The 1,028,042-nt window shown below is 50.7% G+C and overlaps 388 protein-coding genes and 3 non-coding genes across 391 annotated transcripts in view; 196 read left to right on the forward strand and 195 right to left on the reverse strand.

The window, feature by feature from the left end:
- ASPBRDRAFT_36129 (anoctamin family protein) overlaps positions 1-1,730 on the reverse strand; it is a 3,084-nt gene extending 1,354 nt beyond the window's left edge. The window contains exons 1-4 of the mRNA XM_067623439.1: positions 1,229-1,730; positions 1,008-1,161; positions 657-951; positions 1-600 (exon numbers count right to left, since the gene is read on the reverse strand). The exon at positions 1-600 is cut by the window's left edge and continues 1,354 nt beyond it. Of these exons, the coding sequence (XP_067484197.1) occupies positions 1-600; positions 657-951; positions 1,008-1,161; positions 1,229-1,322 (1,143 nt within the window). The 5' untranslated portion in view covers positions 1,323-1,730. The remainder of the gene's footprint in view (positions 601-656; positions 952-1,007; positions 1,162-1,228) is intronic.
- A 712-nt stretch (positions 1,731-2,442) lies between these two features.
- Positions 2,443-3,334, forward strand: ASPBRDRAFT_36130 (uncharacterized protein). Its single transcript, XM_067623440.1, has 2 exons — positions 2,443-3,117; positions 3,168-3,334. Exon 1 carries the CDS (start codon positions 2,925-2,927, stop codon positions 3,084-3,086), a length of 162 nt encoding a protein of 53 aa, XP_067484198.1. The 5' UTR covers positions 2,443-2,924; the 3' UTR covers positions 3,087-3,117; positions 3,168-3,334.
- Positions 3,335-4,434: 1,100 nt separating this feature from the next.
- ASPBRDRAFT_36131 (class I SAM-dependent methyltransferase) lies at positions 4,435-5,437 on the forward strand. The gene has a single exon (XM_067623441.1). The coding sequence runs from the start codon at positions 4,492-4,494 to the stop codon at positions 5,296-5,298; it is 807 nt and encodes a 268-aa protein (XP_067484199.1). The 5' UTR covers positions 4,435-4,491; the 3' UTR covers positions 5,299-5,437.
- Positions 5,438-5,874: 437 nt separating this feature from the next.
- On the reverse strand, positions 5,875-6,774 carry ASPBRDRAFT_190297 (WW domain protein; the record flags this gene model as incomplete). Its single annotated transcript, XM_067620212.1, has 2 exons — positions 5,875-6,017; positions 6,099-6,774. 2 exons carry the CDS (start codon positions 6,772-6,774, stop codon positions 5,875-5,877), a joined length of 819 nt encoding a protein of 272 aa, XP_067484200.1.
- Positions 6,775-8,641: 1,867 nt separating this feature from the next.
- On the reverse strand, positions 8,642-11,288 carry ASPBRDRAFT_49956 (putative membrane bound cation transporter; the record flags this gene model as incomplete). Its single annotated transcript, XM_067626453.1, has 8 exons — positions 8,642-8,705; positions 8,757-8,943; positions 8,993-10,160; positions 10,212-10,289; positions 10,349-10,420; positions 10,477-10,584; positions 10,633-10,661; positions 10,712-11,288. The coding sequence occupies 8 exons, from the start codon at positions 11,286-11,288 to the stop codon at positions 8,642-8,644; spliced, it is 2,283 nt and encodes a 760-aa protein (XP_067484201.1).
- A 1,384-nt stretch (positions 11,289-12,672) lies between these two features.
- ASPBRDRAFT_36133 (uncharacterized protein) lies at positions 12,673-13,529 on the reverse strand. Its single transcript, XM_067623442.1, has 2 exons — positions 12,831-13,529; positions 12,673-12,774 (listed from the first exon to the last, which is right to left on the reverse strand). Exon 1 carries the CDS (start codon positions 13,141-13,143, stop codon positions 12,940-12,942), a length of 204 nt encoding a protein of 67 aa, XP_067484202.1. The 5' UTR covers positions 13,144-13,529; the 3' UTR covers positions 12,673-12,774; positions 12,831-12,939.
- Positions 13,530-14,097: 568 nt separating this feature from the next.
- ASPBRDRAFT_112331 (uncharacterized protein) lies at positions 14,098-17,552 on the forward strand (the record flags this gene model as incomplete). The annotated part of the gene is made up of 7 exons (XM_067616639.1): positions 14,098-14,147; positions 14,207-14,308; positions 14,364-14,648; positions 14,701-16,348; positions 16,399-16,488; positions 16,545-17,362; positions 17,450-17,552. The coding sequence occupies 7 exons, from the start codon at positions 14,098-14,100 to the stop codon at positions 17,550-17,552; spliced, it is 3,096 nt and encodes a 1,031-aa protein (XP_067484203.1).
- Positions 17,553-17,801: 249 nt separating this feature from the next.
- On the reverse strand, positions 17,802-19,657 carry ASPBRDRAFT_24669 (putative isoamyl alcohol oxidase; the record flags this gene model as incomplete). Its single annotated transcript, XM_067622072.1, has 2 exons — positions 17,802-19,134; positions 19,191-19,657. 2 exons carry the CDS (start codon positions 19,655-19,657, stop codon positions 17,802-17,804), a joined length of 1,800 nt encoding a protein of 599 aa, XP_067484204.1.
- Positions 19,658-20,246: 589 nt separating this feature from the next.
- On the forward strand, positions 20,247-21,503 carry ASPBRDRAFT_190301 (uncharacterized protein; the record flags this gene model as incomplete). The annotated part of the gene is made up of 1 exon (XM_067620213.1): positions 20,247-21,503. One exon carries the CDS (start codon positions 20,247-20,249, stop codon positions 21,501-21,503), a length of 1,257 nt encoding a protein of 418 aa, XP_067484205.1.
- Positions 21,504-22,075: 572 nt separating this feature from the next.
- Positions 22,076-24,056, reverse strand: ASPBRDRAFT_220657 (SGNH/GDSL hydrolase family protein). Its single transcript, XM_067621976.1, has 11 exons — positions 23,749-24,056; positions 23,680-23,686; positions 23,588-23,624; positions 23,479-23,531; positions 23,317-23,432; positions 23,250-23,268; positions 23,113-23,202; positions 22,974-23,067; positions 22,870-22,929; positions 22,588-22,824; positions 22,076-22,530 (listed from the first exon to the last, which is right to left on the reverse strand). The coding sequence occupies exons 1-11, from the start codon at positions 23,945-23,947 to the stop codon at positions 22,204-22,206; spliced, it is 1,239 nt and encodes a 412-aa protein (XP_067484206.1). The 5' UTR covers positions 23,948-24,056; the 3' UTR covers positions 22,076-22,203.
- Positions 24,057-25,463: 1,407 nt separating this feature from the next.
- On the forward strand, positions 25,464-26,906 carry ASPBRDRAFT_113376 (amidohydrolase family protein; the record flags this gene model as incomplete). The annotated part of the gene is made up of 1 exon (XM_067616732.1): positions 25,464-26,906. One exon carries the CDS (start codon positions 25,464-25,466, stop codon positions 26,904-26,906), a length of 1,443 nt encoding a protein of 480 aa, XP_067484207.1.
- Positions 26,907-27,134: 228 nt separating this feature from the next.
- ASPBRDRAFT_220682 (uncharacterized protein) lies at positions 27,135-28,222 on the reverse strand. Its single transcript, XM_067621977.1, has 3 exons — positions 27,740-28,222; positions 27,599-27,682; positions 27,135-27,529 (listed from the first exon to the last, which is right to left on the reverse strand). The coding sequence occupies exons 1-3, from the start codon at positions 28,011-28,013 to the stop codon at positions 27,363-27,365; spliced, it is 525 nt and encodes a 174-aa protein (XP_067484208.1). The 5' UTR covers positions 28,014-28,222; the 3' UTR covers positions 27,135-27,362.
- Positions 28,223-29,559: 1,337 nt separating this feature from the next.
- On the reverse strand, positions 29,560-30,414 carry ASPBRDRAFT_112021 (cell wall mannoprotein 1 family protein; the record flags this gene model as incomplete). The annotated part of the gene is made up of 1 exon (XM_067616616.1): positions 29,560-30,414. The coding sequence occupies one exon, from the start codon at positions 30,412-30,414 to the stop codon at positions 29,560-29,562; it is 855 nt and encodes a 284-aa protein (XP_067484209.1).
- A 3,885-nt stretch (positions 30,415-34,299) lies between these two features.
- Positions 34,300-36,512, reverse strand: ASPBRDRAFT_36140 (uncharacterized protein). The gene has a single exon (XM_067623443.1). It carries the CDS (start codon positions 36,209-36,211, stop codon positions 34,706-34,708), a length of 1,506 nt encoding a protein of 501 aa, XP_067484210.1. The 5' UTR covers positions 36,212-36,512; the 3' UTR covers positions 34,300-34,705.
- Positions 36,513-38,597: 2,085 nt separating this feature from the next.
- Positions 38,598-44,549, forward strand: ASPBRDRAFT_49963 (uncharacterized protein; the record flags this gene model as incomplete). The annotated part of the gene is made up of 5 exons (XM_067626454.1): positions 38,598-40,468; positions 40,530-41,970; positions 42,021-42,121; positions 42,177-44,340; positions 44,391-44,549. The coding sequence occupies 5 exons, from the start codon at positions 38,598-38,600 to the stop codon at positions 44,547-44,549; spliced, it is 5,736 nt and encodes a 1,911-aa protein (XP_067484211.1).
- Positions 44,550-45,938: 1,389 nt separating this feature from the next.
- On the forward strand, positions 45,939-46,405 carry ASPBRDRAFT_190310 (uncharacterized protein; the record flags this gene model as incomplete). Its single annotated transcript, XM_067620214.1, has 5 exons — positions 45,939-45,956; positions 46,003-46,059; positions 46,111-46,126; positions 46,174-46,290; positions 46,338-46,405. 5 exons carry the CDS (start codon positions 45,939-45,941, stop codon positions 46,403-46,405), a joined length of 276 nt encoding a protein of 91 aa, XP_067484212.1.
- Positions 46,406-46,887: 482 nt separating this feature from the next.
- On the forward strand, positions 46,888-48,495 carry ASPBRDRAFT_114806 (uncharacterized protein; the record flags this gene model as incomplete). Its single annotated transcript, XM_067616847.1, has 5 exons — positions 46,888-46,972; positions 47,018-47,163; positions 47,207-47,627; positions 47,676-48,356; positions 48,413-48,495. 5 exons carry the CDS (start codon positions 46,888-46,890, stop codon positions 48,493-48,495), a joined length of 1,416 nt encoding a protein of 471 aa, XP_067484213.1.
- A 415-nt stretch (positions 48,496-48,910) lies between these two features.
- Positions 48,911-50,681, forward strand: ASPBRDRAFT_36145 (zinc-dependent alcohol dehydrogenase). The gene is made up of 10 exons (XM_067623444.1): positions 48,911-49,140; positions 49,209-49,294; positions 49,363-49,411; positions 49,471-49,552; positions 49,609-49,630; positions 49,689-49,769; positions 49,819-49,918; positions 49,969-50,019; positions 50,066-50,132; positions 50,179-50,681. The coding sequence occupies exons 1-10, from the start codon at positions 48,992-48,994 to the stop codon at positions 50,566-50,568; spliced, it is 1,077 nt and encodes a 358-aa protein (XP_067484214.1). The 5' UTR covers positions 48,911-48,991; the 3' UTR covers positions 50,569-50,681.
- ASPBRDRAFT_140404 (cutinase family protein) lies at positions 50,594-51,869 on the reverse strand. The gene is made up of 3 exons (XM_067619166.1): positions 51,497-51,869; positions 51,187-51,404; positions 50,594-51,105 (listed from the first exon to the last, which is right to left on the reverse strand). Exons 1-3 carry the CDS (start codon positions 51,692-51,694, stop codon positions 50,727-50,729), a joined length of 795 nt encoding a protein of 264 aa, XP_067484215.1. The 5' UTR covers positions 51,695-51,869; the 3' UTR covers positions 50,594-50,726.
- Positions 51,870-52,720: 851 nt separating this feature from the next.
- Positions 52,721-54,713, reverse strand: ASPBRDRAFT_36148 (trehalose-6-phosphate synthase). The gene is made up of 5 exons (XM_067623445.1): positions 54,342-54,713; positions 53,907-54,267; positions 53,477-53,853; positions 53,086-53,428; positions 52,721-53,037 (listed from the first exon to the last, which is right to left on the reverse strand). Exons 1-5 carry the CDS (start codon positions 54,616-54,618, stop codon positions 52,980-52,982), a joined length of 1,416 nt encoding a protein of 471 aa, XP_067484216.1. The 5' UTR covers positions 54,619-54,713; the 3' UTR covers positions 52,721-52,979.
- Positions 54,714-55,040: 327 nt separating this feature from the next.
- Positions 55,041-57,035, reverse strand: ASPBRDRAFT_165500 (putative nuclear envelope protein Brr6). Its single transcript, XM_067619559.1, has 3 exons — positions 56,559-57,035; positions 55,585-56,489; positions 55,041-55,539 (listed from the first exon to the last, which is right to left on the reverse strand). The coding sequence occupies exons 1-3, from the start codon at positions 56,671-56,673 to the stop codon at positions 55,201-55,203; spliced, it is 1,359 nt and encodes a 452-aa protein (XP_067484217.1). The 5' UTR covers positions 56,674-57,035; the 3' UTR covers positions 55,041-55,200.
- A 517-nt stretch (positions 57,036-57,552) lies between these two features.
- Positions 57,553-58,155, reverse strand: ASPBRDRAFT_190316 (uncharacterized protein; the record flags this gene model as incomplete). Its single annotated transcript, XM_067620215.1, has 2 exons — positions 57,553-57,931; positions 57,980-58,155. The coding sequence occupies 2 exons, from the start codon at positions 58,153-58,155 to the stop codon at positions 57,553-57,555; spliced, it is 555 nt and encodes a 184-aa protein (XP_067484218.1).
- A 1,953-nt stretch (positions 58,156-60,108) lies between these two features.
- cwc26 (putative cell cycle control protein (Cwf26)) lies at positions 60,109-61,472 on the reverse strand (the record flags this gene model as incomplete). Its single annotated transcript, XM_067623446.1, has 1 exon — positions 60,109-61,472. A coding segment is annotated over exon 1 (1,034 nt), but the record flags the coding sequence as incomplete, so codon positions are not given.
- A 237-nt stretch (positions 61,473-61,709) lies between these two features.
- On the forward strand, positions 61,710-62,381 carry ASPBRDRAFT_111822 (MGMT family protein; the record flags this gene model as incomplete). Its single annotated transcript, XM_067616596.1, has 3 exons — positions 61,710-61,824; positions 61,929-62,055; positions 62,186-62,381. The coding sequence occupies 3 exons, from the start codon at positions 61,710-61,712 to the stop codon at positions 62,379-62,381; spliced, it is 438 nt and encodes a 145-aa protein (XP_067484220.1).
- Positions 62,382-62,608: 227 nt separating this feature from the next.
- ASPBRDRAFT_221510 (serine/threonine-protein kinase) lies at positions 62,609-64,926 on the reverse strand. Its single transcript, XM_067621978.1, has 4 exons — positions 63,745-64,926; positions 63,606-63,693; positions 63,325-63,556; positions 62,609-63,274 (listed from the first exon to the last, which is right to left on the reverse strand). Exons 1-4 carry the CDS (start codon positions 64,544-64,546, stop codon positions 62,837-62,839), a joined length of 1,560 nt encoding a protein of 519 aa, XP_067484221.1. The 5' UTR covers positions 64,547-64,926; the 3' UTR covers positions 62,609-62,836.
- A 1,502-nt stretch (positions 64,927-66,428) lies between these two features.
- Positions 66,429-68,087, forward strand: ASPBRDRAFT_221588 (metallophosphatase domain-containing protein). Its single transcript, XM_067621979.1, has 2 exons — positions 66,429-66,495; positions 66,602-68,087. Exon 2 carries the CDS (start codon positions 66,752-66,754, stop codon positions 67,901-67,903), a length of 1,152 nt encoding a protein of 383 aa, XP_067484222.1. The 5' UTR covers positions 66,429-66,495; positions 66,602-66,751; the 3' UTR covers positions 67,904-68,087.
- Positions 68,088-68,271: 184 nt separating this feature from the next.
- On the reverse strand, positions 68,272-69,888 carry ASPBRDRAFT_115218 (L-lactate dehydrogenase (cytochrome); the record flags this gene model as incomplete). Its single annotated transcript, XM_067616876.1, has 3 exons — positions 68,272-69,351; positions 69,412-69,725; positions 69,780-69,888. The coding sequence occupies 3 exons, from the start codon at positions 69,886-69,888 to the stop codon at positions 68,272-68,274; spliced, it is 1,503 nt and encodes a 500-aa protein (XP_067484223.1).
- A 1,373-nt stretch (positions 69,889-71,261) lies between these two features.
- ASPBRDRAFT_190321 (Rab family GTPase) lies at positions 71,262-72,196 on the reverse strand (the record flags this gene model as incomplete). Its single annotated transcript, XM_067620216.1, has 2 exons — positions 71,262-72,097; positions 72,151-72,196. The coding sequence occupies 2 exons, from the start codon at positions 72,194-72,196 to the stop codon at positions 71,262-71,264; spliced, it is 882 nt and encodes a 293-aa protein (XP_067484224.1).
- Positions 72,197-76,388: 4,192 nt separating this feature from the next.
- Positions 76,389-77,974, forward strand: ASPBRDRAFT_36154 (DUF3431 domain-containing protein). The gene is made up of 3 exons (XM_067623447.1): positions 76,389-77,091; positions 77,166-77,735; positions 77,814-77,974. Exons 1-3 carry the CDS (start codon positions 76,691-76,693, stop codon positions 77,869-77,871), a joined length of 1,029 nt encoding a protein of 342 aa, XP_067484225.1. The 5' UTR covers positions 76,389-76,690; the 3' UTR covers positions 77,872-77,974.
- Positions 77,975-78,361: 387 nt separating this feature from the next.
- ASPBRDRAFT_36156 (cation-translocating P-type ATPase) lies at positions 78,362-82,488 on the reverse strand. Its single transcript, XM_067623448.1, has 10 exons — positions 81,976-82,488; positions 81,845-81,918; positions 81,248-81,787; positions 80,928-81,198; positions 80,641-80,881; positions 80,191-80,585; positions 79,789-80,137; positions 79,152-79,738; positions 78,760-79,077; positions 78,362-78,689 (listed from the first exon to the last, which is right to left on the reverse strand). Exons 1-10 carry the CDS (start codon positions 82,182-82,184, stop codon positions 78,389-78,391), a joined length of 3,285 nt encoding a protein of 1,094 aa, XP_067484226.1. The 5' UTR covers positions 82,185-82,488; the 3' UTR covers positions 78,362-78,388.
- Positions 82,489-82,723: 235 nt separating this feature from the next.
- Positions 82,724-84,242, reverse strand: ASPBRDRAFT_190324 (FAD-dependent oxidoreductase; the record flags this gene model as incomplete). Its single annotated transcript, XM_067620217.1, has 3 exons — positions 82,724-83,182; positions 83,239-83,884; positions 83,935-84,242. The coding sequence occupies 3 exons, from the start codon at positions 84,240-84,242 to the stop codon at positions 82,724-82,726; spliced, it is 1,413 nt and encodes a 470-aa protein (XP_067484227.1).
- A 1,900-nt stretch (positions 84,243-86,142) lies between these two features.
- ASPBRDRAFT_221751 (uncharacterized protein) lies at positions 86,143-87,693 on the reverse strand. Its single transcript, XM_067621980.1, has one exon. It carries the CDS (start codon positions 87,496-87,498, stop codon positions 86,482-86,484), a length of 1,017 nt encoding a protein of 338 aa, XP_067484228.1. The 5' UTR covers positions 87,499-87,693; the 3' UTR covers positions 86,143-86,481.
- Positions 87,694-88,547: 854 nt separating this feature from the next.
- On the forward strand, positions 88,548-89,332 carry ASPBRDRAFT_221860 (uncharacterized protein). Its single transcript, XM_067621981.1, has one exon. It carries the CDS (start codon positions 88,632-88,634, stop codon positions 89,085-89,087), a length of 456 nt encoding a protein of 151 aa, XP_067484229.1. The 5' UTR covers positions 88,548-88,631; the 3' UTR covers positions 89,088-89,332.
- Positions 89,333-89,788: 456 nt separating this feature from the next.
- ASPBRDRAFT_24694 (uncharacterized protein) lies at positions 89,789-90,872 on the reverse strand (the record flags this gene model as incomplete). Its single annotated transcript, XM_067622074.1, has 3 exons — positions 89,789-90,315; positions 90,371-90,632; positions 90,690-90,872. The coding sequence occupies 3 exons, from the start codon at positions 90,870-90,872 to the stop codon at positions 89,789-89,791; spliced, it is 972 nt and encodes a 323-aa protein (XP_067484230.1).
- A 489-nt stretch (positions 90,873-91,361) lies between these two features.
- On the reverse strand, positions 91,362-92,221 carry ASPBRDRAFT_112346 (uncharacterized protein; the record flags this gene model as incomplete). Its single annotated transcript, XM_067616640.1, has 2 exons — positions 91,362-91,606; positions 91,684-92,221. 2 exons carry the CDS (start codon positions 92,219-92,221, stop codon positions 91,362-91,364), a joined length of 783 nt encoding a protein of 260 aa, XP_067484231.1.
- Positions 92,222-93,129: 908 nt separating this feature from the next.
- Positions 93,130-94,357, reverse strand: lea1 (U2 snRNP complex subunit LEA1). The gene is made up of 4 exons (XM_067629082.1): positions 94,270-94,357; positions 94,138-94,178; positions 93,797-94,057; positions 93,130-93,700 (listed from the first exon to the last, which is right to left on the reverse strand). The coding sequence occupies exons 1-4, from the start codon at positions 94,346-94,348 to the stop codon at positions 93,320-93,322; spliced, it is 762 nt and encodes a 253-aa protein (XP_067484232.1). The 5' UTR covers positions 94,349-94,357; the 3' UTR covers positions 93,130-93,319.
- A 538-nt stretch (positions 94,358-94,895) lies between these two features.
- Positions 94,896-97,136, reverse strand: ASPBRDRAFT_49982 (putative nucleoside diphosphatase (Ynd1); the record flags this gene model as incomplete). Its single annotated transcript, XM_067626456.1, has 3 exons — positions 94,896-96,868; positions 96,933-97,053; positions 97,116-97,136. 3 exons carry the CDS (start codon positions 97,134-97,136, stop codon positions 94,896-94,898), a joined length of 2,115 nt encoding a protein of 704 aa, XP_067484233.1.
- Positions 97,137-98,835: 1,699 nt separating this feature from the next.
- ASPBRDRAFT_165526 (ammonium transporter) lies at positions 98,836-100,673 on the reverse strand (the record flags this gene model as incomplete). The annotated part of the gene is made up of 4 exons (XM_067619560.1): positions 98,836-99,779; positions 99,835-100,155; positions 100,202-100,382; positions 100,441-100,673. 4 exons carry the CDS (start codon positions 100,671-100,673, stop codon positions 99,081-99,083), a joined length of 1,434 nt encoding a protein of 477 aa, XP_067484234.1. The 3' UTR covers positions 98,836-99,080.
- A 1,880-nt stretch (positions 100,674-102,553) lies between these two features.
- ASPBRDRAFT_36168 (Zn(II)2Cys6 transcription factor) lies at positions 102,554-104,533 on the forward strand. Its single transcript, XM_067623450.1, has 2 exons — positions 102,554-102,735; positions 102,808-104,533. Exons 1-2 carry the CDS (start codon positions 102,641-102,643, stop codon positions 104,351-104,353), a joined length of 1,641 nt encoding a protein of 546 aa, XP_067484235.1. The 5' UTR covers positions 102,554-102,640; the 3' UTR covers positions 104,354-104,533.
- A 94-nt stretch (positions 104,534-104,627) lies between these two features.
- On the reverse strand, positions 104,628-107,624 carry ASPBRDRAFT_202050 (uncharacterized protein). The gene is made up of 2 exons (XM_067621621.1): positions 105,475-107,624; positions 104,628-105,410 (listed from the first exon to the last, which is right to left on the reverse strand). Exons 1-2 carry the CDS (start codon positions 107,562-107,564, stop codon positions 104,741-104,743), a joined length of 2,760 nt encoding a protein of 919 aa, XP_067484236.1. The 5' UTR covers positions 107,565-107,624; the 3' UTR covers positions 104,628-104,740.
- Positions 107,625-109,380: 1,756 nt separating this feature from the next.
- On the forward strand, positions 109,381-110,748 carry ASPBRDRAFT_60657 (uncharacterized protein; the record flags this gene model as incomplete). Its single annotated transcript, XM_067628256.1, has 2 exons — positions 109,381-109,763; positions 109,819-110,748. 2 exons carry the CDS (start codon positions 109,381-109,383, stop codon positions 110,723-110,725), a joined length of 1,290 nt encoding a protein of 429 aa, XP_067484237.1. The 3' UTR covers positions 110,726-110,748.
- A 2,217-nt stretch (positions 110,749-112,965) lies between these two features.
- ASPBRDRAFT_115000 (aquaporin) lies at positions 112,966-114,098 on the reverse strand (the record flags this gene model as incomplete). The annotated part of the gene is made up of 3 exons (XM_067616862.1): positions 112,966-113,357; positions 113,420-113,720; positions 113,772-114,098. The coding sequence occupies 3 exons, from the start codon at positions 114,096-114,098 to the stop codon at positions 112,966-112,968; spliced, it is 1,020 nt and encodes a 339-aa protein (XP_067484238.1).
- Positions 114,099-115,788: 1,690 nt separating this feature from the next.
- On the forward strand, positions 115,789-117,042 carry fhpA (flavohemoprotein; the record flags this gene model as incomplete). Its single annotated transcript, XM_067626457.1, has 1 exon — positions 115,789-117,042. The coding sequence occupies one exon, from the start codon at positions 115,789-115,791 to the stop codon at positions 117,040-117,042; it is 1,254 nt and encodes a 417-aa protein (XP_067484239.1).
- Positions 117,043-117,401: 359 nt separating this feature from the next.
- Positions 117,402-119,361, reverse strand: ASPBRDRAFT_114852 (S53 family peptidase; the record flags this gene model as incomplete). Its single annotated transcript, XM_067616852.1, has 3 exons — positions 117,402-118,154; positions 118,206-119,182; positions 119,250-119,361. The coding sequence occupies 3 exons, from the start codon at positions 119,359-119,361 to the stop codon at positions 117,402-117,404; spliced, it is 1,842 nt and encodes a 613-aa protein (XP_067484240.1).
- Positions 119,362-121,208: 1,847 nt separating this feature from the next.
- ASPBRDRAFT_49988 (uncharacterized protein) lies at positions 121,209-122,976 on the forward strand (the record flags this gene model as incomplete). The annotated part of the gene is made up of 4 exons (XM_067626458.1): positions 121,209-121,568; positions 121,620-121,652; positions 121,673-121,967; positions 122,054-122,976. The coding sequence occupies 4 exons, from the start codon at positions 121,209-121,211 to the stop codon at positions 122,974-122,976; spliced, it is 1,611 nt and encodes a 536-aa protein (XP_067484241.1).
- A 268-nt stretch (positions 122,977-123,244) lies between these two features.
- Positions 123,245-125,333, forward strand: ASPBRDRAFT_49989 (uncharacterized protein; the record flags this gene model as incomplete). The annotated part of the gene is made up of 6 exons (XM_067626459.1): positions 123,245-123,343; positions 123,411-123,669; positions 123,738-124,314; positions 124,366-124,627; positions 124,752-125,053; positions 125,120-125,333. 6 exons carry the CDS (start codon positions 123,245-123,247, stop codon positions 125,331-125,333), a joined length of 1,713 nt encoding a protein of 570 aa, XP_067484242.1.
- A 5,904-nt stretch (positions 125,334-131,237) lies between these two features.
- On the reverse strand, positions 131,238-132,257 carry ASPBRDRAFT_49990 (uncharacterized protein; the record flags this gene model as incomplete). Its single annotated transcript, XM_067626460.1, has 2 exons — positions 131,238-131,859; positions 131,941-132,257. 2 exons carry the CDS (start codon positions 132,255-132,257, stop codon positions 131,238-131,240), a joined length of 939 nt encoding a protein of 312 aa, XP_067484243.1.
- An 802-nt stretch (positions 132,258-133,059) lies between these two features.
- On the forward strand, positions 133,060-133,645 carry ASPBRDRAFT_36178 (uncharacterized protein). Its single transcript, XM_067623451.1, has one exon. The coding sequence runs from the start codon at positions 133,218-133,220 to the stop codon at positions 133,497-133,499; it is 282 nt and encodes a 93-aa protein (XP_067484244.1). The 5' UTR covers positions 133,060-133,217; the 3' UTR covers positions 133,500-133,645.
- Positions 133,646-134,348: 703 nt separating this feature from the next.
- Positions 134,349-134,765, reverse strand: ASPBRDRAFT_36184 (uncharacterized protein). The gene has a single exon (XM_067623452.1). It carries the CDS (start codon positions 134,645-134,647, stop codon positions 134,462-134,464), a length of 186 nt encoding a protein of 61 aa, XP_067484245.1. The 5' UTR covers positions 134,648-134,765; the 3' UTR covers positions 134,349-134,461.
- Positions 134,766-135,891: 1,126 nt separating this feature from the next.
- On the reverse strand, positions 135,892-136,885 carry ASPBRDRAFT_49991 (uncharacterized protein; the record flags this gene model as incomplete). The annotated part of the gene is made up of 2 exons (XM_067626461.1): positions 135,892-136,569; positions 136,628-136,885. 2 exons carry the CDS (start codon positions 136,883-136,885, stop codon positions 135,892-135,894), a joined length of 936 nt encoding a protein of 311 aa, XP_067484246.1.
- Positions 136,886-139,222: 2,337 nt separating this feature from the next.
- Positions 139,223-140,807, reverse strand: ASPBRDRAFT_49992 (uncharacterized protein; the record flags this gene model as incomplete). Its single annotated transcript, XM_067626462.1, has 2 exons — positions 139,223-140,447; positions 140,494-140,807. 2 exons carry the CDS (start codon positions 140,805-140,807, stop codon positions 139,223-139,225), a joined length of 1,539 nt encoding a protein of 512 aa, XP_067484247.1.
- Positions 140,808-143,205: 2,398 nt separating this feature from the next.
- Positions 143,206-144,912, forward strand: ASPBRDRAFT_24712 (putative amino acid permease family protein; the record flags this gene model as incomplete). Its single annotated transcript, XM_067622075.1, has 2 exons — positions 143,206-143,365; positions 143,456-144,912. 2 exons carry the CDS (start codon positions 143,206-143,208, stop codon positions 144,910-144,912), a joined length of 1,617 nt encoding a protein of 538 aa, XP_067484248.1.
- A 1,451-nt stretch (positions 144,913-146,363) lies between these two features.
- Positions 146,364-151,396, forward strand: ASPBRDRAFT_36188 (putative ABC multidrug transporter). The gene is made up of 15 exons (XM_067623453.1): positions 146,364-146,447; positions 146,507-146,730; positions 146,781-146,825; positions 146,877-147,287; positions 147,341-147,885; positions 147,934-148,439; positions 148,489-149,098; positions 149,147-149,421; positions 149,471-149,646; positions 149,694-149,787; positions 149,835-150,142; positions 150,192-150,398; positions 150,447-150,606; positions 150,653-151,092; positions 151,146-151,396. Exons 2-15 carry the CDS (start codon positions 146,533-146,535, stop codon positions 151,242-151,244), a joined length of 4,074 nt encoding a protein of 1,357 aa, XP_067484249.1. The 5' UTR covers positions 146,364-146,447; positions 146,507-146,532; the 3' UTR covers positions 151,245-151,396.
- A 153-nt stretch (positions 151,397-151,549) lies between these two features.
- Positions 151,550-152,681, reverse strand: ASPBRDRAFT_36189 (uncharacterized protein). The gene has a single exon (XM_067623454.1). The coding sequence runs from the start codon at positions 152,545-152,547 to the stop codon at positions 151,726-151,728; it is 822 nt and encodes a 273-aa protein (XP_067484250.1). The 5' UTR covers positions 152,548-152,681; the 3' UTR covers positions 151,550-151,725.
- A 381-nt stretch (positions 152,682-153,062) lies between these two features.
- ASPBRDRAFT_36193 (uncharacterized protein) lies at positions 153,063-154,496 on the forward strand. Its single transcript, XM_067623455.1, has one exon. The coding sequence runs from the start codon at positions 153,269-153,271 to the stop codon at positions 154,118-154,120; it is 852 nt and encodes a 283-aa protein (XP_067484251.1). The 5' UTR covers positions 153,063-153,268; the 3' UTR covers positions 154,121-154,496.
- Positions 154,327-155,526, forward strand: ASPBRDRAFT_190347 (cobalamin-independent methionine synthase II family protein; the record flags this gene model as incomplete). The annotated part of the gene is made up of 1 exon (XM_067620218.1): positions 154,327-155,526. One exon carries the CDS (start codon positions 154,327-154,329, stop codon positions 155,524-155,526), a length of 1,200 nt encoding a protein of 399 aa, XP_067484252.1.
- A 406-nt stretch (positions 155,527-155,932) lies between these two features.
- On the forward strand, positions 155,933-156,927 carry ASPBRDRAFT_112915 (5'/3'-nucleotidase SurE; the record flags this gene model as incomplete). The annotated part of the gene is made up of 2 exons (XM_067616703.1): positions 155,933-156,110; positions 156,203-156,927. 2 exons carry the CDS (start codon positions 155,933-155,935, stop codon positions 156,925-156,927), a joined length of 903 nt encoding a protein of 300 aa, XP_067484253.1.
- Positions 156,928-157,235: 308 nt separating this feature from the next.
- On the forward strand, positions 157,236-158,551 carry ASPBRDRAFT_36194 (NPP1 family protein). The gene is made up of 2 exons (XM_067623456.1): positions 157,236-157,722; positions 157,785-158,551. Exons 1-2 carry the CDS (start codon positions 157,490-157,492, stop codon positions 158,293-158,295), a joined length of 744 nt encoding a protein of 247 aa, XP_067484254.1. The 5' UTR covers positions 157,236-157,489; the 3' UTR covers positions 158,296-158,551.
- ASPBRDRAFT_223028 (uncharacterized protein) lies at positions 158,552-159,989 on the reverse strand. The gene has a single exon (XM_067621982.1). The coding sequence runs from the start codon at positions 159,860-159,862 to the stop codon at positions 158,645-158,647; it is 1,218 nt and encodes a 405-aa protein (XP_067484255.1). The 5' UTR covers positions 159,863-159,989; the 3' UTR covers positions 158,552-158,644.
- A 2,903-nt stretch (positions 159,990-162,892) lies between these two features.
- ASPBRDRAFT_654127 (uncharacterized protein) lies at positions 162,893-164,696 on the forward strand (the record flags this gene model as incomplete). The annotated part of the gene is made up of 3 exons (XM_067628529.1): positions 162,893-163,030; positions 163,387-163,431; positions 163,861-164,696. The coding sequence occupies 3 exons, from the start codon at positions 162,893-162,895 to the stop codon at positions 164,509-164,511; spliced, it is 834 nt and encodes a 277-aa protein (XP_067484256.1). The 3' UTR covers positions 164,512-164,696.
- A 539-nt stretch (positions 164,697-165,235) lies between these two features.
- ASPBRDRAFT_223065 (uncharacterized protein) lies at positions 165,236-165,805 on the forward strand. Its single transcript, XM_067621983.1, has 2 exons — positions 165,236-165,322; positions 165,383-165,805. The coding sequence occupies exons 1-2, from the start codon at positions 165,320-165,322 to the stop codon at positions 165,701-165,703; spliced, it is 324 nt and encodes a 107-aa protein (XP_067484257.1). The 5' UTR covers positions 165,236-165,319; the 3' UTR covers positions 165,704-165,805.
- A 1,528-nt stretch (positions 165,806-167,333) lies between these two features.
- ASPBRDRAFT_24721 (uncharacterized protein) lies at positions 167,334-167,938 on the forward strand (the record flags this gene model as incomplete). The annotated part of the gene is made up of 2 exons (XM_067622076.1): positions 167,334-167,432; positions 167,513-167,938. The coding sequence occupies 2 exons, from the start codon at positions 167,334-167,336 to the stop codon at positions 167,936-167,938; spliced, it is 525 nt and encodes a 174-aa protein (XP_067484258.1).
- A 453-nt stretch (positions 167,939-168,391) lies between these two features.
- ASPBRDRAFT_24722 (sugar porter family MFS transporter) lies at positions 168,392-170,437 on the forward strand (the record flags this gene model as incomplete). Its single annotated transcript, XM_067622077.1, has 5 exons — positions 168,392-168,776; positions 168,830-168,893; positions 168,942-169,385; positions 169,442-170,048; positions 170,102-170,437. The coding sequence occupies 5 exons, from the start codon at positions 168,392-168,394 to the stop codon at positions 170,435-170,437; spliced, it is 1,836 nt and encodes a 611-aa protein (XP_067484259.1).
- Positions 170,438-170,643: 206 nt separating this feature from the next.
- ASPBRDRAFT_36202 (uncharacterized protein) lies at positions 170,644-172,000 on the reverse strand. The gene has a single exon (XM_067623458.1). It carries the CDS (start codon positions 171,808-171,810, stop codon positions 171,055-171,057), a length of 756 nt encoding a protein of 251 aa, XP_067484260.1. The 5' UTR covers positions 171,811-172,000; the 3' UTR covers positions 170,644-171,054.
- A 3,583-nt stretch (positions 172,001-175,583) lies between these two features.
- ASPBRDRAFT_70546 (uncharacterized protein) lies at positions 175,584-177,839 on the forward strand. The gene is made up of 10 exons (XM_067629083.1): positions 175,584-176,036; positions 176,091-176,104; positions 176,158-176,230; positions 176,282-176,613; positions 176,661-176,804; positions 176,854-177,068; positions 177,114-177,311; positions 177,360-177,387; positions 177,436-177,551; positions 177,599-177,839. Exons 1-10 carry the CDS (start codon positions 175,840-175,842, stop codon positions 177,680-177,682), a joined length of 1,401 nt encoding a protein of 466 aa, XP_067484261.1. The 5' UTR covers positions 175,584-175,839; the 3' UTR covers positions 177,683-177,839.
- Positions 177,840-179,672: 1,833 nt separating this feature from the next.
- ASPBRDRAFT_190355 (uncharacterized protein) lies at positions 179,673-181,432 on the forward strand (the record flags this gene model as incomplete). The annotated part of the gene is made up of 4 exons (XM_067620219.1): positions 179,673-179,772; positions 179,824-179,931; positions 179,978-180,518; positions 180,574-181,432. The coding sequence occupies 4 exons, from the start codon at positions 179,673-179,675 to the stop codon at positions 181,430-181,432; spliced, it is 1,608 nt and encodes a 535-aa protein (XP_067484262.1).
- Positions 181,433-181,690: 258 nt separating this feature from the next.
- ASPBRDRAFT_50004 (uncharacterized protein) lies at positions 181,691-184,100 on the reverse strand (the record flags this gene model as incomplete). Its single annotated transcript, XM_067626463.1, has 5 exons — positions 181,691-183,230; positions 183,292-183,484; positions 183,530-183,727; positions 183,785-183,956; positions 184,026-184,100. 5 exons carry the CDS (start codon positions 184,098-184,100, stop codon positions 181,691-181,693), a joined length of 2,178 nt encoding a protein of 725 aa, XP_067484263.1.
- A 633-nt stretch (positions 184,101-184,733) lies between these two features.
- On the reverse strand, positions 184,734-186,263 carry ASPBRDRAFT_36208 (uncharacterized protein). Its single transcript, XM_067623459.1, has 3 exons — positions 185,707-186,263; positions 185,439-185,638; positions 184,734-185,379 (listed from the first exon to the last, which is right to left on the reverse strand). The coding sequence occupies exons 1-3, from the start codon at positions 186,215-186,217 to the stop codon at positions 184,864-184,866; spliced, it is 1,227 nt and encodes a 408-aa protein (XP_067484264.1). The 5' UTR covers positions 186,218-186,263; the 3' UTR covers positions 184,734-184,863.
- A 1,070-nt stretch (positions 186,264-187,333) lies between these two features.
- ASPBRDRAFT_60682 (uncharacterized protein) lies at positions 187,334-188,526 on the forward strand. Its single transcript, XM_067628259.1, has 3 exons — positions 187,334-187,586; positions 187,615-187,739; positions 187,802-188,526. The coding sequence occupies exons 1-3, from the start codon at positions 187,546-187,548 to the stop codon at positions 188,410-188,412; spliced, it is 777 nt and encodes a 258-aa protein (XP_067484265.1). The 5' UTR covers positions 187,334-187,545; the 3' UTR covers positions 188,413-188,526.
- A 2,478-nt stretch (positions 188,527-191,004) lies between these two features.
- ASPBRDRAFT_24729 (glycoside hydrolase family 12 protein) lies at positions 191,005-191,849 on the reverse strand (the record flags this gene model as incomplete). The annotated part of the gene is made up of 3 exons (XM_067622078.1): positions 191,005-191,084; positions 191,151-191,383; positions 191,443-191,849. 3 exons carry the CDS (start codon positions 191,847-191,849, stop codon positions 191,005-191,007), a joined length of 720 nt encoding a protein of 239 aa, XP_067484266.1.
- Positions 191,850-193,786: 1,937 nt separating this feature from the next.
- Positions 193,787-194,499, reverse strand: ASPBRDRAFT_24730 (uncharacterized protein; the record flags this gene model as incomplete). Its single annotated transcript, XM_067622079.1, has 2 exons — positions 193,787-193,987; positions 194,050-194,499. The coding sequence occupies 2 exons, from the start codon at positions 194,497-194,499 to the stop codon at positions 193,787-193,789; spliced, it is 651 nt and encodes a 216-aa protein (XP_067484267.1).
- A 921-nt stretch (positions 194,500-195,420) lies between these two features.
- ASPBRDRAFT_140484 (fungal specific transcription factor domain-containing protein) lies at positions 195,421-197,653 on the forward strand (the record flags this gene model as incomplete). Its single annotated transcript, XM_067619167.1, has 6 exons — positions 195,421-195,587; positions 195,641-196,442; positions 196,492-196,552; positions 196,599-196,737; positions 196,799-196,859; positions 196,915-197,653. 6 exons carry the CDS (start codon positions 195,421-195,423, stop codon positions 197,548-197,550), a joined length of 1,866 nt encoding a protein of 621 aa, XP_067484268.1. The 3' UTR covers positions 197,551-197,653.
- A 67-nt stretch (positions 197,654-197,720) lies between these two features.
- ASPBRDRAFT_190361 (uncharacterized protein) lies at positions 197,721-199,670 on the reverse strand (the record flags this gene model as incomplete). Its single annotated transcript, XM_067620220.1, has 1 exon — positions 197,721-199,670. The coding sequence occupies one exon, from the start codon at positions 199,668-199,670 to the stop codon at positions 197,721-197,723; it is 1,950 nt and encodes a 649-aa protein (XP_067484269.1).
- Positions 199,671-200,576: 906 nt separating this feature from the next.
- On the forward strand, positions 200,577-201,853 carry ASPBRDRAFT_24733 (uncharacterized protein; the record flags this gene model as incomplete). Its single annotated transcript, XM_067622080.1, has 2 exons — positions 200,577-201,312; positions 201,372-201,853. The coding sequence occupies 2 exons, from the start codon at positions 200,577-200,579 to the stop codon at positions 201,851-201,853; spliced, it is 1,218 nt and encodes a 405-aa protein (XP_067484270.1).
- A 164-nt stretch (positions 201,854-202,017) lies between these two features.
- On the reverse strand, positions 202,018-203,154 carry ASPBRDRAFT_50009 (sialidase family protein; the record flags this gene model as incomplete). Its single annotated transcript, XM_067626465.1, has 1 exon — positions 202,018-203,154. One exon carries the CDS (start codon positions 203,152-203,154, stop codon positions 202,018-202,020), a length of 1,137 nt encoding a protein of 378 aa, XP_067484271.1.
- A 2,302-nt stretch (positions 203,155-205,456) lies between these two features.
- ASPBRDRAFT_190364 (protein kinase family protein) lies at positions 205,457-206,500 on the forward strand (the record flags this gene model as incomplete). Its single annotated transcript, XM_067620221.1, has 2 exons — positions 205,457-205,627; positions 205,679-206,500. The coding sequence occupies 2 exons, from the start codon at positions 205,457-205,459 to the stop codon at positions 206,498-206,500; spliced, it is 993 nt and encodes a 330-aa protein (XP_067484272.1).
- Positions 206,501-206,787: 287 nt separating this feature from the next.
- ASPBRDRAFT_24736 (uncharacterized protein) lies at positions 206,788-207,480 on the reverse strand (the record flags this gene model as incomplete). The annotated part of the gene is made up of 1 exon (XM_067622081.1): positions 206,788-207,480. The coding sequence occupies one exon, from the start codon at positions 207,478-207,480 to the stop codon at positions 206,788-206,790; it is 693 nt and encodes a 230-aa protein (XP_067484273.1).
- A 1,057-nt stretch (positions 207,481-208,537) lies between these two features.
- On the reverse strand, positions 208,538-209,272 carry ASPBRDRAFT_190366 (uncharacterized protein; the record flags this gene model as incomplete). The annotated part of the gene is made up of 2 exons (XM_067620222.1): positions 208,538-209,183; positions 209,259-209,272. 2 exons carry the CDS (start codon positions 209,270-209,272, stop codon positions 208,538-208,540), a joined length of 660 nt encoding a protein of 219 aa, XP_067484274.1.
- Positions 209,273-211,147: 1,875 nt separating this feature from the next.
- ASPBRDRAFT_50010 (DUF3425 domain-containing protein) lies at positions 211,148-212,080 on the forward strand (the record flags this gene model as incomplete). The annotated part of the gene is made up of 2 exons (XM_067626466.1): positions 211,148-211,268; positions 211,335-212,080. 2 exons carry the CDS (start codon positions 211,148-211,150, stop codon positions 212,078-212,080), a joined length of 867 nt encoding a protein of 288 aa, XP_067484275.1.
- A 1,122-nt stretch (positions 212,081-213,202) lies between these two features.
- Positions 213,203-213,535, forward strand: ASPBRDRAFT_654157 (uncharacterized protein; the record flags this gene model as incomplete). The annotated part of the gene is made up of 1 exon (XM_067628530.1): positions 213,203-213,535. One exon carries the CDS (start codon positions 213,203-213,205, stop codon positions 213,533-213,535), a length of 333 nt encoding a protein of 110 aa, XP_067484276.1.
- Positions 213,536-215,502: 1,967 nt separating this feature from the next.
- On the forward strand, positions 215,503-217,059 carry ASPBRDRAFT_115193 (amidohydrolase; the record flags this gene model as incomplete). Its single annotated transcript, XM_067616875.1, has 3 exons — positions 215,503-215,874; positions 215,969-216,213; positions 216,279-217,059. 3 exons carry the CDS (start codon positions 215,503-215,505, stop codon positions 217,057-217,059), a joined length of 1,398 nt encoding a protein of 465 aa, XP_067484277.1.
- Positions 217,060-217,110: 51 nt separating this feature from the next.
- On the reverse strand, positions 217,111-218,623 carry ASPBRDRAFT_50012 (aldehyde dehydrogenase family protein; the record flags this gene model as incomplete). Its single annotated transcript, XM_067626467.1, has 3 exons — positions 217,111-217,734; positions 217,777-218,556; positions 218,606-218,623. The coding sequence occupies 3 exons, from the start codon at positions 218,621-218,623 to the stop codon at positions 217,111-217,113; spliced, it is 1,422 nt and encodes a 473-aa protein (XP_067484278.1).
- Positions 218,624-220,680: 2,057 nt separating this feature from the next.
- ASPBRDRAFT_165586 (putative MFS alpha-glucoside transporter) lies at positions 220,681-222,520 on the forward strand. Its single transcript, XM_067619561.1, has 3 exons — positions 220,681-220,920; positions 220,969-220,989; positions 221,037-222,520. Exons 1-3 carry the CDS (start codon positions 220,747-220,749, stop codon positions 222,405-222,407), a joined length of 1,566 nt encoding a protein of 521 aa, XP_067484279.1. The 5' UTR covers positions 220,681-220,746; the 3' UTR covers positions 222,408-222,520.
- A 689-nt stretch (positions 222,521-223,209) lies between these two features.
- Positions 223,210-224,319, forward strand: ASPBRDRAFT_36218 (MDR family NADP-dependent oxidoreductase). Its single transcript, XM_067623461.1, has one exon. It carries the CDS (start codon positions 223,269-223,271, stop codon positions 224,298-224,300), a length of 1,032 nt encoding a protein of 343 aa, XP_067484280.1. The 5' UTR covers positions 223,210-223,268; the 3' UTR covers positions 224,301-224,319.
- Positions 224,320-224,476: 157 nt separating this feature from the next.
- Positions 224,477-226,134, reverse strand: ASPBRDRAFT_36219 (cytochrome and DOMON domain-containing protein). The gene is made up of 2 exons (XM_067623462.1): positions 225,944-226,134; positions 224,477-225,893 (listed from the first exon to the last, which is right to left on the reverse strand). Exons 1-2 carry the CDS (start codon positions 225,981-225,983, stop codon positions 224,557-224,559), a joined length of 1,377 nt encoding a protein of 458 aa, XP_067484281.1. The 5' UTR covers positions 225,984-226,134; the 3' UTR covers positions 224,477-224,556.
- A 752-nt stretch (positions 226,135-226,886) lies between these two features.
- On the forward strand, positions 226,887-227,644 carry ASPBRDRAFT_190374 (carboxymuconolactone decarboxylase family protein; the record flags this gene model as incomplete). Its single annotated transcript, XM_067620223.1, has 2 exons — positions 226,887-226,933; positions 226,984-227,644. 2 exons carry the CDS (start codon positions 226,887-226,889, stop codon positions 227,642-227,644), a joined length of 708 nt encoding a protein of 235 aa, XP_067484282.1.
- A 58-nt stretch (positions 227,645-227,702) lies between these two features.
- Positions 227,703-229,688, reverse strand: ASPBRDRAFT_60692 (putative 2-ketogluconate transporter; the record flags this gene model as incomplete). Its single annotated transcript, XM_067628260.1, has 5 exons — positions 229,161-229,688; positions 228,836-229,113; positions 228,268-228,786; positions 228,001-228,212; positions 227,703-227,947 (listed from the first exon to the last, which is right to left on the reverse strand). Exons 1-5 carry the CDS (start codon positions 229,521-229,523, stop codon positions 227,703-227,705), a joined length of 1,617 nt encoding a protein of 538 aa, XP_067484283.1. The 5' UTR covers positions 229,524-229,688.
- A 303-nt stretch (positions 229,689-229,991) lies between these two features.
- On the forward strand, positions 229,992-231,300 carry ASPBRDRAFT_36221 (glycoside hydrolase family 88/105 protein). The gene has a single exon (XM_067623463.1). It carries the CDS (start codon positions 230,045-230,047, stop codon positions 231,149-231,151), a length of 1,107 nt encoding a protein of 368 aa, XP_067484284.1. The 5' UTR covers positions 229,992-230,044; the 3' UTR covers positions 231,152-231,300.
- Positions 231,301-231,713: 413 nt separating this feature from the next.
- On the reverse strand, positions 231,714-233,398 carry ASPBRDRAFT_165600 (MmgE/PrpD family protein; the record flags this gene model as incomplete). Its single annotated transcript, XM_067619562.1, has 2 exons — positions 233,018-233,398; positions 231,714-232,922 (listed from the first exon to the last, which is right to left on the reverse strand). Exons 1-2 carry the CDS (start codon positions 233,264-233,266, stop codon positions 231,714-231,716), a joined length of 1,458 nt encoding a protein of 485 aa, XP_067484285.1. The 5' UTR covers positions 233,267-233,398.
- A 1,944-nt stretch (positions 233,399-235,342) lies between these two features.
- ASPBRDRAFT_24749 (F-box protein) lies at positions 235,343-236,470 on the reverse strand (the record flags this gene model as incomplete). Its single annotated transcript, XM_067622083.1, has 4 exons — positions 235,343-235,405; positions 235,478-235,637; positions 235,691-235,838; positions 235,963-236,470. 4 exons carry the CDS (start codon positions 236,468-236,470, stop codon positions 235,343-235,345), a joined length of 879 nt encoding a protein of 292 aa, XP_067484286.1.
- A 214-nt stretch (positions 236,471-236,684) lies between these two features.
- On the reverse strand, positions 236,685-238,950 carry ASPBRDRAFT_223664 (GMC family oxidoreductase). Its single transcript, XM_067621984.1, has 2 exons — positions 237,920-238,950; positions 236,685-237,860 (listed from the first exon to the last, which is right to left on the reverse strand). The coding sequence occupies exons 1-2, from the start codon at positions 238,497-238,499 to the stop codon at positions 236,899-236,901; spliced, it is 1,542 nt and encodes a 513-aa protein (XP_067484287.1). The 5' UTR covers positions 238,500-238,950; the 3' UTR covers positions 236,685-236,898.
- Positions 238,951-240,716: 1,766 nt separating this feature from the next.
- ASPBRDRAFT_114504 (FAD-binding oxidoreductase) lies at positions 240,717-242,592 on the forward strand (the record flags this gene model as incomplete). Its single annotated transcript, XM_067616825.1, has 3 exons — positions 240,717-240,972; positions 241,043-241,584; positions 241,630-242,592. The coding sequence occupies 3 exons, from the start codon at positions 240,717-240,719 to the stop codon at positions 242,590-242,592; spliced, it is 1,761 nt and encodes a 586-aa protein (XP_067484288.1).
- Positions 242,593-242,640: 48 nt separating this feature from the next.
- On the reverse strand, positions 242,641-243,067 carry ASPBRDRAFT_223717 (uncharacterized protein). Its single transcript, XM_067621985.1, has one exon. It carries the CDS (start codon positions 242,904-242,906, stop codon positions 242,688-242,690), a length of 219 nt encoding a protein of 72 aa, XP_067484289.1. The 5' UTR covers positions 242,907-243,067; the 3' UTR covers positions 242,641-242,687.
- A 1,101-nt stretch (positions 243,068-244,168) lies between these two features.
- Positions 244,169-245,155, forward strand: ASPBRDRAFT_113279 (uncharacterized protein; the record flags this gene model as incomplete). The annotated part of the gene is made up of 1 exon (XM_067616728.1): positions 244,169-245,155. The coding sequence occupies one exon, from the start codon at positions 244,169-244,171 to the stop codon at positions 245,153-245,155; it is 987 nt and encodes a 328-aa protein (XP_067484290.1).
- A 2,490-nt stretch (positions 245,156-247,645) lies between these two features.
- fphA (putative sensor histidine kinase/response regulator) lies at positions 247,646-251,650 on the forward strand (the record flags this gene model as incomplete). The annotated part of the gene is made up of 2 exons (XM_067622084.1): positions 247,646-251,272; positions 251,324-251,650. The coding sequence occupies 2 exons, from the start codon at positions 247,646-247,648 to the stop codon at positions 251,648-251,650; spliced, it is 3,954 nt and encodes a 1,317-aa protein (XP_067484291.1).
- Positions 251,651-252,281: 631 nt separating this feature from the next.
- Positions 252,282-252,794, reverse strand: ASPBRDRAFT_36231 (uncharacterized protein). The gene has a single exon (XM_067623464.1). The coding sequence runs from the start codon at positions 252,721-252,723 to the stop codon at positions 252,289-252,291; it is 435 nt and encodes a 144-aa protein (XP_067484292.1). The 5' UTR covers positions 252,724-252,794; the 3' UTR covers positions 252,282-252,288.
- Positions 252,795-254,591: 1,797 nt separating this feature from the next.
- Positions 254,592-255,386, reverse strand: ASPBRDRAFT_223966 (uncharacterized protein). The gene has a single exon (XM_067621986.1). It carries the CDS (start codon positions 255,029-255,031, stop codon positions 254,657-254,659), a length of 375 nt encoding a protein of 124 aa, XP_067484293.1. The 5' UTR covers positions 255,032-255,386; the 3' UTR covers positions 254,592-254,656.
- A 2,199-nt stretch (positions 255,387-257,585) lies between these two features.
- ASPBRDRAFT_114493 (uncharacterized protein) lies at positions 257,586-259,076 on the forward strand (the record flags this gene model as incomplete). The annotated part of the gene is made up of 3 exons (XM_067616824.1): positions 257,586-257,609; positions 257,676-257,911; positions 258,029-259,076. 3 exons carry the CDS (start codon positions 257,586-257,588, stop codon positions 259,074-259,076), a joined length of 1,308 nt encoding a protein of 435 aa, XP_067484294.1.
- A 275-nt stretch (positions 259,077-259,351) lies between these two features.
- ASPBRDRAFT_190386 (putative RNA helicase/RNAse III) lies at positions 259,352-263,921 on the reverse strand (the record flags this gene model as incomplete). The annotated part of the gene is made up of 7 exons (XM_067620224.1): positions 259,352-261,857; positions 261,914-262,993; positions 263,042-263,189; positions 263,285-263,537; positions 263,606-263,651; positions 263,726-263,754; positions 263,805-263,921. The coding sequence occupies 7 exons, from the start codon at positions 263,919-263,921 to the stop codon at positions 259,352-259,354; spliced, it is 4,179 nt and encodes a 1,392-aa protein (XP_067484295.1).
- Positions 263,922-264,912: 991 nt separating this feature from the next.
- ASPBRDRAFT_50026 (uncharacterized protein) lies at positions 264,913-266,275 on the reverse strand (the record flags this gene model as incomplete). Its single annotated transcript, XM_067626468.1, has 4 exons — positions 264,913-265,416; positions 265,472-265,749; positions 265,927-265,942; positions 266,222-266,275. The coding sequence occupies 4 exons, from the start codon at positions 266,273-266,275 to the stop codon at positions 264,913-264,915; spliced, it is 852 nt and encodes a 283-aa protein (XP_067484296.1).
- Positions 266,276-268,110: 1,835 nt separating this feature from the next.
- ASPBRDRAFT_190388 (anoctamin family protein) lies at positions 268,111-270,583 on the reverse strand (the record flags this gene model as incomplete). Its single annotated transcript, XM_067620225.1, has 5 exons — positions 268,111-269,361; positions 269,411-269,842; positions 269,908-270,196; positions 270,272-270,428; positions 270,499-270,583. 5 exons carry the CDS (start codon positions 270,581-270,583, stop codon positions 268,111-268,113), a joined length of 2,214 nt encoding a protein of 737 aa, XP_067484297.1.
- A 617-nt stretch (positions 270,584-271,200) lies between these two features.
- On the reverse strand, positions 271,201-271,812 carry ASPBRDRAFT_50028 (GNAT family N-acetyltransferase; the record flags this gene model as incomplete). The annotated part of the gene is made up of 2 exons (XM_067626469.1): positions 271,201-271,685; positions 271,773-271,812. 2 exons carry the CDS (start codon positions 271,810-271,812, stop codon positions 271,201-271,203), a joined length of 525 nt encoding a protein of 174 aa, XP_067484298.1.
- Positions 271,813-277,122: 5,310 nt separating this feature from the next.
- nte1 (lysophospholipase) lies at positions 277,123-282,377 on the forward strand. Its single transcript, XM_067628261.1, has 2 exons — positions 277,123-277,765; positions 277,871-282,377. Exons 1-2 carry the CDS (start codon positions 277,389-277,391, stop codon positions 282,102-282,104), a joined length of 4,611 nt encoding a protein of 1,536 aa, XP_067484299.1. The 5' UTR covers positions 277,123-277,388; the 3' UTR covers positions 282,105-282,377.
- Positions 282,378-283,131: 754 nt separating this feature from the next.
- On the forward strand, positions 283,132-284,184 carry ASPBRDRAFT_50031 (DUF3431 domain-containing protein; the record flags this gene model as incomplete). The annotated part of the gene is made up of 4 exons (XM_067626470.1): positions 283,132-283,261; positions 283,321-283,420; positions 283,487-284,053; positions 284,115-284,184. 4 exons carry the CDS (start codon positions 283,132-283,134, stop codon positions 284,182-284,184), a joined length of 867 nt encoding a protein of 288 aa, XP_067484300.1.
- Positions 284,185-284,711: 527 nt separating this feature from the next.
- ASPBRDRAFT_224226 (FAD-binding oxidoreductase) lies at positions 284,712-286,818 on the forward strand. The gene is made up of 2 exons (XM_067621987.1): positions 284,712-285,743; positions 285,802-286,818. The coding sequence occupies exons 1-2, from the start codon at positions 285,152-285,154 to the stop codon at positions 286,809-286,811; spliced, it is 1,602 nt and encodes a 533-aa protein (XP_067484301.1). The 5' UTR covers positions 284,712-285,151; the 3' UTR covers positions 286,812-286,818.
- Positions 286,819-288,251: 1,433 nt separating this feature from the next.
- Positions 288,252-288,886, reverse strand: ASPBRDRAFT_24765 (uncharacterized protein; the record flags this gene model as incomplete). Its single annotated transcript, XM_067622085.1, has 3 exons — positions 288,252-288,510; positions 288,577-288,680; positions 288,743-288,886. The coding sequence occupies 3 exons, from the start codon at positions 288,884-288,886 to the stop codon at positions 288,252-288,254; spliced, it is 507 nt and encodes a 168-aa protein (XP_067484302.1).
- Positions 288,887-292,295: 3,409 nt separating this feature from the next.
- On the forward strand, positions 292,296-293,244 carry ASPBRDRAFT_24766 (uncharacterized protein; the record flags this gene model as incomplete). Its single annotated transcript, XM_067622086.1, has 3 exons — positions 292,296-292,684; positions 292,741-292,969; positions 293,059-293,244. The coding sequence occupies 3 exons, from the start codon at positions 292,296-292,298 to the stop codon at positions 293,242-293,244; spliced, it is 804 nt and encodes a 267-aa protein (XP_067484303.1).
- A 765-nt stretch (positions 293,245-294,009) lies between these two features.
- Positions 294,010-296,177, reverse strand: ASPBRDRAFT_70575 (MFS transporter). Its single transcript, XM_067629084.1, has 7 exons — positions 295,897-296,177; positions 295,811-295,825; positions 295,429-295,751; positions 295,107-295,369; positions 294,909-295,049; positions 294,623-294,851; positions 294,010-294,544 (listed from the first exon to the last, which is right to left on the reverse strand). Exons 1-7 carry the CDS (start codon positions 296,092-296,094, stop codon positions 294,406-294,408), a joined length of 1,308 nt encoding a protein of 435 aa, XP_067484304.1. The 5' UTR covers positions 296,095-296,177; the 3' UTR covers positions 294,010-294,405.
- A 485-nt stretch (positions 296,178-296,662) lies between these two features.
- Positions 296,663-298,238, reverse strand: ASPBRDRAFT_140550 (uncharacterized protein; the record flags this gene model as incomplete). Its single annotated transcript, XM_067619168.1, has 2 exons — positions 296,663-297,592; positions 297,670-298,238. 2 exons carry the CDS (start codon positions 298,236-298,238, stop codon positions 296,851-296,853), a joined length of 1,311 nt encoding a protein of 436 aa, XP_067484305.1. The 3' UTR covers positions 296,663-296,850.
- Positions 298,239-299,032: 794 nt separating this feature from the next.
- On the reverse strand, positions 299,033-300,764 carry ASPBRDRAFT_654180 (cytochrome P450; the record flags this gene model as incomplete). Its single annotated transcript, XM_067628531.1, has 4 exons — positions 300,528-300,764; positions 300,152-300,482; positions 299,893-300,106; positions 299,033-299,845 (listed from the first exon to the last, which is right to left on the reverse strand). Exons 1-4 carry the CDS (start codon positions 300,733-300,735, stop codon positions 299,033-299,035), a joined length of 1,566 nt encoding a protein of 521 aa, XP_067484306.1. The 5' UTR covers positions 300,736-300,764.
- Positions 300,765-300,912: 148 nt separating this feature from the next.
- ASPBRDRAFT_224665 (uncharacterized protein) lies at positions 300,913-302,614 on the forward strand. Its single transcript, XM_067621988.1, has 6 exons — positions 300,913-301,242; positions 301,295-301,435; positions 301,485-301,814; positions 301,863-301,930; positions 301,978-302,057; positions 302,102-302,614. Exons 1-6 carry the CDS (start codon positions 301,090-301,092, stop codon positions 302,467-302,469), a joined length of 1,140 nt encoding a protein of 379 aa, XP_067484307.1. The 5' UTR covers positions 300,913-301,089; the 3' UTR covers positions 302,470-302,614.
- Positions 302,615-302,867: 253 nt separating this feature from the next.
- ASPBRDRAFT_24772 (uncharacterized protein) lies at positions 302,868-303,397 on the forward strand (the record flags this gene model as incomplete). The annotated part of the gene is made up of 2 exons (XM_067622087.1): positions 302,868-303,096; positions 303,171-303,397. The coding sequence occupies 2 exons, from the start codon at positions 302,868-302,870 to the stop codon at positions 303,395-303,397; spliced, it is 456 nt and encodes a 151-aa protein (XP_067484308.1).
- Positions 303,398-305,289: 1,892 nt separating this feature from the next.
- On the reverse strand, positions 305,290-308,282 carry ASPBRDRAFT_165645 (actin-related protein ARP5). The gene is made up of 5 exons (XM_067619563.1): positions 307,910-308,282; positions 307,523-307,843; positions 306,530-307,470; positions 305,700-306,476; positions 305,290-305,638 (listed from the first exon to the last, which is right to left on the reverse strand). The coding sequence occupies exons 1-5, from the start codon at positions 308,094-308,096 to the stop codon at positions 305,606-305,608; spliced, it is 2,259 nt and encodes a 752-aa protein (XP_067484309.1). The 5' UTR covers positions 308,097-308,282; the 3' UTR covers positions 305,290-305,605.
- Positions 308,283-308,442: 160 nt separating this feature from the next.
- Positions 308,443-309,023, reverse strand: ASPBRDRAFT_140557 (DASH complex subunit DAD4). Its single transcript, XM_067619169.1, has 5 exons — positions 308,989-309,023; positions 308,869-308,925; positions 308,775-308,819; positions 308,635-308,719; positions 308,443-308,587 (listed from the first exon to the last, which is right to left on the reverse strand). The coding sequence occupies exons 1-5, from the start codon at positions 308,989-308,991 to the stop codon at positions 308,541-308,543; spliced, it is 237 nt and encodes a 78-aa protein (XP_067484310.1). The 5' UTR covers positions 308,992-309,023; the 3' UTR covers positions 308,443-308,540.
- Positions 309,017-310,395, forward strand: ASPBRDRAFT_36255 (uncharacterized protein). Its single transcript, XM_067623467.1, has 2 exons — positions 309,017-310,025; positions 310,085-310,395. Exon 1 carries the CDS (start codon positions 309,412-309,414, stop codon positions 309,973-309,975), a length of 564 nt encoding a protein of 187 aa, XP_067484311.1. The 5' UTR covers positions 309,017-309,411; the 3' UTR covers positions 309,976-310,025; positions 310,085-310,395.
- Positions 310,396-310,748: 353 nt separating this feature from the next.
- On the forward strand, positions 310,749-312,169 carry ASPBRDRAFT_36258 (Got1 family protein). The gene is made up of 5 exons (XM_067623468.1): positions 310,749-311,089; positions 311,167-311,193; positions 311,282-311,330; positions 311,402-311,417; positions 311,481-312,169. Exons 1-5 carry the CDS (start codon positions 311,059-311,061, stop codon positions 311,775-311,777), a joined length of 420 nt encoding a protein of 139 aa, XP_067484312.1. The 5' UTR covers positions 310,749-311,058; the 3' UTR covers positions 311,778-312,169.
- pfy1 (profilin) lies at positions 312,160-313,388 on the reverse strand. The gene is made up of 5 exons (XM_067623469.1): positions 313,372-313,388; positions 313,253-313,268; positions 313,080-313,164; positions 312,846-312,980; positions 312,160-312,762 (listed from the first exon to the last, which is right to left on the reverse strand). The coding sequence occupies exons 3-5, from the start codon at positions 313,158-313,160 to the stop codon at positions 312,631-312,633; spliced, it is 348 nt and encodes a 115-aa protein (XP_067484313.1). The 5' UTR covers positions 313,161-313,164; positions 313,253-313,268; positions 313,372-313,388; the 3' UTR covers positions 312,160-312,630.
- Positions 313,389-313,723: 335 nt separating this feature from the next.
- On the forward strand, positions 313,724-314,705 carry ASPBRDRAFT_36261 (uncharacterized protein). The gene is made up of 2 exons (XM_067623470.1): positions 313,724-314,590; positions 314,663-314,705. Exon 1 carries the CDS (start codon positions 314,195-314,197, stop codon positions 314,351-314,353), a length of 159 nt encoding a protein of 52 aa, XP_067484314.1. The 5' UTR covers positions 313,724-314,194; the 3' UTR covers positions 314,354-314,590; positions 314,663-314,705.
- A 953-nt stretch (positions 314,706-315,658) lies between these two features.
- On the forward strand, positions 315,659-317,433 carry ASPBRDRAFT_24777 (uncharacterized protein; the record flags this gene model as incomplete). Its single annotated transcript, XM_067622088.1, has 2 exons — positions 315,659-316,531; positions 316,591-317,433. 2 exons carry the CDS (start codon positions 315,659-315,661, stop codon positions 317,431-317,433), a joined length of 1,716 nt encoding a protein of 571 aa, XP_067484315.1.
- A 329-nt stretch (positions 317,434-317,762) lies between these two features.
- ASPBRDRAFT_36265 (RNA helicase SLH1) lies at positions 317,763-323,986 on the reverse strand. Its single transcript, XM_067623471.1, has one exon. The coding sequence runs from the start codon at positions 323,899-323,901 to the stop codon at positions 317,911-317,913; it is 5,991 nt and encodes a 1,996-aa protein (XP_067484316.1). The 5' UTR covers positions 323,902-323,986; the 3' UTR covers positions 317,763-317,910.
- A 726-nt stretch (positions 323,987-324,712) lies between these two features.
- On the reverse strand, positions 324,713-326,208 carry ASPBRDRAFT_225127 (putative FHA domain protein SNIP1). The gene has a single exon (XM_067621989.1). The coding sequence runs from the start codon at positions 326,084-326,086 to the stop codon at positions 325,073-325,075; it is 1,014 nt and encodes a 337-aa protein (XP_067484317.1). The 5' UTR covers positions 326,087-326,208; the 3' UTR covers positions 324,713-325,072.
- Positions 326,209-326,329: 121 nt separating this feature from the next.
- ASPBRDRAFT_24780 (uncharacterized protein) lies at positions 326,330-327,256 on the forward strand (the record flags this gene model as incomplete). The annotated part of the gene is made up of 1 exon (XM_067622089.1): positions 326,330-327,256. One exon carries the CDS (start codon positions 326,330-326,332, stop codon positions 327,254-327,256), a length of 927 nt encoding a protein of 308 aa, XP_067484318.1.
- A 719-nt stretch (positions 327,257-327,975) lies between these two features.
- ASPBRDRAFT_50044 (uncharacterized protein) lies at positions 327,976-332,051 on the forward strand (the record flags this gene model as incomplete). Its single annotated transcript, XM_067626471.1, has 5 exons — positions 327,976-328,040; positions 328,447-328,798; positions 328,865-329,119; positions 329,188-329,975; positions 331,430-332,051. 5 exons carry the CDS (start codon positions 327,976-327,978, stop codon positions 332,049-332,051), a joined length of 2,082 nt encoding a protein of 693 aa, XP_067484319.1.
- A 745-nt stretch (positions 332,052-332,796) lies between these two features.
- On the forward strand, positions 332,797-334,318 carry ASPBRDRAFT_190411 (uncharacterized protein; the record flags this gene model as incomplete). The annotated part of the gene is made up of 3 exons (XM_067620226.1): positions 332,797-332,984; positions 333,051-333,284; positions 333,343-334,318. The coding sequence occupies 3 exons, from the start codon at positions 332,797-332,799 to the stop codon at positions 334,316-334,318; spliced, it is 1,398 nt and encodes a 465-aa protein (XP_067484320.1).
- A 289-nt stretch (positions 334,319-334,607) lies between these two features.
- On the reverse strand, positions 334,608-336,017 carry ASPBRDRAFT_190412 (acyl-CoA dehydrogenase family protein; the record flags this gene model as incomplete). Its single annotated transcript, XM_067620227.1, has 2 exons — positions 334,608-335,626; positions 335,693-336,017. The coding sequence occupies 2 exons, from the start codon at positions 336,015-336,017 to the stop codon at positions 334,608-334,610; spliced, it is 1,344 nt and encodes a 447-aa protein (XP_067484321.1).
- Positions 336,018-336,347: 330 nt separating this feature from the next.
- ASPBRDRAFT_114323 (uncharacterized protein) lies at positions 336,348-337,187 on the reverse strand (the record flags this gene model as incomplete). The annotated part of the gene is made up of 1 exon (XM_067616815.1): positions 336,348-337,187. One exon carries the CDS (start codon positions 337,185-337,187, stop codon positions 336,348-336,350), a length of 840 nt encoding a protein of 279 aa, XP_067484322.1.
- A 1,699-nt stretch (positions 337,188-338,886) lies between these two features.
- Positions 338,887-340,020, reverse strand: ASPBRDRAFT_112551 (tRNA(Thr) (cytosine(32)-N(3))-methyltransferase; the record flags this gene model as incomplete). The annotated part of the gene is made up of 1 exon (XM_067616663.1): positions 338,887-340,020. One exon carries the CDS (start codon positions 340,018-340,020, stop codon positions 338,887-338,889), a length of 1,134 nt encoding a protein of 377 aa, XP_067484323.1.
- A 235-nt stretch (positions 340,021-340,255) lies between these two features.
- On the reverse strand, positions 340,256-342,777 carry ilv3 (dihydroxy-acid dehydratase ILV3). The gene is made up of 4 exons (XM_067619170.1): positions 342,533-342,777; positions 341,054-342,459; positions 340,657-340,975; positions 340,256-340,564 (listed from the first exon to the last, which is right to left on the reverse strand). The coding sequence occupies exons 1-4, from the start codon at positions 342,604-342,606 to the stop codon at positions 340,516-340,518; spliced, it is 1,848 nt and encodes a 615-aa protein (XP_067484324.1). The 5' UTR covers positions 342,607-342,777; the 3' UTR covers positions 340,256-340,515.
- A 992-nt stretch (positions 342,778-343,769) lies between these two features.
- On the forward strand, positions 343,770-348,555 carry ASPBRDRAFT_112415 (putative ABC bile acid transporter; the record flags this gene model as incomplete). Its single annotated transcript, XM_067616648.1, has 3 exons — positions 343,770-344,123; positions 344,184-346,685; positions 346,735-348,555. The coding sequence occupies 3 exons, from the start codon at positions 343,770-343,772 to the stop codon at positions 348,553-348,555; spliced, it is 4,677 nt and encodes a 1,558-aa protein (XP_067484325.1).
- A 425-nt stretch (positions 348,556-348,980) lies between these two features.
- Positions 348,981-350,026, forward strand: ASPBRDRAFT_190417 (DUF3425 domain-containing protein; the record flags this gene model as incomplete). The annotated part of the gene is made up of 2 exons (XM_067620228.1): positions 348,981-349,194; positions 349,257-350,026. The coding sequence occupies 2 exons, from the start codon at positions 348,981-348,983 to the stop codon at positions 350,024-350,026; spliced, it is 984 nt and encodes a 327-aa protein (XP_067484326.1).
- An 882-nt stretch (positions 350,027-350,908) lies between these two features.
- On the reverse strand, positions 350,909-352,091 carry ASPBRDRAFT_24790 (FAD-dependent oxidoreductase; the record flags this gene model as incomplete). Its single annotated transcript, XM_067622092.1, has 3 exons — positions 350,909-351,191; positions 351,252-351,649; positions 351,708-352,091. 3 exons carry the CDS (start codon positions 352,089-352,091, stop codon positions 350,909-350,911), a joined length of 1,065 nt encoding a protein of 354 aa, XP_067484327.1.
- Positions 352,092-354,738: 2,647 nt separating this feature from the next.
- Positions 354,739-356,122, reverse strand: ASPBRDRAFT_114136 (DUF3500 domain-containing protein; the record flags this gene model as incomplete). The annotated part of the gene is made up of 2 exons (XM_067616797.1): positions 354,739-355,829; positions 355,906-356,122. The coding sequence occupies 2 exons, from the start codon at positions 356,120-356,122 to the stop codon at positions 354,739-354,741; spliced, it is 1,308 nt and encodes a 435-aa protein (XP_067484328.1).
- A 538-nt stretch (positions 356,123-356,660) lies between these two features.
- On the reverse strand, positions 356,661-358,874 carry ASPBRDRAFT_50052 (uncharacterized protein; the record flags this gene model as incomplete). Its single annotated transcript, XM_067626472.1, has 7 exons — positions 356,661-357,531; positions 357,586-357,743; positions 357,823-357,977; positions 358,029-358,173; positions 358,233-358,343; positions 358,401-358,642; positions 358,766-358,874. The coding sequence occupies 7 exons, from the start codon at positions 358,872-358,874 to the stop codon at positions 356,661-356,663; spliced, it is 1,791 nt and encodes a 596-aa protein (XP_067484329.1).
- A 535-nt stretch (positions 358,875-359,409) lies between these two features.
- On the reverse strand, positions 359,410-360,488 carry ASPBRDRAFT_36278 (uncharacterized protein). The gene has a single exon (XM_067623473.1). The coding sequence runs from the start codon at positions 360,388-360,390 to the stop codon at positions 359,770-359,772; it is 621 nt and encodes a 206-aa protein (XP_067484330.1). The 5' UTR covers positions 360,391-360,488; the 3' UTR covers positions 359,410-359,769.
- An 885-nt stretch (positions 360,489-361,373) lies between these two features.
- On the forward strand, positions 361,374-362,394 carry ASPBRDRAFT_36279 (uncharacterized protein). Its single transcript, XM_067623474.1, has 2 exons — positions 361,374-361,515; positions 361,588-362,394. Exon 2 carries the CDS (start codon positions 361,627-361,629, stop codon positions 362,002-362,004), a length of 378 nt encoding a protein of 125 aa, XP_067484331.1. The 5' UTR covers positions 361,374-361,515; positions 361,588-361,626; the 3' UTR covers positions 362,005-362,394.
- A 1,281-nt stretch (positions 362,395-363,675) lies between these two features.
- On the forward strand, positions 363,676-367,381 carry ASPBRDRAFT_112360 (putative glycerol-3-phosphate acyltransferase Sct1; the record flags this gene model as incomplete). The annotated part of the gene is made up of 2 exons (XM_067616642.1): positions 363,676-365,542; positions 367,170-367,381. The coding sequence occupies 2 exons, from the start codon at positions 363,676-363,678 to the stop codon at positions 367,379-367,381; spliced, it is 2,079 nt and encodes a 692-aa protein (XP_067484332.1).
- A 2,256-nt stretch (positions 367,382-369,637) lies between these two features.
- On the reverse strand, positions 369,638-370,179 carry ASPBRDRAFT_36283 (uncharacterized protein). The gene is made up of 2 exons (XM_067623475.1): positions 369,865-370,179; positions 369,638-369,782 (listed from the first exon to the last, which is right to left on the reverse strand). The coding sequence occupies exons 1-2, from the start codon at positions 370,079-370,081 to the stop codon at positions 369,718-369,720; spliced, it is 282 nt and encodes a 93-aa protein (XP_067484333.1). The 5' UTR covers positions 370,082-370,179; the 3' UTR covers positions 369,638-369,717.
- A 2,034-nt stretch (positions 370,180-372,213) lies between these two features.
- fluG (extracellular developmental signal biosynthesis protein FluG) lies at positions 372,214-374,939 on the forward strand (the record flags this gene model as incomplete). The annotated part of the gene is made up of 3 exons (XM_067626473.1): positions 372,214-373,344; positions 373,398-374,646; positions 374,710-374,939. 3 exons carry the CDS (start codon positions 372,214-372,216, stop codon positions 374,937-374,939), a joined length of 2,610 nt encoding a protein of 869 aa, XP_067484334.1.
- Positions 374,940-375,224: 285 nt separating this feature from the next.
- On the forward strand, positions 375,225-376,520 carry argB (ornithine carbamoyltransferase). Its single transcript, XM_067623476.1, has one exon. It carries the CDS (start codon positions 375,274-375,276, stop codon positions 376,402-376,404), a length of 1,131 nt encoding a protein of 376 aa, XP_067484335.1. The 5' UTR covers positions 375,225-375,273; the 3' UTR covers positions 376,405-376,520.
- Positions 376,521-376,911: 391 nt separating this feature from the next.
- ASPBRDRAFT_112264 (sucrase/ferredoxin-like domain-containing protein) lies at positions 376,912-377,813 on the reverse strand (the record flags this gene model as incomplete). Its single annotated transcript, XM_067616637.1, has 2 exons — positions 376,912-377,589; positions 377,667-377,813. 2 exons carry the CDS (start codon positions 377,811-377,813, stop codon positions 376,912-376,914), a joined length of 825 nt encoding a protein of 274 aa, XP_067484336.1.
- Positions 377,814-378,556: 743 nt separating this feature from the next.
- Positions 378,557-380,454, reverse strand: ASPBRDRAFT_165694 (CAAX prenyl protease RCE1). Its single transcript, XM_067619564.1, has 4 exons — positions 380,044-380,454; positions 379,952-379,992; positions 379,482-379,862; positions 378,557-379,426 (listed from the first exon to the last, which is right to left on the reverse strand). The coding sequence occupies exons 1-4, from the start codon at positions 380,096-380,098 to the stop codon at positions 378,905-378,907; spliced, it is 999 nt and encodes a 332-aa protein (XP_067484337.1). The 5' UTR covers positions 380,099-380,454; the 3' UTR covers positions 378,557-378,904.
- A 380-nt stretch (positions 380,455-380,834) lies between these two features.
- On the forward strand, positions 380,835-383,583 carry ASPBRDRAFT_70599 (flavin-containing monooxygenase). Its single transcript, XM_067629085.1, has 4 exons — positions 380,835-381,547; positions 381,599-381,609; positions 381,658-381,910; positions 381,964-383,583. The coding sequence occupies exons 1-4, from the start codon at positions 381,254-381,256 to the stop codon at positions 383,266-383,268; spliced, it is 1,863 nt and encodes a 620-aa protein (XP_067484338.1). The 5' UTR covers positions 380,835-381,253; the 3' UTR covers positions 383,269-383,583.
- Positions 383,391-385,551, reverse strand: ASPBRDRAFT_70600 (fungal specific transcription factor domain-containing protein; the record flags this gene model as incomplete). The annotated part of the gene is made up of 4 exons (XM_067629086.1): positions 383,391-384,094; positions 384,171-384,463; positions 384,527-385,387; positions 385,439-385,551. 4 exons carry the CDS (start codon positions 385,549-385,551, stop codon positions 383,391-383,393), a joined length of 1,971 nt encoding a protein of 656 aa, XP_067484339.1.
- Positions 385,552-385,805: 254 nt separating this feature from the next.
- On the reverse strand, positions 385,806-386,865 carry ASPBRDRAFT_112204 (uncharacterized protein; the record flags this gene model as incomplete). The annotated part of the gene is made up of 2 exons (XM_067616634.1): positions 385,806-386,443; positions 386,511-386,865. 2 exons carry the CDS (start codon positions 386,863-386,865, stop codon positions 385,806-385,808), a joined length of 993 nt encoding a protein of 330 aa, XP_067484340.1.
- Positions 386,866-387,666: 801 nt separating this feature from the next.
- On the reverse strand, positions 387,667-389,642 carry ASPBRDRAFT_114303 (Leucine Rich Repeat domain protein; the record flags this gene model as incomplete). Its single annotated transcript, XM_067616812.1, has 6 exons — positions 387,667-388,341; positions 388,411-388,936; positions 388,993-389,117; positions 389,175-389,285; positions 389,344-389,478; positions 389,541-389,642. 6 exons carry the CDS (start codon positions 389,640-389,642, stop codon positions 387,667-387,669), a joined length of 1,674 nt encoding a protein of 557 aa, XP_067484341.1.
- Positions 389,643-389,968: 326 nt separating this feature from the next.
- Positions 389,969-391,826, forward strand: ASPBRDRAFT_50063 (uncharacterized protein; the record flags this gene model as incomplete). Its single annotated transcript, XM_067626474.1, has 3 exons — positions 389,969-390,148; positions 390,203-390,283; positions 390,345-391,826. 3 exons carry the CDS (start codon positions 389,969-389,971, stop codon positions 391,824-391,826), a joined length of 1,743 nt encoding a protein of 580 aa, XP_067484342.1.
- Positions 391,827-392,663: 837 nt separating this feature from the next.
- ASPBRDRAFT_225727 (uncharacterized protein) lies at positions 392,664-393,760 on the forward strand. The gene is made up of 2 exons (XM_067621991.1): positions 392,664-392,822; positions 392,891-393,760. Exon 2 carries the CDS (start codon positions 392,936-392,938, stop codon positions 393,590-393,592), a length of 657 nt encoding a protein of 218 aa, XP_067484343.1. The 5' UTR covers positions 392,664-392,822; positions 392,891-392,935; the 3' UTR covers positions 393,593-393,760.
- Positions 393,760-394,493, forward strand: ASPBRDRAFT_225644 (uncharacterized protein). Its single transcript, XM_067621990.1, has one exon. The coding sequence runs from the start codon at positions 393,928-393,930 to the stop codon at positions 394,390-394,392; it is 465 nt and encodes a 154-aa protein (XP_067484344.1). The 5' UTR covers positions 393,760-393,927; the 3' UTR covers positions 394,393-394,493.
- A 683-nt stretch (positions 394,494-395,176) lies between these two features.
- On the reverse strand, positions 395,177-397,422 carry ASPBRDRAFT_113195 (transketolase family protein; the record flags this gene model as incomplete). The annotated part of the gene is made up of 3 exons (XM_067616724.1): positions 395,177-396,049; positions 396,111-397,218; positions 397,271-397,422. The coding sequence occupies 3 exons, from the start codon at positions 397,420-397,422 to the stop codon at positions 395,177-395,179; spliced, it is 2,133 nt and encodes a 710-aa protein (XP_067484345.1).
- A 330-nt stretch (positions 397,423-397,752) lies between these two features.
- On the forward strand, positions 397,753-399,472 carry ASPBRDRAFT_165710 (putative alcohol dehydrogenase). The gene is made up of 5 exons (XM_067619565.1): positions 397,753-398,155; positions 398,211-398,338; positions 398,392-398,551; positions 398,607-399,075; positions 399,128-399,472. Exons 1-5 carry the CDS (start codon positions 397,950-397,952, stop codon positions 399,329-399,331), a joined length of 1,167 nt encoding a protein of 388 aa, XP_067484346.1. The 5' UTR covers positions 397,753-397,949; the 3' UTR covers positions 399,332-399,472.
- A 2,293-nt stretch (positions 399,473-401,765) lies between these two features.
- ASPBRDRAFT_36293 (glycoside hydrolase family 76 protein) lies at positions 401,766-404,266 on the forward strand. Its single transcript, XM_067623477.1, has 4 exons — positions 401,766-402,159; positions 402,362-402,606; positions 402,691-403,140; positions 403,211-404,266. Exons 1-4 carry the CDS (start codon positions 402,060-402,062, stop codon positions 403,784-403,786), a joined length of 1,371 nt encoding a protein of 456 aa, XP_067484347.1. The 5' UTR covers positions 401,766-402,059; the 3' UTR covers positions 403,787-404,266.
- A 579-nt stretch (positions 404,267-404,845) lies between these two features.
- Positions 404,846-406,281, reverse strand: ASPBRDRAFT_50067 (uncharacterized protein; the record flags this gene model as incomplete). The annotated part of the gene is made up of 6 exons (XM_067626475.1): positions 404,846-405,255; positions 405,332-405,396; positions 405,468-405,841; positions 405,891-405,958; positions 406,014-406,053; positions 406,117-406,281. 6 exons carry the CDS (start codon positions 406,279-406,281, stop codon positions 404,846-404,848), a joined length of 1,122 nt encoding a protein of 373 aa, XP_067484348.1.
- Positions 406,282-406,966: 685 nt separating this feature from the next.
- On the forward strand, positions 406,967-409,359 carry ASPBRDRAFT_70608 (uncharacterized protein; the record flags this gene model as incomplete). The annotated part of the gene is made up of 4 exons (XM_067629087.1): positions 406,967-407,036; positions 407,107-407,366; positions 407,449-408,195; positions 408,251-409,359. The coding sequence occupies 4 exons, from the start codon at positions 406,967-406,969 to the stop codon at positions 409,205-409,207; spliced, it is 2,034 nt and encodes a 677-aa protein (XP_067484349.1). The 3' UTR covers positions 409,208-409,359.
- On the reverse strand, positions 409,346-411,252 carry ASPBRDRAFT_165719 (uncharacterized protein; the record flags this gene model as incomplete). The annotated part of the gene is made up of 5 exons (XM_067619566.1): positions 410,868-411,252; positions 410,694-410,818; positions 410,122-410,644; positions 409,647-410,054; positions 409,346-409,570 (listed from the first exon to the last, which is right to left on the reverse strand). The coding sequence occupies exons 1-5, from the start codon at positions 411,090-411,092 to the stop codon at positions 409,346-409,348; spliced, it is 1,506 nt and encodes a 501-aa protein (XP_067484350.1). The 5' UTR covers positions 411,093-411,252.
- A 210-nt stretch (positions 411,253-411,462) lies between these two features.
- ASPBRDRAFT_36299 (metal-dependent hydrolase family protein) lies at positions 411,463-413,282 on the forward strand. The gene has a single exon (XM_067623478.1). It carries the CDS (start codon positions 411,640-411,642, stop codon positions 412,900-412,902), a length of 1,263 nt encoding a protein of 420 aa, XP_067484351.1. The 5' UTR covers positions 411,463-411,639; the 3' UTR covers positions 412,903-413,282.
- A 1,328-nt stretch (positions 413,283-414,610) lies between these two features.
- On the forward strand, positions 414,611-419,015 carry ASPBRDRAFT_113498 (uncharacterized protein; the record flags this gene model as incomplete). The annotated part of the gene is made up of 3 exons (XM_067616745.1): positions 414,611-415,703; positions 415,763-416,445; positions 416,493-419,015. The coding sequence occupies 3 exons, from the start codon at positions 414,611-414,613 to the stop codon at positions 419,013-419,015; spliced, it is 4,299 nt and encodes a 1,432-aa protein (XP_067484352.1).
- Positions 419,016-419,311: 296 nt separating this feature from the next.
- On the reverse strand, positions 419,312-420,737 carry ASPBRDRAFT_36301 (putative sulfate/molybdate transporter). Its single transcript, XM_067623479.1, has one exon. It carries the CDS (start codon positions 420,695-420,697, stop codon positions 419,375-419,377), a length of 1,323 nt encoding a protein of 440 aa, XP_067484353.1. The 5' UTR covers positions 420,698-420,737; the 3' UTR covers positions 419,312-419,374.
- Positions 420,738-421,522: 785 nt separating this feature from the next.
- On the reverse strand, positions 421,523-422,308 carry ASPBRDRAFT_190444 (GPALPP motifs-containing protein 1; the record flags this gene model as incomplete). The annotated part of the gene is made up of 1 exon (XM_067620229.1): positions 421,523-422,308. The coding sequence occupies one exon, from the start codon at positions 422,306-422,308 to the stop codon at positions 421,523-421,525; it is 786 nt and encodes a 261-aa protein (XP_067484354.1).
- A 371-nt stretch (positions 422,309-422,679) lies between these two features.
- Positions 422,680-424,254, reverse strand: ASPBRDRAFT_190445 (DUF2434 domain-containing protein; the record flags this gene model as incomplete). Its single annotated transcript, XM_067620230.1, has 2 exons — positions 422,680-423,643; positions 423,704-424,254. The coding sequence occupies 2 exons, from the start codon at positions 424,252-424,254 to the stop codon at positions 422,680-422,682; spliced, it is 1,515 nt and encodes a 504-aa protein (XP_067484355.1).
- A 775-nt stretch (positions 424,255-425,029) lies between these two features.
- On the forward strand, positions 425,030-427,185 carry ASPBRDRAFT_50074 (cytochrome P450; the record flags this gene model as incomplete). Its single annotated transcript, XM_067626477.1, has 7 exons — positions 425,030-425,108; positions 425,422-425,489; positions 425,546-425,684; positions 425,746-426,131; positions 426,189-426,805; positions 426,871-426,947; positions 427,007-427,185. The coding sequence occupies 7 exons, from the start codon at positions 425,030-425,032 to the stop codon at positions 427,183-427,185; spliced, it is 1,545 nt and encodes a 514-aa protein (XP_067484356.1).
- A 431-nt stretch (positions 427,186-427,616) lies between these two features.
- Positions 427,617-429,938, forward strand: nop9 (RNA-binding RNA processing protein NOP9). The gene has a single exon (XM_067623480.1). It carries the CDS (start codon positions 427,652-427,654, stop codon positions 429,812-429,814), a length of 2,163 nt encoding a protein of 720 aa, XP_067484357.1. The 5' UTR covers positions 427,617-427,651; the 3' UTR covers positions 429,815-429,938.
- A 139-nt stretch (positions 429,939-430,077) lies between these two features.
- ASPBRDRAFT_140644 (uncharacterized protein) lies at positions 430,078-432,617 on the reverse strand. Its single transcript, XM_067619171.1, has 2 exons — positions 432,108-432,617; positions 430,078-432,024 (listed from the first exon to the last, which is right to left on the reverse strand). The coding sequence occupies exons 1-2, from the start codon at positions 432,470-432,472 to the stop codon at positions 430,419-430,421; spliced, it is 1,971 nt and encodes a 656-aa protein (XP_067484358.1). The 5' UTR covers positions 432,473-432,617; the 3' UTR covers positions 430,078-430,418.
- Positions 432,618-433,324: 707 nt separating this feature from the next.
- ASPBRDRAFT_113931 (FAD-dependent oxidoreductase) lies at positions 433,325-434,753 on the reverse strand (the record flags this gene model as incomplete). Its single annotated transcript, XM_067616775.1, has 2 exons — positions 433,325-433,699; positions 433,764-434,753. 2 exons carry the CDS (start codon positions 434,751-434,753, stop codon positions 433,325-433,327), a joined length of 1,365 nt encoding a protein of 454 aa, XP_067484359.1.
- Positions 434,754-435,568: 815 nt separating this feature from the next.
- On the forward strand, positions 435,569-436,530 carry ASPBRDRAFT_36309 (uncharacterized protein). The gene is made up of 3 exons (XM_067623481.1): positions 435,569-435,691; positions 435,756-436,259; positions 436,334-436,530. Exons 1-3 carry the CDS (start codon positions 435,594-435,596, stop codon positions 436,488-436,490), a joined length of 759 nt encoding a protein of 252 aa, XP_067484360.1. The 5' UTR covers positions 435,569-435,593; the 3' UTR covers positions 436,491-436,530.
- A 319-nt stretch (positions 436,531-436,849) lies between these two features.
- ASPBRDRAFT_112692 (putative DUF221 domain protein) lies at positions 436,850-439,870 on the reverse strand (the record flags this gene model as incomplete). The annotated part of the gene is made up of 6 exons (XM_067616681.1): positions 436,850-437,694; positions 437,751-438,149; positions 438,211-438,537; positions 438,594-439,208; positions 439,267-439,735; positions 439,820-439,870. The coding sequence occupies 6 exons, from the start codon at positions 439,868-439,870 to the stop codon at positions 436,850-436,852; spliced, it is 2,706 nt and encodes a 901-aa protein (XP_067484361.1).
- Positions 439,871-445,186: 5,316 nt separating this feature from the next.
- ASPBRDRAFT_190452 (uncharacterized protein) lies at positions 445,187-446,941 on the reverse strand (the record flags this gene model as incomplete). Its single annotated transcript, XM_067620231.1, has 3 exons — positions 445,187-446,332; positions 446,436-446,806; positions 446,848-446,941. The coding sequence occupies 3 exons, from the start codon at positions 446,939-446,941 to the stop codon at positions 445,187-445,189; spliced, it is 1,611 nt and encodes a 536-aa protein (XP_067484362.1).
- Positions 446,942-448,084: 1,143 nt separating this feature from the next.
- ASPBRDRAFT_115270 (MCM DNA helicase complex subunit MCM6) lies at positions 448,085-451,153 on the forward strand (the record flags this gene model as incomplete). Its single annotated transcript, XM_067616884.1, has 4 exons — positions 448,085-449,733; positions 449,792-449,927; positions 449,984-450,967; positions 451,034-451,153. The coding sequence occupies 4 exons, from the start codon at positions 448,085-448,087 to the stop codon at positions 451,151-451,153; spliced, it is 2,889 nt and encodes a 962-aa protein (XP_067484363.1).
- Positions 451,154-452,058: 905 nt separating this feature from the next.
- On the forward strand, positions 452,059-456,495 carry ASPBRDRAFT_112628 (putative SNF2 family helicase; the record flags this gene model as incomplete). Its single annotated transcript, XM_067616674.1, has 16 exons — positions 452,059-452,278; positions 452,336-452,837; positions 452,889-452,917; positions 453,044-453,600; positions 453,655-453,675; positions 453,732-453,816; positions 453,867-453,954; positions 454,004-454,123; positions 454,179-454,336; positions 454,418-454,517; positions 454,589-454,676; positions 454,733-454,928; positions 454,994-455,062; positions 455,192-455,895; positions 455,952-456,131; positions 456,202-456,495. 16 exons carry the CDS (start codon positions 452,059-452,061, stop codon positions 456,493-456,495), a joined length of 3,411 nt encoding a protein of 1,136 aa, XP_067484364.1.
- A 228-nt stretch (positions 456,496-456,723) lies between these two features.
- Positions 456,724-458,588, reverse strand: ASPBRDRAFT_654288 (uncharacterized protein; the record flags this gene model as incomplete). Its single annotated transcript, XM_067628533.1, has 3 exons — positions 456,724-457,830; positions 457,934-458,413; positions 458,547-458,588. 3 exons carry the CDS (start codon positions 458,586-458,588, stop codon positions 456,958-456,960), a joined length of 1,395 nt encoding a protein of 464 aa, XP_067484365.1. The 3' UTR covers positions 456,724-456,957.
- Positions 458,589-459,068: 480 nt separating this feature from the next.
- Positions 459,069-462,503, reverse strand: ASPBRDRAFT_60768 (uncharacterized protein). Its single transcript, XM_067628266.1, has 3 exons — positions 461,913-462,503; positions 461,705-461,832; positions 459,069-461,594 (listed from the first exon to the last, which is right to left on the reverse strand). Exons 1-3 carry the CDS (start codon positions 462,008-462,010, stop codon positions 459,490-459,492), a joined length of 2,331 nt encoding a protein of 776 aa, XP_067484366.1. The 5' UTR covers positions 462,011-462,503; the 3' UTR covers positions 459,069-459,489.
- Positions 462,504-462,910: 407 nt separating this feature from the next.
- ASPBRDRAFT_140664 (NPA1/URB1 family protein) lies at positions 462,911-466,916 on the reverse strand. Its single transcript, XM_067619172.1, has 5 exons — positions 466,552-466,916; positions 464,711-466,492; positions 463,867-464,660; positions 463,470-463,796; positions 462,911-463,416 (listed from the first exon to the last, which is right to left on the reverse strand). Exons 1-5 carry the CDS (start codon positions 466,694-466,696, stop codon positions 463,099-463,101), a joined length of 3,366 nt encoding a protein of 1,121 aa, XP_067484367.1. The 5' UTR covers positions 466,697-466,916; the 3' UTR covers positions 462,911-463,098.
- Positions 466,917-467,260: 344 nt separating this feature from the next.
- ASPBRDRAFT_t2 lies at positions 467,261-467,333 on the forward strand. Its single transcript has one exon. It is a non-coding gene; the product is annotated as a tRNA-Thr (tRNA).
- Positions 467,334-468,027: 694 nt separating this feature from the next.
- ASPBRDRAFT_24828 (uncharacterized protein) lies at positions 468,028-468,483 on the forward strand (the record flags this gene model as incomplete). The annotated part of the gene is made up of 1 exon (XM_067622093.1): positions 468,028-468,483. The coding sequence occupies one exon, from the start codon at positions 468,028-468,030 to the stop codon at positions 468,481-468,483; it is 456 nt and encodes a 151-aa protein (XP_067484368.1).
- Positions 468,484-472,993: 4,510 nt separating this feature from the next.
- Positions 472,994-475,991, reverse strand: ASPBRDRAFT_202163 (ATP-dependent RNA helicase SUV3). The gene is made up of 3 exons (XM_067621622.1): positions 475,581-475,991; positions 474,392-475,506; positions 472,994-474,342 (listed from the first exon to the last, which is right to left on the reverse strand). The coding sequence occupies exons 1-3, from the start codon at positions 475,746-475,748 to the stop codon at positions 473,355-473,357; spliced, it is 2,271 nt and encodes a 756-aa protein (XP_067484369.1). The 5' UTR covers positions 475,749-475,991; the 3' UTR covers positions 472,994-473,354.
- Positions 475,992-476,385: 394 nt separating this feature from the next.
- Positions 476,386-479,044, forward strand: ASPBRDRAFT_226627 (Sec1 family protein). Its single transcript, XM_067621992.1, has 7 exons — positions 476,386-476,508; positions 476,569-476,606; positions 476,699-476,786; positions 476,848-476,994; positions 477,045-477,247; positions 477,294-477,760; positions 477,812-479,044. The coding sequence occupies exons 1-7, from the start codon at positions 476,475-476,477 to the stop codon at positions 478,926-478,928; spliced, it is 2,094 nt and encodes a 697-aa protein (XP_067484370.1). The 5' UTR covers positions 476,386-476,474; the 3' UTR covers positions 478,929-479,044.
- A 116-nt stretch (positions 479,045-479,160) lies between these two features.
- Positions 479,161-479,988, reverse strand: ASPBRDRAFT_24832 (putative G-patch domain protein; the record flags this gene model as incomplete). The annotated part of the gene is made up of 1 exon (XM_067622094.1): positions 479,161-479,988. The coding sequence occupies one exon, from the start codon at positions 479,986-479,988 to the stop codon at positions 479,161-479,163; it is 828 nt and encodes a 275-aa protein (XP_067484371.1).
- Positions 479,977-481,883, forward strand: ASPBRDRAFT_140674 (putative oxidoreductase). Its single transcript, XM_067619173.1, has 3 exons — positions 479,977-480,394; positions 480,457-480,915; positions 481,015-481,883. Exons 1-3 carry the CDS (start codon positions 480,218-480,220, stop codon positions 481,615-481,617), a joined length of 1,239 nt encoding a protein of 412 aa, XP_067484372.1. The 5' UTR covers positions 479,977-480,217; the 3' UTR covers positions 481,618-481,883.
- Positions 481,884-481,917: 34 nt separating this feature from the next.
- ASPBRDRAFT_190464 (NAD-dependent epimerase/dehydratase family protein) lies at positions 481,918-483,273 on the reverse strand (the record flags this gene model as incomplete). Its single annotated transcript, XM_067620232.1, has 4 exons — positions 481,918-482,312; positions 482,368-482,824; positions 482,930-483,164; positions 483,245-483,273. The coding sequence occupies 4 exons, from the start codon at positions 483,271-483,273 to the stop codon at positions 481,918-481,920; spliced, it is 1,116 nt and encodes a 371-aa protein (XP_067484373.1).
- Positions 483,274-485,039: 1,766 nt separating this feature from the next.
- On the forward strand, positions 485,040-485,133 carry ASPBRDRAFT_t3. Its single transcript has one exon. It is a non-coding gene; the product is annotated as a tRNA-Gln (tRNA).
- A 535-nt stretch (positions 485,134-485,668) lies between these two features.
- On the reverse strand, positions 485,669-487,404 carry ASPBRDRAFT_114751 (cytochrome P450; the record flags this gene model as incomplete). Its single annotated transcript, XM_067616844.1, has 5 exons — positions 485,669-485,843; positions 485,894-486,060; positions 486,120-486,230; positions 486,283-487,139; positions 487,194-487,404. 5 exons carry the CDS (start codon positions 487,402-487,404, stop codon positions 485,669-485,671), a joined length of 1,521 nt encoding a protein of 506 aa, XP_067484374.1.
- A 1,116-nt stretch (positions 487,405-488,520) lies between these two features.
- On the reverse strand, positions 488,521-490,140 carry ASPBRDRAFT_112351 (cytochrome P450; the record flags this gene model as incomplete). The annotated part of the gene is made up of 2 exons (XM_067616641.1): positions 488,521-489,163; positions 489,248-490,140. 2 exons carry the CDS (start codon positions 490,138-490,140, stop codon positions 488,521-488,523), a joined length of 1,536 nt encoding a protein of 511 aa, XP_067484375.1.
- A 1,892-nt stretch (positions 490,141-492,032) lies between these two features.
- Positions 492,033-494,708, reverse strand: ASPBRDRAFT_190467 (deadenylation-dependent mRNA-decapping factor PAT1; the record flags this gene model as incomplete). Its single annotated transcript, XM_067620233.1, has 3 exons — positions 492,033-492,156; positions 492,212-494,470; positions 494,563-494,708. The coding sequence occupies 3 exons, from the start codon at positions 494,706-494,708 to the stop codon at positions 492,033-492,035; spliced, it is 2,529 nt and encodes an 842-aa protein (XP_067484376.1).
- A 976-nt stretch (positions 494,709-495,684) lies between these two features.
- ASPBRDRAFT_227022 (glycosyltransferase family 15 protein) lies at positions 495,685-497,459 on the forward strand. Its single transcript, XM_067621993.1, has 4 exons — positions 495,685-495,970; positions 496,030-496,812; positions 496,864-497,152; positions 497,207-497,459. Exons 1-4 carry the CDS (start codon positions 495,929-495,931, stop codon positions 497,269-497,271), a joined length of 1,179 nt encoding a protein of 392 aa, XP_067484377.1. The 5' UTR covers positions 495,685-495,928; the 3' UTR covers positions 497,272-497,459.
- Positions 497,460-497,833: 374 nt separating this feature from the next.
- Positions 497,834-498,649, reverse strand: ASPBRDRAFT_190469 (mitochondrial 37S ribosomal protein uS12m; the record flags this gene model as incomplete). The annotated part of the gene is made up of 3 exons (XM_067620234.1): positions 497,834-497,899; positions 497,971-498,071; positions 498,190-498,649. 3 exons carry the CDS (start codon positions 498,647-498,649, stop codon positions 497,834-497,836), a joined length of 627 nt encoding a protein of 208 aa, XP_067484378.1.
- Positions 498,650-498,671: 22 nt separating this feature from the next.
- ASPBRDRAFT_190470 (proteasome maturation protein) lies at positions 498,672-499,766 on the forward strand (the record flags this gene model as incomplete). The annotated part of the gene is made up of 3 exons (XM_067620235.1): positions 498,672-498,701; positions 499,167-499,602; positions 499,699-499,766. The coding sequence occupies 3 exons, from the start codon at positions 498,672-498,674 to the stop codon at positions 499,764-499,766; spliced, it is 534 nt and encodes a 177-aa protein (XP_067484379.1).
- Positions 499,767-500,809: 1,043 nt separating this feature from the next.
- ASPBRDRAFT_24841 (uncharacterized protein) lies at positions 500,810-501,696 on the reverse strand (the record flags this gene model as incomplete). Its single annotated transcript, XM_067622095.1, has 3 exons — positions 500,810-500,964; positions 501,022-501,105; positions 501,171-501,696. The coding sequence occupies 3 exons, from the start codon at positions 501,694-501,696 to the stop codon at positions 500,810-500,812; spliced, it is 765 nt and encodes a 254-aa protein (XP_067484380.1).
- A 1,817-nt stretch (positions 501,697-503,513) lies between these two features.
- Positions 503,514-503,939, reverse strand: ASPBRDRAFT_36330 (uncharacterized protein). Its single transcript, XM_067623482.1, has one exon. The coding sequence runs from the start codon at positions 503,911-503,913 to the stop codon at positions 503,668-503,670; it is 246 nt and encodes an 81-aa protein (XP_067484381.1). The 5' UTR covers positions 503,914-503,939; the 3' UTR covers positions 503,514-503,667.
- A 2,785-nt stretch (positions 503,940-506,724) lies between these two features.
- On the forward strand, positions 506,725-508,188 carry ASPBRDRAFT_190472 (uncharacterized protein; the record flags this gene model as incomplete). Its single annotated transcript, XM_067620236.1, has 3 exons — positions 506,725-506,962; positions 507,029-507,945; positions 508,021-508,188. The coding sequence occupies 3 exons, from the start codon at positions 506,725-506,727 to the stop codon at positions 508,186-508,188; spliced, it is 1,323 nt and encodes a 440-aa protein (XP_067484382.1).
- A 940-nt stretch (positions 508,189-509,128) lies between these two features.
- Positions 509,129-510,846, forward strand: ASPBRDRAFT_112956 (putative MFS monosaccharide transporter; the record flags this gene model as incomplete). The annotated part of the gene is made up of 3 exons (XM_067616707.1): positions 509,129-509,225; positions 509,293-509,941; positions 509,994-510,846. The coding sequence occupies 3 exons, from the start codon at positions 509,129-509,131 to the stop codon at positions 510,844-510,846; spliced, it is 1,599 nt and encodes a 532-aa protein (XP_067484383.1).
- A 1,222-nt stretch (positions 510,847-512,068) lies between these two features.
- ASPBRDRAFT_111889 (uncharacterized protein) lies at positions 512,069-514,636 on the forward strand (the record flags this gene model as incomplete). The annotated part of the gene is made up of 3 exons (XM_067616602.1): positions 512,069-512,680; positions 512,733-514,493; positions 514,565-514,636. The coding sequence occupies 3 exons, from the start codon at positions 512,069-512,071 to the stop codon at positions 514,634-514,636; spliced, it is 2,445 nt and encodes an 814-aa protein (XP_067484384.1).
- Positions 514,637-514,865: 229 nt separating this feature from the next.
- Positions 514,866-516,370, reverse strand: erg8 (phosphomevalonate kinase; the record flags this gene model as incomplete). Its single annotated transcript, XM_067616751.1, has 3 exons — positions 514,866-515,970; positions 516,021-516,156; positions 516,208-516,370. The coding sequence occupies 3 exons, from the start codon at positions 516,368-516,370 to the stop codon at positions 514,866-514,868; spliced, it is 1,404 nt and encodes a 467-aa protein (XP_067484385.1).
- A 2,486-nt stretch (positions 516,371-518,856) lies between these two features.
- On the forward strand, positions 518,857-522,681 carry ASPBRDRAFT_112989 (pentatricopeptide repeat protein; the record flags this gene model as incomplete). The annotated part of the gene is made up of 1 exon (XM_067616711.1): positions 518,857-522,681. One exon carries the CDS (start codon positions 518,857-518,859, stop codon positions 522,679-522,681), a length of 3,825 nt encoding a protein of 1,274 aa, XP_067484386.1.
- A 690-nt stretch (positions 522,682-523,371) lies between these two features.
- On the forward strand, positions 523,372-525,375 carry ASPBRDRAFT_50101 (pyridoxamine-phosphate oxidase PDX3; the record flags this gene model as incomplete). Its single annotated transcript, XM_067626478.1, has 5 exons — positions 523,372-523,435; positions 523,491-524,463; positions 524,598-524,599; positions 524,801-524,960; positions 525,018-525,375. 5 exons carry the CDS (start codon positions 523,372-523,374, stop codon positions 525,373-525,375), a joined length of 1,557 nt encoding a protein of 518 aa, XP_067484387.1.
- Positions 525,376-525,586: 211 nt separating this feature from the next.
- On the reverse strand, positions 525,587-528,469 carry ASPBRDRAFT_50102 (chloride channel protein; the record flags this gene model as incomplete). Its single annotated transcript, XM_067626479.1, has 7 exons — positions 525,587-526,507; positions 526,556-526,910; positions 526,959-527,284; positions 527,331-527,408; positions 527,456-527,815; positions 527,867-527,934; positions 527,998-528,469. 7 exons carry the CDS (start codon positions 528,467-528,469, stop codon positions 525,587-525,589), a joined length of 2,580 nt encoding a protein of 859 aa, XP_067484388.1.
- A 371-nt stretch (positions 528,470-528,840) lies between these two features.
- Positions 528,841-530,020, forward strand: ASPBRDRAFT_36341 (histone-fold domain-containing protein). The gene is made up of 4 exons (XM_067623483.1): positions 528,841-529,118; positions 529,168-529,253; positions 529,334-529,424; positions 529,483-530,020. The coding sequence occupies exons 1-4, from the start codon at positions 529,046-529,048 to the stop codon at positions 529,791-529,793; spliced, it is 561 nt and encodes a 186-aa protein (XP_067484389.1). The 5' UTR covers positions 528,841-529,045; the 3' UTR covers positions 529,794-530,020.
- A 397-nt stretch (positions 530,021-530,417) lies between these two features.
- Positions 530,418-531,430, forward strand: rip1 (ubiquinol--cytochrome-c reductase catalytic subunit RIP1; the record flags this gene model as incomplete). The annotated part of the gene is made up of 4 exons (XM_067616851.1): positions 530,418-530,712; positions 530,870-530,958; positions 531,035-531,185; positions 531,249-531,430. 4 exons carry the CDS (start codon positions 530,418-530,420, stop codon positions 531,428-531,430), a joined length of 717 nt encoding a protein of 238 aa, XP_067484390.1.
- A 736-nt stretch (positions 531,431-532,166) lies between these two features.
- she9 (putative mitochondrion biogenesis protein (She9)) lies at positions 532,167-533,708 on the reverse strand (the record flags this gene model as incomplete). The annotated part of the gene is made up of 2 exons (XM_067616872.1): positions 532,167-533,077; positions 533,141-533,708. 2 exons carry the CDS (start codon positions 533,706-533,708, stop codon positions 532,167-532,169), a joined length of 1,479 nt encoding a protein of 492 aa, XP_067484391.1.
- A 205-nt stretch (positions 533,709-533,913) lies between these two features.
- On the reverse strand, positions 533,914-534,946 carry ASPBRDRAFT_202184 (putative stress response RCI peptide). Its single transcript, XM_067621623.1, has 2 exons — positions 534,744-534,946; positions 533,914-534,685 (listed from the first exon to the last, which is right to left on the reverse strand). The coding sequence occupies exons 1-2, from the start codon at positions 534,799-534,801 to the stop codon at positions 534,276-534,278; spliced, it is 468 nt and encodes a 155-aa protein (XP_067484392.1). The 5' UTR covers positions 534,802-534,946; the 3' UTR covers positions 533,914-534,275.
- A 3,564-nt stretch (positions 534,947-538,510) lies between these two features.
- Positions 538,511-540,236, forward strand: ASPBRDRAFT_114080 (SH3 domain protein; the record flags this gene model as incomplete). The annotated part of the gene is made up of 4 exons (XM_067616790.1): positions 538,511-538,605; positions 538,657-538,740; positions 538,800-538,962; positions 539,019-540,236. 4 exons carry the CDS (start codon positions 538,511-538,513, stop codon positions 540,234-540,236), a joined length of 1,560 nt encoding a protein of 519 aa, XP_067484393.1.
- Positions 540,237-541,208: 972 nt separating this feature from the next.
- On the forward strand, positions 541,209-542,200 carry ASPBRDRAFT_36348 (uncharacterized protein). The gene is made up of 3 exons (XM_067623484.1): positions 541,209-541,403; positions 541,461-541,942; positions 542,011-542,200. Exon 2 carries the CDS (start codon positions 541,512-541,514, stop codon positions 541,818-541,820), a length of 309 nt encoding a protein of 102 aa, XP_067484394.1. The 5' UTR covers positions 541,209-541,403; positions 541,461-541,511; the 3' UTR covers positions 541,821-541,942; positions 542,011-542,200.
- Positions 541,937-542,709, forward strand: ASPBRDRAFT_24854 (actin-binding ADF family protein; the record flags this gene model as incomplete). Its single annotated transcript, XM_067622097.1, has 5 exons — positions 541,937-541,942; positions 542,011-542,021; positions 542,127-542,387; positions 542,455-542,503; positions 542,569-542,709. The coding sequence occupies 5 exons, from the start codon at positions 541,937-541,939 to the stop codon at positions 542,707-542,709; spliced, it is 468 nt and encodes a 155-aa protein (XP_067484395.1).
- Positions 542,710-543,395: 686 nt separating this feature from the next.
- On the forward strand, positions 543,396-544,726 carry ASPBRDRAFT_36349 (cytochrome c oxidase subunit IV family protein). The gene is made up of 4 exons (XM_067623485.1): positions 543,396-543,558; positions 543,656-543,973; positions 544,071-544,264; positions 544,355-544,726. The coding sequence occupies exons 2-4, from the start codon at positions 543,664-543,666 to the stop codon at positions 544,442-544,444; spliced, it is 594 nt and encodes a 197-aa protein (XP_067484396.1). The 5' UTR covers positions 543,396-543,558; positions 543,656-543,663; the 3' UTR covers positions 544,445-544,726.
- A 1,070-nt stretch (positions 544,727-545,796) lies between these two features.
- Positions 545,797-548,437, forward strand: ASPBRDRAFT_228390 (F1F0 ATP synthase subunit beta). Its single transcript, XM_067621994.1, has 7 exons — positions 545,797-546,016; positions 546,140-546,306; positions 546,449-546,534; positions 546,596-546,638; positions 546,783-547,099; positions 547,162-548,011; positions 548,083-548,437. The coding sequence occupies exons 1-7, from the start codon at positions 546,006-546,008 to the stop codon at positions 548,163-548,165; spliced, it is 1,557 nt and encodes a 518-aa protein (XP_067484397.1). The 5' UTR covers positions 545,797-546,005; the 3' UTR covers positions 548,166-548,437.
- Positions 548,438-548,896: 459 nt separating this feature from the next.
- On the reverse strand, positions 548,897-551,953 carry ASPBRDRAFT_165825 (1,4-alpha-glucan branching enzyme GLC3). The gene is made up of 8 exons (XM_067619567.1): positions 551,692-551,953; positions 551,497-551,621; positions 551,294-551,393; positions 551,125-551,237; positions 550,370-551,061; positions 549,982-550,317; positions 549,299-549,929; positions 548,897-549,233 (listed from the first exon to the last, which is right to left on the reverse strand). The coding sequence occupies exons 1-8, from the start codon at positions 551,744-551,746 to the stop codon at positions 549,207-549,209; spliced, it is 2,079 nt and encodes a 692-aa protein (XP_067484398.1). The 5' UTR covers positions 551,747-551,953; the 3' UTR covers positions 548,897-549,206.
- A 610-nt stretch (positions 551,954-552,563) lies between these two features.
- Positions 552,564-554,411, reverse strand: rhgB (putative extracellular rhamnogalacturonase; the record flags this gene model as incomplete). The annotated part of the gene is made up of 4 exons (XM_067626480.1): positions 552,564-553,336; positions 553,417-553,618; positions 553,681-553,719; positions 553,776-554,411. 4 exons carry the CDS (start codon positions 554,409-554,411, stop codon positions 552,564-552,566), a joined length of 1,650 nt encoding a protein of 549 aa, XP_067484399.1.
- A 1,227-nt stretch (positions 554,412-555,638) lies between these two features.
- ASPBRDRAFT_36356 (uncharacterized protein) lies at positions 555,639-556,971 on the reverse strand. The gene is made up of 2 exons (XM_067623486.1): positions 555,886-556,971; positions 555,639-555,822 (listed from the first exon to the last, which is right to left on the reverse strand). Exon 1 carries the CDS (start codon positions 556,786-556,788, stop codon positions 555,889-555,891), a length of 900 nt encoding a protein of 299 aa, XP_067484400.1. The 5' UTR covers positions 556,789-556,971; the 3' UTR covers positions 555,639-555,822; positions 555,886-555,888.
- A 2,523-nt stretch (positions 556,972-559,494) lies between these two features.
- ASPBRDRAFT_24860 (alpha-1,2-mannosidase family protein) lies at positions 559,495-562,104 on the reverse strand (the record flags this gene model as incomplete). Its single annotated transcript, XM_067622099.1, has 5 exons — positions 559,495-559,951; positions 560,024-560,790; positions 560,851-561,284; positions 561,342-561,883; positions 561,965-562,104. 5 exons carry the CDS (start codon positions 562,102-562,104, stop codon positions 559,495-559,497), a joined length of 2,340 nt encoding a protein of 779 aa, XP_067484401.1.
- Positions 562,105-566,184: 4,080 nt separating this feature from the next.
- Positions 566,185-567,858, forward strand: ASPBRDRAFT_113767 (sugar porter family MFS transporter; the record flags this gene model as incomplete). The annotated part of the gene is made up of 3 exons (XM_067616766.1): positions 566,185-566,254; positions 566,313-567,451; positions 567,511-567,858. The coding sequence occupies 3 exons, from the start codon at positions 566,185-566,187 to the stop codon at positions 567,856-567,858; spliced, it is 1,557 nt and encodes a 518-aa protein (XP_067484402.1).
- Positions 567,859-569,239: 1,381 nt separating this feature from the next.
- On the forward strand, positions 569,240-571,154 carry ASPBRDRAFT_70650 (putative amidase; the record flags this gene model as incomplete). Its single annotated transcript, XM_067629088.1, has 5 exons — positions 569,240-569,422; positions 569,494-569,615; positions 569,665-569,732; positions 569,787-570,052; positions 570,110-571,154. 5 exons carry the CDS (start codon positions 569,240-569,242, stop codon positions 571,094-571,096), a joined length of 1,626 nt encoding a protein of 541 aa, XP_067484403.1. The 3' UTR covers positions 571,097-571,154.
- Positions 571,155-571,424: 270 nt separating this feature from the next.
- On the forward strand, positions 571,425-573,018 carry ASPBRDRAFT_50116 (HesA/MoeB/ThiF family protein; the record flags this gene model as incomplete). Its single annotated transcript, XM_067626481.1, has 3 exons — positions 571,425-571,656; positions 571,723-571,936; positions 572,013-573,018. The coding sequence occupies 3 exons, from the start codon at positions 571,425-571,427 to the stop codon at positions 573,016-573,018; spliced, it is 1,452 nt and encodes a 483-aa protein (XP_067484404.1).
- An 851-nt stretch (positions 573,019-573,869) lies between these two features.
- ASPBRDRAFT_228812 (uncharacterized protein) lies at positions 573,870-574,397 on the reverse strand. Its single transcript, XM_067621996.1, has one exon. The coding sequence runs from the start codon at positions 574,235-574,237 to the stop codon at positions 573,956-573,958; it is 282 nt and encodes a 93-aa protein (XP_067484405.1). The 5' UTR covers positions 574,238-574,397; the 3' UTR covers positions 573,870-573,955.
- On the forward strand, positions 574,040-577,870 carry ASPBRDRAFT_228737 (uncharacterized protein). Its single transcript, XM_067621995.1, has 6 exons — positions 574,040-574,450; positions 574,503-574,535; positions 574,590-575,928; positions 575,978-577,110; positions 577,182-577,538; positions 577,609-577,870. The coding sequence occupies exons 1-6, from the start codon at positions 574,296-574,298 to the stop codon at positions 577,733-577,735; spliced, it is 3,144 nt and encodes a 1,047-aa protein (XP_067484406.1). The 5' UTR covers positions 574,040-574,295; the 3' UTR covers positions 577,736-577,870.
- Positions 577,871-578,204: 334 nt separating this feature from the next.
- ASPBRDRAFT_50118 (SDR family NAD(P)-dependent oxidoreductase) lies at positions 578,205-579,225 on the forward strand (the record flags this gene model as incomplete). Its single annotated transcript, XM_067626482.1, has 3 exons — positions 578,205-578,604; positions 578,682-579,016; positions 579,079-579,225. The coding sequence occupies 3 exons, from the start codon at positions 578,205-578,207 to the stop codon at positions 579,223-579,225; spliced, it is 882 nt and encodes a 293-aa protein (XP_067484407.1).
- Positions 579,226-579,734: 509 nt separating this feature from the next.
- ASPBRDRAFT_112000 (MFS transporter) lies at positions 579,735-581,451 on the forward strand (the record flags this gene model as incomplete). Its single annotated transcript, XM_067616614.1, has 3 exons — positions 579,735-579,977; positions 580,034-580,777; positions 580,828-581,451. 3 exons carry the CDS (start codon positions 579,735-579,737, stop codon positions 581,449-581,451), a joined length of 1,611 nt encoding a protein of 536 aa, XP_067484408.1.
- Positions 581,452-581,911: 460 nt separating this feature from the next.
- ASPBRDRAFT_190498 (uncharacterized protein) lies at positions 581,912-582,274 on the reverse strand (the record flags this gene model as incomplete). The annotated part of the gene is made up of 1 exon (XM_067620237.1): positions 581,912-582,274. One exon carries the CDS (start codon positions 582,272-582,274, stop codon positions 581,912-581,914), a length of 363 nt encoding a protein of 120 aa, XP_067484409.1.
- A 1,220-nt stretch (positions 582,275-583,494) lies between these two features.
- ASPBRDRAFT_24866 (polysaccharide lyase family 1 protein) lies at positions 583,495-584,849 on the reverse strand (the record flags this gene model as incomplete). Its single annotated transcript, XM_067622100.1, has 5 exons — positions 583,495-583,830; positions 583,886-584,119; positions 584,181-584,277; positions 584,324-584,449; positions 584,503-584,849. 5 exons carry the CDS (start codon positions 584,847-584,849, stop codon positions 583,495-583,497), a joined length of 1,140 nt encoding a protein of 379 aa, XP_067484410.1.
- A 3,142-nt stretch (positions 584,850-587,991) lies between these two features.
- Positions 587,992-589,009, forward strand: sdh2 (succinate dehydrogenase iron-sulfur protein subunit SDH2; the record flags this gene model as incomplete). Its single annotated transcript, XM_067626483.1, has 3 exons — positions 587,992-588,415; positions 588,482-588,633; positions 588,686-589,009. 3 exons carry the CDS (start codon positions 587,992-587,994, stop codon positions 589,007-589,009), a joined length of 900 nt encoding a protein of 299 aa, XP_067484411.1.
- A 594-nt stretch (positions 589,010-589,603) lies between these two features.
- Positions 589,604-590,473, reverse strand: ASPBRDRAFT_112534 (class II fructose-bisphosphate aldolase; the record flags this gene model as incomplete). Its single annotated transcript, XM_067616661.1, has 1 exon — positions 589,604-590,473. One exon carries the CDS (start codon positions 590,471-590,473, stop codon positions 589,604-589,606), a length of 870 nt encoding a protein of 289 aa, XP_067484412.1.
- A 248-nt stretch (positions 590,474-590,721) lies between these two features.
- On the reverse strand, positions 590,722-592,131 carry ASPBRDRAFT_190502 (NAD(P)-dependent oxidoreductase; the record flags this gene model as incomplete). The annotated part of the gene is made up of 3 exons (XM_067620238.1): positions 590,722-591,282; positions 591,337-591,830; positions 591,876-592,131. The coding sequence occupies 3 exons, from the start codon at positions 592,129-592,131 to the stop codon at positions 590,722-590,724; spliced, it is 1,311 nt and encodes a 436-aa protein (XP_067484413.1).
- A 2,719-nt stretch (positions 592,132-594,850) lies between these two features.
- ASPBRDRAFT_654333 (LITAF-like zinc ribbon domain-containing protein) lies at positions 594,851-595,543 on the forward strand (the record flags this gene model as incomplete). Its single annotated transcript, XM_067628534.1, has 2 exons — positions 594,851-595,149; positions 595,200-595,543. The coding sequence occupies 2 exons, from the start codon at positions 594,851-594,853 to the stop codon at positions 595,360-595,362; spliced, it is 462 nt and encodes a 153-aa protein (XP_067484414.1). The 3' UTR covers positions 595,363-595,543.
- A 1,176-nt stretch (positions 595,544-596,719) lies between these two features.
- On the forward strand, positions 596,720-597,343 carry ASPBRDRAFT_36374 (uncharacterized protein). The gene has a single exon (XM_067623487.1). It carries the CDS (start codon positions 596,863-596,865, stop codon positions 597,058-597,060), a length of 198 nt encoding a protein of 65 aa, XP_067484415.1. The 5' UTR covers positions 596,720-596,862; the 3' UTR covers positions 597,061-597,343.
- A 379-nt stretch (positions 597,344-597,722) lies between these two features.
- Positions 597,723-598,412, forward strand: ASPBRDRAFT_190504 (uncharacterized protein; the record flags this gene model as incomplete). Its single annotated transcript, XM_067620239.1, has 1 exon — positions 597,723-598,412. The coding sequence occupies one exon, from the start codon at positions 597,723-597,725 to the stop codon at positions 598,410-598,412; it is 690 nt and encodes a 229-aa protein (XP_067484416.1).
- A 274-nt stretch (positions 598,413-598,686) lies between these two features.
- Positions 598,687-599,838, forward strand: ASPBRDRAFT_24872 (uncharacterized protein; the record flags this gene model as incomplete). Its single annotated transcript, XM_067622101.1, has 1 exon — positions 598,687-599,838. One exon carries the CDS (start codon positions 598,687-598,689, stop codon positions 599,836-599,838), a length of 1,152 nt encoding a protein of 383 aa, XP_067484417.1.
- A 327-nt stretch (positions 599,839-600,165) lies between these two features.
- Positions 600,166-602,742, reverse strand: ASPBRDRAFT_36377 (uncharacterized protein). Its single transcript, XM_067623488.1, has one exon. The coding sequence runs from the start codon at positions 602,317-602,319 to the stop codon at positions 600,619-600,621; it is 1,701 nt and encodes a 566-aa protein (XP_067484418.1). The 5' UTR covers positions 602,320-602,742; the 3' UTR covers positions 600,166-600,618.
- A 501-nt stretch (positions 602,743-603,243) lies between these two features.
- On the forward strand, positions 603,244-604,761 carry ASPBRDRAFT_50124 (uncharacterized protein; the record flags this gene model as incomplete). The annotated part of the gene is made up of 2 exons (XM_067626484.1): positions 603,244-603,257; positions 603,345-604,761. The coding sequence occupies 2 exons, from the start codon at positions 603,244-603,246 to the stop codon at positions 604,759-604,761; spliced, it is 1,431 nt and encodes a 476-aa protein (XP_067484419.1).
- Positions 604,762-606,004: 1,243 nt separating this feature from the next.
- Positions 606,005-606,500, forward strand: ASPBRDRAFT_36379 (uncharacterized protein). The gene has a single exon (XM_067623490.1). The coding sequence runs from the start codon at positions 606,108-606,110 to the stop codon at positions 606,408-606,410; it is 303 nt and encodes a 100-aa protein (XP_067484420.1). The 5' UTR covers positions 606,005-606,107; the 3' UTR covers positions 606,411-606,500.
- Positions 606,418-607,332, forward strand: ASPBRDRAFT_36380 (uncharacterized protein). The gene has a single exon (XM_067623491.1). The coding sequence runs from the start codon at positions 606,427-606,429 to the stop codon at positions 607,078-607,080; it is 654 nt and encodes a 217-aa protein (XP_067484421.1). The 5' UTR covers positions 606,418-606,426; the 3' UTR covers positions 607,081-607,332.
- On the forward strand, positions 607,211-608,153 carry ASPBRDRAFT_229615 (uncharacterized protein). Its single transcript, XM_067621997.1, has 3 exons — positions 607,211-607,678; positions 607,741-607,900; positions 608,071-608,153. The coding sequence occupies exons 1-2, from the start codon at positions 607,381-607,383 to the stop codon at positions 607,830-607,832; spliced, it is 390 nt and encodes a 129-aa protein (XP_067484422.1). The 5' UTR covers positions 607,211-607,380; the 3' UTR covers positions 607,833-607,900; positions 608,071-608,153.
- A 2,762-nt stretch (positions 608,154-610,915) lies between these two features.
- On the reverse strand, positions 610,916-613,543 carry ASPBRDRAFT_36382 (MFS transporter). Its single transcript, XM_067623492.1, has 3 exons — positions 612,896-613,543; positions 611,906-612,827; positions 610,916-611,850 (listed from the first exon to the last, which is right to left on the reverse strand). The coding sequence occupies exons 1-3, from the start codon at positions 613,159-613,161 to the stop codon at positions 611,188-611,190; spliced, it is 1,851 nt and encodes a 616-aa protein (XP_067484423.1). The 5' UTR covers positions 613,162-613,543; the 3' UTR covers positions 610,916-611,187.
- Positions 613,544-614,374: 831 nt separating this feature from the next.
- Positions 614,375-618,579, reverse strand: ASPBRDRAFT_50127 (inositol polyphosphate kinase KCS1; the record flags this gene model as incomplete). Its single annotated transcript, XM_067626485.1, has 2 exons — positions 614,375-616,307; positions 616,385-618,579. 2 exons carry the CDS (start codon positions 618,577-618,579, stop codon positions 614,375-614,377), a joined length of 4,128 nt encoding a protein of 1,375 aa, XP_067484424.1.
- A 4,685-nt stretch (positions 618,580-623,264) lies between these two features.
- ASPBRDRAFT_t31 lies at positions 623,265-623,337 on the reverse strand. Its single transcript has one exon. It is a non-coding gene; the product is annotated as a tRNA-Lys (tRNA).
- A 511-nt stretch (positions 623,338-623,848) lies between these two features.
- On the reverse strand, positions 623,849-624,352 carry ASPBRDRAFT_190511 (uncharacterized protein; the record flags this gene model as incomplete). Its single annotated transcript, XM_067620240.1, has 1 exon — positions 623,849-624,352. The coding sequence occupies one exon, from the start codon at positions 624,350-624,352 to the stop codon at positions 623,849-623,851; it is 504 nt and encodes a 167-aa protein (XP_067484425.1).
- Positions 624,353-625,326: 974 nt separating this feature from the next.
- Positions 625,327-625,991, forward strand: ASPBRDRAFT_190512 (uncharacterized protein; the record flags this gene model as incomplete). The annotated part of the gene is made up of 3 exons (XM_067620241.1): positions 625,327-625,463; positions 625,552-625,863; positions 625,937-625,991. 3 exons carry the CDS (start codon positions 625,327-625,329, stop codon positions 625,989-625,991), a joined length of 504 nt encoding a protein of 167 aa, XP_067484426.1.
- Positions 625,992-626,709: 718 nt separating this feature from the next.
- Positions 626,710-628,772, reverse strand: ASPBRDRAFT_190513 (Ytp1 family protein; the record flags this gene model as incomplete). Its single annotated transcript, XM_067620242.1, has 5 exons — positions 626,710-626,862; positions 626,931-627,311; positions 627,384-627,701; positions 627,761-628,407; positions 628,490-628,772. The coding sequence occupies 5 exons, from the start codon at positions 628,770-628,772 to the stop codon at positions 626,710-626,712; spliced, it is 1,782 nt and encodes a 593-aa protein (XP_067484427.1).
- Positions 628,773-629,327: 555 nt separating this feature from the next.
- On the reverse strand, positions 629,328-631,406 carry ASPBRDRAFT_230001 (Zn(II)2Cys6 transcription factor domain-containing protein). The gene has a single exon (XM_067621998.1). The coding sequence runs from the start codon at positions 631,214-631,216 to the stop codon at positions 629,531-629,533; it is 1,686 nt and encodes a 561-aa protein (XP_067484428.1). The 5' UTR covers positions 631,217-631,406; the 3' UTR covers positions 629,328-629,530.
- A 218-nt stretch (positions 631,407-631,624) lies between these two features.
- ASPBRDRAFT_36385 (alpha/beta hydrolase family protein) lies at positions 631,625-633,688 on the forward strand. Its single transcript, XM_067623493.1, has one exon. The coding sequence runs from the start codon at positions 631,891-631,893 to the stop codon at positions 633,214-633,216; it is 1,326 nt and encodes a 441-aa protein (XP_067484429.1). The 5' UTR covers positions 631,625-631,890; the 3' UTR covers positions 633,217-633,688.
- ASPBRDRAFT_230011 (uncharacterized protein) lies at positions 633,299-633,718 on the forward strand. The gene has a single exon (XM_067621999.1). The coding sequence runs from the start codon at positions 633,381-633,383 to the stop codon at positions 633,648-633,650; it is 270 nt and encodes an 89-aa protein (XP_067484430.1). The 5' UTR covers positions 633,299-633,380; the 3' UTR covers positions 633,651-633,718.
- A 291-nt stretch (positions 633,719-634,009) lies between these two features.
- ASPBRDRAFT_36386 (phosphatidylinositol-specific phospholipase C domain-containing protein) lies at positions 634,010-635,526 on the forward strand. The gene has a single exon (XM_067623494.1). It carries the CDS (start codon positions 634,032-634,034, stop codon positions 635,445-635,447), a length of 1,416 nt encoding a protein of 471 aa, XP_067484431.1. The 5' UTR covers positions 634,010-634,031; the 3' UTR covers positions 635,448-635,526.
- Positions 635,527-637,352: 1,826 nt separating this feature from the next.
- On the reverse strand, positions 637,353-638,326 carry ASPBRDRAFT_190517 (uncharacterized protein; the record flags this gene model as incomplete). Its single annotated transcript, XM_067620243.1, has 2 exons — positions 637,353-638,108; positions 638,195-638,326. The coding sequence occupies 2 exons, from the start codon at positions 638,324-638,326 to the stop codon at positions 637,353-637,355; spliced, it is 888 nt and encodes a 295-aa protein (XP_067484432.1).
- Positions 638,327-641,453: 3,127 nt separating this feature from the next.
- On the forward strand, positions 641,454-642,533 carry ASPBRDRAFT_190518 (DUF614 domain protein; the record flags this gene model as incomplete). The annotated part of the gene is made up of 2 exons (XM_067620244.1): positions 641,454-642,234; positions 642,298-642,533. The coding sequence occupies 2 exons, from the start codon at positions 641,454-641,456 to the stop codon at positions 642,531-642,533; spliced, it is 1,017 nt and encodes a 338-aa protein (XP_067484433.1).
- Positions 642,534-642,803: 270 nt separating this feature from the next.
- Positions 642,804-643,668, forward strand: ASPBRDRAFT_230050 (uncharacterized protein). The gene has a single exon (XM_067622000.1). The coding sequence runs from the start codon at positions 642,971-642,973 to the stop codon at positions 643,436-643,438; it is 468 nt and encodes a 155-aa protein (XP_067484434.1). The 5' UTR covers positions 642,804-642,970; the 3' UTR covers positions 643,439-643,668.
- On the forward strand, positions 643,537-645,932 carry ASPBRDRAFT_113186 (PalH/RIM21 family protein; the record flags this gene model as incomplete). Its single annotated transcript, XM_067616723.1, has 2 exons — positions 643,537-643,645; positions 643,741-645,932. The coding sequence occupies 2 exons, from the start codon at positions 643,537-643,539 to the stop codon at positions 645,930-645,932; spliced, it is 2,301 nt and encodes a 766-aa protein (XP_067484435.1).
- A 903-nt stretch (positions 645,933-646,835) lies between these two features.
- Positions 646,836-647,827, forward strand: ASPBRDRAFT_50133 (DODA-type extradiol aromatic ring-opening family dioxygenase; the record flags this gene model as incomplete). The annotated part of the gene is made up of 3 exons (XM_067626486.1): positions 646,836-646,839; positions 646,906-647,036; positions 647,105-647,827. 3 exons carry the CDS (start codon positions 646,836-646,838, stop codon positions 647,825-647,827), a joined length of 858 nt encoding a protein of 285 aa, XP_067484436.1.
- Positions 647,828-648,584: 757 nt separating this feature from the next.
- ASPBRDRAFT_165884 (uncharacterized protein) lies at positions 648,585-651,132 on the forward strand. The gene is made up of 2 exons (XM_067619568.1): positions 648,585-648,850; positions 648,932-651,132. The coding sequence occupies exons 1-2, from the start codon at positions 648,740-648,742 to the stop codon at positions 650,900-650,902; spliced, it is 2,082 nt and encodes a 693-aa protein (XP_067484437.1). The 5' UTR covers positions 648,585-648,739; the 3' UTR covers positions 650,903-651,132.
- Positions 651,133-652,382: 1,250 nt separating this feature from the next.
- ASPBRDRAFT_113310 (pepsin-like aspartic protease) lies at positions 652,383-653,732 on the reverse strand (the record flags this gene model as incomplete). Its single annotated transcript, XM_067616729.1, has 4 exons — positions 652,383-652,720; positions 652,777-653,025; positions 653,080-653,357; positions 653,413-653,732. 4 exons carry the CDS (start codon positions 653,730-653,732, stop codon positions 652,383-652,385), a joined length of 1,185 nt encoding a protein of 394 aa, XP_067484438.1.
- Positions 653,733-654,200: 468 nt separating this feature from the next.
- On the reverse strand, positions 654,201-654,878 carry ASPBRDRAFT_230565 (uncharacterized protein). The gene is made up of 2 exons (XM_067622001.1): positions 654,667-654,878; positions 654,201-654,346 (listed from the first exon to the last, which is right to left on the reverse strand). Exons 1-2 carry the CDS (start codon positions 654,826-654,828, stop codon positions 654,260-654,262), a joined length of 249 nt encoding a protein of 82 aa, XP_067484439.1. The 5' UTR covers positions 654,829-654,878; the 3' UTR covers positions 654,201-654,259.
- ASPBRDRAFT_190523 (uncharacterized protein) lies at positions 654,847-658,338 on the reverse strand (the record flags this gene model as incomplete). Its single annotated transcript, XM_067620245.1, has 5 exons — positions 654,847-655,611; positions 655,665-655,963; positions 656,019-656,066; positions 656,125-658,011; positions 658,134-658,338. 5 exons carry the CDS (start codon positions 658,336-658,338, stop codon positions 654,847-654,849), a joined length of 3,204 nt encoding a protein of 1,067 aa, XP_067484440.1.
- Positions 658,339-659,570: 1,232 nt separating this feature from the next.
- ASPBRDRAFT_24890 (putative UV radiation resistance protein (UVRAG)) lies at positions 659,571-661,502 on the reverse strand (the record flags this gene model as incomplete). Its single annotated transcript, XM_067622103.1, has 2 exons — positions 659,571-661,352; positions 661,419-661,502. The coding sequence occupies 2 exons, from the start codon at positions 661,500-661,502 to the stop codon at positions 659,571-659,573; spliced, it is 1,866 nt and encodes a 621-aa protein (XP_067484441.1).
- A 491-nt stretch (positions 661,503-661,993) lies between these two features.
- Positions 661,994-663,141, forward strand: ASPBRDRAFT_114417 (mitochondrial 54S ribosomal protein mL67; the record flags this gene model as incomplete). The annotated part of the gene is made up of 2 exons (XM_067616819.1): positions 661,994-662,272; positions 662,374-663,141. The coding sequence occupies 2 exons, from the start codon at positions 661,994-661,996 to the stop codon at positions 663,139-663,141; spliced, it is 1,047 nt and encodes a 348-aa protein (XP_067484442.1).
- Positions 663,142-663,419: 278 nt separating this feature from the next.
- On the reverse strand, positions 663,420-664,503 carry ASPBRDRAFT_114295 (sulfotransferase family protein; the record flags this gene model as incomplete). Its single annotated transcript, XM_067616809.1, has 4 exons — positions 663,420-663,900; positions 663,964-664,067; positions 664,144-664,319; positions 664,383-664,503. 4 exons carry the CDS (start codon positions 664,501-664,503, stop codon positions 663,420-663,422), a joined length of 882 nt encoding a protein of 293 aa, XP_067484443.1.
- Positions 664,504-665,998: 1,495 nt separating this feature from the next.
- ASPBRDRAFT_114019 (uncharacterized protein) lies at positions 665,999-667,463 on the forward strand (the record flags this gene model as incomplete). Its single annotated transcript, XM_067616786.1, has 2 exons — positions 665,999-666,132; positions 666,200-667,463. 2 exons carry the CDS (start codon positions 665,999-666,001, stop codon positions 667,461-667,463), a joined length of 1,398 nt encoding a protein of 465 aa, XP_067484444.1.
- Positions 667,464-668,018: 555 nt separating this feature from the next.
- On the reverse strand, positions 668,019-670,249 carry ptcG (type 2C protein phosphatase PTC1). The gene is made up of 2 exons (XM_067623495.1): positions 668,820-670,249; positions 668,019-668,758 (listed from the first exon to the last, which is right to left on the reverse strand). The coding sequence occupies exons 1-2, from the start codon at positions 670,110-670,112 to the stop codon at positions 668,315-668,317; spliced, it is 1,737 nt and encodes a 578-aa protein (XP_067484445.1). The 5' UTR covers positions 670,113-670,249; the 3' UTR covers positions 668,019-668,314.
- A 1,288-nt stretch (positions 670,250-671,537) lies between these two features.
- ASPBRDRAFT_50142 (uncharacterized protein) lies at positions 671,538-676,239 on the reverse strand (the record flags this gene model as incomplete). The annotated part of the gene is made up of 6 exons (XM_067626487.1): positions 671,538-672,048; positions 672,107-673,323; positions 673,850-673,918; positions 674,018-674,259; positions 674,316-676,037; positions 676,125-676,239. The coding sequence occupies 6 exons, from the start codon at positions 676,237-676,239 to the stop codon at positions 671,538-671,540; spliced, it is 3,876 nt and encodes a 1,291-aa protein (XP_067484446.1).
- A 6,672-nt stretch (positions 676,240-682,911) lies between these two features.
- ASPBRDRAFT_36399 (BRCT domain protein) lies at positions 682,912-685,953 on the forward strand. The gene is made up of 7 exons (XM_067623496.1): positions 682,912-682,967; positions 683,023-683,084; positions 683,170-683,446; positions 683,509-684,131; positions 684,180-684,456; positions 684,504-684,584; positions 684,631-685,953. Exons 1-7 carry the CDS (start codon positions 682,946-682,948, stop codon positions 685,641-685,643), a joined length of 2,355 nt encoding a protein of 784 aa, XP_067484447.1. The 5' UTR covers positions 682,912-682,945; the 3' UTR covers positions 685,644-685,953.
- Positions 685,954-686,168: 215 nt separating this feature from the next.
- Positions 686,169-689,617, reverse strand: ASPBRDRAFT_654392 (mitofusin; the record flags this gene model as incomplete). Its single annotated transcript, XM_067628535.1, has 4 exons — positions 686,169-686,915; positions 686,971-689,030; positions 689,120-689,168; positions 689,248-689,617. 4 exons carry the CDS (start codon positions 689,615-689,617, stop codon positions 686,557-686,559), a joined length of 2,838 nt encoding a protein of 945 aa, XP_067484448.1. The 3' UTR covers positions 686,169-686,556.
- A 416-nt stretch (positions 689,618-690,033) lies between these two features.
- Positions 690,034-691,098, forward strand: ASPBRDRAFT_24900 (ESCRT-III subunit protein DID4; the record flags this gene model as incomplete). Its single annotated transcript, XM_067622104.1, has 5 exons — positions 690,034-690,039; positions 690,181-690,395; positions 690,498-690,558; positions 690,620-690,880; positions 690,949-691,098. 5 exons carry the CDS (start codon positions 690,034-690,036, stop codon positions 691,096-691,098), a joined length of 693 nt encoding a protein of 230 aa, XP_067484449.1.
- Positions 691,099-691,346: 248 nt separating this feature from the next.
- On the reverse strand, positions 691,347-693,461 carry ASPBRDRAFT_230828 (Protein kinase domain-containing protein). Its single transcript, XM_067622002.1, has 4 exons — positions 692,850-693,461; positions 692,764-692,793; positions 692,217-692,713; positions 691,347-692,113 (listed from the first exon to the last, which is right to left on the reverse strand). Exons 1-4 carry the CDS (start codon positions 693,313-693,315, stop codon positions 691,493-691,495), a joined length of 1,614 nt encoding a protein of 537 aa, XP_067484450.1. The 5' UTR covers positions 693,316-693,461; the 3' UTR covers positions 691,347-691,492.
- A 2,115-nt stretch (positions 693,462-695,576) lies between these two features.
- ASPBRDRAFT_24902 (uncharacterized protein) lies at positions 695,577-697,526 on the forward strand (the record flags this gene model as incomplete). The annotated part of the gene is made up of 1 exon (XM_067622105.1): positions 695,577-697,526. One exon carries the CDS (start codon positions 695,577-695,579, stop codon positions 697,524-697,526), a length of 1,950 nt encoding a protein of 649 aa, XP_067484451.1.
- Positions 697,527-697,996: 470 nt separating this feature from the next.
- On the forward strand, positions 697,997-699,504 carry ASPBRDRAFT_165916 (triose-phosphate isomerase TPI1). The gene is made up of 6 exons (XM_067619569.1): positions 697,997-698,344; positions 698,453-698,732; positions 698,793-698,867; positions 698,990-699,102; positions 699,163-699,377; positions 699,432-699,504. The coding sequence occupies exons 1-6, from the start codon at positions 698,307-698,309 to the stop codon at positions 699,458-699,460; spliced, it is 750 nt and encodes a 249-aa protein (XP_067484452.1). The 5' UTR covers positions 697,997-698,306; the 3' UTR covers positions 699,461-699,504.
- A 305-nt stretch (positions 699,505-699,809) lies between these two features.
- On the reverse strand, positions 699,810-701,362 carry ASPBRDRAFT_190537 (mitochondrial distribution and morphology protein 10; the record flags this gene model as incomplete). The annotated part of the gene is made up of 2 exons (XM_067620246.1): positions 699,810-701,200; positions 701,266-701,362. The coding sequence occupies 2 exons, from the start codon at positions 701,360-701,362 to the stop codon at positions 699,810-699,812; spliced, it is 1,488 nt and encodes a 495-aa protein (XP_067484453.1).
- A 380-nt stretch (positions 701,363-701,742) lies between these two features.
- Positions 701,743-702,603, forward strand: ASPBRDRAFT_190538 (ribosome assembly factor MRT4; the record flags this gene model as incomplete). Its single annotated transcript, XM_067620247.1, has 2 exons — positions 701,743-701,936; positions 702,051-702,603. 2 exons carry the CDS (start codon positions 701,743-701,745, stop codon positions 702,601-702,603), a joined length of 747 nt encoding a protein of 248 aa, XP_067484454.1.
- A 1,144-nt stretch (positions 702,604-703,747) lies between these two features.
- ASPBRDRAFT_24906 (U1 small nuclear ribonucleoprotein 70 kDa) lies at positions 703,748-705,139 on the reverse strand (the record flags this gene model as incomplete). The annotated part of the gene is made up of 3 exons (XM_067622106.1): positions 703,748-704,430; positions 704,477-704,818; positions 704,878-705,139. The coding sequence occupies 3 exons, from the start codon at positions 705,137-705,139 to the stop codon at positions 703,748-703,750; spliced, it is 1,287 nt and encodes a 428-aa protein (XP_067484455.1).
- Positions 705,140-705,465: 326 nt separating this feature from the next.
- On the forward strand, positions 705,466-706,015 carry ASPBRDRAFT_24907 (mitochondrial 54S ribosomal protein mL43; the record flags this gene model as incomplete). The annotated part of the gene is made up of 3 exons (XM_067622107.1): positions 705,466-705,504; positions 705,548-705,648; positions 705,724-706,015. The coding sequence occupies 3 exons, from the start codon at positions 705,466-705,468 to the stop codon at positions 706,013-706,015; spliced, it is 432 nt and encodes a 143-aa protein (XP_067484456.1).
- A 475-nt stretch (positions 706,016-706,490) lies between these two features.
- On the reverse strand, positions 706,491-707,702 carry ASPBRDRAFT_190541 (putative RING finger domain protein; the record flags this gene model as incomplete). Its single annotated transcript, XM_067620248.1, has 3 exons — positions 706,491-706,637; positions 706,693-707,541; positions 707,655-707,702. 3 exons carry the CDS (start codon positions 707,700-707,702, stop codon positions 706,491-706,493), a joined length of 1,044 nt encoding a protein of 347 aa, XP_067484457.1.
- Positions 707,703-708,447: 745 nt separating this feature from the next.
- ASPBRDRAFT_24909 (WD repeat PRP19 family protein) lies at positions 708,448-710,108 on the reverse strand (the record flags this gene model as incomplete). The annotated part of the gene is made up of 5 exons (XM_067622108.1): positions 708,448-708,911; positions 708,973-709,436; positions 709,491-709,935; positions 709,992-710,036; positions 710,096-710,108. The coding sequence occupies 5 exons, from the start codon at positions 710,106-710,108 to the stop codon at positions 708,448-708,450; spliced, it is 1,431 nt and encodes a 476-aa protein (XP_067484458.1).
- Positions 710,109-710,520: 412 nt separating this feature from the next.
- On the forward strand, positions 710,521-711,058 carry ASPBRDRAFT_114549 (DUF4604 domain-containing protein; the record flags this gene model as incomplete). The annotated part of the gene is made up of 2 exons (XM_067616829.1): positions 710,521-710,551; positions 710,604-711,058. The coding sequence occupies 2 exons, from the start codon at positions 710,521-710,523 to the stop codon at positions 711,056-711,058; spliced, it is 486 nt and encodes a 161-aa protein (XP_067484459.1).
- A 238-nt stretch (positions 711,059-711,296) lies between these two features.
- On the forward strand, positions 711,297-715,372 carry ASPBRDRAFT_36413 (GTPase RIA1). Its single transcript, XM_067623497.1, has 6 exons — positions 711,297-711,595; positions 711,675-711,695; positions 711,772-712,685; positions 712,735-714,282; positions 714,339-714,667; positions 714,744-715,372. Exons 1-6 carry the CDS (start codon positions 711,533-711,535, stop codon positions 715,121-715,123), a joined length of 3,255 nt encoding a protein of 1,084 aa, XP_067484460.1. The 5' UTR covers positions 711,297-711,532; the 3' UTR covers positions 715,124-715,372.
- A 170-nt stretch (positions 715,373-715,542) lies between these two features.
- ASPBRDRAFT_36414 (exosome non-catalytic core subunit CSL4) lies at positions 715,543-717,012 on the reverse strand. Its single transcript, XM_067623498.1, has one exon. The coding sequence runs from the start codon at positions 716,899-716,901 to the stop codon at positions 716,026-716,028; it is 876 nt and encodes a 291-aa protein (XP_067484461.1). The 5' UTR covers positions 716,902-717,012; the 3' UTR covers positions 715,543-716,025.
- Positions 717,013-717,455: 443 nt separating this feature from the next.
- Positions 717,456-719,514, reverse strand: vac8 (protein anchor VAC8; the record flags this gene model as incomplete). Its single annotated transcript, XM_067622109.1, has 5 exons — positions 717,456-717,784; positions 717,850-718,599; positions 718,660-718,905; positions 718,961-719,258; positions 719,341-719,514. 5 exons carry the CDS (start codon positions 719,512-719,514, stop codon positions 717,456-717,458), a joined length of 1,797 nt encoding a protein of 598 aa, XP_067484462.1.
- Positions 719,515-723,788: 4,274 nt separating this feature from the next.
- ASPBRDRAFT_50159 (FHA domain protein) lies at positions 723,789-725,696 on the forward strand (the record flags this gene model as incomplete). Its single annotated transcript, XM_067626488.1, has 3 exons — positions 723,789-724,882; positions 724,942-725,038; positions 725,103-725,696. The coding sequence occupies 3 exons, from the start codon at positions 723,789-723,791 to the stop codon at positions 725,694-725,696; spliced, it is 1,785 nt and encodes a 594-aa protein (XP_067484463.1).
- A 1,518-nt stretch (positions 725,697-727,214) lies between these two features.
- ASPBRDRAFT_190547 (uncharacterized protein) lies at positions 727,215-728,164 on the reverse strand (the record flags this gene model as incomplete). Its single annotated transcript, XM_067620249.1, has 3 exons — positions 727,215-727,588; positions 727,651-727,968; positions 728,026-728,164. 3 exons carry the CDS (start codon positions 728,162-728,164, stop codon positions 727,215-727,217), a joined length of 831 nt encoding a protein of 276 aa, XP_067484464.1.
- Positions 728,165-729,846: 1,682 nt separating this feature from the next.
- Positions 729,847-732,551, reverse strand: ASPBRDRAFT_50169 (ankyrin repeat domain-containing protein; the record flags this gene model as incomplete). Its single annotated transcript, XM_067626490.1, has 6 exons — positions 729,847-730,141; positions 730,387-730,461; positions 730,745-731,094; positions 731,117-731,975; positions 732,018-732,333; positions 732,473-732,551. The coding sequence occupies 6 exons, from the start codon at positions 732,549-732,551 to the stop codon at positions 729,847-729,849; spliced, it is 1,974 nt and encodes a 657-aa protein (XP_067484465.1).
- ASPBRDRAFT_654438 (uncharacterized protein) lies at positions 732,474-733,433 on the forward strand. Its single transcript, XM_067628536.1, has one exon. The coding sequence runs from the start codon at positions 732,896-732,898 to the stop codon at positions 733,391-733,393; it is 498 nt and encodes a 165-aa protein (XP_067484466.1). The 5' UTR covers positions 732,474-732,895; the 3' UTR covers positions 733,394-733,433.
- Positions 733,434-734,402: 969 nt separating this feature from the next.
- ASPBRDRAFT_190549 (bestrophin family protein) lies at positions 734,403-735,789 on the forward strand (the record flags this gene model as incomplete). The annotated part of the gene is made up of 4 exons (XM_067620250.1): positions 734,403-734,533; positions 734,602-734,743; positions 734,801-735,342; positions 735,402-735,789. 4 exons carry the CDS (start codon positions 734,403-734,405, stop codon positions 735,787-735,789), a joined length of 1,203 nt encoding a protein of 400 aa, XP_067484467.1.
- Positions 735,790-736,260: 471 nt separating this feature from the next.
- On the forward strand, positions 736,261-736,827 carry ASPBRDRAFT_24918 (uncharacterized protein; the record flags this gene model as incomplete). The annotated part of the gene is made up of 1 exon (XM_067622110.1): positions 736,261-736,827. One exon carries the CDS (start codon positions 736,261-736,263, stop codon positions 736,825-736,827), a length of 567 nt encoding a protein of 188 aa, XP_067484468.1.
- Positions 736,828-737,301: 474 nt separating this feature from the next.
- ASPBRDRAFT_190551 (uncharacterized protein) lies at positions 737,302-738,727 on the reverse strand (the record flags this gene model as incomplete). Its single annotated transcript, XM_067620251.1, has 7 exons — positions 737,302-737,518; positions 737,577-737,731; positions 737,788-737,949; positions 738,003-738,116; positions 738,169-738,318; positions 738,376-738,525; positions 738,581-738,727. The coding sequence occupies 7 exons, from the start codon at positions 738,725-738,727 to the stop codon at positions 737,302-737,304; spliced, it is 1,095 nt and encodes a 364-aa protein (XP_067484469.1).
- Positions 738,728-738,903: 176 nt separating this feature from the next.
- On the forward strand, positions 738,904-741,723 carry vp16 (tethering complex subunit VPS16; the record flags this gene model as incomplete). The annotated part of the gene is made up of 6 exons (XM_067621624.1): positions 738,904-739,121; positions 739,178-739,284; positions 739,332-739,460; positions 739,510-740,098; positions 740,148-741,418; positions 741,475-741,723. Exons 1-6 carry the CDS (start codon positions 738,977-738,979, stop codon positions 741,721-741,723), a joined length of 2,490 nt encoding a protein of 829 aa, XP_067484470.1. The 5' UTR covers positions 738,904-738,976.
- A 52-nt stretch (positions 741,724-741,775) lies between these two features.
- On the reverse strand, positions 741,776-742,494 carry ASPBRDRAFT_202245 (Alb1 domain-containing protein; the record flags this gene model as incomplete). The annotated part of the gene is made up of 3 exons (XM_067621625.1): positions 742,410-742,494; positions 742,044-742,336; positions 741,776-741,979 (listed from the first exon to the last, which is right to left on the reverse strand). The coding sequence occupies exons 1-3, from the start codon at positions 742,423-742,425 to the stop codon at positions 741,776-741,778; spliced, it is 513 nt and encodes a 170-aa protein (XP_067484471.1). The 5' UTR covers positions 742,426-742,494.
- A 72-nt stretch (positions 742,495-742,566) lies between these two features.
- Positions 742,567-745,070, forward strand: ASPBRDRAFT_231617 (ubiquitin-specific protease UBP1). Its single transcript, XM_067622005.1, has one exon. It carries the CDS (start codon positions 742,702-742,704, stop codon positions 744,700-744,702), a length of 2,001 nt encoding a protein of 666 aa, XP_067484472.1. The 5' UTR covers positions 742,567-742,701; the 3' UTR covers positions 744,703-745,070.
- Positions 745,071-745,119: 49 nt separating this feature from the next.
- On the reverse strand, positions 745,120-746,229 carry ASPBRDRAFT_190555 (EF-hand superfamily Ca2+-modulated protein; the record flags this gene model as incomplete). Its single annotated transcript, XM_067620252.1, has 4 exons — positions 745,120-745,486; positions 745,573-745,775; positions 745,865-746,038; positions 746,161-746,229. The coding sequence occupies 4 exons, from the start codon at positions 746,227-746,229 to the stop codon at positions 745,120-745,122; spliced, it is 813 nt and encodes a 270-aa protein (XP_067484473.1).
- ASPBRDRAFT_36422 (bifunctional C97 family peptidase/thioredoxin family protein) lies at positions 746,219-748,374 on the forward strand. Its single transcript, XM_067623499.1, has 4 exons — positions 746,219-746,374; positions 746,438-746,452; positions 746,505-746,726; positions 746,795-748,374. Exons 1-4 carry the CDS (start codon positions 746,339-746,341, stop codon positions 748,268-748,270), a joined length of 1,749 nt encoding a protein of 582 aa, XP_067484474.1. The 5' UTR covers positions 746,219-746,338; the 3' UTR covers positions 748,271-748,374.
- A 912-nt stretch (positions 748,375-749,286) lies between these two features.
- On the reverse strand, positions 749,287-750,239 carry ASPBRDRAFT_231582 (uncharacterized protein). The gene has a single exon (XM_067622003.1). The coding sequence runs from the start codon at positions 750,130-750,132 to the stop codon at positions 749,656-749,658; it is 477 nt and encodes a 158-aa protein (XP_067484475.1). The 5' UTR covers positions 750,133-750,239; the 3' UTR covers positions 749,287-749,655.
- ASPBRDRAFT_231583 (uncharacterized protein) lies at positions 750,240-750,651 on the reverse strand. The gene has a single exon (XM_067622004.1). The coding sequence runs from the start codon at positions 750,563-750,565 to the stop codon at positions 750,347-750,349; it is 219 nt and encodes a 72-aa protein (XP_067484476.1). The 5' UTR covers positions 750,566-750,651; the 3' UTR covers positions 750,240-750,346.
- An 86-nt stretch (positions 750,652-750,737) lies between these two features.
- ASPBRDRAFT_24924 (uncharacterized protein) lies at positions 750,738-751,367 on the reverse strand (the record flags this gene model as incomplete). Its single annotated transcript, XM_067622111.1, has 1 exon — positions 750,738-751,367. One exon carries the CDS (start codon positions 751,365-751,367, stop codon positions 750,738-750,740), a length of 630 nt encoding a protein of 209 aa, XP_067484477.1.
- Positions 751,368-757,726: 6,359 nt separating this feature from the next.
- On the reverse strand, positions 757,727-758,469 carry ASPBRDRAFT_231719 (uncharacterized protein). Its single transcript, XM_067622006.1, has one exon. The coding sequence runs from the start codon at positions 758,374-758,376 to the stop codon at positions 757,939-757,941; it is 438 nt and encodes a 145-aa protein (XP_067484478.1). The 5' UTR covers positions 758,377-758,469; the 3' UTR covers positions 757,727-757,938.
- Positions 758,470-763,238: 4,769 nt separating this feature from the next.
- On the forward strand, positions 763,239-764,171 carry ASPBRDRAFT_36427 (uncharacterized protein). Its single transcript, XM_067623500.1, has 2 exons — positions 763,239-763,289; positions 763,333-764,171. Exons 1-2 carry the CDS (start codon positions 763,256-763,258, stop codon positions 764,046-764,048), a joined length of 750 nt encoding a protein of 249 aa, XP_067484479.1. The 5' UTR covers positions 763,239-763,255; the 3' UTR covers positions 764,049-764,171.
- Positions 764,172-764,519: 348 nt separating this feature from the next.
- Positions 764,520-766,983, forward strand: ASPBRDRAFT_114710 (cysteine--tRNA ligase; the record flags this gene model as incomplete). Its single annotated transcript, XM_067616840.1, has 2 exons — positions 764,520-764,810; positions 764,869-766,983. 2 exons carry the CDS (start codon positions 764,520-764,522, stop codon positions 766,981-766,983), a joined length of 2,406 nt encoding a protein of 801 aa, XP_067484480.1.
- Positions 766,984-767,150: 167 nt separating this feature from the next.
- Positions 767,151-769,129, forward strand: ASPBRDRAFT_231809 (uncharacterized protein). Its single transcript, XM_067622007.1, has 4 exons — positions 767,151-767,350; positions 767,408-768,393; positions 768,441-768,583; positions 768,652-769,129. The coding sequence occupies exons 1-4, from the start codon at positions 767,317-767,319 to the stop codon at positions 768,695-768,697; spliced, it is 1,209 nt and encodes a 402-aa protein (XP_067484481.1). The 5' UTR covers positions 767,151-767,316; the 3' UTR covers positions 768,698-769,129.
- A 764-nt stretch (positions 769,130-769,893) lies between these two features.
- On the forward strand, positions 769,894-770,896 carry ASPBRDRAFT_190561 (uncharacterized protein; the record flags this gene model as incomplete). Its single annotated transcript, XM_067620253.1, has 3 exons — positions 769,894-770,321; positions 770,378-770,630; positions 770,690-770,896. 3 exons carry the CDS (start codon positions 769,894-769,896, stop codon positions 770,894-770,896), a joined length of 888 nt encoding a protein of 295 aa, XP_067484482.1.
- A 661-nt stretch (positions 770,897-771,557) lies between these two features.
- Positions 771,558-773,931, forward strand: optD (small oligopeptide transporter, OPT family; the record flags this gene model as incomplete). Its single annotated transcript, XM_067620254.1, has 2 exons — positions 771,558-771,729; positions 771,788-773,931. The coding sequence occupies 2 exons, from the start codon at positions 771,558-771,560 to the stop codon at positions 773,929-773,931; spliced, it is 2,316 nt and encodes a 771-aa protein (XP_067484483.1).
- Positions 773,932-774,596: 665 nt separating this feature from the next.
- On the reverse strand, positions 774,597-776,649 carry ASPBRDRAFT_202254 (putative RNA annealing protein Yra1; the record flags this gene model as incomplete). Its single annotated transcript, XM_067621626.1, has 5 exons — positions 774,597-774,968; positions 775,025-775,095; positions 775,161-775,325; positions 776,350-776,379; positions 776,434-776,649. 5 exons carry the CDS (start codon positions 776,647-776,649, stop codon positions 774,623-774,625), a joined length of 828 nt encoding a protein of 275 aa, XP_067484484.1. The 3' UTR covers positions 774,597-774,622.
- A 527-nt stretch (positions 776,650-777,176) lies between these two features.
- ASPBRDRAFT_36433 (ESCRT-III subunit protein VPS24) lies at positions 777,177-778,713 on the reverse strand. The gene is made up of 2 exons (XM_067623501.1): positions 778,337-778,713; positions 777,177-778,275 (listed from the first exon to the last, which is right to left on the reverse strand). The coding sequence occupies exon 2, from the start codon at positions 778,273-778,275 to the stop codon at positions 777,637-777,639; it is 639 nt and encodes a 212-aa protein (XP_067484485.1). The 5' UTR covers positions 778,337-778,713; the 3' UTR covers positions 777,177-777,636.
- Positions 778,714-778,970: 257 nt separating this feature from the next.
- Positions 778,971-780,038, forward strand: wos2 (Hsp90 cochaperone SBA1). Its single transcript, XM_067622008.1, has 4 exons — positions 778,971-779,096; positions 779,288-779,613; positions 779,675-779,744; positions 779,923-780,038. Exons 1-4 carry the CDS (start codon positions 779,066-779,068, stop codon positions 779,940-779,942), a joined length of 447 nt encoding a protein of 148 aa, XP_067484486.1. The 5' UTR covers positions 778,971-779,065; the 3' UTR covers positions 779,943-780,038.
- A 943-nt stretch (positions 780,039-780,981) lies between these two features.
- On the forward strand, positions 780,982-782,269 carry ASPBRDRAFT_24933 (translation machinery-associated protein TMA46; the record flags this gene model as incomplete). The annotated part of the gene is made up of 4 exons (XM_067622112.1): positions 780,982-781,041; positions 781,105-781,122; positions 781,144-781,775; positions 781,822-782,269. The coding sequence occupies 4 exons, from the start codon at positions 780,982-780,984 to the stop codon at positions 782,267-782,269; spliced, it is 1,158 nt and encodes a 385-aa protein (XP_067484487.1).
- A 949-nt stretch (positions 782,270-783,218) lies between these two features.
- ASPBRDRAFT_50176 (uncharacterized protein) lies at positions 783,219-784,684 on the forward strand (the record flags this gene model as incomplete). Its single annotated transcript, XM_067626491.1, has 4 exons — positions 783,219-783,607; positions 783,670-783,755; positions 783,811-784,490; positions 784,580-784,684. 4 exons carry the CDS (start codon positions 783,219-783,221, stop codon positions 784,682-784,684), a joined length of 1,260 nt encoding a protein of 419 aa, XP_067484488.1.
- Positions 784,685-785,691: 1,007 nt separating this feature from the next.
- On the reverse strand, positions 785,692-787,239 carry ayg1 (heptaketide hydrolyase ayg1; the record flags this gene model as incomplete). Its single annotated transcript, XM_067616735.1, has 6 exons — positions 785,692-785,797; positions 785,856-785,929; positions 785,987-786,119; positions 786,176-786,915; positions 786,983-787,057; positions 787,147-787,239. 6 exons carry the CDS (start codon positions 787,237-787,239, stop codon positions 785,692-785,694), a joined length of 1,221 nt encoding a protein of 406 aa, XP_067484489.1.
- A 1,197-nt stretch (positions 787,240-788,436) lies between these two features.
- On the forward strand, positions 788,437-790,557 carry abr1 (multicopper oxidase abr1; the record flags this gene model as incomplete). Its single annotated transcript, XM_067628537.1, has 3 exons — positions 788,437-789,172; positions 789,234-790,333; positions 790,365-790,557. The coding sequence occupies exons 1-3, from the start codon at positions 788,837-788,839 to the stop codon at positions 790,555-790,557; spliced, it is 1,629 nt and encodes a 542-aa protein (XP_067484490.1). The 5' UTR covers positions 788,437-788,836.
- A 442-nt stretch (positions 790,558-790,999) lies between these two features.
- ASPBRDRAFT_111970 (uncharacterized protein) lies at positions 791,000-793,773 on the reverse strand (the record flags this gene model as incomplete). The annotated part of the gene is made up of 6 exons (XM_067616608.1): positions 791,000-791,433; positions 791,512-792,109; positions 793,101-793,175; positions 793,232-793,397; positions 793,451-793,677; positions 793,738-793,773. The coding sequence occupies 6 exons, from the start codon at positions 793,771-793,773 to the stop codon at positions 791,000-791,002; spliced, it is 1,536 nt and encodes a 511-aa protein (XP_067484491.1).
- Positions 793,774-796,910: 3,137 nt separating this feature from the next.
- Positions 796,911-801,901, forward strand: ASPBRDRAFT_50180 (uncharacterized protein; the record flags this gene model as incomplete). The annotated part of the gene is made up of 5 exons (XM_067626492.1): positions 796,911-797,322; positions 797,400-797,523; positions 797,581-797,892; positions 797,950-798,728; positions 798,789-801,901. The coding sequence occupies 5 exons, from the start codon at positions 796,911-796,913 to the stop codon at positions 801,899-801,901; spliced, it is 4,740 nt and encodes a 1,579-aa protein (XP_067484492.1).
- A 612-nt stretch (positions 801,902-802,513) lies between these two features.
- Positions 802,514-803,719, reverse strand: ASPBRDRAFT_190573 (putative endo-1,3(4)-beta-glucanase; the record flags this gene model as incomplete). Its single annotated transcript, XM_067620255.1, has 1 exon — positions 802,514-803,719. The coding sequence occupies one exon, from the start codon at positions 803,717-803,719 to the stop codon at positions 802,514-802,516; it is 1,206 nt and encodes a 401-aa protein (XP_067484493.1).
- Positions 803,720-803,954: 235 nt separating this feature from the next.
- Positions 803,955-805,381, reverse strand: ASPBRDRAFT_202264 (oxidoreductase, short chain dehydrogenase/reductase family). The gene is made up of 4 exons (XM_067621627.1): positions 805,018-805,381; positions 804,620-804,915; positions 804,265-804,568; positions 803,955-804,190 (listed from the first exon to the last, which is right to left on the reverse strand). Exons 1-4 carry the CDS (start codon positions 805,063-805,065, stop codon positions 804,101-804,103), a joined length of 738 nt encoding a protein of 245 aa, XP_067484494.1. The 5' UTR covers positions 805,066-805,381; the 3' UTR covers positions 803,955-804,100.
- A 476-nt stretch (positions 805,382-805,857) lies between these two features.
- ASPBRDRAFT_24943 (F-box protein) lies at positions 805,858-806,928 on the forward strand (the record flags this gene model as incomplete). Its single annotated transcript, XM_067622113.1, has 1 exon — positions 805,858-806,928. The coding sequence occupies one exon, from the start codon at positions 805,858-805,860 to the stop codon at positions 806,926-806,928; it is 1,071 nt and encodes a 356-aa protein (XP_067484495.1).
- A 172-nt stretch (positions 806,929-807,100) lies between these two features.
- ASPBRDRAFT_36444 (uncharacterized protein) lies at positions 807,101-808,124 on the forward strand. Its single transcript, XM_067623502.1, has one exon. The coding sequence runs from the start codon at positions 807,242-807,244 to the stop codon at positions 808,058-808,060; it is 819 nt and encodes a 272-aa protein (XP_067484496.1). The 5' UTR covers positions 807,101-807,241; the 3' UTR covers positions 808,061-808,124.
- Positions 808,125-808,389: 265 nt separating this feature from the next.
- Positions 808,390-809,863, forward strand: ASPBRDRAFT_50184 (zinc finger HIT domain-containing protein; the record flags this gene model as incomplete). The annotated part of the gene is made up of 3 exons (XM_067626493.1): positions 808,390-808,439; positions 808,550-809,041; positions 809,149-809,863. The coding sequence occupies 3 exons, from the start codon at positions 808,390-808,392 to the stop codon at positions 809,861-809,863; spliced, it is 1,257 nt and encodes a 418-aa protein (XP_067484497.1).
- A 670-nt stretch (positions 809,864-810,533) lies between these two features.
- Positions 810,534-812,097, reverse strand: ASPBRDRAFT_190578 (uncharacterized protein; the record flags this gene model as incomplete). The annotated part of the gene is made up of 2 exons (XM_067620256.1): positions 810,534-811,294; positions 811,347-812,097. 2 exons carry the CDS (start codon positions 812,095-812,097, stop codon positions 810,534-810,536), a joined length of 1,512 nt encoding a protein of 503 aa, XP_067484498.1.
- A 1,502-nt stretch (positions 812,098-813,599) lies between these two features.
- ASPBRDRAFT_50186 (flavin-containing monooxygenase) lies at positions 813,600-815,429 on the reverse strand (the record flags this gene model as incomplete). The annotated part of the gene is made up of 5 exons (XM_067626494.1): positions 813,600-813,624; positions 813,665-814,116; positions 814,192-814,757; positions 814,823-815,201; positions 815,262-815,429. 5 exons carry the CDS (start codon positions 815,427-815,429, stop codon positions 813,600-813,602), a joined length of 1,590 nt encoding a protein of 529 aa, XP_067484499.1.
- Positions 815,430-816,143: 714 nt separating this feature from the next.
- Positions 816,144-816,479, reverse strand: ASPBRDRAFT_36448 (uncharacterized protein). The gene has a single exon (XM_067623504.1). The coding sequence runs from the start codon at positions 816,471-816,473 to the stop codon at positions 816,207-816,209; it is 267 nt and encodes an 88-aa protein (XP_067484500.1). The 5' UTR covers positions 816,474-816,479; the 3' UTR covers positions 816,144-816,206.
- On the forward strand, positions 816,286-816,983 carry ASPBRDRAFT_232425 (uncharacterized protein). Its single transcript, XM_067622009.1, has 2 exons — positions 816,286-816,876; positions 816,934-816,983. Exon 1 carries the CDS (start codon positions 816,499-816,501, stop codon positions 816,874-816,876), a length of 378 nt encoding a protein of 125 aa, XP_067484501.1. The 5' UTR covers positions 816,286-816,498; the 3' UTR covers positions 816,934-816,983.
- Positions 816,821-818,322, reverse strand: ASPBRDRAFT_36450 (5'/3'-nucleotidase SurE). The gene is made up of 4 exons (XM_067623505.1): positions 818,180-818,322; positions 817,172-818,025; positions 816,934-817,102; positions 816,821-816,876 (listed from the first exon to the last, which is right to left on the reverse strand). Exons 1-3 carry the CDS (start codon positions 818,189-818,191, stop codon positions 817,033-817,035), a joined length of 936 nt encoding a protein of 311 aa, XP_067484502.1. The 5' UTR covers positions 818,192-818,322; the 3' UTR covers positions 816,821-816,876; positions 816,934-817,032.
- Positions 818,323-819,016: 694 nt separating this feature from the next.
- Positions 819,017-820,151, forward strand: ASPBRDRAFT_190581 (uncharacterized protein; the record flags this gene model as incomplete). Its single annotated transcript, XM_067620257.1, has 3 exons — positions 819,017-819,108; positions 819,177-819,483; positions 819,570-820,151. 3 exons carry the CDS (start codon positions 819,017-819,019, stop codon positions 820,149-820,151), a joined length of 981 nt encoding a protein of 326 aa, XP_067484503.1.
- A 637-nt stretch (positions 820,152-820,788) lies between these two features.
- Positions 820,789-821,755, forward strand: ASPBRDRAFT_36453 (uncharacterized protein). Its single transcript, XM_067623506.1, has one exon. It carries the CDS (start codon positions 821,042-821,044, stop codon positions 821,255-821,257), a length of 216 nt encoding a protein of 71 aa, XP_067484504.1. The 5' UTR covers positions 820,789-821,041; the 3' UTR covers positions 821,258-821,755.
- On the reverse strand, positions 821,411-821,986 carry ASPBRDRAFT_232430 (uncharacterized protein). Its single transcript, XM_067622010.1, has one exon. The coding sequence runs from the start codon at positions 821,881-821,883 to the stop codon at positions 821,563-821,565; it is 321 nt and encodes a 106-aa protein (XP_067484505.1). The 5' UTR covers positions 821,884-821,986; the 3' UTR covers positions 821,411-821,562.
- A 189-nt stretch (positions 821,987-822,175) lies between these two features.
- ASPBRDRAFT_113575 (glycoside hydrolase family 16 protein) lies at positions 822,176-823,438 on the forward strand (the record flags this gene model as incomplete). The annotated part of the gene is made up of 2 exons (XM_067616754.1): positions 822,176-822,754; positions 822,818-823,438. The coding sequence occupies 2 exons, from the start codon at positions 822,176-822,178 to the stop codon at positions 823,436-823,438; spliced, it is 1,200 nt and encodes a 399-aa protein (XP_067484506.1).
- Positions 823,439-824,214: 776 nt separating this feature from the next.
- On the reverse strand, positions 824,215-828,067 carry ASPBRDRAFT_50188 (SUMO protease ULP1; the record flags this gene model as incomplete). Its single annotated transcript, XM_067626495.1, has 2 exons — positions 824,215-827,782; positions 827,958-828,067. 2 exons carry the CDS (start codon positions 828,065-828,067, stop codon positions 824,215-824,217), a joined length of 3,678 nt encoding a protein of 1,225 aa, XP_067484507.1.
- Positions 828,068-828,571: 504 nt separating this feature from the next.
- Positions 828,572-830,741, reverse strand: ASPBRDRAFT_36455 (PAP2 domain protein). Its single transcript, XM_067623507.1, has 5 exons — positions 830,440-830,741; positions 830,150-830,366; positions 829,301-830,071; positions 828,725-829,206; positions 828,572-828,669 (listed from the first exon to the last, which is right to left on the reverse strand). The coding sequence occupies exons 1-5, from the start codon at positions 830,492-830,494 to the stop codon at positions 828,605-828,607; spliced, it is 1,590 nt and encodes a 529-aa protein (XP_067484508.1). The 5' UTR covers positions 830,495-830,741; the 3' UTR covers positions 828,572-828,604.
- Positions 830,742-832,930: 2,189 nt separating this feature from the next.
- ASPBRDRAFT_232553 (Rho4-like protein) lies at positions 832,931-834,202 on the forward strand. The gene is made up of 3 exons (XM_067622011.1): positions 832,931-833,361; positions 833,429-833,632; positions 833,684-834,202. The coding sequence occupies exons 1-3, from the start codon at positions 833,074-833,076 to the stop codon at positions 834,041-834,043; spliced, it is 852 nt and encodes a 283-aa protein (XP_067484509.1). The 5' UTR covers positions 832,931-833,073; the 3' UTR covers positions 834,044-834,202.
- A 649-nt stretch (positions 834,203-834,851) lies between these two features.
- ASPBRDRAFT_190586 (DASH complex subunit DAD1) lies at positions 834,852-835,435 on the reverse strand (the record flags this gene model as incomplete). The annotated part of the gene is made up of 3 exons (XM_067620258.1): positions 834,852-835,031; positions 835,184-835,246; positions 835,346-835,435. The coding sequence occupies 3 exons, from the start codon at positions 835,433-835,435 to the stop codon at positions 834,852-834,854; spliced, it is 333 nt and encodes a 110-aa protein (XP_067484510.1).
- Positions 835,436-836,210: 775 nt separating this feature from the next.
- ASPBRDRAFT_60884 (zinc-binding alcohol dehydrogenase family protein) lies at positions 836,211-837,491 on the forward strand (the record flags this gene model as incomplete). The annotated part of the gene is made up of 4 exons (XM_067628270.1): positions 836,211-836,311; positions 836,369-836,436; positions 836,494-836,995; positions 837,044-837,491. 4 exons carry the CDS (start codon positions 836,211-836,213, stop codon positions 837,423-837,425), a joined length of 1,053 nt encoding a protein of 350 aa, XP_067484511.1. The 3' UTR covers positions 837,426-837,491.
- Positions 837,492-837,652: 161 nt separating this feature from the next.
- ASPBRDRAFT_232608 (uncharacterized protein) lies at positions 837,653-838,197 on the forward strand. The gene has a single exon (XM_067622012.1). The coding sequence runs from the start codon at positions 837,879-837,881 to the stop codon at positions 838,164-838,166; it is 288 nt and encodes a 95-aa protein (XP_067484512.1). The 5' UTR covers positions 837,653-837,878; the 3' UTR covers positions 838,167-838,197.
- Positions 838,198-839,719: 1,522 nt separating this feature from the next.
- Positions 839,720-839,977, reverse strand: ASPBRDRAFT_114527 (uncharacterized protein; the record flags this gene model as incomplete). The annotated part of the gene is made up of 1 exon (XM_067616827.1): positions 839,720-839,977. One exon carries the CDS (start codon positions 839,975-839,977, stop codon positions 839,720-839,722), a length of 258 nt encoding a protein of 85 aa, XP_067484513.1.
- Positions 839,978-841,708: 1,731 nt separating this feature from the next.
- Positions 841,709-842,532, forward strand: ASPBRDRAFT_112103 (uncharacterized protein; the record flags this gene model as incomplete). The annotated part of the gene is made up of 2 exons (XM_067616624.1): positions 841,709-842,194; positions 842,242-842,532. The coding sequence occupies 2 exons, from the start codon at positions 841,709-841,711 to the stop codon at positions 842,530-842,532; spliced, it is 777 nt and encodes a 258-aa protein (XP_067484514.1).
- Positions 842,533-842,785: 253 nt separating this feature from the next.
- On the forward strand, positions 842,786-844,392 carry ASPBRDRAFT_232633 (alpha-ketoglutarate-dependent dioxygenase AlkB family protein). Its single transcript, XM_067622013.1, has one exon. The coding sequence runs from the start codon at positions 843,155-843,157 to the stop codon at positions 844,262-844,264; it is 1,110 nt and encodes a 369-aa protein (XP_067484515.1). The 5' UTR covers positions 842,786-843,154; the 3' UTR covers positions 844,265-844,392.
- On the reverse strand, positions 844,342-845,579 carry ASPBRDRAFT_50193 (uncharacterized protein; the record flags this gene model as incomplete). The annotated part of the gene is made up of 3 exons (XM_067626496.1): positions 844,342-844,509; positions 844,565-845,394; positions 845,450-845,579. The coding sequence occupies 3 exons, from the start codon at positions 845,577-845,579 to the stop codon at positions 844,342-844,344; spliced, it is 1,128 nt and encodes a 375-aa protein (XP_067484516.1).
- A 2,594-nt stretch (positions 845,580-848,173) lies between these two features.
- On the reverse strand, positions 848,174-850,104 carry ASPBRDRAFT_24959 (acyl--CoA ligase; the record flags this gene model as incomplete). Its single annotated transcript, XM_067622114.1, has 5 exons — positions 848,174-848,732; positions 848,803-849,227; positions 849,316-849,750; positions 849,809-849,946; positions 850,012-850,104. 5 exons carry the CDS (start codon positions 850,102-850,104, stop codon positions 848,174-848,176), a joined length of 1,650 nt encoding a protein of 549 aa, XP_067484517.1.
- A 2,406-nt stretch (positions 850,105-852,510) lies between these two features.
- ASPBRDRAFT_232811 (uncharacterized protein) lies at positions 852,511-852,970 on the forward strand. Its single transcript, XM_067622014.1, has one exon. It carries the CDS (start codon positions 852,636-852,638, stop codon positions 852,870-852,872), a length of 237 nt encoding a protein of 78 aa, XP_067484518.1. The 5' UTR covers positions 852,511-852,635; the 3' UTR covers positions 852,873-852,970.
- Positions 852,971-852,999: 29 nt separating this feature from the next.
- On the forward strand, positions 853,000-853,339 carry ASPBRDRAFT_36466 (uncharacterized protein). Its single transcript, XM_067623508.1, has one exon. It carries the CDS (start codon positions 853,068-853,070, stop codon positions 853,233-853,235), a length of 168 nt encoding a protein of 55 aa, XP_067484519.1. The 5' UTR covers positions 853,000-853,067; the 3' UTR covers positions 853,236-853,339.
- Positions 853,340-856,849: 3,510 nt separating this feature from the next.
- On the forward strand, positions 856,850-857,760 carry ASPBRDRAFT_232856 (uncharacterized protein). Its single transcript, XM_067622015.1, has 2 exons — positions 856,850-857,086; positions 857,132-857,760. Exons 1-2 carry the CDS (start codon positions 856,992-856,994, stop codon positions 857,508-857,510), a joined length of 474 nt encoding a protein of 157 aa, XP_067484520.1. The 5' UTR covers positions 856,850-856,991; the 3' UTR covers positions 857,511-857,760.
- Positions 857,544-859,590, forward strand: ASPBRDRAFT_115071 (Zn(II)2Cys6 transcription factor domain-containing protein; the record flags this gene model as incomplete). Its single annotated transcript, XM_067616869.1, has 3 exons — positions 857,544-857,757; positions 857,881-859,079; positions 859,147-859,590. The coding sequence occupies 3 exons, from the start codon at positions 857,544-857,546 to the stop codon at positions 859,588-859,590; spliced, it is 1,857 nt and encodes a 618-aa protein (XP_067484521.1).
- A 10,205-nt stretch (positions 859,591-869,795) lies between these two features.
- ASPBRDRAFT_50196 (uncharacterized protein) lies at positions 869,796-871,158 on the reverse strand (the record flags this gene model as incomplete). The annotated part of the gene is made up of 6 exons (XM_067626498.1): positions 869,796-870,153; positions 870,205-870,677; positions 870,738-870,805; positions 870,856-870,892; positions 870,946-870,965; positions 871,017-871,158. 6 exons carry the CDS (start codon positions 871,156-871,158, stop codon positions 869,796-869,798), a joined length of 1,098 nt encoding a protein of 365 aa, XP_067484522.1.
- A 2,021-nt stretch (positions 871,159-873,179) lies between these two features.
- Positions 873,180-874,556, forward strand: ASPBRDRAFT_24963 (alkene reductase; the record flags this gene model as incomplete). Its single annotated transcript, XM_067622116.1, has 3 exons — positions 873,180-873,437; positions 873,500-874,135; positions 874,185-874,556. The coding sequence occupies 3 exons, from the start codon at positions 873,180-873,182 to the stop codon at positions 874,554-874,556; spliced, it is 1,266 nt and encodes a 421-aa protein (XP_067484523.1).
- Positions 874,557-874,821: 265 nt separating this feature from the next.
- ASPBRDRAFT_36479 (SDR family NAD(P)-dependent oxidoreductase) lies at positions 874,822-876,102 on the reverse strand. The gene is made up of 5 exons (XM_067623509.1): positions 876,022-876,102; positions 875,869-875,967; positions 875,730-875,805; positions 875,297-875,657; positions 874,822-875,243 (listed from the first exon to the last, which is right to left on the reverse strand). Exons 3-5 carry the CDS (start codon positions 875,776-875,778, stop codon positions 875,096-875,098), a joined length of 558 nt encoding a protein of 185 aa, XP_067484524.1. The 5' UTR covers positions 875,779-875,805; positions 875,869-875,967; positions 876,022-876,102; the 3' UTR covers positions 874,822-875,095.
- A 520-nt stretch (positions 876,103-876,622) lies between these two features.
- ASPBRDRAFT_190598 (uncharacterized protein) lies at positions 876,623-877,000 on the reverse strand (the record flags this gene model as incomplete). Its single annotated transcript, XM_067620259.1, has 1 exon — positions 876,623-877,000. One exon carries the CDS (start codon positions 876,998-877,000, stop codon positions 876,623-876,625), a length of 378 nt encoding a protein of 125 aa, XP_067484525.1.
- Positions 877,001-878,203: 1,203 nt separating this feature from the next.
- On the forward strand, positions 878,204-880,400 carry erg4A (c-24(28) sterol reductase). The gene is made up of 5 exons (XM_067623510.1): positions 878,204-878,472; positions 878,526-879,353; positions 879,404-879,735; positions 879,783-880,000; positions 880,048-880,400. The coding sequence occupies exons 1-5, from the start codon at positions 878,447-878,449 to the stop codon at positions 880,057-880,059; spliced, it is 1,416 nt and encodes a 471-aa protein (XP_067484526.1). The 5' UTR covers positions 878,204-878,446; the 3' UTR covers positions 880,060-880,400.
- A 2-nt stretch (positions 880,401-880,402) lies between these two features.
- On the reverse strand, positions 880,403-882,723 carry ASPBRDRAFT_190600 (transcription factor domain-containing protein; the record flags this gene model as incomplete). The annotated part of the gene is made up of 8 exons (XM_067620260.1): positions 880,403-880,829; positions 880,878-881,113; positions 881,164-881,598; positions 881,644-881,939; positions 881,995-882,368; positions 882,416-882,531; positions 882,587-882,610; positions 882,673-882,723. The coding sequence occupies 8 exons, from the start codon at positions 882,721-882,723 to the stop codon at positions 880,403-880,405; spliced, it is 1,959 nt and encodes a 652-aa protein (XP_067484527.1).
- Positions 882,724-883,215: 492 nt separating this feature from the next.
- On the forward strand, positions 883,216-886,005 carry aguA (alpha-glucuronidase). The gene has a single exon (XM_067623511.1). The coding sequence runs from the start codon at positions 883,312-883,314 to the stop codon at positions 885,829-885,831; it is 2,520 nt and encodes an 839-aa protein (XP_067484528.1). The 5' UTR covers positions 883,216-883,311; the 3' UTR covers positions 885,832-886,005.
- Positions 886,006-886,485: 480 nt separating this feature from the next.
- ASPBRDRAFT_113998 (glycoside hydrolase family 35 protein) lies at positions 886,486-889,859 on the forward strand (the record flags this gene model as incomplete). Its single annotated transcript, XM_067616782.1, has 5 exons — positions 886,486-887,314; positions 887,365-887,494; positions 887,556-887,664; positions 887,734-889,540; positions 889,642-889,859. The coding sequence occupies 5 exons, from the start codon at positions 886,486-886,488 to the stop codon at positions 889,857-889,859; spliced, it is 3,093 nt and encodes a 1,030-aa protein (XP_067484529.1).
- A 97-nt stretch (positions 889,860-889,956) lies between these two features.
- ASPBRDRAFT_233647 (uncharacterized protein) lies at positions 889,957-892,290 on the reverse strand. Its single transcript, XM_067622016.1, has one exon. It carries the CDS (start codon positions 891,841-891,843, stop codon positions 890,053-890,055), a length of 1,791 nt encoding a protein of 596 aa, XP_067484530.1. The 5' UTR covers positions 891,844-892,290; the 3' UTR covers positions 889,957-890,052.
- Positions 892,291-892,776: 486 nt separating this feature from the next.
- ASPBRDRAFT_190604 (uncharacterized protein) lies at positions 892,777-894,247 on the reverse strand (the record flags this gene model as incomplete). The annotated part of the gene is made up of 5 exons (XM_067620261.1): positions 892,777-893,132; positions 893,195-893,643; positions 893,693-893,816; positions 893,872-893,998; positions 894,050-894,247. The coding sequence occupies 5 exons, from the start codon at positions 894,245-894,247 to the stop codon at positions 892,777-892,779; spliced, it is 1,254 nt and encodes a 417-aa protein (XP_067484531.1).
- Positions 894,248-895,214: 967 nt separating this feature from the next.
- Positions 895,215-896,759, forward strand: ASPBRDRAFT_50205 (uncharacterized protein; the record flags this gene model as incomplete). The annotated part of the gene is made up of 5 exons (XM_067626499.1): positions 895,215-895,361; positions 895,429-895,810; positions 895,864-895,981; positions 896,027-896,210; positions 896,370-896,759. 5 exons carry the CDS (start codon positions 895,215-895,217, stop codon positions 896,757-896,759), a joined length of 1,221 nt encoding a protein of 406 aa, XP_067484532.1.
- Positions 896,760-897,143: 384 nt separating this feature from the next.
- Positions 897,144-898,805, forward strand: ASPBRDRAFT_112583 (uncharacterized protein; the record flags this gene model as incomplete). The annotated part of the gene is made up of 1 exon (XM_067616667.1): positions 897,144-898,805. One exon carries the CDS (start codon positions 897,144-897,146, stop codon positions 898,803-898,805), a length of 1,662 nt encoding a protein of 553 aa, XP_067484533.1.
- A 707-nt stretch (positions 898,806-899,512) lies between these two features.
- Positions 899,513-900,828, forward strand: ASPBRDRAFT_190607 (uncharacterized protein; the record flags this gene model as incomplete). The annotated part of the gene is made up of 5 exons (XM_067620262.1): positions 899,513-899,702; positions 899,756-899,823; positions 899,878-900,257; positions 900,318-900,382; positions 900,446-900,828. The coding sequence occupies 5 exons, from the start codon at positions 899,513-899,515 to the stop codon at positions 900,826-900,828; spliced, it is 1,086 nt and encodes a 361-aa protein (XP_067484534.1).
- Positions 900,829-901,739: 911 nt separating this feature from the next.
- ASPBRDRAFT_70737 (oleate hydratase) lies at positions 901,740-905,342 on the forward strand. Its single transcript, XM_067629089.1, has 5 exons — positions 901,740-902,133; positions 902,193-902,779; positions 902,848-903,187; positions 903,682-904,121; positions 904,180-905,342. The coding sequence occupies exons 1-5, from the start codon at positions 901,843-901,845 to the stop codon at positions 905,243-905,245; spliced, it is 2,724 nt and encodes a 907-aa protein (XP_067484535.1). The 5' UTR covers positions 901,740-901,842; the 3' UTR covers positions 905,246-905,342.
- A 673-nt stretch (positions 905,343-906,015) lies between these two features.
- Positions 906,016-908,292, reverse strand: ASPBRDRAFT_202298 (uncharacterized protein). The gene is made up of 2 exons (XM_067621628.1): positions 906,471-908,292; positions 906,016-906,396 (listed from the first exon to the last, which is right to left on the reverse strand). The coding sequence occupies exons 1-2, from the start codon at positions 908,247-908,249 to the stop codon at positions 906,286-906,288; spliced, it is 1,890 nt and encodes a 629-aa protein (XP_067484536.1). The 5' UTR covers positions 908,250-908,292; the 3' UTR covers positions 906,016-906,285.
- Positions 908,293-908,328: 36 nt separating this feature from the next.
- On the reverse strand, positions 908,329-910,132 carry ASPBRDRAFT_166039 (GDP-Man:Man(1)GlcNAc(2)-PP-dolichol alpha-1,3-mannosyltransferase). Its single transcript, XM_067619570.1, has 2 exons — positions 909,166-910,132; positions 908,329-909,081 (listed from the first exon to the last, which is right to left on the reverse strand). The coding sequence occupies exons 1-2, from the start codon at positions 909,983-909,985 to the stop codon at positions 908,474-908,476; spliced, it is 1,428 nt and encodes a 475-aa protein (XP_067484537.1). The 5' UTR covers positions 909,986-910,132; the 3' UTR covers positions 908,329-908,473.
- A 709-nt stretch (positions 910,133-910,841) lies between these two features.
- Positions 910,842-916,416, reverse strand: ASPBRDRAFT_50212 (kinesin family protein; the record flags this gene model as incomplete). Its single annotated transcript, XM_067626500.1, has 5 exons — positions 910,842-911,387; positions 911,442-915,494; positions 915,553-915,728; positions 915,787-916,110; positions 916,257-916,416. 5 exons carry the CDS (start codon positions 916,414-916,416, stop codon positions 910,842-910,844), a joined length of 5,259 nt encoding a protein of 1,752 aa, XP_067484538.1.
- A 1,393-nt stretch (positions 916,417-917,809) lies between these two features.
- On the reverse strand, positions 917,810-918,294 carry ASPBRDRAFT_36504 (uncharacterized protein). Its single transcript, XM_067623513.1, has 2 exons — positions 918,054-918,294; positions 917,810-917,988 (listed from the first exon to the last, which is right to left on the reverse strand). Exons 1-2 carry the CDS (start codon positions 918,102-918,104, stop codon positions 917,875-917,877), a joined length of 165 nt encoding a protein of 54 aa, XP_067484539.1. The 5' UTR covers positions 918,105-918,294; the 3' UTR covers positions 917,810-917,874.
- A 3,634-nt stretch (positions 918,295-921,928) lies between these two features.
- ASPBRDRAFT_140953 (uncharacterized protein) lies at positions 921,929-923,511 on the reverse strand. The gene is made up of 3 exons (XM_067619174.1): positions 923,491-923,511; positions 922,906-923,265; positions 921,929-922,836 (listed from the first exon to the last, which is right to left on the reverse strand). The coding sequence occupies exons 2-3, from the start codon at positions 923,227-923,229 to the stop codon at positions 922,000-922,002; spliced, it is 1,161 nt and encodes a 386-aa protein (XP_067484540.1). The 5' UTR covers positions 923,230-923,265; positions 923,491-923,511; the 3' UTR covers positions 921,929-921,999.
- A 701-nt stretch (positions 923,512-924,212) lies between these two features.
- ASPBRDRAFT_234799 (agmatinase) lies at positions 924,213-926,106 on the reverse strand. The gene is made up of 9 exons (XM_067622017.1): positions 925,848-926,106; positions 925,701-925,797; positions 925,552-925,642; positions 925,405-925,488; positions 925,134-925,355; positions 924,869-925,086; positions 924,724-924,816; positions 924,521-924,671; positions 924,213-924,463 (listed from the first exon to the last, which is right to left on the reverse strand). The coding sequence occupies exons 1-9, from the start codon at positions 925,980-925,982 to the stop codon at positions 924,379-924,381; spliced, it is 1,176 nt and encodes a 391-aa protein (XP_067484541.1). The 5' UTR covers positions 925,983-926,106; the 3' UTR covers positions 924,213-924,378.
- An 816-nt stretch (positions 926,107-926,922) lies between these two features.
- Positions 926,923-928,498, reverse strand: ASPBRDRAFT_114925 (MATE family efflux transporter; the record flags this gene model as incomplete). Its single annotated transcript, XM_067616855.1, has 2 exons — positions 926,923-927,851; positions 927,913-928,498. 2 exons carry the CDS (start codon positions 928,496-928,498, stop codon positions 926,923-926,925), a joined length of 1,515 nt encoding a protein of 504 aa, XP_067484542.1.
- A 1,211-nt stretch (positions 928,499-929,709) lies between these two features.
- ASPBRDRAFT_166051 (putative MFS transporter) lies at positions 929,710-931,759 on the forward strand. The gene is made up of 7 exons (XM_067619571.1): positions 929,710-929,952; positions 930,001-930,314; positions 930,370-930,459; positions 930,516-931,088; positions 931,146-931,220; positions 931,310-931,437; positions 931,502-931,759. Exons 1-7 carry the CDS (start codon positions 929,765-929,767, stop codon positions 931,670-931,672), a joined length of 1,539 nt encoding a protein of 512 aa, XP_067484543.1. The 5' UTR covers positions 929,710-929,764; the 3' UTR covers positions 931,673-931,759.
- Positions 931,760-933,966: 2,207 nt separating this feature from the next.
- ASPBRDRAFT_24982 (uncharacterized protein) lies at positions 933,967-936,731 on the reverse strand (the record flags this gene model as incomplete). Its single annotated transcript, XM_067622118.1, has 4 exons — positions 933,967-936,153; positions 936,407-936,442; positions 936,494-936,559; positions 936,588-936,731. 4 exons carry the CDS (start codon positions 936,729-936,731, stop codon positions 933,967-933,969), a joined length of 2,433 nt encoding a protein of 810 aa, XP_067484544.1.
- A 220-nt stretch (positions 936,732-936,951) lies between these two features.
- On the forward strand, positions 936,952-937,287 carry ASPBRDRAFT_234841 (uncharacterized protein). Its single transcript, XM_067622018.1, has one exon. The coding sequence runs from the start codon at positions 937,026-937,028 to the stop codon at positions 937,242-937,244; it is 219 nt and encodes a 72-aa protein (XP_067484545.1). The 5' UTR covers positions 936,952-937,025; the 3' UTR covers positions 937,245-937,287.
- mdv1 (WD repeat-containing protein) lies at positions 937,031-939,881 on the reverse strand. Its single transcript, XM_067623514.1, has 5 exons — positions 939,448-939,881; positions 938,765-939,365; positions 938,514-938,711; positions 937,657-938,465; positions 937,031-937,605 (listed from the first exon to the last, which is right to left on the reverse strand). The coding sequence occupies exons 1-5, from the start codon at positions 939,532-939,534 to the stop codon at positions 937,330-937,332; spliced, it is 1,971 nt and encodes a 656-aa protein (XP_067484546.1). The 5' UTR covers positions 939,535-939,881; the 3' UTR covers positions 937,031-937,329.
- Positions 939,882-940,611: 730 nt separating this feature from the next.
- ASPBRDRAFT_113934 (chorismate mutase ARO7) lies at positions 940,612-941,398 on the forward strand (the record flags this gene model as incomplete). The annotated part of the gene is made up of 2 exons (XM_067616776.1): positions 940,612-941,262; positions 941,321-941,398. Coding segments are annotated over 2 exons (729 nt in total), but the record flags the coding sequence as incomplete, so codon positions are not given.
- Positions 941,399-941,587: 189 nt separating this feature from the next.
- Positions 941,588-942,597, reverse strand: ASPBRDRAFT_24985 (protein-transporting protein BCP1; the record flags this gene model as incomplete). The annotated part of the gene is made up of 3 exons (XM_067622119.1): positions 941,588-942,148; positions 942,206-942,442; positions 942,514-942,597. The coding sequence occupies 3 exons, from the start codon at positions 942,595-942,597 to the stop codon at positions 941,588-941,590; spliced, it is 882 nt and encodes a 293-aa protein (XP_067484548.1).
- A 3,293-nt stretch (positions 942,598-945,890) lies between these two features.
- ASPBRDRAFT_36517 (uncharacterized protein) lies at positions 945,891-947,120 on the reverse strand. Its single transcript, XM_067623515.1, has one exon. It carries the CDS (start codon positions 947,061-947,063, stop codon positions 946,080-946,082), a length of 984 nt encoding a protein of 327 aa, XP_067484549.1. The 5' UTR covers positions 947,064-947,120; the 3' UTR covers positions 945,891-946,079.
- A 461-nt stretch (positions 947,121-947,581) lies between these two features.
- On the forward strand, positions 947,582-948,106 carry ASPBRDRAFT_115268 (uncharacterized protein; the record flags this gene model as incomplete). Its single annotated transcript, XM_067616883.1, has 3 exons — positions 947,582-947,729; positions 947,802-947,923; positions 948,005-948,106. 3 exons carry the CDS (start codon positions 947,582-947,584, stop codon positions 948,104-948,106), a joined length of 372 nt encoding a protein of 123 aa, XP_067484550.1.
- Positions 948,107-948,555: 449 nt separating this feature from the next.
- Positions 948,556-950,031, reverse strand: ASPBRDRAFT_190623 (alpha-mannosyltransferase; the record flags this gene model as incomplete). Its single annotated transcript, XM_067620263.1, has 1 exon — positions 948,556-950,031. The coding sequence occupies one exon, from the start codon at positions 950,029-950,031 to the stop codon at positions 948,556-948,558; it is 1,476 nt and encodes a 491-aa protein (XP_067484551.1).
- Positions 950,032-951,673: 1,642 nt separating this feature from the next.
- Positions 951,674-954,061, forward strand: ASPBRDRAFT_50224 (fungal specific transcription factor domain-containing protein; the record flags this gene model as incomplete). Its single annotated transcript, XM_067626502.1, has 1 exon — positions 951,674-954,061. The coding sequence occupies one exon, from the start codon at positions 951,674-951,676 to the stop codon at positions 954,059-954,061; it is 2,388 nt and encodes a 795-aa protein (XP_067484552.1).
- Positions 954,062-960,500: 6,439 nt separating this feature from the next.
- ASPBRDRAFT_50225 (uncharacterized protein) lies at positions 960,501-961,676 on the forward strand (the record flags this gene model as incomplete). The annotated part of the gene is made up of 1 exon (XM_067626503.1): positions 960,501-961,676. One exon carries the CDS (start codon positions 960,501-960,503, stop codon positions 961,674-961,676), a length of 1,176 nt encoding a protein of 391 aa, XP_067484553.1.
- Positions 961,677-963,899: 2,223 nt separating this feature from the next.
- ASPBRDRAFT_50226 (uncharacterized protein) lies at positions 963,900-965,219 on the reverse strand (the record flags this gene model as incomplete). The annotated part of the gene is made up of 2 exons (XM_067626504.1): positions 963,900-964,606; positions 964,721-965,219. 2 exons carry the CDS (start codon positions 965,217-965,219, stop codon positions 963,900-963,902), a joined length of 1,206 nt encoding a protein of 401 aa, XP_067484554.1.
- A 728-nt stretch (positions 965,220-965,947) lies between these two features.
- On the forward strand, positions 965,948-968,270 carry ASPBRDRAFT_202315 (Hsp70 family protein). The gene is made up of 8 exons (XM_067621629.1): positions 965,948-966,116; positions 966,220-966,719; positions 966,790-966,834; positions 966,892-966,958; positions 967,018-967,444; positions 967,493-967,655; positions 967,735-967,849; positions 967,925-968,270. Exons 1-8 carry the CDS (start codon positions 966,065-966,067, stop codon positions 968,158-968,160), a joined length of 1,605 nt encoding a protein of 534 aa, XP_067484555.1. The 5' UTR covers positions 965,948-966,064; the 3' UTR covers positions 968,161-968,270.
- Positions 968,271-968,294: 24 nt separating this feature from the next.
- Positions 968,295-968,765, reverse strand: ASPBRDRAFT_36528 (uncharacterized protein). Its single transcript, XM_067623516.1, has one exon. The coding sequence runs from the start codon at positions 968,524-968,526 to the stop codon at positions 968,320-968,322; it is 207 nt and encodes a 68-aa protein (XP_067484556.1). The 5' UTR covers positions 968,527-968,765; the 3' UTR covers positions 968,295-968,319.
- Positions 968,766-969,333: 568 nt separating this feature from the next.
- On the reverse strand, positions 969,334-969,889 carry ASPBRDRAFT_190628 (uncharacterized protein; the record flags this gene model as incomplete). The annotated part of the gene is made up of 2 exons (XM_067620264.1): positions 969,334-969,771; positions 969,845-969,889. 2 exons carry the CDS (start codon positions 969,887-969,889, stop codon positions 969,334-969,336), a joined length of 483 nt encoding a protein of 160 aa, XP_067484557.1.
- Positions 969,890-970,324: 435 nt separating this feature from the next.
- On the forward strand, positions 970,325-971,512 carry ASPBRDRAFT_60921 (uncharacterized protein; the record flags this gene model as incomplete). The annotated part of the gene is made up of 3 exons (XM_067628271.1): positions 970,325-970,764; positions 971,004-971,343; positions 971,389-971,512. Exons 1-3 carry the CDS (start codon positions 970,443-970,445, stop codon positions 971,510-971,512), a joined length of 786 nt encoding a protein of 261 aa, XP_067484558.1. The 5' UTR covers positions 970,325-970,442.
- An 832-nt stretch (positions 971,513-972,344) lies between these two features.
- On the forward strand, positions 972,345-973,382 carry ASPBRDRAFT_36530 (uncharacterized protein). The gene has a single exon (XM_067623517.1). The coding sequence runs from the start codon at positions 972,377-972,379 to the stop codon at positions 973,217-973,219; it is 843 nt and encodes a 280-aa protein (XP_067484559.1). The 5' UTR covers positions 972,345-972,376; the 3' UTR covers positions 973,220-973,382.
- Positions 973,383-973,589: 207 nt separating this feature from the next.
- Positions 973,590-974,117, forward strand: ASPBRDRAFT_36533 (uncharacterized protein). Its single transcript, XM_067623518.1, has 2 exons — positions 973,590-973,934; positions 974,037-974,117. Exon 1 carries the CDS (start codon positions 973,620-973,622, stop codon positions 973,884-973,886), a length of 267 nt encoding a protein of 88 aa, XP_067484560.1. The 5' UTR covers positions 973,590-973,619; the 3' UTR covers positions 973,887-973,934; positions 974,037-974,117.
- On the forward strand, positions 974,036-974,571 carry ASPBRDRAFT_36534 (uncharacterized protein). Its single transcript, XM_067623519.1, has one exon. The coding sequence runs from the start codon at positions 974,056-974,058 to the stop codon at positions 974,311-974,313; it is 258 nt and encodes an 85-aa protein (XP_067484561.1). The 5' UTR covers positions 974,036-974,055; the 3' UTR covers positions 974,314-974,571.
- A 733-nt stretch (positions 974,572-975,304) lies between these two features.
- Positions 975,305-977,355, forward strand: ASPBRDRAFT_190631 (kinesin-3 family protein uncB; the record flags this gene model as incomplete). The annotated part of the gene is made up of 2 exons (XM_067620265.1): positions 975,305-975,596; positions 975,668-977,355. The coding sequence occupies 2 exons, from the start codon at positions 975,305-975,307 to the stop codon at positions 977,353-977,355; spliced, it is 1,980 nt and encodes a 659-aa protein (XP_067484562.1).
- Positions 977,356-978,145: 790 nt separating this feature from the next.
- ASPBRDRAFT_115105 (translation initiation factor eIF2B subunit delta) lies at positions 978,146-979,902 on the forward strand (the record flags this gene model as incomplete). The annotated part of the gene is made up of 2 exons (XM_067616871.1): positions 978,146-978,856; positions 978,916-979,902. 2 exons carry the CDS (start codon positions 978,146-978,148, stop codon positions 979,900-979,902), a joined length of 1,698 nt encoding a protein of 565 aa, XP_067484563.1.
- Positions 979,903-980,064: 162 nt separating this feature from the next.
- ASPBRDRAFT_36536 (Apc13 domain protein) lies at positions 980,065-981,089 on the forward strand. The gene is made up of 2 exons (XM_067623520.1): positions 980,065-980,214; positions 980,320-981,089. Exons 1-2 carry the CDS (start codon positions 980,212-980,214, stop codon positions 980,839-980,841), a joined length of 525 nt encoding a protein of 174 aa, XP_067484564.1. The 5' UTR covers positions 980,065-980,211; the 3' UTR covers positions 980,842-981,089.
- Positions 981,024-983,126, reverse strand: ASPBRDRAFT_114548 (DNA-directed DNA polymerase alpha subunit POL12; the record flags this gene model as incomplete). Its single annotated transcript, XM_067616828.1, has 4 exons — positions 981,024-981,197; positions 981,258-982,551; positions 982,597-982,755; positions 982,801-983,126. The coding sequence occupies 4 exons, from the start codon at positions 983,124-983,126 to the stop codon at positions 981,024-981,026; spliced, it is 1,953 nt and encodes a 650-aa protein (XP_067484565.1).
- A 198-nt stretch (positions 983,127-983,324) lies between these two features.
- ASPBRDRAFT_36538 (CRAL/TRIO domain protein) lies at positions 983,325-985,007 on the forward strand. The gene is made up of 2 exons (XM_067623521.1): positions 983,325-984,374; positions 984,423-985,007. Exons 1-2 carry the CDS (start codon positions 983,540-983,542, stop codon positions 984,752-984,754), a joined length of 1,167 nt encoding a protein of 388 aa, XP_067484566.1. The 5' UTR covers positions 983,325-983,539; the 3' UTR covers positions 984,755-985,007.
- A 434-nt stretch (positions 985,008-985,441) lies between these two features.
- snf4 (AMP-activated serine/threonine-protein kinase regulatory subunit SNF4) lies at positions 985,442-987,898 on the forward strand. The gene is made up of 6 exons (XM_067623522.1): positions 985,442-986,098; positions 986,397-986,520; positions 986,606-986,755; positions 986,811-987,167; positions 987,228-987,337; positions 987,392-987,898. Exons 1-6 carry the CDS (start codon positions 985,679-985,681, stop codon positions 987,575-987,577), a joined length of 1,347 nt encoding a protein of 448 aa, XP_067484567.1. The 5' UTR covers positions 985,442-985,678; the 3' UTR covers positions 987,578-987,898.
- A 354-nt stretch (positions 987,899-988,252) lies between these two features.
- Positions 988,253-990,464, forward strand: ASPBRDRAFT_190636 (uncharacterized protein; the record flags this gene model as incomplete). The annotated part of the gene is made up of 3 exons (XM_067620266.1): positions 988,253-989,207; positions 989,268-989,603; positions 989,677-990,464. The coding sequence occupies 3 exons, from the start codon at positions 988,253-988,255 to the stop codon at positions 990,462-990,464; spliced, it is 2,079 nt and encodes a 692-aa protein (XP_067484568.1).
- A 4,462-nt stretch (positions 990,465-994,926) lies between these two features.
- On the forward strand, positions 994,927-995,955 carry atfB (bZIP transcription factor atfB; the record flags this gene model as incomplete). The annotated part of the gene is made up of 1 exon (XM_067622120.1): positions 994,927-995,955. One exon carries the CDS (start codon positions 994,927-994,929, stop codon positions 995,953-995,955), a length of 1,029 nt encoding a protein of 342 aa, XP_067484569.1.
- Positions 995,956-996,804: 849 nt separating this feature from the next.
- On the reverse strand, positions 996,805-998,540 carry ASPBRDRAFT_114808 (sugar porter family MFS transporter; the record flags this gene model as incomplete). The annotated part of the gene is made up of 2 exons (XM_067616848.1): positions 996,805-998,330; positions 998,384-998,540. 2 exons carry the CDS (start codon positions 998,538-998,540, stop codon positions 996,805-996,807), a joined length of 1,683 nt encoding a protein of 560 aa, XP_067484570.1.
- A 258-nt stretch (positions 998,541-998,798) lies between these two features.
- ASPBRDRAFT_70766 (Zn(II)2Cys6 transcription factor) lies at positions 998,799-1,000,976 on the reverse strand (the record flags this gene model as incomplete). Its single annotated transcript, XM_067629090.1, has 3 exons — positions 1,000,909-1,000,976; positions 999,862-1,000,845; positions 998,799-999,812 (listed from the first exon to the last, which is right to left on the reverse strand). Exons 1-3 carry the CDS (start codon positions 1,000,912-1,000,914, stop codon positions 998,799-998,801), a joined length of 2,004 nt encoding a protein of 667 aa, XP_067484571.1. The 5' UTR covers positions 1,000,915-1,000,976.
- Positions 1,000,977-1,001,071: 95 nt separating this feature from the next.
- Positions 1,001,072-1,003,007, reverse strand: ASPBRDRAFT_36545 (putative iron-regulated transporter). The gene is made up of 6 exons (XM_067623523.1): positions 1,002,555-1,003,007; positions 1,002,334-1,002,497; positions 1,002,248-1,002,287; positions 1,002,044-1,002,201; positions 1,001,457-1,001,996; positions 1,001,072-1,001,405 (listed from the first exon to the last, which is right to left on the reverse strand). Exons 1-6 carry the CDS (start codon positions 1,002,904-1,002,906, stop codon positions 1,001,124-1,001,126), a joined length of 1,536 nt encoding a protein of 511 aa, XP_067484572.1. The 5' UTR covers positions 1,002,907-1,003,007; the 3' UTR covers positions 1,001,072-1,001,123.
- A 438-nt stretch (positions 1,003,008-1,003,445) lies between these two features.
- ASPBRDRAFT_70768 (mitochondrial 37S ribosomal protein mS47) lies at positions 1,003,446-1,005,481 on the reverse strand. The gene is made up of 3 exons (XM_067629091.1): positions 1,005,067-1,005,481; positions 1,004,854-1,005,012; positions 1,003,446-1,004,784 (listed from the first exon to the last, which is right to left on the reverse strand). Exons 1-3 carry the CDS (start codon positions 1,005,187-1,005,189, stop codon positions 1,003,576-1,003,578), a joined length of 1,491 nt encoding a protein of 496 aa, XP_067484573.1. The 5' UTR covers positions 1,005,190-1,005,481; the 3' UTR covers positions 1,003,446-1,003,575.
- Positions 1,005,313-1,005,681, forward strand: ASPBRDRAFT_235509 (uncharacterized protein). The gene has a single exon (XM_067622019.1). The coding sequence runs from the start codon at positions 1,005,437-1,005,439 to the stop codon at positions 1,005,632-1,005,634; it is 198 nt and encodes a 65-aa protein (XP_067484574.1). The 5' UTR covers positions 1,005,313-1,005,436; the 3' UTR covers positions 1,005,635-1,005,681.
- Positions 1,005,587-1,006,765, reverse strand: ASPBRDRAFT_36548 (mitochondrial 54S ribosomal protein uL4m). Its single transcript, XM_067623524.1, has 2 exons — positions 1,006,602-1,006,765; positions 1,005,587-1,006,515 (listed from the first exon to the last, which is right to left on the reverse strand). The coding sequence occupies exons 1-2, from the start codon at positions 1,006,683-1,006,685 to the stop codon at positions 1,005,730-1,005,732; spliced, it is 870 nt and encodes a 289-aa protein (XP_067484575.1). The 5' UTR covers positions 1,006,686-1,006,765; the 3' UTR covers positions 1,005,587-1,005,729.
- A 171-nt stretch (positions 1,006,766-1,006,936) lies between these two features.
- ASPBRDRAFT_166102 (mitochondrial 54S ribosomal protein mL38) lies at positions 1,006,937-1,008,258 on the forward strand (the record flags this gene model as incomplete). The annotated part of the gene is made up of 2 exons (XM_067619572.1): positions 1,006,937-1,007,474; positions 1,007,534-1,008,258. 2 exons carry the CDS (start codon positions 1,006,937-1,006,939, stop codon positions 1,008,256-1,008,258), a joined length of 1,263 nt encoding a protein of 420 aa, XP_067484576.1.
- A 189-nt stretch (positions 1,008,259-1,008,447) lies between these two features.
- ASPBRDRAFT_50241 (putative mitochondrial inner membrane protease subunit 1) lies at positions 1,008,448-1,009,080 on the reverse strand (the record flags this gene model as incomplete). Its single annotated transcript, XM_067626505.1, has 2 exons — positions 1,008,448-1,008,624; positions 1,008,721-1,009,080. 2 exons carry the CDS (start codon positions 1,009,078-1,009,080, stop codon positions 1,008,448-1,008,450), a joined length of 537 nt encoding a protein of 178 aa, XP_067484577.1.
- A 257-nt stretch (positions 1,009,081-1,009,337) lies between these two features.
- ASPBRDRAFT_36549 (uncharacterized protein) lies at positions 1,009,338-1,009,793 on the forward strand. The gene has a single exon (XM_067623525.1). The coding sequence runs from the start codon at positions 1,009,421-1,009,423 to the stop codon at positions 1,009,577-1,009,579; it is 159 nt and encodes a 52-aa protein (XP_067484578.1). The 5' UTR covers positions 1,009,338-1,009,420; the 3' UTR covers positions 1,009,580-1,009,793.
- ASPBRDRAFT_190645 (OBAP family protein) lies at positions 1,009,790-1,010,618 on the reverse strand (the record flags this gene model as incomplete). Its single annotated transcript, XM_067620267.1, has 3 exons — positions 1,009,790-1,009,815; positions 1,009,899-1,010,363; positions 1,010,420-1,010,618. The coding sequence occupies 3 exons, from the start codon at positions 1,010,616-1,010,618 to the stop codon at positions 1,009,790-1,009,792; spliced, it is 690 nt and encodes a 229-aa protein (XP_067484579.1).
- A 206-nt stretch (positions 1,010,619-1,010,824) lies between these two features.
- ASPBRDRAFT_202333 (uncharacterized protein) lies at positions 1,010,825-1,014,032 on the reverse strand. The gene is made up of 12 exons (XM_067621630.1): positions 1,013,860-1,014,032; positions 1,013,654-1,013,793; positions 1,013,091-1,013,570; positions 1,012,576-1,013,034; positions 1,011,932-1,012,036; positions 1,011,783-1,011,854; positions 1,011,703-1,011,736; positions 1,011,440-1,011,650; positions 1,011,296-1,011,387; positions 1,011,112-1,011,246; positions 1,011,030-1,011,056; positions 1,010,825-1,010,980 (listed from the first exon to the last, which is right to left on the reverse strand). Exons 1-12 carry the CDS (start codon positions 1,013,977-1,013,979, stop codon positions 1,010,897-1,010,899), a joined length of 1,959 nt encoding a protein of 652 aa, XP_067484580.1. The 5' UTR covers positions 1,013,980-1,014,032; the 3' UTR covers positions 1,010,825-1,010,896.
- Positions 1,014,033-1,014,195: 163 nt separating this feature from the next.
- Positions 1,014,196-1,016,114, reverse strand: ASPBRDRAFT_36553 (uncharacterized protein). Its single transcript, XM_067623526.1, has one exon. The coding sequence runs from the start codon at positions 1,015,625-1,015,627 to the stop codon at positions 1,014,419-1,014,421; it is 1,209 nt and encodes a 402-aa protein (XP_067484581.1). The 5' UTR covers positions 1,015,628-1,016,114; the 3' UTR covers positions 1,014,196-1,014,418.
- On the reverse strand, positions 1,015,955-1,016,480 carry ASPBRDRAFT_235631 (uncharacterized protein). The gene is made up of 2 exons (XM_067622020.1): positions 1,016,352-1,016,480; positions 1,015,955-1,016,296 (listed from the first exon to the last, which is right to left on the reverse strand). Exons 1-2 carry the CDS (start codon positions 1,016,392-1,016,394, stop codon positions 1,015,995-1,015,997), a joined length of 345 nt encoding a protein of 114 aa, XP_067484582.1. The 5' UTR covers positions 1,016,395-1,016,480; the 3' UTR covers positions 1,015,955-1,015,994.
- Positions 1,016,481-1,019,938: 3,458 nt separating this feature from the next.
- On the forward strand, positions 1,019,939-1,020,207 carry ASPBRDRAFT_36557 (uncharacterized protein; the record flags this gene model as incomplete). Its single annotated transcript, XM_067623528.1, has 1 exon — positions 1,019,939-1,020,207. The coding sequence occupies exon 1, from the start codon at positions 1,020,030-1,020,032 to the stop codon at positions 1,020,204-1,020,206; it is 177 nt and encodes a 58-aa protein (XP_067484583.1). The 5' UTR covers positions 1,019,939-1,020,029.
- An 83-nt stretch (positions 1,020,208-1,020,290) lies between these two features.
- On the forward strand, positions 1,020,291-1,020,700 carry ASPBRDRAFT_36559 (uncharacterized protein). The gene has a single exon (XM_067623529.1). It carries the CDS (start codon positions 1,020,352-1,020,354, stop codon positions 1,020,568-1,020,570), a length of 219 nt encoding a protein of 72 aa, XP_067484584.1. The 5' UTR covers positions 1,020,291-1,020,351; the 3' UTR covers positions 1,020,571-1,020,700.
- Positions 1,020,701-1,028,042: the final 7,342 nt, after the last annotated feature.

Raw genomic sequence — 1,028,042 nt, forward strand, 5'->3', positions numbered from 1 at the left:
CAAAAAGGCCGTAATAAAGTGCATCACGAATGTCTTGGCTGTCTGTGCCAGGTCATACTGATCCTGGGTGCGGTAGTTCTCGTAGTCGGTCAAGCGCTTCGCGAACTCCGTCAGGACATTGGTGATGGAGGGCAAGGAGAGCGAAAACAGAACGGTCGGCAGAAATTCCAGGTATGCCTTCATCGGGCCATTGTACACTTCCGAGACCAGGATTTCCAGAGCAAATGATAGGATGATCAAGCTACCCAAGGCCAGGATTGCAACGGTCGCAAAGGGAATCATCAGCAGTTGGCGAGCAAACTGCCTATGAGCCGAGAACACGCGGATGGTCTCGCCGGTGTGCGGGTTTTGGAATTCTCGGTCCCAAACCCATTCTGGTCGGTTCACCTTTAGGAATCCTACGTCCTTGACGTTCCAGCGCAAGCTCAGGTCGAGCTCGCGGGTCTTCCAGTATTCAACAAACACGATGCCCCAAATGCAAGTCACCACCGCACATGTAATCGAATAGGGGCCCAGGTAGAACCAGGAGAAGACGCCCCAGACAGCCGGGAAAATCAGGAAACAGGAATAGCAGTGGATGAAGGCAAAGTAGAAAGCAACCTAAACATGTCAGACCCATACATAACCGGGATCGTTTTAGTATCATATGCGCTTACCTTTTCGCCAAACAAAGCGCGAATGGCATCAAGATCCTCAGCAGTCAAGAAGATAGTCCGGCTCCACTTGCGCAGCAGCTCCGCGTTGGCGGAGCGGTCATGCAGAGGAATAGCCGCCGTGATATTCTTCCATTGGCCCACCTTGGGGGTAATTCCAGCGCCTCCAAGATGCTTTTGCCATGTCACCGCATGGTAAACAGATCTGAGGGCCTCCGCAGGAGTGTCGGCCTCAGTCTCACCCTCGTCTCCGCCCTCAGGAAATTCGTGGATGATTCCATGGAGCCAGTCCTTGACACTACATGCCATTAGCATTCCCGACCCGCGCCATTTGTTGTGACCGATCAATCGTACCGAGATTTGTGTACCAAGTTGCCCAACAGATCAGATGGAACCCGGATGCAGACGAGTAGAGAGGCACCATAGCCATGACGGACTTGGACTTGAAGATGTGCTTCTTGAAGGTCGTGGATTAAAGTTCGGAACTCTTGAATCGCCTGGGAGAGCTCTGGAGGGAAGAAGACGGTGTGAGATCTTGCGTCAGCCGAACGGAATTGGCGGGAATGACTTCTTACCGACATCCTCGAACGAGTAGTGGATGACCCAATCGACGCCGAAATTATCCTGTTCGGCCTGTTCAAGGGCTCCGTGTCCAGCAAAGAGACCCATCCTGGATCAACTGAGGAAAGGAAGGACAGGAAGGTGCGAAGAAGGGGATGACAGGGGAAAAGAAAAAGCAAAGAATACCAGATCAGACTTGAGCGATTGATAACGAACGAGATAGCCTCATCTCCGCGGGGACTCACGGATGCATCCGAGCTCGGTGGGATGGGGAAGGGAGGGGGGGAAAGCCGATGGGGAACTGAAGGGAAGGGGAAGAGAAAAGGGAAGGAAAAGAGAAGGGTTTCAAGGGATAAACGGATGACGCGCTCGCCGGATTGATTGCGATGGGAAGAACTAATTTCTTATCCGGCGTAGCGTGGGTTTTTTCACGGTGGCATTCTGATTATTAATGTATTCTAATTAATTATGTGTCCATCATCCGGAATGATATCAGTTGTTCAGCGTACTCCGTACTCATGATACGACGAAATTCACGATGTTTCCATCCCTTCGACTGGCCAGCTTGCCTTTGATTTACCCGAGGGCCGTGCCAAGTCCGCCTCAGCCCTACAGGGCGACACGACCATTGGTTCGCTGTTGTGGCTCTAGCCGTATTGGCAATCCAGCGGTTACACCGTCTGCTGCTTTTGAAATCTTCAACCGATTACAAGTAATACTGATGTTATACTGGTCGGTTTGGTACTTTGATCTGACGATCCCTCGCGTCCGGACAGGAGAGAAACGAGAAGCTTCATTTACGATGCAACTATATTTAAAATCCCTTGAAACAATGCCAGGCGAGATTACTGACTTAGATATTGCTTATCTTCAAGATCATGAGCATGCTTTGTAAGGATCTATCTTAAGCATCCTGCGCGCCGTACATGAAATACTGCTGCCTGACCCAGACAATCCTTGCTTCTTGCGTCACCCGGTAATGATTGGCCCTCGAATGCCCGTTCATTTTTAGCAGCGACTCGGCTGAAAGCGGAATGGTTGAGATGGGTCTTTAGCGGGGCGCTAAGACATCCACCAATGGTGGCTCTCCACTGCGCCCAATAATCAAGCAAATCCCTGCAGGCATCCATTTTTGGCTGGTAATGAACGGCATTACCAACGATTGCCTCCAACAGTTACCATGTAACTTACCGCGCCGGTACCTCAAGTTCTACGCCAAAAGCAACATCGACAGACCAGGCACCGAGCTATTGGCAGAACTTCAAATGGGTCGATTCTCCCCCATCGACCTCCCCCAGACCATGACCATCACCTACTGTCCGGCAGTAACGATTCAAATCGTCTAGATTACAGCCGCAAACCCGGCTACTCGCGTGGTCTGGCTGGGTCCCCCGCAATATTAAAGCCAGAGTAACTAACGGCTGGCCTGCCCACTACGTTACGCGCGCTCCACTACAGCTTGCTTCACTGCAGCATCACTCATCACTCCGTGTGCTCCAGCCGAGGAACCAGCCTATACCCAGCACGACAGAATTCTGATCTCCAACCTCATTAAACCGGCGATATAAATATCACTTCAAGAGACCCTGATCGACCTGTTTTTTTTGTCCATTAGTCTTCACTAGACGGATCTCCGACCACTAGCGCGGATCATCACATCACCCTTTTCTCTTTCCCATGGAATCGATGCTTGCTTCGACTGTTGATCTCATGGCTCGCCGATTCTTTCCCGGACATAGCGCCGCTTTAGGCTTGAGTCTGTTCCTCTTTCTCTTTATGTTTCTTCCGACGCTCGTGGTCTTGCTAGCCGTCGTGGTGTTCTTCCTGTTCTACTATCCTCGTCTTCAGAAGCCGTCGTCGCATGATCATTAGTCTCTATTTCGAATTGGGAGAGACACACTTGGTATGCATGCTGCTGCGGTCATGAGGTGACTGGCGCTAATGTTCCACTAGTACAATATAATATAGTATGGTATACGGAGTTTACGACATGATACCACCGGGACTTTTGACTATGTTCGATGTTTATATATCATGTATTACTATGGCATGATATACTATGAGTGATTATACCTCCTTAGGTTAATTCTAGCGCCTTAATATACATATACTACAGAAAACATCTTCCTAGGCGTATTTACATGATCGTAGCACATAAATGCTTCTATATATGATACTTACTATCGAGTCCAGTTGACTGTGGTGCCTTCATTGCTTCCAAAATCCAGTTACCTAGAGTAAAGATCACTAGGTCGCAGCTGCACAAATCATGCAATGCTCACTTGATCAGGATATATCAAGCAGGTGGCAGCACCGTTAATGATCGCATGGATACCATATGAAGGTTGAATGAATTAGCTTGATATTAGCTGTGAGAATTTATCGCCTGGTCCAGCCCAGAAGTGACACTCTCGTTGCATTCAATCTAGCTAAAAGTAGTGAGGAAGCAGGAAGAGCCCCCATCCATTAGTTATAAGTATATCCTCAACTCACGTAACCGTCAATCGTTATCACTGCTAGCATCATTACACACGTGATCTGGACTTATCCAACTAGCTCACCTTCTGCTTAGATCCCCTGCCTTCCATAGTCCTCATTCTTCTCTCTTACTCGCCAATCTACCTAACGTATTAACTGTACACTGAACCAGGTTGTTATTCTCGAGATCTTCCTACCTACTATATGTATATATAGATTGAGTAAGTCGATTTATATACAAAGAGCCTAAATAACACCTCACTAAACGAACAAAGTCGGTCTATACTAAGACGAACAGCATATAACTTTCGATGAACATTGGAAGTACTATCCACAAGGACAGTTGCGAAGGCGGTGTACTTCTGAACCTCGGATCTCCAATTTCTCCCTCCCCGCCATCTCTGAACTCCGATCCTCTTCCAACTCTCTAATCCCCCACCAAGCCACCAAGCATGAGCTCTTTCCAACCCAAACGGGGCTACAGCCTCCCCGCCGCGCAGTGAAGTCTGCCAAAGCTGCACCAAATCGAAACTCCACTGCCACTTGCACAATCCATCATATGGTAGCCGAATGAGCCGACAATGGTATTATCCGCCACCTCGGAATTCCGAAGCTGAACTCCGAACACGGCGGGACCGGGAATGACAGCATAGTGTGGGGAACTCGACAAAGGTATAAATTCCCCTCAGAGGAACCAACAACTTATAGACTCCAACCAAGCTTTTCTCACCATTGAGCAAAGAAGAATCCTATCACACAATACAAAATATCACATAGCTCACTGAGAATTCATTTCAACATGACAACCTACACAACCGACCACGCCCCCGCGGTCCTCCAAACGCACAGCTGGCGCACCATCTCCAACTCCGTCCCCTACATCCTCCCCTACCTCAAACCCAACATGAAGATCCTGGACATCGGCTGCGGCCCTGGCAGCATCACCGTGGACTTCGCCCGTCACGTCCCCCTCGGACACGTAACGGGAGTAGAATACGTCTCAGACCCGTTAGACCAAGCGCGCACACTCGCCTCCACCCAAGGAATCACGAACATCTCCTTCCAAGTCGCCGACATCCACTCGCTCCCATTTCCCGATAACACCTTCGACCTCGTCCACGTGCACCAAGTACTCCAACACATCGCCGACCCAGTCCAGGCGCTGCGCGAAATGCGACGCGTCGCGAAACCCCACGGCGAAGGGATCATCGCTGCGCGGGAATCAAGTGCCATGACATGGTATCCGGAGAATAAAGGGATCGAGCGGTGGTTGGAAATTACGACGAAGATGGCGAAGGAAAAGGGTGGGAATCCCCATCCTGGGTCGAGGATTCATGTGTGGGCGGAAGAGGCGGGGTTTTCGCAGGATGTGATTAAGAAGTCGGCCGGGGCGTGGTGTTTTAGTAGTCCTGAGGAACGGAGGTATTGGGGTGGGTCGATGGCGGGGAGGGCGGCGAATTCGGGGTTTGCGACGCAGGCGATTGAGGGCGGGTTTGCGAGTCGGGAGGAGTTGGAGAGGATTGTGAAGGGGTGGGAGGAGTTTATGGAGTGTGAGCAGGCGTGGTTTGGGTTGTTGCATGGGGAGATTGTTTGTTGGAAGTATTGATTGTATCTTAGGTATCTTGGATCGTTATGGGGAGTGAGATATATACTAGTAGTAGTTGTAGTAGTAGTACATCACCTTTGAATAATATCATTATTGGATACTGTGTATATACTATCTAGTCGAAGTATTTTGATAGCAGGTGTAAGAAATATACTATTTCGGGATTACTACTTACCTAGTTAGCTGTATTATCCCAGAAGCAAAGTACTTATTACTCTTCATCACTATTGATGCGTTCAAAGGTACCATTAATACAGAGCACTGGGGGTTACTAGAGATAGTATGGTACTAGTTATATCGACAGGAAGTATGATCCTTGATAGTAATTACTACTAAGTAACTAGTGGAGTAGTTGACCGAGAAGCATATCAAGAGGCACTACCACCCAATGGTACCTAAATGGACAATCCTTGGTACTATAAATTATCAGGCATTACCTGAAAGTCAAGTCAAAATAAATCTATTTCTTGATACAAGGCAGGTATTTAGATAGAAATGCATCTTTGATACAGCTAAAACACCGAAAGCTTATGCAAATAGAATTAAATTATTAACAAGCAGGGCTGGTATGCTGCTCTACCACGAATCCTCATCGTAAGGCTCATAGGCAGGCTCCTCTCCACGCTCGATGATGGTGGTTTCGCGCTCGTACACGACGGGCGGCTGGTTATACGACTGCTCGCGCCGCTCCTCTTCTTCCTCTTCTTCCTCGTGCTCGTCTGTTGTTCTCGTTAGTATATACTAATCATACCGCAGCCATGATAAGCTGTATTAGGGAAAGAAGCAAAGATGGGACATACGAATCTCGTGTGAAATGAATGCAGCACCGAGAGCACCGACAGCCACACCAGCAGCGCCACCAAGAAGCATGTTCTTACGGTCCTTCTTCTTCTGCTCCTCCTCGGAGAGCTGCTGGGACTGGGGGCCGGGGCCGGGGTAGTACCCGCCCTCCTGTGGCGGAGGGGGGCTTCCGTAGTAGCCCGGTCCACCGGACGGGGGAGGACCCGGGGGAGGCATGTCGCGTGACATGTCAGCGGGAAGCTCCCATTCTGTGCGGCCGGAGGGCATGTGGACGTAGTAGGCGCGACGAACGTTGGGCTCCCACTCCTGCGCCCAGTCCATGGGGAGAGGAGGGGGAGGCACGGGAGGAGGACGAGAGGAAGGAGGAGGGCTGGCGTAGGGAGGACGAGGAGCAGGAGAGTCGAAGCCGCGCTCGCCGCCTTCATAGGGAGGCCGGTCACCGTATGGGGGACGGTCGTAGGGAGGGCGCTCCGGCGGGGGAGGACCCGAGTTGTATCTCTCTGGAGGGGGACGGTCATACGGAGGGCGCTCGTATGAACCTTCGTAACGAGGACGGTCATAAGGGGGGCGCTCCGGAGGAGGACCACCCTCGTAGGGAGGACGGTCGTATGGCGGACGCTCGTAAGGCGGGCGCCCGCCATAGTAGGGTTCCTGTGGTGGGGGGTAGTAAGACATGGTTGGATGTGAAAGGATTAGGAGAAAGTTGGGAGAGGGAAAGGGAGAAGATAGAGAGAGGAAGAAGAGAAGAAGAAGAACGGATCAAAGACCCTTAAATATCCAGAGCGGCTCCGGAGACCCTGTCAGGTGGAGGGGGGGAAGTTTTGGACTTTGGACTTTGGACACGGATGCATCACTGGGGGGTGGCCCCTCTTCGACTTCACCTTGTCACTGGCGCGTAAGTACGGAGTAAGTCTAGTCAGGCCGGGATTAACGGTTCTCAGGGATTCACCCTCAGCCCATCGGGAACCCAGACAAGCGCTAAGAGTAAGGAGAGGGTGTTCTCCACTGGGTTATTAGTTGGGATGGGGAAGCGTCAATAGTCGGGTGGATGTGGTGGTGACTGGGAGGCTGTAGATCTGGCAGTCTGGAGATGCAGAACAAATTAGGCAGAGACGTAAACAACGGCATCATCGCCCCTGAAGGGCGGTGGATCCCGGGTCCATCCGGGAGGCTAGATTGAAACGCAGTTCTATTCACAAACAATCGACGAATGGACACCGTGGCTGGATGGGTTTACCCTGGTGAAGGCATGCTGCTGATGATGATGATGGTGATTGTACAATGGGAAGTAACCAGCTGCAGAAAGGCAGCAAGATGCGTCAGATGGAGGAGGGGCAGGACCAAGTGATGCCTAGCAAATTTAGCTAATAGACAACTAGTTCCATCCGCGCCAATGCACTTCACTCATGAAACCAGCCAGTCAGTCTCTGCGAAGTGCTAAGAATAATTCTCCGTCTGACTTGTTCCTCCGACCTTCTCCTTTTCAGTTGCTTGGCGCCACACAGGGCTGGTGCTGTGGAACTGCTCATCCTGTCCAATCGGAATACCTGATACCCCCATCAGCCACAGAGCAAGCCCCGCTACGTATCAATTCCGTATCATCGATCGCTGTGCAGCCCGGGATGAACCCCCCGAGTTGGGCAGGGTTCCAGAAGGCGGGAGGTCAACCAGCTATGCCCACTCTCTGGACGAGCACAGCCACTTTGAATCAGACACTCCACAAAGTGTTGACGGCATCCTGCAAATTAGAAATCAATAATCTCTCTAAGCGAAATGCAACAACGGCGGAAGAGAACATGCCAGACGCTGTATCTGGAACGTCAATTGATTACGCCAAGACTAGCCCCTCCGATAGCCCCTGACCGAAGCGCCACGTGTGTCGTACCGAGTGGCTGTGGCGGGTGTCAAATCACCGAGTTTTAGCTACTTAGTAGAGTATACTGTACGCAGTCTGTATAGTAATGATGACAGCTCAGCCACATCGGTCGCTTTGCATTCCCGATGCAGTCATCGCCATCGGATCTGTCTGACAACACTGCGCCAAGAGGATATCTCCTGTACGGGTTACATGAGAGAGAATCAGTGCCTTGTTGCCTACCGTCACATGCAGCTCTAGTAGAAAGAACGCGGAGTGGAAAGGACTCCTGCGCCAGGAAATCTATCGGCTTGGCAGTCGATGTGTTGGATATCGTTGCAGGTACTCCGTACTTCTAGCGGGATCTATGGGGTATCCATTGGTCCTACTATCGCCGCAGAAAATCCCGCAATTCATGAACAACATGTCCGAGAGATAGTAGTTTGCATTCTGAATAGTCTAAACTAAAGCAGGCAGTAGTATTGGCAATTTCAATTAATGTAATTATCATCGTCGCCCACCATCGATCAGCATTACTTCCCCCATCTTCTTCCCCCGTTCCCAAATCCACAACCGCGTAGCTCATTATTCTCTGCTCGGTCTACTCCACCACCACCACCACGGTGCAATCGGATGATGAAACACCCGGCGCCGTGACATCTACCTTAGTGAAAGACTGGGAACCGATTATCCTCCAGCAGTGCCGAGATTACTGGACTGTTCGCTGCTAGGATAGTAAAATGCAGCAACACTAGAAACACGTTAGTCACCGACGGAACACACTCTGAGGCAATGGACTTACCCAATGATTACATAGGCTGCAATGAGCAAGGAGCCTTCCAGGTAGTTGCTTCGGCCGTCCAGCACCAGGAAATTGACAACAAATGCCGTGACAAACAGACAGATGGTCTCGAAGAGCGTAAAGTACAAGGACATGTCCTTGTCCATACACCAACCCAGGATGACCACCAAAGGCGTGACAAAGATTGCTGTGACGAATGAGCCTCTATTCCCAGAGAACGAAGCATGAAAACTTACCAATTTGAATACTACTTCCTACCGATACACCGATCGCTAGATCCATCTTGTTTTTGGTTGCCACGCTGACGGCGGTCACGTGCTCTGCGGCGTTGCCAACAATAGGGAGAATAATTAGACCGATGAAGGCTTCGCTGACCGACGAGCTCTCGATCATGGTGGGAATGGCGTCAACGAGGAATTCCGCACACACTGCGACTAGAGCGGTCGACACCAGAAGCATCACCACCGCGGCCGTGCGAGACATCTCAGGTTCCGGTTGCTCGGGGGCCGCTTCAGCTGCGTTGTTGGTCACAGCGGTAGGTAGGCGAGAAGCACCGCGGGCAAACTGAACGGCATTTCCGGGAGGTGGAGGACGATTGGTGAAAGACGGTAGCGAATGCGTCCGTCGAAGGCCATAGGGATTCGAGGGACTGGCGGGCACAGCCGAGTTGGGGGCGGCCAAGTTGCTCGAGAAAACAGTGTTGCTCAACAGCGATGGAATGGTTGGACGGAAGGGCGATCGCCTTTTCGCGGGCTCGCCTGCTTCTCCAGCTTCCAACGTGGGCTGAGCGTGATCAAGTGCAGGCTCCGTCTTATGGATTCTCATAGACGGGCGGCCGGTTACAGCGGTGCTAGTCACCGAGGCTGCGGCCTTGTCCTTTTCAGCGCGTCTTTGCTTTCGCCGCTCACGCCTTTTCGCCTTCTGATCCTCTTTCGAAGACTTATCCTGTGGATTTCCAAAGTCCCGCGTCTGAGGCTCATGATCCGCATCGTATCGGCTGTCATCACCGAAATCGATGACAAACGATCCGGACCCGTCGGCTTGAGTAACACTCAAGTCACCCGCAGAACCGGCATGCTCATCGATAACGGCTGCAGGAGGCACATCGGCCGACGACTTCTTACGGAATGACTGTGGGGAGGCCGTGCCGTGAGAGCTAGTGCTTGATTTGCGATGGCGCCTATGTTTCATGGCCCTCTTGATACGCTTGGCGGTAGACCAAGAGGTAGTCGTATCCACGGACTCATCCGATGAACTGCTCGAGTCTGACGAACTATTCATGAACTCAGCCAGAATACCCGGGTGAGATTCCTCATCGATGATCTGTTGTGGGATACTGGCATAGAGATAGGCGTGGGATTTGAGCTGGAATACGATGTACAAGACGTACACCAGGAGCAAGACCTGATAAAAGGTTAGGGAAGTATGATCAGATAGGCAGCAGTTACTACTCACAACACTTGTTCCACGGCTGACTTTGAGCGTGTATTTATCTGCATCTGTCGAGTCCGACCAAGAAGCGTGGAACGCCGTCTGGATACTATGTTAGCAGGTATAAAGGGCTGATGTGGGGCGGGCGAGCCTGAACATACCGGCAAGAGCAGACTCATGACACTCAAACTGAGGAGGCATGCACTCATCTGCGTAACGGTGCTATTATAGATCTGGCACATGTCAATTCAGTGAACAGTTCACGAGTTCAGGTCACTGAAAGGCTTACCTGTTCCTGGAAGCGCAAGCCTCCCAGCAAAAAGGCCATACCCAAGATCAAGAGTAGGTTCGCTAGGATGGAGCCGAGCAGGGATGCTTGAACGATTCGAATCTCATTCTGAACAATATTAGAACGGTCCTCGGCCTGCACATTGAGTTTACTCACCTTGACTAACGCAATACTGAACGAATGGACTGCGTTTAGTATCCAATGGTTAAAAGTTTCTTACAAGACAACAACTTACATGCTGCCGAAAGGTTAGTAACGAATCTTCGAGGAAGGATCCAAATGACATACAAGATGATCAGCTCTACTGCATTTCCGAAAGTGACGTTGATGAGTGCACCCACAGTGTCACCCAATCGACTGGCGACACATTCGGTGGCATGGCTGAGCAGACCGGCCAAGGGAATGATAGCTATCGCATTCATGGCGAAGATCAGACCTGGATTGAGTCCAGCGGCCTGGGTTGCAATGCCGACAGGCACGAAGACGAGCAGCACATTGACCCAGCTGTGGCACAGGGCCCGTTTGGTGTGACCGGTGAAGCGAACAATTCCATCCTTCATCCGGACAACCAGTCCGCGCTCAGTGGTTTGATTGGCATCTTTTTCCGACTCCGGGCTGGCCGGGTCACGTATACCTTCTTTCACTTGAGCATCTTGAGCCGAAGCGTCCTCAGAGGACTGGGTGTTGGATTGATTGTGACCCTGGGACTGAGTATTCGGGGTAGACGCGTGAGCTTTCGCCCACGAGTGAATCCGGTCTGCATAGCAAGGAGATGAGATGTCAGTCAGGGGAGTCGAGGTAGATGGGACCATCGATGAGATGTCAGTCAGGGGAGTCGAGGTAGATGGGACCATCGATGAGATGTCGAAAGAATCAACAACAAAGAGCCTCTAATGGACCAGGAAAGGGATGGCGATAGGAGGAGTGAGTAGGGGAGAGACACTCACGCATGTATTTCAGGACCAGGAACGGAAAGGATCAGAGAGAGAAGGCAAGAGGGGCCCTCGATAAGACGTGTGTGATAAACTGGTAAGAGAGAGCTGTGTCAAACACAGGAAGAAGCAAGCCAAGCTTCAAGTAGGAGAATATAGGAAGAGGGTCTTGGAAGTAAACTGCGCGACCGGACTATTATAAGGGAATGGAGAAGTCTACCTTTTCTGGGACGGGGGCCCTGTGGCATGGAAGCACAACCAATGATGATTGCCAAGCCACCAGGATGATCATCCTGATCCTGACCTTATTCCGAACTGGAGCCATGGTCCGCCCCGTTTTGCAGCAGTGAATCACAGTGAATCGCAGTGAATTGCCGTCCTCTCGACACGCAGCCGTTCTCCACCTTGCACCTTATCAATCATGGCCAACAGTTGCTGCAGCATCCTATCACAATTCACAGCACTTGTAGATACCTACTCTGTGAGGTCATATCCTACTGGGGTATCTCCGACCAGACTCGGAGAACTGGATTCCCAATGGTGTCATCGGCTATTTCATGCTGAGATCCGGAGATGTCAGCGACCACGACGGGACTTCTCCGTTTTGTCAGTCGGCAGAAGCACAGAAGTTGAATGATGAATCAGATAGCTACTAGTTATTTTTTGGGCCGCCCGATAGATGGAGGTCTCCACCCCTGGGCCGCCGATCCATAGGGGCAAATCTCAATCCATCGCACCTTTTCCAGAATCCGTCCATGAGATGCACACCTACGACATCAACAGTGGAGCCAGTGAAACCAGGGTGAAAGGAGTTCAACGGCATTTGATCTACTAGAAAATACGTTTTCGTGACTCTATTTCAGGTGCCTTGGCTTGCAGAGGCAAGGGGGAAGATACGCCGTTACGCAACGGGTAGAACAAGAACACAGACACACAGAAACATGACACAGGGACTGAAAGTTGTGAAATTCAAAACCCCGACCGAGAATTGAGGCCAGAACAAAGTGCCAAGTCCACCTATCTTTCTCAACAAATAAAACTCTGCCCTCCAATTTCTGCCAGGTGAACCGTCCAATCAAAACTGCTGGTTTTCTGCGCCTGCCCCGAAGTCCACTAGTGGCTCGTTTTTGATTGGTTAGCACTACGTCAGGAGTCAGCCTCGTTTCGGGGGCATTTCTCCGGATTCCGGCATCCCATACTCCGTACCCGTAACTTGGTTACTTTACAGGGGAACTCTTTCGGGGTGTCAGCAGCTTTGGGTAACGCGTCACATGAGCTCGTTCCTGCAAAAAGTCAATGAGCTTCGTCAGCGTCAGAAGCTCGGAATGTTGACCTGTCTTCTTGTCCAAGACTGACAGTACTTTTAGTTAGTATCTTGTCCACTCAGCGCTGTTCCCTACAATCCGCTGACTCGCGATCTAGACCACGGACTCGTCATCCCCAACCGTCTCCGCAGCAGTGTGGCTGAGCGACCTCGACTTATGGCTGTGCCAAGGACCGTTGCGATGGAACTGCCATCGACGTATTGAGTTCATGTTGACGCCGCCTTTCGGACAGTTTCTATCCTATCACTGTCGCTTGTTGTGTTTCCGCCTTGGCAGATGTAAACGGAATGTGAGCCAGGCAGATTGGTCTTCTTCATTGTTCCTCTGTAAAGTATATCTGGAGACGATGAGATCATGACGGTCCAGAGAGCCTCGTAGTCCCTCAACAGCGTCCAATTTGGAACACGCATGTCCGAATGCCATTGGATCTGACGGTCTTGGCCACGGGGGAGAAGCACAAAGAATAGTAACAACCAGAGTACATATGCGGGGTCATGTCTGAGCGTACGCTGGTTCCTTTAGACTTTAGAGGCATGATGTGTCCGTTCGCTCGTCATCATGTCGCGCTGGAGAAGTGTCAGCCAAACAGTCGACCATCTGCCCCATAGCTACTTCAATAATGGTTATGTCGAAGGATACAAGTCTACTAATACATCGTGACAAGAGCATCGTTCAGTCAGCAAGACGGCATCGGCAGTTACAGTGTGCATGGGTCACGTGATTGGATGCGGAGGCGTCACGGCAAAGGTTTCAACCGCTCACAATATCGTCCGACTCCTCTCCTGCTTCTACTGGCTTGTCGGGCATTCACGGCCAAGACAAGTAATAGATACTGGTGATCTTATCTTACTTCTCGGGCTCTGATCCGATAAGTGTGGAAATGAGGTTGTTCAGTTACAAGATTACTGCTCGTCTCAGACACTATATTCCCGGCGGTTAACTACTCCTCCGTTTCTTTTGCATCAACATGTATTGTCTAGCAGCTATCGACCAGCTAGAGAATCCCACACAGTAGTAACGCCTACTAATTCACTAACAACATCATGTCTAGACATTATTGGGAAGCTATTGGATGACCGAATGCCTCAGCCGATAATGCTGCGGTCGCCCCGTGCAGAAGAAACCTTCTTCTATCGGCATTTGGTTCGGCACGCGTCACGAGATCCAGGCACGGCAACCCGATCCGGATGCGGCCGTCACTCAGCCCGACTGGATCAATGATCTTTCGGCGAGCTTAAGGAGATCAAGGAGAGAAAACTCTTCATCATAATCTACAGCCTTCCTTCATCCAGCCCATATGGGAACATACGCAATATTCTGCTTCCTCGTAACTTTAGCTGTACGGACGCAGCAGTCAATGCACAATGGCTCCCTCAAGGAGCGCCGACGGGGGTAGAATAGTGAGGTTGCTGAGGTAGGCAATCATCGCAATGTTTGTGTAGTTGGGAGGGAACTAAAGTCGGTTTTACACAGCATATTGAATCCCTTGACATGGAGACGGCGCCTGGACCTGGACACTCGGTCCTTCCTGATTATGCTGAAGGGCGCTTTGCCACCGACAATTGTCATTGCGATGTAGGCCATTATCGCATATCCATAGTCTCGAAACAGAGCATCTAATGTTCAGCAGTTACCAGAGTAGTGCTATATCTGACATCACCCTTACGATCGGATATCTATCAGCCCTTATTTCGGTACTGTCCCAGGCGCTCACGCCGCGAGCCAAGTTCATGCGAATCATGTTCTTTGATCTCTTGTCAACATGTGTATCTGCTTCCCTTTGTTGCTTAGCGGTTTTCTGTGCAGTACGAGCGAGACAACATAATACCCCACCGGATGCCAGCGAGAGCGTCCGGAATGGCTTCAGTAGCGATGCCTGTGCCGTGTCCGCTATATGGCTGATATTCATGATTTGGTACGTTCAATTTCACTTATATAGCCGCCTTGATCAAGCTAAGACTATACAGGGCCGCAAATACTGTCCGTGCTTGGCGCCCGCAAGAGCTGCAGGATCCTATGGTAGCCTTTTCGATCTTTTCCTCCGTTACTATCACTCGCGGCGGCATGTTCACCACACTATCCGAGGGTCTCTCATTCATCTCTAGACTGTTAAAGGGGTTTATGCTAGGATTTGCGATCGCCACTGGAGTCTCACTTCTTATACTACCCATCACCAGCCGTGGGCATGTCTTCGACGATATCAGGGGCTACGTTGCGCAAATCGACAACGTACTCCAATCCCAAATCGACTTCGTCAAGGGGACGTCAGAGGCCTGGACCGGAAGTCAGGGGCTCCTAAAAAGGACGCGCACGGCGCGGAGTATGCGAGACATGCAGAACAGTCCCATCTCAGACCTGGAAGCGAAGAAAAAGCGCTTGACAGCATCAATCACCAAGTTGAACGGGTTACACGGAAAGCTACAATCAGACCTGCTGTACTCGAAAGACGAAATTGCATGGGGCAAACTGTCAGCTGGCGACCTGAGTAGGATCGGGGGGCTGCTACGGAGTATTTTATTGCCTCTTTCAGGAATGGCTATGCTGCCGGAGGTACTGGACATGATTGTCACAAACGAAGGAACGCGCAGCAATAGTCTGAGATCCTTCGACGGGGCGGAGGATTCTTTGAAGCAATCCGAGATGGAAAAGGTAGCTCAGACGCTTCAAAAACGCCTAGTGGATTCTTCAAAACTGGTGACAGTTGGATTACAATATGTCTTACTAGCTCTTGGGCTTTCTAAACGCAAGAAATTGGAGAAACAATACGCAGGGAAAGCAGATGAAGAAGGGGCAGGAGAGCTCCTCACACCACTAGAGCCAGAATTCGCACAGCGATATGAACAAGAAATGCGAAACTACTTCTTGCGCCGCAAGGACCTAACGAGAAATCTCGCATCCCTTGAGGCGTTCACAGTTTCGGAGAAGCCAGATGATGCCACCTCCCAGGAGGACCTGGCAGCCGTTGCGACTGACCCTGACGTCAAGCAGGAGTTCTTCCTTATTCTCTTCATGGGGCACCTGCAGGACACTCTACTCACAGCGACCCTCGACTTGATCCGTTTTGCAGATGACCGAATTCAGGATGGCACTATGAAGCGGAGCCGGTTGATTCTCCCCAGGCTCAACACCATCCGTAAATGGCTCTCTTTTGAAACCGAACACGACACCAAGTCTGCCCAGGACCGGAGACAATCATCCCATGTCGATCCATCTTCTGCCTTTGGCCAGACTGAAGCGAACAACTTCCCCGATCCTGAACACCTGCCCCCGGCCAATTGGTTCGAAAAAGGAAGCCTGGCGCTCCGGTACTTTTCACACTTTATCAGTTCCGAGCAAAGTATTTTTGGGTTCCGTGTGGCCGCCGCTGCATTCTCTGTTGGTATTCTGGCATACCTGCGCAAAACGCAGGACTTCTTCGTCCACCAAAGATGCATCTGGGCCATGATTGTCATTGTGATCGGGATGAATCCGACCAGCGGACAAACGATGTTCGGCTTCGTTGCGCGCATCGTAGCAACTGCCGTCTCATTAGTGCTGAGTCTTATTGTCTGGTATATCGTGGATCAGAAAACGCCCGGTGTCATAGTATTCCTCTACCTCGCCAACGTCTTCGAGGTAAGCCTGAGTCTTCTAGATACTTGCCACCCGCTAACACTGTTCAACAGTACTACTTCTACGTAAAAGTCCCACAATACTTCGGAGCCTCCGTCATTGCCATCGTCACTCTGAACGTGATAGTCGGCTATGAGCTACAAGTAACCTCTTCCCTTCCATCCCGCCTTAGAAAAGATCCCACCCCTAACCAAACCAGGTCCGCAAACTCGGCCTCGAAGTCGCAACCTCCAACGGCCAACCCTACTACCCAATCTACCTATTCGGCCCCTACAAACTCGCCGCCGTCGCCGCCGGCTGTGCCATCTCCTTCTTCTGGGTGATCTTCCCCTACCCAATAACAGCCAAATCAACCCTCCGCAAGACCCTAGGACGCGGACTCTTCGTCCTCGCCAAATTCTACAGCTGCATGCACGCAACCATCGAGCTCTGGCTCACCGGCGAACTCTCCACCACCGATGACGACATCCGCTCCGCATCCTCTACCCTCGAACGCTCCCGCCACAAAGTCTTCAAGCAAGAAATGCTCCTCCTAAACAGCCTTCGCATGCACAGCCATTTCAGTTCCTTTGAACCCCCGATCGGCGGGAAATTTCCTCGTGCAAACTACGATCAAATCATCTCACAGATCCAGCGCATGCTCACTAGCATGGCATTAATGGCGCATACGACTCAGAACATGGACGCCTTGTCCACAACAACCGATGATGCCAACAATAATAACAAAGATAATAATAAATGGATCTCCCGCCTCGCATCAATCGCCCTCCAATCCAGCGGTTTCAAATCCCACAAAATCACCTCCCTGCTCTGCCACTTATCCGCTTCGGTGCTAAATTCTCAGCCTTTACCACCATATCTGGAAACGGGGGACACGTTCCCCCTCGCGAGGGAGCTACAGCGCATTGATGAGGAGTTGTTGAGTATTCGCCATATTGAAGATCCGGCCTTTTCGGCGTTTGTTTGTCTAGAGGTTCTTAGGTCGGTGGTCAGTTTTACCTTGGACGATTTGCTTAGGTATGTGGTTCAGTTATCCCTTTCCTCTCTGGGTTAGAGCGTAGTTATGTGGTATATTTGCTAATGGCCAATTTCTTCTTGTTCTAGAAATGTGAAAAGCTTGGTTGGGGAGTTGAGTTTTGATTTTCATGTTCAAAATACGGCCGAGTCGCAGCGGTTGATGGCGGAGACGGAGGTACAGGAGGATTAGATTAGTTTTTGGGGGAAGATGTTGTTGTATATTTAACGGGATGTATATATTGTTATTTAATTCATGATGATGATAATTATACTAGTGTTTACTAAATTGGACAGTGACAGTGGCAGATCAGAACCAAGTATAGCATATATATACGTACTATTTGTACAGAGAACAGAGAACAGAGAATAAGCACTACTCACTACCACTTCAACCCCGGAAATCTCCTTATCCTCCATCCATCAATCATCCATCTTACATCTACACCCTACAAAGCAACCCACTCCTCAAATCATACTCCCACAAATCACTTCCCACCCCAGCATACCCCCAAAGACTCCCAGTAGGATCATACTTCCTCTTAATCTCCGCCAATCTCTCATACCCATCTCCATAGAAATCCATCTTCCACGTACTACTAAACGGATTTCCCTCATTCAAATAACCCCCCATATTCGGTGCCCAGTCCCTCCACACCGGCTCCAGCACACTCTCATACCACTCCGCCGCCTCAGCCAACGACGCAGCAGGGTCGCCCGTAGCGTTCACGGAGCCGCCGTACGCCATGAGGTGAGCGTATGCGCTCCGCCACGCTGGGAGAGCGCTTCCGCGACGTTGTTCGGGCACGTTAGCGGTGCCGCGGCCGCCCTGGAGGCCGAAGATGAGGAGGGTGCCGTCTCCGGTTTGAGAGACGGAGATTTGCTGCAGGTAGTGGATGAGGTCGGGCTGTGGGAGGGACGAAAGCTCGGATTTGCCGAGGAGGCGGCTCGTGAAGAGGCTGGTTGCGCCGGCGGATTGGCTGGCGAGGAAGTTGGGTTTGGTGTAGGACCAGTAGGTTTGCGCGGTTGGGGCTGTGAGCGTGGTGTTGATTTGGTTGGTGGTGGTGTGGTTGCTGAGTTGGGTGGATAGGTTGTGGAGAGTGGTGTTCATGGCTTGGACTGTTGAGTTGTAGGCGATTAAGCTGATGATCACTGCTGGACCGGGGAGGACTTCGTTGAGGCCCGTGTAGGTGCTTGCTGATTCGCCGGTCGCGGCCATGATGGTACCTGTGATGCCGGAGTCCATGAGGGTAGGGATCTGGGCTGTTAGTTCGGCGAAGGCTGTCCAGGATGCTAGCTCTGAGGCGTTGGAGTTGCTGGCTGCGTAGAAGGTCAGGCCGCCGGTGACGACGTTGTCTGGGATTGGATGGGTTTGGAGGATGAACTCGGTCACCACGCCGAATTGGCCGCCACCGGCGCCACGAATGGCCCAGAAGAGGTCTTGGTTTTGTGCGTCATTTGCGGTGAGGATGCGACCGTCGGGGGTGATGACTGTGACTTGGTAGACGTTGTCGGAGGCGAGTCCGTAGTGGCTGGATAGGAGCCCGTGGCCCCCGTTTTGGATCAGGCCTCCTAGTCCTACTGTGGCGTCCTCACCACCCACGACTGTCCGGTTCATTTGGTGAACGGCCGTATACACGGTGCCCCAGTTGTTGCCGCCGCCGCAGATTAGCACGTCTGCGGTTTTGTTGGTGCCGGGGAGATGCCAGGTTGGGTTGTGTTGGATGTGTTTGAAGTTGTGGGTCCAGATTGAGAGCGAGTATGCACCGGTCGATCTTCAGCAGAGAATAAGTTAGATTAAGTAGCTGAACGGGGTGATATGTATACATACCGACCGATAAGATCGTGGCCTGTAGACTTCACGACGATGCGAATATCCCTCTGCGATGCCCATGACATAGCTCTTGCGACCTGCTCTTCGGTCGTGGCGTTGACGATGTACTGAGGCATTCCGCCTATACTGCATCCCTTGTCTTTGGTATATCCAGAGACACCTGGGGGAACACAAGAGTTGTTGTTGTAGATTGAGTAGTCATTGCTTTCGGGCCATGCGGCATGGTAGGCGGCGTAGGACCAGTGATCTTTCACCGAGGAGCAGTTGTACGACGAGCCCAGTGGGTTTCCTGCATAACAGGAAGAGGCAGCAGGAGTAGTTCGAATGAGAGTCCCGCCAATGGATTGGTTAAGAGCTGACCACTCCTCGACTGAAGGCCAAGCTGCATCTCCGGGGGCGGTTTTGCAGTTGGCCGCAGCCAATGCTGGGAGGACGATCAGCGACAGACACTTGGGAAATATCATTATCGCAGTGATTAGGACGTTGGTAATTCATCTTGGATTGTGGTGAGGAACACAAGGACTTAAATATCCTTTGAAGAAATGCGAATACGATTAGTTTCCCAAGCAGTTGTGATGCTTAACGGCGGTACCTTGGCATCGATACCCTTTATGGGAAAGGAAAACCGAATACGCCGCGATCTGCTGTCGGTGGAGACAATCTTTGGGACATCCAGGGACCCTTCATTTAACTCCACAATTCTGCTATTTTAAGACGATTAATCCATCATTCATGATTCATCACCATGCAGTGTATGATGTAAGTCAAGTCTACTATCCTCATGGTGTGGTTCTCCATCTCTCGCATAGAAAGCTTCTCTTCGCCGGGTAAATGACAACTTGATGTGAAAACTTGAAAAGCTCAAAAATAATAACGGGCGCATAGCAACTGCTACTCTGGATACGCCATCTACCAATTACCGGAGTAATAAATGAGTTGAAGCACGTGCCGTTGATTGCTGATTCATGAGTAGACTATCGGAAGTAGCGCAACCGCAACTCGCCGTTTCACGCGTCCCGCCCGCCGATCACCACATCCGAACAGGCATCAACCATGTTCAAGTCCATTTCCACAAGCCGGACGTTCCTCTGTCATCTTCGGCCTCGGAGGCCAAGCTCCCTAGCACGGACACTTCCACTGAACCAACCCCGGAGTCGCAGACTCACCCAAACACCACGACTGCGCGACTTCACACCAATCTACCATCCGCGTCCCATCTCTTACGCATTTGACCCAGCCACTCCAACTCCAGCAAACCGATCTGGTCCAACACCCCGAGCATTCACATTTCTACACCCATCAAACCTCACCCAAGATCCCGAATACCGACACACCATTCCCCTGGATCCACCAGAGCTAAAGGTCCCCTGGCCAAGCTCACTCCCGTGCGCCCTCCAATCCAAACACTGGCGCGAAGCAGAACACGCAGCCAGAGATCTCTTACAGACTCTCTTCCCATCCGACAATAACAACCCCAACTCCAAGGGAGAGAAATACCTCACTGCAGTAACAGACGCAGTAGTATCCTACGCAATCAACCTTCTCCCACTAAGCGATCTAGCAAGGATCAAGCTCCTCTCCAGAACATCTGTTCTAGCCTTTTTGCACGATGATGCAGTCGATGCGGGGAATATCGACAACCATGCAGTAAATACCGATATTCTAATCCCTACCGGCAAAAAACATCAAGGATCCCACAAAGCATTCGACATCATCTCCAAGGAAATCCTCACTGCAGATCCCATCAACGGTGCTATACTCATCGAAGATATCCTCTCATGGGGCTCTACATCGCGAAAGCACCAGGAGTGTCCAACGCGTTTCAATTCTCTAGATGAGTATATCGCCTACGGATTAGAGGATTTCGGAGCGTCGCTTATTCTCCGCTGCGTGGAGTTTTCCATTACCGTTCCGACTGCTTCTTCGCCCTCACCAACAGATCTTCAGAGTTTTGGATGCTTGAAGTCCCTCTGTGCGAAGCATTTGCTCCTTACTAATGATCTGTACTCCTATGCCAAGGAGGTGGCGAGCGGGGATGCAGGACTTAATGCGGTACGCGTCATGCAGGATCTCATGAGCGTTTCGGACTCGTCTGCGAAGATGATGGTGCGGGGTATGCTGCGTGATTTGGAGGGGCAGATGGATGAGGAGTATACTCGACTAACTCTACTCACGAAGAGTAATAGGACGGTGAATGAGGTGCAGTTGAGACACGCAAGGGCAATGATTGTCGCTGTCGCAGGGAATATGTTCTTCTCGGCGACATGTGATCGGTATGCGAGGGCTGTGGAGGGGTCGAGATTAATATGACAATGTATGTATCTTACAATGTTTATAGACTTTACATGGAAGTTTGACTTAACTCCTCTGGTCTATACTACTCCGTAGTACTACTATGAAAGTACTATTACGTAGGTAGCATTTCTTCCACCAACAACCATACTAAAACAACCAATCACACCCCCTAACCTCCCCGCCAAGCGCATTCTTCGGTTCCATGTCACCAACACTGACCGAAGCAGTTTAGTCCTTACACAACTCGTCGGCTATATATACTACCCTCCCGCCTCCCTTTCCCCGCTTCTCTTCCATCTATATATCGTCGCTATTCTTGGCACCGTTTCGGCGTCTACTATGATGTATGCAGACGCACAGGATGCCTTCCTCGACATCGACATCTTCAATAATCAACAATAACAAGTAAATATCCAGATCCACCATCTTCCTGCTTAATGTATGCATGAAAGTTGTCATTCTCCTTGGTATTAACCCCCAGCCACGACAAGTTCCTCTGAGGCCCAAATCATCCTTGAGCGAGTGTCGTCTGCTGTATGCCTCTTAATACCAAAAATAAGTGGATATGCGGTTCACTCATGTTGTTGGCAATCCTAGGGCGAGGTAGTCCTTGCTGTGTCTCAGCATGTAGTCGCTATCCTATATTCTTGTAATATCTATCTATCATGTTTGTATTGTATGTCATTGTGGGTATGATGCAGTTGTCGTAGTTCAATCAATAGCTGCCGGTGAACGATCGCCGATAACTATCCTCGTTGTTCCAGTATAGCGTGTCGTGCTGGACTTCCGGTCCGGTGGCTCCAAACTCCCATCCTAGTTTGAGCTTCGTCCATTGCATCAGGTGGCTGGCGACTTTGATGTGGCCCACGTCCGTCGGGTGCTCTTGCGGGTCGATGTCGTTGTGCTGCAGGACGCCCTTGGTGTCGAAGTAATACACGAACCCGTCGTCCTGGAAATGCTGGGCCACGCGCTGGATCTCCGAGACGTAGAAGGGGGATTGGACGTAGGTGTCCCCTGAGCGGGTGAAGTTGCCCCAGAGGGACTGCATAGATCGTCAGCGATTGGCCTCTTGCTAGCATGAACGGATGAGGGTACATACCATGATGACTACCTGCGCGTTCGGCCATGTTTCATGCACGCTGGTCACGAGCTCGACATAGCTGTCATAGAAGGTCGAACCGGGGATGTCATTTACGGCTCGGTGGTCGTTGGTACCCAGGTCAATAATGACAAGATCTGCTGCTCGATGGGCGCTGAAATCCCACTTCTCGGGCTGGTTTCCGTACGTGGCATTCGCACGCACACCTGCATCGGAGGTGTAGAACCATTGGTGTGTCTGACCGAGTTAGAGGCTTGTCTCTGTGCGACGTGGGAAACTTACCATGCCGCGTGCCTTGTCCGCATAGCATTGTTCATCCGTCAAGCAGATACCGGGATATGCCTGTCATGGTTAGGTGATGAGTGCAAAGTACAACGGAAACATACGGTGATCGAGTATTCGACGTCGCCTAACCCAGCGGCGTAGTTGTATGCCCATGAAGAAAGTCCTTCGTAAGAACCATATTGTCCCGAAGCGAAGCTAAGCTGTTAGCTAGGGAAGTAACGGTGGTAGACAGAAACGTACGAATCACCGATGATTTCCACAGTTTTGTTGTATTCAGGGACTGCAACAAGCTGTGCATCAGAAGCGACCGAGACACCAGCCAATTGAACTGTGCAAAAGATCAGTAATGCATCTCCATTCCGGATCGATGAACTTATCCATAGCCCCAGTTTGTGACTAGACAATTGTCAGCGTGAGTTTCAGTTGAGGAATAATAGCACCTACCTCGCATCTCGAATGTGTTGTTCTTCGACAGATCCAACCCCGGAGTCCACGACCCGGCAAATTGATATGTTGAGTTCGCAGTCACATTGGAAAATTGCCAGTCCAGACCATCAATCCTACAAAGTCAGAACGGGGAGCTTATCTTCCTACTAGGATGCCTACCGATAGGCTAAAAGAACGCCTTCACTCGTCTGTGGGCCGAAGCTCACAGCAAGCTATGCCATGTCAGTTGACGACGTCCGAGTATCCCATATGATCAACGCCACCATACCTGTTCGCCCGTAAACCCAAGCTTGACACCCGGAAGTCTGTCCCTGTTAGCTGCGACGTCATCACACCCAGAGCAAACCGATCGAGACATACGACCACCCTTGCGAGACAGACAGTTAGCACCACACATCTCAAATGATGTAATCAGCACGAAAGGCTCACAAGAAACATATTTACTATCCCATCTTCCCTTGTACGAGATCTCCGACGCATCTGGCTGATAGCTTCTCCAGGATCCATCATCCAACGAAATAGCCTTCGCCTGGCCAGGATATGGATCTTCCCGTATCTGACCATTCTGCAGAATGGTAGCCGTGGCCTGAAGAGCCCATGAGAGCACGTAGAATGAGGAGAGCCGCATCTTTCGATTGGACGGTTCAGATTGTGTGACACGCAAGTGTGCCGGCAAGAGGGGCTTCTCCGTCCTTAAGTACGTGGTGGGAAATAACAATTTCCTTGCGCAAGTTTTGCTTTTGCTATTTAGCATAGTGCATTAATCCAGCTCAATAGAACCTACGAGGAGAGCAATGATCGGCTTGGATCCACCGTTCGCCGTCGATCAGGAGAGCGAGATCGATCAATCGGTCCGTGGCGCCAAACGCATGCCAGGGCTTTGTTTGTGCAATGCTAGTTAAAATGCATGTTCCTGTGAGTTAAATTATAAGGTCTTATGCATGTTGACCTGGTGGTTGGGAGCTGTAAGAATTTTGAGACTCTATGACCGCATTCACATCCGCGCGGTCCGTATGATGGCTGAGATGTTGGGGGGCGGGTCGCGGAAGGCAGGCTGAAGAAACAACTCCCAAAACAATGGAACGGCGGGAAATAGTTCCAGGGGCCAAATAAACAACGGATGACGGCAGAATCTTTCCATGTTCGATTCCCAGAGTGATTCTGGTTAATGTTACCTAAAATGCACCTCATTCGCATACTTGGCGACGATATTTCCTCTGAAGTGGGCCATAGAGGGCAACTGTTATAAGGCAGGTTTGACAAGGACATTGTACTCGATGTTTTCGCAAAGGAAATACACTCAATTACTGTGAGAGCTGCTTTTCATCAACGGTCAGGCACACGTAGTGACCTATGTTATCCGGAAGAAAGCTCACTTGCACGGTCCGAAGCGGTATAAATGCTTCTCAGAACACCTGGGTAATTATAGCCACACCCACTATTGATAGGAGTCTTATACCGTATATTTAAATATGCATAGCCTCATGGTAGGCTGCATTGAATTCATTGATACTTTGTCCACCGCTTCAGCTTGTCCCTTGCCGAACAAATCGATAGCTTGGCGTGTCTGGATCATGCGAAGGATTCCAGAAAATCTGGTACTCTTAGCATTGATAAACAGAGACACTATCCAGACAAGCCGGTAGGACGTGGACAAGAGTTGCAAGCCAGCACGTGGTAGGAAGAGCGAGAACTATGAAGATAAGCGAGCGACTATTGCTTGCGACCGTGTTTAGGCCGTTATAAGCCTCATCAACTGATTCGATTTGTCACAGAGCAGGGGACTTTATGATTAGCTACTCAACGAGGTAAGCGCTTAATTAATGACGAATGAGCACCAATCACATTCATCTCCGCTAAGGGGAGAGAAGTTAGATAGCTTCAGGCCTTCATCATTTCAAGCGGGATTATGTGGCTTAAACCTTCGACACCCGAGAGGGTCTAGCTTACCGGCTAAAATCTCACTTCCTATCAACTGGGAATGATACCAGAGGCAGGATCGGGATGGCCCGACGGACTCCGAGAATGAGAAGCCCTGCTGACAGATTATTCGCCCCAACCTTTCTGGAGTAAATATTTAGCAGCTTCCCCAGTTTTCGTGTGCCTGTCGAGTGTTGACAGAAGCCCATCTTAATCCCATCATCATGGTTCGCCGAATTGCTTCAGCTACCCCTATGGCGCAATCGCCCATGTCTCCACTGGGCACGGCATATTGTGTCCGACCCAATCCTGTTTCGATGAATATCCAGCGAAGACCATTCGTTGTTGCATCAACAGACGAACCAAAGGTCACTATAATATATGCAGGCCTTTTGATTCCTGGCGCCGGAGAGCCTCTACGCAATGCTGCCCTAGTCATCAGCGACAAGATCATCGCGTTTGTTGGGCCGGAAGTTGACATCCCTAAGAAATACCTCCGGTCCACGCAATCCACTCATCGTGTCCCCGTGCTCATGCCTGGCTTGTGGGATTGCCACATGCACTTTGGCGGCGATGACGACTATTACAACGATTATACTGCTGGCCTAGCCACTCACCCAGCATCATCCGGTGCTCGACTAGCACGTGGTTGCTGGGAAGCATTGCAGAATGGGTATACGTCGTATCGCGACCTGGCCGGATACGGGTGCGAGGTAGCGAAGGCGATCAATGACGGCACAATCGTGGGGCCGAATGTGTACTCGTCCGGAGCTGCTCTCAGTCAGACAGCTGGACACGGCGATATTTTCGCTCTTCCGGCGGGTGAGGTGCTTGGGAACTATGGCGTAACGAACCCGCGCCCTGGATACTGGGGAGCAGGGCAACTATGTATCGCCGATGGCGTAGAGGAGGTCCGACGAGCAGTGCGGTTGCAGATCCGTCGCGGTGCAAAGGTCATCAAAGTAATGGCTTCTGGGGGTGTCATGTCACGAGACGATAACCCAAACTTTGCACAATTCTCTCCCGAGGAACTGAAAATGATAGTGGAAGAAGCCGCTCGACAGAATCGGATCGTTTCTGCACATGTGCATGGCAAGGCGGGGATCATGGCTGCTATCAAAGCGGGTTGCAAAAGCCTGGAGCATGTGTCTTATGCTGACGAGGAGGTTTGGGAGCTGATGAAAGAGAAGGGGATTCTGTATGTGGCCACGCGCTCGGTTATTGAAATCTTTCTGGCTAGTAATGGAGAGGGGTTGGTGAAGGAGTCATGGGCCAAATTGCAGGCCCTTGCGGACGCTCATTTGAAAGCCTATCAGGGAGCTATCAAGGCGGGTGTCACCATTGCGTTGGGAACTGATACTGCCCCCGGTGGTCCTACCGCGCTCGAGTTGCAGTTCGCTGTCGAGAGAGGAGGTATGACGCCGTTAGAGGCCATCAAAGCTGCAACTGCGAACGCTCCCTTGTCGGTTGGTCCGCAGGCACCCTTGACAGGTCAGCTTCGGGAGGGGTATGAGGCAGATGTGATTGCGCTTGAGGAGAATCCATTGGAGGATATAAAAATCTTTCAGGAGCCAAAAGCGGTTACCCACGTGTGGAAGGGAGGCAAACTCTTCAAAGGCCCCGGTATTGGTCCGTGGGGAGAAGATGCCCGTAATCCTTTCCTATAGTTCATTACGCGATTTGATGGGCATTTCATGTTTTCTATCTCTGTATCACGAGCACATGAACCAATTAGTCCCCGTAGCAATGTATTCAGTATCTAAGAGTCCGGTATGCGACTTGTCGGCACTTTTACTCTTTAGTGCTTTGAAGGCGCTGAAAGCGTAATTGTCGATTGCAACAAGCCATGCTATAAGATCTATGAAGAGCCGATTAGAAGGACCGTGATCAACAAAAGGCTAGCCCAAAGTCACAACGTCAAAGCATGCAGCATATTCTGGCTGTGATATCTTGGATTCATTATACTGGATGCTGGTGGTTGGATGAGTTGGAGCAGTTCTGCTAGAGACTGCTCTTCGAACGGTATTGGGCGTCACTTCATACTCAATCACCTAGCATTCCCCTTCACACCCACAACACACGCCAAACGGTGACTATAAACCGATAACTGCATGGCATGTACTCTATACCGTGGTCAACCACAGCCCCATTATTACACTCACAAGCCCTAGAGCACCTGCGAATGACCATGAATCCGGCCCTTCAAGATCCCATCGTTGATATGCATAATTGATCCAGGCGAAACCAAACAGCAGCCACGACGCAGGGGATTTTGCCAGGAGGATACGTTCTTAGTGCAAGGATGACAGTCAGCTATGTAGTCCATCTCTAAGTATTGCAGACCAGAAAGAAAGCGTACCACAAGGCGTCATGAGTCCCAGTTCAGGTAGGATGAACAATCCGAGGACCACAATATGAATCATCGTCGCGGTAGAGACAAGCCCTGAAACACGGTTAATTTTATTGATGATTTTAATAAAACGACCGAGGGGCATCATACAAATAGTGACAGCTGCCGCTGTCGTTTCCTGCCAGTCCTCGAGCATATCCTCTCGAACGGAGCGATAAAGACACAAGCCAACGTCATTGCCAAAGTCCTCTTGCAGGTGCTTCAGCGTCGCGTCGCGGAGCTCTCGGACCCGGCCTAACTGCCAGCAGGTAGCCAGTTTCTCGGCATATTCTGGCGTCGCTTCATGCTTTCTTATGAGGACTTGAATGATGTAGTCGCGGACGATATCTGGGCCAGCAGAATCAACGGGGAATTTTCGAGCCATGATGTTCAGTGAAGGAGAACAAGGAATGTGTTGGGGGGAGAAGTTTGTGGTGTGATGTCGCTGCCTGAAATCGAGGTGGTTCTCGAGTTATATAACCGCTAGCCTTATCTCGGGGCCGTGTGTTAGGGATAAGCGCTCTCTTCCTCTCAAAACATGGTCATGCTCTGCTAAGCGCCGTCCTTTCCATTTAGCCAGTCGGCGGTCGGAGTACCTTTAGTGGGTATAAATCCTGGCGCCTTTTTGCTTCTCCAGCATGTGTCTTGAGATCGAATGAACTGAAGTGGGGAAAATGAGAGCACTTCCATTAGACTATTGAGTGGCCAAAGCTACTACTGTTGGTGTGCGCCTCCCACTCCGTGCGGACTCCGACGTTCAAAGGCCAATATGAGTGGATGGTAACTGGGCATCCAAGCGGACTGCTAACCGAAAGAAGACTGGTGGAAGGCAGACGGATAATGCGGAACGTCTAAGCTAAATACGGCATGATGGGGGATGGCGTGCCATACCTCACTGCAGGGCATTAGCGAAGCTTCTGCGTAGTATTGAACAATGTTGATGGTCGTATTCAAGTTGCTTTTGACCTTGGAGCTCCTGGTACTCTTGAAGCACATGTAATACTATCCTGCAGGAGCCTTAGTTTCTCAGAAAGCATGGATGTGCACTCTGGTCAGTTTTAGTAGTTTGAGCAGTCACAGTATAGACGCTAATCGAGAATATATATATTCATATGCAGAAGACAGCAAATGTACATAACCAGCAACCAGAAAAAGCGCCCGCCAGATCAAGGTAACCAAATCTTTACTCTTCGCATCGTGGCCATGTTTCTACACGCAATTGTTGAGCGGACCCTTATTGTACAGACCAGACTTTAGCATAACGTATGCAGTCATCCGTAGATCGATACGTGCAGGAGGCCTTCAGCTAGTTGAGCCTACCGAGGGTTGCTACCAAGACGGAAAATGAGTTTGCAAGCACCGTTACAATGCAGTAGTATTGAGTAATCAAATATCCGTAACGGGAATATGTTGCGAATAGCCTGCATTCGCGGGATCCTTCTGGTCTCCTGCATTAGAATGCGGGTTAGGGAGTAACTGCGGTTGATCAACGACGTTACATCTGATCCTGCAAGGGCAATGCGTTGACCGGCTTTCTGATCCGGTTGCCTCGAAAGGCTCGCACATCGACTGTATACCAGGATGTGATGGTGACATGCACAAGGAATAACATGTGTATACCGATAATTACGTGAGCATTAAGGGGGAGAGAATTCAATGCGATTGTGAAATAATATTATTCTTTTAGACACAAGAGTCGCCAGAATACACTGTATTATAGCTAGAGCAATAACTGACAAGAAACAAAAATAACAACAACATTCAGGCCTCAGATCTGGTACAGGTTCTAAGCCTCAGAAGGCAGCAGTAAGATATACAGTCGGCAAGTCCATTGCCTTTATTGAAGCAGTAAAGAGAGTGTTATGGACTTGAGCCGTTTCGCCTCGTTCATTCGTCGCATAACTCCGTCAGTCCACCTAAGTATCTCCCACTTAGACAGCGATGGCAATGGCAGCAGCAACAGCAGCACCACCCAGAGTGTAGCTGAAGCGCTCCACATTGGCAGCACCAGTGTAAAGGGAGGGAGAGGCAGAGGCGGAGGCGGAGGCGGAGCTGCTAGGAGTGGCGGAAGCAGAAGCAGAAGTGTTGGGAGAGCTGGGGATAACGGGGCTGGAGCTGGTGGAAGCAGCAGAGCTCTCGGTGGTGGAGGCAGCAGTGGTAGCAGCAGTGGTGGCATCGGTAGCAGAGGCAGCGGAGGTAGCACTGGTTGCCTCAGAGCTGGAGCTAGCCGAGGAGGTAGCCACGTCCTTGTAAGCATCAACACCCTTCTGGATGGCGTCGGTGATACCGGAGGACAGGGAGCTGGCGATGCTAGACAGAGAGGACGGGACCTTGGAGGTGATGGCATCGGCCAGGTTCTTGGAAGCAGTGTACTGCTTCTGCAGCTGAGAATAGACAGTGGCACCAGCGCCAGCAGCGACGAAGTCGGATTTCTTCGAAATCAGATCATCAATGGTGCTCTGCACCTCCTTAGTGAGGTCCTGAACGGGGCCAGTGATAGTAAGAGCATCAGTGGCGCTGAGCTCAGACCCTCCGTTGACAGTGGAGACACCAGAGTTGATCGCTGAAACCAAAGAGGAGGAGGCGGACTCAACCTTGGAAGGGTCGCCTCCAGAGTAAGAGTTGATGACCGAGTCAAGAGACTGAACCTGGCTGTTGATTTGGGAGAGGACGCTGGTGATGGAGGCAGCGTCACGCTCGACGAGAGTAGGCTCGCGAGCAACCTTGGTGGGGGTGGCCATGACACTGGTGGCCAACAGGGTGAACAAGGCAGCGGTGAACTTCATTATGACGGTGATAACGACGGTCGTTGAATAGATATCAAGAGTAGTAGATATGTTATTATAAACAAGGCTTGAGGACTGAACGAGTGCTGGAGGCTGAGATTGGCTCTGCTGTATTCCTATTCAGTGACTGTGGGTGAGCGTCTTTATATACACCATGGACAGGTTAGAGCTCACATGGGAGGGAACTACGGCCGAGGCGAGGATGTGGGCCAGGGGGAAGATTTCCCTGCAATTCTGGGGTTGACCTAATTAGCGTCCTCGAACCGAGACGTCGAGACCTGATCCATGATACAGAAATTGGCTCGTTCCTGAAAAGTGCTCTGATGATCGTCACTGTAATGATTGTTCTGGGCCAATGCATTTGATTGCAGGGCCGACGCTCATTTTCCCCTTTTAGCGTGGCCGGAACCTTGAAGGTCCCCAGTCCCTGGGTTTCTGGCACATCATGGTCCGATTATTGCCATTACTGGCACGTTGGGTGGTTGAATACATCAACAGCAGTTGATGGAATCAGAGAGAAGATCGTAGTTAGCACCTGACTAGCACAATGAGGGAATCATCGCGAGAAGCAATCAATTTGACTTCGCTGGTAGGGAAAACAGAGCGTGGTGGCGCCACGATGGCTCTACACCCGGGCCCGCCCCCAGATTCTCATTTGTTCGTAACTGGAAGTTGGCTAATGCAGGTCGCCCAGTGCACAGTGAGAAGAGCAGGATACCGCATCGGAAGTTCAGGGTCTGTGGGGGAGAAAGTGAGACAATGGAGGTTTAGTGGAAGTTAGCGAAGATGAACTGCTGGAGGCTACTAACAGTTGGAACTAAACGGTTCGGTTCTAGCGAGTGTTACCCTCCGGACGCTAAGCCGACTAAGTGGTCCTACCCCGCACCGCCCAGTCTCAATTTCGAGTTCTCTTCACATCAACAACATTGATTGCCGCAGGAGGTTTGCAATCACCACTTTTCGTTCTATCGGCCATGGCTCATCTAGACCATTTGATACGACGCCTAGAGATTACTTTCCCCTCGTGCTAGGAACTGCGTCTCCCCAATCAATACCAAAATTCAGGCAAAAGCTGAGACGCTGTGTGTTGATATCCCTTTCCTCCCTACTGACGTTCGGGACTAACTCCGTGGCAATTCAAGTAGTCTAGTATGAGTGGGCTGCAGCTAGCATTCGCCTACTACAGACGCATTGTCGGTTGCACTCCAGAAAAGCCTCGACACTAGTGGCGCATCCTCTAATGAGCTGAGCTAGCTAGTCGGCCCCAATGCCTGGCATGTGCTGAGCTTCCCGGTTCGTGATGGAAGATGGGGCAATTCGCACGGATAATGACCTACTCCATTGCTTGAATTGCGCCTTTCAATGGCTGTCATAACCATAACAGGATTGTGGCGGAGATTATGCCCACACAATGCAAGCTCATTCGTCTGATCCTTTCGCTCAATCCGGTCCGAACAAAATCATCTGATCTCCTGCCTCTGAATGAAGCTGTGAATAAGAAGAGTTCGGGCTCACATACATCCCTGTGCGGCGTCTCTGTCCAATAAGACGGCATCGCATCTGCCTGATCCCCCTTCCGGGAGCAAGTGGCAAAGTACTTGGCTTGGCTATTACCACCTCAAATCTCGTTTACCACCCTAGCATTGACCTATGATAGACGCCATTGACAAACACTTTTGTCCCGCGCCAGCTGAAAGGAAATCGAGCCCGAGGCTCGGCTCACTGGTATGTAGCACGAGATCTGAGACGCCTGTAGATGGCTGTGGTAGGTTTGGTACGAGTCCGTGTCCCAGGGGCGCCATCAATGGAATCTGGCACAGTCCGGCGTAAGGTGTTTGCCCTATGATGATGGCAATGTCTCACCCTGGGCAAAATGAACCGCTGTGATCAGATACGATCGGCGCTTTATCACAGATGAGTTGCACAAAGTAGCATTCCAAGTCTAGGTTATGGTCACATTGATTCAAAGTCTTTGAGTCAAATATAGATAATACCTCAGTCTTTTTTAGAACAGGTAATATACTCAACCCAGTCGTCTCTGGTAGACAAGCACCGGGAAAAAGCCTGCGTCCTCCTGCACAGTGGCTCGCATACGGCCCGATCGCGGACACAGCAATATTGTCTCTCCCGCAAGGGAGCGATTCATCAGATGTGTTGGCTGTCACGCAATGCTGGTCAATACTATAGGAGACGCTTAATCATACTGCGTTAGATGCAGTAGTGGTAGTATAAGGTAAGATGCAAATTCATTACCGTACCATGATCTGCCATTGGAGGTTTGAAAGCCCTCAGTAGACAGCCATTTTCTTAACCCTCCTACCTATAAGGTTCTTCCATATCAGTTGTGGCGTCCAGCGTCTCATAAGAGATGATCATACCCACAAAAGCGTAGATTCCGTTCATTTGTAGATTGTTCTCAAAAAGTGGGTTCCCGCACCATAAGTAGGATTTTGGGTTAACGTTTGAATTTTAATGAAAAACTTTAAAGGATCAACTTAGTACCTAGATTTTGAAGCGAAAATATACCATTCACTCAAGTATCTGGATGTGTTCTATTCCTGGTGGCAGAGCCTCTTTTGGTTTGGACTTTCCCGTGGTGATCCTGCTTGCTGATATTGGTCGCCCCAGTACGCGGTTGAGAGAATCTTGGTTCTGAAGCCGATGATCGTCATTCATGAAACCAGAGATGAATCTCCCAACAATTGCAGGCTAACTTAAGATTCTGTCTGCTTTCTAGGCACTCAGATTCTGCTTCACACTTATTTTTACTCATTTCCCGGTCTCAAACATTCATATTATCTATTTGCAATTATGTCTTTTGCCATATTCTTAGAGGGAACTGAAAGGTGATCTTCTGAAACTGAGGAAATATACACAACATTAGGATCTATCAATGCCAAAAGGGTCATAGAAACGGGTTTGCACTATATGATTTCCTTTCATGCACATATGGAGAAGCCCAACTTCAGAAAAAGCATATATTAGAAAGGAGACTGGCCTTCTCTATGAACCTTTCTGGTTTCACCCTCTACACATGCTACTTTTGATTCTATCATTACAATTATGGCTGGATGATTCCTCCCTATACTAAGTCGATCAAAGTTCTCAATCCAGATCTCGCATAATTGGCATCAGATACAGCATCGATCTCACGTTCGAGAACACTGCGATTTTCCATTCGAAGTCTCCTTATAGGAGACACGTGCTACAGTCGGGCGACAGCTCTACTGCAAGTGCATTCTGGTTCAAAAAGAGCGGACGGGGAGATAACTCTGAGAATGCTTCCCTGTAGCGGAATTCCTTCGTTGCCTACAACATACGATCTAACTTAGCCTAGGTTTCTAGCTCCCGAGGACTGGGGTTATTCCGGTAATAGTGCGAACTTATATCATGTATAAGACGTACGCTACATATGATCTACAGTTGATTGAGATTGAACGAGGACTTGCAGCATCCTTGCCCTCCTTCAATCTTCTCCTTGCTTCGTCGTACATTTAGAATTTTACACGGGATAGTTGACAAGAAGATTTAAGAAGTCTACTTGAGGGCTCGTGTTCTGATCCTCGAATGCTATTCGCGTGTTCACATTAACGGAACCGTGGCTCAGCTGTTTGTTGTCCAGATTCCTGACTATAGTCAATGGCCAAAGGAGTTCGCTTACATTGATGATTACCTCAGGCTATAGGTGCGGGCGCCGGCATGCCCGCCCGTGGCGCTGAGAGTATCCCCGGCAACGGACATGTAACTAAATAGAGATAAAGAATGTTCGGTGAGTTCCATTTAAGTGCAAGTGCTGCCCTTAAGAGCAATTATCTCATTCACTTAGTTTTAGTTCAACTGGCGTAAGTGGCTGGGGGTTCCGTCAGCGGCCCGATCAGTGGTGGTGTTTGGGTTATGGCTTGCATATCTGGCCGCCCTTCCGGTCTACTTGTCTCAGCCTCTCCCAGTACAGGAAGCCCGAGTTGCATACTTGTGGCTTTGTTATTAAATGTATATCTGAGATCACTCCACTTTATCCGAAGGTGTAGGAATCTCCCTTTCTTCTATCCATCGTGGACTGCAATGTGAAGAGTGCGGCATAATGCCAGCCTTCAGCCGGCGGCATTGGATTTCATAGCCACCACTGCGTGGTGTAGAAAAAAAGCAGTGAACTTGTGAAGACAGATAGGATAACGGTGATTTACAAGAAGCCCCGGACGATGAAAGGAAGATAAGGGCGCATCAAACAATCGAGTCCATTCCAAAGGGATTAACTAACAACATCTTGTTCTTGGCTCTTGCCCACGAGCCGCTATAGAGACCGTAAATAGCTCACTGGCGACTTGTCGCTGCATGCCCAGTTGAGCAGAGGATTTCGGCACAACTGTTCCATTTCTGCAGCTGGCAAAGCCACCATTACTTCCCACACCGGGTTACCATTCCGATCCTTCCGCGCGGGCTTGATTAAGCATTCCCCGGCCGGAGAGGTCGGAGGCAAAAACTCGAATTGCTGAACCGGACCGAGCCGCGGGGTGAAGTCAAGATTAAATATGTTCCAGGTGCGCAGACTACTCACAAGGATGTCACACCGCTGTACGAGAATCTGGCTCCAGTCCGGCGTATGGTAGTAGCTCGCTGCGAGCCGGCCCAGCTCGTCTGCATCAAGATTGAAAAGGCGACATCGAATGCGATATGCCATCAGCGTGAGCAAATCGAGGATTGGTTCGTTGTCGATGATCTCTTGGCACAGGCTTTGCTGCCAGTGCGGTTTATCCCACGACTCCAAGCATTGGAGCTCGGAACGAGAGAGGGTACAGTTGGCGTATGCCACTGAGTTACCCAGGTAGTTGTTTGGCAAGGGCTTGGGAAAGCGTTCCCGACAGTTGACCGCTACCCCGAGACTGGACTGCTCCTTCTTCTGGACCCACGCGTTGCATATCCACAACAGAGCAGTCAGAACATCGTTGGAGGAAACAAACTTTGGCTGCCCTTTCTCTTCATTGCCCAGACTGCATATAATTGTCGGCAGTCGCGCATTGCACCGACTTTTCAGCAGACGCATCTGTTCATCTGAAATGATGAGACTGTAATTCAACTCTGTCCCATCGTAGACGATACCTTCACCTGGAACAAGTTCCTGCTCCTGCTGCTTGGCCTCATTTTTGACGGCGGAGGAAGTATTATTGACTGTCGGCAGCGTTCGGGTTCTTCCAAGCTCGTGCAACGACTGTCTCGTTTCTACTTCGGCTGCGAAGGAGAAAGATGAGGTCGCGGTGGTGGGATCACGGCAGCAGCGTTCAAATAGGTCGATGATCTTACCATTTCCCATCCCATCGAAGACCATATGATTGACCACAAGGCCGAGAGCTACCCCGTCTGCGAGAACATTGATCTGGGCACTGAAAACTGGGGCTGGGACCGTTGTTTCATCGAATCTCGGCGTCAGACAGCGCCATGATTCATTACCAGCAGCTCCACTCCAATCTCGCTCGCCGCGTTCTCTATCATCACTATTGACAGTCGCCGGCAAGCCGTACTGAGGGTAGTGCTGGATTTCGACAAGCGGCGCAGTATCTTCGTTCGCCGACACCGGCCGCACCTCCACAACATTCGGCTTATCCGAACCATGAGCGTAGTCGGCCACTCCAGTTAGGCACGGAACAAGCTTGAACAACCGTGACAGTCCGAGTTGGAGATCCTCAATTGCCCCCTGCTTGTTTTGCGTCGGGAAATATAGCACCTCGGAAAGGAAAAGTATCGGAGGGAAAAAGTGATCGAAAGGAGACAGGAGAAAGGGGCTGAATCTTTGCCTTTCCATGACTGCGACGCTTCAGAGGATGAAAGTTGGACTTGTGAGCCTTCGGTCTATTTAGATGACTTGGTCCAATGGAAAAAGAAGGAAAGATTACAATAATTGACCATGAGGTGGGCTTCGTGCTGGTGATATCTACATAAGGCGTGGAAGCATGTGCCTATGTTCCTAGCTCGAAAGGCAAGGGATGTGTCGTAGCCATGTTTCCCGAAATGGTCTTTCGAGTAATTGGCGTGAAGTGAGGATGGGGAAGACATCGGAATGAAGGTCTGTAGATATTCTTGGTTGTGGCTTGCGCAGTGTGTAGATCATGCATTGTGCATTTCATCATCATTATCGGATATTTCCGGCTCCACATCGTGCCTTTCCTAACATTAATGTGCTTGTTTGTTTGGCCGCCAGACTGCTGTTCACTGTCTTGTGTCTGTCTTGACTTCAAAGGTCATCTATTTCCGACTCAATGATTATGGCTCATTCGAGAAGCTCATCACGGTTATTTGGCGCAGCACTACTAGTCTTCTGAACTATACATCCCTTACCACCAATCTAGGTGCAGACTAGAAGGATCGACCTTTTCAGGATATCAGATGGAATATTTGGATGTTGTCATCGTTGATTGCTGGCTGTTTCTGAGTCCCAGGATGGGCAATACCTGCTTTAGACTACCCAACAAAGTTGCCCGGGTTCTTCATCGTCCATTACGTATCCCGATGCAAGGGGCTAAAACGATCCGTGCCGGTTAGCTTAATGTGTTTAAGACTTTAAGGCTTTGAAGGCTTCAACAATGTTCAGATGCGTCAAGCAGTAATAGGACACCCGAGTATCGACATAGTGATAAGTGTGTTGAGAAAATCCTTACCTAGCTGAAGTGCCATTCAAAGTGGGCTATCGAAGGGTTAAAAAAAGGTTGAAAGGAGATTAATCATGGATCTCGATTGACCTTCCCGTTTTGAAGCAAGGGATAGAAAAGCTGCTATTGCGCTGATCGGCACAAGATTCATAGAAAAATTACCCAATGGAGAATATCTACCCAATATGCGAGACATGATGTGGCCCGTTGCTTAAGGCGAGCTATGGCTCACATAAGCTATCAATAACTTCGGACTATCAAGCACTGATTCCCATGAGATATTACTGAGCGAAACCCACTCGATAAGAGCTACAATTGCTTGTTGGTATGCCTTATAGCTTTTATATTCTGAGAAAGTGCTAAGGATTGACGATTGAAGCAGGTCAGAGTAAGCTGTGAATCACTAGTGTTCACCAGTCAGTCAACCACTACAGTAACTTGTCTGCATCACTATCATTTACACAACTGGTTTAGCTGCAAATGTATTGGAAACAAGATAATTAAGTGGTGTGGGTACATATCAGTAACATGAGATGGTTCCAAGTTTGACGTTCTCCGATGACATGTTATAGAAGGTGACTGCTATATCTAGCAGTATCGGATAGATTCACAACTCTATAATTCTAGCTTGAACAGTGCGAGTTAACAGCACAGAACCTATACTGTTGTGTACTGTAAATGAAAAATCATTAGCAAAGAGGAACTGAATAACTTGTTACTCCCAAATGAATATACATTAAGGTACAATGATCAATGACTATACCAGTAACACATGAGCGACTCAATAGAGCTGATTACCATTAGCTCTAGTGCTGGTACCACAGGATATAAACAAGTCACAATCTCAGACCCACAATGACAGAGAAGAAATCCCACGAGGCATATGGAACTTGATAGTGAAGTGCTGAAAAACATCTTGCAATCACCTGAAACGTGCTTCACTCTATAATCAGCAGGCACTTCCGTCCGTCACGAAACAACTTACCGGAAAGGCTTAGCGCCGTTTGCTATTTAACCGACCCCGCTACATACTTCTGCTTCGTTTATTGACGCTTGTACACATCCTTTTTCGTTCATCTCCTAACTGCAGCCTCTGCATCAAATTAACACTCTTTTTTCAATGGACTACACGATGGCCGGTTCGAAGGAGGCCTCGAATACACCTCAGCGGGGGAAAAGAGCTCCCAGACGTCGTCGTACCGGTCCTGTTGCCGCCGGCGGCAATAAGGATGGCACTGAACAGGAGAATTCCTCACCTTCACATCCAACTAGCACGGGTAAACGATCCAGGAAAAGCAAAGGTAAGAGACAGGATCGTGGCGATATGTCTCGGCCAGAGACTGCAGAACGTGATAATCTTGTGAGGAAGACATCACGGACTGAGTATAGGTATGTATCCGCACTATGGCTAGCGAGGGACAGCGTTGATGCTCTTACTATAGGCCTTTACCTTGTACTTCACGGATACGTTTATCGCTCACCGGGCCTTCTATGGAGTTGTCAGCGGCCCAGATGCAAGAATTTCTTGAAAATGGACTAGCTATGATCGACGAGTCACCGGACACGCGGAGAACATTTGTCGAAAGCCTGGCTACCGAGTCAGGTCTACGTAAAGTTAGACAGATAGTGGAGACCGAGTTTGCAATCTCTTACAGTGTCTTGAAGCCAATGTTTGATCCACATTGTATATTGTTCCTTCGATTGGTCTCTCACGATGAGTTGCTATCGTCACTTATACTGGAGAAGGCAGTCGGGACAATCTACAATGTCATATACGGCCCCAGCGGTAGAAGAGCAACTGGATTCTTCACAAGAGTGACAGATTTCCTCACCCAGATCAGAGCTGATGGCAGAGATCAGACTGTGGACCAAAATTGCGCCACGCGAAACGAAGTACTGTCTCTAATCTCGAGGGTGCTTCTCGGTACTTTAACTTTGAACCATGAGGCTGCAATACAGGTGGATCTCAGGATGATTGCTGGCAGGCTTTACGAGATCTATTCCGTTGACAACACCGACGCTGTGGCTGATGATGATAACCTGCAGTTGGCATACGAGAACATACTCAAGATTCGGGACATACTTTCTATGGGGGACACGATTCCCATATCACGGAAACCCGAAAGATTGCAAACAATCGAGTCCAATCAGCAAGGTAGCACGAGGTATGTTATTGACCTTCCCGGCGAATTGTCTGATCTCGGCCCTCGCCATGATAACGACAAGACGGCAATTTCGGATATTCAGATCTTGCCTACAATATCCGAGATCCTGAATGCTGACCGACCTGAATTTCTCCCTGCACGGTGTGCTGCCGATTTTCCCATTGAGCATCACGAGAGAGGCATCCGTCGACTTCTCGATAGTCAATTCCGCCTTCTACGAGAAGACACATCTGGTGTACTGCGTGAAGGTATAAGGTTGATCATACATGCCTGGGAGCTTGTTGTCCACGGAACAGACTGGCGGCTGAAACGCAAATTCCTTCGCGACAATATGCCAACCCCGACCAGAGTCTACTCAGGAGTCGAAGTCCGACGAATCAAGTCGGAGCAGTTCAAAGGAATAGAAGTAGACTTGGAATTTGATCAGCTTCCTAGACTGAAGTATGCAAGTCCAGCAAAACGGAAGCAATGGTGGCTTGACTCTAAGGCATTGAAGAGAGGTTCAACACTGTTAGCCTTGTTAGACGCAGAAGATGTGGACGACACATCTGTGATATTCTTTCTTGTCTCAAAGAGAGAGATCAGCTATGTCGACAATGACAAAAAGGGCTCTGCCCCGGCCGACCATATCAGCGACGTAGTGAGCGATGGCAATAGAGCCATGGTTACCCTGGGGCTGGTGGGGCAAACCAATACGATAGACTTGGAGAAGCTTGTCTCATTCTCGAGGAGCAAACCCTTTCCGCGACCACTCATACTCGTTGAATTCCCAGCCATTCCATACAACTCCTTTGAGGGTATTCTGAGATGCCTTCAGGTGTTACATCAGAACCCAGCACGAATGCCTTTCAATGCATGGCTAGCCCCGAGTAGGGAGCATCATGAACTGTGTGAAGCTCTGACGAAAAGTGGAACGGACACTGGCAGTATCAGTATACAACCCCCTGTATACTTCCGAAAAAGCCTATGTCTCGACCTTTCTTGTCTTCCAGGCCGATATCATGATAACGACGCAAGTCAGATGCTGTCCATGTCCCTTTCTCAGGACCCTAAGGTTCTCTCCACAGACATCTCCAAGGTCACTGAATTAGACGAAGGACAGGCAGATGCATTCATTTGGGCACTACGACGAAAGATAGCCCTAATCCAAGGTCCTCCAGGGACGGGGAAGTCGTATGTAGGGCTACAGCTAGCTCGATGTCTACTGCACAACAAGGATGTGCTGAACCTAGGTCCGATACTTTGTGTGTATGTGGAGACTTCTTTCTTGCATTTCAAGCCGTAGTAAATACTAACCTGTATGTTCTAGATGCTACACTGCTCACGCACTTGATCAATTCCTAGACGGCCTTCTCAAATGGGGTGTTGTCGATATCATCAGGATTGGCCCTCGCAGTGCCTCTCCACACATTGAGAACTTGTCACTCGATGTGAGAAAGCAAGATCCAGGACCCCGAATCAAAGGTATTTCTAGGTTAAAGAATGAATCACGAGCAAATTTATTCGGCATAAGTTCAAAAATCGACGAACTCCTGACGCAAGCACAGTGTGGTGATCACAGTCTTGTTCTTGGCGTTTTGAAGAACAGGTTCCCGTCCCAAGCTAACAGCATTATCCATGGAACTCCTGGAGAAACGCAGGCAAATGCATTACAGACGTGGGCTTCTGGTAATGCTCCTGGAGACTGGAGCGATGCCAGTATTGAGCGCTCCATTGACAGGCTTCTCCAGGAGGACGTCTGGACGCTCAAGGCCTCTGAGCGGACTCGTCTTCTTAGTTACTGGCAGGAGGCAGCTCTCGCAGACGTCAGTCACCAGATATTGACTCTTCTGGAAGCTCATTTGGCGGAAAAGGAGCGGTATACTTCGGCGTACAGCTTGTTGGATGTGCAACGTTTGAACGAGTGTCAGGTTGTGGGGGTAACCACCACACAACTGGCAAACAATGCCGATTTGCTTCGAGGCCTCAACGCAAAGGTCCTTATCTGTGAGGAGGCAGCAGAGGTTCTAGAGTCGCACGTTCTCACCGCGCTATTACCTTCGATTCAACATGCAATTCTGATAGGAGATCACTTGCAGCTACGTCCACGCATCTCCAACCTTAGGTTATCAATGGACTATGAACGGGAGAATCCCAAGTACAACCTCGATGAGTCGCTTTTCGAGAGACTAGCAAATTTTCGGTTCGGGAAATCAGCCTTTAATGGCACGAGTGAACCAAACCAGCTAGAATACTGCTTTCCCGTGATGCAGTTGAGCCACCAACGGCGGATGCATCCATCCATCTCCGAACTCGTCCGCGAGACCTTATATCCAAAGCTCCAAGATGATCCTGCGACAGCCTCATATCCTCCTATACCCGGACTTTCTCGCAGGTTATTCTGGCTCGACCATCGCCACCTGGAAGATCCGACTGATCCTACAGAGCCAATGCAAAGCAAGACGAACACATGGGAGGTTGGGATGGTAACCGCATTGGTGAGACATCTTTGTCAACAAGGCAAGTACGGGCCCGGCGAAATTGCCGTATTAACACCATATGTCGGACAATTGAGAATGCTCAGGGATGTCCTGGAGAAAGAAGTGGCAATTATGATCAATGAAACAAACTCGGATGCTCTAGACGAATCTGAGGGTTTAGACGTGGATGGAACCCGTATGAATCAGAACGGGAGATGCGGCAAACAAAGGGTTCCTCGGAAGGGAAGCCTTCTAGATGTGATCCGAATGTCTACGGTCGACAATTTTCAGGTGGGAGCTAGTCCAACATGGCGAATAAACAGTCCTAACATCTCTACCAGGGCGAAGAAGCTAGTATTGTTATCGTTTCTCTTGTTCGAAGCAACAAATTCCGAAATTGTGGGTTTCTAAAGATGCCGAACAGAATCAATGTATTGCTAAGGTACATGTTATAAAACCGCTGGTGGTCGCTAGATTCATGCTGACTTTGGTTCCAGTCGTGCCAAACATGGCATGTATATAATTGGTGATGCAAGTACGGCATCAACCGCACCGATGTGGTCATCCGTCATTCAGCTGCTGGAAAAAGGCGCCAATATCGGCCCAAGACTTGAGTTACGTTGCGATCGTCACCCAGACAAGAGGGTCTATGTTTCTTGCCCCAATGATTTTACCATATACGCTCCTGAAGGCGGATGTGCGGAGAAATGCAGACTAAGGTTAGACTGCGGGCATACCTGTGCGGTGAAGTGTCATCCGGAAAGACAGCATAATGCGGTGAAATGCATGAAGCTGTGCACCCGGACGAATGACTGCGGCCATGCATGCCCAAAGAAGTGTTATGAACAATGTGGGGAATGTTCGCAGATGGTCCATGATGTCTTTCTTCCCTGTGGGCATCTAGCGGAGGCCGTGGAGTGCAGGCAGATGGGCAATCTCGCAAAGGTCCGATGCACTAAACGCGTTTCCCGCACCATGGATCGCTGCGGCCACAACATGGAGATGCGCTGCTTCGAAAATACTGATACAGTGAAATGCTTTCACCTGTGTGATAGCCCCTTGTCTTGCGGACATACCTGTCGGCGCCTATGCTGGCAGTGTAGACACATGGAGGGTGATTTCTACCAGATCGACCATGGCTGTTGCCAAAGTCCATGCGGTCGGGGGTTCTCAGCTTGCTCGCACAGCTGTCAACAGTCATGTCATCAAGGTACACCGTGCCCACCTTGTCCTTTGACTTGCCAAGTACGGTGTCGGCACAGTCGGTGCGCAAAGACATGTAGCGAGCCGTGTCCTCCATGCGCAGAGACATGTGGCTGGGGCTGTGAGCACCGCAGACAGTGCACTATGCCATGTGCTGTCCCATGTGGCAATGTTCCTTGCGACTTGCGATGCAAGAAGAAACTAACAAGTTGTGGGCATCAGTGCCCTGGCCTTTGTGGGGAACGATGTCCAGACTCTCAGTTATGCCGCATATGCTGTGGACCAGATATTCTGGAACAGAATGTTGATCTTATCGAGCTCAAGGCATACAAGGACATTAACGTCGACGAGAATCCATTGGTATTCCTTTCCTGTGGCCACTTCTACACAGCATCCTCACTAGACGGGATAATGGGGATGACAGAGCACTATGAAGTAGAGGGATCTACAGGCAGGATACTAGGCCCGAAACCTAGCCACCGACTATTGGACTCTGGACGCCCAAAAGGGTGTCCACAATGCCGTGCACCACTCCGTGATATTGACCGCTATAGCAGGATTATCAAACAAGCATTCCTCGACGAAGCGACAAAGAAATTTGCCGCTCATGCAAGCATTAAGTTTGGCCACCTTCTGGGGGAGGTCGAGGGCTATGAGACAGATATCGAGCGTGAAAATTTGAATTTTGTTGATGAATGGTCACAGGAAACCATCGATACAAGGAGTGCCGAGGACGTCAAGCGCTCGATTGATGCCTATCGCGCAAGGGAAAGCAAGTTGCTGAGGAAGATCAAAGAATTTACCAAATCGGTGGCGAAATCCGAGCAACCGTTTGGGAGGGTTAGTGACATACTCGCATCAGCTGCGGCGAGAAGGCCTGGCCTGTCTGCGACACCCTTCCAGCACAATGGATCATATATCCAAACGGGGTTTGAATCACACGGCCATGTTCTGGGTCTTCGACTTACCTGGGTTCATTTCTGGAACCTCGACAGCATCTACAACAATAGAAGGATTGACCCACGCGTCAAGGTGACTCTGATCCAAGTGGTAGCAAGCCGGATTAGTGGTCTACTAAGCCAGTGTGAAGCTATAGCAACCTATTGCCAGAAGGCTAAATATCTTCAACAGGAGGTGGAGTCCCGAATCTATTATGTCTTGTTCTCGATGCTGTCCATCAGCAATCAGGAAGCACGCGGTCACCCTGTCAGTGGGGCCGCCGAAGCCAGAATCCGGGAGAAGGCGCTGAGAGAGCTGAAGGCCTGTGATGGGATATGCTTACGCCACTCAAAGATACTAAGGTCCCTTCGTGAGGATATCGAAAAAGCGAGACGACTGGTCAACGGTGGGACCTTCTACAGCTGTGTTACCAGTGAAGAAAAACGACAGGTCTATCAGGCCATGGCGGCACAGTTCAACGGTACAGGCCACTGGTATTATTGTGAGAATGGTCATCCGGTATGTGATCCACCTTTAATCCTCGTTGTGTACTAACGCGGATGTGCCAGTTTGCGGTGGGCGAATGTGGGATGCCGATGGAAGAAAGTCGCTGTCCGCAGTGTGACGCGCCAGTGGGCGGGCTCAATCATCAGTTTGCTCAAGGGATCCGTAGAGCAGATGACATGGATGTAGAGTTTGGCAATTCTCTTGAAGGAGACACAAACTGATGAAGCTGCCAATCACATGGTGTTGATATCGAGGTCGTTAGGAAGTATGCGCATGCGAGAAGTGTTTCTGTAATATGTTGCAAAGAAGCTAGTTAGCAGAATGGTCATGGGCTTCACAATAACCTGTGAGTAAACCAGAAACTCTGGTAGACAATGTCAATCAAAGTAATACGGTATCACTAATTAATCCGCAGCGGTCCACATCACCGATTGTAGCCAGTATAGTTGATAGGATCAAGTCCCAAGTAAGATGCATCACAAGACGCGGCCAGCTATCTATCCAAGTGAGTTGCAACCCGATGCGGTGCGGGATTTTTGACCGTGCATCCACGTCATGCACTGCCACCCCAGTGTGTATCCTCCAACCTTGTAGAAAGAGGCCTCGATGGCTATGGTGTATCTAGACCCTAAAGAAACCGGGATTATAGCAAGGAGTGGCTGCACGCAACAATGTGCTGGCCAGCCTTATCGGGCGGGTATCCATTTTGGCCAGGATGGAGTGAGTGCAACGTGTCTCTCCACCCACTTCCACTTCCACTTCGACATTTCCCCTCCCCACTGCCCCTCCATCCTCAACCCCTCGATCGGCATCCACGTCGACTGACAGAAACAAGCTGCACGTTTTCGGACCCCAGGTATGAACCTGATAGGCCAGATGCGTTGTTCCGAAGTCTATCGCGACGCTGCAGCTTCCTTGAATGCTCCCAGCTCCATCAAGATGCCTACCTGCTTTGCTTGATGCTACGAACAGGGATAGCAGTGGTGTTTCCTGTGCAGGGACTGCTATGTGGCCGACATTGCTGTAGTGCAGTATGCAGCAAGCAATGGTCGTACCTTCGAACCAGGAGGGGTTTCCACCATGGTTTCACGAATTTTGAGCTTCACAGTGCCTGGCCAGCCAATACCATCCGTTGATCGCTGTGCTCCATCGAAGAATTGAAAGAATTGAACTACCATCTTGCAATCACCTCACTGGGTAGGTTATCGACACTCCCAAATGGAGCTGTCGACAGCTGCAGGCAGTTATGTTCAGGCATCGCTACATGCAGCTACCTTGGAGGACCCCGCAGTCACCATCCACCAATCCTCCAGGCCATACATCGTGTCAATAGAGAGCACTGTGCATCGCACAAGCTTCGGTCGAATAGCGATGAATAACGTCGAATGCATTCTGTACGTTGCAATGCCCGAATTGAGGTCACCCAATATATGCGTCTGCGATAGCCCGGCTATCGCGCATATCGTGCAAAATCAGACGGGAAGAACGTGATGGAATGGGCAAGTTGGGGGAACATAAAAGGCGTTCAGATCCAGCAGCTCTCTTACCGTTCACAAGTCCAATCCTGATCCATACTCTCCAGAGCCACAAGTATCCGACTCCCCGCCACCATGCCTCAGGACTTCAAGGTACGAGAACACACATCCACCTTACTTCAGCTACTGATGCTCATAGAACGCCCACTACTCCTATGACTACCTCCACGGATTGAGGGAGAAGTACGAGAAGTCGGTAAGTCTTCCTCATCACCCAAGTCTGCTCACTTCTAACCTATCCTCTTAGGCCAAAGACTTCTGCCGTGAGTATCTACAGATATAAGAGCCCGCGGAGTATTAACAGCAACAGGTGGTATGACCTTTGAGGACGCTCTCGCCCACGTCTCCTCCACCGGCCGCACGGACTTCACCAGGGAACAGTTGGAGGCCTTTGACACCAACCATGACGGCAGCATCAACTTTGCTGGTGAGTGCCCCTCGGCATGAAATATGAGGAGCTACTGACTGGAGTAGAATACATGGAATTGATGCTCAACAACGACAAGGAGCTCGAGTTCCGTAATGCCAAGTTCATCGCTTAGATTGGGAGGAGCTGGGTCTGTATATAGCCCGCGATATAGCACAAATTGAATGATTTATGACTATTGTGTGCTTGATCATCTACGTAGTCTGCTACCCAGCTGTAGACTGGGTTTTTACAGTTCTGTCAGGTTATTCTCTTCTCGAATATTAGTAATAATTCTTTCTGATGTAAGTTGTAGAGCGGAACATTCCAATGATGTCAATGTCTCGATCCCTGACATCTTGTTGAAACAGGTACCGTTGGCTATCCCATCAATGAACTATTACATTAGGAAGAAGCTCCCTTGCATGTTAATGAGACTAATGACGGCATTACCGTTAATCGTACTCAATATGACCAGTAGTCTCCACTTTAGCAGTGGGTTTGTGATAGCCAAGACATCGGCAGTAGTTCCTGCAGAGGCATCTACACCTCTCCATCTTCACTTTACTTTCCCATCCTCTCACTGTACATCGCCTAGCTTCAAACACTACAAGCATCATGTGGCTCTCTCTCGTGTGCAGTCTTCTGCTGCCACTTGGAGTAGTCAACGCACAGTCTCAGTACCTCAACAACAAAACCAAAGGTACACCACACATCGCGTCGACTCGAATTCCACTAACAGCGCTAGAATTTGTCGTCAATGGCTCTGCCATTCCCTTTGTCAATTTTGACATTGGCGAGTCCTTTGCAGGCTACCTACCCAACACGCCTTCCGGAATCTCCAGCCTATACTTCTGGTTCTTTCCGTCTTCCGATCCTAATGCGTCCGATGAGGTATGTTTACCTCAATTCGTCTTCTTCCCTGGCTAATAAACAGATTACTGTCTGGCTGAACGGTGGCCCAGGCTGCAGCTCTCTGGCAGGCATCATGCTCGAAAACGGTCCTTTTCTATGGCAACCTGGCACCTACCGACCCGTGCGCAATCCATATGCCTGGAACAACCTCACCAACATAGTGTATATTGACCAGCCTGCTGGAACGGGGTTTTCGCTTGGTCCGTCGACGGTGGTCTCGGAATTCGATGTAGCGAGACAGTTTATGGACTTCTGGAGGCGGTTCATGAAGACTTTTGATCTGCAGAATCGAAAGATTTATCTCACCGGCGAGAGCTATGCGGGGCAGTATATCCCATATATCGCGTCGCAGATGCTGGACCAGGATGACGATGAGTATTTCCGGATTGCTGGCATCCAGATCAATGATCCCTACATCAATGAGGTGCCAGTTTTGCAAGATGGTATGCTTCTCACTCCAATCATTGCTCGCTCTCTAACTTTTTGATGAGCAGTGCCGGCCCTTGCGACCGTCAACCAGCACCGCTCCCTCTTCCCCTTCAATGACACCTTCATGAGTGAGGTTACCAAGCTTTCCGACGATTGTGGCTACACTTCGTTTCTTAACGATGCTCTTACCTTTCCACCGGTCTCTCGCCTTCCATCCGTGCCCTCCAATAGCACCTGCGCCATCTACAACACCATAATCAACGCCTCTCTCGCTCTAAACCCATGCTTCAACCGCTATCACATCACCGACTCCTGCCCCATGCCCTGGAACCCAGTCGGCGGCCCCAACGTTGGTCTCGGTCCGACCAACTACTTCAACCGCAGTGACGTCCAGAAAGCCATCAACGCTTACCCAACGGACTATTTCGTCTGCAAGGAGGGAATCTTCCCCACGGCCGACGGACTGGACACATCGCCTCCAAGCTCCCTGGGACCGCTGCCGCGCGTCATCGAACGAACCAACAACACCATCATCGCGCACGGCCTGCTGGATTTCGAGCTCCTGGCGCAGGGAACCCTGATCAGTATCCAGAATATGACCTGGAACGGGAAGCAGGGGTTCGAGCGGGAGCCAGTGGAGCCGTTGTTTGTGCCGTACGGTGGATCATCTGGAGGCGGCGTGTTGGGGACAGCACATACAGAGCGTGGATTGACCTTTTCAACGGTTTTCAGTGCAGGACATGGTGAATTCCCTTATCTCATTGAGGGGAGGCAGATTGCTGACAGTGATACTCTTTAGAAATACCGGAATATGCGCCGGGAGCAGCATATCGGCAGCTGGAATTCTTACTAGGGAGGGTTGCGAATTTGTCCACGGGTTGACCGAGAGAGAGACAAAGATGAAAGACAAAATGGACGGCTGCAGTCAATAATTGAGCAGGTGCAGGCGACGGAGCAGAATGGTTGAGCTGTCAGATCGGATAACTTTTCGGCAATGAGATTCATGCAGCTAGCGATGTGATTGATTCTCCACCATAGCTATCGCAAACATCATCCAATAATCATCAGGGTCTAGCTTCATCCCCTCATCGTAGACCCGTAATTCCGGACGAACAATCTAATAGATATGAACTCTATAGTATAACCCAATCAAAACCCTTGATATAGTATAATATCAACCCCATACGTTCATGATCGACAAATTAATCCGATCTCGGATCGGGAGTTCCCCCCAAACTCTGAAGCCGCGCTGGGTCCACCCCGCATCTTCACATTTTGCAGAAAGTCAACCCCCTCACTACCTATCTACCCTTCATCATCTTCCACTTCCCTACACTTCCATACCATTGTTTTCTCTTTCTTCTGTATAGTATCCAAAATGTCACCAGCATCCATACCAACCCGCCAAACCGCAGCCTGCGTCGACAATCCCAGTCCGGGCGCGACCCTCACTATCCGCCATGACATTCCGGTTCCGTCGCCGGGAGCGGGGGAAGTTTTGGTGAAGTTGGAGTATACGGGATTTTGGTAAGTCAGCCACAGAACTGAATGAATATGATTGGAATCGGACTGCGCTAATGGACTATGTTGAACAGTCATTCCGATCTTCATAATATCAATGGCGATTTGGTCATGACGACGAATGTCCCGGGTCATGAGGGTGTGGGCAGGGTTGTACAAGGTGTGTTATACGTGAACTTGTCAAATAGGCTGGAATTATGGTGTGGGATGGATGCTAATATGGTGTAGTTGGACCTGATACCCCGGCTGAGATGATGGGGAGGAGAGTGGGTGTGAAGTATGTATCCATCCACCCCTTTTCACTGTAGGGGCAGTGCAAACTAACTGGCTGTCTAGATGGCTGTACAAATCTTGCATGAAGTGTCCAACCTGCAAGGTGCAGTATACGAATTGTCGCAATCAGGATAACTCGGGGAGGGTGAGTGTCCCTAACATCAGTTACAATCTATAGGGGGAAACTAATGGTGATGGTAGAACGTTCCAGGGACATTTCAACGTGAGATTATTGTTATCCCATCCTCCCGAGGATCAGTGTCTCTAATAGACTGGTTTAGAATACGTCGTCTCTCCCGCCAACTTTGTCTCGCCGATCCCAGAGGATCTGAATCCCGAGGCCGTGGCGCCGTTGCTCTGTGGTGCGTTCCATCTTTCTGCTCTCAGCAAGAATACCACTGACAGCCTCAGCCGGTCTCACTATGTACGGCGCACTTAGCAAGATAGAGAAGCTCTATGAAAAGGGCGATTGGGTGGTTATAATGGGTGCAGGTGGTGGATTGGGTCATTTGTATGCCGTCCGGAGCCCGATATCTCAGACAGCGGACTAATGATGAGTAGGGGCCTTCAAATCGGCAAGGAAATGGGATACAGGATGATTGCAGTGGACAGGTATGTCATCATTCCATTATGGGTAGACACCGCTAATCTCCATCAGCCCATCGAAGAAAGACATCTGCCTCGCGTCCGGCGCATCGGCCTTTTTCGACTTCAAAGATGATAACGTACATACCCCTCACCTCTCTTCTATACAAAGTACTAATTGATCAGTTAATCCGCAACATCCAATCCCTCACGGACGACATCGGCGCCCACGCCGCCCTTATCGTCGTCGGATCCGAAAAAGCCTACGAGCAAGGCGTCGCTCTTCTCCGTCCGCTGGGCACGCTCGTATGCGTGGGCTTTCCCCGTCCGGACTTTCATGTGCCTGTCGCACCACACTACTGCGTGGACAATGGATTACGGGTAATTGGTAGTGCAGTGGGTACAGAGACGGAAATGCAGGCACTGCTGGAGATGGCGAGGGCAGGAAAGGTATCGACGCATTACGAGGTGTTTGATTTCGAGGAGATAAACGATGTTGTGGAGAAGATGAGACGGTATGCAGTTAGTGGGAGGGCAGTGTTACGGGTTCCATCGGGGGAGTCGGCGAGGATATAACTGTATAAGCAGTCAAAGTATAGCCAAATAACATAACACAACACATCTATAATAATCTTATTCCAGATAAGTAGATAACACAACCAACATCAATCAATCAAATCAAACAAATCAACCCAAAACCCCCTTCCAACCCTAACCCAGTGATGAGGATCTATTTAAAGACCCCCAAACAACGACGACAACCCCGACAACCCGGACGAACTCCCCGCCGCAGACGAACTACTGGCCGCATCCGAGCTAGAGCTAGTCGTAGACGAAGTACTGGTCGAAGACTGCACCTTCTCGGCCAAAAAGCTCGCCGCATCGCCCGCATCCAAACCATACGTCAAATGCATCGCCGTGACAATCAACGTATCATCACAGACCAAATCGCCCACGGCACAATACACCTTGACATCATCCTTGGGATAGTTGGGGATCTGGCCATGGTCTTGCACGTTTCGCGTGAACCCGAAGAGCACCACACCCTTGACTTGGTTCTTCACGTCGGAACTGAGTTCTTGGACGGCGTTGTCGATGACGGCGCTTCCTTGGCTGTATAGGCCCAGATATATTAGCACGATATATTCCTCCTTTATGAAAGATAGATATATTGGAAGAGGGTAGGGTAAATACCTATAACCACCCGCAACGATCTTCGTATTCGGACACTTGGAATTCGCCTCCTCGAACATCGACTTCGCCGCAGAGATACTCCCCGGATCAGTATTCTGGGGCAAGGCATTCTGCACCAGTCCGGCGCTGTATTGGCCGCCGACGCCCTGGCAGGCGACTTTGTCGGAGCCGAGTTTGGATTTGAGGTTGTCGCAGAGAGGGGGGCCGATTACGGAGCCCTACACATCACCAATACAAATTATCAGTTATCTGGGTTACTTGCTTTGTGTTGGTGGGTAAGAGGGTATATGGAAGGAGGGTGAAGGTATACCATATTCCCAATCTCAGTGGACCCCCTAGCAAAAATCAACGTCACGTCTTTGCAACTGCCCGATTCGAGATCGTTGGCTGTCGAGCCGGTGCCGAATTGACGTGCGTAGAGACTTCCTGGGTCGGTTGCTAATGGGGTGGATACGGCGAGGGTTGCGGCCAGGGAGGCTGTGAGAAGGAGGGATTTGAGGGGGGCCATTTTTCTATATATCTCGTATCTCTCAGAGAAGGACGAAGAAATGAAGGTGTGTATGTATGTGCTGCGCTGCAGACTTGTTGAGAAATGAAAATGATTATTGTAGTACTGGTTGTATAGTAAAGAAGGTATAAGAAAGAAAGAATGGACTTGACTGCACTGGTTGCTCGAGTCTGAGTCTGAGTCTGGATGCAGTGTATCTGGGGGATTTACCATACTTATATACATCAATCTTCCTTCTTTATTATCAACTACTACTAATTACTACTAAACTTAAAGAATATTCCGAGGTTAACGTCCCTACATCCTACACAGGCAGTGCTGGGTAAGACAGATATCAGTAGACGCAAAATTGAGTCGAGATGAAACATAACTAAACTAGTAACTAAGACCCTTATTCTATAAACACACTATAATAGCAAGTTAGTAACTACTCCGTAGACTAGCAAGTATACCCCGGGGTTCAATGGTGAGAAATGTTTCAGAAGATCGGCCGCTTTTCTACGCTGGGAATAGAGCCCGAAAGAAAAGGGCACAAACCAGGGTTCACGAGGATCCTTTAGTCTAGTAGTCTAGTGTGTATCAGTTTAGGGTCTTCCGGAGTTCATCCGACGTCTGTCTATCTATCCACTATTCAGGGCCCTGTTGGGCTGTTAGGCTGTTAGCCTGTTACAGTGGACATGTGGGTGGGTTAATTAACCTGTAGCGGGTGGCTTTTCCACGGATGAACTCAATTCGATTACTATCTATCTTACGGTCTTACCTATCATCCTCTATTAGTCTCAGTCTCAGTCTGAGTCTCCGGTATAGGCAACCATTTTCATGAATCCCCCTACGATCAACACACCCGTTGTTTCGTTGAGGTGGATCGGAAAGCTTGTCGGTCTGGTTTTTGGGTCGAGCGTTTCCCTTGCCGAGGTTCGATGGTGGGATCTTCAGAGACGACTGTTAACTGACGATCTACGAGGAAAAAAGTTCTTCTGGAATGCCGTCTTCTTCTTCCGAAGGGCGAATTCTTGGTACGAGAGGTGAATTGAGTTCTCAGTCAATCTAATTATATCGTGATCATGATCTCGTCTCATGCCTACAGCACTGCAATGTCCGAAGATACATTGATTGAAACATCATGCCGTGTCTATTCCTTCTTCTCAGTTTGTGACCTGTTCCTGCCGTTTTCCATTGGCGAATTATCCCGAGTTATCCGGACTACCGGCAGGGTCCTCAACGTGCCGTGTGCATCTCTGGTTTAGCATCAACGGTTTCTATCTGACACCGTCCGTGTCAGGGCTCACTGCCCGTCCACATGCTTGGTCAATGTCTCGATAAAGGTCTCGCCCCATTTTGCACTAGCATTGTCAGCAGGGTCCAGGTAACTACCGCCCGGGGTGACTCACCTAGTGTTTGTCTCAATAAAGTGTCGCAACGTTTCATATCGAGACTTGCGATCCTCGTCGCTCATTGTGACCGCTTGATGGATCGCATCTACCATCTCTGACATATTCGCTGGGTGGAACGTAAGACATCCCTCCTTCATAAATGACGCCGCACCCGCAAACTCGGACAGCATCAACACTCCATGTCGCTGCGCCTGGCACGCAACGTACTCGAACGAAACAAGGTTCATCCCATCCCGCGTTGAGGTCAGCAAACAGGCATCAGCAACCGAGTACAGCGCCGTCAGCTCGCTAAAGTTTACAGACCGGTGCATGTAGATCAACGGACAGCCATCGGCCGTAGCTAGACCTCGTCAGCACTAGTAGACAGCAATGAAGCAAGGTTACTCACAATGTTTGCCATTGATCCTCCCCGCCATCGTGCTCAGCTCGGTCTCCAGATCCTGATACTCCTTCACATCCTCGCGACTAGGCACCGCCACCTGGATGAGCACCACCTTATTGCTCAGCTCCGGGTACTGATCCAAGAAAGCGTCGTAACCCTTGAACTTCTGTGCCAGACCCTTGATGTAATCCAACCTGTCCACCCCCACAATGATCTTCATCCCCATATACCTGCGCTGTAAGTCCCGTATGCGATTCTGCACCTCCTCATTCTGCAGCGCATCCGTAAACTTCTGCGGATCGATCCCGACGATGAACTTCTCTGCAACCACCTCTCGACCCTCGTACTCCAACGTCCCTGACTCCTTCACCTTCGCATCGGCCCTAATGCACTCTATCAGCAAGTATCCCCATCCAATACCAACAGGAAGACCTACAGAGTCTCCGCACAAAGCACAAAATTCCGCTTATACTCATCCGTATGGAACCCAATAACATCACTCGCCAGCATCCCCCGCAATAGATCCTTCTGCACCGGCAGATTCCGCCAAAAGTCACCCGCCGGGAACGGCGTATGCAGGGAGAACCCAATCGCGCAATTCTTCCCGGCCAGACGATCCCTCAACAGGCGCGGCAACAGCATCAGATGGTAATCGTGCACCCAAATCAACGTCCCCGGCTGAGCTGCCTCGGCGATGGTATCAGCAAAGATCTCATTGACTCGTTGGTATGCTTCCCAGGGGCCGTCTTCGAAGTTTATGCCAGATTGGTAGTGGAGGATGGGCCAGAGGATGGCATCTAACACCAGAAAAATTAAATCAGCATACCCTTCCTTATTTTAGTAAATATCAAAGGATTGAGGTGTATCGCACTAGAAAAGCTATTATAGTGATTATGCGCCAACTCATTATCCAAGAATATCGGCACAGCGTTATGCTCATCCAGACTCTGGCGAATCTGTCCCTGCTCATTTTCATCGGTGACGTCGATGCCTGGCCATCCGAACCAGCTGAATGTAGTGGTTTTAGTCAATCCAGATAAAGATGTGACTAGGCCTCCGCTCGAAAGAGAAGATTCATATCCCCCGTCGACCTTTTTCAGTGAGAGGGGGAGACGGTTGGAGACAACGATGAGGTTGCGCTTCGTCATCTTGGGTAGACAGAGCTGATTCGTAGTAAATCAACGCGATCAATGGACAAGGTCAATTGCAATGCTTTCATCTGCATTGTTGGTTTAGGCGGGGCGCGGTGGATTTGTATGTATAGGATCTCCCGACAAATGCACATACGTCAGCATGAGGGCACGACTTCAGGCCCGCACGGGAGTGGTAAGAGGGGCACCCATTGAATCCATGAATGCCTAACTTCATCCCCTGGAGGGGCAACTTGTATCTATTTCAGGTCTGGATCATGGGCTGATCACCATGGCTAATGCAACGGTGTCGCGATCTTGCCTGGTCGTGTTGGATGTGTCAAGCTGGGCCGACGCAGTGGCTGGTGATCGTCCAGGCGTGGCCGACGTCATCTGCTGGTCATCTGACCGTGATAGATATAATTATGGAATGAAGGGGATTACACGCCAGTTGACAATAATGCATTCAATCAGGTATTACGTATATACACGAACGGTACACAATCCAATCAACTCCAGTCCAGTCTTTTCGTTCCGCGCCCAATGCAGTGCCTGTGCAACTCCGTTCCTCCCGCTGATGCCACAAAGAGTAGAATATGTTTACCTCATCCGCTTGGATGGACTGGGCGTGCGCAGACGAGACTCCCGCTCACGGGTCCGCTCAGACACAAAGTCCTTGGTCGCGGGCTGCTCCAGCATGAGTGGCGCGTCAGGCTTCTCGTACCCAGTAGCCCCCTGATTCGGCGCTCCCATGTATCCAATCGAGTTATGCTGGTAGGGATATTGTGACGGCGCAAGCGACGGGTGGTGTTGTCCAGACGACTGTCGAGAATAGCTAGGGGGCGCAGAGTAATCATGCTGGTTGAGACGGTTTCTGAAGGAACGGAAAGACCAGTTGCTGACAACGGTGACGGTCGAAATCGTAGCAAGGAAAAACATCTAGAAATATTAGCCAGAACCTCCTTTGGGGATGGTGGAACCTACAATCGCCTTCCAGCTGATAGGGTCGATGAAGCTGTTGATAATGACAGCCATCGTATGCGCCGACACCTTAGCCCGTCCGACCTTGGCCGGATCCCGGTTCATGCATCGCTCCCAGTTTTCGCACACGGTTTCCAAGGCCGGTAGTCTATCTCCTCCCGCGCATCGATTGTCGACGTAACTCTTCGCGCATGCCGCCATTTCAGCCAGGATCGTATCCGACACCTCTTCAGCCGCCTGGTCGAATTCTGCCCGGATCGCTGACACAAATCCAAAGACCACATATACCGCAAGCGAGAACAACGACAGGTTTACCACCAACTGCGCCCACCAAGAAAGGATGCTGGGGACATTTGGATGTGCTTCCAGCAGAGCAAAGAAATCTGAGAATGAAGTCAGACGGGATCCCGTTTGTGTCGTCTCCTGCTGGCCTTGTCCCGGCTTCTGTCTTTGCTTGGTTGGCTTGAGCTCACTGCTGCTTGGTCGGTCACTCTCATCGTCACTGTCCCTCCGTAGTTGTAGATCCAGCGCCTTGTCCCTCCGCCGTCTCTTCTGCACCCGGCGTGCCAAAGCATTCGAGTAATGGCTCATCCGAGGTATCTCGCCGCGACCAGGGCTCGGCGCAAACCGTCCGTACATGCTGAAGAGCGAGTTCCGGTGGGCTTTCGGTTGTTCGGGGGTATCTTCGTTGTCCGCGTGCTCGGGGGAAGACATATTCTCCGCGCCGGATGAGAAGTCGACATCGAATTTGCGAGGAGTCATGAATGCTGACTGATTGAAGAACGGCTTAGGGGTCGAGGGGGGTTGTTGCTGCGTCTTGGGCTGGGAGAAGAGGAAGGGCTGGGAGTTGGGCTCTCGCAGAGCAGGCATCGTTTTCTTCTCGGGGGAATCGAAAATGCTATGAGGACCTGTCGAGGAGCTTGTTAGGCGCCAAAAAACGGATGTTTGCCTCCAAGAGAACCGAATCCAAGACCCACGTTTCTTCTGATTGTCATGCTGCATGCTGAGCTGGTAAAAGGGCGAGGTCACATCTCCTGGGGCCCTTGTCTGCCATTCAAAGTCCATCGGACTCTCCGCCGTTCGTTTATCCATCTTGGAGGATGGAGACGACGAGCTGGAAGAAGAAATGGGGATGGTTGGTGGCTATGAAATGGTTGTGATGACAATGAAGGGTGATGAGAAGGAAGATCGGAGATGGCGGACTTTTCCGTTTCCTGTCTTTTTTGTTTTGGTAAACAATCCAGACTCGCCGCCGAGCAACGACTGGAGTCACAAGTGCCACCCGGGCAGTCGCAGTGATATAAATGATCTTCCTCTAGTTTTATAGTAGTTTATTATAGAGTGGCTTAACGTAATAAGTAGATATCCAAGTGTTATTAAAGTGCATGCGGCTGCAGAAATGCTGGACTGTGACGTGCAGCTATCGCCGTGATGCACCTCACGGTCGCGTTGTCCTATTATTAGCCTGGCAGATAGTAATTAGGATCGCCAATCCAGTGAATGGCTACTTCCATTCAAGCAGCACATCAATGGGCTAATCAAATTAGCAGCACGATGGCATGGCATTTGCGGGGTGCCATCACCCCGGACTCCCGTTGCGACTCGTCGGTCGCGCCCGCTTAACCTTTCATTTCCCCACTAGACTACCGATCATTCTCTCGAAGCTCATCTCTCTCATGATAAGACATAAGTCCATTGCTGGGATAGTATATTCGGTCTAAGCAATACTACAGTGGGGATCATTAATGAACGCTGATAAACAGAATGAGGACAAGCAACCCCGGGCTTCCTCCGCGTGTCGATCTGAACGAGTGACTGGAAAGCAGGCGCGCAAGAGTGATATACAACAATGCAAACCAAATGAATCAGTGATCAGTCTGTAGCCCAACTCCGGAATCAAGGACTGTCTGTGAGGATATCAACGCCAAAAGCACAAGAACGAGGACGAGGACGATACAACAACGAGACGTGTCATAGCTTGATGCGATCAACCAACTCAAAGTCATCGTCGTCAGCCATGTAGCCCAGAGCAGTCTCGCTCTCATAGGAGATCATCTCATACTCCTTGACGATTCGCTCTGTCTCCTTCGTCTCGAACTTCTCGACCGCCTTACTCACAGCATCAGAGAGTATAGTCTGACCCGCCACATCATAGTCACGCAGCGTATCCTTGCCTTCCGCATCATCGATAATCTTATTCGCTGCGGCAGGGTCATCGATATCATCACTGGAAGATTCCGAAGTTCCGCTGTCGAGAGCCTCCCGGACGTCCGCACGCAGGGCGATCTTCGCGTCGCTGATTTGATGGTTGGTCGCAGCCTTCCGCTGGAACCGCATGGCGCGTGTTATGCTAGCGGCTGTCAGCGATGTTTCTTAGGGCCAGGTACGGGAATCATACTTGGTGTAATGAGTAGCTGGCATCCTCGGCCTAGCCTTCTGCAAGACACAAGAGTGGACGTCTTGGCTATAACGGTGCAGGGTAGACCGGCTGCCGTACGCCCACTTGGCCTTGTGGTCGTGAGCTCGTTTGGCTTCAGCGCCAGCACGACGGATATCAAGCAAAGAGTCAGACATGGCTGATGATCACGGTGTATGTGTATCGTTGACAAATGCGAAGAAAGATAGTCTCAGATATATACAGGGAATGCGTAGACCGCGCTCGGGGTGATGGGTGGCGCTTGCCTCCGGTATTGAGGAATGTCTGGCACAGGGGAATATAAAGCCAGGAAATTGAGGCGAGAGCGGTGGACAAAAGACTGAATACTAAGGCAGACCCGCGAACCAAAAATCTCCGATAAACAATAAACAAGAGAGGCTACAGGGCGTCTTTGGTCTGAGTCATAAAGAGGCCCCGGCTGGGCTTCCAGTCATCGACGACCCGAGGATGGATGAGCGGCAAATGCGCACGGTAGACTCTCACGGTGATGGGAGAATGAGTAATAAAGAGATCTGACAAGGGCACCCCTCTCTTGTACAAGTCGAGAAGAGGACAGGAAAGAGGCAGCAAAGTGACACCTTGGGGGTGGGCTCGTCATCCAGGGGAAGATATAACCATCTCCGACCGCACGCGCTACGAGGGGGGAAGACTAAATAGGCAGCACGGGGTCCGCGCGAGGCGATGCTCATTATGGCAGGTCATCTGTTGGATATCATCTATCGTCATCGTAGCCTGGGTAACTAATCCAAGGAAACGACTATCTCTACTATCGGAGGGGGTGAATCAGCTATCAATACGGAGTAGACTACTAGTTAGTTACTATCCCCCCTGGATTGTTATCGTTGCTGCTGCTGCTGCCGATCCCCCGAGCGCCACTCCTCGACCCACGGTTTGGCGCCCCTCACTCTGCTATTACTAACTAGCAAGTCAACTTCCGAGGTTATACGCACACCAGGCCAGAAATTCCAGCCGCTGGGAAGTTGGAACTTGCCGTTAGTTCTTTTCCAAGGTTGAATGGAAGGATCCCCAACAATAGGGCCAACTGCATGGGTTGTGATCCACTGCCTCAGGCACGTTGTGGTCGATCTGGAACGTCACTTGTCAAGGATGGGCACGTTATTGCATGCTGAATGGATCTTCGTTCCGCCCGGTTCCTCTGGATCGGAGTGTCTGTCTGGGAAATCAGTGGGCGAAGTCAGGTAAATGCCGCCGTAAATCAACCCGGCATCCTCCAATCGCCTCTGCTGGTGGTTACCCGTGACGCTTGTTATCGGCGGCTTGTCCTGCTGAGCGGGTGATCCCATGCGCTGAGGCATCTGCGATCTGACCGTGGTAGCGCGGGCAGCTGACTTGATCCAAGCCAGTCACTTGCGATGGATGTAATGTGATGGCTGGGATGCTGCATGCAGTTCGTATGCAGCTTAGTCAATAAGATAGTGACATCAGCTGGAATGCTACTAAATTCACTGACGATGTATAGAGAAATGTAGTTGGGTTGGTTCGTATTGTTTATCATGCAATGATGATTGTGCACTGTGTTAGATATATATATATCACACTCTTTGTGTCTATTATACAGGTCAGCTGAATGTTTTGAACTTCTCGCTGCCAAGTCGGCAATCATCTATGGTGACAATGCACCATATAAGTAAAATAATATTCATCTACTTGAATACTAGTAGATGTCGTAATACTATCTATGCTAAGGCGTACCCAGAATGCGACACAGCCTCGAGATCCAGACTGCCGATACCCCACACTCAGCCTATAGCAGTGTCAAACTTGAGTCATAATATTGGCTCTAGAGCAGACTTCACGTGAAACACTCTCCCAAAACGTTCCCCGACTTATACCATAGTTACCTACCACAGAAGGGTGCATCGGAAAGATCTACTAAGAGTTACTATCTACGTAACAGCCTTATCTGGACGGCTAATCATCTGAAGATTGCTTGGCATGTGTCATAGTCCCAGTACTCGATGTTTGCAGGTATGTTAGGACTGCAATCAATCCAAGGCAATATCAGTTATGATCCACCCTCCACACTCAAGCTAAGGCTTGCAAGTTGATAGAGTTACCCTCTTGATAACCACAGGACCATTAATGACAGTTAGACTTGTAACGTAAAACACCAATACCAGGGTAGAATGTATGACCTGCGAGGCTTGCATCTCTCTCATCTAGTTACTTCAGCTCTACACCAGAATCTGTAGATATCAAACAATCAACAATACAATGAACTTTCCGTGGCATAACACCGCCATGCATGTAATCCATATACACTCAAACCCATATTACTATCCATCCAGCGTCCAGCACTAGATATTATGCCCAAAGCACAAAGCACAACACAATATAATACACTCACTCATCCATCTGCCATTGATAATCCAGCGCCTCCAACCGACCCTTTCTATTCCTCGCCAAGAACCACTCCTTCTCAAACCCATTTCCCCGATCTACCCCATCCCACCGATGTCCCGGACGAATGCCATACCGATTTGGCGCAAACCCTCCCTTATACAATGGCTTTCCAGTCCGACTAGTGCCTCCCTCCTTGACACTCGTCAAGAACTGCGCGGCAGGGTCATTCCACCTCAACTTCCCCTTCAACTCATCATTCAGCTCCTCATCCTCCGCCGTCCTCGCCAACGGCATAGCCCTCACATCCCTCAACTGCTGCTTCCTCTCCTCCTTCTCCCTCCTCTGCACATCACCCATCAGCGCCTCCTTCGCCTCCTCCTCCTTCGCCTTCTTCTCCTCCTCCGCCCGTCTCGCCTCCGCCCTCTTCAACGCCACATTAATAATCCGACCACTCGCATCACGATAAATCGTCTCCTGCGCCTTATCCCCCAACGCTGACTCTTTATACTTCGCCGCATCCTGCTTCTTCTTCCTCTCCTGCGCAGCGACCATCGCCGCCGTCTGCGCTGCCGTCTGTAATCCCGCCCGCGCCCCAGACTCCATCCTCACCCCTTCCTCATCTTCCTCCTCCATCCCCTCAACAACAGGCGGGTCATCATCCTCCTCATCACCCCTGCCTTGTTCGCGGCGCCTTTCCTCTCTCTCCGCTATCGCATCCGCCAATATCTTATCCGCCGCGTCTTGTTCAGCGCCGCCCCCATCTCCTCCCGATGTAAGAGTCTTCCAACCGGAGGTCTTCTTGCGCCGGAACTCGCCCGTCCGAGCATTGGTAACTATCGACGGCGCGTCCTCGTCATCATTGAGGAGATTGTTTCCTGCGGACCGGAGATCGGGCGGGTCGTCGTCGGCGATGATTAAACCGGTCGGTGTGGAGTCGCTGGTTTTGGTGGTGTTCTTCTTGCGTTTCTTTTTGGGACGGTCTGGTGCAGGGTCTGCGTTTAGGTAGTTTTTCGCGAGGTAGTCTGCTAGGGAGGACATGATTGTCGTAGTGTATAGTTGTGGAGGTAGGTGAAGAGTAGTAAAGTGAAAGGTCGGTTAGGTAGGTGATACCAGAGAGCCAAGCATATCTGTATCTGATAATCGGAGGAGGGATTTTCCGGTAAGCCACTAACTACTACCCCAGTTATGTAGTGTATGCCTTAGGCAGTAACATGATACCATCTACATTTATCTACATCTACATCTACACACACATCTCTTCCTCCATACCAATATACCATCATACCATCCCACAATTAATAATAATAATAATAAAAATAGAAGAAGAATGCCCCGCACCGACGAAGCCGAACACTTCATCAACGCCGTCTACGCCGCCGTGCAAGAGATTCCCCGGGGAAGAGTAACAACCTACGGCCATATCGCGACATTATTAGGATATCGTAAGCCCTTTCCTCTCCTTTTATCCCTCCAATGATCTCCCTCTTCTCCCTACATAATATAATGCAATGCTACCTGGTATACCCACTAACTAATGTATGTTCAGCAAAACGCCCCCGCCAAGTAGGCATCAGCCTAAAGCATCTCCCCGCAGCAGAATCAGATAGCTTCTTCCATTCGGGGAATGTGCCCTGGCAGAGAGTGATTAATTCAAGGGGGATGATTTCGCATCGGTTCGTTACTTTATCATTTTTTCCCGCCGGGGGGGGGGGGTTGGTGGAATGGGTAGATTGGATGTTGTTATTGGGCGAGGGGAAAGTAATTGATGACGATTGTTGCTAACGAGAAACCTGTACTATGTAGGGAGCCAGGAAGTGCTGAGCGACAAGCCGAGGTTCTAAGGGGCGAAGGAGTGGAGGTGGAAGAGGATAGTATGGGTGAGTGGTATGTGGATTTTGGGCGGTATGGGTGGTTTCCGGATGTTTTGCCGAGTGAAGTTAGTGGTGATGATGATTCTCATGATGATGGTGATGATGGCGATGAGGGTATGGATCGATGAGGATAACTACTCATTAGACTACGAAGTTGAATGATTCAATAAACACAGATATCAGCAAGTAGAACAAGACCTCTCCCATTCATGCACAGAATATCTACAGTTCCCCCGTAGGATAGATAGATCCCCGTTGTCGGGCCATGTTTCCCATCTGCAATAGGAGCATGTATCAATCGGACAGAAGGAAATAAGTAGCATGGTAAGCTCGCGACTCTATAAGTTGAGAAGATGAAAAATCGGACAGAGAAAGAAAGGAGGTCGGGGGTGGAGGGCAGTGCGCATGCAAGCATCATGTTCAAGGCAATCATAAACATCCAGTGAACGGCCAACGCAGCCAAAAAAGAAATGGTAGTAGAGTATAAAGAGGTCCGCCGCACGGTAACAGAAACAAGGAAACTCGTCACCCGACTCAGCTGACGCTTTTGGTCAGGAGTCCTCATGCCTAAATGTACTTTTGTTTATCTCCGTTTCACTTCCATCGCCCATCCGTCGATCCCCTCGCCGCGGCTGCCAGGCGTTATGCCCAGATCAACCCCGTCCATCCCGGGTGTATCCCGCATCCATTCGTGGGATGCCATACCGCCTGCGTTGGCTCGCCGCTCCGGGGACACTTCGAGCATCGGCAGTAGGAATTCGCTGATGCGCATGCTTTCCTCGACGGAGAAATGATACTTCTCCCGCAGCACATCCGGGAGCGCCCAGTGGCGTAACCGGTGGATGTTGCGCAGTTCGCCCTTGCGGTTGAAAATTTCCTGTGACCACTTGCCCGAAAGGCAAAGAGACTTCGGGAAAGGTCCCAGAAGCTCAATGATCTGCGCGATGTGATCGTCGTCTTTACCATACTTGGTACCTGATTGCGGATCGAAAAGATAGTCACCAGTGATGAGTTCGAATACCTGCAACACACCATTAGATCCTAGTCAACCCAGAAGGTCTATTGACATACCATGCAAGCCATACTCCAGATATCTGTGCTCGCGCCCCATTTCGAGCCCAGGATAACTTCAGGCGAACGGTACTGTCGCGTTTGGATGTCGTTGGTGAAATGATGGCCGACCCAGCAGGCATTGCCCAAATCAGCGATCTTCACGGAGATTATGTCACATTCCGGCTCTTGCTCCTCGCTCGACTGAGACTTGTCGAGTGAGATGCCCGATACCTCCCGTTCCAGTAAATCACTGTATTGATTAGCCATGTCCCTCCATAACAAATAATAGTTTGACATACGCAGTCTTTTCCCTCTGTTTCTGCTTCTCATCATCGTCCTTGATTCCGAGCATCTCCTTCATTGATGTACTGTCTGCATTGGCCGTCACTAAAACCAGTTAGCCATCCCGTAGCATGATTAGGCGGTGCATGTACATACCAGACGATTCGCTCACCATCTGACTAAGACTGCTGTGGGAGTTTTGCGAACTGTGCTTGAAATCGAAGCTGGTGTTGAGCGGACTCGGCAACGGTTGACTCCCCGTGATCAGAGTCCGGCGCCGTCGCCGGCCATTGCGATTGTCTTCCTTTTGCTCCTTCTTCGCCTCCTCCTTGACATATGTCTTCACGATCTGCTCCACGTCGCCAATCTCGATCAGGACGTTCTCCGGCTTCAGATCCGTGTGGATGATACCACACTCCCGATGAAGATAGTCCAATCCAAGCAACACTTGTTTTGTTATCTGTTTCACCAAAGCCATGGGGATACCGCGGTGGTTCCATCGCTTGATCAACCCGAGCAAATTTTCTCCCAGCACTTCAAACACCATACACACATGGACACCGTTGGGGCCCTTGTGCTCAAACGAGTCCAGCAGACTGACAACATGTTTGCGACCGGGGTGGGCGGGCTTGGCTTGAACGATGCGATTCAACAGCTTGATTTCATCGATGGCGGTTTCGGTGTAGTGGGCAGCGGAACGGACGACCTTGAGGGCGACGTGCTTCCCAGTTGTCGTATCGCGGGACAACCAGACGGTCGAAAAGTGACCCCACCCTAGCTTGCGCACGACCACATAACGACCATTGTTGTAGGTTTCACCGACTGAGACAGGGTGGTAGCCACCCTTGCAGTAGTCTTCCGAATCCTCTTCCTCTGCGGTTGTCTCGAGTTCCTCGCCAGAGGATGAAGAGGACGAGCGCGATGGTGGGACGCCGTATGCGGGAGCCCTGCCACTCATGGCGGTTAGAAAGAATCAGGATGAGGCGGGGGGCAAATGAAAAGAAAGAAATAGGCGGGAGGGAGAAAGCAAAGAGAACACGGGCGGACAGGGAAAAGGAAATCTAGAAAAAGAAAGAAAGGGTAAAAGCCATACCCCTCAGTGGTGGTGTTGGTGGTGGTCGCTGGGTCGACTCCAAGCGTGGCGGCTTCGTTGGTGACGATCGGCTTTAAGTCGGTCCCTTTTCTTCTCTTCTTACCGCCATTGCCATTGGTAGCGGAGGCAGCGACACTACTCGCCATTTGCTTCCCTTTATTGAGAACGGCCTTGGTGATATCAACCCCATCCATGATGTCAAAGAGTTGCGACCGATCGGATCGGAAAGTAATGTAGAAGTCAAAAAAGGGAGATGAGGAGCAGAAAGAGTGGATGACGGGCGTCTCGTAGCGACAGGATTCAGCTGGGGTAGTAAATGGCAGTTCAGTAGTGGTGGTGGTGGTGGCCGGCGGCGGCGACAGCGGAGGAGAAGGCGGGCTGGCGCTGGTTTGGTTTAGTTTGGCGGGCTTTTGGTTGTGCGAATGAATCTGAGGGGTTGGTTTGGGTTCAGCAGCGCCCACAAAACGCCAATGCCAGAAGCAGCAAGACTCACCTGAGGAGGGGGAATCGAGGATCAGAGTGTAGGAGTGGCACAGCTAGAAGAATGGTGGTGTTCACAATCGAGTAATTTCAAAGAATGGCCAACATGGACTCCAGAACATGGAAATCAAAGCCTAATACTATGAAACCAGTGCAGATGACTGGGGCTGGGCGGATGACGCAAACGATATAACTAGACGGGGCGATTGAACACGATGGACCAGGAGAGCGCAATGCAACGAGGGGGGCTGATCACCACTCGAAGATCCGGCAAAGCTAACAACAACCCTCGATTGATTTCACCAGTGGTCCCAAGGGGGGAAGAGGACAGGGCCACAGGATAGAAGGGACGTGAAAGATCGATGATGGAGATCGACAAGGAATGTCCGCAAGCGTAGATGAAGAAGAAGAGAGAGAGAAGAGAGAGTTGTTGACCAACCCACGCATGTGGCAAATCATGAATGGGCTATGGATCGATTCACCCGGTTGGGCCTGAGTAAGTTCTTCAGGCTCAAGCATATACATCGATCAACGTTGGGGGACCTCATGCTTCTGGGAGGGATGCTCTTTGGGCCGGACAATGGGCTTGAACCGTTGAAAGGGACAGAAAATGGCCATCCGAGGGATAGATGGATGGAGGGCGAGGAGGAGGTTTCATTGTCTACCACTACGGAGTACATCCCCAGCCAGGCTACGGCGTAACAACGGGGACGGAAACAGAGACACTACAACCCGCACTTCGTCCTACATGGATCCAGGCACCTTACGGCACTTGTCGATAATTAGTAGCATCAACATTGCATGGAAGCGATCGAGGAAGAAACGTGGAGCAGTAGTCTAGGGGAATTTACACATGCTCGAGGGAGCGCGACCGCATGGGAGACGAGCGAGAGGTACCAACTCTTGCTGGAGTGGGACATGGATCTAGACTTGATGTCACTTCACGGCCCAGTGGATAAGCGTCCGATCGCCTGCTCCAGCCGACGAAGGACAGGAAGATGCTACTTTCTTAGTGTCCGTCTCGTCCAACTTCTTTTGCGGAGTCGATGATTCAATTCCTTTTCTTTCGACATGCACGTGATTTCCCCTTGCGCCTGACGGTTCAAGACATCCAAGTCGATGGACTGAAACTGATTCAGGAGATTCCCATGATGATACTCCCTTTAGTGCTGCAAAACACGACAAAGATATGTATACTGTCGTCTCAAACACTATCAACGCGTCACCCTTGAACCATAATTACACCCCATAGTCTTTGTAGGTAAGCAGATTAAGATCTTATTATTACAAGATACTATTGTCGTATCCTATTACTCCATACTACGTTGTATTTTGTAAGTTGTACCTGATAAAACTCTCTGCCCAATCGATCGCACGCAAATTGGTTGTTCCAGCACTGACTCTGATTGGTGACGGCGACTCCCCACCTCCGCCCAGCAGCGCAATCCACGTTAAGCTGCTTCAATCACCTGCACCAGATGCCAACAACCACCACCACTACCATGGAATAACCTCATACTGCTATTATTCTTCTATCCTCCTCTCCTCATATTCTTTCTTCCTCCCTCCTGATATCAAAATCACCCCACCATGTCCTCTCCCTTCCATCGCCGTCCGTTCCCCGACTACTTCCTCTCATCTCCTCTCGCAACTCTCATCTACCCTCTCCATCAACTCCTCAACCACCTCCGCGGCCCTCCTCACCTTCCACCCCCCGACGCCCGTCCCATCCGCGTCGTCTGCATCTCCGACACCCACACCCTCGAATACCCCGACATCCCGGACGGCGATCTCCTAATCCACGCCGGTGACCTCTGCAACGATGGTAGCGCCCGCGAAATCCAAGCCGCCGTAAACTGGCTGCGCAGTCTGCCTCACCCTCATAAAGTCGTCATCTGCGGCAACCACGACAGCTACTTTGACTCGCGATCGCGTCTCCCCGAAGACCGCAGCGATGCACCTTCTCACAACAACAACCTCTCCTCCTCCACCTACGCAACTATCTCCTCGTCGACCGCCTCCCTCCGCTCCCTAGACGACTACCTAACTGACGACCCTCATCCCCGCATCGACTGGGGCGACGACATCCACTACCTGCAACACTCCTCCATCACCCTCACCTTCCCACCAACCACCACATCCTCCTCATCCTCAAGCATAACCAGCACCACGCCCCTCCGCCCCCGCACCCTCACCATCTACGGCGCGCCCCAAATCCCCGCCATCGTGCCCTTCGGCCCCGAACACGCCTTCACTTACCCCCCACACCACGACGCCTGGTCCAACACCATCCCCCCTTCCACCGACATCCTCGTCACCCACACCCCACCGCAATCACGCCTCGACCTCTCCCCCGTCTACTCAACAGGCTGCCCGTTCCTCCTCTCCGAACTATGGCGCGTACGCCCGGCCCTGCACGTCTTCGGCCACGTACACGCCGCCTACGGCATTGAGCGCGTCTTCTACGATGAAGCCCAGCGCGCATGGGAGCGCCTATGCGCGTCGAGGAAATCCCGTGCCCGGCTGTCGCGCTTCAGCTCCCTGTTTGGGTTCTTGCGCGACTTGTTCGATCTCTCGGGCTTGGTAGATTCGGCGAGGGTGGTGCTGTATGGTGTGTTGGGGGTCGTTTGGGCGAGGGTCTGGGGTGGAGAGAATCGGGACGCTGGGTGGGTGGTTAATGCCGCTTGTATGTATAGGGATTCTGGGGTGTTGAGGAATAAGCCCAGGGTGGTGGTTCTGTAGATTTGGTTGATTTTGGTGCGTGGGTGGTAATGGGACATGGTAATATTTCCATGTTTTAGTTTTCCCTTGTATATAGGAAGAGAGTGGAGAGATGGTGAGGATAGATGGTTGTAGGGTGTAGTGTAAATAATTGCACGAGATCAGATCAGATCCGAGGGGCTAAGATCTTGAAAGAATCATTCCAAAATGATGGTGTTTTAAATACGGATGTCTTGTAATTCAAACCCAAAGAAATGTACAGTCTTGTTTATAGGCTAAAAACGGGGGTATATAGTATATACACAAATGCAAGTGATGGATATGTATCAGACCTGCAATGAAAGGATGAATGAAACGAAACGAAACAAATACTCTATGCAACAGAACAATCACAGCTTCGCCTTCTCGCTGAACCGAGGCGCCTGGAGAGGATCATAAGCACCCGTGGTGAGAGTATCCGACGGCACAGGGGCACTATGACCGCCCACCAGACCGCGCACGTCAATCAGACTGGGGTTCAATTCCTCGATCTTGGTGGCGCCGATCAGACGCATGTTCATCTCCATCTCGTCCTTGAGGAGCTGCATGGCGCGTTCCACGCCGGGCTGGCCGTACGCCGACATGGCGTACAGGAAGGGGCGGCCGATACCCACGCCCTTGGCGCCGAGACAGAGGGCCTTCAGCATGTCGGTGGCACGACGGATTCCGCCGTCGATGTAGATCTCGATCTTGTTCTCCCAGCCGCGCTCGCGGAGGATGGGCATGACCTCGGCGAGAACCTCGATGGCGGAGCGGGCAAACTCGAGCTGGCGACCGCCGTGGTTGGACAGGACGACACCCTGCACGCCCATTTCGACGGCACGGAGGACGTCCTCTACACACTGGACACCCTTGAGGAGGATAGGCATCTTAGTGATGGATTGGAACCAGGGGATGTCCTTCCAGGACAGAGCGGGGTCGATGAAGGAGGAGATGGCGCGGGCGGCGCCCTGGGAACGGTCGACGGAGCTACCGCCGCTGGCCTGCACGTTGGAACCGACGTCGGAGAACTTAGAGCGCATGTCCTTCTCACGACGGCCGAGTTGAGGGGCATCAACAGTGATGAAGAGACCCTTGCAGCCCCGGGCTTCGGCATGTTGGACAATGCGCTTGGTGATGTTGCGGTCCTTGTTCACGTAGAGCTGAAGCCATTGCACCTGGTCACCCTGGCGGGCATCGACAATCTCGTCGAACGAGCAGGAGGCCAATGTGGGGATCATCTGGATGACATCGTGGGTGTGTGCGGCACGGGTGAGCACAACTTCACCCTCCGGGTTACCCAGCTTTCCGAGGGCGGTCGCGGTCACGTAGAAAGGCATTGATACCTTGGTACCAAGCATGGTTGTGGAGCAATCGACGTGCTCGACGTCGACGAGAACTCTGGGGCGGAACCAAATCTTGTGGAAGGCAGAGTGGTTTTCCCGCATAGTCTAGAGAGGCATGTTGTCAGTCTATAGGCACGGGGGAGGAGCGAATGAGGCATGACCTACGATTTCATCATCTGCACCGCTAGAGTAGTAGGCCCATGCGGTCTTCTTCATCACGCTGCGGGCAACAGTCTCAAAGTCCATCAGGTTGTAGCAGGCCGCCAACGAAGGCATGCGCTTGATGCGTTCCTGGCGCGCCTCCTCCTCGGGATCGGCAGTCTTCTCCTCCTGTTCGACGGTGGTCATGTCGACTTCTCCCAGATGCTTGGAAGCATCAAGGTATTTGTCGAGGGTGTCTGGCGGGTGGATGGGGTCGAACTCCTCGGTCGCATCCTTGCCGGCATACTTGAGGATAATCTTTTGGCCACCGGGGTGCTCTGAGATCTTGTCAGCAACAGAGGTAGATTCTACTAGTGACCAAAAAAACATACCTGGTAGAAATTCGGTCACATCGTAGGCCTTTCCATGGACAATGACCCAGCACGAGTCCTTGGAGTTGTGTTCGGCGACAGCTGCGCCCGTGAGCTTGCCTTTACTCATGGTGGAGTGGTAGGGTGGGATAGAGGTAATCGGGAAAGATAGAAGATTGAGAAACCGAGAAGAGGGACAAAAACAAGAACTGCTGGAAAGAAAGGGGAGACGCCGAAGGTGTATATGAAGGAAGAAACGTATCGCCCGAGAGAAAAAGAGAAGGAGGAAAGACGAATTGTTGGACTTGCAACGAAGACCAGACCTCGGGTTAATGGGGAGCGAGAGCCTATGGAGCGGCGGGCACAGAAAATCGGCAGGCAGTCGTTGGTCGATCGCGTTAAGCTCAAGAAGGCGGGGGGAACCGTTCCCTTCAATCCGTTTGAAGTTCTGCTTCGGGTGACTGCGCACCTTTTTCTCGGCCGACTGCTTTCGGTCAGGGACCACCTGTGACCTCGGCTGTTCTGCAACATTTTATCTACGTAGTTTAGTCCACCCTGGTGGTCAAGTCGGCGGTCCGGAAGTTAATGAATAGTAATGGTATTGGGTCCGCCTATGAAACTGGGTTTATGCCGGATGATAGTTCAAGTGGTCAGGAAGTTCCGATATGATCTCGATGCCACCCTTCAGAATCGAGCTTAGCGCACTTCTTCCTGCCCATAACCGAAAGAGGCAATGCCGGTTTCTACTACTAGTAGAGACTCGACCTACACTACGGACGGCATTAATAATACGATGGCTTCGATGGCACATAAGATATCATACTGACTTGATGCTTCAAAGAGGACTTCTGTCCAAGACAGGATTCTACAACGGTCGCATACGTAAAGAGTCAAATTGGATAACCCCCCAAAGTCATGTTGATTACAGATAACCTGAGATATTAGTGGAGAATTGCACTAATAAGCAGAGAAAACAATTGCATGTGTACAATCTGTAAGACAGGTCACGGAACCAGGTTACGTATGGGGCGGACTACAGTGTTGACTGCATGAATACAGCATTCTGTTCTCGAGATAGTAGCTCTTCGTTGTACACTATTCACCGAAACGTTACAAACAAGCCTCAAATCACGTATTTGCATAGATTCATCCAAGTTAACTCTCAACCATGATGCCATCTACTATACCTCGCCAGCCACAAATCAAATCCAAATGGAGGGTGCCCGCACCTTTTTATCATCCAACCAAACGAACAACCTAGCGATGCTCAACACGCTGCAATCATCGAAAATCATATATCCACGCACCATGCAAATGCGCAACATAAACACCGGACAACATGGAAGAAATAGCGTCAGAAAACGCATGATGCAAGAAAAGAACGCCAACCGAGCTTCATAATGCAGTCACTCATCATCATAGCAGTCAAAATGCAGAAAAATAAACAAGGCACCAAAATATTCGTCGTCACATCATCACAATCGGCAGTAGGAAGAGAGTAGCTCAGCAACACTGTCCTCCTTTCCGCTTAGGACCCTCCACTATATCTTCCAGTTCATCACCCACACTACTGGGCGGAAATCCCAACCAGCTGCGACGTTTGTCCCCGTACCCCAAGCGGAAGCTCCCATTCCCGTCGAAATTTCCGGGGGTCAGAGAAGACGTCGTCCCATCAAAGATCGTCGATGATCGCTGCGATGAACTCGTGCCGGCTTCTCGCTTATTACGCTGCTCGACCAGCTTCCGCGTTATAACACGGAAAACCTCCTCGATACCCTCGCCATCCTTGGCGCTTATTTCATGGCAACAATCCCACCCAATATCCTGGCCCCAAAACGCACTACTGCGCTTGCTATCAACGCCGGCAAGTGTGCTGGATGAGTGCCCGCCCAGGCCGGCTGTTGCGGGCGGTGTGGATGCTTGCGTTGGGTAGAGCTGCTCCGCGACGTAGGCGATAGTGCGTTCGAAGGGGACTCTTCGCCGGGAGGGATCAAGGGTAACAATATCCGTTTTCGTTCCGACGACGTGGATCACAATGGGGTCGTCTTCGCAGAGATTCTTCTTCAATTCCGCGAGCCAGCCGGTCATTTCCTGGAAGCTTTGCTCATCGGTAATATCATAGCAGAGCAGGCAGGCATTGGCACCACGGTAGTAGAGGCGAGAGATGCTGCGGAAACGTTCCTGGCCGGCTGTATCCCAGATCTGTAGTCGAACGATGGTATCGGAGGAGCTGTCGAGGACGCGCTTGGTCACAAAGGAGGCGCCCACAGTCGAGGCCGTAGCGGAGGGGCTGAAATCGTTCTTGACATAGCGATCGACAAGCGAGGTTTTGCCGACGCCTGTACGGTATTAGTCGGGTGGAGTCTGAGAGAAGAGAGGAGAGGATTCTGACCTTGGGCGCCGAGGACAACAATTTTAGCCTCGAGAGAAGAGCTCATGGCGGGGTAGAGGCTAAGGTGGGGTACCCGGAGAGCTGGATTTGCATGATCCAGCGGATGGTTTGTGAATCGGACGGATGAGGAATTCAGGAGGTTTGGGCACGGGATTTGTGAACAAGAAAAGATGGGGGAAAAGTTTTTAGAACAAAGGCGAGGAGAGGGATGGGGATGGGGGGAACGAGACTAGAGGGAAGAAGGAAGAAGAGGAAGACAAGAGAAGGGCAGCGTGAAAGAGAGAAAACAAGAAAAAGGGAGGGCGCGGGAACGAGGCTCAAGGAAGAAACAAGTTCACCACAGCCATCCAGCCAAAGCGATGGATTTAAGCCGGCATGACAGGGCAGTGCGCAGATCAGCCGATCACTTACGAACCTACCCTCGATCAGGTGTTCGTCTTTCGTCTTATTGTCGGTTGAGTCAATGTCCTGAGATGATGAGGAAAACGAGTACGGCTGGATGGGATTGAAGAGGATGAAGGAGGAATCAAATCAGTCATGAAGAATGATTCAGCCCCAGCTGAATCGACCAGCACCCTTCTTGGCCCCTTACATTCTTCCTGGCGTAGCCCCATTGTTTCAGCCACAGACTCTATCATCAGGACGGAAATATTATCGCAATACTTTGTATCTCGTGTTCGTCACGGCATCCCCGGCTGTCAGGCTGTCAGCCATGTATTGCCTGGGTTATGACAGGACTGGGTTGAAGCAAGGTCTTCTCTCCATCGACCGAAATTAAATGCCATTCAGCCGCAAGTCCCAGAAGTTTGGGTCAATTTGGGGCACAGGCCACTGGATGGTACCACCGTATCTAGAGCATTGATAGTGCACAATGATGGTGGCATCAATATCTAACTAGCTTATCCTGTCTACGCAATCAGCGACCGTGCACTTGGGCCACCTTCTGGTGGACGGCACATCGAGATATCGAAATACTACAGAGTACCCCCATACCATAACTCCACTATTTATAAACTGCAGTCGAATGGAATGAACTCCGGCACTGGCAGATAGAAATGCTCGATTTGTCTGTTGCATGCTAAATACCCTCACTGACATCGCTCACAGTAACCTGGATAGCGAACATAGGTGACCTTCAAAAAGTGGATAGTATTATAATGCTGTGGAGGCACTTGCTTGAGGGGTTTTATTGTTTGCTTGATAATATACATAGAGAAGCTATATGAAGATGTAGTATAGAAACGTCAGGCTTACGAGTCCTGGTCACCAGTAGTAATACCTTATTAAATTGCGTTTTCTAGGTAGTAAGCCCCGATCCATGATCTGAATACGTATTTGCAGAACAAACATAGTTTCACAATTTACTCTTCATAACAAATAAGCCTTGTCTTTTGTTAGGGACTTAGCTTTGTATAATCAATTGTTGTGATGAAAAACAGTGGTGCCATAAGGTGTGCTTTGCTACTAATATTACCTGATCGGGAAATAATCTCATCGAGTCAACATTCAGCATCGTAAGGACTGCTTAGTGTATCAACGTAACGTGACAAATCCCGTTCTTATTTTCGGACATATATAGTATCTTCTTGGATCCCTCTTTGGAGCATTTGATCCCTATATTAGGCAGCCTCTATACCTCGCTGGCCGTTAAGCCACTTTTTGCCCCAGAGGCCCAAAGAGAAGCCGAGATGGCATATATACTCGATGGGCCCCACTGGTATATACGATCGTGGATACGGAGTATTTCTGAACATGTTATCTTTTAAACCAATCATTCAAGTACGAGTTGGCTAGTATCGGGTTTTTGCATGTATGCTGGGCTGTATCAGTCACACTAGACCAGAGCTGTTTCATGGGGGGCAATGGAAGAGTGAACTGAGATGCCACCACCAATATAGGATCGATCCTCCCAAGTATTAATTATTAGCCAAACGCAGAGAATTAATGAGACCATTTCCTCTCAAAAGATATCTCGAAGAGTTTCTTCAATTTGTTTGTGTTTGTTGGAAGCCTGCAGTATTTATAAGAGTCCGATTAAATTTACTCCTTCAGGAGCCAGTGCCGCGCGGCGGAAAGTATACTATCCTTCAGCAGTATTGATGTTGCCCAATGGTGTGCTTCAGTTTAGACTTATACAACTCCATTCAGTTCAGCTCCTACTACTATTTGATATCTTTCAGAAAGACATCTGTAACCGTTCACGTATAGATACCTATTGAATAAAAATCCTAATGCTGTCATACTGTAAAGAACATCACATGCCCCACGGCCGGGGTAAAGCCATCGCATCATAAGCAGTGCCACCACGCGACGATAAGTATGTGCCACCTACGGCAGTACTCAGCCCGATTGATCACAGATCTAGGGGATAATGCCAATTATGCGATGTGATCTCATAACTACAATTTCAACAGTGACTGATTACTAGGCCGACTAGTACTTCATCAATTGCTCGTCTTGATATGTAATCTCAGGCCAGTGTTAAATACTGCTAATGCGTAGTAATAAGTCACTAATATCTGCATAGGATCGTATTGATTATTTTAACTATAACTCGGCTGCGGTAGATAAAATGGCCATTTCTGCAGACATAAATCCGTCCACTGATGCATCGACGAATAAATGGTTCGGCAGGAATCATGTGGGGGTGAACAGGAAGCTGATTGATTGATCGAATGATACGCTTCTGTGCTGGAGAGCTGGTCACTGCAGTACTTACATACCTAAGTAAGTACGGAGTAGGATTCTGCTCTGTAGGTTAAGCTCATCGCTACTACTCCATGTGTGATAGATCGATTGTGCAATTCCTCGGGCGGAAAGGGGTTTCTCAGAGCGGGGGTTGTCCTTTGAAAATGCCTCAAGCGCAATTCGAATAGATCAATACAATATTTGATATCCTCAGCGATGAGCAATTACATTATGGTAAAAGAAAAGAAACCCGAAGACAGTGGGGTAATTGATTGCTCGTCAATGAATTGACCCTGCAGCTGGTCGATGCTTGGTTGCTTGGCAACATCCAGATCCTTGCCTTTCATGGCAATTTGCGATGTGGTTGTCGGCTACAACGAAGACAACAAAGACAACTCGTTTTCATTTTGTGTCCTTATATAGACGTCTGTGTCAACTTCCTTTGGCAGGGTAATAGTCACATCTACCATTATGTCAGTACTTAGGAATAGTGAGAAGGCCAGTTTCAAAGTCCTTTAACCAGCATTTCCTGGTAATCGCGCTGTAAGTTACCGTGTAAAAACAGCGAAAAACCGCAGCAACATAGCCCTGCTGACGGGTGGATATTCAGGGTTCAGCCGGGAGAAGCCAGCTGGCCAGTAGGACTGGCCCGACCGGTGGGACGTTTGAGATAGACTCGGTGGCTGTGGATCGTAGCCCGATTAGAGACGGGATGGGATCGGACTTGCCTGCCACTGTCAGTGTCAGCGTTTCTGACAGCACAGGTCGCGGTATCAGGATAGATTTGACTGGTTGCGAGCGAGATGATCCTCATTGGAACGCGGGGGTGTGGTAGTACTCTTCACGGAGAAACTTCGCTGTCTTTGCGACCGGTCTAACGCATGGAAAGTGGTTAGCAGACTTTGGACCCTGGCGATAATGTGATTGTCGCACGGAGCCCGACGGATTATTTCTTTTGCTGGGGGGGATCGGCAGTGGATGGGGAGAGGAGAGAAAAGGAAGGAAAGAAACAAGCGAACAATACAGGTTCTCATTGAGGAAAAACTCATGCGAGAATCCATCTGAGTCAGGGACTTATTGTACTCTAAAATTCAAAATCGGAAAGAGGCTGAGGCTTTTATCTGCTTCCTTCATCTGTGGTTTAAAATAGGATGAGGGCGAGAACAACTATACTATTTGAACACTACTCCATCCTCGACAAAGCTTGATCCTTCGCGCCCGAGTCTAGAATGGTGACCGAGACTATTTATACCGACAGGTCTGAAACATGATGGAATTATTGTTTTACCCGACTCCATAGTAATCTCGCCTTTCATAGTCCCGAGTATAGTGTGTCTTGGATGTAAGTAACTGCCTGCTAATTAGGCTGCCATGTAACTAACCAGCTGGTTCACATACCGTATGTAAGAAAAATATCGGTGGTAATTCGAGTAATGGGTAAAATCCCTGATGATCCCGCCCGGAAACCCACCAATCGGCGCCAAGCGCCCCCCCCAGGGAGATAAGCCTCCAGCGGGCGTCAGAGTCAGCAAGTCACTGCCGTTCACTAATTCAGTTTAAGAAATTATTTGCATTTCAATTTTCCATCGTTCGGCTGTTCTTTCCTGTACTTTACTACTTCTTAGGCCCCGTACCTGGTAACAATCCCGTCGTGGTTAATTTCACTTAGCCAAACTAAACACTAAACCCCTTCGTCGGATCTTTCTTCCCACGTTGCCTGTTTCTCCTTCTCTCGCTCTCTCGCTTTCGCTTTTCTCTTCTCTCTTCTTCTTCCTCTCTCTCCCCCTTCCTTTCCTCCCTTCCAATCCCATTCGGTGGTCTCAGCCTGGGCTTTTCGCAGGCGCGTTATGAGATGAGACTATCCTATCGGATTGGTGCGGCTGCACTTATCATCCTCGCCATTGTCCTCATCAAACGCCACCTCGACCTCGTCCAGGATGATGCGCGCGTTCAGTCCGGCTGGAGTTTTAGCTCCTTCTCCGCTGAATCTGCAGCTGATGGCAGCAGCAACAACGTGAACAGTGGTGGCAACGCCAACAACGACGGGGTGTCAACTCCGAAGAACTCAAAACCCATCCTTACCGGCAGCGACAACAGCAACAGCAATGGCAAAACCAAAGGCTCCTCCTCCGATTCGGCCGTCTCGCGTCCGCTTTACGAAACTACTCCCATTATTGTCCCGAATGATCGCGTTATCGTCATGGCAAAATTATCCACTGAGGACACCAGCTGGGTGAGCAATGATCTGGCAGAGTACGCATCTTCCTGAACCTCACCCGTTTCTCTCTCAAACCCAATCAAAACTCTAAACGAAGATGAATGATCAGATGGCGCAACGTTATTTACACCGTCGACGACGTTACCGCACCCCGCCACACCCCCAAGAACAAGGGTCGCGAATCCCTCGCCTACCTGCAATACATCGTGGACCATTACGACGACCTCCCTAGCACGATCGTCTTCATCCATAGTCACAAAGACGGCTGGCCCGGTGCCTGGCACACCGACACCATGGCCTACAGCAACGTGGATTCCATCCGAGCATTACAAACCGACTTCGTGCAGCGAAACGGTTACGTCAATCTCCGGTGCCAGCAGACGCCCGGCTGTCCCGATGAGATTCGGCCCTTCCGAGACCCTCCGCAATTTGGAAAGACGGCAGAGCGCGTATACGCGCAGGCGTGGGTGGAACTGTTCAACAACACTGATGTACCGGATGTGGTTGGAGTGGCGTGCTGCTCGCAATTCGCCGTGTCGAGGGAACAGGTCCTCAAGCGGCCGTTGGAGCACTACACCTGGTTCTATGACTGGGTGTTGAATACGGGGCTGTCGGATGATCTGAGTGCCCATGTGATGGAGTATACATGGCATATTATTTTTGGGAAGGACCCGGTCTAGTACGTTTTCATCCCTTTCCCATACTACTATTTTCCCGGCATAAGCAAAGAAATCATGATACTAACAAAATATCACAGCTGCCCCGACGCCTATCAGTGCTACCAGGATGTCTACGGCAATCCTTATTTCTGGTGATTTGTCTGTAAACAATACCCCCTCTTGTTTCTCATCGCTTTGCAGCTGCGGCTTTTTTATTTTCTACATTGTAATCTTTTTTATCTCTGGATTTCAATTTGGCTCTGGATTTGACGACTCACGTGTTGGTTTGCTTGCTCTTTTTTTGGTCTCGAGGTGTTAGCTTGTACATGATTGGGAATCTTCTTCATTTTTGGTTGAAAAAGTCGTCACGTTGAGCTATATACACTATATGGAATCTATCCTTATTCTCATGATTTATCTCTTGCGGTGTCTTGGTCGTATCGTATATATTCTGCATGATGCAGTAGAAGCACGGAGTAAATCTTGGGGAGAAGAAAATAAGAGAGAGAGCTATCAGATTACTACTTACTTACACTATCATCCACACATCCATGAATATATTTGCAGCGAAGAACTAATGTCAAATAGCCGACTAACCGACTACCTAGATGATGAAAACTCACCTAGCGAAACTACTAAGCTTAGGGTAAATAAAAAAAAAAAAAAAACAAATCTACCAAGCAAACCTATCCAGCACCCCACCAGGCCACCTTCTCACTCCGGCCTTACGCAACTCATCTAGTATGAGAATCCCCAGCCCGAAAGCAGCCGGCAGGAAATAATGTTCTACGGGAACACTACTCGTACCCAGCACACTCTGCAATGGCGGGATATAAAGCCACAAGACGGCCATTGCCAGCGCGAACAGGATCGCCGGGAAGAGAAGTAGGTTCTGAGTCTGTTTGTTGAAGGCGGGTGGGTGCGAGAAGATGGAGAGACGTCTGGTTCGGACGGCCATGAGGTTGAACCATTGCCTGTTTTTTTTGTTGCTCACTGGTTAGCGGTGGGGGAAGAATAGTGGGTATTGGGGACGTGTATGCTTACATGACTACGAGGTTGATGAAGTACACGGAGCTTGCTTCGTTGAGTCGCGCATTGAGCCAGTCGCTGTCGATGTCGCTTGGGGTTGCGCCGAACTTGAACCATAGGGCTGAGAAGGGGATCCCGTTGCGTTCGAGGTACCAGTAGGCCATTGCGAAGGAGGCGATTGTTTCGATCATACCGAGGACGCCGTAGGCGTGGAAGATTAGTTTCCAGTTGACGAGACGGTTTTGTTTGGGCTTTCTTGGGGGACGGAGGAGCACGTCGGCTTCCGGGGCCTCGTAGGCAAGGACGGTTGCTGCGGCGCAGTCGGTGAAGCAACTAGGGATTTATGTGAGTAATGAGGCCCAAGATTGTTGTGGAGGTAGGATGTGCTGGGTTGGTGCGGTGCTTACCAGATGATAATCATCAGGAACGAAGAAAGGACTTGAGGAAGGCCGAACACGACATTGGTGAACACGGGCCAGAACTCGGAGAAGGAACCCGCTGGTAGAAGATAGACAATGGTTTTCTTCAGGTTGTCGAAAACCACACGGCCGTATTGCACCGCTTCGACGATAGCTGAGAAAGATTCCATCAACACCATGTCTGACGCCTCGATGGCAATGTCGGAGCCGCTTCCCAGAGCAATTCCAATGTCTGCTGCTTTGAGAGATGGGGCGTCATTGACTCCATCGCCTGTCATGCCGACAATCTCATCGCGAGCGCGGAACTCACGAACGATACGCAGCTTTTGTTCCGGAGTGGTCCGCCAGAAGACAATCTCTTGGTACTGACACAGCTGTTCCCATTGGTGATCGTTCAAGCTCATGAGTTCAGACCCGCTAAGTGTGATTGATGTGGTAGACGGAGTACCAGGTGGCTTCTCATCGTATTCATCGACTCGCTTCAGGGATGAGGCGTTGTCGACTGGTCCGTGAGTGCTGACTATACCGCATTGTCGGGCGATGGCCAGAGCTGTGAGCCCGTAGTCACCAGTCACCTATGGGCATAGTTAGTAGAAATACTTGACCTTCAGGTAGGATATCTAACCATGAAGATGCGAATCCCGGCGCGCCTCAATGTTCTGACCACCTCTGGAATCTCTTCTCTCGGGGGATCAACGATGCCCACCAGGCCAACAAGGATCAAGCCCGTCTTCGCATGATTCATAACCTCAGATTCATATTCCCTGGACGAAGGATGAGGCATAATATCTGAAGCCGGAAGAACCTTTCGTGCAAGCAGGATCACGCGTTTACCTTCACTGGACCACTGATCCTTGACATATTTGATGTGAGCCAGTATTCGTCCATCCAGAGGTAGTATGCTTCCATCTGTGTCTACGATCTGTGTACAGCGTTCAATCAGGATATCGGGCGCGCCCTTGATAGTAAGGAGACTGTAGAGTAGACGATTAGCGCGGGCAGTGACTAGAGAAAGCGCGCGACTAACGTATCATTTCGCTTGAACTGGACTGATTCCGCTGCAGACATTCCAAGACTCAGTCCTGCGGATTCGACCAGGTTGAATGTCCTGATCATGAACTTGTTCTTGCTGTTGAACGCTAGTTCATATGTCTTTCGCCAGGTACGCCGCAACTCTGCAACTGAACCAAGGCTTTCAGAGAATCTCAGAGCAGCCTGGTCGGTTGCATCGCCGTGGATTTCTCTCTCATGAAGGGGCTGGTTTATTGACGAGGCATCGAACTCTGCTGCGTTGCAGAGGCCAGCAACACCACGGAGCTGATGAATTCCAGTTTTCCTTCCCTTTATCACCATTTCGTCTCTCGCTAGCTCCGTGCTGAAACGAGACATTGAAAGGGCGCAATCGGTAACAAACATCTTGTTCTGCAGCCCAACATATGAGTTAGCAAGGGCTGGTGACTGGAGCTATAGGAAAGACCTTTGTTAAAGTTCCAGTCTTGTCGGAACAGATCACCGAAACTGCGCCTAATGTCTCGACCGTCTTCAAAGACTTGCACAGGATTTTATTCTTGCTCATGAGATTGGCGGTAATAGTCAGGTTAGCCGTCAAGGCGATTGGCAAGCCTTCTGGAATGAAAGCAATTGCAACACTGACACAGTCGACGATCAATGTTGGCACGTTGATCCATCCTGGATGGTCGACTCGCAGCCATGTAGCCCTGTGGAAGTCAGCAGGTAAAATAATGCTTTCGAGAAACTGCCTACCAAACAACAATGACAATGATAATCATCGTCAGCATGATGAGAACGATCAACAATACAAACCGCAAGACTTCCTTCTCGAGGGTACTCAGTCCTTTCTTGGGTTCGCTTGTCAATTTGGCAATTCGACCAAAGACAGTCGAGTCTCCAGTGGAAACAACGACGCCGACCGCACTACCAGCGACACAATGCGTTCCCTGAAGCCCAATATTGTGAGTTTCAAGGTAGTTGTCATCCGTGGAATCGACAGTGCCGTTGACCGGCAACGACTCGCCTAATCATTCCATTAGCTCATGCTGTAAGTTTTCCAGATAGTAGCGTACCAGTCAAGATAGACCGGTCAAAGCACACATCATTCGAGACCTCAACCAAGCGCACGTCTGCAGGTAGCTTGTTGCCCGCTTTGAGATGAACTACGTCCCCGGGGACAATATCCGGAGCAGAGACTACCACCAGAGAGCTGTCACGGAGAATCAGACAGCTCTCAGGTAGCATTGCGGTGATTGAAGCCATGACTCTAGAGGACGACCAGTCTTGCCACGCGTTGAAAGCTGCCTGAATGAAGAAAACTGCCAGCAGGACTATGGCCAAGGCAAGATTTGCTGGAGCGGGAGGCTGTCCTAAGGGCTTCCAGGAGATAAAGACGAGTATGCAGCCGATGAGTAGGATACCTCCAAAGCCCTTGAAGAAATAGCCAAAGATCTGCCAGAACCATTGGTGCGGTAGCGGAGACAGAGCATTCTTTCCATACTCTCGAACCCGATGCTGAACCTGATCGTGTGATAGGCCTTGTGAGATGTCGACCCGCAATTGTTTCTGGATTTCCTCGGGAGAAATTCTGTGCCAGTCGAGATTGGATATATCTAGAAAGATACTGTTAGCACAGAGGACCCTTGACAAGAATTGGATGGAAGCAGTACCAGTCGCGACATTGCTTTTGGTCCTTGCGGCCTCCGCTCGTTCACGGTCTCTTGCCTCGTCGATATCAAAAGAACTATCCAAATTTGTGTCAGAGCTACTGAACGTTTATCATCACCGAGGTAGCACTAACACTGTACGATAATGAATTGGCAATGAGAGGGAGGGATCAACGGTCGCTCTTCGTGCGCGACTGCGAGCAGAGCTGTTGGATGCCACTGAGGTCGTCCGAGAAAGCTGCGGAGGATCTCTCCTGGCTGGTATGCCTGTCTCCTCGTCGGCTTCTTGCCAGCGGAGACGAGTCGCTTCGGCATTGACTGACACGCCTGACTTCGCCTCCATCTTGATGAAGCAGAGGAGCTCAGTTCAGCCGCGTCGAGAGAAAACAGACGTCACGCGAGAAAAGCAGAAGAAGGAAAATAGAGTGCAACAAATTTCACTGTGCGCCAATTTGAAATCCCACCATGCCCGCCAGCTTTTATAGCTGAAAGTGGAGGCTCGGACTGTCAACCACGCGTGATGTCCGTGCGGCTATGCCATGCGAGCATTATCTCCCCATGTTGATGACACTTGCGGGTTTAATTAGAGCCAGTGGTTGAGGGAGTTTGGTTCAGAGGATGGCGTGCGGTTGAGATCAGTGGTTTGGGTAAATCCCTCAAGCGTGTAAAAGACGGCGGAGGGACTACCTTTAACACTAACCTTGCCCCTCAATGAGAGATAAAGCCCTCACCCTGATCGCTTCTGGTAACTTTAGCCTACGGTATATAGCTGCCTGTTAGATCGTTTAGATTATCGTTGAATGAATAATGCAGTTAATAATAATATCCTCTCATTCTTAGAAACCGCCCACCCAAGCTTGGCCCACTGAGACGATTAACCTTCTATAGCAGCAGGGCATGTAGAACATAGAACATCAAGCTGGTGGCTGTCGCTAGGGAAAGTAACGACAGTTGCATGCTCCACACATTCTCGTGCTCTTTGTTCAAGAGCTGGTGTGCACTGCTTTGTTGCGGTAGTGGTAAAGGGAGGTGGTCTACTCGTGCCGTACGCGAGGTGATCGATGTGAGCAAGCCAATACCCGTTTCATGACACTGTGCAAGGAACGCTTGAAGTAGCTTGAGCACCCAGCTAGTTGTAGCCTCAATGCGAATCGCACATTGTGAGATGATAAAGAGACCCCTAGTTCTGCGCTTACGTGAATCTTCCCAAGCCTTCAACATTGAAATGAGTCGATCTTCTGTATACAAAGGAGACCCGTTGACGAAAGAGACTAGATGGTTCGCAAGCGATGCAGCGGATTCAATGGCGCAATTGGCGCCTTCTGCTATGTTCGGTGCCATCTGTAAGGCATTGTCAACTACCATACACTGGCGCATTTAGGCAGCACGATAGTTACCTTATGTACCGCATCCCCTATCCCTACAAACCGACTCCAGGACCATCTGTTCTGAAATCCTTCTTCCAGTGACACCATGATGCATGAGTCAGAGCGGTTGAAGACTTCGCCAAACGTGACATTGCTGGTAACATGTTTCTCCAGGAAAGGTTCGACGATCCTGGATACGCAAGCGCGATCGGAAGTATGGCGCGGGACCAACCCTGGCATCATTATGCGCGAAATAGACATAAACCAGGAGACTCTGCAGTCCGCCCCAACCATAAGAAGCGTTGACCAGCCATGTCCATACGTCCGATGAATATCCCCCCTGTCCAGCCCGGGAATTGACTGAGCGACACCAAAGATTCCAGCGAAGGAATCGGTCAAGGGGACCTCAATTAACCAGCGAGAGCTGGAATTAGCATCATGGACTTTACGGATATGATGCCACATCTGCTTACGCACGGTGCTATGAACGCCGTCCGCACCGACCACCAGATCTCCCGAGACACTCAAGCCATCCGCGCTGTGAACCGTAACCTTATCCGGAGATGACACTACCCGGACGACTCGTCGATTGAAGAACAACAGACTCCTCTGAAGACGAGTATAGAGAATGCCTAGGAGTGTCCGTCGGGAGATAATGAGGACAGGATAATCAGTTCTAATCGCCGTCAGTTCACGTTTGCTGTCAAAGCCACCCTGAACGCATACCGTCTGAGATAACGAATTCGTCCCGCATCAACTCGTCGCAGGAGATGTCCGGTCCCGAGCCAAGTGCTGTGCGACACCATGCATTGACCCTGGTCCAACACGTCTTGATACAGTCCCAACTGATCAAGAATACGGGCGCCATTCGGAAGGATGACGAGTCCAGCACCATCCGGATACGTATCAGACCTTGCTTCGAGAATGGTAAACTCGATTCCAGTGTTGGACAAACAGTGGGCGAGAGTTAGACCGGCAATTGAGGCACCCACAATGATAACGTGGAATGGTCTTCGACTGTTGGGTTCGGACATTGCCGCAACACTGAGAGACGCGCATGGTCCAAGACTTCTTGTTAGGCTGGCTGCGAGAACTAGATGGTCAAGACGAGGAGAAAATCGTCATAATAATAGACAGGCATATTAGTGATAGGCGTAATCAGGTGGGCATAGTAATATCCTTGGATTTGGGATCAGGAGCCAGATTGCTCCGTATGATGAGCTCTGCTGAAACATCATCGACAGAGACATCCTGTCTGGTCACCGGCCACGGATGGCAGGTACGACCGGTAAACGGTCAGGTCCTGCCCACAACTGACCGCTTGTACTACTTGGTTGGAGGCATGGGATCGAAGGACATTTGAGCCGGAGCAGGTAAGCTGAAGCATTCTGCGCATGTCATGGTCAGTGTGACATCACTACTGGCTTGAGCATATCCATTAACAGAAACAACCGACGCTCAGGTCATTTGTATAGATCTCTGTGCCCTCGTATTCTTGAAGAAGATAAAAATAGCCAAGTCTTCAAGACGATATGGTTCTAAACCAGCCGCCATGAGTCTACAGGCAACTTCACATAGTCGACGAATCGCTAATTCTCGGATCTTCAATCAATGCCTCGGTGTGAATACTAAACCTACACAAGACAACCCCCATGGGTAGAGACGACTTTATAAGCGTGTAAAAGCACCAGGTGAGGTTCGCACGATGATGCTGACACTGATGTTAGTTCGCATCTAGTCAGCAATTAAGAGGGCAGCACCACCGAGCAATATGATTCCGAGTCAGTTAAAGTTAATTCGTAGTGGCCAAATGACCTGAATTAACGTTAAACATCCATGTCAACGAGCCCACATCCCCCCTGTAGCTTGGATAGTATAGTGTCACTGGCTCGGGTAGTGAGAAATTAGCTGGTGGGGGTGAAACTATCTTAATTGCTGGGAGAGTTTAGAGTGGATGGCCGGGCTTTCGCTTACTACCCGTTGGGTAACTACTTACGGAGTACTAACTAAGCTAACAACAGAGCAGTTATGGACTCGTCTATTGTGTAGAAGGCAAGTTGCAGCCGAGTGAGAGACAGCGAGAGCGAGACCGGTGCCTCGGCGGCGTCGGCTATGCCGTGAATGCATTTCGGTGTAAATAAACCGCTCACACAGTGCAGGTTTGCTGACTTACTGATACATCTATACATTGAAATCCGGCTTATCAACAATAAACCCATCATCCATCTACGGTACAAACTTTACTACTACAGCTGTCAAATAGATTAAGCAGTCTTCAGCGAAATTACCTTCCCATACTAAAACCCACTGCAGAAAAAGAGTAGATTAAGGAGGGGGTGGAAACAGGTGGAAAAGAGACTGAACGGGACGGGATCCATACCAAACATACCCAGTTACCCACACCAAACATTCCAACCCCGCGAACAAAAGATCCACATCCACACCATCAACAAGGCAGCGAGACGACCCATTGGAGGTTGGAAAATGGAAAGAAAAGAAATGAGAGAAAGTTTTTTCCTGTGCCACCAGGCTAAATTGCTCCGACCCGGCCGCGGCTGTCAATCCCTCCCGGATTCGCACTGAAATCTGGTCCATCGCAGCGGGGCCGGGACTGGATCAGCTCCAGGTTCGACGGCTAGACGGGGTTCGACAACTTCGCCAAAGTAAGCGATGGACCAATGATGCGCCGCAGTGACGGGGGGAATGTCAGATATCCGCCATCTCCGTCTGTATGAGAGTGGAGCCCGAGCCATGAAGCCCGGTATGGTACTGTCACTCCCGTGACGATTCCCACTCCGTATTAGACTGGACTGGGCAACCAACTAAATGCAGCTAGAAGCCCGTGAGGGACAAGGCAACTCGGTTACACAGGCTTGATACCATCGGCACCACATTGATAACTAAGTAACCCATTGAGTCCATATCGCGTGAAAGATGTGTGGTCGAACAACATATGTACCCATTGAAACAACTATGCAGATAGAAAGATTTGCTCTGATGAACGGCAAGGAAGGGATGAAAGACAAATAAACATCCAAATAAACAAATGCCCCAGCCAACACCACGCGCTTTAATGACAGTCACGCTTGTAGATGAGAGATGACCAATGAGAGATGGCTAGAAAAATGCAGTTTCAGGAAGAGACGGGGATCAAAACAAAACAAAGGAGTATCCCGGTGGTATCGTCGCTTATATAGAAAAGAAATTGAAGGGAACACAATCCAGTCACGCTAAAGGAGTGCGCCCGCAATGCTGTGAGTCGCCACGGTTCATCTATCGACGAAGGCGATTGGCGCGAAAAGCCGTCAAGTCGATGGATTCCACCGACTGTGCACTATCATCCACCTCGATGGTGTCCATCTTCGACAGAGACTGCCTGTCGACCTCAATCGTTGTAGTCGCGGACTCCAGAGCGGGTGCTTCCGCCTTGTCTTCCTCAACCGTCAGGTCCTCTGGCTGTTCTGCCTTCAGACGGCGGACCTCATTGGTAGCCAGGTCTAAAAGGCTCTTGAATTTGCCTTCTACGCTGGTCAATTCCGTCGAACAGTCTCCGGACCGGAGAAACTGATATGCAGCCGTCTCACACACCCCGTGGACCAGTTCCAGCTGCTTCTCGGCCATATCGAATGGCGACTCTCGAGGCATTTCTCGAGCGCGAGGCACCGGAGGGCCCCGGTTGCGGGCTTTGCGGATGCTAGATAGCACATCATCTTCGCCGGACTCCGATGGAGATAGTGAAGGGGCCAAGCTATTCATGCGGGCGCTTCGGTCCAGCATCTTGCTGCGGTACCCCGGTAATGGCAGCTGAGACATTCTGCCCTTCCGGATGTTGTTGCGAGCGGTTCCAATATGGCGTACCATTTCCTCCAGCACGTGTTGCGTGTGTCCGTCATAGTGAATGATGAGGTTGTGCCGCGTGCTCACAAGCGGGTTCCTGTCCCTAGATTCCATGGAGGGCGCATCTTCAGCACCACGTTTACGAGGGTTCACATTCGCTTGGTGTTGGGAGACATTAGGCGTGGTCACGGTGGTATTTGTTGCCGCTGCGGAGGATTGGGGCCGGGTTTCTGTTTCGGGGGCTGACGAGCGCAGGTCCTGGGTTCGAATGGAGCAGACAGAGCTGTTCTTGCGACGGCGCGGTCTCACCGTAACATGTCTTCTGTAGGCTTCAGCGTATTCTGCGTGTTTCGCAGCGGTATGGGCCGATAATTCCGCGAGTCGATCGATCCAGGAGGGAATGTTCTCAGTGAGGTGGGTGAAGGCCCCCAGGGCGTCCATTTGAGCAGGCATGATGTTATTCAGTTGGAGAGGAAGCAAAACATGTGCTTTGTAGGCCGGATTTGTACTTCCGGGCGGAAAATCAAGTGTGTGGATTCGTGGTCCACTAAGCCCACTTTAGAATTTCCAGCCGTCTCGGTCGCCAGCAAGGAGACGACAAGAAGCACGGTTTTATGGCAGATTGGGTTATGGACAAAGTAGCGGATTCGTTTCGTCGTGGAGTCGTGAACAGCCGATGGGCGGTGATTGTGACAACAAAGGTGCAGGGATTCAGGAACCTACGATTGTTCCATGGGTCGGGGACTGCGCAGGAGAGCGGTGTCGAGCTAGTGGGCGGGAGGAGGAAAATAAGATACCGGGGAAGAAGAAGAATGAACGATGGAAGAGGATAGGTGAGTGATAACTACGGGATCGAACCACGATCAGGAGGTGGGAAGAAGGGGGGAAGAAAGGAGGGCAGAGGAGAGAAGCAATGGAAGGAGAAGTGAGTTGGTTGTGAAGGAGCTGACAGGACCAAAGGAAAAGAATAGTTACTATTACTATTACTGCGAGGGTGAGTGACGTCCCCGAAAGTGAAGCCCGAAGCGTGGGTCTGAGCCATGCAGCAGGATGCATTACCGTAATATTTCAGCCCGCCTCTTTCACATGACGACGGACAGGGGTTACCAATCACCCATAACTACCCGTACTAAGTCACTAAGTAAGTAAGCAGTAAGCAATGCTCGGTATTATTATTATGATTTCTGGATATGCTTCCAGTGACAGGGATCCCCCCTGCCAGCGCCGGCCACTCGGGCACTCCCATGGCCGGTTCCACTCCCTCTTCGCACTTCTTTGTCATTGTTCGGGGGTCCCGGATTGGTTCCAGGCTGGTTGTTCTTACGAAGTTACCAGACAAAGAGTGTTGTGCGACGACACCCAAAGTACATACTCGGACAGCTCGGTGCTCCCAACTGGGTTACTAAGTCCTTGCTAAGAGAACACCAGACCAGCGGTGAGCGTTTCCATCCTCCGTATCTTACCATCGTGAGGGGAAACCCAGATCATAATAAGCATCATAAGGTGGTTGTCAGTGAGGAGCAGGAAGACGAGCAGTAGCGTCAGGCTGGGTTCGGAGGAAACCTCTAGACGAGCGCCCGTCTGAGATGAAACCCGACCGGCACCAGCAAGGCCTTCCAGATATGAGGTCCCCGTGTATGGCTTTCTGGAAGCTTTCCTACCCCCATATATTTCAAACACGCCCAGTGACAGTTTCATCCACAACGACTGTAAGTAATGTACGTAGTCACAATTTCGGGGCCAGAACACGTGCGGGCACAGAATCACCCGTCGCAAAGAACTTCCCCTTCAACACCACGGACCAGCCATCCATCATCAGTCCATCATCAGTCACTGCATCTCAACCATTTTTATCGACATGGGTCTGCATCAAGCCATTGTCCAATGCCGCGGCTGCAAGGAATGAACTTGAAATCTCCGGTCAAAGCCGAAAGCAATCAGACTCGCTAACGGCGACTTTACCCAAGAAAGCCATGACACGTAACGGCCGGTGTCCACGGCCAGGCAGGGATCTCAAGACGAGTCAGAGCTCTCGCAAATGACCAGGATATTCTGCCCTTGACTGACAGATGCCTCGACCACTGCAAGGCCGTGACCCGCCCAGGATTTCTCCCATCAAGTCTTACTCTCTTCGTTGGATTGGGCTGCGGGACCGCCGATCGTCCCGCACAGAGCCGTGGGATGACAGAAGCCATCAAATATGGTTGGCTTGGTGCCAGCGGCATGTTATGCTGTGATCCCAGATAATCCTGGAGAACGGTCCTGGGCATGATGACTTGTTCGTCCATGATTCCTGGATTTCGGTGTACAGAATACTCGGCTACCAGGTCATTCCTCTGTCTGCTGATTCCACTGCATTGCGAGGTTTCCCCCACCTACGGTACTTTGGAGCAGTGCAGCAAGGTTGTTTCGCTGCACACCACCCGGCCGAGTGCCCAGTGGCAAGACAATATGTCCATGCTATGCATTATCAATTTCCACAGAGATTGCGCCGTAACTAAGACTATGAGGTCTTTTTGTGCATTTCTAGCTTAGTCAATCCGATTAACTCCGCGGGCTGGGCTCTGGCAGTCGCCAAACAATCCCCTCAATGACGCCAGACACTCGCTGCCTTTCATAACGCCGGTCAAACATGAGGATAACATTAAACACGAATATAGCGCTTTATTAACAATTATAGGGTGGGAAGGTAACTCAATGGCGGTCCTGTTGAAAAGGACGCAGCAAAGAGGTATGATCTATCTCACTCATCAGGTGTCTTTCCTTCTCTCCAAAGCTCCGTCCACTTCTCCAGTATATACCGAACCTCCCCAATAGTCTGCTTGACCACCGCCCATTTGTTGTCGCAGTCTTCTATCTTCGACTGTAACTGCATGTCCAATTGTTTATAGGCCGCCAATCTCGACGCTGCTTCGATGGCATCCTTTGGAAACTTATAACTTTTAGCTTGCGCTCGCTTGCGTGGGACATCTTCTTCCTCGTCATCCTCCTCTATAGTAGACAGAGCCCCAACTTCAGCATCAGCTGATGCTGCCTTGGATGGCCTGCCTCGCTTCTTTGGTGCGCTCGATTCGCCTGTTTCACCTGTTTCAGCGGTGAACTCGACGTTTTTAAACTTGAGCTTCAGGCGCTGACCCTCTTCAGACCCAGTATCGTTATCGCCGCTGACATCGCCGTCATTCTTTTTAGCCCTCTTGGAGTTGGCTTTCGGTCCAGCAGTCTGCTTGCGCTTCTTGGTTGCGGACTGGGAAACCCCTTGTTCTTCGACTTCTATGCAAGATTAGCAACTGGTCACTATACTGATAAATCAACATGTCAGATTCACCTGGCATAACGGTGCGATGCGGGCACCGTCTCTTTGCTTTCTTGCAGGGAGCACATGCTGGCGTCAGTCTCTCCTTCTGTGTGCTATTGTTGGAAGAGCTGCTAGTATCCATCTTCTTGATCTTTTTGATGGCCTTCGAAGTTTTCTTTGGAGGAGCTGGTGGAGCTTGGGGAGATGGTGGAACTTGAGGAGACGGCGGAGCAGGAGGGGACTGAGGATCCGAGGGAGCCTTGGCTGTGGCAGATGCAACTTCGGGATTATCCTAACAAACGCTCGTTAGCTAGCTGCGGCACATCGATTCAGGGGAGGGGCAGCCCACCTGCTGGGGGGAACTTTCAGCAGACGGAATGTCCTTCAGAGCAGTGTCGTCCTGCGAATCGGATATTTCCGGTTTGGCCATGGCTGGTTCAGCGGCAGCACACGTCGGACACTCGTCTGAAATGTCGCAGTAGCCTCGACACTCGGGGCAGATGTATCTGCCACGTTCGGAAGATGAAGACATGAGTTGGGTTTGGGGTTTGTTTGTTTGTGGGTTACACCACGCAGGATGATGATACAGAGAGTGTTGACTCGACGTGTGATTTACAACAGTAAGGCAGATGGGGCAATTATTTACTGATGGCTATAGCCGATTTATAGGCTGATCCCGGACATGAAACGCACAACGATGTTGTCTTGAAGGTAAGCTCGACCGATTCTTTGTGCTAATTGTGTGTTTCAGGATACAACGCATCGGCGATATTCACACAAAAGGCTTTATCCGGACAAGCAAAAAAGAGGTGACAAACAAGATAATGAACCCGGATCATCTCACCGCTACATTCAAAGAAAGCCAACGGCTTTACACACGTTCTCTTTTAGTTGCATTGTCCGACAGTGTACAAAGATACCTTCATTCTAATCTACAATGAAACCTCATACCATGACTTTTATCAACCCCAACAAAAATAGCTCCAAATCCAACAACGAAAATGAAGAAAGAATGTATCATTCAAGGCCACAAATCCACCTCCTCCCACTCCTCCCCATCCCTCACAGCCGTCCACCTCGTCCTAATCGGATTCGAAGGATCATTGATATCCAACCTCTCCACCTCCTCGGGACGAATGACCACGACTCTGAAATTCTCCCTCGCAACCTTATCCTTGAGATCCTCGACCTTCTGACCCAGCTTCAGCTCAGGGTTTTCGGGTTGCTGACTCCTCGGCGTCCCAGGAGGAGGATTCTTAAACGATCCTACAGAATAGTCCATTAGCAAATCCCAAAGTAACCCAACTAAAACCATCAAAGAAATGAAAATGAAATAGACATACCTCTCATCCCAGGCGAATGATTCGCAAAATACATATCAACCTGCCTGTCCCAATTCCACTCACCATCCCCATCCCCATCCCCAGTAGTAGTGGTATCCTTCCTCCTCAACCCCCGTTCCACAAACCCCCTCGCCTCCCTCTCCTTCTCCCCCTGGATATCATCCCCAATAATAACCCCCTTCCCCCTAACCCTCCACTGATTCCCCACCTCCCTCAACCAAAACACCGCCTCCACCACACCCCCGGAACTCTCGAGCTCCTGAACCTTCTCCATCCGCTTATCTGTCGTGAGGGCGATCATCTCCGACTCATAGATATCAGGGTTCAGACCGATGTGTTGGTCTTTGAGCGATTGGATGGCGGAGGAGTGCAGGTTTAGCGTTGGGAAGAAGCCGCGGAATTCGACGGTGCGGGAGCGGGGGAGGGGGGTTTTGGATAGAGGGGGTGTGGATAGGGTGGTCAGAGTTATGGAGGTGGAGGTTGGGGAGGAGGTTAGGTGCGTGGTTAGGAGGGGGAGGTAGGGGGCTGGTTTGGGCATTTTAGTCTTTGGGGGATTGAAAATGATTGTGTTGTGTTTGTAATGTGTGGAATTGGTGTATGGTTGGATGGCGGACGGTGGTTGACAGTCAGGCGGAATGGTGGGATGGGATGATGAGGGGAAGGGAGGGGAGCTAGATGGAGCTATTGCATGACGTTAAGTGTGTTGTGGTGGTGTGTTGATAGCGGCACGTGCTGTTATCTTACCTGATCTGGTTGGGTTGGTAATTGACCATTGGTATTAGTTGAGTTGAGTTGAGTTGAGTTAGGAGTTACATTTATAATGGTTATTGGATGGTTCTACTGTTTTGATTCAAAATAGGTAATTGTTACTAGTTCGTAGTTTTCTTGGTATGTGGAATGTGAGAATGCATCCATGGAATTGAACTTGGCGGGAGTGTACTAGCCAGTATATATAGTGCTAGGACAACATACTATGTTCAAGGTGATTGAATGAGGACTATGTTTCAAAGTAGTACTAAAGTTAGTCAAGCTCGTACTATAAGATGCTAGGGAGGGTGATTGGCGCAAATGTAGTGGAAGTGGTAGAAACGACGATAGTATTGAATGATGAAGCCTATATAGATTAGTGTAAGATGGGAAGAGGTACGCCAGTGGTTCTGGTTGCTCGGCCTCGCAGCAAGTTATATAATTGTATATGAGAGTTAACGTAGATTGTACAGACTACAGCTATATCAAGTCACTAGTTATGTAGTAGATAATAGTCGGTCATATAATTAATCGTAATGTTGATATCACATGTATAAGTAGCTCAAGTAGGTGACTGCTCTACTTCATTTCAGTGTTCTTCAAGCCAATCAATCATGTCTACTATCGGAACGGATATAAGTTCCCATGCGTCCATCCTTACTACTGTCCGTCGAGGACGGCTGGGAATTGGTTGGATGTGACACTGTTTGCTAATGAGGTACCTTGAAACTCCTGAAGACAAGCACACTGATAGAATAGAATACCAGTCTTTTATTGAACCAAACACCGTGCCATCATTCACAGCACTAAGAATATACCACATAATACATTCAAACAATCCCAAGTAGAAGCAGAGCAGGTAGAGAAAAGAAGGAAAAATCACAACATCCTATGTCTGCATCTCCTCATCACTATCAGCATAATCCAACGCACCCCCGGGTATCCTCCCTTCATTCAACTCCTTCTCCAACCTCGAAATTTCCTGCAGACTCTTCGCCTCCCGAATCATCTTCTCCACCCTCTTCCTCTCCTTGTCCGTCAACTTCACCCGCACCGCCTTATCTGCCGGAGCTCCACGATCCGCAGCCCCTGCGCCCGAGGGCACATCGAACGTGCGGGACTTGATTCCCATGATCTTCGACGCCAGCGCGGACGGCTCCTCCGCTGTGCCGAACAACTCGGTGGCTTTCTCGCGCTCCGCGTCTTTCACTTTCTGGTAGTCGAGGAAACGGACGCTGGGGATGCGCCAGATGACGTAGTAGCGGTAGTGCTAATGCCAACATATCAGAATAAATTTGCCCCCGTGGATTGCCACAGCAATTTGAAAGATAGATGAGAAATCAGGGAATATCAAAGACAGGCTTACCTCCTTCCTGGTAACAGGATTCTCAAGCAAGACCAAATGCGTCAAATTGACCAAATTCCTGAGCGGGTCCAAATCCGCCAACTCGTTCATATTATTCGCCGTCAAGACCAGCGCACTCAGATTCGGCACCGAGGATGATATCGTCGGCTGGATCTGCTTGACTCGGTTACGCGCGAGGAGGAGGGTGCGGAGACGAGGGAAGAAGGGGAAGTTTCCGAGGGAGGTGATATCATTGTCGGTTAGGTCGATTGCATCTTGATCCTACACACTTCAGTTAGCTTATATACCGAATACAACACCGCAAAGACATTCTAGGAGGCGGAAAAGAAAGAGGAGGTTACCTTGGCAATACCCAAGTTCTCAATGGCGGGTATCTTGTGCCCTATACGACTCAAACACAAAAACCGATATCAATCAAGCTCATCTCAACAGTGTAGTATCTGTTCTTTTCAGGACTGGTGACTGGAACGCACCTCGAAGATCTAGCTCGCGGTCTTTGAGCGGGTTGATGTACGACAGGGAATTTTGGATGAGTTCGACGGTCAATCGCATGGTGGCGGGCGGGATCGATCACGGGTTCTATTAGGGTATCATGCACGAATGGAACGAAGATGCGCGGAAGCGACAGGCGTAGAGTAAATAGTGGATCGAGAAGAAAGGTCAATTGAAGTAGCGGGGACGATGAGACTGAAGACGGAGCTCTGTCGCGCATCTTGACTATCTCGAGGCCGCTGCTGATTTTGCCCGGGCGGTGAGCCGCCGTCAGCTACGCACGTGAGCAGTCTTACGAAGTACACTACAACAGATATATGCAATCGTTAATCAAGATTTTATGTTTAATATGTTTTTCTTTCATTCGATATTGTATTATGGATTCATCAATAGTCTAGTATAATAAAAGGTAAAGAGTAGCTATGTACTCCGGGCACGCCCTGAAAATATGGCACCAAGAAGCAAAGACTATTATGCGGTCATACGCCGGCTTCAAGCAGCGGACCTGGACTTGCAGATCAATTCCTCCTGCAAGTCATGAATCAAAACAGAACCGAACGCCAGGGTGATGCAACATCGGCAACATAAACATAATCATACAGCAGCATTAATCGTCTGCTAGAGGTGTCATAAGTGGTGATTTGGGATGGGACCTCGACGGACTGCCTGCTCGGGAGCGGCGTCCATTTGTCGTCGGTCCCAGCGCCAAAGGTGCCAGATGATCCCTGCTCTCGGTCCTCACAACTAGCCCATGTCGGTCCATCGCGTTGGTTCCTGACCCGGCCGAGATTCCGAGCCCAATCGTCCCGGACGAGGAATTGTCCAATGCATATTTAAAGGTAGGCGTAGTATTACCACTGCCCCAGCTGGAGGCCCGCTTGGGGGCCGTAAACCTGGCGGCATCGGCTTCAGAGGGACGCCCTCCATCAAATGAGCTGCGGCTGGACCCGCTCACGCCAAGATCGAATTCCTGAGCGCCTTCCTCGAGGACGCGCTCGTAGGTAGGGCTTCGGGGACCAAAGAAGGGGAGCTTGCCACCAAACATCCTCCTCCGCTTCGGGTGGTTTGGATGAGACGGACCACCCCGACCAAAGACGGTCTTGATCTTATGGTAGACTTTCAGACGACGGCCACGTCCACAGAGGAAGAAGGCCGCCATGATCACGATAAGTAGAAACAAGATGAAGCCCGGGGCTCTGCGGGACGAGCTCCCTTCAAGAAGCGCATCATGCCACGTTCCCCTATGGATGCCTTCCGAACTGGGCAGCAACTCAACGCTGGGGTACTGGAAGTCGCTGGGTACGCCGGCAACATTGCTGCCAAAGCCAACAGGAAGAGCTTCTTCTGCCTCCAGAGGAACCTGAGACGAGGCATAGAGGACCATCTTGCCTAGAGTCCAGCTAACTTCAGTAGAGTCGATCTTGTTCACGGCCTGGAAGGAGTCCAAGTAGCCTTTGCTCTGACCGTGAGACAGCACCTCCTTGGTTCCGTTGTGACCCGAGCCTGTGATGTCCTCAAGTCCTACGCGCGGAATTCCGATGCCATCATGCAACACGTTCATGATCCACGAAGCCTTGAAACAGATCTCCGCGGCCGACTCCCTATCGAACTTCTTTCCCCATTGGTGGGCCTCGAGACCGTTCTCCACGGTCGCCCAGTCTTGCGAACAAAACGCTTGCACACGTTCCTGGTAAGTGGCGAAGTCGTAGGCCTTGTCCTTGTGACCCATCTCGAATGCATCGTGAGTCGTATGCCAGTACTCGCTGATGCCAACAAAATGGTTAACGTCGAAGTCGATAGCCGGAACATGCATCCCGTGCAGGAGACAAGGCTGATCGGGACACGGCGCGTCCTTGTCCAGTAGCGGGTAGGTTTGTCGCAGACATTCATCGAACTTGCCGGTTCCAAGTAAATGCATCCCATCAACGTCATCCGTCGAGAGGAGCTTGCCATCGATCGTAGTGCGTAATCCAACTGGCAGACACGGATCAGGAAGCTCTTGGACGTCTCCGACGGCGCTGGCCGCCTGCAACGACTCCAGATAGCGCCTGCGCGCCTCGTGAACGCCGAATTCGAGCCATGAGGTGACAAAGACCCTATGTTCCTGGGTCGACCCATCGACATTGCGCAGCCGGAGGAGAGTCAAGTCATTCGCATGCTTCTCGCTCTCAGTCGCATTTGGGGCAAATGCGATCTGCGCAGACGCACCGCCCATGTCCAGAAAGCCGTACGTATGGTGGCCCTTGCCATGATCATGCGAGCCTGGGGAATCGAAGCTTCCCAGCAGGTAATTTGTCGCGACCCATCCGTACAAGCCCTCGGTGACACCTGGAATAACTTGTATATGGACCCCGCAATCGGGAAGCAGGAAATCGGAGTTCGAGCCGACATAGGAGCAGATCTGTTCAAGCAGGAGGTTGCGCTGTACGTCCGGGAGGAGTCGCATTCCCGCAGTCGCGAGTAGAAAAATGGGAGTGTCCTTCACGGCATCCTCGGGAACGATCTCCTTTGCGTGCTCGAGGAGTTCTGCCAAATGTTCAGGGCCGACTTCTTCCGGCTTGTTCGCAAACGACGACACTCCTATACAGAGACCCAGGAGTTAGTTTCCACCATGTGACAGGGGAAGGGAAACCACCAGACGTACCAGGATGTATCTTCTTCGTCCAGTCGGATTTCGTTTTCACTTCGGGCAAGGTTTGCAGATGCTCTCCCTTTTCCCGCGCGACAGCATTGTCCAACCAGCGATAGACGTGGACTCGAGTCCCCTATCTCAGGGATTAGAGATGGCGCAGAGGTATGTATGGCGCAGTATTACTTACGGACGAACCCGCGTCCAGAACGACTCCATATCGGTCTATCAGTTCAAATCAGCATTAGTCTCCATATCGGCGAGAATTCCGGACTATGCGATGAGAGGCTTACGTTTGCCCATGAGGATGTCGAGGAGAGAGTGATGCTCGTGAATTAATTGCAGTCAAAACCGCCAACCATGACAATTCGAGTGGAACCGCGATAGGGTGCAAGGCTGATTATCGAAGGGTAAGTGGGACGGGGGCGAAGTCGTGGGCTGGTGTGTAGGTCTGATAGTATGAGAGGTGGGACGGACGACGCGGACAATTGATTACAAGGTCTAGTGGGCAGGTGAAGAGCGTGTCGAGAGACGAAGGTCCAAGTCAAACGAATGGCGTTGCTGAGAAGCAGCAAGATAACGACAAAGACGTCGAAAAGAAGCCAAAGCCAAACAACAGCCCTGGGGAAGGAGAAGGAGGAAGAGGAGGAGAGGAAAGGGTGGGGATAGCAGCAGGAGAAGGGGAGGGAAAAGAAAAGATAAGGCCTCGTCTTGCCTCTTCGCCGGGAACGGCTGGCTGACGCGACCAACAGCAGGTCTAAGGCTTGCCGTTAGTCCCGATGGGGCAAGGTCGGGAACCTGGGATCCCGTCTGGGAATGGGTCCAGCGGAATTAATTAATTAAAGATGGGAAATGAGCTGCCGGTCCACCCAGCTTCTTGATAATATGAGATTGTTGATGTTAACGAATACAGATTATATTTTTATCCAGTCCATCAAGTGGCATATCTTTTCATTCATAAATCAAGCATACAGAAGAGGAACCATTCATCTCCAATACATACACTACAAAAGATGAAAGAAAAGAATTGAAGGGAATAAAAAAGGGTCTGGGCCAGCCAAGAATGCAACCCCGGCCCGCTTGACGTAAGCTCGCCAGCCTTGTTGCGCCATCCCTCGTCCCTGATTGGCTGTAAGGCTCGGTCGGCGATTCCCTCCCCGCCATCCCATCCTCTCATTCTCTTCTCTCCTCCTCCTTCTTCCCAGCCAAGGTGGTTGTACAGTACGGAGAAGGTTCTGGGGTGACGACAGATGTGCCAGAGCAACGGATAGAATGGAGTCCTTGGACCCCGAGATCGACACAAACCAAAACACCTGCCACTCGCGTGAAGTTTACTCCGCATGGACATAGCTAGAAACAGTACTGACACAGGCCATCGAGGGGATCATCCGTCGAATTGCGAATACATGCACCCTCAAACATCGTGTTTATGCAGGCCAGGTAACTTAAAGAGTAGGTAGTATCTGTGCTTCTTCGTAGTTAGAGCATGGTCGCACAACAGCTGGGATTAAAGCTCATGGTAGCGTCACATGTTATTCGATTGCGTTGCCATAGCATCTTATGTTCTGATCTTACTTTTTGTATCTATCTGCAGGTCAGCATGGATTATGTGACAGGGAATCAACTTATCTGAAATCCGCCTCCACTCGATCGACCCCACTTATGAAGAAAGCCAAGACTTCTTGGGACTATATCGGACATGTTATCGCTTTCTTCCTCGTGCGGAGGATAACCTGGGTACCGCCTAGAGAATACTTATCTAAAGCAAGGTAATTCTTTATAGTACTTGGAGAATGTACCATACAAGCTGTAAAAGTGACAGAGTTATGATTCGGATATTTTTAGATCATCTGGTGTTCACCCCTCGTATAGTATGACGCGGCCATGGACGCGCTGCATCATCATCAGGTGCCATTCCCGATGCCTGAACTTTCTCGCCAGCAGAACCCCTCCTCTTAGCTGTGCATTGCACCTGCAGACACTACTACTATTATAAGCATCGCATCGGTGGATTATACGGATACAACGAACTACCTGACTGGCTACTCCGTCAGCAGGCCGAATTGGGTTAACGGACCGTCCTATAGCTGCATTTCCCTGCATACAGACCGAACTCTATCATTTATCTATCCGGAAAAGTAACATTCACAACTCTCACAAATTCTATAGATCGCTCCCTTTTCTTTCCTGGCACTCGGTCACGCTCGTGGAGGATGTTTTGGGTACCCCGACCAGCGTGGGACTCGCCGAGCCGTGCATCGTCATCGACCAATCCCCGATCTGCTCATCAAAGAACTGTGTCCGATCGAGTCCCAGCATTTCGGCCTCATCATCCACCCGCAGCTGCATCCCGGGAATATATTTGAGGATGAGAAGCATGATGTAGGACACGACAAAGGAGTAGGATGCGATAGCGCAGATCTCCGCCAACTGCTTCCCAACCTGAACGCCATTACCATCAATCGCTCCCGGGGAGAGTGTGCTGCCATCCAAGGCCGAGATCTTTTCGCTTGCGAACAGACCCGTCAGAAAAGCTCCCACCATACCACCAAGCCCATGCAGCTTGAACACATCCATGCCCTCGTCGACATGGATCCACTCGTTCACGTTCTGAAGGGAGGAGCATACAATGCTGGTGATGAAACCGATGCATGCTGCGAGCCATAGCGATACGCAACCCGCCGCTGGGGTGATCCCGACCAAGCCAGCAATCGCACCTTCGCAGGCACCAACAAGTGTGAACTTGCCCTTATACCTGATCATGTCGACCAGCACCCATCCGAGAATGCCTGTGCAACCGGCGGTGTTGGTGTTGAAAACAGCGACCATGGCACGCATGCTGGCGTTGAGACTAGAGCCTCCCTGTGGTCATATTACTGTTAGCCTCGAATAGAGAGAAGGGGTAGGCCTCACGTACATTGAATCCCAACCATCCAGTCCAGATCATCACCGTCCCGAGGAAGACCAGGGTGGTATTGTGCGGTTTGCGCAGTGAAGGGTCCCCGTGATCCCTCCGCTTTCCCAGAACCAGCGCGTACGCCAGAGCTGTACACCCGGAAGCGATGTGCACGGGACCGCCTCCCGCGAAATCAATAGCCGGTAGATTGTAGAGCCATCCGTTACTGCTCCATGTCCATCGGGCCAGCGGGCAGTAGACTATGGTTGCCCAGAAGAAACTGAAGATCAAAGAAGGTACGATGCCACCTCTTTCGAAGGCACCTCCAACGACGATCATTACCTGCATACCTTAGTAAATCGATCTTGTATCACCTAGAGGAACTTACTGTGCATGCGCAGAAGAGGAGCTGGAATAGACAGAAGACGACTTCCGGTAAGACCGCGGAGCCGGGGGAGGGGGCCACCAAGACATCCATTAGGCCAAAATTCTTCAGTGTACCGATGAATGGTCCACCGTCTCTTGAATAAGTAAGTGAATATCCCCAAAACAACCATTGAAATGTCGATCTAGATAACGGTTAGCTGTCACGCTGAATAACAGATCGGTCGCGACCGGAGATCCTACACTGCAAGAACCATAAAGGCCTGGAAGAGAAGGGACAGTGCGGATTTCCTCCGTGACAAGCCGCTGTAGAGCATTCCAATCCCAGGTAGGATAAGGAAGACAATAAATGTGCAAGTAGTAATATAGACATAGTTGTATTCGAACCCGGTATATTGCGCGTTCACGTCGACCTGGGTAGGATCACCACCTTCCGGCGTTGAGGAATTGTAGACTGGCTGTTCGATTGCACGCATCATTAGCCAAATGAATTTGGAAATGTCACCGGCTATCGCAAAAGCAAAGACGCACCTCGGACATGATGAACCAGGGGACGAAGTGGTAGCAACCAGTACTAAGATAAGCTGATTTCAATCGTTATCCTCGGACAGCTTCGGGTTTACTCTGCTTGAGGGGTCATGAAATCAAGTAGTATGATGAAATACTGGTAGTGAGCTCCGTTTTATTTCCCCTCCCTGCGTGTTGACTGCATGGTCTCTTGGCTGGACCCATTCTAAGATGGGGCATAGGCGATATCTTTACTCCGCAGATATCTTGAGCTGCGTGTGGTTAGTAAAGAAATCGTTATCTGAGCCAAGAGCGCACACAAATACAAATGGTCGGCCTTGTCGCACAGAATCCATGGTTTGAATTGAGTTGCGGTCGCCATTTGCTGCTATCGAGAAGTCTGATCCCAGATGCCAAGGTGGATGATCACAGAAGCTGGAGACCTCCTATTGATAAGGGAGGAGGGCGGCCATCACGACCATGACTGATTGGCTCTGTTGCAAACCCCGGATCATACATCCTTCTGGGGTTTAGGCTGTCTCAGAGAGGCTGAGCTGGTAAAAGCAATGTGCTGTAGCCCATGCATGCGGAGCCTGCCCTGTGATTGGCGAGAGATAACAGCCCGGCATCGATGCTTCTCGCTTCCTCCAAGATTGGCATGACGAATGAGGATTTCCGTGCTCCAATGATTATCAACGGCGCCCTGAAGTTTAGCCAAGGAGGCTGAAGCGCTGTGTTATACGCTCTCGTGGCTGAACGATCAGGTGATGCAAAAGGAGGTCCAGGCTCCTGAGTGGTGCTGCATACTCCGGAGTACACTTAAAACCCGTACCCGCACAAAACGTGCTAGTCATGCCCATTAAGAGGCGGGCCCAGACTAGAGACAGTAGACCAGATATGAGGAATTGGGGCTGGATATGAGACAATCTCGTGATCTCAGCTAGCCTGCAGCACTGGTGATCTACAACAATTTCCTGTTTCAGCCTTGTTGGCGTCGTCCAGGCAGCCACGATGTCCCCAGCTGTTAGAGTTCAGACAAGCTGATACGATATGCTTATATCGTCCTATGGACATCCGGTCTCTTGCTTCTCACAGCCGTTGAGAAGGAGGAATTAAGTTGGCATCCAAGCCGTGGTTGCTCAGGAGCCAAGGCTGACGATCACGGCGGTTGTGTATCCGAAAGCATTGCGGGGGCGAAAATCATCGTGAAATATAGATCTGCAACTCCTGATTCATGTTAGATTCGATGACCACCCGATGGCCTTTGTGCCTGGATGCAGAAACCCACCGACGCAGTAAGGGGGAGGAGCCGAAGGATTCCAAAACACGAGGGAAAGGATCCGGTATCCCGACAAGTCGTATCCGTCAGCAGCAGTATTCTGCAATGCTTAGTATTGTCGTCGTTACGAGGCGAGTCTATACTCTCTGTAGATTGTTCGATCAGGATTCCTGGAAGATTCCTTCTAGTTGATTATGGCTGCACATCTATCAAATGGCAGTGCGGGACCCAAGCACGTACCTTGTCTTCGTTCCATAAGTTAGTACCAAGTTGTACCACGGTCAAATCCCAGTTCCATACTAACATGGTGGATTGTCCCCAAGGTGAACTGCCTCAACGCATCCACCCCTAGCTGAGAGCAAGTTCCGCCCGGCATCGTCGGAAACACGCCCCTCCTGGCGACAAGTTAAGTTTGCAAGGGCCAAAACGATGGAAGAAACCTCATCTTCTTCGTCGAGGGGAACCAATCAGGCCGAATCGCCCCCAACGGCAGTGGCTGACTAACGCGAGCAGGAAGCATTAGTGTCATCCTCTCACTGCCTCATCCTGGTTTCCCCCCATTTGCCCCCCATCGCCCTGGCCATGCCTCTCCTGGTGCTCGCTGGCTGGATAGCCAGTTCGCATATATAGGCTGCAGAGACCTGGTCTGCTTCCAACATGTCGTCGTCAACCATGGGTGTCCAGGAAACAGCGCCGAAGAAAAGAACGCGGGTCAGTCACACCAAGGTGCGTACGGGTTGTCGGACCTGTAGGTACGGAGTCACCGTGGACCTTGCTTGTTTGCTTGTGCGTGGGGACGACCGCCGTTAATGTGGATCATGTAGGATACGCCATAAGAAATGTGACGAGACCCGTCCCATCTGTCGTATGTGCAGCAGCACTGGGCGAATCTGTGATGGATACCAGCAAACCATTGATAGGAGAACGCGCGCGTCCAGACTCCGGCTTGCTTCAACATCGCCGTCATCGACTTGCAGCTCATCTTCAACGGTGAGCGTGCCGTCCCCAGTGTCGGATCTGATATTACACAGCAATCAGATCGACCTGACCCGACAGGAGCGTTGGTATCTCGACTTCTTCCGCAGAAATACCGCTTTTCAATGCTCCGGTTATTTTGATGATGATTTCTGGCTGCGTCTAGTACACCAAGTCACCGAAGCCGAGCCAGCGGTTCGACACGCTGCCATCGCATTAAGTGCCCTGCACTGCAACTTCGAGCGAATCAGCACCGGACAGGGGGCTATAGACAGCCGCCTCCCTCTCCAACAATGTGTCAAAGCAATTTCCTCACTACGACACCAGCTAGCTGGCGGAGGAGTCCCATCACGCTCCAATATGGAAATAACCCTCGTGACCTGCGTACTCTTCGTCTCGTTCATGTTCCTGCAGGGCGATACACACTCCGGCTGTTGCCACTTGCGTGGTGGTCTCAAACTCCTTAAGGAATGGAGAACCACCGACATGCCGGGATACTCCACTACTGGTGCAGTACTGATGAAAGTATTTGCCCGTCTACAACTACAATGGTCGACTTTCGCCGACAAAGTCTTCATTGACGAAGTGGATAGCAACCGCCTCGACGTTCCCTACATGGAGATCAATGATCTCAGCCTCGAAGAACCGACCGACAGCTTAGAAAAGGCTGGAAGCCTGCTCGTCAGTCTAGGCCGACTCGTCCTGACTCCGCACCCCTCCGGCACCTCCTCACCGGGCTACTGTACCGTCCTCGACAGCAGACGCATGACCATCCTCAACAAACTCCAACACTGGACCACCGAACTCGACAACTCAATGACATGCACCCTCCTCCTGCGTGACAACACCATCCTCACCGTCCTCAAGCTCTGGAGTGAAGTTATCTACATAATGGCCGCGACAGAAACGCGCCTCGGCGGTAGCGAAACACGCTTCGACGCCTTTCACCTCAACTTCGGCCGAGCGGTGGCGCTCGCTAAAATCCTCCTCCTTTCCACACCCGCCCAATCAACCATGCCGAATTTTTCCATCGGAATGGGCGTCATCCCTCCTCTTTTCTTCTGCGCTTTCAAATGCCGGGACTGGTACATCCGGCGAGAAGCATTACAATTGCTCCGCAGCTGCCAGAGACAAGAAGGCCTCTGGACAACACCGGGGGCTGTGCTCGTTCTGGAACGATTGCTCGATATTGAATCTAAAGGCCTCCTGCCGGGCGACCTGGTTCCTGAGTCACGCCGTATTGATTCAATTAGTGTGACCATCCTCCCGGATGATAACAAGATCGGGTTATGGTATCGTCGACCGGGCATGGGCATGGGCATGGGGCTGGACGGTTGTGTGGAAATAAGCTCAGGGGTATGGGAGAAGGCATTACTAGATTATCATTTCGGGTGATTACCATGATGGATGTCATAATGGGACTTTGTTAGGGGTACTGTGAATCTTGGATATATTATGTATAGATACCAATTTGTTAGGCGTTTGATACCAACTCACATCACCAGTTCAGACATGAAAAGACAGCCATTAACCGTATATCCACAGTTGCTGCCATTGCTAAAGCATCCTTTGTCTGGCACTCCGCCATTATTTCAAATGTAAGGCATACACCCTCAGCCTGTAGCCCCCTGAACAGTTGATAGTATAAACAATCTATTAAACAAGACTTCGACTGGGAATAAACCATAGAATATAAATATAAACACTTCACTAATTACAATACACTAGTCATATCAAACAAACCCCATTAATCCCCGTATTTACCCCTCCAAAAATACTATTCTAATACCACTGACACCTCACCACAGGATTAAACATACTCACCGTCAACGCGCCATAACAATCATGCACCTTATTCTCCCCATAACTCTCACAATCGACCGTCTTGCCCAACTGCGGACACGTAAACGTGCCCGGCTTATCACTCGTCCCCTCATACACACAATCCTCCATGTCATCGATCTTGAAATCCAACTTCTTCGTCCCATCCGGATACGGCGGATCAATCACCTTGATGTTCCCACTGGCCTCGAGCTCGCCGGCTTCTGCGTCGTTGCAGAAATCGATGGAATCGCCTATGGCGGGTGTGAAGAAGGTCCAGAAGCTGTAGGTGTCGGAGAGGTAGGCGATCACCATTTGGGCCGTGGGTGTGGGGGTCGGCGCGGTGTAGATTGTGCTGCTGGAGCCGGCGCATTTGGTGTAGGTGAATGTGGAGAAGTAGCTTAGGGTCGAGGTGGCGCAGACGATTACGTCGCTGTTGAGTTCGGTGACGGTGAAGGGCGGGTCTGAGGCCGTTTTTGTAGAGGTTGTTTTTGTGGTGCTGGTTGTTGTGGGTGTGGGAAGTGTGGTGTAGTCGCAGCCCCTGCCGGAGGGGAGCTCGGAGAGAGTTGTGTAGTCGCCGTTGGTTCGTGTGCAGATGCAGACGTTGCCTTCGCCTTTGTCGGGGTCCGCGCTGTGGTTTGGTTAGTTTGACTGTGAATGTGGATGTGGATGTTAGGGATATGGGGGTGGCTTACTGGTTGTAGCATAGGGGCGGCGTGTAGGATGAGGTTGTGGTGACGAGTGTCGTGGCTGTCTGGTTGCGTGATGGCGAGGGTGTCACGGTGGATGTGTGGTGTGTGCTGGTGGTGCTGCTGCTGGCTGTTCCACTGTGCGTGTGGATGATGATCGTCGTGGTGTCGGTCGACGAGCTGGATTTGCTATCGGTGCTGGTCGATGTTGTGCTGGTTGTAGCAATGCTGGACGTGTGGGCCGAGGAGGATGAAGACAGGGGTGCCGAAGAAGAGGTTTGGCTGGACTTCGTGACGGAAGTGGTCTTCTTCGTGGAAGTAGAATCCGTAGATGTAGACTTTGCGGAAGATGACGAATCAGTCTTGCTTGCTGCTGCGGAGGACGATGCTACCTTTGAGGAAGATTCTGTGTTGGACTCAGTCTTGGTCTTCGTGGTGGACGAGGATTCCTTGCTGCTTGTCGAAGACTTGGTCGAAGTGGGTGAGGCAGACGCGCTACCCGAGTGACCTCCAGGCCCAGAAGACGAGCTGGATTCAGAGGTTGTGGCAGACTTTGTCGACTCAGTCTTTGTAGACTTGGTAGACGTGTCGGAATCCGAATCCGAAGTAGTCGACGTGGCAGTTTTCGTAGACTTTGAAGACGTATCGCCAGATGTGGTCGTTGTTGCACCTGTGTTGGTCGCAGTAGAGCCAGTCGCAGTGACTCCCACTGCACTAAGGGAACTTCCTTCGGTCTCAAAGGCGTCGAAGTAAGACGAAAGGGTAGACTCATCCGAAGAGTCACTGTCTGAAGAACTTCCCAAAATGGACACTGCGTTGTCCGCAGTACTGGAGATGCAGCTCGCAATGCCGATGATGTCTCCCAGCAGGCCCCCACCGCTGCTACAGCTGTCAAGTACCGACTCGCCATCACCAGAGCTTGAGCTTAGAGAACTTGGCGCTCCAAGCACGTCGAGAACGTCATCCGCTACGGGAATGACACGCTTGAGGGGCTTGATGAGATCGGACGCCTTGACGGACTTGGGGTCCTGTTTCCATTTCTTGATCACTGGGTAGGTGTCCTTCACGAGCTTATAGAGGTGCTTGATAAGGGCGTAGACATCAACAGAAGAAGTTGTTGTGCTGCTGGTGGTCGTGATGGTCGAGTTCGGTGTCGTGGAGGGACTGGGCGTGATCGTAGCACTTTGGCTGGTATCAGTGTTCGTAGTCGTGGTGATGAATTGGGTACTCGACGTGGGAGAAGGGGATGCAAGGCTTGACGAGGCACTCTCGGCGGAGCTGGAGCTCGACTTAGACGTGGTGTGAGGTGCAGAGCTTGACGTGGTGTCCTCAGCACGACTGTGAGTTGTGTGGGTCTTGGTCGTAGAGCTGGTGTTTGACTTAGATGAGGCCGGCGTGGACACGGTAGGAGTCTGAGACCGAACAGGGGCCGAAGAGCTCGAGGAAGTCTCGTGCTGAGTCGAAGCCGATGAACCTTTTTGAATGTCCGATGAAGACGCGGAAGACGTAGGCGTGTGGGTGTGGGTGTGCTTCGATGTGCTGACTGGGTGGGATGATGTAGCAGACTCAGAGGAAGCATGGTCTGAGGAGCTCGAAGTATGAGTGAAAGAATGAGTGTGAGTTGGAGTTTGGGATGGACTGATAGGTGTCTCAGTGGAAGCAGAAGGAGTGAACAAGCTGCTAGGGGAGCGAGTGGAAGTCTCTTTGGAGATGACGGAACGAGAACGACTCGACGAAGTGGTCCGATCTTGAGCAGGGACACCTGCAGAAGAACTTGACAATATCTTCGTATGAGATTGAGAACTCGAAGGAGTAAAAGGGCTGGCGGATGTGTCATGGGCACCATCAGTAGAGGCCCCCTGAGTAGCACCAAGGGAGGCCGTAACCAATGATGAAGGAGAGTACAATGGAGTATTCAAGGATGAAATCGTAGTAGCTGTTGAACTCGACTCCAATGTCCATGAAGGATGGCTCTCAGAAGAGCCTGCAACAGCCGACGAGCCCGGATGCGAGGATTGAGGAAGCCCTAACGATGGTGAGACGATGCTGGCAGCGCAGAACCCTGCCAGCAGGGATTTTGCATTAAAGAGTGGCATTGTCCAAAGGACGATAAAGAATGACTGTAACAAGCAAAAACAAAGAGAGACTGACAGTTGGCTTACACTTGGCGTAAGAAAATCCTCTGAAGGGGGAATGTTTCTTTAGTATTCGCAACTGTCACTCCTTGGTGGCTGAGCTCTCGGTAACAGTGTAGAGCATCGGGCTGGCCGCCGCGCTGGCTTTTGGCCCCCAGAGGGCCAAAATCAAGCAATACCACATCCCCATGCCACCATGCTTCGAGACCTGTCTAGTCCTAGGCATTGTCTGCCTACTGCAGGTACGGATCTAGCGGTCGCATGCACGAGCCAACCTATCATGTTTAGTAGTGGATGGGGACGAGTCAAGCCCATCAGCGCGTTTGAAATTGGCTTAATCAAACCCGATCCTGTGGCCCCCAAGACAGCCTGAATGGGGCGAAAACTCGCCAGAAAAAGCCTCAATACGGGCGATCTTTGCACTGCCTGTGGGTTAGCGCTGGTAATATGTCCGATCGCTGCTCGGAATACAATCTCCTACCTTAGCTAAGTTCTTAGATATCATGCAAGGCGACCAACGAGCGTAGGAATGGCACCAACACATGTCCCGGACAAGCAAGCACAGGAAATTTACGGAATGACTTATATGGAGACGATCAGACCTCCCCTAACATCTGTGCTGAAGTGGGTTTCGGGTAGATGGCATCCGAATGGGAAAAATTGAGATTGAGAAGTTATAAGGCGGATGCCTGAGTGAAAGAACGCCTCAGAAAAGACGATATAATCTATCGAACCACAGGAGTAGAGAATGTTCAGAACTGAGAGTCAGGGATGACGGCAAGTAAAGCGATCGGGGCGTCGGATATGGTAGGAATGACGCCCAACATGGAGCAGGATATGGGATAGGTGGGCAAAACTCGACAATTATGGGACTGCCCGTTGAGCTGTCAATCAATGCCATGGTAGGAAAGTTAAGGACGGATTGAGTGTTGATACAACATCGTCTTGCGGAGGCCAGGGCCAGAATCCATCAGTTAGATTGATAAGCCATCTCTTTCAGCATCTCAGGTACTTGATGGAATCCGGCCTATCCCAGCCTGAACGCGTTACCCAGGGTGGTGATTCGCGGTTGGTCGGGGTATAATCCAACTCAAATCATATTTTTGTACCTGATCGAGCCAGCTAACTAAGATCCCCAGATGAAGGGCAGAGGCGAATTCGATTGGATGTATATGATCTATATAGATCTCAAGATGATGGTGAGTGGTGTGGTGGTAGTCAGACGAGACCATCTAGGCAGAGGTGACGCCTGACTAGAGTAAATGTCTCAACACCATCCTCTTGAATCCGAAGGAGTTGTGTATGTGTATATGTAAAAAGTCCTATCTCGGAGTTCTAAGGTGCTCAGGTTCGCGTGTTCAATCAAATCACGGAACTGCAGATTATTCAAGGTTGTGGATAATAATTACTAGTCACATGCTTCGATACAAGCTGCAGCGCAGGAAAATTGTCATCGCAGCTAAACACAACAAAACACAACGAAAGCATAGATATACACGACAATGAAACCAGAAATTAGTCACACAACTAGCCATGAGCTGGGCACTAATGCCAGACGAAGTTCCATCGTAAAGAATTTGATACTAGACTTTTATCTTTTGACAAAAAAAGTGTGTGGAATCACGCACTACCACGGCTGTGTAATAGTACAGGTCAACACTACATCATCTTACCTCAATCCCACCTCACTTTACACATCATCCCACCTCGATCCCCTCCTTATACCATCTATCTCTTCTCATACTTTCTTTCTCTGTCATTAATAACCGGGCTTAGGATGTCTGATCGTGCCGTTCATTCGTTGGGCCACGCTAAAACGTTCGGTGAAGCTCTCGCGGCCATCAACAAAGGTGTTAGTAGAGCCTTGCCGTCCAAGGACCTCTACAATAAAGTTGTTGTGCTGAGCCTTCGCTGGAAAAATGACGACTTAGGCCGGAAGGATATTGAAACAGAGCTTCTCCAACTCTTCGAGAGGAAATACCTCTTCAAGACTGATTCACTCTTGATCCCATGTGCAACCAAAAGGGAAGCAATGTCGGCTATCCACATGAAGCTTCGAACTATGAGGTCTTTTGACTCCTCGGACACTCTCTTCATTGTTGTGTATGAAGGCCGTTCGGATGCCTACTACAGGCTACCTAGTGCCTCTCTCGGTGTCATGTAAGTTTGTAGAACCCTTGACAATTACTAATAAGCCAACTGATAACTATTATAGGGGCTCAGTGAAGACTGCGGTTTCTGTCCCTTGGAGCTTCGTGGAGAGCCAGCTCGCCACTGCGAACGGTGGTGTCCTCTTTATACTGGACACAGGTTTCCCACCTGAGGCCGCATGGGGTTATGAGAATTTCGAATACCTTGCGGCGGCGTCGGCATTAAAGCCACCAGCAGCCGCTAACATTGATGTATCGCTTACGAGGCAACTCATTAACCTACTGAGTCAGGAAGAAACTGGAATTACCATAGCGCAACTATATGCCAAACTTGTCGTGCATGCAAACCGTCCAGGCAGCCAACTGGATCATACCCCTGTACATGTCGCGGCCAGAGACAGGCCATCTATCACCCTTCGCCGTTTGGAAGCGCTCCCAAGAAAGCTTCGAGGTGACTTATCAGACGGCAAAGTGTTGGTTACTGTGTGGATCTCAGGCAGGTCCAGTGTGCCAGACGTCGGACAATGGATCCAGTGGTTGTCAACATCAATTCCGGAGGAGGTGGCAGACATCAAGATCGAAGGTCTCTTCAAATCGGATTCCTCCTTGTTGCTGCTTATCATGCCAGTTGCTGTTTGGAGCATGCTTCGTCATAATGACTCCTTTGACTTTGTCAGTGTCGTCCAGTCACATAATCTACTATGCCACCAGTCCAGACCACGCCCCAACAACAGTTCGACAATCAACCCTGCCGAAACATCGCACCACAACGATACCAACTCAACGTCGGACGCCGGTACCGAAGAGACTGAGGACGACAACGTAAACACGGGCGATGAGAACTTGAACACTGGCGACGAAGAAGCCAATACCAACCAAGACCTTCACACAGACCGCGACAGTGACGATGAAGAACCCAATACCGACGAGAACAACGTGACGATGACCACACCGCAAGCGACAACCAGATGAATACAAATAACCAACCGCATACGGGGACTAAAGCAGGTGAACCAACAGCCAAGGAGCTACCCGATAAAGTGACGTCTCTGTCAACTCCCAAGTCCGTCAAGATAATGGACCTAGTTAATTATGACTCGACTTCGTCTGACTCACCACCAGTCGTGCAAGCCTTACCTATAACCGGCCCTGCCGTTTTGCCACCCCCTAATAGACCCCCCCGAACCAGTTCACCTCTCAAGAATGTCAACATTCTACCTGAAGATACCGTCACCGACGACCCTGACCTTCTACAACATACGACCGACGATGACTTCCTCAGTTTGTACATTAACTACGACGACTACCTTCCCCTCTGCTCTCGCAAGTTCCTCCGGAAATATCGACCTACCCTACAGGAGCAAAGACTGATATATGTTCCTTATAGTCAATTTGCGTTCTACTTTTGGCCTTCGTCTACTCCTCACCTCGGTCAAACTAAGAGATTAAAGGAACGCGTGCTGTTTCCATCCTCCCTCTTAGAATTGAGTTTTTTTAGCTATATACAGCTTGTATTTTATTAGTTGCATTACATACTGTGAGAACCCGGCGGTCTGATTGTCGGATGGAGATAGTATGACTGATTATATAGGAAATTATATGTCCTGTACTTAAAGCTGATTGGGGGCTAGCTTCAATATAAGTTGACTTGGAGACGTAGAATGGCCCATTTGAAAAGGTGCGTGCCTTGAGCATTGTAGCCACGCCTTCAGCGTCATGTTGATGCAGTGCGAGTGGCTACTTTCTCACGTGGCAGCATGTCCCTACGGACGGTGCAAAAGAACCATCATCACACCCATCTTCCCTACCCAATCGATGCCAAGTTCCAGGGTCTAGGGAAGTAGCGCTGGTTAATTGCATTACATCAGCCGCTTCAGATAGACCATCCTTCCAACTACTACTGGACATAGAATGCGCTGAAAAATTCGGTGAGTCGACCATTGCTTGTAACCACAAACCACACGAGCAAACCACGCCTGCCGCCGGGACAGGAAATTCATGTCATTTGACACAACAGAGCGCTAAAAGTTACTCTTCGTCGAATCCTTCTTCCCAATCATCCACTTTTACCTCCCGCCTCTACTAGCCACATCTCCTCAGACAGCCCATTTGAGAAGAGGCATGCTTTGCACACAGTAGCCAAAAGTTTACATTTTCATGTCTATTCTGGATATATTATCTCCTCTTTCGTTGTGTTTGAATGTATTTGACTGCAGCGACGACGCTTCTACGTCACAGCATGCGTTGTTTTATGGGATTCACATGTTCAGGGCCATATTCTTTGCTCCACCGTCTGAAGCATCTGCATAGCTTGCATCTTAGCGGACTCGATCAGGTATTAAGATATGAAATCTTCACGATGAAACTTCGTCTGACATTAGTGCCCATCTCATGGCTGGAGCTTGACTTGCTATCAAGTAAGAACTGGCCGACCTTTTCTTCGTGAAATTAGTAGCAGTAATAGTAGTTAGTAGTACTCAGCCTTTTCCAATCCCGTTCAACCATATAGATTACTTAGTGACTGACAGGCAACCAGTGGTCAGCCAATTGCGCCACTACCGCGTTCTCTTCGCGTAGGGCTTTTGAGACGTTATAAGAAACATCGTATTATGGCGAGTGATCCTTAGAAATGGCTATATAGAGAATGTCAAGTGTACCAGGAAGCATTTCGAGGAGATGTTTCAGCTTCCCAAGCCACCCTACATGAGATCGCTGAAGGGATCATTTGGCCCTCTTTGCGGTCTCCTAAGCGACCTTTTTCACATTCGCGTTGAGTACTTTCCCTATATAGGGATCCCAGAGGTGTGACGAATGGACAATCTTTCGGTACGAAGCGAAGACACAATATGTGCGACCTAGAAACCTATACACAGAGAGCATGATCATGTCCTTACAAATGCCAAGTGAATGGCAAGACTTGTTCCTCGCTTTGTCGTGGAAGTTGCGGAAGTCGGAGGTCGGGTTTGACTAGTTTACAGAGCCGCGGAGATAGAAAGCTCCCCGCGGAGATGGTCAAATTGCCTCGAATAATTACATGAACCACCACGCCACCCGCGCCAACCCTTGGACATAATCACGACAACAGTCATGGAGCACGGCCAGAACAGCAAACCAAAGCAGAAAAATACACCGCGATTATGATTACGTAAAATGTCGATTATTTTCACCCTTATACTTCCTAGCGCCTCGTCAATTTTCAATCCACCCATTCTCTACACCTGCTCCGCCCCGTGAGGGATATTAGGAATATTAGGGTCGTTCTGCGGCTGTGAGTTGGTCGGGGTGTGGTTCCTCCGTCCGGCATTTGGGGATTGCGGCTGCTCGACTGTAGTCGCCTCGGAATTATATGAGGGACGGTGCATCGACATGTCCCACGATCCGGGACCACCCGACCCCATCTTGGCTTCCCATTCATTGTAATCCTGACCGGGATTGACGGTGGTGTACTGGAACATTTTGAGGAAGGTGAAGAAGCCACATGCCAGGAGACTTCCCAGCAACGGTCCGACCCAGTAGATCCAGTGGTACCCGGGGAAACTGCGGTTGATGACGTCTGGACCGAGCGATCGCGCCGGGTTGAGTGAACCGCCAGTATAGTAATCCCCTGAGGAGGAAGAGGTTAGTCGCGATATCTGGCAGCAGTTGGGTCTGAAAACATCTACTTACCGACCATCTCAGTCACGAAGAAAACCAGGCCAATGGCCACAGGAGCCAGGAAGGTGGATTTATGTTTCACAACAGCCAGCATGATGATGACGAGCACCAGCTGCGCCGTCAAAAACATTTCGATGAACAGTCCCTGCGAGATTGAAGCACCACCGCCCAGACGAGTGCCGACGTTCAAGGCGCCTGGGAACAAAGCACTCACGACACCGGCAGAGGCAATGCCGGCGATGAGCTGGACTGCGAAAACAATAACCCCACGGAGGGGAGGTAATCCGCCAACCAGACACAGGGCCAAAGTGACCTAGAATGAGGGTCAATTGCAGAATTCCAGCATTGGAATGGCACAGCATACCGCGGGGTTAAATAAACCTCCAGTGACTCGATAGAACGCCCACACATTGACCATCAACGAAAATCCAAAGCATAGCGACGAATATAGCAGGTTTGAAGTGTTTGGAGGAGACCCGGGCGCTGGTTTGGGGGTATTCGACACCTGCGTTCCGGCGAAAGAGAAGAAGAGGAACAGAAAGGTTCCCACAAACTCCCCGACGGCAGCGATGAAATTGTTCCGCACCGTGTCGGCCATGTGCAGCATCGGAAGCTGGCTATGTGAGGATCTATACATTGGAGCCGTCTGGCCGTCGGGATTGCGCTTGCGAAACCATTGCTGCGGCCCCATGATGATACTCGTTATGATCTGTTCAAGATACAGCTGACAATGATTAAGATGATATGGGATGGGAAGAGTGGGCTAATAGATCATTTTCAGCAGCTTTTATGCTCCGGGGTAGCCGAGCTGCCAGCTCCGGAAATGCAGCTGGAACAAACGTCATGACTTCCGGCAGAGGCTTGAAAGAGAATGATCCCGGGTCGCAGGTGGTGAGCTGTCAGTCGGAGAAAATTGGCTCGGATTCGGGAATGGCAGCCATAAATAATGAGCTAGACGACTTGATTGTGACCATGGTTGAGCCGGACATTGAGGAGCATTGAGTGTTCTGGACCATGCTTTGTGGCGTTGAGCAACCAAGCACTAGCCGCTCAGTAGGGAGTGGGAGGAAGGAGCAGTATAATCCGACCTGCCATATTCGTGGAAGATCTCATCTAACGACGTTATAATTAGCATGGTCTCTCTATTGGAGTCGCAACTTTATGAAGCCGAACTGAGGTTGCATTACTGTTTGTCGCTTCTGGGGATCAGACTCGGGAAAAGCCCCACGCAGAATTAAATGCCCACGGGAAGCGGATGCACAATGTCAGTGACGTTACATATTAACAATGAAAATGACCAGATGCTTTGCATAGACCCAGATGTGGAGTGTTCCACCTTGTAGCCTAGACAGAGCTTAGCAGCAGACTATTGTAGTAGTCCGACGGAGTAGTCAAGTACTAACGGTCTAACAAGCTAGTGAGATCAACCATCCCGGGCGGGACTAGCGCGTATCTGTCCCGGAGATACCTTAATCCGATGGAAGAAGAGGCGCGCAACTTCCACTCCATCATCGCGTCTTACTCGGTCTCTCGTCTGTCCTTGCATTGCCACAACATCGTACAATGTGAACTAATTTGTGCATCAGACATGACTAACAACATCTTCGTGACTGGATGAGCGCGAACAACGGACTCCCCGAGGAGTTCGTGAGCTCCGATGGATCACCCCACGGCCGAGACTCGGTTGCTCTCGGGCTCTCCTAAAACTCCCGGTCGGGCTTCGGGATTTGGTGGGCTGATCCAAGACCAGAATTAATAATTTGCAGCGAGTCATTTCACTTTAGCTCGCTCGCCAGTCTGTCCGCTGTGTGACTGATGGCTCTCGACGTGCCATGATAGCAGAAACACCACAAGACCAGACGTCTACCTTGTATCAGATGCCTCGACAGTGATAACTAGATGTGACGGATATGCAGCTCCCACTGGAGGATCGGCTCTCTGACAGGAGCGATAGGACCCCTGAACCAATTGAGACTGACTCGATTATCTTTTCACACTCAATTTTCTCTCAGCCCAATCACGGATCGACGGCCTTAGCATCACCTGGAACCTGATTTGACACGTTAGTTTGGTACCTTCTGTACTTCCCCAGCTTCTCCGCGGAGATGCTCAAAGGCCGCGCCGTTCAACTAGTATAGTGTATACACAAATTGTGGAAGCAAGAAAAAACTTCTCCCGCCACGGCCTGCCGTCCACCCGAACTAGCAAACGCCCTCATAACCTCTCACCGGATTATAAATACTAGGATAGACCATCACCATCAGGGTGTCTTTTCCCCCTTCCTTCACCAAGACCATTTAGACTCGTTCTCTTCTTGTACCTTCAGCCTCCTTGATTCTGCCAGATCTATCCGTTCCGCGGCAGACATATCCACACAAACAATGGGTCTCACCCAGGAACAAACCGATATCATCAAGGCCACTGTGCCTGTGATCAAGGTGCATGGCAATGCTGTCACCTCGGTCTTCTACAAGAACATGCTCGCCGCACACCCTGAGCTGAATGCCATCTTCAACTCCTCCAACCAAGTCAACGGCCACCAACCCCGCGCCCTCGCCGGCGCTGTCTTCGCCTACGCCGCCAACATTGACAACCTTGGTGCCCTCGGCCCCGCTGTCGAGCTCATCTGCAACAAGCATGCCTCCCTCTACATCCAGCCCGAGCACTATAACATCGTCGGCAAGTTCTTGCTCGAAGCTATGGGCGAGGTCCTTGGTGACGCCTTCACCCCCGCCATCAAGGACGCGTGGGCGGCCGCTTACTTCCAACTCGCTGATATCATGATCAACCGCGAAGCTGCCCTCTACAAGGAGGCCGACGGATGGACCGAGTTCCGCGATTTCCGCATTGCCAAGAAGGTTCCTGAATCTTCTGAGATCACCTCCTTCTACCTCGAGCCTGTCGATGGAAAGCCCCTCCCCTCTTTCCGCCCCGGACAGTACATCTCCGTCCAGCTCTTCGTGCCCCAGCTCGACCATCCTCAAGCCAGACAATACTCTCTGAGTGACAAGCCCCGTTCCGACTACTACCGGATCTCCGTGAAGAAGGAGGCTGGTCTGAATGCCACCAAACCAGGTGCGGAGGCCCACCCGGGTCTCGTGTCCAACATCCTGCACGATCTCAAGAAGGAGGGCGACATCATCAAGGTGTCACACCCCCAGGGTGACTTCTTCCTGTCCGATGCGGAGAAGCAGAGCTCCAGCCCCATCGTTCTCTTGGCAGCCGGTGTGGGTCTGACCCCGCTCACCTCGATCCTGAACACCGTCCTCGAGTCCGAATCTGAAACTCAGCGCAAAATCACCTTCGTTCATGGCGCCCGCACCTCTGGCGCGCGTGCCTTCAAGCCCCAGATCCTCGAGCTGGCCACCAAGGTGCCCAACCTGCAGGCGTTCTTCTTCACCAGCCACCCGGCTGCCGAGGACCAGCAGGGTGAAGACTACGACTTTGCCGGTCGGCTGGACCTCAGCAAGCTGGACGCCAAAAAGGTCCTGTTCCTGGACGATGCGACCACTCAGTACTACGTGTGCGGTCCGGAGTCGTTCATGCTGGACGTGAAGGGCAAGCTGGCTGCCGAGGGAGTGAGCGCGGACCGCATTAAGATGGAGCTGTTTGGCACTGGTGGTGTGCCTGCTTGATTGCATCATTTATAGATGTCAGACTGCATACATTTATCTGCTACCGATACGGATAGAGTAGAGCTTAGAGCTTTGCATTATGGGTTACGACTGCATGGGTTACCCTTTGAGCATGTATATATTTAGTACTTTAATACCCTCCACTCAATAATTAATTCATTCCACTATATACTACTACAAAGTAGAATATGAAACAAAACACAACCCGAATTAAATATTCGTTCCAGATTATCACTGCAGAACTTAAAATAAACTAATGATGAATGAAATTATTCACACAAAATCACCCAATATTCACAACGAAAAGAAGATAGATACCACCATACCTCCACCCCCTTACACTCTTTGACCAACACCCCCTAATTCTCATCTCCCTCACTCTCCCCCAACGCCACCACCTTCAACTTGGCAAAATCCGGCGTTCCCAGCCCGGACACCGGATCCCATCCCGTCGTGGCATTCCAGCTGGCAAACGGCACAACAGGACTACCATTCGGCGTGCCGCCAAAGCGATTCCTGCCATCACAACCGACACTTCCGCCCGTCACGATATCATTCAACCCGCCCAGCTTACTGCCCGCACCATAAAGGAACGGATTCAAGAATCCCATAACAGGCAATCCGGCCCTCAATCTCGCGTCGTTCAACAATGCTATAACACCGCTAAACGTCGGCGCGGAGCAACTCGTCCCGTCGAATTGGCCGAGGATGCCCTTGTCGTAGACGGCGTAGTTGACGCCCTGGGCGGAGACGTCGGGGAAGGCGCGGCCGGAGGCGTTGAAGAGACCTGAGAATTTGTTGCCCAGGTGCTCGGTCAGGTAGGTTTGCACGGCGGCATGTTGGTAGGAAGGGCGGGGCCAGAGGTCGGAGAAGCCGCCCGAGGAGAAGGAGACGGCTTGTTCTGGGGAGGTCTTGGAGGTCGCGCCGACGGAGGTTACCCAGGGGCAGGAGGCTGGGAATTGGGGAGGGAAGTGTGTCCGGTTGGTGCCGTCGTTGGTGAGGCAGGCGGCGCCGACGCCGGAGTCGCCGCTGGAGAAGATTACGGAGACGCCGCGGCTGCCGAGTTGGGCGTAGAGGTTGCAGACGGCGCGGGCGTAGGGAACAGGGATAGTCTGTTGGGGTTGTTAGCTGGGGTTGTTTTGGGGGAGAGGCTAGGTGCATACCTGTTCATCTTCGCCGTAGGAGGTCGAGATGACTTGTGGGAGGTCGGAGTTGTTGAGCTTGAGGATGTTCTGGAGGAAGTCGAGGTAGGGCTCGTTGCTGTTGTCGTTGGGGTCCGGGGAGCTGAGGTCGGGGACTAGTTCGCCGCGTCCGCCCGTGCTGTACTCGGTGACCGGGAGGGGAGCACTGACGCCTAGGATGTACTGCAGGTCGAGGTTCGCTTCGCCGCTGTCCTTCGTGGAGAGCTGGTCGTTGAGTCCGCCGTTGAATTGGACGACAGTGAAGTTCTGGCCGATGGCGTTGGGAGCCAGGTGCTGCTCGAACTTCTCGAGATCGGCATACCGCGCGTATTCTTCGAGGTAGCTCGCAAAGCCGATCTTGCTGCCAGACTTGGGATCCGCCTGGTAGTCGCCGATGTTGTAGAGCTGCTTCAGACAGCTCGGTGTGATGATGGAGTCGCAGTGGGAGGTGTTCTGGGCGAGGGTGGCTGCGGTGAGGAATGTCTCGTCGGCGTGCTTGGGCTTGCTGCGCATGGTGGCCCGGTTGGGCTGGATCTGGCCAAAGCGGGTGGTGGGCTGGATCATGTTGATGTGCGAGACGAGGGCGTCGGGGATGGAGTACTGCAGGGTGCGTAGACGACGGATGTGCCTGGCCTCGCTAACATACCACTTGAAGTCGGCATCCAGCAGGGCATTGGCCTTGGTGACGGTGGTATGGAACTTGATCCAGTCGGCGTCGACCTGGATATTGTGAACCCCGGCGGATTCGAGCCAGTCGCGGACCGAGTCGACGGCAGTGTCGCTGGGGAGCAGCATGCGCTTCATCTCCTCGTGGGTGCGGAAATGTTTTCCATAGTCTGCGTGTCCGGGGGTGGACATGTCCATCACGGCTTGTTCGAAACCGGTAACATCATGCTGCTGGAGGGCAATTTGCAGACGGATGACCTCGTTACCTTGGGGATTATTGGCGTATCTCCAGCCTGGTAGTATTCGTAGCGTTTGGGTCAGTATATGGTCCTAGATGAAGAATTGGTGTCTATAACTCACCATTGGGGACGCCGGACAGCTTCTCGAAGATCTCCGCGGCTACAGGCGAAGGAAGAAGCGACAAGGCCGCGAGAGACACAGCTGCTCCCTGGCTAAGGAGGGAGAATAACATGGTGAAAGGATGCCGGAAGAACAACGATGAGGGGATCGAAGACGGCCAAGGGAGAGCGGAGGGGACGAGCAAAGATAAGTAGTATTATTTATTTGTTTGTTATGGTGGGAACGGGCCCAGCCGGTGTATCTTTCACGAGGAGCAGGAGATTAAGACTGCGATGTGCATGCCATTACTGTATCGGGGGCTGGGAGGGGCGTTGATTGGCTCCGCTGCAGGTGCAGCCGAAGCTGGAGGTGACACTAGCGCGGTACGCTGTCCGGCTGATCGACAGGGATATCCCATCATTCCGCCGTATTTTATCATTTCCAAGTGCTGCTTGCTTTGTTTTGGTCGGACGCCCAAGATTTCAGTGTATCGCAGGGCGTCCGACAAACCGGTTGTTACCTGTTTGGCTGGCTGTACCATCCCCGCCAAGACCCTGGCAGGACCGGGCTTATGATGATTGGCTGGGCGGGAGGCGGGAAGCCAATTGGGAGCCACTCGAGTGCAACCTCAGGAACCGCCCAGCCTGACCGGCTCCACCCGCCTTCCCCTTTCCCCTTCCTGGTTCTTGGCACGGCTAGAAGAAGTGATAGTTCTGCTCCTTTTCTTGTCAATTTTTGGGTAGCTTCTCCCCCGCTTTTCGATAAGCCACTGGCTAATCGAGCCAATGCCTCGGTTTCTGCAGCTTTGGGGCTATCCTGAAGAGGCAGGTCACTAGGGCACATTGGCAGGCACATGCTCTGTTGATGTTATCTTGTAGGATTCTGGTGTCATTGTCTCCGTGAAGAACCTACTTTTACCATTCTTTTCCGATTCTATGCGAAATGTAACATCCTCCTCTTAGCGTGGGGGAGCCAGGCTTGAAACAGGATGATTAATGAACGATACGATGCAAGTGAGTCAAAGATGCCTTTAGCAGAGCAACATTGAACAGCTGTACACTGTTTAATGCCCAGTTCTTATCCCTTTAAGCCCCTTCTCTTGAAGTCAAGTCTTAATGCCTTGTCCGGAACCCACAAATACTCCGTCATTCAACTATAAATAGTCCGATCTGCAATGAACCACAGCTCTCGGCAACCCACCTGCCCCTTATCTTGTATGCGAATATGAGCAATCGATGATCATAATCATACAAGTAGATAGATAAACCAAACATTTGGAGACATTGAGAGCAATGGCTTATGCACTCTTCCTCAGAGTTGAGAACTCTATTAGACACACTGTCTGAGACATCAACAAACCTTGGGTTGACAGGAATGTACTCCACGGCGCTTAGCTCCATGCAGAAAAGATCGGCCACAGCCATTGACCAAGAATCGCATCATTTCCCCGGTCTGCTGCAGGTAAACTCGGATTTATTTGGCTTCTCGATGAGTTATGTGTTGTCGGGCCGTGGACTTGTTTGCTGCATCCATCTCTGCCAATCTTGACCTGTCTTCAACGATTTCTGCTTTGGGAACAGTCACAACAAGGCTGACACTTGATCATCAGTTCTCTTATCAGTCCGCCCCCAATACTGATGAGGGAGTAGTCTCTATTAAAATTAAACTAATTACAAAAGCGCGAGATGATGTAGGTTCTACAACGAGCAGCAGAAGCAGCAGCAGCAGTCAGTGATTATAGAAACGACCACTTTACGAATACTTTTCTATGAACTTCCCCATATCAGCCAGCTTCTTCTCTTCTCTGTACGATGCCTAACATAGTCACGTGCCTGTATCACCTTCGCGCTCATCTTCCCGTCAGCCAAACCTGCAGGGAATCTCCAACCCACTGTCTGTTCTTCCAATGTAACATAACGATCTTGGGCTTCTTTCAAAATGCTATGCAAATTCGTTCCGCTGTTACGCGGTCAAAGACGAATGTTGCACCATCCTACCTTTCCATCCCGAACAAACCTCGGCCAGTCATCCCCCTTCAGTTCGAGAGCGACCCATGACTCTTATGACTATACAAGAGGTCGCTTTTTGATTAATGAAGATCACGAGATGGCCATACGCCGGGTAACATTCAATATGAGTGAACTAATCAAGTGTGCGGCTGAATCAGTCGGCTCTTCGTACGATCAATGCGTTAATGTCGAGAGACTACCGGACGGCATGTTCAATAAAGCATTCCTTTTCACCATGCAGGACGGGACACAAGTTGTAGGTAAGGTGCCGAATCCGAACGCTGGACGGCCTCACTATACCACGGCTAGCGAAGTGGCGACTATGGATTTTGTAAGCAATCCTTGATTAGTATTAGTCTTGCATCTAACGCTCTGGTCCAAGGTCAGGAACGAGCTGAGCACTCCAGTGCCGAAAGTATAGCCTGGAGTTCAAAGGCAAGGGAAAACACAGTTGGTGCAGAATACATTATCATGGAGAAGGTCGGGGGTGTCCAGCTCGATAAAATATGGCCACAGATGGACATCAAGAAGAGGTTTGAGCTCGTTAGAACAATTTCCGGGTATCAAAAGGCCTGGATGTCAAGATCATTTAACCAATACGGGAGTCTCTACTATTCAGGCGATTTGCAAGACCACCGTGGATGCATCATTGTGAATGAAGATGGGACCCAGTCCCAAAACCATCGGTTTGCAGTTGGCCCAACCACAGGAAGACAGTTTCTTGACGACGGCAGGATTGACGTGGAATTTGATCGAGGCCCTTGTAAGATCCCTAACCTAGCTTGCCAATAACATGTTCTTATATGATCTCTCCAGGGGAAAATTTGCTCGGGTACAAGTTAGCAATTGGCGTTCGAGAACTTGCCTGTGTACAGAATATGACCCAGCTACCCCGTTCACTCCTAGGGCTCTATGGTCCCGGTACCTACCGCCCTTCACGTTCCAAAAAGATAGCTGCCATTCAGGATTATCTCTGCCTGTTGCAGTTTCTCCTTCCCACGGAGGACACGATATCTTCCGCATTCTTGTGGCATCCCGATCTCCATACAGAGAATATCTTCGTTAATCCCGAGAGTCCATCTCAAGTTGTAGGCGTCATTGACTGGCAGTCCAGCGAGGTTTTACCACTTTTCGATCATGCGCGTCAGCCATATTTTCTTGACTACGATGGTCCTCCAGCAACTGGCCTGGATCCACCAGGATTCCCTGGGAATTTTGATGAGCTTAGTCCTGTTGAAAAAGCCAAGGCCGAAAGGCTGTATCTGAACATATCGCTTGCGACTCTTTATAGAAAGCTCACTTATGCCAAAAACAGGAGATTGTTCAAGGCTATGGAGTTTGGGCAGACAACGAGCTTTGACATGATGCTTTTCGCTCAAAACTTGCTGATCGATGGGGAAGCTCTATACCGGGCTAGAGTTCTTGAGCTCGAAGAGGAGTGGCCATGTCTCCCCGGCGTACAAGCTTCTGGCAATCCACCATTCCCTCTAAAGTATTCACCTGACGAAGTCAGTTCCATAGAGGAAGATGCGAATGGGGCAAGCAGAAGCATGGCGTTGATGCAAGGTGTGAAAGAGTCACTGGGCGAGCTGTGGCCAGAGAAAGGTATTGTGCCGCATGGGCGATATGATAAAGTTAGGAAGCATCTCAAGCAGGTTCAAGCAGACTTGATTGGCCGTCTCGCGCATTCAGAGGCAGAGAAACTCGGGTGGAAAGAAGCATGGCCATTTGATGACTGACTTGTGGATCACTTCTGAAATCACCAATATTATGGAACTGACTGAATTTTCTCCGTCTTCCATCTCTCATTCACTGAAAGCCGCCTCCAGCCATTTGATTTCTTCGTTTCTACTTCGTGTTATTTCCCTTCATCAACTACCCCAACTCAGTGCTGGTGGTTCAAGCACTTGACTCCCTCCGAGTTTATCCTGGGTTTCTCTTCGCTGGGCGAATACCTTTGTTTCCAGTGCATTGGATACCTTCTACAGGTCTATCCTAACCGCGGACATGGCAACACCAATGTTTGTCTGCGCTAACGTGAAACCTGACTGCACTGATTGCAAAGGGGAGGGTAAATTCGCGTGCAAGGGCTGCCGTCTTGTCAATGTGCGTTCAGTCATAAGCATCAGACTCTACAAGAAGTCGTGTGAGGCTAATCGAAAAATCTATACAGTACTGCGGTCCAGAATGTCAAAAGTCCCATTGGCCGCAACACAAGGTGGATTGCAAGTCACCGCTGGGTAAGAAAACATGGCAGCCGGCTTCTATTCTGAAGAATGAGCTGTCTCCGTTGTTGTCACAATTGGTGACTTCAAATTCTTTTCTTGGACCAAATAAATACCTATGGGGTAATATACCTGCCTTTGATGTCCTTCAACTCGGATCAAATGAAGGAGATGGCTATAACGGCGACCTTCGTCTCTTGTTTGCTGGTATGCTTACAAAAATCCTGTTCTGTCTAAATCATGGCGATAGTTGACCAGATATAATGTTACCTCAGCTTCAGGAGATCTCAGGAATTTCATCCAGACATTTTCTCGGCTTCCGGGGAGCTATGATCGCTCACTTGAAGTTACAATCAACGATCGTGACATTGACGTTGTGGCCCGCAATGTTATCATACTCTTTCTTTTCCTAGGAATGGAAAAGGGTGATGAAGTAGTCGAATGTATCATTCACCTCTGGTACTCAGCTTTTGTACGCGAATCCGACATGGAACTACTTGGACGTCGTGTACGCCCTTTGATTGAGGGCTTCTACGAAACAATAAAAGATGCCACACCGGGAAGCCTCATTCCCAACACGTGGACATTCGGGAAGCGCTCTTTGAAAGTCATTCTGAACAAGCAATCCTGGTGTCGTCTCTTAACCTATCTTGATGTGCCGACAGGATTGACGGTTGAACGCGCACAAAGCATCCGTACAGCCAACACTTTAGCTGAATCGAGGAAAAGCTTTCGTGACAATTGTATGTCCTCTATGTCACCTTCTCACCGCATCGCGTTTTACAAATTCCGGGAAGATGGCCTTCTGCTCCCATTTGGGCATCCGCGCCATGAATTTCGAGTGCCTAATCCGTAAGTCGACAAAAGCCATCTATGTTACCTCACGATGCTAACGAAAAGTAGCACACTCTTTCACAGCCGTGATATATGGCCATTCAGGGACGATACGGACCCTAGAGAGAGCTGGGAATGGAAACAGGTTCACGATACGTCAAGCGGGCCTGCAACGGCTGACATATACGGAAAGCTGTTCTTCCATATACGTGGGATACTTCAGTCGTTCCTCTGCCGTTTGTCGGATTTGGACCTTTCGCTTACACTCCTTCAACTCAATGCCGTGGAGCTCCCAAATCATCTTGATGCCAATCATTTCGATCGAATAGAAGTAGGACACACTCCTCTCCTTTTGGTACAAGTTCATGCCTATTCAGGATGGGAAAGTCCAGCTACTTATGCTGGAATCGTTTTTTAAATATGCTTAATGAAGGGTGCTGATTAGCTCTATACAGGTATCCAACATTTCGGATCAAGGGTATCTAGGGATTCACAAGACACTACGCGCGATGGTGCCCTTGCTTCAAAAGCCCGTGGATAATCCGCATGCTACCCTTATTACTCTCTTCCTAAATGCTGTTAAGGAGAGCTTGACCGGACAGGACAAAGCGAAAGAGATGTTTCAGCTACATACCAACAAGCACCTCTCCGAATACCTACCCTCGAATGAGCCCTCAGTTGAAGCTCACTGTACTAGAATTGCCCAATTGATAGTAGTCCAGGAAATGATCACAGACTATAACCACATCTTTGAACGGTAAGTTTAGAACCAATAAAACATTACCGACGACGGCTCATATCGCTGACTAGCCGTGAACATTAGTTATATAGTCAAGCACAAGATGCGTGAGATTGCTAGGTTGATGGGCATAGTGATGAAAGGAACTCATACTGTGGTTGAGAAATGGCCATTCAGACTGAAGCTCCGGCCTGACCAACCAGTTACACAAGCAGAGTTTGACCGCTGCCTGGTTACTGGTTTAACAGGGATGGAGCGTTACATAGAATGGAGAAAGATCCACCATGTCACAGATTAGTCTCATGGCACCTTGATGGCATTGGTCCACACCAGGGCTGCTTCAACAATGCTAAAGTCAACTGAGTCTTCAACAGGATTACTCGGCGCCACTGATCTTTTATGTCACAAGGCATGGCTAGGGGCACTTTTGTGAAGGACTGATGAAGGATGAGGTTGGGAGCGCTGAACCATGAATTCTTTTCATTCATGTTTCTTGAAAACTTTTGACAAATCTTTGCTTTTATGATACAGGCTTATAAGCCGATAGTTTTAATAGCTAATACAATTGATATTCTGCATTGGATACATATAGTACTATGCTTAGAGATTACTTCCCATGATACAATCCCTATTCTGACACCGAATATGTCGTGTCTCACAGCTCAACATTCTTCACAGACATGATCTGTATTCACAATCCTACCATACAACCCATTGCAATCCATTGCAATCCAATGCAATGCTATCTACAGAAGTGAAGCCACCACCGGCCAATGAATATCCTGACCCTACCTCTATTCCCCAGATAGAAATAGTGAAGATAAGGCAGAGCTATAAATATAGAGATAATTTCTCCGGTTCTTTCTCTCTTCTTCTCATCAACCATTTCCATCTTCCTACTTTATATCAATTTAGGTCTATATGATACCTGCTAGGACTTAGAACCAGATACTAAGCAATCGTCTAGTATACCCCGATCCTATATTCCTTGCCCCAGACAATGATAAACGCTTCAACCAAGAAGAATGATGAAAAAAGCAAGTGCGTTGCCACATTCGTTCATAAAGCATAGTTGGCAAAGATCGTTATCGACGCTCAATATGGAGACAAATAAAGAGAGCTCAACTTTTCAAAGACAAGAGTAGCTACAGAAATGGCATTTCATTGCTCCAGCTCTGAGCGTGGGATAAATTATGTGGCTATATACCTCGTTGGCCCTAAATACGTCCCAGAATTGACACTGCCCATAATGATAAATCTTCACCACGAAATCGGAACTTCTATCTCAACATAATGTTTGGTCAAGCTACCTAATTTACCTATCATAATGGGAGATTCTACAAAAGGCGCATATATCTCTTACAAGAGACATCGAGCAGCACCGAAAACCGGTCGGTGGCCCCTTTCGCAGTCCCCACTACTGCTACAACTACCAGAATAGGCACGGTGCGCTGCAAGAAGCTCCCCTGGAAAACTAGTCTACGCAGCTTCGCTAGATTTCCCATGCCTGAAGGGTCGCAAACACAAGTGTGGCAGACAGTTCGCCATCAGGTAAAGACACATTGGGCGTTTAATGCCAGGATCATCATACCTTACTTGATTACGATGTCTGATTAAGAAGTTATGCATGGCTCTCGACAGCATACTATTCGCTTAAGTCTAGTGACTGATTAATCTCAGACAGTCGAAGACAGGGGAGAGAACAATCTGATCGCTTCTTTCGGTTCCGGCTTTTATTCGGATAAGTACCATGGGTACGCTTAATCCCACTGATTAGCATGGAAAAGTACATCCGGCATACGTATGCTGCTATTGAAGTATGGGTGTCCGTTGGTGTCACTCTTGCGAACTGGTCTATCGGATTGATTGCACATTGCATAATTGCTGACACTCTTCGATGCAACCGGCGAGCATCTCCCGTACAGCTTGGTATATCAGCATTGCTGAACGAACTTGGTTGCACTACATGATGTGGTCTACTACGAGACCAATAGTATCAGCTAAAAGCGTTATATGGACCCAGAATGCCACCTGAGCGATCGGGCCTACAAAAGGCGACTTGAAGCACTCCTGGGACCGGCAGGCAGTTGTTGAGTACTGGCCTCGTATACTCATTCCCGCCAATGACATTCAGGGGACAACTAAATAGTGTACCTAGGAAGGTTTTCTGTCCGCCCATTGATCCTTTCCCCTCGTTGGCGAACTTCGAAGTTAAAGAAGTGTATGTACAAAGGAGCTATCAATATATTTTATAGAGATTACACTTGCTGACAATGTGAATGAGCAGCACCAGCCCCACTACTACTAACGATGTCTGCTCCTGACCAGGTACGTCTTCCAACCCTAACTACAATGATACCCCCCGTCTCACAGAATTCCAGTGCATCGTTATCCACAGGGCGACTTCTTGGCCTTGGCTCTTCGGTCCTAAGCACCCTCCCGCCAACAAGGACCGTGTGCTTCGGCGCGAGAAGAAGACCGAGACGAAGAGGCTCGGAACCGGGCGTGCGTCGGTAAAGGACATGTTTCAACGTGCAATGATCCAAGAACTCGCCAGAGACACTCAATGGGGACTTCGATGCGCTGAATACCTTGCAGCATCAGCATTTGAGTCGTCTTTCTGGCTTCGCAGATTCATCTTCCTGGCTATGCCTGTTTCCATCTCAAGGCACTGCTCTAGGGGTCTTTCACGCACATACACGCCATGAAGGCGCTGTTTAAAGCTGTGAGAAACGGCGGGCCAAGCAGTAAACAAAATGCCCTGTCAATCTAGTGCACTGACGGTCCAACCACTACAGTAGAAACGAAAAGAAAGGACCAGCTTGTCTATATATACTGCATCAGTTATGTCATGCCTACGTTGACACCGTACCAGGCTGTCACCGCGCTTGGTTCCTCACGTTCCCAGGTCAAGCACCGCTGTATGCGGGCTTACATGGTCGAGTGATTCTTCTGTGGCTCTCAAGGCCACGTCCACTCCCTCCTTTTGTTACCCTGTCCAGGGCGAGTCGTTCCTGAAAAGGTTCGACGAAAAGCACCCAACTTTAACCTACAAACGGCAGTATTAACCTTGTTCTTTGGGACTGTGCTAGCACCACCACTCCGTCGTTGTGCTCTGTGGGATATTCTTCATCGCCTTGCTTCGATAATCATCGCAAGCGCCGCGGAACAGTGGCGGATCTGGTATTCTCCAAGAAGAACTGGACTTTTCAAGATTTAGCTTAATGAATCGACCGTCCTCCTGAAGAACTTGAGATATAGGCGCCAATGCTATGAGCTAACGGAGACGGTCGATGCGGGTGCAAAAGCAACAGGGAGATTGAGGAAGCAGGTGGAGAGGAACAGGATGGTATGCTACCTTACTTACATATCATCCTGTGTAGCTCTTCGTATCGTTTGTCACTCCTAATAATTAACTACTAGATATATAACATTTTGTTATGGATATTATTCATGCTATTCATCGGGATGATAACGGACAAACATCCTGCAAGTTCCAATGCCAAGAACGACAGAATACCTACAGCGTCTTTTTTTTCCCCATCGCCTGAAGACATCAAGAAGGGCGCCCTGGGCGTGACGTATAAAAGTTGCCATGAATATAGCTCAGAGCATAAATTGCTCCCCCGTCTCAGAACAGATCGTGATTTCACATACAACCAGAAGGACCCGTTTTTCACTAATCAGCTATGTTTGAGACAATATTCTGCTCTTTTTCAACTTCTCAAACACGACAGAGACTCGGTTAATGCAACTTCGGTTTCTATCCTTCGATATTTTGTGGAGATCAAAGCGGCCACTGCTGAAGGAGATGAAGTCATGTTACTAGATTCATAAATCTCATCTGGGGTCTTTCAATGAGGGAATGGAGAAAACTGCCCAATCTTACCGTGAAGGGTGTGTATGTGAATCCAGATTCATCCAAAATGTCGGCTCATCAGAAATGAATGGATTTGGTTCTGCACTAGAGTGAATGTTAGCCAGGATCAGCGTGGTTTCCCTGGTATGATGGAAATCGGGTACGTAATTGGGTAGTCCTGGCAAATATGTACATAAACTGCTACCCCCGGAGATAAATCGTAGAGTACTGGTCCATCGCTGTGCAGAATAGGGTCCGGAAAATGGTGCTGGTTCAAGGGGATGCACCCCAACACACGGATAAGAAAATATCACTACCTTGGGCAGAGGAGCAAGGCTGGCTAATCATGATGGTCTTCCTCAAAAATCATGTACACTTGAGAAGGTTATAGTGTTCTCTACTTTCGTAGAAACGTCCGGGTATATTCTATTAGTAGTATCTTTCTATCTATGACCACCAAGCCAAAATAATTCATGGTGAAACCCTGATCATTAACCCCCAAACCCAAGCACCTCCTCCACCTTTTGAATCTCCGCCTCCATCCTCAATACCCTCTCCCCCTTATCTTCTATCCCCACCAGACAATACGGATCCTCCCACCTCGGCCCGTCCCGATACCGTTGAAGATTCTCCATATTTTTGTTCTTCGCTTTTTGGATAGCTTTCTGATCTGTGGATTCGGATGACGTGGTTTCACTCTGTGTTCCATTTTCTGTAACCGTGGAGTGATAAGATGTGATAGATCGCGTGGTACTTTTGTTCTCACCGATATGTTTCAACTCGGATTAGCTTTTATTACTCGGTACGCGGAATAGAATCGTCCTGGTGATGTAGTGATGGTAAAGTACCTTGTAGTGGAGGTGGTTTTGGGCATGGTGATTGGATTCGTTCTGCTTGGGGGATGTAAGGAGGTGTGTCACTGGTGTGACTTGGTGGGTGTATGGTGAGTTCAGAGTCAATGATAGTTTCAACGAGAAACTGTATGCATAGTAGGATTTTCCGTTAGAAAAAGACTCAACTGGAGTAATAGTAGTAGTAGCAGCATAGTATACACCAATTTATACCCACACATATCACGGAGGAAGAGAGATAACATCTACAGCCTCATCACTTCCATTCTCCTCCATCCATCACTCACTCACTACACCTTCATAGCCCATCGCCCATCTAGAAGCAGGTCTAGAATGAAGGATCAGAAGAAAAAAGAAAAGAAAAGACGAGAAAGAAGTGAAGCGAGTAAGTAGGCAACGACTGAGCACACTCCATCCATCCATCCATCCATCCATCCATCTATCACAGCGCATGACTTTGCATCTCATCTCATCTCATCTCATCGTATCTCCGCTCAGCGCAGTGCAGTGCAGACTACCGACCAGGCCAGATCCATCCTGCTCACCACATAGAAACTACATAGGTACATAGCCGACCTAGCTGTAAGCGACTGACCCTCCCTTAAGAAATTAAGTACCTATCTACAGGCGGTAGATAGTAGTAAGTGATCCATGCACACACATCTGGTCCAGACTCTAGACTCTCATAAGATACATCCTCTATGTACCTAGTAAATAAAAGTAAGTATTTATTCAATGACGACACACACCGAATCCCCTCTTTCATCAAAAAGTGGGTGTGGATTGTCGGCTGGGCGGGAAATTATCGGCCGGTCTGGATCGGTCGGGCCCAGAAACCAGGGCCGGTTCTAGAATCGAGGCCCGTTTTGGATTTTTTGTTGTGGAGGGTATGTGTCGGTGTCGGTGTCGGTGATAAGAGGGCGGGCGGGCTAGGTTTGGTTTGCATTTTATGCATGATGATTGTTTAGTAGCCTAGTTTGTATCTTTTTTTTATTTATTTTGTTAATTGGGTATTGGGATTGGGGTTGGGATTGAGATTGGGATTGGGAATGGGTGTGTTGTTGACGTCGCAAGGCTGGAGTGATGGGCTTGGGTGGTGACGGCGGGCGGGGTTTGGGCCTTGTCGGTGTAACTTTAGCGGATGGATGGATGGATGGATGGGTCCAGGGACGGGTAACTTTTGTTTTGACTTTGGTGGTCTAGGTCTGTCTATCGGTAGATCTTCTAGAATTGTGCTTCATCTTCGAGGTATTACATATTATTTTACAAAGATAGGCAAGTAGTAGTAATAGTAGTAGTAGAGTGGATTATGAACTTTTGTCTCCGGGTATATATCACAACACCAAACCTTCCCATATTCGCCGCCCACGACAGGAGAGGGGCCATTAACAAATTCCCAGATGTAGTATGATGTAAGAAACAAAAGAAACAACAAGAGAATCATTATTATACAATATCCGTGACGGTCATTACAAGGGGATCTCGGCGGGGCTTATGCGTGAAACGCCTCACTCCCCTTGCTATGTCGCCACATCCCGTTCGGGACCATGCCTTGTTTGAGCATGGCCAGCTCCTTCTGGAGCGCCTTGTTCTCCTCCTGCAATTCTTGCATAAAGGTGATGGCATTGGTCAGGATCTCCGACTTCTTCAGCGACGCCGATCCCCCCTTGGTGGGCTTCTGGACTCCGCCACACATTGCCTTCTCCAGGGCAACGAACTTGGCGTTCATGTTCGTGCGGTACCGCTTCTCAATGATGTTGTGCGCCGCCCGCTTCGCGGCATTGCGGCCGGTGGTGGTCTGGGCCTGACCCGTGCTGGCGTTGGAGTCGCTGGAGAGACTGCGGGTGGTCTTGCGGGCGGTGGTGGTGGTGGTGTTGTTGGCGACAGGGGAGGAGGGGGCGGGCGGGGGTGAGACACTGGTAGCGGGGTAGTCCTGCGGTGTAATTTCCGGACTGGACGACCATCTGGTCGCGGTCACCTCGCGGGGCTTGGGTTGAGACGTCGTCTTGCGACGAGTAGATGTCTTGGAAGTGCGAGCAGCAGGCTTGGGCAATTCCATGTGGATGGGGTCGATGGGCGAGACACGGCAGGTGGGAGACCATGATTGATCATCACTGTCGAGGTCCTGATTGAATGCCATGTTAGTTATGGTTCATCATCCATGTCGATGGGATAGACATACCGATGAGAGAGACCCGCAGGAGGCAGCATCTTCACCCGAGTGGTTGGAGATGGTGAACGCACTGATATCTGGGGGTGGGGCGAAGAAGTCGGCGGGAAAATCCTTGGGGTCCAAGTTCATCATCTCGTTGGACATCTCCAAGGGGAAGGTCTCCGGCATCATGGTGTTGAGGGAGAACAGATCGATGGCATTGTCGTAGCTCCAGTTAGCCGACAGAGGATCGGGACCCTTGGCGAAGGTATCATTGGGACGAGTGAGCGGGCTCGGATGGCTCATGCTGTACATCCGCTCGTCGTCTAACGTGAAGGAATCGGGCCTGGGGTATGCCATAGTACTCGTGGACTGGATGGATGACGATGTGGATTGTCTGATACTTGGTGGGAGTGGGAGGTAAACTTGGTAGCCGACAGGCAAGGTCGAGTGGCAAATAGAAAAGTGTTGAATGGAGGTAAGCGAAGGGTAAATATAGAGAAGCTGTCTGATATTGAACCGTGGATCGGAAGAATGCTGGGCAGTAGAGGACATCGGGGGATGGACTATATAAAGGTGGAAGGTTTCAGGAGAAGCCGGTGTCAGAAACCGATCGCCAGGCCAGCCGAGACGTAATGATGTAATGGCTTGCAACGGTCGAAAAGGCTACGACCAGCGAGCCAGAATGAGGGCCAGCATCATTGGACTGGAGACGCGCAAGTAAAGCCATGACCATTGTCCAAACGATAATTGCACAGGGCCGGTGAAGGGGGACCGAGAGATCACCCCAGCCGGATGCAGGGCATCCAGCCTCGGTCGGCTCCGATGTTTGCCGTCGGAAGGCCCATTTGGGAGGAGAAAATCAATGAGCAGCAGGGGAAAATTCAGCAGGTTCGAGCTGAGGCAAACCAACAGCTTCGTAGAGTCCCAAAAAAATAAAAAGGGAAAAAATAAAGAGAAAATGACGGATTGGAAAGCCGTGGAGGGCGGGATCGGTGGATCGATCGATGCACAACCGTTGGACTGGCTTCCTCTCGTTTGCCGGCTATGCCTCTTTGGGGTTAGCCCCACGCCAAGTGCCGCCGCGGCCGAGTCTCGGCGCCGACATCTTCGGCCGGACGAAGCAAGAAACGAAACAGAAGCACCAGAAGAAAGAACAGCTGGACAAATGATTTTTCATTTCTTTTCCCCTTTCCTAATCCCTTTTGTCCAACTCGACTCTTCTGTCTCCTACTCCATCGAGTTACTGACTAGATGACAATATTCCAATACGGAATTAATCTTATCCCTGTCCGCCTAGACTATCTTCACGAGGCAACAATGTCGCTCGCTTGCTGGTTTCAGTTATTTCATCCGTTCTGCACATGTTCATTTCTTCGGTTCATAGATGTGATATTAGATTCTCCAGTCTTCCTCGGTATTGGTAGTATCTACTTTGTAGTGTCTGGAATCCTTACTGTCTACGTAGTTGCCCAGTCTGCCTTAGGCCGCCATGGTCCAAGTCCCCTCTGTTGCGGCCCCAAGTGGGTCGGTTCTGGCCTTCATGGCTTCTCCTGTGTGTTTCCCTTGTGTTCCCTGGCAATTCTTATGCTCAGAGTTTGATTCGCTTCTGGCAGCAATACACAAGTACGTAGTAAGGAATGTGTCGGAGGCAAAGACGGGGTTACAGATGACAAGCCATACCACCGTTCCCTTTCCGTCCCGAGTCTCCTCCTGAATAAACCGAGTTGTACTACAGAGGATGTAACAGACAAATTTATTCGAAGTGCCAAAGTACACTACTTACTACTATACTAGTACTTGCCATTTACTATGGTGTATGGGTATGTTTTCATTCCCCAGGATAGCCGCATCCACCAATCACGAGACGGTCATTGGCAATGAAATGCCCCTTACTGTCCACCTCGACCAGTCAGGTGGCCAACAATCCGTATTTCACATCTTCGCTTACTACGACGGAGTACTCCAGCTCCGACCACGACGCAGTCCATGATTAGCCATACGATGGATGTACTATCCTGGTCTATCTTAATCCACTACACAATCAACTTTACTCTCTTCAGCTCTGCCTCCGTCCCTTTTTTCCTTCTTTTCTCGTCTCCCGCGGGTACTCCGAAGAAACACAGACCAAGTCAGTGGGCCACAGTAACCCCATCCAGGTGGAGAGAGAGCATCGCCTCCAATTTAATTCTCTCACAAACACATCGCATAGCCGACCGGCCTAGCCTGTCTCCTGGAACTTGGGAGTCCTAGCAACCTCCCCTTATTTTTTTCTTTCCTATACTGCCAATTCTCTTCGCCTAATGATAATCGCAACGATGATGAATCCGCCCAAGGTTCCTGGCTGTGGTTACCCGCCATGACGTCTCGGGAGGTCCGCATCGCCCCTCTTCCCGCGACCACAAGCTGGAAAAAATAAGGCGGGCTGACGCGCTATCGACGGAATCTATCCACGGTAAGTCGCCCTCGGAACCACCAACCCGGTTGGCGCTATAGTCAGCGTCCTAAGAATAATATTCTCCTACGAAAAGTGACATACATAAAATCTCCGACCACACTACCCACTACCACCGATCCAGCGCGGACGCTAGTAAATTTCTCGGCTTCAGGCGTGGAGAAAATAACCTCCTTGAGTAAAGTTCTTGCTCTCTCCCCCAATCTCTTCCTTCCCCCCCAATAGTCTCGCCAGGCGGACCGGATACCGGGTGCCCAGGGTCTGCTGCAATGCCACCAGTGGTGTGATCCGGCATCTTCAGAACCCCTTCCTTAGTGCGACGAATCTCTTCGATACAGTCGCGGTGGCTTGAGATCGCCAAGGATTGCAAAAATTCTTCTCGTCGTCGGCCGTATGCCTGCTGTGCCCCTCGGGTGATTGATGGCCCTCTCTGCCCGATCATCTCGCCCGAGATGATGGGATTGCTCTTGTTCTCATGACTCGATTCTGGTTGATCTGGCAGCTGACCTTGTAGCATGTCTCCGGTTAGGTCGTTTCCGACGCACGAGACGCCTGGTGTGCCTGGGGCCACCAGATTCTGTATACGTCAAATCCGGCGAGGGTGGACGGCATCTGACTGATGGTCTCGGATGAGGCACCGGCCAGCGCTGGTCAGCCCTACCGATTTGGGTGATGACTGATCAGTGACAATGATCCAGGATTATGCTCATCATTATTAATGTTCGCTTTAAGGTGTCCCCCCTGGCTGTGAGAACAAGGTTAGGCTTTAGCTTCAGGGCACCAGCCCAGAATAGTAACCCCGCAACACGATTACTCTCGATCGCTGGTCAGCTAATTATGTTGTTAGCTGGGTAAGACCGAGAAGATGTGAACAGACGAATGGGTGTGCCAAAATTGTGATGGTGAACGTGTCGCACGACAATGATGAACAGCTGGAGAATCTCAAGACGAGGCGCTGAACACAGTTGCGTCAGACGTGTCTACGAGACTTCGGGATAGAGAGCACCAACGGAGTGCTGGACTGATTAGATCTAGTCGAGCCTCATCTTGTTCCTCAACGGCGTCACCGAGATCCACACGCTCTGACCACCCCAAGTTTGGGTTGCCGCTGGGTCCGGGCTTGCCAATTTCCCAAAAATTCAGCTCGAGGTCAGCACACCCCGGCTGCTATCCGCCCGGCGGGTGCACTACTGTACGATGCCGTGGGGGAACCGGTCCAAGGCCTCATCCTCACGGCGGATGAGACTTATCCCGGATGACGGCAGGGCGTGTCGGTTGTTCCTCCTGCGCTTATGTCACCGCGGCAGGAAACCTACTCCCGGTCGTCATCTTGCTGCTAAAGAGTGTATCGGACTTTATCCTGTCGTCGGGGGGGGCAATGCCGACCTCATCGACTTCGGCAGATGGGATGCCGGTGAAGAGGGGCATCACCCCGCACAAGACCTCCAGATCTACAACTCAGGCGGTAGTTACCTCACATGCCTCCCGGTTGCCATGCTAAGACAGGTTGGAATCATAGTGAAATTCATGGTAAGCTATCTACTTACTCATGGCCATCGCCTTTACTGTCGTCTCATAACTTTCAGGTTCTCTTCCCAAGATCTCCCCCATGAGCGGCGACACCACGGCCGTCTCCCCACGACGAATAGCATCCCAGGCAGTTGCCCACTCCCTCGTCAAGTTGATACCGTGATAGGTGTGTTTTGATCCGTGCTGCGGTAAAGCCACATACTCGTCGACAGAGATCTCCCGCAACCGAAGGGGCTTGCCAACGGCCTGACCGAGAATCTCCACCGTCTCTTTCAGCGAGATTTCCCTGGGGCCAGAGAGCAAAAGCACCCGGTTCAGGTAGGGGAACCCCGCCGGATTCTTGGCATAGCTTGCGATCAATTTCGCCGTGGCTTCACCCAGCTCGTCGCGTTTCACCCACGTAACGCCCGGTCCGTCTCCCGAGTGAGGGATCGCGATCTCGTCTGCGGGGTTGTGGATATCGAACCAGCTGGTGTAGATCGGATACGACTCCGAGTACAGACCCTCCCGGATAGCGGTGTAGGTGAAGTGCCCGGAAACTTCGGCCAAATACTTTTCGGTCCGCAGATGGGCGCCCATCACGTGCGCAACGCTAGTCTCCTCTAGATTGCCTGCAAAGGCGAGGGACGAATAGAAGATGTGCTTGACGCCGCTGCGTCGTGCAGCGTCAATGGCGTTCTTATGCGCCTGTGTCTGATCAGCATCTGCACGCGAATGTCTGCCCGATATCGTTCCTGCAGCCTACCTCGAAGCGGAACTGGATCTCGAATGAGGCATACGAGATCAACATCAGGATGCCGACGCCATCGAAGGCGCGCTCTAGCGTGGCGGGGTCTTCATAATCGGCCCGTCGGACGGTCGCCCCGGCCCGCGTGAGTTCTGCGAGATTATCTGGCTTGCGGGCAATGAGGATCAACTCCGATGCAGGTACCAGCTTGACGAGGTGATTGATGATGCTGGTTCCCAGTCCTCCTGCTGCAGGAAAGACACCGATTTTGGCCATGGTGCGTGAGTAGCGTATGGCGTAGGTGATGACACAGTGCTCTCACTCGAAGCCTCGTAGGATGTAGTAATGTAGTAACAAGACTGTGTTAGAATTGTCCAATGCAACGCTGTGTAGAGGGAAAGATGTAGAAGTCAGGGGTCGTTGACTTGCTTGTGTGAAGCCCAAAGGGTGTGTGTGTGTCTTGTTGTCTTGGAGCCCCGCTGATGGTGGCTTACAAATCGTTGACGTTGAGCGCGAGTCATGGTGGCTCCGATCAACGGCCAGGGGTTCAACCAGCTTCCAAGGGGTTCATCTTGACTTGGAAGAGTATCAACCATCAATTGGCCTCTAGCAGAGGAACTAAATCACTCATGTAAATATAGATGATGTTACATGGCTTCATCGCATCACAGTCATTGTTTTCAGCCTGGATACAGACCGTTTACAAGTACCCCCTCAGAATAATCATTACTGCTACTGTGTCAAACGTGAAGTCAACCTCGGAGGATATATATTTCTAGTGATAATATTCATTAGTAGGATATACTAAGAAGTGGTCTTTCGAGTAAAATAAATCATGTTCATGTCCTCCAATACTTCCTCAGCACCTTCAGTCCCCTTTTCGATAGTAGTACCTTCATGCACAAACCATACTTCCTAGCTAAGTAATTTAATTTGATATGGTAGTGAAAAATGTTGTATCACTAGTAGTACTCACATCTGGCTCTGACAATATACTAAGTAATTGTCCTCTATGTAGTGTAGCAGCTTGTCTTCCCACCATACGAAATATATATTCTCCTACCCGGAACAGCTAAAATCATATTACTAGTAGTACTGCCAGCCTTTATCATTCAATACTCTAACAGACGCAAAGGTCTAAGATCGAAGGTTGAAATACTTTAGAACACCACTAATCTTATTGATCTATACAAACCACTGCTCCTCTACCAAGTTAGCAGCACCAAATTTCCCATATAACATACATCAGCGAGGGGAAGAAAAAGGAGGCAGAGGGTTAGGTATAGCACTAAACCAAATACAGCTAGTAACTTAAAGAGCAATAATATAGTTGAACCCGCACCCTCTCACTCACGGACTCTGTTTGGGATAAATCATCTACAAATAATTTTATATAGTTCTGGATAGAGGTGGACACAGAAGATGAATGAGCTATGTGTCTCGGGTGTAGGAAGTATGAGATGCAGGGTATCAAGTAATGTGATTAGTACTATTTGTGTACTATTATTTGAATCGTTAGAGTGGTTATTTAACAGTCAGGGTAGGTCAGGTCAGGTCAGGTCAATAACCTGGAAAGTTATATCTTATAACCTTAACCTTAACCTGACTATGAACCGGCGGTCAGGGAATAAACCTTCCAGGTTATTAACCTGGCCTAGTTATTACCCTGACCGTTAGCCACTCTATTTTTAATAACTCTTAAAGTATAGATGCAAGTTATCAAACAATGTGATTAGTACTATTTGTATACTATAATTTAGGTTATTAAGACAGTGTTCAGGAATATTAAGATTCAAATCATAGAAAGTGACCAATAGTTGTTTGTTAGAGTGGTTAACTAACGGTCAGGGTAGGTCAGGTTAATAACCTGGAAAGTTATACCTGGTACCTTTAACCTTAACCTGACTATTAACCGGCGGTTAGGGGGTAAACTTTCCAGGTTATTAACCTGGCCTAGTTATTACCCTGACCATTAGCCATTCTCCTTATAATAATTCTTGATAAACTATTCGGTGACTTATACCAAGCCATTAATATTAATTATCTTTGTAACGCCCCATTCACGCTCCGCTCCGCCTTGGGCCCATGGAATAGAACAGAATTTCCATAACAACATGCTGGAATCGAAGCTTGATTTCGAGGTGGAAAGTATATACCTGGAAGGTTAGTGAGAGTGGGGGGTTAGCATTTAAGAAGGAGGTTATTTATTCAATGCAACTAATTTTTGGTTTATTCCCATAATTAGTGAGATGAGCCGGTGCCTTCGTACCCCATAACTTTCACTATGATAGGTTGGCATTTACAGAGTTTCATCATTCTTTTCTTTTCCCCCTTCTGAGGACAAGTCCGTGACAAGGCTGGGAGGAACATACCATGATTTGACCCTAATCGGATGCGCAGTTACGGCGGCGTACTTGCAGATACATGTGACTGAGAAATTCATACCCTCTGTGGCATTAAGCAATCTAGGAGGCCCATGGCTTGGCCTCTTAGCTACTGGGCCGCTGCGAAAGCTCAATGTCGCTATAAATAGAACAATTCCAGTAGAGAGATACTTCACACAAGACTGCGCCAAGTCCCTAATGATGATCTTGTAAGACATTGCTGTCCGCATCAAAGCATCTCCTCCCATTCCTGCATGAACCGCAAAATCCACTTCCACAAATTCGGAGAAGCAACAAACATATCGTGCCGAATCCTCCGCGGACTCTCAGCCGTGTACTTTGCTTTCCACTCGGACATGAGCGTCAATTTCTTGGCTATTGTGTGCTTGAACACATTGTTCCGGAAATAGGCCTTCTCATCTCTTTCGACCTTCCATAGGGGCCGATCCTCTTGTCGAACTTCATCATAGAGTTGGATGTAGTGGGGCGAGTGACGTTGTTGTAAGAAGTACTGGTTTATGTCTTTTTCATGATTAAAGGTAAATTGCCAAATTTCAGCAAAGAGGTTGTAATCATTGATAGTGTCCAGGCCGAGGAGCCGACTCAAATTCCAGTAAAAGTGGCCTTGTTCAAGGCATTCGCGGTACCTGCGCTGCAATCTCTCCTCGGTCGATCCAGGTATAGCTGCCATAAAGCCATCGATGAAGGCTGCATGCAATTCTGGGCCTATTTTATTGCCGTATTGTGGCAACACTGGAGGGGCTAGCAGCAAAGAATCAGGAACAGAGGATGTAAAAGCCCAGTCGATAATACAAGTAATGTTGTAGTCGTCGTCAACATAGATGTTATTGACACTGAGATCCGCGTGGCACAGGGGAAAGCTTCTAGAATCAACAGCTGGGATTTCAAGCTTGCGTACGATGTCGCGGAGCGCATTCCCTGCAACAATGTAATCCAGCCGGTTATCCGCAGAGTCGATTTTGTCTCCGACAGCGACGAAGTCATTCCACAGATCCACAGCGCTCCTATATTGCTTGTCGGATTGATAGTCTTGTCTCGGGGGGACCGGGGCCACAAAACAATGATGCGATAATCGTAGGCTCTCTACGTGTTCCAGAAATGCGGAAACAAGACTTTCATAGAACTCTGCATCTGTAGCGAAAGAACCACGCTGGCCCTCGTTTAAGAATCTTTCATGTAACATATAACAACGCCATAGGCATTCCTTGATTTCGAAAGCTCCATCTTCCTCATAAAGTGAGCCGATCCTATCAAGCCGCAACTGTGAAAGCTTCCAGGTGATACCGCCTAATTGGTCCAAGACCTTGGCTTTTCTGGAAGGATCTAGATCAGGTAGGGGAGAGCCAGCTGATACCCAGACTTTTGATAATGGCCAGCCAGGAGCTTGGCTCATAAGGATGAAAGGGACTTTGGTGTCATTATCGGACGATGCACTACGGCAGGTTAGGCTAGAAGGACATCGTTTGAAGGGTGCATTACCAGTAGTCATATACTTCCGGGACCGGAAGATCACTGTGCGCTTTGAGATATCGGAGCGTGGCAGCTTCGCTTGCTAGTAGCTTTACCCCGATTTCAAGAGGCATAAATGTCCTTGCATGCGGTGATCTAAAGACCCATTGTAGCCCATCTTCGAAACGGATGAAGATGGCCCAGTTGAAGCTTCCTGAGGCAGGGCGTTGGTCAGAATCACAAGTACATGGGATACCCTGGCGTAGCGCGCTCGCCTGACGACACACTGCTTCAAGGTCGAAATCAGAGTAGGTGAAGATGTTTGGCTTTGAACTGCGGGACATTCCGGCTGTAACAAACCCGAGAATCGAAGGGAAAGAAACGAGGGGCTTGGAGAGTCAGCCTTGTCAGGGATGGCAGTGATGCATCCTGCATTGTCTTGGCTCATGCATAAAAGCGGTGACGGCCATGTTCTTTCGGACCAACTATTGCGCGTAATTGGACCGTACGTCGAATAACGCTGCAGATTGCGTAAAATAATAATAAATAAAGTAGTCAAGAGCGACAGCATTTGTATGTGTGGCTTTTTGTTCCGCTTTTGCTCATGAACGGTACCGTAAGCAGGAGTAAGAAGAGACGCCAATTACGACCAAGGCGAGACAGATAGTATGTTTGAGCAATGTTGTTGCTAATTCGAGTAGCGATATCACTGGTAGATCCAAAAGCAGGGGTTGCAGCAGGGACAGTCTTTCATGATGCGAAGGATATTTGTAACTGGGTCCCTGGCGGTCGCTTGCTATTCAGGTGGAGTGATCTCCATCAGAGACCCTATTATTATTGGTCAATGCCTCGTTTCAGAGCTATGATGCCTGTTGAAATGCTGCAGCCTGTATATCGTATCGCTGGGCTGTGTCTCGCGCTTCAATGTAATACATTCATCTTGGAGTAAATTACGTCCGGCCAAACGGATTCAGTCGCTGATAGGCTCTTAGAGCCGGCCCCGCGGATGGTGTTGCATACTTCTTCGCTGACGAGGGATTTAATCTCTCCAGTCTCCTTGGGCTTGCAACACAGCTATGCATGATCGATCTTATCCGGACGAAGTTAGTCATTGTGTAGAATGGGGGCTCCCTTGCTCAAGCTTGCTCTTCTGTATTTGTTAGTAAATTGAGGATGGTGAATAGCAGTAGGTTCAAATCCCAGAGCTTTTTTTTTTTGTGTAACAGTTGCAATTAGTCGAAAGCATCATGTTCCCTATGTGACACGCCGAGCATATAGATAATCTCGAAAATTCAGATAGCGGAAAGTTCCGATAATAGCCTTAAGAACCTGCATCATGTAAAGATGGCTTTTAGCCGTAAGCTTCCGCTGCTGCATACGAGGCTGCAGACCTCGTATATGTAGCACTAAGTAAAATCGACGGGCGAATTGCAATGGATAACTTTGGCCGCATGCGCAGTTGGATGGTTAAATTCCACACACCAAAACCTTATCAGCAGCTATCGTGCATGACTCGGTGTTCTCAACCTATCAGGCAAAAACGGCCGACGAGTGTGCTCGGCGGATGCCACCATCCACCAGAACCCGCTTTCCGTTGTCGGACAGCTCGCCACTATGACACTTTGATCGACAGTTCAGGCCGCCAACAGGCAGCTGCAGTTTAGCACCCCGCATTATTCTTTCCCCTTTCTTGGATCGGAAGTCGGCTAAGACAAAGTTCAGGCTAGTGCTACAACAACCCCAGGCTTGGGGTGTACACTGTGAACAGCTTTGTAACATTGCATCTGGGTGTAAATTGTTGAAATCTCAGGATGGGCAGCTGTGATGGTGACAAGGCCTCATTCAGTTTCCATACTGGCCATGAGATCACGAATTCGCCACATAGTGCATCTTGTATTAATCAAGGGGAAGATAATGGTGGATGGATCGACAATCAGTGCCCCGGACGCGGTTATCGCCTCCGCATAGACCTGCCCGATTGGGATTGATGACGGGGAGATTGAAGATGATGTTCTGGGATTGGGTTCCGGAAAGCTAGGGATAACCTGCAACCTCGAGGCGACCTGCAAATCGATAGTCGTAGCTGCCATTTCCATAGAGCGATTATAGCAGACTGGTGGAATGGGCCTTGATATATGGGAGACTGCATTGAACACCCCATCTGAACGACATACGATCCGAGAGCTGTAAGCAACCGATGCTTGCCTGGAGCGATATCGCTGCTTCACAACAAGTATACGAGGCAAATATCACGACCATAGCCTGGCTGAGTGCTGCTCAGAGTATAGCGCCTCGTTCACTGCAACTGGCTTGGATGCCCGAAGCTGCCATCCCCACTTGGGAAGTCCTGCCGAGCCTAAAAAAATCCAGCCCCCGCAAAAGTCAAAAGTCAAAGACCGGAAAAAATTTCACTTATCGTCAACTTATCTATCTTGTCCACTCACGAGGATCTCTTTCATGACCAATTGATCATTAACTTGGTCATTATCATCTTGATAACCATTTTACCTTTCCAAACTAAGCATGCTGGCCTTGTGAGGGGAAGCCCCGAGATTCTCCATGCCCTTGCATCCTTAGACTTGTTCATATATGAACCCTCCCCCCTCAGCACTTGAAACAGTTGTATGAATTGGCAGAAAATGGACAATTGGGTGCACAACTTGTCCATCGATCTCGTTGCTCTCCCGCTTGGCTGAATTTATTTATTTGTGATTGTGCATTTTCTTCCCTTTTTATCTCCGGATGTCGATGGACTTGGAAAACAACGGGCCGATCAAACCGATCCAGTCGGTCGACCAGAGCGTCCAAGATGCTCACGATCTTGCGGCCATGGGCCATGACCAGGCCATGACCCGGAAATTCGATGTTTGGAGCATGTTGTCTCTCGCGTTTTGTGTCTTAGGTCAGTCCTGCCCGATCGTCGGATTTTTCGTGTGCTCTGTGCGCAACACCCACTGGGGCGCCAAGAACGGCAGCTAACCGTTGCGACCAGGCACCTACTCGACTTTCGCGCAGGATTTAGACAGCGGTCTCACCAATGGCGGCTCGGTGACCATTCTCTGGGGTCTTGTGCTGGTCACGGCCTGCAACCTGTGTGTAGCAGTTTCGCTTGGAGAGCTCACTAGTAGTATGCCGACCGCTTTGGGCCAGGCGTATTGGGTGTTTCGACTTTGGGACACCCCATTGGGTCGCTTTGTCTCGTACATGTGCGCTTGGATCAACATGTTCGGCTGGTGGACCTTGACAGCGTCCCAGGTTGCCTTCATGGCCGAGTTCCTCCTGGGGATGAAAGTCATGTTCGATAATTCCTGGGGCGGGGCCAACACTGGCTGGCTCAATTTCATCGTCTACATCGGCACAGTCCTGGTGTTGACTGTTATCAACCTAGTCGGCTGTAGGAAGGAAAAGGTCCTTCCCTGGCTCAACAACTTTGTCGGGATCTGGTTTACCGGCTTATTTGTCGTCTTGTCACTTGCTCTGCTCATCTCTGTCGGCGTGAAGAAAGGACTCTCCTTCCAACCAGCTTCTTTTGTCTTTGGGGCGTGGATGAACGAGACCGGATGGGGTAATGGTGTCGTCTGGTTCACAGGCCTAGTGCAGGCCGCTTATGGTCTTACGGCTTTTGATGCCGTTATTCATATGGTCGAGGAGATTCCTGCCCCACGTCGCAACGCACCGAAAGTTATGTGGCTTTCTGTACTTATGGGCGCCATCACTGGTTTCATCTTCATGGTGGTGTGCTTGTTTTGCATCCAGGACGTCAACGAGGTCATCAACTCCCCTACCGGACTGCCATTCATGGAGTTGATGGTGGAGACAGTCGGCCTGGAAGGTGGCGCCACACTCATCGCATTATTCATCTTTAATGGCCTGGGCCAGGGAATTAGTATCCTCACAACCGCCTCTCGACTCACTTGGGGCTTTGCGCGAGATGGTGGCTTGCCGTGGAGCGGATATCTCATGCTGGTCGACCCGGTATGGAAGGTTCCAGCACGAGCACTATGGTTCCAGGGCTTTTGGATCGCATTGGTCGGAATTCTTTATCTTTTCGCCAACACAGTGCTCGATGCGATTTTGAGCGTCAGTACGATCGCTTTGACCATCTCTTATGGTCTTCCCATTGCCGCCCTTCTGGTAGTTGGGCGCGATAAGCTGCCGCCAGGCCAGTTCCATCTCGGACGATGGGGGAAGCTGGTTAACTGGATCAGCATCATCTACTGCATGATCACGACAGTGTTCTTCCTCTTCCCAGGATCCCCGAACCCCGCACCTAGCGATATGAATTATGCCATTGCCGTGTTTGGAGTGATGCTGGTGGTGGCCGTTGGATTCTGGTTCGTTCAAGGAAACCGCACGTATCTGAAGACGAAGGATGCGATCGACCAGATGATTCAGGCACAGAGGCTTGAAATCAACTCGGCGACACAGACGCAAGATAAGAAGAAATAAATCTTTGTATATAGATTTCAACTTTTTAATGACTACAATGACTTCACTTATTTCTTAGTTAGGTTGCATGCGTAGGAAGCAACTAAGCCACTGAAACTCACCTGGTGAGTTTATAGGCTGCAAAGGTCGCATACCGGTACTTTCTGAGATCGAAACCAAGTATTGCCACTCGAGGATCACCAGTAAGCAACATGGTAGGATCGACATTGCGCGTATTGCGGAGAGAGCAAGGAGTGTAGAGTGTTTGTCGATGAGAAAGGCCCGTGACCCAAGGACGCGCCCTCACGTGTCGCATGTGCCATCACCCCACATATGGCACCACTCTCATCCTGCTACCTGACTGTCATTTGCTAACGCGCTACATTTGCTATCTATCCAGGTTTTCCCGGTCGTCATTTACCGAAAAAGCTACCTGAATGCAAATAATTAACTACTCCCCTAGCTTTCACATCCAGTCTTCCCAATCAGAAGTTCACGATACCTTCAGGGCACCCAAGATCAAATCGGGAATGGAATGGATCCTCAACAGTATACAGTGGCTAGCGTGCCTGCAGGACTAGAAGAGGAAATATTTTCCCAACTGCCTTCGGATTTATCACCATCTGCCGACTGTTGACCATGGGAAGGTGGGGATGATACAGGTGCAGCCATTATTGGTTACAGGCGACAAGAATCGGATCAAGTGCCGGATGTTATCGATCGATTGTGTTCAATTGATGACGTTGGGAGGGTGGTTTTACATGATGTTCCCCTGAGAACGAACAAGCAACTTGCTACACTCTGAATGCTGACACACCTATGAAACACAGAAACCGGATGGCTTGAAGGGCCCAGACCAGGTTTGATTAGTAGCAAAGATTTCGATGTGTTCCACAGCTTTGACAATCCCGAAAGTACCCACCTGCTAGCTGGCTATATCCGAGCCTTAGATGGTTGTTCCTGGCCTTGAGGCTCTGCCCAGAAGCGTTATCTGCCGATGAACTGTGACGCAATTTGCCTATGTGTTGCTGAAGCTGGGCTTTGGACACTTTTGAAAGGCTTGACTTATATTCCTTTCTAGTCAAGAGCTCTGGCCACGGTGTATGCTTGAGTGCGAGATAGGCCGCACATACTGACCTGACTCGTGGACTCAATACACGGAAAGCTCGAAAAGAGCACTGAGGGGCAATTACCAGCTAGCTCTTGCTTATCTTAGGTCATTGCGGACAATAATTCCAGACACGACGATTTTGCAGCCCACTATTGATATGATGCTGCATCTCTATATCCGGGCTGTGGGCCGGATATAATATTCCAGCGAATGAGGCTCGTGAAAAGCTCTCATAGTGGGGCATTGTCGGCTTTACGGTTCATGATACTCCGGGTTTACGGAGTTACGGAGAACGCTTTTTCAGTAAGCTGTCTCCATAGTCGTTATCTGAAGGAAAAAAGATTGGAATATAACAGATTAGATGCCCATGGTTTTGATAGTGTTCAGTCGAGTACCTGAGCCAGACTTCCACGTGGTGCCTTGTTTTATGGACTGTGGTTCATAGGTATGCTTAGCAGCGGCCTGATCTACAACGGATATAGTGACTGACGCTCCCACGTGCAGTGCGACAAGTGGAATCATTACTCAGGATGGACACTTCATCATCCTCAGCAACCGTGGACATTGAGCCCGGGAACTCTTCGATTCCCAAGCAGCTGACGCTCACATGGCGCAATGTTAGCGTGAATGTCACAGCCCCTGATGCCGCCCTGGGCGATACACTGCTGTCAGTGGCCGATCCACGGCAGTTTTTGGGGTGGTTCAGCAAGAGCCAAAGGCCAAAGAGGGTAGGGTTGAGATGATATCAAGCTTGAGCCCATACTAACATCTCTACAAGACAATCCTGAAGGACATCTCTGGCCAACTCCGGCCAGGAGAGATGGTAGGAGGAAATAATGATCCGAGAAATTGACAGCTCACTAACAATATATAGTTACTCGTTCTGGGACGTCCAGGATCAGGATGTACATCATTTCTTCGTGTAATCTCCAATGATCGCGAAGCTTTCGACGAAGTTGTCGGCGAGACTCGATATGGAAGCATGGACCACAAACAGGCGAAGAAGTACCGGCAGCAGATCATGTTCAACAATGAAGACGATGTGCATTTCCCTACGTTGACCGTCAACCGAACGATGAAATTCGCCCTTCGAAACAAGGTTCCCCGAGAACGACCCGAGCATCTGCACAACCGGAAGGACTACGTTCAAGAAAAAAGAGACGGCATTCTTGAGTCGCTGGGCATTCCGCACACAAAGAAGACATTGGTTGGGAATGAATTTATCCGTGGTGTATCTGGTGGTGAGCGGAAGCGTGTCTCATTGGCAGAAGTGATGGCTGGCCAGGTATATTCTTTCGGTCACTATCGATATAAACGGACTACTTACGATTGATTTAGAGTCCTGTTCAATTCTGGGATAACCCTACCCGCGGTCTGGATTCCAAAACAGCGGTTGAATTTGCCCGCATGCTGCGACGCGAGGCCAACGAAAACCAAAAGACGATAATGGCTACTATGTACCAAGCTGGAAATGGCATTTACGACGAATTCGACAAGATCCTCGTCTTGGCGGAGGGTCTCGTCACCTACTACGGCCCGCGTGCATTGGCTCGGGGTTACTTTGAAGACATGGGATTCATCTGCCCCAAGGGAGCCAACATCGCCGACTTTTTGACATCAGTTACAGTGATCACTGAACGGATAGTCGCCCCCGGTATGGAAGAAAAGGTCCCCAACTCGCCCGCCGAGTTCGAGGCTCGTTATCGCCAGAGTGCGATCTACTCCCAGATGATGAATGATATCCAGCCGCCAGAGAAGTTGGTCAACGAGGATGAAAACCTGGCTCTTGCGGTGGCAATGGAAAAGAGAAAGCAGCATGTGCCTCGACCGCAAAGTGTCTATACGGCTGGTCTGTGGGATCAGATTCTCAGCTGCACCCTTCGGTAAGCTGCCTAACACTGCAAGCACGCGGAGAAACTGACATTTTCAAGTCAATTCCAGATTCTGGCCGGTGATAAGCTCTCTATGATAATTAAGGTGGTTTCTGCCATCTTACAGGCTCTCGTCTGCGGGAGTTTGTTCTACAACCTTAAGCTTGACAGCAGCTCCATCTTCCTGCGACCTGGTGCTCTTTTCTTCCCTATTCTCTACTTCCTCCTCGAGACAATGTCCGAAACAACCGGGTCATTCATGGGTCGGCCTATTCTTTCCCGGCAAAAGAGGTTTGGTTTCTACCGACCCACGGCTTTCGCTATTGCCAATGCGATCACCGATATTCCCATCGTCTTGGTTCAGGTGTCATGTTTCTCCTTGATTTTGTATTTCATGAGTGCCATGCAGATGGACGCAGGCCGCTTCTTCACGTACTGGATCATTATCATTGTACAAACGCTGTGCTATATGCAGATGTTCCGTGCGATTGGTGCCCTGTGCAAACAATTTGGTAATGCGTCCAAGATGACCGGGTTTCTTTCAACTGTCTTTTTCGTCTACGGAGGTTCGTTGTGTCAGATACAGCTATTTTGGAATCTCGCTAATCAGCACAGGATATCTGATTCCTTTCGAGAAGATGCATGTTTGGTTCCGGTGGATTTTCTATCTGAACCCTGGTGCATATGCTTTTGAGGCGCTAATGGCCAACGAGTTTACCGGCCTGGAACTTGACTGTGTCGAGCCTGACTATATTCCATATGGGTCGGGTTATCCTAGCGGCTCTTCGCCTTACCGTGGCTGCACCGTCAAGGGAAGCAATGCGGAAGGTGTCATTGACGGTGCCGCCTACATCAAAGAGCAGTACAACTACACCTATCACCACGTCTGGCGAAGCTTCGGTATTATCGTCGGCTTCTGGGCATTCTTCATCTTCCTGACAGCGGTTGGATTTGAATTGCGCAATAGCAGTGCCGGATCCTCTGTCCTTCTCTACAAGCGGGGCGCCAAAAGCAAGAAGCCAGACGAGGAGAGCAGCGTCTCGGCCAAATCTGAAGGAGCCGTTCTTGCGCAGTCTGGAAAGCAGTCCACATTCACATGGAGCAATCTTGACTACCACGTCCCTTTCCATGGCCAGAAGAAGCAATTGCTGGACCAGGTGTTTGGATATGTCAAGCCGGGTAACTTGGTGGCATTGATGGGATCCTCCGGTGCGGGAAAGACTACGTAAGTGCTAATGAGGGCGACACAATGGTGCAAAGCTGATTCATATAGACTGCTCGATGTTTTGGCTCAGCGCAAGGATAGTGGTGAGATCATCGGATCCATCCTGATCGATGGTCGGCCGCAAGGCATCAGTTTCCAGCGTACCACAGGCTACTGCGAGCAGATGGATGTACACGAAGGTACTGCGACCGTGAGAGAAGCTCTGGTCTTCTCTGCGCTCCTCCGCCAACCGGATACCGTACCACGCGAAGAGAAGATTGCCTATGTTGATCACATCATTGATCTCTTGGAGCTGGGAGACATCCGGGACGCTTTGATTGGAGGTATGTGGCGTCCCTGGATAAAGACTGATTGGCATACTGACAATTACAGTTCCTGGAGCTGGCTTGAGCATTGAACAGCGGAAGAGAGTGACACTGGGTGTTGAACTAGTGGCCAAGCCAACGCTTCTCTTCTTGGATGAACCGACATCGGGTCTAGATGGACAATCCGCTTACAACATTATCCGGTTTTTGAGAAAGCTCGTCGATAGTGGTCAGGCTGTGCTGGTATGTCTATCATTTCTTGCATGTGGACGGCATCTCACATATTCTAGTGCACTATCCATCAGCCGTCCGCGGTCTTGTTCGATGCTTTTGACTCGCTAGTGTTGCTTGCCAAAGGCGGAAAGATGACCTACTTCGGAGAGAGTAAGCTTGTCGCCCAACTGTCTGGACTGATTCTAACCTTTCATTAGCTGGCGAAGAATCTCACAAAGTGCTGGACTATTTTGCAAAGAACGGAGCCCCCTGTCCCCCGGACATGAACCCTGCCGAACACATTGTGGAGGTTATCCAGGGCAATACCGAGAAGCCTATCGACTGGGTTGATGTGTGGAGCCGATCTGAGGAGCGTGAGCGCGCTCTTGCAGAGATTGAAGCCTTGAACAAGGAGGGTCAGTCGAACACCGATTACGTGGAAGACCAAAGCAACTTCGCAACCCCGGTCTGGTTCCAGTTTAAGATGGTGCTGCACCGCCTTATGGTCCAGCTATGGCGGTCTCCGGTAGGTCAACATATGATCTATGACTAGAAGCATCAGCTAACTTGGCCAGGACTACATGTGGAACAAAATCATTCTGCACGTTTTTGCCGCGCTGTTCAGTGGATTCACTTTCTGGAAGATGGGCGATGGAACGTTTGCGCTACAGCTTCGTCTGTTTGCTATCTTCAACTTCATCTTCGTCGCACCCGGATGTATCAACCAGATGCAGCCGTTCTTCCTGCACAATCGCGATATTTTCGAGACCCGAGAAAAGAAGGCAAGTCCTTCCAGCAGTACCTTTACCAACGTTGGCTAACCGAACCAGTCTAAAACCTACCACTGGATTGCCTTCATTGGTGCCCAAGCAGTTTCGGAGATCCCTTACCTGATCATTTGTGCTACGCTCTACTTTGCATGCTGGTACTTTGTTGCCGGACTGCCTGTTGATGCGTATATCTCGGGCCACATGTACTTGCAAATGATCTGTGAGTAGCCTTCCTTTACAGAGTCGAGCAGAACTGACCATATTAGTTTACGAGTTCCTGTACACATCGATTGGACAGGCCATTGCGGCCTACGCTCCCAACGAGTACTTCGCGGCCATCATGAACCCCATCCTCATCGGCGCGGGTATGATCTCTTTCTGTGGTGTCGTTGTGCCCTACGAGAGTATCACCCCGTTCTGGCGGTACTGGATGTACTACCTTGACCCGTTCACCTACCTGGTGGGTGGTCTTCTGGGCGAAGTGCTTTGGGACGTCAAAGTCCAGTGTGAGCCCTCGGAGTTTATCAAATTCAACGCCCCGTCCGGTCAGACGTGTGGTCAGTACATGGCCGAATTTATTTCCGAGCAGACGGGCTATCTCCTGGACGCGAATGCCACCGACACTTGCTCGTTCTGTCAGTACTCGATGGGTTCGGACTATGCGAAGACCTTTAACTTGAAGGAGAAGTACTACTCCTGGAGAGATGTGAGTGTATCCCTGAAGAGAGATGGGACTGAATGTTTGCTAATACGTTGTAGACTGGGATTACGGCGCTGTTTTGTATCACGTCGTATGCGCTGGTTTTCTTGATGATGAAGCTGCGGAGCAAGAAGACGAAGAGTGCGCGGTCGGAGTAGACCAGATGGGTATTCTGTGAAGGAAGAGAGAAGAGAAGTGCTGGAGAGAAGATGATTAGACAAGCATTGTTTGGGTAGATAGATATTAGACGATACACCGACTGATGCAGTCATATAGATATTTTGATTTTACTAGAGTTTAATACACAGTCATTGTTCTTTTCCAGTACTCCCTTCCATTTGACCTGAATGTGGTAGCTGGCATTGTATGGTCCAGGAAAGCACCAATTGAGGAAAGTAGGTTAAAATCCAAAGTAAATATGCTCGTGATAGTGATCTTGGTTTACCGCTACCAATGAAGGTGATGCGTACATGCATATAATATATAGTACTAAGATATAGAATCTAGTATACAGATATAAATATAATAGACAGAGAAGTATAACAACCCAACCCCCAAAAAGCCAACCGACTCAAAAGACAAACCCAGGGTATATATAACCAAACCAAACCAACTCCCTTCCCAAAAGAAAAGACCCAATCAAAATCTAAACCTCGGCGTATCCGTCTGCGACCTCACATACGCCACATCGACCAACCTCCCCAAAATCACATACTCCAACTTCAACTTAATACTATAAACCAACGCCTTAAACGTCACCTGAAAGGTAAAAAACCCGGCATACTGAATCCCCACGACCGACAAATCCAGGACAATAATGACCACATTGACCAACAACAACTGCACGAGCACACTCCGCGACAACTCCCCATTATCCATGCGCAACATCCTCGCCGTCTCCCTGATATATAATCCGGAAAGCAACAACTCCTGCGCACAGAACCACACCAACTGCACCCGCTCCATCACCCCAAACGCGATATTCACCGACTGCGAATCCGGCATCGCATTGACGGCGAATTCCAGCCCCTCGCTCGCTGAATGTAGCAGGATCCCATCGAAGATGATCAGGTAGAGCAAGCCCTGGAGCATCTTCTTCTGATGCAGCACGAGGTGCAGACGCGACCAGAGGACCAGCGATTGTCCTGTGACCATGCCGATCCAGCCGACACCCACGATGGCGATCTCGAGGAAGTAGTTGCTGAAGGTGAGACCGAACATTTTGAGCAGGTAGCCGAGGCTAAAAGGGATGATGGAGAGGGAGGCGATCAGCAGGGACCAGAAGTAGGCGCCGGTGTAGCGTTTGAAGGTGTTGAGGCAGAGGATGACCAGCTCGATGGCGTTGCACCACGAGAGCGCGATGAGGATGGGGAAGACATATTCTTCGACGGTGGTGTTCAGGTGTCGGGTGAGGCCGGTGGGGGAGTTGGTTGCGGTGTCGTCAAGGGTGAAATTGACCATTAATGTGAGGGCATCAATGGGAGGCAGGCATTGATAAGGTAGGTAGGTAGTAGAGAATACTCCGTATATGTATATGTATGAGGCGATGAAGGTGAATGTGGAGATAGGGATGGGATGGGGTAATGGAATGAGGCGAAGTGGTAATCAGTACAGAGTTCGTCGCAAACTTGGGACACCCGATCTGGCAGGCCTAAGAAACGGCTGTGATTTGATCGAGAAAGGGCCAATTGCGTCATGGATGTCGGCAGTTGAGGCGCCCGTCATGCGCTGATTGGCTGGAGATACAGGCATTGCGGATATTACTGCCAATCAAATCAGGCGCAGACTGCTAATCTATCCTTATTTGATTAGTTGCGTCGGTTAAAGGGGGATTGCTGATTGGTGGGGGGATGTCCCCGGGACGGTTCTGTCCGATAAGGCAGCCCCTGATATCGGGGAGGTGTTTGGCTGGTTTGGCTTGTTTGTTCAGGAACTTGTCGCGTGCTCCGTTGGATAGCTCTTTCTTTACTGTTGTAGACGCGACAGCCATGGCTACGCTGCGGCTGGTTCGAGGCTGAGATTGCCTACAGCATCGGTGGCTACTGCCTCTTATAGCAACAGCATCTAATCACGTACGGAGCTATTCTGATCACCAACTCAATGGATCCGAGACAAACAAACATCCTTCCTCGCCGGTTCTGCTGCCTCTAGCTCCCAACGTGTCATGATTCCCACCAAGAAGATGGACTTGACCGGGCGGAAGCCTCTTTATCGCCTCTCCGCTACTCCCACGACTCCTACCCACCCCCAGAGCCCGAGTGCAAAGCCCGTGAATCAAACTCCGACACATCCTGCACCGCAGCATCCGCCATGGCAGCAGAGTCCTCCCCACCCATATCCGGTCCCATCACCACATGGACAGCCCCCGCACGTCCTTTCCCCGTATAATGAAACGACTCATGGCGCCGACATGCAAGCTGCGCGCCGGCGCGGACGGATGCTATTCGAAAATGAACTCATCATCCTCTTCAAGAAGTGTATCGAGCGGAAGGACATGTATCTCACCAATCAGAACCGAAGCGCCTTCTGGGACAACGTGGCCGGATACATGAACAGATTCACAGGGCGGAATTTCTCGCCCCCGTCCTATCAGCAGATTGTGACGGATCGGAGTATTGAGCGACGGACCCGTCGTCGCGACATCGCCAGTGGAATGGCTCAGACAGAGCTCCCCAACGCCCTCACGACTGTGATCGATCAATGGATAGCGATGGAGGATCAGCTACTGAAGCAGACGAGCGAGAACGAGGCTTTGTCGCATAAACGTCCCGCACCAGACGATCTCACTGCGGAAGATGTCAACCACGCTAAACGAGTGCGACCACCGACGGCGGATTCTCCCCAGGCTACTCCTTCGAGTCCATCTCAGGCGCGTCGCGAGGTGGATGGCAACAGTCTTGCCCGGGTCTTGGTGCAAGAAGTACGAGATCTACGGCGGGAGGTGGGAGAAGTCCATCGGAAACTGGACTTGGTTCTGGAAGTGCTCAAAGGAGTAAAGGAGATGCCGGATAATGTGAACTCCGAGGAAAGATGATCTGTGTGGTTGATCGGTGCTGAGCTCGGACTAAACTACCATTTGAGGATGTGAGGCATCGAAGGTGGCTGTCGGTCGGTCGTTGCGGACGGCCGAAACCGCTAGCCCCTCCTTCCCCGCATCGAACACGAAGATGAGGTTATTTAACTGGCCTGCAGAGTAGTCTGTATGGACTCATTTATACAGAATTCATTCAGGCAAGTATCATGGCTCCTACATTTCGTGCAGAACAGATCGGCTCGCTGATGCGGCCCGAGGAGCTGTTAGCTACCCGCAACGCTGCCGGATTGGCGCACATTTACACCCGAACCAACGTGCCGGAGGATGTGCAGCAGGTGACCAAACAGGCGATTGCCAAGGTGGTGGAGCAGCAGCAGGCACACAAGGTGCGCCCTCTCATGACTGGAGAGTTTGAACGGCCAATCTTCTACGCCGGGTTCTTCGAGAACCTGGAGGGGCTGGAAATGACCAAGGTCCCCATTCCGGACGGCTACCGCACGGGGCTTCCGACCCTGCGGACGCTGGAGAAGCTGGGCGTCAAGGAACGGGATGCCTGCATCGCCGTGGGCAAGATTCAACACGTGCGCAGCCCGTACCTGGCCGACTGGGAATACCTGCGAAGTCTGGTGCCGCAGGAGCAGTGGAAGGAGTGCAAGATGAGCATGCCGTCTATTACCTGGCAGCACCAGCATCTGCGCGCGGGAACCGCGTTCACGACATCCAGCCCGTATACCACCGACAAAGAGTACTTTGCCGACCTCGCGAGGGCGTTTGCACGGGAGTACCGGATCCTTTACGACGCAGGACTACGCTCCATTCAAGTGGACGACCCCGCCATGACCTTCTTTGTCACGGACGAGATGCGATCGCGGTGTCTGGGGGATGGGATTGACCCGGATGAACTGCTGGATCTGTACATCTGGGCGCACAACGAAAGTCTCCGGGACCGACCCACCGATCTTCATGTCGGAGTGCACCTCTGTCGGGGCAATATGCCCGGGTCGACGCATGTGCTCAGTGGGTCGTATGAGCGGATTGCGCGACGCATGTTCACGGGCCTCGACTATGACACGTTCTACCTGGAATATGACACCGAGCGCGCGGGAGACTTCCAGCCGCTGCGACATTTGCCGGTGGGCAAGAACGTGGTGCTGGGAGTGGTCTCGACGAAGGCCGCGGAATTGGAGCCGGTGGAGGAGCTGCAGGCGCGGGTGTATGAAGCAGCGGAGGTGATTGCGCAGGGGCAAGGCCGGAGTCGGCAAGAGGTGCTGGATAGCTCGCTTGGAGTGAGTCCGCAGTGTGGCTTCTCCAGCGTGAGCCACGGCCGGGGAATTGGAATGACGGAGGCGCGCATGTGGGAGAAGCTGCAGTTGGTGCAGAAAGTAGCCGAGCGGGTGTGGCCGTAGCAGGGATAGTGTATACTCTTGTCACTATATTTGAAGCATACCACTGGATTATGTGTATGTACTGTGTATGTTGAAGAATGCCATGCTGTCAGGCACAGAAATTGCATGATCCACAGTTCTTGCTGCTGTCAAGTAGCACCGCAGACTGGTGCACGTGGCTGAATTGTTGGGTTCCGGACATCCGCGATGATCCTTAACCAATTAATTTATGCTGCAGGATTGCGGGTGGATGAATTCCCGCACGGCAACTCTTTCCAACCGAGCTTGATTCACATTAACTAGTCTGTCTGTCTGCCGTCTGCAGAGTACTTGGGGTGTATATAGCTGGGGACCGGCACGAGTCCCTATCCATCTAGTCTCCAATCTATCCTGACTTCACCCGCCAATCAAGCACTTCCTTCCCACCATGCAGTTCCCTTTGGCAGCCCTGACGCTGCTCCCCCTCACCACCCACGCCATCAACATCATCTCCTCCAACGACGATGGCTGGGCCGAGATTAACATTCGCACTTTGTACGATGCGCTCACCGCCGCCGACCACTCGGTGGTGATCTCCGCACCGGCAGAGAACGAAAGCGGGACCGGTATGCTCTATACCCAATACTCTCCCTATACCCAACACTTTGCCATAATATCATCAACAGATAGAATAGATTAATCTAATTGATTCATACAGGTTCTGACGACGCAACACCCACTCCCCTAACCTCTGCCTGCGAATTCGACTCCTGTCCCAGCGGCAGTCCCGCCGTCGGCTACAATGCCAGCCAACCACGCTTCAACTACGTCAACAGCTACCCAGCAACCTCCATGAAATATGGGCTGAACAACCTCTCGTCTGAATTCTTCTCCGGCTCCTCGCCCGACCTCGCCGTCGCCGGACCCAACGTCGGCGCTAACCTCGGTCTCGCCGTCTTCTTCTCCGGCACCGTCGGCGCAACCACCTACGCCGCCAACCAGGGGATTCCTGCCGTCGCTTTCTCCGGTAGTACTGGCTCCCAGACGGCCTGGAATGTGAGCACGGTTCCCACGTACAGTACCGTGTACGCGGAGCTAGCGACGAAGCTGGTGGATGAGCTAGTGGAGTCCGGCACGCCGTATCTGCCCGAGGGCGTGTGGCTGAATGTGAATTTCGGGGATGTGAGTGATGATAGTTGTACGAGTGCGGATGATTTCAGCTTTGTGCTGTCGAGGATCTTTACGGCGATCCCCTTGATTACGGCGGATGATGTGGAGACTTGTAATAGTACCAGGTTGCCTACGGAGACGAAGGTTATGGGCGAGGATGGATGCTGGGCGAGTGTGTCGGTGGGGATGGCGGGGGATAAGTTGGATGCAAATGCTACGGTGCAAGGGGTGGTGTTGGATAAGTTGAGTGGGTTGTTGACTTGTTTAGATTGATTCTATTGATTAGTTGTCAGGTGGAGTGATGTAAATAGTGAACCCACAGTATATAGCACGGTATAGTAGTATAGTAGTATAGTATATAGTAGGGATGTAATGTGCAGCCCTATATCCGCATATACGCTTTACGCTGCAGGATGCGTGGTCCAAGCTCATGCAACTATTGGCTGAAAAACACCGACGATATTCCGCAGGATGCATACTAATATCATATCTGCTTCCACTATTAATTTATTAGCCTTTCCCTCATGCTGCCACTTGTTCTGCATACCAGCTTCCTCCGTGCCTGTCTCAGCACTACTCTCCGGATACGCATCCAGCTGATCCTTCACAGGATAGGCATGATCCCCGAATAGTAAGCAGTAACCACATGCTTACTCCTTCTTCTTTCTTCTCCTTATTGCCCCACAGTTACTCCGTACCGTTCCTGCAGATCTGCAGATACCTACCTAGTAGAGATGAACATAAAAGGATCGCTCCCTCCTCCCCCCTCAGCCTACAGTCACTCACCCCCAACCCATCACAATTCAAAAGATAGTGAGAGGAAAGAACTATCACAATGTCCCTCCGCACCCTCCTCCTCGCTGCATCCACCCTGGCCACAGCCTCAGCATCACCAGCAGGCAAACACCTCTCCACACGCGACTGGATCGCGAGCGACGAAATCGTCGGCTTCAACCAGACCGTCCCCGACAACTCCACAGGCGACCTCTACCTGGCCTACCAGCCGTACCTGAAGGTCGTGAACGGATGTGTTCCATTCCCGGGTGTTGACGCCGAAGGAAATACCGAGTAATATTCCCCATACCTTACCCAGTGCCAACCAACCCTGACTCAACATAATATTTGAATAGTGCCGGCTTAGCCCCCACCGGCGCTAGCGACGGCGACTGCAGCTCCAACACGGGCCAAATCTACGTGCGCAGCAACATCTCCTCCACATCCACAGACTCTACCTACCCAACAGCCCTGTTGTATAGTTGGTACATGCCCAAAGACGAACCCAGCACCGGCCTCGGCCACCGGCACGACTGGGAGGGGGTAATCATCTACCTCTCGGATTCCACGACCATCTCCGCAGATAACATCCTAGCGGTGTGTCCCTCGGCACATGGCGGATGGGATTGCTCGACGGATGGGTATACCCTTAGTGGAACGAAGGCACTGATTAAATATGAGAGTATTTGGCCCCTGGATCATAGTTGTGGGTTGACGGATGTGGTGGGCGGGACCCAGCCGTTGGTGGCGTGGGAGAGTTTGACGACGGCGGCGAGGGATGCGTTGCAGACGGCGGATTTTGATAAGGCCATTGTGCCGTTTAAGGATAGTACTTTTGATGAGAATCTTGCTAAGGCTACTTATTAGGTATATCCTTACGGGGTATGTATGGATGGTAATGTGGTAGTGGGATGGGGGTGTATATAGTTTGGTTGGTATATATATGAGACTTAGTTGGTGTGTTTGAGTGTGTTAGTGGTAGTGTGTGGAAGGATAATCTGGTAGTATGTGCTCTGATAGTAGTATATACCGCAGTAGATGTAGGTCAATCACTATTTACCTTTATGAAGCTACTACGAATACTGCTAGCAGCTCATCTACTATTCATCAATTACAAATGGAGTATGTATAAGCAAGTCAAGTATACATTTAATACACTAGCATAGTCTAGCTATCACTGAAAAAAGCTAAGCTAAAGCTAAAGCTAACCAACTGCTTAAGCACTAGCAATGCACTGGTAGTAGTAAGGGTTGTACGAGTGGCAGCTCGATCCACTAGCACACTGAGTCGCACCCGTCCAGTTAATACCACCGCATTGACCGTACTCCGACTGAGTACCGGAGCTACCCGAGGCAGCAGAGCTAACCGCGGGAGCAGGAGTGATGGTCGACTGAGCAGGCACAGGGTCCACCGAAGTAGTGGGCTGCACGGCCTGGGGGGTGTAGGTCACCAGGGTAGTCCAGGAAGAAGGGACCTGCACGGGGATCTGGGTGTAAGCGCTGGAGCTGGAGGCAGCAGGAGTGCTGGCCTGAGCCACTTGGGTGTTGGCGTCCACGCTGGTCACAGCAGCAGCGGAAGTAGCAGCAGCAGCAGCAGTGGAAGAAGCACTGGCGACGGCGCTGGCGCTACCAACCACGGCGGTACCGGTGGAGGTGATGGCCGAGGTGGACTGAGTGACGGAGACGGCGCCGCTGAACTGGGTAGGTCCGGGGACAGTGTAAGTGGCCAGGGAGGAGTAGATGTTGACGAGGATACCGGCCTCAGTGGCAGTGTAGAGCTCGGTACCCTTGACACCGGTGGGAGTGGCGGTACCGGTACCGGTGACCTGGAGGTTGAAGCACTGGGGGTAGTTCTGGGCGCCGTCCTCCTCCTCGGCGCTGTGGAGGGCGATGAGCTCGTGACGGAGGACGTAGTTACCGGCCGCGAGGGTGGGAGGGATCTCGACCAGCCAGCTGTTGTTGTTGTTGATCAGCTGGTCGGTCCCCCAGGTACCGGGGACTTCGGTGTCGCTGACGAGACCGACGCCGTCGATCTTGAAGAACTCGAGGTCGGTCTTGTCGACGGTCTCGCAGCTGCCGTCGCAGCGCGCCAGGTAGTCCAGGACGGGACCGTGGTGGGAGTCCGGCCAGGCGGTCCACTGGATGTTGATCTTCTCGCCGGCACCGACGACCACGTGGGCCTGGGCGTTGGTGGCGTTCTCGTGGCAGATGATGTTGGGGTTGGCGTAGTCATCGGGCGAGATGAAGCCGTTGCCGGTGTTGGGGGTCGTCCAGGCGGCCACCTTCGGGGGGTCGGACTCGTAGGGGAAGCTGCTGATGTCGAAGCCCTCGTAGTAGACACCGTCGACGACAATGTTGGTGACGTGGCCGTGGGCAGCGACCTGGGTGGCCGACAGAAGGGCCGCGAGAAGAGAGGCAGACTGAGCTTGACGCATATTGCTGGAGTTGATAGTTTTGGAGAAGAAGAAATGAAAGTTTGTAGAGAATGTAATGGAGAGTGTTGTAAAGAGTGAGCGCGCAGCGCAAAGAGAGTGAAGGCTTCAGTCAATGAAGCGGAAAGCAACGAAGAGAATGAAGATGGAAGAGAAGACTTGCTTGAGGAAGGAAAAAAGAACAGCAACATGGTCGAGGTGCAGGCTTTTAAATCTTCATCTCTCCCTGTCAATATTCCCAGATGCTTTACCTGTGTCACATCTCAAACCACCGCTGGAGCCATGACATCCACCCAGGAGACTCAAGACTGGTCTGACCATCGCCTAGATGGTGGGCTCGAACGGGGCCCTTAGCAAGCGCTGCAGCAATTAAAGTGAGGGCAAACGGCGGTAGGGCAGGGGCAAGTGTTCCAGGTGGCGCCGATCCGTCTGATATTGAGGCTATTGCCGGACTAGGGTCTTGGCTGTCGGAGAGTTTCCACTCTGGCCTCCCCAAGAGTCCCAACAACCGTCTGTCATCGTCTGCGAGCATGTTTCTTGTCGGTTTCACTCAGAGTTCGTTTGTCATGAAGAAGCTTTTCCAATTACCAGCTCAGGAACATGTTCAAAGAGTACATGAACGCTGCCAACGGGATTTAAAAATAGTAGCAGCCATCCTCGCCGCCCACTGCGGATCCGGCACTAGCCACCGAGACCACTAGCTTATCCCTAACTTGATGATAGCTCATCGGAGAAATGCTGGTCCAGACTCATATAAATTAAAGTCGGCCCTGACTGGTGGTCCCCACCAATCACGCCCCTTGAGACTGAATAGCCGCCGTTCCTGCAGACCTGCAGTCCCTGCCAATTTTCCACCACCACCACCTGAGGGGAAAATGTGTATTCTCCAATGACAACGGTGGTGGACCATCGTCCTGCTTGGAATGATAGTATAGCTGAAGCGCTTCGTCAGCAAATCCTGTTGCTCGCCTTGTGGCAACTTTGGGCGACCAGGGTCCACGTCGGAGTCTGCTCCGTGCAGGTACACTGTCCCTGCACAATTTCTACGGAGATAGTTCCGTGGGTATACACTACGAATTGTGCCACGGATACCAGCTCAACGTCAACGTCAATTACACAGCATACAGACCGTGCGAATACCAAGCAACTTTAACATCGTTAAACAATTAACCTTAAGTGAGACACAACGGTGACTTGAATGACTCGCCATGGGAGTGAGCTCCGTGGCAAACTGGGTCGAGTGGGCCCTGAAACAAACCTGTTTATTAAAGGCCGCCGTGGTGTCAAGAATCAAGATACATCACCTGTACGACCGGCTTTTCCGATATAGCCTATAGCAGTCGCCATCGGATTAGCTAGGTATCGGCTGTGAGTAAGCGGACTGCACGGCATTCAACCAATATGACTCAGTGGTAAGGCTGGATTTGTCTAGGCCTGCTAGAGTCGGATGTTCGGAAGGACTTGTGGCATATTGCAGGGGCTCTGACAAGTCTCGAACTGGGATTAGACCTCACTCGAGGACATTTATTGGTAGTCGAATGCCACCTAGAGTGCCTAATATCTATTTTGGCTCTCACAGGAGCATGTAAGCGCTGGGGTTTGTCCGGTCCTATCACAGCAATGTGTCCACCCTGCTAGTGATGTGACTAAATGCCGCATGGCATTGGAAGATGCCTAGTACCGAGAGATCAGTTGTAACAGGTGCACCTTTCCACACCTGTACATATTCGCTTTCGGTGTTCAGTTGTGTGTATTGCTGCAGCGCTGCGTTGTTCCATGTCTGCGAGTTGGAGAGGTTTGATGCCGTTCAGTCCTCCCTCCCCGTCCCCTTTTGTTTTCCATTCTCTTTCTACCAGTGCCTCGTCCTCACTGCATCAAAATGTTGGCTCTAGACTCGCCGGTTACTTGCGGCGAATGAATTGGCTGGCTCCTAGATCAAGTGGCAGGTGGGGCTTGGGAGTGTTTCGTCAAATTTCTTAGCAGGATTGCTTCCAAGTTCACTCAAATAATGCCCTGTTAATTTGCACTTATATCTGAGCCATACTGAGATGCTGGTAGTATAGGAAGATCCGAATTCACTGGAATTGCCCACTTATCCCGCCCACAAATATCAGGTAATCCGGAACCTACCTACACCTATAGAAGGACCTCAACTTACTTGTTACGGTAACCAGCATCATCAATTCAATCAAGTCTTTCGTTTATTTTACACTAATTTGGCAGGGGACAATTAGTGAATCCATACGGCAAGGGCAATATCAGTACCGCTTGTGACTATCATATGCGGTTATTGAATCACGAAACATCATAGCCTTCACCTGCCGCTTTTTTCAGATAAGCGGAGCTTCCCAAAGTAGGGCTTCCTATTTCACTTCCTTCTCGATATCACTGAGCTCTCTCCTCGCCGCTTCATCGAAGGCACCGCGTCTTCACTTGGTGCTTCACTTCCTTCGTAGATACTGTTTATCTATTCATCGTCGCCAAGTACTTCACCAGACCCTGATTTTCTATATAATCTGAGTCCCGGGCGCTTTCAGACTCCAGTCTCTTTCTCTCCTTCATCTTCCTCATATTGAAAATATAGAAGCCACTCACCACGGACACTTTCATATACCCTCTTCTTATATGCTTGATGGTATGTAAGCCTCATCCTTCGGGTGGTCCGTCTAATGAATACCATATCGAGCCTGGTGGTCTCACTCAGGTTGATTATATAATACCCAATCTAATGGGAGAATCTCAGATCACATCGGACGTTGTGAAGCCGTCATAGAGGGTACTATAGTATGAGCATCTTCATTGAAGGTGTAGCGAACTGAAAACAGATGGTCAAAGGCAATCCAAATTGATGACTACTACTAATATCGTGCAGCTGTTTGCGCACACCTGCACCACCAGAACCAACGTGCTCAATGGATTAAGCGTATACGCTTGAATCCAAATCAGCATAGCGTATGAAGAAAATCCAACAGGCAGTGGCCAATTCGAGATGGAGACGACCCAGAGCGTCAGAACCATCTCACCAACACCATCATGCAAAGCGAAGACCCGAAGAGACTTACTCAGAAAACCGGGCCTAATACGCCACAATCGCTGCTCGTGCCCATCTTGTTCCACTTGCGCGAGTATTTCGCGATGAGTGCCACTCAGTACAAGACTACTTCGATCGTCGTAAAGGCACGGTCAAAGATCATGCGGGCATTCACAAAGGGCAGTACATGGTCCTTATTATGTCATATATGGTCAATAGCACCGGTTTCAATCTACAGCTTTGTGTAGGAACGTCCCTTTGTTCTCTCTACCAACTTCGCAAGCTCTTTCTCTTCAATGTATTGGGAGAAAGCTACGAACCGGGCAGACTACGGCAGTGTGTTTCTATGAATATCAGGTCCTAGAGACATTTAACATCTACCTAGCAAATCGGCCTTGCGAAAAGGCCTGCCAGGGATTATGACTACCTTGTGCACAGCGCTAGCCCCGATGCTCAACGATAGCAAGGGGGGCTTTACTGTTGACGGTATCGATAGGTGATGAAGAGATTGAACCAACAGCAATTACTATCAGTTGCACAAGTAGGCAAGGAATTACGCCCTGGTGGCTAATGGATAGTTGGCTAAATTGGCTATACTAAAACTCCATTTCGGTCGACTCAAAACAATGAGGCCGTTGGAGCTATATCAACATATTTCCTGTTACGTTTATTCAAAGTCAATTTGTCATTTTATTATCGGCAGTTAGATTGGTTGGCTCAACATGTTGATCAGATATGTTATACGCTAAATTGACGTGATGGAATAGGAGTCCCCACAGTGCTTCGAGACTGTCCGCGGTGACAATGTTATGCCGTCATTACTCTATTATAGCCACGGACTTTAGCAAAGGCTGTGTCCTGCTTACGACTGCGAGTCCTATTCAAGAACAAGAGGTTTTCGACTATCAGAGAACCGATTCCTAATCTCGAGTTATAGTTCCCCGCCAAATGCACCATGCCGTCTCGTTAGTTTGCGCAGTCGGAAATCAGTCCTGGTGCTGTACTTCAACTGGAGAAGTCGTGGACGGTCATCTCCGCCTGTGAGGAGCATATCTCCCAATATGCTAAGAGCCAAGGCAACCCACATAAGCCTCCCGCCTCTGATGCTACAATCAGGCTCATCTGTGAACAAACAGATGGAAAATTCAAGTCTCACATCAGGATCTATAAGCAGATCCCAGCCGCTGGAACCGAGGCCGAGCCTGCTGCTGTTCGCGCCAAACAAGCCAGGATCTGTGAGCCGGATGAGTTGATAGCTCTGCGGGCACTTACCAACAAGGGCTCAAAATTCACGCCGCGCCTGCTCGATTCCAAGAGCACCACACAGGACGATTCCGGCGTTGTACCGGGTGGTTTCCTGGTTTATATCGTCTGGGAGGTGGTTGCCGGCGAACAACTAGGTACACAGGTTGAGGACGAAAACTGTGCTTTCTGGAGGCTGAATCCGGAACAGAGAGATATCCTCCGACAGCACTTTAGGAACAATTTTATGTTCGTTCTTCTTTCTCAGCTGGTCGCTACACTTGGTGTTGGTTCACGGCTAACTATATTCCAGTCAGCTTTGCGAATGGGGCTATACGCCTCTCCATGGCGAGTTGTCTCATTTAGTCTGGGACGCTGAGTCGTCTACTCTGTGAGTCCTTGATTATGAAGAAGAATCCCATTCTGCCCTCCTGTCACTAATATGTCGCTGCACTCATCAAGATATTTCGTCGGTTTTTATATGGCGACAACTAACTCGAAAAAGAAGTGGAGCCCTCTGATGTGATTCGCATGGGGTCTATCGAAGCACCTCCCTTCCCTGGCGAAGGTGTGGGAAGATCAATTAGTGATCCGCAGTGGTAGCCATCAGACTTTATCCTTCTTATGATCATCTTCATGATAGTGTCTCGTGGAAAGAACGCGATCTCCAGGACGTCCAAATCTTCTAGAAAAGCTACCACACCTCACCACTGCTTCTACCTCCCTTCTATAACCAAGTGTGACGTACAATGTCACCGCCTCCCCCCTTTCCGGTCTCCGCGAAACACTGGCGACATATAAGCTACCCGTTAACTCCTAAAAAGAAACACCTGCGGCGCATCTTCCCGTACGACTTATGCGATCTGATAAAGGATGTAAAGTTGTGTCTGGTAGTCAAACAACGCCGCGTGGCCCCGAGCCCGTGTCCGATGCTCTCTCTATGAGGGCATCGAGGAGCTTGTTCGCTGAGTCAATGAAATGCTGAAAGACGTTGAAGAGCCCTCCTCCCGGTAAGTCTTCCTTACTTCTTGTTCGTCTTTGTTACTATCTTGATTGTGCTCTGACATGGCTTTGCTTGGTCTAGTTTGTCCGCTTCTGCGCCTGGTAATCCTGGTGCTACCCGTGAAACTGTCATTGAAATTGCGAACGCTGAGGACGACGGAAAGAAGAGAAAGAAGAAGTAGTAGATGGTAAGTTGGCCTGTATTCTCGTCGAAAAATGGGGGAGCGGTATGCTAATTAGGGAATCAGATGCGTGGGTTGGGTCGTTTCGGTCTTGTTCAGCTGATGGAGCATACCTGCGCGCGATGGCTGGCGGCCGCCTCGTGGTCCTCACCACCACCGGGAGTTACGAGAGACGTTTCGCCCGCCATGTCACGCTGTCACATCAGCACACGCAGAGAAAGAACAAGAAAGCCCCCATTCGGTTTTATTCTATCCAGCGTTGTCGTCCTTCGGGGCTTGACTCCTGCATTCTGCTTTCGGTTTTATATTGGTACCCCCCGGAAAAGTCCTTGGGGCTGTGGAGTCCGGTCGCCTGTCATTAGATTCGGTGAAATACTACATGTTTGACGACGCTAACACCTTGCTCGGGAATACTGGTGCCGGTTTTCATTGCCGGAAATTGTGTCAGAAGATACCTCTTGCAACCGGTGTCCGTATTGTGACCCCCCCCCCTTCCCAACCCATGGCAGTAATGAGGCGCTTTTGCCTACGTGACAGTGAGCCACACATTGATATCACTGTTATGGGATGCAGAGCAGGAATGGCCGTTACTCAGGGAATGTGACTTCCTCCGGCACTTCTCCTCAAACCACTTACTCGCACGGAGGTCATAACGACCAATACCCACAGGCGACCCCGGTTGTGCCCAATGGGAACGTGATCGAAACATTCGCATACTTGACCCCATACGCCCGGACCCTGACGGTCGTTTGATACATCAGCGAAAGCTGGTAGACATGCTTCGCGAAGAAAAGCATCTATGTCAAGCCATCTGGCTCCTGCCAGGAGCTCGACTTCACCTTCAACGCCGTCTGGCTTTCTCGCTTTGACTATCTGAAGTGACTTGAACGATTCGAAAGAGAGCAAGAAGACACCAAGCGAGAAGAACGACATCGGAAGCAACGAGAATAGGCAAGGCGACGACGTGAGGACCAACATCAACAAAGCCGTCAAATTGGTCACTGGTGTGTTGTTCAACAGCACGTTGAGAGGGATCCATCTAAAGTAGGGACAATATTTATGGCAGTGCAAGCATTAGTCTGCTCGTTCGGGGAGGAACCGTGGACGGAGTGCGCAGTGGAGGCCGAACTAAACGAGCTGTTCAAGATGCCGTTGGAACGGGCCCAGAACTGGCTCGACGCCGCTGAGGAGAAGGCATTCCGGGGCCTTCCAGGATGCCTGCCGCGCGTTTGAGGCTGAGGAGCGCCAGTGCTTCCTAGAGGTGTCGGCTTTCCACTGCCGGGATAAATCTGAACCTGCGGACATGCAATCTCAGCCCGGCAACCTAGCCACACCGAGGTCACTGAAGCTATAAGATATTATGAATGATACTACTTCCGCACCACAGCATCAAATACGGACCTGACACTTCTCAGGATAGGGTTGAGAAGTCGCTAGATTGCAATTCCCTTGGTCATATCCGGATGAGAGAATACTACCTAGCTCTTAATCTGCTCCCATATTACCCTGGGCAAAGAATGAACCACCTACCGCACGAGTCGAGCCTTCGACGAGGAAAGCATCTAAAGGTTGATCTCTCACTCCAACAAATCATCGTATTGTTCGAGTTCCCGTGGTGACAAGGTATCAACACCCCTTGCCAGACCCACCTGTGAGAAGTTATCAGACGCTCAGAGCGAAAAAAACACCCGCTCCACGAATATCTGAAGAAAGACTAGATGGGATATGAGGAAGTACTTATAATACTTTCAGGAACATGTTGGTATCCTAGGGCGATGATTAGTGGCCATTAGGCAAATATAATACTTGAGATAGTGATATAGCAGACGAACAGCATCCTAAAACCTTGGGTTATATGTATCTATTATTTGATTCGAATTGTCTGGATCGATGAATCCAAACTCTAGGCAGAATATTTTTAACATTAGGCTAAATTGTTCTTATATGTAGCACTTGGTGGCACGCAGTAGAGCTAGCAGACCATCTATCTGGGCCATGGGCGTTCGACGTGCGAGACATGAAAGACCGTCTTTCGCCGAGCCCGACTTCAGAGACACCAGCAATGCGGAGGACCGCCATGTTCAGGCCAATCAGGCCAACGAAAGATGACCAGCCGGTAAGTTTTCTCACGCCCAAATTGTAGTGCATCGCTAGGCTACCGTTTTCATTTCCTGCTTGTAATAAATCAGTCTACAGCCTCAGAGCAATATATCGAATAACACTTCATCTGACGGCATGGAGACTCCGTGCGCTTCTCAGATGACACTCGCCTTGCGACACCTCACTGGTCTGGGTATATGCTCATTCCAACGTTTGCAGCGAATCCTGACTCAACCGACCGTCGGTTCGTTCTTGGCCGGGGTGCTCAGACGGCTCTCTCTGGGCGCCAAGCTGCCGAGATTCATTCAAGCCAGCGGAGGTTGCCAATTTCTCCGCCGCACAGCGGTGGATATCTGGGGAAGGGGTTTAAATGGGCCACAGATATATCCCCAACGATACGAGCTTGGAGGCCAAGACCGAGCGGAGGGTTACATTCTGCTAGACGTACTCACCACCAGAGTCACGCCTGGAAGTCGACCTCCTCTGCAACAAAGCTGCACTCTATGGCCTCCCCAGCCTTGAGAGCCGCTTTCAGTGCCCCTCAATCTTGGCGTGAGTTTCTAATGAACTCAAATAGGGCTGGTATGGATTGGATGACCACCTCATGATTTGTCTGTATGGATGTGCCATGCATCCAAGATCTCGGCATATGTAGTCCAAGACAATCACGATTGCGTTCATTGAAGTCCAAGGCTCTTGAATCGAATTAGTGATATTGTGTACTTATTCCTTGATTCGAGATTGGCTCTAGTATCAATGAGCCTGGAGCTATACTTTGACGCGAATGGAACGAGTCATCCCCAATGCAATGGACCCAATTGACCAAAGGATTCAGCCTTTATGCGCACTTGCTTTAAAAGGTCATCATAACCCCGAGACCTTTCGCAAAGGCACACTACACCTGGCTCCACTTGGTTATCCGCAAAAAAGCCCCTCGTAACAAGCATTGCGTGCAACTTACTGCCTGATACCAGCATGGGTGACAAGAAAAGTGATCCAGAGAATCCCACGTCGGAGGTCCAGCACTTCGAATCATTCACCTCCATGGAAAAGCAAGACGTCGAGGTGGCCCGAGACTGGTCTCGCAATTTAGCCGAAAGCAAGAATGTCACTACATCCACCAAGCAAAAGAATCCACTCGCTGGCCTGACGCGCGATGAACTCTTCCGAGATGTTGAGTCATTTGCCAGGGACAAGGGCTTGGAGCATATCATGGATGAGCTAAAAAGAGGCTCTCTTGTAGCACAAGATCCTAAGGCCTTCGAGTCACTTGATGAATTATCCGAGGGTGACAAAGAACTGCTTCGTCGTGAGAAGACCCATCGATGGAGCCAGCCGTTCATGATGTACTTTATGACCAGTATGTCTTTCCCAGCCGAGGCTGACAGAGTCGGGTGTTCTAACTAGTTCCAGTTCTCTGTGCGGGGTCTGCAATTGTACAGGGCATGGACCAGACAGCGGTGAATGGAGCACAGGAGTAAGTAACGCGCCCCAAGCGTCTGTTCTATTAGCTGAGTACGGCCAGGTTCTATTTCGCCGAATTCAACCTCACCAATAGATGGCAGCAAGGGCTCCTGAACGGAGCGCCATATCTATGCTCAGCGCTTATAGGATGTTGGACTACAGCCCCTCTGAACCGTTGGTTCGGTCGCCGTGGTTGTATTTTCATCTCATGCTTCATATCCTTTGCCTCGTCCTTTTGGATGGCTGCGGCACACACTTGGTGGAACCTGCTGCTGGGCCGATTTCTCCTCGGGTTTGCCGTAGGTGCCAAGTCGACAACAACCCCGGTATATGGTGCGGAATGCTCTCCAGCCATCATTCGTGGTGCGTTGGTTATGATGTGGCAAATGTGGACCGCTTTCGGGATCATGCTTGGATATATTGCGTCGGTTGCCTTCATGGATGTGACACATCCCACAATTCCCGGTTTCAACTGGAGATTGATGCTAGGTTCAACTGCCATTCCGTAAGCCTTGCACATCTACCTAATGCACATAACTCAATTGTGCTAATGGTGATTAGTCCCTTCTTCGTGTGCATGCAGGTGTACTTCTGTCCGGAGTCACCCAGATGGTATATGATGAGGAATCGCTATCAGGACGCGTACAAAGCACTCTGTAAGCTCCGCCCTTCACCGTTCCAGGCTGCCCGCGACCTCTACTACATCCACGCGGCACTGCAAGTGGAGGAAAAGCTCCGGGAAGGCAAACAGCTCTGGCGGGAGATGTTCACCATTCCTCGCAATCGACGAGCAGCACAATCCTCATTTTTCGTCATGTTTATGCAGCAATTCTGCGGCGTCAACGCCATAATGTACTACAGCAGTTCAATGCTGTCGGATGCGGGTTTTGATAGGCGAATGGCGTTGGTAACCTCATTGGGATGTGGTATAACGAATTGGATATTCGCTCTGCCGGCGGTATATACGATCGACACTTTCGGAAGGCGGAACCTCCTTCTCACCACATTCCCATTGATGAGCCTGTTTCTGCTCTTCACCGGGTTTTCATTCTATATCCCGGACCAGACATCGAGGACGGCTTGCGTGACGACAGGTATCTATCTCTTCATGGTGGTGTACTCCCCAGGTGAGGGACCAGTACCTTTCACGTACTCTGCTGAGGCATTTGTAAGTCAATGTATACCGGTTTTGGAGAAGGGGTCGCGCTAACCACCACACAGCCACTGTATATCCGTGATGTAGGCATGTCCTTTGCAACTGCAACGACCTGGGGCTTCAACTTCATTGTCTCATTGACGTGGCTTCCATTGCGGGATGCCTTCAGTCCACAAGGAGCATTCGGTTGGTACGCAGCGTGGAACATCTTCGGATGGATATTCTGCTACTTCTGTCTGCCTGAGACCAAAGCGTTATCACTTGAGGAACTGGATCAGGTTTTCTCGATCCCAACAAGGAAGCACATCAACCACTATGCAGGAATGTTGCCATGGTATGTGAAGAAGTATATCTTGCGAGGAGACGTTCCGCCCCAAAAGCAGCTGTATGATTATGAGTAGGGGAGAGTGAAGTGAAGGTTGAATGAAGTGAGGTTGAAAATGGAGTGAGGTGAGGTTGAGGAAGTGAGAGATCTATGGGAGGATGGGAATATACGCTAAGCCTAATTTGGCACCTCCTTGCCTGACCAGGCATACATTGACAATGGAGTATCGCATATTCGCTTTCTAGCTTCTACTTTAATATATTCGTCCTTCGATTATGCTCTATTGATACATGCTATGTTATATTCTCCAGTGTTACGATGTTCGACTGTCAGCTTTCCAGAACTCTAAGCGACCGACTGGTTATTGTCGAATAGTAGTCACTACAAGGCAGGTCATGCAGTGTGTACACAAGCAATAATCACGACCAAGTCGCTGGACAGGCTACAGAAACAGGCATCCTTTCTAGATCTCCAACAGACATAATGCATTGAGATGAATTGTCTTGGACATGGTCACTAAAGAACAGTGTCGGGAGTGTCACTCGTGTGATGCACGGTCACGTTACCTATATTTGACACTTGGTGTATGTAAGGACTTAGGTCCTAAGTGTGCCTCTAAGGGTGACACACAGAAAGACACTGGTACGCTACATGACAATGTTGTGTGCAAGTCACGATTAGGAAGAGTAGCACCTAATCGCAAGGCGGGGGAAAGTCGGTTGCATAATTATCCCCATAGAAATTGAACCCGACAACAGCATCCAGCCCATCCACGCTATACGCATCTGAGCAGAAGCTGTATGTTCCACTTGGCTGACTAGCCACAAACTGGGCTGCTCCAGAGGCTGCGCCCGCCAAACCAGTCTGCGTCTTTGTTCCATATCCGCTCGGTTCAGTCCACGAAAAGTCGATTTCCTCCACATGCGAAGTTGTAGCCCGAGACTCTAGATTTTTCGAAGTAAGGTCCTCAGAGGGGCAGTCACCGATGCAGGACATCTTGGAGAACCCCTGCGTACGGGCATGGATGCGACCGTCAGGCAACCTTCTGACCGTCAGGTTGACTGGTTGGTTGACGGCGTGGACGAAGTGCCAGTCGTGAGTTAACGCGGTAGCATTAATGAAGTTGTGAACGACACCCTCATGAGTGATATGGTTGAAGGCAACCAAGCCATCGTCTCGCTTTGTAGGGATCACTGCGCCTGTCTGGCCACTACCACCATGAGCCTGGACAACTGCATTGATACCGACGAGTAGGGCGGCTGCAATGCATCCAGAGCCAGCACTGGCAGGGAGAAAGTACCCGCAGACCATCCAAGCAATACCTGCTATTGCGGAACTGGCGGAAACGTACCATGTGAAGCCGGCACCAGAGGTCGGGGTCGCGTGCATCATGAAGACGAGGACTGTTGTGAGGGTCGCCCAAATGTTTCTCTGTTGCGCTGCTGCCATTGTTGTAGACCGCGTAGATCGAGGAATGGTTCAAGGACACGTAGGAGTTCTCTGAATGTAAGGACAAAGATATAACAGGCGATTGCTTTGATCAGTAGTGCAAGGGCTTGTTCGAGCTCACTCTGCATTTTGGGGCGTTATGATTTGGAGGACAGAGGATAGATATAACAGACAACTCAGTCGTCCGGAGTGGGCATACGAAAAGAGGGGATAAATGGATAAATGAAGTATCAAACCCCGATTCCGATATATCCGAAAGGAGCGCCCTAATGAATCGCGGGCGGGGCTTTCGTTAGCCACTTGGTTCAGTAGGGTTACTTTGGCGCATCGATCAGGGGTCCCCGGGTATCCGTTTGGTCTAATGACTGTATAGTACTATTCGGCCTGTTTCGTAGAAGAGAACCGATCGATCTAGTATATAATGGCCTCCTCGGTATGAAGAGAATCTACTTCCGATACAATAATTGCAACACTAATAGCTCTTCTACACACCCGTCACTTCTATCTTCTATCTGGAGTGACAGTAGGTCGCAGGATACTTCACAGTATCCCCACTTAGAAAAACCGTGGCATTGCTTAGATACTCGGAGTAGGAACTAGTGTTGCCAGGATTTAGACCGGGACCTGATAGCTGCCGTAGTGTGTTGTTCTCATGGAATGAAGAGAATCCCGATTCGTCGAGTACCAGGGACGTCGGGTTTCTCACTTTTGGATATGGGCCGGGTGAATGTCTCTGATTGGACTCTCCGGCGGGCGGACAGGGAAGTAGATCACATCACGCAGGGACTTACTCGACTAATATAAGCACAGTGGCAGCCTCGGTTTAGAGGTCTGTGCATGCGACAGAGGATCCGGAATATCACATGGAGCAGGAAAAAGGTCCGATTAGCCCACTAATGTCTGTGATGCATGCTGCTGGGGTCCTGCTAAGGTGACAGGGAAGGCACTCCAAGCGGAACTACCCGACGACATAGACCCTTTTGATTGCATGGGTTTCACCGTCTACAAGTTGGATCCTGCATGCAAACCGCAACTACTAGTAAATACATCTCTCCAGGCTGAATGTTACATTGACCTAAGTTGAGCTAGTAGGGTAAACTCGGAGGTTCCTTGAGTTCGCGTGCAAACAATCTAGGTTCAATGTTCTTGGGTTCGTGCTTCGCAAGAGATCAGGTCTATAAACGCAACGTCGACTTTCTTGCCATATCCTGCCCTGACTTTGGTCGCAGTTGAATATCGCAGAGTCAAGAACTAGAGAGAGTTCAACATTTACAAATCCTGCCACTCGAATATCATGATAGTATAGGAAAGAATCTTTATTCATCCCAATATAAACGGTATCAGAAGTTCGTAGCACCGCTGCAACCCCACATTTGCCAACTAGAATGAAGCCCCATCAGGGTGTTAGTGACAAATCTGGGACTCCTACAATTGCCTCGTGTTTTCAGAGTCTAGAATCGTGAATTTGGGCAGTTTTTGAATTCAGCTATATTCAATCATCCCAATTTTATATCGGGGGTGTGTTATTATGATGCAAGCTATAATCGAGTCAGATTAATAGAAACTATACCTAGTACTCGTAGTACTTAAGCTAAAAGAAGGAAACATATCACGGCTATTCTAGTGGTCTTTTTTTCGCGGGTCTTCATAAAAGCTCGTAGTGATTCAGGGCTCGTGATTTCCTTCTTGAAGCAATCGTGACTCGACGTCATAGCGTTTGATGCTTTGATTCAAGCATTAGAGACCAGGGTTTCTGTTCTGAAAAAGGTGACGTACTTGATCACAAGCCCCGAGCTAGTAGGGCATTTAGCGCTTTGCAGATCCACAGGGCCACCTATCCGAGCGCATATTGTCGATAATCGTCGTTCTGATCACAATTGCTAGGCGACCCTAAATTGGCAATTCAGTGAATACGTAGTTATCGCTATAGATTTCCCTTCTTCACTTAATCCCAGCCCTGGGTCTGCGATAGATGTCCACCTCTATCATTCATTCACACCCGGTAAGTACATATCCCGCACCTCCCCTCTTGTGTCCACTCTACCTGCATACTAAAGACTGTTGTCCACACCCTGTCGTCCGAACGACTTTAGCATTCGCGGTGCGAATCTCCGGTACGGTCTCTTACCAAATGCACACAGGGATTGGCAGACGCCCGGTACGACCCTATAATTCCGGGCGGGGTCATTTCCTCGTTTCCATTATGCCGCAGGGGTGATACCCAGCAAGGATGGGTACAAAAAGCAACTATGAGCTCGGCATTAGGCACTGGACCCTCCCGAAGGTGACCTTGTGACATGACTGGGCCTCGCGCTCCCAAGTAAAAATTAAGAAATTTTGTCTCAGACTCGGCTGTCCATCATAATACTAACTATAAAATTGGATCACTGGAGAGTAGAGCAGGATGTTCTGGCTATTCATATCTTCCTGTTCAAGATTGTTTCCGCGTAACTGCTGAAAAAGCCGTGTTCCAACCAACAGCCTCTCATATAGCCTCATATCGACTGTTTCATTACGAGGATCTTACCGTTCTGCCTTCTGTGGCCTGTTTCCTGGAGATCCTCAATGGTATTCGTGATTCGTGACACATATGAAAGAGTAGATTCGAGCATATAAATAAAGAAATTATCAATATAAGGCAGGGGGTATCCGAGGAGCAGAAAAAATTACAAAAGCAAGGTGCATATAGAAGATAAACAAACCAGAAAGATACTGTGTTTGAGGCGCTCTTATCTCCTATAGTGTCATGAAGCTCATTAGTAATTCTTCTGAAACCCACAAACTTACTCAATACTGAGAGGAGCCATGAAGAATTTATAGTCCGTGTAATTGGTCTTTGTAAATGATAATCAAAACGATCTGGGGAGCCAAAGAAAGAGGATATTGTTCAAAAGTATATCTGGATAGCTGAAATTCACTCCTTCCGAGTCAGTGACCCATGCCATTGTAAGAGAATCGGCCTTCAAGAGATGACCCCTCTCTTCAATATATATGTGACGGTTTTCGTCGTGCTTTCGGATAGATGACTATACCAGGATAGTTGAGCCGTCTGAATGACGTTCATATAAGCTGGACCCTTCATTGTCTTCTTGTTTATGTCCCGGGTACTTTTGCCACGGGTTCCCTTCAGCTGTGTTAAATTGCCGGGGATAATATGGATCAGGCGTTTGAAATTATCTAATTTTAGTTGGTCCCATACGACCATCTCTGCGATGAAAATCAACCGGTCTATGATATGACGATGGCGACGTAGTATTAAGCGCATTAAGAGGCAAGATGTCAAAATTGGCAACGGCGGAATAGAAATATATATAATACTACTAATCGGGAACTGCGTATCCCTTGCATTTGTTGCCACAAATGGTATCTCCATATGATGGAATGCCACCCACCACTTCACCACATGATACTGACATGCTGTCCGTTATCGGATGACCCCAAGTATCATGGTAGATGATGTATAATATCTTAATAACTGATGCTTCCAGCTCTGCTTCTAGAAGATTTCTGGTTTCAGAATATTCTGCAACCCCAATCACCTGATGTCGCCCCCACACCATCCCGGCAGGTCCTTCTCAATGCAGTCTAGTGCCAGGACCATCCGCACGCATCGCCGGCTTGGCATCCATAACCATTGGTCGGGGAGAGGCAAACGGAGCGGAGAGGCCCACCGAAAAGTCTCGCGAATTAGGTAATGGGATCTGGAACGGGTGTAACGTTGAACACACAAATTTGTCGTGATGCGAAGACTTCGGGCCGGCGGGTGACTCAGAAGACGGTCTTCTCGCCGGACTCGTTCATTTGTCATTGCCGTTCCTCTTTGACATCTTCAGCCGGTCATTGTTATTCAGTTCCTGCGCTAGGTTGCCTGTTTGTGTCAATGTAGGAGCGGTAGGGCTGTTGACGTTGTACATACCTCAGAAACTCTCCTCGTCGCCAGTTCTTTTTACCGTCCCCACTCCTCGTCCATCTCTCATTTCCCGCGGAAAGGCGAGCTGGGATTTTCACCGTCCCCGTCACCGCGCAATCATGGCCCATCCCACTGGCGACAAGGTTGATTCCCATCTGAATGTTCAGACGGGTCAATTCTTTCAGGATGGCCGAGAGGACCCCTATCTGCATGATGCAGAGGAGAAGCAGGACGAGAAGAAGGGTAGCCCGGTCTATAACGACACCTTTGGTGATGAAGAGTATGCCGAGGTCAAGTACAAGGTCCTGAGCTGGTGGTATGTCTCTAAACCCCCTATATCCAATATCCGATATTGACCAAAAATCACCAGGCAATGTGGTTTTCGTAAGTGACTCTGATGCTAGCACCAGAGACAGCTTGTCTTACTGACTTACCAGTTATGGTTGCGGAAACCGTGTCCCTCGGTATCCTGTCGCTGCCTGCGGTTGTTGCAACTCTGGGTCTTGCTCCGTATGTATCTACTCAGCAGTTGCTTCAAGTGATCTCTCTAACCAGGTGTAGCGCTATTGTTCTCATCGTTGGCCTTGGTCTTCTGGCCACTTATACCGGTTACGTCATCGGTCAGTTTAGATGGCGCTATCCACATGTCCAGAACCTGGCTGATGCCGGTGAGATCCTCTTTGGGCCTATTGGTCGCGAGATCTTCGGTATCGGCCAGCTGCTGCTCGTCATCTTCATCATGGCGAGCCATCTGTTGACCTTCTCGGTCGCCATGAACACGATCACGGAACATGGAACTTGCTCCATTGTTTTTGGCGTTGTTGGCCTGGTGATTTGCTATCTCTTGTCCCTGCCTAGGACATCTGCCAACGTGTCCTATCTTTCTGTTGCTTGTAAGTCGTCAGAGGTCTCAAGTACTTTACCATACTAACCTGAACAGCCTTCATCAGTGTGTTCTCCGCCGTGATGATCGTTATGATTGCGGTTGGTATTGAACGTCCTTATAAGGGAAGCCTCCAAGCAACGGTGGATACCAGCTTGTATGAAGCATTCCTTGCGGTCTGCAACATTGTCTTCTCCTTCTGTGGGTCACTTTCTTCTCTGCATTAGCTACTCCTACTAATGTGCCATAGCGGGTCACGTGGCGTTTTTCGGCTTCATGTCCGAATTGAAGGACCACCGAGAGTACCCCAAGGCCTTGTGTCTTCTCCAGGGTCTCGACACCATTCTCTACCTGGTCACTTCTGTGGTGATCTACATCTATGCGGGGCCCAATGTCACGTCCCCTGCACTAGGCTCCGCCAGTGAACTCGTGGCCAAGGTGGCCTACGGAATCGCCCTTCCTACTGTACGTCCGTTGCTCATATGCCTGTGCTCTACTGACGTGTGACAGATCATCATCGGCGGAGTTGTGAACGGCCATGTCGCCTGTAAATATGTCTATGTCCGTATCTTCCGCCATGGCGATCGGATGCACAGCCGCGACCTCGTGGCAACTGGATCTTGGGTGGGCATGGCCCTGGGATTATGGATCATTGCCTGGATTATTGCCGAGGCCATTCCTGTGTTTAATGATTTGCTGAGTTTGATTGTATGCTGTCCATTCCTTGGTTGAAGTATTCTACTAACCATGTTCTAGGCCTCTCTCTTCGCTAGTTGGTCTACATGTAAGCACATTCTCGTCTGTTCGTCCTATTCATACTAACAGTAAACAGTCGGCTTCAGCGGCATGTTCTGGCTGCACCTGAACAAGGATCGACTGTTCTCGTCTCCCCGGAAGATTGCCCTGACCATCTGCAACCTCATCATCATCGGCATTGCAGCCTGCATTGTAAGTATCTTCCCACTATGGCCAATCCAGTTCTAACCATACCACAGTGCGGTCTCGGACTCTACGTCTCCGGCCGGTCCCTCCACGACGACGCCAACAGCAGCAGTTTCTCCTGTGCCAGTAATGCGTGAGCGGTGATATAGACCAGATCTCAGAATATTGCATATAGCGCCCCATGTTCCATAATAGACTACTAGTTGCATTGTGTACAGAGAACCCATGGAATGAAATGTATAATACAGCTGCCTACACTGCCTCCTACATGGCGTTAATTTGTCTCCATCATACCATCCTCTTCCTTACCACTCCAAGTTCAGTAATAATCCCCGCAAATACCCGATCCTTAACTTGCCGCCCATCTCACCCGAAAAATTCCCTAAGCGCCGACGCCAAGGCCCCGCCAAGGGTCCGCCAAGATCACCGCGGCGGCGCCATCTTGGCGGTCAGACACTCAGACACACTCACGGCATCGCTTGTGACTGCTCGGCTGAAAATTTTCTAGCAGATGTCAGTGCGCAGGAAGAAAGAATAAAATGAGAAGTGAGAAGATAGTAAACCAGGTTCAACTTTGGATCAGATGAATTAATGAAGATATTACTACCGGTAGAATGATATGATGCTATATTCTATATATTAATTAACTGTCCGATGAGACGGGCTTCTGTCACTTTGTTGTTTGAGAATATGCGGAGTCCCCGCATTCAGAAGCAAGTGATCGTGGCACGTGCCCTGACTGTCTGTTGCCGCATCACCTCACCCCACTCCTTCTCCCACAAAGCCACGATGATGATGATGATGATGATGGTGTTGGTTTGGTCAGGCCCCTGCTTAAGACGCCACCGTCTATACCAGCAGACTACAAAGCTAGCACACCACCAACAGAACTACCAAAGCGCAATAAACTACTCGACGCGACAACGTCATGAATAAATGAGTCATGGCGCTAAACCATACCATGAACACAGTCGTCGGCTAAGTTTCAGCTGTCTGCTCTGCACAGTATCCTTGTCCGTGCGAGCAATGAGCATGAGCATGAGCATTGGCAAACAGCTGCGACCTGCGATAAGCTAGAGCAACACACGTATCAGAGTCCACAATGGACATGTTCCTGGTATGTCTTGTATCGCATGGCACACGTGGAAAGGAAGATTACTTATCCCCTAGTTAGTACCATGCACGCATGTAAGTATGCAAGTTGGTTCGGCTATGTTGACGTTTTCCACACAGCGGCAACGGCGTCGCTGGGCGTGAAAAAGAAAGAAAAGGTAAGATCGACAAGGCTTCTTGGCTTGTCGTGCTAGTACTTGGCCCCCGATGGTGGTGGTAGAAACTTACTAGAGTAGATTGCTTGATGGTCAAAGTTTGGAATGGAAATCCGCCAATTTCAGCCAGTTGCGGGATTTGTTGTGACTGGTGGTGGTGGGCTTGGCAAGTGCCGAGAGGATTGGGGGTGGTGCTGACTGATTTAGGGACTATTTTGTGAGAAGTCCGGTGGTAGAGTAATTGGTTTAATTATCTTCGCTACGAGGTCAGAGTTCTAAGTGTTTTTCCATGGTTGGTGTAGAAGTGGTATTGGAGAGAAGCGACAGAGTGTTACCGAGCATAAGTGGGTGCCCACCACTCGGTCTTGTATCATCTCTCATCGCAGCCTCATCAACCCGCGAGCAATTCGGGATACCAGCCTGATTCAGAAAGTAAAAGTTTCACAATCTCACGCCCACCGCGTCATATCTTCGGCAGTCCTTCCTGTTCTCCCCAATGCATCCCATCCTGGCTGGAACCCAAGATCTCGGCATTCATCTGCCCAGCCCTTGGCCGGGAGCCAAGGAGGGAGCGCGGCCCTGAACCTTCCTCGATGGCTTCATTTCTCCCCGTTCATTCGTCTCCCTGGCCCTTGCCGAGATGCGCTGATTGGTGTGACCGAAAAGCTCTTCTTCCGAATATCCTGGTCGTTGAAGCAAGCAATGGGCAGCCCGACCTCCACCCCGCAGAAACTCACGGTTTTTCCGGGGTGCAGCCCTGAGCTATAAAGAGGTCCCGTCGCTTCCCACTGGCATCCACCGTTGCTTGCGACCTGCATCAGTCCTGATCCCAGCCAGACACACAGAAAGACATCTCACCATGTCTGAGGTGCCCACTTTCGCCGGCTTGTCCGGTCGGAAGCTGATTTGGTCGGTGACTTCCTGTGCCACCTTGGGTTTCTTGCTCTTTGGTTACGATCGTAAGGTTCTCCTTGCCTAAAAGGCATAAGCTTGAGCTAACCCGGGTTTAGAGGGTGTGATGAGCAGTATTATTGACGCCGATCCGTTCAATGACATCTTCACCGCTACCAGAGATAACTCCACTATTCAGGGTGTGGTCACTGCTATCTATGAACTGGGTAAGTACATGCCTTCTTGGCTCATAAGCAACTCTAACCGTGCTAGGATGCCTCGTCGGTGCGCTCTTTATCCTCGCCTGCGGTGACTGGCTCGGCCGCAGGTACTCCATCATGTTGGGTGCCACCGTCATGATCATCGGTGTCATCATTCAGGTCACGTCGATCGAGGGACACGTTCCCCTGGCCCAATTCTGTGTCGGACGTGTCATTACTGGTGTTGGAAACGGCATGAACACATCCACCATCCCCACATACCAGGCAGAATGTTCACGGACCTCCAATCGTGGTCTGCTCATCTGTATCGAGGGTAGTACCATCGCGATTGGAACCTTGATCTCCTACTGGGTGGACTTTGGCGCCTCCTATGGTCCCGATGACCTCACCTGGCGTTTCCCCATCGCGTTCCAGATCTTCTTCGGTCTGCTGATCATCCTCGGACTCTTGGTGCTGCCCGAGTCGCCCAGATGGCTGTTCACCCAGGAGCGCTACGAGGAGGGTGAGCGGGTCATTGCCGCGTTGCAGGGTAAGGAGATCAGCCACCACGAAGTCCAGCTGCAGAAGACCATCATTCTGGACTCTCTCAGAGCGTATGCATGCCCCCACAGTTCCCAAGCTACGATAACCACAAGCTAACCTGACCAGTTCCGGCATGGCGACCAAGTCCACTCCTCTCTCCGCCGTCTTTACCGGCGGAAAGACCCAGCACTGCCGCCGCATGCTTCTGGGCTGCTCGTCCCAATTCTTCCAGCAAATCGGTGGCTGTAACGCTGTCATCTACTATCTGCCCGTCCTGATGCAGCAATCTCTCGGCCAAACCGAATTCATGGCCATGATTCTCGGCGGTGTCAACATGATCGTCTACTCCATCTTCGCCTGCTCATCTTGGTTCCTGATCCAAAAGGTCGGCCGTCGCAAGCTCTTCCTGGTCGGCTCCTTCGGCCAAAGTGCCTCCATGGTGATCACTTTCGCCTGTCTGATCCCCGGCGGCACAGAAGCCGCCAAGGGTGCCGCCGTCGGCCTGTTCACTTTCATTGCCACTTTCGGCGCGACCTGGCTGCCACTTCCCTGGCTCTACCCGGCTGAAATCTCGCCGATCAAGACCCGTACCAAGGCGAATGCCATCTCCACCTGCACTAACTGGCTCTTCAACTTCCTTATTGTCATGGTTACTCCGATCATGATCCGGAACATCGGATGGGGCACGTACCTCTTCTTCGCGGTCGTCAATGCCTGCTTCATCCCCATTATTTACCTCTTCTACCCGGAGACCATGGGCAGATCGCTGGAGGAGATTGACTTGATTTTCGCCAAGGGCTACGTGGAGAAGATGACCTATGTGCGCGCGGCCAAGGAGCTGCCGCACCTGTCGGACGAGGAGGTCGAACAGGTTGCTATTCAGTATGGATTCGGGCCTGCTGATCAGGCGGGTAGTGGCGATAGCGAGAGCACGGAGACGGGTGCCGGTAGGACGGAGGTGGAGGTGGAGAAGCGCAGCGAGTAGATGGAGAGTTAATGGGTTAGATTAGATATAGAGGGGCTGTTGTGTTGTTGAGGTGATATCCAGATTGACATTGTATTACTCAGGGACAAGATACCATATACCAGATGGAGTTTGGCTCTATCAATATATTATGGGCATTAATTAGCTGCAATATACCTACATTCTTTCAGACATTGACAATTGAGAACCTATCCATATACATTCATAGAAACCACCGATGTATGATTCCTTCTCATAATTGCTTCTATGAAAAAGCTATCAATGACCGACCATCTTCCTCACACGCTTCTCCACCAGCTCCTCAAACTCATCAACACCACGTCCCAACACACTCAACTCCCCACCACGAACCATATACACGAGTCTTCGTCTCTCCTCTACCTCTTCTTCATCATCGCCATCACCCTCCCCATCATTAACCCCCTCCACAGCCCCCCTCATAAACCATCTATCATGACTAACAGCCACAACCGCCCCTTCCCACTCACTCAACGCCCTCCTCAGCGCCGTCACAGTCTCATAATCCAAGTGCGTCGTGACCTCATCCAGAACCAGACAATGAGGACGCCTCCAGAACAAGCGTGCCAATTGACAACGAACCAATTGTCCACCGGACAGCTTGCGAATCGGTACATCGGCAGCTATCCGCCCAGGAAGTCCCAGCTGACTTAACAGGCCACGAATTTCACCCTCCGTCAACTCCCCCTCAACATCTCTCGTCAACAATGCCAACGCCGTAAGCGTCTCCTCCCGTGCCCCAAGGGCCTGCAAAGCCTCCACACCATGCTGGGAATAATACCCCAAACGCAGACGAGGATGCGTACTCCTCGTTCCATGCGTCGGACTCATCTCCCCAACCAACAATTGAATCAGCGTCGACTTCCCCGCCCCATTCAACCCCAATATCCCAACTCTCTCACCCATACCCACCGAAAGATCCACATCCCGAACAACAACCGGTTCCGTAGCCCCGTACCGAAAACTCACCTTCTCAAGAGTAACAAGCGACCCTGGGAACCTTAAATCCGGCGGCTCCGGTAAATGTATAACAACCGGTCGTTCTTCGGGGGGAATCTCAATCTCCTCCCTCGCAGTAAAATGATACCCAACTAGATCGCGATTCAGCTTAAACCTCCCGCCCCTGGCACCCACCTCCATGCCCCAGCGATTATCCAGCTTTTTCTGACGTGACTTTGCCTGTCGGATCTTATTCTGGTCGTCGTTGGCTTTACCGGCTTTTAGATTCGCAGCGATGGTTTTCTCAATATGTGCTTTCTGTTTCTCTTGCGCTTCTTTCATGGTAGTGAGGTATTGGCGGCGTTCGGATTGTGAGAGTTCGTAGGTGGGTAGGTCGCCGTGGAAGTAGGTGAGTTGTTTATCTTTGAGGATGATGAGGTCCGTGCAGAGGGTGATGAAGTCGCGGTCGTGGGAGACGAGGATCATGGTTGGTGGGTTTCTACTGTTTTCACTGAGGGAGGTGAGGTATCGCTGTAGCCAGATAATACCTAACATATCTAAGAAGTTAGTGGGCTCATCGAGGATTAATATATCAGCCTCCCGGAGAAGAGTCGATGCGAGAGATGCTCGCATGTGCCATCCGCCGGATAAATCAGAGATAGACTTTGCCATTATTGCAGATGAGAATCCTAATCCGGTGAGGATACTCCGCGCCCTAGTCTCGGTTTCGGCGACGAGGGATGGCTCGATCTGTGCTTGCAGCTGCGCGAGCATGTCGATGGCTTCTTGGGTTTCTTGTTGGAGGATGGCGGGGGAGATGTCTTCGGGGGGTTGGTCTAGCCTATATATTATTATTAGTCTGTGAAGTTACTTATACATAAGTAGGGTCATGGGGCACGAACATATTCTTCGACTCCGCAACAACTTTCTCAAACGCCACAAGCGCTTTCCGAGCTTGCATGCCTCGCATACCACTGCGCAGTCGGGCATCTTTATCCAGTATGAACAGGCGTTGTTGCAGGCGTTCATGTTTGAGTGATCGGAGTGCTTTAACTGGGGCATAGGGGTCTGATGTATCGATTCCTTGCGAGAGGGCTATCTGGTCAGCTGGCATACATCACTCTAAGGCTTAGAACGTACTCGATATCTCTCGTTCAATGGTCCTCCTCGCCGTAGCTCTCTCTATCACAGTCTGCAAAACACTAGACTCTAGAGTATCCCCACCCGCTGGCGTAGAATCATTAGCCCCATCGGTTAGTCTAGTCTGCTGGAGTATAGCGATCTTGGTATTCTCCGGTATCCCCGGAATGAATTTCTCCGCGATACTTCTTAACAGGGCTATTCTCGTCTCAGTCAGCTCATGATTAGACTGAACGGTGTATGCAGGGTTCTTACTCGACTTCCCAGTCCCATTCCTCCCAACAAGCGCATACCGTCGACCCTCTTTTAATACCAAATTGGCGTTGGAGAGTATCTCGATGCCGTCTTTAGATCTTGCTTTGGTCTTTCCCTTCGTGGTGGGTTTCTCGGCTGAGGTTACTAGGATTTGTAGGCCTTTTATGTCGAGCTGGAAGTATGGTTAGCACTTGGAGTCTAGATACAACTTGAATTCAGTGCAGGGAAGAATAGTGCTTACCTCGCGGTAATTAGGAGACTCAATATGGAATCGGGTTTGTTGGGAGGTACATTGGATTGTTGTGGCTGGTTCCATTATGCTGCTTGCGGGATGGGACGGAGCTAGGGTTTGTAGGAATATTCGCTTTTGGAGTGTAGTGTAGTGTCAACGGACTTTTTGGTAGTGGATTGATTGAAATGGTAGATGATGATAATAGGTGAAGGAGCTAAGTAGTCGTAAGGGAGTGTTGAAAGTGTAGATATGGTGGCTAGCCACCTAAACGTCCTTCTGGCGCGGTTGCATACGATGCACAAATTATCCCTTCAGGTCGGGGTCCCGAAAGGGTTAGACCGTCGGATGATCTTTTCAGGACACTCGGGAATAATTGTTTAAATATTATATTTATGCGAGACATAATAAGTACAGATAATGGCTACTAGGGATTTTATGCCGATGATCTCCAGCCAGGGGTCTTGCGTTTGAGCAAAATAAAGCCTCGGTCCGTGTCGGGGTCCCAAACGGGAAGGTCAATTTGGGTTGGGATGGCGAGTGGCGCTCTCGGGATCATAACTATGATATTGATTTGTTTGTCCTGTTTGTCTTGTTTGTCTTGTTTGTCTTGTATACTTATGTATATGTATATTTTATATATATATATATTATCAGTGTCTAAAATCAAATGATCTCAAATACGAAAAAAAGTTCTTTGATCATTCATTTTAGTTGTATATTTAGAATCTTTCTGAAAACGACCGAAACATTCGCAACGGTAGGAGGGACCACAGAAGCAGATGTAGCCAAGATAGCACGATACAAACGTAAATTAAGGAAATAAGAAATACTACATTATATCACGAACTTAAACCTTGACTCCAAGGCGCGGACCAGCAATAACAAGACGAGCCCCTACCAAAGACAACGCCCCCACCATCAGCGCCGCTCCAGCCCAGAGCTGCGCCGGTAGGTAACTATCATCTCCAGACTGCGCAATCAAAGCCCCCGCCACCGAAGGTCCCGTCAAGGGCCCAAAGCTCATCAAGGCAAGTGCCATGCCAACCCGCGTGCCGATCTTATCCAGGTCCTTTGTTAAAGATGGCACCGTGCCAGCAAACAGACCCATGGCGGCCGCGGAGGCAAGACCATAGAACACCGCGAAGATATACAAGCCCGCCACAGTGTGGACGCCCGCCCAAGAGAACATTAAAACCCCACATATACCGACCCATGGAATCAAGCAGTTTAGCGGCCCAAGGTACCGATCTGCGAGATAGCCACAGGGTGCACGGATGGGGATTCCGCAGGCATTGATTACGATAACTAGGTTCACACCTGCTTGTGCTGAAAGGCCTAGTTTGTCGGTTGCGTATACTTGAATCTAGGTTTGTTAGATTTATCCCTGCTGAAGAAGACCGAGAAGGAGGATGTGCGACATACATAGAAGAACGCAAAGTAGAGGGTCCAGTAGAGGAGAAAGACCCCTAGAGTGAACAGCATATAAGCTGGCTCAGTGAATGCTCCCCATTCGATCAAGGGACCCGACTTGCGTGGTGGCAGTCGAGGATGTAGTAGGGCAAGGATAATCAGGAGCATGACAAGGACGACGAAACCCATGCAGCGTACAGCCCACGGAAAGCCTTCAAGGAAACGAAAGTAAGATGGGACCCAAAACGAGATTAAATCAACACAATGGAAGCTGTCTCACCAATTCTTGGAGACAGAAACTGAATCATGGCCGGGAAGATAATCCCCCCAGTACTGGTCCCAGTGGCAGCAGCCGTGACGGCGAACACACGGCGTCGAACAAAGTACGTGGACAGGAGTGTCACACTAGGCAACCACATCAGACCCTGACCGATGCCAATGCAGAGCCCCTGGGCGAGGAACAACTGCCAATAGACTGTCGCTAGGCTGGTCATGAAGGTTCCTAGTAATAGCAAGAATGCACCAATGCTAACGACGAGCCGAGCTTGTCCGGCATCGGTCGCACGGCCCGAGAGAGGGGAAATGAACAGGAGACAGAAGACCTGGAAGCCACCGATCCAGGATATATCGGACGAGGTTTGCGGTAGAGTGGCATCGTAATGGTCTTGGAAGACGCCGAAGCTGGCGGCATAGCCCCATGTCACTGCAACTACCAAGTGACCGGAGATCACTTGGGCCCAGGCGTGGAGTCCACCATCGGGGGGAGGTGGGAGTGCGCTGGTGGTAGACATTGTGTATACTCTTCTATTTTCGATATAGGCATCAAAGATAAAGTACACCTTTGGGGAAATTGGAGAAATAGATAAAAATTGTAGCCTCACTGCTAGTCAGCGATGAACGAGTGGGGTGACTGGACACGACATAGGATAGTAGGGCATACCCCTGTCCGATTAGAGCGGCCTAGTTGAAAGGAAAACTCTCTTCTGAGAGGGAAACGCCATCCTGACTCAAGGAGTCTCAATATCTGTCAAAAACATCGCTTACTGAAAGCTGATGCTGAAATCCTGTTTACTTGGACGGTTCAGCGGTAATGACATGCGTCGTGCGATATGTTAGATTAGCTTTCTTGTATATTACGATCCATCCCCGACACAGAGCAGATAGCAGAGAACCCGCACGACACAAAGAATAGAAAGCGGGAATGAGCCGCTAACCATTAGCTTTACAAGGATTCCAGGGTTCTGTATCTACAACCAATCAATCGAGCACTCTTCTCTGGGGAGGTTTGTTGGGGAAGCTCGAATGCTGCTATTCCAGGGTCAGAGTTCGTACGTCAGCCGGCCTTCTGGCGCAGCACGCCATGGAGGCCGACATTTCACCACTGCCCTTGTCAGCCACCACATTAGCCAAATGAGCGTCGGCCACTTCAAGTGCGGGGGATTGATCCCCGCCGAGTGTGCTATACTCATGGCGTGTCGAGCATCTTTCCTGGCTAATCCAGGTGGAAATGCTTCCAATAATCATGTTAGCAAACCCCTCTCATCCACCAAGCCAAATCCACAGGACCTTCTTGAGAATCAGAATGATGACGATGAAATAAAAAGTAGTAAAAGCAGAGGGGTGGCGCTCACCTCGTCTCTCTCCCAATTATTCCCGCTCAGGATGCGTCGTGAATAGGTCGCGTACACCCCTGGAAAAGAGGGTTCCTGGTACTGGTGCATTTAGGACACCTAGAGCACATGTCTGCGACACTGGGAAAGACCCTTCAATCTTCACATTGGGGTCTTTTCTGGTCCTTTCAGATACCCACAGACTATGGCGGACAGAACACAAAAAATATGTGGGCACGATACTGTCGGTCAGTTTCTCAATGACAGATATCAAGTAACGAAATGATTCGGACATGGATGGGATTCCACCCGTTTGGTCAGCCAAAGCTCAAGTGTGGATTTGTTTTGAGAATCCAATAACTCTCTTGCTGCTTTCCTTCCGATAGAGATGTATCGTGGAAGGCGATAAAGGTCCTTAGTGATTGTTGTTACGGAGCTGAGCACGATATCTTCGATCTAGATCTTGAAACGCCTCGGCAAAGGTGATGTAAATCAATCTGGGTACTGGCATGTCTCGCGTCCTCTCGATCATTTCATCTATAACCGAAGTGTATGTCTGGTCATGGAACCTATGGCAGAGCAATTGAAGGATTTTTGACGCTTCTTCGGGGCCCCAAAATCCCTAATCATATCTTGAAGCGGAATACCAGACAACTGCACTTGGCTTTTGACTACGCGCATTCAATGAAAATTATCCACACTGGTATGTCTAGTCGAGTAAGGTGTCGATTATGCTAACGATCCTCTTTCTTGATATAAAGCAAGACAATATCATGGTCAAAATCAGAGACTCCACTATCATTGATACACACCCCCAGGACCCACACCACAGTCTCGGTGAATGTAATTTCGACGAGCCCTCTGATCTTCCTGAAGTTGAAGTTGTCCTTGGCGACAGGGGAATGGCGAGCTTGGAGTCGCATCATCTCTCAGAGATGATACAGTTGACACTTCTGCGAGCCCCCGAAGTCTTGTTACAAGCACCATGGGGTAAGGAAGTTGACATCTGGAACCTGGGTGCCTTACTCCCGGAGCTTCTAGATACAGTGCGTATGTTTTCCGGCAGGTCTGGTACCTCTGGGGGTAACTATCTAGTTAAACATCACGTTGAAGAGATCGACGCGCTTTTCGGGCCCTTCCCGTCTAGTTTACTAAAAAAGGGGAGGCCTGAAATTGTACATCAGATCTTTGACGAGGACTTTCGGATCAAAGATCCCACGGACAGACCGCCGGAAAGACTCGAAACATGGATAGAGTGTCTAGAGGGCGATGAAAAAGAGAAATTTCTGTCACTGCTCCGATCCATGATGGCAATTGACCCTCGGCAACGATTGACCCCTCAAGCACTACAACATGAGCCGTGGCTCGTGATGTAGACACTGATCGGATCTTTCGGCTTTCGGAATTTTGAAAGTGTAGTTTATTACGTTCAGGACTATCCAGCCACATGCAAACAGACCACATACAAATGTATTGTAATTAGTTGCCTGCTTGCGACATACTATCATCATGTTTGCACTTCATTGCTTGGTACCCATTGATAGCTCAATTTCTGCGTAATGACCTGTTGGAGAAACACTTTGTAGGGCAAGCTGATGGACCATATAAATCACTATGGGGTGGGCTCCTGTTGGGGCGCTAAGTAGGCGAGGTTCTCTGCATCGGCCACCGACATCATCTCGTTAATCATGCAGCCAATGAATACGTCTACGGATGAAAATTTTAACTGAGATGCCGCCAGGTTAACTATAGACGCTCCTGTCTGTTACTCAAGGAAACAATGAGTGGAGGCAGCTCTCCAGATTACAAGGTACTTTTCCTCAGAGCGGAAGAAGAGAGGAAACCAGGCAAATAAATGGTAAAGAAACAGATAGAGATATAATTGCTAAATAGAGGAAAGAAAGTTGTGGAAAAGGGAATACAGCCGATTCATCATTTCATGATTTTATCTAATAATGTTGTAACCTTCTTTGGTAACTGGGATAATTTGGGGTTGTTTGTTTGTTTGTTTATTTATTCTTCGATTATTATTATCTTCTTCTTCTTCTTCTTCTTCTTCTTCTTCCCTTTTTATTTTTTTTTTTTTCTCTTTTTCAATCATGAATTTATATTCCTGTATATAACTGAGTCTAGAGATAGGTTATATTGCTATAAGTAAGTGATCCAGGGGAGCCAAATACCACTAAAAAGCCCATCATTAACTATCGGTAGCTACCTGCAGGCCCCTAAAATTCCATTTATATACTCAGATACACCTGCAAGGAGGCCGGTACGGTACCCTTGGAAGGATTACATTCCTTACAGTTACCTGGGGACATAATTAATTTTTGTATTCTATTCGAAACGAGAACAGACAATACTAAGCAGGTAATTACTAATAGAAATACAAGGTAGAAGGTTTTGTAGGTACAGCCTGAGAAAGAACCTGATGCAGTAGGCAGAAGAAGACATAAAAACAAAGTAATAAGGTGATCTTGTTGGCCTACAGTGGAGCCTTAATATAATACATTGTCTTGATCTTCAGTATATGTGCCTTGATAGCATCGGGATTTCCTCGTTACAAGACCAATTAATGATGTGCCATTCTAGCACCCCTTATGCCCTGGCGGATAATCTGTGACTTCTAAAGAAGAAGGCTGGCTTCCCAGACTGCAATATACATGCTTGGCAGGGCCGAATGGGTCCCGCTCGCAAGGCAGGATCTGAACCTTAAAGCGTTTGGAATAGGATTAGCCGGATAAGGGTCCAACAAGTAACAGCCTAGTGATTTCGATTCGTCAGTGTGGCCTGTTGCGAGGTCAACTACTCATTTGACGATGATCACTGAAAGGAACGACTAGTGCCAAATGAGGTGTGCGGTGAAGGTGCCAACAAGAGTAGGTGGATCTAGCCTAAAATCATTGGCCATATCCGGACAGATGAAACTCATCGTAATCTCGGCAGCTACAGGGATGTGCGAATATACGATATACGATATGCGATATACGATATAATCCTGCTTGGTGGCTGCCTACCGTCGACTTTCCATGACAGCTCGTAGAGAAGCAAATAGCCCGTCTGACAACCCGTAGGTCTCAATTTCGTCGATAAAACTCATATTTGTCCTCCGCCGCGAATAGAGTAATTTCCATCGTCCTACTGGATCAAGCACAGGGCAACCAATTGCCGTTACCGAAGAGAGTTAAACTGGAGCCTACAACTGAGGACTGGATGTCTTACATATCCCCGTCTAGTGACGTCCGTCTAATTAATACCCTGGTCTCTCGGCTCTGATCTACTGCATCATATGCCGAAGATGCCAGCACTAAGTGCCGGAGCTAAGACCACAATCCGCGGAAGTCAATAAGCCGTGGGAAGCCACAAGCCGTGGAATCAATCAATATTGCAAGATTTGTTTAGCATGGAACATCCAGTTGCCAATTGGCGCATTATGATGTTCAAACCGGACATTGGCAAGCACCCACCACCTTCGGACTGCGAAGCGGATACTTACGCCAAGGCACCAGGAACCCTGGGGGCAGGGTTTGGCTTATGCTCTTCAGGAATTTCCAGGACAGGGTCTGTTCCCTTCTACGGGGTTTAGCGGATACTTAGACCACTATTGAGATCCTTCCGGATGCGCTAGCTGATTGCAGCGAGAGCCGTTACCAAGTCAGTTAACACATCCATCTAGCACGGCTGGATCTGTTAAAGATCATCGCCCTACGGGTGGATTACTTTTCTAGGAAAGGGACGGATAAGAACACAACCGATCCAAAATAAGTTTAACTGGAGTATCCACTATCTGTGCCTTGCTTTAACAGAAGAGGACCAATGTTGAATGAGTCCTCCCGTGTCAAAGTGGGCACGACTTCTTACTCTTACACGCCCATCGTTCCAGAGAACTAAGAAACAAGCTATCATTCCCCGAGATGGGACCCATACCCTCAGACTGCGCCTCCAAGGCTAATGAGGCTACTTCTGGACCCTTAGTTAACACTGGCGGTCCAGTTGTCAACCGTGAAGGTTGCCGGGCCCCCGGTGAACGGCTCAGTTCCGAACTGCAGATCTATTCATAAATCCTGTTAGTGATCGCTTCGCTGCGACGTCCGCTGACAGAATTAGGGAGACTCACTGATCAAATACTGAGAGCTGGCAGGGAAGCCTTGGTTCTGGGTGAGATAGTCGAAGAATGCCTTGATGTCACCACTGTACGAGTTGATAGGGCTTTCCGCCACGAAGCTGTAGGTCCTCTGCTCCGCACCGGCCTGGATGCTGGTGCCATACCACACCTCCCAGGACTTGCCTCCCACGGTGGCCGTGGCAATTTGCTTGCCAATGGGCTGGATTGTGCCGTAGCGGGCAAGCCTAGCGGAGTTAGTTAGTCCCTTTCATCTATTTCGATTTCAGATTGCGAGCACACATACCAAACCATCAGTTCGTAGTCGCCGCTGGAAGTGGCATGATTCACATTGGCCGCAGTGAAAAGATCATACGAGACATCGGCGTTGACATTGGTGTTGTCCTGCTTCCATTCCACCGTGGTGGGGATGCTGCTCACATCGCTCACGAGCTTCTTGTTGAATGTAACGCCGGAGTTGGAGTAGCTCTTGACAGTTCCCTCACCGCCGCTCCAAGTCCATTCAGTGTGCCACGACGCACCACTGCTGGTGAGCTTATCGACATAAACACACTGACTGCCGGTGCCTTGGTACTCGCCCCAGAGGTTCTGGTTCACGGAATACGGGGGAGCCGAAGCGCTGTCATACTGAGAGCACATGGTCTGGCCCATGGCGGTGGCCGCAAGCATAGAAAGTGTCACGGAGAGCTTCATGTTGGGCGTGATAGCAGAGGAGCGGCAATCAGTAGGATCTCAAAAGGAAGAAGAGGATGAGTGATGGGAGAAGACAAGACCACGGAGGAAGTGGGAGACGACGCAGCTTAAATACACAGAATCTGATCAACAATGCTCACTATTGCTAACATGATTATCCGACTTTCAGAGTATGACAATGAAGAGCTAGTAAGCGACGCGAAGCTAGTACCGGCATATCGCGGCACATTTTCAGCCTAAGCTGCAACATGCATTGTTGCAGATTAGCCTAATAAAATATTGAACAAGGATGTGTACCTTTTCCGTTTCATAATGAGACCTGACATCGGAGGATTTTCCGCTTCAAGTTAGTGATTGTCTGTGGCCGTCGGTCACTAACCGGTGTGGAGAACAGGGTCTTCAGATATACATGAAAGGGTCCTGTCTGTGCTGACAATGTCATTCATAAACATAGATTAATATGTTCTAGATGAGCATGGACGTGGAGATCGGCCTTTTATCGGAACATACCAGCAGGTTTTAGTAGTCAATCCAACGATATGAAGATATAACTCATCAGACTATCTTACGATTGAGATTGTGTCTTCAAGGGGGATTGGACGGTGTTAATGGGGTCACGGTCGAACTAGTACCTGCAGCTTTTCTCTTGCCTGCAGATCGTTGCTGCCTGCAGCTCTCTCTCATCCAGTCTCATTGTGTTGTCTGCAGTCTTCTACTGTACCGGGTCTCTTATAACTCCCAATCCGCTGTCAAGGCAGAGAGGAGGAATGGATTGGACTGAATTAGCTATCTACATCTCAAGATGATGGTTGTTGGTGGTAGGTAGGGGTGGTGTACAGATATCACATAGGCAGAGGTGGCGAAGGATTACTAGATGATGCCTGGCTAGATTAATGTCTCAACATCCTCTAGATAATGCCCTCATTTTGTCTCATCATCGGTCTTTGTCTTGCCTGCACTTTCTCTTTGACTCCAGTACTTTCTTGCTTCCAGACTTTTCTTGCCCGTTTCGGTTGCCTGTAGCTATCTATGGCCCACAAACTCCTGTTATCATTAAAAAGCTTGAATTAATTAAAAATAAATGAGACACCCCCACCTAACACAATATACTATCAATTGCCTATTACGTAGACCCTTCCCACCGTCTCCCGCTTCCTGCTCACCAAAACCCCCATATCACTCACTTACCGGCTCAACATTTTCGGCCCGGCTCATCCGATATCCTGGACATCCAGACACACACCGATATTAGATGGTTTTACCTTGATCAGCTACGGCCAGAATCCTGCTTTAATATAGACTCTAACTAATATACAGTATCTCGGTGGAGACGCCGACAAAATCAGACTAGCTGGCAACTCGTCCAGATCGTACGATGTGCCTGCGTATCTTATCGATGTGTATATGCTTAGGAAACCGCTCTTTCGGAGAGTCCTTATGAGCTTGTTGAAATGATTCACCGAGAAGTTTGGCGGATGCGAAGGGATTCTGAAATGGCAAGCATTGGGGCTAAAGAAGGAGAGGTCAGGAAGTTGGAACAGGGTGGGGAGGAGAAATAGGATCCTGGGGAGAGGGATTTTGGGGGATATATGGATAGATAGGGTTTGTATGTTGCCGTTTGTTGCTATTTATATTGCCTGGTATTGGTAGTAAGTCTATAGATAGGTATGGAGATAGGCAGCATGTTGCGGTTATTATTAGCGTGCAAGGCTGAGTGAGGTCTGTTGGATCCTATCTTCATTTTCCCTTGGTACCTACCCATGTTGGGTCGATGATGAAGGTGTCCAAGGCACGTGGTTAGGCAATCATGGCGATCATTCATTCTGCAGACTTAACCGGCCGTCTGCTGAGAGTTTATTATTTTCAGCTTATATGCCTGCTCGCATAGTTATTCATTCCTAGCCCGACGATTCTAAATAACGTCTACATGCCCTGGATCAAGAAGGACGTCCATGAAACTCCACCAAAACAGCTGGAAACCGACGATCCACACTCGCCCAGGCCCCCTCAATCAAAAGACCCTCTGAGATCTTGACGATGCCAGTGACAGCAACATCCAGGCTAAGTGCTCGGACGCGCATCACCCCTATCCAGTCGTGCATCTCCTTGCAGTATTCCATCTCGCAGATCGGAATTTTCTACCGATCGTCACAATTTAGTCTATTGTTAACAGTCCCGTATGAATAAGAGATTTACTGACCTTGTTCTTTATGATCGTCAATAGGTGGCCGAAAATCGGCTTCAACGCAACAGTTTTCAAGGATACTCTGGTGCTGTCAAGTGTACCCAGATAGTCTAGAGCGAGGGCTTGGGCTATTGATGCGTCGCCCGTGGCGGTGATGGCTTGGGTTTGGGCTCGGATGGAAGGGATGCTGTTCTTGTCTAGCTTGATCGTGGAGAGAGTTTTTTGAAGGGCGACTGCTTGCTCGTTCAAGCGTTGAAGGAGTAATAAGAGGTTATCGAGGCCACTGTCTGGGTTGGGGATGCTGGGTGGGGGTATGGAGGCTTGGGCAGGTACAACGATAGAGATGTTTGGAGGTGTGGAGGTGGTGCCAGTAAGAGAATGATCTGCATCTTGCTCTGAGGTAGGATGCCCTAGGAGATTTAGGGCAAGGGCAAACAGCGTGAGGAACCAGAGGTTGAGTTTCATTCTTATTCAGGGGGCGAGGAAGTCTGGCAGGGGAAATGACAGAAGGCAGGAATGTAGTGGCTTATAAAAATGACATGAAGAAGGAGATCATAGGTAGTATATGAGCACGATAAGTTATTGTAGTTGTGCTACTAGGATACTTTAGCACGAGAAATCATCGAACATTCCTGTCTTATCCTGCCTGCGCAGTAGCTAGGCTGGGGTGACACTCATAATAAGCATCCGCATGTTGGTGCGATTTCACTTCTAAAACTAAGTTATCGAGTTAAGTTACTGGCGTCTGGGAAGTACTCCATTGTTAGTTGGCTGCGAAGTCTGACGGTGCATATAAATGTGTAACCGGGGGCGAATAACGGCGCATAATTGTGCCCTCCCCCTAGAACGATCTGCAGAAAGACCTAGTATAACGCTGTGTATACTTTCCTCTATTCAACTCGCACACATGAACAATATCCTGCGCGATAAATGCATTAGCTGTTAGGTTCCCTGACAATACACTGGGTGAACTTCAGGGTAATACTACTAATACAAGGGCAACAGTGAGCTTATGTGCAATAACGATGCATACTATGTATATTCTGTCTACCAGAGGTCCCCTGCACTGTGGTAGGATTCTTCTCCAGGACATCAACACACAAGCTTCTGCTCTATCAAGCTTCCACGTCAGCAAGGATATCAGCCACTGCGTATGCTCCCAGCACCTTGTCAAGTTCCAGGATCTTCAAGTTTATTTCCCTCATGGGCAAACTTAGCGCCTCGGAATGGCATCTTATCAACCTGACGGCGCTACTGCACCTCCACACACCAATCATGCATCATCAACCCCATATCGCGGCCGCTTCTTGATAAGAATGCGGAGAAAACCAGATAAGAGCAGGATGGCATCGGCTTCTCCTCTTTCCCCTCTCCATCCATCCAAGAATGCCTTCATCTTCGAGTACAGCCCGTGCAAGCACCTCCTGTCGTCGCTGCCATCGACGAAAGAAGCGCTGCGACCGGACACTTCCACAATGTGAGACCTGTATTCAAGCCCAGGTAGAATGCAGCTTTCTCGATGATGATCGTCAGGTCGGAACATATCCTATTGCGTAAGTGTACTAGCAGTAATCCAACTCGCATTCGCTAATATCTATGCTCTAAGCTACGTGCAAGGACTGGAGTCTCGTGTCAAAGAGCTTGAAAAGCAACTTTCCGCAGCCCTAGCATCAACACCATACCCTAGTTTCCAACCCGATTATGACTTCGACCAACCCATCATCAATTTCGCGACGCCACCCGACACAGACACCAACGACAATTTCCTACTTTCGACACCTCCATCTCAGAGCCGATCGGACTTTCTCGTTGATGAGCTCAAGCGATTGTCCCTAGAAGCCGCAGCCGAGCGACATCTCGGTTCCTCATCAGGGCTATCCTTCGCCAAGCTCACCCAGGCAGTTCTCCGACGGTTATCGCCCGACAAAGCCGAGTTCGTATTCGACGATAGCCTTGACGAGTCTCCAGTACAGTACGATGAGTCTCTGTCAGACCCTCTGCTAGATGCGTCAAATCCCCTCTGGGAACTGAACAACTCATTCTCTTCGCCATGTCTATTCAGCCAGCTCCCTCTCTCACACGTCATGGAAGATGAGACGGTGCTAGCCGATCTGCAGCTTCCAGACAGGGCACATATCGAATACTTAATGGAGTTCTACTTCGCACATTCCCACACCTTGTATCCTATTATCCGCCAGACCGAGTTCACCTCCGTCATATGGCGAGTATACAACAACCCACAGGACCCACTTGCAGGGTCCGCACTATGGATGTTCCGCATCTGGATGGTTCTGGCTATCGGGTCGACGACACACTGTTCTGTGACGTTGGGAGATGAATCCGAGTCTGTGCTGTACTACAACAAGGCGATGGGATACTTCGAGGAGGCGCTTGGTTTGGGAGATATGGTATGCTATCCCCAGTAAATAAACTAAAGCAATCAATCTGACCAGCCAGGCTGCACTAGAAGTCATGATGCTGCAAGTGTCGTACTCATTCTTCAACCAAGTCGGACCAAGTATGTAGCCTATACCAGGAGTATACTCACTACTAATATAAACAAGACACATTCTTCCTCGTCGGGGTTGCCGCCCGTATGGCCATCGGAATCGGCCTACACAGCGCCTCAAGCTACGCCAACCTCCCATCCGACGTGATCGAGTATCGCAAGCGGATCTTCTTCTCCCTCTACATGATGGACAGGTATCCTCCCTCCCCATATCTCCACACCCTACCCCATATATCCCTAACAAGAACACAACAGAGTAGTATCAATAGCCCTCGGCCGCCCGTTCGCCATCCACGACGCCGACATCGACATTGAAGTATCTCCCCCTTCCCACCCTCACCCCAGTATCTCTAATACTAACATGCAGCCAGCCCTTCACCGACACCACCACAACCGACGACCCAACCCACAACACAACCAACCTCTCCATCCCACTCCACATCCTCTCCCTACGCCGCATCGCCAGCGAAATCACCACATGTCTCCATTCCCCTACTAACACACACAACCCAAACAGAAATACCACCCTCCAAACCCTTCACAAAAAACTCCTCCACTGGCGGCGCACGATGCCCTTCCCCCTCCCCCCAACCCCATCCCCAATCCCACATTTGACTAGTGCATGGTTCGACCTAAACTACTACACACACATGACGATGCTCTACCGCCCATCTCCACTCTTCCCATCCCTTGACGAACAGACAGTGAAAGTATTAGCCACCGCAGCCGCCATGGCGATCCGCCAGGCGATGAATCTGCATCGACAGGGCCGGTTCGCGTATAACTGGTTGAATCTGCTTGGGGTGTTTCAGAGTGCGGTGGCGTTGATGTATGCGACGTTGGCGAGGCCGGATGAGTTGGGGGTGGTGGTGAGAGAGAGTAAAGTGGTGGAGGATTTGGGGTTGGTGGTGGAGTTGTTGAGGGTGTTTGGGAGGAAGTTTGGGGTGGCGGCGAGGTTGGAGAGGATTGTGCGGGTGGTGGTGGGGAGGTTGGAGGAGTTTACTTAGGTGATATAATAGACTACTGGAAGTATGTGTATATATGGGAAGTTTGTGAATTGGACTGGTGTTACTTCGTTTTATACTAATATGAAATATTGCAGGTTGCGGCTCTCAGGTAGCCCGACAGTGAATGGGGACAGCAATGAGGGTCAGAAGGCATAAATGCCAGACATACCTCAGAAAGTATACTCCGTCTCATACATCATAGTATCATCAACCGGGTCTTTGCCTTTGGCTAGACTAAGAGCAGCCACCCTGATGGGCCCGCCTCGACCGAGAGAGGGCAGCGGACCACCAGGTGCAACTAACTCCGCTTGAAGGACTCCAACCATGATGAAAACTTTAAGGCGCGGTCTCAGTCTGCGGATATGGTGGACGAAGCGCGCGATGTTGTCGGCGCTATCCACGACAGAGTCCACAAGCACAACAGCGTCAATCTCGAGCAATTGATCGAGATGGATGTCTGTCGCTTGAGATACCTCTAGGACGGAAGACTCTCCGAAGGCCGACTTAAATGACGGAGCCATAGGGGAACTATCCTCCGTCAGGGGGACTATAAGCACTCGCCCATCGTGGAAAAGTGGATAGCCGGTCACTTCGGGCTCTTCGGGCATGACAATCGCGTTCCCTTGCAACTCTGGTAGCTCCCTCATGTATTGATGGGTAAGATATTCTGCAGCTTCTATACGGATCTTTTTCCGCCAAACGTGAACGGGCACTTCTCCCGTTTTCAGCATCCTCTCATGCAGCAACTTGGCTATTCCCTTGTGGGTGGTATGGAACAGGGCAAACTGATGTAGAAAGAGCTTTTCCAAAACCTCCGGCTGCTCGAGGGCTATCAGGCGGAGGCTAGTTCTATCTAGGCGATCCCCAGATTCATTCACTCTCGAGGCTAAAACGGGCAGCAACGGTTCATAACCGAACCAGGCTTCATTTGTGTAACTGTACTCATACGGGTGCGCGTCTCTAAATGCCCATACATGCAAGTTGTGCACTTCCGCGAGACGTTTCATCAGATTCTCTTTAACCGAAGGGGTCACGACATAATCGACTGAAATTGGGTCCGAGCCGATGACCCAGACGGAGCGCGAGAGACCTTCTCGGGCCAGAATTCGTTCCCACAGCAAGCGTGGCCCAGAGGTTACCAGAATGATGCGAATGTGCGGATACTTCGAGGCAAGATGTAAAAAGTAACCGAACGGGGGGACTAGGGAACTTGCAGACCCAGCCTTGCTGCAGATCTCGTCAAATCGGCCTTCAGCCACAACTTGCTCATAAGCGAAGCATGCTTGTCGACACTGAAAGTAATCTTCTCGAGGTCGTTCCCAGTCGTGATGCTCTTCCGGCAACTGACGGTGTCCCTCGTCAGGATGATCATCATCACCGAAATAGTATTTCTCCCAGAAGATATGCTCTACATCCTTGGTCGCCAGAGTGTCATCACAGTCCATGACTACCACCCTCTCCACATGCCCTTGCCAACGCGCTACAAGTTCGTCAATACGCTGATTGACTATGGCTTGGTTGCGTTTTTCATGCCCATCCCGGTCAAGCTGAAAGTTGTGAATGAGGGTGATGATCCTGGGAAGGTTAGAAGGGTCCACCATGGTGAACATGATGTGCCGGTCCAAACACGCCGCTTGCAGCTCCTTGATTTCTTCCTTGGCCCATGCACGAAACACATCAAGGGGACACTCGCGGGGTCGTCCTTCAGCGTCTCCTACAGACATGGCCTTTTTGTTGTCCTCGATAAACCGTTGATAGGCCACCTCAACAGGGGTGTTGACATACATGATATGCGTGAACTGCCCCTCCTCACCGTTATCGAGCATCAGGGGGCGCCGATGTCTCTCTTGGCTGTTCAATTCCATATACTTTGCGGTGGCGATTCCTGTGACCGCTGATTGATCGCATTTTCTTCGAATAGCACGGATGGCGCTATTATAGGCACAGTATCCGCTAGGATCTTTCTCGATCTCGTCGGAGTCATGAAAGGAGAAGGGGCACCCTTCGAGCTCCTTTCGGAGCTGATTCAGAAGATGGGTCTTTCCAGATCCGGGCATGCCAAAGATGCCTATGAGGTTCTGCCTGCGTGGGCGAGCTCTGGTCCTTTGTGTTGGAGTCATGTTGTTGCTTGCCATTTTCCTGACTTGGTACAGGGAGAGGATGGCTGCGGAAGACAGACGGAAAGCTTTTAGAGGAGAGATGTATTGATGATGTCGGTGGGATAGAGGATGGCGAATGCTTGTCAAGCGCAATGAGTCTATTCGAGGAAGGCGCATTTACGGTACGAGGACTGCATACTTATAGTAAGGCAAGAGCAACTACGATGATCATGAGGGGATGTGAATAAAGCATGAAGTATGTTGCTTGGACTGGATAGCTGGAATTTCCCACTGAATACACTTTAGTATCCTATATATCGGCGAGCACCGTTCAATCTTTTGACTGTTATACAGTGATTCGTATATTGTCTATTCGAAAGCTTTAAAATAGTGTAGTCAGTTAGTCGTACCATTGTTTTCCGATCATAGTTTATTCCTTTAAGTTACAATATTAGTATGAAGTTAAAAGATGTAATCAGTATAGAAGTGCTAAATAAGGGATTCTGCCTATATCTGCTACGATAACAGTGAATAATCGTGGACATATGCATGTAGTTCCCTGCTCTTATTCTTGGCAACGACAACATCGCAATAAACCAACACCAAAGCAGCCTGAATTTGGGGGCACCCGAATATTTTATACCCCATTATCAACCTTTATTTATACCCAAAGTGAGGCAAACAAAACAATTGGTCCAGAACCAGCACCATGAGTTGTCCTCACTGCTTGGAGAATGAACGGTTGTTTCAATTCGCTCCATCCACCCCACTCCAATGCGTCAACGTGGACAGCTCCACAAACTCACAGATTACATCGTAAATACACCCCAACCCCAACCCAGACACCTCTAAAATAAACCCGGAAACACCCATCACCACAACCATATACCCCTCTACACCCGGGATAAACAGCTAAAGAAGACCAAAATGGTCTTCAAATCCCTTCCCAACCTACTCAGCACCCTAACCACCATCTCCAAAACCACCCAAGACCTCCTCTCCACCATCCTCATCGCCCAAGACTCCCACGGCGACAACCCCCTCTACGCCCGCACCGCCCTCACCCTCGCCAGCAGCTTCGCACCCCCAGCTTTAGCAGCAATCACCATCCACCAAGCCCTCGAAACCAACACCCAACTGCGCCAAATCTCCTCCCACCTGGGTACCATCTCCGACACCCTCGCGCGCGACAATGCCCTCCGGGTCGCATCCGAGTTCCCCACCCTCGTGTACAACATGCTCCAACACAAGATCAAATCCGAGCCGTCTTCAATCTGGTACCTCGTCTACCATCCAGATACCATCTGGCGACATCATTTCGAGGATTTGGTGCTGAATCGCGGGGTACTAGGGGAGCGATTCATTGGGATATTTGGGAGTTTGGATGCGGTGGTGATTTATATGCAGGCTATGAGGAGGGCGGGGGTGGGAAAAGGAGGTGATGGTGACGGGGAGGTGCATTTCAGGGTACTCATTCCGGCGTATTATCCGATTACGGTGGAGACGCCGGTGAAGTTTCCTGTAGAGAGTATTCAGCCGTTTGATGTCTATTGTGATGTGCATAATGGGGTGCCGTTGGTGAGGATGTTTCTTCCGGGGGTCAAGGAGGGGGAGTTGGGGAATGTCGGGTTGTGGAGGCCGCAGAGGGGGTTTTGGGAACAGTGTAAGTTTGTACCTTGATTCTGTGTTCAATTGAGGGATGTGAGGGTACTGACGGGATAGTGTTTGGGATAGGACCCGGGCAGGATGAGAATCCTAGGTTGTTGGGGATGCAATTGTTGCATGATGGTGAGAGTGGGAAGGATGGCTTAGGGATACAGGATCAGTCCATCGATGAGGGCAAGATACAGCAATCGGGACAGCAAGTCCAGATGCAAGAGAAGATGCGCGATGTGCTGGCAGAAGACTTCGTGAGTGGTGACGAGTACATATACGAGGAAGCAGTGGGTCGAGACTCGGATGATGAGTTGGAGCGCGCCTCTACAGCCGCATCGGCCGGAGAGACTGAACAGCATACTATTCGCCATCATTCGCGTCGACATAAGAGTCGGCATAGCACTGCGTCGCAGGCTGGATCTGTGGCAGGCAGTGATTTCTACTCGGTTTATTCGTGGACCTCGGGTCAGAGCTCCCGTAGCTCAGGGAGAAGGCACAGACGTCGACATACCAGTCGCAATGGGAGCGATCGGAGCAGTCGCCGGTGATAATGCAGCTGCGACGAGACTTGGCTGTCAATAACATAGAGATTAACTTCCCCATAGACTACCGGCTACAATTCAGCATAAGCGAGACCAGCCTTACTACTCGGACCATTCTGAGAGATAACAGCATGCCATTTCATTTATTTCTGTTTGTCAGGATATCGAGACTACCACTCCAAGGCAATCGTCTTCGCCTTGGGTCCACCACACTCATACAGTGCCAACAACCGTCTATCATCGAGAGTGAAGATGCCCGGCCAGTGACTCGAATCCCCACACACCGTCGTGGGGTTCGTCCACATAACCCTCCCATCGTGCGGCATGGAGCCAAACACGACCTTCACACAAGCATTCTTTGTCCATTCCACCTCCCTAAAGTCCTCATCGCACATGAAAATAACCGCCAACGACCCATCACCCAGACTAGCAATCTGCGGGGCCCCCGCATTATGACCCTGCGGGGGCACATACACCTGCTGCCGGCCACCCCACGTCTCGCCATCATCGTAACTCACCAGCGCCTCGACATCAAATGTCCCATACGTAGTCGTCTCAAACACCATCACCAACGCCTCGCAGTTCCTCACCGGATCCCACGTCCGCGCAATACCATTCATTCCATCTCTGCGCTGATCCTCCGCCCCATGCAAACACTGTGGTGCCGACCACGACGACCCCCCATCATACGACCTCACCAGCATCGTGCACTGGTTGTTATGCGCGAACTCCTGCGAGTACGTGAGCTGGATCTCCCCCGGCCGACGACCCAGTCTCATAAACGGTTCCCAGATTCCCAAGGGAGCGGGTTTCTCCGCGGCCTGCGAGGCGAAGGACCAGCTGCGCCCGGAGTCCGTGGACCGACAGACCGTAATGCGGAAGTGTGTAGGGCCGCCAGGGCCGATATCATGGTTCCGGAATGCTGCGAGGACAGTGCCGGGGCCGATCTCGAGGAGGTACACGTTGTCGATGTCGCCGGTGCCGCGGCTGATCTCGCCGTGGTCGGTGAAGGTCTGGCCGTTGTCATGACTGATGGAGACCATGAGGACGCGTTCACCACCGCCGACGAAGCGTGTGAAGGAGGCTAGGATGCGACCGTCGTGGAGGCGTGCGAGACGGGGGTAGGTGCCTGCGGGGTGGGGAGAGAGGAGACGCTCGTCATTGTGGATGATGCGGTTGCCGGCGAGGCGGTTGTCGCCCGGTGGGGGCGGTTGTTGGTAGGGTTGGCCTTGGCCTTGACCTTGGCCATGGCCGTGATGGTCGATGCCGAAGGTATTGAGGATCTTTTGACCAAAGTGTCCGGGCATTATGAAGTAGCAGCAATAGCAGCAATCTGAAAGACGGGGATAAGGTTGGAGTAGGAGGAGATGGAATTGGACCCTGAGAAGCTGACAGGCGGGGTATTTATTGGGAGATGGAGAGGAAAGTGGGGTGTGGCTGAGGCACAAGATGACGTCATCAGGGGGATCGGCGTTGAAACACGGTTGCCTGACCTGATGCTATAATTATGATGATATTCATTCCACCTCTTAGCCTTGTGGGTGAATGTTGAAGTGATATGCGGGTGAATGGTGGATGGTGATGTGATGCGGTGGGGTGAATGGCGAGCAGGTCCTACTGAGGTGGCTGGTAGGGCTGATCCGCACTTGTCATGGCTCTGTTTCGTGGGGAAGGATTAAGGGTCGGTAGTTTGATTGGATGGGAAGCTTTATTTCGATAGTCCCCGTGCCATGGGGTACGTAATTGGTCTCAGCTTCGGTAAATATCTTTGATTCTGGGCTATGTAGCCAATGATGCTTCTTGATCTACCTTTGTCTGGTCAGAACGCGTATCATCCCCTATCAAAGGCAATGTTTATCAAACAGCCCGGGCGGTAACACGTCTTGGCAGGAGTAGGACAATCTTTCCAACAATATTGCGAAAGCCGAATCCTGCTTTGGAAGACGCAAATTTCTATCACACATCAGTAACTGGGGTCTATACTGGTACCCATAATGAGTGGATTGAAGATATCTCATCTCGGCATGCGACAATATCTATACCAACAGATATGGTACCCTTGGGATGTAGTTGTTATCAATTTTCGGGCCTCTCATTATAATACCGTACGTCTGGAAGGTGATTTCAGCGGAACGCTGCCCAGTGTCGTTTTCTAATGAGGAGCGAGAAACAGCAATGAAGGAGTCAAACGACTGGAATGAGTTCGAGGAAATTCTAACTAAGATCAGAAACGACCTAGGTATTGACCTGGAAGGTGGCACAGATCCTGCGAACTTCGGGCGGGCATCTCAGCAAAACTTAAAATATAGATTGGAAATGTTGCGGAATGCTGAAGACGAAGAGCGTTATATCTGCTGGCGGAACTGGCCTTTAAGGATGATACGGACTTCTCTTCTCCGCCGTTGGTATAATACCACTTCGATACCAAGACTTCCTACTGCCAACTGTGCTTTATTACGCATCGCTCCCTCTAGTAGGGTATTGAATGTGTACAAACTAAAGACTCTCGAATCGGTGGATGTGTCTGAATGTATAAATGCATGTATATTCATGGGCCTGGACTTCGCTCGGCGGCTTGTTAGCATCGTCGTTATTTGTCATTGATCCTTGCCACAATAGGCAGATCTGATTCACCAGTCCATGGTTAATTACTATGTGGGCCTCGTGTCTCACAGCAACTAACTCGTCCCTATAAATACTCCCAGATACCCTCCTTGGATTCCTACACATATCCACTGGAATCTACCCCGACACAACATTTTCTTGAATATATATATATATATATAAGTACGTGTCCCAACACAAGAAGACCATTCTGTATAGCTACTGACATCCAAGTACAGATCACACCATAAAATCCACTACAATCTGTGCCGCAAGGAGCTACCGAACACGTACACTTGGAGTTGTGGGCATAGAGAGCCTGAGGGGGAAGACAAGCTCCACTGGTGCAAACCGGCAAAAGAAAGAGGTTCGGCCTGCCAAAATCCGATTGCAGCCTCAAAGGGCTCTAGTCGTGGTCACGGCAATAGATTTGACTGCCCCAAATGTCGAAATACAAGGCCGCCTGATGGACAAAAGGATGATGATAGCACAGGGGCTGGCGGTTCAAGCTCCACGCCTGCCTTTCGGTACCTTGGCATTACTGCTGCTGCATGGTTGATGAGGCTATCATAAGCGTTAGTTCCCGGGGGGGGTTATCGATATCCAGACTACTTTCTATCATCACTGGGCCTGATGTGCGCGCAGTATAAGCAATCATCTTATTTCATTTTTTTATAACAGATTTATTTCAATTTCCTTACTGAGATTGATTGCTTTTCTCTGAAATACAACAGTAGGACATGACCTTATATTCAGTAATCGTCTGATTTCTGTGGCCGGAGTTGTCTGGCTTAGTAAGTCATTGTGAAGCTTGATGTGTAGTGATGGTGAATCTCTCGGTGTTGACCTTGCCTAGTGTTCACTATGTTGACCTACTAAATGGCTAATCGTCCTAGTCATCACCGCCTCGGCTGGAGCTATAAAAGTGCACATTCAACTTAATGATGTTCGTAGCGTAGACATGTCCCCAAACAGCGTGGAAGTGTTCCACGAAGTGATTCCATCATGAAGTATTTCACCAATCCACTTCGCTGGCGTATATGGTCCTCACTCTGGGTCTTTATCTCCGAAATCTTTATGAAAGCCAGTTTCTTCCAAATCCAGCCCACAGAGTCTGCCGGACTAGCTGTCGAGGAGCATGGTGGATCTGAGGATGTGAAGACACATGCTCAGCATGTATGTGTTCCATCACAGGGGATGTGATTGCACTCTACTAACCTAATTTAGGATGCCCAATCCCCCGAAGAAACACTCCACACTGTCGTCGGCCACCTGCATACTGATCAGCAGCCTGGGTGTAACAGGAAAATAGTGCACATCATGCAGCCACCAGATTGTATCTCAATGGGCTATTCCGGATACATCTGCAAAGCCGATCAAGACACCATCATAAAACGTCCAAAGCAGATCCCTGGTGATGAGCCCTATAATCTGATGTATCACGATATGATCATCACTGAAAAGCAAATATACGAGCGCTTGGGAAACCATAAAGGGATCATCTCATACTTGGGTGTGTACGATGAATCAACAGGCGCAATCAAGCTCGCATACGCAGAACAAGGGGATCATGAAGCTTATATCGAATCTCATGATGCGCCACCGGAAGCAGTTCGCGCCTCATGGATCCAGTCAATAGTCGAGACGTTCTGCTATATCTATTCGAGCAAGGTCCTCCACCAAGATGTCAAGCCCAACAACATACTTGTCCATAATGGTAGCCTGAAGGTCACCGACTTTGGTAATGCGGCAATATTTGCGTTGGATGCGGATATGGAAGCCATCTGCATGAAAGATCCCTTATCGCGAGTTGACATACTCGGCATTGGATGCATCATTTATTCCATCGCAGCGTGGCGTGCCTTCTGGTATGACTACTTTGAAGATCAACGCTGGCCGGTACAGGAGGATCTCCCGGAGACAAGTGGCTTGCTTTGTGAGGATATTATCAGGAAATGCTGGAGCAATAGCTATGATACTATACAGTCGCTGTATGAAGACTTCAATAGCTTCACTGCCGCAAACATGTTGTCTGCGGAGGAATGCTAATCAATGTTTATTCACATCCTGAATACGTGGATCTGTGACGCGGCTTTCTCAACTTAGCCATTTGCTAGGTCTATCGAAGCATAGGACATGGATTGATTATCACCATTTTTCCCTAGGTTCCCTACAGTATAGTCGCTGAATGTAGCAAAGTAGGCTTATTTGTAATTCTAATGATATGTATCTCGCCTGGCATAACAGCCCCGACTACTGAAGAATTTCTAGAGTACCAGGAATGGAGCAAATCAAAGCACCATCGTATCACACCGTCCACCATGCTATGCCACCGCCTAATCCACGTCCATCATTTCAATATCTTCTGGTCCAGACAATGGTGCAAACGATGTAGCCCGCGATTTAGGTCTCCAAAACCGTCTCTCCTTAGCCCGCAGAGCCCGAGGCCTGTTAGGCGGCTGATCCTGGTCATAGTCCCAGGTGCGAAGCACCCAACGCAAAAGTATCATTCCATGGAGAAGATCATACGGACCGAGCTTGAAGGGATTCCTCTCTCCCGGGGTATATTGATAGGTATAACGGAACCTTTCCGGCTTGATCCTGGCCATTTCATGCAAGGTCCAGATCGCAGTGATACCCACTATATTGTGCATTGTGACCTTATCCCAATCCAGTTTGGGAGATTCCGTATCAGCAAGGATAGATATATATTTCATGTCTTGGGACCAATCAAATAGCTGCATGTCAATAACCAAGGCTTCCTTTTCATCGTCATTGTGAGCCCTCAAAGGCTTCATGGAATTGACCCAATTCTGGAGGATTTTGGTCATTAGTGGGCCGCTCTGGTAGCAAAGGTTCCATATTTCTGTGGTGTCGTTCATGCCCCAGGCCCCGGCGAGAAGTCCATCGTCATCGCTGAGCTGGTTTACATATCCTGCGGTGTAGTTGACCCCTTCGATCTCGTTGTACTTTTCATCTTCTGGAGAGGGGGGTTGTGGCGCATGATTGCTGCTCTCCAGGCCTGACATTTAGAGAGCTTAGTGAAAGGATAAGTGGGTTGTGATGGAGTATGTCCCAACGTTAATCTGAGAATATCGAGATAATCAGGGACTTACTGGTCATAATACCCACCCACTCTAGATGTGAATTTGCCCACAGATAAAATGTCTTGAGGGATTGTATCGTGTAAATATATTCAATAACTGGTCACGTTATTCTTGAAGGTAATAGAGCTGGAGGAAAAGCGAAAGTTGCTACTAGACTCTGTCGGGCTTTTCCTTCACTTCGCTGCAAAGGTACGTGCCTTCAGGAATTCGCGTATGACAGCATGTCATTCCACAATTTATCGTTAAACCCGACCTACTATTCTCTAGGTGGGGAAGATTAACATGTAAAGCTGAAGTTTCCAGCCTTACAATGACAACCTAAAAAGGCTATAAGAAGAATAGCCTAATGGCAACTGCCTTAGTCTTACCACCCCATGGGCTATTTCCGAAGACCATGAAGGTATACACATATGACTCCCTCTTAAGACGGAGCTATCTGTGGGAGCATCAGTAGCTCTAGATGCACTGTTTCTTACTACTAGTGTGACGATTGCGCACTCCAGTAGCCTCTATTCGAAAACGTAATATTGTTTCTAGCTAGGGAATCCAATCACCAGTAGTCTTTAACCAAGGTTTTTTCCCTATTACCCTTTCACTATAGTAAATAACGTATTCACTGCACTAGCATGGTGTGGAGTCCAGGCAGCGTTTTCTAAACTTGAAGTTCAAGGTCGTTCCCATTTCCAAGGATGTATATAATGGTACTGGTAGTATCTGCGCTAGATTCTTTCTCTGTTGGCAGACAGAATATATCCAAGTCTCTGTATACATGTAAGATAGATTACACTTGAGCTAATCCACCACTGAATACGTTATCACCTTCCACGATGTACTTGTCAATACAATTATCAATTTCGGACTAAAGCCTCTATTATTAAATCCTCCACTGATACCTCCTTCTTAATCCACCAAATCATCGTTCTCAATAGATAATAGTACAAGCGTCACCAAGACATTCTGCCCCTAGACAGTGACACGCTTAGAGCATAGGGATGTATTCCCACTTCTCCTGTTGATCACCTCCCTTGAATATTTGCATAAACCTGGAGACAAAATTCTCCAGAATATCCTTGACCCAACTTCCAAGATCACTTACAACATCCCATATACGGGCAACCGCAGATTCAATCGACCTGAAAACAGACCCAACTGCGTCTTTCGTACTTTCCCAAGCCGTGGAAAAGATATCGCAGAGCCAATGCCAGAATCCCTTGTTTTCGTGAGAGCCGTCACCAGACGCTTCGCCGTCAAACAACCCATTACCGAAGAAGTCCTCATCAAGTCTTTCGGTATCAGACCACCTATCATCCCACGCGCTATCCTCGGATGATGCTGTGCTAGACAGTCCCCCAGCTGAAGGCGTAACATCAAATAACCTATCAAGAGATAGGTTGTCGCTAGACACGTTGTCTTCTGAGTCATCATATTGCATCGTCGTGCCTCCCAAGGCGTTGAACAAGGCCTCTTTTAATTTGTTCAATTCTCCAGAGAGCCGACGCTTTTTTTCAGCACTGAGGTACAAGGGCGGCTGGGGAGACTCATTTGGGCCATATGGACTCCGTTTTCTTGTCTCTGAGTCTCCATGTTGCCAGGAGCCGGATGCCCTGCCGGAGGTAAAGGGGTCTCTAGTGTAACATGTAAGTACTCACTTGAGAATGATGATCAGGTAGTCAGAATGCGGTAAGAAGATAGGAACTAACTCATTCAGATACATCTTGCGCGGTGTAGTCCTGTGATAGGTATTCTTTCAACCTTCGTCGCAACTTAGAGGACGTGCGCAGGAATTGAAACTTATGACATCCCCAGGTGGAATAATATTCCGGGGATACGGATCAGTATTTCGTGACCATGACGATGCTTCTGTCACATAATTATTCATAGCTTATTTCTAAGTCCTCCACGGAATTATTGCTAGAGCTATCGGACAGGAATGCAAGAGAAGATAATCCTTTTCTGAGCAGTTGCTCCGTGCTTAGTGGCTTTGTGGGTGTCTTGAATGCTGCACACGATAGGTTGTGATACTGCAACTATTTCGATCTATCTTATCTCTGTCCCTAGTTACCTGCTACTTGAAACCGTGCTCCGATTTCTGTCAAACGAGGCATGGATAGTGGTTCAGTCATACCCAACTTCATACCGTAGATGAGGTAGACTTGTACAATGGGATCAACAAAGACAGGCAGGTTTCCAGTGAAAAGAATACATCTAGCCGCGGCCAGAGTAGTGGATTTTCAGGGACCCTTATATTACGACCTCACCGTCATAGAAATGAGGATGGTAGCTCGAGTCCTGCCCCTCGAGTTCGATAAGAACACTATTACCTCCTAGCAAGCCATGTGGATTATGTTCGGCACACGCTGTGGCCCATTGGACATTTGTAGTACGGTAGATGTTGCGAATAAAGATTTATTTGTTCTGCGGATTTAAGGGCAGTTATGGGATATCCTTTAAGCATGGAATCCGAGGGCTATTTACAATTATCAATTGATCTTTTGTGTTTGATCGTCTTGATCGCTATGAACTGCTGCCTCCGAGAATTGTCCTGAATTGAGGGTCTGCCAAGAGCCCCATCCAAACCTTGAGACTGCATCCGAGCCCGCATTTGGGGTGTAAGCTGCACACATCTGCCGGATTTTAAGCTTATCTCCGTAAGTCGCCATCAGATAGAATCATAGACCGGAAGTATATAATGACTATACACAATGTCTTTTTCCCACCCCCAAGATCAAGAACGACGACGCATTTGCATTTGGGGTGTCTTATATACACATCTTCGACTGTCTTGAGAACCCACACGGGTACGGCTAAAGACTCAGAAGTCTACAAAGTGGGTGGTGGCTTGATTAAGAAAAGATTGATTTGATTCTTCGACAAACCCCCAGTAGTATGTAGGTACTAGACAGTGAAGAACAAATCCCCTCTCGACCAGTAAGTGCGTAGGGCTGTTGAGGTGATATGGAATTGAATTGGTCGTGCTGTTCTGGCCCTACCATTAGATCCTCTGGTAGAATGTTCGATCACCCTGGTTCTGAGAAGTAGCGTTGACATTGGTCTCGCCGTCTAGCTCGCGATATGCGCTCTTGTATTTTCAAAGCTAGTGTCGCTTGAACGTTTATCATGGGGATCCACCAGTGCGGAGAAGTAAAGCCAGTGATATTGGGGTATGTGCTTAAAACCATGCGTGGCGATTCCGAGTTCTAAAAGATATCGCCGGCAACCGACGGTACCAGTTCCTCTGAAAGCAGAATATACATATTTTCACGCCGCAAAACAAGGTGATATGATCTCCTACGGTTGAAACTGCTGCCTAGAAGGCCAAGTGATTCCAAGCTGAATCACACTTCCATATCACCAGAATAACCCAATAACTAGAGACAACCGGAGTTAAGAGACCCTTCGACCCACACCAGCCCCATCGTCCCCACCAGCCACCTTTGGATCGACTGATAACGGGCGAATGATAACCAAACTGTAAGCATCTTGCACATGTATTTAAGAGCCACTTGTCAGCCTCGCCCGGAGTACGTAGTGGTAAGATCAGACCATCCTCCTTAATGCCACTAAACTCCTAATGCCACAGAACTCCCGAATGCAGCTGCAACGGATATCACTGCCCACAGCGGCGGTTGCCCCGGAGGATAACTGGAGCGGGGTGACTGATCGAGTTGTGCGGCGTCGAGTGCAGAATCGCCTCAACCAGAGAGCCTACCGTGAGGACCTATAGCATCTCTTTAAAGCTCCTGGCGCCTTTTAATGCTGACAATTGATCATCGCAGGGCTACGCCAACAGAAAAATGGCAATTCATCAGGAGCCGCAAACAATAACCGCACCCTATCATCATCAACCTCCCCCAGTCCTCAAAGCCCGCTCCCCCCGTCGAGCGCAATTACATGTAAACTCTCCGCGGCGGAGCATCTCCGATGCACCTTTGCCCCTCCCAATATACACGAGCTGATGGCCGACTTCGAAAGGGGGGCATTACATAGTTACCTGGGCGGATCACCCCAGACCGATATGCTCCTCAATCTGAGCAGAATCAATGTGCTCCGAGCCGCCTACCAGAATACTGTTGCTTTGGGCATGACTGCCGAATGGTTGTGCCAGGATGATGCGGTGTCCATCTTCTCTGTCTATGGGCCCCGTCGCATCCCGAACGGCATTCCCCAGAGTTTACGTCCAACAGCCCTGCAGCGAGCGACTCCACATCACCCATGGCTGGACGTCTTTCCGTTCCCGCATATGAGGGACAACCTCATCCGCGCAGGCGATTCCCTTGATGATGATGAACTGTGCCATGATCTGACAGCTTTCTGGGATACGCGGAGCAGTGATGCGGCGCTGCTCGTATGGGGAACACCCTGGGATCCGCGGAATTGGGAGGTGACTGAAGAGTTCGCTAAGAAGTGGGGGGTCTTTCTTCGAGGGTGTCCGGAAATCCTCCGTTCAACTAATAGTTGGAGGCTTAGGAGAGGGGAGAAGCCTTTGGTATGGGAACGCGTCTTTGCTCTGGGTGATGTGTGAACTTGTACCTGATTGGAAGAGTTGGTGAATTTGATGTATTAAATACCACTACGTAACTTATGTTTCATGCCATTATAGATTCATGGGCCTATCATTCATCAGAATCCTTAGTATGCACAAACTTGAATCTAGTAGCCATCCCAGAGCGCCTGGTCCATATGTATGTGTTCCGAGGTACCAGGCCTCTCCACAATCCTCTCGAATATCAGCCCTGGCTTTGCAGTAGCGGCCTAGCACCTGGACAGGCGTTGAATGGGCAGCTTTTCCTCCACCAGAGTTGTACCAGTTGTACCCTCAAAGTGGCGAACGCTACCTGCTTACAATTCCACTCTCATTGGTCGATTCTTGCGGTAGTCTAAATATTCGGTGCTCCACCTTGCTTACAATTATGCTCTGATTGGCTAGGCAAGCAGCAGTGGATACCCAGAGGCAGCATTTGCACTCATAGTTTACCTCCTACTATACTACATCCCAGCAGCTCTAATAATACTGTGGCCAATAGGATGTCAAGTGTTGCAATATTCTTCCTGATACTGGACATTTATTTCGGAAAAGTCACAAATTCAGGATCCTCCTTAATCATTCTAATTGAACAGGGGCTATGGGTGCTTCACCACCAGCGAGAGATGAGCCCACCATATCAGATACTGATCCAGATTGTTGTAGAGATGTACAAGTCTGGAAGATACCAACCGGTAGCATTGCATCAACTTGGAAAGATACTCTAGGAAGAGAGGCTGTTTAGATGACATGGTTGTAGTTGTATTTCTGCCTTAATTCTCTAGATTGATGTCCTTATCAAGGAGGGTATGGCACATGTATATATAAGCCTCCGCCTCGGTTTAGTGTCGGTGTATTTTGGACACAAGCCAGATGTAGACTGGCTAGTAAGTCGACCTTACGAATTTAGTGGAGCCTGACCCATGCACTCGAAATAACCAGGACTCTACAAAAATAACTGTAAATCCACGGACTTATCGGAAATAATCTCGCAATATTTATGGGCTGAAACTACATAAGATCGTCCTGGCTTTTCGGAAGAAGGCCAAAAGACTCCAACCTCCCTGATAGCATTTGACTCACCACGACACCTTCTCAAAGACACCCCCATTCAGAGATATAATGGCTTACACAATCACCGTCGTCTTCCCCAACGACGCCGACGCCCAATACAATATCGACTACTACACCAACGTGCACATGAAGCTGATTGAGAAGCATTGGTCCAAATATGGTCTCAAGAGCTGGTCTGTCACAAAGTTTCTTCCATCCTTGGATGGTGCAGCCCCTGTGTATGCCGTTGGTAGCCAAGTACACTGGGAGAGTGAGGAGGGGATGAAGAAAGCGTTTGAGAGCCCAGAGGTCGCGGAGATTATGGGGGATGTTTCTCGCTTCAGCAACAAGAAACCAGTTTTCCTGATTGGTGAGACGGTTAAGCCTGCTCTTGATTCTTAGGGCCTGAGGTATGTATCTACTTGACAAAAGTGTACGTGGTCTGCAGTGGCTAATCAATCGCAAAGGGGTTCTCCGTGGGTAACTCGGTACAGTATCCTTCGTTACATGGTACGTTTCAGGTCAGATTTGGTGAGTGTGAGTTTCGCTGACAATTCAAGGACTAAGAGCATCAACTGCCTTTTATATTTCTATTTCCATCAGGTTAGCTTGAGACATGGTTAGATTACCACTTGTTTTGAATGCATGAAAGGATACCTTTTTAACGAGACTACCTCAATTGCAATTAGGTTGCGAAATATATACCCTGTCATACTAGTTATGATTTCTGCATACAAATAAACAATCATAGTTCTTAACCGGACAAAGGCTCGTTTGTTATATCACTATGTTTGTTTTTCTATAGCATAGAATGCTTGTATTGTGCTTCCCTGGTCTCCTTCAGTGCCAAGGATGTATATTCGGCTCGATCAAAGGCCCCTTCCGATCGCCTGTATGTACTCACGCAGTATGCAATGTCACAGTTTGCACTAGGAGCAGATATTCTTATTGGACGGCATATTATTCTCATTACCTTAAGTTTTCCCTAGCCAGCACCGAAATTCCGGAAACGATATGATAATAACCCGTTACACCGACTGATAGGTGATGAACATGATATTACATAGCAGGGGCTCGAGGGGCTCAACAACCATCAATTGAACATCCGCAAGGAAGAAAAAAATAAGATGAAAATAAGGAAAGAGAGAAAAGAAGAGAAGAAAAAGCAAAAGAAAGAGAAATAGCAAAAGGGAAACACCGTTAAAAGCTGAGCAGTATGCGACGCCCATGAACAACAGATCTCATTCAGTTCATTGTGTCACGTGGCACGGGGAGAAAGGTAAATAGACCCTCGAATATGGTCTGCAAAGAAAGGGGGTTGGTTTTGGCCATTGCGCCTGTGCAACTCTGCAATATCCTTGGCGACTCGTCGATCCTCTAACGGGCGTCTAAAGAAAGACCACTGCTTGCTTTTCCTTGACAAGCGAAGAATATGAACTGGAATAGCGAAGGTCTGCAAATGAGCAAGCTTGAAGTCATAGAGAAGATTGTTGATATCGATTACAATATATGCATGTCGTGGATACGCATCAACGACGAGCTTTCGCACGAGATGGTGTTCTTCCCAGGTTTTTTGTGAGTGGCTCAACGAAGTTTAATGCGGAAGCCAGATAGTTGTCAGAGGCTAGGATTTCGGTAGGAACGTCAACAACGACTCGAATGGTTTCTAGGTCTTGGATAGCTTTGAGTACATGTTCATTGACCTCGTCCATCTTGGTATCTTGTGAGCAGACTGTGCAAAGTGCATGGATGATGCCAAAAGGAATGGATGTTGGAATGGCCTCCCTCAATTCACCCGGATGAAACTAGTCACCTGACTCTACCGCCTACATAACACACCGGCAAGTAGTGTCTGGAGCAGAGCTTCTGGATAAATGTTATTTATGAAGGAGTAAGTTATCTAGATATCTAATCTAGAGTTGCCTGTATAAATTTCTAAATTGATATAACATTTAGCCTAAAATGGAATTAGTGATTGGAGGGTTGCAGAGTCGCCAGCAGTATCACTTCTACTAGGATCTGAAGACCTCTACAGGTTTTTCTTTAGTTACACATATGAGTCGTTCACTCTTAGGTACAGCCATACGTCAGCATTGAAATGCCATCACAAGCAATGTGATAATTATTCCCCGTATACGCTAATATGATATGATAACCGATCCTAATCTTATCTCTATGTCCAAATACCGGGACATCCCAACTTATCCCCGCATCGGAGACCTCCGCCGCCCCATCTATACTATAAAACAATAATAGCCCATACCACCACCACTACCACCATCAACATCATCATCATCAACACTACCATCACTTCCATCCCCCCCCACCATCCCCCAATCATCCCCCCCTTAATTGAAGAGAAAAGAAAAATGCTCCTCACCAACGCCACAATCCTCACCCTCTCCCCCACCCGCACCATCCTCACCAACGGCGCCCTCCGCACCACCTCCAACTACATCACCGACATCGACAAAACCGCCACCCTACTCACCAAATACCCCGACGACGAAATCATCGATCTCACCGGCCACATCCTCATCCCCGGCCTCATCTCCACCCACATGCACACCGCGCAGACCCTCCTGCGGGGCTGCGCCGACGACCTCGAGCTAGTGTCCTGGCTGTGCGAGCGTATCTGGGTCTTACAGGGAAATTTCACCGCGCGGGATGGATACGCGGCGGCGAGGTTGAGTATTGCGGAGATGTTGAAGTCTGGGACGACGTGTTTTTTGGAGAGTATGGTATGTTTTTCTATTTCATTTATTTCCCTTGTCAAGGACGTATGGTGTATTAGAAGGAGAGAATTGCTAAAGGCTATTGGGGGAGGGTGCATAGTTCGCAGACCGCTACGGCTTCGACGGCCTCTGTCGCGCCGTCGAGGAGAGCGGGATCCGCGGGTGCCTAGGCAAAATCGTCATGGATACAGGACGGTACGCGAAAGATGATGCGTGGGCGATGCACCCCGGGTTGATTGAGGATCGGGAGACATCATTAGTAGGCACGATGAAGATGTGGGAGAAGTGGAATGGCAAAGCGGGGGATCGGATTCGGGTGTGGTTTGGGGCGAGGACGCCGGGGGGGTATATGCTCCCTCCTATATATACCATGTGTGATGATGGTATGCTAACTATGTGATTGTTGTTAGGGTATCTCCCGCCCTCTACAAAGAAATGACCGCCCTCAGCACCAAACACAACATCCCCATCACCATGCACTGCGCCGAAGTCTCCGCTGACCGGGACTTCTTTGCTTCAGCCCCCGGCGGTCCATACACGCCCATGACCTACTGCGACAGCGTCGGGCTCCTTTCCTCATCTACCGTGCTCGTGCACATGGTGCATCTCGACGACGGGGATATCTCTCTTCTAGCGAAGTCCGGGACGCATGTGGCGCACTGTCCCACTTCCAATGCGAAGCTCGCGTCCGGGACGTGTCGCGTACCAGATCTGCAGCGGGCGGGGGTGAATATCGGGCTGGGGACGGATGGGGCCCCATGTAATAATACGTGCGATATGTTGCAGGAGATGAAGCTGGCGGGGATTATACATAAGGGGGTGAGTGGGGATCCCACGGTGGTGTCGGCGGAGGAGGTGTTGGAGATGGCGACGATTAATGGGGCGAAGGCGTTGGGGTTGCAGGATAGTATTGGGAGCTTGGAGGTGGGGAAGAAGGCGGATATTGTGGCGATTGATGCGAGGGGCGTGGAGATGCAGCCGTGGTTTAATCCTGTTAGTGCGGTGGTGTATACAGCTACGGGGAGGGATGTGCGGTTTGTGATGGTGGATGGGAAGGTGGTGGTTAAAGATGGGGAGTTGGTCACGATGGATGAAGGGGAGGTGGTGAGGGAGGCGCAAAGGAGGAGTAGAGAGGTCGTGGAGAGGGCTGGGTTGGGGGGAAAGGTTGGGGCGAGGTGGCCGGTTGTGTGAGATTTCTTATATTGTGTGAATTATGGACATGTTGTGAGGTATAGTTGTCAATTACAACTTTGGTAACCACAGGGTCTGCGAATTGCACCATCCTGTCAACCCGTTCTGTCCCCACTCCACTCCCAGGCCGCTCATCTTGTGTCCTCCAAACGGGGCAAAAGGAGCACATTCGAAATGCGAGTTCACCCAGACGGTGCCCGCCTCGAGCTGGTCGGCCATGCGTCGTGCGCGCTGCAGGTCGCGGCTCCAGACGGACGCTCCGAGTCCGTAGTCTGTGTTGTTGGCGCGCGCCAGCACGTCTGCCTCGTCGGACCATTTGAGAAGAGGCAGGATGGGGGCGAACGGCTCTTCCTGGACAACCCGGGAGGACTCGGGCGGGTTGTCGACAATCGTTGGCGTGATGAAGTAGCCTGTGCGGTCTGGAACGGTGTTGCTAGAGAAAGTGCTCAGACCGCTGGTTTGGATGTTGTTGAGAAGGTCAGTTGCCTTGTCGTACTGCATTTTGTTCTGCAGAGGCCCGAAGAACACGTCCGGCTCCGTCCCCTCGCCCATCTTCAGAGTTTGGACATGCTGGACGAGTTTGTCGCGGAACTCATCGTAGATCTTCTCGTGCACGTACAGCCGCTTGATCATCATGCAGATCTGACTAGAACAGAGGAAGGAGAGGAAGGCAATCTAGATAGTTAGCAGGGTCTGGAGCTAAAGGATGCGACGTACCTTGGGAATTATAGCATCGATGTCTACATCCTCGCAGACAATGCAGGGATCATTCCCGCCCAGTTCCAATGTCACCTTCTTCAACGTCTTGGCACAACTGGCCATGACACTCCGGCCTGTGGCTATGGAACCCGTGAAACTGATCTTCTGAATGCCCGGGTGCGCGGTTATCATCGGCCCCAGATCGTCGCCCCCACTGAGAGCCTGCACCACACCCGGTGGAAAGCATTGTGCTGCCAGCTCTGCCAGCTTCAAATCACAATATGGCGTGTACGGAGAGGGCTTAACGATGATAGTATTCCCCGTGTATATAGCCGGGACAATCTTGCCGATAGCCAGCAGAACAGGAAAGTTCCAAGGCACAATAGCGGCGCAGACACCAATGGGGGTATAGCGCTGAATGATTTGCCGGTCATCTGTGTCATTGACGACCGTCTCGGGGATGGTGATGGTGCTGAGCGAACGGGTCCACTGAATGGCCATGTCCAGCTCGATCGATGCCTGGTTCAATGGTTTGCCCTGTTCGCGGGATAGAAGTGCCACCAATCCCTCCTTATTGGCCGCAATGAGATCAGCATACGCATGGATCGCAGTGCGGCGCTCGTCAAACGAGGTCCGTGACCATTTACGAAACGCCCGGCTGGCCGCGCCCACTGCGCGATCGAGATCTTCTGCCGTCGAGACCGGCACCTCAGGATTGGGCTCGCGGTTAGCCGGGTTAATTCCATGACGGGTTTGCGTCGTGGATGTCAATTTGTTGTCAATGACATTGTAGAAAGTCTGATCAGTTAGATCGGGTAGATGGAAGCATCCTGGGTTGCTCACTTACTGTGAAATTCAAAGCCATGATCTCAATCTTGTGGTTATCTATGGTGTTGAAGATGAAAGAGTTTCAAACAACCGAGCGGGCATAGCGAGACTATAAAGCTGCGTCGCAGCGGGCCTAAAACTAAAAAGACAGTCCAGACATATGATAGCCGACCAAAAACGCTGCTTCAAACTCTATACTGGCCGCATTCAGCGACGTTGCTGACATTCCCCGCACCCTGAAGCTAGTTTGGTCCCTTCGGTGCGCATGGGGACAGCTTAGCTCCGACAGGTGAGTGGATGTCAGATTGATCGTCGGACGCCTGAATTGCCGTCTTTGTCTCACCTTCCAATCAGGTTCTCCTGCAGCATGCCGCATTGACCAGCGTCACACAGCTGGAACGTGGAAGAGCAGCGCGAGGTGATGTTATCTACATGAGTGACACGAGGCACGGACGGCGTCTTTTCGTTCCAGTCGGAGATTTTCCGCCTTCATTTCAGCGTGCACCCCGGCGGCTCCGGTCTGTTGCCTGAGGCGGCGTTCTCCGGTGCCTGGTAGCCTAGTAGCAATACTTGAGATGATAGTGTGATTGAATAATTGGAGGTTTGTGCGGCTAGTTAGTCCGCAGCTATCCTCTACTACGATAACCATACTACTGCTGAAAGACAACCACACCATCACATGGACCAGTAATTGCTTTTCTTCCCAGTTCTGTAAGCCCTGCGACACCTTCATTATCCCCTACTGCAGTGATTTCTTCATGGCTGCCTCCAGCTCCTTCGTGTGCACTTCTCCGCAGCTGACCATCCTTGTACAACACAAAAGTAGGCGTAGAGCACACTGCTAGTACCTGTACTACTGAGCACAGATTCTAACACCAACCTAGATGAAGAATAATAGGACAAAAACCCATACTGGCGACAGGGAACACAATCAATTGGGTGGCGAAATTTGGTCTCCCTCCGGAGTAATCTCTCGGCGGGTGTTCTGGTCCAGCGAGAAGTGTAGATGCCGCGCCAAGCGAATAACGAATGAATTATCAGATGGATATCAATCAGAACTACGTCACAATAGCACTTGCTTATTTTTGATCTCATCTACCTTATGAAACTGTGCTTTGAAGAGCAACATGCACATGCTGACTAATGCTACGGAGCGACGGAGAAACACACCTGCCGATGACATCCCCGCTATCGCCGGTGCCTTGTCGGCAACAATACCAGCAAAACGGTCAATGCGACAAGATACACCAGGCTGATCGACGTGCAACCCTGTTGGAAGCGATTACTGAAACTTTCACTTTGACTGAATTGGCTGAGGTGAGGAAGCCTCGCAGCTGAGTTTGGTCATGGGATTTCCGCTCCAGGCTGTACAGGGTTGCGTGGTTGTACAGTAGTAACTAATTGAATGCCAATCGGATCATCACATCATCGGATACAATGTATGAATAATTGGGATAGATCTGTCTTAGGATTATTTTAATGCTTTTAAGGTATACCTAAAGGATCATCATTGCGAAGCCTGTAGAAAAGGGAAATCAAACTATATCTCTTCCAAGACTGGGCAAATCTCAAAAGTCTTTGACACTAAGAATAAATCTTCTCAGCACCAAGACCTATTAAAGATCCGAGTATAGGTTTATTCTTGATTTATCCGTGAGAACGGTGATTGTACAGTAATACAATGATTGAAAGATCAAGTTTATGATAATTCCAGCAGGAATAAGTATTATGTTTGTTCCTACCGCCAATTGATATATACTTGTTACTCAATCGTTCACATAATAGTATATATAAATGGAGTTACTCCATTACATAGGATCCAATACTAAGCCATCTCACAGATCCCCAAGGTCCTCAAGAGGCCGCGTGGGAGTCTTGGTGTCCAGTTCCTACCAATCAAGTCGAATATGTTTCGCACGGCACTTCATGTGGATACAGTTCAGCAAATTATACACCAACAATTTCTAGATTTCCTTCCTGCACAGCTTCAGTGAACAACGATAAGATAAATGGTACCGACGTGGATGCTACCGACGTGGATGCTGTCCGAAGCGATTGGCGCAATCACCCGAGCCAAGAAGGCCAAGACAGCAGGCCCATCACACATAAAATGCAGATGAACGGCCAGGATATGCGGAGATATTCACCAGTAACCCCGCCATGGGCAATATTCCAGATGAAAAGCGACAGACAGTCGTTCAGGCGCTCCCGGTTGACAGGGGTGATGAAGCCGAGTTTGCGCAGGAGTTTACGCGAAAGGAACATGCGCTGGGGTTCTGGGATGCCATGCGACGGCACTGGCCGGCTGTGGCTTGGGCGTTGTTTATGAACTTAGTAAGAAATTATCTTATCCCTTGGGGATGATAATGTTAACCTCCATAGGCGACTATCTTGAAAGGCATTGTAGGTTATCCTCCATCCCCTGTGAGATGCAGCCCTAACTGGTATAGGATGGCGGTATTGTCAAAGGTCTAGTTGGACTTGACGTCTTTAAAGAGACTTACGGCTACAATTATCATGGGGAATACGTGCTGGCTGCGCAGTGGATCTCCGCCTTCCAATATGCCAATCTACTCGGAGCCATCGTGGGCGCCCTCTGCTCGGGCATGGCTTATGACCGCTTCGGTCCACGAGTGATGATCGCCGTGTGTTCATGTCTGTCCATCGCCTTCATCTTCCTGCAGTATTATAGTCATACGCCCGCCCAGCTCTTTGTGGGCGAGCTCATCAACGGGTGCATCATCGCATTCTACCCCATCTGTGCCTCGGCGTACGTGGGTGAGGTGACCCCACTGGCACTCCGCGGGTTCGCCGCTACGATGACCAACCTGGCCTTCTCGATCGGGTCGCTCATCGCATCGGGCATTCTCAAAGGGACGGAATCGATGAATAGCACCATGTCGTATAAGATCCCCATCGCGACGCAGTGGGGACTGCCATGCATCATGCTGGCACTGATCTTCTTCTGCCCCGATCCGCCATACTGGCTCTGTCGGCATGGTCGCCACGAAGCGGCACTGGCATCGCTGCGGCGTTTAGCCACCCCGGCGGTCGATGTATCGCGCCAACTAGCCCATATCGAAGAGACGCTGCATCTAGAGGCGAGTTTCCAGGCCGACCGACCGACGTACCGGGAATGTCTGCGTGGACCCAACCTCCGCCGTCTCCTAATCTGCGTGATGGCTTACAGCATGCAAGCCTTCACGGGCAATGTCTTCTTCATCAATTATGCGGTGCACTTTATGGAGCTGGCGGGGTTGGACTCGTCGCATGCATTCTCGATGAACATTGGACTGACGGCGCTGGGACTCGTCGGAACGTGTCTATCGTGGCCACTACTCTCCTACGTCGGCCGCCGAACCATGTACATCTTTGGTTGCTCCGCATTGGCAGTGGTACAGTGTCTGATCGGTGTGCTGGATGTAGTTCCTCGCGACAATGCCACGATATGGGGACAGTGTGGACTCATGCTGGCCTGCACGTTCGTGTATGATCTCAGTCTCGGTCCGTTCTGCTATGTGCTGCTGGCGGAGGTATCATCAGCGAGACTCCGGGGATTTACGATCGCATTAGCCACCGTCAGCTGTTTTGTGTGGTCGGTCGTGTTTGCGGTGGTGATTCCGTATGCAATGAACGAAGACGAGGGGAACTGGCGGGGCAAGCTGGGATTCTTGTTTGCGGGGTTGAGTACACTGTGTGCGGGTTATTGTTTCTGGTGGATGCCCGAGACGCAAGGGAGGACCTTTGAAGAGTTAGATGTGCTGTTCGAAAAGGGTGTCCCTAGTCGGAAGTTTAGACATTGCGTGGTTGAGATGCAGTAATATGAGCCATTTCTGTTGAAGCCAAACACCGAATCATTTCCGAGGAAAATTTGCCTGAGGCTGACTAATGACGGGGTTAATGGAGATAACGTCAAATCTTCATCACTGCCGAGGTATCCTGTTGATCTTCTTCAGTCTCAACGTCTTCTATTTCTGCTTGATAAGCATCGGACGAGAATACTAATCAATTCCACCGTCTGCATTGAATCCCCCACTTTTCTCTTATCCCGCGGTCCAAGGCATAACTCTAGTCTCTACAGTCTACACCGTCATACCGTAGTCCCTCGCCAAGTGGGAACCCGCGGCGTTCGTTCCTGATTCTAATCCGCTCCGCCGTATGACATAGTTACAGAGTAAATCTGCTTCACGGAGATGTGTTCCGTTGGTAGTAAACTATCAGAGGGATGCCTTATACACAGTGAGATATATGTTTCTAGAATATTGCAATTGGAGTGATCTCACACTCATCTCTGAACTCTGAAGGAATCCATGCCGAGCAGCTTGCTTCCGAACCGGTCAAGACCCCCGAACAAGCATATCCCCCGATTGCCTCAGCACCGGCACGATCCACCAGCGCCGTGGTTCAACGGAGCTTCTGCACCAATCTGCCTGTTATCCCGCGATGAAACCCACCCACACCAGCCTCTTTTCGGCAAGAGCCTAGGTAACTCAAAATTGCCATTCCTCGTCTCGAGAAGCTTCTTCATCGCCAGGGGCGATTCTGCTCGTAGAATCAATTATAATGCTTTGTAATCGACAATTCGCCCCCTCTTGATCTGCAGGAATATAAACCTACGTCAGGTCGCTTGATTCCATTGAAAACAATCCTCATAATTCAACGTGAAAGAAACTATCATCATCATGTCCAACCAATCTCTCGTCTTCAAGCAAGTCCCCACGGGCTACTTCGTCCCCGGCCAGGACGTCGTCCTCGAGCAGGTCTCGTATGACGCCTCCGCCCCGGCCCCAGAGGGCGGCATCTTCGTGCAATCCCTCTATGCCAGCTTCGATCCCTACATGCGCGGCCGCATGCGCCCTGCCCACGTCAAGTCCTACTCGCCCGCCTTCACCCTCAACGCCCCCATCGACAGCAGCATCATCGGCAAGGTCCTCCGCTCCAACAACCCTGCCTACAAGGAGGGTGACCTGATCATCGGCTTCCTCCCCATCCAGCAGTACATCTCCGTCGGCGCGGACCTGCTCCCCCGCGTGCGCGCCCTCGAGAACCCCCTCGGCATCGAGGACATCCGCGTCTTCATCGGTGCCCTCGGCATGCCCGGTCTGACGGCCTACTCCTCGCTCTACGAGATCGGCAAGCCCAAGAAGGGCGAGACCATCTTCGTCTCGGCGGCCAGTGGTGCCGTCGGCCAGTTGGTCGGTCAGCTGGCCAAGCACGAGGGTCTGAAGGTCATTGGATCCGTTGGATCCGATGAGAAGCTCGACTTCATTATCAAGGAGCTCGGCTTCGATGGTGGCTTCAACTACAAGACGGAGAAGCCGGCGGATGCGCTGGCGCGTCTGGCTCCTGAGGGTCTGGATATCTACTATGAGAATGTTGGTGGTGAGCACCTCGAGGCTGCGTTGAACGCGATGAATGATTTCGGTCGTATCGTCGTCTGCGGTATGATCTCGCAGTACAATGGTGGTGGTTACCCTATTAAGAACATTACCAATGTTCTGACCAAGCGTCTGGATATGCGTGGTTTCATTGTTGGTGATAAGGGTATGGGTGATAAGTATACCAAGGAGCATCAGGAGAATGTGCAGAAGTGGATTAAGGAGGGTACCTTTAAGACTCTGATCCATGAGACGCAGGGTATTGAGAATGCTCCGGAGGGTCTGTTGGGTATTTTCCATGGAAAGAACTTGGGTAAGGCTGTGTTGAAGTTTTAGCTGCGCTTATAGGGATGTGGTATAGATTATAGATAATGATTATAATTGAATTTACCTATTACTTATTACCTATTACCTATGAATTAATTGTAGTGAACTCATTGTACTATAACTATAAATAAAGTGCTGACACTGCTGACACCACGTGGATCCACTAGTCCTGTCCCTCTTTGTCACCCTAGTCTAGGCCATAAGCACTAAGCAGCACACCATCTTCAACCTACTACTACTACACCATAACAATCTACCATCATATCTAACCATCCCTCTCCTCCACACTCCCCCCCTTCTCCCCATCCCCATTCTCCCTCCCCTGCACACTGTCCACCCTTCCCTCATCTCCCTCATTTCCCTCCCCTCTCTCCCCCTCTCTCTCATCCACCCCATTCTTCCTCCTCCTCTCCACCACCCTCCCAAGGAGCAACCCCCCCAAATAAACACCCCCAACCACCCCCGCAACAACCGCATACCCAACCACCGCCCCAACGGGCGCCATGCCCATCTTCCTGGCAACATGAATCCCCACGCCCCCATTAACCACACCCACCACAATAACCCCCCTCCCTACCCACTGATGCGCCACTCCCCACACCGTCCTCCCCCCAGTTCTGAGATATCCCCGATGCTGCAACCACCCCATCCCCGGCTGAAACAGCACTAACACTCCGACCACAATAATCCCCAGGACAGGGTGCGCGGTACGTAACTGTCCCGTTTCATAGGCGAGGTAAATCCCGCATGCGAAGCCCGCGAGGGTCATAACCAGAGTGAAGAGTTGGAGGGGCATGTGCAGATTATATTTCGATATAGGGAGGGAGATGGGGAGTGGCATGATGAGGGCGGAGAGCGGGTAGAAGAGGACGAAGGAGAGGGACATGAGGGTTGCGTGGGAGATGAGGATGTGGGTCATTTTGGTGAGGTTGGGGAGAGATATTGGTGGTGTATTACCGGTAGGGGTATTAGGTGATTCTTGGGCCGGGATGGAGTCGGTAGCTGGGTTGTAGCGTGCGAAGGGGTTTGTTTGGTTACTATCATCATCATCTGTGGTGGATGGCATAGCTGCTCTTGTTAAATCGACTTGCATACTACCCATGTCGTCGTGGATGGTCAGGTCGGCGTCCATGGAGGCGGAGTTGATGGGGACTCCTGCGCGGTAGGCCCAGATGAATGGGAAGTTCGTGGATGCAGGGTCCATTCTGCCGGTGCCGTCTTGCCAGGTGAGACAGTTGTCGCAGCGGAAGTTGGCGGTCATGGTGGTTCGTGCGGAGGAGCTGGAGTTGTCCGGGTTGATGGAGATGCCGGTCCCCGGCAGCATGGTGATTTGGGTGCTGCTGGTGTATTGGGGTTCGAAGTGGCCGAGGCCGGACCGCGGGGACAGAGTGATCTTGGTGGATGACGAGGTGTAGAGCAGGAACATGTTGGAGCCGGTCATTTGGGCGCCTTGGCCGAGTCCCACCCATTGGATGGAGGTGGGGGCGGTGATTTGGATGTAGATGGGGCCGGGGGAGGAGAGGGTGGTGGTGTTGGGGATGGTGAGGCTGTAGATGATGTCGGGGTTGGTTGGGGGGGAGAAGGCGATGATGCTTGCGTGGGCTGTATTTGTTAGTTGTTGATGTGTAGAGGTGATATAAGAGAGGGTTTACCTAGCCCTAAGGCTATAGGAAGGAGGGTGAGCCACTTCATGGTGATATTCCTAGTGATACTGAGGATAAGTCTCAGGCCTCCTACCTAGGACACTGCCTGGTATACATATACTCTCCTAGCGGTCAGCTACTATCAGTGAAGCTGCGCACGCTGCTGCGAGGGTCATGCATGTTGAGACAGATATGTTCCGTTGCAACGGACATTGGAACGTTGATAGATACTTGTTTCTCCGTCCCCCCTTGCATCGCCCTTGCAGGGCTTAATTCGCGGCCAGACTTGACGGCTCGAACATTGTAGCTGTCATGGTGCGAAACAAGGTTCAATAGACGTGGATCAGCCGATGACTTAGCAGTTATGGAAGGGTGTTGTTGGAGGATTTGAGAAATACTAAGCCACTATGTGATATGGGGTTGGGGAGTCAGAGACAGAAGTGAGGGATCAGCGAGGGGGTCCCTTGCAGAGATGGTATGTGAAGGTGTGAAACTGATATATGAAGAGCAATTGGGGTAAATTGATCATTCAGTATACTCGTAGTATATATAAAGATAGCAACTGATGTGTCAATGAGATCGTGTGTAGAATGACACTAACTACTCCGTACTACTCCATGAAGCACTGTATCCACCATTCTCCAGATAACACTATTTTCCGAATCGAGTATGACTTGTCTACCCCTGCAGACTCAAGAATGCGCCGATGCATATCCCCGCACCCCAGACTCAGCAGTGGCGTAGCAGTGCAGTAGCAGTAGCAACTAGCAGATAGCAATACCCACCAGTTAGCAGTTAGCAACTGGTAACCAACACAAAGATGGTATCGGCATCTACACAGCCGACCTCCCGCTCCCGCACCACTCGGCAAGCAACCTCGGGTCGGGCGGATAAACGGTCAAGAAGACGAATCATACTAATACTAGTTACTTCCCCACCATTCATCCACATAATGTTTATCATCCCCAAACCCCGACTTAAACCCTCTCTTTTCAAACTGTAAGTCACCCCCTCTCCTTAAACTACCATAATCCATCTAACTGCAACAGAAATAATTCTACCACCCGCAAAATGCGCCTCCCCTACGCCCCCTCCACCCCCCCAGACCCCACCGACACCCCCACCACCGAAATCTACACCCGCATCGCCGCCCGCCGCCATCCCCGCCCCCTCATCCCCCTCGACCTCTCCCTGCTACACTCCCCGCCCGTCGCCGACGGCTGGAACAGCTTCTTGGGAGCCATCCGCACCCAGACCGTCATTGACAGCGGATTACTCGAGCTGGCGGTATGTCGGGTCGCGGTGCTCACGAATGCCATTTACGAGTGGAATGCGCATGCGCCGTTGGCGTTGAAGGGGGGTGTGAAGGGGGTGGAGTTGAGTGTTGTGCGGACGTTGCCGTCTCTCGCCGTAGGCGATCATGAATATGATGGAAAGGTAGAGGAGGAGCTACAGAAGAGTGCGTTGACGGAGGTGCAAAAAGCGGTGGTACGGTATGTGGATGAGATGACGCGGACGGTCAAAGTCCAGGATAGTACGTTTGAGAGGTTGAAGGGGGTGGGGTTGTCGGATCGGGAGATTGTTGAGTTGACGACTGGGGTGGCCGGGTATAATTGTGTGAGTCGGGTGTTGGTTGCGTTGGATGTGGGGGAGAATAATAACAAGGAGATGAGGAGTGTAGAGGATTTGGTGAAGGATTTGGAGAAGTGATCTGTCCACTACTGGGATCTGTATATAGGGGTGGATTGATAGCTAGCTAGGGGGTGGACTAGTAAATATATCTAAAGTGGATATTCTCTCGGTCGGTTCGATCCTCAAAGGCCCTCGCTAGATGGTCATCTCCTTCCAGGGCAATGCCCATCTCCGCCATCGCTTTGTCCTTCTTCTTGTTCTCGCGGATCAGGTAGAAGCGCAGGAAGATCACCGCCAGGGTCATGGCTGAGTAGCAGCCCAGGTGCACGCCAAAGGCGATGAAGTAGCGCGGGGCGTCGCGGTCGAGGAAGACTTGGGGGCCTATCATTGATTAGTATATACTCTAAACATATCGTCATGTAGAGGAGGTCTACCGATGGCATTCCCGACTGCCCAAGATACAAACGTCGCAGCCACCACCGTGGACTTCTTCGTCGCACCGGCAATGTTCCTCGTCACCATGGACAAGCCCAGATTTTGAGCAGACCAGAACGACAGCGTGATGTAGTAGCTGATGAGCAGACCAACTTTGGTGCTGAGAGAGTGGTTCTGCACCGTCATGAGGACGATAGTTCCCACGAAGGATCTATCATCTGTTAGTATCACACAAATCATAAATTTGATATGAGGTGGTGGCTTACGGAATGATAAATCCCAACATCACCAGCAAATTCTGGTTAAACCTTTTGACCAGCCACGCACTCGCCAACAATACAATAATGATATAAAAGCCCAGCACCATCGCCAACAACTGCGTCTGCAACTCGGTAAAGTTGAACCCGCTGATGATGATATTGGCAAACGCCCCCAATCCACTCGTGGGCAGCGTGGTAAACACCTGAATCGCGCAGTAGCAGTACATCTGCGGATCCCGGAACGCTTCCCACATCTGGTACGCGCGGAACTTCTTATTCTGCAGTCCGGTCTGGTTGGCGCGCACGCGCTCGACCATCTTGTGCTTGTCCTCTTCAGTGAAGCATTTGGCGCGCATGGGCGAATCGGGCATCCACCAGACCACGAACAACCCCCAGAGCACGGAGATGCACCCGTACGTGAGGAAGAGCGCTTGCCAGGATTTGAGCGCGCGGCCGGACCCGATCAGACTGAAGCAGTAGGCGAGGAGACCGCCGACGATTTGTTGGCCGCCGTTCATCATGTACCTGTTTTGTCAGTATAGAGTGTGAAAGTGTAGGGTAGGAATTGTATTACCAGAAGGTCACGGTAGAGGCTTGTTCCTCCCGCTTATACCACATTCCTGAAAGGACCACAAAGGAAGGCTGGCAGGCGGCTTCAAAGATACCAAGCAGAGTGCGCACCGTCACTAGACCAGCAAAGTTGTGACACGCGGAGTGCAGAGCCAGAATGGTGCCCCAGCAGATGATGTTGAAGCCGAGGTATTTGGCGATGCGGACGCGCTGGATGATCCAGTTGGTAGGGTACTCGACGATCAGGACGGCGATGTAAATGCAGGTGGTGAGCCAGGAGTACTATCATCGTTAGTTCTTGAACGTATCTAATACCGGGTATGACTCACTTCCTGCCCCTTGAGATGGGCATCGTCGCGGATACCCATGATGGAAGCAAACGACATGGTACCCTTGTCCAGCGCCTGCAGAAAGTACGTCACGATCATGATGACCAGCACACGACGATCAATCATACGACGAAGACGCCGACTTTCATCTTCATCAACCTCGATCTGACCGCGCGCAGCATACTCCAGCACCTCATTATCCACACGGGTAGCATCGATCGGGTCCTTGAGTTTGTCGGTGGGTGACAACACCCGCTCGACATGGGATACATCCTGCGTCGGCTTGTGGTCCTCCACCGCCGTGGAAGCCCCTTTCGAGTCAGGCCCGCCCGCGGGCATCGAGGAAATATTCTCCGTGGACATGTTGCCTGCCAGAATTGCCAGGGTTGGGGAGGGTCAACCCCAGCTGGGGGTGACCGGAGACCCTTATATCGGTCATGCGGAGGATAGAGTCTGACTAGGGCAGGAGTGGCTGCTCCGTGGCTGTATTTTCACTCCAATGAGATTCGTCATAAGAACTGAGTGATAGTCTGATACTCTGATTCCAGGGTTGTCTGCGGGCTGGGATTCTCCACGCGTACAATCCGGGGGCGGACCCTGCCGCCCCCGCGCGGGGGCAATTGGCCCGAGCCTCTTCGCTTAAACGCAACTCTCAGCCTATCCTCACTGGAGCATCTTACACGACCAATCCCTCTGATTGCCGAGCACGCTTGGCATGATTCAGACGTGGCTGCTCGGCTGCAGCTAGCCCGAGAGATTCCCCGCATTGCTGTTGAAGCTCGAGACGAGGGGTGCTTGATCGCACTTATAGACACCAAGTCACCAACATCACCATAGTACAACACAATCAACTACCCTCTCAGCCACTCACCTCCTCTCTCATCATGGCTTCTGCTTCTGCTACATCTCCTCCCACAGTCCGATCCAAAATCGACCTCCTCATCACCAACCTCGTCAACATCCAAGACAAAACCGGGCAATTCCTGCTCCCCCTCGCCGATGGCCGCATCATCGACACCAAGTCCTGGCATGGCTGGGAATGGACACATGGCATCGGCCTCTACGGCATCTGGAAGTACTACGAGATGACCGGCTCGGCACACCTCCTGCAAATCATCGAGGACTGGTTCGCCGCCCGCTTCGCCGAAGGCGGCACCACCAAGAACATCAACACCATGGCCGTCTTCCTCACGCTGGCATACGTCTACGAGAAGACGCGAAACCCTGTCTACCTGCCCTGGCTGGACTCGTGGGCTGAATGGGCCATGCACGAGCTGCCGCGCACCAAGCAGGGCGGCATGCAGCATGCGACATACCTGACGGAGAATTACCAGCAGTTGTGGGATGATACGCTGATGATGACGGTGATGCCGTTGGCGAAGATTGGCAAGTTGCTGAATCGACCAGAGTATGTGGAGGAGGCGAAGCGGCAGATGTTGGTGCATGTAAAGTATCTAGTGGATACGCGGACCGGGTTATGGTTCCATGGCTGGACGTTCGAGGACGGGGGACATAACTTTGCGAAGGCGAAGTGGGCGCGCGGGAATAGTTGGGTGACCATGGTGATCCCGGAGTTTGTGGAGTTGTTGGATTTGCAGGAGCGGGACCCGATTCGCGTGTTCTTGTTGGATACGTTAGAAGCTCAATGCGAGGCTTTGATGGGGCTACAGGAGGAATCGGGCTTCTGGCATACCGTGCTGGATCATCCGGATTCGTACGTTGAGGCCTCTGCCACGGCAGGCTTCGCATATGGCATTCTCAAGGCGGTTAGGAAGAGGTATCTGCCCAAGAAGTACCGGGTAGTTGGGGAGAAGGGTATCCAGGCCGTGTTGGGTGCTGTTGGTGAGACGGGTGAACTGCAGCAGACGAGCTTTGGCACTCCCATGGGGGATACGGTGGACTTTTATAAGACGATTCCCTTGACGTCGATGCCATATGGGCAGGCCATGGCGATCATGGCGCTGGGCGAGTATCTCCGGGGGTGCCTGTAGGATGTACATTTACCATAATTTAGAAAGCATAGAGAAGAGCCACTGTTTTTCCTGTTCCATTCAAGCTGTATCCAACCCTCATAGAACTTCTTGCTTGTCATCCCATCCTTGTACATTATTATGCTCGCACAATCGCTTGTGCTCCTCGGGTGATCCCATGGCGTGTAATGACAAGCCCACCGCGAGATTAGTGGTAGCTTCTTGCAATAGCACCTGGAATGTATTGCCCCGAGGATAATCCCGCTGTCTTTCCATTTTCTGGACAGGCTGGTCTATGTGATATTGAATCATCATCGACATACATACTTGGTTTTCTATGAGGTCAATAGCCTACACTTTTTTTTTTTTTTTTTTTGTAGTGCTTATTCTTTGCTGCTGAGTAAATTTGAACATATCCTAGTATTTCCTGAGCACCTGAAGTAGTTATAAGCTCGGCTGTATATACTGACCTTGTTCAGTACTAAGTTGATGCAACCTGATAATAGTTATTGCAGTTAAGGGCCACTGCTGGCGCCTAATCATTTCATTCTCTAATATTGATACACCAGTAGGGACCAAGAGTCTACTGAAGCACATTCGTCGTCTCTCCTCTCAGCAACTCGCCCAAGACACCCGCCACGTCGTCCACTGTCTCCAAGTTCAAGACTGTCTCTTCAATCTTCCTCTGCCTCTCCTCTGAGATCACGCCTCGTGTGACAGCCCGCCACTTCTCAACCACCTCTTCATTCGACAACTCAGGGTTCACACCCCTCGGTGCCTTGAGCATCGTCTCCAACACCTCCCCATCTTCAAAGGTAATCTTCACCCGCTGGGCCCATGAATGATCAAATTCCTTCACCTCGCGACACTCTACCATCTCCATCACCTGCCACAACTCCTCGCGATTCAGCTTTCCAGGTGCAAACTGCGCCGGCACCACCTCTCCATCCACTACCTGCAATGCCACTGCATATGGCACACACATCTGCGCAGCTGTCACCGTAGCCGGCTTCTCCGGATGCCAACCACCCTTCTTCATCGCCGCTCTAGCCATCTCCGCCTCGATCTTGACCATTTTCTTCCAGTCCCTCATCTTCTCCGGATACTTAGCCTGTAAAACCCTAAGACAATCGACCGTACAATGCGTCCCTGCCATCAAAGCATACGGCTTCTGCCGGACTTTCCTCGTATGCCACGTCTCCCCAAGCCCCTTACATATCTCTTCCGGGAAGAATTTCTTCTCCGATTCCGCCCCCAGCGAGTACATCTTCAAGAAACTGCTCCCCGATGAGGAATCAAAAACATCTTTGATCCCAGTCACCCCCTGCTTCGCTAGATACGTCGCCAGCAGACCACTCCGCGAGGCGAATCCATGCTGCATGCGCTTCACCATACTCTCAAACTGCGCAGACATGAGCCCACACGCCTGTGTACATGCCATGCCCAAGGCATCTTCGATTTGCGCAGCGGGCAGATTGAGGAGCTTAGAGACCGCAGCTGCAGAGGCAGCAGGGCCGAAGATCGCGCCGGAATGCCAGCCGATCGTGAGCATGTGGGATCCACCGAGGGCGTACCCGACGCGCGGACCGGTTTCGTAGCCGGCGACCATGGCAGTCAGGAAGGCATTTCCGCTGATGGGGTTCGTGGAGCTGTCCTCTTGTTCTGCGGCGGCGAGGACAGCAGGGATGATGACGGAACTGGCGTGGATGGGGGCTTCGATGTGGACGTCGTCTAGGTCGAAGCCTTGGAGGAAGGTGCTGTTCAGGAGGGCGGCAGCGCTGGGTGTTAGGGACTATTGTTATTAACAATTATTGTCAGTAAGTTATGTTTATTGATGTCCATGGATATTTTGGTGTTGGGAAATGGTTGAAGGGATCATGGGATTACCTCATTCCATCCAATCACGGTACATTTACCGCGTCCTTCGATGGCAGTGATAGCGTCGTGTGCTTTCACGGACCAAGGAAGTCGTGTCCCCAATAAGGCGCAGGCTAAACCATCGAGGATGAGGTATTTGGCTCGCGTACGAATCTCAATCGGGATGGACTCCGGGGTGAGTTCTTCCAGCCAGGTGGAAAAGGTGCGGGTTACGGAGGTGTCGGTAGAAGTGACAGGAGGAGCTGCAGGAGTGGCCATGTTGATGATTTGGATAGATGATCAATTATATTCTGTGGTAGGTTATTGGAGGAGAGGAGAAGAGAAGAGGATGAGAGAGAGAGAGAGAGAGAGAGAGAGATGGCAGTGATGCGTCGCCAGGCAGAAGGGGAGTCATTTATAGGAGACATCCAGAAAAACAAAGCAATAGTTGAGAGACTCGGTGATCCCGATCGACATTCCACTTCGCAGATTGTACTCCCTATGGTACTAAATGGACTAGTATACTACGGAATATGAATGGTCTAGTTGTATAGGGCTGGCCGCCTAAAAATGCGGTCCATCTCGGAGCGGAGTTTGGATATCCGGATCGATTGAATCGGCTTGTCAGGAACTAATTCATTCAAGATTAGCTAATTTAGCGTCACAAAACAAGGAAGATGCTACTTGGGATATAATGTTAAGTAACTAGCAGATACTCCGTAGAGTAACTATTATGCCCGACCGAAGCTTTCAAGCTTTATGGAATGACCTGTCATGCCGATCCTTGATTAGTGCGTCCCGACTTGACGCAAACTAGCGAATCTTAGTACTTGACATACGAGAAAAAGTAAAACGTGGTCTGCAGTACGGTGTAGGTTAGCCATATCTGCTCGGCGTAAATCTCTATGGAGGAGAGTGAGATTGTCAGCTTGGATTCCTCGGTGGCTGGCTGGGACGGAGTAATTTAGTGAAGGAATCTGCAAGAGCTGTCACCTCACCTCACCTATCTCCTCGAGTCGGTGTCTTCACATTCGTGTACACCGGTCATTCGATCGGTTACCAAGGATGAACTATTCCGATCCCTTCTTCCTACATAACATGATCAGACAACGAACCAACTACCAGGATAACCAGTCACTGGTAGGTGACTGCTCCGTCTATTAGAAGACGATAATCGATTTTGAAGCAATTTAATACTATATACTACATAAAATAGATAGAGAGTGAAACTAGTCATTGACTGTATTTAGACACTTGAGATAATCGTAGTCTTTGCTATTATGAGCTTACAGCAGAGTGGCCAATCCTGGATATTCTGATAATTCTACTTTGATATAACTTCAGTATCCTTTTCTGAATAATAATGTAGTACAGTAAGCAGTGATGAGGAAGCCATAAGACGTCTGCAAGCAGGTTTAATGTAGCTGTTACGCCACCGATAGACTGGACTCTGGGCAAATGGCCCCCGTGAAACATCTTTCCGTGCAATATCTGGCCACGAGGGAACCATTCGTCTCCCCGAAAAGCGCCGGTGAGCCTATGTGACTAGACCGTAACTGCGAGCGCTTATCAGCTATCTCTCCTAGCTGATAAGCGCTTCGGCATTCAACGGTGAAGCCACTCCTGGATCATCAGACTTGAGTAGCTGACAAGCCAGCCAAGAGGCCCTGCTCATCAAGATAAACAGAATACGGATCTCAGCCGCAGATTTGTAGTGCTTTTAAACCAGCATTGAGTCAAGAAGATAGGATGGACCATCGTATTTGACGATCGCAGGACCTACTGAACTCCATTCCATCCTCAAAAGCAATATAAACAGCCAGCCTAATTGAAGCTGCCGCTCGCGGGGTGTTAGTCGGGGCCGCTAATGCAAGGCTTACCCCATCGAATAAAAGCTGGCAACTTGACAAAAGGCCTAAGTATTGAGTCTGCATACAGAAATATGATAGGTCCGCTGTCAAATGCCATGATAATGTCCAGACATTGCATACAGTTTCATGCCAAGTATCGAGTATGTTGTGTTGTGTTCCACAGACAGGCACACCAGACGGCAGAATACTGAAAGGCGGTCAAAAACATTACAGAATCCAGAGTGAGTTTTTGGGGACTGGAAGGTCTTAAATCCGCTTAAATCCGAGGTTTTTTGGTCGAGGTCGACTAGGTTCTGCCGCCTGAGCGGTCAGGTGGGCGGTCAGAGCGAGAGTGTTTGCATGCTTTGCAGCCTATTGCTATATGTACTATGTAGAGGTGCATGCTTCATGGACACCTCGTGTTTGACTTTCATGTATATAGGTATTATCCTCGTTACTCTTCTATGCTTAGATAAAGTTGTTATTTGTCGGACGTCTGGTACACCTATTGCATGGCTGCCTTTGATTGTTGGGAATCCGATCGGTATACACTACAATGTGAGTATGCCTACGTTGTCCGGTAACAGAGCACATGGATCAGCAAGATTATAATTGGACAGCCATACTTCTAACTACTAACTTCAGTCGAGAGTAAGCTGCACTCTTCATCAGAGTACCCAAATTCTTCATCATATCCGCCACAGGTATTGTTATACGCACACTTGCCAAAATATAGTGCAGCAGCCAACATCTGCATATCCCGCACTAACTCACCATGATAATACTCCATACCCCATCCCCTGCTTCTACCCCAATACACACTACCCACTCATCTTCTCAAATAGGAAGATACCTTGATTCCCAATCCTTCTTTATAACCCCCCACCCCTTCAGCCTCCTAATAAACCCATTCAACCATCTAAGACCAGCAGCCGAGCCACATTCCACGAGGCCATCTCCTGCCGTAGACAACAACCGCGTCAGCAAGATCGACTTGGGAACTATATACGTGTCACAAGTATTCAAGATTCTTCGGAGAAAAGTGACCGGCGCGCGACGCCACGGAGGACGATGTTGCATGGGATAGAAGATCAGAAGGTTTCCCACGGGGAGCAAGTAACAAACCTCGACGAGCCTCTCTACACTTCAGTCGGAGAAATGCGACGGCCTTGCGCTCTATTTCTTCGACTGTTAGGGGTATCAGATCGTCTGAGACCGCCAGGCTCAAGGCCGGGGGCTGGTGCAGGAGCATCCCGCGCCAGCTGGCTTCGGGGCGGAGGTAGGCGTGTCTCTGTTTTAATTCTAGTAAGGAGGGATCGCTTTTATTGGGCGTCCCGAATAGGAAGATGTAGGAGCTAACGGCGGTGTCATGACCTGGTTCGTGGTTACTGACGAAGTGGTTTAGGAGCTTGTTCAGGAGTGGGTTGATGGTGCGCTCTGGTTTCTCTTTCTGGGTTGGTGGCTCTATTTCAGGGCGGAAGAATAGGGCTGTTTGGAGGGAGGGGGATGTCTGGATGAGTGAGTTCCAGAAGTGACAGACGCGTTGGGAGAGGAGGATGGTGGATAGGTCTAGGTGCAGGAGGACTGATTCCAGTACCTCTGGGATGAGGAATACTTGGTGCGGTGATTCCATTTCTGGCTCGAGGGTGGAATATTGTGGGTGGGTTTCGTATAGATTGCATGTAGAGCAATATTATTCGAAGAGCAACTAATATGCAAGTTGGGAAGCTAGCTGTGAAGACTTTCTTCGTCGTTCTGGTTGTTGCTATGATCGATGGGGGTTTGGAAGGCAGAAGGATATATTGGGCTTTAACAGATCAAGTTGGAAAAGTACCTGCCGGATTACGAGGTGTAAATGACTCATTGTGTTGATGAGGTACAGGACTGACTTCAAGAAGACGGAAAGATGATGAAATGATCCGACTCATACAGACCCTCAAAAAATCATCATTCATATACCGGGCTTCATGGTATAGAACACCATAGAATGTCAAATGTAGAGCAGTGATTGACGAGTCATATTTCTGAGGTCTTGCTTTGTATCATCTGATTGTAACCAACCTACAATCGAGCATCCGAACTATCAAGCCCATATTCCTCGGCCAGCGCATCTCCGCATGTCAAACCGGTCACATAAGCAGTCGCCTGCGTGTGGTTGTTCGTCAACACAGGCACCACACCCATGTCGGCGATCCGCAGATTCTCAACACCGAAGACCCGGAACCGGCTGTCCACGACGGCATCAGCATCCCCCGACCTGCCCATCTTGGTCGTTCCCGTCATGTGCCAACTGGACCCGAGGGTGTTCTTCCAGAATTCGAGGATATCCTCGTCAGATTCGGACGGGGGAGCAATCAAGGCGGACACTGTGTCCTTTTGGAAAGATTCATGCTTCGTCACCTCCAGCGCATGGCGGTAGATCTCGATACATGCGCGCCTGTCAAACGGATGGGACAGGAATTTCGGATCAAACAGTAGCGGATCTTCAGGGTTGGCGGACTGCAGACGCACTTCGCCGCTGGATTGCTCGTTCATCAGAAACACGAGCATGCAAACATAGCTGTAATCTTTGAAAGGCTCGGGGGAGATGAGATGCAGCGGGAAGTGTGTCATGAACTCGTAATGGGGCACTGTGTCGCGTTGTAGGAATTCCTGTACTGACGGAGGCAGCGCTTTGAATTCCTCCGATGCAACCAAGCGATCCGACTTGAGCCAGCCGGCACCAATCTGGCACGAGTGGCGCGCCCATGGCCCAGTGCCATCTTTGCTCCATTGCTCTAGAGCCGACTCCATGGCAACCGGATTGCCGAAGAAGGCATCGCGATCATTCGTTGTCGGGTTGCGTTGAAAGCACAGCGGTGCAAAGAAGTGGTCTCGCAGACCCTGGCCCACCGCAGGCATGTCCTTGACGACGGTGATTCCGAATTGTTGTAGTTGGTCCGCTGGTCCGAGTCCCGAATGCATCAGAATCTTGGGCGTATCCAGTGATCCAGTTGTTAGAATCACTTCCTTAGAGGCGAAATCTGCAAAACGTGATTAGTTAAGACATTCAAAAATCAGGGTTAATTCGGCGTCTGCATACATTTTGTCTCCTTTGTTTCCACCCCGACGGTCTTAGTGCCTTGGAGTACGAGCTTGAGCGCTGGCGACTCCGTTATGATCGTCAGATTGGACGGCGCCCCATCCAGAAGATCAGTTGCAGTCACTCTTCGGCCCTGGTGGGATGAATTAATGACCAAAGCCATACCAATCGGGTCTCCCGAGTTGTGGTCAGGGTTCCGAGCCAGGCCAGCCTGCTCGAAGACATCCATCATCAGAGGAAGATCCTGCTCCCACTCAGCAGCATAGCCGACCTTCAGGCCCCCCTGGGAGCCATGGTCTGAAGTCCTCGGGGCTGCATATTTGCTGTTTTTTGGGTCCACAATGGCACCGTTGAATGTCTCCAATTGTCTGAATCGAGCCTGCATGCGCTCCCAGCAGAACAAGTCATCACCAACAAGCCCAGCCCATTGGTTATAGTCGTCTCGCGCACCCACGGTGTAGACTCCGAAGTTGATAGCGCTGCTACCACCCAGCACCTTGCCCCGAGAGTAGTCGATCTGCCGGCCGTTACAGTGTTCTTGTGGGGTGGTCTTGTAGCCCCAGTTAAGGTCCCCATTCATGAAGGTCTGCCATCGTTGGCCATCCACACGCAGTGATGGATCATCCTTACGAGGGCCAGCTTCAAGCAGGAGGACTTGAGGGCGTCGCGCGGACCGAGCAAGTCTTGAGGCAAGGGCACAACCCGCCGGGCCACCTATAGTATCGTTAGGCGAGAAAGTCCTGATCAACGACCGAGACTCTATACTGACCACCCACAACGATGAATTCCCACGTCTGATCAGTCGAGGCCATTGTAGAGTCACGAGTGTTGGCAGCGGTAACACAGCGATATGAACAGTGTTTCACAAGAACGAGGGATCACAAGTCAAAGGAACAGATGTCCCAATTAAAGGCTGGTGACAGGAGCTTGGCGAGTGGGCCTCTCATTGAGTCTAGTTCTGGGATCGACATTGAGATACGAATGACAACCCCGCAACGTTCGCGCCATATCCTTTCCGGTCAACCTAAAAGACGGGAGAAGAGACGGTTGTAGGCTGCCGCGTCTTGGGCTGTGTCAGCCGTACGGACTACGGACAGTCGGACGCATCATGGGCTATTCCAGGCCCACAAAGTCAAGACTAAGTGAGTTGGAAGTTGTTAGGCAAACACTCTAGGTCCACTCAACGCCGTCCAGACTCCAGAGCGATAATCTTTTGAGTTTCGCGGTGTGACACCGACTGCTCTTCCTTCCGAGACCTTCTCTCTTCGCCGCTCGGGAGCACTTTCTTGTGGCCACTATCGCATTGTCTCGTGAACCAAGGAATTTGCAGCATGCATAAGCTTGACAGGGATCATCTGCCTAGCCGCCCTGCTGAAAGCTCTTTTGCCCACCACTGTCGTCCGGCTCTTAGCCATTGGTGAAAGTGGACACGAGCGAAGAGGGGAGAAGAGATAACCTTCCAGTGCAGGCCTCTGTTACCCGGCTAAACGAGTCTTGTCGGTGATGCGACCGGGGGTTTGAGATCAGATAATGCTCGGCCTGGAGTTGTGAAGAGCTGCAGAAACGCGACGTCGGCAAAACCTTGCATACTGCAATGCAGCTTACTTCTGAAGCTTACCACCACCGGCATCGCTTTTCTTTTTCTCCCCCCTTTCCCACTAGAATGAAACTCCCGCGTTATTCCCTTCCCAAGCCTCGAACCTCTAGTATCCCAAGGCCGATGGCTTAGCGCCCGAGCAGCGTTGAAACCTTCACCACAGCCACAAGGGCCAGAGAGGAACTTCTTCATACTGAAGATCGAGGTGAAAGTTCCGTTCGGGATGGAATACGTAGACGTATGGCGTGGAGACGAGGGGACAGCGAAGAGTTCGTCCAGCAGACTAGCGCAGCCACTTCACCAGTCTCCGTAGGTTGCGCGACAGCGCCGATCGGGACGCGAACCAAGTGGAGAGACACTTGTCGGTCATCACAGAAGCGTACAGTAGCTCAAGCACAGTAACCTTAGCGATACTCCGTAGTACTCTCGGAATTCGGCGAAAATCAGTAATGGCGAGTTGTTGCAGAGTTGGACTGTGGACGAGTGAAGTTGCGAATCAGGTGTTGGGGACTGATGAGTTGAAAGACTGGGTTCCAGTGTGCCTGAGGCCACACGAACCACACTCTGGAGTACACTGGTCAGAACCAGCTTTCGTATCGTCTCAGTCACCAATGACAGATCGCGAATACCATTAACTACGAGTTCTAGTGGTTATCTAGCATGAAAATGATCGACTGGCACACGTCTGCGTATCCTCCCGCCCCCCTAGATCTATATATAGACAAGCAATTGCAAGGCAAGGCACCCTTGAGGGGCAACTTCTATCAGGCGTCAAATATAGGCCTCGCTTACTTAGTATGATCGTACTAGTACTCTCTCCTAAAGTGAGTGGTCGACTGTCATTATAAACGAAGAGAAAAGTACGAATAGGGGCGATTTGGTGCCCACCTTGGGTGCGTCCTGTCCACAAGTCGTACAACAACGACAGCACGTATTTGCCGCCCATAGCAAGGTATCACAGCATAGGATATCTTCCGCACAAAGGGGCGAGGGTAACCTTAAGGGCGTCAAAGCTGTCTTAGTAATGGGGTCATGGTGGTCCAGCCAATATGAGGAGAACCTTGCCATGGTCATTCAGCAACACAGGAAGAACCTTCCGACTCAGAATGGTCGCTTCCCAATACGATCGATGCACCGGATAAACAGCTTTCCACCCCTGCCACTGCCAGCGAGTCAGCTGCAACACACTACGTATCAATAATGTTGGTGGATCTAGCATTGCTCCTTTTCCAGGTATCGCCTCTCGTGAGAGCTGGTCTGGAATGTCGGTGTCAACCTAGTGACGCATGCTGGCCCTCCACGGACGATTGGCAACACCTAAATGAATCCATCAGTGGCCATTTAGTTCGAGTCTATCCCATCGGCCATGTATGCCATGAGCCCTTCTTCAACCAAGACTCCTGCGATCAGGTTGTTCACATGCAGTATGATTCTAATTGGCGCGCAGGGCAGCCAGGTAGGATACCAGTGATGAGCAAGACCTATATCTGTCAGTGGTCGCTGACAGACACGTGAACACACCACAGGAGCTCTGCAGAGCTTTAACTGGGAAAACTGGCCCGAGGAGAACGAGAGTTGTACCGTTGAGGCGAACCCAAAGTTGGCATGTGGGCAAGGACGCATACCGTGGTACTCGGCTGTGGTCCACTCAGTTGATGAGATCCGTGAAGTAGTCAGATTTGCCAAGCAGAAAAACATTCGGTTGGTCATCAAGAATACGGGCCATGACTCGACTGGTCGCTCCGGCGCTCCCTATTCTCTCCAGATCCTGACGAATCGCCTGAAGAATATCACCTTCCACGATGACTTCGTCCCTTCCCCAGGGGATATTAGAACGGATAACCCCGATTCCACAGGGGTTCCTGCTGTGACAATATCGGCAGGCGTCATGGTCGGAGAGCTTTATGCCGCCGCTGCTGCTCAAGGACTTGTAGTGGTAGCAGGAGAATGCTCCACCGTCGGAGTTGCTGGAGGATATCTTCAGGGCGGTGGAGTGTCAACAGTCCTTAGTCCAAAGTATGGACTAGCGGCAGACCATGTCCTAGAACTTGAAGTTGTGACTGCACAGGTACGTAGGGATCTCCATATCTTCTGGCAGTACTAACCGAGACAGGGTGAAATAGTGACTGTGAATGGATACCAACATGAAGATCTGTTTTGGGCCCTCCGCGGGGGCGGAGGAGGCACTTTTGGCATTGTCACCAAGGCCACGATGCGAACATTCCGGGATATACCATCAGTTATCCCGACCATTCACTTCACGTATCCACAGACCGACAATATATTCTGGGAAACAGTAATGCAGGTTGTCAGACTCACGCAATCCATGTCGGTCAATGGAAATGCCGGACAGTATATCATAGGTCGTCTGCCGAATTACCATTGGTACGTGAATTGGACAATGTTCGTCTGGGAGGATACCGAATCGGCATGGGTTGAAGAGCAGGTTTCCCCCTTTCTAAGGTGTCTTGATTGGTTCGAAATTGAGTATCAATATGAGCTGGCCGAGTACTCTAATATCAGCGCCGTCCTCACCATTCCGAAACAGGCAGACATTGGCGGGATTGGATATTTGCAAAGTAGCGTAGTGATATCCGAGTCATTCATGGATAGTGTCGCCAGCGCTTCGAGACTGACAGCGTCCTTTTCGAAGCTGGTGTTGGATCCTGGGGCGCTAATCACGGTCAATGTGCTGGGTGGGCAAATTAACCTGAACGACAAGGATGGGGACACGTCTGTCAATCCAAGGTGGCGGTCATCTTCCCTCCTTGTAGTCCTGATGCAATCATTCCCGCCCACACCCGAAGCACAATCAGCCGCACATCAAACACTGTCCCAGATCAATACCCCCATTCTTGCCTCCATCGATCCCGAGGAAGGGTCTGTCTACTTCAACGAGGCCGACCCCGATCAGAGTGACTTCCAGAATGCGTTCTGGGGTCGCCATTATGACCGATTGCATCAGATCAAGGGCCGATGGGATCCCAACAAACTATTGACGGTACGGAATGGGGTTGGCAGCGAGGACTGGGATGTTGAGAGTATGTGCAGGACGGAGACAACGGCATGGATCTAGGCCATTAGCTGTCGTCCTCACCTCAAGCCAAGTACAAATTTAGTAGTACCAGTGGCTTCGGATCCACAACACTGGGATGGATGGAATGCGGAACTTCAGCACATGGCTTGAACAACTTCTTGTAACTGAGGACGAATTATGCAGATCCTTGCTCCATTCGTGAAGATGGAAGGTTGGTTGTATACGAGACGATGCCAGATCCGATAAAGTTTCCGAGTTCCAAAAGGGGGGGATGCTCTTTGGTTCGGATTACTGGGAGCATGAATCTGGGGTAAAACCAACAGCCACGAAAGGTTGTACCTCGGAGAAGCCATAACCAATTCGAGTATGATTCGGACGGATGGCGAAGAACAAGTAGAGAAACGAGAGACACTGACACAGTCCAGGGAAATTAGACGAGGAGAAGGGGACGAACCATGTGACCCCCCCCAAATACCAAATACCGAACCACCAGCCACAGTCTTGGCTGGATTTCGGCTATTGGGGGACCCGAAGAGTCAACTCCCCAGCCAGGGAACCAGTGCAGCGGGTATTCGGTACGCTGAATGCTATTAGCCTGTTCGTCCGTTAAGCCTGGTAGACCCCCTAACAACTCCCTCCCCGCGGATTTAGTGTCTGCCGGACAAGAGGCCCAAGCCTGCAATGTAAAACCCGGGCGGGTTCAACCCCGGACTCTGTCCAAGTCCCAGAACTCTTCTCAAACGGTCAAACCACCCACCCCCAAACTCCAAGATCCAATAATCTAGTCCCTTCTCCTCTTTCTCCTCTTCTTCCTTCGCTTCTCTTTTCTTCTCTCCGCTCGCTCCGTCGCTCTTCTTTTCGCCTCCCCGCTCCTTTCCCTCTTCCACCCTCTTCTCTCTCAATCCCTCGGACCTGACAAACCAACCCTCCCACCTCCGGGTGTTAACGGCTTTCCTTTCTTTTATCTCGGTACTTTTTCCTCTCCTAGCATTCATCTCTCTCTTTTACTGTTCACTCTACCTGCTCCTTCGGCGATACGACCAAAATAGACCTTCGGTGGCGCCGCTCCAAACCTTCCGATCCTTCCCCTGTCGCCCTTGGAGACCTCCTTCTCCCCCCCCCCTTCAACTTGCGCGACGAACGGTACGAACAACCACTTTAAATCGCCACCAGAGTCTCTTTCCTCCAGCTGGCGTCCTGCTTGTCACTCTGTGTTGCTCATTTGGCGCTTGCGCGCGCTTCATGGCTACCCTGTAAAACGGACACTACACCTCACACTGAAGAAGGCTAATCTGGACCTAGTAGGCTCCAGAGAGCCCTTGCGATCGGCTGGCCAGTCGTTTGATTTGGAAGATAAGGATGCAAGAAAAGACCTGGGTTGGTTTCAGAAGTGCTTCCATTGCATCTCATTTCTTGCTGGTCAGGACGCATAGGCTGATAGGCTGGACGGTGAGACCGATTTGACATGGCGTTACCTTGTTATAAACCCGTCGTATCCGGAGTCTATAATCGGTCTACTGCCTGTGTCTACTGACATCCAGTCCTGGGAGGGGGGGTGTATATCTACCCTCTCGGCCTCATCTTGTGGTGGACCTCATCCATCCCACCCCCCGCCATGTGGGATTCTCTCTCCAATCCGCCCGAGGGCCTCGTTGGAGGTTACCAGGGGGGGAGCATGACCATCAAGATTTTGATGGCCGTCTTCTGTGCAATTGCTCTGTATAATGCTGTCGAACTCGTTATTCTCATCTTTCTCACCTTCACTCGCTACAGTGGTCTCTATTTCTGGGCCATGTTGCTCTCCGCCGTGTTTGGCGTCATCCCCCAAGCCATCGGCTTTTTGCTCGAATTCTTCGCTATCGGGCCTCTCTGGTTTGCCGTCACCTTCTCTACGATAGGGTTCTACTTCATGGTACCAGGCCAGTCCATTGTCCTCTACTCCCGACTCCACTTGGTCGTACAGAGCCAAACGCTGCTGCGGCGGGTGCTCTATCTGATCATCTTCGACGCGATCGTGCTCTTGATTCCGACGACCGTGTTCACCTACTCGACGATTTATCTCGGCACCCCGGCCGTGATTCGGGGCTTTAATGTGATGGAGCGGATGCAGCTGGCTTGGTTTTGCGCACAGGAGATGCTCATCTCAATCATCTATATCTTCGAGACTCTCAAGCTGCTACGTCTGCGGCCCGAAAAGGATGTGGAACGGCATAAGACCATGTATGAGTTGATCGCCATCAATCTGGTCATCATCCTCTTAGATGTCGCGCTCCTGGTCCTCGAGTATGTCGGACTCTACACACTCCAGACTACCTTGAAGGCTGCCGTCTACAGTGTGAAGCTGAAGCTGGAATTTGGCGTCCTGAGGAAATTGGTTTCGCTGGTCAATACCCGCCCGGCGGAGTCGAGCTCCTCGGATCCGGAGTCATACCCAACCTTTGTTGATCCGAACCAGATCCAGGGAGACGTGACCCGTGCGGCGCCGGCCTACAGTCGACGGCAGTCGCGGTACCCGTGGGCAACCATCTCCACGGACAGTCTGGCCCTCAGCGAACGCAGAAGTCAGTATGTCACCTCGTCGGAATTAGAACGGCCTCCGTGACACTCGACCTCTTCTCTGTGCCGCAAAACCCTGCTGTATATATATACTATATGATCTCAAGCTGCGACACGTCTCACACCGGGGCTAGGTTCTGGTCTTCAGAGACATTTGCCCAGTTCCAAGGCGGGCCACCAAGCAGGATTCCTGGTGCATTGTACAGCAAGATACCCGGAATTCGGCAATGGTGGCTGCAGCGATGGCTGGGTTCGCCCACACACGGCTGTCCGGGTCGGAGTGTTGTCACTCTTGAGACCATGTACGCTTATGCATACGTCATGGGCATTATTTTTGTATATATTATGTAGTGTCTGTACATAAATTCTATTATGTGACGATAGATGATCTCTCTTGTATACGTATTGCTCTGTTTGGACGTAGGTGGGATGACCGGGCGGCTAGAACGTTCTAATGATGGCAAAGTCAGGAGTAGATCGTCGTATATAGCCATAGACAGTATCCTCAGTAAAGTGGCTCCAAAGGGACCTGAACGAGACCCGGCCGAAAGAAGAGAAATATCGCCCCTGGTGGGTCGGAACTAGTCCGACGTCCCGGGAATCCGGAATTATCGTCACCCGCGCGCAGCATTGGCCAGCAAGCGGGCGAATCCCGACAGATAGCTAGCTCGGACCCGCGCATAAGATGAGTGCGGTACATCGGCAAGCTAGTGGCTATGGCCGTGGACCAGTCCGAGCCGGATGAGGGTCCAAAAAGAGGAGCCCTTAATAATGAGGTATCATATAGTCTATCTAAGCCTGGTAGCCGGGGTGGGAAGCGGAGTCCAGTGGCTCAGTCCCCAAGGGGGTGGTCACTAGATAGACGGGAGAGGCTTGTACCTATCCTGTTTCTTTGGGATTTTTCTTATGTGCCCTGACGGTCAATCTGCGAATCGAGGGAGGACTCACACACCGAAGGATACTAGTATTACTAGTATCTAGCCCAAGCTGACAGGGGCAGGCCGATAAATGATATGGGGGCCCAGTCTCCACCTGGCAGCTGTGACGGGGTTAACCTTACATGCAAGACAGAACAATTAGTTTCTAAATCGAGAAAAGAACTTTCTTCCGAGGGAAACAATCGTAGTACCTGATTCCCGGAAATCAGCTGCAATGGTACGTGGCGCTGCCACTGCCAGTGCCACTGAACCTTACGACTAGAATGAATTCGATTGTTGTTTTGAATGGTTGCTTAAAAGCTACCCAATTATGAGGAATGGAGGCAGGGATGTGTATGACTGCATGTACATGACTAACCAGCCTGTAACCCCGGAAGTCTGGCGATGATGTCATCACCTGGTCAATTCTCAATCTCTTGGAACGGAGAGCCCTTCGAAGGTGGTCTACCTGAACGGTTCATGTCGCTCTAAAATATTATAAGGGTCTAATAAGTTTGGGAGGAATGGTGCATGAACCCTGGCTACATTGCTGTCTACCGCACAGTACTCTCATCTTGTGATAATAGACTGAATGTCATGTATCCTACTATGTCACTGACCATGCAAATACTGTGCTAACTTGATAAGGAATGATACCCTCATTGTGCGTATGAGTGGAGTTCATATATGGGCTAGCCTGGAAACAGCACTCGTCACGGGATGCGCAGGGCTGTGATTGGCAGGAACACTACCCGATCGTGGTGAATCGCCGACAGGAATTCATCATTTTTCCCAGTCGGGCGGGATTGTTAGTGGAGGGACCACCCGCACTTTTGATTGGTCCCTGCCAACTTCTGGCCACCAACGGCCGAACGCTAACCCCAAAGAGGGCATCCGGCCATCGCTTACCCGCTCCATCTGGCAGACGCAACCCATGGGGAACGAAAGAGAGTCCGTCCTCATGAATCTGATTCTTTTTCTCTACCACCTCTGACTGCACCGTCTGCCTGTTTCTTCGCTGGAACCCTCGCCAAGGGGCGTTTGGATTCCCGAATACCTTACCCTCTCGGTCGGTAACCGGTCTCCATCTGAATGTGCGGACATTGCGACGAACTATATCACCTTTCGCCGCTGCGACCCTCTATATAGTGGATAGTTATATTGTCTCTTACTATCAGCCCGCCTGCCACAACCCCTCCCCCGGTTTCGACCTCCCTCTTCCTACCCCGACTCGTATGTATTTTCTTAGTAGCTGCTACCAGCTACATTGCTCCAGCCTGCCAAGTCGCCGCTAACCCTTCTCCCATCAGGATACTATAGGCTTATCCCCCATATCCTTCCTTTTGTCCTACCCCGCGTCACCCCGAGTGTCGAATATCCCACTGCGGCCCCGTCCCGCCCTTATTGTGCAGTTTCGCCCCGCCGGCTGCCCTGGATAACCGACTCTGCTACTTTTCCGCGGTCAACTGGAAGGACAGCATCGTATTCCAGTTGAACCAAACGCTTCGCATCGCCCATGCCCCCCAGCGGTCACGACTCGCCAATGTCACGTTAAGCATCCGTGGAGAGCACACAACTACCTACCGGACCACTGCTCCTCCCCAGATATTAGTCCGAAAATGGATTCGCACAATCCCCCCACCTCAACAGGCCAGGGCACGGATCCCAATTCTCACCCCCCGGAAGCGCCGGTGACAGCCAACGAAGAGTCCACGGTTTCAGATCAAGGCTATAATCCCTCCATGGACGGTGCGACGGTTGGCGGCACGGACAGAGTCTATCCTATTCGATCAATCATTTCCTTCAACCCCGCTGCTACGGACACCACCCAGCAAGATTTGACGAGCGAAATCCGTTCGCCGCGAAGTGGTGCTCGCTCTTATTCAATCATCGACGCCGATACCTGGGATCAATTGAGTTCACAGTCCAATAGCTCCCCTCATACCAATCCGTCTCCTAAGCCGCCTGTTCATTCTCCCGAATCGACCGATCGGCCTTCGCAGCAGTCCCCTGACGTTCTCTCACCGGCCTCGAGCGCCGCCGGGCGAGACGCCCCGCCAGACGAAAGCACCAGGTATAGGAAAGTGGCACCAGAAGAGGGCCATGCGAGCCTTGTTACTTCGCGGTTCCAACACGTAATCACGGCAGGGGGTCATGCTGTCATAACAGGCAATACGCCTGATTCTTTTCGGGCCTGTGAAGATGAACCGATCCATATTCCGGGCGCCGTGCAAACCTTCGGCGTCATGCTTGTTCTGCGCGAGACCCCTGAGGGCTCTTTAGCAGTCCATGTAGCTAGTGAGAATTCAGAGGCTATCCTGGGTCACTCGCCAAGCAGCCTGTTTGCACTGGAGAGTTTCTCTGACCTCCTGCAAGATGATCAGACCGACATACTTCTGGATCACATTGACTTTATCCGAGATGATGCCTACGATCCTGCTAGTGATGGCCCGGAGGTTTTTATCCTTGCTGTCAATGATCGATTTGGGCGGCCTCGGCGGTTCTGGTGTGCCATGCATGTGAACCGCGCCCACCGCGATGTGCTCATCTGCGAGTTCGAATTGGAAGATGACCGCATCAATCCCCTCAATGTTGCGGGACGCTCGACACCTACATCCCCCACAGATACTCTGGGCTTTGAGCCAACAGCAGATCAATTAGCAGGCAGCACTGTGAACATTAGTCAGCCGTTACGAGTGCTTCGGAATGCACGCAGAAGGAGAGGTGAAGCAGCTGCCATGGAGGTGTTCAGTATCGTTAGCCAGATTCAGGATCAGCTTGGCGATGCCCAAAACCTGGATGCCTTGCTCAACATTACGATTGGGATAGTGAAGGAGTTGACCGGATTTCACCGCGTGATGATATATCAGTTTGATAGCGAGGCCAATGGAACTGTGGTGGCAGAATTAGTCGACACAAGGATGACCAAAGACCTGTATAAGGGATTGCATTTCCCGTCATCGGATATTCCCAAGCAAGCCCGCGACTTGTATCGTCTGAATAAAGTGCGCATCCTGTACGACCGTGAGCAGATGAGTTCACGGTTGGTGTGTCGAGGCATCGAGGATCTCAAGACGCCCCTAGACATGACACATGCCTACTTACGTGCAATGTCACCTATCCACATCAAGTACTTAGCGAACATGGGGGTCCGTGCATCCATGTCGATCAGTATCAACAGCACGCATGATCTTTGGGGTCTGATCTCCTGTCACTCCTATGGAGACGCCGGCATGAGGGTACCTTTCCCGATCCGGAAAATGTGTCGGTTGATCGGTGATACACTCTCACGGAACATTGAGCGCCTCTCATACGCATCGCGTCTCCAGGCACGCAAGCTCCTTAACACCATTCCCACGGATGCCAACCCCTCGGGTTACATCATTGCCTCATCGGATGATTTACTGAAGCTATTCGATGCTGACTATGGCGCATTGTCTATCCGAGGAGAGACTAAGATCCTCGGGAAGTCAACCGAGTCACAGGAGATGTTGGCTTTACTGGAGTTCCTCAAGATCCGCCAGCTCAATTCCGTCGTGGCGTCGCATCATGTGAAAAGGGACTTTCCCGACTTGCGCTATCCGCCTGGCTTCAAGGAGATCTCGGGCATGTTGTACGTGCCTCTATCGGCAGATGGCAAGGACTTCATCGTTTTCTTCCGACGCGGCGAGCTCACGCAGATCAAATGGGGTGGCAATCCTCATACCAAAATTCTGAGGAACGGCCAACTTGAGCCCCGCGCGAGTTTTCAGGTCTGGACTGAGACGGTCATGGACCGGGCTCGTGAATGGACGGAATCGGAAGTAGAGACTGCCGCCGTCTTATGCCTGGTCTATGGCAAGTTTATCAAAGTATGGAGACAGCAAGAGGCCGCGCTCGAAGGTTCGCAGTTGACAAAACTGCTTCTGGCCAACTCTGCACACGAAGTCCGAACCCCACTGAATGCCATTGTCAATTATCTGGAGATTGCTTTAGAAGGTGCCTTGGACACGGAGACTCGCGACCATCTTACCAAATCATACTCCGCCTCCAAATCATTGATCTACGTCATCAACGACCTCTTGGACCTGACCAACACCGAAAAGGGACACAGCCTGATCAAAGACGAACCTTTTGATCTTTCTGTATGTTTCCAGGAAGCGACCGCCATGTTTTCCGGCGAGGCGCATCGGAAAGGGATTGAGTATACTGTCCGCGCCCATCCCGGGATCCCAAAGACCGTTATGGGTGATGAACGGCGCGTTCGGCAAGCAGTCTCAAATCTGATCTCAAATGCCATTCAGCATACATCCTCGGGCAGTGTCACTGTCGAGATGTGGCGGGCTCCTGGCAATCCGGAGCCTGGATTTGCAACCATACACATGACCGTGCTTGATACCGGGACCGGAATGTCTTCCGCTACGCTGGAGACGATGTTCCAGGAATTGGAGCAGGTCTCCTCAGAGGACGACAGCTATTTCTTCGACCGCGACCCTAACCATCCTTCGCAACAACCTGAGGGCGAACGCGAGAAAGGTGTCCTCGGACTGGGGCTCGCTTTGGTCTCCCGCATTGTACGGAATACCCACGGCCAGCTCACAGTGCGGTCGGAGGAGGGCAAGGGTAGCCGCTTCCAGATCTCGCTACAGTTCGCTACTCCAGATGATACAGACTCTGAGCAGCCCGAAACCCCACAACCATCAACGCAGGATGATGGTGCCGTTCCCTTCGAGGCCAAGGATGAGTTTGTCTTAGTCGACAGCAGCTCGCCTGCACCAAGTGATGGATGGCGACGTAGTGGTAGCCATCGTGGCGAGATTAGCCCGTCTGTGGACGAGCTGGACGCCAACATGGTAACAGATGATTCTATTGATCGTACGCGAGACGAAGCTGCTGGTCTGCTTCCCTCTCCCGATCGCCGAAAGCTCGTTACGCTGCCTTCCACCCCCCAAAGGCTAGATGATGTCACGCGCGCCTTGCAGCAGAACGTCCAGAACCTCTCCATATCCGACAAACCGGCCATCACTAGTGCAGGCCCTGCAGGGCCCCCTCCAACGAGTGCTCCCGCTGCAGACTCGGACGCTACAGCCCCATCTGGCAAGTACCGCGTTCTTGTGGCCGAAGACGATCCTATCAACGGCAAAATTGTACAGAAGCGGCTGGGGAAATCAGGCCACACCGTTCAACTGACCGTAAATGGTGAAGAATGCGCGGCTGCATATCGGGCTGATTCTGCGCAATTTGACGTCGTCTTGATGGACATCCAGGTAAGCTCCTCGCCAAATGAGTAAAATGATATACATGCTAATACAAGTTAGATGCCGATTGTGGATGGTATCAACTCGACCAAGATGATCCGCGAATTTGAAACTTCGTCCGATTCGACCGCGCTCTCTTCCATCGCAAAGCTGAACAACCGAATACCCATATTTGCAGTTTCCGCCTCTCTCCTAGAGAAGGACTTGTCCTTATATGTTGATGCAGGCTTCGACGGGTGGGTCATGAAACCCATCAACTTCAACCGTCTTAACGTGCTTCTCGAAGGCCTCCAGCGAGGAGATACGAGAAACACTGCTACGTATCATCCAGGCTGCGACTGGGAACAGGGTGGCTGGTTCACGCCTATTCCCGAAGAGAAGCAGTAGTACACGCCTTGTGCCCTTTCTTCATCACGCTCATCACCTATCTTTCCTCTCCTTTCATCAGCACAAGAGCAGTGACGTTATGTATTATTGTCTTGCATTTGAGCACATGATTATTTACAGCTGTCCTTACAGCACACAAAAGTCACGACCGCGACATGACGAAGAACCATGAATGATAGGCATTTTACGTGTGTTTCGACCTGATTGGATCCTCGTCTTGTGAAAATTCTACATTTCTTTGTCCATGTATACCCCATTAGTTGATTTTGTCAAGGATCATATTTCTGTGTTTTGAACTCATGGGATCTGGATCCTTCATCTATCATGGCTTGGTTGGTTTGGTCCGGGTAATGCATTCTATGTTATGTTTAATGGTCTATGAGCACACGTACAAGCCATATAGCAATTTGTTCGGTTTACCATCTATTCATTTTCACAAGGATTCCATTTTGGCTTGGTTTCTGTCTGTTAGGCTTCGGTTTGGCCCTCGGCTGTGACAGGGCGATATGTCTTAGTGACCATCTTAGCGCTGAATATGCACCACATTTCGGTCATTCTTTCTATATCTAGTAGTAAAGGAAGTTGACATGAACATATTTTATTAGTAGTTACACTCCTAGAACTAGTGTCCCCCAAAATCATACCACCGACGTCCGCCGACTAATAGCAGCAGCACCCTCCAGATCCGGTATCTCCTGCACCAAATGTTCCGCTGAATGAGCCAACGGCGGCTCCGCCACATCCACAACAGAGATGATTGTATCGACGGATCCAAATCTGCTTCTATACCATTGCCCTCGAGGAGCCCCGGGACTGTGTTCCTGCTCGCTACTAGTATCTTTGGTTTCAACAGTGATAAGTCCTCCGGACATAGTAGCAGTAGAACCAGCAGTAGTAGTGATGAGAGGCTGTGTACTCGATCGTCGGGACTCATTGCTAATCGAATATACACTTCGCTGATGGTAGGAAGAAGAAGAAGAAGAAGTGTGAGTATTCAGGAAGCCGATAAGTTTACCCAGGACCAGAATCTCAATGAGGACCTTGGTACTAGCCACGAAGGGGAAGAAGGCCATTGCTGCGGCGTTGTGGACGATATATACGGTTACGATGTTGGCGATGTTGAGGATTAGGGAGATAGTTCCTGCCATTAGGAGGGTGTAGAGGAGTTGGGTTCCTCTTCCTCCTTCTTTTTGATGGGTTGGTGTTAATTGGTAGTGGTAGAGGCTGTGGTAGTGGTGATGGTGGTATATAACCGGTCGAAGATACCGTATTATACTCCAGGTGTAAACTCCCAGGAGGAGTATCTCTCGTACGCAATAGGTCGTGACTGAGATCCGCTCGAGGATCTTGACTGCTTGTGTCCAGTGTCCGTCTTTGTAGAGGGTGGCTGCGGCGGGAGCGACGATCAGATAGGGGAGTTGGAAGAGGAGGATGCTTGCGATTATGGTGTAGAGGAGGAGTCGCTGGGTTTTGAGTTGGAAATAGGCTTGGGGCTTTTGGTGGATTGTTATCAGAGGGAGGGCGAAGTAGAGGAGGAGGGTGTTGGTGATGCTCGTTGTGGTGGTGGTGAGGACGAGACCGGTTGCGGAGGCGATGCGGAGGGCGGTTTGGTTGTGGTTGAAGAGGAGGAGGATGCAGAAAGCGCAGGCGAGGAGGGTGGTTGTTGTGGTTGTTAGGAGGGTGTAGGTGGGTACTAGATTTCGGGGTTTTTGGGAGGTGGATGTGGTTGATGTGGATGTTGTTGTGAAGAAGGAGAGGTCGAAGATGATGAAGAAGATAAGCAGACAGGTGAAGGTGGAGATGGAGATGAAGGATACGACGGTGTAGCTGTCTGCTCGCGGGAGGATGTAGTAGGATTCGGTAGGAGTTGTGGTGGTGTTGTTCATGGTGGTGGTTGGATCATTGCGTGATTCGGAGATGGAGGTCTGGTGTCCATGAGTGAAGGTGTGATGGAAGGTATATAAAGTAGGGAGCTGAATGTGAGGTCTATACTGTGGATATGAGGATAACAAAGACCAAGCTGGATGTATGTGTCCAGTTCAAAAGGGTGAAGTTGAAGTCCGCTGCAGAGTCACATCTATATCCGAACCAAAGCTGGATGTTGGTGCAGTCTGGAGAAGACATCTCCGGGGCTGCATAGAGCTTACCCTCAACCTCCGATTAAGTTCTGATATGTTCATCATCGGATCCTTGGTTAAGAGCGGCACCTGCAAGGGTCTGGAGCCGCCGCTGCGGAGTTGCCAAACTACAAACAAAGCAAGGATTTCCCAGGCCCACGGGAGATCGTCGTGTTGGTTTGCAATCAACAAATTGGGAGCCATCGAGAGCAGTTCACTCCACTCGCAGGGTAGTTGGTCGCGAGATGACATGTTCTGGATAGGAAATGTAAGCCGACCTCGTGGTTGCATGTTCGCTACGAAGTACACTAGTACTTGCTGCTTGTTTTGTGTTGACCGTTGGCCGACTACTAAATTGCTAGTAACCACCCCATGAGATTTAGAGAATAATGGATATCTTATGGAAGGGCTTCTGTGAGTCTGGGGATGCGCAGAGGCAATTCTGACGATAAGTTCACCCTCGGTTGGGCCGCGGAGGAGATGTCCGGGGACTCGGATCCGGAGACACAGTCGAGCTGCGACTACTCCGTAGGGATCATGGGATGGGTTTGGCCGTGAGATAAGGTTTTGGTTTGATGGTGGGCCTGCCTGTCATCGAGCAACTTAAAATATATTGTGTTATTGACTGGCTCCTTTGCTGACATATGGAGTGGCTTCTACTGCATTGAGATGATGTTTACTGGAACAGCTAGTATGAGCTCTACATGTTCCTGGAATGGCAGAAGGTTCACTGCATTGTATGTATATCGACATGAATAACCCGAAATTCCTCACATTATCTCCCCCTTAAATCTCCAATCTCTTTGACCCCTCCGATCAACATGACCCAAACATCTAGCCCCTCTCATCCCGATTATTCCCGGTGGCATGCCACTATGAAATAGAACGCCTAGACAGTGCACTCAACGCTGGCAGCACTCAGATCCACCGGCTGCGCAACACTGGGGTTTCCATCCAGGTCCACGTAGGTGTTCTGGGCGTTCAGGGTGGCCAGAACCGATCCGTAGTTCGTGATCACGCAGTTGGTGTTCGCCTGGAAGTTGGTCAATTGCGCCGACGAGGCCTTGACGACGCCACCAGAGCCCACTCCGGTGCCTCCGTATAGCGCCGAGATGCTCTGTTCGCTGCCGTCAGCGGGGATGGCGGCACTGCCCTGCGCACCGGTCTGGTCGTTGGCCAGGGCGATGGTCGCGGTAAAGACAACAGGGCCCGCAGAGACGGAGGTGGCCAGGAGGGCAATGAGGGCGGCACTGATCGACTTCATCTTGAGGTACGGTGGTGTTTGTTTGGAAGGTGGAAGTAGTTGGTTAACGATGGAGATTCAGAGTTCAGAGACAAGTTGAGTTGGAATGCTTTTGCGTTGCTGGAACAAACCCTAGATGTCGAGGGAGAAGGCCAGATTTATAGCTTTTCCTTTCGCCTCTTGTACTGAAGGTCATGGATATTTTGTCGAGGTTGTCATGCGGTGTCTGGCTCTTCGTATCTGTCTTACTTCCTGCCGGGTCGTAGACACCCTGCCACGGCTTCAGGCGTTCCATAACTCAGTCGACGTCGATTGGAGTCACAACCTGTCACATAAAGCCGAGTGTAGACTAATTCAAGCCGACGTCATAAGACAGGGTTCTATAAATGTACTTCCCGGCGCCTCCGAGATATGAAGAGGAGGCATCCCAATGGTGGAGTTCCACATCGGGATGATATTTATGACATCTCACGGTGGGCACGTGAGGGTGAGATGCAGGTCTCAAACCTTCAGCATCGAGTCGATGCGATGGCGAGCCTGGAGGTCCTTGACTCTCCAATCGTAGAATCAGCGCGGTGGAGAGCTCGTGTTGTTGCGTGAATACGAGAAGTCCCTGTCGACAAACATTGCAGGCCGCACTCGATGTCCGTGATGCTCCCTATACAGTGGCATGTTATCTTGCGATCGAATATGATGCTCGTAATGTATGATGCTTATGATGCACACTGGGAATGGCAGATCGACTGAATTGCCCGCGCAGGGAAGTTGAATGCTGCTGGGGAAGGCGGAGTTCAGAAATACGAGCTGGTGCCGTAAGGCCAATGCCAAATAAAGATGACGGGAAGGACGATATACTTTCTCCAATGTGACATCCCTGCGACATCGCTCACTTCCCCGGACACCCCAGCAATTCATGCGACGAGGATCGACGCCGATCCTAAGCAGGCGTCATCTTAAATCTCCAGTTCGGATGATTCGGAGGCATCGGTGTTACCCGGACGTAGAACGTGGGTTTGGCAGATGAATGAAAATGAGGCGGCAAATATACCTTGCAACATATGATGTCTCTACCAGACCTCAATTAATTGCAAGACCTTCTGGACAACTACTATCTCCATCGACGTGGAACGATCGCCGACTTTCGTTTGTGGGAGAAGTTGCAACCGGAATCTTAGGCTTGTCTGTCGGACGATTTGGGCGCGCTTACAGGCATTGGAGGCTTGGCAGGTCGACTCATAGCGAAGAATGAGAACCAGACAGAGAAGGCTGTGAAGGTGCAAATCCGACAGCCCTGCGGCAGCGTGCGAGCCACCTGGGCTGTGTCATATTCAGGCCGTTGAGCTGGAAGATGTGTCTAAGCAGGAAGCCGTATCCGACATAGCCTTCCTTGCGTAACTAGATTGCGACTTCGACGCCAGGATGAGCATGACTCTGTACTTTACCAGGAGTCGCTAGAAGCTACAAGGGCTACCAGGGTGCTTCATGAGAACCAGGCTCATGATGCCGATGAGGAGTAATGGGTTCAGGGTTACTCGAGGCCCGGCTGAATACCTACCAGCCTGTCGGTAATGCACTAGTAGGTATCTGGAGATCTTCCGACCAGAATGGAGAGCCGGATGTTGCAGGTAGGGAAACCTCCGAAGGCCCTTGCTTGGGTGCACCCGGCTGCAAAACCTCATACTAGAAACATAAAATGGAGCAATCCCGCACCATAGTGGCCAGCTTCATAGCTCCTTGCAAGCGAATTATAAGACTTGCAAAGAAAGGCCGTGGAAATGCTAGACTGTGTCCGTCACGAGACTGAGTACCACTGGCGAAGGTCTGACACTAGCCTAATTATAAACGCGCTGACTTATTTTCCCCGGGCGGTTTAGCAGCTCCCAAGGCAGGTGTAATCAGAGCAGACCAGGCGAGTCCTGAAATCAAGCAAGGAGACACCGCGAGTCACGCGAGCAGCGTGACAGGACGACCAGGCGGAAGCTGCTAAGATCCTTGGGCGGGTGTCAAAGATATTGTGCACACACCAATACTTACACTTGGATTATATCCATTTGGTTCGGCCTGGATTTCCATAGGAATAAGGTGATGTCCAGCGTTAATGCGGAGGTTATTGAAACGGCGATAGAGAGATCATCGTGTTGGAGCCCGATTCGGGGATCGAAGGGAACACCGCTGGATCTGTGTGATTAGCAACATGCCCTGTAGTGAAAGTAACAGAGTAGAGTGAAGTCGAACCAGTGGGGAAGAGTAATAGCGGTGAGTGAGAAGCGATGGAGAGTCGAAGAAAGAGAAGCGAAGATGGCGATTTGTATGAAGCAGTTGGTCTGTGCGGGAAGCTGCTGACGTTGACGTCGATGGAGTCGCTCACACTTTCTGCCTGCATCCACTCAGTGAAACTCACTTGCTCTTCCTCCGCCTCTCGTTTCCTCTCCTTCCCTCTCTTTCTCTTCTCTTCATTCCACCCTGGTCTCTCTTTCAACTTCCTATTCTTTGAACAATCATGTCCTTCTCCTAGTGCGACCTACATTATTCGATTAGATTACCCTCCAACACACTCCCTAGATAGACTACCGTCATGGTGTCCCTGTGGCCCTTCAGGGTAAGTCCCCCATCACCTCCAGTCTTGAATCCACCAACTCACCTTTCACTCTTCACTCATTCGTAGGCCGAGGACACCTCTCCAGCATCCTTTGAAAAAGCCCTCGCTGCGCTCTCCACCAAGATCACTCGAACCACCGCCCGTCTCGACCTCCACCGCCAACATGCCCGTCGCTTCAAAGCTCTCTGGACTCTCTACACGACCTTCGCCTACCTTCTTTACTCTATCATAATAGCGCTCGTCCTCGGGTGGCAGAATTGGGGAATCACAGAATATGCTGCGATTGTCGGTGGCCCAATCCTGTACGTCCACAATGCCCCCTGATCTACCTCCCTCACTGCGACCTGCTGCCCCCCACCCCACCCCTATTTCGCAGCGTCATACCTGCATCACTACTCCTAACCACCATCGCTATACAGGATCTATCTTATCCGTACCATCTCCACCCGCTACTATGACTACCGCATCACCAAAACCCAAGCCCACCTCGACGATCTCCATAAACAGCGTGAGAAAACAATCGAGGACCTAAAGACCGCCACGCGCTGGAACTCCACCCAACAGCTCCTCGAGAAATATGGTGGGGAGTCTCCCAAACCCGCGCGCTCAAACTCGGTCAAATCGGGCGACGCGAAGCGCAACAAGTCCGAAGGAGCGAAGCGCAGACAGCCATCCCAGCAGCAGCAGCAGCATGTCCAGCGCACGGGTATCCCCCCGCCCCCGACAGCGAATATCCGAAGACCAGCACCGCAGCAATTCCCTTCTTCTCCTCAACCACCTAACACCCCGCCAGTCGCTTTCCAGCACCCCCAACAGCCCTCCCCGCATGTGTTTCCAGGCCAGCAACAACAGCAGCAAGGCGCACCAAACATGAACGTGGGCCTCGAAGAGCCCGGGTTCGCCCCGAATGCATTCTCCAGCACGCCGCCTCAGTACGTGGAACAGTCCCACTGGTACGACCGTCTTCTCGACGTATTGCTAGGCGAGGATGAAACGCAGCCCAAGAACCGGCTCGCCTTGATCTGCTCCACCTGTCGAATCGTCAACGGTCAAGCGCCCCCGGGAGTCAAGACACTTGAAGAACTAGGCCGCTGGCGATGCGGGAGCTGTGGCGCATGGAACGGTGAAGAGAGTGAGGCGAAGAAGGTCCTGGCGGGTATCCGTAAGGAACAGCAGCAGCAGTCGTCCGAGGGAGGGGCGTGGAGACCTGTCTCTAGTAGCAGTGTCGATGGCACGGAGACCCGCTCGTCTGTGGGAGATGTAACGGATGACGGCGTCATGGTGGCTGCTACTGCGAGCGAGGATGATCAGCTCGAGTCGCAGAGTGAGGAGGCTGAGACGTCGGAGGAACAGGCTGAGCAGGTGGCGGAGAGCGAGAATGAGAAGGAGGAAGAGGCAGAGCCTGAACCGCAGCCTAGTAAGAGGGTGACGCGGTCTCGGGCTAAGGGTGGGAAACGGAAGGGTTGACGATAGTGCTGCTACAGCTTCTTCTGTATTGTAGTTAGGCTTCTTCGTGTGGCATTATTATCGATACCAGGTCATGTTTTACCAGAACTGCTATGTAGTAGATGTATACATACAAAATGGGCACCCGAGTACAGCAATCCCTTATCATACTCATGTCGAAACTCACAAGCCCTGTTATATCCAAACTATGTATCCAGGATCACTCAACTACAAATATCACCCTCACCCCAACTTCAAACACCCTCACTAGCTCACTCCACTGCTATTCAATATCATCACAACGAACACCCCCTCTCCACCAAAATCTCCACTGCCCTCTCCGCGGCCGTAATCTCCGCCTCTTCACTAGTCAAACACCCCTCCACGACAACAGCCACTCCCTCCACGCCCGCCATTGTCACCGTACACCGATACGTCGCACCATCATCACCGTCACCACCACCACCACTGGCACTATCATTCGGTATCCTTACGACCTCGAACCGAATCTCACCCTTCGCCATCTGCTGCGCGATATTACGCGGATGCATCACATCCACATCCTCCTTGAGAATGCGTCTCAAGTACCATAGGAGACCGAGCCGTTCGAGGAATTTCTCACATTCGGCGAGATTCCCCTGTGAATCGATGAAGATCGCGCCGAGGATACTTTCGATGATATCGGAGAAGAATTTATCGGCATTGAGCTGGGAGAGCGATTTCCAGGGATACGATGGGGAGTGTTTGAGGTCGTGGATGATGGATTTGCGGAGCGAGTTGTGGCGGGAGAGGGCGAGGTCGCGGGCGACTTGTAGGTGGGCGCCTTGGTAGCGCATGAAGCGCCAGAGTTCGATGTGTTCGGTGGAAGGGGTGAGGGTTATGGTGCCGGTGGTGGGGGTGACTTGGACGTTGGTGCGGGTTTCGGTAAGGGCGAATTCCATGCAGAAGAAGGCGAGGAGGTTGGCGTTGACGACGGCGTGCTTGATCTTGGTCATGAGGCCTTGGGGGATCTCGCGCGGGTGGGAGAGGAGGGTCGACATGATGGCCATGTCGAGGACGGCGTCGCCGAGGAATTCGAGGCGTTGGTAGGATTGCGTGGTGGTGTCGAATTGGCAGGATGGGTGGGTGAAGGCTTCGACGAGGAGGGGTTTGTTGGTGAAGGTGTAGCCGATGTGTTCCATGAGGTGGTCGTCGTTGAGGGTGTGGTTGGTCACGCTTCCTTCGGGCATGGGGACGGTGGTCCGGTCGATGTTTTCCAGGTTTACTTCGGGGAGGAAGCGATGGATGCAGGCGTGCGCTGCTGCGAAGCCGCCATCGATGTAGGATGCTCCTATCAGTGCCTCGACTACGTCGGCTAGGACTTTGGTGGATATTGTGCGCTGTTTGGGGGTGATGCTGATCTTTTCGGATATGAGGGGTGCAGTCCATTTCCGAGGCGTGAACATCTTGGTCATGATGAAGGCGTCGAGGCCGGCGTCAAGAGCAGCTCGCGCAAGACGGGAGTTTTGGACGATCTCGTCTCTCCCTTCTGAAAGGTAGCCCTCGTGCCAGTTGGGGTGCTGGAAGAAAAGCTGGCATGAGACGGTGAATTTGAGGACCGAGTCTCCAAAGAACTCGTATCGCTGATAGTTGGTAAGTGATTGCGCACTTGGCGCAGTGATGGCCGTGATAACATGACGAATGCTGGAAAATTCAAGATCTCGTAGAATCGTTTCACAAAGTCTAGTTGCAACCAATGTGGCTTCTAGTCTATCAAGAATGACCGATATAAAGCGGCCGAAGATGGTTTCGGCATATGGAAGTTTGTCTATAGTGCAATTTTCCGCAAGAATAATGCGTATCTTCGATGAGATTTCAGGTATTTCGGTATCAAGCTGCTTGGCAGCTAACGTTTGTCGATGCAAGAGGTTCCGTCGCTTTGGGACGGCGTCGCATTCGAGTTCGACTATGGGGGTGTCATCCTGTCCAGACACAACCCACCTTTTGAAAAGCATTGGCTCGTTGTAGCGTGAACGATCCCGCACAACGCCCATTATCGTACAGAAGTCCTTGCGAGAGTAAACCTCTAGCGCAGGCTCGTGTCCTGCGTACTTGTTGAGCCAACTTGCCAGTTCAAGGTCAGGAAGGTCGGGCCCAAACAGAGTCACAAAATCTTGTTCAGGCCTCAATTGTCTAGAACTTGCAGCTTGGAGGTATAACGCAGTTGCTATTCTCATATTGTCAAGGCTGTCAGCGGCGATCCCTTTGATTCGCTTTGGTTTGTCAAACGCCAACGTATATATTGTCTCGCTATCCCAGAACAAGGTCATCGGTTCAACTGGAGGTAGGCTCGTTGGGCTGGTCAACCTGATACACATGTGTGAGTCCCCGTTGTGCTTTATAGCGATCCGCGTTTGGTGGACATCAGGGGATGACCAGGAACAGGCCCAGTCAACCCAAGGGTCGTACTGCTCCGATACTTCCACAAGGGCCGGTAGATTGGTGAAGTCGGTCTCTTTGAGTTCTAAATTCCTCTTAAACGGAAGTAGATGATCGCTCAGAAGACCAAACTCGTAGAGACGTTTGTAGGCTTGAAAGGCTGCTTCCTTCCGGGCTGCTCGCTCGGTCTGCCACCATCGCTGGCCCTGAGTACGACGGACTCCGGGATGGACGCAGGACGGTAGCGTGACAGTACCTCTCAATAGGTCTGCATCGTCCTTCTCGAATGAAAACTCAGGCTCATTACTCGCATACGGTTGACGCGGCAGGACTGCGCAGAAATGGTTGAGGTGTGCAACGGCGGTGTCTGCCGTCAAGACAGCACTAGAAAGGGATATCAGCATCAGTACATATTCTACAGGTGCTGCGCGGCGCCATACCCAGTAGATTGCACCTCCAATCTTTCCACCACTTCTTCGTTGATAGCCTCCAGGGCCCAAGCCTCGCGCAGTCGCCTCTCGTCATCCTCGTACGCTTCGATCATGGCCTGTTCCAGGTCCTCCCACTTACTCAGTGCAGAAGATTCATCATCCGTAGCAAACATGATAGCGTAAGTAGACTGTCTGTGCCGCGCGCGCCCCCGTCTTTGCACGAACGACTTCAAGTTCGGCGGCTTATCATAACAGACCACCACGCTGCAGGCGCTAATGTCGATGCCTTCCTCCAACACGTCCGTCGCAACAATCAGGTTCTTCTGACCGGTTCGAAACTCGCTCAGTGTATCGCGCTGCATACGGGCGTCAAGGAGCTCGCCCAGGACGTCTTTACTGCCACCGCCGGACCAGCCGACGAAGGAAGCGCATCGAAAACGATGTTTCGTCACAGGGTGAATAGAAAGTAACTTTTCCATGACGCTCACGGTAGCCCTCTGCTTAGCAAAGATGAGACCAGAGAAGTTGGGCTCCCCCTTTGCATCCAAGAATTCCAGCAGGGACCGGAACTTCGGCGAAATGGATATGCTATCCGGCTCCGAAGGATTAAGATCGATATTCGGGGTGGGCAGATTCGAGACAATGTCTAACAGATATGCCTTTTCCTCGTCGGTCCAGCCCATGGTATCTGCCGAGTTATCGGCTTTCGCTTTAAGCTGCTCAACAGAAGCGTATATAAAGTAGTCGGCAGCCCATTCACCGAGCTCTTCGAAGATGTGCAGACTTCTAGTCGCAAATCTTTTCAGCTGATCGTTGCAATAAGTCTTTCCCGACAGGAGTGCTTTTTGCAATGCCCTTCCGTCAAGGGGGCTCTTTCTCAATTTTTTGATGTACGGATCATCCTCGAGTCTCATAGACGTCCAGGCGCTCACAAGCGCTTTCAAAGTCTCGCTTCCGGCCTGCGGATCGTCGAGTAGCACCGGCGTAAACAGTATTTGCTGCAAATGTGGCCGATGGGTATGCGTCATGAGCTCTGATCGATGTGTCCGTGGTGCCTTGCATACGGCATCAAGATTCGATTCAATCTTACTGATCTGGTCAGTCCTACCCAGCCCTGCACACCCACACTACACTCACAGTAACTCCTGTCGGTTCGATCTCACCACCGGACTAGCCGTAAGGCCCAGAATCTTGGGCACGGCTTCTGCGCCATGCCTTTCCAGAGCAGGGTGATAAAAGTCCTGCATGATCTTATTTGCAGGGTGGCGTCGCATGCAATGATGGGCTGCCAGTAAAACATATCGCATAAGCAATTCTCGTCTCACAAACACATAACCCCCTACATCATAGTCTCCGGAATTAGACATCGCGTTACTATACCTTCATCGAAAATCATCAGACCCAGCTGGGTGATCTTGACGAACCCATGGCTCATCGCATCCGCAAGAACCGCATGGGTGGACACCACCACCTGCATCTCCTTCAAGATAGCATCCCAGACAGGCTGCTCAGTCCAGAGCTCGACCTTGTCCAGACTCGTGAGAGTCCTGGCCCTGACGGCTGGGATATTGTCGGAGATGAATTTGTATTGTTGCAGACATAAAGCGACAGTCGGCGTTAAGAACCAGATTAACTGGAGCAACACATGAGCCCATGATTTAATTAGACACTCCAGCATAGATCCACATCCTTTCTTCTCACCTTGTGCGGATTACTCTCTAACTCCTTTATGATTCGCAGCAGAGCTCTGCAGTGAAACCCATCAACCTCCCATTTAGAGTTCCGAAAATCAAATCCACTTGTGGAGAACACAACACATACATATGAGTTTTCCCACTGCCAGTTCCCATCTGCACCAGTTTAGCGTGAATCTTTTGTAACATAGGTAAACCTTGCATACCGTAACAATGATATTCTCCTTCAAACTCGCCTCAAACATCTCCACCTGGTAGCTGCGCGGGCGGTATGCGGGCGCATCTTCTTCGCCGGCGGGAAGCAAAGTCGCTGCAGCAGTCATCGTGCTATCATCGGGGGTATCACTGAAAAAGACAAAACTAAGCAAGAACAACGATAATCCGATGAATGCTGGAGAAGGAGACCCAGCAGGCGGGTAAAGGAAAAGGGAGAGAAAGAGAAACAGACGCCGGGAATATCAAAACAACTAAACTTATCTCAAACTACAGTCCAAGTGGAGGGGAGACTCGATTAGTAGGAGTGGGGTAAACAAACCTGACAAACCTGGTGGACTGGAACTGGCTGGCCTGGCGGAGTTCTGTTTATGCAGCTAGCATTATCAGGCAATAATATATTCATTCGCTAATCACAGGGGTATTTATTTGGGGGGTGTGAGATAGCGCTTGTACTGGAAATTGATTGGTTCGTGGGTTTTCTTTGGGGAGCTGGAGCTTGGTTGGATGCTTTTGGGTCTAATCAAGAATGGACGGAAGTGCACTCGCCATGTTCCAAATAAATTATGATAATCCGATTATGTCTCTGACTGTCACAAAAGCAGAGCAGCATGTTCATAGGAGCGGACACAGATGGATTACTATAAGCAGGTCGAGCAGTCTGTTTCTTGAGCCCTCCTGTCCGCCTGGAGACACACAGGAAGGCCCTCTCTAACAAACATCGTATGCAAGTGTTGAACGGGAAAATACCAGAAGCCTCCTAAGCCCACTGCCAACGCATCTGGCAACCGGCAGCAGGGAAAGAAGCACCGAATGCATTAACAACAATGGTGACACCTCTTCTTTCCCGGGAGAACTTCTGTGGCTGACGCTGTGGATGGAACAACAAATATGGAAAGCACAAAACACCGCTCCTTCCGAGGCCAGAATGGATACCTAGTTACATCACGCCATACACCAGAAGATACGACAAACGATAGGAATATCGAAACAGAAAAGCAATGAGCTGATGATATATCTCCGGGCGTTCGCAATCAAAAGAATACAGGAATGGCGAAAATAACAAAAGAAAATATCGAGTCCGATATATCTTGATCACTCTCATGATACAACGGGCAACCCGTGACCAGGCTCCGTTTTCGTGGCTTCAGACCCATCGGGCTGGCCGTCGTCATTGCGCGGGCGCCGAGTCTGGAAGTTGTTCCCCAGGAAATTTGCTTCCTCATTGGGGTGCTTGCGCATTCCCAGGCCAGCAACCGCGATGCGATTGAGCGAGTTCATGTCTTCGTTCGAGGCAGCACCGGGGTTGGGGACCTGCATTTGCTGCGGAGCACCACCAGGGCCTGGCGCGGGACCGGTGGCCGCCGGAGGCCCCGGTTGAGGAACAGAGATGTCATTCCGTGGCTGGTTCAGGTCAATGTTACCAGGCAGCTCTGGAACCTCGCCCTGGGAGTCCAGCAAGCGCGATTGCAGGTTGATGATATATTCACGGAGCTGGTAGTTCTCAGCTTGCAGCTGCTTCATAGTCTCGTTCGTGCTATCAAACTCCTTCACTTGCTCCTCCAGCTTGCGGATATAGCTCTCCTTGCGCTGACGGAAAGCTCTCTGGATTCGGTCAGTCCAAGTGCTCTTGATCATCAGGTATTGCGGCTCACTATACCTGTGCGGCCCGGTTCTGAGCAGCGCGCTTGGAAGTCGACAGCGGTCGTTTGCCATAGGTCTTGGGGGATTCCTGGCCCGTAGGCTCTGGCTGAGGAGGAGTCTGTGGGGGTCCGCTGAGCATGGCAGCGCCGGAGATGGCAGGGTCGATGTTGTTCTGGTCTCGAGGGCTAGTGGTGTTGGGTTGTATATGCGGAGGCTGCGCGGTCGGACCTTGCGGACGTGCCTGTTGTGGGTGCGACAGATGTTGATGAGCAGCTAGGAGCTGGTCATGCAGCACTGGAGATCAGACACGCGAGTCAGCATTTGGTGTGAACACATACGACGCCAGGGAAGTGGAGTGAGGCAGTAAGCCGCCCGCAAACGCGATGACGCGATGACTGCAGGGCAAGTTTCCTCCTGCTTGCCTCTCTTTTCTCTCCTCTTCATTCGCGATGAGAAACTGTTTTCACTTACCCTGATCCGCATGGTCCTATCAACAAACCCCACAGTTAGCATATATATACTCCGTGAATCACGTATACTGAATCGACGCGACCGGTGAGCATCTCAAGGCCCCCGTGTCGCGAAAACATGGGCGTGGTCCGGCATCGCTCGTCCGACAGACAGGGCGACGACGGTCGCGAACACGACCAGAAGGCTCAAGCTCCCGGCTCGGGGACATGAGCTGAGCGTATCTGGGGAAACGGGGAAAGACATGATGGGACAGACGCGATCTGATGACAAACCGCGACAAGCATAGGCTGCTTACCTGAGCAGACGTTTGCATACTTGGATGCGGCGCTGGGGCTAGTGTGGGCTGCATCGAGGCAATAGGTCAAAAGACAACGGAGACGCGCCGGAAAAAAGACAACGACAGAATCAATTCACGAAGTGCAGAAGGGCGGACGACGAGTTCGGCTAGTATACTCGCACGTTTTCTCTGGAGGTTTGAGGGGGGGGTGAGGATGTAGAGAAACGATGTAGGATAAACGGGGGAAGGACGATGAGGTAAGCAGAGAAGAGAGAGCGCGAGCCAGTTCGGAGATAGCTCGTTTTCGCTAGGCAGGGGTGATTAAGGAAAGGCTGCTCACGCGGAGGCCTTAACTGACTAACTAAGCTGGATTGCAGTTGACTGCTGACTATTATTGGTGATAACCGGGGGGGGAGTGGGTAGATTAGTTATGAGAGGCAGTGATCTCGTAAGCAGCGACTTGTGACGGGAAGTGCTGGGAAAGACAAGACCACAAGATGGGGGGCGAGAGGGAGAGGGAAGATTAGTTAAAGGATCAGTCAGAAAAAGTGACGTGTGGGAAGGGAAAACGAAGGAAGGGCGAGTGGCTGGCGCGCCCGAGGGAAAAGGGCCCATTTCCCCCCGGTGAACCTCACTGGTTACTACGGTAGTACTAACCAGTCAGTTCTCTGCCTTGCCTCCTCAGGTGTCCAAGCCTGCATTCAAGGTGACTCGAGTCTTTGTTTACCGGTCAGAGAGTTACTCATTACTTATCTACTGACTTACTTGCATATATCTAGCTATTCTAATTCATTCGTTCAATTACTCCCTCCTATTTAGCTTTGAACATGACACAAAAATCCCCTCCTTCCTTCCCTCAACGATCCAAACTTAACCTCTTTGTTTCCTTTCGTTTCTCTGTCCGCCTCACCCACGGCTGATGACTGATCCGGCATGCGCTGACTCATCGCTTGCCCCTCCGCGAACCACACCAGTGGTTTGCCGGCAGTTCACGGGAACTCCCACTAACTTATAGAGTTAACCACAGAGCAAAACAATCATGCACTACACTCTCCGACGAGATCTAGTATAACTGATCTACATGAGTAATAACAACTTATTTACACTGTAGATTAATTGTGTAAAACAAAATAACAACAGAATCCCCAACCGGCGCTGTACATATGTACTCTGTAAGTGTAAATGATCTTCGACCCAACTTACTACTTCCCTCCGCCGGCATCCGAGCGGGTGTTAGTGTTACTGTGTTACATACTTTGGAATGTCGGATCCATCGGCGTCAGAATGCCGATGCCAGAGCAGAGCTGCTGGCTGCAGTGGGACTGTGCTTCTGACTCAGCCTTGCATTGGCTGGAAGTGGTGTGCTTGATTACTATTGGGTAATGGCCGAGTCCAGTCCAGACTCGAGTCCCGTGGACATTTTCTGCCTATACTTCAAAAGGCGGTGAAAAGTTGTACAGTTCTCGCAGCCCGTTTTTGGGGACTGTATGGTTCTTAAATCCGCTTAAATCCGGAGTTTTTGGGACGAGCTCGACTAGGTTCTGCCGCTTTGGGCGGTAAGTGAAGCGGTCAGCGGCTTGCGCGGTTCTGCCGCTGTTGGGTTGTCTACATAGTAACACTACTTGAGGTCTTTGTCCTCGGTTGGACTAAGTCTGGCATATGTGTGCAAGTTTGTACTTGAATTGACATTCAAACAATCATTTACTAGTAAGTGCATATCAATGACAATAGAATACTACCAGAATAGTGACTAAGTACATCAATCGAACTTCATGACACATACTATAGACAATAGAGAAGTTCCAGCTCCATCTCATAACCCATGTATATACTACGTTCGTGAACACCCGCCCGGTCATCAATATAACACATCCTCCTCTCCCTTCTCGTCATCAATCAATCTCACATCATTGCTCCTTCTTCACCGTGGGCTCAGTCGCCAGCGTCTTGATGATGGTGGCCCCAACATGCGCCGACTCCTTCCAACCCTTCTGACGCATCCAAAACCGTTCCGCCGGATCAGTGTCATGAGTCGACCACTCGCGAGCATCCTCTTCCAAGGACTTTCGAGTAATATCTGGGACTTTCATGGAATGATCTGGCTCATTGTCATCCCCTTCATCATCACTGCTACGTGCCGCGACGGTCGACTCCAAGTACCGCTTGCGCATGAGGTACCGCTCCGTCCGCTCCTTCTTGACGTTCGGAGGCTCCAGCTTGGCCATGGCTGCGCGGATGGCATACCGCACCATGAGGTAGATGTGTTCGGAGAAGAAGATCGTCAGCAGCAGTGCCCATCCGCGAATGGCAGTCGGCTCGCCGTTCGGGCCTTCATGGCCATTGCTGAACATGTAGAGAAGGGCGGAGCTGGTGATGCTGCCGACCCACGACAGGAAGCCGAGGCTCTCCAGCCAGGGTCCAATGGTATCGGCGCGCTGCGGCCAGGGTCTCTTGCACTCCATGCAGATCTTGAAGAAATCGGACCGAAGTTCCACCCAGTTGTTTACGAAAAATGAGACAGGAACGAGGGGCCAGACAGGAGAGAACAGGGCCAGATATCCGAACTGGATACACATCTCTCGCAAGTCATCGGTCACGTCGTAGTCCTCCATGTCGGCCTCGTTGCGTACCCGGGTAAGGAACTTGGTCTCGTCGGGGTGGTCGTCGAACAATGCCTCTTTCTTGGCCTCGGTGCCATCCTCAGTCTCAATCTTTCCCTGCTTTCGTCGGTTGTATTCCTTGTATTCGCGGGAAAGGCGCTGCTTGAGCATGGGCACAATGGTCTCCATGGCAAAATTGACGGCTTGGGCCGTGACGGTGAAGTAGATCACCTGCTTGCGCAGACGGTCTGGGTCAATGCTGAACTCCGTTCGCCGTGAGCTTGCGGCCTCCTTCGACACAAACGGCCGAACAGTCAGATGGAAAACATCGAGGTACGGCACGATACGGCTCGCGAAAGGAACGTAGACAAAGGCCGTGAGAAAAATGGGCAGGTATGAGGTGATAAAGTTAATGATGAAGATCTTCTGCGTCAATGCTACATCGTATGCAGGCTGAGTCTCGTAGTTCTCGTAGTCATTGAGCTTCGTAGCAATAGACACCAGGACCGCGCTCATCGTCGGGATCAGAGCCGAGAGCAGGATGGTCGGGATGAAAACCTGCTCCTATTAGCAAAACCTTCTGGAGATTCACATGGTTCAGACTCACCAAGTAGGTCTTGAGCGGGCCATTGTATATCTCCGAGATGAAGATCTCAATGGCAAAGCACGTAGCGATAATGACGCCCAATGCAACCGCAGAAAGCAAGGCGAACGGGACAATCAGCAGTTGTCTATACATCCGCCTGGTCGCAGGGAACACCCCCCTGACCTCACCAGTGCTTTCATCCTGAACTTCCCTTTCGGGCTTGAACTCGCGTCTCTTGGGTCGCACAACCGAGACGCCCTTTGTTTGCCAACGACAGCTCAGATCCTCCTCCTGACGCTTCCAGTATTCGATGAAAATAATACACCACAGACTATTCACGACCGCATATATGATGGAGAAGGATCCGAGCAGCAGCCAGCAGGAGAAACCGAATACGGCGGGGAAGATGAGGAACCTAAAGTATGACTGTAGGAATGCAAAGTAAAAGCCAACCTGTATGTAGAGACCCCTATTAGCGGCAGATCAAGTAACGCATGCAAGGACGGTCTTATCCTTACATTCTCTCCGAATGTGTTCCGTATCTGATCCAAATCTTCAGCCGACAAAAACGTCTTCTGGCTCCAGTCCTTCATGCACTGCTTGTTCATAGCCTCATCATGCAACGGGAAGATCGCATCGACACATTTCCATTCGCCATGTTTCGGAGTGATACCAGCGCCGCCTGCTTCCTTAGGGACGGTGATCATATGGTAGATAACGCGCAAACGCTCCGATTCCGACTGGGGCTCTGCCGAGGATTCCGATTCGGGTTCGGTATTGCGGACGCCATAGAGCCAATCGCGAATGCTAGGAGAAATAACATTCAACGAGTCAGTAAGAGACGATGATAAAACCCGACCGTACAAAAGAGCAAGTGCTCACCGTGATTGATGAAGGGCGCGCTTCAGGCTCTTCTTCCGTGACGCTCGGACGAATATCAATAGTGACGACTCATCCCCTTGCCTCACTTCGGTCTGCAGTCCAACTTCGAAGAGTTTCCGCAGCAGTCGATCGAGTTGTTCAGTCGCATGGGAGGTGTCTAAGTATAGTGGTTGGTTAGATCGGAGCGACACCGGGAATTGCTGGCCTGGGGCACACCGCCATCTTACCAGTCTCACCACCGAAGTTGTAGCGAATCACGTAGTCCACATAGTGATTGCTATGCACAGGATCCCGAGGAATTGTGGAAGCCATTGGAAGGGAAGGGAGGAGAGGTGTCGAACGGGAATCAGGGGATCATGAGTCCGATCAGGGAGCACCGTCGACAAAGCATCAAGAGTAAATCCCAGGGGAGCGCGGGATCTACTAGTAATACGGATTGCAGTCTAGTCTTTAGGAGCCTTTTTTCCCAGGGGATCTACGCCGCGATGACGACGTCACCACCGATCCGATCTGGCGCTTAGGGCTAGCCCTCATCGTGGCTGGTGCCGATCGTGAGTCGCCTCCATCGTCACCATGCATTCATTCCTCGGGACTCTCTCTTTTTCCAGAGTGCCTTGGTTTGTTATCGGATTCCTTTTAGGGGGGGATGATGATAGCTTATGTACAAAGAGTCACTCTTCAGACTTGGATCTTATGCTTTTTCCTTTACCGCCTTCTTGTTGCAGTGTATTCCGGGCGGTGAGACTCATCCCTGTTGCTGATCTGCCAACCAGCTCCATATAAAGTAGTTCAAGAGGTCAATCATTCCATGTGATGCTCGAAAGCCACACGCCACAAGATTATTCTATAGTCGTACAAGTCTATTTGCGATCGGGGGACAGGGATAATCCCTCGCTTCCTCAATTCATGGTCAAACAGGCTCAAGTCGCTCACAATCCCTCAGCCAACTTGTTCAAAGCAGGGCCTTCCATCATCATCTTGGTCCACTCGTCCATGGCCTTAGCCCCAACCTGCTCATAGAACTTGATGCTGGGCTCATTCCACTTCAGGACGCTCCACTCCAGGCGTCTGCCCTTGATTTCCAATACCTTGGCGGCAAGATACTTGAGCAACTTGAAGCCGTAACCATTGCCCCGAGCACTAGGCTGAACATAAAGATCCTCGAGATAGATTCCCGGGGCTGCGCGCCAAGTAGAGTAGTTGTAGAAGAAGAGCGCCATGCCGACGGGCTTGGGCGTGGGGTTCTCGGCCGTCGCAGGAGGGGTAATGAGCGCGGTGTACACGGAGCCACGCTTGGGCGGACTGTCGGGGAAGGACAAGGTCTCAAGGAGAGATTCGTGAGTGGCCTCTACTTCGTGTAGAGCCTTCTCATAATCGGCGAGTTCGCAAATGAACTGGTGGATGATCGGGACATCTGCAACGGTAGCCAAGACATAGTTAGTTAAGCGCGTACGGGGCAAATGCAGGTAGTGTCATGACAGAATCCGAAGGGAACACTTGCCCTCAGGCGTCGCAAGACGAATAGTAGGCTGGTCAGACATTGTGCGGATATGTGCAATTGCTAAGAAGGGAATCAAAAGATAAGTTGTCGAAGGGAAAAGACTAGAAAGCGGGGATGAATATAAATGAGAAGACCCCGGAGGGCCCGCCTGTCGTTTCCCCACCGTGTGGTCGGGACCGCAACTCTTTCTACTCAAAAAGGACTGGGCTGCTTCCGCGCCCTTCAAATGACATCGAGTCCACTGGAAGGCCGCAGAAACAGAAGGAGAATGTCAATTGGGACATCTCTTTGTTGGCGCAAGACGAGATAAGCTTCCACAAGGTATATAATAAAATGTGAATCAAGAATGCTATGTACCAGGTATAATTACAACTATGTCCTTGCCTCCAAGAACGATAAGTTCAGGCCAAGGCCTCGAAGCCTAGCGTGAGGTGATGGCCGCCATCCACTTTTGCTCATCGGTCCTGTTCAAGTCAGTATATACAAGTCTTCAGAAGGGAAGAAGAGGGAAGACTGGGTTACTCACCGGTCAAAATGCAACAGCATCCCCAGGACAGGCACCAGCTGCTTCTGGTAGTTCTTGTCCTTCTGCTCCAGGAATTGGAGGAGAACATTCTTCAGGTAAATATAGTCGATGGATGATGCACCAGCCCCGGTTGGCGTCTCACTTCTCCGAGTGGATGGACTGCGGTCTTTGGAGACTGGGGAGGCCAGCGCTTTGCGTGATCCGGAATCGATGGATGACCGGGTTGATTGCGGGTTACCGAAGCGACTCTCATCGGGTAGCATCTTGTTGGACTTGCGAACCTTTTCTAAGCGTGCGTTGGTCTCCTCCACGGACCGACGCAGCTCGGCCTTCTCCTTCTCCAAATCACGGACTTGCTTCTCACTTTCATCCAGTGCATCCCGCAACCGTGCCATAGCCTGTCGTAGATCATTGAGCTCCTGGGTTGTCTTCTCCGACTCGGCTTCGAGTTGATCCCGTCTGCGTTTCCAGTCCTTCTGAGTATGCTCCAGCTCCTCCTTATCCTCCTCCACGGTGCGCAAGGCTCGCTCCGCTTCGCGCAGCTTGCCCTTCAAGTCTTCCAACTCACGCGCCCGGCGGCGGCTCTGAGCACTTGCTTCATCCTCAGCCCGGTCGCGTTCTTCGATGGCAGCCTCCATGCGCTCCTTGAAATCCCGTACTTTGGCCTCTGCGCGGCCGTCAATATCATTGAGAAGACGCCGCATAGTCTCGCCCTCCCGAGTCCGCTCGCTCAGCAGGCGATGAGCATCCGCTAATTCTTCCTCCAAGCTTTCGCACCGCTCCCGGGCTTCCTTCATCTGCATGCCCAACTCTCCAGCCTGGTCGCGCATGCTATTCATCAGGCTTTGTGCGCTGGCATGCTGTGCTGTCTTCAGTTGGATCTCCTCTCGTAGGCCGCCAAGGTCCTTGTTCAATTGAGCAGCTTGGCTCTCAGCTTCACGTAGACGGGCCCGAGCTGCCTTCAGCTCATCTTGAGCCTTGGACAGGTCCGATGCTAGCTTCTCCTTTGCCTCCACGGCTTCTTGCTTTTTGCTTTCCGAGTATCGCAGATCAGATTGGGCGACCGTCAGTTTCTCCTCGCTCTTCAGACGGCTGTCCGTCTCCTGTCTGATCTTCTGGTTGAGGGACTTCACTTCCGCATCTCTCTCTGATATGGTGGACTTAAGCGACTTCAACTCCGCACGCAACTCGTCGTGCTGTCCCTCCAGATTTCTCAAGTCGGCTGTCTTGCTGTTCAAAGACTCCTTAGTGGACTTTAGCTCCGAGGCCTCGGCCCGCAACTTCTTCACTTCCGGTTGCAGTTTCTGGAGTGTCTCCCGCAGTTCTGTCATGTCCTTGAACCGCGTGGCAGCCAATTGCTGGGCAGCAGAAAGCTCAGTCTCTAGGGTAGTAGACTTGACCTTGAGACTCTCATATTCGTCTTTCAGGTCATTGTGTGCCTTCTCGGTATCAACTTTGCTAGACTCAGTACTCGTCCGCAAATCAGTTAGCTCCTTCTCCAGCTTGGCGATGGTTTCCTCCAGAGCACTCTTCTGCGCAGTAAGCTCCTTCACCTTATCCTTGGCTTCAACATGGTCTTGACCGATGTTCAGCAAGTCATCGCGTAAAGTTTCGATCTCCTCTTTCAAATCTTCCTCTCCCTTGATCTTTGAGCAGAGACGGTCAATGGTAGCATCCTTCTCAGCCAGTTGTGTTTTGAGCGATTCGATGTTCTGCTCCAGCTCGGTGAGCTTCAAGGCTGCTTGATCATCTGGCTCTTCTGCTTCTGGCTTCTCCTCAGGAGCAGCAGCTTCAGCTACCTTGTTAGCCTCCTCGTTCGCCTTACCTCCCTTCTTCTTCTTCTTGTTTTTCTTCTTACCGCCCCCAGCACCACCTGCAGGGTTTGCTGCTGGTGCAGTAGGTCCGGCGGAGACTTCTTTCACTGCTGCTGTTTGCGGTGGAGGAGCCAGGCTCTCGCGAAGTTCATCGAATGCTGCTTCCTTGCCATTTGCAAGTTGGTCTTTGGTCTGTCTCCACTTCTCGTTGTCTTTGAGATTAACATCCAGGAAGTCGACGACGTTCTGTAGTTTGCCCATATCTTCGGTCTTCTGTCCCATTTCCTTCTTGAGACTGGTAAATGTTTCTTCCGTCTCCTTGAGCTGGGACCTAAGGCTGTCAACCAGTCCTTGTAGAACCCCCAAACGCCTGTCATTGGCCTCCTTCTCTTGATTCAGCTGTTCCAATTTTGACTCGATCTCTGCTTGCTGATCAGCGCTCTTTGCTTGAGCAGACTGAGCCTGGAGTTGTTCGATAGCATCGGTCTTTTGCTTGAGCTCGGATTTCAAGTTTTCGATCTCGTAACTCGTCTTCGACACGGCGTCTTCTGATTCCTTAAGCTTGGCTTTGAGCTCACCAACCTCCTCTTGCTTAGAGGTTTTCAGCTTCTCCAACTCCGCATCCTGTTTGTCCTTAGTGTCGCGCAACTCAACAAGCTCCCGTGTAGCGGATTCCAGGTTATGGACCATGCCTTCCGTGGACTCGCGGGCTACTGACAGGTCGCGCTTAAGCGATTCGGCTTGGGACTTAAGAGTGTCGATCTCCTCCTGCTTCTCCTTCAACTCCGACTCCAACCGCGGAATTTCGCTGTCAAACGAGAAGAACTCTTCGCTATCACCCCCGGACTCCTTCTGAGAGGTCTCGGCAGTATCCTTGGCGCTAGACGTAGTGGACGCCTTTCCTGACTTCGCAGCACTATTGGATGTAGATTCGTTGGTAGCAGCGCTTTCAGCAGTAGACCCCTCGTCTTTCTTGGCTTGAGATTTGCTGTCCTCCTTGAGTTTTGTAACTTCATCCCAGGCGGCCTTGGTGGATTTCTGGGACTCTTCCAACTTTTTCTTGTAGTCGTCCCGCTCGGCTGTCACACGTTTCAGTTCCTCAGTGACCAACTCACCTTTCAACGAAATCTGATTCAAATACTCCGTCAGAGCTTTCGGTTCGCTGATCGATGTCAGGGGAGTGTTCTCTCGCAGGGCAGCTTCGAATGGTTCGATCGACAGGACGCGCGAATGGGCCATGCGGTACGCTTTCAGGAGATCTAGAGTATGGCGATAAGTTAACGGATGGCCGGGCTGTGGTTGCAGAGCGCTCATTACCTTGATAGCGGCTTTCGAGTTTACCCAACCTTCGCAGTTTCACCCGAATCTCTGGCGGCAGCTCAGACGACGACTGATTCGTCTCGTTTACGGGCTGAGCCTCCGGTTTCTTGGTTGCGGACTCCTCAGAAGATGTCTTCCCCTCCCCGGCATTTTCCTCCGGGGCAGCTTCGGAGCCACCCGCCGACTCCAAACGCGGAGTGGCCGATCTGCTGGAACCTTCATCATCTCCGATGGCGAACTCCTGTTCGAACTCGTTGGGGTCAGGACCACGGACAGGGGTACCGGTGTTACGCCGAGGACGAGAGGCCCGCCTAGTCGGAGATAGGTTGCGACCCGTGGGATGACGAGCGGAGTTGGAGCGCGATAGTGAAGTTTGGGCGGACCTTTGGCGAGCTTGTTCTTCTGCAATCCGCGAATCGATTGCGTCGCGCAAGCGCTATATTAGGAACAGGGCGGGATCAGCCACAGCACTGGCACGAGCACAATATGGGCACGGGGAATTGCGAAACGGGTAAATAGGCGGCCACCTACCTGAAACATGACCGTGGCGGGCCTGTGAGCCAAGGCCACAGCAAAACTGATGAACGAGAGACAGAAGAAGAGAAGTCGGCAGAAGGTGAGAACAAGTAGAAGCAAGCGATAGGCAGGAAAGAAGGGGAGCATGAAATCCGGCGGCAGCGACTAGTTACAGCTCACCCACGGGGCTTCGGTTGGCAGTTGGGCGGCCAGCACGGGGCAGAAAGCGGGTGGCCCGCCGAGTGTGTTGGATGCTTCGTTCCTGGGGGCGGTGAGCAAAGCATTATCTACACTAATCTATTCAGTTGTCTACTAACTAACTAGCTATTCTCAGTTCATGTACCCGTTCCCAGGGTGTTTGCTTATCCCTTTTACATCTACTTGACTATGTTGATATTGAACTATATATTCATGAAAGTCACACCACATATACAAGCTGTGAGGTACTAACTGGACCCGTTGTGTTAAGCTATATATAGATAAAGAAGCGGGTCTCTTGGACGATAGCAATGACTTTAGTGCAGAGGCACCCTCGGTGACAGCATATTGAGCGAAAGGGATGAAAAGGAGAACTTTTAGAGGACTCTATCAGAAAGAAGATCGATTCAGGACTGGTGAGATGACCTGCAAATACACTAGTACATCATCTAGGAGAGTATTTAAGTAGTTGTATTGCGTGGACAGGGTTTTAAGTTCTCGTAGTACTACTAGTATTACTATCGCTTCAATTATATATTATCAGATCCCAAGTCTTGCGGCACTACTAGTAGCCAGCATACTAGTACCGGGAAGTTAAGCCCCCTTCAGGCTGAGCTCAACTACATAAAAACATCAAGATTTGCGAATATTAGATAAATAGAACCCAGAGTATTACTTCAGTCTCTTACAAAAACCCACGGGAATTTGAATCTCTGCAGAAGACTGCATTTGACAACTGTATTCTCCGATAATGTTGCATTAAACGTATAATACAATGCCTGAATACTACTGCTATTATAACCTTGGTAATGAATGTCAATATAGTTCAATTGATATCATACCGAAAAAAAGCAAAGAAAGTAAAAACAGAAAGAAAAATAGAATAATTGATAATTGATAATGATTCTAATCTACTATCTAAAGTTTACCGCCCGGGTTTTTTCCTGCCCGAGTCTCCGCACCCAAAGAATCCGCCCTTTTGAGCTCCTGCGTCTTGACAACCAGCCACAAGCATTCCTGGGTGCACGTTCTCCCCTGCTTGGATGATGCTGGCTACGAGCTTGCCTGCTGTCTGCCCACCATCTCGTTGCATCCAGCCGTGACGCCGGAATTTGAATCTGAATGTGATTAAAACGAGCGCAAAAAGAGACGAACCAAGGACGAGTTGGGGGGTCCGGTGCTGCCTTGATTTCTTGGAATCACTAGTCGGCCGTGTCTTAGCGTCTGGTCTCCATCGAGCTCATGGAAGCTCAGGGAATCATGGCCACCGGTGACGGCATTATCGCTGCACCACCCTCGCTTGAATCTTCAAGCCTGGACCCTCTCCATGTGCCTGCATCCTCTTCGATCGCCGCAGGATCCCTCGCAACCTCAATCCCCGCCTTAACCGCCAGCTTCTCCGTGGTGTCCGGCTTCTCTTCGCATCTCCCTCCCCCGCCAATAACCCCTCCAGCACCTTCAACCATGGTGGGGTGGATCGGCTGGATCTTTTCCTTCATTTTCCAGGTCATTCCAAGTGTTCTATACTGGATTGTTACCTTTACGACTATCACGCTGCCCACATGGCTGTTTACGCTCTTTTCCATGAGCCTCACCTTCACCATGAACTTTACGACCTTGTGAGTAACGCACCCTGATGTTCCAGGCTGTAATCATTGCCATTGGCAATTCCAGTTGAGTCTCTAGTGCCGTTATATGCTGACAATGGCGGTTCCTGTTGATAGACTCTTGATCGCGCTGGCCGTGGTCTCAACCATCAGTTGGTTCATCCGCTATCGTTTCCTGAACATGTACAGTCGTCTGCCTCCAGAGCCGCAGCGCAAGGAACCCCAGCTCGATCTCTTCCCCGACGTTCCGGACAGTGACACGAAACCGGGGTTGGCAAACTATCTGGATGAATTTCTAAGCGCCATCAAAGTCTTCGGCTACCTCGAGCGGCCTGTATTCCACGAATTGACCCGTACCATGCAGACAAGGAAGTTGATCGCGGGAGAAACGCTCCTGCTGGAGGAAGAGAAAGGCTTTTGCTTGGTCGTTGATGGCTTGGTCCAAATCTTCGTCAAGTCCATGCGCGACAGGAAGTCGGGCACAGACGAAGACCTGAACCGCATGGCAGGTGAATCTTCTGACGAAGATGATCATCGAATGGACGGAAGGCAAGGATACCAGCTGCTTACCGAGGTGAAGAATGGAGCTTCGATGTCCTCGCTGTTTTCCATCTTGTCGCTGTTCACCGAGGATGTCCAATTGCGGTATGCGGATAGCTCAGCCTCCAGCGCTTCTAGTACAGGCCCTGGTCCTGCCATTGGCCCTGACTCATTTCCGACGAGCCCTCGGGGAATGGTCGACTCTCCGCTTGAATATCAAGGGGATCGTCTTGACCCGGCTTCTCACAGGAACAGCACGGCCGAAGACCTGCCAGCTGTGCCGCCACTAAATCTGGGGGAAAGCCAAGTTCCACCGGCCCATTCTGCTGGCTCTGACAGCAGAAAGTATCCAGGCAAAACGCGTAGGAAATCGGTGCATCCAGATATCGTTGCACGAGCGATGGTAGACACGACAATTGCAATCATCCCCGCAAGCGCTTTCCGCCGCTTGACCCGAGTGTACCCAAAAGCGACTGCCCATATCGTCCAAGTTATCCTTACGCGCCTACAGAGAGTCACCTTCGCTACCGCGCACTCCTATTTGGGATTGAACAATGAGGTGCTGGGAATAGAGAAGCAGATGACGAAATTCACAACGTACGATTTGCCAAATGAGCTGCGCGGGTCAGCACTTGACCGTCTCAAGGACAAATTTATCAAGGAGCGAGATCGCCTAGGTCCGGAGGAAGTTACCAAAGGGATCGCGTTGCATAACCCATATGGAGGGCGAAGACCCCGGTCGAGTAGCTTTCGAAGGAAGGAAGCCGCTCTTCAGGCAAAGATGGCCGTCTCCAAACGCCCAGTCTCCATGGTTGCTCATGACAGTGCGCTGAGTGACCGAGAAAATTCTGGTGTGAGTCCCGGAGATCTTCTATCTACCATTCAGCTTTCGCGCTTCGGCCCGAGATACGAGCACCTTGCTCCCCGGTTACTGAGTCCTCTTACGGAGAAAGAACACTCCCCCCTACGGTCCCCATCTCCAATGATTCCGGGGCGCGCATCTCCCTTTCACCGGAAAGATTCTGTGGATGAGGACGCGCTCTTCCGGGAATCGATCCTGGAGTGTATCATGAAAGGCATCGGCTTGACGGGAAGCACCAATAACTTCTTGCGTAAAAGCAGTCACCCTTCAGGCGACGTTTCCCCGAAGCTTCTTTCGTATGATTCCCGTCGCCAGAAAGCCGTATTCAGCAACAATGCGTTTGGGTTTATCGATCCTTACGAAGGCTCTGCGGATGGTGAGAGTGAATCTATGATGTCCATGTCTGTTACCAGTGCCGGTGGCACCTCTCCTATTGTCAATCTGAGGGAAGAGCTCCGAAATGACATTGAAATTGTCTACTTCCCTCAGGGCTCCGTTCTTGTTGAGCAAGGCGAGCGCCATCCGGGTTTGTACTACGTTGTTGATGGTTTTCTTGATGTTGGTATTCCCGTCGACGATAAAGAGGAAGACCTTGTGGGAGCCTCCAGACCGGCTCAAGAGGAACTCTTCCCTATGCTAAGACGCACTAACACGAGTTCCTCTCGTGCATCGGGCTCGGCAGCGGCAGCAAACGACCCTAGGCGGAAGAAGCAGTCCCGAAGGTCACTCTATCTTATCAAACCTGGCGGAATCCAAGGCTATGTGGGCGCTGTCGCATCATACCGCTCGTATACGGATGTGGTTGCGAAGACAGACGTATACGTAGGATTCCTTCCGCGGGCGTCTCTGGAAAGAATAGCGGAGCGGTACCCCTTGGCCCTGTTGACTTTGGCAAAGCGGCTAACAAGCCTGCTCCCACGGTTACTTCTCCATATCGACTTCGCCCTGGAATGGGTGCAAGTAAGTGCTGGCCAGGTAATCTATCACCAGGGCGACGAGAGCGATGCAATTTACCTTGCCTTGAATGGACGTTTGCGGTCTGTACATGAAGGTCCGAATGGCAAGATGACCGTCGTCGGTGAATACGGCCAGGGAGAAAGCGTGGGTGAACTGGAAGTGATGACCGAATCGACCCGCCCGGCGACTCTCCATGCCATCCGCGATACTGAACTCGCCAAGTTTCCCCGAACTCTTTTCAACAGCCTCGCCCAGGAACATCCGGGAATCACCATTCAGGTCTCTAAACTCATAGCCCAACGGATGCGGGACCTTGTTGAGACTCCGGTTGCCGAGAAGGGAAGTGAACCTGGTGCTTCTGGCACAGTGAAGACAGCAAAGTCGGTTCTCAATCTTCGTACTGTTGGCATTCTTCCTGTAACGGCAGGAGTTCCCGTCGTTGAATTTGGCAACAGGCTGCTACAGGCGCTTCACCAGATTGGGGTGACCAACGGCGCCACGTCCCTCAATCAAGCGGCTATTCTGAACCACTTGGGCAGACATGCCTTCAGTAAGATGGGAAAACTCAAGTTATCACAGTATCTGGCGGATCTGGAGGAGAAGTACGGCATGGTGCTCTATATTGCGGATACGACCGTGAACTCTCCGTGGACACAAACATGTATTACACAGGCTGATTGCATCCTGCTGGTTGGCCTTGCCGAGTCCACGCCTAGTATTGGTGAATACGAGAGGTTTCTGCTTGGGATGAAAACGACCGCTCGGAAAGAATTGGTTCTGTTGCACGGGGAGCGGTACTGCCCTCCGGGGCTTACCCGCCAGTGGCTGAAGAATCGAGTCTGGATCAATGGAGGACATCATCATATACAGATGGCCTTCCGACTGACGGCTGAACCCTCTCATCCCCAGACCAAACGCTTTGGAACCGTCTTAAAGCAGAGAGTTCAGGTCATCCAGGCTGAAATTCAGAAGTACACCTCGCGCCGTATCCGCCAGTCGCCGCTATACTCTGCACAGACACCATTCAAGGGTGACTTCCATCGCTTGGCGCGTCGGCTCTGTGGCCGGTCGGTTGGGCTTGTGCTTGGTGGCGGAGGTGCCAGAGGTATTGCCCAAGTCGGTGTCATCAAGGCTCTAGAAGAAGCAGGCATTCCCATCGATATCATTGGCGGCACTTCGATTGGTTCTTTCATAGGAGCTCTGTATGCACGGGATGCTGACGTTGTGCCCATGTATGGCCGTGCAAAGAAGTTTGCCGGCCGTATGGGTAGTATTTGGCGATTCGCTCTTGACCTGACGTACCCTACTGTCTCCTATACCACTGGGCATGAGTTCAATCGTGGCATCTTCAAGACCTTCGGGGATAGCCAGATTGAAGACTTCTGGCTGGAGTTCTACTGCAACACCACCAACATTAGCCGATCGCGTGCCGAATATCACTCTTCCGGCTACACCTGGCGGTACGTACGTGCATCCATGTCACTGGCTGGCCTGATCCCGCCGATCTGCGACGAAGGCAGCATGCTCCTTGATGGTGGCTACATCGACAATCTTACGGTCGACCACATGAAAGGGCTGGGTGCTGATGTGATCTTCGCGGTGGACGTGGGTTCGATTGACGACAACACCCCACAAGGCTATGGCGACTCCCTGTCTGGGTTTTGGGCAGTGGTGAACCGCTGGAATCCGTTCAGCTCGTGTCCCAACCCGCCTACGCTGTCCGAAATTCAAGCGCGCTTGGCATATGTGTCCTCGATCGAGAACCTCGAACGTGCCAAAAACACACCCGGGTGCCTGTACATGCGCCCGCCCATTGATCCATACGGGACCCTGGACTTTGCCAAGTTTGACGAGATCTACCAGGTGGGATATGCGTACGGCAAGAATTACCTGGACAAGCTCAGGCGGGAGGGATCACTTCCTCTTCCCGAAGAGACCGAGGAGAAGAAGAAGCTCCAGCGGACCCTGGCGCCCCGTCGCGCGAGTATCTGATGTTCCTGTCCGTCATGCGATGCTATTTGTATGATATGCGACCGAGCCGGAAGGGTGGGATAGTTCTATTTTCCCAGTGTTACTTTACTCTGTTCTCCCGGATTTTCAGCGGTGATCTTCTGCTTTATACCCGAGACTATCTCCCTTTGCTGAGCTTATGGTTTGCATCTCATCTTGCATGTGCATGTCCCTCGGCAAATCATGATAGACATCAGTGTAGATAGATACATAAATCTAGACGTGTATAACCGAGCATTTCATTTATTTCCCGCGCTCGTCCCCATCGATAATCTAAATAGTTGGCCCCAGCACTGGGGAGTGGTTCCCGTCCCCAGTTTTCCCATCGGAATGATTCGCGGCCCCCAGAGTCTAGACCTTCGCCATACGCAAGGCTAGATCCGGGACCCAGCGGAATCCCTTCTGTTGCTTAGTCGAGTTATAGTTTTCTTCTTCTCGTCGGTCAACAACTTCTTTCCCTGTCAATCCAGCGATCGCTCTCCACTTTATCTGCTGCTGAAAAGCTGTTAGTGAATTGTGTGTGGGTGAGGTTTTGTTTGTTGATAACTGGATTGAGTGGCTGTCAGCTTTCCTTCCCCCTCCCTCTCCGTCCCCTCCTCGGCTGTTCGTGACACGCGGCTTTGCTGCAAATCCCCTCGTATCGGACCTCGCCAGGTTTCGTCCGACGATCATCAACATCAGCATCATTATCATCGTTCTTGAATCATTATTCTTACAACACTTCTATCTGTAAAATTAATCCCATCCGCTATCCGCCGGAGACTTATCATCCTGACAGAGCTGGGTGTTCTCTGCAATGCGCGTGTGGTCTTGCTGACCAACAAAGCCACCTTCTCAAAGCCCGATGCTGCAGGGTTTCCAAACTTTAATACGAGAACCATCATGCGAGGCTGAGCGTGTTCATCAATTTCCCATTTACTTCCGCCTCAACGGCCGCGAAGAGAGATCAATTCAAGGACTGCAGCGTCATCGAAGTTAGATAATCTCTCCTTGACTGGATTCACACAAAATGGTCCAATCGCTTGGTCTGCCCATGTGCTCGAGGCGTCTGTGTACGTGGTGGTCTGCCATGTTTTGCTTCGGGCTCCTGGCTCTATTGTACATCAGACTGTTGAGGGATGATCTCATCTTGGTACTGAGTGCGTTCCCATCTCCAAGCCCGCCAATTGAACTAGTCAACCTCGCTAACGCCATGCAGGCCGCGTCGAGAAACATCCGGCGAGGCGCAAACCGAACGCACTGGTTCTGGCGAAGACCAGCTCTGAGGATGTTTCCTGGGCTTACGCTCTCAAGCCCCAGTAAGTGCTCCCGAACCAGTTCTTCCCGATCGGTCTATCATCACGGCATGCTTACCAGTTGGAAAGATGGAAACCCTACATCTACACCTCCGACAAAGAGCCTGGATACCGCTCTATCCCGGCCAACAAGGCCCGCGAAGGCATGGCATACCTGACGCACATCATTGAACACTACGACTACCTTGCGGATGTTACAGCTTTCATGCATGCCTCCGCCACTCAGTGGCATAACGATGTGGGTGATATGGCTTCGTCCTCCCTACTTCAGAAGCTCAGTCTGGACGCCGTGGAGAAGGCTGGGTATGCGAATCTTCGCTGTGAGCACCGTCCAGGATGTCCCGTGGCCGTGCGGCCCTTTGATCCAGCCATGGAGTCGAATCATAACGTGGTGTATCGCAACTTCACCTCGATCTACATGGATATGTTCTCCGTGCAGCGGGAGCAAGTCCCTACCGAGATCGGTGGGGTCTGTTGTGGCCAGTTTGTGCTCACAAGGGACCGGATCCGGAAACGGCCACGAGATGACTATGTGAGAATGCGCGATTGGGCTCTGGCGACCGATATGGATACTTTTGCGGCGGGGTCGGTCTTCGAGATGCTGTGGCATATCATCTTTCTTGAGCAGCCAGTTTCGTATGTGATGCGATCTTTAACACTTGCATGCTGGGAGAAAAGTACTGACTCTATACATCAGATGCCCCGATGTTCAACAGTGTTACTGTGAGCTTTACAATTTATGCCCGGAAATCGATTCTGGCTCTTGAGTCATGGCATTAGGGTTTTTGGTGGGCTGAAACTCTGGCCTAAGCCAAGTAAGGTCTTATGGCTTCTCCTGGTGCTACCATCAGTGCTGGGTTGGCGTACATCTGCGTGTGAGACTGATGCGGCTGATTCACCAGCAGCCAGTGTGATATCACTATGCACAGCCTCGCAGGATTCAGGACGCCCTGACCGCTCCGCACAGCCTCTCGCTCCTGCATTATGTCAGCTCGCCGACCTCGCCATACACGGCTTCTTAGTCTGCATCGTCTGGGCAAGCTTATAGATAGATGGTCGACGGAGACAATGTCTATTCAGGTAGTTTTCCCTTGGTTCGTGTGTGAGCTAAGACTGCCGGCTGATCGTCATCGGCCACCCACTGCCCGTCCGCCCGGCCTCGTATTAGCAGTAGCTTGTGCTTATGGGGGGGCCTGAGGGCTAGCAAAGGAACGTTGGCTGAATTTGGACACTGTGATGATCGCTGCGAACAAGGCTCCCACAATGAAAGCGATGCAGCATAGTCAGGGATACCGGTATGTCTCAGATGAAGCTCGACGGGCGAGACTTTTTCAGGCCGTCAATTGAGGGAGAATCTGGAGGGGCAGAGAGAGGGAGATAGTATGGTTCTGGTTAATGAGAAAGAGTTGCATGCGGAGGAAGGAATGTAACTATGCGGAGTTACAGTCGGGGAAGGCGTATGGGGGAGAGGATCCGAGACTGAGTTCTATGTCTGTCCATGCCTTCTGAGACAGATCATATCTCCCGGGATGGGCGTCTCCCTTGATAAAATGGCACATTCCCCTTTTCTTTTCTCGCCGATCTCCGCGAATCGACTCACTCAGTGCACACCGCTACCCCCTTACATCTTACCAATTTTCCCCCACGAAAACCGGCCAAGCACATTGCACCAGTCCTTGGTATGCCCCTTGGACCTCTTTACCACAGTCTTGTCCCACCTTTACGATTCACCCCATGGCCCCTCCGGTCATATTAACGGCGGCAGTCTTGTTGTCGCTGCCTTACCAACTCGCAGCGCTGCAGCCGAACCCTGGGAACATCTCCACCCCCGCAACAGCCAACGATGGCACGCTGCCTAGATCTCTTGAATCCTGTCTAGGCGCCACTGGTGCTTCCGTTGTGTATACCACGGACGCTGGGTACTCGAATCTCACCGTGGCAGACAACAGCAACTACCACCCTCATCCACAAGTTGTTGTCATTCCCAATTCAACGGAGCAAGTTGCTGCTACGGTTCGCTGCGTGTCAGCCGAGCAGGGCCGGGTCACTCTCACGACCCGTGGTGGTGGCCATAGCTATGCTGCGTACGGTCTTTCCGGACAGGTCGTCATTGACTCCAGCCAGATGACCGAGATCGCCCTGAATGAGAGCACACAGGAGGTTACCGTGCAGATGGGTCAGAAGCTTGGCCCGCTAGCTCTGGCCATGGGTCGCGCGGGATTTGCTTTACCTCATGGCACTTGTCCGGGGGTGGGGGTAGCTGGACACAGTCTGGGAGGCGGCTGGGGGTTTACCTCTCGTGAGTGGGGATGGCTAGTAGACAGGAGTAAGTTGAATGATTTGTCCGAGTTCTCATCCGAATGTCTCGGCTAAACTAAGGCAAGTTGTCTCACTGGAACTTGTGGACGTGACCGGCCGCATCCGAACGATCAGCCCTAAGGCAACAAGCCCCAACATCACATCTACCGACGACAAGAACGACGGTGATCTCTGGTGGGCACTTCGCGGTGCTGGCTCCAACAATTTCGGAATTGTGACCTCGTTCACCTACCGCATGGAGCCCGCCCCGACGGCCATCGTCAACTACAACATTGGCTTCGCGACTCAGTCAGACTGTGTACAAGTCCTTCTTACCCTGCAAGAAATTGGATCCCTCCCGCCGACCTCCTCCGCCGGCTTTCCGACCTCTCTCGGCGGAGAATTGATTATAGATGGTGGCTACGAGCCTCCCAAAGCCTACTGCTCCTTCACGGGTCAATACCTCGGGGATATGGCAGCCTACAACGAAACTATCCAGCGCCTCCTTTCCCCACTCGCACGCCAATCCATCCAGCCCCTCACAACCACCAGCTCCTTCTTCACCAACTGGGTCTCCGCTCTCACCAATCTCATGGGTGACCTCGACGCCCCGTCTGTCCCACAACCCTACTACGCCAAATCTCTCGTCGATGACGGCCATCCTAACTACACCAGCACCTCCATCTCGACCATATTCTCCGTTATCCAGCCCGCCGGGCCTGATGCCTTCATATCTTTCGATCTGAATGGCCCTGATGCCACTACCACCCTGCCCCCGGATGAGTCTGTCGGACCCATGGCCTTCAACCACCGGAACAACCTCTTCATGTCGCAAATCTATGCCTGGGATTTCCCGGGCTTCACAAACGTGACAGCTCGGAAGACTGCCGTTGATAAAATTTCCGATGTCGCGGATGCAGTGCGCCAGGCTGATCCTGAGGGTGGTTGGCAAGCGTATCAGAACTATATTGATCCGTATTTGCAGGACTGGGCGGAATTGTATTATGGGGACGCGTTGGACCGGTTGAAAGAGATCAAGAAGAAGTGGGACCCATTGGATATCTTGAATTTTCCACAGGGTTTGGGACATGCTTGATGGGTGTATGTATATTATGTGTGGGTGTAGCCGGGATTGTAAGTTGTAGATGGGATTCCATGGTTGACACGACAGATGATGACACGAGTTGGATAGACACTTGAAGTAATAGATAGATAGACCACTCGATGAATAGACATAACAGACTTTGTGATAGTATAAGGTTGCATGACGTGCCTGCCCGTTCCGTTAGCTTGATATAGTTACTACATATTACTCCGTAGCAACACACTCGGGGTATAGTTTCCTACTTTACTACCAATTGATAATATCTGTTGTCAAGGACCTCAAAACCTTCAAGGCCAAGCATACACATGATAACTAGTATGCTGTTGTATACCATGGCCCTGTGAACTCGAGCATTTTGACTAGACTAGTACTAGCTAGCTTAGCTTAATCACCATTGTTGTTCATTTCATCAACTTGACTCGCAAACAAACCCTGCAACTAGAACTGAGCATCCATCATAACAGTGTGATAGTACTAGTAGAGTACTAGAAATATACTACTTATGAATGTGCTTTACACAGTGTGCCGGACTAGTAATTGAAAGAGAATAATGAGTTGGAGGTGTTAGTAGTTTACTACCCCTACTATGCTACTGCAGGACTGTGAGGTTTAACTATTTAATATGTAGTAGTAGTTATCGGAAGAGCTGAGGTGTCCATACTAACTTTTGTTACTATCAGTTCTATGCTATATATTATATATATTCACACAGTATATAGAGATGTGTAAGTTAGTGATGATAATTTATCCCAACACTGTATATACATACGTATGAATTGCTAGTGGCAGTTACCCTAAGCGTATCATCATATGGTCATTCATTAAGAAGTCGTACCGTATCTTATCACCTCAATTCCTCTGTAGCGCTGGAAATAGAATGAAAATTTGTTCATATTAAGTACAGACTATATCTTATTATGGTACTATTGATTACACATCGGATAAACCAGACGCTGCGCAGCACGGGGTAAATCCAGTAGAATAGAATAGAATCAAATCAAATCCGTAACGAAGGACATCACAAGATTATTTGTGGTAATTAGTAAAGATAGTATTAGTGACAACAAAACAACGATCCTAGTCATAACCCCGGTCCATCTATGCACATCCACACCCACCACCGACTTCTTCAGGTCGTTCACACATATTCACGTCGTACGGACATTAACGAAAGGACATTAGTATGCAGGGATATCAAAGGTATTAAACAGCAGTATAGTAGATGTCAATCAAAGACGAGTCAACTGTGGTATCATGGTCGTAGAGAGAGAGACAGAGAACGGTATCGAATAATCATCTCGCAGGAGACGGACGGCAGCATTCTCTTATGCGGGACGTAGCTGCAGACGGATGGATGGATGCACAAGACTGTATTGGCATGCGTCGTCGCCCCATCAGCCGAGATGGCAATATCTGATAGTCGAGGGAAGTCTAGACTGTGGCCACAGGCGCGTCAGCAGGGCCGCCGTGGGCGCCACCGGTGTTCTTCTCCCGGACGGGGGTGCTCTCGCGACGGTAAGCCCAGAGGGCACCGACTTCGAGGAACATGGCGAAGAAGGTGAAGATGAAGGTCAGGAAGATGAAAGCTTCGTTGGCCTTCTTCTTAGAGCAGGACAAGCCGGGGGGAGAGTTGGCGCCGCAGTTGTGCCAGTTGTAGTCTTGCGCGGCAAAGATAAAAGCCGTGAGCCAGCTGTGGTCTTGGTCAGTAACAGTACAGAAGGACATAGATGGTATTGCTTGGTTGAACGGTACATACAGGTACGAGAAGACGACATCGATGAGCAGGACAAACTTGCTCAGGGCATTGGGCATGAATGGCGAGACAAAGGCAGGCAGGAAGAAGACAACAGACATAGTCGACTAATCCATGGTTAGCTTGATAAGATCGATGTGTTTACATCCAAGGATGGAAGCATGCTTACAATGACTTCCCAATAGATGATATGCTGGCCGCGAGGTCCCTTGTGGATGAAGTATGAAGTGATACCCATCACGATGACTGCACTGGCCCACTGCATGAACCGAGTGACCAGCTGTAGTGGACGGGCCACGGTACTGGAGAACATGGCTGCGGTTGACTGGACTGAAAGTGTATAGAGATGGGAAGAAAGTAAATTAGGCGGGCAGCTGGTAGTTCTATTGGGCGAGACGCAAAGAGAAGCTCAGTTCCACTGACAGACTGGTTCGTTGGGCTCTGATGAATGGATGATGAAAAAGGGAAGGAAATGCACAGGAGGGGAGACCAGGACAAGGTTCTTTATATGTCGCCTGGCCAGCTTGAATGGATAGGACGGAAGGGCGCATGGCAGACCAAATGAGCGGGGCGTATCTTTTACGTCAGAGGATGTTGTATAATTCTTTTTTTTCTTTCTGGAGCTTGAGCCGAAAGTTTTTCTGGCCCTGTGCAGTGGCCTGTCCAGGGAAAGCTGAGCGACGCCGACGGAAGGAGGGCCAGCGTAGGCGTTTTTTTTTGCGCCTTTCCCCAGATGCGTCATAGTTTCCTCTGCATGAAGTCAGTTAGTTCCGAGCCAGGCCAGTCGTTGGGTTGTGTGATTGCACTGACCAGAGTGCCGTAGCTGTGCAGGAAGACCACATCAACAGAGGCAGACTAAGGTAGGGGACAGCGGACAGCATCGTACTGTTCCTAGGACAAGAGGGGTGCCCAACCGAGCTAGAATGCGATGGCCATCATAGCACACCAACGCAGCTGGGTCTGCATCCACAGCCGGGGCGGGTATCAGGTCCGGCATGTCTAGTGTGAGGATCTGCGCGGACCATGGACTGATGGATGGAGCCAGATGGACAGAGCCGGAACGGACCAGGCAAGGGAGGGAAGGTATTGTTGGTCAACTCATGATTGCCCGGTTGCGTGACTGGAAGGTGATTGAAGGATTGGAGGGTGGAAGACGCCCGAATTGAAGGCGTTGAAGCCAACCAAGTTCCATCGTCATGGCTTGGCGTCACGGGGGATCGCCCGGTCTGGATCTCGCCGGATTTCCTTCGGTCTTTTCCTTTCTACTTCCTCTCTCTTCTGGCTTCAATTCTACTGTTTTCCATCGCCCATTCGATATTATTCATCCCATTTGACTATCTATTCCATCATCAGAATCATCAAGATTCCTTTCAAACTGAATAACTAACTAACTACTGAAATATGATTTCACCGTGAGTCAGCACCTTACTCAGCGCCGGTCATCAAGCAGCTTCCACCAGCTTCGGCACAGACCAATGGCGACCACGCCACGTCCCAATCGTACAACCCGGCGGGATTGAACGGGTTCAATAATCAGTCAATGCACACGCCCTCGCCCTCTCTCGAGAAGCTTCGAGCTACAGCAAGACTAAATCTTCCGCCGTGCTTTACACTCTGCAGATCCTCGCATTCCGGAACGGTCGGCAGGATGAGATCATCCCTTCCCCCTCCTCGGTTTCCAGCAGTCACCTGCTCCTCCCTTTCCGTGGTTATCCATCCCTCCGTTTCTTCCTTTTCTTTCGACAGCATGGCTTGAAGTTAGTTAGGCTTCGTGACTCAACAATGGGCCTGTGATGCCGGACCCACAAGGCTGAATGGGAGCAGGAATTGGATGATCATGGAAATTTGGGTCGACACCTTCCCGTCTCTTCCGGTTGATCCACCCATTGGTATCCCGCCCTTTGCACTACTGCTATAGACGAGGACATGCACCACCACCACAGCTGTGAGCTGCAGGTTTGTCTCTTGCAGCAGGGATGCCCGCTTGGTTGTTTGTATGACATCCCGTCTGTAATGCAGGGTAGGCATGTACACCGCATCCAAGTATGCATGCGTTCCCCTCTTCCCCCTCTTCTTCTCTCCCTCTATACTATACTCTACAAAGTAGCTATCGAAGCTATCTCGCACCTCCCTGCATGCAAGAGCTACCCTCCTCAAATCTTGTACCTCTCAACCCGAACTCAATAACCGAAACCTACTTTCCCAAAAGAACAAAACGGAACAAAACACATGACACCTACTTGCCAACCCAAACTCAACCTGTAGTCTACCAATGCCAGCGTTCATCTACAACTGGCTGGCCAGGTTTCCCTTGCATTTTTTCCTACCGTGATCTATCTCGCTGATCCGGGGATCCCAACCCTTCCATTCCACCCTAAACATACTCGGACTATTTCCCGCCATGGGGACAGCTATTGAACCTTTATCCATTTAGACTTCTTCCCCGCCACGGTTGGGACTTATATCCTCGTTATTGTTACTCCATCCTCTGATTCAAGTGCCTTCTGCCCAAAACTAAAAGTATATATCTGCATGGGTCTTGGTACGCGTTGAGTTCGCTTGTTTTGAATCTGCCTATCTAGGCAAGGGGGTACTTCCTCAATTTTGAGACTACGGCGGGGGCGCTTATCAGAGGTCCTAATTAGTTGGGCACAGTAACAGTAACGAATACTTCAACTTTTTATAGCGGGCCGAAAGTACGCTTCCTACAGGACAAGAAGCTGATTAACTTCTGACAAAAACCGACAAGGGTGCAATCAAGGGCGAGGAGCTAAGCACGATGCTCCGTGCCCGGTCCGCTAGAGCGCTCGATACGGGGTGCCGCCGTTACTGTAGTTAGTGGTCATGAGTACAAGAGAAGGGGGAAAGAAGAAAACAAAAGGCCTCCCACTCCACCCGATAATTAAAGTTGAGGATAACTACTAGACTACTGCATAGTAACTCTTCCTTGGGGTCACTTACAATGTAATAGAAAAAGCCAGTTAATATGAATGACAAGTCAATTAGTTAGTACCTACCCTGCTGACAGCAGAAGTTATATACCCGGTTGACTTTCACAACCGCGCGTACTAGTTGAGGAGTGAGTCCCATTGAGTTCGATACTAAAAGGTTCAATTTTGAGCATTTGATTGAAATGTGTTCATCAGAATCACCGTTTGTGCATCTGGAAGGGCTTAGTTGACGGATAGTAGGTTATAGAAGTTGGCACCTGTTGTCTGGTTTATTCCTGTCCACCTGGACCTGTCCCAGCACATGCTATCTAACCTCTTTGTTTTATTGTGCTTCTAAGAGGACAATATGGGACTGAAGTCTTTCCAGATACTATCTCAACCAAGTCTGTCTCTAAGAAGTGGAGCAATTTGAGTAGGTCATTATAGCAGGAGATGCAAGCTTGACAGTATGCACCATCTTGCCCACATATCGTGCTCAACTACCGCCTTCTTCCAAATAACTGGGTCAAAATGTGAGACTGTATATCCCCTCGATATTCTGGACATGTCGTTATAATTAACTACTCGAAGCAGTTAATGTTTGTCGCCGGAAGATTCCATGCGATTTCCAGGGGAGACATTGCTTAGCGACTAAGTAACCCCCCTCACCGCTATGGCCGCTGACGCGACATCCAAAACAAAGTGAAGAGGCTATAAAGAACCTCACTCATCTATCCCCAGCAATCCCATCAATCCCTCATCTGCCTTACCTACCCCACCTGCCCATCCACCATGTCCGTCCGTCCCGAAGATCCCGAGAGGAAGGCAATGCGCAAATCGCTGCGTAGACTTGAAAGGCACATCACAGAGCTGAAACCAGACCACCAAATCGCTCCATCAGAGATAGACCAACTCCGGTTCACGTCTATGGTTCTAGATGAGAACTCCACGGATAGACCGGTTTTCTTCACTCCTCTGGATGAATCCTTTCTGCAGACGCCTGACGATAACTATGATAAAAAGTACAGTGCAGAATATGATACCTATGAATCTATATCCGACGACTGGAGGACTCCGAAGGTTTGCGCTCAAGCAATCGACATTTACTGGTCCACCTATATCTCCACCTACTCCCTTGGCATACAGCCTCCGGGTGGTGAAATTGTGTTTTGCCCTGTTGAGTAAGATAGCGTACAATACCCATTTGACACAGCTTATGATTCTGATACAATACTAGAGTTCGCGACAGTGTGTACAAGGATCTCTACCGTTATGACTTCCCGGAATTTGGCTTCACCGATATCGAACAGGTCAGACATGGGCCATACGCCCACATGAAGGGCACTATTTACAATAACCTGAACGCCGACGATGACCACGTTCTTCGGGGAGAACTTCTCCCTATCTTACGTCTCATGATAGGCCATCTGAGAAGGGCACGTTTTATCGATCATATGGTCGCACCAGTGAGTATTCCCTTTCGAAATTCTATTCTCCTCCGAATTCAATTTACATTGCAAGTGGACCTGAATTCCTAATTATACTCTCGGGGTAGATTATGGTCTTCTCGTTCATGGGGCCCCAACAAGCTCGCGTCTTCGAAGTCTACATGGAAGGTCATACCGTCGTGGTACGCCGGACTAAATTGTATGATCTTCGTACCAAGGATGCTGCAGCTTTCAAAACGTTTGCTCGGTGGTACTTTGGAAGACCACGTGCACCAACTGGGACCTCCCAGTAGGTCTATAATAGTCTTCTTGTCTTGCTTTTCAAAAGGAGAACGTGGTGGCGGCCTTTGGACGACTAGATTGGCGTTTGACATATGGGATCTTCTACTTTCTGTATGGGACGGGGTGCACATGTTTAGGAGTTTTCATGTTTTGGGTACGGGATTCAGTTTCGAGTGATACCAGGATTGGACGGCGTGATTTTACTTTGTGACACTTGGTCCTAGGATACACTGAATAATGTCTGTCTTGTCAATGTGGTCACTAAACTACAACAATTTAATGAAGTCTTCAATTAGATCTGAATTTATAGTAGGTTTGATTGCGGCAGTACGCGCAAGATCTCTAAATATGATTAACCCTATTGATCTATATATTTAAGTAAATGAAACTTCATTAATAATACGTGTGCGTCCCCGTTGGGAAGTCATTTATCGCAAATATTATCCTCGTTGTTTCCTTCACATAAAAACAGCTTGCCGTTGATACATGAAACCGGACTACTTCGTCATCAACGTTGTGTAAAATTCATGTTGAGTTGTTCTTAATTGTCACACCTTCTCTTCTCTCTTCTTGAAGAATCACTACTAATGTGTATGTTTGTGTCAGTTGGCAGGCAGGTATCGCGAAATGAAGATAGTGATAGTAGCTATAATCATGAGTAGAGACAATCTTTTATCAGAGCTAGTTCCGTAGATACCTAGTTGACTACCAGCCCCAAGAAGGTGAGTAAATAGCACTCACGAATAATATTGAATATCACCGATTAGACACGACTGCTTCGGTTCAGCTGAATGCTCCTATGTCGGTTGAGATGTGCATCTAGTATCCCTGAAGATAATGAATCGATCGGAGTATTGGGAAAACTATGTGATTGATAATAGCACTAATATAAGATCCCGACGCCTGTGGTACTTGGTAGTGATGAGGGACAGTCGAACTTAGGACATAGGTACCATTCATGATGTGATGTTTTCATATTGTAGACACATGCTAGATGTCCAAGGCTGGTGTTCTACCTTTCATCAACAGGAGAATATATGTCTGATTAACAAGTGTCTCAATTTCTTGGCGTGTTTCTAAGCACCATGTTACCTAACTCACTGAATGAATGTGCACATATATCTATATGCAAACAACCCTCTTCATTCTAGTCACGCATGTATAATACTGCATTAAACCCCGTGAGCATGATGCTTACTCCTAGGGAGCAGCACCCATATGGCAATCAATGCAACCAATAACGCAAGAACAAACGGTTGCAGGCTTTGTACACCACGAGCCCCAGAGATAGCACCAGCGACAAAAGGCAGTCTACGTCCGAAACAAAAGTTTAGCAAAAGAGCTCAAGCAGCAACAGGTTTGGGAATCTAGTGAAGGGGTTAAACGTACATTGCTCCACCTCCGCCAGCTAAAGCCGACGCAAGACCAATCCCGGGCGTATGTAGGTGCTTGGGGAGCAGCTTAGCCGCCACAACAATGGCAGCGGGAAAGAGAGGGCCAGTAAAGAAGCCGAGCAGCGAGATAGCCACCGCGGACACGACGAATTGTGGTACCAGCCAGAAGATAAGCTCTAGGGCAATTGATGTCGCAAGATATATGCTGATAGCAATCCGCTCTCCTTCATTAGCAGTCAGCATTCACGCGATCATGCATTGATGGGGGAAGGGAAACATGCCCAACCAGTCGTTTACGAAACCGAGTACAAGCCGCCCCACGGTGACACCAGCCCAGAAGCCGGTTGGAATCAGACCAGATTCGTATGGCTCGCCATGACGGACCTGAACCATGAAATCCACGACCCAGCCACCCACAGATACTGGACAGATGCGAATCAGATTATCTATTCACTGTAAGGATGAAGCAGCGAACGCACCTTCGACGCCCATGTACACAAAGAGCCAGACTGCTATCAGCCAGGTAATAGGACTTTTCATAACCTCTGTCGTTCTGCTTCCACCGCCACTACCGGAACTTCTATGGTTCTTGGCTCTGTAGCTAACTGCATCTTCTTTCCAGAACAGAGTGGAGTTCACCATGAGTTCTAGAACGGACACACCAAGCAGTGTATAATAGAAATAGTTCCAGCGAAGGCCGGACTTGATCATCTGAGTCCCAATCAGTGGACTTAGGGTTGCCCTGCAGTAGTCCTCAGTATTGCCAGTTGTCAGATATTGTACTTGTCTATGTCCACATACCCGAGGCCGTAAAATGCTTGAAGCACCCCCATCATAGCGTTTGCATTGGCCATATCCGCAATCCAGGAGTTCCATGCCGCGTCGATGAGGCCATTGCCCAAGCCAACAATCACGTAGACAGCCAGCATTGCCGGCCAGGGTGGATGGGTGGCCATAATCACGTAAGGAATGATATGGCATAGAGGACCGATTATCGCAATTCCTCTCTGGCCCAGTGTCATGTGAATTTTGTTGACAATGAGCGTGGCTATGGTGTATCCGGCAAATGGGGTCACGAAAATAAGAGAAAGCACAGTAGTCGACAGATTATAGTCTTCGCGAAGCTACTCCACGTTCAGCATCTCCCTGTTGAAGAACCGTATCTTGTCAATAGAATCCATACATATGGGACGAGTGCCTGCAAGATAAGCAATTAGTCTGTCATTCTTAACTGGTACAGTGATTGTTTCATTGAGGAAGGGAGCTCACTCCGTAAACACCATCATTTGCTCCTACAACCGCAAAACTGATGAATGTAGCCAGAAGTCGCCATCTATTAATAGGAGGATCGTTCCATTTCTGCTTCTGCTGTACGATTGCGTCTGCGGTACTCGGACCAAATGGTTGAACTGGGTCCTGGGACTCCTGTTGCCCCTGTAAAGCCAGCTCAATTGTTGTTGTTGACATATTGTACCTTTCAAACTGGAGGTAGAATGAGGCAACGAAGGGAAAGGAATGTTAGTGGCGTTGCTTTGTAGTTGAGAAGTACCTGATACATGTGATCGCGTTCCCCGCCTCATGAGTCAAGAATAATCTTTAATTGACGTTTGTTATAGGCTGACCCACCAAGACAGAAGCGTTGGAGACTGGCAGAGGACAGCCAAGTGTCCGTGCTGCACCCCGCCCATGATTCCTTGACGTTTGACATGTTCCTTTCCTGCATTTCCTGCCCACATCGTGATGATCCTAGCCGAAAGGAGCAGCCTTTCTATACTTGATCAGACAGGCGGTCGGGGTATATTTCCCCTGAATGGCATGTGCTGGCCGACCTTCCTAATCGGGGTTGACTTACCGAAGGCATTTGTGATGTGATATAGAAGACGGCAGTCAAGTGAGGTTGGACTGTTACGCTTCGATAGTCAGTTTATATGCCTGCGATATCGTCGATTTCATCCGTGTTTCACAACCACATGCTTGGACTTAAACAAACCATGTGAACGGTTACACCACCCCAAGAATTGCCTTGCCTGCGTGTGGGCATACGAACTCTAAAATTACTTTATACAACGGGAATAGACCTGAAAGTATCTTGGGAGTTTTGTAAAACATCTGAGGGGGACGAAATTATCCCAAGCCCAAGTGATTCATCTTTGCTCAGTGAGCTGGTGAAGTCAATAATTCACCTCTAGTTTTGTGAAATAGAGATGAATATACTCGTATGGTCTATATGTTCAACATCCTTTCCACATCCTCGTCTCCCAGGAGCTCAGCGTGCTCTCTTCTCAATCTGGCCGGATCATTAGTCTCAAACCAAAATGCCCACGTACTTTGGGTATTAATGTCAAGGTTGTTCCGGCTTGATTTTAATCCCACATGCTGCAGCTGAGGCGGTGCCAGAGCATAGCGCGTCAGTTGGCTCTGATCAGCGTACTCCTCTATCATAGAGTCCGTCTGGCCATGCCCTCTTGCGCTCAAGAACCCAATCAGGCCATCCACACTTTCCCTCGGAAACACCAAGCCCTGAGTGCAACATCCCGACTTGTTCATCTCAACAACCCCGCGAAGCGGCATCAGGTTGTATTTACCGGCCATGTATACGAGTGCGGTGAAGGCCGGAACGCACACCATAGAGATAACCACGATGCTCAGGTTGTCAAGGTGGAGCTGCTGAAAGCGAGTGCGTCGAACCATGAATAAGGATGAGAGTGAAGATAGTATGAGAAGGCCGAATATTAGGGGCATGTTTCTGTATACCGTGTCGGAGTCGCTCCAGCCCAGTGAGGTTTCGGTATAGAAAAGACGGAGGTATATCCAAGGACTTCCTGGTTGGTCCCGTTGGGAAATGTCGGACAGTGCCTTCAGAGTCTTCGAGAACCACCCTGTGGCAAGGATAATGTCGTCTTCGAAAATGATAGTATAGGGTGCATTTATTTCCTGGCAGGTACGTAGCGCGTATATGTAGTCGCTGCAGACGATTAGCTGGCTTGGTCCAGGAAGCAGATACATATTGACCACGGTCTTCGAATACGACCAATGACTTACAAAACCCCCTTCTCATAGAAGTTTTTATCTTTCTCCAGGTCCTGCAAGTGCTGAAATTGTCCATCCGACACATTATAAGTATCTGCCGAATCCACCAGTCCATCCACCCATTTCTGGTCCCAGCTGGGATGTACTCTCGGGTCTGTATCGGCAAAAAGAATGTTGAGATACAACGCTTGTCGCTCTCGTTCGTCCAGCCCCTCCAACAGCGAGCCAACAGATGCCTCAAAGTAGTGGTCCGAGTCTCGTCGAACAGTAACCATAGCTACACAAACGGAGGGGGTGCTCCTGCCTTTCAAGTAGTCGGGTGGACTGATGCCCGAATTGTGCTGTGAGATAAAATGCCAGGCTTCTCGCTCACGGTGGAGACTATAATCGAGCTCGTAGACATGGCGGTCTTGGAAAAACGCGGAGTGTGGATCACGCCAGAGACTGATGCGAAGATAATAGAATATTAAGAGCCAGACGAACAAGCTAAAGATGAAGATCTTCGATGCGCGCAGTTGAAGGTAATGCGGAAGTTGCGAGAGAGATTGTTTGACGGCTCTTTTCACAGGGATTGGGAGCATTGTCTGGTGGTGGAGATTAGGGAGGAGGGAAGAAGGGGGAGGGGAGGCCGGAATGAGGCTATATTACGAGGACGCTGGAAGCTGCATTTGTTAGAGTACTAGAGGCAAACGAGATTCCAAGGTAGCAAACGGCGCAGGTAGCAGCATTTAGCAGTGGACAGTTACATCTTGGCAATTAGCGTACTTCGTGGTAATGTTTGAACGATGCATGCCAGGAGAATGAGCTACGACTAACAAGGCTGAGAAGACTATCCTTAACCCCCACAGTTACCTACAGACCCCTACAGTTCACCAACGGACTCCGGTGTACGGGGCCAGGATGGGTCAAAGTCTCCTACTAGCAATTATAGGGTCTTTTCATTTCAGCACATAGGCGCCTAGCACGCGGCTCCACTGTCTGTTCGTCGATTTAATTGACCCACCACCCACAGAATGTCTGTGTTTAGAGTACCAAGTAAGACATACAGGGCTAGTGGTGCCTTAGTGTATCAAAGTCACCGACCAAACCATAGTTGATAAAGGCCCGGCGCATGCACCGCGCGACTTGGCATTAGTAAGACTCATTGGGAACCAAATTACTGCATCGCCCAGATGCTAGACGTTGGTGCTTGTAAGTGACTTGATTTTATTGAACTGGCGGCACGAACCGAAAGTACGTCCACCAGGATACTGTGGCATTAGTCGTCTGCTAGTCTAGATCCCTCGGTTCTGACCAGTCCCACCCACAATATGCTACCCATTATACCCATCTTGATCCCAGAAACTTCCAAAGGAGGTGAAGTGTATGGCTACTATCAATGATCCAACTTCGCCATAACCCTCACCCCCTTGGACCCCATCTTCGGCATGGCGACCTGATAGTCATACAGAAACGCCACATCCTCGGCATCTGTTTCGAACAGAGTCATGTCGAATTCTCGAACCAGAGCCGCGACCACAAGGTACAGCTCCGCACGCGCGAGTTCGATCCCAAGGCACCTTCGCCCTCCCTTGTTGAACGCCATTTGAAACCTCCGTCGCTCCTTTCCAGCATCGCCGAGCCAGCGTCCCGGATCAAAGACGAAGGGATCCGGAAAGACGGTATCCGCGGTGTGCGCACTAAGGGTTGTGGTGCATACCGGAGTGCCTGGTGGAATTGTGTACGATTTGTCTTTCGTGCTGGGCGGACAGGTTGAGGAGACGTAGGCAGAAGGCGTGTAGGTCAGCGGCTCATGAGCGATACGTGCGGACCGAGCCGTGACACCGAAGGAAAGCCGGTTACCTTCCTCGATTACGGCGGATAGATATGGGAGTTGCTCGAGCTGAGTCCATGAGGAAGGGACAGGAACGGCACGGAGCTCCTGGCGAAGTTTCTCCAGGAGTGTACGATTGGCAAGAAGATGATAGAAGATGATGTTGAGTGTCTGCGCTGGTGATTCTGTTCCAGCTAGTACTAGTAGGGCTCCTTCTTGTTGTAGCCGCAGGAGAGTCTTCTCTGAGGCTGGCAGGTTTGGGTTGTCCAGTACTGAATCAAACACTGACTCTTTGCCGGTCGGTCCAATGTGCTTACTGACAGTCACTGCGGATTCCTTGCGCTGCATAATCATCACAATCTCCTCACGAACCCGCTGCACTATTTGTTAGCCTTGAACAGTTGGTGGGTGCAGAGACTCACGTCAAATAGGGCAAGCATATCAATAAGGCCCGGAGGCATCATTGGGCGGCTTATAAACATGGGAAGCGACTCCAGAAAGTCGGGAATTTGCGGGAAATGTTTGTTAAGATTAATCCCCATCAAGAGCTCTTTGCTATTTTGACGGAGGATGGCAGCTTTCGATTCGCTTGCAAGTACATCTGTCTGGTGTGCAAAGAGGAAATTCGAGACAACACTGGGCAGTCAGCCTCATTACCCAGCGTATGATGTGTCAACTTACTCATTAGAGAACGCAAAAAACGCATCAGACAAGTTGACTGGTGTGCCTCTAGCTACATGGGTGGATATTAACTGCTTTAGCTCGTCTACCTTGTCTGTGATCAACCCCTCCATGTACAGGATGTTCTTTTTGCTGAAAAAGGCTGTCAGAGACTCTCGCCGGACTTTATGCAAGTCATGGTCAGTGGTTGTGCCCACTCCACCCGGGACGCGAAGGCTCCTCAGCTGATAGCCATACTTGTCCCTTCGAGTCATCGATGGGGCGTAAATAGTGTCCAAAAAGCCGACGTCATTGATGTGAATCTCATCTGGGGTGATACGGATTATTGGGCCTGCAATCGTCAGCCGCACTCAATTTGAAGCAGAGCTTGACATACCATATCTCGTGTGAAGTTCTTGTATCTTGAACACATATTGACCGGGCCGAATAACGTCAAAATAGAACTCATACCACCATGTTAGAGCTGCAAGGCGGGGGCCGGGAATATGTGCTAGGGCGTGGAAGTGAAGGCGACGAATAGCTTCACTTATTGTCCATAGTATGGACAGAAAGACAGCGACCCCAAGGTTCCAGAGCAAAGACATAATCAAATACCAGGCTCAGCAGACTTGAGACGAAGGAGGAGTAACTAAGACTGGCAGTAGGTCAGGCAAGAGGCAAGAGGCAAGAGGCCAGAGAGGGGACAAACAGAGGATCTTTGAGGATGGTTCTGAAAATAGCCTCTCTGTAAGAAACGTGACCAGGGTCATCCTGGTGTGTAATCCAGTCTAAGTCAGCATGCCCGTAGCCGCATCCGACTGAGTTGCTAGAAGGTATACACCTCAATTAAGATGTGAGGGTTGCACCGACTCCATGGGCTTTATAATTGTCTCACTCCTCTCACCTCTCGATGATGGCTCTCCTATCGTTGATGAAGCTTCAAGAGCCTCTTTGGCATTATGTCACGAACATACGCGACTCCTGCTGCTATTATTACGGTCTCGATCCTCTTCCCCGTCTTGGGCATCGTGACGGTGGCCCTTCGCTTTTATACGAGAAAAAAGACCAAGTCTGTGTTGTGGATTGATGATTGGCTGACTCTACCCGCACTGGTAAGTAAATGTGCCTAATCAATTAAGACCCAACAATCCTAACTCATTTCAGGGGTTAGAATGTGTACTCGCGGCGCTTCTGCTCTGGGGGGCAACTACAGAAGCATTAGGGGGCCATCTTCCCCAACCTGATGATCCACGGCCAAATGCCTACATCTTTTCAACGTCTGAACAACAGATTAGACTTCTCCAGGTTCAGTCCACGCTGCTTCAAAATATCTTCGAGTCCTGATGGATTGTAGATCCAGTATTTCGCTGACATCGTGACTGTCCTGGCATTCGGCTTTACGAAGCTTAGCATTCTCTACTTCTACCGCAGCATTTTCTGCAGCAGGCGGACCATTAGGACTGCTTTTCATTATGTGACTATGTTCATGATAGCACTCGTCTCTGTTTGGACTATAGTTTTTGGATTTGGTACAATCTTTCTCTGCGGTGCTCACCCCGAGAATGCGTGGGGTACCATTGCAGTCGTTACAACCGAGTGCAGTCTACAGGTTCCGCTCGTCGAAGCATATGCGATTTCTGATTTCATCATGGATGTGATTATATGGCTACTACCACTGCCACGGGTAAGTGAATCATGGAACGGCCACAGCATCTAGAACTAACCACCACAGATATGGTTGCTGAACATATCCGTCCGCCAAAGAATGGCACTAGGATTGGTCTTTCTTGTTGGTCTCTTGTAAGCACAGTTTCTGATAATCTATGATGTGCGCCTGACATACACAGGGCAATCGCAGCTTCTGCTACACGAATGGCTATTTATATCGCTCACCTCATTAATCCATTTGCCCAGTCAGATGGAGAAAGTACGAAACCATACACCACTCCATGATCAAAGCTAACAGCACAGCACTCGTCTCATACCTCTTGTTCTGGACGATGGTCGAATGCGGGCTCGGTGTCATCGTTATCTGCCTCCCTGCCCTACGGCCAATGTATAGAAAGATCGAATTAAATTCTTTCATCGGCAGCTTTAGAAGGTATCTTCACCGAGGATCGAAACCAACAACATCGAGAGGTATACGACTGAACAGCCGGAACGACTCGGTAAATTCAATCTCGTCAAACATGAACCTTGTTCGACCCTGGCACCCCGGGCCAACAACGACATCGATTGCTGTCGGGCGCAATGCTCCGGCATCCCAACATCTCCAAAATACGGAGACAGGGATTCAAGTCACAAGGGAGATCGAGCTAGCTACGCTAGGATCAAGCTAATGTATGGTGACCTGGAAGTTAGCAGGAGGTAGCACAAACTTGATCAATGTGTTTCCCAAATAGTACCTAGCCAACTCAGAGCAACAAGCTAATAATCGTGTATTCCATCAGCCCCTAGACTTGGAAATGACCCTGTACTGCTTGCATAAATGCCTCCTCATAAGACACAGGCGTGCCGTATGGCCAGCGCCTAGGTTACACGGGCGCAGCCAGACGATTTCAAAGCAAGGCTGACGCCAAGTAGGACTGCTTTGATGCGGTTTGAACTGTGAATCGAAGAGACGGAAACTAGCATTATCCAGAGATGATACCAGTAATAAAACATACCGAAATGTCACATCAATGCTTCAGCTATCAAATCGCTCCATAGCACAGTGTGCCCCGGATTTGAAGCGAATATGCATGCTACCTTTCGAGAGTCAAAAGCCAAATACACCTCGCTCGATCGAAAAGAACCTGATAATGCTATCTCTCTATCCAAGCGCCTTTATGATCGCGGCTTATCCCTCCGTCATATCTGGCGAGAGGCCTTGATAGTTTGTCTTGGCATCCTCTGCACCGGCCTTTTAGTAGAACGTATCTTAGTCCCGCTGGACACCAGAGCTCCCAAGCCTGTCCCAGAATATGGTCAGTGGTATCATTAAGGCTCCGAGCCTCGCCTGACTCGTGAACATTTACTAACCGAACGTGACAATAAAAAGAGACCGCCTCCCAAGACAATCGCTGGATCCATTACCAATGGATTACAGGAATTTACAGCTCCTCGAAACCCGAAGATATCGACGCCGTGAACCAAGCCTGGGAGGAAATTATCCCAGCCTACGGCTTCGTCGCAGTGGATCACGGCTGGGCTGCGCAGAACCACCTCCCAGCGAGTATGAGTCTTCCATCGGATTCTTCCAAGGGGGTGTATATTCTTGATGCGTGAGGCTAGCCCATTTTCCAGCTACTTTATCTCTTCATCCTTTCCCCCTGAGCCTTTCAAATAGGATTTTATGACCTATGACCTTTAAGAATTCATACTAACGATGAACTTGATATATGTAGGTACCACCAGATTCACTGTCTAACAATAATCCGCCGCACACTCCTAGAGATCCAATCGGGGAAGTTACCCACACTCCCAATCCAACATTCTTGGCACTGCTTCGACAGCCTGTTGCAGTATATTGTATGTGGGACATCAGAGGATACACTCCTGTACACCTGGGGACGGAATCAAACGGGTGATGGACAAGTACGGGAGTGTCTCGATTGGAAGCGTCGGAAGGAATGGATTCGTCAAAGAACGGCTTGTTATAGGGATAGTGAACAGCCGATCCGACTAGTTGATCATTTTACAACGTGTGAGGAGGACGAGGAAGGGGGAGAGATGGAGACTGATGATGGGATTAGGTTGATGTGACGGGGACATCCATCATTCGATCTGGAACAGGGAAAGTTGAAGAGAAAATCAGAGATAGATAATTGTCTCTTTCTCTCCTTTTATGTGATCATCTATTTGCCACAAGCTCTTGTCCTCGAATAGAGGGATCCTTTATCTAAGATACAATGTCTCCGTTGCACTTTGGTGATCTACCAACCATCCCCAATAACAGTATTGTCCTCCCTATTGTCACCCTCGTCGTTTGGTAAGGCAGCTCTCTCATGAATGAGATCAGCATCAAATTCAGCAACGCGGTATCTGGCTTCGAGAGACATCGAGGACTCAGCGGCTCCTATCTTCCTGTTATAATCTGCCTGACGGTTGCTACTTGGGGCTTTGACATACGCGGGATCACTGCAGCATGCACAGTCAGGAGGGATATGCACAGAGAGCAGGTCAGGCTGATCTTCATGATGGAAGGAATGCCATGCTTTGAAGGGAGTAATGGGAGATAGTCTTTCTAATGTTGTGTTGTTATTGAGGCTTATTTGCAATAAAAAGGCAATACTCCATACTTATCTTCTTATATCAGGGTCAAAGCAAAACTAGATACAATACGTATGATAGACACACCCAATTAGATGGAATATTACGACAAGCGTAATAGTAAGACATTCGGGACAACGACAGCTAGGTGGGAACCCCACCACAAACAACAAGCCCAAGTCAGTCACATCCTGCACAATGGACAGGGTCTGTAGTAAGTTGTAGGACATTACTTAAGATCAGCGTGTCACTTGTATAACACCCGGCCTGATGCTGCTCGATATCCGGTGCCAGGCGGAGAAGGTCGTCGCAATGGGGCTCATTCCCCATCCATCACATCCACACACAGTATACAATGTTTGAAGTAGAGCAAAAGAAAGCCAAACAGGCTATCTCGGATTCGTTCGTTCCGACCAGACTTAGTTCATCACCAGTGCACTTATTACGAAATTTGTACAGACAGGCAGCTAAGACTAACCTTGCCCTGAAGGGTGACTCAAGAAGAGCCAGGCAAGTGTGCTTACGCGCTGAACGAAATCCATCAGTTACATCGCCCAGGCAAGGAGCCACTCACCCCGCTTGCCGATCAGTGGGTGGTTACTTCCCATATTCAGCTGGGAGCGTTGGGGGTGGCGTTGTAGCATGCATGTCATGTAGGCAGTGTAACAGGAGGTCGTCGAGGTTGAAATTTCAAGAGACTACTTGCTTGGCTCAACACACGCCATGCACCAGAGTGATTGCGATGCTGCCGGAAGCAATCAGCAGCCATGCGTTACATACTGACTGCGCTATTTGCAACGCCTGCTCATAGTATCATATGGGGCTGGAGTATTGGGTGCGTGCTCAATGAACATCCAATGTGTTTCTGAGACTTGTGCTTACTGGGGAGATTGTAGGACGGCCTAATGGTGAGATATGCAGACGCGAGCATCCTTTTCGAATGTGCCTACTTACTGTACAACCGTTGGGAGAAGACACATGATAGCAAAAAGACGTATAGCATACAAAAATAAGCATAACGAAGGAAAAAGGAAATAGAGAAGTGAAAATATCCATGCCATCTTTATCTATCAAATCATTCCTCGTCGAATATATATGTTTCATCCGACTTAGCACGCGTACGCCCGACTCCCTGTTCCCTCGCGCCCTGGATACGCACCACTACCAGCATCGACTCCCTTGGTAGTCTGTAGTGATGTAGGTTGGTTTGGTTGCATAGCTGGTCTACCATGTGGTGGCATTGCCCAAATCATGTTCCTATTTGGAAGTCGTCAGCCATTTTGCGCGCGTCACACAGAAGTATCTTTCCCCTGCTTACCTTGAGATATTCGCTGCCCTTCTCCAAGTATTCCTGTCGAGTAATCGAGCACTTGTTCAATTCTGATCCCGAAGCCCACTGTGCAGCACCCTTCCAAGCATCCAACACTGGGTCAGCTGCACGCCGAACGTTGAGCTGGGAGTCCACGGGGAGATACGCGCGGAAGTCGTTGCGGAGACGTTCGTCGAAGTTCTGGAACATGGTGTTGCCACCCGTGAGGAAAACATCCCGCAGCAATCTCGATTGCTCCTCGGGGTTCGGAAATCGTTGGTTCACAATATCGGCCGCGATCTCCAGCAGCCCGGCCTGATCAATGCCAGCAATGGACGGCTTGAACACCACCTCGGGGACGCGAATTCGTTCCACGTTCAGATGCAGCTGGTGAGCCTCGCGTTGGCTCTCGGGGTCAAATGGCCAGGGACCCCGCAAGAAGACGTGCACTAAGCTCTTCGTCCAGTCGGATTGCGCTGCGAGCGTGTGGTTCTCGGTGAATTCGGGATCGTACTCGAGTAGTTCCTTCTCAACGGCGTCGAGCATGCCTCCAAGGTCCTCCTCCTCTTCTTCATCACTCTGTTCGCCGGTAGCCACCGTTCGATAGACACCCCAGTCTTCGTCGTTAGCACCGAAGGTGTCGTCGTCGCCGCCGCGCCTCCGCTTCTTGGGGCCATCCGCAGCGAGATTCGCGAGCGTCTTCATGCGCATCTGGCTGGCCAATGACTTGCGGTTGCCAAGATCCGCCTTCATCCTGTCGCGTTCCTTAATCTTCTGCATGATGTTCTGTTGTGTAGATAGGTTAGACATGCCATAGATAGTGTATCGAACAATCATACCTGACGGTTTGCTCTTCGTTCAGCTAGCCAGTTTTCGAAATCGTTCTCGCGTTTCTCGCGGTCGAGCCGTTCTTCCTCTTCACGACGAGCCTTCTCCCGCTCTTTCTCTGCCTTCGCGCGTTGTCGAGCTTCCACGTTGGACTTCATTAGTCGCTGATGGCGCTTTTCCTTCAGACCAGCTTCATCCAATTCTTCATCCGGGACGTCCAATAACGGGAATGACATCTCCTCCTGGGGCTCTTCGGTTTCCTCAATCCCCAGGTCCCGATTCCGGGATCGTTTGATGGACCGCTCAAGATCCCGGATCAATCGGTCTAGATGGGCTTCATCCTTCAGGTCCTCGGCCTCGAGAATGCGCCTCGCTTCCTTCTTCGTCTCTGAGGCAAGTCCATTTTGTAGATCCTTGTAGTACTCCAATTCCTGTTCCTTCTTCATCAACTTTTCCAGCCGCATCTTAGCGGCCTGCTCCTGCAACCGACGCCCACTCTCCTTCTTCCGCTCGGCAATCCGGGCGAGTTCTTCCTCGGTCTTTTCGGGCACAACATGCTCGGTATAAGGGTATTGGACGATACAATCTCGCTCCTCCAGCCCCGTCCAGTCTAGGTAGCGGCTCAACTCTTGGTCGTAGTCCTTGGAAACGTAGCAATGCTTGTGCACAATATCTTCCATCTGGCTCTCCGTCATCCTAGCCGGGAAGGTCGGATACTTCAGGCGCATGAGTTTCAGCAAGTATTCCGATGCGTGCAGCCCACCCCAATTCAGTCTCGAGCAGTTGGATAGCAAGGCCTTGTTATTCAGCACGGGAATCACATGTGTCGATGTATGCGAAGACGAGATGATAAGACCGTCCTTGCCGCGGTTGTATCGATAGGAGAATAGGGAGTCGATGCCGTAGGCGACCGATGGCGCGGAATAGCACTCGAACAGGATTTCGTTCATCACTAGCAAAGCGTTAGCAATACCACTATTGTAGCCGCAAGCGACACCACTTACTCCGTCTGGGATAGGCGAGGTTCGCGATGGGCTCAGTCATAACAATCGGCCTGTCAACACCTCCATTGGCACCATCGACACCCAGCTTGATGAACAGATAGTCCAAAACCCCCTCCATGACGTCCCAGTTGCCCACCACACTCGTACCAGGGTCAAACGCATAGCGCAGCTGACCGCGCGTAGTCGCATCTACATAGGAATCGTAACCGATGAATTGGCAGGCTTTGTTGAGCTTCCGGTCGCGATACCGGCTCATCACAGGGGGGAGCACGAAACGCGGGGTTTTGTCAAACGACCAACCGGCTTTGACCAGATTTGAGCCTTCAAATGAGAAGCAAAAGTCAGTAACCGTATGCGATGTGGTCTCAAGCCTGATCCATCACTCACCATTATCGATAACTATGGCGCTAGTACTCTTGCTCTTTTCGTAGCCTTCGGGTTGAGGGGGATGGTAGCCTTTGAAAGGATGGTCTTGTACATTGTAAGGTTCCGGGGGAGGCTTCGTGGCACCTTTCTCGGTCGAATTGATCGTGAACCGGGTTGGAAGAACCGACTGGATCGAGGTGATAGCCATGGTGGTTTGGATGCAGGCGCTCTTAGCAGCAACTTGGAAGCTTCCAGGCAAAGACCGCTCACTGCATTGCAGTGAGTGTCGCAAGGGCTAGTACACCAGATACCAACTAGCAGAAGATATATGCGCGCTGATAAGGCTGTCAGAGATAGGAGGACGCAGTTCGCGGTGGTGTTGGTGATGAGGAAGGAAAGGAAACTGGAGCTTGAAAGTTCCCCAGCTTTGGTCGGGGCCGTGGAGGCCTCTCCGGCCACCGCCAGCGGCGCTCTATGCCGCCAAGCCGATACGACGAACTATACCTCTTTACAGAATGTATCAGCCACACTTGTGGAAGTCTATACTTGGTCTACTGCCCAATTCATTCGGGTCTAAGTGAATGACAGAATGTTCATGTGAAATTATCATGTCCTCATTACTAAAAAAAAAAATAGGAAACTCGGTTGGGTATCAAGAACTGGACGACGAAGAAGATGGGTCTTGCAAATTCTCCGTCGCTAATGCTGATCAGCTAAATTCAACCAAACAATATAAGAGATATTACCTTCCAGATGGAATAGAACATTAGACTGGTAGTTCTTGAACATCTGTGCGACGAGCTCGACGTTCATGTTCTGGATATTGACCTCCTAATAAAACCCATCAGCACCTCTACCGTGGCGGAAAGCGAGGGAGTGTGCTTACCTGGAGGCTTCTATTCATGACCATAATAGACTCATTCAATTTCTCCTAGAGGCGATCAGCCTTTGCAATACAGGATGCCCTTCAGGTAACATACGATGTTGCCGATAATGCGAGAGAGCAGCAGGGCCTGCTGGTGCTCATGAGGACTCTCCTATACATGACATTAGAATGATCTTGCTACTAAATGACACATCCAGTGGACTGGATTCCTTACCATCTTTGTTATTTTGTGTAGTTCGTGGATGGACTTAATTGATGTTGTGTTTGTTTGTTGCTTTGGATTCACGGCAACCCAACATGTGCTGCCCCACGTGACTGACACCGCGCTGGGAAGTGGTTACAAGGTTCACTATCCAGACATCAGATCTTCAGAATCGGCTCAAATTTGTATCTTCCCTCATTCTTGGACTCTATCGCCGAGAAAACAGTGATTATTACTGCGCCATCTGGCAATTAGCACCGGTGATATCGGTTCGCATCGTGCACTCTGTTCTCACCACTCGAGCAAGGCCCGGACGAGGAGCACCACCCGACTCCCAGTTCAGCATCATCAACCAACCTGCATAACTGACCCAAGACACCGGCTTCAACCTTCTACTCCAGAAGCTCACTCGCATATCAACGTTTCATCACCACTATGGCTCCTCTTACCCCCGCCGAACAGGAGCAACACCAAGCGCTCCTTGATCGTCTCGACATCGCGCAAGTTCCCCGTCCGTTCCGCAATCCGAACTGGAAGCCATCCCAGCGTCGCAACAAGAACGTCAAGCAACTTATTTCAGAGAGTACAAGAAAGGAGGCTTCCGTTATGGCGACACAGTCCAATTCTGGCGCAACCACCCCGCTCCCAGCTACGTCCGCCAGCACCGACGGCAGCCAAACCCCTGCCGATGGCACACCTCGAACGAACATCGCGCAGGCCGCGCAGAACCTCTCAACCCTGGTGCTGGAAAAGAACGCACGAGCTGCATTCACATCTGGACCTGCCGTAACGTACACGAACATCGAATCCGCGCCATCATTGCACCCGTCGCAGCAAACCCGTTACTGCGATATAACAGGCCTGCCTGCGCCTTACACAGATCCCAAGACGAGGCTGAGGTATCATGATAAGGAGGTCTTTAGTGTCATCAGGACACTTGGTCAAGGAGTGCCGGAGAGTTATTTGGAACTCAGGGCTGCCCATGTTGTGCTTAAATGAGGTTATGATTTTGCTATGAAAATGTTTTGTTCTACAATGTAAGATATCAGGTAAGTTGTTGAATTCGAAGCCAAGGGAATGCATCGAGATCTAACTAAGGTCCTGCTAGATAGCAGCCTAATCTAATACGCGATTTATGTACGGCCAACACAGTCAAGCCCTTTCCACCCACCATGCCCCTCTCGAGACAGGTTCAAAGAAAGCGCTCCGGCTTATTCGTGACCTTATAAAAGTCTATCTTCGCCTTGTGCAAGTTGCACTCGACTAGTACCGAAGCTCCAGGAACCGGAACTTCAGTTACAGCATCCGAAGATGCTGTCGCCGCGGCGTGAAATGAGGGCTGAGCGTAGGCTCGCCAGGTATATACGGGCAGTATAGTGGCAGTAATAGAGTCGCCGATTGAAGTCATATGAACACCTCATATCATCGTATGCACTCCTTGTAGAAGCGTCGCGTCTCTGGCATTGATGCATCAATCAAATCTTGGAAAGATTGCACATGAGAAGCTTGACTAGACATCACATCATCAGAGATCCTAGTCAATGGCAAGCAATCCGAAGTATATTGTCGACATGCAACATGCTTCCACGGTGGTAAACACCCAGAGGTAGGTAGAATCGGTTGAGAAGTTGAGTTGAGAGAAGCCGAAAATGGCGGCTGTGCGAATGTTGTTGATCGCCCGACCGCCATCCAAAGGCGGAATAGTACAAACCTAGCCAAGAAAGGGACGTGGCAGAATTGGGAATTTTGCGCAGCAGCCGCAGTTGTTCCGTGTTTACTCGCATTGCTGGCGCCTGTACTTCAAGAGTATCGTCAATCCTCAAGGACGACTGCCTATATATTGGTGTGCGATATCTTCATTCTTTTCTACCACCGACTATTTGTGGGTTAACGGCCTCGTCGTCCGTTCCAGCATATATACTGCCCCGTGCACGCGATCTCCGCAAGCCTCCGAATCGCATCGCATCATTGGGAGCTATAATCAACCTCGAACTCCTCTAGTTCCTAGTTTCAGTTCTTGACATATTGTTCTCGACTTCCATATCAGTGTGCGCCTGGCCATAGATTCAGAAAACAGCCAAAATGCCTACAATGTGGCTGTCCGATAACCAGAGTAAGAACCGCCTTCTCGTACACTTCGCACGAAAGCATATCCGGATCATGGCTAACTCACGTCCTTTCTTACAACAGAGATCGGAGTCATCTTCTGCTCAGCTGGTATGTCAAGATAACATGCTCGCTCCGAGAGCGCAATTCCCACATCACCTACCAATTGACACACCTACTAACAATGTCCCCCCAATAGGAGGCTTGTTCCTCTTCGGCGGAGTCCTAATGTTCTTCGATCGCTCACTGTACGTCCATAACCAAACCCACTTATATATCCTCAATCACTCCAAGATCACTAACAAACCCAACAATGCAGCCTGGCAATGGGAAACGTACGCCAATCTACCTGAAACCTACTTTAATCCCGTCCTCGATGCCGAACTAACCCAACCCAGATCCTCTTCCTCATCGGCCTCACCCTAATAATCGGTCTCGAAAAGACCTTCGCCTTCTTCTCCCGTCGCCAAAAACTCAAGGGCACCGCCGCCTTCGCCGCCGGAATCCTCCTCATCCTCCTCCGCTGGCCGCTAACCGGGTTCATAATCGAGCTGTACGGTCTCTTCATCCTCTTCGGCGACTTCCTGATTACAATTGGCCAGTTTGCGGGGAATATCCCCGTCGTGGGACCGTTCATCAAACAGGTTCTGGAGACGTTGGCGGGTGGAAGGAGGAATGCGGAGTTGCCTGTATAGACAGGGGACTTTACATTACGCTTTCCGTTCGATTCTCTGTTGAGGGTTATAGCCGTGGAGTGCGTGAGGAATTGACCTTGATAACGATGACGATGAATGATGGGAGGGATCTGGATCTGTCATGTTCATGTGTATGACTAGCTACGCGGCACTGGGTTTCTCTTCCTTTTTCTTGTTACGAATTATTGCATGATGAGATGGGATGGGTATGATATGGTATGGTATGTTGTGGTGTGGTATGGACTACTACTATCGTTTGTTGGTCTAGGTCCCATGTCCATCTACTCTCTGGATGTGCGGGGTGGAGGTGGTGGTGTTTCGCTTTTATAATAGGGTTGTTATTATTATGTACTAGAGACTTTTAATTGTTAATATATCTTTCCGATGAGGGGATCATCTTGGGTTGTCTTTCTTAGAAAGTTCAGTGCTTTGGGTAGAGCATATTGGTTGGTATTAACTTTCGTTGTGAATACTTCTGTACTCTTTAGTCGTGTATCTGCAAGGATCGGAGCTGTCAAAAAGTTGCAAGGAACAGCGTGGCCGGTGATATCATTCGGAATGCGGGACAGCTTTTGACTGTGAACTTTGTTTCATGAGCATGTGAGATTAGTTTGGTCTGGACTCTCACTTCCGAGGAGGTCTCGCTGCAATGGCTTTACTTGTAAGTGCATAATGTACAGGTATGAATCTACGTGGTATAATAGAATGCCAATTGATGCGAAGGATATCGGAGAGAAAAAGACAATCGAGAAAAGAGAGACCACCATGATGATTTACATTTGAATAACCAGTATTACCGACTGTCCCCTTCATGGCGAGACAAAATACAATTTCATTCTGCTTTTATACCCATTTACCGGGGGTTGTTGATGTAGTCAACGAGGTTCTCGACCACGGTAGCGGCATTCGTGGTCTGGACGTTCTCAGCGTGGTGGGCGACCATCACGCAGGAGACGGCCTTGACGACAACGATACCCTCCTTACCCTATTTGTTTCCGGAGATTAGTGACTGTATATTTTCGAATCGTGATAAAGGGGGGTGGTGTGTAAGTGTGAGTGAGAGAATACCTTCTTGCCGTACAGACTGCGCTCGTCAGCCTTGATGGTAACGAACTTCTCTCCGCCAACGGTGATACCGTTAGCGAAAGCGACATCTTTGTCCTTAAAGGCAGCGACAAGGCTCTGGAGCTCGGTAGGGGAGACCTGCGGTGGTCATTAACGCTGGGTTCCGTGCTTGTTGGCACTTGTTTGGCCGTGGAGTCACGCCGATCAGGTCGGCGGTTGTTGGGGGACGTGTCATACCGAGAAACCGGGAGAGGAGGCCTCAACGCCGGAGAGGTCGTGGCTCAGAATACCAGCCTTGTCAAATTGGCCTGATCCCATCAAGCTGAATGGCTTCGCGTCAGAATTCCGATGCCAACTTGGAGGGGCGGCAGTGGCCGAAGCGGGGTAAACATGGTTAGGGTATACGGTACCTGGAATCGACATATCCTAAGTAGCAGAGAGGAAAAGAGTCAGTCAATAGATACCAAGATGGAGTATTTCATAGCAAGACTGGAATATCACAGGAAGAGTGAATATGTCATTATCGTACCTTGCCAAATCGCAGAGTGCTGACCCATGGTGACGGTCGGATAAACAATCGACGGGACGGTCGGGAAAGGGGAAGGGAAACGGATAAGCAGAGCAATCCGTGATAAGAGTGGAACTGAGTGGGAAGAAAGGACTCCAAGCAAGAACTAGGAATCGACCAGGAGAAAGAAAGATAATGCGCTGGGAAGAAAAGGTGGTATGTAGTGAGTTGGAGGTAAGTCTCGAAGAAAGTTGGTGGGAAAGGAGGGGGAAGAAGGAGGCCGACGATGAGGTGAGTTTACTTAAGGCGGATTAGTTAGTTTGCTTTGGTGGGGGGTGGGTTTGGTTTCGATTTGCTTTCGCTGCCAGCTTGAGAGAGTCTCCTCTCTCCTAAGTAATTCCCGACTTTTCGCCTTCTCTGCTTGTCGGTCACCGTCTACTATTCATTCTGCTATTCATCTGCTACCTAATAATATCCTCATTTGAACTTTATCCTCACCAACAAGGGATACATTTCGACGTCAAACACCATATCCGTTTGCCGCTTTTCCTTCCTCCCTTCTACCAGCTGTCATCTACCCTTTTGGGGGGGAGTTCTACCGGTACTTACCTCTTCCTACGTCATCATGCTAGCAACAAAGAGCTTGGAGCTTGACTCTGAATAGCCTCATCCAATGAAGACCACCTCTATTCTAGCTCAACCTTAGTATTCTACGTACGTAGAGGCTAGAGAAGTATCCAGGCGGTGGAGAGCCCAACGGCAGACCGACTCCGTAGTTCACCCGCTTCTGTATAGGATTAGTCCCCTACCGGTGCAATAACTAGACCCTGTTAGACACCCAAGGATGTCCACTTTGCGGGCCTCTTTTACACCGGTTCCTTCTTACCGCCTCTTTGATACCTCTCCTATCATCCTATGGCTTTCTTCTTGTAAAAATCATCGAGAACGTCTGTGCCCTGCGAAAACCCGAGCTGAGGTGACGACTGGCAACCTGGTGGGATGACTGAGCACGTGCCTGTCAGCGAGTCAGGTGCCGGGGATCATCTGCAGCCATCCGTCACTTTCTACTGTTAATCTATCCCATCCTCGACATTTCCCTTGTCGATGAGGATGGATAGCGGAAACTGCCGTCCATCAAAAACCGTCCTATGATGATTTTACTGCCACCTATTCTCAAGCCATCAAGCCATGATTAACAAGATGATTAAAGGAACTAGAAACGGCATTCAGGAGATGGCTGGTCCGTGACTTGCCCTAAAGGTGAGGCCCGCGGGTCAGTTCCTTGGGCGGCCTCTTACTCTAATTTCCCCAGTGGACTCCGAATTCTTATCTAGCGGGCCTCGTGCCTCAACGGGCTATCGCAATCTATCACTCAAGAGAGAAGAGACCCGGATTAACTGCGACTTTCGGTTGCCGACAAAGAATGCAGGCACGGTCGCACGAGCATCGTGTGAGATGGATTTTCTCATCTGCGGCATCGGTTAAAGCATCCGTAACACCAAGGCCCTGGGAATGAGTCTCAGACCTTGGGCGATCGCCAGGCGATTCACATCTTCACAATATCATTGGTCGAGCGCACAGCGGTTTCAGGACAGCTGGATCCAATGAGTCCAGCTGCGCCAACGCTCATGCTTCCAACTCGAGGTGAATCCGTCGGCCGGAGTCTCTCTCTTTGGCCCCTCGCCCGCGCTCGTAATCAAAATGCGCCCGCAACAGCCCACGTTGTTTTGCAGCCACTAGACTAAGCGCCTGGTTGGGTCTTCGAAAACACTCACCTATGTCATAATCAGAAAGCTTTTGATTCCTGTGACTGGGCGACTGTCCGTGTTAAGTGTCAGCTATGCGGGGATGCCGTGTGGTCTCTCCTGAGCAATTTCTCTGGAAATTTTTGTTGGCTGTTCTGCCGTCGCGCTTCGTCAGATCTTGCACATTATGTTAATCTAAGCCCTCGCGCTAGTCTGCCCCTGCCACACGTCTCACTTAGATGTAGCGCTCTGCCTAGTGCTCCACAATAACTGCCGCAACGTCTTAACTATGCTGCGCTGACCCTCTATCGTCAATTCTCCTTTTCTCCCCATCATGAACTGACTCTTTCCTTGTCTGAACTGCTTGTATTCAATTTTGGGCCTTCTGGAAGGCCGTCCATTCCTTTGTCTTGGGTTTTTGATAGTAGCAGGGCTCGGTCCCCTCTGAACGTTCTTTACTTCTTATTTTCTCCCCATCGTCTCTCTCTTAGCAATCCTCTGGGACTTTCGTCTGTTCATTTTCACTTCAGATACGGTATTTGACATACAGGCAGTCTTGCAAAATGGCTAGGGGAACCTTTCTAGGGAGGTCGCGTACGATTCGGCAGGCGGAGGCTGGCTCTTCCGCTACACCGAAGCGCTCTGACATGCTGCCACGGAAAGATCAGAAATGTATCGAGAGTGGCGCAAACAATGGCCGCCCGGCGCCTCATGCGAACCGGGATTTCCATCGGCCAGGGGCATCTGAGGGGCGCCAGCAGAAGAAGTTGCAAGCCATGAGCCCTATCAACACCGAGGCTCCCCCGCTTCCTTGTTCCCCAATATCGTCACCAGTCAGCACCAATAACGACATGAATGGGAGTCTTATCGGCGTCGCGTTAGGAAGCCCTCGGATGATCGACCCGCAAGCTCCCATGGCGCAGATGCAGGAGGCAGTTCCTGCCAAACCGGCAGAACCCCAAACGCGACCCTCTCTGCAGCGCAAGCCAAGCAAATGGAAGAAGATCGGTGGCCTATTCAAGGCTAAGGCCGCCATGACAGCCCCTCCAAATCAGCCTTTCTATCAGGTCCGGCTCGAGAACGAATGGCCAATGCAAGACTCGACCTATTCATTCGACCAGCAACCCAAAGTTCAGTCTCCAGAGCACGGAAATCCTGCCAGTCCCACTTCAGGAGCGGAAGCCTGGCCATCTATAACACCGGAAATTCACACTTCCACACAGGAACCAAAGCAGCCCCATCCAGATGTAACCAGTGGTTCGCCCCAAGCGAAGGAACAGTTCCTTGGATCTGGGCCCTTGCTCCAGGTTGATATACCTGACATTCAGCTGGAGCGATACAGCGTCATGTTTGGAGGGGTTCTCAAGAAGAACAGGCCGTCTTCCATGAATAGGCGCAGCAAAACTTTAGAGGATACCATTCCGCCTGCTGAAGAGGTATTGTGCCTACAATCCCATTTGACTAGTATAAACTCCCAAATTGACACAATCATCAGGACATTCCCCATTCGCCGGACATGGAGCCTCGACGAACTTCTCCGACACGGTCAAAATCCCCCAGTCCCAGTTTCAGCCTGTTCCCATCGACCAAAACCAGCAAGGCCTCGAAGGTCTTGGGAAGCCAGAATATTCCTCGCGGTCCCAGCCCACTTCACAGAAGCCAAACATCCCTTGGGGATCAAGAAAATATGTCGGAAAAGAATAGTGTGGTCCTCATGATCCATAGCTCCCAGCCATCCCACAAGCAACAGAACTCGGTGTCTTCATTCCTTTCCTCCACGACCATTGGTTCCGAAGACGAACGGCTCCTATTGCAGAAACTAGGTCCTGTCCGCTCATACTTCGACGCAAGGGAACCAGAATGGGAGATCATCAACAAGAAGCCCACAGCAAAGGAACCCGTACGCGAATCACCTCCACCGCTAAGGATCGATACGCAAATGGATTCTCCCCGAACGGCTAGTTGTGGATCATCAACTTTGTCTGCATCCTCAGACACGCCTGTCAACGCGCCCCGACAAAGAAACGAGATCCCATCCCCGGCAAGCAGACAAACCTCCCCGACCTCGCCAAGACGCAAGCCCTCCGGGGACGCCAACAACGACAGTAACACATCCGAGTCAGAAAACCCCGTCCCGACCGTCGAAATATCCATCGCACGATCCGTCTCCGTCTCGAAAGGTAAAAGGCAGGTCCTTGTACCTATCAGACCACGGCCAGACCGTTTGGATCCCAATGAGCGCATCGGCGATAAGAAGGGAAAAGCGCCCCAGGTTATGGAAGCTGACCGCAACCATCTCCCTGGACGATCGCAGGAGGTACTCGTTGACACCATCTAAGCGAATCAGTCTTGTGAAGTTGGTTATGGTCATGATCACGTTCTTGCGTTTTGCTTCTTTCAGGTCATATATATCACGTTTCGATTTTCATCTTTATTTTCTATAGCGCAGGTAGCGTTCACCATTTTGATTTCCTGATCCAGCTAGGTGCACCAGAGTTGGTGGTATTTAGTTTCTGGATTCTTTTTGGGTTTCAACTCTTCTTTGGGACAGCTTACGCTAGTTCACATGTAGTTTCCTTTTTGCTTGGCAATGTATGTCAGGACATGAAATAGCTCTGCTGGAATTTTATTTGGTTAAGTTATTTCGATTATTTATATACAATTTTACCGGTTGTACCATCTTCAGTACCTCAAAATTGGGCTTTTATATACATCTCATTTGTTTCATACCTTATATCCGATTTTGAAAATATATATCCAATGCATCTATTGAGCTCTATGTACTAGCTTCTAGTTCTGATTCTATCTGACCCAATCAGCTCTTCTCCGGATAAGTCGATGACTCAGGCAAAGTCTGCTTCTCAGGCGCCCCCGCATCCACTTCCACATCAGAGAGCGTCCACTCCATGCCCGGATACGAATCACTAACCACCTTGATCGTGACGCGCATGCTCTGTCCCCGCACATTCTCGGGGAATTTAACAGACGAGCGCATGACAAGCGGACCGTTTCTGTTATTATCGTTTGGCTTCCTACTGGGGCCAGACCCGGATGCATCTCCATTACGTCGGTTTGACGACGATGGCCAGGATACACGTTTCAGAGCCAGGAGCTCTGCATTCGTGCCATCGGCGGATGTGGTACTGTAGGCGAGCAGAAAGTAGCCTTCTGTCTGAGGTTTGGGGAACCGAGGGGCATATATCCTGTATTCTCTGTCCCTTGGGGGGTTCTTGCGTGTCAGGGTTACGGTGAGACCATTTGGAGTGATGGTTGGAATGGACAAGGATAGGTTGGGGAGGTAAGATGCAGCTTTTGTGAATTGTGCGGGCAGGTTGAGCTTCTTGGTGAGGGATTCGGTGGCTTTGAAGGGGAGCGACATGAGTGCAGTGAGGGAGGTGGGGAGCGCGGACCGTTTCTCTGCTGGGTCGATGCCGGGGAGGACAGAGAGGGGCGCGTCTTCGGGCCATCTTGCTGATTTGATGCATTGCAGGAGAGACATAAACATGTGGCAAGCGTGTAGGTAGCCCAGCTCAGCCATGACGTCGATCGAGGCTTGGATGATACGGATGCCTTGGTCGAGGACGGAGGTTTGATCACCAACGTAATCGGAGATCGGAAGATCGATGCGCGACATGTATGCCTGGAGCAACAGGAAGGCTTTGACGTGCGGGTCCCAGAGGGGGAGGTCACCCATGGATTCGACTGAGAGGGGGAGATTGCGTGCCAGTTCTGCGTTGATCAAGTCTTCGTTGTGTCGAACGGGCAGCTCATCGAATTCAGTGGCCGAACACATCCAGCTCAGGACATCATGGAAGGTTGGGTTGGGTTTTGCATGTGCCATGAGATAACGAATCGTTTTATGAGACAGATAGTAGTAACTCATGATCTTGCCGAACGGGGTCGGATCAACCTCACCAGTGGCGGAATCAAGTACAACGCAGGAAGACTCGGCCAGCTCCCCAAGCGACTTATCAACCAACTCAATCATGTAGTCCTGCGCTATCGCCTGGGCGGCCATGGTGTTGTGCTCTTCGGCAGAAATTTCTAGGCCATAGTAGGAAGGATTCTTGTGCAGTCGGCGGAAGAAGAATGTCCAGGTCAAGTAGTCAAGAGCATCCTGCTGTGTCGTGATTGTCCCTGCAGAGACCTCGGCACCCAAATGGTTATCGAGCACTTTGTGCAGTGTCGATTCCACGGGGAATCCAGTATGCAGGAAGTGCTTGTAGAACGCCTTCTTTGCATCCTGAGTGAAAATACGCGCAATACCTGACGTGTCAAACTGAGGACGTCCGGCTCGACCCAGCATCTGCAGAACATCAGTGAGATCCATGTCCCTGTACCCTTCGATCTTAGCGTCGAAAAACTGTGTTCCCTTCACCACGACTAGATGTGCTGGAAGGTTAACACCCCAGGCAAGGGTACTGGTGGCCACAAGGATCTGGATCTTATTATTGCCGAAGAGCTCCTCAGCTAGCTGCCTGTCTGATTCGACTAAACCAGCATGGTGCAACCCGATACCGAAGCTAAGTGCTTCGCGCAACGCGTCATCCTTGACTCTGGCAAGGTTCAATTGAAGGTCCTCCTCAGACATGCGGACGAATCTACGAGGATTATCCTCCATTCCACAATAATTGATTAGATCCTTAGCAGTCAAACGAGTCTGTCGACGGGAAGCGACAAACACAATCACCGGCTTCTCGGGTGAGTGGTTCTTAATTGCCAGGAATGTCGGTCGATTCATAGACTGCATCAGCGGGCAGAACCCACGCTGCTCCGGGAATCCGTCAATGTAAATTTCAAGCGGCACAGGACGCACCGAGTGTCTGAAGTTATACAGTCCTTCTTTCACGCCGAGCCAGTTCGCCAAGTCGGTGGCGTTCGCGCATGCAGTTGACATCCCCATCAACCGAACCGAACCCTTGGATTGGGAAGCAATGTAGTTCATTCGAGACACGATGATTTCAAGAATTGGTCCTCGATCACCACCCAGCAGGTGAATCTCATCAATAATCACCAGGCTCACCTTCCGCACGTAGTCTCTAGTCTGCCAACTACGGGAGATACCGTCCCACTTTTCGGGGGTGGTAATGATGATATCGGCGTCCCGGATAGTTCGCGTATCCGGAGTGTTATCACCCGTCAATTCGACCAATTTCAGGCCCATGGGTGCTGTAAGACGCTTCTTCCAGTCCTGGACACGTTCGCGCACAAGCGCCTTCATTGGCGCAATGTAAACAACCTTTGAGCCCGGCTTCTCTCTGAAGGCCCACCACATAGCCAGCTCTGCGGCTACAGTCTTTCCACTACCCGTCGGGGAGCCCAGCAAAATATTAGCCGGTGTATGGTACAGCATGTGGAAGATCTGCGTCTGCATTGGGTTGAAGAATTGGAAGCGCTGCCCATAGAGCTCCTCCAGTACCGGATTCTTCAGTGCAGATATGGGAAGAGGCTGGAGATTGAGAAGGTCGGTGTATACGCTTTCCGTATCTGGACGAATTAAGTGCTGGAAAGACACAGGATGCACCGTTTCTGCGCCCAACCAGCGGTCAGATATCGCACGAACGTAGATTTGACTTGGCAGAGGATCGGAGAGCGGAATGGTGAAATTCAACTCGTGCTCATCGTTTAGCTTCTTCCTGCTGAGGATGAAGTACTCGTGGTGGTATATCTCAGATGTCTCTGAGTTTTCTACCCAGATCCAGTACGATTCGGAGGCACCATGATGCCTATCGTTCCAAGTAAATTCCGGGTATAGACTCAGTCGGATCCGTAGAACATCACGATTCAAAGGTGCAATTTCAGCCTCCACTCCAAGGGTAGGGAAGTTGTCAAGCAGCTTCGCCAATGTCTTTCCCATTTTGTGGTTGTGAACCAGCTGGCCAATCTCCGATGTTTCCATTTCTCTCATAGTTTCGATGGAGGATGTCGGAAGCTTGTCGTCCAGGTTCCTGAGGATTGGCTGGGGAAGATCAAACTGATGGAAGGGGTGATCAAAAGGCCACATCTGCTTCTCGATAGCCTTGCAGAGTGACAGCAGAACCTGACACTGGTAACCCCAACGGCGGTTCAAGGCAATCATGAACAAGGAACGACAGATTCTGGCTGCGTTCTGCGCCACGTACCCTGTGTCAGACACCAGAGCAAAGTCTTCGATTCTAGCACGAGAGATATATGACTGCAACAGAATGTTGGTTTTGGCATGTGGCGAGTCATTACCCCCCTCTACCTCAGTCTGGATGGCCTCGTCACGCAATCTATTCAACTCTTTGGACTCATTCTCCCGGGCTTGGATGTTATCGAATTCACCACTCATACTGATCATTCTGAGCACATCCGCCTCGCTAGCTCGAGGACGCATCAAATTGTTGAAAATTTCGACGCTGGTCTGCAGGACGTAGTACTGACTTGCGATGCGGCCAACATCCTTTGCGCGCAACTCCTCGGTCTTTTCGTTGAATATGATCATTTGACTCTTTTGCAACACAAGAGCAGCTTGAATGACTAATTGACGACGTCTTTGCACCAACATAGGATCGTCACGCATCTCTGCGAAGTCAATCCCATAATTGCGTGGCTCTCGTTTCATGCGAACAAAAAGATAGGAGTATCCCAGCCACTGCACGGCTTCTGGGACAGAGGTAACCGTGCCTAGAGAGATCTCGGCATTCAGGTTGTCCACCAGCCGGCTGGAGAACCGAGATTCAATGGGTTGCTGTGACGTTATGGCAGAAATATAGTGATGGAGCTTATCGTGGGTGGTGCAGATGAAACCAATACCTGTGTCTTGGAATTGAGGGCGACCAGCACGACCGAAGATCTGTAGCACATCCAGTATACCTAGATCGACGAATTTACCCTCTTGTGGATTGTACAACTGAGTACCTTTGATAACAACCGCCGCAGCAGGAAGGTTGACACCCCACGCAAGTGTGGCGGTACAGCAGAGTACTTTTATGAGACCTTCAGAGAAGAGGCGCTCCATGAGGTTACGGTCACTCCGGCTCATACCAGCATGGTGCGTCCCAAGTCCACTAGCAAAGAGCTCACGCAGCTCGCGGGCACGGCTGCGTTTAACATCACCAAGACCATTCGAATAGCCTTCGTGCTCCTGACAGCTAAACAGGTTCTCACACCCATCCTCAGTGGCCATTTGCTTCAGCATTCGAGCAGTCATGACGGTATCCTTACGCGAGTGAACAAAAACCATGACTTGATGTCCTCGTTCAAGCATATCACGGACCTTCTCGAAAGACACAACATCAAGGTTCTCGCGAGACTGCTTAGTGCCAGGCTTGCCTTTAACACCAATGAAATGTTGTTCCAGAGGAACAGGGCGGAAGGACTGGTCGAAGAAAAACAGACCGGCCATCTTGTTGACCTTGAGAAAATCGGCAACATCGACATAGTTTGGAAGGGTTGCGGAGAGACCGACAATGCGGATAAGCGATTGCGTGCTTTCGACTTGACGCTGGGTACGAGCAACCAATGATTCAATAACGGCACCACGCTCGTCATGAAGCATATGGACCTCATCGATGATCAATAAGCGCACTTTTTGCACGAGCTCTGTATCTCCCGTGCTCTTCCTGGTCACCACATCCCATTTTTCAGGGGTAGTGACGATGATCTGGGTTTCCACAATCTCTCGCTTCGTCAGTTGCATGTCACCAGTAAGCTCTCGAACCTTGATCCCCAACCAAGCGAGACGTTTGCCGAGCTTCTCGGTAACTTCGGCGGCCAAGGCCTTCATTGGAGCAACGTAGATGATCTTGAAATCTTCCACCTGGACCGCAAATTCAGTGGCATGTGGTTCTTCGATAGGATTTGGAATAGTGTTCTTTCCAATGGCGTTCAGAATTGTAAGCATAGCAGCATCCGTTTTACCGGCACCAGTCGGAGCACAGATCAGCATATTCTCATTCGTCTTGTAGGCTACCTCATATAGAAGACTTTGCATCCGATTGAGAGTCTTGTACCCCTTGAAAGTGCCTTGACACAATCCATCCAACGACGCGATCTCCACGAGCTTATGCCCGGGTCTCAGGGTACCGACCTTAGACGCGGGAACCTCGACCTCGGTATAATTCTTCTCGTCGATCTGCTTACTGCCCATTGGCAGTCCATATCTCTTTCCTCCAAAGGCAAGAACATTCCTGGATTCGTACGATTTGAAGACATGGGGGTAATGCGGCTCCGACCTGGTTTGTGCCGGCATCAACGATGCATGCTTGTGTTCGTAATCCGCCTGTCGCAAAGCTTGCTCTCTTTCCGCTCTCGTCTGAAGTTTCCCGGCCATCAAACCATCTGTCTGGGCCTCTGGGCCAGTATGCGAGCTCGCGACAATATCCGCCCTGTGAGAAATCAAGTCAATCACAAAATCGAGGTCATCGAATCCCACGATTTCGGCCAGGGACATTTGCAGCTCGTCGTCTCCGCTGTCCGTCGCTAGAGCAGCAGTAATTTGCTGTGCTAGTTCTCCGGCATCCATACCCGACTTGTTAGCAGCAAGGCCCATGCACTTCTGCTCGAGCCAAACCTGGTCGTAGGCGGATGATGCCGGAGGAGAGCGGAGATCGTCATAGTCATCGAAGTCCTCGCTGGCCTCCTCATCGGAGCTGATTATGTCCCAGATGTCGTCGTCGGCAGTTCCGGGCGACGAATAGTCATCATCGAAATCCAGGTCCAGGTCGCTTCCGTAGCTTGTGTCTTTGGCGGGGTCTTGGGGAAGCTTCAAGTCGGCAATGGCCTGGCGCATGGCTGCCAGTTGGGCAAGCCACTGGGACTCCACAGATCCGTTGACAGCCATTATGAGGTTGATAGAATCACGGTTTGGCCTCCTAATGAGCCGATTATCGGTGAGAATCAACGGACCAGCCAGACTTGTAAATGACTAGCAAGCGGAGTGTGGGTGATCAGATTGATAATGAAGCACGATGATCACCCGGCAGAACTGTGACCGCCCGCCGCCTGTCAGCCTAACCGGGTGTGGTCTAGCCCCTCCGCTCTGGTAGGGAAGTATGCGGAGAAGAGCAGAGTGAAAGATCCATGGTCTTATGCTGTCTGTATATGAAACATTTACTTTGAGTTTTGGGTATTGCTTCAAAAGTCTATTGTGGAAAACTACAAGGGGTAACACCTTTTCCAAAGTGACGACACATAGTAGATTCAAATTGAAGATGAGATATCAGTGATACATTGGTTATATAAAATGGTCACTCCCAGTACTACACTAGTAGTCGTCATACAATTGAAGTAGTACAAACTTCGACGTAGAGTACTCCACTAACTGTAACCACTGGAGAGTGATCTTAATCTCTAGTTACTATCTACCCCATATCCTTGCTTATAGTTAGACATGTGCAAAGTCACCCTGTTCGACTGCACTGTCTACTAACCGTGTCCCTTCCCCCAATGTCATTCCAAGCAGCAGCAGCAAAATATTTACACATAATACTTCCAGATTCGAAGACATCATTTCACAGTTATCAATTTGAGCCTATCGCGATGCTAGCTTCAGATGAGCAAGCGCGCCCGGTGTACGCTTGACGTTTGCGAAGCAGTAGCCCTGCTCTCCGAATAACAGCCGGTTTCTCGTCGTTCGGGTGAACATAAGAAGTTCATGTTGGTGGGTGGAGCGAATGAATTGGAGAATGGAAGTAAGTGTATCCACGACCGCAACACAGGCCAAACAGATGCCTTAAGCGACTTCACAGGAGCGAATCATTAGGCTGAGGAAATCTGCTTTCGCTAAGAGCTCGAAATTCTGCCTTATGTTTTAGGAAACATGAGATTTGGTTGGCACGAAGTACCGGGAGCTTTGACAGACATGCCGAACGAAGTGACCGATCGGGATACAGTATCCACGAGTTAAGTTTCCAAGTATGGGGCTGGAAGCAGATGTGGAAGGTTGGATGAGTCTTCAAGGTATCCATCGCATTAAAAGACCAGAGCGGAATAATATCAGTAGAATATCACGCCTACTCAGGCGGAGGCAGCATGAGAACGTATTCCCGGGAGCTGAGGCCAAATTGGACCACATCCTTATCCCGCAGCTCGACGTACCGTCCAGCGGGGATCGCGTCTCCGTTCACTGTAGTGCCATTGGCGCTTTCCAAGTCAATGAGATAAGGCTTGACACGTCCAATCCGATCTCCAAATTCATTCCGCTTCTCAACAAAGCGGAACTGCAGAGCGGCATGCTGCTTCGAGCAACTTGGGTGCTCTAGAGGAAAATCCACAACCAATTGCTCTTTCCCAATCAACCAACAACTGCGTATGCCCAATTCCACCATTTCAAGGAGGTCCTGCCCTTTGAACACGTAAAATCGCCACGGTTCCTTTGCCGGGGGTTTGCGCGCTTCCGGGGGCTCGTGATACTTGAGAACGACAGAACTACCATTGACATTCACAGTCTTGCTCTCGGCAGCTAGTCGCCCAGTTTGACCGAAATTAGGCTTCTCTTTCTCTGGGGGAGGGGCTCCGGACTCTCCAGTGCGTGCTACTTCGGATGAGGTATATGCGTCGTTCTGGGGTGGTAAAGGTGCCTTTGATCGTACTGGCGCGCGCGAGTCCGGGCTCGGCGAGCGTCTTGTAGGTGAGCGGGATCGCGAGTAATCACGTCGTCTCCGAGAAGATCTCTCCTTTCTGCCGTGCGAATCTTGGTCGCGGTGACGACGGTATGAAGATTCTCGGTCGGAAGTATGTCGGCGCCTTCTCCGGTCATCCTCTGAAACATCCTCCTTATCCCTGCGCTCACTGCGCTCACTGCGACAACGGTCATAATCTCTTCTGTGGCTTCGTCGATCGGCCGGGCTGCGAGATGACCGGCGTCGCGAGTTGTCTCTTCGGGAGCTTCGATGGGTTTCGCGATGCCCCGAATCACTGCCACGGTCGTCGTCACGGCGTCGCTGTCGTCGATCGCGGTCAGGAGATGGCGAGCCGGAGGGAGATCGCTGCCGTCTGCGGCCGTAATCGTCGCGTGGATCTGGCATTTTTCTATACAGCCAATATATCAGCGTCGACGGGGATGAAAAGTAGTTTCATGCGGGAAGCTTTGGAGCTTTAGAATTCCGCACGTGATGACCTCATGTGGAGAACCGAACTTCGGAATTAGCGGGATTATTTGTATCGACGAGGAGACAATCCCGGTCAAACCCCGGCGCTTTCTACCTTACCATCGATCTAAAACATTTCGGAGAGGCCTTACATATCTCTCCATGTGAAACCATGCGGCCATGCTCAAGAAACCAAACTTCCTTTGTTGTGGTGGTGGACTGCAGTTACTGAACTCCTCATGCCTGTCCTCGCCACCTCGGGCTTGTGCTTTCCCCTCACCGTCTCGCTATTCTGCCAGGCGCTATGCCACTGCTTCTCATAACCCAGAGGCGGATCTCTCATGGCCGTCGTCTCCCACATTCACACCCTACGAGCTGTTCAAACAAGATCGGACTGCACCGTATTCCAAGGCCCGCTATTATGAAATGGTCAAAATCTACCACCCGGATCGCCCATGTAACGGACACCCACTTTGCAGAAATCTCTCCCCCGAAGTGAGACTTCAGCGATATCATATCTTAGTGGCTGCCCATGAAATCTTATCCGATCCGAGTAGACGAGCAGCCTACGACTTCAGTGGCGCGGGATGGAACCTCCATGCTCATGAGACGCCGATCCCGTCCTGGGCTAGAACGGGCTCAAGTAATTACGGTCCAATATACGCGAACGCGACCTGGGAAGATTGGGAAAGGTGGAATAATCGTCACCAGGGAAAGCAGCAGACTCTGGTGGACCATCGGACCTTTGCGACATTCGTTATACTTCTGACATTAATGGGTGGAGCGCTCCAGGCATCTTGGATTAGCAAGCTCAGCAGCGGTTACGAAGACCGACTGTGGGAGCTTAACGAAGAGTCCTCTCGCTTGTTGAAAGGGCGCAGAGAGAACACCCAGAATCAGATGCAATCGATAGATGCGAGGGTCCAACACTTCCTTATTCGAAGAGACCCGTCCGGGCATGGGTTGAAGGAGGAAGAACAGCCGGTTTATAGGCAAGTGCTACATTCCCAGGAAACTTCCGACGACTCACCTGCCGAGGTTGTAGAGCTGGGGAGACAGGGTGATAGAGTCTCTGGAGGCTTGGTTCAGGCAGAAACCCGCAGTTGATATAGCATTATGCGTAGCTAGTTCGCGGGCACTTTGAATATAATTACTTCAATTTACGGAGGCCTGGAGTCGCCGTTTCCAATTCTGAATCTATCATGCCCTACAACATGCATGCATGGCAATACCCTACCTGCTGTGAGCAGTCCAGTACAAAATAATAATTTCTCTATGCGAATTCAAGGATAATCTAGGTCACAGCAGGCAATCCTGTTTGTTAATGTTGATTAGTTCTACATATTTGCTAGGACATGACTGACTACTCGACAAAAGGCCATAACTTGCTTTTTATGTACCCACCTCCCTAGACTGATTAGCAAGGGTCCTATCCAAAGTAACTACTATATGAGTTGATTGACTGCACATGTCCGGGTGACTGTTTCTCACTGGCCACTGGCCGCGGGTAAACAGTAACTACTACTACAAAATACTGATGGTACTATTACGACGTTTTTGAGAACCACTGAGTAGTCAAATGCAATACAGTGATGCCCTTGTGTAGCTAGTTGTAATCGCTGCTGCCCCGTATCCTGTGCTACTGTGATGCAGTGCTAATCCCGGTAACTAGCATTTTATAGTACCTCGATACAATATCATAACTATAATATTTGATTCAGTTGGGTAATAGTGGTCTGAGCCTGGTGGCTGGTAATGCACCTGCCTCTACATAAATCCTAGGATTTTGCTGTAGCTGTACTCAGCTGTCTCCACGACGGCTTGACATGGCTGCGGGAATTGCTTTTGTCACCAGAATCAAGGGATCTTGGATACGATTAGCTGAATTAATGTAGTCTGTCCCTCGTGGCGTCCAGTTGACGGGGCGCGCATGCAGGCATAACCTGGTAATCGATAAATATCATTACTTGTACCTCTGTGGGGGAATAGGTCAAGCAGAGATCTGTTCTACTACTGGATAACCAACCTCGTCACATTGGGAACAATGTGGCCTGAGTTGGAGCAGAGGCGTGGCAGCGAATGAAGGGCTTACAATAACAAACCAATTCGAAGAACAGCGGTGGAATACGCCTGTCTTGATACTAACATGTCCATGCATATCTCTTCTAGAACGCCTTCTTTCTATATATTGTCATCAACTACTTTCCACTGCCCACTACTTCATTGCTATCTATACACTGTTCCTTACTTCTAGTCTTCTACTGAACATAGCACGATTACCAATATCCCCACACTAGGAAGCCGCCAGTCCCAGAACGGCTTCAACAAATTCATGTATCCCCTAGCGGAGGTCAATACGAGTCCATTGTTTCTCTCGACTCTCGAAAGGCGGGATATGTGCAAGACCAGGAGGCTGTACAGAGGAAATTGTTTCAATTCTGCTCCGAGAGATCATGGCACGAGAGTGCAAAAACAGCTTTCGTCCCCCGGCCAATTCTCGTATCCCCAGAGCACCAACGCCAGTGGAAAGAGCTTAATGATGCTCTAGTCTCTGCTATAACTGACATTGTCGAGAGGTGGTGGACGGACTCAGCATCTAGATTTCCAGAACGTATGCCTCTAGAGCCTGCCGAGGAAGACCTTCTTCGTGTATGCTAGATTTCCCGACCTGGCGCTGCTGGAGACCTGCTAACATGAAATGATTCTTTCTATTAGTGGATTGATAGCCAGGTTCCTACCAGCCTTCCTCCGTACCGAGAGTGTCGCGGCTCGTGGAGACCGGATTTCCTGGTTGAAGAAGAGAAGAGTGAAGGCGCGACTGATTTTAAGGCGAATTTTCGAATCAGTGAGATAAATACTCGCTTCTCCTTCAATGGATATATGTATGCGGCTTGCGGACAACAGGCGTTGAAGGAGGAGGGTATCTGTGATGGAGATAATGGCTTGGTCGGTGCGACAGAACCGGCAAAAGTGAGCTGATAATATTGTGCAGTGTGTGGAGATTCATCCTACGGTAGCTAACAAACCAACTTCAATAGTTACTAGAGGGCCTTCTAAACCTCTTCAATCCCGACTTGCCGTTGCATCTTCTGAAAGGTGATGAACATGGACATGACATCCATATGTTTGACGATTTCCTCAGGACTCGCTGTGGGATCAATCCTCGCTTCGTGCTGCCGGCTGATCTCAGACTTGTGAGATACCCAGAAGATAAGGATGTTTACAGACTCTGTTGCGTGGTTAGGGATACCGAACATCAGGATACCAGAGGCATATCGCCCTTGATCTATCACGATGGTGAGGCCATGGAAGAAATCCATCAGGTTGGCCTTGAGCTGCACCAGCGAGAACTCAGTGCTCTGAGTCCGGAGATGCTCCGCCAGATCAGCCTCAGATGTTTCAATGACATGCGCACTGTTTTGTTGGTCCATGACAAGCGAATGCTAGGGATTGTCAGACAGGAGCTCGAATCTCTCGTGGAAAGAAACATTCTCACACCTGCACAGGCGAGAACACTTGACAAAGCCATTGCGGATATACTACTGCCTGGCTCATCGAAACTTGTCCAACTTATTGAGGACTGCAAAAGGGACTCCAAACTGAAGAACGAGTATATTTTGAAACCAGTTCGAAGTGGGAAGGGAGATGGAATTATATTTGGCGAAGACCTTGACGCTGCTGAATGGGTGTCGAGAGTGGATGGTTTGTGCTCCTCCTCTCAGCTTGTTCCTGAAACGTGTATTGTCCAGCGCAAAGTCCAACAGATTCGATATGACGTGGTATTACGCCCGACCAGTACCATGGCCAGATTTCCCTTAACCGGAACGTACCACTCGGTCCATGGGGAGTTCCTCGGGGTTGGGGTGTGGAGGAGCGGTCCGCAGAGGATCTGCGCCATCAGCCATGGAGGTGCATGGATGTGCTCTGTCGTTAAAGGTAGCTGATATTCTATGTGTAAGAGTGATTGGTACTCCTGTCTAGAGCTGTCTTCTTCATCGAATATTAAACACTGGGAACTGCATATCGTTGACATATAATCCGTATTCAGAGTACACATTCCTGCCAATAGATTTCTGTCCAACTTGATATTATAAACTAAAACTTTCGATGCCTGGGGTATCACGCGTGCGCTTTGAGAGTTGCTAGTAGCTCATAGGGCTTAAAAAGCAAGAATGTCAACATTCAGTCCCGGCCCAAAGCGCTCTCTATTCGATCAGCTGAGCCTTCAACCTATAAGGGTAGAGCCTAGATGCCAAGGTTACGGATCAATGAACAGCTCCACACATCGAGGCACGTTCACTCAAATTTCATTTCGCTCACCCATAGGAGCCCTTCCCGGCATGCAAAATCCTTCAAGAGATCTCACAATTGGTTTGCCGCAGGCATCAGATGACCAACGTAATCTGGAATACCAGGATGCGCGATGGCGCTAGCAAGGTACGGTCAGCTGCATTGAAGATTATACATATATCGAGACTTTGTGGCGTTGAGCCATACCAAATCAATGGGACAACTCCTTTGCTGTTGTCGGTGGGTTATAGTCAAATCTGCAATCTGGAATCGCTACTATATCCCACTGAATGTAACTCTCTCCACATCAAACGAGTGTCCAAAGGCTATCACCGAGAGTAGGAATGGAGATGGGAACACACGTATTGCTGCTGAATTCTACCTGAGTTTTCCCTTGCCCCGGTTCGTATTGTCTGTCATCAGGGCTGTTTATATGTAGTCCATGTAGCTCCTGTCTCTCCGATTGACTGGTCAGATAACCTAGATCAGCAAATTTCTTTCTTTTCGATGCTACAGCTCACAGACATCCCTTCGCATCAGAGTAGTCTGAAGCCTTATCTTGCTTCTCCGCTCTCCCTTGTCCACTTAACGTTCTATCTTATCAAGTGTACATTGAACTCCGAATCGGAGTTGAGTCTCCGTTGGACAATGCACCAAGCAATAAGGAGCATCAAGCCCACCAAATCGTTAAGCTTGACAACCAGTAAGTCATTCAAATCAGATCAGAACCTTACAATCACCACAATGGAACTTTTGACAGTTGCTTTAACACGAAGAAACAGAGATAGTACGCGCCGTACCAGACCTAATAGCCCACGATCTCAACTATGCAAGCTGCCCGAGCCACATCGCCAATGTATTCAACACACTCCGGCAAAGCGGCATCCTTAAAGTCAGCCTTAAATTCGAGGACGACTCCAACCAATATCTCCAAAAGCTCCTCATTTGACTTCACGAACAACACGGCCACGGAATTCCCATTACCCACAGTGCATCCCGCGGCTGGTTCTGGGACATCCGACCCAACAGCACCACCTTCCAGACCCCATCGCATCAGGCCCGATCCGAGACCATGGAGGAGTTCCCTTGGCATACCGACTGTAACTACGAAGAATCCCCAGCTCGATACTTCGCCCTGCAGGTGCTACGGGAGGACCGATGTGGCGGCGGTACGCTCTCTGTCATGAATGTCGGAAAGCTCAGTTCCCTGCTGCCGCCATCAACTTGCGCTGCTCTGCTCCGACCCGAGTTTTGTATTGATGTTCCCCCGGAGTTTGTGAAATGTGATGCAAGACGGTATATCGTGGGGAGTTTGATGGCTACGGATGCGCAGGGGTGTCCTAGTATGCTTCGTTTTCGGGAAGATATTCTCACTCCTTTGACTGCGGAGGCGGCACTCGCGCTGCAGGAGCTTAAGAAATGCTTGCTGGGACTGAAGGTGCAGGCTGAAACGCTGCATCTTAAACCGGACTGTTTGCCGAGGGCTTCGGTGATTCTCATGGATAATTCCAGGTGGCTTCATGCTCGGAGTAATATCAAAGATCCGGAGCGTCATCTGCGGAGGGTCCGTTGGGATGCAAGACCTTTTCCTCCTGATTCTACTGCTTGCTAGGAATTATTGTGAGCATAACGTATTGATATTTCACGGAGCAGTTTACAATTTTGCCAACCTAACAACAAACTGCGGACCTTTATCCCATAATGTTCCCATATAATTAGTTGTATAGGCACGCCATCTAGGTACTAAGAAAGTAAGCAGTAATACTGTCACGCTCTGTACTATCACTACTAGTAACCACTAAGCAATTCAGTTTGTAATTCTAAATTAACCATATCAAACTCCTCCCTGTCTACCTATACGATGTATACCTACCTGAAGTCAGCCTACATAGTAAATGAAACCAGAGGATATGAGTGTCCACTTCGCAACGTGACACAACCCCTACCTGGACCTGGTAAACCACAATTTCGCGTACGACTGCCTAATAGCATATGCGGTAAGCCCCGTTAGTCACCGGCTTCGGAGGAAAGATGATTGATATTTGCGGCCCAAATGGGGTATACAAACCCCTTGGCATGTTTTACTCAAGTATTATCAGTCCTACTGGTCCTAGAATACTACAGGGGCAGAATTACGCAAATTACTCCATGCGGAGCTCCATGGTCAAGAGTATAGTCCACGTTGAAAATTTCAAGGGGTCACTTAATTCCGAGCTGAGCGGCGCATCTCATGCCTGACTTATGCGATTTGCAGACGAGGTATAAACATGGGTGGCTACAATGCTAACGTATAGTTAACCCTCCAATTTGCTGTCATTACAAACTTCAATTTTCAGCTATTACTCCCTTTGCGCATCATGACCATCAAGTCCTTTTCTTTGGAAGAAGTGCTGGCGGTTGCGAAAATCCATCCGCTCTACAACCCCAACATACTCTACCCACCTGGTCCTGAGGAAATTCAGGCTGTTGTGCAGTCGGCAGAAGCACAATCTACGGACTCTGATAGTGGCCTTGAGTCATGGCCCCTGTCTACAAAGAGGAGTCTGTAAGTTGTGAGCTGCTAAAGTTTATCTTCTTTCGTTTCTAAAATAATCTGCTCATGACCCCCTAGGTATAAGGTTATAGAGCGATTGACCAATAACACGAGCCCGCAGAATGAGTACCGACGTAGCTCGTATGTCAGTGTCACTGGCGGTGGCTCCGGAGGTCTGCCATTGATGTTCATCACCGATGCCAAAGAGAATCGTCAACATCGAGCAGCGTTTGGCGAGTTTCTGCGCACCTGTGGAGTCGTAGAGCCGCATGATTGGTTTCTCACAACGCATGCCTCGGGGTATCTGTATAGGTACGTTACTTTCCCCTGTCCGAAGATTAATAAAGAAAGAAGTTGACCTCGTGCGCAGGTCGCTGGACCTTCTAAGTGAGATCCTGGAAAATGCAGGAGGAACCTTCTTGAGCGCTGGCAACTTCATGACACCTGGCGAAGTGGTGCGCGCTCTTGCGTACTACAATGTCAACGTGTTGACTGGCGACAGCAGTCAGGTTATCCAAGTCATTCACCATATTTTGACTCTTTCAGCTGAAGGGCGAGAGAAAATCAAATTAACCAAAGTGATCTATACCTCCGAGCCACTTACCGAAGGCCAGAAAAGACATATTTATGCCACACTGGGCGCGGTCAAGATATGCTCCATACTAGGTAGCGCAGAGGCAGGACCATACGCGATCCATAATCCCGATATCACTGGGGAAGCATGTCAAATTGGTTCCATGGACTTTGTATTCGACACCCGCAGCGTCCTCATTGAGATCCTCTCGTCTTCCGTCATGGAAGATGAATCCCCCTCCTCGGACATCCAGCCCCTTCCAGAGGGTGAAGAGGGAGTCATCGTCCAGACATCCTTGCAGCGTCGACGTAATCCCCTTGTGCGCTATATCACCGGTGATCTTGCATCTATCCATCCATTGCCAAACATTGCGCGGTCCACTGTCCCAGAATCAGAGCTGGAATATCTTCGGGTTCTTCGACTCCGAGGTCGCGACCGTCGATTCAGCTTCGATTGGTATGGTGTGTATTTCGAGTTTACTAACGTCGAGAAGTTTATGCAGGAGGAGGAGTTTGGAATCTTGCAGTGGCAGATCATTGAAGGAACCCATGACTCTTCCCCTCAGACAACCCTTGAGATTAGAATGCTTCGGGCGGCAGCGGGTGAGAACATGGTCTCCCACGAGCAGTTCGTTTATGAGCTGGAGACGTTCTTCTGTGTTCTGCCCGAGAATCGACATTTGTTCAGATTGACTTTCGTTGAGAATATCAGTGGATTTGAAAGAAGTGGTACGGGGAATAAGGTTATAAAGTTCGTGGATAGAAAAGATTAATAGGATATGATTATATACTATATCGTTGAGACAAAGAAACAAGACGTAGCACAGTGTACGCATATTACTAGGACACAGCTACAGTATAACATACTCATATCGGATTGTCGTTACTATTTAACTTGAAGGATCCATACAATATCCAACAGCTTATGTATCAGCATCAACTTGATTGAACGGGGTCTGTCCGCAGTCCGCGATATAGGCCCCATACATGATATGGATATAAACTTCCCTGATACATGTAAGAACTGACACTATCCACCCATCCCACAGCATCGGCCTCAGCCTAATAACTCCTCGGCAACTGCAACACCTTCTCACTAACATAATTCAGAATCATCTCCCGACTGACTGGCGCAATCCTCGGCACCAAACACTCCCTCAAATACCTCTCAACATCATACTCCATCGCATACCCCATGCCCCCATGGCTCAGCACCGCTCTCTCACACGCCGTAAACGCCGCCTCCGCAGCCAAATACTTCGCACTATTACACGCCACCCCCACCGAATGCAGCGGAATCCCCTCATCCTTCTTCGACGCATCATAAAGCCTCGCAGCATGATACGTCGCCAGCTTAGCCGCCTCCAACCGCATATACGCATCCGCCAACGGATGCGCAATGCCCTGATTCTGCCCAATTGGTCGTCCAAACACCACCCTCTCCTTCGCATAGTCAGCCGCTCGCTCCAGCGCCGCATACCCCAGTCCCAAAGCTTCCCCTGCCAGCAAACACCGCTCGGCATTCATCCCATGCAAAATGATCCGGAATCCGTCGTTTTCTTGCCCGACGAGCGTGTTCGCAGGTACCTCGTACCCATCGAAGAACACCTCATTAGCATCGACGGCCCGTCCGCCCATCTTCTTGATCTTGCGCATGTCCAGACCGGGCTGTGTGCGGTCGAGGTCGATGCAGAACATCGAGAGGCCTTGTGTGGACTTGGTGACTTCTTCCAGAGGAGTCGTGCGCGCTAATAGAATCATTTTGCTGGCGACTTGGGCGCACGTAATCCAGATCTTTTGGCCTGAGATGGAGTAGATACTACTACCATCCTCGGATGCCTTCTTAGTGGCGAGCGTCTTCAGCTTGAGCGTTTCCAACCCCGTATTGGGCTCCGTCACGCCGAAGCAGGTGCGCCATGTGCCGTTGATGATTTTGGGGATGGTTTCTTCGAGTTGCTCGCGCGTGCCGAAGCGTGCCAGTGGTTGTGTTGCGTACACGTTGGCGTGGATCGCTTGCGCGCCAGCCATGCCGGCACCGGATTGGGTGATGGTTTGCATCATCATTGTTGCTTCGGAGATTCCTGCATTTGATGTTAGTCAAGACATCGTAAATAAGACTAGATTGGGGTGGTAAATGGCTTGCCCACCTAGACCTGCGCCTCCTAGCTCCTCAGGCAGCGCGATTCCTAACCATCCATCTCGGGCTAGGGCGGCGTGGAACTCCTTGGGGTCGCGTTCGTTCTGGTCGCATTCTTGCCAGTATGTGTTGGGAAACTTGGCGCAGATGGCGGATACGGCGTCGCGCACGGTTAGTTGCTCTTCGCTGAAGCCTGTCAATTCCATTAATGGGCGTGCGGCGCTGGTGCTGAAGTCGCGGCGGGATGGCCGCGCGGGTAGTAGAGAGCGCGACGGCCGTAGAGGGCCAATTCGGCTGCGCTGAAGGGCTCGGCTTAGTTGGTATATACGGGACATGGTTGATTGTGTTTTTTTGGATGGATTTTCATATAGAGAATGGGAGGTTGCGGAGAAGTGGAAAGTGGTATATATATAGTAATGAGAGCCCAGAAAAGGCATGCATGCGATCATCATAGAATGCGGCGAATACCCGAGGGCCATATAGCCTTCTTGGTTCCTCCCAATAGCCGAGCCCGCCATGCTGGATGAAGTGACAACAACCTTAAGCTACTACCGAAAAACATCAAGACATCTTCACAGAGTTAATCAAAACATCATAAATGTCACCGACCAAAAAATGATTATAGTCGAAGAATGAAAATGTGCGATCCATCATACACCATCACATCAGTCCATATATTTCACCGTGAAGGACGAATCACTTTGCACGTCCACGTCCGTCAACACCTGGTTGCCTTGCTTCAGCTCGACTATAGTCGCATCTTCTACACCCCATGTAGACCCGCCCCCTTGAGCTTGCACACCCCAGAAGCTGATCTCGCCGAACCCAGCCAGATCGACCATTGAGTCGCCGGACTGGAAATCCTCCACGATCCAGTCGGCATTCTGTCCGGCGAGGGTGGCTGTCGCAGCTGGGGCTTTGATCGTCTGCGTGGCCTTCTTCCCCGTCGATATATTTTCAATTGTGGCCACACCTTGACTTGGCGAGATGACTTCCACCTTGGCGACAATGGTGTCCCCTGTGCTCACATCTAGATCGAAGTCATATGCATAGTCAGGGTACCACTCATACCAGGCATCATTGTAAGTCTGCCCGTTTTCCACGTAGAAGTCGACTCCTGTCTGGAGAATGGCGTTGCTGTATGTGTCGCCATCTATCCCGACCCAGGCTGACCCAGCCTGCGTTCCACTGCCCCCTTGCGCCGTGGGTTCTGGTACACGAAAGGTTGCCGACACGGCAGAATACGTGCCTTGCGGAGGTGGTTGCTCGCGCACTGCGCCCGCCCAATTACTGCTGTACGTAACATGGGTGGTGTTTTCGGAGGCCTCGAGAAGCCTCGACTCCTCTTTGGTGGATGTATCAAGTGGAATTGGTGCAAGAGGATGTGACTGACGGAGCAATGACCGAGTTCGAAGTCTGTTCTCCAAATCGGTGCGCGGAGCAGGGGCCGCTAGGACACTACTTGCGAGTGATGCAGTTGTCAAGAAGTAATTTGTGAACTTCATGATGAGAGGAGGATGGATTGTGCAGAGTGATGTGCGACACTAGTGGAAAGTGGCAGAGGGTCTCAATAATAAAGCAGGCAAGACGAGGCAGGTCGATTTCCTGCAAGGTCATATATGCACGACTTTATTATATCCCTCTAGGAGATCTGCAAGTCGCATGCGGATGACTTTTTACTTTTCCTGCTTGTCACTATATTAGGCAAGGTTCTCGACGCAGATGTCCCCCGATCCGCGTGAGCCCACGAGGACGCATAATCCATTGAATGAAGTGTGGAGGTGCACGTACGTCACGGATTGAATCATCAAGAGTTGTTAGGGCATATACTATTGGTCGTCTAGCACACGATCAAGGAAGTTATTTTTATCAAGGTTTTGGCCCTGGCACCGATCTGCCTGGGACCGTCCAGATTCAGCCGGAACGAGTGGATGCAATTGCGCACGTTTTCCTTGATAGACACAAGACACCGAACAGGGTCCTGCGATGCACTAGGTAAGGCGACTGAGTGACGGAATAGGACAGGATCGACGACTGCAGAAGCTTCAGTGATGGTGTTTAAAATGGGCTGGACTCTTCAGCAGACCGTATCACCTGTCATAAGGGGCGCTGTTGAAGAATATAACATGACCCAATGTTTGATTTTGTTGTCGGACACAAACAAATAGTGGCTTCGTCAGCCACGAAGGCTATTTAGTATTAAGCTGATGCGAAACATGGTTCGACAGTAGCTGACAAGCTGTGTATGTGGCCTCCTGCCAACTGGGAGGTGTGACGAGTGCAGGAATGAGGAATCTCACATACCAATCAACACAAGACCCCCTTTCGGTTGTGTGGCATGTCCGCGTGGCTGCTGAAAACATCCGCTCGGGGTTTGTTTCATTCCTGTTTGTTCTGAGCTTCTGATCAAAGCCAAATTACGCTTTGTTTGAATTCAGGATACCTTTGGCCTACAGTCCCTGCTCATGCCAGAGGATGCATGGGCCGCGTTGGGTCAGACATCGCCTTATGGAGTCTATTCACGGAAATTGTATCCAGATACCACGCTGAATCTGTTTCTTCGGACTATGAGGGGACAAGCGAGGACCTCACTTACGTACCATGAGGTCTCGAGAATGTCGATAGGGTCATTCAACTTAAGCTTGTGATACTTAGGGTAGAACAAGGTTCCCGACATCCGCCCAGTGAATGAGACAGGGAAATTAATGCGGTGGACTGAACCCTGTAGAATTCGCCCCCAAGAATGTAATCAAATGAGTTCTAGTCTAGTCTCTATCTATCGTCATGGGTATCATCAGATCCTCCGTTGAGGATCAGAAACTCACTTATGCGGTCTTCCCGCAAATGAGAGCGCTTTCGCCGAATGGCAGTCGTAACTTCCACCGAAAGTCGATTGAGATATCGACAGATTGCCGCAACAAATGGCTGTGCGCGTGACCAACTGCCCTAAGCCTTGTCCATCTCATGCAATTCTCCGAGTACAATCAATGCCCGAACGAGTGTGAGGCTTTGTCAGACCGAAAGGAAGACGCCCCCAACAAGTCCTGTATTCGATAACAAGCACGAATAGGGAGCTGGCTGTGTACATGTGGGCCCAGACAACAGTAGCTTTTTCGATGCAGATGCCACATGAGTGAGCGTCCTGCGACTTTCACCGGGCCCCAGAGCCATGGACTAGGTGGCTACAGAAGAATCAGAAGAAGATCACGATTCGTTCTTCGAGGCATCAATGGCCGCAGTGGTGTCGCGCTTGAGGAAATGGCCCTGAATCCAGCAGCGGTACATCTTCAGCTTGCGCTGACGGTTGACAATCAAGCGATAATCAACACCCAGCTTCTTGACGTCAAAAACACCCTTCGTGTCAGCAGTGTTCTGCTCATCCTTAACCTCGGTTTCCTGTCCTGCCGCAGGTGCCGTGGGCAGGCCCTTCTCCGGAGTCCATTGACTCCACATCTGTTCCAGCTCATCGCGATCAAAGAAGTACACCCGTGTTCCATCGCCACGAACGTAAAAGTTCTCGCCCATGTATCGGTTCTTCTTGAAGCGAACCTGTGCCAAGTCGCCCCGTCCGTAATCACGGAACAGAACATGTCCGCCGGGCTTCAAGACGCGGTACACGTTGCGAAGAGCCTGCTTCCACTGTTCGGGGGCCAAGGCAGAGAAGATGAAGATCAGAACAACAACATCGACCGACTCCTCAGTAAGACCCGGAGGAAGTCCATTGCTGTTCTCGTCCGGCTCCGCCGTGACATCCCACACGTCAGCTGTAATATGCTTGGGGTTGTAGTGTGGGCTCTCGCGCATGACCTTGACAGCGGTCTTGGAGAAATCGCAGGCATGGACCATGAGCTCCTCGTTCTCGTTGTTCTCTAGCAATGGGAATGCGGTATTTCCAGCGCCTGCACCGACCTCCAGCACCACCTTCTTTCCTGCAGTGGGCTGGGTCACATCCGCAAGGACAGGGAACTCCTGGCGGAGCCATTTTCGGTTCTTGAAAAAGTTGGCTGTGTTGTTCTTGTAGAAAAGGTTCCACCATTTGGCAGGATCGGCGTTGAAACGGTTTCTGTCGAATTCGGAGACCGGAGTCTCGCGCTGCTTCGAATACTGGACTTCGGCGAAGGCCTTGAACTCGTCGTCGGGCTCTACATGGTCCCAGGCGTTGAACTCGAACACGTCGTCTCCTTCTTCCAGGTAGCGGGAGCCGAACTGGAAGGGATCACTCCGCTTTTGATTGTTGGAGGGGTCGTGGGAGCGGTGCGGGGCAATCTGAGGTGGCGTAACTAATTGGAGAACAGTCGCGATATCATCGCTTGAAGAGGCAAGCGGTTCAGGTGCCATGATGATACACTCTGGCTTGAGCCTGGAAAGATGTGAGTCGGACGGGGTTGAGTTGGGGCCGAGTGGGAAAGTGACGCCCCTCGATAGAAAGTAGAAGCCGATAAGAAAAATTTACAAACTTTGCAAACACTAAGCGACAGTCATGTGATGGGCGGCCCACGTGCATTGCCATACGATCCGTGGAAAGGATATGGGGTGTGGAGTAAATACTCCCCTTTCAGCTAGAATAGGTAGTGTCTTGACAAAATTATTCGCTGTATCTAATCTTCAATAAATACACGAGACCATATAGTGAGGTCATAACAAGCAGCACTTTTGGTTCGTTTCAATTCGCCTATACAAAACAGTAGCCACGTGCGGTCCCAGACTCAAAACCATCCAAAACCATCCCAGATAGAGTAGCTGAAAAGAGAAAAAGAGACTGATATAAGACAAAGTTACTTGGAAGAAAATATGGTAGCAAGAAAGGACATATAATTATATGTGCCATTCCGATTACTCGAGAGAGTCGGTGATACAACCGTGGCTGGCATCCTTGACGGTTCTGTGGTGTAAGGTTAGCATCGTGTCTAATTGTGAGCCGTAGGTATGCATCGTATAGATAAATGCGATGCCAGTTAAAAGGGCGTTACGTACCTAGCGTACTTGCCGAGGGTACCTCTCAGGGTCAGGCCGGTGGGAGGAAGCTTGCCAGCAGCCTTGTCGGCTTCCCACTCCTTTCTTCTCTGCACGAGCTCGGTCTCCTCAACTTCAAGATCCAGAACACGCTTCACAGCGTCAATAGTGATGACATCACCATCCTTGACCAAGCCGATGGGACCACCAACGGCGGCTTCAGGAACAATGTGTCCGATCAAGAATCCATGAGAACCACCAGAGAAACGGCCATCAGTAATCAGGGCGCAGGACTGTCCAAGGCCGGCACCCATGAGGGCGGAAGAGGGCTTCAGCATTTCTACTCGTCGCAGAGATAGTTAGCTTCATCGATACACAAGCGAAGTAGAAGGGAGGAAATTTTGTTATAGCGGCTTACCGGGCATGCCAGGTCCTCCCTTAGGACCAGTGTAGCGGATGACAACGACGGTCTTTTCCTCCTTCTTGATCTCGTTGCGCTCAAGAGCAGCAATGAAGTCATCCTCATCATCGAAGACGCGAGCCTTTCCGGTGAAAACAGTTCCTTCCTTACCGGTGATCTTGCCAACACTGCCACCCGGAGCCAAGGAACCCCTCAAGATCTGGATGTGGCCAGTCTCCTTGATGGGGTTGGACAGGGGGCGGATGATCTTCTGGTCCTCAGGGAAGTCCGGAACGTTCTCCAAGTTCTTGGCCAGGGTCTGACCAGTGACAGTCATGCCAGAGCCATCGATGAGACCTTCCTTCAGCAAGAACTTGAGCAGAGAGGGGGTACCACCGATCTTGTGAAGGTCAGCCATGACGTACTTGCCGGAAGGCTTAAGATCCGCCAGGAAAGGAATGCGATCCGACACGGACTGGAAATCTTCAATGTCGAGCTTGATGCCAACAGAGTCCGCAATGGCAATCAAGTGAAGAACGGCGTTGGTGGAGCCACCAGTGATGTTGACGAGAACCATGGCGTTCTCGAAAGCCTGGCGAGTCAGGATATCCGAGGGACGAATGTCCTCCTTGAGCAGGGTCTTGATGGCCTCACCAGCCGCAAGACATTCAAGGTACTTAGCGTCAGACTCGGCGGGGTTGGAAGAGGAACCAGGAAGGGTCATGCCCATGACTTCAATAGCAGTGGCCATGGTGTTCGCAGTGTACATACCACCGCAGGCACCACCTCCAGGGCAGGCATTGCGGATAATGTCGAATCTCTGGGGCTCAGTGATTTCCTTGCTCAGGAACTGGCCATATGCCTGGAAGGCGGAGACGATATCAATGTCGGCGTTATTCTGCATGGAGGCGCAACCAGGCTTAATGGTACCACCGTAGACCATCAGACTAGGGCGGTTCACTCGTCCCATTGCCATCAACACACCAGGCATGTTCTTGTCACAGCCGGGAATACTGATGTTGGCGTCATACCATTGACCACCCATAACCGTCTCAATCGAGTCGGCGATCAGATCGCGACTCTGGAGAGAGTACCGCATTCCCTTAGTACCCATACTGATAGCATCGCTAACACCGACAGTGTTGAACTGGAATCCGACCAAGCCGGCCTTCTGGACACCCTCGCGGACACGGTTGTTGAGATCGAGCAGATGCATGTTGCAGGGGTTGCCGTTGTACCAGACAGACGAAATGCCGACCTGGGCCTTGTTCATGTCCGCCTCAGTGAGGCCAGCTGCATACAGCATGGCTTGGGAAGCACCCTGGGAGATAGGCTGGGTAATGTGGCGGGAGACCTTGTTGAGGCCAGTATACTCGTCATCGTTGCCGTTTTGTTGCTTCGGCAGAGTCGTGGACAGAGGGCGGCTATAGTGGTAAAACTGATATCAGCCTCTTGTTCTGAAGCAATTGAAGCACGAAGCCCATGTTCTTTCCATACCTGTTCAGCAAAGAGCGCTTGGCGATGCTCCGGAGAGCGGAGGGCATACGCCCCCGGGTTTGGGAAAGAAGCATTGCCGTCCTAGTGCGCGTGGATCGCGAGACAATGGGACAGGGCAGGGTGCAGCAGCGGGGTGAATGCGTTCAAACAGACACAGAGACCTTGAGAACCCTTTACCACAACAAGAGGAAGAGATTAAGTAGACCCGACCGAGGAAAGTGACTCCAGTAGCAAAAATGGGCCGGGGGCCTCCGCAGCGAAGTCGGGGCCGGAGTTGGACAGCGACTCCGCGCCGCCCAATGTACGGCCATGGATTGTCAGCAAATCAGCAGCCCGGCCCCGCTGAATAATAGCGGGTGCTCCCCGTGACTTGCTGCCCTCCAGAGAGCTACCCTAAACAAGTCTAGCGTCGCTTCTTGCTGGCTTCGCCGATCCTTGCCCTGGGCGCTGAGACCCCATATAATGCCTGATCCGACCGCTCCCTTGACCGCTAAAAGCGGCAGAACCTCGTCGACCTCGCTGAAAAACTTACGGAAATAGACGGATATAAGCGGATATATACTTGAACACCTCCGAAAAAATGAATCAGCATTCTGTACACTTTTTCACCGCCTTGGAGTAAGGATGGCAGAATTCGATGTTGCGTGTGTGCCCATTGCGGCCACTCCGCCAAGTGCTTAGTGCACCTTACTGAATTGGGTGCTCCATCTATACAAAGCTCTTTACTTAGGCTTCATCTTCAACACACCGGTTTTGATCAATATCAACTCCCTGTGCCCCCATACATTTTTTTACATTTCTGAACGTCACACCAAAGCTTTTAATAATCATGCGATATCGGTCAGAACATGACAGACCCATCCTCACTGTGGTCATATGGATGGGTCGACTGTTACACTGTACACCTAGATTACTGACTCTTTCAAATATTTCCGTGCTGTTGCCGCAATAGTGCCACACGAGATCGCGGAGAATACAGAATTTAGGCGTCTTATAAGTAGGGGCTTCGCTTCTGTGTTTCTGCCAACCGTGATGTTGGTACGCGATCGTGGCCGCTCCCCCCTTTGATGCAAGGCACGCAATAAGAATGCAGGTGGAATGCAGGCTCTACATTGGCCCGTGGGAACAAAACACTTCTCAAAGTAATGGTGAATTTGATCTTGAACACCTTCAACTAATTTCGCCACTATCAATCCTCCGGTCTACAGCAGCGAATGTGGTTCGGCCTCCATGTAGGATGGCATCAAACGAGGACATTGCGTCCATTGCTATAGGTGCTTTGGGTCTGCTACTGGTTTCAGGCTGTAGTGTCCCTGCATCACTCGGCATAATTCGGCGATTCCTGCATATCAAAGAAACACCTCCAATCCAATTGCCTGGAGCACATGTTTTCGACAGACCTGGCTATGAGGATAAGGACGGGGTGGCTAGCAATGAAGCATTGGAAGGGCTTTCGGATCTTTGGCAGAGACTCGGCATAGTCGCTCTGTCAGTCACCGGGTTTGGGATATCATTGACACAGGCTGTCATTTCTATAACGAAGGGCCAACATGTCTTGATTGTTCCGTTTTGCCTGGAGATGGGGAGCTGGGTGAGTCCGACAGCTGAATTTCTTCCTTGGCTTGATCTCTGACGGACAGTTCGGGTTTAGGGAATTATGTGCATACAAGCGATTGGCTTCTTGGTTGAGCCAGCACCTACCAGGCGGTACATGTTAGGAATATATGGATTTGGGGCTAGCTTACTCGCCGCCATAATCCCTTGTATGGAGATTGGTCTGGTCTGGAGTGCTGGGCAACGCCTAGATGCTGTGTCAGTAGGATTAACAACAAGCTTACTCGGGATATCCTGCTCCAGAGCTGTTCTCTGTCTTCTGCTTCCTCGTCGCCCAGATGTGTACCACGACGGCCAGGTCGTCGACCAAGAGCGCACTGTCAGTGCTATGGAACGGTTCACCTTCAGCTGGGTCAACAATCTCTTAAAACATGCGATCGCCAATGGAGGATTGGAACTCGATGACCTTCCCAAGATGCCCTTCGATACACGTTCACAAACTCTCCATTCACGTCTCGATCGTATGCGCGGTTCGCGAGCACTCTGGAAGTCCCTCGTGGTGGCGCACCAACGTTCACTCATTCTTCAGTCATCGCTTAGCATGATCATCTGCATACTAAGTTTCGGCCCGCAAGCAGCAATGTACGGGATATTGAAAGCGCTTGAGAATCGCTCTTTCAACCCTACCATGAATTCTAAGGATGTTAATGAGGCATGGGCTTGGGTGTTCGGGCTGGGAACGGTTCTCATTCTCTCCTCCAGCATCGAATCGTGGCTTTGGTGGATCATATATGCAAAGCTTTGGATACCCATCTACGAAGGTCTTTCAGCGCTCGTATTTGCCAAGTCAATGAGGTGTAAGGATATCAAGCAAGTGATATCGTCTGAGAAAATGGAAGGAGAGGGCCACGGTGAAGAGGAACTTCAGAAGGACGTCGGCAGCCAGAGTCCTATTAATCTTGCTTCGGTGGACTCGAAACGCATTGCAGATTTTGTCATGTTCAACTACTTGATACCTTCATGTGTTATTCGGCTGCTTATAGGAGGTGCCTTCTTAGTCCATCTAATAGGATGGCCAAGCCTATTAGCTGGCGTTGCAACTGCTCTTCTTGTGGCCCCTATGAACGCCTACTTGACGAAGAACTACTCTACAGCACAAGAAGAATACATGAAGGCAAGCGACAAACGGATGGGGGCTGTAGCAGAGGTTCTACACGGAATCCGCCAAATCAAATTTTCGGCATTAGAGCAGCAATGGCAGGCCCGCATAAAGGAGAAGCGCCGCGTTGAATTGAATCTTCTCTGGCAAACCTCACTATACACTATTGGCATGGTGTCTGTGTGGATTATGGGACCTCTGATGCTGTCTGCCGTCTCCTTGACAGTATATACCCTAACCCGTGGCGAGCTTTCTGCCTCCGTTGCCTTTACGACTCTTTCCATATTCGGCTCCTTAGAGTCGGCGATGGGAAGCTTGCCTGACTTACTTTCGAAAGGAATGGAGGCCAAAATTAGCGCAGATCGCATCGAACGATATTTGGACTCGTCTGAAAAGTCCCTCCATACGTCCGCCGTCGACAAGATCTCCTTCCACAATGCAACGATTGCATGGCCTGGAGAAGAAGGTGCCGAGTTCGACCAGCGTTTTTTGCTCCGAGACCTCAACTTGCAATTTCCTCCCAGAGGTCTAAGTGTAATTGCAGGCAAAACTGGATCGGGCAAAAGCCTCCTTTTAGCCTCAATCATAGGAGAATGTGAAGTTTTGTCTGGGACTGTGGCAGTACCGCATGCTCCTTCTGTAAAAAGGACATACGATCAGCGAGCCACTCGCCACAACTGGATCATTGACTCGGCTATCGCATATGTTGCTCAGAACCCCTGGTTGGAGAATGCCACTATCAAGGACAATATCCTTTTCGGCCTTCCGTTCGATCGCTATCGATACCGCAAAGTAATTCACGCGGCGGGCTTGAAGAAAGACATTGCGATGCTTCCAGATGCCGATCTAACTGACATTGGTGCAAATGGAATTAATCTAAGTGGTGGTCAGCGCTGGCGGATCTCATTTGCGCGTGCTCTTTATTCCCGTGCCGGAATCTTGGTCATGGATGATATATTCAGTGCACTTGACGCTGAAACTGGGCGCCACGTCTATGAGCATGCCCTTATCGGCAAGTTAGGCCAAGGCAGGACCAGAATCCTTGTCACACATCATCTTGGGTTGTGTCTGTCTCGAACCGACTACTGTGTCATCCTGTCGGACGGGCTCACCATGCATGCTGGGACAGTGGATGAGTTGGCAGCCACCCAGATCTTGGTAGACTTGCTGGGCGATTCAACCCATTCATCAAATGGTCGGAAGTCCGACGTAGTAGACGAAGAGCCTCTGTCAGCGATGAAGCGTGTCTCTACTGAATCAGGCTTCTCAGTAGCAAGTGTCACGGAGACCCCAAGGAAATTCACTGAAGATGAAAGGCGTGAAAAAGGAGCCGTATCCATGCAAGTGTACACAACATACATGACCAAGGGAAGGTGCCTACGCTTGTGGATGACAACGTTTCTGGCCTACGTCGCATTCATGGCGCTTTTAGTCGGAAGAGTAAGTGCCCATATCTCCCCATTCACGGATTACAATTAACCATTCTCAGTCTTGGTGGATAAGCGTCTGGACAGACTCGTCCACGTCGTCATCTCGCCCAACATACCCAGATAGTACCTTACAATCCCGAACAAACCAAATCAGCAGACATTTTGTCGACAAGGATTCCATGTTCTATCTCACCATCTATGTATGCTTTTCAGTAGCCGCATGTCTTATTGGGACTTTGAGGACTTTGGCACTTGCCCTCGCCTCAATGGAGTCTTCTCAGCGACTCTTCGACGACTTGTTGGCAGCTGTACTGCGATCACCGCTGCGGTGGCTAGATACGGTGCCTCTCGGCCGGATTCTCAACCGATTTACATCTGACATGTATATTCTTGATTGGAGGCTCGGTTATGATATTGGGCACTTTGTGTTCAAGGCGCTAGAGCTGAGCAGTATACTAGCAGCAGGAGTGCTGGTCTCACCGGTGCTATTGGTGCTTGCCTGTATTCTTTTGATCCTATGCTTTCGACTCTCCAAGATCTATCTTACGGGAATGCGCGAAATTAAACGACTGGAAAGTACCGCTAAAAGTCCTGTCCTGGAACGGTTCGGGTCCAGTCTTTCTGGGCTCACGACAATTCGAGCTTTCAACAAAGCAGACGTCTATATAAAAGACATGTACGCTCGCATCGATCGCCATGCTCAGGCGGCGTGGTATCTCTGGCTTCTGGACCGCTGGCTATCATTTCGGATGAGTGTCGCGGGAGCCGTACTGGCCGGTATGACAGCAGCCTTGGTTGTATACGTGCCCAGCATCTCTCCGGCACTGGCAGGCTTTGCCATGACATTTGCTTTACAATACAACTATGCCGTGTCGATGGGTCTGCGTTTCTATGCAAATGTGGAGACAGACATGAACGCTACTGAGCGGGTGTTGGAATACTCCAGCATTGAGCTTGAGGAGCAAGGGGGCCATAATCCGCCAGCAGCATGGCCCACGCGTGGGAAAGTCGAAGTTGAGGATTTGGTCGTGGGCTACGCCCCCGATCTGCCCCCTGTGATTGACGGGCTCAGCTTCACTATGGAGAATAACCAACGAGTGGGCGTTGTTGGACGTACCGGTGCTGGAAAATCATCGCTAACCCTGGCATTGTTCCGCTTCCTCGAGGCCCGACAGGGGCGCGTACTGATTGATGGGCTGGATATCTCGCAGCTCAAGCTGGAAGCATTGCGCAGCCGTCTTGCAATCATACCTCAAGACCCGGTCCTCTTTTCGGGGACGCTGCGGTCCAATCTAGATCCGTTCGATGAGTATAGTGATCTGGAACTCTACAATGCCCTCGAGCGGGTACATCTCATCTCGTTCGAGGATACGTTGACCCTGGCGTCGCACTCGAGTAGCGAGCCACTGAGCGACAGCGGCACGTTGCCATCGTCATCCGCGAACTCGAGTTCCGAACCGGTCAAATCAAGCAACTTCTTCGCCTCGTTGTCATCGATCGTCTCGCAAGGAGGGCTCAATCTCTCCCAGGGTCAACGGCAACTACTTTGCCTTGCGCGAGCCATAGTGTCCCAACCGAAGATCATGATCCTAGACGAGGCCACCTCAGCCGTAGATATGGAGACCGAAACGTTGATCCAGCGGTCCATTCGAGAAGAGTTTGGACGCAATGCTACTTCGCTTCTTGTCATTGCGCACCGACTCAGCACTGTTGCGGACTTTGATCGAATTTTGGTGATGGACGCCGGTAAGGCCGTGGAGTTTGGCACACCGCAGGAGTTGCTTGAGATTGAGGGAGGTGTGTTTCGAAATCTGGTGGAGAACAGTGGAGAGCGAGCACATCTGGAGCGAGTCATCAAGGGAGAAGAAACAGAAGCTTGAAGTTATGGCTTTATTTTGTTCAGCATGGTTAGCGTTTTGGGTGGAATTTGTGTATACTAATTGATATGTACAGTAAGGGCGTCCTCTACTGATTGCTGAGGATGTCTCTTCGACGTTAACAATTCTTGTTGGGTTATCAGCGACGCAGAATGCAGTATCGTATTCTTACTTGGTATTTACAAAACCATACCTGATGTATGATGAACAACCTCTACGACCCTTCCGGTTAGTGTCCTTGAAACCCTTCGAAACCGTCGCAGCGCTGGACTTTAAAAGCTCCGGCGGACCTGCTCTTTTCATGGGATTTCGACTTGCCTTTCCTACTCCGTTATAGCGGCATTCCCTTTCTTCCATCATCTCCCATCGTCATTATCATCTCCCACCTCTCCTCCGTATAGGAATTCATCCAATTCAGACACTCTCACATGGGATCGGACTTGCTACGGTCGCCGACTAGTCAAGACATCAAGACGGAGATAGCCACGCAGTCTTCCTCACCACCGCCACTCCCCGTGGTAACCCCCGCTGCTGCTGCTGCTACCGCCGCCGCTCAAGTGGACCCTGAAGATGACTGGGCTGGTCTCTGCGACCGCAAGGAACGCCGGCGACGACAGAACCGGCTGAACCAACGAGCATACCGTGAGAGCATTCCCATCATTTACTCACCTATCATCAATCTCAGCTGACACATATAATTCCAGGGAAACGGAAACAAGCCGAACGCAGCAGCAATAATAATGCCCTGGTCATACGGTCATCCTCATCACAATCACCGCTAGGCATCAACAACAAGAATGAGCAAGGCAACTCATCGTCATCACCATCCTCCTCCTCCCCAGACTCCAACTCCTCCCAGATCCTCACCCGCCAAACCCTAAGTAGGGAAGCCTCCAAACCGGAAAACATCCGGCGGATATTCGAGCACTTCGCCCGGGTCGCCTACGAAAGCTACTTCCGGGGCTCCCCCTCCGCCGACCACCTCCTCACGCTGAGCAAACTCAACGTCTTCCGCGCCTTCATGACCAACATGAGCGTGCTCGGCTTTGGCAATCAAACCACCTGGTGTGACGACGACGATGCCCTCTCCGTCTTCAACACCTTACCTCCGGAGGTCATCCAGGAAAAGAGACTCCCTGTGAGTCTGCGTCCGACGAAGATCCAGATGCAGGTGCCGCATCACCCGTGGTTGGATTTCTTTCCCCTGCCACGCCTCCGGGATAATCTGTGCTTGATGATCGATCGGTTCGATGATGATGAACTCTGCCATGATGTGATGGGGTTTTGGGATAATGCGTCGGATACGTGTAGTTTGCTGGTGTGGGGGGAGCCGTCGGATCCGGCGAATTGGGAGGTCACAGAGCAGTTTATAAGGAAGTGGCCGTGGGTGCTGAGGGGGTGTCCGGAGTTGTTGAAAAGTACGAATCGGTGGAGGCAGAAGAGGGGGGAGAAGATGATTATTCGGTATTTATAGGGATACAAGTATCGTGTTAGCTGTCAATAGTGATGAGTGATGAATGGATTGAATATAATGCTTGATGATCATCCTTTCTTTTCTCTCCAGATTCTCTCCGAAGCAACTACACATATTACCTACTGGTCGTAGATAATTAGTGATAAGTAAGTAGTACATACGCACGAACAATCATCAATCCGGTATCTCCATACTAAAAAGCAAGTAGTAGTACAAACAAGACTAGTACTACCAACGCATAGTATGTATGCACTCAAATACCACTGACAGATAAATAAGCATAAACACTCAATCTAAAATCTAAAAACAGCAACACCACTACATAGTATTACATCATCGTCACCAGCATCCTGATCCAACTCACTCCCCTACACAACGCAAATCCTATGCAACTCCCCCCGGCCCCTCTCCGGAGATACGGTCGCCAAGTTTGCCAAGACAGACGCTAATGCACATTGCTGACAGGCCTAAATTACTGGTTCCCTGGATCGTGGAGAATCATTATCCAATCAGAGGGTGCAGATAGGGTGATCTGCTTGGCAAAGTCATAGATTTGTCAGCGATGATAGAAGGGTGCTTTGTTCGGTTTGGTTATTTCGGTACGGGTACGCGAGGTATTATTGCCTGAGGCCGAGATGAGGATTGGCATAGTTGGGTGGATTGATTGGTATGATTGACTGATGATGAATCTATGTCCACTTTAGGCTGTGGGTACTTTATTGCATTGTATTGATAGTAATAATGTTAATGGTGCTGCGACAAGGCTGCGCAATTAATTAATCTACTCCACGTCAACGTCGACATCAACATCAACATCACATCCACAGGGCTGAATGGCCAGCATTCTTCGCCATGATAGTATCTGCAGCCTCAACAGAAGGATCAGATCACGTTCTCTCGTTCGGCCTTCTCCACCATCTTGCACAGTGCATCTGCCACTCCGTATGAAAAGGCATAGCCGCCTCCGCCAAATCCATATGCGGAGAGGATGTACCGGTCCCCGTGCTGCTCAGAGTCTAAGCGGAAGCCACCCTTCCTCGAGGGCCGGATGCCGACAATGTAACTGAGGGTGTCTTCGGGTGGATGTTCGGGGACGATTTCGGGTGCGAGACGGTGTGCGCGTGCGATTTCATCTCGGGCGATTTCCATGTCTGGCTCCGAGGATCTGTGGTAGAGTTAGTATTCGGTGTCCCCCAGGGTCTAGGAGTTCGTGATCAGGCCTTACAGGTTGTCAGCTTGCTTGACTCCCCCTAGGATGACGCCATGTGACATGGGTCGAGGGATAACGTAGGTGTATTCTTGACCGTTCCGGAAGTACATTGTGCGACAGTTCTCCGTCTTGTAGAACACGTTCTGCCCCCGTTCTGGGAAGCATTGGTCATCCTGGACGTCCTTGAGGGTTTGACTACCAATCCCGCTGGCATTGATAAATATACTAGACTCCGGGAACATGTGGTAGAGGTCCCCAAGAGACTCTATCCGCTTGCGAATGAACTGGCCCCCCAGAGCGGTGATCTTCTTGCCCAGGTATGGCATGTGGATGGTGGGATCAGTAACGAGAGTCTCGTACGACCATCCACAGCTAAATTCTGATGGATATTCACCCGGTTGCAAGTCACGCCACTAGGTCTCATGTCAACTTTTGATCTGTGTCTGTTGCTGCTCATGCGAGCTGTCCTACCTTGGCAGCCAGTGTCCTGCCCCATGCCGATGAGTTTTCGGCAGGGGGTCGTTCAACATACTCCAGGGCATCAACAATGCTGACACCGGATTCAGGTTCTTCTTGTGCCATTTTCAGTAGCTGACGATGGCTGATGGCTTGAAGATATCGCCAGTCCGAACTAATCCCGCCCGCTGGATGCCATGCTGCTCCGGCCCAGGCGGAGGCATAGCGGAAGTCTTGATCTCCCGGTAGATATTCAGCGACCAAGATGACCGGAAAGCCATTCTGTAGAAGCTGTCGCGCTGCAGCACAGCCAATAATGCCCGCACCCAGAATGATGATCGGGCGTTGTGCGAAGGGCACATTGGGTGTGTCGGCCGGATAGTGCTGGAGTTCGCCCATCTTTTCTAGAAAGATTCTGTAGCCCGCTACCCGTTAAAGTGGGGTTAGCAGGGGCTTTTTAAGGATAGTTATGGGGGAAGAAAGAATGGTTCAAGAAGGAAAGAAGAATGGAACAGTAGTGTGAGAGGCAAATGATGCAAGAGCCCATCGAAAGGGACGACGGGTTTATACCACGGCGGCGACATCGGAGCCTTCAAATTATATTCTTGCTGGCCTCCCAATACGATCTCACCCCAAGTCCCTCAGGAGATATAGTCCGAGCCGCTTTGGAAGCCATGAGAGCGATCATGAGCCATTAGTGAGGGAAAAGTGCAGTGGGATGGGGGACTTTTTCGGATCGAAGCGCCCAGAAGCCAGATCCGCCAGGCGGTTCGAGCCGACTAGCGGGTCGAGCCGCTGCTGGTGAGAACTCGATCTCTCCTCCTCATTTGGCGCTGCCTTACTGATGCTCCTCCCTCCCGGTTATCTTTACTTTCTCCAGTGTGGTTAGTCCCTCGAGGACTCGTCAGCTCCCAGCATCACCTGCAGCCCTCATAGGTTCTGGGTGGATGGCGCCATGCCCGACACGGCTTGATGGGGCGGTCCTTTCCGACAAGCGAAAACTGGTAGTAGATTCGTATTTGCGAGGTGATCCGCGAAGAGCATTTGGCGATTGATGTCGACGTGTCATGTCATCGAATCGGTTTTGAAACCGGGTGGCGGGTGAACAATCCGGTCCACGAGGATGACAGGATGAGAATGTGCGAAGGCCTTCAGTTATCACAATTGGAGTCTAGGAGGGGTGATACCAGCATACCATCTGCCGCGCCCGATCGTTGTATCTCCGTCCACCGCGAGTTCACCTCTCAACAAGATTTTGTGCTAAGAGCACAGGCGAGAGGAATGACAATCACTGCCGCTGACATGGCCTGATGCATAAGTTTCAATGGTTCATGTTCATCCCGATGGGGCGTGGGACTCTAGCTGGGCATCGCAATAGCCTTGTCTTGCCCACTTACGTGCTGCGGGGCTTGGATTGGACTCTCACAGCAACAATGAAAACTCTCTCGTAAACGATGTGGATCTGTTAGGAAGTGCAGGATACACGCGTCCGCTCAACACTCAGCCACCTCACCCCTGTCGTAGTCCAGCTGGTGATTGGAAAGTCCTCGAGGTCATCGGCGTCACCGAGAGTGCCACGGCCGATTGAGTTTGGAGACTCCGAACCATAGAGACATCAAGAAGGCCGCAACCTATATCAGGATACCTGCGTACAGGGTACACCAAGCCGTAGATACTGGAAGTGGAACTGTTTGTTTATGAGTACCGTTTTTCAGAAGTCCAGAACTGACGGGGGTAGTATGTGGAGCATTTCCTTCCAAAACAAATCGGTATACGAAGTCTCAGATTGCCCGACTGGTGCATGATTGACAAGGCATCCAGACACGGAAACGAGTGACAGGCCACTAAAGCAGCAGGGATACCCAGTTCGGAGCCGAGAAGAGTGACACCTGCTTGCTTGATTGCTTGCATTGCTTTGGGAAGATCCAGTTTGAGAAGGATTTACGGTTTCGCCGGGCATGATAAGCAAGATGTCGCTTTCGGGAGTTGTCACTGGTCACGTTACTGGCCATCCCTGCGATCTTCTGCATTAATGCCGGATAGTATTGATTCCATGTTCAGCTGCCGGGAGAGGTAATCTCCGGAAACAAATCTGTAGGATTGTGTGGTCAAGCAGAAGACCGTGAGTTATAGATGTTGTATGTTTAAGACTCGACAGAGAAGTTGTAGTAGAGTATTTGTACTGGACTGTAACCGGCAAGAGGCACAAACTAAATGGATTAGGATCTATCAGTTGGAGATAATAGATATGCCCAATTATATGGTGTTAATATAGTCTGACAACTAGTAGTTTGTTTTACTGTCGTAAACAGGGAATACCAAACATAAATTGTAATCCAGAACTGCTACAAACCCATGAGGTAAGTATACTACCGCGTAACCACCCGGCAGTAATGGCACTTTTACAATATACACAGTAACTACTACTGCTTAGCCCAGGCCAGACAGTTTCTACCAACTCAATGATTCGAATAGATACACAGGAAATCAATGTCGCTCATTGTAAGGTCCTTTCAGTATAATCGCGCTGGGTATCTCGTTTCTACAGCTAATATCACCAGATTGGACTAGGATGGAAAAGAGATTTTGTGGACAAACTTGAATCTAATACACGACAGGAGGTGTTTCACCAAAGAAACTATCTACTCCCTTCCCGAAGTACTACGTAGGTCGGTAGATAGATGCCATTACTTCATCTCCTCTACTTGAAGGGACAGGGTAAATGAGGACCGTGTGGGATCAGCCTATCCCTATAAGAAGAGTTAGCCCCCTGAACGATTTCATTCCTCCACTGACCTGGTCCATTCCCTTTCCGAGAGCCGATATCGGCTATTGTCCCTACAATGGACTGGTCCGAGTTGCTTTTCCGGAGGAGATTCGTGCCTAAGGCATACTACTATCTATCGTTTAAGATCGAGAAGTAATGTGTCAGGATGGTCACAACCTCATAGCCATCCTTGAGGATATCATCAATTTCATATGTATGTACGCTATATAACACTCTATTCACATAACATTATCATCATATATTAACACGTGTCCCGCATCACAGAGCGGACTTCTCCCACACAATCTCCTTCCCATTAAGTCCCTCCACGGCAGGAATCTGGGAACGCAAAGCCTGACCATAATCTCCGGCATTCGGCGTACGCAACAAGGTGTGGATGTGGAACTTCTTTGGCTCCTCGTTGTTGAGGAAGACACCGGAGTGGTGGTCGAATTCGACCAGAACCACAGGGCTCTGGAGGCGGTAGTAGAAGGGATCGCTGTCGCCGTATCCACCGATCCAGCAGAAGTAAGTCTCCGACTCGTATTGGCGGATCTGGTCCAGCTTCATCTGACGGGCCCGAGCGGGGAGGTACAACAGGTATTGCTCGAAGATGCCGTACATGAATTTCTTCTGTTCCTCGGTGAAGCCGTCGACGGTGATACCCTCATTAGGGACAACGCGGTTGTCCCGGTAGGCGCCGCACAGGTGGCGCTGATCATCGCGGTTCCAGCGGCCCGGGGGCATGGCGGGATCGTGCATCTCTGCGAATACGCGGGCCTTCTGCTGAAGGTCAGGGGTGAGGGATTGCATCAGTCGGAGGCCAAGCTCTTCTTCGATCTGCATGATCCGAGTACCCGAGTACGGGCCATCGTCAATCTCGTTGGGCTCGGCGCCAGTGAACCACGGGGAGGCAACAATCTGGTTCTTGTACAGGAAAATGTTGAGGCAAAGGTGGTGGCCATAGAAGGACCAGCCCCATGGCCGAGTGGTCGAGGGACGACCAAACAGGACAAAGTTGTAGGAGAACTCGTTCATCACCTTGGGAGATTCCACCAGCTCGCCGAGGAAGTGGTTGATGCGCATCGCCTTGACTGCCTTGTCGTAGCCCTCGGGGGACAGGGTGGTCTTCAGGACGTTCATAATGGCATCGCGCAGCTTGTTGTCAATCTCGTCGAGGCGCAGACCCTTGTGGGCCAGAAGGAACTCAGGGTTTGACCAGGTACGCCATTCGGGGGAGTCGATGTGATAGGACAGCGCCTGGCGCTGCTTGTCGTCGGCGAGGGACAGAACATTCTGAACGGACTCAACGACGTCGCCAACAGGCACACCTTCATCTTGGAGCGTGAACAAGCCGGGGCGAACATTTCCTATGGGGAATTGATTAGCTTTGGCCCCTCAAAGCGGCGGTGCGGGGTGAACTCGTTCGGGGAGAGAAGAACATACCGTCGGCGGTCACACCCTTGAAGGGTTCCTGCAGCAGATCAAGCCAGTGCATGTACAGCGCATGCAGCCACGGAGGGTTCTTCAGTGTCTTGAAATCATGGGCGTATTCATGAGCATCCTGAGTGCGCATCACCTGGAAGCGCTTCAGACTCAGGTCGGGCAAGTATTGACGGTACTCGCCCGTAGGTTTTTGCAGTTCAGCGGCGGAGTGGGCCATGATGGACGGATTGCAACAAGACACGGGGGGAATTGGCCAGTGTTGCAGGGAGAAGAGAAACGGGGAATTTGAGGAAAGAATGAGGGGGAGGGGTAATAGAGACAGGCAGCGACGCGTAGTTATTATAGTTGAACGTGTAGTGAGACTGCGATCGGCATCTGCTTTCCGTACTTCTTGGGATCTTTTCCCCGAGGCGTCACTCTCCACGTTATCTCCACACGCCTCCCCACCGTGTGGGAGGTGGAGAGCGGCTGTTTTCTTATCCGACTCTGTCTTCTTCAGTTCCTCCACACTTGCACTCGCCATTGCCGGTCTCTCTCTTCATTCCATCTTCCATATGGGCGATCAATGCGAACGGTCATCAATTCTCTATCCGTCGGATATAATAGAACTCCTTGCAGAGTGATTCTATCTACGAACGATCCAAAACCACAGCCTCCCTCACCCTCAGACGTGCATCAGCCCACTCCCCCGGATATCCCGACGGCTCTGCATAACTCCGTCTGTCCGTTAGTCCCATCTACCCCGAACCACTTGCTCACTCATCCCACGCCAGATGCGCCCTCAATTCCCCCAGTACCCCACTAGATTCCCCCGGATATTCAAATCGCGCTAAGACGTGCTGGTCGGGACGGACTAGAATTGCCTGGCCCTCCGCTAATCTCGTCAGCGCCATCCACTTTTCGCCACCCCCAGGCTGAAGGTCAAAGTTTGCCCCCCGGGCCATCATCTCGATTTTCAGCCCACTACACTTGCCGGGGAGTTGCCGTTTCACTTCTTCGAGGATCATTCCCCAATGATCGGCTGATGTCATGTCCACAATGAGTGTGAAGGCGTCAAATGCACACAAATCTAGCGTGGAGAACTGTTTCAGTTTTAGCTCCTCGGGAAGAAACTCAGATACATAGGAACAGTCAATGGGGGGAAGTCGTATCTGGTCTGGGGTCAACAATTTGATCCACGCGTGCGGTAGACGGGCTCCAGGAACGCAAACGGGCTCGTATGTCGAGGCACAATCTGGCCGCCTATGATTACCGTAGATGTAGCCCACATGAAGACCAAGATTGTCAAAGTGTTCATGCTGGCCCTCGATGCCTCTGTTGATCTCTTTCATCATCTGTGGGTCTTCAATGTTGCGATATAAGTTTTGTCTTGCAACACGAAAATCCGGATCAGTAGTCCCGAGCGCTTTCAAAAGACCAAATATCTGTTTCCCGTTCTTGACGCTCTGCTCGGCGTTGTCGCAGGCAACGGGTCGCCGATCAGCTTCATAGCTGTCCAGAAGCTTGTCACCACCCCAACCATGATGCACCGCTGCGAGCTTGTATGCAAGGTTATGGACATCCCCTAGACCGCTATTTAATCCTAATCCTCCAGTAGGTGGAAAGGAATGAGCAGCATCTCCAGCCCTGGGTGACAATGTCAGTACATACTCGAGGAGAGTGTGGTACAATACTACTAACAGCAATACACGGTTTGCTCGGTAGGAAAGTGCGACTTTTCTGCTCAATATCCATGGTCGATAGCTTAGCACGTCGTATGGGATCTTTGTACCGATAGCTGCATCGGCAACTTTGCGACAGAGTGCTTCGTCCCATGATCCCACCGGGTGCTTCTCAGCCTAGTTCAAAGTCAGCTGGGGCTGTTTTCGACATAAACAGGCAATTGAACGTCAATCTTTTCGAGTCTGGTGAACTCACATCAAAGTTGCAGATCAAGACTTGGTTCCCTCCCAAGTCGTATCCGATGATGAAACCGGATACTTCAGGGTCCATCACCCAGTGAAGCATTCCCACTCGCTCTTTGACCACCGGATGCAAATTGGCATTGATGTGGATTGTCATCATGGTCTCATCTATATAATGGTCAGCCGTGAAGCATCCAACGTATTGGTTATACCACATACAAGAGTCCTCGCCCTCGCTCTCTATCCCCAAACATCTCCGGACCGCACTCTTCGCCCCATCACATGCCACAAGATGGCGGCATTTCACCGTATACTCTTTCTGTGTCGCACGGTTCTCGATAGTGGCTAAAACATAGTCACCGCGCTTTACCAAAGATCAATCACAGCTCTTAGTTGTTATTACAACCCCCCGAGGAAACTTACGTCAACAAGTCCAACAAACGAGTGATTTTTCCGTATCTCCACCAGATTATTCTTGGATAACCTCTTAGCGACCAGCTCCTCGAACTCTGGCTGTGGAATATTGTGAATCATCTACCTCAAATATTAGTACGAAATCCCAATCCTCTAGACGCTCAAATATTTTCATACCGTCGGTGTACTCTCCAAAACCTCTGGATCCATGCGCTCATACGGAAGCCTTCCCACCTGCCTGCCACTCAAACTGGTAATGAAATTAACCCAGAACGCCTCTCCGCGCTTGGTTCCAATGTTGCGAATTTCGTTCACATCCAGCCCGTATTGTCGACATAGTTCGAGTGTTCTAGGCGACAGTGCATGTGCTTTTGGCGCTTGTAGCCTAGTGGGGTAGCGTTCACACAGCAAAGATCGGACTAGAGAGAGAAGTAGAAGAAGTCTGTCAGCAATTCTCTTTCTTTTTTTTTTTTTTTGTCCTGCCTTGAATACGCTTCTCTCGTGACCAATCTGCTATATCGTCGAGGGTGATGACGCCGTACCTCCAAGCTGGGCGAGCAAATACGCAAGGAATAAGCCACATGGACCGCCCCCGACGATCAAGATGGGCACATCGTCGTCGAAGTGGATGCCTTCCTTGGTAGGCGACATGCTGTTTGTTGGACTGTCTGTCTATGAGTCTAGTAAAGTGGTCGTCTATCCTAATAATCAACTCTGCCTTTTTATACGAGTTTCTCGTCAGGCTGGGCAAGTGGGAAAAGGCTATAGTATCACTACGTAGGATCTATCTACCTATTCGTTGTCCTTGCGGCTGACTTGCCCACCTTGCATTCCCCCACTCCCATCCGAGTGGGAAAATTGCGGAGATTTCGGCGGCTAATATGCGGGGATGTGTCTTGTAGTACTCTTCCATGATTCTAATGCTTCTATTCTTCTCTTTATAAAGTTATTCTATACCTTGATTTTTGTCTCCAGAATGTTGGTGATAAAGATGATGATGATATGTTAGTTATCGACTGTTTCATTCCATATCAGCCGTGACACCCTATTCTTCCCCACTTGAGTATCCCCGCCTCTGAATCTAGGAAATGGGCCATCTTCCTCGACTTTAACCGGTGGAATGTCCAAGTTGATGGCGAATTTAAAATCACTAATAATATCCTTTATCATTGAATAGATAGTCAATGGCTACCACCTGCAGTTCCTCGTATATCACTTCATATTTCCTATATTTCATCTAGCATGTTGTAATCAAGCTGTTCATCCTCGAAGCCGTGCCTCAAATCGACAATAAGGAATGCCAAATCTACGCGACAACACCGATGTATCCCCTTCTTCTTTGCTTCTTCTGATCACTCTAACTGGTATTAGGAATAACTTTCCCCATGTCAGAATATGGATTCATCTTGTCTGCGGTACGTAGGAGGTCGAACATGGCCAAAATTTCGCGGTAGGATGAAGACCAACATCACCCGAAAGGATGTAAGAAACCCCAAACAAAACAAACAAGTCAACAATCAGCGGGTCGACGAGGCCATCACAATATCTAATATTTACCAAAGTTCTGAGTTCCCACGGCTGCATTGTTATTGATTTGCTGCCCACTGCCGCTGTTAACATTGTTGGTTTGCGCACCCCCTCCGCTATTGAACTGGAATCCTGAGCTTTCGTCCGGAGTATCCGATTTGAGGGACTCCATTTCTTGAATGACCCTTGCAAGCTGGTTGTTCTGATTCGGACTGGCAGACTTGATCGCATGGTTGTTGACGATGAGCTGGACGTCCTTGGTGATCGATGCCATCAGCTCTTCCACCTTGTTCCCTTTACCGAATCTTCGGATGAGCTTCAAGTATCGTTTTTCCGCAGCGTCGTCTTCACCAGGAATGACCTTTTCGAAGATTTGCCGCAATTTACTGGCCTTTTCGTCACAGTCATCAAGGACCTGCTCTAAAGATTTACAAACGTCTGCCGGCAAGCGGTCTTTCGCTGGTTCGAGATGACTCCTGCATGTCTGCAGGGAATCGAGGAGGATCGGCAATCGGGCCCCGACTACCTTGAAGTTGTCGGATAATTTCTTGTCCTGCCGCATACCCTTATAGATCTTGATCGAGGCATCGATAATTCCGATAATGGCAGAAATGCTGCCAATAACTTCAAGTCCTGACATCCTGAGATGGGGTTGATGCTTGGTAGGGGGTAAAATGGAAGGGGAAGAAGTGATATCCTAGACCTGCGTGATGTTGGACTTGAGAAATTTTAGGGGCATCTACTTCCAGCCTCACCATGAGGGGTAACACAGAAATAAGTACGGAGTATACTTGACTCCTTCCCAATACAGACTGCATTGTAGCTACGATGAACCTAATATGCCGGAAAGCAAGATTTGCCTGCGTAAGGAGATATAACGTTATTGGATTAGATAGTCTGCTAGTTTCAGCCGATGTGATAGACGCCACTTAGTACTACTAATCACAGACATGGCATCTAATAGCCAATAGCGAATGCTACATACAAGTAAAACCCACTCCATATCAGACGCTGCGTGTAGTCATGAAGGAGAAATCGCCTTCTATAAGCAGCCACCAACAGATTCTCCGCAACCTCCAGCGCTGGCCAATACATTCTTATTGCTCAACCTGAACGATGCCTTACTGGTGCCGGACTGTGAGCACTTACATTAACTACGGAAGGTGACCTCCGGGCCCATCTGGCGTGTCAGGAGCAGGCTTTGAGGTTGTCGAAAGTACGGCGCCACCAACCTCCCGGATCAAGTGTTTGCTTCAAAGCTAATGCCCAACTTGGTAGTTAGTCACGGGCCGGCGGCTACGGACAGCCAACGAACCCTGCAAGGAACAGATGCCCACTGCTCATCCGAACACCTAGTGAGCAAACTGTGAGGACTAAGTCTCCAATGGGCAACAAGAACGCGAGAACCACGACAGAGCAGTAAATATGCAGTGAGATTGATGCAGTAAGTTTGATGCAGTGAGATTAACGCAGTAAGATCGACGCAGTAAGATCGATGCAGAATGATTGATGCAGTAACTATAATAGCGCCATGATATAGATAGAGAGGGTGATCTTCTATACAACTTCGGCAATCTCCGTGTGCAATTTTGAGATCTCAAGTTTGCTATTTTATTATAGAGACCAAAAGGCCTACCTTTAATTGCCAGGTCCCTAGTAGTCTAGATAAGTATATAAGGCTCAATGGCCAGTACAGCATCTCCTCCACGGCCACCTGTACCGTGTCAAATTTTTGCCCATCCGTTCTAACCCCCATTGAATCATAGTACGTACTCCCTCTGTTTGTTATGGCCTATCTGTTTATCCGTGAAAGAAGCATACTGATTTCGTTCCTTAGTCAAAGCACGGATTTCCCCCAAACTCTTTACCACAAAAGATGACTGGCACAAATTTCAACAGTGGCGGGGGTACGCAGGCAAATAACGTCAACAATGGAAGCGGGTCACAAAACAACAACAATGGTTCTGGAACTCAGAACAATCTGACTGGACCTAAGGCCACTTTCAACAACAACAACAACAACAACAACAACAACAACAACAACAACAACGACGACGACGACGGAGGTGGCAAAAGTTCTCCTGGAGGTTCTCAAGGTCGTAACAACGAGCAAGATGATGGACCAGGATATCGACATGGGAACGGATTTGTACGCGAGGACAGGCTAGGTTATCATCATTGTTTGATCTGTGGTGTAACAACACTCACGGACATTGGCATGAGTTTTCACATCAAACTGGCGCATGGTCGTTGATAGGCAGATAGAGAGGGGGGGGGATATCCATGGTTGAGCAGTTGGACATAACACTCTCAGTTCGTCTTTTGCAACAACGTTTGAACCCTATGACCGATGTCCAAGTTAACCAAGACATTAAACTCAGAATATATTGCGAAGAGGAATGTGGCGATGAAGGATTTCTTTAACCATATCGAAGGTAGTAGATAATCTGATCAAGTTCGTTCGGCAGTGTGTTTTTTTGACCGAGCTGCAGGGGAACGAGATACAGAATTTGACTCATGATGTACTGGCCTCATTGGCCTAGATATAATCTTGTTCTACCTCGGGCGTGTAGTGACTCAGTAGGGCATTAGGGGGCTCATTGAAGTGAAAGGGAAGACTGAAATAGACAGCAAGCGGGCCCCCGTAGCGCTTACCAACCACCAATTATACTCAATCATGCTGTGCTTAATTCTTTACCACTATTATCAATTTGGAACTGAGAGCCTGGAATGGTTGTATGTACTACCAGTAGACTGGGAGGTGTCTATCAAACTTGGGCTGAATGGAAGTGAAGAATGGAGACGTAAGGAAGCATAGAGCAAACAGAAAGACAATAGATTAGCAAAGTTTGTTATATTACTTGGAAGATCCCAACTCGCACCTGTCAGTTCCACCTTAAGCAGATTATTGAGATATACTATTTCTTTCGCATCTTTTGCCAATTGCCGTTCGATCTCACAACCTTTTAAGGCAAATATAATACACAATACCAAGGGATGAGCAGCTTCATCCAAGCAGATAAAGGCATTGCCAACTACGTGGGGTAACTTGCCTCGGCAAACTTACCATACCGTAACGAACCACATGGGGTCCACGGCACGCTAGACTGAAACCGGTTACTCGCAACGGTATACACCACGTGACCACCACGCGCCGGCCGAGAACCCCGCGCGCATCCCAAAGACCATGAATCATCGACCAGCAAGATCGATGCTATGATTGGTACTTTCTGGTTCAAAGCTCTAGACTTCTTGCACATCCTGGACTATCAGTGCCTATCAGACCAGCTGTACCCTATCAAATTATTCTCAACTGTTCTGGGCCGTTGAGATCCCAACAGTTAGCAGTACACCTCTGAAGACCAGGCGAAAAGTCAACGGAGTAACTCTCCCAAAGAGACTAGCTCAGACCCGTTTGGGTTTCTCCGGAGAGGGCCTAGTCTAGTCTGGGTGAACACCGAACATCATCATTCTTTGCTCACTGGTTTTCCTCTTAAGACATTTTCTGCTTTTTCGCGAAGCTTCTTTGGCCGGTGAAGCTGGATTGTTGCGACATTTCCATCTGGCAAGCTGCGGTAGCGCCTCCTCGTTTTCTCCCTTGAGCCACGGATTAAGGGAACCCCCTCAGGCGGAGAACCCCTGCGTAAAAAGGCGGTACTTATTGCTCTGCCTCTTCCCCGGCCCTTTTTTTTGTTCCCTTTACGCGCTTTGCTACTGCTGCTACTCCCCGTTGTTTTTGCTGTCCGCACCCGTGAAACTCCGCCTGTTACCTCAACGTCACTGGCAATCAAGTCCCCCGCGGTCATGAGTTAAAAACAACACACATCATCTCATATCATCTTCCCCTCTCGTTTTCCCTCTACCTTTCTCTCACTACCTGTTGTGCACCACTACCTAGCATTAGTGTGAAATCACAGACGCAGTCATGGCGCGCAGGTTTATGATCCCGTGGTTGTACGACCTCGGTGTGTGGATTTTCACCCTCTGTCTGGACATTTTCTTCCGCGAGGTCTATTCGCGCGGCGCATGGCGGATTCCCAAACGCGGCCCTGTTATCATCGTCGCCGCGCCTCATGCAAATCAGTTTGTAGACTCCATTCTGTTGATGCGCATCTTGAAACACTATGCCGGTCGCAGAACCTCGTTTTTGATCGCAGAGAAGTCCATGCGCGAGCCGTACATCGGCACCATGGCCGGGTGCATGGGCGCTCTTCCCGTCGTGCGATCAATGGACCATGTCAAACCGGCCAAGGGTGAAATCTACCTTCCCGATCCTGACAACGATCCGACCCTCGTCCGTGGCAGGGGAACCGACTTCACTTCCGATCAGTTCATGGTGGGCGGCGCCATCATCCTTCCGCGTGTGGGCAAAACGAGTCCGGAACAACAGGCTATTGAGGAAATTCTGGGACCCGAGGAAATCCGCCTGCGGAAACCATTCAAGAAGTTTGACAAGGACCACCCCCTCTACGAGCCGTTGCGCAAGGGTACCCCGTTCAAGGTTGCTCCACACATCGATCAGAGCAAGATGTTCGCCTCCGTGTACTCCGAGCTGGTCGCAGGTGGTTGTATCGGTATCTTCCCGGAGGGCGGAAGCCATGACCGTCCTAGTTTGTTGCCCTTGAAGGCCGGTGTTGCCATTATCGCCCTCGGAACGCTCGCGCAGGACCCCAACTGCGGTCTCTCGATTATCCCATGCGGCATGAATTACTTCCATCCGAACAAGTTCCGTTCTCGTGCCGTCGTTGAATTCGGTAACCCTGTGCAAGTTCACCCGGATCAAATTGAGGCCTTCAAGGCTGGCGGAAACTCGAAGCGGAACGCCGTGGGATCTCTGTTGGAAACGATCACGGAAGCACTTACTGCAGTAACCCAGCAAGCGCCCGACCACGAGACGCTGATGGTCATCCAAGCGACCCGACGACTGTATAAACCTTTGCGGATGAAGCTCCCTCTGCCCGTTGTGATCGAACTGAACAGACGACTTCTCAAGGGCTACACCCAGTTCAAAGACGAACCCAAAGTCCTCCAGCTAAAGAAGGCCATCTCCGATTATAACCGTCGTCTCCGGGCCCTCGGAATTCGGGATCACCAGGTTGAATGGGGTGACGTGACGCATCGGCCGTGGTGGCTCGTCTTCGGTACCCTGTTATACCGTGTGGGAGAGTTGCTTACGCTTGCGATCGGAACCTTGCCATCCGTGGCGCTTTTCTGGCCTGTCTTTGTGACCGCCAAGGTTGTTTCGGTCAAGAAGCAGCGAAAGGCCCTTGCCGGTTCGGTTGTCAAGCTTGAGGGTCGCGACGTCGTTGGAACGTGGAAGATTCTGGTCGCTATGGGATTGGCACCAGCCCTCTATACCTGGTATACCGTAATTGTGACGATCTGGCTCCATTACTGCCGCCATGACGGATACTACTCGTCTGTAGTGCCGTGGTGGATGAACGCCAGGACTTATATCCCCGATTCGATTCCCCTTGCACTTTTCTCGATCTTCTTCTTCGGTCTCATGATCTCTGTTTCGTTCGCGGGTCTTCGTATCGGCGAGATCGGTATCGACGTTATGAAGTCCCTACCTCCTCTTCTGAGGGCGCTCGATCCCCGGTCCGCCAACTCGCTCGTCAAACTCCGCGCTGAACGCCAGGCCCTTTCCGCACGAGTAGTCGACGTAATTGATACCTTCGCTCCTGAGATCTTCCCTGACTTCGAATCGGAGAAGCTTATCTCGCACGAACACCCCGAGGACGACACCTACCAATCCCGTCTTAAGAGCATGCCCCCGAGCGAGCCGGAAAGTCGCAACCGGAGCAAAGACCGCACCAGCCGGAGCCGATCCCGGAGCGCCGGTTTCCACTTGTACGACACGCTACTCAAGCCCCTCTCTATCAAGTCCAAGGACGATCTTGGAGAAGTCAACCGCCGAATTCATGTCTCGATGCAAGAGCGCGGTCGTCAGCGCGTCCGGAATGAAATCGACCCCGACGAAGACGTGGTGTCGCTTGACGGTTCTGGCAGCACTCACAGCGGGGAGGGTGCGGCGGAGGAGGTGAAAAAGACGAAATAGTCGTCTCGGGTTTGAGCCGAGGATGGACGAGAGCTACCTCTCGATCTATGAAACCCTTCAATTACCATCCAAACAAAACGTCTTCTTTCATGTCATGTTAGTTCATTCTGTTTTCTTATCTCTTTGAGCGGGATTCCGTAGCATGGCGTAGTCTTATTCGGCGTTTGCGAAAGCATGTTCTGTTATCTTGTCAATTCTCACCGCTTGTTGTTCACATGATTCAAATCCCCTGCTTTGGCTATTGATTCTCGCTTCAGACCTAGGCGATGCCAATAATGAAAATGGAATTCTTTCACATCCTTCATCTTTCAACCTCGTCTTCTTTATCCCTTGTGGTTAAGAATTTCAGAACGAAAGTAGTCTCATCGGTACTCCCCATCTCGTTGAAACCCAACTGAGAGGTAGATAGACACATGTGACAAGAGATGAAAAGCTGCAGGGGAAAAAACAGGACGAGGAGAGAAAGGTCTTCCAAAAATGTGTGGAAGTAAGTAGTAATTAACTAGTAGAAGAAGTGGCTTAGTACTTAGTAGATTAATAGTCTCGATCCCATCGCTAGTTAACTACTAATACTGATTTCCGTCCGTGATAGTAACTCCGAGGTCCGAGACGTGCACACGTGCGGGGGAAGGAAAGGGGAAAAGCGAACCAAATGGACGAAAAAGAAAAGACTAAAGGAAGGGATGGATGTAGTCAGTCTAACTAGTGTGACGCGGGGTTGAGCAGTTTTCGGGTGGTGGCGGTGAAGGCGAAGGGCGAAGGGACTGATCATCATCGATTGATCCATGGGCAGGAGTTATTCTGTCATACCTTCATACTTTTTAAACTATCTACGAAAGTTATCGATCATGATGATTTTGGGAAATCTGTACATCGATCCGGGGGCGAGTGGCGACGGTTTGTTGATCATCGTTTTTAATTACTAGTACTGATATTCACATGCTACTACGATTCTTTGGTATACTACACTACTAAGCTATACTGGATTCTATTAACAGCTATAGTTTGAACGATATTCAGTAAGACGATGATATATTCGTGTCTATCGAGGTGCACAAGTAACTGAATGTTTGTCTACACCGTCGCTTATGGGATACTAGTCTATGCGCTGATGTATATGCTGCGAATGCTCATTAGTAGTAAGTCATCAGTTGCGGGTATCATGCCAGGTCGTGTGTGTGTGTATATGAAATGATGAGGATGCTTGCGGCAGAAAAGAGGCGAAAAGAAATATGTCGAGGGAGATGTCGTTTGTCCGAAATTTGTCATCCGCTTAATGGGCTGTCAACAGTCCTAAAGGGTGATTGATGATGAGTGTGACTCGGGACAAGTAGGAGGGATGAAACGGTCTTAACAAGCACGCTTCTCGAGAAGCAGGCCTCCCGAGGGAGTCTTGGTGCTGAAGCCATCGTCGCGGCTGAAGATCTTCTCGCCACGCAGCCAGGTCTCGCGGACCAGTCCACGAAGCTTGCGGCCCTGGTACGGTGAGAACTTGTTGCGGAAGAGCATGGTGCTGGGTTCGACGATCCATTCCGCGGTGTCATCGAAGACACAGATGTCGGCGTCGTGACCGGGAACCAGGTCACCCTTCTGGTGCTGCAGGCCAACCTGGACGGCAGTGTTGGTGCAGCAGAGTCGTACAACGTCCTGCAGGGCCTGCTGGGTCGTGGTCTCGTCTGCGGTCTTCAAGGCCTTGCGACGGCTAAGCTCCGTCCACAGAATGGGGAGGCCGAGGCCGACGGACGAGATACCGCCCCAGGCGGAAAGGAAGCTACCCTCATTGTCAACTGGATTGGTGTCCCCATCTGATGTGCAGCAGCCAGGGACGTCGGATGGCAAGAGCTTGAGATCAGGGGTACAGGGGGAATGGTCCGAGACAACAGTCTGAATCACGCCATCTTCCGCATGGCGCTCCAGCTCGTCCCAAAGAGCGTCCTGGTTCGACTGGGAACGGATGGGTGGGCAACACTTGTGGCGGGTGTCTCCATCCCGGATCTCCTCGGCCGCCAAGGATAGGTAGTGGAAGCAGGTTTCCGCGGTGATAGGGACGCCATCGGCGCGGGCTTTGCGCAACAGAGGGATAGCTTCCATGGCAGACAGATGGACAATGTGAAGAGGGAGTTTGGGGGCCACCTGGGACAGAGTAATGATCTCCTCCACGGCACAAGTCTCAAAGGTCGACGGACGGGATGCGAGGAAAGTCGAGTACGCCTCGGCGGGACCATCGAGAGCTTGGTCCTTCTCCTCGGATGCAGTGGAGGGCGGCAGCATCTCGGCGTGGAACATGAGTGTCGTGGGCTCATCCGCTAGCTCAGCCATGGCCTTACGGATGTCTTCGGAAGACACGGCGGGAAATTCGTCAACCTAGAGCCATGTGTGAGCACACCCACCTCTAGTGCAAAGGGACGACTCGATACTTACCCCACTATCAATGAGGAAGCCCTTGAAGCCGCGGACACCTTCCTGGACGAGGGCTTTCAAGTCGCCGGCATTGCCGGGGATGATGCCGCCATAGAAGCCAACATCAACCCAGCACTTCCCTTGGGCAGCACGGAGTTTCTCCTTGAAGTTGGCCACCGTGGTGGTAGGAGGAATGGCATTCAAGGGCATGTCAATGACCGTGGTGACACCGCCAAAAGCAGCGGCCTGAGTGCCGGTGTAGAAGCCCTCCCATTCGGTGCGGCCCGGCTCATTCAGGTGAACATGGGCGTCGACCAGACCGGGGAGCAGAACGTGGGGGGAATAATCAGTATAGGGGGTGCCAGCAGGGAAATCAGAAGCCGGGATCACCGAATCAAAGACGGCCGTGATCTTGCCGGTCGTGCGAGAGATGACAATGGTGGCTGATGTCAAACGGCCGGAGATGACGGCGCGCGACGAGGCGATCACGGCAATGGATGGGATCTGAGAAGCCTCCATGGTGAGGTTGATCGCTTGGAAGGATTGCACGCTAAGAGAGGCGAAAGATGCAAAGAATGATGAAGCTGCAGAGCAATCACAGCCAGGATGGGCAACAGAAAAAAGGGTAAAGAGGCAAAGACGAGATAAGCGATAGACTGTATGCGGAAAGGCTCCACCAGCGTCAAAAAGGCAAGGGATGAATGACTTGAGATAAGGATGAAGAAGGCGAGAGGACGAATTCTGGCCGCGATAAGGGCTTTAAATGTCTGCGCAGATAAGCCGCCATTGTTCCCTGGAGACCCACGGCGATCGAACCAAATAATCCCATCGAGTAACAAAAACCTGGCTCCACCCCCTTTGACGGATCCACCGGCTTGCCATCCAAGCGTCCTTTTTTCGTTGGCGCTTTCTTTCTTCACGCCTGAAGTGTTGGTTTGCAACGGTCAGCCCCGGTTCTATCCTTATCGCGATATCGATAGGCGGAGGCTATAACTGTCCACCTCCTCTTCCTCATCCTCCTCCAAACAGGAGGCTGTCTTTTCCACTGAACAACCACCTCGTCTGTACACCCTCATTGTTGCCTCTTCGGGACGCATTCCTCGTGGGGAAGTGAAGAGAATTTCCGGCTTATCTTTTGGGCCAGTTAGAACCATGGGTCGGGGTATCGGGCGCCTCCGGCAGCCGCCATCGGACCTCTCCTGCTGCGAGTGATTGCTCCTCACCGCTGTTACTCGATAAAATCTCCAAAACCAGCCCGTTTAGGCAATTCCTTTACTCGATGAAAATTCCAGCGGAATGAAAGGTCATGAGGCCTTTCGAGACTCACCCACCCTGGCTGTCTCACGCACCCTCGCTTCGACTGCACGGTTATCGCTGTTCACCTTAGCGGAGTTATCATGTCTTTCTACCTACAGTAGTCTCCAACCTCTGCTCGTTTTCTGCCCCGCTAACAAACGAGTTCAGCGAAGAAAGTCAATTGCATGCTTCGCTTCGCTTCCACGCCTGTCATTGACCGTGATCACCGTGCCAAGGATCGGGGATTATCGGGGACTCCCGGCTCCGGTTGAACCCTGCAGTGGTCGATGGCCAAGTCAGCTAGTTCTTTCAGACCTGTCTCGGACGGACTGCATCTAGAGACCGGTTTTCCCGTGCCTTGTCTATATTTAGTTAAACAAAACAGGTAGCGATAGTACGTCAACGCGCTGCCAAAGACAGCGGGAGGCGGATCTTCGTAGTCGGCTATGGTGGCGAGAGAGGCGAGAGGCGAGTGAAGTGTGAAAAGTGTAAATGAATGCAGAGCCCCTGGCGTTGTGGGGAGGCTGACTAAGGCCCATGTGCCGTGGGGTGTTCCTTCTGGTGGCTTCTCCATCTCCGCCTTTTGCTTAAGATCAAGTCACTATCGTCCAGGATGAGACGTGTTAGACAGTACCTAGTCGTTAGGTATTGGTGAACAGCTTCCATTCCGTCTGTGGGGATCTTGGCTTGAGAATAATGAATAGCGTCAATATCGTTGTGGTAAACCTTTCGACAGTTCCAGTTGATCTGAGCGACCTGTTCAGGATGATGAAATAGAACAGTAATGAATTCAACCCGCCATATTGCAGTATGTGCTTTGTCAGGTCTGACTGCAGTAGTCGTCAACGTCATCCGACATCTCCATACTCAAGACCTGTTTGGCGGTCTTCACCCCATGTGAACTACAACCCTTTTTCATGCACACTTATGGAGTCCCAGACCTCTGCACATGACACGCCCTCTGCCGTTAGTACATTAGCCTGGTTTCAAGCTTAGTGTTATGCTCTAGGAAGCCGGGAAATCAGGACTGTGCGCTAGACTGTTAGATACCTGTCTAGGGATTCGCCTATATAGTAGCATTGCAGCAGCGCCTGACCCCCCAACTTGGCCGAGACTGTTTGCTTCGTTTGTACTGGTGACTGATAAGCAGCACATCACCTGATCAGGTAAAACTATGCAACCGCTGCACTGGTTCGAGTGACAATCCACACATGTCTGTCTCGAATTTGTGAGCACCCTTGAGTTATATCATGTTCCTCTGCTGGCATCGTCCCTCGCTCAGTGTCAGACAGGCGCTAGGCTCCGACTCGGAGGTCCAGATGCGCTGGGGCCACACTTTCTTTTCACTGTGCCTCGGCAAGCCGATCCTCGGCCCGTTGCTTCCCGCACCCACCTGTGGGATTAATAAAGGTACGGAAGGTACCACATACGGATTGGTGGACATCTGCCGTCGAAAACAGCTCATGATGGTTGCAGTCCGTACTTTCATTATTCCGAGTATACTCAGGGGGTGCGTACAAATCGCAATCAAGGTCTGCATAATCAATAACAGCGCCCGTTTAAACTACCGCTTAAAGTAAGGGCATTTGGGGCAATTACAGTGGCTTGTTTCTGGGCCCGACTCTTCTTTCTAGTCTTTACCTCTTACCAAATACCTGAAGTCATATCCTGTTGGCGTTGTTGACTATCCGGGGGTTTTTCCGTTTTGATGCATGCGGGTGCCTTGGAGGAGAGGAGCTGGTTACCCAGTTGGGAGCTTTCCACGCCAGTAACACGGCTCTGGTATCCCCACTCGTGTTCTGGTGACAGCAGACTTGTCAATCGTGAGTATGTCTTTATTTTGGGTCATAGCACGCTGTGATTGCCCTGAGAGACTACCAAGTATAGTAGGTGCGTAAAATGTAAATACTAAATACACCCTGGTTTATCTACAGTCGGGCAACGAAGGAGGCAGGGGAGCGGAGAATCATCGCCCGAATCACCCTATGAGGATGGAGAAGGTAGTGGTGAACGCTCTGAATCTGTAGAACACCTCAGCCATGGCCCGTCAAGTTTTCCAGAAACGTTCGGGGGTAATCCTCGGAAGTTGATATATAAGAATAACCAACCTCAGGATTGCTTCCGCTGAAGATGATCGACTTGGTGGTGGAACTCGACTCCGCCCAAGCTCGTGGAAGATACCGGATTGCGTATGGTTGACGAGCTCCGGTCGTCGAGATTGCCCGCTTGTGTACCCTCGGAGCTTATACGCCATCTACACGACCAGCTGCTGCGCCTGCAACTGGTTCGGAGAGAAAGCCGTCCCAGGTCTATCAGGGTGCTCAGGGTGCTTGGCGACGAGATATTCAATGAATAGAAACGCGAATGACTGAATCAAGCAATTAGACCTTCCCGGTCGGCGGTTACTCGCGAGCTGCCTAATCGGGTAAGCATCGTCTACTTGCCCCCTTCTCTCTCTTTTCAATCATCAATCATTCTTTATCTGCTGGGCTCGCAGGTTTTTCTTGACTCTATATGAGTTCTTCTATCTCCCTTCCCTCATTTTCTCTTCTTTCCACTGCCTCAGTCGCCTTGATTCTTCCCCTCCTCCCCCTTCTCCTCCCCTTCCCGTCATCACCTGGTTCCAAGGCGCACGGTCAATCCTGGCCGACTAACCGTGATCCGCAAACGATCGATCGATCGAACCGGCCAACCAATCAGCGCACCATGGATCCGCTCGCGTCTCTTCGTCGCCTCATCCAAACCCATCCTCTTATCGACAACCACGCCCATAACCTCCTCGCGCAGGCCGCAGCCAGCAACTACGCAAAATATCCTTTCGAACAAATTACATCCGAGGCCCAAGGTCCCGCCCTGCACAATGCTCCGTCCACCTTACCCCTCCAGCGTGCCGCCACCCAGCTAGCGACGCTCTACGATTGCCCGACATCCGAGTGGGACCGCGTAAAGGCGGCTCGCGATCAATACGTCGAGCGTGACTATGATGGCTTGATCCGTCGGTGCCTGGAAGGCACTCATAGCCTGCTCCTTGATGATCTGCTTACGGATCAAGATATCGAGCCCTTCACTTGGCATGACCGTTTTACCACAGCTCCGACCAAGCGGATCGTACGGATTGAAGTTGTGGCCGCTCAAGTGCTTTCCTCCATTCTTCCCAATGGTTACGATCAATCCTCGAGCGACGTCACCGTTCTTCGGCAGTACATGGACCAGTTCAGCCAGGGCTTCAACCAGAAGATTTCGGAGGCTATCGCAGATCCTGTGGTGGTAGGCTTCAAATCGGTGATCTGCTACCGCACTGGACTGAACGTCCAAGTGACCGATGATAAGGATGACGGAGTTCTCCTCGAGTCCTTCTCCCGAACCTTGTCGCAAGGATCTGGGTCTACATACCGCGTGGAGGACAAACCGTTGAACGATTGGCTGGTCAGGCAGGCCCTGAACCAGCTTCAATCTGCCAAGGAGAAAGATGCTTCGGGACCCAACAAACCACTGCAACTGCACACGGGTCTCGGGGATAATGACATCAACCTAATACTCTCGAACCCCGCCCATCTACAAGACCTGGTTGCCCGTTATCCCAAGGTGGACTTTGTGCTTCTGCATTCCTCTTATCCATATACCCGGGAGGCCGGCTATCTCGCCTGTGTCTACCCGAACGTGTATCTCGATCTTGGGGAGGTATTTCCCATGGTGAGTCGAGACGCTCAGGAATCCATTATCCGCGAGAGTCTGGAAATCGTGCCCACAACCCGCCTTTTGTGGAGTACCGATGGCCATTTCTTCCCGGAGACATATTGGTTGGCGAACAAGCAGTTCCGCGATGCACTGGAAAAGGTCCGTTCCTTAAGCGAAGCCCTGTGTATCCTTCGGTAACTAATCCGTCATAGGTCCTCGTGGAGTACGTCAAGCAAGGCGATCACAGCGTCGAGCAGGCGAAGTTTGCTGCTGCCGATATATTGTTCCACAACTCCAACCGCCTGTATAGCCTTAATGAGACGGTTTCCTACGATGACAGGCTGGTCCCTGCCGTCAGCACCCTATCTGGACTTTCTTCGGCCGACGCCTTGGAAAGCTTCATGCACAGCAATCCTGATGTCAAGTATATTTGGATGCAGTTCTTCGACTACACCTCGACAGTTCGCGTGCGGATGTTCCCCATCCGGGAATTTGCTAAGATCGCCCGCAAGCAACGCCGGATCGGTATCTGTACAGCTACATTCTTGATGCTCCAGACCGACACAGTCTGTCCGGAAGGCTCCACAACCGGCCAGTTCTATCTAGAGCCTGACCTCTCAACTCTCTCTCGAAATGTGGGAATCGACTCGAAGAGCGCCACTGTAATGACCTGGGGGCGTTCGGAGGAGGGTATGGAGGAGGAAGGATGTCCACGGACCCTTCTGCGCCGCGTGACGACTGACTTGCATGTCAAGCATGGAATCGAAGTACTCTGCGGGTTCGAAATTGAGGTTATACTGCTGAAGTGCGTCACTAACCCGGATACCGATGAGGAAGAGTTCGTCCCGTGTGTGCGCAACCACTCCTGGTCTCAAATGACCCGAGACACCCGACGCATGATGCCGCTGCTCGAGGAGATTGTCGATACTCTGGCATCCATCGGCATCGACCTCGAACAATTTCACGCCGAGTCGGCCCCGGGCCAGTTCGAATTCATCCTACCCCCCGGTTCGCCGGTCGCCGCTGTTGATACCCTGCTCAAGGCACGACAGGTCGTGACTTATGTCGCAGAACAACACGGTTACCGCGCAACCCTTCACCCTCGACCCTATTCGCACGCTGCTGGCTCAGCCGCACACGCTCATGTCTCCATCACTCCAGCGACTCAGGAGGAGAACTTCTTGGCTGGTGTGCTCCGGCACTTCACCTCTTTGACGGCTTTCACTCTGTGCAATGATGCCAGCTACGACCGGATCCATTCCGGCCTTTGGGCTGGAAGTGAGTGGGTCGCCTGGGGCACACAGAATCGTGAGACACCCATCCGGAAGATCTCTGCGGGTCACTGGGAGATCAAGGCGCTTGATGGTCTGTCCAATATGTATCTGGCGATGGCTGCAGTTCTGGCCGCAGGACTTCTAGGTGTGCAGGAGAAGCTGCCCCTGACCCTGCAGGACTGTTTATGTGAGTATTCCTACCTGCGAAGCTGTCCTCTAGCGGGCACGTATGCTAACCAAACTTGTGTAGATGACGCAGCAACGCTCAGCGATGCGGACCGTAGTGCCCTTGGAATAACCACACAACTTCCCACGAACCTGGCACAGAGCCTAGACAATATGGCATCTGACAAGGCTCTCCGGGATGTGCTTGGCGACACTTTGGTTGAGAACTTCATTACCGTCAAACGTGCCGAGAGCAAGAAGCTGAATGCAATGGAGGCCGAAGCGCGACGGAAGTGGCTGGTCGAGAGATACTAATTACTACTAGTACTACCCTGTATATACATTAACGACTAATCGTAGTTAGCCATACCATCATTGCATCATCATTGCATCTGCTTCAGCTTCATATAGAGACATCCGTACAGAGCGCAGTAGCGGTCTAGTCTAGTAGTTATTTTTCCCACCATCCGCCAACCAAATCAAACTATTGAGTCATAGTCCTCCGTAATCGGCCCACTCCCCCAACACCTCTCACGTGACAGCATCCCCGGTCCTGTCCTACCTATATTGACTCACATCCCAATTCCCTTCTTCTTCTTCACCTCAACCACCTCTCAAAACCCTCTCAATCCCTCCTACCAAACCCACAATGCCATCCCCCCTCCGCACAGCAGCGGCCGCTGCCCGCTATGGGCCGACCACCACCCGCCACGCCCTGCGCCGCCTCTACTCCTCCGCCAGTCACTCCGCAGCAACGCCAGCAACATCCCCTTTCGCACCGCGCCACCTCCTCTCGATCGCCGACCTGACACCCACCGAATTCGCAACCCTCGTCCGCAACGCTTCCTCCCACAAACGCGCCATCAAATCCGGCGCCATCCCACAATCCCTCCACGGCGCCCTCTCCGGCAAGACCGTCGCCATGATGTTCAGCAAGCGCAGCACCCGCACCCGCATTTCCACCGAAGGCGCCGTCGTGCAAATGGGCGGCCACCCCATGTTCCTCGGCAAGGATGACATCCAACTCGGCGTCAATGAATCCCTCTACGATACTGCCGTCGTGGTCTCCTCCATGGTGGAATGTATTGTTGCCCGCGTGGGCAAGCACGCTGACGTTGCGGACTTGGCTAAGCATTCCACGAAGCCGGTCATTAATGCCCTCTGTGATTCGTATCATCCGTTGCAGGCTATTGCCGACTTTCAGACGATTAGTGAGCATTTTGCTGGTTCTGCTGGTGCTGCCTCCGGCAAGGGGAAATTGGAGGGATTGGGTCTAGATGGGTTGAAGATCGCTTGGGTGGGCGATGCCAATAACGTCCTGTTTGATATGGCGATTAGTGCCAGGAAAATGGGCGTGGATATTGCGGTGGCTACGCCGAAGGGTTATGAGATCCCGAAGGAGATGTTGGAGATTATTGAGCAGGCCGGCGAGGGGGTGAAGAGTCCCGGCAAGTTGGTGCAGACGAATGTTCCTGAGGAGGCGGTTAAGGGGGCTGATGTGTTGGTGACTGATACGTGGGTTTCTATGGGTCAGGAGGAGGAGGCGGTTAAGCGGTTGAGGGATTTCGAGGGATTCCAGATCACGAATGAGTTGGCCAAGAGGGGTGGCGCGAAGGATGGGTGGAGGTTCATGCATTGTCTTCCTAGGCATCCGGAGGAGGTTTCGGATGAGGTGTTTTATGGGAATCGCTCGTTGGTTTTCCCTGAGGCGGAGAATCGCTTGTGGGCTGCTATTTCGGCGTTGGAGGGATTCGTGGTTAATAAGGGAAAGATTGAGTGATGGAGTAAGGGTAATTGTATAGGGAGTTGGGTTGGGAAAAAAAACAACATAAAGGATTGGGGGTTTTGCTGTATAGCTTGTATTTGATTAGCAATTGAGCTGTGTTGTTGTATGTACATTATTGATGGTGTGGTGTATATTCTGCTTGTCCGGCATCCCGACGCTTTACTTCCCCGCAGCCGGGAAGCCGATGCGGAGATGATTCTGGGGTTGGGTTTCTGATACGTAAGCAATATCAGCAACAACTAAATTATATGAATAGACATATACCCATTCCATTCAGATAAATACTAATCCTCTAGCACAATATGCAGCTAATCTGTTGTCTTCTGGTCTACCCCAGTAACTACATCTCACACAATCAGTATCATCCCCACATACTTCCCTAATCTCACTGAAGTCTAGTCGCACGCTGCGCTGCAACTCAGCATTATCATAGACAAACGATCTATTCTCTAGTATACAATGTATTTTTACCACCCTGAGACCGACTATTCAGCTTCAACTCTACAGCCGCAACACCCCACTCTCCCGATCAACCGCACCCCGGAAATGATCCGTAATGACCTTCCCACCCAGAATCGTCTCCTCCACCACCCCCTGCACATGCTTAGGCTCAATGCGCCCATACCAGATACCTTTACCGGCCAGCGGATGCGGCGAAGAAGAGCCAGCTTCCTTCATTCCCGGGGGTATATAGATGATCACGTTTCCAGCATACTTGTGTCCTCCGACGTGACTGATCAACCCGATATGCGCATGCTCAGGGCTATCAACGACACTGGTCTCACTATCCGCGGAGGTGTACCCCTTGGACTGTAGGACGCGCTGAAACTCAGTCTCCAGGGCTGGCGCCATTACACCGCATCGCATGTCGCGACCGCCGTGGCCGCAGATCAACACAACCGGGGAATGTTGCAGATCAACGGCATCGGGGAATTCAGACGCCAGAGTCTGGTCGCGAATCTGTCCGCCATGTCTTGATTCGATGGGGAGGAGGAAAGCGCGGACGAATGTAGAGAGATCGGCTTTTGCGGGGGCGGATTCGGGGAAATTGACGGGGACAGAGGGGAAGTATTTGAAGCTGGGGAAGAGGAAGGCGGGTGCGGTTTGAGACGGAGCTGCGCTTGTTGATGAGGAGGAGGAGTGAAAAGAGGAGGTGGTGACTAGGATATTGTTGAAGGGCTAGAACAGCAATTGATATCGGATGTCAGCGGGAGCTGTTGCTGTTGAGAACTCAGTGATGAAAGTACACTACTTACATCGGCATATTTCCCTCCACGCCCCAGTAGGCGCTTCAATCCTCGGACCAGCTCGCCCCAGTTCTGGCCCTGTCCGTCCTCTTCTATGCGACTTGTCCAGTCTCGTTGTCCGGTGCAGATGAGAAGCTGCTGGGCGTAGGCCGCCATCGTTCCGTTTAGCGGCTGGTCATAGTCGATCGGCGCGGGCATGGACGGGGTCGGGGGACATGAGCAGCTCGGTTCGGGGCATGTCTTGGTGACGGGAAATGGGGGAGGGATGTCCAGGGGTATGCGCGAGGGGTTTGAGCGGAGGGATGTGGATGAGAAGAGGCGAACTGATGTTGCGGCGGAGCGGTTCGGTCGTGAAATGGATGGCAGGCATTGCAGCGATGCTGCCCGCATGATTCTTTGTCGTCCGGCCATATCCTATGTGTCTAAGATGAGCTGAGGTTTTGGAGAGGCGATTGGAAGGAGGAGAGGAAGGTTCTGGTTATAATTGGCAACGAGTGGTGGATGGGAAACTGAAAAGAGCAACCCCGAAGCTGCGGAGGATTCGGCGCGGTCGGAGATAGCGGAGATCTTCAGTCCCGCCTTCATAATCCGAGGCTGATGACTGGCCGGTGGATTATCTTCATTGAATCTGATTGTTTTTTCAATCGGGTCTTTGACTTCGATAGGATTTAGACTGCTAGTTGTAAGTGTCTAATTATAACTCCAATTACATGTTTGTCATTGGTGTAGCTGTTGGTAATAGTACTAGTAATATTAAGAAGCACAGGGACTCGTCCGCCGGCTTAAATATATTCTAGTATAGTACTAGTCAAGATGAAATGGAAGGTTGATGGCATCATTGCAACCTACACAGGTGCAATCTGCCATAATTCCTACGTACAACAGTTGATATTGAGTAGCACTGTTCTGCATTGAAATCATTTCTCATGAATGGTATATATTACTTCCATATATTATTGTTTCCCCCTTGCTCATAAGTATCCCAATCTTAGACTACTTGCACTGCAACAAATTGCCATGATGCACATATAATAGTGCACTTCGATCAAATTGAGAAGTTGACATTAACAATACTATAATCATAACAATGCTGCATGCGGTCATGCTATTCACAATAGTGCTCGTCGCTATAGTAGCAGGCCAAATTGATGAACCGAAAAGGGCACCGTTTTGCCCGAGAGAGAAGTTGATGCTGTGGTCCTTCAAATATCATCCGCCCGCTAGATGCTGGTTTCTCTTTATGATCATTATTTGCCCGCACCAGAAAAGCTGGCTAGCGCATTCAACGAGTCGGTCAAAGGCCATAGCGCTTGAAAGAAGCCAATAGCTCCCGCGACAAGGATCACGTAGTATGCGACGGTCCAGCCAAGGCCGAGTTGACCGTACGCCACGTCGGAGGTTCCTTTTCCTTTGACCATCGGGGGCCCCATAGGTACGCCCGCCTCTACTCTTCCCCACAGTCGAGGTAATCCGCACCAGTTGCAGAAAGTGTGGGCGAGGATAACTGCCAGCAGAGAGCCAGTACGAAGGTAGACAAAGGTGGCATACCAGCCGAAGATCGTCGTGTAGCCGAATTGGAAGACTGATCTCAATAAAGCTGCGATTATCGATGTGTCAGGATGAGTAAGGCGAAACTCATAGAAATGGTGTACATGAGCAATGCCGAAATAGAGAGGCGCCACAAATACAATGCGGCCAGGATCAACCTTGGCGAGAAGATGAAGGGGGACGATAGCTGAGCGGAACATGGCCTCCTCGGTGATGGGACCCTGCATCGCCCAGTTAATTGCAGACCCAGACATTGCCGTCGCAAACTGAACTTACCGCTACATAATTTCTCCATCCAATCCAACTGCGAAGCGATGCAGTAACTCTGCCTCCTCGAATCCACTCCCTCCATTCGCCCTCAGCAACTCCGCGCTCAAACAGCGGACCGGCGAATAGGATGGCTGTGAGGAGCAAGCTGCGGAAGATATCCACGAGACCAACAGGCCACCATCCCAGGAAATGGAGAGCCCGAGAGAAAGAAGCGTTCTCTTTGGCAGCAACTAGCCATAAGACGATCAGGCTGCTAATGGTGCATGAGAATGTCACAGCTCTAATTCTAGCCCGGATTACCGACGGCGCATCTCTACTCAGGGTGGGCGATGGCCGGGTCGTTGGATTCACATAGAAGGGAACCACATAGATCAGGGTAAGGCAAACCTAGAATTTGGATCAGATACTGGCCAGAAGAGCATAAGAAGACCAAAGCATTTGTCATTGGGAAGGAGCCCATGATCAGGAATGCATACCGACAAGAAGGCAGCTGTCTGTGTTGAAATGGCAGGCTCATCTGCGAGAAAGTCAGACAAAAGTGAAAACGCATATGTTTTATGGTATTTACCATAGTCCTTTGTGATCAGAGTCCTGAATCGAGCCAGGAGACCGACGGGAGCCATATCTGCTTCAAGACTGATGATAGCCTTAGGATGCCGGGGCGCGCAGCAGTCCGGAATGAGAGTTTGTTGTCAGGAGGAAGGCGTTCAACCACACAAGAAGAGAATCATAACAGCAAAAGCAGCGGAATTGTTTTGGTTAAGAGTTCCCCGAAGAACAATAGCTAAAGAGCGCCCGGCGTTGACACGGCGAAGTTGGACAAAGAGAAGCGAGGAGAACACGAGGTCGGCTGTGAATGCCGAGTTTTACAGGCATCGAGGCATTCAGGCAAGGCCGGGGATGCCTGTCAATCCAGGCCCGGTTGCCTGCCAAATCTGCCACCCGCCGCCATTTGAGGCCCGCCAGCTGTGAGCAAATAGTTTTGTCGGTCGGAAAGAACTCAGTCAACAAGAAATAAACCTCAGAAACCTAACTCGCAACTATCTGCTGGATTGTATTGGGCTGTATCATGGTCCCACGTGATATAAACCTTCATAGAGTTGAAGTCACCTGACATCCCCCAAAGTGGGTAAAGTGGTGATTACAGCTTCCACGTGACACCGCGCCTGGGCGCATCGCGTTGGCTATGATATTGCACAGTGCCTTTGCTTACGATTGCCTATGACACAGAATGTGATTTGCTTTGGCTATGGTCGCTATCCTTGATAAGAATTGACCAAAGCAGGACAAGTCCCGATGAGTGGCTACATGCAGTTGCTGCCTTGCGGCCTAAGACCCCTGTCCATCGTTCCCTTTTGGGTAATCTTATGCACCTCAACTGCAACTGCCAACGCAACCACAAACTCGCCTGCAGCTTCGATACATGCTTGATATAGTTATTACTATTTATTCTGTTATTGTTATGAGTCTGGACTCTGGTAAATCCTCGCCAAGTTGATGGTGCTTCTAACCCAGAGATAAGCCCCTCTTGTCGCATCATTGCCGTCCGCAATGGTGTGATCCCGGTACCTCTTCGACTCTTGCTACTGGCTTCTTCGAGCTGCTTTGTGAGGTCAAAAGAGGTGCAGATGGCGTGCAGCCGGTCGGATGAGGGGTTGCACTTCGTCGATCTCAACCCCTCTCTATTGGCAGTCATTTTTTAAAGACTCCCTTACACCTCGCCGACTGATTCATTCTCTTTCATATGTATTCCTAAGAGCAGACTATACTATTTCATCATGGCAGCAGTGGAAGGACCCGAGATCATACATCGTGAGCCTGTCACAGGCACGGATCTCAAGCACCTCCCCACAGTGTCTCTTGAACCGCTCATCAATGAATTATCCGTGTCCGAGAAAGCAAACGGCCAAGCTCGTCCGGCTTTCGAGATTGAGGAACATCCAATTGATGAAGTTCGCCCCATCAAAGTCGGTGTGATTGGCGCTGGTCTGGCTGGAATCACAGCAGGTGTCTTGTTTCCAGCCAAATTGCCTGGTTTGGACCTACGAATCTATGAGAAGAACTCCGGTGTGGTAAGTAATGAGTCCAAGACACATACCATGCATTCCTAACACGGAACACAGGGGGGTACCTGGTAGGGGAGCCTCATTCATTACTTGCGACGCCTGGTGCTGATGAACAGGTTCGAAAATAATTATCCCGGAGTACGATGCGATATTCCTGCGCATGTCTATCAGTCCGGATTCGCACCGAATACGCAATGGTCCGAAGAGTTTGCACAAGGTGCCGAAATTCGCGAGTATTGGCAATCTATAGCGCGCAAATATGATGTACACAAGTACCTCCGACTACAGCAGCAGGTGCAGCAGGCTGTGTGGCTACCTGAACTGGGTAAATGGCGTGTGACCTTGCAAGACTTGGGGGATAACAACCGAGTATGACACTGCTCGATTTCAGCGGCTTATGCGCAATGGCTAACGCGTAAAAGCTATATGAGGAAGACCTCGACGTGCTGATCAACGCTATTGGCCACTTTAATGCGTGGAAGCTGCCCGAATACCCAGGGATAGATGAATACTCAGGCGTGCTTTTCCATTCATCGCACTGGAATCACGATGTCGACTTGAAAGGCAAGCGCATTGCGTTGATTGGCAACGGAGCGTCTGGATTGCAGGTGCTGCCTTCGATTCAGCCAATTGCTCAACATGTGGACCACTATGCTCGCAACAGAACTTGGATAGCTGACTCCTTCGGCACCTCTGGTGTGCGTCGACTCGAACCAAATTCATTCTCCCCCGAACAACTTGAGTCTTTTCGCGACCCCGATGCTTACCTAGCATACCGCAAGAGCGTCGAAGCAGGATACTTCTCTCGGTTCGGCGCCATCTTCAAAGACTCCCCGGAGAACCGCAGTCTGCGCGAGAAATGGACCGAACTGATGAAGGCAAGAGTCGCCGACCAACCCGAGCTCATCGATAAGCTTATTCCAGATTTTCCACCTAACTGTCGCCGTCCCACTCCCGGTCCAGGCTACCTCGAAGCTCTGACCAAAGACAATGTCAGCTACATCCAAACCCCAATCCAGAGATTCACCTCGACCGGTATCGTCACCACTGATGGCGTTGAACGGCCCGTTGACATTGTCATCTGCGCCACCGGAGCCAACGTCGACCACGCCCCACCCTTCTCCATCATCTCCAACGGGATCGATCTCAAATCCGCCTGGAAACACGACGGCCTGTACGGCTTCCCCTACAATTACCTCGGAGTAGCTACTCCAGGCTTCCCAAATCTACTCTGGATCGGTGGTCCCCACTCCACTGGCCACTCCGGCAGCGTACCCAATTCGCTGGAGAATCAAATCACCTACATTGCCAAGATCCTGCGGAAGATCCGCAGCCAAGGCATCAAAGCGATGGAGCCATCCAAGCAAGCCGCCGATGACTTCGTTGAATACTGCGATAAATTCTACCCACGCACGGTCTGGACAGCCAATGACGACTCTACCCCAGGCCAGAAGAATTGCAGGTCATGGTACAATGGCGGTCGGCCTGGTGGCAAAGTCCATGGTCTATTCCCCAGTAGTGCGGCAGCGTTGAATTACTTGAGACGAGATCCGAGATGGGAGGATTGGGACTATGCTTATGTGAATCCGAGCGGGAATCGGTTCGCTTTTATCGGCAATGGGTGGAGGGCGAGAGAGACGGTGCCGGATGCAGATCTGACGCCGCATTTGACACGCCCAGATACCATTGATTTGAGGTCTTACCTGGAGGGGTGGTGGGATGTATAGTTTATATTATGTGATAGAATCAGTGTAGATGTGAGCAGTCACCAGCGCATCAGCGTCTCGAGAGAATTGCAAGGACTACCATATCGTAATTTTCAATACTACAGCAGACTTGAACTAGAAATCTAAACAGCAAGCGGCGACCACCCCAACACCTCCTCAAGCCAACCTCCATCCCCAGATTCCAGCGCATGCATCCACATCATATCAGTCATATCCATACCCACATCCACACCCATCACACCACTACCACCATCACCATCACCAGTACCACTACTACCACTACTAACCTCAACACTACCTTCACTATTCCCCACCCCAGACCCCAATCCATCCCCATCTATCTCCCCCCTCTGCTTCCTAACCACCCACTCCCTCGACAACCTCAACATCCTCCCCACCCTCCGAAACAAACCACCACCATTATCATCATCCTCACTCTCCCCAGCTTCCATACTAGCCATCTCCGCCTTCTCCCCCATCCACTCCAGCAAGTCCAACATATCCACCTCCTGCCGCACAGCATCGCAGTCCCATGCTGGATCCTCAAACGTGGACAGGTGTTTCAGGAGCACGACGCATCGCACGAGCTGGAACCACATGAAAAAGGGGAATCCGGTGATGGTTGCTGCCGGGAGGGTTTGGAATGTGGAGAGCCAGGCTTTGATTGCTTGGAGGGAGTGCCAGAGGTTCGTTAGGGGGGAGGGGGTTGTTGTACTGGTAGCGGTAGTGATAGTGGAGGGGGGAAGTAGAGGGGTGCTGGAGCTGGTGAGACGGGGGATTTCGTGTAGGAGGAGGGTCGTGTAATGGGTTTGTAGGTGGAGGAGGTCTGTTCGGGATGAAGTATTGGTGGTTAGTAGGGTTTTTGAGCGGGTGGTTGGGTATGGGAAGGGGTGGTTACGTACCTCGGTGGGGGAGATGTGGTGGGATGGAGGATTGGAGGTCATTTAGTTGTTTTTGGAGGACTTTGAGGTACATGGTTGTTGCCGGTGGTGTGCTGGTGGTGGAAGTGGAGGAGGGTTCTGTCTCTTCTGGTTCACGGAGGGATAGAGCCTTCTGTGCGAGGATCTGTAGGCGGATCTGGGTGGCGAGATACTCGTCTGACGGGGTTTCTTTGCTTATTTCGATTAGATTTAGGGTCTGCTCCAGTAGCGAATTCCATGGTAGGGGCACTGTGCGTTTAAAGGTGGATGAGATACTGGAATAGCCGTGTCAGTGGGAGGCTCATTTCGGTCATGATCAAGATGATAGCTGTACATACATCGAGCTGAGGACAAAGCACGCCAAGACCGCTCGATGCTGCTCTAGGATCCCCTGCAGGGAATTGTCACTTGAAGGCTGGGGGTCCGGATTCCCAAGCCCAGGCGTCATCTTCGCTATTACGGGCGCCTCTGGTGGCGGTGGTGGCTGCTTGTCCAGTTGGAGGTCATAGACTATAGACATAGCCAGCATGATCATGCGAGACAAATTGCTCGCCCGCTTGACAAAAGGATCCGTACTCCAGGCAATGTAAGTCAGGATGCTCAGCAACATGTCAATGCTAGACTGATTCTCAAGCATGGCTGACTGAGTCAAGCGAGATTTCAATCTATCTGCGCGAGCCAGTTTCGCTTGGGTTGAGGGCGTAGCCACTGCGATGATGGCCTCGAGAAGAAATGGCCGCTCTTGATGCAACTGTTGGATGGTGGTATCGGCTTGCAGGCAGATGAAAGGAAAGCATGGTAGCATGTGCGTCGTGAAGCGGTTCAGATACCGGGCTGTCTCATCTAGATTCAGCTCATATAATGGCGGCAGAGGTGCATATGGTTGACTCGAGCCATTGGAAGGAGATGGAGTCGTAGTTGACTGAGATGGCAAAGTAGTCAACAAAAGGGGCATCAATACGCTATCAGGATTTATGCTGGTACTGGCTAAGTTGCTGATATCTCCGCTTGTACAGGAATTCAAGCTATTCTGTAGATTGCTAGATACTCCAGTGGCATGTGCGACAGACTGAAGCATTGCTGTGAGGCTATCAATCCTCCCTTCAAGCTTCGCTATCTGCGCGCCCGACTCGGGGTTCCGACGAGGTTTCCTGCGAGTTGAATCTGAGGGCTGGCATTGCTTCTTGAGACGCAGACATCTGAGTGGCGGTCAGATCAATTTAATCAATAACTCATACTTGGACGCTTACCTTTCGCAGCCGACAGCGTCGGGTCGAGCTACGCACCGACACTTGGCCTTGGAGCATTGCCTGCAAGCTTTTCCATACGAGCCAGAGCCCGGGGTTGGACCTCTCCTCTCCATGGTAGTAGTTTCTTCATTAATCTGGGAATCATGAGTGTAGCTGTGCAGTGATTGAGACGGAATCGGTCTTTGGCCGTCGGATGAACCGGACTTCGTTCTGGTAAGCCGGACTTTGACTGGCCGAAGTCCGTTCGGTTTACATCTAGTGTCATACTTCATCCAGATGACTTGCCACACTACTCTTTGATTCATAAAGTGTGATTGAATAGCAACTAACTTAAGTACCAAGCTATTAAACACCCCCCTCCTCACCATCACGAAGAATACGGCGCAAGTGTCTCCACCGTCCTGCGCCAAACAATATCACCCGCATCCATGGCCTGCAATTCCAACATCACCTTTCCCTGAAACAGCCCCTTCATCTTATTGTCAATTGCAAACAGCTCCCCTCCTTGAATAGTCTTTGTCATAGTCATGCTAGCCCTCTGTCCTTCTTCCAGGGGGACTCCCCTGCCACCATATTTAGCACTGGTGATCAGATACAACACCTTCTCCGCAGCATCCTCAGGAGAGGTCCCAAACGTAGCTAACGCAGCTTTAAACAGTGGCCAATACCACTTCCCACCCCAGGCCTTCTTAAAAGCATCTGTGTTGACACCGCCAGGGTAATGATGAATGAAAACTACATGAGGGTTTTCCTGAGCCAATTTTGACATGGACAAGGTAGTGTAGGTGGACGTCGCTTTTGTGAGAGAGCTCAGACTGAAGTGCCCTGGTTTCTCCAGATCGAGGTCGTCAAGGTAGATAGCAGAAGATTCGTAGCCCGCGTTGAGGAGGCTCACGACGCGTGGATTGTTGAGTGATGCATTGAGTAAAGGAAGAAGCTGGGTCATCATCAATATTCGACTGTAATAGGTGAGGGTTAGTGACAGGCTTTTGCCTTCGGTTGTTTCTAAATTGTCGTAATTTGTGAGCTGATACTGTTGATGGATTGGCCAATGGTGACTGATGATACGTACCGATGCGTTCTCCAGAGGAGATAAAGCCGGCGCCCAAGTACAAGCAGTCAAGACTCTTTTCGTGCCTCCTGATCTCATCGCATAGTCTCTTTGTATCCGCGAGAAGAGACAGTTGACCCTCCACCCAGGTGATCTCTGCATGTCTGTTGGATTGTCGAAGCTCATCTAGGAATGCTTGATGCTTCTTGCCGTTCCGACCAATGACATACACCCGGACTGGTAGTTTTGTAAGAACTAGACGAGTAAGTGTTGCTTTTCCGATGCCATCAGTGGCCCCGGTAAAGACTGCCGTGTGAGGTACCGTCTTTGATGTGATTCGGGCGTTGGAGGCCCGGATTTCGGAGATGGAGGCCATTTCTCAGCCTGGAGGACGACTTCTATGACTGGAGAGCTAGCTATAATATATGGTAGACATGGAAGTATCGGTTACAATATCGCTTGCTGGCAATTGTGGGAATGGCAGACCTAATATATGGTGTTGTGTGGGCTAAGGGGAACGGACTTCAAGTCCGTCTCCAACGGCGATCGCTGCCCGAAAACCGTATCATCCGGGCTGCGTAATGCGAAGGGGGTGTCATGGTGCAGTATCACTAAGTTAGAAATTTAGGAATACATATCTAGAGATTCAAAATACATTATTTGAGGTTCTTCAGATGGTCATTGAGAGTAATAGTCTCAAGTGGAAGACCTATGATATCGCCCGAAACGTAGACCTGACGGGACTCATTAAGAGTCCTGACAGTTGTATAATTCAGATTGAATTGCCTGTTCCCACCAGGGACTCATGGCGTACTTGCAGCCATTTCCCTCACAACTGTGTGCTGGATATGAGGAGCAACGGAGGGTAGTGCAGATGACCCCCTTGTATCATGACCTAGTCAAGTTCTAAATCGGCCCGCGTTACCAGGAACGTCTCAGCACGACGTATCCTGATAATAAGCAGTGCTCATAGATCCGGCAGCAGTATGATCGTTGTGAAATGTGTGCGGGCACCTTAGACCACATTATGCTTTCTAAGGCGCACAAAGGCCATACCACGTATGCATACATGGTAGAGCTATAGCGCAACATGTGATACGGCGCAGAATCCAAATATCAAAGACATACCCATGCATGCCAGCATGCTTCAAGGAATGTTGATACTGTTGTATGCAAGTCACCGAATGACGCTGACCCCATGCGATCGAGCGTAGGTGATTGCCTCGTATGGGATATTGTCACAATTCTTGATGTATACAAACTCAACACGTGGAAAGTCGCCATCCGAGGAACGTGCGTCAGCGAGCATTTTGAGCAGACGTCCTGTAACATCGGTGTTGGAAACATCCAGGGCAATAAGGTTCGACAAGCCTTCTAACAAGGTCTTTACAGTGGAGTCGTTGATGCCTGGAAGCTGAGAAACTCCAAGCTCGGTCAAATTGATCGAATTCTCTGCTAGAACGAGACTGAGCTTCTCAGAGTCAAGTTGCGGACAACGGTCGACCACGAGATTGCGTAATGAAGCCTTGGAATTGACTATGAACCCATGAAGTGTGCGGTAGGTGACCCAAATTAGGTCGCGAAGCATGAGAGTATGGAGATTTGGAAGGTGCAGGGGTTGCTCGGGAGAGAAGGGGAATTCCTCCCCAGTTGGAGCGGCACCTGCATGGATGGAAAGGAACTCGAGACTCGGCGGTAAGCTGAAAGGACCTATGAATACACCTTTCAGATCTAGTCTACGTAGTCTGGGGTACTGGACAGGATCAAAGGAAAGATAGTATGGCGCCCAGACTTTGGGATACGAGTCCAGCCGTAGTTCTTCAAGGTTGGGCATTGAGCAAGACGTTGACTCCTATGACCAGCTGTCAGTCCAACAAGCAGCATGCACGCAGCAGAAGCGCATAAGCTTGACACAACTTACAGTAGCAGGAGGTATGTATAGAGCAGGCACACGACCTGGGGGCGGAACTGATGCTTCCGTGAGGAGGGCAATACTCCTCAGATTCGGCATATGTGAAGGCCAGTGTACTCTGGATTCGGGCGAGGGCTGGGCGTTATGAATTTCAAGCCGTTCCAACTGGGATAAACTTGATAGGAACTTCGCAATATCTTCTTGGGTCACTGGTGTCTGTTTCGTGATGACTAGAGATTTCAACTGTGTTGAGCCCCTGAACACGTTGTAAAGTCCATTAGGTTGTGTGATAGGATCCCGGATCTCCAAATTCTCCAGTTTCGGGCATCTACTCAAAACCTCTAGCACTTTGTCCTGAAAAGGGGTGGATATATTAGTCAAGACAGCATGAGTTAGCAAGGCACGCGAGCGCTGGACAAATGCCCGAAAGGAGCGCCAATGAACCTTGCGTCGGGCCTCAGTGAAATCCAATTGCATCCAAAGATCTGGTTGTGAGAGCATTCGCTGCCACCCCTTCGAGACTCGCAGTAGAACCCTAGGAGCCCGATCGTCAGCTTCCTCGTAGGACCTCTATGTTCACGGGTCACTCACGCCAGCTCCCTGAAATTGAAATGTTGCAGCACCATCATGGCTAACTCAAGCGGTAGTGTAGCAAATGGATCTAGTCGTTTCACTGACGCTCTTTCTTTCACCTTGCAGTACATTTGCAGTATCATCTGAGCCGGTCAGTCCATCAACACATCCCGCTGTAAGCTGAGTTCAAAGCTACCTACCTTACGACGGGGATGATCTTCAGGCAAGGTCTTCAAACCGTACCCATAAGCTTTGAGAGCCTTTGCCCGATCCCCAGTCAGAAGCAATGTCTGACCATATCGCAAAACGCCCTAACACTCGATTAGCCTACGGTGAAGGCAATTGACCATCGCACAGGCTGCAAGCTACCCGTCCATCTTTGGTATCTCTGCGGATCATCTGTCGCGAGTCATTGAGAGCGCGATCATACTGAGTAAGCTTGATGTACGTTGCGGCGCGGTTGTCCAGGATGCTCATCACATCAGCGCCTTTACAAGAGAGAGCCTGTGGGCCAATTGTCTTAGTAGCGTTTTCCTTATCGGACGCGGTGGACCGCGCGAACGCACCTCTGTAAACGCAGCCAGAGCGTCTGAGTAATTGCCCTGCCTGAAGAGTAGCTGTCCCCTCTGTTGCAAGGAGTCCCCCTCGCCGCGAATGACACGCGCCATGATGCCAATGGAGAGGGTGAAGCCGAGCAGATGCAAGAGGAGACGCGCGAGCGACGCGAGCGATAAGAAAAGTGATTTACTTCCCTTTACAGATCAGATGTGAGCGGTTCGATGACATAAGCATACAGCGGAAGTGGGGCGTGGCGGTCACCGGAGTGCGCCTGCTGTTTATGTTCTTCCCCTTTAGGAACCCCGGCGGCCGTCGAAAAATAATAATAACAGTCTGGCGGTCCCCGACGGAATATCACAGCCGACAACCCTCGACATCAATCGCCAATTCCTCTCCATTAAGAGAGGTCGGTGCCAGCAGAGCTTGCAGGCAAGCCATGGAGCCACAAAATCTGCAGGCAGCATCTACTTACATTAATAATGTCTTACTGGCCAGGGGGCTGCTGAAAAGCGGCCACCCCATCGATTTCGCCAACCCGGAAGATGAGGAGGGAGGCTGCGCGGCCACAATGGGGAGGATTATCAACTTGGTCAATGATTTGGTCCTGCGCAGAGACGTATGAAGCAGCCACATCCAGGGCAACTATCGCACTGGCTAACAGCGACAACAGCGTGAAGCCGAACATCGAGAGAACCTAGCAACCACAATTCGCACCCTACGCGCGGAGGAATCGCAGAAAACAGCAGAGTTGGTATGATCAGTATCAGTTCTATGCTCTGCGACTACAACGAGGACTAACGACCTGGCTGTAGGAGAAAGTCAAAACGAAGGCATCCGAGCTGACCCGTTCGCTGGCTCTCGCAGAAGCGCAGGAACGGGCCTTGAAGGCGAACGTTGCCAGTGCCGATTCGACTATTCGAGGACTGAAGGAGCAAGTGCAGCGCATGAAGACGACCATACAGCAAGTTCGGGCTCAATGCGCCAATGACATTCGCAAACGCGACCTGGAAATGCAGAAACTGAAATCGCACTTGGCTGAACGCCAGCGCGGAAAGCGGGAAGGGCTGTCGATGACCACCATAAACATCAACCCAGCAGCCAGCCAATCCTCTCGATCGAGACTGGCGGCAGGTGGTGAGGGAATCAACGATCCGGGATACAGTCTGAAGCAGGAGACGAACGACTTCCTTACCGAACTATGTCAGAACCTCAGCGACGAGAATGATACCCTGATATCGCTGGCACGGAACACAGTTGAAACTTTGAAGGATCTCCAGGGATTATCACAAGCCGACGACGAAGATAAACCCGCGCCCGGGATGGCAAGTGTAGGGGCGGGACGGTCTCTGCAAGGCTCGGTAACGGCACTACCGACCTCTTGTGACGAGCTATCTGCACAGATGGACCATGTCCTCGAACACCTACGGACTCTACTCACAAACCCATCATTCGTGCCTCTAGAGGAAGTAGAGATGCGGGATGAAGAAATCAAGCGACTTCGCGAGGGCTGGGAGAAAATGGAAAGCCGATGGAGCCAGGCCGTTACAATGATGGATGGCTGGCATAAACGTATCGCCGATGGTGGCCATTCCATTCAGGCGGAAGAGCTCCGACAAGGCCTAGATTTACGTTTGGATATTACACAAGCTCTATCTCAAGATGAGGGCCGAGACACAACCATCCAGTCGCCCATCTTCGAAGACCAAGAAGCAGAAGAGGAGGAAGAAAAGCAAACAGCTGCGAAGACTACTGCCGAGCCTAGTCAGCCTTCGGAGTCCCCCAGAAAAACTCGCCAGTCGACCCGGGAAACGAGATCCAGGAGAGCCAGTAAAGCCTTGAAAGAAAGGAGTGACAACATCGTGACTGGACGCTCGCCACGGAAGGTCTCCTTTACCACTGGCCTACAAGATTCACCTTGCGAACCAAGCGCCGACGATGAGACACTACAAGTAAAAGCACACCGCTCCGAAGCGGTCACGCGTAGACCCTCCAGGAGGAAGGCTGAGTCAAAGGGCCTCTCCCGGCAGGGAAGCAGCGCTCAAAGTCCCCAGCCCAAAGAGTCACGCCGGGCAGCTGCTATCCAAGCATCGAGCAGCCAAGCTCGTCTGAGCGTGCCACAGAAGCTAGCGGCTGCCGAAAGCGAGGCTCGGGAGGCTGAGCAGGCTCGCAAAGAAAGCGAGAGTCGTAAGCGTGGGCGGGCTCTCAAGGGATCCAGCAAAGGACACCGGGACCGACGCCGGAGTACACTCACCAGCGACGAGCTGGGAGAGCTGATGGGGATGCCTGCCAAGTGAAGTGACGATTGTTTCATGATGATGTTCCTGGGAGACTAGCTTATTCGATACCCCCTCGTTCGCTGTCTGAGTATATACCATGCCTGTTTGCGTACTGCCTGCCTTGGTTACGACATAATCATGACCTGACTTCTTTTCTCTTTCTGTACAGTTAATACATCCCCGTATCACCACAATACCATCAGTAATTTTTCAAAGCAGGCATTCTCCACTTATTTCTGCACATAGTGCCCTTTATTCCATATGCTGAAGCTTCTGTCTGACCGTCTAGACCGTCCCTCCGACTCTAACTCAACAATAGAGATATCAGGGGAGAAATCGCCCATAGACCAAGTCATGACGATCACTCGATGCCTACAGGCTGAATTTTCCGCACCGGATGTATTGTATCGACCGGAATTCTGGCCCCAGGCCGCACAAGTGTATAGTTCGTTCTGGCACCAAGGAACCATACCGGACTCCCCCTACCAGAAGCCAGAGTTCCTTGCGACTAAGCCTCATAGTATGGCGGACCAAACTATTGGCACACAGATTTGTAGTTCCCCTGAGGCATTTAGCATCTTTATACTACCGCCGGTGGCGGTTAAGCCAGAGTACCGCCAGATTCTGACGTCCCAACTTCTTCATCCGTAGGAGTTGTTCCCAAGCTAGGACAAAAAGGCGACGGGCAGCATGTAGGAGCCTCGACGACCAAGCCAAACAGACTTTGGACCGTAGTTGAAGCCTGATCGTAGTCGTAGTGCGAGTCATGTCCGCGCGGCTCGATTCGCATACCTCATGGTGAAGGCATAGAGTTTGACGTTAGTATATGAACCTACCGGCTGGTTTGTTCTCTGCACTTCATACTTCTCCTTTTCCATCACCCTCACGCTTTGGCTGCTTGCTATCGTTTCTCGTTGGCAGAGTATTCAAAGCATCTCTTCTTCATTCATCTTTCCACCCCCTGCTATCTGTTTTTCTACGCTTCTGATAAATTTCTCCTCCACGGAGGGTAATATCTGATTCGTGCTTGTTAGCTTCTTTCTTTTGGCTTTGCTTGATCGCTTCAGGGATAAGGTGCTCACCGCTTTTGCTTTGCAAAAAGGGTTCCTTTCCCTCCAGCAGTCGACATGGGTTCCTATCCTCAGACCACCTATCCTGGTCCAGCATATCCCGGAGAGGTGCCTTTTGGCCCTCGTTGGGATCCGCAGAGCCTGCGATGGCTTTTCTTTACCGGAGCTCGTCTGCGTATGCAGATTATTGAACAGGATCATGATTTCTGGCAGTATTTTGTAATACCTCCTTGGTGTCACCCTGACGATAGTTATGAGTTGCCCTGGGCTCCACGGACCCCTCAACTCAATGTGACGACTCCGGCAGTCTCGATACCTAACCCGTATCCGATGGATTCGGATTCAGTCTACCAGATTCCTCCTTATGGCTTCCAGAGATCTCAGTATATGCCAGTGAAGAGTTTACGGCCACGTCAACATATGCCTCAAGGCCACCACTCTTCACATATGTCCTATCCTGGGTACCAGGTACATCAAGGCGGCCCTCCGCAGCCGTCCAGACAGAGTTCGGTTCAAGCCCAGGCGGGACCAAGTCAATATGAAGTTGCCAAAGATTCACCTAAATCGCTTGAAGTGGACTCCAGAGACCTGTCACCAGTTGAAGATGGTTCCGATATAGTCCCTGTTAATTGTACTGTCAATGGCAAAGTATGCACAGACGAAAACGCTCAAGATCTCCTTCCTCTCGAAGCTTGCATTTTTGTCGGAAAGTAAGAGACAATCCCCCTTCGAGATCAATAGGTAGAGCATATGATCAGACGAAGACTAACTCGCTGCAGTCTACCGAGCGCTCTCCACCCAACTCAGATCCAGTCCGAGCTCAAGAGGGTCTTCAGCAAGCACGGACGTTGCTTCGTCAAAGTGAAGACGAACCCTAAGACTGGGTTGAAAACCGCCTTTGCGCAGTTTGAGGTATGCCTAATGCTTCCTTCCCCGATATGCAATAACTAACCGAAGCGTAGACATCGGATGCTGCGAATATAGTCATTCAAAAGAGCAATGATCAGCCATCAGCATTCGAGCTGCACCAACGTCCTCTCCGGTTCGAGATGGCGCGGGGAAAGAAGGGTCCTGCCAATGGCACAAGTTCTCTTCGAGTTCCTCAGCCGGTCCCAAGCTCCACACGAGGAGAGGGCAGTGAGGGCAGCGTCGAGCCCGCCCATAGAATGAACGGCGAGAGCAGTATCGAGCCCGTCCCTGAACAGAACGACAAGGGCAACGTCGAGCCCGCCCATAAAGTGAACGGCGAAGCCAGCATCAAGCCCAGCCATATAATGAACGGCGAGGCCAGCATCAAGCCCAGCCATATAATGAACGGCGAGGCCAGCATCAAGCCCAGCCATATAATGAACGGCGAGGCCAGCGTCGAGCCCACACAGGACGATACCGAAGTGGACCCCGAAAGCAGCAAGTCTGCTGGGGAGATATACAAGAGTATCTATAAGGCACAGGCCAGCGGCACCCGCTCGGATCCGTGCCTATCTCACGTGTGGAAAGTCGCTGCAACCGTCTGAGATCCACGATAGATCATGTCATGCTATATTAGCGTTGCTTAGCTTGAGCGCTTGATATACCCCTGACGTTTGCTTCTTCTTCTTTATCTCCGTCTTGGTTATCTTCAAATTGTGGGCGTTGCTTGTCATATCTTTTTGCTTGTTTGTGGAGCAAATTTCTATTTGCTGTGTGTCCTTGTTCTGTCCTGTCTTGTCATGTTCTGCTATGTTTGGCTATTTAGCTCGCTAGCCAGGTCTCGTTGATGAGAAGAAAGTATCCCATCCGAGACTGGCAATACACTCTTGCTTCGAAGTTCTTGTTCTCTGGAAAGTAGTGTAGTGTGTAAGCATCGTAGGGACCAAGCTTGAGTGCGCGTGATCCGCAATATAAGGGCAATCTGGCGTCTTGGGAGCGGTGAGTGATGATGCATTGCAGCATCAGCAGAAGCTACTGTGAAGAGTTTTTAAGGTTAGCAATAGACCAGAGTTCAGGGAGATAAGATCCGAGGTTTTCAAGGCTAGTAATATCAGTATCTATAGATAGTATTGTAGAGGAAGGTTGGGTTGGGACGAGGTGAGGGGAAGTGGAGAGACTCGGGCAGCGAGAGATGGCGCTTACGATTCCCCGATTGGCAATACGAGCCCGACGCGTCTCGGTGCCCGGTGGATCTCGTCCCCAGTCAATCCCCACACTTCTTCTCCGGACATCTTACAATTCCTACTGGGTTGGACTCTTTCATCGCTAAGGTGTCTAAAGTCTATGTTTATTCATTTAATGGTCAAGATTTCCGAAAGGATCACTAGCCTACAGATCCACAAATTCGCCTCGCTGCCACTCTCCCTTCTCTAGCCGGTCCAGGTAATCGCCCACCTTGGCCGCCATCACTCCGGTCTCGTAGCCGAAGAACTTGTATGCAGCTTTGCCCGGCAAACTGTGGCCGAATCGGCGGATATTGATGCCTGCATCGGCATACCGCTCCCAGCCGTTCGGCGCATATGGCTCGATCACCACAGCCGGGATACCTTGATGGCGTCGCAGGACCGTGCGCTTGTATTCGAGGGGTTGTTGCTCAAACAGTCGTTGGCACGGGAAACTGATGACGCGTGCCGCAATTCCTTTGGTCTCCTTCAGCTGCTGGGCTACATCAAGTGCAAATGAGAGCTCTGCGCCGACGCCAATGAGCGTCACTGCGGCAGTTTCAGCCTCTACCAGCACGTACGCGCCTTGTGCCACTCCCTCCCGGCGTGTTTGCTTCAATTGGGGCAGAGCGTGACGGGAGGTGGAGATGATGCTGGACGTCTTCTTAGCCTCTAGGGCCGCAATCCATGCTCCTGCCGTCTCCTCACTGTCTCCTGGTCGTATATACAGCAGATTCGGCATAGCACGGTAGAGCGCCGCCAGCTCTATCGGCTGATGTGTCGGACCATCTTCTCCCATGCCAATAGAGTCGTGAGTGGCAGCGTGGATAACCTGAAGGTGTTGAAGAGCTCCCATGCGTACGGCAGGGGCAGCATAAAGATAAAACATGAAAAAGGATGAGGTGATGGGCACGAATGTGTTTGGCGCAAACGCTGCCAGCCCGTTCGAGATGGCACACATGGCGTGCTCACGTACTCCAAAGTGGATATATCGGCCAGAGTAGTTGCCGTTAATGTTGCAAGTCGTGCGTAGATCGGGCTGCATATGGTAAGTATAGTCCCACTATATGAACTAAGAGAGACGGCATCAGTGAACTTACATGCTGGAAATCAACCTTGCCCGGCCAGATCATGTTCACAGATGGACTCAGATCAGCAGTTCCGACCATGAAGGATTGAATATCTTTGGCCAGAGGGTTGAAGACTAGGCCAGACGAGGCTCTCGTAGCCGTTGGCTTGTCAGGGAAGCTGGAAGGTATAAGGTCCTTCCAGTTCGAAGGCAGCTCTCCGCGCATGCGTCTCTGGAACTCTGCTCCAAGTTCAGGATATTCTGCGCTATATTGCTTCACTAATGAGTTCCACTGCTGGACAAGAACGTCTCCTCGAGCAGGCAGGTCCTGAAAGAACTCTCGGACTGTATCACTGATGACAAAGTGCTCATCGGGACTGAAGCCATACTTCTTCTTCATGTCTGCTACGTCTGGAGCACCAAATGCGGCACCATGGGCAGCAGCCATGCCTTCCACCTTACTGCCGAGACCGATGACGGTACGGACGTTAATGAAAGTAGGCTTCTCTTGGGCGGCACGAGCCTTTTCCAAGGCTTGGACAAGCCCCTCGACATCGTAGCAACCATCTTCGACATCAATAACATCCCAGCCGCAGGCACGCATCTTAGCGTTAATATCCTCTGTGTTGGTCAGATCAACTGAGCCATCGCAGGTGATTTGGTTGTTGTCGTAGATGACGGTCAGATTGTTGAGTTTGAGATGGCCCGCGAAGGAAATTGCCTCGAGTCCGACACCTTCCTGCAGACATGCATCTCCTATCATACACCAGGTGTGGTTTGACACGACCTCATACCCCGGACGGTTGAAGTTGGCCGCCAGATTCTTCGTGGCCATGGCAAGACCCACAGCATTGGCGATGCCCTGACCTAGGGGGCCTGTAGTGACTTCGATGCCCTCATGTTCGATTTCCGGGTGGCCCGGGCATAATGCGTCGACGCGGTCAGAGTGATAGGACTTGAGCTGCTCGAAAGTCATGGCTTTGTAGCCGGTGAGATGCAAAAAGGCGTACTGGAAGAGGCAGGTATGGCCGTTGGAGAGGATAAAGCGATCGCGGTTGAAGTAGTCGGGAGTATGCGGTGCGTATCGCATAACATATCGCCAGAGGGCAACTCCTATGGCCGCCATGCCAATGGCTCCGCTGGTCACGTCAATTAATACCCTCTGCTCTGCTAGGCACATATTCGGTGGACTCATACCCCGGGTGACCTCCGCCGAACTGCTGACACAGGTCAGAAATTAGGAGGCGAAATGATTTCAAGACATGGTCATGGTCTTTGGACAGCTGGCGCACCAGCGACAAAGCCGATGCGCCGTTGCTTTGCGGGACAGGACCAACAGCCATAGTTGCAGGAATGATTCTGAGGGCGATACATGGCGCGGGGCAAGAGGGGACATGGGTCAAATTTATAACGAGCTGGTTGCCCAGAGCAAATAAAAAGGTGGGAACAGAACAAGCCCAGTTCTGCAGAATGATGGGGGAATGAACACGAAGAACTAGATCGAATAACCTCATCCGGCAGCATTAAGCCCATTTCCGTATTGGGTAACTGGAGGCGCCGACCACCAAACGGGGAAGGCGGGTGTGGAATACCGAAAAGGGTAAGTACTGGACCCGACCCCAGGAATTCCATGCGGGGAAGGTACGACTTGGACAGGATCCACGCCGGGTCATCCGTGGCTCCAGTTGCCATCTCCATGATGTCCAGGCAAGAATAGCTTATCTCCGCTGGATCCTATTGCTCGAATTCAGCAATTGTGTCACTCCCAGCTAACCTGGGGACACCGAAGATGCTTCCAGCTTAAACCCAGACGCACCCCAGGCGTCTTCTCTTCCTCTTCAACGTTCAAAATCATACACTATCCAGCATCATGGCCCCTTCTGTCCTTGTATCGAGCCCGGCTCCGACGTCTACTTCTAAGGCATCGCCGACGGAACAGGTAACATTGTCTCCTCCTTTTCCCAATCCCTCTCTCCAGATCACGGCAGACCACAACCTCAAATTCGTCCCCGCCCCGGTGTATGCGCCACGGCGAGGTGAGGTCCTCCTTCAAATAAAAGCCACTGGCGTCTGTGGGTATGCATGAGCATTGGCTTTCACACACAAGTATTCTACTCGCTAACACAATCAGATCCGACATCCATTTCTGGAAAACCGGTCGCATTGGGGAGCTGGTCTTCGAAGGAGATTGCATAATTGGCCATGAAGCAGCGGGGGTGGTGCTCAAGTGTGGAGATGGAGTGACACATCTGCAGCCTGGTATGTAACGCTGGGCACCATGTCTGCAATCAATATCTTATCGGAAGACACAGGTGACCGAGTCGCTGTCGAGCCTGGGGTTCCGTGCGAACAGTGCTTCCTCTGTGATGACGGTCGTTACAACCTTTGCGAGGACGTCCAGTTTGCGGGTGTATATCCTTATGCGGGTACCATTCAACGTTACAAGGTCCATCCGGCCAAATGGCTACACAAGTGCGTTTTCTTTCCCGTTGGAATATGAGCTGAGAATGCTGAATGGTCTTTACAGGCTTCCGGACAATATCTCCTATCTTGAGGGAGCCCTCCTCGAGCCACTTTCGGTTGTCATGCGCGGAATTCAGGTCGCCCGTCTTCATTTAGGTCGTGCTGTTGTCGTTTGCGGTGCCGGGCCTATTGGATTGATCGCTCTCGCAGCGGCTCGAGCATCAGGCGCCCATCCCATTGTCATCACAGATATTGAGCCAAAGCGACTTGCCTTTGCCAAGGAGTTTGCGCCGTGGTGCCACACGTACCAGGTCAATCCAGCTCTAGACGCGGAAGGCAACGCTAAGGAGATCCGAAAACTTTTTGGTCCGAACGAGTACAATGCTCCAGAAACTGTATTAGAGTGTACTGGTGTTGAGAACAGTGTGTGTACCGCAGCATTTACCGCTCGTCGAGGTGGTACGGTGGTGGTAATCGGCGTGGGAAAGGCGGTAATGAATAACTTGCCATTTATGCATATTTCTCTGGCAGAGGTGGGCCTTTTACCCTGTCAAGCATGAAAAGAAGATTCACTAACCAAGACAGATTGATTTGCGGTTCATCAACCGGTACCGGGATACATGGCCGCCTGCAATTGCGTGTCTCAGTGGGGGTATACTGGACCTGAAGAAGTTGGTGTCGCACGTTTTCCCTCTAGAGAAGGCTGTGGATGCCTTGAATCTGTGTGCTGATCCCAGAAACGGGAGCATCAAGGTGACCATTGTGGATGAAGTTGAAGCAACACTGTAGATGCTTTGCAGAATATATGGCAGGAGCGAAGACAGATAGAGAAGATCAAATGAGATATCTCTTCCAGTAGTTAACGTTTCAGTCATGAGCCGACTATGAATCGACAAGTAAGCTCTTTGAAATGGGACAAAATCAACATCGACTACACCATCTTCATCACTCCTCTTTTACTTCCTCTTCCTTATAAATACCCACCAAACCATAGCCCACCATCCACTTGCCAACAAGCTCAAACTCAGGCAACTTAATCTCCGTTCAGCCTATTAAACCACATCGCACACAGCACCCCACCATATACATGATCAACATAAATGTCGTCTTGCCCCGTCACATAAATCACAGAACTCTTCACTTCCGTCATCTCCGAAACCTCATCTATAGCAATGCACCCCTTCATATTATTCGACACAGTGGCCTTCTCGATCTACTCCTTCACATGCCTTGCAATCTCTGTGTCGAATCGCGTGTCGATGAAATAGTATAGCTTGTTTGGGCCAGCTGTAGCCACGTAAGAAGCGTGTATTGCTGCTACCATCTCTGATGACTTTTGTAGGTTGATGTGGGATTGGCTATTAGCATTCGGCTGTCACGAGGCTTCCATTGTAGACTCATGCTTTTGTTGAAGCTGTGATTGATGGTGTTTAGGATCCGTGGAAATGTCTACTACTAGTAACATCTATTATCATGATTTACTAGTATTCTTAGTACTAGTACTCCGTGCCGTGGGGTATTGGGTTTGGACTTCCATCAGACTACTATTACTAGTCGTGTCGTTGGTGCAACTAATGATCATGTTGAGGATGAGTGACTAGTATATATTTTCGTCGAGGCAATACTGCCCTGGCAGTATCTTATATCGCATTAACAATTAAATTACCAGCTAATTTGAATAAATGCCCAATTTTTTTTAGTTAGTACTAGTACTAGGTAGTCCATAAAGTATATATGGACGGAATTCATGAAGGATGGACTTGATAGACTAGGATAATGATTGGACCAATGCAAGATCAATTAGATGAACATTGCCTTTACAGTATTGAGACAACTGAGCAATGACTGGTAAGTGTTGGTAATTTTATGACCCGCTGGTAAGAAGGAATTTGTGCTTATGGAATATACTAACAGGTGGAGAAGTTGACGGCTTATTTATGAGGGAAGTAAGACAATGTCTCATTACTCTTTCCGTCCGCCTATCCACTTTGTATATTTGTGATTTGAATATCACTGCTAATATCAATAAATACCAACAAAAGAGAGAAAAGGGACGAAAAGAACAAAGGCGACATTTACTGTAGTGTGCAGTTTGGCTAGATGCCATCTTCAAGAGCAACGAAGTAACTACGTACCCCTGGTCGATAGTAAAGAAGATTAACAAACCAGACAAACAGTCTCATCACATGACGGACCGGGATCGGAGTCGAGGCTGACACACGCAGGTACTCCGTAACTAGTTAATTACGTACGGCATACAATGATTCTATAGCGGCTCAATGCTATCCTGCAGAGGGTAATAGCAGAAAGGTCAGATTGTCAGTAGAGTGGCCAACCAGGCCCGGGATTGTAGGCAAATCTGTTGGCAGTTGGGAGAGGGAGCGATGGAAGAACGCCCTGGATAATAGAAACTAGACAGATAGTGTCTATGCAGCGATCGCAAACATCGACCCCAAAGCTGGTTGACGATCCTGATCAAAGACGCTGGTGATGGCGCGTCCGAGCAGAGGCAACCTTCCAATGGCATTCCGAGGGCTACTCGTGATGTATCCGCCAGGGGGCGGGGGGTGCTGACTGTCCCCCGATCGGCTGAATGGCTTCCGCCAAGATGTGCAGGCTGCAATGACAGTTCAAAGTGCGGGAATGCCAGGCATTGCTTGGTGAGGATTAGCGGTGCTGGGCAGAAAAGCTTAGGATAGCAGCAAAGCACACACCCCATCCTTGCGACCGGGGCGCAAAAGTTGCGAGGGACCGACTTGGCTGTGGCAGTCAGCCATTTACGGGGGAAAGAAGGGAAGCAGGAAGGGGATCATCCATGGTACCCGCCCGGCCAGAACTCAGCCTTTGTTCGGATTGTTGTTTGGTCTTAATTTTTCCAGGGGCAAAAGAAAAAGAACACCAAAAAAAGAAAAGGGAAGATCGGGATGCCGTATTCGTATTGTGGCCTCAGGCTCACAATGATAGAAAGTAGTTGACTTCCACTGCAACTGTCTTCCCAGGGACCAAACTCGGGTTGTGGGAATAATTGCATCGCCCTCTTTTTAGCTCCTTTTTGACCCTTTCTGACCCTGCTGACCCTGTCACACCATGCATCCTGGGGGGACGAGCAGAAACGCGAGGGCAAGGAAGCTGATTGCACGAGGCGCTGACGTGGACGGGGACCAACTCCACCGGTGCCGATGGTTGGCCTTTTTGGGCTTTTCTGCCCTTTTTCCCTCTTCCCGCGCCTTTTCGTTCCAGGTTCCAGCCGATTAAAAATAGGCCTGGCCCGGCGTTTAACGCAGCTTGAATTCAGTCCAGTCCAGTCCCATCTCTCTCTTGCTTTCTGCTGCTGCTGCAATGCCATCATCCCCATTCTTGACTGACTGACTGACTGACTGCCACGGTCTCCATCCCCCATTTCTCCTCCTCCTTCACTCTCGTTTTACTCTCCGTTCCTGCTGGTCAGTCTCTTCCTTGACCGAGTCCCTCGCTTCGACATTCGTTTTCCTTCGTTACCTCCCCCTTTTTCCCCGCCATGCGTCTCGTTCGAGATTGCCTGTATGGGGGGTTATTCCTAAACACTGCGCTCTTCTCCCAGCTCGCCCACGCCATCGATATCGATATCAGCAGTACCAGTATGCTCTCTTCCCCACTTCTATTGCTTCCCCAGTATATCCTCTGCTTTCATGGGGCCTTCCTTTATTCAATTACCCTTTCCCTCTCCTACATACTTGGGCGCAGTTGCGGCACTACATCCAAGCTCCGTGTCTTCCATTCCGATGACATACCTCAATGCCATGAATTGATTACTGACCAATATTATCATCATCCATATAGGTTCTATCAAAGATGCCGCCAGTAAGACCGCCTACGGGTCCATGACCTGGTATCACGGAAACGAAACTGGTCAGATTCCCGGTGCCTTCCCCACCAAGTGGTGGGAGGGCAGTGCGCTTTTCACAAGTTTGCTCCTCTACTGGTATTACACCGGAGACAGCACCTACAACGATGAGGTCCGTCAGGGTATGCAATGGCAGGCGGGTGACTGCGATTACATGCCCGCCAATTACAGTAGTTACCTGGTAAGCGACAAGATGACAACTTCCCTTTCTCTCCCGCCCCCCGGGAACTTGGACAGTGGTCTAACTCGTGTCGCTGTCCACTAGGGTAACGACGATCAAATGTTCTGGGGTCTTGCCGCCATGACTGCCGCCGAGATCCAGTTCGCCGACAGCTCCTCCGGATATTCGTGGCTCGCTTTGGCCCAGGGCGTTTACAACACTCAGGTCGACCGATGGGACGATTCGACCTGTGGCGGCGGTTTGCGCTGGCAGATCTATCCTTACGAGGCCGGTTACGCCATGAAGAACTCCATCTCCAACGGAGGTTTGTTCCAACTCGCCGCCCGCCTGGCCCGCTACACTGCCAACGACACATACGCCGACTGGGCCGAGAAGATCTTCGACTGGTGCGCCTCGACTCCGTTGCTCAACAACCAGACTTGGAACGTGGCCGACTCCACCGACGTCGACAATAGCTGTAAGACCCAAGGAAACAACCAGTGGTCCTACAACTACGGCACCTTCTTGACCGGAGCCGCCTACATGTACAACTATGTAAGTAAAACTTGCCCTCCTCCCCCCGAGGATGTGGAGGGAGCATCCGCTGATTCAATGTCATTCGCAGACCGGCAAAGCGAAGTGGAAGAACGCTGCGGAGGGTCTTCTGAACGTGACGCTCAACACCTTCTTCCCGTCGGAATACGGTGGAAACATCATGTCCGAAGTTCTCTGCGAACCGGCCGAAGCGTGCAACGACAACGAAATTCTATTCAAGGGTCTCGTCACCGGATGGCTTGGACTGGTGGCTCTAGTTATGCCATCGACCTATGATACCATTCTGCCCAAGCTGCAGGGGTCCGCCGAAGCTGCCGCAGCCTCCTGCAATGGAATGGGCAACAACACCTGTGGTGTGCGCTGGTATCCGAAGAAATGGGATGGATGGAACGGCATGGAGGAGGAAATCGCCGTCACCAACGTTCTCGCGTCCGCATTGGTCAACACGAAGCAAACCGCCCCGGTAACCTCCAGCACCGGAGGCAACAGTTCTAGTGATCCGAACGCAGGCACAGGCGACAACACCGGGGACAGCAATACCGAATCGACCATCACCACGGGCGACAAGGCGGGTGCCTCCATTCTGACCATTGCCTTTGTTGGCATGTGGGGAGGTATGATCGCTTGGATGGTCATTGGCGGTTGATATAAACCACCAGCCCTTACAAAACATTGTGATTTTGTCTGTCTATAGTGATTCGGTTATTATGGCTGGGCGATTTCCCCCCCTTTGTCCTTGCTGTATTCTTTTTTATTGGGCGATTTCGGAAAGGCGCAATGTGTCTATAGGTCTACTACATTTTGTGAATGCCTTCTCTCTCATGCATGTATATAATCTAGATAAAGTTGGGTTGGACCGGTTGGCCTGGGTATGCGTCAGGTTTTGCCCTGTACTTGATATTTTCATTCGTGTGACTTATTCTGTGGGAACATAAACATTGATCATTGCTGAAGATAAGGATGTCTCTGATATCAAAGGATTCGTTCGCTACTAGTAAGTACTGAGTGGCACGGACATAAGTTGTGTATGGCTATACACCTATTTCTATAGCATGAATCCTAACAATTGTGATTACTTACTACTCAACTATATAATCAGAAAAAGGAGACCTAAAAACAAGCCAGAATTGAACTGAAAAAAAAGTAGAGCTTGACAGTATGCGTATGTACTCTAGTTCATTTCTTGCTTCATTACAGTACCACTAATATCTGAGATATCTATGTAACTCACTGATAGTCTTGACGTTTTGAGTTACTTTTCACCTGAGATGGCTAATCTAATTACATTCTAATCTATGATGTTCCATGAGCTATCTTATCGCTGAAGTGTTACAGCTAAGAAGGATCGTTCGTGTAGTATGGGAATTCATAAGTACTTATATATAAATATCTGTATGAATAATTTAATACTACTGTAGTACCTGGAGGTTTTCGATCTATAATGATTGTATTTATTACTCGGGGCGTTTCTGGATTTTTCCATCAAGGCCTCTTAGCTTTCTGTGAGGTGCTTCGGGATGATAGCGGGGAGGGTTTGCTGCATACTATAGTTTATGAGCTATTCTGACAATATTCTAGGAGATCCCTGTAGGTATACGTGCGACTCTCAAGCCTATCTATTTTATCTAGCCCAACATAAGGAAATGAAAGTCCCCGAAAGGGACGCAATGAATGACTACCCTCCTATCAGCAACAAAGACAACTATCACTGACGATCCTCGACCGTCTGATGAAACTCCCTTTGTACCGTAATAGCATTCGGCACCTTACTCAACCGTACTACTTCCATCCCCGTCTCCATGTCCACCACTTTCTGCACGGCGAAATTCGGTCCCTCAGGAAGATGGCTATCATTTGACGAGTTGCCGTTCTGTAATTGGATCCATTGTTCATTAAGCGTTTCGCTAAGACGGTGTCGGCGAGGGCGAGACCGTGAGGTATAATGCTTGGAATCGCGGCCATATTGCAGATGAGGGATGGAGGAGCTGCCGCCTGTTCGACTGGTGACTTTCTGAGCGGCTTGTCTGAATAGGCGGTAGATGATGGGCAGGTTGGCGCAGAGAATTCCCCCTAGCGATTCAAAACCAGATAGGACGCCCAGGTAGACACCGTCCCCTATGTTTTCTTTCAGATTAGTGGGTTTACACGTGGTAATGCTTGCTGGGTTGGAAGTATAAGAGCGATGACGCACAGGTGATGTCGGACGAGCTTTGGGCAAAGACGAAGGCTAGACGGGCAGCGCTAATGCCGCACGTTCTGTGGTTTATGTAAGTATTATTGCTTGGCTAATAGTGACAAAGAGTGTTTGAAGGGAGGATATGGCCTACATGAAGCCAATGGAAAAGACGATACAGAGGGCAATTTTATTGCTCCGTGTCGTACGGAGTCGCACAATCACCCCTATCGGGAGAGCGAATATGACAAGGTCAGTGATCATGTTGGAGGTGTTGACGTAGTATGACAGAGCGCTGGAGTCGAAGCAATGGCCTTTGACACTAGCGTCCCAGAAAGCCTCCAATGGTCGACAGAGCAGGCCCATAAAGATCTCAATGGTCGCAATCCATAGGCAGATAAATGTGATACACCCGATCACTGTCCTGCGAAACCATAGTATAGCGAATATGCGGTAGTATAAGGCGAGGATTCCGAGTTTGACGCTTGCGAGGCCGACATTATAGAGATGGCTAGCAATATAGTCACCCTATAGATGTGTCAGTTAAATCGAGAGGTGATCAATGAATGCATTGTACCTTCAGAAATGCCTCGAGGTCGCTAGTCGCAAGTGTTGAAGCATGTTTACCAAACCCATGACGAATGCCTAAGTATATTAGCTGGATGCTGGCCAACGACACACGAGGGCATTTGACTCATACCGACGGCCAGCATGATAATACTGTACGCTACCTCCAGTATCTACCCAAGACAACAAAGATCGTCAGTATGCGCAGGAACCAGTTGATAGGGAGGCAGATAAACCGTGGCTAAAGTAATTAGGTAGTCATCTGCATGAAAGCGGTCCTCCGATGGACCACGGACTTTCACAACAAGCCGTAGACCTGTGCATAGCACCATGCAGATGATAGGAACGGTGTATCCGGCTATCACCACAGGCACCCTCGAGGCAGTATCTTGCGAGCTCATGCTGGTGGTCTACATACTCTGAAACACACCACGTGCGCAGGATTTTTGCTGCTTGTGAGGTTACTGTAGGCCGCGGTCGGTTTATAGCACCTTAGATCTTAAGCTGCACATTTGCTAAGTTCCCCCATCTGCTACAGGGGTCGTCGGCACCAGCTGGAAATGGAATCCTACCAATGAACTAATGGCAAAGTCCATGGTCTGGGCCCTGGATCGAATGCAGCAGGATTGGGCGCGTAATTTCATTTTCCAGAGACGGGATGGTATTTTCATAGGGGGTGGAGATTCGATGAGATTGCAATAGTTGAGGCAGCTGAGCCAAATGACCGCATCAAACCATCTCATAAGGTGAACTTAGTCTTGATGGATAACTGAATCATCTAGCACTCGGCCAGGATGACATCCCTGCTCTTCGAGTGGAGTCCGATCCTCCGGCGAAAAGCCTAATAACGCGCTATCTGAATCGAAAGGGGTCAGTAATCGGATTACCGCCGGTGGTAAGACTCGATGAAAACGGATCAAGGCGATTGGACACACACTCACACCGTTAATTTAGCCTGCCATCCCACTAAATGATGAGGGTGGACTCCAGCAACTGTTGGCTGACAGACCGTCCCTACTGTATTTAGGGCACGGGGATACCTGGTTAGTGTCCGCCTCGGACGCTTCGGACGCGATTAGCGTTCCGATGGACATACAACTCGCCAATCCCATCCTGCCCTCGATATTAACCGCGATGGTGGATTTTCAGCTCGCCCGTGGCCCATCCCGAGGAAGGTGATGACCGTGTGTCCGGTTCTCCACCAAGGCCTCCCCCGTCCCCCGAAGGTCAGCCCAGCCCGCTCAGAGTCATCCAAAGGTCTTTCCCCCATCTTATCCTCCTCACAAGGGTGATAACTAGATCTGGCATCGAGTGTCATAGTAAAGACATGATTGACTGTCAACATGTTCATCTCGTGGTCGTTGAACCCTGGCCCTCCAACTCCCTCCGACTCAGAATCGTCGCCTCCAATGACGTCCCAGCCCAGACTCCGGTCCCGCAGCGGTTGTCTTACGTGTCGCCGAAGACGGGTCAAATGCGACGGTGCGTGTTGTCCATTGCCTGTCCTATTCCTAGGTTAATAGGAGCCTCGTGCTTCTTATGCCCTGATCCGGTGTTGTACACGGCAGAATTCAAACGACGACGAAGCTTATTCTCCGGTGCGTCCAGAAGCTCATCCAGTATGTATGCGCTGCCAACGGTCGAAGAATCGATGCAACTACGGTGTCCGCCTTCAATGGGAGGATGATATGCGCGCAGCGGGAAAATGCCATGGACGAACCGGGATCGCAACCAGAAGGGATTCGCTTCGATGCAAAGAACCAGAGGAAAACGAAGATCTTCCGCCCTCGAAGCGGATCGAACACGAAGATCAACCTGGTAGCGACGGGGAATCCGCATTGATCCTCACTCCACCCTCGTCGCACAGTCCACTGCGGGCCACAACGTCAAGAAGCGTCTCCTTTCCGATTCGAGACACCTATCAAAGTCGTTATCATCACTGGAAAGAAAGCAAGATTCAGTCTCTGAATACCTCTTTCCAAACCTTGCCTTGGACCCTCGGTGTACCCGATGTTGATGACGTGTGCTTGTCGTTTTACGAGTCGATGATGTGCCCTGCTGCCGTTACTGTCGACAATGAGGAAACTAATCCCCTCCGCAATACAGTGATGCGCATGGTATTCCGGTCTGAATTGGCATATTATTCTGTACTCATGACCAGCGCGCAGTACCTAAGATCCATCGATAGTCGCTTCGAACTCTTTGAGATGCAGGTTCGGCAAAGAGTACTCAAAGGCTTGCGCCAAGCGTTAGCAGAAAGTTGCTTTGAATTCGAAGACGTGTTGCTGCCAACTATATTCCTCTGCTCTTCGGCTGTATGCAGTCCCTTCGCTATGGCCTTTTTCTATGACTGTTGATATTAACTCGCAGCAGATATCTCACAGCTGTGATGCCTCCTGGGTTCGCCATCTGACATGTTTTCAAATGGTCATCAAGCAGAGGATTCGTCGGCACACGACAACATACGTACCACGACTATTCATGAGTTACTTCTCTGCACATCTGGTGCTGGCAAAGTCCCTGTTCCCCATAGACAAGGTACTACCTGTTGTAGAACTGCGGAGCGATCTCTCATCCGTAGAGGAAGACGCCTGCTGGACCTCCTCAGAGTCTCTGTCCAAGGCCATGGAACCGGATACGCTGCGTGAAATTGACGTATGGAATGGGATGAGCAACCGCATGCTGTTGCTGATCAATGATATATTAAGCCTCAAGGATGATGCGCAGGCCTTATATGAAGAAAGGACCGAGGTTGAAGAGAAACGAAGCGCCATTGAGGCCAAAATCATCACTTTACAAAGAAATCTTCAAGACACAACGCACCTGCTCCCAGAATCACTGCGTCGATGCCAGGAGTCCGCCGAACTTGTCCATAGGCGTCGTCTCCTCGAATACACTGGCGAATCCTATCGTCTTGCTGCGTGCCTGCTTCTTTCAGAGGCGTCCACGCCAGCTTTCCTCGGCTATACCAGTGAGCACAGCCTGAGCTTGGACATAACGCGAAAGCAACGTCACGTCGATTATATCCTATCTCTGGTAGAATCGATAGTCTCATCGTTGGATCATCTCCCAATTTCCTGGCCATTATGGCCCCTCTTTATTGCCTCCTGCTGCAGTACGTCTGAACCCGAGAAAGAACGAGCCTTGGCACAATTTCAAGCGGCTCAAGCGAAAGCCCCGTATGAAAACACGGTGCGGGCACAGACAGTTGTGGAACTGCTGTGGCAGAGACGTGAGTTGTATGTAGCAGGGGACAGGACACGGACCGGTCGGTTTGAGTGGGAGTTGGTGATGGAGTTTCTGGGGTGGCAGACGAGCTTCGCTTGAAGACGCCTCGTCACCTGATTCACGAGCACATGATTTTCAGCTGTATACCCCCTGTTTCTAGAATTAAATACTATCAATCTTTCACTTTTGTCAATTCTACTTCACACCTAATCCTCCTCCACAAGCTTTTCCCCTGTCCTACAAACAGTACCGATAATTTTCATTCTGCCAGTCGGTAATATCGCCCGTTTCGCCGTGACCCGAGTACGACTCGACGGCATCCTCCATCTCTGGAGACTCAGGCTCAATGGTCCGACCCTGCTTGCGATCTCTTCGCTTATTCTCCCACATCATATACACCCGCAGAGCAATGACATCCACGACAGCAATGCAAAAACACGCCAGGATAGCGGCAAACGCAGTCTATTCGTATCGTCAGTATCACAATTACAGCAGGCGAAGGAAGACCAATAAAATAAACCAGGAGGAGAGCCCTTACCAGATATTTTGGCGCTTCGTTGGTCTTGAAGAGCTGCGGTCCGGCAATATTGCCCACACAGTACCCAATGAACAGTATAGCTGTCACGGTACTTTTCTTGGTAAACCCAGCAAAGTTACTCGAAACCAGACTGAGGCTGAGGGGCCATCCAGCACCAAAGACACTGACGAGCCAGACACCGACTAAGCGACCCCATTTCCTCTCTGTAGGGAGCTGTCGCATTAGCAGGATACCGATGAGGCTGACCAGAAGGGTGATGATCATCCAGTAGCAGCGGAGACCACGAAAGCGATTGCACGTGATTGCACTGATAAGAAGGAAGACGAGAGCCACAGCAGCCATGGGGATGCTATACAACAGAGTGTTGAAAGTATCGAAGCCGAAAGACTCGATAACCAGGCTAGAGAACTGCTCACTTGTTTAGTGCCAGTTCGTTCTCGATCTATGGCTCATCTCGATCTGGCGATTAACTTACGTTGGTTATGCCTCCATTTGGCAGGGAGACCATGAAATTGTAAACGAACAAGAACCAAGTTTTGGGGTCAAGCCATGCCTCGATGAATTGATCTTTCTTCCATTCGCGGCTCTGGTAGCTCTTTTGGCATGCCTGCGCGCGCAGATAGGCGGGCTCGCGCTGATTCGGCTGGAGAAACTTGGCGTTACGTGGGGAGTCGGGAAGGGTGAAGAACAGAAAGATCGACCATACTAGGGTGATCAGTCCGAAGATTATGAAGAGCCATTGCCATGGCCCCAATCTATCTTCAATGTGACCAATGGCGTAGGCGAGAACGCCTCCGAAGATTGAGGCAACGCCGTTGCCCGCGAACCAGATGCAGCTGCGCAGAGCGTGCTCTGATGGCGTATACCACATACTCACGACCAGAGTGAACCCAGGGCTTATGGCGCTTTCGAAGACCCCCAGGAGTACTCGGAGCGCGGTCATCCCAGCAAAGTTGGAGGCTGCTGCGTGGCAGGTCAAGATGATAGCCCATAGAATCCTGGATCGTAAGTATATTCTCATATGAGTGGAATACGGTACTAGCATACATCATAGTAGAGAGGTATTTGCCGAGCGGGAACTTGACAAATCCCAGGGAAACAGGGTAGGAGGCGACTAGATAGCCAAAGTAAAAGGCACTCGAGGTCCATGAATAAAGAGCCGTGGTCATGTGCTGATATAATGTTAGATGAAGCTGACAAGCACATGGGATCACAGCATACCGTTCCACTCAGAAGACCCAAGATTGATGCATATGACAAAGTTGTCTTATCGAGATATTGCAACAAGTACGAAAAGAACATCAGCGGAAGAAGACAAAGATCGATGCGACGGATAATGGCCTTCTCCTCCCTCTCTGATAGGGGCTGGATAGACTCATCGGGACCCTTAGCAAAGTTTTTCTCGTCCTCCGTCGGAGGAGAGTTGGTACTATTCGCGGCGGACATGTCGGACAGGTGTGCTAGATTGACAGACTGCTTGCCAGGACGATGCAAGTAGCAAAGGAAGAACCGGTGAGCTCTTTAACCTCCGTCCAGGACAATATACTATCATATGCAGCGCGGTCTCGACCCGAGATTAATTGACGGCACCATCTGGCGCTGCGCCGTTAGGGCTACTGGTGTGACGCCGCTGCCGAGGATTGGGTCCATCCTCATCCGCCGATGCGTTGCCATACCGACTAGCGGCATGCCTAAGCTCACGCCGGTGTATTGCCGTCATGACCATGTATGCTCAACCTAAACCAAAATAGGCGCGGCACATCCTCGCTTCGACCTACTGATCTCGTGCATTGCAACCCCGGGTAGAATTCCTGACGTCGGGTGTTATTTTGTTGCTATTGACAAATAAGCCGGCTACAAGTGGGCGCACAATGCCAAATGAGAACGTAGCCTCGGCATCCTGCATTGGACTAATATATGCTGCTTCCCTAGCTGGACCAGGATCACATCCTTGTCAGTGTCAGAACTGTGTTGTACCCATAACCGTTTAATTATGCATCGGCCTCTGACGGATAGCACTCTCTACCGCATCGACGCGGATATCCTCATCCCTGGTAGGGGAGCCCCAACTCCCCACGGAGCCGTGATTTGGAAATCCAAAACCATCGTCTACGCTGGGCCCCAGCACGAAGTACCAGTCGAGTATCGGGATGCGATTACCACACATGTTCCGGTTGTTATGCCTGGCATGTGGGATTGCCACATACATTTCTTAGGCGCAACGGCAGCGAACATGGATTCAATCGTGAATACCCCGCAAGCATTGGCAGGGGCAAGGAGTGTCCCTGATTTATACGCAACCATCATGGCAGGATTCACCTCAGTTCGCGAAGTCGGAGGATATGGTTGCGAGCTGGCCAAAGTCGTCAACGAGGGCCGCATTCCGGGACCGACCATCTACGGGGCGCACAGCGCCATCAGCATGACGGCAGGCCACGGTGACGTGCACGGTGTACATCTCGAGGGCTTGCGCGACCTGTGTGCACATGGTCTGCCTTTGACGATTGCAGACGGTGTGCCCGAATGTCTGCAAGCCGTACGAAAGCAGCTGCGACACGGAGCACGCGTCATCAAAGTCTGCGCCAGTGGTGGTGTAGTGAGTGCTATCGACGACCCACAGCATCAAGAATTCTCGTTCGAAGAGTTGAAAGCCATTGTTGACGAGGCAGCGCGGGCAAGACGTGTCGTGGCCGCCCATTGTCATGGCAAGGCAGGCATCATGAATGCTCTCCGTGCAGGTTGTCGCACAATTGAGCACGGCAGCTATCTCGATGAGGAGGCTATTGACTTGATGCTCGAGAAGGGCGCGATTTTGGTGGCGACACGCAGTGTTATTGAGAGCGGGTTGGCAATGCGTGATCTCTTTACGCCCGGTTCATACCAGAAATTGCTCGAAGTGGCTGATACGCATAAGAAGGCGTACCAGCTAGCAGTCAGACGTGGCGTGCCCATTGCTTTGGGCACAGATCAATTCATCAGCTCAGATAACCCCGCACTGGGATATGGACGCAATGGCAAGGAACTGGAGTACGCGGTTGCAGCAGGCATGACACCGCTGGCTGCAGTTGAAGCCGCCACAGCCAATGGGCCGTTAACGCTGGGTGACCAGGCACCAAAGAGTGGTCAGTTGAGGGAAGGATTTGACGCAGATATCATCGCACTGACTGCAAGCCCCCTGGATAACATAACGGTGGTCTCTGATCCGAAGAATGTCACGCACGTATGGCGATGTGGAAAGCTTGTCAAGTCAAACTAAGGTGATGTCTGATAATGAAAATAATAACTGATCTTTTGGATACGTCGTCATCCCATTTTCCCAACTGTCAATTTCTATCTGATGTAAGGAGAGTGTTTTGTATCATCCAAGCGAAGGTCTTATCTTTGTTGCCCCCTGACGGTTCAGTGGTGTCGATAGGTTCAGCCCCCTGAGAATGAATCCAGAAAAGCTATATGGAGGGTATCTCCTCTTGCTGATATCATATCATAGTTTCCTTCCTGTCCTTAGTGCTTCTGAACGCCAGAAGTGTCTGTCACCGCTTGAGTCTTCCCATATGCACTCTTCTGCCGACACCACAGATGTTTATTTTGGAGTTGGAGACGATAAGTTGGGAGCGCTCTCGACGATACGCTTCGCACTTCGCTGCTACATAGTCTTTAGTGCCCGTCAGACATGCCTTTGTGCTTAGTATTAAAAGTGCATCAGATGTCTAGCTCATATGCACCAGGGCCACTTACCTAAAGACAGATGAGCAACGATACAGTCAAGATGACGATATACTTCGGGCTGGGACAGTAAGACATTGTGGAAGGGATGAAGAGTGAAGGAATGTGAACTGTGAACCTGAGGCTCCCAATCCGCCAAGGCGAGCAGCCGAACTTCTGCTCTTCTCAATTCACCTCATCTTCGCCAGCAACATTTTCCCTCGCTCGAGACACTTTATCCGCTCCTTTTACCGTTCAACAATGATCGCGGGTTTCAATTCCGGTCCTTCCCGTTTGAGAGTCCATCTTCCAATAACCAGTAAGCAGCGCCACTTTGAAGCCCGAATTCGTTCCTAACTCGACGATAAGCGCAATAGGCTCCCTTGTTTCCAACAGATAACGTTGTGGGATAGAAGTGGCACAGGTTCGCTTATGCAGACAGAGAGTGACATTGCTTGGATTATCAGGGTTCTTGTGGGTTAGCCAAGACTATTGATGGTCTGGACAACCTCAGCAATGTGGATTGTCTGGGTACCCGGATAGGTCGGCAACGCTCAGTCTGGGAGACTGCCGGCTATCTATGCCGCGAGCTTAAGTCGGCATGCCGCCCTTTTCAGCGCGATTTGTGAAAAGAATCAAGGGCTACAAGTCTGCCAGAATATTGATTAGGCATGTCACTTGGTCATTCGATTAGCATGCTCTAGCGCAACTGTTTGACGCGGCATGCTTCGTCCTCGCCACTGGCAGTTTGCTGCAGCCAATCATTGCCACTGGAATATAGTTACCTCTACGCTGTCGAAGAAGAGAGCAGAGTCCAAACAATTATGATCCTTCCGAGGTATTCTAGAAAACCGACCCACCGGGCTCTCGGGGGTTTCGCGTGAACATCTCATCTGCTGTGAAACAGCTATGGAGCAAACAACCGAGGCCATTGCGTTATATTGCCGTTTTGGGAAGGCTATGGGAGCCGATCATCCGCCCAGGCTATTGAACCAGATGCGGAACCTCTTGGTTAGTAGATAGCAGATGCACAGTGCACATATTGTGTCTCATCTGTAAGCACTCCACTCACGGGTACTCGGCTCACCCTGATTAGTCGTGCTGGAGTGCAAATCTAGCAGTTCTTTATTGCTCTAGAGACTCCTAGGGGCTCCATAAATGTATATAAAAAGGCATCAGGACCAGACATTCAGCCTCGTGAGATATGAACGAGAAATCTCTCGGGTATTATCAACCTTATCTGGCTATCTACTTCAGTTGTTATGAATCCTCCTGAGTTCCCGGAAGACGAGAAGTCTTCCGACTTACCAATCCCAGAACGAAAGAGCCTCGACACACTGAATGTTCCTCATATAAATGTTCGAGAAGCTCCAAGCGCAGAAACCTTGACCGTTTCCCATGCAGACGCCGCCACTGCTCCTGGGAAGGATGCGGAATGGAGCATGACCCCGCATGTCATCCGGAGCCAGGAGCGTGAGGCTGCGGCGGGATTCAAGAAGCGAGAGCTAGGTGTGACCTGGAAGAATCTCGGCGTGGATGTCCTTGCAGCAGAAGCGGCAGTTAATGAGAACCTATTCTCCCAGTTCAACTTACCCCAACGAATCCGCGACTTTACACGGAAACCACCCCTGAAGTCTATATTGACAGAAAGCCACGGTTGTGTCAAGCCGGGGGAGATGCTCTTAGTCTTGGGACGCCCGGGTTCAGGATGTACCACTCTTCTCAACTTACTCTCCAATCGCCGCCTTGGCTACCACACTATCAAGGGTGACGTGAGCTTTGGAAACATGTCCCATGAAGAAGCAGCTCAATATCGAAGTCACATCGTGATGAATACGGAAGAAGAGCTATTCTATCCCCGGTTAACTGTCGGTCAAACGATGGACTTTGCTACTCGGCTGAAAGTCCCGTCTCATCTCCCTGATGGTGCCGCATCAGTGAGCGAATATACTGCTGAGACAAAGCAGTTCCTCATGGAATCGATGGGGATTTCACATACCGCCGACACGAAGGTGGGGAACGAATTTGTACGGGGTGTGTCAGGAGGAGAGCGAAAGCGAGTATCCATTATCGAATGCCTGGCAACGAGAGGCTCTGTCTTTTGCTGGGATAATAGTACCCGTGGTCTCGATGCCAGTACTGCATTGGAGTGGGCTAAGGCTTTGCGGGCGATGACTAACGTGCTCGGTCTTTCAACAATCGTGACCCTGTATCAAGCAGGAAATGGAATCTACAATCTCTTTGATAAGGTTCTGGTCCTTGACGAGGGAAAGCAGATTTTCTATGGCCCAGCGGCTGCAGCAAAGCCATTCATGGAGAACCTAGGGTTCGTCTATACCGACGGTGCCAATGTTGGTAAGTATTCTCAAACTACATGCTGGTACTGAGTGTCGGCTAATATTCAAGCTTTCTAGGTGATTTTCTGACAGGTGTGACTGTGCCTACGGAGCGAAGGATAAGGCCTGGATTTGAAAACAGGTTTCCCCGGAATGCCGATGCTATCATGGCAGAGTATAAGGCGTCAGCAATCTACAGCCACATGACAGCAGAATATGACTATCCCACAAGCGCGATTGCCCAGGAGCGGACGGAGGCATTCAAGGAGTCTGTTTCCTTCGAGAAGACCACACACCAGCCAAAGAAGAGTCCGTTTACCACTAGTTTCGGGACCCAAGTCATCGCATGTACACGACGTCAGTATCAGATTCTGTGGGGTGAGAAGTCAACATTCCTGATCAAGCAGATTCTGTCTCTGGTCATGGCCTTAATTGCTGGATCCTGTTTCTACAACGCCCCCCAGACATCTGCAGGGCTCTTCACAAAGGGTGGAGCGGTCTTTTTCTCGTTGCTGTACAACACGATCGTCGCTATGTCCGAGGTTACCGAGTCCTTCAAAGGGCGGCCTGTGCTCATCAAGCACAAGGGATTTGCTTTCTATCATCCAGCTGCTTTCTGCTTAGCGCAGATAACAGCTGACTTTCCGGTGCTGCTATTTCAATGCACGATCTTTTCAGTCGTATTATATTGGATGGTCGGGCTCAAAGCAACAGCAGCGGCCTTCTTCACTTTTTGGATCATCCTATTCACCACAACCTTGGTAAGCCAATCCAAGCCTAGTAATATATCTCAACTAACCCCGCTTAGTGTGTTACGGCGCTATTTCGATGCATTGGTGCAGCCTTCAGTACCTTTGAAGCCGCATCGAAGATTTCGGGAACTGCTATCAAGGGAATCGTCATGTATGCTGGATACATGATTCCTAAACCGAAGGTCAAGAACTGGTTCCTTGAGCTCTACTATACCAACCCTATGGCTTATGCCTTTCAAGCTGCGCTGTCGAATGAATTCCACGGTCAACATATTCCTTGTGTCGGAAAAAACCTTGTCCCTAACGGTCCTGGATACGAAGATGTTGGCTCTGCCAACAAAGCCTGTACTGGAGTAGGCGGTGCTTTGCCCGGTGCAGACTACGTGACTGGTGATCAGTATCTCTCGTCGCTCCATTATAAACATTCCCAGCTCTGGAGAAACTTCGGAGTCGTATGGGCGTGGTGGGGCTTTTTCGCCGTGCTCACTATCATCTGCACCACGTATTGGAAAGCTGGTGCCGGGGGAAGTGCTTCATTGTTGATCCCTCGCGAAAATTTGAAGCAGCACCAGAAAAGCATCGATGAGGAGTCTCAGGTCAAGGAAAAGGAGCAGGCCAGAGCTGCCACTAGCGACACGACTGCGGAGGTGGATGACAACCTTTCTCGCAATACTGCCGTCTTTACCTGGAAGAATCTAAAATATACCGTCAAAACACCTTCCGGTGACCGGGTCTTGTTGGATAATATCCACGGTTGGGTCAAGCCAGGTATGCTTGGGGCTCTTATGGGCTCTTCAGGAGCAGGCAAGACGACCTTGCTTGATGTTCTTGCACAGCGAAAGACAGAGGGCACGATTACAGGATCCATCATGGTTGACGGCCGGCCATTGCCTGTGTCCTTCCAGAGAATGGCTGGATACTGCGAGCAACTGGATGTTCATGAACCGTATGCTACGGTCCGGGAAGCTCTAGAGTTTTCTGCGCTATTGCGCCAACCTCGAACAACCCCTAAAGAGGAGAAGCTTAAGTATGTTGAAACTATCATTGACCTGCTTGAGCTTCATGATCTGGCAGACACTCTTATCGGCACAGTTGGCAATGGCCTCAGTGTGGAACAAAGAAAGCGAGTGACCATTGGCGTGGAGCTTGTATCTAAACCAAGCATTTTGATCTTCTTGGATGAGCCTACCTCTGGTTTGGATGGACAGTCTGCGTATAATACGGTTCGATTCCTCCGCAAGTTAGCCGACGTTGGACAGGCTGTCTTGGTGACTATCCATCAACCTTCTGCCCAGTTATTTGCGCAGTTTGACACTCTGCTACTTCTCGCACGCGGCGGTAAAACCGTGTACTTTGGCGATATCGGAGAGAACGGGCAGACAATCAAGCAATACTTTGGCAAGTATGGCGCACAATGCCCGGTTGAGGCCAACCCAGCCGAGTTCATGATTGACGTGGTCACCGGAGGCATCGAGAGCGTTAAAGACAAAGACTGGCACCAGGTTTGGCTTGAGTCGCCTGAACATCAGCAGATGATCACCGAGCTTGATCACTTGATATCCGACGCTGCCTCGAAGCCCTCCAGTGTTAACGACGATGGATGCGAGTTCTCGATGCCGCTCTGGGAACAAACGAAGATCGTCACCCACAGAATGAACGTGGCTCTTTTCCGGAACACCAACTACGTCAACAATAAATTCTCCCTGCATATCATCTCCGCTTTGCTCAACGGTTTCTCATTCTGGAGAGTCGGCCCAAGTGTGACAGCCTTGCAGTTGAAGATGTTCACGATTTTCAACTTTGTTTTCGTTGCACCAGGTGTCATCAATCAGCTCCAGCCATTGTTCATCCAGCGGCGCGATATCTACGACGCAAGAGAGAAAAAGTCCAAGATGTATTCGTGGATCTCCTTTGTCATCGGGCTGATCGTATCCGAGTTCCCATACCTCTGTGTCTGCGCAGTGTTGTATTTCCTTTGCTGGTACTACTGCGTCCGCCTTCCCCATGACTCCAACAAGGCCGGTGCCACTTTCTTCATCATGCTTATCTACGAGTTCATCTACACCGGTATCGGCCAGTTCATCGCCGCCTACGCACCCAACCCAACCTTCGCCGCACTCGTGAACCCCATGATCATCAGTGTCTTGGTGCTCTTCTGCGGCATCTTCGTCCCGTACACGCAACTCAACGTGTTCTGGAAATACTGGCTTTACTACCTCAACCCGTTCAACTACGTTGTCGCCGGCATGCTCACCTTCGATATCTGGGGTGCCAAGGTCACCTGCAATGAGGACGAGTTTGCGCTGTTCAACCCTACCAATGGCACCTGCGCTGAATACTTGAAGGACTACATTGCCGGTCAGGGCTGGCGTGTCAATCTGACCAACCCGGACGCCACCTCCACTTGCCGGGTGTGTGAGTACCGCCGTGGAAGCGACTTCTTGTCTACTTTGAACATCAACCACTACTATTATGGATGGCGGGATGCGGGGATCACGGTTATCTTTGCGATTAGTGGGTATGCGTTGGTGTTTGCTTTGATGAAGCTTCGCACGAAGGCTTCGAAGAAGGCGGAGTAGAGTGAGAGTGAGACATGGAAGCTGTTGGGGTGGTGTCGGTGCTGTGTTGCGTGACTTGAGACTGAGGGATATGAGTGCATTGGGGGTTGAGTGAGTCTGTTGAGACTGTCGGGATAGTACCCTGTCCCTGGGGATAGATTGTACAGTTGCTTGCATATAGAGTGTATAGAGATAGACTTATAGAGTATAGGAATAAAGGCATCGTTGCTTAGACTAAGCTATATAGTAGAATACTACGTATCAAATCATATCTTCATCACTCATCAACATCATAAAACCAAAACGAAACCAAACTTCATATATACACTTACGCCTTCACAAACCCATCCCCTCCTACTACATCAGTCCAACATCCAAAACTACTCCAACCTCACCCTCCTCCCCCTTCCCTCCCACCATCCCAACCCCCGTTCCACAACCACCGGGATCTCAAAAGCCCAATGACACAACAACCCTCCCAAGAATCCCACCGCATCATTCTTAAATCCCACCAACAAACCCACCGTAACCATCATCACCATCCACCTCTTCTTCCTCTCGAAATCACTCAACATAGGCCCTATATCCTCGCCCATCAGGCCCGTCTGCCGGTCAACCGCCTTCCGAATATCCCTCGCCCCCGTAGTATTCAAGCTCTCCCCCACACTCAGCAACTCCATCCCCGCCGCAATGACCATAACGCCCAGCAAGGCCGTAGGAAACCGCTTCAGCAGGCCCACCAGCGACTCACCGAAGAAGATCCCGGTGACGAGCTTGAGCACGCCCAGGAAAATGATGCTGGCGCCGGAACGCGCCCCGAAGCGGTACTGCGCCGCGAGACCGCCGGAGCCGTGGCAGACGGGCATGGCGCCGAACCAGCAGCCGAGGAGGTTCATGGCGGAGACGCTGAGGGCGATGGAGGTGACGTTGATGTGGGAGGAGTTGGTGGTGGAGGGGAGGAGGTCATGGGCGAGGTGGACGACGGCGACGATGGAGTTGAGGGTTGTGAGCGGGATTTGGCCGATTCCGGCGTCGACAATCCCCATGGACCAGTCCGATCCGATGGGAAGGACGGCGTAAGGGTGCCAGAGGGAGAGGGAGGGGAGGTCGGAGGCCAGGGCAGAGAGGATGAGGGCGAAAATGAGACCGAGGAGAAAGACGAGGAGGGCGTAGGGGACGGTGCGGTAGACGGTGGTGAAGAGGAGGAAGCAGAATGCGGCGAGGGCCCAGAGACGGTTGTCGGCCCAGGAAGGGGAGAGCCAGGAGAGGTTGCCGAGGAGGGAGTTACAGGACGCGATGATGAGGGAGAGGCCGGCGCCGACTTGGATTCCTTTGATGATGGGGATGGGAATGGCGTTGGCGAAGCGCGTGAGGAGACCGGTTATGCTGAAGAGGAGAATGAAGGCCGCGACGAAGAGGCCGGCTGCTGCGATGGCGCCGTTGGTGAAGGAACGGGCGATGGCGACGGCGGCGATGGCTTTCATGGGTTGCACGGGCAAGGGGATGCCGAAGAACACGCCGGTGAGGATGTTGAAGAGCCCGGAGAAGATTAGGGTGCTGGAGAGGGAGACGGTGTTGTTGACGGCGAGGGCGATGGCGATGGGGAGAAATGTGCCCAGGTCACCGAGGGAGCCGGAGATCTCGGAGACATAGTGATGGCGGAAGGTGGAGAGGTTGTGGGCGTTGATTTGGCGGAGGTTCATGGTTGTATCCTTGTCGAGGAGAAAGGATGAGGAGGGTTGGAGAGAAGAATAGAGAGGAGAGGGAAAGAAGAGGAGGAAAACAAGGAATGAAGCCGAAGCAAGGCGGAGGAGCCAAAACATCCCCGCATGATCGATGGTCTGATAAGATCAGCAGATCATCCCGCGGAGACGTCAATGGCCCCGTTGACTGTTGCCTCTACGTAAGTGCAGATAATTGCAGCTAATCATGCTAATTGAATTTATTTATTTAGGTTCCTATATAGAATGTATATAGAGGTACAACGCACAGCCTGTGGATGTACCACAGGAACAACACCAGATGTTACTTATCTGCGGGATCGGCCATCCGAACCAGCCCTGCCGCCAGATAAAGTTATCTTGATCTTCCCCAATCTTATCGTGTTTCTGGGACCCATTCCATCCCCATACCAAATCAGCCTATTGCTTGTCCTCTGAGAGGATACGAGCAGACTAATCTATGATCGCATTCATCTGCTCCTCATAGCTCCACCATGCCACCGCACTGCGGCGACCACCTGGGAATCAACAGTCATTCTCGCGGCATCGGGAGCCTTGATATTCAACAGCAGCACCTGCTATTGAATACAACGAGAACTGCAGTCAACGTTGGCTGCTCAGGGCTATGCACATATCTGAAACGACAATTCGCAAAGAGAGCTGCCCAGCCTCCGGCTGCCAGTCATCGCGCTATGCAGAATTGATCAACGGATAGCCCGTACGACGCCTGTGTACGACACAGCCGTGCCAACGCCGAAGCATGTCGGACAACATCCTCGTAGAAGATACCGAACGAGCTTCGCACAATCACAGGAATTTCCCACTCGTAAATCTCGACCCGAAATCCGCCGCCTTATTCATCATCTCCCGTCTCTGCGCATGCGTGATCCTCGACGAAAGCGCCATGTCCTTCTCCTTATCAAAAGCCCGAGCACTCGGATCATCCTCCTCTTCTTCCCCTTCCTGCTTCTTTTTCTTCTTCTCCGCATCCCTAGCCTTCGCCTCCTCCTTCCTCTTCTCCTCATTGAACCGATGGATCTTTTCCTGCATAGCCCGCGAGGGCTGTGCGCCGCGCGCTCCTCCCGCCGAATCCCCCGCGTCAGGAACAGTAGGCCGCGTCTGCACACCCAGCACCTCGTCCTGTAGCCGCTTCATCTTCTGCTCTGGCGTCTCGGTCCAGGAAACGTCGAGCCCGCCCGCACTGGGCGTGGTGTTGGCTGCACGCCCGGTTTGAAATTTCCGGTTGCGGAGTTTCGTGGGGTCGACGCGGGAGTTGCGGTTAGAGCCGTCGATGGGTTCGAGCATCCAGGCGTCACGCTGGGGTGGTTTTGCTGCTTCTGAGGTAGTTTCGGAGGGGGTGGGTTGTGTTGCGCTGGAGCTGGTGACAGAAGGGACGGTGCCTTCTGGGGGAGGGAGGCTGGGTCCGAAGTCATCGTCATCGGAGTCATCTTCGGAGGAACTGTTGTCGGCGGCATTGGCGTCGGAGGGAGGAGGGAGAGCTGGTCCGATCACTTTGCGGCGTTTGCTGGAGTCGTCTTCGCTGGGGGAGGGCAGAGAAGGCCCGGCGGCGTATTTGCGCTTTTCGGATTCCATGTTGTGTTCTGGAATAGGGCGTAGTGAAGATCGCCGGGGGGTGTTCGGTTGTGCAAGACCTGCTTGCAGCTTTGTCGCTAGAATTCTGGAATGAGGCTGTGATCTATTCGAGCAATGGGAGCGAGGATGAATGATGGAAGATGAAGCTTCGCAATGAGGCCGTGAGGCAAACCGAGCAAACATGTAATCGTCGGGTCACGTGCACTTATCTATAGGCTGCATGAGAATCCACTGGGAATAACTTCAAGTTCATTTCATTAACATCAATGTAATATTCATCTGGCCTATATAATCATCGACTCATAATACATCTCGAACTAACTATTCTCTCCCTCCAACATATACGTATTCCTACAGGCTAGTCCCCCTTATTATCCCAAAATGTCCCTTTCAATCTGCGGGCGCCCATGTACCCCCGTCTCGTTTGAAGAAGTCCGAGACAACTCCGGCTGCACCGTATACTCGACATACGGCGGGCTGCTCTCCGGGCTACTGTCCGTCCGTGCCACCGCAGTCGACTCACTACCCTGACTGGCGGTACGCGTCGTCACCCATGTCTCTGGCTTGGGTTCGTCCTCCTGCGGTTGCTCTCGTGGCTTGATGATCCCCATTTCCACAAACCGACTCATATCACGATCATCTTGCTGCGAGCCCTGGCGTCGGCGATGATCATTAAGCTCTTGAACGAAGGTGCGGCTCTTCTTCCACCAGCTGGGCTTCCTCTGCCCGACGCCCACGGCATCCGCAACTGCATGGTTGAATTCGTCTCGCTGCACGATCAAGGCCTTGTCTTCATTCAGCTCGCAGTATCCGCAGATGTTGAACAGAATGAGCAGGAGCAGCACCGGCGTATATCCCAACCCGTAGAGCCAGCCAGAACTGACCCCGTACCTCAGGGGGGACACCGTCCAGTCAAAGGCGGAGGCAATAGCGTATCCGATCTTTACTCCCAGTAACGCAATGGCAATAAGGAATTGCGACGGGGCTGCATTCAGATAAAACAGGAGCTGACCCATAGTGCTGGTTGGTCGCGCCCGGTAGCGGTAGATGCTATGCTCCAGGCTGTAGCAGATCACTAAGACGCCGGCCACCGCGACAAATCCGGCAGCACGCCATCGCACATCTGTAGCCACTGGCTTGGCTTCGTTAAGCTGTTGGTCGAGGCTGCGTTGCAGCTCAATGGCCGACCAGGAGCGCGGAACGGTTAGGACAAAATTGGCCAACGCGCATCCGTAGAATATGATTGGGAGTACAAACTCCTGACCTTGTCGACTGCTGGATACTTGGAATGCGTACGGATCCCGATCGTAGATCTGGCGCTCTTGCCAGGAGCCCCTGTGATCCTCTGTCAGTTCGATTCTCACAACAGTTGGGATGCCAGTTATCGTCACTTACCAGTGTCGAACCGCCTCCCATACCGCAGCCATCATCCCCGGCGTCAACAGCGTGTAGAATACACACTGCAGGATCAACGGGACGCTCACGATGTACCCTCGATCCACGTCGATGCTCATGAAGCAGCTAATGATGCCGCAGGCGGCAATGAAGAGCATCCAGATCCATTTCGCTCGGCGACCCAGGAGTTTCCACCGGCGGTCAACAGGCAGATATCGCCGGCTATGCTTGCGCATGTTGATCAAGGTGAAGACAATGGCGAAGACAAACATGAAGGCAAAAGCTATGCCAGCCGACGCATGTTGACCGAGATCCCGAATGGGTGCATAGCAGGAGGTCCCCTTGATGAGAGTCCCATTCTCCATGTGTGGTTTGAACTCGTTAAAAGCGAGATAGCAGTCCGTGCCATTGGAAAGGGTCCCATTGCTGAAGAGGGTGTAGTGGTAGTATTCCAGTGCGGTGCGATTGAAATGGACTTCGTTGATGAGCACGTCGGTGGCATTGGCCCCAGCCTCAAAGGGGACTACAGCCCGCACGTACAGCAGAGGCATCGCAAGCCGATTAGTCGTGTCAATTGAGACACTCTGGGGTCACCTGGATTGGCTTGAGCTCCTGTCAACAATTCCTGCCGGTGCCTTGAAGCCGGGCATGCATCGCGACCGAGCAGCAACAGAAAAGAAGAGATCAAACAACAGAGTAAATTGCGCAAGGGGCCATAGCACAGCGAACCAGCAACGGCATCCGGGAGTTGACGGATCGATGACGCTGGCCAGCAATGGCAAGGTTGTATCCAAAGCCAGTCGATGATGCTCGGTACCGTCCGCGAGCCAATGGGAGGAGCCATTGGGTGTCGCGACCCGAAGTACGACCAGTTGAGGAGAAAATTGAGTTGAGTCGTTCGGGAACCCGACTGTCAGCCAGGTAATTGCGATAAATTAGGTTTGAGTGTAAGGAATAATGTTTGTCGTTCTCCTGGTTGGAGGTTATGTTGGGTTTGGTCGTCGCATCGTCGGATGGTCGAGATAGGGCTTCCACCCGTGCCAGTTGGCGGACATCACGAAATATCAACGACGGTCGGCTGAGCAGTGATGTGAGCAGTCGGGGCCTTAGCTCATATTCTCCGATAAATAATGGCATTGTAGTGCCACATCATCTTTGGTGTCAGTTTTTGGCCTCCTTCTGGGGGAGCCAGTTCACCAGTGTAGCTGCTGATACGCAAGGGTCTGCAACAAAATGCAAATCCATTGCACCAGGCAATTACACCGCTACGCCTAGTTCAAATCAAATCCCTCTTATCAAGCAGGCACTGAGTGTCCAGCTCATCAGATGATTGTCATCCAATTCATCTCTCCGGTCGTCCTAGACCTTACGTCAGGCCGTCAGCTGCTCTATCTGAGGGCAATCCGTGAGGTCGGCCACTTCCAACAATCCTTGAGCACAATTCAGTTCAGGAGCTCGTTCTCCCTCATTGGCTGCTAGAGGGGTTAGTAGGTTGTTATCTGGCAGAAGCTTGAGTCGCACTCCGTTTTCGGATGTACTTGGTATTACTTCATCGCGCGTCCCATGTTTCAGTGAAATAGTACTTCAGGAAGCAATCATAAATGTTGTCTCACAGTCCCTCCCTTTTATATGATAATGAGAAACATCTGGGACCGACAGTCGGTCGTAGCATTAGACCATAGAGGAACCAGTGTCTCTTAGCTCAACAAACACGATAGAGTCCAGCTTCGTGACTGGCCACGGTCCAGCTTTGGTCGTTCTTGTCTTCGTCCTCTATATCTTGACTGTTAGTTACCCTTGCCTTTTGACTGAAAAGTCGAGGCTAAGCGTGCAAGCGAATAGATTGTCTATTGCGAGCGAAGGAACCCGTTGTCATTGGTCCCCGGTCCCTTCCTGGCCAAGTGGACGGATATTTTCATCAAATATCAAACGATCATAGGAAACCGGCCACAATATGTGCAATCACTACATCAAAAATATGGTACTTCGGACATTTCTCTGGACAGACGGTCCCGCAAGGCTAATTGCGTGCCCTCATGTAGGTCCTGTCGTCCGGGTCGGTCCGCAAGCAGTCGACATTGCTGGGATTGCTGAGGCCCGAGAGATCCATCGCATAGGAAGTGGCTTCCTGAAATCGCCCATATATGAACTGCTCAAGCATGACAATGCGAAAAGTATCTTCAGCACTTCCGATCCGAAGTTCCACAGTAAGCATCGCAGGCTTCTTTCGTCGCCGTTCGCGGATGCAAACCTGCATTCACTGGAGCCCTTGATAGAGGCCCGCATCCGCTTCACTATGCAACGCATGGAAGAAGAGATGAGTACCCGTAAGGTGGCAGATGTTCAGAAATGGTTCTTCTTTATGTCCAGCGACATCATAGGAGAGCTGGCCTTCGGGGACTCGTTCCGGATGTTGGAACAAGGCAAAGTATTATAGCCTATCGCGAGCCGATCCTTGTAGACGTGGGTTGACCAAGCCGACTAGAAAAATAAATACGCAAAAGACCTAGAGATAGCCGCCTTGGTCGGAGAGTCTCGAGTAGCTTTCCCTTGGCTTTTCAGGCTCGCTGAATTCCTGCCGTTGCCTCTCCTCAGGGAGGCCAACAAGAGCCGGAATCGAATCGTGGGCTATGCCGATGAATCCATCAATCGGTACAAAAGGCTGCTATCCGCTAGTCCAGACAACGTCAAGCCGACAGTGTTCACAAAGCTGTATAGTGCTGGCAAGGAAGGATTGTCTGATGCTGAAATTCGCGACGATGCCACCGACCTCATCGTCGCTGGGAGTGACACCACAGCCAACACTTTGACCTATCTCACCTGGGCAGTCTGCAAGAGGCCAGTCATCAAGCAATTACTTGTTGCCGAGGTGTCCACACTGCCCGAGCAATTCTCTGATAAGGATGTCCAGAACTTGACCTATACGAACCAGGTCATCGATGAGGCCCTGCGTCTGTATCCCGCCGTCCCTTGTGCTCTTCCTCGCGTTGTACCACCACAGGGGGCAACATTCAGTGGCCATTGGGTGCCTGGGGGGAGCACTGTCACCACGCAACTCTGGAGTTTGCATCGTGACCCCATTGCGTTCCCAGAGCCCGAAGAGTAAGGAGTTCATCATCTGTACACGGGCTGGCCGAATCCGGGGTTGTTGACTAGGACTCATATAGATTCGATCCTTCCCGTTGGGCCTCGCCTACTAAGAAGATGAAGGACGCATTCATGCCATTTGGAGCAGGGACACGTAGTAAGTGCTGACCGTCAATAGTTAGGAACGCATCCGTCAGCAGCTAACGTGACTGATAGACTGTCTCGGAATGCATTTGGCTCGAATTCAGCTGCGCTTGGCTACTGCCCATTTCTTCCGCCAGTTTCCCAGATCAGAGGTATCAACCCAGGAAGGGATGAGCGATAAAGACATGGAGCAGGTCTTGCATTTCCTGCTATCAACGAAGGGACATCGGTGTCTGCTAGAGGTTCAGTAGGATATGGAAAGTTTTGGCGAATATCGAAAGTGATTGTAGTCTCTTTGTCACTTTTTTCTCTCTTCTTTCTTTTAGTTAGTTATCTACCTGTGTAGAAATCCGAATTCATAAACTCAGCAATCTCATCCATGAGCACAGAATCCGGCTGTGTATAGCTCCGTAGCAGCGCTGCAGTCAGTTCAATGTTGGGTGAGATGACCGATGTCGCACTCGCATATTAGCAACTGAGGCAAAGCTCTCATTTAGTATTTTATGCCATTGTTTCTTTCTGAACAACACTTGCCATGAGGAAGTTATCGTAGTTTGAAAGTTGATCTGGGGAGAGTAAACGCAATGCAAACAGGACAAACAGCTCTGGAAGACGCTCGGACCACTGCTTATCGATTGCGGGAAAAACGCAGAAAAAAAGCGAATCGGCGAGAGAGAAACTTCCCCCTTCAAACTCCCAATTGCACAGCGTCACATCATGCCTCGTGAAAAGGTCAAGAGAGGCCGTCGGGCCACCGAAAAAGCCAACAAGGAAGCCAGCAAGCGCAAGCGCGACGAAGCCCCCGAAGATGTCGTGCCCAAACGAATGAAACCTTCGGACGACGAGACCAACGACTTCGTTAACGGTGCCGACTATATCGCCTTGGACGATGGACAACAGCAGCAGGAGGAGGAGGGGGGAGTGCAGACGGGCGATATGCCCTTCTATGGTCTTCTCGACCCTGAGGAGCAGGAATACTTCTCGCGTGCAAACGAGGTGTTGGAGACCAACCAGTTCGGAGATGCGGAGGAGCGACGAGTCTTCGTCGAGAGTGTCTACAAGGAGGCTGAGGGCAAGGAATTGAAGATCGCGTGCAGTCAATCTTGCTCGCGGCTCATGGAGAAGTTGATCTCGATGTCGGACATACGCCAGATCCGGAGACTGTTCAACAAATTCATCGGCCATTTCTTGCACCTGGTTCAGCACCGCTTCGCCAGTCACTGCTGCGAGACTCTGTTCATCCACGCTGCGCCCGGAGTGTCGCAAAAGACCTCCAAGTCGAAGGCTAGCAAGAACGACACCGAGGAGGGAGACGAGCCCGAGCCCGAGCTGTCGCTGGCGGAGATGTTCATGAAGGTCATTGAGGAGCTGGAAGGGAACTGGGGATACTTGCTGACGGAGCGGTTTGCGTCGCACACCATTCGCGTTCTCCTTCTGGTGTTGGCAGGAGAGCCAGTGGATCTGTCCCTGAGCGACTCGGTCGTTGCCAGTCGCAAGAAGGAAAGACACGGCGTCCTCAACGAGGTGCAGGAGGAGAACCCCGTTGCGCAAAAGCGCAGCGTGCCCGAATCGTTCGAGGACACTCTGAAGAAGGTCATGCAGGATATGGTCTCCGTGCTGGACGACACCTACCTTCGCGCACTTGCCACCCATCCTGTCGGAAACCCAGTTCTCCAAGTCCTCGTATACTTGGAGCTCTCCCACTTCGGAAAGGCCAGCGCCAAAGACCCGAAGTCGATCATCCGTAGGTTGATCCCCGACGACACCTTCGAAGAGGGTACGGAAAGCACCACCTTCATCCGCGGCCTTCTTTACGACCCCGTGGGCTCTCGCCTCCTCGAGACCATCGTCCGATACATGCCCGGCAAGCTATTCAAGGGACTCTACAAGAACTTCCTGCGCGACCAACTCCGCTCCCTCTCGCGCAACATCACGGCCGGCTACGTCGTGCTCAAAGTCCTGGAACGTCTCGGAAAAGACGACCTCGAAAACGCCGTGGAACTCCTCGTTCCCCAAATCCCCAACCTCGTCGAGCGATCCCGCGTCATCGTCCCCAAGACCCTAATCGAGCGATGCATCGTCCGCGGCGTCGACACCACGCCCATCGCGCGCTCCCTCGAAACCGCCTACGACAGCGATCCCGCCAAGCGACTGACCCAAATGCTCACTCTCGAGGACACGACCACATCTTCCTCCTCGGAACCCCAACAGCAAAAGCAAGACCAAGAACAAGACCAAGAACAACAACCCCCCACGATTCCCGACTTCAGCCCCGATAACGCCAACGCCAACATCAACACGAACCCCAAAGGCGCCAAACTCCACAACTCCCTCTTCGTGCAAACAATCCTCACAGCCCCCGGTCCCCTCAGCGCCCTCGTCTACAGCAGCCTCCTCTCCCAAACGCCCGAGTCCCTCCTCACCATCGCCAAAGACCCCACCTCCTCCCACGTCATCCAAAAGTCCCTCACTCTACCCACCTCGACGCCGCAATTCCGGCGCCAATTCGCCGTCCGCTTCACAGGCCATCTCGAAGAACTGGCCCTGGACAGCAGCGGATCCCGCGTCGTGGATGCCCTCTGGCACGCTACGAAGGACGTATTCTTCGTCAAGGAGCGCATGGCGCAGGAACTGGCGCGGAGTGAAATGGCTCTGAGGGATTCATTCGTCGGTCGTGCGGTGTGGCGCAATTGGTCGATGGATTTGTATAAGCGTCGCCGGGGCGAGTGGGCGGCGAAGGCGAAGGGGCTTGATACTGGTGGTGGTGTTGGTGGTGAAGGTGGTCAGAGACCGAAGTCGAAGATTGAGTTGGCGAGGGAGAGGTTCGCTGCTAAGGCGGCGGAGAATGAGAAGAAGAAGGAGGAGGAGAAGCGTGCTTAATGAATGCTATTGATAGCGCTTGTTATTGTTATTATTGGACATAGATGGGCAGCATGTGTGTATGTATTTATATTAGGACTGTCCCTGGGTTACGGATAGATTAAAAGCATTCTTTCATTCTGTCATTCTATCGGTTCAGTAGGAGTAGTAGTGTTTACTGGGTTAGTAGTGCTCAGTCAGTTACTAGGGGGACTACAAAGCAGGCCATCATCTAGTTGATTCAATGTCTATGTCATACTACGAAAATGGGAGTGATATGTTGGATCAATTATCCATCATATTATACATGTATATTGTATCTAGAGTAGAGACTATGCCATATTCACGTGGTATCTGTTATGTAGTATACAAGCCGACCATATATCGAACACAATTTTTGAAAACATATTGCACGCAGCCCGATCACAATGAGAAGGAGAAGGAGAAAAGAAAATGATTCAAGAAGCTCATCCCCAGATAGGTATCCGGCAACTATTAAAACAAGCCGGTTTCACAAAGGTCAAATTTAGCAGGGCTGCGTTTCATAGGAAGGGTATCGAAGAGCGTTAATGATCCTGGCCTCAAAATTGCGCCTTGTCCTTTTCGTCTAAGTCACACCCCGAAATCAGTAGCGGTCGTAGGAGCGGTTCTCGCGGCGGCCGCGAGAGGAGCCTCTCTCGTTCCAGGGGTTGCGAGGCTGGCGAGAGGAGCCTCTTTCGTTCCAGGAGTCGCGGGGCTGGCGGGATGAAGAGCGTTGGTAGCGGTCGTTATAACCGCCATGGCCAGAACGGGGCCTGTAGGAATCCCGGGACCCACGGCCGGACCTCTGAGGAGGCCTATCGCCCTTCTCCAAGGCTTGTTGGATTCTCTGAGGGAGATGCGGGACCTTGGGCAGCACGTATCCGTACTTAGACAGGTCAGCCATTGCAGGCAGGGTCGACGAAAGAGGTGTAAGTTTGCCGATGATGGTACCCGTTTGGGACTTCCATGCCTCCACGCGGTCGTCGATGGGAACCTCCTGCGCGGCCAACTTGATTTGTTGTAGAGTTCTGCTCGTCTCTGAGCCGTCATCCTCAATCTCTTCACGCATGTTGACCTTCGCCACGGAAATCGTGGTCGAATCCTCCTCAATCGGCAGGTCGCCCAAAATCTGCTTGAAGCTACGCTTCTCGTTGTTGTGCAGCAAGATCCAACCCTCACCTTCCTTGTTCGCACGGCCCGTGCGCCCCACGCGGTGGATGTAGGTCTGGCGCTCGTTGGGGAGTCCGTACTGGATGACGTGCGTGACGTCGGGGAAATCAAGACCACGGGCTGTCACGTCGGAAGAGAAGAGAATGCCGGAGCGCGCATTGCGGAAAGTACTCGTGACGCGAGTCCTTTGCGCCTGAGTCAGTCGCGAATGGATCTGGAGGATAGGGAGGCGCCCGAGAGCATGTCCCTTGGTACGGTCCTCAGGATCGTTCCGAAGCCGCCTGAACATGTCGTTCGCCAGCGAGACCATCGTCGTTGAGTTCAAGTAGACAATAGCCTTGAAATTCGGGGTTCTAGCGTAACCCTGCTTTGCCAGCTCCAGAATAGCAGGCAAGCCGTTCTGGAAGCCATCCAGGTAGACGACCTTCTGGGGCACCCGCAGGTGGGTGGGCACCTCATCCTCCGAAACAGTCTTGATGAACTTGAAGTCAGGCTTCATGGTCTGACGCACCATGTCCATGACTTCGCCCGGTACGGTGGCGGAAAACATCAGAGTCTGACGGTCGACCTCACTCGGGTTCGGCAGGAGCTCCTTAATCTCATCGATCTCCCGCGAGAATCCATCATCCAGCAAGCGATCAGCCTCGTCAAAGACAAGAGATTGAAGCTGGGGCGCAGAGACACCACTGTACGGGTCGGAAAGAAGGTCCTTGAGACGACCAGGGGTTCCAACCAAGATATGGCAGCCCTCGTTCCGGATCTTGTTCAGATGCAATCTCTTCTGGGTGCCGCCGACTGCCGTCTGCACGGTCAACCCCAATCCAGACACCAAGCGTTGTGCCTCGTGGGCGATCTGTTCCGCCAACTCACGAGTCGGCGAAATGATGATTGACCGGATATCGGCGGGCATGTTTCTCCTCCCCTGGTGTCCACGGTATGAGGGGCGGGAGCGTTTGATCGAGGGATCACTAACAAGCCGCTGGATAACGGGGATCAAGAACGCAAGGGTCTTTCCAGTTCCGGTCTTTGCCTGCGCCAAGCTGTATGGGAAGAAGAATGAAGGTTAGCCGCCATTGCAGATAAATGAATGAAGGGAGACAAGAGACGAAGAAGAGCAACTCACACATCATCGCCGCTCAGTGTTTCACGGATCGTCTTTGCTTGGACATCGGTCATGGTTTCAATGTTCATGGTATTTGTCACAGTCCGGATCAGCTTGTCGTTGACCAGGCCATCTTGCGCCAGGCTGTAGAACTTGGTACTGGGTAGCCGGGGCTCGATGTCGGCGGCGACTTTGAGTTGCGCCTGAGCTGCTGCAGTGGCATCAAGGAAAGCCGGGGACGGGTGGTAGAGGGCACGAGCGACGTATGAGACCGCAGGCGCTGAAGCAGAAAGCCATTGGGGTTGCTGAGGAGTCGATCTGGCCAGCAGAGATCGTGAAGCTCGCAGCGCATGGACGGCGCCGGAACGGCGGAAAGCGCCCAGCATGATGAGGAGCTTGGGGGGTAGTAGAAGGGGTTACAAAAAAAGCAATTAAGAACAGAGGAATAACAATGAAATCAACGAAGATGGAAAATAAATGGGAGAAAAAGGGAGAAAAAATGGGAGGATGAGAGGGAGAAGCTGAACGGAGAAGCAGCAACGGGATTTCGGGGATCTTTTTGATAAACGGAAAAAATGGACGGCAGAAAACCAGGCACGCCCGGGCGGTGACGCCACGGTGGATCTCATTCTAGAACCATTTATTATGGCACTTATTATTATCCATCTAGATCTGCCCTTAATCCTTCGTTGAAGATAAAGTATAGTTACAATTGGTTTCAAGATGAATAATATGATCACATAGTTATTCTTTGAATTTTTACACTGCACTCAACTAGTCTAGAATAGGGCACAAACTTTCAAGTTAGCTTCATAGTATGGGTAATGATCATAAAATTCTATAGTAGAAATATTAATGAATATTTCAGTCTCTGGTAGACTCTCATGCCAATTCATAAATAGGTAGCGATTATAATGGCTGATTCGTATCACTCTGCAAGAGGTGTCTTTTGTATATCACTACATGGATGACCGCTCCGGCCGGATACTACATTGATAGATGGATACTTGACTTAAGAGAACAGTATTATCATTGCTTGTAGTGTGGTCGTAACGCTCATTTCTATATGTCCAGTCCTGTCCTATCCTGTCCCAATCCCATCCAGGTCCCAGCCCTTTCTATAATCCATCCATGTGGAAGAATAGTAAACATTACATACCCCACGAGAACAAAAACCAGAAGTAAGGACCTTTTAACACCTCTATATGCCATCCTCGTATTTAACTCCAGCTATTCGATTAGGATTCAATCTCCCCCTGAAACTCCCGGGTCAAGGAATACACCGACAGATCCGAGAAGCTCTGATGCGTGGCCGCTGGAATGCCTTGTCTTGCTGATGCCGTCGTTGTCGTTGGCCCCGGGACACATCCCCCCGGCGGCAAGTGCACCGGCGACATGAGTTCGCGCACGTGGCCCGGAAACAAGCCCTTGTCGAGATCACTTTGCCAAAGACGGCGAGAGGCGTCAAAGACTTTGTTGACGAGATCGCGGCGCATGGACTCGTATTGTTGGAATGTGGTGGCGAGGGGGGCGTGCAAGTTGCGGGAGAAGATTTGTGTGAAGATGAGGGCGTCCTCGATGGAATATGCGGCGGATTCATCGCGGGGAGGCATCTATATCTCGAAGATTAGTTTTTGCTTGAAGCATTGAAGTATTGGGGATGGTTGGAGACTTTACCGCATGTGCTGCATCCCCCAGGAGGAGAATCCGTCCCTTGTGCCATTTCCCTCGTTGCCGGACCTGATATACCGGGTACAGGGCCCAATCCTCGGTGTGGTCGAGAAGTGCGCGGATGCTGGGAAGGGAGGATTTGGCAAACTGCGTGCGCACCAGATAGCGGATGGACATCTTCATGCTGGCTTGTTCGGGACAATCGCTTTTCGAAGTGGCTTGGTAGCGCTCAATGAGGTGTTCATTCACACGGAGGATGGCGGCGGAGAAGATCTTCTGACGGTCAGGGTCGCAGTAGCTGGTGAGGAGGGAACTGTGGCGGGTGAGATGGATGGCGGTCTGGTTGAAGTGCATGGGGATGGAGAGATCCTGGGCATCGGTGACGCTCTGGATGAAGGAGATGCCGGTGTATTCGGAGCGGTTGCCGGGGTCAACAATGCGAGTGCGCGTGATGGAGTGGACGCCGTCGCAGCCCAGAACCAGATCGCCGGTAGCAAAGGAGCCATCTTCGAAGGATAAGGTGACGGAGGAGTCGGTTGTGGTGCCTCCTACCACTTTCTTATCGTAGTACACGGAGACGTTGGGGAGGTGACTTTGAATGACGGATAACATGGCGCGCGAGAGGGCATATCGCATAACTCTACGGCCCTTGTAGCCACCGTAACCGAAGCCATTCTCGTCGGTGAATTTGAGGGGTCCCAGTTTGCGACCTGAGCGGAGGGAGAAAAGTTCAATGAGATCGACTTCGATGCCGGCTTCACTGCCCATGCGATTGAGTTCAGACAAGACACCCAGCTTATCGAGGTAATTTTGCGCCGTCGGGGTCAGACTGATGGCGCCCCCTGAGGCAGATAGTCCTGGAGCGCCTTCAAAGACGGAGATTTTGAGGTCGGGGACGGAGGAAGCCAGTTCCTTGGCGAGAGAGATGGCGCTGGCCAGACCCGCGATGCCGGCGCCGACGATGAGGATATCGCGAGGAACAGGGGTGGGCTGCATCACGATCGCGTGGGGTTGGGAGTCTGCGACTGCTACCAATTCCTCCTTCATGCTCCTGGCTGGTGTGGGGGAGTACAATTGGATACTTATAGCACCCCTCCCGGGGAGGATACAAGTCACACAAGTCACACAGGCACAGTGATGGTGGCGGATCGGACAGTCAAACCATGGTTCATCTGGAAGGATGAGAGATTTTGATCAGATGGAATGTGTGCAGCAATCTTGCAGAATTGCAAATTAGACTGACAGACAAGACAGTCCCTTTTTCGGCTCACGACCAAAACGGCAAACGTAACGGCTTTATGACGCCGCTTTCTCCGCCGGCCGAAACTGACATTACCAACCAATCATATGCCGAGAAAGGGAATGCCGAGCTGCACGACGACCGAGCCAGGCCCGGACATCGCCTGTGATTGGTGGGACGTGCCATAAGCTCGCCGTGGCCAGACCCGCCCATTTTGATTAACTTCTTACAGAGTATTACTCTTTTGGGTGTGACACCTCGGCTTCTCATTGATACCGAAATTAATTATCAGTTTGCAGAAGGGAGAAGACATTGAGATGTATGTAGGGAATTGGAACAAACATTGCAAATACAACCAGACAAGTCATCACAGGTAGACATAAACAGTGTAACTCTGTATCGCCAGTTCTAAAAGAAACCAGTCCTTGTCACACCAAGTATGCCCGTGACGTCAACCAAGACTCTCCCCCAGATTTGCCCGATCGCCTTATCTCCAACCAATCTATCCAGCAACACGTCATTTGCTAGGTAGTATTCCTTCCCTGCTTTTTCTCTACACAGATCTCACTATCTACATTCCATATGGCCCCTGCACAATGAACGTCTTCGACGAAGAACCTAGCACCATCACCCTCTCCACCCCGAAAGCCTCCACCATCGGCACTACCATTGCCATCATCCTCGAAGAGCTCCGGTACATCCCTACCTTCCTTCCTTCCTTCCACCAAAGCAATAACTAAATACAGGGATGAATCTAGACTCCCCTACACCCTCCACCTCCTCCCCCACAACCACCACCACCATGCATCCCCAACTACTACCACTACAACAACAACCCTAACAGACATCCACCGCACCGGCCACGGCACAACCCTGCACTCCCTCCCCTCCATAACCACCTACCTCCTCACCCGCTACGACAGCGATAATCACCACCTCTCATACCCACCGCGTTCACCCGAACATGCAGCTGTAGAGGAGAGTTTATCGAAGCTAGCAGATCGGATGGGGATCGCTCATGACCATGGCCATGAGCACGAGGATAAGCATCATCCCTATTCCCATAAACAACAACAACAACTCCCAATAATCAAAGAAACCGAAGTAGAAGATACTACTGGAAGTAGTAGTAGTGCTAGTGCTACTGCGAAAGAGACTATCCCCTTTGCAAGAAGATTACTAAGTCTATATCTCCATTTGGAGGAGTATCTGTCCCGGCAGAGGAGGGGTGGTAGTGAGAGGTGGTTGGTTGGGGAGAAATGGTTTGTCTATTACAGTTTCTTTCCTTTTTCTCTGTGAGTGGGAGTGTGAAAGACACGTTGACTAATGGTGACAGTGCGGTGGCTGATATAGCTCATTTCCCATATGTCGCGGCGGCGGGTCAGTATGGGTTTGATCTGGAGAAGTTTCCCGAGGTGACGGGTTGGTATGATCGGTTGATGAGGAGGCGTGGGGTTAGGAGGGGGTGGGAGAGGGTTGTTGAGGGGGAGTAGTAATTAATTGATTTATTGGGTGGGTTATATTTAATATGCAGTCTATCTACTATATCTTAAGGTATGTTACTGCTACTGTAGTGTATTCATCCAACAACCATTCATTATGTGGTATATATCTACTCCTTATATATGTAAACATCACGGCCATTTCTTCTCAGCACTTGAAAAACATCATTAGTTAGTAGTAATAATATTTGAAAAAAACATAAACATCCGTATTATCTTTATATCCCAGAAGCCCATAGACATGGCCTCCCGAACTCTTGGGTATCAAAGTATCTTTGTAACTATTCTCCCATTCCCATTACCATGCAGCAGTGGGCACATATCATTTTCTTCTTCCTCCGTCTGGGTATCTAGTAGTAAACCTTCTCCTTGAAGATCGGAGGAACACCCTTGTCCAAGTCCCAGCAGATGTGGTTCTTCTCGTCCAGCCAGGCATCCTCGTCCGTGATCTTAATAACCCGGGACGTGTGGTTGACCTCCTGACGACTGACACCGAGCTCATCCCGAGGAATCCAGAGCAGAGGGGCCTGAGCCTTGATGGACGGGTTGAAGTAAGCATCGCGCTCCACCTCAGGTTCATACGTGGTGATCTCCTGTCCGCTGGGAACCAGACGCCGCATCTGTGCATAACTGTCGTACTTGTCCGGGCGAAGGTACCGGAGCAGGAAGTTGGGCTTGGCCTGGGGCTCGTCGGAGGTCAGACCCCGTTCGGCGGAATCGATGTTGGCCACGCTGCTGTCGCGGGCCTTGGAGCCATCGGCGCCGGCGGCCGCGGCCGCGGCGGCGTCATCCGATGCCTCACCAGATTGGCTGACCTTGGTCTGCTCGCGAGACAGCAGGGCTTCTTCCTCCGACTCAAGGTTCTTCGGCAGGTAGTGGATCAAGGGCTCCAGGGCACTGTTGAGGGCGATGTGGTACAGAATACAGAAGACCAGCAAGATGATCATGAGGACCAGGGGCCCAGTGGCAATGTCGTCGGCAGCGGTACCGATGGCGAAGAGACCAATCAGGCAGACCATCAGAAGGTAGCAGCCGACCGTCAGGTGCTTCAGACCCTGAACGTAGGCCTTGCCCTGGGTGTCAATGTTGGCGTTCGACACATACAGCATGTTGTAGCGGTAGGCGAAGTAGAAGAGGTAGAGACCGATGGTGGCGAACCCGAGCACAAGGGGTGCAATACACGAGTAGACAATAGCTGTATGCATTATCAGCTGGCCAATTCCAATAGCTTCAGAGAGCACAAATTCTTACCAATGACAGCGAGGAGAGTGAACACAGGGTAGACAGTTCCCCAGCCCAGACCAGCGAGATTGGACCAACGGCTGTACATCTTGCGCGGCGTGTTGTCCAGCAGCCGACCCAGGACCTTGCCGAGGATGAGTCCACTGATCTGCAGCAAAGCACCGGCACTGAAAGACAATCCTTGCAGGATGATGTACGAGATGTAGAAGTTCGAAGCAGTGGGAATGTTTTTAGCCAACAGAGACGCAGCAGAAGTGGGCTTGCTGATAATCTTGGTGACAACACTGGAGGCGGAAGACGAAAGAGTGACAACCAGGAACACCTGGATCACTTCGAATGCGAAATAGAAATTCTGCGTAGTCAACTCCACAGCAGCTAAACTAGGAGCACCACCGAATTTGGCCATCACTATCAACAGATGAGAATACGCTCCCTTCACGCTACATAGAGGCCTAGGATTGGAACTTACATCGGAGGACAATCGGCAGCAAGGCCATGAGCACGGACATCAAAACCGTAGGCAGAAGAGACGTGATAACACCCAGGATCCAGCTTGGTACGTCGTCGATAAAGCGAAGGAAAGGAACCTTGTCAGTCAGGAAGTTGATGTTCGAGATGCAGCCAACCACGGCGGTGGGAATGGCCCAGAAGACAATTAGAGCGACAACAAATGCGATGGTCGCAGAGTAACGAATGAGTCGCTCCCACCACTTGATGCGCAAGTTGGACCAGATGACCTGGGTGGGCTCGAGGCCGATGTAACGAGGCGCCATGTGCAGGGGGTAGTTGTGGGCCACTGTGCACAGATTAGCTTAGATGGACAACAAGAGAAGAATAACATGGAATGCTAACCAGATTGGAAAGCTTGTTGAGCATCGGCCTGGATGTGGAATTCAACGAAGACAGACGACACCAGCTCCGCATTACCTTCCCGGTGTTTGGCCTGGAGTTCTTCAATCTCGGGGGTAAGGCGCTCAATCTCCGATCTCGCCCAGTTGATGGTATCAACCTTCTTGCCGACCAGGAGCGTGAGCCGATGGGTAGGGCGGTCTTGGGGTCGAACCCAGCGAGCTGCAACTGAGCCCGATTCATCGTCGTCATCGCAGAGAGTATCGCCTGCGTTCGGGCCCTCCTCCAAGGAACCTTGCTTCTTGAGGGCCTTCAGGCGAGCTGCGTTCGCCAACTTGATGAGCTTCGTCTCCGCCGCCTCAAGCTTCATAGCCGCATCCTCGCGCTCTGCAACCTTGTCGTCCAATTCGCTGGTGTTGGTCGTAAGCCAGACATTCTTCACTTTCTCGGGACCAAACATCTGTCGAATCTTTTCGCGGCTCAGATACTCTTTGGTGACCGCAGTAAAGAGCACGGTGCGAGACGATAGACGGCTGGCATATGCCGGAGCGAGGGCATATGCGTGGCGCAGATTGATGTAAAAGAGGCATTCGCGAGTGATCGTGTAGAAGACGAAGCCTAGCAATACTATTAGCCAAGGACACACGAAGCCAGACGTTTACGGGGAAGTACACACCGACAAAGAGCCATGCAACGAAGGTGTGAGCATAGTAGCGAGCATATTTATCGGAGCTGATGTTCGACATGCTCAGCATATCCAATTGCGATCTGCCGCCGCCGCCGGTTGCATTGACCGGGAACAAGATGGGCCAGGTCATACAAGCTCCTACGAAGCAAATCATCGAAACAACCTTCAGGAAGCGCAAGAGAAGGTAGGCATCCATGGAGTGATGTTGCAGAACATATTCATCGGGCAGCCGGTACATTCCCAGGATCCAGTTCCAGAGGCCCGTAGGCGAAGCGGGAGTACGTTCCGAGGGGCGCAGAACGCCCAGGTAGGTTCGAGGCATGTACATGCGACTTTCACTGCGTCGCAAGATAATGAAGATGATAACCATGGCCACGGCAGAGATCAAGGAAGGGACCAAGGTCGTAACCAGGCCCGAGGCCGAGTTGGAAGCGCTTTGCGGATCATCACTGCTGGACTGTGGGAAGGGTTAGAGATGCGCTCTTCCCCATCAATCGAGGGATGCGACCGAGTGCAATCCCACGACACCATTGAGACTTACCCGTTGGAAGAGCTGATGAAGGCCTTCCAGGCCGACATCATGGATAGCCATGATGGCGCGAATCAATGCTGCCCGTGGCAGTACGAGTTTGCCGTGGTCAAGTGGAAGATAGGTGCGGTTACGTCAAGAGGCAGAATGGCGCACGCGATCGAGAGCGGTCGACCGCAGAGAGGGGGAGGGGGATCTCAGGCAAGGGCACGGCCAGGATCGAAAGAGTGTGAGATCCAAACAGGGCAGCTGGACAGAAACGAAAGGGGGAGGGAGGGAGGTATGTTTAAACGAAAAATGAGAAAAGCAAAGGATAGACTCAAGGGGCGCAAAGCTTAAAGGGAGAGGGGGAGCCACCCAAGGGAAGGAAACCTTTTTTCTGTTTGGATCGCCTGGGACTTGAAGTGGGTTTGTTGATCTGCCCACTGTAGAGGGAAAAAAAGAACGTGAAAACGAAAATGAACAGGGCAGAGAAAAGAGGCGGCAAAGAAAGATTGGATGCACAGCTCAACGCATGCCAATTGGACCCCCAGGATTGGCAATGGGTTCGGCTGGACCGAAAGAATGGTTCCCGTGAAGGAAATCTCGGGCTAACATCACGAGAAGAGTTAAAAGGGGAGCTCAACCGGGCTTTGGTCAAGTCTGGTGTAATGAAGAGAGGATTTGAAGCTAGTGCCACCCACGAGGGGAACAAGCCACTCCACTTGGGGCCGCGCAGGACGAGTGAGAGGTGATGCCACTCGCAGGTCAACTCTGGATCTCAGATCACGCTCCTGGCGAGTGGAGGAGTCGATGACGATTGAAGGGGGGCCCAGCGTAAGGGGAATTCCGATCCTGAGCGCAAAATGCTAGATTTGCATTTTGACTTTTGAGCTGATCAACAGCAAAGCGACGATCGCACTCCGTTTCAGCCACTGCTCGTCATCATGATATGAGCAGCATCATGCCAGCCCGACAGTTGTCTGGTCCAGGGTGAATTCTCATTTGCCTTTGCCATCGCGGACCGGGACAGAATTCAATTCCCAACCACCCATCCTTTTCTCACCCAGAGAAGCTTCCCCTCTTTCGTCAGTGGCCCGGTGACGTCCAGGAATAGAAGGGAAGCTGAACATTTTTCCGAGGGCAGAGTCTGTGTTTGGCTACTGTGGCTGGAGACCCGACGAGGGAAGATGATAAGGCGCGCGAGTGGATGAGTTGGTCCCAATAGATCGGCTTAGCAGATTGACTAGTGGCTTTTAGTCTGACTCGCGACTCGCTTACCGTATGGTATTGTTCCGACGCGCTTTTTTCGGTAGGAATTTCCCATACCTTCAGTCATTCACACTGGCATGCCTCGTAATCTTCTGTACGCGAATGGCTACTCAGCTGGTTAATCCTGTGTAGATGACTAGATAAAGTGGCTTTTCGTCCGGTAGCGAAGGTGGCAAATTTGCACCTGCCCGAACCTTTCAGTTCCTCTCTCAGGACAGGAGGAATCCAATGGCTGGTTGGGACGGTCTTCTCCGCGTGGGTGTCAAAAGGGGCAGCACTTCTGCGACCGACGCAAACGGCGGCAATGAAATCATTTCTTCCACTAGTTAGTAGAGGAGTTATCAAAGTATCATACTATTGTGTCACAGTGGGATATTAGAATGTACCTGTGATTTCATTTCATGGCAAAAAACAATAATTTAATCAATGTAGGAAATCATAATAATAGTAAAAAGCAATCTGCAACCAACCTCGACCCGTGACAGTTGCAAAGCCAAGATCGGAATCTGTCCGATGGTTGGCTTGCGACTCTTTTTTTTTACCCTTTTCTCCAGCCACAGCATCCACGGGAGCCATGCGTTTCACTTGCGAAGATTCTGACACGGGCCGCCCGTTTCATTTTGCGCCATCGTGTGTCCAAAGGTTTGATCTATCATTCTTAAGCAGTGCTATACTGGTATGTAGTAAGTGCCAGGTTTAGAGTAGGGAGACTACTCCGTAGAAACGGAGGGGATGCAGTTGCGCTACACAGTAAACACAACTAGATTACTACTAACTAATAGTCTGTGTAAGTATCTAGTCTGGTCGCCCTCTTCACAGTAGCAAACACAAACCAGGTCGCTTCAATAGGTTCATCATCTATGATCCGTACATACAGAGTACGCACCACAAGACTGGCTCACTCCCCATCGTCCCTTGGATCTCGGGTCATAGGTTCATCCCATCGATGCCTATGGGACCCGCAGGCAATCAAACCCGTCTTTCAGCCTCGTGCTGGGGCCTTCTCTGCCCTTTGGAAATCGGAACCAATTACTAGCCAGGCAACCCTTTTTTTCTTTTTTCTTTTTCGCTAAGAATTTGTCAACGCTAAGCCGGCCGTGTCTTAGTGTTTCAACTCGGCGGTGTGTGTGACTGTGTGTAGTGCTTTGCTTCTTCTGATCGCCAGTGCGGAAGAATACTTATGTGTCTATCTGTTTGTTGTCACTTGCGCAATGCTTTTTTCTTCTCCCTCTCTGCTGTCCATCATTACGCGTGTCAAGTAGATCTGTTTATGGGTGATTTCTGCAAGTGATGATGCTATTTATAATTTAAACCACATCATACTCAATAGAAATCTTGAAGAAAGGGACGATGCACCTTCACTGTAGTAGCAGCAGCTTTTGCCACAAAGTTGTAAGTAGTAACCACCAGCGGCAAATAGAAATCCCGTTGCCTAGTAGACGAACAAGCATGCATACTGTCTAACTACTACTACATGTCTATCCCGGATCAACTTCTGCTAGATTATGGATCACTTCCGTTAATACTAACGCTCTAAAGTCGTCAATAAATAAACAAGCCATGTGGCTGGATACGGGCAGGTAATTGACACCTATCTATCTATCATGCTGCAAGCAACTGGAGAGACACAGACGAGGAGACGATTATCGTATCCACCTGAGACAACATCCTTGAGATTGCTACCTACCACAGCATTGCGTTTGAGGAGAGAGTGTAACACCTGATACGAGAGGAGTGTATCGCCAGTTCTAGCCTGAGTACTACTTAAACTATCTATCTAACTAATACTAAACTTCATGGCGTCCCGTATAAAGGTGTATATGCCGGGGGTCGACTGACTGTTCTACAAGCTGTAAAAGGTACGTTGATGGATCAACCGAAGGCGTGTATCACGTGAGGGATATTTCCTATCACATATCACACAAGAAAAGAAGTTACGTCCTACTAAGTACGAAGTACTTCTGAAAGCAACAAAGAGAAAGGGGAAATATAATCCCAGATTAATTCTCTCAAACATAAGGTCCGACTGCAAGGTTTGCATGAAGAAAGTAGTAGTAGTAGTAGTAGTAGTAGTAGTAGTAGTAGTAGTAGTACTCACATTACACGACCTCGAACCTGGCAACAAGCAATACTACCCTAGTATCTTCTTGTGGCACAAATCATACTCTCAGATGATGGCTGCTAGATCCTGCAAAACAAGCATCACATACAGAAATCCCGACCACGAGCACATGCTATCTATAAACAACGGTCCCGAAACAACCTACTATCTTATTCTATTATTACTTCAAATAGAAAAAAAAAATACTAACTTAATACCATAAAATAGATCCACTAAGTTTTACTTAATTACTTACTTTTGACCAACCAACCGTAAGCAATAAGCTTAACCAGCCGGTCGTACTTCCGCCAGTCGGACCAGTACCACACAGGTCATTCCTCTCTCTCCCGTCCCCCCGTGAGAGAGTGACACACAGACGGACGGACGGCGGGCGGACGGCATGGGGGGCCATGGGCCATGGCCCTGACCCAAAACAGCGGCCTGCAGTAGTGTGTATGTGTGTGTCTGGGAGCAGGGATCATGATCAAAAGTACTACTAACTACTAAATTGTTATGGTGTAGTATTTATTTATTGGATTTTTCTATTTTGGTCCGGAGTACATGGAATACAGAACCTGTGCTGTGCTGTGCTGTGATTAAGTTGGTAGAGTAGCAGTGGCGTGAGCCACACCCCTCTCTTTCTCTCTCTCAATCAATTAATCAATCAATTATTCTCCCACACCCAGCCATGTTATTCCTTTTCTAAGTGGCACTTACACTAGTTAACCAACATATTTAATTAATAAATTAACTAAATGGTATCTATCCCGCCACCATCAGCTCAAACCATGCTCAGCTGACAGACAAATAAGAATACTCAGTAACTTACTCAGTTACTGAAATTCAATCAGAAAGAAAAAGTAAAAGAAACCAAAAACGAAGATCGACACATCCACCATCCATAAGTACGGAGTACCACCGTGGGAGAAATTGTGTACCTACCGAGTAACTAGTCTACTCTGTAGGTAGCAGGTACACAAGCACATTATGTGGTACCTACCCCCCAGCGGATTCTATATCCGGCAGGGAAAAAAAGGAAAGTTTTGTGACATGTTCCACTTCCCACCAGACTAATCTAACTAACTACTGGAATACTCATCCGTTAATGGGAATATTCAATCGTAGTTACGGAAAGTAAAGTCCGTGCGCGATTAAATGATCTCATACATCTCTCTCTCTCTCTCTCTCTCTGTGTCTTCCTCACCGTATGTTCTGGATCCACTGATCCTATTTTCCACTTCGTAGTTAATCCTTTTTGGATGACAGAATGGCTCTAAATACGCGGCATTTAATTTTAGTTAACTAGATATATTTCAAGTTATTAATGACCAGGGTTTCTTACTTGCCTCGCGGGATAAATCTAAGTGGGTAGGTATAATTAGTTACATTAAGTTAAGAGAGTTCCGATGCAGATCGGCTTACGTGGCAGTGGTGCTGGTGGTGGTGGTAGTTAGTAGCAACTTGCGGAAGTAACTACTACGTTAGTTAGTAGCTTGCTACTTAGACACAGAAGGGTAAGCATTAAGCAAAGGTAGGAATTCAACTAGAGAAATGAAAATGACCAATTGCCCGCAAGGGAGATTGGTCGCGGATTGGGAAGAACCGTGCAACAGGTCGTTCTAGAAACACCCGATCGGAGGTGTGACACCAAAATGCGGGGTTACCACCAACTGATATTATCCTACTACTTACTTCAGTACTAAGTACTACTCGTATTCATCTGCTGCAGGAAAGAAATAGAAGAGGTCACGAAAGTACGGAGTATAATAATAATCATGTAGGACAGCTGCGACGTTCCTGCACGTCGCGGAAACACTTTCATGGATTTTTGGATTGGTACCTAATCAGTACTTTCTGTTCTGCCCGAAATATACAAAACATACCGAACACAATACAACACACAACACAACACAGACACACGCTCCTTTTTCAGATAAAAGAAAAAAAAACACTGGCTAAGTAGGATGGAATGGCGACAGAGGAAGGGGGTATCTCGAAAAAAAAGTGATTAGGGTCGTGTCTCTCGCTCAAATGGGTCCAAGCAATTCTTCCTCAAAGGCATCAATCCCTCGAATGGGAGGGTGGAGCATAAGCAAACTGAAGAGGATCTCATTGTATTGAAACTGAAGGTCGGGTCGGAGCTGCTTGTGCATCTTCAGCAGTTCGCCGGTGGACCATCCGCGTTCGGACTCCTTCAGGTCCGCTCCGTAGCCTTCTTCCAGAAGCAGCCAAATGAAGGTCTCGCAGGCTGGATACCGGTCCAGGTTGTGCAGTCGCACGAGGTGGTGGAGATGGTTGAGAAACCGTCCGGTTTTGTTCTCCGACGCTGCCAGATCCCACAGCGCCGCCGTGATGTAGATCAAGGCTGCGGTTCGAGTAATCTCTTGGGTGGGCACATTGCGCACAACATACATGCGGTATTCCTGAGGCACGTGTGACGGGCGGGGCCCACTGGAAAGAAGAGGAAACAATGGACTATCCATCTGAAATGCAGTCCGCCGCTGGGGTACAGACCCCAAGTAGGAAGGTGAGCTATGCTGGTGCATCAGCTGCTCTGCCGCATGAAGAAAAGAGACGAGCCAGCGCTTCCCCTCTTCGCTCATCTCCATCGGTGGTGGGATCATCACGTATCGCACGTAATGCATGAAAACCTCGACCGTACTCTGCGTGCCGGAGCGAGACCGGAGGATTTCGACAGCTTGGTCTTCGTATTTCCGAGCGACTTGCTTGTCACCAAACCGATCCTCGTGTAAGGACATGCCGCTTAGGGCCAATGCTAGGTTATCTTCGTCGACTCCTGCGAATCCGATCCTTGCTTCTTCGATGTCCTTGACAGCCTTGTCGAGATGATACTGAGCTTCCTTGCTGTCTTTCAGGTTGTAGAGCTGGGCTCTCCAACGTGCACAGTAGGCGAGTATGACGGCTTGGAAGCACAGTGGGTGGCTCATGGCGGCCTTGAACACAAGGTCTTTGATGTAATTATTTTGACCAGACCAGTAGGTGAGCCGATTAGTCCAGTAGTCGACTAGCTCATGGTCATCACGGGAGTAGATGCCTGGCAGAGAGCTGAATGGATCTTTCCTCGAGGCATCAAGCATGGTGACTGGTGAAGGTGACTGGTATCCATCTACCGATTCAGGAGGGGATTGCACAGGAGGGAGACCAAATGGAATCTATACCATGAACGTAATTAGTATGACGGAGAAGTAAGAGACCATCGTGTAATTAATGACGGAAAGGTATTGTAATAACGGTTCGGAAAAGAACTAAACTGACCAAGGAATGCCCGTTTCCTGCAGTTTCGGTGGGAAGCTCCTGAGGAGCAATGGATTCGTAGTCATCATGATTGTCTACATCCGTCCTCTTATGAGGCCATGGGGAGTAGCGAAGAGGGCGACTACCCCTCCGGTCGCCGTCCGCCCGGGAGTGAGATGACTTCCTCTGCCGGCGTTTCTCCTGAACATGGTGACGCATCACATGAGCCCGTTTCTCACGGGACGAGGAATTGGAGTCAACAAAGTAGAAGATCTGGTTCCTGGAGGATTGATCATCGGACATAGGCAGATGCCTTCGCCGTCGAATCCTCACCGGAATTTGAGGGGGATCGCTGGACGTTCCTGAGGAAAGGGTGTTGGTAAGTTCGTCGACTGGACGGTCAGATCATAGAGAAGGCGGCAAAGAAACCAACGTTGTTGTTCTGATTCAGACGATGAGGTACCCCGTACGCCTGAGGTAGAGTCGAGAGGTGTTGGATCCGCCAGAGGATGTCTATCCGCCGACATGGCGGGTTTCCTTTCCTTTTGTTTTTTCCCTTTCCTTTTTCTTTTGTCCCTCTCACCTAATATTATTGTTTTTTTTTTACAATCGCACAAGGGAGGCGGGGGGGAGAGGGGGGGGAAAAGAAGAATTGGCTGCTGGGCGGGATGACAGGGTGAAACGAGAGCGGAACTCGTTAAGACTGCATATCGGGGGAAGTAAGATCACGGACACACAAGCCACCAGCAGCGAATGGGGATGGGAAGCTTTCTAAGAAGGACAAGGACCAGGCATTGCAGAACGAGCTAGTAGAATGGGGGACTAACCAACTCGGACCACCTGTCAAGTCAAGTCAGAGTACCAAGGAGGTAAGTAGTCTAGTGAGGGAGCAGCTCTAAATTGTCAGAGCAGTCTGGTTTGCTTATCTATCCGTGGCATAAGAACGACAAACCCCCCGACCTGTCCGTTCTTATTAGGGATGGACGGGTTAGTCAGGCTAGTGGTGGGGTCAAGAACAACTAAGAGGCCCCGCTAGTCCGACTCCGAAAGTTTATTTGGTCTGACGGATTGCCGTGATTGGCTGCTTGTCAGCTCAGGCTCCGGGAAAAGTGTCTCCGCCGGCGCTGATTGGGTGCGGAACGAAGGCCTCTGGTCTTGGACAGTTTGGAAGGGATCCGCTTTGGGAGGTCCAGGTTGGGCCGGTGTGGGCTCGAGGACCTTTGCCCGCAACCAGACTAGTCCCGGTGGGGTTGGCATGGCGTTCCGTGCGCAACCCTTCAATTCCCACGCTGCTGACCTAAGCAGACTAATTCTGCCCCTTTGGGAAGGAAGTACTTTACGCGTCCGGATCCCGCAAGAACCATTCTGCCGACGCGTTCGTGTTGCATTCGCGTCCCATGGCAAAAGCTCGAAAGAAAAGAAAAAGAAGCGAAACCGCAGCAACCAAAAACATCAACGCTGTTTGCTGCCTGTGGTCAATTCTTCTCTCCAACCCCCACTACTTCCTATAACCACCATTCCTCTTGCTTCTTTCTTCTTTTTCTTTCTTTTCTAGTTGAAAGGCAGGCCCTAGGGACCGAATATCTTACTATTAATCAGTCTAGGGATACATTGGAGTTGCACCCCTCACCCCTTCTAGCGGCCTTTCTCCGGCCCTCCGCCTAACCACCATGTCTTCCCTTTTTGACGCCGTCCTGCAATCCGAATTAGGCTCCACGGCGGGCTCTCGCGACCATCGTCTTCACTCCGATCAGATCCCCAGTTCACGCCCCCAACCGCCTTCCGAAAGCAATGGCCCCATGAGTGATATGCATGGCTTTGCCGACGATCAAGTCGCCGATTCCAGTGCTTCCACCGTTACCCGACTGCGCAATCCCTATCTTCCCGGACCACCCCCCGTCAGCGATGTGGCAGGCGAAAAAGTACAGCAGGCTTTCGCAGAGCTCCTCGAAACCTACCAGGAAGAGACGCCTTCGTCGGCACAGGGGGCCCCGTCATCACAAGTCTTGAGCGATAAATACTACATTGCCCAGATCAAGGGCATGGCGAAATGGGAGCTGTCCACGCTTTACGTCGATTTCACCCACCTGACCTCCATGAGCAACCCAATTCTTGCCGATGCCATTGCCAACCAATACTACCGATTCCAGCCATTTTTGACCAAAGCTCTTCATGACCTGATTGCCAAGTATGAGCCAGACTACTTCGCCTCCCACCGTCAAGCTACCGCCGCAGGCAGTGTCTCTTCCCAAGCCGGCACGTCGATGATCGCTGGCAACTCCAGTGTATCCGACAACCCTGAGTTGGAGCGCAATATCCGCGAGAAGACTAGGCATCAGCAGACCGATAAGCTGTTCTCTTTGGCCTTCTACAACCTGCCCCTTGTTTCCAGACTGCGCCAACTACGCACATCACAGATCGGAAAATTGGTCTCGGTGTCCGGTACAGTTACGCGGACGTCCGAAATTCGCCCTGAACTGTCACTGGGAACCTTCATTTGCGAGGAGTGCAAGGCCGTCGTGACCAATGTGGAGCAGACCTTCCGTTACACCGAGCCCTCCCAATGTCCGAACAACACCTGCGGTAACCGCTCCGGCTGGCGCTTGGATATCGGCAAGAGTACCTTCGTGGACTGGCAGAAGGTGAAACTGCAGGAATCGTCTCACGAGATCCCAACTGGCAGTATGCCGCGGACGATGGATGTCATTCTTCGCGGTGAAATGGTTGATCGCGCGAAGGCTGGTGAGCGGTGTATCTTCACAGGTACCTTGATCGTGGTACCCGATGTCAGCCAGTTAGGGCTTCCTGGTGTGCGGCCAGAGGCTGTTCGCGATGACGGTGCCTTCCGGGGAAGTGATATTGGAGGCGGTGGTGTCACCGGGCTGAAGGCGCTCGGTATCAAAGATTTGACCTATCGACTGGCCTTCCTTTCTTGCATGGTCACTCCCGACACCACGACGCCGGGTCAGCAGTCCAACCAGCAGCTGAATGGACAATCGCACAACATCTTAGCTTCCCTCAACCAAAACCGGGATCCCGAATCCAACGAAGACCAGGCCCAAGAAGCTCTCCTTCAGAGCCTGACTCCGTACGAGGTCCAGGACCTGAAAAATCTTGTTCACTCGGAGTACATCTATTCGCGGTTGATTGACTCGATTGCCCCCATGATTTACGGTCATCGGCAGATCAAGAAGGGTCTGCTGCTGCAGCTGATTGGCGGCGTCGGCAAGTCCACGGAGCAAGAGAGCCTCCAGCTTCGTGGTGACATCAACATTTGCATTGTTGGTGACCCATCCACGAGTAAGAGTCAATTCTTGAAGTGAGTTTCTTATTGCCTCTTGCATACTACTTTGACATGCCATGCTTACGCAAAACAGATACATCTGCTCGTTGCACCCTCGCGCCGTCTACACCAGTGGTAAAGCCTCGTCTGCCGCCGGTTTGACCGCATCTGTGGTCAAGGACGCTGAGACGGGCGAATTCACCATCGAAGCTGGTGCCTTGATGTTGGCTGTAGGTAACCCGATCTATCTGGTTGACATTCGAAACTGACGTATTGTGAACTTTAGAATGGAGGTGGTATTTGCTGTATCGATGAATTCGATAAGATGGACATCAGTGACCAGGTCGCCATTCACGAAGCCATGGAACAACAAACCATCTCTATTGCAAAGGCAGGCATCCACACCACCCTCAATGCTCGGGCTTCCATTCTCGCTGCCGCCAACCCCATCGGCGGCCGTTACAACCCTAAGACTACACTGCGCGGCAACCTTAACTTCAGTGCTCCCATTATGAGTCGGTTCGATTTGTTCTTCGTGATTCGGGATGATCCCAATGAAACTGTGGATCGCAATCTGGCTGATCACATTGTCAATGTCCACATGAACCGCGACGAAGCTGTTAACCCCGAGCTCAGCACCGAGCAATTACTCCGCTACATTCGATTCGCCCGTACCTTCAGGCCTGTTTTCACAGAGGAGGCCAAGGCCTACCTAGTTGAGAAGTATAAGGAGCTTCGTGCCGGCGATGCTCAAGGTGGCATGGGCCGCTCTTCTTACCGCATCACCGTCAGACAGCTGGAATCTCTGATCCGTCTCTCTGAAGCCGTTGCCAAAGCCAATTGTGTGGAAGAGATTATACCCAAGTTTGTGCGCGAGGCGTACGACCTTCTCCGACAGAGCATTGTGACGGTCGAGAAAGATGATGTCGAAGTCGACGACGACGAACCCGCCGCAGCAGATGGCCTTGCTGCTGAGGAGGATCACGAAATGGGCGATCGTGACCGTGAGGGTGACAGCCCTATGCGCGAAGATGCCGAACCTGCCCAGCCCAAGCGCACAAGGACCAAGATCACATATGACAAGTACATGAAGATCCTGAACCTCATGGTCCGTCGTGTGAGAGACGATGAAGCGAACTCCGGTGAGGGTGTCGAGCAAGAGGATCTTCTCATCTGGTATTTGGAGCAAATTGAGTCCGAAATTGACACAGAGGACGATCTGCAGAATGAGCGTGACTTGGCTGTGAAGGTTCTCAAGCGAATGATCAAGGTATGTGCTAGTGTGTTGCTTCCACTTTGGATTGATCCCACAGCTAACCGCAATTGCTTCCTACAGGATAATATTTTGATGCCAATTCGCGGGCAAGGTCTTGTGGATGCCGATGATGACGGGCATGAGCAAGTTCAACGCACTGTCTACGTGATGCATCCCAACTGCGCCATTGATGAGATGTAATGTCTGTTCAGGGTTTCGTTCAGAAAAGGAAGCGCTGAGCAATGATTGAAATGGGTCTGATAAAGGAGCTGGTGGTTATGAGTGATGATATCCCTGTTTGATTTTGAGTTGATATTGACCTTGCGCATGATTTATCGGTGAAGTATGTGTCTATAGAAGTGAGGTCTGGAGTGCATTGGTTTTAGGCATATCTTCTAATTTCACATGAATATGACGCCTCATTATATGTCAGTCTCTTCATTCTCCTTCAAACTGTATGCTAGCTTGCATGTTGAAGCCGAAGCAACTCTTTACCCAGTTTTACTTAGTATAGTTGCTGTTTGAAGAGTCTCACAACCTTCTACTTTGCTGCTTTGACCCTCGTCAACTCCATTTCAATCTCGGCCACGTGAACCTGAGCTAGTGGTCCTCGCTTTGCTCTTTCTTTGCTCTCTCTTCTTGTTCACCCTTGTGCATCTAAATGATCGTTTGGTAAAGACCACGGTCTTTTTACTGATCTCTTATTGTTGAGGTCTGCCCGAGCCCATACTGCCACCCTCTTATCTCCCTCTGCTTCCTCAATCCTCCTCATCTTCCTTTCACCTCCCTCTCGTCTCTAATCTTCTTCTCTTTCGCCTCTTTCGCCTCTCTCTTTCCTCTTCCGCCTTTGTATAAGCTCCCTCTTCCCTACTCCATTCTTCCTGCCTCTTCCGCCTTTCTCTTTCCCTCTCTATATAAAGCCTCTTCTCTCCCCAGCCCTTCCTCCTTCTTCCTTCCTCCCACCCCTCTCCTCTCTTCTCTCCCCGGAGCAATCGTTGACCTCGTTCGACTCTTTCTTCCTCACGAGCATCTCCTTTTCTACACCTTCCACAACAAGCTCTACTAAACCCGATATTTACAGTACGTAAGCAGCGATATACGCGAAGATGGAGGACCTCAACCAGGAATCGAAACCGCCAAGGGTCGCAGAGGAATCAGCAGCTGGCTCTGGAGACGTGCAAGAGCCCGATAAGCAAGAACCTTCCCTCGAGCCCGAAAGCCTCGATCCAAGTCAGATTCTCTTGGAGGCAATTGATCGCCGTAGGCAGCAGTGCAATCCCAGGCAGGCTTTCCTATATTCTCGTTTGGGCTTTGATACCGACAATCGTAAGGGCCCCTCAAAGCTTACAATCACTTTTACGGATGATACTAACTCTTTGCTAGCGGTTCCGCATACGGAGAGCGCACCATCTACAATCCCTTTTGTACAAGACGATCAAATACCTGCTGCGCAAGCAGTGTTTAATGAAAGTCTATTTGTGCCGCAGGAAGACCCTTTGTCATGGACTTTTCCATCATTGGGAACAGATGTGCCTCCAATGTCTCCAATTGACCGAGATTTATTGGACCTACTTCAAGGTTTCGATCAGGAAGGTGACACAGCACCTCCAATTCAACTGGCTTCGCAGGATTTACCTCACTCAGGCTCTAGTTCTTCGCAAACAGAACATGCAGGCACAACAGCTGCACCTGCCGATATCCAGGAAGATCCGAAGCCGACCGCATCATCAGGTGTCGAGATAATATCATCCTCATCTTCAACTTCTGGAGACACTGATGTACTGGTAGAAGACTTCCCGGATGACGCTGGAGACCAAAGCTGCCCAAAAGATTGGCCTGACGAGGAGCTTGAGGCTAGTACCAGAGCTGATTTATCGAAGTCAAAGTAAGTGTATCTTGACAACATACCGCTGACGTGGTCTAACTCTTGCCCTAGATTCAACGCCATCAAGAAATGGTTCAATGGTTTGGAGAAGCCATCTGTAGCGGATCAAATACGCTTTGAAACAGCAAAGCAACAGGAACATGCTCGGAAGAATAGGGTGGCCAGGAGAAAAGCTTTGGAAAACCAGAGTGATCCCTTCTGCTCAGACATTGACGAGTTCGATGCATTTAGTTCGGGACAAATTCCCCCCGAGCAAAACACCGAAAGCTCTCAGAATGTCCCTACCAAGCCACAGCCGAAGAAGAGACGACAAAACAGGATTTCCGCGGAAGAAAAACGAAAGAGCAAGGAACTCGGTCTCGCGGTTGTTACTGGGCGGCAGAAGAAAAGTATGATGCCAAAGAGGGCACCTCGTAAGCGCAAAGAAAGAGGATTCGACGACAGAACGCCTGGTCCCAGTAAAAAGTCGAAGCAAGCGTCTTTTGGGACCAAAAAGTACTTGGAATCCCTTCTTTCTTCTAGAGTTGTGGAAGATGCACACACCAATGCTTCCTTAGATGCGATACCCGCTTCCATCGATGCCAATAAGATGAAAGCACTCACACGACTTGTTGCTAGTATTCCTAGCGCAGATCAAAAAGAGGCTAAATCAGATAAGAAAAAGATCCTTGAAGCTACTCGCAAGTTTACGTGTAAGCCAAGAAGCGATGGGAAATTCGGGTGGAAGCTAAAGGGACTGAATACAAGTTTGTTTCACTATCAGGTCCGTACTTCTATTCCCCCTATTGCTATTATGATTGCTGACAGGAACTGAAAGCTCCTCGGGGCTGCTTTCATGGTAGGGAACATGTGCACCGAAACCCTGAAGGGGACTTGCGACTAAGAATCAAACAGCGTGACCGCGAAAACTCACCAGAGGGACCATTCGGTGGACTACTGTGCGATATCATGGGTTTCGGGAAAACTATCCAAGCCCTGGGTGAGTGCATATGAAAAGGAAAACAAGTGGAACGTCTAACCTGGGTCTAGCGAACATCATAGATGGCAAACCCTCTGATCCCGATGACCCCGACAAGACTACGCTCATCATTGTCCCATCACACCTAGTCACTCACTGGTAAGCTTGGTCAATGCTGTGTGTTTGACTTGCAGTCTGACTTGCACAGGAAAACGCAGATCAACCGGCACTGCGAAAAGAAAGCAATTGGTGATGTCCTTATATACAAGGCTAGTTCAAGACTTGAGACCCTCAATACAGTAGAGAGTCTCGCAAAATATGATGTTATGTACGAATACCAGGCAGCTCTCAATATCGAGGCAGTGTACTTACGTAGTCAACAGAATCACCACATACGATGAGGTCAGGAGATCCTACCCACGAACCAAGTTCGCTGAAAGCGTGGCAGACGACGACAAGCTTGCAGTCTGGTGGGATAATTCCTTTGATGAGGAGACAGGTCCGCTACATAATATCAAATTCCATCGAATCATCCTTGACGGTGTGTTTCTGCTGCCCCCTGGCCCCTTGCCCGGCCCTTCTGGCGTCAATTGCGAGATTTAGACTGACGGCCGATCTGCAGAAGGTCACGCCATCAAGAACCACCTATCCTCAGTGTCCATTGCTGTCCGCTCTTTGACTGGCCACTATAAGTGGATTTTGAGCGGAACCCCAGTGCACAAGTAAGCTCGCACCTGACTTCCAGCTGTTATCTGGCTTTCAATATGTCGTGGTTTCTGATATTGTTTCATAGCTACCTAGAAGAATTCTATCCACTTTTCCACTTCCTCGGCGTTCCTGGCATCAAAGATGTGGGGTTTTTTATGAAAAACTTTTGCAGCGTGCGTCACTCCCCGTTATCCTCTAGAGGCATTGATTAAAGACAGTCATACTATAGGATGACGACGGTCATGGCCGTCTCGTAAACCTATTGCGAGCTTTTCTGTTCCGGCGGACACACAAAAGTCGACTTTTCTCATTACCAGTTATCAAACTACCCGATGTCAACGAAAGAATCGTTAGGGTTGAATTCTGCGCTGTCGAACGAGAGATCTACAACGCAATATCAGAGGTTTTCATAGCGAACATCAATGGTGAGCCAGATACATCTCTCATCATATCAAGGACTGACAAAGAAACCTCACTGACTGCATGTCAGGTTGTGCACATCTCGATCAGCCCAAGTTAGCACAGTACCGATGCTTTCTGTCGATGATTCTGATTCTTCGTATGTTTTGCAGTCATCTGCTTACAACGCAGTGCATGGTCAAGAGGCTGCTTTCAGACCGAGACCTGATGAAGAAGCTTACCAGCATTGCCAAGGAAAGCGGAGATCGAGATCCATCATATACCATAGTTAAATGGATCGTCTCCGTGCGGAAAAACACGACAGTGCTGAACAAGCGTGAGCCTAAAGATACAGGCCCGTATGCTACAGAGCTTCATGGAGATGAGGCGGCATTGAAGCAAAATTTCCGTCAATTAATGGACGAACTCCATGATAGAGAGAAATGGCAAGAGAGACTAGCAAGAACAAATTGCCCAGAATGCAATTTCGTGCCAGTGAACCCCGTGATAACGTCGTGCAGGCATCTATATTGTGAGGAGTGTTACTACTCCCTACGGATGGACAATGACAGAATGATCCTGAAGCCTGACTGCGTCAGGTGCCGGGTTCCAATTATAGAAGCCGCTCATTTCATTGAGGAAATAGGTGGCGAAAAGACGCAATCTCCATCGATTCACGAGGCTATTGGCGGGAAGAAGAAGCAGTCTAAGAAGAAAACCACGACAAAGAAACAAACTGGGAGCAGCATGCGCCGAATAACGGCGCCACAATCTGAGGAATCAGATGAAGAGCCAGATGCTGACGAGGATACGGACTGGATTAAGGCGTGTGCTCAGCATATGCCTAGTGCTAAACTCACGAAGATCCGCGAAATCCTTACCGAATGGCTTGCACAGGAATCCCCGGGCAAGATAGTCATATTTACCCAGTTTTTAGATTTTGTCCGAATTCTGGCTACGATGTGCCAAGCGGAAGGGTGGCCATATGTCCTCGTAAGCATATAAGACCTCGAATATGCCCAATACTCTGGTTGGCTGATATTCTACAGTTGACTGGAAAATTGAGCCTATCAGTCCGCGAAAACAATATGAAGACGTTTAGTGATAAAGATAGCGAAGTGAGGATTCTCATTGCCAGTCTGAAAGCTGGAGGCATAGGACTAGATCTATCCGCCGCCAACAAATGCATACTTGTCGACTTGTGGTGGAACGAAGCTATTCAGGAGCAGGTATGCATACTTCTGTCTGATAATATTGCCTGAAAATACCTAGTGCCGCTGTTAACGCTCTGGTATTTAGGCCTTTTGCCGCTTATTCCGAATTGGGCAGGAAAGCGAGGTGGAATTTGTCAAGCTTATCGTTGAGAATTCTATTGACGATTACCTGCTCCAGTTGCAGACGTATAAAACCGCTGTAATCACTGGAACAATGGGTGAAGAAGTCTTGGACGAGCGGGATACAGTCGAAGTACTTCTTCGGATGTTTGCAGACGTCGAGAAGGATTCCAGAGGAGTGCTTCGCCTCACACCGAAGACGACGTCGAGGGACGTGAGGTCGGACGCTGGGTTCTGGCCCAGGTTTGGCATCTTCTGATTCAGATCTTAGGCTGATAAGCAGCAACCACGTGCATACAGAATTGATTTAATGAGCTTGTTTGCTCCATTTTGCCTTGCTGCTTTGATTGCGAGGGTGCTTGCTATCTATGGCGAAGGGATGCCGGCGGACTCGGAGGATCTAGTATTTGCTTTTATTTTCGATATTTGCTGTTCTTGAAAATGGAGTTGGACCTGCAATATCACTGGCTATTCCTCGCAATGATATCAGTTAATATCAACGCTTGCGTGCGCAGTTAAAATAGTACATTGCCATCTCAGTTACGCTAGTTATAATAGGAAATACATTGCAACTCGAAGATTCCGCTCCTCGCTATCATAAAATACACTCACAGTTCAGTGAGATACTACAGACGCAGGCAACTTAACCCCGATCAGTTCAACATACAGCAAACGCAGTCACCTTCCTACACCCTCGCCCATAAGTACTAGTACACCTCACCTACAATCTTCTCGATCCACGCCTTCCACGCCCAGCAACACCACCACCACCATCCAGCAACGAACCCTCCCCAAGCGCTCTCGGCACCAGCCCACTATCCACGGCCGCCTGCGTAGCACTTAAGCCCCCTCTCTCCTCCGAAGCCATCAAACGCGACTGCCATCGAAGACGATGATATCTTCTTCTCCTCCGATGCGAGTAATCCTGCAGACCCAGTCCGGCCTCATCAGGATCTACCTCCGTATCAGCATACTCCGACTCCGACTCGACCCTCCAAGGAGGTACCCCGAAACTCCATCTTCCACTTTCACTATCACCACCAGCGGCACCACCACCTTCTTCATCATCCATTCTCATCTCGTCATCATCGACAGCATTAGCATAAGTAGCCGCATCAGCATCAGCTTCAGCATTACTATGGTATGAATCAACAACCTGCGAAAAACTCTCAGCCTCAGTCTCAGTGAGCATCTCAAAGGGAATCCTCCTCCTCCTTCTCCCCTCTTCTCCATCCGGATCATCATGAAGGACATTGTTATGATTCTCCTTGTCTTCGTCCCAGTCTTGATAGGCACGTACTTCTTGATTATTATTATTATGGTTGTGATGATGGTAATGATAGTATTCGGGCTGCAAGAGGCCCAGACTCAGTTGCGTATAGCCTGATCGTAATAGTCCGGCGGGATCGGTCTCGAGGTCTTCGTAGATGATGAATCCGTTCAGATTATTATGGCTGTTATTGTTGTTGTTGGTTCTAGGTCTGGTGATGTGATTGATATTGTTGGTTCCGATGATGCTGGTAAGACATCCGCTTCTGGTTGTTGTGGCCAGTTGGGTATCCCCTTCTTCTTCTGCATCCGCAACTGTCGGTGCCTGGTAGCGATGATAACGATGAGTAGAGTGATCATGGCAGGTCTGCTGACCATACCCCACCAGGAATGGGAGACGAGTTATTCGTTGCGCAGGCGGAACTTACCACCATTTCTCTATCCCTTCCATTTCCTTCATGGCCTTCATGTTGAGGATTGTAGTCGTCCATATCCAAATCCATGTCCTCATCAACGGTAGCAGTAGCAGAAGCAGGAGGAGGAGGATGTGGGGAGGTATACTGCTGCTGCTGCTGCTGCTGTTGATAAGTTGAGCCCAACTCCATAGCATCCCTGAAAGCCCTATCATGCGCCTCGTTATCCAAGGCCCGCACCGCAAGCCTCCGGTACTCGTTCATACGGAGGGCATCTTCTTGTTCTTGGATCTCTTTGTTTAGGGCTTCTTCGAGATGCTCTGCTTGGCGGGTGAAAGGGGAGGGGAGACGAGGGCGTTTGAAGGGTTGATGGGTGGTTTCATTGTTGGTTGCGTTGGGGGTGGTAGTGTTGCTGAGTGTGCTTGTTGAGGTATTGTTGGAGTCGTTGTTGTCATTATCACAGGCTGCTCTTCTTTTACGAGTGGTGGTTGTGGTCTGGATAAGTTGAGAATATGGATGGCAGTTAGATGAGTTTTGGGGGGAAGTGCGTGCAGGGAAAAGTGAGTGAACCGATGGAGAGTGAGGCAGAGGCATGGCAGATTCTAGAATGATATGGTGTTGCACTCACATTCATGTCTTGGTCCATGTGGTCGCTAGTGATGTTGGTCATCGTGATGGGATAGATCTAGACTATGTAGATAAGTCTGCGTGGGCTGTTGGGGGATGAAGAATCAGCAAACGCTGGTTATCTTGTGAAACCAGCTTGTCAGAGTAATGCGTGATATGAGGATAGTAACATAGAATAATTCACGCGTTGGGGTTTGCCGTCATCATCATTATCATCAACTGTGTGGGAGAACGGCTCCTCGCATAGGAAACTACTTGCCTGTGGTTATTGAATGATCTGTCTTAATCTAGACGCGTTCACGTTCGAGCTCTGCGGTCAGACTATTGAGCAGCTGATTTCTCAAGCAGGTGTAAAGAGAGTGATGGGAAGGAGGAAGTTGGGCGTTGAAGAGAAGGTGAGCTAGAGGACTAAACGTGCGACGCTCGGATTTCGCCCGCCATTCACTACAATTAACTCGCCTCAGGCACCTCTTCACCTCTGTGCCGAACATAGCCTACACACATCTACAGGTTAAGCACATTTCAAGCAATAGGTTTCATTGAAGCCATCATGTCAGCTAGTAAGTCAGGTCTGCAATAAAATGGCTTTAGATCACATCTCAGAGATCTGCAATCTGCCTATTGCCTTCCTTTATGTGATCCCCCAGGGGTTGTTATACATCCAGACACGAACGAGTCCGGCTGTGATACAGTCTCCTCATCAGTTCCAAGCCTCAGCAGATGGCTAGGTCTCTCCTGAACTCCTTCAAACTAGCCCTTTGTCATGCACCAAAGACACACACATAGATGAATCAGATACAAGAAGATTAGAAGGTGCATTGTGCTGGCGTAACAAAGACATAAGTATGAGAAGATCAAGGACATATCTCATGGCGTTTGCGCATTCTCCTTGTGTTCGTCTCCCTAGGACACTGTACTAAACCACCCCGGACTTCGCGTACTTCCTACCGGAACTGTCCAGGTCCGAGCATGCCGCGTGGGGCCTCACCGCCAACTTGACCGAACATATCCAACAGGTGCCGGGCAGAAGGGGGAGGCACTTGCGGTCCAGGGTTGCCCTCGAAAGGACCTTGGCCACGGTGAGCAAGCCCCATGAGAGCATCACCGTTGGGCGGCATGGGTGGGAAACCGGACGGCGGGGGTCCGTTCATGTAGCCTGGAGGAGGCATCATGCCTGGAGGAGGTGGGCGTGGGAAAGGTTCACGTTCGTTGAGGGGTGGTGCATTTCCATGCATGGGCATCATGTTCGACATGTAGCTTGGGTTGACGCCGCGTGTAGGTGTCGGGATACCCGGGGGTGGTGCCAAAGGAGCCGGTTCAGCAGCTTGCTGTGGGGGCAATTGAGGTCCTGGCCATCCAGGAGGAGGCAGATGCTCGAAGCCTGGCGGTCTCTGCATGCCCATGGCAGGATGACCTTGAGCCTGGGGAGCTCTGGTTCCACCAGGCGTGATAGGGAGTTGGCCGCCCTGAGGGAACGGCATATCCTCGAAATAACCCATGGGCGGCCCATTTGCGGGCCTGCGACGAAGATGTTCAGCATCGGGTCTCTGCATGTTTGCTATCGCCGGGTCATCCAAGAAGTTGGGGCCCTTTTGCGGGGTCGGAATGCCTGGAGGAGGAGAAAGCACATCCGGCATGCTCATCAAACCGGGGGCCGGGCCGACAGGGCCAGCACTCTGCGGCTGGCTCTGGCCACCCTGGTTGGCAACGGGACTAACACGGACCTGCTGCATCAGTCGCAGTAGATGTTCCCGGTCTCGAGCATGTGTCTCCTGGACATAAGGATTAGGGCCGGCGCCCCGAGCAATCGTCTCTTGCATGGCCAAGTACTCCTGACGCTTCAGTTGATCTCGAGCAGGAGATGAAACAGCACTTCGGATCTGTTCAGCCTGTACCTGCGAAGGAGGCCGGTTGTATGCAACAGGGTCATTGTGAGGTGTCGCGTTGCGCGATTTCCCTCCGCCAAGCATCTGCAGGATGCGCTGGAAACCTTCCTGATCGGCATCAGTGTTGACGGTGTTCATTGAAGGCGACGACCTGGTCTCTATGTGAGATTCTGGTTCCTTGGCCGGGCTTCCCGGGGGTGGCGAGAAAAGTCCAGCAAAACGCGACGATTTTCCAAGCTTTCCTGGAAGTGGCTCTTTCTTCGGTGTGGGTTCCATCATGGGAGGTGCGCTGATCTCCTGGGGTGGCTGAGGCGCCGGGGCTGGCTTGGCATCACCGAGCAATCCAAAGAACCGCTCCATGGCCGAATCTGACGTGAACGGGGTGCCATTGCTGCTGAAAATCTCACCATCCGTAGGCCGAGGCTCTGGCTTCGGCGCGGGGGCAGGGGCAGGGGCCGTCTCCAAGGGGACCTCCTTTTCTTCAGCTTGCACCTGGGAGGAGCCTGCCTTCATCCTTTCCTTCCAGCGTTCAAAATCTTCTTGTGTATGCACTCGGCGAGGTTCATCTCGATCAGTCGAATCCATCCACTCGGGGTCCTGTTCGAACTTGGCTCCCCGCGTCCAGTCACGATCTGCACCGTGCCGATCTCGACGCCATTCTCTGTTCCGTATCGGAGTCTTCTCCTCTTCCGCTTCAGGCGCGTCGTGAGTATTCTCATCACGAAACCAACTTCCCTCGTGCCTAGCGCGGCCGGGCGTGCCATCTTTCCGTGGGAAGAATCGTGCATCCTTATCTTTAACTCCTCGGTCATTGTTGGGTTCTCGCTGATCGCGGTTCTCCCACCGATCGAACTCGCCGTTGCGTCTTGGCTTCCGATCCTGTTCATCGGGGCCGAACGTACGGCGGGGGCGTCCACTGTTCCAGTCCTCCTTGTCCCCACGCCGGTTGTTGAATGTTCCTAATTTTCCATCTCGTCGGTCAAAATCTCTGTCGCCAGTCTCTCGGTCCTTGAAGAACTTCTCCCGTAGGTTGAATCGGTCGTTCTTCGAGTCATCTTGGTCATTAGGCCTTGACGATCGTTCCGTAGCATCTATCGACCCTTTACCGGGTATACGGGATGCTGAAGCAAAAGCGGTTTTGGGGGGTCCAAGAATAATGTCCTCTATAGGTGATCGACAACGGCATGCATCAGTAATGTCCTCGATGTGTACAAGAACAATGGATATAGGATTTTCATCGTCGTAAGGAAAGAAAAAGTGTGATGATTATTACCTGAATTGGAATTCCGGGATACATGACGAGTCTCAAACAAACTGGGTCTTCTGGGAGTCGACTCATGAGGGTTATTGGGGTCTCGAGGGTTTGTGGCTTTCCGTTGGGTAGCTGGATCGGGGATCGGGCTAGCACGTAGAATGACTGCATCAGTTTCGGGATATCGCAACTGATTGATAAGGCAGAGGAGCAGGGACGTTGGACTTACCCCATCCAGTCTTCTACCGGCGGTAAATTGGTAGGCTTTGTGACCAGAGGCGATGACCGCAGCCATAGCAGCTCATCGATCTGGTACCGTCGCGCCATGAGGATGGCTTGGGGTAAAGGTGGGTGTGTGGGATGCTATCGGTATGCCGTTACGTCGATCTCATTGGTCGCCGACAGTTCAAGGATGAGAAAAGGTGGAGTGAATTTATGGCGGGACAGGAAGGAAACGAAGGCGAGGAAGGGCAGACAGCGAGACACCGAGGCTAGGCTGTGGCCGTAAAAGGGTGTGTAGAGTGTAGAGGTAGACGATGAGTGGGCAGCAGGAAGCGAAGCCGCTTGCCAGTGGCAAGGGAAAAGGCGGAGGAGGGAGGAGCTTCGATCGGTCAAGGTCCAGCAGCGCTCGTTGGGAAGCAGATGAGGGGCACCAGCGGTGCAACAAACGGTGTGGCCTGATTTGCTTGTGTAGAGGCAATCACAACTGGTCTCGGATAGATCGATAGACAGTAGAGCAGGTGGAAGGAGGACAAAGCTGGTGGGGGGGAACAAACAGAAAGGGGGCAGCAGAAGGAGGTGGTGAAGGGGAAGGGGAGTTTGGGCAAGTTGCGGGCAAAGATGTCGAGGACCGCCGGACCGCAACGAAGTTCAAAACGTGTGCACTGCCCAATGGGGAAGGTCGCCGTCAGCTTGTCGCCTCGTTGTTCTTCACCTCGGCCTCATCTCTCGCCTGTCAGGGATTCTCTTCATGCTTCTTGGAATTTACCTTCCCATATAGAGGCTCCAGTGACTGTTTACTAGTTATTACTATAGGTATTATTCTTCCCCTGCCCGTCATTCACTACGAAATCAGTCGTCCATGTTCCCGGAGCAACTCAACCCTCGGTACCGCAACCTACCCCCAGACGCAGAGCAGACTTCTTAAGTAGTCAAAACATCACTTGGGATAGGTCATATAATACGCCGCGTCTCTCAGACAACCTGTCCTCCAAGGGCGCAAATGTGAGGCCGTTCGTGTACTCGGCTACAGTGCAAGATCAGATTAACCTATCAGATTTCATATTCCAGCCACGACTGACTAAACAAATCATTACGAATTGCTCTAACTATAGCCTGAATCAGACGCCAATTACTATGCATCCAACTGCTTAGATTGGAAGCAGCGTCGTTCGCGTCCAAACTCCTACCAGACACTAGCCCGCGATGTTCTCTACCGCTCGCAAAGCGGCTCCTCCACTCCATTTCGAAACCCGATCGTTATCCGATGTTTGCTTCAGGGAGTCGGCAATGGCCGCAAGAGTCGACGTCTCTTTACCCTTAACAGCTGGAATCTGGCTCTGAATCCAGCTGAGAATACCCGCTCTGGTAACAAGTGTGGTGCTTCCTTGCACTTGCGTCGCGCGGTACACTAATTGCAGGATCTTTCTCTTGGCTGAGTAGCCTGCAGAAGGCGACTCATAAAATGAGAGCGCTCTCTCGAAGACGTTCGCACGACGGTAGATATCCATATCCTGTAATTGTATAAGTAACATGATGATGTAGAAAGGGGAAGACGGCAACGTACAGCGTCAGTGCGAAGACCCTTGATGAGTAGATCAAGAAGCCAGCTAGTCTCATCGAAATAGCCATCGTCAAGCTCCGGTTCATGCAGTAAGATTTTGTCAATCCAGTAGGACGGAATCTTCTCCACCTCCCAGGAAGGAGCTTTTTGCAGGAACTTGTTGACCTTTCCGTACATTTTGTGCATTGGGTTTGTGAGAACAGTCAGGCAACTGGAAGCACACTCCCCTACAATCCACGGTACGGGCGAATCAAGCCCAACCTGCTTGACAGTCTCAAGAAGCTCTCCTGTGAGGATATAGACTGAGCGCCATTCCACATAGTTAGACTCCTGCGGATATGTTAGCTTATCTTTCATCTCTTCTTGCGGCAGAAGAGTACCGGCTCAACACATTACCTACCTTGAGTTTGCCCATGAAACGAATAATACTCGTGAATGCTTGCTTTCTCACTTCCTCGTATGCCGAGCACAAGCAGAGAACCAGATCAGCTATCCGGCCTTGCTCAACTGCCACTTCGATGTCTTCCTTCTCCCATCGGTGCAGCTCATTGTGGGTGGTACTTTCTGTCGGCAGAGTTCCAAAAATCTCCTCCAAGTCTACTTCTTCCTTTTGGGAGGTAGCTGTAGTGTCTCTGGCAGGAGCAACAATGTCCATCTCATGGTCGTTCTCGACATCTTCCGTATCCTTCAACGCCTTCTTGAGAGCCGACTTGGACTTTTTATTCTCGGCACTCTCCACCAGCTTGTCCCGGGCACTTTTCAATGCCTTGGCGTTTTCTCCGGCGTGCTTCAAGCTTCCCAGCATTTGAGCGATCCAGGTAACCACCGCACTCTCGACAGCTGCGTCTCCAGACTTGACAATGAACGGCCACTGTTCGATGACTGCAGCTACCAGAGGGCTGACCGGGCTTGAGGCACCCTCGAACAAGGAGTCAACAAGGTCTTGGTAGTGGACTGGTTTCTTCGCAATGCGGCAGGCGCAGTTATCAAAGAAGGATAGTTGGCGTTGGAGTTTCTCCGACTCTGAAGTTTCGAAGCTTGAAAGGATCGCAGGAAACGAGGAGGGGTTCTGTAGGACAGAGTACTCGGTGAGAACCGTCCGCAGCAGCTGGTCGATCTCACGCAGGGAATACCTCGATGCTGCTTCAACCAGCACCTTTAGGATTGATGTGAAAGCAGAGTACTGCATAGACCCTGGTAATTGTTAGGCTTTCCTCGTCAGTAAGGGTACCAACATTGCTTACCTGGCTGTTGCCACCAACGCATAGAAGTAGACTGTCGTATAATTCTCATTATGTTTTGCAGTTGGCTCAGAAGCGACTCGGTATCATCCTCGTCCAGCTTTCCTTCATCCAATCGCTTCAGAACATCAACCAAGATGAGTGAAACGTCGAGCCCTTCCTCAAACGCAGCATCCGGTACTACCTCGTAAAATGAAGCGAGAAGCTCCGAGACCGCATCCTGCTGCTGCAAGTCCCCCTTGTCCGTTCGCTTGAAGAGCAAGATAACTTCCTTCACACCGGGGCACCGGCGACTGAACTCAGCAACTAGCTTGGATGCCGCCTGAGTCCACAGGGGTTGGCTGACCCCATGGTCAGCATTGAAGATCTTCAGAACAGCCCGCAGTTTGTTGAAAGCAATTGTCAAGATTCGGACGGCAAACAATGTTACGATCTCCGCATTGATATTCAAGCAGCGGGTAAGTATCTTCTGAGTCAGAGGGCGGGGAAGCACGTTCTCAACGACCACGGAAACGGGCGGCGGTGTCGGAGGCAACTTGTCTTTCCAACCACAGTTAGAAGGCACGGACAGCTGTACGGTGGAGAATAAAAGCGCAGACTCGGCCATCCAGGATGGCGTCGGCTTTGGGTCCGCAGTAAACATGCTCTTCTTTGTGAAGAAATCGGCAACTAGCTCCGGGGCGGCCTTGAAGATGGCCACTAACAACTCGATCTGAAGACTATCAACATCCGGACGAAGTGTCTGGATCAGATAGGACAGTGTTCCGTTGCGAACAGGTACAGACTGGCTGTACTTGTCGACATGAAGAGCAGAATCAAGACCCAAATCAATCAACGTGTCATCATCCGTGGGAAGTGCCTCAGGATCACTTCCATGTGGATACCAACCAGACTCTGGAAGCAAGACTCCAAGTTCAGTGTTCGTACAGACATTCATGAGTATCTTGTGGATTTCGTCTGCAGTGGATACATTCGCCGGGTTGGGCTCCTCCGAGTCACGATCGTAGCCATAAAGTGTGACGAGTCGCTCCAGGTTCCAACGGTTAAAGAACTTGCTCTTTGCGATGCGAGAAATCGAAGCATCTTGAATAATGTCTTTGTCAATACACCTGATAGTCTCCAGGACGATATCTCTCGAGTCTTTCCTGATAAACTCAAGAAATGCTCTAATGACTTTGTGTTGCTCGATGATATCGCTCTTCCCATTTGATTGCAAGAATCGCAGGTTTGCAAGGACGTACTTCTGAGCATTCCTGCGCAGGGTAGGCTTGGAACCTTCCATTGAAATTTCTTCCAGCTGTGCTTTGTTAGGGGTAAGAAAGACTTCGATGCGCTTGAATGTGATATATCGCGCCGCGTGGACGTGGCGCGCAACAGCTCCACCATCGAAGCTGACCATCTCCGTCAGAAGACGAAGACAGGGAGAAATCAAATGCTCCTTTGATTTGATGGCAGTCAATCCACGGTTGAACAGTCTCAGCTGTTCTTTTTGAAGGAGGTACTTGCATAGTGCAACTCCGAAATCCCGAAAGTCCAAGTTACTAGACACCGTCCTGATAAACTGAGCTAGGACAGAGGGCACAACAGTCAATAACGACTCATTGTTGTTGCTATCCGCAAAGCCCCAAGTCTGGACCAGGTCGGTGAAGCAGACCGCTTCGTTCTCGTTCACCCGCGAGAATTGCGAATCACAGTATGCTTTGAGGATGCGAAACTTTCTGGTCTTTTCGGCCTCATCCTCAGTCTGCCCAATGGACGTGAGGAAGTCCTTGAACTTTCTTATACCTGTTTCAATGAGTATTAGAGCATCGTGGATGATAATTCAGCCTAGGATGTTGACTTACCTTGCTTGGATTCATGGGGATTCTGTTGAAAAGCCAGGAGAGAGCGAAGCTGCGTGTGGGAGGATATGGTAGCAGTAGCATCGACTTCCTGGCCATTGTCCAACTTTCTCCTCTTGTTGCGGAGCTGGCCCTCGTGGGAAGACATTCTGAGCTAATGCAGATACTCGTGCTATGCAAAAGTAGTAATAGGCCGGCAGGTTCGCCCGTTTCGGACCTTCAGAGTTTTGCAACTTCTGATCGGGTCTTTGGTGAGTGCCACTACGGCAACCTAGGATGAACAAGACCGTCCAGTTATCAAAAGTACTTCCAGGTGTTATATGAATAAATATTATGAAAGAAGATAAAAGTTAGTGGATGAAGACGTTGCGACAAGAGCCTTGACGGTAGAACTTCTGGAAAGTCCTGCGCAGAATCGATCCACTGCCGTGAAGGTATCTTGCCCCCTATTGGTCAGATCATTGTCTGGTCCAGACAGCACCACGACCTAGACTAACACTTGGTGACAACTTACTAGTAGTAATAGCGGCTAGCGGGAGGCTTGTTCTGTAGATATCGAACGGGGATAAGAGTCCATCACTCATAGGGTAAGTCTTAGTCCTATCCCGATTATTCCATTCATGTCGATGTAACTACCGGGCCACTTTTCATCTATCCTCTAAAACAACTAAGCACTTTTATACCATGATGTAAAAACCCATTATATCAACCAGCTTCTATGGCTCAGTTGGTAGAGCGCATGACTAGTAATCATGAGGTCCGCGGTTCGAATCCGCGTGGAAGCATTTTTTTGCCCTTTCGCTTTTTGTCATCCATACCCTCGAAGTCAGGTTCAACCAACAATAACTTAATCAAGGATTCAACTTGATAAACTTTTTGTTATCATTCTTTTGCTCAATATTTAGTCTACAATATGCAAGAACTGAAGGAGCTTAACTACTAGTCGCCCACACCCACTCACCATCACATGAACCAAGGAACTGAAATGCCCGAAGTATATATTCGGCAGACACCCCCCCATGAATTAGTCCAGAACCAGGCATCATCATCCACTATCCTGAACACTGGGAGCTTTATTGACACGATTGGTCCTACCACTATCGACACCCTCCCTAATCCCTGCACACATCCAAGAAATATGTAGATCACCGCGCTTCGCTAACTTCATCGCATACCAGTAGCTACCAAGAGTATCATGGCCGACTTCACAGTTCGTACACCCTTGCTTTCTTCAACCAACGTACTAGTCAAAATGATTACCAAAACCAACCTGTTGCAGAAGTTTAAACTCTCATGATGAATCATATTATCACAGCTAGCTCAATGAATCGCAAATACTACTTACTACCGGAGAACACTGGGACTTTATACTACCTCTCCCCTTCCAACCGTTCCCAGTGTTAGTACCAGATCTACTACAGCCTCTACACTCCCTAAGCAAATAGTACTACCATATATGTCATATTTTATCTATCCACTATGCCCCAAACCCACACCCCCATCACCAAAGACTCCCTCATCGGCACCTGGTCCCTCATTTCCTACTTCGCCGAAGCCCCCGATCCCCAAGATGACGACGCTCCCACCCACTATCCCATGGGCCCGGACGCCCGCGGCACACTCGTCTACACTACAGATGGCCAAATGACCGTGAGCGTATTGCCGAAAGTCACCAAGAAGGCGTGGGAGAATTCCAATGATGGGGTCATGTATGCGGGTCGGTACTGGATTGAAGGCAGCAATAGTGATGACAATGATGGTGATGAGGATGAGAAGGGGCAGCCTGGTGGCGTTCCAATTGTGCATCACGAGGTGGAGATGGCCTCTTCGGTGGAGTCTGAGGGGTCGCAGAAGAGGGAGGCTATGATTTCTCCCGAGGGAAGGTTGAGGTTGTCCGGGTTAAGGCTGTTGGAGGTGGGGATGGTGAGTTACTAGTTCTCTTCTCTTCCCTTTTTGAGGGTAAGTGGTTGTTGCTTGCTTGCTTGCTTGCTGATGGGTTTTGGGGCGGTGATAGGAGCAGAAGATGAAGCCGGTGTTGGTGTGGGAAAAAATTAGTCGGGCTTGATAATTTGAAAGGGGGTGTATTCTGGAGTACTGGTAAGGGAAGAGAGGGATTGATTTGGCTGTTGGTTACCATAGTCATTAACTGAGTAAGGGAATCGATGTAGTATGGTATCAGACAAGCTCGTAAGCAACAATCAAGTCTATTCGCTACATTCACAAAGATCTCATTAGAATACATCTCTAGCCCAAGAGTGACAAAAGCGAGCCATCTGGCTTCGCATCAAGATTCGTAAGGGGGTATGTTTTAGACTACTATATATATGCTCGAAGAATGGTATGAAAAGGAAAAGGAAAATGCCAAAGCAAGTACATAGCCAGGAATAATTTTGAAGATCAACCCCAGGTACCACCACCTCCACCACGACCCTGCCGTCTCTGTGCGGATAGACGCCAATCATCCTCACCAGCAAAGCGGTTGTGGAGAGGCTGAATTCGCTCGGCCTTCTTACGTTTCGACAGACGATCTGTGGGTGCCACCTTGAAGAAAGTCGGTGCTGCCTCAACGAGCCACTTAGGCTCGATGGAAGTTGTGCAGTGCATGTACTCCTTCGTCGTAAGGACCAGTGTATGGTAGATGACATGCTCGGACGGTTTGCCAAACAGTGCGGAACTGGGATGCATGTAAACCGGCGTGCCTTCGACAAGAGTCTTGTACCCTTCCTGGGGGTCCTTGCGAGCTGCATTTCGGAAGAATCCTGTACAGAGTGCCTGGCGTACTTTGGTGGTGTTTCTCCCACAAGAGACGATCTTGTGGTGGTAGCGATCCATGATACCAAGCAACTGCTGACGGACGTCCTGCGCACGGCGGATTTGACGTGCCTGGATGAAGTTTTCGAAGCACCAGGCATTGTTGAAGTTGGAGTGTTTCCATCCATTGTAGACGTTGAGGAGAGTCAAGTGGTCGCCATGGGGATCGTGGAACTTGGCCTTCTTCTGATCCGCCTGTTGCTGCTTCTCCTTGGGACGGTAAAAGACCGACTGAATGGAAAGCATGGCAACGATGCTCAGCATCTCTTCTGAGCACCCCATATCGACCGATGCGATGAGAACCTTGGCTAGAGCCGGCTCCATGGGGAAGTCTGCCATCTTTCTGCCCAAGCGAGTCAGGAGACCCTCGTCGTCTAGAGCCGACAATGCATACAGTTCCTCCAAAGCAGTAAGCATAGTGTTCGTTGGCGGGGGATCCATAAAGTCGAAGTGCAGCAGGTCGTTGATGCCCATCGCCTTGAGCATGAGGATAGTGTGCGAAAGGTTTTGACGTTGGATTTCGGGAATCGTGGTTGGCAACATTTCCGACTGGTACGCGGCTTCAGTGTACAACCGGAAGCATTTTCCGGGACCCGTTCTGCCTGCACGACCAGCACGTTGCTTCGCCTGCGCCTGCGAGATGGGTGTGACCACCAAGGAGTCCATACCAAGCTTAGGATCGTAGGCGTTCTGCTTGACGAAACCAGGATCGATGACGTAGTAGATATTGTCGATGGTAATGGAAGTCTCAGCGATGTTTGTAGCGATGACAACCTTTCTACCTCCCGGCGGTGCGGGCTCGAAAATCCTACTCTGCATCTCACTTGGAAGAGCAGAGTAGACGGGAAGAATGACTAACTCCGGTACTGTTGACCCTAATGCCTTCATCCGTTCGTATAGAATCTCGCAGGCAGTATCAATTTCCTCTTGACCTGTCAAGAAAAGCAGAATATCACCCGAGGGCTCCGTCAGGTGAATCTGCATAACTGTGATGAGAGCCGCATCCAGATAGTCGGACTCGGGCTCCTTCGAGTACATGATCTCGACAGGGAATGTACGACCAGGAATGGAGAAGATAGGGCAGCCGTTGAAGTACTCGGAGAACTTTTCAGCATCCAGCGTAGCCGAAGTAACAATGAGTCTGAGGTCTGGTCTCCGTTTGATGGTCTTTTTGAGCAATCCGAAGAGAACATCCGTGGCAATGGTTCTTTCGTGAGCCTCGTCAAGCATGATGACAGAATACTTCTTCAAATCCGGGTCCAGGAGGACTTCTCTCTGGAGCATACCATCAGTCATGTACTTGATCTTCGTATCGGGACTCGTGCAATCTTCGAAACGAATAGTGTATCCGACCTCCGCGCCGAGTCTACAGCCGACTTCTTCCGCCACACGTTTGGCAACAGACATGGCTGCTACACGACGGGGCTGCGTACAGCCGATGATACCGTTGTTTGCATAACCTCCCTCAGCCAGGTACTGCGTGAGCTGCGTCGTCTTTCCGGATCCAGTATCTCCGACAACAATCAACAACTGATTATCGCGCACGGCATCGAGAAGTTGCTTGCGGAACTTGTAGACTGGCAGACTCTCACGCTGCTGTTTAATGGACATGCTGGTCCGCTTTCCGAAGGACTGGTTCTTGCCCATTGTAACCCGTTTCCACTCGGGGACTGAGTCGTCCGGCTTGGATTGCTGGGTACTCCGCAGATCAGCTGCAAACTTCCGTTCTTCAGGCGCAACCATGGGATCCTGCCACTGCGCGTTGAGGTCGACTGCTGCTGCTTGCTCAGCTGCTTTGTCCTGAGCTTCCTGTTGTCTAATATCTCGTCGCTCCTTGGCCAGATTAGTTCCTGCCATCGCAGCCCGGTTCATAGAGCCATCGGGAGCCTTCACGACCCTAATCGGAGAGAGTTCCAGAGACATCTTAGTCTGACCAGCCAAGAAAGGCGGTTCCTCGTCTTTGACTTCAATATCAACATCCTCCTCTTCCTCAAACGTGCCTTCGCCCGTCAAAGTGGCGTGGTACTCCTCATCGATGTCAGGATAGTCTGCCGCGGAGACAGCGCCAGATGCAATCAATTGCTTGATCTCCCATCTCTCAGGAGAGGTCATGCGCTTCCTGTTTTTCATAGGCTTTCCATCCGACTCTTCAATGACCGGCACTTCCGAACTCAGGTTGCCATATCTGTCCTTGCCAGCCATGCCGTCAAGACGCTCCATATTTGCACCGGACGCCAGACGCCGCTGAGGGATCAAATCAAGACCAGTAACCTGATCCACCTCCTTCATCGACAGCCCAATTCGAGAGCCTTGAATGCTAACAACCTTAACTTTAACCGGCTGACCGCGAGAAACCAGATCGGAAGGATGATTAACACGTGCTCCCTCCTGCATGGCCGAAACATGTACCAAGCCATCCACCTTGCCCTTCACACCAGGCAAGTTCACGAAGGCACCAAAGTCCTTCACTCCCGTGACACGACCATCGTAGACCTTGTATAGCACCGGTTGCTCATCCAGCTCCATAGGCGGTGGTTTCCGGAAATACTCGCCATCTTCATCGCGATCCCGGCGACTCCTCCGCTCACTGTGTCCATTGCGATAATCATCCCTGCTGCTGTATTTGCTCTTTGACCGACCAAACTCATCCACCTCATCATCACCACCCCTCTTGCTGTATCGAGGACTGTGCGATCGCGATCGGGACCGGTATCTATCATGGCGTCTACGTCCACGTCGGGAATCGTCATAATCGGGGCTTCTGCTGCGCTTCCTAGTACTGCCGCGGTCATTCCTCGACGACGACTGCGGCGCCGGGGCAGGTTTCTCTTGACGCGCTTTGCCCGCTAATCCCTCCAGCATGGCAAAGGTATCATCCATAGCATCAGCCTTCGCATCGCCCTCCTCGACATCCCTTCGCTGAATATGATCTTCCTCCTCATCCCACTGTTGAACCTTATCCGGCACAGCCAGTCCCTTGAACACACGCGCTTTCTTCTCCAGCGCATCCAAAACATCCATGTCATCATCACCGCCAGATGTATTTGTCGTTTCCGCCTTCTTCGACTTATACTTCGGATGCATCGTAAGCACCAAACGATCAATACTCTCCAGCAAACTCCGAGGAAACTCCGCGCCCATCTCCTCCATGCTCTTGCTGAAATCCGCGAATGAGCCGCATTTTAGGTGCTGGTCGATCACGAATTCTGCTAATGTCTTGTCGTTGACGCCGAGATGGTTCTGGATTTCGCTCGTTATCCGCGACACGAGCGAAAAGAGCTCCAGCGACTGGAGGTCGTCCATGGCGGATGGAGGAAATTGTGGTAGTGGTCGGCCCTGGAGAAATAAGGTGGTATAGATGAATGATTGGAGTATGGATTAGGGAGATTTCGCGAGAGAGTGCAAAACACTCCTCTGGTCGCAAAGTGAGGACTGCGTCTTCCCTCCGCGGTTCTGGAACCGGCAAAGCTCACTGGCGCGGAAAATCGTTGTGGCGTTTTCGGGGAATCCGCCACCGATAAGATAAGCAGCTTCTGGTTAACTATCTGCTCTCACTGAGCTTAACACTGCAGATGTTATACTGTGGATTTATCGCAAGTAACATGAAATCCTATATTTTCATGTCTATAGAAGTGTTCTCATACAGTACCATTTATGATAGTGTTTGATGGTGAAGAGGACGTCGTGGCGCCTTCTGGAGTCGAGTTTTGAGTTATGTACATGATCATCTCAACGATAACAAACTATATTACATGTGCTTATATGGGATCCCATGTTCATCTTAGCCATATTTAATATCATGCCGTGATAACGTCCAAGTGCAAAAGTTTCGGGACATGAGTCTTGAGGAAGATTGTTTCAGCATGAAGGATGAGGGACGGCGCTGTTTCGAATAGCTCATCGACCAACGGCACCCAATGCTGTAAAATCCATATCAATAGAGCGTAGCGAGGACTGCAATAGCGCGTAACGCAATGGTCTAAGAAATAGCATCTCTATGCAGCGCGTGCTTGGGGAGCTTCTCCAGCCTCGTCCTCCGACCGCTCTTGCAGCTGCTCTTCCATCTGCTCTTCGTCAGCAGACAGATCAACGGCAGCAGTTTCATCTTCAGTGCCGTATGAGTCAACATCTGCGTCGGCGAGCAACCGTTTCTGCTCTTGAATCTGCTTCTGCAGCGCAATTTGTCGTCGGAGAGAGGCATCCTTTCTGAGTTTCTTGTTGGCCGAGAATTCAGTCAATGCTCTAACCATCCTCTCCTCCACCAGCTGCTTCACATGGGACGCCAACGTTCTATCGGTGAAAACTCCGCCACACCGGTAACTAAGCCACAGATACAAGATGACCGATTTGTGCAAGGTTTCCAGTTCGTTGAGGTACTCCTTGTTACCGGACACCGGCTCTTCCAAGATTTCAAGGTTGAGCGCCTGAATGTCTAGCAGACGACCGTCAGAATGCTCTGCGACGCATTTGATGAAAGCAATGGCAGCGTCGCGACCTGCGATGAGTCTCGTGTGCATAGGTGAGGCCATGAATGTAAGCTGATCTGCCGTCCGCAATCCATCGACAGCATCAATAACCTCGGCGTTCTCCAGCTGATTGCGGGGGTCACACAAGAAGAACAACGGGTGAACTTGGGAGACCACCATCAAACGCTTGATCAGGTATTCTAGCGGAACATTGCTTGGGAAGTATGCTGCAACTTTCTGGTAGACCGAATCAGGAGGGAGGATACCGGCCGACACGAGCGGTGGGGGTTCGCTCTCCATTGCCTCGCGGATATAAGGTAGATCAATATCTTCCAAGGAAGTGACATAGCCGACGTTGGTGTCATCGTCAGAGCTTCTTCCATCTTCCTGCTGTTGTGCGGCGGACCGATATCGTCCAGCGCGTCCACCAATCTGCTTGATCTCAGGCACGCTAAGTCTCTGAAGGCCTCCGGGAACCCGTTTGATGAGCGTTTCGAAGATGATACGCTTGCAGCTCCTGCTACAGTTAGACACGATACGAGACGGTAAGTAGATGACAGACTTACAAATTCAGACCCATACCGATGGCGTCACTGGCAACGAGAAAGTCGTAGTCATTGTCGGGGTCGTTGAACAGACTGGCTTGCTGGGTCCGAATCTCTGCCGGCAGACTTCCGTAGACGATAGCCGCCCGCTTACCAGTAGTCTTCTCAATGTCTGCTTTCAATGCGTGAATACCGACACGAGAGAATGACACCAGGCAATCTCCCTTTTGGAGATTCTTGAGGTCACCTTTGAGACTGCGATTCTGCACTTTCAGCGGATTCAGTCGCTCATACCTATGGATCTCGAGCTTGTCGCCCGTCAAGGCAGCCAATTCTTTGATCAAAGGCACAGCTCTGACTTCACCGCAGAGATGTAGTTCCGTGGCACGCGCACCGAGCACGGCACGAGTCCAAGCCCACCCACGGTGAGGATCTGCGATCATTTGGATCTCGTCAACAACACCCACCTCATATTGATCTCCCAAGCTAACCATCTCGACGGTGTTGCTCACGATTCTGGAGGGTTTTCCATCCTCGGGAATCTTGACATCGTCACCAGTAATGAGACTGCAGGAGGTCCCGTTCGCTTGGAAGCGATGGAATACTTCCTGTGCCAGCAACCTCAATGGGCCAGCGTAAAAGCCACGCTTGGATGCCTCCAAACGCTTAAGCGCGTGATACGTCTTTCCCGAGTTTGTCGGTCCCACGTGCAAATGGATTGTTCGCTGCAAAGCGCGTGCTTGCGGATACCACTCGGCCGGGCGTCGCAAATCCGCCACTTTCTTCTGTGCTTCGAGATTGGGGGCTGAGTATCTCGACGTGACATCCTCTGCGTACATGTGAAACTCCAACTCGTTGATCAAGCCCCGAACGCCATTTTGCAAGTAAGATCTATGCAGCGCATCCTTGATGTGGCGTAATGGACCGACGCTTTTTCGCTCATCCATTTTACATGCGTTCAGCATGGTTCGTTCGAACCGGGACCAATTAGCCAAAGCTGGATCATCTTTCTCTGTGAGATTTTGCCGGTAGATGCTCAAAGCGTGTGTTACTACGCCCGCGAAATCTTTGGCTGCAAGCGTTTGTCGAGTGTTCCTTTTCGAAGCGAAGGCCGGGGGAGCAGATCTCCTAGAAGACTATACAAAAATGAAATCAGCCATTTGATATAAAATATATTTAGAGATAATGGCGTAAGGGGATGGGTATGTACAGTAACTTCCTCGATTTTATCTTCAAGGCTTTTTAAATAGCGCTGTCTCTTGGATGGTTTGTTGGATCTCTGCAGCACCGGGGATGTCACAAACGTCCTGACGGGACGTGACACCGACTGGAAGGTGCAGAAGAGGCAATAGTTGCCTCTGCGACTCCATGACTGCATCCCACCGAGCTGTGCTGCGAGCAATGTCAGGTCGACTGATCGCCGTTGCTGTCAAGCTGCGGAGCGGGCTCTGCGGAGATCGGGGAGGTAATTGATATGCAGGAGGCGAGAGAGGAAGGGAAACGAGGGACTGGTTAGGAAGATCCAAAAGAAAACGATACAGATAACCCCTGACCAGTCAGAAGCCAATCACCGCATCGTCCTGCAGCCGCGCGCGAGGGAGAAATCAGTCGTTGAGAACCGAGGATAGTCACTATCTATCTGGATGGCATTCATTCGCCATCGGCTTTTTCTCGCGGCCTGGGTGCCTTGGTGCCTGATTTCCTGATTCCCTGCAGCGGGCGATCGCCGCAGACTAACCGGAAAGAGAAAGGAAAGAGCCACACCGCCTGACGGATCGGGTGATTAAGACAGGAAGAATGATGCTTTTGACCCGCTGGGGGAGCAACAGCAGAAAGAGGGTCTCTTCCTGTCTCAGTCTCCAGTCTCGGGGATATCCTGAGTCCCGACTTACGGAGTACGTTTCAAAAAGAAAGCCTGCCCGCATCGCTGGTGCCCATCACGGCTGCCCCTGAGTATTGTTCTCCATTGCTCCCCCTTCTCCATTGCTGGCTCTGGCTGTGCCTTATCTTCCGGTTCCCTCCCTACCGCTCCCCCGTCATTCCCCTCCCCAGCAATCGTGAAGTCTAGTGTCTATGCCCCCGTGAGGGCTGCCGGTCAGCCACAATGAGCACCTCAATCCTCAACATCCAGCGTGATCGTGAGTAGTTTTCCCTAAAAACTATAGGCTATCGATGTATTAACTACTTGTTCCCGCTAGTTACTTTGAACACGATCCGTTATGCGGCGGGTAATGAGGTGCGATTGCTTCCCCTCCCCTTCTCCTTACCGTGGATTTGGCCCCCGCCTCGTTTCACCCCGCCGCAGAACTGACGTTGTTTTGTCTACAGTGGAAGGTATTGGTGGTGGACGAGACCAGTCGCAAGCTAATCGACAATGCGGTCAGTGAGGATGATATTCTCAACCTCAATGTCACCAGTGAGTCCCTCTCGTTGTATCCCTCGTCGTCCCGGTGCGGCGCTAATGGCCGTCCCGCAAGATGTTGAACAGATCGAGCATCGGCGCTCCCCCAATCCTACGATGGATGCGCTGTATATCCTCTCGCCCCTTCCACACATTGTCGACTGTATTATGGCGGATTTTGAGAGGAAGAGATACCGGAAAGCGTGGTTGGTTTGGACATCATGTCGGGCACCTGCTTCCTTGATGGCCGCTTGGTGCTGACGTCGCTCGCAGTTCTCGATCCGCAGCAGCGCGCTAGATTGGACCGTTCCCAGCTGGCCCGCGACCAGATCGCCAATGTTCAGATCATGAATGCCGACTACTTCCCCCGGGAATCGCGCTTGATTACCTTCCGAGATCCATGGAGCTTTCCGGTGTTGTTCCACCCTGGTTGTAATCACTTGATCCGCGCGCACTTGGAGGGTTTGGCACAAAAGGTGAGCTAGGCTGCCTGTGCATATTGAGCTGGTATTGACTGGACAGGTTGTGTCGCTTTGTGCGAGTTTAGGGGAGTACCCAGTGATCCGGTACTACCGCCCACGGACCCCGACACACGAGGCCAGCGTGCTGTGTTCACATCTGGCGCGATTCATTCAGAACGAGCTGGATCAGTTTGCGCAATTCCAGCGCGACTTCCCGCCCCCGTCCCCCAGACCGCGCGGTGTGCTGTTGGTCGTGGACCGGTCCATGGACCTGATCGCGCCCCTGCTCCATGAGTTTACATACCAGTCCATGGTGCACGATCTGCTCCCGATCAGTGATGGCGACAAGGTTACGTACAAGACCGTCATCAACGAGGGAAGCCATAACGAGGAAATCAAGGATATGGAGATCAACGAGGAAGACAACGTGTGGGTAGAGTATCGCCACATGCACATGAAGGATGTGCTCGGAAAGCTCGGTGAAGATTTTGCCAAGTTCCGGGCTGCCAACCCTCAGTTTGCGGAAGAGTGAGTGACAGCACATTGTTTGTCGTTTGATGCCTGCTAACCGTGTGACAGCAACGATAAAGCGAACGTGAGCACCATTAAGGACATGCTGGCGGGCCTGACGGAGTTCCAAAAGGGGAGAGACGCTTATACACTGCACCTTAACATGGCGCAAGAGTGTATGAGTTACTTCCAGAAGCACAAGCTCCTCGAAGTAAGCTCGGTCGAACAATGCTTCGCCACTGGCATGGACGAGAACTACAAGAAGGCAAAGAACCTGGCTTCCCAGCTGGTACAATTGCTTGACGACGATGCGATCAAGCAGCCAGAGCGACTGAGACTCTTGCTGCTTTATATTATTTACCGGGGAGGCATCCTCGCGGGCGACATCCGGAAGCTTCTGGCACACGCGCAACTTGCACCGCAGGACGGTGAAATTGTGGCCAACCTCGATCTACTTGGAGCCCGTGTGGAGAAGCCCTTGAAGGACGATAAGCCACCGGTGCAGCCGCTGTTCACCAGGAAGCCACCCTCTGGGCCCATCGACGAAGAGGAGAGCCTCTCACGCTACGACCTGAACCTCAAGTTGATCTTGGAGGAGCTGGTGCGCGGTACGTTGGACCCCGGGGTGTTCCCATTCACGCGGCCACACACGGATACCGACGCGCCAGGGCAACAAGAGAGTCTCTCCCAGGCGTCGCTGCGCAGTGCCAAACCGACGTGGGCCCGGACGCGGTCTACGGGCGAGCAGCCGCGACAGCGGATTATCGTGTTCATGGCGGGTGGTGCTACGTACGGAGAGTCACGTACATGCTACGAGATCTCGCAGGCGTGCGGCAAGGACGTGTTCCTGGCCACATCGCACATGCTGTCTCCTGGGATGTTCCTGCGCCAGGTGGGCGATCTCAGTGTCGACCGACGCCGGCTTGACATCCCCGCCGAACGACCCAAGCCCACAGCGCCGGCGCATCTCTTTGAGCGGGAAGCTCCACCGCCGCCGGCACAGCCCGTGAAGAAGCCGGTCCCGGTGAACCTGAAACCGATGGCACCGACATCCGCGCTGGCGGCGATGTCACTGGGGACGAACGGCAAACCGGCGAACGGAGCAGCGCCGCCGGAGAAGGAGAAGGAGAAGGACAAGAAAGAGAAAAAGGAGAAGAAGGAGAAGAAGCACCGCTTCTTCCGGTAGCCTCTTACCACTGGTCGTTGCCGAATGCAGTCAACCGGACTGCCATACTTTCAGTTCCAACCGCGAACATCCTAATACTAGCTGTCTAGTATCTTCTGTGTATGTAGTGACTATGTATGTACCATGCAGACTACAGAACTTTAATACTTAACATTCAACTCCTGGGTATATACCAAAACCAATGCTCCATCCCATCCCATCCCATCCCAAACACCAAATCAAAGTAAGATACTTATTTCCCATGAAGATACCTCAACACATCCTCATCCTGGAAAAACAACTCTCGCAACCTCTCCCCCTTCTTCCTCTCCTCCAACTGACCCCTTCTCACCTCCTTTGCATTCAATATCTTCTTCTCCTTCTGCTTAGTATTCTTCTGCACCCCCCTCCCACCACCTTTATCCTTATCCTTAACATTAGGAACAACAGCCCCCAACCCCACCGTATCCTCCTTCACCTTCCCCTTCACCGGCTCCCGTATCCCCTCTCGCCCCTGAGGCCCCAACCCAACCCGCGAGTCGGGGTCCCAGCCGTACGCCGCTAGGTAGCGGAGTCCGGGGCGTGTGCGATCGAGATGTGAGGGAGGGTGCGAGTGCGGGAGGCTGAGTTGGTGAGGGAGGGTGGCTTCATGAATGTGTCTCTTCTGTTCGCCTTCTTCTCCTTCTAACGATGTTGACGGTGTAGGTGTAGTGTATGGGAGGTTACAGACGGGGCAGATCTCTGCTGCATCTTTGTCTGAATGTGGATGTGAATCTGAGGTCGGTTCTGAGTCTGGGGTAGATTGTGATTGTATAGGAGTAGCTGGACTCGACGCCGGTTTCGAAAGAACAATGGACAAATATTTATTCGCTATGCTCTGCCCGGCTGGAGCTGCTGGTGGCTCCGACGATACTCGTGTAAAATCATCTGTGGTAGAGAGGTGCTGTTGTTCGGAGGAGCGCACGAACGGGACGCGCTTGCGACGGATCCCGGCGCCGAAGACTCGTTGGTCTTCGAGGGGGAGGAAGTATTCATCATCATTATTATCATCATCCTCATTTGAGTGGTGAGGGGGTGGCATTTTCGACAGTTCTGTCTGTATATATTAGTTGCTGTGATGTAAGGAGAGAGTGAGGATGATGGCAGCTGTGTGAGTGGCGGGAGATCGGCCGCTAAGATATGTAACTGCGTACCTCCGACAATTGTTCTCGACTTAACTCCGTCCGTTAGTTACTAAGTAGACAGATATCTGTCTCCTACCTTCCCCTCCTCCCCTTTCAACCACACATACATAATCAACTGCAGGCAAAATGCCCATCCCCATCATCACCCAAGCAATAACAGAAGGCACATCCTCCATCCCGCACCTATGGACAATCCTCAAGTATCTCCCCTGGGCGGTGCTCCTGGCCGCCCTGAAATATTATTTCGGGGGTGCTCGAAACACCTCTGAGCGATTGATGCACTCCAAGATCGTTATGATAACTGTACATCCATCCTATCCCCTCCCAATTCCCCCTCCTCATACTAATACATCGATAATAATCAGGGCGGCACATCCGGCATCGGCGCGCAAATAGCCTCGTCCCTGGCCTCCCGCGGCGCCCAAATCATCCTCCTCACGCAACACCCACCCACCGACATCTTCCTGGCCGAATACATCGAAGACCTCCGCCGCAGCACCAACAACCAGCTCATCTACGCCGAGCAAGTCGACCTCTCATCCCTCCACTCCATCCGCACCTTCGCCACGAAATGGATCGACAATGTCCCGCCGCGACGTCTCGACATGGTGATTCTCTGCGGGAACGCGGCGCCACCCGTATCCCAGAAACGGAAGCTCACGGTGGATGGCATCGATGAGGAATGGATGGTGAATTACCTAGCGAACTTCCATCTGCTGAGTATCTTGTCTCCGGCGTTGAGGGCGCAGCCGGCACATCGGGATGTTCGGGTCGTGTTTACGACGTGTTCGAGTTATATTGGGGCGAAGTGGGATTTGAGGCAGGTGGAGGCTGCGGCTGCTATTACTGCTGCAAATAATGCTGCGGAGGAGGAGGGTAATAATAAGAATAATGGTGGTGAAGGGAGGAGGGTGGTGATGAAGAATGGGAAACTACAACGAGAGAAGCCCAAGGCTAAGAAGAAGACGATGAAGGGAGTGAGTCTATACGGACTGAGCAAACTCTCCCTCATGGTATTCGCGCAATCATTCCAGAAACATTTGAATGCGTTCAAGCGACCGGATGGACAGCCGTGCAGTGCGCGGGTGATTATGGTGGATCCTGGGTTCAGTCGCACGCCCGGCATGCGGAGATGGATGACCGGGGGATCGTTGTGGGGGTTGCTGGTGTATCTGGTGACGTGGCCGGTGTGGTGGTTGGTGTTGAAGTCGCCGCAGCAGGGAGCGCAGAGTGTGTTGTATGCGGCGATGGAGGCGGAGTATGGACGGGGAGAAGGCGGGTGGATGATCAAGGAGTGTAAGGAGGTTGATGTGGCCAGGAAGGAGATCAAGGATGAGGAGGCTGGGAAGATGTTGTGGGAGTTTAGTGAGAAGCTGATTGAGCTCAAGGAGAGGGAGTCGGCGGTGCGGAGGGCGTTGGCGAATAAGGAGAAGGAGGTGGCCGAGCAGAATGAGAAGAATAAAGCGTCGGGGTCGGGGACGAAGGAACAGACGCCTGGGTCGAGGAGGAGTCGGAAGGGGAAATAAATAGTTGTATAATAGCATAGTGTCTGTCTGTCTATTTGGTTCTGGTGTTGGGGAGTGTGCATTATCACATTGATCTGTATTGATAGAGCTACGAGATCCAAGGTCTATCCTATCGCTGCATACATCGCATGGCGAAATCACAGTTACATCAAAGCTCTGCTCTCTAGATACAACAACAACAACAAGGGGAAAAAAGGAAATTCGTCATCCAATTAGCAAGGTCCAATCGTGTCTCTATATCGATTTTCCTGGCAAAAAGAAAAAAAGAAGAAATTCTAACATGCTCGGGTCATTATTACTTTATTTCCGCAGCTTCTCCAGCAGCTCGGCCGGGGGCTGTTGGCGGTAACCCTGGGGGTTGTTGCGGGTCCACAGCCAGAGGTCCTCGCAGGCCTGCTCGAGGGTGCGCTCGGCCTTCCAGCCCAGCTCGTTGTTGGCGCGCGTGGGGTTGGAGGTCAGGTTGAGCACGTCACCGGCACGGCGGGGGGCAACCTCGTAGGGGAGGTCACGGCCCACGGCCGCCGAGAAGGCACGGATCATCTCGTACACAGTGCTACCCTTGCCGGTACCCAAGTTCCAGGCACGGACTCCGGGGTTGTTGGCGCGGAGGTAGTTCAGGGCCTTCAAGTGACCATCTGCCAGGTCAAGGATGTGGATGTAGTCACGGATGGCGGTTCCGTCATGGGAGGCGTAGTCTGAACCCAATTAGTTTAGATTTTCGAGTTCAGCATCTCTCTGCAAAAAACTTACCATCTCCGAAGACGAGCAGCTTCTCGCGCTTGCCGGTGGCCACCTGGGCAAGAAGGGGAAGCAGGTTGTAGGGGACACCCTGAGGGTCCTCACCCATGATACCAGAGGGGTGAGCACCGGCGGGGTTGAAGTAACGGAGCAGAGCACCGTTCCACTTCTGGGCCTCGGCCTCGTTGCCGGCCTTGATGGCGTTGTTGCGCTGGGCGTTGATGACGTCGGTGATGGCGGTCTCGACGGCGAACTTGGTGTTGCCGTAGGGGTTGGTGGGACCCAGAGGGCACTCCTCGGGGATGGGGATCATGTTGGGGAAGCGAGTGGCATCACCGTAGACGGTGGCGGAGCTGGAGAAGACGATGTTGGTGACATTGTGGCGGACCATGGAGCGCAGCAGGCAGATAGTGCCGTAGACGTTGACGTGGTAGTAGTCCAGAGGCTTCTCACCGGACTCACCGACGGCCTATCGATGCATGTCAGTCAGATACGGAATTGATACGCAAGAGGTATGCCGGGAGACAGAGGGGTAGATAAAGGCATAGCGAGGCAGGAGAAAAAAAAAGCGCACCTTCAGAGCAGCAAAGTGGATGACGCTGTCAATGTCGGGGTGGGCCTCAAAGACACGGTCAAAGCCAGCCTCGTCGGTGACATCGAGCTGAGCGAACTCGGCCTTCTTGCCGCTGATCAACTCAATGCGCTTGAGAGCCTCAGCAGAGGAGTTGTAGAGGTTGTCGGCGACGACAACCTTGTAGCCGGCCTCAAGGAGAGCGAGGGTGGTGAAAGAGCCAATGTAGCCCGTTCCACTGTTTTGGGGAAGAAGATTGCGGGGTCAGCGGGTGCATTGAAAGTTAAAGAGACAATGGCATTGATGGGAAGAACTTACCCGGTGACAAGAACTGATCCAGCAGGCATGATGATAGTGAGGTATGATTCTGAGATAGAGAGAGTAGAAGAAAAAGAGGAAGAAAGAGAGAGAGAGAGAGAAGATGGAGGGAATTGGGAAGAAGATGGAACGGAAAGGTAAGATGGCGCAAACGGAGAGGGCGGCGGGGACGGGATATTTAAGGGGCGGCCGCAATTGGTGATTCCATCTGGATGGAGTCACCCTCCATCATCTTTCCACTGGATCAGTGTTCAGGTACAGGTACTAGGTATCTACCTCTTCTTGCCTAATTGCCTCTTTCTCTGCCTCTTGATCTGCCTGTTTTCTCTCTCCATTCAATTCAAAATGAACCCCCTTTTGCTCATTTTCCACCTGCTGATCAACCAAGACAGTCTACGTAAACGGCCCTGAACCACGGGACGATCCATATTAATTCTCCCCCGCCAACAATATCCATCCCACTTCCCACTTCCCACATCACCACATCACCCCATCAGCCAGTTTATTGCTCAAATACACTCAAAATACTTTATTCATTGGTATAGTTATCAGTCTCACAGCCACAGGATAGATGCATGCATGTATGCAGCATGCACAATCATCCAGTCGGAGTAAAGTACTGACTTTACGGAGTTTTTCTACCCCTCTATACATTATTATCATTATCATCATCATCTACCGCCATGTGCATACCTGCATATCCGCCCAAATGCCAATACTTTGTCTGATCATCATCTTATTTGTTTAACTCGTTCCCCATCGGCTAATAACTAATAAGTATCATACAGAGTAACAAGAGAGATGGAACTAAACTGAAACATACACACGGCCCGAGACAAGTCCGTCACGGCTAATTACGGAGTACTCCGTACTGGGGTTGGAATTGCACCACCAGACCACCATCTACTAACTACGCAATATTCCCTGTATCTCACAAGGTGTCATATCCATGATTACTTTACCTTCATATACACTAAGATGAAATAGTAACCTGATGGCACCATGCCTTACTCTTCTCTCTCCTTTACCCTATTAACCAGGTCCAGGTCCAGGTACCTACCAGTCCGAGCGGGTCAATTCCCACTTCCGACTCAGTAAGACTAGACTCGAGAGTAGACCACGCATAAAGTGGACCGCTTCCACACCCGATCCCAAGGGTCCAATCAATCTCGTGTGGGCTGTCAGGTGCTGCTATTTGCCTTTCTTTCTCTCTTTCCCACTTCCTCTGCCCTGTAATATAGTTCCGTGGTTGATAGGCATGTCTCCCAGGGGGGCGAATTATAGCATTAGGGAAAAGATCTGCGAAGTGTCAGATTGCTGTTCTCTGCTTGAGTCTGCTGTTTGATGACGACGGCGATGATCAGGGAGATGAGGGAATGGCCATGTACTAATTTATATCCAGACATTCAGGGGTAAATACTAGATAGATGCAATTAATGTATATTCCCCAGTGATTTGTGAAGTAAGTCGCACTGTAGTAGAAAATAGTCCGAACAGGTGGTCTTTGTTGGTCTGGTCTGGTCCGGTCCGGTCTTGAGTCCCCACTGGTTAGTTAGTTGCTTGCTTGCATGCTTGCTTGCTAATAGCTTTCCAGTCAGTAAGCCAAGAACTACCTATCTCTAGTTAGATTTGAAGAACGCTTTATCTGGAGTGAGACACGTAGAAGTATGCAGTGTGTAGGCTATTTGCTCACAAGGTGGTTGATTTGTCCGAATAATCCCTCACTGCAGAATGAGTAGAGATAAGATGTGGCAATTGATGTACCATACATTTCAAGTGACAACTATCCGCATGCGGTTGTGTGGGGTAGTGGTTATCCCTTCGGATTTTGAGTACATTCCTGTATTTCGGAAGTTCCGACAACCCCGGTTCGAACCCGGGCACGACCTGATATAATTATTTTGTTGTTTTGTATTTTTCACTTATAATACTTCTTTTTTGTTTTTTTTTTGTCTATATAGAACACAGAATCATGCAATCTATTGCTTCATGCGATGGCCGATAATCTTCTCGTATGGTTTTGCGAGCTGCTGGCTGGCTAGGCGGAGAAGAGGCTCTAGGATGGATACTATGGATACTGCAATGAAGTCAGTTGACAATTTGGTAACCAGACCTTAGCACTGATTGAACTACAAGGTATTGCTCATATGTCTGTCATTGAATTATAAAGTCATCGACGGACAATCCTCCATATTTGTGTTACAGATAACGTGTTAACTATCTGGGCTCATCAGCCACTCAAACATAATGGTAAAGTACTGAGCATTAGCCTGAACTGGGATATATACTAGTAGTCTGTTGAGACATTTACCAAGTGGACTAACAGAGAAATCTCTCTATTCGCTACTGGTATAGTTCAGGTTTTGTTCCAACATAGTACTATTGGAACTCAGCAGTATGAGTATTTTGTCAAAGGCAACCTGCTCAATCCTCCATCATGTCCGTCACTCTTGCATACACCCGCACCAGTCCCTTCTCTGTGCCAGGAACAATCCTGTCGCGGGTGATGCGCATACCCTCCGCGCTGGTGTTCTCCACGTCAAAGTTGAACCGACGCATTACATGCGCAATGGTCAGGTAGAGCTCCATGTATGCCAGACTGCTGGATTGGTTAGCAGAAACTCCGCCAGCGCTGGGGGCAGGACTGACTTCATTCCAATGCAAGCTCGGCTTCCTCTCATAAACGACACAATGTATCGCGTTAGATTCACCCCTTCTTTTGCAGCCTTGATCCAGCGCTCTGGGTCGAATCTGTCCGGCTCGGGAAAGAGGGAGGGGTCGCGATGGACGAACCAAGTGGAAGTGCTCATTGGTGTCTATTCAAGGATCTTAGCTTATGACAAGTGTACCAAAGCAGAGGCATATCATAACATACCCCCGGTGGAATCACGTAGTCCTTGTACTTCAGTGTCTCAGTCGGTGCCACGCGGGGCAGCCGCATAATCAACCCATAGGATAATCGTAAAGACTCATTCACGACGGCCGTCTAGAAGTTCAAGTCAGCTAGAATAGTCAGCTTGCAGGCACATCCCACAAACCAAATACGGCAGCTTCTCCAACTCCGGCCAGGTCGCTGTACTGGTAGGCGTGGGCAGGACCTGCTTCAGTTCACTCTGCAGCTTGTCTCGAATGCCTTTATCCCGCGACACGTAGTAGGTCATGATCATCAAGGTACTTGCGGTCGTTTCTGTGCCGGCACCGAGGAGCGTAAACACCTCGTCCTCGATGCGACGTCGGCTTCTTTCCGCAGCTGGTAAGCTGGGGTCCGTCAACCTTTTAAAGATGGTCTGGTCTTCCTTCCCCGGCACCTTTGAACCATCGTGCGTATTTTCGGATATAGTACTCAAAATGGAACCCTGGAACTGGAGCATACCGGCCCTACCGGGAAGACATAGCGCCATTAGATGCAGCGGAATCTTGCGCATCGTTTCAGGGAAAAAAGGAAAGAAGCGGTTGACATGACCAAGGCCGGTGTTTTCTTCGTTGCCTCCATGGACGTCGCTGCGGAAGTCTTTGTCTTCAATGAAACCCCAGCGCTTTCCATAGCAGTAATAGGTGATCACGTCCGAAGTCAGTGCCGCAAATGCATCGCTCAGATTGACTACACTCTGATCACGATAGAACCCCTCGAAGCGCCCCATAAGCTTCTCCACCCGCTCCTCGATGAAGTCAGATATGGCAAGGACGGACCGTTTGGAGAAGAAATCATTAAGGATATTGCGTCGGAAGCGGTGATGTTCGTGGCCTATCGTGCCGATCATAGAGTAGGGGAGCGCAAATGCCCCGTAGGCAAAAGAGTCCCTGTCGCGTTTCCGAGTGCTGGACGCATAGATCTCGTCATAGAAGGAAGGGTCGCTTATATGGACTTCGCGGGGGTTGATGCGAACAATTGGACCTGGGATGGGGAAATTAGTCGAGCTTCTGCTGGTTAGAGTTTCTTCGTGCCTACCATATTGCTGATGCATTTTCTCGATCTGAAACAGAAATCTCCCATGGCAGATAACATCGTAGTAGAACTCATACAGATGTGTTGCTGCTGCGAGTTTCGGGCCGGGAATACCAGATAAAGGATGGAAATAGAGACGATAGAGAGATCGCAGGACGTACAAGCTTGCCAAGCCGATAAAGGCGAGCCAGACATGGGAATATTCCAGAGCCATCGTGGCCAGTATGACAGATGCTGACTGAAGCTGTGAGACAAGACATCGTACATGGACAGTGACGGCGCAAGCGACAATATAAGTAAGTGTCAGCAACACACACACCCTCCTTGCTGCATTCGCTCGTGGCGCTGGCGGCCTTGCAGACGGCCGGGCCACAAAAGGACATGAAAGTATAGCTAGCTTGGAGTCTAGAGCAAGGCGACTCACTCGCTAAGGGAAAACCCCGCCTATTAATGTGGGAGAGATATATTGTGGGTGAGGTTTGACACGTCCATCCTTTCCATTGGAATTCGGAAATAATGTGTGTGTGTAGTATTGCATCAATGTGATGGACTGAGGACCGCACCGAGACTTGCAGTGATGGCTCCTTGGGATTCCTCTTGAGGTTGCCAAGAATGCCAGATCAAAATGCTTGGGCCTATAAGGAGCTGGCAGTTGATCATTACCCAACCTGAAGAAATTGCGAAGAGACAGCAACTATCTACTATCTACTGCTAAGAGCGCGGGGTTGCAGCGCTAATGCAGCATTTTTAGCACGTCAGCTATCTAACTTCTTTGATAGGTCTTTCAATAGGCTGATGGAGCTAGCCATGCAGGCGCTATCACCGTTGAGCAACATACTCCGTGGTTAACAAGTGGTTGGCTAGCTGAAGAATACGGGCATGTGTCATCATCCCGGCAATTTATCGCGCTTCTGACATGTCTGCGGATTAGTTCATCAAACCGAGCTGCAGTAAGTAGTCACTTAAGTTGTCACGGGCCGTCACACTTCGGGCCTCTCGGTGGGGATAGCCCGACGACTTGTCAGATAATTGCAGATTGCAGAGTTGTCGATGCCAGCATGACGGTATCGCACGGTTGCTTTCCGGTCTACTCGCTACAGCCGTTAGATCGAAGAAGTGTAAGTAATAAAGCCAAAGCTTGAAAGACGTTTGACTGAGGTTTGAGGATATACATATAGTTTTATGATATCACGAGACCCCGATCGTGGCGAGACACATTTGAAAAGACCAATTCAGAAACCTTGACTAGGAACCATGATGGAATGGTAATGGCCTTGTTCTAGTGAGCAAACCATGAATCTTCCGCCCGAAAAAGGATCAATAAACAAACTCATCTCTGTCGCATCCGAAACTGCAGCACAGGTCCCTCTGTTCCAGCAGCGAAATGGTCCTTGATCTTGTACTCTCCTTGGTGGCCGATGCCCAATTGCTCCGTCCCTGGTGCCAGCCGTATATCATACAGCCACAAAGCTCGAGAGATAGTCAGCTCTAACTCGAGGATGGCTACGCTCCGGCCAATGCACGCTCGCGGTCCAATACTGAACGGCACGAAGGCCTGCCGCTGCCGACTGAGCACCCCAGCACTCACGCCCTCTCCCTGCTCAGTTCCTTTGCTGCCATGCAATAGCCACCGACTGGGATCGTACACAAAGGGGCGGTCAAAGTGTTCTTCACTGTGGTGCAGCGCGTAGATGGGAACTGCGACAACCGTGCCGACTGGGAAGCGCCACTCTCCTACCCGAAGCCCTCCAGGGAGGACTTCTCGTGGCAGATCAGTGGGCACAGGCGGGCATACACGCATGGTCTCATCGATACAAGCGTGGAGGTAAGCTATCTGCGACAGATCCGGACCAGCAACGATCGCCTCGAGTGTAGGGAAGACAGCACGGATTTCTGCGCTTAGACGGGCGAGGATGGCTGGATTATGAGCCAGGTAGTAGAAGATGGCAGTCAAAGTTGTATTGGTTGTGTCGCTTCCTAATAAATTCAACTTGTGTGTCCTCCAGCGAAACAGATTCAAATTGGGCCAAAGCCACACTCGAGACGAGACTGTGAACATACCGGCTCCTAGCAGCGTCATAACCTCTGACATCAGTTCCGCCTCCGAATAGCCTTCGTTAGTCTTCGGATCCCGTGCTTGCTGTAGATAGTAGATGATATCTCGACGCTGCGTGGACTCTACGGCCAGCCGAGTCCGCAACTGCTGCCGGGAGAAATCAATCTGTCGCTGGCGATTGGCGACGGTGCCGCGGCGGAGATACTTATCAAACCTAAGGGTTTGTAGCAGAGGCATTTGACCACAGATGTTCATGATACGGAGGTTCAAGGCCATCAGCGGGAAAAAGAAGTGGTTGGCGTCGCTGAGAGAGGTGTTGAACGTCTTGCCGAAGCAGATCTCCCCCAGCGCATCGAAGACCACACAGGCACTCCAATGCACCATGTCTTTGGGCTTTGACCAACCGCCGGGACTGGAGAGCGCAGATAGCACCTGCCCATCGGGATGTCGATCACCTAGAGCGGCACACCAGTCACGGATGGCTGACAAGATATGGGGTTCCATACCACGTAGTGCCTGGCTGGAGAAGGCATGGGACATGACCCGGCGTTTGCGGGCATGTACGGTGCGATCGATGGCATTGAAGATGCTCACGCCGTAGAAGATATTGTACGCTTTGGCCTTCTGAACGTTGGCATGAAAGCCGTAGATAGACTCCAACGCTTTTGCATCAAGAATGGAAACGCGCTGCGGGCCAATTCGCACAACGGGCCCATAGCGCTGATGCAGGTGGTACAGATCCTCATGGCGATCACCCCGTATGGCATGAACCACCGAGTAGAGATTGGTCAACTTGGCAATGAATGGGCCAGGGTAGCAGGATAGTGGATGGACCCAAAGTTGGTAGATGATGTAGCCAGCGAGGGCGACGACTACACACCCCATGAGTTCCATCATGGTTGTACTTGTCAAATCCTGATAGCAATCTTGAAGAAACCGCAGCATCAAAAGTAAAGGTAGGTAGATCGCTAAGCGAGGGTGTATATAGCTAGATGATCTCAAAGATCATTCACTCGCCTTCACTCAGCGTTCACTGGGTGAGCCCAGGTGCCAATGTCTACTACCTTATATGAGAACGCACCCAACATGAGAGATGCAAAGGTGGTCGTCTCATACCAACACTCTCATCGTTCCTTCCAACTTCGATCTTGACAGCCTCGTTGGTTCATTCGTACTATTACACCATTTATTTACCTCCCCCAAAGGGGGTCATCTTTCCTCCTCCAGGCTGTCCTATAGGCGGACCTTGGACTTATCTCAAATACCAAGCTTGGCCGCCTCCAATTTGTGGATCCTGTACAGTATAAACGAGATGGGTGACCATCACAACCGAGCCACGTTCTGTCCCGCAGTTAATTGTTGTCACACAGCAGCAGCATTAGTGCTGATGGGCTGTTCGCGCTTCAGCCGTAGTTGCCAACTTTGCAAGGATACACCTGCGAAAGTCCCATAGGCCAAGGAATCAAGGAGCATGTAGCCTTGCATTAGTGGTGATGGAGCTGTCACTAAGCTGGCTAGCACAATGTGATTATGCAATCGGCGTCCACGAAGAGCCGCTAAACTCGTGCACGGCGCTTAACCGACCCTGAAGGTTGATGATACAAGAGTTCCTCTGCACTCGTCAAGAAAATCTTGAAGTGGGTAAGTCGGTACGTTCAGCTTCAACCATTGATTTGTCGGTTGTTGTGAAATCTCAATGGACTCTCACGGCCTCTCCCACTAAGTGAGCAGTGTAATCAAAGTGTAAGCGAGTTCCATTTGTAGTTCTGTCGGGAAACCAATGCACGTCAGAAATATGGCTTACTTGTTGGTTTTTCCTCGGGCGCCGAGGTCCTGGTAGTCTGAGAGATGATATATCACTTCCAAGGAGCGAATGGATGCATAAAAACCAAGGGGTCGGTCATATGTATGGGCGAACCTGCACAACATATGAGTAGTATCAGATTCCGATGCTGTTTGCATCTTACAGGTTGTCATCATTTCAGTGTGCAAAAGAAAAGCTCATAATAGTGTACGTGGTCTGAGATGTGGGATCGCAACTGAATTGGATATCATCCAACCATATCGGGATCGACCCGGAGAAAGGGGTGAAAGTGCCCTCTCTGGAGGTTTAAATAGGACGGATGGAGGAGTCAGTGGTTGGAAATAGATCGTGATGATGCACGGCACGGTCTCAGACAAGGCCAAAGATTTGCCGGTGAATGGAAAATGGAAAGGTGGCCGATAAACGTTGTCCCTCCACATTGCAGGGCCAAGCTACTAGGCCGATCCATACAAAACCCACGGCTACCGACAAGAATATTCCAAAATAATAATAAGAATAGGATTGAAAAGAACACATGAAGACATAGCTAGAAGACATCACTATTGACAGACCCACCAAACATGTCGTGGGACGGAACATAAGAATCATGGTGATGCGTACATAATACATCACTGGTCGCACACGCTTCATTCGCCAGTGCCATTATTCGGCTGCAATTGCACGCCGTCATACCTCGGCTTCGCGTCTCAAGAGACCCACTGACCTTTTCAGCCAGCTGTCCCCTCCTGAACACCCGTTTACCGGGGATCGGTCTGAAGTATAGGCCAACTTCGCTAAGCACATCTGCCCGGAATCCACCTGACGGATCTGTCATGTTGGGACCCGGGTGGTCACGATCGATACTGAGATAGGTTTCTGTCCGGTCCTTAATAACGCATAATCGGGGCGACAGCCTGTCCTAGGAGCTTTTGGGGTTTTGGCCAGCGAAAGAAGTATCTCGTGGAGATCGTTGCCCCGCCATTTAACCTAGAAGTTCGACATCGAGGCCAATAGCCCGCATGAAGAGGTTGACGTTTCCAAGACGCGCACTGGCCATATCGGCAGGAAGCGTCTTGCTGTACGTCACAGTCTCCATCACCCGGTCCCTGTAGAACGGTTAGTACCCATGTAAGCCCTGTAGACGAGAGAAGCTGAACTTACTTGACCGCAATAACAAGGCGTTGCTGTTGTTCGGGGCTAGCTCCGATACCAACGGCAGCCAAGAACTGCCACACGTACATGTCGTCGCCAGCATTGATCGAGCTGGGGAAGATATCCGCAAAGGTGGGTTCAAGGGTGTCAAACAGCACATTGAACTTCTCAACCCACTGCTGCCAGTCCCGCTCCGTAGCCTGTCCAGCTTCCTTGACGATTTCGGCACGACTGAGAAGCATGGTCAAAATTCCGAGGCCGATGCGGGTCTTCGAGATCAACTGGACGTGCGTCTGCGCAATAACAAGTCCCAGTAACCCAATGATGATATTGAACGGGGCCTCGTTGACGTATCCCAAAAGACTGGGCATGACGGCCTGGGAGAAAAGGTCGATGGCCTCCCGAACGGCCAGAGAAGGCTGGGTCTCACCCGGAACGGGCTGGGCGCGCCGGACGACGTCCAGAGAGTCCAAGTGTACAACAATCATAGTAAGAATAGTAACACGCTGCTCCTGATCGATGTGGCGGAAGATGCGGGGAATGGCCTTCTTACCCTTGGGATAAGCAAGGAAGGCAATGAACGGATGGGGAGTGCTGGTGTTGGGAACAATGGGTTCCATGACCTTAAGGTCGCGCCACAACTTCTGGTTGAGCGAGCGGATCTTCTGTCTCCATTCCATGTGCTTCTGGATGGCTTCGGGGTCATTCTCATCTGGCGGGGGAGGCATTGTGCGCTCCATGTCCTCCATATCCATCAAAGTGCTGTATACACTCTCAAGGTTGGTCAGGACTGATTTGCGATCGCTAACGCTCAAATCGGTGTGCGGCTTTTTCACCGTCTTAGCGCCTTCCGAGCTGTCCGGACGCTTGATGTTGAGCATGGGCTTTGGCGTCTTAGCGTTGCTAAAAGAGATCTTACCCAAGCTGCCCTCGATGATGAGCTGCTTGTTCTTAGGCTTCTGCTTGGCGGCCTCTACAGCACGCTGGACCTGCTGTTGCATTCTCTGCATGTGGTTGTCGGCGCTCTGAAATTGCCGGCGATTGCCATGGCCCCCGAGCCTGTTACCAGTCTGGAGAAGGTATGTCTGCGCGAAGTGACCGAGAGGTTGATGAGGATGTTGCCGCGGCGCTCCTCGGATCTGGCTGTAGACCTGGTAGTAGAAGTCTTCGGCCAAGACAGCTTCGGCATCAGAGTCCGCGACGTTGCCAGCAGCAGCGACGAGTTGCTGAAGCTGGATCCGAGTGATGAAGTTCTTGTCTTGCGGGGTCATCAGCCCGTTACCCTTGGACAGAAGGAAGATCTTGTGGTTGCGCTTCGCGCGCTTGGCATCTTCCATCAAGTACGCTATGCGCTGCTCTTCCGTCAAGTGCATCAACTGCTGGGAGTTAGTAATCACCGGCAGTTGCGCGTTGTTACCACGGGGAGCTTGAGGTAGGGGCGGTTGCTGCTGCTGCTGCTGCTGCTGCTGCTGGGGTCGCTGAGCCGCCGGTGGCATCGCCTGGCGTTGGGGAGGCACCATGTGCTGGGGAGGCAAGTTGGCATTTTGCAGCATATGTATCGGCAGATTTGGAGGAAGCGGATACGGCTCCGGAACGATGGGTGGCTGGTGCAACAACTGCGCCGGTGGGACACCCTTGGCGAACTGGGCCTGCAGAATCTCGGGCGGCAGCTGCGGGAAGCCTTCGGGCAGGGGGGGCATCTGAGCGCGCTGGAGAGGTTGAGTTGGCTCTGGCATCGACTGCGGAAGAGACAGCGGGAGATGGGCAGGGAGCGAAGTCGGACCCTGTCTCCGCAGCTGCGCTTCCACCTCCTCGAGACTCAGCATCTTCTTCGCTTGCGATACCATCTGGGGCGTAGGCGACTGCTGCTGCTGCTGCTGTAGCTGCTGCAACTGCTGTTGGAACTGCTGTTCCGGCTTCTTCGACATGCCCCAGACGCTGGACTTGGCCTGAAGGTCGGGGATGTAACCCGGGTCCTGGTACTTCTCATAGCCAGTCCGTTTGGGCTTCTGGGCCGCAGGGTCTGGCAGAGCCGTATCGGCAGCGGGTTGCGAAGGAGCGGTCGCAGGCGCACCGGGTTTCTGAAGGCTGTAGCGGATCTGCTCCTCTCCGATCACATCGGCGACTTGAGCAGTCTTTCCGAAGAAGTCAAAATCCTTTCCAACCGCGCCGGTGTCGAGGCCGCCACCAAACGTGTCATCGTTGAACGCATCCTGGTCATCGTCCAGCTGGTCTCCCAGGCCGTCGTAGGTATCTTCAAAGTCGATGCTATATTAATCGAAGAAACAGCCGCAGGTCAGCGCCACGCCCCGAGTAGCCTCAATTGAGATAATTGGGGTCAATGTGGGGGGAAAACTTACACGTCGTCTTCCTCGCCGCCTTGGAAGCCTTCTGCTCTGGCGCGGGCGACTTCGGCGAACGGATCAGGGGTGTCGAAGATACCCCTCCGTTCGCCCGCAGGAGCTCGATCCCTAGGCAGGGTAGTATTGAAGCCGAAGAAGGACATCTTCGGGGGGAAGCGGGGGGTGGGGGAGGCAGTGGGTGTAGGAAGAGGGCGAGAATTACCACCGCGGCATAATTGGGTAGTGCGGGATGAGGTTCACAGCCGGTCTGATATCACCCGCTTTAGCTTAGTCGTGTATGGCCTGAGGCAGTAAGGCATGGTGATACTTAGTCACCGCATCACGGGGAAACAACTTGGTTAGTCATCCATCGCCTCTGGTTTCGGACAAATAATAGACTTTGTATATGTGAGAACGGGACCCCTTTTTGTATCTATCTTTATCACACATTATACTGTTGAGCTATGCTCCAGTCCTACAGCTCTACAGTGCACATATAATTCTCTACTTTAGTATCGAAAGAAGTACTTTGTAGTACAAACTCCGGCACTATAGTTATTTATCTTGCCTCTAATACAAGATCCATCATGCCGCCTTATGGGGAGGGGAGTATGTGGAGGATTGTTGATCGACGCCCAGCCAGACGGACTGATACACTCGAGCATCGATCGCATCCCTTCCTTAACGTCATTCTTGGCTTGGACCCTACCATAGAAAAGAGTAAAAGTTCTCCTTGTAGAGACTGAATGTCAGAATGTGTATGCTCCTCTAATCTCACGCATCCACTGGGTGGCTCAGAACCGGTGCGACGTACGTGGCCCGGCCAATAACTAATGGGGGAAATTACGTCGCCCTCACCATCCCGGAGCGAATAAGCTAAACTGCCAACGTACATCTGCTTTCTGTTTTGATTTTTCTCACCCTTTAGATATCTTCCATCTTCTCAGAGATCTCTGTCCAGGCTTGACTCTTCCAATAAAGAACGGTTGGGGAAGCACGAGCGCAGTGGTCAAGATCGACAACCAGTGCCCCGAATTGCCAATTAACTTTAATCTTTGCCTGATGCGCCGCGGGTCCATCATCTGCATTGTCGTTACCGATCGCCCATAGATTGCCCAAGAATACCTGGGAGGCGCATTTCTCACCGGGCCTGTCATCACTGCCTTGATTGAGAGGGTCCATCTCTCGGACTTTCTTACATCTCACACTAGCTGTCCGTCATTCGTTTGTCAACCTCCATCAACATTTTGATCACCCATCACCCGGCCTCCTTTGTTCTCCGACGCTGCGCAACAGGCACCCGTTTTCAGCCCTGCGCGAGCAACCATCACTCCTCCCACCTTTCCTCACCGACGCTTCGGCACAGCGCAGTGCCCTTCACATCATGGCTATAGGGCCATTGCGATATCTTCTTTTCGCTATCACGGTGAGTGTGTGCCTGGCCCGCCAGGACCCCTTTCGCATCACTGACTAACTGGCTTCAAGGGGTTGGCCCTCTTCTTTCTCATCTCTAGGAGCGCTATCCCAATCCCCGAGAACATCGGCACAAAGTTAAACCCAGCCACCTACAAAGACAGCTTTTCCGCCTCACACTCCTCGCAAAATGATGCGCTGTCATCAAGTGGACCGATCAAAGACATCCCGACGGACCGCGTGAACGCCACGTTCGTGACCCTGGCTCGCAACAGTGATCTTTGGGAGATGGTCAAGTCCATCCGGACAGTGGAGGACCGCTTTAACCACAACTACCACTACGACTGGGTGTTCTTGAACGACAAGCCGTTTGATGATGAGTTCAAGAAGGTCACATCGGCCTTGGTCTCCGGCAACACGCACTATGGCGTGATCCCCAAGGAACATTGGTCATATCCCGAGTGGATCGACCAGGATAAGGCTAAGAAGGTCCGGCAAGAAATGGGAGAGAAGAAGATCATCTACGGCGACTCCGAGAGCTACCGCCACATGTGCCGTTATGAATCCGGCTTCTTCTTCCGCCACCCGTTGATGCTGAACTATGAGTACTACTGGCGTGTGGAGCCCAGCATTGAGCTCTTCTGTGATGTCAGCTTTGATCCGTTCCGCTACGTGAAAGAGAACGACAAGAAGTACAGCTTCGTGCTGAGCTTGTACGAGTACTACGAGACCATCCCGAGCTTGTGGGATACGGTGCAAAAGTTCATGGAAGAACACCCGGAGCATGTCGCGGACGGCAACTCCATGGGATTTTTGAGTGACGATGGCGGCAAGACCTACAACAAGTGTCACTTTGTGAGTATTGCACCCTGAGGCTGCCGTCTGGTTTGACTAACCGGCTTGTAGTGGTCCAACTTCGAGATTGGAAGTCTGGAATGGTTGCGGTCCAAGGAATACATTGACTACTTCGAAACGCTCGACCACGCTGGTGGCTTCTTCTACGAGCGCTGGGGTGATGCGCCGGTACACTCTATCGCCGCGGGTCTCCTTTTGAAGAAAGAGCAGATCCACTTTTTCAACGAAATTGGCTACTACCATGTCCCCTTCACTCACTGTCCGACTGGCGAGCAGCTAAGGCTGGACCTGAAGTGCCATTGCAACCCTAAGGACAACTTTGACTGGAAGGGATACTCTTGTAAGTTTCACCGCTCTCTTCCGCTGGGCATAGTAAATAACCAGCAACGAATAGGCACGTCCCGGTTCTTCGAAGTCAACGACATGGACAAGCCCAAGGGTTACGAGAATGAGAGCTGAGCCCTTCTCAACGAGTTTATTACTCAAAATAGAAAAAGTGATTGGGAATTTCGTCGTTGCGCAGCGCAGCATTGGCCATGCATGGCCGGACATCTCTTGACTAAGCACGATCGAGTGGCACTGTCCAGGCATAAAACATCCAATAATCGGACACTTCCCAGCTCATTACTGCACCATTTTCACCTGCTGGATGCTGGGCGCAGGTTTATAACATCTGAAAATTCTTCTTCATTTCCTCAATTTCTGGACCGGGATTCATGTTTATAAGATTGTCGGGATCCTCATCTTCACAAGCGCGCGCATCATTTTCTCTTTATTCCGGGTATTGGGGGTACAAGGTACAGAGTTCGTTTGCAGGATGTACTGGAGTCGGGATGAAATGGGAAGGGAATATAAGTGCTCTGTAGCCAGCCAAGCCTCATAAATGTACATAGCCGTGTTCTAATGATAACAACGATAAAAGATCCGTCAAAGCAGGAAGTACGTAATGATACAAACAGATACCAAAAAGAAAAATAATAAAGACCAAAATTCAATCACAAGCAATAACCCTCATGCTCAATTAGTCCTTCTTAGGCTTCTTCGTACCATACTTCGACCGGCTGTTCAACCGAGAAGCAACACCACCCTGAGAGAGAAAGAAGTTAGCCAGCAATCCCCAAGCCATAGAGAATCCAAGAATAGCAAGATTAAACCTACCAAATCCATAGCACCACGAACCAAGTGATACTTCACACCAGGACAATCAGGCACACGACCACCACGCACCATAACGACACTGTGCTGCTGGATATTGTGTCCTACACAAAATAGATTGATTCAATTAGCCTCCTCCAAATTCTTCTCTTAAATTCAATCTCCAACGTATACCACCAATTTGGAAAAAAGCAACAAAAGAGAAGAGTTCACAAATCTCACCTTCACCAGGAATATAAGCCGTAACCACCTTCCCACTACTCAACCGAACTCTCGCCGTCTTCCGCTCACCGGAGTTAGGCTTCTTCGGCTTCGTAATACCCGTCTTCAAACACACTCCCTTCATCTGAGACCGGCCGATCAGCGCCGGAGACCGAGAGCGACGTGCGCGCTGCGCAGTACGGCACCCGCGCCGCACTTGGTTGTAGGTGGCCTGGCGGAATGGAGAGGTGGAGAATTGCCGGAGAATGGAAGAAGAAGAGGAGGAGGAGATGGAGGTTTTGCTTGCTGCTGCTGCTGCTGCTGCTACTGCGGTGGGCGTGCGGAGGACGGGCTGGAAAGGTCGTCGGGGAGCGGCGGCGGCGAGGGTGGTGATGGAGCAGGAGGTAGATTTGATGGCGGCGGGACGCTGGACGAGGGTCCGGAGCGTGCGCAGGGCGAGCGAGGAGACGAGAGGGGCCATTTTGTGTACTTGGCTTGTCAGGATGGCCTGGGAATACAATCGTATCTGGTGGGTGACTATCGGAATGGGAAACATTTCCTGGACGGGAGAGAGATCGTATCACGTGATAGTGGAATTGGAGGAAAAGTGATTTGCGGTGGTGGTGGGTGTGGTGTGCCGGAGGAGCTTTGCTGCGGGAACGCGCCATTTGGACTGGCTGCCTGGCGATGTCAGAGCTGCTGGTGCTGCTACGTCGGTACCTCTACTGACTACTGCTGCTAACTAACTATCCTCCGACTCCAACCTCCATCTCTCCGTTTTAACGAACCACATTCATCTACCTTTCAATCTACTCAACCCGTTTATTAATCTCACCCACGACCACAACAACACATATCAAGAATCAGATAAATCCTCACCACCACAACCGTCACAATGGTCCGTCTACCCCCAACCCATTCAACCCATCCACCCACCCCGATACCTCCTACCCCCCGATCCTTATTTATATAGAATGAATAACTGACAAAGATTATAGTCCCTCCGCATCGCCCCCCCCTCCAGCAACCCAACCCAAACAACCAACACCACAACCCGCGCTGCCATCGACCTCCCCCACCCCTCCAAGGGCGCTCCCTCCGCCCCAGGCCTCCCCGACACTCTCCGCGACAACATCACCCTCCCAGCACCCCGGGGCCCTCCCTCCACAGCCTCCGCCACCCCTTCCTCGACGCACCCGCTCGAAGCTCGCCTCCTCGCGTGGCGCGCCACTCAGGACGCAATGAAGATGGAGTCGCTGCGTCGGGCGTACGGTATTGCGGAGCCCGTGCGCCGCGGCATGGAGTTGAAGATCGTGCGTGATGGGACGTTCAGGCCTGCTGCGTTGGGCGGTGTCGGGATGGGAAATCTCCATGAGGATATTTTGGTGCTGGGTGGTCGGGATGCTGAGGTTGGGTGGGAGGATGTGTTTAAGGGTGAGTTTGATTTATTCCCTTTCGCCTCCCCTATTTATCTTCTATCTTAGTAGAGGGGGGAAAGTATCGTGCTTTGCTAATTGGTGTGTGTTGTAGGTGATGAGTTCCGTGAACCGCCTGCTTTCCATGATGAGATGGAGAAGAGATTGCGTATGGATCACTGAGTAGTGATGAAGGTGTTGGCAGTTCTTCTGGTCTGGACATGACATGACATGGCATGGCTTTACTTATTGGTTGGCTGTTGAATGGGTTGTTATGAATCGTATTTTAGTTTGTTCTTTTTTCTTCTTGAAACAGGCGCTGTCTGCAATAAATCATACAGTACAATAAATGGTGGTCTCGTGTACTTGGTATTCCCGGACAAACCTACGCTGGTTTGGAAGACGACACTATTACGAGTCCAGTAGCTACTCATATGTGCAATGTTTGTACATTATGTAGTTTCCACTGGCCTCAAACCAAGGAAACGCTATATTTGACATCAACCTGAGGGTCGCACATGCCCCATATCTCAAACTAGATTCAATCAGATGGCTGGCCAGATCGGAAGAGGGCCACCAGGGTCTTCCGTGAGCACCGCAAATTGGTCGGTCCAAGCCCTAACACAACAGAAACACAGCACAACGGCAAAGGACCAAGTAAGCAAGGGCAAGAGGTAGGCTTCCAATATGTGGACACAAATGCAAAGAAAAATTGAGACCGGCCAACGAGACAACACAAGGGGACGAGAGAGCAAAGTGAGAACATGAGCTTAGGGTATATACGAAATAAGAGGAAGCGGAGCAGCATCAAGCAACTCATGGAACTATGCAAGCCAAACGGTGACCACTGGGTAGAACAGACAACTGGGGAAATGTCAGATGCGGTGGTGCTGGTAAAGCGATGATAACCCATCCATAACGCCGTCTCATTACGGTCAGATAGCCAACCACATGCAATGTCTTAGTAGCAAAATTGGCGAACAAGCGTGAGGGGAGGACCAAAGCCTACTCGAACCCAGCAGACAGAAGCAACAAGGCTCCAATCAGGGGTCTGGAAGAAGGCTCGTGTCGACGAATCTTCAATTAGCACAAGCAAGTCAGCTTGGCATTGGTATCGGTGTTAGGAGGGCAAAGCGATAACGGCAGGTCCTGGACGCAAAGCATAGGACTGCCTTGAGTATGCGACTTCTGTCGTCTCCTTTCTCGGGCGGAAACGGCTCCATTCATTATTGAATGATGCAGCGACAGCCCGGGCTACGCTCACTGGACTCCCGCTCCCGGGGGTATGAAGGTTTAGACTTGGCGTCTTCTTCGTCAACAATCTCCTGGGGCTTCACAGTCATATGGACCACGTTAGGAGCATCCCGGCTGAACTTGGAGTCTAGAAAATAGTAGATCAGCACCAGCGCCGGAGAAGCGATAAGAACGTATTACAGACCTGATAACGGAGCTTTGTCATCGAGTAGCTTGCCGAATGAGATGAGTCGGATGGAGCTGGGCGATGATGGGCGCGGCTCCCAGTCTGCCAGGAATCAGATGTTAGCCACCCGCAACTTCCGGGACAAATCCTGGCTATTGCACGCATACCTTGACGCCATTCCCGCCAGATCAATTCCTTCAGCGTGTATACGCTCATGGCAAACGGATCGTAGTTCTCTACATTTACCGACCGTTTCCGTAGGTATTTTCCATCGATCTTGAACGGGTGTCGGGAGCCTGTTATCAGGAGTAGGGTGATCACCAAGGATGGACCCGTGTCCTCCTCCTCTTTGGCAGCCTCGTCTGATACCTGGGACGATGGCTCGGAGCCAGCTGCCGGAGCCTTCGCCTCATCGTTCTGTTCGGGAGATGCGCTTGCAGATGGAGCAGCATCTACTGGGACCTGCTTGGGGACGGGAGCTGACGTATTGTCTCCATTGTTGTCCGTGGGCTTCGCATCCAACGAACTAGGCTCTTGGCTTTCGGCTTGGTTGTGGTCGGGATGAGGGGCGGCACTGGGAAGCTCCTGGGGTTCTTCTGACGATGGCGCAGCAATGGTTGTGGTCTGCGATGTTAGGTTGGATTCGGGGGTGGGTGAAACGGGATCAGCTTTGGTGTCCTCGGTGACCGACATGGTTCTTTTTGACACGCCTCGTGAAGCCGCACGAGTCAGGTAGCGCTAGGGGACGAAAGGATGGCTCAGCTGGCAGGTCAAGATCGATGAAAACTTTAAAGAGGGAATAGACCGCTGCGGGATTTCCGTGGAGGGATAGTTGAATCGATATGGGAGTTGACGGGTGACGGTAAAGGGGGAGGCGAACCAGGCTTGGGGGAGGGGGGGAATCGAAGACAGGAGCGGATGAAGCAAGGCGATGCGCGCACGGAGGAGGGAAAGGAGGGCAGGCTGAGAGAGGGTGCTAAATTAGGTAGGCGAGGAGGAGTTTCCAAGGGTGGCCCGAACAAGAGACTAGAACCTTGATCGGGGATGGGTGAAGGGGGCCATGCGACCCGAAGGAGTCCAGCGAAAGCGAAAAGGGGACGGCGTAGTGAGGAGAGTACAGGACAGAGGGACCACGAAGGCGATCGGGCGGGCCCACGAGTGGAGGAGGGGAGGGAACAGTGAAGAGGATTTTGTGGTAAGGCTGAAAGGATAACTAAAAGGTTGTGGCAATGAGGATGGGAATGTATAAAGAATGGAGAGGGGGAGGCAAAGGGGTGGGAGGGAAAGAAGGAGGAGACAAAAGACTGGATTGATTGATTGATTGATTGATGGATTGATTGATTGATTGATTGATGGATTGATGGACAGGGAAAGGGAGAGAGACTGGACTGAGACACTTGAGAGTTGAGACAGCGAGAGGGAAGAGGGAAGAGAGGAGAAGGTCCAAGCCAGTCACTGCGCTGGTTGGTTGCTCCCCCGGGCGTCACCTTGGATCGGTGGGCCACCGCCCATAATTAACTTCCCTTTCCCTCTTCCTTCGTCATTCTTCATCTTCTTTCTCTCTTCCTCTTCCGGATATACTCTCATTCATTGCTCACCAGTTGAACTTGGCTTTGCATGCAGGTGATTTTAGGCGTCAGTGTCTGCTTGACTGGACGGAAAGAGAATCAATCATCCGCGTGCAGCTGAGGCCTTGGTGGCAGCGGATCCTGGTCGCTTCCGGACATATCTGCGTCACTAGCAGGTCGTGACACCTGTCATGCTGGCCATCGATCCTGTCGACTCCACGGAAGCTGTTTGAAAAAGTTCTACACATGGCTTAGATTTATTATGCTCCTGCTTCACAAAAATAAGCACACTTCATGTTAACTGGCTCAAGGTATGCACGCGGCAGATAAAGATGTCCATCCACCAGATGATAGGTTCTATCTAATCAGCACCGAATGAATCCACTACTCCGATCATATGCTTTGGCACATTATACATGGTGCATTAGCGCTCAACACTAGACGTGCTGCCTTGGTAAGGCTGTTTATGGAGGGGTTGCACTTGCTCCAGTGATTATGTTTCATACCATCGTGCATACAACTGTCGTTCGGGAGACAGATGACGGAACTATCCATACGGACATCTAGTGTATTGACAGAATAATATCTGTGCGCTACTATGGTGCCCCCAAGCTTGGGGTAGACAGTCAATGCCAAATTAACGTACATTCAGCGCTGATCGTCAATTTACTTTGCGCGAGCACGTGCTGACATGGCATCTCTGCAAGATCATCAGACCAAGTGTTGGCCACCGCAGGATACCCACCGGGGTTGAACCGCTCATAACAGAGATAAAGGTAACATAGCACGATCAAAGCTATGCAGTAGAAGAATATACGTGAGAAAGGCAGGCTAAGACGACATGGTCGAGTCGCATGATAGACAAACAACCGAGACATACTACTCCGTATAGTCTAGAAGGGATCGTCAACACTCTGAGGAGCATACTAGCTCTGAGAGCTTTGCATACTAACTCTATTTTTCTTTTTCTTAGACCCTCCTATGACTAATCTTGCAGAAAGTAGAAGCACGAGGTTCGTTCTCGACTGGCTGGCTCGTCATCTGAATGTGGACGGGATGTAGCTCAGAAATCCTGCCCGTCGGTCGTGTCTTGGTATCAAAACGATCCCACGCGTACCATATGACGTTGATACCTATAACCCGCGATTCTTGGAACTGAAAGCCAAAATTCAAGTGGCAGATTGTCCATCCTAACGAAAAACATCACGACTAGTCGGAGTCTATTACGATCTGATGTGCTGTATCTGGAGACAATAGACGCTACAGACATAACAGCCCCAGTTGCAAGTCCACTTAAAGGGTAGCTGTAGTCCTGCTGAGGATGGGCTGACTTGGCTTTCATCAAAGAATTAGACCCGTTGCCTCAGGCCATTAAGTATAAGTGGGTCGCGGATCTTGAATCCACAATCATCGATTCGAGAATCAGATATTCTCCGTAGATTGCAGTCACCAAATGGCATGGCCTCACATATTCTACCATGTACATCTGATTGAGAAACCTGGTTTCAGTTCAAGTTTTGATTCAGGACATCGTGATATCGCTCTGTCAGTCTGTTCAAGACATGAGTACGTCACACCCTTATGAATGGCTATAGACTAGGACTTGTCTGTGCGAAGAGCAAGGCAGTTAGTTCCCTTGTGCTTCAAAATATAGCAAACATCGTCCTCTTAGCAGTCCTACTGGGATTTTCCCGTCACTTGAACTTTGGAGACTCAATTTCAGCATAATCGAGATAATCAGCACGCTGGCACACCCGGTCAAGATCCTTTCCACTACGAACTTCTACATTCACCTTTGATGATTATGGGATACTTTCTATCTTGGTAATGTCGCGAACCTCTCACAGATAGCTAGCGCAGACCAGCCTAGATACTAGGCTATGGAAGTATATACCATTCGGAAACCAAGCTACAGAGCATTCAAAATTTGTAGAGCCCTGCCCTGTAAGCCGCGATAAGACATCAACTAGTCTAGCCTATGACCATTCTGAACCCGTACTGAAGTATTTGCGAATGAAATGTGAGACTTGGTAATTCAGAAGCAGGAACCTCTCAAATAGACGCGCCTATATCCACTCAACACAGATCTACAAAGATCGCTGTAATGTACAGTTTCGTGAATCCTACACCTACGGCGAACTTACACTCAAGGACTGTTCAGCGTATAATGAATAGACTTCCCATAACATAACACATATGCCATCCTGTAAAATCTGTGAACATCCAACCACATTTCCGATCGAAAGGGGCTGGGTAGGAAAGTATAGTGGATCGGGTGGTGGATGCACCCAAGATAATCTAGGCCGTAGAAAGAGTCCAACAGCATCCATCAATAGGTTAATGATATGTTGAATGCATTTGCCAGTCCCAAGCAGTCAGTTTCGGCTCCCATCTGCCGCATAGGCATACTCGAGTCATCCAAGGTTCGGCAATCAAGAGATGAGCTTCCCCTATGGCTGTGGGAGTCAGTTACCCAAGGGCCGTTAGAGATGTAAAGGAGTAACCTGGAGGGTAGTCATAAGCGCAATTGATGCTAGGTAACATGAAGAGACTTTACTCCAACGGTCGAGTGTTGTCTCAAAAGAGGTCTTCTCCTCTAAAGAGAACTGGTATTTCTCGAATTAGCCTTCCGAGTGGAGCGAAATTCTTGAAGCGTTCAACTTGAACTTACTTCGGGGTATCGATATCCATTCAATATGAAGTATCTAGGTACCTCTTCTTAAGGTTTAGTACGCGCACTGGGAATGTGGATAAATAGTACTTCAGAAATAGGAAGAGGGAGAAAGTGAGACATTGTATACAGAATAATGCACTATAACAGGTGAGCCGGGCAATAGAAATCAATTATTGAATCGGAATGACTAATGCTTAGTCGCGTCTTTGTGAGAATATTAGGAGTCAGGAAGCAGATACAAGTGTAGTAGTAGGATCAACCGCCGCTGATTTCGTTGGCTTCATTGTCATCCGCCAGCCGCACCTCCCCACTTCACACTGCCACTCTTCTGAAGCATGCTGATCAGCATAAAGCAGCACGGTTTGAGCGGCATGTTTTCTTCTGAATTTCCTGTCTATGTGGGTCTCATATACATGCCACATTCCCATCTCCTCTGCAGTTCTCCAGGATGCGAAAAGCCATCCATCTCCGAAGAGCTCGTGGTCATGCCACACTGAGAATGGCGCGATCGACTATCTCGCATGATAAACTACGATCCTCTTGACATATTATATCGATCAACTATGGTGAGCTAACTTGAGGGCTCCTAAAGCAGAATCACGAGTTATGGTTACTCGATGAGGGGCTTCAGTTCGGTGAATGTGTTCCTGCGATGATCGACGAGCTTTTGCCATTTGCTTGACCCTTTACCCATAGGTAGCCGACTTAACCGGCAGTCTTATCCAGTCTAGACTACCTCTCTGCTAGGTCTACGGTGAAACTTGGTGCTAATTTGAGAACAGCTCAGCGATCCGTCGTCTCCTGATCGCCTACTAAGATTCCTGAAGATGCCCAGAACATCAAGAATTTGTCCACGTGGACAAACAATCAATCACCATGCCATGGTTCAAGTATCAAACATGGCCGTATACCTCGCGTTCGCAAGTAGCATTTGGTGGACATGAAAAGCGGTATCCGTGGTCTCCTTCTTGCCATGTTCTCGCCCGGTGACCGGCCTCGAAATTGTGACATCATTCTTGCCTGGATGTGCGTCAAAGGTGCCCACGCCCAACAACACATCCGTTTGAGCTTGACCCAACATTCTGACTGTAAGAAAAAAAAGAGGGTCATGGGTGAGGATGGAAGGTTAGCCTTTCGAGTCCGGTTCAACCTCGAGGGGGTAGCTTACCCCTCTGAAGCATTCCTCACCGAGGCACCCCTGAACAGGTCAAGTTAACTGGATTGGGGTAGAGAACAAGAAGACAGCAGCCCTTGCTGTCACACAACCCGGATCTGATACGGATGTGCAGTGGCCCAGACCCAAAGCTTCCCTGATGTAATTAGCTGTTTACGAAGCATGATCTGGATTTAAGTCATATGGCCACCCTACTGCAGGCCTTGATTCCATATAAATGGCCTTGCCCCATCACCCTATTTCCCAAACAGTGTTCCCTAACTTCCTTATGCTGATCACCCTGGAAGTGTTCTTCCTTCCTAGAGATGCTTCGACAGTCTCTCTCGATTGCAAAAAAGGCGACTCGGAAGCTCTATGCCCACGATGACTCCAGTGACCTGAGCCTGGACCTAAACATTACAGAACCAGCGGTATTTGTGCCTACGTTTACGAACAAGCCGGCTGTCCTTCGGGGTACCTGCCAGTTGAGATTGAAAGACAATCTGACGGTGAAAAGGTTGACTGTGAACTTTCGTGGGACTAGTCGTGTGACATGGCCGCATGGTGAGGCTAACGTCTTGCTTATAGGACCATCTGTCTTCCAAACTAATTCATGACGATCTCTCACAGGGCTTCATGACACCCAAACCGTGACGGATAGCACGTTGACCCTGGTTAGCCCGCAGGCCTCGGATCCCGCACCTCCCTGTTATTCAAGCGCTCTGTCCGAGGGAAAAGAGTCCACATGGCATAGGGATAGACGCAAGCTGCGGAATGCAGCTCCGTCCACGTTATGTGTGGATGGAAACCACGGGAGGGCGGCAGGACCGAAATACCAACGTCTATCCGCTGGAACCCATACGTACGAATTTGAGATGCTGTTGCATTCTCATCTACCGGAGTCAGTCGAGATTCGACAGTCTCATGTCCAATACCGGGTTCGTGCATGCGTCGAGTGTCCAGGTTTCCTAAGGCGCCGCTTTGCAAAAAAGCAAGCCATTGCTACGGTTCACTGTCCAGCTGAAGACGATGTGGAAGACGCGGAACCAGCATACATTGCGCGGGCTTGGAAAGGTCTGCTTCACACGGGAATCCTCGTTTCAAGACGAGGCGCTCCCCTCGGCGACCGACTGCCTGTTACAGTATCCCTTACGGAACTGAGGGGAGCCGAGTACCGGGGCCTGCAGGTTTTTCTCTCGGAGAACGTCCAATATCACCAAAAGGACGGACTTGCATGCTGCCCGGGTCCTTTTAGACGCGTTATATTATATGAAAAAGTGGAGAAGGCTGGATCCACTATGGCGCTCCACCGGGCCGGGAATGTTGATGATGAGCGGCCAGAATCGGCCTCGAAGGGCAACGGAGCATTTGCGAAAATGGTCGGGGATCCCGAGATACCAAGTGGACCAGAGACTACCGCAGAGGAAACTGTGTTGGACCTGACCTTGCAACTTCCAGATTGTCACCTTCATTGCGTCTCGACTGGAACGCAAGGCATGCACTATGACACCCAGTATAAGAATGTGAGGGTGAGCCACTGGCTAGAGGTAAGGCCGAAAACTTTGGACACTGACTCGAAAGGGGAAACCAAAGGAAAATCAAACTAACGAAGCACTGTGCAGTTTGTTTTTATGGTGTCCCCAAGGGATAATACCCTCGGGTGCAGCACTGAGCGCATTGTGCAAAAAGTGGCGAAGGTTCCACTAGCACTTCGGTCCTGTTATGCTCAACATGCCAATGCTTCTCTGCCCGCGTATTACGATATTGAGGAATTTCGCTTGAGCCGATAGGTTCGGTTTGTCCACACACACCTCTCTCCCGACGACTAACGACGACTTAACGACGACCGGCACCACACCACTACCACCAGTACCACCGCTAAGGCATGATTATAAAGATAAGCATTAAATAAGAATGGGGTAGGCCGCTGGTCGTACCACTGGACCGAATGCCGCGGGAGGTCGGGAAAGCTTCGGTGGCGCCGTCGATTGGCGACCGTTCCCGGTGGCGATCTCCATCCGTGTTCAAGCCTACCCGCGGCCGTGGCCTGCATCACAGCGAACCGAGATCCACCTTCACCACCTTCCGTCTGTGAGTGGATGGATGAAAACTCTTCAAGAGAGGTTAAACGCTTCCAGGGACAAGGGAGACCCATATTGTTCAGAAGACCCATGCCTAACCTGCCCTTGCACGGGCCTTGCCTCCACCAAGTGGGGATCTAGTGAACCCTGTGTGGGCCAGCCAGTTTATCAGGCGCCATGAAGTTGCATCACTCGCTGCGCTCTCCGACGATCATCCACTTCGGAATGCATCATCCTCACATCATCGCGCAACCTGCCCCGAACGCATCGTGCTGCTCACCGAAGATCCTGTCGTGGACAGTTGTCGGTTGCCCATTCGCACCACTGGCCTGTGATGTCAGTCGCAGGTCCATACCCATGGGTAAATCCACAGAAGATGTGGAGGGCTAAGACGCTCCCAATCTTTCCCCGTGGGTGTGCCCCCCTCTGGGACGGCTCAAGTTGCGCTCCACCGTCGGTGGCCGCATGCGGTTTTCCATTCTTTTAAGTCTGCTACATCTGCCAGTTTGTTTCCTCTCCGCTGTCGCCTTCACGATCACTCTTCCACTTTCCCCTTTGTCCCTCTTTCCCCATCCTCTCCTCATCACCCCCAGTTCCCCGGATTACGTGCGCAGTCCCAGCGCTGCTTGGTTTTGATCGATTCGGCATCATGGCGCCCCCAAAGTACGCCGGCATGTCTGGCCGGAAACTATCCCTGTTTCTATCAGGGATTGCTACGATGGGGTTTTTACTCTTCGGTTACGACCGTAAGTTGTCGATCCCAGTATGTCACCATGCAAGGGTAAGCTACTAACCATTATCAACAACGTTTAGAGGGTGTAATGTCTGGTATCATCTCGGACCCTGCGTTCAATAATGTGTTCACGGCTACCAGGAACGACAATGTCATGCAGGCCACTGTCACTGCTGTCTACGAAGTTGGCTGCCTTTTCGGTGCTATCTTCGCTTTGATCTTCGGCGAGAAATTGGGTCGCCGTATCATGGTCATCTCAGGCGCGTGGGTGATGATCATCGGTGTCATCATCCAGGTTACCTCCATGCCAGGCCATATTCCTCTGCTACAGTTCATCTTCGGTCGTGTGATCACTGGTATCGGCAACGGCATGAACACCTCGACCATTCCCACTTATCAAGCCGAGTGTTCTAAGACGACCAACCGAGGTCTTCTGATCTGTATAGAGGGTGGTATCATCGCCATTGGAACAGCCATCGCTTATTGGATTGATTATGGTGCCCACTACGGCCCGCCTGATTTGGTCTGGCGGTTCCCTATCGCGTTCCAGATCTTCTTCGGTATCTTGATCATTGTCGGCATGACTTACCTTCCGGACTCTCCTCGGTACTTGATCGCCCACGGCAAGATTGAGGAAGGCACCCGAGTCCTTGCTGCACTGGCGGACTCAGAAGTTGATGACCCTCATGTCCAGCTGGAAAAGCAACTGACGCTGGACTCAATCAGAGCGTAAGCACCCCTGTTACGTTCTTATGGCCTGCAAAACTTACAAAATAAATAGGTCCGGTTCTTCCAAGGTCAAATTCCGAGACCTGCTCACCGGCGGTCCTTCCCAGCATTTCCGCCGGATGATTGTGGGATCATCTTCCCAATTCTTTCAACAGATCTCCGGTTGCAATGCTGTCATCTACTATCTTCCAGTGCTGTTGGAACAGTCCATCGGGCAAACGCACAACTTTGCACTTCTGATTGGTGGTATCAACATGATTTGTTACGCTATCTTCGCCACCTTCTCGTGGTTCTTCATTGAGAAGATTGGTAGGCGTAAGCTGTTCCTCGGAGGCAGCTATGGTCAATGTGCTGCTATGGTCATTGTGTTCGCATGCCTGATCCCCGGTGATGCCGAGAGCGCCAAGGGAGCTGTCTTCGGCTTCTTCCTCTACATGTGCTTCTTCGGTGCCACCTGGCTTCCTTTGCCGTGGCTCTACCCGGCCGAGATCTCCCCCCTCAAGACCAGATCCAAAGCGAATGCAGTGTCTACTTGCAGCAACTGGCTGTTCAACTTCACCGTTGTCATGATCACTCCTGTCATGGTCCAGAATATCGGTTGGGGTACCTACCTTTTCTTCGCTGCCTGGAACGGTCTCTTCATTCCTGTCATTTGGTTCTTCTACCCGGAGACCGCGGGACGCAGTTTGGAAGAGATTGATTTGATCTTCGCCAAGGGGTACGTCGAGAATATCAGCTATGTCCGGGCCTCGAAGGAGCTGCCCAAGCTCACCGACGAGGAGATTGAGGCCAAGGCCGCTGAGTACGGCATCCTTGGTGATGAAGAGAAGGCTGAGGAGAGAATTGCCGAGAAGGATCCCCCTGCCTCTGCCGAGTTCTCTCAGTTCCAGCCTACCCAGCTGTAATGGGTGTATACAACACATCTAAACCTCCCATTACTTGATGTTTTGAAATTTATTTTGCGCACGATGCTATGCTTGGGCATGAGTTTTATACCATTTTGTTTTTGATTTTCTACCGAGCCGTTGCTGGACAACCAAGCTTACGCGTGTATGGTCTGGCACTTGGTGCTGATTGTGACACTTTTCCCAAGGTCCTTGGCTGTGGCCTGGGCGAGGGAAGAGGAAGCACTTGTTCATAAATTACGCGTGGTTGTTGAGCAGCCTCGAGATGTATTATGGGTCATCTGTGTGTAGATGTTATGTCCGATAGAGTGATCGATAGATCTCTGTTTGCTCTTGACAGTTGAATACCATTTGATTGTTCAATGAGACGATTAAACCATGTCTTTGATAAGTTCAGTAACCCTACTTTCCGGTGAAGTACAACCGTGTATGATGCTGAATGACGATCCCAAATTATTGCAATGGTTTTGACAGAAAAGCTTAATCAACATGTCTATTAGAACTTAGAAGAACTAGCGGCAGGATCCGTGGATAAGAAGCAAACATCCTTTTAGTCCCGGCGCTAAGGCAATAACCTGCAGATCCGAACTCTAATTACTTCCATAGTAGCGCCATCGATTTCAATAACCAATAGCTCAAGCCACATTACTCTGTAAATTGTGGATTTTGTGGGCGGACATGACATTGACTGCATGATCTATCTAGTTAACCCTACAGTCCAATAGTGTGCATGAGTAGAACATACTGGAACACTTTCTTCGAGACCAAGTAGGCACACGTTCCGACAACAGCAACTTTGCCGAACCGCCCGAAGCCTCGGGCACCATAGCCCCGAGCATGGAGGTGACGAGTGTAGTTCTGGCTGAAATAGGGAGTAGGCGAATGCATATTCGGTGTAGTTTTCTTGGAAATAAGCCTTTAGATGATTGAATAGAGCCAGTCGACATCCCCATGTCGAGCGCTTTATACTTCGTGAAGTTCGGGGCCCGAGAATCCTTCGCGGACTCGGCCTCGGTCTTTGTGCCGGAAAGACCGAGTTCTCGGCTTTTGACTTTAACCTCACCATAATCATCATCACGACCACAACCGTTACCATCTCAGCTGCTGTGGGACAAGCTGTTTCAGGAAGTTGGCATTGCGCTTGATTGAAACTGGTATCATTAACTTGCTACGTACGTATCATGGTTCGCGACTAATGTCATCCAGGCTGCATACGGCACTAATGGCCGACACCGAACCTCGCAAACGTCGCCGGCCCGCTAAATCGTGTGAGCAATGCCGCCAACGCAAGGTTCGCTGTGACCGCAATGTGCCCTGTGGACCTTGCACGCGAGCTCGCTCATCTTTGGGTTGCTCTTATCGTCGGGATAGTCGTTCTCCAACCCCAGCTGATCACCGAACATCTCGCCTTATCTCGCATGAGCCGCAGCGCAATGCACCGAGCTATCCGCTGCCATCTGGGATGCCAGATGGCCCAACGGGGTCCTTGGACGAGACACCACACATCAGACCTCATTGTAGTAGCAAGGACTGCATCTCCTCGCAGCTTGGATCAACGATCCGCGACCTGCAGCTCCGTCTACAGCGTCTGGAAGACAGACTCACCGCCACGGAGATAACACGGCCATCGGCCCCGGATTCTGATATCCAGCAGGCACTTCGAGAGCTATGTGACATGGTTCAGAGCCTTGAACAGCGGCTACTATCATGCACGAATCCTTCCCCAGCACCGAATGGAGATATGTCCATTGCTGCAACGCCTCCTCGATTGCACACCGGTGCTAAGAAGATGAAGCTGTTCGGACCGACTCATTACATGCACACGATGGATAAGGTGCTTGATTCCTGCCTCTAGTTGGAATTCAATGAATACTGACCACTCGCAGCTCCAACTCGTAGGCTCACTGGAAACCAAGGGTCCCCAGCCGCTGTGTCCCGAGCTCAAGGCAGAGCTGACTGCTCAAATCAAAGAGCTTCGTTATCTCCGTGGGTCAGTCAAGGCGGTGCAGAGTCCCCGATTGAATGACCCAGTGCCAGACTTGCTCTCTACCATCCCGGTAAGGTCAGCGTGTGATGAGCTGGTGCAATGCTACCTCCGGACATTCGAAGGCATATATCGCATCGTGCACGTTCCATCGTTCAACAAGGAATACCAGCAGTTCTGGGACCAGCCTCCAGTCACCCCTACTCCATTCCTCGTGAAGCTGGCGCTGATCCTCGCCATCGGCACAACCTTTCACCCACAGCGAGGCAAAGCCGGCAAAGAATACGATACTCGACTTATCCAGACTTGGATCTATGCTGCCCATTGGTGGCTTACTGGCCCAACTGAAAAGAGCACCTTCAACCTGGACGGACTCCAGATCTTCTGCCTACTCATCCTCGCCCGCCAGATGGGAACTCCAGGCCCATCCTTACACCTCTCAGCCGGTGCCCTCCTGCAGACAGCCACGGCTATGGGCTTGCATCGAGACTCCGTCCACTTCCCAGCTCTACCTCCATTCCAATCCGAGATGCGAGCCCGTCTCTGGGCCACTGTCCTCGAACTAACCCTCCAGTCCTCACTCGACTCCGCCTCTCCTCTCGCCATCCCATACTTCGACACCAAGCCCCCGTCCAACCTCAACGACGCCGACATCGACCCAGACCTCAAGCAACCCCCAACCTCACAACCCAGCACCACTCACACAGACACATCCCTCCAACTCCTCCTCCACGAGTCCTTCTCCCTACGCGCCGAAACCATCCAACTCATCCATAGCCCCGACAGAATCCCGTACCAAAAGGCCCTTGACCTCGCCATCAAACTACGCACCACCTGCCACACCATCACCAGGTTCTTCCAATCCACCACCACTACCACATCAACACCAACATCAACACAACTCCCCACCACCCCCTTCCACCAATCCCACCTCCTCACAACCCTGAACCGCTACATCCTCCACCTGCACCTCCCCTTCGCCCGCATCGCCCTCACCACCCCTCAATATCACTATTCCCGCAAAGTCTGCCTCGAATCCGCCCTCACAATCGCCTCTTTCGCCCCAAACACCACCACACACCCTCCAATCCCTCTACACGACGACGTCGACGACAACGACACCGATTTCCCCCTCCTAACCATGACAGCCCGCGGACCCCTCCGCGGACCTCTAAACCTCGACATAATCTGCACGTTAGCCCTAGAACTCATCACCCAGATAGAAGAAGAAGAAGCACCCAACAATAATCATCATAATAATCCTCTATCCCACATAGCATCCACAATACGAACCCCCATCCTCCAAACCCTCGAGAATCTCTCCCTGCAGAGCGCAAACGTCCTCAGATTGCATGGCAAGTCGCCGGCGCTGAAACGGTATATTATTTCTGAGGCGTTGGTGGCGCAGATTAGGGCTTTGGAGGATACTGGGGGGGACGGGGATGGGGATGGGGGTGTGCAGGGTGTGGTGTATGAGGCTGTTAGGGGGTGTTTGAGGGTTGGGTTGGGGATGTTGAGGGGGATGTTGAAGGAGAAGGAGAAGGAGAAGGATGGGGATGTGGATGGGGAGTTGAGGATGTTGGTGACGCCGGATAGTGCTGTCGCTGCTGCTGCTGGTGGTACTAATGGGGAGTGGGATGAGATGGGGATAGGAATGGGAATAGTGAGTATTATTTTCTTGCGTCTGTGTTGATTGGTGTTTCTGGATCAGGGCTAATCGTTGGGTTCATGTAGGACGATCTTGAGGGGTGGGATCTGGCGAGGTTCTTGTATGCGCCTGGGTTTGTGGATTTGGGGGGTTGGTGAGGATGGGAATAAATGGTAGGTGGATAGGAAGGGATGATGATGATTTGAAAGTTGAGATCATCTACTGGTGATATTAGAGTCAGAGATTCATGAGTGTATAGTTATAAGGGATAATCGTCTATTATTAAGGCTTGCGATATCGAAATTCTCGCTTATGCATATGGCATGCAAGGTCATGTTCACGCTAACAATGTACTTGTGGTCATAAATCTCTCAGACCAGCAGAGGGCTAGAACCACCCTGCATAATGGTCCAACGACTCATTCTGCACACCGGCAGAGCCATGGCGTACCCCGAGAAGGCGAACATTCCCGATCTTGCCCCCAAAGTCATCTTCCACTTTGCTCTCCCAGGTCTCAAAGAGCTCAGTCAATCGCTGGATGACCTCTGCCTTGTCCTCGATGAGCACGGCCAGGGCATCGTACCCACCGGCACCAGGGACGACTCCGCCGACAACACCTTCGATGCTGCAGATGGCATCGAGCAGCTCGGTTTGCACCTTGGGCTCGATGGGGACACCAGCCTTTTGGGTCATCGTGCGGATGAGGTCTCGAGAACGTTCAATAAGGCGACGAGTATCGTCAAAGCTGTTCGGAGCTTCCGCATCTGGGCTCTGGGCTAGCTGCTTGAGCTCCAAGCACAGTCGTTCATTGTTGGACTGAAGCGCCTGCCAGAGCATCAGGGACTCTTCCGGGTTCTGCTTGCGCCATTCCAAGACCTTGCGGACCATGGACGGGGTCTGGGAGCCACACTCGACGTCACACAGAACCATCTGCATTCCCCGGGGGAGCTTCATACCGAAATCCAGGCACTCCGTATCCCATGAATGCTTGGGGTCGGCGTCTTCGACGATTGCAAACAGACGTTCCTCGAAACCTGGTGAGCCTACATCGCCGACTGACTCCAAAATGGACGGCGAGAACCGCCGGTAGAGACAGGAACCGTAGATCGCTGCCGCCACATCAAACCCAGATCCTACTTTGCCTTGTGCTGCACAGTGAGCGGCCTGCGCCAGGTTGTGCAGCTTCTCGCGAGCAGCACCGAGGTCCTCGGGCTGCAGGGTGCGATGAATGACCAGAGCGGATACAAAAGCGGTGACCAGGGCCGCAGACGAGCCCAACCCGGTCTTGTGTGCTTCATGAAGGGGAACGCCAAAGTTCACAAACCGTCCCGGAGACTGGAGGCCTGAGATCTTGGAGAAGGCGGTTTCCGAGTAGTAGTCGTTATCGGCAAGGATCGTGATGGAAAGGGAGCCGAAGTCTTTCGAGGCAGCGACGTAGCTGATGTACGTCAAGGCGTAGTTGAGAGAGGTTTCGACAAACGGGTTTGCCCGTCTGCTGCATTTTAGCACTGCTTATTACAAGTCTGAGACCATGAATCTCACCCGTCGCCCTTCTGTACGACCTTAACTCCTCCTCCGTTATCGCAACGCTGGATGCCATACTCCCACACCGCGTCCACAAATTGCGGGGAACGAACAACGATGACATCCTCACTAGCTTGTTCATCTGCACCCTCATCTTCAGTTAATTCCGCCCCAGCCTTGATTCATATCTGAATGTCAAACGTACCACTCCGGTGAGACCTCCTCAGTTGTTGAACAATGACATGGATACGAGCGTCGAGCGCAAACACGGTGCCGGTGTAATCGCGGTCCAGGACTAGGTAGCCGCCGGCGAGAAGGACCTTCCCTGGGGCGGACACCGCCGTTACCGTGGGAGCTTTGTAGGACATGAGGGGAGGAGCAAGGGTAATGTGCGGCTTGGATATCACAAGGGGGTGAGCGATCTATTCCGTCTGGCACGGGCGAGGAACTAAAGGGGCGAGATGATCAGTTTATAGCCAGAACCAAACTGTCAGTGATCTGCAAAGAGATCATGTACGCACCGTCAGACCAGTAGGCTTGGCCGGTGAGTGATCCAATGGGTTGGCAAAAGCAAAAAAGCTGCAAAAGAAAATCGGGCCTTGGATCAATTTGCGAACTCCGTCAATATGGAGAGGAGCCCCGCTTAGAGGGGAAAGTCTACCAGGCTTGCGGGGGAGACAACCTGCAAGGAGAAGAAGGATAAGGAAGAGGCCCAGAGCGGATGCATGGTGACTGACCTGCGTCTGGGAGCCGAAGATCGGAAATATTCGTAGAGCTGCAGCGGCATCCAGCGTCTGTCAGTTGTCGACTGTTGGGATCATGTTAATATGTGCCACTTTCCACTCATTTCATCCAAACAGGCAAGCTGTGGCTGGAGCTCTCCAGGTGTGGCTTGACGGGTGGCTACCACCCGGCCTGATCCCGTGATCTGCATCTGATTACTGTTGAATCGTTGATAGATTACCCGCCAACTTACTCCGTAGACTAACCTGAAGTTAGTAGAGTAGTAGACTATGCTATCTCCCTCGTGTCGCCGGGCGCTCCGTCCTCCGTACTTTGTACCTAGATCTGTCGTCATGGACGATAGCCCTATCCGCTAGAGCATCACTGGTATCTACGTCAGCGGAAGAGTGACATCCGGTGGTGGCAGTGTAGAAGTTAATGCATGGGTGTACTCCGAAGCTAAGAAGCTAACTTTTGTACTGTCATCTGATTCCAGGGAGTATTGTATAGGCAGCAGCTTCAAGTGAGGCAGTTTATCCCATCACATCGTACTTCGTTAGATGATGGTGCAGGCTCATCGCGGAGCAAAAGCCATGCTGGGAGCAGGGACCGAAAAGGCCAGTGGTAACTGATAACAGCTCATAATCTGCTCAATGAAGTCACGCTCCTCCATCTATCGTCCTCTCACACGCGAATTTAAGGTGGCCCCTAAATTGACTTCCGTCAACGGACTGCGTACCAGAGGTCCGGGTCCTGAGACTAGGACAATAGTTCGTATCTGATCGAAGGGACCAATAAGCAGCTTCTTTAATAGAGGCCACAGTGTCTTCCGCCACGGAGATTAGCCTGGGACGACGCCGTAAATACGTCTGACGCGCGATCTGAGACCACAAGGGAAGGGTCATCATCCCTTTGGGGAGAGTTCAAACCAAGAACGGAGAGTCGGCCATCCGGGTGTCCGGCGGCTGTCGGGGTCTGGCAGTCAAACTCCGGGCCCGAAGAAAAAGAGCCGGAACGGGGGTGAGTCACTAAGAGGAGCGGGCCGGCCAGACTGGTCCGGACAGTGACAGACAGTGGCAGAAACACCCCTCGAGTCTCTACTAATCAACTAATGGCAGATGCCAGGGGAGGATCCAGAAAATGGCGCTCCTGTTCTTCCCTACGGCCCCAGTGTGTCGCGTGCCCCGATTGGGCCTGGCTTACGATCCGGGGCTTGCCGTGACCCGTGAGACCACCTGATCAGCTCCTTTTGGGAATTCCACCAACCCTGCGCCTCAGGCAACAACGACGCTTCTCGAAGGCTGACGTTGGTTCTGTTTCTGTTTTCTTGTTTCGTTCCTGTGGATGCCGGAGAGAATTTTTCGTAGGATTTTTTTACTTTTTCTTGTTCGTCCATGGCTCATCGTCGTGCTCCTTTTTGACTTCGTAACTACTTAAGCACTGCTCCTTAATTTTCCGTAGGGGCGTTTTTCTTGATCTCTACCCCTCTTAATAACGGACAAACGGACAAATCTACCAATTTATAGCGCAGAGTCCCTTCTTCTCGGTAATTTTCAGTGTCTCCCCCACACATACCAATTCCCATCACTAATACAATTCAATTCCCCTTTCAGCTGGGTTATTACTTGTTGAACTTGTCAGGGTTCCTCATTCCGCGCGCCCCAGTGGAAAACTCAATTCTCGGCCTTCTGATTGGTCACCAAAAGTACCTAGTCTCGAACCAGAAAAGTCGGGATATGATCGGCGCTAACCCGCTTTAGGCACGCCCGGCGATACAGATCAGCTTTCCGGCGGCTTTGAAATACCCAGCAATTCCCTCCACACGCTCTGCAGCTGCTGAATTCTCATCCTCTTGTCACAGAAAGGCTTTTTGCCAAATCACTAATTTCCTCCCTTCTATCCCCTTCCCTTCTTATCCCGCGCGTTCCTTTGGCGACCTGACGTCGTCAAATGAACCTGCATCTTCATTATTATTTTGATTGCAAGGTACGCTTTCCCGTGGCGTCTTCGGACAAAAGGCACACAAACTCCGAACCATCAGAGAGGGAAAAAAAAGACCACGTGTAGTAGCAGTCACTGACCATTTTACCAGCATCGCCTCTTCCCTCTGAAGAGGTCACCCGCTAGATAAATGGTCTTCAAGCCGTTTACCCACCTCGCGCGTCAGAGTTTCACCAAAGCCTTTACTCATGGCTACGCTCAATCCGTAGTCGCGGCCTCGCAGTCGTCGTACGCGTCTACCACCACATTCAACCAGATTGCCAGCCAACCCGCCAAGTTATCTCGGACGACACAGCTACAAAATGTCTTCCAGCCATCTAGCTCGTCCGGTGCGGGCGCCAAGGCCAGCCAGGGCACTTCGGGCTCCGGCGATTTGGGCTTGGCTGCCTACTATGCTGCCTGGCAGCATGCCCAGCAGACTGGCGATGACAGTGACTGGAAGCAGATGCAACTGAAACGGAAGGTTGGCTGGAAGCCGTCCCTGAACGAAGACGGCGTCAAATCCAAGGAGTCCGACAACCTCCCCTCGGCCGACAACAACTTTCAGAACTCGCCTCATATCACCAAGGCTTCCGCCAACGCAGATGTCAGTGCCAAGGTGGAAGAGGCTGTAGCCCGCGAGATCCAAATACAGGAGGAGCAGGCTCAGGTCGACGAGGCTTCCGAAGCCAAGGAGAACTCGGATACGGAAGCTTTCCCTGAGTTGCCCCCCGATGTCGCCGCTGTCGCCGATGCCTCCGCCGAGCAATCCCGTATAGCTTCAGAGCAAATCACCGATTTGGCTTCGGGCAAGAGATACGCTGAGATCCCGGGAGCTTTTGCAACGCTTCTCCGGGATGGTCTTACGCCTACGGTCGGTGCCTACAATGCTCTACTCCAATCGGCCATTCAACTCCATGGCGATACTGCCCAAGCCATCCAGAAAGCCCTGGATGTCTACTCGGACATGCTCCGTCGCAGGGTAGTTCCCGACGAGCAGACCTATCAAACGTTGGTGCAGCTTTTCGTGGTCCGTGCCAACGACGCCATCAAGTCCAAGAGCCTGCTGGAGCAGGAGCGTGTTCGCTACGGTGGTATGGAGGAGCCGGGCAAATTCATGTTGCACTCCAGTGAGCTGGAGCGCGCTATTCTCGCCGAGGATCACTCGCTGGGCATTGCCATGAAGTTGTTCAACACCGCCGCCATGCGTCATGCCGATCTCGTCTTCCCTCTCGACACCTACCGCCATCTCATCAACGCCTGTGCAAAGGAGGGCCAAGTCGAAGACATGATCCGAGTGTATGGGCATATGGAGTCCCACAAGGTGACCCCGCACGCTTCGATTTTCCCATCCATGATTGATGCCTTTGCCTCCACGGGAGATCTGCAGAGCGCGGTGGAATGCTACAACGAATACAAGGGATTAGCGGTTTCGGATGATAACGGCACCTTCTGCATTGTACAGCGGATGGATGGTCAGGTTTACGCTGCTTTGGTCCGGGCGTACTTGGTCTGCGGGAAGGAACAGCAAGCTTTGCGTTTCCTGGAACGGATTCAGGGCTCCTTTGCGGATGTGACTGAGAACCGGGAGACACGCCAGCAAGCCTTGGAATCGGTGGTGGTGCAGGATGGGCTGGTGCAGCATGCACTCACGTCGGGCGAGCACGGGCGGGCCTTGGATCAGGCCAAGACCCGGTTGCGCGATAGCGCCCTCGATCATGCCATGTCCCAGATCTGCATTGCCGCGGCGGATGCGGGTAATCTGCAGACAGCTTCCGAAGCATACGATGCTCTCCCCACCGACATGTCCATTCGTCAGAGGCCCGCCGTCTCGATGCTCGCCTTGCATGTGCGTCAGGGCAATGTGTCAGCTGCCCGGGCTGTGTGGCTCACCCTCAACACCACCGGTCAGGCAACGCCGGACATGGTCCAGCCGACTGCCATGTATGCCGTGGCCTTGCTGAAGAGTGGTCAGATCGAGGAAGCCCTTGTCCAAGCCCGCAATATGTTTGCTCGTGTCCGCAACGCTTCTGCCGTCGCCGATAACTCTGTCCTGAACCCCATCCGTGAACAGATCAACGAAAGCCTTCACCTCATCGGTCGCGTTCTTGTGCAGACGGCGGCTGTCCTTTCTCCTCAAGCTGCCATGTCTCTCCTGTGGTCGATGGTCGAGAACGGAGGCCTGATCTCCCCCGTCGCTGAACATGTCGTCGCCAGCCTTGGTCCTATTGGTATCACTCAACTGAACGCCCGCGATCTCATGCTTGCCCTTCAGGTTCAGGCCGGCATGCTACTCAACCACAGTGCTATGTTCGACGTGGCTCACCCCATTCGTTTCTCTCACATGCTCGACATCGCCCTGGCCACCGGGTTGCCTATGGACGCCGCCACTACTCGTGTCGTCGACCAGGCCGTCGGCAAGCTGTTCAACAGCCGGCCCGACATGGTCAAGAGATGGCACGACCACCTGGCTATGACCTCCAGCCCGTCCTCCTTCATGAGCGGCCGCCACTCTCCCAGTTCGGATGTGTCGACCATGACCCCCATGTCCTCCACCGATGAGTCGTTTGACCCCTACGCCTACGCCACCGACTTCCGCGGATCGTCGATGATCTCCGACGAGCTGGAGAGCACCAGTGGCAAGCTGGAGGCTCACCTGAACGACGCTCTTTCTCGAGTCCGCAACATGCGCCGCAACGGCCGTCACCCTCGCTACATCACGTACGCCAAGATGATCACGGCTGCTACCAAGTGCAACCGGGTCGATCTGGCCTACGAGATCCTGAGCATGGCTAGACGCGACGTGCCTCTTCTTCCGCAGTACAGCGCCGTCAAGTACGGCTGGGTTTCGATCCTGGATGCCATGGTGGCGTCCTGCCTGACTCTGGGCGATCGCAGCCAAGCGTCCAAGTTCCATCAGGAGCTGCTCGAACTTGGCTCGGCTCCTTCTGCCAACACCTTCGGTCTGTACATCACCACCCTCAAGGAATCCACCAAGACGTTTGACGAAGCCACCGAGGCCCTGAAGATCTTCCACCGCGCCGTGGCTGAAGGAGTGGAGCCTACTTCGTTCCTGTACAACGCGCTCATCGGTAAGCTGGGCAAGGCTCGTCGGATCGATGACTGCCTGCTGTATTTTGCCGAGATGCGCGCCAACGGAGTTCGTCCCACGAGTGTTACCTACGGAACGATCGTCAACGCCCTCTGCCGGGTCAGCGACGAGCGTTTTGCCGAGGAGATGTTCGAGGAGATGGAATCCATGCCCAACTACAAGCCCCGCCCGGCCCCATACAACTCGATGATCCAGTACTTCCTCAACACCAAGCGGGACCGCAGCAAGGTTCTAGCTTACTACGAGCGCATGCTGACCCGGAACATCCAACCCACGATGCACACCTACAAGCTGCTCATCGACGCTCACGCCTCTCTGGAGCCCGTGGACATGCCGGCGGCTGAGAAGGTCCTCGAGACCATCAAGGCTGCTGGCCAGCGACCCGATGCCGTCCACTACGCGTCCCTGATCCACGCCAAGGGTTGTGTGATGCGCGACATGGAAGCTGCTCACGCTGTGTTCAAGTCTGTTGCGGAGGAGCGCAAGGTGCGGATGCAGCCTTGTCTGTACCAAGCTCTTCTGGAGGCCATGGTGGCCAATCACCAGGTCGCGCAGACCGAGGACATCGTCCGGGACATGGCCAGCCGTGGCGTGGAGATGACGGCCTACATTGCCAACACTCTCATCCACGGATGGGCTACGGAGGGCAACGTGGCCCAGGCCAAGACGGTGTATGACAGCATCGGCATCGAGAAGCGGGAGCCCAGCACCTACGAAGCGATGACCCGGGCCTTCCTGGCCATGAACGACCGGGAGGGAGCCTCACGCACCGTGCAGGAGATGCTCTCTCGCGGGTATCCCCCAGCCGTGGCCAGCAAGATCGCCGATCTGGTGGGCACGGGAGCTGCTGTTGCTGCTCTGTAGAGTGTTCTCTGACGGTGTTTTCCTTTTCCATCCAACAAAAGTTGCCATCCTTTTTTTTGATTTTCGCGGATTTCAAAACCTTTATGACTGAATCACTATCCGGTTTTAATTCACCAGGGCTGGATCCCTGCTTTTTCGGCTTTTCCAGCCCGATGGTCTCGGCAGAGGCATTTGGGGAGGGCAACTTATGCTGGCTGATTGATATTGTTGCTATTGTTTTGAGACTTGGGATTCGACTGCATTTAGCGAACTGGCACTGGCGTTGTGGCAGCATTTGGGACTGGCTTGTATATACCATGATTTCGATGTGTTCCGATAGATCCTCTCAGCTCTTTAGTGTCTATATGAATGGACCTTAAAATCCTTCCATATGATTTCCCACGTAGATCTATGTGCTTCGTAGTTTGTAGATGTAGATTTCATTGAATAGATGGTGACGTTGAGTTGCCGAGCCGGCAGCAGATGGTGTTTGGACCGCGAATGACTGCATGACCCCGCCGCCCTCCGCATCGCTTCTTCCTTCGCTTTTTGGTCAGCCCATCTTGTGCTTCTCCGACTGACTCTCGCAATTGAGCATCGTACGACCAGTCGATGCATCCTTATCGTTTGCGTCTATCTCTATATCAACCCCTCCGTCAGCTACAATCAGTCACCTGCAGTCGTCACTACAGCTCCGGGCGTACCTCTACGATGAATCCCGGATCACTGCCCGATGGGCCCAGCCACGACGCAAAACATCCCAAGAAGCTGATCTGTATGTTGTCGCAGGACATTACAAAGGGACCCTAGCACTCACTAGTTCTATGCAGTCGCCCCAGGAGACATCCAGCCCACCTCCGATCCCAAAATCACCCCCACCGAGACGCCCGATCCCTCCGCTACAGCCATCGGAGTCACAGCCGCGCCAGCACCCATCTCTCGTCTCGCCGCAGAAGCCCTTCGCTCAAACACATCGACCCCCGACTCGGTAGCCGAGAATGAGATCGTTTCTCACCCTGCCCGCGCTCACCAGTTCGTGAGCAACCCGCCCCTCACCATCTCCCAGATGCACCCGACCAACCCCCTCCACCAATTCCACAACTGGTTCCGCGATCCTCGTCTCCTGCCGTCGTCCGCACCGGAGACCTGCACCTTAGCCACAGCCAGCATGCCCTCGGGCCGTGTGAGCGCCCGTGTCGTATACCTCAAGGAACTGGACGAGCGAGGCTGGGTGGTATACAGTAACTGGGGCAGTCGAGAAGGGAAAGGCGGGCAAGTATTCGGCAATCACGCAGACGGCGAGGACACGCTCAGCGCCATGCCCGAACCAGGCCAGGACGAGTCTCTGCAGGCCGGACTACAAGAGGGCAACAAATGGGCGGCCCTGACATTCTGCTGGTCGAACCTGGAGCGTCAGGTGCGCATCGAGGGTCTCGTCGAGCCTCTCAGCCGCGACGAGAGTGAGATGTACTGGCGCACTCGGGAACGAGGGAGCCAGATCGGGGCGTGGGCGAGCTGGCAGAGCAAGGTTCTGTGGTCTATGGAGCCGGAGCTGCTTCTGGACCGTCGGCGCAAGAGCCTGGATCCGACTTTGTGTCCGCAGATGCGGGTCCCCGGGGATGTGGACGCGACGGATATTGATGATGGGCGGGCGCTGCTGGAGAAGCGAGTCAAGGAGATGGAGGAACGGTTTGCGGGGGTCGAGCAGATTCCTCTGCCTCCATTTTGGGGAGGAGTGCGTTTGGTCCCTGAGTCGGTGGAGTTCTGGCAGGGACGGCGCAGTCGATTGCATGACCGATTCCGGTATGTGAGGGTGCATGTGGAGGAGGATGGGGGTTATAGATGGCGGATTCAGAGGCTGTCGCCGTGAGCAACAACACTATCTAATTATTACTATTATAAAGTTTATACATGGAATATTATCGTTACAAGCTTAGCTGTTAGCTGTAGACATCTAGTCAGCTTATACAATAGCTATCGCCAGATCTGACACTGCGGCCAAGACCTCACCTTATCGATAGGAGAGTAGCAACCTCACCTCCCCATTTCCCCAGATATTATCCTAGCGAGTCCTCCAAACTCTCCATACTCTATCCTAACCTCTCTATCTACAATACACTATTCATAACCATAACTCAAGATAATCAATTCACAATGTCCGACCAAACACCCCCTCAATCCCCTCCCCAACAACCACACCCACATCCAACCCCAGTACAACAGCACCAACAAACCAAATGGCTCCTCCTCGCCCTCTCCAGCGGCGCCTTCGCCGCCCTGAACGGCCTCTTCGCAAAGCTGTAAGCCCTTCTACACATATAATCTGTCCCAACCAATTCTAATAAATATCTAATCAGAACAACCGACACCGCAACCACCACCTTCGCCGCACACCTCATCCACATCTTCACCTCCACCTCCAATGATGCCACCGACGACGACCTCATATCCTCACACCCCATCTTCATGCTCCTCATCCGAGGTCTCTGCTTCGGTCTCAACATCCTCAGCAACATCATCATGTGGGCGTTATTCACGCGCGCCCTGACGGCGGGGTCCTCCACGACAAAGGTGTCGATTACCAATACCGCGGCCAATTTCCTGGTTACGGCGATGCTGGGCATGGGGGTTTTTGGGGAGAGGGTCGGTGCTTGGTGGTGGGTTGGGGCCGCGTTGATGGGCGTGGGGTGTGTTATTGTGGGACGGAGGGATTAATTCATCATCCTTTGGTTTTAGGGATAGGTTTGGAAGCCGCGGGGATAGATATATGTGTGTAGTATGTGTTATGTACAATGGTTGTTTGTGTGGTGTGTGGTGTGTGGTGGTGTGGTATCAATGCTATCTACTACTAACTAAATAATCTATTCTTGGTATGTATGTGTGTGTGTGTGTGTGTGTGTGTGTGTCATGATGGGAGGGTGTGGTATTACCGCTCTTCTAACTCCAGCATTGCGTCTTCTTCGTCTGCTTCGTTTGCTGTGGTCTCTGCATCCCTGCGTTGCTCTGTGGTTGTAGTATCCCGTCGCCTGGGTTGCTGCTGCTGCTGTTGCTGCTGTGATGGTGGTGGTCTCTGCCACGGCAGTATAGACCCGATGCGCTGCAAAAGGTTCCACAGCCGTTCTTCCAACGTGTCACCACTGCTTCGGCCATTGCCCCCTCCTAGCGCTAGCTGAGGCGGACTCGTCGCCGCCAGCGCCTGTTCCTCGGCTTCAACCTTGAACTGGTACTTCAAGCAGTCCTTGACGGTGACCAGCCCCATCAGACGACCGCGATGCTCGACCAGGATGACGCGCGGTCCCATCTTCTTGAAGATCTCCATCACTGTCTCGAGTGCGAGACGGGGATGCACCGTCAGCGGCGTGTGGTCCGCGTATCGGCTAAAGTCGACGTAGTCGGCCCCCGTATTTGTCTGGATGTCGTCGAATGTCTCCGGTGCGTGGAGATGTGATGCTGTTGATGCCCTGCGTGTTACCGACGCCTCGGCTGCTTCTTTGGTGAAGAGGCATTTGGCCATGGGCGACAGCGGGCCCTCTGCTTTGGCGCGGTTGATTGCGTATCGCAGCTCTGTGCGGCCGATGTATCCGACGAGTGTCTTTCGAGTCCGATCGTCGACGATGGGGAAGCCTTGGTATCTGTTGTCGCTCAGTAGATGCTCGGCTTCGCGGACGGGAAAGTCGGATGCGGGCAGAGAGACTGGGTCGGATGTCATGGCTTGGGAGACGGGCACGTTGAAAACGTGGTCTTCTTTGTTGTCTAGGAACGGGAATCCGTTGGACCAGATCATGCGATCGGCGATGCCTCCCTTTCCGAAGCAGTCGCTGACGGCTTTAGTGACGCCGACGACGATCTAGTCATAGGTTAGTAGTGTCCCGGGGATAAGTTGCAATAAACGCACCATCGTTGGAAGAATGTAGTTCAGGGCGCCCGTCAACTCGAACATGATGACCGTCACGGAGATCGTCAGATGCATGATACCACTCAGAGCCGCGCCCGCCCCCAGGAAAGCATACGTTCCTGGAGTGATGCATGGAATGTCCGGCTCGCAGGACGCAAAAAATTGGGATTTCGGATACGCTTCGTGCAGCGCCTGGACGAGAATACCAACAAACCGGCCAAAGGAGGCCCCAATAGCCATTGACGGCACGAAGATACCCGCTGGCACTTTGCAGCCATATGATATGATGACCAGGAAGATGCGAAGAATGGTAGCTACGGCTAGCGACATGACCATAGACCAGCGGTTCTTAGCCCTACAATGTGTGAGTACATGCTGCGCCAATTCAAATGATACCACTTACTCGCACAGGCCGTTGTAGTCGTGCCCTCCCTCGCACTCCCGGAATAGGATCTCCATCATCTCTGTCATGTTGATCTTCAAGAACATATTCGGGTAGCACAAAATGGCTGTCATGCCGGCTAGGACAACAGATTCCATGATGGCGTGCTGCGACAGGTACTTCTTCCTGAACGCTTGCACCCGCAGATTCCACTTGATTACGAAGGCGCCGTATAAGCCACCAAAAACACCAATCAAGACGAAGAAGATCAATTCGAAGAAATGCCAAGTACGGTCATATTGCACCTGGAACATGACTAGTTGCCCTGTCCGGAACGGGTTCATGACCTGCATTGTGTCAGCGACAGCCAGTTAAGGCATTTGGTAGACATACCGCCAGCACACCAGTCGCAACTAAAGCGCAAAAGTAACTGCGCCATAGAGTCTTGAGGGGAAAATACGACGCCACTTCCTGCCAACTAATCAGTAAGAGCTCTCACATCACTCCTGCTGCCGTACCTCGAGAGAGAACAGCACTCCACCAATGGGACTGCCAAATGCGACTGCCACTCCGGCTGCTGCTGTTGCCGTCAAGACCTCCCTCGTCTTGGACGCATTCTGCTTGTATTTGCTGAAGAACCGCGATATCACATTCCCCGTACACACAGCGAAATGCACACTCGGACCCTCTTTGCCCACGGACAAACCAGATGCAATGGCCAGCGGTAGTGCGATCGACTTGATCAGCAACGTCCATGCGCCCAAGAACCCCTTCATCACGAACCCCGCAATTATACATTTGATTTCGGAAATGCCGGAACCTGCGGCATACGGCGCGAACGATTTGACGAGGCTTGCGGCGACGAACGCAAACAGTACCTATCGAAGTCAGCTCCAGTCCTCCGGGACGAACAGGGTGGGCAAGCATACAGCGTAGAAGATGTAGATAATATAGTTCACAATCCAATAAGAGGTCCAAGGCCTCCACTCCGGACATCCTAAGGACAAAGAATCATCAGCTCAGACTAATGAGGGGCGATTGAAGCACAAGTCCGACATACCTCCTTCAGCACCCCAACAACAAAACTGTTCATTGAGATAGAACGCAGTCGTACAATGGCCCAGCTTGACATCAGACAACCACTCCGTAATGATGTTCAAAACCGCCGAGATCAACCCAATGGCCGCCCCCACAATTGTGATCACCAGCCACGCCTGACCAGCATCGTAGGATTCGCGCACTTTGCGTCTCCATCCAAAGGTCCCTTCCTGATCCCAAAACCCAGACCCATCGCGTCGCTTGGCTCTCCGACGTGCCTGCTCGTGAACCGCATCTTGCACCCAGTCAATGGTTGTGAAATCTTCGTAGCGCTTGATTTCGCTGATCTCCTCGGTGATCGCGGAGGGCTGGCCATTTTCCGGGGTCGGGCGCTCGTGGATCGGTGAGACGACAGATAAGCCTGATAACCTCCTCCAATTCCGACGCTCAGACGAGAGGGGAGGCGGACGAGCCGAAGAGGGTGAAACAGGCATCGCAACTCATTCCATAGAGTGACAGCGGAAGATGAGCATAGCTGAAGCTCGTTGTAGAGGGGAAATCTGGGGGTGACTTCTGTTGGATCGGAGATGACGACGATAGGATGCGCGGCCGCCCACGTGAGGGATCCGGACTGTGTTCCGCTCTCGGACTTCTCCCAAAACGAGGCTGAATAGACAAGGACAAAATACTAGGATACCAGACAATAGAGTGCAATTTGTAGATACGTAGCAGGGATCTGCATCTAGTGCTGGCTGAGAGGTCGCCTAACAAGCGTGAAGTAACCAGCTAACCAGTAGTTGCAGCGTTCGCTGGAATCGATCCTCTTCCGAACCATACATTATTCATTTACTTTCCTCTTCCGCCACGCGCGAGAGTGGATTTCGACGCCGCACGCGCCGAGATTCCCTTCTTTGCAAACTTCACTTACTGGGTTTGTCTTTGCATCAACAGAGTCGCAGGGGTGAAAGTACTGTCTCAACTACATTTATTATTTCGTGTCATTCTCATCAAGTGCTATCCGGTGTCCTTCAAAGTATTACTTTCACGACTATCTCCGACGCGACGTCGCGATGCCGCCCAAGGACAAAGCTGCGGCGGAAGCATCGTCTTCCCAAGAAATCACAGGCCAGAGTGCACTTCCAAGTATGTGCAAAGCTTTCAGCTCTATATGCAAGGCTAACCTGACCTAAAGTCTCGCGGATCAAGAAAATTATTCAATTAGATGACGATATCGTACAATGTTCGAGCAACGCTACGTTTGTGATCGCAATGGCCACGGTTCGTGACTACGATGCCTCCCTCCCTTCTCCAGTCGATTCGGGGTGACCAACAACAACTTACACTCCTCTCAAAATCAGGAAATGTTCATCCAATACCTTACCGAGCAAGGACACAACGTTGTTAAATCAGAACGAAAGCCGCGCAAGCTTATTCAATACAAGGACCTGGGTTAGTGGCCACTGGGCACAGGGATGATGATATAGATTACTGACGGATGAATTTCCAGCTACGGCCGTATCACGCATCGACAACCTCGAGTTCCTCTCCGACGTGATCCCCAAGACAACGACCTATAAGCAGTTCAAGGAGAAACGGGCAAAGGAGAAAGAAACCGGGCCCGAGAAGGGACAGCGCACGTTAAACGGCAACCTACCTGCAGCTGTCGAAGATAAAGAGGAAGTTGAGGATCAACAGGGCCTACAGCCAGTCGAGGACAAATCTTCGAGGAGTTCTCGACCGCCAACAGTGACAATGATGGTTGATCGGACGGTAGACACATCTGCTGGGGATCAGGATGTCGAGATGACGGACCAGTGACGGTTTCAGACGATTATGAGTTCAGGGATTATACATATATTTGTTGTTTTGCATGGTGGAGTTTTTTAGGGGGTATCATTTGCTCTTTTTTCAACGTGTGAGTAGTCAATTGAAACATGCTGTTAGTCGATCGCATTGGGATTTCCAGATATTGGGCAAGCGGAATGGAACGGACGACGGGTGAGCGGGACGGAGGGGATGGAAGAACGACGAATGGCGTAAGGAAGATATCTGATTAGAAAACAAAAAGAAAGAATGAATCTGAAGATACACAAATTGATGAATAAGAGTGTAGATGTAGAGATGCAGTAGTAGTAACGTTAACTAATTCACTACTGAATCATAGTTTACTTTGTAAATAGTCCGTGATGATTGCATGTCAGGTGAGGGCCTGACTAAGACGGGACGACGGGCCAATGAAACGCCTCGTGATTCCGATCGCTTGTCGTAGCGAAAGCTTTGGTTCGACTCTTTCCGTATGCCGGGCCTCCGACCTCAACCTCGACCTCTTGGGAAAATCAAATCCTCCCTCCGTCCTTATCTCTCCCTCTCCACCCCCCACACCCCAACCCACCTCCCTGCGGTCGTTCTCTATTGCAATTGATTGCAATTGCTCGTCTCGCCATGTCTCTCTCCGCCGCTTCCAGCTCTATCCTGCGCGCTTGCGCCCGGCAACAACTGCCCTCTTCTCGCGCCGCCATTGCCTCCTGCCAGCAGCGGAGGGGAGTCGCTGATGCCTCCAAGTCCACTTTCGATAGCCCCTTCGGCAGCTCCAAGGAGTACTCTTCCACCCTGAAGATCCCCGATTTCAGCAAATACCAGTCCAAGAAGCCCCCACGCTCCAACCAGGTCTTCTCTTACTTCATGGCCGGTTCCCTCGGTCTGGCCTCTGCTGTCGGTGCTAAGGCCACCGTCCAGGGTAGGTACCCCTGGAGACATCAATATTGCGCATATATATGAGGAAAGAGGCGGAAAATACTAGGAGGAGGGGATATCAGATTGAACAATTGGAGGGAATGGCTGTGTGCTTGACCGCTCGGAACAAATCGCTGATGTGGAATCTCTCTAATCACTAGACTTCCTGGTTAACATGTCCGCCTCCGCCGACGTCCTCGCCCAGGCTAAGGTTGAGATTGGCCTTGGTGCCATCCCTGAGGGCAAGAACGTATGTTCCATATTCGCGAGCCAGTCGTCTGGCTCATTCCCCCTTTGCAATCCGGCATCTGACCGATTCCAAACAGGTCATCATCAAGTGGCGTGGTAAGCCCGTCTTCATCCGTCACCGCACCCAGGACGAGATCCAGGAGGCCCAGAAGACCGAGTGGCAGTCCCTCCGTGACCCCCAGGCCGATGAGGACCGTGTCCAGAAGCCCGAGTGGCTTGTCATGCTTGGTATGATACTATCCTCCCCTTCGACCCGCCATTGTCTACCCATCTAATACACATCTTCTTTAGGTGTCTGCACTCACCTTGGTTGTGTCCCCATCGGTGAATCCGGCGACTATGGCGGCTGGTTCTGCCCCTGCCACGGTTCGCACTACGACATCTCCGGCCGTATAAGAAAGGGACCCGCTCCCCTGAACCTCGAGGTTCCCCAATACAACTTCCCCTCCGAGGACACCCTCGTCATCGGTTAAACGATTTAGAATTGATTCGATCTGAGACCGCGGGAATCGGGCGATGGCCGTAAGAGCAGAAGTAGAAGTCGGAGAAGGGGAAGGGAGAGAGAAAGGCAGAGAGCGAGAAGGTTTGTATTTGTGCATTAGACGGAGGCCTTCCTCTCTCGCTTTCTACTCTTATGTGTGTGTGTGTGTGTGTGTGTCTTTTTGTCAAGATTAAAGAGACCTTGTGTTTTTAATATGGACCCTGGAAAAATGAGCCTCTTGTTCTATTACAGTTTCTTAACACTTTTGCCTTTCCTTCCCTCCGCTTGCTCATAGAGCCTGTATCACTCACTCGTTGTTTCTTCAGGGCCCCGTGTTCTTTGCTTTTCTCTTGGGTATAGACGTTGGGGGAAGATGTGTGGGTGAAATGGTGGACATATACAGATATGTGTATTATTTATCTGTTTTTATGTTCGATGTTGAGTATATGTGTTTTTGTGTTTTGTGGTTTGTCTTTTCTGTTTCGTATAGTCACCATCAATGCTGTTCCGGTTTCTTTTGTACTGCAACGAGGTCACCGTTCCGTTTATCAATACGTAAGTGGTAGCTTCAATATAATATGGACAAAAGCAGGCTGATGGGATCAGAATTGTCTATCTATTTATACATTTATTGATCTGAACGCTGTACATCTAATAACTAGAATGAACATCACATGCTAATAATTACATCAATCAGGCTAAGAAATAGACCAACAATGATGGCCTCATCATCGTTGCCGGATAATCATCGACAACATGCCGATCACCGCCGCACCAGCAGCAGCGCTCTGAAGAGCAACAGTGGAGAGGTCTCGTTGCGTGAGCACGACTTGGCGATCACTGAAGAGATCATGGAGATATTGGCGAAGGGATTCGATGAGGGGAGAAATGCGCGAGATTTGGAATAGGATGTACTCTCGGATATTGTCAGGGGCGGGTTTGTTGACTGTGGTATTGGCTGACGGTTCCGCATCGGCTGGATCCGAACTAAATACCTCCGGTTCAGTACTTTCGATCGTGACGATTGCGTCTGGATCAGCGAGATCAGCGATTGAGTCATCTGTGGTAGTAGAAGCAGACGGTTCGGCAGTCTCAGCGGTCTCGGGAGTCGCAGTAGGCGCAGCAGACGACTCCTGCGCCATCTGGCTCTGAGCAGTCACGATCTGAATCCGGTCAAGGGCCTTTTCCTTCTCAATGGCTTCGATGACTTTCTCTTCGAAGCCCTTGACGAGTCTCTTGCGACGCCAGGGTTCCACGGCGATCTGGAATATCAGGAAGAGAAGAACGTTGACTCCCATCAGTCCCCAGGTACCCCAGGTACTCATTTGGCGGATCTTGTCCGACCAGACCTGTTCCTCATGATACCGAGACAGAATGCTCTTGCTCAATTGTGCTGCGGCCTCTTCGGCCTCGTGCTCGGCCTGGCTCAAAGCCTCCTGTGCTTCGTGCTCGGCTACTTCGTTGGTATGGTCGTTGCGGTAGAGGTGGGTGAATCGTTCCAGGTCGGTGGGAGACCAGGCATGTTTGCGTTGAAGAAGCTCGTTCACTTCGCGCTGAGAGGTAGATCGGTTGTTGATGGCAGCTGCGTAGGCATCTTTTGCTGTGCGGACTTGGAGGCGGGCGTTGCGGAGTCGCTCCTCTATTTACCATCGAAAGTTAAAAAATTATTAATACCATGTTGGAGGATAGGGGTGTGACATACCTTGTAAGTGAATCTCTTTCTTCAACATCTCAATTGCCGAATAGCCCGTAAGATCGTTCAATCGCTGTCCAGCCACGAAAATGTTGGACTGCAAGTTGTCCATCACATCACTGAACCGCTTGGTGAATTGTGACCTCCGTTCCTCTATGTAAGATGGGAGCCCTCCATCTCTCCACCCCTTTGCATTGGCCTCGTTCTTCTCTTCTTGCTGCTGCTGCTGCTGCTGGCTCTGTGTCCTCTCCCCCGCCTCCGCAGCAGCGGGAGGAGTCTGTTGCTGACTCCCCGCATCAGCTTCAAGGTTTTGGTTCCCTTCGGAAACAGCTATAATTGGGCTTGCATCTTCCTTCGGCTGCTCAGCAGGCTTCCCATCTTTCAAAGGATCAGATGAGAAAAGCGAGGACTGGGTTCGGAATTGGCATTGCAGGCAAATGGAGAAGTTCCGCGGTGCAGGGTAAAGAGAGTTCGGGCCAACGGCGGGCAGGAGCGGTCGTCGTACTGGGCGGGATGTTCGGGTGAGGTTGAGAGTTGATTTAAAGGACTGCCTGAGCAGCAATGGCATGGACTGCATGGCCGTTGCTAAGGCCACTGGGACGTCGACCAGACGTTGGGTTCGTTTGTTGTGCTGGATTATCGGGTGGGTTTCAAGGCTGGTCGGCGCCGGGAGAGAAGGCGGTCATGCGGAATCGCCGCGGTTCTGCACGGTTCTGGTGGGTATTTTAGTAGCGCAACGTTGAGGATGTTTTTGTTGGTTCCGACAAGACTAATTCTCATGCCACTAAATGAAGACCCTTTGAGGTCTGCTTGATCTTCCATGCTTTACATAGTGTATATCCCTGTTTGTATGGTGATTTTATTGGTATAAAAGTAAAGTAGAACAAACGTGAAACGACATTAACCTCCTGGTGTCCTAGTCCGCTGATACGAAAGAAAGTAGTAGAATGATGTAGACAATACATGATTAACGACGTCATTATGCGTGATCGCAGAGTTAACTGCATTCAAGTCTCCTCAGAGCAAAGATCGAATAGGATGTGTAAAGCGAGTGAGCTCTCACAAAGCTATATCTCCGGACAGTGAACGACTCCTAGCGCAGTAAATGCGAATGGAGCTGCCGGTCTTCCCTGGCTCAAAACATTCAGTCCTGCACTTTATGATCTCCCTTCACGGCCTCGGCATAGGTAGGAGGTGGGCGACTGTCAGGGTGGTCCCGGCTGCTGCTGCCAGCTCGGGCTTGTTCATGGGGGTGATTCGGACTGGATTGCCGGTTCTGTGGCGGGGGGTTTGCTGCTTGGGGGTGTTGTGGCGGCAAAGTACCATAGCCCCTCTGGGAGGGGTGCTGGGGCGGTTGGTGGGAAACATAGTAATATGTTACGCGACCGTTTTCCGCATCGCCAGGAAGAGGCTCGTAGCTAGGGTCATCATAATCTGGTTCGGGGTACTTGAGTATAATGTACCAGGCGTGTAGAAGCCCGGGCACGTAGCCAAGGCAGCAGAGAGCAAGGTTGATGATGGAATCGGCCGTGCAAATTCCTACTTTGATCCACACTAAACCAGTCGGTTAGCATGTGTCACCTCACAAATGCTGTGTGCGATCAATACTCACCCGCAACCGGAGGGAAGAAAACAGCGAGAATCGCTAGAAAGATGTCTGAACCACACATGGCTGCAATGGTAGGATAGGTACTCTATTGATCAACCTTCTGACCATGCAAGTGTTCACTGTAAGATCTTGGTTGGTATCCTACGGTGTAGGATTCAATATTGGAGAAAGTACGCATAAACCTGACAGCAGCAGGTAGTGGTGGGATGACGAACGATAAGGATGGATGGATGCCTGCGTGAGCCTCCAAGTCAGATGACGTCGTCAATATCACCTGACGGCACGGATGCCACTGCGAATCATCACACATAGTACTTCTCTTATCATATTTTCAATGCGATTATATTACACCTCGTATATGGAGGTATAATTACTTTAATTGGACATATATTGTTTTACTGATAAGTTCAATGGAGAGGGCTCTCTTTCACGGCTGTTACTGCGTGCAGGCTGTTGAGAAGGCTGAGCAGCCGAGGCCACTTAAGACGGGAAACTTGGGTTATCAGCTCTGGTAGTATAGAACAGTAGAAGCTAAAAGTTTCACAGATCTCTTGAGAGTAATAATTATATGGAAGGTAGGAGCTTTGGGTCGCTTCATTTGCGACGGTAGTAAGCCCCCCCGAAGAGGCCTTGAGGATCTATTGAATATGTATCCAAGCCTTGCACATTTATATAGTAACGTTATAGCACGGAGTGATAGGAAATGATACTTACTATCTGTTGTCACCCTTCCAGTAATCCCCTATTCAGTCTAGTACTAGCTGCACTGCTAGTCGTATTCTTCCCCTGATTACCAATATCCTGATAGCATTTCCTACCGCAGGGCCTTTCCATTTCACCTACTACCAGTAGTTCCTGGAAAATCAATTACTACCACTAGGTGGATTTCAGTCACCAGAGGAGCATGACTGAATATACTACTATAAGTTCAGCTATCAACAGTCCTCCAACGAACGAAGTAGTACTACGCTCATACTTTGATGTACTAGCTTGCTTAATCTGGGCGAGATAGATGGTTCATCCTGGTTTAGTTTTTTGTTTATACTTTCTGTAAGTGTCCAGATGCATTCCACAGACCGGAATACTTTCTATCAGCCATGCCAAGGGCTCGAACTTAGGAACATCCGAAAATGTGATCAGTAGAAACCCAAAATGGAACCTTAGATATCGGTTGAGCAGCACGGACAATATTTTACACATCCATCAGCCACAGGGTCGGTGCCACGATGTGTCAATGCCAGATAGGCGATGAGTAAAACAGTCTTCCAAGACATCGAGTGATGTTGTCCCCAAGTGTCCGTAGTACCTATCTTACTGATTTCCTAGAAGAATCTCCTGCAGGAAACACTACAAGGATAAGGTACCTTTTCAACATGCCTCTTTCCCAACAAGCGGGATGTGATCCAGACACCATGATAATTTCAAGCCTACGGACAATATGTGGGGTAACTCAAAGCAGCCCGGTCGGCTTGCTTACATTCCTGATGTCGGAGATAGTCGCTGCAAATCAAATGGGAGTCTCAGAGCAGCTTTTTGATGCATCTCGATAGGGGAAATTGTGGTTTAGTCTCAAGCTCGACGACGGATAATCGCATGCCTGATCCTGAGGTAAGCGAGCTCCTCGCCTCTTAGAATGGCCCTAGCATTGTGCGGGAAAAGACGTATGTGCGACACGCAAGGGTGCACTATCAACAATCCTATCCTCTTGTCGGGACAAAACTATGTCGAATAAATGGTAGGTGCCATGTTGTACACCCAATAGATATAGCCGCCAGTTGTGTACCGGTTTTGCGAAAGATATTGGATGTAACTACGGAGTAGATCAGTATATAAGCCTCCACCGGTGAGCCCCATTCTGAAAGATAGGGTGGAAAGGGATGATGATTTGGAGAAACACTCCGATGAAGGCCATGTAGCGGTCTTTTGTGGGCGGTCGTGTTGTTGAGCCAGGCGAGTGAGGCGACAATAGCGACCGGCCCAAAGTGGATGTAATAAGTGACATACGATACACCGACAAGTGCTCCGCGGACGGTGTTTCACACTTACATATCGACCACTGGGAATCGTCAATCCGGGACAATGCTGCAGGTGTGGAATACCAGTGAAGAATAATAGCATATACTCTGTAGTCTATCTGCCCGACCTGGCGGTTCCTAGTGTACCATAGAGTTGCACAATTTGGTTCTGCTCCCGTGTTGGCAAGGCCCACCCTTATTAGCTGCTGTGCCGGTCCCTGGTTGTCTCCCACAAAAATTCAGGGAGTATATTCAGGGTGGTTAGAAGATAGATAGCTGATAGTTGGCTCATGTAACAGTGCTGCAAAACCATACCATGCGGAGATGCTTGAAACTTGAAACACTGTTCTGTGCTGGCTCGACCAAGACTAACGGCAATGGATACACTTCATCCGAATAGTGGAGGCTGGGCCATTCGCTGTGTCCAGCACAGTCCGTGCCTCTGGCACCAACAGCCTCAAATCGGACGTGTGCCACGTCAGTCGATCACCGCCAGAGATAGATATCCTTAAGAACTCCTATGCATCACAAATTCTTCGCGATGATCAAGGCCATAAAGTTTCCGGTTCCTGCATTGATTCTTCCCTCTCTTCTCTTCTTCCGCTTGCTTGTTCCTGAGTTCCTTGCAAATTCGGCTGCACCCCCTGCAGGATCTCATAATTTGGTCTGACTCTACGCCAGGGAGTGGGAAAAGTCTGACCATTTGCATCCTTGCTGCAAGCGACAAAGCGTACTAGAGTTAGTCAGTGCCTACCGCGCGAAAGCGAAACGCAGAAAGTAAGTGTTTACTTATGGAAAGTTTGATGAATGTGATAATGAACCGAGCCGGGATCGGCTCTTGTACCTCAGTTCCGGGTGCTGGTGGAGCTCCGACTCAAGATCTCATTTGATAACACCGAGTCTTGCAATAAATGGACTAACTCGATCTGTAGGCGCAACTGAACCTTCATGCGGAGGGACTCAATCGCAGCGCATTGCAGTGGAGCTGTTTAATTGGAAAGACGCCGGCTGCTCTTGCGAACCGCCCACCCGTCCCCCTTTTGAGTCAGTCTTCTCCAGTCGCGGCCCTTCTGGTGCTTCTGCCTTTTACCTTTTTCTGTTCATTGCGCTTCTTCCATTATTCAATATTATTCCGTGAAGGAGCCAACTTCCATCGAGTTCAATCGCGCTGTCCCTCCAGTGGTCGTCTGGGTCACTTCTTTTTCGGGGGGCCTCGAACCCAAACGGCACTCGCAACCAGGCCAGACTGAGAAAGCACGGCCTTCCTCCAGGTTCCTTGTCTAGCGCCTGCCTTCTCTGCCGTGGATCGTCGCCTCTTCTCATTTCTTCTCCCGTGACTTTTCGATTATCCTGGACTTTCGTCCTTGTCCTTTGACCTTAGCCGTTGGGGTGCTTCCCGACATTGCTTGCTATAAACCCAACCAAGTCACTCGTTCATCATCAGGCTCTAATCGCATGGGTGCAGTCCCCTGCGCTCTATTCGGACATTCTTTATCGCTTCGATTCTATCTGTCTCACTGAATTTGGACGCGTCGACAACCGAACCCACCTGGAAGAAGACCCTCGTTGCGCACATCCGATCGTTCATCCAATCCAAGAAGTAATCACGAAAGCCGAGAAGAGCATGGAAACAACTGCTTCAATTCCCTGCTGAATGTCCATATTCGAGTTGTGATCTGTCCATCATTCATTCTTTACTGCGATATCAATTCTCGCACGCAGAAGCACCTGGCAGCCGCCAGTGCTGATCCAACCATGTCCGGCACTTGTATCTCATTGTCGGGCTCGACACAATGCCCTGCTTTCAACGATTCTTCCGTCTCGACGAATTCCAGTCTCTACACCGATTTGTATGGCTCAGCGTTCAATATGGAAAACCTATCACGCTAATTGCCTTATAGTCCCTTCATGCAATATGTGTCAAATCTAACGCAGTTCGACAATGAGTTGAGCAGCTATGTCATGCAGGGATATGTCAAGGAAAAGTAAGTATCACGATTTTGCAATGGTAGGAGAATTGTCTAACTGGTCCACTGCCTACTAGGTATGAGGATTACTTGGGCTGTCAAGGGGTTAACTTGACTGATACCGACGATTATTACGCCCGCTATACAACAAGTGTAATATGTAGCAGCCTGGTACAAAGCTCAAAAAGTGATTGTAACCTATCCGATGAAGAGTCAAGGCCGCTTTGCGCTGATACTTGCGTTCGTTAATCCTTCCAATCGCTTGTCGCTTGGACATCCTCACTGACTTCTGTTAGGCGTCAATGGCGATAAGTGAAGAGGCGATAGTTACGGATACCGACCTCTGCTCCGAAAAAGCGAGCGACTACATGTCCCAAATCCGGTCTGACTTTACGATCTGTGCCCTACCAGCCGATTCGCTTACGGTAACTTGCATCACGGGAGCTGAAAACGAACCGAATAACTGCGGATATCGTTCAAATCTCTTGGGACTCTGTTCATATTGCGCTTCGGGCTCGTCGAATTCCACCGATTCGTGCTGTACAGATTCAAATGCTGCTTCCCGGTGTTCGAATGTCACGGTTCCGTCTTCGACACTTCCCCCAATTTTCACCTCCACCGCTGCATCCAACTCAACAGCAGGCTCCAATGATTTGTCAGGAGGACAGATAGCCGGAATTGTTATAGGTTCTGTAGCCGGATTTGCCCTTCTCGCCGCACTAGCCGTGTTAGCATTGATTTATTGGCGACGCAGGCGCCGGGCTGAGAACGATAGCTCACTGAATCAGCCCAACCCTCAGAGGAAAGGATCACCGTCAACGCAGCAAAACCGAAGTCTGCATGAGTTTGCTGCTATACCCGGCGGACGAGTTGCCAGGATGTCCGCCTTGCGCGAAGTTTCCAGCTCATCCCCAGCTCGATCTCGGTATTCTGCTTTGTTCGGTGGCGGAAAGTACAGCGACGCCTCAGATTCCGATCACGGCGCCAGCCCTGGAGCGATGTCGAAGAAGATTCCCCCAACAACCGGAAAACGCCACGGCTCGCTTTCCAGTAACTCAGCCTTGGCTGGTGCAGGCACTGATTCCTCTCCTCGTTCGGGAACCGGCGGTCAGTATTCGTCACCAGACGGATTGACCAGCGGCCAGTCGGAACAGCTGTCTGCCTTTCAAGACTACTACTCGCAGGATGACATTCATCCGGGCGATAAGGTTGCGGTACTCTGGGCATACCAGCCTCGGGCAGGCGATGAATTTGCGCTGGATCGCGGTGAAATGCTTAAAGTGATTGGCATCTGGGACGATGGGTGGGCCACTGGTATTCGAATTCCCGAAACGGCAGAGGATCACGATGCTCGACACCGCGAGCAGCGAGACAGTGGCGTATCGAATGGCTCCCAGCGGGCCGTTACTTCTCCCGCTCCCGTTGGGGATATCAAGGCCTTCCCTCTGGTCTGTGTATGCCTCCCACAACATTGGAGGAAGATCATCGATGGTGGACAAGCTGAGGATGACTGAGGATTGTTCGCATCAGCTATCTGCTCAATCCGTCTATCCAACCCACGTCACCATTCACGCCACCTTTATGCCCCAGTGATGATCTTTTCCTTGAGTGTTGTCTTTTGCGCAATTGATGGGTCTCACGGTCAACTTCTCATGTTTTCTTTTCTGCAATCAGTCCCGTCTTGAAATCCTCTGGCATGGATGGTATCCCGAGACGATGTCATACATTTTTCATCTGCGCTTATTCTCTGTTGAAAATTCTTTGAGCTTTTATATACCCCATTCTACAGCAACAGTTTGTTGCTACTTCATGTATGACCTTTTTTTGTTTCTTCGCTTTTCTTCGTCTCTACATATGATTCTTCTCTTCTATGCCGCTGATCCCACCGTGTGCAGGTATCTCGTGGGCGATATGATGTTGATTACTGGTGCGGCAGCCGGATTCTTATTTGCGACTACCTATTGGCCATCGTGCGGGTTGAACGATGACAAATTTTACGATCTGGAAGTATAGATTATTCTGATACCGTGTTTCCCATAGACACTCTTGAAGGGTTAAAGATCACTTTGATATGTAAGCTGTTTATACGCATTCTATACCGCTGTAGTTGAAACGCAAGAAGATGATCATGCTCAAAACACGTGGATGCTATGTATCCCTACGTGGAGCTAGATCACAGGCAGATTATCACGCGTCAGACTATGACATTCAGCCACTAGTAGTTATGATGTTCATGATGATTACGGACAGCCCATGTACTGCCCTGACGTGATACTGCTCGGCTAGCCGGGGCTAGTTCCATGGTTGGTAATCTATCAACGGCGGATTATTCCGGTGCAAAACAAGATTCGTTCTGCCTGGAGGTACCAAGAATAGAAAAGCCAACAGCAGTTGACTGACTGACGAAAGGCAGGCAGGCGTTTAGTTAACCACGAAATGCTAGCTATACTAGTTAGCTAGGCCACATGTTATTACAGTTAGACAGATCTCTCCCGAGTCCCAAGATAGCAGGCCCCCACATTTAGAGCGACCGTCGAGGTATGGTTCGCAGATGCCTGGGTCATCCATCTATGCTCATGTAGGTAGGCACTGGCCAAAAAGCGCACTGTCATAGCCAGTGAAGAATCGCCGAACATGCATCAGGATGCAGGCAGGTGCATTACCAACAGTTGTGCCTAAGAGTTGGTCACACTACTCAGTACTTAACGAACTACAGTACTAATCACTTTACTTCATAGTTTGAAAAAGTCCAGGCTCATTTCGTCATCCGCAGGATTCAGGGGGAAAATATGGGCTTGGGAAGGGGAAATAAGCGGCCGGTGGTGCGACGGGTGGGTCACGTGCTAGGCTCCCCCACCGCCGCCGTCGCCGCCGCCGCAGCAAACCAGCAAAGCACAACTAAATGCCCCTCTATCTCCATCTCGGTTCCCATCCTCCTCCCCCGTTATATTCCTCTCTCATCCCCTCAAATTATCCCCGTTGCTCTTTCGCAGACCCCCCGTGGAAGCCTTTTGTGCAGTCTCAACGGTTCTCAGTGCGTATATTTCCTTTCCGTTGTCGTTCGCCGTCTGTTTTCTCCAAGCATACTGCGAACATGACAGAGGACAAATAAGGGGGGATCCGGCCAACTAACATCGCGTGCATGCGCAGGTTATCCGTCCGTCATCTCGTCTTACCTATTCTCCATCCCACCCCTCCATCCACATAAACAATCATGTCTGTAAGTATTGCCCTTTCCCTGTGATTACTGCTCAGGGCTAACCATTTCTTGTTTTTGCTGTCTTGTAGCTCGCATCTGGGTATGTTCAGTGCTCCTAATCTCCGCGTGTCTTCGACTACTCCTACAGTATCGGGTGACTCGGCGATGACGTCCGGACAAGGCTGACTTCGTTATCTCGGGACAGTGTTTCCATCACCGATGAGTGTGTTAACGCATTCAACGAGTTCCGCATGAGCGGCAACGCCAAGGGAAGCAAGACGAAGTTCATCATCTTCAAGATCGCCGACAACAAGAAGGAAGTTGTCGTCGACGAGATCTCCCAAGACGAGGATTACGAGGTCTTCCGCACCAAGCTCGACGAGGCTCGTGATGCTAAGGGCAACCCCGCTCCCCGCTACGCAGTTTATGACGTCGAGTACGACCTGGGCGGTGGTGAGGGCAAGAGGTATGATGATGATGATGATGGGGTAGGGTTCCTACGCGAATATTTGCTCACCTTCTTCTCATCATAGGAGCAAGATCATCTTCATTTCCTGGGTTCCCAGCGACACCCCTACTCTCGTACGTTTCGCACCTTTTTCACGCTGTTCAAGCCCCCAGAACATTGCTGATATTGATGATAATAGTGGTCCATGATCTACGCCAGCACTCGCGAGAACTTGAAGAACGCCCTCAACATCCACACCTCCATCCACGCCGACGACAAGGGCGACATCGAGTGGAAGACCGTCCTGGCCGAGGCCAGCGGTGGTAAGGCTGGCAAATAAACAATGGCGCCGGCTGGGCCCGGGCCAGGTGACTCAATTGTTGCAGCTTGCAACACATCGATCTGACTCACCTTGCGGAGTACTCCGGAACGACCAACTCCTTCAGTTTCTCTGCACAAACTTAGTTAAATGAGAGATCGTTACGACTTGATTTCTTTTCATAGTGACCGTATCATCTTGCGATCGTGGCACTTTCTTTTTTATCCCATGATGAACGAATATCGGGGAGGGGCTTTTCTTTCTCTTTATCAGCGTTTGTCTGTACAGAATACTGTTACGTGCCATGGTGTGTGTGAATACGCGATTCGATGTAGAGTAGAAACATCAGGTCACCCTGCACACAACGAACCCCCAGAACTGTGTCTTGAGTCGAGTGCCTAGATCTGGAATCCTTGTGAAGTACTCGTCTTGATAGATGGGTGCTGAGAAGGGACGCACGCCGGCCAGGTATAGATAGTAAGTAACTAGTAGTAGGTAGTAGGCAGCACTTGGGTTGTGGGAAGGGCAGTTTGTCCACGGTGACTAAGCGTAGGAAAGATAGGGCGCCGAGAAAGAATCGGAAGGGACTTGCTAGAAGATCACATGGGTTAGCCTAAATGTATAGTAGTATACCTATCCTAGGAGACCTGTGGTGCTGACGGGAATTGGGAACATCATCGTAAGATGTTTCTTGGGGGCAAAAGCCATGGCGGACGGTCGGGACAGGCAGCGGGTGTGGACCAATGAGGGCGCCGGTAAAACGGACTAAGCTAGCCTGTCCGGATACTCGACTTCCACCTCAAACCACAAGTCGAACGTCGTCTTCGTCTCCCATCGCGACTCTTGGTACCCCCCTCCACTCTACCCCAGGTATTTTCCATCTTGAATCCCGACGAATCGGCCCTCTCGCTGCTGGAGAGTTGCTTTTTGGCGATCAATTGACTCTAATTCGCGCGCACACCCTTAGCACACACAATGTTCCTTCGTTCCGTTACTCGCGCTGCTGCTCGCAGCTCGGCTGTGCCCACCACGGGCCTGCGCTCCTACCGCACCGTTTCGGGCCCAATGGCTTGCCTGAACGCTCGTCCTCAGACTGAGAAGAAGTCTATCGCTCCCCAGCAGACCCGCGCCGCCTCCGAGCATGCCATCTCGAATCCCACACTCGCCGGTATTGAGAAGCGCTGGGAGGCCATGCCCCCTCAGGAGCAGGCCGAACTGTGGATGCAGCTGAGGGACCGCATGAAGGTCGACTGGCACCAGATGACTCTCCAGGAGAAGAAGGCCGGTATGCTGCTCTTCCATGCAACTTTTCTGCTATCTTCCCGGCGTCCATCAGAATTTTGCTAACATGGGTTATTTTTTTCTTCTTCCCCACGATTTAGCCTACTGGATCTCCTTCGGACCCCACGGCCCTCGTTCCCTGCCCCCCAAGGGCGAGAACCTCAAGATCTTCCTCAAGGTTGCCCAGCTCACCCTTGTCAGCTTTGGCATTTTCTACGTCATCCACCTGTTCGCCAAGCCCCAGCCTAAGACCATGACCAAGGAGTGGCAGGAGGCTTCCAACGAGTATGCTAAGGTATGTGAAATCAACTATCTGCATCAAGATACCCGCCAATTGGCGCTGTCTGCACAATGGAACGGTCGCTGATAAGTATCATCACAACAGCAAGAGAAGATCAACCCTATCTACGGCATCAGCGCCGAGGGCTACGAGGGCAAGGGCTTCGTCCAGAGCCCTCCTGCTGAGAAGCAATAGATTGCCCCAACTCCCCTGGAGGAACAAGTATAACGACGCGGTGTGCAGTGGATGGGCAGTGTTGGGCTACAGGAATGAACTGCTGCCTCCCACCGCACGACCTTTGATGACGCCGGTTCTGTGCCCATCAATTTTGGACACGATCCTTCGCCTCTGTTCTACTTGTTTGTCAATGTTAGCCCAAAAAGACCTCTGTATCTCGTACTGTGCAATAATCAATCATCTCCTTTGTAGCCATAGAAAGATCAGCCTGCAGGCTCCTTTTGTGTTCGTCCTGAATATCGCTGTAGAAATTGTAGGCGCGCTCTGTATCTGGAGATCCACCTGTGTTATAGTACTTTCAAACTAATGGCTCTCATTCTAGCCTAGGTAGAGCTTACGATGTACATTGGGTGGAACGGCTATGATGAACGAGGTAATTACATACAGGATGACGTTTTTGATATTCCTTGCTGGCAAAGCCAAAAGGTTCGGAGCCACTGTTCGGTAGAGAGGCGGTAAGTCGGTGGTTCAGTTAAACCGGAGAGCTGTCACGTCGAAATGCACCGTCTAATGCTCCCCTAACAACAACAATAACAATAACAAAACTAATAATAATAATAATAAAAAAAGTGATAATCATAAAAATAGCCATAGCAATGTATCTACTCCATATTCAGGAATCAATCAATGGGTGGCTGGGTTGGTTGGTTGGAACCCCAATGCACGGTCGCCCGGTTGTTTACCGTCGAGACACCGCAAAACCAAGCTGGGACCCCCGAAAGGGTAATCACGGGAACACGTCAGATTTTTTTCTTTTCGTTACAGCAGCGTTCGTCCGATATCGTCGGTCTGCCCTTCCGTTACAGCGAGAGAGACGCAGACAGAGAGACAAGACCCCAACCCCCTCACGAAATACTTGGTCAGTTGCAGAAGCGGAGTTAAATGGAGGTATTCAGAGGTATCATGAACTATGGATATATGTTCCCATTCGTATTATAAAGTTTTTTTATTTTTATTTTTATACCTATTTTTATAGAATTATAGCTAGCTCTCTTTTTTTTTTTTTTAATACCTAGGCATAAAGGAAGAGAAGAAAGCAATGAACAAATAACTAGATCGGAGGGAAGGATGGAATTGGTAGTATTTTGATGGGGTCTCCTCCCAGTGCATCCGGGCGCCAAGACCATCCCCATTTGTGTGCGAATTTCCCCCTAACAACCAAACAGGGCAAGGTTGGAAAGCTCTCAGTACTACCAGCACCGAATCACGCCCTGTGGCCCAGCATCACGGACATATGGGACTCATTAGATTCTGCAGAAAGGGCTGGCAAAGATGCGGTCGCCGTAGTAGGACCTCCTAGAGACGCCGGGGAGCTGAAGCTGGTTACCATGCTGGCCAGCGCGTTGCTCGGTACATCACGGGATCGTCGGCAAAACCGCCCCGGAAAGGCTAAGGCGGACACATTCGCCCGTGTCCACCTCAACCTCAACCTCTTCCCTTCCTTTCCCTCTTTCTTCCCTCTCCCCATCCTCTCGTCTTTTGACCTCTATACCCCGTTTCGCTCTTCAACACCATCAAGATGTTCAAGAGGTATGTCACTACTTTTCCCCGGATCTCTCCCCTAACCCTTCGTATATTAAAATAATTTTTTTTCTTATCCTCTTCAACCTTTGGGGTCTTCCAACTAACCATTTCTTTTCCCCCTTGTTACAGCGGTCTTGCCCGGACCTTCGGGAGGGCTGCTTTTGCTCGACCTACCTCCGTCGCCCGTCGCGCTTTCCAGCCTAAGACCAATGGCCTTCCCTCCCTGGCCCGTATGGCCAGCACTGAGGCCTCTTCCGTTGGCAAGATTCACCAGGTCATTGGTGCCGTCGTCGACGGTATGTGCCGGTCCCCCGTTCCAGAAAAAACCCTGCTGGCGGCTACGCGAAAATCTTTTCCGGGCCTCGATTCCATCCACAATCCCATCAAAATCGACTCAATGGCCATCAAAAGAATACGATATCTGACTCTCGCCAACAGTGAAGTTCGAAGGTGACAAGCTCCCTGCCATTCTCAACGCCATTGAGACCGAGAACGGTGGCCAGAAGCTCGTTCTGGAGGTTTCTGTATGTACACCAAACCGAAAGCTCTTGATGACATCAAGCTCTTATAGCTAACCCAATCTAGCAACACTTGGGTGAGAATGTCGTTCGTACCATTGCCATGGACGGTAAGCTTCTTTTTTCTCTCATGACCGTGAAAATTGAGGGTTGCTCGGCAATATCAATATACCGTCACACCTCTTTTTTCTATTGCTCTACCTGGTCTTTCCACGTGTACTCGTCTCGCCGTGGCTAACATATATGTTCCACAGGTACCGAGGGTCTGACCCGTGGTGCTGCCGCCCGTGACACTGGTGCTCCCATCACCATCCCCGTCGGTCCCGGCACCCTTGGCCGTATCGTCAACGTCACTGGTGACCCCATCGACGAGCGTGGTCCCGTCAAGGCCGACAAGTTCCGCCCCATTCACACTGAGGCTCCCGAGTTCACCGAGCAGTCCACTGAGGCCGAGATTCTCGTCACTGGTATCAAGGTCGTCGATCTGCTTGCCCCCTACGCCCGTGGTGGTAAGATTGGTCTCTTCGGTGGTGCCGGTGTCGGTAAGACCGTCTTCATTCAGGAGCTGATTGTAAGTTGGCCATTTATCAGAAGTTCTTTCTTTGCCCATATAACTAATATAATATTTCCTAGAACAACATCGCCAAGGCTCACGGTGGTTACTCCGTCTTCTGTGGTGTCGGTGAGCGTACTCGTGAGGGTAACGATCTGTACCACGAAATGCAGGAGACTGGTGTCATCCAGCTCGAGGGTGAATCCAAGGTCGCCCTGGTGTTCGGTCAGATGAACGAGCCCCCGGGTGCCCGTGCCCGTGTCGCCCTTACCGGTCTGACCATTGCCGAGTACTTCCGTGACGAGGAGGGTCAGGACGTGCTGCTCTTCATTGACAACATTTTCCGTTTCACCCAGGCCGGTTCTGAGGTGTCTGCCCTTCTGGGTCGTATCCCCTCTGCCGTCGGTTACCAGCCCACTCTGGCCGTCGACATGGGTGGTATGCAGGAGCGTATTACCACCACCACCAAGGGTTCCATTACCTCCGTCCAGGCCGTCTACGTCCCTGCTGACGATTTGACTGACCCTGCCCCCGCCACCACCTTCGCTCACTTGGACGCCACCACTGTCTTGTCCCGTGGTATCTCCGAGTTGGGTATCTACCCTGCCGTCGACCCTCTCGACTCCAAGTCCCGTATGCTCGACACCCGTATCGTCGGTGAAGACCACTACAACACCGCCACCCGTGTCCAGCAGATGCTCCAGGAGTACAAGTCCCTCCAGGATATCATTGCCATTCTGGGTATGGACGAACTGTCTGAGGCTGACAAGCTCACCGTCGAGCGTGCTCGTAAGCTCCAGCGTTTCCTGTCCCAGCCCTTCACCGTCGCCCAGGTCTTCACTGGTATCGAGGGTAAGCTGGTCGACCTCAAGGACACCATCCGCAGTTTCAAGGCCATCATCAACGGTGAAGGTGACGACCTTCCTGAGGGTAAGCTAATCTCTTTTCTCTTTTTGCCTAAATGATTGACCGACATCGATGCTAATTCCTATCTTCTACAGCTGCTTTCTACATGGTTGGTGACTTCGAGTCTGCCCGCGCCAAGGGTGAGAAGATCCTGGCCGAGCTCGAGAACAAGGCCTAAATGTAATATTGTTTTTAAGCGCCCTTTTCCTTTTTTGTTAGACATGGACTTCCTTTCTTCCATGTGCCGTTTTCTACCGATCCGTGTACAGTACTCGAATTGAGAAAAGGGAGTTGAAAGAAAGGCGAGGTCCCCCCTATATAAAAGGATGAGAGCGCTCATAACGTACACCTCTCTGAAAGTCTGGATGGAAACTTCTAGACTTGTGTTACACTACGTGCTCATGTAAGTAAGTTAAAATGACCACAGTCAGCCTGATACCCGCTGGGCTGGGACAATTGTACTCAAATTTCCTTTGTTGAATCGGGGGACCGTGATCTCTGTATAGACCTGCTGTAGAACGTAATCTGTAACATTCACCCAAAAGAAGCCATACTATGTATGCCCTCTATGACACGTATCAACTTGCACCTCGTTGGCATGGCTTTTTCTTCGTCCACCTACGTCCTATCAGAATCTGCCGCTTCTCCGTGTCATCTCATCATGTACCTAGACCACAAATACTGTGTTGATTCATGATTTGAACCATAGTAGTAGTATGCTGTGTGATCCTCATAGTAGACATTGCATCTTGTAGTTTGATCATTGGAAGGAAGTGCTACTAGTACGTATCATCGTGCTAGTACTATGACTAGGTGTATTATGTATACTATGGAGATGCGTGGGTAAAATCTTACGGATGATAGTATACGATATTATATTCACTGCTACTGGTACTAGTAGTATATTACTGCCTGGTACTAGGTATGATTAATTACCACTGATACTAAGTAGAAACGCTTCGTGTTAACGGTGCGAGTGTGAGTGTACTAAACGGTATTTTATATATTGTGATTATGAGCGATTGGAAAATCATGATACAAGATCGAAGGAACAAATCACGGAATGGACATTATTTGACGTTAACGGACTGACTTAGAACAGAAGAATCAACGCTGCTTGCTTATTCACAAATCAACAGCCCCAGGATCAAAGCTGCAATTGTCTGAATCCAGTGGCTTTAATTGACGAAGAATATCAAAAGAACTACATGAGATTGACCTAAAGGGTTTCTTCCAAGGCCAGAACCTATGATTTTGACACCAATGAATCAGCATAATGTATCTTTCATGAGATAGACCTATTCCACTCACCAGTGCTGTTCGCGTCGGGATATAGACCTGCAGATAATTGCTGCGGTTATTCCAAGGCAGGTCTGTAGTGAAGAAGCGCGTCTCCTTCAGGTTGCGACCGAAGCCACCGAACTCTTTGTCGTCGGTGTCAAGCACGATTCTGTAGGTTCCGGCTTGCTCCACACCCACTCTGTAGTCCGTGAAGCTGTTTGAGGGATGGAAGTTAAAGATCCAGAGGAGGCCTGCACGTTCAAAGACAAGAACCTTGTCACCCTCGTGCTTGAGGCTGATGTATGCTTGTGGAGAATGGAGCCAGCCGTATTTCTCTTCAGTTAGTTGCATGGCGCGGTCGAAGTCGTTCAGGAATTTGTAGCGGAGAAGATGGTCTTCCGTCAGGTTCAGTTGGCGACGCGCATACCAGAACGAGTTGTTATTCCCGGCACGAGGGAAGTCGAGCCATTCGGGATGACCAAATTCGTTACCTTCAAAGTTGAGATATCCCTCTCCTCCGAGAGCATGCGTAACCAGGCGAAGCATCTTGTGGAGAGCCATGCCTCGTTCAATGATAGGTGTGAACTCTGTCAACACGGACATGTGGGTGTACAATTCCTTATCGCAGAGCCACATCATGAGAGTTTTGTCGCCAACAAGTCTGTCTTGATTCAGCCGCGGTCAAATGGAATAAGCTGGATGTATAGACTTACGCCTGATCATGACTTTCCGCGTAGGCGATTGTCTTCTCCCCGTGACGTCGGTTAACCAATGTGAAGGAGAGGTTGCCTATGTCCCATTCATCGTCCGACTTCTCTTTCAGAAGCTTGATGTACATGTCTGGAATTGCCATGGCAAGTCGGTAATCAAACCCAACACCTCCAAGGGCGTGTGGCAAGCACAGTGCTGGCATCCCAGACACATCCTCTGCCACAGTTATGCAGTCGGGGTATAGACTGTGGAGCATTTCGTTGGCCAAGGTCAGGTACATCACACCCTCGCCATCTACTGAACCACCAAAGTATTCGTGATATCCGCCAGAGAATCCACTAATGCCAAGTTAGTGCTAGGTAGAAGAGGTACAGGAGCCTAATCACGTACGTTCCAATCCCGTGGTGGACATAAAGCATACTTGTAACACCATCGAAACGGAAACCGTCAAACTTATATTCTTCCATCCAGAAGCGGAGGTTGCTCAGGAGGAATCTCAGGACTTCGTGGCTTCCGTAGTTGAACAGGCGACTGTCCCAAAGGTCATGCTGACCCTTCCCTCCCGCGTGGAAGTAGAGATGGTCAGAGCCATCAAACATGTTCAGCCCGTCCAGGACATTCTTGGACGCATGGCTGTGAACAACGTCAAGAAGCACCACCAGGCCCAAGCTATGTGCTGTATCTACCAGCTCTTTCAGGTCTTCCGGCGTACCATAGCGACTGCTGGCCGCGAAGAAGCTATTGACCTGGTAACCGAAGCTTGCATAGTAGGCATGCTCCATAATGGCCATCAGCTGAATCGCATTATATCCTAGATACTTGATGCGAGGTAGCATGTTTGCAGTGAACTCTTTGTAGGTAGCGACTCTGGTTTCCGGAGAAGAAATACCCACGTGGGCCTCATAAATACGCAGGCTTTCGGGCTTCTTCGGGCGAGGATGCTTGAATTGATACCGCTCGGTTGCTGGAGGGTTCCAGAAGACAGACTCATAGATCGGAGACACAGTAAGGTCTTGTACGACACGCTTGATCCATGCAGGAATCCGGTAGATTCGTTCTCCTTGGGGAGTGACCATGGTTATCTGCGAAGCGCAGCGATGTTAAAAAGAAATAAGCTCTGCCGGGCCGATACCAAGATCACTTACCTTGATTTTGCTGTCATGAGGGATCACCGGGACTCCATCTTTTGCTGGCAAGGTAATCTCCCAGACACCAAAGCTGTTCTTCGTCATGGGGTGGGCCGTGACATCCCAATTGTCTGCCAGTCTCAGTAAATCTTTCACCTGCTGATATCCTCCGCATCGCTGGACATACTAAAATCACCAACTAGCTCAGCCTTAACAGCATTGGGTGCCCATTCTCTGTAAGTGATATCTCCATTGGCGTTGACATTGAGACCGTATCTCTCGTAGCCCTATCGGAAACGCCATGTGAGTTAGTATGCGAGCCGTTTCAAACAACCCAGTTGGATAGTGTGAATCATCACGAGCAACAGTAGCAGAAGAGAAGACACTTACCCTGCTAAACTTGTCTAACCCGCCCTCAGATTCATTAATCGTCTTGACCCAGCTTTCCACGAATTCGAACCTCTGCTTCAGCGCATCGCGGAAAGGCTCAAGCCAAGGATCAAGCTGGATAACACCTGATAAAAAACAATTAGATCAAGAAAAGACAACGATGACAGCCACAACAATCAAATCGAACCAACTAACCTGTGCCATCTGGAGGCGCCGATTGAAGGGCAGTTTGAGTTTCGGTAGAAGCCATGGAGATTGAATGGATCGCCAGTGGCAGGAGATTAAGCTCCGGGAATGTGGACCGTAGGGATAGGATAGGAAAGATAATACACAAACGAGTGAGAAATCTAGTCAACAGCTTTCAAAACAAGATATGAGAGCTTGAGAAGAACAAACTGGACGAGGTGGGGAATTCCCAACCGATGGGAGAAAGCAAGAGGAGGTGGTTGAGGCCATGCGGGGGAAAGTCGAGGCCAAAGCTCCTCTTTCCCAGTTGGTTTGCTGGTTTGCTGCTGCTACCCTCCCGCCGTGACATCACCTTCTTCCCCCCTGCTTCTAGACTCGTCTGCCCAACCTCCCCCTCCTCTCATGCCTTTCCCGTCGCGCGCTTGGATTTCTAAACCTTTGAAGAATGCCCAATCGATTGAGATGAGGTGCTGGTTTTACGGCTTATCTTTGCATATGTTTTAGTGTTGGATGGTGTGCTGATAACGCGACAGGACTAGAAGCTGAGCTTGGATTTCAGGTACGGAAACAGGTACCCGCCCCTGCGCAGCAACCCGGAGCTCGAGGGGTCCGAGGACCTCTCTGATTTATCGAAAGGGCTTTGCGATAGATAAAGGACGTATAACGACTCATGCAATGCGACAATATATTTACAATAAGGCGTAAAGCCGAAACAATTAACGAGAAGATGGCAAGTCACTATGTTACACCATGCTTTGCACAGCAGCTGTTGGGAATTGAGCTACATACTAAGCCATTATAGATGCTTTCCTAAAAGTTCCGTCCACTGTAGCCATGGGATGCACAGCTATCAGCATAATTCGGAATATAGCAAATTTGGCTTACTGCACGTAGCAGGCCTCCTGTTCACCCTGCTCGCCCTCACCGTGCTGGCCCTGCTTGCCGAATCCAGAAGCTCCAGTAGGAGGCTGGGGAGCGTTTCCAGCACCGGTGGGGGCAGAAAAGCTGGGAGCAGAGGTGGTAGAACCCTCCTGGGCACCAACAGCCGGGCTAGGGGCAACGGTAGCAGCGCTGGAAACAACAGCGGAAGTGGCTGCGGGGATGCTCTCGCTGGAGACAGCAGCAACGGAAACGCTGCTGCTAACGACAGTGGCATGGCTAGCGATAGAAGAAGCAGCGGCGGTAGAAGCGCTGTCGGCCATCAGAGCACTGTAAGGAGTGGCACCGGGGTAGAAAGAGGTGGGGATGGTCGGAATGGGGATAGAAACCGTAGAGCCGAAGTCAGTGGTCAGATCGGCCGCCATGGAGGTCGCAGAGTAGCCCGAAGGAGCGGAGTTGACCGTGGAAGTGGTGGCCGAGTAAGAGACGTGGTCGTCGCTATCCTGAAGGCAGAATCCGCTGCCATAGGCACTCTCACAAGAGTACCACTGAGAATCACCCTCCTCAGTCCACATGGCGAAGTCCTCAATAGTAATGTCGTAGCAAGGGGCACCATCAGCACAGATCACCTTGACAGGACCACGCTGAGCACCGTAAGCTTCAGTTCCCTTCCAGTTCTTGACGGTGATGTTGCTCAATTGGACACCATCTCCGTCCACGCTGCTCATGCTGGCCCAGTAGCTGTCGATATCCAAAGAGTAAGCGTTGCCATGGCCTGTTTGCAGGAAAAAGGATCCTCAGTTAGTCTCAAGTGGTGTATACAGGATGAACAAGTCTCCATAAGGATTCACTCACCAATGAAGTTCTCGAGGAGAACATTCTCAACGAAGCCGCTGCCTCCGTTACTCTTGATCAACATCATGTTGTTCGAGCTCCAGGTGTAGATGTTGCGGTAAGTGATGTCGCTAACATTGGTATCAGAGCCAAACGAGCCCATACCACAGCCACCACTCCAGTTGCAGTAGATGTTCTCAATAAGGATGTTCTTCGACGGGCTCTATGATTGATTGTCAGTCTAAGGTTTCCTGAGGGGGCGCTCATCACCGCTGAAGGCCATACCTTGACTGTGACACACTCGTCCTTGTTCGTCACCTCGACCTATTGAACTGGTTAACAGCCTGTATGCAAATAATACTCTGCTTGTTGGTACTCACGTCATGAACCCAGATGTTGGTACTCCAGACATCAATACCATCCAGACCACCGTGGTTACCACCGCGGATTGCCATGTTGTAGATTTCGCCATTGGTGCAAGTATCGACAGAGAAGTGGAAAGAGGGAGAGTCAACCAGAATGAAATCGTGGACCGAGAAGTCCGTAACCTCATACAAGCGCAGCAGGCGAGGTCCGCTCCAGTTATCATCAGCATGGAACTCGTAGCCAAGTCCCTGCATGGCACCTTCGGAGGTGCTACTGAAAAGTTCGAAGTCGCTAGAGTGCTCGATATAGATCATGTTGCCGCCGTCCGTGCCAGTACGGTAGATGATTCCATCGATCTGCAGAGCCCATGACTGGCCGCCGCTCAACCTTGCCCAGCTGGACAGGGCATAGTCACCAGAGGGAACATAGACGAGACCACCAGACTTGCAATCAGCGAAGGCAGAGGCCAACGGCTCCCCCAAATCAGTAGACTTATCCGCCTTAGCACCGTAGTCCAAAACGTTGCAAGTTTTGGTAGCTGCCTTGGTGGAGGCGGAAGTCAGCGGTCCCACGGAACCAGAGAGCTGCGCAGCAGCAAAGATGGGCGCCAGGCCCAGGAAAGAGAGAAAAGAGCGCTTGTCGAGAAGCATGGTGCTTCGTCGAGCTTGAATGAGAGAAAAGGAATGTGAGGTTTACAGAAAAGAATGAAAGAAGGGAGTCTAAACACCCCTAAAGAATGAAAATTGCAGTAGCCAATGGATCCCACAGCAGGGGGTCCCAGGCGCTCTCTTTATAGGTAAATGCTGTTCATGCGCACCTCTGACAGTAGTCTATTTCCCGCTGTCATCTTTCTATTTCTAGAATGTTTGGCCGGTGCCATATCGAGAACCTGTGACACGATAATATTAAACTAGGCGAAGCTATCGATACTATTGCTGGAACCCTTAAAGCATTCGGCCTGGATGTGGGAGTAGCGGCACAATCCAAAACATCGAAAGAGCGGGATCGATGCGCTATCTGCCGGGTGAGACTTGCTCCATGCTTAGGGTGTTTGTCTTTGATAATGTGAATGGAGCACTGGCCCCGCCTAACGACTCAAGTAGATTGTAGGGCTCAAGGAGGCATCGATACTGGGAAGTTCGCTCCTGATCGGACCATCAGGCAAGCCTAGAGGGAGTATTATATATGGAAGTTGCAACTCTGTTTATGGGATCTAACTGGTAGCCGACGACTCAGCTGTTGTTGCTCTATTAAGCGCAAGAGGTCTTTTCCGGTTAACAGGCTGTAAAATTTCGAGCTTCTAAAGGAATTGCTGGGAACTCCCCTTCTCCTACCTCAACGATGGGTGGAGCTTCAATCTGAAACGCCCGAGGTCGAGACTAAACGATGGCCCATAGCACTGATCAGGGGATTGGGCGGATAATCTCAATCGGAGCATAAGCTCTAAAAAAGGGTCTGCCTTGCATGCTAAATTGCAATATATAGATGACTCCCGTTCGAATCCTAAAGGAATAAGTTAAGACAGTCCGTGTGATTGCCACGCCGAATGGCCCAATGTTCGATGGTACAGTTGTAGCCTTGTGGTTATTGCCAGGAGGTGAGGAGGATGCTGGGTTCCCCTGCCGACTGTGGTGGACTCGGCGCTAGTGGCCCCGTGCTTGCCGACCGGACTTGCCTGCCGACCGGACTTGCTTGCCTCTTCGGAAGGTCGCCGGCCACATTGAGCGGTTACAACTGAAGCTTTCTCTCCCATTAGGCCCAGTGGCTAGTGTTGCTATTATTCACTGAGTATGCTAAAAGATCAAGCACAGGGAGCAAAGTTGTTTTCACTGATTCATGATGAAGTTCTATAATTAAATATATAGGAATGTCTGCCCGCCCCGCAACAGCATAGTACTATGCAACATGTGTTCAACAAAACAGGGCGAAAATGGGTAGTAATATACAATGAGGTTATCGTTGCTATTCATTGCCGGCATTCAAACCAGGCCGACTCCCCAGAAAAGAGTATATGCAAACCTGATAAGAAGGGCATCACTGCAGACCACCGTGACCGTGCACCTGAAAGTTGAATCGTTAGCATTGGCTACTTCATCAGGTAAAGAGGTAACGCTAAGCACTTACAATTTACAGGTTCTGACCGAGAGTGGCGACAACGCTGCCGACAGAAGTGCCAAGGGTGGGGAGGCTAAGGCCAGAGAGAAGAGAGGCGACTTCAGGAGACAGCTGAATGAGGATGTAAGAGCCGTCCTGGCCGACGACGGTCAGGAGCTGCTCAACGGGAGTAGAGACGTCCTTGAGGAGATCGCCAACGTTGCTGGCAGTGTTGACGATCTGTCCAACGGGAGTTCCAACGCTGGGGAGGTTAAGGTTGGAGAGGAGGGAGGCGACGGAGGGGCTGAGCTGGACGAGCAGGCGCTTGGAGTCGGAGCCGGTGACTTCGAGGACATCCTTGACCTTGGGAGCAAGGTCCTGAACGATCTTTCCATCGGCCGAGCGCTTGAAGTTCTCGCCGAGGGTGCCAACAATGGAGCCGACGGGGACGCCAACACCGGGGAGTCCAAGATCGCTGATAAGACCAGCGACAACAGGGTCGAGCTGGATCAGAAGAGCGCTACCGTCCTTGCTGACGACAGTGAGAAGACCATCGACATCACTGCCGATATCTTGGATAAGGTCGCCCACGGACGCCGCGGTCTTGATAATGGAACCCACAGAGGACCCAAGACCAGGCAGACCGAGGCCGGACAGGAGGTTGGCAACATCGGGGCTCAGCTGGATGAGGAGCTTCTTGGCATCAGAGCCAGTAACAGTCAGGACCTGGTTGACACCGTTGCCAACATCCTGGACAATGTGACCGGTGGCGCCGGTACTGGCACTGGCACTGGGGGTGGAAACCACGTTGCTGGAGACGGAACCAATGTTGACAGTCTTGGTGACCTCAGAGACTCCAGGAACACCGCCAGTAGGGGCGGCGATGGCCGAGGTGGCCAGAGCAGCAAAGAGAGTGATAAAGGAGGCCTTCATTGTGGTTGATGGTATTGAATCAAGGAGAATGGAAGAGAAGGAATAGATTTGGTATGTTCTTGTGGGCTTTGGTAAAGAATGACAGTGGTGGGCTTTGGTAAGGAACGAATGATGCGCTGCTGATGAGAAGAAAGAGGAGTTCTCGAGACGAAGAAAGCCCGCTCTTATATCCCATCGTCGCGCAAGTGATCATCACGATTTCCTATCCTTTTGAGACCCTTAGCAGCTGGGACGTATAGCAACTAGCTGGCGGGTCAACCCTATGTGCTCAGTTGTAATAGCACTGGTAAGGATAGCAAGGGTGTATGCGTGATGGAAGTAGCGCTGCTGGGTTGTGGAGACATCTACGAGCTTGGTCGACGTTCAATTGTCCCTTCAGGCCATGCAATCCGCTTGGCGACGATCAGGCGTATACAGTAGCACCATGTACGATCATGTGGGATGGATCCACCGTGGTTTTGTGGGCCTGCAACTAAGCACTTAAGATTCTGCTATTGGAATTACCATACTGTAGACTGACTTACCGTCGCTATTCCCCGATGCCCGTCGAATGAATATCACCGGCAAGGCAGTGAGCCACACGAGCCGTGAATGTTGTCTGCCCAATCGGCAGCCACCCTGATCCGCTGATTGGCGTCGAAGGCGCATAAAGCCACCGGGACATTTATCGCCACTGCCATAAGGATCTGCAGCCTCATCTTACTACTACTAGTAGAGTTTGGTTCCTGTGTATGGATTGCTGTTAGCCTTCCATATCCATCCATAGTGCACGCGCTATTGGTACTTGCTCTCACTAAATGTGGTGATTCGTGAGCACGTCATGTCTAAGACCATGTCGGGTTCCTGTCGATCTAAACTCCTCATAGAACCCTGATAAAGGGGATGTAGATACAGGAATAAGCACTTATATTGCTTTTCCCTGCGTGCAGTGGTATTTCCCATAGGGTACGACTATTTGCAGTCTATCTTGATTTAGGTCGTAACGGCCATGCATATTTGCTTGCATGCATGCAGGTAAGTTGGTGGCCAGCCACGGGCAAACGTAAACTCGACGCCAGGGATATGCGCTCTTACCGCTAGCGAAGGGCACATGAATTCGACGATAGTTCCATTTTTACCCATTGTAATCTATTCGTCAAGAGTTCCTTGGAGAGTCTATGAACGCCCCGCATACAACACATGGTTGGAATAGTATGTCTTACCTGGGAAATTGTTAACGGCGCCAGTTCTATAGCCTTTCCTCTCTCAGTAGCTACAACAGCAGCTCATCCGAATTCAATAACTGGAGCCGTAGTATTTCCAAACTGGCAATTGCATCTTAGGGATGCAGCTGGTGCTGCTACTGCACATGCCTGGGTATCACAGATCGTTGAGGGTGATTAACTTTACTAGTAGCCCGATTCTATAGGATTTTGAGTTTGCTCTCCCGCTGTAAGGATCTCTGGGAACGCATTTCATTTGTGAATCTTGCCGATGAATGCGAGATGGAGACATGCCGTGTGGGCTTCATATGTATCCTGCGCTGATGCATGGCTGCACGGAGCCAGGGACAAAGTGGCTGGTAACGACGCAAAAGCATTGCGTGGTAAGAACGAACTGGATGTTGGATGCAGGGAATGAACTTCATCCGTCGAGTACCGAACATGCAACAAGCAGATCGGATTTAGGGATCTTGGTAGCCATCTTGATTTCGTCATAACAGTCAGGGGATCAATGGGAGGTCTATCGATTATCGAACGACCTGCTGGTTATGGAACGTTTCTTGCGGGAGATGATTCCAATCTTCCATACAGTCCCTGGATAGGCTGGTTTGCCAGCCCACCACGTGGGGTTCGTTCCTGAAATGGCAGCAGATTCCTAATAGAGATGGGTTTGCCACTCAGGCACACAGTTGGATTTCCGGCTGTATGCCGTTGATCGACAAAGTCTAAGGACTAAGGAGAAGTTGACGGCTCATCTGGTGGAGGTTGGGCGATCGTTGCTTGGTTTCGCATGTCACAACTCGCAAGGTCATTACGACGATAAACAACTATTACACTAGACAATACACCGGGTACTTCCCCGTTGGTGGCAAGTTGGCGTAAGGAGGACGTCCCAGTGGGGCCCACTATTGTATGTATACTGTATTGGCGGGGAATAAGTCCCAGCTTCCCCCTTTTAGTACAGAGTAGGTCGACTGTATGCCTTCAAGTCCATGTGCGATGCAAATAGTCTTGGCCTTGATCCCTGGTACTCGCAGAACCTTATGTTACTCTCGGACTGACTCCATCATTCACCAGTGACTCAATCCACTTTCACGAGCACACATGGCTCGTATCTCTTCCGCCTGGACCCGCGATGGCCGCGACCTTTGAGAACACTGTCATCGAAATAACGATCAACGCGATCGTCAACATGAAGTTACTCTTCTCGCTACTTATTGAGGGTCCAAAAAAAGCCTGTTTCGACGTTTGATAGCCTATGGAGTACATCTCCAGCGGTTTCAGGTTGTACGGGGATGCACGGAGACTACATCATCTCTCCTTTCATTATGAAGCCTCGAATATCCTCATCTCAGTTGCACAGTAGTGTCCCCTGAGCTGATATGTGGAACAGCATTTTTAGGGTGGATCCAACCTTCGCGGGTAAGGACGGGTATGTTCATTGTCATCATCAAGCGAAATACATACAGGGTGAAATGAAAACCTGCGCATGCGCGATTTTCCTTTAGGAAGCTGGACTTGGTGGTAGCTCCCCTGTGAACCAGTCACTTGCGGTCGCTCCCAGCTCAAAGTCCAGTGTCCCTCCTTGAGCAAAGATGTCGTCCCATGTTAACCAGTTCTTCTTCCAGTCTTCCCCGTTCACGCGAAGACGTTGCACATAGATATTACCGCCTCCGTTTCCATCACCGCCACTCGAACTGACATTCAGTTTCTTACCACCCCCAAGGTCAATGACAAGTGACTCAAACCAAGGAGAGTGGATCAAAAAAGTCGACTGCCCTGTCACCGGGTACAGTCCAATCATATTCCACAAGATCCAAGTCTGCATAGCTCCGGCATCACTGTTACCGGGGAGGCCGGACACGCTAGTACCATAATAGGATTTGGCAATATCACGCGATCGGAAAACGGACAAGTCTTGCCGGTCGATATAGTGATAAAGATAAGGGACGTTGAACATACTGGATCAAAGGCTCATGATCAGCCAATCTTCTCTGCAAATGCACGAAGCCAGGCGAAAGAGGACGACTTACGGTTCGTTTGTGGGATCGAAAATGATACCGCTGGAACCACTGGCCCCTTCAGTGAACATGATGTTCAGCCGGTCGAGAACGGTTTGGTTCCCGCCCATTTTCTCGATCATTGTTTTCATGTCATGAATGCTCGCCCAAGAATAGGCCCATGAGCTGGCTTCGTAGTAGGGGTCTCCCCAATAGCCGCTGTCATTCAGTGGATCAGTCTCGATGAAACCAGACTCGTTACGAGGAACGACAAAGCCGGAGAATCCCAGTGATGTCTGGTTGGCGTTCCAATGGTTTCTCCAGTTTCTGGAACGGTTCAAGTACTTCTCCGCATCGTCAGTCTTTCCAAGCCCCGATGCTACCTGATACAATCCAAAGTCATTGCATGAATATTCCACTGCCCGCGTGACAGCACGGGTGAATCTGGGCGTGATGTAGCCCAAGCTGAGCCAGTCGGGTAATGCTCCTCGCCCTTCTTTCGTCGAGGAATCTGGCGCCTGAGGATCGACTGGATCGTTGGGAGGTGTCACTTCTGCGTCTTTAACCATGGCCTTATAGCCATCTTCCCAGTTTACCGCACCGCGCACGCCCTTGACATAGGCATCGGCCAGAATGTTGTCCGCATTCGAGCCACCCTGTGTACGACCGTTGTAATTTGAGGACCGCGCATCAGGCATATAGCCCTCGAATCGCCAGATATCAATAAGCGACCGAATCTGCTCTTCATAGGCTGCGGGTTGCAATACCTGCATGAGAGCGGTAGAGCAGCGGAAAAGATCCTGCAGACCGAATCAGCGATACAGTCTTCTATCTGTGTGTTCAAACTTCAAATTATTTACCCAATAAGTGAATATGTCCTCATAGTAAGGCTCCTGGGATGTCCATTGAGGATTCTCCCCGGTTTGGTTGGTGGGGATCAGGTGCATAAAGTAGAGAGACGTATATAGTAGCGTGAGTGTCGTTTCGTTCGTGTTGGTTGTGGTGACTTTCGACAAAACTTTCGTTTCCCACTCGGACTGAGCATCGTCCACAACCGACTGAAATTCTTTATCCTCCGGTATTTCATCTTCAACATTCTTACAGGCCTTTTCCGTGGAGATCCACGAGATGCCCACACGAGACGTGACTACCGAATCTTTGAAGGTAAAGACACCCCCAACTCGCGTCGAGCCTGAAGAAGAAGATGCAAAGCCACTACTCTGCTCAACACTTCCATGCACATCAGTTCCAACGTAGGTTTTGTTGCTGACGGGTGAGGCATCAAAATGGCCACCTGGGTAAAGTCAGCTAATCATCCTGTGGAGTGGCTTGAACGTTGGCAAAGGCTTACAGAAAAAGATAGACCAATCGGGAGAACGGTTCCAGCCGTTGTCGTACACTCCATGACCCTCATAATGCCCGTCGGGGAAAATGGTGATGTTACCACCTTTGTATCCCTGGCTAAGTCCCATTCCCCGATACGACGGTAGGACATGCGAAACATCAACTAAGACATTACCATCCGAGCCGTTCGGAAAAGTATATTGATAGATTCCTGCATGGGCAGATGCGCTCAGCTCCACGACTGTTCCTTCGGCGGTCTGCGCCTTATAGTAGCCCACTGATGCCTCATCTGCGCCTGACCGGCCAATAGTTAGGTTGGACAGCGGGTTGCTGATATTCCCAACCAGGGGCAGCTGGGAGACAGTCCCGTACTTGGGTGCTCCTCCTGTGCCCTGCTCATGCATCATACTGAACCCCGAGAAATTGCCATTGGGCAAATACCCCGAATAAGAGTCTGTCCCGGAGACATATAAATCGGGTCCTAGCTTCACCACCCCAAACGGACGAGCAACTCCGGGGAAGTCATTGCCACCACTCTGTGTTCCCAAGCTTGTTCATGGTTAGACTTGCCAGACTTTTACCATCCAGCAGGTACGCTGGATAACAACTGAGTCTGGAGTTGTCACTTACAAGAGATCCACGTGGGAGGTTAAGTTTGCAGCGCGGGCAGCTGGCTCAAGTAGACTCAAGATCAGCATGGTATACCAACACGCCATGGCTAATCTGGCACAGCGAGAAGCAGCTGAGAGACACAGAGTCGCGCTGCCCATATCGACGGAATTTTAGAAGATATATCTCCCAAGAAGCAGTGGATACGGCAAGTGGCGGCTCTCAATGGAAACTCTCCGGTCACTAGTGCTATCGACCTATCTCAAGTTCCGGATATCAAAAAAAAGAGTGTGAGATGATCCCAGGTCCAGCGGGGATCCAGATTGGTTTGTCGACAACAGTGACTGGACAGTTGAAGGGATGGATCACCTCTAGTGGTGAATCTTCAGCCCACTGGGCGCATAGGGATCCAGCACATGCCATGATCACCGGTGGTGTGTGTAGGGACCGCTAGCCGCCAACGGCCAGGACGCAAGGATGGGATAGCCCCAGTTATGCACATCCATGGTCTGAAGCTTGATTGGTATCTACTTACCTAGCCCTGTCACACGGGAATCAGCACACTCTAGTCCACATTATCAGGTCCATCTACGGTTACAGTGGCTACTACTCCGTAGTTACACGACTAGACACATTCCAATCATCTGTTGGTATGTCTCCTTTCAGAGGCCTGGGCCAGGGCATGGGGGCAAGAAAAACAACCACATCCCGTAAGTGCTGCGAGCAAGTAAGACATTGTTCTGTATGCATTAAATCCATCGTATCAGATCAAAATAAGATGCATATGGGAGCGCAAGATTCAGCCGATAAATCCTGTCCGGATGATGAATGCATAGCGGTGAGTGACAGCCAGTTATGAGCCCCCAAAGAGCACATGCCCTTATGGTCATTCTTCACTAGGGCATTACCCAGGCCCCTCGTGCCGATCAAGCGGATCCGGACCGATTCCTGTTCTCATCATCAGATAAGTTAGCACCTGTGTATGGGATTTCGAAGCAGACCTGCAAATTGTGCCTGGGCGCTTTGATTTGTTATTTGCTGTTTTGCTCCCTGGGCCAAATTATCGGGCAGATCATTTCAGCCAATGGTTTCCCCACATGCCTCAGCGTTCAGGGGTCCATATTCTGGGCGATCTGATTGGCTACTTTTGATAGCGGGTCATCTGGTGCCTTGATCTTATGTAATCTTGGCTTTGGTGCAGTGTGGTCAGGTGATGTCGTTTCTTTTCACCAGGAGCTTTTGCAAAGCTGCAGATTGATGGTGAGAACATGTTTTATTGTGGATTTTATACCTCATTCGGAGGGTGTTCAAATCTATTACCTCTTATATAGTGAGATGATATTGCTGGGTGACCATAGTGGCGACTCGGAAGAGCATTGTGCCATTGTATATCATGACAGATAACTTGCGATCTCAGCGTGATTACCCCAGATCAATTAATGCTTTTTGGAGGACTGATAGAGTGAAGCCCCAGTAATTGTTCTCAAGCAGTATAGAATAGGTGAACCAAGACGTGCATTCCAGTCGATACCTGAATGCGTCACTAACCGTCGACTGTTACATAGAGGACCTTCTGTAATAGCCTGGATCTAGTAATATCTCCAATGGGGTCAAGATACTACCAATAAACGATATTTCAATCTAGAGTAGAGTGGATAGCTCAGTCAGAGACTGCGCTCAGTTACTTCTATCTTTCTAACCATGTCTCATGTAACAACGTGATGCCGTGGTACATACCAAGGATGATGCACTGCCCCAACACTCACTCTATGGCTTCCATTCAGTCTGAGAAATCGAGCAAAGTTGAAGTGAGACACGTTAGTAGAGCTTACTGGACGAGTTTTTGATAAGTACTCCGTGGAGGATAGTACTGAACCAAATGAATAGAAAAGACACACATGGTATTGTTAGACCCAAACAACCAACAGATCAAGGCTTCTACTACTTCACATACGGTCCTACGTATTCTGGGATACTTTCAAACTTGCATAGGCAAGAGTGATATATCTTCGCGATACCGGATTCTTCCATGGATCATGCCTGGGTTTTGTCTGAGCTGTGACAGTTTGGTTAAGTTCAAGATAGTTAGAGAGGCGTGAACCTTGACAGCCTGCCTAATAATTGATTGGTTTCTTCGATACCAGGACAGTAGGTACAACCATTTTTGGCAACCATGAACGCCCAGAGCTATGGTGTATGTGCGTTAGTGGAGTGAGATTGATGGGGTTTCGTACTTTAGTCCAATGTTAGGCTATTAGGTGCGTGTGGATGGTATCCAGAAAGTCTAGGGGAGAATTGAACCAAATGAATAAAACTTTCAATTATATCCACTGCATACAACAAGGGCTGAAAAGATAATTTTTAAAGACGCTTACTGGAAAGGGCCCGTCAAAATCAAAACGGTGTTGTCCCGTCTATTACGAAGGATAAGCTCGTCTCAATCAGGGAAAGTTAATGGTCAGTAACACATCTTTCAAGAACGGCCTTATCACTTTTTCATGGATTGATGCTTTGAGTACGTCTCCTTTCTCCTCTTTTATTCCCAAGACAACCCTCTTCAAATATCGATATTTGATCGAATATCACTATCCTACTCTTCAATGTCTGCGGTGAACTTATGATAAGAATGGTGCATCTCATCTCAGGGCCGAGACAGAACTTAGTCTCACCGATCAGTGCCTATAGCCCAATTACTTCTCATACAGCCGGATAAATGGACGGGATACGGTCTCTTCTAGAATACCATGTTGCAGCCTGTTGTCCGGGATAAGAGCTAACCGGCAAATCGCAGTTCCGTTGGCATATCTCCGAGAAATAGCAGGAACAAGGCAGCCGTCTTCACTTTCATAACAGAGACCTTTATTATGTGCGTGGACAGGGGAGAAGACAGCAGGATAAAGAGTAAGAATGGCCTAGACCTCCCAGATACGCTCAAGCCATAGGTCGTGTTCCGATAACGGTCATTCTCGCCAACTTCATGCCTCGTGCTGAATTGGCGAGCACATCGGAAATTCCCTGGGACTTACCTATATAGGTTCACTTATGCTCTGTGCTATGAAGTACTTTTAATCATGAATACAGAGACCGAAGCTTGACTTGCTCTTTGGGGTTTGAAGAAACGCCACTCGATGCACCTGTGCTTGGCACAACAAATCCGAGTCCTGGAATGGCTGACAAGTGATCACTTCCTGGTCGGAAAGAGGCGGTCGCGTGTGTGATTCGCCTTCGTGACGCGGTCGTCTATGTTCAATAAAGCCATCATTTATTTATCCACTCACAGAGGGAATTCGACACTAATGCTCACATCAAGTTATAGCAGCTAGCTGCAGTTGTACTAGTAACCGCCACCAATCTACCTACCTAGAACCACCTATCTTGGGGCACTATGCCGGAAAAACTGCAGCGGTGAGTCCAAGGTACATGCGCTAGTAATGCCAGACTCTGGCCATGGATCCCGACACCCTCTCACTTCAAATGCACACACGCGGCTGGCCACGACACGCTTAATCGGGGCTCAACCCAATGAGAAAGCAACGATAAGAATTCTCGATGCTTTGACTCACAATAGCTGCATCAGTATTCGGGATATTTCAGCTTCAATCCACTCTGTCGCCCTTGGCCCTCCAACAACATGGTTGCATCCTCGTGAGTGCTGCAACATCGTCATCAGGGATTGAATCAAGTTCGCACGTCATACACCAGATTTTTGCCATCACTCATGGCATGATATCCAGAGACTACTGCTACCCCAACCAGAGCTACTGCTGGATCTACCAGTCGCAGTTCAGTCGGTCTCTAGCGTGGTGCAGCAACGCTCCTCAGTGGACGGAAAAACCCGCCTAGCACCTCCGCACAATTTCTCCGGATGTATCCACCGTGGGCCACCAACTCACTCCCTTCCCCCGGAATTGCTGGATCCAGCTTAATGTGCGGGGAGAGATGGGGTTTGTCTCTGCGGGTGAGCGGGTATCATGCTCGCTGATGCTTGGGGTTGTTCCCTCGTTAGGGCCTATCGGGTTTCTGCTCGGTTCAGCTGAACGCTCTCTAGCACGCTCTCCTACTTTCGGGATCTGCCCCTACACAGGTTAGTAAGATGGAGACGACTGTGATAAATATTCGTTTGACCTCCGGGGCGTGAGATTTTTGGCTTCTCCCTTGGTTCTCTTTCTTTCCCTGGGAATGCCCTGTGCTGCTAGGATCAATTGTCAATTGCCTACCAGTCTTTGGACAATTCTCCCACAATGAGTCTTCTCAAGAACTATCGTGTTTACCTCCTCACAGCAGTGGCCTACTCGGGGTCACTTCTTTTCGGTACGCATGCACTCAGGAACCAAATACAGGCTGTGAACTAACGCTGGATGACTACTAGGCTATGATACGGGTGTTATGGGAAGTGTGCTTTCCCTGACCAGCTTCAAGGAAGATTTTGGAATACCTACTGGCTCTTCTGGTTTTGCCTCCTCCAAGAGCTCCGAAATCTCGTCCAATGTCGTCTCCTTGCTGACCGCGGGCTGCTTCTTCGGCGCCATCTTCGCTGCCCCCCTTAACGAGCGCATTGGCCGACGCTACGCTTTGATGATCTTTACCGTCATCTTCCTGATTGGAGCAGCGGTTCAAGTTGCTTCGAAACATCACATTGGACAAATCTATGGTGGCCGTGTCATAGCTGGCTTGGGTATTGGTGGAATGTCCAGTATCACGCCTGTGTTCGTGAGCGAAAACTGTCCCCCTAACATTCGAGGCCGAGTTGCTGGGATGTTCCAGGAGTTCCTGGTGATTGGAAGCACCTTCGCCTATTGGCTGGACTATGGTGTCTCCTTGCACATTCGCTCAAGCACGAAGCAATGGCGCGTTCCCGTCGCTGTTCAGCTTATTCCCGGTGGTCTTATGCTGATCGGCCTTTTCTTCCTCAAGGAGTCTCCTCGTTGGTTGTCTGGCAAAGGACGTCACGAAGAGGCTCTTCAGTCTCTCGCATACATCAGGAACGAGTCCCCTGATAGCGAAGCGATCCAGAAAGAAATGGCTGAGATCCGAGCAGCCATCGATGAAGAGGTAGCGGCCACCGAAGGACTGACATACAAGGAGTTTATCCAGCCGAGTAACCTCAAACGCTTCGGATTCGCATTCACTCTCATGCTTTCGCAGCAATTCACGGGAACCAACTCAATTGGATACTACGCGCCTGAGATCTTCCAAACTATCGGGCTCAGCGCAACTAACTCGTCTCTTTTCGCTACTGGTGTCTACGGAACTGTGAAGGTTGTCGCAACGGCCATCTTCCTATTTGTCGGTATCGACCGTTGGGGCCGTAAGCTGAGTCTGGTTGGCGGATCCATTTGGATGGCAAGCATGATGTTCATCATTGGCGCTGTATTGGCCACACACCCTCCCGACACAAGCGCCAGTGGCGTCTCTCAGGCCTCCATCGCCATGGTGGTCATGATCTATCTCTACGTGATCGGTTATTCAGCTTCCTGGGGCCCTACCCCCTGGGTGTATGTGAGCGAGGTAAGCCAAACCGTCACTGAACCCCGCTTGACACAAATCATGCTAACAGGTTTTGACAGATCTTTCCAACCCGGCTACGTTCATACGGTGTCGGTCTGGCAGCCACATCGCAGTGGCTCTGGAGTTTCGTCGTCACAGAAATCACCCCCAAAGCCGTCCACAACATTGGCTGGCGGACTTTCCTCATGTTTGGTATCTTCTGCGTTGCCATGTGTGTCTTCGTCGTCGTCTTCGCCAAGGAGACCAAGGGCCGCAGCCTCGAGGATATGGACATCCTCTTCGGTGCTGTCAACGAGGCCGACCGTCGGGCTGCTGTGGAACATACCATGCACAAGCGCGGTTCCAGCCACATTGAGGACGTGGATGAGGAGACCGAGCGTGTTCGCCATGAGCAGGACAAGGTCTAGCTGGGCTAGATCGGTCCATGTATGAATGATATCAATAACCCGTCTCTGGGTAGTATGACTGAATGGTTTTAAAGTTGGGCGAATTAGCATAGACCTAGATGTTAGATGGGGGCTTATATACCGGTCTTCATAGAATCGGGTTTTGTTTGTTAGGATCTCGAGATTCTATCACCGGCTGGACTGATTCTGTGTGATACTATGCATGTTTCATCTTTTGCTTCCTCCGTCCAATGAAGTAATAGTTCTGGTAAAACCGCGTCTGCCACCCCGGTCGGGTATGAACTAGGAGGAGTTTACTTCCAGTAGACCAGCCACCTCCTGACGTTGAATCACACAAAAACAGTTAGTAGTTATTACCAAGTGGTGGACATATTAGGACATATCTGTCAGGACTAGCGCCCCTGGTGGTAATGGTATCCAGCATCCATGATTAGTCGTCTCACGAGTATGTTATTATTGTCAGAGCAATATTAACTCATATAGATGCTTATGATAGTATGGACTACAATAGCCTGAACCCACTAATAGACAGAGAAATCTACTATATAGTATCTTGGATACGAGACGAGAGGTCCAACTTTCACTAGATAAATAGACCGAGTCCAATCTCCCACTTGTCGCAATGTAATAATATGGTATCAAGGCCAGCTAGGTGGTAATATCTAGTTCTAATGCCAATGTCAATGTCTCAGATAGGACTATCGTACTACCTCCGCTATTGACGGGTAAATGATGAATAGGTTTCTGAATAAGCCTTGCTGTTATTATTGATTTTCTTTTCTGATCTATCTTCTTTTACTTTCCCCACTTAACCCTAAATTATTACTCCGAGATAGGAGGAATGGTGCTATTCTTAGATAGAGAGAAAGGCTCGTGTTGGGCTGAGACACGCGGAGGTTATTTGAGGATTTATGTTGCATTATGGAAAGTGTAGTTTAGTATCTTCGGGTTTCCTGTAGGAGGATGTAATTAGGTTCTGACAACTATTCAAGCCATCTACCTTAGTTCAAAGTAAGCGAAGAGTAAAGAGTACTGCGAATGTATGATTAAAGTTACTAGAAATAAGCAAAGAAAGAACCAGACCGGCCATCTTAAGTATGACGGCTAATTTCACCCATTGACTCAGCTTTGAGGCTGAGCTGGCGGTCAGTTGTCCCTTCCTTTTCCTACTCTTGCTTCGCCCCTAATTCACTTTATGAGGCTGTCAATGGTATCTCATCAGGGTGTCAAGTTGCGGTGAAGGATAGACTAGCTGGTAGTATTTTAAAGGGGCGAGGAATCCGGAGAATACCTACTTACACTTTGGTAAAGACTTCGACGATTGACCTGCTTTCTTGATACTTTATCCTGACATCAGACTACATTGAGTGAGCCCTCAGCTATGTCGCTTGATTGGAGATACTGGTTCTTTGCGACTCTTTTTATGCTACACCATCTGATGCTCGCGGACGCGGCTTCATACGGCGCAAAGGAATGTCGAATCCCATGGCTGGCTGAAGCAACGGCGGAGCAGCTTCAAGATGGTCTTAAGAACGGATGCTTCAAAAGCGTCGATTTGGTCAAGGTCTGTGGCCCCATTTTCTCTATTTAGTATTATTGTGCATGCGGTGTGTCTGTAGGTGCTGACAGTTGCAGGCGTACATGGATCGAATCAGCAAGATTGATGCGCAATTTGGTACAATTCTCGAGCTAAACCCCGATGCGCTGGGTATAGCGAAACAGCTCGATAGCGAGAGGGCTCAGGGAAAGACCCGAGGGTAAGTTGCTGTACATGACATGCTATTGTATATGGCTGATTAACTGTAGTCCGCTGCATGGCCTGCCAGTCTTGCTCAAAGACATGATTGGCACGAAAGACAAGATGCAAACCGCAGGTATTGTGCCTTTGTTTCATTCATATTCACTTGCATTGGCTGATAAGTCTCTAGCTGGCTCCTGGGCGCTTGTCGGAGCAAAGGTTCCTGCCGATGCAACTGTGGCGGCGAAGCTCAGGGAAAATGGTCTGGTCATCCTAGGCAAGACCAGCATGTCGGAATGGGCCAATTTTCGCTCGGTCAACTCGTCAAACGGCTGGAATGCACGACGTGGGTATACATTCGGAGCATACTATCCTGACCAGGACCCAAATGGAAGTTCGAGCGGTAGTGCTGTTGCGACTGATCTAGGGCTCATTACGTTTGCTCTTGGGACTGAGGTACGTCGAGAAGTGCCCTTTTATTGATTGAATAGGTACTGACTGTAGAATAATCAGACCAGTGGGAGTATATTGCTTCCAAGTGAAAGAAACAACATTGTCGGAATCAAGCCCACCGTTGGACTTACCTCACGCTATATGGTCATCCCACTTAGCGAGCGCCAGGACACCATTGGCCCCTTGGCTCGAACAGTCAAAGACGCAGCCATGCTGTTGCAAGCCATTGCCGGTCCAGATGACAAGGACAATTATACCTTGGCTTCGCCCTTTGCTGAGAAGTTGCCCGACTACTTCGCAGCTTGCAAGCTGTCGGGGCTACGAGGCAAGCGGATTGGTATCCCTCGAAATGTCATCGAATATCTAGGTCCGGCAGGCGCTCCGATAGTTTCGGCATTCGAAGCAGCAGTCACCGTGATAAGCGCTGCAGGCGCTACCGTCGTGGATAATGCGAATTTCACAGCCTACAGTGACTTTTATGGCAGCCTGAAACCGGCGACGGTTGTGGCTGCTGACTTTTCGACAAACATTAAGGGCTATCTAGGAAATCTGGAGCGAAACCCGAACCATCTTCAGAACCTTGAGGACATTAGGAGCTTCACCCAGCATAGCGCATTGGAGGGTTACCCGTCGCGCGACACGGGGGTGTGGGATCAAACGATCGCTCTGGGCATGGACAACACATCCCCGAGCTTTTGGTCGTGGTATCAAGAGGTCCTCTATTTCGGCGAGGAAGGGGGGCTCTTAGGAGCTCTTGCCCGTGGCAAACTCGACGCTGTAATTCTGCCTACTCTTGTGGGTTTCGATATCCCCGCTATTGTTGGAACGCCAGGCATCACTGTTCCTCTAGGGGCATATCCGAATGGGACACCGGTGGAATACAACACTCGCGGCGACCTCATCCAACGTGCTCCCGGTATCCCCTTTGGTATCAGCTTTTTAGGCCCGAAATGGAGTGAAGAGGAGCTGATAGGGATGGCGTATGCATTTGAGCAGCAGACACTCGTCCGTAACAAGCTCAAGCGATCCCTGAAGGTGGACAGCTAGGTAGCATAGGTCGTAGGTCTGGTGAATGTGCAGTAAATATCTTCATTTATTTCGAGCGTTTGACTTCTTCATTATATAGTTATAATGAAGTGAAAGTTCTTGAATATATCAATGTGCTAGATGCAGTAGACTAACGAGCAGGCGGCACGTTTTCTGTTTGCCCGACACTTCAGGTGTCAACGTTATGACCAAAAAGGGTTTAGCTCCAGATAGGCCGATAAGATGGATGGAGAAAGTCTTCCGAGCGGGGTGCGCCTCCGTCAAGAATGCCGTAGCATACCTCAGACAGGGATTGTGAATTTCAGATACCTAGACAAGCTCCCTGTCCATGAACGGACTCGAACAGACATGCGCATCTTTGCGCACGCAGATCGCTGCCACTGAAGCCAAACTTGCGGACCTGAAGCGTGAGCTCGAAGTCGCAGAACAGGCTGCCGCGAGCCACAGTAGCCAGAATGCGGCGGGCGCTGAAGGAGGGTCTGAGAGGAGGTGGCCACTCCTGGACGAAGAGTATCGGCGCTATGGAAGACAGATGATCGTGCCGCAGCTAGGGATACAAGGTTCGTGAACTGTGCCCTCTGGCTTTGGAAGATCTAGGGTTGCTGACCCGTGCTTGCGCAACTCAGGTCAGCTGAAACTCCGGTCGGCGAAGGTCTTGATTGTAGGAGCTGGTGGGTTGGGCTGCCCGGCAGCTTTGTACCTTGCTGGAGCTGGCGTGGGTACTCTCGGACTTGTGGATGGGGATGCCGTGGAGTCGTCGAATCTCCATCGTCAGGTATTACATCGGACAAGAAATATTGGGAAGCTGAAGGTGGATAGTGCTATTGAGTATTTGAAGGAGTGAGTTGATATCCTGGATTCGGTATGATTCAGTTACCCTTTGTGCAGTATGCTGACCTTGGACTGCTTGTTCTAGGCTGAACCCTCACTCCAAGTACATCGCTTACAGGGAACATCTAGCACCTGAAGCTGCCCCGGAGATCTTCAGCAACTACGACCTAATTCTCGATTGCACGGATAACCCCGCGACTCGATATCTCATATCGGATACTGCGGTGCTCCTGGGCAAACCACTGGTGTCGGCCTCTGCCTTGCGCACAGAAGGCCAACTCATGGTCTTGAACAACCCTCCCCGACCTGCGGGCGACAAGACCGGAGGTCCTTGCTATCGCTGCGTGTTTCCGAAGCCGCCTCCGGCGAACACTGTCACAAGCTGCGCGGATGGGGGTATCGTGGGCCCCGTGGTGGGAACGATGGGCGTTCTGCAGGCTCTAGAAGCGATCAAGGTTATAACAGCGGACGAAACAACTACACCCCCGCCGCCGTCCCTGCATATATTCTCCGCATATTCTACACCTCTCTTCCGCACGATCAAACTTCGCTCTCGTCGGCCAAACTGCGCGGTGTGCTCTGCCGAGGCCAGCGTCACGGTGGACACTGTACGCTCGGGCTCTACCGACTACATCTTCTTCTGCGGGACCGCAGATCCAGAGAATCTGCTTTCACCTGAGGAGCGTATCACGCCGCTCGAGTATCGCACGAAACATCATGACAAGAAGGAAAAGGAGCCGACAATCATCGACGTCCGAGAGAAGGTCCAGTACGATATCTGCAGCTTGGATAATAGCATCAATATTCCGATATCCACGATCCTGGCCTCTGCGACGAACACCATGAGTAATGGCGACTCATCAGCCGATGGTGTGCCAGCGTTGCCTTCATGGGTGCCGGCGGACGTGGCGTCATCGCTGTCTACTGACCCCGTGTATGTGGTGTGTCGACTGGGCAATGACTCCCAGGTTGCTGTTAAGAAGCTGAAGGAGCTGGGATTGGACCAAGGAGGGAAGAGGGTCGTGGCTGATATACGGGGAGGGTTTCGTGCCTGGAAAGAGCAGGTCGATCCTGAGTGGCCCGAGTACTAGATTTCGTAGACTAGATAGTCGTCCCGCTTGTAAATAGCCATCAATGGACATGGGTATGACCTAGCGCTGCAGCTCCCTGTCAGATAGATCATGCTATTCAGAGAACGAGAATCTGTAAGCGGAATAACTGCGAAGGAGAAGCACAACTGGCGAAGAGCAGCAAAAAGGAGGATGTAAAAAACAAATCCCTCGAAGGGATTCGTACCCACAATGCTATTGAAGATTGTGGAGACACAGATGGTCGTGATGAGCGACCACTCGACTATTGGGAGGCTAACATAAAAGAACGACTGTTATTAGTGTATCTCATTTCAGTTGATTCTCAAGCCAGAAATGAAACAGGAGTTGACATTCAGGTCACCTGCCATGACCTCCACGATCTTTGCTTCCCAAGTCTGAAGTTGAAGCTCAAACCTGGTCGCCATAGACTTCACGACAAGGCATTAGCATCATTATATCCTCCACACCCTTTTCCAGGTGGATATACCAGTCAACTAGGGAGTTTTTGTGTATCAAACATGACCATTGACCAACTCCTCAACAGTCAGGCCAGTTAACCTCCAGCACGATGATGTCGATTCCTGCATGGCAGTGGGTCCATTTACCAAGCATCCGGACAGTTCCAACCATTTCAGCCAATTCCAGGCACCACGCGGCATCTCCGTTCAGTCTGGAGCCGTCAAGTTAACCGAGATCCGAGTCTTGAAGCTTACTTACTCTGCAAGTCAGGACCCGGTTTCATCCTTACTAGTCGCTACACTATAACATTCTCTGGAAAAGCGACCCATTCAACACGACCGCACTTTAGCTTATCGGTAAACAGAGGCAACAAATCACCGACTCGGTGTAAAAACTGGTTGCGCTCTTGGCAAGACGGCCCAAGGATCCACTTGGGAAAGTCGGCGGCCGATCGCCACTACTTCGACTGTTGCGAAGTCTAAACTTCTCCCTCTCTTAGCTCTTTTCTTCCTTTTCCGAAGGTGGTGCGAAGCGAGAATCCCCCGCTGCCACACATATCCTTACCGGAGCCATTCCAGCTTACGCAACTGGCTGCTTCCTTCCCTCTCGCCCAGTCCAATAAGCGTTCAATCTGCACTCTCTGAGAGTTTAGCCGAGTTGCATCTGGCGCTGCCGATCGAATCACGTGGTCTGGGGAAGTGAGGTCGTGGATGAGGGGCCGGCTCGAGCCCCGGATTTTTGGATTGATCCTATCTGGCATTCAAGGGTGAGATCGAGTGTGAGGAACATTGTTGTCGTGAGTAGGTGACCACTTCACGATGGCAACTCAGGTCGACTCGGACCAGTCCTCCTCGGAGGTCTTATCTGGCGAAGATGATGGACAGCGGAACCGCGAATGGAAGCTCTTCAGTAAGCTGAAAGGGGCCTGGAAGAGCTTGGAACTGGATATGCCGACTCTGCTTCTCATGATGAAGTATGTTCTCTGTCTCTTGACTGCTAAGAGCTTACATTAATCTATCTCGCAGGGGTGCCCTTGCACCAACCATCTGTGTAGCTATGTAGGTTCAAACACTATTCTTCGCTCTCTATCATGGGCTAACAAGCAAAAAAAGCTATCAAGCGGATGCCGTTTCGTCGCTGTTCAATACTGTTGGGTATCTAGTGGCCATCATTTCCGTCTTGGGGTTCTCAATCATGCCTCGTGCCAAGTTCATTCAGATGATGGTCCTCGACGTGTTAGCTGTCTGTGTTGCATCTGCTGTTGCTTTACTCATGATGTACTCGTGTGTCAAGGCACGAGAGCACTCTGAGTCTGCCACTGCTGCTGCCGACGGAAGTACAGCATACAACTCGTCTGCAGCAGCTGTCAGTGGAGTTTGGTTGTTCTTTGAGATCTACCTGGTCCACACCTTTCGAGCCAAGTTTCAGCAGTTTCAGTTCCCTGTCATTATCTATTCAATCGTTGCCAATGTTACGTTTGTTTATGCTTCTAGGCTTGGGACAATGGCTGCAGCGATTGCCCTCGTCAAGAAATTGCTCGAAGCGTGTCTGACCGGGTTGGGTGTGGCAACAGGTGTCTCATTGTTCATACTTCCAAAGAGTACTAGGGGCATCGTCTTCAAGCAGATGGCAGGCTACATCGGCGCTCTACGTGCTGCTCTCAATGCACATACGGCCTACTTCGAGACGTTGGAAAAGGACGACATGTTCGGGAGGGCAGAGACATACGATTCGACCGTAGAGAAGATCACCGATAAGGGCAAGGTGTATAGCCCAGAGGCGCAGGCTATACGTACAGCCTGTCAGAAAGTCACAGACCTTCACGCAAAAATTCACGGTGATCTAACCTTCGCGAAGCGTGAAGTTGCAATAGGGAAACTTGGGCCAGACGATCTTCAAGCTATCTTCAGACACTTGCGTCAGACCATGATCCCGGTCGTCGGGCTAAGCTTTGTCGTGGACATATTTCAGCGCCTATCTGACTATAACAAATGGAATCAGCCCATCGACACCACCGGAACAGAAATTCCCGACCAGGTACGCCAAAGAGTTAGACAAGAGTGGAACGAGATCATGAGAGCAGTTCACGATCCCTTCAGCTCGATGATTCATACCATTGACGAGGGTCTGCATCATGTTTCTCTTCAGCTTGAGTTAACCAAACCCCCAAAGTCATCGAATACGGGCAAAGAGTCGGGAGATGTCGAGGCAACAGCTAGTCCGAAACCGGGCGAGAAAGGTTTCGGCGAGTATTACGAGAAGAAGCTTCGCAACTTCAAGTACGCCAAGCGAATTGCTTTGCGAACTTGGAGCGAAGAGAAGGGAATCATTCTACCCCCTGACTTCTTTGAGCATCCATCATCTGTACATTTAGATGTGGATGATATCCCCGATGACAGATTTGGAGTCGGCAGAGACAGGAGCCGACGGCAACTGTATCTTATTCTCTATGTAAGCTTGGTCTCATGCTTGATGTCGATTGATGCTGACTATGATATAGGTGGAGCAGCTGCTCGAATCAACGGGCCACGTTGTCCATGATTTCATTCAGTTTGCGGACGAGAAGGTTGCAAGTGGAAAGCTCGCACGGAAGCGTCTCGTTATCCCTGGCTCCAAGCGTTTACTAAAATGGCTCATTAGCGCTTTTAAGGCTGAAGATTCACATGAGGATGATAACCTGGGTGGTGATATCAACTCACAGAACAATATCCTTCAACTGGGCGAGGCTTATAAAAACCGAAAGGATCCAGAACACCTCCCCCCTCAGAACACACTAGAGAAGATTGGAGACAAAATTCGGCTCATACCAACGGCATTGCGTTCGCCCGAATCTGCATATGGCTTCCGAGTTGCGTGTGCTACAATGACCATTGCCGTTGTTGCCTTCCTTCACGATACGCAGGACTTCTTTGTTAAGCAGAGATTCGTTTGGGCCATGATCATGGTCAATCTCAGCATGTCACCCACATCCGGGCAAAGCATATTCGGTTTCGTTCTCCGTCTCCTCGGTACGGTCCTAGCCATGGTGCTCAGTCTTCTGGCATGGTATATCCCGGGACAGAAGACCCCTGGAATCATAGTTTTCCTGTTCATATTCTTGACGTGCGTTTTCTACGTACCGATCAAGATCTTCCGCTTCCGTATCATTGGAATCATCACCATCATCTCTACCTCGATGATTGTGGGCTACGAGCTCGAGGTGCGTAAGATTGGAGAGCAGGTGGCCAGTTCCAATGGACAGCAGTACTACCCCATCTACCTCCTCGGTCCGTACCGACTGGCCACTGTGAGTGCTGGTATAGCCGTGGCCTTCATCTGGACCTTCTTCCCATATCCGATCTCGGAACACTCCGTCCTACGCCAGAGTTTGGGGGCCTCTCTATACCTACTGGCCAACTACTACTCCATTATCCACGAGACCGTGTCTGCGCGTATGCGCGGCGACGAGGGTGATTTGGCACTGAAGACATCATCCGGTCGCCGGCTTCTGAAGGCGCGTAACAAGGTGTTCTCAAAGCAAATGCTAATGCTAAACAACCTCCGAACGTATGCCGGATTCCTGAACTGGGAAGTCGCCATCGGTGGTCGGTTTCCAAAAAAGCGGTACACGAGTATCATAACTTGCATTGAGAAGTGCGTATCCCACCCATCCAGTGCATTCCTCACTGCACATCGTGGAAACCTACAATACTAACCTCCACCAGCATTGTAAGCTATCTCAGTCTTCTAGGCTACGCCTCCGACACCCTTCTCCAGCTCGATGGCGACGACGAATCCGACTCCGCGTGGCTTCACGACTTCAAGAGACTAGTCGCCAGCGCCCGCATCACAACCCACGAGATCACCACCGTGCTGTGTCTCCTATCCGCAAGCATAACAAATCGTCAACCGCTCCCTCCGTACTTGAAAACACCTCGTCCATACAGTTTCTCCAAACGTCTGGAGGCACTAGACAAAGACATTCTCAGTCTGCGACACATCGCAGAGCCCGGGTTCGCTACGTTTTCCGTACTGCAGATCTCGACGCGATGCATCGTGGGGGACGTGGAGAGATTAATGAGGTCAGTGATATATCAGTTCTCCTATGTTGTCAAATGCGTTACTGACGAGTATTTTTCTTGCATGAAATAGGGATGTGAAAGCCCTAGTAGGCGAGCTGGACTTCTCATTCCATGCTATAAGTACCGCCCATAGTGCCAAGTCATCGGCGGAGGTATCGCGGCTATCGAGACCGCCGTCACGCGATAAGATGGATTAATCAATTGACCGATTGATTGACGAGGGCATGATTGTTTGATGGATGTATATACCCAATAGATGTTTTGGTATCATCGCCATACTTAGGAGTTTTGAATGCATGATGGCATGAACTAATTGACGTGAACTGGGTAGAGCTTACAACTTACATTACATATAAGTGAAGCGAACAAGACAACAAGTAGTAGTCAGTTAGTTACTATGAATGACTTAATCACACTCAATACATCCATATCTCAAAATCACATCCATCTTCCCCCCTCGCATATCAATGCACAATGACACAAGGATTAAATACTACAACCAACCGGTAAGTAACAACCTAACCGATAACCCCCGCATCTCCTCATTTCATCCCCTCTCTAATCCCCATCACGCCATTTACTTCCTACTTACTAGTACTTACAACAATCACCAAAGATACTCACCCATCCTCATCTCCAACAAAAGTCAACAAGCTCACGCACACAATGACTTCACCCAAAACTATCCTCATCACCGGTGCCGCCGGAGGCATTGGCCTCAGTACATCCCGACACTTCAACACCATCCACCCCAACAGCACCATTATTCTCACTGACCTCCCTGCACATCAAGAGGTCACTGAATCTGTGATTCAGAGCACATTCCCGCATCCTGAAAGGGCAGTCTTTCTCTCAGCTGATATTACGGACTGGGGACAGATGACACGTCTGTTCAGGACCATTGCGCGGGAATACGGTGGGGTGGATGTGGTGGTTGCGAATGCGGGGATGATGGAGTCTACGCCTGTTTTGGATCTGGATGATGTTGATGAGGAGACGGGGGAGTTGAGGGAGAGTGTGGAGGCAAGGAGGGTGGTCGATGTGAATTTGATGGGGAGTTTGAATAGTATGTTCATTCTTCATTCTTCTTCTGCTGCTGTTCTCTGGGAGTGCTTGTTTGTGCTAATGGTGATGGTGTGAAAGCGCTACGGTTGGCGATGTATCACATGAAGGAGAAAAAGGACGGGTCAATTGTGCTGGTGGCTTCTACGTCGGGGTATTTTGGAGGCACGGGTGTCACGGCTTATGTGGCTTCCAAGCATGGGGTTGTGGGGTTGCTTCGGGCGTCGCAGGTGACGGCGCAGAAGTATGGCATTCGAGTTAATGCTGTTGCACCGTTCATGACTCCTACCCGAATGACGGCTGGTTTGTCTCAGAGCTGGCAGGATGCTGGGCTGGAGGCGAATACTCCGGAACGGGTAGCGGAGGTGATTGAGCAGATTGCGATGGATACGGCCCGAAGGGGGTCTTGTATGCTGGTGAGTGTGCTGAGTCGTGGGCATGATTACGGAGGAGTCGTACTAACGGATGTACGTGATAGGTCGCTGGAAAATTTCTCCGGGAGATGGAATCGACGAGGATGGCACTGCTACCATCATGGGTGGGTCAAGATCTTGCTGATTTCATGGCGAAAGCAATGAGATTTATTGCAGATATCGGAGGCTATGTGCTTCCTTCTCGACTGTAGAGAGATTTATTACATGCATTCACGTGAATGATGTCCTCTTCGGGATACCATGGAGCAACGTTTCTACCACTTAAGAGATCACTGCTCCGATCTTAATTCACCGAGGTTAGTGCCCACATACCAGACATTGCGCGGCAGATCATTTGTCCCGGTGGCCAGAGCTGGACATTGGACTTCCAGGACGGGAGGAATGTGACGATCACCAATCAGGCAGCTCGTGTATCATAGTTGCGCTGAGCCAATCGTCACAGCTGCCCAGTAACCAGCTTCTCATCCCCATATCTAGGTTTGGAGCCTGTATCTCCCCAGGAACATGTGCCTCTACCACGCGGTCTGTGCCCTGCCCCTTGCGCTTCATACTGGTCCCGTTTGCCCTTTCCAATTGCTGTAGCAGGCCCCTTTCCAGAATAATGATAGCCTAGTTAGAAGTCCTATTTGACCGGCATATTCCTCCACGTGTCGTGGAATTGTCCAGTGTGCCCGCAAAAGACCTGCGGTACTGTTTCCCTATGGGAGTTGAATATATTGAATTCAGCCATGCAAAGGATGGCCTGGAGTCGCAGATTTGCAATTATGCGAGTTCTCAGAACCTGGTCGAGGGTACCGGCGCAGAGCATCTGCGCCACAATGCCGCAGCGAATCTGATCGCGGAATGGAAACCGGGTGTTAAAGAATGGCTTGTTCTGACCTGCGCCTCTTTGCTGATGACAATGGATGCCTTCAACGCGACTGTGGTGCTTCCCCTGATAACAGTACGTGTGTTACTGTGTCCACCCCATCTAAGCGGCTGATCACCTGATATGGATAGAATTTATCAGCCACCTCTGGACAGCCACTCGGAAGCACACTATGGATCGAGGCATCGTATCTTCTAGCTAGTGCAGCAAGCCAGCCATTTTCTGCCATGCTAGCGGCGATTTTCGGCGTAGGGCCTATTGTCCTTGGGGCGGCTGTGCTGGCTACAGTGGGAACGGGGGTCTGTAGTGGTTCCATGAGTCTAGCTTGTCTAATTCCAGGGCGGTTTGTTCAAGGCGTAGGCTGTGGTGGAGTAATGACGACCTCCCTTTTGATGATGGATGAAGTCATTCCATGTCCCCACCAAGCCCGATTTACTGGGTATGTCTTCCAGACTCGAGTGGTCGGGGCCATTGTTGGTCTTATCTTCGGTGGTGTGCTCGTTGATCATGCTGTCTGGACCTTTTATGCCAGCTTCGCCTTCTGCACACTGGGACTTTTGGTCATTCCGTTCGCAGTTGAGTTGCGGACCTACAAGCGTATCGCAAAGTGCAAGACGTGCGAACTTGACTGGCAGGGTGCCGTGCTGACCTTTATGGGGATGGGCTGCCTTCTCATAGGTATCAACTGGGGAGGGATATTATATGAATGGAGGAACTGGCACGTACTGGTAGTCCTTGGTGCTGGGGCAACCTCAATCATCGTCCTAATCCTATACGAGAGTCTCTGGTCTGTCCACCCGCTTTTCCCGTCAGCAGTATTCAGCAGCATGGCAAGTACCATGTTATACTTGGGTAGCCTACTACACGGGATCTTGGTAAGTCATCAATATGTGGCAGCGAAGAAACCGTCACTGACTTGCGATAGTTGTCCTGCCATCTCCTCAATTGTGCCTTGTATCTTAGACTAGTTCAAGACTTATCGTCTGCATTGCAAGGGCTCAGCCTCCTCACGATCGCCAGTCCGGCATTATTGATACTCATCCTGACAGAAAAGGTGCGACTGTTACGAAGCCCCAGCACCGTCCCGTGGATGGTCCGAGTCGGATGGTTGTGCAGCGTCCTTGCGACAGGCTTCTTCATTATCCTAGATACCAGCACTCCCCCTCAAGTATGGGTGTTCATCTTCCTTGGCGCCGGGATCGGCCACTCCTTGCTTATTTCCGGATACCATCGAGGCGTGCACCATATACACCAGCTTAGCAGAGGTATTGATCACTATCCAGCATCATGCATCCTCATGTATTCTCTTCTGCGGACGTGGGGGATGTGTATTGCTATCCCTGTGAGCGGAGCGATCATTCTAAATCGAATAGTTCAGGTGGAGGGAGCAGAAGGGAGCATGGCTTCGAGCTCCCAAGCGGGCGAGGCTTCGTCATTGCAGCAGGGGAGGGATCAGAAAGTGATGCTTGTAGATGGGTTCCATATGCTGTGGCGAGTTATGGTCGGGGCTACTGCCTTAGGGGGTATTAGCTCGCTGTTTGTGAAATGATGTGTATAGCAGAATGTGATCCAACAGTATAAGTTAATTAAATGCATACATTGAATATCTTACCACATACCGATGAATCCGGAAATGAAAGGGGTACTGATTGTTGAGAGATGATGTGTCGTCGGGATGGCTAAACTAAATGGGAAGGGGCATCAGCTTCACGACATCCACCATCTACTTTCCTGCAAGTTACTACACACCTACACACCTACATCCCTACACACAAGAAACAAGGAAGTGATGTTCAAGTATTACATTCAAGAATAACGCACGCCAGGTAGTTCAGAAGATAAATCCAACTCAAATTAAGTCATCACAAACATCACGCTAACAAACATCATCATACTAGAACAGGTAACATCAAAAGACAAACAACATCGCCTCAAACACCAATACACCAAACTAGTCAAGACGAATACATCATAGAAACCCCTCACTAGAGGCATGTTACATCATTGAATCACTGCTCATTCTCTTCATCCTCATCCTCATCATCATCATCCAAATCCTTCTCCCTAGGATAAGGCGTTGGCACTCTCTTCAACGGAGCGCCAAATTCATAATCATGAATCTCCACCATTTCAATCTCTTCTCCTGCAATAACAGGAATACTTTGTTTGTTGTCTTGGGTGGTAAGCTGTTCGACGACACCATCGACAGCAAGAGGAGAATGATGTGACAACTTCTGCTTTTTTCTTGGTGGCTCGTCATCGCTCTTGGCCTTGGAGTAAAAGGCAGAGACAGAGACAGAGACAGAAGTAGTCGGCTTTGTATTGGACTTGATGACCTTGAGCCAGTTGGAGAAAGAGACGATCTTGTCCATTTTGGCTATGGGTTGATCGAATGGAGAGGATTGTGTAGTTTATAATAAGAAGATAAGGGTAGATAAATAGCTTTTTGCAAGAGCAATAGCAAAGAGCTAGTAAAGTCGCTGAATGCGTGAGTTCGATGAATTTGAGGCGTAGTAAGTAGAGAAGTAGATAGTTGAAGGAGGGAGAGAATCAGATTCCAATCATGCAAAGAAAGGGGGGGCTTTTATACTTCCCTGAAGATAAGGTTTATGACTCCTTCTATGATCTAGTATATCACATCTACTTCATCGACGCTACCTCTTTGGGCCTATAGTTAAGTCACTGTAACTACATGTTCCGCTGGATGGGAGTGAATCACAGCTCCTATAGGGAAACATGGAGTAATCATATATACACATTCTTACGTCTGCGAAAATTAGTATTGGCTCACTGTCTAAGTGTTGAGGTATTGTGACATCAGGCGACGCAGCAAGTTTGGCTTGGGTTGGTGTACTCGGTTTCTTTGATTTGCGTCTAGGTGTACGGATGTGTTTTATGCCATCCTGTTTGTCAAGATAGGAACTGAGGTCACAAACGAAGTAGTCGAAGTCATCGTATAATGGAAGATGATTCTCCAGGTCCATCACTGAAGTCTATTGTGTAGTGCCATTTGTGCTTGTCAAACAGAATCAAGGCATTTCAGGATCTGACCATACATGTTCCTTGCTATAGCGGCTTGCATACTGCATCATACTGTACGGAGTATTGCTATCAGATGTATTACTGAATAAATAAGTTACTTTACTACTTTATGGCTCCAGAGGAGAAGAAAAAAGAACATGTAGATTCAATACGGATGCGAGAAGTAATCAATAACAGGAGTCTGCACGTATTTACGACGCAGACGTTTTGGGCATGAAGTATAGCCGGCTCGGCTATCCAGATTAGACTTTTGTTCCTATTCTGGGGTAACGGGGTAAAAGTTTAATAGCCGAGCGCCATCTTATCAGATGTTTTACACTGTATACTTCTCACTAGTCACTACATGTGAAAGGAATAGGATCTACTTGAAAACAATTGAGAGACAATAATGTCATTGTGAGGGTCGGTTATCAACCATATTAGGGTCGAGAACACTCGCCATAAGTAATTATAGAAGTAGATACACGAAGGTAACCCATCAATTACACCACATCACCTAATTACATCCACTGCTATCCACTGCTATCCACCATAAATGAGTTCAACTCATTTACAGGTTGCCCTGACCGGCGTTAGCAACAACGCTAGAGGCAACAGAGGTGTAAGCCGAAGCGGAGGCAATGTTCTTGCCCTCGAAGTTGGAGAGGAAGGAGGTGTTGTCCTCGGAGAAGGTGCCGGAGGAGCCGAAGCCGTTGATGACACAGTCACGGCCAAGGTAGGTGGAGCAGACTTCACCAGCGGTGGCGGAGGGGACGGTGAAGGCCTCGCCCTCGTAGGACTCAAGGACAGTGTCGACGTTCTGGAAAACGTTGCCCTCAGCCAGGACGTAGCCACCCTCACCGATCTCGAAAGCGTGACCGGAGTTATCGTACCAGTAGTTGTTGACCTGAGTTCATGATTAGTTGATCTGAAAGCCGCCAGTAGGATAAGTAATAACTTACAGCGTGGAGGAGAGTGTTGGTCTGGACCTTGGGGCTACGGCCGGAGGTGTGGTAGATGTAGTTGCCCTTCATGGTGACCATGTCGTTGTCACCGTCGAGGTAGATAGCCCAGTAGTGGTAGCCATCGCAGGTGGCGGAGTAATCGGAGACACCGTCAATGTAGTTGTTGGTGAGAGAGACGCGGTTGTCGGCGCTGGTACCGAGGACGTAGTGCTGGCGACCAATGCGGGCGGTCTGTTATTTGTTAACTTGGTGCTCTGAATATCATGTAGGGTTGAATAGCATGGAGACTTACAGTAACGTGGTCAATCCAGACCATGTCGCAGTCATCAAGAGTGATAGCGTCACCACCCCAGACGTACTTGGGGTTGATGTCGGTAACGGCAATGTTCCTGATTTTGTTAGAGCGATTCCCTCATTAGACTGAGTATGACCTACTGGATGATGATGTTCTCAGCACCGCTGACGATACGGAGACCCTTGCCCTTGATCACACCGGAGGAGCCCTCACCGATGAGGGACTTGTTGGAGGTGACGGTGATACCGAGAGTACCAGCGTTGTAGCTGACCAAGTTAGTGACGTGTATGAAACCGGACGATACGAGTTGGGAACATACTATTCAACGCTGACAGAAGGAGCATCGGGCTCGTAGTTCTCACACCAGTCATTCTGGTCAATGGCAACCTGGCAGGCGGAGGCGGTACCCCAGGGAGCGCAACCAGTGCCGGTGGTGGTACCCTCGCTGTCGGTGAAGTCGAAGGTCTTGGTCAGGACAATGACGCGAGCCTCATCGTCTCCGAGGTAGGAGACCAGCTCATCGATAGTGTCGGGGTAGACGGGAGTGGCACTGCCACCACCGGTGACGCCCTTGGCGAAACCCTCAGCAGAGCCGGACACGCCAACGGCAGCGGCGGAACCAGCGAAAACAGCGGCAGCAGCGCTGAAGATAGTAGAGTACTTCATGATGAAGTGTATAGAACCAGCTATGAAGGGAAAAGAAAGACTAGAGTGAAGACAGAGGTATGGAGAGGAAAGGAAAGGAAAGGAAGGAGTGGTTTGATACAGAAAAGAGATCAACCTGGATGGGATTGGGGCTTTTTATAGGGAGAACTGACTCGTCAAGTTGACGGTAGCATCTGACACTGACTAGAATCTGATAGAGCTTCCCCTCTGGCTCAGACCCATTCTGGGTAAATTGGACGGGTGATCAGTTTGAAACGGCCAAGTGCATCTTTGATTAGTAGCTGAAAGCTAGATAACTATCGAACAAAACCGTTAATTCTTCTCGGTCAGTCCACCGGCGCTAAAGTCGGTACTGACCGAGCAGGTAGATTGAAGGGGATACAGCATATCGGACCATGGATGGAGGGATCGGCATCGATGACAACCAAGATTGGAAGGGGGGGAAGAGAAGAGTAGTAGCCACATGGTTGTCCATCACGGTGATGGCCCCTGTTCGTGGATGATGAACTGGATGCTCTACCGTCCTGCTGGCTATTGAAGGTCATAGGTGGAGCTTAGGAGTGACTCGGGGGATTTACGGCGTTTCATGATGCCCGCGCCGGCGCACTTAGTCTCGGTAGTCTAAAGTAGTCCATCCACTCGGGCTGGTGGGCCTCGCGATTGAAATTCTGTAAAGAAGTAATTCCTCCGTCTTGGCGGAGTCCTTGTGGCAATGATAGTCGGGAAAATACCGAATTCGATTATCAGGGTGTAGCTAGTAGTTTGAGGATGTTGCGGATGGGAGGAAGTCTGGACGTGCTCGACAGTTAGGGCTGTTCATCAGTGGTGAAGAACAAGAGGGGAACGAGGGGGGCGATTCTGCATCAAGATTCCAGCTTTTTTGAAGAGTTTTACTTCCTTGACTTCCACTGAGACGGATTCTGTTTCGATTATTAATTTCAAGACCTCCCCACGTCTCTCTCTATCTTTAGTCGGACTTTTGGCCAAATGAGAGCCGCTGGAAAAGCTGCGCGAAATTGGAGAAAAAGAAAAAGAAAACGAATTAGGCGTTCTTGGTAAGGCGCCAGGAACGCCGGGCAAGTAAGTGGTCCACAGTGGAACCGTCTTCGGTCTTCGGCGATATCAGGACACACCACCCATCAAGTCGACCGCCAGGCAGCTATTGCGCCTCGGATTTCGAGTCCAACGCAGAAATTTAGCCATCCATTTTTAGAACCGATTTAGTTGGTTGACTGATGATTTTGCCATCTAGTCAGGACGGATGAGTGGTCGCGATAAGGTGCGAATTTCTCAGACTCCGTAGGCATCAATCATCATTCATTCCAATCATGCATCAGGGGAAATAGAGTGTGATGTTGCCCCTATCAATCATATTTCCGAGTCCGTCTGCACACTATACTGAGACATTTTCCTTTTAAGCTTGGATTCCGGCGTCTTGGCTCATCAAGCTTCGAAGCCGTAGAAGGAGCTTATTCCACACCAACAGAAGATACCGAATCAGACAATATGGGGTGGTAGTTTAATTAAACCCCATCTATATAGTAGTCTGTCTAGCCTGTCTAGAACCTGGTGAGCCACATCGCGGTGCCACTCGCCCTTCGACGAGGGCCATAATGTGATAACTCCCAGTTAGAGCTATCAAGCTACGCCAAGTGCGATTAGACAGACGCTCGGGTACCCGGCGCACAATAGAGGTCGGTTGTTATTGTCTTCCTAGATTGTGCTTAACCAGAACGAGAATGATCCCCGAGCCTGTCGTCTTTAACTCTGACGACTTCCTTGATATTGAATACGATGGCTGCCGCGTGAAAGTGCTGCGCCCTCGAGATTGGCTAATCCTTGGGATTGGGAGTCAAACCCCGCTCTTGATAGCATCCTGAGTTGAGGGTGAGAGCAATCATGGGCATGCTTTATCGATATTATTACGAAAAGTAGGTTGGTGATATATTGCCCGAGTAAATGACCAAGGGGTATTCGGAACCACCCGGAAGATACTTGCTGGCTCCAGCCTCATCAGGACCATCATTCACTTCAAACGTCGAGCTTTCTCGGCGGTGGTCCCTCGCTTTGATCATATTGGACGATTTTCCTGTCATAATGCTCGAATAAGACGTATGCTTCTGTAGATGCTTTGAGGGGAGTTTGGATGTAGAAGGTCAGCCGTCAAAACAACAGTCGGAGATGGAAATCCGCATGGCGGGAGAGAATTCATGCAGGAGCAATATGCATTCGTCACTTCTAGGCCGCCACCGGCACTTTTCTGCATGTTGATGGGCCACCAATGCAGGCTACTGCAATGTGATAAAGGGCGGGTGATGCATTATTCCACTACTGCGCACGAAGGAAGCAAGCGTCAGTTGAATTCCACCAAGACGAGAACGAGATCAGGACGTCGGGTGGAGAAGCCCAGATGGGGATAGCTTTAATGCCTGAGATTCTGGTGCGTTGATGCCTTGCGGCCTTTCGGCCTTGTGGCCTTGATGATTAGTCAATATTTCATGCCTTGGTGCCTCAGATTACCTAATATATTTCTGCCTTACGTTTTTGGCTGTCAATATTGCCTCATGGCCTGAGGCAAAAAGGTTTCGGAACGGCAAATGATTTCGGCTCCGTTTCCCCTTTGGGATATTGCCTGTTGGCCGAGCAGACTCGAATTACACGGACGTAGATGAGGACTGTGGGGTTGAATAACAGTAACAGAGACTCTCTTTACTCTCATCTGGCCACTCATTCTCAATTAAACACAACTTGCCTTCAATTGACTTCCAATCTGGGGTCACTGAGTGGAATTATATTCAATCCAGTGCCTCGCCGTGTATCCCCGACGCTTGCAATTAGCCTTTGCGTGATTGGCCAGCAGCGGCTGAGTCAGCCATTTGCCGGCCGCCAGACCCGAGGTTACCTTGAGCTGCCAAAGGCGACAAAACATCGCCAGAACCGATCGACTTCACTTCCTCGTGCCTCCCTTGGACCTCGTTTGTCGTTGCCGCTGGCTGGCTGCTCTTCTTTTAGGCCTCTCTCCTCTCCCACCACCGTCATCGACATTCTTTCGTCTCATTGACTTCTTCTACTCGCGCATATTCTATTTTTCGCCATCTCTCGTGCCCCCCGATCGACCGTGATCTTCTCTCGACCGCCCACAATGGCTGCCCTTCGCACGACCTCGCGCCTGTTCGCTTCCTCGAAGCCGCTGTTCCGCCCAGCCGCCTTTGCTCGCTCCTATGCGACCGTTGACGCCCTTTCCCAGGTGAGCGCAAGCGGCCACGCGAGCAGCAAGACCGTTCCCGAATCTAAGACTTCGAATGTGCAGGACCCCAACCCCTCGGAGCAGCCCCGGGTTAAGACTTTCCATGTCTACCGCTGGAACCCCGATCAGCCCACCGAGAAGCCCAAGATGCAGACTTACTCCCTGGATCTGAACAAGACCGGTCCTATGATGCTGGATGCGCTGATCCGCATCAAGAACGAGATGGACCCCACCCTGACTTTCCGGAGAAGTTGCAGAGAGGGTATCTGTGGAAGCTGCGCGATGAACATTGACGGTGTCAACACACTGGCTTGCTTGTGTATGTTTTCTTGACGTGCTCGGTGCGATGTCCCGGCTCGGTGGCGCTGACTTTTTCGCTGTATAGGCCGTATCCCCACCGATACCGCCAAGGAGTCTCGCATCTACCCTCTTCCTCACACCTACGTCGTCAAGGACCTGGTCCCCGATTTGACCTACTTCTACAAGCAGTACAAGTCGATCAAGCCTTACCTGCAGCGCGACACCCCCACCGCAGACGTAAGTGTTGGCAGCGTGCACTGTAATTTGGATTGTTCTGACAATTGTGTAGGGTCTCGAGAACCGCCAAAGCCCCGAGGAGCGTAAGAAGCTGGACGGTCTGTATGAGTGCATTCTGTGCGCTTGCTGCTCTACCTCCTGCCCCTCGTACTGGTGGAACAGCGAGGAGTACCTTGGTCCCGCCATCCTCCTCCAGTCCTACCGTTGGTTGGCCGATTCCCGTGACGAGAAGACCGCCGAGCGTAAGGCCGCTCTCGACAACAGCATGAGCGTGTACCGTTGCCACACCATTCTCAACTGCTCGCGGACCTGCCCCAAGGGCCTGAACCCCGCACGGGCCATTGCGGAGATCAAGAAGATGATGACTGCTCATTAGAGAAGTGATACGAGATCTTAAAAAAGAATTGCTTTCTCTTTGTGCATTACGTCTTGTGTGGCTGGGTTTTTTCTCCTTCTTTCCTATCCCATTTCTTTTTGGTTATTTCGAGTCCGAGCTTTATTCCCTCCATCCCCGAGGTCTTTCATGTTGGATGTGTGTTTCAATAGGTGTAAATTGTGAATGTGATTTATAGCCATGGCGGTCAGCCAGTGATCAATTGAGTATATACTTAATTTGGTAGACATGATGCATATGTAGCAACTACATCGGGCTCAATGTGTTCACTCCGTCCTCATATCATAGACATGTAGTAGCTATATATATTCCACCAAGTACTCGGCATCATGACATAGTTATGGTCGTGTACTCAGGATAAGATAGTATACCACTCAGGAATACTAGTAGTCATAGTATAGAAGTTACTAGTAATCACTAAGAAGTAATACTCCATTAAGTTCCATGTCGTCAATCAATAAAGATATCCCCATATCTACATATACCAAGAACTAAAGAGCAACCAAAGACAACCATCACTGAACTCTACACAACTGCCCAAATTAACCTCAATAACAAAACAACATAACATAAAAATCAATACCTCCCCCCCGACCCCAACACCTCAATACACCTCTCGACAGCCCTCTCCATTCTCTCCGTCGCCTCCTCAATCAACCCCGTAACCGTAACCCCCTTCGCCGCACCCGCCTTCTCCTTCATAACATCCACCCATTCCCCATTCAACACCTTATTGATATTCACCTTACTAACCCCCGCACCAATACACCTCTCAAAGATCGCCTTATCAAACGGATCCGCCCCATGCAACACCAACCTCACCCTATTCCCAACCCTCTCCCTAATCCCCTCCAACCGCTCATACTCCAATCTAATCCCCCGGGGCCCATAACTCCCATGCACATTCCCAAAAGCCGGCGCCAACCAATCAATCCCAGTATCCACAAACTCCTCACTCTCCTCCGGCGTCGTCAACACGCCCTCCAAATCCGCCGTATCCGAAACACCATCTTCCCCACCCTCGATCCGCCCGGGCTCGGCTTCCGTCGCGATCCCGCGCTCATGACAATACGCAACGAGTTCGCGGGTCAGCGCCAAGTTCTCGGCTTTCTCGTAGTGCGACATGTCGATCATGATGCTGTCGAACCCGGGGGTGATGTCCGCGGCGCGTCGGACGATTTCGGGCGTTTGGGCGTGGTCTAGGTGCACGGTTATGGGGACCGAGGCGTTGCGTGCGGCTTCGGCGGCGGCGTGCACGAGGATCCCCCCTGCGTAGTGTAGTGCCCAGGGAAAAAGGAGGATCATGGCGGGTGAGCGTCGCTTTTCGGCGGCGCGGACGGTTGCGAGGATGCCTTCTACGTTGTAGCAGCACATGGCGGGCACGCCGTAGTGGTGCTCGTAGGCGTGGTCGAGGATGGGGATGGCGCGGTTGTTGGTTAGGGGCATGGTGGTGGTAGTGGTGATGGGGTTAGTTTGAGAGGAAGAGGGGAAGGGTATCGAATAGGTAGTATGATTGTGTTTGTGTGTGGATGGTGGTGCTATGGTGGAGGTAGGTATGTATGCGATCTTATAGTTCTGTCTGCGATGGGATGGTTCATGTCGACTCCACTATATGCAGCCGGAGTTGCTCCGATTCATATGAGATCATCTCTTATAAGCTTATGAGTTGATTCCTGATTTTTTCGGTGGCTAAATTACGGATAAATACGAATTACACTGGTGCTGCCCTCCGACCCATACCCTTGGCCCTTGGACATCAATAATACGTTCAGTGCTGCATTGCCGAGATGGAGCGGGCAGTGCATGTCCCGCGCCTTCTGCACCACCTTCTCCAACCGACTCACCACCGCGTCCAAGGTCTCTGTCCCAGCTGGCGCTTGTGCTCCGATCTTACCCTCAATCATCTCCAGTCCTCTTGTGACAAATACCTTGCTTCCACCGGCTGCGTCACTGACGAGTTCGAAGAATTGCGCCAGATCGACTCCTAGTGACCGCGCAAAAGCGATGGCCTCTGCAGCGGCGACAAGGTTCACACATTGCATGAGGTCAAGCACGAGCTGGATAGCAGTTTCTGGATCCTCGCTTGCCGAAGAAGTATCGACATTCTTGAGCGGATGCGAGTAGTACTGGCGAATCATGGCGGAGTCATCCTTGGGGCCGTAGCCCTGTACGAGAGCGGAGAGATAGATCTGCTCTGCAGTCGCACAGAGCGGGACCGGGTAGTTGGTCTGACGGGCTGAGGTGGTGATGATGCCCTAGTAATGTCAGTACGTGTGGTAGTGGCAGGGGTAGGTCAAGGTGTAACCTACAGCATCCTTCAAGATAATTGTCAGCGCGCTCGCCCCAGGATTCCAATCTTCTTCCACCATTCTAGGAAAACGGTTCTCGTGCATCCAGGTCCAAGCTTCTGAGCTCTTGATCCGTTCTGCTGTTTTCACTGCGTCCAGGCCCAGATGCGCCGCGAATCCCATCGCTTCGCTGGCGCCCAAAATGTGGATGGCAGCCAATACCTGATGTACCATTTTCATGTTACTGCCGGCACCCACTCCTCCAGGAACAAGGTAAAGCTTGCTTGGTGCAGACATAGCCTGCAGTAACTCGCGCGCAATTTGTAGTGAAGAGTCGGAACCACCCGCCATGATGGAGAGGGTGCCATCCGCGGCGCGTTTCGCACCTCCTGAGACCGGCGCATCGACAAAGTGGATATCAGATCGGCCTCGAGAGGCGAGTTCTGCTGCGACAGATTGGGCGTATGAGGCGGCGACAGTAGAGCAAAGTAGGAGAGTTGCATTTTGGGGAAGGTCTATCACGTTAGCCTAAGATCACCAACAGCTAAAGATGTACACACATTGCACAATGCCCTCATCGCCAAAGAGGACGGTTTGCGCCTGCGGCGCCGACGCTACCATGCACACGTAGAAAGGTTTTCCTTCCGCCGATTCGCGCAGCGATGAGGCAGGGGTGCCCCCCGCAGCCTCAAATCGCTGCACGGAGGCTGGAAAGACATCGTAGCCGTAGACAGGGTATCCTTCGTGGACAAGGTGGGTGGCCATGCCGAAGCCCATGGCCCCGAGGCCGACAAAGCCAATCGCGGGTTTAGACATATTCAATTGTAATTGTTTACTTTAGCTTCTTGAGCTGTATTCTGTGTCGAGTGGCCCGACACCATTTATGGAGGGGAATGGCTCGCTGTGAAGTCCGAGAACGTGGGGGATGCCGTGGGGGGGGTTCGGAGGTGGTCCGATCAACTCAATCGGCGGACTCCAGACCCTGCCATTCAGCATCACCGTGAGACATGTTCTTCCGAAGCTGGGGACATCTTACAAGAGCTTTACCCCCGAGGGCAGGACTCCCAGATTTTTCGGACGCTCGGTCGGTCGGTGGATGCCGAAGCTGATACTGTAAGAGATCTTGAGCGACGATCGGCTCGTACTGATGTTGTCGGACATATTCCTGCTGTCCAAATGAAGTGCCCCTCCCCACCCAACTTCGCCGATCTATTTTCATGTTGACGGTCATGTAAGGCTGTTGATTTATTAAGCCGTCGTGAACAGAATGATGGCCACAGCAGCAATTGTGCTTGCAGAACAATTGCTCATATGGGATGATATCATCGATGCTCGGAGGATGATGTTGACTAATCTAAACCACAAACACGATCGGCATATAGTCACCATGCATCGGAGATATCGGATTAACTGGTAGAAACATCGACTACACTGTCTGTTTGATTGTCTTTCTTCGTGTCTTCGGCCGACGGTAAGCAGGGAGCTCGCATGGGACTAGAAGTGTGGGAGATCAACACTATTGCAGAAGGCTCATATACGACCGATGAGTATGTATACCTCACCGCATGTGCGAAATTTCTCCATTTTTATCTTGTTGTTATCCAAGCAGATTTCTCAGATCCCCTGTGTTGTATTAAACATCGAAGTGTAGGGAGAGGATGCGCCTGGAGAGCGTAAAGACACGCAACCACTACCTGAGCTGATCTTGCAAAGGGCCATACCATAACATAAGAAAAGCAGGGAGTATCGACGTTGAAGTCGCAGTGACCCATATCATTATAGCAACCTAGGAATATCTGGAATACAGGGATAGTTTTATTCAACAGCAAGATCCGAGATCGATCTAGACATTGCGAAATAGCCCACACCACCTATTCAATTATTAGACCAGGAAACCCATAATCCGCACCTTCAGCTCAGAAAATAAGGGTCAAATGCCTACCTAAAAGGTCAAGTAGAGAGACCGAACTCGTCCAAGTCTTTGAGGTAAAGCATACAACGGGTATGCTCAAAGAGCTTTCCCTTCCGAGCTTATTCTAAGAATACCCAACACCCGGACACAACCCATACACGCAGGGCCCAACCGGCCAGTGACGAACATCTGACCGAGTCTGCGAAATAAGTCGTCGCCCGTTATGAAACGTACTTGGTTCACGGGACGCGAGATTGCTCCAGCGGCAGGCCGGATGCCATGACATCTTCTGTGGTCAGGCTGTATTGAAATCACGGTCGCAGTCAGCACAAGTTTTCTCACCAGCCAAAAAAGATCAACTACATAGCTGAGTAAACAGGGAGATACTACATACCCCGGCAGGTCAATCCGAGTGAGCTTTGCTAGAGCATCGTCAACCGACAGGTAAAGCGTCGTCTTTCAAGGCATGGAACCGCGTCTCATTGGAGTCAACTCGGTGGACCCCAGTAACGGTGTTTTAAGCAACTAAGACGTCAAGTTATATATACAGTGATGAAAAGAATCGAGAATAAAATCCATCTTGATGCCTTTGAACCAGAGGGGTTGAAGCGCAAACATAGTTGGGGTGTTGATGGAGGGAGAGTTGAAATCAAAGGGAAAGGCAAGTGTCGATCATGAGCAATTAGCTTCCGATGAGTAATGGCAGGAGCCTTTCACTAATCAACTAGTTTGTTATTCACTGCAACGTTATGGGTGCAGCTTTGTTCTTGTTGAAACCCCCTAGCAAATGGCCCCCAAACCAAATAAGCGCATGATGTGAGGACAAACACCCGCAAACGAATGGGAGAATCAAATAATCATACAGGGTACCAATCATGAGGTTATCCAACGTTCGAAAGTTTAAAGACCTCACAGAGAAATATCGAAAAACTACGGAGTACGTCAGAAGCATTCCAGTTATAGCAACTCATGACCTCGCCAAGTTTCAGAAGTCAAATTAAAATGAAGGATTGCGCCCGTCATTCTTGGACTCACTTTGGTACAATCTTGGCTGTGGCAGCGCCCCTCGTAGTTTTCACATTACCCTGCCTCAAGGCTACCTGTACACCGCAGATCAGGAGCACTGCCTTGAAGTCATAGCAACGAAGGAATGCCTAGACGCCCCCGCCCCTACTTGGACCATTCGCGTGCGAGTGTTTCCCCAGATGGAGTTTGCCTAGTTAGGCGCAATCTCAGCCTCGTCCCGGCAGCCCAACGGCCACTTCATCCCCCGCCAATCGCGTGGATCTCTTTTCCCCCAAATGATCGATGTATGTCTCATCTCAGGGGTCACTGGAGCACAAGCAAACTAAATTCGCTCGTATTCAGGTGGCCAGCGATGCGTTCCACAAATAATTCTAGGCATTGGCTCAGACGAGGCTTTGAGTCTCTATTTTAATAAGTACAACTATAAGAATGCGCTCGCGGATGCAAAGGACTGAATTATTCTGCTCTAAGCTACACGTTTGCTGAAGACGCTTATTAAGAAGCATAATCTAGACACAATCCCCCTGAAATAGTACAGAGTGGTACTGATACAATGGCTGAAAAGGCAAACCCTCGTGCGTTCATCCGAGGTAATGCATGTGTACTCCGCTAACTCTGACAGCAGCAGTTCCTGACCACGAGGAACAACAGGCCGAAACTCACGAGCTTCCCTCCAGAGAGGCTCCTACGTACACGCAACCTCCCACGGAACAGACGCCTGAAATCCAACCGCACCAGCCCCAGCAGACCTTCTACGCAGGCTCGCAACACCCGAGCGGCTATAATACTCCGACTCCGCTGTATGCCTTGCAGAAAACGCCCGCACCCGTCGATTGTCCGGCTTGCGGTCAGCGGAAAATGACTCGCGTTGAGGCCGAAACGGGCAGTTCAACTCAGTATGTGCACGTGTTTCACCGGGCTGGAACCAGGCTAATAATGTCCTTAGTGCTTGGGCTGCAGTACTCTGCTGCTGCTTGTGTCTAGGATGTATTCCATATATGATGTCGTCGCTAAAAGACCAGTGTCATTACTGTGGAAATTGTGGTGTCTTGTTGGCTACATGGCATAACAGTGGACGGACGGATGTGCATCGGAATGGGCCGAAGTGATGCGGTTCTTTTGCTGTTGCCTTTGCCTTTTTGCGTGTTTTATGTGATACCACTGATATTTTCACCATACTGTTGTGACGACTGGCGAACATTTAGCTTTCTAAAAACTGCGCCAAGGTACATATGTCTGGTGCCTTACCCATGCGGGATATTCATACCCTAATGCAGTTTCTTAGAAGGGCTCCAATCTTCCATTCTACCTTTTAAATATCAACAGCTTTGATCGATTTGAAGCTATACATATGGCCGAAGGGCTTTGACCAAGCAGTTACTACCTCCAAGTATACTTCCATGTGGTAAAAGAACACGACATTCTATACGCGGGATATCCATGGCTCAAGGACAAGTACCTTATTGGGCAATCCCTGAGGCGGTCGCAAGCTCTCGCCCTCTCTAGTGCTAATAAATATCTCGAACTGCTGATCATCTTTTGCGGGACCGGCTAATCGGCCGTGATAGGCCGCATACGACAACTGGACCCAAGTGGGGACAATTCAATTCAGCCCTAATGGCTGGACCCTGGATTTTCTACAGTATCGAGCGGTTGGTGTTCAAGGACATTATTTCCGGGAGGGTCCTTTGGCTCTCGCAAGCCCAGCGAGTAGTAATTCCATGTCTCATTGCGTCAGCAATGCTTTGAAAGGGCCGATTAGATAAGAGCGCGGACCAGATGTATGACGTCAAAGAAGTGCCTCCAACGAACACGAGAAGGGGCCTGCTCTTTTGAATTTCTATCAACAAAGCCAGAGCTCTCGCTTATGGATGAATCCTCGATTCTCCTGTCCACGACTCATTTATCCCGCATCCACTGCAGCCGGGCACGAATCGGGAGGCCGGGTGGTGGTAGAGAACCATGGCCGTGACTGAGTGGTGACGCCAGCGGGACGAGCGGATCGCCAAACCTTGATCACAATTGATTTCATGACTGTTCCTTATGGTCAACCATCACGATGTGCGTTCAATGGCATGCAGCTTGGGGATGAAGCGTCAGGAAGGGGCGTTGGTGGTTGCAAATGGCTTCTGTGTAACTGAAGGTGGGGGAGAAGACACACCTCCTTGTCCGAAGTGCTGTCTCGCTAATTGACTGCTTCGAATGGCTTCATCCCGAGTGGTTGTGTGTTGATTGACCCTTCGGCTTATCAAGTTGCCCTTCTGTCAGAAATAAGCTTCGTGGACCAACCCTTCCACCGTTGCATGCATGTGCCCTCCTTCACGTCATTGGGATCCTTGCTGTCATGACCTTCCGCTGCTCCCGATGCAGCCAGTCCTACCAGTAACCAGGGTTGTTCAACCGCCCGTCCAGCTCTTCCCTTTTCTCTTTATCCTCCTCGTGTCATATCATCTCTGCTTCCCGTGCCGTTGTTCTCGCAGGAGTCGTGGGCATCCTCAGTCTCTCTTGTTCAGCTCCCGTTTACTGGATCTGCGCGGCCGATTATTCGTGAGTTGCACATGCTCTGAGGGGATTCTGATTCTGTGTTGTAGGCTAATAGGAAGTAGATCATGGCCGCTATCGACCTCCTTGCTGTTGAAGCACGACACCAAGTGATCAAGCGAAGCAACTGGGCCGGCGAGAACCCCGGTGTGGTCCTGGTCTTCTGTATCGTTTTTATCGTGGCCGTGGGAATCATCGCGCTCTTCGTCTACCGAAAATGCATGGCACGGAAAGCAGCAAAACAGTCATATGAGGTCGAAGCTTGAGCCTCGGACTGATCCGACCGATGATGCTGTGATACGAACCTATTGGCGGCGGCGGAGGAGGAAAAGGAGGAAGGAGGACTGGACGATACCATTTCGGGCTGGCTACGTCGGTACAACGACTGATACGCACGTTCTCTTCATCTTTATGTGCCTTATTGTCCGTCCGTCAAGGATACCCGCTCGTGCTTTTGGTGGATCTGGGCGCTGACGGATTGCGTTGATTTAATGGTTTGCTTGGACTGTTGGCATAGGGAAGAAAGGATATACTGAATACATACTTTTAATGACTTCAACTGGATGGTACTCGAAAATCTAGGACATTGTATGTCGCTCTCGATAGAAGGTAGCTTGCTATGGACGAATTTGAGTGCATGGCCTACTATGAAAGAGCTGCCACGGCGAGGCTGGGCCACTTCCGCATGGGACCAGCACTTGCGCCAATGATGGGACTGCAAGTGGACCAGATGGCCACCGACCTCGTATTCGGTTAATCGTCATCAGCACGAAATAAGGTTCGTAGGAAAGCTCCCGTTCTCTTAAAGATAGACAAATGCGCCTGAAGCTGGAGAAATACGAAAAGCGCATGCTTCCATAAGTCTCATCTATTCCCCCATAATCTGCCGCTGGTTACACGGAAGCAGCCTTAGGCGCCCGTCGTTAGCATGCCATCCTTCTTCTCTGTTTCATCCTTTGTGCTGGCTGCTTCCCTCAGCACCATCACTTACTTGACTTTCCTCCACCGTTGTCTCAAGAACCGGATACAGTATGAGAAACATTGCGGAACACTCTCCAAATCGGTTTCTTCCACCATCTCCACGATTCCTTCCGAAGTCTACACGCCGGAATACTATGCTCTCCACGATCGAGCTAGCCGCCGGGTGCCTCGCCAGCTGCTCCCTCGTCAGAAAGATGCTGAAATCCTGACCATTCTCTTGCGTCGCAATATGACTGCTTTCGCACATTTCCCCCAATGCTATATGCTGTGGCTGATCAGTCCAGCCGCAAAACGCCCAACGTTCCATACGTCGCATATTGATTCGCTGGATTTCAACAAGGGGGATATTATCTGCGGAATCTACCGTGTCCTAGACCGGACCGCAGACAAAGTCGAGTTCGGGATGACTTACAAAGGAGTGGATGGGCGATTGGTGATTCGATGCTGGGACGAGGACAAGGACGTTGTGTTCGCCAGTGAAACTGCGATGTGGACAAAGGTGGATGAAACAGAGCGCGCCACACTGCCACTGGAAAACCCAGTGCTTCGGTTTGTTCATGAATTGGCCGCGTGGTGGCTGTTGGATTCCGGGGTCAAGTATCTGGAAGACTTGGATGCAGAATTGGAAGATGATTGATGTTCGAATTGTCCCATCAATGTGAACCGTCAAGTGAGAAATATGCCGTACGGTTTATCGCCAAATACCGACAACGTTGTGGCTTGTTATTCGGAATCTATACAAGAACAATCATGCTATTATCATCTCACTTTGTCGTCTCCTACACATTGCAGGCATATAAGCCACCTTGGAATCCCTGTGTATGCAACTTTTTGAAACATCTCCATCTGCTCCTAATTTTCCAACGCATCATATACAAGCCAAATTTACCTCAGATCCCAAGCAAAACGTTATGTGCCAGTACACCTTCCACAACAACCCTGACTGCGGCCATATTGCGAACTTCACTCTTGATATCTGTGTTGAGATGATGAATGCAATGCGCGAGGGCACCAAGAATCCACCTGGCCACAAGGTCACCAATGTCCATGACCTTCTGCCGAAAAGTCCCTCTTACCAGTGTCGGCCATGTGAGGGAAAGCTCTCCAAGGGGGAAACCAACTCTTCAAACTCTTCCGATTCCGACTATGTCGTCCTGGAGGGTCTGAATGCAGGCGTCCCTATAGTGCACAGCTATATGGAGATGTGTCTGAATGAGAAGAACACATCTCCTGATGATTGTTTTGACAGCTTCGTGCATGTGAACCAACCGCCACGGCAGGAGACCCCAACCCCGGCACCAAAACCAAATTCTGCCAGCCAAACACTGAAGATCAGGGACCTGGCTAGTTCTGAACCAGAGATCCACCCAATGATCAACATGATGGAAGAACTGAAAGGCTGTGAAAATTACCTGATGAATTCAACAGAACACATTCGTGCTCATCGCTCTCCTTCCACGCCTATCCGCAGCCCAGAGCAAGAGAACTACGGGGATGTTCCTGGCTTAAACCAAACGTGGTATGAGAGTGACTCCGAAACCGAGCCCGAGCAGGTCAAATCGCCTCGTCCCCTTGGCCCCCCTTTCGTTTCGCCACATCGGGCCCAACGACCAAGGGAAGCCCCATTGCGTGTGTCCGACCTGAATAGCCCACCACCTAGTCAACAGCCGGGCTACCTCAAGGCCACACCCCGATTGACCACGACCGGGAATCAGGGCGAGCCGGCACCGGCCTACCGATCCAGTGGTGTCACGACTCCGCCTAACCCCCGGCACCTGAACTCGACACTGCTTCCTTGCACACCTTGTCATCTGATCGTACCTCCAAACTATTCTTCTCCACCACCCGCACCACGCAAACCCCTTCGGACCAACTATACGCAGTATAGCCCGTTCGACGCGTTCAGCGTCCGCCGAGAGTACAACTTGCCGCGCCACGATGTGTTGAATACGATCCTCCAGTCCCCGCCCTCGCAATATCCTGAACGTTACAACAGGAGCTATTCCAGGCAGTACTGGGGCCCGACTCAGGGTCTGAACCGTGATCACCATGGCGGATGGTGATAACACATGAGTGGTAACTTAAGGAGATTTGATGGCATGATGAGCATTTACCATTGAAGTCAATATTTCGGTTCTTGTTGATTTGGTTATACTACTACATATATACACACACAAACATGATATCTATGTATGCATGCGTTCTGTTTCACTGTTGATCGATTATCTTTCGGGTTCTTCTATACGAAAGTGATGGCGATAAAGTCAGTGACAGGCTGAATGACAGCCTGAGAATGGGATTTGGTGATTCACCTTGAGTTATTGGTTGAAAAGCATTTGACAGTACAGTTGAACGAAATTGTCAGTGTTTGGTTATAGTTATGGTTATTGCACATGGAACGTTCAATTATTTAAATCCAACCTATTCCCGCCCCATATTTTGTAGACCATAATAAGAATACTACGTAAGTAACAGTGAATCAATTAGTAAATGAAGCGGTTCACCATATGCCGACAGTAGTATCCTCCTACGAACTTAGATCTCATAATACCATGCACATAAACATCAAGACACACCCTAATTCATAAAAAGAAAGAACTAACAAGCTACTAGTCATCAAAATATTACCCCTAAACACCAAGCACCCAAAATCAATCAACTAAAAACCAACAACCACAACCAAGGATATCACATCACATCAAATCAAACCAAAAAAATCATATATCATAACTCATTACAATCAACAACAAAGGAACCCACAAGGATATATCCCAAACTCCATCCATCCCATACGACCCAGCAAACAACATATCAAGGAGAAAAAAGGAAAGTAAGAAAGACAACTACCACTTCCACCGACACATAGGACAACTCCCCCGCCGGCCCCCGTCAATTGACGAGGCAAGCCATCGATCCATACACTCGCCGTGGAAGTTGTTTCCGCATTTTTTCTGGCACCAGACGAGGGGGGAATTGTTTGTGTTGCGGCTGATCCTGCTGCTGCTGCTGCTGCTGCTGCTGCTGCTGTTGTTGGGGACGTGGTGGTTGTGCTCCTCCTCTTCTTCTAGAGGGCAGATGCAGATGCAGCAGTCGCCTTCGATGGGCTGGCGGGTGATACCGAATTTTGAGATTGTGCGTGGGATGGGAGGAGAGGGCGTTGGGGGTGTTGATGGGGGAGTGGGTAGTAGGCTTTGTTGAGAGGTGGAGGTGGAGGGAGAGGTAGATGTAGTCTGTGTCTGTGTCTGGGCTGTGGTTTCTGGGGTGTCTGTGGGTGTAGAGTGAGGTTCTTCTTCGTTGGTTGATGGAGAGGGTGTTGGGGGTGTTGATGGGGAAGTGGAGGGGTGTTGGTGTTGGGTAGTGGAGGGAGGAGTAGAGGTAGTCTGGGCTGTGGGTTCTGAGATGTCTGTGGGAGTAGAGTGAAGTTCTTCTTCGTCGTTTGATGGAGAGGCTGTTGGGGTTTGAGGAGCTGGGATGATGGTAGAGGAGGTGGTGGTTTCTGTAGGTGTCGATTCCTGGGTGTTTGTAGATGAAGGCGGTTCTTCGGTACTGGATGCTGTGTTTGTGGTGGTGGTGGTGCTGGCAGTCTCTGGTTCTGCGCTGGGAGAGGCGATGGCTCTTCTTGTGATGGAGGGAGTATTGTTGTTGCTTCGCTGGGCAGGGGGTTGGGTAACTAGTACCTCGCTGGACTCGACTACTCTGCGTAGAGAGCGCGGAGTAGCAGCAGGTCGCCCAGTTTGAGTGGGAGGAGAAGCCGGGGCATCACCTCCCGTCTGTACCCAGGTCGTGCGAATAAGAGTGCTTCTGCGTACTTGCAAGTTCGTGCTGGTAGACGTGTTGACCTGCAAGGTCGTTTCGGCACTTCGTCCACTAGCAGCCTCCTGTGTCCGTGAGGATAGCGAGCCACTGGACACCGAGTTCCTCTGGATCCCATATGCCTCGTTGTGCTCCACAGTAGTGGTCTCGGTCTCGACAGTAGGGGAGCTTCTTCTTCTTCTCGCTTCTTCCTGTCCGCGGGCATATCCCATAGCCGCACTCCTTCTAACCATATTTTCGGTATCTCGTCTGGTCCGCTCCGCCTCTCTCTCGGCCCGTTCTTTCTCCTGCTGTGCTTTCTCCGCCTTACGAAGGGTCTCTTGCATCTTCCTTTCGAGTTCCGCAAGTCGGTCTTCCATACTTGACTGATTACGCATCCTTGGTGACGGCGACCGCCGAGGAATCGAGGTACTAGGCGAGCTCCTTGGAGTAGACCGAGATCCAGCCACGTATTTATCAACTCGAGAGATCCATTTATCAGTTAACCCAACAGCTTGATTCTGATGATAACTTGTGCAGAGGACGAGAGGCGCCAAGTCCTCGAGGATGTGATCGATACATCGGCCAGCCTTAAGCAAGCGGGTCCCTTGGTCAAGAAGGGACCCTGCTTGTAGACGGTTTCTGGCATTGGTGCGGTTATTGCAGCGACGGCCTTTCGAGGGGGCCCAGCCAGCGCAGTAGGGCTCGTCATCGGGGTGGAGTTTGATGATGTCGGAGAGATGGCATGACATCCTGATAGTAGTATGTGCTGGATGTGCAGTAAGGGCCGGTTGGGTATACTTGAGGGCAGGACGGGTATGCAATAGAGGACTAGTTAGTGGTTAAGTGGAAGCGCTTCTTGAGTCATCCGACAGCAAGCAGAGCAAGAAAAGAAAGAGATAAAACTCTAGCAAATATATAAGATAACTTTTAAGCTTAGAAGTCTATTAATTCCCATCATCCAGACGTTCTAGATGACGCCTTTATACCTCATGGTCCATGGTCCTTATCTCGAAGATGGAGGGAGACCATTGTGGCTGTTCACTACACCCTCACCACCCGCGACGAGGCTGAGCAGCCAGCTAGCCATCGACCCCTGTCTAGGAGAAGGGCTGAGATAGCGACCGACGACTGTAGTTCGAGGGATAGAACGATAGTGCGACTTGTGGTGCACGAGCTACGGGGTTAGTGTGCATCTGGGGGAGGGCAATGATTGGCATTGGGGGGACGATGGGTCAATACTTACTATACCCGTGACTAGACTAGTACTAACGTTACTAGTAATAGAACGGCGGTGTTTGGAAGCGGGGGTGGATACCAAAAATACCCACCGCCTTTGGGTTCCAGTTCCGCGTGGCTGCACAATGGGATCATCGCGTCATTTTTTGCTCTTCTTACTTCCCTAATAGATCCAATTCATTATGTCAGAAATTGTATAAATAATGGCTGGTTCCTGCAACTGGTTCAGGGTATTCACTGCGCCAAATGGCTTTCTCGTTGACCGCTGGTTTGTGGTTTCTCTTCCAATTTCTTTAATACTGTGCCCCTGGCTTGGGTAGCTTTAGTGTTGTAGTATCTATATCATCCTGAACCCCTTCCCCGTCCATACTGTTTGGCCGAAGGTATAGTATCCTTCGTACCTCACGATGACATTTCCCACATACCCTCGACGTGCCATGGAACCAGATCGGTATGCTCATTGTTATTTCCCTGGGGCTGTTCCCCAACAAATTTACTTCTTAATCATGTTGTTGCTAACATCATTCCTCAATTAAAGCCCCAAGCGACACCTCTTATCGTTACCGGCGGAGATCCGGATCCTTATCTATAAGGCGGTGTTTGACGATAACGAGGTCTGTGAAATCCAACGCAAGGCCATTCCGGTCTGGTGTCCGGTCGACAAGTGCTGGCACCAAGCCCGGCGACAGTTCATGGCCGATCAGACGAATCGAAATAGCTGGGATGGCTTCTGTTCACATCTGGGATGTCAGACGAAACAAGGTCAAACAGTCAGTCGTGACATCTACGTCGGCCATGGCCCACTCATAGCCTCCGGGCATTATCCTTGCCCTCAATCCCTGGAAAGGAACCCAGCGCTTAGTCTCGGCTTCCTTCGCACCTGTCGTCAGGTATACGAAGAGGCAAGGCACTTCCCCTATCGTCGAGCCACCTTTTTCACCCAAGAACTTGGCAGCTTTGCCAACTTCACCTATTGCCTGAAAGCATGGCAGGTCTCCTCCATCGCCCATCTCAGAATCCGGATCCCATTGGTACAGAGCGTAGAGACACATCTGGCCGAATGGAACGAAACCCTCTCTTTGATCAGTCTGGCATTCCACGGCTTGTCTACTATCGCAATTGATGTCCACTTCCGTTATGCTGAGCAGACCTGGAGGGACACCTTCTGGGATGGTGGGCTCCTGGAACTGGATCGGTTAAAGTTGAAGGGCATGCAACTGGTCATCTACGAGGGGGAAAGGGACCCCCGTCAATTTTTCGAGTACTCGGCGGGGACCCTGGCATCTGGAAAGCAGTCGAATCAGAAGGCTGCCACCCGTACCAACCCCATCAGCTTCCACCACGCCCGTGACACCCTTCGACAACGAGACCAGTCGCGCATTGATCCCAACGATACCGGGCGCTTGTTTTTCCGTCTCTCGCCCAACGACTTCCCTCTCTATGTGTGCAACCTCGTCCACTTGATTCCGCAGCGGCCTCGCACGGAAGCGGAGATCCGGCGTGAGGATAGACACCAGCGGGACTACAACTATCACTACGCGTATCCTGAGGACGACCCTGAACACGTGAATCCCATCTTTGGCTTTCAGTTCAGTGAAGAGTTGAAGGAAAACAAAGATGAAATTGCGCGAGGGCTAGATAAGCTGCAGCGGTCTCGCAAACGCTTGCAGCAGCAGAGGGCCAAGTCACCCTTACCGTTGCCCTTCAAGCCTAGTCGACGAGGTGTCTATCCACAAAGTCGGAGGAATAGCCAGGAGTATCAATTCGACCGCAGTGATATGGGCGAGGAGATTGAGCGTCCCGGAGATTGGAGACGCCGCTTGGTTCAGGAAAAGTTTGCCCCGTTTATGGAATCTTTCCCATTGTCAGCAACCCGAAAATACCCCGGATCGCAAAGCATCTGTTTGAATTGCCCACGAGAGGCAACTGAGACAGCAAGCGAGCATGTGAATTAAAAAGTTTTGTCAATGGGTCTCACTGCATGTATATAGTGAAGACATAATTTTTCCCTTAATAAAAAACCAGTCTGTCTGTTCATTTCAGAGGACTATCAAGATTCATAATTAGCAACATCAGTACTCCGTATACCGTTTCCTCTCGTCCGATCTCCAACCAAGACCAAGCAGCGAGACAGTCAGTCCGTCCGTTCCCTTGTCCCTACTCCCTAGAAGCTCCTTGCTTGCACCGAGCAACAATGAGGTGATTGAGCGGTACGTAATGTTGTGGGGGAAAGGAGGAATGGAAGCATTTCCCGTACGTAATGCCATCTGCTGTGGTTGGATGGATGGATCCGGGGATCAGTCATTTGTGATACTCTTGGGGAAGGTTGAAGCCTGAAGGTGAAGTGGTTAAAAGTGGAAACAGAATGCAAGTTCCACCGCAACTGCATCATCCCCCAGGCTAAGCCGTTTTGAGCGAGTGTCGTGATCTGCCCAATTCTGTTTGTCATCCCCAACCGGTTTAGCGCCACCCAGTCAACTCGGACCTTTCGGCCACGAAAGAATCCAAATCCTTTTATGTTCATATGACCGCCCTTCAATAGATTATGCCATCAGGGAGCTTTCTCCTCGTTAGTTTGCATGCGGGTCACCAACTCAGCAGGTCACGGGTCGGAGGGAGACTTTACTGCATTGGGGCAAGAAAGGGGGTCTAGATGGATCACAACATTTTAACATCCTCGCTCCTCTGCGGGGTATTACGTTATAACCTCGGACACTGGCGGCTTCTCCATGTCGATCCGCTGAGGTACATACTTTGCTAGTGGGTTCTAGACTAGCCCTGTATAACTTTGCCTTGAAAATTCGATGGAGTTGGATGTCTCGGCAGTATCATCATTGCTGCTGGCAGTAATTATATCCCTCAACTTTCTTCTGTCCTCTTTTTTTTCTCTGTTTTCTCTGTTTTGCAGGTGGGTCGGGGGTGGTAATGTTACGGTTTGCCTGCAGCCTTGCGTAACGTAACTTTTCCCCATCGCGGGACTGACCCAAGAATGGGTGAAGGCCAGAAGAGAAGTATAGTTAGTTAGTAGAACAGAGAAACTGAGTGACCGTCTGATGACTCAGACAGACCATGCAACCAGCCCATTGTTCAGATAGTCAACTGACTATTGGTGGCCTCAATAGTCAGTAGTCAGGTGCGCAAGGCATTTCCGTGTGCGGCCACCCAATGACCTCAACATGACAGATTCGGGAGATCGACCGGCCTTATGCGTATCGCCATGGAAAGCTGTCTACAGCAGTTTTTCTAGCACCTACCCCTGGATAACAGAAGACTGACAATTACTCTGATTCATCCTTCAATCATGGCAACCGCTCTACTTATCACCGGAGCCACTGGCAAACAAGGTGGTGCGGTCATCAACGCTCTGCTGGCGCAGGACGCAGACGTTGAGATCCTTGCCGTGACCCGCAACCCGCAGTCAGGAACGTCGCAGAAGCTTGCCGGAAAGTCTCCCAAAATTAAGCTAGTTCAGGGCGACCTTGATCATCCGTCGGAGATCTTCGAAAATGCGAAGAAACTCGCCACTCGGCCAATCTCTGGTGTCTTTAGCGTTCAGGTAGTATCCAACTATGTGCCTTCCAACCCCCGCGGCAGGAAGAATTAACGCAAGACAGACCCCGATGGCAAAAGGTCAAAATGTAAACAAAGAAGAGATCCAAGGTAAAGCCTTGATCGACGAATCCATCAAGCAAGACGTCGGGCATTTCGTATACAGCTCCGTCGATCGCGGTGGTGATGCCTCCACCGACAACCCAACCAATATCCCTCATTTCCTCAGCAAACATCACATCGAACACCATCTGTTCGAGCAAACCAAGGATGGGGCCATGACATGGACTGTTCTCCGTCCGGTATTCTTCTTCGAAAACCTGGTCCCGAGCTTCATAGGCAAAGTGAGCGCCACCGCCTGGGATGCCTACCTGCAGGGCAAACCGCTGCAGTGCATTGCAGTCAGCGATATCGGGGTGTTTGCGGCCAAGGCTCTTCTCGAGCCGCAGAGCTACAAGAATCGGTGTCTCTCTCTCGCCGGAGATGACCTGACATTCGAACAGATGCAGAAGAAGTTCAAGGCGAAGACGGGCGAGGCGATGCCAACCACGTTCCGGGTGGTCTGTTATTTACTGATGTGGATGGTCACTGATTTGCGGCTCATGTTCAATTGGTTTTACGATCATGGCTACGGAGCAGATATTCAGGGCCTCAGGAAAATGCATCCGGGCCTGAAGAACTTTGAAGCGTGGTTGGAAGAAGACAGCGAATGGATGAAGCGTTAAGATGGCCTGATACCACTGCGCTGCGATATTGACTTTTTGAAAAGTTTCAAATTGGGAAAATTCTCTCATGATGCACCAGCAATGTTTGTTGTACTACTACCTACTTCAGCTGCTGCCTGGGCTGCACTTTCTATCTAGCTGTATGGATACCTAATGTGATATGATAATCCCTGAGTGGTTGTACAACCCAAGTCCTCATAACCTTCAGAGACGGGACATCTAGCCAATCCATCTCTCTTCCTACTTCCCGTGTTTCACCTCACCCTGGCCTACTCTGCATTCTGTACTCGAGACAACTCCATGTCACATGTTGTCAGCATCCCCTCCTCCAGGCTACTTATATTGCTTCCTCCCCTCTCATCCTCTTCATCCTTTCTTTACCATCTTCCTATCTGCACACAGCCTCCTTCCCCATCTTCATTCCCCCCATCTTCCATCTATATCCATCTCTGTCTCCTTATATACGTATACAATATATCGATATACTGTCTCTCAACGTGGATTTCTTACACTCTTTCCTCTTCACTCTCACTATCTTTCTTCATTCCCTCAACGCCTTTCCTTTTCCTTATGAGTTGCCTTACTCAATTCCTCCTCAGTTGTCCCATGTTCCCTCACAATCCCATTAAGGAGACCAAAGACCAACTATTTCTCTTTTAGTCGATATTGACCAGTGGAAAGAACATATGCTCACGGAAGTGGAATCATCCCGACGGCCGATGCGAGTTATGGACGCCAATAATGTCTTCTGAAGAATATGGCGGTTCGGCTCCGCACGCGAAGGGGTGCACTCCGGAGCCACTGCTGGGGAAGTCTGATGGTAATCCCTCTGTTATAAACTCGGTTCGGGAGTTCTACCTATCACGCGTATTTCTACTGCAAGCATGATTGGAGGTTAGGGAGGTTGTCGAGTGAGGTTCGTACGTCATTCATTACTCTTGTACCTTATTAGGGCCATTCTTGCTAACGATTTTGTCTGGAGGTTGTTAGATGGTTGAATATACACGATTTGCACTGCAACGCGAGTGCCGTTTGGAGATGCCTGAATCGAATCGGACCGTCGGGCTACTATACCGCTGAATACCAGAGCAGCGACGATAGACTGCAAGGGGAACCCGAGACATGACTCATAGCCTCTCTCTGGCAGTCGGCCTTTGGACCAGAGGGGTGATGGACAGGGGCTAAGATACCAGCGATACATGATTGTCAATTGAAGCACCTCAATCATGAGTGATGCGGTGAACGAGGACGAAGGTCGTGGGTGAAGGTGAAGGTGACCTTGAGGAGAATTGCCAGATGCACCGCATGTACCCCTTGAGAGAGAGGAATGAACTTCACGATGCTCGGCTTCAAAGGCATCACGGGTCCGTTTGCTGTTGATTGGCCTGGCTCAGAAGGCTCAAGGGATAACCGAAGCAATATACATACAGAGCACGAACAGCTACTACCAACCAGCTTCCTCGTGGACACTACTCCATGCTGTGTGCACACTCGTTGGATGGATGGATGAGATGATCCGTACAAATCGATTCCGATGATATTAACCAGCCGTTGGTGAGCGCTTCTACAGAGCCTCTCCATGCCTCTTCAAGTGTGTCTGAGGTCAGCATTGAAGAGGAATTTGACACGTCTACTTCTGAACAAACACCAAAGCCACTCGTGACAAGATCAAAATCTACAGATGTGATGCCTCCATTGGCCAGGACTAGAGGTAATGGCATTGCGATCTCCGGCTGTCACAAATTCGAGCCATCGGCGAACCTTCGAGCGACTTATCTTTCTGTGAGTCTACCCCCTGATCCTTGTCCTGCGGGAGATCTATAGGCGTTCAGTGACACTAATGTGTCGTCGCGACCATAGCAGTTACATGGGCTCTTCCCGGGTACACTCCGGAAATGATAATGCCGTTGAATGATCACAGCCACAAATGGATTCAAAATGTCTGACAGAACCGATGATGATCGAAATCCGCCTGTTGCCTTCGCAGCCACATATATCAAGCCTATATTTCATCATATACCTGTTAGGCCTTTACTCACTATTACCATCAGTGAGAACAATGGTTCCTTCTCAGATCCGAGTTGCCAATTGATGAGAGAGCTCGCAAACTTGTGTGGATATGTAGCGTCTATATCTCAAGTATCCAGAGCAGAAATCGACATCGAATGGGTTGTTACCACTGGCAGTGGAAGTTTCTTATGACGATGCTAGGAACCCGCAGGCTTCAAGACCTCATTACGAGTCTCGATCAACCAACCCATGGATGTCCATACTATTCATGGATTCGACTGACCTTGTGGAACTGACACCATCTATGAGCACAACCAGAAAGCCTTACTATCTCCGGAATTAATCCAAACCTGGGCATATCGTCTACAACCCTGCTTTGCCCACCGGTCATCTCATAAGGGAAACACGCCTCCAGCCACTTGAAGAGAGCAACGGACAATGTATTTTCAAGCTCACCCTTCAATCCCGTCCACCATACACCCCATGCTGTTCGACCTTGCATACTATCTCACCCTCGGTGTTTCTTTCTATCATACACAATAAACAACCTGTACTCATCAGCTGATTGAGCAACATCAAACCTTCATATGAGTCACGATACAATGCGAAGTTGCGTGAAACGACTACCATTTACGTCTCGTCCCACGAACTACCTAACACCCCCAAAAGTCCCCAGCATGCTCGGTTCCACTCAAATCAAAGCATGAATGCCATGAAAAGACCAAGGTCTTCTGGAGTGACCCAGGTGGACTTAGCTGCAATGAGAGCATAATGGCCAAGATGGTTTCCAACGATATCTATCACGCAAAAGCCAATCGAGGAGCTCCCTGTCCACTTTGCGATTCACCCGCAGGTATGTGCTAATGACCACCATCCGTGCAGAATGTACAAAGACTAACTAACTACATCTAGATTATGATAAGAAGAGTCCGCACGGTACAAACAGCGGGCTCATATCTTCCAAGATTTGTTTCCTCGAAGGGGAAGCCACCATAGAGTGCAAAAGGCGAGTGGCTGCGCTAACTGCATCAAGTCGAGCGGAGCCTCGAATGTAGCCCCAAGCGCAGTTCCAAATGCAGCACTATGACACTTGATGTGGATGCCAATGAACGGAGTCGGATCGAGCCGCATTATACTTTCCATGATCATTTGCCTCGCTTTGAACTTCGAACATCGACCATCTCATCATGCGCGATCCGGGTACAGAAGGGACAAGCCACGTGGTGCTGGTTCCCCTCTTTCGTACTTCTCCCTGTGCTGTATCTGTCATCGTGCTTCAGAGGAATGGTGAGAGTATTTATTGCGCAGGGATTGGAATTACGATATATCTCATCAGACTATTATCATGCATGGATATTTCTGATCACCTTCTGTGTTTATATCTTTTTCACTTCAGGACAAACAACCTTCGAGGCATATCAATTCACAGCCTTGATCGAAACTCTTTGCTACTATGTTACCTGATCTAGCTTGCTTGTCTTATGTATGTTAGAGATAATAGTAAATGATCACTTAGCTGTGCTGCCACCACTTACAGTAGATGCATGTTTCTTGTCCTATCAGATACTTGCCTTTCCGATACGAATGAGCACACAGTATTTGTTACAATCAAGCTTTCCGAGATATAACCTTCAGAAGAAATAACATAGACCCTGACAGCCAGTGTATTGAGTTTAGTATAGAGTTCAATCGTGAAGAAGCGATCTTTGACGTAATCAAGACATGATGCATACGATCGTGATTGACTGTGCCAATTAGTTAATCACTTCATCTCGAAGCCACGCAGGGCTATGCAATGAATACACAAATAGTATGAATGAATAATCCAACAACATTCTATTTATTTAGTAGCCAGATAAGACGTACGTGTGTACATAAATGGTGTATGGTATGGTAAATGAACGACCCGAGAACCCCCGCTGAAGTCACAATACTTGTCCGGGGGGGTAGTTGCTCCGCCTCATATAAAGGCTAATGTTGAGAAGAAAGGAAATGAAGCGAGAGGCTAATATAATGTAGATATCCAAAAACAGCTTAACAATATACCCAGCAAAACCCCGAATAATGTACGTTGAGGAAAAGACAGTTCTATAGAAACTAAACAACAACTCCTCGTCGTCTCCAATACCTCCACGCAATCAACCAAGCGCCAATAGCTATCCAAACGCTTACCGTACATCCCACGGCCCAGAACCCAAAGCACCTCCAGCCATGACATTGGCCGTCATTCGTGCCGTTTCCGTCATCCATGGCGTCCTGGTATCCTTTCGAATAGACTAATCCCCAGGCAGCTGCCCCGGCGGCTGGAACCATGGCGACGATACCCCAGTTGGTAGCGAAGTTCTCAACGCCCCAGACGACAGAGATGATGATGGGGACAAGGGAAAAGGCACTGCCGTAGCCGACACCGATCAGGGCTGTGGTGAGGTGGGTGAAACCGGGATAGTGGAGGGGAATCGGGGAGGAAAGAAGGAGGTAGCCAATGGAGAGGAGGAAAGCAGAGGGGAGAAGGAATGCGAGACGGGTGAAGGTGGTGCGATTGGTCGTCGATGTGATGGAGGCAGGGCGACTACTTTCCAGAGGACCAGGGAAGAGATGGGTTGCTGGCGGGGCGAAGAGATCGGAAAGGGAGCCGGTGAGAAGTCGGGCAATAGTTGAGGTCAGCGCGATGGTGCTGACATGAGTAGATGGCAGGCCTGCAGGGGACGAAGCGCCTGAAAGGTTTGACACAGGAGTCAACGATTGGACAATAGTGCCCAGCTAGAGAGCGAGTCAGTCAGAAGTCCTCATGGCGCAGTGACTGAGAGCAACATACGTTATTGATATACGCCTCTCCTGGTCCAGTGACCAGGAAGAAGCCAATGGCAAGCCACCACATCGACTTGTCCTGGAGGAAGATCCTCGTCTCATAGTTCAGCAGCCAGTTCTTCTTCCGGCGCTCCTCTTCTTCCCTCTCCTTTTCAAGCCGTGCTGCTTCGCGCTCCTCTTCAGAGAGTGTCAAAGTTTGATCCCCATCGGATCCGGTGCCGTCGTCGGCCTGCGAAAACGTCCCATAAGCGGTTCTATCATCATTCCTGGGCCGGAAGAACTCGCTCTCCTCGAGAAGACCACTCCGCTCCAATTCCTCTACCGCCTCATCAATGTACTTGTCTTCGTTCTCATCCACGATCCTGAGGGCGAAGGTGCCAATGACACCAATACAGAACAACAGGATCGCGAGGAATAAGAAGTATTTGTACACATTGACATCACCACGAGTACCATCCTCAAGTCGGTCACACAAGAAGTACGTTCCCACTTGACTTTGCCACATGCCACTGAGGCCAAATCCCGCGATAGGAACAGCAAGCATTATTCCCTTATGCTTACCTCTGCCAAAGTTCTTGGCGCATGTTGCGACCGCAGCCAAGTACATACAACTCGTAGCAACGCCAATGGCAATGAAAGCCACAACCATTACCCAGAATGGCCAGCCCTCGCCACCTGCATCAGGAGGTGGTCCACTCTTAAAGGCCAGTGCGGCCAGAAGGTAACCAGCCCCAAACACGAATCCAGAGAATAGAGCCAGCGGAGATGGGCTGTACCGATCACAAAGATATCCAAAAAGCGGAACAGGTAGGTACATCGCGACCTCCGCGGCAATTGCGACAGCATTGACCCGGAGTTGGGTGTAGTGGAGGCGAGTAAGTAATAGGGGTCCGTATAGCGAGAAAGCGGTAATGCTGCCAGCTCCAAGGCTGATGACCATAATCATGATTAGCCAATTCATCCACCGAGAGGGTTCTCTACGCACAAGAGATCTTACCAGCTGATAACTCCCCACGCAAAACTGCTAACCCGCACCACTTCCCTAGCCATCTTCTTCCTATCCCTTTCTAGGATCTCGTCGACAACATCATTCAGGAGACCGTCATCATTGTTGGTGGCCGAGAAACTCGACCCTGGCCGTGACCGTAGGTGTCCTCGGTGCTGCTCGTCCACCTCAACGTCCGCATCATCTAATAACGGGCGATGAGCATCGAAATCCCGCTTGTCGATAGCTGGATCTGGCTTATCACGGGATGGCGTCATAGTGTCACCCTCTTCGGTCGTGATAGCGTGATTTGGATGGGACTGGGTATCCGCAGATTATGGCTCTGCGAAGGGGTTCAAACGGACAGTAACTGCCTGGGTACAGCGTCTTGGGTCCAACCAGGAACAAGATAACAGCGTGCCTGGCAAGAGGGACCTGCCTTTCAGCTCTCCGCAAACTAGTCCTCCGCAAACGGAAATCAGAAGGCAGCAAATCAGAAAGATCAATCAACACGAGTAAAAGGGAGAGAAAGAAGAACCATAGGTCTTCACGACATCAAATAAGACCTCCCAGGCATTCAGACTGGGAACCAGCAAACCCCTGAGATGTGTGAGGAGAAGGGAATGCGGAGATGGGCTGCTGACTTGACTGACTGACGAGGCGATGAGCCAAGCTGCGATTAGATAATAAGCCGCGAGGCGATAACCACACCGCTTATCGCCTCCCTCACGTGGTTTGATGCCTGAAGGCCTTGGGCGGATATCGCACCGTCATACTGGTTTGTTACTCTGCAAAGTCTACGGCAGCATTTATATCAATCATTACAGATATTCAATTCTCCTGCTCCGGTCTAAGCTCAGCGCCCATAGGTATGTACACACAAACGCAACTACCGAATAACACTCTGTGGAAAGAAGCTGGAAAAAAGCACGGATTAAAAAGTCCCCGGGAATCGGACTAGTCCCCAGGAGGTATAATCAATAACACATGTCCGAGAAAGAATAAGAAAGCTGAAAGGAAGAAAAATAGGCGCAGCCCCAGGGAGGGGGAAGACCAAATCAAGAAAAAGAAAATCAGTTTCATACACGCCATGAGAATGTAGTGGCCCCCATGCAGAAACCTTCTATTATGCACCCGGCATGGATAGTTAAGGCGTCTGTGGTGAGCATCATGCCATGATCGTTCGTCAATATCGTAATGTATGTTGCCGAGAAACAAGTTGTAATGTCCTCCATCTACTCCATCATCGTAGAGCGAGGGCCCCGCTAGATGGAAAGAGCCAAACGCCTGCTGTGTTCTTTTGGTATGCAAGTGTGATGCCATATGCCGCAAATGCAAGAAGATCTTGCCATGTAGACATTAGGGACAAAAGCATCCCCAATAGCTCCGGCTTAAAAGCAAAGAGGGTTGAAAAGAGGGAGCAGATAGCAGGGATAAAAACAAAATACAAAGGACCTCCTAGCCCAGGCGTGAGAGACGGAGGCACCAGACCTAGAAGCTAACCTCGCCAGGGTCAGTCTCCAGAACATTCTCGTCCCAATAGCGCTGAGACGAGTCATCGCGACTAGTGTGCTGTGAGCCAAGCGCAATCGCCTCCCCTTCTCCTCTTTCAACGTAATCGTCCTCGGTAATCTGCTTCAGAATGCGCTGGAAGTACATTCTGAGAGTTCGTAGGCCCCGGAGATAGCCACGATCAATATCATCTGGATGCTGCGGGGGGCAGGGAGCACTAGGCGATATTCCATCTTCGCCCGTAACGCAATTAGCAAAATCGACGATCTTCAACTGCACGTCCGAGTACCCATCATCTGAGACCTGGCGTTGTAGATTGTCTCGCATGCTGGCCGAGCCAGAGGGGCCATTATTCTGGGACGCTTTGTCTAGGTTCAGGGGGTCGCCATCATAAAGAATCAGAAGACTGCTGGCATACAAGCGATAACGCTTAAGCCTCCGGATCATGTTCTCCAGCTTGGCCAGCTTTTCGAGAATGGCGGGGATCTTTTTCGCCACACTTCGGTAACTTGCACCATCGTAGAGAAAGCGGGTCAGAGCATCCTGGAACTCACGCCCAGATTTCAAGTCTCGTCCGAAGTACTTGTCTTCGAAGGAGTACTCTTGCTTTTTTACATTCCACGTCTGCATGCCGCATAGACGAACGCCTAGTTGCTGGGACGTCGTCGATTGACACTTGCGTCTCTGTGATTTCCGTTTCTTCTCATTGGCTTCGATTCCATACTGGCGAGTTCCCATCTTGAGGTCCAAGACGCAAGGCTTGTTCATGCCCGCAGTGAGATCCTCCAGCAAAAGAAAGAATTGCACTCGATCATCTTTCCTGGTCTGGGCCTCCTTGGGATTAGAAGGAAGTTGCGCATCATCAACGTCCTTGGCGGCGGGTCGCACTGGGGACCGGAGGGGGGCATTGCTACCCGTGCGGCCATCCAGCTGCACAAAGTCCGCACCTAGAACTTTGGGGGCTTCTGGGAGTGAAGAACTCGTAGCGGGATGGGATGGCGGACGGGCCGGGTTATCACCCTCCATGGAGAATATCCCGTCTTCCTTATCACCGCCGTAACCTTCATCATCAAAGAACAACAGATCGCCTCCCGGCTGTCCAGAAACCATGCTTCCCCGTCTTTGTAACCCGCTCCCAGAGCGGCGCCGCCTCACCTGCCGGGTCCTAGACAATGAGCTGGCACGCTGAGGAGATTCCTCGGTCCGAACTTTCTCGAGACGATTGTGGCTCGCATCCAGTGCCGTAGAGGCTGAAGACGACAGACCCGGCCCGTCATTTGCCTGCCTGTTGATATCGATGGCCCCTGACTGTGTGGGTTCGGGTTCGTCAGGTGCCATTCTGCGGCTGCTGGCGGTATGATCTTCAGATAGGTTAGCCCTCCGCCGGATTTCAATGCCATCGGATGATGTCCTTGGTAGATTGAGATGGCCTCGGGCATGGCGACGGTGATGGTGCACAGCAGGTGGACTGAAGACCTCACGCAGAACTTGCTCTTGCAGCTTCCGGTTCACGGTGGTGGCACCCCATTGCTTTTTCTTCAGGGTCTGCGGCCCCTCCAGAAGGCAGCTCTGCGCCTCATCGTCTCGCGACGGCCCAAAAACCCCGGGGAAACGCTTATTAGCTGATATCGAACCGTCAGCAGTCCTTGGACGCTGGCCGCGGGAGAAAAGATCCGCTGGGATTATATGGCGATTGTTCTCGAGGATGACTTGAGGGATGATGCCGGTCACCTGCTTCTGGCTGAAAATGCGTTGCGGTTCGGTCTCATTCTTAGCGGGGCTGCGAGCATCTGCGGCGGCCGATCCGTCATTCTCTACACTATTGGTAGAGTTTATCGCATTGCCTTGGCTCGCGGGGGTCTTCGAGCGCTTGGGCGTTTTTGAGAAGGTGACATTCAGAACGCCAATGTATCTAGCGGGAAAGTTAGCCAACACGAAATTGGCTCGGCTCTGCAGGAAAGAAAAAAACTGCTTAACGGCTATACGTACCTGGGCAGAAACATCAGCATCTCAGGATGTCTGCGCTCAATGCGCTCATAAAACTCGTTTTCCCGGTTGTTCAGTTGCTTGCAAACAGCGCGACGGGAAAACCGAAACACAGTGGTGTGACCCCCAACCTGATGGCGATATGGCTTCAATTCCACAGCCCCGAGCGGACCAGCCGATTCCTGCTTGTGACGCGGACGGGTCAGGCGGGAGCGCTGAGTTGGGGTGGCTGTCGGCGTCACTTCAGCCTCATCCGTCACGCTGGACTCTTCATCACGAACAGACATGCCGCTTTCATCGGCAGACGCAAATTCGGATTCGGTTGAATATTCAGCGGCGCGCTCGGGTATGGAGCGAAGAGACTCTTCATTAAGCTTTTCTATGGGAGCATCTTGCCTGCCTTGCAGGTCGCCGTGTAGGATTCTACTATCATTCTTAGATCGCAGGGATATGTCCACATGATTAGCTTCTTGCTCCTCAGGAACAACTTGTCTCTTTGGCACCAAAACGTGACTACTCTGCGCTGTCGAGGTATCAACGGGTTCCACGATATCTTGGCCATCCGTAAACGGTTGAACTTGATCGACTTCCTCAGAGAGTGTGACGCGCTCGTGTGGGAAATAGACAGCAGACGAGATCAGCTCATCTTCCTCTTCCTCGAACTGCCCCGACCCACGGCGTTGCTCTGCGCCTGAATCCGATGGAGAAAGATGTGACTCAACATTGAGATGAGACTCGGGTGCCTTCGAGAAGTAATCTCGATTTCGTTCCGCATATTGGGTCGGAATACTCCGTGAAAACGAGCTGCCATGACCTCCCCCAGGGGTCAGATGGAAGTTGCGGATCTCCTCCAGCAGACTGCGAGGTAAGGCCCTAGGCTGGGACTTAATCACATTATCCGTTGGCATCTGCGACTCAGATTCGCTTTCGGGGCCTGGGGTGAACAGGGGGGCGTCAGCAATAGAAAGATGCGAAAGGCTCTTAGAACCTGTCAGACCCGTCTCGTCAGACGCGGAGGGAATATGCGAATGCGAGTCACGGCGTTCGACCGAGTAGCGAGGTTCTGAATGAGCCGTCAATTGCTGCTTGTCGTGTGATTCTGGCAGCTCATCCAGTCGACCCGCGCGCTCTTCCTTGCGTTTGCGATCTGGTGACGTGGTATTTTCTTTAAACAGGCCCAGATAGTGGCTTGACTTGCGGCTGCGCACATGAGAGGTCGGCTCCGCATTGGCCAGATTGGCCTCGATGGACTGCTCTACTCTGCCACGGCGGCCCCGACTCGAGCTTCGCTCGGGCTTTGTCACACGTGGGCCGTCCTGTTGTCCGGACCATGCGTGAGAGATGACTTCGATGTTGGTGACCGGAGACTGTTTGGTAGGTGAGCGTGTTGCGGTGGGGTACGTTGCCAAGGAAGCATCATTCAGAGAAGCGGACAGAAGACTCCGAGGAGGCGATGGGTCCTCCGCGATGGCGGATTTCGTCGCAGCATTGTCCGGCGCAAATTTGCGAAGATGTTGCAGGCTCTCCCACACTGACGTATGCGAGCCCCGTCTGGGCAACTCGGAACGCTTCCCCAAGGTCGCATCCGAGTCCACCGGCAGGAGGGGGGTAGAATGCGGCACTGCCGATGGAAGCAACGAGGGAGAGCCTAATGGATGCTTCCTGCGAACGTCAACTTCCATGTGGGAAGGGCCGACGTGAGTAGGACGGGGAGGGAGGACCTTGTGAGGGGAAATCGGAGTAGGAGTGGAAGAAACATCTTCGAGGGGAGGTATCAGGCTAGTGGGCGGCTCATTATGCACATCTTGCACGGGCGCAATTTGCGGTGTGACGGCGGCCGGTTCGGTATCAGAAGGGAGGTAATGGGTCGCAAAGATGCTGTCTCTCTCGGACAGCTGAGGGCTATGCGAACGATCAGGGCGGGAGAGCCGTTCCACAGGGACGGTGGTAGGCCTTTTTAGAGCAAAAGTCGAGACGGGCGTGGCCCATTGACGAGCCGTGGGGGATTCGGCGCGGGATGGGGAGGGAACTTGTTGAACGACGTCGTCGTGGATGAGCTGGCTCCGAGCGTCGTGGTGGCGCTGCTGCTTCTGGTGAAGGCGATCAGGCCCGTCGGAGCAATCATGTTGGGCAGACGCGGCAGGTGTCACCAGGGGTCCTGACCGGGTATTCTCAGTCGCAGATGGAGGCCTTGACATGGGGAGGACATTGGTCGGAGCTGCAGGAAGGAGGACAGGGTCGAAAGGAGCCGAGAAGGAAGAAAGCGTTGTTAGGCTGAAGGTTACGGGTTGGGTGGTTGTTTCACCGAGGAAGGCGGAAATAGGAAATTGGGGGGAGGCGGCGGATCTGGCGTCACTGGCAACAGAAACTCAGAAAACCGGGACAATCGAGAAGATCAGGGAACGTCAGCCACGTTCCGGGGCAAGGGCATCTTACAGGCTGGAAATTAGTTTGCAGGGCCGGGGGGAGAGAAAGGGCAGGGGGAAGCTGAGAACCTCTCCAGAGTCCAGACGGCTTAGACCAGACAGGTTAAATCCAGAGGTGTTATCGTGGTTGGTAAGGATGATCGGGAAATGGAGGCTGGAACAACTAGTGCGTTAGTGAGCAGCAGTACTAGTTAGTAACTGATCGTAGTATTCCGGTAATTGATAGGAAGGGAAAACGCTCGGGAGTAAAAGAATTAGATTCTTCAGTAGTAAGCAGGAAGTATCTTACATTCCGTCAACCAGCAGTAGCAGCAGCAGTAGTGTGTCTTTCTTTCTTCTTTCTTCTTTTTTCCTCTTTCCCTAATTTCCCCAAATAGCAGGCAGCAGCAGAATGGATCTAGTGGAGAGGGAAGAAGAAGAAGGAGGAACTAAGGAAGAGAAGCAGTTTGGCTCACCGCGGAAGAAATGACGCGGATCCTCGTCACCGCCTTTGGGTGGAGCCTCTCCTCGTTCGAGCAAATTTGGGGAAAGTCAAATCCTCCTCCTTTTTTCTTAGTATTTTACGGAGTAGATACTAGATAGATAGTGAACTAGCTAAGGAGTAAAGTGGACTATTCCTCTGCCTCATGTCCTACTAGTCCAGATATGGGGCCTATCTCTCCATCCGTCGATTTACAACCGAGTTTCAAACAAAGAAACCCTCACTTTCTAGAACTCTCAGCCACTGCTGATCCTCCCCGAAGCCAAGTCCAAGGCACTGGAACTCGAACAGAGTTCCAGTCGCCGAGACGTTCATACCGATGAGAACATTATTCGAGCCAATGGCGACTTACAGATCTCAGTATCTGATACGTAAAATTAACAATGGAAATGCCTCTCCCATCTCCCCAACGGTGTGAAGCTCCGGTCATTTATTGGATTCTTCCCTTCTCGACTGAATTTGTAGCAAAAGTAGGTCATTCCCAAGATCCTACCCAGATGTTCCCGTGGATGAAACACCCTGCGTCTGCTAGCCCGACATTCCACTGAATCACCTGATTCACCTGGTTCATCCAGTAGTACGGAGTACGTCAAGGTCAAATGTTCATTAATAGTTCAACACCTCAATTCCAACGGCTGAAAGTTCCCCTTGGCACAAGGGCGACTATTGATGCCGGTTCGCATGTGACGTGCTTGCTCGCTCTTCTAGGAAAAATCCCTTGCACAGCACGGAGGACGCGGAAACAAACAAATCACCGTCCACAGGCGCCTTCGGGGAACTCGGAATGCAGATTACCGCCCTGCACGCAACATGGCTGGCTGGATAGGTTTCTCCAATTGCATTGCTCAACAACTGCCGTGATAGATAGATACTTGTATAAAATCAAATAAAAATAGAGGTTATGAGACTGTGGAAATAGAACTCGAACGGGTCAACCCAAATGGGAATTGTGGCTTGCATCTCAAAGCTAATCCCGGAGTTGATCTGTAACCTAGACTAAACGAGATGAATGGTTTGTTTTTCTTTTCCGGGTGGGAATCAGTTCCCCTTGGACTGCTTGGAGAAGCTTCGAAGGTTCGAAGGCCTTGCATCCACGACTATTCACAATGATGAAGTGCCCTTGATCGCGGCGAGGCTAGTCTAGTACACTACTCGGTAGTACTATTGATTTTTGTGCCCGGTGGGGTCTGCGATCTGGGAATTCCACTAATGGAGGTCTCCAGGCCGATCCGAGGGAGCTAGAGATTAGAGTGCATTTACTCCGTACTCCGGAGATAGACGGTCGGTCGCTCGATAAGACGCCCCTCGAGATAACCTGCTAGATAACGAACGACCTTGTGGCATTTGATCTATTCGGCATGTTTAGATTGGCGGATGTTTGATCAGCGAAGCATGGGGGAAGGGATGATTGTCTCGCTTTGAGAAACCCTCAGGAACCCCCCGCCGGAATCTCTTGAGTCTAAAGGAGGGGGGAGAGAGAGATAATACCGAATGGGAAATACGGAGTAGTACGGAGTAGTAGTCTTCAATCAATGCGTTCAGTGTATTCATACTTTCATAGTAGTAGATAAAACCCCCAATTGAGGCCCACACCCGCATGACTCTGTTCCAGCGGGATGGTCCAATGGTTGGTCAACGTGATCGGCTTGTTGGCCATTGGGCGACCGTTCCATGCCCCATTGATAAGGCGCCCAAACGGCCAGATCCTCTCAGTGCCTTAAAGCCTATCCCTGCGTCCTTACAACCTCATTCAGGTCTATCTGCATTTCCCGTGTTTATTCACTCTCACCAGGTCTTCCAGCAATCCAAGCTATTTCTTGATTTTCTCGGTATTACTGCAAAGCTATCCCCACTTTCTTCCCCTCCCTGGAATCCTATTTGACTCCCTATTATCCTTCTATTCTTTTATCTACCTCAAATTCCTCTTAGACAAATCGATAGATATAACCGCGAACTGTGGCCAAATATGACATGTATCGCTCGGTTCCAGGGATCATCCTCGTCACTCCTCTATAGGCAAGCAAGGAAAAAATCTCATCAGGGTCACCAGATCAAGTTTTATGTCCCGTTGAATTGACATTCCTCGAGGCGGACCATGCCTCTAATGATTTGATTCCGTGCTGGCCGGCATCCTAGTTGAGGATAGCTGCATCACCACCACCACCACCACCACCATCGATCATTGCGCAATTCTAGTGATTGTTTGACTATCCGCCAATTGAGTCATTGGTGGGAAACACAAACGTGAAATTGTTAGATTAGCACGGTATCGGCGACGAAAATATGTACTCTATTCGGTAGTCACTGACGTAGTACAACCATTTCGACATTGGCTAGTTACTAATACTATAACAGTTGTGCGAGTGTAGGAGATTCTGGACTGGATACCGGGATTTGACTCTTTCACCGAGTCAGTCATATCTAACTATTCATTAGTCGAATTGGAAATGCCAGCCTGAGACCAATTAGTCTACCTTTATGGCCCTTACATGCTCCAAGACAGATCCATTATCCTTTTACTGCTTGCCTCATCACATAGGGGAAGTAGAAAGCGCTCATCTGGTCAATACTAGTAGAAACATTGACACTGGACTACTATACTAACCCCTCTCACAAACGGCTGAACACCCAACGAATAGATAGAAGTCCACTCTCCCCGTCTGTCCCCACCTTCCGTAACGCCCAGCATTGTTAGGCTTGACTTTGACTTGAATAGTTGGCAGCGGGACACTATAAATACTCAAAGCTCTCGGGCCTGAGTTTCCCTCCCTTGGCATACAGCGCCTTTCTTGCCCAGCAGGCACCAGTGTTCCGGCACATTCCATTTCAACCGCCTGAACAGATACCTTACTACCAGTCCCGACTATCGGTTATATACATGAACCAACCAAGCAATACTCATTTGCTCGTGTAGTTTCAGATAGGATGGGGTGGTCTAAAAGTAGCAGTAGCGACGTGCAATATTTACAGTTGAACAGGATTGTGAGGAAGCCTTCATTTTGTATTGAATATATATTTATATCGATGAAAACTAGATGAAACCAAAGAAGTAGTGTAGTAAATTAGTACATGAAAGGATGCTGTGCTCCATCAGTAGTAGAGCTTGACTGAAATGCACTTCCCAACGGCACGTATTCATGAACATGTAGTCGACCGTGACATAGCTTCGTCGGCTTCTACAACGATGACATAAATAATAGTAGCAAACCAGATGTGGCATCTCAACTTTCTCTGGGGAAGAAATACTATTTGGCTATAGTTATATTCTGGGAGGTTCTTAGGTTCCAACATATTCCCTATTTACATATGTAATCGTGCAATTACGACTATGCTTGAACCTGCTGCCAATCTCACTCTATGTACTGTAGCGTAACATAAACTAAGTCAGTAGATATATAATAACTACTTACTGAACCTCTACCCTTTGAGCAGTACGTTGAAGATTTCAAACGAAACCAATTGCGTTGTGTCTGTAACAGAATCCATCCGTCCATGTGAGGAAACAACATCCAGCATAGTAAATGCTCCAAGTATTCGAATTGATAGTAATAATAATCACCATAATAATCTCGCAAAGAATAATCAGCGCTTCCTACCGTATGCCCTTGCTTTTCACCGCTGTATATATTAAATAATCATGATAGCACCGTACATAGTAACGATCTGAGCGAATCTAAGATCTGCCCCCGATCTTGTTCTCTTCCCATCACGCCACAAATATACATACAGGATGTTGTTTGTATAAAGGCGAGAAAGAACCTGGAAATTCCGATTGATAAGATAATGCCATGGAAATTGTCCTCTACGGAGTGAATTATCAATTGTTCTTAACGGACCGAGCCATTTTTGTGAAATTAGGCGTTCTTATCAACCCTACCTTACTTGCGCTACTCTCTACCTACCCTACACAGCGGGTACGGCACACTGTCTCCACCAGCAAAAACACAAAATAGAAACAGCAAAAAAAGAAATCCATAGCCCAACGCGGGGCTCGAACCCGCAGCCTTGAGATTAAGAGTCTCACGCTCTACCGATTGAGCTAGCCGGGCGTGGGAATGTGAAAGGGGTATTCAAAAAGTGAACCACATTCTTGAACTTAGTTTTACTGACAATTGGCTCCGATGATCCCGAGAGGCCTACCTATAGATAGATGGAGGCAACCTCCAGGTCGCCAGGCCACCTAAAAACACCATTGTAAGTGCAATTATCAGATTATGAGTTGCGATGCATTCAGACATCATTCATATATTGAAGAGCAACCCGCTTATGTATTTCGTAAAGGGGTTTCAAAACTACGCTTTTAGTACCATAATCAATACGTGATTGAAATCCAAATATATATTCACATAAAGAGCGAGATAGCAAAAAATCTTGATGAACTATGTACATCGGTCTTTCACACTGGTCTAGTGAGCCCAAATCATTCACACCAGCTTCGTTCCTTTTTGGGCATCCGCCAGCCCGTTCCCATATGATAGGCTTGACAACAGTATCGTCCAACGCCATAACGTTATTAGTTGGTCGGCTACGCCTAGATCCATGATCTTTTTGCATTCGCGTTTAGGAGCGAGTCGACCCCTCCTGCTCGGTTACTATCTTCACTTCATCGTCTTGGCCGTACCGCATCCAATGCCCATTGTCATACTTTAGAATGTCGATCCGATGACCAGCAATCGTATGGGACAGCTGATTTTCACTAGGAGACAACATCTCTTCAGTGTTCAGGAAAACATATAGTAAACCAGGAGCATGGTAAGCTTTTCCTTCAAAAGGATCGTCTGGAATCTTCGACACTTGGTCGAAATGATAACCATATGTCTGCGGCACAGTTGAGCGGCGTAACGAAAGCCAAGTTTGAAGTTGAAAGAAGACATCACTGGTCAACCTCTTCATACGATCCATGAACTCATCCTGAGAGCATTGAATCGAACCAATATGATTGAAGAATAGCTTCGGTCGAATGTTCATCAGTATGAGAAACGAGACGCAAACGGACAGTTTCGAGGTCACATCCTCAAAACTCTCGACAAATATCATTGATTCATGGAGGACGTCGCCGACCATGTAGCCTTTAAGTGACTTCGGGGGCGATCTTATATTCTCAATACCAAAGGTAGATTCAACTTGAAATACACCATCGACACAAGGGTTACCAGTAGCCACATAGGACCCGACATTGAGATTACTCGTTGAAATGGTGCGGGAATTTTGACACGCTCATTCCACCAGCAGACTCAACCCAAGAGAGAAATGAATCCCCATGAATAAAGACCATAACAGGAAGCTTTTTCTGAGTCAAGGACAGAGGCGGAGCCGAAACATTCATCACAAGACACTTAAATTCATCTTCAGCTGCCTTTCCGTAGTGCGCAAGAGGAGGAAATAATTCCTCGGGCTCGTTCGCATTATATACCGGGGTATTCGGGGCACTCGGTCTGATACCGGAATTTATGAACGATAAAGAGTTGTCAGGAAAATGTGTTTAAAATATTCCTCCTCTAACAGGCTTCGAACAAAGTTAGGAATACTTACTGCGCCAATCGCTTTCTACATCAGAGCGATTTAGATCACAGAATTGATATTCAGTAGGTATCTATGCGGTAGAGATAGCAAAATTTACAGTTGCTGCGGGCCCGCACTCTAGTTAGTACTAACTATATCTGCAGGTCTAGCGGAGGCTGTCATAATAGCCGATGGTGCTTTTTGCCATACTCCTAGATTTTGAAAACCTTCTTGGTTTCTTGACAACTTTACTACTGCATATTTTAGCTATGCAGACCAGGCTTGAAGGGAGTTTTAGTCTTATCTACAAATTGCAATAATTGCCGTTTGATTCCCGAGTCAACAAAAATTACCGTCATAATGACCATCTCAGAATGTAGACATTCTCTATATTTCATGCTACTCATGATCCGATACAGTACGAGATCTGGAGTATTGCGAGAAAAGTGATCAACTTAGGTCTTGCCTGTCTATATGTCGTTGCTACGTTTGTATTGCTAGACGTTGGGTCCGTCGCCTATGAACCCTACACCGAGATGGGCTTCTCATACGCAGACCTGAACAATGCAAGCGCGTTGAACTTTGTTGGGCTTGCGGCAGGCTGTTTCCTCTTTATACCATTCGTGGTCAAGTTCGGACGTCGACCGGTCTATCTTCTCAGTACAGTGATTCAGTTCGCTTCGGCGCTATGGGCAGCCTGGGCGACGGGGCTCTCTTCGGGCGTGCCTGGACCCCTCTAATTCTGCTTTTCACCTTCCCAGCGTCGCTTTCACCGGTCTGATCTATGGGTTTCTTCTTGCTTGGGTTTCCGTCCTGGGAGCCGTCCAGTCCCTTTACCTGCTATACCCGCCTTACAACTTCAACTCCGCCCAAATCGGGCTGTTCAACCTCAGCGGCCTGGTGGGAGGCATTATCGGTTCAATCATAGGTGGCCCACTTACTGACTGGGTAGCGATCACAATCTCCCGGCGAAATCATGGGATTTACGAGCCCGAGTATCGGTTATATCTTGGCACGCCGACCGATGTCTATGCGCAGCCGGTCTTCTACTCTTCGGTTTTGAACTTGAACAAGTATGTCTTAACTTCCTCCACCTTCTTCCTCCTCACCTGAATCAATCATTCTAACATATACATTCCTACTTAGGGATCTTCCTGGGTTGTCCTTGCCATCAGCACAGCTATATACTGTATTGGTCTAGGGTTAGGGTCCGATATTGCTCTAACATATCTGACCGATTGTTATCAAGACGTGAGTCCCCACATCAATGTGACAAATTACTTGCCGACTACCTAACTAACCAATTCTCTAAATTTGTTCTCTTTTTCTCTTGAAGATCATCGGTGACGCATTCGTAGCCGTCGCTTTCGTCCGCAACGTCATTTCAATCATCATCATGTTTGTCATCACACCCTGGATAGACGGAATGGGTATTAAGAACACTTTCATCCTTTGTGGAGTGCTTGCTTTCGTCAGTCTGAATATTTGTATCCCCATGATTTTGTTCGGCAAGAAGGCCAGGATTCAAACCGCAGAGCGGTATAAGTATTACGCTGGGTTGCAGCCTTTGTCGAGGGATTGTCATTGAAGATATTGGAGGGAGGAGAGATGAAGGGTGTTGGCTAAGGACAAAGGGATGGGAGTTAAAGGGGGATATTAGGATGTTTGAAGGCTATTGGTTCTAGCAGAGCTCAAATGCGGCTATATGAAGGAATTAAGCTAGGAGATAAGTTTTACAAAGAATTTGGATCGGTAAAGTGTGTGTCATTTCTGCAGTCCTTCATTATTTCATTTCCTTGAGTTTACTATGTAAGCTCAATCACACAAATCTATAACATGGACCCTTTTCAGGTCAATTTATGACTTTCTAATAGGTATTGGAACAGTACAGAAGCAGACGATCTTCCCGACCTAGCGCACTAGACGGAGCCTTCCCTTCGCATCGCCCACGCTTTGATAGCAATAACGATGATTTCCCAAGCCATCACAAAGGCCGTTAAACTCATTCCCACGGTCATCGTGAACATGGAATCGATCTCGTAGTAGATCATGGTTTCGACAATGCTCCTGGTCTATACAGTCGATCATCAGCACGGTCACAATCTATACAGATTTCTCGTTGGCAGACAGACAAACTTACGCTCATCATAAAAATGAGACCACCGCCTACCAGGCAGAAGGAAGCGAGAATCTCAGTGGGTGGGCGAGATGGTAAATACGAAATTGGGGGCTTTAGGAATAGGATGGCATAGGTCAGGATTCTGGAGACGGCAAATCCGCTCAAGAGATTGCCCCATTGCTGATGTACCATGGACGAAGTCATAGAGGCTTGGTGATGCGATCCCATCATGGTGCCTAGGAGGAGGATCACGAGGGCAGGCATCGGGTTGAGAGACACATATTGCGAACTGGGAACGTGCCAGGCTGATTTAACGAGTCCGTGGGCTGAAAACTGAGGATACTGCAGCACGGTGCTGTTTACCCAATTTTTCACTCGCTTGGACTCGACAAGCATACCACACTAAGGGGAGGATATTTGATTAGTAACAGTCCAACAAAGTATTTAACTAGTTTAGAGAAGGCTGTATCTTACCAATCCGCCACCAAAGAATAGGATGGAGATGGACACATGCTCCAAATCCCGGGCGGTCCATTCGCCACCCCAGCCCGACAAATGCTCTAAGAACACATTCGTGACTCCATACAGGAAGATCACAAGAGACTCGACGAATTCAGCTGAAGGAATTCTGGCCTTCGCCTTGCCAACGATCTCTGCAGCGGGCTTCACGTTCCAGGCCCAGCCCAAGTCTGACCAGCAGCCCATCCATCGCCCTAGCGTCAATATCCCGTACCAGAAGAAGATTCCGCCCTTGATGAAATGCGCAAGGCCGTTGAATATCTCGATGCCCCTCTATAGAATATGTAATCAGCACATGACGTTCTTGTGTGGGTTTAGAGGAAAGCACCTACCATGATGCCGCCATAAGTCACACCTCCTGTTGCAATGGCAATGAAGCCAAAAGGCAAGAGGATTCGGTCAATGATCATATAAATCACGTTGAGAATACCCAAGACACGACGGGACACCATTCCCGGTACACGACTAGCCAAGAAGCGGTCGACGAACGTGTTGCGAAACCAGCTGCGAGAACCGCCAGATTTCCGACCATTCAAGTCACCCTCTGGCTTTTGAGAATCAACGCAATCTGCCGATGACGGCACGCAAGTGGACGAGGAAGGGCTACTGGGGATGAAGGGGTCACGTTCCGTCTCTTGGCCACTATCTCTTGACCAGTTGTGAAGCGCAATAGATGAAAAGGATTGCGATTGATGATAGATCGTTTCATCTCTGGACACGGGCATGAATGCTGCACGCTCAGATGCGGCGACATCGGCATCGCCTCTTCCGGCGTAGGTGAATATTAATGACATGACCACCTGAGCACAAGCGACACTCGATGCGACCCAACCGACTTTATGATGAGCATTGTTTGGGTACAGGTCAGGAGTTGTGTTGTTGTAGACGATACCAAGCAGCATGCCGAACGTGTTGACAATTAGGAAGAGCAACTGTGCTGGCAGCGCAAAGCGCGACCTGGCAACACTGAGCATGACACCTATCCATGGTCAGGTCAGTCCTGGCTGCAGCAGTAGAAGAGAAAAATCAAGAAGGGTTAGACAGAGCAGTAGAGGGCATACCTGTAGGTAGAACAAAGCACCATCCCAGAATCATGAGCACGATATGGGCAACAATTGTGCCAGTGTGTGACCCCGAGGCAAAGTAGCTCATTGGCGAATCATCGCTGCTGACCTGCGAGGTTGCAGATGGTTGGACACTGGCTAACGTTGTGAAATTACCGTGATCGCCGTGAGACATTCCACTGCCCATGTGCATGGCATCGTCACCATGTGGGAGGGCACTCGCATCATTTGCAAGTGCCAGGGTTGTCACCAGTAGGGCCAGAAATGACGCGCGGCTCATGGAGCAAGACAACATAGGATAATCTACCTCGAAACAATAATCTGAGATTGTACGGACGCTATCAGCCAAAGGACAGGGGTGACAAAATAGAAGAGCTGTAGACCTTTGCAACCCGAGGACCTTGTCTTTGCAGACCAAGTTGCACCAGTCTTGGTCCCAGAATATAGCCTGCAAGCAACGACAAGAATATGCTGGAAGACACCAGACAAGGAGAAGACTCCGGAAAGAAGGAAAAGGTCAAAGGCGTTCAAGCTGGAAGAGAGAGGAGTAGGAGACGCAAGGAACACTCTAACGAGCAGGAATGTAAAGAATAAAAGGTAGCACAAGAAATTTAACAGAGAAGCAAGAACCATTTCTCGGAACCATGGTCATCCCATCTGATGCTTTTAAGCCTCATGAGGTTCTATTATTGTACTCCTGATCACCTTATATGCAGCTTCCACCAACAAATGACATGAGTCGCAAACCATGACCCGATTTGATTTAGCGCGATTCTCGGTTAGTCCGGGAGATTATCATGATGCCTGCGCTTCATCAAGTGCTGCTTATCATCATCCTAATTGGGTAACGGGTGGGGGTCTTCATCGAGCGGAGGACTTTTTTGGTACCGTCGCAAGAAAAACCTCTCTTTGGCCTGTTTGCCACTGGTTGGGTGGATTCCTTGGAGGTGAGATATGACGACCCGTCCATTAATTGGAAGGTCAGTAATATAGCCACGGCAGTAGGCAGAATGAATACTTGGTTTCGAACAAGAGATGCTATGGTCCACTCATGAAGATTGCACCTTTCCGCACTCCTGTTGTTAGGTTCTCGGCCATCGTATCTGGGGACGTCGTGTCAGAAACCTTCGACAGGGATCCGCCCCCGTCATGAGCGCTGCCCACCACTGGGTTGATGTGAAGCAGTATGGTAACCCGCAGGAACTGATCACGAATCCACTCGTATTGTCCCTGCCTGAGAGATGTCCTGATTAGCGGACCCCACTCTTCGAAGCATAAGGCCAACAGCCGGCTGAGGGGAACCATAATGTGCCATGGCCCTCGGGCGAGGATGTGGCGCCTGTGCTCATCCACCGCCGCCTGAGGGGGGTGGTGGATTTGTGTTTTCCCGTGTCCATTGGGACCCAGAAAGTGTACGCTTGGAAGCACAATTGTAGGGTCGGCGAAGTTGGCAATGCTTAAAGGTTTGTTTAGATTGCCGAGATAAAAGGGCACACTATAACACACGCCATCGACAAGCTCCTGCAGACTGTGCTGAAGCTCCGCCAACTCTTGAAGGTTCCACGACATGCCATCGCACTGGAGGTCAGATAGCCTAGCGCCCAATGTAGCATCAAGCAAATTGAGTTTGATCATGGTAATCAATATACGTTGAATGCGCCACAAGTTCCAGATCGTTGCGATTTGACAGGAGGGGTAGACTTCGCACGTAGACTGATAAAGTGGGATTGAAGGATCGATATTGCATTCACTTGTAAGTTGTAGTGGATGCCAATAGTCAGGCACGCACTGTGCCCAAGCAAGCAATTCTTGATCGACCTGTCTCGTCTGCGCAATGCATTTGCTCAGTTCTTCCGGTGAGCATGTAACGCGGCCACTCTGTAGTCCCAACTTCAGATGCCTAGCCTGTATCCTAGCAACAGACACTCCGATGGCATCAAGTGCCGCACTTGGGTTGTTTGGTACGGTGAATTGGGCGTGGCTTTTAATCCATGAAGACGCGATTGTTTGTAACGGCCTTCCTTGGCGTATCGCTGAGCAAATTTCTGTATGGAGAATAAATTGCCGAATGTATGCAGTTGCACTATTATTGTCGTCGCCTGCATCCGTGAAGGGAAGCAAAGACACTGCTCCATTATGGTGTATCTGCGAAGATGGGCGAAGGCCGTATATTGCAACAATACTTTCGAAGAGCTGCAGTGATAAGATCGCCAGCATTGTTGCTGCGTTGCCCCATTCATGGGGGTCCTGTAACGTACGCCGAAGGCACTTGACAGCCCGGGCATAAGCCTGCTGTGGCCGGGGAGAGTTGTCAAGTCGCCAGATAGACAGCACTTGTGACGCAACCGCTGACACAGCTAATGAGAGTGCAGAGTCCTGCCGCTGCGAGCAGTAGATTGGAATAAGCACCTCGTAGAACCCGCGTGCGGAGCTCATGTCACCACGACCCATTCTGGCGTAGTAATGAAGGTAAAACGGCACGGCTGTATCGGGTTCACTAAGCGGCCGCAGGTTATAGGCTCGGCTCTCCTGTGTGGCGCGTCGGACCATCGCGCTTTGGCTGCGAAACTTGTAAGTCTGGTCTCTAAATTCATACTGCGTCTTGTAGCCTCCACAATAAAGCCGGAGCCGCTGACACGCCCGGCATTCCGGTCTTGCCTCATCACATTTGACGCGTCGTTCTTTGCAAGTGACACATCCCTTTGAACGCCCGTAATTTACCATGGTGGGCAGCAGAGATACCGAAGAGACGGAGAAAGAGAGCCCTTTTGCCGATTTACGACGGGTGGACTAAAAGCATCATCATGTCAAGGCCGGGTCACAGCTCAGCGGTACCCAAAAGGCTGCCAAGGCGCGCGGTGTTGAATCAGATCCAACATGCATGCTTAGTGATGTGGCGGAGCTTCGGCAGTTGCAGTTGTTAAGTTAACTTGTTAAGGCGTACTAAGTTGACGGCATCATGGGGCCCACTTTATATTCTCCTTCCACCAATAGACGTTCTCACTCGCAAACATACATCCAATTGGGTTTAGTGTGACCCTCAGCTAATCCGGGGAATTGCTATTATCCTCATGTTAAATATCGTGGTGCCTGCGATTGATCAACTGCTGGCTATAGCTACTCGCCATCATTCGGAGAGGAGTGAAGGCTCAAGTCATCAACCTGCGGAATCTTCGGTACCGTCGCAAAAGAGCACTTTCTTCGGCCTACTTGCCACTAATTCGGATGATGCAAGGTCAACTTATACATCATGGTGGTGGCCTAACACATAGATTCAAACGAATATATAAAGCATCGAAAGCTACTTCAGATCATGGCATGGATCAGTTCTATTCAAATACTCGCCTGTCGGATACTAACGATATTATCACTGGTTTTCATCGATATAATCCTCCAATATGAGAATCTCCATTTGCATCTATGTCTTGTTGACAGTCTTTTCATCCTGCTCTTCAGCAGCTGGAACGAACCAAACCAGCAATATTCCCACACTGGAGCTAGGCACAGATTCCGCCTTCAACTTTCAATATCTTATTGCGCTCGGTGATGCCCTAACCGGAGGATCGGACATCGCTCCTGTCCTCGGTGCTGCGAAAAACATCAGACCGGGAGATATGGACTCGTTTAGTGAGCAGTTTTACATCCTCGCCAATCGTACCAAAGAAACGGCGGCAAATCCAGAAAACGCATACGACCCAGTCAATGTGAGAGACACGTGGTTCTCTGCTGCCCAGTACTTTCGTCGTGCGGACATCTACCTGCATGGCAACTGGAGCAATCCATTGATAAACTCTCTGTGGGCAGAACAGACGGCCGCCTTTGATAAGGCGCTGGCATCTCTCCCTGTACCTGGCCAGCGTGTTCGCATTCCTGCCAAAAAAGGCAACTTCACGATTGAAGCAATCTGGTACAGTGCATCGGACAGCACTAGCCACCAACGGCCGACTCTGGTGATCGGAAATGGATTCGATGCAGCCCAAGAAGACTCATACCATTACTTCGTTGCTTCCGCCCTGGCGCGAGGCTGGAATTGCATTACTTATGAAGGACCAGGCCAACCTACTGTGCGTCGGGACCAAAATCTCGGTTTCATTCCGGATTGGGAGCATGTTGTGGCCCCTGTTGTGGACTATGTTCTCTCTCAGAAGTCTCAGATTGTGGATAAGGACCGCCTCGTACTTGTGGGAAACTCATTCGGTGGTTATTTGGCTGCACGTGCGTCAGCGTTCGAGCCTCGATTCTCCGCTGTCGTCCTCATCGATGGTGTTTGGGATCTATATGCTGGGTTCTCGGCACAGTTACCTTCCAACCTCTTGGCGATGTACGAGGCAGGAAATTATACCGAGTTCGACCAGGAGATTCTCTCGCTGCGCAGAGCCGACAAGCTCTCCACCAACACGGCTTGGGGGCTCGACCAAGGCTTGTGGTCGTTTCTCACACACTCACCTTCTAACTTTTTCAATCAGACCAAGGAATACCAATTAGGAAATGTCGTTGGAAAAATCAACATGCCGGTATTTGTTGGTGATGCCGAATTCGAAAACATCTTCCCGGGACAGCCGCAGCAGGTCGCCGATGCACTCGGTGCCAAGGCAACTTGGTACCGATTCAATGGGACTGCAGGCTATCATTGCCAGACCGCGGCTGGACAGGAAATGGCGAGAACGATGTTCGCTTGGTTAAATAAGACGCTGAACGCGGGGAATAGCACCAATTTGGAGTGATAGACTTGGTGTTTCCGGATGAGAGGAGTAGGATCACATCATGAACTAGGACAAAGGCGCGAAGACTGCTTTCAACTATACGTCTTCTATAAGAAGTGAAAGAGAAGACTTGTACATCATCATTGCCGAGAAGCTCGCGCTTGTTTAGCGAGGCAGAATCCCCGATGGCCAACACAAATTGCACAATGGAGACTACAGCACACTCAGCCTGCACTTCGCCCAAGCAGCATCATTTTACATCTTGTTATCACTCTACAGTCTGTCACCGGAGTTCGATGGCGCGTCAAATATGTCCAAGGAAACAACCGAAACATCAGCCTGTCTCAGCTGGAATACCATTCTCTTTCTCAAATTACATGGTTTTTATAATATCAAAATACACCTATCTATTTCTCTCTTCTTCAAGAAACTTAATCAAATCATGTGTGTATTAGTGAGTCTTTGAATGTCCATTCAAGTGCTAGTGTTTTACAAGACACTTGAGAATACCATTTCTTTTGCCTAACTGATTGGTAATAAACGGGCAGAATAACATAGTAAAAGTCCCGAAGTCATGAATATGCAATACTGTAATCGATGAGTGTAATCAAGCAAATGGCAACTAGCAGACTGTAATATAAACGATACTCATTCGTACTTCTGCCACCCCGGTATATGAGAAAGTCCGACGATCTCACGATGTACCCGGGATAGGAGACCTTCCCAATATGGCTAGTAGTTGGATAGTGCCGATCCAAGTGGGACAAGTTGCAGAAAGGCGATGCGCCAAGGCGAACATCCCCCGGTCACCTTCGGGAGAACATCACCCATAAATCATGCCCAGCAAAGGTATCACTGTATACAGCTACATCGGCGTTCCAGGCTACGAGGTCGGCTTTGCTGTGCCGCAGCAAGAAGTGCTCCATGATGTGACCCACAACTTCACAAGTCGTCAGCTCGAGATCGACTCATCGCACATTCAGGGGCTCGGAAATTTCACAGGTCGCTTCGAATGGACCATCTTTCGCTATGGGGAACGTGTGGCTGACGCACATAACGACATCGACAGCCTTTCAGGAAAGGTTGAGGGAGGCACGATGGTTGCGACGCAGGACTTCCACCCCATCGTTACTGAGGACGCCATCATCACTTATGGCTTCTATGCCGCAGGTCACGGCGAGGTCGGTCTCACCGATCGCCATCAGTGTTATGTGACCATCTGCTCGAGAGAGAATCGAAAGTGGATGGGAAGTGTGGCTCCCCCAGGATCCCCTGCTGCACAGCAGCCCTTCTCGCGCTTCGTGCTGGCGGCGCCGCACGATAATGGGATGAATGGCATGACGGCATGCGAGGCCATCTTTCAACATCTCGACTCGGACATGCTGGCAGTCGTTCGCCGTCTTGTTCCACTGCTTGAGCACGTCAACCACGTCCCGGACCATTTTCTCATGCAGAAGCTACCTCATATCGTATACGGCCTCTCCATCACCCAAAAGAAAACCGTCTCGATTATGCTGGCCATGGGAGCACGGTACTTCGAGTTCCGCCCAGCAAAGCTCCTCCCCATGTTTCAGAAGGTGTCTTCCCTGCGAGACACGTTCTACTTCCAGCATGCGTGTATCCCAGGCCTTGCTTTTGACGAGTTCCTTCGCGAGCAGGTCGCCTTCCTCGACGAGAACCAAACGGAGATGGTCACCATTCATATCCGGTGGGATAACATCGTGGCGGATTGCCAGCGGCCCACAGAAGACGAGATTCCGGACTTGCTTAACGAGGCGTGCGCCCGAGCAGTGCGTAGCCCCCTCACCTGGGGAACACGCGAGTGCTTTGAACAGCCGATCGAGGAATTGCGCCGCACGGGGACCCGCTTGATTGTTGTCATCGAAGCCGACAAGTACGATAGCTGGACCGCTGAAGCATATGCGACCCTGAGTGCCGACTCGATAATCGGCCGTTTTGAGTCTATGACTACTGAGGGACAGGCGGACTCCGATTTGACCATCCTGCAGTGCCAGGCGACCTCCCAGTCCATCAAAGAAGTGCTTGTGTACAGCGTCTTCTCCGCGGCAGCGGCTAGCTCATGTCTCACTTCGACCAAGGGGATGCTTGACATGCAAACTTTGCCTTGGATCAGGGCGAATGCTCTGGACAGACTTCAGGCCGAAAAGACTATTGTTATCATGAATGACTTTATCGATGGGGCGACTGTCGATACGTCCATTATGCTCTCGCGGCAGCGCTTGTCCTTGTAAACTGATAGTCATGTACTGTGGATAGATAGAATGGTACCTGCCAAACTGCTATAAATACTAGTTAGTATTTGTATTCTTGTCAACTAGTTACCTCGTAAGTAACTAGTTACTCTGGCTTACTAATGGGTCGGCAATTTGGAACGACTCACAACTACTGCTAGTGCTTCGTCGTTATTCCATCAGTACTGATTTGATGCTGTTTATCATGCCAGCATTGCTCCATTCCGATCAACAAGCGGGCCTGCTGCCTTTGAGATTGACTCTACCTCATCAGTGTTTTCCCTTCCCTCAAGAATAGAGAGTGCAGGCGGCATCAGGTGATCGTTGTCCGTCGTTCTCTCCGTCAGCATGATGAGAGTTCTTGTTCACCTCTCTACCAGGATCATCCTTGACACATTCAGGCTACCAACCATTGGCTTCGCTGATGCCATAAATGTGACTGGTAAAATTACCATCAACAGACCGAAATCGAAGCAACAGGTGGGGGTTTTCAAGCAGAACTGAATAGTAGGCAGACTCATTCCATCAATCTGTGGCCTTCTTCACTAACAAAAATTCCAACCAAGGAAAACATACGAAGCAGACTGCACCAGAATCCGAAAATCCATCGCTTCTGAACAAATTGCCCACATTTCACAAACGCACAAGATCGCCAATCAAAATAGAAACCACATCAGCTCGTATCACTGGCTAGTACATGAAACCAAGTTTTGCTCTCCACCATCTCAAGCTCCGTCCCCAATTCCTATCATGACCGCGGGCCAAGGCACACGGCCCAAGAAGTTTCTGTTTGTTCGTTCCAAGACGGATGGTATTTTCTTGTTGTGGGATCAGTTCTGTCAGTTCGTACAAGAAATCGTCTGAAGTTCTTCTCGGTTCGGGGGGTCTCCAAAACAAGTCGAGTAGCTCATCCACTAAAGATGAGTATGGGATCCGGTCTCCCGTGCGTCTTAAGTCGGCGACTTTTGTGGCAGAGGCTGGAAAGTACAGAAGCTATGAAAAAAGAAAGTAAAATGTCATCCAGTGCTCATCAGTAGCCGGAAAGCGTAGTTACTCACTTCATTTCCTGGAACAAATCTGATACGAATTTCGGCTGGACCAAAGGGGGATCTGAATACCACGCAATTGTCGTCGCATGAGTTGAAATTGTTGGAGGCCATCAAGGCCCCTATCAGCCGGGGAACCGATCCCCGGCCAGAGACTGCCACAGAAACCGTGTTGGCCTCGTATGGCTCACCGGATGAGTTAGTGAGTTCCTGAATGTATAAAGGGGCAGCACAAGATATGTAAGGAATAGGTAATTCGTATGAAAGAGGACAGTTGAAGAACATACTGTGGACCTTGGTGTCCAGGCCGGGCGTCGGTTTTGGATGGACTGCCGGCCAATTACGACCAATTTGATATCATCAAATTGTCTGTCAGGCACAATACAGCGCCGTATGGCAATATCGCAATTCCACCATATCCTGCTGATTGCGGCTGAATTCATTGTTTGATGTTGAGATCTTTTTGATCGCTCAAAGGGAAGGGGACAATCATGGCTCTTCTTATAACTGCCAGCTTCGGGCCTCTTGTGGTGGACATTCTCAGTCTGCCTTTAACTATCTGGTACTTTTGCTCCTGTCGTCTTGAACCAAAGCCAACAGAAGCTCCCCCCCGGTTTCCCTCACCCCCTTGGGAGAAAAACTCTACCCGAAGAGCCTGTTTCGTGAGTGTAAAGCTAAAACCTACATCGCGACACAGGATCAAAGTACGTCAAAAACCATCCGAACTCGGGCTTAATGCTGATAGGCAGTACCTAGTGTTTACTACGATTGGTGTGACATAGGTTGTGGAGATGTCATAATAGGTTTTGGAGCAAAGTACAGAATGCATTCTTCCTAAGTAGTACCACCTCGTATATTTTCATCGGAGCAAAATAGGGTTAACATAATCGGGGTCGAAGCTTTTCAGGCGCTCTTCATCCTCATAGTCCATGAGCTGTTTCACTCGCTTTCTTGTTCTCCTTTTTGGTTGCGGTGTGCGCGGAAGAGCATTTTCCGCACGGAACTTCGCTTGAAGCGCCAGATAGTATGCGCGATGCTGCTTGGGGGATCGTTCACCTTCGCCACCACAGAGGTAGTTCCAAAGAGGCCGGAAATCGGACCGCATTTCATTCGGGAAAAATAGCCCCTCCTTAGCAAGTCCTGGGGCTCTTCTCTCCCAGGATAGCAAGTCAATCTGCCACACATCTTCCCACCCCATTTCCAATCGCTCATTGGGATTCCGGTCCCGACATGTCAGCCATATCAAGGCTTCAACTATCTTGACCGGCCTAACCATCCTTGCAGGAGTCAAATCTAGTGGAGGACGCCGCGACGTATCATCGAAGTAGGTCCTTGGGATCCTGATTGGCATGTAGTACGGGTTATCTGATGAAGGAGGAGACGACGGTAAGTCGGGGAAGGCAAAAAGCAGAGACGACTTGTTCCAGAACGCCACATATATATCGGTATCCTGTAATCTGCTACTCTTCAAGTGTACATGCGCTGCAGCCACCGGCTTGAGAAAAGGACGCGTCACCCAACATTGTTCCCCACGCTCGCATGGCTCGAGCCCGGCAGCCAGAAGGGCCTGGCATGCTTTTTCGGCCATGCCATCGTGGACGATGTAATCGATCATCTATTGGGTTGTGTTAGAAAAGAGAGGGAAAGCCAGGGACTATTGTCTCGTCCTCTTTTGACGGTGGGACAGGGGAGTGTGCTTACCGACGAAACACCTTGGTTGAGGAGCCACTTAATAACGTCGTCCCAAAGTACGTTATTGATTCCAGCTTGGTCCAGAGCATGGGTAATTCTCCTTATCTCATCAAAAAACGCCTCGGTAAATTCATCGGACATCTTGCCGGGAAGTTGTAACTCAAAATTGGTTTTTGACAGTCTGTTTGTCTTTCTCGTTCTCGATGTAGTTGGAGTAGCCGTAGTAGTAGTAGTTGTAGTAGTACTATTGTCGCTTGGCTGAAGCTGATCAAAAAACTGATCAAGGAAAAGATCGGGGAATCTATCGGACATCTTGCTGGGAAGTTGTAACTCGAAATTGGTTTTGGGCAGCCTGTTTGTCGTTCTCGTTGTCGATGTAGTACGAGTAGCCGTATAGTAGTAATCGTACTATTGTAGCTTGGCTGAAGCTGCATGGCCACCAGAGACATGGGGCATTTCAGACCCATTTATATAGATATTGTGCTTGCAAAGTGACCCACTGCTGCCTACTTGAAGCTATTTTTCTCTATCGCGACTTGCCTACAATTCGAATACTCATTAGAAGACATGCCATTTGACAGCGCACTCATTATGATGTTTTTCTTCGATTTATTGGGTCACTTCTCAAAAAGGAATCTAAGAAGTAGCGGAACTTTTCTACCAAGGGAACTTCTATCGTGTACTTAATCGACGATCGACGATCATCTCCCGTGCTTACATGCCATGCCAATCTTCCAATCGTACGAAAGACGGGAAGATATCTGTCAAAATGCCCAACTGCTACACCGTGGCTGACTTTGAGTTTATTCACTTTGCAGACGATCAACGGTGACTACCCTGGAGCTTCCTGATGACAAACTTTAATCTTTCTAGGGACATCCCTGGGTATTTCCAAGTCATTTGATTGGCTTGGGACGATTTATTCCTATTCGCTGGAGCTTGCTGATTTTCTTTCATTTCTTTTTTTGCTATGCTAGCTTGTTAGTCTGTGAAACTGTCAGCAACCTGTTTCTTCAATTCTTCACACTGTTGTATCTGCAGTTCATCGAGGGAGGTCTCGAAATGGTTTCTATCATCAACCGAGCATATTTATCATCAGAAAAGCTGGAAGAAGAGAAAGAATTGATGATAAGCTCATAGCCTGGTGGGATAATTTGTAGACTGAATATACCGAGTAGTATGGAGTAGCAGACCAAATAAAGTAGTGGAGATACATACTGGCAAGTGGAGTTGCGGTTAACCTTAAGCTTTTCTTTTTATCGTTCCGGGAACTGAATGGATGGAGCTTGCGCCACAGAGGCCCAGTGCGTTCGTTACACGGCCAGTTGTTGCCTCGTGATGGGTTGGATAGGAGTTCCTTTGCATGATTCTGAAACGGAACGGCTCAACTGATCCGCTTGCACTAAGGAAGACACTATCTACTATCCGCAATTGGCCGAGAGGGTTTGACTGAGATGGGATGAACCAAGCTTGGCACCTATTTTCTATCCTCTGTTGATGGCAAGTTGCTTGGTAGTGTATGCATCAGATGGTACAGCAGTTATTATTCTGCTCTCTCTCTCTCTGGTTGCACAGAACTTTGATGAGATTCTGATTCTCTGTGACCATTTCATCTCCCTTATCGCGTAGAATGCAGTACGGTCATGTGTAGTGGTAGAGATGGTCTGTCGCATCCAGCCCTGGCGCCAAGACAACAGACATCGGAGGGCAATGTGATGGCAGCCTCAGGCATTAAGTTGTAACTATGTATACTATCACGTGATGTCATGTGTTGGAGCAACAAGGATATCCTTTCTATCTATGCTCGTCACTACTTTGTTAGTGTATGTGGTGATGGAAAGTGAACTATGCTGCTTGGATGCAAGAATCCTAGTACCACTCACCAGTCACCACTAACAATGAGGGGCAGTTCAGAGAAATGTCTCAACCTAGTCTTATTTAATGTTTATCCGGCGAATTAATGACGAGTATGGGTCGAGCTGAGCTCTCAGCGTCAAACTGCTCCATAGTATGAATGCAGAACTTATTTCCAAGCCGTTGGGAACCCAGAACTTACCGCGCACATGCCATGTTATCGCTACATCTCTTCCCGAGCGGCATGGCATGCACTGCAACTCGGCTGGTCACCATGCTCTGCCTGCATTATTGGTGCATACGGGGATGTAACTACTTACAAAGTACTAGTCGTTCGCGCTGGCAGTGACTATAGGTACATGAACCAGCTACCAAGCTAACTAACAAAGGATAGTAACCATGACTGCCAGCGGCTGGATAGTCTACCCGGAGGGGAACTACTATCACGATAGGGATAGGCCGGACACGCTCAACCCCCGGTAGCTAGATACTACGTACTGAGCTAGTAGCAACTGTTGGCAATCAATCCAACCAAAGCGTTGCGATCGGCAACTGTCACGGAACGACTTTATACATACCACGAAGAAAGAAAGGAAGAAAGAGGGGAGAGCAAGACAGGGGATGGAACAGCGCGGTCGGCAACCACCCAATGTGACGCCAGCCGACCGGCGAAATGTGATGAGAATCGTGAGAAGGTGTGCTTCGGGACCCAACAGGATGATCCGAAAGACCGCCAGACCAACAGGATTCATCACTCGTGTGAACAGAGCCACATAAGGGTGCAGCGCTAGGGGTTCGTTCGGCGCAACTTGTGCTTTAGACGCTCAACTTGCTGGCCAATAACTACAATCCGTATGATGATTCCCCCGCCGCAGCAGCAAAGCAACTTGCTTGCTTGTCGTCCATCCATCCATTTTCATTCTTCCCCCGAAGCGCCATGCCATCCCCTCTCCACTCCGGGCGACTCTGGTCACGCCAATTGCGACTATACCTGCTTACTGCTAGTTATAATCTCGCTGCCTTCCGGTTTCTCGTCCTGGTGGGTGTGGTTGTGCTTCTGGACTTTCTTCTATTCTTTTTTCTTTTTATTTATTCTTTGGTTTCATGACTTGGTGACTTTGGTTATACTACTACTTGGATGTCGAAGAACTTCATCTTTGCACACTCACTGTGCTGTGCTGCTTATTGATGCTTCTCTCCTCCGGATTGCGAGGGGACGGTTTGCGCCTCGCTGGTACATGTAGATCCCTACGGAACGACCGCATTTGAGCGATTCGAAAATACCGTTCACCCCGCGATAACCTTTTTCTACCTTCAGAGTCAGAGCTGAAACGCTCTGTGCACTAGGGTCTAGTGTCTGAAGCTATAGACAGGTTCACAAGATTGCGATCTGGAATCAGAAGCGACCGCCAATATGAATAGACAACAACTGCAGCTGAATACGTCCAATCTGGGCCCCAATCCGAGATACTCTTATATGGAAACTCCATTGGAAATGCACGCTCCGGGGAGCCGAGTGAGAGATGAGATCACGCCTCTAGCGGCCACGACGAACGCCCAGTCAGCAGAATCACAGACTATCGTGGAGCACTTCCAACCGCCGTTGAATGAAAAGTCACAACAGTACCAGCAAGATATGGCCGTGCAAGGCTATTCCTGCGGACCAAATCTCGAGCAACATCCAGCCAACTATGCGCCATACGCGGACGAGATCCAGCAAGTCCAACAGCACCCGAAAGTCCCCGAATACGCATACGCACAGCCTCCACAATCCCCAGGCCCTCTCCCAGTTAAGAAAGAACTGGAAATGTCAGAGCCGTTACCGAACAAAGAGCCTATGGCCGTTGTGCCCGACACGAATCCTTTGCATTCGCCACAGTTACCCCAGTTTCCCCCTCCAGTCGCCCATGGGGCGCCAACGACACCTGCCGGATTTGATCTCATGGCATATCATCGGCCGGGTCAAATAACTCATCCTGATCTCGAAATTGCAGGCGGATCGTGGCGCACTAGCATGTGCGGTTGCTATGATGTTGGGTCATGCTGCCTGGGACTACTTTGCCCATGCATCCTATTCGGAAAAACGCAATATCGACTTTCTATGAGGTCAAGGAGTGAGGATCCAACAAACATGCTCGGGTATGAGACGTGCAATGGTTCCTGCACCGCCATGGCTCTGCTCTGTGGGTGTCAATGTAAGCGCGCACATTTCAAGTCCGTCTCCAGCACCGGCAAAACATGCTAACATGCTGTCGCAGGTTTTCTGGCCGCGTTCCAGCGTCGTCGGACGCGAAAAGCCTATAAGATCGAAGGAGATATTATCTCCGACTGCGCTCGAGCGACTTGCTGTACATGCTGTACGCTCATCCAAAACGAGGTCGAGATCAAGAAACGGGAAGAAGAACGCGGGAGATTTGCCAGTGCCACGGGGGCAGCGTTGGTATCACCATACCTGCCTCCGATGCAGATGTCGTACGGACCACCACCGAGGTGATGGGACTTCAATAGGGGGTTCTCTGGGGGAAGAATGTGGGGGTGTGAGACCCTGATCGCTGTTTTAACTATAGAGGGGGGCAGAGTGCTGGGGATGTTTGTACGACTTGAAGTGGTTTCTGAATAGGGGCGCAGTGCATGGGATCTGGTTAATTCCATCCCCTCTCATCCACCTGTACTACCATGCTTGTTTTGTTGGGAGGCTGAGGTCTCCGTGTGATCGATTGTCAGTCGAACGTTTCCCTCGTGACTTTGATCTCATGCTTTGGATCCCGTCGCGGGTCATTATTTGCCATGATTGCTGGTGTGGACCTGCCTTGGGGTCTAGCCAACCTGTACATACATGAACAAACAAGACAGTTGTCATTGTTGCATTTGCAGAAACACTAGCAAGAGTCTCGAACGAGATTAGCTGTACAATAAATAGAGGAACACTTGATGAGGTGGTGGAGATGGGCAAGCGGTGTGTACAGAAAGAAGAGCCGAACTGGCGACGGCAATCTGGACCGCGGGTGGCGGATCTTTCTATTGCGCTGCCAAATCCTCTCCTCCCCCTCGCCTACTCGCCAGGACGTATCGTCATCCCCGTGTACCACCCACCTCAGCTTTTTGCAGCATCGCTTCCCCTACGCTCGGTTGTTGTTGTTGCTTCTCATCTCCCCCCAAATCACTCCCAGCTGTTCTGTCCGCTCACCAAACTCCGACGCGGATCGTCTCGAAATTTGTCTCCCCGCCCCCCTTTTTCCCAGCTTCCCCCCGACTCCGCCCGTTTCGAACCATCGGATAAAGCAACTCGTTCTCCCCATCTCTCGCGCGCCCTTCGTTGCGCCTCGCCCCCTCGTCTCCTCTTTCAGCACCACCCCACACCCCGGCAAGAATGATGGTTGCTTGAATGGCCGCGTGTGACGGGTCCACTTTGACAAGGGCATTGATGATAGCCGTTACGCTTCATCTCGTAGGGGTCTGAGGGCTGCTCCGAGGAGAATATCGTCCCCCCGCCGACCATGGGGGAACCCGCTCATCTAACGCCTCGCCAAATCTGGGCTCAACCAACGACAACAACCACCAGGACCTATGAAGCTGACTGCACGCCGTTTCTATTACCCAGCTCCGGTATGTGGATTTGTGCTGGGCCCAATGCGGGCTGTCAAACACCAACTTGCTTCTGTACGGTTACACTGACGCGGCTTCGGCGGCTGCATTTGCAGGTTACGTCTATTTGAATCGCTCCTACTCCATCGCTTTGACCGAAAATGCCATCTACGAACCCATCTGTACGGGCACGGCAACGGCCACAGCCCATGCAGTCGCCGCGCTCGATGTCACCGACCCGTTTTATTCCTCCGTGACGCCATCGTTGTATGCCATGGGCTGTACGACTGTTGTCAGCTATCTTCTCGTTATAATACTGCTCATCACGCCACGGACGTTTTATGTTGGGGGCCCTGGTGGTGGTGCAAACTTTCTCGGACGTCATGGGATGATTAGCGGTTCGTATAGTGGTAATTCGTCGGTGGTTGGTGTTGGTGGCCGGCCGTGGCTGCAAAAGGTCGCGGCCTTGTTAGTTGCGGTATCCCTCACCATCGCGACTGTGGACTCCTTTCGTGTGGCGGAACAGCAATATTATTATGGTTACTCCGATGCCGAAGCGCTGGCCGACGAGGTCATCGACGGTTTGGAGATCCGGGTGGTCAGAATCATTTCCAGCACCTTTCTGTGGCTGGCTCAGATTCAGACCCTGATTCGGCTATTTCCTCGACATAAGGAGAAAATCATGATCAAGTGGGCAGGGTTCGCGTTAATTGTGTTTGATACCACGTTTAGTATCCTCGACAAGTTTCTGGTCAAGACCGACACCGTTCATCCGCGGCTTTATGAAGACGCGATCCCCGCTCTCAGCTATCTGTTCGAGCTTGCTCTCAACCTCTTGTACGCCGCCTGGGTCATCTTCTACTCGCTTTCGAAACATCGATTTGCCTTCTTCCATCCGAAAATGAGGAACATCTGTCTCGTGGCCTTGCTATCTTTATGTGCGATCCTTATACCCGTTGTCTTCTTCGTTTTGGATATCGCCAAACCGAAAATTGCGGGATGGGGTACTTATGTTAGGTGGGTTGGTTCGGCTGCAGCAAGTGTCGTGGTGTGGGAATGGGTGGAGCGAATTGAGGCATTGGAGCGAGATGAGAGGAAGGATGGCATTCTTGGACGCGAAATCTTTGATGGGGATGAAATGTTGGAAGTGACGCCTTCGGAAGAGGTCGATTGGCCGCGCTACAACCCTGACGGCCATGATCGAGGCGGAGGCGGTGGAACGTCTTCAGGCTGGGGAGGCATGATGGGACTGGCTCATCGTCCTTTGCGCACGAGGGTTGGTCGGAATTGGCAGTCAAACCTGGAGAATCAGCAGCACAACATTCACATGGACCCTCGGCGCCGGCGCATGGCGCCCCGACCAACTCCTCCTCCAGCAGCTATAACTCCTGTGAGTCGGGCCGACACAACCAGCGCGGCCAGCACAGTATACAACATACACTATCACCCCGTTTCCAGTCCCACCCCGCCGGTGGCCATGCCTCATATGGAGGAAGAGGATGAGGACATCGACGAAGCGGTGGCCGCGAAGGAGATGACCGCCGACAGTCAGCAAGCCGGCCTGGCTCATGATGCGCTGGCACAACAACAGACCCGGGAACAATCGCCTCAGATAGTGCACGTGGATAAAAGGTGGCGAACGCTGCTCAATCCTTTCAAGCGAAGGCGGGCATCTTTGCCACGAGAAGTCGCTTCTGCACAGGCTGAGGAGGAAGGGAATCCGGCAGCTGCTCAAGTGGAACTGCAGCACCATTCTCTGGATGACAGCGACGATGAGCATAGCCTACAACCAAGGCATGAATTTCGGCTTGGCTTCCATCGGAGATTGCGACCTGGTTCTGGACGACAAGGCTCCGACTCTCCCTTGCCGGTCACGGTCATTCCTGCTAGGCGCCGTGGTCAACAGACCTGGTCGCCGCAGCAATATCACGAGCCTAGTTCACGAACAACAACTTCGAACCAGCGTATGCCGCCGGGCCGTGATGACCTGCCTGTGAGGGTGATTCAGCCGCAAACGCGAACCGCCGCTCCTTGGAGCGCAGCCGATGGGCAAGGATTCAGCCATGGCAACTATGAGCTGCGGTATGACCCTGAAACTGCCGCGCTTGTAGAACCTGGTGAGCAATGCTCTGAACGTCAGCCGGTGCTGGACGCCGATGGCTCGGTCAGCGAGCCTACTCGAGGGCCGGCTGTGCGCCAGCAATCCGAACAGGAATTCGACCCGACCGAGGGAGCACCTCTGTCACCAGCTCAACCTCTTCCAGACGAGCCCCCCGAAGAATCACGAGGGTCGCATAGCCAGCAGTGAGGCCCACGCATAATGCGTGACTGCTTGGACTTCCTGACTCGAACACTCTATTTCGCTTCTATTTTTATTTTCGCATTTTCTGCCGCTGATATTTGATTCTTAGCGGGGAGTATTGGAGATCTTGGGTACTGCCGGATGGGTTACTACTGGAGTTTTCTTTTCTCACACTTCTTTATTCCGGGTTAAAACTTGCTTTGCTTTTTCGATGTTCGGTTTAATTAGGGGCTTGGGCTGGGCACGGGTGTATGCATAGGTTGGTCTGGATTGGTTGGAGCCTTCCACGTCTCAGGCGACTGCACTGTTGTTGGACGTATAAAGATACCCCTGGGATGCATATATAACTGATCTTTCCTTCATATACATTATTCTTATAGCATATTAATGCGACATATTGCCGTCCTAGGTCTGGGGATAGTAAAAAGTAAGCTATGGTTCTGCATTCCAGTCATGCTAATCACTAAAACAGACCACGAATTGTTTATTTTGGTGAAGATAGTAGTAAAATCCCAGGTAGCAGGTACGTACCTATGCTTCGGTATCATGCTCACAATCTCGTCTACTAGTTGTGATGGACTTGCCAGCTCTCCTCGAATCGAGAACCTAGGGAAGTTGCGGCAACCCCACACCTTGCCAAATGACCAAAGTATATTCTTCCCCAGGCTGTGGGGGCCACCTTATCCCCGGAAATGCTCGTCTGGGGCCCGAGTTGCGTTGTTCGGATGACATCTCGGTTTGTGGTCCGCCCACCCGATGGTCCCGATGTGAGGCTTCGTATAAGTGCCAGCGTCTCTTCCAACCCAAATTAAGTGCATCATGCAGGCTGATCCCCTGTTAATCCTAAACTAGATTCTTAGTACTACCATTCATCAATACTAGAAGTTTACCTGATTGAATAGCGCAGAGATGGGTACGTACTCAGCTAGACCTACTCCTGGAGATGCGCAGTCGATACTAACTAACTCATAATGTATAGGATTAACACCCGTTCACTTCTTTTCTCATGGCTCGACCATGATGCTCGGTGAAGAGTCTACTTCGGCCGACTACTGGCGGAAATGCGGAGACGAAGCCCTAGCACAAGGCATCAAAGGCGTGGTCATAATGGTACATCCATCTACCTCATACCTCTTCTCCATCTCACACCACATCCACTAACAACAGCAACCTCCCAGGGCGCCCACTGGGCTTGCCACGGTGATGGCATCCAAGTCGCCACGAACCCCAACCCCGGCAAAAGCCCCGTAGCTTACGTGCACCCTTCCAAATACGTCGACTACAAGCTCAACCCGGACCTCGCCACCTCCCACCGATGCATCGACCTCCTCAACCAAGCCGGCTTCAAAGCCTCCGGCAACGACACCTTCGAATGGATCCACGACGTCTACCTCATCCTCATCCGCATGTTCCCCAACGCCTGCCCACCCACCACCCTCGTCTCCTCCAACGCCCGCTACGACCCCCACTACCACCTGAAAGTCGGCTCCACGCTCCGCCAACTTCGTCGCGAGAACTACCTCATCATCGGCACTGGAGGCGCCGTACACAACCTCTACCGGAATCGGTGGGCGCCTATGCTGCGGTTCCGTGATAACTTTGCCATGGAGACGCCGCCGGAGGATTGGGCGTTGGAGTTCCGTCAGGCGGTCGAGGATGTTATGGTGAAATGTTCCGGCGGGCCGAAGATGAGGCGCGCGATGACGAGGTTGATGAAGCATCCGGAGTATCGGGATGCGCATGCTACGGATGATCATTTTATGGCCGCGTTGTTTGTGGCGGGTGCTGTGGGCGAGTGGGAGGATGAGGGCAGTAAGGTGGTTCTTGGGGCTGAGACTTGGGAGTTGACGAATATGTGTAATTCGCAGTTTACGATTGGGGAGTGGAATAAGTTGGGATGAGTTACTGTAGTTATCATTGCTACAAGGCATGTGTCATATTTGGTGATATAGTGAAACGTGATATTTCAATATAGTAATGCCGATGAGAAACATCCATATGATTGATGAGGTCGAAAGATAAGGGGAATAGTAGTGTGTCTGATACCATATAGTGACTACTTAGAGGGAGCTCATGAAGAGTATGAAAAGCACAGCCTAGTACATGAAGTATATACTATCCGACAAAGTCAATATATACTCCGAATCTGACACGTAGGTTGGTTCAGGGTCATCCTTCTAGAAACGAGGCGTGGAAAAAAGCAAGGGAGGTGAAACCTTGCTATGTTGGGCAGCAGGACAATCGAGCAGGGATCTAATTGTTTCAGAATTGAGCCTCTGACTGGAATTACCATCAGAGGGAGGTTACGAGCACAGAAGCTACTAGTATACTGTTGTAGTAGTACATGCTGCCTCGATAGTATATACTAGTAGCATCCGGGTAGAGGAGAGATACCAACTAGTTAGTTAGGCCAATTCAGTCACTTACCCACATTTCCTATTTCCCTTGCCTGTCACCACGTGTGATCGCCCACTCCACAGCTGTCATATAAGCAGGAATAATATCTTCGTTTCAAACCGAACCAAATGTGCAGATGAAAAAGAAGAAGAAGGGAATTAATTCACGTGAGGTCTTAATTAACTTTAAACTACATTAGCTAACTAGTTACACATGAAGAGACCGGAACCTGACTCAGCAGTGGAACATCGAAGAGTTTCCGCCATCTTCAAGTTACTAAAGTTACTTCTTCGACTTCATCCCGCCCCAGTTGGAGTCTCTGTCTTTCTGATAGATGTCTCGCCTGGCTTGTCCCCACCTGCCCCTGTTTGTCCCCCAGTCCATGCTGCGACCCTATCGCCCCTGGGCGTCGCATCATGGCGGCTGTCAACCGGAACATGTTTGAGGCCAGCGTCACCACCGATCGCCCCCAGGGCGCTCCGCTTATGATTCTACCGCTCAACCTCATCGCGGTCATCGTCTCCTACGTTCGTCTAGCTAGTTACTGCTGCTCGCGTGAAATAAATGGAGCTCGTGCCACCCACTAACCACCTTGTGTCTTCTTGCAGGTAGATGATCCCGGCGATCTCGCCCGCCTCTGTCGAGCATGCCGCGTTCTCAACTACATGGCCCTCCCCCAGCTCTACAAACACATCACCTTGACCTCCTATGACAAAATCCGATATCGCGACGATGAGCCCGAGGGGATGGGTAGCGCCAGCCCCTTCTCCATGGGACTGAACGCCATCATCACCCGTCCCTATGCCACGCTCGTCCGGTCGCTCACTCTTCGAGGCAACTGGCGGGAGCTCGAGCTCGAGGAACATGCGCGCGTGGGGCGCGTGCCGGACTCGTCGATGATGCTGAACATTGCGGTGCGCGCGGCGGTCGATCGGATGACGGAACTGGAAAGCTTTAGCTGGGAACTCAACACTAAGATGCTGGAAACGGTCTATCTCGGGCTGGCGCAGCTGCCTAAGCTGACGGCCTTGACCGTACGGTTTCCCTCAAGTCGACATCCCCGACCAACCATCGTCATTCCACCCATGCCACATCTTCGGTATTTGAAGGTTACCGACATTGATCCGCTTTGCTATCCGGATGACATCTCGACTCTGGTGTTCAAGTGTCGCAAGTTGCGCGAGCTCAACATGCATTGGTCTCCCCGTATGCGCAATGCGCAGGAGCCTAGCGTCATGGTCCACGACTACTTCCGCAAGTGCATCGCTGCGAAACAACCCCTCTCTATCAAGAAGATTGGCCTGCAGAACTTGTACGCTTTGCACACCGAAGACTTCGGTCTGGCGGTCAATGGTAGCACGGTGGAAGAGGTGACCATCCTCCAGCACGGCGGCGCGGATCTTTCGATGAACACATTTGTGGATAGCACCTGGCCCACAACGCCGTCTCATCCCATTCGTATCAAGGCAATCCGACAGGATGCCATGAGCAAGAAACATGCACTATTTCTTAATCAGTTTACCGGTCTGGAACGGTTATACTTTGTCAATGCCACCCTGAACCCCAGCGACGATATCAACTCCCCTCGACCTCTGACCTCTTCTGCCGCACTTTCACCCCCTTCTTCCGATACCTCTCAACCCGCTACTAACAGCACATATGCCAATTGCTCCACTGTCGCTGCAAGCAACTCCCCCAGTTTGCAAGCAAGCATCCGGGACATATACCTGAACAACATCACTTTGAATCATGCTGCTACCTTACGACATCTCTTACTGCCCGCTCGCTGGCCCTTGTCTGCACCGACGGTCGCGCGCCTCGTCCATGCCAGCCCGCAATTGGAGCAGCTGGGCTTCGCCACGGAGCTCTCCGACATGGAAGCATTGGGGCTTCTTCTTCCATTCCTCCGAAACCTCAAGGCGCTGCGTCTTCTCATCCCTACCAATTCCCAACCAGCCGAGACGGCTCGTCCTGGGCCGCCCCCAAAGATATTCAAATACTTCTCCCCTTCGGCCAATGCGCTCGCCTCCGCCCGGACGCTCTCCGACATGGTGGAAGCCGACGACGAGACCTTAATCGCAAGCCTCAGCGAGTCCCTTGCAGACCAGCAAGTCTTTCACCGGCTGAAAATCATTGGCATAGGCCGCAAGGGCTTCCAACTAGGAGACTACTACACCGTACCGGCCGAGCAGGCAGGAGTTCACGGACACGTCCAGCTGCAAACGCCCACGGGATCCCGTGCTACCAGTGCGGAAGCCAACGTCGGCTATGATAAGAGCCCATCGGCTGAGGGACCCTCCCCACCCGCCAATGGTCATACTGCAATGGTGCCTTCGCAGAGAAACGGACATCCCCTGCCGTCGGTACTGGGTAAACGGACGCGAGAAGACGATACTCCTAACACCGAACCAGGAGAAGCCAATCCGCCCGCGGACGAGCAAGCGACCGACCCGGGCATGCATCCCTGCGGTACGCGAATCCTTCGCGATGGTCGATACTGGCGACGGCATGTGCGGCGCGTTGGTTGGGACGTGCTGCAACATTGGGAGATATGGGGACTGGACAAACAGGAGTTATGAATTTTGGCGTACGGTGTGTCGAGAAAACAATACCCTGGGAATCTTCTCGATTCTTTTTTTCATGAACAATATTTGGGATACAATTGGGTGGCCTCCGAGAACCATTGGGGTCTCCTATTGGGACTATATATAGCATGCATGCCCTTCTAATTATGGGGTAGTAGTTAACCAGAGCAGAAGCTCGGTTCGTAGATATTATACCATAGCAATATGAGCAATGACAACCTCCTCTCTAATACTCTGTTCACTGTATGCTGTAGTAGAAAGCTCGAAATTTCAATGGACATTAAGTATTTAGTAGCGTACTAACCACTAAAACAGTACTCACGACCGAGTCACTTCCTACCCATGTAATGTAACTAATAAGACAACTAGATTAGATAATTTATCCATTTATCCTAACTATTTAGTTCCTCATGTCCTCTTACCATCAATCCATTGAATCACTACTAACAACCGAGCTACTTAATCAGTGGAGTAGAAAGACTACTAATCAATCCAATCTCAAAGCATCCATCCAATACCCTTACTAGTATCCGTTCAGTGCGGCATCTCTTCTCCTCATTCCCCTAGTTACCTCCACCTTCCTCCTTCATTTCCTTTTTCCATTACCGTAGCAGTGAGACGGCTGATTACTGCCATAGTCACTAGTCTAGTAACTAGTGTTAATCTTGTTCTCAACTTGGCAGTGGAACTTATCATGTGTGCAGGATAATGTAGTAGTAATTAGTAGTTAGTATTATTATATATATACATATATATATACTATGGGCTACTGGTAGTAGTAGTAGTAGTAGTAGTAGTAGTAGTAGTAGTTTCAGTTCTCACCGAAACGAAAATGATACTTACACTACAGATACTTTCGACTACTAGTAGTGGTAAGTTTTTTTTCTTTTGAGTAATATTATATATATCCATGTTACTGTATCATAGTATTCTTCCTGGAGGTAAGCCGAATAGAGGTAACTGCTACTGAATGCTACTAGAAGGCGGGGGTGAGGGAAATTAAGGATCCTGGGGGTGGACATAGAGTAGTACTTGCTGAATGCTAGCGAGTGGTCGATGGTTCAGTAACTAGTAGCCTGTGGAGTGTGTTTTGCATTCATGCATACTTAATACCTGTCTGTCTACTATAGACTATGTCTGTGATATGTTTTGTCAAACAGTTACTACTACTGCTATCACAGTGTTTGGGTGCTAACTTGGTAATACTATATTTCCTTTGGGGGAAATCATACTACTAATACTATGATGTATATTGTGCACTCACGGCTAAGAGCCATGAGATGGATTTATAGTATATTCATCACTTAGATACAATCACATTGCATATGTATCAAGCTTCATCAAGTATGTACGAGTCATCATCAACATCAACATCAACATCATCGCCATCGCCTGCTATTTATATCCACATGTTTTATCTCCATCGGGATGGATCACTCGGCAGATCAGATACTTCACTTCTTCAGTGGTTGATCTAAGCTTGAGCGGCGAAGCCCAGCTTAGGGCCCTCAGAGTTGAAGACCACATACTGGCTCTTCAAGAACACATCGCCCAGGATGGACAGTCCCAGACCGCTGTTGCTCTGGATACCGCCGTAGCAGGTGGAGCTGCCGGTGGAAATGGGTGCGTAGTTGATGTACTTGCCAGGAACGACGGCTTTGTAGTCGCCAATCACGACAGTGAAGTCAGGGAGGTCGGCCGAGCAAGAGAAAACGTAGCCACCGGCTTCGTAGCTCTCCTGCGCACCGGAAACCTGCTCGTAGTAGGCAGAGACGATCTCGTCATCAAGGAGGATGAGGGTGGTGCCGGTGTCTACACTAGTCAGTAAAAAGGTGGACAACCTAATTGTTAGGTTAAGGAAGCCTTACCAGCAATGGCGCTGAAGCCGCTGGAGCTGGAGCTGCCGCTGCCGACACTGTAGCCGTCGGTGCTGAATCCCCAGTAGCCCTCGGAGCTGTCGACGTCCGTGTAGGTGATGGAACCGGTGTACTTGGAATCATCAATGTAGCCAAAGTCGTAGACACCAGGGGCATCGTGCTTCAGCTGCACAGCAAAAAGAGGAGAGTCCAGCTGGGACTTGACGGTGTCGAAGAAGGTGGTCTGCGCCTGAGGCTGGACTGTGGAATGGGTTAGCAGATAGGTAACCTCGAGTGATGTAGAGTGTAGCTCACCAGTGTTGATGGAGCTAAAAGCCAGACCCAAAAGACCATCATTAGCCGTGTCCTGAACGAACTCGGAGCTGATCTTGCTCGCGGCTTCAACGGCCTGCTTGTTGGTGGTGACTCCACCAACGGTGACAGTGTCCCGGTACACGTTTCCGCTGGCCGAGCTGCCGTCACCGTAGGAGATATCCCACGAGTAGCCGCTCAGCTTGGTCGCGCTGGAGCTAGGTGTGTACAGATCGTGACCGGTCTGCTCCGAGGAAGGGAGCTCGTCCGAGAAGACCCAGCTGGGTTCATATTAGTTGAAACAGTTCGCGAGACTAATTAGCGGACAAAGCTTACAGATCGGCAGATCCGGTGTCAAAGTCCAGATGCAGGGTGGACTTTCCGACAGTAACGGGAGTCAGGTACTCCTCGTCATTGTTCTGGGGCGTGGTCACGGCACTACCCTTGCTGGCAGCCTCCTTCACGCTCTGAGGCACCGTCGCGCCATACTTGGCCAGGGAACGGGCATACAAGGCCGGCAGGTTGACGGTGCGCGTCTTGTTGGCAGGCCGGGCAATCTGGTTGATCGTGAAGCCCTTGCGAGTCGGAGCCGGCGCCGCAGAGACGGCGGTGGACAGACCCAGGAAGAGGGCGGCGGTTTTGCTGAAGACGACCATTTTGACCACGAGAATGTCAAGCAAGAGAGTTCGGAGCAGAGATGGAACCAGACAAAGAAGCCTTGGACTCTTGGTTGATGAAGAGAGACATTCTGCTGGCCGAGCAGTCTCTTCTTATACTTGCGAAGCTCTCCCAATTGACCTCGATCAACTCATCCGTCCATCAAAGTCGACCATGCTCTTCAGAGCAAAAATGTCTCAGAGTCCCCGCTGTGGCAGCCGTCATGGTGGAAGGAGATAATGTCCCTTCCAGGCATAAACCAACGAAGATCCCTCCCATGTCCGTCCAAATCCGTGGTCGTCCGTCGCCCATGAGGATATTCGCAATTGCCAAGACAGAGCCATCCGGCGGCCGACTCGGTGCAAAGTAAGACATGCAGCCCTGGACCCTGCCTTAGTGGAGACTGGCACGATGTTACCGCGGAGTAGATAGCAGATTAACTGGCAGGGCCTGACGGAGAGAAACAAAAGCTCATTCGACCGTGGGGGGCCGATCATGATAGCACTGGCCTAACAGGCCTGCAGGGTTAGGCTAAACTGCTGAAGGATAGATATCTTAGGCGCGGATGTCGATAGATTGCGCTCCACCGCCGATCGCGCTGGATCCGTCGGGCCTCCGGAGACACCATGCGTTAGCCAACATCCAGTCACACAATCCAACTTATCTGCTGGCACGATGTGACGCTGAGACTTTTGACTATCGCGCACGCCTTATCAGTGGTCTAAATTAGCTCGTCCCTGCCGCTGCCCCTGACGACTCGGGGTTGGCCGAGCCATACGAGCTCGATGGAGTCTCTGCATTGAGCCAGTAGCCAACGGAAGGGGGAGTTGGACCTCCAAGGACAATGTTGGTTGGTGGGCCACGATGGAGAAGCCGTGCCTTCAATTTGCATTCCTCCTCACGATCAAGACCAAAAGGGAAAGAGAGTGTTACCAGAAATGGCGCACTCCGGCGGGATCCGTGAGGATATACAGGTCTAGCAATCAAGATCACAAGCCAAAAAGCCGAAGTGTACAGAAAGGAACTAGCGAGAATCCAAGATCGGAAAGGAAGAGAAAGAAAAATAAAAAAAATACTACGCGTGAATTCGTACATTCATGAGACCATCGGGGATCACGATTGCAAAAACTGGGACGGAAGGTTCCCTCCGCCAGCCGATTCAATCCCCTCATGACCATCATACTGTTCATTCAGAAGCACCTCCAACATGTCGAATTCGCCCACCATGGGTCCCGTGCCTCCCAGACCCTGGTCCACCACAGCCGTCGAACTGTTGAAGAACTGGTCGAGCGGCAGCGCAAACCAGTCTGGCAATCCGCCGGACGTCCCTGGATTATTATCGTGCATGGCCTGAGACGGAACATTGGATCCATCCAGCTCGCCGGCCGGCGGAGTTGCGCTGGGGTCGTAGTAGTTGTAGTACACCGATGGTGGAGGGGGCATGAACGAGACATTAATGTTGGATGAGTTGATCGGCTGGGCCGGGATGCCGGCCAGCGGATCATGGACAGAGGCCATGCTGGTCCCCGTCTGACTGTTGCTATCGACATATCCTAGATTCTGCGTTGCACTCTGCGCTGGTGTCCAAGCATGCGCCGACCCCTCCCGGCGGGTTTGTGGCCCTTCACGCGGCCGCGGCGACTGATGCCGTGAGACTGGCGCTGAGGGACGCTCTTGTTCGCCATCGCCACTGCGGTCTAAGGGCGCGAAACGCAGGAATCGCGTGCGAATGCTGGTGGTGAGCAACTCCAACAAGCGTGCAATCGCGTGGTTCAGGTGGACATCGTCAACTACACAGGTCTTCAAGGCTTCGATGGTGCGATCCTGAAGGTCCAGCGACACACGCACATCATCTTCTTTGGCACCAAGCGTGAAAGTCTAGAGAGCGTCAGCGGAGCCACAACCACATGGAAGAGATCGGCGAGGTCTACCTTCAAGATAAAGATCATTCCCGACAAGATGCGAAAGCACGTCCGAACAGGGGCATGTTTGAGGTGATCGCGCGGGACGAGGATCTCGAGCACCGTCTGCAAAATCTTGCGGGAGGCATCCACCACCTCCTGGATGTACTGCTCGTTGACACGATATAATTCCATGAGTACATGGAACCAACCAGTGCCCGAGGATGGACCTGAATTGGGGCGCGCATTCTGGGCCTGAGCAGCCTCATTCGACATGGTCGTCCAGCGATCCACCACCGCCTGCAAAGCCAGGGAGTTGACATAGAGCCCTGGAAGAGTCAGCAAGTCGGGGCATCGTAGTCACATCATGAGTCAGCTACATACGAGTATATTCATATTCAATCATCAATATACATCTCATCGAAGGAGCCACTGCGTACATCGATTAGCACCCGGCCAGCGCCTGACCCACTAGGTAGAGCGCGCTTACAATCAATCGTGTCAATGTTGTGTCGCCACTCGCGCAAGAATGGCTGAAACCGGTCAATCTGGTCTCGGTAACGACCGCTGCGAATGAGCTCCGACGTTTGCTCGCTCGACGCAAATAACAGTTGGTTGCTTTGATACATGATCTTCGAGATCCCGATCCAGCAATCATGCATCCGGTCGACAATGGTATCTGCGCCCTTGGCGGCGGTGGCCGATGTCGGCTGAATGTCGTTGGTCCACTGGGGCAACGGCAGCATGGATGGGATCCCCAAGCGGCCACTGCTCTGCGTGATGTACACCAGGATCAGACGCCGGAGCCGACGTTTGCGCGTCTGCTCGGATGGGGATTCGCCGGCCGCTTTGGCATCGCTCTTCTGGTCGAAGACTCCCAGCTCAAACGCCAATGCCTGTGCGGTACTCAGCAACATCCACGACATCCGATCCGATCGCCAAGCGGGTTCCAGCCACTTCTGGAAGGCCAGCCTCCCTTCCGCAGCACTATTCGGGACCCGGTTGGCCGTATTGTCAACCTCGGCTTCGAGTTCCTTTTCGTACCGACTTTGCGTTTGCGCGTCCAGGTCCAGCAAGGCATTTTCGTCGTCACCGGGTGGAAAGTGCAGGTTCCGCGGATGCCAATCCGTCAAGATCAGCAGCGCCTCGATGGTGCCCAGTGACCTCAGGTTGCCCTTATGGCTTACTTTCGACGAGGTGGGCGCGAGGTCAAACGAACGAGGCCCGCTAATCCCCACGCCGTTTCCACCAAATTTCTCCTGGCCCCAGAACAAACGCTCAATCATGCCGCGGAGGTACGACCAAAGCCGGTCATGGATGTAGAAAGCACGTGTGTAAGCTCCGTCGCCCTTGGGCTTCATATGCCGCGACGCCGTCGTAAGAATGGTCACCGCGAGTACCGGCTCATCTGTAAGCAACGTCCGATGGGTGGAGGGGTGTGAAAAGTCTGGAATCACAATGGGACTGAGCGGTGCGAGATGCTCGTAGTAATATGCTACATAGGCCATTGACTCTTCGACGGACAGCCACCCCGCACGAACAAACCGTAGTCGCGACCAAGCCTTGACCGCATCTACGAACCCGGGATCCTGTGTGGTTTCTGCAGCGTCCGCTGGGCCACGACCATCCGGGAGTCGCGCATCAGCGGACCCCGATGCGCCCGCGGAATAGTACGTACCTACGGGCACAGTCCCCGAGCGGGGTGGTCGAGAGAATGACCCGCCTCCACTCCGGGGCGTACCAGCCTGCGTGAGCGGAGACATGGGCGAATTGAAGGATGAAACCGACTGGCGCGCAGCATACCGGTTCTCCAGGCTTTGACGGTTGAGATCCTCCGTCCGACCAGCCGCTTCTGATAAGAGGTGCAGCGCATCATGACTGTTACTGATGGCCGGCGACAGCAACTCAACGGCAGTCCGATTCATCATGGGCTGGCCACCCTCGAGGCTGAAGCTCGCCGCATGGCTCCGCTCCGCAGCCGGGTACATGGGCAGCCGCGTGCTCCTCGGTTCAGCGAACGGCGCATTTCCGGACGGCGACGGATTGGGTGGAAACCGCTGACTGGGCGTAGACGACGACGGGAGCTGCGTATTGTTTGTGGTCGGCGATTCCTCGGTCCATTTTGGTCGTGAGATACTGGTGCTGTTATCGAAGGAAGAAGAGGTGCGCTCGGGCGCATAGGATGAGCCTCCATCACTGACGGATCCGCTATTGGAGATGACCTCGCCCACCATCATCCGCTTATCGCGTCGAAGTATCGCCTCGGTGGGCTCCTCCACCTCCGAGGGCTTGCGCTTCCGCCGAGTAGCGGAGAACTCGCAGCGCTTGCTTTCGCGGCGACATCGTACACAGGGCGGGGGACGGGGATTATCGACACCTGCGGGGAACGAATAAGCATCGAGGGAAAAGTCATCGGGGAGATGAGGGGGAAGGTTTAATTTAATCAAGCGGGGGGGGGAAAGTAAGAGGAGAAACAGGAGAAAGCACAGAGGGACTTACTGCCAAGGTCACACTTGACTTTGCGCTTTCGGCAAGGGTCGCAGGCCTGGTAGCCACGCCGATGCTGGGACTGTTGGGACTGGAGCTGGTGCTGGAGCTGGGGAGAGGGCGATTTCGGAGCTCGGGAGTCCTGGGAATAGAGGGACTGCGAGGCTGAAGCAGCGGCGTCGTGGTGGTGCTGGCCGTTACTCGCAGGCGCCGCCATGGTTTGAGGTGCGAAGTGGATATTCAGGCCAGAGGGAATGCCGATGCAAAGCGACAAAAAGCGGTGGGGGGGAGGAGGGGGGAACGCCTTTTTTGTGGGCGAAGATCCAGTCGTACAGTTCCAGATTCTAAACGGCGCTGGTCCTGGTCTCGTCCCGGCCCGGAAGTTCTCCGCGGGTAAGCAGCAACTTTAGGGGAGAGAAGAATGGAGGAGATGGTGGACGGTGGAAAAAGACGGGGCAGAGAAAGTAGTGTGGACTTGTGGCAGGTGGTGGTATTGATGATGATAATGATGGAGGGTGGGAAATAATGATAAAAATAAAACAACAGCAACAACACCAGAATAAGTGTTCACTCGTTCATTTTCTGCTTCATTTTCCGTGTGTCAGTTCAGTGCCAGTCAGTGTCAGGTGTACCACTATTCAAATGCGGGGTAGGAATTCCAACAATTTCATTCATTCAATCATTCATTCTTCTTCATGCATTCATCCACGTTGAGTTGAATTTTCCTCTCTCTTCCTTGGAGGGAGGAGGAGGAACCTCCCTGCTACTAACTAGTGAGTCCCCCTTCTTTTCCCAATGCCCTTGCGTTCCATGGTCAGTTCCTGTTATCAAAGCGAATGGCAATAGACTCTGAGTCTAAGATGAATCGAGTAGATTTGGCTGTCTTTCCCGGTGGCTCCGGGCGCCTTTCTCCGCCATTCCCTCTAGGCATCTTCCATTCCTCCTCAGCAGGGTGGATATCCATTATCTAACGAGTAACAATTTACACTAAACTCTCTCCAGACAATTTGAACAGTGAAGATACTGGAAGCTTCCCCTACTCTAATACCCTCGCTGCAGTTAAATTGGATTCATATCTGCTGTAGTAGGTTGAGAAAGATATCATTACTATGTACACGGACAGCCTGAGCGCGCCTCCGACGGTCGAATTAATTAAATCCGATAAGCGGGCGAGTGGATGGAACTGTCAGTGCTTCCACTCGCCCGCTGGAAAAGAAAAAAGAAAAGAAAGAAAACAAAAACCAAGGAAGTAAGATGGATAAGAAGAAGAAGAAAAGAGAAAGAGGAAAATCACAAAGAAAACAGAGACACACGCTCGACTCCCAACATGGCCTACAATGCAGAACCCAAACACCAACATTCGCAACAAGCATGATCATGTCATGTGTAGGGAGATCCCAAAAGCTAAATCATACACACATAGAAAAAGTCAAGTTTAAAAACGAACGTTCAGGCCACAGATGGTGCTGCATCAGCTAAACTAGTACTCGCCATGGCTCGCTTGCCTTTGTCGGGCGCTATGACTTCCCCATTGGCACTTATCACTGAACCCACCACTTTGCGAGGAAGAACCGCCTCACCGTTCGTACTGCTGGCCTCGCTGCCCCGACGCGACAGACTCGGCGACAATCGCCCAGGCAGAAGCCCTCGGATGCCCCCAGCTTTGCGCGCGGGGATGTCCGTCGTGCCCGCCGTGAGCACGTACAGCAGATACTTCAGATTGGGGAGGGTATGTCGGATGTCGAGCACGCGCAGCCCTTGCTTGTTCAACAGGAACTCAATGTCCTTGTTCAGCAAGAAGACCCCATACTCAAACCGGTACTGCACATTCACCGGGTAGAGCGGGTAGGTTCGCTGCGGCAGCGCTGCAGACACCGGATCTTGGATCAGCGAGTTCGATAGATACGGGTTGATCGGGTACGGCAGCGGAATGGACAGGTAGAACGACAGCAGATACACGAGATGCGCGGTATATCCCAGCGCAGCCGCCACCGCATCGCGGTCGACATCCGTAAAGTTCGAGTTGGGCAAGGCCATTCCGGCAATAGTGAAAGCCAACGGCTTGTCCGGAATGGGCTCGATGGGATAGACCGCAATGAGGTCCTCCGCGATGCGCCGAATCTGACCCCGGCCCTCGTCCGTGTTCTGTTCTAGCAGCTTCACGCTCGATCCCAGTTTCACTTGCGCGTCCGGGAGATGACTGCGCGCCCTGGCTTGTGTCTGGCGTCCACGCTCCATAGCCTCTCGTCTGGCCTGGAGGCTGGCGATCAATTCTTCCTTCCGCTTCGTTGCACTGCGAAGCTGCTTCCGCTCCGTCGCAACGGCATGCTTGGTGAGCGCGAGCTTATCCCGAGCTTGTGAAGCATTACTGGTCGTGGCCAGCGCGCGCTGATTCTCTTCTAAGATCGAGCTGATTTGCGCCTCCAGCTTGTCTCGGGTCGTCAAAGCATCCTGGATGCACTCGTCCAGATTGGCCAATCGCATCAGCGCATCGTACGACGACGTCGGTAACGTGGCACCATCGGCGGATCGGGGATGGCGGGGAGGCACAGAAGTGGCCACGGGAGGAAGGTCGGTTAGATTCGTATAGACGCCATCTGCGAAATGGAACAGGATCGAATTCGGCGGGAGCGGCTGATGGAAGTTATCCAGGGACTTCCCCAGGAATTGTAAAGACTGCAGACACAGGTGCAATTCCACCAGCAGCAAGTACTCTTCCATGGCCACCGTGCGTGCCCAGACTTTCACCGTGACCTGATCCCGACGAGCGATTGCCGGGCCACATATATTCAAATCGAAGGACCGGAAGCTGGGATTGGTGGCATGCTCGACCACCTCACTCACGTAAACCGGCTCGTCGATCCCGTCGCAATGAACCGAGAACCATGTATCGGCCATACGGCTGCTTGTAATCTCCTCCAGCTTCACCTGCCGTGCGCGCGGGTTGGGCCCATTCCAGGGTAGCGTGTTCCTCCTCTGCCATTGTCGCAACGGGGGTGGCTGTTCTCTCCGAGGGCGGCCTTCTGCGCTGGAAGCGGGGGTCGTTTTGAGATCGGTGAAGGAGCGCGATTGATGTAAGGGTTTCGCTTCATCTTCGGCGAGCGCTTTCAAGGGTGTATGTAGCGAGTTGGGGATGTTGTCATCGTCGATGGTCTTCCCGCGAGGTCGACTGGGCGGGCTAACGACGAGATTCCGGACAGAGATGCCCTGCAGATGGCGAAGCTTGCGATTCTGCGCGGAAATCATCAGTGGGATGCTTCAATGGATAAACTTAGCGGTCGTAGGATGCTAATGTACCGGAAGAAACAAGCCAGGTCTCTCACGGCGACTGCCAGCGTCGTCGTTGTCCGCGAATCCCCAGGCGGTCGCCGGCAGCGCCATAGCAGACAGTCGGAGGGGAAGCTTAGCTGTCGCACTGCGCACGCCGTATGTGTCGGGTCATCCTAAGCAGGAGACTGGGAACTAAAACACCAGTGACGGATGCAATCGAAATAAAACTCAATTCAAGACGCGTCCTAATACTTTAGCGTTGCTGATCCTCAAACCGTTAACATGGAGCTGGTTGATGAAGCCAGCAAGTTGGGTTGCCGGCGGAATCCCTCGCCCGGTCGGGATCTCCGTCGAAAAATTGATCCGCCGACCTTCTCTCGTCCTCTCCGTTCTCTCTTTCTCTCGCCGGAGCTTCACCCAATTCCACCACCCCCAACCACTCCCATCAATTCCCCCAGTCTCTCCGGATTTGGGCCCAATTCGGTAAATAGAGTGAACGACGAAGCAATCGTCGGCTCTATTCCACCACGATCCTCCCCGCCATCACCATCATCTAAAGAGGAGAATCCGGTCACGCGGAGTACGGTGACCACCCGGCCGCGATGGCCTCGCAACAGGTGACGAAGACACCCTTCCAGAAGATCCTGGACCCGACCAAGATTGGAACGTGGAATATTGTGCGCCGCCCACCCATCGAGAACCACAGCATCATCCAGGGCAAGCCGCGCGAGCAGAACTCCAATGCGTTCAAGACGCATCAGGCCAAGGAGGGAACTCGGTTACGAAAGGCCTTGAAGGCACTCACTCATGGCAAGAACATCTTTGCCTATCACAATATCCGCACGAACCAAGTCGTGTACTCTCTCACTCGGTATCTGGAGGTGAGTGCTCCCCCATGGATCTGCCAATCTATCACCTCATATCGAGAGAAAGGATAGAAGAAAAGAATCACCACTAACTCAACAATTAATCTGAAAAACAGAACAACATGACCCTAAAACAACTCGTCTACCACGGCAAAAAGACCGTGCCCGCCCGTCTCCGCAAAGATATGTGGGTCCCCTATTTCAGCGTGCACTTCAACGACAGCAAAATCGGCCTACGAGCCTACCATCTCCTCCGCGAATTCTCCATCCAGCGGCAACTCTCCCCGCCCAAAGAAATGATCACCATCACAGATGCCTGGATCGACCAGAAGCGGCCCCGCGACCCCAAGGGCGCCGAAGAGTTCCTGGAGAAGTACAAGGACAAGATCGGCCGTATCATGCCCAAGCACCACCGCAAGCGCGCCGTCATGGATCAAAAGGCCACCAGTGTCGCGGATATCGCGGCCGTGCTGAAGATCCAGGAAGAGGAGGTGCAGAATGGCTTTGCTGATGGAAAGAGGGGATACCTGACCCCCACTGCGCGGAAGAGGAGACGTGCTGCTCGGGCTAAGGAGGAGCGGGTTGCCGCGGAGCAGGCTGCTCGTGTGGCTGAGCTTGAGCAGGTCCTGAGCAACGAGTCCGTTGAGTACAAGATTCAGGAGACGGCGGAGACTACTCAGGCGCTGGAGGGCCAGGAGGTCAAGATCCTTTGGCGCGATCTGCATGATGCCAGGTTTGCAGAGGCTTGGCCTGAGCGCGTGAGACACGGTGAGTTGGATCTGTCTCGCGATCATGTCATGCCGGGACAGAAGGGTCTGAAATCCGATGTACTGGTGGAGGGTGAGTTCCGGGAGAGGACGGAGCAGCCGGTTGAGAAGAACTAGAGAGTTGTGATGTCCATATCCATATTTTCTTCTTGTCTGTTGATGTCACATTCAGTGGGTGTGAATGGTGTATACATATGCCGAGGGATGCGTTGTTTTTCATTTTGATATAAATTGTATTTTTACTCACTACTACACCACTACTACTTCCTACGATTGTTGTTTTAGAGAAATGATGCAATGGCGTTTGAGCAGATCACACTGCACTGATCCTACTGGTACATACATACATATCCCATCGCTCCTATCTCCTACACCAAAATAAAATTCACTTGATATCATGAAATCAACCTCGACATACCATAATGAACCCACCTAACACCCAAACCCCCAAGATACAAAACCCCCAAAACCCACCCCACCCTCTCCCCCAACTCCAAAAAATGATACCACATCGCATCGCGAAACCGATTGCGAAACGTCCCCGGATCATTTCCCCTGGGAAAGGGCACCACCTCATTGCTATGATGATTCAAGGTGGGAACCTTCTTCCCTAAAAACTCACACAACGGCTCCCACCCATCTTTAACATTATATATGAGCAAGTTCTCAGCCGGCACGATATCCTTGATATGGGCATTATGTGCCTCGAAGGCTTTGCGGCCATTGGCGGCGAAGTCGTCGTTGAAGTAGTATTTCCATATTTTCTGCCAGGTTGGGCGGATCCAACGTGTTCGGGAGAAGAGGAGGGTTTCTAGGAGTGTTGAGAGGGGGAGGAGTGGGTGTGTGAGGAGGGGGAGGAAGGATTTGCTGACGGATCTGTGGCTTGATTATGAGCATTGTGTGTGTTGTACGATTGAGATGGAAGGGGATGGAACGCACCTATGCCAATTATCCACGTCTCGCACTGTCAGGATTACTTTGGCTTCGGGATAGGCTTGGATTAATTCGTCGGCGAAGCATGCAGCTGGGAAATCGGATACTGCCTATAACAGTGATCAGTTCTTCTGGGTATATACTAACGGTCTCTGATCGAGTTAGTTGAGAGAGAGAGGTATGTACCTGACAATGTCCAAATATCTGATCGAATTCCTCTCGTCCAAATGGCCGTCCCTTTCCCTCATACTTGGCACTCAGAGCAGCATGCCACATTTCACAGTCTCGAGGGTTCTCCAAGACTGCTGCATATCCGTGATAGGTATCATTGTACCCTAGAGCTCGGAGAGCTTGTCTCAATGCTGAAGTTCCATATGTTAGATGGGTTGGAATATGTCGGTTCAATTCTGAAACGCACGCCTTACAATCTGTTCCTGTCCGGCAGAGACCAAGAGCCAGGACTTGCATGGGTACTTCACGACGACATTTGCGTCGATCGATATCAGTGACAAATTTCGTGACGTCGTGGAACTGGTAGGTGGTCATTTTGGGTGGTTTTTGCCAGGGGAGAGTAGATGATGACCCTATTTGAATGAATTAAAGACCTGATATATCTATCATGCGGCGGAGTATTGAATCTATCGATTCCTTTGCACCATCGCGTCTAACAAGCGTAGTGCTTGCTGGAATTGGCTTCTGTCTCCAGCAAAGTAAGACAAACACCGGAGATAGTGACTCCGTTCGTCTGGTCCCCAATTTTGGGAAACTTATGGGTCCGATTCAGCTAGTAAGCTCGAGATCAAAAGCATGAGTCGTGAAAATATATATCCATACTGCGGATCGGATACCTCATTTGGGTCGACGCCATGGCGCTTGTTCTGATAAGTAGGTAACTAGTGGACTATTAGAGACGGGCAATATACTACCTGTTCATTGGAGAGGTCTGAAGATTAGCTCCTTGGAATGTCAATTCCAAGACATTAGAAGCAATAGTCCTAAACCCCACAATGAGCAGCAGGAAGGATACGGATGGACACTGCTCCATCTGAATAGTTCCTGTCGTGGAGAAAAGTCAGCTCCGCTCGATTCAAGTATGCAGATTAGCTCATTAACTAGTAGTTGATCCCTTACTAATTAGATTCCAGATTTGATGCTCTCGAATATTAGCTCATGAAAACTATTTCTCCGAGATAGTGTGCTGTCGGTGGAGCTCGGGATCGAGCAGCCTGCGATGGTCTCCCGAGCTGAACTGCGATGGATCTCGTGCGGCTGAACAGCACCGCAATATCAGTAGTAGCTTAGTATTAGATCATTGGGCAGAGTGTGGAAAGGTTCGTGGTGTTATCAGTGGATCTTTGGATTCTGTCAGCCCACTAAGGCCCGAATTGATAGCATTCAACTACGTACTTGTCTCCAGTTGCTGAAGAACCTCAAATCATTACTCTGAAAGGAAGCGGTAGATAGTACTCCGCAGCGCCAGTGACATACTAATTATAATATGCCACTACCGATGATCTTTCCGCACCCTTTCAAGGCAGAAACTTGCCCATACTTGTATCCACATTGCCGTGGAAGGAGGAATGCATTGTGCAACTCCAGAGTCACAACTTTCCACTCTAAATGCATTATCCGCAGAAACCTCTCACGAATAGTAGTCGTCCTGCATATACTACGCAGGGTTGTGTGTTTCCCAAGGAGCGGGTCTCCTTGCTGAGATCGTCTCCGAGGCCCACCGGCCAAATCCAAATCAACCATGTTCTTTGCTTTTGCTGGATCACACGAAATCACATCTTAGACTCCATCGTAACCTGTGATGGATTAGCAGATCGATTAACTTTGGCTATGAATGCATCACTGCAATAGACCATGCTTACTGCGTGTGACGTGACTACATATATTTCTTGTTCTTTTGGAAGCTTCGTGTGACTAAATGAAGTACTTATGCACCCCAGTCGAAGCCGAAAGGCCGGGCTCTCTCGTTTCTCGAAACTGACTAGCGAAGTGCGGATATCTGGAGAGGACCGGAAATACTAGGTTCAGAATGCTCAGTTATTATCAAGGAAAGACGATTTTCATCACCGGAGGGTCAGGGTTCCTAGGCACGGCCCTGGTGCATCGGATCGCTACATCCGTAGAGTTCAAGCGCATTTACCTGCTGCAACGTGGAGGGAACAGGTAAGCTAAGCGGTTCCCAGTATGGAAGAAAGACCATGTTAAGCTTACATGCACTCCACAATATCAGTGGGCTCTCCGCGAAATGGAACCAACATCTTCCGTCAGATACTGCGCAATGGCTTCTAGAGCACCCCCGAATCACCGTTCTCGATGGTGACATGATGAAGCCGGGCTTAGGCCTTGACAATGATCAACTTGGAATGTTGAAGCGTGACATTCATATCATCATCCATGCTGCATCTTCAATCAATCTTGCCCAGCGGCTGCAGAAGATGTGGCCCAGTGTTATCCAAGCCACGGAGTATGCGGTGGAACTGGGACTCCAATGTGGCAAGCTGGAACGTTTTGTCTACGTCTCAACAGCATATACCAATACCCACTTGTGCAGCCTGTCTCCCAATGGAGATGTTGAGATCGAAGAGCGCATAATACCACTTGAACAAACCCCTCTCGACAATGGTAATGCCACCGTTGCCGAGGAGTACTCGGAACTACAGTCGCGAGGATCCACCAAAGAGTACGAGAACAACGACTTTCCTTGGAGTTATGGGTATGCCAAACATCTTTCTGAGCGTCTCGTCACAGACATGTTCACCAGACATGGCAAGTACGACCGATTGCTGATAGTACGGCCCTCGGTGATTGGGCCCGCCGAGAATTTTCCGTACCCCGGGTATGCGGTCCCCACGTCGACCCCAGTAACTATGATTGTGGCCCTGTTTGTCAATCATACAGCGTTTTCCTTTGAGCTCTCCAGCCGCCTGGACAACCCGGAATCAGATTCCACTCTGGACGAAGTTCCAGTCGACGTCGTTATAGATCGCCTACTCGCTCATCTCGCTTACCAAACCCAAGGCTGCATCCATGCGGTAAGTGGCAGAAAAGCTCGGTTGTCTTGGAAAGAGGTGGAACCGGCAGTCTACCAGCTCCGGTGGCTACCCTGGCGTTTTCGGGTAACGTGGGTGAAGGAGAATGGCTGGAATAGCAAGAAAACAGACGCGATCAGTCGTCTATACAAGCTCTTTGGGACTTCCTTCGACTTCAAAGAAGACAAGACCGAGCAATTGTTGTCGAAATTAAGCGTTGAAGAAAGAAGGACATTGCGATTGTTCAATACCAGGAAAGTCGGTGCATTGGAGCTGGTGTCCCGCAGCAAGCAGCTGTACGATTGCTCAACTATATTCGCCAGGAAGATAGCGTATCCTTACCGAGTGTTCTACCAACTTCTATGGATTATCTGGTGGCTTTATGTGAAGCTGATTGTTGCTTGGGCGGCATTTGATCTGCAGACTGTGCGTCGGCAGCTGTTCGCTGGACGAAAGGCCTATTGACAAAGTCATTATTGCACGACTGTTCTGAATTGATGACCTGTATCTGCACGTTACATCAGGGAGCAAATGAATGATGTGTCGAGAGATGTTGAAATGATGCACATAAGGTGGGTGGTAAGAGCATAATGCGTGGTCCGGGCATTGTTTGAACGAAATGCAGGGAGTGAAGTTGTATGAAGGAAAGAGTCAGGTGATCAGCCTCCACGAAGTACAAGAATTGGGAGCTCATTCATATTCTACAATTGTGCAATGCTACTTATGGAAATGATGTAATTGCAGACACTTGCATTCTTCTGAAGCACTGAATTCATGTATTGCTAAGTGTCTTCTACTGCAAAGCCGGCGGAAGGAAGACCTGCAGATCAAATTTACATCACCATAGTAGGTAGGATACAACGAAGCGTCCCCGGCGGAAGTGTCATTCACGCTGTCCAGCCGGTCTTGTCCTGGCTTTGCCGGCGTCCGGTCCAAGCAAAGAAAGGCCGAAGTAGATTGCGAAGAAAGAAGAAATGTAAAAATCAAAGCTCCAAACGAAGGAGGAAGAAGAATGTAGGAGAATGAAGGAGAAGGTGGACAAGAAGAACAATAGGGTCAAGCGGCAATGCAAGAACTCAGAGACCCTGGGACAGAATAGAAGTGGAAAGCAAAATCACAGAGCAAGGACGTGATGTGTGCAAGTCCGCCATCGACGCCAGCAGCAATATGGGAACAAGTAACAGATGTTCAACGAAGAGACGAGAAGAGCAGCAAAACTCCATTGACGGACCCAGACCAGCAGATGGTCTCGGTCCTCTCTATCTCTCGGTACAGAATATCACACTAAAAGTTCCTTTAAGTTCTGATTCTAATGGTTAAGAACCCGGGTTCTTTGGCTCGGGTTTCTTCAGGTTGTTCACCACCTGCGCATGGTTATGCTCGTTGACGGAAAGCTCGGGCCCAGGCTCGTCATTCGACATCTTCTGCAGAATCTCTTCTTGTGCTTTTGCAGCTGTCGCCGGATCATCCGCAATTCCCGCACTGGCCATGCTCTTCCTGGCGCCTTCAATGATCTTGTCGGCCTCGCTCATCCCGCGATCTACATTCGAGGAAGGATCCCCGTCCACGCCGATAGGTTCCACGGCCCGGTTTATGACATCCTTCACCCGATCGGAATCGAAGCGAATCACCATACAGGAAAGGTTGTCGGTGCTGAACCGCGCAAGAGCATGGTCGACCAGAATTTTAGATGCTTCCTGAGCGTCGTGCACGTTTCGGATCAGATCTACCGCTTCTTGGTCGGTACACACGTCCCAGAGCTAATTGTCCCTGTTAGCAAGAGGAGTTACAAGTGGAATCATCGAGGATTTCAAAACTTACACCATCACAGGCAAGAATGATAAACTCATCCGAATCGGGCTGGATCACTGTTTCGGTAGTGTACGGATGTCCAGTTACCAGATCCTTGAGATAAGCATCACCGAGAGCTCTAGTCACGGCAAGCACTCCATTGACGCGATTGTTCAATATTAATCCTCCAGCATTAGCTATCCGCTTCCCCTCGTTCTCATCGCTACCCTTGTGATCATATGACAAGCGGAGTGCCTTGCCGTTGCGGCAGAGGATAATGCGGGCATCTCCCACATTAGCCGTGTAGAGGACACGCTGGCGGAGGGATTTCTCCTGAAGCTTGGGAAGAATAGACGCCGCGCCGCCTGATACGGCGGCCTGAGTAGGCGTATCGCCAGCATCCGAATCGGTGTCGCCCTTCGAGGCAGCGGCAGCGGCAGCGGCAGGCGCAAGGGCAGCCGATCCCGTCGCAGAATGCAAACTGGGTACACGGTCCTCCCATCTGAGGAGGGCAATGACGGCAGTACAGCCACTGTTCTTCAGGGGCAACTTCTCCAGCTGCTGATCTACGCTGGTAAATGTCTGATCCAGAAGTTCCGGGACAGGTGCGTTGGGATTTTTCCGCATGACTTCTTCCAGTATGAGATGCAGCTTCTTTCCGCACCATTCCGCCGCAAAGGTGCCTGCATGTCCATCGAAGATGGCAAAATAGCCGTTATCGGTTTCCACGACGGTAGCGGGGGGCCCTTCAGAAGTAGGCGAGGGGGCAGTGGGACTCGGGAGGGATTTGCCATTGTTCTCAGCCTGGGCTAAAGGTGCGGGGGTCCCCAAGAAATTGTAGAGGTAGGCATGGGTATCTTCCATAGTCCGGCGGCATTTTCGATTCCGGTCTTCTGTCACGCCAACTTTGAATGAAGAACGAGAGGTGGGGTGTGATTCTCCAGCCGAATTATTAAACGACCCTTGGGGAACACTCAAAGCTGGGTCCATGCTCCCAAGCCTATTCAACGCAGGCTGTTCTTGGATGGTGTAGTTGTGGAACGAGTTCTCGCGTGGACTACTCGATAGACTGAGGGAGTTCTTAGCGCTGGTGAAGAAGGATGCGGCTTTGGTGACGGTGCTACTCCGGCGCTTCTTCTCGCCACCAGAGTTGTTCTGGTCCTCACTAGCCCGCCGGGTGAAGAATCCGCCAGGAGGAGAGGACTTCTTCTGGGTGACGCTGGCTTCCTCGGTGTGGATGCTCAAGGGAGGCGTGTCAATGGCACCTGAACGAGTGATGGAATCTGTCTTGTCTTTGGGTGGGCTCGAGGAGCCACTGAACATTCTGTTCAGCAACCCACCCTGGCTAGAAAAACTTCTCCGCTTATTCCCTGCCAGCTTGATGATAGTTGAGGGGTAAGGGGGCTTGAAACCGGATCAAAAGGTCGACAGAGTGCGGAGGGGGGAAGGCGGCGGCGGCGCGTGGGGAAGGGGGGCGCCAAAGAATGAAAGCCGCCGGAAGGACTGACGTAGGATGCGAAGTGCGGCGGAGGCGAGGTGATCTAGCTGGGTAGGCAAGGCATGTCAGCATCTTCGATCCACTCAAAGACCAAGTTTCCAGCCAAGTATGATGGTAGTGAGATGTGCTTGAAGATTCCGATGGCTTCCAGCCAGCAATGCGGGCGGGAAAGTGACATCGTGGTCAGGCAACGCCGGATGCATACTGTGGAGCGACTATATACACCCTTCTTCCGGCGGCAAGCGAACAGTGACAGAGAAATGGAATTCGAAACACAGAAAAGGCGATTCCGGAATAGATTCATCCAAGTCGGAAGTTCAAACAGAAGCTAAGATAGGCACGTTTTATCAAGCGTCCTGAGCTCTCACCTTCCGAGCCAACCCCACTGCGCGCCGGAGGGACAGGGTTAAAGAGCGACCACGGGGAGCGAGGATGCAGAAGGGACCGAGGACACTCACGGAGATAGGAGGAGGAGATTGGGAGATAGTCTGGGTTGTATGTCGGCAAGGATGCGGATAAGAATCGAAAAAAGGGGAGGGATGCGCAACAGTCGAATGTTGCGATGATTTGGGGGGGGGGGAAGAAGAGGGAAAAGAGGGAAGTTGGTATGGATCGGAGGTAATACTAGTAGTCAGTGAGTGATGGTAGTAAGTGAGGCGGGCTCGGGATGGGGCCCTTTATTATTAGCAATCGTGGTTCCTCCGGGTGGGAAGGACGCTAGGAAAAAGGGTACTGGCTACTAAGTAAGTAACTACTAGTTGGTTGGTACTCTGTGCTCCGTAGTACTTGGTATTTGCCATGTCCTGCCCAGCAAATAGCAAGACTGTGCCAGCACTACGGAGTACTAGTAGTAACTACGCCGTACTACTCACGCTACAGGCTGGCTACTATTTTGGGGAGGCGGTCAATTGCCTGCTTTACAAACGTGACCCTCCGATCGATGACGACGCAGCGAAATCTAAATGAGAGATAAGTGAAGACAGTGCATGGCCATCGAAGACACACATCGAAGACACTATAAATTGGTTGTATCAGAGCCTCCAATTGCATACTGATGTATTTTCAGTATTATTTACTATCCCGCGTCACACGCAATATCTTGTGTTTGAAATATCCCCCTAGTAACTACTACTACTAGAAGGATCCCAGAATCACCACTACTACAGTATATCAGAATCACGATCAGTAGTATCCACCGTCAACGCCAATTGTTATACACATGAAAAAGTATCCCCGTTTTATATAAACTTCTAATCCCATGAACTGAAATCTCCAAACCCGCCTCCGCCCTTGAATTTCTTCCGCATAGGTTCGGGTTCGGGTTCGTCATCTACAAACTCCACAATCTCATCCTCCTCCTGCCCAGCCCTCTCGGCCAGCGCGGCTTTCAGATACTTGCCTACCCCGCCAGAACCTTCGTCTTTCGCCCCAGGTCCTGTACCACGGACTCTCTTGCCCGTCCAGGTGATCCGGTCGTCTTCGGCGCGACGCGCATTCTGCTCTTCTTCTTCGGGGTTAACAATCTGTCCCTTCGCTTTGGCCTCCTCGGTTTGTTTTTGCTTCAGGAACTCTTCAAACGGGTCCACAAACACGGTGACATCGATAATCCGGATGTCCGGAGTAGGTCGGTTAGTAGTCGGGTTCGTTGGGTGCACTTCAAGGTTGTTCAAGGTCGTGGAGGAGGGCGTGGGGTCATCAATGACATGACCGAAGATGGTGTGCTTATTGTTGAGATGGGGCAAGGCACGATAGGCAATAAAGCTAGTCAAGGCGTAACTCATTAGCGTAGGCACTCCAGGGTTTGATCGCAGGAACTTACAATTGACTGCTGTTCGTGTTCTTCCCCTTGTTGGCCATGCTGAGAGTGCCCCGGGAATCGTGCTTCAGTGGACCTTCGAACTCGTCGTTGAAGTACTTCCCCCAGATACTTTCACCTCCCCGTCCAGTACCAGAGGGATCACCACCCTGAATCATGAATCCCTTGATGTTGCGATGGAAGGTGACATCTCTATAGTAGCCTTTCTTCGCCAGTTTAATGAAGTTCCATACGGCTTTCGGTGCGTACTCTGTATGTAATTCCAAGTTCACATCCCCAACGTTAGTCGAAATACGAGCATAGCCCTTCTGCTTCACTCGGCCTCTCTTCAGCATGTACTCCTCGTCGGACAAAAGCGCAAGCTCGGCAGAGGTGTGGGGCGTCATCCCCGTACTGGTGAGTGAGGCGGCAGCCAAACCAGTCGTGTGTTTGGCCGCATTATACGGCACAGCCTTGCCGGATTGAAACGAGGCCGTCTTTTGAGATTGCGCCGCCGCATTTCCCGCACTTCCGGATTTAGCCAACTCTTTCGAAGTGGCCGTAGAACCAACACGTTGCGATCTTTCTGCGCGTGCCTTAGCCACCGCTTCCTTGGCCTTTAGGATCTTGGCCGAACTGCCCAGCGCGTTGACATTCACATTGTTCGAAGGATCCTCCCGTTCCCGGATCTGCTCATCCGTCAATCCACTTTCGCCTTCCTTGAGATAGTTGAACGAGCTCAAGTTCCGCGACTCAACGTTCTGCGGGTCCTGCAACGTAATGATGTCCTTTCGGGTGAACTCCTCGTCCGTAACCAAATCACGCCACATCTTCCCCTTGATGTTCAATCGCTCGACCGTATCCCAAGCGAAGACATTCCCCGTGTTCCGTAGCGCGACAATGTGCGTGTTGTCCGTGAAAACCTTGTACGTGACCGGGTCGACATACTCGTCAGATTCGTTCTTCGCGAGATGCAGCTTAATGAGATCAGAGCTTTTGAGCGGCGCGCCATTCACGGGGTTCGTTCCGTGTTTTTTGATCCAGGGGAGAATGTTGGTGAGGTCGAAGATGGTGCCCGATGGGGTACAAACCGGATGCGAAAACGGCTGTAGTGAAAGGGAGCAGAAGTTGAATGGAAGGCGCTTGAAGGTCGTATCTACTCCTCCTCGCTTCGATCTACCCACGCCCGCTCCAGCGCTGGCAGAAAATGCATCCTCCGATGCCCATTCGGAGTGCGTGATCTATGCAAGTCGTTGGGTTAGTCGATGCGAAGTCCGATAAGCGATAGAGCGCGGAAAGGGAAGAACAATTCTTCAACCGGGGTGAGTTCATACGTATAACTTATCCGTCCCTAAAAAGCGAGCAAGTAGGTTAGATTAGCGTATAGCGGTGCTGAGGAGACTGGCCGAACTAACCTTTTCCCATCCTGGCGACAGAAGCTTCAGATGACTGTTGCAGCAGCTCTCGCTTTTGCGATCCTGTCGCCGCGCCCCGAGGCCTGGAATATGATGTATTGCCGTTTCCAGATCTAGCCAAATTCGGCTAGACTGTCCCGCAGATGATCCCGTTATGTAATGGTTATACGGTGATAATACCAGTCACGAGATCGGGATATTGAGCCGATCTTTGGTCTATTGAGTGTTCGTTACTATGGATTAGAGTCTATAAGCTGAGTACTTGAAAGCAGGGTGGACATGGCGTGAGGTCATATCAATTGCTAAACTACACTACACACTATCATACATACATAATGTAAGCAGCGCTCACAAAGGCGCCATCATCACAATAAATCATGCCCTTTCCACCAATCGACCATGCATTGATAGCGGGATACTCCTGTCTTCCAGTAACGCCCCAATATATGGCTTGTTTTGTTTACCTTCATGGTCGTTCAATCATCATTTAACATGTTCACCCCCCGATGGAAATTCAGACGGGAGGAGGCTGGTAGCGTAATGGCACCACCCACCGGTTCCCGAAGTCGATCCCATGCCGCCGTCGACTGCCATATTTTCTCCAGACTATCTGAGGGATGCCAATATCTGCCACAGAGAGATTCCATGAGAGTCCCTCCCCAGAGAGTAGTGCGGTGACAACCCCGGTTTTAGGAGCCCCGAGACAAACCACGGATTTGGAATTGACGCATAGGCGGCCGCCTTCTACTGTAGTAACTTCGCCTATAAGTTACGTTAGCACCGACATCATGACAGGGTATCAAATCCGAAATACTGACCACTCATAGCAGACAACCCCGAAGGCACGTCCACAGACAGGATTTCCAGGTTGCTACGGTTGGCCCAGGATATCATCTCAAAGGCAGTGGCTTGGTCATCCGTGCGAAGGTCATCAAATGCAACGTGGATCCCGAACAAGGCGTCGACAACCAAGTCAGGCGCAAATTCGGATGTCGAAAGCCGGGTCGATAAGTCTTCCCACCGGTGTACTCTCCCGCCGATCTTTTTGAACACGTCCAGCTGCTTCCGACAACTTTCTAGCAACTCATTCTCATGCTCGATGCCTAGCATGCAGACAGTCACGCGGTGGCCGCGATTGCGGAGATGGCGAGCCGCAGATACGGCACGTGCCCCGGTTCTGTGATTGCCTGTGAGCACCAGCATCGTGGGCGCAGCGGCGTCGCTGGTAAGAAGCCCAACAGCAGCTTCCGCAATACCACGTCCCGTATTTTCCGTAATCATATCCTCGGTCAGTCCCAGTTCAGCAACGGCAATCTGCTCAACCTCAAGGGTTTGCAATGGACTGACAGTTGGGCAGCTTCGATTGGTTGTAGTGAGTCGCAATGAGCCTCCAGGCACACCGGGGGCACTTATCGGGGATGCTGAAACGGAAGTCTTATTTGGTCGAGGGCTGGTTGTCCGAGATGTGCTTAGCTGACTGCGCCCAAGGGAATTGATCTGCGGTGGCACCAACGGCTGGCCCAGAATGGCGCTTCCTTTGCGAGAGCTTGGTGCACGGGACGTCCTCGAACGTTCCCGGCCAGAATAGGTGCCGCTGCTTAGTTTTGCATCGCTGGGGACCTGGTCGGTATCGCTCTCGGTCTCCTCAGGGCTGTCAAGCACGTTTTCTGTCCAATGCAGATTCTTCCCGCCGTTTGTTCCGGGCTTAGGTACTTTCCTGTTGAAGCTGACCAGCCGGTCTTCATCAGCAGTAGTGTCATCGTTACGAATTTCTTCAAACACCTTTCTCTTGTCGAATTTGGAAAGGTTGCTCTGAAAGTCGAACTCGCCCATCTCTTGGATATCCGTCGCATCTTCCGTAGCCCAGCCATTAGGGTCTTCCGCATAGTTTGATCTGTTGTTCTTCTTCTTCCGACGCGCTTTATTGAGCGACTTGTTCAACTGCGGATAAGACGGCTCGACGAAAGCAGTTTGGCGCCAACCTTTGCTTCTCGGGTCCGTATTTGTCGCCCCATCGTGCTCATTGACTGCCTTTGGGGTCCTCGGTTGACCAGTACGACGACTGGCTTTCGTGGCGGACTGCGGAGTCGGTTGCGATGAGACCAGATTCTCCCTTCCGACGGGGACAGGGCCACTTGGCACGGCGCTGCGACTCTCACTTGCGGAGTTTCCAACATCAACTTCCAGGTTACTGAACGGTTCATTGAGCACAGCAGCTTGATCACGATGAGCCACTTGCGGAAATTGAAAGTTCTGCGAAGTGGACCGGCTAATGGAAGGGGCTGGGAGCTGTGCGGGACCCGACTCTGCACCTTGGCCAGATGGCGCAGAAGGTGGCTTCGAAAAACTTAGAATCGCCGGATCCACGAAGTTCTGCGATGAAGATGGGGGCGGAGGTGCGGGGGCTGTCTTTTGAGGTCCTTGAGGCGGGGGCGGACGCTGTGTGATGCGCGGAGTCGCAGGTCCCAAGGAAAGATCCGCGATATCGGGTGCTTCAATTGAATACGTAGGGAGCTGGTGTGCGATCCAGGAAAGTTTCACTGAATGAGAAGATTGGTATTAGATACTTGCGAATGGGGAAGACGGGTGTTAACCATAGGGAGAGGGGTGAGAAGGTTTATACCTACCATTTCGGAGCATGAGACGTTGGCCGATGACATTAGCCACTTCTCCCTGCACAGTTGCATTTGGTGGCGCTCGCAGTGTCACCAGCACATCGTAGCCAATAAATTCAGCCGCCATGATCGGCAGTCTGCACGGTTACAACCACAGTCCAAAGGGCCGAGAATGAAGCACGCCACGGACCGGAAGAAGCCCCGACAAAGGTCGCCAAAGGTGATGTGGACTGGGGGTCAGCTTGCACTTGCTTGCTTCTTTGCTCTTGGCTCGGGCATCACGTGTGGGTGGGCTCTTATCGATAAGAGAGGCACGAGACCCGCCCAGTGGGGTTCGTTTTCGTCACGGAGTAGACTAGATACTCGGATACAGTCACTGTCAAGTGTCAGCATGGAATTAAACTAACCTCTAGGCCTTTATACTTGATCATTGAAGGAATCATTCACTGCCTTGATCTAAAGTAGCGATTAGTGATCAATCAGTAACATGGTTAATCCTCAAATGCAATGCTCATCCCTCATTACCTTGTCTTTTGCTACATCTCCCACGCCTACGTTCACATTTTTTCATCTTTATTTACTCTTACTGTAAGACTAGTGTGTACTGGCTCCTATGAATGCTAAATTGCCCTTTTGAGCCACAAGATATCTCGTTTGGGTCAGATGTATGTGGCATAAATTCTGTTTCGGTACAAGTACTATATGTTCAGCTTCAGCTTGCAGCTTGTCTGCTACTACTCTTGTACATTGAACAAGTGTGATTATTCTGGAACGACTAGCATACAATGTCAATTGCCATTGATATACTGATAACTACTTAGATGCGTACACTGAGGTAGGTCCTTGGTACTAGATCGTGATAATACTACCATTCAGTTGTATATTTTCCCTTGACCCATAATAGACACACTTGTTTTCAAAGCCACTTCAATTTCAGATCCCTCCCATTTGGGATAGCAGATACCAGTAGAATAGTGAATTATACAGGGTGGTAATTTGAAGCGCACGTGTTCACCTTAAAAGCCGGTGTTTCCCTTGTCTCTTCCCTCGAGTCCCTCAAACTTGCCAGTTCTATCACTCAGGAACCCCTCCACCTGCAGGGGAAACACCACTGAAATTCATATTTCCAGCTATGAATCCGCCGCTCAGCCTTCGGACCCCACCACTGGATTTCTATTATTATTTCGTGATGCCTTTCGCGCAAGGGTCACATCCCCAGCCCAGAAGAATGATATAAAAGGGGCTGACATGCCTACCAACCGAACGCAATCCCTGAATCTACAGGGCATCCGAGCAAAGCTGTGTGATCAGCCCCCAAAACCTCGGGTGCCCTGTAATCTCATAGCTCCGACATATTGTCACCAGTTACAGCAGGAGGTCAAGTACACTCTGCCAGTAAGCGAAGAGTGTGTTGACCGGCAGCATTCCTAGCAGAAGTTACTACCAGGCTTTCAAAAGACCTGAGCAAGCATTACAGACCAATTTTCGGAAGGAAAAGCTTACTTTGTTTCCAAAAGTCTCCAAATTCTCGATGCTACGCGCCCTGGACAGACAAAATGGTAGTGTAAGTGCCAGACACTACTACTAGTATGATCATCATATATATATGCCAATCCGAAGGCGGAACTGCTCTGCTTCTGACTGGCTAGTATTTAAACCGGCAAGGCAAAAACAAGATACTCTCTGGGATAACCTCAGACAGGGGATATGTCCAATTCGATCATTGAATATCATCGATTGCAATTCAAGCGAAACCAGCAAAGCTACGAGATGCATTTACTTCGAGGGCTTCAGCACACCAAACGCGGCGACTCTACCAACTCACTTGGTAAAGAGGTCCTCCCTGTATCATCAGTTTCGTTCTACCGGGACCCTAAACGAGAGACGCCTATGTCATTCACTGCTCAATGCCAAGTCTCCAGTTCAGCTTTGCAGTCACAGATTGCAGAATGGCCTAAGAACAATCGGCTGGAAGATGGAACATACACGCCTTATCGTAAGCTGATTCGCTTCTGCAGAAGACGAGGCAACGCAGTGCCATGAACACGCCGGAATGCAACCAGGGAGGAGGACGAAGGAAAGGGACACAGTGCCATAATATCCTGAATGAGATAGGTTACACGAGGTATCACCATCCAGCGGGGTTAGACGCCAAAGATCTTCCGTTGGGCTTGATCACAAGTATACGGAAGAATGAACAAAGACAAGTCCCTCAGTAGGCTGTTGGGAGCCCGAGGAGCTCGATGCTTCCCTCTCAAACAAGGCAGGCTTCTTGCGTGTATAGCACTGATATGTCAAGAAGGATGCTTCCCACTGATGGTGTCTATTGCGAGATGCCGCTCATGACAGTGTAGGTCTGAATAGGACACAATTGAGATGATGGCGCACCTAAAAAGCCTACTACAATTCTGGGAAACTTCGAAACTTTAATGAACCTCTATGACCAATAAGCCATCCAACTAGGATTGATGGAATGACCAATCTTGGCAAAAGACGTCGAGAAGGATCTTTGAAACTATTTATGTTTCGTTGTTATAGTTGGAGAGGATGCTTCAGCATGTGCGCTGGAGGCTCGCTTGCTACGATACTAATGCCCTCTTGTCGACTCCATGTATCAAACCACGAAGCCCGAGTATCAAGAAAGCACCAGAAAGGGGATCTGTACCATCGCATTTATTGCCAAAGCTGAAATCAACCACGCCGGAAGACCCTGGCTTTGAGACATTCCTGCTTTCCATGCGAGGTCCATGAGCTGGCTGAGGATTTTCAGAGCCCGAAATAGAGAAACCCGAGATGTTATGCCACAGACTTCGTACGGACCTCCTCGGGACCCATGATTTTACCAGGAGATCCAAGTATCACGGCTCGCCCCCCTAAACAATATATAAACGGAGAGCAAAGCAGATGATATCCATATCACTGTGAAAGAGAAGGTAAATCCCAAGTCTTTACGCCAATGCTGAGAGAGGCTCTGCTTGCAAAGACAACATGTCCGACTTCCAGAAACTGAAACTCAAAAATCCACAATTGCGAATCGAGGAGTACCAATTGAGCATGTCTCATCTCGTTGGCTACAATGAATCGATCGACCAGGATAAAATGGCGCGGACCGAGTACAGGCACGGATACTACATCTGAATTGGCACAGGAAAGAAGTGTTCAACATACGAATGAGAAGTGGTAGAGCAAAGGAGTGGATATAGGATCTGATGACCAAATGTCAGCAAGCTAAATCACGCAGAGGTATCTGAATTACATTTGTAGATGTTGGCCGAGACAGGAAATGATTTGAGCGAAGATATCGTGACTCTTTAACTGATATTTAACTCTGTGTAGATAGCCACACCGGACCATCTCATAAAATACACAAAGAAGAAGGATGGATAAACTCGTCCTTCTCTTTAACAATGTGCTGATGATATAAAGCAAAGGGCTAAGAATGGTATATAAACTTATCTCACCCATATAAATGCTCTAGATAATCCTGTTCGAAATCATCCTCGGGATCTGGACCACCACTACCACCGCCACCAGCCGACTTCGGCTTCTTCGAAGCCTTCATAACATCAGTAATACTAACAAGTTTAGAATAGAAATCCGTAACCTTCGGATGAACCATGACCTTGCGCGCCTCGAACCGCATGACCTGAAGACCAGCTTTCGAGGTCGCTCGACTCAGCGCCACATAGGCCTGACCCCTTTCAAATACACGGCCCAAATCAACCTTCACCCGCTGCAGCGTCTGGCCCTGCGCCTTATGGATGGACAAAGCCCAAGCCAGAATAAGCGGCACCTGTTGACGCTGCGCCTGCACCTCTCCGTTTGGAAGCTCGATCTTCCATGTCTCCGGTTGGCAGAGGAGATGGCGTTCCGTTCCGTCGGGTTGTACGAAGCATACGAGGGGCCATTTGCGGGTGAGCGTTATGCCGCCGGGACCACCACTGCCGTCCTTGCTGGCGGCCATGGGCTTGAGTTTCTTGCGTGCTCGGGCCATGATCTCGTCGTCGCTGTTGTTGCCTGCTCCTCCTGCTCCTGAGAATTCGTTCTCGTTGTCGATGTAGTAGTCGAAGGTGGCTTCATCCATGAATGCCACGACGCGGCCGATGGAGCCGTTGACGAGCGTGTCTTCCATGTTCTTGATGAGCATGACTTGAGCGCCTTTCTTGAGGTGAATCACCGGTGGTGCCATGCAGTTGGCTAGTAGGCGTTCGCGGAATTGTACGTCTTGAATTGCGCCGCTGTCGACGGCGTTGAAGGTCATTGTTTCGCCGGATAGGCGGCCCATTCGAGCGCCGTTGGCGCTTTCAACTTCTTGGCGTGTGGGGAACCTGGAATTGGAGTGAGTTGAGTGTTTGTGTTTGGTATGGAGTTGGTTGTGTGTGTGGGTGGGTGTCAGGCTTACAGTTCGGTGGCCTCGAGAGAGTCATGGAAGTCGAGGGGCCGAGAAAGTTGTTTAAATGTCTCGATGGTCCGTGGTGAGATCTTTCCAAGTCGAAGCTCGTTGAGCATGTCCGCGAATTCGGGGTCTCGTTGACGGAATATGTGGGTTAGGAGGATGGTGTGCTGTATGGAAGTGTTCCATGTCGCAGCTGCGAATGCGAACTTGGCTTCCCGGTTGCTCCCGTCTGGAACGGGGGGAAGTTGGAAAAAGTCACCGGTGACTACTAGTTGTATGCCTCCGAAAGGACGACCATTATTCCTGATGCGACGTGCAATCTCCTCTAGCTTATCGAAGAGGTCGCCATCGACCATGGACACCTCATCGATAATCAGAACCTTGGTGCGCATCCAGCGATTCCGAGCTTTCTGGTTCTTCTTGATCTAGTGGTAGTTAGCAAATGTGTATAGGTGTGATCAGTCGATGCCAATGCTGACCTTCTTGACGAGCTCCGGAACAGGTTCCTTCCCCAGTCCAATACCTGCGAAACTGTGCAGGGTCACACCCTCAATGTTGCACGCTGCTAAACCAGTAGATGCTGTCACCGCAACCCTGTCCGGCTCTTTCTTGTACTTATCCCGCAGTTTCTTTATGATCTCTCTCATAAGCACCGACTTTCCTGTTCCAGCCGATCCCGTGAAGAATATACTCTTCCCTTGTTGTACAACCGCGTCGAGGACATGACGTTGCTCATCGCTGAGGAATATCGAAGCCACTTTCGTGCGAGGGTTGTTCATTTGGCCGCTTGCTTGTGCTTTCATAGTCTTGTTCTGCCGTCGCAATTCCCTTTGCTCATCCTTAATTGCGCTAGCTGATTTATTCCACGGGGCCGTATGTTTCGGCCGTATAGGGGTCTGTGGCTTCAGAGACGGAGGTTCGGGTTCGGGTTCGGGTTCGTCTTTCAGCCATGGTAAAGTTCGAGGCTTCTTGTTCGGTTGCTGAAAGTGGGAGGGGGGCGAAGAAGACCATGGGATTTGTATGCTGCTGGACGGCGGAACGGGGTCATCTGGAATAGGAGGTAGATCAGGGTATCTGACCTCCGCGGCTGCTTTGCTTGGCGAAGTCAAGTCGACTATCGGTATCTCTTCGTCTTGCGCAGGTATGTCATGGAGGGTCGGGTACTTGGGCGGTTCCGGGACGCTTGGTCTGGTTATGGGGGCTGGAGGAATGAAGGGATCGGGTTCCTCGAAGTCCAAGTCGTCATCGTCGTCGAAATCATTCTCATCGAAGTAGACACCGTCGTGGAGGGACCCCAGATTAGACTCTCGCACCGTAGCCATCTCAATCTTGCGCTTGACCCCTGCGGACGGCGGCGGGGGTCTCATCGAAGCACTCCCATTGTTGCTGCGCGTAAGCGTTGACTGTAGCGGAGTCGCCGACGCTACTGAGTGGTCCTTGACGGCTTTCTTGAACATCACAGCTTCCTCTCCAACCGGCGAAGTTCGCGATGCGGAGTATCTAGTAGAGGCCGTTGGCGATCTTAAGATTGGACCATTGGAAAGGAATTGGCGGAGTATACCTGGGGCCGACGTGCGGTGTCTGGAAAGGTACATATACTAGAATTCAGCGTAATTTGGAGATGCAGCACTCGCCTGCCCTGATCAATTTATTCATGAAACTATTCAATTATCCACCGGCGCGTTTTCGCGATACGCGCCGCGCCACAACTTATCTCTCACGTGATTCAGATAAGGGCTGGCTGATGAACGCCCTCTGCACGTGCAAGTGTCTACCATCTATAGAATCGTGCTTCTACTTCAGATGCCAATATGCTCAGACTGTAATCTCGTGATACCAGCTTTATAAGCTATAGCGAAGTAGTAACTCTTTCAAAGCACGATGATCTCAATGCTCGCTATATTGCACTGCCATCAGCCAAAGCGCTTAGTGTAGCAATCGCCGAGGAAGTAGATTGCACCGAGGGTTCATTAATGTTAGAGTAGACTTCTTAAGAGCAGTTCAGATATGTAAGAGCGTTCAGCACGGACCAGGGCAGAGTTGCCAACTTACTTGACGAGAGTGTATACGGATCCTGACTCACTTTTTCATGCTTTGCAGAAGCAGGTAAGAGAATAGTAGCTAAGTGCCCCTTCCAGTGTTCATACTACTAGTCTGATAGATACTAGATCAATGAGTAAGCACGCATAGCTGCATGTTACTTACTATGACCATTAGTCTGGAATAATAATAGCCATCACTGTTCGCGGGACGGTTAAGCCAGCCAGACCCTACCATCAATGGCTTTAAGGATGTTCTTTTGCATCCTCACGAAGACCAAGTCCCCTCTGTCACGTGACAGCGTATACTCCCAAGACGCGCCTCCGCGCGGAGCGCCGAATGAGCGAATCTTCAATCGGCGCACCAGTTCCAGGCTGATTCCTGCCAATCATGAAGCATGGCAGAGAAAGCAACCTCAAGTCAGTACTCAATTTATTTTCTGAAATAGTAAAGTACAGGCTAACTCTTCTTCAGACAAGGAGCATCCTCTCGCGGGGGTGGTCCTCTGCTTTACCTCCATTTTACCAGAGCAGCGGGTATGCTAAACGCCTTCTAACGCTTGTAGCTCTCGTTATCGTCTTCTAAGGAAATAGCACAATACTAATTATGTGTCGCGTCTAGTCTGAACTCGCTATCGTCGCAAGTCAAATGGGAGCAACCCACAAATTTGACCTGACTTCCGACGTCACGCATCTGCTTATCGGCGAAGTCAATACTCCGAAGTACAAGTTCGTCGCGCGCGAGCGGACCGATATAACAGTCCTGAAACCAGAATGGGTTGAAGCTGTTCGTCAATCATGGATGCAGGGAGGGGATACAGACATCCGTGCTCTGGAAGAAGAGTACAAGTTCCCGACTTTTTCTGGGCTATCTATCTGCATAACGGGCTTCGAGGATAGTGAGTAGGGGAAACCGGATAGAGGGCGCACTGGAAGACTGGTCTAATGCTCTATGCTATAGTGTCTCTGCGAAATCGTATCCAGGATATTGTCACTGCCCACGGAGCCGAGTTCCGAAAAGACCTCACCAAGAACGTCACTCATCTTATTGCCAGGAATACGGAAGGTGAAAAATATAAGTTCGCAACGCAATGGGGTATCAGGATTGTCACGGTGAAGTGGTTCGAGGATAGTCTTGAGCGTGGCATGGTACTGGAAGAAACTCTTTATCACCCCCTTCTGCCTGATGAGCAACAGGGCGCTGGTGCCTGGAATCGATCACTGCCTACTCCGAAACCAAAGGCTCCTAATACCGAAAACCCCTCGAACCCTAGACCGAGAAAACTTCGCAGGATTGCAAGCGCTAAGCTGGGAGATCAGAATGAAGGCATTTGGGGTGATATTGTCGGTACTGGCTTCGACAGCAGCGAGCCTAGGCCATCTAGAGAAAGTCTGCGGAGGACCCAGTCGTTGACAAAGAGGCCTTCTATTCTACAAGAGTCGCGCTCATTTGCCAGCGAGACCACCTTTGCAGAAGTGCAGGAGCCCCTTCAACCGCCTCCGCCCCCTCCACCTACCGTGGAGCGTCGTGAGGGCTTTCTAGGCGATTGTTTCTTCTTCATTCATGGGTTCTCTTCTAAACAGGTTTGTGTGCATACCCTTGTACCTTTGTTCACCTTCTAACCCGTCAAGACGAACGTATTGCGAGATCACCTTTCCTTCAACGGTGCGGAGCTGGTGGGCTCCTTGAGCGAGTTCTCGCGACCAGACATACCCAAAAGGGGTCATGGCCTCTACACCATCGTGCCCTATAGGATGCCTCGCGCACAGGTCCCCTCAACGGATGACTTGGCTTTTGAATGCGAAGTGGTAACCGACATGTGGCTAGAAAGATGCCTCGATGCGAAGACGCTGGTATCGCCAGAATCCCACACAGCGAACACTCCGATTCCTTCTTTCCCAATCAAAGGTAGAGTCCCAATCAGCTCGCGATAGACGTTTGGCTGACAGTACTAGGATTCGCGGCAATGAAGATTTGCTCTACTGGCTTCTCCCGAATTGACCTTCTCCATCTATCAAAGCTCGTCAACCTTATTGGTAAGATGACCCAGGCAGCTTGACGAACCTTGTCTAATTTTTTTAGGTGCCACATACCACGAGTACTTAACTCCCAGCGCTTCCGTCCTTATATGCAACGACTCCGGCCCCGTGAACCCGGAGAAGCTGCGGCATACCCAAGAATGGGGAGTCCCTGCTGTCTCTGCAGACTGGCTCTGGTCCTCCATCCGCAACGAACAGAAACAACCATTCGATGAATACGTAATTCAAAAGCAACCAGCGCAAAGCAGAAAGTCTCTGGAACCGCGAGCCGGTTCTCGCCCAGAGCAGAAGCAACCCTCCAACAGTAACAAGCAACCACGTCCCAGACACGAGCACGAGCACGAACATACAAGAACAAGCAACGCGCGACCCTCAGAAATATCCTCATCAGACCCCAAACCCACCACCAAACCACCCCCAGCCCCAACAAGTACAACAACCACCTCCCCCGTCAAGCGCAAAGCCTCCGATCAACATCCCTCAACATCAACCTCAACCACCCAATCTGCCCTCAACCAAGCCGTCACCAGTCTCCTCAAAAACGCCCGACCAGCCCAACCCTCCGAACCCAGCAGCGGCCCTGACGACCGCCACCGACCCCAACGAGGCCGAAGACCCCTCCTCGGCCGGGCCCCATCCTCCCTCGACCACCCCAAGCACTTCTCCTTCTCCCGCGCCAGCTCAATTGACACCCTCAACGAAGACGGCTGCGGCAGCGCCATCGACTCCACCACCACAACCACCACCAACTCACGCATTCCCTCCCTCTCTCACACCCACAGCAACCAATACGAGTATCAATACCCAGAGCGCAACGGGGCCCTCGAAGAAGAGGACGAAAATGAGGCCCCGCCCATGACGCAGCTGGACTACGAGGACCCGGATGCAGTAGCCATGCGGGAGAAATTCCTCCAAAAGGCCGGGAAGGTGGTGGAGAAGAAGAAGTCGACTGATGTGGTCGCGGAGGGTAGACTTGTTCCAGGGTTGGAGAATAGCGGGGCGTGGGGTACGAAGAGGAGAACGAGGCATACGAATCGCGCATTGGATGGTCTTTAATCTTTGATCTTTGTTGTTAGATTAGGGCTTTGTTGGGTAGATAGATACCTATATATGGATACGTGAATTCTTGTTGTATAAGTGAGGAAAGTGGAGAAATGAGCAAGTATCCTGTCCTTTTAGGATAGCATGAGGTTGACTATCTTTGGTTTGGACAACTCATGCGGGCCATTATGTTTTGCTGTTGCGTGTGCATAGCATGGCGTCTAACCTATTTATATTATTACTAGTTAGTAGCTAGGGCAAGTCATGATTTATGGTTTAAGTCGATGCTTTGGCGTACTTCTCTTCACACTACTTTTGTATCCCCCTCCCACATGGGTGAAAGATCCCGGTCTATTCTTATTGGTTCCCTTAAATCGTTCCGTGTTAGGGAAACGTTTCTACAATATCAGGTGATATCATACTACCCAGACCATTACAAGAAAGAAGAATGAATGAAGCATAATACTAAAGGCACAGCCTCAATCTAGTTAATGGCTAAGCTGAAACTCACAAATACTGAACCCCAAAGCAGGAACTAAAGTACGTAGTAGGTATGCAATTAAGCTCTAAGACGCCGATGATGATAGTACGCCAGAAACTGAAACTACTAGATCATCAACCATGAACCGATGATAGCAATTATCGAGCAGCTAAGCTTGCAAAGGATCAGGATAACAATGGGAATGAAGATAAAGGATAAAAGAGGAAAGGATGAAGAGGTGTTGAATGTACATACACGAGGGGGATATTTTGAGTGGCAAAGGAGTTGGGGAAAATGGGGGAAAGTGGCAGCCACGGCTAACACTTCTCCTGAACAGATAGGGAATAGTAGTAGCAGTAGCAAAGTTCGTACAGCATCATTATGTTATGTTTTGTACAGGTGTCAAAGATGATGGGGGATAGGAAAATGAAAAACGAGACTTGGTATTTAAGCATGGGCTGCCAGGCCACCAGGTAAGGGAGCATCAAGATCGATGTTTTCGACCGAGGTGCGGTTCTCGCCGCTCTCGCGGAACAAGTTCGAGAAGTACTTGCAGGCGGCATCGCTCTCCTGCTTGGTCTTGCTGACTTCGTGCTTGCGGCGGCCAAGATCTTCGATGTCTTGCGCCAGGCTTGTTTGCAGGTTTCCGGCGGGGAGGCGCAGAATGCGGCGGACTTCGGAGGAGATGCGCGTCGCGTTAGAGTGGACGTAGTCCATCTCCGAGAGGGTAGCGGCGAGCTTGCGTGAGAGACGAGGAGGTAGGGTCGTTGGGATGGAGGAGACCATGTAGGCGGCTGTCAGGCCGGCTGATTTAGTCGGTTAGTAAACAGTTCAGAGTATGACTCGTAGGGTGGGACTCACCAATTGCCATGACACCAGGAATGAAAAGGCGGCGCAGATTATTCGGTCCAAGGAACTTGACTGCGCTAAACACGCTATCGACCCAGCTGATTCCACCAAAGGCACGGCCTGTAAGAACGGTCAAGGCGGTCATGGCCATACCTGTACTGGCCACTTTCTCTTGACGTTCCCAGATGCCCGAGACGTCGAAGAAGTCCCATAGTTCCACTTCCGTGTGCACTTGTCTAGCGAGCGTGTGACGACGACCGCGACGGAACATCATGTCTGCACGGAAGTTCAAGGGCGCAAACTTTTCCTCGCCAACATGAAGGAGACCGATGTTCTGGATGAACCCGACGCCCTTCACTGTCCTCTCACGAGCGTAATCCTCACAGCCAGTAACCGCCGAGGCAATCTGCTCCAACATGGCCACCTTCAGGTCTTCGGCATATTGGAAAGCGGAGAGGAAGCCCGGGTATTCCACCCCCAGATCAGCCTCCGAAACACGGGCGATGGTGTCACCCAGAGTAGACCGGGTGTGGTTGTAGACATCATCGCAAGACTCGTCGACAAGCTTCTCGACTTGGTCACCAATCTCAACCTTCTTCTTCTTGCCATCCTCGTACGCCGGTTCAAGCTCCGCTAGCTCGTCTGTGACGCGCTTGAGCTCTGCTTGGGCGACGTCGCGGTTCACCGAGGCCAATGAGTTGAGGTCGGCAAGTAGGTTCAGGAGGTAAGTCCTGGCAGGAGCAAGCTTCGAGCGAGAGCGCTTCTCAAGGACGAAGCGGCGCAAAGAGCCCTCCAGGTTCTCAAAGTCTTGAATCTTCTCCCTCTCCTTGCCCTTTCCTTTGTCCTTGCCCTTGCCGGAAGGCTTATCGTCGTCATCATCAGAGTCATCGCCATCGCCACCACCGGAACCAGAGCTTTCCACCGAAACAGGGGGTGCTACGGGGATAGCGTTACTCGAGACGAAGTGCACCAGCTCAGCCGCTTCCTTGTACGTGCGGGGACTGAGCTTGCCGATCTGGTCCAAAATCATACGCTCACAGCGCTGCTTGTCGCGAATTTGGTCGAAGCCGTTGACAACAATGAACATATAAGCTTTCTCATGAGCAGCATTAAGAATGAATTCCTTTGCAGAAAGAGTGAAATGGTTTGCAGCGGAAACCACAAAGACGACCACATCGATCTCCTCCTGCCGGGCGAAAACCGCCGTCGTTTTCAGCGAGTCCGAGTTCAGACCAGGCGCATCAATCAGAGCAATATCCACCACTCCGTTGTTGAGAAGAGATTCGTCAATTGTCCGCACATCCTTAACGTAGACCTTGCACTGCATGTACTTGGAGTTGTCGATGACAATATTCTCCAATTCCTGAAGCGCATACACATCGTAGGTACTCTCATCGTTGCGGTTGTAAAGCACATCCTTGTGCACGGCATGAACCTCCTCGACACCGCTGTTCTCGCGCGCATCCAGAACCTCACAGAAGATGCTCGTGCATGGCTGCTGATCCTCGGGCAAAACTTTGCGACGCAACAGCGCATTACAGAACGTCGACTTTCCAGCGTTCAAATCACCCGTGATCAGAACCTTGCTCGATGTATCCTCAATCCGATCCCGCAGCGACAACAGATGCTTAATGCTCTGGCTGATCTTGCCGTCCAGTAGCGACGCAATCGACGCCTTCTCCAGCGAATGCACCAGCTCTGCCTGGGACAGCGCACCCAGCTTCAAATCCAGCTTGAGAATCGAAAACTCCTGCGCAATCTGGGGGCTCATCAGCCTCGGTTCCGAGGGTACGCGACGCTCTGCCGCAGCGCTAGATTCAGCCAAATCCTCGCCACCGGTCATCGTGGCAGCGCGTCTGACCATTCCGGGACGGGGGAAATCTTCCGATTCGGCGCTGGCATCTCCGAAAAACGACTGCCTCTTCTGCAAAGCGGGCTTCGGCGCAGGGGAGCCAGGGGCACTCTGGGAGGAGGGATAGTGCGCGGGCCATTGGCGGTTCATGTTCTGGAGTTCTTTGAGGGTTTCGATAGTGCGCGAGATAGCACGCGCGAGCTTGGTGCGATTCGAGTTGCTGTAAATTCGGAGCAGCTGGTCAGTGTCTGCGTATTCCCAGGAGGGACATAAGAAAAAAGTAAAAAAAAAAATGTTGAAACCACATACTATAATAACTGATGAACATGGCTCGCAACAACCTGTCTCTCATGCTCCGCTGTATAGCCCGCACGTCAGTCAACTTCCACATAACACTAACACGAACCATCTCTTGTATAGCCCGGGGGCAAACTAACCGGCAGGATTCCAATCTCCTAGATGCGTAGGGGTATGCATGGGAGTCGGGCGATCGACCATCAAATCGGCCCTCCAGTCGCCACCAGCATCACCATCCATCACACTTCCGCTGGGAATACTGCCTCCGTAACCGGAATCCTCATGCAGGGAAGCCATCAAGGCGGTCGCGCTCTCGGAGGTTGAGCCATTGCCGACGGTCATGTATGCAGGCGGGGGTCTCGGAAACATAGTAGAACTAGTACTGGGAAGGCGTTCCTCCTCCCCCGGCGGCGGCGGAGGATGGGAATGAGAGGGCGAGGAGGACGAGGGTGAAGATGAACTCTCGCCGGCAGAGGAGGCGCCTTGGCCGGGGAAATACTCCTGACTCATGGCGACCGACAGGGAAAGGATGAGGGGAGTTGATAGGGATGGAAAGCCATCAATCGGTGACGCGAAGATGGAAAGAAACGAAAGATTCCCTGGAAAAGCCGAAAGGGGTTTGGCCTGGTTTTCTGCATGTGACACTTTTGTTTTATTACCGGAGTTAATCCAAAATATGTAATTAATGTTCTGGTATCGTCGGTATTGGTATGGTACGGTTGCCTTGATGTCACTTCAACTAAAAGAAGTAGCCTGACATCCAATCCTCCATCCTCATCGCTCTACTTATCAATTCATGATCCCTCTCTCTCTCGCCCTCCTCTTCTGCCTCCCTCCGCCCACAAGCTGCACATTATTACCATCATCCTGCCGGAATAGCGATCACCATTGAACTCTACCCCGATTTCCACCAAATACCCCCCACCATGAACGTACGTCCGAAGCTACTCCATCTATCTATCTATCTGATCTATCCACCTAACCTTTCCCCTTCCCCGCATCCCCTCCCCAAACTCAACCCAAATACCACAAACCAAACAGATATACTAAACAACCAACTTCCCCCCAAATAGATCGTAGAATGGGCCTTCGGCAAACGCATGACGCCCGCCGAGCGTCTGCGCAAACATCAACGAGCGCTCGACCGAACCCAGCGCGAACTGGACCGTGAACGAGTCAAGCTCGAGAACCAGGAGAAGAAGCTAGTCCAGGATATCAAGAAAAGCGCGAAGAATGGACAGATTGGTGCTTGTAAGATTCAAGCGAAGGATCTGGTTAGGACGAGGAGGTGAGTCTCTTCCCCCCTCCTCGAAACCATCTCGAATCCAATCACCCACTGCAAGAATGGTGTTATGTTAAGGGATGATGATGATGACGATGCGAGAAATAGATATATCCAGAAATTCTACCAAATGCGCACACAGTTACAGGCCATTTCGCTGCGGATTCAGGTAAGGACTTCTCTCCGCTTGGAATTGCACGGATGGATTATTTGCTTACAAGAGTGAATAGACGGTACGAAGCAACGAACAGATGATGCAATCAATGAAAGGCGCAACGATGTTACTAGGCAGCATGAACCGACAGATGAATCTCCCGGCATTGCAACGCATCGCAATGGAGTTCGAACGAGAGAACGATATCATGGATCAACGACAGGAAATGATGGATGAGGCGATTGACGAAGCAACGGGATTAGAAGGCGAGGAGGAGGAAGGCGAGGATATCGTCAAGGAGGTTCTGGATGAGATTGGTGTGGATCTTAGCCAGGCGGTTCGTGGCCCATATCCTCCTGTTCACGGAGAGATTGATGCTGACATGCTACTTCTGTTCCTTTTTAGCTGGGAGAAACACCCACCGATATACAAAAGACGGCCGTGGGCGAGACGAGAGTTGCGCAAGCAGTTGGGGCTGGGGGTGGTGGTGGTGGAGGTGGTGCGAATACGAGTGATGATGACTTGCAGGCGAGACTGGATAGTTTGCGGCGGTGATGTGATTCATACTACTTATGATAGTATGAGTGTCTGTTTACAGCAATATTACTCTTGCACCTTTTGTTATGCGCTTTTTATGTTTTGGACGGGGTTAGGGTAACTGGGTTTGCATCGATTCCACCATCCATGAGCATTTCAACTTGATTCCAACAAACATAGATGTTATTTACTGCACGTATGCTGAGAAAATGGTACGAAGGCAGTCGTATTCGTTTGAAGAACTCGCCCCGCGAGTCTTACAATCTAGTCAGTCCATGAACCCAAGATTAATCCGGCATCCAGTTAGTCGTACCTACGATGATCCTCCCTGGCCCTTTACCCCCGGCCAGGAGAATAAAAGCCTGACGAACCCCCGAATCTATCCATCCATCTTGTCTACGACGCCACTAAATCAACTAGAATTCCTAGAATTCCTAGATATCCTAGGACTCTTACGAATTTGACGAATTCGCCCTAGTGCAACTGCCCTACGTTTCTTCGAGATCTCCCGTCCCTCCCAAAAACTATGCTGTCCAAACCAACGAAGAGACAGCACCTCATACAACTTCGGTCTCTTCTTCCGGTACTTAGCCAGCATCACTCGCAGCATGTCCATGCAATCCTGGGACAACTTTGCACTAATGGGCAACTCCTCATTGATAATGCGCATCCGCCGCTGCCTTAACTTCCGCATTCTCCTAGCCCGCTCCGCGGCATTACTACCTTTGTTCCAGCGGACAATTCTCTCAATAGTCGGGTCCCAATGTGGGTCTTCCCAGGGCGCGAAACCGTGTAGGACTTCGTAAATGATGCAGCCGAGTTGCCAGATAGTGAGGTGGCGGACGTCGTGGCGGAAGGGGATCAGCGTGGTGTCGGAGCCCAAGCCGACGTTATTGTGCTCGGGCTTTAGTAGTTCCATAGCGAGCTCAGGTGTCATGAACTTTTCGTAGTTGGCGATGTAGGGCGTACTGCTTTTTTGGAAGTCGCCGTCGCGCAGGCCGAAATGAACAAGGCCGAGGTCGATTAAGGTTGTCTGTTTCGTTTTTTGGTTTCATAGGAATTAGTAGTTAGTTTTTTTGGAGGGGTTTAGGGAGAGGGGTTTTCTTTGTGAAATGGGCGTGTAGGGAGGGATTTACATTATGCTCATCATCGAGTAGGTAGTTCACGTGAGAGATGTCCGTGTGGCAGAGTCGCATGTCATATAGGTATGCTGTTGCTTCAAGCAGTTGAGTTGCTATCATGCAGGCGTCCACCTCCCTCGCGTCAGTCTTCTTGTCTGTAACAAGACTAGTTCCACTCTTCGGGTTCAACATGAATTTGTACCAGACGGACGTTGGGGCATACGGGTCGTAACGCTCCTCACGGACTGCCTTGGTTTCTACAGCTTCCATCACCGTTGCCTGGTATTTGCCGTGGGAGTAGACGGAGTCCAGAGTCGGGAACCGCTTACAGCCATCCGCGAGCAGCAGAATGTAAGCCTCTGTTGGAATGTAGCGGAAGTGATGCGGCATTGGGTAGTATAGAGGCGCCACACTTGGAGACGTGGCGTTTCTCAAATCTGTATTGACAGTTGATATAGCCTCGGCCTTGATTGCGTATAGCTTTTGACTGCCCGCACTTCGGGGGTCATGTCCTAGAATTTTGGGTCAGCAAAGGGACCAGAACCAGGCCACGGAGGCTTACGCTTATGTGCCAGGAAGACGACGCCATAGGCTGTGGATCTGCGTTAGCTGGGATTCCAAGGGCACAAGAGGGTTAAAATCCCATACTTCCAATCCCCAGAATTCCCCGAAGTACAAACTCGTCGAGAAGTGTGGGACAGAGATTGGCGCGGTACTCATCAGGCACATAGACCCTGCGTCGAGCTTGAGACCGGATAGTAGATCCTCCACTGCGTACGTACTGCTGGTATCTATAACTGTCTGTCCGAACTGTCCCGTATAGCCCGTCAAGCAAGTGCGTGCATTTGGAAACCTCTGCTTCCCCTCTGGCTTGCATGCTGGCGTAGTAGCGTCTTGAGAGTACCTCATGAAGAATGGGATGTTCGGCTGACAGCAGGCTCCCAGGCTGTAAGAGATCGTGGATTACGGTTGCCAGACTCGACTTCCACGCATACATGTGAGCCCATCGACGCTGATGCTCTTCAGCATTCACAAGATGAGCATGAGTCAGGACCCCGGCGAGGCAGGCGAACTCCTGGCTCCAGAGCCTCTGATTTCCGGTGTTGGTTGCCATTGCGAGCACATCAGGAGGTGTCGACGCAGGATTTAGGGGGTAGCTATAGTCTTCTCATAGCATGTTGGGGAGAGGCGGGCTTTTATAGTAGTGGAGGTAAACTGGGAAGCCTCAAGAGCGCCACGAATACTCCCGACAAGAGGCTACATCGCGATTCCTCGGTGGCTTCTTTATATCCACGGAAAGAGCCTTTGTTCTGACTGGGCCGTTGTTGAAACTGAGGACCAAGGCAGCTGAGAGAAAGAACTCGGTATGAGAGTAATAAGTTATTCGGACTGTTCCAGTCAGGAACATGCATGTGAGACAAAGGGACGACGCCTATAACCCTACTACGGGATCAAACGGCACAAGAGGCACCCCTTTTTTTTTTTCTTGGTGTAATTTTGAGAGAGACCCTAAATGGACCAATGACTTCCGCAATAACGGCCCAAAGGGCTATGGACAGATCACATGGAGGCGACATAGTTACTGTAAGGATGTACGTGCTGCTTAGAGTTTAGCTTTTCGGTCACCCGGGGTTCTTTCAACAATCATGCTTGTAGTTGTGGAGGGGCTTTCAGTAAATGGAGATGCCAGGAATTTTTCATCCTGGAAGTTGTTATGTTCCGATATAGATTCTATAAGTCATGGAAGGAGGGTGTACTAAGACTGAGCATCCAATGAGGGCCGCGCAACCTGCAGGTCGGGCCCAGCTGAGGCCTGGAGCGCCTGCAGGTATTCGCCATGAGTCACTGCTGGTCTGGCCTATCATCAACGCCGGCTGTCGTTCTCAACATGACTAGCAAAGGAAGATGACGATATCTTTGGCCAGGGCCCCTAAAGGAGGGGGAGAAAAAGTACCGTTTCCTGGAGGTGATAGTCATGATAGTGGTGATCCTGCTACTGCTGCTGGTGCCGGGCCATCCAAGACGATAGAGCGGAATTGACCATTTCCACTATCGCATGCAGCACGATCAGCATAACAAGAAAAGAACCCATGACGTGCAGCATTTGCTGGAGACTTCCATACGTTTCTGTATGTAGGGGAGTGGATTGATCCACTCTACTTCAATGACAGTGACGGCCACCAGAACTTGTCGCTTTGAATGAGACGGACAGACGGCGGCAAAGGGGGGTTTGGCTGCAGAACCGGCGCATCTATGCGGCCAATCAGGCTTGTGGGAACTAGAATTTCATTGTTGGGCAACAGCGCTGAATGGTGGTTAGGCTGCAGCGATGTTCGTCCTGGACTGTGAAAGCCTGGGCCTGAACACAGTAACAAACCCGCTAGCCGGTCGGCCACATGCAGGTAGTGTGCACCATGACGGCGGCCTTGCTTGTTCCTTTTTCTTCATCTTCCATCTGATGGTCTTGCTCATCCGTCATCGCCCATCCAACATCAGATCAAACGATTTGCTGCCGCATTGTTACTCCGGGCGGTAGTTGCTCGTCGTCGCACTGGGAAGATGTTGGGTTTTCTTACTTGCTGCTGCATCGCCCCATTCCATTGCGGCTGAGGAAGGCTGCCTGCGATACGAAGCCCGGGCAAACACGCGGCCAGAGAGTCAGTCAGTCAGTCGCGAGCCCGCGACTACCGACTATCATTCAACCAGAGGAGGGGGTGGATATAAAAAGACGCAGGCCAAAGGGGCGAATGACAAGGCGCCAAAATGGGCCCAGGGCAGTTCCCCTTGCCCATGCCCGGGCGATGTCGCGCCCTGCTAATTCCGTCTTGCGCAGCGATAGGAGGAACCTGCGCGCTTTTCCCCTGGTCCTTTCATTTCGAGGGCGCATCATGATTGAACGATTGTCATGGTCACAAGCAAAGACTCCAGTAGCTCCGCGACCATGATATCCCGAATCTTTTGGGGTTGGATGGTTGCTTCTGCTGGGCATGCAGCTTTCCAAACCTAATGGCAAGGCAGAAAAGCACCAGGGATCTTCACCTCCTGAAACAATCTTACACCATGGATATTTGCCGGAAGTCCGTCGACATTCAAAGAGGCCAGTTGACCCCTCCATGGCCATGGCCCTCCCTGGCGCGTTCGGAGATATAAGGAGACTATACCTGCTCTTTGCCCTTGACCCCGCTTCCCCCATTTTCCGTTTTTTCCGATTCCCATCCCATCTTCCAAGTGTTTTTCTGTTCCTGCTCGGCTCCTCTGCTCCTGCTTCTGGCTCATCTAGTAGCTCCCTCCGTTCTGCCTGAGGATTGTTGACATACTTACGGGTCCCCCGTGGCCGCATCCACTCGGTCCCCAGCTGGAGTAGAGTCTTACAGTATGGCGGTCATCAACCAAAACAACAACCAGGTGCCCCCTGCGCCTCCTACTCACCATCCACCTATGCGCCCAAATGAGGGCATCCGTGTGGCACAAGCGGGCCCACCGCGCCCCATGAACCCGGAGTATTTGGTTCATCAGATGGGTCGGCTCAATGTTCAACCGGAGAAACCCCCAGCTGTCAACAATCCAAAGCCCAAGGAGACCACTGTCGTTGAGGATATTGATGCTCGTGCCCCCTTCTACTACCTGGGGTACACCTTCTTCAAGGCCGATGCAGTGCCCGGGCACAAGTCCACCTGGAACCATGTGGAGCGGACCAAGATGAACCTCAGCCAGTCCGACCTGATGAAGCTGGTGCACAAGCGAACCAAGAAGATCCCCATCGCGGAGCAATACCAGTCCCTGTCCAAGGTCAAGCGTGCGCATGTGGATCAGCTGATCAGCGAGCTTAGGAAGAGTGATCCCCATTTCGAATGGACCTGCGTCTATGTCAAGGAGGACGAGAAGCCATTCAAGGGCAAGAACTCCCGGCGAGGTGACTATGAGACGCTCTCCGTGAACGTCGTCATCATGAGAAAGGCTACAGATCTGGTGTTTCCCAAGATACCTGTCGACGACCATGTGGATGTGGAGGCCCTTCCTAACCCCCAGGACCGAGTGCCAACTCACATCCACAATGATCAATCCGGCCAGGGACCCAAGGGGTCGTCTAGGAGCATGCAGCCCAGTGAGCCACTGGTCGGGCCTACTATCCATCAGGGACCAATGCCACCGGCCATGAACCATAGCCAGCAGCCTCTGCCTACAAGGTTCCATCAGTCACCTCCCCATCAGCCCCCTCCTCAACTTCCTCAGCTTCCTCAGGGATATCCAGGGCCACGACCACATATGACCCAGGGGCCTTGGCCGTGGGTGCACGGGATGCCAGCCGGTATGCACCCACACCACGCTCAGCCAGGCATGCCTGTCTCTACGATGCCTGCTCCTACCATGTCTGGTGCCGCGATGTCTGGCCAAGCCAATGTGCCGCACATGGTGGCGCAGCCGAATGGCCTGCGAGGCGTCCACATGGCGGCCGGAATGTTCCACCACAGGCAGGGATTCGATCCCCGCGCCCATTTCCCCGGCCAACAAGAGACCCATCCTTCCGACAAAGCTCCTGCCCCTGCCCCTGCCCCTGCCCCAGTCCCAGTCCCAGCTCCTACCACTACCCCCGCTCCCCCGGAGACCAAGGCCGAGAACGTCAGGCCATCCACGCCGGCGGCAGATCCCGAGCTAGAACTGGGACTGGAGTCGAGTAGTGTGGGGGACGATGAATCCGTGTTCGACTTTGACGACGACAGCTCCATCACCGATAGCTCCGATGAAGAGCCTGAGCTGGAGGATAAACCCCAGCCATGGCGCGGCAGTCTATATCGTCGACACTCCGCCCCCCGAGCTAAGCATGCGTACCGCACTCATTATCGGAAGCAGCCCCAGAAGAATGGATCGGACAGCAAGACCAGCCGGTCAGGGTATCCCAATGGCTGCATTGACGTGGTGCCTGCGGACAGTAAGCATGTCGACCCACGCAGCGAGGGTACAGTTAGTGCTGGTGGCGGTGGTGGCAGTGGTCCTAGTCAAGAAGTGAGCCGGCCAGCGCGAGACCGGCCCAAGATCATCCATGCGCCAGTGAGTACCGACGAGTTGGATTTGGAGCAACTTCTGGCCGAGAGGGCTGAGCGGTTCCGAGGGGGGCGGGCCCGGCACGATATTCGGGCGCGAATACTGGATGACCGCGAGGCCCGATTGGAGCATCGCGAGCGGATGGTGGAATACCGCGCCCGCGCGCTGGAGGAACGGGAACGCTTGGACGAAGCATGTTACCTCGGACGACGCATGTCCCTGCGCGAGCCGGGCACCTTCTATGGTCCTCGACGATATTACCTTCCGGAGGGGCTTCAATGATCGTGCAGGGACCCTGAGGTTAGTCACCAAAGTAGTTAGACTGGGAGCGAGTTAGTGAGAGGGGATGAAGGGGGAATCGCTTCATTGTTTTTCCCTGGGAAAGTCAGTTAGTCTACCCAGTGGATTTTCGGGTATTTGCATTTTGGGATCGGGTGAAGGAGGGAGCCAAGTGGGTATCTCATAACGTCATGGGGGAAAGACAAAAGTCCATCGGAAGCTGCAGTTCAACCGCACCCACCCACACACACACATAGCCTGAAGATTATGCTTATCCTTGTGCAATAGCAATGTTATATTATAGGGGGATTGTCACGCGCCGAGTTACCCATTCCCAAAGAACACACCGAGTCGATGGTCGTAGAGCTTAGCAGTAGACACTAGAGAGATGAGAAGAAGAAGAGGGGAGAGAGAGAAAAGAGTTGCCAGCTCAGCGCGAGTGACTTATCGATAAGCCCCGCCCGGGTCCTCTCATTAACTGAGAATCACTGGGTTACTAGTAGTTAGTAAGTAGTAACTGGTCATAGTTAGTTAGTAACTAACTAACTAACTGGTTACTACTCCGTAATTAGCAGTGCTGGCAAGCTGCTCCTCTGCCCCTCTCTCGGTTCCCCAGCGTCATTCATCCTTCCGGTTCTTCTTCTTCCCTTCTTCTTCTCTCTCTTCCTCTCTTCTTCTTTTTCTTCTTCCTTTTACCTACTTACTCTTGACTCACTTTCTTCCATAATTCCCTTCTTCAGACACTCTCCCCGTCTTTTCCAATCACACAAACACATCTTCAAAATGCCTCGTCAATTTTTCGTGGGTGGTAACTTCAAGATGTATGGCAACCCCTCCATCCGCTGCCCCGCCAGCTCTCTCCCAACTACTTCAGTTTCCTCCAACGAGCCTGTTGGCTAACAAATAGCTTCTGCGTTGCTCCGACACAGGAACGGTACTGCGGACAGCATTACCTCCATCATCAACAACCTCAATGCCGCCAAGCTGGACGAATCCGCCGAGGTGGTGGTCTCTCCCCCCACCCTCTACTTGCTCCCTGCTCGCCAGGCCGCCAGCGACAAGATCGGCGTGGCCGCCCAGAACGTCTTCGACAAGCCCAATGGTGCTTTCACCGGTGAGATCAGTGTCGAGCAGCTCCGTGATGCGAAGATCAACTGGACCATCATCGGTCACAGCGAGCGCCGTGTCATCCTGAAGGAGAGCGACGAGGTAGGTTTACCCCGCCAAAATATCATGCGGGTTGGGCTAACCATTACCCCTCCCATTTAGTTCATTGCCCGCAAGGTCAAGGCCGCCATTGACGGTGGTCTCAGCGTTATCTTCTGCATTGGTGAGACTCTTGAGGTATGTGGAGTACATTTTCTTGCTGTCCCTCATTTTTTTTTCTTTTTCTAAACATTGCGACTACCCCTCTTCGAGCTCGCGGTGACCCGGTGAGATGAACCGAGACTAATGCAACCCCCCAGGAGCGTGAGGCCAACAAGACCATCGATGTTGTCACCAAGCAGCTCAACGCTGTTGCCAAGGAGCTCACCAAGGAGCAGTGGGCTAAGGTTGTCGTCGCCTACGAGCCCGTCTGGTAAGTTTCACTATTGAATTCGTCTGGTCTCGTAGTCGCACGTGCGCTAACCCCATTCAGGGCTATCGGTACCGGCAAGGTCGCCACGACCGCCCAGGCCCAGGAGGTCCACGCTGCTATCCGCAAGTGGCTCGTTGATGCCATCTCCGCCGAGGCTGCCGACAACACCCGCATCATCTACGGTGGTTCCGTCAGCGAGAAGAACTGCCGCGACCTGGCCAAGGAGGCCGATGTCGATGGTTTCCTGGTTGGCGGTGCCAGCTTGAAGCCTGCCTGTATGTTGTACCCTTTCTTTTGGTTCATGCGGTTTGCTGATTATTTTACTCCAGTCGTCGACATCATCAACGCTCGTCTGTAAACAATTAAATGATTGATGGACATGTGATATGATATCCGAATCCCAATAGGTGGGGAAATGAGCCCGGGGACTCTGCAAACTCCATCACCGACTGCAGAGCATGAAAAAAGTATATAAAGGAATTAAAAAAACGAATCTATACCAATTAACCAAATAAATCCAATTTGAATACCACCATATACCATCAAATTCCCATACACCCCCTTCTGTAAGTATAGCTCTAGATCACACTATTTATTACCTAGTAAATTCGCAGTATAATCATAGCACATATCATATCTACATCCGCAACCCCCCACTCCACTCATATAACCATTCATTATAGCTACTATACACAAGGATACAAGGATCACGACGAATACGACACCGAAACCCCCACCCCCGTCCAATACGACTTCTTCAAACCCCCCGACTCTCCACCACCGCCACCACTCTGCCCTCCAGCAGCAGCAGCAGAAGAAGCATACGACGAAGAAAACGAACTCGGCCCCAACCCCACCCCAGCACTAACCAACAGCTCCTTCACCCGTCCTTCCCACAACAACCGCACATTCCACGACTGATCCACCCGGATCTTCAATACGGATTCGTTTTCCTCTCTCTCCTCTTCTTCCCGCTTTCCATACGTATGGCCCGCTATATTATCCTTGATGTCATTAGGAGGTGTAGATGTAGATAGATGATGAGGATGAGAGGAGAACGTCTCGCGGATCTTCCGTCGCGCCCATTCTAGGCCATCATCGTCATTATCACCATATGGGTGCCGATGGCGGGGTTTACTCTTCCGCCAGAGTTCGCACCCCGCTACCATTTCGCTTTCCCAGCTGTAGACGTTGAAGCCGAAGCGGGAGCTGAAGGCTAGGTTGGGGGAGGCGCGGAGGGAGTACGTGGTTGAGAGGGAGCCCGTTAGGGGGGTTAGGGTGAGGGTGAGGGTGTAGGGGAAGGTGGAGATTGGGGTGTTTGTGTTGCTGTTTGTGTTGGTATTGGTATTGGTGGTGCTGGGTGTTGATGTTGATGTTGATGTTGAGGATGAAGGAACATCCGTAGCAGCAGGTAACGTGCTGAATCTCAGCCCCGTCGACATGCCAATCAACGATGAGACAGGGGAGTAGTATGCCTCTGCACCAGCAGAGAGAAGCGATAATCTTGGCGAAGACCCTGAAGCAACAGGGTCCCGGGGATCCGGGCCGAAGTTCCATAGCCCGCGCCAGCCAAAGAGGGCATTATCCGTGCTGAAGAGGTATTCGTTATTGAATTTGCCCGTGTTGTGCGAGAGTTGCGCGAGGAGGGACGCTTGCGGGGCGGATTTGGAGAGCGGCGGGCCTCGCGTCGAGCAGACAGCGAGGGACAATTGCATGGTCGGGGAGAGGCGGCGCAGGAAGAGGGCGTTTAGGGTTGTCGGGGGAGGGAGATGCAGGGTGGCGTGGAAGAGCGTTGCCTTCTTGCCGATGGTGGCTTTGTATACGGCGTCATTATGGTTGAGGTCGTCGTTGATGAGGATTGTTTCTGCGATGGGTGTGATGGGCGCTTGAACTTGGCGGTAGCCTGGGGAGAGCTTGCGCAAGGGAATCAGGGCACTTCGGCTAGGGGCGTGGTCGAGAGGGACGGTGCTGAAGAGGTAGGAGACTGAGCCGTCGATGAGGCCGACGGTGCCGAGGGTGTAACTTGTTGCGAAGTGCGGAGTGGAAAGGGAGGAGATATGGACGCGCAGACGCTCGGGTGTGGAGAAGTCGAGAAGGGCTGTGCTTGAGTTATCAGTATGGTTTTGGATGTAGATTGAGAGTAAGACAGTCTGGTCTGCATACACTGCGCAGTGGCTGTCAGCGACGAGTATGAATTGTCGCGGTTCCAATTCGTCGCCTCGGCGAAGGCGAGTTGGATGTAATCCATGAAATCGAGCATTGTCGGTGTCGTGCGGAACCAATATAATCAATTAAGTAGCCTCAATAGTGAGACCCATCCAGCACAAAGCAGCCCACCATTAACGGCCTGGGCATGCAGAAGAATAATCCAGAAGATCGATGTGAAGCCGATTGAAGATGAAGCCGATCAGCTCATTTCCCCAAGCGGACTAGGGCAGATGGGCCACGGATAAGCCGCGCGACAACAATAATCCGGGCGTTATCGACAGCCGCAAAGAAAAAAAATCATTGGATCTCGAATCCACAATTTCCCGCGCCGGCTCTTGCAATTACTGCCATCTTCAACTACTCATCTTTTCCCTTTTTTCACCTCATTTCCCGGCTGTCACTTCCTTGTCACAAAACATTTAATTTATCACCATGCCTCGTTCCAAGCGTGCCCGCGTCGTGCACGAGTCCAAGACCGTCAAGAAGTCCCACAAGGAACAGACCCGTCGCCTGTACGCCAACATCCGGGAATGCATTGAGAAATACGACCACCTGTTCGTCTTCGGCGTGGACAACATGCGCAACACCTACCTGAAGGATGTCCGTACGGAATTCGCCGATAGCCGGTTAGTCTTTCCCTGCATTCATTCCCCTCGCCTATCCCCAAAGATGCCCCTCTCCCCTCCAACAAACTCTAGAGATAAACTATGCATGTAAACTAACCTACTTGAAATAAACAGTCTCTTCTTCGGCAAAACCAAAGTCATGGCCGTCGCTCTGGGCCACACCCCCGAAAACGAAGCCGCTCCCAACCTCCACAAGCTCAGCCCTCACCTCACCGGCGCCGTCGGTCTTCTCTTCACCTCCCGCGACCCTCAATCCGTGACCGACTACTTCGAGTCCTTCCGGCCTCTGGACTTCGCCCGTGCCGGAACGGTCAGTACCCGGGCGTTCACGATCCCCAACGGCCAGGTGTATTCGCGGGCTGGAGAGATTCCGGCCTCTGAGGACGAGCCGGTCAGCCATACCATTGAGCCGGAGTTGCGGAAACTCGGTGTTCCGACTCGGTTGATCAAGGGCAAGGTTATGTTGGAGCTGACGGAGGGTCAGGAGGGATATCCTGTTTGCAAGGAGGGAGAGGTGCTGAGTTCGAGGCAGACGACGTTGTTGAAGATGTTTGGCGTTGTTATGGCTGAGTTCCATGTTGCGTTGAAGGCTCATTGGACGAGGGAGACTGGCGAGGTGGAAATTCTGGCGAAGGATGAGGCTGGTATGGAGGTCGATGGGCAGTAAGCTTGAGGCATGATATGCGGATTTGAAAAAGTTTCGATTCGGTTTTGTTTAGAGTTGGGTTGCTGGTGGTGGTGGGTTGTTGGTGTTCGGCCGTGGTAGGTTTTCTTCTGTTATGAAGTAAATCTACCTATCTTGACTTTGAAAAAGGTCCGGCCTGATACCATGAACCTCCCCCCTCCCCACCCCGTCCCCTTTGATGATGAGATCCCCTGGGCATCTTTGGAGTTGGGTTAAGGCGTTTTTCTTTTCCATTCTCGTTTCAGTTTCGACTCGTGTCTCATGTCTGATTCGGTATATACTACTTATTCTGCTTCAGTTGATGAGCGTATGACGGACATACCGATATGAATAAACCAATCCGAACAGTGACAATAGAATACATCTCTTCCTAGGACTACCGCTAGTACTAATACCACCTTCCGATGATGGGCAATGAGGTGATGGGATATTTACATGATGTATGTGATATGATATGATATGATATGGCATGGCATGGGACCGAATACTACCCTGGATATATCATTACCTTCATTTACTGCCTGCCATCTGTGAAGCTCCCTGGCAGCCGGTCATGACTGTTGGTCTTTTTTCCTTTCTTTTTGACGAAAACACCCTACCTGATCTTCTTACCTGAACGAAACCCAGATCCCAAACCATAAAAGCTCCGCCTGTGAAGACAAAGTTGACTAACTAAAGTACATACTTACCCCTGAAGAGAAGTAGCGGCCACACCACGGGCCAAGGAAAAACGACATGAGGAAAAGGACACGAGTAGTAACAAAGACAGTAGAGAAAGAGAGAGAGAGAGAGAGCATGACAGGGAAGAGGTGTCCGTAACAGCGCGTATTTGTCTGCTGCAAACGGTGGAAATCGACCTTCCGAGGGAAATTGCGCCTGCTCCAATGGAAGATGGATATCTCGTAAACGTAACCAGGATTACGGAGGAAAGATGCATACGGAGCACTTCAACTGTTGTGAGTTAAAAGGTGGTTGAAGCCCGATATAGCACGGAGCTTGACCCTTATTTGACCTTGCCTTACCCATTGCTGCAACGGGGTATAACAAGAGAAGGACCAAGTTAATGATACCCACCAGCAAACCGTCACTGAACACTGGAATGGGGATATCCTTCGCGGACAGTGGTTCAGTATCTTCTTTTGGCACGGGGGTCATCATACGAATCATCTTCATGGTATCGCTTCCGCCCGTAGTCGTCGCCCCGGCCTCCGTACCTGTCACCACGATCGCGGTCGCGTTCACGGTCACGGTCACGGTAGCGATAGCTATCCCTATCACGATCCCGGTGACGGTCACCGTCGCGGTCCCGATCACGGTCTCGACGATCGCGGTCGCCAAACCCGTCCCGTGGCCTGATGGGTTCTCTGTTGCTGCCAGTAGCGCCACGGCCCTCACGCTCAGGTCTGCCGCCGCCAGGGGGACCACCGAACCCACCGCTCCGGCCGCCTCCCGGACCTGAAGGGGCGTTGGGGGGAGCCTGTCCACCGAATCCATTGCGACCACCTTGGTATCCGATACCTCCACGGGGTCCACCAAATCCACGGTCATTGCGGAATCCTCCCTTGAAACCACCTCTGCCACCGCCACCGAACCCACCCCGGAATCCACCACCATAGCCGCCGGGACCAGAGGGGGCGTTGAAAGAGCCAGGGCCGATAGGTCGAGAGGGTAAGGCCTTTGTGTAACCACGACCTCCAAGACCACCACCAAAGCGACGAGGCTTCCATCCCTTGACTGTACGACCGCGCTCGACATCTACCAGGACACGGCGGTCCTTAATGCGGATACCATCTGTTTCCTTGTAGGCAGCTGAAATCGTGACAAAAAGAAAACTAGGTTAGCATCAAGAAATTACGGGGATTCGATACCAGTCTGAATCCAGAGTGACAGGCGACTAGATCTGTAGCAATACCTTTCATATCCTTTTCGCGCTCATAGACAATAAAAGCATATCCCCTGTGTGCTTTCTTCGAGCCCTTCGGCGTTACGGTGTCTTTCACGATGCGAATCTGAGAAGATGTCAGTGATGCGTGTAACCCATCGAGCCCGCTCGGCCTGTGTGACTGTACCCGTTCAATGGGACCGAAACGGCCAAATTCCCGTTCCAGGTCCGATTCCTTGACATCGTAGCTCAGTCGAGCGACAAACAGCGTTTTGAACGGATCGCCTCGTGCTTGTTGGTCGTTGGTTGGCTCATCTGCAGCAAGTTATCAGTATTAGCACGGATATAACCCAGAATAACTGCGATGATCATACAACTCTCGAGGCCTTCCGTCAATTGCTTGTTAAGGTTCTCTTTCTTCTCCACCTTCTGGCGCAATTTGCGCTGGATCCAGCTTTCCGTAGGCGTATATGGGATCTCTTCCTCGTACTTCTTCACCTCAGGAAGAAACTGCGCAATACCACCGATGCTACTCTTCTTGCAGTCTTCCGGGGCACGCTCGATGGGGGTGACATAGCGCAGAGGCGGGCGAGGTTGGAAGAGGGCCAGAAGCGGAGGGGGGAGCTTGTCCGTCATGTTGTGCCCTCAGCCAGTGCTCTGAATAAACTTGAAAATTAATTCAGGGCCTTCAGAGACATCGAGGGATGAAAGGACGGGATGGAGAGAGGAGATATGGCAGTCTTTTGTCACTTGGTCCTAGCAGTGTTGGGGGAGTTTCGCGTTCCTCCCGTCAGGTGCTTGTCTGCATCTGGAACCGCTAGTCGCGGTAGCCGAGCTTGCCGCAGCACCCAATGATAGTCCCGTATTGGAGGCGGCCCTGAAAAGTCCCCGAAGGTGTCCCTCGAGATTGCTGAAAGTTGTTGACGCCTCCGCTGTGAACATACAATCCAAGAATAGCCGCAATGCCTCTACAAGGGATCCGGACGGTTACGGCCGCTAGAGTATGTGTTTCTTACTGGATGCTCATTCGCCTGTGCTCCTCAGACTAACCTGATCCTCCAGAACGGTGTCGGTGCCTTTATCCTGCAATGCAAGCGGTTGGATTTCCACTACTGTGACTGGGCTGGTAGCTCCCGGGGGATGGTGTATGTTATTATCTGACCTGTCGTGAATGATTCTTTTTTTTGAGTTGGGGAATACTAATGCTTGTCTTCTCATAGTGCTTACCTCAAACACCACCTTCCTGCCTTCGCGAAAGCAAACCCTCAGATCGAAATCCGGGTATCGCCGCGGCCACACAAGCACCCCGTAATCAAGGGACACTACATCAACGGACGGGAGAAGGCGGTTTGCGTGCGGAATCTCGAGCCTGAGCAAATAGGCAAGAAGGCCGATCTGCTGAAGCAGGCCAGCGGAGAGAAGTTGAAGCGCACCAAGAAGCCCGTCACGAGTATCAACGAGAGTGTCAGAGGCATCTGGTCCCCATACCACGGTGGATACAAGTCGGTGTAAAGATTGGGAGATTGTGCGATCATACGGTGGTGTTCTTTTCTGGGTCAAATATCATTTCCTATTCGATGTATTATGGGTTACTTCATCTGTTTTGTGTACCTGCCTTTTGCGAACCCCGACTCTGTCTTTGTTTGAACGATATGTATCATATGTACAGAATGTCTTTATTTGATATCTCATGAAATGGGGCGCTCCCTCCCCGTATGCAGAAAGGTAATTATCACGAAAGCACGGGGTCATTATTCACATGCTTGGTCCCGACCAGAACCACCACCCTATAACCAAAACGCTCTCTATGCCATAGAGGTAACCACGAACATAATCCCAGCCAACCGAAAACAAATGCAATGAGGGTATCAAAAAGTCGCTCGTCGTAAAATCCCAAGGTAAAAGTTCAGAAAGGAAGTGCCGCCCCTTACGCCACCATCATCACATGCCATTACAGTGCAAACGCCAGAGATGATATGCAGCATCATTACAGGTAGATTTGAAACATAGACTTAGGCGAACTCACGGGCTTTCCGCAACCGAATACCTGGCATTTAGAGAAGGGCTTCGCTTTAGAAGCGTTCTTTTTCGCCTTCGACAGCGATCGATTGGATGCACAATCGCCACAGTACACCTAGGGTCGGGGTTAGAATGAGAACCAAGAGTATTGTCATACGGGGAATACCTACATGTCCACATTGCTTGACCACCCATATTTGCTGTTTGGTTTCATCACCGGTGCCCAGCTCCATATCACAATTCGGGCAAACAACCACATCGTCCTCTGCGACGTTTCGAGTGAAGCCCTCCGGTGGCGGACTCGGGGGTTTGTAGGCATTTGCAGGCGTCCTTTGTCGTGTTAAACCCGTCAGTTGATAATCAAGTCCTAACGGGCCATCCACGTCGAGATTGATCGTCAAATCTATGGCACCCGCGGGGCCATCCCCAATCCAGAATGACTCTACATCACTCATTGGAGGATGTCTCCGAAATCCTCGAAACGATACGTCTGGCCTGCCATGGTTTTCGAATCGTACAGGCGGTCTCGGAGATCGAAACTGTAACATCTGCTGCCACAAGCTGGGCATATAGAACCCTTCATTGCTGCGCGGCGGGGGCGGAGGTGGTTGTGGCGGCGGCGGCAACTGTGGCCGCCTCACGGTAGCTCCGATAAACTCGACTTCGGGGCTGCTTGGGGGTTGTTGTTGTTGTTGGTCATTATCGTCGATGTCTTCCTCCAAATCAACCACTTCCGTAAGGATATCTCTGGGAAACCGGGGAGGGCGCGGTCGAGAAGCTTCGTTCGTTGTACGGGGATCTTGCAACGACGAATTTTGTAACGGTGTATCGGGCTCATCGGTCAGGTCTATCACATCTTCGGATGGCTGGGATGTTGCCGGTCGGCGGAGGTCGAGGCCGTCTCCGGGGTACCGCCGAAGTGGTGGCAACGAAGGCCCCGGTGTTGCGGAAAGGGATGATGAGGATGCTTCGCCGGATGGACGTCCTGAGGAAACTTCGGATATCTCACGATGAGTTCTCTGGACGTTGGAGTCGGGCGTTAGTTGAACCTCCAATCCCTAGATCTGGCATGGGGGATAGTACCCCGCCTCCATGAGGAGATTCGAGGGAGGACGGGAGATTTGATACGAACCTTTCTGGGGCGAGAGCCGACAAACAAGACACCCGAATCGTCACTCATGGTTGCGAACCCAATCCGCAAGGGAAGACGACGGTGTTGGAGGAGAAGAGAAGGTGGAAGAGGGAGCGAGGACGAGGAGAGAGCGTTTGGATGGTAGGGAGAGGGTGAGGTAGTAGTGAGTGATTAACAGCCGGTGTTAGGCCTCATTTGCGGTTGGTGGAACGCCATGCTTAGTCGTGTTAACGAAGTGGTCTGGGTCCGAGTGCCCTGCGGTCAGGAGTGGCATGTCTCCGGTTCACTTGCTTTTGCCTCACTGAACACCGTGGGTTTGTCCAGCATGCCACTCTTCAGTGAACGGATGAACCCTCGGGTAGTACTATTGGTACTAGTAGTAAGAGTTCAAACATAGTTCCTCCAGGATAATTTGTGGAAATTCAGAGCCAGGCCGAGTGGTTCAGTTGCGGAGGGGAGCCAAATATATTTTCATAGTATGTGATGATGTTCTCGCCGACTCGCCCGGCACCCCGATCAATGCGTGAATGACTTGTCACCAATTGTCATAATAGTAGGAGGTCTGGTGACAACTCAGATCTGCTTGTTTTATGGTCATGGATATTTCCGTTATAATTCGGATTCGTTACTATTGCCGCCAGGTGGCTTCTTCCTTTATTCTTTGGGTTTGGACTGACAGAAAAACAAGACGCCGGTGACAAAAAAGAAACAACAATCAAAAGTAGCACCGACAGCTAGAAATACAGAACAACAAATGGAATTTTCACTCCGTATCCATAAGTAGGTATCATTATTACTGTGCCGTCAGCTCCGTCACGCCTCCCTCGCTATTCAACGCCACGATAGTCTGGGCGGCAGAGCCCCAAGCCGCCGCAACCGCGGGCACCGCGCTCCGCAAGGGCTCGGACCACGACTTGGATGCCTTGGTGTATTGGTGCACCGTCAAGCCGCTAGGTCCTGCGGTCAGAAGGAACTGTCCAGTGTAATCCCAGTTAATCGAGTCAACCTGACTGCCCGTCTCCAGAACCTTGCTCTCCTGTGCGCTGCGGAGATCCCAAATAGATACGGTGGTCGAGTTCTCGGTAACCGCGGCGAGGAAGACACCGTTCTCCGAGAAGAAAAGGGATTTCACAGGCCCAGACATGGCGAAAGTGGCAGCGGACGCGCCGGTCTTGATGTCGAAAATCTTGATTTGCCCGTCCACGCCACCAGCAGCAACCAGGTGACCATCAGGGTGGATCTTGACCGAGAGAAGAGCTGAAAAAGAAAGAGAAGTCAGCCATGCCCCACGTTTAGAATCAATCGACGGGCTACTTACATGCGTCACTGAAGATCTGAGTGATCACTGAGTTCGTTGTGAGGTCATACAAAACATAGCTCTTATCAGCGCCGACCGAGGCAACGATGTCACCAGTGGCATGCACGGCAAGCGCCGTTGCGGCACCGGCATGGGAGTTGAAGTTGGCGACCTCATTGCCGTTCTCGAAGACCTTGACAGAGCCCGTAGACGATGCTACAATAGCCTTCTCGCCTGCCCAAGCGGCATCGGTGACTGGCCCATTTGCCTGCAGATTCTGAACGATCTGCTTCTGGGAAATGGAATAAATGCCAACGGCGCCGTCCGCGCCGCCGATAAGTGCCAGCTCTCCCGACGAGTTAACGGCAAATGTCTTGCTGCCGGGGTAAAGAGGCTTGGAGCTCTCCGTAGGCTTGTATGTGGAAATGGCCTCGGCCGTAGCCCAGCCTTCCGGAACTGGGCGCTTACGACGTGTCTTGGACAGCCTGTAGATCGTTAGATATGCTGAACACAGTGAACCCCTATACATAGCAACTTACGATGCCTGTGTGCTCTCAACACGTGCCAGAACGGCCTCGGGCAAACCGGTCGAATCAACCTGCATAGCTTCGCCACCGGAGGCAGCAGCAGCCCTCGCACCGACGGTGACCTTGGATAAAGCATCGCGAGCCTCGTCTCTCTCTTTTGTCAACCGAGCAATCACGCGAACGGCGGCATCGTGCTGGTAAAGCGCGGAGCTCAGTTCCTGGCGCGTCTGTGCCAAGGTCTGTCGCAATGTGTAGGTTTCTAGAGCCAGGGCATCCCATTCTTCTTGGAAAACACTGAGCAACGAAGGAATGGATGTGAGGGTGGGAGGTCTGGGGCGAACGACGCGCTGGGATTTGACATCAATGAGGTCGTCGGTGGAGAGCTCTTCTCCATTCACGGGGTCCTTTCCATTCTCCGCGATGTAGGCTTCAATCAGTCGCTTTTCAAAAACGCTGCCTAGTCGAGCATTAGCCGCATTACGTCGCATCGATGCTTTCGAGGTTGAGACATACCGCTCTTGGGCGAGACGACGGGCACTTGCGGTGCCTCTCCCGAGACTGTTGCACATCAGTCATCAGTAATTGAACTTGCAAGAGCAATTCATTGCACGACTTACTTGCGCAGAGCATGGTATCTGATGTATGTTGGTTGATGGAGGACGAGGTTGGTTCGACGCGAAGCTTGCGGCTCCTCTGGACTTTTCGACCTCGCCCAATGCGGATTAGCGCACTGCAGCCCACTGATTCCTTGGCGGGCCAGCCAACCTCTTTCTATACCAAGTCGCCTTCTGTCATTTGCTCATAACCAATTTAATTATATGTGTATAGCTTGCGAGCAAGGCACGTATACTGCACCGCTGTACTGCAGTTGACTGGGAATAGTTATATACGAATGCACTGTGCATGGAGTCCTACTAAGGAGCGTCACGTCATACTGCGCCCATTCACTCGCTATTGAGCTGCTGTAATATCAGTTCTCCTATTTCCTTGACTGTATATAGAACAGAAATCGGCTGACAGTCACACTGCGGCTGACCAAGCCATGTCATTCAAATCCAAGGACCTCGCATATGGTACGTTGCTCCGTCTCCGCTTCTCAGTGAAATCGAAGTAACAATCCTTCAGAGGCGAAGGAGCCTGCCTTCTTACAGAGACTCAAGAACCAATACGGGAATACCTCTGGTCGCCTCGAAAGACCCATTGCGCGGCCACGGAAACCGAGGGACGACAACGACGACGATGGCCCTACCTACGTTGACGAAGAGAGCAACGAAATTATCTCCAAAGAGGAATACGAAGCCTTAGTGCGTGGCGAGGATAACAAGGATACCGAGAACTCCAATGAAGATACAAAAGAGCCTGGGACGGGCGAAGAAGGTAAATCGAATACCCAGGCTGAGGCATCTGTCTCCAAACAGAACGTGGCCGAAATAGGAGGTCCACGGAAAAGGAAACAGGCCAAAGTAGTCGGAGAAGACAATTCTACCGAAGAGACCGAGAAGGTACAGAAGAAAGAACCAAGCAGTCGAAAACCGAAGCAGAAGAAGAAGATCAAGCTATCCTTTGATGATGACTCATAATGACAGGATATGAGTCGTTTTATACTACAATAATGATACCCTATCATGGTCAGGAAGAGATTTTGTATCGCTTCTTAAGCTTCTTCCCTTTCCAATTTCTGGTAGATACATACTTAGTTAGGATGATGCCATAGAATGATGACGATGGTTGAACAGAGAGAGTATAGCACTCGGGTCCGTTGTAGTCATAAATCGCAGCAATTAATAATCAAGGATTCGAACCTATGGAGATCATGTAAAAGAATCTTCACATTTACCATATTTACCACATCTCCTGCTGTCCAGGTCTGGCGTAAACTTCACTCTCAGAATCGGAGGGACAGGCAACTTCTTCGAGCTTGACATTTCCCGCGACGAGTTTTTCTTCCAGATTCCGCAGTTCGCGGCACGGAGACCCAACGAAAGAGCAACTTTCCGGCCTGGCTTTTATCTTGGACCCTGGGAGCTGTTTGGCAGCACCAGCAATATCCCAAAATGCCTGTCGTTAACGTGGATGATCTCGTCCGTCTGCAACGGAGGCCCGATGACATCCGGAATGCAAGTTACCCCTCCATCCCACTTTCTTGCGGATGCCGTCTTCCATCTTTCTGTCAGCCTTCACTAACTGCCATCACAGATCTGCATTTTAGCTCACGTCGTATGTACTTTTAACTTGTCTCATTCCATCAGACTACATCCCCTTAGTGAATTCCTCTCCACTCACACCCATCTAGGATCACGGTAAAACTTCCTTGACTGATAGTCTGATCGCCACCAATGGCATCATCTCACCAAAGCTGGCGGGCAAGATCCGCTATCTGGACTCCCGTCCGGATGAGCAGCTCCGAGGAATCACGATGGAGTCTTCTGCAATTTCGCTCTTCTTTTCCATGATGCGTCGTCCTGCTCCCGACGCTGCGCCCGTGGCAAAAGAGTACCTGATCAACTTGATCGACTCGCCGGGCCATATCGATTTCAGCAGTGAGGTGTCGACCGCATCCCGTCTTTGTGATGGTGCCGTAGTGCTTGTGGATGCCGTAGAGGGTGTCTGCAGTCAGACGGTCACAGTGCTGCGTCAAACCTGGGTGGAGCAACTCAAGCCCATTCTAGTTATCAATAAGATCGATCGACTGGTTACGGAGCTGAAGATGAGTCCCGGCGAGGCTTACTCCCATATGAGCAAACTACTGGAGCAAGTCAACGCTGTTATTGGTAGTTTCTACCAGGGTGAACGGATGGAAGAGGACCTTCAATGGCGAGAGCGCATGGAGGAGCGCGCTAATGCATCTGCTGCTCGTTCCAAGAAGCAGGAGCAAGATGACGAGCCTACAGCAGAGTATGAGGAAAAGGACGATGAAGACCTCTATTTTGCGCCAGAGAAGAACAACGTCATCTTCTGCAGTGCTGTCGATGGTTGGGCTTTTACGATCCGTCAGTTTGCTGCGATCTACGAAAGAAAGCTTGGAATCAAGCGCACTGTCCTCGAAAAGGTCCTCTGGGGAGATTACTATCTCGATCCCAAAACGAAGCGAGTCTTGGGTTCGAAGCACTTGAAGGGTCGTGCTTTGAAGCCGATGTTCGTTCAGCTTGTCTTGGACAGTATTTGGGCGGCATACGAGGCTACAACAGGCACAGGCACAGGAAAGGGGTATGTTTAACCGATATATACGTGATGTAAGCCTGCTAATCTGGAACAGTGACCCGACTTTGTTGGAAAAGATCACCAAGTCCCTGAATATCAACATTCCGCCATACATCCTGCGGTCACGCGACCCCCGCAATATCATGACCACGCTGTTCTCGATGTGGCTGCCTTTGTCTACGGCCGTGCTGGTGTCTGTTATTGAATATCTTCCCAGCCCGCGAGCTGCTCAAGCAGCTCGGTTGCCAGCATTGATTGAAGATTCTCCTGGCTCCCAATTCGTGGACTCCAAAGTGAAGGACGCCATGGTAAACTTTAAAACGGAGAAAGACGAGCCTGTCATCGCGTATGTCAGTAAAATGATGTCGATCCCGGAGAGCGAATTGGGATCGAGCAAGAAGCGATCTGGTGGTACCATGTCGGCCGATGAAGCCCGGGAGATTGCTCGCAAGAAGCGAGAAGAAATCGCACGAATGCAGGCGGAAGCCAACGGCGACCAGACAGATGACTATTCTCGCATAACATCTGCCTTCGAACGCACTACTATATCGGATGATCAACCCGCCGAGAGCGAGGAGAAGGAAGATCCTGAACATCTCGTTGGATTCGCACGTCTCTACTCCGGAACCCTTTCAGTAGGAGACTCCGTGTACGTCCTGGCACCCAAGTTCTCGCCAGAGAACCCGCACGCCAGCCCAGAACCCCAGAAGGTCACCGTTACCGATCTCTACCTGCTCATGGGTCGCAGTCTGGAACCTCTCCAGTCCGTACCAGCAGGTGTTGTCTTCGGCATTGGCGGCCTCGCAGGCCATGTTCTCAAGACCGGCACTCTGTCCTCGCAGCTCGAGGGTAGCATCAACTTGGCTGGTGTCTCTCTCAGCACGCCACCCATCGTGAGAGTCGCCTTAGAGCCCGTGAACCCAGCAGACCTGGGCAAGATGGTCACTGGTCTGCGCCTTCTCGAGCAAAGCGACCCTTGCGCGCAATACGAGGTTCTCCCCAGCGGCGAGCACGTCATTTTAACTGCTGGTGAACTGCATCTCGAGCGTTGCATCAAGGATCTCCGCGAACGTTTCGCCAAATGTGAAATCTCAACCGGCCAGACCATCGTACCCTACCGGGAAACCATCATTCACGCCCCCGAAATGGCACCTCCCAAGAACCCCGAGCTCGGAAGAGGCAGCGTCCAGGCCACCTCCTCATCCAAGCAACTGACCATGCGCGTCCGCGTGGTACCGCTCCCTGCAGCTGTCACGGACTTCATCTCCAAGCACGTGGGAACCATCAAGCGCCTGCAAACCGAGAAGCGCAGAGCGGCAGAGACCCAGTCCAGCGAGGAAGAACAACAACCTACCAACGGAACTACCACAGCTGAAAGCAACCAGCAAATGGAAGCCAGCGACGCCACCGGCGAGGCCCGCGAAGCAACATCTCTCTCCCTGAAGGACTTCAAGCAAGAACTCGCCAAGCTATTCGAAGACGAAGCAACGGACGACAAGGAACTCTGGAAGGACGTGGTCGAGCGGATCACAGCCTTTGGACCCAGACGTGTTGGACCCAACATCCTCATCGATGCCACAGAGGTCAACACCTGCGAGAAATTGTATGCCCCGTCCTCTTCCCCGTATCTTCAACTTCCCTCCTAACACAAACCTACAGCCTCCTCGAACAACACCAACAACAACCCCAAATCAACGCCGACACCAGCACCCGCGAAGCTCTCATGGTGCGTGACCTGAGCGACAAGATCGCGCACGCCTTCCAACTAGCAACAAGCCAAGGCCCTCTCTGCCAAGAGCCAATGCAAGGCATCGCCGTATTCCTTGAATCTGTCTCCATCAACACCGCCACCGCAGACGAAGACCTCGACCTCGGCCGCCTAACAGGCGAAGCCATCCGTCTTGTCCGCGACAGCATCACGCAGGGATTCCTCGACTGGAGCCCTCGAATCATGCTGGCCATGTACAGTTGTGAGATTCAAGCATCGAGTGCGTCCTTTACCCTTATTCCCCCAACCCCAACTCTCACCCCTACAAAATTACTAACCAGAATCGCCAAAAACAGCCGAAGTCCTCGGCCGCGTCTACGGCGTGATAACCCGCCGCCGAGGCCGGATCCTCTCCGAGGTAATGAAAGAAGGCACACCATTCTTCACGATCCTCTCCCTCCTCCCAGTAGCCGAATCATTCGGATTCGCGGAGGAAATCCGCAAGCGGACATCGGGCGCCGCGCAGCCTCAACTGATCTTTGCCGGCTTCGAGGCGCTAGATGAAGATCCATTCTGGGTTCCGGCGACGGAGGAAGAATTGGAGGATTTGGGTGAGTTGGCGGATAGGGAGAATGTGGCGAAGCGGTATATGGATAATGTAAGACGGAGGAAGGGGTTGGTGGTTACGGGCAGGAAGTTGATTGATGCGGAGAAGCAGAAGACTTTGAAGAAGTGATCATGATTCTTCTTTTGTTTTCTAATTTTGAGAGGTTGTGCTGGGGGTGGGGGTATAGATAGTTATTGTGACTTTTTGTTTTTTTTTGTGAAGAAGAGAAACTGAAAAGTTGGAATTGGATTGGATTGAATATTGCTTATATTATAGTATGATTGAGTTGACTACGAGGAACAAAGTATATGTGTATGTATATGATGTGCCCGTTGTATGTAATACTTCCCAATCCACAAAACATAAGAATCAGGAAGCTCTAAACAAAGGGTCGCAAAGTGAGTAAAGACCTTGCGCGAGTTACCATCCATCTACCTCACATGACAAACACAGCTTAGCATTGAAAAAGCCAAAGCCATGTATACTAAGGAGGAAACAATATGAAAAACAGGAATAAAATAACGAAACGGAAAAGCAACAAATGTAAGACGGTGAGTTTCATTTGTATCCTGCACAAGGATAAGTAAAAGCGGTTCCGCGAAGCGGTTTGGCTGTCATGCAACTAGCCAATGATGTGAGTACATCAACTGTTTGAAATATGTACAGTTATGTCGGGTGTGGTTAATATGCTTGCTCATTGGCAGTCATATGTGGTTTCGCGCGCTTCCGCGACTGTCTCCAGAGCAAGCAAGCTGTAGACCAAGTAGGAGCCCGGCCTGATCATAGTATGCGAGCGCACCGACCTTCAGGTGCTGCTGCAAGCGCCTGACTCCTTCGGGATCAGTCACACGGCCGATCCGGTACTCCCCTTGAGTGAGTGCCGTGGCAGCTAAGAGACTGTGTTGTTAATGATGAGCGCCATAGCCTAGCCTAGAAAACCAGCCATCAAGGCCGGACCGGGCCAGACACACGCTTCATACACAATTGCTGGTATCATCAATTCCTCTCATACCCCAGAGAAGGTTGACCGATCAAAACGGCCGGGCAACCTTCCTCAATTCCGCAACCCCAGTAACAGGATCTCTCATTTCCTTCCAGCTAACAGGGAACATCATATTACCCGACTCACTGCGCGCCATAACGACACCCAGATCATTCCGCGCCGTGGTAAGGTAGTAGAAGCTCTGATCACCGAGCGAGATGACGGTTCCGCGAACGATATCTCCAACACGGAACATCTCATCCATGACAACGCGGTCTTTCTCGACAGCACGTACGTCCTCCTTGCGAATCAGGGCCTGGAAGCGCAGTTCATCCGAGTTGCTATGGTTCTCCGGATTAGCCGCGGACGAGAGGATGGCTTCAATGTTGTCATTGTCCGACGCAGTCTGTGAGGGGTTGAGGGGCTGGGAGCTAGCGGATTCATCGAGCACGACTAGGATAGACACGGTGGCTTGTCGCTTCTGTACGCGAGTTACGCGTGCTAACACGACCGAGTCGACGGCGGGGAGGGTGTTGTATCTCAGCTTGGGCTTCCCAGTGTTGGCGGGTTTTGCGGACGCCTTGGTGCTGGGTGCAGGCGCAGCAGCCTTCTTGGGCCCTGTCCGGGAAACACTCAGGATGAGCTTTGCTTTAGAGCTGGGTTGTGCTTGATCAACGACCACGGGGCCTGCGATGGAGGCATAGATGGTTGCGTTCTGCACGTGGGTACCAGGACCGGCGGCATACGAGGCAATTGAAGCCAGGCGCTGGCCTGGGATGGCCAAAGTTGGTAGCGCAGTGGCCATTCCCGCGCTGCGTCTTACGGAGTGGGAAGATAGAAGGAAATAAAAGAAAGGCAGGAGGAGAAGAGGCTCGGAGAAGTCGAGCTTGCGTTGTTGACACGAGATGCTGGCAAAGCTTTTCATTTTCGGCGGGACCCAGCCTCGGTGCGGAACAACGACGTTCCCGGACAGCTAGCAACGGACCAATCAGGAGGCCTTTGTATACATTCTCTTGTGACTCGATTACTATGCGACAGACCGAATAGACAAAGTATTCTACAAAGATAGCAGTTATGATCATGGTATCAATATATTGCAAGTATAGACTCGAAATCCTCTAACGGTGAATACAGTATTATGCGCAGACAGAATTAATAGTCGGCACAGCGTCATCCCCAGCCTCGGAGGAGTGACTATAGACAACAAACGGACAACGATCTCAAGCACACCGAATGCTCGCTGACACAAATCAAAAGAGACACCGAAGCACATGCCCGCTTAACACCTTGGACAGCTAGACATCAATGGTCAACACATTGGAACACAAGGCGGCTTAACTTATAGATAAGAACGGCAGTGAGAACACAAATAGAGAAGAGGAAAAGAAGTCGGTCGAAGATAGATAGGGAAGTGAAAGGGTTGGTCCAAAGCCATACACAAGTCGTTAGGTTAGGTGAGGGTTAGGTCGGGGGGAGATTTTAGCCTTCTACAAGCTGTTTGTGACCGTTCCCGAGGAATTCAAGGCATCGCCGAGCCAGCGCAATGACCTCGCCTTCCCCGTCCTCAGCATCCTCCTCGTCCGATTCGATATTCTTGTCAGAGATGGACTTCACCATCTGAACGATATCGTCGGACTTGGCGATGTATCCGATGAGTCTTTGATCCTCGGATTCCAGAAGCTGAAGCAGAGTCCAGATGGCAATGTGCTGGAATGTCGGGTCTCCGCTGGCAAGGAAGCGATTGAGGTAGCCGTGAATGCCTCCGTTCGGATCCGCCCAATCACGCACAAAAATGGAGTAGTCACCCACTAGTTTCACACTCTGTTAGTATATGAACAGCCTGCTAACACGTTCGCACACGGCGGGGTCATACCTTTAGACGAGAGATTTCCCAGCGCCGCAGCGCTGTTCCCTTGCACTTCTATACTTTCCGACTCCGTCAAAGGAATCAGGACGTCAAAGACCCCCAGATTGAGCAGATGCGGTTTTAACTCGTCGCTGAGAGCCAGCACCGCGATCGCAGCTGTCATTTCCGACTGGACGCTGAGGGGCACACGGAGGACGAGGTCCTTGCACTTTTGGACAGCGCCAGCCTGAAGGACCAACTCCTTGTTCCGATCCGAGCTTGCGGCAAGATTCCGGAGGGTCGAGATGGCGTGACACTGAATCTCCTCATTATCCGTCGATCCCAGCAGATCCACCAGGGGCTTGAGGAAGCCCGCATCGATGATAGGCGATTCGTTCAGGGGATGGATGGAGATGTTGCGGATACACGCGACGGCGGATAGGATGAGTGGAAGGTAGGACGACTGCAGCAGTCGCAAGAGGGGTGGGAGGCCCTTGGCTCGAACAATTTCGAGCTGGTATTTCTCGTCTGAGGCAAGGTTGCGCAGTGCCAACGCCGCTTGGCATTGGACCTTGGGTGTCGACGAATCCATCAGGTGCACCAGCGACTGAACCAACCTGGACTCGGTTTGAGCAAGGCGCTTGCGATTCGACGAGTCGACAGCGATGTTACTGAGGGCGGTAGTGCAGTAGTATTGTACGTCAACATCGGGAGAGGAAAGCAATTGAACGAGAACGGGAATAGCGCCGGCGTTGACGAGTTGTTGTCGGTTATCATCTACGGATCGCATTGTTAGAACAAGAAAGCCACTTTGCCCTGGAATACGTCGCGACCTACCCGAGTGTGTCATATTCAGCAACGCGCCCGTGGCATTCCGTTGCACTCGCATGTCCTTCGACTTCGCCAGACGGATCAACGGCCCCAAAGCACCGGATCGAGCGATCTTGGCCTTATTATCCTCATGGGTAGCCAAGTTTGTAATACAACCGACTGCATTGCATTGCACTTCCACATTCGGTGACATCATTTGCCGTATTAGAGGAGCCAGTCCTCCCAGAGCGACAATCAGCACCTTGTTGTCCGCTGCGACCGGTCAGTAATCGTGCTCGCGCGAGGGGCGAGTGAAAGCGAAACCAACCATTTACAGCCAGGTTGCCTAGTGCTGCACTAGCAGCACGTTGAACTTCGATGTCCGAACTTTGCAACAAGAAGAGGATGGGCTCCAGTGTGTCTCGGTCGACCTCGCGCACATCTGCAAATACCCCGGATGTTAGCCTCCACCGGAACGATAGGGTCTGTGCGTATGAGCCCGTACCTCTCTCCGTGATTTCAGCGAATGTCAGACTGGCACTCCGTTGGAGATCGACATTGTCGGAATAGACGAGGGTGCTTAAGGCCCGAAGGGGTTCACCGGCGAAGAAGTCGGTCTCGGTCCTCTATCAAGGAAACTTCTGTGAGCAAAACGAATGCCAGCCGGAGTACAAGCAGCACCGGAGGATGCGACAGCATTGAACGTACGTTTTCAAGGTAACCCAGAAGATCGGAAACCGCTTCGCGCTCGTTGTCTGCTAAAGTGGTTTCATAAATACCATCCCTGGAGCGGCCACCGATCGGGCCGAGACAAGCAGAGATATGGCACCACCGATCGACTGTCGAGAAGCAGGACAGGCAGGCATTCGTAATTCCGCTCATGCCTTCAGATTGGGGAGCCCGCAGGACCAACAGACGGCCCCGCCAGCGATGAATAGGGAAGCAAAGAGTAGGCGGAAGACACGCCGAATGGATTGAGAGGAGAGGGGATCAGGTCGAGCTTCTTAATGCCAGCAAGCTTGTCGCTTTCCCTTATTCCATCCAACAAAGACTTGCAGCGGAGGCGGAACCGGCTTGGGAATGGGGGGGGGGGCGGTCGGGGGAAGTGCAGGCAGAGTTCGAGGGAAGGACCGACTGGCGAAGGGGACGGGAAGAGAGAGGCTCTGACAGAGGGAGCTGCGGGAACACAAGGCCCGGCGCGTGATAGTCTGAGAGGGGGGAAAGTAGGAGGGAGGGATAGATAGTACGAGGAGTAGTTGTAGTTGTAGTAGTAGGAGTAGTCGACGTTGTAGAGGAGGAAGGGAAGATGAGATGAAGTGAGGTTGGTTAGGTTAGGTTGGGCTAGTAGCTTCCCTGTGCTTTCAGGGACCCTTAGCACCTTTCTTTCCTCTTCGAAAACATACAATGGGCAGAGTCAATGGAGGGGAGGGGGAGCTGGCGGAGAATGAGAGACCCAAGGGGATAGAGGTTCATCACCAAAGTGGATGGGTGATGGAGAGTGAGGGAGATTGTGTCAATGAGAGAGAGAGTGAGAGAGAGCGCAAGCCAGTCTAGTTGGGTTAGTGAGTTAGTTTCACGCAGTTTGGTTAAGTGAACCCGCGTCAGCACCACTTTGGAGTCGGGCAAATGATAACGCGCAGAAAGGGCTGGGGGAGCTCCAATTTCACCAACCACCGTCTTAGTTAAACTAAGTAGTACTCCGTAGTTTCTGTTCATTTACTTTATTACATTACTCGTTTGTGAACTACATTGTTAACTAGACTACAGAGTAGACGTCAACTACTACAGTACATATCATCCATAATATCTAGATCTGTCTGTCACCGCCGTTATCAAAGAGGTCCATCCGACCGGGACCCAGTTCAATGTTTATCTTTTGCTCGTCATTGCTTTGCTTTTCTGTTGCTCGTTGCTGCCCTCGGCCCCACTGGCAAACTAAACAGCTCTGGATGGAACCACTCGTCACTAGCTACTAACTTACTTGGTACTATCCGTCTAGTTATCGGTTTGCTGCCCGTCATTAGTTCCTTTGCGCCTGGCACCTGCACTGCAAATTTGAGAGAAAAAGTTCATGTGCGGCCTCACCTTCTTTTCGTCCTCCCTCCCTCCCTCCCTCCCTCCCCCGACCAATTTCCAGCCACATTCCCGCCATGCCGTCTAGGATTCTGAAACTAGTTCCCATGGATGTTCCCACACTTTATGCAGCAAGCATGTCATCAACTGATCTTAACGATGAAATAACTACTTAGCTAGGATTCTAACTATACCATTAGCAATCTCTCATGCCCATTCTATTACTATCATGATGGGGTCATAAATGTTTCCGGTTCCACTCCGGAAGCTAACCATCATGGCACAGTCACTCGTTCCTACACCGTAGATTCAGTTGCTCTGGATAGTTTGAACAGAAGGTCTTAGTGAGACCTATGTAGTAAGTAACTAGTAACTAGTTGCCTAGCAGTACTCCATAGTATGACGAGGCCTACACAGTATAAGCTTCAGCAGCAACAAAGGAAAGAATGTTGAAGAAAGCTACTACCAGGATCATTTATCGCTGTATTTTCTAGAAGCCGGCATTGATACAATTGCTTACTTCCATTTCTACTTTGTATAGTAAGTAGCAGGTCGTAAGTATCATCTTGTTAAGGGAAGCATCCTGAGGGGACGGTGAGGCGATGACGATGATCACCGGACAGCATTGGAGAAGATGATCAGCATCAATGTTTGCCCCGAGCGTGGGAAGATTTCTTTTCCTTTGACCAAACTAACTATTTCGGATCAAATCACCTGTCAACCATCCATCATCCTACACTACCACCATCACCATAACCATCACCATCACCACCACAACAATTCTAAACTAGTGGCATGCCAATGGCTCAGTCTCTCCAAACAGGTACAGGCACGAACATGACCGATTTAAATTCGAATTCCAGTCATCTGGGATCTGTCACGGGTACAGCCGTGTTGCCCGTGGCCTATTTAGTTATCTGGTCCGTATCTGCTGACAGGGATAAGTTAAATGGAGCTCGATGGATGATGGGGATGGGATGCATTGGATTCCACGCTGAGACCTGTTGCGACGCAGTTACCCCTGCATCTGCCCGTGCGAGGCTTTGAAACCAACACAACATCACGGTTTGGTTATCTACTGTGCATCTACTAGTTACATACTCCAATATTCCTCAGACTACTACATACGACGCCAGGGAGACACACAGAGAGAAAATAGAGAAGTGGGTGTAGGTGTTGCCACCACATAAACCACGTGAGAGGAGATGAAAAGGAAAGAGTCTTTCCTCATATTCATTCACACCATCGAAAAATGGCCTGCATCACATGAAGGCCCGGGCCCATGATCCGATGCCAATCACTGGCCGGGCTGAACCATCCCTCAACCATCCATTCGACAACCTCCAGAGGCTTACAGTTAGTACTAGACTACTAGTAGCAGTGCCTCTCTCTCTGCCCCGCAAAGCTAAATGTCAATGGGCAGCGCAAAAGTGCGGAGGAGCCCACGAGATCCCCGTACATAACATGGCTTGGTATCGAATCATTCCTGCCCCTTCAATGGTCCCATGTGGATTTCTCAGGACAGATCTGCCCCCTTCCTGCGTCAATTGTGACGCAGTCGTACAGATTAACATATAGTACTAGTAGTTATACAAGAAGTAGTTCTCTGAGGGTACTTCGAGACTACTACTCCCTACCAAGTCGACAATCCCGGTCTCTACCTACACAATTATGCAGGCGATAGAATGCTGAGGAGGAAGGGAAGAGACCAAACTACGGAGTCAGTAGTTAGGTTGCCACTGTCTGACAAGAGAGGCTCCTGGAATCATAGCCTGCAGAAAGGATGTTCCATGATCCGGACGTTTTATTTGATCTCAGACCGGGAAAAACGGCTGAGGGCATCGGCATTGCTTTTTCCCTCTGCAACTCGGGCGACCAATTTGATACTTGCTCCACTCCCCGGAGTTACTTAAGATGCTGCAGCAGTCAATCATCATGATCCATCGACCTGCAGTCAGACAACATCTCCTACGGGGACTTTTTTCTTTTTTCTTCCTGAGTAGTGAATAGTGACCGGAGACGCTTATGGAAGCCCAGTGGAATCTTCTCAGGCGAGCAACCATGGTAGCCCGTGTTTCGGGGGGCGCAGGCTCACTCGCCCAACTAATAACAGGACCCTCACTGTAATTCGCCGCTCCGCCCTGGATGGAGTTTCTGGATAGTTCAGAACATGGTGCGATGCGCGCCCGGTTGCTCTCCTCCCCTCTTCCTCTCTCAAGTATCAAGCTGGTCCCTCTTCTAATTGGGAATCCGGTCGTAGACTAGACTAGACTACACTACGTACTATCTACTTGCTGCAGACCTGCGCATTCCGTTTGCCCCACAGAGAGAAGATCTCCCCATTTGACTCGCATGGTCGCCATTCTGTTCCGGCATTCCAACCCAAGGGAGGAGGACAAGAGAAATAGCAACACTTTTCCTCACCAGCCGGAACTTGGATAGTATTTCCTCCTCTCCTCCTCTTGACTTTCTCCCTTTCCTTTCCCTCCCTTTGCTCCTCCTTGTAACCTGGTAAGGCATTATTTGGATTGTTTCCTTTTCCCCCTACATCTCTGGCCCTGATCGTCTGCCCTGATTCCCAAAGGGACCCAGATTTGCCTCCGGATCCACCCTCGAACCATTGCAATGCGCCGAAGCGACGAACAACTCTAAAAGCTCACTCATCTGTCCCCGACTGAACTGAACGGAAGAATTTGAGGACTGTCAAAAATTTAAGATCCCAATTTAGGGCTGTCGCGTCGATCGCACGAGGTGACAGACAATTAAAAAGTGGACAGGAACAGCAGATTCGAGAAAGCGATCGTCTCGTGGACATCCCCCGATCAGCTAACTGAACACCGACCGAGTTGTCAACCTCGCAAAAAGTTGATAAGAGAGAAGACTGAGCACCAGCGGAGGGTGAGAAGAAAGAATCAGAGAAGACAAGAAAGGAGCAAAAGACTTGATCAATCCGATCCCTTTTCCCACTGGGATAAAAGTATAAACACGAGAAGCAAGCAAACCCCGATCGATCGCATTTGATTTGATTTGATTCACTTTTCTTTCCCAGTTTTTTTCCTTTCTTTTCTTTTCCCATCTCATCCATGTCTGTGTCTGCATCCGTTTCCGCCTCCGCCTCCTCCAACCTCCCATCCGATTCTCGCTCCTCTGGACCCCTCCGTCGCCTGAGCCAACTGCGTGCCTATACTCAGCTGCATTTCTCCTCTTCATCCTCCTCATCCTCCTCCTCACATCCTTCTGCTGCTACTACTGCCGCCGCCTCCTCATCCAGCGGTCCCCGCATCTCGCGTCGTCATACCCTCAGCAGTCGAGTTTCCTGGTTTTCTCCCGCCTCCACCGGGACCGAATCTTCGCAACTCTCGCCTGTGGGGTCTCGCTCGTCGGGCCCATGTCCCGAAAGTGAGCAGCCATCCACTCTTGCCCGCTATAGTGCGGTTTTTTTCCCCAGCTACCGCGGCCTTGAGCTCGACTTGCGTTCCTCCCGCCAGTCCGATCTGTCCAGCTCTTCCCCTTCCAACCACTCCGGTGGCCGTCAGACGACAACACAAGGCACGACCACCACCATGGCGCGGCCCAGAGGTGCCTCGCAAGCGTTGGATGCGAGACCCGATCTCGATGGCACGAGTCCATCGGCCTCGTCCAACCTCCACGCGGGAGCTCTGGACTCGTCCGACCCGGTGATGTCGGAGAACCCGTCGACTGCGTCCCCGCGACCGAAGCAGAAAGCGACCATTCGCTTCTTCCCCCATCAAGACTCCCATCAAAGCTCCCGGCCCTCTTTGCCCTTCATCCCCGTCTCGCGAACGCTCCCGTCCGAAAGTTGCGTCATCCGAGTTGGTCGGTACTCTGAACGCGATGGTCTGCCGGTGGCCAACCCAACGGATCCCTCCGATGCTCCGGTCGGGTTCAAGTCGAAAGTTGTGAGTCGGAAACACTGCGAGTTCTTATACCTGAACGGCCAGTGGCATATCAAGGATGTTGGAAGCTCGTCGGGGACGTTTCTCAACCACATGCGCTTGAGTCAGCCGAACATGCCCTCTCGGCTGTATACCGTGAAGGATGGTGATATTGTGCAGCTGGGGATTGATTTTCGGGGAGGCGAGGAGATGATTTTCCGCTGCGTTCGGATACGGATTGAGTGCAATCGGTCCTGGCAGCAGCAGCCGAATGAATTCAAGTATGACTATCTGGTGTTGAAGCTGCTTTGTGTGGACTACCGGCTAACGCGCGATCTAGTAAAAACACTGAGAGTCTGATTCGGAATTTGGGCAAGGGAGATACAGCGGATTATTCTGGATGCCGGGAATGCTCCATTTGTCTTGGTTCTGTTTTGGTTTGTTCCCCCCCCTTCTGGCGGATCGCACAACTGCAGGACGCATTGCTAATCCTGTTTGAAGCGGCCTTATCAGTGTTTGTTCATGGCAGCCTGCGCCCACGTCTGGCATTACAAATGCGTTAGTCGTCTCATCCACACGCCAGACTACCCCATGTTTCAATGTCCCAACTGCCGTGCCTACACCGATTTGAGCGCCGAGGTTGATGATACAAACGACTTTGACGAGGAGGACGAGAAGAAAGACACTCCAGAGGACAAGCGGGATTCCACCGATGCATCTCGGTCGCAAACGAATTCCCCCCAGTTGGAGGCTCAACCAGCCCCTTCTGGCGACGATTCCCGTCAGGATAACCTGCCGGCGGAGGCGGGCCTTGCTGCCAATATTGAGAGCATGCGTCTCCAAGACACAGATGCATCCGATGATGCGCGGCGTCCTCCCGCTCCCACGTCCAATAATGATGGCGCCCCTGCCAATGCCAATAACGAAGTCCCTGGCTGGCAGTCCGTGACCCAGTCACCCAATGCTCTTCAGGCCCGCCAGTCCCACCTGCGTGCGGACACCCCTGTCCGGTCGGAGTCATCTGAGGACAATCCTCTGACGCCATTGAATGATTCAGGGCCCCTAGCCCTGGATGGCCGGGCCGCCATGCCTTGAAGCAACGCGGAGTATGGTTGCGATGCTTTTGGATAGATTGCTCCGACCCCTACCCTGACAGCTATGTCTGGCTTCTAGAATTGGACCACCCTTGCATCCAGTCTACTGGACTGAGTCGTCATTGATATGTGAATTCCTATTGTCGCCTTGGTTCGATGTCTTTTTGTCTTTTGCATTCTCAAGCCGTGTTTCTCATGTCCCATCGTTATTAGCTTCCTAAGTTTCAGCATTGAGCATCGCGATTGTTCTTCTATTCTGCTTCGCCTCCCCCCACCTATTCAACCTATTTTATACCCATTTGCAGCATCCTTTCTCCCTCACACACAGGAACTCTTCCTCTTCCTCTCTCCCCCCCCCTCTCTTCATCCCGTTCGGCACTGGTTACTTCGCCATTAACGCAGCGGACCACCTGCCATACCATATCATGCCATTCGAACCGAAACCGGCTTGGAGTACACACACGAGAGTCATCTTGTTTGGAACCCGGAGGTTGGCGTTTGCAGTCTGTCAGTCATTGGTGGCCCTGCTTTCCTTTTTCTCTTTTTTTCTTTTGGTTTGTCCGGAACGGTGATTCATTGGCGCGCATGAATGAATTGGGGGGGTCGTGAGATGTACATATCGGCTATACATATATTCTATCATATTCTATTATCATCTACTCACATATACCATCCTTGTATGAAATTATTAGGTAGCAAATTGCAGGCAGCAAGCCATTCATTCTCAATTTTCTCCCTGTCCGATGACCTGAGGTAGCATGAAACCGCAGCATCACAATGCTCGGCAGGTCTGGCTGTCCAACCCACCACCACCACCATCATCATCATCATGATCATATCCAATAGTGTTATCATCTAGCTAGATAATTGATGGATAGTAAGTACTACTTACTAGACTATACCATACTAGTCATCCTGAATACAGTAACTCCTGGTAGATATTCTTCCAGAGTAGCATTTCTTCCATTCCGGAATCGATTCATATCATGAATGAAATAAACATTAAACACCGGACGTAGTATGGAGAATGACAAAACGGTTTTTTTTTTTTTTTGTTGCCTTAATTCATAAATAGTATTGTATGCATATAGTAGTAGTATAGTAGTATCGCTACTGAGAACAGTGCTGAGCATAGTAGTACTTGGTAGTTTACTACTACAACCACCACCACCACCACAAGTAACTATATATAGTTGTAGTATAGATAAGACACAACTAAGGTGGGAAGTATATGATGTAATGTAGTACTCAATATCTGTTCATTGTATGATATGATGGATTTCTCATTCATCAATCTGATAATAGTACATTTATTATGTCACATAAGCGACGAAAAAAGACAAAAACAAATAAAGTCATTCGCTGGTATCAATCAATCATATCATCTCAGGTCCGGTCAAGTCTCATCGCCGGAACCCATTCGGTATCATCATCATCGATAAGAGTTATTCATCATGTCTCTTCTCGTCTTTCACAGCAGTTCTTCTAATAAACATCTTCTTGAAGCTCAACTAAGCCCTCAAAACCCACGCTGGCTTCCCAAGGTCCCCCGGTTATCGAGGTCCGAGTCGACGCGGGGGTCGAGCTTGTTGGCCACGTTGGAGCTGTGAGGACCGGCGGTGCTCTGGCCGGGAGCGTTGTAGCTGCTGCTGGCGAGACCCTGGTGACGGGCGCGGTTGTCCATGTCGGAGTCAACGCGGGGATCCATCTTGTTGGCCACGTTGGAGCCGTGAGGGCCGGCGTTGGTGCTGCCGCCGTAGCCGCTGCTGGTGGTGTAGTCGCCTGCGCCGCCGCTGTAGCCTGCACCTCCGCCATAGCCTGCACCGGTACCGGCACCGCCGTAGCCAGCGCCAGTGGTGCTAGATCCAGTGTAGCCGCCAGCGGCACGGTTGTCTAGATCGGATGTTAGTATCGAATGCAATGGAGAGGTGATGGGTATGTGGGTAGGTATGTACCTCTGTCACTGTCAACGCGGGGATCCATCTTGTTCGCCATGCTGGAGCTGTGAGGTCCCTGGGCACCGCCCATGGCCTGGTGACGGGCACGGTTGTCGCGGTCACTGTCGACACGGGGATCCATCTTGTTGGCCATGCCGGTCTCGTGGGGACCGGAAGAGTAGCCACCGGAGGAGTAGCCGGCACCGCCGCCGATACCGCTGGAGGGGTTGGCACGGTTGTCACGATCACTGTCGACGCGGGGGTCCATCTTGTTGGCCATGCTGGAGTCGTGGGGGCCGTGAGCACCGCCCATGGCTTCGTGGCGGGCGCGGTTGTCTATAGAGATTGTTTAGTGCCTTATTAGGAAAAACGAATGTAGGGGGAATAGCGTACCGCGGTCGCTGTCGACGCGGGGGTCCAGCTTGTTGGCGACGTTGGAGGAGTGGGGACCAGCGTTGGAGGATGAGGTGTTGCTGGACTGGCTGTGGTGGCCAGTCATGGCATCCTTAACCTTGTGCATGAGTCCGGACATGATGGGCAGTGGTATGTGTATGTAACTTAGAAATTGAGAATGGAGTGGTAGATAGTGAGTTGGAAGATGTAGATAGTTGTAGACAGTTTGATATACTGAGTCAGTTCTTGTGTTGATGATGAGGATCGAGATTGCTTGGAGGTCGAGCAGGTTTAAATAAGGAGTGATGAGTGAAGAGATGTCTGCCCATGACGTAGGGATACGTCGAGTGGCCGCATTCCCTCTTGGACGTGCCCTGGTCCGGCAAAGTGACTCGTGGGTAAGTGAATGAATGCATGATTGACTGAGTTCACCTCCTTCACAATGGCGGGCTGGTAGGATGACGTTGAGATGTGCTCATGTCTCTCAGCCCTAAAAGCAGCGATGAATGTGTCCTCTGCTAAGCAGTATCGAAAGCGGCAGGGAATACTAGCTTCCACGGATGTCGATCGTTCCTAGGCGGGACGTTGGAGTGGTAACTGGCTCCGCATTTTGGTGTAAGGCCAGACTCAGAAGCCATCTATTTTTGTCCTCATCCAGCCTGTGCCAGCCCAGTTACTACCCTCCTGGCCAAGTCTGGGGTTGCTGGAGATGTGCTGCGAGTGAAGATGAGTCAGCATTTCATGGCGGAGGATGACCTCAGCCCAGTACGCTCGATGTCGTCGGCCAAGCCAAGATGCAGGGTAGTGATTGGCTGCAGACGTGCATTACGGGGATTAGGGGGAGAGGCAGCCCCACTCACACAAATCCACTCACTGCGGGTCTAGATGGCGCCTCCGATCGAATGGGGTTTCGTCTTCGCCCTCCATCTGCCATGCCAGATTGAGCTGCACACCTTATTCTTTAGGATTATTTTAGCATCAGCACTAGCTTATACTCAGTAGTACCTCCAGAGTACAAGAGAATCATGCCTCGCACAGATAGCCGGTGGCGCGGTCTCGTATACGGCTGGGGTAGCAGGCTGAGTTGAGAATATCCTATAGTCAGTAACTAACTATGGACTTCTGCCGGCTTACATCACGGATTGACCCGAGCCAGATATTCACCATCCGTTCCGTGGGCGGAAGCATATCACTGCCGTTTTGATACTATTCGGGCCGCCAAGGTTTCACCATGCATGATGCAATCCGGATGAATCAAGCTACTCATAGTGCTGTGCACATTGACAATATTCCTACTTTCAGCAGTTCCGTCTGATTTGGACGGAATTGTATCAAAGAGCGCTTTGTCCTGTTCCTGAAATTGAATCGCTGGCAACACCGGGTGAATCCTTGGAAAGGCCAGAGACGTAAGCGGCTTCCAGATCTACATCCGCCCGTCCACTGGAGTGCACAGTTGTGAGTGGCTTGCATATCAAGCAGGGCTGGCAGAACGGCCTAGCTCGTGAAAGCATTCCCTCCGTGTAGACGTTCGTCATTCAATCTGGCCTAGATGCGGATCGATCACTTTACCATCAAAGCTAGAGCCTTATGTACTGCGTCACTAGCAATATGGGTGGAATGGATTCCGAGATCAGGCCGGGAAAGCCCCAGTGCTGCATATTGTATGGTCGCTTCTTGCGCCAGTTTAGTTTTACAATGCCCCGAGACGTGTTCACTTGGCTTGGCCTCCACCATAGGCCAATCATTGGTTGGCTGTAGCTCAAGCGCTGCCTCTAGTTGCAGTGAAAATTCATGAGATGGGTCGCGACTATTTTTGCAGCTCTAGTCACTAGCATCCAGAAGTAGTTTGATGATGTGCTCGTTCCCAGACTCAGTAGCATGCGTGAATGGTGTAAAGTCATCATGATCCTCCGAATTTGGGTCCACTTTGCCGGTCTCAAGGAGTAGCGCAACGATATTTTCATGATCTGCCTTACAGGCAAAGGCCAGCGGTGTCCGGTCATAATTGTCTCGTGCGTTAGGATCAATAGCCGGATACTCGAGCAGTAACCTCACAATTTCATCATGTCCATGATACGATGCCTGCGCAAGCGGCGTCTGGCCATCAGCATCCCGACTGTTCGGGTCAGGTATTCCGGTACTCAGGAGTGACTTGACAGACTTTACATGTCCCCTGAGTACAGCATGCAATAGGGGGGTGCGCCCATACTTGTCCCTGGAGTTGAGGTCTTTCACTCCAAAGTCGAGCAGTATCTGAATGACACTATCGTGGCCACGGTGTGCTGCTCGTGAGAGTAAATTCATACCTCTACTATCTTTCCGATCGGGACTAACTCTCCCAGTGTTTAGCAAGAAATTGACAAGGTCTTCATGCTGAGTGTCTGCTGCATAGACAAGGGGTGTGAGCCCAGCATAATCCATGGAATCTGGGTCGACCTTGCCGGTAGCAAGAAGCATCTTGACGATGTTCAGATGACCCCGTCCTGCTGCATATCCGAGGGGCGTTCTCCCGCTGAAGGCCCTAATATCGGGGCAAGTCCCTCGGTTGTTGAGTAGCAGACTAACAATACTCTCATTGCCATGATATGCTGCATGTGCAAGGGGAGATAGCCCACTATCATCCGTTGCATTCACATCGATCCACCGTGTTTCTCGGAGCCAAAACGGAAAGGACCAACCCTGATTGAGCAAGAGTTCCAACACATCAGTAGTTCCGTACACTGCTGCGAGTGATAAGGCCGAACGACCATGTGTGCTTCTATGATCCAATTTGATATCTTTGTCTGGTAGCAGTGTTTGGACAGCAAGTCGCAACCCGAGCCATGAGGCCCGCATCAGAGTCGTCGATGGAATAAATTGATGTATAGAGGCTGCCTTCCTATCGAACCAAAGACAGAAGGCTTCACCGCGGCGAAGAATGTCCATTATCTGAGAATGGATTGATGGGTCCTCCTCGATACCAGAAGGTAAGACATGCTTGTTCCAGTTTTTAACGGAATATTCAAGAAAAGGAGTCCGATTGAATTCCATCATAAGGTCTCCTTGGTCTTTTGAACGCCATCGTTGGATCTGTAGAATTAAGAAAGCCCACACAAGCCTCCGCTAATATCCATTCGGAATGATGCGGTTTCAACGAAGCTTTCCACGTAAGGCCCGGGACTGGCTCACTTTCACCCTCTTTATACACTAGAAAGTCTCTTGCGGTCTCGCGTAGAAGGTATATTCTTGAGTCGATAATAGTGGCAAGAAGGCCACATGTTTCTCGAATTGACCGGTGCATTCGATGTACTGGCTCAATATCGAGCCGGTCTTCAGGGGAGACCTTGTCCAGAACGGCCATCGCAGTAGCCATGTCCGCCACTGTCAGAGGCGTTTTTGCTGCAAGGACAATATGTAAAAGCCTCTTTGCCCGATCCGGATCTGGAGTGCGGCATAATATTTTGTCGTAAGCTTCGTCAAGTGTTCGCGGTAATCTTCTTATCGCTGCGCGTATACTGGTAGGAGTGATTGTCAATATATCCTCCAAGGTATTCATGATGAGAGTGATCCACAAGTACGTTCGATTTCGGACGGCAGTCAGTCCCGACAGAAGAAGGTTCTGCTCCTCTGCCAGAAGTTGTAGCCTTTCTGTAAGCTCCCCTGCTCGGTGCTGTATGACCATACTAATTTCTCCCTCTATCTTTTGTACCTCATGCTCACCTTCCCCATGCAAGTGAATAGCCGGGGACGTGCTTTCAAGAGACTGGAACCTTCTTTGGATAGTGTTATGTGGTCGGCTAGTCAAGAGAAATCTCAATCTTAAAGAAGCCGTTGTGCCCTGGTAGAGGTTGGTCAAGCACTCAGCCAGCTGTGATTGCTCGTCGCACCCACATTCATCCAAGGCATCTAAGACACAAATCACTTGCCCAGCAGGGAGATCCTTCACCAGTTCGCAGAGAATACACCACAAGCTTCAGAATGATTGGTATATATGCCCACTGTCACTTGCAAACCTAGATCGGAGGCGGTTGGAGAGCAGATGCGGTCTTTGCTCGAAAACTTGATGAAGGATGCAGCACAGAGCGCTTACAAGGGGTGTTTGCTCCTCGGTATCATCCTTGAAGAAATAGTAGCAGACCACAATGGTCTCTGAACTCAGCAAAACCTCATCTACTAGGTACTTAGCCAAGACGGATTTTCCACTGCTAGGATCGGCTGAAACCCAGAGAAGGCCCGACCCATGGTCTTCCCTCCAACTTCTGAAGAGATGGTGGTTGGTGAGCCACTGACAAGTCCCCTCAACTCGTTGTGGGATTCTATCCTTAATGTCTCGATAATTGCAGGTGTGCAGCCGTTTGATTAGTTTTCCACACCGGAAAAGGTGCTTCGTGCTGTTGCGTATCTTGATAAAGTCAATGCTATATTTCATCTTCAATGACACCGCATGAACAATAGGTCGTGCACATACAGAGTGGCTCCATGTACATCAGCGCTTCCTTTGCTAAAGCTGCAGCCGCGCCTGCAGCATATGCAATACCAGTCATCATTCTGATGAGTGTCACAGTAATGTGAGATTCCACGAATGACAACGCACGGAAACTGGTTCATTAGCCCGGCAGCCCCAATGTCACAGCATATCGCACCTCCATATTCAGCGGCCAATATGTCCCGCTTTTGGCCATCGTTCATCATGCCGTTAGCCGACGCCATAATACCATAGAAGACGCATGACTCATCGGATGGTACTCTTGGAAGTCTTTGCATGGCTTTGGCTTTGTCACAGGAAGCACAGCTGTCTTCACCTTGTACGTGGATGTAATCCGCTGGAAACAAGATATCTGTTTCCGACAATGGCCTCTAGTATTCTCTCAATGCGGGATACTTGCGCAACATGTCCGACAGAAATTCTGCGATACGATTTGGCCGGATGCGGTGGTCCGACTGCATCATGGTCATCATCCCTCTCCACTCAGTAGGAGGAGGACAAGATATTCCCTTCCTTCTGAACCCGCTTGTGGTTTCCTTCCCCAAATCATATTCAACAACTCCCCCTAGAATACCATCTGGGGCACTCACAGCCACATCCCCAAGACGAATATCGTTGGTCTTACTGGGTATCCCCCCACCGATGCCCACCAACAAACGAAGCTCAATTGCTGGGAAGGTTCGGATTAGGTGGATGGCGATAGCTGCTTCGGACGCCGTTCCTGGTGATCCCTTCGGAAGTGACGCTAGCACCACGTTGTGCCCACTCAAGGATCCCAGTACATATGTATTCGGGTCAAATTCGTCTCTTGGAAGACCTGCATGCTCGTCGTCAAGCATATATCATGCCGCACTTAGTTCGACCTCGAGGGGACATATTAATGCGACCGTGTACGCTTCGTGATAAAGACGAAGCTTTGACTTGTCAGACACCAGATCTCTTTCTGCAATCAAACAGTAGGGAATGCTCGAGCTTCTCGGCGGCTACGAAGCTCTGCGAGGTCTGAATGTCCTTGCGAAGTGCGGGGAGGAGAGATGGTCCAGTTCAGCCTCGCAATGGTGGTTTGCGGGCGCTTCTAGGCACCAATAAAAGCCGAAGCTCATACAATCAACTAAACTAACAGTACACAAATTATTCGAATTATTAATGTCTTCGACGTGGAGCTGACCTCGACGCTTTAGCGAGCGAGCGAGGAGGTCAAGCATGGCCGGATCTCCGCCAGATGGCTTTCCAGGAGTCACGGGCATTTTCAAAGTAGTAGTGAGCCATCGAAGCTGAAGAATAGCGAGCGACTCTTATTGGCTTTTTAGGTCAGCACTAAAGTGATTCGAAACCGTGGTTAGTCTTGACTCTGCTCTTAACAGCGAGTCCCAGGCTGTCCTGGGACTAAATATGTATCCGACCATCATTACTTATCGTGAATGATGCATATGCAGCACTCTGTGACTTATCTGGATCCCACCTTCTCATGGTATCCAAATTGAATATCTCATTGTTGCCAAACCTAGTCACAGTACATGAAAGGTCGACTGGTTGGCGGAGGGTTGAGAGGAATAAAGTTCTGGCCGTGGCAGCCTCGTGAAGATGGATTCACCAACCACAACATCCGGCGGCTGGTTGATCCCCCGCGACTTGTCCCTTTTTCTGCACGATGATGCCACTCCTTATCTCGTACCATTTCTCAAGAGACTCAAATGATATGGCTTGCTGGGTAAGCACACTCTATCTAGAGAGCCCTTTCAACAACGCCGTCTCGCCCTATCGTTTCCACCTCGAGTAAGCAACTAACCCCAGTTTGACAAAGCGGACGGGCTGTTGACCGCTAGACGCAAATTCTTTCACGCCCTGTACAAAGACCACCTCCTCTATTTCTGTACTCTCCTGCCCTAGACAGATTGAATTGGAGGCAAAGATGCGATTGAATTTCAGTCAGCCCCCGACACCGGCGTTAAGTCGGCAGAACACCACCTTCCTCAACAATGCGCATCACTATCGCGCAGGGACGCATCCGCATCTCCTGACGAGCCGAAGCAAGCCTCGGAGGTAAACAATATTATCACTCACCAAATTAAAACTTGCTATAGCATCATGCTAAATACGCGCCATATCAGGTGGCCTTTGGTATTCCGATTCATCAAAGGCGCTATCCATGCGGCCATTCTGCTGCCCGTCTTCCTGCACGCCGCGTTCACAGCCTTTGTGGTCTATCTCGATATCTATGTCTTTGATACGGTTGGACTACCAAGCAGTATTGTAGGTCTCACTCACATGGCATGCCATTGTGCCCTCAATCTGATCATGCAACCGTAGATCCCATCTCTATCTATTGTCGTGGGTTTGATGCTCGTTTTCCGGAACCAGACCTCCTACAACCGGTTCTGGGATGGGCGCAACGGAATGAACACGATCTATACGTGCATCCGCAACCTGGTTAGGACTATTGTTACCAATGGCTACAGCACTGCGGGTCCCCCCACTGCCGCAGAGAAGGAGGATATCGAGCGGACGATACGAATCCTCATGTCGATTCCCTTTGCCGTCAAGAATCATCTTCGCGCTGAATGGGGAGCGGCATGGGCTCTGGGAAACGATGTAGCCGAGAACGGTGTTGCAGCATTCAACCCCGATTATGCAAGTCTCCTTCCAGCTGGACTGGTGGGCCACGAAGATGAGGGGCTGGGATTACCATTCCAACTAACCTTCTTCGTGGATGGGTTTATCAAGAGGGGAGTGGAGCGCGGCTGGTTCAACGCTCCTGGAGCAAGTCAAATGCAGGCGCAGTTGAATTCATTGATGGATGCCTATGGCAAAATGGAGACCATCAAGCTGACTCCTATTCCGGTTGCGCACTTGTAAGTTCCCTGCTCTTGAAACACCCCCTTGACTCTCCATGCCAGCTCACATGTGAAAGGATCCACCAAAAGCAAGTTCTCGCTCTCTTTGGCTGCGTATTACCGTTCGGTATGGTCGACGATATGGGGTGGTGGACCGTTCCCATGGTCAGCCTGGTCATCTTCACCTTGTACGGTATCGAAGGCATCGGCTCGCAGTTAGAAGACCCCTTCGGGTACGACCGCAATGACATCAAGATGGATGCCATAGTCGGCGACGCCAAGACCGAAATTGAAGTCGTACTGGCCGAATGGCGCAGATTGATGGCGTCGCTCGAGTCCGGCTCGGCGACCGATAATGGCGATCAGCATCTCGGCAACGGTCTGATTGTGGAGGAGGTTAAGGAGCAGAAATTCATGCCGCCTGATATGTTCCTCAAGCATCGTGCGAGACCATCAGAGCGATAAGTCGCTAGCCACACAGTCTATTTCAGATTGTGATGGTTCTCAGAAACTGGGCGTTGTGGAGATGTAGCAGATCTAGCGTCGCTAACAGGGAACTATCACCTTAGACCATCTCGGTTACAAGAGATCGACACCCTATCAGCCTGTCAAGTGTCAAGCATGCGAGTGATTATCTAGGAGGATATTACCCTCGTTGCGATCGTCAGGGGATGACTCTATCGGGCAATTCGGATCATTGCTGGACCAATCCGAAGTCGTCGAGATATCAAGTCTATAGTTTCTTTTTTTGTATTCCGAATAGCTCCACTTCCTTTGCATACCCTCAATATCATGAACATGAGTATAACCATATAAAAGCCACCACGGAACCCCTCAAATATCAACCATCAAGTCTTCAATCAAAGCATCCAATTCCACCTCCAACTACCAGACATTATCACCACACTTCTGATTTAGAGAATACCAACCATCAAAATGAACCTCCTCCCCCTCCTCACCCTCACCACCTTCCTCCTCCCCCTCGCAACAGCCTTCACCTCCACCTTCGACAACTGCCAAAATCTCAACCGCCTCAACCAAACCGTCCACCGCGTCCACCCTCTCCTCGAAAAATTCTCCTCCATCCACTCCTCCCAGTCCCAATCATCCTCCACCACAACCACCACCCTCGCCAACGGAACCACCATCACCGTCACCAACACCGCCTCCTCCGCCGCAATCGAAAGAGTCGAGGGCGTCAGGGCCCTCCTGCTCTCCTCCCAGGAGAAGATCTACGGCCGGTTGGCTAACTGTTCGAGTGATGCGGTGTCGCCGCGGAATGTGCTGGAGAAGGGCGTGAAGAGAGATGATGATGATGATGATGATGATGATGATGATGATGATGATGATGATGAATCCTGCACTCTGACTGATGTTTTGGATCAGTTGGTGGATACGCTTGAGTGTCTGCTTAGCTTTGCTACGGGATTGTTGGGTTCGATTCTCGATGGGATTTTCGATATTTTGAAGGATGTTATTGAGGGGGTGGAAAAGTTGTTGTAGGGGGTTTCTTATTTTTATTCTTGTTCTTACAAAAAAGGACGTACTAGAAGAGGTGGTGGATGGTTTGGTTGTTTGTGTACTTAATTTGTGATATCCTAGACATTGCTTTCAATTCATGCCATGGCAGTATTTCATGTAAATACCGTGAAATTCGCAATACTTCACCTGATTCATCAAGTAAACACAACGAAACTCGAACATATACATAGTATCACCCTGGTTTCACTAACAAATACCTTGGCATGTAACACAACCCGCGAATTATAATCCGTAAGTAAAGGTACTTGGGTGCAGCTTTTCTGTGTGTAGCTCGTTTACGAGGGGGTTGTTGTTTTTATGACTAAAGTATGGATTCGCGGATGGAGGTGATGGTGGTCACGGTTCTGGGGCATTGATATGAGTCTGGGGGTTAGGTTAAGTTGATAAGTTTGTATGGAATTATACAGATACATATACATATTTGCAGCGTGGATATCACAATGGCGCTTCTAATGTAAGTACCCCGTCCAATATCGAATCCGGATTCGCATACTCTAGCACTTGTGACACAGCGTGCAGGTCACTTCCGTATTGTAAGCTTCTATCCTCTTCAGGCTTGGCCACGATGATCCGATGCCGGAAGACCTTCCTTGCTGCTAGTGCTACAATTGAAGGCGTGAGGAAGTCGATGCCGTGTAATACGGCGAGGAGCCTTTATCGTTAATCAGTGGCCTGATTTGACATAAAGAGAATGAATCGGATAGACTTACTTTGAAAATGACTTGAAATGGAGGTTTGACCGCGTCGATATCCCTCCAGCTACTGCACGACTGAGTCGAAGGAACACTACTATGTCTTGTTGGTACCGGGCTATATCGGCGCCCATGCTAACCGTGGTGCTTAGTTGTTGTAGTTGTTCAATAACCTAATTGTTTTTTGCTATTAGTGCGGATTGGGTTCGAGATGAAAGGGCAGTCTTACTGCGCTTTCCACATGAGGATGGCCCTTCTTCGTTTGAGCTTCTGGCTTACGGATAACGGATGATGCGGACATTTGGCCATCTGATAGCCAGTCGTTGGTTTCTTCTAGATAGACGTAGCCGTCTTCTGTGTCGTGAAAATGAGAGATAAATAGGTAGTCGTTCTAGACTAGGTTAGTTCCCCTGAGCGATAGGAAGATATTGGCGGACGACATACTAGGTGAGCGTTTAATGGTTGGGCTTCGCCGCGCACTATAAGAGGGAGGAACAGAAAATTGGTTGGGGCTTCCAAGAGTCCTGCTGGTGTGGTGAGTTTCTTCGAGTGCATTAACTGTATGAACTCGTCAATATAGCATTCATTATATACATTTGAACGTGCTTACCTCAAGAGCTTCGCGCTGGATATTGTCGTTCACATGGCTGAAGTTCTTGGCTATCACAACATTGACGACTTCCTGCTTGTGCTCAAGAGGGACTGACTTGAGTCGTCCTTTAGGATCTCGTATGTCATGATAAGAGGATATCATGCCCGCCTTATCATATTAGTATAGGTATACAGGAAACAAATAGAGATCAATGAATTGACATACAGACTCGGTGGTCATGCGTGAGCGCGAAGGTCGAGCATAACTGCTCCTGTAAAGTCCGGGAGGGAGTAACTCAGCGTGAAAGTCTTCTAAAGTTGTAGCGCTAGAGCAATCCAGAATGCTATAAGAGAGACCAAATGTATTTGCGCATATCTAAATTCATGAGGCGTTAGTAAACTTGTAGACGATATCACGGATTCTGCATTACCAGGGCGAGCTCCTTTGCGACGTCATGGATGTTGGCGGCGGTTGTGTCAATTCGGCAGTGTTGGTGGGCCGCAAGACAGAGAAAGAGTGCTACTTCGAGATCGGACAATTCCAAGGCAAGTCTCGAGATCTCTGAGCCATCCTCCATGATAGCAGTCTCCTGCATTTGATTGTCATGGTGGCAGCTGGGATAGTCCATGAATAATTACCCGCGCGATACATGGGCGGGCCACCTCAGGCACTAATACCCCAATGCGGTTAGTGCCGGAGACCCGTCCGCATGTTGAGCTCCAGGAGCTTCCCGATAGACAACAACATCCGGCTGGAGTCTTGTCTCAGCACTATCTCCATCGGATCTGTACCGCTTCCCATCTATACATGTCATTGCCCGGTGTCAATGGCGCCGTCAAATCCTCTGGCCAATTGGGAGAGACTGGGAGATAGCTTCTACCGGAAAGTTCCCATATATGATGCCATCTTCGATGATGATGTTGAATTAGAGAACTACATCATCGCCGGCGCTCCATACGGAGGGGCTATTGGTATGTGTAATGCTGCAATAATTACCTGGTCCTACACATGCTGATGTATCCGCCAGCGCTGCACCGGGATGAGAGCAAACCATATAGATTCCGCGATGCTCAGACCGCCAAGTCGAGCATTGACATTTACTCATGCTCGGGGAAACACATCAATCGAATCAATGTCAGTCAGTTATTGACTTCACGCAGGCACTTGCTAACATTCGGTAGTGGGAGTACGGCACGATTCGTGGTCTCGGCTGGTCCGACAAGGAAGAACTCCTAGTGATCACGGAAGACGGCACTGTCAGACGCTATTTCGGCCTCCACGGCGACTTCACCTCCTTTTCTCTAGGAAATGTAATCTTATCACCCAGATGTTGCTCAGCTAAAACTGACATCCGCTTAGGGAGCTGAAGACTACGGTGTGAGAGCTTGCCGATTCTGGACCTCGGGCTTTGTTGCCCTGCTTTCAAACAACCAACTGGTTGCAGTGTCGAATTACGACGAGCCGCGACCTAGGCTTCTAGCTCCTTGTCCAGAAGGGGAAGTCTCGTCGTGGTCACTAATACCTCCGGCTTATACGCTGTCTCGCTCAGTTGAAGTTCTGCTGGCCGTTGACAAGACAGTCTACTTGGTCGACCCCACGGAAGCCGAAGACAAAGTTCTCCAGAACGGACCATTCAAACATGCAAGCGTGTCGCCCACTGGACGATTCGTTGCACTAATCACCGCTGAGGGGAAGGTATGGGTAGTCAGCAGTGACTTCCAAAGCAAGTACAGCGAATATGACCCAGAATCGCGAGTCACTCCTCGGACAGTCGACTGGTGCGGAGATGATGCCGTTGTCATCGCATGGGAAGACGAGGTACATCTCATAGGGCCTAATGGTGTCGCGGCGAGATATTACTATGACGGTACTGTCCACGTCGTGCCTGAGTTTGACGGTGTGCGTCTGATCACCAACGATACCTGCGAATTCTTGCACAAAGTTGTTGGTAAGTAATCCGCGTGTGGTCTAGGAGCAAATCTCTGACAGTCTGCGAGATGTTACCGAGGCGATCTTTCGGCTTGGATCTACGTCACCTGCATCAGTCCTCCTGGACTCTATAGATCTCCTGGAGAAGAAGTCACCCAAAGCCGACGAGAACATTCAACGTATCCGGCCAAGCTTGCCCGAGGCGGTTGACACTTGTGTCAAAGCTGCTGGTCATGAATTTGACACATATTGGCAGAAGCGCTTGCTAAAGGCAGCCTCATTCGGAAAGTCTGTCCTCGACCTGTACAACAGCGATGAATTTGTTGAAATGACCGAGAAACTCCGGGTACTGAAAGCAGTTAGAGACTACCAGATAGGACTGCCGCTTTCCTACGAGCAATATATGCGCCTTACTCCTGAAAGGCTCATTGAGCGATTGGTAAACCGACATGAATACCTCCTTGCGATCCGGATTTCCGAATACCTTGAGCTCCCTGCTGATAGGATATACGTTCATTGGGCAAGCCAAAAGGTCAAGGTCTCCACAGTGGACGATGATGCCGTTTGCAAGCTCATTGTCCAGCGATTGGAAGGCAAACCAGGCATATCCTTTGAATTGATCGCGCAAACAGCTTACGACGAAGGACGTGCTCACTTGGCGACTCAGCTTCTGAATCACGAACCACGAGCTGGGAAGCAAGTGCCCTTGCTCTTGGAAATGGAAGAAGATGAGATTGCCTTGGATAAGGCCATCGAAAGTGGAGACATTGACCTAGTGAACTACGTCCTTCTGCACCTCAAGACTAAACTACCCCTCGCCAGTTTCTTCAGGACGATAAATACACGTCCTATGGCGTCCGCTCTTGTGGAGACGACTGCCCGAGGACAGGACACTGAGTTGTTGAAAGACCTCTTCTACCAAGATGACCGGCCTATTGATGGCTCGAATGTCCTTCTCTCTGAGGCGTTGGACGCCACAGACCTACCGCGCAAGACTGAAAAGCTCCAGCTCGCATCACGTCTACTGTCAGACTCAAAGGATCCTTCGGTGGTGTTGCAGCAAAAACTACTAAACGAAGCATCCCAGCTGCTGAAGGTCCAGGAGGCTCTCGACAAGGACCTCGCAGATCGGTCGGAGTTTCTTGGCTTGAGCTTGAACGAGACAATCTACAGACTGATAAGATCAGGCTACGGCAAAAGAGCACAGAAGATACAGAGCGAATTCAGGATGCCAGAGAAAACTTTCTGGTGGTTGAGATTGAGGGCCTTGGTAGCTAAGCGCGACTGGGGCGAGCTGGAAGAAATCGGGAAAAATAAAAAGTCCCCGATAGGATGGGAGGTAAGCCGGCAATCGACCCCAGCATATGCGCCCGCATGCTCACGGATATATAACAGCCATTCTATAACGAGATTTTGGGAGCCGGAAACACAAAGCTCGCTTCGTTATTTGTGCCCAAATGCACCAATCTGCCGGCGGAGGACAAGATGGAAATGTGGGTGAAATGCGGCATGATTGCGAAAGCCGGCGAAGAAGCCTTCAGGGCAAAGAATGTCAACGCCCTTGAGCTCCTCCAGGCGAGGGCTTCAGGACCAGCCGCCGTGGAGATCGAACGGATGATCAACCAGCTTAGACCGCGAAAGTAGAAAGCTGGCGCAACCATGGCGGTATTTCCTTTGCAAGGTAGACGTCCGCGCATCAGGTGATATCATCGTCCACGTCAATGCCTTCGTGTTCCTCCACGACGGGAGCCTGAGTGACAGGGGCCGGCTTCGACACTCGTTTTGCTGGCTTCGAAGCCGCAGCATCGTCCATCATGGCATCATCCATGTTATCGTCAGGCTCCTCGTTGAGGGCTTCGAACATTGACTTCGATTTACGGTTCAGATCCTCCCAGTCAGCCTAAACACTCAGTCCGTCAGCATTTTTTTTCAATCAATCAGGTTGAGAAGTCTGGCGTCCTTACCGCACGAGCCTTGACCGCTTTGGCGCGGCCCACGCTCTTAGTGACCTTCTTTTCCAGCTGGTCCATGACGGCCTCTGCTCTTTCAACACCCTTTTGTTGTCTCAAGCGCTGCGCTCTAGATTTAGCTTTGTTTTTTGACTGTTTCTTCGAGATGCCCGCATTTGCGCGTTCCGATAGGATCGAATCCCGCTGTACTGTAGTTTCTTCGGCCCGCGGAAGAGTTGTCAATGACTTGTCGACGTCGAGACTGGGGGAAGCTGCCCGCCTTGCAGCGCGGGAATGCTTTGACTGGGCTAGTCAGGGGCATAATGTTAGCATTGAGCGTGCATTTCAAAGCAGGTTCCACGTAAGAATAGCTGTACTCACGCCTAGATTTCGCCATGATTGATGCAGGAGAAATTTAATTTAGTGTTTTCCTGCATGCCCGCAGGTTGAATAATTTGTTGTGGAGCCGGGCATTATCGATAAAACCTTTCCGGGTGGCGGAAGACACCTGGAGCGCACTTGGCCGCTGCTTATTCTGCGGCGCAACACTGGCTCGTCGAATCGATCCAGTCGTCACTTCGCCGGGACGTGGTCGTCGCCTCTTAACTGCTCTGCTAAGTGATGTCAATGTCCTCGTCCCTATGCCGTGGACTTTGCCTCCTTTTCACCAGCCATGAATGCTCGCAGAGAGGGGGTTAACTTCCTCACTCCAAATCCCTTCAGCGTGCAGTACAGCAACTATGAAACAGTATTGCAGCAACTGCAGGGCAACCCATCCTTCGTTGCCTCTATACTTGTGACGGCTATCACTCTGTATTTTGCCATCAGCTATTTGGGCCCAGCTTCGTTGTCGGTGGCTCGGATAGCCTGGAATATACTGGTCCATTTGACGCCTTCGCGACTGATTGTCGCCCTGGATTCGAAGACACCAAAATCCGATACGACCGACGAGAACCCTCTTTCGCTGACCTTTGAGGCCAAGAGTGAAGCGATGCAACGGATACTTGGCCTGGACGATACCTCCTTCTCCTCCCTCTTTCCTCGCGCTCCGGCTTTCTCGAGCTTCGGGACATCCCTCTTGAGCAGCAAGAACCACATACCGCCAGGGCTTGGAAACTGGGATAATTCGTGCTACCAGAATAGCATCATACAAGGACTGGCGTCTCTCCAGTCTCTGGAGAGTTTTCTGGATCAGAACGTTGAGCAGCTAGGACAGAAGGCGCTTCTGTCTACGCATCAAGCTTTGAAGGATATCATAGAGCGACTCAACAGCGCAGACAGCAATGGTCAACGTCTGTGGACCCCGGCGGATCTCAAATCGATGAGCAGCTGGCAGCAGCAGGATGCGCAGGAATACTTCTCGAAGATTGTTGATCAGTTGGATCTGGAAGTTCAACAGGCGACTCGGCGACACACGCGCAACTTGGGCCTCAAGATGGCAGGACCGCAGGAACATGTGATTGGATCTGGTTTATCTCAGGAGCTACAGGAAAATGGTGCAGGGGAGTCACGGTCAACTGGAACTCAAGTTTTTCGGAATCCGTTGGAAGGTCTTCTTGCGCAGAGAGTGGGCTGCATTCAGTGTGGTTGGACCGAAGGACTCTCGCTCATTCCCTTCAACTGCTTGACTGTACCGCTCGGCCCGAAGGTTGAGTACGACATTCGAGAGTGTCTCCATCATTACATGCATCTGGAGCCCATTGAGGGTGTGGAATGTGCAAAATGCACTTTGTTACGTGTACAGTCTCAGCTATTGAACCTGCTGAAGCAAATCGGCGAGGATGAGGAAACTCCGAGTGCCACCCCGGAGTCACCTAAAATATCAGATGCGCTTCGAAACTCGGCACAGGAGCGCTTACAGGCCGTTGAGCAAGCGTTGGCAGAGGAGGATTTCGCAGAGAAAACGCTCTCACAGAAGTGCCATATTCCCGGAAAGAATCGAGTGTCGACGACTAAATCAAGACAGGCCGTGGTTGCCAGGCCTCCACAGTGCCTAGTCATACACGTCAATCGAAGCATGTTCGACGAAACTACAGGCATGCTCCGGAAGAATTACGCAGCCGTCAAGTTTCCAAACGCTCTCGACTTGAACCCATGGTGCTTAGGCGGCGTTTCTAAGGACCAAAGTGAACCAAGCCTAGAAGCTTGGGAGACTAATCCCAGTATATCAATGCTCTCACACGCAGGAAGAGGTGCGAATACAGGCGGTCGCTATCAATTACGTGCTGTGATTACCCATTACGGCCGTCATGAGAATGGCCATTACATATGTTACAGGAAATATCCAACAGATACTTTTCCAGCCCATGTCCCGGACGCAGTCATCGAGGCAGATGGCGACAAGGAGAGACCCGAGCGTTGGTACAGGCTAAGCGACGAAGACGTGCAGATGGTCAGCGAAGCGAACGTCATGTCTCAGGGTGGCGCCTTCATGCTTTTCTACGAGGCGGTCGAGGATTACTCCCCGGAGGCTGCAGAGGATCTGGATTCTGGTATGGCGGAAGGGGAGGGTTCGGCGCCTTCTTCTAGCTGCACGCCATCGGAGACCATGTCCACAACATCTGCTGCCACGGGAGACTCCACGTCCGATGTATCGCAAGCGACCAGTGTCTCAACGGCGTTAAATGTTGAACCTCGCGCTGAGAAATCTCTGCTTATGTCCGACGTTGACTGATGCGTCTTTGTCTCGATTGCCTATGCCGGCAAACCTTGCTCTGCCCGATTGTGTATATCAGCATTATATGATACCCCGAGTACGACCTATTAGAAAGTGCTCATCACATGTTTTTGCCTGTTTGCTCTACGTTTTACTCTGGAATTCTCGACGAGACGTTGAACACGGTTTTGTATAACACTGTATGTACTTTATATCATACTTCATATCTGGCTATCGCTTTCTAGCTAAAGTACACTATTTTTGGCACCCCATAACCGGGCATGTATAGTCCCAAGCATACTGTATGTCCCAACTCCATGTCCAGATAGTAACACCCAGTGACCAGCATAAATATGTACCCAACGCCCGCTGGAATAACAACCCAACCCGCACCATATCCCCTCAAACCAAACCAAGAACAAATGAGAAAACCGATCAAAACACCCCAGCCCTAGTCATAACATCATGAAACTGCTCCAACGTAACCCCGGCATGTACCCCAGCCCCACCGTTCGCCTCCAAAATCATATCCTTCAACAACTCATCCCCCAGCTCCTCCTCCTTCAACTCGCGCGCAATCCTCCTCAAATGATTCAACGTAATCAATCCCCCTGACCCTTTGGTAAACAACCGATACGCCGCATCCACCTCCGCCGCCATCGCATCATCAGATCTAGATCGTAGCTTCGCCGCCGCGACAGCCAGAAATGGCTCGTACAGCACGTACCCCGTATCCGTGGGGTCGACGGCCGCGATGATGGAGTGGAGTTCTTCGCTGTCGGTGGGGTCGAGGCCGAGGGCTCTGTATTTCCATTCAAACAATGTTTACGTCAGTTTGGATGCCGTTATTGTGAGACGAATGTTGAGGGAGGGGGAGGGCGGCCGTACACTAAGGCTTTGCGCACATCACCGCGGGGAATCACGCCTTGCTTTTGGTCTGCGAATTCCTCGACGGTCTCGGAGAAGAGTTGGAAGACTTCTTTGATTTCGTTTTCTTCTGATGCGCTGATGTCGTTCTCTTTGGCGAGTTTGGATTGGCGCGCGCGTTTGGGCGCGGGGGCGCTGCTTGGGGCGCTGCGCTTTTTGGGGGGCTGATTGCGGTGGTGGTGGTTAGCGCATTAATTGAGATAGAATTTATTCGGGTAGGTCGGTGGGTGTGAAGAAGGGGTAGATGACTTACCATGGCAGTGATTGGTTCGATATGCTCTTTGATACTTGTAGGTGATTGTAAGGCTCGTCGCAAACTGCGGATGATGTCAAGGGAAAGGGTGGTTGGAGATGAGGCGCGGGGGCGAACGAGCCATGGACATCTGGTAGGCTGGTAAGGATTCGGGATTCGCCGGTTCACATCGCACTGCGGTTAGGAGTCAGGGTCGGATCGCTAATGACTCCGGGGAAGATGAGGTGAGGAAGAAGATGGTTGCTTCCATCGACTTCGATTGAAGTGAATCTCGTGATGGCAGGCGGGCTGCTGACGTAACCCCGCGATGCCTGGAGGTTTCTCTTGTTCTTCTTCAGCTGCGTTTGCGCCGGCGAGGATTGCATCTCCCAGGCTTTTCGGAGTTGCAATCCAGTCTTCTTGCGTGGATTTTACTTCGGTGCTATTTCATACTCCGCAGCTTTAGTTCGAAGACGCCCCGTCTCAGCCAGCGTCATGGAGGTCGAGCTGTATGTCTATGACCTATCCAAGGTGAGTTCCATAGCTTCACGTGTACATGTTCAGCCAAGGAGTTCATAGGCTAATGCAGAACAGGGTCTTGCGCGAATGGTAAGGCACGCATTGAATGTGGCAGAGTCGCCTCGTGTTTAACTCTGTCTAGTATTCGCTGGCCCTGACGGGAACGCAAATCGATGCCATCTACCATACATCGCTGGTGCTGAACGGCGTCGAGTATTACTTTGGCCAAGGCATCCAGACGGCTATCCCCGGCAGTACGCATCATGGACAGCCCATGGAGAAGCTGCATCTTGGCAAGACCGAGCTTCCCATGGATGTGATCGAAGAATACATCCAGTCGCTGGCGGAAATCTACACCCCTGAGGTAGGAGCTCTGTCCTCTTACCTACCACGTACCCCCAGCCCGGTCTTCTCTCTAACCCGGCCGTCCAGTCCTACGATCTCTTCCTGCACAACTGCAACAATTTCACGCAGGATCTGGCCATGTTTGCTCTCGGCAAAGGCATCCCTGAGCATATTCAAAACCTGCCGCAGACCTTCCTGAGCACCCCTTTCGGGCAAATGATGAAGCCCCAGATCGAAATGGCCCTGCGCGGTGTAACCCAAGGCACTGGCGCTGGCACAGTCGGCACTCAAATGCCCACCACCAGCGCACCAACCGCCCCTGCGCAACCTGCCCCCGTTACTCAAGGCTCTGTGCGCATCGCAAGCAACCTCGCCCAGCTCGAGCACCACCTAGCTGCCGCCTCCGACTCATGCGCCGTCATCTTCTTCACCTCGGCCACCTGTCCGCCCTGCAAAGTGGTCTACCCGACGTACGACGAACTCGCCGAGGAAGCAGGCGCCAAAGCCACCCTCATCAAAGTCGACATCAGTACTGCCATGGACGTTAGCATGAAATACAACGTCCGGGCAACCCCAACCTTCATGACGTTCCTGAAGGGCCAGAAGCTCGACGAATGGTCCGGTGCCAACCCGGCTCAACTGCGAGGCAACGTCCGTCTCCTCCTGGAAATGGCCCATCCTCCCCATCGTCACCAGCAACTCCGTCTCCCCAGTCTCCAGCGCACCATCACCAACTATGTCACGTACAAGAAAGTGCCCCCTCTTGACAAGCTCGTCCAGAAACTCCACCCTCACCACGAAGACCCTCGCCTCCTCTCCATCCTCACCTACCTGAAACACCGCACCTCCTCTTCCACCCCAGCAGCAGACACCCCCTTACCCCAGGATCTCCCATCCTTCGCCACCTTCCTACAATCCACTGCCGGCTCTCTACCCCTAGAGAACCAATTCGCCCTCGTCGACCTCACCCGCCTCCTCTTCCTCGACCCCCGCGTATCCAGTTACTTCGCCGAAGAGCCCAACCACACAACCCTTCTCGCTCTCTTAGCCCCATCCCACTCCCTCTCCACCTGCCCCTACAACTTCCGCATCGTCATGCTCCAACTCTGCTGTACTCTCTTCGCCACCCCTCTATACCGCGACCAACTCACTACCTCTCCTCTCCTCCCAACCCTCCTCCACCTCACCACATCCTCCCTCCTCGACTCCCACACTAACCTCCGCGTCGTCGCCGCCTCCCTCGCCTACAACCTCTCCGCACACAACCACAACGCCCGCTTCGCCGGCCACGCCGAGCCCCTGTCAGAGGAAAACCAGGTCGAGCTGACGGCATCGCTCGTGGAAGCCATCACCCAGGAAGAAGAGAGCCAGGAGGCCTTGCACGGTCTTCTCTTTGCTCTGGGGTTGCTCATCTACCAAGCCAGTCCTGACAGCGCGGTCGTGGATCTCTGCAAGGCCATGGGGATTGCAGAGACGGTGGTGGCGAAGAAGGATGTGACGGGTGTAGCGAAGGAGACGTTGATCAAGGAGGTGGGGGAGGAGTTGTTGATGAGGGGGTTGTAGATTGTTGATTGCTTATTTTATACTACCTGCTTAGATGATTAATTAGATGATAGGGTTAGTTGGATGTTCAATTAATACACAATGACACACTGTTTTCCTTACACTACTACTTACAGTATTAGATGATTGATGTCTTCGTCTCCAATGATACCGCCGCCACTTAATTTACATATCAAGCACCATACCATACTACTACTGACAACCTCCATCACTAAACCTACTAGTAGGTAGGCACCTAACCAGTATCTTTACTTACCAATGTCTTAATAAAGTATACACTCCGAGACCACATATACGCATACACAGAAGTAAGTAAGGACTATATCCCTCCTCGCCATTCAAATCAATATCTAAACCTCTCACACCAACTTAGCCTCCAAGCCAGCCAGCCAGCCAAATGAAACGAACCCCCTCCTCACCTCAGTCAATCAATCAATGATTGCCTAACATAAGCAGAGCCACCGCCATCTCATCATCATCATCATCATTATTAGTATTTATCGAGGGGTATGAATCAATAGTTCCATCTCCATCTACTAACAGTTATATCTGATCACTTTAGTAAATCAAGTCTCGTCTCGTGATGATATGATTCAATAGATCAATAACCGATGACGGTCACGGTCATAAAGTACCCTACATAAGAAAAAAAAAACAATAATATGAATAGGCATGTGGTGGCTGGCTGGCTGACTGGCTGACTGACTGAATAGATACTAGTAGATAGTAGATAAGAAAAAGTAAGTAATTAGTATCCTGCTGTTGCATGTGCTTCGTGCCATTAATGCTCTATGGGGATATGTAAGTAGTAGGAAGTAGTCTGGGTACTGGGTAGGTGTTACAGGAGTCACCACTACTCACTACCTAGTTTTCTCTTTTAGTAGTTAGTTACTCAAGGGGATAGAATGGGGCTAACATGGGCATTTGCGTCGGGTACATCCATGCAGAGTAAATTAGTATACTTTAGTATACTTAAGTGGTGAGATTACATAGAATCATACAATAAGGATAGTATAGTATAGGATGTATAGTAGAATATTATTATGTTATTGACCACTTCATTATTTGGTGGCTATGCTTCATTCAGTCATATGATGGTAGTAGGTATTACCATACTAATTAGGAAAATCAAAAGGTATCAAGTGAAACAAAGCCATCGCTGCATGAATTAATGGGGTATGTCGCTGAGCTATGCAAAATGCAATCCATCTAAAGTAACGCGGGAGCTGTTCGGTGTAACAGGCTCGGGGTATGAGAATGAAGGGGACAAGAAAACAAGGAAGCGCCAGGAAACAACATGATGACATACAAGACGGGGTATCTGAACATCCGACGCTGAAAGACGAAAAGAAAAAAGAAAGTAACAAAAAAGAAAGGGGCAATAATTAGATCGGGAATCGCGAGTAAGAACGAAAAAAGAAAAATCCACTTGACGAAACCCAGCTGAAGGGGGGGGGAATCTGGGTCTGGTATCCCGAAATGTTGCTAAATCCATGACCACCAACACCGACGCGACAACGCATGAGACGGACAAAAAGAGACAGTGTCAGAAGCGGGACATAATTAGAGTAAAGAAACCCGGTTGACAAGAGGGGAAAGAAAAGAAACCGGAGAGACAAAGAACAACAAGCAAGGAAAGACACAGTGCGCACAACGTGAAGCGAGTATCCAAGCGCGTGCCATGACCCTTTGGGCCAGCATGATCGGAGTGAGTCAGAGTCACCAAATATGCGATCAGAGCGGTGCCTCGACAATGGCGGTGAGGTTGTGAAGAATGATAGGCAGCCCGAGAGAGGGAAGAGTCCCTGTCCAGCGTGCAGCAGCAGCAGCAGCCGCCAGAGAGGGGAATCTCCAATTTCCATCAAATGCGCCGGCTGCGACAGGGAAATTAGGTAATCAGGCAGCCAAAGCTCGGGCACCAAATCAGAGGCCGCGAAGACTGCAACGCCGGCCTGCCAATTCCGCCCGGCTAGGGCGCCTACCAAACTAACTCTCCTCGCTTCGTCTCCCACTCCTCTTCGCACGTGCACCCTCTGTCGTCATATTCCCCCGGTCCCATGCCCGATCATGGCTACTTCATGGCCTTGTTCTTGAAAAGTCCGAGCCTTGTGATGTCCCGGATTCCCCAAGCATCAAGTGCCAGAAGTGTGTCATCGTGGCGGCGACCTTGACTGATTGCTTTTGTTGGCGACCACTCAGATTGGGGGCTTCCCAAAAAGGGGATAAGAGGATATGATCGTAAAAAAAGAAAAAAAATGGGAGAAAAAGAAAGCAACCGGATAGTGTTGGCCGCATTTCAGGACAGCTGAGCTGGAAACAGATCGGCGTCGATCATTCGACAGCCCTAATCTCCGGCTAAATCGGACCAAATTGTTGGCGTGGGGTGACGAGGTCGTGGGGTATCATGGTTACAACGAGGAGAAGACTGGAAAAAGTAAAGAGGAAATGACACCCCTTTCGATGTCTCTTAGGCGCGGCAGACGGTGGCTTTGGAAGCTGATGCGGTCCGCCGCTTCCTCTCGGGGATGGCCTTGCGCTTCTTGCGCTTTGCGTTTTCGCGCTCTACCGCGGCCATCTGTGCCACCCGCATGGCCTGCTGTGCTCTCGCATGGGCCTGCACCTGAGCCAGGAAACGCGCGCGCTGTGCTTCTTCTTCCGCTGCGGCGCGAATCATCTGGATCTGCTGCTCGGTCGTCAGGTCAACATCGCCCATGGTCGGGTCCTGGGCGGCGGATTCTTCGTCGATGGCACTCTCGCAGGGGGAACCAGCACCGATGGGGAGGAGATCTTCATCGGAAAGGTAGGCGCTGGCAGTGGAACCGTCCGAGTCTGCACTCAGCAGAGAAGGGCGGTTGGGCCAAGATGGGAATGCGCACGAGTTGTTCATCTCATAGCCGCTGGAGAAGGAGCACTTGCGAGGGTTGATATCGAGCAAGGAATCAGTGGGAGAGGGTGGTGGGGGAGGCGGCATCGAAGTAGGTGAGCAAGAACTGCCGAAGCTGAAGCTGAAGGAGACATTCTGGGTGCTAGTGGTGGCCTCGCTCAGAGAGGAGCGAACACTAGACTGATTCTGACTCCAGGGAAGAAAGGGATACATTGTGAGAAGAGGTGTTATCAGTAGTAGTGGTAGGTGGTAGTAGTAGAAGGTAGTAATGGGAGTGAATCTCGGTGTTGTCCAGAGCAGCGCAGGATGTATTATTAGTAGTAGTAGTAGTAGTAGTAGTAGTAGTAGTATCAGACTACTAGCTCTGTGACAGTTGAATGATGAGTGGAGGTGAAGAAGATCGACACGGTCTGGGGAGGTTGAGACCCAAGAGATGAGAGGATGGAGGAGGGGGGAAGTTCAGATAAATAAATAAGCTTGGAGAGCTGTCTGGGGAATGACGCTGATCAAGGAACACTCCACCGGTAGATATCAAATGGCGGAGAGAGGAAAATGAGGTGAATGTATAAATGGAAGAAGGGCCAGATCGATCGGGGGAGGCGTCTGGACTCCCTTGCATCTCCCAACAGATAAGGCGTCGTGGAGACGAAGAAGGAGGTGTGGAGTTCCCAAAGAGGGATAAAATTGGGGGGGAGGTTGGCAGCAAATCCCGATTTTGATTTTTTATTTTTTGATGGGTGAATATTCGATTTTCTGATTTTCCTGAATTTCAGAAAATCGATTTTCTTTTTAATTCGAAAAAAGAAATTCCCTTGTTTGGGTGGATTTCCTTCAGGTGTGGGTGGGTGAGCGTCGCCCCACTGGGGAATTACCAGTCACCAGCCCGACAAAGCGGCCAGAATCACTTGGAATTTTCCGCAATGCTGGCCTGAAAGCAAAGCATCCACTGGTAACTCCTGCGTGTCAAGCGCGGCGATCAGGCGGAAGGGGCGTTCCGGTCGCTGTACGATGGATGAAGCAGCAATCAAGCTGGATGATGGACACGAGAAGACTGAGAGCCTGGCAGAGGTACCACTGAGGCGGTCCAACCACCGGGAGTATAGTAGGCAGGTAAGGTAAGTAAACAACTCGACGTGTATGTGGACACACTGTGTGGAGGTATGTTGATGATGTCGGTGATGTCGCGGCGGTATGTCAATCACAGTAAAAGTACCAAGTGGCTTGAGTAGTATTGTTTACTGTGATCAGTAAGTAGTAGATAGTACTATTGTCAAAAGTGATAGATGTTCGAGTTGATCAGTCCAGTGCGATGTAGCAACGAACTCCTGAAATTGAATCGGACCAGGGACCGAAGGTACATATTTATCTATTATTATGATTTATTCCCATCGGGTGGATTCGACCCTAATCTGACAGCCAGACTCCCGGTCCAGGGCGTGGATCTATCGGCTTTCTTTTGTTCTTCCATTTTAATTTAATTTCTGGGCGGATTTGTTCGCTCCTCCGGTCCGCGGCCCGGGGAGCTTCGGATTGGGGGGGGGCGAGCAGTGTGGGGATTCAAGTGTCAAAGAATGAGTCAAACTGCTCCCCTCCGTTTTCTCCCACATCTCCGAGCTTCCCATCAGTGGTACCTCCGTAACTGATTTTTTGGTTCGTCCGACCCCAGTGCAGAACACAAGTAGAGAAAACAACTGGGTGTGTACTGTAGTTGCTACATTGTAGATACTTGCAACAACACCATAGAGTAGTAATTAATTAGTTATTAGTACTGGCAATAGGCATACACAAAAGCTGACATGATACGGGTCCGGTAAATATTACTCCATACCCGACAGTCAGTCAGTTAGTGGGGGCTCATCATTCATCCTTTTTCGCGTTCTCCGGCGGCTGACGATATTAATCAGAAACATCACCTCTGGCGAATTACTCCGTCTGCCTTCCCCAAACACGCCCCCAATTTCTGATGATTATTTTTCGGGCGGATGTTTCATACATCCAACCTGGCAGGCAGGCTGTACACCGTAAGATAATCAACCAAATAATTATTTACAATCCCCGCCCTGTTGTCCCCTGCTGTTTTCCTCGCTACGTAAACACAAAAACGGTAGCCGACAAGAAAACACAAAACGCTTTGATCCGCGATATCCTCAGCACAAAGCGGCGGGCGGTGTTGGGTTCTCGTGCATCCCGCACAAACGGGTTCTTGCGGTCTAGTAGGTACTAGATAGTCTACCAGGTTATCATCCCATCTGTCGGTCAGTCCAACGATTCATTCAGGCCAATCTTTCCCACCCTCCCCTCACCTCCCTGCATACATGAACAGCATCATCAGCATCATCATCCCCTCCCCCCCTAATTCCGCGGTCAAATCAGCACGCTCTGACTTCACCGCTTCAGTCCGTTGTTTGGCATCTTCGCAGCAACTAACACCGCAGCTTGCTTCCGATGGATGTCGACATACATCCGCCCGTCAGTATGTATGCACGTATGTATATACATCTGGCGATAACGGTAGGCATGTACTACAGAGTAGTATGTGCAGTAAAGAAAAAGGAAAAGGAAATAAGTAAGACACTAAGACGGTTTCAAATGCGTTTAGGCTTTTTGCATCTCGCGTTGGTTTTACAACTCATCCCATCCCATCCCATCCCCTCCCCCTTCTCTGCTAACATGATGGGTTCTTGGGGGTGTGTGGTGGTCTGGCGGTCAGGCAGGCAAACACCCGGGCGGGCGCCTCAGAAATTGGCTGAGAACGGACATGGACATGGGACATGGGATTGTTGGCAGTGCTGAATCCTCGAGGCAAACAACATGATGGATTGGCTTTCCTTTTTCTTGTACGATCTGATTATTATTATCACCTCGTGCGGATACCAGACTATCTACTACCAGAGGATAAAAAAGGCAAAATAAGTAAGCACAGAAAAGGAAATAAAGTAATCAACTTACTTACGGAGTACGCTCCCTCCCAGCACTGCCAGTCAAGTTAAGTAATTTAGTCGGGTACCTAATCCATGCGCGGTATCCGCGGTGGATCCCGGGTATTCCCTTATGCCCTGCTACCTTACTTTCGGCAGTGTATGTCCACATAGTCCGATAGGAAAGCTGCTATACTCTTAAAAAGACAATAACTAACTGATACTCTAAGTAGCCTTCCAATAGAGCGCGTGGTGCTTCTTATTTCAACATTTCAACCATGGAACCTATCTTGCACACGGATCCGACCCCGGATCCGTTGCTTGTCAAGTTGTTTCGTGTCCGGGGGAAGGAGTTGTGTTGTTGTTTTCCTGGGACGACCCAGACTACATAGACGTGTGGTTCCCCGTCAACAATCGACCCACGCGTTCTACCAAGATAACTTATCACTTACTTTACCCCGGACGTTGTGTACCATTTGCCAGCTGCCAAGCCCTTTTATCCGTTCCGTAATCCTTACTCCTTCGGACGCGCGTAGGACTTGGTTACTTACAGGTCGTTAATATTTATTTACTCCGTACTACAAGTAAATAAAAAAGAGGCATTCAATAGAGTCAGAGTCAGATGTGTCTGCCCCCAATCTGATCTGACGGGCCGCACCACCCCCAGATTCCATCCACTGTTTGAAACTCTGCGTTGTCGCGGTCTGCCCTGTCCTGCCCTGTCCTGCCCCCATACGGAGTACAGCCAGTAAGTTGGGGGAGGCGAAGCAAGTAACGGCCCCCTTCCGTCTCTCTCATGATTCATCGGCAGTTGTCCGTTTCAGCCCGCGAACTACTAGTCACGTCCCGTAACTAGTAGTAGTTACCAGTCGTCTGGCCAGACCAGGCCAGGCAACTCTGTCCACTTGGTGAAAGAAATCACCAACGACGGGAATATACTTCTTTCGGGTAACTACATTTCCAACTAGGCAGGAAAAGAGTAAAATTACTCCTTGTGTGTCAAGTCTAGCCAGGCGGATGAAGATCGCTAACTACTCCGTACTTCTCCGACCCGACCGTCTCAAGAGGCAAAAATGGCGAAATGCACGGTTAATCTGGGCGGGTAGTTAGTATTAGCCTTGCCGGGCGGGATAGTGCCTCGGCATCTGGGGGGGCTGTTGATTTATCCATCCATCCCTTCCCTAGGTTCAGTTCCTTTGTCGGAAGGGAGACTACAGTAACTAGTTAGTTCTGACAAGGCTCACGCAGGGCTGGCTGGTAGGCTGTGATCATCTGAGTGTTTTGTTGTTGATGACTGACTGACTAGTTGTACAGCCTGGGACAGCGTGTTTCAGACTTGGGGCTGGATGGATGGCATTGTTGTATGCAGTGATTACTACAGTCGTACTATATTTATTCATGGACAACGAACAAATGAATGAATGACTCGATGTGATGCATTAGTTACATATGCTGGCATGCAGTATGTTTTTGAAACAAAAAGATATATATACAATCAAACAAATGAAGGTGCTTTATCAATTCCGGGTTGCGATCAATCAGTCAATGCAATGCATACTACTTCTCACAGTATACTTTGTACTCTAACTAGTATAGGTGGAACTAAACTGAACGAATGATCTAATTCTAGACTTCTTTGCATATGTACCCCTGGAGCTAGTCGCCCCAAAGAATCTGTAAGTGCTTCACTAAAGTCCCAACTAGTCACTAAGTCACTAATAACTTACCTTTGTGAAGTGTACATTAGATGGTCTCAGTTCAGCTCCACCACAGACATGATGCAGTGTGAACAACATCAAGCCGACTCTCATCATCCCACTAGACAAAGTACGAGTAGTATCATCACGAGTACACACACAACACACCAACACCATGCCCAGAACGCCCCAATGAATACTAATAATGAGGATGTGATTCAATTCTTTCTTTTAGAAATAAAACGCTTTGACCGACCGGGCAACAGCCATCACAAGCCATCACAAGCACACTAGCTATTTGACCGTCTTGAATGGCTTCATCTTGTGCTGCTGCTATTACTACAGGTGCTGATTGGCGCTATCAGGTGGACAATGAAACGGTCCAGTGGGACTGAACTGAATTGTGACAGTCAGTTGACGAGTAACATGGTCCCGACCGGGTGATTGGGAGCAAGCAAGCAACACACCCGAACCGCTCAGACCTCGGCTGAACAAGAAAGAGAGTATTTCCTTTGAACCTAACTGACGGGTAAATGATGAAAAGGTACTAGTCCCGTCGACAGCTCTAGACCGTCGGGCCTAATTTCCCCGGGGGAAGGGGAGCCAAAGGCAAATGATCAGATAGATAGACACTAAATGATAGTCCACGATCAGTCAGTCAGTCACTCAATAGTTTCGCTCATGCACAGGCTGCTTTTCTTTTCACCCGCGGGAGTGCGGAACCCGCCTCCGATGATCGAACCGCTGTGCTGGATTGGATTGATCCCCACCGCCCCAGCGATCGTCCGTTTTGGGACAAAGTAAAGAGTAATTCTGTTAATTTTAGTTTGATTTTGTGTTTCCCTTTTGAGATGAGGATCGTCTCTTCCCAATCCGGTAGCTTTCTGAGCTCCTCCCCCGCCTACGTCCAAAGTACTTCCGTGATTCCATCCCTCCCCTCGCGGCCATTTTCAGACTCATCAACTGCACTATTTTGGAGAACACGACGCGGGTAGACCCGCGGAACCGCGGTACGAGCTGCCGGACCAGGACTTGGAGATGATCATATTATCATGGGGAGGAACTTTTGCCCCCTTTTTGCTTTTTGGTGAAGTTTCGCAGGTTCTTCAGGGTGCACCGTGAGCCGGACAGCTTCCCCCGTCCCCGGTGGCTGCAGTAGTTCGCCGCAGGTAGAGAGTAGAGTAGAAAAGTACTGAGTACCTTCAGCTGGTCCTGAAGATACATCCACTCACTGTGAATGGATCATCATCTTGAATCAGAAAATGAAGGATGATGGAGGATGATGACGACAATGGACGACTATCTGTCCATAGCTCTTTACTACCTGTGCATTCCACTTCAGCTGCACAGTTCCTAGATTATGTACAGCTTACTTACGTATGCACTTACATACATAAGGACATTCCCGAATCCTTCCCAGCAATTGAGGAGACCAGAAGTACTCCGGATTCCACTCTGGGGTACACCTGTACTTAGTGGCTACATTACTTATTGACTTCATGACTTACTCCTCCGGGACTTACTCACATTTGCCAGTTCTCCACCCAGGCACATCCGCGTATGCAAGCCTAACATTCCAGACTGTCCCCGACTTTTTTTGGGTACCGCAGAATTGCAGAAATGCACATCCGATCGAGGCGATCGATCCCATTGATTGGTGCTGATCCCCTTGTCCATCGTCATCCCATGATCCCGGATACCCTCCTGCATTTTCCACCCACCCACAGCTCTTCATGCAAGGCATGCTTTCTAGCTTACGTGGTGATATGCCTCGGTGCTACCCCTCCATGAGCGGTCCTTCGCACCGCTCGCTCCCTCCCTGCTGGTGTCCTCCCACCACCTTGCCAATCTACGGTAATGCGTCTGCAGGGACTGTCAAAGCTCCAAAACAGCGGTGATTCACCGCTTCCCCCCGTTATTGGTTCTCATTATGCCATGCCATCGGTTTAGTTGGTCGGGCGAAACAATCGACTTTGTTGTGGGTGTTTGTTATCGATCGAGCGCAGTTGGGGTGGTACTACCTTAGGCATCATCTGAAAGATGATGCATCCATTCATGATAGTCTCATCTCATCCTAGCTGGGGGTCGGGACTTTTGCATCGCCGACCGGGGGAAGGGGTCGAGTTGCTCTCCCAATCCCTCAATTATGGATGAAACATTGGAAGGGCACTAGAAGCTAGGACTGAAGATCCAGGAGCGCGGTCCTGGACTCCTCACAACGCACACCCTGGCTTGCCCCCGGCCACGGCCTTGCGCGGAGTTTAAAGGTACGTACCACTTGCTTCCCCGGAGTATCTGGGGATGGAAGAAAGCACATACCACACTTGTCCGGGGAGGACCACATTTTGCTGCAACCCACATTCTGGGACGGGGAACGGGTCCCGGAGCACGGATTGAGAAATAAGGTGTACTCCTCGCAGCGGATGTAGCAGACGGATGCCTGGATGGTGGTTCCGTCTGCACTGGGTTCCCGGTTTGGCAATTAGAGCTACTACCCAGCTTGTTGGGGATCCACGACCCTGCGACGGGTCTTTCTGAGCAGTCCGGAAACAACTTCCCCGGTTGATCTTCGACCTGTGGCTCGCACGGGGGTGGGAGATGCATCATATGTGTGGCGTCGCATTTGGAATGTGTGGTATATTTATCTTGCTACTTTAACAGAGTGAGGCGAGGTATGTGGCGAGGGTGAGCGGGGACAGGTGGCTTGAATTGACACAGAGTAAGTACAGTGGCAGTAGGAACTGATCTCCGGATAGGGCCGTCTCTTCCAAGTCAACGGGAGGTACTATCGACATGACGGCGCACGGAGTCCATGCGCTCTTGACTCGTTTCGTCTCGATTCTCGCCACCTGCGACACAATCGGCAACTCCGCTGTAAACAGGTTTGGTGTTGGCGGGCGTCGTCATTCACTGCTGTCAATACTACAGTTATCCTTTTCTCTCATGTCCATCTGACCACGACTATCATGCTTACGGATAGTGTTCAATCAATATCGGCATGCGCTCCGTTTGTTCCATGCAGCGACCGACCGACCGACCGCTTAAGCTCATACATGAGTCGTCCTACGCGGGGTGTTCTGTAGACAAGGCCATTATACTCCGTCTGGGTTACGAAGGTTGAGGTTGGACGGTGTAACGTGCGGGCGGGCAGTGCTTGCGCTGGCGTTTCACTTCTTGATCACCTACACGGACACGCGGAGACGCCGCGGATTGCAGTCCCCAGATGGGGAAAGCCGTACGGGTCAGCAGGTAATCACTCGCGTGTTACACTGAGTATGGAGTAACATGAGTCGCAGTCGTATCATTGGAGCCTCATTACATCGGCAGAGCCGCGCTCGGCGGTTGTGGTTAATGCATCACCCAGTCATCTACTATTGGGGATCTCGTAACGCTTTTCAGCCTTGTTGAAATGATGCTAGGGTTCCATCGGGTATGATGGTAGTCGGGGATTATTTTGGATGACGATGTTGGTGATGCTGATGCTGATGCTGCTGATGCGAAGACGGACACGTTGACATGGATTCATCCACATTTTACCCCATATTTTGGCATGTCGCTTGACACCGATCATCTTTGACAGCTACTGATACTGATACTACCTCGGGGTGGCAAATACGTCGCCAAAGACGGATATACTTGTGACTGTAATCTTCTGTTCAAGTAGCTTGGTTATATTCGTACACCACTGGTCCGTGGGATAAAATTAGCTACTACTTACCACGTACATTCATAATATTCATCATCAGATTTAACAGCTACACCTTCCGTGAATATACGAAGCCACTCACTTCACCTCATTTGATTTCAAATACTCTTCCCTCGCACAAAATTAGTATCACCAACAAGCCACAGACGGTATACCCATCCTCCATCGGGCATGTAACTCAACCCACTGCAGTAGGAGAAGGAGGAGGTGACACAGCAGTTTGTACGTATTTCCTAGAATATTCTAATTATTTACATCGTTAATCAGTTTAGTAGTCATTCGAGTTCGAATATTGAATGAGTCAATCGTTGGATCAGTAGTTACTGGATAAGGATATACGCAGTACGGAGTATATACATCCATGAAGGCTTATCGTACACAACCGACCGGACATCCCCGCCATCATCATCATCATCCCACATTACACGGAGGGGATAGATACTCCATAGTTAGTAGAGTACTTACTCTGTGTAAGTCAGTCAGCAGTTCGTTCTAGAACATTTCCACCGATGTAGTGGTGGATTAGAAATACTATCTAGGGAATCTTACTTTTTTTTTTCCCTGTTGGGTCTTCTACCTTGAATATAATAATGATCGTTTATTATTATTATAATTATTATTATCTTTGAAATCATATTATTCGGCTTAATATTATATTATTTTTATTCAGAACGTCTCGGATATGACTCTGACTCTGACACCACTGCAACGCTGCAATCTTGGTGGTGGAATGGTGGATTGGTTGGTTAGTTAGTTGGTTGGGTACCCAAGTCATTCTGAAGGGAGTGGGTAGATAAGTAAACTAAGCGTGGCGCCTAACGAATATTCCATCGTTCCATCATCCCTCCATCCCACATCCGATTCATGATAAGCTAAGTGACTAATTAGTAGATACCTTGAAACGAGTGGGGTGTATGTGCCTGTCTGGCTGGCATTTGGCAGTTTCGCTGACCGGGTAGATCGGTTAACACGGAACTACTTGACTTCATGACATATGCTACTTAGGACGCCATGATCCTGATGGAATATTGGATATGATAATATAATCAAATGATAATATTCGGGAAGCGCTTGTCGCGCCGGTGTTTCGGAAAATTATATTCTCTAAGTTACTTAGTTGTTGGTATGCCCACGTGTAAGTGGGATAGGAATATATTTCATTCCTTCATTTACTACCCCGTACTACTAATTGACTATCCACCGTATGGATAATATCGGGAGATGTCGGTAATTACTAATTACTACTTACTACTAGGCAATGGATAAATAATGAAGGAAGAAGGAAGAGGAAGAGGCTGAGGAAGAAGGATGATACTAACTGACGGAGAATATCCGATGATAAGTAATCCCACCAATTGGAGGTAATCTTCTACCTTATCTAAGAAATAGTAGTTACTACTAATCTATACCACTCTCTAAAAGAGTAAGAATCAGACAAGGATCCCCTCGTTCCAGAAGCTTTCCTTTTCTCATTTCCCGCTTTCCGCTTCTTTTCCCATCTTTATCGGCTAATTGCATGTGAAAGCTAAGTCTGTGTGCGTGTGTGTGTCACGGCAACTGTTTACCGTTTATCCTTCCCTTCTATTCCCTGTTCTTTTTCCCTTTTTCCTTCCTTCCTTTCCGCTGCTAGTTTGACTAATACTACCGGGAGAGGGGCCGTGAACTGGCGGTGAGCAAATGATTCATGGTGTGGTTGTACTGGTGTGATCGGCACGAGGGGAGAGTGGGTTACTCGGTTGGTCACTGATAAAGTTTTTTATTTTATTATCTTGAAGAATGTTTCTCTTTTTTTCTGTAGTATGGTATGAGGTGGGGATATATTCCTAATTGAATATTAACAGGTTTTGGGGATAGAGTTACGTAGTAGCAACGGAGTAGGTAGGTAGGTAGGTAGGTAGGTAGGTATCTGTCTATCTTGCTTCTACGTTCCCCACGGCGGAGTAAATGTCCCCTCCCTACTTAAGCAGTAGATATCAATGATATCCTTATTGTAAACTTTCTGTTGCCGTTGAGAAACAGGGAAAAAAGAAAAGAGAGAATAACCGTTATCCCACGGGTCGGTCTGTAGCCGGTCAACGGCTGGCTACTTACGTAGGCTGAATTACTACAACGGGAATTGATATCCCCTACCTGCTACGGAGTATTTCTCTAACTACATCTGTATATTGTATCATCCTTGCTGAAGGGACGATGGCTTTGAGCGGTGAAAGAAGCTGTTGTGCTTCGTTTCTTGTTTGCTCATGGATGGTGGATGGTTGGTTGCATCACCTTATTGAACTCTTTCTTTCTTTCTTCCTTCCTTCTTTTTTGTTTTCATCTTTCTTCGTTCCCCATATTTCTTTATCGGGATGAATGTTGGCTGATGCGGTGGAAATGGGTCTAGAATCTAGACTCTGTGGAGATGGTGGGTGGGTTTCTTTTGTTCTTTTGCTCTTCGATGCTGGTGGCTGCGGAGCGGTGTGCGATTAGCGTAGTATATGCTGTTTTGTTCAACGGTGAAACTGATTTACTCTTTTGGGAAGGCTTTCTGTACTGGGGTATGATATTAATAGGACTTTGAGAAAGATATCGTGGGTGAAAGAGGACTCTTGCTTTCATACTATAATGAATTGGCTGTTTCAGCTAAGTTTGAGTACGTAGTCACTTGCTGGGAGATACAGTTGTACATGTATCAGTGGTGGATGGCATTTGAGGGTGCATAGTAGTATTTATCTAGTCTAAGATTAGTATGGCTTATGAATAGAGATAATTGGAATACAGTAGTTATAATCTGGCTCAAGTATTTGAACATAGTGGTATGATTGAAGTCTGATATAGTACTATATATTACTGGCGAAACCTCGTGTTTATCATGGAAGAAGGTTAGTATAGGGGATTAGTACCGGAACTCGGGTCAGTGAAACGAACTGCTGCATAGACACTGATCCAAGGGACATGAGAGCAGATTTAGCAATAATATACAATCTCTTTCTCAACTATGGAGTATAATATGGAGCACCAACGCGATATGCAGCTCCGTGCACATGTGGATCTGACCCGATATCTATCATCTACTCCGAGAATAGTAGCAATGCGCTAGAGTAGAGCCTCATGACATGACTAGTGCAGGCACTAGTTCGATCATATCTATAAGTGATCAAGTATACATTAGTGGATAATGTTTGGTCTATGCTCTTCCGATGCGTCTTCATAGAGGTGCTCATAAGGGGTCAGCGCTGTCATGGACATTGGTATTTATGATAGATATGTCCCATGTATCAGCTTGATACTGTCAACATGTTGGCTGCTGTATGACTGGCATGGCTGGAGCAAGCATATGCACTTCAATGCCAGGTACCTGGCTGTTATCGGGATGCAAGTCACATAGTAGGTTATTCACCTTCTTTCGTAGCCCATTGGTCTTGAAGATCTCCGGACTGCTGTAGACAGTGCCTGGCATGATTGGTTTAGCAGTTCCTGCTAAGGCAACTGTCTTGTCGCAGAGTGGTGACTATCAAGCATGGTGATCCATCTCATGGGATTTTCTCTAGTTGTCCCAAGGCAACACACCCCCCTTTCGTTACTGAGTGTCGATATTTTGAACAGCAGCTTTTCAGCCGTCCAGCGTATTCCAAATCCTCTATTGATCAACCGGTGTTACCGGAGTTATGGGCATGCCTGATGTGATCGGAGTTAAGGCTCGATATCTCCGAACGGACAGTATATAGCGATGAACATACAATAGTTGCAATCACTTGAGAATCCCTAAACTTGCAAGAAGCATCTTGTCTGCACCTAACCATGGCTACTGAGCAAAAGTTGGTCCTAATAACTGGTACTTCTCCCACCTCAATAATCAGCTTTATCTAACAACTCAGGGGCAAACCAGGGTATCGGCTTTGAGACAGCCAAGAATCTGCTTCTCTCTGACAACTACCATGTCATTCTGGGTTCGCGAGACCCAGTCAAAGGTGAAGAAGCTGTGAAGTCCTTGCAGGCTGTCCCCGGTATCAAGGGCAGCGTCTCGTCAGTTCAGATCGATGTGACGGACGATCAGTCTGTGGACAATGCAGCTGCCCAGATCAAAGCGGAGTATGGACGGCTGGATATCCTAGTCAACAATGCTGCCATGAACTCAATGAAGCATCCGCCAACTCGGGAGGCTATGCGCCAAATCCTGGATGTGAACGTGGTCGGAGCACTCAGCACAACAGAAGCATTCCTCGACCTGCTTCGAAATTCATCAGAGAAGCGTCTCATATTTGTCTCTTCGAGCACAGGCTCCATTACGCGTGCAGCAGACCCGTCATCTCCCTTCCACATAGCTGGAGCTACTGAGTATCGAGCCAGCAAGGCTGCACTGAATATGATGATGGTTTTGTACATGTGTCGTCTCGAGAACGAAGGCTTCAAAGTGCTTGGAGCTGATCCAGGATTGTGTGCCACCAATCTCACGGGGGATCCTGAATCACTGCGACGACGAAATGCTGCAGAGCCATCTGATGGAGGAGAGAGGGTGGCGACGGTGGTGAAAGGGGAGCGAGATGCAGATGTTGGGAAAGTGATAGGAGTATATGGGATATCTCCATTCTGAATTAATCCTGTATCACCAGTGCGTGTTTATCAGCCTGTATACCAGTGTGCAATTGGGTATGTGTATACGCTGTATAGTAGATTGCACGATAAGACAATAGAAGGCATCAAACTAAACTAATCATGGCATGTGCCTGAAATGAGTCATGGGCCAGTCATGAGACCCAGCCTATATACCAGTGTGCAATTGAGTATGTGTATACGCTGTATAGTAGATTACACGATAGGACAGTAGATGGCATCAAACCAAACCAATCATGGCATGTGCCTGAAATGAGTCATGGGCCAGTCACGAGACCCAGCCTAAAGCGGGGAGGACGGCGGTGAGGCCAATCGCTGGCAGACAATCAACGGATTCATATAATTTGCTGAAAAACTGGTGGGTAACCATCCAGACTTTATGCCACCACCACGATTACCCCTCGTTTACCGGTCGCTCTGCTTTTCACGCCGGTTCTCTCGCTCGGCCATCATGGAGAGTCGTCAACAGCCTCCCTGGCAGCAACCGCCTGCTCATCCCGACGCTCGTCTGCCGCCCCTCAAAGTGTGGAACTCCCTCACTAGATCTAAGACGCCCTTTGTGCCATTGGACCCCAAAGGCCGGAAAGTTACGTGGTACGCTTGCGGTCCGACTGTCTACGATGATGCGCATCTGGGCCATGCCAGGAACTATGTCAGTACCGATATCCTGCGTCGAATCTTGAGGGACTACTTCAAATTCGACGTGGAGTTTGTCATGAACATCACCGATGTCGATGACAAGGTATGTGCTATTACCCCGCCGATATACTTGCTTCTCAAGGATTGACTCTGGCTCCAAGATCATCCTGCGCGGTAGACAACAGCACCTGTTCAACAAGTACATTGCCGAACACCCCACCGTTACCCCCGAAGTCCTCGAAACCGCCCGCTCAGCATACAGCGCCTACATCAAGAAGAACCTCCCCCTCGTCGATCCCGATACCAAGCCGGAGAACTTTGTCGCAGAAGTCGAGAAGGTCTATGGGGTCGTGCTCCAGGGAGGAGCTTTGGAGGCCGACAAAAAGCCCGGTGATGCGGAGGCCAAGATTAAGATGCACATTAAGACCGTGACAACCACAGCGTCGGCGATTGCGGATGCCGCTCAAAAGCCCGACGCTGCATCCAGCAAGGCTTTCTACAATGCCGCCCAGGATGCCTTCTGCTTCTATCTTGATCTGACAGAGGGGTCTACAATTCCTGGCGATGCGCACGAGATCTTCACGAAACTGACGAAGAAGTACGAAGACCACTTCATGAGGGATATGCGGAATCTGAATGTCCTCGACCCTGATGCGGTGACCAGAGTCACAGAATATGGCCAGCAGATTGCCGACTTCGTTGAAAAGATTGTTGCAAACAAGTTTGGTTATGTTACCTCTGATGGCTCCGTCTACTTCGACATCAAGGCATTCGAAGAAGCTGGCAACCACTATGCACGACTAGAGCCTTGGAACCGCAACAACCAGCCTCTTCTGAGGGACGGTGAGGGCGCTCTGTCGCGAGCAACTGAGAAGAAGTCTTCAGATGATTTTGCCCTCTGGAAGGCATCCCGTCCGGGAGAGCCCAGCTGGTCAAGCAAGTGGGGTCCAGGACGGCCAGGCTGGCACATCGAGTGCTCGGCAATGGCATCGAGCTGCCTTGGCAGCCAGATTGATATCCACTCCGGTGGTATTGACCTTGCATTCCCTCACCACGACAACGAACTTGCGCAGAGTGAAGCCTACTGGTGCGAGCATAAGCAGCAGTGGGTCAACTACTTCCTGCACATGGGCCATCTGTCCATCCAGGGTTCCAAGATGTCGAAATCATTGAAGAACTTCACCACTGTCAAGGATGCCCTCGAGCGGGGTGACTACACTCCTCGTAGCTTGAGAATCGTCTTCTTGCTTGGTGGGTGGCGTGATGGTGTCGAGATAACCGATGATCTCATCAAGAATGCCTCTTCCTGGGAGGAGAAGCTCAACAACTTCTTCGTCAAAGCGAAGGATCCCTCTAGCTTCCGGTCCTCCGACGAGGCGCCTACTTCTTCATCCGAAACCTTGGCACAGGCCCTCAAATCCACACAAGAAAAGGTCCATGAATACTTCTGTGACTCCTTCGACACCCCCAAGGTCATGATCGCCATTTCCGAGTTGGTCACGACCTTCAACGCCCTCGACAGTCAGACCTTGGATCTCAAGGTGGTTGAGGCCATGGGTTCCTGGGTCACCCAGATTGTCACTATCTTTGGCTTGAATGGCGCTGCCTCTCCTGACAGCTGTGGCATCGGCTGGGAAGGCACTGACATCCCGGAAGCAGCCAAGCGCTTTCTATACCCACTGTCCGCCATGCGTGACTCTCTGCGCCAAGCTGCCATGTCTGGAACTGCCATCACCGCAGAGCAGGTGAAGGACATTGTCGACACCTCCGCTACAAAGGAAGCAACTGTGTCCGATTCTGACAAACCCTACTCCGAAGTCCTGGACAATTTCACTTCTCAATTAGCCTCATTAAGCTTGGAAGATTCCAAGCAGGCTTCCAAGGACATCCTCTCTCTCTGCGATCGCGTGCGTAATGTCGATCTCTTCAACCTGGGCATTTACCTGGAAGACCGCGAAAACAAGCCCGCCCTCGTCCGTCCTGTCACCAAGGACATGCTGCAGGCTCGCGAGGAACAGGCTCGTAAAGCCTTGCTGAAGCAGCAAGAAAAAGAGAAGCAAGAAAAGCTGGCCCAGGAAAGACTTGAGAAAGGAAAGCTTAATCCCGTGGAAATGTTCCGCACCAGCGAATACAGCGCCTGGGACGAAGACGGTATCCCCACGAAAGACGCTGCGGGAGAGCCTCTCGCCAAGAGTAAGAGCAAGAAGCTCCGGAAAGACTGGGAGCGCCAGAAGAAGGCCCACGAAGCCTGGCTTGCAAGCCAGAATGGAAAATGATAGATTATACGAATCAATGAATAATACACAATCCGTCTTGGTTGACCCAGAAGGATCATCGTTCTAAATCCGATGTGCATAATCATTCGACAGTCATCCGTTCGTCACCTTAAGGAACTCATCATGAGGTAACCATGCCAGTAGCACTACGCATCGCTTACGGAACAGTTATACCCCTCTTCTTCCTGTATCCTCTGAGACTATATCCAAGTACATTGCCGATTATCTGTCATTGTAACACCCCTTGGTGCTCCTGAAAACAGTCAACTCAATAGCAACATACTCTCCTTTGGGCTGGAAGGTTTACAAGCACACTCTTCATCGGACCAATCTATGATGGGTCCTAACATCCCTAGGCATGTCTATGGTGAGTACCACCCAATGCCATGTATCAACTACCGTTCTTACAATTGTTGGCGAGCAGTGACGATTAATAATGCAACCACTTTTTCAAATCTCCCATTCGAGATATATGATATGATCTTCCCATACCTTGATTTCTTTGATCTTCGCTTTTTGCGCTTTACCTGCCGAAAGTTTTACCAATTGTGTGCCAACCCGCTCAAGAAGATTGATCTTCATACACTTAGCACCGACCTTTCGAGACCCCATGTGCGGCAATTAATGGGGCTCACCACAAGGCAAGCTTCAGATATTAGAGAATTGTCAATCTGTAGTCCTTCTGGTAAACCTCTGGGCCTGGGCTATCGCGTTCTCCCGTCGTGGCTTATGAGATCCCGAGCCTCAAGACACTTGAAGGAAGCTCTCAAAAGACTCAAAGCATGTCGTACTCTCCGGATTTCTGCTATGAATATTGAGACTGTTGGCTATGGACCAGCCTGGATGGGTGCTATTGACGTGACTCTTCTAGTCTTGGCCGCGTTCCATGATAGTAAAATCCCAATAGAATCAGTTCACATGGATTTCAGGACGGATAATGCAGCCGCACTGCTACATGGTGGCCTCGAGCAACTTATGGCTTATCAAGACGCTCGTCCCTTGCCGTTCACATTCGGTGCCTCGGGATTAAACGATGTTTCTCTCAGTCTCAATGCTAATATAACGAAGGATCACTACCTGTCTGAAAGCACTTTCCCTCCGCTATGGGCCACTTATGGAGTAAAACAGATTTCACTCGACCTGGGGAATGGTCGCGGAGAACGTTGCGTTCAGAGCCTCCTTCGCCGTCCCTGTCGATATTATGAATCGTTTGATGTAATCAGACTACGCGGTATTACAGAGATATCCCTCGATAGTCTCATTCCAGATTTACAAAATCATCGGCCAACTCTGCGGATCCTGGACATGGTGAACATTCGCTGTTGGCATGGTTCCTGGTTTAGATTTATTGGTCAACTTAAAACCCACTTTTCTATGAAAGAGCTAAATCTTGCTTGGGACGTGGACGAAGTGAGTTTGCTGCTCCAACGTTCAGGACTCTTACTAACTGATGCTAGAGCTCCTTGTTCACCCACAAGTGGAGGTGGACGGATATTTGGGGCAACCCTCTCTTTGAGGTGACCTACACTGGGCCGAGACGCCATGAAGTCATTACTGCTCTTGAGATGATGACTCGTAGAGACCCTCTGTGTATCCACATGTGAGTCAAACGCGAATGCAAGGGTGAATTAGAGTCCCTTTGCAAATTGCCAATGTCGGGATTATTAGATTGTCACCTTGCGCCTTCGCCTCGCTCATAATCATGCGGAGTTGACACTATATGGAATGAATGACTGAAGTTACAAGGCTTTCAAGCCGAGTATGAAGCTTGGTTGAAACGTCTAAAGTAGTATCGCTACACTCTAAGCTGTTTATCAGATACCGACTAAACCTGTCGACATACTGACCATCGCACTTAACTCATGCGCTCCCTTATTGTTCCGACGGTGCAACGCTTTCTAATTTTGCTCCTGACGAACGAGAAAACGGTGCGTAGGCCGAGAGGTTCTACCGTAGAAGTACAGTGTTCTCACTGATAACGCCCTGTAAGCGTCGGTTGTAGATTATGAGCCGATACAGATGTAGTTTATAGGATTAGGGCACATATCATAAGAGTCAGTACTGAAACAAATCCTTCTGGCAATGCAGTAACACAATGTAGACTGAACTAGATCAACTAAAGGGGACACTTGACACTAAATCCTCGTCTGGAAGAGAGGTGTGGTGATGGTTCTACTCCGGTCACCTGCCGTTAAGGGAGAGACTTCCCCTGAATCTGCCCACCGAGCAGCTCTGCACTGATGCCGCATCACACAACCAGTCTAAGGCTTGCAGCTTTTCTAAGGGTGGAACCATATAGAATCAAGAGCCTGTCTATATACTCTTCTGTCTTTCTGATTACCGTTGTTCTTAATAGAATACCTATATACCAGCACTCCCGAGAGAGGACCGTTGCGGCTACGCAACTAATATCACACCACTCCCATCAGTCTCTACCAATGAGCTCATCCCCCATCATCTGTCAGCAACAAATCGAACTGAACACAACATGGTGTGCTGGTCGACATGACTGTTTCCAAATCCCACTCAGGGGAAGTTATGCTACTAGACCTTCACTACATCGTGCTGGCGATTCTTGTATCCCTAGCAAGCGAAGCTGTAGTAGAACCGGTATGACTCGAGGCCCATGGCTGTACCTTCAGCCTCAGAAGCACTGACATTGTGTTGATCGTAATAGTGGCGTAGTGTTAAGTTCACTATAAGACAACGGATATACATCATACAACTTGAATCGTGTACTTCAACTTTTACAACTCTCCAACTCATCATCCCATGCTCCACTATCCAAATTGTGAACACGCTATAACACTCAAATCGATTTATTCAACACTCAGAAATATGCATCAACGAAGCCGTTCTCCACTTGCAAGCATCAACCTTTCTCTCCACAAATTGTCTGGCGACAACAAGATGTCTGTATTCCGATTTCATCTCTCGCAAGAAGCCAAACGTCAGAACATACAAGACAAGATCATCGCAACCCATGCTGAGATCGAGAAATACTCAACTGAATATCTTAAGCCATGGCAACTTCTGAGACTGAAGATCGACGCGTTCGAAGTCACCATCAACAGAAAGGATATCATCAAATTTAGACCGTGCTTTTTCTCTCCTCTATCGACGGACACTATACGGACGAGCCTGTCGAAGAAGCAGCCCAACAAAATCAATATTTCAGACGGAAATATTTCAGAGTATGCAGAGCGTGGAAACCCATGCTCAGACACAGTCACTACTATGCAATGTCCACTCATCCTTGATCTCTTTCGAGACAAATACGCAACTTCCGTACGCAAAGGTTTCTGCTTGGATAGCCTGACCACTCTTCGAGAGTGTGGGTACGTATACAAGAAGATTCCACATGTCTATTTGCTAGCTAACACTAAGTATACAGAGCTACTAGCAAGGGCAAGTGGAAGCAGCAACCAGGCCTCGAATTAGTCGAAAAGCTTTCTACCGAGCGCTGGCAAATTCTGCGCATTTTAGAGGACTTGGAGCACGAAGTACCCCATGCTGTCTGCGATATCCGCCAGAACATTGAAGTCAACAAGAAGAAAGGGCTCACAGTGGCCGAAGTGAAGGCCATTATGAGAATTATGGCTGTGCGCATAGGGCTGGACTGCTACAGACGGCATTCGATAATGCCGGTAAGTGATTCACAACCCCTTTTCATATCACTCCGGTCACACGTCTGACAAAGATTCAGATCTTGGCTATATCATACTTGAATCCGAAGCAAGGAAGAATCTTGCAAGCACACTATACCGGACATCGGGTCGTCATCCAGTACACGAAAGTCCTAGAGCTTGATGGTCTCGAACACCACCCGATTGAGCTTTTCCTTCGCTATTACTGTAGCCAGCCAATCGGAAAGACCGCCAACAAAAGGCAGAAAGAATTATCGTTGGAATAGGGCTGGAATATCGGTTCCACTGACGCCCCACGGTGCAATGGAAGAGTATCACTCGAGGCCAAGAAAATTCTAAGCTCTAGATTGCCGGCCGTCTTGCATCCAACACTATCGCAGATTTGCCTCCGCCAGACTTGGCATCGCGTATGCGATAACGCTAACTATCGGCCTTCCTCCCAATCGGAAGCCATGCATGCCTTATCACACCCCATTGACTCTCAACTGTTTGAAACATGGCAAAGGAAAAGTTTTCTAAGTCGAAACAACTGATCGATATGACAAGACATATCACAATGGTCGACGCGCAAATTCAAGACGCCTCGGACCCCTTCAGAGGTCGTACTAGCCATGCAGCATTAAACCATTCACGAGGCCTGATTTCTGCGCATTCCGGGGGTTTGATTGCAGGGTTCCTCGGCCGTTATCAAGATAGGCTACGATAGGCCTGGCCGACATGCTTCTTATCGGCCTTGTTACAGCTGCCCAGACGCTAGTCGACGCTCAGGTGTTACGACTCACCACGCGTGGCGATAAGGACTCAAGCTTTTCTCTTGATCGGCCTGCTCTTAAAAGGAGGGGTCATGTCCTCCCGCGATGTCGAGGGTATCCCGCCTTCTCCTACTGACTTCCATGGTCAGAGCGAGAATCAGATACCGTGGAGAAGATGGCTTCCAAAGAGCTGAATGAGAAATCATTCAAATCCCCGCAAGTCAGTGCGGATGTCGAGGTTCAACAGGGTGGCTTTGATGAAATTCAACCGGATTTTGACCTTTCAGAACAAGAGAAAGAGCAGAATGATTATGACTATGAATCAGAGCATTCGCCATTCCCTGAAGGTATGGATGGAACCTTTCTTATACACTCTCCGGCTCCTCTAATGAGCGACACGCCTAGTACGCGCCGTCGTCCCTGAGACCGATGACCCAGGCCTACCCGTCAACACATTTCGCATGTGGGTGCTTGGGTTTATCTTTACCATTGTTGGATCGGGGATCAATCAATTCTTCTCGCTTCGGTATCCCTCGGTTCATATCGTGTCGTTGGTAGCAGAGCTATTAGCCTATCCGTGTGGCGTCTTCCTGGCCAAAGTCTTGCCTCTATGGACTATAAGCCTTGGGCGGCTGGGATCGTTCACTCTCAACCCAGATCGCCATTTCAATATTAAAGAACATGCGCTCATCGTCATCATGAGCAACGTATCATTCGGTTATGGAAGCGCAGATTCCACCAATATCATTCAGGCTTCGAGCGCCAGGTTCTATAATTTTGGTCTCTCAGCTGGCTTCTCTGTCCTCGTGGTCCTCTGCGCACAGCTGTTGGGATTTGGGGTGGCTGGCCTGGCTGCACCGTGGCTAGTTGAGCCAGCAAGGATCATCTGGCCCCAAGTCCTTTCCAACTGTGCCATGCTGGAGACACTCCATTCGCGTGCAAACACCGTCGCCAATGGCTGGAAGATCTCCCGTCTGCGGTTCTTTCTCTACGTCACGGCAGGTGGTTTCGTGTGGTATTTCTTCCCAGGGCTGATGTTCACTGCTCTCTCATACTTTACATGGATCTGTTGGATCGCTCCTCGCAATGTGGTCGTGAACCAGTTGTTCGGAATGCAGACTGGCCTAGGACTAAGCCCGATTACATTCGATTGGAGTCAGGTTGCCTACAACACGAATCCCCTGCTGTCACCGTCCTGGGCAGCAATCAACGTCTTTGCCGGATTTGCCGTGTTCTTCTGGATTGTTGTTCCAGGGATCTACTACTCCAACACATGGTTCACGGCCTATCTTCCTCTGATGACCGCTGATGTCTACGACCGCACTGGCACTGTCTACGACACAACTCGTGTCATCAGCGCCGACAACACCCTAGACGTCGATGCCTACAGGCAATACTCACCCCCATACCTACCCGCAACGTACGCATTTGTCTACGGCCTATCATTTGCCTCAATTACCGCCGTCCTCACCCACATTGGCGTCTGGCACGGCAAAGAAGTCTGGGCCGCACTGAAAGGCAAGAACAAACTCGACGTCCACGCCCGTCTCATGAAATCCTACAAAAAGACCCCATGGTATTGGTACGCCGCCATCATCGCTGTCATCACCGCCATCGCCATCGTCATGGTCGAGGTCTACCACACCAAGCTCCCCGTCTACGGCGTCTTCCTCGGCCTGATCATCCCAGCCATCTACATGGTCCCCTGCGGCATCATCCAAGGCATCACCAACGTCGACGCCAACCAACTCAACGTCCTCGCCGAATTCATCGGCGGCTACATGTTCGAAGGCAAGCCCCTGGCCAACATGATCTTCAAGATCCTCAGCACCGACGTCGTCGGCCAAGGCGTCTACTTCGCCATGGACATGAAACTCGGCCACTACCTCAAAATCCCCCCTCGCACGCTCTTCATGGCCCAAGGCCTTGCCACCATCCTCGGCGCCCTCACCCAAGCCGGCGTGACCATCTGGATGCTCGGCCACATCAAGGACATCTGCTCCTCCGACCAATCCTCCGGCTTCACCTGTCCCAACGGCCGAACCGTCTACTCCTCCTCCGTGATCTGGGGTCTCGTAGGCCCCCGTCGCCTCTACTCCGTCGGCCGCATCTACTCCTCCCTCCTCCACTTCTTCTGGATCGGCGCCATCGCCCCTCTCATCACCTACCTCCTCTACAAATACACCCGCAAACAATTCTGGAAATACATCAACTGGCCGCTCATCTTCGTCGGAACATACAATGTCCCTCCCGCCACGGGCATCAATTACTCCAGCTGGGCCCTGGTGAACTTCGCCTTCAACCACTTCATCAAGAAGCGATTCTTCGCCTGGTGGAAGAAATACAACTACATTCTTGCTGCGGCGTTGGATACGGGTCTGGCGCTCAGTGGCATCGTCATCTTCTTTTGTATTTCGTACCCGGGTGCTGTGTTCCCCGATTGGTGGGGAAATACAGTCTACCTGAATACTGCGGATGGGGAGGGCGTGGCGTATAAGTCTATGCCTGAGGTTGGGTATTTTGGGCCTGCGAATGGGACATGGAGTTGATGTGATTGACGGTTATAGTTGTGTTTTGTTGTTGATGGGTGGGTTTTGTATGTATTCAAAATGAACGATCAATTGAAGTTTGCTGTGGTATTTTGCCATGGTATTATGGACACAAGCAATAGTTCTCGATGTTTTCAATTTTACGTATACGTATCAGGTGGGTGATACTAGAACTGTCCTGTTACTTAAGGTCAACGTATTTGTTACAGCTGGGATTTCCCGAAGTTCTTAGTAGTACTATGAGATTCGGAGACAATTTTGCATTTCGATTTGTTGATGTTACGCTGTAGCAAATTGACAGTGATCGATCTCGAATATGAAGCGCACATATTACAATATGCCAACAGGCTCGACAAAGACTGCAGCAAGTGATTTCCTACTACTACATCCTACTACTACAATGGACACAAGTGCTTGCTGATTTCCGATTGAGCAAGTATATTAGATACATGGCTTTCCCCATCCCACTTGACGATACCCGAGTAGCACTGACAACATTATGAAAAGGAAAGAAGAAAAAGGAACAGGGCACACTAGAAAGACATATCCGAAGAGCAATGATGGTGAAATAACGAAAGCTTGAAACTCGAATCCAACCGGCAGACCCAGAGTGCGTAAAGATTGGCCGAGTGGCCGGTCAAAAACCTGGCCCTTCGCAGTCGATACAATTGACTCACGTGGTCGTGTAGAGTCAAACGTAAGATGGGATATTTACTAGATAGTTTATTAGCTCTGGTTCGAACAACAAGTCGTTGACAAAACTTACAGAAATCTCCGCCATTCCGAGGTCTTCGCCGCCGTTAGCGGCAGGCTGCTGGGGAGCAGCACCGTTGGCTTGAGCATTGCCCTGCGCGGGACCGGCATTCTCGTTCGTGGTAGCGAAGTAGTCAACCATCTCAGCATCAAGCTCCTCCACAGTCTTGGGCTTAGGGCGGTTGGCACGGCCGTTAGGACGACGAGCAGCACGACCCTTACGGCCCTTGGCACCGGCAGCAGCCTTGGTAGCGGTAGCGGGCTTCGGTTGGGGCTTGGTTTGCCTTCATTGCGGTTAGTCATGATTTGCCAATATAAAACAACAGTAGACAATACTTACGCAACGCGCTCGCCCAGAGGCTTGGGTGCAGGGACCTCAGGAGCGTGAGAGGCGTCGACAACAACCTCAATCTAGTCGTCGTTAGCTTCCATTCGTAAAGAAAGTGATCGGGCTAGGAATCCCTGGCGAAGCTCACCTTCATGGGTCTGCCATCAACGAGGAGTCCATTCAAGTCCTTAGCAGCCTTGGCAGCTGTGTCGGGCTTGCTGAACACGATCGAGGCGATACCACGGCTTGTGCCGTTTTGGTTGTAAGTGAGCATGACTCGCTTGACAGGACCTGCGGACTTTGTGAAGTATTCCTATACCAGGAGACCAAATTAGTAAGTCGAGCCAACGGATTGTAGAAGACACAAGGAATTCCGCAGAGCCAAAACATCGAAGAACGCGTGACACCGGCTTCAAACGCGATACCAAAGAGCACCAGCGAGCACACAGCGGTGGTTAGTAGTAATCAGTGGACGGCCGTTCAATCCAAAATATCGCGACACTGTCATATCGAGAGCACGGAGCTGCTAACGAATATCCCACGAACCACAACGATGAATTCCCTCCAAAGCCTTCATTGTATGGTGTCCCCGTTCCAGACTAACCCACTCAGCAATCGTCATCGACCTTTTCACAACCAGCAAAGGGACTGGCCTCAAAAGCTACAGGCTGTATAAGCCAACAGGCTTTGCGCGGGGACAGACAACACGAAGACTACGTGTGCGGCAAATCCATGGTCCTGTTCTCCCAGAATTTCTCCAACAGCCCCGAATGGGGAGAACAAGACACGGTTTGTCTCAAGGAAGTGATATGGGAAGATGCGTCTTTCCTGCCCGATTTCGAAACATTTCCCATATCGACCACCGGTAGCATGATGCTTGACAGTTGATCTCTTGCCGAACTAGTCGGTCACTGCTGGTACGCTGATGCACTCGCTGATGCCCGACACCTCGAAGCGTGAGACTTGTACGGGTGTGGCCAACTGGATTGGTTTCATAAGATGGTATATTTCAACAACCATCTGTGGCACAGTCTGCTGCGTGGCTTCAAAGGCGGATGACCAAAGATCCGCCCGAGCTAACACGCCTTTCGCATGACTACGGCAGAACTCCAACTTCAGCGGACTCGCAGGGTGCCAGCATGCAATTACCGCGTGAGAAGTTTTCAGAGGAGTTTGCTGCCTATGCTGAAGACCAAGAATCCATGGCGGTGATAAGAATATATATATAGATAACGTGGCAAGGATCGAAACGCGTGTGGAAGCCGTTGCGCCTCGAAGGTTTCGAGAAGAAAACATGGCGATAGAAACCCAAGGCCAAGGCCTTTCGATCAACATACCTTGATATTGGCCTCGTTCACATCGGAAGGCTAGGAACGTTAGTAAAAGACCGTTGATTGAGAGGATGAATAACGGGTACTCACCAAGCCGCTGACCATGATTTTACTCTCCGTAGAGACGGGGTGTCCATTCTGGACAGCCTTTCCAGGCGCCTTGGCAGTCTTGGTGGTCTTCTTCACCCCTCCGACTGGAACAGGAGCGTTGGCAGCCTTGGGAGCCGAGCGACGAGCGCGACGGCGAGCGCCCTGGCGACGGCTGACGAGGATCTCGTCGAGAGACTTGTCCAACTTGGCAGACATAGTGAAAAGCGAAAGATGAAACTTCGAATAGGTGGGTGTCGGTGGGTGGTGAAGTTTCACGAGAGTGTTGAGTGTTACAGGTGTTGCGCCACGGGAGAATCGCGACGCTAGAACAGGGCTGTTTCTGGAGGTAACGGTGTCCAGAAGCTGGCAGATTGATCTGGACGACGGGCAGGAAGCGGATATGTCGCGACGAATGTTAAATGCAGCGTGTGGAGATAAAAGCTGCAGTGTGGGTTGATGGAGATGTTGGGTGGGAATGGAGAGGGTGGATGGATGGAGGATGAAAGGAAGGGAAACGGAGGAGGGATGGAGAAGATAAGCAAAAGGGAAAGGCGGGAGGTTCAGTTCCCTTCAGTTCAACTTCGTCCCAAAAAAGGCTGAGCCACCTGCCCACCGCGCTAGTCCCCATCGGGCCCATCGGGCCAACACTGCAAACAACACTGCCTCCCTCTTGCTTGCCTGTGCCCAAGCAGAGCATGGCTACATCTACAACTTAGAGTTAGTTAAAAATGTAAAAAACACTTTCTTGCGATGCCATCTAATCTCGTATATTCATCTCTTAATAGGAGCCTGGACTCATAAGCTCGCGGGTATCTGTAACCTTCCGCTGCGCCAAGAGCCCCTGCTGCCCAAAGACTCAAATGAAGCAATCAAGCCCAGTCCCAGCCCAAAATGCATGAAACAAAACGTGAACATATATATTTACGAGCAGGGATATAGTATCGGATAGAATTCTTCAAACCAACAGAAACAGCTCAGTCTGATGAAGCCTCCCAATGAGGGACCAGTCCCGTAATCATCATTAGGACAGAATTAGCTCAACCGGTACTTCAGATCAACGCCCTAAGACGCCCGCCATCCTGCCCAAACGCCGCTCACAATATGAAAAGAACAAAACGGATATTAAAAAGGCATCGTGTAAACCACTGTGAATTGTCACATAAGCCCGAAGATGCAGACGCAAGCATTTGTCTTCATTGTTCCTCAGCTCTTCAAGGCTTCGAGTCGTCCTCGCATCTGCTCTAGCGTCGCTTCTTGATCCGCGAACTCGTCCTCCGGTTCTGGTGCCTCTTCCAATGGCTTCTCGGGCTGGACCCCTTCGACCTGGGACAGCTTGCCGTGCAGGATCTCCTGCAGAACCTTGTCGACCTCTTCCTCTGCTTCATCCTCCTCTTCCTCGAGCAATTCGTTGTTCGGGATGGCATCATCCACCATCTCCTCGATGATTCCGGCCCGCACCAGTTCCGTCGAGAGCTGACGCATTGTGGCATTCAGCTCGGGCATCCGGACCAATGTGTTTACGTCCTTCATGATCCCCGTCGACTTCTTCAAGCTGCCCTGGATCTTCCGAACTGAAAAGGCCTCATTGACCTGCATTTGAACGCTCTGAAGTTGCGCGCGACTGGTATGTAACCGGGTGGACTGCTTGCGAATGCGAACAAGCTCTCGCGCAAATGTCTTGGCCTCCATATTGGCCTGCTTGGCCTGAGATGGATTGCGTTGGGCCCGCTTCGATGAGTTCATGATGTACTGTCGTGTCTTGCTTTCCAAAGTCTTCAGTTGTGCAATGTCCCGGTCTAATTGTCGGGTATTGGCGCGGATAAGCTGGTTACATTTTCTCATCTAGAGATAGCAATTATGGTCAGAAGTGCCAGGCATGTTGCTGGATAGGATAGGCACTTGCCTGTGTCTGAGGGTCCGGTCCAAAAAAAACCGCTTTGAGGGTCTCCATGCTGGATGGTGCGAGAAAGATACGGCTCCACGAATCAATATCTATAGCTGCAAAAGATCTACTTTGCCTTGAACGGATACAGTCGGGTGAGACGTTATCAGGGTGCTGGGTCGATCGAATCTGGAGACCTTGGCAATACGGTGGGGTTTGAATTCGAGATAATCAAGGGTCTTCTCCCACGCTTCTGCGTCGAGGATATGGTAGGTGGTCTTTCAAGAATGAAGCAAAACAACTAGTAATACCAGATGCCGGAGGAACGTATCGAAGAGGCGCACCGACCAGGATATGGACTATCGCATGGTTGCTGGCTGCTGCGGTGCCTGGGCTCCGAAATGGACGGATGGAGTGGATGTCTGGCTGTTCCACTCGGTGGCTGAGTCAGCCAGGCATGGATGGGGCAGTGACGTCGCTGGAGGGTGTTGAGCCTCAGGCACAAAGACACCGCAAACAGAACAAACGGGCGGCGGGAGAGTTCCAGTACTTTCTAGCATTCATTACTAGGAAGTCGCCGGCGATCAGCAGCTAAGAGCAACCGCCTGCTGCTGCAACTTCACTGTCCGTCTAGCCCCCCCCCCCGACATCATCCTCTCCCCTCATCACCTCCTTCTTTCGCTTCTGATAAAATCACTACCTTCTATCTTTTTTTTCTCAAACCCATACAATCCGCTATTTACCTTCACAATGCCCGAACTCCCTCAGGTCCACCCCGAAGGTGAGTTTACTCCCCCTCCCGTTCCTCATTTCCTTCCCCGCTCTGGGTTTTCGTGTTTGGCAGCTTTCGGCTGCTGGGAGTCATCATACCATACCACGGTCTCATTATTTCTCATATCATCGCCCTGCCTATATTTCCATGCACACATACCTCTCGACGAGCATGAAATACTGACAAGAGTATCGCACTAGTCACATGGGCTCAGCGCTCTTCGGACTCCGATGCCGAGCGCAACTATCTCTATGTTAACATCAAGGCTGCCGATGTTGCCCGTTCCGACGCAAAAATCGACATCAAGCCTACCAACGTCACTTTCACAGGCGACTCCAAGAAGGGTGTAAAATACCACGTCTCCCTTGATCTGTACGCCGAGATCGACCCCGAGAACAGCAAGGTCAACCACAGTGACCGTGAGGTTGAGCTGGTGCTGCGCAAGAAGGAGCTCAAGGAAGAATACTGGCCCCGTCTGCTGAACACCACCCAGAAGATTCACTTCTTGAAGACCGACTTTGACAAGGTATGATACTAGTTTCTATGTCGCATAGATACAGGAACAGAGAGAGCTGATATTGAGGCAGTGGGTTGATGAGGATGAGCAAGACGAGGTGAACGAGGACGACTACGCAAACAACTTTGGTGGTTTCGAAGGTCTTGGAGGCGAAGGTGGTGGTCTCTCCAACATTGACTTCTCCAAGCTTGGTGCCGGTCTCGGCGGTGATGCCGGTGCTGCTGGAGAGGAGGAAGAGGTAAGCAGGCCCCCAGCGTTAACCAACTGACAAAGAAAATCAGTCACTGACAAAACTATTAGGAAGAGGAAATGCCCGAGCTCGAGGAGGGCGAGGCTGAGGGTGCCAAGTCTTCCAAGATCCAGGAGGTTTCTTAAATGCTATGCCCCTCTACTAAGATAGGCAACGACTACTACGCAAGCAAGTAATCAAAAAAGCAAATAATGGCGAGCGATGAACCCTGTAATTTTGAGCTCTTCTTTGCTCTTCTTATTTTTCTTTCACCTACACTATACCGCTGATGACGACGGTTCATGGTTTGGAGCTACCTGGCGCACTTGGACAGGTTTGTGGCCTGCCTCGAGAGGCGGAGAAACGGAAATGGAATAATCTACTGTTTCCTTTTATCGGTACTGAAATGACGAAATGACTGGCAAGGAAATTGTCTTTCCTTAAATTCCCTATTTCTGGTCCGACCGAAAATAACGAGGTTTGCGACCGGACAGCGTAGACCGACACCACCATCTGTAAAGAGTAGTTTGCCGTGCGTTTGTCGCGTGATTGAAGTTCAGACATTAGGGCCAATCGAACCAGACAATCAAGTTCACCTCTGGCGAACAGAAAATGCCCAAGAGAACCTGTCTGGTGAGGAGTTTGGTCGGAACGGCGAGAGGAGAGGAAGAGAGGAGAATCCAACTCGATTGGCGGAGAGGCCGATTATGTGAAGTTGTTCCGCCACACTGGCAAACCCACACCGTGAAAAGTGTGGAGGAAACCTTGCACCTCCTCATGATTGATCTCTCTCTCCCTCCCTCTCTCCCCCATTCTCCTCATCTAGACAGTCTTTAATATCTCCCATCTTCTTTTCCCAATCAGAAAGACAACCGAGGTGTCGTCAGATTTCTTGACCTATCCCGCCGGCACGTCAGGTCGACCCCTCCTTTGGTGATTTTTCGTTGCGGTTTTCTTCCCTTTTGCGGCGCATCTTTTCTTCTTCCCTTTCTTTCCCCCCTCCCTCGACTTCGGGTTTCTCTGGGAGGCTTTCCCTCATCGTATCGGCGCGCAAAAGTTATATATCCGGCATAGAATCTTAGCCTTATCTTTTCTCTTTATTTCTTTTTGTTTATTAGAGGAGTGCAAATCCATATAAATCCGCCAAAATGCCTCCCAAGAAGCAGCAGAATGAGCCTAAGAAGAAGAAGGCCACGGTCGAGGATAAGGTTCGAATGCTCCTTTATTTCAATCGGTATCTCGAATAAATGCTAATTTGCGATTCTGTGCAGACCTTTGGCATGAAGAACGTACGTAACGAGCACTTCTAGACCCGCATACCACTCCCTCAAGCATCCATCATCGACTTTCGAGAAAAGTACATGCCCACTGACCGGTATTTCTCTGTACAGAAAAAGGGTGGCTCGGCCAAGAAACAGATTGCTCAGCTACAGGCCCAAGCGGCATCTAACAAGAATGCCGAGGCAAAGAAGAAGGAAGCCGAGAAGGCCCGCAGAGAGGCCGAGAAGAAGGCTTCCGAGCAGGCCAAGAAGGAGGCCTTGGAATTGTTCAAGCCTGTGCAGGTCCAGAAGGTTCCTTTTGGTGTGGATCCGAAGACTGTGCTCTGTGTTTTCTACAAGCAGGGTAACTGCGAGAAGGGTAAAAAGTGCAAGTTCAGTCACGACGCGAGTGTGGAGCGCAAGGCGGCTAAGAAGGATCTGTACACCGATTCCAGAGACGTGAAGGCAGCCGAGGAAGAGGCCAAGAAGAAGGATACGATTGACGACTGGGACGAGGAGAAGCTTCGCAAGGTTATTCTCAGCAAGCACGGCAACCCGCGCACGACTACGGACAAGGTGTGCAAGTACTTCATTGAGGCTGTCGAGAACCAGAAGTACGGTTGGTTCTGGACCTGTCCTAATGGAGGTGACAAGTGCATGTACAAGCACAGTCTGCCCCCTGGGTATGTTCTCTTGCTTGTTGAGCTTCTGGCTTATGTACAACTACAGTTTGCTGATACACTACAGATTCGTTTTGAAGACGAAGGAACAGAAGGCCGCCGAGAAGGCTCTCATGGACAAGTCGCCACTCAACACCTTGACCCTCGAAGACTGGCTTGAAAGTGAGCGACACAAGCTGAGTGGCAACCTGACGCCCGTCACGCCCGAGACGTTCGCCAAGTGGAAGAAGGAGCGTCTTGACAAGAAGGCTGCCGAAGAGCAGGCCCGCAAGGCCAAGGAAACCACTGGACGGACACTGTTCGAAAGTGGCAACTGGCGCGCTGACGACGAGAGCAGCGACGAGGAAGAGGACGATGGCGCATGGAACCTGGAGGCTTTGCGGCGCGAGACGGAGAAGATCCGCGAGAGAAAGGAAGAGGAACGTTTGGCAGCGCTGCATGGCACGCAGGTGCCGGTTTCGAACGGCGAGACGATTGCACAGGAAGGAGCCGACTGAGTTCTGTGTGATACTATCCCCAAGGACGCAAAAGGGTACTTGGGCGAATGGGGTTGCGGACCTCCCCCACACTGGGAACGGTGTCCCAAGCCGTTGTCCGAGCCTGGGATGCTAATCGTGTTGATGGATGGTAGATACAATGCTGAGTCTCTTTGGGTTCTCTGATTTGTGACGAGGATACACCAAACTAGATCGCTTGGTATCGATGTCCGCGACGGGGTTGGCTGGCTCTTGCGGTTAAACGTGAACGGTTGGTCATGTCGCCTGGATTCCTGGTTCAGCCACCGTTGATTCGGTGCGAGCTGAATCGAATCTAAAGAGGCATGGGTGTGGACGGGGTGATAAAACAACTGGTGAGAAGATACCAGATTGATTGATTGATGGAGAGACATCGACCGGTTCGTGACCCAGGGGATGAACTGATTCATGATATGATTTGCTATGCCCGATCTGTACGTAGAACGTTTGTTTTAGAACTTGGTTAAAATGAGCCAGCATTGCCCTGAATGTGCAAATGAGACGTGCAAATGATCCACACAATTCTGTAAAACATTGACGCTGGACCGACAGTCTGTCTGGCCCGTCTGTACCTTGCTGCTGCTGGAGATCCTCACGTCACATTCCACTTCTGGAGGGCTGGAAGCTGTGTGTCTCACCCATGAATGTCACTCTGCTGCAGCAGCACGATCTCCCCCAGCTGATGCTCACCGATCTCTCTCCGTCTCATCTCCACCATCCCTTTCTTCCCCATCGAACTATGGCCGATCGACGCCCCATCCTTCTTCCCTCCGTGGGATTTACTTTTCCCTCCTAAGCCACGGAATCTGTTCCCCTCCACCATGGCGCATCGCAGTCCCCCGGACTGACTGAATACATAAGGGTTGTGATCGATGACAGCTCGTTACTGCGCCAACCCCTCCTCCTACCTGAGATCTATACTAGCGGCATCATGACCCGAATCCTCCCCTTCTCCGTCATCCTATTGACGGGATTGCTGTCGCATTCCGAGCCTGTCGCTGCGGTGGGACGCAGTTGTGATCCAGACACCCGTCCATACTCGGCCTGGATGACGGACAGCGTCATTGCCCGGCGAGATGCCATTCTGGGTACATTTGCAGCAGGAGACGATATCTACCCCAATATTTCTCGTCTCGCACTATTCGAGTCGACCGTCACCCGCCTGAAGGAATACTACGATGCCGACTCTTGCGGCCAGGTGGATTGGCACAGCTATGCGCTGGAGGGCGCGGAAAGCCTCCTTCCTGCAGTGCAAAATGTCACGTTCGATGTGAATGCTCCACTGACTGTGTTTGCGTCAGGAGATGTTATGTATCACCAGTAAGGCATTCCACCCTACACTTCCTCATCTCAGAACCAACCAAAACCCACGTTCTGTATAGATACGACCGCGCCCCAAATGAGACCTACAAACAAGCCCTGGATACCCTTCACGATGCCTTTAATGCAAGAACCCGCGACTCAGAAGGTCAGCTTCGATATCCACGCAGGACTGAAAGCATACTAATACTATGGATATCTAGGCGCCTACTGGTACTTCAATCCCTACCCCAACGTGGGCGTCCTCGAAGGCCTCTACCCTCTCAGCTCCTTCATCTCGATGTGGAAAACCTACTTCGATCCCACCAACACCACCCTAACCGACTCCCTCATACTCAGCCTTGACCTATTCAAAGACCACTGCCACGACGACTCCAGTGGCCTCCTCTTCCACGGCTACGACTCCAGCAAGACCGCCTCCTGGGCGGACCCCACCACTGGCGCGAGTCCCTACGTCTGGAACCGCGCGCTTGGAGATTGGTTCATGACGCTGGTGGACCTGCTTGAACGATCCGACAAACACAGCGCCATCCTCAACGAGACACAGCGCGACGACGTCTACACGAAGTACTGGAACGTCGCTAATACAATCATCAACGATGCCGATGAGGAAACCGGATGCTGGTGGCAGGTTATGTTGCACGGCGGGGAGGAGGGCAACTATATCGAATCGAGCGGATCGGCTCAATTTGTCTACGGGTTGTTGAAAGGTGCGAGACTGGGCTATTTGCAAGGGGAGACCCCTACTGGGGTAGGATATACCGATGCGGCCGACAAGTGCTATAATTATCTGGTGAGCGAGTTCGTGAAGGAGGAGGCGGATGGGACGTTAGGGTACAATGGCACTGTTGCCGACTGTGGATTGTATAATCCGACTTTTGAGGTATGTACTTCTTGTCCTTCTTCTTCATCTTCTTATTCTTATTCTCCCTTGCTTCAATGGCTGTTAACTCTGCTCTCCTATTCTTGAAGTATTACACCACCAGACCCATCGAATACAACAATGTCTTCGGCACTGCCTCGTTCATCTTAGCCAGCTGGGAACACGAGATGTTTGAGACGGGCTACTATACTTAGCTAGCTAGCTAGCTAGCTGGGATGAATCCAAGCAGAAGCACATAGTTACCATTAGATCTGTTCCACGCCGAGTTTTATACGAAGATACAATACCATCTAACAGCAATATTAAGAACAAAGATATATTACTAATGATGATGAATATGATAGATTGAGACACACGGATTTATGACGCACTATGTAACATGTCTAAGTACACCCCTTTGATCAATGCGATGGTTCTCGCCCCAGACACTACTTACTAGTAGTAGTACTATCCAAGGGGATGAAGAGAGCCAGGAGAGAAGAGGGGCAGGCGGAGAAAGCCATCATTGAGTCATCATGAGATGTCTGAGCGTAAGTTAGTTAGAAATTAAAAGCATGAAGATATATAATATTTATCTGCAAGGGGGCTTACTGCCGGGGAGGGGGGAGGGGGGAGGGGTGGGAAAGAATTGAACCACAACTTTGAAAGTTTAATGAATCAGTAAGGAAATGAAGCTTTGCTTTAAGTCTGAGACAAATTGAATGGATGGTAAGCATATCTAAACTAAACTACCAAATAAACGACTACTACTACTACTACTACTACTACTACTCCAGATCTCCAGATCTCCAACGAGGTCTGACCATCACTCAGCTGACCCCTCTTCTAGTATGAAGTTTAATGGGCAAGCATATTGTACTAACTTCTCGTCGTGCTCAAGAGACTTCTTCTAATCTTGTTTACAGTTCGTATACGAGAAAGCGAAAAGTCAATTTGCCTGTGATATGTTGAATGATACACGAACAACTTGCGGTCAAGACAGTGGGATAATGCAGGCAGGAAGAAAGTCGGCCAGTCAGTCAGAAACTGGCTTTCGTACTAGAGTGACACGCGGAAAGATTGTGCAGACCAAGTAAGAGATACCCACATTCTCCATCACGTTGCAGTCATCACTTTCATTGTCGGTCGTTCACTTGAAGTTGGCCGTTCAAATATATATCTTTCAAGATATTTACGACGCATCGATACTAACCCTCCTGTGCTAGTTCTTGAGCGGCTCTTGGGGCGAGCGCAGAACATCCTCGAACCACTTGTACGACGGGACCAGACTGTGAGGGTATCCCATGTGAGGCAGTCCATGGAAGAACCTGAGGGAAATCATTGTTAGGTGCTAGGTGGAGACAGAGTTCGGGGGCGCTGACTGACCTTCCTTCTTTGGGGCTCCCGTGGTTGAACAGCATCAGGCAGTCTTCAATGGGGGTAACGCCATCATCAACACCCTGCAAAGCATGGGTCAGTCTTTGGATATGGAAGATCCGCGGGTGTATTGATCATACGTTAAGCAGCAAGAGTCTGCAGCTAGGCTGATCCAAAATGCCCGTCTCTAGAAGAGAGAACTTCTTCTGGCCATACTTCTTGAAATCCTCCGGGTTGGAGTAGCCGTACTTCTTGGCCCAGGCAGGAGTGAGCCTATCAAATGTGTCATTAGCATGTCTGGCCGTGACAGGTGCTGTCACAGTACTTACAGGAATGGGTACTCGTGGTCATCAACTCGGCTCAACCACTCAGGGTCCAAGAAGTAATGGCAGCCCGGTCCGTGGGCGAGGGTTCCCACGAAGCGCTCACGGTGGGTATGTGCAGCCCGAATGGCATAGAACCCACCGGCACTTAGACCCCAGGCAGCAACCCGGGACATGTCGAACTCCGGACGAGTAGCCATGTAGTCAAGAACGCTGGTCCATAGACGGTCCGCTGACTCGGGATCGCTAGGATCGGCAGGGGAGTCCGCCGTGCCGGGGATCTCACAGATAACAGTTGCCCAGCCCCGGTTGATAATCTCATGCGTACGCTGACTATTGTCGGGGCGGTATCCGTCCAGTCCAGTCATCAGCACTACAACTGGGACGGGGTTCTCTGCCGTCGCATGCTCTGGAACACGGACGAAGAGGGGAACATAGGCTCCATCGGTGGCCGACTTATGCTTGTGTGGGATGATGACCTCCTGGATGGCGGGCTTCCAAAAAGATGCTGCCTTTAGATAAACCTTCTTTTGGCGGTTGAAGGCCTCCTTTTTGATGTCCTCTCGAGTCGGATCGACATATGGAAACCGAGAGATACGGTAGACCACAGCAGCTCTTCGGAGAAGGTCAGATGCCATCTCCGTATTGTTGTTGTTCAAGGCAGCTGAGGCCTTGTTCTCCAGTGCCTCGGCAACCGGGAAGAAAGCCTGTGTATAGGCATCAGTGTAGGCATCGTTGATGTTTTCCTATCATACAGTAAGCATGTCACACTTGCAATCATCAGCGGCACATGGCAGGATCATGACAACTTACATCGATAAGCTTCTGGAAAATGGGCCGAAAGTCCTCAATGGCACCATCATGGAACGGGTAGACGGATTTCTCACACTGCATGCTACGTTAGATAATGGCTGGCTGGCGCTTGGCTACTCACTGAGCAAGGGGTGCTGATGCCGGCCACCAGGGAAAAAACTTACTGCAAACCTCCATTTTGTTTCCCAGAGAGCTTTGATGGAGCCCTTGTGAGGGTAAACAGTGTTGAACTTCTCGCCGAGGATCCAAGGAGCCATTGTGTTTACTCGCTCGCGTAGTCCAGTCTTATGGGTAGACAATGTGAAGATGTACAGCTCGTGCGGGAGACAGCACTGAAGAACCCCTTTTAAACCTAAACCATCCAATGTAAGGTGCTCACGAGTCTTGCCGACTGGGGTGCACATGAACTCTGCTTCAAATCTTGTGACATCGGAACCACCATCGAGGGTGCTTAAGGCTGTAGATGCAGGGGGCTGGCCAATCCACGCCTGCCTGGGGAACAAGGGGCGTCACCATCTGTCTCGGATCTCGGACGATCGGTAAGACTGACACGCCGCTCCGCTGGCAGTGGTTAGGGTGAGAATTTTGCTTTGGGTGGCCGTAGTTGAAACTCCCTTGCCTGGATTGTACCATATTAACAAGTTTACGCTGTGCCTGTTCGTGTTCTGGCTTCTAGGCATCCACTTTCGAGCCAAAACAAGAGTTTCCCCTTGGAAGGAAGGTGACCGCCAATTCAGGTGCCTGAACTCCTTGAAGTATGTGTGTTGCTGTGTGATTAAAGTACAACCAGGCTGTCTACCGCGGAGGATGAATGTGATTGGATGGCGTGCATATTGCGCCAATCGCAGCTTTACTAGAGTCGGAAAAAATTCAAGTTAGTGCTTGATGTCGAGAACATCGTGGTAGCCACCTGGTGGACCCAAATATGTACGGTACTGCCACTGAGTGAACCGGACATATCCAACAGGGTGATTTGCTCATTGGATTGATGCCTTGCATCCTCCCGATACCAAGGCGGAAGACGCATTCCAACGCCTGCTGCCGCGGTTTGGGTGAGGAGGAATTGTACTCAATATCTGATTCAAGGTCTCGGTTGCTGTGCTGTGCTATGATCAGTCTCAGCAAAGCAAGCATGCTTCCCCTCTAAGGGCCATGTCTTCCCAAGCCGGAGACTTATAGAATCGTATTCGCAGGAAACAAGGAACAAAAAGTAGGGAATCTCTAGGAAAGGAAGGCCATAAGGGATAGTGTAAGCATAACGAAATTGCAACGACCGCCCGTTGCATAGATGAGTGGACATCTTTCACACTGTGCGTTGAGACTTGGGCCCCTTCATAGCTGATGTGACCGCCACCAGGCGTCAGTATATTCAGCTGTCCACAAGTAGACAAGCGTGCCAATACCTCAGGAATTTTCTTGCTGGGGTATCCTACATCTCTGAACCAGGAAGGTATCTGCAGGTAGGAGAAGCTGGTCGACTCCCTACGTCTCCTTCCCTCATCCCTTGAAGCAAGGACCGGTTACATGGTCGCATTCTATGTCTATGCTGGAATGATTTCTCCCGGGCGGCGACTGAAAGCACGACTCGCAACCGATCGGCTCATTTGCAGGCTTGCTTTCTGGCCATGCGAGATATGTTTGTTTGGATTTAACGCCGAGGCGGCGACACCGGCGAGGCATCCTTATCGCCAAGTTGTTCCTGTCCTTATTGCTCCGCGGCTGAATTAACTTTTTGTCTATAATTTAGAAAAGCCCGAGCAGTTTTCTGTACATACTTAATTCCGACTTCCCTTCAGGAATTGCTTCGCAAGCTTGCAACCGGGTCCCGTGAATGCTATACTCGAAGTCGCGGAAATGATCCGAACCCTCATCACGCTCGGCCTGTACGGGTTCGTCCGACAGGCCTTGAGCAAAAATGTGTATCTGGATTGGAATATAACTTGGGTGACTGCAGCGCCGGATGGGTATGCGAGGCCTGTGATTGGCATCAACGGACACTGGCCTTGTCCCCAGATCGACGTCAATGTCGGCGATAACCTCATCGTCGACGTGTATAATGGGCTGGGTAATGAGTCCACCGGAATCCATTGGCATGGTCTCCATCAGAACTACAATGGGTACATGGACGGCGTTCCAGGAGTCACCCAATGCGAGCTCCACCCTCAGCAGCGAATGCGTTACATTGTCCCGGTAAGCTGAAACTGATCGCTGGATCAGTATATGAACCGTGCCTTCTGACCCATGGATCCAGATGAACCAAACAGGCACATATTGGTACCACTCCCACGAGCCTGGTCAGTATCCTGATGGGTTGCGTGGACCCATCATCGTACACGACAATGTTCCGGCGCCATACCACTATGACGAGGAAATGACCCTCACCTTATCCGACTGGTATCATGTACAGATACCCATCTTGCTTGATGAATTCATTGTTCCATCGGACCATGCCCCCTATGGGGGCCAAGAGCCATTGCCTGATGCGATTTTGTTCAATGATATGCATAACACCAAGATCAGCGTCAAGCCTGACACGACCTATCTTATACACGTCGTCTGCATGGGAAACTTCCCCGGCCATGCGCTCGTCATTGACGACCACGACATGACAATTGTTGGCATGGATGGCATTGCCATAGAGCCGCATTTCCTTCCACCGCAACTCCTGCGTATGGCCGTCGGCCAACGAGTCGACCTCCTCCTCACCACCAAGAATGATACTAGCAAGAACTATGCGATCTGGGACGGTCTCGACATCGACGAGATGTTCGTTCAGGAGGGGAGGAGCCCACCTGCAGGATATAACCCGAACGGTACCGCTTGGCTCATGTACAACGAGGACGCTCCTTTGCCTCCTCCACCAGTGATTCATGTTAACAATGCAAGTCTGGAGTTCCTCGACGATGTGACCTTAACACCGAGAGACCATCTTCCACTGATCGACCCCATACAACACCAATTCATCTTCGACGTCTACCCAACCACAGTGGATGGAAAGCCCGCCTACAGTATCAACAACATGACTTATAATGCGCCCGACTCACCCACTTTGTACACTGCCATTTACTCCGATCCCGAGGCCTGCATGGATCCGGATCTCTATGGAGATGTTAACCCTTTTGTGGTGAATTATGGTGATGTGGTGGAAATTGTTCTGAACAACCACCATGACAACCTCCATCCGTGGCATCTTCACGGTCATGATTTCCAGGTGCTCCAACGCACCTACCCGTATGGTGGCTTCTTCGATGGCTACCGCAATGTCTCCGCCACTCCCATGCGCCGAGATACGCTCATGGTGGAGCCCATGGGGCATTTTGTGATAAGATTCCGTGCAATGAATCCTGATAAGTACTTCCTCCCCGCAAATTGAAGTCTTCAGACTGACGTTGATCGTGTTATTACGCGTTTGGATGTTCCACTGTCACATTGAATGGCACGTCGAGGTCCGGCTCATGGCAATTATCATCGAAGCACCGGACCAGCTGCAGAACATGACTATACCGAATGATCATCTCCAGATGTGCGGGAATACTCAACCCAGCAACTGGGCCCCGTTGGCCCCTTCACCATAGACCAACTGGCCCGACAGTAGGTATGAATGCCGTCGATGTCCTCTGGAACTTACTGATTCGGCTCAGAATGAGCCTAATGGCCATGCACATGACATCTTTGTCCGCAGGCAATGCTGGTCTTGAAGCCATCATAACCCCTTTAAACGTGAGCCTTCTCAAGAGACTAAACACCTATACACGAGACCCGCTGGAGACCGGGAGCCTTGACCTGTGTTAAAGAACTCTTCCAATGCTTGGATATATTCAATGTCCGTGGCGACCATAATCCGTGATAAGTAATTTTACGAACAATTGACGAAAAGTTGTATCATCTTCCTTTTACCGAAATGGCAGCTGCCTTGCAGTTTTTCACCGATAGCTTCGTTTGTCGAATATGCTTGTTATAGCGCTATAGCATCGCCCAGCGAATTCGTAGTAAGGCGAACTTCGCAAGTGGACGGCTTTATAGCAATGCCTTGGCCTTTATCAGTCCGTTTTGTCTCATCAAGTCGTAAACGTCCTTCGCCACACCCCAGGATAACTCAAATCCACGCCCCCCAGCTCCATATGCATGAACGATCACTTCTTGACCTTGAATCACCTTCTCTACTTCGATTCTCATGCCCCCCTCTCGTGCTGGTCGACGACCAACAATATCGCGAATCACATCAAACTCTCCTTTACTTCCCTCCTCGAAGGGAAACCACTTGGCGGCACTCGCCAGTAGCTGGGTCCGCGTTTCCAAGGACGGATTAGGATCCCAATTATGCGGCTGCTTCGTGCCCCCAATAATTGTACCACCACCTAGCGGACGCGGAATACAGAAGGACCAGGAGCCATCGCTATTCTGTCGAGTAATAGTCGCCGAGCAAGGGTTCCTCACCAGACACGTTTGCCCTGAATAGTCAGTCAGTCAGTCAGTCAGCAACATCAACAGCAGCCCCGTCCTCCCAGACAGAATAACCACTCACTCACCCCGAATGATATAACTCTTCTCATCATTAAACCCCAACCCAGAACAATTAACCACAGCCCCCACTCTCTCTGCAAGATAGAACCCCTCCCTCAAATCCACAAACGTATACTCCTTCACCTCCCCACCCCTCAACACAAACTGCCGTAACAACCATGCACAATAAACCGGTGAATTCACCACAAAAGTCCTATACCTCACTCCCCACTTCACATCCCCCGGCACCTGCCCGGGCTGTAAGTACTCGAACTCATCCAAGTGCCCATACACATCCTGGATATTTTTCTCGTCGAGATACTCCGCCGACGGGCTCTCGAGGTGCTCAATCCCGGTTATGGACTGGACACCCGCGCCGGGTTCCCGAGCCGCGAGTGTTTTGAAGTGCGCGTAGGTACGGCGGGCTTGTGCTTCTTCGCGGGTGTGTTGGGCGTTGGAGCCGGGGACGGGGCGGTAGTGGGCGCCTGCCCAGGGTGAGGCGTAGTTTAGAGACGTGCTATGGGGGAAGTCGCGGGCTGCGAGGAGGACGCGTTGGGATGGGGGCAGATGTTGTTGGATGTAGAGGGCTGTGGAGAGGCCGATGATGCCGGCTCTGTTTAGGTGCTTAGTAGTGCTGTTGTTGAGGTTGAGGGGGTGATTGGGATTGCAATATGGATAGTACATACCCTATTACAACGATAGTTTCTTTTTCGGTCATGATGCTGTGGTGGTGGTTATCCTTGAAGGCTGATTGAATTGTGTGTACGTGGGCATGTAAGTTGGTTTGACGATGTTTGTTGGCGGGAATTGAGGGGATGATAAGGGAATGGTTCCCCGCACGCGGAGGAATTGAGTCACACTTCGGGGTAGCTGCGCGTTGTTTCTTATGTAGTGGCCATTAATCGTTATTTTTCTGGCTAAGAAGTTTATTACCCACTGTAGATGGTTACTTAATGGGCAGCTGGTGATGTGACCATGGCCTGATTGCGCACAGCATCACCCGGATAACTATCTATTGTTCGGGAATAGATACGAAATATAGCGAGTGGCACTGTATCGGAGTAAGCTTGGAGATTGAATAGCGTAACATTAAGCTGCTCTTCGATTCTAGCTGTAACCAGCAAGGCTAGAACCGCCGGCGCTGACCATCTATCTATCTGCTATCTAAGCTTTTCGAATATCGGCTTCCGCCTGTCTCGCTTGGTCACATCCACCGCGTGCATGAAATGATGGCGGTCGTCGGAACAATATGGTCGTTAGGTTGGACCAGCCGAGGCTCATGCACGTCGCAAGCTGATATGCAACCCGAGCCGGCATGCGACGTAGTGTTGCCCATCGCATTAACTTGCACTGCATCAGGCAGGACGACCGTGTTCGGACGCAGTGGGACCAGACGAGCTTCTCGTTTGTAGGCTGAAGACGAACTGAATCCTCATCCGCTAGCAAGCGGTGATTGGGGTATATCTTCGTGAAACGTCGTGCTGTAGCGGGGTATCAAACACACATCTTCTCTTTTGCCTTTCTTTTAAGCGATCCCAGATTACCAGACTTAATCCAAAGCATCGGGCAACTTCTCGATGGTGAATTTGCCCCTTGCGACCTTCATGATCGGAACACCAGGAATCTTGCGCAGGCGGCGACAGAGATCTTGATCGTTGGTCGCTACAATGTAGATTCTATGTTTTGTCACCTACAATAGCCGTTAGCGCGCTGTGCTACCCGAGAAGAATTTGGGTAACCACTCACCCGATCCACGATGCAGTCATCTGCATAGGTACCCTTGTGAGAGCACTTGACCCTAGCCCAGCGAGGGTCTTTGGCAACCCGAAGTGCGAGGCGGTACTTGTCACCCAGCTTTTCCAATTCCGCGATGGTGCAGTCCGAGAAAGTCGGAACACACTTCGCGTACAGCCTGCAGCCAGTCTTAGCACATATCCAAAGCCCAGAGAGTTGAGTCCAACTCACAAGTCCATCATCGACGTAAGTAGGTCCTGCTTCGCTCGGATAGCGTGGGAAACAAAGTTGGTATCGACCAGCACGTGGTAGGGAGGGCCAAGGGCAGTGTTTGCGGCAAAGAACATGTTCGAAGGGGCTTGGGTGACTTGTCGAGTCAGTTGATCCTCCTTGGGTGTCTCCTTCTTCGCTTCCGGCTTCTTCAGTCGCTCATCGCGGGCCTTGATGGCGCGCTTCATCTATAAATTCAGTAGGATCAGTTTCCGTCCCGTATCAACTGTAAAGCTTTGAGAGCATACCTGCGCGAACTTGCGAGTTTTCTTTTGCACACCCATTTTGTGACAATAGACCTTCTCGGTACAACAAGGAGAACAGAATAAAATAGCGGGAATTGGGATCGATTATCGTTGCTATCGGTATCGTTAAACGCAGAAGATTTTGGAGATGGCGGAAAATCAGATCACGGGCCGATGTTTTGCCGTGATAGCCAGAGCCACGCAGTTCCGTTATCATGTGATCTACCCGTGACCGCTTGCCGAGTTGCACGGCATCCCCGTCCGTCTAACTGGAAATGGCAGTTCCCTGTCGCTAGGTAAGTCTAGAGCTTCTTATTCCCCGTTGGCATCACCGGAAAGCAACGTAAAGCAATGCAAAGCATCAAGTGTGCGGTTGAACTCAGGCTCTAAATGAAAATTATTTGATATAAAATTGAATGGTCACAATGCCATTGTTCCGAACGTGACACTGACTGAATCCTACCGTGCACAAGGCATCTTGTTGGGTGATGAATATCCGTGAGTCTCAGTCCGCCAGGATTACTCCCCGAACGCTTTCCTTATCACATCCAAGTAAGAGGTAAAATCTCATCACAGTCCGAGCTCCTCAACCACCCCCGCAATGCCTAAGCCCCGGGGCCTCCCACTAGTCCGAAGGACGCCAGTCACAGCGCAGCTTCTAGTTGATCACATCACATTGCATGCACAGGCCGTGTTCATCTGTGGAAGGGCTACTATTTTGGACTCCATATCCCGTATATTAGTCCAGCTATGTATGTCTTAGCCGGATGTGCGTAGAATTGTTGTCTCACCAGCTCCGACTGTGACCGACCGTTCAGATCGTTAGCTCCTGTAAGTGTCAGATAAAATCGCCGATGAAGGTCCTCCCTCCATACTGTGGCCATCTTAGGTTTACGGCCTCCCCGAGGAGCACGCTTCTGGTGGTGTAGACGGCCATGATGTTTGCACCCATGATAAATACCCGTGCTAGTACTCTGTAGTACTACTAGGACCGTGACCTGAGTGCCACTGGTTACTACACCGCCATAGTATGTACTATGTAGCGCCACTGTTTATTTCGAGAGATGTGAGCTCAACGCGACGGTGTCGAGAGTGATGACCGGCCTTAAAAGTGTTTGCCCTGGTGGCTCTTTCGGTTTTTATTCCAACGTTCAAGGTCACCCACCACCTGGAATACGCCAACATATTTCCACATTCTCTCAGGCAAATTAGTAGTCTGCCTCCTGTTTATGTCGGTGCTTCTGCGCACTATTTCAGTGTTCCCATCCACGTAAGTATCCAAGTATATATCACGTACCTCAGTAGCTCCATCCCCAGCACGTCGAGGGATGTGATTCGAAGTCTCACAGCACATCACCCAAGATTAGCCACAATCCTGCTGGCCACACGGGTTGAGCAGTCGTGGGGAGACATTGGCCATACCAGTCAGAGCGCTCATTTACGCGCCGAGCAAGGTCACTTGAGGGCGACTCAGGGCGGTCACGGGCGCTGATTGGCACAACCGAGTGATGAGGCCTGCAGCGTGAAGAAACGCCCTCTGCAGTCCAGAAGCCAATCAGGCCCGAGGAGCTGGCGGGAAAGGTCCCTGACAGCAGCCGCTGGCCATGCAGAACTACCTTTGGGCAAGGTACTGTATACCTCTGTCTCCCATATGTCCTCATAGCGGTAATTATGTCACTGGTACTACTCCAGCCCCGCCTGGGAAGAAAACGGACGCATGCAATACGTTTGCTCTAACCACCACCACCACAACTCCATACTAAGTACTCACCTCACTAGGATGGCCTCCGTCCGATTCCCTCTCTCTTTCCCTCACCCCCCATTTCCCGCCCATCATTGACCGGTGCAACAATTGGCGCTCGTCTCATCTCCTCCATTTTAGTCTCAAACTCTTTCCTTTCCACTAACTGCGCTTCACGTTGATTGTGGGCGGCTTCGTTCGATGATTAGCCTGCCTGATCTTCCTATAGCTCCTGGTTAGCCCGCCAACGGCGTAGCACGAAGTTAACTGAACTCCTCTCGCAACCCACCCCCTGGTCAGACGCGGCAGGATCGACTGGCAGTCTGCTTTGCACTCCGGCTTCCATGTCCCGCTGCTGCATGCTTGTTGGTGTGCCGCTGCTGGAGCCACCCACTGCTCCTCATGCCGCTCGACGGGTCTTATTTGCCTTCGTCCGCTAATTATGTTGTTGAACGCCCTGCTCATCCCATATCAATGACATCCTGGTCCATGGAAGCGCCGTCCACTCCCCTTGGCGCTAGCTCGTGTTGCTTGATGGCTGGAGATTTCGATCGACTCTCTCCGCTGCCTTCGGAGACGTCTCAGATTTCACACAAGTAATTCTCCTTGATGACCACACAACAGACTCTCAAGGCTGGCGCCATCTGAAGAATAATAAGGATTAAGAGTCCGACCATCAGTCCATGCTCAGTGTAAGTCCTGTCATCTGGGTTGGTGCAATTGTCTCTCATTTTACTTTCTGCTCCCCTCCCCACCTCTGCCCTGGTCTTCCTTATTATCTTCCCCCCCCTCCACAGCTTGTGCCAGCAACGTGGTAGCCTGCCTAGTGCGTTGTATCCCTGGTCGTTCCACTGCATCATTCTTTGTCTTTCATCTGCATTTTTGTGCGTCTGCCTTTTTCGTTCGGTTCGGATTTAGCGCGCTATCACCATCGTTTCTTTCGCTGCATCCTGCCACAACCTCGCTTCTTCCTCCCCACCCTATAGCCCCGAGCGTGTTAAGACGAAAGGCTGTCGTTCTGATCGTTCTTTCTAGTCGTGTGCCAATACTCTAACTGTGGTCCGCTCAATTCTCTAGTCAAATGTCTGTCGAGATCACGTTCAACATTGTGTTCTTGATTCGGTAGGCATTTGGAGCAGTGACGTTTCGTTGCCTGTCTTGGGCGGGACTGCACTTACATAGTGCTCAGTTTGTTCTCGTCTTGCTTTGCGTGCCAATGGGAGGTTTATAATTACCATTGCTCGTCTTGGCCGGATAGCGTCTGTTGCCCATCGTCAAGCTGTCATCGCCCCAATATAACCGTTCCAAAAGTGACCCATAGCTGGACCAAGCACTTGACACCTACTTGTCTTGAGACGGAGATTGTGATTGGGACAGGAACAGGATAACAGCAAGCAATACACTGTTTAGACACATCTGCGGCACAGTCGAAAGGATGGTCGAATTATCATGGAACAAAAATCCTGTACAAGTCCCAGATCCTCGACCTTCGAGAATGAAGCCTACCGAGCCCCCGGTATCGACGCAGTCACAGACGCCTCCTGCCCGGCTTGAGCCATGTGCGGCGACAGCGTCTTTACTCCTCTACGCTCAGGGTTCAGTAATTGTATGTCTTCACCATGACACTTTGGCGATAGAACGAAGATTCGAGAACCACCAGGACGATATCGGATTCATATATGTGGATAATGTCAGCGAGCGTGGTGCGGGAAGGCTGGTGGTCAGTTACGATGTCAGCCAGACAGCAATCGTATGGGACCTGTTCACGGGAAACGTACTTGCCAGGTTCGCCTCGTTCGAGCAGCTCAAGGTTGCCGCCTGGATGCGGAATGGAAATGTGGCCTTTGGTAATACCCCTCCTACTGAGTTGCGTTTTTTTTTTTTTCCCTTTCCCATGCAAAAGTGTGCTCACAACCACGTACAGGTAATGAAAAGGGAGACGTAATCATATTTGAGCCTTCTACCTCGGAGCATATGTCGTGCCGCACCATCTTCGATCCCATTACCGCCCTAGCCCCGGCGACGGATTGTCGAACATATGCCATTGGGTAGGTACATGGCGCCTAGTGATCACAACGGTTGAATGATCTAACTGGTTGGCTTAGTTACCAAAATGGTTCCATTATGCTCGCGACACTGCACCCAACATTCAGCATCTTACACACCATGTCCACTTCACGAGGACCGTCGGCGATAATCTCGTTAGCGTGGCATGCATCCTCATCTAAGCAAAAGTCAGACATGCTAGCCAGCTTGGCAGCCAATGGTGATCTGAGAGTCTGGAGTGTAGCAAAACCGCCGCAGAAAGAGGCCCCACGGGTTATCAGAGTGCTCAAGAGGTCTGATGGCTCCCCAGCCACTGAGCCAAAGTGGATGGCTTGGTCTAAGAATGGTAGGATCGTGCAGTTCCTTGAAGGGTAAGCAGGCGTCCGCCATCCCCCCCTCGATTATGAAGCTAAACACCGTTTCAACAGCGAGACGTGGGCTTGGGATGTCAGGACAAAGCATGTCACGTACGAGCCCGTCCCCACCATAGACAACCCTCGTGGCTTTGCCAACTATGGGCCAACCGCCACGCTATTTACCCTTGGTCCTCAATACACTGTTCAGCAATACGATATCGAGAGCCCTGCCATGGTCGCGAACGTGCAGCATGCCCCCGCTGGGGCTTTGCCGGCACCTATGGATCAACCCAGATTACGCACCTTGCAGGAACCACCAAACATGAGGGAATCAGGTGCGATGTATGGCTCTCGAAGAACTCCATTTGACACAAATGGAATTGAGTCTGTTCGGCAACAACGTGCCGATGTTGCGAGCCCTGTGAACAGGAGCCATGCCAATTCGGTCACGAATTCCGTTAGCTCGAAGGCTTCATCGGGGATGCACAAGGTGCCATTTTCACCACCCAGTAGGTCTGGCCAGACGACCACATCGTTCTCGTTAACTTCCGCATCTGGAAGAGAAACGCCCCAGCCATCCGGGGCTTCCTACGCCTATGCCTCATCTGTCTCAATGTCGTCAACGAAGAGCTCCCGAGCCGGGTCACGGCTGAGGAATGAGGTGCAGCTTAGTCCTGCCGAAAAGCCAGTTGATCTGTTCCCATTCACACGCGCACGCCTCAATGATGTGCCTTACGGACACCATCAACCCCTTGACGAGACTCGCCTCACGCCAGATGATCTACGCAAACAGATGCTGAGCGTTGTATTTGGCTTCGATGGAGATATTGAAGGATTGATTTTAGATGAACGTATGTTGAAAGTTTGTGCTTACTATATATGCTTCTACAATGCGCTGACTATGTGCGCAGTGAGCAATCATCCTGAAGCCAGCCAAAGCGCCATCCTGCTTGCTCAATGGATTGGTGGATCCGATACAGACAATATGCTTTCCATGATCAGTTCGGGGCCAGCCTCCATCACTGATTGGATGCTTCTAGCATTTAGCCAGATGTCCGGAGAATCGCAGTCGAACAAGGTTGGACAAGCTCTGGTCCAGAAGTTGCTGGAAATTGGAGATGTCCATACAGCAGCCACCATACTTCTAGGGCTGGGAGACCGAAACGATGCTATCGAAGTCTATGTCTCGCAGAACTTTTATATGGAAGCGATACTGATGACATGTCTTGTGATGCCTACGGACTGGCAGCGACAATCGTATTTGGTGCGTCGGTGGGGAGAACATGTCGTGTCTCACTCCCAGCAGCAACTTGCAATTAGGTGTTTTATGTGCACGGGAGTAGAGCCCTCCGAGCCATGGACGTCTCCCGCTGCGCAACAGGCTACATCCTTTGCGGAGGCTATCACAAGAAGATCTCCAATGACATCCCCGGAGCCTTATCCAAACCCAGCGAGTCTTATGGTTCCAAACTCTCACCCAAGACCAGCTGTCAATGGCAGACCGGTATCGAAGACGCCAGCGCTAAAGCTTATTACGTCGTTTGACTCTCAGCCGAACAATCGGTTCAAATTCCCCGGGTTAAAGTCAGATGACAGAACGCCAACCAACGCGCCTGGGGTCACACCAATCGCGGAATCCGCGGTCGTCGAATCTGCCTTGTCTCCGGGTGGTTTTGGATCGTATAAGCTGAACAACATTCAGAGCATAAACAATGCCATGAACACGCGCACAACAACGCCCGCCTTCAACAGACGGCGTCTTCCATCTATTGGGGAGACCCCGATTGACGTACACCCTCCAACATTTCCATCCACGACATACACTAAACAGGCACTAGACTATGGCTCGACATCAGAGAATGACGAGGGCCAGCCTCCAGAGCAGGAAGTGGAGGGGGAGGAGGCAGATGACGAGCAGCTTGGCTTACTACCATCTGCCCGTTATGACCCAGAAGAGTACAAGCCCAGTCCCCAGACCGCAGTCCAAGCGTCAGCAGATACCTTCGCCACCATCAAGGGTCTTCCTTCTCCGGCTGCTGGGGTCTTTGAGGCTCTGAAGGAGCGGTCAGATAGCCGAAACGGTACTAGAGAACGAAAGCCAGACGGCTTGCAGCTTAATCTTCATCACCGCAACGCCTCGGAGAATGACATGCACATGCAAGCCGAGATGCTGGCCAACTTCCGGAGTCCAGCATCAACGTTGAATAGCTTCAGTTCGGCAAGGAGCCCCAGTGTTAGTGGTCGCAGTATTGACCCATATATCAGTAGCTTGGGCGAGGCCAACTATCACGCAAAGAAGTATCAAGGCAGTCGCCCTAACGGTCGAGGAAGAAGGAATACGGATGAGTCGGCCAGTCAGACCTCGGCTCGGAGGTACCGCTCCAGAAACGCTTCACAGGAGACGCGCGGGCGAAATGAGAAAAGATACATTCCACCTGCCAAACGCTCCCCCTCTTCTCCTGTTCCAATGTCGCCAGAGGAACTGGCTCGGATCAACGCCAATGCTGCCAACAAGCCATCGTCGCGAACTCGCAGTGCCAGCAGAGTCCGCAAACCACGTTCACGCAACTCCTCTGAACGCCGTCAGAACCGTTCCGCCAGTCGAAACACAGCGAACCAGGTTGGTACTGAAAATCAAGGTCCTTCCAGTCGTGGGCGCAGCGTAGACCGTCAAGAATCAGGCACATCTCCCTCGCCTCCACTGCCGGGATCGAGTGCAGAAGATGCACTGAGACTCGTTGCGAGTGATAGAGAACGGTTGCGAACCCGCCAAAGGAGCAGCAGTCGTCGACCTGAAAAGGCTGCTGGTGGGAAGGGCGAGACAACATCTGAGTCAAAGTGGGCCAGAGCGAGGTCTCGTAGCCGTCACGATACCGAGGCGACAGAAAGCGCGCAACAAGCTGTACCCGAATCCTTCAATGGCAGTACTGCCCATGATGACATCTGTGTGGTTGATAACACTCATAGCGATAATAACATGCTGGCACAGGCATCTCACGAGGTGGAAACTGCTATCCTCCATGATAAAATTGTGGAACAGCGGAGAAAGGAGCTTGCCGCTGCAGAGCTTGAAGCTCGGCGCCTGTCGCTGGCACGCAATCCGTCAGCGCCTAATATTCCCTTCCCAGGGGAGTTGCAGCCGAGTCGTTCTGCTCTGGAAAGTGCGACATTTTCGATCAATGCTTTTGCGCCGCGTACTCCTGGCCGGAACCGGGCTGCTACCAACAAGGGCTCGCCAGAGTATCCCAGCAGCTCTGATTCAAACTCTTCGAGATCCGGTGTGCCCTTGGGACTGCCAGCAACGCCGAAAGCCATGAAGCACCCCAAATATAACGGGTATGAAGAAACCGCACCGACACCCCCACTGCCTTCCGACGCCGGCTTCCTCCTTAGTGATGCCAAGTACCAGGGTGATGCGGAGCGGATCGGTCGTTCGATGTCTGTTCCAGTCCCTGAAAGTCACCAGCCTGGCGTGGTACCAACGGATCTTCCGATGCATCCGAGATACAACCCTCACCTCCCGAGAAGTCGGTCCACCAGCCGGACGCGAAGTATGGCTCCTCGTCGAGACAGTGGTGGGCATAGCTACGGCGGCTCTCCGGTAACAGTTAGTATAGAGGAGACCATTGAAAACGCAATGGCAACCCAGCAGACCGAGAACCCTCCCATTTTGCCGGAGCTCCAACATCTGAGCCCCCCACCACCGCCACCTCCCCCAGCGGCCCCTTTGGCTTCGCCTCGCGAGTCTTCAGGGACGATAGACATCGCCATCGACAACGAAGACTTCGGTCGACTGCTGCCTCGCGCGATGACCACGGGACCCACGCTCCACATGGATAGCCGTCCAGGTCTGGAACAACGCCGTTTGTCTTTTGAGCACCGCCGGGGCCGCAGTGTCAACGAGAGCCTGAGCAGCAAGATCCGCAACTTGGCTCGGATGGGCAGCACCAAGAGCACAGACTCGTGGGTTGCTACCGACATCTCGATCCCGTACGAGAGCGTGATCGTCGACGGACGCATATAAGCATACCTTTGATGCATTGCATCTAATCTGTCAACACTTTCAGTTGGACACTTATGATTGATGACATTCTGCTTCTTTTCATTCTTTCGAGAACAGTTATATTTGCACATTTCCCCTTTTCCCGTTTAGCCAAGGCATATCTCGAATATTGGTCATTGTGATAGTTGGAATTGTATACCCTGGCAATATCTTCCCAGATAATGATGGACAAGCAAGGAATACGCAGTTACCAGAAGATGCATTATAATGGGCTTTCTTTTTATTCTTTTTATTCTGATTCTACTTCGCCTCTAAACATGGCCCTCGGGGGCACGAGAAAAGTCGCTCCTTAACCTATTTACCTAAGCCTTGCCCTACTAAATATGCAAGACATTTAGTGATTAATCGAGCCATTTCTGACAGTACCGTTCCTTTACCGTAAAACAATAGGCCTTAGAGCGAAGGAATTACTGGTAGGAAACATACGAAGCAATCGTATCTGACTGCTGCCGGACAAGTATAGGTCGAAGACAAGAGATCAGCTGGCAGAGGGGAAAGTCGTAATCAGAGTTTACCTGTCCATGCTGTGGACGATAAGTTGGCGCTATAATGTACAAGACTCTATACACAGAATCAGTCCCATTTCCCCCACCACCCAGCACGGTTCTGCTGCGGAGTGTTCAGACTATCTGTCGACATCTTCCGCTCCGCCTCCAACATTCTGTCAAACTCCGCCTGCGCCAACTCACGCTCATTCGGTTTATCGTTGGCCGAAGCTGGAGTAGACGAGGCCGTCGAGCTCGACGCAGGCTTATACACTGTCGCTCGAGGCTCGCGCTGGGCTGCAACATTATTCTGCCTCCGAATGCGCTCCCAGGCACTTTCCCCAGGTACCGACTGGCCCTGGCCCCGGTACTCGCTAGCCACCGGACTAGCATCATCCCAGAAGTCATCACTCTTATCCCTCGACGGACTCGGTGTCTCATAAGCCGGCATAGCCACCTTTTTCGTCGTCTCGCTTCCCCACGACGTCGTACTCGTCCCGAACCTCGCCGCCTCCTCATCCGACCCCGACTGCATTCCTCCAGACACCATCCCATACCCATCACTCTGTGGCTGTTGATTCTGCTCCTCACTCTTCGGCACCTCCTCCCTCGTCGGCGTCGTCGTCGTCGGCGGCGGCACCGGCGGCATTTTCCCCGTCTTCACATGTCCTCTCATCTCATCCCTCCTCTTCCTCGCCTCCGCCCACAGCCCCTTCAACCTCGAATCATTCATCATCTGACTGATATCACTCGCCCCAGCAATCCCATCTCCCAGCATCAGTCCCACAAACGCGAACACCGCCGTCTTCAACCCGGCCCGTCCAGCCTCCTTCTTCCACGTATCCGGATTCGCCCTCGCCCAGCTCTGAATCCCCTCAATCAGCAAATCGACCCGCCGGACGCCCGCCTCCGAAGAGAAATGCTTCTTCCACGCCTCCGTATTCTGCGCCCCCTTGTAGGTCATAATCGCGCCCGCGAGCACACCAACCGGCTGTCCGATTCGGCTGTGGTAAAGCCGCGCCGTGCAGTGCTCGATTGTGGCGTCCGCTTCGGATTGTGTTAAGGGGCGGTTCGCGATGCGTTGGTGTTGCTCGAGTGTGCGAATCACGTTCATTGTTGCGACGGTGCTCCACACGCTTTGGCCGCCGAATCCCATGTACAGGGTTATCGGGTCGGGGCGTTTGAAGAGCTCCGGGTTGACTTTTAGTGGGTGGAAGCGGGAGAATGGGTCGTTCGGGTCTTTCGGGATAGGGGAGATGTCCCCTGTTGGTGGGGGGTCGGAGGTAAATGACATTGTGTGGGAGGTGGACACCTGTGGTGTGGTGTGTTGTTTGGGGTGATTGGTGTTTGTGGTGGTGGTGATGTTGATGGGGAGCTTGGATGATGATGGAATTGATGATGCGGAGGTGGTTTGTGCTGCTTAGTCAGTTGCATAAAGGGTTTGTGCGGGTTTGTGCTTGATGTTGAGATATCTATATCTGCTGTTGAATTAAAACATAGTATTTAGGTCTCTACTTGTGAGCTTCCTTCCGCTTATTACAATGCTATCATAAATGCCGAAACTGCCATTTGAAATTCCCTATGTTGGTACTACTATGTACTACCTCATCCTCAAATATTAGAGACTGGGTTTCTCTCTCGAAGAATCATACTCTTCATATCCCATGTCATTCAATTACCATCTCTCCACATACGGCCTCAAATCCAACTCAAACCCAAATGTCGTCCTGGGCTGCGTATGTAAATGCCAATACGAGTCGGCAATCTATCCACATTAGCATATCGTCCCATAACCCCAACCATCAACCAAAGAGAAATAAATAATAGCGAGGAACTTACAGCCTCAGGATCCAGCTTTGCATCCTCCTTCTCAAACACCCACCCCTTGGTTCTCGGGATATCAATGACCCCATCAATGATAACATGCGAGACATGAATGCCCTTAGGCCCGAACTCTCTCGCCAACGACTGTGCCAATGCTCTCAGGGCGAACTTGCCCGCCGCAAAGGAAGCGAATTGCGCCGAGCCCTTCAGGCTAGCGGTCGCGCCGGTGAAAATGAGAGTGGGTGGGTATTCCAAGCCTCCCTGAGACTCAGCAGGGAACAGAGGCAGGACGCTCTGTGCAAAGTTGAATGCTCCCTTTCTATATTATCACGTTAGCAGATTATATCCTAGAATTAATCGGAAGACATACCCCTGCGACTCAAACCCCGAACTAAACTCCGTCTCGGTCAACTCAAGGAACGGCTTCCGGACGAATCCACCGCCCGAGTTGAACACCGCTGCTGCTAGCGATGAACCCTGGAACTGCGACTTGATCTGCTCAAAGGCGGCGCGGATACCCGTGGTGTCGGACAGATCGGCGCTGATGCCGGTTGCTTGGCCGCCGGAAGAGTTGATTTCGTCCACGACGGGCTGGTAGTTTGCTGGGTTGCGGGCTAGGACTACGACAGGGTAGGATTTGGCGAAGCGGCGGGCGATAGAGGCGCCCTATCACATTATTAGTATTATTATGAGGGGATAGTTATGGAGGTAGATATAGTTGATATAGTATGGAAAGTGGAGGTGAGAATGGGGAGAGGATGTACGTACAGTTCCTGGGCCGACGCCGGCGATGATAGCGAAGGGTTTGGTGGCCATTTCGATAGTTGTATTCCTTTTTCTTTCTCTGATGAAAAAGAGAAATAGTTCTGGGTTGTTAATGGAAAATGAGGGGGTAACAATGGACTATATACGAAGATGAGGAGATTCGCATGTCGTCATTTCAGTCGGGGTTCTTGTCATGCCGAAGATTAGAAATCCGCGATGCGATCAGTAATCAATCAAGGGAGAGTGTAGCCATGGTTTGTATGGGGTGCAGATGGAGTCTAGATTTCAAAACACGAAGTACATAGTCTGTGAAGTCATAAAAAGAGATTAAGATTGCTAAATTGGTTACTATGTACCAATATCATGGCGATGTGGAGATGGTTTAAGTCTGACAGGTCGGAAGTAGCACTTGGGACACTAACAACTCCATACTCCGGGTAGCCACTACCATCTATATACTTCTCCCCGAATTAGCCATAACAAACAGGCATCTGGTCTCTCTCAGTCAACATGCCATATCATCACTATCCATATTCTTCGCTTGTGTTGAGTATTCACTCAGCCATGTACACACAGTTAATCCTCGTGAATGGCAAAGCAACGCTAACCCCAGTTTGTCCTATGGAGAACATCACGTGCATGTATACAGAGTGACTGCGATGTATACAACAAGTTCTGTTTATCTCAGGAATATAACGCTGCTTTATCATGTGTCTCATTGCAAGCCAGTGGATGATAGAGCCAAGAATTATCCCAAGTTAATACACCATGCCAATGGTTGAGTGTATGTGACTGTCCGGGATTGCACAGTATCAACATCCTCCAGAGTGACGAGCGTTCAACATGGAACCAGACAAAGCAGAAGAAACAACGCGTCTTCACGAAGAGACTAACGGTCCGTTCGCCAAGGACATCATCCGCGTCACTTCATACCACCGACATGACTACGACCTAGCAGTCATCAGAACAGACCCTAAGATCCACGATCCAATCCGTGAAGTGCTGACCCAAACAACCAATATCATCATCTTGGATTCAAGCCTAGGAAGCCTGGATGTCTTCCCAGTGGAGATAGTCTACGAGATATGTCTTTACCTTGACATCCAATCCCTCTTCCGCTTCCACCGAGTCAACCGTCGTGCTCGACAACTCGCCAGTGCTAGTCGATACTACAAAGCGGTAGTCACCCATGCTGTCGAGGCCGTGTACATCACCCTCCGAACCGGCATTGCATCTTGGTACACCATATCAGACTTGTATGCCGTCCTCTGCATCAAGAATTGTGAAAGCTGCGATGCCTTTGGCGGCTTCATCTTCCTTCCGTTGTTCATAAGATGCTGCTTCACCTGCATCGCGGACGAAGCCCTTCCTTACGTTTTGCCTGCTTCGAATGTCCGACCCTACTTGAAGCGGCGTGCAGGTCCTATATCCCGACTGGTCCCCACGGTAAAGTCGCTGCCTGGGCTTTACTCATTGGAGGAAACACAGCGAAAGAGACGGTTTGAACTGATACTGGAAAACTCAATCAGCACGATCTTTCCGTCTGCCGAGGTTGAGAAAAGTCCGGGAAAGGTTTCGAGGGACACCGAGCTACAGCCTTATATGGTTACTACGGCACTGCCTTACTTGGACAATGAATCCGATGTCATTGAGAAGGGTGTCTCCTGCAGTGGATGCCAGATTGCTCTAGAGAAGGATCTGTGGTCGTCGAGGGTCAAATCGAATGTCTGCGATAAACGGGATAGGGTGTATTCGCATGAGGGATTCATGGAACACTTCAGATCTTGTCAAGAGGCTCGCAAGCTATGGGGCTTGAGCGAGGGAGGCACCATCGAGCCCGATGTCCCGCAGTTTGTCAAAAAGGGAGGCTCCGCGAAGAAGAGAGACGTTGTCATGTCATTCAGAGGTAAATAGCATGTACGGGGGGGCTTGTCTATTAGTCGAAGTGGCTTTTGTGTATCTCGGAGGCTGTACCTAGATTAGTCACTCAATGGAAATATGTCTTGTCAAGTGCGATGCCCGATCAGACATGCATGATAGGCGCGTATGCGGATGATCATAGCGGCACCCCTCTCACTTTGCTACCGTTGTCTCAATCTCTAGACCACGCTAGAAGCTATTATATCCCCCCATTAAAGAGAGTATCTCAATTACCCCTTTCATAAAAGCCAAGAGCTTCTTAAAGCCTACACCACTACCACCACGAAGCCTCTCCGCACCCACACAAATGAGCTCACCACATCCCTCCCCCACGATCCTCTCCACGGACGTATCAAGCAGAGACGACAGCGACTACCGAATACTACTACAAACCCAGGTCCGATACCTAACAATCCGCCCCGGTACATTCGACCGCACAACTCTCTCCATGCCTCTCAGCTCACTACCCAACCTCCCTGACGAACCCACCTGGAATACCGCATATATCAGCCGAGATCCAGTCAGCGGCGAACTCACCGTCGATTTACAAAACCGAGACCTCATTGGCATAACAGATATCTGGCATCCTTCGCAGATTGACTGTCTCGATCTAAAAAGGACAAGGCAGCTTACAGCTACTACATTCGAAGCAACCTACCGCAGTACTGAGCCACTAAGCGCTGCTACTTCAGAAAGTTCCACAACAGTCATCGCCAAAGTCGCCCGTTTCGAGTGGGAGATACCCCGGTTATCGCGAGAGACATCTATATACAAGATACTACAGGATACAAGTCTTGCTCCGCGCTTCCTAGGTCATGTCCATGAGCATGGACGGGTGATTGGATTTATACTGGAAAAGATTGAAGGGCGTGCAGCAGGGGTTGAGGATCTTCCGGGGTGTCAAGAAGTGCTGGGACGTCTACATGGTCTTGGTATCCTTCACGGCGATGTGAATAGATATAATTTTGTTGTTCGAGATGATGGTAATACGGTTCACTTGATTGATTTTGAGAATAGTCGCCAAGCTAAAGGTGCGACTGCGCTTATGCGTGCTGAGATGGACAGTCTGGGTGAGCAGTTGGTGGAGGAGACGGGACGTGGTGCGGGGTTTGTTCGGTTGAAATAGTTGGTCGAGTAGTAGGTATACTACTCTCATTGAATTTTAATGAAAAAAAGTCAGCCATTTATCAAGCACCGCCTGTTGATTGACTAGTCCAGACTATCTTGGTCTTGTTGTAAACAACTGACGGAACCTCCTTTCTGCCCTAGGCACCAAACCATCAATTCAAGCTCCTTATCGATAAGCCACCACCGACCACTGCTTATCTCCGATACGGAAATCCCATGCTATCATTTTTTTTCTCCGCATGCGCCAATCCTCCACCACCTATTTTACTTCCCTCTCTAACTATTCAACACAACCCTACTCTACAAATATATATAATAAGAAGAACAATGTCCTCCTCAACCCCCGACTCGCCCCTCTCCGACCTCTGCTCAATCTGGTACGCCTATCCTATCCTATCCTATCCTCTCCTCTCCTACCCTTCCCATTCCATCCATCCCCATCTCCATAAACCACCACTAACCACACCCCCCTGTGCAAAAACTATAGCCACCTCCAACCCCCCAAATATCGCTGTCCGCGATGCTCCACTCGCACGTGCTCCCTACCCTGCACACGCCGCCACAAACTCTGGTCCCAATGTTCTGGGATCCGCGACCCAGCAGCCTACCTGCGCCGATCCGAACTAGCAACGGAATCCGCCTTCGATCGCGACTTTAATTTTATTACGGGGATTGAGCGCTCGATTGAGCGGGCGGGACGGGATGCGGAGAATAGGGGGATTGATGTTACTGCTGCTGGGGGTATGAGGGATTTGGAGGCTGTGGGGTTGGATCATGTTTCTGAGGGGGGGAAGGATGGGGCTGCTACTGCTGCTGCTGGGGGAAAGAGGAAGAGGGGAGATGGTAGTAGCAGTGGTGGTGGGATGACGAGGGCTGAGATGGAGTTTATGAGACGCGCGGAGGAGAGAGGGGTGAGGGTTGTTAGGGCGCCCAAGGGGATGAGTAGGAATAAGGGGAATGGGAGTCGGTGGTTGGCTAGGTATGTCTATCTCTTTCTCTTCCTCTCTTTCTCTTGTTGTTTGTTTGGGGTAAGGGGGTGGGGAGTGGGAATGAGAATGAGAGCTAACTGGGTGGTACGTTTGATAGGAATCAGTGTTTGATTTGGACGGTCGAGTGGATTCTAGCTGATGGGGAGAAGAAGATGAGGAATTGCTCCGAGATGGCCCCTATCGCGGACTCGTATGATCGCGTGGTTCCTCTCCCTAAGGAGGAGGGCGATGAGCAGAACCAGAAACAGGCCGGAGATGAGAAGCCAGAGGAGACGCCAGAGTCGAAGACGGAGGAGCAAAAACAACAACAACCGCAGGATGCCTCCTCGACTACAGCCCCCAAGCTAGCCCCGACTACAGAACCTACACAGCCGACAGACACATCAAACGCTCAACTGGAAGCTTCTGAGGCGACACCAACTACATCAGACTCGCTACCACTGACCCCCCACCGCGATCTCTACTTCTACCTTCATCGGCCGCGGACAGCTACGAAACAGCCGGTGTTGGCCCCCCTGCCTCCGGCGATCTCCATTGCTGCCGCTCTACGTGGTCACACCGTCTTGGAGTTCCCTACCATCTACGTGCTGCCAGACTCACCTGATACTATACGAGCCCAGGAATATGCTAAGTACATCCTGGAGGAAGAGTACCTTCGCACGCATGAGTCCCCGGAGGAGAGCAGCGAGGATACGGGGGATGCAGACGACGCTCAATTGCCTCCGGGTGCCATTGACCTCCAAGGTGTCGACGAATCCAAGGTTCTGGAAGTGCTCCAGAAGGATCTGTTCGAGCCTTCGGCAGCAGCGTAGGGACCATCTAGACTTGGCTGGAGCATCATGACAGAAGAAAGGGGGGCATTTAGTTTACCTTAATACTTGTTCATATCATAGCGACAACTGAAAAACCGGGTGGACCGGTGCTTTACTTTGGCATCTGTACGAGGAAGAAATCATCTAAGATCGGCTGTTGCACTCCGAAGCAGTCTGAAGCGACGAAGGCAGCGAACTCGATGCGCATACGTAGTTACTCGAAATCCCGACCCAATCGTCTCGGATCGAGCTATGCTTGGTCAATAATCACTGGTTAATTGTCCACTCAAAAATCAGATATATACGCTAAACAATGTCCAAACACGGGGTATCATATGAACCAAAATAATCCAAATCGGGACGCCATTGATGCTTTGTCGGGTATCAACGTCCGTAACGGCTTTAGATAGCCATGATATATTATAAACCGTCGGTATATGTCAAATGCTCACTTTGGCGAGCAAGTGTCGTTCCTGCCCTTCAGGTACTTCGTTGGAGGTTCTAGCACGGCTCCGCAGCCTCGATTAATCGATGGCGCGACATGAGCCTGGAGCGGAACGGCGATCCACGAGTACTCGAGCGTCTGCTTTGCAGCGGCGAGGTGGCGACGTAACCACGGTATCGACGGGTTGAGTAGAGATATCACAACTGCAGTGCGTATCCCATGGGCTCAAGTCAGTGGACTTGAAGCATCAGACGCGGTATCTGGAAGTTCGTGATCGCCGATCTTCTCGGCATGATCAGAGGAGATAGACAATACTTCAGTAGGAATCGTATTCGGCAGAGTTGGCTCATCCTCTGGCGCAATCTTGCTGTTGCGAGAGCCAGCTTTAGACTCGGCGGCTCTAGACTCAGTAGGCGACATGTTCGTCCGCTCCGATCGGTTGGATCGAAGTCGAATTCGGCCTTTCTCCAAGGCTCGAAGCAATGTGCCAACCTCGTCCGAAACGATCCCACGAAGCTTGCTCATTGTGTCATCGGAGACATCCGAGTGAGCGTTCCAACCGAGCTTGTCAGACTCTTCAGAGGTCAAAGACTTGGACTCCAAAGAGGGTCCAGTGATGAGGCGTTTAAGAGTCGTAGGCGACACGGTTGGCCGGCGTGCTATTTTGACCGGCTTCTCCTTGCTCGAAGCAGCCGAAATAGCCTCTTCCTGCTGACGTTTAGGTGGGCGAGTTATAGCAGCATTCGGGCCTTCGCCCACTTCGTTGCGAATCTTATAATATACCAACCCCAAGGTCGCAGCCAGGGCCTGGTGTGCGGCCTCGGGGTACAGGCGTACAGCTTCTGCGCGACTGAGGTTGGACGGATAGTCGCTGGAATCACTGGAGTCGCTATCACTGGCAAACAAAATCTGCTCTTGATGCATGCGGCCCCAATACTCGTATCCTCCAAGCTGATAGAAGTCGGCCAGTTGGGCCAGTCGGTTTACTGAATAGTGTTAGATGTTTCTGCTTGGGATGTTTATTCTTCCTGCACTTACTCCTGCTTCTCTTCTTCAAACACCAGAATCTCCATACAGTGCGAGGGAAATATTCAGGCCATTGCAACGTCCCGTCTTCTTCAACCACAGGAACAGGCGTAATCGGGGCGTGTGTCGTATGAGCCAGCGAGTTAAACCGGACTCTTTCAGAATGCTTCATCCGAGCTTCGATGAGAGAGAACCGGTTGAACACGGAAGTCAAATGCCGCGATGTCTCATGTTGCAGAGTGATCAGATCAGTTCGGAGTTGGCTGATGGTCGCGTGTAGTTTGCTAATCTCCACGCGACATCCGCATACATCGGTCTGCAGGTGCTCAACATCTGACTGGATCTGCTCCACATTTTTCGACAGGCGATCGACATCACTGCGAAGAAAGACGGTCTCGTTGCCACTTTGGCCGATACTGGACTTGAGCTGGGATATCCCTGACTTCAACTGGTCGACGTCTGTCTTCAACGCAACAACGTTCAGATCGATCCGACTGGAAATTGACCGATGGGCTTCGAATTCTCGGCGAATGTGTTCATCTTCGCGGTTTCGTCGGTCAACGTAGCCATCTTTCGTGAGAACGCTGGAGCGTAGCTCAAGTAGGCGGGAATCCAGAAGGGTCAGGCGGTCATGGATGTGTGATAGGGACGGGTCTGCTAGGGCTGGGGGCGTATTTTCGTGGATGAGAGATAGTCTAGGGCTTGAAACGGGGATGGACATGCTCGATGTGCGAGAGAGGCTGCGTTCGAGTGTTGTGGTCATGATGGGCGAAAGGGGAGAGACAGTGAAATCGGTATAACTGCGTGGTTTGATGTACACAAGCACACATAGATCGGTTTAGACATGTATCAGCAACATTTTGCCTGAGTTTTGAGATGGGAGCGAGATGGTTGTGGTGGAGTTCGATGACGGTTGTTGCTGGTCGAAAAGCGATGGCTGGGGCGTTGCAAGAGGGAAAAGAGACGAGCGACCGGCGACGAAGGGGATCCAGGCAGATCCCGCCCCCCTCGCTGGCTGCCTTCAAGTTCCTTCGTGGCACCCGCCTTACCCAACCGAATTCACTCCAGCGCCTGACCAACATGCCTACTGTCGCACACAAGGGAATTGCCATCATAGCATCACTTCTTTTCTGGTATTTCCCCAAATATACAGGTAAAATCAAGGCATACTTTTCCACTCCAAGCATCATCTCCTTCATAGTATAGATAATCGCAGAGGATGTTATCGCGAGCCAGCTATGACAATACATGATACACCCCGTGACAATACGGATCACAACATATCGGCGGCTTGGCAGAAACACTGCATTCAGCTGACCCAAGGCAGCCAATCACCATTGCTTCTGCTCATCTCGCCACCCGAATGGAGAGTAGCATCACCCGTTGATTGGACAACGCAAATAACCACGAGCAGTGCTACAGCGTCATGGCCCTCAGCGTCGTATCAATAACCGTATTGGTCATATTGTGTACACGATGAAAACGGTTTCCACAAGGCCTCATTCTCCAGACTGACGGGCGGGGTTCGCTTACATAGACTGACTGCATTGCTGAGTTGAGATTCGGCAACAATGCAGAAGCAGCAATCTCAGAGCTCCCAATATCGAGCTTAGTCGACAGTCTTCCAGGGAAGAATCTCTCATTCCTAACGGAACCTTGTCCGGTTAAAGCATCCCAGGCGTCTGAATGATAGATAGATACTACTTAGCGCCATTGTTTCGTAGGTGTTGATAAGGGACGCTGTCTGTACTAATGGATTTGGGATTTGGAAGGCCAGCTGCGATATAGCCTGCGTTCGATATCGAAGTGAGAGCCTCAACCAGGCTTTCTCTCTCCGATTTCAATGAGCAGACGACATGGAGAGAATGAGATGCGAAAGTGCTGGACATGATAGTATAAGTGCCTAAGTCTACTCCGTACAGCAGTGCAAAGTGGACTCTGTCACACTAGACTCTTTCCGCCATCCTTTTTGCAAGTCCAGAGTGGGTCTCCTATCCACTCGCAGCACAGTGTGTTGAAGTAGTCCCTCTTATGTGAAATTCAGGTACAAAAATAAAGCCTAGATAGAGAGATCATCGACGGGCACTGCCATTGCTATAATGTGCGACCATAGCAGAGAAAGCTCGCAGAGAACAACAGAGAGCAAAAGGTTTCCCAGAGCAATTTACTCTAAAGCCTATAGTCGGGAGAACAGACCGGACGCATATTGCTGCAGATCTGGTAGTTTCGATATCAAGTTAAGGCTTGTCAGAGACGACAGTCCGATCACAGCTCCAGCAACAATGACAATCTTCGCAGCGGAAGCAACCGAGAGCGGGATGTGCGAATACACTGCAATCTCCTGAGGGGCTCCTCTAGGTGCCTGTGAATAAACAAAGTCCTGCCACTGTATGAAAATGCTGCGGAGATGAAACTTGGACTGCCAGTCTGGGAACATTATAGTGTTTCGCCCGGTGCTGGGATCGATGAACCATGAGCTACAACCTGTCGCCCAGACGAGCTGCTGTGCTTTCTGATCTGTCAGAGCGATGTCTCGGCGCTCAGCCACGGAGGTGACGGCGACTGAATCAGGACACTGTTTCTTCGGCCAAGATGAATGTTTATACCGGCCCAAGATCGGGTTCAGAAGCCGTATGATGAAGTTAATTTGGCATTCTGTTGTGTAAAGTACGGAGAGGTGGCCGGAGAGTGTGTTCGGGCCCATCAGCAAAAAGAGGTTAGGAAACCCTGATAAGCAAGTGCCGAAGTAGGCCTCTGGGGAGCCCTCTGCAAACTCAGCCCACTGCTTGACGGATTAGTGCTGGCACACATGCCTTCTCTTGCGACTCCGCCGAGGGCAGTAGTAATAGTTGCTTACATGGTCGGCAATGCTTTGCCCATCCTGCCCTCGAATCTCCATCGGGAACAAGGGCTTCTGAGTCTCGAACCCATTTGCGAGGATAATGGCGTCCGCTTCAATTACTCTGCCAGACTGTGTCGCGACCCCGGATTTGGTGATCCGATCTATAGGATCGTTGTAGACAAGCTCTACGTTTTCACGGTGCAGGCAGGCAAGATAGTCCGTATCCATTACCTTGCGCTTGCATCCCATGACAGAGCTAGGGACCAGAAAGTTGCGATACTTGACCGGGGAGTTTTTTAAGATGTATTCGGTAGCAGCGGCGGTCCACTCATTGCGCAGACTTCTTCCACTTTCCAAACGGAAGCCTGCGAAGTCTTTTTCTAACTGGACGAAGAGTAAGAGGCGATAGAGCCGCTGGGCGCCAGGAACCCAACGCATCAAAAACCGGAATCCGCGCGAGTATTCGGGGTTTGGTCGCTCGGCGAGCCAGTGAGCCTGGCGGGAGAATTGGGTAATTCTCTTCACCTTGTTAGGGCCAGCACTCATTATTGGCACAAACTGGGTGGCGCTGCAGCCGTTCCCTACACAAGACCACGATGGTTACCCCGACTTTATTTTCGCGTTTGGGGATGAAGGTTGGGCTTACCAACACAAACGACCTCTTTATCCTTATAATCGAAGCTGTGATCCCACTGGGCAGAGTGGAAGAGACGACCGGTATACTTCTCGGCCCCGGGGATATCGCAGCCCTTGGGAACCGAAAGGGCGCCGACGGCCGAGACCAGAATCCGGCACCGCTTGTGAAACTGGCGCGCAGTTCTCTGGTCTTCAATGACCACCCTCCAGGTTGCTGTCTCAGAGTCGTACTCGGCCAGCTTGACAGCGGAGTGGAAGCGCACATGGGGACGGAGGTCGTACTGCTCCGCCACTGACTCGAAATATTGGTGAATCTCGGGCTGCAGGGCGAACTTCCGCGACCAGAACGGGTTCGGTGCGAAGGAGTATGAGTAGAAGTGAGACGGGACCTAGAGTAGTAGTAAGGATACTTGCTGGACCTGGCCTTGACTACGAACTACATCACTAACATCACACCCGCAGCCGGGGTAGGTATTCAAAGACCATGTTCCGCCGACATTAGACGTCTTCTCGATGATCTCGAACCTCCGTGTGCCGAAGTTGCGGATGAGCTGAATGGCCATGCCCAAGCCTGACGGACCTGCTCCGATAATCAGAACGTCGGTGTCGATCGACATGGTGTTCGAAGTGTACGTAAACTTCAGGAACTTGAATAACTAGAAAGGTCTGGGGAGATGTAATGGTGTGGATGATAGAAGGCAGGACGTAAGTAAGTAGACAGGCTTTATACATGTAGCATCCATTCATACGTGTGCTGCAAGGGCATTTTGTGTGGTTGAAGTAATGCAGCGCTCAGGACCGATGAACATGCTGGGCTCGATCAGCAACAGATGTTGGACGTTGTGGTCAAACGAGATGCTTCCGAGGTAGGTAAAAGTCCCGAGTCCATCGAGGAATGAATCTCCAGTTAGAACAAACTGCACATGTAGGGATGATATCATGCATCCCCAACTGAAGTGGGAAATGGATTCTGGGACCCTTGCTCTCGCCAATATTGCCAGGAGTGAGTTGGGATGGAATCTCGACTCTCGCAAAGATTTCCCGGTTACCAAAACGACCCACAGCGGACCGTGCTTGCTCCACATCGAAAATACCGCAGAAGGGTGATGATGAACCATCTATCTAGAATAGCCTCAATGGGCATGTCGCAGAGGATTAGGAGAAGAATAAAACCAGAAAATAAAAATAATATAAGATAGCTTTCTCTGGACAAACCTCGGGGATCGGTAATTGTAAAGTCCCGATGTCCCGAAGGGGAATCTCCTCGCTTTCTACACGAATCCCTACAGTTTGCCTCCCTCCTCGACAATCCATGCGGCAGTGATGTTGGGCTTACACCTGTCTTTAGACTGTCATGCGCTCTCATTATCATCTTTAAAATCAACGGCAACGAACTAAAACCCGGTAAATTCGGAGAATATTATACCTCCCCTTCCAGCCAAGAAGCGCGCATGGGCATGCGCATGGGCGTCCCACAGAGCGATCTTCTTGAAGCATGGAAGAACCTTAGAGGCTTTACTACACTCATGGCGTAGCCTCCTTCCAGCATCATTTTCGCCCTGCGTCCGCAACCCGCTTGGTCTCTCGAGCCTCGTGCCGGGACTGCAATTGACCCCCTCGCCACCGTTCAGTGGGGAGGCGACAACAGCAACAACAACCATAGACGCCGTTATTCTTACGGTGCCAATGTGTGCTGTCACGATGCAGACTCACCATATGGCACGGATTCTCCTGTTGATAAATATGCCGCAGGAGTCCACGGCGATTTGGTCGACTGTCACGTCGCGCCTGCACGCTTATCACAAAATCGAAAGCGAGGTTGTGAAGCATGCGAGGGAGATTTGCGGGATTAGTACTATTGCTGGGTTGCCGGATGCGATCTGCTCGCATACGGTGCAGCTACTGTTTGTGGCATGCCAGTGCTTTCAAACATTTACAGAGCGGCAGCTAGTGGTGAATCTACTGAGAGAGGTTGAGGACTCAATTGGTTGGGCGACGGAGTACCGGGTGAGAGAGTTGATGAGCCGGTGGGCTGGCTGTACTAGTATGACATTGTTCATCTGAGTAAGTCGGTCTCTGCAATTTCTATATTATTTCACACTCTAATACAAATTCTATAAGATGTGTCAAAAGCTGGAGAAGGGCAAATTAGCTGGCAGAGAAGCAAGTTTGTCTCCATCGCGATCGAATACTATTTCCGTCCGCCACCCTTCAAGTCCCCTAAGCATCTAGATCAATCTCGCCCTCAGCCTGGACAGCGTGCATGAAATTCGCCTTGAGCGGAGTCACACTACCGACCGCCATGGTTAGTCCATTTATACTGCTAGGTCTTCTTTGCAGGGTTCCACTGGCCACGTACCTGGTTTTCCCGCCACGCACCATCCAGTCATCATCCATATCTGATGTGCGGTCCATGCTTCCATGAATATCAGTCAAATCCGGCTCCCATCGCAGCAGCGGGGGGGATTGGGTTTTGTCATTGTCAGCCAGCGCAGTAGTCGCATCCCCAGACGACGAAACCTCCCGAAACGGGCTCTCTGATAGCCACCGATTCGGCCGGATCCGAGAATACAAGACTTTCCTCTCTTCCGCAGCAGTTGTGGCAGGTCGCAGAGGGACATTGATCGAGTACAACTCCACACCTTCACCCCAGTTGTGATAAAGATGATCGATAAGGCGAACCGAGTGCCTCGACGCCTCTGTAACCATATCTGGATCGTAAGAGGGGAGCTTGCTCGGTGGCTCGAAGGATAAGGCGATAGACCTCTTCCCGCATAACGCAGCCTCCAGAGCCCCACCGATTGTACCGCTCGAGAGCGAGAAAAGAGTCGTTGTATTCGCCCCAAGGTTTGGGCCCGATATTACCAGATCCACTGGGTTAGGTTTCTCCTTCCTCTGATTATGTTTGTGAAGAGCATGGTTGTGATGTAGCCCGATCTGCACACAACCAGCGGGTGTTGAATTGACTAGCACCCAGGGGTGTTCATGTTGATTTTCCTCATTACTGCTGGGATCATTGGATTGGGACAGCCTGTCAGGATAGTAAAACGTCGGGCGGACGATCTCCCCTACAAAATGAGCTTTTCCGATCCAAGAGCGTTGCTGGTTGGGTAAGACAACAGTGACAAAGTGCCCCTGGGCTTTGAGTTCATTGACCAAAAAGTGAACAAACGGGGATCCATCCCGCGAAGGCGGCCCGTCATCGTTGACAACCTGACAATATGAAAACCTTAGTTCACACTCTTGCTTGCTTTGGTAGTGTTTTCTTTTTCCGCTATACGATTTTATTTGGTTACATGTAGGTAACTCTCATCGTCTTCATTCATGAGGTCTGGATGTAGTCATAGGATTGATGGCTGTTACTTACTAGGACATGCATTGGTAATAGTATGAGATGAGCTGCTGTGGCAGTGATGGATGGGCTGATATAACTTGAGTCAGCTCTTCAGTCAAGAATGCCTTGGGGAATTCGCTGGCGTCGAGGGGAACACTACTCGATGAGGAATTGACTTCATAATGCCGCTTAAATAAGTTATTTTCTGTGGAGGATTGCTTAACCTTGATCAATTGGCCAACAATTCGAAAGAGTCATGTGATGACGTATTTGGTTGGCTACTTACCAAGAACCCTTCAGGGTAATGTTCCCGAGATCGGAGAGAGAGAAGGGAGAGAGAGAAAGAGGGAAATTTGCCGAGCAGACACGGAGCCAAGTATCTATAGCCAGGCCAATGAAGAGAAACCAAAACCTGCACTCCAGTCAGAATCATGAGTAGCACTCACTTCACGATAATACTAGAAGGCAAGTCATTCTCTTATCTTTTCTGTTATCCGAAAGAATCCAAGTACTTGTTCGATGTCTCCACTACCCAAACCAAGTCCAACATGCGTCAAGTACTCCTTACATCCGCATAGTAAGGTGTACGGCGGCTAGTATTTAACGGACAATAGTTCTACTACTTCAGAACCAAAAGTTGTCTTCGAATTCTGGTCTTTGCAACAGACGTTCCCAACATCTCTGGAAGCTACAGCAGAATGTTCAGCAACAAACAACCAATCCGGTTCGAGCTGCGGTATGCCCCTCCCCCCGTGTTTGATATACCATTTCGGAGTCCGGATGGAGATAGACTAATCGACCGTCTTCACTGCTAGGCTTGACAGATCATGTATCTTTATTCCAGTCCTTTCGGAAGACCAAGCAACGAACATGCCGTCTATCTCTGGGAGACTGTTTCTAAGCATCCCTCAGGATATCTCTGTCAATGCTATCGAAGTGAAGATCGTAGGAAGCTTGAAAATGTAGGTGGAAATGAAAGAGGATGAACAGATAAATAGAGAAATAAATATCCTAACTCGTCCCTCCCTAGACCACGCCCTGAGATTAACGCAGGACCCTGTCAGGGTGGCACTACCGTGGAACGCAGGCAAATTTTGGCCTCATCAAGAGACAACTCATTTCGACTACCAAGGGGAAGATATGAGTTCCCGTTCGAGTTGCCTATTGTCCGAGAAATGATGGATACCATCACTGGCGTGGGCCACACGTATCATTCCTATGAGGTCCGGGGTGTTATTCATCGGCACTTCTATTCAGATATCGAGTCGACCACTCCACTTAGAATCCATCGGACCCCCAACGTGTTCTATGCGAATTTGCTGGACCAAGTCATGCCGGTGAGTGTTCTTTTTGCTGTCGGCTTTCGCAAACCTCCTAGGATAAGTGAGTGAGTCAGGACTAAAACCATAGCCCTTACACCTAGTCATACGAAGAGCATCCGAACGAGGAACTTAATCTCCGATACCGAATCTCGATCCCCACGCACATTCCCTTCGGAGCAAGTTTTCCCCTCAGATTCGAGTATTCGTCGCTATCAAACCTGCCGCAGAAAGGTCAATTGCCATCTGATATCCACCCCCGCAGCATCACCATCCACATCACCGAGACTCATGCCCTCAAAGTCACGCCCACGGCATCGGATGCAATAAATTACAATAACTACCTACCTTCAACTTTTCGGAAAGAGCATGTCATACTTCACCAGAGCTATGCCGTCCAACGACCTGCAAGGGCCCTCTTGCCCGAGTCGCTAGACTTTGACTACTCTGCAACGATACCCGTTCACCTCCCAAGGGATTTCCAGGCTTGCACGCAAGACGTTCAGTCAGAGCTGATCAAGGTGCATCATAGTCTACATTTCAACGTTGAATTCGAGCCCGAACCCGAGGGCGAAACAGTGTCTTTGCAACGGAACAAGGTAGCTAGCCCTACCTACTTTCTACCCTGCCTATCTGCCTACCTATACGCGACGCGATACACTGTCATTCTATATACCGAGAATTAACCTTGGAAATCCCAATCACAGATCACAGGAAGCATTCCGTTCCGAATATACATGTCCCCATGTACAGTCATGCACCACGACGTCGTGTACCAGCAGAATCTCCAAGAGCTTGAGAGGGAGCTAGGGATAGGGGATGGCGAGCCACTGCCTCCATACACACAGAAAGAACATATTTATCCCTATCCTCTGTCCTGAAATTCGTCAACCCAGCAGTAAAGGCAGTTCGATAATTAGGACAATCTGGCGAGCTTTTCTTGGTTGCTCGATTTATTTACAACCAGTATACTGTATATTTAGTTATGCCTAGCACTCTCTCTGTGACTTTAGGAAACCCGCCGATATACCCACTCTTGCTCAGCGTTCGCTACAATAATTCATGCCCTGATCCTCTTTGCCTTAGATTGATTATAACATAGTATATACAAGACCACATCGCCAGTACTGTATCTCTTCACGATGAGGAAGTTTAGTTTCTGCATTGGAGCTATTACGGGGGACTATTAACCCTAGAAAATAAGCGCGTATAGCTTGACAAGTCTACAACCTTCCTTTAACCACCTCCTGCTTGCCTGCTTCTTGTATATAGTTAGTTGGAAGATTTAAGAGGTATAAGCGGCAGCACTAAACCCTTTACAGCCTCGTTTATTCTCGCGTATAATTATAATATAATAGTACTATTGCAGAACCTCTCTATACTTCCCATACAAATTAAGATAATCATTATACAAACAAGCGAACTCGGTTAATTAGCGATCGCAATAAGAGATGATTTCGCAATGAAAATCCATTCCGTATCCCCCCTCCATACCCAACCAGTAATCAGATCAGGAAAAATCCCAGCCTGCATACTATTTGATATCTCTTTGCATCTTGAATCACTGTTGATCACGATGATGCCACTGTCTCCCAGCAAAAAACGGTGGTTTCTAGAACTTCTCTTTCTGATGTATCTGTACGTTCACATCGATGGAAAATTAGCGGCCCTAGAAGAAGAGGCAGTCGATTCAGACGCAGATGAAGATGAAACGCGCGCTCGGGCGGATGCAAGCGCAGAGATGGTGATTGAGGCCATGGCGGCTGCGACACGATCGTTAGATCGTCCTTAAACATCCACAATGATGATTAGCACTTGAGTTAGGGACTGGCATGCTGGAGATACTGTCACCTATATCAGGTAAGAGATTGTAAATATAGTATATAATTCTTTCAAACACGTGGTCTGCAACGCGACGTCGTCAATTGCGCTCATTAACATGAACAATAGGTTTCCCGATTACAAAGTCAATGAGATCGGGACATCATGAGCTGAAACGACGAGTATTTCGGAGGGCGTCATGAAGCTGGGACCTTGTGGATGGCCTGGAATAGATCGCCGGTTGACATAGTAAGATAAGTTGAGTGAAGTTGTTGTTCAGGGGCGATGATAATTGCAGACAGTGTGTGTGGTTAGCATAGTTCTAATCGATGGGCAAGGAATGGATGCTGACCGGAGCGTATTTCGGATGGTCGCCTGGTTATAGACCACAAACACCCTCTGCCCCGAAAGGTATACCCTCAGTAAGCCATTAATATAATTCTCACGCAGGAATTTATTTTGAAGCCCATCATATATGATCCTCATGTTCTCACCGACCTCACCCGGGCGACAATTGTGCATGCAAACGTTGGTGTGGCAGAAAGTGATTCCGGGGGGTCGCCCATCTCCATACAAAGTGGGCCACTTTGTATACATCTCGACTCCAACAGCAGATTTCCCTCCGCAAATGAATCCATCGAGGATCAACTCGCTCCCAACGATGTGGTAATTTGCTATACTACCACTATTTCATCATCCAGACTCAACGATTCTCAGGTTGATGGAAGTGACCGCCATGACGCACCTTCCATGTCAACATATCATATCATCAGATCCCCATCATCATCGCCATTCTCTCAACCGTCCTCATTATACGACTACTACTATCCTTACCAACCTCCTACATCTATCCTCAAGCCTATTCCTACTATTCATACCACTCCTCAAGATGAAACTCCTTCTCACCACCCTCATCCTCCCCTCCCTCCTCTCAACCCACCTACTAGCAACCGCATTATCCATACCCAACACCAACCCCCAAGAAACCCACCCTCACGCCAACTGCGACTGCTACATCACCTCCAGCTTCAGCTCCAACTCCAACAACAACTCCGACCTCGCACCACCGGCCTACTTCACACACTACAGATTCTGGGACTTCCGCAACACACCCCTCCCCCAAACCGCTCCCGAAACAACACAAACCAACCCCTCCAACCCCCACGATACCTCCACAATAGAAATCTACCCCCTCACGAAGACCCTCTTCTCGCACGACTGGCGCGTCCAAACCTGGGACCGTGAAGCAACAGACATCAGCCCCGTACCAATGAAGAACACCGACGGGAACGTCTTCCTGCTCAAGCACCCAGCCAGCACACCAAGAGACCCACGCTCATCGTTCCTAGTACTCCGCACAACCCGATTCCAAGACCACGCATCAACAGCCGAAGTGGAGGGCCTGTTCGGATACATCTATCACTGTTCTCTCCGGCTGAGAATGCGAATGATGTCGAGGGATGATATCGTAAGAGCGGCAGCAGCATCCGCACTTCCAAATAGCCAACCAGAATCCGGATCACACTCCAAGATCCCCCAAGGCAGTTGCGCCGGCATCTTCACCTACCGATCCTCGATCTGCGAATCCGACATCGAGATCCTAACTTCCGAAGACTCGCACACCATCCACTACGCGAATCAACCAGACTACGATCCCATCTCGGATACCTTGATCCCGGGGGCAAGTTCAATCGTGAACCTGACCAAGCCATGGACATCCTGGACGACGCATCGACTGGACTGGGTGACTGATATGTCGGCCTGGTATGCGGATGGGCAGCTACAGAGTAAGAGTAACTATTCGGTGCCGAATCGGCCCAGTATCGTGGCGATGAATCTGTGGAGTAATGGGGGCAATTGGTCGGGGGATATGAAGGTCGGAGACAGTGTGTTTATGGGTATTGAGTGGATTGAGTTGGTGTATAACGTTACCGAAACCGACCAGGATCTCCCTATCAAGGATCATCCGGGGCATAGGGATCGGTATCATCGGGTGGGTGGTCTTGCTTCTGCTTCTGCTTCTTTCTCTTCTTCTGCGGGCGGGAATATGCTGGATGAGGAAGATGTCGAGTTGCAGATGGCGAAGGCCAAGGAGAAGAGTGATGATGGGTGCCAGAGACCGTGCTGGATTGATCCGTGGCATCCTGTGTGAGAGTTGTTGTGTTGTGCTGTTTCTTTATTTTTTCTGAATCGGTGTCATAGATTCCCATCCTAATAGGCTTACGTCTGGAATCGTGCAAGTCTTCAAAATGGCCTTTGTACAGTTCGATCGTAGCTGTGTATGTAGTTAACGTGTTCATTGAGTATTTGCCTCCATCAGTACAAATCGTCGATCTCAAAGGGCCTGTACAGTAAATCGGAGGCATGACTAAATACAGATTCATCCGCTGTTCATCCAAGTCTTCAGATCTCATGCGCCATGCTCGCTGCCCAATGCTAATGCCATTGCCCATGCCAAACGTCCAATTCAAAAACCAATCCCAAAACATGCATGTCAGGAGCTGTAGCTCGACTGACGGGGTATCCATAACAGACAATGCCAAACGCTGATAAGCACACCCACCCAAAAATACAAACGACGCCCTTTCCTCCTCATCCTCCTCCTTCTCCTTCTCTTCGCCTGAAAAGCTGAACCTATTCGTAGTTAGGACGCTCAAACCATGAAAGCAGAAACCAACGCCTATATCCAGAAAACAAGAGAAATGCAAAACAAAAGAGAGCTGCTGCAGAGCAAGCACCCTAACATGTAGATACAGGATCAATGAAACAAGAAGCAAAGAAACTGACGCTTCGTACCTCCGCCATGGAAACTCTTCTCTTTTCTGTTTCTTCATAATTTTTTTTCTTTCGTATATTGATTGACCTTCACCCCCTCCTCCCTCCGGCGGGCATTGGGCCCTTGGGGGGGCCGCCATCCCCATCCCCAAATCATAGCAAGACATGGCCTTTCTGGGCGGGGTCAAATTCCCCCTCCAGGCCACCGGCCATTAACTCGGCCACTATCTTACGGCGCAAGAGGGGAGTGTCTTGGGCGCCGTAAGATAGTGGATCGAGGCCGATGGCCACAGCCTTGGCCGTGGAGAGGAGGAAGACCCCGCAATCGGAGCCATTGTCTTGCTGGGGGGACAGGGATGGCAGCACGCGCCACTCCTCCTCGACAAACTGGGGGCCCAGCTCGCCGCGGAGCCAGGTTTTGACTACCGCGATGTGGCGGCGAGACAGGGCCCCCAGAGAATCGAAATGCTCAATAGAGCGTTCCACCGGTCGCACAACAATCAGCGTCCAGTGCTGACTGTTGTGGACCGGGATGTAGACGGTGTCTACATCGAGGAGGAGTGGCCCCCCGATCTTAGCCCGCCGGGCCCACCTCGCCACCGACTCATAGCCTTTGTCTCGTAAATTCGAGAAGAAAAACGAGTTAAAGGCATGGAATCGGGGCTTGTCGTTGCGGCCGGCGTTGTGATTCTTGCGACGCAGGTAATCAACAATGAGGGCAAGATATCCGTTGATCACCTCGTCGTTAAGCCATTCGCCGCGCGTATAACAAGTGGCGAGGTCCCGCTTCGTGAGAGGGTCACCGGAGAGGGTGGTTGCGGCAGGTCTTGTTCCGGGTACGTGCCTATTTTCAAGATCTTTAATGCGGGCATCCCACTTGGAAGAGAGGGGTCGTACGGCTGGACCATCCGGTTTGATCCGGGATGGAAGCTCCTTCAACCTCTCTTCTTCTTGGATCTGCCGCCAGCGGTCGGCGTACACAGACTCGGTTCGGCCCTCTGGAATGGGTCTTGGTTCTGGATAAAAGAGACTGACGGCCGATAGTGCTCGGCCCAGCGGGAATTCAAAGGTGGGATTGGACCAGGGGTCAAGAATGGGCTCAGATTCCTCATCGTTCTCAGGGGCCGGCGGCACGTTCTCTTTCTGTTCGATGCCATGGCTGGCTTTGGTGTCAACCTTGGTCTCAGATGCGGCTTCCGTGTCAACACTGGTTTCAATAGTGGGGGTTTCATTGATCTTGTCCCCAAGATGGGGCGCCAGGACGTCCTCCATCTCATTCCAGTCTCGTGTATCATCAATGTATTCAGCTACCACAGGCTCTCGGAAGCGAACCCTGCGCTGAGCGAAACGACGAGATCTGCGTCTGTTCACAGTCACATCGGCGCTGTTCAACGCGTCAACATCCGTAGTGATGCTGGGGCTTTTTCTGCTTTTCAGAATCGTTTTGCGCGCAACAGCGATCGATGAGGCAAGGATCTCTTTGCTTTCATCCGAGATAGACTCGTTAGGCCCATGAGATCCAAGCATGGTCATGGTCTGCCGGACCGGACGGCGACCTGCCGCGGAAGATTGACGGTCACGCAAGGTCTGAGCTTCCAATGCTCTTTTCATGCCGGCAATGTCCCCAACAAAGAGAGCCCTGAAGGCAGCAGATCGCTCGCGTTTCTCTGCGCGCTCGGCACGCGTAATGTACCGTGGTTTCCGAACACCAGGGCTTCCTTGCTGGCGCAGAGCATCCTGTTCAGGTGAACGCTGGGAAGAACGGTGAGCCGAATTCTGAGCAAAATGTCGAGGTGATATCCGAGCGGGCCGTCGGACTGGCGGCATTGCCGGGTGATCGCGAGCTCCCAAATTCTTCGCATCACGAGCACGTTGCTCAACAGAGACAGAGCTTCTAGGTGCCTGCTCCTGAGACACAAGGTGCTGCAAAGCTTGAGGAGAGTCGATTGCGGGAGCCGCTCTATTGCTGTCAGGAAAATCAGGAATGTTATCAAAGTCAGGGAACGACTTGTTTGTACGAGGGCTGGATTCGCCGCTTCTAATCCTTCTATCGCGCTCCACACGCTCCTGCTGGTCAGGAGAGAGATTGCGAAGGTTAGAGCGAGTGGGGGACCCAGGGGGCGAATGGAGACGAGGTCCACCGCGGCGATGCAAAAGTGCGCACACGCGTCGCTTGGCAGCACCAACCGCGTTCGCAGCGGACCTTGCCGCATAGGAAACGTTTTGAGTAATTCCAGCAGGGATGGATACAACCGTCTGCATATAGTTCTGCCAGGTCGACCAGTACGCGTACCAAGGTGAGGAAGGTTGTGGTTCAGCATCGTGAACAACAGGAATGGTCTCGCTCCCAGCTTCGGCCACGTCTGAAAGACTAAACAGCATGACATCATCAGAAGCCATTGTGGTGTCTTCCATATCGTGGGCGGCATGGGCGGAGTTGTGAGACAAAGCTGGCTCAGGCCACGCTCCAGGCATCATACGGCCGTTCGGAGTGCTGGGGATCGTCGAGATCGCGAGAGCAGTGGCAGGCTTAACTTTAGTGGTGCCAAGCTGACGCGACTTGGGAGAGATTTCAAGTAGATCAAGGTGAGCTTCGACTGCCGCGAGGGTTGTAACCATGTTTGGTTCATTGTTCTGTTCGGGACTATCAATGTCCATGGGAGATCCAGGGTACCAATCATCTTCGTCTGTGGTGGCCTCAATGGCAGCAGTAGCAGCACTACGTGCGAAGCTACCTGCTCTCACACGACGGAACTTGGCAGAGGGTGAGGTGGTGGGTTCAGCTTGGTCATAGCCACCATCCTCCATTGATCTCTTGCGAGAAGGCGTAGTAACGCCAGAAGATTTATTGGCTGACAACGAAGTCATATGAAAAGCACTCTTGTTGATAGCAGACTTGCCTCCGATAAGGTAATTGGTTCCGCGTGATCTCTCAGAGTAAGAAGGACCGCTGAGGTGTCTGTCATTCAATGACCAGAGCGCACGGCCCAAGCCGGCAGATCGGGGATTGCTGGTCCCAAGATAATTGGAAGCGAAGGAAGACTGCGTATTGCTACCACTCTTCTGGTGGCCATTAACGCCGAGGGAAGAGGTGATGCGACTGTTCGGAGAGAAATGGTGATCGGGTCTGATGAGCGGGGTGCGGAGGGGGAAGGAAGGTTTGTTGGCATCGTTTCCATTGAGTCTGACAGCCATCGGCTTGCCAGGAAGATTCACAGCTCGGAGCTGGTACTTGGGGGACGATTCCTGAAGGTTGAGGTCAGATGCGGGGATGTCGGGGGTACAGTCCATGGGGTCACTAGGGCCATGGTCGGCGGCCTCCTCTTGGGGCGCCGAATTCGAGGGAAAGATGCTCACGTCGGGCATTGGGAGATCCCCCACGTTGGACCTGAGAGTCGAGAAGACTCCAGACATGGTGGATAGTATTTGAGAAAGAAGCTCTTTGTGAGAAAGATGTAGTAGGAAATCAATCGCGGACGAGAAGTTGCTGTATTCGCTAAGCTTTCGTACGCGTTCGACGAGGATGGGAAGATGGGTGATAGGAGAAAAGAAGAAGAGGAAGAGAAGGAAGAGAAATAAGAGGATTGTGAGAAAGAAAACAAGAGCGGCGCCGGGGGGAGCGAAAGAGAAGGAGGAATCAAAACAAAAGCATTCACAGAGGGCCATGGGTGACTGCCATAGTGATGATGGAAGTCGCGCGCGTCGCCTCAGTGAATTGGAGCTCCATAGGAACGCGCCGGGGGGAGGGGAGCGGCGGGGTGGGCGAGGGGCGAGGAAGGCGCAAAGACGGAGGGGAGGGCGATGAAGCCGCGAGAAGTTGAGGAAGAGACGAGACAAGCAAAGCAATTGGAGTCGCAGCAGATCAGTTCAACTTCCGCGGGAAGCTTGGCTGCCACTTTTCCTCATCCAGAATGTCACGTGGTGCGTGCTGGCTGGCGGATGAACCAATGCATCTGCTGTTCATCTTCCTGTGGGTATGTCCAGTCATTCTGAACATGCGATCCATGGGTCTCCTTCCAGTTGTTAACATCTCATCCTCTGAAGATAGGTTACTGCTCTGCGATCGTGCTTGTACACACCTTATACTACTCTTCCACATACTCAATTAATTAGTTATCCGCAACTTGGCTCTCTACCCTCACCTCTTATCATCCAACTAGTAGTACTGTCTACTCCCTAGTAATCCACATAGTTGTTTTACTACTTACGATCTACCAGTAGTCAGATCACTAGTCGCTTGTCGTTCCTTATCAACAAGGATCACCACCACCTTAAATTTTTAGACTCCCTTCTAGATTGCCGGTTCGGTCTTAGAAAATCCGATCACTCTCATTCGCCTCCACCATTGGCTAATATTTCCCACATTTTAAGAACAAATAAGCAAAGAGATCATCAACGGTCTATGTACAAGAACGGCAGCTATGTTATACACCAAGGACTTTGGTTAGTCCAGCCCGCTGAACCGTAGAGAAACAAAGGAGGAAAGTTTACAATATTGAAACCGGGTGATGGCTGTCGGACCCACCCAGCGACTACCAAGCTATTATGGCGCCAGCCCTATCCGATCGAAGAACAAAGGCGCTCCCTCCATCACAATCCAGGCAATTCCTAGTCATGCACAGTCAGCATCCGCAATTTCAACAACACATCGGGATACACCTACCGGAATATACAACAAGCTTTGTGACTACCTCCACATCATAGCGCACCCGGGGCCGTTTGATCTGCGAAAACACTTCCTTCTCGTCGGCTTCAATTTCCGACTCAAACGGAGGGAACGGTATTGTCGAAGAAGCTTCTTGGGAGCTAACATCAACAGAAGTCGCCACGCCAGGGGCACCGGTGCCCATCATGGTCTCATACTCGTGCAACTTAGACGGCTTTCGGGACAGTTTCGGTAGCTCAGACTCCGAGGCCGGACCACCTGCTTCCGGAATTGGGGACGCCTGGTTGGCCGTTGAAAGACTTTCCCGTCTCCGTTTCTCGCGATATGCCAGTGTCTCATACGCATCAGCTTCTGACTGTGGGCCAATCGAAATAGCGCGTCGTCTGGGATGCCGGATCGTGGTAATAATCGAAGGTATCTCCGAAAAGCCCGGTAGCACTTCGTGGTCCCGAAGCTGGGATGGGACTTTCGTGTATTGCCTGTTTTTATGGTTTCGTTAGCCTGTGCTTCTACTCTGAGACGCATTATTCGTCTTTCCTTTTTTGCCGTTTAAGGGCGCGGAGGTAGACTTACGAAGCGTTCCTGAAGAATCTCCGGGGAAGTATGAGGCCCAGCTTTTCCAGGCCTCGAAAGACGGGAGGCAAAGCCCGAAGCAACAGAGGCTTGGTGACGGCTCGCCACGTAAAGAGCATAAGAACACCAATGACGAGGCGGAGAGCCGTCTTGACCAGTCCAACACGCCGAAATTCAAATGGAACAGTGGCCGGCACAGGTTCGTCCCACATCAGGCTTGACCTGGCTATATGCCAATAGGCCACTTGTGCTCCCAGCATAACTCCTGCAAAAGCCACACTGTCGTCGAAGCATGGGCAGTCATCGGCAGGCTCTGGGTGCACACGAACCAGCCCCAAAATCAACAGAATCACTAGTGTAGCCCCCCTCCCGGTAGCAGAAAGGACATATTCATCGATGGTCGGTCCAAGCGTATACTGTAGGAAGGCAAGCAAGAACCCAAGTAAACATCCAATGACAACATCGAAGAACCCATGCATACCACAGTACAAACGACCCAGGACAATGGAACAGACGTAGAGGTATGTTATGGCTTGCAGGACGATATTCACCCGAGGGCTCAACGTGGATTCGGAGGAGTTTAAGAGCGCGAGAGCGTATGCCGCAACCGAGACCGCATTGGTAGAGTGAGTCGAGGGAAATCCGTATTCCAACGCCGCGGAGCCGGACATCGTTATCCGTTGGAGGGGAGGAGATAAGGGCCGCGGTAGGCATAGCAAGTCCTTGATGAAACCGCTAAAGAACACGCCGGAAGCCAGAAGATGGACCATCCTGAGAAAATGAGGGTCGTCAGCTCAATTGCAGACCAGATGATAGTTTTCCCTCGAAGGGCTCGTCATGAACACCTACCCGCGCCCCAAGCTCGTATACCCGCACCAGAACAAGATCGGCAGAAAAACCATGAAAAAGGTATGTGTGCCCAGATTGGCCGTGAAGGCAAAGTAGGAATCCAGGGCCGGAGTACGAACCCTTTCCTGGACCCAAGCCAGATACGGTGTCTCATATCGGATCAGGGGCAGGAGTTTCTGCCGTGGCCAGTAACGCCAATAAGGAAGCCGGTTTCGATCTGATAGCAATTGATGACATGTCACGGTTAGTCTTCTAGAATCCATTGCATTTCTACGATAGACACCACATACAATGATCGAGGCTTCTCAGCCCAGCGTCCGGCTGGCCATTCTTCCCATTGACCATGCTGTCGTTGTTGTTCAAGACAAGGCAGCCGTTTCAATCTAGCGTGATAGTATGTTTGCGACAACCCCCCATAAGGTTCCCAGCAGATGGCAGTCTCAACACCCACAACGTGCTGGCAAGATCATTGAAGATTGGTGTGGTTGGAGAGGAAGCCCGAGCTTTTCGGGGGGGGAGCCACTTTCGATCAGAGGAGGGAAAGGAGAGCAGTAGATCACGGTAGGCTAAGTCATGCTCATCCGGCGTTATCGCAGAAAAGGTCGTGGTCTTGGCAGCCGATGCGGCCGTGGTTCGTTCAACCACTCAACACTCGGCGCTCACGCTTCCCCGGGCTGAGCTAAGGTTTTAGTCACCCAAACACGGCAGCGAACGAATACGATCGCCCTCATAATAAGTGATATAATCTACAGCCACCACGGGGGTGTCACCTTTAAAGCTGGTGACGGCATGAGGAAATCTGATAATATTGCTAGTATGCCAATCTTTACTAACTTTATTGTGGTTTTTCAGTTTTGGTTAGTGGGTAGATGGATCAGTACTAGTAGTACATGTAGTACTATGAAGTAGTGATCCGAATATATACAATCACTACTACGTACTGGTACTAGTGTAAGTATCATCGGGTCTTGAAACAGCACCAACCTTCAGTCAAAGTAGTTGAGAAGTAGTACTGGTTCGAGTCCTTGCTATATGTAAGGGAGTAGCTTTGCGAGCTTAGAGATTATACTCTCTGAGCGAAACTAGTAATGCAGAGGAGTTTGGTGTTAGACATTTTACCTTCGGGACAGTGTCTCTCTCTAGTCGGTGCTCATGCACTCACTCATTGAACCGTTGATCAGTGCAGTGGTTTATATATACTAGCAAAGTAAACCGCGCCATGGTAAACCTCAGTCCAAACAAGACACGTTCTCGTTTGATCATGTTCTATATCACTTTGAAGCCGTTTCGTCTTCCAAGTATGTAGCTTACTACTGGTAAAAACTGGCTAGAAGATGCTAGAGTATTGGCAACTCGACGTCGTATCCTAATACCTACCTTGACTGGCTTGTTCCATCCGCAGTGTAGAGTGCCTGCGACTACAATCATGATCTACGTTGTAGCCTAGCCCATGTCCATAGTGTTGAGGGGCACTAGGCTAAATTGTTGGCCTAGAATTTCCAACTGATAATAGATAGTGGAAAAAGCAAAGCTGGGCAGCGCAGCTTGGCGGGCTTCAGAGCTAAACCGTTTATACGTCTAAAATCTTCCCACCTGGAAGCTGACAAGGACAACGACGCGTGGAATGAGCCCAGACCGGGTTGGGAAGTTGCAGGCATCGGTGGCGGAGGCTAGAAGGCAGACAGAAACTGGACATTATGATGGCTACAATTTTGGCACCATGACGAGTGAAATTCCTTGATTGATAGCAATGGAATCAACAGTATGGAGGAATTCATTCTATAGACCTGGGACATCACAAACAATCTCACCAGCATGTCTGATCTGATTGAGTGGAAGCGTATCTAATTACCTAACTAATAGTAACCAACCTCTAACAATTGCTCATGATCACTAGGCACCGAGTGATGAACCTCGGCAGGAACAGGAATCATCAGCTCTCTCGGGCAAAATCCAAGGCTGAACGTGACATTGAGAAAGATTACGTCAACGCGGGTTTGTCGTTTCTACTCCGGACTAACTAACTAACTAGTTCGTTACTGGGTGAAAAGCTGTTTCAGGGACCTGGACTGTGGACAGAGATGTGTGTAGCACGGGCCTGCAAGGGATCGCACCCGAAGGAAACCTTGATCAATGTTATCGATCACCGGGCCCAACCCTGCCACTAAAGCCCGATTTGATTCGAGGATCGGGAACAATTCCAAGGAGAGCGATAAAGTGGTGGTCGCCCGGCTCGGGGCCCGGCCATCGTCCAGGAATTCCTGAGGAGCAACCCAGGTAAACAACCAAGGAACCGAGTGCACATCGGCTGAACCTGCTAAAAATAACATGAGTGGACGAGCCCGAAGACGAATGGAATCAATGGAGATGCGTCCAGCTGAAGTTGCGTGGAGTGACAAGCGGAGCTCGTGCGTCATTTGTCCCGCGGCGTTGCCATGGCAGCCCATCGGCCGGTAAACATCGGTCTCGCGGTTTCATGTCAGCCACGACGGCCTCGTTGTTGGAGCAGCCGTGGGAGGAGGAGGAGGCTGGCTGGCTGGCTGGGCTCATCGTGGAGAAACTAGTAAGAGCATCTCGAGCCTGACATCCCTTTCTTCCCTTCAGAACCTCTTTCGTGCTGGATTCGCGTCTTGTTTTCCTTAACCCACCAACCTCCCCCTCCTCACCTCCCAAATAACCACCACCACCTTTATTCCCCCCCCAATAACCTTTTGTACAGCAAGCCACTTTACTTCGACATTCCTAATAACGCAGGGGAATTTCTTAGTACACACCCGATCCAGAACTTTCCACTGTGCTTTTGACAAGACGGTGGATCGTTGAGGAGCAATTATTACCGAGCCGCATTTCTTGACCGACAATTCTCACCCCCTTCCGGAACGGTTGTATACTCACATTCCTCGAAATTCTCCTACTCCGCCATCATGTCAGGTACAATGTACGACGAGCACGTTTATGCACCCTCACGGCGTCATTCAGTTGCTACTCCTCCCCCATCCATGACTCCCCGACATAGTCGGACCCGCAGTCAAAGTGTCAGAGTTAGCAACGGCACCGTAAGCACAAATACAAGCATTTCGAGTGGGAGGATGTCGGAAGCTACAAATATCACACATCCGCCTGCGTATTCCAAAAAGTTCGTCGTGGTTGGTGATGGTGGATGTGGAAAGACGTGCCTTTTGATCAGTTATTCCCAAGGTTATTTCCCAGAGGTAGGTTCTGGATACGTCGCGGTGAGGCTCTCCCGCATCGATGCCAAACTAATTCGCGTTCGTCTAGAAATACGTCCCTACTGTGTTCGAGAATTACATCACACAAACCACTCACCGAGCCTCTGGCAAGACGGTTGAACTAGCCCTCTGGGATACTGCTGGACAGGAAGAGTATGACCGACTGCGTCCACTGTCATATCCGGAGACGGACCTGTTATTTGTTTGCTTTGCGATAGATTGCCCTGCCTCTTTGGAAAACGTTATGGACAAGGTAAGCCCCAGCGGTCTCGCGACGAATCATAGTAGCTAATGCCGGCCGCAGTGGTATCCCGAAGTTCTGCATTTTTGTCCCACTACCCCACTTATCCTGGTCGGGTTGAAGTCAGATCTGCGCTCGAAGAGAACGTGTATCGAACTTCTCAAAACCCAGGGTCTAACGCCTGTGACTCCGGAACAAGGTGAGGCGGTGGCGCGCAGGATGAATGCCTCCTACATCGAATGTAGTAGCAAGGAAATGCGCGGCGTCGACGGCGTCTTCTCTCTGGCAGTCGATACCGTTGTCTCTGCGGAGGAACAGGACTGGAACGACCGCCAGACGTCTACTACTTCCGGTAGCAAACCTAGAGTCGGTGGTGGCGGCGGAGGAAAGAAGGTCAAAAAGCGTTCCTGCAAGATTCTGTAGACCTTGGTCTCCCTTTTGATGTTTGTCTGGTCATGATCATCTGCCCCTTTTGGTTTCGCCTATTTTTCCGCTGAGCTGTCTGATTTTTCTGCCATTCCTGTTGTACCGAATGAGAAGCCTGGTTGCTTCGACGGTTTCCCCACGCTTTTGTATGTGACATGACATGACATGACCAAGAGGCCATGAAGATGAAAGACACTGCCATGATGCATCTGTGTCTGCTACTTTGCCCTCTACCTACCCTTTCACCTCCTCTACATGCCGGTGGCTTCTTGACTTGTTTTGCTCCCTCTATGTTGCTATACCTGCTCGACCCTGATGGCCGTTTCCCTCAATTACCATTACTCTTATCATCATATCCTTCCCCGCCCCCTTGATTTCGATTTGGCGACTGTTCTTTTAATTCCTGTGTCTGAATGCTTGATGTTGTCACGAATTTGGTCCGATGGCCGCTCTTTTGCCATGCATGGGATGGGTGTTTACTGGCGCAAGCGAAAATCCCGTGTACTTGGAACTGTTGAACTTATTTTGTTGTCAAACTCATAAACTCTGTTATTGCCCCATATGGTATCCGTATCCCGATGTTTCCGATAGCAACCAGGGTAAAGAGCATAAGATAGCAAAAAGAAAAAAAAAAAAAAAACAACCAAAATAAACAATACAACAGTAAGAGTAAAAAAACAAAAGCAAACTCCTCTACCATACGCCACCACCAAATCCAATCACAATCTACCTAATCCGTACGTACCCACAAGAAAGAAACAATCAGAATCTCAAACCAAATCCTAGACCCATCTTCCCCCTCGGATCACCGACCCTCCTCATGAAGCTGACTCTGCTCCTCGTCCTGATGATGTCCTCCAGCACCAGCACCAGCGCCAGCTTTCTGCCTCCCGCCCTCCCCAGCCTCATGCTCCTCCCCAGGCCGACCCATAAAGTTCTCAAACTGCGACCAGAGAGCTTCCACAGACCCGAATTCATTGCCCACCTGCAAGTACAACGTCAGCTTAGAATAGATTGAGATAGACGGGATCTGATCTGATCTGATCGGCATGCACGGAATGGATCGGAGAAGATAAGTGGGGGGGGGGGAAGGTGCGAGTAATTATCCGTCAGGTATGTATGTTTGTTGATACTTACTGAGATAATGCTCTCTAAGTTCCGGTTGAGCCGGTTGATGTTTTGGAGGACTTGTTCCATGCCCTAGATAGATTGATTGGTTCATTAGTTGATTGGTATGGGGGGTTTCGTTTGCTCTGGAATGGATGGCATATGAATATATAAGAATGAGATAAGACTAACCACTGCAATCTCTCTAACCAATTCTGCCCGTTGCTGTTCGAAGACAGTTGGGCTGGAGGATCTGTTTTTGGGGATTGGTGTTGTTGACATTATGGTGATGGTGTGAGTACCCACGTAGTCTGGGTTCTGGAGAAGAAACAACAAAAGGGCAAAACAGCACGTCAATTGAGGAGCTTCAGAAGCTAAGTGTCTGCTGTTTATTTGTCCTCGTCCTTTGTATCTTGCTTGACTGCACGCGTGTTGATTGCTTTCGATTGTGATTGTCGGTTGTGGCTCGAGGCGGGGCGGTTCCTGTCTCGGATTGCCTGATTGGGTTTGGTGTTGTTTATTTTGCCCATGCCGGGGCCTACCGCCTTGGTGGCCGCCCTGGGCTTATCGATAAGGGAACGTTTTCAGTATGAGGTTATGAATATCGAGAAGTAATTGAAGATGCGTCGGGCAAAAAGACTGAATTTGAGCGATATTTGATGCTAGTCGGATGCATTGATTTTATTATGGAGATTCATTATTTTCAGGACTCTGCGGTATCTGATTGCACTCCTACAACCAGTCTGGTACGTAAAATAGAGTTGCCGTTACAGCAGCACTCAGTGCTATCTTGCTCGAGCATTGCAACTAACGGATGCTACGTGCATATCTACTTATGTTTGGGATATCCGCGCCAAGTTAGTTATTCTGACTGTGATAAAGATAAATACAGAAATACCGATCGAGATGTCCCAGGTTCACCCACCAAACCTTCATCGACTTGACGTTGCTGTGACGTAACGCGTCGCCTAATGCCTATTTAATTTTGGAAGACTGTATCAGTCTGTTATATCCAGAACATATATGCTAACTTGTTTCATCGGACCACAATATAAACATGAAGGCAATCGGCGTGGAGAACTACGGCCCCGTTGACCGTCTCGAAGCTCGAGAAGTCCCGAAGCCAACAGAGCTCCAGCCTCGTGATCTTCTAGTTCGGTACAATGGCTTCAATCTCTTACGTCCTATGTCATAGTAACTGATAACAGTGGACAGGGTCAAGGGTGTTGCTGTGAACCCTGTGGATACGAAAGTCCGGAATGGTACATACGACGACTATCCTGGTAAGAACTAGACCATGTCCACGAAAATGCAGGAGTGCCAGGTTAACGTCTTGACAGATTACTACGATCGCGTCCCACGACCATTTCAAATCACCGGATACGATGGGTCAGGTATTGTTGAAGCTGTCGGATCACAATGTTCGCTTTTCAAGGTTGGCGATGAGGTATACTACTCGGGGAGCCCCATCAGACAAGGATCGAATGCCGAGTATCAATTGGTAGATGAGAGGAGTGTTGGTCGCAAGCCGAAAAAGCTCGACTTTGTTGAATCGGCTGCCATGCCGTTGACGTATATCACGGCGTATGAGGCTCTTGTCGAACGACTGGAGATCAAAAAGGGAGAAAAAGCAGCTCTTCTCATCATTAACGGCGCCGGCGGAGTGGGTGCTATGGCTACGCAGATTGCGCGTGTTGTGTTGGATCTTCCTGTGGTCATTACGACAGCGTCACGACCGGAGACGATTCAATTTACGAAAGACATGGGTGCGACACATGTCGTCAACCACAGAGAGGACGTTGCTAGTCAGATCGAGAAACTGAACCTCGATATACCACTGAAGTGAGATATAATCTCTGGAGATATAAAGCCATCGCTAACAACAGCAAGGTATATCTTCATTACGCATTCGACAGACCAGTACATGGATACATGCGCTCGGGTTTGTGCGCCGTTCGGCAAGGTCTGCTCGATCGTTCAAGGCCAAGCCAAGATGTATGGAACGGAGTTCATGTCGAAGTCGTTGACGTTCGTTTGGTGTCTGCTTGGAACAAAGCCGTACCATAAGGTGGATGTCGAATCGCACCATCGCATTCTGGAAGAACTTACGGACTTAATTGATGCTGGCAGGATCAAGTGCCACCTCACGAAGCGACTGAAATTGACACTTGACGGCGTGAAGAAAGGACATGACTTATTACAGTCTGGAGGGAGCATAGGAAAAGTCGGGTTAGGCGTAGAGGAGCCAGGTTCTGGAGAGATCTTTGCATGAAACCGCGACTTAGCAGTTGAGCCTACGGTAATTTGAACCACAACAATATAAACATAATGAATGGACGCCATTGTTACCTTTGTCGTATTATTTACCCCACCGCCAATGAAACAAGCTGAATGGGGAGGATCCGTTCTCCAGATATCCGAGCCCACTTGCTTCATCCACAACCCACCGCGACCATCAGTGCTTCAACTACCACAGCAGGAGATCTGAGAGTGAGACCGAACTACCTAGAGACATCCAACAATAACATTCACATACGCAACAATGCAATAGGCCAGGATTTGTGGTGGACCTCGCGTATCACAAATGACCTCACAATAAGGCCCATATCAACCGACGATAATCAAAGACCTCAACATGCCAGTTAAGTCTTCATGAGATGCATATACTAGTCATGAGATATGCTAATCTGACAACTACTCAAACTCTCATATCAGTCTAGGCTTCATGAATTCGACCAACAAATCCCCATCGCTCCTTGAAACCCAGCCAAACCATCCGAGACTGGCGCCTCTCGTCATGAAAACAGTCAACCCTGCACCATACACGCCAACAAACCCACCGAAAAATATACCCAGTCCGAACAAAATGCCACGCGTACAGACAAAACCAAGTCGAACAGTGCAATCCATCGTGGAGGAAAGCAGCAGTGGCACCGGCACGCGTTACGTCTTATCAGACGTGTCCCAGTGCGTTGCCACTGAGAAGAGGCACTCAGCCAGTTACATATACTGATGGTCAGATCCATTCAGCAATACTACCCAGCCATACAGGGTCCAGCAAGACATGCCAGCCGTGATCATCTAACCAATGCCCAGGGATCTCTCCATCACGCCACCGTCACCCCATATTCTCCCAATAGATAGAAGGATCCGCTACACCTACAGCAATCACAGGAGATCTGCATAAGACACGTGTATTTGGCCGAAGACAACGGTGCTGACTGGACCCCCTGATGGAATCTAATGGATGAGCCACATACATTCCTTGGTGTGGCAAAGAAGACGTAGTCCCTTGCTTTGTTCTCTAAAAAGACAGGATAACATACTCCACGTACGTATATAGTGTCGTGGCAAAAGATCCAAGTCCTACGGCCTCAACCAGTCCTTTCTAGTGATTATTCTACAAAGTGATAATCAATGTTTCGAGTGACTGTACGCGTGGACGTGATCTCTAAAGGATTCGACGTGGGCACGAAAAGACCAGGCAAGTATGTGGATGTGATGACACGCATCACACATGATAGACAACCGGATCGTTCAGTCAATTAAAATAGCCCGAGCTAATTAGACAATACAACTATACTATATATAAAGCACGGATAAATCAAACTAAGACCGGGTACGTGGGTGGATACCATACTACTCATCATCACTCTTGATTTAGATTATCTATGCTGTAATCCACCCCGACCCAGTGCGTAGATAGATAGTTATCCGTGGAGAAGAAAACAAGTTCAGACCCACAATCATCGATAGCATCATAGAAAACTTATCTGGTTACTATCTGCCTATCCGGATACATTTGTACTATGACTCCCGCTAATCATCTAATCACTAGCTTGCCAGCTAACTAACTAACTAGCTAATAGTCCATTTACGCCATCACTTGCGTAAGCACTCAATCCAAAGCGAGAGAACCAATCAAGGTGGCTATGACGGGAGTGGAGGTCACTAATCATTAGTTCCAAGTCGATGGAGCGATGATGTCAATGCGTTTAGCTAGTTAGCTAGCTAGGTAGGACTTCAGGCATCAAAGTTCTAGTCTTGTAATCAATGGATGATATTATTTCCTTGCGATCATGTTCCAGGCGGTGATGACGATGATGATGATGGTGGCGGTGGTAGTCATCATGGCGACGACGGCTATTGGGTATCAATAAAGAAGTTCATCAAAAGACGCAAGGGGATTCTATGAGCGACAGTTCTAGAAAAGGTTTCCCAGCGTCGGATATCGAGAATCAAGAAGAGACGTAAGGATAAAGAATACTCCTGAAATCCAAGATTCTTTCAAATTGATTTTGCCTACTCCGTCGCTAAAGGACGAATAGAATAAATCCAACCAAATTCAGCACAGCCCAGCCCAATCCATATGTTTGTAAATATTTATCCGGATCTACCGAACTCCCGAGTCATGTCCGTGTCTTCGTATCGTTTCGTCTTGGCTTTTATCGTATCTTAGTGTATATATCGTGTCGTAGCGTAGCGTCTGCGTAACTGACGGTCGCCAGGACCGTGAGGTTTTGAGGCATAGAGTAAAACTGAGGAGGAGAGGCGCAAAGAAGTGCATCATGCAGAACCTCTTCTAGCTGGGACGAGGATGGTGCTGAGTCGCTTCCAGCGCTGTGTAGGCGAAGTGGGTGACTCGCGATCTAGACGGTTGTCTAGACTGGGCTTAGAAGAGGATTGAGTGGAGGATCGGGGTCTGGTGACAAGCGCTTCGTGGTCGGCTAGGACATCCTCGAGCCGGACATCGCAATCAGACATGCGCGGCCGAGTATCATTGGGGTCGAGAATCTCGATGAATTTGGACGACATGTCGCGCATCTTTCGATCGGTAAATGACTTGGTAGAGGGAAGCTTGTGACGGAGGCTGATTCTTCTTTTTTTTTTTTGTTGGGCGGAATGCGGCTTTGCCGTTTACTTTTCTTTGTTTCCTTTGCTGCGGCGACGATCAATCACGAGGGTGATCGGGAAACTTTGTTCGTGAAATAGTCGGTGGTGGAAAAAGTAAAACCAACCGAGGTCGGAGAAGTAGGTTCGTGATGGAAGTTAAGGGAATACTAGGAGCACTGTGGACCGTGAAGCGAAGAAGGTCCGGATCGCCGCTGGCGGATATATCTTCCGTGCGGACAGAGAGTGGACGAGGAGTTGGAGATGAGCAGAGGGGTAAACGACTGGGACATGAAGGACAAAGGAGGAGAAGGAGGAGAACGAAGATGAAAAAGGCACAGACAATGCAGTAGCGGGTGATGCCGATTCGCTGGGCACGGTTTCAAGTATGCGCCAGGCAGGGATGTCGAGCGGTCTTTCTGCGTCAGAGCGGATGAGCTGACAGAGAATGGCCCTGAAAGAAATAATTTTCACTGAAGGAGAAGGAGTCTAGGCGCCGTTGAGGTCCGGGGAAGGATGGGTAGTATTTATCATTGCACAAGATTTCTTTTTGAGTTCCTCTATGATGAGTGTGTACCCATTGACCCGCCAGTCAGGATGCCGCGAGTTCCGCATCACAAAGCCAAAGGAAAAAGCCAAATTATTTGCCAGAACACGCGGGGGTTGGGGGGGTTTGTGGGAAGGGATCAACTGAGGGACTGGGACGGTGGCGCATCCGCCAGGGTACGAGTGAGCAAGGGCATCAGCGGCCATATACGCCGTGTGCCCGGATAGAGCATGTTGTGATGGGCTACCGGACCCTCTGATTGACGGGGCTGGCGGGGGTCAATCCTCAGGAAGGAGGGAGGAGTTCCGACGATGGTTCGTCCGTCATACCGAAGGGTGTGAGTGTGATGCCGGTGCTGATGAAGCGGATGATGCGGTGGATGCGTGGCGTTGGGTTGGGTCGCTGGTCGTAGCTCGCCCGATCAGTCGTCAATAGTTAATAGTCATTGCGATCATGTCTGCAAGCGCGCTCTAATGGAAGCTCCTGTTCCCTTAATTCCTGATCCACTAAGACGCGATATCGACTCGACTCCACTGCCCTGCGGACCCTCCCGCCCGTCCCGGAGAAGTGAGACTGAGAGTGAGAACATGACGTCGCGCCGAATGCGATCCATGGGTCGTTTTCTGCAGAGCTATCCGGTGGCTCTAGTTGTATGGAAGAGAGTAAGGTAAACCCGAACCACTCTTATCATTGTGGTGGTGGGGGTTTGGAGTCATCGCAAAGAGAGCTGATGTGTCCAGCTCCATCGTTGCAGAGGCTGTCCATACAAATCGTGGGGATGACGGCAGATCGGCTTATCAAATGGATACGGCCCTCAGACGATCCATGTGCAACGCAACGAGCCCATCGATCAGCGAGTTTATAAATAGAATGATAATGGAGGAGAATGGCATGCGTATTGGACAAGTCTTGCGGAGGAATTGGGATTGAGCCACGAAGAGATCTACGAGAAAGTCACTCCAGAGTCACGGGATACTTTCCCCAAAGCATGTGCTCGCAGTGACGTCATGGCATCGTTGCTTCATCTGCGCTTCGCCTCCATTCTTCGCCAGCCGCAACAATTACTGACTCACTGTTGGCTGTCTACTGCTGACACAGACTGCCACATCATCATCGCAATGCCTACGAAACGTGCAAGAAAAAATCCATCGGTGGCACAGAAACCACCATCCCCTCCACTGTCCGAGAAGAATGCCGTCACCACGCAAGAAATCCCAGAGGAGGAGGGAACAAAGCGAGAATCTACTCCTCGAGATGAGTCGTACACCCCTGAGCTCATCGATGAGGATGAAGAGATGCCTGAGGAAACGGAGAATACAATCGATCCCGACACTGGAAAAGCAGCCAAAAGAACGGCCGAATACGCCGTAGGAGGGGGAGGGTACAACGCACTCAAGTCGTACAAAGGACAGATGTATTCCGGAATGGCTGTTGGAGGATCACACACCTGGACATACGACCAAGGGACGTGGAAGGAAACCAAAGAAGAACCAGACCTCTGGAGAATTGACTACCAGACGAACAAAAGACGGGCGAGGAAAGCCCCTACAGGGAGTGGTGCGCCAGTGGGAACCGAGTATCACTGGCTGATTGTTGGTCATCAGGTAGGCTACGCCATTTCATGAGATGACGGCTTGCCTAACCCCCACAGCATGTCAAGAAAATCGATGCCAACACCTACGAGACGCACCTCACAGGCTCGAAGTATAAACTGGCGTATAAGTCCGCGTCATCGAACTCTTGGTCGGTGCCGACCGTCAAGAAGCAACGCGAGCGGGAAGTGGAATTGCTTGATGATGCTAAACAGCGTGTCCAGGGAATGCCGCCCGTGCTGGCATCAGAAAAGGTTAAGGTTGAGAAACGCGAAAAGGGCCAGCAAAGCCTTGACAGCATGTTTGGAAAAGCTGCAGGTGTGAAACGAAAAGCGGACGAGAGTGGCTGATACGCGTTGCTTCCAGGGAATGGTATGTGGCTCGACCATGTCATGTCTGCTTCGACATGCAACATACAACAATCCTTCGAAACTCCTGTGCTGGTAATGGGATATGATGATCGTCCAAGAAGGCGAAATGAACAAAGTTAACACTGGCTCGGGAGTATCCTGTTCCATACTTTGCAAAAGTTTCTACTGAGAGGCTGCTCACATAGTCAAAAGAAAACCATCTGTCTGTCCTGCACCTATGAAACGACAAGACCAACATGATACTAGACCTGTAGCAGAGCATCCAAAGTCGAGCACGTAAGATAGTCGGATACAACATGCCCACAGTTGAGACCTCTACTCCCCGAAAGCATAAACCCAACCCAAGGAGGAGGCAGGTTCTAGACTCACCAGCGAACAAACAATCTAGAACATCAACAAGAAGTCAATCTCCGACCCACAATCTCATCCCATCCCTTGGAACCGTGACATCATCCACCGCAAACCCAATATAAGCTTAACTTTGGCCTCATTCCAGACCTCCCCTTGACTAGACTATCCACCCGCGGTCTACCTTCCCATTGAACTTCCCATCCGCCACCCAACCACCCGCAATTCCACCATCCTGGCAGCAACTCGCATCATGTCCAAACGCATCAGCACTTTCTTCCAACCTCTTCCGTCTAAGAAACTCAAACCGAGTGCAACTACGACAGCAGAATCATCATCATCATCATCAACAACAGTCCTACCAACATACACCCATCACCCAAGTTATCCCATCCCGATCCGCGACCCGCCCAGCACCATCGCCGCGCCTCTCCTCTCTAATCCAGCACCACAACCCCCAAAATCCATAGCCAACCACCCGCATCTGGATCTACTCTACTTCCAACCCTTTCTTCCCACTTCACTGGCACGAGAACTATTCCAGTTCCTGCGGAACGAACTCCCCTTCTACCGGGTCCGATATACCATCCGGCGCGGCGGGAAAGAAACAAACATCAACACGCCAAGATACACGACTGTTTTCGGGGTAGATGATACGTCGACATTCGTTGCGGACTCCAATCCTACTACTAGTTCCAGTCCCAACTCCACTGTCCAAGACACAACAACAGAAAATCTACCAGACGCCCCTCACCAACTACTATCACCAGCCAACTCACCAATATTGGTCGACAGTAAAACGCGCACTCCCCTCACCGAAAACAACAAACCCAGATACCGATGCAGGCCTCGACCCATCCCGCCGTGTCTGGACGTTCTGCGCCAAGCAGTGGAGAAGGCCACCGACGATGGGACAAGATATAATTTCGTCCTGGTGAATTACTACGCCACAGGGGACGATAGTATTTCCTACCATTCGGATGATGAGCGGTTTCTAGGCCAGAATCCGACCATTGCGTCCTTATCGCTTGGCACAGGGAGAGACTTCCTGTTAAAGCATAAACCAGTAACTACTACTGATATTGATGGTGCAGTTGCAAATGCAGCTGCGAAACCGCTCAAGTTTCCCCTCAAGTCCGGCGATATGCTGATTATGAGGGGCGAGACCCAGTCAAATTGGTTGCACAGCGTGCCTAAGCGCAAGGGGTTGCAGGGAAATGCTGGTGCTCTGGGCCGGATCAATATCACGTTTCGGAAAGCGGTGGTGCCTGGCGGCACGGAGAATTATTATCGATACAATGTGGGGGATGGGGAGGTGTATCGGTGGAAGGATGAGGAGGGAAGAATGGTTGCTACCGACTAGTTTATAACCATGTTGTAGCTCCATACCTAGTAGTATACATATACAAACGGCCTAGGAGGATAGGGGAAGGGAGACACTCAGTGCGAAGCGAACGGGTTGCTGTATGCTCGGAAGAGATCTAGTGGCTGCGCACTGTTGAGGATCTTGTGCAACAACGCCCCGTAGTCCCACCCGATAGCTGCGGCCGCAAGAGCAGTTAGACTGGCCTGGTCCTCGCGACCAGGTCGTCCAGGCCCAGTCATGTTCTGTTCGTTATCAGCTAGGATTCAGTGAATCCAAATGAAAGGGACATTGACATACAGGCTTCATGTTGATATCGAAGATGGCAAACTGTGACCCCTCGCTAAACCGTCTAATGTCAATGCGAATTGGGGCCGTGGCGCCAATCAATTTGGCGACATGCTCGCACTGCCGCATTGCAATTCTGTACGACTCATCCTGCATTTCAGTGTCTGTGACAGCGCGCGAGTTCGCAGTCACTGCCACCGTACCATTATATGGCGCGATGCCATCGACATGGTTGAAGCGTGTGATTGGAGGAAGGCTCCAGTATTCTGGGCTCTCCGTCGATGGCGGCATAACGGTGATCGTTGCCTCTTCGCCCGTGAGGTACTCCTCCACCATGACAATGGGAGACTCGAGCAGCAAAGCATTAATGTGCTCCTCGAGCTCTGCTCGATCATGGCATACCTTTACACCGTGGCTGCCACGACCACGGACGGGTTTGCCAACCACGGGATAACGGGAGATAGAGTTAAGTATAGGGGGGATACTATCCGATTTGCGGATCAGCCATGAGCGGGGGAGGGTGAAAGAACCATGGAGACGGAGTTGATCGTTGAGATAGGCTTTGTCGTCGAAGGCTTCAACTAGGGATGGTGGTTGTCCGACAACGGATATAGGGATTGAAGCAAGAGACTGAGACGCTTGCAGTGGGTGCGAGGAGAAGAGGATTGTGTTGGCCCAAAGGTGCGTTGCTCCTTGGCGCACGGCAGAGAGGATCCCGGATTCTGTGTCGGGGAAGCACCAGCCTTCTTGCTCCCTCGGGTTTGGGGAAGAGATCGGAGTCACGACTTGTACGCCACGACTTCTGAGGGTGTAGGCGATGTCTGATCCCGAGTCTTGGTATCCTGGCATTTATATCAAAATGAGTTCTTGAGGTAGCAGAGTAGTAGGGTGTGATACCGCCGGGCTTGCGGGGCTTCTGAGCGCCGTTGATGATGGGTGGCTCGATGGCCTGGTAAAGGACTGCGACTACCGGAGGGGCAGCCGCATTATACACGGATCTGCTTATCTGTGTCATGGGTAGACGCATTGTGTTGTTTTTTGTGATTAACTTAGTTGACGATATGTTGGGAATGACGAAGTCTGTTTTATAGATGTGGAGAAACCCGGGAAACGTGCCGGCATCGGACTAGTCCGATGATCTTCGGATGCATCCGAAAGTACGGAGTAGTCCACACATGTCGATTGCATTCATGATAGCTTTGTTCTGAAATAAAATAGAACGGAGATTGGCTGTTGTCCGGCATAGAAAGATTCCAAGAGTGCCATAATGGCAGCTAATGATATATTGAAGGGTAATCTGACGTAGCTGAACGACAAAAGCGTTCCTTTACCCGATCCTTGGAATATCGTGTGTCTCGTGCCAAATCGGCGAAGTGAAGTAAGACATTGGAGAGTAGAAAGTTAATCGCTAATCTGGACAAAAGTATCAGGCCGATGCTCTGAGGTCGAGGTTATAGGGTACTTCATCTAGCTCTAGGAGTTGCCTGATGACAGAGAATGAACTTGATACAAACAAGTATATCAGCTTCAATGTTCACAAGGAAAGCGGGATGATGTACTTCAAAGGTCGAGTGACAGCTGTCTAGTAATGCTGAGTGGTGTTCGTGTAGTCTTGATCTGGGATTACTCCCGGCATTGAATGCTCTCATAGAAACAAAGAAAGGAAGTCATTGGTGATGAAGAGCGTGTAAAAGGAGAAGAGCATTAGCTGACGCAGACAGCCTCCATCTGATGCTCCTCTGTTGCCTGCAACCAGTGGGAAGACATGAAATCAAACGGTCACACAGGGACGGGCTTAGGATTAGGTAAAAGCAACAACTCTTCATATGAGACCCGCCAGCTCAACATAGCATTGGAGCGGTTTGGTGCCATTAGAGTCTGCTGGAGCCGGACAGAGCCTCACACTAGGCAAACCGAGCAAACATCGGTGACTGGATCCATGACTACACATATCTCTTCAAGGACATTGGACCATGGTATACTTGTGCCTCAGAGACAGTTCTACCAGGTATGCTAAAAGTTATCTGAACGCAAGGAGGTTCCATGTCTGTTCATAGCAAAGAAGTGAGTTGTGTCCCATCAGACCGTGCTAGGAAGCATATTGGCCTGGCGAAGCGGCAGACCAAGTCACTCCCAGAGGCCAAGATAGCCATCTGATATTGACCTACTTCCATCACAAGGTGTGTTGTTGCAGTCATTGTACGCCTTATGGGCCAGAAGTTGCAACACTAACTGCTGTGATTGGCATAGAGCTCTCGAAGTGTGTCCTACGAGAAGCGCCCCAATTCAATCCCCTGTTCGAGCTACATACTGAGGAACCATCAAGGTGATGGGACAATCAACGCATGTTTTGCGGCCATTTTTGGTTTCACATAGCCTACGGAAAACATCATATTCCGCGCGGTATCCCAAAACCATTCAAAATTAGCACTCAACCGATTCGGGACTAGCGATATAAGCAATGGTGGATTGAGCACCAGACGCTCCTGGATAAGACCCAACACAAATGCACTAAGAGCAGGGATAATGACTTGAGCGACAACAGCCAGGCTATGACCTATCATATGGCCGGAGTGGCTATTGTTTGTCTGACTCGGATTTAGGACAATCGTTTCCCGATGGAGCTCCGTCGGGAGCAAGTTTCCCTTCACGCTGACTGCACAACATGCATCAAGCAGACGCGAACTAATTGTCTACGTAGATCCATGGCTCGTCAGACACACGAGAACGCGGACTCCGCTTCTGCAACAAACAGGGAAAGAAGATGACAATCCCGGCCTTTGGAAAGATTATTTTCTGACATATCACATTAGCCAGACAGACTGAGACATTCTCAACGAATGCCGCCAAGGCACGGAGGTTTTGTATCCTTCTCAGATCTAGCGCCATCGGATATGTCCGAATGTATGACGAGGAAAATGATATATCACTTCATGAAATTGCCGTTGGCACTTGGCAGACATGATGGCCACGCCTCCTCTAGCCGCAAGGATATATGCGCTGGGAGCTATCGAGGGCTGACTAGTTAACCTTTTGGCGCTTACTTCAGACGCTGCCGATCCCTCAAGTTTTGGGGCTGAGGAAAACACGGAGGCTGACTGCGTTAGCCCACGGACGATCCGCAGTCTCAACAACCAGTAGGGAGGTTGGCAGAGGTTATTCGAAAAGCCACAACGGACACAAATACATAACTATGAGCCTCAAGTCTCACTAAGCTTGTGCTGCTGATTGGCGCTTCAGATCTCATACGGCTGACGTGGGTCACAGCAGCAGTCCGGCATGACAGGGGACGTTCGCTCCGAGTTAACTAACCCACCAACCATTGTGTATCATGCACAAGAAGCGGTGAGCTCGAACTCAGGGAATGTGTGGCTCTGGTTATTTCAGGCGCAAGTAAAGGCTATAGAGCAAGACAGTTGAGGTCCGCACCATGTGCAAAGCTTCGGAGAACACCGATGATCGGTCCAAGAGGTGAGCGAGGTCCCACGCGCTTGAGAAGGGCCGCAGAGATAGAGAGATTGAGTGTGTATGTACTGACTACGGGCACTAGATACAAGAATATGAAAATGAAAGCCCACTGAGCTTAACGCAACAGAGCCGTAAGACAACAAAAGAATAGAACTACAATCTTGGTCTCCATCCACTCTCCTTGACTTCCCTGCGACTCTCCTCCCTCAACACTCGCTTCAAAATCTTCCCACTTGCCGTCTTAGGTATGCTCGGTACAAACTTGACTCCCCCCGTGAGCGCTTTGTATCCTGCCAACCTCTCTAGTAACCAGCTTTTGACCATATCCTCCGTCAACTCGCTCTCATCGGTCCCGGGCCGGCGGACCACATACGCTCGTGGCAATTCCGTCCCTGGGACCACATCCCGCAAGCCAATCACCGCAGCATCGACAATGAGCGGATTCGCCAACAGCACGGCCTCTAATTCCGGTGGAGCAACTTGGAATCCTCGGACCTTGATGAGTTCCTTCTTGCGATCTACTATGTACCATTTTTGCGTGGCACTGTCACAGTACGCGATATCCCCCGTGTGGAACCAGCCCTGCTCATCAAAGGATTCCGCATTGGCGACCGGGTTGTTGAAATACCCAGGTGTGACGGCAGGACCGCGGACACAGAGCTCGCCTCGCACGCCGTAGTCGGAGATATCGGTGCCGTTGTCATCCACTAATCTATCATCGTCACATTAGCTTTTGACCTGCACAGGGCTCGACGGGCGGACGAAAGAGAGAATCAACATACTTAGCCTCCATGTTCGGCACCAACCTCCCCACCGACCCTGTCTCATCCTCTTCATCCCACCGGAACATTGTCGCGATACAGCATGTTTCTGTCATACCCCATACCTGCGTACAATTAGCTCCTGGTCCAAGCAACCTTTGGAACCGCTTCTGGGCGTCTTTGTCCATTGGTGCGGCGCCCAGGTTACTTGCGCGGATTGAGCGGAGATAGCCCCGTTCGTAAGACATCGGATGCATGATGATGGCAATGGCAATGGGCGGAACAATGGCCATTTCAGTGACTTGGTACTTTTCAACCGTCTGCAGAAAGAGGGGTAGATCGAAACGCCGCATGACGTAGTTAATATGGCCGGCTTTGAGGCTGCCGAAATGACTGCTGGGGGCAGCAGCAGCGTGGAAAAGGGGAATGGCGATGACTCTGCTTACCTATAAGGGTCACTTGTTAGTCAACCAGTCGTTCGTCTATCGATATGGTAGAATGGAAAACGATTGGAATGAAAAGTGAAGTACACACTCGCCATGGTCTCGGGTTGAGCTCAAACACGAGTTCGTGCTGGGCGACAAAGTTCATATGCGTAATCTCTGCTGCCTTGGGAAGCCCTGTTGTCCCACTACTGAACAGCCTGGCTGCGGTAGTTGTCCTAGAAATCTCCTCGTCTTCGAACCTTACCCAATCTTGTTCGCCATGATTGAGCAGCTCCGTCCAGGACACTGCTCCATCTGGTACCGACTGTCCCAGGACATCGAAGACCCGGATTCGATGTGCTGGTATTGATGCCGCTTTTGCTGCCGTAGTGATTGCATCCAGATGTTCGGGCTCTGTGATGACAAAACTCGTATCCGAGGAGCGGAAATGGTGATTCAATTCAAAAGATGTGTAGGCTGGATTCGAGCCTGTGAAGATTCCCCCTGCGCCAACGATCGCCAAGACCAGCATAGTATAGTAGATCTATCATTTATGAGCGATCAATCCGCATTAAAATTGGAGCTTAAAGAGAGATGTGTACATCATTGAAGGAGTGAATGGCGACACAGTCGCCTTTTTGCACGCCCCAGGCGCGCAGCCCCGAGATCAGTTGGCGAACAATGGTCCGGGCTTGGTTGTAGGAAATGGACCGAGAGGGATTGTGGACATCGACGTAGATCTATACCGGTTAGAGATGCTCTATAGGCGAGAAAAAGGAATAAGTATCCTCCAATGGAATATTACCGGTTCATCATGATTGTAGGGCGGATCAGAAAAGATATAGGAGATCACATCGGTGCAGGGCACTGGGGCCCTGGATGCAGGTTCGAAAATCATGCTAAAGGGGAAAAGAAGGACAGACCAGGGGGGGGCGGAAGGAGATGCGAGGATGCAAGGATGCAGGGTCCAGAAAGACGCATGATGACCGATTTATAACTCCAGCCGACCATCCAGCTCAGATGCTTTGAAATAGGGTTTATCGATGTTTTGGACAGCCAGGACGGCACGTCACCCGAACTCGGCAATGGCACTGACTCGAGTGCTGAACACATGGCAGACATGGTGTGACTGGGACCCCCGCCTGTGACAGAGGCATTGTGGTTCAACGGCCATTCGGGAGACCATTCATGGAACGCCAGACCTGCATGTCGGAAAATATGGAGGAATCAGCGTGCACTGGCCTGGCCGGGGGTGCTCGGATTTTAGTGTTGCGCGTCGTTTGGAAAAGGCCAGCGAGGCCAATGACTGCGAGGCTGGCTGATAAACAGCCCCCAGCAGGCAACCCACCGACCCGCCGCGCTGCATGTGGCAGCTGCCTTCAAGCCAATAATTAAGCTCTGCTGCTCCCGAGAAGCTCGCCAACGGCCGTGGCGTGGCAGCTTGGGTCCTCGGCCTACTCCGTATGCTTATCACCGATCACAGCCGAATACCTGCACCTCCGCACCGCTACCAATGGTCCGAGCACAAGAACATTGTCAATGCGAATGAATCTCCCGCCAATTTGACCGAGATCATTATGAGGGTCTCATAATTTGCCGACGGGATCAGTAGTAGCACAAGATCTAACAGCGACCGCAGCACCGAATTCAATGGATCCGCTCTTCTCCGGTCTGCATTGACCGCAATGAAATGACTCTGACAGTGACAAGTCCTATAATGCATGCGGTGCTGTCGCAGACCATACGCTTATCTGCAGATCGATTAGCGCAATACACACCGGGCTAGCCGTCGTTGCCCTCAAGCATTAAGCCCAAATTTGGACAAACATCTACCCTTAAGGATCAGTGGTCAGGTAATGTCCTTCAATAGCGACACCATGGGGTTATTGAAAAAGGCATACGAAGTTCTTTCAACTAGGTTGGTTTGTTCAGACATGCCAGTGTCTCAACCGATTGGCTTGGTTGGTTGCTGAAGAAGATTCTGTTGTCTTCTTCCATGACACTGCACGAGCATTCTGAGGAAGTATATGTGATCTTCACATCTGTCTAACTAACATGCTTGTCAGATGGATCTACTAGACAAGCTCGAGTATTATTGTATAGTATGTGGCCATATAAAACGGTGCTGCTGCTAGACAGCGATCCTGATACTCATTTGCGGCATACCGAGGCGTGTGATGTGCGTGGTTCGAGATGGACAACATTTCGTCGTCTGATGGTTCTGTTTCGGACTTGAATTAAATAAAACTTCACAAATAAACAGCCTACAAATAATGTCCAATATTATTAGCGGAGCAATCCCGGAGCGAACCATAGTGAAGTGATAAACGTTAAAAGTGTAGAAAGAAAACTTTCTGTATCAAAAAGGAAGCCTCAGGCTGAGCTGACTACAGAACCTTGGACTCGTACCCAAGCGGCCTCGATGACCACTCACCTCTTGAATAGCACCATCTTCGTGACGGCGCATGTTACGTTCATGAACGTACAAAAGAGCCGCGACAACCATGACGCTGCTGGTAGGGCCTGCGCAGTGACCCTGACTCCTGCACAAACATATGAACCATTGTAGACCTAAACCTTCATGACCGACCGTGTGCACATGCCAGCGACACACAGGAGGTATTGTTGGATAAAGCTGGAATGGGGTGCGGCGTGACATCCGTGATGTAGATATCGGCCATGGTGTCCCTGGGTCCCGGGCATAATCCTGACAAGATCAGAAACGCTGGGTTAGCTGAACCATACAGTGCCTGATAGAGGTCTTCGAAACTCACTAATACGGTATACTCTACGGTAACAACATTTTCTCGCTGGCGGGGAGCAGTCCGAGAATTCTTCTTCTGAGATTTGAAGGGCGCTCCAACCTGCAGCAAAACCATATAGTACTCTTAATAGTGTGACTATAGGCTATTACCTTTCTGTACCGGCCTCATTGTCCACATTCCGATGTGCATTGTACTCAGATGCGGAGTCACCTCAGACTGCGACGGCAAGAATGAGGCTACCCCCAAGGCTTAGAGCCAGAATGGAATAGACGGAGACGGAAGCCTCTATGACGTGGGAGCGTCCTTTAGGGTAGAAAGGGCAAACTCAGCCGACTACTACATCAGCTTTGGCAAGCATTGAATGGTCATGTATCTGAATTCTTTGGCTCGGGTGGTGGTTGCTCTTCCTGGCGGCAATGCACGGCTATTATGGTTACACGAAAGCCTTAATCACTTCATGGAGGGAATTATGAATTGCCTCATTCATCACGCGGAAGAGGCGTCTTCTTGGCAGGCAGCATCTGCAACTCATTAACCGGCTTGGCTGGTCTCGGTTAGCACATAGCCTGGTGACAATGATGGCTTCAATCTAGACCTTGCTCGGATCCGGAGTTTCTGTTGCCTGAATATTCCACTTTGTTTTCCTTTTCCTTAATCCCGACTGATGAGCATGTTCGCTCTAATTCTACTTCCATTGCCCCGAACAGCAAAGTCACAGGAATTGTTGACGTATTTTTTACGGTCTACGCCGGGTCTGGACATGCATAGTAGAGGGTCTTGGAGCAGGGATGGGGGCAACGATGTATTTCTGCGGCAGTCCCGATCAGCAACATTCATGGGGGGACGCAATGTCTTGCAAGGATCCCCGCAGCAGAGAGGAAACAAGTTGCCAAACTCTTGACGTTCCGAATCCCAAGGTCCTCTCGCCGAACCCTGCTCGACGCAGGGTCTTCCACGCGATGAACCTTATGTACCAGGGGAGTGCTAATAGTTGTTGACCTCTGCTCGGTTGGAATAACGATACGCTTGGGCCAGATCAGCAGTATACCAGCCCGAGGAAAAGGATATATGTAGCGAGGTAGCACAGGCCAGGAGAATGCCAAGAGCCAAGAGCATTCTGCATGGGTTAGCGTTGGACATGCCTCAAGTTGCGAAATTCGCCGGGGTTCTTCCGGATGACGATCTCCAAACAGTCAAGCAAAGGACTATCAACTCTTCCGACGGTCGCGATTCGACTAGAAGGCTAGACTTGTATTCAACGTGATCTGACACGTACTATGAGGTCAGGAGCGGTTTGATTTGTGGTCAATTGAGGAGAGAATGTCGCGGCAGTTTTGACATTTCCGCCGTCAGAGAGTCGCCTCATGATGGCAATCTAGACCCATAATGTCTTCACAAGCAGCACGAGGGGTGCTGAATAACATATGCCTAATAGACCATATTCTTAGCGCATGTCTGGGATGTTTGCCAAAACGCCACCAACTTCTTCGGTCGAGACGACTGGCCAACGCTGCTGTGGTCATATTTTAGCCGGTGGGTCTGGATTAGGGGGAAACACGGTGCCGTGATTTGTAGCAGAAAAGAACATGCCAACTCGATTAGGATGGCTGTCTTGATTTGAGATCGCCTGTAAGCCGGATGTTACTCTCGCTCCGTTCTTCTATTTTGTAGCCACTGGGCGGGGACATCCTTGCAGATGGCCGAGCAAGGACTGGAAAGTTTTGCTGTTCCAGTCGTCTCAGGTCGGTAAAAGCAGGAAGGTTGGCACTAGAAGCCTGGCAAAAAGCAGAGTACATAACATCGTATTGATGGTCTTCACTTAGGTAAGATACGACCTAGGCGCCTAGACGCTTGTTGTGGAAGTACAGAGAAGATATCAGTGGTGGGTTAGCTCCTTAATATGGATACGGGTGTTTTACCTCAATGAGGAACAAGAGCCATAATGTACGTATGGCACTACTTCCCTCAGTCACTCTCGAGCACTAAATCTCGGAAGCCAGTGTATACTATGCCTAGCCTGTTGGGTGGTCCCGGGCCGTTGAGGGCTCAGAGGGGAAGCGTAGGGGAAACATCACTAAGGAAAACAAGTTAAAACTATCCCTCACTTGTCCAGATCAAGTAAATCAAACGGTAGGATTCCTCCGAGATCCGGTTACAAAAACTTTGTATTGTTGTCTTCCTGATGTATGCTCCTCGGGTGACCACTTACAGTAGCATGATAGCCAGAGATCAGTCTGTACATAGGTTAATAGGATCAAGCTGATAACCATAGTAGAACATCTCTCTTGTGGGAATACTCTGTGTTGCAGAAAGATAGCAAGCAAGTGCTTTGTGGTCGCATGAACCTCCTTCTGGGGCAAGCCTGCTCCACTCCCCTTCACAACGCTCGGATAAGCCGAGCGTCGAGAACACCTGCAGGAATCAACCTCTGTGGCGTCTCCTGGTAAAGGATGACCACACTTATGTTTTCACCCAAGTCGACACTTTATCTGTATTGACACTGGGTCCTCTCCCCTGCAGCCTTGCGAGACACCCACAATGTCTATTCCTCTGTACAAATCAAGGCCGTTAAAGCGGAGGTGATAAATGACCACCAGAGGTCGTTAATATCAACAGCGTGATAGGGAGAGTTGGAAGCAGATTGGAGGAATAATGGCCTCCGATATGACAGCAGCCACTATAACTGATAACATGCTGCTCGGCGGAAAAGTGCATGCGGCACTACAACTGTGCTACTGCATGACACGCATAGCTCTGGTTCTGCGAGCAGTGCTGACTTTCTTCTGTAAATTCCGAGTAAATATAGAGCGTTATCGGATTGTTGCACGGTGGCTTTGAAATGGCTGAAGGGGGATCAACTCATAAGGCTGAGAAGTTGGTGGTATCAATGTCCTATAATACACAAGTGAAAGATCAGCCATATCCGAAAAGTCGGAAACAGGTTGATCGACAGCGGTGGTACGTGTAGCCCTGAAAGGTACAAAGGCAACTAAACCTAGAGCAGACGAGTAATTGATGGCCACTGATATCATAGCTGCTTCGATGAGCTTCGATTCATTCCAATCTGGGTGCCTCACATGCAAGTCGAAAACGAAGGCGTGCAGGTGTGGCAGCATCTTCAGCAAGTTGCAGTAGTGAAGGCGTTTGGCTGGTTTGCAGCAGCCAATCGGCGTGGTCAGATGATCTCTTTGTAGGGAGTTGTATCTGGAAGTTACTCTTGGTGAAGTGACTCGGGCGTTCCGACTTCCAACTTCGCACTACTTCCATCACTACTAACTACTCTGACATTCTTCTGGAGCCAATCCCATCCCCTGAACTTCCACCCCTTCTACATTCGGTTCATCTAGCGCTACCGTCTTTCCAAATACGGTAGTATTGTCAACTCTACTGTTCACACAACGCAGGTTATCGGGCACTCCACTCATGATGGTTTCTCGTTTCTCTCTCCTTCTTTCCCGACCCGCTGCCACATGGCGCGTCAGCTTATCCTACGGAGTCTCGTATTACCTTCCGACTCTTGAGTCTAGCTTTGGCCCCCAGAATCAGAATCTGCTGGCAATCGGCTAACCAGATCGAGTCTGAAGATCGACGTCGCGTGAGTGAGTGTCATATTCTATTTTTCACTGCCGGGTTTCCGAAGTTCTTAGCTGATGGTGTACAGGAGTACTACATGACTCGTAATTTTATTCTCCTGAGGCTCCCGGTACGAGCATCGGGAGTTGGCCGCCGCTAACCCAAGTTACGGAGGTTGTAGTTTAACGCGTGGAGACTCCGCCGGGGTCCCAGAAAGGATGGGTGTTGGCACCATGGCTGATGGCCTCCTGTGGCCTATGCTGGCCAATGCGTCGCGGCGCTCAGCGGAGTGCGTTGCATTTCCCCATCCCCATCCCCTTATCGACAGGTAAATCTCCCTTGCCTTTATCTTCCACCAGACCCCCAGTCCCAAGATATATCTGCAGAAAAGTCCGCCAACAAGGGGACTAGTACATATTAGCACCATGTCCGATGCAGCTGTCCCTGCTATTACGACGGGGGGAAGATAGCAGTTAACTAGCCACACCACGGATAACATCAGAACCCCCCGGAACAATACGTGATCAAATCAGGAAATTGGCTAATCCGTATTCAATGGTACAGGATCTGCCTCGTATCTGTGGATTACTCTGGACTTGGGTCTGACCAAGCCGGAAGCATCGCGCAATATCCGCACCGTCGACTCAGAATCTATTTCCAGCAGGTCCCGGTCCACTGCGGCACCAGCGATGCTCGCGTGAATTAACCGGCCCCAGGAACCACGTTTCCTTCAGGAATTGATGGACCGTGGAGTCTGGATTCATAATGGCGGAATGTCTGAGTGGGCGGGTGGGGGAAGCGTTTCCTACGACTACTAGTGTGGACATCCTGCGACAGCGCTAACTTGCGGGCCATTCCGCTGCCAACGTGCTAGACACTCCCCCTCTCGCCGTGCAAATACTGTGCATAGATGGGGCTTCCTGATACGCTGCGCTGACCAACGGCAGGTGTGAAACGATGGCCGGCCTAACAGATGCCTAGAAGATTAGGGTGTGGCGAGGTATACGGGACGGCGGACATGCCAACCGTCAGACAGACAGATGGGATCCGGGTGGGAGCGCTAAGTCCGTTAATAAGCGGAAAGGCAGTCAGGGTTGGTGGCCGTGGAATTATGTCCACTGGGAAAAAGGACGTGTGGCTTTCTGCGGTTACATCCGAATAGTAAAAAACAAAAGAAGGAAAATTTTCACTGCAATGTGATGATCAATTCGGACTAGCCTGATCATCATTGCGGTTCTATGAATGGCTGGATTATCTTTTATTTATCTTGCCTAACGCGGATGGCTTGGAGTTGGGCGATCGCCGCCTGGCGTGGCGTTGCGTTCTGGATTTTCAAACGGGAGATCGAATCCAAGACATTCATCCTATCGAGGGACTAGGGAGCCGAGAGGGAGGCACGCGCTCCCTGGTTGGTGGAGCAGCCTCCACGGGCTGAAAAATATCAGGGATGCAGGGCAACTTCAGATTAAGCCATACAGGAGCCCATACACCCCCATTTGTCGAACAATTATCTCAGCAGGAACTAGAGCAACCATCTTTAAGGTCGGGTGAATCTTATTAAACACCCCCCATGCTAATATTACGCAGACTAAGCTACAAGCTACGGTTTCGGGGGGGTTCCGCAGTCTGCAGGCCGAACGGGGAGTATTCATCGTCCTCGAGTCGGGTCAGATGTACGAAAAAAAAAGGATCAGGATCCTTTCATTTGCTTCCCGATCGGTCGTTAGGGCAGCTTGAGCGAGCCTTGACTAATCTGCCTATTATTTCCCCTCAACATTCGCCCCGGATCCGAGATGGGTGGCTCGGAGGTTGTACTTATCGACTGCGTCCCCTCGGTGCTCTTCCCTCTCCTCTGGTTCTAACATTCATACTGCGTGATAGAGCTATATCTCATACACCTTCCTCCCGGCCCCAACCCTTTTATTACCTCTTTTCCTCTTCTCTGATTCATCTTCGAACAACATAGCTGTTTGTTTTTACTGAGTGCGGCTAGTAAGCTATGCCCGCTATGACCATTACGCTGAGTGACCAGACACATACTATGTCTGAGGCCTCATCGAAGAGGGATGGGATCTCAAGGGCCGAATCCAGGAAGCCAGGCGCTCGCCATGGTCATTCCCAGAGCACCTGCCACCAGCTGCCGCCTCCTCCATCGCAACCTACTGCGGAAGGGGAGTACCGGTGCGGAATCTGCAACAAGACATATAGTCGACGTAGGCTGCCCTTTTCTTATGGTCGCACGATGTTGGCACAATTTCTCTATAACTACTGGCTTTCTTGATGATATTCAAATACCCAGACACTCATGCACAGACCTGTGGTTGACGAGATAATAGGTGATCTGCGGGACCGGCACCGTCGCCGTTGTATTAAAAACATCGGTCAGGAACGCCAGTCCAAGCGCAAATCCTGCGACGCCTGTGCGCAAAAGAAGCTGCGTTGCTCCATGACCCGACCGTCTTGTAGTCGGTGTCTCCAAAGCCGACGGCCTTGCGTGTATCCGCAGTCATCTGTTCCTGTTCAAGCTTCTAGTCTTGATGACTCCCAGGATAATCTTGTTTCGTCTGTCGGTTCCATTCACGCAGTCCCAGTCTGCGCTGGGATAATACCCGGCGGCACGACATGGGCCCTTCCAACATATCCGTTCGACACCCCATCGACCGGAGATGAATTGAACGATGTTCCGGGTGCCTCTTGGAGTCCCGAAACGCCAACGAATGCCGAACTTGCCATCCAAACTGTCAACGACAGCACTATGTTTCCTATGCAGGATGTCTCCCTGATGAATTCTCCCACCTGGCAAGATGATCTCCATGAACAGCCCGAGACTTATGGGTTGGAGGAGTTCTTTCCCGGCTCCCTTGACAGTTGTTCGCAAACCATGTATATGCCACCGACGATGGGGTCCTCTCCCGTGACCATGGTTCCTCCTACTCCGGCTACACTTCCAGGCGACTCTTATGCCACTGGAGGCGGACTGAACATGAGGTCGGTATCTGCTGGTTATTTCGATAGTTTCTGGCCCGACAATCTGGTTTCCAACGATGAAGACAACGAAACTTGGCGACTCGGTACTTACACGGATAGCCGTACCGGGTCGGGGTTTGGCCAAAGCTTCCTACCCAAAACACACCATCACAGCCCCGGTGACATTGGTGATCTCTATCAGGAGCTTTTCAGCCTGCTACGTGAGTACCCGGGGCTGGCTCTGCAGAGACAGTTTTACTCGCCCTTCCTACATCACGAGCTACAGGGGTATGCGATGCAATCGATGGGCCAGCCACTTAGCACCACCCTAAGTTCGATATCCTCGTACGCTACTTATCTGGAGACGTGCGATACGTTTGACCTCTCAATGCACAATGGGGAGCGTCTCGCAGCGGCAGAAGGCTGTGTAGTAGCTCTCCATGCTGTCTGTGTCCATCAGATCTTGAGCATTTTCGGCGACAACTTCGCCACTGCCAGCTTCAGCAAGCTCCCAAGCTTTGCAGGGGACCACGGGAACTCCGAGGCCCCTGTCGAAATTCTCCTGAGGGTATGTTCTCCCACTTCGATTGCCCTACGCCCCACCCTAGGCATTGAACTGACCGGTGTGGACTTAGATGACGCAGCGGGTCTACAAACTTCACGAGGACATTCTTCGCACCCCCCATGAAGATGAAACGGATTGGCGGCGATGGAAATTCGCCGAAACGCTGCGACGTAACATCTTCTTCGCCAATATAGTCCGCACATTAGCAGGCCGGGCCCGCCGTTACAACGGGATCAACATCGACCCGCTAGATAGCGCGATCCTCCTTCAGCTGCCGTTACCGGCGCCGGAGGAAATGTGGCGGGCACGCAGCGAGGGGGAGTGGATGATAGCCCGCGCACAGACGCAGCAGTCGTGGGCGCGGGGGGTGGATGGCAGCATGCTGCCAGCCCTGCGGACCCTGCAACAATTGCTGGTGCTGGAAGAGGTTGGCAGTGTAAGTGTTACGTTATTGCTTCCCATCACACGCATGATTCTGGCGTGTGCCAAGCTCAATGGAGCTTCATATGGCTGAGGTGGACCGGTGGGCCCAGCGATAGGGCGATTATGATCGTCACGGTTGAATACTTTTTTTTTTTATTTTTTGTTTTCCTTGTTTCACAAATACCCTGATCTTCTCACGACGACTACGATCATCGTGGGACGTATAGTTCTGTATCCGCTAGAGAGGTAGACTAGATTTTGATTGTGAGGTTTTATTATTATGCTCCTGTTCTTTCTATTTTGTTGTTGCATTTGGACCCGAAATCGGAACCCAATTCCGTGGGGGATCTCGACATTGATAGATCCCATCACGTCTTTAGCCGCCACCGGGCTTGGGAAGATAGCACCCGGCGACTGCAGAGCCCGTGCCAATATGCCACTGTGAAAGAGGAAACGAACGAAAGCAGCAAGATCGAAAAGAACGACCAGGGCTGCTGCCGGGCGCATGTACGTGAGAGGACTGGGCCTGAGGCTTGGCTTGGCTGGCTGAGACGCCAAAACCCGGACACACGGCGATGCCGAGGCCTCGAATCACGACGAACATGCAGGCTGTCAGACCGGCAGGCGGACAGGCTGAATGACGAGGAATCGCGACCGGACGGCGAACAGGGTCCAGGCAGGTGAGTGAGGATAGGTTCAGCGAGCCGATGCGGTACCTCATTAGTGCTTCTTTAGTCCTGACCAGCTTGTTAGCTTTCCCGCGGATGGTCACCTCCGGCGGGGGTCCGGCATCCACCGTGGGATTGACTTGGGGGTCTTTTCTGTACCTCTCGTGTCGATCCCAGCTATCTCCTCCGAAGGCCGTGGCCAATCGTTTATATGCAGGAGATGCAGTAGTGTCGACCGACTAGGACGAGTTGGTTAACATCTCCTGGGTGGTGGATTGGTCTCGCCGAGTAGTAAGTAGTAACTAGTCGTCGTTGTTTTCATACTAATTAATCTGGTTGTTGGTGATGAGGATAGGGGTGGGGGGGCGGCGATGTGTTTATCCCACTGTGTGTTAATCTTTAATCTCTTTTTCATCTATTCTTCAAGGTACCACTGTGATGGTATACACCATCGCAACAACGTCTTGTGATGTTCTCTGGTGTGGTTATTTCCACCGCCCCCACTCATAATGCACACACCCATTTCCATCATACTAAACCAACAGCCGCGCAAAAAATGATAACAGAACAAGACAACCAAAAGCCAGAAGAGGGGTAAAAAGGATGAAACTTAATCTCGATAAGCGCCGCCAAGTCCTGCAGGTCAATCTAACTTGCCCTCCGACTTCTGTGTGTTATCCCGACCAAGAAAGGAAAGGAAGCAAAGCGAAGGCGAAGCCGGCCCCCTCCGTGTCTCTCTCCCAAGATGGGAATATGCTACGCTTGGCTACGAGCTTGCCGATGATTACACGGACTTTGCCCCCCGCGCTTTCTGTACTGTGCCGAGTACTTGGCTATATGCTGAATGACCATATTAGATGGTGGGTTGGTGGCCTGAATTTCTTGGGTTACAGAGATGAAAGGTCTTGGGAGAGGTCTTGGTGATGAGGAGATGGTCTGGGCATAGTCGTCCACTAGGTACGTAGAGGGACTCCTATAAGATCGCTAAGTTAAGGAGTGGAGAATGGGTATACGTATGTATTCCTCTTTTGAATGCTGATGCCAAGACGTTGGAAGGAGAGGAGACAGAGAGGAGGGGGGAAGGACTGTTTTTGCCCCCTCTTAGGTACTTGGCTGTTAATCTATATTATCTTCACTACATGTTACATACGACTTCCGGTTTATGCAGTTCAGTCTCGGCGAAGTGGGGTGGGTGATACTCGCACTAACAGGTAGGATCCAGTTCTCGTCACTGCTCTTTCTCTCTTGCGCTGTGCTTACCAAGACCTAGCTAGCTGGCTAGCTCTTTGCCCAGCATTGGTACTACCTATCTGAATCCGGATTCAAGATCCTCGGGACGCCGGTGGAAAGCCAGATCAGGCTGACGATGACGATGACGATGACGATGATGATCATATCCTCGTTTGAAGAGACGGTTTGACGAATTCCCAGACCAACCGATCCAACCGGATTCGCAATGGGATGAACCCTTACTCCAGCAGGTCTGATCAGAGGCCGATGAATCAATGATCGCTGATGCCAAGCTCTTCTGCAGTGGATGGGAGATCCACGCGGACGGAGGATTATGCAGTCCCAGTGTCACTGACAGAGTTACTGCCGTGGGTAGTAGTATTCCGTACTACTAGTAGGATGGATACAAAATTTCTCCGTCTTGGTGAACTTTCTTTTTCCTGCCGTGCATGGTTGCTTTTCCTCTACCATCTCGCCTACGTTATCTGCACCCATCTTATCAAATTAATTTCCATCATCTGTCTGTCTATCTGTCTTCATGCATCTAATGGAGAAATCCCGGATTTGGTCTTGATCATTGAATAGTTTATATGCCGAGAGAATTAGCCAGCAAGCAGACAAGGTCCGCGAAGCTCGGCATTCATCATCCTGGTTTATCTACTAGCACAAGGTAGGGAGGTAACTGGAGGACTGCTAGGCACCCATGGGACATGAGTACTCTGACATTGTCACGCCATTGTGTTTTCCTTAGCTACGAAGTATAATTTGTCTCATTAAGAGACTACTACTACCGGAACAAATGCCTCTATCTGTGATGCTGCTACCCACTAACTAGTATCGTGCAGAAGCAAAAACAGCAAGGCCACTAAATTTGAATAGTTAAGCCGCGTGCTAAGGCCGAGCCGGTAAAGAGACCGGTAAGGAGCGGGCCGGGATGAGACATTCTCTGAAGAAGAGGAATAGCTAGTGACTTAGTGAGAAGGGGGAATTTTCGGAAGGATTCAATTTGGTAGTAACTATGGAGTAGTTATTAGTTAGTATAACTAGCACGATTCCGATATCCACCGGCCCACAATAACTAAAGGGAAAAAAAAGAAAAAGTACGGGGGTAAAATGAGGATCCTCGGACATGTCATGTGCTTTTGATGATTGTTGTTAAATAATGTCATTGATCAACTAGTTATCATGAGCATGAGACGGACAGATGAATAAACTTTGGATTATGTCTCTCATTGAGGTAGATCAATTGGAGGAACTTCTACGTTATAGGGAATCGGGATTGTTGATCTTCATGTGGTTGATCCCGTCTGTGAATCCTTCTGCTTCAATTGAATCCTTTCTCTAAAATACAGTTTTCTGTTCTATCTACTACACGTATGATGGATTGAGAAATACGTGTATTTACTTCTCGCACATACAATGTTGATGTGGTCCTGTGTTCCGTTTCATCAATCCCATCAGAAGGATCTCATCAAACGATGGGATCTACTTCCACGGAATCACCTCCCCCTTCAGTAACTGTCATAAGTCCTGCATCACTACTAAATAGCTAAACCCCCAACTATCATCATAATCCATTACGAATCCCCCACCCATACCACACGTCAAACGGAGGATCCGATATTATCCTAACGAGCCATGGATATGAATCCTGTCGGCTCCAATTGCTCCCGAGAGACAAAGTCCCTCAGCCTTGCAGTCAATCAGTGAGTCAAACACGAGACGAGACACATACGCAATCCTCGACAATAGTCAAGGCTTTTATTTTATCTTCCTCCACTATTTAACTGCTGCTCTATTATATAGCAGACATTATAGCCGCTAGGCTAGATCCCCAGAGTGGGAGGGAACGGATCGGATGTTGATGGTCTTCTTCACATAACGATGATGAATGAGATCCTCCGGGTCTCCGGGGGCATTCCGCATGCTGCATGCATGTAGCTAGGTGCCGTGTGGGATAGCTAAGCTGATAATTAGTGGTCAGTAATATCCTCTCTTCGTCGCCGATACAGGTATTCTCATCGGAAGTACTTACCTAATTACGTTGCATCTAGCTTAATGCCCTCGATATATGTCGCACTTAGGCTCTTATTCGTCTGGTCGATGAGTCTAGAGGCTAGAGGCTATACGGGGATAGAGTGGTGTATATGCAGGTGGTTGGGATTATTTACCTGTATTGGAAGGATCCGCTTAGTAATTATTGTTACTGGTCAGCAAATACTCTTTTGTTCATGCGGGTGGGATATACTGACTGTTGTATAGTTATGTCTTTGTCTCGTGTGGTAAATCAAACCCACCCATACGATGGAAGATCTTCACAGCAATGTCGATGACTGCCTCTATGGTGAGTCCTTACCGCCTCGCATGTCTGCCCAGAAAGCTTCTACAATCTTCTTGTCCAATACGAACTTGATAAAACTGGGAGAAAAGAGGGGTGGCGTCGTAAGAGATAGGAACAGGAACCAGTTGTGTGTGTGTGTGTGTGTATGTGTGTGCCGTGTCCAGCCAGGGCTGATGCTATCTGTGAATAATCATTCTTGTTCTTATCGTGCGATGTACCTCGGCTTTGCTGTGAGTGTCTGTCGCCACTTGTTTACTCTCCTACTTTGCAAGTGGAGTATCGTGACGGCATTACTGCCTGCTACAGCTGAATGAGGGATAACGGAGGGGTTATTCCTCTCTACCTCGGGGAGATAATTATCTCATTATCATGGACGAAAGGACAGTTGATCCATTTGACCGAACAACTTCAGGAAACTTGAGAGATTCTTCGAAGAGCAAGAAATTCTCTTGAATGGTATGGGTATGTGGCTTTTCATACTTCTTATCTCACTGCATGGGGTTGGTTACATTCGCCTCGTTGATGCTAAACCTCTCGAATCTAGAAGACATGAATCCCAATTCATCGATCTCGCCACTTCAAGCTCCATTATTGTCCTCATAATTCAGCCTCGTTCTTCAGACGATCTCTATCATCCCCTGTGATAACATTCGTTGGTTCCGTCTCTCTCATCACGACGCTCTCAACCCATCATTACACAACACAAGCCACCATCCTCCTCATTGACACTACAAGCAGAATAACGCTGATAAGCGCACTCACACACAACCCATCTTCGCGTGTGGCTGTACGTATGCATGGCATAAGTTATACTGCGTCCTGCGAGCTTGACGTCAACGCTGAGGAATGGAATTCAGGTATGACCCATGAACTTTCGTTGCAGGAGAGACCACTACCTGGTCTTTCTTGTCTCCTTAAAGTAAAGAGTATAACGTAGATCCCCAGTTTTGCGTCGAGCCTTTGTTACACAGCATCATTTCTTTGTAAACTGACTTCTCGGCCAGTAGAGATTGTTTGACAATTCAGGGACCCATGATTGACGAATTTATCCAGTAGCTGAAAGTACATCATCATGACAATGAACACATACGTCAATCCCGCTTATCAACAAGATGACCAAAGCGAACATGCATCTAGTTACATGTCGGAAGCGTGCTGGCACCACTGTGAGATGAGTCGGTTGCCCTGCACGGTAAGCAACTCCCCTTTGATGGCAAATCAGCTATTAATGCCCTTGGCATGTCCTGTGGTGATAAGCCCATGGTAATAATATCTACCTTGTTGAGCATGCTTGCCGAATTTCGTCGGCACTTGGATGTTTCTTGGGAAGTGCTATTGCTAGCAGTATTAGCATCGAAGTAGGACTTGAAGGTGTAGACGAGCTCGTCCTTATTCTTTGCCAACTTAAAACAATTGTGTTTTGGGCAATGGAAAAGGTTGACGTTCCAGTATGAGTAACAGCGCCGCGTAGTATTCAAGTCTTTTTGGTGAAGCTTCAAGAATGACGAAGACAGGGACAAATTTGCAATTTGTTTAGCCATCACAATGTCTTCTTTCAAGGCATGATATTTAAAGATAGACTTTATGGAAAACCTGACAGCAGAACCTGCCTTTTCTAGAAGACGTGACGACATTTCAGTAAAAGTATCTGCACCCGCGATTCCCAGAGACTCGCTGATGGAGAGCTTCTGGTCATGACCAGAATGTACCCTTTGGGGAAGAGAGAAGGGCAGCAGGTCCGGACCATTGGCCTTAACAGCTCGACAGTACGGAAACAGTATGTCGTAGCCCTGTGGTCGTTTGATATACAATCTGTCGTGAATAGAAAATATCCAGACACCAAGAAACAACAGAAAGGTATAGTATTTCAGGCTAAGAGAAAATACCCACAGGGCATTTCCCTTTCTGTTGGAAATCAATCAATAACATGCTGAAAGAGACCCCACATCCCAATTACAATCAACTCCAATATCTCCCCGCTGCTTATCGTGGTTCTTCTGACGACGGAGCCAGACAGACAGAACAAGGATGTCCATTTCTATCTGGAGTGATAGTCACAACTTGCTCTGTTTTCTGTCGCTTCTTTGCTTGGTCAAGCATCATAACCCCAACAACATGTCCAGATTGTCGCTGTCAGTGACTGTGTCAAGACCATCCGGTTCTCGACATTCTCCGTCGGAGTTTGGCGTAACGCGGTTTACTTTCCGCTGGGTTGTGGTAGAAGCTTCGTGTGAGACAGGCCACAGAGCATGAGTTGCATGTATATTCGAACTTCAATCTGTGCTCTGTTGTCCTCTACCAGGAGTTCGCGTTGGAAGCTAAGGATGTGAGGCATCGACTCCAACTCCACGGATGGAGTGAGGCCCCTACCGGTATCCAGTGTTTCTATGATCTTCTCCATGCATAGTCTCTTAGCTGGCAAAGACTGGGGTCGCTTTCTGAATCCTTTCTCTCGTCTTCGTCCTGCATAGTCACTGCTTGCCTTCTCCTCGTTCTAGCGTTCGGTGATTTTTGGGATGGTAATTAGGCGTAAGTCACGCTCCTCACAAAGTGGTAGACATCTCTTGTCGTAGCTAGACAACATGCCCGTACTCTAATAATCATACTCTTTCTTGCCATATGCTGAGCATGTGCACAGGAATGACCGAGTCTTATTTCCTGTGTTCCAGAGTACATTTTCCATTTCGGAGATGATCTATGAGTCCACCCGCGAAGACTAACTGGTTGAACTGTCATTCGACGCACAAGCATAACGAGGTGAGATACGACTTCCCACATGCATAGCATAAGTAGTCTGCTCTATATGGAGGAGGGAACAATTGTACGGGGACGGCGATGAGCATTTCGAGACGTTGCTCAAGGGAGGACGATATAGTCCAATCGTGGGAAGCCATTTGTAACCTGATGGACTGACGGTTATCATATATATGAATAAAACCAGCGCTTTCGACAGTACTCCTTGATATTTCATGAGAACGCTTAGCATGACTGGTAGGTCTGCATAGGCTAATGCACTATGCACGTACAGTAAAAGTGAAATAGGCATCACCAATAGCTGGGGAGCAGAATCACGCGTCGATCTCGTGCACGAGTACTTAGGATGAGACAGATCCATGATATGAAGAGCTACTATCACTCTGATTGCCAGATAGACGAGTATATCCGGCTTTACCTCGATATTGAGGGATCCGACCACTGTGATCGTCGAGGATTCTTCATTATAATCAATACCAGCTTTCGCCTGTATCCTATGATACTGGTTGTCTTCTTGTTGGAAGCAACAAAGTAGCTAGGTATGATGATCATACCCTCTGTGGATTCTGAATGTGCCCTTTGCATGGTCTTCTGTCGTCCAGTTCTGAGTGGAGATATTCACGTGTCCGGAATTTCTCGATTTGCTCGTGTGTTGGTGAGATGTGCTTGCTGTATCTCTATGTCTGATGGCATGAAATAAAACTGCACTTTGTCCCTGCGAAGAGTTCATGTCATCAACTTCATTCAGCCAGCCACTCTGTCGAATACCTCCAATTCCACGAGGTTATATCGGATGTATATCATACTGGGTAATATGCACCCAGTCGACAGGTTCCTGGTAGAGAGTAGGTTGATCCATTTGGTGAGTAGGCGGCAAGCATAAGCGCCGTATCTGACGACCACAATGCTAAGTTCTACCGGATGTGTCAGATCCAGGCGGTACATTGTCTGCACATTTGCCGGTGTTGCAGATGACATTCTTCTTCATTAGACTGTTCACGCAGCACCGCAGACGGTAATGACGATGTTGCCTAGGACCAGACCATGGACAATTCTCCAAACGGAGTATCTGTGTCTCTTTTCCGAACATGGCATTGACAGGAATGTTAGTAGAAGTACTACCAAACCATATTTCTTTCCAAAAACAAGACCCACGAGATCGCCCAATGGGAAAGGCTACCTCGTTGGATGTGTACAATTCCTTGGTGTAAACAGTACCATTTCGCTCGGCAAAGTGTGGGTTATATCTTCGTCTCATAGACAGCAGAGCCATCGGAGGTTCGAGTGTTCAGAACGACAGCCCCGAACAGTCAAGTGGACCACAGTTGACTCCGTAAGTTTCTTAAACTTTTGCTCAATCTGCTATATAGTACATCAACGGATGACCTTACGACCATGATCGGCCGCGGACGAAGGCGCAGGAGTAGCCGTTCGTAAATGAAAGGAATTAGTTCTGAGCATATATGGGTGCAGATCGAGCCATCTTAGCCTAGATATCTGAGATAGCATCGCAAGGCTGATAAGAAGGGTATGTTGACCTGTAGCCCAATTCTTCTCTTCCCTGTCCAGGACCTCCTTCATTGTACATCTTGACATCCGCAACCAGACCCCCGGTTACGGATATCATTGACGCTCCAGAGACCATGTCATGGGAAGAGTTCTGATCTGCATGTAGCTCTTTGATTGAGAGGAATATAACATGCTACTATCATCCATAGAGACAACATAGTCTCGTCAGACATAGCTTTGTCTCGTGGAAACATTCCTCAGGGTATCACAATGATAATGAGAAAGACAGTCCTCCTCTGTTCTTTGGGTTCATCTCTTTGAACGAACGTATCATACACCTAGTCTATTGTGTCAGCCGAGACAAGCCTTGCACTGGATGATCCATTGTATGCACTCACGTAACAGAAATGCGACTGTCTTCCAGGCCCTTTTCGGCGGGGCATGAACCGCAGCGGCTGTAGGGTATTATGTACCAGATGGGGTCGTCCCAGGCGGATAATATGCTCAAGAACCAGGATAATGTCTATAACATCCTTGATATTTTCGACACAGCAGGCCGCATTTTGACCTCCTTCATCTGGAGTGCCAGAAGTTTCTCAGGGTGTCTCGATGCATCCCATAGATAAACGACAGTGATGGATGTGAGATGCAGATTCTGATAGATCTGGAGCCGCTTAATCTCCAAAGCGGAATGTACCTTACGGTTCTGATATGAATCGATCTCGATGCACTCCGGGTTGCACGGGAGGAGTAGAAATATTAATATCAAAGGTAATAGCCGCGACAAGCATGGTTTGCGATACTCTCAGAAGCCTGGACGCCCTCTGATCCCTACTTGTAGGTGATGTTGATACTTTGCTGTGATATATACCTGTATAGATCTTAGTATTAGCAAATTGTCATTATATTGTTTGATAATCAGGGTATCAGGCCAACTCACCGACATCCAGACGTGTTCTAGCACAACATGGAAACTTCTTACTTCCCCAGACCACCATCACTAGATCCGTGACGACAAGGTGGTCCCTCTACTCACTAGGGCCATGGTCGGCAGCCAGGATTATTAGGGCATCTGCTGAGCTTGAGTCCTCGCTGTCACTCAGGGCAAGGTTGTGCTTGATTCCTAATAACTCTACTCCACTCGTTTGAGTGGTGGCATTATGACGAGAATACTAGATATGCTGCTTTGCAGAGAGTGTTCATAGGCCCGCAGTGCAAGGTATATAGGAGGCAATTCATGAGGCGTCATGATGCATGAGTGGCTCCATGTAGTTCTTCGTATATAGCGTATATAGAAAATAGGATGTTGGAGAGACAAGGGATGAGAGAGATGGGGTGGGAGAATGACCGGGTTATATAAGGTCTATTTCTACTTGGGGTGAATTTCGGAGTCAGTAAATGTATAATAATGAATTAATTATCTGTGGTTGAATGACCATCGCAGTTGAATTAGTATCTTGGCAGATCCAGACCCTTCAATTCCGATGGGTTGGGTGAATTAGACAAGTCAATGCGTGTAGTTACTAGTTGTGCAGATGAATAATTAGGCTTCATAGTCTCATGACCATTTTAATTTGATTAGTATCTTGGCAGTTTCATTGTTGACTGGCGTGAACAGCGGCAAGCATTCCCAGGCAAATTAACCAGGATTCATGCATGAATGGAACTTTCATTAGAAGAAAGGAAATTATTAAAGAGTGTAGTCTATCGCTAAATCTAGCTCGGACGAAGTCATTAACCGAACACCATGCAGCCAAAAGTCAAAAAGCCGCCTATCCCAAGGGTATACAATCATTAGTGAAAACTGCCGTGATGGTGGTTCTCATGATTATCACCATCGACCGCCATCTCTATCGTCTGTGACACATCCACCGTCTTGTGAATGCCGCTAGTGTCAAGTCCACCCCCCATATCGACCGTCCCTGCAAAGGTAATCAGATGTGACTGGTCGGAGGCAGACTCGGTGCCATCGGCGCGGCGGGAGTTACCGAGTGAGAACCGCTTATTGCTCCCTTTGATTTTGCTAAGGTTGACCGAGGATTCTGGTTCGTAATAGCGTTGAGAGCTGTACTCCTTCTTGCGGAGTTTGTTGATAAGGATGTTGACTGTGGGCAGACAAGCGCAGATCATGGCCACGCCTCCTTCGGCGTTTCTAGTTGGGGGTTAGTCGGCGGCATCGATGATACGAGGATAAACAACTTACCCAGATAGAATCACAATCATAAAGACAATCGTCTGGTCGTTGGAACTACCGTCACGCAAGACCAGAACCAGCCGGTACAAACTAAATGCGGTGGCCAGACCACCCGCAGACAGCATGCCAATGACCCGCAGCTTTTTGCTGCGGGACATCTGCAACGACCAGGTGAGTGGCAGAGGTAGAATCAAGATGATAAAGTCCGTCACCACACTGATGACGGAGTCGGCGATCAGCGCGGCACGTTGATCAAGACAACGTGCCTTCGGATCGAGTGTCCAGTAACCCGGAACGGGGTCGCACATGCGGATCTTGACGATCTCAGCAACAATGTAGTATATGCATAGACAGCCGAGAAGGCCGTAGATGAAGTAGATTTTGGAACGGTAAGGACTGAAGATGCGGATGAGGATAGAAAGGAGCGCGATCTTGACGAAGAGTGCCATGGGACAGTAAAGAACGGTGGCGATGTAACAGAACTGGTTTTAGATTCAATTAGCTGATGCGGATCCGACTCCCCTTGGCCATTTGTTTCATACCTTGCGGAAGAGTATTTGGTGTGCTGCAGAGACATCATCAATGTGGTAACCCCCGCCATAGTGGCCCACTATTCTCGAGTTAGTTGGGAGCTGCCAGACAAGCAAGAGTGATGCGCACCGGCAATGGCAATACCACAATATCCCATAAACAGAACCTGCGATGGTCAGTTAGCCGTTCCTTTGAAGGCATCTCGCAGTCCCAACGTACCCATGCTATCAGGCATGACCCTGGGAAAGTTAGCAGTGTCCTCTTGAAAGGGAAAAGTTGGGTCGACGTACAGTCTTCCACGCCCACAAACTGTTTGTAATAGATGCGAATGGAGAAACGCAAGAGAACGAATATACTAATGATTGGAATACACAAACATTGTGTGACGAAATTGATGGTGTTCAAAACATCTTTGGGATGACTGACAGTCATGGCGTGCCAGTGGTCAATGCAGCCTCTTCAGACAGGAAGAAACAACATGGAGCAAGACACTGACCCCGAGGACCGTGGGGAGTCCACAAACATTTATAAATAGGTTCAAATTAGAGGTGCTGGGTCTGTTAATGCGCAGAGCGTCGTCGCCCGGGGTCAAGCTGGCGCTGCGTCGTCTATGATAGGCTCATGAAGCCGCCTAGGGAGGCTCTCAACTTTTGGGTCGGAAGCTGGGATGAACAATCCGAGAAATGACTTCAATGGCACTGGGTCAACGATCGTCCCGCCCTGGTGTAGATAGAGAAAACTTTAATGGAGGGATACTCATACAGCAGCTCCCCAATGCAGTTGGACTGGGAGGCGACTATGGAGTATCCGAGCGGATCGATCGTGATAGGCCCCCTCAGAGGTCATAACGTCTACCTGTTTTGGGAGATGATGTACAGGGAGAAGCAAAGATGCACCTTGCATGGGATCATCGTGGTTACTTGCCACTGGGGCGTCGCACGCGATCGTGGTCTAGATATCTATCGTGCCAAAATACACTCACTGGTGTTGCGGCGGCGGCGTCCGTGGACCATGGTTCTGAAAAATTGACACCCGTAGGCGGATCCTAGTAGTGTCTAGCAGCTAGCTAGTAGCTTGCAGTGTCTGACTTTGACGCCGAAACTGGGGTTCGCCCTGGTGTCCCTCCTGCAATGCCAATTTTTTTCTCATAATTACTATTGGATAATTGATTCCCAAATCCCTCTTTCTCCTCCGTGCTAGCCGCGGCGGCATGGCTGCAGGGCGTCGGAAATATCTCGAACGAACAATGGAGAAGACTAGGAGTAATAACCATCGCCGATTATTGCTTCCTCCCCGGGCGCTCGTTCCAATAGCTCCTCGCACTACCTATGTACCAGATCCTGGCTGCATATAGGCTGTGGCGACGACGCACTATCTGTCATGGTGCTGCAGAAGAAACCCGCCCAGGACCCGAGCGAGGGATTAGTGATCGTCGGTGTCCGAGCCAAACCACAATAGGGTATTCGGCATAAAGGAGAACTCTGGAGAGTGGGTTTGGAGGCAGCGTCTGTGAAAAGCCCGTGATGCCGCGGGCTGAGGGAACCTGTCATGGAGCCAGTCAACAAATGGCAGTATGGATCCCTTATTCACAAGCTTGATCGGCTAGATAACTAATTGCTGGCCTTCGCGGAGATTCTTCTTCCGGATGACCGACTTGCGACACCGACCCGCAGTTTAGCGTGTGTCCTAAAGTCTCTAAAGCCTCTAACGTAGACGCCAAGCGCCGCGACGAAAGCAATTTGACTTTCGCTTGTTGTGCGTCGAGTGGAGCGTCGGATGGCTTCCATCCCTATTATTTCCTGGCCGATGTGATGGCTCACACTGACCTCGCAATGTGTCCCCCCCCGTGTGTTCTGGGAGAAGATTTGCCCCCAGGTTGTGTTACCCTCAACGAAGGTGGCTGATATTGAAAACTCACTTGGGCTTCTGGAAGACGCCTTCCTGCGCCCGATCAGCAAGGCTGCAGAATGCTTAAAACCCACGCGGTTTGCCACGCGCTGCCGAGAGTACAAGGGGGTTTCAAAGGGTTTCAAAAGGGAAAAAGAAGCAATCCGAGGCCCCGATGACTAACTGGAGTCGGGTGCAATCTGTGGTTCTGTGTAGCGTTCGTGGATACACCTCCACTTCCCAAGGTTCAGCCCGTCCCTCCATCCCAATTTCTCGTGTCCTCGACACTCTGGTTGGGTTCCAGTAGCCTGTCAGGCTCCATCTGTCACCCTCATTTTGGCAATGGGTCTGCTGCTCTCCGTTGCAGTCCACCGAGAAAAGGGAGGGGGGCAAGGAAGCGAGCAATAGGGAGAAGTGCCCTTCATGGTGAACGCTGGTTTGCTGTCACACCACGGCCCGTGTCAAGCCAGAGTTCCTCCCCAATTGTCCACTTGTGGTTCCCTCGTTTGTCTTTACCTTCCCAGGTAGCTTTCCCATTAATTGCACCTTTTACGAGAATCCTCACAATGACCATTGTCCAGGCCCAAGGAGCGGATTCCAAGCTCTTTCAGCCGCTTGCCATTGCCAATGGCAAGCTCACTCTGAACCACCGAGTGGTACATGCCCCCCTGACGCGCAACCGGGGCGAACCGTTGAACTCAAACAGTACTCCTGAGAATCCTAATCGGATTTGGTATCCTGGAGATCTGGTCGTCGAGTATTATCGTCAACGGGCCACTCCAGGTGGGTTAATCATTTCGGAAGGCATCCCTCCCTCGCTGGAGGTAAATAACCCCCAAATACCAGCTGCGATGTGTCATTCGTCCGTTCTTTAACACGCAAGCAGAGCAATGGAATGCCAGGAGTCCCCGGACTCTTCACGGAAGAGCAGGCCGCCGGATGGAAGCGTGTCGTCGACACAGTGCACGCCCAAGGCGGCTACATCTACTGCCAGCTGTGGCACGCCGGCCGTGCCACCGTTCCCCAGATGACCGGCTACCCTCCAGTCTCAGCCTCTGCCAGCGTTTGGGATGACCCCGAAGAGCGCTACACCCATCCCGCCGTGGGAGCCTCGGAACCCGTTCGCTATGCCGACCACCCTCCGATTGAGTTGACGGTCGCGCACATCAAGCAAACCATCCAAGACTATTGTAAAGCCGCCAAGACCGCCATGGATATTGGCTTCGATGGCGTGGAACTCCACTCCGGTAACGGATACCTTCCAGAGCAGTTCTTGAGCTCAAACATCAACCGACGGACGGACGAATATGGCGGCACTCCCGAGAAGCGCTGCCGGTTTGTGTTGGAGTTAATGAGCGAACTGGCTCAGGCGGTTGGTCAGGAAAATCTGGCAATTCGACTCACGCCGTTTGGACTGTACAACCAGGCGCGCGGTGAACAGCGTGTGGAAACCTGGACTTATCTATGCAAGTCGCTGAAGCAGACCCACCCCAATCTATCCTACGTCAGCTTCGTCGAGCCGGTAAGCGTGATATGGTAATCGATACAATCCCACTTACTAATGTGTCCAGCGCTACGAGCAAATTCATAGCTACGAAGAAAAGGATGCCTTCCTCCGCAGCTGGGGCCTTCCGAATGTCGACCTTTCCTCTTTCCGCGAGATCTTCGGCTCGACCCCCTTCTTTTCGGCTGGTGGCTGGGACCAGACCAACTCTTGGGGCATCCTGGAGGCTGGCAAGTACGATGCTCTGCTATATGGACGATACTTCACGAGCAACCCGGACTTGGTGGAAAGGCTGCGCAAGGGCATTCCCTTTGCACCTTATGATCGCACCCGATTCTATGGACCTTTTGAGGATAACGCATTCCACTATGTGGACTACGAGCCTGCTCCGGAGAACTCGACCGGACAGGAGTCCGTAAAGGTCCAGGTCCGACTATGATTGATGATTCGTATATACTCATAATTGCAATGCTGGTTTAGCTTGATGAAATGAATTGCTCTTTTACCCCATCCGTTGGGTGGGCCGATTTGCGATGGTATTCATCCAGTGCTGTACGTAGGTAGGTATCTCAAGGAGCCACGGAGCTCAAGGCGCTCAAGCCGTGTAACCGCCGTCCACGACCAAGGCAGAACCTACCATGTAGCTGCTCATTGGGGAGGCCAGAAACAGGATCGCGTCGGCGATCTCCTCCGGTTGTGCCCTACGTCCAATGACGACTCGCTGTGAGTCTGGCTCCAAGAAACCTGCATCCCAATACGTGCGGATCAGATCGGTGTCCGTGTATCTGGATCGTTAGCTGGCAGATGTTGTGCTGGCCACCGGCGCACTTACCCAGGGCAGATAGCGTTGATGCGTATCTCCTGTTGAATATAGGCTTTGGCGTCCTAATCCGGTTTAGTCTCTCACTCTTGGAAAGCGTCATGAACATGGAACAGACCAATTTTGAGAAAGCAACCACGGCTGCAGCCATTAGCCATCTACACCTGTCCACCAATTCCAGGCATCCACATACCATGCTTGGAAGCCGCATAGGCCGACAGTCCTGACCAACCGCCCGGAGCCACTACCCCAAACATAGAAGCCATATTCACGATCGTCCCCCGACCGAGACGCCAACCGCGCGATCTGCAATACGCTTAGCCGGCCGTCTTGCCCCCAAGTGGACCAGTGAAACGTACTCTTGTGTCAGCATTTGACGGATCACGGCCTTCTGGCAGAGCAGGACCCCGGTCTGGTTAATATCGATCACCCTCTGCCATTCTTGAGCCGGGAGCTCATGGGTCGCGGTCGGATGTCCCACAATCCCCGCGCAGTGAACCGAGATATCAATGCGACCGAACCGCTCCACGGTGCGACGCACGGCTTCATCCACGCATGCCTCCTTGGAGACGTCGCCAACTGTGAGTTCCACTGCAACATTGGGATGAGAGGTAGCGAGTTCGTTTTTAGTGCGTTGGAGGAGTGTCTCGTTTACGTCCAAGAGAGATACTGCTTCGATTCCATTTTGGGCAAGCGTGAAGGCGGTGGTTTTCCCAATGCCTGAGGCCGCTTTAGCACGGTTTCCCGATCGGGCTAGGTCAGTATACTAGTCATTGAGAAACTTCTACTTACCAGCTGCACCCCCGGTGATAAATGCTGTTCCTGATACTTTGCAGGCCATAATGGATGATCGTCGTAGTTAGATTCTCTGTTCAATGAGATATGAAAGAAATCAGAACTGGGCTGGGGATTGTTGGACGTCCATATATACCTTGCTGGTCACTGATCTCATTTCCTGTCAGCATTCGAGCGGGGTCAAGGCATTGTCTGTCTGGCTGGCTGCCTCGGTTATCCAATGAACCAAGCACTACTTTGAGTACATTAGTTAGTTCTCGGCGTTGTATCTTCGTTTCGGTGTACTCACCTCTCTACATGCTAGCTGACTGTAGTCTCCCTTGTCGAATGCGCGCTATGTGTTACTAGTGGGACTACTAGTGTTTTTCGCCCCGTTTCCATGGCTGGTTACATCCTCGAGAACTCTTAGGGTATCATGATGACTTTGCTAAAGACTGGTTGAGCATGTCAGCTTCTGAAAGATCCGAATGTGATCATCGTACCTTAATGTCCTGATACGGAAAGCTTTTGCAATCTCCAAGAATACTCAAGTCCATTGTTTCTTTGGATCAGAAAACGCGATTTCCAGTTGATACACAATGAATATACGTCAGTCAATCACTGCTCAAGCAGTACATGCATATAATAACAGTCATAATAGATTCCATGCGTACATCATAGCTCATAAATTGCCTCAATAAACGATCCATACCCCAAATCAATCCCCAAGGTATACCCAAAAGTAGCCAACACAAATATCAAAGTCCCTGTAACGCATACCCAATGAACAAACAACCATCCAAGTATAACACCTATAAACCCTCAAAAAAAGAATCATTAGCACTCACATCCATACATAGAGACCGTCAATTAAAAGACAAATACTTACATCAAACCCAACTCAAATCGAACTAAACCACCTCCGATCCCGGATGCTGCTGCTGCACCGCGTAAATCACCGGCTCCGGTTTCTTCAACATCGTTTCAGAATAACCATACTCCCCTCCATTCATTGCCACAGCCTGCTGTTCCGCAGTATAAGTATGGTTGTAGTATGGTGGGGCCGGCTGCTGCTGCTGCTGTTGCTGCGGTTGCGTCTGCGTATGTGGATACATGTACTGCTGCTGCTGGAACTGTTGCCGGTAGTACTGGGCGCGGAGCTTGTCTTCGCGGCGTTCGCGCTTGCGTTCGCGACGATGCTTGATGAGGAGATAGATGCAGAAGCAGATGAAGATGATGACGAGGATGGGGATGATGATGATCTTCCCGATGATTTTGCCGATGCTCATTTTGGGAAGGTTGGTGTTGTTAGAGTTAAGGTGGAAAAGGAGATGGTTGGAAATGAGGAACTGTGGTGGATATTGTCTCTGTGGGAGATCTGATAGGTGAGGAAATTTGTTTCGTAGAGAGCTTACTACTAGGTAGTAGCGCTATGGGATTATCGGTAGATAGATAGACAGTAGGCAGGTAGTAAGTAGCCAAGCAGGTAAAGGACAGAACTAGGCACAGAGTCAGAAACAAATCCAAAAAGCCAAGCCCTTCCCCCACAAGCTTATATATCTCTAATCTGCCTAGCAATGACAGACTGGACCCTCCAGCCCTATCATATGTAGGCAGGTAGGCAGGCGCGTTAGAGAAATCAATCCCCAGCACGGGGGGGTGATGAGCTACACTCCCAAGGGGAGGGCATTGCTGCTGAGCGCTTCCTGGAGGATGTTGATTCGGTGGGTGCAGCCAGGACGGGAGCGTGAATATGCAGGCGGGTTCACCTCTGTCACACGCAGCCTTACGCGTTAGGTTAGCTCTTGGTGCATTCTTGATAAAAGCTTGGTTTATGAGCATGAGAGTGATGGTTGGAGGAGAGTTGATGATCGGGGTTGGGGACGGGGCCAATCACAGTGGCGGGTTTGGCGCCGCGGGTGACAGTCGCACATCAGGGTGTCTGTTGAATCCCAGTAGGGCTGGAGGGGAGGAGAGTTCGTTGAGTGCTGAATGGTGCACTGGCTTGCGTGATTTCGATCTATTTTTATTCATAGGTTTGACATGAGGGAATTGAGGAATCGATCTTGCTAAGCTCAAGAGAGCGCGGTACTACTAGAGGAACTACGACTTCGAACTACCTACTACTACTACTACTGGAGGTTATTCTACTAGTAAGTAAGCGGTCCGTTCCAGAAATATACAATCAAGAACCCGTCAGTTCGCGCGGTTGGTATGAAAGAAAATTAATACTATCACACCTTTACTCCTACTAGTCCTGCGTGCTTAATGACTCTATAACTAGCCAGAGAGAGCGAGAGAGACATACTGTTCCATTATTTCCGCATTTGTGCTATTTAAGGAATTTTACCATGACTGTTCTATTCCATGTTCGCAGTTGCTAGAACACATCCTCACGGTCGCTCAGGCCTAGCTGACTCTTACAGTGACAGCAAACCGATAGATTTCCCTACCATGGACATCTTGATCTTATTTTCGATCTTTTGCCCCATCGAAGGCTTCGGTTAGACAGAAAGAATCTTACTCCTTGAGTCCTTAGGGGTTCTCACTACAAATGTTGACTTGGATGCCAATCCCGTGATTTCCGGGCCCGCCGCGGAGTCCGCGGAGAGCACGGCGGGCGCGGGCTTCCCAGCAACGAGAGAGGTATACAACATGAACAGCAATGGAGGACTGATAAAAATCCGCAATCGCCCCATATGTGTGTAATCGACAAGTCATAAACCAAGGAGAAGATGTCTGCTATGAGCGTGGCTACAAGGTAAGACAGATATCTACCCAGACACACCATGCACCAAACACTAAATCACCTAGCCACCAACCCAGCATGAAGCAACCCAGGAGTCAAAGACCGGAGAAATCCTCCAACGCCCACGAGGATGAAAACCCGACCTTCGAGTTCGGAGGCGCCCCTGGGGTTACCCTGCTGATGCTTGGATTTCCTCTTCTCATGTACTACATGTTCATAGGCGCGACCCTGTACGACGGCCACCTCCCCTTACCCGATAAGGATCAGTCTATTACCGACTTCCTCTCCCATCTCCTCGATCTCGCCTACACACATGCCTACCCCCACCGCAAAGCATGGATAATATACTGGACCTTTCTTGTTCTTGAAGGAGTCGGGTATCTGTACCTCCCTGGCGTATACGGAAAAGGGAAATGCCTGCCTCATCTCAATGGGAAGCAGCTGGATTACTACTGCTCCGCCGCGGCGTCGTGGTATGTTACCATCGCTGCTGCGTTGGTCCTCCACTTCTCTGGACTCTTTCGTTTGAGTACGCTCGTCGATGAATTCGGTCCATTGATGTCCGTGGCTATCTGCTCTGGTTTTCTGGTCTCGATTATCGCGTACGCGTCTGCCTTGTTAAGAGGTGCTCAGCATCGGATGACCGGATCCCATGTTTATGATTTCTTTATGGGTGCGGAGCTCAACCCTCGTTTGTTCCAGTGGCTTGATATGAAGATGTTCTTCGAAGTTCGCATACCCTGGTATATCCTGTTTCTGTTGACGCTTGGAACTGCGCTGAAGCAGTGGGAAGAGTATGGGTTCGTTTCCGGGGAAGTGTCCTTCCTGCTTTTGGCGCACTTCTTGTATGCGAATGCATGCGCTAAGGGGGAAGAGCTTATTATCACTAGCTGGTATGTTGTTAAATGCGGCCGATGAAGTAACAGCGCTGATGTTGTCGCAGGGATATGTACTATGAGAAGTGGGGATTTATGCTCATTTTCTGGAACCTGGCGGGTGTTCCCATGAGTTACTGCCATTGCACATTATACCTGGCGAGCCACGATCCGTCAACCTATAAGTGGAACCCTGTAGCACTAACCGTGCTATTTGTGATGTATATTTTCGCATACTGGGTATGGGACACCTGCAACAGTCAAAAGAACCTCTTCCGAGCTCAGGAGAGAGGAAAGCCTGTGAACCGAAAGACCTTCCCCCAGCTCCCGTGGAAATCGGTCAAGAATCCTGTCTGCATCAAAACGAAAACAGGAGATTCAATCCTGTGCAGTGGGTGGTGTAAGTTGCCCTCTCCTGTGTCGCGAATCAGAGCTGATGAGGTATAGATGGAATGGCACGTAAGGTCCATTACAGCTGTGACTGGTTCTTTGCTTTCTCCTGGGGCCTCATCACCGGCTTCAACTCGCCATTCCCCTGGTTCTACTCGTGCTTCTTTACTGTTATGATAATCCACCGTGCCCTGCGGGATATCGAACGTTGTCGCGAGAGATATGGAGAAGCTTGGCGCGAGTACGAGCGAAGGGTCCCGTACTTGTTCATTCCGGTGAGTTCCCTCGAATTTGTGTTATAATCATGCTAACGTCAGAAAAGTATGTCTTCTAGATTGTCATGATCAAGATATAGGCCATTCGGCTAGGCGTCCTTGTTTGGTGTTCACGGGACAGATCATGTCTCACGTATATTAGCTTTTCATCCAGTTGACGTGCGTTGGCCATCAGGCTGTATATCGAAAGCAAATAGTACTAATCTCTCCAAAATTCTTTATCAGTCACATTTCGCAATGTACTTGCATTAGTTGCCGTGATTAGAGAGACACTAGGTTCTAGCAGACACTTGGGAGATTGCCCAGATCAATTCGCCATCTACTAGTGGTCAGGTTGGAGAGTGACAGGTACGAGGTCTCAAGACCGCATTATACATTGCAGTGAGAAAGGACGTAGCGTATTCATTGAATCGAATCACTGTTAAGATCAAAGCTTAGAATATCCATGACCGATCGGTTTGTGCCGATAAAGCCATTGAGAAACATGGATATGTCCGCCTGGTTCATGGTGGAGTCGAATGTATCTTCAGGCCATGAAACATCTGGCAGGGCAATGTTTCCTGGCCCATCAGTTGTAGGAATAACAAGGGATCCATCTTGGTGTTGCTCCAACCCAGTCAGCGTCTGCTGTGAGTTCACGAGAATTTGGGCAGCCCGGACAAAAGCATCACAGATTGTATATAAATGCATCGACCCTCGCGAAAGGCCTTTAATCAGCTCTAGGGAGCTGGTGGTATCCTGTAGTAGAGCGAGATCTGCTGTACTGGCGGTCGTGATGGCGTGAGTAAAGACGATGACGAAGGGTGTGAACGACGGATAGAGCAGAATCCTGTCCCGTTAGTGTATTATATTTAGCCACATTAAAGGTTTGACTAACCAATTCACATATTCTGTTTGCTTATGTGTCTGACGGCCACGGAAGTAGGTGAAGCATTTCAAATGGCTCTGTAAAGCAGCAGTCGCAGATGCATAGCACTGGGAAGAAACAGCCATCACGTCGCGTGGATGGGTCTGCGCGCGGTAGATAACGGTCAATACAGAGTATGCTATAAAGTCTGCACAGGCTGCCATCCCATGTAGAGAGTCGGAATAGAGGCCCTGACTGACATCAATCTTGTAAAGGTGTTAGCTGGATTAAGTGCCTCATTAGAAGGGAGGCGTACTGCAAGGAGCTTGTCTCGCACTGTCATTAGGTCAGAGGACAGTCGCTCAATCGATGCTGATCGCTGCTCATCACCTGCTCGACAAGCAGACGTGGAATACAACTGATCATAGACTCTTCCCTGAACACTCGCAAATTCCACAATCACGAGACCCATCAAGTCCCACGGGCGATGCTTGGGATCGTTTGACGGAGTATAAAGCTCTGCGTCGATGTCGTGATCCTGAAAGTGAGATGTCACGCCAATATTAAGAGAAATGTTCTTGTCAATCGTGTAAAGTGCCCAGAACGCATGGCGCTTTGCCTCAGCAATAGCAAACTCATCCCTCTCTAAAGTAGAGCGTCGGTGTAAGCCGATGCTCTGGCACATGTTGAATGCCAGCGAAAGGGAGGTCCAGCAACGCTGAACGTCGAATTCCTCTTGCGCTTTCAGGACCTATTTTTGTCAGAATGTGTAGCTCCTGAAGACGCTCAGACATACCCCAAGCAACAGTGCCTGTATCTTCTCCAAAGTTGGATCAGACATGATTTCAGGTCTGCTCAAGCCACCCACAAAGTGCCGCTCGCAGAGCTCAAGGCTTGACTGGAGGTCGAAGTGTGCCAGATCAGAATCCCCCGCATGAAGATAATCGCGGATCACGTAGTAAAGTATACCATAAAAGAGCGTGAGCGAGCCAGGTGGCATAGGGTTTAGCGGAAAATATATTGATTGGCATAACTGTTCAACGCGGGTGGGGTCTATCCAAGATTGACTGACCAGAAAGAAGGGAGGTTGAGCTATAATGTGTCAGTGATAGCATACAAGGGAGGAGGGCCTGGTGTAGTTGTGTACATTTTACCTTCTTCACCACTGCTATGACCAGTTCTACAGGAAGCAATGTCTGGTTTAGTTGCGTAGGTGATTGTGCTCCACTTTGAATCGCGGCGTGATTGTGCCTGTCGAGGCTGCTTTTTAACGAGGAGAGAGCAGCAGAAACATAATCCCCGATCTGTCCATCTCGAGCAGTATTTGCCGCAGAATATGCTGCATCTCGGGCTACAAGGGTCTCATGATGGAAAGATGACTGTCCCTCAAAGGGAGGAGCTGTTGGGCCGATGGCTATCGGTTGAGAAGCCGGCTGTACTGAAGCCGGTGGCTTTGTTATCTGCTGAAGTGCTTGCTGAATGGTCGCTAATTGTTCTTGGATTGCTAAGAACCTTTGTTCACTAACTTTAGTCAGCCTTGTAGACACTCTTAATCTAAATAAACCCACTAATCGTCAGGATCTGCTCTGCGTGTTTCCGAAGACCTGACAGGCGTACCTGTCGGACCACAGGCGATTCCAAGAGTGCTGCAGCTGGAGCAAGGGACTGCTTTATCACACTTGATCTAGAAAAATTCATTAGCATGATTAAGATACTACTGTCTTTTGGAGGCGTAATACCTTCCGAAGTCGACAGTTGTCGCACTGGTAGATTTAGTACATGTTGTATACTATAAATCAAAGGGTGGCAGACGAGGAAGCCGTACCGCGCGTGCCCGGAACGAATTGCGGGCAATGGAAGGAGTCCGGGCAGCCATTTCAGGTAGTGAAGCCACTACACAAGTACTATAATAGGCAAAATAACTTGATACTCCCTGCTTGGAATGTGACAATAGTGGCTACACCCCGACAAAAGGGTAGCGAGTGGTAAAGTGCCGAATAATAGGCAAAGGAAGCGAGAAGGTCTCCAGTCATCATGTAAAGGCGCCATTCCCGTTCAGGCTAGGTTGCTCCTTTTTGGATTGGCGAGTCCCGTGACTATCAGTTACCTGGCCACGACGGGGCCTTTCCCGATCGGGAGGGTCCTGACGCTTCACAAACATGCTTGGATTTAAGGGCCACGGAGATTCTCCGAGGCTAAAGTGTTGACACAGGGACTCGCAGGAGATCAAAGGGAGATTGCCGGCAAAAGTTGCCCTTGCCATGATGCTATCAGACCATACATTTTACCCAGCGCAGCAACAATAGGCTGAATACAAAGTTTAGCATGAAGTCCTTCCCCACGTCTGTGGCCCGACAATGCGGGGAGATCTTGCAGGCAGCTCATGACGTGTGTATATATGGGGATGAAGAGGCTGGTATTCCAGATCTCTTTGCGATGGCATAGCTGAAAGGAAGCCGCCACTATGAGGAGTTCGCATCTCTTTCAATTAGTACTGGCTCTTCTGCTATCCTTGGTAACAGCCGAGGATGGGTACGATGGCTGGCTCCGATATGCGCCCGTGTCCTGCGATCTGCATTGCCAACAGGCTTTACCGTCTCATCTCGTGTTGTTGAACAGCACCAAAGGAAGCCCAATTGAGACGGCAGGACGAGAGTTGAAAGCAGGATTCCAATCGATTCTTTCGAAGAACTTGACATCTCATACATTCCAATGCAACAGCTCTGCGTCAATTCTGGTGGCTACTTTGGATGAATACCGCCAAAGATGCCGACACATCAACGTGCCTGAACTTGATCCGGATGGCTTCTGGTTACAATCCGAAGGAGAAACGGTCCGAATCCTAGGCAACAATGCCCGCGGAGCCTTGTACGGAGCATACGAATATCTCTCAATGGTGGCGCAGCGGAACTTTTCTCATATAACGTATGCCACGAGTCCGCATGCGCCAATACGTTGGGTGAACCAATGGGACAACATGGACGGAAGCATTGAACGAGGATATGGGGGCGCGTCGATATTCTTCAAAGATGGCACAGTGGTGGAAGACATGGCACCTGTCGAGCAATATGCTAGACTGCTTGCATCTACCCGAATAAATGCAATTGTCGTTAACAATGTCAACGCGAACGCAACATTACTGTTACCCGAAAACATGAAAGGCCTAGGTCGTATAGCAGATGCCTGTCGACCATACGGCGTTCAGATTGGAATATCGCTGAATTTTGCTTCACCCGAGACCTTGGGTGGACTAACGACTTATGATCCGCTCGATCCTGGTGTCATTTCATGGTGGCAGAATATTACCGATAGCCTCTATACCTATGTACCAGACATGGCTGGGTACCTCGTCAAAGCCGACTCAGAGGGCCAGCCAGGTCCAGATACATACAATCGCACGCTCTCACAGGGCGCAAATCTCTTCGCTCGTGCGCTGCAACCGTACGGGGGTGTGCTCATGTACCGCGCTTTCGTCTACAATAACAACATAAACGAATCGGACTGGAAGGCTGATCGTGCTAAGGCAGCAGTGGAATACTTCAAAGACCTGGACGGTCAGTTCGAAGAGAATGTCGTGATCCAAATCAAGTATGGCCCGATCGACTTTCAAGTGCGTGAGCCTGCCTCACCCCTTTTCGCCAACCTTTACCACACCAACACAGCCATAGAGTTGGAGGTTAGTCAGGAGTACCTTGGGCAGCAATGCCATTTGGTGTATTTACCTCCACTCTGGAAGACAGTCCTAGATTTCGACCTACGGGTAGACCACAAGCCTTCGATGGTCCGCGATATTATATCCGGGCAGCGGTTCAACCGAACGCTCGGGGGCTGGGCAGCCGTCGTCAATGTGGGCACCAACAGAACATGGCTGGGTAGCCACCTTGCTATGTCCAATCTGTACGCTTACGGCCGTCTGGCTTGGAGTCCGACCGACGATTCTGAGCAGATCCTAGAAGACTGGACTCGTCTCACATTCGGACAGGATCACCATATCATTGACACTATCTCTGATATGTCCATGACCTCCTGGCCTGCTTATGAAAACTATACAGGCAACCTGGGCATACAGACTCTGACGGATATTCTGTATACCCACTATGGTCCAAACCCAGCTACGCAGGATGGTAATGGCTGGGGTCAATGGACACGTGCTGATCACCATTCTGTCGGCATGGACCGCACGATACGGAACGGCACTGGCTATACCGGCCAGTACCCGGAGGAGGTTGCTCGCGTATACGAATCCCTAGAGAGCACGCCAGATGACCTCGTATTGTGGTTTCACCATGTACCATGGACGCACCGTCTGCATTCCGGGGTGACCGTTATCCAGCATTTCTACAACGCTCACTATGCGGGCGCAGAAGCTGCACAAGCATTTGTCAGACAATGGGAGTCTCTAGAAGGGCTCATTGATCGCGAGCGATACGAAGCCATGCGGTCACGACTGGTCTATCAGGCGGGACACTCCATTGTCTGGCGTGATGCTATCAACAACTTCTACTACAATATGACCGGAATCCCAGATGTGGCTGGACGCGTGGGTCACCATCCGTGGCGCATTGAAGCTGAGAGTATGTCATTGGATGGATACCAGCCGTATACGGTCAGTCCATTCGAGGCTGCTTCTAATACTACTGCAATTATCACAACGTCTAATTCCACGACTGGGATGGCGAGAAGCACCATCAGAGCCCCATCGGGAGTATACGACATAGGGGTGAACTACTACGATCTCTATGGTGGTCAATCCAAGTGGACGTTATCTGTGGGTGGTAGTGTAGTAGGACAATGGGTTGGGGATATGGAGCATCAATCCCTAGGCCATACACCGTCTATCTACCTGGATGGTCACTCAGCCACTCGGATTACGTTTCATGGGGTCGGCATTCGGCAGGGTGATGAGCTGAAGCTTGTTGGTGAAGCAGATGGGGTCGAGCCTGCTCCGGTGGATTATATCGTGCTGCTGCCCAGGCGTGGTTGACTGAATTTACAAGGTCCTATGCACTATGTAATACAATGTACTATCTGCAGATCGACGTTCAAGTGAATTCACACAACATTAGTCTCCTTGGCAGCAAGCAAGCCTTATATACTTAGTTGTTCCGCTGCAAGCCATCGGAAATCGTGATTTCCTGCTCTTCAAACAGAAAAAAGGAAGACGATCAATTTTTCATGTCAGAGATCAATCAGTAGTGCGGCTTGGGACTTCATCACAAGACCCCATCAAGTAACTGTGGTCAGGATGCACCCTTGACCGCATTTATCCTGTGGTTGACGTACACCTGACAATCGCTATATTGAGTACAATATACACCCCACGATCCCACTACTCGGTCATCTATTATACCGATGAGACAATGAAACTTCCCCCCACATCAAGCGTCAGCGCAGTGTGATGTCAACAAGCCGGTTAAATTGATGTTCGACGTCTGATCGCCGGTCCCCCGCATTCCACGCCTTGGGCATTGTTGATCATCAACAACAATATGGCCAGATGCCGATGATTAGCCGACTGCCCGCTTTATCTTCAATGAAAGATGTCGAAGACGCCCAGGTATAAAGAAGTGCTACTGTGGAGTGGCTCTGGAAAGGATTCGAAGCTGTATTGAGCCATTCGACTGCACGCAAAACGACAATGAAGGCCTCTTTATTGCTTGCTGTTGGCCTAGCTGCGAAGGCTTGCCTAGGCCTAGTCTCCGCCCCAAGATATGTTCGTCAAGACAATGTTACAATTTCTTCTCTCCAAGACATTGTGACGTGGGACGAGTACTCCATTCGGGTTCACGGAGAGCGCATCCTTCTCTTGTCGGGAGAGTTCCATCCCTTCCGTCTCCCATCGCCCGGGCTCTGGCTCGATGTCTTCCAAAAGGTCCGCGCGCTTGGGTTCTCCGCTGTGTCCTTCTACGTCGACTGGGCTCTCCTTGAGGGTGAGCGAGGATCTATCCGAGCGGAGGGAGTTTTTGCGCTCGAAGGATTCTTTCAGGCTGCTACAGAAGCCGGTCTTTATCTGACTGCGCGCCCTGGTCCTTATATCAACGCCGAAGTTTCTGGGGGCGGATTTCCCGGCTGGCTGGAACGGGTGCACGGCCGGATCAAGACTACGGACCAAGGCTACCTGGATGCCATCACTCCCTATATCCAGACGATAGGGCGAATCATTGCGAAGGCACAGATCACAAACGGAGGCCCAGTGATTCTAGTTCAACCCGAGAATGAGTACACGGCTTGCGTCCAGGATGAAGGCTACACGCAAGTCAACAACTATAGTATGCCCGACATTAACAGTTTCTGTCTTCAGAAGGAGTACATGGCATACGTGGAAGAGCAATATCGAAAGGCTGGGATAGTCATGCCGTTCATCGTCAATGATGCCGATCCTGTAGGCAACTTCGCTCCCGGCACGGGAGTTGGCGCTGTTGACATTTACAGCTTCGATGATTATCCCTTACAATGGAGCACAGCACGTACGTATCCCTCTTCTTTGATCGAGCCACTATTAACTATCTTTTTCCAGCACCCAATCCATCGGACTGGTCAGCTTTGATAAGCCCACTGCTCTCCTACAATGAGACCGTCCATGTGGAACAGAGTCCGACCACAGCGTTTTCCATTTCGGAGTTTCAAGGGGGAGTACCTGACGCTTGGTATGCTACTATCTGATTTCTCTTATGATGAGGAGCGACCTAAGCTTACACTCTATCCTAGGGGCGGTGTTGGTGTCGAGACCTCAGCTGCATACATCGGTCCTGAATTCGAACGCATCTTCTACAAGATAAATTATGGCTTTCGCGCTGCCCTCCACAGCCTTTATATGGTGAGTTGGCTACTATGCTCGCATATGAGCTTTTACTTCTCTCTACTAATATAGCATCTGTGCTACCAGATCTTTGGGGGTACGAATTGGGGCAACTTGGGCCATTCTGGTGGTTACACCTCGTACGATGTGGGCGCGGCTATCGCCGAAGACCGGCAGGTCTCGCGTGAGAAATACAGTGAATTGAAGCTACAATCCAACTTCCTACAGGCATCTCCTGCTTATCTTGAGACGCACCCAGATAACGGGAGCTATGGGATCTACACGGACACGACCTCCCTTGCGGTAACGCGGTTGGCCGGGAATCCTACCAACTTTTATGTGGTACGCCATGGGGAGTTGACCTCGCAAGAGTCGACTTCATATAAATTGCGTGTGGATACTACCGCAGGAAGCCTATCAATCCCTCAGCTGGGTGGCTCACTAAACCTGCATGGTCGCGATTCCAAGATTCATCTGGTCGACTACAATGTCGGCAACGCAAGTCTGATCTATTCCACGGCTGAGCTATTCACCTGCAAGCAGACAGGCTCTAAGTCTGTGGTGGTTCTCTACGGAGGCGAAGATGAACTCCATGAATTTGCCGTTCCTGCGAGTATAGGTAACCCGACCTCGATTGAGGGCGACAGTTTGCAGATCCAGCAACTCAACTCAACCACTGTAATACAATGGGCAGTCCAACCCTCACGTCGGGTTGTGCATTTCGGCAATACCCTCGAGGTGCATCTCCTCTGGCGCAACGAGGCATACAACTACTGGGTCCTCGATCTGCCCGTTCCAGGGCTCATAGGCCGACACGTCTCCCACTCACATATCAACCGATCCGTCATCGTCAAGGCCGGGTACCTCCTACGAACAGCCAATCTCAATGGCACGTCACTCTATCTGACAGGCGACATCAACGCTACCACCACCCTCGAGCTCATCTCCTCACCCCAGCCAGTTACCAGTATATTCTTCAACAACCAACGCGTCCAAACCACTGTCACATCTGGCCGCCTCACCGGCACCCTCGCCTACCACAAGCCCAATATCAGCTTACCAGATCTCTCAACTCTCGACTGGCACTACATCAACACCCTCCCAGAGGTCCACGATCCCACATACAACGACGACCTCTGGACACCCTGCACGCACACCACAACCGCAAACCCACGCAACCTAACAACCCCAACATCTCTCTACGCCAGCGACTACGGCTACAACGGCGGCTCCCTCCTCTACAGAGGCACTTTCACGGCCACCGGCAATGAGACCTCTCTCTACCTCCTCACCGAAGGCGGCTACGCCTACGGCCACTCCGTCTGGCTCAACAACACATTCGTCACCTCCTGGCTAGGAAACCCAGCGTCCCTCTATTCCAATCAAACCATAACTTTCCCATCCTCCTTCACCCCGGGATCAGACTACACACTAACAATCCTAATCGACCACCTGGGCAACGACGAGAACTTCCCAGCGAACGGCGAGTTCATGAAAGATCCACGCGGAATCATAGATTACACACTCCACGGCCGCGACGACAAATCAGCCATATCATGGAAAATGACAGGCAATTTCGGTGGCGAGCATTACGCTGGTCTGACTCGCGGTCCACTCAATGAGGGGGCATTATTCGCTGAACGAAAGGGATATCATCTCCCTGGTGCGCCCATAAATACCTGGTCGGAGAGGTCCCCGTTCGTCGGGTTACCAGAGGATACGAGACCCGGGGTGGGATTTTTCGGGACGAAGTTCGATTTGGATATTCCTGACGGATATGATGTGCCTATTAGTGTGGTGTTTGAGAATAGTACTAGGGTTGGTGGTGATGGATCGGGACCTGCGAGGTTTCGGTCGGAGCTGTTTGTGAATGGGTGGCAGTTTGGGAAGTATGGTATGTTGTCCACAGTGTCCAATTTCTTCCCCCCTTTTATTTTTGGGAAGGTGATGCATCGTCCTTGATCGGATGGAGTAACTGATTGGTTTCGTGTCTAGTCAATCATATCGGTCCACAGCTAAGCTACCCTGTCCCGGAGGGCATCCTAAACTACAATGGGAGTAACTATCTTGCTGTGACCTTGTGGGCTATGGATGAGGAGTCGTTCAAGTTGGATGGGTTGCGGTTGCAGGCTAATGCAGTGCTGCAGAGTGGGTATCGCAAGCCAGGTCTTGTGATGGGAGAAGAATATAAGGCGCGGGTTGATAGCTACTGATCTCGTAGGCTGCTTCAGGATTTGAAGTGGAGGGACAGAAGCAATCACTGCCCTGGACATACGGTCTCGACCAATTCAAGGCTCTATCGAATCACTGGAAATCACCTCTAACAGGTGGTCACGAAATACACACTGGCTTGAACATCTCCTTTACCCCCCTAAATATCTCATGGGATGTGTATCTGGCATGCCCTTAATCTGTAGACACACTTGTTCGCAGATCCTTCTCTCTGGGTGCTCCTTCCACTGTTTTCAGAGGCCTCGGGGATGCGCCAAAGACACGTCGTAACGTGCAAGGTGCATAACGATCAGCGACAGTCACGTTCAGGAGTGTCTCTGAGTCATTCCCACTGACAAACGTGTTGCTGGCAACCATGGTATGTCTTCGGCCCAAGGCAAGGGTGTAAGTTCCGTGGTTGCCGTATTGATAAGCTGAAGCTGAGGCGCAGCCGCGAATGACCTGATCGACTAGATGCGAGAGGGTCACTTCAGCCTTCATGGTCTGTATGTAGATCCAACCATGTACACCGAATGTCGACGTGCGCTCAGGCATCCTCTGCGGTGATATGTGAAACACCACACCGATGGCTCTTCCGGATGTGTCTTGTAGCTTAATGGCAGCCCATGTCTCCAGAGAAGTTGAGTCATTGGAGGTAAGTTGCAACCTGCTATTCTCAGCGTCCCAGATCCGTGATGGGTAGAATTCCGTTATGCTGAGACTCGGCGCTCTGGAATCATCTTGGTCGATGTTGAATTGACATGTGAGCTGTGGTCCCCGGTCGGGAACATTGGGCTGTGATCGAATATAGAGGTCTCGAGTCATGGCTCGGGTTTCGAGTCCCAGGTCAACTCTTACTATCCGTCCGCGGGAGCTATCGTAATCGATATCGTAAGTGTTGTCTGAGCGAAGCGTAAGAGGAATAGCCAAGGCGCCTGTGACATCATCCTCATAATGGCAATCCAAGAGCGCGAGGCAAGATTTATTAGAGCCAGATGGGGATATGACGGGGAGCGGTATGTGGAGGCCTCGATTGGTCATTGTGTATGGCCCGCTGTTACGCGGACGAGACCACTGGACGACGTTCTTGAGAAAGCAGGATGAAGACGGCGCAAGGACCGTGTATTGGCTCTCTTGCTCAATATCACAATAGTTCCACGCGAAGATGGTATGATCGTCCGATCTCTTGATGATTTCCTCCTGAAGTCTGATAAATGCAGCTTTGCCTTCGCCATAGAGAATAGGCATATGGACGCCAAACAGACCGACGAGGCAATATGCCTCATCTTCTACTTTGGACGTTTGCCTCCTAGCAGCCCATGACATCTTCTCTGCGACACAGATTGATCTGAGCGACTCCTTAGTATTTGTGGAGTCCCTGAGAACTCTCTGGGCTATGCCAGTAATGGTAGAGATCAAGGCTGTCATTGATACTTTCGTACCAAGGAAGTTCCAGCCAGACCCATAAAAGGTCACATCCTTGGGCGCAATCAACTCCTGCAATGTCCATCCTCGAGTGAACCAGCGGCATCTTGCGAAGGGTCCATTGACGAGTGCATCATATTTACTTGGTCTTCGCCATCGAACGGGTTCGACAGAGCTACCGGCTTGCGTATCGAGCGGAACTCCGTAGTCGCTTGGGACATCAGACAAGTAAACATAGCACTTGCTTGATTGCATATACCATTTGAACATGGAGTTAATGGCTTCGGACAGTTCCACACTGCTGCTTCTATTGATACAGCAGGTATCAACCCAGGCGTAATCCAAACCGTCCCTGGTCGCTTGCTGACAGACATATTTGATCTTGAGGAACCCTTCCTTTCCTATGACCCGATCACGGTACCTAGGACCCGCTGAGAGTGTCTGAATATCCTGGAAAGAAACCTCGTCCTTTCCCCACGTATGTGAGAGGATTGCATACTCGGGGATATCACTGTCGAAGTATTCTTCTAGCTGAAATGTTTTCGTGTTGATCAGTCTCATTTTTGCGCTCAGGTCAAGACTAAGGAAGATATGTACAAAGCAGAAATTGTAAAGCCCATTATGAGCTATTTAGGTGGTAAGGTGATTTGTTCCTAACCTATCAGTTGGCTGCTACGTGGCAGACAGCATGTACAAGTCGGCTTCTCCTATGTAGACATTCGAGGTCAACTTCTACCGCTAACTGGTGATATGGCGCGGATCAAACTGTCTCATGCCTTGTGTCAACAACCGGGACAACGAAGGGCCAGATTGTCGCTGAAAAAGGGTCCTTGCTGCCTCTGCACTGCCCATGGATGGAATTCTCTAACCTTTCTTATAGGTCAAACAGCTTCGCCAGTGCTGGTCGTGTTTCATATAAGTAGGGTTCCCGGGGACCAGGGATCTTTTATTCTCTTTTAAATCTCTTGTTGTGACTTAACGCACCAACACAGAGTAGAACCTAGAATAGGACGGCTACCACGTTACTAAAAGGTTTCAATGTCGCTAATAAACTACTGGTTAGTATCAGTAGCAAGAACCGGGACTAATGTTATGGAAGTGTCGAAGAACAGCTCACTAGTACAAGTACTCATTGTCCATAATGTGCAGATGGGAGCGCCCACTAGAATCGAACAACCGTTCGATGAACTGTTCCCTGTTTCAGAGTATAGTATCGTGACTTGGTGGTGATGAGAAGACATGACTGGATCAGCTGACCAGCGCATGGTAGTTACGACTGGACCACGTGTCTCCGCTTCTCAATCGAGGACAATGGCTTCAGGCCCTCTCATCTATCTCGTTCATATCTCAACCCACCTTTGTGCTGGCAAATTCTACCTAATAAGTCTCGATTATCTTGCTATTATTAGATGTGACAGATGGCTTGAAGTGAATCGCGTGAGCCTGGATTGATACTATACCCTGACCCTACTTAGTACTTCATCAGTCTCTCTGTCATAAATGGCTTGACCGCGCTAATCTACTGTCTTCAGCAGTGTCTTTCAGCTCGGCCTCGATGATGCTCTGTCCGTCACCAGGGGGTGCCCAGAACTTCACAACCCTGAAGCCAGCCGAATCCAGCACTTTGGTCCACTGGCTAGCCGTTCGTTCCATGCTGTTACAGAAAATCAACATCTCCCAGTCCCACATGGCTGGCAACATCGCGCAGTCTTTGTCTGCCAATACAAATTCCTCGATGATCAACTTAGAATATCCGTTTTTCATGGCTGCTGCGAGATGACTCAGGATCTGGCGACTTTCGTCGTCTGACCAGTCATGAAGGATAAATTTCATGTAATACGTACGCGCACCTGGGAGACCCTGTGTTAATCTTGGGAAGAGAGGGGTTTTCAGCAATACACTAGGAACTTACCTTGAATTGGCTGCGCCTGGAATAGGTCGAATGGTACATGCTCGATCTTGGGGTGCTGGGTAGCTTCAGCCACGACATGAGGCAGGTCTTCCAAGATGAGCCGTCCCTCTACCTCAGAGAACTTGGACTGAAAAGCGACCAAATCGTGGCCACGTCCACCTGCCACGTCTACTAACAGTACGTCACTCTCACTCCCATCGAAACCGTCAATAATCCTCTCCTTGACAGGAAACCATTCAAGCCAGCTAGGGCGACTACCGCGGTCTGCTTCCATGAAGGTATTGCAAGCGTCTAAGAACCCCGGTTGTGTCGGCACCCAGTCCCACAGAGACTTGTCTGTCTTCTCTGCGTACTGTAAGGCACCATTCAGGGCACCGGATGGGTTTTGGAAGTTGGTGTTGCGCAGAAACTCGGGTACCTTAGCCAAGGTAGGCATACCGATATCGAAACTAACGTTCTGTCAGTAGTGCAGCCATGCCATCTATGTGATTGACTTACATGAATCTCACCACGGCCCCACTGAGCCTGTCCGTCATTTGCCTTGTCATTGTTGTGGAGGTATAGACCCGCACATCATGCTCTGCAACGTACCCAATTCCTGCAAGGACGCGCAGCACTCTCTCTGTTCCGAAAATATCTTAGCAGCTTTTTTATTGATCTGAATGGGAGAGCAGTACCAGTAAGTACTAGATCTGCCCCTTTCGTGGCGGCCAGATCCTCCAGAGTCACTGGACCATCCCGCTCACTGAGCGTTGAAAATATGCCAAGGTCCATCGCGATGCGCACACACATCACATGAGTGGGCTGGTACGGGTCAGTCCTTTATGCTCATTAATTCTTGCAGGAGCTTAGTACCGAATAAGCTAGATTATACACTGCATCTTGCGGCTTCTGAAACTCCGCCACCAGCTTCTGAGCGGCTTGCAGGGCAGCCAAGCGATCCGCTTCATCATGACTACCCTTAAACGCATCTGCAGCCTGCGCGACCTGTCGAATTAGACCGTCGACTGAATTCTGGGAAGCGCCATGGGTGTGAACACTATTGGTAGACATGATGAAGGTATGCACGGGTAGCAGCAGTGCAGGGAACAGGGGAGAAGGAAAGGCCTGCCTTTTTACAATGGTCGGGGTTCTTGTTGTTCTGATTCAGCCAAGTACAGCTATACGACGGCCTCTTACTCGAGATGGAAAGAGGCGCAGGACAGTGCGCACCGGAGGTGGACCTGTCACCTCGATCAAAGGAGGGGGTAAACGTCTAGGTGATCCCCGAGCTGTACTTTTGCTCATCAACGGCGGCCCATAAGACCAGGCTAGGCCAACTAGCATTTCTATTGTGAGATTGGGTTGGACGGGACCTGTAGGGGCCCGCCACCGGCTGTCAGTTCCATCATTTAGGCGCCGTCCTCCCACGCACCACACGCTCTGGCTGCATTAGCGCCGCGCCGGTGCCTCGCGGAACAGGTCTGGATATCCCGAGCCTTAACTTAGGCTCACCTCCCAATCCATCAATATGTTCGGAAAAGCAACATGCAGTGGCAGAAGTCCGAAACGCTTTCGAGGACTCCTGGGGGGTCATTGCGCGCATTGATGCTATACCATAGGCTGCCCAAAATTTGGTCCGTACACACTCATCTCGTCTATCTAATGGCTGGATGAAAGATGCCGGTTGTGGGTTGGCTTGGTCCAGGTACTTTGCAAAAGCACAGGCCTAGAGAACCCCCTTATAGGTGGGTCTTTTTGACATCTGGTGGGCGATCGCTTTCCCATGCTCCGACGGTCAGATCACAGTCAAATCCCGAGTCATGGGCATCCCGATCGCCGTGTGTTGATAGTCGATGTATCGCTCGTCGGCTGAACAAGGATCCTCTTTGTCCCTGTCTAATAGTCTAGCAAATAATAAATAGATCAACAGTATCGCCCGATCGGGAACACGCCTGTTCGATACACCTTTATATCTCAACAGTGTTGTAAAGACTGCCCTCATCTTCTGAACAGCAATGCAATCTTGATTCTGGTCACCATGCCCGCCGACAAAGGCCCCCAGATCACTGCCGTGTCATGGAGCTTCGGGAGCGTGTCAATCATAGTCGTCGCCATTCGCCTGTACACCCGGCTAATACTGACTCGCAAAGCAGGCTGGGACGACTTCTTTATTGTTCTTTCCCTGGTAAGCTAACCCTGCAAGAGCCTATAGCATAATACCAGGGCTAACCCAAGCATTTGCATGGATGCAGCTGAGTGCTATTGTATGTTCTGGGCTAGCCCAAACAGGCGTGCATTATGGGCTGGGGAAACACATGGCCGACATTCCCAATGCCGAATGGAAAATTGAGGCCTTTAAGTACACCGTCATCGCACCCAACTTCTCCATGGTCAGCACCACGACTGGAAAGCTATCGGTCGCCGTCTTCCTTCTGCGCTTAATGGGCAAGACAGCCTCTCCGGCAAAACGATGGTTCCTCTACATCTTCAGTGTGATATCCATTGCTTGGAATGTGCTGGCCATCGTTGCCATCATGGGGTATTGCCGGCCTGCAGAGAAGATCTGGCGGCCTGAGGTTCCCGGCTCATGCTTCAGCCTAAAGTTTCAGCTGATCGCTGGTATATCGCAAGCCTGTCAGTATCAACAGCGCATACTGGCCACACGTCAAGCTAATAGTACCACCCAGCATTCAACGCATTCGCCGACCTTACCTTGGCTTTGTTTCCAATAATCATCTTCTGGTCCGTCCAGCTGCCCTGGAAAATGAAGCTAGGGGTGATAGGTGTTATGGGCGCGGGAATATTGTAAGCATATCCAATGGCCAACAAAACTCGAACTAATTCCAAAAGGGCAGCAGCAGCAACATTGGTCAAGGCTGTGCTACTAAAAAGCCTTCCAGCCCATTCAGACATAACTTGTAAGTACCAAAGTTCCGGGCGGGCCCAGACATTCCGAAGAGCTGCTAACATTAGGATTCAGGGTCATGGGCCGATATTACAACTTGGTACTCGTAAGTTCATCCCCTTCACCATGGTTCATGATCAATAAACCAAAGACAAAACAAGCTAACACCGTTTCTCTCCGCACCCACTAGAATCGAGGTAAGCAGAACCTTCTGACACCAAAGTCTATCTATCTACCCTATACTTTTATCATGCGCTAAGTGGCGCCCCCATCCGCTCCATCGAAAAGATGTACGTGATCATCATCTGCGCCACTCTCCCTACTCTCCGACAATCATACAATTTCGCCTTGCATCGAACACGCTATCTAGGTTCATACTATAAACACTCCCACTCTGAAGCAGCAGCAGCAGGAGGAGCAGGAGCAGCAAGACAGAAGCCGATCCCTCTCGCTCGCCGCCAACCCGATCAATCGCTTTTCGAGACATTCGCCGACGAAACCGGTTTGGTGAATGTAGCTTCCCATGAAGATAGTTTCGTCTCGCCGGAAAGAGGCTCGAATCACACGTCCATTACCAAGACTACGGAGATCGAGGTCCACGAGGAAAGCAAGTCTCGAGGGGAGATCGATAATCCTCATTTCCCACGTGCAAATCCGTTCAGAAGAGACCATCATTAGGATAGGACAAATGGGTTATTCGGGGGAGGACGATTCGTATGTTAGCTAGATTCATCTTTCGTTAGTGCAAACGGGAGCTTTGAGTGTACGACAGCAGTAGTGAGCGAACTATTGCTCTTTAGCTGAAACCAGCAACGATTGTCTACGAGATACGCGGAGATAAAAGGACTGAAGACAATAAACCATTGATCGTTTAACCTTCAGCTCAACGGCGAAAGGGGTCATCTCATTTTTGTCTGTGTCATAATCAGCCAACATTAGCTTATCTGTTTCCCATTATCTCCAACTGCAACCGACAGACAGTCAGCGGGCCATCAGTATCAATACCGCTTACTCCCAGCGAACCACAAAAGTAAACCCTCCTCCTCCTTGACTATCGAGCTCATGGCATGTCCACCTACCGGAACCTGCCCAATCATCTCTCCATCTCTCGTGACCAAGGCCACTTTCAAACCGAAAGAAAAGCGTGCAAGTGTTAGCGAGTGCGAAAGCGAACGCAACAGCCAAATTCTCAATACTAACACCGCCAACCCCGACGTCGAACCGCAACAGACGGGTAAGGACAAAGATGTCCGGCAAGACTACGGTCATGATCGCGATCACCCTACTGGATTGCCTGAGTCCACCACATGCGGCATGGAATATATGCCGATGAATGGCTTCACGTGGCACAGCTTGCATGGAAGTCATGACGCATTAAGTGTGCCAGAAGTGGATGAGGAAGGGCTAGAAATACCAGCCGAAAAGATGAGCGTGGGAGATGAATCTGAGGCTACATCATCAGCTGTGGATACTCGGACATTGAAATTGAATAATGTGCTTGGGAATAGAAGGAAAATTGTTTGGGCAGCGCCGCTTCCCATTGGGGCGGCCGCGCATACTGCTGAATGTGGTCCCCATGGTGGAGGGCCCTCTGGGGTTAGTGTGTCTTCGAAGGCTGTTGGAGATCCCATTTTCGAGGGAATATACGGATATGATGCAGGTAGCAGCCATGGTGTGAGTGGCGGTGATTGTGAAGATAGAGAGTCTGTGGAAGATGATGGCGAGGCTGATAGACTTGGAACGTCCGAATTTCCCGCATTTAGTCAGGTTGACTACTTTACGCAACATAAAAGATTAGAAATTCGGACGACCGGGCTTCCCATGAGACCAAAATACTCTGCGGCCACGGCTAGAATTCCGTGTCGTGATACCGTATGGGCCTTCATGGATAGAGGTGATTCCGAGTATGGGGTGCCAACGGCAGCAGATTTACCCTGGGAGATCCGAACACTGCATGAGAAGACCGAACTGAACACTATTGCGGCCTATCTTGCTAGCATGCGACGAAACCTAAAAGACTTAGACGTCAAATTTACTTTTCACTACCGCCCGGTGTCCTTCATTGACAAGGCAGATCGTGACAAAAAGATTGGGGGATACTCCTCCTCCGACAAGCAAAATGCACACACCGTCGCAGACCTGTACATGCACACAAAGGACGATCGGAATTGGGGAACGCTCTGTGTTACGAGAGAGCATCATATCCAAGGACTGGTCTGGCACTACTGGGCAGTTGCTGCTATCTTGCCACCCAAGTCGCCATTTCAGTCGGGAGATGAAAAAGGAGTATACCTTCTCATGTATGATTCAAGGCCGCTTAAGGAACCGACCAAAAAGCGTGATCAGCAATGTTGGGGAAACTGTATGCGTCGTGATCAGTACAAACTACTGATGGAGATAGGGAAGAATTTCAAGATCATTGGACTCGCAATTAATCGGAACCAGCTCTCGGTCGAGGGAGAGGACGATCCGTTGCGTCTAACCCTGTGGTGGCTATGGAATATTGCCCGGTACGACGGGGGCTTTTATGAGAGGGACGGCGAGCTTGATGACCCACGCTGGAGGTTGACAGACTCCAGATGGCTCCACTTTGATCAAGATTGGTCGAGCAACGTGCGAACGACACTGCGGTCGAAAAATGTTAAAGAATGGTTCTCGGAGCAACAGCTGGATGAGCAGATAACACATGAGCGGAGGATTCAAGCACATGTGGTAGCTGCGTAGGGGCAGCAGATCCATTGATGCGGCATAACAAGAGTGCAATTGACATTTTGTCTGCCATTCTGCAAATTCAATACTGAGCTTTGGCAACGCGGATAATGTAGGCGGCTAAATTCAACCTGAGAGCCAGAGATGGAGGGTATCCGGAGCGTTAGGCGCCTGCGGCCGATGTATTCTGGTTCTAGACCCAGCTGTTTGGTTCCGCCCGTTGTGGTGATGCAGCCGAGATGAAGCGGAGCACTCTCTGGGTCGGCCTGGAGGAGCTGGGAGAATATACTCAAAGAGGAATAAGATTACCTACAAAGGAACAGAGATTGCAGCGATAAGCCAATCATTATGAACTCGCGGCTGCTCATCGGCGGCAATCTGTGATTTGGCTGAGCTAATCTGACCTCCGGCCTCTCAACATCAACGGAAGGTACCCGGGGATTCCCGTTTGACTCTCGGTGGTTGGGAGTGGTCGCCACTGCTGCGGTCTCGTTGACATCACTAAAAATTCGGCCGACTAGGGCCCCTGTGTTGCTGCGGCGGTGCGATCAAACAGATTCTTCCGGTCGTGCTTATTCGGAGGACGCCGTGAGGATGAATAAGAAAAGTATATAGCCCTGTATAGATACTATCCCTTCCGATTACCTCGCATGGAAAACACTCATATCAACTCAGATGAATGCGTCGATGCAAGGCCGGCTTTCTGCATCGCATGAGCCTCCATGACGCCACTCAATCATTGGGGCATCACCCTCGTTGTTGTTCCCATTGTGTCATGTGGTGTGACAACCCTCTTCTTCATTCTCCGACTGTATTCTCGGCGACTTGTCCGTCAGAAACTTGACGCCGGGGATATCTTGATGAGTATAGGGCTTGTCTTCTCATACGGGCTGACCCTCTGCATTGTGATCTGTTAGTCAATCCACCACCCCGGTCTTGGTGTCAGTTAGCTTACATGTATCCAGCTGCGTTCCACGGCGTTGGCCACGAATTCTGGTCCCTCTCCAGGCCTACCAGAGGGACTGTCACCCTGGTGAGTATACCCACATCCCCCACTTTGGTCCCAGTTCTAATCAAAATGGGTTAGCTATTCTGGTGCTCTACGAAATTCTGGGTATTAACCCACGTCTTCGTGAAGATTTCCTATATCGTTCTTCTCCGCAAGCTTTTTGGAGCCATCACATATTGGCGGAAGCTTACCACCGCATTGATCGTGATCACACTTGCCTGGGGCATCGCTGCCACCCTTTTGAGTATCTTCCAATGCTGGCCTGTGCAGTATTTCTGGATCAAGCACATTGAGGGGACCTGTATGCGTGGGCGAAATACCTTCTACATCGTGTCTGGGTCGGTTGCGCTGGCTGAGAATTTCGTCTTGGTTTTGGTGCCCTTGGTCGTGGTATGGCGGATGAAATTGTCGCCCCGACAGAAGGGGGAACTAAGCCTTCTGTTTGGATTTGGTGGATTGTATGTTTCTTGCCACGTGAGCAAACGAACTGGTTGACTGAATGGTGCTAACAGTGATAGGGTCTGCGCCGTCGGCTTTTTGCGTCTGATCACGTTCAAGAAATACGTGACGGCAGATGCTACCAGTATGCCAGCCCATCTACCCTTCTGGACGGTGATTGTTAACGAAAGTTGCTAATGTGTGTCAGAAAATGGATATCTCCAATCCATATGGTCTATCATCGAACTTGATCTGGGCATTATCTGTGCTTCGGTGATCTTGATGCGTCCGATATTCCACCGTCTCGCAAATTTGATTAAGAACAAGTGTTGCGCGATTCGTAGCCAAACATCAAAATCCAGCTGCTCTTCGAAACGCGTCCAGATGATGAGTCCGTTATCGTGGCCGAAGCCGCTCTCCTTTGCCGGTACAGGGTCAGTGGATGAGTGGTCGCAAGTGCGAGCTGAAGCATACAGTACGCGTGTGCATGGTAGTATGGATGAAACACACAGTTTAGCTGGGATACGGGACATCATGGTTGAGGTGTCGATTGATCGCGAGATGCGAGCAAAGGAGGAGATGATGGTCTAGCACATGACTCCTCCCTCCGTGTCAGCTGATCATTCACAGGGTGCTAGAGTACTGATTCATATTTATCTGTCAATAGTAATATTTTACTACTACCATACTATTTCTTGTCTATCTTATGACAACGTCCATCAGTAAGGGGTTGGAAGACCGTCCTATACCCGGTCAATGAGGTTGATTCAGGGTAACAAATGGCTACCTGGTGTATAGGATCAGTTACAGAACTTTGCTTTCATGGTAATCCCATGTTACATTTGAATATTTCTAACGAAATCTCTCGTGAACGAATCATAGAGAGGTGTCGGAGCATAACTGCCACTGAACAAAGACATCCGGTTGATTGATTGATAAGTTGTGTTACGGCACAGACCCGACTCATCCCACTCTTCCTCCAATCCCGCGGTTACGTGCATCATTATTCCGTGGACAAGTTATTTAGCACATGTCATTTGTGTTTCATGAGCGATGGCGTATCTTTTCGTCTATCCAGAAATACGCTGAATACGACATTTGGCCTTCGAGATGCTACGTCTCATAGGTCGTCCCGACCTCAACCAGCGTATTGCGGATAGACAGGATGCTCATACGATCTCGGATTCATCTCTCCGGCCACGGTTATCGAGCCTGCTGTACATAATCTTCGTTTGTTCGGCCATGACTGACTTATCATGTCGAATGATCGGCCCAAATGATCGGCACCCCGCGCTCCCCATCCTCGGTCCGCGTTCCGTTGATGGTGGCATATGAACTCGTTGACTATGGCTGCAACTATGGAGGAGGTATACCACGGGACTGGGCTGGTGACCAGAAAGGAATGCCTGGTAGAATGGTAGAATGGTAGTACTACACAAGGACGCACCATCTGTCTTCAGTTCATGCTACCATACTAGTATATAATGAGCACCATAAACCGACGTTCTTGATGGGAGCCCCAGGGTTATCATAGATCTAGTATATTCTCGTATCATCAAACACTTGTCGAATCATCATCCCATCAACTAACAGATTACCATCATCATGCCCCACCCAAGCAATTTTTCCTTCATCCTTCTCTCACCTTCGTCCTATCATGAACTACAAGTTTCACTTCCCATCACCCTCACTCTTGCCTTCCTCGCCTACCTTCTCCTCGCCTCCGCCCTCCGCTTCCAACGCGTTCGCAATCTCTACCGCGACTATCCACAGTATGCAATTCGTGCATCCATGTCCCAAATGACTGTCCAGGATGCATGGGCGATACAAAAGAACATGCTGCAACTCGAGTTCCCTACGACTGCAGTGAAAGCTCTTCAGTTTGCGCTCTTTCGGGTACTGCTCCTAGTGTCCTCCGTGGTTGGAATACTAACAGCATGTGATCCCCCATCTAGACATACGGCATCCCTACCATCTCATCCCTCCTTCTGCAGACCTCCCAGTTCTCAAACCCTGCCACCTCCTTCAAGCGCTATGCGGACACGGGAGCCCTCATCGGCCAGTTTATGACATGCCCTCCTACCTCCTCTCGGGCACGCACCGCCATTGCCCGCACCAAGTTCCTACACTCCGGATACCGTGCCAGCGGGAAGATTCTCGAGTCTGACATGCTCTATACTCTGAGTCTGTTTGCCACGGAACCCATCCGCTTCGTGGAACGGTTCGAGTGGAGAGCAATGACGGAATTGGAGCAGTGTGCAATTGGAACTTACTGGAAGAGCCTGGGCGATGCCTTGGATATCAGTTATCATGCGTTGCCGTCGGGAAAATACGGGTTTAGGGATGGTCTCCATTTCTTGGAAGAGCTCCGGCAGTGGAGTGATCGTTATGAAGAAGAAAACATGAGACCTGACGAACGGAATAGATTGGTCGCGGACAAGACGATGGATGTCATTGTTTATGGATTTCCTAAGTGGGTGAGAGGCGTTGGCATCCAGTTCGCCACCTGTGTGATGGACAACAAATTGCGAGATGCGATGATGTGAGATGTCTTGCATAATCCGTTCTTTATTGATACCTTATGCAGACAAGCATGTGCTGATGAATCAGGTACGATGCGCCACCCGTGGGGTATCGGAGGATTTTTACGGGACTCGTCGCCCTACGGAAGTATTTCCTGCGATACCTTGGGCTTCCTCGGCCGATCAATCTCCGACAAGAGGTTTTCAGTGCTACTCCTAATGAAGACGGTCGGTATTATGTTCAGATATGGAAAGGGATGCCGTACTACGTGAAGCCAACAGTCTGGAACCGCTGGGGTCCGGCGGCGTGGCTGACGTGGGCCCTAGGCCTTCCACTTCCCGGCGATGCTGGCGATACCTTTTACCCCCGAGGCTTCGATGTAGCTGATCTAGGACCGAAGCATTTTGAAGGCAAGGGCCGGAAGTCAGTGGGTGACATTGTAAATGTCTTGGAAAAGGAACACAGGGGGCAATGTCCCTTTGGTTGAAACAGTGACCGGCCGTGAATATGTTATAGTAACCAGTTCTAGAATGGACGCGAAGGACTTTTACTAGAACAAATATGAGCCGGATCGCCTACAAGGCCTATCCTGCACAAGCAAATCATCCTATCGTCAGCGTGGGTCTAACCGTTGCCGAACCATGGTTCTTCCACGGTGACATTGTAGGAAGTCAGCGATCCTTGACATCAGAAACCTTCCCGCCACACCCGGGCAGTCCAGAACGCCCTGGCCTTCGGTTTATATACCGGTTGAATGTCCTCGTGGCTATCTTGATTCAGTAGTGACAACCATCGCCTGCCATGTCTTCCATTTCGGCACCGCCAAGTCCTCCGCCTGAGCGCCGGCCGCCAGATAGGATGGATGCGTGGATTCTAGGGGCCGGCATCTCTTCTCTGACTGCAGCTGTGCATCTCATTGAGGAGGCGCATGTGCCCCCATCTCGTGTTCATATTCTCGAAACTCTCAGTCAAGCCGGCGGCGGGACTATTAGTACGGGCGATTCCATCAATGGTTATGATTTCCGCGCAGGGGGGATGCCTCCATTCAACGACGTCTGCATGGAAGAACTTCTCTCTCTGATTCCTTCTAAGACGAACCCAAACCAGACCGTTCTCGAGGAACTCGACAAATTCTGGGACACCGAAGCCGTCAAAGATCGCCCTCATACTCGCTTTCTCACCCGTCATAAACACGTTCTGGAACGCATTGACGCCAAACGAGCGAGTCTGGGACTGCGCGACCGCGTGGACCTGTTCATGCTGGCCTCAAAGTCGGACAAGTCGCTCGGCCGCTCGCGCATCTGTGATCATTTCAGCAAAAGCTTCTTCAAAAGCTGTTACTGGATGCTTCTTTCCACGACGTGAGTCGTACCTCTGTTCCTGTCCGAATGGCCATGCCTAACGACAATTCCCTCCTAGCTTTGGCATCAAACCCGTCCATAGTGCAGCTGAGTTTCGGCGCTACCTTCACCACTACTTGCACGACATCCACGAGCTTCATCTTCGCCGGAAGCTGGATGGCGGGCGTTTCAATCGGCACGAGTCTATTATCTCCCCAATCGCTCAATTTCTACGCTCCCGAGGCGTGGACTTCCGATTCCACACCAGAGTCACTGACATCATCACCACCCCTTCAAGCTGTGATCCGCACCGCGTATCGGCCATCAAAGCCATCCATGATAATGAGCCCGAGCAGACGATCAACCTGGGGGCGCGGGACATCGTGCTGGTCTCACTAGGCTCGGTTATGTCCGGCTCCACAACGGGCACCAACACGTCCCCACCGTCTCTAGAACTAATGGATATCGAGAAAGACTTGGACGAGAACTGGCTGTTGTGGCTAGAGCTATCCACCAAAAACCCTATCTTTGGGAACGCATACAACTTCTGTACCCGCATGGCAGAGTCCCGCCTCGAATCTTTCACCGTCACCCTCTCCTCCCCAGAATTCTTCAACCGCTTTATTGCCCTCACAGGCGATAAACCAGGAAGCGGCACATTCGTCACCCTCAAAGACACTCCTTGGCTCCTGAGCATCAATCTGCCCCAGCAACCTCTGTTCCCCGATCAACCCGCGGACGTGCACGTACTCTGGGGCTATGCTATGTACCCGGAGCGGGAGGGTAACTATATCAAGAAACCCATGCTCGAATGTTGCGGACAGGAGATCATGGAGGAGATATTAAAACAGCTGGACTTTCCTGTGCAGGGAATCCTCGACCATTCTATCACCCTTCCTTGCGTGGTTCCGCGAGCCGCAGCAACACTGTTGGCTCGCTTGCGCGGCGACCGGCCCCAAGTGAATCCCCCGGGAATCGAAAATCTGGGGCTCATTGGCCAGTTTGTCGACATCCCGGGGGAGGTGGCCGTGACGATGGATTATGGAGTCCGGTCCGCACAGATGGCCGTACGCCACCTGATGGGGCTGGGAGGCCATAAGTCATTGTCTAAGCGAAGTTCCGGCATCAATTTGTTGGTTTCGTAGGTTCATTATTCACCATTGACCGGCCTTGTTATTTTTATGTTTGATGCTTGCTGGCGTGTTTCAACACTTCCGCAGACAAGCCTGGGGTTATTTTTTCATGATACATGGTTTCATTATACTGGCTTTTCCCTTATACGCTGAGACTACGTCTTCATCTTCTTTCTTTCTTTCTTTTTTTTTTTTTTTTTTTTTTTTTTTTTTTTTTTTTTTTTTTTTTTTTGTGTGTCTGGCAAGATAACGTTATGACGTCAGATTCAACAATCTTCATCATGCGAATAACGGCCTCAAATCACTTCATTCCGATATCAAGCTAAAAAAGCCAGACAAAAAGCGCAATACCAATTTCTCAACAATGTGTCAAGAGCAGCGTCTTTTCTTTCTGTTTCTGATTCGTCGAACTTAGCATCTATTGTCAATGTTTTTTAGACGCGTTTTGCTGTTCTGGAACGCTTGTACAGTAGCAGGTAGTAAAATTGTATAATCTGCTGTTTTCACAAGTACAAAGTGGGTATGAGGTCATGGGTTCAATGATGGGTGGAGCACGTGCCCCCATATACAGCATCGATCGTCTGATATTATTATAGTCGAATGCTGAAACATCGAGTAGCCTAATACTAGCAGAAATGAAGAATGGTGGAGATGATGAATCAGGATAGGAAGTATGTGATGCTAGGACGTTTCCTACGGGTGGTAGATGATCGGGGAATTGAACTATAAGAATGATAGATCAGCCAGATATTGTGGAAGAGGTCGTTCTGCTTTTACGACAGGTCGTAGTAATCATTGAGGAAGTAGTATAATCTATACATGAAGTACATATCTCCTTTCATACAAGCGCCGACCAGACATGAATACCAAGATCAATCGATGTCCCTAACGATGTTTATACCGTGTAGATCATGAGATGCCACGTGATGCCGCTTCGTGCCAATAAGAGATGGTTATATCAATAGAAGTCGTGCCTATCGCTAATAATACACCCAGAATATATGAACCAATACCGCTTTATAACTCCAGGGGCCGCTGGCCAGAAGATGCGCTCAAATGTCAGTCGACGTCGGATCCATTCCCATGAATACTTTATACAATCGTCTGCTCACGGCCGGACCAATACGTGAGTCGGTGAGGGCGCCATTTTTGTTTGCTGATTTCTGAAGATAGAACAGTCAGTATTAACATGACGAAGCGCTGATCAAACAAGACAGTAAGCAGCAGATAACCATACCTTGACGTCTTCCAGCAGTCCCGGCCCATGTTTCCTCATCGCATTTACCAAATCTATCGCGCTTGGGTATTGTGTCGCAATGCCATATGCCATCGATGCTGTCACTCGGTTCACCTCCTGGAGCATCTTCACGAATGCGTCGGATCGGTTCTCGCCAGGCTTAACTTGTCCCACATCCATACAAAATGCGGAGTCATTCAGGTCCATCCGCTCACGGCGATACGGCACGGTGGAAATATACTCGGTGAAGTTCTTTATCCATTCAGCAGACTCTGCGGGAGAACTTGTGTGATGGATTAGACATGAGTGGGTCACTTGTAGATCGAGGAGAGCGTCTTCGACTGTATCGCTGTCTATAGGCGTCAGGGTCTCTGGTTGCTGTTGTTTTCTCCGAGTCGATGGACGGGCAGATGTATCTTCGAATTGTCGTCGCACAGCGGCTTGGTAGGCTCTGTTTTGAGCATTATTATTCTTCCGCATCAGACTCGTCAGGCCTTCGATTAGATAGATCGGTCGAGACTTGGGGTAAGCAGATTTTAGACGCTGAACGTGGTCCTTGATAGTGTTTCTTGGTTCCGTTGTAGGAGCCACAATCATGTTGATAAAATCTTGTGCCGCTAATAAGGAGAGGACATGCTCCTCTTCGTCGCGGATGTGAAGCGTGCACGGTTCCCAGTGTCCAAGGGAGTCATTGTATGTAGCTCGGACCTTGCGACGCCACTTGACGATATTCGGAATGGCACTGGGAAAGAAGGACAGGTCGACTTGGAGAAGGCGCATGATCTCTGTTGTCTGGTTGCCCACACTTGTGTCAGTAAATGTAGAAGCGAGGTCAACTAACATCTCATGCGTGGAATCCTTCTTGTCCACCTTGAGTTTGTTGACCTCGGCAATGTCCGCTGCCAGTTGCTTTTCGCGGGCTTTATCCTCCCTGGCTTTCTGCTTGCGCTCCTTTTCGAGTTGTTTATCGCGTTCTCTTTGCGCCTTAGCCGCCTCCCGTTCTCTGGCTTTCGCCTCCTTCTCTTCACTTGTGACTCTGGTGGTCTTGCGCTGGGGCTTCCGCGGTGGTGGCATCTCTTCAACTTCTATGTCATCGCTCGGAGCCTGGTGCTTGCGACCTCTCAACGATCCGGACACCGGTTCGCCATTGCTGCCGCGGGAACGATCTTGGAGGGTTGCTAGTATATTCGCGGTTCGACTCGAAAATGCGTTTGCTTCAACTCGCTGAGCCACATCAAGCAGATCGTCCACGTCTGGGAAATCAAGTTGGTCGCTGGACACTTGAATCTCCTCCCGCCGTGGTCGGTCGTTACTGCGGGTGTTGTTGAAATTTCCAGCATCATCATCGTCAATTGAGATAGGGTTCACCCCGTGTGGCCTTATGGCTTGTCTGACCGGCAGATTCTGTGTGGGTTCAGGCGCCGACGAGGTGAAAACGATGGGGTCGGATTCTCCATTCCAGGCCGAAGGTTTCGTAGGAGCGGGACCGTCCGAGGATAGAACTATGTCGTCATCGGAAAAAAGGAAGAGTGAGTTCTTTGCTGGTGGCAGGGGCACCTCTTTAGCGGGTGTGATCTCATGGCTCAAGCGTCGTCGTTTGGCAGGCTGATCGATGGGGTCTTCATAGGTAAATGCGGAGATGTCGATATCGTCGGAGAAGATGGAGTCCGAAGCGGGCACGACGGGCGGGTGAGAATGCGCTCTGCGGACGGAGAGGTGCTCACGTCTCTCTACTGGGGGCGGAGGAGTCGAGGAGAGGAGGTTGATGACCTCTGGCATGTTGCCCAAAACCACCAACAAGGCCCAACTTCGCGATGGCAATGGCGGGGATAAAGAACAACCGCCGATTTGGAGATGACGGCACGTGTCGCGGTTCGCCGCGTCAGTGGCGCGGTGTCACGTGAAGCAATTCAATGATTACTAGCTATTAGAGTTGATGATGAAACTGAGCATCAGAATTGAATATATTACATGCAAGTCAAGGGTATTTTTTGAACAAACAATCAAAGCAGCTTCACGAGAAATGCAGCAACGAGGGAAAGCACCACTCCCACCAATGCAAGGAAGGCAAGAAGCTGTTGGAAGCCATGGAACGGCCGTTGCTCCTGGCCGAGCATCTCCTCGATTTCCTGCTCGAGTTTCTCGCCCATAGCCGTCAGTGAAAACTCCTTCTCAACACGCTCCTTCGCAGCCACAGACATCCTGTCCAGCTCCTCCTGCTTCATTCCATAGAGCACCTTGTCCATCACTGCAGTCCATTCGGCATCCACCTTGGCGTCACGGAGCCAGCCCGTTTCGCCCTCCACAATGGTCTCCAATGGCCCTCCAGTATTCGATGCAAGCACCGGCACGCCAGCCCGCATCGCCTCCACCGGTACAATCCCGAAGTGTTCGTTAATCGGCGTATAAAGTAGCAACTTCGCCTGCAGCAGAAGGGTGTCACGGAATGCCGTCGGCACGGACAACAGGAAAAGGACGTCGATAGAATCGGGGATCGAAAGGGCCGAAATAACCGTCTTCGATGTCGCTGTTTGCAAACCCAACCCAGTCGCCAACTCATCTAGTTCCCGGTGATACTGGACATTCTCCTGAACGCGATTATCGTAACCACCTGCATCAAACGAGCAACCAGTTAGCACACTCTCAATCAGCATACAAGCGCAGCCTCGACAGTCAACAAAAAGGGGATACCCACCAGCAACAACCAATCTAGTGCCTTTCCTCTTCTCGGCCCCAAGGCCATGGTAGGCACGAATTGCCAGCGCCAGGTCCTTCTTCCTCTCGAAACGATTGACACTGAGCAGGATCTTCTTCCCACCCCACAACTTCTCTCCATCCTTGACCACGCCCTCACCACCATCCCCAGCCTTCGTATCAACACACGGATAAACCACACTCAAATCCCCGACCTTCTCCCTTCCAAAAACCCCACTAACAACCCCCCTCGTAAACCTGGAATTCGCAACCACCTTATCAGACGCACTGACAGCCCACCCCTCAAACCAATCAAACGGCACGCGATACAACCCCTTAAGCACCTGTAGTACCGAACCCCCTTCATCCCTCCTCGCCAGCAACTGATCAGGAAAATGACAATAAAACAAGATCCTCTGCTTCTTACTTCCCCCCTTCTTCCTCCCCCCAAACACCTTCAAAAAGGGCACGCAAGCAGGCATCTGATCCACAATATACACCTCTTCCTCCTCTTCCCCACTCGTAGCCTCCTCCCCAGATGACGACAATAACTCCCACGTCAAATGCAGCTGTCTCAAAATAGCCATCAGAACAAACAACCGCCCGCCCACATGCGCCGGGAAAATCGTATTCCCGCGCACCTTCACATCGAGTGTCCCATCGCGCGCCTCTTCAAAACAATGCGACTTATCCCGGTGCGACGTGTAAATAGTGACGGGGTGTCCGCGCGATTGTAGTGCTAGAGCCACGTCGATAATTAGACGTTCTGCGCCGCCGATGCCGAGGTCGGGGTGGATGATGGTGATTTTGGCGGGGGGCATTGTTGGTTAATTCCTCTCTTATAGATTTTCGTTTCGCGATTTTTGTGGTAGAGGGTAATTGGGTGGGAGGGTTGGTTTATATGGACATTGACATTGCGAGATTGAGTGTTGGTAACTGGTGGACCTGCAGCTGAGCTGGTGACTTTGTAGCTAATCAATTAGCTGCGGAGGTAGCCCGGGATGAAAGAGACACGCGGCCGATTGGGAGATTGCGTCATGTGATGATCTATCTATCATTCTCTTATCAGTTCGGGATCAGGCTACATGGATCCTCAATAAGCATAGGATATGAGTCTTATAATGAGTTGGATTATAGTTGTCAAATCGATGCCAAGATACATTTTAGATTGTTCTATATCGAGCACCGTGTAAGCTGGTGAATCAAGAAACTGACATCAGGCTCAATCTACGTCCCGGCAAATAACAACTTCATACCGACAACAAATTCTAACTAGAAGAAGAGCAAAGCAGCAGTGCTGGCTGCTCATGCTGGACGGCTGAGAATAAAAACATTCTCAAAAAACACATGTAGTCAATGTATGGTCAGGGTAGTCGGAAAATGTACAATCACGGGCCATACTTATAAGTCATAAAGTCAGGATTCATGAAATAGACGGAGTAGAAATGAAGGGGGTAAGGTGTAAGTAGAAAGAAGAAGGAAGAAGCCGTGAAATGAAATACACACAAGAGAAATAAGGGAGGTATCAACGGGGCGAAAAAAGACGGGGGGGAATCGACGTTGAGTTAGTTCATAATACAGAGAAGACTGAACATCGTGGCGCAAAAGGGGCTTGAAATCCAAAGGGGGTAGAGCAAGGCGACGCAAATGACATCCGCTAATGTAGATCGATCAAATCTAAAAGCAGTTGAGAGTGCTCTTCTTTTTCTTCTTGTTGAGCGCATTCATCCGCTCCTCGAGCTGCGCTCGGGCAGCTTCGGCCTCCCGGCGAGCATTTCGTTCCTCCTCGACGGCCTGCAGTGAGAGGCGCTGAGAGGCGCGCTCCTTGCGGAGCGTGGTTAGTTCTTCTTCCAGCTCCCGGGCCTTCTTCTTCCACGCGTCGCAGTCCGACTTGACCTTGTTGCTTTGCGCTTCAAGGTCTCCTAGAGCTTCTTCCAAGGTGGCGGTGAGCTGCTTCTCCGCGTTCAGGTGCTTCTCGATGGTGCGGATGCGAGCCTCTTGGTCATCGACAATCTGTGGGTTCACCAGCTCCTTGCTAGTGTGACGGGAGCTGGGAGGAGAGATACTGCCAGTGCCGTTGGTGGCCGAGGCAATGTTCGGTAGAGGAGGCAGGGGAATGGCGGGAGGTGGCGAAGGGAGAGAAGTTGCAGATGAACTCTTACGGAGATTGGACGTGATGGAGCTGCTGCGGTCATGAGAGCTGTCTTGGTTCTTAATCTGGAGCTAGAAGAATGTTAGTCGTTGCCAGCATGTAGTTCTCGGTATAAGGACGCTTACCTCAAGCTGCTCGATCCGCACGCGGTATGTCTCAATGTCATTCTCATAGGCTGCAATCTTGACCTTGGCATCTTCCAAAGCCTGATCGCGTTCCTGCTGAATGACGGAGAGACGGTTGTGGTGCTGATCGAAGCTATTGGTGATCTGTTCCTCCAGCTCCTCCACCAAGCGAACACTCTTCTCCTTTTCGGCCTTGACTTCCGCAATGATCGCTTCCTTCTTCTTGACCTGCTCTTCCTTCTGGCGCAGAGTATCCTCGAGGGTGGCGACCAGTAGAGCCAGCTCGTTGACCTTGGCTTCCTTGGTAGAGTTGCTTTGCATAAGCTCCTCTAGTCGGCTATCATCGGAACCCTTAGTCTCAAGCTGCTTACGCAGATCCTCATTGGTATCCAGCATCTCAGCGTACTTGTCCGAGAAGTGCTGCTTCTGAGCCATGATTTCCTGGATTTGCTCTGCCATGGTCTCTGCGGTAACGTCAGAGTTGAGGAGTTTAGAGACCATATCAAGCAGTTTTGTCAACTCCTCCCGCGACTCCAGGATCTCAGATCTCAGAGTCTTCATCGTCTCCTCATGCTCAGCGCTCATCGTGGCAAATCGCGATTCATAATCAACCTGCGCGGCCGCTGTAGCCCGGGCTTCAAGTTCCGTCACTTCCTTCTTGTGTGACTCTTGCAGAGACTCCAGGTCCCTCTTATACGAATCAGCAAGTGACTTGTGGGAATCGATTTCTTTCTCCAGCTCTGACACACGAGACTGGTGCACTTGAGCCTCGTTGCTATCGTTGTCTTTTGCTGCCAGAAGTTCCGACAGTTGCTGCTGAGCTTCGCCGTGCGACTTTTCGAGTGAGGCGATCTTCTCAAGATGGGCTGCATTGGTGGCCTTATGTTCGTCAATAACATGTTTTAAGCTTGCAACGAGTTCTTCTTGTTGCTCCCGCTCGGCCTCCAATTCTCTAGCAGCGGCCTCCTTCGATGCAGAGGCCGCACCAGCGGCCGCCTGTTCGGAACGCATGGCGTCGATGGACGCTAAAGCCTTGTCGAGCTCTGCGAGTGTCGCACTCAGTTCCTGTTCCGACGATTGCAGCGAGTCAATGGCGTTCTGGTGCTTGCTCTTCAAGTCCGTGACCTCTCCTTCGAGAGAAGAAATCTTCCTCTCTTGCTCTTCGGCGAACACATCCTGGGCTTTAGCGGCTTCTTCTTGAGTCTTGAGAAGGCTCTTCAACTCTTCAATCTCGGCGAGAAGCTGCTTTTCTCTGGCGTCGTGTGATTCTTTCATCTCGTTGATGAGATTCTCCTGCTGCACCACTTGATCGCGCAGTTGATTGACCAGGCCCATGTCGACCGAGGACCCACCGCCTCCCTGCAAGCTCGATCTCTCACGAGTGAGTCCAGAGATGATGGTTGATTTTGTCTCCATTTCCTTCTTGACGCTTTGGTTTTCGGCTTCCAGCGCCTGGATACGTTCCATGCGATTGTGTAGTTCGTGCATAGCCGAGTCGAGGTGGACTTCGAAGTTCTGCATCGTATCCGGGCGGGCCTCGAATTCCTCAACTGCAATATTACGCAAGGCGGCAAGGGAGCGGTGAGCCCGATCGACAGTGCCAATCAGACTCTGGCTTGTCTTTCTCCGGATTACAGGGGACTTGAAGCCTGGCGTGGTCGGCGGTGAAGAATTCCTCGATCGCTGCAGTTCGGCCTTCAGTGTTTCAATGAGGCTGAGGGTTCCTTCATGCTCCGACTGTAACTGAGCATACTTCTGCGACATTATAGAAACACCCTCCTGATGCTCCACGAGCAAGCGACGCATCTGCTCGACTTCTTGGGCCTTCGCTTCATCGAGTTCTCGAGTGTCAACGTGGTTCTCCTGTGGGAGTTCACCATTACTCGAGGTAGATGGCTCGTGCGAAGAAGCAGGCTCCCCGGCCAAGGATAACTCCGAAGAGAGTGATGGCGAGGACGACGGTTGTTTTCCATCGTTCGAGCCGGGGGCCTTGCCTTCCTCTAAAAAAGACACCGGGCGAGATTCAACGTTGGTGGAGAGGAGGTCCTGAACCTGTTCGTCTGGATGGCGAGCTTCGTCGGCCGCGTCCCGCTGAAACTCCGCCAGGGCTTTCATCGCTTCCGCATACTTCGCCTCGAGCGTTTCGTACTCACTGACAGTAGACTCGTGCTGCATACGCAAGTCGAACAACTCCTGAGTGACCGTTTCGAGCTTGTCCGCCACGACCTTGGATTGGGTGGGAGTAGAGGCTCGACTCGTGGGGGCACCGTTCTCCTGCGCCTCCAGGCGGTCAGTGGCTGATTCAAGGACCTTCAAATTGGTCTCGTCAGTCTCAGCAGTCGCTTCAGCCTCCACAGAGGTCTCGCGCACGGCTTCTGGGGCTGGCTCTGTTAAGCCTTCATCCGATTCGGGTATGGCGGTCTCCACGGCCTCCGTCAGGACATCAAGGGAAAGGGATGTTGCTCGGGTGCGAGGGTTGTAGGCGCCCTTGGCGGGCACTGAGGTATGAGTCTCAAGCTCGTCCTCGGACTGGTCCTTCCGGTTGCCGTTCTGCTGGACGTGATCAAGCTCATATAAGAGGTTATCCAGCTTACCCAGGCTACGCTGGCGCTCGATAACATGCTCCAGGCGCTCCATTTCCCTTTGCATGAGCTCCATATCTTGATCGGCTTCGGCCAAGCGCTCTTCTAACGTGGAAATATAGTCTTCGCAGTTGGCTTCGCTTTCGCGGGCTCGACTCAGCTCCTTCCGAAGTTCCGCCACGATCGCCGCTTGCTTCTCTTCACCGGTGGATTGCCCATCAAGCCGGGCTTCCAGCTCATGCAGATAGGTTTCCGTGCTGCTCTCACGATCGAGAAGCTTCTGAATCCGTGCCTGTAATTGAGAGTTGACAGTCTCAACGTATGCGCACTTCGTCTCACGTTCGAGAAGCGTGCTCTCCGTCACCGAGAGCGAGGACCTGGTGTTAGAAAGTGACGACTCAAGGCTCTGAATGGTCTTCTCGTACTCCAGGACGACCTGTTCGATCGACTCTGCAAACGATTGTGATCGCTTCAGTCGTTCCACAGAAGTTTTCCCGACCAAGCTGACCACATCATTGGGGTCTGTCTCGCCAGCATGTTCAGAGTCCCTAGCGATCTCCGAGATCAATTTCGCATGACGCTGGCTGAGAGCGTTATAACTCTCTTGGGTATCGAGCAGCTGGTTCTGGAGCTCGACCTCCCTCTCGTTCTGTCGCTCCGCTCGATCCTGTGGGGCAGCGCTGCGACGGCCATTTTCTTCCGCATTACGGAGCTGCTGGCGCAAGAAAGCGACCTCCGCCTTCAGTCGTTCGATAACTGCGTGCTTATCGCTTTCGTCGGCAATCTGCTGGATGCGGGGCTTGCTCTGGATCGCTCTGGCTCTTTGAGCATACTGAACCGTGTTTACGGTCTCGCTGAGATGAAACTCCGCAGGGTTGACACAGGCGATCATGTACGTATAAGCGTTGCCACCCAGCGAGTCCTGGAGCAATCGTGTGAGCTTCGAGTCACGATAGGAGACGTGAGCGCCGGCCTGGCGAGAGGAAAGCTGCGAGATGACCTTGCCCAACGCAGCAAGACCCGCATTAATAGAGATACCCTCCTTCGCCCGTTCACCAGAGGCCCCAGTGTTCTTCAATCTCTCACTTCCTGCTAAATCCACGAAATGAAGCTTGCTATCCACCATGATGGAGGCATCGGAGCCAGACATCATCTCCACTGGCATCGACATGCGCTTCTCCTTGGGGGTCGGGGACATGACGCCATTGGATGCCTTCCGCTGGACAAGGTTCAAACTGAAAACCGCATGCGACCGAGAAGACTTGGCGTTAATGGCGGTGGAATCGGTCTGTCGGATGGAAGAACCGAAGCTAAGAGCACCCATCAGATCTTCGTATGAGTTGATGTTCACCTGATGTAGACCGGTGAGAATAATCCGTCCTTTGGCATCCTCACGAATGGTGACCGTACCCCGGTCGGCCTGATGTGTCGAGTCGGGCACAAGGAGATCTCGCAGTTGTTCGTTGTAGATCTGAGATGGTTAGTATCTTCTTCGTCGCGAAATGGCATTCAATATTGGGGTCACATACTTCAACGTAGGTGGCCTTCAACTGCCAGTTCTTCTCGACGCTAGCTTTCCCAAAGCTGGAGGCGGAGCCGACAGAATAGCGGGACGGAGTACGAAGGCCTGTGCCGCTGTTGCGATTAGGTTTAGTAGGGCCCTCTAGCTTTTCGAAGAGAAGCTGAGCAGCCCGAGGAATGATGCCTAATTCCGTCAGCCGAATGCGCCACACAGCGCGCGATTTGCAGGGAGAAGGACGAACCCATCGATCGTGGGTCACTTTGTTCAGTAGGACCCGATGTTCCCATGGTGTAGGACTTTCCCGCACCGGACTGGCCATAGGCCAGAATGGAGACGTTGTAGCCCTGTAGGAACGAGCCCACACTATCGCTGAGGTAGTCCCAGACACCATCCTGATCGACCGTCTCAGCGAACACGCGGTCAAAAACGAACAATTTGCGGCCCTGGGGGACATCGATGGCAACACTGGTGGGATTGGTGACATGGACCATGGGACGCTGGAAGCGCTGAGGAACCAATTCATATCCGGGGTCGGTTGGTTTCAGGGGCGGGCGCACTCGGACAGCTGGAAAAGTGATCAGTATGCAGAGCCATAATCGTGAAGCCGCGGCACGTGGGGCGTTTGAGGCGCCGAGGCGAGCGGTATCCGCAATACCGCATCTGAACCAGCTCGATCCCAAACGGTCGCACGCACTGGATGAATTAACGCACCAACTTTGACTGCAGTTTTCCCATCCTCATCCGATGCCCGGCTTCCACCGCCATGTCTACTGCTCATACTCAAGCGACTGGTGCTTCGGGGGGTCCGCATGATGCCGCTGAAAGGACGCTGGGGCGCATCCGCTGGCGATTCAGGCTGAGAGCCCGTCATGGCCCTTTATACAGCCAGGAGGAGGGGAACGGGTTGGGCAGAGATAAATCGGCGAATGGTGGACAGAAATATGGTGATTGGTCATGAAATAGAGGCGGGAGTCATCAGTCACGAATCGGTGCGCCAGTTGTGCGAATGTTCACTCTCGGCGTCCTTTTGTAATTAGGATTATTGTTGATGTGGGCGATTCCGTCGCGTGAGATGGCGGCCTGCGGCACTCTGCGACGTCAAGCGGTCTCTAACCTGCAGGTACAATAAAAGCGGGAAGGTTCCTATCGAAACAGTGAAAGTAGGTTAGAAGTGTGAACAGAAAGGCGGGAGATGGACCAGGAACAAGTGAATCCACGGTAAGGGGAAAGGGGACAATTACAGGAGTGTTCCGACCACAGTGCGAACAAAGGGAGGGAGCAAACAGTTGGACACTGACAGAGAGGCCAAAAGAAAAAGAGAGAGAGCGCGAAGCTGCACCACCGGCGGTCACCGCAGAGGGGCTTAAGGGAAATGGCAGAAGGGAATGACAGGGAATGAACAGGAAGAGTTCCCAGGGTCTAGGCAGTACCAGCCAGGTAGAAAGGTATCTCTACTCCGTACACTACCACACAAGAAATCCTGAGAAAAAACACCCAGGCGGGAGAAGCTGTCGCGGAGGAGAGGATTGGAAAGGAACTCCTGAGCGGCGAGCAAAGTTAATTGGTGGCATCAAGGTTGAAGCGAACCGGGATGGGGCTGGGCTGGGGCGTTGGCCCAAGTCGGCCGCTTTACTATGTTGAGTTGAACTGAAGTGGAAACAAGTGCACGGTGCGAAGTGGAAAAGGAGGGCCGGCCAGCAACGGCGCTGCGGTGAATAGCTAATAAGACTAAGACTAACTAACTAATAATGAATGGAGAGAGAGAGAATCAATTTGATGGCACGCGGAGTCCCCTCCAATCCGGTCGACTCTCTCTCTTTCTATCCTTAATTTCTGCGATCTGCTCTCCAACCTGCTTGAAAGTTGAAACAAGTCATAAAAAGCAGCCAGGTAAAAATAGTACCGCAGCTGAGACCGTGGTTCCTGACCATCTCCCATGGAGGATCCAGCAATCAAGGGCCAGACTGCATTGACACCCACAGCCAAAGCTGAAGAAACCACAAATTGTCAGTTCAGGCACCTTTTCCATGCAATCGGGATGACCCTCAGGAACCAAGTCCCGTACGCTTTCCGGTATGGCGGTTACGACGCCAGGGGGAGAAACCCACCCTCCAAACCCACTCACCAGCCCAGCTGTCGGGGTCCAGAACACACCTCATGATCCCTACTGGATAGATAGTGATCGTTTTGCTCTTGGTCCCTAAATCTCATTCTACGGCCGGTTGATTCTTACAATGATGCGACCGGGGGTGGCTTGATGGTTAACAAAAGCAAGCATACAGATATTCCACATCATCCCCATCAGTTCGCCTGGAAAAAGCATTACGGCTCACGGACGGTTCCTGTATTGCCGACACAAGTTGTTCCACGGTTCGCGGCGGATGGATTGCAATCCAGGAACCGAAACGGAGTCCGGAGTGCCACCTTTCCCAACCACATGGGGGTAAGTGAGCTCCATTCTTGTCACTTTTAGATGTTTCAGATTGGAAAGCTACTGAGAATTGGCAGCTGAGGACACGACACCAGCATTAGCACCAGCACCAGCACCAGCACCAGCATCACTTTTTGCCTCCAACACTTGCTTCTTTCCCATGGTCGGACAACAGTAACAAACCTAGTACTAGTAGATAGTCCTGCAGCCCGATCGCGAAAATTGTCATCCACAGGGCAAGGAAAAAAGAAAGCAGGGGAAGCCAAACCAAAATAGCAGAAACCCCCGAGAAAAAGAAACGATAGGGAAGAGCACCCCAAAGAGCAAAGTGCCAAACCAGGCGACCAGGATGAAAACTTAACTTTAACCCACCGTCTCCTTGACATCACATGCCATCCGAGCGGGAGAGACACATTGGAGGGAGAGGGGGAGACATCCCCTCTCCCTCCCCCATCTCATGTCCACCCCCGACATCAATGTCAGATGTTTTATTTTAGTGATTAAACTACTGGAGACCGTCAAAAGTCACCGCCAAACTCAGGAACCATCTGCATCGGGACGACGCAGCGCGTGCGCATTTCCCTCCCAAGCCGGTAAGGTCAATCAAAGCAAGCGAAATGACGACCGACCAGTCTAACCTCCCAAGCCTGCACGGTTGGACAGGGACATGGGCATCCAGTGCGTACCCTCTAGATAGTTAGTACGGAGTAGAGTTTGCTCGAATTGGAGAAGCTTGACTCGCGGGTGTTACAGTCTGTTGCTTGAGTGCGGGTCAACATGGTGCCATGGAGGGCGTGCGGCAATCCATTCCCCTTTGGAGAGTGGGTTCATTGCTGTCCGAGTGGACACTAGTCCAGCGGCCGAGCCAGTTAGCCTCCACTGGCAAGGGATTAAAGGCTATGCTCCATCACCAACGGTCGTGCGATCGCGGTGGAAGAGGAAGAGATTGGCATCTGTCTTGGGCTAGCAGGCTACGGCTTGATGAGTGATAAAATGATAGCGCCTGGCATCCTTCATCTCGGTCGGGATACGTAGTTCCTCCGGACCGCCTATCAGCATCACTGTGCGAAATTAATCCGGGTTCCCAATATTAGGCACATTCACTATCCCCGACCGGAACGTGGGAGCTGACCCCAGGCATGGATCATGGATCATGGTGGACGCACTGTGGTTTCTCTGGAAGATCTATCAACCGACCACTTAGTTAGTACAGAGTAACTAAGCTCACATTTGGCATACTCCAAGATTGTCGGTCATTGGACGACGATGAAAAAGAAATAACTTCTATTAGTAAAGGAACATTAGAAATCGGACTGCGGGATGATTCCAATTTCGTAGACTAGCTAGATAACCTATGAAAATCGTCGCTTTTGTCGACTACTCCGTAGGGTATAGTTCATTCTATTACGGGCCGGAGATGCTTTGAGACTATTTCAAGGAGGTGTGCCTTGGGTGTCGAAGGTTACGACTATCTGCCAGCATGAGCACACTAAGCCCAAACAGGCACGAGAGACTGTATACTACCTACGTCGTCGAGAACCACTACGGACTTACTGACCTTACCTACGGAGTAGTCTATGAACTGACTCCCTTTTTGAAGTGACAAGTGTATATTATCAGAGCCGAGTCTTATATTTATTCTGGAGGGGTCCGGTTCTTGATAATATACATCTCCAGCACCAAGACAATCGGAGTCTCCAGCCATGGTAAACTTGAGAAAGCAGAGCTTTGGTATCACATACTACTGCATATATTATTATAGATCATGCACCAATCCGACAGTATATTTTCATTGAACAACTACTACCTATCCCGTGCCACAACAACTGCGAGTACACCAGCACCACTGCTCCTTCAAAACGCTCTAATTTCTATTTTGCGTAGTGACGCGCTACTCCATACATCTATGCTCATTATGCAATTCACCAACCAGCTATGAAACTGCATAGACCCTACATCATAATAGCAGCATAACCCGACCTCCTCATTCAATATAGAAACAAAGTGGATGCTACTAGATCTGGAGCCAAGCCGATTGACCGATCTATCAATCAATAACATAACGTATAACCCACAATATAGGATTCAACGGCTCTGTTATAGCCGATGGATCAGGGGAAAGCCATATCCGACCGAAAAATTTTCTTCTTTGAAGGTAGAAACTGCAATGGTCTCCGAAGGTGCCTTATTCGTTCTTCAGTAAGCCTGATAGGACAACCTCGAGCTCGTTATGTGTTGAATTTATAATCGAATGGGGAAGACTATATTTTGGCAACCCATTGCTACAGAACAATCATATTTATTGTTGGACCAAACCCCATGGGCACGGGCAACTGCTATAAGACCGGGATCCATAATACCAGTCTTGGTGTCCCCAGTCCCCACATAACTAGTATTCACGTTGACATTATACACTCAACATTGCTCCGGGAAACATACTGCACATACACGGTAACAACCTGAGAGATCGAACGAATAATATCCCCAATAGCGCTCTTTAAATGTGCCTATCCGAATGATACTATCCTTCTATTCCTCATCGTATCATTGGTTGGCCCCTGAATTTCCAACGGCCGATCTTCACCCGGCAATCGGCACGTATATCTCCAGCACAGTAACGATCGTCGGACAACCACCAAATCGCTCAATTTCTCTCCACTGACCCGACTTTTCTGCTATCTTCCACTTTTTAACCACGGAACTGTGGTCAGTCAGTCATTACACCATTTATCTATCTTCATATGGAGGCTCATAGATAAGAACGAAGTGGTTTTTGACCCAACCATTCACGACTCTTTCTTGAATATATATTTACCCACAGTCATCCTGCGTATCGTCGAAAATATAAATGCCCACCCATCCACATCGAATTCAAACTCAAAACCTGCATAATCCACCATGCACGATTTGTGAACTTGTCACACCCATCCACATCCATAGTGGAACCCCCACCCCATCCAATCCTATATTGAGCTTTGACAGAGTGAAAGGAACCAACCAACCTACTGACTCATCAACACAGCAGCCTAATAACATCAATTAAAGCAGCCTAGAATAAAAAGGCAACAAACTCTATATTCCACCGATCAGCATAACTTAAGTTGTCACATCGCATCTAAAGCGGCAGCCAGCCTCATATCGAGATCATTTCACAGGTTCGCATAGGCAGTTATAAATATCATAGTGGGTGGTAACTACCCCAACCCATCCATCCCTCAGATACCTAGATAGTAAATACCGTACCTGCATTTCTGTAACAGACTCAAGCGAGTTGACACATACATACGTACATGGAACCGGAAGTTAAAGCAAGGATTGCAGATGCAGATGCATAAATATTCTCGTACCTTACTTTACTTCAAGTACCTAAATAAGGTTTATGCATGTAAGGGAGGAGGGGGAAGGGGCGGATTGAGTTTATGTTAGTTCGTTAACGCTCAGGCAGATGGACTTGACAGGACATATTTCTGGGTAGATAGATGGAGGGGAGATAGGATATGTCGATTTAGTGGACTTCGTACGGAGTACTTGTTGCTATATAGATGGGTCTATTATGGGGTATTTTGACTTCGTTACCTGCATGGCTAACGGGGTGACGAAGCGATTAAGTGTCTAAATAGATCGATCGGAGAATATACGAGTATGACTGACACAACTAAGCCACACTGTTGCTTGAAAGGCAACTAACTAGTTACTACTCCGTAGGAGCCTGTGTAATAATCCATCCCTAGCGAATGATAATTCACAATGGGATCGAGATAGATCGCATCTTATCTAGATCAGTCTCATCGTTTCATAAGTGGCGTTGCCTTGTGCAAGGGGTCCGCTCACTAGATTGCGATCGAGATCGAACGGTAGATGACAATGCAGGTGGATACCATGATAAGACACTGTAACAACGCTCTGGCATTTTGCAACTAAAACTTGCACTATCCAATAATCCTGACATGATGTGTGCGCTATGACATTCTGGTTCGTGTTTCTCAGTAATAGTCTCCCGCCATATTCATATTTCCTTGCCTGTCAGCCTGCCATTACGGCGTCAGGAGCTTGCTCCTCTTCCGCCTGGGCCTCTTCGGATGCCCTGGCAAGTACCCACGGTAACTCGATATCCCTAGATGATATACAAACTGGATATCCCTTCACCTGATCCTGCGTATACTGAAGACCATTCACACATAGACATCCAATGAACTGCCAGAGTCTATGACACATGTTGTACGTAGCACCCCCCGGTATTCTCATCTGCATATCGTGGAGTACCAGACGTATATGTTGATAATAACCCAGAGAGTTCATGTTACGCCCATTCAGGCCGGTAATGTTATCCACCGTATCTGTGAATTGTCGGAGCAGGAAGTTCGGTATCCGCCGCGGCTTCTGCGTGGCTAGAGTCCGAATAAAAGTATGGAGTGCGACATCCGCTTTCTCGATGAGTTGCCGTTGAGTTCCGACGTGACGGATCAACGAGGCGTAGGCACTGGGGCTTAGTACACTCTCAGCGTTATGGAACTCGTTTCGCCCCCAGTATTGCGCCATTCCAACAAGATGAATGAGGCATTCGCGGTAGAGCTGGGCACACTGGATGTCTTGCGCCATTTTAGTGTATGCGAGGATATCGTCGGTGAGGCCAAGGAGGGGCTTAGACGTGAGTGTCCAGGGAAGTATAATTTTCTCGATATATTCACGCATTCGAGGTACTGCTTGGAAGCGGATTCCCAGCAACACCATCCTCCGCCATCCTTTGATGCCAACGTATGGTACAGGCTTGAGATATAACGCTTGCAAGAAGCAATGGAAGGACTCAATGGCACTCGGGATGCGTTCATCTGGCAGGTCGGGATAATCGCGGTAATATTTCTGCAGAGTTGATGTCACGTTGTCAGCGAACATTGGATCTTGAGTATATTTATAGACCGCTCAGCATACCGCTCCCTTTCGATAGATCCCCCAACCACCATCTTTTTCAGTTCTCGCCTCGAAATAGTGTCGTCCGCGGCGCTCGGCATACTCTCCGCGCTGCCGTTCCTTCCATATTCCAGTGTACTCCTTGATTAAACTCGAATGCGTTCGAAATTCCTGTCCAAAGATGTTGATGTGGGTGTCGGTGGGACCTTGTTCATGCGGACCACAGAGAACAGGGACGCTGATTTTCTGTTCCCTCAAAGACTTGAATGGGTTGTCATTGAATATCTGGGCTAGATCTGGAACAATATCGTCTGCAACTGCAGGACTCAGGCAAGGGATCTCCATGAGCGACCCTGTGAAGTAAAGAACGGAAGGTGCTGTCTATAGGAGCTGTAAAGATAGTAATCAAGGAGTGACAGGTCAAGGTATGCTTAATGCAGTAGGTTTCAACACTTTCAAGAATGGTCAGCCAGGAAATCCGGATTTTTACAGAACCATGGAATCATACACTGAACAGGGGTGATGTTTATTGCCTATTCAAGTAGGCGGCGCCCTTAAGCTTTCCTCTCATGATATCAAATCTGGAAGTATGCTCGTCTCACATACGTCAGTGCGATAAGTACCGAACGTTGTTCTTCCAACCGTGGCAGGTGACTTTGGCTGCTTGTGGAAGCGATCCTCATCTGTTTCGTAGTAGTGTCCCGAGATTGTATCCCCGGATGTTAGTGATATGTCTGGCCATCGGCCGAGCTAAAGATTCCGTGGAGTGGCTGAACCAACGTCTTCGATGCCCAGATCCTTGTATATGTGATGAATTGACCTCAGCAACCCAGCCGATCGACCAGCCATTGGACCTTATCTGCTTGATGAATTGCATCACGTCCTTGCTTATAGTCAAACTGTTCTCCTATCATGATTCGCCTGGATCCTTTTTCCGGTGATCGCGTTCAAACACTTCCTTTCTTGCTTACTAGTAGCATTGATGATACGTCTAATATATTGGATGTTCTAGTGTTTGCCCATCTTTCCGGAGTATGGTGTTGACATCCTTCAAATGAAGGCGGACATTCAGACACAAGCACGTGTTTTGGCCGAAACAATTCACACGTGAATATGTTGACCTTTTGGCGTAATGAACCTATCTTGTATGGTATTGCAAGCATACGTCAAATCAAGTAATTACCGCCCATCTCATCTATGAAGACCAGTGGCAGTCGCTATCATTCAGAAGTAAGTTCCAGGCATCTACTCTCATTGGGCAATCTTTGACTCCATGTGTGAAAAATAATGCCATCAAACACAGACATGTTGTACCTATGCTCGCAACGGAGGACACGTGCATCATGTCTGGTACAGGGAAATTCTCGGCACACCGCAAATCCATATATGTTGACCTCACATCATAGTACTCATTGTCTGCCAAATCCTGGAATCATGGATAGAATCGCTGCAGGACCCATGAGTCGGCCAATTCCGCGATGCAGCATCCAGTGACTATAGCTCATCAGAGCGGCCAACAGACAGCGGACCCTTCTTGACCATGATGGTAAGAATCTCATAGAGAACATCAGCAGCGGCCCTATTATTATATACATTAGTGAACAGGTTTCCGGGTACGTGGTGACGGTGGCCATACATAGTAGAAAGCTCAGCATTTGTATCATAAGCAGGAGCAACTTCAACAATGTCCGCGCCGATGAAGTTCAATCCATCCAATCCACGAATGATAGTGCGAAGCTCACGTGTCGACCAGCCTCCTGTTTCGGGCGTTCCGGTTGCCGGTGCGTCTAGATAGCATTGTCAGAAGAGCCATGGCAATGCATTGTTTGGATGACCTACAAGCAGGGTCTAGGGTATCGATATCAATCGAGAGATAGACAGGGTTCTCGGTACCCACTCTCTCCCTTATCTTCTTGATGATACCATCCGTTCCTGTGATATCGTATATTAGTGAAGTACATCGATTGTGTATTGGCGTACATACCAATAGTATCAATCTCTCTTGCCTCAACAATCTCGAACCCACAGTATCCGTCGTTCTCGTAATCGGATGGACCAGAAAGCGTCGTGCGGATACCGGCGTGGATATTGGTATCGTTCTTCAGCAGGCCTTCCATCGCAGCGTGGTAGAAGTAGGTGCCATGATTGACTGCGGCGACCTGACTAGGTGAGCCACCGAAGACCTTTGGCTTCCAGGAATCCCTAATGACAGTGAGCATGGTTCCGCCAGTTACTGAGATAAAGCATACAGATGACTGTCAAAGTGAATGACAGTAACAGGTCCATAGGCCCTGTTGATACTGCGCAGCAAGGGCAAGGTAATAGTGTGGTCTCCTCCCAGTGTGATGATGCGTGGAAGGGTCTTCCCGGCCTTGGAGAGCCCGTACTTCTCGGCATCGGTGAACGGTTTGCGCATTAGAACACTGTTGTGGCCCTCTTCAATTTGCTGGATAGCCCAGGCGTTGTCATAACTGTCTGTCTCAGAATTCTGCTAATGCTCCTATGGTAAAGGAAACATACGATGTAACAGGGATATCTCCGCAATCGAGGATTCTCATATCGCTGACGAAAGGGTTCGCTTGAAGAGGTACATTATATCCGCCACTGAGAAGAAGAATTTATTAGCATCAGCGCCGTCGGGTATAGACATGACAGGGTATAGCGTACTAGAGATTGAGGCGACGAGATCCTTGTCGGATTCCGCTGGGTCCGAATCTTGCTCCGGGTCTATATGAGGTACCAGTGTCGAAGGGAGCACCTATTCTGTTAGCAGGAATTGCTATTGAAGTATTGAACTTCTTATAGTGGTGACATACCTATGAACGCAATATCATATCTCTCATCTTCGCTGGAGAGACAAGGAAAGTAAGGCAACCGGCCAAAAGTAGAGATACCAGAGAAGACAGAGTCGGCCTAGAATGTCAGCCATTGGGGATGTACGGATGTAAGATGAATTCACTGACCTGGGTGCCACCGTCTCCGGGGAGTGTGTTGTACCACAGCTTTTGGTGCGGTCCAGCCAGAGGTGTCTGGTCATGGCCGCTATGGGCAGTTGCGATACCTGAGAGAGCTAGTAGGCTCACAAATGAGAGATACATGTTGAAAGGATACTTGGGAGGAAATCGCGGTATTACTTTGAGTGAAATAATGATGCTCCAGGCAGGCTCTGCAGGGAGGGGATGATTATATGCTCCCACCTGCGGCTCCGCCAGTTGGCTTCCCCAATTATCTCTGCTTTTGAGACCCGCATGCCTTTTACTTACTTTCCACAGTCCATGGCTACACAGACTCTTACAACACGCATGTTGAAACACGGTATAGATGGATAGAATGGAAAACGCCACGGTATGGTCGCCATAGATGATGTGACTGTCCGATGTCTATACTGGGAAACTGAATATCTGACTAGATCCACTCACAGTACCGAACCTCATTCTTCACCAACTTCTTCTCCCAGGACCTTCCAGAATCAGTGAATAACTCGAGAATCTATGAACCTGAGTGGGGTGGGACAGCACCGAGTGTGCATTATCTCTCGAGGGATCGCAAGCGTGGATACAATGCGAGATCGAGATCTGTTCCATGGGCCAACATCAAATGCTTGGCTAGTAGTATAAATCCAAGATGCATGGATGATCGAAACAGGAAGGTCGGAGGAGAAGACAGTGGATGCTTCAGGACAGCAAGATGTCACAGAAGCCTGAGACTAATCTCATGCACTAGTCTAATCTACCAGGGCTTATCGTGCTGATGTTCCACGGAGATAGCGACCGGCATTTCTTATCAGCAACGCTGATCCTCATTCTGTGACGTGGGGACGACGGCTTCCTGAACGCTAAATTGACGGATAATACGGAGAGTATAGCCAGTACGATAAACGTCCGATATCGTTCTCGCTTAAGAAATTGAACAAAGAGCTGACAACTTAAACGTCACCCATGCGAACTCTCTCGACCTTCCTTTTGGAGTTACTAGATAGAGACCCTGCGTGGGCTTTGGCATGCTTCATATTCAATCTAACCTACACCTATCTATACGCTACACATCTGTCGTGGCACCATTAGTGGTCTGTCCAACCTCCAACCGGTCATGAATATCCATTCGCTGAAACGCCTTATCGACCTCGCCTTCCCAGTTACTGAAGGCCACGATTGTCCACTCCAGTGCCCCCACAAGATACAGCGCGATGCACTGTCCCACCCAAAGACCTTTCAGTCCCCAACCATTGAAGGCCAGCCAGACACCTAGAGGCAGCGCACCGCAGTAATAGCTGACCAGGTTGACTAGCGCGCCAACATGCTGTCTTCCCATACCCCTAAGGCTTCCTCCACAGCTGCCGTTCAGTCCATCGGCGATCTGGAACAACGCCACCCACGGTAGAACCTCCGCAGTGAGTTGTACAACCCCTTCATCTGAGTTGAATATCTTTGCGAAGACGTGCCGAGTCCCCATCAGCACGGCCAACACGGCCCCTCCCAGCACCATACTCAGCCAGGCCGCGGCATTGGCCGCTCTCGATGCACCTGCTGCATCCCGGGACCCTAGCAGGCTCCCCACCCGTGAAGACGTAGCGACTCCTACGCCAAATGGGATTGTGTTGAGCACTTGGTCTGCGGTCATGATGACGCTCTGTGCTGCCAGCGGGATTGTTCCCAACCTTCCCGCTGCAAGAGCTACTATCTCAAAGGCCCACCACTCGGTGCCTACATGTACCACCCCGAGAAAGGCCAATCGGGCGAAGGTCCCAAGGTTCTCGAATGCCTTGCGCGACCAGCCGCCCCAGCATTCGGAGCCGGCGATGAATCGGGCATACAGAACCAGTAGCGCAAAAGAGAGCCAGTAGGAAATGCCTGTTGCGATTGGCGCACCAAGCAACCCCATGTGAAAGGTGTAGCAGAACAGGTAATTGAGCAATGCATTGAATGGTACGGTAATCAGCAAGACATACGTCCCAGGACGCATAATACCTGCATTGACTCATTAATTAGATTCCCACGGAAAAAGAGGATGTTGTGTACAATGGCTTACCCTGAGCTTGCAGATACTTCTTCATGGCCTCAAAGTAGATATAACCCAGACCGCCAGGAATCAAGCACGTTAAGAAACGCGCGCTATCTCTTGAGAGCTGGGGATCCTGGCCAAGCAGAAGAAAGACTGGCTCCGAGCATGCCCAAACAATGGCGACGGGGACATAGAACAGCCCGAGAACGAGAAATCCCCGCTGCAAAAGGATTCCGAGATCATGCTTGTTTGAGCTGCCTGTGAACGTCGATGAGGCTAGCGTGTCTAGTGCAGTTGTCCCGCCTAAGGCGATCATCCACGCTGTGACCATGGCAAACATAAGTGAGAAAGCTGTGGTGGCCAGATTCTCGGGAGATGTCCGTCCCACGATCAACACAGAGGTTGTCTGTAGACTGTTTTGGAGCGTGTATGCCAGGATGACAGGAATAGAGTCCTTCAACAGCCGGACGAATTCGCCCAAAACGGGTACCGATAATTTTGCGCTTCTGGAGTCATGATTGATGTCGACGTGCTTGGAAAGTAACGGAGTATGCTCTTCCCCGTGAGTTTGCGAGGAAGTGGTCTCCCGGTAGCTAGGAAGAGAGTCGTACATTTTGTGGTGATAGTAGGCACGCTGCGTTCAAGTTTTAGAAAAGGTAAACGATATCTGCCAGAGGGAACATCATGGATTATGATGGTATTAAAGCACTCGAGCTTGGATAACAACATGGCTGGACACTTTAGACACTACAATATCGCCCCTTACCTCGAGTCTGTTACTCAAATGGCAACGGCGCAGTCCAACGAAATGATCCATCAGGCTCTTATTCAGATCCGGATAACTGACCCACAAGGAAAGCTAATTTAAGCTGCATGTCAGCGCAGGATGATCCACAGGCGGGGCTGCCTCGTTCTCAAGATATTCACCTTTTTGGGACGAACGTGGGGGACTGATCAGAAATTACTATCCAGCCTTGGGTAGCTGCTTATTCTGTATGCTCCGATATCGACCCGAAACATCGAGTCTGATATCATCATGTCCATCCAACGGTCTTTCGATGCCCAGATCTGCAAGCCAAGGTGTCCATCCTTTACGCAATTGAACTTCCTTATCTTGGTCACAAATCAGAGGCTATCAGGTACGTGCAGTCCTCGATACCGAGTTGTTCTCGGATCTACTTGAGATCTGCCGACGTATAGTCTCTCAGGGCGGGTCTGACTGACCCAGCGTCTTGCTCGTAATTGTAGCATGGAAGAAAATAGCAAGCTCCTGTGCGAGAAGACGATATAGAAAAGATTCAGGCTACTGGACAGAGAGATCTACGACTTCACCAATTGCCTGGATTTACTGGAGGCACAGAGATAATCTATCGTAGATTTGTGATGGATCAGGATTGGCAGCGAGCATAATGTGGACGTTGAAGTAATTCCAAAATTGCTACTTAGGGAATCTTAGGTAGCATATAGTAGCAATGAACATTAAAAGAATGCATAGACAGCTTGTAAACTGATCAGTTAGGCAGCACATACTTCGTTACCGCAGCGGGCTGATGTGATTCGCTTCTAATTTAGCCAGATCCAGGCCGGAAAGGCTTAATGCAGGCATTAAGCCCAGGCATGGATTCTATTCGCTCTCCCATCGTATAATCCGTGAATGATAAGCAGCAGAGATATCCCTCAGGCAGGTGATTCGATGTTCGCCTGAGGCTGTTCCTGATAAGCCTCTTCCCATACATCAAGCAATGGCATCATTCAACTTCACTTGTCAACCCACCTCTCCGCATCATGGACTATATATGCATCTTAGTCAAAAGGACCATGCATTGGAAACACAGCCTCGGGACTACACGGCCGTTTTTCATGATTATCATCGCACACAATGGATCTCAAATCTACCCAGACAGATGATGTCCTCATTTCCGAGAAGCAATCCGCCAGCGACATTAACAGCCTCCCCGTTGAGCAAAATGGCACGCACGTCCATCCCACGCCTACTTCTGACCCCCTGGATCCGCTCAACTGGTCCCGTTGGCAAAAGCATGTGATTCTAGGGATTGTTATGCTCAAGTGTGTACCTAAATACCCCAAAAGATTTCAGACACTGACAGTGGACAGATATTTTCTCTTCACCTACATCACAACCACCACTGTTCCCTCCTTTGCCGAAATACAATCGCAGTATGACATCAACTATTCGCAAGTCAACTGGACCGTCGCCATCCCAGCTCTGGGCTTGTCGCTTGGCCCACTATTCTGGTCCTCAATTGGCGACATCTACGGCCGCCGCATTGTCTTCATCGTGGGGACTGTCATCGCTCTGGTTGCCACCGTCGGCGCCGCTGTAGCAGATACATATGGTGGGTATATGGCTGCTCGGTTCTTCCAGGGGTTTGGGGTTAGCCCTTCGTCGACAGTGGGAATGGCAGTTGGTATGCCAACTCTGTCCAACCTCCTTATAACCGAACAGAGCAACTAACAGCCCAGTCACCGATCTCTTCTACGAATACGAACGTGGCCAGAAACTCGGATTATGGGTCCTTGCCCTTGATTCAGGCTTGCTTTTAGGCCCAACCTGTACGTGATCCCATCCACTCCACCGAAAAGACCTCCGCTTACTCGTATCTATCAAGTCGGCGGGTTTCTTAATCTCGTTAGCGCACAGTGGATCAACTGGTTCAACGCCATTCTCTTTGCTGCGCTCTTACTGCTCGAGCTTGCCTTCATGCCTGAAACCCTCTACCCGCGCGCTTTGATGGTCCAACGCATGGCAGCCACTGAGAAGCCAGCAGAGTCGAGTGCGGGTATAGAAGAGGCAGAGATAAACCGCACCAAGTCACTCCCATTCCTCAACCTCCGTCCGATCCCAGGTCTTTCTCATCCGCCTATCTATGCCTCTCTTACCCGGCTTCTCCTTACATTTCGTTTCCCAGTGATCCCCGTGGCTGTCCTCGGGTACTCATTTACATGGTATTGGTGGATCCTGTCCGTTATCACCATGGTACCATCGGCCTATGCAACGGACTCGCCTCTCATCCAGGGATTGCTTTTCCTGGGCCTTTTGATTGGAACTCTAGTGGCGGAGGTAAGCTGCTCAGGACGATTGAGCGATGCCATCGTGGGGAGGTTAGCAAAGCGAAATGGCGGCATTCGGGTTCCAGAAATGCGATTATGGCTTGCATATCCAGCTATAATTTTGACTGCTGGTGAGTAAGCTTCCATAGCCTGTGTATGCACACGTCTAACATCTTCGCAACTGACAGTTGGCTTGATCGTCTGGGGCATTAGTATAGACAAGGCCTATCACTGGATGGTAGGACAAGTTGCATTCTTCTTATGTGAGTATTCTCTACGTATCCACTCGCCCACCCTTCTCCCTCGCCCAACCTTAATCTTCACCAACTTCGTTGACTAACTGAATGAGCAGTTTCCGCCGGAATCCAGATCGGCAACACTGTGACAAGCAGCTACATAATCGACGCCTATCCCCTACAATCCACAAGTGTGGTGATTTTCTACGCTGTATTCCTAAACTTGAGTGCATTTGCCAACCCAGTATGTTCCCTCCCCATCAGATACTCCTCGCCCCACTCACAAACTAAACAAAATGCTATAACAGTTCTTCATCGCCCAATGGCAAGCCGCAGTAGGCTGGACCTGGACCTTCACCACCCAAGCCCTAATAGTTGTGGCTGGCGGAAGTGGTGTTTTTATTTCGCTGCACATGTTTGGGGCGTCATGGAGAGCGAGAGGTGTGCCAGGATGGGTGAATCCAGAATTCGATTCTTGATCTAATCCTTCCTCTGGAATTTTTCTTTCAATTAGACAATCTTTAGGCTGTGTGTATATAGAGCAGAATCCTAAGTCTTAATTCAACTAGTACGTATTGCTTGAATTGGAATGTTGAAAAAATGACGTTTTCAGTTGAGATAATGCTTGGGAGCCGCTGCTGCCACAGCAGCCTTGCTGCTTCCACACCGGCCTTTGCTCATGCCACACCCTCTGCCAATCTACCTACTCTATTTAGAACAAGCTTGTTCTTACTATATACAGAAATCTTACCGCCTGCTGTTCCATCTCAAATCCGGCCTGAGACCACATAACTCCTGCCTCAGGCAGTGATGTGATACCCCAGGCAGTAAATATAGCCTCAGGCAAGAAGTTGAATTACGAAAAGAGGTATTAGGGTTTTGGGGATGCTACCGCTATACTGCCCAAGGTAAGGTGAGTCTTTAATGCATGTAGAATCTCTACCGCTTGCTATTTAGTCTATGCATTATTTATGCCTCAGGCTGTAACTAAGCGCCCCAGGCAGAAAGACATATAAACTGGCAGGCTGTAGGGTTCTACATGTAAAAGAAATAAGCCTTACTTCTTCTAGTAGGCGGAGGATATACGGAGTAGTGCCCCAGGCAAATCCTTAAGCCTCAGGCAGGGATTAATATAGAATAGCAGGCTGCATTGAAAACTCACGTTACCCACTTCGATAGGCGGTGCAGTGTGGCATAAGAGCAGCCTGGCCACCCCGTTATCTCAAACCCTGCCTGAGGCCATATATCTGCTACCTCGGGCATTAATATCATACCCCAGGCAATAAATTTAGCCTTAGGCAAGAAGTAAGTTAGCAAAGCAGGTGGAACTAGGATTTAGGGGACGCTCGCTACCACTATAACTACCAGTCAGGTTGCTTCCATACTAGCTTCTGCTCATGCCACATTTTACCCGCCTACCGTAGTAGGTAAGATGCGTCTTTAACACACCTACTGTTTACTCCGGAGTAGTTCTTACTTTGTGCCTGCAATATGCCTCAGGCAGTAACTAAACGCCCCAGGCAGAAAGACCTATGAATCGGCAGGCGGTAGGGTTCTGTATGTAATACGGAGTAGGAATAAGCCTTACCTCTTATAGTAGGCGAAAAATAAACTGCCCCAGGAGGAATTAGGCCTCAGGCATCAAATAGGATGAAATGGCAGGTGGGTGGGTGTGGCATAAACAGAAGTTTATATGGAGAGCAGCCTGACCGGTATATCGAGTGGTAGCGTCCTCACATCTCAAATGCTGCCTGAGGCCAGATATCTGTTGCCTCAGGCAGTAACATAGTATCCCAGTTTGATGACTTTGGAAAGTCAAAGAGACCACCTGACCCTGTATATACATATCTATGTAAGCAGAACCTTAAGAATCCACAGGTAACTGCAGGTAGTAATAGTTCTTTTTTCCTCTTTAGCCTTACGGGAGCAACGTCCTTAAGATTGTTCTTTGACATTCAGACAGTAATGTAATGAATGCCCCAGGCAGAAAACTTAACCTCAAGGCAAGAAGTGAACTGAAAGCAGGTGGTAGGAATTCTTCAAGCACACTAGAAACAAGCCTTACCTTCTAGGGTAGGCGGCAGGTAGGCGGAGGCGCTGTGTGGAGGCAGCCTGGCTGGTATGGCAGTAGCGCCTCCCTACTGCTTTGGTAGGACAGGGACTAGGAACGATTGTAGATAGATACATAAGCTATTAGAGTGCGGATGGGCCTGAAAATGAATGTTGTTGTTCTACAGGTGATGATTTTCTACGTGATGTTACTGCTTAATTAGTAGTAAGTGCTTAGTAGACAAGGAGATGGTGTCAGTTGTTTGGTAACATGTTAGTACTTGTTTCTGACCATCTTGACATCTCTCTGGATCATATACATATACTACCATGGTCTTCAAAGAAAGCGTAGAGTGTTCATAATTGCTAGCTAGTACACAACCCATGAGGCAATTTCAGTGCATAGGATAGAAGAATTTCTACCGATTCAACTATCAATTATAGAAACCCTTGAAGAAAATGCAGGCCGATGCATATATTCAGTAATCGCTAAATACGGATGATTACATGCAAGTACCAAGCAAAGTCACGAGTCGTCCAAAACGTCTGCTCCACGAATAAATAACAAAACAGAGCGTCTATCACGATTGCCATTGCCTGGTATCTTCCCATTCCCGTCAAACGCCACCTAAATCAAAAGAACGACATTTCAAACGCGATACGCCGCCACCCATCAGACGCTAACTCCTTGATATCAACAACGCAGAGGGGATAAAAAGGAATGCTATACATGACCGAAAAGCTTCAGTCGATAAATACACGTGTGATTGCCGCCCCAGTTCGACTTGGCCCGGAATACGACCCTGTCCACCCGAAGCTCTGGAGAATCGATTACCGCGTCTAGTTCAAATCGCTGCACGTGATGCGAGCCGTGAATATCATACGTAAATTTGCCGACTCGGTAGTATGATGGCCCCAGGAATGCATCGTCAGAATACGCGGTGGATGGCTCGGTGGGCCATGCGGACCGGAGGGCGTGCATGATCGGCTTGTGTATTGAATAGCGCTCCGCTTGCGTCTTTGCAGGTCGACTGGTTCCCTTCTGGACAAGTACGTACCGAGCCCAGAGCTCCATCTCCCGAGGGGCATTCTCAGGCTTCAACGTAGCCGTCTTCGGGATGTGTTCGACAGCCACTTCCTCCGGTACGATCATTTGACCGAGGTCAATGCCAATCTGCGACATGCCGTTCCGCGGTGTGCTGCACCAGCAATCTCCATAGTCCTGCCATGGAACCAAAGCCGCCAGCGGCGGTGCTGCGGGACGATGGTGACTACCTCTCCATAGCTTAACATAGGCCCACTGGAGGAGATTGAGCCTAGGCCCAGCAGTTGGGCTTGTGAGACCCGGAATAACAATCACTCCTAGTCCAATGCTGAGAAAGTTGGTCTTTTGCTCTGTTGGAGGACCAAGATCTCCGCTTCCTCTACTTGGCGGCACAATCGGTGTAGGTGACGATCGTACCTCCGCTTGCACCTCGACCACCTCCCATTTGACCGTGCGCATTTCCTTCGCCAGCGATGATACCTGCGCTCCAATTCGAGACATCTGGTCCGTAAGGCTGCTGACTGCTAGCATATTGTTCTCATCCATCGGGATATATTGTGTGGGCCGAGAAAGGGAGGGAATGCCGCTAAAGGCAACCAGGTAGACTGCTGCTGCTGCCAAAGCTATTCCAGCTATCATGCGAGCGAGCGTAGATAAGCTGGGCAACTGTGCCGATAAGCTACCAACCCAGGACCAGTGCTGGCCGGTCTGACTAATATTTTGCTGGTGGCCACCTACTGATGGTTCTCGTGATGGAACTTTCCGAGCATATTTATCAGGGATGAGTGTCTTTGTGGGCGCGGTAAACTGTGCTGCAGGAGACTTCTCTCTGATGACCTCCGGCTCCGGCGTAGGCTCCGGCATAGGCTCTGGCGTAGGCTCTAGCTCTGGTATAGGCTCTGGCTCCGGCGTAGGCTCTGGTTCCGGTTCATGCACATACTCGGGTTCCGACTGTGGCTCCGGCTCTGGTGAAGCCTCTATCTGGAAGTCCTCGTAACTAGGTTGCAGTGAGGGCGATCTCGATTTTGTTTTCAGGAGCCTAGAGTCCGGCTCCTCCTCTTCATGAATAGGCTCGTTTGCAAAAGCCAGTCCGGAAAATCGACGCGGGGGTGCCTTAATATTCTTTCCATCTGAAAGCGTCCGTGTCAACTCATCGGAGTTGACCGCTCGCTCAACACCGAACGAGTATAACGACGAATTGTCGGGTAGCGGGGAGCTTCCTAACGGGGACCCATCGTGCAGTTGTGGGCCAAACCGCCCCATAGGAGATGGATACAAATTGTCGGCTGGTACGTGGGGATATCTGGGTACAGGTAGAGGCTGCGCAGGACTTGAGGCGGTAGAAAGAGTGTGAGGGATAGGAGGTGTGGGAGTGGCGGTGGATTGGTCGTTGTTACTGTAATTGCCCCGTACAGGAGTGGGCGACTTAGTTGCCTCGCGCAAATTGTCGAGAAGCTGCAACTCATCCGGAGTCGGCTCCCGTCGACTTCGCCGAACCGGGGAGCGGCTGATAGAAGGGGACTTTTGTCGACGAGATTTGTCCTGGGTGTTTTCTTTTTCTTTCATTTGTCGATCCTTAGCATCCTCGATCCCCTTGTCGATCGCGTCGGCCATCTCAGTCAGATCCATATGAGGCTGAATCTTGAGCTCCCGTGGGAGAATTGGCGTCTCAGCGGATCCATAAGCGAACGACTGCTTGGTTGGAAGGTTTGGCAGAGCCTGTGTCCTTGCTTCCGGACCTAGTTTTGACTGAAAATACGTCGAAGCACTTCCTATATCGGAGCGAGGAGTAGACCCCGCGCGCCTAACGGCGCCGCGTCTAGCAGGCATTGGAAGTTCAATGGTGAGAAGAATCGGCTCGATGTTCTGTTAGCTAGAGCTCATAAAGTACAGCTTTGTATGGTGAAGGGGTAAGGGAAGAAAAAGTCCTATGGCAGTCGGACCCAAAGCTCTCTACTCACTGTGGGAAGATGGAATTGGATAAGTCCGCCGCTGCCTCAGGCATGAATTGAAGGCCAGCGATACCAGGACACGGCGTTGAAACAGGAGAGATCCAGCTCGGAGAGAGCGATCAGGATTGATATTAAACAGTCAATCTGCAACCGGATGTGTGTCACACTGTGACTGCGACCAGGATGACCGACTCAGATGTATCCTACACGAGGTTCGTTAGAGATGAAATGAAGAACAAGTGAAAGAAAGCTACCTCGTCAAGTCTTTGTTTTCGAATGACCATTGAGAGAGGTGAAAGACTCCGAGGGGCTCGAATGATCTAAGATGAGAGCAGAGCATAGACTTACGATAGCAGTCCGGGGTAATTGTCGACCTTCATGCGCGAAAGCGACACGGCGCGTAAAGACGCGGGCGGAATGCCGATCGACGGCGTCGCAGGGGCGGTGGAAGGATTCAAACACTTGAGATTTATGATAAACCAGGTCGCGCATGTAAGATGCGCGTTGTACAGAGATTCCTGAAGGAAAGATGGTGAGGAGAGAGAATGCTGAAGCAGCAGAACAATGCTAGATGACGGAAGATGTGAGGCTTGTTGGCTGGACTGAATGGATCGATGGCCCGAACCTCCTCCCTCGTTGCGGGTAATATTCGTATCTCCCGTTACCCGCCTTCAATACAGGATTGCCCGATTCGGCAGAGCGGCTCGTCGGCCTCCTTTATAGATCTTCCGTTGGTTCTATATTTCATCCTCTTTACCAACGCAGTGTGTACAGGGCTTACAGGACATGATTGTTGCATTATTGCACTGTTGGTTCTTTGTCTCAGTCCAACTGGTGGGTTACCATACTGTGCCCCTTAAAACTAGTCAAGCCTTTATTTCTTCGCTATTTTTATGCACGTTTCATCGTGACAAAGAGCAGTCCTTCGAATACATCATTTACACGGCTGCCCTCCCAGGACGCCCATCCTTCTATATTGCCAAAAGAATAATATACAGTCGCTGAGGCAGTCAAGCAGTCACAGATACAAAAACATGGTGATGATAGTTGGCATGTACGTGGCGAGTCTTGCAGGTCGTATAGGCATTGGTTAACAAGTCCACGCCGCGACGATACCGTCCTTGCGGCCCTCAACAAGGAATCCATCCTTGAGCCGAACCCGCTCGACCGTGGCCGGCTGCGGCCCGCTGTCGTCGGCGCCCACCCCGGCACCACAATCCCAGTGGTGACCATCCGCCTTGTCGTATACCTTGACCACATTCTCTCCGGCTGCGGCGACAATGCGCTTGGTGTCGAACATCATGCTGGTGATCGGCTTGTCGTAAGCGTAGGCATCGAAGATAGATCCAGTACGGAGATCCCAAATCTGGCCAATGTTAGCGTTACTGCTATTGATGCATGCGAATAAAGCACTTACTCTGATGCTGCGGTCCTGACTTCCGGTCACCAAGTGTACATCGTCGAACTGCAGGCATGTAATAGGACCCGTATGGCCAACCAGGCTCCGGTGAACTTGGCCGCTGCGAAGATCCCACAGACGCACCATGCCGTCCGCCGTACCGCAGGCCAGCGCCGCATCGAAGCACTGAACCGCGCCGACAAAGTCCGCAGAAGCGTCGGGCAGGCGTCCTGATGGGCGCCATGTCGTCTCGCTGCCCAAAGTAGACGCCTGGGCCGCTGCCCACAAGACATCCAGCGTCTGCACGCAGCGCCCTTTGACCAAATCCCACTGTCGCAATGTCTTGTCGGCAGATCCGGAAATCAGGGTGTCTCCCTTGAAGTGGAGGGCGGTGACTTCATCGACGTGCGCATCAAGCGAATATACGTAGCAGTCTTCCAGAGTGGTCGAATGAGACGCCATGGAAGCGTCATCGGCGTGCGCAGATTCCTCGTCGTCCTCGCGCCGGGTGATGCGGTTGTCGCGAGTTGTGGTCCGGGCCCGGCTCAGATCCCAAAGTTTCACGGAGGCGTCCATAGATCCAGTGGCGACAATGTTCTCCTCGATCTGTAGGCAGCGTACGGATGCGTTGTGTCCCTCCAGGAAACCCACGCAGCGGCCAACGTTGAGATCCCACACTCGCACCGTATCGTCCAAAGCAGCACTGATCATAGTACCAAACGGGTAGTCGAAATCAATGGCGGTAACCATGTCCGAATGTGCCGGCATCTCTTTGATTTCGGAACCAGGAGCAAAGTGTTCGTGCAAAACTGGCATAGATCGTTTCCCTTCGACCGTTAGTAATAGACATGGAACAGGGATTTTCTCAAGCGTACTTATAGATCGCTGTTTCACGCTCTTCGGCGAAGGGATCTTCTGGTAGATGGATTCCGACATGAACGAAGCACCCATAGCTGGGTCTTCCGAAACAATCGAGTCATCGTTCGCCTCTGAAGACTTGGGGGTTGCGGGAGGCGGCACCTCAGCCTCTTGCTCTTCCTGAATATCCTCCAGTTTGTTCTCAATCTCGTTCACTGGTTCCACGTTAAAATAGTTCCGCCAAGTATTAGGATTTCAGGTCACCCACGCTCATGTTCCAGATCCGCCTCCTCCATCTCAAGGCCTGCCAATCGGTCTAGCACAATCTTCCGCATGTTGTGTAGGTTCGCGATCTTGTTATCTATCTCGTGTATCTCTGAGCTGCACATGTTTTTCCGAACACCCATCAGTTCCATCCGGCGGCTCAACAAGTCCCGTTCCTTCTTCAAGTCCGACGGAGCGGACGGTAGGGCGCCGCGGGTCTCCCCATCCTTCAACAGCTTCTTGCTCTTGGAAGAGCGTCGGCGGTGGGCGCGGCGATACTCAATGTCATCCTGCGACGCTTGGAAGCCCTGGAAGAGAGAATATGAGCTGGAGTCGTCGGGGATATTGGCGAGAAGTTCGTCGGGAAGGGAGGAGATGGCCCGCGACTGTATTTCGGTGGTGGAGAGCTTGGAGCGGACCAGATCTGTAGGAGTCGTCTGGGTGAGGGAAAAGACTTTGCGCTGGGTGTTGGGATGGCGTAGTTCGCGCTGAATGTCGGCCATCGCAGTGTGGTAGTGGCCGCCACTGGAGGAGTCGGGGGCCGGTCCCATCAAATGGCCAGCAGTCGATGTGACTTTGCGCCCGAAGGCCTCGATATGACGCGACTGGAGAGGGAGAAGGTCAGTGGAAGGGGTTTTAGGCAGGAAAGATCGCCCAAGGGCAGGTGTCAAGGCCGCAAGAGCATACCGTGATGCCGGTCCCTAAGAGACCGTCCGGCTCGACAATATCTGATAGACCGGAGGGAGACTCATCACGGCGGCGGTGTTTGTCCATGACACCGACGGAGGAGCGCAGAGTGAGCTAAGCACAAACTCCCATCCGGGAATTCACAGATCAAGGACAAGGATGGCGGAGAAAGGGAGCTGTCGTGCTCAGTCGGCAGTTGGTCGGCTTCAGGCTGGGATTGGAAAAAGAAAGGCGGATGGAGTTGCACGCGATGAATTACCGTGTTTCGGCTGTATTTTACAGCTTGCCTCCGCTGCGCCCGGCTACCACGGTCAGTCTTCACGCAGCTTCTGGCCTGTTTGGCTTCAAAGTCAGAGAAAGCATATTTATTCCCCTGGAAAGAGTGTCCTTCCATTGGAGCTGAGTGGCTTAAGTAGTCAATGTCCCTGTTCATTTGCCCCCCAGCCCCTCCAGCTTCCCACCTGATGAGGCTCTCCCTTCTGCACATGACAGCATCACCAGCCACGGCTCCCGCCGCGGGTTCTGTACGAAGCCGTAATGTTACCTGCGGGCAGCCAGAATCATGAATCACCATCCGAATCATGGGTTGCAGATGATTGCTGAGCCCAGCATTCCATGACAATTCATCTGCTGTAAGACTTCCTTGCTTTTTTCGGACTCAGCATCAGTCTCCCCCCAAAAGACTATCCAGTTCGCGCCGATCAGCAAAACGTTAGCGCTGACTCCCTAGACTACTTAAGTTGTGTCTGATCTCCCCGAAAGCGGAGTGGTTTCATCTCGCTTTCAGTCCCTCAAATCTACTTCTCTATGGTTACTGCCCTTTTGCCTGCTACGCACTCCTCAGCCCTGTCTCGATTTCCAACCAGCCTCGCCATGGATACGGCCATTGATCTGTCTGATGCCTCCAAGGCATTGGACCTCGCTAACATCCGCTTCCAGCTAATGTAAGTTTCCCTTAGGGATTATATTAGTTAGTTAGCCTACTCCAGATCGACCGAAGATCGGGGACCAGGTCGCATACAAATGATTCACATCCCTGCGCGTCAAGCTCAACCCCGCATCCCCCCTCCATTACTGCCGGAGATTCAACATCTTTTCCACCACCACAAACGCCCAAAATATAGAATAAATGTTTGTTACTAACCATGCTTCAATATCACTAGCCGTCTCGAAGATACTATCACCTTCCACCTCATTGAACGGGCGCAATTCCCCCTCAACAAGCCCATCTACGTATCCGGCGGGGTAAAAATCCCTGGCACCGATCTCAGTCTTCTCGACTACTTCCTCCGCGAACAAGAACGTCTGGAGTCCCGGGTTCGTCGGTACCAGTCTCCCGATGAATACCCCTTCTTCCCGGACTCGCTCGAAGAGCCCATCCTCGCCCCGATCAAGTATCCCAAGATCCTGCATGACAACGACGTCAACGTCAATAGCATCCTGAAACAGCGCTACGTGGAGGACATCCTGCCCGCTGTGTGCGCGCAGTTCGGGCGCGAAGATCGCGGCGAAGCGCAGGAGAACTATGGATCCGCGGCGACATGCGATGTGCATTGCTTGCAGGCGCTGTCGAGGAGAATCCACTTTGGAAAGTTTGTCGCGGAGGCAAAGTTCCAGCAGGAGACCGAGCGCTTTGTTAAGCTGATCAAGGCGAATGATCGGAAGGGTATTGATGAGGCTATTACCAAACCTGAGGTGGAGCTGAAGGTGTTGGAGCGGTTGGCGCTCAAGGCGAAGACGTACGGTACCGATCCGGGTTTCCAACCTGAAAATGGGCCTAAGATCAATGTTGATGCTGTGGTCGCCATGTACAAGGTGAGTTCAAAGCCAACCTTCTTGGCTTGCATCACAAGGATTGTGCTGACGTGTGTAGGAATATGTTATCCCGCTCACCAAGGTGGTCGAGGTAGACTACCTCATGCAGCGACTGAAGGGCACGCAATGGGAGTAGTAAGCTCCCGTGCTTCCAATTATAAACACGGAATATAACACGAGACGCCGTGACGAATCTTCTATAGAATTAAACCCAAGATGGAATAATAGAAACGGACCAAAGATCAAGGGACACAACAAAATGAACAGACCAACTTTTCGGGTGTCTATAACATATAATCATCGTAATCACAAACAGAAAATAGATCTATACCGGAGGCTTAATATACTCCGTCATGTCCTTAACCGCCCCATCCAACTTGCCCGCCTCCAACAGAATCAAACTCCCCTTCGTCACAATACCCAGATCCTGGAATGCACGCTTCGCATCCGACAACCCCTCCTCCGCCTTATGCGTATACTCCACAGGCCCAACACAAACGGCATGCCTTTCCAAAACCTCATCCTCAGGATGGAAGAAGAACCGCTCGGCCTTCTCCCCACCGGCAGCCTTCTTCTTTTTCTTCTGCGGCCGCGACTCCTCCGCATCTAGCTTCGACTCCACCTCCTCGTACGTCTTCGACACAATCAGGTAGTGCGTGAAGCTGTAAGGCTCTTTGTCTTTAATCGCCCATTCGATCTCCTCTTGCAGCATCGTGTACATGGGCGGTACGACCTCCGCGGGCATGTTGATGAGACGCTCCGTCAGGAGTAGGCCGATGGGCGGGATGGGGGTTTGGGAGAGGAGCTGGGCCAGGGGTGCGAGTGATGGTGTGGCATTGGCTTTGCGCTGGAGGTAGGCTGTGAGGTCTTTGATGACGGGCTTGTCCTGTTGCTTTTGTTAGATCCCTGCCTTCTTTTTCAAGGTCAAAGTGTGGAGGTGTACCTTGTGCTCCTGAAGGTTCAACACAGTCAAGAACGCATACGGATCCGACTCATTCCCATCTACTTTAACAGTCGAACCAAGCAAAGGTTGCGAGAGGATCAGATCGGCCAAAGCGGACATGTCGAAGATCTGGGCGTCGGTGTCGAAGAGCTGACGGAGGAGGTTCTTCAGACCGTGGAAGTCGACCGCCGGTTGAGGGTCGAACCATTCGAAGTCAACGTTGACCATGTCCATTTCCTGGTTTTACATGTGTCAGTTCCATCTGAGGTGATTTCTGATATGTATATGCTGTTGGGAGGGGTAAGTACCTCGTCGGAGTCGTCGCCGTCGACGCGGGGATCCGTCCCCGACATCTCGACATCGTTGTCTTTGAGTTCCTTGCGCTTGACCATTGTGTATGTTGGGTCTAGAGAGTAGGTGAGGTGTAGTTTGAGGGGTTGTGCTGGAGTCAGTGGGATTCCGCTCGCGGAGGTTCGTCGGGCGGCCGACAAAAGTTGATCTTCCGCTAACCGCTTTTGATTATCGATAGCTTATCGATACCGCTTGAGACTACGAAGTAGCGTGATCTAATCGACTGCATTCAAGACCTGATAATTCATTGTTATGCTATCCAAGTCAATCCAATCTCATATAATATTCACCGAATGGTCTATTGGTCGTGCGGAAAATGCTGTGTGGGCGTTTCACTGTTCGAAGAATATTCCCTATGACCCTCAAAAGCTCGCTGTACAAGTAGCAACAGCAAGCAGGAAGAAGTCAATGATGCAGTCAGTCACATAGCTAGAGGGAATACAACCTGATGACCCAGTCAATGTAGATAAGGCTTCACTGATCCCTTAGTACTATATAATCTCATCCTGCGGCCTTCCTCGATCTTTCTAATCTTTCCAACCCCAACCATCTAATTAAAAAAAAAATAAAATAAAATAAAATAAATTTATCCTATAACTACATATCAAAATCAATATGCTGACATAAACGTCTTAGCTGACCAGGCAGTTGCCTGGAATATCATCATGGTCAACTTGATGCTGGTTAACAAGGAGAACTTATTTGAGTGGACCGATTGCCCTTCCTATTACTACTCAACTTTCGATACATCTACAGACCAGACAATACATCTGAGATGGGAGAATTAGACGTTTGCAAAACTCTATTTAATACTCCTGCTACAGGTACCGCATGTATAGTGCGTCGATTGTGTCGTGGGGTACGGCCAGATCAAATTGTCCATACTTTCGAAAACCAAGTTCCGGGGACCCTCAACAGTCAGGAGATAACATATTATAATCAGAAAGAAGCAGGTGTGACACGCTTGCTACGACAAATAAGCTGACAGTTTCAGCAAACCTCCATCATCGACTTTTCGTATCTGACAGCTCTAGAGCACAGAAGGAACAAATATGTGCCCTAACTGAGATAATGGTGTTCTATCCTAAGCAACAAAGGCAAAAGCAGTCGCATTCGGTCTACTAGGTTTTTTATGTTCTATAACAAAACTATAGAGCTCCTTCAGAGAAACATCATCTTGGTGAATCCTTTCGAGCAAGTCCAATACCATGTTTCATGATCTCGCATAAGACTTTTGTCGTCCTCACATCTGAGCTACATCGAGGTTCTCTAGGAGACCGTATGGTCCCACGACCCCGGCCAGTTACTAACTACCAACCACAATCGTTCACAAAATCATTCCCGGTCAATAGGTGAGATACGATATACTAGTGGATCTAAATACAAACCAAGGTCGCATTCATGAACAATAATCGGGGCTACAGGATTAGGAGAATCTTCAATGATGAAGTACCACAAGTCAGAGCCGCAAACCTGGATGTCCCGTACTTCGAAAGTAGCATAATTATACGACATAATTACTTACAACAGACAATCAGTTGTTTGCCTAAAACAGCTGATTAGTTATAAAGAACTGGCTCAGTTACCGAAAAAACCTACAAATTTTTAGCAACCACTGGTTTACCGGCGAAGAGATTTTTCTGGTGGAATATTCAAATATTGGAGCCAGGAAAGATATACAAGAGAACATTTAACGGCAAACCGTTCGAGCAAGTTCGATACTATGGCAGAAAAAACTGAAGTTCCTTGCACTATTCAAAAACCAATAACAGCACTGATTGTCTTGAGACTACTCTTGGCAACTGATCCTATACGACCTTCACCAAGGCCAACGCGACAACGATCAGTCTCTCATACTCCAGCCTCTCGGAAGGTACCAGTCAATTTCGTCTGATATTATGGATTTGTCGGTAGACTTATCTGATTTAAATCCCAATATTAACTCTTTGGAATACGCCACAATTCCCTGGGATGGAGGGAGGTGCGAATGGCCTCATTATTAATCTTACTCTGTGGTGTCTGATTAGTTCAGTATGGGAGGGAAAATAGCCTTCAAGTCCAGTCCATATTCATTATGCCCTCGGCCAACCCCATTTATCCAGGATGAGGACCCGTTAGGGAAAGAAAGTAGATGGAAGAGAATACCGACTAGCTAGTATAATGAGTACTAATTATGGAAGCCCAGACGTCCCGAAGCTGAATCTAATGCATGATTTTGGGACGTTGCGTTGCTGACATCTCAGCTACTTCGAACTTGCCTGGGAGGCTATGCAGTCTACCAATCCTGGCTAATTGTCGAACTATTGATACTAATTATTCGAGTCCGCAGATGCCTTGAGAAAGCAAGAAAGGCAATCATAGTCGAATGAAGCCGGGGGGGCATGGTAAGAAGGTCAAGACATCATAAAAGGAGGACGGTGAGGTCGAGCTCACCTTGGCGGATATCCGCCATGAGATGTTTCGAGAGGGGAAGCTCTCGACAGAGCTCGCCGCAGCTAAGATCATAGACCCCCTAATTCAGAGAACAGAGAAGTTCTCTGAAGAATACCAATCTGCAAATAAAGGACAGCGACTGGTATTATGCCTGGTATTCTTCAATTCAGTAGATTGGTTCAACAATCTTAATACAGGAGTAAGCGCCATCGCTGTTCAGGCGCTAAAAGATAAAACTACTATTCTTTAGGTGCATCCAAGAAAAAGATATCCCCAAATTGGGACAAATGAAGACAAGTGCTAGTCCCCTTTTATGACACATTAAAGAGAGCAGCAAACAACTGGAGGAAGATTGAAGAGAGACTAGAAAAATTATTCAGGCAGTTTATAAGGACCCCCTGTCGTTATTAGACAGAAGAATCCGATCCCAAGTTTGATAAACACATTCCTGACTAAACGTCAGCAGATCCAGGGAGGTAAGCTTCAACTTTGTATGAGGCATTATGGGAACAATGTATCGGCTGCAAAACTTCGCATTGATCAACCTCAGGCGGTCTTAATGAATTAATTACTTGAGTTAATAAAGCGGGGTGGAAGAACTTGGACTTGGTTCCAAGATGCAAGAATACCCGATACTAAGCAGTATACCGATAAGCGGCCTCTATTTCGGTATGCTTTGGGGTGGATGATCGAAGAAGAATTATCATTCAATATGGATGAGGAGTATTGTTATTTTTGGATATATACTCAGTATCATCAGTCATGATACTAGTCCTGACATATCACATTGGAATTGCAAATGTCATAAAATTTTTTCTTATATCCTTGAAGGTTTTCTTCTGACCCTGGTCAGAAGAGATCTTCAATATAAAATGAAAAGCACTACGATATTCATGAAGTACTGCAACATACGAAAGATCCCACTAGTATAGTAGCACTCCACTCCTTTGTCATATACGTAGTAGTATGACTTCTCCTCCCTTCCCAAACTCCCCACTACCATCCCTATACTCTATTTACCGTAATGTGATCTTCTAAAAGTTCTATACCATATCTACATACTAACTACATATACTAACAACTACATAAATCAAACATCCTTCTCAACCTCCTCCACCGTCGGCACCTTATCCAACACTCTCCCATAAAACCCAGCGACGTGTTTCACCACCTCACACAAAACCTTCACATCCTCCAAACTAACCCCCAACCGTCTGGTCCCCCGAATATGCCAATGCGTCTCAATCCTCAAATTCTGACTCATGATCGCCGGCAACACCACCAACTGCGTATCCAAATCATCCAACACCCCGCGATCACTCAAAAACAACCCATACGTAATCTCCTTCGACAACCAGGCGAAATCCTTATGCGCCGCAAACAGATCCAACGTGCCCGAGGTATTCCGCGCATACAGCTTCTCCAACCATGCCACGCCGCGTTCGTGGTTTGCCTCGTCGCATTGCCAGTTCTCCCGTGTGAACGTGTAGTCTTTGTCTTCGGGGGCTTCGAGCTTGCTGATGGCGAGGATGGCTTCGATAGGTTTGCAGACGCCGACTATGATCACGGATTTGATGAGGGCTTCGCGGATTCGTCGGATCAATTGTTGGCGGGAGGAGGGGGTGGAATATTCGGGTTTGGAGGTCAGGTAGAGGTAGAGTTGGTCGGCGCGTTCGGGGTCGGGATTGGCGACCAGGGTGGAGATGGCCAGGATGTACCATTTGTCGTGGGGAAGGGTGGTGGTTTGGAATTGGGATTCGAGGGATTCGAAGAGTTGGATGTATTGGGAGTCGAGGGTTGGGGTCGTCATTTTGGGGGTGGTGTTGCTGTCGCTGTTGGTGGTGATAGTTCGGAGGGGAGTAGGGGGAGCAGCGAGTATATGACATGCAAGAGGGGATGAGGATGATGAAGGTGTTGATGATATTAATGATGGTCGGCGTGGCCTGTATCGGGGCGGGGAGAGGAGGAGGGGTAGGATGGAGGAGTTGGTGCCGAATTGCCGTCTACTGATGGCAGAAGTAGTCAATTGCAGACTACGAGACTGAGACAACAGACGCGAAGGGTTACGGGCCATTATGCATCCTTGTAGATACATTATCCTCAGTCGTGAAGGTGAGTCGCGTGTATCCGTTTGTCCCCATGTTTAGCCTTTCTTCCCGGAAATGGACGTGGTTATCAGCCGATATCGGTTTATGTAAGGTTGCCCAGCAGTTGCCCCCATCATTCAGGTACATCAACTAACTAGTTAACTAGCTGAACAAATTGCCTCATCTCACTGCACCCCCAAAGACTAAAAATGGTACACCGAAAATGCAACACCAGACGACCCAACTACATCATCGAAGAAAGAAATGATGAGGCTTGTTCCAGCCAAGGGACAGGCTTTGACCCACCGCCATGGGTATGATCTCAGCGACTACCATATGACATCACAACTATCAGACCCAAATTCTACTCTATATAAACGCTGTTCATCCTCAAGCAATGTAACTTCTACTACAACAAACAACAAACACTCATCGAATCTATCTCTCTTTCATAAGAAACAACTTAACTCTATCCCCTCCATCACAAATTCAAACAACACACACAATGTCTTCCTCCGGAGCAGGCCAATCCAGCGTCGGCAGCCGTGCCATCTACGAAGCCGGTGACCAGCGCAACGTGCCCCAGTCCGTTATCGACGAGCAGAACCGCTACGATGAGGGCCAGAAGAACAGCCACAAGAACCTTGATTCGAGTATGCCTCTTACCCCTCCTCTTACAACAACAATCACTCGGGAGATATCGTACTAATGAAGAACCAAAACAGAGGACCAGCGCTCCATCGGCAACAAGCTTGCCGCACAAGAACGCAAGCCCGAGAGCGACCACCACCACAACTTTGTCCAGAACCCCGAGGCTGAACTTAGCAAGCAAGATCCTACTAAGCCGGTATGTTTCATACATTCTTTTCCTTCTTCCGCGATTGATATAGTTGGGAATGATTTGATTGACTGACTGTTTCGTCTGCAGGCCAAGGTGCACGGTAACAAGCCCTCGAAGGGTGCTGAGATCGATGCCGAATTGCAGGCTGAGGATGAGCAGCGCTTGCGCGAGAAGGGTATTAAGAAATAAATAATGTAATGATGGAGCTTGTATGGATGGCTGGATGGGAAAAGCGATATATATCCTGTTCGAATGATTGCATGATTGACACTTACGCCTGGGGCGATAGCATTATGAACATTATTTATTCAATTGACAATGAATCAATTTCTATTTTACTTCAAACTCTTCTTTTGGGGGTTGTAGGGACATTAGGCCATGTGGGTTGACTGTCGCCACAGGACACGGGGTATGCTTCGGTATTCGTTGCGGAGTATCAGGGTATCCAATAAGACCAAGAAAGATGCCAAATGCGACATCTATCAATATTATACATCTATAAAATATGTAACCGAAAGAAGAACAGAAGAATATATACAATACTGCTGATAAGCAACCGTGTCGATCATAAACAGCATGGCGTAACTGGCTACCCAGTGTCTCTCAAGGCTCATAATCGCAGTGCGATACGGCCAATATCAGCTTTCATCAGTGAATTTGGGGTCATCATCATGCGGCTCAGCAAAAACATTCGCCCAGTAGCTCTCCACCCTGTCGCAGACTTCATCTTTCCTCTCCCATGTCCGGAAGCTGATGGCAGGGTCGCAACTAATGTTTTTGATCTCCTCCCAATACGCTTTCTCAACATCGTATCCAAATCGTTGTACGGTGGATTCGGCCACCAGCCACGCCCGTCCGTCCGTGCCATCGGGGCGGAGCGTGGGTGTGGTCTCCCATTTCATGCCAAATACGTTTTCAGCAGGATTGAACTTGGGGTAGTTGGCATGAATGAAGAAAGCATGCGGGGCCTTGGCCACAGACTCATCCTGCACGCGCCATTTGCCTGCACTGGTCAACGCATAATCCTCAACCGGGTCAGTCTGCACCATCGCAGAGCCCGCAATGCCTCCCGGCTTCGAGTGGCCGACCGCCTGAACCCGCTCGCTCACAGCGTAGAATGGCTCTCCGACAGCGCTTGCAGCGTGGAGGAAGGTCTCCTTATCGCCTTCGCCCGGTGCACCTTGCGACAATAGCCGGAAATAATGTGATGGACCGTAATAATTGTAGTAAGCAGCTAGAAGCAAGGTCAATTGATGTGTCTTCTTTGATACCAAAAAGACACCCGCTTCTGATGACGCGCGCTCCGACAGCGCTGGCATTTCCTGCCGTGAAATTTTGAAGTATAGGGGGGACGCTGAGGAGATCCAAAAGTCCGGCCAGGTGACTAGCCCCTTCGAGGAGAATGGCTCTGACTCCAGCAAAGTTTCAGGCTTCTGGAGAGGAAAGCAGTCCGCGTCCATCCAGATGACCTCTTCAAACGAGGAGAACAAAACCGCAAAGATTTTGAGCTGATAATGCTCAATGGCACCCTTGCCAACAATTTCCGAGAGGACAAGACAGCGCGCTCCCAATCCCGGGAGGACCTCATCGCAAATCTGTTTTTCATATTCACTCTTATCCTTCATATATACCTCCACCGGCAATGTTGACCCCAATCGTCGCAGCATCCGCAGTGAGGACAAGAATACAGGGAAATAGGAAGCCCCGGCCGTGGACACTATGCCACGCGTGCCCGGAGTATGTACAGGTCGCAGCCGTTCAGATTTGCGACACTCTTCAATGTACCCCGCATGAGCCTCTTCCATCGCCAGTAAATCACCATCCTCTATTATTGTCAGGTCGGGGCGGGAATCGGTCGTCGTAGCATTGAAGTGAGCCGCGTTCACGTCTGCCAGGCGCTTTGGAGTAGGAGTATTTGGGGCATGTCCTTGCAAGATCGGTTTCAAGACCTTCCAAAAGGCATTCTGACGTTCTGCGAGAGGAACCTCAAAGGCGGTGCTAGGGACTACTGAAGCCGGAGGCGGAGCCCAATAGATATATACGGTGCAGATGAGTAGCAGCGCAGCCGTAGCTGAAATGATCGTTTTCAGTCTACCTGGTCGAAGAATCGGCATGACTATGTTCGCTGCCCGGGGGCAGAGCTAGGGGCTTAGGGGTATGGCTTTTGACGATTCGAGGCAAATCTACCAGCTCGTTGTGTATGGAGGGGGTACACGTCGGCAGCCAGGCTATCAGGACGAGTTGACAAGCAAAACTCAGAGATGTGCGCTTTAGCAATCCATCCACATGGCTGGCAAGCTCGGGTCCAGTCCAGGTACAGCGGGAGGCGGGTTCTGATTTAACGGGGACGCGAGTAGCGGTGGAGGAGTCGCGGTAGTCAAGATAAGGCACAATTAAGCCTGTTGTGTTGGCACGGTATGGAAACGCTAGAATATCGCAAAGTTCTGGCCATGAAACTCTCCAGCGGCCACGAAGGCTCAGCAGGCAAGCGATGGGAGGCGATGGAGGCGTCGTGGATGCTTTTTCCAGCAGGCGGTGGCAGAACGAGCACTTACGTTGCCCGCCGCTATTAATAACACGGTGCATAATCCGGTATGCCATGGCTCCGGTTGACTTCACAAAGATCTTCACCCACTGCCAATCATAATATACCAAGTGCGAGGGATTTTCCTCTTTCATCCTCGTGGTCGGAGACATCCCGACTGATCCATTAGAGGTTCCAAGGCACCACGCCCCGAGCCGCGACAGAGGAAAGGGGGAGGTGAAGACTGTATGTGGTCCATCCGCGGAGGAAAGGCCAAGTTCCACCGAACCGACAGACTGGAAAGTTGGGAATGGAAAGTTCACCAGTGGATCCCATTAGCTTGGTCTACCGAAACCTTAAGAAGTTAAGGGGAATCTAGAATCTGGAATCTGGAAGAATGGGAGAAGAAAGGTGAAGGATGAGGCAGGCCCTCGCCTCGAGGATAGTTGATGGTTAAGTACTCCGTAGTTTGCTGGTTATTTATTCTGTTACATTGAAACGATGCACCTCCCGCTAGTCCTGTTCCGGCCAGTAGATTTGCGGGCAGCAACTCCTTCGACTTCATCTTGAACAGACCCTTCATCATCTGTGCAGTGTGCACTAAGTCGAGTTCGTCACGCCAACTCTTCACCGGTTATGAGCTGTTCCATGTCCTCTGGGTCCATCTGAAACGGTGGCTCAATTTCGCCGACACTCGGCCGCCATCAAGTAAGATCGCTCCAAAATGCGGGTTCGAAGACACTCGCCACTTCGCGGTTGGCTGCTGAGCCTCGACTACTCGGCGCTAACGAGGTTATACTGGCCTAATCTCCGGCGCTGCTCTCCTAACGGCGGGTGATGCCGCAAAGATCGTCGCTTATCATCATCTCCAAATCCGCTTCTTCCCTCCTGCGCGAACTAGATCGATCCCCCGATGTGATTCGATTATAAACGACCGTAAGCGTGGCCCCCCTCTCCGAAGTTAGCTCTTCTTTCTTGCTTTTTCCTGACCTGTTCATCCCGACTTAGCTACTAGAGACATTCGTTACCTTCCACCTCCTCAACAACGTGTTTGCGTGCCTTCACCTGGCTCATTCTGACACACTAATTAGCCTGCTACTACGTACTGCTGCCGTGTCAACTTGTTGCACCACCTATGGTTCCCCGCACTCCGGGTTATCTCCACATTGCTTGCCTGGGCGAGTTAGTATCTGCACCCTAACAGTTGGCCAACCTCTGCGTCGGATCCGGCTATGGAATCTACCTCGAAGGCTCGAATCCGCAAAACTCCGCCGGTCTCCGCCCCAGCTCCCCGGAAAAGGCGTAGGAGGACGGTCGTAAGCCAAGCGGCGGATGATTGCTTTACTTGCGCCCGACAGGGTACTCCTTGCGACCGCCGTCGCCCATATTGTTCCCAGTGCTTGGACAGCGCCCGCAATTGCGCGGGATACAAGACAGCGTTGACATGGGGCGTAGGAGTTGCCAGTCGGGGGAAGCTTCGAGGATTGTCCCTCCCCGTGACTGGGGCACAGCCTGCGGTCGCACCTCCTAAGCTTCCCCGTGCGACAGGACCACGAGCACCGTCAAAATTGCAACCGTCAAAATCGCAACCGGCTCTTGACATAGCCGCAGACCAGCTACGAAGTCATGATAAACAGTGTCCTTCAGGGGTTGGAATTTCAGTGACTGGGGTGCCTGTCTCCATTTCACCTGCTTCTCAACGCCGGTTATGCTCACCGGAGTATCATACAGTGGATTCCCATGTTAAGCCGACGTTCTTTAATTCTTATCCTTCACATACATCAAAGGTCGATTCTTCGAGACAATATTATACCCCAATTGTCTCAAATCATGAACCGCCAAGGGCCTGGATAGAACTAGAACAAACACCGGTACCGGTACAGTCGCCATGGTCGGCACAGGCTCCGGAACAGACAGATCATGCTCTAGATGAACAACCCGAAGAAACCTGTTGTAACGACGTTTCACCATGTATGAGTGCTTGCCAGCCGCCATCATTATCTCAGCAGTTGCTGGCGCGTTCTGTGGGACGTACACCTCGACTTCGATACCTCATTAGTTACTATGCCGAAGTCATTGCTCCGATGATCGTGGCGTTTGATAGTCCAACCAACCCTTTTCGAACATACATCCTTCGACTGGCGCAGGAAAGCACGTCACTCCAAGAGGCCATCGCCACGTTGGCTAGCTGTAATCTTCGACAGCGACGTGAACGAGGTACGAGGTCGACGGAGCGAACTTTGCCGGGGCGCATGTCATCCATGGCCCACCAAGCCTTGACCGACGGAGCATTACAGGACCGGACCGGTATCAGTATTCCTGAAGGACATGCCCAGGAAGAACAGTATCATCGAGGCATGGCGGTCTCTGCCTTGAATCGGGAATTGGCCGATCCACGCCAGAGGCTTTCAGACTCCGTCCTGGCGACCTTACTCATCCTCTGTCTCTTCCACGGATGTGATACTGGGATCGCCCAGTTCAAGACACAATTTGCAGGAGTAACGAAGCTGTTGGCCATTCGACTGTGCAATTCACCTTGCATGTCGGATGAACTGAAGTGGTTTGTTCGGATGTTCACATGGATTGACACGATGACCGCCACCACCAATGACCGTGAGGTACAGCTTCGCGGTGCTTGCCTGGATATCACTGCCGCCTCAGATGGCGAATGGGGCCTGGAAAATCTGGCGGGATGTGATGCCGGGCTTTTTAGGATCGTGGCACAGCTAGGTCGGCTGAACCTTTTGAGTCAAAATCAAGAAGTCTGCACATCTACGCCACCAGACATCCATCTGCCATCCACTACCCTCCCGCCCTCGATGGCGTTTTTCCCATCGAACATTCCAGCCACCTCGTCCGGTGCTTTTGCATTTTCATTGTCGCCGCCGCCGCCTGCTGGTCGCAACGGATCACAGCTGCCGTCGGACTTCTGGGCTGAATGGTATCCTCTCCGACAGAAGCTTGAATCCTGGCGATTTGTTCCCCACCGGTCGCAATCAGGGTCGCCTCTCTTTGCATCCAGCCACGCCTACATCTCGCCACCTTCATCGCCAGCAGACCCGCCGGTAGTCGCACCTCACCATCTAAAAGATGTCATACACATCTCTGAGTCATTCCGCCATGCGGCAATCTTGTACAGTGAGCGACTCGCCTATCCAGACCTACCGTCCGACCACCCTCGTATCCAAAACATTGTGCAACACATAATGAGTCACATTATGACTGTCCAATCTGACGCGTATCTCTTGTGGCCACTATTCATCACAGGATCTGAGTGCGTGCGTGCCGATCATCGCGCCATTATCCGCCAACGGTGCAAGGATCTATCCAGAGACTCTGGGTTCTTCAACAACCTCTCATGCTTGCAGCTGCTGGAGAAGATCTGGGCAGAGCACCCTGCCGCGGAGGTAATTCCTGCTGTCTCATCCCTTGATTTCGGCTTGCAGGCAGCCGCCAGCGGGCCCGGGAGTGAGGTTACATATCTCCCGCCTGGAAGCTGGCCCTCGCAGCATGAGGCTTTCATGTCTCCGACGCTGGCGTCAGTCTCTCGGAAGCAGGGATTCCGCTGGCACGAGGCGATGCAAAGCAAACGCGCGGAGGACGAATATATGACTGTATGACGCGACCCGACGGATACGTGCATCAAAGAGACGAGTGTCCAGCATCAATTGCTAGACCAATGATGAGAACCTAGCACAAAATATCGAAGTACCATATTAGCGAAATATAATGAACATAATACATCCTCCCCACTACCACGTACGGTGTACAGTATCTATCGCAACCTGAACCTTCGGGCCACAAGCCCCCACCAACGGACCCATCGCACTAGATCCGTTCCCACTTCCCACACAATCCGCCAGATACTCAGATACCAAGTTACCAACAAGATACGTACGTAGTATGGAGTTTAGTCTACTGCGTAAAATTCTCCGTAAACCTAGTTACTGTCACTGTCACCTGTCACCTGTCAGGCTCAGAACTCAGAACTTAGAACTCCATCGATGATGCATCAGATCCATCTAGTCCATCTGATCCCTCCAGCAACCCCAGCCTAACGAATCCACCCAAACAAACCCACAAAGTACGGGCATCTCCCGAGCGTAAGTAAGTACGTTGGGGAAATAAAAAAAAATAAGAAAAATTAAGTTGAGTTTCGGGCCCTTCTTCGTGTCAGAAGCTCATTTGTGGGTGTTGGGTCAGTCTTTGTGAAGTGCTGTCCCACCAGTAAGTACTGTGCTGCTGTGGTGATAGAATGAGTGGGTAAGCAAGTGTCTGTATTTTAGAAGAGGGGGGGATAATTTCTTTCGAACTTGAGTACGTTGGAAATGAGGGTATATTGTGCTGCGCCAGTATACATTGTACATTCTATCTATAGCTACTTATGGACTAAGCACTACGTACCGTAGTCAGTTAGCATGGAGTTAACGCACAGTGGTATACTACTACTAGTAGTGGCAGTGGCAGTGGCAGTGGCAGTGGCAGTGGCAGTGGCAGTGATGGCATCGCCCACTGGTGGACTAATACATATTATCTAGTTATCTATCTATCTATCTATAGTAATAGTAGTATTAGATCCCACTAATAATGATGCATGCTCATGCACATAGCCATGCTCTAGTCAGCTACTTAGTTAGTTAACTACTATGTGACTTCTTGGATAATAACTCAGTCAGATTTCGTCATTCTCATCATCATCATCATGGCCGGATAGATGGAAGATGGATGAGCGTATCGCTGAGTGTGACTGGACTCCCTCCATCAGACTCCACGAGACGAGACAAGACAAGATGCGACGTGATCGATCGGGATACGTCCACTGACAAAGTAGGTTGCTTGAAGTAGAATGAGGGGTTCTACTTCCTTACCACCTTACATCATTAATGAACTAATGAACTAGTACACATAGAGTAAGTAACCCATACTACTAATAGAAGGTCATCTGCCTGCCTCCTCGGGAGAAAATGAGGTGGTGGGGGAGAAATGTGATAGTGATGAGATTCATCAACTTCGGCGGCTATTCGGGGGGTCTTATCCCCCTTGTTTCTTTCCCGTGTGGTGGGAGGGGTTCTATTTAGTGAGTGATTGACTATCTACGCCGTGGAGGGTAACTAGAACAAGGGTGTCGTTGGGGTTGGGGTTAGGTTGGCGGTTAAGGTGATGTTCAGACTTCATTAAAAGCGATGAAAGTTATTAAAAAAGAGGGGTAGAGAGAGGGGGGATGACATGGGGTTATTTCCACTAGAACCTACTGAGTAGTTGGATGGGGTGTGGTGGAGGTATGGTATGTACATGATTTTCTTAGTGGTATTTATCGGGGGGAGTGTTGGGTGGGTACTATCGTGTTGGACACTTACTGTCTGGTTAGTATGCTGGCTGTCTGTGGTGAGGATATATACTCCAAAGAGGGGTCTGGGATGTGGGTAGTAGTATGGGAATATAGATGACTTTATTGATGTTATGTGTATGGTCACTTTGCTGTTTTCTGCTGTGGTATGGTATGGAGCACTGGTGCGGATTGTTGGTTCTATGTATTAATGGTGCACAGTGACTTGGGCGTTGCAGCAGGTAAGTATATATGGTATGCATCACAGACTTCAGAATTATATGGTCTCAATGAGGATACATGTTCTAAGTCTGTAGGACAATCTATCCAATGTCGAAACTTGAATGGTAAAGACGTATGTGTATAGCATCTAATCCGAACCCTGCAATATAATGAATCTTCTTTTGGACAATATCCAATACTACAAAGATGTACAGAGTAGAGTATTCCACGTGCATCCCTAGCATATTGACGTAACCAATCTGCCAAGCACAACTACATCCATGAACCTAGTCTACCCAGTAAAAAAAGTGTATGTAGAGCCGAACGCAAAACATCATTGCAGCGGTTACACTCAACGCCAGTAGTACAACCACAGTGCGTATTGCTTACACAGTAGTACTCCCTAACTAACACGATCACGATCCTCCACACCTGCGGAAGCGGAAACCTGCAGACGTGTCGGGCCTTTGTTGACTTAGGCTCCAAAGCGCATCTTGTTATGTTAACCGACAATACAAACATGGTTGGAATCTGGATGCAATGATAGGCTGATAATTTAACTAGCACACGCGCTCGGAATTTAATAGACAAAACCATGTGGGAACGAGGAATGTTCAGACAGACGGAACTAAAGTAGTGTACTTTGGTATGATCCTTCGAGCGCGTGCATCTGGAGGTGGGCGGATGGATGGATGGATACCAGATAAGGCATCAATCCAACACACTGGCCTACGGAGTGAAATCGATTTGTTCGCCAATCACTCTAGGGCTCAGGGCAAGGGCTGAGTCAGGCGCACATTCGCGCAGTAGAGTCACAGGTATTAAATCATAATAGGTATCGTGAGAAGGATGCGGAAATGACACTCAAATTCCGGCCGCGCGATCGGCATGCGGCTGGGAGGTCTAGGATATGCAGGGGCTTAGTTGCTTGTGCTGAGGTTGCTTATTTTCCAGGCAAGGAGGGTAGGAGAGGGTGTGTGATCTCAGTTGTATTGAGTCAGTTGGAATTAGTTGGGAAGTAACCAGATAGGTTGGTTTGTGATTTAAATGTTAGGTTGCTGTTTACTGTTGTGTTGTGTTGCTGTTGTGATAAATCGGGATCTGTGTATCAATTTTGGAGTACATTCGGCTGGGGACATTCTGGCATTCTATGGGTCTGGCCGGAAATGTGATCAAGGGCCAAATATTTGCCTTAATTTCGGGACAAAGGTATACGGGAGTTCTTGTATGTACCATACCATACAGGCTGCGGCGTAACTGAAGGCATAACTAGTTATTCCAGAAGGAAATCAACAGGAGCTGAAATTCAGCGGAAAAGATTAATTAAAGGCACACGGCACAGTCTAGACTACTAGATCATCGGCTCCCGAGCAAGGGACGGTGAAAACTCTGCTGGTGGGACTGGCCCTGTGGGGGGGTGCCTGTTTGACTTTGATTTACGTTGCTGACCATCCTTTCTGGAGGCCTTCCAGATTCGGCGGTGCGGGCGATGAGGTGAGAGTGCAAGTAATCCTATCACCGCCTGTCGTGTAGCATTTCACTATCAGCCAGTGCGATAGATCATTTCGAGTAGTATCTTTCGCATCTCACAATACAATGAGAGAAGTAGATTGGCGGACCGCATCTTCCCCTCCCAATCAGGACACTATCACGGCAACCCATCTACGACGAGTATGTATGCATTCGAACCGTTGACGCCGAGCGGAGCTCTCAAGCGGCACCCGGACTTGATCCCGCGCCCGGCAGGGTTTATCCAATGGTGGTTAACGCAATGCAAGTGGTCGCTCAGTGATGAGGAGTCCATCTCTCTTAAAGTTTCTGATATGGCTCAGGATACTCTTTAATATTATGACTCCTCCTGTCCCGACAGGCGGACGCCACCACGTAACCATGATCACATACTTTTCTGACCTGCTTAAACCCAGAACGCCATGTGTGACCTTGCAAAGGTGCTTCGGCCAGCCAGCGTTCAGAAAAGGGTTGCCTATCTGCCAGGGGCTACAGAAATCGCTACTTTCCCGGTCGCTGATTGCGTGGGAGTCTCGACATTGGGAAAGGCCGATTTCTGATTGGAAGGCCGCCCGGGGACTGGCCCTATGGATTTGGACTGAACTACTACTATGGAACTACTACTAGTACTTCCTGCTAGTAGCAGGACTAGTAAGTCTTGTGGTCGCTTGGGAGCTTGAAGGCGTTAAGTAGTACGTTGCTGTTTCCCTCGGTCTGTCTGTCGGCCTGCCCGCATTGGGTGATGGCGTCTATCACATTCGAGAGACGCCAGCATTATGCAGTCTTCAATAGTCTAGAGCCCAGACAGCATGAGCGTCTCTGGAAGTTTCACAAGAGTGTTCGCCAGACAAATGCCCGGATCCTGATCCTACGAATTTTTAAACTACCGCGTTCGACTCGCAAATTGCGGTCTGTCCAACAAGCGTCGTCCGATATGAAAAAGGTGTGGTTGCTGCCCAGCTGGCCGGCAGCGGTAACGCCCATCCGTAACGCCCATCCACTCTAGCTGTTGCCCAACAACCATGCTATGGCTCGTGGCTTTGGGGGGAGTCCGATCTTCCATCACTTCCATGCCTTATGGTTCCACTGGTTCGAACAGATGAGCTTGTTCGCGGACCCCGGACAGCAACCATGGGTTGGGAACGGGCTCATCCGCGCGCTGTCCATGGAACCGACCGTCGATAATCGTGCCCGCCCGATCAGCATATCTATTGATGTACGGTACTTTGGACAATGAATTGGCCCCATGCTGGAGACGCAGTCACTCTGTAGGTTCGGCTCCTTCGGTAGCATGCCCAGCATGGCTCTTTCCCTATAAAGGCGCTGCAAGAAGAGACACTGTAGGCGCCTACTTGACCTCGCCACAGTGCCAGGCCCCCAGGGTAGGACAAGCTCTGTATAAGTTCATCTTACCATGACTGCCTTGGAAGATATTAATATCTCTTACTCATAACTGAGCCACCTGTGGCAACGTGATCATGACTCACATTCCTTTGCCCCGAAAACGTGATGTGCTCCTTGCTATGCGGCAGGCTCCCACTGTAGGTACGCACGCCTGCTGAGGAACGCAGCGGCGGCGAAGTGATGGGTGCGCCAATCGCAAGGCGCCGCGGTAGTCTTATCGAGCATGATAGACAGACATGTTGAAGAAGATGACTGGACTTGGGAATCTGAGGATCCCTCTCTGAGCATTATTTTCCGTAGCGAGCCTGCCGTTACCTGTTTCATCGTGTCGCCCAGTCAGGGAGGGAAGGCGGGATGCCCAACAGAGCGGTTCAGATGACTCTTGCAATGGCGCCCATCAATCGGATGATTCATCGCCATGCCGCGGAGAGGGGGACACCAGATAATGGGTATATTAAAGCACGAGTCGCTGTTGATCCCTAGGATGATACTGTGCGGCGATTTCTTGAGGGGGAATGTGTCCAGCCTTGTCTGGTCTTGTCCTGACTGACTTTGCAACTGTCTGGATGGGATGAGACGTTCCCAATATCCTGCAGTTTTAAGTTCTCTTACTAGTGACCCTCCTACATCTACTGCTACTCGTATTTGCTCGGGTTTCACCCTCCCTGGCCATCCCTCACCCATCCATCCATCCATCCTTGTTTTGCTTCTGGTGGTGGTTGGGCTTGAAACCACACCCTCCGCGGTACTTTACCGTATGGTCAGCAAACACCGCAGACGTGACATGACGGTAACTTTCCGCAGCAAGTCACTAACAGACGAACTAAACCACTAGCGTGGCTCCGCCGCAGCGCAAGAGCAAGTCTGGAAAGATTAATTACCGACGGGACTATACCTGGGAGCCCCACTCCATACCAAGTTTACCGCAGCGCCCGTGCCCTTCTTTGGGTCTTTGCCGTCCGTACAAAACCGGTTGGCTCCTCTGCAACTCCCTTTCCACACACACACAACACCCTTCTTGGGTTCTTCCCTATCTATATACTACTACTACTACTACCCTTCCAGTCGCATCCCTTCTCTGGGTCACTTCCTGGAAGTCCCCGGCTTAATCGCTGTTTCTCAGTTGTATATACTATACACCTCGCCCCCCAGAGGTCACGGCGTTCCCCCACGCACACTTTCCCCCATCGTTTGATCTCTGTTTGTCCCCCGGAGATCCTCAGGCATTTCCTCCCACAGCCAGCCGCCTTTGCCCGCCCACCGTTCGGTTAGCGACAACGTTCAAATGCACTCTCAGCACATACAAATCGCCTCCTCCTCTCCCCTAGAAACCGTGCCTCGGTGACGGTCCTCTTTCCTCAGTCATCGCTGTTATCGATATCCCGATTCCGTTATCCTTGTAACCGGCGTCGATCGGCTTTGTTGAACGATATCCTGTATAATATACTTGGGTTGTGCTTTTTTGTTGTTTGCTGTCTGCTTTCTATACCTCTAGCGATTGCTGTGCTTCTTGGGAGGCTTTCCACCCCATCAAAAGTTCTCGTTTCGTGTCTCGTCTCGTCGTTTCCAGCCTCGATTTACATGCGCCTTTCTCGATAATGTACCATTATCCCAGTCCACACCCCGGGTGGTCTTCCTACGACTACATGACCTCTCCTCCCACCTCGCCCCACTACGCCTATTACGCCACCCAATTTGCCAGTCCCTACGCCTCGCCTCGTGGTCCCTCGAAGCGCCATAACCGCAAAGCCAGCTACGCCGGTCCCAGGGAAACGGCAGGATGGTATTCCGGGTATGGCCATGGTCTTTATGAAGCGATGCCGGAGCAGGGCACGCCACCGCGCAAGCACGATCCTGTAAGTGCTTCTTTTGGTGGCTATCACCGTCGTCGCAGTACCATGTCTGGTGCGCCCGCCGGTCAGTGGGAGTCCGCTGGCGCTCCGCCGTCGCACAAGCGACCCATCTTCGTGGATGTGGTCGACGATGGATACGATGACGCCCCCCGATACGTCTTCCGCGAGGAACCCAGTCCTCCCCGTCGCAAACCGTCGACGCCTCAGCGCAAGCCAAAGCCACCCACTGATCAATACTTTTACTATAACCAGGTTCCTGCCCAAGATGACGTCGATTCCGCCAAACGCGCCCGGGCGCGTCGCCAATCCACCTCTACTCGGACACCTTCCAAGCCCAAGCCTGCGCCCGCGGCCAAGCCGCCGCCAAAGGCAACCGAAGAGGACGCTGCGCGGGCCGGTATCCCCGAGGGATACTCGATCAAGAACTGGGACCCGACAGAGATGCCCATCATCCTTCTGGGCAGTGTATTCGATGCCAACTCGCTAGGCAAGTGGATTTACGACTGGACCGTCTTCCACCACGGCGCGTCGACTCCTATGGCAGATGTTGCGGGCGATTTGTGGTTGTTGTTGATCAAGTTGGCCGGTAAGGTGAAACGGGCAGACGAATGCATTGATCGCATCAAGCGCCGCGATGCGCGTGAGACGGTGGTGGATTTTCTGGAAAGTGGCGAACGCCTGTGGGTGCGATTCAAGAAGCTGCTGAAGACATGTGAACAGTTCATGTGGAAGGCCGCCAAGCGTGAAGGCGGCAAGACGGTCTCGATGGGCCGCAACGCGGGCTGCGAATTTGTGGAGACGATCTTCGGCCGGGACCGCGAACTCGAAAGCACGGAGAAGTTGATGAACAGCATTCGGTTATGGAACATGCGCTTTGACGCCAACTGCGAGGAGATTCTTCGCCGACCAACCTCGGTTTAAAACGAATACAACCTCCAACTCTATCACATCCTATACCGACATAGGAACCCTCCAAAAGTAATACTCTGATTTGATTTCGACATAAGCGACGGGATGCATTTTTCGCACCGCAACGGAATACAGGCGCGTGAGCGTTGTCCTTGATTCTTCATTTTGATTCCCATTATTATCGCATTGCATTTGAGCGCGTTTGGTTTGGGCTTGGCTCATCTGACTGGATTGCTGCTGCGTGTGATTGATACCTACTGCTCGAATACCCCGCTATCAGCGCGGGAAGCTTTTTGATATTCTTACCTTTCCTTTGTGATACATTTCTTTTTTTTCATCTCTTTATTGTTATGTTTCCTGGGACGGGGATCTGCTTTCTTGACTGGCGTGCTTGCTCATTCGGGACGTGGACTTATATCCTATGCTCAGTACAGCAGCAGCAGCAGCAACCGCATGCAAGTGGCTTCGCTTCGTTCTGTTCTTTTATGATACCATTCTGCGACACACCAGTTTTATCATTCGGTTATCAGCGTCGGATACTGTTGGGATGATTCTTTCCTTATTTCCTTTGTTGGTACTGGCACAGCGTACATACTAGATACTACCACTACTATTTACCCACTACAACCACGGACCGATAGACCAATATATTATATTATACTATTTAACAATTGCATTCTTCTCTCACAAAGTATACTTTTTACCCCACCACTTAGTAGTTGAGGACAAAGATCAACCAACCAGAACAGTTCCGTATCTGCATCTGCACGTCACATGCCCGACACAGTATAACAAAAGTAGTTGAGTTGATGTCACTGGACCGTCGGACCCATCACTCTGCGTCATCCACCACTTACTAACTACTACTAACTAACGTTAGTAGTTAACTACGGAGTACTTAGCAGTTACTTATAGTAGTTACTACTAAGTAGGGCCTTATGCACGTCGCCCAACCCGCACTCACATACATACCTACACGCTATGTAAGTATGTAAGTATGCCACATGGGCCATGTGGACAACAGCGCAGACAGACAAACAGTAATCATTACCCCTATCAGATTTAATCAACCAACCAACGAATCAACCAACCCTCGGAACCAGCAGGAATTCTATCTCTAATTCGTGGACGAATTAGAATTACATTAACTGAGATCAGAACAATCAGACGACTAACCCTTCGTTTCTTTTACTTCTTACTACTAGTAGGTAGATAGATGTTAATGGTAGATGATTGATGATTGATTGATTGATTGATTGATCCATCGATCGGGCCGTTCACGTGCTTGCTTGCTTGCTTACCTACTGGCTTTGCGTGCACGTGTAACTAAATATAGGAGGGTGAGTATGTAAAGTAAAACTGCCAAACTAACTGACTGTTCACTGACTACATAGGAAGGGAAGTTCAACGAGGCTAATATAGTACGCAAGTACTATTAGTATATATTAAATAAGAAAGGCGATTGATAACAGTGCACTTATGCTACTACTTGAAATGAAGATCATATCGATAATGATGATGATGATGATGCTGCTGGTGCCGAAGTCATCAGCTGCATGCGTATTTTGGTGAAATACAGAATACCTTATGCATCACGTGACTATACACAGAGAGATCGGTCACTAACACATGAATGCATAAATATTGTATAATCCAAACAGGTGATTGGGTTTATGCATCACGTGAAAGCTGGTGCATGTACTGGTTACTATGCATTACTTGCCAAGATCCTGTAACGTGACAGATCATTGTCAAATGACTTTTAACGTACCTCCGGAGTATTTAGTAACTATATTGCTACTGGTGTTCTGTCACTATCCATCCATCCATCCATCCATCTATCCATCTATCTGAATACTATCGATTACGACGAACCACCCTAAGCATAGAGCCCTTGACTGATCAGGGTGAGTCTTGATGCTTCCGGGGAGAGTTACGGACTCAGTTAGTGGTGTCTGGTATACTCAACGATCAGGCAAATTGTATTAGTATTCAGTGAATGAGATGAAGGAGCGATTGACAAAAGGGAAAGAATGAAGTAGCCGAAACAAAAGCGATTAATCAACACGAGACAAATTAGAAGAAAGAAAGAAAGGAAGGAAGGAAGAAAGGAAATATCAGTCTGAAGTATAGTAACGAGAGGGAAAGAAGACCATAAATCAACCCCGAAATATCTCGGTAGCCTCCTCAGTCCACATAACAAACAAACACACACTCTGTCTACCCTCTCCCCCTTCATTCATCTTCAGCCCCCCGCAAGTATGTCTTCCTCAACTTCCGTGGCCTTTCTTCGCCTTCGCTACCTTCTTCGTCGTCTTCCTCTTGGACAACCCCCTCATTATTCGTGGTTCCGATGAGGCGCCGCTGGAGATAAGGCTTGGGGTTGGTATTCCCTGCAGCCCATTGAGCCCGAGCTTTGGGCCCCTTGGGCGCCGTTAGGACCTGCGCGGGGATGATTTGGAGAGGAGGCCGGCTTCCCCAACCATTAGGTGAGATGATGTTATGGTAGCTGTAGTGCGGGCTTGTCACGATTAAAACCCGGGCACCGTGATGAGGCTTGAAACCGATATGGAGGATATGGGAATTCATGTTTTTCAAATGGCGATCAAATGTCGGAAGCTCAGGCAGTCGTTCAACCACAAGATTGCCAAAGAATTGGCCTTGGAGACTCATGAACTCATGAGCAGCAGTGCCTAGGACTTGGCGAGTTTGTTCTTCGCGTAGGGCCTGCATCTCCTCGCTAAGTGGGCCTTGACATAAGAGCTGAAATGACCGACTCGCCAGCAGCTCGTCTCCATAGGCCTTGAGCAGAACCTTGCTGCGTTCCAGTGTCGGATGATAGAGTTTCGTGGGAGGGGCGGTATTGTGCCCCCATGCTGTCGGGCTGAGCGTACATACGCTCACGAGGATTGACTTCCACCAGGCTGCGTCTTGTGGCAATGCTACCAATGGGAACAGAGAAAGAGTAAAGGTCAGCGACGTTCGACTCAAACAGCGCGGGGAGAGAAAAGAAAGAGGGAGGGAGGAAGGCAGGTCAAAGGGGTCTCGAAGCTTACTTTCTTTGAATCTCTCATAGACATAGTCAAATCGCTTGTAGAAGTTGGCATCCCCTTCCTGGTCAGTAGCGTCGATTTTGGCATCCATAAACCAGAATGTAGAGGAGGCAAATTTCTCATAGATGAACTTGTTCAACAGAGCTTCCAACAAAACAATCCCAATCTCAGCACGGCCGCCAGGAGGAAGAGAGGAATATATACTGTCCCAATCATCTTGGACGCAGAACCCATCCAAGCTAGCAATAATTGCTCGTTTGTCATCGATGGAGAGACGGTACATCGGTTGGGCTTCACCCCATGACATAGCCCAGCCCCGGACGCGTAGAGCGAGATGATCGAAGCCGTTGCGGATGATTTCTGGAGCAGAGCGTATATGGGGCCGTGTTAGCATGCCCATGTTGAGATGATGCTTCATAATGTCATGATACTCCTCTCGTTGACAGAGGTACTCTGCATTGGGGTACAGAGCTGGCCCCTTTCCCTCTTCCTTCTGTTTCATTTTCCGAGTAGTGACCATGGTGGCACTGGGTCAAGTGATGACAACGATTCAAAGTTAGAGCGGTAGTTCTGGGCTGGTCTGAAGGATGGAGAGTTGATGAAGAAAGGGGAGTGGAGATGGGAAGAATCATAGGGAAACGGGTGGATGAAGAGAAGGAGATGGAAGGAGGAAATTAGGGAGCAAGAGTCATCGGAGAGGAACTGAGCAGAGCCAAAGGGAAAGAGTTCGACCGGAAGTCTATTTCTTCATTCATTCATCAATCATTCATTCATTCATTCATTCAGCCATTCATTCAACCATTTCGTTCGATTCGTTATCGGGCACCTTGGCTTCTCATTGGCTATTAGGGCTGCCCGGGCTCTTTGTGTGATGTGAGGCATCACCCATCCCAAAATCTAGCCACCTCAGGGTCTCAGCCGCGAGCAAACCTTCTTGGATGCCATTCAGCTGAGTGGGTAGATCAGTTAAGACAGGGGAAGGGTCACGCGTGAGCGCGACTGTGACAGAGAGAGACATACATGGCCAGATGAGCTGAAGTGCTAAGAAGAGGAAGCCGTTCTGGTGCTGTCCAAATATAGTATCAACTCAAATTTGTAGTATACTTTGCAAGAGGAGTTGTAGTAACTCCGACGCTCCCAGAGTCACAGCGACAATCATAAAAAGGGTAGGCTCGTCGCTCTTCCGTTCCATTTTCCTCATTCCATCGCACTCCCACGGTGTGTGTTTGTGTATGTGTAATCAGCTGGTCTTGATTACTTTTCATTCCCATCCATCCTCCATTACCTCTTCATCCTCTTCATCCCCTTCGATTTCTCCAGCATCGGTTTCTCTCCCCAAAGCCCATCATGAACAATCACAGAATTGTCATCGGGATTGATAAGGGAACGACTAAAACTGGCAAGTCCCCTTTACCCCCTTTTCCGCTTTTCTTCTTCGCGTCTTTCCCTCTTCCTTGCTTTTCATGATCTCTTTGTAGTTGCTGATGGGCCATGCTTTATAGTTGTCGCTTTTGCCCTCCCAGACAAGTTGCCGCAGCTGTGGGTGCCCCCCGATGGCCCAGGCTGGATCATACCAACAGCAATCGATTATGACGGAAACGGTCAGACATTCTGGGGCAACGCAGCCGCCGACCGCCAAAACCCGCACATATGGTTCAAGCTCTTAATCAAGGGCTCCCCGGCAGTGGACCTGCAAGGGCACAATCTAGTTGGTGCCATTGGGGGTACCGTAGGGCATGGCAATGCCGACAGACTCATTGGAGACTTCCTTTCTGTCCTGCAGCAACAGCTGCTGGTACACCTCCAGGGATACGGTCCGGCGCGGATTGAGTGGTGCTTTACGGAGCCTGGGTGTTGGAGCGACGAGGGCCGACTCGACTTCCGAAACATAGTCCAGGACCGTGTATTCAACGGACATGCCCGCGATGTTTCCTATGTCTCCGAGGCAGAGGCTGCAGCGGAATACACCACCGCCGAAGGTGTATACAGGGGACTCATCCAGGTGAGCAGCCGCGGCAGTAGCGAGTATTCATTGAGTGGGCGTGGAGATTGCTGACCGCTTGGACAATTAGCAAGGGGATGTGGTGATGGTAGGCGATTGTGGTGGGGCCACAACTGTAAGGCTCACATTGATCAAGGCCACGCATCGATTATCCAGCTGACAATCTAATTAGGACCTCGCTATCTTACAAGTGACCGGCACCAACCCCTTCGCATCCCAGCCCATTGGGAAACCAGACAGTAAGTGTCACCCAGTCGCCAATAATTATTGCCTGTACATGAAAGCTGATCTGTCCCAGGTTTCCGGCTCGGCGCTGTGGACATCGATGCCGCGTTGATGGAGCAGGTCCGACGGAGATACTGGCCGAATGATCGGGGCCTGCGAAGGGGAGCGCCTGCTGCTCGGGTTCGGCGTGAGGTCAGCAGGGTCAAGGAATTCTTCACCGGTCGTCCTGGAAGGGTGGTGCCTCGATTTCAGCTACAGCCCCCTAACGGCGAGGTGGTTGAGCATCAATTCACGGACGCCGATCTTAGAAGGGCGTTCAATCCCACCGTCACCCAAATCGTTGAGGCGATTATTCAAAAGATTCTGTTGGCGGAAGCCAGGGTCACGAAGGTGGTCCTCGTCGGAGGTCTGGGGAAGTCTGAATACCTGCGCTCCCGAGTTCGCCTTGCGCTTGACGGCCTTGACCGGGCGTTCCACTTAGTGGATGTTTTGCCAGACACGTAGGTTGCCCTCATCTATCAGTATCTTCTTATTAACCTCTGTGACAGCATCACAAGTGCGGTAGCACACGGAGCAGTGTTACGTGCACAAAGGAGCCCTCACGTGCAGTGGTTTGAGAGCCGTTCCGACTTTCAACTGTCCTTTCCTTTTGTGAACGTGTATCGCCCTAACTTTCCAAGCCAAGTCCTCAGTGCTACGATTATTCCAAGAGTGAGTCGACGAGATGAACCCTACACCACTGCTTTGTTAGCATCAAGGACTCTCCGCTAATCCTGCCTGCTATTGGAAGGGGCGCAGAGATGTGCCAGTGAGCGGCTCTTGTCGTGTCACTGAGAAGATGCGCGTCGTACCCGATCGGATGGACGGTCGTGTCCTTGGAATCTACATCGTACGACCAGCAGAAAGTCAGTTGTCTCTTGCACTCATTCCCAATGCTAGCTGGCTCTTCTTGTGTGACTGACATATCATTATCTTTCTAGTTCAGGCAAGCGCCATTGAACAATTCGACATCCCCGCCAACGCCCCGGTGTATGGAGTCATTCTAGGGAGGGTCCATGAATACTCCTTGAAAGTTTTCTGGTCCATCCATTTGGGATCCCCATTGTTTATCCACTGGAAAATTTGCGTAGTGGATATTCAGGACCAGATTAGAGCTGAGTTGGCCCAGTTTTTCCGTAAATTGTCTCCCGGAGACATGGTCCCCGTTGTGAACTAAGATCTCGAAGCATACTGTCCTGGATCTTTCTTCCATTTCTTTTTGGATTGTTCAATTGCTTCCTCTTGCGCTTGTTCTAACAGATTGTATCTCTCTCTCTCTCTCTCTCTCTCTCTCTCTCCCTCTCTCTCTCTCGTTCTTGGTCTTTCTCTCCTTGTTCTAACAGATTGTATCTCTCTCTCTCTTGGTCTTGCCTTGGTCTTTCTCTCCTTGTTCTAACAGACTGTATCTTGCACTCTCTCGTTTTCGCTCTTGGTCTCGTTCTTGGTTGCGTTCTTGGTCGCGTTCTTGGTCGCGTTCTCTCTCTCCTCTCTGTCCTTCCCTTGCACTATATCCCATAGACTGTTTGTTTTGTTTATCGCGCATCTAAATTGACACCAACTGCGCTTTGCGTTTGCGTTCTGCGTTTGCGTTTACTAATACTTCAGAGATCCCCCCAACCAAGCCCCCTAAAGCAGCATAATGACGAAGAGTAGTTCACAGAGACAGGTAGGTTATTCATACAGACTGACGAAGAGGTCCGAGAAGCAGTTCCCGAATAGCTAGCAGTAAGTTCAGAATAGTTCATGAGTATACCATCACGTAGTTAGGTTAATGTGTTCGAGCCTGAGAAGTTGGAGGTTTCTTTCTTTCTTTCTTTCTTTCTTTCTTTCTTTCTTTCTTTCTTTCTTTCTTTCTTTCTTTCTTTCTTTCTTTCTTTCTTTCTGTCTTTCTTCCTATCTGGTCCAGGGCTCTTATGTGAATGGAACAGAGGATTGGTGGCTGGATTGATGGTGTAGGTTTTATTGGCGAGAAGGAAGGGAGAAGAAGGTGAGTAAGTGAGGTATTCACCTTGATTCTAATCCAATCTTGGGTTTTCTTTAGTTAGACGATATTCTTTTGCTCGGTGGGAATAATGGGTTGGATATCAATTATTCGGATCTGGGATCGATTGGTTAGAAGGTAGATATCATACTTAGTGAATCGTTCTACTAGTTATAGTACTACTGGTGTGGCGCTGCTACTAAGACTGAGGTGGAGATCGTGGTTGGTGACTATCGAAAATATGTGTACCAAGTTGATATTGCTTTTAGACTGACTCGGGTGCAAGAGAGAAAAGAAGACGACAGAGAAAAGCTCATCTGAGATCTATCATGCTTCTCTTGGGAGCAAGAACTCATCTAATCTACTTGATTAAGTCCCCTGGGCTCGAATCTGATTTCTCACCGTCGCACACGCTCTTCTCTTCTTCTCCAAATTCTCGAGCGCACCGCTGCCTGTTGCTTGCTGCTTGCCCTGCGATGCTCCAACGGGCCCGAAAGTGCACTTGAGCTGGCGGTTCAAGATGCTGGGAATGGATTTGCCTGCAGTCTTGCCGAATCCCCCGTCTTGATCGGAAACGGTGGATTGACCGTCGCGTAGAGAAAGTCTGATGGGGTCTCTGGCCAACGACGCCTCTCGGACCACGGCCACCTGGCCCTTTTGAGTGGACTGTGATGAGGACGGCGAGCTAGTAGCTGTTGAGGAACTCGTGATCTGCTGGGATGTTGAGGAGTCGTCTCCTTGCAATGCGTTGTAGAGTGCATCACCATAGAAGCCAGCACCAATGCCAACGGAGAGATAATGTAGCAACTAGAAAGTATGACAAGTGTCTAGCATTAGCTCAAGACTATGTCACTATTTACGGACAGGATTGTGTGAGGACAAGTTCATTGAACTGTAAGTAGGGTAAGTGGTTGGTCAACTTCATTTGCTTGGCAGTCAATTAGTACAATGGGGTTAAGTCATTCTTGGAGTTGGCTTCCTTAAACGATCATCAGCGAAACCAGGGCCCAGACCATTGGCTGTTGATTTCTGTTCGCCGTTGACAACAGATTAGCGCTCCCCGATCAAGTAGGCTGCATGAGGGTGGCAAAGTTCAGCATTCAACATGCATATGCATTCAGGGCGCAGCTGAACCTGCTGAGGGGAAGTCTTATATCAGTACTAAACTATCTATGCTTTGTAACTTTCAAGTGGCCAACGACAAATGAGACAGGCTTTCCATTGGATAAAGCCCCAGTGGAATCCTGGAAGAGGACCCTGCCTCAAATATCCAAATCCCGAAGGAACTGTGTGATCCAGAGCTGAGTTCGGATTGATGGATGTGCTCAAGGCGTACAACCGAGATGGAGGGTATCTGCTAATGCGTTGTTGGTTCAAGGAATCTATAATAACCCCTCAAGATTCACGTTACTCTGTCTTCTCAGAGTTCCTTTCTACTCAAGTTCTCCAATATGTTATCACTCATCTGTTGATACATCATGGGTTCGACTTCCACCGCTTGGGAGGTTTCCTCGTCCGAAATCCAAATCACCACGCCCAGCGCTACGAGTGATGGTCTTTACGCCAATGGCAACATGCAGGTTCCTGTGGTTGTTGTTATCAAAGCGATTGATCCAGATACAGCCATGCCTTATGAGCTGAGTGAATCGGACCTCGAGACAATCAAGCTCGTCGACTATGACGACCCTCCCACGGAACTTTCGGGGACGTGGAGCTATTCTACCACCGAAAACGAGTTCGACCACTCGCTGCCATCCACCAAAAAGTCTCTCCATCCTGACCTATCTCTTACGGATGGGGGTTTTCAAAAAAAAAAAAAAAAAAAAAAAAAAAAAAAAAAAAAAAAAAAAGCGCTACTGGGTTACGACAACGAAGGTCGAGAACAAGAGAGTCGCCACAAGCATCAAACAGCCCAATGGTACTGTTGTCCACACCGTGGGTGCATCCTTTGATTCTAAGGTCACTCTTACGGGTACAAACGTGGTGACATACAAATTGAGCGATCTCAATCTTCGAAAAGGCGATACTACAACCGGCAGCGGTGAAAACATCATCTACTTGGGGGATGGATCTCAAACAAATTATTATCTTACGGCCGGTAAATACCTACTTCGAAAAGCCGACTTCGATGGCTATAATTTGGGCACGGACATGGGAATACAAGATCGTTCCCTGGAATATGCTACAGCTTTATTCTCCCCGGGGCTCTCGAAATCCGATGTCTTCTATTTATTGGCCCATGGGTCCAAAAGAAACGCGAAGAGCGGGAAGAGGCACTGCGAACGTTGAGATCACTGTGAATGAGAAGGAAAACGCACGTGCTTCACCTATCTGCATGTTGAGCTCTTTGATTAGATATGGTTTAACGATGACTACTTAGTACGTTGGGAAGGGTCGATTCACATTCTATGACCAATTCGGAAGCCCTGGCACATTCTGGGTGGGCTATAAGAACGATCACACCACTCCCGAGATCTTGGATCACAAATATAACCCTGATGATGATGATGATGATGATGATGATGATGATGATGATGACGCTGAATGATTTTGCATTCATGTGGGGTGTGAAGCTCGTTGGTCCTAGCAACCTGCTCCTGTCTTGACATATGGCTATCTCTACTATTAATTCATTCATTTAAAGAGTCATACCCTGCTACTAGCGTAAACGTAACCCCTTTGGAGAAATAATGGGGCCAGAAGTACCTGTCAAGCCACTAAACTGTATGATAACTCAGATTGTATATTATCACAGAAGGATTGTGATACGGGGATCAGCCTTCGGGGTTTTTACAGGTCCCTATCTTGCTTGTCCTAGAGTGGGATTGTCTCACTGCAATTCTCATCGTATACTTAAGTACCTCAAAAGAATAATATGGTCCATATGAAGCCAACCGAATACTAGAGAGGCGTTGGGTAATATATGGGAAGGCACCAGACCACGCCATATGTTGGAAAGGGCTGTCAAATCTTCTGCTGAACTACGGCTCAGCTCTTCGCTTGAGGACATTGTATACATAGTATACAACTCATCTCGGAAAGATTACCAAGGCAGGCTGTGAAACATCCTTGCAAACAGTATATCAGAATGGCATTATCATTGTATCTTGGGTTGAAGTCTCGAAAGGAAAGGACAAGCAACGGAGCATCTTTGGCTTATCGTTCGCTCTTCATTCTGCACGCTCAGAGCCCTGCTATCACGATCCACTATTGTTCATCATTCTCGCCCAAGAATATGATGGTCTATCCGTGTGACCTCCAGATTGTGGGGAGACTTGCTGCACAAATATTATATGTTACACCTATATTCATCACGTGATTATCCGGTTTTGTGTGACTCCAGTAGACTTTCCTTTTTGAGTAACTCCGCCTTCTCTCAGCTTCAATCGCACATTCGTTTTGGTGCGACACGATGCTCCAGGAAGTATGGTCTTCACTTAACCGGTCCTCTGCATCATTTCAAGTTCTCTCTGATCTCCATCTTGAGATCAACCAACAATATTCATCTTATGAAATTCCCGTTTGCGCAGAGCGCCTTATCCTCGCGGGAGATATCGGACGCTTAACGGACTATGATGATTACCGCAACTTTCTACAGAAACAGACTGAACGGTTCAAGTTGGTGTTTCTCGTACTCGGAAACCATGAGTTCTATAGTGAGACGTTTGACACGGGGATAGAAAGAGCAAAACAACTTGAACAGGATGCTGCATTTGATGGACGGTTGATCGTCCTCCACCAGAAACGATACGATGTTCCGGGTTCTAACGTCAGTATACTTGGGTGCACGCTCTGGTCTAAAGTACCTCAGGAATCTGCCGATCTTGTCCAGTCAAAAGTCAAGGATTATCAAAGGATAACAGACTGGTCCGTGGACGATCATAATACACACCGTGATTCTGATTATTCCTGGTTGATGAACGAGGTACATGCGATACAGCAGGAAAATAAAACAGCAGGGAAGCCTAGTAAACGACGCGCTATTGTTGTTGTTACTCACCATGCGCCTTCACTTCAAGGCACATCGAGCCCGGAACATGCTCACAGTCCGTGGAGTGCTGCTTTTGGGACTGATATTCTGTCGGTAGTTCCGGACGAGGTGAAAGTCTGGGTATTTGGACATACCCACTATACGACTGATTTCAGAGAGAAGGGGGTGAGAGTTGTGAGCAATCAACGGGGGTATGTGCTACCTTGGAGTGATCCGAAAGCACGCAGCGGCTTTGACGTGAGGAAGGTCATACAGCTATCATGAGATTAGCATGTAGTTATATGTCTCTAGTCTGTAGCTATAGCGTAGCCATTATGAATCTAAGCCCCTATGTAAAACCGGCCTCGACGATTGACGGCTAATCTTGGTTAGTTGGATGTCGTCAAATTAAAGAGCATTTATTGCGTTAGTAGTACCAGCATGCCAGCCACCATCGGAATGAGCGTGGTAACAACCCTGTGCAATGGTGTGTCGGGTCTTTACCCCAGGCTACGGCTGTGGGGACGAATCTAACCCCGCGCGGGTACAATACGGAGAGATCGGCTATACAAACATTCCAACAAGTCACCATGGGCTGAAACGCATCTTAATGAGATCAACTAATGTACCATGGACCCCCGATGGAACAACAATCGAACACAACGCAACCATAACGCATCCGACCATGGATGTTGCCTTGGTTTACGAGGGCTCAACCAATACGGACCGCTTAAACTTCATTATGACTTCACCCAGCCAGAAACCACGCAATCACAGCGCTTCAACACCAGAGGCTCGCGGCTGGGAGCATCAGCCGCCTGTGAGTAACGTCCATCAAGCGGAGAGTCCCGGCGTCATCATCCCATCATCAACGCCACCTTTGGACCATATATCATGCCGGGCCCGTGCCCCAGTTCGCTTCCATCGTTGGTTTTATCTTACGTCGATCTGAATGTAACCATCACATCCAAACTGATCTAAGCAACTGTGCTACCATCTGGTACGCTTGCTGTTTTTCCTTGGTTGCGGGTGCAGATGTGCTCGATTGCCGTGGAGATGGCTAGCAGCCTCAGCCGGATTGTCAACTAATGGTTTCTTACAGAAAGCATACAACGTCCACCATGTCCTCAACAAGTTCGAATCCAGTCTCGCGCTTTGCAGAAGCTGCCAAGGAGAAGATTGCACCAAGCACCTCCTCCAAGGCCAAGGATCCCACCGAAAACTGGACGCCGGAGGAGATGTTTGAAACCACGTTGGATAGAAACGGCAATCCAGTACCCAATGCCGATTCGTTCATCGATGGGGATAAAATGACCCAAAGACGACAAGGTCCGGACGAAGGAGACCTCTTTGAGGCCGCCAATGAAGACTTTGACTAGGTCAATCCCGGTGTGGGAATGATGACGCTGGAGGCGTCCATAGAGGGAGCAACGCGGCGATATGATATGAGACCATGCGGAATGTTCAATGCTGTCAGTCACTCTTTGCGGGACAAGAGCGGTGGATGCTGAGACATGGAAGTGCATGCAATGTGTAAATGTGGATAGTGCTAGTAATTTCCCCGGTGGTGCACTCCTTGACCACCGGGCCAACAGAAACAATCAGATTGTATGCAATCGAGACATCTTATTCCTTGCATCCTCGGCGGTCTGTGTCTCTCCGGATACAGAAGTAGTCTGTCTAGTCCTTCTTATCGTGAGCTCGTGTCCCTGGCAGTCTGTAGAATTGCCATGGCAACGACCCGCTGCCAGAAGGTCTATGCGCTGCCTCAGGCTGTCTACTATTCCCGATCGGGGAATCCCCAAACGAAGTCATGGCGATGCGCTTCATCTGAACTCCCACGATTAAAACAAACCCCCCCAGTTCTCGATTGTCGCTTCTAGTCCCTCCTCGATCGCTACATCTCCCCGTGGTCCTTTCTTTGAAAGGGGGGTTGTGTACTGTCTTCCATCCCCTTGCGTACCACTGCATGTTTCTCTCTTTCACCTTCCATCGCAGGAGCTTTCCCGAAACCCGCGACTGCCCGGCTGTTTACCCCATGTCAAGAGTGGAATCGCTCTGTTGTCTAGTGCCGGATGTCAATTGAACTTGCAGACGGACGGTCCGCGCAAGCATATACATTCTGGATATCCTCCTTGTCTAGTTCCCCCTTTCGAGGGCGAGCACTACGCCCATTCTTGGGTCCACTAACCCAGCAGCCACCACCACCACCACCCATACCCTTAATATCATTCCCTCCTCGATAAAACCCCCGCCTATCGGTCCCTACCATTCAGTGGTACAGTTGCCTGTATGTACCATTGCCTACTTCAACGCCATCGTGAGCACCTCACTCAGTTTGTACAGTTTTTGAGGGATCACGGTCACGAAATGTCCCTGGACCCCCGTTTCTATCACCATATCGGCCACGGCTCCGGGCCTGGCTCCCAATCCTCCGCCTCGTCGTCCGGCGTCTCCGCGATCACCGGCATCACCAGTCCCTCGGCCCATTCGATGACTGCCTCCGCCGCTACGTTACGATCAACCGCATCCAGTCCGTCGCTGCGCGCACGCGAGGGCGTAGCCGTCTCTGCGCATCACCGAGTCGACAGCATGTCTAGTCCTTCCGCCGGCGGCGGCAACGTGCGCGTTGTCGTCCGAGTGAGAAAGTTCCTTCCCAGAGGTACGTCTGGCTGAACGGTAAAGAGTAGTACGGGGTGGAAGCTGACAGACATCCCATACTTGGGAGCTTAGAGATCAACCGCAATGCCGAATGTCTGATCAGCATGGACCCGCATACGCAGACGACCAAACTTCGAGCGCCTCAGATAAGCCCGGAAGACGAAGGAAAGCCTAAATCGCAGGCGCGCGGAAAGGTGTTGGAGGATAAATCGTTTGTCTTTGACAACTCTTTCTGGTCACATAACGAGCGGGACCCGCATTACGCTCACCAGGAAGACGTCTACAACTGCTTAGGAGAAGAGTTCTTGGACCACAACTTTGAGGGATACCACACCTGCATCTTCGCCTATGGCCAGACAGGTTCTGGCAAGAGTTACACCATGATGGGCACGCCGGAAGCGCCTGGACTGATTCCTCGAACCTGCGAAGACTTGTTCCAACGTATCGAAAGCGCCGAATCACCGGATATCAGTTTCAACGTGCGCGTCTCCTACTTTGAGGTCTACAATGAACATGTACGCGATCTGCTGGTCCCTCGGAGCGACCCGCCGCACTACCTTCGTATTCGGGAGTCCCCGGTGGAAGGCCCGTATGTGAAGGACCTAACGGAGGTGACGGTTAAGAGCTTCGATGAACTCATGAAGTTCATGCGCAAGGGCGACGTATCGCGCACCGTGGCCAGCACGAAGATGAACGATACATCGTCCCGATCACACGCAGTGTTTACCATTACTCTAAAGCAGATCCATCACGACCTTTCAACCGACGAAACCACCGAACGCACAGCGCGAATACGCCTCGTCGATCTGGCGGGTTCAGAGCGAGCCAAGTCCACGGAAGCAACCGGTCAACGACTGCGCGAGGGGTCCAACATCAACAAGTCCCTGACGACACTGGGCCGAGTCATTGCCGCACTGGCAGATCCGAAGCCGGGTCGAGCAGGCAAACGCAAGGGCAAGGACGTGGTCCCGTATCGGGACTCGATCCTGACCTGGCTGCTGAAAGATAGTCTCGGTGGAAATTCGAAGACGGCGATGATAGCGTGTATCTCCCCCAGTGACTACGAGGAAACGCTCTCTACCCTACGATATGCCGACCAAGCCAAGCGCATCCGCACACGCGCCCGGGTTAACCAGGACCACCTCTCCGCCGCCGAACGCGATAAGCAGATTGCCGAGATGGCGGAGACAATCCGCACGCTCCAGCTGAGTGTCAGCCTGGCAGCAGCCAACCGACGGGAGAATGAGATGCAGAACGAGCGCCTCGAAGATTATCAGCAGAAGGTGGAGAAGCTCCAGCGACTGATGGAGGAGACGAAAATGGTGAGTGAGTGTAAGATCCGCCAGCTGCAGACGGAGAACGAGGCTTTGCGCAATCACCTCAAGCTGGCCTTGGACAGTATCCGGAACCCAATCCCTCCGGTGGTGGTGCATAAGCGCCGGAGTGGTCTTTACAGTGTGAATGAGAACGATGGCTCCCCGTCCAATCGCAAGCGGCTCAGCCGTGCCCGATCGCCGCCATCCGATGTCGAGCCCGAACCCGAGCCGGACCTCATCTGGGAAGATGAAGACACGATGCAAAGCGAGACCAGTCATGTTGAGGCGCAGGAAATGCAGACGCACATGGAGAACCTCCTGGACGACCTCAGCATGTTCAAGCGCAAGATAGCAACGGACCATGAGCGATTCCGACCCAGCTGGAAGCCTGAAGGGCGGAAGCGCCGACGAGCGCTGGGCGATGTTTGGGCCAACAATCGATAAATAGGACAACCTCGAGAATAGAATGGGATGGGACTGGGCTGGGTAGCGTGGGTGGCTTTGTGATTATGGCGTTGGATGGTTTGATGGATTGACTTGGATGCACATAATTGGAGACGCTGGCTTGATTTGAACTGGGTCTCACTGCGATGATATCTTTGCTGCTTCTTTTTTTTTCTTCTCTTCTGGCCTTTAGCTTCACTTTTCTGGCACGATGACATGATTGTATGGTAGGATGACAAGGATGCTTGATGCCCGAATACCATGAAACCTTGTGATTAGTCGATGCACATCGGCTGTGGCTTGATGGTATGTCTGCCCAGCTCTGACTCAGGAACAATCCATAGTCAGTATACATGATCTATGGTGGTTTCAGCAATAAATAAATAAATGAATGTTCTGTACAGCAATTCCTAGTCATCGACGGTGAGATTCGGTCTCAGCAGTCCCCATGACTCCACTTCCAACCACCACAAACACTACCTTTACTAGTGAAGTGAAGTGAAGTGAAGTGAAGTAACACAGTGTAATGCTACTGGAGAAGTTACTCACACTGGGAAGCACCGTGGTGCAATACTTGGGGAGTCTACTGGCCGTAACAGCAGCTTATATGAAGCAGCAGCAGCAGCAGCAAAGCGGCGTGAGTCAAAGACGGGAACGGGTTTCATCGCCGGCGACCCCCACAACATCCACTTCTTCTTCCACTTCCTCCTCCGCCGAAAAAGTCTCCAATGCCCCTCCCGATCGCCTCGATACTCCCCCTCCTCCCATTTACTGCACTTCTCCTCTCATAATGGCGACTCCTGTGGAATCCTCACAACCTCCGGCTGAAATGCAATCCCAGCAATCATCATCAGCATCCCCAGCCGCTGCTGCTGCTGCCGCTGCCGCCGGCGCCAACGCCTCCTCCGCTAAGCCCGCTAAACCGCAGCAATCACAGCCCGCCAAGCAACAACCACAACAGCAACAATCACAATCCAAAGGAAAGGATAATGCTGCCGCCGCTGCTGGTGGCGATGGCGCCGCGCTCTCTCCCGCCGAATTGAAAAAGAAAGCCAAAGCTGAAAAGGCCGCCCGTCGCGCTCGCGAACGCGCCGAACGTGAACAGTCCGGTGGTGCTGGTGGTGGTGGTGCTGCGCCCGGTGGAGGTCAGTCTGCTGCTGGTGGTAAGAAGGGCGCGTCGGGTCCCGGTGGTGCTGGAGCTGGTGGAAAAGATGCTACTGGTGCTGCGACGCCACAGAAGGGTGGTCATCAGAAACAGCAGCCTCGTCGCGGCTCGGCGCAGGCGACGGGCCAGCTGGGAGCGGCGGAATTGAAGAAGAAGCAGGAGGAGAAGAACGTTTCGGTCTTTGGACACTTGTATGGCCAGCAGCGGAGGACTACGATCGCTGGCGCTGGAAAGGAGGTTCATCCGGCGGTTCTGGCGCTGGGAATGCAGATGAGGGATTATGTGGTTTGTGGTAGTAGTGCTAGATGTGTTGCTACTTTGTTGGCTTTCAAGAGGGTATTCATCTCTACACCTACTTCTTTACTGTGTGCTCAGAATGTGTTAACGTTTCTCAGGTCATCGAAGCTTATACTACCCCCCTGGGCACCTCGCTCGCCCGTCACTTGACTACCCACCTCTCTCACCAGATTACCTACCTCTCTACGTGTCGTCCTCTGTCTATCAGCCAGGGTAACGCTATCCGCGCCCTCAAGCTCGCCATCTCCTCCATTGATCCGTCCGTCCCCGAAGCTACCGCCAAGGCCTCGCTGTGCGATTTCATCGACAGCTTCATCCGCGAGAAGATTACCGTCGCCGACCAGGTCATTGCAGGCAGCGCAGCACAGAAGATTCAGGATGGCGATGTGATCGTGACATTTGCAGGCAGCTCGATTGTGAAGCAGACGCTGTTGGCGGCACACAAGGAGGGCAAGCAATTCCGCGTCTCCATCATCGACTCGCGGCCACTGTTCGAGGGTAAGAACCTGGCGCGCACACTCGCCAACGCCGGTCTGGACGTGCAATACTCGCTTATGAACGGCATCAGCCACGCCATCAAAGACGCCACCAAGGTGTTCCTGGGCGCCCACGCCATGACCAGCAACGGCCGCCTGTACTCGCGCGTCGGCACCGCGCTGGTCGCCATGTCGGCCAAGGAGCGCGCCGGCGGCGTCGAGGTGCCCGTCATCGTGTGCTGCGAGACAGTCAAGTTCACAGACCGCGTTGCGCTGGACAGTATCGTTGTTAACGAGATTGCGGACGCCGATGAGCTAGTCACGGTCGAGCCAGTGCAGCAGCTGACCGGATTGCCGGATCCTGCGGCGCAGCCGGCCGTAGAGCCCAAGAAGGGCGGCAAGGCTAGCAGTGCGCCGGTGGAGACGAGCACGGCGGCCCAGAGCAAGTCGTCGCCGTTGGAGGATTGGAAGGAGTCGGCGAATCTGCAGCTGCTGAATATCATGTACGATGTGACGCCAGCGGAGTATGTGGATATGGTGGTGACGGAGATGGGCAGTTTGCCGCCGAGTGCAGTACCTATAGTGCACCGGATGAGTACGAATATGTAGGTATTTATTTAGTGGTTATTAGGCGATTTAATGGTTTACATTTAATTTTACTTGACTGTAGCTGGATGTAACTGAACGTAGTTGGATGTAGTCGGGATGAAAGCGGTGATACTACTCCATTCCGTACCTTATCGCGACCTCAACACCACCACTACTTTTCTCCTCACAAACACAACCACAACAGACACCAACAACACATCACATCCAATTCAACCCACAATAACCATACCCAACCATACACTAAGCACATCAACCACACACTAATTCACCTCCAACTCCATATCCAACTTCGACCAATCCTTCTCCAAAATGGTACCTCCCCCTCCCTCCATCCCCTCACTACCACCACCACTTCTCCCCCTCAATCCCCATCTCACCACCACAACAATAAACACTAACATGAAATTCCATAAACAGAGCAAAGACTCCACCCCCACGCAAATACACATGCACCACCCCCGCCTAGCAGACTACTTCGAAGACTTCACGCGACCACATCACACCAGCACCTCCACCAGCAACCCCTACTCAACATCCAATCCCTACACAGCCAACAGCCAAACAATCGCAGCAGCAGCAGCTACAGCAGCAGCAACATCATCCACTTCCCCAACCCTCACCCCATCCTTCCTCCCCATCGAAGACATCTACGTCCCGCCACAATATCAGCCTCCCAACCCCGAGGACGAAGATGATGTAGTTCCGGACCAGCATGCTGCGTTTGGGATTGCGAGAGCCATGGCGCTTCAGGGGAGGGGGTTTGGTGGTGCTGGTGGTGCTGGTGCTGGTGGTAGGGGGGAGGGTGTTTGGAGGGATTTGGGGTTGGAGGGGTTGGTTACTGGGAGTGGTGGTGGGAGTGGTAGTGGAGGGGACAAGGTCAGAGTTAGAGGGGAGGGGAGGTTGATGGGTGGGAGGAGGAGGGTGGTTTGTTTGAGGTGATTCTTCTATGTCTTTCTCGTTATCTTGTCTTTAGGGATGGGTTGTTGTGTGTGTGTTTGAGAGGTATGATGGGATGGGGATGGTGTTATGGTTATTGTTATGGCTATGATATGCTATTATACCCCTGTTTTTATGCTAGGAATCCTTTCATGGAATCATCATTATCATGTATACTACTACCGCTATATCCGTATTATGTCTACCCGGGCCCGTTCATACAATTTATGGCTGACCTGCTTCTGCTCCCTCTCCTCTTCTTCTATCCGCCGCGGCTGGATCGCCATCTGTGCGTATGTGCCTGCGCCGCGGCGCTTTGAAAGCGTTCCGGGATTGATCACCGTTACGCTGTCCACTACCTATTCACTTTGTCAGCATAGATGTATCAATGTGGGTATATCTGGGGGATTGGAGGGCACCTTAACAAACGGCGGCAGCATGCTCGGCGTTATCAACACGTCCGGCCGCACATTCCACCACTCGCCCAGCTTCGAATAGCTCACATCTACCATCCCCCCCGTTGCTAGCCCGGTCCCCGCTCGTGGCAGCATGTCTCTACTCGATGTCGGGAACATCGGCTGGAAGTGTCGCTGCTCGATCATGTACTTTGGCAGTCTTGTCAACAGATTTCCCTCCGTCGGCTTCCCGTGCAGTACCTCCTCGCGCCGCAGCTCGTACAGCACATCGTGCGAGCACATTCCAATCACCGTCTCGTTCAGTGACAGCGTCACCGGGTTCGACACCATGCGCACCTGCTTTGGCAGTCCCAGCTCCTTCTTGGGGAGCTGCTCCTGCGGCCATGAGACGTGTTTGCTCACGGCATCGCGCACTGACGGGACCAGCACGATCGTGATGCTGGGGACAGCCGCTACGAGCCGCTGCAGCGGCGTTGAGATGCAGTGCCGGAATACCGTCGTCAGCGTCACCGTATCCGGGTCCACGCCGTTGATCTCGGGCAGATCGAAATCCCCCGAGGCCAGCAGGGGATGCTCGATGTCCAGGAACGGCCCCAGCAGGACGAGGCCATCCGCGTAGGTGTCTGCTGCCTTGCGGCAGATTTCATTCAGTGGCTCGTACTCGAGGTTGTCATCTGCCGTGTACGGGCCGGCAGCGATAAGGACGTTCAATGGTGCTGGACCAGCGTCTTCGAGTCTCTGGTTGATGGTTTCGAGGTTGACGACTGACGATGCGGCCGGTGGGAGAAGGGGTGTGGGGAGGACCTCTTTGACGGAAAAGTAGTTGCCGGACGCATTGATGCCGCGCAGCGCCACAATCTGGCCCGGGAAGAAGTTGGCTGAGGGCACGGATTCGAGTTTTAATGGAACCCGGATGCCTGCTCCTGTCCGTCTTGATGTCTCGAGCACGAGCGATGCTGTGTTGAGCTTTCCTTCCATACTGTCGGATGCGATGCGGCCGACGGCCACGATCTCGCTGGTGCTCTGTGTGGCAGCGCTGCCGAATGTGATCTCGTCGCTGCCGTACTGTTTCTCATACAAGGCCATGAATTCGTCGATGCGGTCGTCCAGGATTTCGGAGGCCTCGGCCAGTCGCATGGCCATGGGCTTGTATCCGAACTTCTTGAGGTCTGTGTTTGCAGTTGGTCGTATACGGGCTTCGGAGTATGGCGCGATAGGGGCCTCTGCTTGTGGGAGATGTGAGTTGATGGTTTCGATGGTTTCGCCTGCATTTTGGCGCTGGGAGAACGGAATGGATCTGTTTTGTCAGTTGCAATTCTTATACTGGTGAGTCTCGACGTACTGTAGCCCATCACCGTTCGTCTGTTTCACATTGGCACTCATCGGAGATCCATTGTGATCAGTCCTCCCAATCTTCGAGATCGATGGCGAAGCAAAGTCGGATTTCCTCTTGGCTGAGCCGGCATTCCGACCAGAAGCGCCTGGAGTTAATCCGTCCAGCCTGAGTCATTAGCTTCGTCCATTGATTCATTGATACTCCACGTACATGCCAAAAACATCCGACGTAGCAGCGCGCGGGGTTGCCGGCACTGCTGCTTTCCTCTCCGTCGTCTGCCGGCCTGCTTTGCCGCGGGCTTCTCGCTCCAACGTATCCTGTACGTCTTTCTTGAAAAGCCGCACAGTACCAAGGTCCATCTTCAGCTCATCCGGGCCCATCTTCAAACAGTAAGACTCCCATTTGTAGAAGAGCTCCTGCGCAGAGATAGAGTGGATGCGCAGGATTGACTGCAACTCCGTGAGGACATCCTTGGAAAGTCCATCTGGAGCCGCGGCAGCGAAGAGCTCATTGAGCTCTGCGACAGAGTCCTCCATGTTGACCGAACTCTGGCCTATTGATGAATGTGGATAGTAAACCGATATGGCTCTGCTATCGGAACTGCAATGGACGCGCGACGCGTGAGACGCGCAAATTGGTTGTGGTGACCGCCTGCCTGAATGAGACCGCAGCACGACCCGCGGAACCACGTATTATTTTGACTGCAATTGATTAATCCATCGGAGCATTGCAGCTGACGATCGGTGGGCCTGCCGATCAACACTCCGCCCTGCTCAATCTTACGGCCTGAAAAAGGACACCCGGGAAGAAGCTTGCCGTTCTCCCCCTTTATTATATCGCTGATGTCTGATTGTTTATAAAGTTGTTGCTTCTCAGACACGGCATACACTTACACATATACATAACATATCTACACACATTTACACTAGAACACGCACGCTGCTTCATCATGAGCGCTCCCTCAGATCCTCCGGCCGCTGCACCTGCCGACAATACTCCTGCTGTCGACGCCTCACAGACCACCCCTTCTGACCCGTCACCTTCAGATCCTGCTGAGATCGCAGCTACCCCTGAGACTACCACTAAGCCCACAGAATCCACAGAGCAAGCCAAGAAAGACGACGAGTTTGAGTCTCAACTGCCATTGTCCGCCGCCGACGGTCTCATCCAGAAGCCTTTTCCCCGCCCCCTTGAATCGGCCAAGCCAACACCCCCGGCACAGCTCACCCCAGACCAGCAAGCAAAATACAAGGAAGTTCTGAAGGCTGTGTCGGAATGGACCACTGTACCGACAACATCCGCTAAGAACTCTCCCACCGCCCCCATCACCGATGATGAGCGCATGTTCTTGACGCGCGAGTGTCTGTTGCGGTACTTGCGCGCAACCAAATGGAACGTCTCCGAGGCAATTGCGCGCCTGCAGCGCACTCTCACTTGGCGCCGCGAGTACGGCATCGAAAAGCTCACCGCCGACTACATTTCCGTTGAGAATGAGACAGGCAAGCAGGTCATTCTGGGATATGACATCCACGGGCGCCCGTGCCTGTATCTCCTGCCATCCAACCAGAACACGGAAACGAGCGACCGTCAGATCCAGCACTTGGTCTTCATGCTTGAGCGCGTCATCGACCTCATGGGTCCGGATCAGGAGACCCTGGCACTGATCGTCAACTACAAGGAGACGAAGTCGGGTCAGAATGCGAGTATCGGTCAGGCCAAGCAGACCCTCAACTTTCTGCAGAACCACTATCCGGAAAGAATGGGTCGCGCCCTGGTCATTAACAGTGAGTTGGCCCTATTTTATGCAAGAGATATCCTCTAACCACATCCAGTGCCGTTCATGATCCTCGGTTTCTTCAAGATCATCACTCCGTTCATCGACCCATTGACCCGCCAAAAACTCAAGTTCAACGAGGACCTGGGTCAGCATGTGCCCCCAGGCCAGTTGATGAAGTCCATGGGCGGTGAGGTCGAGTTCCGGTATGACCACTCGATCTACTGGCCGACACTCAACAAGCTTGCCGACCAGCGCAGGGCAGCATACAAGGAGCGATGGATCCAGGGTGGGAAACGTATTGGTGAGTTTGAGAATTATCTGAAGACGGGAACCAGCCCGAGTCTTTCTCAAACAGAGGGAGCGAATGGCGAGCAGCCTACGGCATAAAACTTCTCACACTTGTGCGACTTCCGGGTAAAACTGTCTTTCATTGGTTCTTCGAGCGTCGGCGATTGCATGGCTGTGGCATAAAACATAGATACGCCTTTATAATTCTTTGGCATCATTCTCTTTCGAGCTCTCGGTTAGTCTCGTGGTTTAATTAGACACATGGTCCAAACACGCTCAAAAACCTTTGCATCCTTTTCATTATCTGGTTGGTTAGATCTAAAAGGGTCAAGTCGGTGTAGGTAGAGACCGGAGCTAGTCCAAGCGAAGTGAAGCTTTCTCCGCAGTGGCCTGTCACGTGTGGGGATGGCGGGGCATTGTATGCCTCAGGCAATTATGTCACAACCTCCCACCACTGCAAGTGAAGCTGCAGCAATACAGATGACTACGAATGCTGGACAAGGATCGCTGCGGCATATAGTAAATAAAACTAGAGCATGACATATTGCACATATTTCGACCTGTCAGAGTGTTAGACTGGACATTAGACACCTCTCTATGCCGTCTTCGGATGCCCCTCGTTCCTAATGCAATCTCTAAGCTGCAATCTCCGGGCGAGCTGGGGTCCTAATTAACTAAGATAGTAGGCAGATTAATTAATCAAGAGATGTGATGCATCATCCCAGACACCCTGCGCATGATTCGTCGCATCATGTCTTCTCAGATGATCCTAGACATCCTCTTTTCCTTGCCATCCCATACTGATCCTCTTCCTCCCCGCCTGTCCATCATATCACCAGGAACAGTTATCCCAGCGGCACCGGCGGGATATAACCCCTGTTCACTGCATCAATCCTCGAGCTGCTATTGATCCTACCGGCCTGGAAGATCCTGTCCACCCACAGTTAACCCCTCCTCTCCTCCATTCTGAATGTCTGGATGTGTTTTGCGGTCCCACGACGGTAGCGGCACTGGGCAATCAAGATGGAGGAAGCTCCCCAGCGGGTGGCCGTAGTCCCCACGGGCAGAATGAGCAACACTTCCGGGCGGCCGCTTTCAATCACCGACGACACCTCCACCACCACAACTACTACCACTACCAATACTACGACCACCACAACCACCTCCACCATCACTGCGCTGACTAGCACGGCTACTGCTGCTGCTGCTGCTGCTGCTGCCTCTCCTCGGTCCACTCCAATTCAGCCTTACCCTCGCCCGCCCTCCTCCACCGGTTCCTATCCCTCGCCCATCCCCTCTCCTGTTCCGGACTGTCGTCCTGTCCGCGGTCACGAGGGAGGTTTCGTGTATCCCGCCTTCTTTCTCCGGCCGCGAGGTCTATCACACCCAATGGGCCCCCCTCAGCCCGAAAGGGCGATCGATCGGGAAGAGCGTCAGGCCCTAGTGAGTTGCTTTGCTTTTCCTTTCCTTTTCTCTGCTCGTTGCTTGCTTTTTCGTCCCCCGAAATCCTCCTGTTTGCCCCGCTGATGTCCAACGCGCCCTACCCCTCCTTGGTCCACACTGCACTTCGTGCATAAGCCATGTTATATCACTTTGTTTGCCATGGGCCCGGGTCTGCCATGCTTGCGCTCAATGCGATTGTGCCGTGACCTTGGCTGGCGTTTGTTTGCTCGTAATTGTTTCACAAGGTGGATTAAACGGATTGAACTAATAAGATTCTGGTCTACCTTAATCGCTGTAGCGTGCCATTCGCAACTTCCTCAAAGTCCGTACCAGCTATGATGTCCTTCCACTCAGTTTCCGGCTTATCATGTTCGATACATCGCTGTCCGTCAAGGAGAGTTTGAATATCCTCATACAGAACGGCATGTGTTCCTTCCTACCCATTTCCGCGGGTCCGCGGGCTATGCGCGAGTGCGGTCTCACTGACTGGACGGATACACAATACAGGTATCGTTTCGGCGCCGTTATGGGATTCCACATCTTCGACCTTTGCCGGTCTTCTCACCACATCCGACTACATCAATGTTATCCAGTACTACTACCAGAACCCCGAGGCTTTGAACCAGATCGATCAATTCCGCCTGGATAGTCTACGAGGTGCGTCTTGCGCTTCATTGCAGAAGAGCCTACACACGCTGACATTCCATTTCAGAGGTCGAAAAGGCGCTGCATGTGGCGCCTCCCGAAACGATATCCATTGACCCAGAGCGGCCGCTCTACGAGGCTTGTCGGCGCATGCTCGAGTCTCGCGCCAGGAGGATTCCTTTGGTTACTTTTGACAGTCAGACCGATCGAGCCCTTGTTCTGAGTGTTCTCACCCAATATCGCATCCTGAAGTTTGTCGCTGTCAACGTCAATGACACGCAGAAGTTACGGAAACCCCTTGGTGAGATCTTGCTGGGCTCGTACCACAACATAGCAGTTGCATCCATGGATACACCTGTCATCGACGTGATTCACATCCTCGTCTCACGGAGCATATCAAGTGTTCCCATTATCAACACTGAAGGTGAGTGACACTACGTTGGAGCGCGCATATATCAGTACTGACTTTGCAATCCGTCTGCAGGTGTTGTGTACAACGTCTTTGAGGCGGTCGACGTGATAACGCTGATCAAAGGAGGTGTATATGATGATCTGACTCTAACCGTGGGTGAGGCGTTGAAGAAGCGATCTCCGGTATGTTGTTTCTATTATATACGATGTTCCTGGACACTTGGCTCACTGCTCCAGGACTTCCCCGGTATCTATACATGCTCCCTGAACGATGGTCTGGATACCATTTTCGACACAATCCGCAAATCCCGCGTACACCGCCTGGTTGTGGTGGACGACAACTTCCGGCTAAAGGGTGTCCTGACATTGAGTGATATTCTCCAGTACATCCTCCTGGAGGGTGAAAATGACGAGTCATCATGATCAATGTATTTTGCGCTTCTCGCGCTGCTACGCATACTTACAACTTGCATGGAAAAGGCGTTCTCGCGTGTTAGTGTCGGTTCCGATGCCTCCTTGGTTTGGCAACGGTAGCCCACTGCACGATATTGACTTCTCAGACGGTTCTACCCTCTTATATTTGCTTCTTGGTATTTGAGCACTTGGGCTTTTGTCCGTCTTGTTTGAAATGCAAAAGTAGACGGTACTTTATGGCGCAACAGGTCTATATCCCGGTTACAAAGGCACTCGTGTACACAATACATTTAGACATTGTCATATAGCTTCAGCTGTAGAAGAGCGGGCAGCTTGCCGTGAAGAGTCAGTCGTTACTTGTGAGCATTGGCTATTGCAGATGTAATAGCAGGCAAATCCATGAGGCTTCTGCCGTTGAGAGGCAGTCCTCATCTTGAATCTTTAGCGTTGAATATTCCCTGTTCATGCTACGTGATTTACATTCACATATATAGACGTGCATTGCGGTTGGTCCGCATTGTCGATGAGTCTGCCCGGTGAATGAAGCCTTCCTCATCGGGCCTTACTGTTGCCGGACAAGAGAGGAAAGAGCGATCCTCACACCACACCGAGTGCTTGGCTCTAAACAATCATTGCATCTTCTGATCTACCATACATAACCATCTACACAACCTCTACTTCAGGATGGATATCTTTGAGAGTGCCAGCGACAGCTTGAAACAATCCATGGACCAGAGACTATCACTTTCCGCGCCCTTTTCGTCGGTGAACGCTGGGCTAGCTGCGTCTCTCGGGGCGAGGGACATGGCAATCCAGCACAAGAGCAGGAGGAATACAGTCCTTTTGCCGAAGGATGTGGCAGCTCCCAAGAGGCCGGTCCTAGATTCATATTCAGCAGAGAAAGGTTCCAGACTGACTGGCTTCAAAACGCTCTTCCGCTCGCGCAAGTCGCAACACTTTCGACTCACGTCAGGGTCGTCTGGTTGCTCTGGCCAGCCTACTATTGTGGTGGAAGAGGGCTGTGATGAGGACTGTTCAACGCCTACTGACCATCAAGAGAACCAGCAGCAGTCCGTAGGGCTTCAGATCACTCCGTCCAGCGACCTTCTGAATGGAGATGCCGATAGAAAGGTCAGTGACAAGACGGTGTACTCGCTCAGTTCGGATCTCACTAGCGTGACTGTCTGCCATGATCCGTCGAAGCGGAAGTCAATGCCCATTGCCCTGGTTGATCAGGACTGTCTGTATCATGATCCCTGCAGTGATATTCAAGAGGCATCTCATTCTACACCCCAGTCCAGTGTCAATTACGACGATCTCAAGGCAGCCACTACGTCCTCTACCAGACAGCATAGTTCGGAGTGCAGTGGTGCGAGTGTCTTGTCGGCATACCCCATTCGGACTACAGAGAAGCCAGAGAACCCCTTTGCGCAGACCCGCTCCTACAGATCTCGGCGCTCATCAAGGCAGAGTTCGGATTTTGCCGCCTCGCTTGACGACAGTTACGCATTGGCGCAGGGAGATCGCCACGCGGCTATTATAGCGTACAATGAGCTGGCCAGTAGAATGCGTCTTGAGCCGCTGGAGGTCGACGAGACCCTCGGTGCCCACGGGCATGCTGAATGGGGTCAGATGTCAGGTCGGTGTGCTCCCGAGCAAAGATCGACGAGTAATATGCTACTGACTGACGACATCGTAGCTGAAAGATCTCCTGATAGTCGCCAATCCCATCCAGCCGCCGGAGATGATCATCCCAGACGTCGGGACAAGTTCTACGGACGCCTACGGACCATGCGGTCGACGCTCCAGCTTGGATCCTCCGACGCACCCCGCAAACGAACCTTGCGTCGGATCAGGACGTTCGCCAGCATTTCGCGCCGATCCTCTGATATGACTTCATTGAAGGGCAAACCCCTGAAAGACCTGGCTCGGCTGGGCGGGTACAATCTGCTCACACTCCCGGCCGACTTTGCTCCTACAAAATTGAGGCTACCCGTATGCTTTGTGGCGATTATCACCTATCTAGGATGTTTTGGTAGGAACCCACCAGGCTCCACTAGGAGACTCTTTCCGTCGCAAGCTATTGGTTTATTGACGTCATTTCATAGCGCCTACCGTCCGAAACGTCTTTGTCGACGGCGGGGATCCGAAACTAGCGGCGCGGACGTACGATTACTACGCCACTCAGGTGCATTCGGCGGAAAAGCAGCACGACAAGATTCAGATGACGGTTGCGAGTGGCACGATGCCGGCGAATGTGGTCGACCCTCTGAACCGGGATGGGGATAGTGGCGACGCGATTCGAGTGTTAAGCGTGGCGTGGGCGTTCAAGGCGCTATTGTCCGGGCTTCCTGGTGGGATTCTAGGGTCGGGCCGGCTCTATCGAGTGCTGGTCCAGATATGCCATGGCCACCTGACGAGCGAGCCAATGGAGCGGCGGAGGAGCTGCCTCGGGGGGCTTTCGCCCCGGGGTTACGTCAAGGTCAAGGCCATCAGTCTGGCGATTCTAGCCCTCAGCAACTCGATGCAGCTGAACCTTATCTGTGGTGTCTTTGGACTCAGTGCGCTCTTGCTGCATGAGACGCAGCGACTGATTGAGCTGGAACGCCAGGGATATCGGGGCAGCGTCTGCCGGGCCAGTATTGGGTCGGGGCTGCTGAACCTAGACCGACTAAGTGGAGTTCTGGCGCCACTGCTGACGGAACGCGAGGGGGAGGAGAATCAAGAAGATACGTTCCGGGCCATTGAGCGCGAGATTGAAAGCCAGCGGGTGGCAGCGATGCTCATTGCCAGTTGGCGGGGGGTGAGTCGACAACTGCGGATCTGGGAGCATCGAGGGGCCATTGCGCATCACCATGGATTTTCGCGAACCTTCAGCGGGTCGGTGGGGGAGTGATGATCCAGCATGGTAGTAGTGTCTTTGTGTAAGCGAGTGTGTACTTTGTGTAGAGTTTGAAGATAGAATGATTAGCAAGGCAGAGAGCAGGAGGCAGGAGGCAAGAGGCAGAGGGGAGAGGGGAGAGGGGAGAGGGGGGAAATCAGGAAAGAAGGTGGATGATAGTTAGTACGACGGGGGGGAGGGGGGAAGAGGGCACAGGCCCAGCGGAGCCGAGGGAGCATCCGGTTCTGGGAGCAGAGCAAGTGGAGAGAGAGAGAGAGAGCGGAGCCCTGTCCAAAAGCAGGAATGAGACCGCATTACTGGGCCCCGACGGAAGGTTTCGAAGCAATCATCCTGCAGCACCCGCGACCGTTTTGACGGGGGGCGGCCGGGAACCTGACAGCATCCCTGTTGGAGGTGCATACGCCTCTTCCGCATAGGGAGGTTGATTGGCGGGTCCCGGCGAGTGTCGTGGCAGGACGAGAACAAGACCTTTTACCGAATACATCAGTAGCACAAGCACAGAGGGGAATAAGAGTATATTCATGTACTTTGTATGGAGTAACTAGAGGATGAAGGTATATCTCCGACCCCAGGGCAAATCAGGATATCAGCAGTAGCAGTAGGTAGCAACAGCATAGCAACAAATAGAACCCAACAGAACACCCAGATCCCCTGACCCTGACCCTGACCCTGATCCAGAACCTTGAAACAGGCAAATAGACAAATAAAACAACTACTATCTAGGCCACGCAGGCATCGTTAATCCAGCCTCGCCTAGCCCACAAAAGTATCCTAATCTATCTAATTAATTTCCTTGGAAGATGATGAAAGCGGGTCTCCAAGCCGGAACTACTATCTACTGCGAAGACCACAATGGGATAAAATGAATTGAATTAAATCGATTTTTGAATTGAATCGGTTCGATTTGAATTAGAATAAGGAAGGGAGCAATCCAACCGGTGGTTGAATCCGGTCCCGGGGGGACGGACGGAAAGAGAGAATAGAAGAACAAATGTAAATATGATAGGATGGGGATGGGGATGGGGATGGGATGGGATGAGATGAGATGAGATGAGATGATAGACATTGATCCTTTGAGGAGAGTAAAATAGATTAATTATTGACTATCCTTGTAATGCTGTGTAGGGACTCCTAGGAAGATAGTGGGATCATGACAGGTGGTTGGTGGTTGGTGATGTGGAATGAGGTGGAGAGATATACTAGTAGTGGTCAATTAGTGTAGAAGCTCTGTCGATCGGTGGATCGTGGTTCGTTGGAGGAAAAAGCCGGGCCGTGGGGAATATCATTACATACTATACTACTGTAAGTACTAACTAAGTACTAAAGTAGATAGACTGGAAGTACTAATCTACTTGACACTAGGTTATCTTTGTTCACCATAGTTAGTTAGTAGCTATGTATCTCGGTTAGAGTGCTATGCATATATGCATCTCTCTCCATCAGGGAACATATCAGGATAATCCAGATGTTGGTTACGCGTTCATAGTACTCATTCGACGGAGTAGTCTGTCCTGGAAATGATTTTCATTAATGTATTTTGCTTTTTGTCTCTTCCAGTAGAAACAACCTTGGCTGTCTCGTGGACAGTTTGATTTCAATCACTTGATTGATTAGTGGATAATCTTCATGGTTGACGGCCGTTGGTATGAGTTGTCTGGGTAAAAACCAGTTCTTATCTGACCCTGGGATGGGGGGAAGGTAATTATTATTCTTTTTATTGATGGAAGGATAATTTATCTGATGAAATTTGATGAAAGGAGTAAAATATAGACCTGAATCAGGTCAGTCGAACCCAGCTGATTGACAGCTGGCAAGGAAGTACTCCTCCTGTTCAGTGCTTAAACGATGTTAGTAGCTACTGTGGATCTCCTTTCTGACCCCTTCCACTAGCATGGAAATATCATATTAATGCTATTATATATTTCTTCTTCTACTACTAGTATCTGGAATGTGTGACATACACTCCAATCAAGGAACCGGATGAGAAACCGGGAAATCGAGACCACTTCCATCTATCTAACTAAATAAATATTCAATCCTACCCAACAAACAGAGTTCTGGTGACAAAAAGTCAGTGGGCTGTTTGGCCCGCCCGTCGGGAACTTCAAACCGCCAATCAGCGTCGACAGCAGCAGGACTTGGCTTTCCCTGAAACCGGACATCCACCTCGTTTTTTTTCTTTTCTTTTGCATTCTAGTGCTTCCTTGTTCATGAGTGAGGGATTATAATCCAGTCCAGCAAAGTGACTTGATACTAATTTGTGAGAATCACATTTTATTGTTACTCTCTTCCTCTTTTGATTATTCCCCCCTGACTTTGCAGCTGGATTGGAAATGGGAAACCATTTGCTGGTGGAACCGGACGGGGAAGACGGAAACCCGTATCTTTCTTTTTTAAGGTCCAGGGTAGGAGTGGATTTTCTTGGTCCCAGCTTCTCCCATGATGGATGACGTTTGGGGATGGATGATGATATCAGAACTGGGACCTCTTAGTTAGACAAGGTTCTCGGCCTCGGAGAACTGTCGGCACAGAGGATGTGGTTGTTTTATCTCGGTTTGATCTCGACTCAGTAGATACTTGGGATGGTCATCTTCTGTTCTGTTGAACATATCTGGGGTAACAAGGGCACTAAGGTAGCTGCCACTAGTTCCCTTTGTAGAAGATGAACTAGCAGTTGTAGCTCCCTTGAGCTCTAGAATGAACCAGACTCGACACCGTACTAGCATGAATCCCACTAATCTGTTGGTAGATGCAAAGTACATTTGCAACTCCAGTGGAATCACCACCCACTACTCCATAGTTAGTACTTTCTCCCTCACCCACCCTCTTCAGCTAACATGGCATCTGTCATGCCAACCAACTGCGTAATCGTGCAGCGGGCTAGGGGATCTTGTCCTGCCCCTGATCGTCGCATCCCTACTTTGTCTATTTCTCTTTCTCTCTCTCTCGTGGAGTCTCCAGATCATCCTTCAGGTTCTCCTCCCATGATGTCAACCTTGCCGGTTCTGGCCAGGTCTCGTCCACTGGATGCCTTTTCTTGGCTTCCCGACGCCGGAACTGCGACTGACCCAATCATCAAGGATAGTATCCAGTAGTAATAGTAATAGTAGTAATATTTCTACAAAGCTGCATCGGGGAGTTGAAGCTTCATCCATCATCTATCTCTCCTCTCGGCTTTTCTCACTGGACTCCTGTTCCACTACTAGTATTCCTCTCCTGTATGTGTGTTGGTTTCTCCTACCACATCAGTCTCTAAAAGGTACAACACCACACCACGTCCTTCTGGTATCCTCCCCGGCCAAAGCATCCTCCCAGCAACAACACACAACATCCATTCCCTGCCACTTGCGCAACCACTTCTCGGATTCCTGTTGGCAAGTAGTAGTACTGCACTTCTCTCTTCCATCCAATCCTCATCTGCCTCCCTCCCAACGTGTCTTCCTCGTTTCATCTGTATTCTTGTCTCCCAACCTCCCCCGGCCTGTCCTCCCCTCGTATCACTTCCCACATTGACTTCGATCCGGATTTCCCCTCCTTCTCTTTCATTCCGTGGTACTCTCTTGCTCTCCCTCCCTCTCTCCTTTCCTTTCGCTCTCTTTCCTTTTCCCTCGCAGTCTTCCTCTCCTATCGCTTTCTTTCCTTCCCGTCTGCTCTATCTCTTTTGACTCTTGCCGACACTTCCGTTCCGTGGACCTCGCCGTTACATTTCCACCTTGACCCCTCCTCATACCCTTGACTCTTGATCTCTGATTCTGGATCTCCTGCAGATTGCCTGACAAGCTCTCCACCAGCTCCAGCTCCACTCTGGCCAGCCTCGCCCGGTTCCCTGATTTTTCTGGTCCCAGTTCCGCTGCTGGCCCCAGAAAGGACCCCTACGGCCGGCCCCCCCGTTCTGGACACACACTCTCTCGACTCCCCTCCCCACTTCCGGTTCTGTCGGGATATATTCTCCTGACCAACCTTCCTTTCCTCTGAACTGGTTGGGGGCTCTCCAGCTCTTTTTACCTTCCCGCTTGTTCTTGACTTGTCAGTGCATTGTTCATCCTTTGTTGCTTTCTCTCCCGCCCTCGCAACCGTGGTAGCTGCCTCCCATCACTCGTACCTGCCGTGGTCGTCTGCAAGTCGGTCACGCTTGCTTGCTTGCTTGCTTGCTCGCTCGCTCCTGGGCTCGACAGATTCCAGGTGCCAGACTCTTCATTTGCTTTCGGTTTTGTGCTTCCGGGTCTCATCTCCCTTCGCGGCCGGAGCTTTAAATCCCATCCATTTTCCTGCCCTTCCTTTCGCCACAACCATATACTCTCCTACCCCACGATAGCTCTTTCTCTCTCTTTTTCTCTCCCCCCCCCTCTCTATCTCTCTGTCTCTCTCCTTTCAGATATCCTATCTGGTCACTCTGCAAGCGGCTCAAGCGGCTCTGCTCTGTTTCCAGTTAGTCTAGACCAGGTTCACGCTCAACATGGCGGACCAGGCCTCTTTCGGCCGGCCTATTGGTCCGGGTGAGGCCGTTGTGCCTAACGAAACGGTTGTGCCTGGCGCCGTCAGCGCGGCTCCTTCTCATTTCACCGTCGCTAATTCCTACTTGACCGCCGATATCCTTTCTTTGTCTTACCAATCCGTGGAAGAACAGAATATCTTCGGCTTTAACCCCGTCTCTCCATCGTTGCAGGCATGGCAGGCGAAGAATGACCCCCAGCTGTTCACCAATCCGGGTCTCGAGCGGGGTCTCAAGAACTCGCATGTGCGCAACGGTCAGCCCACGCCCCCTCCGTTCGACGACAAGAGACTCAATTCGGTCGACGAAATGTTTTCCGTGTCTCAGTACCAGTCGTACGAGGGCACCGCCTACGCCAACCCCACCCCCCGTGGGAGCTTCAGTCAGCCGGCCGCCTCAGAAGGCGCCGAGCCGCCGAGCAAGCGTCGCAAGAGTAGCAAAAATAGCACGGTCAACTCGTCTTCCCCGGAGTCGGGTGATAAGGAGAGCGAAAAGGCAAAACGTGAGAAATTCCTCGAGCGCAATCGCCTGGCAGCGAGCAAGTGTCGTCAGAAGAAGAAGAGGCAGACGGAGGATCTTCGGGATCAATTCAAATTCCTCTCCGAACGGAAGGAATATCTGACCCGTCTGATTGACACCCTCCGTAGCGAGATCCTCTTGTTCAAGAACTTCTTATTAGAGCACGCCGGGTGCAACGATGAGGCTATTTCGTTGCACCTCAGCACAATGGTGAAAAACATTACGCAGCAGGACTCACTGGGCCCGTCCGCTCTGAAAACAGACCTGGATTCTTTGACCCCCTCGAGCTCGAGTAGGGCAACCCGCTCGCAGGACCTCTCCTTCGGCTTCGATAGCCCCATCCAGCTGCCCTCCAAGATGGGCTCCCTGGAACCCACCCCTCGCCGGGACTCAGAGCAGTCTCTGGTGAGCGACGCGTCTTACTCGTTCTCCACCCCCAACAACGACGCCTTTGAGGATTTGCTCGACGTCTAGATTCACCTCTTATAGGCCACTTCGCTATATATTGCTCCATGACATCCTCCCGCCCCATGGCGGCTAGTGTCGTTTTCCTTTGGTCTTTCATCCTCAGGCCTTGATGGCAGGATGACTGGCGACTGCATGACGGCGTTTGATTCCCTTCTTGCTGATTCCCCCACAAACAAAAGCACATGGATTGGGTGGAACATTGTGATTGCTGGGTAAGGTTTGATTCTTTGTGATTTTTCTGTTCAGGTAGCTGGCGACTGTGGCGATTTCTATAGTTAGGTAGGCTTGCTGTATGGGTTTCGAACCGAATATTGCGTTTTTAACACGTGCGGGAGGCGGGGTTTGCAAGGCGTTTATTTTTTTTGGGAACTGGTTGGAGCAAAGGAACACGAATTGCTACGATGATACGAGTGTACGCTAGTTGCTGTGTGGGTTCCCGGTAGCTAATCATAATCAATACTTAGCTCAATTGAGGGGTTCTTGCTTGGAGATGAGGTTGCTCGTAGGATGGACATATAGTAGATCTCATCTGTATGATCTCTCATGTGACTGGCAGACCAAGGCGAGTAGATCGATGGTTCTATCTCCACTTGGGACTAGTTTCCGCATTAGGCTCACTTCATCATGAATCATGTGCATACTATCTATACCTTACAGTACAGAGTAGGTAGTCTCGTCTAATAGTCCTGATTCACCCCTGTCATGTGAATATTTACTAGATCAAATAATGTTCTAGCCGCAGCTAATCTATTCCATAACAACATCATTCAAGGGGGAAGTAAATAATCAGACATATTTCCCATCTAACTTCTATAAATATAATCCACACATGGAGATATATGCAGAAGAAAATAACTAAACCTCCACCCGCTCCTCACTCGTCTTCGCAAGACAGGAATCATCGTCCTCCTCACCATTAAGAGAAGTAATACCATCCTGCTCATGTTCATGCTCGATTTCATGTTCTTGTTCTTGTTCCCCGACCAGCAGGGCAGATGATAGCGAGTCATCGTGGAGTTTATGATCATCGTCTCCGAAAAGTGCATCGATCTCCTCGAGAGAGCGGCCGCGCGTCTCGGGTAAGAAGAACCAGACGAAGACGGCGAAGCTGGCGTCTAAGATCCCGAAGATTAAGAAGGTGGCCCATTTGGCGCCGGCCAGGACGTACGGGGTCGAGAATGACCAGACGAAGTTGGAGAGCCATTGGGCGGCCACGCCAATGGCGACGCCGGGTTCGCGGATGCGGGTGTTGAAGAGCTCCGCGGTGCAGGGCCATGGGAGGGGACCCCAGGAGAGGTTGTAGAAGACGATGGCGAGGTAGATGAGGGAGACCGTGAGGAGGCCGCTGTGGGTGATGGTGGGGGTGTTCTCGGAGGTGTGGGTGGACGGGTGGGGCGTCGGGACGTTGGTGGATTTCACTACCAACGAGGTGGTTATCATGCAGATCGACATGGCGAGCGCGCCGAGGATGAGCAGCGGCCGACGGCCGAATCGGTCTGCGACCCAGACGATGAAGATGAGACAGCCGACTACCTTCAAGCCGCCGAAGATGCCGGTTAGGAGGAGGGTGAGGTGGGCGTTGTTGCCCACCAGAAGAGCGAAGAATTGCGGTCCGAAGTAGGCCAGGGCCGTTGGCCCCATGGATTGTTGGGCTATGAACAGGCAGACGGCCAGGGCTAGTCGGTGGCTGTTGGACTTGCTGAGGAGCTCCTTCGGAGAGAAATCAGCAGTTGCGTGCGCGTCGCGCTCGATGCTGGATTTCATTTGCTGGTACTCGGCGCGCACATGGGGCCCGCTCGACGAGCGGATCCAGGTCAGGCTGTCCCATGCCTTGGATTCGTTATTGTCATGGTCGTGCGAGAGGAGCCAGCGCACGCTTTCGCGGAGCGTCAGCATCCCCAAACCCATGAATGCACCGGGAATCAGCTGCACCGCAAATGGAATTTGCCATTGCAGGGCGTTGGCTGGAGCGAATTGCATGCCATAGTCGATCCAGTAGGAGACGAGGATACCGATGGTGAAGGCGAACTGATAGCAGCTCCCAAGCCGGGCGCGCTTGTCGGTGGGACTCATTTCCGAGAGATAGATGGGGATGACCGTTGCGGAGCCGCCGATCCCCAGTCCGCAGATGACGCGGCCCACGTAGAAGACGGTTAGCGAGTGGGTATCGAGGAGCTCGAAGATGACCCCCGTGCAGAAGATGAGGGAGCAGACAGCCATGGCCGGGCGACGGCCATGGCGGTTGGTCAGAGGCCAGATAAGCAGGCAGCCAAGTAGCGCAGAGGCTTGCTGAACGCCTACTGCGATAGCGCTGACTCTGGTTTCATCGGCGGCAGTATACCGAAAGGAGCGATGGAAAGACTCAAAGGTGAGAACTCCGCCTGGTTTCAATTGATGAGCATGGTGTGCGATGAGTCTCCGGGAGACTACATACCAATCACACCTGAATCATAGCCGAAGAGAAGGCCGCCGCAGCAGACGATTGCCGTGAGCCAGTAAAGGCGGAAGACGCTCTGGCTGCCGGACGGCGGTGGATTATGGCTGGGATCCTGTAGATCAGCATCCTGGGCGAGTTCGGAGTAGGGCCTCATTGTGGGCCATGTCGCGAGGGAGAGAACACGACAGCCACGATAGGAGGGGTGCAGGACAGCAGATGAAAAGGAGAGGATGGGAAGTTGAAGATGAAATGAAAGTGAGGAAGTAAATACAAGCCGATGGAGACTGGCGGGGAGTCAGATGACGTGCGCTTACGTGGTCAGGAGATCTGCGACGCGTTTCGACTTGATGTTCATCCACTCCTGAGTCTCCTGCATCCCTCCACTTGTTCTCTTCTACCTACTTACTGTCTTCTAGATCATCACAAAGAAGTCAGTAAATAGCTCCCGCCGCACGCACCGCGAATCCGCCCATGTGCGCGACGCATCTTGTCGTCGCGTCATCTCCTCCAGCAGGAGCAGAGCTTTCCCCGCATGCGGATGTCGCGCCGTACGGGAGCTTCCACGAATGCGCTCGGGATCCTGACAGCGAGTACTACAGCTGCCAGTGATCCGCTGCATCTCTTTCACTATCCATCTTCGCTGCTCCATCGATCCCTCGAGACCGGCCACAAATAACGGCCATACAAAGCTGGCAGGTAGATGTTGCTGGTTGCTCCCGGACTCCACCTCCGCGGTTGCCAACTGAATAATCCGATCCACTGCGCGGTGCACCCGATCTGTCCGCGGGTAGATAGCAAACGCGACCCGATGTAGGTAGATGAAAATCGCTAGGAAGTTGGCGATGTACTGTCGGAACGTCCGGCAAATTTCAATCGCGATAGCAGGCTGTAGAGTGGTGAAGAGGTCTTCGGGCGTGCTGTACACGTCCAGCACGCGCGGACGCCGGTTCCAAAGCGTCTCGAGATCGGCTCCGACTTGATGTGCTATCTGAAGCACTTCAAACTCGTCACTGACAGTGCCGCGACTGCGGTGATGCAAGTCGATGCACACGATCCGTCGGATGACTTGTTGTGTTTGCAGGAAGAAGCGGAAAGCTGGGCCCGTGATGGCTTCGCGCATGATATATGCGGGCTTCGGTGGCTCATCGTCGCTGCTATTGTCGGCTAATCTGTCTTCCATGGCCAGTTCAGATGTAGTATTTGACTTGGATGGAAGGCTGCCCAGGTCAATTAGCGGATCGCCATCACGTCCAGCTATCAGTGCTTTGACATCCAGCAATGCAACCCATGACACAATCACATAGTTCACACCGGTCCACAACTTGGTCCGGTGGTGAAACCGCTGTAGCAGGAGATATGCAGAGTGGAGAAAGGACGTTCCTGAGCCCCATAGATCAGGGGTAGACAGGAGCTGTTTCGTCAGCCTCTTTAGCCATAGTCGAGTAGTCAGAGCAAGTTTTGAAGGGAACACTCACCTCGGCCAGCATTAACAATAACACCGTAGTAAACACCCTCTTCAGCACCGTCTCTCCTACCTCGCCCAGCAAACACGACTGAATTTCCGAACACGCCAGCTGATGATATCTCGATGCCAATTTCCACGCTTTCCCCTCAACCAACGCCTCATGTATCTCCGCGTAGCAGTAAATCCCATGTAAGACCGCCCGACTATCGCGCGACTGTGCAACAACATTAGCACGCACATACTCCCATTCCAGATCCACCGGCCCAAATATCGTAGGCGGCGGGTCCCCCTCCATGAAATGTGCAAATAATCGATCCTCATACGTCAACCGGCCATGACCACCATTACTACCACCACTTGTATCCGAAGAAGACCCCAACTCGGAATGTTCACCGTGGGTGACTGGAAGTGAGCCTGCGTCCCAGCTTATCGGCCGTTCATTCTGATTGAGTTCTTCGTTCGCGATCGCCGCCGGCAGCGAGCCCGCTGGGAACCCCGCCAGGCCATTCGTGGTCAAATCGAGGTGTTTCTGCTGGAAGTCGGAGGTGATCTCGCCGATGAAACTGAGGATATCGAACGAGGTGATATTATCCGCACCTAGGGGTTGCTGCTGTTGTTGTTGATGATTATGATCATATGGAGGGCGATTGCTGGGGCCCGCCTGCTGCGGGGAGCCTGAATTCGATGCTGAAAGTCGGTCATTGCAGAGGACGGTGTGGAAGAAGTTCACGTCTGGACGGTCGGACGAGGTGGTGCTGGCGGTGCTGGCGGGGGCCGATGTTGTGCTCGCGACTGTGCCTGAGCTTTGACTATTATGTCGTTGCCGCGGGATGATTGCCTGGATGGTGGATTTGTAGGTGCATTGCAGTCGCAGGCGAGTGCAATTGGCACACGTGGGTTTGGTCTCGTCGCAACGGACTTTACGTGCCCGGCAGGTCAGACAGCCCGTGCGGCGTCGGGGTCCTGATCGGCCCATGCCACGAGCTCGAGGAGCCTTTCGCTCGGTTAGCAGGTGCATTTTATGATTGGTATAAGGGGTCTGGGAATACGAGATTACCTCCATGATGGGTGTGGGGAAGGCATGGTTGGAAGAGGAGCTGCGCAGCTGAGATGGTGTGATTGTTGGGGGGAATCAGGAACGAGATGCTCGGCTCCCCGCAGCGGTCCGCCTCGTCTTATATTTGTGGTGTTCATCATACAGTAAATTGTGTCAGGCACAGCTACGTCAGAAAGCATATTTGATTCATATCTCATGGCACTACATGCACTCTATTATGCGCTCCGGATGATCACATCCTGCGGGTCAGGGACGAGCCGCTTCTTGTCTCCCCCAAAACACTTAGATGTATGTAGCAAATGTCCCCGTTCCTTGCGCACATACGTCGCAAAACAAATGGCAGCCAGCGCAATGCCGCCGTAACTGATGAACACTGGGTATTTGAATTGTTCGGGAAGAGGGAATGCAATGGTCGTCGCGAAGGACAGGAGCTCGAAGATGTTTTGGAGAGCCATTTCCGTGGATGAGAACCGCGCACGAGCACGTTCGTTTACACCCTATCATAGTAAGAGCTTGGTCATCGATACACTTCGAATGACAGGACTTACCTCTTGAACTAGGAATTGCACCGACAGATCAAATCCCCAGAGTCCAATTCGACTGAGAGCTACGCCGACAATCAGGCTCACGGCAACCACTTGAGATTGATTGTCGAGGAGAGCAAAGGCCGCCACTGCGGCAGCCAGGCAGGCGAACTGCCAGTTGAGAAACCACAGGCCTGATCGGATGGGTCCAATCTTGCCCATGATGAAGGGAGCCGCCCATGTCCCCGACAGCTCTGCAATGACAGCGCCGATCCTCATCCCGCTGACCTGCAGCGGAGTGAACCCGGTATGCAGCAGATACGTTACCATGGTAGTGCCGAATGAGAGCACCGTGAGGTAAAGTAAGCTCAGGGCAAGGGAGGCCAGGAAGACGGGGCTGGCCACGTACTCTCGCCATGGAGCAAGAGCCTTGCTGATATACTGCGCTATCCGACGAGCCGCGGTTGGAGTACTGTCACGATCCTGCGGCTCGCGCCCAAGTTCACCTCCGATTTCACTGCTTCCATCCTGACAACGCTTGAGAGCGGGGATGGACGTATATACCTGGACACGGTCAGCATACAGTCATATCAAATCCCTGGGAACAGTACCTGAGCAATGGCAATATACTCGATCACCACACAGGACACATTCACAACCAGAACCGTCCATATAGCTATCTTGGTCGACAGCCCATCAACCACGGAGATGACCACCGGAGCCAAGAGTTTGCAAAACAGATCGATCCGTCTCATAGACGCATTGAGGTCTGTTCAATTAGTATCAGGTCTAGCTCGCAACAGTCCGTAACATACCTTGTCGAGGAATATCCAGGGCATCCGACACAACAATGGCCTTTTAAATCAGTCAAGTATCGTAGTAAGGGAACAACCAAACTTACCCAATCTCTCTCAACAGCAACAGAATTCGCAGTAGCAGCGAGCTTCTCCACACAAGCAAGCAGAACCGTGACTGCAAATATAAGCGAGGTAAACGCCATTGTAGACGGCCGCAGGAGGACCGTAAAGCATGCGCAAGAGGCAGCCACAGGGAGTCTCTGCCATACTAGACAATGTCAGTCCACCAGAACCACACTCCCTTTGCTAATCTAACTTCACATACTAATGGAATGCCGAATCGCTCTCAACCTATTCGCTCGGTCCACCACCGATCCCAACCATGAGGACAGAACCACCGCCGACAGCGATCGTACCAAAGCATAAACCGAGGCATACCGCAGTGTTCCCGGGAAGATGGTCGCCAGGAACAAGACAGCCCCAAACTCAAACATTCGCGAGTTCCATGTTGAGAGAAAATGGGAAGTATACAACCGGTACAGAATGAGCTTTGGGTTCTGATGCGTTGAGGACCCTGGGGCCGATGGTCGGGGTAGAAATGGCTCTGCCGGGTCTTCATGCGAATCGCAAGATGTTCGGGGCTCTGCGTGAGCCTGGAGTAAAGGTGATTCCGCCATAATAGCGCTTTTGTTTGTTATTTATAGTTCCGAAACTTGCATGTTTGGAGGATGGATTCTGAGTCGGTGTGGGACGGGGAATTATGAATTTATGATTGCCGGCCGAAGGGACCGACGGATGGTTTATGGACGGAGCCGAGTGGGCTGAGATAAACACCTTCACCTTAGACGGCAAGGAGGCACTGTAAGTCCATCCCCCCAAAGTTTGTTTTGCCATATATATAATATTACTATTGTCTATCTGGAAGCATAAAGTACGCAAAATCGTTCAATCTTCGGATGGCGAAAGAGGCGAGATAATAGGTAACCCGGTCAAAGAGAGTATACTACATCCCATGTGTAGTATGCCGGGGAATATGTCACAGTCGCCGTAGAAAACCCGGAATTTTCGACAGAGTTCCAGGGAAGTGTAGTAATCCAATATGTACTCTTTGAGAGCTCATAGGCTATGGACAGGGTAGTGCACGTGTATATCTATACGAGTATCATGCCGTTGGATAGTACAAGGCAATGCTAGGCTGAAGAAAGGACCGTTGCTTGCGTGTCTAACTTTATATGAAATACATGTTGATAATATTAACCCAATATACAGACCCAACGAAGAACAACAACGGGAACAAATGGACTCCTTTTACATTCTTAAGTTCTGTCTTTCTTTCACCAAAGAAATCATTTCACCCAGCGAAGACCATTCTCGTCCCGGACAGTGCGTCTAGCCAAAACTTCGACAACCTTCTCCTTCACGCCCTCCTTGCCTTCGAACCTGGCAACAACGTCGTTGATGTTCAGTTCCTCCTTGCTTGCAAGAAGGTGACGCACGTAACCCTCGATTCTACTCTCGCTAGGCAACCCAAACTTGTAGGGGTATTGGGTGTACTGGGATTTGTATTGGTAAAGATCCAGCCGGGGTCCATCCTCGGGGAGCTCGAAGAACTCATCGATGGCCTCGGTGGAGACCTCCTGCAGGGTCGCCGGCTGCCAGGTTGCTTGGCGGGGAGGCTTCGACATGAGACGGGCCTTCACGCCCTCCACGAAATCGGGGTGTCTCATGAACTTGGATGCGATGGAGTGCTCACGCTGGAAGGTCTCTTGAATGTTCCACTGCTGGCCGACACGCAGCTGGCGCAGAGTAACCTTGAGCGAGGTAGGTGACCGCACCGACAGGGTTTCCAGGGTCTTCTCAGCCCACGACTTCATCTCCGTTTCATTCTGCAAGGCCTGGATGATCTCCTCCATCGTGTTGTACTGGAAGCAGCGATCAATAGCGCTGCGCAGCTTGCCAGCCAGTTGGATAGGCTCCTCGCGCACAGACGGCACACCCGTCGAGAATTCAGCCATGGTTTTGTTGACGAGGGCGAGACGATCCTGGAACGTAGCGTAGTCGCGGAAGACCAGCTCGGACAGACGGGCTGTCAGGTTGGCCAGCGCGCTGGAGTGCAAGTAGTGCGTGGCAACTCCGGCGTACAGGGCCTGGACGCCGTGAAGCCGCTCCGAGGTAAGGGCCAGGTATGTTCCCAGCTGTCCATCGAGACGGGATAGGAAGAAGGAGCCGCCAACATCCGGGAAGAATCCGATGGTGGTCTCGGGCATGGCGAACACAGTGCGTTCGGTGGCGATCCGGAAGGGGGCGTGGACACTGAGACCGACACCGCCGCCCATGGTGATACCGTCCATCACGGAGACGAAGGGCTTCTGGTAGGTCGCAATAAGGTGGTCGAGACGGTATTCGTCGGCGAAGAAATCGGACGAGGCCTGCTGGCCCTCAGGGCCCTTTTCGTTCTGCAGAGCCAGGGCAGCCACATCTCCTCCGGCGCACAGAGCTTTCGAGCCAGCACCGGAGAGCATGATGACATTGGCCAGGTCGGACTTTTCCCATTCCTAGAAGATACCCCAATCGCTTAGCAACATATCCACACTTATAATACCAGGTCACAGCCATAAGCTAACCTTCAGTCGAGGCACGATCTTCCGAACCATCGAGCCGTTCAAGGAATTGAGCTTCTTGGGACGGTTGAGCTCAATCAACCGCACACCGTAGTGAGAGTGGAACAGGACATCGTCGGGCTCGTCTCCGGGGAGTTCTTTGGGGATTGGTGCCGTGGACATCTGCAACCGTCAGTCAATGGAAGAAATCGAACAATGAGACAGAGAAAGGCGTACACTAGCAGTGGCCCCGAATGCTGGGTTTGTGACTTTGGCACGGAGAGGCATGGTAGCTGGTGAAACCCGCGAGATCCAGCTCGACGGTGTTGGAAACCGGCAAATACTGCGTCGGAGTAACATCAGGCAGACCACAGCCTGTTGTGGAGGAGGAGTCGGGGTAAAGGAATGGAGGGATGAGGGGATTAAGTATGAGGATGAGCAGCTCGTCAGTTCTCCGCTTGCTTTGACCTCGGAGTTTTTCGCGGAATGATTTTCCTCGCCGGCCGCTGAAGAGGAGAACAGCCGAACGGCCGCGAGTTGGGATGTTCCCACCAGGAATCAACCAGGACTTTGGTAGTAGTATAACGGCCTTGATTGATTTATTTTAATGCCTTATGGACTCGTCTGGATTATATTGCAATTGTTGAAATCGCTGTTAGGCACGATGCTGTGGAGGATCTCCGTCCGGCAACATCGCTCTGGCATGTGCTTTCCAACTACATCGGTCTCCTTCTACAACTACCGAACAGCTTATTGTAGGATTCTGCTAAAAATGTTGTTGACTTCCATCCTTGAAAATCCGTAATGCCATCATACATATTTCGAATCTATTTGTACAAAATTAAACACTCACAAACCGAAGCTAACCAGTAAAAGACCCCATCGCCGAGTAAAAGGAATTTAATACAAAGCCTTGGCCGGCTTGTTCTTCAGATCCCTGGAATGCTGGGACAGAATGCGGTCCAGCGCTTGCTTCTCGATAATCAAGCGTCCAGTCTCCAACAGGTCCTTCACATCCACGTCACGGCGGTCCAGGATCTTCGCGTGCTCACCCACATGACGCACCGTCTCAAACAGCTCCTCGTTCGGCTGGTCCGTGATCAATGTTGACCGTCCATAGTGCCGACCCCAGCAGTTGACCTTGAAAATCTCCTCAACAATATGGGGAGTGGCGCCTTCCGGAAGGGTAATCTCGTTGTCGACAATGATCAATTGGCCGCGCTTGTAGCGGTAACTGAGGGCTATCCGCCATGCCTGGTCGTAGATCTTCTGAGGGAGCTCCGTAGAGAAATCGCGAGGGTGAGGACCAAAAGCAACACCTCCACCTCTCCGGATCGGGGATTTCTTGTCGCCAACACGGGCCTTGCCAGTACCCTTCTGCGCATGCAACTTCCTGCCACTTCCGTGCACATCATCTCTCCACTTGGTGCTTGCGGTACCTTGGCGGGTCATGTCACCCTCGTAGACAACGGCTCGGTGCAGGATGTCTTTGCGGAGCGGCATCAGGAGGTGGTTGCGAGGGTATTCAACGAAGCGCAGGGGCTCCATCGAGGGGAATGAGTAAAGTGTCGCCTTGACGGGTTCGGGATTCCACACGGGCTTGGGGACCTCTCTCGTTAGGTTGTCAACGGGAGACTGGGCCTCGGTGGCCATCGAGCGGGAGAAAGACTTCGTCAGGCATCGTTGCTACACGATAGATGCATCAATGGTCAGTATATCGCATTTTCCATGTGCAAAGACCAGCAACGGAATCAAAAAATGGCCGGCCTTACCGTAGTCGTCTCAGCGCCCGAGAGGAGACCCCCGGAGCTGCGAGAGAGCAACTTGAGTGCGCGAAGAGCGTCACTTCCAGGCATTATGTCTGATAGTGTGCGATTAAACCCCGAGAGGTAGCCTGGATGGGGAAGGGATCTCGGTGATGCTTTGGAGGAGGAGCAGCAAAAGTTCGGGTGGTCTGGCGCTAGCCGCCTGAGGCTTGGCCAAACCGACGAAAAAAGTTCCGTCCGGCCAGGAACCTCGACTTCGACTTCCCGACCAACCTGGGGAATCTCTCTCTTCCACTCCACCACTCTATCCCCCCCGTCCTTCCCCAGACACTCGTCTCGCCATGGCTCATTGTGAGCGGGCTTCCAAGCCCCTGCTCCAATGCCTGCAGAAGACCTACACAAAGGGTCTTCCAGGCCTCCAGCTGCAGTCCACCCGCGCCTTTCAATCCACCGCTCTGGCTCGCGAGGAAGCCCAGGCTGAGGCCAAGAGCGTGCCCTTCCACAAGGCGCCTGATCCGGCCCTAGTAACGAGTCCCCGGCTGGAACGGAGGTTGTTACGCCAGGGAATCGCCCCGGTCGGATCTCGTCGACGTCGAGCTGCCCTCCAGGGCTCATCCAACATTCCCTTCGAACAGCTGCCCTTTCAATGTTTCCAGGAGGCACGTAAAATTTTGATCGCAGACCGGGAAGAGAAAGTGCGCGATATTCAGTCAATGAGCGAGAAGATTGCCAGGCTTCAGGCCGTTCCTACCGAGGAGGCCGGCGGCTTGCAGGTCAAGAAGTCCAAGCTCCGGGCCATGGAGCAGCATCTGGAACATCTCAAGATCCTTGCGGATGTCAACGACCCGCTGGTTAAGAAGAAGTTCGAGGATGGGCAAGGTGAGCAACATTTCCTACCAATCGCTATTGATTCCGCGTTCTAACCGAGTGCTCTCTAGGTGACCTGAGCAAGCCCATCTACCGCTACCTGGCCGATCGGAAATGGAGGGAATACCGTCGCAAGATCCTCGTCCAAAGAATTACGCAAATGAAGGTCATCCCCGACGTCCTTCCTCACTGCGACCCCATCGTGGACACCAAGCTCTACTTCAACCGCAGTCAGGTGCAGCCTGGCGAATACGTCAACGCCAAGGCCAGCACGACGGCACCTAAACTCGACGTGCAGCTCTTCGAGGGCGGCGAGAAGCTCGTTACCATCGCCGTGGTCGACTCCGATGTTCCCAACGTTGAGACGGATGGATTTGATTTCAAGATGCACTACCTGGCTGTCAACGTCCCCATCTCTGCCACAAATACCAAGGTCGACCTGGCCCAGCTGTCGGCTGACTCGCAGGTTGTCCTGCCATGGGAGCCCCCGGTAGCTCAGAAGGGCAGCCCCTACCACCGACTGTCTCTGTTCATCCTCGAACAGAAGGACTCCAAGCCCTTGGACTTTGCCGCCGTCAAGGCGCAGGAGACGGAGCGCGAGAACATGCTGCCCCGTACCCTGCAGGCCCGGTACCACCTGAAGCCGATTGGCGCGCACCTGTTCCGCACGCAATGGGACGAGACGACGTATGAGGTGATGAAGCAGATTAGCTTCCCCGAGGCGAACATGGAGCTCCGGAGGAAGCGGGTCGAGCCTCTTCCTTACAAGAGGAGAAACCCGTCCACATTCCGGTAAACCTGGTTTTTGTAGCCTCTTTTTCCTTCTGTTCCACTTTTTTTATGGTCTTAGATCTGTATTGTACAAGAGAAGATGTATGAATATGCACAAATTCCACCAACTCCAGACTCCATGCCGTAATGCCGTATACCTGAAGGATATGATATCTATCATCCTTTATCCATCCAACACATATAGTGTAATCCTTTATTCCGACAAATCCGCCGTCTCGAACGTATTCTTCACCCACTCGAACTTATGCAACGGCCAGACCCGCGCAATAATCTTCCCATTGATAAGCGCCATGGGTATAGGTCCATAATTCCTAGAATCCCTCGACCACGGCAGATTATCCCCCGCAAGATAGACATGTCCTTCAGGAACCTACAGAAAACCCTATTAGCTGGACCCTCACTCACACTCACAACCCTCGAACACAAAGCCAAAGAAAAACACACAAAGAGGGGAAACAATACTAACCCTAATCATCTCCCCCTCCTTCCCAACCTCCGTACTAAACGGCAAATCCCTACAGACAAAATCCCCCGGCAACCCAATGACCCTTTTGGCTCCATTGACCCCCAAAAACGTCGGATGATAGAACCGCACCACGTCGCCGATCTGAATGCCCCGGCCGTGCTTGTGCACGCGCGATATGAGCAGGTAGTCCCCCCGCGGACTGAACGTCGGGTACATCGATGGGCCCTCGCTGAGTTGCACCGTGATCAGGTGTTCCCAGATCAGCGTGCATGCGCAGAATACTCCCAGGCTGTTGAAGGTGAAGCGCATGAGGTGGCTGGGGGTGCTGCGCTTGAGGGTTGCGCGGAGGAAGCGGTCCATTGTGCCTTTTTTTTTTTCCTGTGGGTCTTTTCTCTTTTTGTTGTGTATGTTATGGTGGTTTTGGGAGCATGGTAGTCGTTTTGCAATTCGTATAGGTGATTATAATTATTGCTGCATTGGATGGAACTAACTACTAGTTTGGTTATGCTCGGCGGAGAGCTTCGGAGGTGGTTGGTCATGTGACTAACCGGTGGGGGAGGATATATAAAAGGGTTTTGTGCGGGAGATTTTTTCTCTCTCTTTGAGAATCTCTGTGAGTGGCACAACACAACACAACCATCGATTTATTGATCGATTGATTGATTATTGCTACATCTATGATGGATGATCTGATTGCTTAATGCAGTTAATCGGTTCATTCCATCCCATTGCTATAGTATTGCTTTTAATGTTGCTTTTGTTTCGTGTTTCTGCTATATTCGCTTCTAAAATTGCTAGAGCTCACCGCTGCCGAAATTCAACACCAGAGCGCGTGAGTGTGGACAGTGAAGCAAGATGAATATACATCTCATCAATTCGTTGGTGGGATTCCCTGAACGATAGCCCGGCTTGGACCCCATTTTATTATGGGAATGGAAAACTGGGTGGTAAAGACGGGACACATACCATGTCTACTTTGGTCGTAGTTGTTGACAGTTTAATGCAATTGCAATTCATATTCATTTCATAATCATCATCATAATCATACATAGTCAACATTACCATAAGATCAATCCTCCCACATCCCATCCGCACCTATCTCACCATTAGCACATAGCACATACCAACCTCCACGAACCAGCTACAGCGAAACACAAAGATAGGAAGAGAAGACTTACCACCAACCATCACCCCCTCCCCCTCCTTCTCCAACCCCTTCCTCTTCTCCGCCTTCACCTTATAATCCACCCCAAACCTCTCATCCCTCTCCTTAACCAACTCCCCCAGTCCCCCCGGACAAGCCAACTTGACCCTCTCCTCACTAGTAAAACTCGCCATCAACTCCGGCGCCCCCATCGGCACCGGATCTCCCCGATCGACCTGCCAGAAATGATACGTCTTGCCATACAACGGCACAATATCCTTCATTTCCGCCGTCTCGGCCGCTTCCCACACGGCATTGGGCATACTCGCCGGCGCTGGCATGATGAGCATCCCGCTGCTGACTTCGTAGACGTGCGTGTGCCACAGTTTCTTCTCGGAGTCCGGTAGTGTTGCGAAGAGTTTGGGCGTGATCATGTATTCGATGCCGAGGAGGCGGGCGTTCGGGGCGGTGCTGTCGTAGAGGAGGCATTGTCGCAGATCTGTGTTTGGTTAGGTGGGAGTTATTAAGATGGGAGGTAGGGATTGGGGGCAATACCCTCTGTGATATGTGAGCAGTAATGGTTCGCTTCCACGCAGCGTGTCTTGTCTGAAGCGTAGACGTGAAACGCGTTCAGGTGTGCGCAGATTTGCTTCACTGGCGTGAAGTCTTGGACGGCGCAGGCGCCGGCTTCCAGGACTTGGCTTTTGGTGGTTTTGGCGGTGCCGGGGAGGCCGTCGGTGGTTTCGGTGGTCATTTTGTTTGTAGCAGTTAGGGATTGATTGGGAATAATTGGGGGGAAAGTAGTTGGTTCGTAGGTTAGCATTGATGCAGATGGGTTTCTATACTACTATTGTGTCAAAGTTGCATCTGACGTCACGATGATCGTTTTGGTGATGGTTGGATGTTACGAGTATAAAATGCCATTGTTATCTCAGTGGCTTGAGTATGAGTTTCTAGGATCTGGATGAGGGTATGTTGGATTTGTGGATTCACATTCTTGTGCTACTGCGAATGTATTTGACTACGGCTAAGTTACATGCTGTTCTTCATCTCTCTCAGCGCCGCCATAACCTCCACTGGGTCAGTCTTGCCAGTCTTCTTCTGGATCTCAGGGTCCTGTATCAGATTAGCTACGTCTCTTGTCTATAGCGGTGGGAGTACTCACGTTGACGCGCATGAACACATTATGGAGCTGTATCTTGTCAGTCGCTGCCAAGAAAAGAAGATATTATATAGAGTCAACAAACCTTCTCATCACCAATTGTGAACTTTCCTTGGGTTTCTTGATTCGCGTTGGCAAATGCCTCCAGCTTCTTAATGGGCTCAGACTGCGAAACAGCCAGGCAGAACTTGACGTTGCCCTTGGTGTATTCATGTCCAGGCTGCAACGCATCAGTAAATGCTGGCACGGGTCACACCGATTCTACTCACATAGACCTTAGTATCATCTGGCAGCGCTGCCAGAGTCTCATTCAGTGCCTTGTGCATCTCGGGGGCCGTGCCCTCGAAGAATCGACCACATCCTGCATCTCATTAGTTCGAACCCAAATCCGCTCATGCAGCAGCTAAGCTTACCTCCAATGAACAAGGTGTCACCGGTGAAGACGACCTTCTCATCGCCATCCTGCATAAAGTAGCAGATGCTGTCCTGCGTATGGCATGGCGTGTGAAGCGCCTTGACGGAGATGCGCTCTCCGATCTTGAAGACTTCGCCGTGTGTCGGGGTCTTCGTGACAGATTGGCAGTTCTTGCCGCCAATGACGGAGAGTTGGCCGAAGGTTTTCAGCTTTTCCTGTTAGTCGGTTTCGAGAGAAGGTCTTGCAAGTCGTGTAGCTTACAATTTCATTGTTACCACCGGCGTGATCCCAGTGACTGGCATAATTAGCATCGGTATAACCCCATGGTTCAGAAAACATACTGATGAGTATTCACAATAGCCGTAAGCTTAATCTTTCCCGCATTAATCTGAGATTGCAGCGTCGGAGCCACCCTGGGAGTTCGCATCAGCTCAACTCATCTTCGCGACTCACTGACACGAGCAAGCAAGCAAGCAAGCGATAAACATACTCAGGCGGATTAGCCGGGTCAATAATCACAGACTCTTTAGTCGGTTCATCCGTGACCAGGTAGGCATAGTTATTGCCCTTCCCGGTCCCTGGCGGAGATAACGAACTTAGCAAATAATATTAGAATAAAGTAATGTAAATCAAGTACCTTGGGGGCAGGTTTATTTAAATTCATGGAACTACTTACACATCGGGATCGACTGTACATGCATGGCTCTGATATGTTGCGCTTGCGCTCTCACGGGTTGAAACCTCACGGAAGACCAGACAGCTCTGCTGAGGCACATGGATCAAGTATAATGAATGGCGAAAGTTGCTTGGACTCTTGGAAACGAATGCGGGGGTGGTTGTAACATTGAACTGCTACTAAGCTAAGCTATGCCACCTGCGCCATACTTACTAACGATGTAAGCAAGTCTTTTGGCGATTACCTCATAGGCTCGTTCCGCGGAGGCTCAGCCACGTGTGGCTGTGACGCTAGGCTGCATTCGGTCGTCACATTTTCCCTCATTCTTCAGGAACGGAGAGATGCTACTTAGATGCTACTGGGGTCTTGTTGAGAGTGAACATGAGTTACTTTTGGCTGACCGTTGCACAGCATTGGTCGTCTTTGAAATCGTATCCGCAGTCTATACTATCCCTAACGGTCGCGTATCCCACGTATCGACCGTTTCCCATCCGAATTTCTTTAACTCTTTCAGATCGTCAGCATCTGCAGTCCGTTCAAGGCCAGAGCCGGCCTTCTTCGACTGCTTCTTTGACGTGGACGTCTGTGTTCGAGGTACTACATCGTCCGTCCTCGCCTGTAAACTCTCCTTAAGAAGCGCCGTCCAGTGGTTGGAACTCTGCTCGCAAACGGCAAGAAGGTATGCGTGGGACAGTAGTTGTCTTCGAGACCCCCATTCCGGCGACTGAAGTATATGGTCCAGCCACATGTACAGTCCTTCGAGCTGAGGGTCGCCTTGCACGTTCTTTGAGCCTGAAAATGCCAGCGCATTCACCATCTCCTCCGTTAGGGATGCCAGGGCCGGGGGATGGCCCTCTGCGAGCATCTGCAACAACGAATCCCACTTGGAAAATACTCCTGTCATGGAATCACCCATCCTGGTGTCAAGTTAGCTTATGGATGTTACACACAACTAGAATACAGAAAAACTTACTTCCGTCCAGCAGGAACCAACATCGAGTCCTCCACGATCACGCCTGCTAGCGCAGACGCCCCACGACTCGAAGACTTGCATATCGAGACCAAATGCGTAGAAGTAGACGAAACGTTCTGCTGGAACCGCCTCTTCTTCCGCGGCGGTTCTGACGACTCCTCATCAGCCAGTAAATGCTCGAATTCGGTTCTTACGGCCATCTTGATGGGCTCGACATCATCTTCAGCGCCGTCAAATGCTTCAGGTTCCGGTACCGGCACCATATCAGCACTCAGGTCAGTCTTGGCCCAATAGTAATCCCACAGCCACTCGAGGGACCGCTGCGTGGCATTACGCAACACAGTCAGAGAAGGCAGTTCACGATGCGTCGCCTCGTGACGCAGTTCCACGAATGAGGCCGGGAGTCCCAGATCAATGGCTCGTTGGAACATGGTCTTACGCTGACCATTTAGCTTGGAGTCGACGAGTCCCGTCACGAAGCTATATGACATTAGTGAGAGTTTCACTTGTATGTAGCCATATAAAAACACATATAAGCCATGATCAAAGCGAGTAAGTCATACCGACAAAACGCAGCCGCGTACGTAGCGCGGATAGAAAAGATGGAATTTTTCAGAGCATCATCATGAAGGATGGCATCCGTTAGCAAGGCAGTGGCCTCAACCGGATGAGGAAGATTTCCTCGTAACTTCCACGCGCCGACCTGTAATCCATGTTAGGGCCAAGAGAGAAATAGATGATTATAATATTTCAAGGAGGGTTTACATACAGTGGCGCAGGCCTTGGAGCGCATGTCGGGCCCATCATAGAAGGGTGCAGGGTAGAATTGACTCCGCACCGCGAGTAATTGCGAGTGCTCCTTCCATGGTGTGAAAATGACCTTTGCCATTTTGTTATTGATCAGATAAAGCAGTTACAAAACTGCGATGTCTTCCCTCTCCCTGCACTGGCTGGGGGGGCCGACTGTACATCTTCGTCGACAGTGATTTTGTTCGCCCGGAATAAGGTTGTTCCCGCCGATGCGCCTCCTTATCGGGTCGGCTGCGTTGATTCGTTCTTGAAACTACTATGTGACTTTACTACTACGTACTGCTACTCTATGTGGGCTAGGGGGTCATTATACATGGTGCGATCTATGTTCTTCTGATTGTTACATTCATTGTGTCTAATACATGTCTTTCAAGCTCATCCAATCCTCCCTGGGTATCCTGTACAGTATGCTAAATTGAGAACGCCTCCCGAATAGAATAACTCCACGCTATGCAATGCTGTCGCCCGAAAACCGAAAAGCGCAATAATCAAAGGCAGTAAACGCGACAGTGTCGAAATCAAATCCATCCATATCCATAAGTCATACAAGGTTGGCTGGCCATGTTAATAAATGGCTGGGAATCTACCACGGCGTGCTGCTCGAGGTCATCGTCATCAAAGAAAAAGGACCTTTGCATCATGTTGCCAGGTGCTTTGATGGGTTGTTGAAAAGTCTCAGCTTCCGGCTGCTTGGGGTTCGAATCAGGACCCTTGCTGTTGACGGGGCTCTCATCCTGATCTTCTTCGTCGTCATCGTCGTCTTCTTGGTCATCATCATCATCCTGGTCTTCCGCTTCGTTGTCGGAAGACGGCGTGAAAGTCTCCTCCAACTTCAGCCCTTTGCCGCAAAGCCCTAAGAGAGAGCTTCCTAGCGAAGCTTCCGGGTTGCTGTAGAGGCCCATTCCAACAAGCTCGTCCTCGGGCTTCTGCTTCTCTGGCAAGGGCTGCGAATACAGGTCATCATCAGGCCGCTGGATAGGTAGAAAGTCAGGCGTAGGAGGCCCAGTCAGGCAACCTGACGACGGTACACTCTCGTAACTGGAACCTGCGACGTAGACTGGAGGGATGTTGTTGTGCATGGATGACATGTCGAAGGAGTAGCAGTCAGACATAGGTTCTGCCATTGCGGACAAGTTCGATGCATTGGTGTCCCAAGAGACAGGCTCAGCCTGCGAGTCGTTCATCTGCAGCAAGGTAGATTGTTGAAGTGACATCTGATGCTGGGCATCAGGGAGAGACGGAAACCCCAGATCCGGGCATGGAATATCTGCTGGGGTGTAGGACGGCAACATGGAAGAGTGGTCGAAAGTGGCAGGAGCAGTGGGCAGTGGCTGAGGGCACACGCCGATGGCAGCAAAGTTATCCATCGCTGTAGTTGCTGGCACATACTGGGCAGCTGGATAGCTGACGGGCTCCAAAGCCGGATGCCAACTGGTTGGACGGTTGTGGCCCGTTCGAGAAAGAGCAGAGGCCACAAGGGTAGCATTAACGGGAGCCTGGTAGCCGTGGTACATGGGCGAACTGTAAGGGATGGTGGCTGTCCGCCGTCTGCCAGCAGACGAAGGACTGTTCCCAGCACTGCGGGGTTTCGTCACTCGATCCGTTCGCTTGGGTTTAGGAAACGCATGGATCAAGTCACGAAATGTCGAAGAGCGCCAGCATGACTGGTTGCCTTGAACCCAGGTAGGGTTTGCAAAGGACGATTGGGGTTGCCAGTAGTCGGCCATTGAGAAGACAGTGAGATGTTGAGGGAGAAAGGCCTTTTGGTATAGCAAAGAGGACTTGAGAGAGAGAGGTGGGTGGTCAATTGGAAGTATGAGGAGGGAGATGTGTGTTATAAACATACATAGTAGTAGGTGTAAGGCTAGAAGGGTGAGACGGGATGGTGGGATAGGACGGTGGTTATGTTATATGGAGTATCAAGCACGGATAGGATCCGTGGATGATGACTGCAGGAATATGTAAAGGATCTCCGAAGACTGGGGTTCGAGACTTATCATCTCAAGATGACACAGGGGGGCGTGAGGGTCACAAGGCGTGGAGGCAAGGTACAGTGAGGGCGTGCGGTCCTCAGTAAGTCGCAAGCCCCAGTGCCTAGTCGAGTAATGGACCCAGATGGTTCGGAAAGAGTAGTAGATTATGCGGTAAAGAGTAAAGTAGGAGCGAGTCTAAAAAAGTAAAAAAAGGCAAAAACAGGGGAGACGGACTAAGAAAAAAAAATAATTCTAATAAATTAATAGTAGAAAAGGAAAAAGTAAGAAAAAAAATAAAATAAAATAAGAAACAGGAAGGCCCTACATGAGGGTGATACACGGAGATGTGGGACGCATGTACATGGGCATTTCTTGATCTACCATCCGCCCCAGTTCCACGATCCATTACTGTAAGTAAGAAGACTAATGGGTTAGTGGGAGCGGGCACATGTTGGGATGACACGACGTTGACACTAACGAAAGCAGACTAGTTGGTGTGGGAACCGAACAGGGCAAGACATGGGACGAGAGGAGAGGAGACTAACTAGGAGTCTAGCTAGGGATCTAGTAGTCTAGGTACCAGGAAGGGGAAAATGGAGAGGAAGGAAGGGGACCCAAGGACGGTTGGTGATTAGTTAGTTAGTTAGTGATGAGGGTAGTTAGTGATGGAAGATGATTCAGATGAGCCCATGCCACACGAATGCTGTCTCCACTCCGAAAGGACGGCAATGAATCCTGTCTCTGACTCTGTGTTGGCGCAAAACGGACTTCTGGACTGCCCTGGGCCCATGGGATTGGGGCTGGTTGGGTGGCTAACGGCGGGTGACGATGGAGAATGGATAGAATGGATGAAATGGATACAGTGTACTCCGTAATGTCGATGGTGGGGATGATCAGACCCATTGGCAAAAGAATTTGATGGACTTGCAGCCCACACCAAGAGAGGTGGTGGGGGGGGGAGAATATGGAAATATGGAACAGAGGGTCAAGAAGGAAAACGAGGGAGATGCGGCAGGGCGGCCAGTGATTGGTTGGGAAACTGAAATCGGAGCTTCCAGTCCAGGGAAAGGCAGCAGAGATCATGGATGGAACTTAAAGAAGGAACCAGAAAATGGCCGGGCCCGTCCTCTCAAACCGAAATGAGTGATTGAGTGACGGGAGTGATTGACTGGACTGGACTTGACTGCCTGGGACATGCCGAAACTAAAACTAAACTAAAAGTAAACTAAACTAAACTTTCCACTAGATACGACGCACAGTAGTAAGTAGTAAGGCCCGTGTGAGAGCCCCATGGCAAGTCTGGGGCTAAAACTGGGAACTTTTGGGAGGGAACTCAGTGTATGCCCATTGCCTGCGTCTGACTGCGCATCCTCCGTCTTACCATACCATACCAGCCAAGGTGCCGCCCGCTGGCTGCATTCTGATTGATTTCCCTGCCCTCCCTGTCGGATAGATACTACTTGAGTACGTGCGACTTGGGTAATATTGCAGTGATTTATACTGCTGGTTAGTTAGACATGGGATAGACAGGTACGATGATCAGTTACATCCATGATCCAGGTATTGAGTAGTCACAGTCGGTCTGCGAAGAATCAGTACTAACCAGATACATGTAGGTCGTACCAACCTAACTGTATGATTGTATGATACTTCACAGAGTGCCGCCCCATCAAAAGCAAGAAAAAGGTAGCACTAGACTACGACTACCGGTGTGTGATTAGATTAATCCCCCCTTCTCCCCTTCTCGATGACGCAGCCGTGCCATGGCCCTTCGTGCGGTGCCTGGGAGAAATTTGCGATCTATTAGTCATGCGTATGGAGTCACTAACTACCAGGGGTAACTACGGAGTATGTATCTCTCTGATAGGCAGGTCAGTTATGTAGTAGGCAAAGAAGTGTGTGTAACTTAGTATGGAGTGCTCTCCTTGAATCAACTTCCAGCCCAGACTGCCCCCTCCATACATACCTACATGCATTGATGGATGCGTTCATGATACATATTCGCACTTCCTCAACCGTCTTAGTCAGAATGGGAACGCCCGCGGTGAAGCGGTAATATTGAGTATTGAGTACGGAGGATTGACCTGGCAAATGACCCACGATCCGACCCGATCGTCAACCCTGCAGCCAAACACTCACCAAGTCTCCTTCCGTTCCATTCCATTTTACTGTTTCTGTTTCTGTTCCTGTTTCTGTTTCTAACTAAAGCATGATTCTTCCTGATCCGTATTCCATAGTCAACTACGGAGTACTAGACAGTAGACACCACATTTTGCCCCCCTCTCTTCTCCTCTTGCTCTTCCCCACTCCTCCGTCTCCTCCCTCGTTAAGTAACCCCTTCAAGCCCGGTCTTGTCCCCACAAGTTCACCGTTTCCAACGCGTCACAACGCCCGTTACGCAAGGGTTACAATAATGCGGAAAGTTTCCAAGGGCAGGCTTCGCTTCCCCTGTCTGGAGTACGTATCAAGTATCTAACTACATCGGATGCAGGCCTGGCCCTGTTCTCTACCCGGCGACCTTAACTAGGCACATAACTTACATCCATCCATCCATCCATTTATCCACATAGCAAGCAACACTCTAATTCGGTAGCCGTCGTATCGCATCCTCTTCCAGCCTGACCATAGATCGAGACAAGGGCAGAAAGGAGCATGCGGATGGTCGAACAAGCTGCCTTCCGTCCCATTCCTTGTCATCGTCATCCCTCGTCCTTCGGCATCCCCGGGCGCACATCCCATCATCACGCCGACCATCCTTCTAAACTAATCCTTGGGTGCTTGTGCTTCCTTCTATTGCTGTCCAACCGCGCTGGGGTTGGAGGCAGCACCGTTATCATAACATACTTGCAACCACTGATACTAGCCCAGAACTAATTTGGACTACCCACCAGGCCTGACTCGGTGAACCACTTGTCTCGTGAAGCGCTGGGCTGATGATCATTGATTGCTATGAGCAACTCATTGGTCAAACCGGTGTGCTACTCCATACTTCATGTGTGCACAAGAGGCCAAGATTGCCTCTTCACCTTGGCAACAGGACAGATTATACTATCACCATTTCTCCGGCCTCATAGCCTACATCCATCATAGCACAACAATTGAGTAACTGTATGTTCCGAATCCCGAGCGTTATTTTCTGCTTATCAATTTCCTGGTCTGGTCAATCTATTTCGTTGTGGATCACATGTTTCATAACCATAGTTACGTGTGACGAGCCCGGATTAGATCAGCTGGCTGGGTGGCTGAACGGTGAAAGCCTACTTTGCCGGACGGACCACCTCTCGGTGTAGGGGGGGACAGGAGGGGATAGGGAGAACGGAAAGTTCGGCTAGCAATAATGACAACACTGGGACTGGGTTCAGGGATCGGAGAGGGGGGCGTTATACGGAGAGTACGGAGCACTCAAGAAACAGAATTTGCTCAAGGCCGGAGAAGAGTGGGGTGTGTACTCCTACTTTGCACTACAACACGCAAGTCGCAAGAGGCAGTGTGAGAGAGAGAGGGCAACACCGCTCGGTATCAGAGACGACAGAGACTCCACAGGTCAGGCTGGCTGTCTAGCTTATCATCCGGGATGGAGTGGGCTGGTGCCAATAAATGATTTTTTGACGAGTCCAGCTGCAGCAGCAAGAGAGGTACAGCAGATGGGATCCGCCTGGGAGCGCTAATGCCCCCCATCATATGTAATCGACAAAGGAAGCTGGGGCGGAGGATTATTCCATTGACATGGGGACCATTTCCAGAACCAGGGATACTACCGGAGCAAGACCGAACTAACAGCAGAGCCCTACCCACTCCGGTTAGTCCCCGTGGCTTTCCCCCTCAAGAAGCCTAACTAAGTACAGAGTAAAGTGGTGAAAGTTGTCAGTAAGTACCTGAAGGCTGAGCCCGAAGTCACTTTTAGTGCAGCCTTTGGGTCAGAGTTACATGCGCCCCTCCTCCTTCCCTCTTTTCTTCTCGGCCGCCTTGAAATTGGACCTGAGAAAAAGGCGTATGTGCCAAAACCTGCATACAGCCAACGAAGGGGCGCAAAAAGCATAAACAATAATAAAGTAGGAAAGAAGCCAGGAATGACCCTATCTAAATGAAGTAAGTGACTGACTACTGTCTGGAACTCTGGATGTATCCAACTAACGTTCTCCCCGTAATAGCAATAATGTGGCCACCGTGCTCCGGCCACCGGGGCTCACTTTACATATACGACGACGGCCTGGCGATCGGGATTTGTGGCACTGCATCCGTCACGCCCGTTCTAGTCCATCCATCTGACGCCCACAAATTAATGAGGTTTGCTAACTACTATCTAGGCACCTACTCGGAGAGTAGTTACTGACAAGAAAGGATTCAAAGTAGAATAGAAAAAAAAAAAAGAAAGAAAAAGGGACAAAAAAAAATGCTTGTCCCTTTTCAGAACTTCAGAACCCGGCTGTTCGGGGAGGCGGATAGCCTTCCATTGTGCTGTGCTAGAACCGCACCAGATGCGTGGCAGGCCAGATCGAAAGGGTAACGAACTTGACCAAGAAAAAAAAACCTCCGTGCGACGCCTTAAGCGGGTACATTCAACCACTAATCAAGATACATCATCGAAACAGCGACTAATCAGATGGTTGAGATCATCGTCTGGCTCGCCCTACAAATCAGAAGCCGGAGATTACAGGAGGGGAAAAGCATCGGAATGCATGTGCAGGCCCACCTGACGGCAGGGGACTGGAAAGCCGTGAGATGGAGTTGCCAATCGAACAGAATTCCAGAAGGCCTGGGGGCCAAATCAGCCCTCGATTGGGTTATGCAATGGATGGGAACGGGAGGCAAAAATGGAAAAAGGAAGGGGGCAGGGGAGGAAAAAAAAAGGAAAAAAGAAAAATTTTTCCAATTAATTAATTGAAAATGGAAGGGGAAGGAGAATCAAAAGTAAAAAAAGGAGGGAAATAAAAGGAAAAAGAAAAAGGTTCCCAGACCAAGTGGGTCAAGCCTCCCATATCCCCGTTTCTACGGGAATACGGAGTCAAACTGGCTGAACAGGGATCCTACCAGGGAGCAGGGAGGTCAGGTAAGCTACCAGCTAGCTTCGTATGGTACTACGGTAACCACTCAGCCTAGCTCTAGACTAAGGAGCTTGCGAGGTCCAGGATCTGTTCGTTAGTTACCTACCAGTCGTCTGCTCTAAGTGGTGCTCTACACGCCGTTCAGTCAGCCGAGGCTCGCAAACGGCGCTTTTCCCACAGCCAATAACACATCGTCGTTGCTGATCTGATAGGTTACAACCAACGACGCTTCAACAATACTACTACGTACTATATACTCTGAGAAGTGGTTGAAAATAGATGGATAACCTGTTTGAAGGTATGCTGGCTTACCTCGCCAGGGGTGGCGATGATGATCCCTCACGGGGGGATACGCCGTAAGGACTACACACCACCGAGTGCTTGCCTAACTTACATACTGCGTGCGTGATGTGCTCGACGCCTTGACTTTTGGACTCGTCCACCCCCGCTACTATACAAGGGTACGGATACTACAGGGAACATCAGCCACCATTCCTCTCAGGTAAACTATCTCAGGGGTGATTTTCAACCATCGGATAGACTTAGCAGCTCGTGCCCGCTGCTGCCACCGATATGGTGGTAGTTACTATCTAAGTTTTAACAGGTAGCAAGGTTCGGCTAACATGTCATTAGCTAATAATTGAGCGAAAGGCTAAACGATCACGAAGCGATGCGCCCTCCCGGCGGGACCCGCGCATCCCTGGGATATCAGAAAGTTAGAACTCAATATAAGGTCTCCCCCGTTCACACGCTATCATTATTGCGCCACGGATCAATTACGAAAGGCGTTAGAAGTAATACTACTATATGAGCCAAGGGCTTCGGCTCGTGATATCAGGACTAAAGTAAGACCTTTTAGCAGGACACTACGCCTGTCTTACCAACCAGGTAAGCCACTTGCAAGGTTTAAGTTGACTGCTTTATGGGCATCTATCTATCTGCTAGCTGGATTTCATTAATTGTGGTGTTTCTTGGCCCCTTGCCTTTACTGCACTGTGAATGATGGGGCCAGGAGGAAAGCAAAAAGCAACGTCTACAATATAGTGAAAACAACGGAATAACTGCGGAGATAGTGATGATTTGGGCTAAACGTGATGACTATGCGACGAACCTGGACTAAATAATGATAATAATAATAATGCACCATATTAATGATGGACAATGGGGCCCATCCGTCAGGGGCCATGGTCGCGCCTGCATAGCACCCTAGCTTCCCCATCAGAAATTCAGACTGCCTAGCTGAAATGTATGCCGCTCGATCCAGCAACCAAGTAAGCGAAATGGCGGTCGCCGTCCGAGACAGGCCCAAAGTAAGCAGCAGTGGTTAGTCTGGTCAGTAGTCTGGCTTCGGAGAAAGTCAACCAAGAACGGAGTAGCGATCAACCACCTACTTGATTAGTCCCAAGCCAGTGATCAACTCGCAACGCGCCTTCAAATCTTAGCTTTGTTTTTCCGAAGCCACTCCTCGCTAGCATGTCAGAATTCGTCTTACACTACGGAGTACTCTCTCGGCTGTTCTGGTCTTGCTTTCGCCGCCTTCCCTCACTAACTAGTAACTACGGAGTACGGCCTGAGGATTAACGTGTCATCAGACCATGGTTGGGCCCGAGCGCTCAAACTGGCCTTTCCCAGATTCTCAACAATGGAAAACAGTGGACGCTAATTTTAATTTGGCTTACTTTAGTGGCATGTCACTACTATTCACCAACCCCTAGATAACTTAACTTGTTGTTATGCCGCCGGAAGAGAAGAAAAGCCGACTCTGTCTCCAGCTTGAATACTACCTACTTACCTACTAGTATCTTCTGGCATGGTAGCAGCGCCCGACCATCATTGGTTGCCGGCGAAAGTGCTTACCTGCGCTGCTGTGCTATCAGGGGCTCCAAGCCTCCTTCATACATTCGTCATCTCGTCATCTAGCCATGCTTCCTGATGCGATCTCGCCAACAGTAACTTAGCACCTTACTTCGCCCACTTAAGAACTGGAGCTGGAGCTGGAGCGCCAGGCTGCAACCGACCGTGAAAATCAAGCCATCGGCGCAGGGTGGATGTGACACGGCATTCCAGATACCGCCGTCACCTGGCCCGTGTGATTTGTCCTGATTGTCCTGGCTGACCAGTGACCACATAATCCATCCTGGCACTGTTGTCGATACGGGTCTCGCAAAGCTTTTTCTCCTCCGCGGGCATCAATCATCGTCAACGATAAAGTTACTAGCAGACGGTGATGGACCGCGTGCCCTCACCGACGCCACTTCCATGTCTGAGCTCGCAAGCAGATCGCGCGGCAGAGTCGGAAAATCCTCCTACATAGTTACGTAGGTAGGGAGGAGCCTGAACGAGAAGGCCCAAAACCACCACCACCCAAGTGGGTCATATGTAAGCTGCATTCTGCCATTTGACGACCGGAAACGACACGCAAGTTGCGACATAATACGGAGCAGTCCGAGACCTCAGCAGTCGAGGCAAAGTAGTATGAGCCTGACGGTCTTGGAGGTTTGTCGAATCCAAGACGTTTTCCAGGCTGGTCTCCTGCGATTACCATTCCGCGGAACCGTCAGCCGCGAGTCTGCTCTCCTGCTCACTAATCTATCTACCACTAATCAAGGCTCCTATGGGAGGCATCTGCAGGTGGCCATGAGTCAAAATGGCGTACATACATATACCGCCAGTAGGTCCATGCATGCATGCATGCATGGGAACCAAAATAGGGCGCTGTCCATCCGGCCAATGAAGAGACATATCCGGGCTCAAACCTTCGTCTCCCAAATGCAGAGGACGACAATCGTATCAGTTGGAGAGGGTGGAGTATGACTGGGCAGCGGCGAGTTACACAACAAACCAGATCTCATCATAACCCACGGAGGAGCATGCATGATCTGCTGTAGGCAGACGTACTGACTATGCCGATGCGAGGTAGGCACCTACGGTACGTACGTATCTTCAACTGCCACCACATATCTCGGCAGATAACTGCAGCATTCTGGATGCTTGCATTGTTCAGATCTGAAGGGAGGGGAGGTATCACACAGAATGTGGCCTGTGCTTAGGTTTGTCCTACGTGTCAGCCAGCCAGTAAGGAAGAGGCAAGAATCCTGGGATGTAGTATAAAGGCGACTGGGGTCTGGAACGCTATGATTACTACATACTACTAACTAGTTAGTTACAGGTTTGGATTCAATGCCTCATGCCACCAGCCTTGGTTGGAGTCCATTGTCAGCCTGTCAGTTAGTTACATTCTACCCGGAGCGTAGGAGCAGCAGTACATACTACATACTTCGCCTTATTGTATGAAAGTGGGCAAGTGATGAGGAGGGGGGTGGCAGAGCCCGAGGCTTACCATACCATACCGCCCTAATCCGGTATAGCCGTCAGGCCACCACCGCAAGGCCAAATGTGACGGTGTCAGGCATGCATTTTGAATGCAGGCTGGGAATTGGATGGCCTCTGCAACAGAGGCGGGCTTGCGTCTCGCAGAAAAAAAAGGCAATGGAACCACATGACCGTCCTTGCACCAGGAAGCCTGAGAAATGATAGCGCTGCGCTCATCACATATCGCCTGCCTTAGGTGCTCGTTAGTAGCGAGGGCTTTCCGGCGGCTGCTTCAGCCTATGACGCTACGAGAGGGGCTTGTACATAATAGTACTGTGCTCCGGACCAGCATCATCTCCTTCCCTCATCGTTGCCCCTCTAGGGATACGAAGCGCCTTGGGTCGTTTCACTACCCCTGGCAATCAGATCCAGGCAGCTATGCCCTCCACCTCTACCATCCTCCATCCTCGCGGTGTGCTGGAGGGAACCCCCCACCAAACAGGATAATGCTATTCATTGAACACTGACCCAATCCCCATTGCAAAGCGAAGCGAAGCAAAAAGAACTACCACTAATGTCTAATACTACACACGATACTACTTCAGAGTTCAGAACTAAGAGAAGAGGGGCTAACCGGCAAAGATAACCCCGTTGACAGACTCACTATTAGAAGATCGGCGGTAAATCGCAACCAGGTCCCCGACGTACCATGACCCAGTTGCGGTCAATGATAGTCCGCGGTCCACTGATGGGATCAATATCTACTGGAACTGGGCAAACCACAACGACCTTCTCCGTTCGTTTAAGTTCCCAAGGAATCGAATCTCAATATTTAGGGATTAATCATCGGCGGTGGCTGAGATTCCCGAAATATTGCTGGTTGCTGCACTTGTCACAGACTCATGGCAGATCCATAAGTGGGGTACGTACCCGATTTGCCGCAGCCAAATTTGCCCCGAACGAAAGGAAATTAGCTGGTCTCCATATTTGTCTTTTTTTCTTCTTTTTTTTTTTCATTTCATTTAATTCTTACTTGTGCTGGTGCTGGTGCTGGTGCTGTGTTCTCTGCTCATCACACATTAGTAAGTGACATTACACATCTCATTCGGATTTCCCCCTTTCCCCTCGCACCCTAGTGTCTCTTTTGCATGATGTTAATCGGCAAACAGCGGGTATTGCCACAATCCACCATCACTACAATCACCAATGAAGTATTGTCAAGGGATGTCTGACCGTTGGTGGGTCAATCTAGTTCCAATTCTCGAGAGCAAATAACGCGGCCAGGATTCTGTCAAACAGACGCTACCTATGGATCCGTGAAAAAAGAGAAGAAAAAATAGGATCCTTTTTCCTTCTCGGGGGGCTTGGTCTCATCATGGCCTTACGGAGTCAGTCAAAGCCAGCTGGATGAGGGTTGTGGCGGTATGCAGATTGACCCTCCCCCGAAAAGGTAAACTGTTGGCGATAATCCTTCCCATTCCCAATGGAGAGTCATGCGTTGGGGCCGCCCGCAAATTGTCAAGTGCTCCAAAATGAATTGGTTTCTCGGACCAAGCGGACTTAGAGAGAGGGCTTGGTCATTAGTTAGTTATTCTCTGGTTTCTTGATTAACCTTTTACGTAGGTGGATTTCAATGTTCGGCCGAGTAGGGAAATGGTTAGCGGACTACCGTCGACACAAGGACCGAGAAAGTATGGTTCCCTTCCACTGGATGGAGACCCGGGCCTGCAATGATTGATGATGTATGGACAACAAGTTGAGTTCCGGCCATGACTGGAGTTCGGAAAGCCACATGGCTGACTATTCGTCCCGCCCCAATAGTCGATACCTTTTTCTCGGTAGTGGAAGTTTTCTCTGAATTGTCTCTTGCATCATCCGGGGTATCCTCTCTTCGTCCTTCGCCCTCTGTGGCTCAGGGCTGGAACTTCCCATCGACGCCTGTGCTAAAGATGGACGAAGACAGGGAAACAAAAAGACGACAAGTCACCTTGTCGTAATCTACATCATCCACTGCGACCGTGTGCAAAGTTTAGGGAAGAGATGTGCAAAACAAGTTTTGGGACACGGCAAGTCATCGTCGTGTTTATGTGTATGCCTATTGCCTATCGATTACCGATGTCCATCGTTAATCCCTCGCAAACCGTAAATAGATGGAGGAGGGGCAGAAACGGGAGCCGCGGGATTGTCGGGCTGCTGTTGTGAATTGTGACTTGTGTGGTGGTTGTACTAGTTACTACATATAGGGCAGTGGAGCCCGGATTATTCGGTGGCTGGCAAACATGGCACGTTGTTGTTTCTTGTGTCTTGTGTGCCGGTTATCCCAAAGGGCTGATCAACCTCACTTTATTGCTCCCTAAATTAGCCTGACCTTAGTTAACTACCTGGCTTGACTCTGACCATGGCTATGGCTATGGCTATGGCTATGGCTATGGCTATGGCTATGGCTATGGCTATGGCTATGGCTATGGCTATGGCTATGGCCCACTGCTAACGCGCCTAGTCTGGATCGAACTGGCCCTCGGGCGTGGATTTGTGAATTATTGAACCTAACCCCGATTACTACTTCATTCAGTCAGTCCCACTATGTACCTGTGCCCCAAAGGGAAAAAAAAAATAAAAATAAAAAATAAAGATAGAAGAAAAAGCCAGCTAAGAAAGTCTGTTGTCCGCTTGTCTCATGTGCCACGCATCCCTCATTCCCACTTTGCCGCCTCATGACATTTATTTTGACTATTCCTTTACAATTCAGTGTTCGCAGTTCACACAGCAATGCTGTATCATCCACTGAGACTAAGTATAGAGTACAATTCCCCTCGCTCACTACTGTAAATAGCAGTATACTTCGGATGTATCCCCCTTCTCCCCCCTTCGTAAAACAGTCTCCACAAAACAGTTGATCCAAATTTTCTATACTTGTCATTATGTGCTCATCAAGCTTACAGAGTACGGTACATACGGAGTAGAAATTAGAAAGCCACATTTGACTTTTCGCGTCCGTCCCGCAATGACCTGAACTATACTCCGTGGTCTATATGCGAAACTCCCCGACGTGATTGATGATTGATGCCTATCTATCTACTTACGGAGTAACTAACTAACTACTTTGTCGGTCGGTCGGTCGGTCGAGATTTCTAATTATATATCCCCGAAAGAAAACTATTGATTTCGTAGACCTTCTAGAAAAGATTGAATGAAGGGGAAGGCAACTCGGAGAGTTGATCTGATCGACCTATGGAGTATGCTAGACTGGCTAGCTGGCTAGCTGGCTCGCCTCACTTGGTAGATGGTACTCTGTACTCCGTACATGTGGAACAATGATGTGTTGGGTGCATGGTGGTCGATCTGTGTAACTACTACTAACTTGTGTTGAGATGGATTCGCTTAGTATCGGGGGTTGGACTGGGTTGAACCTTTGTTTGTTGTGTAGTAATTACGGAGTAGTTAGCGTGTGGGATGTTTGTGTCACTGCATAATAGATTGTTACTGAGATGGTTGGTGGTTGTATACTACTGCTTGGTTTGAGCAGTGTATACTCTTGTAGTGTGTTGAGATGTCAGTATTTGCCTGTGTAGTGCATTGTAGAGTTATGTTAGTATGAGATGACTCCATGCTATTGATTGTATTGCACAATGCTGGCTGGCAGTGAGAATGATGATGTTGGGTACATCCTTACCCTGGCATCTACTACTAAAAATATATATTCATCGTTGTATGAACAAGCAACAACCACACCAGTAAACAACGACCAATCCATCACAATAACTCAGTCAGGTCCCATCACTCATGCAATTATCCCACTTATATGCTTCTTA

This window comes from Aspergillus brasiliensis, assembly GCF_001889945.1.
Source record: "Aspergillus brasiliensis CBS 101740 unplaced genomic scaffold ASPBRscaffold_1, whole genome shotgun sequence".
In the NCBI taxonomy this organism is placed as follows: Eukaryota; Fungi; Ascomycota; class Eurotiomycetes; order Eurotiales; family Aspergillaceae; genus Aspergillus; species Aspergillus brasiliensis.

Excerpts from the sequence above, each read along its gene's own strand:
- ASPBRDRAFT_36130 (XM_067623440.1), top strand. The coding sequence starts at position 2,925 with ATGGCTCGCCGATTCTTTCCCGGACATAGCGCCGCTTTAGGCTTGAGT.
- ASPBRDRAFT_36131 (XM_067623441.1), top strand. The coding sequence starts at position 4,492 with ATGACAACCTACACAACCGACCACGCCCCCGCGGTCCTCCAAACGCAC.
- ASPBRDRAFT_36133 (XM_067623442.1), bottom strand. The coding sequence starts at position 13,143 with ATGCGTGTTCCAAATTGGACGCTGTTGAGGGACTACGAGGCTCTCTGG.
- ASPBRDRAFT_220657 (XM_067621976.1), bottom strand. The coding sequence starts at position 23,947 with ATGCGGCTCTCCTCATTCTACGTGCTCTCATGGGCTCTTCAGGCCACG. Across the intron at positions 23,532-23,587 it reads TTGGGTTTACGGGCGAACAG|CTTGCTGTGAGCTTCGGCCC; the intron begins GTATGGTGGCGT and ends GACATGGCATAG. Across the intron at positions 22,825-22,869 it reads CGGACAAGGCACGCGGCATG|ACACACCAATGGTTCTACAC; the intron begins GTAAGTTTCCCA and ends TAACTCGGTCAG.
- ASPBRDRAFT_220682 (XM_067621977.1), bottom strand. The coding sequence starts at position 28,013 with ATGGCTCGAAAATTCCCCGTTGATTCTGCTGGCCCAGATATCGTCCGC. Across the intron at positions 27,683-27,739 it reads AGCGGCAGCTGTCACTATTT|GGCTTGTCTCTACCGCGACG; the intron begins GTATGATGCCCC and ends ACCGTGTTTCAG. Across the intron at positions 27,530-27,598 it reads GGGACTCATGACGCCTTGTG|AACGTATCCTCCTGGCAAAA; the intron begins GTACGCTTTCTT and ends CCTTGCACTAAG.
- ASPBRDRAFT_36140 (XM_067623443.1), bottom strand. The coding sequence starts at position 36,211 with ATGGAAAGGCAAAGATTCAGCCCCTTTCTCCTGTCTCCTTTCGATCAC.
- ASPBRDRAFT_36145 (XM_067623444.1), top strand. The coding sequence starts at position 48,992 with ATGTCACCAGCATCCATACCAACCCGCCAAACCGCAGCCTGCGTCGAC. Across the intron at positions 49,141-49,208 it reads TTGGAGTATACGGGATTTTG|TCATTCCGATCTTCATAATA; the intron begins GTAAGTCAGCCA and ends TATGTTGAACAG. Across the intron at positions 49,631-49,688 it reads CGTTCCAGGGACATTTCAAC|AATACGTCGTCTCTCCCGCC; the intron begins GTGAGATTATTG and ends AGACTGGTTTAG.
- ASPBRDRAFT_140404 (XM_067619166.1), bottom strand. The coding sequence starts at position 51,694 with ATGGCCCCCCTCAAATCCCTCCTTCTCACAGCCTCCCTGGCCGCAACC. Across the intron at positions 51,405-51,496 it reads CCACTGAGATTGGGAATATG|GGCTCCGTAATCGGCCCCCC; the intron begins GTATACCTTCAC and ends GGTGATGTGTAG. Across the intron at positions 51,106-51,186 it reads ATCGTTGCGGGTGGTTATAG|CCAAGGAAGCGCCGTCATCG; the intron begins GTATTTACCCTA and ends GGGCCTATACAG.
- ASPBRDRAFT_36148 (XM_067623445.1), bottom strand. The coding sequence starts at position 54,618 with ATGACGAAGCGCAACCTCATCGTTGTCTCCAACCGTCTCCCCCTCTCA. Across the intron at positions 53,854-53,906 it reads GTGCTTTGTGCGGAGACTCT|GGCCGATGCGAAGGTGAAGG; the intron begins GTAGGTCTTCCT and ends AGAGTGCATTAG. Across the intron at positions 53,429-53,476 it reads GAGGATCAATGGCAAACATT|CTACGGCCGATGGCTGTCCG; the intron begins GTGAGTAACCTT and ends GACGAGGTCTAG.
- ASPBRDRAFT_165500 (XM_067619559.1), bottom strand. The coding sequence starts at position 56,673 with ATGGATAAACGAACGGCGGAGAGTCCGATGGACTTTGAATGGCAGACA. Across the intron at positions 56,490-56,558 it reads GCATGACAATCAGAAGAAAC|GTCCTCATAGCATTTTCGAT; the intron begins GTGGGTCTTGGA and ends GCTCCTCGACAG. Across the intron at positions 55,540-55,584 it reads CTATCAGCTGGAAGGCGATT|ATGTTTTTCCTTGCTACGAT; the intron begins GTAGGTTCCACC and ends TAATATTTCTAG.
- ASPBRDRAFT_221510 (XM_067621978.1), bottom strand. The coding sequence starts at position 64,546 with ATGAGTGGCAGGGCTCCCGCATACGGCGTCCCACCATCGCGCTCGTCC. Across the intron at positions 63,694-63,744 it reads GATGGTGAGCGAATCGTCTG|TGACGGCCAATGCAGACAGT; the intron begins GTATGTACATGC and ends AACTGGTTTTAG. Across the intron at positions 63,557-63,605 it reads AAACAGAGGGAAAAGACTGC|TGATTTACTGGAACGGGAGG; the intron begins GTATGTCAAACT and ends TAATCAATACAG.
- ASPBRDRAFT_221588 (XM_067621979.1), top strand. The coding sequence starts at position 66,752 with ATGTCCTCTCCCTTCCATCGCCGTCCGTTCCCCGACTACTTCCTCTCA.
- ASPBRDRAFT_36154 (XM_067623447.1), top strand. The coding sequence starts at position 76,691 with ATGAGACTATCCTATCGGATTGGTGCGGCTGCACTTATCATCCTCGCC. Across the intron at positions 77,092-77,165 it reads GTGAGCAATGATCTGGCAGA|ATGGCGCAACGTTATTTACA; the intron begins GTACGCATCTTC and ends ATGAATGATCAG. Across the intron at positions 77,736-77,813 it reads TTTGGGAAGGACCCGGTCTA|CTGCCCCGACGCCTATCAGT; the intron begins GTACGTTTTCAT and ends AAAATATCACAG.
- ASPBRDRAFT_36156 (XM_067623448.1), bottom strand. The coding sequence starts at position 82,184 with ATGGAGGCGAAGTCAGGCGTGTCAGTCAATGCCGAAGCGACTCGTCTC. Across the intron at positions 81,199-81,247 it reads TGACCGGTCTATCTTGACTG|GCGAGTCGTTGCCGGTCAAC; the intron begins GTACGCTACTAT and ends TGGAATGATTAG. Across the intron at positions 80,882-80,927 it reads ATCATTGTCATTGTTGTTTG|GGCTACATGGCTGCGAGTCG; the intron begins GTAGGCAGTTTC and ends TGACTTCCACAG.
- ASPBRDRAFT_221751 (XM_067621980.1), bottom strand. The coding sequence starts at position 87,498 with ATGCCTGCTCAAATGGACGCCCTGGGGGCCTTCACCCACCTCACTGAG.
- ASPBRDRAFT_221860 (XM_067621981.1), top strand. The coding sequence starts at position 88,632 with ATGAAACCCGACCGGCACCAGCAAGGCCTTCCAGATATGAGGTCCCCG.
- lea1 (XM_067629082.1), bottom strand. The coding sequence starts at position 94,348 with ATGCGATTGACCGTCGAACTCATCCAAAATTCCCTGTCGTACATCAAC. Across the intron at positions 94,058-94,137 it reads AGAACTTGGGTATTGCCAAG|GATCAAGATGCAATCGACCT; the intron begins GTAACCTCCTCT and ends TGAAGTGTGTAG. Across the intron at positions 93,701-93,796 it reads ATCCTGTTACCAGGAAGGAG|CACTACCGCTACTACGTCAT; the intron begins GTAAGCCTGTCT and ends TGTTGGCATTAG.
- ASPBRDRAFT_36168 (XM_067623450.1), top strand. The coding sequence starts at position 102,641 with ATGTCGTCGTCAACCATGGGTGTCCAGGAAACAGCGCCGAAGAAAAGA. Across the intron at positions 102,736-102,807 it reads ACGGGTTGTCGGACCTGTAG|GATACGCCATAAGAAATGTG; the intron begins GTACGGAGTCAC and ends TGGATCATGTAG.
- ASPBRDRAFT_202050 (XM_067621621.1), bottom strand. The coding sequence starts at position 107,564 with ATGCCACTCTTTAATGCAAAATCCCTGCTGGCAGGGTTCTGCGCTGCC. Across the intron at positions 105,411-105,474 it reads CCGCCCCTATGCTACAACCA|CGCGGACCCCGACAAAGGCG; the intron begins GTAAGCCACCCC and ends ACCAAACCACAG.
- ASPBRDRAFT_36178 (XM_067623451.1), top strand. The coding sequence starts at position 133,218 with ATGTCGCTCGCTTGCTGGTTTCAGTTATTTCATCCGTTCTGCACATGT.
- ASPBRDRAFT_36184 (XM_067623452.1), bottom strand. The coding sequence starts at position 134,647 with ATGCCGGATCACACCACTGGTGGCATTGCAGCAGACCCTGGGCACCCG.
- ASPBRDRAFT_36188 (XM_067623453.1), top strand. The coding sequence starts at position 146,533 with ATGGACACTTCATCATCCTCAGCAACCGTGGACATTGAGCCCGGGAAC. Across the intron at positions 147,288-147,340 it reads CAGAAGTGATGGCTGGCCAG|AGTCCTGTTCAATTCTGGGA; the intron begins GTATATTCTTTC and ends CGATTGATTTAG. Across the intron at positions 149,788-149,834 it reads GATGACCTACTTCGGAGAGA|CTGGCGAAGAATCTCACAAA; the intron begins GTAAGCTTGTCG and ends ACCTTTCATTAG.
- ASPBRDRAFT_36189 (XM_067623454.1), bottom strand. The coding sequence starts at position 152,547 with ATGGTCAATTTCACCCTTGACGACACCGCAACCAACTCCCCCACCGGC.
- ASPBRDRAFT_36193 (XM_067623455.1), top strand. The coding sequence starts at position 153,269 with ATGGACTTGACCGGGCGGAAGCCTCTTTATCGCCTCTCCGCTACTCCC.
- ASPBRDRAFT_36194 (XM_067623456.1), top strand. The coding sequence starts at position 157,490 with ATGTCCCTCCGCACCCTCCTCCTCGCTGCATCCACCCTGGCCACAGCC. Across the intron at positions 157,723-157,784 it reads GACGCCGAAGGAAATACCGA|TGCCGGCTTAGCCCCCACCG; the intron begins GTAATATTCCCC and ends ATATTTGAATAG.
- ASPBRDRAFT_223028 (XM_067621982.1), bottom strand. The coding sequence starts at position 159,862 with ATGCGTCAAGCTCAGTCTGCCTCTCTTCTCGCGGCCCTTCTGTCGGCC.
- ASPBRDRAFT_36202 (XM_067623458.1), bottom strand. The coding sequence starts at position 171,810 with ATGGCAGCAGCGCAACAGAGAAACATTTGGGCGACCCTCACAACAGTC.
- ASPBRDRAFT_70546 (XM_067629083.1), top strand. The coding sequence starts at position 175,840 with ATGGCCCATCCCACTGGCGACAAGGTTGATTCCCATCTGAATGTTCAG. Across the intron at positions 177,069-177,113 it reads ACGGAATCGCCCTTCCTACT|ATCATCATCGGCGGAGTTGT; the intron begins GTACGTCCGTTG and ends GACGTGTGACAG. Across the intron at positions 177,552-177,598 it reads TCGGCATTGCAGCCTGCATT|TGCGGTCTCGGACTCTACGT; the intron begins GTAAGTATCTTC and ends ACCATACCACAG.
- ASPBRDRAFT_36208 (XM_067623459.1), bottom strand. The coding sequence starts at position 186,217 with ATGTCTACCACCAGCGCACTCCCACCTCCCCCCGATGGTGGACTCCAC. Across the intron at positions 185,639-185,706 it reads GTTTCTGTCTCCAAGAATTG|GCTTTCCGTGGGCTGTACGC; the intron begins GTGAGACAGCTT and ends GTTTCCTTGAAG. Across the intron at positions 185,380-185,438 it reads TCTACTTTGCGTTCTTCTAT|ATTCAAGTATACGCAACCGA; the intron begins GTATGTCGCACA and ends TAACAAACCTAG.
- ASPBRDRAFT_60682 (XM_067628259.1), top strand. The coding sequence starts at position 187,546 with ATGTCTCGCGTCCTCTCGATCATTTCATCTATAACCGAAGT. Across the intron at positions 187,587-187,614 it reads ATTTCATCTATAACCGAAGT|AGCAATTGAAGGATTTTTGA; the intron begins GTATGTCTGGTC and ends AACCTATGGCAG. Across the intron at positions 187,740-187,801 it reads AATGAAAATTATCCACACTG|ACAATATCATGGTCAAAATC; the intron begins GTATGTCTAGTC and ends ATATAAAGCAAG.
- ASPBRDRAFT_165586 (XM_067619561.1), top strand. The coding sequence starts at position 220,747 with ATGGGCAATATTCCAGATGAAAAGCGACAGACAGTCGTTCAGGCGCTC. Across the intron at positions 220,921-220,968 it reads GGGCGTTGTTTATGAACTTA|GCGACTATCTTGAAAGGCAT; the intron begins GTAAGAAATTAT and ends TAACCTCCATAG. Across the intron at positions 220,990-221,036 it reads CGACTATCTTGAAAGGCATT|GATGGCGGTATTGTCAAAGG; the intron begins GTAGGTTATCCT and ends TAACTGGTATAG.
- ASPBRDRAFT_36218 (XM_067623461.1), top strand. The coding sequence starts at position 223,269 with ATGTCCAACCAATCTCTCGTCTTCAAGCAAGTCCCCACGGGCTACTTC.
- ASPBRDRAFT_36219 (XM_067623462.1), bottom strand. The coding sequence starts at position 225,983 with ATGAAGTGGCTCACCCTCCTTCCTATAGCCTTAGGGCTAG. Across the intron at positions 225,894-225,943 it reads TCCTATAGCCTTAGGGCTAG|CCCACGCAAGCATCATCGCC; the intron begins GTAAACCCTCTC and ends TAACAAATACAG.
- ASPBRDRAFT_36221 (XM_067623463.1), top strand. The coding sequence starts at position 230,045 with ATGGCTTCTGCTTCTGCTACATCTCCTCCCACAGTCCGATCCAAAATC.
- ASPBRDRAFT_223664 (XM_067621984.1), bottom strand. The coding sequence starts at position 238,499 with ATGAATGGGGACCTTAACTGGGGCTACAAGACCACCCCACAAGAACAC. Across the intron at positions 237,861-237,919 it reads GGAAACAAAGGAGACAAAAT|ATTTCGCCTCTAAGGAAGTG; the intron begins GTATGCAGACGC and ends CACGTTTTGCAG.
- ASPBRDRAFT_223717 (XM_067621985.1), bottom strand. The coding sequence starts at position 242,906 with ATGGCTTCTCCGAGGTACAACCTTTCGTGGCTGTTGGTTTTACCCCAG.
- ASPBRDRAFT_36231 (XM_067623464.1), bottom strand. The coding sequence starts at position 252,723 with ATGGCCTTCTTCCCCTTCGTGGCTAGTACCAAGGTCCTCATTGAGATT.
- ASPBRDRAFT_223966 (XM_067621986.1), bottom strand. The coding sequence starts at position 255,031 with ATGAAGTCGATCAGTGCCGCCCTCATTGCCCTCCTGGCCACCTCCGTC.
- nte1 (XM_067628261.1), top strand. The coding sequence starts at position 277,389 with ATGGAAGCTCAGGGAATCATGGCCACCGGTGACGGCATTATCGCTGCA. Across the intron at positions 277,766-277,870 it reads ACCATGAACTTTACGACCTT|ACTCTTGATCGCGCTGGCCG; the intron begins GTGAGTAACGCA and ends TCCTGTTGATAG.
- ASPBRDRAFT_224226 (XM_067621987.1), top strand. The coding sequence starts at position 285,152 with ATGGCCCCTCCGGTCATATTAACGGCGGCAGTCTTGTTGTCGCTGCCT. Across the intron at positions 285,744-285,801 it reads GGGATGGCTAGTAGACAGGA|TTGTCTCACTGGAACTTGTG; the intron begins GTAAGTTGAATG and ends AACTAAGGCAAG.
- ASPBRDRAFT_70575 (XM_067629084.1), bottom strand. The coding sequence starts at position 296,094 with ATGTCAACAACAACAATTGAGCTGGCTTTACAGGGGCAACAGGAGTCC. Across the intron at positions 295,370-295,428 it reads CAAGCATTTTACGGCCTCGG|GGCAACCCTAAGTCCACTGA; the intron begins GTATGTGGACAT and ends GGACTACTGCAG. Across the intron at positions 294,852-294,908 it reads TTTCGTAAACGACTGGTTGG|GAGAGCGGATTGCTATCAGC; the intron begins GCATGTTTCCCT and ends CTGCTAATGAAG.
- ASPBRDRAFT_224665 (XM_067621988.1), top strand. The coding sequence starts at position 301,090 with ATGTCACGAACATACGCGACTCCTGCTGCTATTATTACGGTCTCGATC. Across the intron at positions 301,243-301,294 it reads GGCTGACTCTACCCGCACTG|GGGTTAGAATGTGTACTCGC; the intron begins GTAAGTAAATGT and ends AACTCATTTCAG. Across the intron at positions 301,436-301,484 it reads AACAGATTAGACTTCTCCAG|ATCCAGTATTTCGCTGACAT; the intron begins GTTCAGTCCACG and ends GATGGATTGTAG.
- ASPBRDRAFT_165645 (XM_067619563.1), bottom strand. The coding sequence starts at position 308,096 with ATGGCTATCACCTCGATCCAGTCGGTTCTTCCAACCCGGTTCACGATC. Across the intron at positions 307,471-307,522 it reads CCTCGCCTATCCCAGACGGA|TGATGAACGAAATCCTGTTC; the intron begins GTAAGTGGTGTC and ends ACGCTTTGCTAG. Across the intron at positions 306,477-306,529 it reads AACGAAGAGCAAACCGTCAG|AACATCATGCAGAAGATTAA; the intron begins GTATGATTGTTC and ends TCTACACAACAG.
- ASPBRDRAFT_140557 (XM_067619169.1), bottom strand. Across the intron at positions 308,820-308,868 it reads CTCGCATTATCGGCAACATC|GAGAAATTGAATGAGTCTAT; the intron begins GTATGTTACCTG and ends GATCGCCTCTAG. Across the intron at positions 308,588-308,634 it reads TGTTCTATTCCATCTGGAAG|CGACGGAGAATTTGCAAGAC; the intron begins GTAATATCTCTT and ends GATCAGCATTAG.
- ASPBRDRAFT_36255 (XM_067623467.1), top strand. The coding sequence starts at position 309,412 with ATGGCTCCTCTTACCCCCGCCGAACAGGAGCAACACCAAGCGCTCCTT.
- ASPBRDRAFT_36258 (XM_067623468.1), top strand. The coding sequence starts at position 311,059 with ATGCCTACAATGTGGCTGTCCGATAACCAGA. Across the intron at positions 311,090-311,166 it reads GTGGCTGTCCGATAACCAGA|AGATCGGAGTCATCTTCTGC; the intron begins GTAAGAACCGCC and ends TTCTTACAACAG. Across the intron at positions 311,194-311,281 it reads AGTCATCTTCTGCTCAGCTG|GAGGCTTGTTCCTCTTCGGC; the intron begins GTATGTCAAGAT and ends TCCCCCCAATAG.
- pfy1 (XM_067623469.1), bottom strand. The coding sequence starts at position 313,160 with ATGGGATCAGGCCAATTTGACAAGGCTGGTATTCTGAGCCACGACCTC. Across the intron at positions 312,981-313,079 it reads CCTCCTCTCCCGGTTTCTCG|GTCTCCCCTACCGAGCTCCA; the intron begins GTATGACACGTC and ends TGACCACCGCAG. Across the intron at positions 312,763-312,845 it reads GCAGTCTGTACGGCAAGAAG|GGTAAGGAGGGTATCGTTGT; the intron begins GTATTCTCTCAC and ends GGAAACAAATAG.
- ASPBRDRAFT_36261 (XM_067623470.1), top strand. The coding sequence starts at position 314,195 with ATGTCCACTTTGCGGGCCTCTTTTACACCGGTTCCTTCTTACCGCCTC.
- ASPBRDRAFT_36265 (XM_067623471.1), bottom strand. The coding sequence starts at position 323,901 with ATGGCTGTCAACGGATCTGTGGAGTCCCAGTGGCTTGCCCAACTGGCA.
- ASPBRDRAFT_225127 (XM_067621989.1), bottom strand. The coding sequence starts at position 326,086 with ATGCCAGATCCACGCGACGATTACGGCCGCAGACGGCAGCGATCTCCC.
- ilv3 (XM_067619170.1), bottom strand. The coding sequence starts at position 342,606 with ATGCTTCTTTCCCAAACCCGGGGGCGTATGCCCTCCGCTCTCCGGAGC. Across the intron at positions 342,460-342,532 it reads AAGCGCTCTTTGCTGAACAG|CCGCCCTCTGTCCACGACTC; the intron begins GTATGGAAAGAA and ends TTACCACTATAG. Across the intron at positions 340,976-341,053 it reads GGGAGGACCTGGCATGCCCG|AAATGCTGAAGCCCTCTTCC; the intron begins GTAAGCCGCTAT and ends TGCGACGAGTAG.
- ASPBRDRAFT_36278 (XM_067623473.1), bottom strand. The coding sequence starts at position 360,390 with ATGTCAGGACTTGAAGTTATTGGCAGCATTTCTGCCATTATCGGAATT.
- ASPBRDRAFT_36279 (XM_067623474.1), top strand. The coding sequence starts at position 361,627 with ATGACTGGCACAAATTTCAACAGTGGCGGGGGTACGCAGGCAAATAAC.
- ASPBRDRAFT_36283 (XM_067623475.1), bottom strand. The coding sequence starts at position 370,081 with ATGGAGAAGCCACCAGAAGGAACACCCCACGGCACATGGGCCTTAGTC. Across the intron at positions 369,783-369,864 it reads TTTAACTAAATATAGACAAG|GGTTCAACCGGAGCCGGGAG; the intron begins GCACGGGAAAAC and ends CGACCACTGCAG.
- argB (XM_067623476.1), top strand. The coding sequence starts at position 375,274 with ATGCCATCCCCCCTCCGCACAGCAGCGGCCGCTGCCCGCTATGGGCCG.
- ASPBRDRAFT_165694 (XM_067619564.1), bottom strand. The coding sequence starts at position 380,098 with ATGGCTCCCGTCGGTCTCCTGGCTCGATTCAGGACTCTGATCACAAAG. Across the intron at positions 379,993-380,043 it reads TCTGATCACAAAGGACTATG|ATGAGCCTGCCATTTCAACA; the intron begins GTAAATACCATA and ends ACTTTCTCGCAG. Across the intron at positions 379,427-379,481 it reads GATGGAGAAATTATGTAGCG|GGTCCCATCACCGAGGAGGC; the intron begins GTAAGTTCAGTT and ends TGGGCGATGCAG.
- ASPBRDRAFT_70599 (XM_067629085.1), top strand. The coding sequence starts at position 381,254 with ATGGCAGCAGTGGAAGGACCCGAGATCATACATCGTGAGCCTGTCACA. Across the intron at positions 381,911-381,963 it reads ACTTGGGGGATAACAACCGA|CTATATGAGGAAGACCTCGA; the intron begins GTATGACACTGC and ends AACGCGTAAAAG.
- ASPBRDRAFT_225727 (XM_067621991.1), top strand. The coding sequence starts at position 392,936 with ATGGGTTCCTATCCTCAGACCACCTATCCTGGTCCAGCATATCCCGGA.
- ASPBRDRAFT_225644 (XM_067621990.1), top strand. The coding sequence starts at position 393,928 with ATGGCGCGGGGAAAGAAGGGTCCTGCCAATGGCACAAGTTCTCTTCGA.
- ASPBRDRAFT_165710 (XM_067619565.1), top strand. The coding sequence starts at position 397,950 with ATGGCCCCTTCTGTCCTTGTATCGAGCCCGGCTCCGACGTCTACTTCT. Across the intron at positions 398,339-398,391 it reads AGTGACACATCTGCAGCCTG|GTGACCGAGTCGCTGTCGAG; the intron begins GTATGTAACGCT and ends CGGAAGACACAG. Across the intron at positions 398,552-398,606 it reads CCGGCCAAATGGCTACACAA|GCTTCCGGACAATATCTCCT; the intron begins GTGCGTTTTCTT and ends TGGTCTTTACAG.
- ASPBRDRAFT_36293 (XM_067623477.1), top strand. The coding sequence starts at position 402,060 with ATGCGTCTCGTTCGAGATTGCCTGTATGGGGGGTTATTCCTAAACACT. Across the intron at positions 402,160-402,361 it reads TATCGATATCAGCAGTACCA|GTTCTATCAAAGATGCCGCC; the intron begins GTATGCTCTCTT and ends TCATCCATATAG. Across the intron at positions 402,607-402,690 it reads CCAATTACAGTAGTTACCTG|GGTAACGACGATCAAATGTT; the intron begins GTAAGCGACAAG and ends GCTGTCCACTAG.
- ASPBRDRAFT_36299 (XM_067623478.1), top strand. The coding sequence starts at position 411,640 with ATGCATCGGCCTCTGACGGATAGCACTCTCTACCGCATCGACGCGGAT.
- ASPBRDRAFT_36301 (XM_067623479.1), bottom strand. The coding sequence starts at position 420,697 with ATGAACCTCCGCCAAATCAACGCCCACAACCTCTCCACCTTCCGCCAT.
- nop9 (XM_067623480.1), top strand. The coding sequence starts at position 427,652 with ATGCCTCGTGAAAAGGTCAAGAGAGGCCGTCGGGCCACCGAAAAAGCC.
- ASPBRDRAFT_140644 (XM_067619171.1), bottom strand. The coding sequence starts at position 432,472 with ATGCTGGGCGCTTTCCGCCGTTCCGGCGCCGTCCATGCGCTGCGAGCT. Across the intron at positions 432,025-432,107 it reads ACACTGAGCGGCGATGATGT|CTTGGCGCAGGCAAAGACCG; the intron begins GTGAGTTGCTCT and ends CTTCCCATACAG.
- ASPBRDRAFT_36309 (XM_067623481.1), top strand. The coding sequence starts at position 435,594 with ATGAACGTCTTCGACGAAGAACCTAGCACCATCACCCTCTCCACCCCG. Across the intron at positions 435,692-435,755 it reads ATCATCCTCGAAGAGCTCCG|ACTCCCCTACACCCTCCACC; the intron begins GTACATCCCTAC and ends GGATGAATCTAG. Across the intron at positions 436,260-436,333 it reads TGGTTGGTTGGGGAGAAATG|TGCGGTGGCTGATATAGCTC; the intron begins GTTTGTCTATTA and ends TAATGGTGACAG.
- ASPBRDRAFT_60768 (XM_067628266.1), bottom strand. The coding sequence starts at position 462,010 with ATGGCGCGACGGTACCAGATCGATGAGCTGCTATGGCTGCGGTCATCG. Across the intron at positions 461,833-461,912 it reads CCGGTAGAAGACTGGATGGG|CCCGATCCCCGATCCAGCTA; the intron begins GTAAGTCCAACG and ends TCTACGTGCTAG. Across the intron at positions 461,595-461,704 it reads ATCCCGGAATTCCAATTCAG|AGGACATTATTCTTGGACCC; the intron begins GTAATAATCATC and ends GATCACCTATAG.
- ASPBRDRAFT_140664 (XM_067619172.1), bottom strand. The coding sequence starts at position 466,696 with ATGTCTTCCCACGAGGGCCAGCTCCGCAACAAGAGGAGAAAGTTGGAC. Across the intron at positions 463,797-463,866 it reads GTTTCATGGGCAAACTCAAG|GAGTCTAACTATGTGGAATG; the intron begins GTAGGTAATGTG and ends ACATATCCGCAG. Across the intron at positions 463,417-463,469 it reads AGGGTCTTCGCACTGACGCT|GATATGGATATCTACCGTCG; the intron begins GTACGTTGCCGT and ends ATACAATTACAG.
- ASPBRDRAFT_202163 (XM_067621622.1), bottom strand. The coding sequence starts at position 475,748 with ATGCAGTCATGGAGTCGCAGAGGCAACTATTGCCTCTTCTGCACCTTC. Across the intron at positions 475,507-475,580 it reads ATAAAATCGAGGAAGTTACT|TCTTCTAGGAGATCTGCTCC; the intron begins GTACATACCCAT and ends ATTTTTGTATAG. Across the intron at positions 474,343-474,391 it reads ATCGGTATGGGTCTGAATTT|GAGCTGCAAGCGTATCATCT; the intron begins GTAAGTCTGTCA and ends TAACTGTAGCAG.
- ASPBRDRAFT_226627 (XM_067621992.1), top strand. The coding sequence starts at position 476,475 with ATGAGCACCTCAATCCTCAACATCCAGCGTGATC. Across the intron at positions 476,787-476,847 it reads TCTCAACCTCAATGTCACCA|ATGTTGAACAGATCGAGCAT; the intron begins GTGAGTCCCTCT and ends CCGTCCCGCAAG. Across the intron at positions 477,761-477,811 it reads AACCCTCAGTTTGCGGAAGA|CAACGATAAAGCGAACGTGA; the intron begins GTGAGTGACAGC and ends ACCGTGTGACAG.
- ASPBRDRAFT_140674 (XM_067619173.1), top strand. The coding sequence starts at position 480,218 with ATGCCCATCCCCATCATCACCCAAGCAATAACAGAAGGCACATCCTCC. Across the intron at positions 480,395-480,456 it reads CCAAGATCGTTATGATAACT|GGCGGCACATCCGGCATCGG; the intron begins GTACATCCATCC and ends GATAATAATCAG. Across the intron at positions 480,916-481,014 it reads CGAAGTGGGATTTGAGGCAG|AATGGGAAACTACAACGAGA; the intron begins GTGGAGGCTGCG and ends GTGGTGATGAAG.
- ASPBRDRAFT_227022 (XM_067621993.1), top strand. The coding sequence starts at position 495,929 with ATGGCTATAGGGCCATTGCGATATCTTCTTTTCGCTATCACG. Across the intron at positions 495,971-496,029 it reads ATCTTCTTTTCGCTATCACG|GGGTTGGCCCTCTTCTTTCT; the intron begins GTGAGTGTGTGC and ends ACTGGCTTCAAG. Across the intron at positions 497,153-497,206 it reads TGACTGGAAGGGATACTCTT|GCACGTCCCGGTTCTTCGAA; the intron begins GTAAGTTTCACC and ends AGCAACGAATAG.
- ASPBRDRAFT_36330 (XM_067623482.1), bottom strand. The coding sequence starts at position 503,913 with ATGAAAGCCAAGTCAGCCCATCCTCAGCAGGACTACAGCTACCCTTTA.
- ASPBRDRAFT_36341 (XM_067623483.1), top strand. The coding sequence starts at position 529,046 with ATGCCGCCCAAGGACAAAGCTGCGGCGGAAGCATCGTCTTCCCAAGAA. Across the intron at positions 529,254-529,333 it reads TTGTGATCGCAATGGCCACG|GAAATGTTCATCCAATACCT; the intron begins GTTCGTGACTAC and ends TCTCAAAATCAG. Across the intron at positions 529,425-529,482 it reads TATTCAATACAAGGACCTGG|CTACGGCCGTATCACGCATC; the intron begins GTTAGTGGCCAC and ends ATGAATTTCCAG.
- ASPBRDRAFT_202184 (XM_067621623.1), bottom strand. The coding sequence starts at position 534,801 with ATGTGTGGTTCAGACATCTTTCTAGCGATTCTCGCTGTTTTCTTCCCT. Across the intron at positions 534,686-534,743 it reads TTTCTTCCCTCCGGTTGCGG|TGTGGATCAAAGTAGGAATT; the intron begins GTGAGTATTGAT and ends CGACTGGTTTAG.
- ASPBRDRAFT_36348 (XM_067623484.1), top strand. The coding sequence starts at position 541,512 with ATGGGCTTGGGAAGGGGAAATAAGCGGCCGGTGGTGCGACGGGTGGGT.
- ASPBRDRAFT_36349 (XM_067623485.1), top strand. The coding sequence starts at position 543,664 with ATGTTCCTTCGTTCCGTTACTCGCGCTGCTGCTCGCAGCTCGGCTGTG. Across the intron at positions 543,974-544,070 it reads TCTCCAGGAGAAGAAGGCCG|CCTACTGGATCTCCTTCGGA; the intron begins GTATGCTGCTCT and ends CCCACGATTTAG. Across the intron at positions 544,265-544,354 it reads CTTCCAACGAGTATGCTAAG|CAAGAGAAGATCAACCCTAT; the intron begins GTATGTGAAATC and ends TCATCACAACAG.
- ASPBRDRAFT_228390 (XM_067621994.1), top strand. Across the intron at positions 546,307-546,448 it reads CATTGGTGCCGTCGTCGACG|TGAAGTTCGAAGGTGACAAG; the intron begins GTATGTGCCGGT and ends TCTCGCCAACAG. Across the intron at positions 547,100-547,161 it reads TCTTCATTCAGGAGCTGATT|AACAACATCGCCAAGGCTCA; the intron begins GTAAGTTGGCCA and ends AATATTTCCTAG.
- ASPBRDRAFT_165825 (XM_067619567.1), bottom strand. The coding sequence starts at position 551,746 with ATGGCTTCTACCGAAACTCAAACTGCCCTTCAATCGGCGCCTCCAGAT. Across the intron at positions 551,622-551,691 it reads GGCGCCTCCAGATGGCACAG|GTGTTATCCAGCTTGATCCT; the intron begins GTTAGTTGGTTC and ends GTTTTTTATCAG. Across the intron at positions 549,930-549,981 it reads GCGGAAAGTCATGATCAGGC|ACTTGTTGGCGACAAAACTC; the intron begins GTAAGTCTATAC and ends GAATCAAGACAG.
- ASPBRDRAFT_36356 (XM_067623486.1), bottom strand. The coding sequence starts at position 556,788 with ATGAAGGCCTCCTTTATCACTCTCTTTGCTGCTCTGGCCACCTCGGCC.
- ASPBRDRAFT_228812 (XM_067621996.1), bottom strand. The coding sequence starts at position 574,237 with ATGCCAGATAGGATCAATCCAAAAATCCGGGGCTCGAGCCGGCCCCTC.
- ASPBRDRAFT_228737 (XM_067621995.1), top strand. The coding sequence starts at position 574,296 with ATGGCAACTCAGGTCGACTCGGACCAGTCCTCCTCGGAGGTCTTATCT. Across the intron at positions 574,451-574,502 it reads ACTCTGCTTCTCATGATGAA|GGGTGCCCTTGCACCAACCA; the intron begins GTATGTTCTCTG and ends TCTATCTCGCAG. Across the intron at positions 574,536-574,589 it reads CCAACCATCTGTGTAGCTAT|CTATCAAGCGGATGCCGTTT; the intron begins GTAGGTTCAAAC and ends AAGCAAAAAAAG.
- ASPBRDRAFT_36374 (XM_067623487.1), top strand. The coding sequence starts at position 596,863 with ATGGCCGCTATCGACCTCCTTGCTGTTGAAGCACGACACCAAGTGATC.
- ASPBRDRAFT_36377 (XM_067623488.1), bottom strand. The coding sequence starts at position 602,319 with ATGTCATGCCATCTCTCCGACATCATCAAACTCCACCCCGATGACGAG.
- ASPBRDRAFT_36379 (XM_067623490.1), top strand. The coding sequence starts at position 606,108 with ATGGCAACCGCTCTACTTATCACCGGAGCCACTGGCAAACAAGGTGGT.
- ASPBRDRAFT_36380 (XM_067623491.1), top strand. The coding sequence starts at position 606,427 with ATGGCAAAAGGTCAAAATGTAAACAAAGAAGAGATCCAAGGTAAAGCC.
- ASPBRDRAFT_229615 (XM_067621997.1), top strand. The coding sequence starts at position 607,381 with ATGTCACATGTTGTCAGCATCCCCTCCTCCAGGCTACTTATATTGCTT. Across the intron at positions 607,679-607,740 it reads CCTTACTCAATTCCTCCTCA|TCGATATTGACCAGTGGAAA; the intron begins GTTGTCCCATGT and ends TTTCTCTTTTAG.
- ASPBRDRAFT_36382 (XM_067623492.1), bottom strand. The coding sequence starts at position 613,161 with ATGACGCCATCCCGTGATAAGCCAGATCCAGCTATCGACAAGCGGGAT. Across the intron at positions 612,828-612,895 it reads GCGTGGGGAGTTATCAGCTG|CCTTGGAGCTGGCAGCATTA; the intron begins GTAAGATCTCTT and ends TATGGTCATCAG. Across the intron at positions 611,851-611,905 it reads GAGAGGCGTATATCAATAAC|CTGGGCACTATTGTCCAATC; the intron begins GTATGTTGCTCT and ends CTCGCTCTCTAG.
- ASPBRDRAFT_230001 (XM_067621998.1), bottom strand. The coding sequence starts at position 631,216 with ATGGTAAATTACGGGCGTTCAAAGGGATGTGTCACTTGCAAAGAACGA.
- ASPBRDRAFT_36385 (XM_067623493.1), top strand. The coding sequence starts at position 631,891 with ATGAGAATCTCCATTTGCATCTATGTCTTGTTGACAGTCTTTTCATCC.
- ASPBRDRAFT_230011 (XM_067621999.1), top strand. The coding sequence starts at position 633,381 with ATGGCCAACACAAATTGCACAATGGAGACTACAGCACACTCAGCCTGC.
- ASPBRDRAFT_36386 (XM_067623494.1), top strand. The coding sequence starts at position 634,032 with ATGCCCAGCAAAGGTATCACTGTATACAGCTACATCGGCGTTCCAGGC.
- ASPBRDRAFT_230050 (XM_067622000.1), top strand. The coding sequence starts at position 642,971 with ATGAGGTGGTGGAGATGGGCAAGCGGTGTGTACAGAAAGAAGAGCCGA.
- ASPBRDRAFT_165884 (XM_067619568.1), top strand. The coding sequence starts at position 648,740 with ATGGCGGCTGTCAACCGGAACATGTTTGAGGCCAGCGTCACCACCGAT. Across the intron at positions 648,851-648,931 it reads TCGCGGTCATCGTCTCCTAC|GTAGATGATCCCGGCGATCT; the intron begins GTTCGTCTAGCT and ends GTCTTCTTGCAG.
- ASPBRDRAFT_230565 (XM_067622001.1), bottom strand. The coding sequence starts at position 654,828 with ATGTACGAATTCACGCGTAGTATTTTTTTTATTTTTCTTTCTCTTCCT. Across the intron at positions 654,347-654,666 it reads GCCGGAGTGCGCCATTTCTG|GCCCGACGGATCCAGCGCGA; the intron begins GTAACACTCTCT and ends GTGTCTCCGGAG.
- ptcG (XM_067623495.1), bottom strand. The coding sequence starts at position 670,112 with ATGTTCAGTGGCTCCTCGAGCCCACCCAAAGACAAGACAGATTCCATC. Across the intron at positions 668,759-668,819 it reads TCATTCTTGCCTGTGATGGT|CTCTGGGACGTGTGTACCGA; the intron begins GTAAGTTTTGAA and ends AGGGACAATTAG.
- ASPBRDRAFT_36399 (XM_067623496.1), top strand. The coding sequence starts at position 682,946 with ATGGCAGAGAAAGCAACCTCAA. Across the intron at positions 682,968-683,022 it reads GGCAGAGAAAGCAACCTCAA|ACAAGGAGCATCCTCTCGCG; the intron begins GTCAGTACTCAA and ends ACTCTTCTTCAG. Across the intron at positions 684,457-684,503 it reads TCCTTCTTTCCCAATCAAAG|GATTCGCGGCAATGAAGATT; the intron begins GTAGAGTCCCAA and ends TGACAGTACTAG.
- ASPBRDRAFT_230828 (XM_067622002.1), bottom strand. The coding sequence starts at position 693,315 with ATGGCAACCAACACCGGAAATCAGAGGCTCTGGAGCCAGGAGTTCGCC. Across the intron at positions 692,794-692,849 it reads GGGAATTCTGGGGATTGGAA|CCTATGGCGTCGTCTTCCTG; the intron begins GTATGGGATTTT and ends GCAGATCCACAG. Across the intron at positions 692,114-692,216 it reads TACTCGATGATGAGCATAAT|ACAACCTTAATCGACCTCGG; the intron begins GTAAATCCCTCC and ends AAAACGAAACAG.
- ASPBRDRAFT_165916 (XM_067619569.1), top strand. The coding sequence starts at position 698,307 with ATGCCTCGTCAATTTTTCGTGGGTGGTAACTTCAAGAT. Across the intron at positions 698,868-698,989 it reads GCATTGGTGAGACTCTTGAG|GAGCGTGAGGCCAACAAGAC; the intron begins GTATGTGGAGTA and ends GCAACCCCCCAG. Across the intron at positions 699,103-699,162 it reads GTCGCCTACGAGCCCGTCTG|GGCTATCGGTACCGGCAAGG; the intron begins GTAAGTTTCACT and ends AACCCCATTCAG.
- ASPBRDRAFT_36413 (XM_067623497.1), top strand. The coding sequence starts at position 711,533 with ATGCCTGTCGTTAACGTGGATGATCTCGTCCGTCTGCAACGGAGGCCC. Across the intron at positions 711,696-711,771 it reads TCTGCATTTTAGCTCACGTC|GATCACGGTAAAACTTCCTT; the intron begins GTATGTACTTTT and ends ACACCCATCTAG. Across the intron at positions 714,283-714,338 it reads GTCAACACCTGCGAGAAATT|CCTCCTCGAACAACACCAAC; the intron begins GTATGCCCCGTC and ends ACAAACCTACAG.
- ASPBRDRAFT_36414 (XM_067623498.1), bottom strand. The coding sequence starts at position 716,901 with ATGAAAAGCTTTGCCAGCATCTCGTGTCAACAACGCAAGCTCGACTTC.
- ASPBRDRAFT_654438 (XM_067628536.1), top strand. The coding sequence starts at position 732,896 with ATGTCCGACAGAAATTCTGCGATACGATTTGGCCGGATGCGGTGGTCC.
- ASPBRDRAFT_231617 (XM_067622005.1), top strand. The coding sequence starts at position 742,702 with ATGAATGCTCGCAGAGAGGGGGTTAACTTCCTCACTCCAAATCCCTTC.
- ASPBRDRAFT_36422 (XM_067623499.1), top strand. The coding sequence starts at position 746,339 with ATGGAGGTCGAGCTGTATGTCTATGACCTATCCAAG. Across the intron at positions 746,727-746,794 it reads CGGAAATCTACACCCCTGAG|TCCTACGATCTCTTCCTGCA; the intron begins GTAGGAGCTCTG and ends CCGGCCGTCCAG.
- ASPBRDRAFT_231582 (XM_067622003.1), bottom strand. The coding sequence starts at position 750,132 with ATGGAAATTGGAGATTCCCCTCTCTGGCGGCTGCTGCTGCTGCTGCAC.
- ASPBRDRAFT_231583 (XM_067622004.1), bottom strand. The coding sequence starts at position 750,565 with ATGCGGCCAACACTATCCGGTTGCTTTCTTTTTCTCCCATTTTTTTTC.
- ASPBRDRAFT_231719 (XM_067622006.1), bottom strand. The coding sequence starts at position 758,376 with ATGATGCATCTCCCACCCCCGTGCGAGCCACAGGTCGAAGATCAACCG.
- ASPBRDRAFT_36427 (XM_067623500.1), top strand. The coding sequence starts at position 763,256 with ATGGCTACTGAGCAAAAGTTGGTCCTAATAACTG. Across the intron at positions 763,290-763,332 it reads AAAGTTGGTCCTAATAACTG|GGGCAAACCAGGGTATCGGC; the intron begins GTACTTCTCCCA and ends CTAACAACTCAG.
- ASPBRDRAFT_231809 (XM_067622007.1), top strand. The coding sequence starts at position 767,317 with ATGATGGGTCCTAACATCCCTAGGCATGTCTATG. Across the intron at positions 767,351-767,407 it reads CATCCCTAGGCATGTCTATG|TGACGATTAATAATGCAACC; the intron begins GTGAGTACCACC and ends GTTGGCGAGCAG. Across the intron at positions 768,394-768,440 it reads TTGCTTGGGACGTGGACGAA|AGCTCCTTGTTCACCCACAA; the intron begins GTGAGTTTGCTG and ends AACTGATGCTAG.
- ASPBRDRAFT_36433 (XM_067623501.1), bottom strand. The coding sequence starts at position 778,275 with ATGAGAAAATGTAACCAGCTTATCCGCGCCAATACCCGACAATTAGAC.
- wos2 (XM_067622008.1), top strand. The coding sequence starts at position 779,066 with ATGCCCGAACTCCCTCAGGTCCACCCCGAAG. Across the intron at positions 779,097-779,287 it reads CCCTCAGGTCCACCCCGAAG|TCACATGGGCTCAGCGCTCT; the intron begins GTGAGTTTACTC and ends GTATCGCACTAG. Across the intron at positions 779,614-779,674 it reads TGAAGACCGACTTTGACAAG|TGGGTTGATGAGGATGAGCA; the intron begins GTATGATACTAG and ends ATATTGAGGCAG.
- ASPBRDRAFT_202264 (XM_067621627.1), bottom strand. The coding sequence starts at position 805,065 with ATGGCCACCAAACCCTTCGCTATCATCGCCGGCGTCGGCCCAGGAACT. Across the intron at positions 804,569-804,619 it reads TCGGGGTTTGAGTCGCAGGG|AAAGGGAGCATTCAACTTTG; the intron begins GTATGTCTTCCG and ends GTGATAATATAG. Across the intron at positions 804,191-804,264 it reads CAAAGCTGGATCCTGAGGCT|ATTGCCGACTCGTATTGGCA; the intron begins GTAAGTTCCTCG and ends TAATGTGGATAG.
- ASPBRDRAFT_36444 (XM_067623502.1), top strand. The coding sequence starts at position 807,242 with ATGAGCTCACCACATCCCTCCCCCACGATCCTCTCCACGGACGTATCA.
- ASPBRDRAFT_36448 (XM_067623504.1), bottom strand. The coding sequence starts at position 816,473 with ATGGTTGTTGTTGCTGTTGTCGCCTCCCCACTGAACGGTGGCGAGGGG.
- ASPBRDRAFT_232425 (XM_067622009.1), top strand. The coding sequence starts at position 816,499 with ATGTGTGCTGTCACGATGCAGACTCACCATATGGCACGGATTCTCCTG.
- ASPBRDRAFT_36450 (XM_067623505.1), bottom strand. Across the intron at positions 817,103-817,171 it reads GTGCGTGGCGGGAAAACCAG|TGTGACTCCGCTCAAGGCGA; the intron begins GTACGTGGCCAG and ends GGCGGTCGGTAG.
- ASPBRDRAFT_36453 (XM_067623506.1), top strand. The coding sequence starts at position 821,042 with ATGATGCCACTGTCTCCCAGCAAAAAACGGTGGTTTCTAGAACTTCTC.
- ASPBRDRAFT_232430 (XM_067622010.1), bottom strand. The coding sequence starts at position 821,883 with ATGTATACAAAGTGGCCCACTTTGTATGGAGATGGGCGACCCCCCGGA.
- ASPBRDRAFT_36455 (XM_067623507.1), bottom strand. The coding sequence starts at position 830,494 with ATGGTCAATGGGAAGAATGGCCAGCCGGACGCTGGGCTGAGAAGCCTC. Across the intron at positions 830,072-830,149 it reads TATACGAGCTTGGGGCGCGG|GATGGTCCATCTTCTGGCTT; the intron begins GTAGGTGTTCAT and ends TCATTTTCTCAG. Across the intron at positions 829,207-829,300 it reads AGATTCTTCAGGAACGCTTC|GCAATACACGAAAGTCCCAT; the intron begins GTAAGTCTACCT and ends CCATAAAAACAG.
- ASPBRDRAFT_232553 (XM_067622011.1), top strand. The coding sequence starts at position 833,074 with ATGTCAGGTACAATGTACGACGAGCACGTTTATGCACCCTCACGGCGT. Across the intron at positions 833,362-833,428 it reads CCCAAGGTTATTTCCCAGAG|AAATACGTCCCTACTGTGTT; the intron begins GTAGGTTCTGGA and ends GCGTTCGTCTAG. Across the intron at positions 833,633-833,683 it reads TGGAAAACGTTATGGACAAG|TGGTATCCCGAAGTTCTGCA; the intron begins GTAAGCCCCAGC and ends TGCCGGCCGCAG.
- ASPBRDRAFT_232608 (XM_067622012.1), top strand. The coding sequence starts at position 837,879 with ATGAATTCGACCAACAAATCCCCATCGCTCCTTGAAACCCAGCCAAAC.
- ASPBRDRAFT_232633 (XM_067622013.1), top strand. The coding sequence starts at position 843,155 with ATGTCCAAACGCATCAGCACTTTCTTCCAACCTCTTCCGTCTAAGAAA.
- ASPBRDRAFT_232811 (XM_067622014.1), top strand. The coding sequence starts at position 852,636 with ATGAGCATGTTCGCTCTAATTCTACTTCCATTGCCCCGAACAGCAAAG.
- ASPBRDRAFT_36466 (XM_067623508.1), top strand. The coding sequence starts at position 853,068 with ATGCCAAGAGCCAAGAGCATTCTGCATGGGTTAGCGTTGGACATGCCT.
- ASPBRDRAFT_232856 (XM_067622015.1), top strand. The coding sequence starts at position 856,992 with ATGCAGGGCAACTTCAGATTAAGCCATACAGGAGCCCATACACCCCCA. Across the intron at positions 857,087-857,131 it reads CTAGAGCAACCATCTTTAAG|ACTAAGCTACAAGCTACGGT; the intron begins GTCGGGTGAATC and ends AATATTACGCAG.
- ASPBRDRAFT_36479 (XM_067623509.1), bottom strand. The coding sequence starts at position 875,778 with ATGGCCTGCAAAGTATCAGGAACAGCATTTATCACCGGGGGTGCAGCT. Across the intron at positions 875,658-875,729 it reads TATCACCGGGGGTGCAGCTG|GCATTGGGAAAACCACCGCC; the intron begins GTAAGTAGAAGT and ends AAGCGGCCTCAG. Across the intron at positions 875,244-875,296 it reads CGTCAAATGCTGACACAAGA|ATCGCGCGGTTGGCGTCTCG; the intron begins GTACGTTTCACT and ends AGCGTATTGCAG.
- erg4A (XM_067623510.1), top strand. The coding sequence starts at position 878,447 with ATGTCTGCTATGAGCGTGGCTACAAG. Across the intron at positions 878,473-878,525 it reads GCTATGAGCGTGGCTACAAG|CCACCAACCCAGCATGAAGC; the intron begins GTAAGACAGATA and ends TAAATCACCTAG. Across the intron at positions 879,354-879,403 it reads GAGCTTATTATCACTAGCTG|GGATATGTACTATGAGAAGT; the intron begins GTATGTTGTTAA and ends ATGTTGTCGCAG.
- aguA (XM_067623511.1), top strand. The coding sequence starts at position 883,312 with ATGAGGAGTTCGCATCTCTTTCAATTAGTACTGGCTCTTCTGCTATCC.
- ASPBRDRAFT_233647 (XM_067622016.1), bottom strand. The coding sequence starts at position 891,843 with ATGAGACTGATCAACACGAAAACATTTCAGCTAGAAGAATACTTCGAC.
- ASPBRDRAFT_70737 (XM_067629089.1), top strand. The coding sequence starts at position 901,843 with ATGCCCCACCCAAGCAATTTTTCCTTCATCCTTCTCTCACCTTCGTCC. Across the intron at positions 903,188-903,681 it reads AAGGCAAGGGCCGGAAGTCA|GAGGCGCATGTGCCCCCATC; the intron begins GTGGGTGACATT and ends CATCTCATTGAG. Across the intron at positions 904,122-904,179 it reads TGGATGCTTCTTTCCACGAC|CTTTGGCATCAAACCCGTCC; the intron begins GTGAGTCGTACC and ends ATTCCCTCCTAG.
- ASPBRDRAFT_202298 (XM_067621628.1), bottom strand. The coding sequence starts at position 908,249 with ATGCCAGAGGTCATCAACCTCCTCTCCTCGACTCCTCCGCCCCCAGTA. Across the intron at positions 906,397-906,470 it reads GACTGCTGGAAGACGTCAAG|AAATCAGCAAACAAAAATGG; the intron begins GTATGGTTATCT and ends TTCTATCTTCAG.
- ASPBRDRAFT_166039 (XM_067619570.1), bottom strand. The coding sequence starts at position 909,985 with ATGCCCCCCGCCAAAATCACCATCATCCACCCCGACCTCGGCATCGGC. Across the intron at positions 909,082-909,165 it reads CACTAGATTGGTTGTTGCTG|GTGGTTACGATAATCGCGTT; the intron begins GTGGGTATCCCC and ends CGTTTGATGCAG.
- ASPBRDRAFT_36504 (XM_067623513.1), bottom strand. The coding sequence starts at position 918,104 with ATGCTGGTGCTGGTGCTGGTGCTGGTGCTAATGCTGGTGTCGTGTCCT. Across the intron at positions 917,989-918,053 it reads TGCTGGTGTCGTGTCCTCAG|CCCCATGTGGTTGGGAAAGG; the intron begins CTGCCAATTCTC and ends GAGCTCACTTAC.
- ASPBRDRAFT_140953 (XM_067619174.1), bottom strand. The coding sequence starts at position 923,229 with ATGGAGATCCCTTGCCTGAGTCCTGCAGTTGCAGACGATATTGTTCCA. Across the intron at positions 922,837-922,905 it reads GGATCTATCGAAAGGGAGCG|AAATATTACCGCGATTATCC; the intron begins GTATGCTGAGCG and ends TCAACTCTGCAG.
- ASPBRDRAFT_234799 (XM_067622017.1), bottom strand. The coding sequence starts at position 925,982 with ATGTATCTCTCATTTGTGAGCCTACTAGCTCTCTCAGGTATCGCAACT. Across the intron at positions 925,643-925,700 it reads ATATGATATTGCGTTCATAG|GTGCTCCCTTCGACACTGGT; the intron begins GTATGTCACCAC and ends CTAACAGAATAG. Across the intron at positions 924,672-924,723 it reads CGATACCCTAGACCCTGCTT|ACGCACCGGCAACCGGAACG; the intron begins GTAGGTCATCCA and ends AATGCTATCTAG.
- ASPBRDRAFT_166051 (XM_067619571.1), top strand. The coding sequence starts at position 929,765 with ATGGATCTCAAATCTACCCAGACAGATGATGTCCTCATTTCCGAGAAG. Across the intron at positions 930,460-930,515 it reads CTTGCTTTTAGGCCCAACCT|TCGGCGGGTTTCTTAATCTC; the intron begins GTACGTGATCCC and ends GTATCTATCAAG. Across the intron at positions 931,221-931,309 it reads ACAAGTTGCATTCTTCTTAT|TTTCCGCCGGAATCCAGATC; the intron begins GTGAGTATTCTC and ends CTGAATGAGCAG.
- ASPBRDRAFT_234841 (XM_067622018.1), top strand. The coding sequence starts at position 937,026 with ATGATTGTTGCATTATTGCACTGTTGGTTCTTTGTCTCAGTCCAACTG.
- mdv1 (XM_067623514.1), bottom strand. The coding sequence starts at position 939,534 with ATGGACAAACACCGCCGCCGTGATGAGTCTCCCTCCGGTCTATCAGAT. Across the intron at positions 938,466-938,513 it reads CGTGAAACAGCGATCTATAA|GGAAACGATCTATGCCAGTT; the intron begins GTACGCTTGAGA and ends TAACGGTCGAAG. Across the intron at positions 937,606-937,656 it reads GTCAGGACCGCAGCATCAGA|ATTTGGGATCTCCGTACTGG; the intron begins GTAAGTGCTTTA and ends AACATTGGCCAG.
- ASPBRDRAFT_36517 (XM_067623515.1), bottom strand. The coding sequence starts at position 947,063 with ATGGCCCGTAACCCTTCGCGTCTGTTGTCTCAGTCTCGTAGTCTGCAA.
- ASPBRDRAFT_202315 (XM_067621629.1), top strand. The coding sequence starts at position 966,065 with ATGAACAATCACAGAATTGTCATCGGGATTGATAAGGGAACGACTAAA. Across the intron at positions 966,117-966,219 it reads TAAGGGAACGACTAAAACTG|TTGTCGCTTTTGCCCTCCCA; the intron begins GCAAGTCCCCTT and ends CATGCTTTATAG. Across the intron at positions 966,835-966,891 it reads ATTGTGGTGGGGCCACAACT|GACCTCGCTATCTTACAAGT; the intron begins GTAAGGCTCACA and ends CAATCTAATTAG.
- ASPBRDRAFT_36528 (XM_067623516.1), bottom strand. The coding sequence starts at position 968,526 with ATGCGCGATAAACAAAACAAACAGTCTATGGGATATAGTGCAAGGGAA.
- ASPBRDRAFT_36530 (XM_067623517.1), top strand. The coding sequence starts at position 972,377 with ATGCTCCAGGAAGTATGGTCTTCACTTAACCGGTCCTCTGCATCATTT.
- ASPBRDRAFT_36533 (XM_067623518.1), top strand. The coding sequence starts at position 973,620 with ATGGATGTTGCCTTGGTTTACGAGGGCTCAACCAATACGGACCGCTTA.
- ASPBRDRAFT_36534 (XM_067623519.1), top strand. The coding sequence starts at position 974,056 with ATGTCCTCAACAAGTTCGAATCCAGTCTCGCGCTTTGCAGAAGCTGCC.
- ASPBRDRAFT_36538 (XM_067623521.1), top strand. The coding sequence starts at position 983,540 with ATGAGCGCTCCCTCAGATCCTCCGGCCGCTGCACCTGCCGACAATACT. Across the intron at positions 984,375-984,422 it reads TCGCGCCCTGGTCATTAACA|TGCCGTTCATGATCCTCGGT; the intron begins GTGAGTTGGCCC and ends AACCACATCCAG.
- snf4 (XM_067623522.1), top strand. The coding sequence starts at position 985,679 with ATGGAGGAAGCTCCCCAGCGGGTGGCCGTAGTCCCCACGGGCAGAATG. Across the intron at positions 986,099-986,396 it reads GGGAAGAGCGTCAGGCCCTA|CGTGCCATTCGCAACTTCCT; the intron begins GTGAGTTGCTTT and ends TAATCGCTGTAG. Across the intron at positions 987,338-987,391 it reads CGTTGAAGAAGCGATCTCCG|GACTTCCCCGGTATCTATAC; the intron begins GTATGTTGTTTC and ends TCACTGCTCCAG.
- ASPBRDRAFT_36545 (XM_067623523.1), bottom strand. The coding sequence starts at position 1,002,906 with ATGGCGGAATCACCTTTACTCCAGGCTCACGCAGAGCCCCGAACATCT. Across the intron at positions 1,002,202-1,002,247 it reads CCTGGATATTCCTCGACAAG|ACCTCAATGCGTCTATGAGA; the intron begins GTATGTTACGGA and ends CTAATTGAACAG. Across the intron at positions 1,001,997-1,002,043 it reads AGTATATTGCCATTGCTCAG|GTATATACGTCCATCCCCGC; the intron begins GTACTGTTCCCA and ends GACCGTGTCCAG.
- ASPBRDRAFT_70768 (XM_067629091.1), bottom strand. The coding sequence starts at position 1,005,189 with ATGTTACTCCGACGCAGTATTTGCCGGTTTCCAACACCGTCGAGCTGG. Across the intron at positions 1,005,013-1,005,066 it reads CATTCGGGGCCACTGCTAGT|ATGTCCACGGCACCAATCCC; the intron begins GTACGCCTTTCT and ends TGACGGTTGCAG. Across the intron at positions 1,004,785-1,004,853 it reads AGATCGTGCCTCGACTGAAG|GAATGGGAAAAGTCCGACCT; the intron begins GTTAGCTTATGG and ends GGTATCTTCTAG.
- ASPBRDRAFT_235509 (XM_067622019.1), top strand. The coding sequence starts at position 1,005,437 with ATGCCTTATGGACTCGTCTGGATTATATTGCAATTGTTGAAATCGCTG.
- ASPBRDRAFT_36548 (XM_067623524.1), bottom strand. The coding sequence starts at position 1,006,685 with ATGCCTGGAAGTGACGCTCTTCGCGCACTCAAGTTGCTCTCTCGCAGC. Across the intron at positions 1,006,516-1,006,601 it reads CGGGCGCTGAGACGACTACG|CAACGATGCCTGACGAAGTC; the intron begins GTAAGGCCGGCC and ends TCTATCGTGTAG.
- ASPBRDRAFT_36549 (XM_067623525.1), top strand. The coding sequence starts at position 1,009,421 with ATGCAGTTAATCGGTTCATTCCATCCCATTGCTATAGTATTGCTTTTA.
- ASPBRDRAFT_202333 (XM_067621630.1), bottom strand. The coding sequence starts at position 1,013,979 with ATGGCAAAGGTCATTTTCACACCATGGAAGGAGCACTCGCAATTACTC. Across the intron at positions 1,011,855-1,011,931 it reads GACCCGGCTAATCCGCCTGA|GGTGGCTCCGACGCTGCAAT; the intron begins GTATGTTTATCG and ends GCGAACTCCCAG. Across the intron at positions 1,011,057-1,011,111 it reads TCACAATTGGTGATGAGAAG|CTCCATAATGTGTTCATGCG; the intron begins GTTTGTTGACTC and ends GACAAGATACAG.
- ASPBRDRAFT_36553 (XM_067623526.1), bottom strand. The coding sequence starts at position 1,015,627 with ATGGCCGACTACTGGCAACCCCAATCGTCCTTTGCAAACCCTACCTGG.
- ASPBRDRAFT_235631 (XM_067622020.1), bottom strand. The coding sequence starts at position 1,016,394 with ATGTCTTGCCCTGTTCGGTTCCCACACCAACTAGTCTGCTTTC. Across the intron at positions 1,016,297-1,016,351 it reads ACACCAACTAGTCTGCTTTC|TCTTCTTACTTACAGTAATG; the intron begins GTTAGTGTCAAC and ends CTAACCCATTAG.
- ASPBRDRAFT_36559 (XM_067623529.1), top strand. The coding sequence starts at position 1,020,352 with ATGCGTGGCAGGCCAGATCGAAAGGGTAACGAACTTGACCAAGAAAAA.